General features: G+C 40.5%; 14 protein-coding genes, 3 long non-coding RNA genes and 2 other non-coding genes across 53 annotated transcripts; 8 read left to right on the forward strand and 11 right to left on the reverse strand.

The window, feature by feature from the left end:
* Window positions 1-3,013: 3,013 nt before the first annotated feature.
* FASTKD2 (FASTK mitochondrial RNA regulator 2) lies at window positions 3,014-13,700 on the reverse strand. 2 transcript variants are annotated; one of them, XM_088167869.1, is made up of 12 exons: window positions 13,608-13,700; window positions 12,200-12,967; window positions 11,698-11,801; window positions 10,185-10,293; window positions 8,734-8,857; window positions 7,470-7,609; window positions 7,014-7,186; window positions 6,475-6,638; window positions 5,754-5,972; window positions 4,734-4,818; window positions 3,641-3,755; window positions 3,014-3,157 (listed from the first exon to the last, which is right to left on the reverse strand). In XM_088167869.1, the coding sequence occupies exons 2-12, from the start codon at window positions 12,857-12,859 to the stop codon at window positions 3,053-3,055; spliced, it is 1,998 nt and encodes a 665-aa protein (XP_088023995.1). In that variant the 5' UTR covers window positions 12,860-12,967; window positions 13,608-13,700; the 3' UTR covers window positions 3,014-3,052. The 2 variants fall into 2 exon arrangements, with proteins under 2 accessions (XP_088023995.1, XP_088023996.1); XM_088167870.1 differs by having other exon boundaries at window positions 13,185-13,647.
* A 35-nt stretch (window positions 13,701-13,735) lies between these two features.
* On the forward strand, window positions 13,736-22,213 carry MDH1B (malate dehydrogenase 1B). Of its 2 annotated transcripts, XM_088167887.1 has the most exons (9): window positions 13,736-13,783; window positions 14,386-14,498; window positions 15,444-15,578; window positions 15,727-15,869; window positions 16,541-17,043; window positions 17,959-18,100; window positions 19,044-19,204; window positions 20,320-20,459; window positions 21,137-22,213. In XM_088167887.1, the coding sequence occupies exons 1-9, from the start codon at window positions 13,762-13,764 to the stop codon at window positions 21,191-21,193; spliced, it is 1,416 nt and encodes a 471-aa protein (XP_088024013.1). In that variant the 5' UTR covers window positions 13,736-13,761; the 3' UTR covers window positions 21,194-22,213. The 2 variants fall into 2 exon arrangements, with proteins under 2 accessions (XP_088024013.1, XP_014735827.1); XM_014880341.2 differs by lacking the exon at window positions 13,736-13,783 and having other exon boundaries at window positions 14,195-14,498.
* A 153-nt stretch (window positions 22,214-22,366) lies between these two features.
* DYTN (dystrotelin) lies at window positions 22,367-151,770 on the forward strand. Of its 8 annotated transcripts, none has more exons than XM_088167880.1 (15): window positions 22,367-26,973; window positions 28,997-29,071; window positions 30,008-30,209; window positions 32,264-32,349; window positions 32,913-33,001; window positions 33,678-33,749; window positions 34,093-34,256; window positions 35,125-35,236; window positions 36,907-37,052; window positions 38,645-38,813; window positions 40,480-40,550; window positions 42,561-42,720; window positions 43,320-43,791; window positions 44,338-44,484; window positions 151,637-151,770. In XM_088167880.1, exons 1-14 carry the CDS (start codon window positions 26,880-26,882, stop codon window positions 44,439-44,441), a joined length of 2,016 nt encoding a protein of 671 aa, XP_088024006.1. In that variant the 5' UTR covers window positions 22,367-26,879; the 3' UTR covers window positions 44,442-44,484; window positions 151,637-151,770. The 8 variants fall into 8 exon arrangements, with proteins under 8 accessions (XP_088024006.1, XP_088024007.1, XP_088024009.1 ...); XM_088167881.1 differs by lacking the exon at window positions 151,637-151,770 and adding an exon at window positions 100,128-102,387; XM_088167883.1 differs by lacking the exon at window positions 151,637-151,770 and adding an exon at window positions 100,128-102,387 and having other exon boundaries at window positions 43,332-43,791.
* FAM237A (family with sequence similarity 237 member A) lies at window positions 47,644-53,405 on the reverse strand. Its single transcript, XM_014880256.2, has 2 exons — window positions 52,233-53,405; window positions 47,644-48,361 (listed from the first exon to the last, which is right to left on the reverse strand). The coding sequence occupies exons 1-2, from the start codon at window positions 52,603-52,605 to the stop codon at window positions 48,225-48,227; spliced, it is 510 nt and encodes a 169-aa protein (XP_014735742.1). The 5' UTR covers window positions 52,606-53,405; the 3' UTR covers window positions 47,644-48,224.
* ADAM23 (ADAM metallopeptidase domain 23) lies at window positions 65,564-139,342 on the reverse strand. Of its 6 annotated transcripts, XM_088167874.1 has the most exons (27): window positions 139,123-139,342; window positions 137,844-138,070; window positions 124,999-125,075; window positions 113,276-113,339; window positions 111,033-111,115; window positions 110,284-110,347; window positions 108,014-108,086; window positions 107,425-107,498; window positions 106,490-106,555; window positions 103,554-103,625; window positions 100,995-101,161; window positions 98,976-99,060; window positions 98,116-98,206; window positions 96,475-96,523; window positions 94,857-94,956; window positions 91,913-91,984; window positions 91,079-91,165; window positions 90,844-90,924; window positions 88,880-88,930; window positions 88,338-88,401; window positions 86,981-87,086; window positions 85,403-85,522; window positions 84,290-84,458; window positions 82,373-82,484; window positions 74,471-74,561; window positions 72,260-72,314; window positions 65,564-68,769 (listed from the first exon to the last, which is right to left on the reverse strand). In XM_088167874.1, exons 1-27 carry the CDS (start codon window positions 139,274-139,276, stop codon window positions 68,656-68,658), a joined length of 2,568 nt encoding a protein of 855 aa, XP_088024000.1. In that variant the 5' UTR covers window positions 139,277-139,342; the 3' UTR covers window positions 65,564-68,655. The 6 variants fall into 6 exon arrangements, with proteins under 6 accessions (XP_088024000.1, XP_088024004.1, XP_014735739.1 ...); XM_088167878.1 differs by lacking the exon at window positions 74,471-74,561; XM_014880253.2 differs by lacking the exon at window positions 72,260-72,314.
* Window positions 151,771-157,419: 5,649 nt separating the features above from the next.
* Window positions 157,420-172,669, reverse strand: ZDBF2 (zinc finger DBF-type containing 2). Of its 3 annotated transcripts, none has more exons than XM_088167872.1 (8): window positions 172,570-172,669; window positions 170,752-170,858; window positions 170,108-170,159; window positions 169,490-169,541; window positions 168,819-168,924; window positions 167,843-167,970; window positions 162,178-164,758; window positions 157,420-161,895 (listed from the first exon to the last, which is right to left on the reverse strand). In XM_088167872.1, the coding sequence occupies exons 2-8, from the start codon at window positions 170,851-170,853 to the stop codon at window positions 161,854-161,856; spliced, it is 3,063 nt and encodes a 1,020-aa protein (XP_088023998.1). In that variant the 5' UTR covers window positions 170,854-170,858; window positions 172,570-172,669; the 3' UTR covers window positions 157,420-161,853. The 3 variants fall into 3 exon arrangements, with proteins under 3 accessions (XP_088023998.1, XP_088023997.1, XP_014735819.2); XM_088167871.1 differs by having other exon boundaries at window positions 162,043-164,758; XM_014880333.2 differs by having other exon boundaries at window positions 157,420-164,758; window positions 172,570-172,668.
* Window positions 172,670-172,755: 86 nt separating this feature from the next.
* LOC148223179 (uncharacterized) lies at window positions 172,756-173,645 on the forward strand. The gene is made up of 2 exons (XR_015804804.1): window positions 172,756-173,011; window positions 173,208-173,645. It is a non-coding gene; the product is annotated as an uncharacterized LOC148223179 (long non-coding RNA).
* A 10,688-nt stretch (window positions 173,646-184,333) lies between these two features.
* Window positions 184,334-197,885, forward strand: CMKLR2 (chemerin chemokine-like receptor 2). Of its 4 annotated transcripts, none has more exons than XM_014880288.2 (2): window positions 184,334-184,470; window positions 195,117-197,885. In XM_014880288.2, the coding sequence occupies exon 2, from the start codon at window positions 195,133-195,135 to the stop codon at window positions 196,177-196,179; it is 1,047 nt and encodes a 348-aa protein (XP_014735774.1). In that variant the 5' UTR covers window positions 184,334-184,470; window positions 195,117-195,132; the 3' UTR covers window positions 196,180-197,885. The 4 variants fall into 4 exon arrangements, with proteins under 4 accessions (XP_014735774.1, XP_014735776.1, XP_014735777.1 ...); XM_014880290.2 differs by lacking the exon at window positions 184,334-184,470 and adding an exon at window positions 184,512-184,667; XM_014880291.2 differs by lacking the exon at window positions 184,334-184,470 and adding an exon at window positions 184,515-184,677.
* A 2,729-nt stretch (window positions 197,886-200,614) lies between these two features.
* EEF1B2 (eukaryotic translation elongation factor 1 beta 2) lies at window positions 200,615-204,044 on the reverse strand. The gene is made up of 6 exons (XM_014880287.2): window positions 203,953-204,044; window positions 203,639-203,761; window positions 202,454-202,577; window positions 202,011-202,077; window positions 201,255-201,380; window positions 200,615-200,805 (listed from the first exon to the last, which is right to left on the reverse strand). The coding sequence occupies exons 1-6, from the start codon at window positions 204,030-204,032 to the stop codon at window positions 200,651-200,653; spliced, it is 675 nt and encodes a 224-aa protein (XP_014735773.1). The 5' UTR covers window positions 204,033-204,044; the 3' UTR covers window positions 200,615-200,650.
* Window positions 201,609-201,742, reverse strand: LOC148223180 (small nucleolar RNA SNORA41). Its single transcript, XR_015804958.1, has one exon. It is a non-coding gene; the product is annotated as a small nucleolar RNA SNORA41 (small nucleolar RNA).
* On the reverse strand, window positions 202,145-202,227 carry LOC148223181 (small nucleolar RNA SNORD51). The gene has a single exon (XR_015804957.1). It is a non-coding gene; the product is annotated as a small nucleolar RNA SNORD51 (small nucleolar RNA).
* A 587-nt stretch (window positions 204,045-204,631) lies between the features above and the next one.
* Window positions 204,632-219,532, forward strand: NDUFS1 (NADH:ubiquinone oxidoreductase core subunit S1). 3 transcript variants are annotated; one of them, XM_088167891.1, is made up of 19 exons: window positions 204,632-205,065; window positions 205,184-205,251; window positions 205,485-205,576; window positions 206,978-207,085; window positions 208,189-208,265; window positions 208,358-208,439; window positions 208,548-208,678; window positions 209,395-209,580; window positions 211,174-211,308; window positions 211,700-211,814; window positions 212,803-212,948; window positions 213,435-213,563; window positions 214,541-214,670; window positions 215,156-215,316; window positions 216,876-217,030; window positions 217,608-217,783; window positions 218,505-218,639; window positions 218,828-218,900; window positions 219,179-219,532. In XM_088167891.1, exons 2-19 carry the CDS (start codon window positions 205,188-205,190, stop codon window positions 219,268-219,270), a joined length of 2,187 nt encoding a protein of 728 aa, XP_088024017.1. In that variant the 5' UTR covers window positions 204,632-205,065; window positions 205,184-205,187; the 3' UTR covers window positions 219,271-219,532. The 3 variants fall into 3 exon arrangements, with proteins under 3 accessions (XP_088024017.1, XP_014735771.1, XP_088024016.1); XM_014880285.2 differs by having other exon boundaries at window positions 204,632-204,672; XM_088167890.1 differs by having other exon boundaries at window positions 204,819-205,038.
* Window positions 219,533-229,385: 9,853 nt separating this feature from the next.
* Window positions 229,386-273,318, forward strand: INO80D (INO80 complex subunit D). 3 transcript variants are annotated; one of them, XM_014880280.2, is made up of 13 exons: window positions 229,386-229,525; window positions 230,833-230,902; window positions 238,143-238,238; window positions 238,346-238,592; window positions 244,056-244,804; window positions 247,924-248,032; window positions 253,961-254,185; window positions 256,092-256,201; window positions 258,119-258,252; window positions 259,734-259,951; window positions 260,341-260,498; window positions 261,464-262,656; window positions 268,701-269,099. In XM_014880280.2, exons 4-12 carry the CDS (start codon window positions 238,375-238,377, stop codon window positions 262,630-262,632), a joined length of 3,090 nt encoding a protein of 1,029 aa, XP_014735766.1. In that variant the 5' UTR covers window positions 229,386-229,525; window positions 230,833-230,902; window positions 238,143-238,238; window positions 238,346-238,374; the 3' UTR covers window positions 262,633-262,656; window positions 268,701-269,099. The 3 variants fall into 3 exon arrangements, with proteins under 3 accessions (XP_014735766.1, XP_014735765.1, XP_088024015.1); XM_014880279.2 differs by lacking the exons at window positions 229,386-229,525; window positions 268,701-269,099 and adding an exon at window positions 273,181-273,318 and having other exon boundaries at window positions 230,762-230,902; XM_088167889.1 differs by lacking the exon at window positions 229,386-229,525 and having other exon boundaries at window positions 230,762-230,902.
* A 20,618-nt stretch (window positions 273,319-293,936) lies between these two features.
* LOC148223182 (uncharacterized) lies at window positions 293,937-307,071 on the forward strand. The gene is made up of 4 exons (XR_015804805.1): window positions 293,937-294,612; window positions 295,243-301,403; window positions 305,533-305,612; window positions 306,466-307,071. It is a non-coding gene; the product is annotated as an uncharacterized LOC148223182 (long non-coding RNA).
* A 1,663-nt stretch (window positions 307,072-308,734) lies between these two features.
* NRP2 (neuropilin 2) lies at window positions 308,735-397,751 on the reverse strand. 6 transcript variants are annotated; one of them, XM_014880314.2, is made up of 17 exons: window positions 397,588-397,751; window positions 385,728-385,905; window positions 369,079-369,260; window positions 364,618-364,848; window positions 363,931-364,086; window positions 361,898-362,067; window positions 360,698-360,853; window positions 352,136-352,280; window positions 351,488-351,837; window positions 350,254-350,398; window positions 346,426-346,542; window positions 343,703-343,855; window positions 333,903-334,165; window positions 331,679-331,775; window positions 329,241-329,282; window positions 312,792-312,860; window positions 308,735-312,177 (listed from the first exon to the last, which is right to left on the reverse strand). In XM_014880314.2, exons 1-17 carry the CDS (start codon window positions 397,658-397,660, stop codon window positions 311,873-311,875), a joined length of 2,832 nt encoding a protein of 943 aa, XP_014735800.1. In that variant the 5' UTR covers window positions 397,661-397,751; the 3' UTR covers window positions 308,735-311,872. The 6 variants fall into 6 exon arrangements, with proteins under 6 accessions (XP_014735800.1, XP_014735801.1, XP_014735802.1 ...); XM_014880315.2 differs by having other exon boundaries at window positions 329,262-329,282; window positions 397,588-397,750; XM_014880316.2 differs by having other exon boundaries at window positions 308,735-312,126; window positions 397,588-397,750.
* LOC148223183 (uncharacterized) lies at window positions 370,112-372,868 on the forward strand. The gene is made up of 2 exons (XR_015804806.1): window positions 370,112-370,970; window positions 372,606-372,868. It is a non-coding gene; the product is annotated as an uncharacterized LOC148223183 (long non-coding RNA).
* Window positions 397,752-419,047: 21,296 nt separating the features above from the next.
* Window positions 419,048-817,320, reverse strand: PARD3B (par-3 family cell polarity regulator beta). 6 transcript variants are annotated; one of them, XM_088167895.1, is made up of 24 exons: window positions 817,113-817,320; window positions 793,012-793,113; window positions 694,127-694,295; window positions 678,816-678,922; window positions 648,573-648,664; window positions 638,525-638,611; window positions 634,880-635,005; window positions 629,813-630,159; window positions 628,158-628,297; window positions 627,251-627,379; window positions 613,455-613,640; window positions 607,279-607,449; window positions 603,857-603,986; window positions 598,160-598,259; window positions 595,991-596,115; window positions 588,096-588,116; window positions 584,363-584,407; window positions 556,392-556,598; window positions 555,195-555,423; window positions 516,088-516,198; window positions 500,391-500,687; window positions 469,341-469,476; window positions 449,206-449,285; window positions 419,048-423,742 (listed from the first exon to the last, which is right to left on the reverse strand). In XM_088167895.1, the coding sequence occupies exons 1-24, from the start codon at window positions 817,230-817,232 to the stop codon at window positions 423,388-423,390; spliced, it is 3,612 nt and encodes a 1,203-aa protein (XP_088024021.1). In that variant the 5' UTR covers window positions 817,233-817,320; the 3' UTR covers window positions 419,048-423,387. The 6 variants fall into 6 exon arrangements, with proteins under 6 accessions (XP_088024021.1, XP_088024020.1, XP_014735745.1 ...); XM_088167894.1 differs by having other exon boundaries at window positions 648,573-648,667; window positions 817,113-817,319; XM_014880259.2 differs by lacking the exon at window positions 588,096-588,116 and having other exon boundaries at window positions 817,113-817,319.
* A 248,168-nt stretch (window positions 817,321-1,065,488) lies between these two features.
* On the reverse strand, window positions 1,065,489-1,078,241 carry ICOS (inducible T cell costimulator). Its single transcript, XM_014880337.2, has 6 exons — window positions 1,078,091-1,078,241; window positions 1,072,416-1,072,454; window positions 1,070,118-1,070,456; window positions 1,068,549-1,068,658; window positions 1,067,854-1,067,944; window positions 1,065,489-1,067,323 (listed from the first exon to the last, which is right to left on the reverse strand). The coding sequence occupies exons 1-5, from the start codon at window positions 1,078,146-1,078,148 to the stop codon at window positions 1,067,855-1,067,857; spliced, it is 636 nt and encodes a 211-aa protein (XP_014735823.2). The 5' UTR covers window positions 1,078,149-1,078,241; the 3' UTR covers window positions 1,065,489-1,067,323; window position 1,067,854.
* Window positions 1,078,242-1,096,699: 18,458 nt separating this feature from the next.
* CTLA4 (cytotoxic T-lymphocyte associated protein 4) lies at window positions 1,096,700-1,110,069 on the reverse strand. Of its 2 annotated transcripts, none has more exons than XM_088167899.1 (5): window positions 1,109,809-1,110,069; window positions 1,101,172-1,101,306; window positions 1,099,642-1,099,992; window positions 1,098,607-1,098,716; window positions 1,096,700-1,097,670 (listed from the first exon to the last, which is right to left on the reverse strand). In XM_088167899.1, the coding sequence occupies exons 2-5, from the start codon at window positions 1,101,227-1,101,229 to the stop codon at window positions 1,097,509-1,097,511; spliced, it is 681 nt and encodes a 226-aa protein (XP_088024025.1). In that variant the 5' UTR covers window positions 1,101,230-1,101,306; window positions 1,109,809-1,110,069; the 3' UTR covers window positions 1,096,700-1,097,508. The 2 variants fall into 2 exon arrangements, with proteins under 2 accessions (XP_088024025.1, XP_014735824.1); XM_014880338.2 differs by having other exon boundaries at window positions 1,101,172-1,101,401.
* Between the last annotated feature and the right edge of the window lie 17,185 nt (window positions 1,110,070-1,127,254).

A 1,127,254-nucleotide genomic window follows, 5' to 3' on the forward strand; every position in this document is an offset into this window, starting at 1 on the left:
TCTCAAGGAAAAAATATATTAGATAATCCAGTCTTACCATGGCATTTTACTGTATTGTAATAGGACAAGATCAATGAATGAAACAATATGTAACAGCAAGCAGCATGTAAAAAACCAGGAATCATAAAAGGCAGTATCCATTTCTTTGAGATTGGCAAGACAAATACTGAAGTCTAGTATTTCATAGCCCCGAAGGAAAGATTTGCTTCTGCTTTCCTGATTTATTTGTGGCCCAGGAATAAAACATAGTGCCTTCCTATGAGAGTCTGGTCAAATAGATGATTGCTTAGTGCAGCTGAGTCCCCTGTCTTTAAGTCATAGATATATAATTACTCTAATCCTACTTTCTTTAATAAGCCTTCAATTCATTGAAAACCCTCCCCTGCTTCAGCAATTTAGTTTACTTAATGAATTACCTATTTTCATTTCACATGGAGTTGGGAACCTTAGCTTGCTACAGATTCGATACACACTTGAAATATCTTTAGTCAGTCAAACATCACAGCAAATGTCTGGGTTCCATCCATTCATAAGATACATCCATGGGCTGTATGAAATAAAGTCATATACAGCTGTCTTGTTTCTCACTCCTCATTGAGATACAATTTCCAGCCACTGCACTTACGAAGTGTTCAAGTGTGAATAAAGGTTAGAAACACATGTTCCTGAATCTGCAGGAAGACTGTGAAAATGATAGGAAAAGATGCAGCTTACATGTCCAGTTAGCCTCACTGGCAGGTCAGCTGAAATCATCCATTTTTTACCTGTTTGGCTTACAAAGGGGTTTTGCACCTTTCACACCAAACACTCCATGCAGTGACAAACCCCATAATTACAGACACAAAATAATTATTGTTGATCTTCATTGTGAGTCTCCCACTAATTTTAATACTGATTCAGGGGAGGAGAATGGTATTCTAAATATGGAATGTAATGCACAGAACAGGGGAGTAGATCTTCCTTACTACATGAATTGGATACCTAAAAAACCTGGATTTATTTTCAGCAGATTAGTTTTTGAGCATATGTAAAGATCCAAGAAAACCACAGCTCTGAAGTTTCTGGCAGCAGCTACATACTGCTTAGAACTCTGAATCAGTGTAGATGACATAAATTATTGAGAGAGCATAGAGCAAGAAACTTTAGTAAGCAAGGTGATCCTTATGGCAGACTACCACACTGCTTGTATATAAGTTTCTACCTACTCACAGGGTGTTTAAGAAAGAATATATAGTGATTAGCTAATTTAATAACATGCTGTGCCATTCTGTGCCCACTGGTGGTTAGTTCTGTCCAGGCTGCTGGCACTCCTGCCTGTGCTGTCCCTGAATTTGCATACCTATGGACTGAGGACCTGACTGAAAAGCTCAGAGCAGCTGGAGGAAGCAGGTCCCCAGCCCAGGCAAGGGCCACAGCTGGCAGGGCAGTGTTTTGGTTTGCAGGTTTCCAGCTTGAACAGCACCGAGTACTTTCTCAAACACAGCTGTGTGCTACCTGGCCCTCCAGCAAAGGATATTTCAGACATCCTGGGACCATGCAGGCTTGGACCATGAGTCCAGCTCAGAATGGGCCAGCCTGCTTCACAGACAGTGCTTCCTTAAACAAGATCCAAAAAGGGAGCATAACAAACTTCTCAAGTGAAGCAAATTATCTCTGCTCTAGCTGTTAAGTTTTATAATTGCCTCAAATCTGTTTTTCTGCATGTGCTGCATTTCAGAGACTGAAATGCTGAACAGCTCTCTGCTTTTTATGCCAGAGAGAGGTGACCACGCTGCTTTGGTTGCACTGCTTCCTTCATAAATATGCACTATATTCTATCTACATGTTCCACAAAAATTTGGGCAGTGACTATTTCTAAGCATATTGTTTCTTTCCACATTATCTCATTACTCTTAATACCTTTTTTATATCATCATTGTAGTACCTTAACCATGTGTCCACGCTACTGCAGGAAGACAAAGAACACAGTGCCTGTAGCTTAGCAAGTGAAGCAAGGGCACCACAGTTAGGTAGCACACAGTCACTGTAGAAAGTATTGCTGTTTCCCTGCTTCCCCTCATGGGCCTGTGGCTGTGCTACAGCAGAATTGTGAGCAAAGATCTGATTACACCTCAGAAACAAGAAGCTGTTAGCAATTTGAGCAACTCCAGAATAACAAAATGAATTTGGTCAGTTACATGTTACCAAGAACAGAAAAGATGTGTCAGTGCTCTCTGCTCCTTCCTATCAAAGGTCCAAAGCTGCTTTGCAGTTCTAGAGCTCTGCCAACATAATCAATTGCATCACTCATAACAGGTCAGTGGAGATACAGCACAGGGTGCAATGAACAAATCTGAGTATTGCAACAGCTCTTGGAACTGCTTTGGAGCTACTAATAGCTTTTATAAGCTGTGGAGCTTATATGGACACAGCAGATCAGTGTTCTTGCAGAGAGAAGCATCAAAATCTATTACAGTGGCACTGAAGCAAAGGGTTCAAAAGAAAAAGCACACAGCAAATAGGACCATTACTGGCCTAAACTTCTGAAAACTGAGCAAGATTGATTTTTTCAGAAAGTTTCCACATGGCTGGATCTTTTAATACACCACTTAGGCTTAGTTATTTACTGATTTACCTTATATAGTTCTGCATAAAGAACTACATAGTTGAGAGGAAATCCTTCTAGTGCTTAGCTGTAGGCCAGGTTCCAACAGCACTTGAAACAGTTACATCTTTTCCCTGGCCCAGCTCAAGAGAAGACACAATTTTGACTAAGGGCACGCAGCAGGGGAAACAAAATACAGATTAAATTAAGACATTGTAAGAGCAATAGATGTCAGAGTACTTTTTGGATCAATTATTTCCTGTCACTAAAGAAAATCTGCTCCCACTTCACAAAAAGAAAGCTCCCACTATCAGCAGGAAGTGTTCATTGACAAACTTTTCTGACCCAGTAATATGGTGGAGCAGGCAGTTGTATATAAAACTATTTCTCTCTTCTGTTAAAAACCTTACAGTAATTACACAAGAAAAATTGGAGACCCAAAATTCTTAGTTTATTTTAATTATTATCCTACACAGTTGCTTCAGGAAAAGAGAAAGCATTTGAATAAATTTTTCTTTTCAAAAACTCAACTGCATCTTCATTTTTCATTTCCTGAAACTTCTTGTTCTGGATCTGTAAGAAAATAAAAGGACAGGGTACATTATTTCTATTGTCCAAACTACCTTGTCCTACAAACTAAGCGCTCAGCGATGAGAAGACCACAGGAAGCTGTTCACTAAAAATAAGTTCACTTGTATCACTGAGCCTATAAAAATCTATATAATCTTGCTATTCTAAGTCCATAAAAATCAGGGAAATAAGCCAAAGACACACAGGTTTCTCAGGTACAAAGCAATTCGTGGCTTGATTTTTTTCTCTCAACTATTTATTTACTGATAATGGTAAGCAGTAGCTTGTCTTTTAGAGGTCCTCTCTCTTTTGTCCCTAGTAACAGTACCACTACTTTCTAACTAGAAATAATGCACAGTTACCACTCTGGAGGAAGCCCACCATTCCTGGTGAACCTTCATGCTTTGTAGGCCTGATCTACCAAACACACTCATCACTGTGCTGCTAACAGGACTGAAACAGAGACAGTGACAGGGCTCCTCTCACCAGAATCACGTGATAGCCCAGTTTATTTAGATGCCGCTTCTTCATTGCCAGCTTCCCCTGGGGGTGTGCTGTACCTAGACAGAAGGCAGACACAGGAGCAAACAGAAAAGCCAACCTGCAACCAAGGAAAGTAGGGAAGACTTCACTGTACAAATAATAATCATTTATAAGACAATGATTCGATCATGTTCTTTAGCACTGCAGAATACATGTGTCATTCTTCCTTCTCCAGGTTTAAGTAATTTTGACTCTTTTCTTCCATGAGCTTCACACACAGCATCTACCCAAATACACCTACAGCAGAATTAGGTACTTAGATCTCCACTTCTCCCACAATGAGAAGGAAATAGATCATTCAACGTTCTCCATTAATTTAAGAGATTCTGCATTTACTTTGATCCTATGCTAATGATATTCAGAATCAGTTACTTCCTCCCATAACAACCTATTTGGAAGGTTGAGGAAAGCTAAATGTCTTGGAACACTGATTTCTCTTACACAATTACAATTCACTAGCTCTCCTTTCATCAAAAAGCAAACTGTACAAAATACATTGCTGTGCAGTGATCCAGCACATAAATGTTAAGTATTAACCAATTCTGCTTAAGCATTACTTAAATGATAGATGTCCTGCTTCAGTAACTGAGAGGTCAGTCTTCTACACAAGATTAAATTAATCACCTAAAATGTGGATATGATGATCCTTTTTATTCAAATTATATTTCAGTAGCAGAATTAACAGCCATAACGTGTCACTGAGATGCAAATTTTTGAGACTTGAGAGAATAACCAAATGTTTAATCAGACAAATACTTTTATAAAAATTGCTATCTGCATTCATTACAAGAGTATCAGATCACTGTGATGTTTCCTGCCTCCTTCTCTGAAATGTTAAGTGTTTGAAGAAGGTATCAAGCTGGATGAATTGTTGCTTTGCACTGTCATGGCAACTTTTGGATATTCCAGTGAGCACAAATAACAACAGAGTTATCTACTTTGCTTCTTCAAATCAGTGAACCAAAGAAGTAACTAGATGTGATATGTGCTAATAAAACTAGCATGCTAGAAAAAATACGCAGTCACAAAAAGACACCTCTGAACACGTGAATCAGGATGATCATCTGTTGCAGTTATGGGGAGCACTTTCTTCCTGTCTGAATCCATTCTGATTTCAAAATCTGAAAACAAAACAACAAACGTTTAACTCTGCAAGAGGTTAAAATTAACGTTGTCATTTGAACCCATTAATTGTTCCAATTGTTTTCAAATGAACCACTAATTTGAAAAAGTTAATAGACACCATCACTGGTCTGTTTCTAATTGCTGTTCTCTAATAATTGAATTATTACTGATAGCTTTTCCCTCCCTTCAATGAATATAAAGTTATAGCTTGCCCATCTCAAGAAAAAAATTAATTTGTTTCTGGAAACTGCAGATTTAAGTTTATGGAGTGAAATCATCATTTAAAGAAACTACTCTTAATCGTTGTCTGTCATGCCTACTCAGATTTTCCCACAATCCAATTCCTCATTAGAAATATCTAGGAATAAAATTACTACTACTACAGAAAATCTAGTAAGCTGGGTGGCTGGCAAAAAAAAAAAAAAAAAAGGCAATATCAAAACATAAGAGAACCCAAAAGAAATCATATCTCATTTCATAAAGGAAAGTAGAGCCTAAATCTTAGCCAGACCTTCAGAGAAGAAACAAGAGAACAAAAGAGAAGGAAAGAGAAAAAAGAGAAAAAAAGGCAGCTGCTGTTTGGCTTTGTTTCTAACATGATTTGGTACTAATATGTCAACTCTCTCAAAGCTGGCCACATAGGATTTAGGTACAATTAGCATCTGCTTGCTGATGCCTGAAAAATGTCCAAAGCGCTTTTGTAAACAAGAGAAATCATAAAAGCTTTTGTAAATGGACTCAAAAACTTTAACTGAAGCATCATTAAAAGTAGATTCACCAATCAATGATATCATTTGTTAAAAGACTGTATCTTCAAAGTGTTAAACTTTTAATCACTTGCACCCTCTGCAAATTTATTACTATCTTATTATTTTGGGTATTATAAATCCATATTAGAAATAACATGACAGTCAGTATTATCACTTCATACCAATATGATATCTGTACGGCAGCTGAACGTTTTGCCGAAACATGTTCTCATCTCCCAGAAGTTCTATCAGTGCCTCCTGAGCCTTTCTGAGATTAAGAGATACTAATGAGGACAAATTCTCAGTCAGCACAAATGCAGGCTTTGTGAAAGAAGGGCTGTCAAGTTCCATACATGTTTTCACTGAGTGAAGCATCACTGTTTTTTGTTCTTTAAGATCATCTGAAAAAGGATAAAAAAAATATTAGATACAATATATTATCCCACTGAATTTTTCATTTTATTATCATTTATAGTCTGTTCTAGCACAGCAAATTCCACTTGACTAATCTACTAGCTATATAAAATTGTAATGTGGAAACCAAATTCTTCTACCAACCATTCCCAGGACCTCATTATAACTCAGAGCATTCCAAATCCCACTTTTACTCGTGACTCCAGGTACTAAAGTTAGTTTGCAAAGTTTAAGACGTCCTATGTTTAAGAGCACACTTATTATTAAACTGTTCACACCATGGGGCCCAAGATAATAAGCCTGATTCTCTAGTGTAGACTGAGATCACACAGATCACATCACTACAATAGCTTTGTCCTGAGGACTTCAAATTTAGTATTAATCATGCTTGTGTTCTTTAATTTCTAATCTTTTAACACAGTTACAACAAATTACATACACAGGCAGACATCCTGTTTAAAACAAGAGCATGACAAAGTAAGGTCTGACCTGACAGTGTAAGTTCATCCTTGCTGTCCTTTTGCAGCAGCTCATCAAGTGCACGGTGGGGAAGATATCCTAAGATGCCAAGAGAATACACTGCCTTCAGCAGTTCTGTGTTGGAAATCTGAGGCAGGCACTTATTCAAGCAGCTATGAAGAGTCTCAAAAAACCTTTTCCAAAAGGAGAAGTATCTCAGTACACAAAAAAGGCTACATAAAATACATATTTCAAACAACTTAGAAATCTTTATTATCTTGTACAATTGTATTTTGTGTTATCTAACATTAGTGTTCGATTCTTACTTTGAGGATACAGCTACCTATCAACAGATTTAGTAGCCTGGTCAGTCTAGAATCTCGTTAGTCTTTTAGTTAGAGAAAAAAATCGTATTTAGAAAAAATATGAAAAGACACAGCAATTTACCTTACAGATGAATGAAACAGGATTATGAACTCTTTCACAAATAAAATTAAATATTAGTTGCTACACATTACTCTGTAATGATTATGTAACATCTTATCAGGCACTCTTAAATTAAAACCTACAGATGCTTTTGGACTCGGGGAACATGGTTGAGTCGTGAATACACTCGAAGAACAATCAAAAGGTTTTTCAAGTTAAGGAAATCAGGGTCTTCTGTCACCTTCTCAGCAAAATTATCCAGCAACTCAGTAGGCTGAAATGCAAGTGTCTCGCAGGCAGAGAGAAAAAGGATAATCTATAAGAAAAGATAGTTTTATAAGTCAAGAAAACCAGTGAAGTTGATCCTACCTGTTGGTTTCACAGAATACATTTTTAATGAAAGCAATTTTTTCAAAACTTTTGTTTCCTTACTTATCAATAAATAGAACAGCATTTTAAAATTCTAACTATCAGTTTCATCAGATTGGTATTCATAAACATTTGTTCTCCAAAGATCTAGCACAAAATGAAGAAAGGTAAGATGGAAGCACCAATACTCTATTAGTACCACTATAAATTATTTGGTCTCAAAAATTTACCTGTCTTTTGTCCCAAAGGTAGGCAGTAGAATTAACATAGTCTGCTAATGCTGAAAACAGTTTTACATTACGGTACTGGAGAGTGTAACAAGCTTCCAGAACGAGAATTAACTGCCGAAATGGAATATCATGGACGTTTTCTGTAACAGAAGATCAAAGAAGGACAAATGATAAAAAGCAATGGGAGCTGTAGGTTGGAGACATTGAGACATTGTGGGAACAGTTTGGTTAAGGGATGAGGAGGGAAAAATATGATAAGAAACTGTGGAAGACTGCGACTAGCTAGGCAAAGCTCAACTGAGCTAAAACACATTAAGAAACTGAGAGACAGTAGAAACCAAACTGAGTCAGAATCAAGCTATAATAATCAGCAAAAGGGGACAAATTAACAAAATAAGTAAGAAGATTGTGTTCCCAGGATGTCTTCTGTTCTGGGATTTTTGATTTTCAGCATGCACTAAAAAAATGCTGAAGAAAGTCACTGTTCCCTCTGGGTATGCCACCAGGCCTGTGTGCTGGGTGTGGTGGAAGCCCTATGGGAGAAGCCAGGATGTGCAATTAAACATTGTGTCCTAATATATATGAACGATCAGGACAAATAAAGACTGTAAAAGCAGCCTTAATGCTTCTGGATCATTTCTATTAAGAATGCTATTTTGCTATCTTAATGCTTTTTGAGACACAAATTCTTATGTATTTTAAGCATGAATCAACACATACTGACTACATACACTTCAGCAATGTATTGCAAAGGTATAGAGAGGTGAATGCATTAGCTTTCATTTAATACTTTTACGGGCTACAGCATGAGGTTAATTATTTATTAAGCAGTACTCAATAATTAAATCCAGTAATCAAGGAAATGCTATTTTCCCTTTAGTTTACCAACTAAGCACACTAAGCAATCCATCCTGTAAGTTGTTGATTTCCAATTCAGATTTGTTATAAAATTTTATTTGAAATCTCTTTTCCTTGCTAAAATTAAATTCTTTTTCTTAAATCCTGTGTACAGAAAAATGTGAAGAAAAACATATAATTCAGATAAATGTTAAGACAGGCAGAGATGACAAGAGATATTTGCTTTTATTATTGATCAGTAATTTTCTGTCCTGCTGCTTGTCAAATGGCTCCACATAACTATAATATCCTGTGAAACAAAGATGTTTCCTGAATTTTAAAGGAAATCAGAAAAGGGAGATGAGACAATAATTAGGAAGAATTTGGTATAAGGAAGGGAAATTTAATTAACATATTTTTTTCTTACCCTGGATCTTTTTACTGCAGGGATTCAGGATTGGAAGGGAACAATAATTCATTGCAGAAAGAGCCAAAAACATACGCAGAGCATTCGGAAAAGTCAAACCATCTATTTCTCTCACAACTGCCATCTAAAGTGAACCAGAGTTTATTAAATCCTTCATTCTTCAGGCATATTATCATTGCTTTCTGGTGAAGACATTATCACCAAAACTTTCCCAAAGTCCTTAGTTCAGATTTATAGGAAAGAAAAAGAAGCAAAAAACAGTAAAAGCATATAATAACTACTGTCAATTTCTTATTACACAATTATAGCAGGTCAAGTGCTCTAGAAATGTGTTACTACACAAATTTCCAGCAATTTGCCTTTATATAGTTATTTTAAAAGAAAAAAGTCTCAGTAAAGGTCACTTCCAAATACTGTGAATACACATCTTCTACCAACTCTTAAGAAAGTAGCAGAAATAAAACAGACACAGTTAACTTAAAAGTTCACAGTAGTCCAATTATGGTTTTGCACGTGCATGAAAGCTGTAAGCCTCCAAAGTGATTCAACAGTATGTGAGTGGTCTGTACATGGACTGAGGCAGAGAAGGTCAGCTCTGAAGCCAGAAAGGAGATTTCATTTATCAAAGTCATCATTAGATTGATATAAATGGCAGTAAAAATGAAACTACAAACTATACTGGCTGTTAAAATACAATATATTTACTGTATACATATCAGAGGTTAAATACAAAATGCAACTATAATACGAAATTGCCCTGTAAAAAAATAGCACCCTGTGGGCTCACAAAATTAAGTGCTCTCTTTAGTTAACAAGTGCAAATTCTATTTTCCTCTCAGTTTTATGACGTTTCATGAATGCTATTAAAACCTCTAACGTCAGAGCCCTTCAGTTATGTGATGAAAACACTAGCAAGCCCTGTTTGAAAGGTTTCCAAAAGAGTTTTTAAATCGGGGGACAAAACCCAGTACACCCTGCCATCAACACCTACAGCCTGCTCCCAGCCATTGCATTTCCCAGGGAACCCATCACACACACAGGAAAACAAGACCATGAGCTCGGGGAGTTCTGGCATCTCACTCCCACCAGTCCTCCTGCCCTGTACAGTTACTGGACACAGGCCTATCACAGACCAGTTTTCTGTCACCTCATCTTTAGCCACAGGCTGGGCAAGGGAATCAGTGCCTGTAAGCACTTCTATGAAACACCACATGGCCAATCCAAAGAGGTGAGGGCATTGCTGTTTTAATGCCTCAATTCCTTTTGTTACCAGCCTCTAAATATAAGTTCTTCCTACAGATATAGCTGGACTATGATGCATATAGCAAATACACTTATCTTTCTATTACATTTTCTCTTTCAGTGTCTGCAAAGAACCATACACAATTTATAACTGATGCAAGAGCACAGGCTTTGTAGGAGTAAAAATGAGAGCCTCCAACTAACTTTACCTCTAATTTCTTTTTCAGAAAAACTGGAGCATCTTTTCCCAGGCATCTCATCAGGTTTTGCAGAATAAAGATGTCTCTGATACTTGAAATGCGCTGCTCCACTAGTAACCTGATGGAGAAACACACACAAGAGTTCTCATTTCAGCAGAAATGGGTAAGTACCCCCATTCTTCTTCACTGATGTACCCCCCAAGTTAAAGATATAATTCCCTGCTCCTGTCCCATCTTCCTTTTTTTGAAATGCTAACGTAACTCTACATGACATAGCTGCAGCACAGATATTTTACACATGGAAACAATTATAAATGCTTTCTTAATGTTAATCCTGATAGATGAATGTTGTTGCTGATACACTTAACAGCAGGGGAACCTGACCAAACTGCACATGTGACAGTGCAAATATGAGTGCTCTTAAGCCTCAAGGAATTAACACCCTTCTGCAGAAAAAGAAAATTGCACATTTTTATCTTTAAATCATCAATGTGCAGGCAAGCTCTGTAACAGACACAGACAACTGGATGCAAGTGAGGAGTAAAACCAAACAGTGCTGTGGGCTGAACAGAAGGAGATAACATGGAGATCATACACACAAGATGAAGGTGCACTCCTAGCACATCCGTTTTGGGCTCGGTGGGTGGTATTGTAATTGTTATGTCTGAACTACCCTTAAATATACCTGCACAGGTAAACATACCTACAAAAATATGAAGTGTCACTTTCTAAGGCAGTGCACTGGTCTGAAATTCATCCCTGCAAATGGGCCAGAGCTCCAAACATCAGGACAGAAAACTGTAGATGGGACCCCTGCTTTCCACCAACTTTTAAGAACTGTGTGCCTGCGCTTCCAGGAGAACCTGTTTTTTGGGTATCACATCCACCTTCTCAAAACAGAACGTGGTACAGGGTCAAAAGTACTAATCCATAGCAAGTTTTGTGATAGCCTCAGTAAAATCAATCTCATGGGAGTGAGCATATTGCTTGCACACTTAAATTGCATGGGCCCAGAAAAAAATGCCAAAGAAGTTATTCTGATAAATCACTACACAGAGGGACTTGCTGGACACAACTAGTCTTCATCTGAATTTCCTCTTACTAAACTGTAAGAAAATATTCCCAGGCTGTTAAACAATGTTTTTCTTCATGAAAAATCAGAGAAGTCCCTAAGTAAGATAGTATCATTACCTCCTGCCTGCATACAGAAGAAAAAGGGGATAGCTATGTGAAGGAACTTGATCAGCATCACAAAAAAACGACACTGGTGGAGCTGCAGTCAGAACACAGAGACCCCCTGCGGACCAGTCTAGCACCCTTTACCACTAGAAGCCGTGCTCCTTGAAACTGCACAGACAATGCCAAAATTCACTGTCTAACACAGCTCTTATCTCATATGATTACTTAAATCCTAAAACCACAATGTATTTTAGGTGTAGACATACTCTTGATGATTTCTAACAGACATGCATTCAAACAACATTTAAATAGGAAAAGCACACGAAAGATGTATTTTTCTCACTGTAATCCAGCTTGAAGAGCGCTCACATTCTTGTCTTTATCCATCCCTGGTAAAGTAGTTGCCAAAACTGAGATACATCGGTTATCAAGTTGATTGAGCTTCTCCTGTTAAAAGTGTTGACAGTGTCAGATTACTTCAAACCAGTAAAAGTTTTAGAAAAGAAAAACTGACCACTCTTAATCCGTACCTGCCATTTTTTCTTTTACTCCTCAAAAGTCAACTTATAAGCTTTAATTCTGCATAACCAACAACATCTCACATCAGTCAAACTTAGTTGATTTGAAAGGGGTAATGATTTTTGAGACTTATCCTTTCTGTTACATCTGTAATCAGGCAGTGGTTTCAAAAGTTAACAAAATTAGAAGCACACATAAATGAATTATGGGAACTATTTCCATGGAACATCAAGGATGTAATCCAACTCTGTCTGATGCTGCACAGCTTCCCAGAATTACCCACTGGTAATTCAGCCCAAATTTAGGAGAAGGATTTTCATACTTACTTGGCACACTCTCACCAAGGTCTGGACGAGGAGCGTGTTCTGCGGCACGCCGAGGTTCACCAGGGCGTGCAGGCTGAACACCAGGTCCCCGCGCGTCATCCTGCGCGCGTCGCGCAGCAGCTGCTGGCACAGCCTCACGAACGCCGGGTGCTCAAAAATCAGCTGCTTCTCGTAGCGCTGCTGCTCTTCCGACAGGTTTTTGAAGAGCCTCCAGGCCATGGTTAAAGAGTTTGTGTAGTGCTTAATGGAAACAGCCGCCTCTGAAGCCAAGTCCAGAGCATCGCAAGGACAGGTGCATTTCCGGAGACTGATAAAGAACGGGTCACTATGATCTACTGCGTGCTTCGGCTTGAAGCTCCCAGAATCATCCAACTTTTCAACTTCCAAGGAGCTCTGGGAAGTCTTCTCACTCACCAAAGCCTCTGCACCTGTGCTATAAACATCTGTCTTTTGAGATAGATATCGAAGAGATGATCCATGTAGAGAAGGCAAAGTATTTAAAAGTAATTTCCTTAAGTTCACATTTTCTAAGGGATCCCTGTATCTGCCAATCCATAAAATGTGTTTTCTTATTGTGGCTGAAGATTTGGGAGTGAGCACAGAACTGTACCTATGTACATATCTAACAGTATTTAACAAATAATTTATTTTATTATTCATTTTTGCTAATATCTCATTAATAGATTTGAAACGCCAACTCAAAGTAAGGGATCTGATGACATTCTATCAGTGGAAACAGTTCTGGAGAAACTGCACAAGATCATTCATCTGTAAAAACAATTGAAAATTACGGATTAGTTACCAGACTTTCAATTCCCACAGTTTCAGTTGTCAAATCTGCGCAATTTTACAGGAAGGGAGAAGATTTGCTAAAAGATCCCCGGAAAATGGTTTGCAGAGAGGCTTGGTCTCCTACATTTCAGTCAAACATATCAGTAGTAGGACAGCCCGGAGATCAACTCTTACTTCCTCCTTGCTGCTCTACCTGAGAGCTCTGCCGGGAAGCAGAGTCTTTTCCTAAAGGACGTTTCCCCGGGCACACGCGTCTCCCGACAGGGCCCTGGGGGGTCCCTGCAGACCTTCAGCAGCGGGTAACGGGATCCCGCCTGCCAGCCTGTCCCAGCCTGCCTGCCATCCCACGGGAAAGCCGTCTTCACAGCACACCCGCGGGCGCTCGCGCTCCCGGCGCCGGGGAGAAGCCGCTGGGTTTCGGGATCACTTCCCGCTTGCCCGGGGAGCGCTGCCCAGCAGGGCGGGACAGTACACGGGGACAGAGGTCTTCCGGCGGCTCCGCGGCGGCTCGGAGCACGCGGGAGGAAAGGCGGGGATGGCGCCGGCCGGGCAAGGCCGGGCGGGGCCGGGCAGGGCAGGGCAGGGCCGGGCCGGGGATCCCGGCGGCCGCTGTTACCTCGCACGCGGCGCCGCCGTCACACCGGGCCCGCAGTGCCGCGAGCTCCCGGCGGGCCGCGCGAGACGGACGGCGCCTGCCGAGGGACAAACTGCTGCTGCGCGCGGCGCGTTGCTGAGCAACGCCAAAGCGGCCGTTGGAGGGCGGCGCGCGCATGGCCAAGTTCGTGGTGGCGGGTGAGGGAGGACCCGGGACCGGGCGGGACAGCCCAGGAGGCAGCGGCACCGGCACCTTGTACCAGCACCTTTTACCGGGACTCGGGCTGGGCAGCCCCGGAGGAAGCGGCACCTTGTACCACTACCTTGTACCACTACCTTGTACCACTACCTTGTACCGGGACTCGGGCGGGGCAGCCCCGGAGGCAGCGGCACCTTGTACTGGTACCTTGTACCGGGAGCCGGGCGGGGCAGCCCCGGAGGCAGCGACTCCAGCACCGGCAGCGGCACCTTGTACCGGTACCTTGTACCGGGAGCCGGGCCGGGTAGCCGCCGTGCTTGCAGCAGTCGCCCCTCTCTGCGTGGCGCGCAGCCTCAGCCGGTCCCGGATCAGCGTTCCCCTTACCCGTCGGTGAGGCGTCAGCCTCTCTGCTGCTGTCCCCCCAGGAGTGGTGTCCCCCCAGGAGTGGCCTCCTCGGCCCCTTGGACGCTGGCTATGGAGTCTGTTCATCTGCAGAATTACCCTTCCTTAGCCGGCTCACGTTAAGCAACATTTGATCTTTTAAGCCCTTATCAGTGAATGACAAAATCATCCAATTGCGCTGCTGTTGTTATGTTCACAGGTAAGGCAAACTGCCCTTACTATGCCAAGGCTGAACTCCTGGCTGACTATCTCCAGACTAACTTGCCCAACTTCAGGGTTCACAAGATTATTCAGCATCCTGACAAGTGGGAGGTAAGGGATTGTAAATCAAATCGCTGGTAGGTGCCCCAGTGCTCTACAAACCAAGAAATCTGCTTACCTGTAGTACCTTTCTTCTTCTCTTCTATTTGCGGTTTGCTATGTGGATAGAGGTGCTGTAGGAGCAGCTTTGGCTATGAGAGGCAGCCAGAGGAAAGGTTACAATGTTTTGAGGAACTGACATCTCTGAGTTTTACCAGAGAAGATGGGCACAAAATGTGGACCAGCCTAAACCTGTATTACGTCAAGAAAAAAGTTCAAGGTGGTTCTACTTGGTTATTTTTCTGGGTTTTTTTTGCTTGGTTGGTTTTTTAAGTATAAATGTCTGCTCAGCCTATAAATCTTTTGCTCACTGTGATTACATATACCTTCAGAATTGTTACTTGTCAAGAGCCTTTGTAGCATTCAAGGGCTTTGAATTACAGTGAAAGTATAAAGTTAAATATCACATATTTGTTTGGAGTGTGGATTGGCCTATCTAAGTACTTACGCTGTAGGCATGCTGCCTATAAGGCTCTGAAAAAAATGCAGTCTTACTCCATGAGATAGACAGTACTATGGTATTTATTCCCTTATATATTTTGCTTGACACCTCCACCAAATAACTTAAATAGTTCAGTGAAAAGCAATTAACCTCTTCACCTTACTTACCTTCTGTGGCTGAGTAAGAATACTCAAATTACTCACTGCTTCACAACATTGCTGTCTTCTGTACCACTCAGACAACTAAGTGAAATCAAGACCTTGAGGTAAACTATTCCAGTGTATCAACATATCTTGCTTTATGTTATTCCCTCATTTTGTACCCACTGGTACACAAATTCTGAAGCACCTTGTAATTATATCTTGAGAGGAAATAGTAAGAATGCTTGTAGCTGTAATGTTTAAATGTTATCAGATGTGATGTATTAAAACATCTGGTGGGAATGTTTACATCAGCAGTGGCTTCATGACATTTGTGAAACAAATGGATGGGAACACAGACAGTGTCCTATCATTTGGAGAGAACTGTTGGACCGTGGAGGGAAGGGTCAGCTTCTGGGAGGACTTAATGATTTTCTGGAATATGCTCAGGTAATAAGTTACCTTTAATACTGTAAGCCCGTGTTTTGCAACATTGTTGTTCCTTTTTCCTCCCTCAAATGTTAAATAAAGCTATTGCAATGTTGCCTTGATGGGTTTGGACTGCCGTTTGATTAGAGATCATCCTTTTTGTTCTTAGCAATATTATGGCATCACTTCAATGATGCTGAGTGAGGAAATGTTAGACATTGCTGAAGAAAACCTGCAGGCACATCTTGAAATTGTAAAAGAGGATGAAGAGATTAAAAGTCTTATTAAGCCTATGCAGATCTGGATCACGAGGTGAGAGTGAAGAGAGTATCTGTGAACTTTTACTCTGTTCAGAAGAGTGCACTTTTTCCTATCACATGGAACAGGTGTAACCATCTGAAGTTAAACACAAATCCCTGTAATTTGATTATTTGCCTTGGGTTCTGCACCTCTCACTATGAGCAAATAGTATATAACATAGAAATAATTTATAGTTTTGTTACATTTTACACCACTTCGAATGAAGAGTATGAACAGGCATTATTTAGACCTCAGATCCGTTTAGGGGAAAGTAAGTATTTACAAATAAACTAGAAATTTTATAGTGCAACTATCTTGCATTAAATGTTGTTGGAAATATTAGAGTAGGTAAAGTCTCTTGCAGCTTTACTTTTAGAAATCCTTGTATTTCTAGTAGTCCTAAGAGAGCACCTTAAAAGATTGTGGTTCTGTGAAGACATAAATTTTTAAGTGATGGCATCAACTGAAATGCACAGGATGGAGAAACCTTCAAATGAAAGGAGGACCCAACAGTTTTAATTCTTAACCTGCCAAAATGACAAAAAAGAGTAGTAAAGGATCCAAGCTAATGGTATCTTTAAATGTAATCTATTACAAAGCAAACACCTTTGTGTTTATGTAATACTTCCAAACAAGCAGTGGTTCATTGTTAACTGTAACTTTTCTGCATCCTCTCTTATCAGTGCATCAGTTCCAATCTGTTATCATCTGATCCCTCTGTTGGCAAATGGAGAAGTGTTTGGGATGACCACAGAAATCAGTATCCATTTGCTTGACACTGTCCAGTTTAAGGAAATTCTTCGCAGTATTGTAATGGAAGCTGAAGACATGGCATTCCCACTTCTCCGCAGTATTTCAGAGCACACGGGATTAGATCAGGCTTTTATTGATGCTGATGTTATCATTGTTCTTGATGATGTCCTCTTAAACCTTGAAGTCCAAACCCTTGAGAACTACATCAGAGAAGTGAGTGAGATCTGCCAAGTGTATGCTCCCTTGATTGAGAAGAATGCCAAGAGTGAGGTGAAAGTCATTTCATCAGGAAAAACCTTTGCAAACCTTAAGGCAACAATGTTAAGGATATACGGCCCATCCATTAGGCCTGAAAATATCATTGCCATTGCCACATCCTGGGAAAGTGCAGCTAAAGCCATGCTGGCCAGGAAGCTGAATATGAGCACAGCAGGTGAATGGTTATGTAGCATTTGGGGAATTCAGCTCACCTTTGAGAGTACATATTTCATTCCAGAACACAGTTGATGTGCATGCAGAAAGGCACAGAGGTGCACCCACTGAATTTCTTGGCTGTACAGAATGCCAGAGTGTCTTTTGCTTGCTCTGAGATGAAGTCCTGCCACTCTGATGTGTATTTAATGCTGGAAATATGCTAAGGAAGACAGTTATTTTGGAGATTGGAGATTGCATTTGCACTCTGTAGTGCATTGTTATTTTGGAGCTGTGAATGAACATGGCAACACACTGCTGTGCAGATAATGAGAGTAAACTAGAACTCGTTGTGGTATTATTTTGAGGTTCATTAGCTTTCATTTTCGGGTCAATTGTTATAGCTTCGTTATATTTGCACATTCCTGCACTACACAGCAAAGGTGTGCTCTGACAGTCTGCTCAGCGTCAGGATTCTGTAAGTCTTGAATAGCTAGAACTGGTCATTGATGACAAGTCTAGATATTTTGGAGCCTAATAAAATAGAAAAGCAAGTTAATAGGCTGAATAGCCTATCAGCAGGTTATTTGAGAAAACCCTTTTGCACCAAAGCAGGTAATTTTTATCTTTTTAATGATTGTTTTTATTGTTTATATATTTATGTTTTTACAGGATGTATGTTTGCAATATGATTTGTTACTGTTTTAAGAGTTAAATATTTACTAGATTTTTACTATTATTTACAGTAACATGATATAAATTACAGCTCCTTTTTCAGCTTGTGATGAGGTTTCATATGTTATGGAGAACTTGATTTTTCAGATCAAATAATTTCTGCTAGCAAGGCAAGGCACAGATTTGAATAATTCATTTTGAAAAGGATTTCTGAAGCCCATTTCTCTGAAATTATTTGTCTCTTCACTTTCCTTTGTTACAGGAGTAAAAGATGTGATTGTTTGGGGCAATATTACTGGCTCTAACTACATTGATTTGTCACATGCAAAACTTTATGGATATGACTGTGCTATTCGGGGCCCTCCTAATTTTCAACATCCTTTGTTGAATATGATTTATGATAGGTACAGTACAGATTTATTTATTTCAAGTAAAATTAAATAAGTGCTTTAAATCCATGTTTATCTGAAATGTGTAATAAAACATTAAGAAAGGTTTTTGTTTTCAAGATTTGTCTTTACTGATTGTCACTGCTCATAAAGGAAAACACAAGTTGAGGTACTCCACCTGCAAAAGAAGTTGGGTAGTTCTAATGCTGTGCATAGTTCTGACTCTCCTGCCAACTCTTTTTAAGACTATATTTTTCCTACATTTTAAGTGGGTGTCTCTTATATCATGAGCAGTTTATAAGAAGCAATTGAAGGTGGTGACTTAGATGTCTAGTTTGCATAAAGGAATTTTGAAATGATATTAAACAGGTATCTGTACCTGAATTACATGGAATAGGCCTGAGTATACTAATGTTGTCAGTTTCCCAAAACAGATGATTTGTTAATATATGTGAAGAGGATACCTGGCAGCTAGATAGCTTCCTCTGGAAAGAACAGTAGCAGAGAAAGAGTGGGTGCAGTGAGAGGGCAGTAGATGTGACATACACCCAGGCCTGGCTATCTGGAGCTCCCACTCTGGTCTAGACTTAGCATTTAATGGGGAGCAGACATGTCTATGTTCTAGGCTTGTACTAAGCCTCATACAGGCAGACAGGTTCATGACTGGGTTCTTATGTAAGACAGTAATATAGAAATTACATATAAATATGCATCACAATAATAATAGAGGTTATGACTTGAGTAAATGACCTAACTTCCATGGTAAAGTAGGACTTGTTACCTTTTAAGCTACTTTTTGTTAGACCTTTTTTTTCTCTGTTTCTTCAGCAGTGAAGTTTGACTAAGTTTTGACTATTTATTTTCCTCGGGTTTAGTTATTTTATTTCTCTGGGGAACTACTCTTCCTGCAACCATTGTAGTTTTTCATCTCTTTTTTTCTCCATTTTTTTGCTTGCAGCGAATGGATCCATTCAGAATTCCTGTCTGCACAGAGTACGCTGAGTTCCCGGGTGTCCCGTTGCACAGCAATGTTACCTGCTCATGCGATAGCCACAGTACTGCGATACTGGTACCATGGCTCTCCTGGGGAGATCATTTCTCTGGGAATACTTAGTGAAGGTAAAGCTAGTTTTGTTTCACATATTCTCTTGTAGCTTTGCCCTCCATGTAATAGCTTTCCCCTGTCTAGAATGTTATTTTTAATCAATATTTTTCATTGAATAAATACTTGTAAAACAAATCATGTGAGGCTAAGGGTTTGTTTCATAATAAGAACTTCCAAATCTAACAGAGCTTGTGATAATGCTGATTTTTTGCAGGCATCTCTTAGGTTAATATTGTCTTTTTGCAGATGATCTCTTAATCTTTTAGTTTAAATGCTTTTCTGATGTATGTGTTTCATGCAAGAACTCTTTATAGTTCTTAGAGCCTAGGCTATGAAAGTGTGTTCCTCTTGTGTAGTTATGTAAACCAATAAATGGAATATTTCACAGCAGCCATTTAACCCTTATGAAATAACTATTTTTTTCCCTGTAAGATGTACAACTGATACAGCAACTGTGTTATTAAAACACAGGAAAGAAACCTGTTGGAGATGGTCCAGAGGAGGGCCACACAAAATGATCACAGGGATGAAAGCTTCTCTTATGAAAACAGGCTGAGAGAGTTGAGGTTGTTTAGCCTGGAGAAGAAAAGGCTCTAGAGAGACCTTATAGCACCTTCTAAATCTTAAAAGGTCTTATGAGAAAGATGGGGACAAATGTTTTAGCAGGACCTGTTGCAATAGAACAAGGGGTAATGGATTTAAAGTGAAGGAGGGTCAATTTAGATTAGATATAATTAAGTTTTTTACAATGAATGTGGTAAGGCACTGGAACAGGCTGCCCAGAGAGATGGCAGATGCCTCAACCCTGGAAACATTCAAGATCGAGTTGGATGGCCTCAGATACATTTGAAGATGTCCCTGCCCATGACAGGAGGCTTGAACTGGAGACCTTTAAAGGTCCTTTGCACTCCAAACCCATCTGATGCTATGATTCATGCACATCTAATTAAGTACAAAGTTACAGTAAGAGACATTCTTTTTTGAACCGTAGATTAAAAAAGGCAGTCTCCATTTATAATGAGATCTTACAGTTGGAGACTTTTGCAAGTCTGTAGGACTTAATGTTGACACTGGTGAGGATGTAATCAGAAATAATGTGTTTTGTCATTTTTTTCCCCCTCTTCTTTAGGTCAGTTTTGCATTCCTGAAGGAATTACCTGCTCTATGCCAGTGAGGTTCCAGAATGGTAACTGGGAAGTCGTGACAGAATTAGAAATTGATGAAACGACTCAAAAAGTTCTGAGACGGTTGTCCCACGAGCTGGTTCAGGTGAGGGAGTCTTGAGTCTCGTGTATGCTCATTCTGCCACCTATAGGTGATACACGATCATTCGTTGTGATACAACTTTGAACACTGAGACCTCTTGTTGTTAAATGTACAAACTGCACTTAGGAATGGTAAAGTGTAAGGTAGTATTTGTGTATTGAAATGAACAGACAACTGTTCTTCTGCCCAAAAAGGAGATGATAAAATAAGCTCATGTGTAGAATTTGCCCTCCAAAGTCTTGCAGGCTTTGTGCAAAACAGAAATATTGCCTTTCATTTAATGTTTCTACGTTCTATGTTGATTTTCCTTATGTGGTATTCAGAGTATTTCTATGATAGAAGACATATCTTTTGGCATTTTTATGACTGTGACTCTGCATGAATGAGGACCAGACCTTACTAGAATTAGGGATTTTTCAGAAAATGCTACATTATTGAGCACTATTTTCATCATGAACTTCTTGTCATTTAGTGAGACAAAAAGAAATTATTTATACTATTGAAATATTTTAAAAGACTGTCCCAAACTCTATATTCCAGCTTTAATCAGATTTTGTGATCTTCAGTCATACTAGTAATATATAGAAAATATTTTGTTTTAACGTATTTTAAGTTTGTGCTAGATATTAAGGCAGATTAAAAGAATGAGTAGTATTAAAAGTGCTTTTTCTTCCATTTAGGAAAAGCTCGTTGCACTAAAGGAAATAAACGAAATGCAACCATATGAAGCCGAATAAAAACTCCACATCTTCTCCCAAGTCTTTCTCTATTGCCTTTGCTATTTAATTTGCTTTTCAAGCTCTCTGTCCTCCTTCATCAAAATAAGAACAGATGAACACTAAAGCATGTTTTAGTTTTGTTTTTTCACTTTTTCTCTATTTTCAGGTTGTGAAATTCCTGCACTTTTGTTCTCGCCATTTCTTTCAAATTTTCATTCCTACAGACCTTTTCCTTAGTTTGTTTTCTTTCTCACCTCATTCAGATTCTTTCCAGTACTTTTATATCAATCCTTTCTGTTCTATAAGCTGTTCTTCTCTGTTAAGGACAGGCTGAAGAATGAGGAAACTCTTCGAAGTTAGATACCCAAAGCTTCTACTGAGCACAAAGCTTTTGGGTTTTCCATGCTGTTTTCTTGGGAAAGAACTACAGACACAATAAGATGTTCTTGATGAATACAGAATTTAATTATTTGGCTAAACATGTCCTTGTTTAACCCAGACAGGGAATTCCCAATTAGGTAAGAGTGTCCTTCCCTGTCTACTCTCTACTTGTATGGCACTGCTGTCCTGTGGAGCTGTCCCATTCCTCTTGTGTCAGCATTAAATGCTAAGCAGAGGCCTTCCCACTGCTAGCAGTGATGTGCTTAGTTGCGACCTTCTCTTGTGACATCAGTATCAGGTGTTCAAGCATTCCCAAAGTGTCCTGCTTAATCTCCTTGCATGTGGAAGTATTTTAGGAAGCTAACAAAAATAGCTTATGCTTCTGCTTTTTTTTACAGAAATGGAAACCTTGCCTACTGGGTCACTTTAGCTAGAATTGTCCGGAAGAGAAAATGCTAGAAATTCCCACATTAAAATAAAGTTTCCATTGCTCAAAAGAGCAAACTGGAAAGAAAGTCTAAGCATTGCTGTAACTTCTGCAGTATTTTCCTCATTAAAAAAACTCTGGGATATCTCTAGGTGGAAAAATATTTCAAAACCAGTGTGAATGTAACATTTTTAACCTCTAGACCAAAGTAAAATTTCTACTGATTTTAATGAGTCTATGATTTGTATCCAACTACTTATTTCTTATTTCAATAAACTATTGCAAAAATATGGTTTAATACCTATAATGTTCATATGAAAATTTGGAGCAGGATTGTCACATACAGAGTAGAAGTTTTATAATTCCAAATATTTTTTAAAGGTACTGAAACACAATACTTTTGTAATAAAGTATCTTCTTAAGCAAAATTGATTTTAAACACAAAAATATGTCTATACATCTACTTAGTGACAAATTAATCTTTCTTTCCCTGTTTTTCTTATGTATTTAATGAGTTTCAAGAGTATACTCACATGTTTTAAGTCAAACATAATTAATTTCTTGTTTAAACAGAATTGTTGAGGAAGTACTTTTACTTGCATCTTTGGTGTCTTAAATGATGGAGACTGTGTTAATGAAATGTTACTGTACTTGCTAATTTTTTGCCAGATATATTTAAAACAAAATAGAAAGCTTCCTGTTCTTTGAATCATTTACATATAATTGCAATAAATTCATTATATCTGTTCAAATGGAGGTTCAAACTCTGAATAGGGGTAGACTTCTTCTATGAGGAAACCAAGAGAAGTTACTGGCTAATTAGGACAGGACCAGGAGGGATGTGTCACTGGTCTTAGAAAGCTGGGGTATCACAAGGGACCTGGAAGAATGTGGGGTTTTATGAAAAGTGTACAGGGGAGAAGCAACATTTAGAGGAACTGAGATACTATGATAAGTATCTTCGTGGAAGAGTTCACATGGAAATTGTAGAGGTAGGTGTTGTAAAGTCTTGAAGACAAGGGTTGGGAACCATTTATTTCATGAGGAAGTGGTGTCAAGGGAATTAGTTTCCAGTAGTGTATGCACAGAAGATTGGCTGAATTTCTGAGGAGCATCTGGAGGCAGATGTTTCAGGAAAAAATAGCAGGGAAGGATGCTACCAGTAGTCTCTACAAATGACCTGATTTTTCTATAATTCCTTCTCCAAGGTAGAAAAGTTAGCTTCTCTAATGTGTATTTACATTTGGGCTTTTTCTATATGAATAGGCTTTAGCAATCTTACTCTTTGAATTCTTTTATTCTGCCTGTGGAGATGAGTTCAAGCACCAACGTTTCACAGCTGTTAATGAGAGGCAAAATAGCTCTTCCTGCAATATATAAGTAGGCTTATCTGACTTCTGAGTCACCAGCTGAAAACCTCTTCTCAGAGACTGGGAGCAGAAAGAAAAAGCTGTTTGTGATGTCTCATGTATCCTAAATTATGCTAACTGGATTTGTCTGGTGGTCTGCAGGAAAATTCAGGTCTTTCCTCATGGAAGCATGAGTGAACGGAAAAGCTTTTTTTGTTTAGGAGAAAAAGAAATAAAATATAATAGGAAAGCTAAAATATGGTAACCTAATCAAAGTTAGTTACAGTTGTAATACAGCAATTGACTTAATGATCAGTAAGTTTGGGTTTTCTACAAGTAATAAGCAATTTCTGGGACAGATTTTTTCACAAGTCTCTAAGTCATGTTATGTATACAGGATATTCACAGTATTGATGACTCCTACTACCTGGGTGTTATGGTAACTGTTGAAAAATTTATGGAAAAGAGCTTTAAGTTGTATATGTCTTACAAATGCTATATATAGATTCCTCATAAACCCTAGCATTTGAGTGTACTGAGGAGCTTTGTGGTTGGACTGAACAATTCTTGTTCTAGGACATTGCCACTAGGGCTTACTATTTTTCTTCTTTGTATAGGTGCCCCAACTCTTTGTTACAGCACACTATGCTTTCTGCATTACTATGTCAGTTTCTACCTCATTTTCAGTCTCTATAGCAACAGTTTCTCAGCAACTGGGAGATGCTTTGTAAAGGCCTGTCAATTTAGAAATATTGCACTCCAACTATTAAAAAAAAAAAAGCTTTGAAAAAAGATCAAAGAAGTTTTATCTTTAATAATTCAAGATATTTATTATTAATTAATTAGTGTTCTCTGTTTTGACTGCTTAGACAATTACCTGATACTTTGATCTGGGCCTTTGCTAGGCATTTGTTGTGAGCAGCTTTAACTTAAAAGCAAAACCTTTAGAACTGTGTCTTGAAGTCAACTTTTAAGTACTGTAAAACTACTGGACTTCTCTGGAGGTGTCATCTGACTTCTGGACCTTTAGTAAGTAATGAGAGGAAGGTAAGCACAGCTACTGTATTTAAGAGGAAGCAATTATTTTGGCCTTTGAACAGAGCACAGAATGTTTTCACCCTTCACAGGAAACAAAAGTAATTGTAGGTTCTTTTATGCATATTTAAGATGTTGATCATATGTTGTCTGATTTCAAAAGAATAAAAGTCTCTGTGATCAAGTCAATTGATCTGCTGGGAGGTTTCTGTCTTACTTCATGTGGCTTGTCTTTCTCTGTACTTTAATTATGTAGCATGCTTCAAAATGCATTTTATTTGCTAAAGTACATGTTCTGAGAACCTGTAAGGCAAAGAAAGTACATGTAAGTAATCAAGTGTTACTTTTCTTTCACATTCCACTAAGAGTCAAGAAAAAGGTTATCCTTGTTCTGCTTATGAGTATTCGTATTAATGGGACCAGGATTTTAACTGTAGCAATTTATTTCCTGAACATTTGTACATAATTTTAATCTTTCTGTTTGTTTTCTTAAGTGTTTTTCGCTATTAAAGCACACAAATGACTGAAAAATAACACACAGGCTGAAATAGTGTATCAATGGGCAAAGTTACTTCAGATTTCATTGGCAGCAGATACTGCTTCTGCTTTCATGGTGTTCATGTGCTAACACTCAAGTAGATTCTCTTCATTTCACCCAGGCACTCCTACTGCAGTCAAGATCTGGACTTTCTACAGAGTTTTGTATATGAAAGTGTGGACTGTACATACATTAATAATGTCTTTTTAAATTTTTGGAGGGAGAGTTCATAGATATGATGCTGTACAATGATGGCCAGTTTGGTAAAACACATAAACACATGGTTAACTTCGAGACCATGAATACCCTAGTACAAGACTATAGAGTGTTTTTCCATATGGGTAATTTAAATGTTAGACATTGTTCTGTACTGGATAGAGATCTGGTCATCTTACAGTAAGTATCAAGCACTCATAGATTATGCATGCTGTATAACTCAGTAAGTCAGTGGATCTGTTCTTACTGGAGTAAGCAAATTCTAATGAGTTCTAATTTAAGTGAGTTTAACCTGGATATTTTTATATTCATCCTATTCACTTTCTTTGTTTTATGTACCTCTGGAATGAGAAAATAAAGGGGTCAAGCTGTGTGGTTGTAAGTCTACCTTCTAGATTGCTACATGTAGCTTTCACCAAACTCTTATGTTTAATTCATTCTCTGTGTCTTCTGATTTCATTGATTTCCGTACATGAACTTTTCTTTCAAGCTATGCAGAGGCTCCTACTACTGCAGCTATTTTAGGAACAGTTGTATCACATTTGCATTTATATTGCATGTGAATATATATCTAGAGGCAAACTTATGAGCCTGTGTAAATGCTGGGCAGAGCTGTAGTTTTGCAGAACCCTTAGTAAGAAAGAAAAGGAAAAGTGGTATTTCTTTCAAATAAGGACTACAGTAAAAACTGTGGCATTATAGTCTTGAACGAAAAAGACTATTAAAGCAAATCTGTATCTCAGTATTTTAAGTATCTAAATTTAGGTTATGACTGAAATTTAGGGACTGAAACACAAAGTTGCAGCTTTCACCAATTAAAATGGTGAGAAGCATATTTATGGCAGACTCAGTAATTTTTGATTGTTGAATGTTTATGCTTCATAATTGGCCAGTATTCTGTCATGTTTATGACAAATGATCAATGTTTCTCACTGAAAAAAAGTAAGAAGTGAACATTTGTTTAAGTTCAGATTTAACACTAAATTTATTACGTTTTAGACAATTTCCAACTATCTAATTTTTATTCATTTTAGCAATTTTTGCCTTTGTTATGCCCAATAAGCCATATAGATGGCCTTTGGAATCTTGTATGACTTAGAGCCATTATTACCTAGTGTTTTGCAACTGCAGTGTTAGCTGAAAGATAGTTACTACAGTTAATTCAGATTTATATTTCTGTGATTAGAAATATAATGTAGTTTAGACCATTAGTGAAATAAATCCTGAGGGGAGATATTTGGTTTCCATTATTACAGGGACATAACTACTTTTGCTTTCACAGTTGTCTAAATAAGTGGATTCATGGTTAAGCTTCCTTTTCACCTTCCATATCAGCTCAATAAGAAATAATGCCAGCTCAGCCTAAAACTTTAGTTTTGCTTGAAAATTTTAGAAAATACTTTTGAGTAATTGCAATCAATGAACCTTGGGAAGAGCCTGGTGTAGATATGCCCTCTGTGACCTGAAATTATACACTATGGACTGTGTAGTAATCCTGCATGTAAACACTGGGCAAACAAAATAAAGATCTCGTTTCCTGTACTTAAAACTGTTTTGAGGACAGGTTTTGCCCTGCTACAAATTTGCAGTTACTTGAATTACTCCTATTTTATGCTGAGCAGAGGGCTTGTGATTTGCTGGCATTTCTCTGCATGTGGCACCAAAACTATTTTGTTTAATGTAATACTGTTTAATTTAATTTCTGAAATGCATCCAGTGAATTGTTCAGATTAAAAGGTTTAATTTGAATGGTTCGATATGTCTCTGTCTAGAATATGTGGTTTTACACTTTGTTTTGTTATAGAATGCCTAATGCCATCTGCTAAATTTCAAATGGATCCAGACTTGCAGGGTAAGGATTTTTCTTATTTTTTCCCAACTTTTCTCAAAAGGCATTTCTGTGTCTTTTTTGAACAGAAACCACAGAATTTTAATGAAATCATGCCACCTTGAGAATCTGTGTGCTGTAGCATGTAAATGACAAATTACACAGCTGTGATGTCCTACCTTTATTGTTGGATCTGTTCTGGCACCTTCCTTCCATTATCACATTGGCTTATGGTATGGTCAGGCACACTGGGCCATGCTCCCTAATTTATAATAAATGCTAAGTTTTTTTCCATACTTTGGAATAGGCCTGAAGGATGGCCATACACTCCATTTTTGAGTGCAAAATCTCAGCGGACCCCTCATCTCCCACAGAGCAAATACCTCAAAATGCAGAATAACAGGTAACCAACTGAAGATGTCAGGAATCAGCACACTTCTATGTGTGTAGGAGCTCCTTTGTCAACTTCTCAACAAAGTGAGGAGAAATTTGGCTCACAGCAGAATGATTACATGCTGGTCTTCTGTCCAGAGGGGAAGCTCCCTTCCTGTGAGAAATGAAATATTTTAATGTTCCTAAATAGCCTCTCATCAATAACAAATCTTAAATACTTTACTATTTTACTTATGTGTCCTCACAAGTTTATTCTGGAACTATGCTTGACAGGCACAGAATGCCCTACTTTGAGGCCACATTTTGTCTGTAAGGGTGGACTTGAATTAAGTAGCAGATGGCTACTAAAACATATTCCCTTCACTTCAAAAATCATCTTGTGCATGGAAGGTGTTTGAGTTGAATCGTGTATATATTTCTAGCATTTGTATTTGAAAATAAGCATTTGGAACTTAATCCATAACCTACTGAAAACTGTGGGAGTTGTTCTGTTGCTTTCAAAAGGGCTTTGGATCAGTTTATTGAGGAAAGAGAACTGATGATGCGTGGAAGTCAAAACTCATTTTTCACGTTGTATGACATGCTACACTACATCTCCAAATAATATCACAAAACATAGTATGACAAGAGCAGGACTAAACAGATGGTATAGCAGTTATTGGCATCTTTCTATAGCTCAGACAGCATCTGGGAACCAGCAGAGCCCATAATTTACTGACTATTAATATTAATCTAGTGTATTTCTTGGAAACCATTGCACACAGATTGGCTCCTTTCCAGACTGAACAGGTGAAGTATTTTGTGAGTTATTTCTACTCATTTATACATATTTATTGCTTATCTTTAACCTTAACCAACTGTGTGTAACTCTTCCTCTCTGAAGTACAGGGAGAAAAGAGTCTCTGAAAACAGAAGGATAAGTGATAAATCTCTTTCTAGTTTCTGAAGTTTAGTGAACAAGCCTTGTGTTTTGGTCTTGAAGTTCTAGGTATGTGAGTAAAGTATTAAGTATAGATCATGGTCAGCATCTCTTACTTTCCATTCAGAAACACATCCTTACTGATGTGAAAGAAATAAACTGAAATCATATAAGGGTATGGGATTTAGTCAAGCAGATTGAGTGGGTTTGCTAAACAGAGATGTCAAAAGTAATTTGCTCTGGTAAATGGCTTGTCTTCATCTGCAAGAGTCCCACATGTTGATCTTGATTTGTTTAATGCTTGAAACAATATGCATCCAAAACAATAACCCTGCTGTGCAAACTGACAAACTGTTCCTTGTAGAAGAGTATCTCTGATCAAAAAACCTTTTTGCCTGAAAAAATATTATTTCATTATGATCTTGGCTAAAAGTATGTGCAGTGCATAACCATCATAGCCCTTGTTCTGATCTGTGAATAAACTTGATTCCCAAAGAAGCAGATGTGCTCTCTGTGTTAAATTCTGCTTTTACAGGAGATCATGTCACAGTTTACAAGAAGACTGTCCACTCCAAAGAGTTACTTGAAAAAAAAATTTTCTTTTTGTTTTCGATTTCCCCCCCAGTTTTCCTTCAGAGTGTTGATCAACTCAAAACTCCAAATTTGGTTGTTTTGATTTTTAGTTAGTTTTGAATGACCCACTCTATTGTAATGTGTGTTTGTTTTCTTTCACAGAGGCCTTCAATGATGTTCAGAGCTCCGTATACAGAACAGCCCTAAAACTACGCTCAGTACAAAGTCTTTGCCAGTGTTAGTAGCCAAAGAGAATCCTGTGCTTTTACAGGGAGGAGAATCTGTATAAAATTTGCATTGCTGTCACCATGAGTTATTATGCTACTTTGCTCTGTCATTTTCTACCTTAGAGTTTCAGAATGGATTATGAACATTTAAAATCTAGGTAGTGCTTCATATACAAATTGATTTTTTTTCTTTTGAATGTCAATGGAAATACATTAGTGAAATTCTAAAATTATGAGAGAATCAAATTATTTTTACAATCTGCAACACTGCTATGTAGACATCACTGGCAATTATTAATCTTTATCTGTATTATTATGCTCATAAAACGTCAAATTCTAATATGTTTCTTAGGAGCTGATTTATTGGAAATAATCATGGCTTATTGAAAATGCATTGACTGAACTATAAGAATTAATGAGAGCAAAATGAAATATGATAGACCAGAAAACTCCTGGTTAGTATTCATTTTCCCTGTCTTTGAAGTGAGGGAGAAATTAATGCAAGCAGAGAATTGTGTAAAGTCCTGGTCACTTAGCTCACTTTGAAATTACTGGATGTAAATTCCATATTGAGCTAAATTTCATGGAATTCTTGAATTTCCCATTTGAAACAGTCTGTTGCTGAAAATGCACAATATTGCAAATGAGGTCTTCAGGGTAGGACAGAGAAGATGACTAGATTGTTGGCTTTGGACATATTTCTTTCTTTGGGGAAGCTCTTCTATAATATATTTAGTCTGGTCCCAGCTCTGATATGGTTTATCTACCTGATGCTCTGTGTCAATGTGGAAGAACCAATTCACACAGGTACTGGTTTTCTTTTTATATGGTGTACTGTTTTAGGCTTCATTTTACAGATTTGTCTTAGCTAGGCATTTCTGATAAAAAAAATCCATTCAAGAAAAGGCAAGGATCCTCATTAATTTCTTCCTTGATTTTCCCACAGTGGATTTGATTGACGTTTCTCTGATTCAGCACATCCTATCAAGTGAACAAAGCCAGAGGGAGGAGCGGATTTCTCTGAACATTCAGCAAATCTCTAGAATGCTGATGAAATTGTTCCAAAGAGCAAGATTAGAAAAACCAGGCCAGGTAGATCCAAGAGCTGCTGAATTCACACTGAGCCTGCTGGTTGCCATGTATGACAGGTGAGAAGAAGAATAAATGTAGATCCATTGTGAAGTACCATAGAGTCAAAGAATGTTTTTTTTGATGGGACCTTAAAGATCATATAGCTCCCACCCCAAGTACTGCTGGACTAAGTCTGTTTCTATCACTCTCACACCATTTCTATGTGAAACTCTCCCATCTTGATTGGTTTTGCTTGGTATAAAAACTAGGAGTATTTCAGCTGTACGAATATGAGGCACAAAACTGCATTAGACAAACAGTGGTTAAATATTCCCAAAACTATCTTGAAATCCAGACCATGCTGACGTTTTCTCCAAACAACTTTACAGAATAGGTCTTCTTCTGACTTCCAAGATATTTTGATTCACTCCTAAAAAAGAACCCATATTTGCCTCTGGAGAATAGTACACATGCACAGGTCAGGAATTTACTAGTCACTTTTCGTTATTCATTTTTCTCAAGCTTAAAAAGTTCATCTACCAATTATGAAACAAAATTGATGCCTCATAACTAAGCTGAGCAGCTTGGTGAATAGCAAAGTTTCTGAAAATGATAAGGAAACAGCTCACAGAGTGTATTTTTCTTGTGTATTGTTTGTGAATAAGGAGTTAATTCACTAAAGGCAGGATTGTTTTGTGATTGTGTCAGATTTAAAAGACAAAGACTGAGTTCATTGTACAAGTTATTTATCACAGGTGAAATTTTTCCCTTCTACATCACAGCAAATTTTTTTACTGAAAGTAAATGAGATGTAAATGGTCCACAGGACGTTTTCTTGAAGCATTATTCATTACTCTTTTGATTGGTACTGCTTAAGGTCCCATTTTATCAAACTTTTTTGTAAAAAATCAATTAAGGGTAAGAATAAATGGTGTATCAAGAAACGAAACTAGAAACATCCAAGAGTATTTTGTAATTTGCGTGCATTGAGGGAAATTATTTCGAAGAATCTTCTTAACAGGACTACCTTGTTATTTTAGTCTGCCTTCTTAAGACCGTGTCATTTTCTTTTTGCTGCTATTTCTTTTTTAAAAAATAATTTCACAAGTGTCTTGACATGTATATAAGATAGAAAAAGCTTCTTATGATTTTCTAATCATGTTTTCTCTGTAGACTGCTATTCTCCACTATTAACACAGGAAAGTATTTAATAGGAGGAGCACATAGGAATTTTCCATGTTTGTGTGGTAGTTTACTTAATAAGCTTGCACAAACATCTTAAGGGAGTTTGATTGTGTACGTTAGCTTTAGTCTTGGAGTTTTTCCTTTGAAATTTCTGGAAAAACAACGATTTCCCATGCACTTCATACTTTAGAGATTATATTGCAGCTTTACACAGTGTGGGTTGGTCTAAAGACTCTTGAAGACAATTTTATGTAATGATATTTTGAAGCTTTGCAAAAGTAATATCTTAAATATAGATTTCCAGATTTTCCTGATTTGTGGTTCTGATTAATGTCTGCATTGTCTTCACAAAAAAAAAAGAGTGTCTTTCATTAGGTGCCTATGTCACAAAATTGGGTTCTAAATTAATCTACATTATTTATTATCTAATGGTCAAAACTAAATGTCCTGCTCCTGCATATATCCTTTTGATTAAATTGAGTTTCAGTGAAATTAAATGTAATCAGCCCAAGAGAAGCTCAGTGCAGATCTGAGGCCATAGTGGAGCTGCCTGATGATATATGCAAAACTCAGATTGTATCCTATATTCACTACTGTATTTGGGAAGGCTTTCCACACAAAAAAAAAAAAAAAAAGAGCAGAATTTTTTTAGGACATACATTGTAAATGTAAAATTACATTTTACTTGGGATGTGAAGTCTTTTAAGGAGATGTTGTCTTTTTGTCTTATGACTGCATGTTGTCTTGGAACAGCTCACTCTGTAATTATGTTCGGTGGCAAAGGGTTCTAGACAAAAAATATCACTGAAATGTTACTTTGGTTACATTTATACATGCAAAAGAATACTTGTTTTGAAGATTTCTTCATACATAGTACTATTCTATTCTTTAGAAGTTTGTTTTTATATTCTCAGTGAATGTAGTGTAACTTATTTCATTTTCCTAGATCTGGCACAGGGTATATCAAAACCAGATCTGCTGCAGCTGCCTTAATTTCCCTTTCAGGAGACACTCTACTGGCTAAATACAGAGGTGGGAAATACATGATCTTATACACTGCCTGAAATACTGAACATTGAGGAATATTTCCATTGTACCTTTTTTATTTTAAAAGAAATTTAGCTCTGCCATGAGAAAAGTAAATTATGTTGACTGCTTAGTTGAAGATAAAGGCTGATACAAAATAATGCTTTTCAATCGATATCTGTAGCCATCTTTGCAATAAGGAACCTCAAAAGAGGTCATAATAAAGTTTAAGTAGAGCTTCTATTTGCCTAGCAGAAAAGAACAGAGACCCCATGGTTTTAAATAAGCAATTCACAATTTAAATTGAGAACTTCTTGTATAAACATATTTAAATATTTTTCCTAATGTTATAAGAACGAGTTCATTGCTTTCTTCCTTGCTTTCCTTCTTTTTCCCTCGCTATAGGGAGAAGTATGGTCACAGCAGTCACTGAGAGGCTGCTAGCTACATAATAGAGTGAAACTTTCTGAGGGGTTTCTTTTTTAGACTGCAATTACCATAGCAGTTTGAAGATAGCTTGAAGACAGTTTAGACTCTGCCAGGATTCCAGTTTTTTTCCTTGTTTTCAGCTTTCTTCCAGTTTTACGCTGTCCCTGATGGGAAGGAGACCTTGATTACCCGTAGTGCCCTGAGAAGCCTGCTAACAGACTTAAATCAGGTAATGTCACTGCACTCCTATTGCACAACAGATTTTGTAGGAGTGTACTAACCTAGGAGAAGAGAACCCTCATGATTGATACCTGCTATGTTTGATTACCTTAATGGACTGAAGTTAATAGGACACTGTGGACATAGGGAGCTATCATGTAAAGTAGGTAAAAGAATCAAACTCTGTCCCTGTTCTCAAAAGAACCACTTGTATTAGTGAATGCCTTTGTGCATTCATGTTGCCTGAACTTACAAGTCCTGGAAACAATTGGATACAACTATTCCTAAAGCAACTCCAAACTTCAGATGTCTGTACTCACTAGAGTAGCTTGCAGTTGCTGCAAGTTGCCTTAGCATACAGGTATTTTCATCTGAACTGGTGCTGAAAATGAGATCTGAAAATTACCTCTGAGATTTAAGATTCAGCGTCCTTCAGTATTATAGTGTAGAAACAAAGTATGTTGATCCATTACAGTAAATGAGTTGGAAACAAATCATTCTGACACACCCTAAACTGTGAAACTGCATACTGATGGTGTGAATATGAACGGATTTTCTTCAGAACAGTGGGAAAATAGCATTGCTATAGATACTTCACCATCTGTGTGCTGTCATCCTCACAGCAGAGCATGATGGGAACATCTGTTTTTTATTGAGGTGTTTCTGAGCCTTTCTTCTTGGTGTAGATCCCAGCCATTGTGGGAGAAGGCTGCACTCTGTCTTGTGTGGAAATTGCAATTCATGACTGTTTCCATGGGGTGAGTGAAATTCTGATGTCCTGGGAAATTATTCTGAATGTTGCTGATTGATTAAAACTTCAAATGTATCACCACATAACATCCCCAAGTATCTACTTTTAAGAAGCAGGGCTGATCATTAGTCTCACAGTATGGGAGCATTTGTATCTAAAGAAAAGATGCTCAGTAAGATACTACTGAGGACTCCTGCATTTATTCCAAAACATGTGGAACCCAGTAACATTTTACATGAATGGAAAATTTATGCTAGCAAAATCCAGTATCAGAGCTTTTATTAGAGATTGTACATGAACCACCAGTTTATTTTAAGTGAATGTATGAACCTGAGACGTATTTTTTATAGGTTCTGAATGCAGCTATTGTTGAAGAAAAATTCCTGTCTTGGCTGAGATCAGAGCCTGCTGTTCTCCTGTGGCTCCCTACATGTTACAGATTATCAGCCACGGAAATGATTTCTCACCAAGCTAGATGCAGAGTCTGCAAAGTTTCCCCCATTAGAGGCATCAGGTGTGTCAGTGGTCTTTAACATCCACGTAAACAGTTCTTACCATTGTTTGCATACCTTACAGGCTGTAACTGATGTACTAAGTAACAAACTTTGGACGTAATCTAATTTAACCAGGAAAAGAAGGATAGAGAGAACCGCTGCAGTCTAATGCTCAAGTCTTCATCCTCTTCTCTTTAGCTCACTAGCACAGACATGACTATGAAAACTTGCCAAAGGTAAACTGGCAGTCCAAAGGTAAAGCAAATTAAACCTGTGTATTTCATTTCTTCGTTATTTTTCCTGTAACCAATTGTATTAACTGGCTCTTTGAATTTTCCATCTTAGCATCTTGGTCATCTAAGTAATGGTATAAAATGGCATAGTAGTATAAAAAGAACACTGTCCATTACTTTCTGACCAGAATGCTCAGAAAAGCATTTTACTGTTACTGTATTCTCACTAATTGTAAGCTTGCAGATTTAGTTTCTTGCATTTTTGGTTTTTTGTTTATTAATCCTATGTCAATATTACAGTTTCATGGGAGCAGCAAATAGAGGTAAGCTGGTGCATAAGAAGCATATGAAGTTGTAACTGCATGCTGAAAAATGGGAAATGGTGCTAGAACAATGGTTTCTTTCATGGACTGCATTTCAATGCAGCAAATAAATAAGATCAAAACCACTAGTGGGTTCAGAGAGAAGTCCACAGTCATTTGGACAAAATAACTTGAATTCAGAAAATGCTGAGGAAAGTCATTATTATAATAAAAAAAATATATGTTTCTTTGCATTTCAGAGTCCAGGGATCTGGGTTTCCAATAGTCAAGCTTACTTACACCAAATTCTTACTTATGGGGAGGCAAATAAATCCTTTTGTTTTCCCTCACAGGTATCGCTGTTTAAAGTGCCTCAATTTTGACCTTTGCCAAGCCTGCTTTTTCACTGGCCGTCTCTGCAAACCACATAAGAGATCACATCCTGTTGTGGAACACTGTGTGCAGGTAGAGTCCTATTGTACTGATTCATTTCCCTGTTGAGGTTCTTCATGTAGGTAAGTAGGCAGTAGGTTCTTCAACTACATGCATTATAAGGTTGTGTCTGTACTAGCCATAACAGCCGTGACATGTTAGCATTATTAGTCTGGGAACAGGGAGGAAAAAGAAAAGAAAGCAGGCTTCTAACTTTAGAAGTGTTTTGTTCTGAAGTAGCTGAATAGAGCTATGAAACATCCCAGTGCAAGTCATCTTCTTAAGGAGATTTATGGCAAGTTTTCTGTTAGCAGATAATCCTTAAACCTATGAAAAGTCCTCTCAATGTCCCAATGTTCCTTCATCCCATCCCTACCTGGGCAGCCAGTGTCTGCACTAAAACTAAAGACTGATAGACTGCTCTTGTTCTCACCCTTTCTCTGGGGTAGCATTAAAGTCTTGCCACTTCATTGTTCTCTTCCTAAAAACAAAACTCTATTGCTAACATTGTGAGAAATTATATCTGGATGCTCAATATCTGCATTAAAAATAACAGTTCAGTCCTCCAAATATTCTTCCTCATACTCCATCTGTGAGAAAGTAGGGAAATCAAATGTTAACTGATCTCCTCATGAAGAGATTTCTAAGTAGAGGCATTAAAATTAGTGTGAATGGAGAGTGAATGGGAGTGTGTGTTTGTGGAAGCACCGGAAGGAAGGGCAAGAGAGATAAAGCAAGACAGGAGATGTTGCTGCGTGGATTGCAGCCACATTTTTGCTATGGAATTGCAATTGAATCACTGAACTTAGGTTTCTTTTATGAAGTCCTTCTCTAACACAAACCCTGTAATTACTTTATAGGCCAAATATTACAGTACAGGCCAAAATCTACACCAAATTTTAAAAGATAAACCAGTCACTACGAGAAATATGATTTTTGTATCTGTTTTGTGGGACATAAAATAATCAGCAGTAAGTTGCTATCCCCATGCCTTCCACTCGTAGCATATGCTGTCCTTGTCTGGATAAGTTTTCACAGTCTTTATCAGGGATTGAGCTGCTGACTGGGGTTTGAAATATCAGCAGAGTTTTTCCTTACCGTGCTGACACCTTGTGGTAATGTTACCACCACGTTGTAAAGCACTGGGAGGCATGTGGTATGTTTTCTTTGTTTTACTGTTCAGTCTGTCAGGGCTCACTCCATGTACTGCAGCAGTCACCTGGGGCAGAATTGCTTTGTGTCCTCCAATAATAGAGCTACTGAGCTTAGTTGTTGTACATGAGCCTGACACTCCTGTGACAAATGGATGTGTATTTTACTGTATTCTAGGAGAGGAGGATGTGAGCCATAGAAGACTGTATCGACAAATGCTTTATACAAGTATAAAAGTATTTCTTCCTTAGATACAGCAGAATTATTGTTGTTACTGTGAGCTTAATCATTGTATCTACCAAAATCTTATGTTAGCATTTCCAGGCTGCCTAACTTTGATCCAGGCAGTATTTTGCCTAAAAGAATTGAAGCTGCTTTTGCCTGTGGTCCTACAGCATTACCCACCTCAGCTACTCTTCTAGGGCTCATATAGCAGCCATGAGCCATGTTCAGATGCTGAACAGATGGACTTTTGCTTTGGAGTATGTCTGTTTCTGGGCAGTACCTGTTTGCAAAATCACTTTCTGCTTTATTATCCCTCATTCCAATAGATGTCAGCAAAGGCGAATGCAAAGCACTTTCTCCGCACCATCAGGAACAACCTGTTCCAAGAGCGCTGCAGAAGAAAAGAGGCTCAGAGAAGGACAGCTCTGGAGTCAGTGGAGGAGAGGCACTTCCCTGTTCACAAAAAGACTTTGTGAGTTTCAGTTTCAGATGAATTTATCATCTCTGAATGTCAGGCTGTGGAATATTGCTTGATTATGTCCTTTGAGTAAGGGATTTTGTTATGGCAGATACCATGTCATGATTTTTCTGTTAAAAAGGGAGAGAATAACTGAGAAGTTGCTGCACATTGTTATGTAGCTTAACTTTGGTTACCATGCTGACAACCTAATGATCAGTTGTCAAATAAAATATAACTGGCTTGTGTCTTGCTTCCCTCCTTCCTTACGTTGTCTCTTTCACTACATTCCATTTCTCATACTCAGTCTAGGGTCAAGCATTGCAAATATTTACTACCTTTACAACTGCATGGGTTTTTAAGCACCTCCTCTGTGACAAAGCCATTGGAAATGAACTCTGAATACTTTCTACATGTGACCCACAGTGCATTCACTGGTATTCTACTCAATTCCCACTAAATTGCAGGCAGGTGGAATTACTCGCAATAGCCAGTAGATGATCTCACCATTCCTCTTCTTTCAGACCAAATGTTTCATGTGCTTTGGTTAATATTTAGTCATTGCAGTATTTCCACTGATCACAGTGGTTATTGAGCATTGGTGCTTATGTAGAGATTTTTCCCAATAGTTTCTCCTTCCTTGCTCTGAGATTTTGGTTGATACTTAGGTATAGAAACTGAAGGGAATGATTATAGGAGATAAGCACTAGAAAGATACAAAGGGTGAGATTCCTTCCCATTTGTAAAAAGATTTAGCAACTGTCTTGTATCTCACACATGTTCTCCAAATGAGGTTTCAATGAGACTGAAATAAGGGGAAAATGGTCAGTCCTCTCTAAAATAATTAATTTCATCTTTATGTGAAGGAGGACAAAAAAGTGTTTATAAAATTGGATTGTGCTACTCTGGTAGGTTTTCAGTTAGAAAACAATTTTTTATATACTAAAAGACCAATGGATAATAGTTATAATCCTCATGGAGAATATTATTTCAGTGTTTGTTTTTTAGAATGTGGTGAAATGCAAAACATCTTTCATTGCTAATATTTCCTCTCTTGTACTCAGTAACAAAACAGTATTTAATCATTTTGAATGTAATTTAATTTTTCTGGAAGCTATTGAGATTTCTCTTTAATTCTGTGGGGGTTTGCTTACCTACTGCTTAGGTAGCAATGAGACAAAGAACAATTTGGGATTGCCATTACAGATGTCACTGCAAGGCTGATAAATATCTAGATTTTTTCTAGCATATGATGGGCTGAACAGCAGGATACTTTGCTTTTTTTTTTGTAGTTGAATTTCCTAGTATATTTAACTCTTGGTTAAAGGAAGCAAAATAGAGAAGCAGCAAATTGCACTGAGAATAAATGGGTGGAAAGAAGAACCTGTTGCTGAGATTCTGTTGGGGGAGTGGAATTTGTTTTCAGGAACTTCATTCTTTCAACCATCATATGCCACTAGGCATAGCTAAACTTTATTTCTTGCTTAGTCAGTAGCACAGCTGTCTATTTACACTGCATTAGTTTTCTGCATTTTGATCTTCCTGGATAGCAAAACCATGTGAGTCCTGATCCTTTCCCTACTCATTACTTCCCTGTTGGTATGCAGTCCTCCTGTGGAATTGAATGCTCCATCATCACCTGGTCCTGAAAATGTGTCTTTCCCTGTGGACAACTGTGTCCCAGAGTCACCCAGGTTCACACGTGAAAACAGGACTGTAATGCAGAAGAGTGAGAATAACAAGAAGACACCAGAGCAAGGCAAGACGATAGCTCAGGTGAGCAAAACATGAAGCAGTAATAATGCTAAAGCTGTGAAGAAGACCTAGCAAGTTAATTATCTAATTGCCTTCTAATTCCAATGAAAATGTAATAGGTAGCTTCACCTTTCTGTTAAGTCCTGACCTATGGTGAAAAATGTGTAGTCTGAAAATTTAGTTTGATTTTGTTATCTTCCCAAGATTAGTGAGTGACTAACTCCTCGACTTCCATGACCTTCAGAAGCACCTGTAAGAATATTTGCTTGAGGTTTTTCTGAGCTGTTGTGAAGTAGCACGCTAAAGTTCTAGATGAGTCTGGAGTACTCTCGCTATTCTGACAGTGAAAAAGGCCATCATGTCTTCCTACTGCAAGCAAATGTCAAAGAAGAATGCCTGAATTCTTATTAGACTCAGGCCATTTTTGTTCCCATGGAAATAGCAAAAGGACAGAATGGGCCCTCTTAGGATAAACACAGAGCAGTGTCCACTCCAACTAAAATACCTAATGCACAAAAGGTCTCCAATAATCCATTCCCAGCTTCCCTCCAAAGAAACAATGCTAGTAGAATGGGTAGGACAGTGTAGCTAAAAATAAGTGCATAGCAATTTTTTCTTTCTATATTTTTTAGAGGTTGGTAGCTCTGCACTTACTCAGAATACAGGGAGCACTGGAATGTGTTCAAACCAGGTTGTCATCCACTCATCTTGCTCTTCCCAGGAGCCAAGGGGTGCAGTAACACAGAAATAGCCTCTGTGTGCCAGGTCACTCCTTTGGCTGCTACTCCTGTGCTGCCCTTTGGGAGACCTGTCTTTTAGAACACTGCTGCCCAGCTCAAGGTATAGTGCCAGCCAGCAGACATTTGCAGGAGTTGTGGGTAGACCTTGCTTCAACATAGAATTTTGATGGTTGGCATTTGTCTTTTAGAAAACAGCAGGATGGAACTTGCATCCCTGTGCTGGGATTCTGTCAGGTGCATTGTTCTCTTGCTTATTTTCTCTCTAGGCTGAGAATTCCTTTTGAGCAGTTTTATACTGATTTCTAAGACCTTATAGTGCAGATTATTTCCACTTTGATTGAAAAGATGTGGACGGTAAGTCCAATTATTGCTTTTATTAGAATCCATGAATACAGAGGTCCTGGGCAATCCAGCTCTTAGTCTCAATTTCCTGGCAGCCCTGATTCCTACCCAATTTATGCCTCAAATGTAGCTTAGCTGGAAAGTGTTTGTCTCCCTGACTTTTGGGCTACTGTTCTCTGCATGGTCCAGAGAATGCTATTTCCATCTAAAGACCAGGAGTTTCTCTTCTCTCTTCTACATTCAGTCTCACCATCTCCTTATCTCAAAGCAGTTGTGGGACTTGAGAGAGGTTGTTCCCAAATCAGAATATTCAATTTTGCAGAAATTCTTGGGAATATGGATTTCGTTCTAATTTCAAACAAATTTCCATACACTTAAATTTGTCATAGAACAAAGAATTCGTTCTATAGAATAAATTTTCCACCCATTAGAAATACTTTAATGCATCAGTTGATTATAATACATTAAATTAAAAAGGTTAACTAATAAATCTGTAAAACAGACCAAATCCAAAATTTGCCATGCACTCCTATAATAAAACTTGCAAATAAAAATGAAATGCTATTGCTGATAAAGTTATGAACAGATACTTCTTTTTGTTTTAGGCAATAGCCTCTTTTGAAGCAGATATGTTTAAAATGCACGAATCCATTAAAAGCATTCACAGTGACAGCAGGTAGGTAACTGCAGCAGTACACTGACTGAGGACTGGTGGGCAATGCTGCTCCAGCTGGAGGGCTAGAAGACATGAGTTTTCCATACTTTGGAGATTTTGAGATTTTAAAAAATCCTATCAAATGAGGATAAATAATGAAAACTCAGCAACAAAAAATTTAGATTAAGATCACTGGAAAAACAATGGCAAAGCAAAACATTTTGGTTTGCTTTAATCAGCATTTCTGCAACTGCTAGTTTATATTTCTAAAAGTAGTTTTTAGGCAAAAAGATGTTCATCCACATAAAAATGTCAGAACAGCACACTTTTTCAAATTTTTCTCTGGATAAGGCTTAATCAAAACATATTTCATAATTTGCATGAAGCTTTTAAATCAAAGTAGAATTTCTTTCTACAAAATATGCTGTGCATCAAATAGAGGTTAATAGGCTGAGGTGTAACACTTCATCACAGAAGTTCCTTCTGATAGTCAAATCTTCAACACTGTAAAATATTAATTCCTAAATTAAAAATCTCTTGGGACGCTTGTTTGCTTGGATGATATGGCAAGGAGGAAGTTAGTGTGTGAGCAACGATGCTGACATTTTACTTGCATTTTTGCCTTCCCCTCCTTCATTTTTGTAATTGTATATAAATGTCCTGTCTATATAACCATGCCTGTGACCACTGAAAGTGATGGAATCGGTGTAGAATTCAATCCCAAATCTACTCTCTTTATTTCCTTCAGTACGTTCAGTTCCCTCTGTTCGTGTTCTGTTTCATTCCAATTGCTGCTCCAGGTTCACACAAGGGCACTCCAAGATTAGAGCTAAACAATTGCAGTTCCATTGCAAGTCTGTTCTCACTTGGGAAAATGAAGAGATATGGCAAAGATCTTCAGCTTTCTTTCAGATTAGCAATCGTTGAGAGGATATTTGGGATGCTTTCTCCTATAATGCTGCTCTGACCCGGAGCTTATCACAGAACTGGGTGAATTAATCACATTACTCATGGGAAGTTCTTTATTCTTGCTTGTGGACCAGCTTCCAGCATTCACCTGTCTGTTCATAGAACTGAGCTCTGAGTTAGTTGAGGGAGGACAGTATTTTACAGTGAAGAGCCCTTAAATGTTGTTATAAGGGACCACTGTAATATGAATTCTAATTTTAAATGGTCTGACTTGCTGTCCCATTCACACAAATCTTGCATAATTCAAGTGAAACTGATGGGGCAGTTTTCTCTAAGCCAAAGCATAACCAAAAGAAAATTAATCAGGTGAAATTCTGAATGCAACAAAGCAAGGCAATAACTATTTCAGATCTGTTATATGGAGCAGTTGGTTTATTACTCTGGTGTTAACAAACTTTACTGTCTGCACCTCAGCTGTAAGGAAAGTAAAATAATTTCTACCCTGATTTCTTAGGGAAATCACAACTAGAACAGAATTATGGGTAGTATTTCTGTCATACTGTATTCCGAGTAGGTAATTTCTAAATCTCTGATATGCATGGGAGGGTGGCACTTCTGATTGCAAAAATCAGAGTGTTTATTCAACGACAACTGGTCTGTGCAGAAGCTATTGGTATCATTAAGAAACTGCAGAGAATACCATGAGCAAGAAGAAAGGGGTAGAAGCTGCTTTTACTTCGTTGTTGCCCGGGCATGTAATGGGAATCTTTTGCAGGTCAGGGAATTGCTATAAGTAGTTTGCTTCTCTACAGAGGGACTGCTATTGTCTCCTGTTGCAGCCACCTTTGTGGGAAAGGTAAAACCCCAAGATGCAAGGTTCATTCCTGGCCACAGTTCTACTCAGCTCTCATATTTCCTCATCTGGAATACTCATGTTCATGCTAATTCCATGGATACAGTCCAGCTCCTGAATTATTGGCCTCTGATCCCAAAGCTGACAAAAATCTCCTGAAGTAGTAATAGGGATAAAGCTTGTGCTAAAGTGTTTGCTCGTTTCCGTGACTGCATGTATTTGTGTATGTCTGGTCTAGCAAAAATTCCACCCTTCTGTATCTCTGGTAGGTACATGAAGAAGCAGTTCAACAAATGGAAGGACAAAATGCAATTTCTTCATAACTGCCAGGAAGAAAAAAGCTGCAAAATAGAGGCCAAACTCCAAAGACTGAGACTAAGCCATGAAAATCTGCAAATGACACTGAAGCACATGAAGGAAGAAATCAAGGTATAATGATATATATATCAAGAATTGTCACAGCTATGTGCCATTACTGAACACTAACAACTGCTTTTCCTGTAGATCAGCACTCTTAATACCATTTCATGCACCTTCCACTTGTATTTTCAGTCATCTTAAGTTCTTCCCTTCAGAGAAAGCAGATAAGGTCTTTGCAGTAGGGGTTTTCTTATCATTATGTGCATCTAGCACAGATATCCATGTTAGCAGATTTAAATAGTACTGCAATGAAAATAATGAATATCCCAATAAGAGTTTCGAACAGAAGTGTTAGATACTTCATTGCAGTCAGATCTGTTTCTGAAGAGTCAAAGTGCTGGCACTGGATAAATAAAATGTCATTCCTAATTGCTGTCTTTTACTGGGATGTAATACAGACATCGTATAGAAAATATTTTTGTTTTCAGTTGTAGTTTTCTTATCATTACAATTATTTCTGAGATTCTTAAAAGGCCTTTATTTTACAGAAAATGTTTACATATTTTTCCCCCTACAGCATTTTTGTAGCATTTTCTGCAGTGCTGTTTTAGTACTACCAGCAAACTGAAATATCAATTATTTTACAATGTATTTTCTGTATTTTGTAGACCATGTTGCAGTCGTCAGAGCATCCTTTTGCACAGTGTCATAATACAATGCCAAGAAATCCACATCTTCTGCTGGAAAGGAGAATGCAGAGTGAATTAAATCCTGCCCAAATAAGGCCTACTTCCAGGACATGTGCAGAATGGAAATCTTTGAATCCCTCAAGCTCTGTAAATGGAATGCAACTTTTACAGACACCTGAGGCTCCTACTGCAATGGACTTTATGTACTCAGATAAGCCACTGGAGTCAGTGTTCCTGCAGAGTGACAAACCCTTTATGAGAGAGCATAAAAAAGCAAAAGAGAAACGAACATATTCACCTAAACTGACAGAAAACTCTTTTGGTGGAATGGGGAATACAGTTCTTATTCCCATTGCAATGCAGATACCACCTGATGAGAAGGAAGTCAGAGAGGAATTGGAACTGCTAATGATGAAACTGAAGGATACACTGTCTCTCCAAACCAAATCAGGTATAAGTTCTCAGTCATCTTGACACTGTCTTCTTACCTTCATCCAGTTTACTCCATTATATTGTTCATAATCATGTAACTCGCAGAGGAAACTCAGCATCTTGCTTTAGCCTTTGCAGTATTATTCCATTATTGTAAGGTAAAGCATATTCCAAAATATAGCCCCTAATGTTGGACTTATTTGGAACTGGATGAGTCAAAGCTCCTAAGATGTCATCAGTCTTGGCAGTCAATTAAGGAGCAAACTTAAACTGGTGAGGGCAAGAGAGGTTTTTGCTCTTGCCAATTCTGTAACACCATAACTAATAACTCTAGTCTTAGGAGACTTCCAACAGGACAAAATCCCTCTGTAATCAATGGTCTCACATAGCAGAGCTTTGTTCAACACTCAGCATGCCTCACTTTTGATAATGGGGATGTAATAAGGAATATGACAGAAAAAGCTGGTGTTTCTAGAGGGTTATCTTAGAGATTTGTAAAGAGTTTTCTAATGCTCTGGCAGCATCCAAAAGCTTGGAAGGGCTTAAAATCTGTTCTACTTTTCAGCCCAACAAACTGTGTTGCACCAGGAGTTCTTCTCTACAGCTGAGCATGTTTGCAGGTCCTTCTCTGACCTCATCAACCAAGTAATTTCACCAGCTTGCAAATGATGGAAACTGCCATTCACCTTACAACTTCACTGAACTACTTAAGGTAATTGATGCCATGTCTCTTAAAAGAGACACTTTAAAGTGTCTCAGATGTTGCCTGTAATAACACAGCATGACAGATTTCTGCATTTACTGATTCACCAGGAGCATTTTGGAGAGCTATGTTCCTTTTCTGTTGGTGATTTCCAGCTCCCGTGCTGTGACTTCCTCAGCAGTGCAAATGATTGCCCATTTCTCTCTTTAGCTGTTGATATCCCATGGTCGAGTTACTTCCTTGGAATGGTGCTGTATTGCTTGTTGATGCCAGCAACAAGGAAACCTTTTTTTCCTGTAATGTACAGAAGGATTTTAAAGACCTGAAAAAATCGAAATTATTCAGTACCACTTCAGAGAGAAAAAATATACAGTCAATTATTTACTAACGCTCTTTGGCAGGAGATGCATAAAAATAGTAAATAAGTATGTTTGTATATGCTCAAAAACAGTTATGGTTCAAGAAAATTTGCATAATTTAAAGGGTTTTAGTTATGTCAGTAAAATGATACCAGCTTTTCAAGAAAGAAAATAGTCCTAGTTTGTATGGGATTTTTTCTGTGGTTACAAAGAAAATAAATTTCACTCTGGTGAAAAAATAAAAAAATTTTGGAAGCTCTGAGAGAAAAGTTAGGTAAATTTTATTCTGAAGCTTCTTTTCATATATAATCAAACAGTGTTTAGGATGATGGGATTGAATAGGCTAATGAAAAGCATAGGGCTTAAGAAAAGCTACTTAGCTGAACTCCACAAGGATTTTCCACATAGATTTTTCTCATAGATTTTTCTTGTATTGTATTTTTCAGAATGAGTTATAATCATCAAGATAAAGGGACTGCCTGACTAATTAAAGAGGCTAGAAATCTTATTTTCTGTTGGTAGCACCTCAGTCATCTTCTTGCAAGAGCTTGCACTGTGGTAGTGAGATTAATGAACATTCCTCATTCTTTCTGCTCATTTTTGGTCAAAGGAGGCCTGCAAACACTCTAGAATTTACAGCAAGAAATAATGGCATGCTACTGGAAGATAACAAGTGGTTTGTCTCCAGCAAAGGAAGTGTAAAGAGGGTGAAAATTAAAGAAAATAAACTTATTGGGGGAGGAGGGAGGACCCCAGAGAACAAATAGTGATGAGGTAATTGGAAAGTGAACATACCCATATCATAACATAAATATACTGTGAGATAGAAGTTTAGTCGCTTTTGCAGTACTGAGTACCAGTGCTGAGAGACATACACAACAATCCAAGGAACCTAATTGTTGATTATGGGAAGATACCCATCAGCATCTAATGAGGCTTCAAAAGTCCTTCTAGTGCATGCATCTGAATTAAACTTGGTTGGAAACAGTAGCAACTGGCAAATGCTGGTTTGGTCTGAAGCAACATCGAATAGATCTGGAGCACAAGTTCTTAAAAATAGATATTTCTGAACTACCATGAATTCTTCTTTCATGTCAGTATGTAAAGACTTAATTGTTTTCCTTGCTAAGAAGAAGTTTTTTAGCTCACAGACCCCTGTAAGATGAAAGGGACAAAATCACAAGGTCTTTATTCAATTCAGCTGACAGTGAAGGTACTTCAGTCAGACATGTTCATCCTATCCTTTTTCTGACACGCTCTGACTGAGAAACAGTAAGCCAGGGACATTACCTGCAAAAATAATTTTAGCTCACTCAAAGATCTGCCATGAAGTTTATAAGGAAAAGTGGTAGGAGGCAATTTCCAGTCTTTAAACACAGCGACGTTTTAAAAACGTTCCTGTATAGCAGATCTACTTTCATCTCATACTGAGAGCCCTTGCTTTGTTTTTTAATACAGACACTCTTTTTATGTTTTATTTTATACTTGCACTCTATCACTTGCAGTTTTACATGTAGTTAGGTGCATCCCCTTTTTTATTTCAGCACAATTAATAACAGATTGTCTCTTTACATCAGCAATTTCCAAATGTTCTCCATAGTGTGATCTATACTAGAGATTCATCTGTTTTTTCAGTCTTGCTTCCACATCCTTTCCTGTCCATTGCCTCTAAGGCTGAATTTTGCTACAGTCTATTAATTAAGAAGCTTACTGAAGTAGAGAAGTATTGCAAATTCATTTAAGCTAAATATCGTCTTGGTCCATAGTGGTATTTCCCTCAGCCATTTCCTAATGGATCGTGTTGTTACAGGTGGGACCTATGAAAAGTGGAAGCACTAACATCTGCCCAAAGGGCTCTGTGCAAAAGGATCTCAGTTAAACAGGACCTGTTCAGATAATCTGTCTGATTGCGCATTTGCTAGAGCTTGGGAGCAGGTAACATCTGCTCTACTTCAATACCAATCCTCCTGGGCTGAGGCATCCAGCCCGCAACACTGTCAGGCACTGGTCTTGGTAGCTGTAGGGACTGTGAGTGAAGACTCTCTTACATTGATACAAAATTGCAACAGTGAGGCTTTTAGATATTTTACAACAATGTAATTAATTAACGGCATCAGTAGAGGAGATGGCAGATCTGTTGTAGCAATGCTCCTGCTGCCCTCCCACGTAGTAGCAAAGCGCTCTCAGGCTGCGGCTGCAACTGGGGCTCTGCTGCTGAGTACAATGAACTGTGTGTTCTTGTGTTTATCCTGCTTTAGTGTTCTCTCCTCTCTTGAACATTTAAATGGTTTGCTGCATGTTTAACTTGAAGCACAAATTCAGTGCCATTGAAGCTGCTATAGCCCTCTTCCAGTCTTTTGTGTTCTTCCTTAAGTCAGGATTACCCACAATGGGCCTGTTATTAAGCCTTATTTTGTTCAGGCCAGTAACCATTTCAAGATTTCTTTATAGATTTTATTACTTGAACCTATTTCTGCAACTTGTTGAACAACCAGGAGGCCCCTTTTACTGTGGACATTTGGGAAAAAGAAAAAAAGCCCCACCAAATATTGCTACATGCTCAAGGAAAGAAACTTTGAATGAATAACTAAATGTAACAGCCCTGGAAAGACGAAATTCATGATTTCACCCAGCCAGTCTGGCAATGGAAATAATTTATATCATAAAAGCAATCAAATGTTACCTGCCATAAGTAGTATTGCATTAGTTTAATGTCAAAATGACTATTAGGGTTATCAGTAAGAATCAGAAGAAATTGATTTTCCTACAAAGAACTTGTAAACTAAAAAAGAAGTGAATGCACGTTATGTATGAGAATTTTTGTGATAAGACATTGTAAGTGTGAAAGCAGAGGAGCTGGTAAAATCTGTTAACCCTTTTACTGGAAAACTGAAAACACTCTTGGAAGGTATTTTTCATGCAGAAATATGTACTGTTTTCCTTTAGTAGGATGATTTCTCTGAGCAGGGCTTGCTCTTTACAAGTGTACAGCTCTGCATACAACCAAAAAATCACCATCTCTTCTCTAATCCTGTCTTGGAGCCAGTGGAGTTTTTTTGACAACTTCCTTCTCTGCTTGCCTATGTTTTATTGAAGGATCAGTTATTTCCTGCTTTGGCACCCAAAAGACAATAATTTAAACAAATCACATGTATTACAAAAAGCCTGATATACACACAGTTTAAAGGAAGCATCTGCTTATGAATCATGCAGTTTACTAAGGAGACAAAATTCATAATTAAGAAAACCCGTAAGTCCAAGTTAATCAGAGATGTAGTGCTTGAGGTTACATGCCTTCTTCAACCACATAAATTGACATCAATGGGGATTAAAATGCAAAAAACAAGTAGTTAAAAATTATCTACAAATCAGAATCTCAGACTAAATGTGTTATTTCCTCTTTTTTCCTAGCTCTCCAGTGATTCTTCCAAGTAATATAGATCTACTCTTATCTATATGGATGCTTATTATATCTTCAAATGAGTCCTTCTTCAGAACTGGTGACCTCTGAATATGAGAAAATGTCCCTGAAAAGTGACATAAAAATGCATATCAGTAAATAATTTCCAAACAGCAAAGAGCAGCTGAATGCTCAGTTTCCCACATCCATGTTTCCTCTGCCATTAGCTGCTGCTGTTCCTCATTTTATCAGCATTGCCCCCAAGTCTCTTCCTCTGGTGATAGCCATATCCCTCCATTTGCATGTTGCCTTTCAGTGTCAAGTCACTTTGATCTTTTCCCAGCATGGACCTTTTCTTTTAGTCTTCCTACAAAACTCTTCTACTTGTAATTAGCAGAATCAAAGGGCTTAAGTCTGCTCAGAATCCTTCTAACTCACTGACCTGTTATCAACCTCTCTGCACAGTGGGCGTGATGTCTCACACTGTCTAGTTGCACATTTGTTATTTCCTTGAGGAACTATGGGGCCTTTGCAATGATCTCTAAAAGGGAACAGATTGGTCTTCTTTCTTTCAGACATATTTGTCTTCTGAAAAAGGAACTGATTAACATAATACCTGCTTATTTACCAGATCTCAGTTGTACAACAGCCTTTGTCCTACTACCCCCAGGAGCTTGCAGAGTTGGGACAGCAAATTGTCTGTCTTGGGCCAGGTGCGAGGGCTGGTCTGAGCCTAATCACCTGCACCCAAGAGGGAGGTGTGCACAGCTGAGGCCACTGAGTGGTAAGGGGCAGTGGGACTGCTGGGTAAGGAAAAAAGAGGCAGAGAATTATCTGTAGTATTCAGATGTTTCTAGGGAGGATCTTCTTGTACAGCTGCTCTTCAGGAAGATTGCTGTGAGTACGAAACTTATGTTTTCCTTGTGGTTCCAAAATCTTATTTTGGTTAAGAGTTGTTATAACTGTAATGTAACTACAGTGTTGTAATAGATTGGGAATGCACTTATGAAACTGGCTTTTTCATGGTGTTTGGATTTTGTTAGGGGAAAGGGATGAGTTACTAAAGGTAGCTTGGCCAGGTAACTGAAAAACTCTCTCTGCTTGCCTCTACCTAAAGCTGATTAATGCTTCTCTGCAGAATATCAAAGGAATTGAAATGCTCCTGGGTTAAGTATGATTTTAGGTGGATTGACACAGTTTGTCAGATTATTCATATTTAACTATTCTAATTCTGTAGTCTTTTTCATGGATTGTATAAAGTTTAAGAGTATCTTCAGGCTGTGAGTACAGTCAAAAGCCTGGAAGGACTAGACTGGTCCAGAAAACAGTGTTTGAATCTGTAAGTCTGGAACTGGGATACTTCTCCCACTTCTGGGTGCATACTTGAAGAAAAATTTTTCCCAGGAGAACCAAGTATGGGTAACTGTGGAAGTGCCTCTAAGACGTGACAAAGTAGTTTTGTTTGGGGTCTTTTTTTGCTTGGAGGACTGTTTTTTTTTTCTCCTTTGGAAAGTTCCTGATTCTCAGTCTTCACAAGTAGGATTTATCCATTAGTTCCGAAATTTAATGCTAATAATAACACCTTAATATCAGTATTTTTGTGCTAAGTTCAGATTTCTGTTTTGCCTTTTCTAATTCAGTGATATGTTTAAGGAACAGTGAAGGCAGGTTACAGATTGCTCTTCATTCTTGATTTATGATCCTGTTTGCAATTAAAAAAAACAGAGCAAACCCCAAACATGTTCAAATTTTAACTGTTTAAGAGGAATAAGAGTAAAAACTTGGGTATGAAGCAATGAAGATATCAATTGTTGCAAAAGTAACAGTATAAACAAAAAATTTTCTTTAGTTTTGGATTTCTAGAACAAGCCTACTGAAAACTCTTTATATCCAACCATGTAGATGTGAAGGTAATTTAAGTGCTGTTAGTGCTGCTCATGGGGCTGAGAAAACAAGCTTATATCTCTATGCATAAAAAGTGGAAATTCTATTCCTCACATTTGCTATGTGCTTTCTATCTGCAATTATTACTAATTGATTTCTACTTTCACTGGTGAAATAAGGCAGTAGAATCACAGGTTACAAAGATTAAAACAGCTGGCTTTGTTAAGAAACTGTGGGACTTGGATGAGAAGTTAGATAGCTCCTCTAAAAAAAAATTAGGCTGTCACTGCTATAAGCTGCCTGCTACAGACTGATGTTAATCAGTTGTACAGAGAAACCAGATTAACTGATTACAATTCACAAAGCAAAGATAGTGTGAATACTTAATACTTAAAAATCTCTTTGTATAAAAGAGTAGTCAGAATTTATTATAAAACCCTTAATTTGATTCTTTAGAACACATCAGACTGATACTCTGTAATCTTGACTGGAACAAAAGCTCTTTGTTTAGGAAAATCACAGTGTGATAAAGATATGTAGAGCCAGATGTAAACAAAAGGCTAAGTGGGAGTTTAGACAGTGATATTCAAAGCTGCAATCCCAAACAAAAATTAATCTGGTGCTTTAACCTGGTGGATTATCTCAGTTTTTGACAATACTACTGCCTCATGTGTCTAAAACTAGATTCTATGTGTCAGTGTGGTAAGGATTGAGCAACTTGTTGCCTGTGTGATTTCTAAAACCACTTGGAAACCAGAAGTGGGTTCTGAGCTGCATGCCAACACAGTAAAGATCCAGTCAGAGCTAAGACTCTTTGCAGAGCAAGATAGGATCCAGTCCTTGCTTTTAAAATGCAGGTAGTGGTTGTTTGACTCATGATTTAGAAATTGACTCTGTGTGTGTGAATTTTTTAGTCTGAGGGGATAGATTCAGACTCAACTCCTATCTCAAAGTTCAGGATACTGCCTGTAGGTACGAGGGTAAGGACCTCTCAGTCCTTCCTATCCCAGATTCTAGCTTTCAATACTCAAAAATGTTTTAGGTTATGGGCAGGAGTGGGATGATCCAGTGGTATATTGTCCCTGGGGTGTGAGAACCCTGAGTTCAAGTCCTTTTGTAGAAATACTCTAATGGGTACTTGCTCAGAGAGGCTCTTCCTTATTCCATGAACGTTCTCCCCAAAGATCTCAATAACTAAGACACTGCTCTAGAATGTGGAGATAAGGGTCTCAATCCACTGAAGTGTAAAGGCAATTCTGCCTTCTCACTGTGGCCCATGCACTACACTGCTGGTGATGGCAACAGCACTTCTACCTCTCCATCAAATTATAGCACCTATCTCTACCTGAAAGTGGATATTCTCCAGGCAAGAATATATCTGCTGGTGGCAGGATCAGAACTGAAGCCTTGGGAGGGACTGAGATTTAGGCTATACTGTATCTCCCTTCTGAGAATGAGGACAGTAATTGACATGCATATGGAGAGGGGGTGGGAACCTGGAGTCTAGGAATTGCAGTATTTAGTGTCACAGGTAGTGGTGTTCTTCCTGGAGCTGTAGTTGTGTCTGAAAGCCTACATGCATCTAAGCCCTAGGTCTGTTTCCATTGCGTGCTGGGTAAAGTTACCAGTGTGGAAATGGAAAACAGCTAGTGGCTGACTGCTAGATGGCAAGCTGGCATACCCCTACCCTCTGCCAATAGGCTGCCAGTCTCCCCAACAGCACAGAGCAGTGCATTCCTCTCAGAATGGGGAGTTCAGAACTAGCCCATTCATAGCACAACTGTGATAAAAATGCTGGTGTGGAAGAATATTGCTGAGCTGCCTTCTTTGTTTGAATCCTCCTGTATTACACTTTCTGCTGCTTTTCCTGCCCTATCAAACTGAAACTTAAAAGCTGTTGTTATAGTTCAGGTTGTTTGGAGGTCAAATTTTTACTGAGATCACATTGAACATAAACACAGCTCTACACTTCACTGGGAGGAGTAGCGGATTTTTACACAGCACCATCCTCTGTTTTTGTATTATTACCACATAGCACAATAGGCCTCAATATCTTTTCTTTCCCACTAGACTCTAATTATTGCCCACTAGATGCATATTAAAGGACTAGTGACCTTGGTTTCTCCCTGTGAACTGAGAACGTAGAGTAGCAGTCTTCTGCTCAGCTTTTGCCAGCTGCCTTCTCCCCAGGCCATGGGTTCTGGAGAGCACACAGTCCACATAGATATCCCAGAAGAGCTGAGCCAGGTCCCAGAACAAAGCCCCGTGTTTCAAGTTCTCTGAGGATTTCAGAAAGATCATGAAGTCCCAAAAGCCACTGACAGAGTCAGAAATGCGAGGCTTCCTCATCTCCAGTAAAACAGCCGAGGAGGATTCCCAGCACTGGGGGTCGGCCCGCCCAAGAGTCAGTGGATCAATTTGACTGTGACAGAAGAAAGGTGTCACACAGAACACTGCCATGAGTAAGAGAGAGCAGGTGAGTCTCATGGTGCAGTGAATTCTTCCTCTGCTTCCAAGATCTAGAGTGTCACTGAAATATAAGAAAAACAAGAGAAGCTGAAAAAGTCTCGCTCTTAGATGCCAGAATAAAGTCCTGTTACTTTACATGATATATACAAGACACTCAGATGTTGTTTCTCTGCTCCTTAAAGACTTGTGTATGCTTTTTACATGCATATAAAAACACTAGAGGAGTTGCTGTGCCCTGTGCAGCAGAAGCATGTATAAAAATTTTTAATAATCCTCAGATCTGAATTATGAACTGTCTTATCTGGAAATTCTTAATATTGAAAGGTTTTTGCCATTTTTGCTTTACAGATCTCTAATATTTTTCAATAAAAATCTATTCCTTTTTACATAATTTAAGCTTTTAGGCAGTCTTGCTCTTCTCAAAAATTTTATGAGTCCTTTAAAATAGTCTTGAGAATCATAAGGATCAGTGGACAGCAGGTGGAAAAAATTTTGTTGAGAATATGTTTTAATGGTTCTAATTATTGCAGATTTCAGATTCATCCACTGACCAGGAGTGGTTTAGGTGCTAAAAGGCAGAACAGGTCTGAAAAGAGGGTATAGCAAAGCCATCACATAGCTGTATTGTACAACATGTACCCATGCATATAGAATCATAGAACAGTTCAAATTGCAGGGGACCTTTAAAGGTCTCCAGTCCAACCCTTCTGCCATTGGCAGGAACATCTTCAACCACATCAGATTTCTCAGAGTCCTGTCCAACATGACTTTGACTGTTTTCAGGGATAGGGCATCTTCCACCTCTCTGAACAGCCTGTTCCACTCATCACCACCCTCATTTTAAAAGATTCTTTTCTTTATATCTCATCTAATTTGGTCCTCCTTCAGTTTGAAACCATCACTCTTTGTCCTCTTGCAAGAGGCCCTGCTAAAAAGCCTGTCTCCATCTTTCTTATAGGCCCTCTTTAAGTACTAGAAGGCTGCAACAAGGGGTCCCTAGAGCCTGCTCTTCTCCAGGTGCAATGGCCCCAACTTTCTCAGCCTGTCCTTTTAGGAGACCTGCTTCACCTGCTCATCATTTTCATGGCCCTTCTCTGGACTTGCTCTAGCAGGTCCATGTCTTTCCTATGCTGAGATGTATTTATGTATATTAAAAAGTACAGATGTGTACTTAGCAGATCACTTAGAATTAACTGTTAAAACTGATATTTGCTAAGTAGTATCTATGATGCATGGGTAGAAATTCTGAGAATGATAACCTTTTGTGGATAGAAAGGCCCAGTTGTCTCCATCAGATTTAATTTCTAGGACATACTTCTCTGTTGTATTTTCTAACATGCTTCTAGCATTTCTGGTATTGAACAAATTTGGGGGCTTGTTTTTAGTGTAGCTCATGGCATATGGAAAACTTCCCATTGTGAAAATCAGCTACATCTGAGATCAGCATTTAGGACAAAATTCAGTTTAATATATGTGCTGATCTGCTGAGTATTCATGCTTGTACTTTTTTCTTTTTAATTTTTTTTGGTTGTTGGGGGTGGGGAAGCTGCTTCTCTTAATGAGCTAGATAAGCAACTGGCTTTTTGTGTAGAAAGTATCTTCCATGAGTGATCCTGAAGAAGTGTTCTTTTGCTATGTGAAGAAAAATGTCCAAGACAGGATGCTCATGTGCAGAGGGATTGTATGTGAAAAGTAGTCCAGCCATAGCCTGTGTGCAAGGCTAGGGAAGAGTAGTCTGCTTTGTGGATTGTATTTCATTGCAGAGCTAAAGGACTCTTCAGAGGTTTCATTGCTAGCAATGTTATTCTTACCTACCGCCTGTCTGGCTATCCAGTCACGTTCTGGGAGCATTTTTGAGGTATTCCGACTTCCTTACAGTCACCTGTTAATCCAAGTGCGGGTGTTGTGAGAAGAGCTGGCTTGACAGCCCTGGACCTGAACATTGCATTTAAGGAACAAAAGAGGGACAGCTTGCTCTTCCCACACTGCTCTGCCTAGTGGACGTCACTTACTACAGTGGTGGTAGTAATAGGGCTGTCCTGCTGCTCCCAAGATCCCCAAGAAGCATCATTCTTCTGTACCCTACTCCATGAGGCAGGTTTTGATTGCTTTCTCAGAAGCAAGCCAAAAACATCCTGTGAGTCACTACTTCATTCTTCTTTGTGCATCAGAGCCCTTCGACTGGGAACAGACACCTATGTATACATGCCATGCAGCATGCACGTATGGCTGTTTACTGGGACTTTTTCAAGGGTCATAGTTAACTTTATCAAGTTTCTGGTTTTCAAAGCAATTTAGCAGTCTCACATGTGACCATGAGGGTGAGGAGACAGACATGGGACAGTGGGCAGGGAGCCCCAACAACAACAGATTGTTCAAACAAAGGAATAATACTAAATAATAGTACTATGATCCTTTAAATGATGGTTCTGTGACTTTGATAGAGCCCATTTCATTTGTACAGGTTAAAAACGGAACTGGTTACTTTGCATTTTCTGCTTCCCAGCACCTATTCTAAACTTTATAAGTTGCAAAACTGGCTAAGACAAGGGTTCTGGATTTGTCAAAACAAAGGGACAGCCCTGGGCAGGGAAGTCGGTAGAGCATTAATATGAGAATCGGTGCCCCTGAAAATAGGATGTGCATGGCATTAGTAAGGGCCAGCAGCAAAGGCCACTAGTCCTTATGGTCTGGTCAAACTCCAGCAGCACTGTGCTGTTAGTCTTCCACAAGGTTCAAGACTGTATTTTTTTTAGACAGTTGAGAGCTGGAGAGTATGCCCAGGAAAAGCCGATTTCATTAATCTCTTACCTGTGCATGTGGTGAATGCATCCATGCAATTCCTCCCCTACACCATCCAATCTTTAGGTCTTTCTGTCCATACGTTAAAGTTTGCGTGCGTGTGAGTGCTATTTACACTTCCTGATTCTGACTTTTCCCATGCTCCCCCCTATCCCTGCTTCTCTTTGCAGTTTAGTGTCCTGTTCCACTCCCAGCCATGGATAATGCCTTGCAAGAATAATTTAAGAGTTAATCAGTTAATTTGTTATTATCATTTAACTTGGAGCTCTTGCTTACGGATATTCCCTTGGCCGTGCGGCTGCCGCAGCCGATCTCCGGGCAGCGCCCGGCTCCGCCGCCGCTCCCGCCCGCCCGCTCCGCTCCCGTCCCGTCCCGTCCCGCTCCACCCCGGCGCCGCCCGCAGCTCTCTGCGCTTACCTCGGCGCTCCGGCCAGGGCAGGACTCTCCGAGCCCGCTGCCGCCGCTGCGCTCCTTAAGAAGCCAGAGCGGGCAGCCTCGCTTAGTTTTTACGTCAGGGCTCAGGAGCAGCCCCCACCCCCTGGCCCCGACCGCTGCTCCCGGGCACCCGGAGCTCCCTTTTTCTCTGCACGGAGCTGTCCTTGCTGCAAGTCTGCTCCACTTCTCTGCTTGCGGACCCCGGCCCTCCCGGGGTAGCTTGGTGGCCGTGCTACCTCTGGCCGAGGGGAAGGGGTGCGCAGGGGGATGGAAGAGTAACAGACCTGGAAAGCTGCGTCCCTCCCCCTGCCCCCTCTCTTACTAGCGCTGCACCGGGCGGGGCAGGAGGGGAAGGGCAGAAAGCAAGTCCGCTCTTGGAACTCCTGCTGTCCGGAGCTGGCTCAGAACTCGGGCATCTTGCTTTATGTGCTTGTCTGTTGCAGATCCCCCCACCCCAGAGCCGGAGTTTGTGTGGCTCGACTAGAAATATTTGCTGGCTAGGGCTCAGCCCACATGCCGCAGGTCCAGCTCTCCTGGAAGTTAAAGCAGAGACCCAGAGAAGAGCCACAGAAGGGCTTCACTTAAAGGCATTAGTTGAAGTAGCTGGGCTGAGCTGCTCACTGCAGCTCAATTTACAGAACTTCACCTAAAGAAGAGCTAACTTGTAGGGCTGTACATTCTCCAGGGAAGGGGGGTGGTCTGGTTATATTTTCCCTCCCAAGAACAATAATGTGGTCTACTGTTGTTACGTTGTCTCTCTGTGAGGTTCTCAGCTGGATTGAGATGACTTTTGTGTAGCAGCTGAAAAACCTCTGTATATTGGAGAAATGAGTTAAATTAGTAGGGAAGTGACAGGAAAGCATTGATGAAAAGGCTGTCCCCTGTTACCTGCAGCATGGAGAGAAAAGCCTGAGCACAACTCTGCCTGTGCCCACTGTGTCTGCTGTGATCCCCTTGCATACAGAAAACATTATTACTCAAAGAGCTGGGCTCTGTGACCATGCTGATAACCAGTGTTGAGCAGAACTTGCTTAGCATCAGCTATTTGAAGCAATAGGCAGGTGAGACCATTATTTTTTCCTCACTCTGTAGTTTATATAGGCCAAATCATGTAGCACCTTGCTGCCTGTCTGAAGCCAGGGTGGCTGCACAAATCCATGCCAGCTGGGCAGCAAACTATTTATTTTTCCAAGGCTTTCACTGGCAACTCTCTTTTATCTCTGCACGTGGAATCAATCCCTTCTCCAGACAGCAACTGTGCTTCGGTAGCATAAGGCTTATCTTAGCTGAAGTCAGTGGGGCCACCCTGGTTCACATGAGCTGGAGAGTTGGCTTGAGACGGGTTTCTCTGATGTTCATCAATACCTTTACTTTTTGCATTCTTTCTGTGCATCCAGTCCATGTAAATGGAGAAGGAACTTCCTTTCCAAACCCTTGATATTGTGATGTGCCTATGACAATAAACACTGCTTTGCTTTTCTTCTGATGCTTTATCTCCTCAATAAGCAATCCCTGTGAAAGTGTATTTTGTGTAAGTAATGTTACTGTTTAACAAAAGTGCAAGGAACTTTTTGGGGATGAGAGAACACTGGCTAGAAGAACCCTTGTAAATAGCTATCCTGTAGGACTTTGGCCAACTTGCAAATGTTCCATTTATTTGACTAGAAGTGTGAGTTTGGGAATAGTGGTCACCAACTGCTGAAACAGACTTCAAGATGAACTGAAGAGTGTAATACCTTGCAAGGGGCCCTTGCAACATGGTGTGGGAAGCCTCTCATATGTAGAATGTCCAGTATTTCTTCTCTGTCCTACCAAATACAAGCTATTCCAATAGACTTCCTTCTTTGGGGTTCTAGGGCTAAAATGATCCTTAAGAATCAGCTTTTGGTTTTATCTGTTTCTTTTTAAAGTTTGCTCTGTACCTGATTCTGGGACCATGTGCAATGTGGAGCCCCCCTGGCAAGTGTGTCAGTGTGCTTCTCCTTGCCTTTGTGTTTGGGGGCTGAGCCAGGCAAAGGAGAAAAGCAAAGTGTGCAAGTAAGGCCTGGGTGTTGTGATGGAACCTGAAGGCAATTCTTAGGTAAAGGCTCTGGGGCTGCTTGTGTTCATGGCTGGCCTGGCTGCAGGGGTCAGAGCAGAACAAGATAAAAACACCACAGGAATGGCTTTTGCTGCTGTTTCTGTATCTGTGGTGTGCTGCTCTAAGGACTGTGCTCCATGTTGTTACAAATAGACCCAAATGGAAGGAAATGATAAAATGTTTCTTGTGAGTTGATAAATTTCTGTCAACCTGCAACCTTTGTTGATTCATCGTTAAGAAGTGAGTTTATTTGAAGCCCCTTCTGGAGTGCACTTTATCTGGCTTTGGGTGAAGAACAACATTAGTTTCATTATACCCAGAATTCTGGCAGACCCAAGGGTATTGAACCAGGGGCTCTCACAGAAATGAGAGTTACTGCTCAAGGGAAATACTGCTACAGATAAAATAGTTGGCTCCACAAATACTTCCTGAGCCTACTACACTCTGCTCACTCTGAACCTTTTATTCTATTTCTGGGAAAGAGGTTTTTGATAATTAGATTGATTGCCTCAGCCTCCTAGTGGAGAAGAAACATACCAGGATTGGCCATCTCATTCAGTTCCACACACTCCCTCAGTAAAGCTTTCTATGCCCTTCTTAAGCTATCAATAATCTTTCTTTCATTGCAGCACAAGATATATTCCCCTGGCAACCAGTGTTCATGTCTTATGGGTCTCCATATCTTATGGATTTAATTCACATGAACTGTAGGTCATATCCAGAGTCATTTGCAGAAGGATATTTTTATCAAGAAAAGTTGATTATTTACTCCTAGATGAGATAGTGGTTTCAGATCATGTAACAGTACAGAAAGGATGCTATTTCTACCAGAAAAAGGTAAAGCAAAATGTTAAATCATCAGGATAAAGGAATAAAGGGTAAGTAAGAAAAGCAGGAGACCATTTCACTGGTATTTGCTTTTTGAATAGAGCAAATGTGTAAATAACTGTATACAGAGCTGCTCCCTTCATGCATTTGCTCCCAGCAAACCTTCTGATGTGGTTTTAAATCAACATTTAAGTTAATAGGCAGTGGCTTATGGTTGCTTGAGTTAAGTAAGCATTTACATGTTAGAAAAGAGATTTGGCACATAATCTTAGTTGAAAGTTTGTGTTTTGCTGAATTGGAATCCAAATTACTCCAGCCTTGTGTGAAACTTGGCTAAGTGACAGCAAAGGCAAAACTTGTGATTCTCAGAGTGGGAGAAACCTAGAGGTCTGTTAGCTTTAAATACCTGTCAGAAGCTTGACTTTTTTTTTTTTTTTTTCTCTTCAAAATCCATAAAGGCAGAGTGTGCAATCCTACTTCCACTTTTAACTTTTCCAATTCTCTTTTAAGCAGAGGAATGCTGTCCTTAAATTTGGCTCTCTGACAAACATACCTAAGAGCTTCTTGGAAATGAAATTAAATACTTGATCCAAATTCTGCACCTATATTTTATCATTTTAAAAGTGGTATGTAGAGGGCTTTGAGTATCTAAACCTGTTTTTTTAAACTTTTGATGTCAAGTTGTCTTTTTTCTTTCCTGTGGCTTGAATCTCCCAAAGTGTTTGATGACCCCACACTGTTTTCAACAACCCTCTAGGTCTATTCTCTGTTGAAATGGCCAGCAGGAAAGTCACTGGGTGTGATGCAACACTCAAGCAGTTCTAAGTAGTGGAAAGATGTAGTTACTTAAACATACAATTTTTCAGTGCTGTACACTGTTGCTGATGACCTGAAACATTTCCATGGATTGACAAGACATGGGACAGGCAGGTGACCAGGGTATTTCTGTGCCAGGACCTGGAGCTCTGCGGACACCCTGGCATGTCTCTGGCCTATGCTGAGGAGTGGCCTTCTGCTGGAAGGTTGGAGGAACTGCAGCTCCCCATTAGAATAGATTTGTCTTTCTTTAATCATGGCTCTCCCTCTCTATGCCTACCTGTTGTTGTATGTGAGTGGCTCTGTCTCCAGGGCCCTATCTGGAGTGTTTCCCCAAGAGTAAATTTAGGTGACATGTCAGAAGTGTGAACTGGCTTCATTCTTGAAGCCACTTAGTTAATTTGTGGAAGAGGTAACACTTCTGGCAAATGTATTTAACATAAACTTTGAAAAGATGTGTGGAGCAGGTATTTTTACAAGTGCAAGCCTAAGCAATTAAAAAAACTAATATATGTTAAAACTAATATAAACTAATTAAAACTAGTTAAAAACTAATATATGTTCTTGAAAACATAAAATCTGGTGATATGTGACACTATAAATGCAAATGACCTTCGTAAAGGATGTGACAACATTTCTCTCTAGACTAAAACATTCCAAGAAAATAAGAATCCCAAACTGATAGTATAGTATATTAAAAGTTAATTGTTTGTGGTTTTTAGGCAAGTTTTTTCACATTAACCATTCAGTTAGAGAGCTTTTAATTCATTTTAATGGCATTCTGGATATTCATAGCCAGACAACTGTTAGGTTTTGAATTAAGGGATTCATTGCAATTTAGATGCTGGACTGATACTAACATGTTCCAGAATCAAGTCATTGGGTCTTCCTGACTCAGCCCTCCTGCTTCCTCATATTGCCACAGAAAATGGAGAAATCCTTCTCACCTTCAGCACTGCAGGCAGACAGAAGAGTCACCCTGGGTATGTCACAGTTAGAAGAGCAGTTCATTGAAACATGTTTTCATAAAACTGCCACTAACATGTAAGAAAGCAGGGCTGTTACAGGATCAGTGTCTCTCAGGGAGTTACTGCCAAATCTTCTGGGGAAGAAAAGCACTTTCACAGTGTGTTCTTTCCTGAAGCTGAGCAGGATTGCAATGTGGAATCTCCTACCTTTTCTTGCTTTGAGGGTGTTTCTTACTCGCAGCTCTGGGGAGAAAAGGGTGTTTGAGCATGCTTGCCTCAGGGCAGCTCCTGGGTCATGCCAGTGGGCCACCAAGGAAGGGTGCCAGCCCTGCCACGGTCACATCATCCCGCAGCACAGGCACTCCCCTGGCAGCCACAACCCCCTGCTGGGAGCCTGAACATTCCCACTCAAAGCTGTTTGGGGAAAATAGTCTTCAAGAAGAAATTGGAGTGGGGGGGGATAGGAATCTATTTAGGGCCAAGAAATAGGTCACAGAAGATTCTGTAATGAGGATGGATGCTTGTCTTGTGTGAAAGGGAATTTTGGGATCCTTATATCGTCTTGGTTGCCTGCTCATTCTCAGACTGTTTGCTGGACTATCTGCTTTGCTCTGTGTTCTGCTACTAGCTCCTGCTGGGGTTCTTTGACACTTCTAAAGTACTTGTAACTCTTCAAACCACAGATGTGAAGCCTTATACGTACACTACTGCTGCTGTCAGAGAAGAAAGTTGGGTTTTTTAAATGTGCAAGATCTGTCATGAATAATTTATTGGTAGAGAAATCTGCCTTCTTGAATGGTTTTCCTGAATGAAGTAGTAAAAGCTCTGTCTTTTAGAATACTTAGATGAGCAAAACCCATACATTATCAGTAAGGAACCATGTGATAGAGGCAAATAGACAATTGGGGTTTTTTAAAAAGTACTATATATTGAGTACGTATTTTATTTATTTTTAATAGTTCAGGCCACTCAGTCTTTGAAACTCCCATTTTTTTATTTCACAATATACCCTTTGAAACCTATTCTCAAAGGGGATGCTACAAAGGTGATACTAAAGTGGATTTCTATGTAGTGAATTTAATTTGGAACTTCTGAAAATACTATAGTTTGATTTAACAAGGTCCTTTCTTTTTTTTCCCCTATCCTATTACTGATTAGGCACAGCTGAAAATTTCATGAAGATTATAGTTTTTTTGAATACCTGGGGAGGGGGTTGTCTCAAACTTATCAGCAAACCAGCCCTGCCTAAATCCAGTGCTCCCTGGCCTAGGTGCTAAAGGTCACCTTTGAGTGCAACAGTTCCTGTCCTAGAGATCTTGTGTTTGAAGTAAAAAATGCCCAGCCAAATCAGAGGAAGGAAAACTGAAGCAAAGATGTAATGGGACCTGAATCTTTTACTTACCTGCCCAGCCCTCGGATCCAACAGCACCCAGACAAGATTCTGTAATGTAAGGGAATTGTTTCTTTCTTTCTGCAAATGAGACAATTTTCAGTCTTGTGTTCAGGACCTCCTCATTACAAAGGTAGAAGTTAAAATCTTTAATTTCCTGAAGATTTTCAGTGAATGCTGGAGGGCATTAGAATAGTTCAGTTTCTTGGAACTGCTTTCTCATTGCACAGAAATCCTGGTCGAGCATTCATTGTCTATAAAATATGTTGTTGTTAACAACATCTGTAAGAGTAACTTCATAATGGAGCACATATTGAAATAGCAATACAGAATTCAGATGTGCCTGAAAGGAAATAGGGGAGAAGTGACTGACTCCAAAGGAAACAGGCTTGCTTGTGCACTTTGCCTCCATCTGATTTGATTGTTGTGCCACCCTCAGAGCGGGGCGTGTTGACAAGGGAAAAGGTCTGGGGAGGAAGTGGATGATCAGAATATGTCAAATCCCAGCATAAATATGAGTGGAGAATGGAGGTTTAGACAGTGGTCCTTGTACTAACTTTTAAAAGTAACTTGAGCCTTCTCTTTGAAAGAACAGATTGAGACTGCTTAACAAAACCATGAGCACTGCTACTGCAAGTTCTGTACATTTATTCTCTAATTATACAGTTATTGGTGTTTTTTGGTGCAAACCAGACTGCTATAAATCATATTTTAGGAAGAGGTCCTTGTTAGGGAGATAAACATTACTGTTTACATAAGCTGAAGAGAGGAGTGGAAGCATCTTTGTGTGACTGCACTACGGCTGAAAGCCAGGCTTTGCTATAGACAGGTGGAGCTTTAGGTGTCCCCAGTGCTGCCACACAGCTTGGACCACTGACCAGTGGAAAATAGGGGTGTGTTGTGCTGGTAGGGTCTGGGCACTTCCTTCAGCTTGACAGCACAAGGTGCCATTCAGCACAACTCCCATCAAGGGTCCTTAGGACATTGTCAAAGCTGCAGGCTTACAAGGAATATCAGTTGGTGCTGCTGGTGCCATTTTCTTCTGTAACCCTCAGATACAGAAACTTCTACCTCCACTGGTCTGCAGGGCAGTAGCCAGCTGGGAGGGGAAGGAGGGGGTTGTTTCTCTAAGCAAGTAACTACTCTTACAGTGCTGAGAATTATTTGGTGGTGCTGAAGTCCCAAAAGGCATCCAGGTGTCCCAGCACCTGGATTAGACGCTAGGAATAGATCTGTTTCATTTTCTGCAATACTAAATACTCCTTTCTTTGAACAGTAAAGCTTTTATGCACTGATTAGGAGTGTTCCACTGTGCTGTGAATCCACAGCATACTGAGTGATATGTGTGTTGAGGAATCTCCTCTAAAGAGTGGGTAGATAGTAGATAATTAAAACCTCAACAGTCCAAAGACCCAATCTATGAAAAACTACTGAAATAATAAGGTCAGTGCTTATTCTATTTCAAGGCAATAAATTTCTATGTTGCATGTAAGTGTGAGGGCAACATACATAAGGACATTTGATTCTTGTTTCCATTATGCACAAAACACTTTCAAAGGAGTCAAGTGGGGAAACTTGGAGCTGTCAGTTGTTAGCCTATGCTTCCTGCAATTTTTATGGAAATAAGTTTAGAACAGCTGTCATGAAGCTGCCATCTAAAAATTTTTCATAAGGCTTATGCAAATAGCACTAGGTTTGAGATATTTAGACATGTTTCATTCATGAGAATAAGCTGATCACCATCTTAGCTGGAGATAGGAAACCAGTCAAAAGTAGTTTGCCTGTGCCAGTTTTTGGCTGGACAGTGTCCAGGTCAGATTGCAATGAAGCAGCACATGTTATGTGTGGGGACACTTTCTTTCTGCACAGGAGGCAAAACCGATGTTACAACCCACAGAGTGTTACCAGTATGTAATGTAAGGAGTGTGTCATGCTCATGCCTTTGACACCAGTTAAAATACAGCTGCAATAACCAGCCCTTCTCTCAGCTTCTCTGTGTAGTGCAGATGCAAACATCACAGTCTCCAAAGCAAATTCAAAGCCTTCAGTAGCTGGACTGATGGCTAAGGAAATCTGTGAATGTGTGATATACACTGGTGGGGTGTTATGCTTATAAAGTCTGACAACTGGAATTGGACTGTGTAAATGCAGTTAAGCTCCTCCATGCTTTGAGTTACCAGCTTTGATGGGGGAAATTCTTACATGGGTTCAGAAAGTGCCACACTAAAGCATGGCCTGTTCAGTGTTAGTGGTAAAGATGATTATGTGTTTTCTACAAATTAGAGCATTCATAATTATGCTGCCCTCAAGTTTGTGGTTGTTCAGAAATACAATAATGTGGCTGGTGATGCTGGTCTGATGTGGAGTCCTTGTACATAGCTAGGGGTTGTGTCCCCTCGTGTGTTATCTGCTGCCACTAAATAACTTATTCCACAAACATACAACAATGTTATTGCTGAGTTGTGAACAATAAATCACTGAACTGAATTATAGTACGTGCAGCTTTAAGATGTTTTTGTGACCTTTTGCTTTCAATCCATACTGGTTTGAGCATATCAAGTACTAAAATTCTTAGTTATGTTTTTTAATTTAAGCTTTCTGTGGACACTTTAACAGTCTCTGATATTATTCATGGATGACTCAAATTAACTTTTCAGCTCTTGTAGGTAGGAATCTATAGGAAGTGCATTTAGAACAAAAGAGGTGGTTTTGGGTTTATACAAAGTGGCTTGGTGTTGTGTTGGTTTTGTTCACAACAGTAAATGCAAGTTTGTTCTTGTGTTTTGTGCTGGAATTGAAAAAGTTTTCAAAAGCAATTCCAAGATGTTTTTCTTGTAAAATCAAAAGCAGGTATGCATCTGTGTCTATATTGCTTTTCTATTCATATGCTGCAAAAGACTTACCTCCTGTTTTAAGGAATGACACTCTATTCTCATTATAGCCAAAATGTTGCATGTTTATATTGAGTTTATAGATAAATCCCATACTCAAATCACAAGAACTAGAAGTGGATAATAGTGGATCCATTGATGAGAGTGTTCCCTTACTCTAACACAAAAGTGTATTTTGTTTCCCTGTCTGGAGCTGGAGAAAGCAAAACAATATCAGTAGTTATCTGGTAACTGGGGCATGCATGCTTTTAATTTTCCCAGCCTGGCTTCAGTAGAGTTAATCTCTCAAAAAAAATAGAAAAGGGAAATGGAGTCTCATTCAGTATTCCATTAAAGTGATGGCCATAGTTATTATGATGTAACTGTTTGTTATGGTGTAATTATTTAAAGAATACTTAAAGGGCCTTATTTTGGACTTCTTGTAGTTATATAATTCAGATTTTTGAGCTGGAAAAGGCTTCCCTCAACTAACAGAAACCTCCAGGTCTCAGTGGACTCAGTGCAGGTAGCAGCTGGAACTGAAGCAGGCTGGGCCCATCCTGGGTGCCGAGGAGCTGGTTCCATGCACAGCACAAAGGCTGCGTGCAATGTCCTCCCACAGACAGAGCCTCACTGTGACATCTGACACAGTTTGAGATCTTTCATAAAAGAAAACTCTGTTCAATTTCCACTACTACAAAGGTGATGATTCCTTGAACACAGAAATTAAATTAAACTGAGAGCATAAATAAGAAAAAAAAAAGATTGAAAATTAAAAACTACTCCATTCCATGTTCATGACATTTTTAATACTCATCTTGCTAAGATGCAGAACAAGGACTATTGAATTTCCATTCATTAGCAGCCAACAGGATATGAATGAGTATTAACTTCAAACAAAAACTTGATTTATAACAACATCAAGTTGTGCACTTAAAAAAATAATTACAAATCATTTTTAAAAGGAAGAGTAACAGTGGAAGCAGTAATGAATATAAAACATGACTGATTAGGCTTAAAACATAACTTCAAGTATTCTATGGCATTTCCTCAGACATTTGTCTCATCTGTTTGTGCAATACCCATCTTTGCATAGTAAAGAAAAATTGGTTAGACTCCAGCCTTAAGTAATCTGTTTCTTGAACATGCACCTATACAGCTGTTAATTTGCCTGGCAAACTCTTTTAGGAGTATCAGATCAAATCAGTGAGAACATGCAGCAGACTGGAATGAGCTATACAGTTACCACAGTTTCTTGTCCAGCTGAATAGGTAAATAATGGAGCAAATGTAGAGTGGATGAAATGGAGGCAGAGTCAACCTGGTCTTCTTTTGGTGACGCTTTGCGATGAGCAAGTTCCTGCTAAATGGATATGCACTTCCCAAAGCACAGCAAGGGGGATGGACAGGCCACACCTATCAATTCCAGTTTTTTAACTGTCTACCAGCACAAGAAGCACTTCAGCCTGTACCTGCTCTGAGCTGCTGTCACTAGTGTTGTATACACACAGGGCAAAGTGTGTTCTTCCCATATACACAATGGCTGAGGACTGGAGCATAAATTCAGTCAAGAAATCCTAATTGCTATGAAACTGCTGGTGTAAATAAAAAAATTACTCCAGCACTGAACATATATACATAGTAGTTGGGGACCACTGTGGTCTGATTTTAAAACATCACATCACACACTAACAATGCTGTTTGTGAAATGCTTCTCCAAGGTTTATTACACAGGTAGTTTATGTATATCCAGTTGACTTATTGTAATTTTTGATACCACTGGTGTTTCTGTTGTGGGTTATGCTTGCTTTGGAAGCAGAACCTGAAAAAGGTTAGACATTTTGTTCCCAATCAAAGCATTTTTAGAGAATGGTAACACAGTTACAAGTATTTTTGGTTGGTCATCAGAGAAAAGTCACTAATTTAATTCTGTTTAAAGGTAAGCAGGAATTTTTCAGAATCAAGTTCATAATTTCTATTAATGTCAACTACCTGTGTGCAGCACCTTTAACTTATAATGTAGTAAGTGTAAATGTGATTATGTTAAAGCTGATTGAAAATATTTAATAACTGTGAATCAAAACCAATAGTTTGAGACTATTGAACATTATCATAATAAGAAAAATAACTGAAATGAGGTTTTCTAACTCACAGGAAAATGTCTGCAGCATTTTTTTAATGTTTTGGCTCTTAAAGCTAACTTGGGAAATGAATTTCCTCTGAACAAAGATGCAGGAAGTAGTGTAACTGGGCTTCTGTTGTTACTAAACTAAATCCAAAATTACAAAAGTCTTTAATTCTGATTATCAGACACAGCAGTTAAATTTTCAGTTACTTCACCTACCAAATGATTCAAGTCAAGATTAAAAGGATGAGCCAGACTGTCTGTACTTTAAGGGAGCCCTAAACTAGACCTCTTCACAAACCTTTCTCAAGGCAGCTGCAGCCAGGTGAGCCTTTGTCCTAGGGACAAGGACTGCTGCCCAGGACTACTCTGTCAAAATCTGTGTTTGTACAGAAGGTGTCTCTAAAAGTAATGACAATACACATGAAATCACTTGAGATTTTCATATGTTGTGATGGTAACTGGCTATCAGTAGCCAAGGGTCAAAGTACTAATCTTGCATTAAACTTTGAAAAGTGACATGCATCAAAGAGATACAGGGAGTGAGTTAAAAAGGTCAGTCACCTTTGCAAGCTGCTTCAAGTGGATAGGCAGAAGGCAAGACAAGAATAACTCATTCCAAGCTTTAACATCTTTTGAGTATTTTAAGGCTTATTTAAGTGTGTATTTTACAAGATCTAGGCGGGGGGAAAAAAAGTAGCTTTCCTTAAATGAAAAAAAAAAAGAACTTGGCACTTCTGTGATTAGTTTGAGAGTGTGTTACTTATATAATGGAAAAGTCTGTATAACAGCCAAAAAAAGTAATTCAGACTTATAGTCAATACATAGATATGCATTTATACATTTTAATTTTTTTTGGTTTCAAGCATACAAACTTTAGATCACATCTGTTTGGTGTCAGAACTCCCTGCATCTTCATGCTGTTATCTGCCTTTTTTGAGCAAGCCCAGAACATCTGCTGTACAACATGCTACAGAAAAAAGGGGAAGAAAAAAACCCAAAACCAAATCCAACATCAAAAATAGATTTACATAAAGAATAGAACCTTTTTGTATGGAAATTCTTTTCTCTCATATATATATTTATATATAATCTGTGAAAATGATACATCAAAATCTTATTTCCATATTTACACTTTTTCCTTCTTGGAAGTATTCCATCCATCATTCACTAGCTTCCATACCCAAAGGGACTCCTGTCCAAGGTGGACAGTGAGCTCATGGAGCAGGGAACCCTCAAGTCCAGCAGCAGAATGCACCACGTGGCTGGAAAAGCTATTGAAGCCTGGCACTGGCTTCCCAGTGGTTTGTATTTATTGGGCTGCAGATTCTGCTTAGGGTCAGCTTGCTAACTTGGTTGTTTGTATGTGAGCCATGCAGGTTACCCTTTCAAAATTAGCTCCTCATGCCACTGGAGTTTGATAAGAAAAAGGAAGTCATGCGAACTCAAGTGAAGTTAGAGTGCCAGCAGGCTGGGAAAGAATCTTTTGTAATTCCATTATTTTGGAACAGTTCTTATTGCACTTGGTCTGTGTGTCTCCTTCTTAATTTGAGAAAAGAAAAAAACACCTGATTTTTGAAGCAGTTTGCTTGTACCACTTGTCAATTAATGTTAACAAGAGAAAGGTGAATAGAGGAAGTATTTCCAACTTATCTCCAAAAATGACAGTGTTCTACCAACTCAAATCCCAACATCCCAACTTTGTTTATAGTTACTGTTCCCATGTTCTTCCATAATGATTTAGTTCCTGTGTAGCTACAGCAAAGACATCATACCCAAAATCCAGTACTGCAAGAAGCAGCTTTTTGAATGGCATTTCTTCAGATAGGGCCTTGTTGAGTGGGATCGAACCTTCGTTTTTTGACATTTCTTCCAGGTTGCATCAAAAGGAGATGGAAAGAGAAAAATGCAAGACATTACTTAGATATAACAGGAGCAAAGCCATAGCTAAGGTCATAGTCAAGTAAAAGACTCACAGTGACACAGTTTAACCAGTAACTTTTCCAAGGGGTAACTATTTAAGGAATTTGGTTGCATGCTTTCTACAGCATGATATTAAGTACTGTTTTTTCTTATGCAGTTTAAAAATCATGCTGGCACACAGAAATCAATTATTTCTGTAGTACTTCAAGTGGTGCTCTAAATTTGTAGAACTTTTTGGCTCCCAGTACCACATGTGTGCACTAGGCCAAGAATGAACACATTTACCTGAAGGGAATGAGTCACAAGTGCCAGGAACGGCAACACTTCAGCCCACAGAGGCTTGAGTTCTCAGAGCAAGTGCCTAGCTGTGGCTACACCAGAATTTAGTTTATGTAATCCAGTGTGACAAAAGTGTGTGTGCCTTTGTGAGCTCTTACCACACTATTGACCATAAGTGCTGTGAATCTTAGTTAAGGTGCAAAAGACAGCTGAGACATTGCATTCGAAGGAGACTGGACAGCTTTGTCAGTTGTGTGATTAGAACTGCATGTTAACAGTGGGCAGCAAGCTGGTGACATCCAATCTCCTGCGATGTTGATGTCCTGTGTCAAACAGCAAGACATTAGGAAGCAACAACAAAAGTTGGGTGCAACCTCCCCAGTATCTGGCTTTATGTGGGGCATCAAGCAAGGGGCTCATGCATTTAGTTTTACCATTGGGCATACACACCACTACCACCACCAAACCAACATGCAAAAAATACAGAACAGGAATTCATATATTCCCTAAGCTACAGACCAACCCCTGGATTTTCAATCTTCTGCAGCCCTGCTAACCTCTACCACTGCTACAATATTTATTCTATACACAAGGTTTAAACGGTGGTTTGAGACTAATGCAAAGGCAACTTCTTTGTGAGAGGACTTCCAGAGGATGGTAATACTTGGGCATCCTTCATTTTGGTTTTTTCCTTGGATACCTGTGATTGGATTTGTGCGAGATGAATGCTTAAGAATTGCTAGTTTCTGAAAGAAGATTACTGTATTCATCTTTAAGTCCTTTCCCCTCCAGGAGAACTGTACTAATGCTCCTTTGGAATGAGGCTGACATTACCTCAGTATCTCAATTCCTGTCCTCTAAACTACAGATAAATTTGAGATGAGGAAATTAATTTTCAGGCCAATTGCAAAACTGACAGATAGGAAGTAGGAATATTACAGAACTTGGTTAAATGTGAGTTAAAGGCTGCTGTCCATCTGTTTGTCCTGCCAGTTTCAATGGGAAAAGGGCATGTCTGCTTCTCTTCCCCTCACCACCTCCTTTTAAATACTGTCTAGCATCCTTGAATTCAAATACTGCTGATAAACAACTCATCAGTCAGTTTCTTTAAATCAACAATGCAGATGAAAAATCCAGGTGACATAACTTGTCCTTCTACTATAGGGGAAGTACTATATTCCTGTTTGCTTGAAGAGGACAAGTCCTTAAAACAGACTGTGAATTACATTGTTACCTAAGCTACTTTAAAGAAATGGACTTTAGAAAGTCTTAGGACATGGTACAGATGCTATGCTAGCTTCCCAGTACAATCTAACAAAACTCTTTTATCTTACCTGTTCTTTTCTAACCTGATCTTCACTAGTGTAGTGTTCCAGTACAAACCTCATTATGCATTCTGTCCAAATCATATATTTATTTATTTCCTAGTTTTATTCAGCAGAAATACAGCCTTTGAGGAACAAGATACTGACCAAACCACTGCCTTTCTTCACTTAGGATATTCTGCTAACAATGTAGTATGAGAGAGAGAAACATGTGAAGAACTAAAATAAGAGCCTGAAATACAGAACATGAGCTACAGTGTCAAAAAGGAAAGAGTACACACATGCAAAGCTTTAAGAAGAGCTGCCATTGTAGCACTTCAGAGATGGGCAGGGAGGTGTTACCCTGCAGGAATTGAAATTCTCTTCTGATTACCTTCATCCTGAATTACCAACCATTATAATTCTAAAATGAAGACAATTAGTACTCTAACTTAAATTGGCAAATAGAACAAGTCTCCCTCTTCCCCAAGAAAATTACAATAATGGAGAGTAGGTGAGTAGCAGGGTCTGGATATTTCCACCATTTATAGCTATGAGTTATAGCAGTACAAGGCTCCTTCTGCTGTGCTTCACTTAAATGGTAAGGGGGCAGAAGTGTCTTCTATGGAAGGACACACAGGAGAATAATGCTGCTTCCTAGTCCTTTTTTGGTTTATGTGGAAGATCTTAGAACATCAACATCTTCTTGCAAACCTAGTATTTTAATCACTTCAACTAGCTAATGCTTTCATAGGCATTCCTAAAGCATGGTTCAAATGCTGAAGAAGACCTTAAATAAACTTTTGCTACAAAATTGATTAAAATTAACAAAATGAGGGACTAAAAAAAGCAAAATAAGACACTGACCTCTCATTTATTCTAGAAGTTTGGAAAAAAAAAAAAGAGAAAATCCTCATGTTTGATTCTAGCTGCTGTTTGTGCAGTGTTGACTGGATTTTGGTCTGCAATTCCTGCTTTATGGAAATGCTGGAAGGGACTAAAACCTCCTTCCTCATGAAATTGCCACCATCATTGCACTGCTTTAACTTGTGCAAACCTTTAGTGTCTAAACACAACCACACAGACCAGTTCAACCTCAGCATCTGTTATAGCTGGGTAAGTCTTTGGTTCCTCCATTAATCTTCTTTTAGTGAAACAAGAAACATTGCAGCTCTTTAACTAAGAACAACTGCTGGAAATAGAATTGTGCCTACAAGCAATTCTCTATCTGCCACTTTTGTATTCTGATATAACAAGCAGCAGCTTTTCATGTGTATTTCCACACCACTCTTACTAGTATTAGCTCTTAGCAGTGTTTTGTTACCAAAATTGCTGTTAAAGTTGGTAATAAAAGCATTCATTGTATTCTATTATTGCAGTAGTTTAGCAGAAGTGAGTGAATATATGCTAGGGAAAAAAAAGATGTAGGCCTCTAAGCTGCTGTAATGGTAAAAATGTCCTTCCTGTATTAACCACTATATACTGAAACCTTGTTGCACCAAAACCAAGTTCTTACTGCTGTCTAAACACCAACAGATTCAAAAGTATTATGCAGGGCTCAACTGAGTAAAATGTGCTTCTTAACAAGGTTTCTACCCACAGCCTTTAAGCCATCTGAAATGTCTAATGAGATTCTATATTCTGTGAAATTGTCAGTTAACATTTTCTTTCCTACTCTTTCTGCACAACTTGATTGAAAATTAGCCTTGGATTAATTCTTGAAATGGGAAGTTGGTTGTTGAGTTGTTTTTACTTTTTTCTCTGAACTTGCATCAAGCCTTCTTTTACACTTCCCCTCCAACCCCCACCCCCCACCTCAGTTCATGAACAAAGTTTGCTTAGTTGCAGCTTACGTTTGATATGGACTTGACACCACAGTACCGTATGTTCATATGAACATCTGATAACCTGTGAAACAGAAATCACATCTCCCAGTTTGTAAAGCATTAGCTACCTTCTCTCATAGTTGCAGAGACTAAATATATCACTTGCTTAAAAAAAGGAAAAGTTAAAATCCCTTTATTATCCTCATCTATCCCTCCAGATCTTCCTGAAGCCAAGTATTGGGGGTCTACAAGTGCTAGCCCTCTTCGTGTACAAGCTGAAAAGCCTCTTCTGTTCCCCTCTGACCCCCAGAAGAAACATGCACTTCAAGCTGTGAGCTAGGCCAGGCCAGTGTATTTGAGGTTCTGCTACAGAATAAACTGTTGTATGAGAGTAAGAGCTTCAGGAGGCATTTCCAGTGCAGATCCTCTATATGGATAACAAGCTTCTCCCTTTGGGTAAACAAATGACACCAGGGTGCAAAGCTGACCACTTGTGAGAGCAGTTTGAGAGGTGTGAGACACAAAGAAGAAATAATCAGTTACATCCTGTATTGTTTTAGACAGAGAGGGAATGCCACACTCCTCTCTTGCATGCAAGTTCTCAAGCTCTGTGTCTGTTGGAGGCAGGGGCTGCAGTGCTGATGGCAAAGGGCAAAGGTGGCCAAGGCACGAGACAGCTTGAAAAGACTCAAGAGGAAGAACTGACTAATTATTTTATATTTTCATGACATGTATTTTGTTTTCAGCAACCTACCTTGTGCAATACAAACCTATCAGCTAGGGATGCACATCCTGCTTCTGCAAAGTCTGCCATAAGAGACATTTGTCCATTACTTAGAAAACTCATCCAAAAGGGTAAGCTGACTTTTTATCCCCAACAGAGTCTAGCTTGGTTAATTCCCATGGGCACCCTCCGAACAAGCACTGAGAGAAAAATCAATATGGTAGGTGCTGAATCCTTCTGAGAATACCAACAGGGAGTAATTGCCTTGTCCAGGAGAAATGGCAAAGTCTGATTTTGCTGCTTTCAGCAGGCCTGAAAGAGATTTTGAAATATTTTGCTTCTATGTGCATATTTAATTAAGGCCAGCTGAAACTCCAAAAATATGAGTATAAACCAGAAATAAAACATTTTCTGGTGACCTTTTGAAAGTGAATTTCAAGATAAATATGACCTTATCACTAGATTTTACTTTGATAACTCCCTTAATTAATTAAGGAATAATTTTTTTCTTTTCAACTCTGACATGAAATATGAATAGAGCCATAGAAAATTTCCTTTGAATTATTATTACTATTACTACTACTTATTCTCCTTGAAGAATTATGGATTATTGTTGTATCATGGCTTAACCTTGATTCATGTTATTGAAAAGAAACAGTAACTTTAAATGCCATGGGAAATCACTTGTATTTAATTATAACCTAACAGATCATGGAAGTAAACACTGATTCTAAATGAATTTTTTTACCAAATACAGACCATGCATGTAGGCAGAATGGACACTACAAAAAAGGTAGGAATTAAGCACCTTTGTACATGACTCTTTAACAATCCCAAGTGGAATGACTTAACTGTTAGTGCTCTTAGTTACAGAACACATCAAACGAGAATTAGGAGAGAAATACATCTTTCAGGAAACAGCTCAAGATTTCAAAATGGTCTCTCTAAACCTGAATTGTTAGGTTTTAAAATTGTGTATCAATAATAATAATTTTTTTAAAAAACTAGTAAACACGAACAAGTGAAGTCTGCTATTCCTGAGTCAACTATGTTAACACAATTGTTTCAGAAAACTATTCTGCTCCTTCCACCACTGATCATTTACACGACATCTCTCATTGTCAAAAAGTTGAGCAGTTTGAAAGTACTACTCCATTCAAAATAAGACATGGACCTTTTGGGGGCTTTGTAACCAATGTAATCAGCTTCTGAGAACAATGCTACTGACTGGGGGTAAAAAAAGACCTTGGTCCTTAAGTGTTAATTTACTTTTCATTAATTCACCTAATTCTTTTATTGTTATTCAACTTTGCACCCTGATAACATTTGCTCTTTTCAAATCCATTTCCTCCACTTGTTTACTGCATGTGTAATTTCTTTTCTTGTTTAAAGCAGTTAGTTAGAGTTTGGGGGGTTAACTTGGAACTCTTGTAGCAGGAACTCAAAATTTAGTGATGTAAGCAAGAAATAGAAATGCCAGAGCCACCGAAGAGAAGACATGCGGCATTGCTTACTTAAAGCCCCATCCTGTCCCCCCAAGGACAATAGCTGCTACCAGGATGGCACCAGCGATGGAGCCTATTATAAGATTGGTGGCACTAGGACCTGTGATAAAGGATTAGGGTGAGACAGACATAAGAACCAATGACTTAATTCACATTTTGTGAAGCATCTGAAGGGTAGTCAAGCAATTCAGGGAATACAGACAGCACACAAGGTGATGCCTCTAGACAGTCTCAACAAGTCCAACTTAACTTGCTTTTCTTTAACAACAGGAACAAACAAAGCTGTCAGTCTCTGCATTGTGCTATGCTAACTTCTACCATAGATAAAAACCTAGTATTAGACAGTGAATTCCATTGTAACTTACTCCATTATATGCTGCATGAACAGTCAGCTGAGGACACTAAGATAGTTGTGAATAATTCCTTAACTTAGAGGGAAGAGTATGAATGCTGTATGTTTTAGGACTATAGAAAATGAGAAAGAAATAAAAAAAATCAAAAAGCCCTATCTTTCTTCATGGAGCTCCTGAAAGATGTAGATATTTTAATTTAAACCGAGAGCATCTAGCACCACTTATTTATCAGAGTCCGGGCTCCCTACAATGACATCAATGCTAAATTTACAATTGTTTGACAAAAGCAAAGGATTATATAATAGGGAACGAAAGTTGAAATAAAAGTTTATTTCCACTAAGCTTTCCAAACATCAAAGCATCTCTTCATCATCCTCAAGAAGCTACTGAACAACAAAGTGAGGAAGGGTAGAGCAGAAAAAGAGAGCAACAAAAAGAAGCAGCACAGAGTATGTTCGTGCAATTTTCTGAAGAGGGCAAGAGAACACTTAAATAAGATATTGATAATTGACCCTTAAGTGCTCTGTTTACACGGGACAGAGGAAAACTGACAATAGGCCTGAGTAACATTTGCTCTGTACAAAAACTTCCTATTGCAGTCTTTGATGTAAAACATTGCATTTGAACTCAAGGCAAAATGAAAGCAACTCAACTGTTCTTCTGCAGCATATCACACACTTTGTTTAACCATTTATGTATTCAGGAATAGCCTTCAAAAACAGTTCTTACCTCCTATCCCACTCTCCCCCAACCAACACTTCTACACAGCAATTGCAATTTCCTAATTAATTATTCTGTTTGGAAAACTGTGACACAGCTAACATAAGGAAGAGAGAGGAGCAGCCAGAGAGCAGCAAAGAAAGAGCAAGGGCAGCTGCAACAACTGAAAGTTCTAAGCTGTTAGGTTGGTATCACAAAAAAAACCTCCTGCCCAGCTCCACCCACTGCAATAAGCACTTGCCCTAAGTTTTAAAATTTATTGCAGCTACCTAACTTCATTGCCTCCACTACACATTTCTCACATCCAGTGCTTCCAGAGAGTCTCATCAGCTAAAAGAAAACCATGTTTTAAAAATTTCTTCCCCTGGTTCCAAAGAAACAAAGAATATTCAGGAATATGAATAAAATACTTGGACTGCAGAAAAATATAGTGAGCTTTACAGATGAACAGTGCACAAACTTGACAATAAAAATCAAAAGGTAATTTTACACAGTTTGGAAGAATGTATCTTATTTGGACTTACCTTTAAGTCACACCTGGCTCAAATTAACAGGCTTGAGCATGGTGGAAGGTAAGTACCATCCTGCAGGGCATTGTGATTCCAATTAAGGCTTGCTTTCAACAGCAGCCATCTTCTCACAAAAGAGTACAATGACTAATTGATAGATAGTAATAAATTAGATAAAGATGTGCTGAATCACCACTTTTTACATCCCTCTTCTCACTATGTTCCCTGGTTTTTAAATGCCCAGGGATGTGTATCCATTTCATAGTGCACATCTAATCACCAAACAGCAGTTTATTCTTTCAATAAAGAAAATCAATATTGGTTTTATTTACTACAAATATTAAATAATTCAATCAATTTAAACAGAATAAGATAATATACAAAACAATTAGGGTCAGGTAATAGAAAAGTATAAATATAAAAAAGATTCAAGCTTGTAGAATAGGTAATATGACTAAAAAGCAACCACTTATTTATGAAACTGGAGTACTCCAACTTTTGAATCCCAGTTTCAAAATACAGAGATCTAAGAGGATCACTGATAAGTCATTTTAAGACAGACTGTGCACATAAAAGTACTTAAAATGAGATTAATTTTATGTGTTATATCTTACTGTAAGAATCTATGCCTTATGTTCTATTAAGCATTACCAAATAAATTGTAATTTTAATAAACCAGAATTTTGCTACTAGTAAAGGGACATTTATGAAGGAAAAAAAACCCCATATGTTGCAGCTCAATAAGCCTCTCTAGCCACTGAACTCAGATGCTTGACAAACCAGAAGTAAGAGGAAGGTTTTAATAACTACCATACTGTGGGATCATTTTCCATCCAGACTATCACAAGAGGCAACACTTTGGTACATTTGTTCTTTCCATCACACTATGCTATAACATGCACACAGATTTATTAGGAGGAATAGATAACTCCCTGGCACACCTCCTTTTCCTGCAAGAACACTGTTCTGGCATGGCTATCCTACCATCCCTGGCCATCTTTTAGGACCCAGATACAAATCCTACTGAAGGTGTTCAAGCAGAACACCAAAATCATTGTCATCATCAGATTCTACAAGAACTAATAGACAACATTTGAAACTCTGCCAGTATTAGAAAAGGCAAGTTTACTGCAGACTTTCCTGCAGGTAACAACTCTGGTGATCTGGTGTCTTTTCTTTAAGTTATCAAAGCTAAATATCCATTTTAGTATGAAATCTGGAAAAAAAACTACTGCACCATTTTGTCCCCCATGATTCCTGAAATAAGTTCATAAAGCATTAAGTAATTAAAGTTGTTTCAGCACTTTGAACAAGCATTTACAATTTGCAAGTGAAGTGGTGAAGAAGGAGAAAGAAGGACAGGTCCTGGCATCAGGTTGTGATGATCACACTGTCCCCTGCAGCCACCGGCCAGCAGGGCATTAGGAACAGAGAGGGAATTTGCATTCCCTGCGTGCTTTCTATAAACCAACAAGTAGCAGTGGCTTGCCTTGAATACATATTTATATCTAAAGAAACCAGAGAACAGAGGAATGTTGACGAGATGCAGGAAAAAAAGAATGAATAGAAACAAAAAGAATGAGCGACAGTGGGTGATAAAAGCAGAGGAGATGAAGAAAAGCTGGCATTGGTATAGAAGGATAAAGAAGCAAGAACAAATGGTCAGGGACACTGGTCAGAGCTGAGTGGCTTGGGACAGCAGGTGAGGGAAGAGAAACAGAAGGGAACAAGGCAGAATGTAAGCAAAAGGCAAGTGGTCTTCAAACTGTAGGCAAACCTGTAGGTCGTTGTAACTTGTAGGTTTTCTGCTCCACAACCTGTACCCCAAACCTCTACAACTTTCAGAGTTTTTAGCAAACAGTTGTAAAAGCTACCAGTAAAACACAGATCTGATCTTTCTCAAGGACATGACCTATTACCTTCTTCCTTGTATTTGTTTTCTAATAATTGTCCCCTGTGAACACAAAGGTCTCTACTCTTCTGAGAATCTTGGATCAGTTTCATGTAGGCCAAGTTCCTAGGGCTGCAGACTCAGACACACGAAGTGCTGCCTCACTGGCCTAGAACTGTGTGAGAATGCCTTTGCACTCAGCCTGACTGGAAATCACAGACTGTCCTGCTAATGAGTCCCCCTTCAGAGATTTGCCACTATATATGCCAGATGTCATATATAGTACTAGAAACACAGAGAAGTTGGAAATCTCAGAGCAGAAAAATAGCAGTCATATCATCTGTAGTTTGCACAGTGAATGCAGAATGAAGACAGCTCTTACATGGGCCTTTTTATGTGTGCATGTATACATAAACACAAATTTATATAAATCATAGCCATTGTTAAAATTGAGGTACTGGGATAACACTTAGGATTACCATTTCCTAGAACTAGGAAAAGACAATAAAAATTGCTCATACATATTCTCTATACATGAATACTACACTCCAGCACTGTGCTATCTTGAGGTAAGAGAATCCTAGCAAAAGAACCTTCAGAAGCTTTACTGTAAAACTACCTGAGTGTATGACTATCACCAGCTTTCATCTGCCTAGCTTGATTATTAGACTGAAAGCCCTGCACGTACTGAAACAGTTCACATTACTCAGTTTATTGTGCAAAATAATCAAGATTTGGTTTTTTGTAATTTGGTGTAATGGAAACATTTAGACATTTAATTTTATGGTGACAATGTAAAAATTCACAAACTTATTGTTTTATGCCCCACATTATCCCAGACAGGAGAAGGTTCAACACTGCATGAGCAAACCACATGACACAGACACAGTCAAATCACAGACAAATACAGTCACCACAGGACAAAGCTAAGGGGCAACACAGAGGGCTCAGGTGCATACAGTTACCTCACACACTAAGGCACCAGACAGAGAACTCAAACTAAGAAAAGTGCTTACTCTATTCCCCACCCTGTGCCTCCAAAAATCACCCCCAAGGCCAGAATGGTCCCTGCCACTGCACCTATTAGCCTGTTAGCGGCCATGCTCACTGTGTGGAGGGAAAAGGGAAGAATTTTTCAGGAAATCATCACATATATGTCTGAAATGAAAACATGAAATAATTCCTCAAAGGAATACTTTATGATATAATCCACTATTGGATAAACAATTCAAATCTCCTCACAAACCTTTGTTTACCAAATAATGTAGCTTTAAAAATTCTGAAATGAGCTCTATTTGGTTTTCTTTGAACGCTTGCATATATTTCAATGAGAAGTTTTCCTGTAAATTCCTTTCAGCTTGTGATTCTATTACTTACTCTACAAGGGAACACCCTCAACCTACTGTTTATTTAAAACAGCCAAAATGTTAATAAATTGCCAATTAAAAAACTTTCTTTTTGATCACCAGAAACTTACTGTATCCATAGTATAATTAAGAAAATGAAAACTCTTTGGAAACATTTCCACCTCAGGAAAAAACAAAAAAATCCCAACTTTTAAATTCATCCCTATACTAATTAGTAATATTTCTCTTTGTTACTGCATTTATCAATGGGACTCTCTGTTTCTCTATATGACCTAGAAACAGGTAACATCTTTTAAAAGCAAAAGCCTACCCTAGAAACATGCTTCAGGTAACACCCTAGAAATTTTGATATGTTCAAATAGTCTCTCAAGACACTGAGGCCTTATTTTTAATCCTTAAGGGAACTCTTTTGAGGAAAAAATTCTGTACATCTCCTATGTTAGAGATTAGAAGTTTGATAGATTCACTGAGTCACAGTAGACCACAAGCAAGCAGCTGAATTCCATGTCAAATGGGAACTTAGGGACAAAGATTTTATAGACTCCACGCTGAGTGAAGTATATTCTAAAATATTTTGGGAATTTTCTTCCTGTTTCATAAATATACACACACAAACACACACACGCACACTTGAGACATAAGTTCTATATTAAAATAAGCAAACACCACTTCACTAGTCAATAAAGGCCGAATTCTGCAAATGAAATTGCAAAGAAGAATCTCATGTGCATATGGAGTCCCACTGATTTCAAAACTTCTAACTCACACTTTAAAGTAATTAAAAGTTTCTGCAGTAACCAAAAACTAACAGCAAGAACTCTTTGTCTTCCCAAACTGCTAAATGCTGTGTACATCTGCTAGTAAAGGATACAGTAGGTTGCTGAGTTTAGAGTAATTCAAGAGTCATGTATTAATAGCAACATATTAAGGGCCACAAATTATTTTATCCTGAAATAGATAATGGAGTCAAAAAGCAATTTGATGGATGATGGAAAAGTCTGAAAAGTGCAGCAGAATAGCAGTCAATTGTCAATTATCACAAGACAAAAATAAATAGCAATACTCCCTAATTATACATGTACTAATTGTAGCAAGAAAAATGTTTGGAGTTTTGGTATGAATAATCTTAAACCTCTTAGATGAATTTTCACATCATGAGTGTTTCACTTCATTCAGCCTTATGGCTAAGGAAAAACAAGTATTTTGGTTTCTGTCTTAGACAAGCTGGCATATGATATAGAGAGTAATAAGGGATAAAAACTTAATGGAAGCTACTCTTGAGTATGTTGGGTCATTACAACAAAGAAAACTAATACTATACTCTTCTGAAATCTTCTCACAAAGGAATTCCTCTATAACCACACAGAAAGAGATCACAGCGTTCAGTCTCCTAAATTCATTTCTAGGTGATTCAACATCAGTAAATTACTGTAACTCCATAAGAAAAATAATCCATTTTTTCAGATCATTGAGTCACTTCCATCAAAAGCACAGTCAGCCATTTTGCAGAGGACTCCACTGAAAAATGCAGTCTAAACTTTGCCTGTACCTGCTGGCAGAAATCCATGCACATACTGTTCATTTAAGGCTTTTTTCCCAGAATATTTCAACGTTGATGTATTAATTTTCACAAAGATATTTCCATCTGAACTAGATGAGTTAATCTGACTTACAGTAATTTATCAAAGGCAAGTGTACCTTCTGTCTTACCCTTCCTATAGACCTTTTCACAGAGGAGGGACCTACCAGAACTGGAAACGAACAAAGTAAAATTCATGTGCTCTCAGTGTCACAGCTATAAATCCTGCTCTCCTCGTCCACACACACAAAGAACTGAACAGCTCTGTAGTGCTGATCTCCATAATTTCTTTTTTTTAAAGACTCTCTAAGCAGCATTTCACTGTCAGGAAGGTCTTTAGAGGAAATGGAATGACAAGTGGCTTGTAAGGCAGAGTACAAACCAGGCAGCTCTACACTGAACAGTGTTGGGATTGGGAGCCCAGGCAGCTCCTGTACAGATTCCTGTACAAATCTGGACTGGTCTAGAGAGCCTCCTTCACAAGGGTAGCTTGTTTCAAGATGATCTCTTCAAACAGTTCTTGCAAAGGTCTACTGAAACCATTCTGCTAAGGGGTAACAGAAGATAGATGTAGAGCCATTCCAGAGGGACATAGCAAAATCCTGTCCTTTCTCAAAATCTTGGTACTTTTAGAGTAATCAATTAGAGCCTGAGTCCTCAGGACTGCATTTTTGAACAACTCTTCTCTTTTCTCCATCTGCCTTGCAAATGGAGCAGAAGAACCTGGAACTGGGAACTTTGTAAATGTGTAAGATTGAATAAATACAGTCTGATGTTGAACAGTGCCCTGATGACAGGAAAGACATAGAAAAAAACTGGACAGCACAAGTCCAAAGATATCCAAAGATATTCTTTGGCAGAGGAGTCAGAGAGAAACTCAAATATTTTCCTTCCTCTTTTAAAAAACTTTTGGATTATTTCCTCAGCACCTTCTCTTTGTATCTGTACTTCATATGCAGTTGAAATATGTACCAAGTACATAAGAACAAGCAACAATGACTGTAAGAATAATTTAAGTTCTCAAAAATCTTATTTTCTTTTTTCTTTCATTGCAATATGATTTCAAGGAATCTGATTTTACTAGGGACATTCCACTTTTCCCTTTTTTATGCCACAGCTCTCTGAATTAGTTGACTAAGAAAACTGAAAAGCTCTAGTAAAATATAAAAATTCAATTATCATATAAAAAATAAGAGCTACACTAAGTCAGATTCCAATCACAACGAAAATTATCATTAAAAAATAGAGAATAAGGGACAAAAGAAAAAACATTACCTTTTGAAATCTTCCCCAAATTTATGTTAGAAAAGTTTCATCAATTCTCAAAGTAGAAAAAGCTACTTCCTCTACATGAAGCAGAATTTTACTGTCTGGGTCTAAACACAGCTGTACAACACTATTTGTTTTTTACATGCTAATTCTGCCACCATGTATCAACAGAAAAACATCATAAATAGTTAAAAGAACATAAAAACTGAAACAAAACACAAACCCTTGGGTCCTTCATCCTTCTTGCCACCAGTACTCCTGACAGGATCATCAATGCTGCAGTCTGTTCCAGCCCAGGAGAAATTACAAATGCAAGTGGCTTCATTACTACATACCTGGAGAAAAAAAAAGTGACAGCAGTTAGTTTTTAACTGCATTTTATTAACATGTCACACTGCATTTATTTAATATGTAATTAGACATTTAATTCATGGTATAAAACATACCTATTTATATATTGCAACAATAGCACTGTTTGGAATCACATAACACACCTGGAAGTTTGCCTTAACCCTCCTAACATTCTCACATGCTAGGAGAAGCAGAACTGGTTCTGTCATCACTGGCACTACACACCTGCACAGGTTGTAAAAAATAACAGCAATTTAGCTAAACTAGTTAGAGCTTCACCAGCCAGCTACCTGGACTTTGAGCCTGGATGCCCAGAAGGGATACAAACATTGCCTTTGAAAAGGTTCAAGACATGATTACACTTCCCAGCCTCTCATTTACAGCTTGCTCCCATGTAGAACAAAGTCAATATATTTTCATTGGTTTTGTCAGCATTTTTCCTAAGAAGCAATGAGGAATGCTTGTCTGGCTTCTAAAACAGAGGGAACAGTTCTTCCTAAGTTTACATTTACCTGAATGACCTCTAAAAAAGGACTTGGCACTCTAAAATTGGCACTATATTTATTAGATACAGGAAAACCTATCCACTGGACAAAAGCTAAACCACCAAATCAATAGCAAGAGTTAATAGCTATAAACTTTCCATATGAAAAAGAACACGGAATGGTGCTGCTAGAAGAGGTTACTGTGGAAAAAAGCATGACACAAGAAACAAACATAAAGAATGAAGTTTTGATTATAGAACTAGAAATTAAGTCAATCATTAGGCAAACAGCTAATAATGTATTTTGGACACTGGAACATAATGTGAAAACCCAGAAAACAACCTACCCACAAATGATTCTAAGTAGCACATGTGGTTTTTTAATTCCACTTTTATCATGCCCTGCTTTTAAGAAGCAGTCAATGAAGAATCTTACCAAAGAAGTTGAAGATAAACACATTTTATGGCAGGTCTGATCAACTGAAATACCCTTTTAAAATTAGGAATTGTAATAATCCAAAACAGAATAGGTAAGATAGTTCACTCACCCTTCATGTCACTCTCAAAAAGTACCAAGATGATTTCTAATTTCCTAGATACTTTCCAATTTTAAAATTTTCTTCTTGATTTTCAACCTAATCCTCTACTTTGAAATACTCAATTTCTTATTCAAGTATAGACAACAAGAAGAAATAACCCCCTTCTTGTACAAAGTCTAGCCCTCTAGGCAAGAGTTTGTCTCACTGAATCCCACAGTGGAAAGGTTTCATTAATATTTAAAACAGTGATCTGTTCATTAAAACAGACCTAACATCTTAGACAGATGAACTTATGGGTAGAATAATCAAACATAATGTGCCTGAATTGAAATTATACACTTTGGATCTGTTCAAGAACTCCCTCTCTGCTGAGGACTCACAGTTTGGAACTTTATTTAAGTCATGGGCTATAAATCTGTGAACACAAGATCAACTTTATAAAGGTGTTAGTGTGCAGGAAAAAGTTTAATTGAAGATGGCAAGTGGCTTGACATATGGGTAGTACATTACAGAAGTCCTTACTATAACTAAAGTCAAAGGTCTTTTTTGCTACTAACAAATGCAACTCTTTGGCTATAATTACAGAACCAATTTGAGAGCTTTCCTTTCTAAAATATTTTTATGCATCACAAAATGGCAGTCTTCCCCTGAATCCAACATTTGTGGTTTCAGATCCAAAGGTCTTAGGGAGACTTTCAGGTGTTAGGATGAGGTAGAGCAGAGACAGCTGGGGAAGCTGAGCTGCTCACTTCCAGTACAGACTCACCCCATGACCAGAACAGACTTTTCCATTGGAACCAATGGGACAGCTGCTTATGTTCAAGGACTGAATTGGCAGGCACTTTTTGTCCAGACACATCATCTGAGGTCCACATGGAGCTCCATCCTCCACATAACCTAAATCCGTATCATCATCTAAAAGAACATGAGCACCACTAGGAGAAATAAGTTTTAAGATAGCATTAGTATTATAACTGGAATCCATTGAAAATTTTAAAAGCATGTGAGTGTAGACACTAAAAGCCCCACACCTTTCTTTCATTTAAGCATTCAGGCAAAACAAAACTGTGGAGTTTTCTGTCCGTCCACAGCAATGACAATGTGTTCCAGTTGACAAAATAAAAATAAGTCTAGATTAGGACTTAAATACTTGAGAAGGGCACCTTAGGCTCTGGGGTTTTTTAAGCCTCTGACAGACAATGCTTTTGTCTTTTTTCCTTCTTTCCCCCCCCCCCCCCCCCCCAAATGCTGTGTAATATTCTTACTAGAAAAAAAATACTAAAAAATTAACTTCCCATGTGATTTAAATAAAAACACTAGTGTAATAATGGAAGAATTAAGAATCACTATTCACTCAGGACCCAACTATGTAAGAGAGTGTTCTTAGGGTGACAGCAATGTTGCCAATTCTTCAAAATACAAACCCAGTATTGTAGCAAACTCATTTACCTGTTCTTTAACTGAACTATAGCTGAACTTCCTATCCTGCCACAACTCTGCAGTTTCCTTCCTCTCAGCCTTCACTTCACTACAGCTGTTTCCTTGAGTATTTAATACTCAGAAATCATTATATTCAAAATACAGTCTTTGTCAGTCCCCAGAAAAACATAATGCTGAGCATTAAGCTCTGACTGTGAAGTTCTGCTATTGGAAGGCTTAAGCAGAAGATTCTGGAGTATAACCCACAATTTACCCTCTTTAAATATGGAATATTAGGCTTTTTATGGTTTTGGGATTTTTTTAAATTAAAGAAATACCATTCAGAGTAATGATTTTGCTGCAATTACCTAAAATTTACAGAATCTCACATTTATGTCTATCTTAATTCAATTAGGTTTGGCAGAGATAAATCATGTTAGAATACTGCATTATCTTTTACCTGCAGTCCACTATGCGTCCTTGATGATAAAAAGAATTTGGAATAATTTCTCCTTGAACTTGACCAACTCGTGGAACTCTAGTAAGATTAGTACAGAGCAAAAAGCCACAGAAAACATCACTGGAAAATGAAAACATAAATTAAAATATTACTGGAATAATATGAGGTAAACTTACAAAAAAGAAAGTCTGGCAATGGTGCTGCTGATCACAGAAATATATTACCATAAGCCACAGGACAGACTTTTAGAGTGCAGGCCTTGAAATAAAATGTTATTTTATTTCAATGGCAAGAGGCAGAGACAAGTCATCATTCATTCCAATGCACCAGTGAATGCTCACATGAGCACAGAATGTATCTGTGCTCCAAGAACAATCCAGCACGAGTAAGAGGAGCCAAAGTGTACAAAGCTTTGTCACATTAGGCTGAATTGCTTTTCCCTCTCTCTGGCAGCTTACACACCATATGCTCATGTCAAGTTTGAAATTTTCATTGTATTTTATTTCCCTTGCAGGACAATAGAACCATAACAACAATTTTTAGTGTGCAGATGTGTGTACCTAAGTTTTGGTAAAGAATCAGATTTTTAAATGTTATTTTATATCTGCGTATATTTAAGTATACTTTATATAATATATGCAACATATATTTTGTATCTTCAATAGAAGGATATCAGCCAGTACTGATTGTCCTAAGTCACAGAAGCAGCTGGATGAATGCTGGAAATTGACTTTGTTAAAACTGAAAAAAAATTTAAATAGCCCTTCAGCTAGATCATTTTCCTGCATCTCTCTACCAATAAAGAAAAGCTTTTATTGAAATGAGGGATTTAACATACACACTAGAACACACTATCCTCATTTAAATATTAAAAAATCCATTAAACTATTCCTTTCCTTATGATCTTATCTAAGGACTAATAATAAAAAAGCCACTATACAAGCATCAAATACACAAAGAAGGAAAATGCTATTCCCAAACTGAAATTTGTATGTACATAATGAAAAATTACAAAACAGAAGTAAATCAGGAGAAATTTAAGTCTATCTACTAATGATCATTAATTTGAAAAGTAAATTTAATCAAATATTCATCTAGCAATGATCAGATGGAAATGAATCAGGCTTTTTCTCTACAGCATCCAAATGTCTAATGGTCCTCTCTGGTCGAAATAAAGGTTAGAACAAAATTGAAACAGCATAATCTGGTATCAGTCCCAGAACAAGTGAACAGAGTGTGTGTATTTATCCAGCCTAATTTATCCCTGCCAAGGCTGTGGTGTTTTTAAGTTATGAACTTGTGACTTTTTGTTGTCTTGTTCCTCAGCTCCTCTGCAACAACTGAAGTCACATTATATTCTTCTGAAAATCTAGAATTCTTTACAAGTGTTTTGCTGAGTCACTCATAGATTTGTCAGAGTGCAACTTTTTCAAGATGCAAACCTCATGAGGGAAAGAAGATTCAAAATAATGCAAAACAAGCTGCTGAAACATGCATGAAAAAGTAGAAAAAGCAGACAATATTAAACCATTACCAATCGATTTGAATTACAAATAATTTCTACCAAACTGAACTTACTGTTTGCTGCACTGAATCCATCGGTCTCCATCCTTTCCACAGTTTCCTTTTGTTGTGCCTTCTGTATTAAGCTTTTCATAACAAAATTTGTCAGATCCTGAAGACTCTGTTGATGAAGAAAAAATAAACATGCTTTCCACTAGCAACACGACAGGTTTGAAACCAGCATAATTTATTGCATCTCTTCTTTGAAATTTTTTAATACAAAACATCCATTTAAATACACGTGTCTGTGCACAGATGGTGTTTTCCAGTTACTAAAAGGGAGAACAGGTGAAACTGAAATAGCGACTGATATGGTCAAAATTTGCTCTGAACTTCTAAAAGTAGCCTCCACAGTGTCTGTGCTGTATTCTGCATATGAAATTCATCTGTGGTCTAATTTTGTTCACTTCATAATAGTTGCACATAGAGTTGTTTTTCACTGCAGATGTGCATTTCAGAAGATTTTATATAGGACATTTATGATAAACATGTGTTCTGACATCAACTCCATGTTGATTTTATTCAATTTTTTCAGATGCTCTCAGGAAACCAAACTTGAAGAAAGTGTAATTTTTACTTATTTGTAGGAGTAAAATTATGAACTAATAGGCTTTAGACCAATAATTATTTACTGAAGACCTCAATTGTTTTTTCTATAAATGAATTAAAATAAAAAAGAAAATAGAAAAACACAACAATTATATATAGGAAGATAAAATAGTAAGACAGAGTGGCCTCAGTGGCAGTTATGAATTACACAAAATGCACTACACAAAATTACACAAGAACACACTAACTGCTGGAGCACAGCTCGTCTTGGTAGTTCTACTCTGCTGAATTGTCTCAGAGTCATTACAGAGAACATTCAGCCCCTCTCTGCTGCAAGCAAAGCCCATTGCAATTGCAATTCTATTTAACTCAACACCTCTTGACTTCAATCCATACCATGCATATTTAAGTTCACACCAATGTACTTATTTTCTTGACTTGGAGGATAGTATAGGAGAGGCAAGGTGGAGCAGCTTTGGCATGAACCACTGATGGGATAATGGAACTGTCATTAAAAATAACCCAAAACCATCTGTTTTTCAGCTGTACCCAAAAGATCCTCAACCCCCTCCCTGCTATAGCATTTGCTGCCCTACCCAGATCTGCAGCCACATCATGCCAGAGCTCTCTCATTGATACCACCCCAGATGCAGAATTACACTTGGCAATTAAGCCATCCTCCCACTGCTGTCTACTCACTCTACTGACCAGAAAACTTTAACTTGGAGTGACAAGAACAAAAAATAAAAGTATGAAAAATCCAAAGCAAAGGCAGGAATGAACTAAAAAGAAAATACATTTAAGGTAGTTAAAGTCAACCTACTAGATCCCCAGATATATTTGCACTGATTATCTCTTGTCTTGCATTCACCATTATAGCAACGACCCTAAACAAAGCACAACATGTTAGGAATGAGAACTGAAAACAACTTTATCTCCTTCCCCTCCCACAACAAATGTCTCATTTTCATTCTTCACACACATGTTGGGATGTAGATTCCATGAATTTGGGTAGATGAAGTACACATTTTGGCCCAGATTCCCAAAGCCAGTTTGTGTCAAATACATACCGACATTTCAGCAGTTGCTTTATACCCTTCCATAGTTGTAAAGAATTCATTAACATGGAGTGTAATAAAATATCTACATATAAAGCATAGAAATCCCAAGTGGATTTCACTCAAAGTAGAAATTATTACTATTCATAGAATGCATAAAGCACAAGCAACATTGGTGTTTAAAAGATAAAATTTATGAAGAAATATGGAATACAGGATTTTAAAAAATCAACACAAAACAAAACAAGAATGTGTATTTGGTTGATTTCCATTTGCTGATGTGCAGGGATTTTAAAACATTGCATACCTGATTAGAATCACAGGCATACCCATCTTGTTTATGAAGATTTGGTGGACACTGAAAAAAATTAAGAATCTTTTTTGTCATGTGTACTGTAATAATACATCAGAGCATCACATGGAATTTTCCTGCTTTTAAGAAAATTGCACAACATATAAAAGGGGTTGAAAACATAATTAGTGCAATAATCTTTATAGCTACAAATAGAAATGAAAAAATTAATGTCTTGAGCCATGAAATACAAGGTTCAAGTCTAACTTCCTGCATATTCCAAGAGGAAATTAAGGAGACGAGGCAAAATGAAAGCCAATGTGTTCAGTAAGAGGATATTTAGTAGCTAATACTTGGGCCATGATTGCAACACTTCCACCATATGCATTTCAGTTCCACTACAACAGCGAGGCAGCTCCTGGTCACAGCTTAGCAGTCTATGGTTTACAGAGCTTCAGGGGGGCTAATGATGTTAATGGTTACATTCCCTTGGCACTAGAAATTCTTTGGTACAAACAAGTCACTAGGTACAGAAGCCTGAGACTACTGAAGGAAGGACTTACTTTAAACCATTCTTAAGGTTTTTCCTCATCTAAAAGGGACCTATAAAAATTTGGAAAGAGTATGCTGCTGCACTGGACTATGTTAGCCAATACTCTGAGGCAGCTTGAGAAAGCTCTTCTCTAATTAAGAATGCTTCATCTACAGAGCATAAGATTTACGATAAAATATTGGCAACAGCTACTTGTCTGTGTGTTGACGTCTCAGATGATCAAATTAAAAGAAGTTATTATTAATTTATTGGCATTTATAACCACAGCCAATGCCTAAAGAGATTGTGATCTGTCCTGAATCTCATTTCTTCAAAGCTAAGAACTTGATGCAGTAGATGACTGCATCAGTTATGAAGTTCTTAAATAAACTTGAAGTTCTTATATAAATAAAACAAATATATAAACATTCAATATTGAAAAGGAGTATACATCACCTAAAGCATCAAAGTTGCTGTGAAAATGGAAAATGTACAGAATGTTGACTGTTTAAAAAACTCAAATTGAAACAACATTTTGTTTGCTGTTTATTCCTATATTTTTTAGTATATTAGCCAAATATTTTCAGGTCAAATGCATAAGATCCACAGCTTTTAAAATTCTCATACATGTGCACACTCTTAGAAAACATAACACATTTTATACAAATCTTACAAGGAGCAATTGATGGATCTGGGGTTGTTTAGCCGGGACAAGAGGAGGTTCAGGGGGTACCTTCTCACCCTCTACAACTCCATGAAAGGAGGTTGCAGAGACACAGAGCCTCTTCTGCTCAGGTAACAAATGACAGAATGAGAGGAAATGGCCTTCAGTTGTGCTGGAGAGGTTTAGGTTGAATATTAGGAAAAACTTCTCCACCAAAAGGGCTGTCAAGCATTGGAACAGGCTGCCCAGAGACAAGGTAAAATCACCATCCCTGGAGGTATTTAAAGGACGTGTAGGTGCGGCATTTAGGGACATGGTTTAGTGGTGGGATTGGCAGTGCTGGGTTAATGGTTGCACTCAATCTAAAAGGTCTTTTCCAACCTAAATGATTTTACGTTTCTATACTCCATTAGTTGTAATTTTCTACAGCTACATCTTAAGTTATTTTATTTCATAAAATCTTAGTGTTATTGCCTTTGAATCCATTCACATTTGCAGTGTATTCTTATTAAGTTATAGACCAGGTAAAGAGTAAAGAAGGATGCCTGACACAAATATTATACACAAAACCCCAAGAGTTATAAAAACCAAATAAACCTAGAGAAGTCATCTTTTGAGTCCACTTAGATTGTTTTCATGAGTTTTACAATAGTTTATACTTCATTATTACATCATCATTTTGGCAAACCTGTGAAGTTTGTTAATACAATTTTCCTGTTAAATGAATACAGAAAATAGTGCAAACATCGGCAGTGCAAGCAGAGAACATTTCTGCACACGTACCTGTCCAGAATCCCCAGTGCAGAACTCTGCAATGTCACACTCATTCACTGCATATCGACAGTCATAACCTCGTGGGAAAAACTAGAAAATGAAAAATATAGTTCAGCACTAAGAGTACATCTACATAAGCTGTTCCTTTTCCTTCTACCTAAAACACACTTTGAATTTTAACAGGCTGCACATGACTGCCATGGACAACTGAAATGAACAATTGATATATGGCAGCAACACTCACAAGACACGATGTATTGCAGCAGGGTCCATCACTACAATGAACTCCGTTAGAAAGAGAGCACTTCTTACAACAGTCTGCATAGCATTCCTGAAGAAAAAATAGGCAAAAAGTTTAGTTTTGATTTTAAGGTTTTTTTCTTCACAATCTTTCAAATAGCAAACTATTATTTATCAGCAGACAAAAGATTCAGTTTAGCACTGATGATTTGAAATTATCAGCTGGAAGAAGCCTTTGCAATACTCAAATATTAAAGGGAAAACAATGACATACAGTGATAGAGCAACACAGGGATTCATATATTTTTAAGCCTGTGCCAAATTTATGCTGCTTAGTTTGATAGTATTCAATGCAGAAAAAAACCCCAACCTAACTTCAGGTGCAATTACATTTAAATATTAGAATAGAACTCAAAACTAGAGGGCAGATTTTTTGCAAAAACATTATTTCTTCTCCAATAGAGAAGAAAACAGCAGTTCACGTGTTCTGTCTGAACACAGGCACCAGTCTCCAAAGTATCAGTAAGGAGTCTCCCACTCCAGATATGCTATCCAGGAAAAGCAAAGCAGTAAGCACTTCTCCAGTGCAACTCAAAAACTGCTGGGAAACAGCTGTATCTTGTCATTGGTGTAACAGGAACTGTTCAGAGGACACTATGTTTGCACTCATTGTCATTTGAAAAAATGTTTTAACACAGCCCTTTAACAAAATTGCTCCCAAACAACAGGCAAAACAAATTCATTTCCATAACATTTCCCCCCTCTCTTACCAATCACTTTATTCATCTTAATAAACTTTGTAAGAAAGACTTGTGGAGTAATATATAACTCTACTTACCATTCGGAAACCGCAATCACATTCTTCTCCTGCTTCTACAAAGCCATTTCCACACTCGGTGGCTTCAAAGAGCTGAAAGAGAAAAAACCCCACCCCAAAGTAAGAATAAAACTAGTCTCAAGTGACTTCTGTGTCACACACAGCCCATTTCTGCAATGCTACACAAATGTGCTGTCCCTAACAATGCAGGTGCCATGACTTGGTGATGGAAAGGCAGCGTGGTTTTCAAGTGCTGCTCATCAGAATTTTTCAGACAAGAAAGGCATATAGCTAAATCACAGGAATGCTGGTCCTCTTTAGGAGAATACTGATCTCATAAAACTATGATAAATAGAGAGACACTACAATAATATTTAAGGGGATGACATTTGAACTTCATTCCTGTTCCATGGACTCCCAGTTTTCTGATAATTCCTTCAAGAAACCGGTCCACACGATCATTCTTGGGGTTTGCTCAGTACCCACACTTACTTATGCAATGAGCTACTGTCTGTTCCTGTGTAATGTTTGTGCATGAAAAAAATAAATAGAAAGAAATATTGACAAAAGGAAGTCCTATGTGCCTTATTAGTAAGTTATAACAACCACATGCAGATAGTACTGAACAGCTAATCCTAAAACCAGATACATACAATGCAGACAAATTCTGCAGTTCAGGATGCCGATTCTATAGTGGTTTCACATACCATAATCTTGATTAAAGATACTTTTCAGTCTTGTCACAGAAATAATTTTGCAAGAACCTTGTCTGTTTTCAATATAACTCTTCTTCAAAATCATATAAGAATATCAAGAATCTCTAATTTAATTGGAATATTAGCAGCCGAAACATATTTCAATCAGTAGAACATGGTTGAAATGAGAAGTTAGAAGTTAACAAGTTAAAATGTGAACAGATAAATCTAAAAGTTAAAGATGTGAGTAAACCTTTCTGCATGGGCTTAGTGGAAGTAAAGCTGTGGAGAATCATCAAGATATGAAACACAACATATAATACAATACAAATTATATATAAAGTTGCATGGAATTCTTCTTTGGTAGTTTTGGTTCAGGCAGGGGGAATCGTAATTGTTGCCCTTGTGTTCAGCCTTCTGATTGTTGACAAATTCTTTTTACAGTTTCTCACACTCTGTTCTTGTAAATAATGAATGTTTTGCATTCCTCTTTGGAGGAAAAGAGAATTGATAGACTGTTGATGAGACCTAAGGGTCAGGAAGTATTATCTTCATTGGCCAATCCATGGTCATTGTTAGAATTCTATAAATAGACATAAAATGTAAATAAAGTGCTTCTTTTCCTACTTAATTCCTCGAAATCAGTAAGTATGAGTGTCTCTCTCTGTGTCATTTCAGTGACACATAATGCCTAATAAAAAAGAAATACAACATTCCGCTTTTGTTGTATAAACCACACAGGTAATCGATAGCACCCACAATTTTGGGTGCCAGAAGCAAAACAATAGTGAAGAAATATCCATAAGTGCTCTTCTTCACCAGTAATGTTGACAGGATTAAAAAAAACCTTAATTTTTCTCCCCCCCAAGCTCCTGTTTCTACTACTCTTTGGTGCAAACAGCAAGATGTCTTACTCTGAAACTGAAATTAATTTATCTATCAAACAAGAAAATTAAACAGAACACAAGCAGGCAAACACTAATTTCCTATGGCAATTAGGAACCATTTAATGCTCATATACATGTCAGAGCATTACTCACGATATAATTTTAAAAATGACATCATGGTGACTGCTTAACAACTCTATTTTACTTACCTAAGGATTAAACACACAATTTTCCACCTTACCTCCTGACCTCCAAATAACAGCATTCTAAACATTGTATAATTATTTTCCTCCCCAAGTACTTTAAAGTTGTGAACTGGCACAGATAATATAAATAAATATAATAATATATAAAGTAATATAAAGATAATTCAACCATCTCCCCGGGAGCCTTTTCCCCAAAATAAATCAGATTTTTATTCTGTCAAATGGAGTCAAATTGACATCATCTTCACATTACTTAGTTGTAGGCTATATGATAGGCTATCACTAAAAACTGAAGCTGTGTTTTTCTATTTTCCTACTTATTCCTTTGTGTAAAAATTCTTGCATTCTTATTCTACAAGCAGATTGCTACCCTGAAAAAAAGATTCAAAACCACTCGAACAAGCAAATTTTTTTTAGTTAATTGTGCAAGGTGATGGTCCACCAAAGGGTACAGCACAGTAAACAGAACAGCCTAATAGCCTCATGTGGTATTGAATTCTACAAGGACAGCAGTTTGACACTATGATTAAATAGAATATTAATGCTTTGGATTGCTCTTACTTGGCAAAAAGAGCCACATGGAATATTTTTATACTGCTCAGCTTTAGAGGGATGTCAGGCTAGCATTGTCTTAGAAAAAATTATGACCTTGATAGGTTTTTAGGCAAAAAAAGCAATGGTACAAGGAAACAGCTGTGAATGATAGAGTTTGTTAGATGTACATTTAAAATGAAATGAAGCTAATGTTGAGAACAACCAAAAGTTACTACTGTCTATATGAAATCAGCTATGGATTTCTATTTCCTAATGTGGTAACTGGCATTCTTTTTAACAACCTCAGACACAAAGTCTGAGAGACTTTGAATTGAGTGTAGGTGGAGCATACACTATGACTTCACTTCTGGATTTATTTTGCACTACTTCTAGCTTATAATAAGTAGTGCATTTATGCTGAATGTGACATTTATCATTATTTGAGTATGAAGAATTATGGAAAACAAGTTGCACTCCTCCCAAAATTATTTTTAAATGCTATGGGGCTGAACAGCTAATTACAACCTCAAGAAAATATCCACATAGATATCTGAATAAATTTGAGAACACAAGATATCAGTGAAATTATTACATTTTCATTACAATATGTAGCAGATGTCCTGACTACCAACTTATTTATTACCTTTGTTGGCCTGTTAAAAAGACAGGCACCTCCCCCACGAAGTAAAAATTCTTTGTATTCTGCAATGCTGCATTTGGAGAATTTCCTGGAATGGTATACCCTAAAATGGCAAAGAATTAGTTGAGTAAATGCCTTGAAACACACCAGCTACTGGAAAGGGGCAAAGGGGTCACAACATTCTTTAAATACTGTAAATCCCAGTTTCTTACAACTACTGTGTGCAACAGTACGAAAATTCAGTCTTATTCTCAAACAATAAAATCAGAACAAAAGAAAAGTTTTAAAACATTTTTCTTTTTTTTATATTTCTATTTTATGAATGTACAGTATATAAAACTGTAGCTTTTAAACTTCTTAATAAGGTAAACCCACATTACCATAGTAGCTGCTATTCACTCTTTCTATTGCATGCATAATCCAGTATCCTCTCAGGTTTGTTTTTAGCACCTACAAGATGCTACAGCAAGAAGTTTCACAGCTTAATACAGACTGGTAGGACAACAATTTCATCCCATTTTCTTCTGTCGCATTTGCTAATCTCATTTCACGTCTCCCTAGTTCTTATACTAGAAAGAGCAATCATTTGTTCATGATGTTACAGACTTCTCTCGTGTTTCCTTAACTCAGTCTTTTTCCCAGACTACTGAAAATGTACTTTATTAGTAGCTTCTCACTCAGAAATTGTCTGGTATGTTTATTAGTCATGTTTTGAGATCTGGGAACAAGATCCAGTCACACTATTAAATACTGGGGTAACCATGCAATAAGGAGATTCTCCATTCCTTTCTTCACAGTTCACTGCTACTGAGCTATTTCCCCACTGAATTATTCCATGTGGAAAAAAAATGTCTCTTGCCACTGACAGAGTTAAGTGAAAAGGCTTTAAAGTGCAGCTAGTTATTATTCACTCATTTCATTAGTCAGTCCTTTTACAGCTTCTACATGACCATTCTCTACTCCTGGCTTTTCTTTATTGTTAACTTTTTCAACAGAAGATGTTTATTCCACAGCCTCTTCTTCTGATACTTCCATTTAATACCAATACTTCGATGAGTTAATCATATGAAGGAAGCCAGTATCTATTCTGATCAATGCCTTAACTTGGATTCCAGAAGCAAATTTATGAAATTATTTTCTCCTGCATTCATACAGTGGCTGACAATTACAAGTTTACAGGGAAGCCACAAAGTAACTCTACTAAAGAATCAATTTCCAAATACCATATGAAGAAATTAAGCTCCTTTGTAACTAATTTTCTCCATGATTTTTGCAATTAAGCTTCCACAGTGAGCAAGATACTGACAGGAGGTGATTTATAAGACTCAAACCCCTATATTTCAGAAGTTATCCTTTTCTAAGCAATTGCTTATAGTATAGAGAAAAGAATCTTTGGCAGTGTATGAGGGTGAAGGGCAATGAAATTCCTCCCACATAGATGTGCTCCCCTTTCAGAATTCACTGACCATTTATTTACCTAAGGATTGAGTTCCAGCTGTTTCTAGTTTCTTATTTATTAGTACTAAAACACATGGATAAAACCCAATGCGTAAATATTTCTGTTATAATGTAAACTATGAACTCATTCCAGAGCCCTCAGTTACTGATATTTATGACATACCCTGTTTCCTCCATGATGCAACCACCCCAGGATTCAGTGCAGTCACACTCTTCTCAGACAAGACCAAAATATAACAGAAAAGGAGACAAGTTATAAATATGTTTGCAATAAATATAAAGTACTCACTATATAAATGGAGCTTGACTAATTATAAAAAGATTTGATGGTTGCTTGGCTGTACAAACTCTAGCCCCAGAAAGGAAACCAGCCCACTTGAAGACATACTAATACATTAAATAAATATGGTACTTTCAGATTACCATATCTGCAGGTTCTTAAGACTCAACACAAAATTTCAGGCAGTACACAAAGCTAAAAATAGTTGGCAAGATTCTTCCCTACATGCTCCCAAAACAGGCAAAACAAGGTTGTATGCGGTACACATAATACTGATGATTTTAAATGTTCATTCTCATGTTAAATGTTTTTGTCCTCCCTAAAACCACAGAATATCCTGAAAGAGGATTGTTACTGGACAGGCTAGCCTTTTTCCCTTTGGCATAAAATTATTAACAGTAATATGTGAATCAGCCAATCAAACATTGATTCAAAAAAGCAGTTGAATGAAAATGGATTTACAGTTTACTTACAGCTACAGCATGTAAGTCAACAATGACCAAATTCATAACATAAAAACAAAAGATCAGCATCTTATGGTTGATAAAACAGAAGCTGCAAACTACCCATAAAAATGATCTACCAAAGATAGATGTACTGTAGTTACTATGGGAAATCCAGAGTTTATCCATGGAAAACATTCAGAGATGATTTATATGGTTATTACTACTCTCCCCAGGTCTTTCATTAATCTTTCTCTACAAAGCACATCCAAATAAGGACACTAAGCTATCATATCAAAATTCTCTTTCAGTTAAAAAATATTCTCATTTCCAAATTGTATGAACTCTGTTTTACCAAAATACAACGATATAGAAAATAGTTTAGCAACTTGCTAGTTTAGACAATTCAAAAGCAATGCTTTACAAAACAATATTCCTAACCATGGTTTCCTAATTCACAGATTTTTTAAGTGATTCCACAAAAAAGTCAACATTATGATTCATATTTTTAAAGAGGAAACAAAGAGAAAAGGTAGCCAAACTGCTTACAAAATGCAAGTGAAAAAACAAACAATTTTCTTTAGCCCTGAAAAGGGCTTTGCAGCAGCTTCTGTACCAACACTCTACACGTGTTAAGGCCACACAAATGTGGTCTGGCTGTGAAGCAGCAAGAGTAAAAATTGAGCAAATCTCACACTGGACTAGGTTACAACTCCTTACATCTTCTTCAATTGTAAATCAGGTATTTTTGCATTTTAAGAAGTCAGTGATTGTTCTATTGGATTTACATACTTCATTATGATAGAAAATGAGTTCTAAATTAAATTAATGGTGTTTTTGCCAATATACCTTTGAATATCGGTTATGAATCAAACCTCTTGACACAGGACATCACTGAGGTCATGCAAAGTGTCACTGAACTGGTGGCTTTTATTTAGATGAAGCTGAAATTTCACTACATGTATTTCCAAAAGCAGCAATTCTTGTTCTACAGTCACAGCAATCTGGCATTCCTTTCAAACACAATAAAGGAAGTGTTTATTTATTTAGCTAAGGAAGACAAAAGACTCCATGTACATACTCGGTTTCCTGGTAGCTGGCTCCCATTGTATTCCAAGATTCTGAGCAAGACTCTGTGCAAGTTCCTGTGCCATGGGCAAAGTGACGCCATACTGCATTCCAAGAGGAGCACAGTTATAAAAAAACAAAAACCCATTAGTTATTGCAATGAACACTACACTGGCTCATTCTGGCTGATCACATACCTACTACTTCAATAATTCAGTGCAATCACAATTCTGTGTGCATATAAGGAAAATAAACTCAATAAAGTACATAACAGATAAAATATTCCTCTCCTAATCTTAGGCAATCTCTCTCCACTGGTTAATCTAAAGAAAGAAGTCTATTTGATATATATGCAATACAGTTCTGTAGTAGTAGGATTTAATCCATGTTAAAAAAAGGAAAATTTCATTATCAATTTAACACTGCACTGAGGGAAAAAATAACAATAGTAAAAAATCAATACACAGGAACATTTTGTGTTCTAATTTCAATGTTAAAAAATTTCAGGAAGAATTATGTGCCATTAGTACCTCAAAAGATCAAGTGTCTTACACTGGTAAGACAAAGACATTCACTGCTGTGTTTCAAATACTCCTATCTGCGATTTTTGGGTCTAAATTTCTGTCAAATATAATGAAATCCAATTTAAATTCTTTTTAAGAGAATAATGCAGACAGGAGAAATACTTTCTAAAAATAAAAGTACTCTGAGCAGTAGTTTGATGATGATCAAGAAGGCTGGCTGTGAGAATTCAAATTTTTTAATATGTAAGTTATCTTTAAAGCCCTGAATACTGAAACATATAAACTGTTGAGATTATAATGTAGAGATTTGACTTTGTTTTACTTTAGTCATGGAACAAAAAAAAATTACCTCATTCACTCCTACTCCTCTGGCCACAGAGCAAACACCTCCAAAGTAACTTAAGCTGCTTCTTTTGTAATGAAATGTCACATTCCTTACAAACAAATAAAAATGAAGAAACTGTAACACATTGACATTGGGCACCAAGAGCTTATTAAAGACCATATTCTCACACAAACTGTTATAGATTGCATGTACATTCATCTATTTCTAGCACCAAAAGCAACTGCAAGTTTACAAACAGAACACCAACACTGAAAGAGGTGGTTTTATATAAGCTTTGACAAAAATACTATTTTTCTCTTCCACAGTCAGAATTAGTCTGAATCCACAAACAAACCAAGCACAGAAAGCCTGAGTGCAGACTTCTAGGACAATACAGTAATAACATTTCTTTAAAAAGTTAGCAATATGTTCCAATTTATGATCTGTCAGGAAGGAGTTCCGTTCTGAAATATACCAGTATTGAGAACTTTAAAAATTATTAACTTAATCCAATCCAGTTTGAGTTCTAGTTTCAAATCCAAATGAAAAAACTGAGAAGTACACCTAAAGGGAAGATAATTTGATATGGCTCTTTAACCTTGCCTCCTTTAATTTATTGTTAATAAGCCCCAAATAATTTAGTTAAGTAATGTAATCTGGAAGATCGAAATTATTCAATGAAATGCCTATAAATTACTATTAATTACACCTATTTTAACTTCATAGTCATAATAATAAATCTAGACAGCCTACAAACAACCTACAGTAACTCTGCATGATGTACGAATGACCTAATCTTAGAAAATTAATGTTTGGGTTTTTTTTAAATGACAGGTTACCCCATACAGGTATGTATTTATTTTTCAGAACCTTCTAACAGCTATCAGAACTTTCAGACTTCAGCTTAACTAAACACCTACAGCCAGGGACTTTACAACAGACAGGAATGTAGTAAGGGCTGAGCCTGACAGGAAATGACTTCTGGAAATGTCCTTGTTCATCTCTCCCCAGCTCCAAGGAGGCTCAGCTGGAGCATGCCATGTTCCATTAGCTTTGGAAAATCTCCAAACATAGGCACTCCACAGTCTCTCTGTGCAGCCTGTTCCAGCATCTGACCACCTTCACAGCAAAAGGGCTTTTCTGCCCTATGTTTAAATGGAATTTCTTGTATTTCAGGTTGGATTTGGTACCTTTCACCATGAGAAGAGCTTGTTGCTGGCAAACTCTTCAGCAGGTGACGCAAGCATGGAAGTCACTAAGAGTGCATGTCAGTAGCACTGTGCCTGTATTATGAAGAACAAAATCAGCGTTGTATTGCAATGTCTGTATTAAGGAAATCTGGAGGAAATTCTTCATCCCCTATTTCTATCTTCTTCTGCAGAAGATGAACCACAGGAGAATCCCATGGAAGACATTAGTTACTCAATCCTCAAAGTATGTTGTGCTGCTGGGAGACAGCTTAAGATCTTTATGCTGCACAGGGGAAAACACATTTCCTCCTCTGTGCTTACAATGCCATGAAGCAAAATAATCCTTGCTCAAGGCTGAAGTCGTGCCTAGTGATGCAAGTGGAATTTCCCCTCAAAGTGCATTGTGTCTCAGAACAATTAATTACAGCTCTAAAGAAGAAGACCTTCCATTAACAAATCATCACTGCAGCTACATGTGTGAATAAATTAACTAACTGGAACACTCTCGTTGTAACACATAATCCTGTCAGCTCTGCCCTCTCCTGATAGTAACTAGAAAAACAGCACTTTACACACCTGATTAGCAAAGCTAAGAGTCCTTAAGGGCTCCTCAAAAGACACTTCACATGTGACACCGTCTCCAGGTTGCAAAAACATTCAAATATTATTATGGATATATATCGACATGACCGTGATATATACTACACCTATTAAATACAGGTGTTAAATATCGATTAAGCTTCCTAAGGAAGGCAGATGTTGATTGATACAGAGAATGCCAAGAAAGAAGAGGCAAGTAGAGAAGAGCAGTGGCCAGGAGAAAACACTCTAAGCCATTGCCAAGGGTACATACGAGAGCAGGTGCACAGCATCAGCGTGCTGCTTGATGTAGTGCTGCCGGTACTTGGAGAAGTCGTGGAGCATCTGCAGAGGGTCAGGGTGAATGTTAATGCGATCCCGGTCTGTCCAAGTCTCCACAGCAACCAGAACCACCCTGGTGTTCAGCTGTTCCTTGTATATCTGAGGGCAGAGACAGGACAGGCACAGGAGTAGAACACTGGGTCAAACATGCACAGTTAGCCAGTAAGAGTCAAGCGGAAGGACAAGAGGGATAAAGCAGGAGGAAAACATGGGGAAACAGTTAGCTGGCAATGCCTTGCATTTCCTAAAAACTGATATTCTGATCTACTTAAATTTTATGTTTTAGAAGGAAAAAAACACAGCCCTTGTTGCTCTTTTTTTTTCAAGCCACTTCATTCTCTTTAAAATTCTCATGACAAATAGCTTTGCCACTGAGTTTTGCAGAAAACCTGTGCAAAAAATCAGCAAAGAAAAAAGGCAAAGGTACACTGGGTGATCTCAAAGAAAAGAAAAGAATGGTTTCAAAGAGTAGCCAAAGACAATTTTAAAATTGAGATTAAATAATTTCTCAGTTTTCTAATAAATCCAGATTTTAGTTAATGCTTGATTTACATTTATATAGTATGATCACTTAACTCTCACATTACTCGAGTGGAATTAAGGAAAAATACTGGTTTTTCTATAAATTTTATTGTTACTGTAGCAATAGATAAGGAAACAACAATCAGACATTAATAATAGCAAAACAGTTTTAAAATATGCATTTTTAACATTGTGCATGATACTTCATTCTGACATAAAACTGCTGCTGTCTTCAGGTTCAGTTCAGAAAATGTCAAATTTTATTAACTAAGGCTTACAAATTTAAAAAAGATGCATTCCTTATTCACCCTGACCAGAAACTCAGTTTTGTATCAGAGCAGCATTATCTTTGTTAAAAAGTCAATATATAATATTCAGCTTAGGAAAAAAAAGAGAAATAGAAAAACAAGAGATAGGTACCAGCTAAGCTCAGTTTTGTCCAAGACCTTTGAAGGAAAAGGATATTAGCTTCAATCTCAGGGAGACAGGCAGAGAACACACACAGAAAATGGTTTACAACATGAGAAAACCCAATGAAATTAAACTGCCTGAAATGACATAGGGGTGGATCAATAAAGACTTTACTTCTGTTTGCTGAGAGGAAAACTCTATTTCCTGAAGCAAACAGCAACAAAAGAATGGACGAGGGGGCAGAGAACCTGAAGGCCTCTGAACGCCAATATCCTTTTCCCAGTAAGTCAGTAAGAAATACAGCCCACATCCTATGGACACAAGGGAATAACGAGGCAGAAAATGCTCTTGTTTTTCATGCTTTATTTAAATAAAAAGCCATTAAGATGTCATTTTGTATGATCTCTATGAAGGGATTGAATTCTACACAAGAATGAAGCTTGATGTTTCTGCATACATACAGATAAAAATGGAAAAAACAGACATAATAGAGAAAGAAAAGATGGATGAAATAACTTTTGATAAAATGCAGAAGAAAGAGAAAGAAATAATTATCAGATGAGGAAAAAATAAAGATGCCACCTTTTCTTTGGGTATGTCCAATATAAATTGGAGAAATATTACAATTATTTACGTTTTTATCTGCTCTAATAACGATTCTTTAGGCTACTGGCATTTTCAGGTCATTACAGAAAAATATTCCAAAACACTTCTGGTATTTCACGTATTATAAATACATTCACCTAAATTTTCAATATACATGTAGTACACTTTATATGTAAGAACAAATACTGCATTATTTCTTCTGAGCCAAACAAACTGTTGGCAATGTTTTGCACTGAATCATATCACACAGTTCCAATGGTATCAATAAGGTCAAATGGAAAAGGGACTCAGAGTCAGCATTTGGTAGCCTTTGTATTCATCCCTACTGGAAAATCTACCTGTTTTCATTGCAGACAGAGCTCTGAAATGTGTCTGACCATTCTATGTGTATCAAAAAGAAGGAAAAAAAACCCCTAAATTAATTTTACCACAAATATTACTTTTAGTTCATATGCCGTATGCAAAATTGTTTTAAATTTAGCACAGATACTAGTATGGTATTTGTGTCAGTTCCACCCATTTATAATGTACTATAGTGGCATTTTGTTTGTTTTTAAGTGATAAATAGAAATTTATGAAGCAGATTTTTTTACTCACATTCACTTTTTCTCCAAGAGATGTATGTATAGCTTGTGAGCTACACTTGCAGTTTCAATCACTTGTATTTAGATTTGTTTCACAAATCTAAATTTGATTAAATCTCATTCTTAATTGGTTACAGATCCTGAATCATCCCTGCCAAGGGCAAACTGACAGTTGCAAGCTTTAAGAAAAATGCCACAGATAATCTGGTAGTTTCTTATACATTCACCCCAGGCTATTCTTCTACAGAGGAACTAGAAAGGCACTTTAAAGCGTAACTGAAATTTGGTATCTGAAAATGATAACATTTTTATACAGTGCTAAAGTAGAAGTCAGTGAATCAGTATTCAGAAGAAACATTGATACTTACAGCATCTACAAGGTTTACCACAGACTTAGCAAAATTGTTTGTGTATGCAGTTGAAGAATGGTACCTTTTGAACTAAAAGAAGAGAAAGTAGAACACAGAGAGAAAGATTTATTACTAATTCTTTATTTTTACAGCATATTGTAAGAAAGAGTAAGGGGAAAATCTCAAAAAACATTTCAGATCACAGCCTGTATCTCATATTCATGAATCCCTGGAAGATAAAGGAAGCCATGCATGTTATGCAGCCTTTCCCAACTGTACAAGGAACATTTAACCACAAGAAATAGCGTGCTTAGAATCAGAGTTCAAATGTTTGAGACAAAATTACAGGTAAACATGAACATGAGCTCAAAATTGAGAGGATGCTTTACCCATTAAAACTGCTGAACCTGATGAGTTACATATCAGACTGTAGTAGCAACATTCCATCACTTTAATTATAAGACATGGAGATGAAGCATTTACCACTTATCTTATGCTTAGCTCTCTGCAAAGGCCTCCTTTTCTACAATAGCACAATACTTTTGTGATATGTAGTAGTAATTATAGGAAAAGGCAAAATGGAAGAGGGAGTACATGGTAAAAGTAAATATGTGCTTGAACATGAAAAGTGTTAAGCTGAACATCTTAAATTCTAACTTCTTTTTTTTTTTCTTTTTATAGACCTAGATGATCTGTATTACAAGTTCTGCTTCATAATATCTGTGCACGTCATTACAATGGTTTCATGTCTTTCCTCATCCTGTCTCACAAGCCCCTTCTGTTCCAAGTCAAATTTTTTTTAAGATGCAGCTATGGTATCTGAACATGGATTTGTATTGCTTTCAAGAAACTGTAAAATTATAAACCAAGATTACCTTACACAGTATGATTTGCAGATAGGAAAAATAGGTCTTCAAAATTTCACAGAAAATGAACATGAAATTGCTTAGAACAAGGGAAAAAAGCTTTTATCAAAAAAAACTTACTAATTTCAACTACTGGTTAAAAGCAACAAGTCTCATTGCCTCACAGTGTCCATGGAACTGTCAGTTATTCTTTCTATGAAACACAGTACTTACAAAGAGGCCTTGGAAGAAGAGACTCTTCTCTGAGCAGTGGAGTAGCTGCTCTCAGGTAGGGTGTAGTAAGAGCCCAGGATGTACACTGAGAGGATCATTATACCACGGACTGCTCCCCAGAGAACAATGACAATGGGGAAGGGTGGCTTTGGCTTTTTGTTTTGAGCCAATCCCAAACCTTTCCAGAAGTGGAAAGGTAAAATAATACGCTTTGGAAAATGTTCTTGGTTTTAATGAAAGAATTAAAATGCTAAAATCAATAGCAATATACCACATAATGTGGTTAAACACAGATCCTGAAAAAAATTAACCTAAACCAGTAAAAAATGCAACAACCTAATTAAATGCGTTGAGATAGTTTTATTGCTAGAGGAAAGGAAATGTTGTGAAAATATACACAGTATTAACCATTTAACACAATGATCAAGGAGTTATAAGACACTTCCGCCAACGAAGATCTTTGCTGCAGGGGAAACCTGCCCTCTCCTGGCAAGCAGAAAACCTTGAAAGTACATTTAGTGAGCTCCTGGACTGGCAGTCTGTGGCTCCTCACTGTGAACACTTCCCTAAGTATATTCCTTTTATTCTTTGAAAATAATTATTATCTGCTTCTTAAGTCACTGATAACTATGAAGCAAAAAATCTTGTGCTCTAAAATTCTAACAAATCAAGTATGAGAGGAGACAAGAGTGTCTGTAATAAGTGTAGTGAGCATCTTCAAGCACATCTGCAGTACAAGAGGCAGGGGAAAGTGACAGACATGGGAATATTTTCTCTTCATAAGGAACACCAAGCATGGATATCGAACAAGACAACAAAATTTCCATAACTTCAGTCACTGTGCCCTACTGCTAAATAACCAACACCAGAACACAGAGTAATTTCCTACCAGGTGGCTCTACAAATGAAAACAGCTCAAGAAATTTCTGTCCTACTTTTCCAACCCTTTCAAATTTCCTCCACAGTGCTAAATTAACACAGATAAAATATAGGTTATGTTTGCCCAGACTACTTCTGTGATTTATTAGACAGGTGAGGGGAGGGTACATTATCTGTCTATTCAGCACTGGAACAAGTATGAATTACTGCATCCTGTTCTGATATCTTCTAATTCTTGCTCCTAAATATCATCCTTCAAAGTTGATAATAGAGCCCACAACTCCCTGGGAAACTTGCAGCAGGGTGAGAGACATAAAAGGCTCTTATCTTGCAAATAAAATAAGTGAAAACTATCATATCAGCAGAATTTGATTTAAAAAAAAAGTCTTGCTTACAACAAATGTCACTTAGCTTTTTTCCAGTCATCCCTCAAGACAAAAAGGGAAAAAAACTGGGCTTTGCTCCCCGCATACATTTTGGTGTTTTTAATGATAATGGCTTTCTGAATCAAACAAACAACTTACCTTGCACTCCATTATCACTCCTGTTTATAAGTATGGAATAGCCATGAAGAACAATTAGAGTTTTGGCTACATGTTTTGCTGCCTTAAAATTTAAATTAGTAAAACTAAACTCAAAGTAACAAATTCTGACCTCTTTCTACATAACTTCAAAGACAGGATGTAGTGTGTTTGTTCTGGACAAAAATGTTCTGTTGCTTTACTTTGTTGATTATGGGCATATTAATTTATCCATATGATACCAAAGTGTTCCAGATTAATTTTGAATATTGCCTCAGAAAACCTTAGGTAACATTAAGCTTCATTTAGGTATTATGGCCTACAGTGTGCCTTACAGTACTAATATTAATAGCTGCTGATAAATAAAATCCTGGGCCCAAAAGTAGATGATGCAGCACAGTACTGTACATCAGGCTACAAATGGAAGACAAGTCAGTCACCAAAAGGAAGATTGCCACTGAACTGATGTACTTACCAATTTATGGTCATTGACTATCATGAGCTCCAGATATTTCATTTCTTCAAAGACTCCACGAGATAACTGATGAATTAAAGAAATTCTTTGAGAAAACATGAAGATCTAGTGATTTTCAAAAATAACTGCAGCTGATTTTTATTATATATACATATTAAATATGTATAGTTTAGGGAATGTAAACCAGTAAACAACTGGGGGAGAAATGCAAGTAGGGTAAAGAATCATAGCTCCAGTAACTTAGACACTGGCTGAGAATCTGAGCCACTTGACTAAGAAAGTTCAGGGTCTACTCTTTTTCTTCAGTGCAGACACCACCAGTGCTTCCCTCCTCCTTTCATTATGTACTACTCACCACAGATTTAATGAGGAAGGAAGTTACTAAAAACATAAGCACATTTAAAAATATGGTGTGGATTGTGCAATTCAGTGAAGAAATACAGAATAATCTCATTAACTCAATTATTCCCCTAACTGATACATGTGCATGTGAAGATCATGAGGACTGCCCACTTATGTTCTCCCAGTAACCCAGTTCTGGGTGTCCTCATTAGGATTTTTGATTTAATCATGCTACTTAATGACCCAAATGACAATAAAGTCAGATACCTACAAAGTAGCAAGAGCTCATTCAAAATTATTCTTTATTCTCAAGCAGACAAAAAAAATTTCTAAAGTAATTTCCACTACTACATTTCAATTTAATTGATGCATAACATTGCTGCCACTTTAGAAAGTTTATCGACTTTCTTCCAAATTTTCTATTTTTGAATAGAAGTCTTATTTTCTCATTTGACAATTGTATTATGCTACAATATTAATCTTCTAAAAATACTTGTTTTCTAAAGCCTATGTTCTCTTGACATTAAAAAATACAGAAATTAGTGAGTTTGGTTTTATAAATGGTCTTGACTCAGGGTCACACTTCTACTTACTGCTCTCTTTCTTCTCCTCCTCCTCAGCCACTGTAGTTCAGACAGAAAGGGCCATTCAGAACTAGAGCCAGTCTCTGTAAAAATTACAATTTAAGAATTCATGACATTATTTTAAACTACTTACGTACACTGTCCAAACCAAAAGTAGATTAAGATCATCAAAATTAGAACCACTCTTGCTATTCAAAAACTCATTTAAAAATATATATTAAATACATAAAAACTCAAGTTATTCAGAAATATTAAAGCATGCAAGGAGAGGTGAAGAAATTATAACCTCGGCTTAGAATATACACTTTCTTCCATCTCATTGCCTCAGTAACATTAGTAGCACTGATTAAATTCAGTGATTTTCAGAGGAAAGCTAAGTACAGGTCTGTGGATGAAAATCTTACAGCTGCCTTTTGAAAAGTCTATATTCCATTGCAATAATTGTGAAAAAAGGCAGCTGAACAGGTAAATATAAGATTTTTGGAATAAGCAGTAATTTTATAAACACTGCTAGCCTAATATTCAAATTTTCCAAGTTTCCAAGTTTTCCAATAATATTATTATTTCCAATATTTAAAACTCATAAGCAAAAACATACCAAGGTCCTGCAACTGCTTGGAGGCTTGTGTTCCATAAGTTCTTTGGATGATATGTGGCCTACTTTTACTTTCCTAAAAAGAAAAATATGTGAAATTTTCTTCTAATTAACAACATCGAGTGAAAAATGTGGCACTTTTTTCAGTATTTATAACTTTTATTATTTTTTCTATAAAATGCGAGCAACTATAGTACAATTTTTGGATAGTACCAATTTGAAACAATCTATTTGCAATCCTGTGCAATCATAGAGCCTTTCTGCTTCAGCAAATTGACTAGTCTACAAAAATGTGTCACAGGTGTCTTTGAGATTACCTTAAAAGAGTCTTCTAAAAGCCTTAGCATTAGAGAACACGGATCTCTTATTCCAGTAAATCAAACTTGAATATCTGTATCTGGTTGAAATCTTCTTTCCACAGATGAAAAGCAACTATTTCTATTTATGAAAACATCCTATCTAATTGTAGCAAATTGCAAGAAACCAATCAATATACGATACTTAAGAGGATCCTTTCACCCTGTTTTATTGGTGTATTCCACACTTAAAAAGGACAAGATTTTTAATGCATATTTTCTTTAGAAGTCTGACGTACCCCAAATTATCACATTTGAGTATCTACTCTAGAAAACAACTCCTTTCTTTCGTAACACCTCCTCTGCAGAGTCTGTCAAAACAAGCAATTCTTTCCAAAGGGTAGGTTGCTACTGTTCTGTAACTTCCATAAGAAATACATAGCACACTGAAGGACAACACAGAATATATTTGCTAGATTTTGGGGGGGGAAGGAGAGGAAGTTTTATATAGTGTCTGCTATAGTTAAGGTTAATCAAGCTGAATAAAGTATATGGGGAAGGACTTTGTTCAAGATATTTATTTCACATACTGCAATTAAAAAACGAGCCTCTGAAAGATCTTTGTAGCTCAATTACTTTCAGTAGTTCTGAGAGAATTATGCATCTCATCTGTTTTCTTATTTAGAGTTCAACTTGAAACCTTGAGTTGGCAAATGGTATCTCACTTTTATAACCAGAACTTTTGCTCTACTTACAATTTTTACTGAAATCATTCAGAGAGATATCCTCGTTTCCTTTGTTCACCCAAGCAAGAAAACAGTTTAGTCAAATTTTTCTTCCTTGTATAAACACAATGTCCATGTATTTATGGTGTCTGTGTTGTCAGTTTTTAGAACTGCAACCTTTATGGACATGTGCTACATCATAGACACACAGCATGTATTTTTGTTCCTGGGGAGACTGATTCTTTTAGATGTAATATTTTCCCATGCCTCTGGAGTTTCATTTGTAGCCCAATAATTGACTGTCCAAATGATACCAAGTCCTCTGAATGTTGATCTAGTTTCTTTGATTAGTGACTTTTCCAGTCACTAAAATGTGTTGGGTCTGCAGCAATAGTTGTCACATACTATATATATCCTGTCATATACACACTAGAGCAAGACAAGCTTGAGAACTGTGGCCCAGCATCTGCAATCTATCCTACAGACCAAGCAGAACACAAACCTTAAGAATTCTCTGCCTCAGTGTTGCAAAATAATTTCACTGAAAATCACTGAAATACTTGAATCACTCAGAAGTTAAAAATACACCTAGTTTTACTACTGTTTGTGAAATTGTGTCAGCTGTGTTAACAGCTGAAGTTTTAGAAACTGTTGGACACATGAAGTACAAAAATAATAACAGCATAATACTTGCATAAATGCAGTCCTATATGCTGATCCAGCATAATCTTATATTTGAATATGCTGGATGACAAACATTTAAGCTATACAATGATCACTAACTTAAGACATACAAAGTTTAAGATACTCAGATGTAATTATCTACTTAATAATGCTTTTTTTGGAATCATGGCAGACCAAGAGCAATTTGATGAAACTATTTAGAGAAATGTACAAATGACTTCTAGAGATCCTTTTAATGAATTTATAAACACTTTAGTTCAAGTACTAGAGCAAATTGATAAACACTTTTTGACAGTCCATAACCATGTGCTATGAGCAACAGTTTTGTCTGTTCCCAGCATCTAAAAGATCAACAGCAAATAGGAAACAAAAAATTATAGAAAAGCAGAGAAAAATTGTAGGTGATTACACATTTGCCACCTTAAAAAAATTAAAATCAATTGTTTTAAAATACTATTCATTTTCATAGGAATGCATGAGGCATAACACTTACTGATTTATTCTAATACTTTTATTTGCTTTTCATTGAGCACTCTCCCAAACCAAATAAATTAGATGAAAAACTTACTGCAGTGTGGGTCAGATCCATCGGTTCTATCAAGTACAAATAAGTACTATCTTCAAACATGCCACTAAAACATGGAGAAAAAGAAGTTATATTTAGGACTACAAGGCAATCAGTTTGAGTCCAGGATATAAATTTTCATAAGACAAAACCAAACTTAGGGCTGAAAAACTGACTGATATTAAATATATATTCATTACTACCACATGTAACTAAAGCCAAGACTGGGGAATTTTTAAGATATCTGGCACATTTTAATGGACTAATACTAAGTGTAATGGCAATGCAATGATAAATTACCAAAAGGGGTTAAGATTTGACCTTGAAAAAAGGAAGTCCTATGACACACACTGAGCATGCAAAATACAATCAAAAGCTGAGCTGCACTTAGCAGTAACTAATGCTAATTTCTTGCATTTTTTCCTTGTACAATCTAACAAAAAGATGCATTTTTCTGACAGATTCATACATGAATATTGAGCATTCAAACTGCTGAAATATAATTCTTGTTTATCCTTTATCACAGTAAGTCATCTGGGGAAATATTTACCTGCATTTACTGTATTCAAATGTTTCATAAGACAGCATCAAAACACTAATTCCAATGATACTAAGAAAAATTTCTAAACATCAAAAAATCTTTTACCCTGTGTTTCAGTTGTGTAGAGTTTCAGTTCCTCCCATATTAAGAGATAATAGTCAAGAATAATAATTAGTTACAGCCTAGTTTAAAAATGAGAACATGCACTTACTGAAGTCCATTACAAGTTGAAAGAGCAACTTTGGAATCCTTTACACCTCTGATATTTCCATGGTAGTAACAATGCTCTCCCCCCTGATAATTTTAAAAAACAAACAATCACACACACAAAATTATCCTGATATATTGTCTGTTGCTTAAAACCAATACCAAAAAAAAAATCTAACAGTAACAATACACATTTACCTCATTTATGTACTTGTCTTTACTGTCTATCAGCAATAAGCTCAGGTAAAATAAATAAAAAGTATTCTCAAAAATTTTATTAAAACCCCTGAAGTGTGGTTGTCTCTCAGCTATTGTTTCAAAAACCTACTATTCATCATAAAAATATTTTTAATTCTTGTGTCATGTCATCTGAACTCCAACATGCATATTAAACCCATTCTTTATGCAATTATTATAACTCGAGAAGGTACAAAAAATGTAAGCTCTCTTTGTGACAGTATTATTTCCATTTTGCATCTTATTTAATGAGTTATTCAAATTCTGATTTAAATTCCTTACAGGTTATTGTGTATAATTACATCAAAGTACTTCACAGAAAGTAATAATTCTGTGTTTACCCTTCCATCAGTGAGAATGCATAAAACATGCCTTTTAACAGCTAAATTTGATTATGTTTCTCACACAAAGTTTTTCAAGATTTTTTTTTTATTTAAAGATGATCATCTGAGTAAAGAAATTGCTGTTTGTTCTTCAGTAATTTTTGTAATTAACTACCTCTTCCTAGAAAAATATAGTACTTTTCATTGAGATCTCACTTCTTCAGATCCACATCAGGAAACATAACAACCTTCTCCTTAGGCCTAAAATGTATTACAAGACATTGCAAAAGACCAGGACAAAATCCTTATTTAACCTCCTACACAAATTGTGTGGGGTTTTGGCATCTTTTTATGACCTATAATAAAGCCTTTTACAGATTAACGTGACCTCAGGAGCTCTATTATAATAAATTCTAATAAAGCAATTCAGAAAACATCCCCTAGGAAGTTTGGCTCAAGTTACTGCAGCATGCAAAGGTAGCCCATTTGCTGAGTCTGAAGTTCTAATATAATTTCCCAGTCACATTCATGATTCAGCAACCGCAGTGCTCAATGCTAGTGCTGCAGCTGACAATTGCATGAGCTTGTCTAAATGCCAGAGGGAATTGTTTTCTTGCATCATTTAGCATTTTTGCCTAATCTGCAGAATACTGAGTCTTAATGGAACAACTTCCTTTGTATGTAACATGAAACTATTTTTCTTCTTCAGTGGAAGAAAACAAAACAACATATTTCAGTAATTACATTGCAATGGAATTGTTTAATTCTGCCCTAATCTGCCATGTATTGTTTCATTTGAGATTCTTTACAGCAAGGGGAAAATAATAAACCAGACATCTAATACCTGGACAAACAACAGCCTGGACTTTCTGAAGACACGAATACAATCAGAATGCTTGCTTGACTCCATTTTAAATACGGATATAGTTCACACATAGTAAGTTTGCAAGAAATATTTTGGCATTTCAACCAAATACAAAAAAAAGTAATTCCCTGCAAATGTAGTTTACAACCGTCCTAGGAACATTCCAGTCCTCATTTTGTTATTACAAACAAACAAAAAGACTGATCTGGTTCCCTTAGGGCTGAACTACCTTGCAGAACTTTAATCTGGCTTTGGATCAATAGCCTATGGCACTGAATTCAATTTGGGAGCTAGTCTGACAAACAAAATTAATTGGATGTCTGGCAATATGCTGATTTTGTAATAACTCCAGGGGTTAAGGTTTCAGTTATCTTTCATTTTCTGTTTCACAACTGTATAATTCTTGCAAACGAAAGTCACTGCAAGATTTTTGGGTTGGTTTAAATGTCTTACATTACCATTATTCTTTCTCCTTGCACTTTGTGTTAAGGACACATAAATAATTAATGAAGACTAATCTGACAGTGACTTCAACCCCTCCACCTCCTATATTTTACATGATGTAATTGTCCTGGCAGTAATGGATCATCTTCACTACTACCACCTACAAATGCCTACTCCCCACCCCAAAACACAGCATTTCTTTTTCGTACAATTCCTCTTCTATTACTGAGATATCCAAACAAGATGAGATCACAGTTACCTTCTATGTGTGGAAAAACACTTCTGAAGTTTTTAAGTCTTGCAAAACATTTTTCTCTCTTTTTTTTTAACATTCTATTGGCATTGTTCCCTCAGAAAGACAATTTAAGAACATGATACCTTAGAAAATTTTGGTTTTCCATCTTCATAGTGAATCTCCACATAATTGGAAGATAACAAGTCACTGTCAAAGAAAGGATAAATAAAGGTGAGAAAAATCTGAGTATTCTATTGCTATGGGTGGGTTTGGGGGTTTTTATTAGCATTTTCAAACCATTTTTATTTTCCTTGTACATTAGTTTAAAAAAAAATCAAGCAGTTTGTGCTCAGTAAATGGTGTGAACTGGAAGTCAGAGAGTGGTACAGAAGGGAGAATTTCATTCTGCAGTCTAATCCCCTGTATTTTAGCTTTTCAATTAGATTGCCAGCCTTCTAAATATGAAAAAAAAAAACCAAAACAAAACAAAAAAACCAACCAAACAAACAAAAAACCAACCAACTTTTGGATTTAGAACTTTCCTTGCTGACAGTGAATATATCTTAGTTCATCACCATTTTCAAATAGGTTTTACATTTTATCTTAAAGTGTAAATACAGTGTATGAAAGGCTGAACAAATAAATAGAGTATTGTTATGAAGACAAGAATACATGATCACTTTCATAAACTGCAAATACTCTGGTTTTTTTTCCATAAACAGTAATGTGCCTTAAAAGAAAACAGACAGTGCAGAACCCAAAACACACTCCATACTACCCTTTTTCTTATTTTCACTTTTTATCTCCAGGTACCTTTCTCATTCTTATTTTCTTCCTAACTCTGGCAAGAAAAATTTCTGAAGCACAAAAATTTTCCATAATGTGCAATTTACAGGTTGGGGGGTTTTTTTGTTGTTTTTTTTTTGGTTTTTTGTTTTTTTTTAACTAAGCTTAGCCAGCCTGTACATACCCTGCAATAACCTCAGTGCTCCATTCACATCTCACCCTGTCACAATCAGGGTTGCAGCATAATGCCCAGAGAGAGCAAAGCAATTAAAGATGTTAAGGGGCCCCACCAAATATGCAAGATAAGCATTTTACTTTATGTGATCCAGAATTCTTAGTATTTTTGAAGCCTCTAATGTACACTTACAACTAAAAAAAAAATTTCAAAAATCATTAAAGGGTCTGATACCGGTACATATATCAAAACAAAAATATCATTGCTACAAATAAAAAAACATCGTTATGGAAGTGTGATGAGGCAAAATAGCTCTGATGGGAATTCATGACTAAAAACAACCTATGATAATGGGCATCTCAAACTCAGATTAGGCTATTAGCAATCCTGATAACATTTTAACTCTGGGACTCCTGGCTCATCAAATCAATTCTTCATGCCATATTTATCAGGCACTGCACTCGTTAGAGAGCATCCTGCAGAAGTCAGTTACCAGTGGTTCTCTTAGAAGTCCTTTCTCATGAAACTGACACAGCACACTCTGGGCACTCTGAGCCTGCAAAACCAATGCTAATAGCCCTGAATAATTACTCAAGTCTAATCATTTGCCTTAAACATCACTGTGAAGGCATTATTAAAAATATATCTATTTTAAAGTGCAGATTTTAAAAACTCAGTTGCATGAAATCATTTTAACTTTCTCTATTTGTGTCATAGTAAGCTATAAACTTTCTGAAGAAAATAGGACTGCTGTATAAATACTGCTTGGCTATGATATAAATATTAATTTCTTCAACGTGGCAAGATTGAACCTTCTAATAAGGCACACATATACAAAACAAAGTTTAGTGTTGATAACATCCTTTTATTTTTTGCATTTTCACACTTGTTATGAAGCACAAAGACTACTGTTCTCAGCAGGGGATGGTACAGACAAGGCTACAGGTAACTGACATAAGAAAGAAAACTGAAAATTCTAATTACAATGCAAGTATTAAAAAAAAATACTGAGAATTATTAAAGATGGGAACTGTGCTCAACATGATAGGGCCCTGACCAGATTCCAACTTTTACAGACAGTTCTGCTTCAATTCACAAAGACCATTTGGCTCCCTCAAACTTCCTCCTAATTCCTGGATCAGCACTTATCTACCTGTTGCCAAATCAAGCTCACACTTTCATATCATCTTTTTTGCCCTCTTCTAGTTTTATATGTCTGATCTCAGAACTTCTTTCTATGCTATCTAGTGCTTTTTGCATAAGACTTGAAGTGATTTACACTGTGTGTACTGACTCACAACTAACTATAGTTTAATTACAGCATTTCTCTCAGATTTATCCTATTTTGCATGACATAAGAACTGCTCAAAATTTTGTTAGTCCACCCTTTGCAGAATCTTTCCAGAGTTTGGTATTCTTTTCTTAGATTTTGGTTGAGCTTCTGTTGTAACCCAGTTGGTTCCCTCATCTGCCAACCTTTTCCACTCTTTAGATTCTCATTGCTTTCAACTGCCAAGGAATTCCCAGTTTGGGTATATCCAGACACAGTGTCATACATGTTATGATAGCTAACATGGAATACTTATGATGGAAAACTCCTATATGTATATACACAAATTACAAGTATGCAGACAGAGTTTTCCAGTAGACTCTACATTTTTCTTATTGCTGACCTTCCAACATGCATTGGGTCTGTGTGGCAAGGTTTTGGCACTGGGGGGGCTATAGGGCTGGCTCTCTGAGAAGCTGCTAGGAGCTTCTCCCATGTCCAACAGAGCCAGTGCCAGCCAGCTCCAAGATGGACCTTTGGGACCTGCAGGACACAAGGCACATCAATGAAATTCTCCATGCTCAACAAATTCCCTCCAAAGAAAATTAAGGCCTGCTGCTTGTGATATACTTCCCAAATGCCATGCTATACTCAAAATGCAACTTTAGTTTGTGAAGCACCCCTTTGGCAAATGTAACACAGTATCCACCACCTAGAAGGTAAAGTAGAAAATCTTTTATAAGACTTTTGGATTTCACAAAATTGTTTCTCATGCATGGCTGGACTGGAGTGTTTATCACTAGTTTCTGGTCATTATTATGTTTTTAAGCTTGCAACACATAACCACCAAGGTCATGCAAGGACATTTTTCTCTCAGGACAAGAACTTTGAACATTCCATTGAAAAAAAAAATCAGTCAGTTGCTCCTTAAACTGTATGCCTCTACCTTGACAAGTACCTGATTTTTTTCTGGTACCTTGTATCACTTTTTCTTATTTCAAGTATCCGCCTACAGTAGCAAAACATCCAAAAGAACACCTTGCTTGCAATGAAAAGACAGGAAGGATAAGGAAGTTTGTTCTATATTTTGCTAAAACTCCAGGAATAACAACAGATATAAAAATATACAGAGAACTGCTACTGAAAATTTCCCCATGAAACTTTTCCTGTTATTAATGCTGACAAATCTAATAAAAAACATTAGAAAGTATTAACGGGAAAGGAGAAAAAAAAAAAAAAATGCTTTACCAAAGTAACTTTCAAACGTTTTTCCTACACAAAAGACATACACAGAAGAGCACTGCAATTTCACCAGGAGGTGTGATGGGGCTCTTTATGTAAGTGGCATAAAAAAGAAAGGCCTAGAATACACTGATTAAGAGCTCATGTAGAAGTGCAATTGCCTGAGGAGTGAAGCCCAGAAATCATGCATAAAGTAGGGATCTCCACAGCACAAAATAACTCTTCTTCCTTCACAATCATTTACAGAATGCCAAAACTTACCTCTGAAGGATAGACCTGAGTTTTATGAAATATATTCACATCTCATCTACACTGGACTGTGTTTTGCTACCTTTGATCCCTTTTGAGCCATTCACATTTTGCTTAGGGCAGAAATGCATCCAGTACAGCAAATCTGATGAGCACCAGAAACAGTGCAAGCTTTAACTGAAATAAGTGTCAGTCATGATCACATCAGACAAGAGTCTATTTAGGTAGTGACACATTAGTATGATCCTTTACAATGAGCACATCAAGTTGCAACACGTTGAATGAACTCATGACAAAATAATTTGTCTGCTGTGTCCTTTTCTACAGTTCCTTCCACCCTGCCTTGTTTATCTTAGATAGTTGTTCTTATTAAGCTGTCTTGCTCCCTGGCTCTTCTGTCTGAGTTACACTGAGAAATGCAAAATAAGCAGCAAAGGGATATGCCATTCCCTGTAGCTCCTGCCTTTGCAGGCATAGGCCAGCTGTTAAAACAAGCAGCAGATGCTTTCTGAAGAACTCCCATCCACTTCCCTGGCACGTCTTTCACTGCTGATGTTTTCATTAGCACGAGAGCTGCAGACTAAAAAGTGGCTTACCTCAGCTGGCATCTAACTATCTTGATGAAGAGAATTGATTTGGGTAGCAAAAGGCTATGAAATGACTAAAAGGTATCTCATAGAGAAGTAAGCAAATTAGCTTCCAGAAACCTAGTAGACAGCCTGCAGAAAATCAGAGTTCAGCAAGAATTACCTTTCTTGCATACTTCTTAAATTATCTTTACTAACCTATTTTTATTTATTTGTTTACTAACCTATTACCAGGCAATAATTTATTAACTATTCTGAACTGTTTCAAGCTCAGTACCAGTGTCTGAGCAACCTAAGGTAGTTGAATTATTTAACAGAACACCCATCAGATGTTTTTGTCCACTTGACAGATATAGTTTAGTAGCACATAAAGATGGGAAAAACAAAGAGACCTTGCTGCAGTATTTTTTTAAGATAATCAAGGCATTGTCATCTAATACAATGCCCATCTAGAGCCTTGTTCATACTAACAGTTTCAATTATATTCACAAGCTTTGTTGAACTCACTGTATTTATGGGATTTTATTAAATTTCTAGCATGCATTTACATTAGTCTTTACTTGGCTGTTGTCTTTGAAGCTGCTCTGACAAGAGTGTCTCCAAGGAATAAATATACTGCTATTAGTCATTTTTTTTAAACAGTGCAAGGCTTTACTACTTAATATTATCTTGAAGGAGCTTAAAAACTCAGAACATGATACTGTGGATCAAGCAATTTTGTTTACAAGTAATTAGCAGAAACAACTGATAGTGCAAATGTATAGGTCAACTTTTTCATAACTATGGAATCAAAGGAAGTCCTCACTCACTTCTGCTATTAATGGCATAATGATTCTGTAATAGTAAACAGTACACTCATTTAAAAATCACTTCTTGCATGGTCTCGCTACTGTTGCTTGGTTTTCTTTCATTTAACTTTGAAGTAGAAAAAAGGACAGCCTAACCACAAATTTACAGACTGAAATTACCTAGGTGATCCTCAAATGGGGAATAGGTCTCCAAAAAAGACTGACAAGAATGGTTTCAAATATTCATACAGAATGGTGCAGAAAATGTTGCATATTTTTTTCTGGATCAGTCTGCCTCTCTCAGTGCAAGAAACCCTGAGTCAGTTCAAGGGAGTTCAGAAAACAAATTAATGACATTTCTCTAGCTATGTCCTGAAGCTCTCTCTCTGAGAATGGCACATGCTGTGTTTTATTGGATAGTTCAAGCATTTTGAAGGCAGCAGTCTGAAGAGTTCTTCAGAATATTAACAATATGTTGGTCAGTTTCCACCATATTTTTGTTCACCATCATGCTGAAGATTATATTACTTTTAAAAGTGCTGTGCACAAGGATATGAAGACACAAACAGCTAGAGAATATTACAGAACAAGAGTTCTATGCCATGGAAAACACTTCAGTGCAAATTGTTATGACAGAACTTTCCTAGAAGAACAGTCAACGATATAAAAATTTCATTTAAACAACTGTTCAGATTTACTCAGTATTGTCTTTCAATTGATCCTTTTTCTTTCCTCATCAGCTTGGAAAACTAATCAGTAAGAATTTTATTAATTAATAGTGTAAGATTGAGGGCTGCCATCTGTCTTTGCCAGAATGGTTTCTTCCAATGGTAACCATATTTGCTACAGTTTCTTACATTTCAAGGAAGGTTTTAGGTACAAGAGAAACTTGTTTCTTCTCCTCTTAAGCACGTCACTGAATGTGCCAGATGTTCTGATACTTTGTGTCTAATGGTAACACTCATATTTAAAACAACTCTTTCCATGAAACAAAAGTGCAACAAGATGCAGGGGTTTTTCCATTATTATTTTATTTCTAATACAAAAAAAGAGCAGAATAAGTTGTTATACTTACAGAGAGCTGACTTGAGCACCTCCAAATTAGATTAACAACTATAGCAGAATCAGACATACATTCCAGCAAACTCAAAGTTTATTTTGGTTCCCTTAATCCATGCTCCCATGTTGAACTATACTGTGCAACTTTAGCTCTGTCATTGAATCAAATTAAATTCAGTTACAGAGGCTCCTAGGGGCTTGCTTGATGAACTTAATCATATGCCAGCCATACACAGGCTTTATATTAGCTGCAAATGCAAAGATTTCCGCCTGCCTACAAAGCAATCTGAGATGTCAGGAATTCACTTCAACATAAAGATCTCGCTATAGACAAACCTGGACTGTATCAGAAATCAACTGAAACACCTATAAAAGTGGAAAGACAACATTCTTCACCATTACCAGGGTACAGTGGTTACATGTGGGAATAAGAAAGGACACATCGAGTCAGACAGCTGATTAGTATGTTGTCTGACAGCAAACATGGCTACACATGCAGCAATCTTTGGGGAGTTTCTCAGCACCCTGTGATCTGTTGACACCAGCATTTCATAAATCACTGCTAGTACAATTGTTTACAATGGCCCCCAGTAGATTTCTTTTCTGTAAGTTCTTCCCATTCTTTAGTTCCTGTGAACAGTTTAATATGTACAGCATCCTGTAACAAAATTTACCTTTGAATTTTTTTTGTGAGAAGTACCTTCTTTCAAACTTCCTCCTGCATTTGATACCAGAAATTGTTACGTGGGAGGGAGAAGGCAACATCCTCATACTGCCACATGGAATTTTACAGCATTGTCATATTGCTACAGATGTCTATCTGTTTTCCCAAGGCTTGTTGACCCTAACAGTGCACCAAACCAATGGCTGTGGTTGCATCCCAGCTGACAGATATTCAAAAAACTCTTCAGATGGATGATACATCCACACAATTAAATCTGGGATCAGGAGTGCACAGAATGAAGTTTTCATTCCCCAAGCAAGTGCTGTGAAAAGTGATAATTTATAAAAGGACATGTGGCGATAGGACAAGGGGGAATGGCTTTAAACTGAAAAATTACAGATTTAGATTATAAGGAAGGACCTCTTTACTGTGAGGGTGGTGACAGGTTTTCACATCTGCCTCTAAGACTTTGCACACGAAGTGCCCACTGAGACAAATAATAATTTTTGATAGGTTGCCTCCAGCTCTGGGAGTAAAGCTCTGTTATCTACAGCTGAGAAATTCAAGACTGCACTTACAGGAGAGCACACACATTGCTGTAAAATCCTAACACTGAGTTCCTTGCACTTCATCTGTAACAAATTTTTTAAAGCCAACTGGAGTTGAACTTTTCACAGTATTATTAGCACATTTAATAGCCTCAGCTATTAATAGCCTCAGTCTCCTGTGCTGGTGGAGACCTCTTTATTTAGAGGCTGGTACTAGACCATGGCTGCAAACTGCCAGAAAATATAGCTGCTTCCCTCCTCACTAAAAAAGCAGCAAGTAGACATTTTTAATTCACTGCTTTTGGTAGTACTGCTCTTTAATGTGCTTTAGTACACCAGAACATAAAGCCTGCTACCTTTAAACAGAACATTAAGAGCTACCTGCAAAAACTCTTCTCTTTCAGTAGAAGAACAGCAAGTTAAAAGCCTTTTACATGTTGCTGGAAATGAGATCATTAAAAACTAATTTGCTAGCACCTTGCAAACATTTGTTTGCCTAAATAATGCATCAATATAAAATAAGAAACTGATATAATAGTATCATTGATTACCCAAATACAATGTTACAACACTGTCGTCTGAGGACAAAGTGAACTTACTGAAATAAGTGAACACTTTTAAAGGCCTTTTATATAAATTGTGTTTTATGACAATGCTAGATGTTACTCATTGCATAGAAAATTTATTGAGTTTGGGCAGACAATCATAGCTGAATTGTAAGTCTAACTTTTCAAATGGGATTGTTACCTCATTACTGCACTACAATCTTCCATTTTTGTACTAAGAGTATTAACTAAAAACATTATTTAATCCATTACAGATTATAAAAATTATTACTTTTTGCATCAAGTTATTTCCACAATCAACATACCTGGAATTATTACACACCATCATAACTGGCATCAGAGCCTGCAGCTGGTGAAACATTTTAGTGTAGCAAGGGGCAAGATTTCTAAAATTTCAGAGTAACCCACTTTGCTAACAAGTTCAAAACTGGGTTCTTTTTCCCTAAGTCTTCTTGTCAGAAAAAGCTACCAAAAATCACCTTTAGGATAATAAATAATATTTCACCTGGTTTAGACTGTGTGCAACTGCAAAGTTGGTTACACATTCAAGCTCCATACAAATATTACATATTAATAGTCTCTGCACACTGGATTCAAGGGCTTGAGGGGCTCGCATTCCCTTCAAACTGTTTGTGCCATTGCATCATGGCAAGATGGAAAACAAAGTTAAATTTTCTAGTAACATGCTCCATAAACTTTCAGACTGCCACTTCTTCTTACAAAATCTTGACAGTTATTAATTAAATTGAATATCCAATGTTCTTCACTTAATTGTCAAGTTATAGTATTTGCTGTGAAAAAAAACCAGTATCTGCAACATAGAAGGTAGGTAACCACACAGTTTCCAACAGAGGTAAAGAAAAAAGCTAGAACTCATTTGTATGTAACAACCATCCTCGATTTTAGCTTTAATTATTTCTAGAACATTCAAGAAAACCACAGGAACAAAACCAAAATGCACAGAATACTTACAGTGTCAGTGGCGTTAAGTCACCTTAGAGCAACTGATACAAAAATATATTCATCACATACAAGGGTATTCCAAATTGTTCTGCCTTTGCTTCTGACTAGACATTAGCAGTTCCAGTATGTCAACTAAAACCCAACATAGTAGCAAAATGCTCTTTGCTGAACACACAAACATAACTGAAACACAAGAATGGGTCTTTTCCAAATCATTGTCTGCAGGTATTTACAATTTATGTTACAAGTTTTATGACTTACAGTTTTAGAGTATTATGTCCAGTCAAAAACTAGGACAGGTTTTTGAAGTAATTTTCTAGAGAAGAACCAGATAAGGAGTCAAACGTTTATGAGCCAAACACCACTAAAGAAGCTAGGAGAAAACCTAATGTATAAAGAAGCAAGCAGTGGGGATATTAGTAAGGGATCTGAACACCCTCTACCTTATACATAGGCAGTAAGAACATTCCTGATATTACAAGAGTAGAACTTCTTCAGCTAAGGTGCACAACAAGTAAGTTCCCTCTCTCTTTTTGGAGTGATAGGCACTGCATTTCTTGATTGCTGAGAAAGCAGCCATAATAAGAAAAAAATCTGTACATTTACTTATGAACCGTTTGTTGTTAAAAATAAGCAAGGACAAACAGCAGGACTGGGCAAGGAGTAAAACTGCCAGGATATGGGGAATGTCAATGGGTTTGTGATTTTACTTGGATAATAGCCATTCACCATGAGACTCAGGAAATGCAACAAAGCCCAAATCCTAATGAACAGGAGATAAGAGTTCTGGTCCTCATTATTATCTCTGTTAGGCCACTGACCAACAGGCCATGGAAGAAGCCACTCAGGCATGGTCTTGAAGAGGTTCAGCCAGAACTTTAGAACAGATAAGAAGCAGTAAACAACATAATTTGTCTCCTGGGAAGGAACAAACTTATCTCAGGATGTCTGCCCAGACTTGTGGATATGTGCAATCATTTTTATGGAATATTCAGGGAGCGTGCCAAGGGTAGAGAAGGTGAATCAGGACACAATGTGTCAGAAATGGAGAAGTGGACTAAAAAGGAGTCATTAGTGTAAGCTGCAAGACAGTTGGCTTGTTTGGCATAGCCCTGCACCTGATCACTGCTGTCTGTCCTATGTTGAGTCCTACTTGCAATACTTCCTTTGTGACCTTGCTCTCTATTCTGCATAGATGTGATCTGTAAGGAAACTAGAGAGTCAATCAACAACTATAGGGACCTGTATCTGGAAAGACTCTGGTCCAAAACAGTGACAACATAAGAGACCTCAAGCCTAGGCATCAATATTGAAAGAACTTAAAGCCTATGTTAACATTTGTGTCAGTGAATGCTGGCCTGCCTGTAAATCAGGAGAGGGCTGCTGTACCTTTCCCCAGCAAACTTGAAATTCTCATTGGCTGGGGAAGAACTTTATGAACCCGTTTTCTTCTTATTCACCTAAGTGGCTGTCATCATGTTGACATGGTGTCAGTAAAGGCAATGTTTTTCCTTTGTCAGTGTCTGTGTGACCAGCCATACCCTACATGCAGTGCCATCTTGAGAATGTGTGCTCACTCCCACTACTCACTGGATGTGCACACAGGAGCAGTGGAAAGCAGACCAAGGGGAGGAATTCCCTGTAGCTTATAGGGCACTAAATATTGGTTCCCTTCACAAATGTGTAATGACTATCCACTGGAATTACTATGCACAGGTCCAACCCTCCTAAAACAACACAGTCTTGCTCTACACTATAATTTTTCCAGAGCCCAGGGAACACCCAATTATCTTCAAGCTTTCTTTGTCCTTTAATTCTGTGTGACATTCCCAGCCTTCGCACTAATTCATCATTTGCCAGACACTCAAGACTTCACATAACATTTTGAAAGATGAAAATGCAAGAGCAACTGAACTTCAAAATTATGCATGGATGAAGGAAAATGTTTCCAGTTGACCTTTACAGCAAAATACCTGATAATTAGCAGTCAAGAAGCAAAATAAGCAAATATAAGTTCAGCAGATTTTATAAAGCTGTAACTTGCTGATTTTAAAAGCCAGATTTAATAAGTTTGCATCTTTATCCCTAATAAAACTTCCCTTATGTGACAGTTTAAGAGCAAAAAAAGACCTCATATGAACCTGAAGACCAGATGAATGCTTTTTAAAACCAGTGTGCAATTGTTTTTCTAAAATAATTTCTCCTTTTTTAAGCATGCTCAGTCTCAAGGGCCATAGAAGGGGAAAATGCACTTTTGAGTATTACATTTTACCTGTACAGTAGTTAGTATGAATTTTATACTACTACCTTATTGTTAAACCTTCAATGGCAAAAAAAGGTCATAACAGTTTTTAGAAAATCATAGTTCCATACCTTCAGCAGTAATATAAAAGCATGTGGGATAAAAACAAATAAACCACCACTGCCCTCCATTACAAGTCAGTTCTTCTAGACCAAACAATTATGTAAAATTGTTTGTCTTACAGACAAAGAGATTCCAGCTGCACCTTTCAGGATAGCCACACCATTAAGATTCCCATCTCATTAGGAACTTCATGACTGTAGTGATAATAGCATGATTTCCAGATCATTAAAGATGAGCCATTCATACAAGTATTTGCAGTATTCCTACACACCAACTTGAGCAACTAAACCATCTCATGATAATTCATCAATTATCTAAAAAAAAGCACAAGGAAATCCACAGTTGCAAATACCACCACTACTGGCATTTCTCCATCTATCATAATTTATTTTACCATGAACAATAAAATTTTAAGGGTATCTAATTTATGGGTGTCAGCAACAGTTACTGATACCTTACATAGAATATGTTAAGTGTTGTTTTGTGTTAATAAACTTGGATAACAGCATCTTTTTCCAACAGATCTTGGAATATTACATGCCCTGAGCTTATACTGTAAGATGATACGAGCGGGAGCAAAAGAAACCTCAAATCATGCACTTACTTATTCAATGAGAGGTCAAGGATGAATTTAGAGCCAAAGGCCTCAATCTGGAAACTTGCCTGGGCCAGATGTACAGCCTGTAAACAGAAACACATAGTTGTCAAAATATTCACTGAGTTTTATATACAACAAATGTGACTGTGAAAAACAAAGTTATGGAAACCATGCTTATTTTCATGAATCTCATGGGCATATGAAAACTTTTGCCCTTGTACCAAATTCTGATTCAAAAGGATTTTCCTTTTTAGAGGGAAGCAAATGGTACCTGAAAAGCATGCTTTCAAATACACACTCATCCCTCACAAAAAGAAAAAAAAAAAAAGAGAAAAGAGTTTCACACAAATATCTGCACTTTGCCATAACCAGATGGCTACGTAACAAAAGTGTAAGTAATGCAGTATACTGTTCTTTTAATTAAATTACTGCAATCATTCTCTTTAAAAGGCTGAAATAATTAAAGCATTGGTAATACACACTTTCAAATATGAAAATCATGGCAAGGCTCATATTACACATTATGAAGAACTCCTTTAAAGTAATCCCTTCACAATTAATGTGTTTGCACTTGGCACTGTAGCTGAACCAGTATTAAGAATACTGATGCTGGTCAACATACAACAAATCAACATTAGCTTGTCTTACATAGGGAGTTAAACTTAACTTCAGGATATTCAGTTCTTGTCAGAAAAATTATATTCTTTATTTTTCTCTATACTGTAATAACTGTAGCCAAAGACAGTTAAAACATGCTTATCTGTTTTCTGGAAAAATAGAGAGATCAGAGATGATCCAAGAATTTCTTTTTGTGAAGACATCATTCCAGCAGGATTGAAGAGATTAGATCTGAATTTCACAGTATCTTTCCTGATAATTCTCTAATCAAATCATGCTTACTTATACACTAATTTGATACAGTATTAATAATTACACAAAGTTGGAATATTATGACTAAGCCCCTTAGTCAAAAGAAAAAAAAAAACCCTTATTTTCATTAAACAATACAATTAATCTTCAGGTACGCCACAGAAAATATATCAAGTTCTAATTAGTGTACAGCATAACTTAAATACCATGAAGTTTAGCTTTTATGGCTCACAATTCTGTTCTCCACAAAGGATAAGCTCCTCTATGTTTCTATTCCATTCTTGCACTACACAAAGCCATACTGATTTTCATCTTCTTGCTCAGCAAAGTTATTCATCATCTTTCAGAAAATTTTTCAATATAGTTTTTTTTAAAGTTGCTATTGTGACTAAAACGAGCTGTGACATTTCCTGTATTACTTTATAATTCTTTGCTGCCAAAATTATCATTTCCCTTTCAACAGAGTCACAGAGTTCTGTTGTCAAGCTTCTTTTTTAAAAAATAAAAGTCATGTATTTATAAAATATTTTAAATACCTTTAATGCCATTAAACAATCTTAGCTAAACCCTGGTTTTGTTCATTAAAAAAACACGACTAAAGAAGAATTTAGAAAATAATATTCCTAGCTGACATCTAAAATCATATAGAAGCAAACCAGTACTAAGCTTTCTCTCTGTTCTGTTTTTTGGTAAATGTATATTGCTGTCTCACCAGTTCACAAAAAAAAAAAAAAAAAAAAAAGTAAGGTTAAACGCATGCCTAGTAGAAGAGGCTGAGGTTTTTCAGCCCCCAATCCATTTTTTTGGAAAGAGGAATCAAGGAACAAGCATCACAAGGAGCTTTCCTAGTACCTGTTCACAACAAAATCCTTAAGTTTTCAAAACACACATGCATTAATTTAATTCCTTTTTTTAAAGCATGAAAATTTGTTATAGGAAAAGGGCTGCAATTAGTTTTATGCCATTAAGATTCCCCTTAAGAATTCCACAAGCTACTGCTTTGAATCTCCTCCACATTTAATATTTACCTAAAAGGATGTGTCTTCATATATATGCTGCAAACAAGATTTCAGTGTTAACTATCTGCAAAATTTGCAAGAGTATGAACTATCCCATTAAAATCATTCTGAAATACAAGAAGTATCTCCCTAGGCATCAGCTACTGATTTTAGTGACAGCTAGATGGATGACTAGTCTGATCTGCTTTAGCTTTTCTGTTGTCCAATCAAACCCATTCAGTCATACCCCTGTATCACCCTTCAAGTTTCTTAGCCACGAAACATGCATTCTTTATCTTTCTGCAATTTCAAATTATTAAAAGTAATTTGTATTCTTGGTCTGCAATATCATAAAACCCATTCCTTTTGTAGAATTACATATAGCAACATTGCTATTTCTGAAAACAACTAGTTCTGTGTATAAAAACACTGTTTGCTATCTATTAGTGTGACTCATTAACAGATGCACCCTGTATACAAAAGCAATTGCTGCAAAGCAGCTGACACTAATTTGATGACACTAATTTGATGACCGGCAGCAGGGCATGTTCTCTACCAAACTCAGCTGAAACCATTGGTTACAAAAAGATTTTAAATCCCTGCAGTTTAGCAAAAGCACTGTTTTGAGTTCAGGTGAATACAATACACTGCTGCTACAGCAAATACAGATTCTCTTAAGCCAGTTTAACAAAAGACAACCACCCCCAAAAGCAGTAAACTAGAAACCAGCTGAAGCTAATGAGACTAAATATCTAATCCTGAAACTGATTCTTTTCCTGCAGTAAGTTAGCATAGAAAGCTACCAGTGAATTATCACCAGGTGTTTTAAGCATTACCAACCATCATGTACCACAATGATGGGAGGAAATATTACAGAAAAGTACCTGCAATTCTGTTATCCACCTGTCTTGGTTTGAAAGACAGGTATGGTCTAAGGAAAGGCAAGAGCCCCTTTTCTGCGATGCAGAGTGCAGCCCCCCTCCCTTTTAATTATTTTAGGTCCAATTCAGACGCCTTCAGGCAGGAGATATGGGGATAAGAATAACAGTTCTTTACTGGTATCTAACAAGGCAGAAAACAACAACAGGTATAAAAATTGGCAACAGAAACAGTCTAGCTCCGCTCCAGTCCCTTCTGGCCGCAGGCCGTCTCCCTGTGCTGTTACCGGTGCTGTGGGGGCAGGGCAGGTCCCGCGCAGTTGAAGAGGGCTGGGTGATGGCGGCGGAGGCCCAGGAGTGAGAGGGGATGGGGAAAGTGACTCCCCCCTCACGGTGTCGGTCGTGGTGCTCAGCAGAGTGTCCGGAGATAGTAGGGTGAGATGGGAGAGCAGCAGAGCAAAGGCAGGGAGCGTGGATCTCAGTGCTGGCATGGCAGGGGAGATGCCAGAGCGGAGCCCAGGCTGTCTTCCCACTCACAAGCCAAGCGAGAGAGAGAGTCCCCGCTCCAGAACCCCCATCCCACCTTTCCTTTTCCGGTTCCCCACCCCGCTACGAGAGAACATTATCTGTCGTTTCAAGGTGTAGCCACAATAACTTAGCATAACAATGGGAGGAATTCCACAGAAAGAAAAGGGGAACAATCCAACCCCCAACATTATCCACCCCTGAATTTCTCCCATACTAATATTAATTATATTAATTATTAATATTAATGTACACTGTGAACCAGTGTCAACCAATGCTCTGTGTTCCTGTGGCTCTGATGTGCCAGGCCATCGGATCCACACCGTCCAAAAGATCCGGTTTTCCCGTGCCTCTCCCTGGCTAGAGGCAGGGCCCCTCTAGCCCTGGTTATTATTACTCTCCTGGGCATACATACTGGAGGTTCCTTCAAGGGGATCTGACAGATCATCCTCCCTTCTGTAATACCCTGCACCTCCATGGGAGGCTGAGGCTACCCTCACTTTAGTGGAGTTCCCTCTGTTGGTGTTCCCCTCCCTGAGTTGGCGCACCCGTGCTGCCAGGACAGAAGTGGGTTTCCCATCCCACCTTCTCATGTCTTCCCCGTGGTCACGTAGAAAAAAACACAGGTCAGCACGTGGGGTGTACCCTCTCTCCCTAGCTGGGGGGCGTTGGGCTCTACTTTTGGGGTCCATGACTCGCACTGGTGCTGCACTGATCTTCCTCACCTCTTCCCTTATCTCCTTCATCTCCTCCTTAAACTCCTCTCTGAGGTCCTTAGCCACAGCAGAGACATGAGCCTGCACTGGGCCAGTCATCATACTCTGATATTTCCTGACCCTGTTGGCAACAGAACCCACTGTCACTTGGTTGGTATCAGCATCAATCATTGCAATAAAGGGGGTATATTGAGATGGGCCCAGGTTTGCCAGATTCCACAACATCTGCCCTGTGCACCTGACCTTGTCAGGGTCATTGTCATGCTGTCCATCCCTCCCAAAGAGCACCTCCAGTACTGCCACTTCTCTCAGCTTTTGGATCCCTTCCTCAAGGGTATTCCAACGTGTTCTCTGGTGGTACTCCTGCATTCTTTCCCTGTGGACAAATCTCTCTCTCACACTCATTAAAAGTCGCTCCCAGAGGGAAAGGAGACCTGTCTCCCTTACAAATACCTGGTCCACACCTGAGTCCTGGGTCAAGGCTCCCAAATTCCTTGCCTCAGTACCATCCAGTTGCACACCTGTACCCATAAGTTCCCAGACCCGCAGTAACCAGGTTGTAAAAGGCTCACGGCCCCGTCGTACAATGTCTTTTCGCAGGTTACGGAGACTCTCGTATGACAGGGACTTGGTGATGATCTCAACTTCTGGCTCCCCTGCTGGTTGTGAGGGGCCCCCTTCCTGACCCTTATTATCTAGGTGCCTTGTTTTCATCTTAGACTTCCTAGTTTCCACAGGGGCAACTGCTGCTGGCTGTGAGTGCCCTTGCAGTTCAGCTGGAACCTGGACAGATGTAACATCTGTGGGTCCCACTGCTGCACCATCAGAGTCTCCCTCTTTAAGGCAGGGGGAGGGTTTCTCACCAGCTGGGGAGAGGTACTCCTTCAGCATCTGGCCCATCTCACGTATCTCCTTTGCTAGCACCCCCACCCATTCTGGGTGGTTCCTTTCCGAGGTGGGCTGTGGGGCAGGGTCAAACTCTGGGGTAATATCCCTAGTCTCTGGGATAGGATCAGGCTCTGGGGTAACCTCCCTAGTCTCTGGGACAGGATCAGGCTCTGGGGTAACCTCCCTAGTCTCTGGGACAGGATCAGGCTCTGGGGTAACCTCCCTAGTCTCTGGGACAGGATCAGGCTCTGGGGTAACCTCCCTAGTCTCTGGGACAGGATCAGGCTCTGGGGTAACCTCCCTAGTCTCTGGGACAGGATCAGGCTCTGGGGTAACCTCCCTAGTCTCTGGGACAGGATCAGGCTCTGGGGTAACATCACTAATCCCTGGGGTAGGTATCAGGATAGTTATCCAAGTCAATCTCCCCTTATCTCTGAATGTTAGATAGAACAGGTTTAACAGGGATATAAGCAACACTAGCCACAATATAATGTCATTAGCATTTAAAGCGGATTGGAACCCCTTGAAGACTGGTGGGGTGAACTTCAAAAACCCTGTGATGGGTTGAGAAAAAATTTCACCTGCTGCCACTTCCTCACAGTAAATACCATTATTGAAGTAACCCCAGAAACACACACTTAGAGTGCGATAGCTCTGAATCCATGTGGCCATCTTCCAGAGAAAATTAAAAATCCATGAATTCCTCAACTGATCAACCCACATAATAAACCTGATAACAGTAACCTTGGTTATGAAACTCATGTTTAAAAAAGGGCTTGCAAATGGGAGAGATATAGCAGTGACCACATGGAGGCCAATCCAGGGTAAGCTGGACAGCATGGTGTCACCTACCACAAGCTTGGGTAATTTAAGAACTGTTATCCCCTTTTCTACCCCTCTCTCAATGCCCTCAGGCAATGCCCCACGTTCCAGGCGCCAAAATCTGTCTTGGTTTGAAAGACAGGTATGGTCTAAGGAAAGGCAAGAGCCCCTTTTCTGCGATGCAGAGTGCAACCCCCCTCCCTTTTAATTATTTTAGGTCCAATTCAGATGCCTTCAGGCAGGAGATATGGGGATAAGAATAACAGTTCTTTACTGGTATCTAACAAGGCAGAAAACAACAACAGGTATAAAAATTGGCAACAGAAACAGTCTAGCTCCGCTCCAGTCCCTTCTGGCCGCAGGCTGTCTCCCTGTGCTGTTACCGGTGCTGTGGGGGCAGGGCAGGTCCCGCGCAGTTGAAGAGGGCTGGGTGATGGCGGCCGCGGCCCAGGGGTGAGAGGGGATGGGGAAAGTTACTCCCCCCTCACGGTGTCAGTCGTGGTGCTCAGCAGAGTGTCCGGAGATAGTAGGGTGAGATGGGAGAGCAGCAGAGCGATGTCCAAAGGCAGGGAGCGTGGATCTCAGTGCTGGCATGGCAGGGGAGATGCCAGAGCGGAGCCCAGGTTGTCTTCCCACTCACAAGCCAAGCGAGAGCGAGAGCCCCGCTCCAGACCCCCCATTCCACCTTTCCTTTTCCGGTTCCCCCCCTCCACCTCGACCTCCACCCACCCCCCTACGAGAGAACATTATCTGTAGTTTCAAGGTGTAGCCACAATTACTTAGCATAACAATGGGAGGAATTCCACAGAAAGAAAAGGGGAACAATCCAACCTCCAACACCACTTTATAATTTCACTGTATTCTCTCATCAGCTACTGTATAATACAAATGCATGAAGCATAATCTGAAATATAGTGTTCTCCTCATTGGCATAGAAATATAAATTCAAATAAGAACATAATGTAGATCAGCACATATTTTGAAGAATATATATACTTTCTCAGGAAAATATTAAACATCTTCCTGTACGGCTTTCACACCTGCATAAGTATTCTTTATTTACATAAAGAGGAGACCAAGTTCCTTTGTCCATTTGCTTATCATCTAAAAACCTCTGCAGAGGTTCCTGCTTTGACAGCTATAGCCTATTCCAATGGCAAAGCTCCAAAATCATATAAAGTTTTCCTTCAGCAAAGACTTACTGATGATATATAGAGATGTGGGTTGAAGAAAGGTCTGAGTCTTTCCAATTCTTCTTGTCCTCATACCCAAATTCTAGTAAAAAAAATTCTTTTTTTTTTTTTTCCCAGTTCTGGAAACTCAAATTACTAGTGTAGTCATTATTGTAAGATATTCTTCATACTAAAGACATTCTAAGAGTGCTGTAGCTGCTTATCAAAGTAGTAGCTCTCAGGGTTTTTTCCAAGCTAAAAACCCATACATATAATAAATTCCAGTTTCCTTCAAATCAGTCATTAGGTTACAGTATGTTTCAATATAAAAATGGCTGTAACAGGAATCTCAGTTCTACTTATCTATGTCACAACTTGAATCCTTTCATTGTTTGCATTATCACATTAGGGCATCATTTGTCAATAATCCACTTTTCTCAGACTTTCAGGAAATTTACAATCATCACCAAAAATAAGCTACTATATTGGTTTTACTTTCACAGTAAAACTATGCCCAATTCAATAATGTGTTATCCTTTCAAAGATACTAAGTTCTGTCACAAGTCTTTAAAGAAAAGTAACAGCATTATTTAACTGACTGATGGTAGTTATGACTCTTGCCATATTCATAAAGATACAATCTCCAAAGGACAAGCTCATTGCTTTTAGAAATCTATTTTTGCATACAGTTCTGCTGACTAAAATAATGGCCAAAAGCTACCTCTCTCAGTTTAGAAGCTGAGCAAGGGGTTTCATCACTCTTATTATGGAAATACAAGCATAAATCACATTTAGATGGATTTTACAACATCAAAACAGTTTTTTGTTCCAGACTTTCATTCTAATAATAGTCTTAAGTTTTGTCACAAGTCAATGTGACTTACTATATATTAGCTCATAATCCTGCTTTTAGCTTGTTGCCTATCCTCGGACCCCATACAGAAACCATTCCTTCTTCTAGCATTTGGATACATTCTACTGTGTGGCACATCCACCAAAACAACCTTCCACTACTGCCAGGAAATAAAGCATTTCATATTGAAACAGAATACATCAATGTCCCGGCAGCATGTGAAAACTGATGTTTAAAACATAAATCATTAACAGGAAGTTTTCTGAAATGCTGTGCCTCTGGACTTCAACAATAGAAGATTTACTGTGATGCACTCAAACCCCAGGCCTTGAAGAGTGTTCTTCGGAAGAAAGGTAGTGGGCATATGACAAAGACCGAGGTCTGCCTCTGGAAGCAGAATCCTACCGTTGTGCATCTAAACTCCAGGGGCCAGAACTCATCATTCTCTCCCAGCATGGCAATACTTTGATACCCTTCTGTAGTAACACGGCCTCCAAAGCCATATCCCTCTTGAGGATTTTTTGGTAAGACTAAAAAATAGTGCAGCCCTATCTTGGGCCACTTTGCTGCAGTACCCAGTTTCCCACAAATGCTAGAAAACCTATAAACTTAATTTATTTCTATTTTGGAACAAGGCATAACAAGTACAAGCGTTGTGCTACCTAACACTTAAGAAATGAAACCTTTTATAGGTTATTGTGTGAAGCCCATGAGAGGACACAGAAATACATTTTAAAAAAAGAGTTTAAAAAGTTGTAGAAATAACATGACCCACATTTCAGCTAAGAAACAAAGATCTAGATCTAGTTGAAGTTGGCATAAGGAAAATCTACTCCCAGAAACCAAAGACAGGAAGACCAATTTCAATCTCCTTGTTAGAAACTACTGAAGACAGTGTCAAGATAAGACTTTTGCATTAATATAAATTCAATATAGAATAGAAAAAAATACAAAGTACAATCTTCCATTTACAAGTAGTGCAAACTGAAGCTGCACCACAGAAAGATCAGGAAAAAAGAAAAAAAAAAAGCAAAGCCAGCTGAAATACCACAAAGATTCTTCAACAATCTAATACATATAAGTCACATGGACTTCATTCATTAATTTGACCAGCTTTCATTACATGGGGATTAAAAGTGAAAAATACAGCCTAAAACAGGAAAGTAAAGGGAAGACTAACTAGTGCATAGGATTTTTATCTGGATTTTAGTAAGAATTCACATGGTGCCACCTTTTAAGAATTTACCAATTGTGAGCTTTGGTCGTCTGCAAAAAAAATACTTACTTTTTCTTCAACACCGCTTCCTTTTAAATGGAAAAGAGTTGTTTTCCTTCATCTTAAGGATCTTTCCTGCTCAACTTTCATATGCCACATACTAAAATTGCACAGAGGACAGAGACAGGATTCTATCTCAACCTTTAAAGCAAGGCAACACAGCAAAAATTATTGCATTCACCTGGCAGGAGTATTTTCTTCATGTAAATGACAAAGAGCTGACCTGATCAGAAACACCTGGAGTTCCACCCCATGAAAAATAGCTCAAAATAAACTTTTTGGGAAAAGGTAGAACATCTTCATAGTTAAAAGTACTCTTCCTTATTTTTTCCTCTTTAGGATCTGCAGAACAGATGTCCTAACACCTCTCTCCTCCCCAAAATTATATTAACAGCTTATAATTATGCATGAAGAGATGGCTTCTTTAGAGCTCCTGGAAACTTATGATGCAGAAACTGTCCAGCAGATACAGTCTGCCTTCATATGCATCCAGTTCGAGCTATTTTCCACACAAAATTTGCTAAGGTAGCCCTGGGCTGTGTTTCTCCAGTAATCCTATTATGTTCAAACACCTTGCATTGCAGGATTTTTCCTTCTGCTGGCTACTGTAAAGACTTGCTCCTAAGCCTTTTGTGACAAGCTGTGCCCCGTGCAGTCTTCCTGCTAGCTCCTAAAAATCTTGTGTATGTAGCCTGTGAAAACGAACCAAAGCAGTCATCTAGCTCAACAAAGAGATTATCAATTCCTTCAAAACACCACCTCCACCTGCACAAGTTTAAAAAGACAGAATACAGGTGACTCAGACCTCTTCATCAAGTTTAAGGATTCTTGCGAGCTTCTTCAGAGTGTTTTTATAAATAGATGCTCATTTTTGAGCATTTTGCACTAAAAATAACTTCAGAAGAACTCAAAACCAGCTAGCTTTAATTCAACTATAAGGAAAGAGGTACACGGAATTTAGAGTTTTCAAGCATCAAATATTTAAAATCGATTTTTTAGGAGCACAAAGGTAAAATAAAGTATATACTAGAACTCTGTCCCTCTTGGAGATCAATTTTTTAGTCAAAACTATGGTGAACATTTCTTTCTTTTAACAGTGATAAAAAGCTTTTTCCAAGAAGAAGGAATGAGAGAGGGTCTTGATCACAAACATCTTCTCAATATGATGACATTTCATCAAAAGGGGACAGAGAGAATCAGTGCTAAGAAAGAAACTTATTATTTATGGTTCTTTTATCCTCTAGTACACTGTTTTATCTCCAGTGTTTAATTTCTACCAACATTTCATGAAGAAAGTTGCACACCCTTAGTTTTGGGACATGACTTTAAAAAATATTTTAAACAATTTTACATAATCACGTTTCTCCAACTTTACCTCTTTCTTCCCACATGCACACCGTTTCCTCTAGTCTCACTCTCCCCTCAGAGTGACTCAGCATTTCTGAGGCAATCAGGCCTAATCCCACAAACAGGCCATATTACATTATTCTGACCACTATAGAGAAGTTCCACAGAAAGGAGTCTACTGAATATTATCAATAGTTAGAGGCTGTTTCCACATCATATGCCTATAAATGGCATATTAAGGTTGACAAGAAAACACAGGTTAAAATGTGTAGTCCCAAGAATAGTAAAAGAACAACAAAACCATTTTTTCCTCAACATTTTCCATCTATACATATATAAGGCTGTCTTAACTTTTTTCACACAGTATTAAAAAAAAATCCTGAATACAACTGTCTTTCTTTACCTAACAATAAAGGTATTTTGGCTACTTCTCTTTATTACCAGTGTAAGAGACATCAAAATCTCACAAGTAGGATTTATTACAGTATAGCATTTTTTTTTATTCTGGGGAAGGATAAAAGCCAGTATTGAAAAGAATCCTCCCCCTAAGTCAAAACCAACCCTTGGGTATCTTATACAATCAATTGCATTGTTTTCTTACGGGTTGATTGGGTTGTTTTCCCTTTACACCTCCCAGACTTCCTTTAGACCCCAATTATTGCTCTACAGAGAATATTATAGCAAATGTTAAACAGAAGAAAGTAATATAATAACCAATATTTTAGCCGTTGTAAAGCAGATGAAAGGGCAAAGAAATTACTTTATGCAAGGAAAGGCACAGGATGCAAGTTGGGGTGAAGCTGTCAGGTACAATAATCTGGAAGCAAGACATACAAAAACCCATCCAGACAATGAACATAATCAACCCTTTCCTTCAATTAAATATAAGCAATAAATATAAAACAATAGAAATTTCATGCCAGAAAAATTAAGTCAACATAATGTCACACTCCATGAAGGCCCAGGATTAAGGAACCCTTCTGCAGGAAAAACTGCAGCATTAGCATTCCCTGTGCTTAAAAGGGACACAGTGAGTAGAAAGAAGATCCACTTTATAGTCAGCAGCAAGCATGCCCCAGGAAATCAATACCAATTCTGTCAGCACTGATTTCTGCAGAGCTTTACTCCAACATGTGGATACAAGGTAGGGCATAGGAAGGAACAGCAACGTTCTCATGGGCACTGCTGGCTAAGTGTAAAGATTGGTGGACATTGTCCCCTATGGATTTTTTTAAAAAACCCACATACAGCAACATGGAGGAAGCACTATTCCCAAAGGCAAGTCTGCAAGCACTTGTAAATCCCTTTCTTCCCAAGAGGGGAACAGCAAGACCTTAGTGTTCTAAGTGTATTTAGAAGAGTATTAGTTCTGATTGTAGTGTTCTCTTAAGTAGCTCCAGTTTCCAACAAATAAAAAGCTTTTCTGTGCCAATTATAACATATGGGTGTATTGAGATGCATCCAAAGGCACACATCAGTATCCATGTTCAATAAGCTAGGAAGCAACCTTTCTTCCTATTAGAACATAAAAACTATACAGCTATCTCACCTTTTTCAAAGATTATTCAGTGCCTTCTTATTAATTCCACATCTGAAATGGCACATAATCAATATCAACATAAACACATTAATATGTATTAAATTCACTAGGATTTCAAGAGAAATGCTATTCAATAGGTAGGAACTCCATTATAGCCAGGTCCTTCAGTAATATCATACACACTTGCTTTGCTGTCTCTTCCCTACCATGGTAATCTCTTTAAATTCAAACCATCTTTACCTTCACTTTACCTTTTATCCTGTAGGAAGAAACTAATTTTTTAAATAAAGAGTTATAAAAATAGGATGAAATAAATTTAAAGAATACTAAATGATATAGTTTAGACAAGTTTATTTATTTACAAAGTTATTCCACAAAACCAAAGTTTGTTCAATTCCATACAATTTCAGGAAAAAAAAAACCCAAACAACTTACTAGCTGCATCCATACAAAATGGAACATTAGATCTTGCCATTAAAAATGAGGAATGCAGGTACTGTTTGACAAAAAATATATAATGGTCTTCACTAGCCATAGAGTGGCAGGAAACGAATGCTGCATTAATAGGTAAGTAACTCATGCTGCAAGTTTAGGATTCCAAAGAAGCTCCCTATGCAGGTACTTCTGCAGTCTAGAGCTATTTTGGAAGAAACATTTTGTTGATGGTGGTGTACCAAAAGTGAAGACACCAGAATCGATGCTGATTAGTCAAATCAACTTCACCTAATTCTCATTTGTTCTAGCTACAGTTCCGTTTCTGAACCATTCTGAAATTCAAAATAATTATTTTTAAGCTAACACAAGGGAAATTACGTTCTTGTTTAATTACATGTACTCCCTTAATTCCTAAAAATTCTGCTAGGGACCACCATTAAGTCATGAATATCTACAGATTAAAATAAACACAGTTTCACATCACATATCACTGTTCTGAAAATTCTGCAGATGAGCTTCTTTTTACCCTACCTTGTCATGTTTCTGCTGGTGCCTTGCCCTGGTATCCAGGATATGGTAAGGGGTCTCAGAGTCTCTGTTGATGTAATAGATTAGTCTTGAAGGCAGTGTGATTTCTTTCTGGATTGCATTGCTGTAGCTGTTATTTTTACTGTTACTGCTGTTACTCTGTTGAAATGTATTCTCTTCATCTGCCAGTACTTCCTCTATACTGCTTGCTGTTTCATTCCAGTGCAGGCCTGGGGAAGAAAGATATGCCAGCCATAAATTCCATGGCAGAATGTGTTTATTTCCATGAAAAAAGCTACATATTTGCTTGCAGTTTTCTAACATTTTACTAATCACTCAAGCAAACAAAAAAGATAGCTTACTCATTGAGCTAGATTTGATTCATTTTGCACACATAAAATGGTTTCAGAAAGAACATTATTTATTTAATTGCATATACATTTTCATATGCAGTCATAGACTATAAATATTTTAATATCTCTCAACCTTCAGGAAGGTAAAAAACCCAACTTAATGGACATGTAGTTTCCCTCTACCCCCTCTTGGACAGCTAAATTCTTACACAAAAAACCTCAAAAAATCTACAAAAAAGCTAAGAATACTCCCTGTGTTGCTAACATACACTGAATTCAGAGTCCATGTGCACTGAATGCTAAACTTCCTATTATATAAAGGGAATTAATTTCTACTTCTTTTAACTTTGACAAGAGCCCTTTCCTTCAGTAGCAGCTTTTGAAATGAAATCCTGTATCTTTCCTCATGAAAATTTCAAGACAGTCAATCAACGCGATGTAACAACATAACAATATTACAATGTAGCAGCAATGTACCAACAATAATAACACGACAGGCTGCATTCAGAGCAATCCACATGTCACCTATATGCAACCAAGAGCAAATAAACAACAAAGCACATACGAAAATCCGACCCCAAGCAGACAAATTAGCGGATCGCCATCCACATGCACGGTGACACACACAAAGCCCACCGAAGCTTTTTGTGTCGCATCCCTAACCGGCATCTTTCCACGCACAGCATCCCTACTCAACACACTGCAGCACCGGTACCGCACGTACCTCGCTTTTGTGCAAGCAAGCAAGCCAAGGAAATGTTAACTGAGCCCCGGGTTTAGACACGCCGACACAGACACGTACACAAAGCTGGGAGCGGGAAGGGAAGAAGGAACGGTTGAGGGGAAATGGATGCTGCCAGAGTTTATCGCGAGGGACGGCGACCGAGGGGGCGCAGACACCTCAGGCACCCGCACCCCGCCATACCCACCGGCGGCCGCTGCAGCCGCGAGGGCCCGGGGGCAGGAGGAGCCATGGAGGAGCAGGAGCAGCGAGACGAGGCGGCCGAGGAGCGGCAGGAGCGCGGGGCGGCGGCGACCGCCGCAGCCAGGCTGCCGCAGGGAGCTGCTGCCGGGCGGCTTCATGGCTCATAGCGCCCCGGGGCGGGGGGGGCAGCGCGGCACAGCCCTCACGGCCGGCGGGCTCTGCCCGGGGGGCGCGGGCGGAGCGGCGCGGGCGGGTCCCGGCAGCGGCACCGCCCGTGCGGCTCCTGCCGCCGCCGTGAGGGACACAGCGGCACCTCAGCGCGGGGGCGGGCGGGTCCCGGCAGCGGCACCGCCCGTGCGGCTCCAGCCGCCGCCGTGAGGGACACACCGGCACCGCCTCGACACCTCAGCGCGGGGGCGGGCGGCGGCGCGCGCGCACCTTCCGCGCCCGCCCCCGGCCGCGCGGCCCCGCGCACGCGCGCTCGGGCCGGGCCGGGCCGGGCCGGGCGGGGCCGCGGCCGCTGTCCGACGTGCTGCCCGTGGGCACCGGCGGGACGCGGCTCCTCCGGCGCACCCGCGCCCTCCCGCCTGCCGCCGGTGCCGCCGAGAGAGGTGCTGCCTGCCGCGGCGTCAGTGCCGCCAGCTGCGCGCAGAGCCGCTCCGGGACGGGGTCCCGCGGCTGCGGCGGGCGCGGCCGAACGGGCTGAAGCGGCAGCCGGAGCGGGTGCGCGACTGCCCGCGGCGTAGCGCACTGACCTCTCCCCTGACGTGGGCACAGCCGCAAACAGCTGGGTTTAGGAATTATTTAAAAGAACTTTCACCCAGAGTGAAATTAGTTTGAAATCCGTCAGCCCTGAGCAAAGTTCGGGAGTCTCCGGAACTGCAGGAGCAGCTTGTTCTCCTGAGAGCAGGGCAGGGCGGTCTCCGCGGCCCGGGCAGCTCCGCAAGTTGAGCGTTCCAGAGCTGGCAGTCCCCAGCTTGTGCAGAGGGATGCATGAGCAGCCCCTGCTCCAAGTGTTGTGTGGAGCTTCAGGCTTCCCGCTATCCTCCCTCCCCACGCCTCCAGCTAACAGCTCTGTGCCTGCATCCCCCCGGAGTTCTCTTTGGTCCTGGAACCCGCTCATCCTCACTGAGTGCAGCTAACCCCTGCAATGAAGCGGGGTGGAGGTACGAACCAAATGTTAACAAAAAAGGTGTACATATATTCCAAAGAAAATGGATGTGTGTATAATAAACCAAGAAGAGAGTTGCGTGGCCAGATTCTGACCTGGTCTGACTCTGCTGTGCTGCGTCCAGCAGCAGCCAGTCTGGACTGCAAATAGAAGAACTGGTGCATTTCTGTGCACTGAATATTATCTCTCATACTTCCAGTCCAGCATGCCTGGGGTGAACCACCAACGTGAAGAATAGTTGCAAAGATAAAAATAACTTCAAAGAGATAAGAGAAGATGAATCTGCTGCTTTGTATTCATTCCATGACTTGAGGAGTCAGAAAACCTGAGTTCAGAGACAAGTTTAGATATGGAGTTCTTAGCAAACATTTTGCCCAGCAGACTTCTAATACCTAGGAACACATATGCTTTATTTTGGTGTAATTCTTGCTGCTGAGGAAACTAATGTTTCTCCTTTTTTTTTTTTTTTTTTTTTTTTTTTTTTCTGTCTGGATGTTGCTTTTTATTTGTCAGTTTATGCCTTCTAATCTGAGTCTGCATGCCACATGGATTTCCAGAAAGATATGTAGTGTTCTGTTTCACATAATTTTCTCTAAATTCCAGCCTGACTTCATTATCATTGTTAATTTAGAAAGTATAAGCAGTTTTACAGATCATTACCATGCAGACTACTTTATAACAGTAGTATCATTAGTTTTTAAAAAAATTAAATCCGAGTTCTCATGCTGGTTAAATAGATGCTGCTTGTGGAAACTCAAAATCTAGGTATGTAGCAGCAGACAAACATTTGAAAAGACAAATTCATGATATTGCCAGGGGTAAAAAAACCCATACAATGTGCCTTAGGATTTCACTGCTGTCTAGGTCTAGTGAGAAAGCTATACCAGTTTTCTACATAAAATGATTTTCCTTAAATCTCACATTTCCAGGCATTTTCCATGAAGCCCACCCAGCCCAGCTGTTCCTCATGATTAGACATCACTAGAATATTTCAAATAGCAGCAGCTCACATTTCTTCCCATAAACATATAAACAGAACAAAGGATCTGTTATGTCAGTGTGTTCAGATCTAAAATAAATACCAATTTTAAAAAATATTTTATGAGTAAAAAGAGTAGGATGACCATGCAACTAAAAAGAAAAGAATTCATAAACTTTCACCACACACAAGAAACAAGTCTAGCAATAATGAACGCTGGAAACACCTGCTGTCTGAAACTATTAAGTCCTGTATTTGCTGGCCAGATTTTAAGGGCAAAAAATAATGATTGCCTTTTTGTACAAAAGTGGTCTAGGGCAGAGATTTTCTGAAGTTCTTTTAACTCATGTACAAGCCTCCAGCAGAAATAATCACCTGAAGATCCATCTAAAGCAGACATTCCTAGTCTCCAAAGCCCTGACAGACACGTAGCTCAAACTGTGCCTCATAAGCCTGCTAGAAACCTTCAGGTGGTCATATGCAGTTCACAGAACATAATCAGCTCAAGATGAAGTGTCCTACTACAAATGACAGCTGCTTGCTTTTTTTTTTTTTTTAACTTGCTTTCAACTTTGAAAGACACTGTGAAATAATTCCAAATAGACTGCACTGCAGATGTCTGAAAACAAAATACCAGAAGCATGGGTTATTGTAGCATCTGTATCCAGTGAAAGAAATTGGAACATCTAAGTCAGAAGCACACAGGAAACAGCTGACAGCTGGAGCTTCAGGACTGACTGGGGAGCAAATGTGTACCCTGGAAGGTATACACATACTTTTGATCAGGGTGTTAAATAGACTTTACATCACAACTTCAGATGATTGCCCAGAGCTTTCCAGTTCCTTCTTCCATTATCAGGGGGGCAGTGAGCACATGGGATGAAATGTTGTAGTGTCACAATTCAAATTAAAAAAGCTTCAGATGCAAAACTGCTGATTATAATCTTGGCTGCTCATATTGATACTCAGGTGGAAGATGTTGGTCCAGACTCTGTTAACTCAGCCATAAAGATAACAAACTTCCAACACAGTCAAATGCCTTTTCTGATGTCACCTGAAAAAAAGTTACCATATCACTTGTCCTGGGAAAATCTCTACGTAAAATACGGGTTGAAAGACCTTGTTCGTTACAAATCATAAACAATACTGATCTTTCTGAGTGAGCACAGTAAGACAGTATCTTACTAGAAAATAAAGATAATTTCTGGATTTCAACAGTAGTCTCTTATCTAATATTTATTTCAAGAATCCATGTGACAAGTCTATGTAACGAATCCATGTAACAAATAAGCAAGTGGGATATTCCTCTGGGATATTCCTCTGTTCCCCACAGAGAAAAACTGGTTTTCATTTTAACAGAAAGAGGAATATTTCTGTTGCAGATGTAATATGAAGGAGACAGGTTCAGAGATGAAAACATGGGTGACTGATATATCAAAAAGTCTTTTCAACGATGCCATAAGAACAACTCAAATTTACAGCAGTGATGATTATTACAGAGGAGTAAAGCACTAGCATAGTCTGTAACTTCGGTAGTAGCAGATGATTCCAGCTCCAGATTGACCCTGGACAATGAAAGGTGTAAATACCACGGGGTGCAGGCAGCACAAACAGCACGGCACAAGCAGCTAATGCTGAACTGTGCTCGCAGAGAAGGGCAATAGTCAAGTCTGGTTCTGATTTACTCACATTACTGCAGCACCAGCAGGCTCAGCTAGGGTCCTGCTGTGCTCTGTGCTGTATACACAGGACAAAATTATACACTCCTCTAAAAAAAATTCCTTTTTATTTGCAATATCAAATAGCCCAGCCTATGCTGTAAATAACAGAAGAAATCTAACAGCTCTAGAGGGGTACCAAGCATGCTGCAAATCTAAAAAGTGGTAATTACACGGGGGACTTTCAACAATAGAACCTCATTAGCTGGCACTAACTAATGCACACAACCTGTAATCTGCATGCAAAAGAGGGTGGTAGCCTTTCTCTATTTCTCAACGGGGGGTTAACAGTGAAGACAAAGCTGTACTGAAACTTCATGCCACCCATATTTCCTTACTTTGTATCATATGCAGTGTAAGTACGGGTAATTTATACTGAGAAGAAACCTGGTAATTGCAATGAACAATACATTGCATTAGCATTACTGGTTTTAATCATTCATGTTTGAATACTCACCAATTCTCCATGTTCAGCTATTCTCAAAGAGCTCCTCAGTAAGTAGAGTGAAAGAGAATATTGCTGTTAGAATTTTTTGTATTGCTACTTCTCTTGCTACACATCCCACCACCTAACAATGCAGCAGCAACACACAGCATTTAGTCAGAAAAATCAGTACTTTTATTCTGTTTATTTTAGCCTCTTTAAATACTTTTCAGTAACTGAGGGGGCGGGAAAGCATTAAGTGATACAGTAATGTGAGAAATACATAGGGCAGATTCAGGAAACAGCACTGACTCTAGATTGTTCAGAGCAGACATCACTTTCGAAACTGTAGATCTAACAGAGCTGGGTTTCTATTACCCTTCATTTTTCCACATTTATTTCAACCTCATACACTTTAGAGGAAGAGCTTTCTCCTGCTACTTCTCGGTTCATCAGAGTCCTAAAAACAGTTTTCCCATCTATGTACAATAGTGGAAATATGTACAATAGTGGGCACAACTCTATTAAAATTGTCACAGTAAAAAATTGTCACTTTTCCCTCAGAACTGTCACTCGTTTACTGAGATCTGTGTGCACATCTTCATTAATAACTCTGCTCACCAGTGGTACTGGACAAATGAACTCTCACGAGTACTGTATGTTCCAGCACTCCAGGGTAGAATATACACAGCAATTAGGATATACTTGCCAGTCCTCTCCCCTTAACACTGTGAAATGTTAATGTTAAGGTGAAGTGAACAAAGTAAAACGTGTTCAGCAGAGAAGGAAAGGGACCACAGTTATGCTGTTAATAGCAAATGGGTCAGAGGGTTTATTAATTGCAGTTCAAATTGCATCCAGGTGAAACTTAAAATCGATCTGCATTAATTCTGGATGCAGAAAAAATTATTTTGAATAAACGTGCCAGACTAATTCCAGAATTAATTCACTGTGTCCCCCTGTATAATTAACTAAGCCTTCATAGCCAACGAATTTTACAAGCTCTTTAGTAAGATTCCTCAGCAGCATTTAAGCAACTGCATGTAAGAAATTGTACACAAGACAGCACAGTGAGAGTTTAGGCCATCAATGGAAATATTCTCTTACTAAAAACTCGAACTATTTACCATTTGTCCAAATTATTAATGAGAGAGAGAGCAGCAGCAGAAACATGCTGGTCAATGAGGCTACCTAGAACACATTTGTCAACTGCTCTAATACAGATATACTTAGCAAGTAAAACATATGCCACCAGCAGGGAAAAAAAAAAGGCTGCTCCTCTAATAAGCAAGCACTTCTAACTCTGGCTGTGACAGCATCCTCCTCCTTGCTAGCTTATTTCACTCTTGTGAGGTAAAATGCAAAAATAGTGTCAAGAAAGTAAGCCGAGGTGGCAGGGGAAATCTTACTTAGATATGTACTTTGATTTATATATCCTTCAAAATAAATACATGGAGTTTACATCCCAAGCAGTTGCCACAGCTGATCCAACATTTCCAAGTGGTAGGTTCTAAAAATGCTAGATTGCAGCTATTCCAGTGCAGCTTTGGAAAGGGGAGGGATGATGTCATCACTCATTCCCTGACACACTTGCACAGGGGAGAAGGGGACTGCAAGGGATTTCTGGAATCGAGTCCAGCCCCCGGCTATTCCACTGCACAGTTCATTCCATACATTGCCTTCCAGAGTAAATGGGGAGTTTGTCCTTCTACTCCCACTGGAAGGCTGTTTCAGGAGCTCATGGTTAGAATCACTAAGGAATCCTCCTCCTTCCCAGACTAGATTTATTCATGCCCAACAGAAACCCATTTGCTCTTGTGTCCCCTTTTTGTTCCTGAGGCAACACTAGCACTAATAGCTCATTCCCTCTACTGGTAGAAAGGACGAGGCTCTCAAAGCTTAAGCATCTAAGCCCAAGTGATAGGTGAAAATTTCATGAGACTGAAGTTGAAAATATCTTTTAGCACAGAGAAGCCCCGAAGAGTAAAGGCTGCATTAGCCTGAGAAGCAGAAGGAATATGGCCATGCCAGTACAACACATGCTTGAGCTACTAAACCTCACTGGGAAAAGGAACTTACTATCTGTAGCTACTATGGCTTGGAAGATGGTTCACTGGATGTGGACACAGAGAATTTAAAGGTGTTACAGTTGTTTTTCTAAAGTTCACCCCAAAATAGAAATATTCTTCCTTCAATAATTGGCAGGTGCTGAGGTGCTGCTCAGGTACACAGTCCTGCATTCAAGAGAAACACCTGTGCTGCTGCTGCTGCTGCTGTCATCACTGCTGTCATCCTATGCTATAAAAGGCAGGTAAAAATGCTGAGAAGCAGCAATGTTCATCACATGAGGAAAATCCTGGTGTTTCCAAAAAATGTAGCTCTACGAAACAGGCGGAAAAAAAATTCCTGAAACTGTTATATCCAATTAGGCATCCTGCCTTTTCATCATAGACAAATTTGGACCAGTTTTCCTGCTCTTTCCCTAATTAGGAATAGGGATGAATCAGATATGAAACACTACTCTAAAAGATTCCTATTTGATGCTGCAGCTAGGCTTTGGCACTGATTCCCCTAAAGAGCCTAAAACATTTAACCATCATTTCTCTAGAGTGATAGTCTGAATTTTCAAGAAAAATCAGAGCAAAGTATTATCAAATTGTTGCACTAAAGCCTTAGGGTGTCCCCAACACATCAGAGTTACTAAAACATGCTTTTTATCACAAAAATAATTTGCAATATTGGACATGGATCACAGATTGATATGTTATGATCCCCAAACCAAGGATCTTCTAATTTCCTTATAAGTTTTATATACAACCAAAGAAAGTCCTCGTTCAGCTTCTCCCAGTCATTCTGGACCTATGGATTCCAAAATCTTAGCGGTTAGTCACAGATTTGGTCATTCTCATGACCCGTCTGTCAAAGAGAGCATCAAGGTAGTTGTTTTGTAACATTGCATCAAAATTATGCACAGATGCCAGTGAATGTTTTGCATAATTTCTGCTATTAATTTCTTGCTTCCCAAGGAAGCTCAAGTAAATTTTCAATCTCCCAAAGCACAGAAAAGCTTATGACCCAACAATATTTTACTGCTTTACCAGACTTGAGCTGGCAGTGCCATAATGCAGCAGATAATTCAGGGGTTTACTTCTTCTGCTTTGTCATCTTTGAACAAATGCAAATAAAATCCAAAAAAGTCTTTCCCAAATGGAGTATATATCCCTCAGGCTTCATGTTAATTTTCGGGACAAAAATCTCAGCCACACATCTTTAGAGCATAAAAAACCCCCGAAGTCCTCACAAGTATGAAAGAAGGTACTCCTCTTTCACACCCACAGGAGCCACACACAGCCCTCCCATGTGGATTGTCATGTCAAGAACCCACTCCTGGGGGATGTGAAATTATGTCCTTTACCCCGCTGCTTTCATTTTTCCTTTCACCCACATGAACTCACACTTAGTCACCCTTCAAAGATCTTATTATTTCTCTATAAGCATATGTTCCCCATGGTTTTCTGGAATTGCTTGTCCCACTAGTTAACCACAAGTTTAAACACACATTATTATTTGTTGTTACTATGGAAATGTAGCATGTTTTTTAAGACATCCTTGGAAATTAAAGCAGTAAAATGAATTATTTTATCTTACATGGAGTATCTTTGTAGCATATGTGATTGAAAAAGTGCTGCTCTTCCTATACTCCCCACTACCAAGAACAGGTTTATTATTCAAAACCCATAGTTCAAAAATAACTTTTTCTATTATCACTTACAAAATTGCTTCTTATAAGGAACCAATTAATTTGCTTTTCTCTCTTAAATTTCATCTGTATCTTATGACTAAAAAATGCTCCAATATTAACCCCCTTTCAGTTTCTCATCTCTTCATCCCACTTTTTACATGTGGACACCAGAAGCCCCATAAATAATGCAGAAAGTTGCTTCTTTTCTCAAGGTTGTTGCCTTGAGAAAGCAAAGGCTTCAATGTACAATGATGCCAGAAAACAATTTCTTGAGCACAAGGGGCATGGCACAGTTGTCTGTGCACACAGGTGCCCACTGCTCAAAGACAGATGTCACCAAAAGCAGTCCATACCTATAATTCAGGTTTAGTTACACCATCTACAGTATCACAGCTAAAGAATTTCACACAAATATTAAGAAAACCATAGGAATGCATTAACTTGCAGCAGAAAATGTTTGCTTACTGCAAGCAACTCCAGAAAATTAGCTGTTCCTACTTGTAGCTGAAAAGGACCATTTTGCTGATAATCAAAACATTGCAAGCATCAAGTACCTAAACAAACCCCAAAATTTTAAAAGAATCTCACTGCTGACAAAATTGGACTGCAGACCAAATAGTGTTCCCATATCAAATATGTACACAAAACTTGGATCATAGGGCTGCAAAGTAAAGTATTTACTTCAGAAAAACTTGAATTATCCTTAATTTTTATTACAGTTCTCATATGCTGATACTGCATGTGGAGCTTGGATTGCAAAAAAAATTCTTAAATAAATAAAAAAATATGCTTCAGCTGGCAGAGCCTGGTGGATTGGAGCATTAAACAGCAGGGGAACATGTCTAAAGGTACAAAGTAGATTAACTACACAGTCTAAAGGACAGTCTGACCTCTGCTGGCCAAAGGCATTTCAAGGCCTTTCTCACCAGACAGTGTTTTCTTGCCTGTTTCGGGGTTCTTTTAAACGTTATTTTAGCCCCATCCCATTTATGGTGCTCTCCAACATAGTTGCATAATCCATGAAACCTCCATTTACAAAAAAGATCCTGATGAGCACAAAATATCTCTTTTTGCTCATTCTGCTTACAGATAAAGTGACTTCTCTTGTCGAAGAGAAAACTGCTTTTAAACAGCCTTTACCATCCAGGCTGTTGATTCAGGCTCTGTTTAAGCAATACAACAGTTTATCAAAACATTGTACCACCTGCAAACTCTAAGAGGGAAGTAACAGTAGCTGAATGGATGTGGACAAGGAGCATCACTGCAATAGAATAATAAAATAATTCCTAGATCGAATCAATGTGATCAGAATTATAGTATATTTTTTGCATTATTTTGCTAAGTAACAATCACAAATCATCAATTATATTTCTGCTTCAGAAAGTCTGGCCTCTCAATAGTTCAATTCAAAATGTCAGCCTGTTTTATGCTAGCTAAAGAATGACCTTATTCTCCTGATCCTTGTTGTTTTAAACCTGACTTTCCCCATCTGCACTGCAGCCTAGCAGCCAGGCCAGTGTAAAAGAGCACTGGTTATACTTGAAACCTCCCTCTCTCTGGTTTTCAAGTGAATTTACTTACTTCTATTTTGAGAACAGACCTTACAAATATGGGCATATGGTAACAGCCCTCAGTCTGGGCTTAGATAAGATACAAATAGTCTTCCAGTGACATTTAAATGCAGGTTTCTGGAACCCTTTTGGTCACAGACAAATGTGTTAAGGCAACCAGTTGTAGAGCCAAAACTAGATTCTGTACTGGAAGCACTAATGTGCTTATCCAGTCAGAGTAGAAAATGTTATTTGGCTTGATATGAGCTGTCATATAGCTGAACTGAGAGCTCAAATTTAAAATATTCATCATCATCATCCTAGCAATCTTATCATCCCCTCCCTTCTCCAAGAGAGCAATGAAGAAACAGCCTTACATTTTCAGAGGTAACTGTTTTACAGAGGGAACATCTTTTGTTGCCAAGCCTGAGTCATCCCTACAGACTCATTTCTCGAAGAAGCGTGCACATAGAACTGACAGCTGATCACAAGCCATGTCCCAACTTCCATAAAATCTTATCAGTTTTAAAGCAACCTAGTAAAATTAAGACACAGTAACCTTTCCTTTATAGTGGCGAACATTAAAAAAATTCTCTGTTACTGTAGTTATGAAGAGGGAAGACTTTTTTATTCATAAAACTAGGTCACTGAGGAAATAATGTGCTCACATAGCAGGGATGTACAGATAGCATATTTGCCAGCTTGTTACCACAGCTTGGACTGCCCCATTTTCCTCTCAGCTGCTCCCAGTGCAGCCCTGGCACTGGACCTTGCAGGGCTCCCAGCAGCAGCGACACAGGCCAGGAGCAATGACAGCACACATGGCTGTGAGCAGAAATGACATCTTAAGGGGCAAGTGAAAGAGTCAGCACAGAAGCTTTAGCAGCTGATAGAGTATTAAGACGGTAAATAGCAGGTGGCAACAACTTTAACTTCTAAAAAGCACAGGTATTGGATAACTAATAATCTTCCTTTGGGGTTTCTTTTGGCTGATGCCACCATACCAGCCAGACCTTGTCAGTATTGCCCATGTAAACTGTGAGCAGGGTGATTCTCCCAGCTGGCCCATTGCCACAGAAGAGCTCCAGATGCTAGGCTGAAAAGTGCCATCAACATTCTGGGGACAGGCATCTTTGGGGAGAATCAGCTTGGCAGAGTAAGTTCCTGAGTAAAAGACTCTGAGGATGAACAGGGAAAAGTGCTAAACACCCCGTCCAAGACCTGCATGGTTTGGGTCTGAAGGCCTTTGCTGGAAATACAAAAAGACAAAGGAGGCTCCTGAGTGATTGGTTCCCTCCCACCAGCCCGGAATGCTCCCACCACACACTCACAGGTAGGAACATGGGTCAGGCACTGGTCTCCTTCTCTGGCCCATGGCCATCTTCAAGCTCTTGTTTGGAGGTAATTCACTGCCAGTGAAGATGCCAGTCAGCACCTCTGAATTTTCCCACACCCCACCAGATCAGGCAGGAGTAGCCCCACAGCATCGCTGTTGCAGCCAGGTCACTTCTCATACTCACTGCCATGCTGAGTGGGGGCAGGGGCAGACAAGGGCTCAGTAAAGGCAGGAGTTGGGCAAGGACAGCCAGGTCCCAGCGGGTGTTAGGACAAGCGCTCTCTCCTTTTGTCTTTCTCCTCCCTTGGCTTCCTGTCATGTCGCTGTTGGAAATGAGGCAGCTGCAAACAAGGACCTTGGATCAGCACCAAGGCTGCCTTCCCTGTTTGTACAGCTCTGGAAGGACCTGAGCTCTCTAGGTTACTTTCATGGTGGAATGTCTCAGGTTTCATGGAATGATTTTTCCCACGTCCAGCAAGCAGTCTTTTCTGACCTCTTTCTGGCTCCTTTGCTGCAATGCTTCACCATCAGTTCAATGAAACTGCAAATAATGAGACAAGAAGTGCAAAGTACTCGTTGGTAACCCTCCTACCACATCTTTCACAAGTCTCAGATGGCTTCCTCAGGAGGAGACAGAGATATCCTTTGCTGCCACTCCTGAAAACTGGTTCTGCTTTGATGAAAGGGGTGTAATCTCTTCCCAGTTATCCTGCCAAGCCCAAGATCCACCCAGCATGAATCCTCGGTATGATCTGCATTAGGCTGCCAGCAAGGCCTGTTACTTTTCCATCTGACATTTGGAGATAGTAGACTTCTTACCTTTTTTTTTTTTTTTTTTAATTTTTACAGTAAAGATGTCCTCAAGGAATTTACATGGACTTCTTTCCATTACATTCTCCAGCAGACATTTCTGCCCCAATAGGAAAGGTGGCTGAATATCTAGAAGGCTCTTTGCCCAAGGCACATACTAATTAGCATTCCTTGTGCCAGGAGGGAGAGGATTAGACTCTCCCCAGCCATCTGCTGAATATGCCTTGCCAATGTCAGAAGAGCATTTTGCTATATAAACAACACAAAGCATACATCCATATCCAATTTTGAAATTTTAGTAATTTTCCATTGAAAATAAAATCCGGTTTTGCACAGTGCAAAGACGAAAGGTAGAAATGCAACAAAATATTGAAAATGATGTTATTGAATCCTAAATTTTAATTTTGGGCACACTGACACTAGTTAAAAATGGCCATGTAATGCAAGTTCTCAGAGATTTCACAAACCACTTTCATGACATCCATATTTGTTCAGCATACTTTCATGATTAATCTGCTGAATAGGAAAATTGGAGCAGGCATGTAAAATGTAAAACAGGGACTTCTAAATTTATTTGGAAAAAGTAATGCTGTAGGGCTTTGGAGGAAGAGACACCCACGTTCTCTCAATTCTAGATTGTTACACCCTCCTTCACCAAAATATTTTCAGTTATAACAGACAAGTTGCACTCTGCAGAAAAGTAATTCCATTTTTCTGGTGGATTTTTATATATTCTTGCACTATGTTTCATTGCAGTTTGAAGCAAAACAGACTTGTTTTGTTTTCAGTTGCCGACCAAAGAGGATGGAGCTACAGTTCTGGAAGAGCCTATGTCTTTTCTGTCCAGAAGCTGAGCTGCTCAGGATCTGGCAGACATCATTACAGAGATTTCTTCATGCCTGACCACACTCCACTAGCCCAGAATTTGGAATTTATGGATAACAGGTACATTGGTATCATCCAGGTAAATCATGGAGAATTTGGGAGTAAGGACTTCCAAATATTTAGTTGACAGTAATCCACTTAGCTATGCCCCTACAGCTGGAGTTCTCTCCCATCAGACCTTCAAGAAAAACAAGATCTCAGTGCTTCTCTACCTGCAGCCTCTATTGCAAGTGATAGAAAAAGCAGAAGAGAAAGAAGATGACATACAGCCTACTGCCAACCCATGTCTTGTGTCAAGGCAGAAAATACTTATCAGTAAATTAAAATTTAAATACCAGTTTTCCCCTTGCTTCAATATTCACAGCCTACTAGCCATATCCTGAAATAAAATAAGAACTAACCAAGAGCTGCTAAACAGCCTCAACATCCACTGGTTTCAGAAGCAGAATATCAAATACACTGCAAGCACCAAACCCGGATGGAGTTTTATGCCTAAAAAGAATGTTTTCTATCTCTAATTTTTGTAATTCCTTTAAAATCTGTACTACAGATCTGTTAGGCTTCAGGAGCCTTGTCACAAGTACAAGCCTTCACACTGGCACATTTTAAAAATAACCAGTGAGTAAGATCTTGCTCTAATTTCTACAAAAACTCCCCTACCGACAATAAAAACTGGTTAATAATTTAACAAAGTAATCCAAGTGTTCTAAAAGTGGCACAGAGCCGTTCATATTTAAAAGAAAATGCTTAGTTATAGATTAATCTGTGAGAGAAGTCTATTATTTAATGCAGAAAACCCTCCCAGAACCATGTGCATGGACTCCTAACATCACCTACCCCTATGGGTAACTGTAGTCTACAGGCTCCTCATGCTCACGTTCAGAGGATGGCTCTGCAGAAAAAAAGGCTGGCTGCTTACAGACTGAAATATTATCCACAGGTCTTACTGTAGTTCTACCTGTGTAATCCAGATCTAAATTCCACAGCTTTACCCAGGCCCCTACAAAGTAGGAAGAAAAATTGAGTCCTTCCAATACTGATATATTGATCTATAAGTCAGAAAGAATTGGAGGGTTTGTGTTTCTTCTGTGGATTTGAGAAGGTTGCTTAACCGCTCATGATCAAGGATCTCCATTTGTGTTGAATGCCATTTTTATTGATACTCATTTCAGGTTACCTAGGCCCTGATGTCATAAAAACGAAGCAAATATTAGATCAGCATCCAGACCATTACAAACTTCTAGCATTAGTCAGCATGCATTTTGATTTGAAACTGAAGGAGGTCAAAACCAGTAAGAACATTTAAAATGTTTCTCTCAAGCATTTTACCTTACCTCATTTTTCAAGCCTTTAAAACAAGCATAATACCAGTTTCTTTCTAAGAAATACTTTCAAGATAAACAACTAATTGGAAATCATGGAAAATTGAAAAAAATATATGAGTAATTTATTAGTGCCTCTGCACATCCTTCATAATTCATCTTACAGGTAATGTATAAAAATATTTTTAAATTGTTTTTGACCTCTATCTATTTTCCAAAATTTTATAATTTAACAGGTTTTTTTTTGTTGTTTTGGTTTTTTTCAATATATTATCTTTTATTTTTCAGAAAAGTTCAAATTTCATAGCTAAATCTATCTATATGGAATACTGAGTTTCTGGAGAGCTAGAAGTGAGGCCTGAAAGAAAAATTACAGTTCCAAGGCATTTTCTAATTTGGTTTATAAATAGATGGCTTTGACATGCCACTCACAAAAACAAAGCTATAGTTAGCTTGCCTGGAGCAGCTGCACAGCTGGGAGGAGAACATAGGCTGGCAGCCCGGCTGTGCAGTCCCTGTGTTGTGATACACACTATCAAAGCACCAGTTAAGAACACAGGAAGAATTAGCATTTTGGCTCCAGGCAGAGAGATAGGAAATGCTCTTTGATTCTACACCATCCAACATGTAAGCCACTGAAGAAAAGCAAGCCAAATAGATTCTTAACTGGAAGCAGCAGGTAAGAAATTGTAATGCAACTCCACTTCTTGGGTCAGGCAGGTAGACTCGTGGTGAAATTACTGTGTGCTATAGTTGCAAAGCTTTTCCTCTACTGATAACTGTGTACCAAAACAATTCATATACTTAAGTAAAATGAACAAATATTCTTGGAGTAGGAATAGTGGACTGGATACCTCAGGGAATGGCACATCATGCTTGGGACCTGACCCAGGCTCCTCCCTGGCACTGAATGAAGGTCTTTGCGTTGACATCAGGCGATTTCAGCCCAACCACACGGATGAATATTCTGCTATACCTGCTCTGAATCAGCACAAAATGATACAGATTTCAGATACAGCTCAGAAGTATGTCCCCTTGAACTGACAGAAGCTTGCTGATGACAGAAGTTAGCTCTTAGATGATCTGGGCTGTAACTACTGGATTGATGTCCCATTGCCCTCCCTCAACTGGAACAGACACAGCAACACTAAAGTTTCTTTTGTATTTATTAAATTCACATATTCAAACTGCAAAATAAGATCCACATCCAACTTTCTTGGCCCAAAAAGGCAATGGGATGTGGAATGTCCATGCTTGGAGATGCTCAGAATCCGTGGGATGTGGCTGGCCCTGAGCAGCCTGCTCCAGCTGAGCCTGCTGTGAGCAGGGGATTGGAGCAGACGGACACCAGAGGTGCCTGCCAACCTCAGCCCTTACTGCACTTCTCCGAGCTTAGGGGACATGGTGGGAACACAAGGCTTGCCAAAATATAAGTCAGATTTTTGTTGTTTCCCCACACATGCACTAGAACGTGAGTCTCTTACAGGAAAAAAATGGCTGAAAATTATTCCAACTAGTTTTTTCCTATGAATTAAAAATGGTGGTTTTCCAACATACTGTAGAGCTCAATGAAATATAGGATATGAGGAGAGCTGACCCACTGGCTGCACAGGGAGATCAAGAAGGATGGGGTGGGCAATAAAACAAGACAAAAGGACGAGGGCCAGACAGAGATGCTTGGCTCCCCTTTACAGCTTCCATGAAAAGGCAGAGGTAATTCTGAAGGCATATGAAATAACTACATAATTACATAAAACCATCTTCATGATACAGCTGAATGACACTCATCACACCCTACTCTGAGAAAATAAAGATGGAGAACTCTGCATTGCAGATTAATTCTTATTTTTAAATGGTGGAGAGTGAGGGAGGAAAAATAGAAATTTGCTAAGCACAGAAAAAGTGAATAGTCTCTGTATAATTGGAAATAAAAATACATAAAATACGATTTCATTAGTGCTTTCCTTTGAGCTCTAAAAATTAAAAACATTGTGCTTAGGAATGACAAATACACATTTATATTCACCAAAATATAAATGTATCCATGCATTTTTAAAAATACATTTAACACTAATGTCCAAAATAAGAATAATACAGAAGATAAATATTGATAATATTAAACACTTAAGAGTTCTTTACATCCACAGAAAGTGCTGTATGAACAGTAACTAATTGTGGTAGGTAAAAATATGCTGACTTTGACTCCATTATTACCCCGACTTCAGAGTCAATCAGAGCTAGAGTGTGTTGGCAATAACTCAGAAAATGACAATTTGCTAGAACAGATAGAAAAATTAAAGCACTAGACACATTTAGAACTCCATGAAATAACTGTCACCAAAAAGTCAGTATGTTTATTTTTAATTATATACAGATTGCATATAATGCTAATAAAATGAAAAGTGTTTCTATCATCATTTGGGCAACTGATTTATTACTTACCATTAGACCTGAATTTTAACAGAACTCCTTTTGGCATGTGGAGAAATCTGCTGGTAGCCATGTACTGCCTTACAACTTTTCTTGTGCATGCACAATCTTTTTTATAAACATTTCTCCCCTCTTACCAGTAAAGTATGAAACAAGCAGCAGTAAAGAGAAGTTTTATCCATGCATTAAGCAAATAAAAGTAACATATCAGACGAGTGAGCGATAGACTCTGAGCTGCACCACTGCAGGAGTAGATGGATTTTGACAACTGTTTGCCAAGGTTCAGATAAAATAAACACTAAAAAACCCAAACCAAAACAAAAACGCCCAAAGCTGAATATTCATTGATCTAGTACCAATCTAAAATACACATTTAAGTCTTATGCATCACTTCTACCTCCCTCTTCATCTTAAAATTTCAGTGTAATAAAAACCAACTCATACACATGCCTTGCATCCACAGCTTCAGCTTCTGTCATTCTTACAGCACAATCTCCAGGCCAGCACAGTATTGAAGTGCTCTGCATGAGCTAACAAGGGTGCATTCTGATTCTGTAACTTTTTGCACAATATTAATCATAACTCAGTAAGCTATAACCAACATTGTCAGACGCACCAGTGCCAACGTTAATGAAGTATGACACAGCACATACAAGAAGCTGACCAGCTTTAAAACATCGAAATACAATTATATTTGAGGATGTGTGATACTGAAAAACCTGCTTATGAATCCCAGCATTTGGGAAAAGCTGTTTTTCAGTTTTCCTTAAGCGTAGAACACTGACAAAAGAGAACCTAAGTTTAGAAGTGCTAAAACTGTTAAATCACAAACTGCAGAAATGATGTGTTCGAACGTTTCATAAGAAATGCTTCTGCACTCCAAGAAAATAATTATGACTTCCAGAACCATCAAAACACATTAATTATAACACTAATTACTCCAGTGAATCCCAAGCCAACTAAAACTATGCTATTAATTCCATCATAACTCTCAAACACACCAGTTTGGACTGGATCTCCCTTATACGCTCTTTAAGCATATTGTTAATTGCTTTTATTTCCCATGAAAGGTCAATCACCTGACTTAAACTTTGGTTATAGTATATAATGTTTGTAACTCCAACTTTAGGTGCTTGAACAATTATTTCTTTAGTTAATCATTATTTGATAGCACAGTATTGACCTCCTTTAGCCAACTACATAACACATGGCTATTTTAGAGTATGGACTGAAAACTGCAAAGTGTGTCCTGAAATTTTATGACTTACTAAAGCCTCAGGAAATCACATCCTTCTGCCTCTCAGCCATCTGACACATCTGTGTGCATTGCTCCTGCAAAAGATCACACTGGTTTAAACAGCCATGCTGCAAACAGCAAATGATTACCAAATTTATAGAACAAGGTATTATATCGTTCAAGGCATTCCAGTGATCTGCTTACCATACTCTTAGAAGTATTGCTGCACAGTTTTGAAGAGAGTTCTGCCTGTGTTAATTTGGTCTATGACTAGAGATGCCAAACTGTTTAGCATAAAGTAGAAAGCTGATTAATACTTCCAGCCCCTGCCCTCACATAGTAAGTGCACATTCTCAAAAAACTCTTAATGAGTAAACTCTGCAGGGATTTGGCTTGCCATGTGGGGCTCCATGGTTTCATGCTGCCAAAATGAAGTTAGACATTTTAAATATATCTGTCATCTTTTCAATACCATCCTAGGGTGTCATTGCTTCAGCTGGCACAGAATTGGATGAATCTTGCCTTCACTGAGTCAAGATATCACACCATTGTGAACACTTGTTTAAATTACGACTGTCTGCCTTCACAGTAGTAGCTTATTCCATAGCACTCTGTGGTGTTCTTTCCACAACAAATTATAGCAAATAGCTTCAAGGTAAATTCCACTTCTAGAATAAAGAAACTCCAAAAGCACATATTCCGTCTTTATTTTATTAAAACAAGATTTGTTCTGCTGAAGGAATGAATGAATTTATAACTGCAAAACAAACAAGGAACAAAACCTTCGCTTCTGGGCATGCTCAGAACAATGCTATTACAATTTTTTTTTCTGAAAAATATTATCAGGAATGCTGTAATTCAGCAGATAAAACATTAAAGACAAAAATTTAGTTATTTTAGTTACATTAGTGAGAGACATACATTTTACTTTTCCTATCTGTCCCCAAAACATCAAAAGCTGAAAAACCTTTATTTCCAGAATGATTCAGATTACTTTGTTCTCAGGCAGAGTGACCCTAAGGAGAAAAAAAAGGAAGACTAGCAAAGGAATCAAGAATCATCATCCAACTCCTATTTCACACTATTCAGTTAAGTAAAGCAGGCACCCAAGAACAGGAGCACCTGTGCCAATCTGCCCTCTGCACTTCAGACTGGGACAACATCCTCTTCTGTCACCTGTCACTGATTTACTTCCAAACAGATCATACTGCCCTGAAATTTAGCTCTTTACAACATAAAAAAAGAAATCCAAATACGTGACTGAGAAAAACAATGGAAACAATAAATCTGAAATAAAATGAGCAGAAGATACAGAGAAAGAACATCCAGAAACAACATTGGATGAGTCTGTAGTATCACTGTATCCTTACAAAACCACATTGTGTCAAATGACCACAGACAGAGAGATAGAGAAGCAGATAAAAAATTACAACATCAAGCAAAATTACTGCAAAAGATATTATCAATAACAAGAACATAAAACCCACAAAACACAGTCTCATTTGGGCACAAATTTAGCATGAAACTTAAACACAACTTCAGATGAAGCCATAGGATCATTATAAAGCTAATTTATCTGACTCCCAGAGAGGGGTATTTTCACAACACAATTACAAGAACATTGCATACAAACCTGTCAGAAAGAACAAGAGAAAAAAATCTTATCAGAAAATTAACTGAAGGACTGTGAGGTGCAAGTGTCAGATATCTAGAGTTTTGGGGAGTGCTATTTTGTTTGGCTAGCACCTGGCACAATATGACTGGGTCACAATCATGGTTCACAATACTAGTGATTAATAAAAATCTATCTGCTTAGAATAAGATTGTTTTGAAAGGTTGAATGAGTACTTTATGTGGGGAGAAACTTGTGAAAATTATGAAATGTGTAATAAAAACTACAAACTTACAGGTCAAAATGGCATATGTATTGAAGAAGGCATGGTAACATTTTTCTCAACTATTAAAGAAGGTACTGGATGTAACTGCTGCCAATTTAATTTTAAAAGCATGACTTTATTCCTCTCTACTCTACCTCTTTTCTTGGTTCTCTATATTAAGACATGCAAACATACTGAGAAAACATCTTTGTCCACTAACATTAAAAGAATCAATCTTCCCTCCACAAAAAAGCACTAAAGGAAAAAAGAAACACAAACAAAAACAGAAACAAGAAGCATCACTCAAAAACAACCAACCCACCCATCAATTTCAGAGAGAAAGTATTTCAGTTCTCAAGTTTGCCATTTGTGTAGACTTCTCAATCATGTTTTGAAGTATCAGCCACGCTGCTAACGAAATAATGTTCTATTCCATAAGAGCAGAAATGCATGACTTATCTAACAGGAAAGTGCTTGCCTATTTCTCAAGACCCCAGAATTTTCTACTTCTTGCACATGTTATTGAGTATCTCTGCAATATTTTGTTTTGCAAGTATGTTCATAATTCTCTTTCCAAAGCAGTTTCTGCATTTACTTCTCATATCACAGCCTTTCCTCTTTTTCCTAGTGGTCATTGAGCATGCACAGAAGAGGTTTCTGAACACTCAGAAGCGAGGCACAGATTAGCATCCAAGCCTACAGTAAAACTTATTTTCACAATGTCAACCACAGAAATGTTTCCAGACTTGTACCTCAAGTCTTATTCTTCTAATAAATTCTTACATTTCATACTTTTTTTTATTTTTCTTTTTTTTTTTAAGGAAAATATATAGCTACTTACACTTTTATTTAAATATAACATTTTCCCTCTAAAAAACCCACCCTGATAAGAGGGTCTATTATCAAAACCAAAAAAAAAAGAAAACAAACACATTACAGTCTAAAAATATTAGTCATTTTATAGTCCTCAACACATTTTTATTACTAAAAATTTCAAGGAAGAGTTGTGCACTGGAGTAAGACAAATGTACAATAAATGAGTACGGAGAACAGTATTTAGACTCTAAACAAATATATACTAGTGTTCTTAAAGTACAATGTGCATTAAAACTTACACAAAAAATAATTCATGCTCTTCACATGTGAAATACTGTGAAAAATAAGATGGATGAAGTTAGATAGGAAAACATTCCTGTATCATAAAAATATGTTAGAATGGGACTTATCTATAGTTAAAGCTTTGCTTTAAAACAAACTTTATTTAAAAATCTTCTTTTGCTTTATCTAAAAAGTAGCCTTTCTATAAAAACCATTCCTTTAAAACTTTGCTTTAAAAACATCAGTTTTATATTAGACAAAATATTAAATTATACAGGCACAATTAGTTGAGGGCTATAAGAATTTATATTATAGCCCTTCATTTTCCAGTGACTTGCAATAGTCATAAGATTCTGTGTCTACTGACAACCAGAGGAAAATTCATCCACAGAAATAAACTTTTATATAAAAAATAAAATAAATTAAATTAAAAAAAATCTGTCAGACCGTATTTGACTTGCAAAGGAACTTTGCAGCTGAGACATGCACATCTTTTATTTATCTTGGGAAATATGCATATACATTAAAAGGATTCCCAAAATATTCTCTGAACGTGGTTTATGATGACAGCTTTTATATTTCCTTCAGCTACTGCATATTAAAATGAATAATTTCCAAGTCCATCTTTATATCAGTCCAAATCTGTGGCCTTTGACACTTCAGAAAGAAGAATGAAGAATCAAGAACGGTTTTGTTTTCTGAGGGGAAAATGCACAGATATATTCAATGTCAGAGATAGCAGGGTCTGGCCTTTTCCATGATTTTCTTGTGTTTTCTGATAAACGTACTGTACCACTAGAGAATTTATGAACACTTTCAAGGTAAAATAGATTATAATATAGATCAAATTGAAGATTTGAAAACCAAAACCTGGATTATGATGATGTTTAACTACGTGCTTAATTTACTATAAATGAACCATTAATCTTGGGTTTTAAAGCACAGAAACACTCGTAAGACTGGCTTTATGTCTCCTAACCACATTAAATAAACTGTCATCATAACAACTATTAAAAAAGAAAGAAAACTAAGCTAAAACCCCACGGGTTTGGGGTTTTTTGCCATAAAACCATAGTAGATGGAACATCAGTGGCCAAACATGAATCTCTATGGAGTATAATTTTAATTCAACCAGGTTTTTTAACCAAATATTTAAACTCTAATACATTTAGATGGATGCTGTGTCAGGTTTATTTAAATATTTTACTGAAAGTTTAGAAAGAAAGTTTGAATTCTAGTCCATAAAAATTTAACCAATGCTACACCAAATAAAGACAGAAAAGCACAGAACCCCAAACTCAAGTCTGACATTCTAAAACAACTTACTGCTATTTGTTTGCATTATAACTTTTCCAGCCCCATCACTAAGGAATGTGAAATTCACCTACAGGCTTAATCAATAAGCTATTAAAAACAAACAAAAAAACCCCCAAACCTAATCCTATATTTCTTTTAGAATTCGAGATTTCACTTCAGCCACCACCATTTGAACAGTCCTCTAAGGAGACATATTTCCTTACCAGCAAGGGCCATTATTGCTTGGTGAGAGCCCACAGTGACTTTTAGTCCAAAAAAAAATGCTTTAGACATGGTTTCAGGAACAAAGAAGTCAATACAAAATGTGTAAAATTATATTTCATTTCAAGAAAGCACTGAATTGATCTGAATTGTATCATACTGTATTAATTTTAATGCCATTCCACAGGCAAGTATATATTATGTGTTGAAGAAGGTGCACATATACACAAACACAAAATACATAGAGTTCAGCCCCGATTGATGTATCTTCATTAAATTTCTAGCATAGCAACTGAGTCATCTTCTGCACTTTAGAATTATGTGAAAAAATCAAAATAGGCACAATTAATTAACACAGCTTCTAAATTACCTTATTATAGTGCACTGTTACGCACTGATAATACCATAATAACAATATGATACCATTCAAGGTCATTTTGCTGATGTACAGGTGAAGACTAGTAAATATTCTAAGTGCTTTTAAATAAAATACACAAGTTCTGCAGCTTTACACAGTAGAACAGTGCAATATATTGTGTCCCCATATTCCAGGAACAAGAGCTGAGTCTATAGTTGTATTTGTTTCACATGAGACTGGCTTGGCGCTTTCTGGAGTTCTAGCACTTCAACTGCGTTGTCTATGACCTCCTTCTTTTCCCCTTCCTTCTTCCAGGTGCTGGCTATAAAAAAACAGAAAAGAAAAGAAAAAGTTCTTTTGGTAGCTAGCTCTCACCTGGTAGAATAAGACAGTTTCGAAGTAGTGGTACAGCAGAAGTTCTTCTAGAGGGCCGGCTCACAGTGCCAGGATGACCCCGATCTCCACTTACTTCCCAGTTCCTGACTTTGGAGGAAGCTTGCTCTGGTTTCTTGGGAAAAGATTCTGATGTGACTTTCTGCTTTTTTTCAGGAATCCCTGTTACAACTGTTGAGTTAAGAAAGGCCCTTTTTGGTTTCCTCCTCACCTTTAATTTTTTAGTATCAGGTTTTTCTTTCTTAGGGTGCTTTCCCACTGTAGTTTTCCTTGTCTGGTACCTATGGATGGAGAAATCAGATTTCTGGGCACAAGGCTGAAGTTGTCTTCTCATCCCCTCTTTCTGCTGTTTTTTAGTTCTGGACGTTTGTTTGCCTGTGGTTACTCTGTTTCCTCTCCTCCCAATAGTGCATCTGACAGACTTAGATCCTGCAGCCTTTCTGGAAAAAACTGGTTCTTTATTAGTGCTTTCTTTTTTTGTCCATATTGCTTTTGGAGTCTCTCTCTCTAACCACTCGCTCCTGATGGAGGTCAGAGGAGTTTTGGTAATTCTATTAAACGGAATTAATCTATAGTCTCCTTCTATCACAGAGTTCAAAGGTGAAATGATTAGGTGTTTAAAAGAGTTCTCAGATACAAGACAATCTGTTCTTTCTGTGGAAACAGAAGGTCCATCTGCCTTTTGACTTGAGGCTGCATCATTCCCTTTATCTTGATCTGGCAGGAAAGATGCTGGAGAAGAACTACAGAAGTCTGACCAATTGAGTGACTTTGATGGCATGCTTTCTCTCTGTGTATCAGCTAGTTTCTTCATGTTTGCATCAAAGCTGAGACTTCTGAAAAGCTGTCGAACATGAGAGGGCTTTTTGGCGTTTTCTCCAACTGTACTCTTAGGAGGCGTTTTCAGAATTCGATTTGTCAGTGGGTCATAATATTTGAGAGAACACTGCTTGTATTTATACCTTACAGAGTCCTTGCTATCTGTGGAGTGGTGATTTTTCCTCATTTTGGGAATATCTACAGGTTTACCTTTGCACTGTTTTACCTCTGGGCATGAGAGTACATACACCACTGTCTTGGGCTGTACAGGACTCATGATCTTGCTGTAGGACTCTGGAAGCTTAAGGGCACATAGTCTAGTTTTCATGTTCGGAGTTTTTTCACTCTCCAGCCACGCAATGCTTGCTTTCTGTTCAGCTGGATCAGATTCTCTTCTAGACATTTTCCTTTTTGCTACAGGGTAGTTCAGCACACTTGTTTGGGTGCCATGGCTGACTTTAACCACCTGACACCTTGAAGCCAGGCGCCATGTCCTTTTCCTGGGCATTTTCACAATTTGTGGGTTGCATAGTGTATCTGAGGCTAAAGATGGGTTATCAAAATCAGAGTCACCACTTAAAGCATCATTTAATTCTGGCAATGCTTTAACTGGTGCACTTTCTTTTCTATTACCCTCAATAATATTGATCCTTTTTTCATCCTTCTGCTTTCTTTTCTTCATTCTCTTCCCTGTACAGTTGGCTGAGGATTCACTGTTAAAGTAGCAGCGAAAACGACCTTCTCTGAAATCACGTACGAGCTCTTCAATTTTTATATCATCTTCATACATTATTTGAGACCAAGTTTTTCCCACAAAAGAAGGAGGCACGTGAGGCAGAGCTGGAAGAACTGGTTCTTCGGTATGAACTACGACATCCTTTTTCACTGCTTCTACTTTCTCTAATGATTCAGTTTTTAAAACAGAAGACAGCTGTGTTCCATAGTTTTTATCTTGCAAACATACTTTGACCTCTTTCAGGAATTCTATATCTTTTATAGCTGCCTTGGGTAAATCTGTTCCTACCTGTATCGGTGTATCACAGTCAAAACTCATGTCAGAGCCCTCTAAATTAGTATGGTCCAGAAGTGATGAAAAAGGTACACTGGGATTATTCTCTTCTTTGAAATAAATTTCTTCAGGTGTAGTTTCATGGCAGTATTTCAAAATTACATCTTCAATAGTTTCATCCACTGAACTTTCATCACCTCTGTTTGTCTTCATGTTTTTGCATCTTGCTAGTTGTGGGGATGTCCCAAGATCTAGGGAGCTGCTGATACCCACAGTATCCCTGAGATGGAGATCAGACACCAAAGTTTCATCCTGAGTTCGTAAACTATCTCGCTTTGAGAGAGATTGACCTGAGGTAACAAAGGAAGAATTGCTGTGGCTGCATGTAGGATTCTGATGAGGAACTGAAGGGCGTTTTGGGTGAAGCGGTGCTGGAGCAGGATTCAGGCGTGGGTTCAATATCACATCACTATTGCACACCTCCATTGCTCTTTCATCACATCCACTATGCAGAAGCAGATTTGATGCTGCCAAATCCCTAATGTTTTTTCCTGTTTTAGGATTAACAGAGGAACTGTGGCTTGTAGGACTGAGAGAAAACTGCTGAGGTACAGGACTCACAGTTGTAAACTGACCTTCATGGCTATGATTTGCAGTTCGAGCATTTTTCGGAGTTACCCATTTCTTATCACTACAAATGCCAGTAGACTGCTGGGATATTCCTGGAACACGTTCCTGGCCTCTCTGAAGTTTTTGAAAACCTGCTTGTGTAACAAGAGTTTTCTTTGTGCCCTCACGAGACAGGCATGGAACAGAAGAGCCTATTTCATGAATGGACTCCTGGTCTTTTCTGGAAATCTCCTGTTTCTCACTATTCCTCTTTTTCTGCATCTCTTCTGAGGACAGGCAAGAAATCCTAGGAGCCTCCAGAGTGACGGGGAGTGGCATGTCATCATAGGTTGGTCTAAAGGGGAGAAAAAACAGTTTACATAAATACTGCAAATATGCCTAAAATTTTTCAAACAACAGCAGTGTGGGGCTTTCTAAAAAGTCATTACCTAGCTGCATCTCTTCTAATGAACAAACTGAGATTATTGTTTCTGCTACTCTAGCAGAGATATTCAATTTTTTTATAATTACGGAGGGGGAAATGATCCACAAAGCTAGAGATAACAATGTGGACATTATTCTATCACCCTCTCTATGCAATCATCAATTAAGAACAGCCAAACATAGATTAGAATAATTTTATAAATATAGCAAAGCAGGAAAAGTAAAGATACTTCCTTTGTTTGAAGTGGTAAACCTATAAAGAGGTGATTTCATGAGTCATACTATCATTACTTAAAATCGAGCTTTTGTAGAACAATGGAACATAATACGACACAGTACAAAACCATTGTTGGGCATAAATGCCCTTTTCCCTACAAAACATGGCTGCCTGATAGGAATTCTCACACGTGGCCAAGGAATTCCATGTTTACTGTTTCTCACAGACATACCACAGCTTCTGACTCACTCCTGTAAGAAGCCAAGTTAGGATTGTTCACCATTGCTGTGACAACAGATTTTATATATTCTGTAACTGGCAGTTCTGTCTTTAGGACTACCTCAAACACAAGAGTTTGTGCCTTGCAGAATTAACATAGCTGAAAGACATGGACTATGTTTCCTATGCAACACAGGAACCCATAAGGCTTCAATGTGTAGCAGCAAGGCAAAACCAACAAAAACTATTTTGAAAATATGGAAATATAACTGAAGAAAAGAATAGTGTGTTTCACTTAGAAATTATAACCAGACCTTGTGAGACCCAAATGAATGCTTACTTTAATACATGGCACACATCAGCTAACAGAAGTATTGTGAAAAAGTTTTATAGTATAGTAATTTTCTTGGTTATATAACTAAGAGTACATACTTTTATCTAGACAGGTATATACTTGGTTATATAACTAAGATACATACATCCAGCTAAGGGATATAGGACTGATTAAGCAAGAGAAACCTCATATAATGAAACATTCAAAAAGAACAGTATTATTTCTATTACAATATGAATGTAAAGTAATCAAATACATCAGATGATCAAACTGCCTGTCAGCTGAACTGCAGCTTTGCTCTTGCATGAATTCTTGGTCACCTAAGCTCTGAAACAGGACCTAAAGGGAATGCCAGATGCAAAAGAAGTAATCTTTTAACTTCCTAACTTCAGAGTTCTTCATCTTTGTGTGAAACATCTTTGCATCCTGGCATCTGGACATTGCTGAATGACTGAATATAAAACTAAATAGATTTTCATATGGAGAAACTATATCAAATTCCTAGGTCTCTAGCTCAGTTAACAGCCTACAAGCACTTATCAAAAATTACTATTAAGCAAATGTCCCTGGGTGGAAGAGAACAGAACTACAGTTTTATATAGTTAGGAACTTCTGATTGTTTTCCTACAAATTACCCCCTTAAGTAGAATGAAGATTTACTTTCTAAAATGCTCAATAATATTTCTTTAGGTAAAAAACTTACATACCAAGAGTTTGGAGGGAGGAATGGTTTGGTGGTTTGTGGGTGTCTGGTTTTGTTTTTTTACTGGGGGAGAACAACAATATCCTTTGAAATTCAGTATAAGGCAAAGCTCTGATGAATTTTTCCTTTTTCCACATAACTACTAGATATACTGGTTCTGTAAAACAAATCAAGTCTTACAAATATTTCCATATTCTTTTAAAATGACACAGGAAGATCTCTTGTATGAATTCAGCTAAATAGTAAAAACAGGTATTTAAAGTACTGAGTGAAACAGTGTATAAATCAAAGTGTTTTAACATGAGAAAGAGAATCAACATCTTACCCCAGGTGTCAGTTAAGAACACGACTTTCTTTCCAGAGCAGGAACACAACATAAATCTACTCATGCTTTCTTTTCCATCTTTACTTTTCTACCTGCAAACTCTGTCTAGATTTGGGATTACTCTTCCCCCTTCTTCCTCCAACTTAAATCTAGATTGTGTACATCATTTTTCTCATTCTATTCCTTCCAACAACTTAGAGGAACATGAGTAGATTGTTTTTCCTTGTTAGTAGGTTTCAATCACCAAAGGAACAACCTTGTATTAGTGACACCTCAAGATAACTTTTCTTAAATTGAATCCTGTATGTCCCATGGCAAAAAATTGGTGAATGTTCTCAAGACAGTGCAATTAAATCTAATTATTTAAGATGGGAGGACAATTTATTTACTTGTAGTGATGTGTACATCATGTCCTGGGCTAGTTTGGCATAGACGTGCACATTAGTGAATGCTGTCACATCCCTGAGAATATCAGACAAAATACCCTTCTGCTTGTTTGTCACACATATAGCAGAGTTGTAAGACAAACACTGTACTCTACTGAGGTCAGACTGGGATTTTTGTCTGCCTTTCAAAATATAACAAATGAGATTTAATTGATTTTCCTTCATCTACAGGGAAAAAGTTAAGACACTGATCCTCTTATCACTCTTGAAACATGCACATGATAAAGAGAACACTTTTCAAAATCTGAGCGTTAATGAATTAGCCAATTAATGTAATTCAAGTATTAACTGAACATGTGAACTGCAAGGATAATAAAAAAATAAACATGTAAATACTTACCTGACATAAGTAACAAACAAAAACCCAAAATTTCAAAACATACCATAAAATATACTGATAAAAAAATATATATATCTAAACCCCAGGATTATAATATTTAGAATGAAATATGTAAAGCTCAAATTTTGAGAATTTGCAAATTAGTCTGCCATTTTAAGTGCTGACCTACATATTCCTTCTTTTTTCAAGTCTTCACATTTAAATGCTATCAGTGGTGCTGTTTCAAAACCGTAAGTAGCGAAGTTTATTTATTTGTTTTATTTGTTTATTTGCTATAAACAGCAATTGTCTTCATTGAGCAAGCTTCTCCTCAACTGAGCTGAATTTACTGCTCAGCAGTAGAACAAAAACAGGAATTCATAACACGTGCATTCCACTAACACATTAAGAAAAAAGCCTTCTGTATTATACCTGCTGTCATGGTATCTGTGGGGATGATGCTGTAAAACATCTTGCAGGAAACGCTCCATCAAGCTACTGGTACCCATACGGTTCCTACAGTATGTTGTAAAATGTCTGTGCTGGGAGCTGAAAATATGCTGGTGAGAGATACAACAGATGATTAGTCTAATACTACTGCTAACACACAGGCCTATTCCTAAAAATTCCTTCCCAGGTTAAACATTACACCATTGCTATGAAAATATTTGAATAAAAAGAAAAATCTGCTTTTACTATTTTAAAATATTAATTAAGAATTTAAGTATCCTTAGGCAGTCTCAAACAATACTAAAATGTATTGAAACATCTTTCTGATTGGAACTTAAATTAGTGGTTCTGGTAGCTGCTGACAAATCTCTTCTAACTATTACTCTCACAAATCTCACAGCTGCTCACAAGTCTCTTAACCAAAACAAATACTCTTAATGTATCTATAAACTACTTATAATATTCTTGAATTTCTTATGAGCAAACACCCTACAATTCACTCTAGTTAACAAGAATTTTTTTTAAGTGTAGAAGATTAAATAGGCTTCTGCTTTCTAATTTAACAAGTCTGAAAGACAGGAGACAGAAAAAAGAACTGAAAATGGTTGATCAAACGTCTCTAGCCTTGATATCTAACATATTACTATAACCTTAATACTTTAAAATATATAGAGATCTCAAGATTAAAGACACAGGAAAACCCGTAATAGATGCAATGCAGAGCTGTGTGGCACTTCGGAAAAGCAGACTGCAGCAGCTGTGCCACTACACTGCCATCCTTTACAAGAGGTAACAAATAAGCAAGGTATCTTCCTCAGGGCATGTATTGTACAATTCACAAACTGCTAATTTTCCACTCAGTATTGGTTGTTCAGTGTAGAAATTGATATTTATAAGCTCATAAAGCCTTTAGGTACTCCTTGCTATCTGCTGCCAAATTATGCAGGAGCTGTCTCACCTGTTCCAGATTACTGTAGTGTACGTGGCAACAGTTGCAGTATCCTTGTCTATTTTGCACAGTGGATGCTCCAGGCCGAGGATGTTCTTGTCCTCTTCTGTGTAAACTGAAAGAAGCAGGTAATATTATCAACACATGTTGGGTTGATTAATCCATGTCCTTAGCATGGAAATTCTAAATATCTATCTTACTACAGAGACGGGAAAAATTTGCAAGATAAATATTTTTATTTTAGATTTGTAATGGTAAGTGGGACTATGCATTTTAAAGTAGTCTCAAGCAAATTTCACTAAAAAACTTTTTCCCTAAATGCAGAACAAAGGATAAGAGCTTGATGGCACAGTTAGCTGAAATCTGAAAATAATTGCCACTAAAGAAAAAGGCAGAGTCATCTTTTAATTTGTCTGTTTGTTAGTATTTTGAAATAAAAGAAAGACCAAAAACACTTGACACCCACACAGTAGTTTGGGGCTCTACAATGTGCCTTCCCCACAGTTTTTAACAGTATGTGGGTGTAAGATACAAAAGACCTACAGTCATACACTTAATCCATTTTGTGTCTACAAAAATACCATTACACAAGGTAACAGACAAAGCTGAAAAGCAGATTCTTCCCATTTTACTTTGGCAAGCAGTAAGCTAGATGCCAGTTAGATCATCACCTAACTTACCTCCTACTGCTGTCCTGTTGTGGAGAGCCCTCAACACCATGTCTTTGGATTCCTAAAGAAAAGCAAAAACAACAGCCAAGAAATAAACCAACCAAACACACGTACAAAACACAAAAAACAACAGAGTATCAAGGAGATGGAGAGTTTTACCTGCAGCTAGCTACTTCTCTTATATTGCATTTGTCAAAACTACTATTTTTAACGAAGATAAAAGGTTTAGAAACTTCAAAAAAGCATGAAGAGATCTTTTTGTCTGCAAAGTTCATCCAACAACTTCATAAAATCAGCTTTACTCTTTCATAGCTGAGGTGAGTGAGTTCTTCTACTGACTTGTCTGCATTCAAGACTAGGCGATCTACATTGGTACTGCAACATCCATGATCACTGAGATAAAATGTAGTGTCTCAAACAGCTTACAACTCGACAAGAAAATTACACCTATATGGAAACTTTGTAGATGATTCAGAAGTCACTCCTTCCATCTAAGTTCCATAATGAAATTTAAGAAATCCAAGTATGCAATTGAACTACAAGGTGAACTAATGCTTCTATTGGCAGTTACTACATTTTTAAACGTAACTGCAACAAAAACTACTTTGAACTTTTTCAACTTCTTACCTTGTGCTGAAGAAGCAGAAGCTTCATCAGATCGTTTGATTCTCTCAAACATCTGTAAGTAAAAATTTTTTACAGTCAGTCCATCCTCATGCTCACTGTATCCTGAAGGTCCTCCTTCAGTCCAAGCTACAAGCTCTTTAGAAGCTCTAAACTGTTTCAGCTATAGACCAATACTTGATTTAAATGAAGCTGCATTCTAAAAAGAAACTTCTGTTTTACTAGGTTACCCTAATACTACATTTAACAATACATTTTAGCTTTGATAGAAGAGGCTAACTTTTAATTAATGAAATCAAATACTATACTTATTAGTACAACCCACACTCTGTTGGGTTACTAAGCAATAATCTTGTCAAATTAATTTAATTACCTAATTTCCTAAGTTGCCTTAACAATTAAGACAGGAGATACATGTAAGAAAACCAATATGAGACCTACACGACACAAAGTAATTATCTAGGCTGGAAAAGTAATCCTTACTACTCAAAAGATCTGCAAATCAATTTTGAACCTCACAATTTTTAATAAAAATATGACTGCAGCAACAGTTACATGCTAGGGTGTCCAAACACAAAAGACTTCCAGATGTCACACAGGCCTTTTACTATGGAACACAAGCATTAAATCAGCTTTCTAGTACCTACCTTAGAATCACCAGCCTTCCTCATCCACCAAAGCTGGCTCCAGACTAGCAAGCAATAAATGTCGAACAGGAGGCCATTTGCAGCGCAGGATACTTCTCTCATCCCATCTGGCAACATGGAAGTTAAAAAGCCTTTTAAAATAACATTAATAATGCATGTTTTCCATGCCCTAAGGCATGGAAATTTTTTTTACCATTTTGCAAACAGTTGAACAAATGGATAAATCTTTTTGAAGCAGCACATCTTTTTTAATATATAAGTAATTTGGACAGTATTTCCTATATAAATGTTAACCATTCCTTCTGGAATAACTTTGTTTCTTCTTTCTTCCTCATGGGACCTGTGTAGTAAACATTGTTGTCATTTCCCAGACTATGCACTGCTCATAATAGAATTCCTGGGCTGTTACAGCAGTTATGGTGAGAAGAAGTATCCTAATAGTTCAACTTTAAACATCCTCCCTTGCCCCTAAAACAACCCACCAAAACACTAAACTCTTTCTACTTCTCATAGTGTTGCAATTTATGTAATAATATTAAAAAACAAAACAAACAAGAAACCACAGCTGTTCCTACAAACCTTTTCATCTATCAGCTGAGAAAAGCTTTTTTGATAGATCAACTGATCTCAGTCATCCTGTTCTATTTCCTATACACTGCCAGGACCCGAAAGAAAGAGAAGGAAAAACACAGAAAACTACCCCCCATGAGTGACACTTTATGTAAAATAACTTGTTCTACCTGCTTGAAGTCAACTTCCTGCTATTTTAAGTCTTACTATAAACATACAACCTTGTGAAAAAGCTAAAAGTGTGGCAAGAGTGTAGCAAGCCCAGAGGAGGCAGTCAGACATTGGTTCCACAGCCAGCAGGGGACACCATAGCCATTCATCCCCATCCACTGTCCCAAAAGGAGATTAAAGCACCTCGACACACCAATGATGATGACTCAGGTTCATCTCAAAGATGCTAAGCGGTGGTAACTGCAGCATGTGGGAGGATGGGGAAACACATACTGTCTTAGAGGAATTTCTAAGAGAAAAACCTTTTCTCTTTATTTTTGTAAAATTTTAACCAAGCTATTTTAGCAGCTGTCTCTAAAACTAATGCTTCATTTTGGCTTCACTGAATTATTCTGTGTACAGCGGGTAGAGAATTAAAAACTTCAATAATATTTCATAACGCAACCGAAAGGTATGAAACGTACAAAAAAAAAAAAAAAAAAAAAAACCAAACAAACCTAAGGAAAAAAAAAAACCAAAATAACAGTGGTGCATTCTGATAGTATATGCGTGTCAAAGGCAACTCTCCATACAGCGTCACTCTTGCACCGCAACACGTGAAACAAAAAGTGTGAAAAGGCAATAAAAACTGCTCCACAAAGTACACCTCATGAACAGCTCCACCACCCCTTCACCTGAGAGCAGCTCTTCTGGGCAGGCAGAGGGAGAGCAAGAGGGGAAACTCTGCCCTGAACAGAGGGACCTGCCTTGCCACAGCGCTGCCCCAAGCAGGGAGGGAGGCTGCAGCTCCTCTCAGAGCGGCCTCTGCCCCGCGGCCTCACCGCCAGGCGCGGCTCCCGTCCCGCCGGCCCCGAGCCCGCCGTGCCCGCCTCGCCTCGCCCCATGGCCCGCCGCCCGGGGCGGAGCCGCAGGAGCCGCAGGGCCGGCCTGCAGCCGAGGGAGCAGGGCCGGCTGTGCCCCAGGACCTGCGCCCGCCCCGCCGGGAGCCGGCACCCGCCGCCGAGCGCTGAGGGGATGCTGAGGCGGCCGCGCGCTCGTCCGCCCGCTCCCCGTTCCCCGCTCCCGGCGCCGTCTCACCTCCATCATTCCCCGTTCGCTCTTCAGTGCCGCGCTGGGGTCAAGGGACGCCATCCTCTGCTTCCTGCTCCGGGTCGGCGGGCCGCGCCCCGCGAAGGGAATGGCGGGAGCTGCGGTTCCCGGGGCGCCGCTCCGGGCCGGGCCCGGGCGCGTCCTTCCCTCCGCGCCGCGCTCCGCCCGCCCGCCATCCCGTCCGCTCCCGCCATACGGGCCCGGCTGCCGGCTCCGCGCAGCTCGCTCGGAGCCCCAGAGCCTCGCTTCCTGCAGCCCAGGCGCCGGAAAAATGCTCCACAACACCTCGGGGTGGCGTCTCTATCCGCCCCTGCCGTGTGTTCTTGGTTACAGAAAAGCAACTTCTTAGCTAAGCTTCATTTCAACAACTGCGCTAGTCGTTTTCTCCTTCAAAAAATCTTATTTCATGTACTTGAGAGCAGGCTGAAAGGTTTACCCTATTTTTTTAAATTATTTTTTTATTTTCGGCCGTTAGAAGTATCTTGCTTTACGTGATGTGGCTTTTTCAAGCAGGTTTTGTCAGAATGTTCAAGTCTGACTTTATCAGAGTTAATGCTAGAGCTGCTTCTCTTCTAAGTGGGCTTAAGAATGTGGCCTTACCTCTGTTCTCTTATTTTGAGTTACAGGGTTCTGAGCGTTTATCTCGTCTGCTGTGGGAAGCCAGCCATCGCATATTTCTCTCATTATGCTGAAGCAGCAGGGTGTTCTAAGCAATCCAGGCAGACACAAAGTCAACACAACACCCTTATGTGTGAAGACAGGTGCAGATACAGGCTTGGATTGTGCAATGGAGAGAAAGCAATCCTGAATGCGCTTTAATGCGGAAAATTTAAAGAGGTTGCTGTAAAAAGGCACTGCTGTGTGGCTATGTGATTATGAAACCATAGCTTAGAAATGTCCACCCACGCTGAGCAAGTAATTCAACACAAATTTCAGATGACAGAAGAGTAGGAGAACGCCTCTCTTTAGGGAGGGCTGAATTTAGTTGCTGTTGGATTCTTTTGATACATGCATACCTATGAATATATCTTTCTTGCTGAAAAATAAACACTTACTGCAAAACAAAATTTGCCTGATGGTATTTTGTTGCCTAGTACGATACACAACTTAGGGAAACTGGAACTTTCAGCTGGGAGCATTTGCACACATGGAAGGCTCAGGCACGTGCCCAAATTATTGCACGTCAGCACAGCTTCATTGTTTAAACGTGGCAAACACGTATACAGACATGTTATCTTGGGCTAAAATAGTTTACTTTTATGGTGGTTTATGGCAGGATTAGTGAGTTACTGTGGCTCAGCTAACTCCACAGCTTGTTGAAACAAAGGAAGCTTGGTTACATAGCTGAGGCACTGAAGTTTATTTTCCAGAATGGCTCATGTGAAATAGGAGCCCTTTTTAGCAATGAGAAATCTATGCAGTCTGTCTTATAATGCCATACAACTTGTCCTCAAAATATTCCTGAATATTTTTGCAAGATAGAATGTAACATTCTATCTCTTGGACTGTCACTCAAAGGTAGCAGAATTTTGGCTTGTGTTGCCAAGTATTTCTTAGCTTTCAATGAACTCTTTCTGTATTTCTGAGCTTGAGGTTGCACACCTTGATTCAAATTCAGGTAAGGTATTGAGAGAGATTACTTTCCTTCAGTCTCCTCTTCCCCACTAGGAAACTACTCCTCACATATATGCATGAACATTGAGTAGGCTGACAAATTTCCCCTTAAAAAATTATGCTTTCTTCAGATCTAAGCATCAGACTTTTTTTCTCTTTGTTGATATCTTTCCTCATGTATTCAGATTTTTAAAACTGCCCCTTAGCTATCACTGCTTTGCTTTCTACTTTTATTTTGATTTGTTGTGGTATTCTCTTCTGTTATCCAAATGTAAGTCAAAGTTATACCTATGAAATCATTCAGATGAATTAACAATGACTGACTCTTTCCTTAAGAGTCTCAAATTTCTTCTGACAGCTGCGTTCAGACTAGAAAAGACAGAATGTGGTGAAAGAAAATCAAGGTTGGTAAAACTAGCTGTCAGGAAACTCTTGGCTAGATTTTTAGTTTGTTGCATGTGTACTTTATAGATTCTGATGTTATAAGCCTAATTTATCCTTAAATCGTTGTTTTGGTAAAGTTCTTCAAAGGATCTGAGCTAAGTGTTGACTGACTGACAGCAGTTGAAGGTCTGGGGCTCGAGCCATGCAGAGATTACTTTTGCCAAATGTTCCCAAAGATGGGTGGCTGGTTTTAGCCTGGATTATAACAAGGCAGTGTGACTACATGTTTAGATTTTAGAGAACTTCACATTCTGAGTAATGTTGGGGAAGAAGTATCTTTCCAACTTTGCACTTGAGTGGCTGTTCCATAGTGCCTGGCACTGTATTAAAACCTTTAATTCCTAAGAAGTAATTGTTGTCTTTGACAAATCTGATGTTGGCCGATATCAGGTATGAGACTTATGGAACAATTATCTGATCCTCTATGGTATTGCAGTCTTCCACCTTAGTATGAATTCTGTGATATTTAGTAAGGTTTTTCAAAATAAAAGAAAATAATTCCTCACGAGTGTAAAAGGCAAGGATAATTTCACAAAACAGAGTTTCTTGTTTTCTTGGCTTGGCTTTACTCAGTTTGTTGGGGTTGACAGATTACTATTACACATTGATTCTTCTCTATTATAAGCATTTTTCTCATTTTTGAATGAGAAACATATGTTTTAAAAAAATAATAATGGTCTTTCATTTACTTTGATATGGCACTGAAATTAAATGAAAGCCAAAACTAATTTTTTCTCTTTTTTTTTGAAAGAGGCAAATTTATTATGGGCATTTTACTTGCTTTCTCATTATCTAAACTGGAACTTTTTTTTTGTTTTATATTTAAAGGGTTTTTTTAATTTTAGCATAAGAGTTTTACCTGAGCTAATAATAAAAACATGCTTAATATGCAGGATATTAGCTTAACCCCAAAATTCAAAAGATACTATAATGGTTGTTGGTTTTGCATCTCATTTTCTTGCCAGAACAACCTTCTTAAGATTAAAAGCTTGAAACTTAAATTTTCTTTTTAATTGCTTAATTGTTTAATCAACCAAAAAGCTTGGCAGTTGTGTTAGAATTGAAACATGATTTGGTAGTGACCAAGAAAAAAAGCTTGAAACATCATTTAGAAATTTTAAAAGACAGCTTTAAAAAATCACTTTTGAAATGCATGGGCTGAGCATTCTCTCATAAAAATATTATTTTATTTTCTTGTAATCTTGTAAAAGGTCTTGAATTTTTAAAAGGTGACTTGAAATACTACACAGTTCGACTCTTTTTCCAATATCTTATTTGAAGAAAATTCTTCCCTAGTCCATTTTTTATTGATATTTGGAGGCCATGCTGCTGCTTTCACAGGCTTACATTGTCTGTGAGTTCTGTGTGGGTTTTTTTTTTTGTCTATTTAAATTGCTCTCTGTATTTTATTTCTGTATGCATGTACAGAATATAGAGATTTTTATTATAATAGTGCTGAGAAAAATTCTGGGATGCACTGATCCCAGAGGATTTTATTACTGCTGTTAGGACTGCTGTTGCTGTTTATTTGCTGGCAGGCCATCCACAAGGAGCAGCTGAGGAGACAACTCTGAATGGATCACTTTAAACAGTATGGCTATGAAATGTATCCAAATCCAGCATTTTCAGAAAGTTTTTGAATGATGGGATTCTAATCATCTTACATTTGATTTCAAATCCATACCCTAGCTTTGCTGCTATTGTTTTGAATCTATCCATTGGCTTAAATTAACTTGTTTTTAGAGTGTTCTGCTCTAAAAGAAAATGCAAAGAAAATAAATCAGCAGTTGAGAAGCTGGTGTGCTAAAGAGCAGTCTGCTTTCAGAGAACACATTTTCATCATAAAATGCTGAATAGTTTATTGTTACAGTAATTTCTGTTTTCAGTTAATGATTGTTCAGTCAGTTAATCTCTCCAAAATAACTCTGCCTGTGTTTTTTTAGGGTAGTGACATAAAGGAAGGGACTAGGTCAGTAATTAGGCTTGGGGTTGCCTGTTGGTGACTGCTCATGAATTGCAGGATATTCTTTGACCTTCATGTTGTGCATGGAGTTTTTTTATAGCTTCAAAAATAGTAGTTCCTTAGAATTTCTCTATTCTGTTTTTCCATTGTTTCATATTTACTTTCAATTATAATGCTAATTTTACAATTGTCTGATTGATATAGTCAGATTGAGAATTGCAAGATTTTCAAGTGTAATTGTTGATTACCAAATTACTTGTAAATATATTATAATTTAGGACATGTATGTGCCAGAAGATGCAATGGAGAGTTGTAAAATGACTCCATTTCCTCCAAGCTGAAGGGACTCTGCAGCCTGAGAGCCTTCAGCTATGAAGGGAACAGGAACACCAGCAAGGTACCACAGTCAGATAACATGACTGAAATACACATACTCAGAACTGAATTAACCTTGTTTGAATAGCATGATGTTTTCTTTAACCTGTTTTAAACCATCTTTTTTATTAAGAGGTAAGGTAACGAATGTGGCTTTTTATTCAGATGCCAACATGAGTGTCATGAAATATTTTAAATAAGTATAATAGATGAGTAATACTCCTTTATAATCTACCTCACATATTGTCCTGGTAGGAACTCAAGGCATTTTTGCATAAGTAAATATTAATTCCCATTACTCCAGCAGGCAGTAATGTCTTTCTGATACAAAAAGATATTTTTCTCAAAGCTGCTTGGAAGGTTATTAATTCTATTCATCAAGAACTTTCAAGCTCCCAGAAGTTTTGAACCAGCTTTTACTGCTTGTAATATTCTGAATTAAATGTTTATATGCATCCATTTTAATGGAACTTTTCTGATTTAAAATAGATGGATATTAATTTAAGATAATCCAGAATATCAAATGCTTCTGCAGCTTCCTTGTCTGTAGTGTCATTTATAGGAGTTGAGATGTTCCAAATATATATACTATTATGTTGGGTCACTGCATGTTCTGCAGTCAGTTTAAGGTGGGGTCAAAATGTATTCCCAAGGTAGTTGAGTAAGTGTTATTTTTCTCTGCTCTGGCTGTTCTAAATCATTTAAATTTTTAAAAATGTTTCTGCAATAAACCACATAAGATATTTTCTTACATCTGTGAAAAAGTGGACTCTCTACTTTGCGTTACCATGGGGATAATTTAAAGAAAGATTTCTTTATCCTATGGAGGAAGCAAGCAGAAAGTTAAACAAGCGAAGTTCTGGGGTTTTTTCCCATGGACAAAACTTAATTTTAGTCTAGGAATGCTGGTAAGCAAGAACATTAGCCTTTGAAAAATGTTGCTTTCTCTTATAGTTTGAAAACACAGAGGTTTTCATAGAAAAATTTTAAAAGGGAAAAAAAGAACTTTTAAACAAAAAGCCTTTCATTTGATTTGTGTTTCTTCAGTATTTCACATACTATTACTTTGGACCAGAGTTTAGCCTTTCTCTTTTTCTGATCTATTCTATGTTGTTAGATTGTCTGTGTTTCTAATACTGAAGTAATTGGAGTTCAATTTCTGGTTTGCACCCAAGGTACATACAATTAATGTAATTTCCCTTTGCCTAGTCTCTCAACCTGAAATGGAGAAGTGGCTGTTCCCTTCTCCACAAGCTTCCCTTCTCTTCTCTTAAAAGACAGGACCCTATTTGTCTTGAAATGACAAGTAGCAACTTTAGTATCCTTTACATAACATGCTAAGTCCAATCTCTATATTCATGTAAATTCCATATTGGACTTCATGCTAAGGGCTGAATTTGGATGATATAGTCTTCTTAAAAAATAGATTGCAAAGTAAGGAGGACTTTAAATTAACCTTTATGATTCTTGATGGAGCTTAAGAATCAGAACTAGAATGGACAAATAAATTCTCCAATATTTATCTGTCTCTTTGCTTAGACTGATGTCCTGTGCCTCATTCCCTGAGCCCACTGCCAATTTATTTGAGATGTTGGTAGTTTTGCTTTTATTGAAGGCAAAGTGTTTTTCAGAGCACCTAATAATTTGCTTTGCCTCTATCACAAGTAGCAGGTTTATAGGGATTTATCAGCTCCCAACTCATTAAAGGCTGAGAGCTGGGTAGGATTTAGAAGCAAAACTGTTATCAGAGAGGACAAATGCAAGGCAGTAGACAGAAACTTGCATTGGTTCTCCCTATCTCACATTCATTTCTATGGATAAATAACTTAAATCCTGGTGGAGTCAAGGTCTTGTGTTTCACAAAACATGTTTACATCCACTAAACAGAAAAATAGTCTGACAAATGTAGCTCACTATAAAAAACAACTTCAAAAAATGCAAATGAATATATATTGAAACCATCAAACAAAGAGCATCTCAGAACATGCTCAGAACATCTATAGGTGATTGAATTTGATTTAGATTTGATTTGCATCAGCTTTGCACTTGGTGTTCATTGCAAGGAACTACTGTCCAATTTAAAAGCTTAGCGTGTTCATAATTCCTAAGGAATGTCGGTGGCTGATCGAGTATTGTAAAGAGTAACCAGCCGGCTCCACAATGCCACATGTGCACAGGTGTTTCTCTTAGTTAAGGTTTTGAGCATTAATGATGCAAAGCAACAACCTTGCTTGATCACATGTGAGTTCTGTATAGGCACCCTGACTATTAGCATATATTTTCAGGGAACTGCCCAAATTTTATATCAACACTCAGTTTTGCTCTATGTCTTTTGTAGGGAAATTGAATCGTTTTCAATTTCCCTCTTTCCATTTTGTTTAAGACCCGCTGTGTCTCAGTGATCACGGTAGCCAAGAGCAATAGAATAGTAGAATAGTGAGGGACAGGAACTGGTGATTGTTTTCTTCATGCAAATCTACTTGCTTTATGCACTGTTATTTTTCGTAATACTTTTAAGCAACTTGGCTGTGAATTGTTAATAGCTGACTGCAGAGTGAAACAGAAGCACCTCTTGGGTCAGGAGTTTTGCCCATTGTAGCATCATTGCATGATCCTATTTGAACTGTGGACTCGGGGGGTTAATGCAAAGACACATGATAGAAAAGGTGGAAATTGAGCCTTTGGACTTTAAATGGAAAATAAGATCTCTGTTTGTTGTAAGTATAAGTGTAAGCAATTATGCTGTGACTTGCAACCCGAGTGGGTGGAGGCAACCTAAATCCTGAAGAGATGTGGTTAAATTTCATCCCTGTGCTTTGGGTTTCTTTGAACCTAGACTAGCTAGGCTTTGGGCAGATTTTGAGACATCTGACTCAATCCAAGGTGCAGTAAATTCTGGCTTCAGTCCTCAGACCTGTCTGCAGAAGTAACTCTGTTGTTCCACGTAATTTCTGTGAGGTGAAAAAGAGCAAGTTGGTTAATCTAACCAGTACTGAAGATATGGAACTATTTTGTGAAATGTGTAGTGAAACAACTATTGTTTGCATAGCCTTATTTTTGTGTCTCTAATCTCTGTAGATCTCTCTGAAATCATTTTTCCAAACACTGACATTCCTTTCCATGGGAGGAGACAGCACTTTGACTAAAATGGAAAAATATTGTTATTGAGTTGGCTGGTTAGCTATTCAATTAATATAATCTTTAGCACTCAATGATATATATCGGAAGTTTGATTGTCAAGACACAATCTGAAAACTCCATGGATTTCAAGTATTATTTGAGTGGCAGGTATAATCTCTTATATTATTTTCATACTAATATAGAACTTGAATACCTGTGGTCTGAAAGTTATGCAGAAAATAATTCCTAGTTACTTGCGGAAAATGAGAAAAAATGCACACATAAAAGCAAAATCTATGGAGGAAAAAGGGTATTTCTAATGGTACTTTTTCCCAGATATCATATAAAAATATATAATAATACTTTACATACATTATATAATAACATATAACACATACCTAACATAAATATATACTATAATAAATCATTCTCTAATATTCATTGTTTCATAGAATGTAACACCCTGCTGACTGCGTTTGCAGGAGTTACATGAAGTGCTGCAGCTTGAACTGGTGTGTGCATACATTCATATATATGTGTATAACAATATATGCTTATGTGTTTTCACCTCACTGAAGTAATGATGAAGAATTTTGCCTTCTGCAGAATTATTGAATTTCTTCAATGTGTCATACATGAAAATCTTTCAGATCGTTAATATCAGCATAGAAAGAGGTGTGGACCTGCCTAAATGAGCCAAACTTTCCTTCATCGAGTGGTTTATTCAAATGTGTCACTGGAGAATTTTGTCATAGTTGCTGACTCTGGAATGTAGTGGGTACTTAAGCCACAAGTAAACATTACAGCTTTACTTAAGGATATGCATGAATAGCCATTAGTGTCACAGGAAGGGAGGAAATTACCCTTTTCCTGATTGTCAGGTATTTAAATGTGGTCTTTCCAGAGTGGATTTTAGTTGATGAGGTATTCAAACACTGAGGACAAAGGAGCAGTGAAGAATTACTATTCTAAAAAAAAAGACCGAACTGTAAACAACAGTAAGTAGTTGCTTTCTTGTCTTGTTCAGCTTAAATTAAGCCTGAGAAAAACTAAATATCTTTTGTTTGATCTAATTTGCAAATTCGTGGTTTGTACAATTTAACTGAATTGAGGGACATTGATGGGATGTTGATTAGTGCTGAGATTATCTGCACATACTAATATGCAACTTGATAAGATCCAGTGGTTCCTGCAGCAGGTATAATTGTCAGAACTACCAGGCAATTGTTGGCAATCCAGATAAATCAAAAGTTACTTTTGGGTTTGTTTGTTTGTTTGTTTGTTTGTTTGTTTTTATTGCTTTGTAGTTTGTGCTTTGGTTAATACCACTAAAGCATTTCTGAAAGTTTTTCCCCTGTATATTTTTTTCCATACATCCTGTGCTTTTGTTTTGTTCTATAGGGTAAAAAAGCCCCCAAAGAATAAGAAGTGCTTTTAAAATTAACTTGCTTTTCAATAGACCCAGTTTATTTGCTGTTGGACGACCCAAGGCCTATTATCTGCATATAAATCCTCTCCTTTGTTTTTTTCCCATCAGGTATAAAGTAGTGTTTCCCTGCTTTGCAAGCTCCACGTGCACTGTATGCTCATGAATGCATGTCCCTCTTCAGAGCTCTCTGACATATTGCCACACTTAGTGTAGACTAAAAATTCCAGGGTTTGATAACTTACCCAGTTAAAAAGCACAAATAACACAACAAAATATAATATAACTTCCAGACAGAGAAAGGAGAAGACATGAAAATAAACAAGGGGGGTTTTTTTATTTACTAATTTTTTTCCAAGCATATAACTTTCACAAAATTATTGAAAACATCACACTCAAATTATGTCAGTGGTTAATGGGTTGCACAAAAGTGTATATTAAAAAGCCATGTAATTTGTGACTCACCATTCCAGTTTCACTGTGTCTCAGAAAGAACTTAGAAGAACTAAATCAATGAAATATCTAGAGGCTAAGCTTGCATTCTTCAAGGATTTAAGATTTCCACTGTGGTTAATCAAAACTATATATTACTAAAACGATGTATTTAGATCTAAACAGAAAACAAGCAGAATTAGGCACTTGCAAATTGAATGCAATTTTGTCTGTAAAAATCTGTTTCTTTTTTTTTCTTTTTCTTCCATTTATGTTACTATACTGGCTATACTGTGCGAGTTGGGTAATTGCTCATCAAAGCAAAAGTTCTTTTCAATGGAAAAGGAACAAATGTAGGTAGGACAGAGAGGTAGAAAATTATTTTAAATGCAGTAATCTGCTGTTCTTGAAAAAAAATTTCTCATTTCCTATGAAAACTTTCCTCTGCAAAATTATTTCTGGCCCCTTACTGTTCGGTATTTCATATTTGGTACCGTGGTAAGGAAGGGTGAGGAAAATTGTTATGTGGGGTTTAATCCTCCTTTGGCTCTGAAGGATGGAAGAGCTGAGGTATCAACACCAGTATATGTTAGAGTAGTCACAAACCTGTTTTAATTTATGGTGAAGGGAGTAGCCCCTTAAGGACAATTTCTCACCAACCCAAATTGCAAAAATCTTTTGCACTCTCCAGAATGCTCCCTTCACAGAGAAGGTGAAGAGCATTTGACAAATTGTGACTGTATGCTGGGGGTTTTATCTTTTTTGTGGATCATGTGTGGGGGCTAACCACCTCTTAATTTCCTCTTTTGTCCTGCTGAAATAGTACTGAGCAAATCTTTGAATTAACTGACTTACAATATCTAGATTTGGCAAAATACCCAGAGAGACACAGACCCATGTGCCATTACAGGTGAAAAAAACCCCAGCAGATCTGCTATTAAATTGTGCCTGTATTTACCCTATCTCAGTATTTACAAAAGGAGATAATTACTATTAAAAGAGCTTTTATTAGTGAAGATGCATCAATCAGTTACCTAGAGAAAACAGGAAATCTTAAAAATACAATAAATAAACAAGTGAGGTGCTTTTCTCAGGCAACCCCATCTGTTTCTCCCCATATATTCACAGGAATCCTGCTCCCCTGTCCTTTCCTTATGGTCCAGGGATTCTGTGCATAATCCCCATCCTCCTTTCATGGAATCAGAGGCTTTCCCACTCGTGTACAATGTACATGTAAAACTTTGGAATACATGTATAACTTTCAGTGTTTAAAGTTACATTGGCAGAACGAAAAGAACTGTCATGGAGGGAAGACAAAGAAGACTGGCTATGTGGGAAGGAGATTTTGGTTCCTGTTAAGAGAATCTGTGGTCTGTGAAACTAAAGAGAATTATTTAAAAACTGATAGCCTTGCTAAAATTTCAGATGCTGAAATCCCAGTTTAGCTGATCTCACTAAGCACTTCACCCTTCTGTTGGTTTGTTGGTTTTTTGTTTGTTTGTTTCTTTGATGCTCGGTTGGTTTGTTGGAGACTTTTCATTCTAATTTTTCACTGGAATCAATAGATTTGATATAGAAAATTTGGTCTTGACTAGATTCAATTGGTGTTGAACATGTTACAGGTTTTGCATTAGTGACAGCAGAGTACTACTGTTAAATTCTTGTTTCCACTGGCAGGGTAGACTGACAGATGCTTAGCTGATTTAAAATGGTGGTACCATCAGAGTCAGGTAAGCTATGGTAGGTAGACACTAGTGTAGTGTAATAACATTTCCATTTTACTGACTGAGAAATTGAGTGACATGGAGATCATGAGGCCTGGCCACAAAAACACATCAGGCTCTTTACAGAACTGAGAGTCAGGCCCAGACACCTAAAATCCAGTTCAAATTCCTGACCAGTGTTACGCTATCTGACAGAGAGAGTCACTAATTAGTGTTTTGAGGAGCTTACTTCTCCCTTACACACAAAAGGAGATTAATCTACTAGTCCGAAATAGCAAATGAATGTACCACACTGTACATTTAAAAACGATGCTTTCAGTATGACTTTTTAAACATCTTTCAGTTCATTCAACATTATTTTCTATAAACCAGAGTGCTTACAAAGGAATACTGTTCACCCTCTTCTCTGCAGAACAAAAAGCAGCCCACAACTGTAAGGTCTCTTTCCATTCATCAGCCACCACATCTGTTGCTTGCTTGGACACTGACCAAAATGATTCATTCAAATGTCTAACATTTATTTTTGGTGAAATACTGGGATTATACAGCGTGGCAATATTTCAAAAATGGGTCTAGAAAACCAAGGGAAGTTGGAAACAACTTCCTCAGCTGAAAACAAACACGGCGTTATATCATTCTGCAGCTTTATTAGAAGGAAGGCAGTAGCCAAGTGAAGCAGCTGGAATCACACTGAAGTGACTCTGAGCTCTGCAGATCATTTCATTCTTCCTTCTGCTACAGAGCTCACATCCCTGATTTACAGTGCCTTTTGTTTCAAACAGCTAAACAAGGTAAGTTCAAACTCTCTTATATTTAAGACCTTTCTCTCCTTTCCCTTCTAAACAGTGAGTTTCTACAGCTGCAACAGTTGCAGCCAAATGTTGTAAGGTGGTCTAGCATACACTTGCTAAAAGAGCTTCTTGGAAGAGAGAATGTGATATTCATTTACTTCAAAGATTACTTTGAACCACCCCAGCACCAGGAAAAGGTATGAAAATGTATGTGAATTTAATTTTTAATTACTTTTGAATATGTTATTACACACTTCAAGGAGTTTTATCCTGTATGCAAATGGTAAGTGACCTTGACTTAAATCTCTCTCTCCCCTCTGTGTCCCCTGTGTTGGTTTTAATTTTTTAATTTGCTCGGGGATATTGTGTCTAGGTATAGCAATTTCCAGCATAATTAGTTAAAAATACATCAGTTCCGATCTGAACAGATTCTAGAACAGAAACTGGAAATAATTTCAATTTAAATAGCAGATTAACAAAATACTTCTGAAGAATTACAGTTCTGCAGAATTAAATAAGTTTTCTGTGATCTCAGCTGGAAAATGTGTGTGCTTTCCCCAACCATTCTGGAATAAGGTGGGATATGGATCTAGCTTTCATTAAGTGTATTGGAAGTGATAATAAGATTTGAAGCCTTGTATGCTGCCACACAATGAGACAGGAATAGATGCCGCCTCCTATTCACACTTAGTGATAACACTTGTCACTTGTTGCTTTTCTAGATGTGATCTTGCAAGCCAAACAATATCCCAGATCTGGTTTTGTGGACTTAGAAAACGTGTATAGATTGAACATTGTCTGTGAATTAAAATACATTTGCTTTCTAGCTGAATGAAAGTGTATCGCTGAATAATATCAAGTGCTTACTGATTCATAGCTAAGGAGAAGAGAATGACTAAGGGTATGTCAGAGCAGATTTGTAGAAACTGATTTCAGGATTAATTTATTTATGATAGGATAGCTTACTTTCACTATCATAATGTTATTGTTCTGCCTCAGAACTGAGAAATGCAAATATTTTGATAACCCAATTTACTTTTGTATAATGTCTGCAACTTCTGGCCAAATTTAAAACATTATCAGCAACTTATGCCAGGCAGAGAGGATAGAGGTGCTATCAACTTTACTTCAACCCCAGGGATTTTTTATGTGCCGTGAGTGACACCAGAGTCCACTTCTGTTGAACTGAGAATATCTTTGATGGTGACACATTGGAAGTTATTTGATTCTGGAGAATGAATTTATGGTTTGGATTCTCTAATTGTCTTTGTGGAAAAGGATCATAAGTCAGGAAAGCTCTGTTTGAGGATTCCTAGACAGGATCTAATTACATATTTTAACTGCATGGTGAGGGCAGAGGAAATATGTTGATCAAAATAATGCAATTTCTATGTACTGTACGTTACACATTCTTTCTTTTAATTTTAAGAATTTATTTTTCTGCTGATAACCAAATGAGCAACTTCTGAAATGCTTTGATTTTTATTTCTGATAGATTGATTCAAGAGGAAAATTTATATCTATTTCCTAATAAAGCCAGTTGCCATAAAACATTTTCTTCTCCTTGTGTTTTTTAACAGACACTTGAAGTTTGTTATCTGTTATTCTATCTTAATTTTGTATTAATAACTCTGCTATTCCAAGCACTAAGCAGCAGCTAGGTTTCCAGGGAACTGTAATCTATTGAATGGTCTTATTATTTGCTTATTTATTTCTTTTGTCTTATGGATGTGCCAGCAGTTCAGCTGTCTCTCTTACTGTGGTGGTTGGCTGGCTAATTTGCAGTCATTATTTCTGATAATGGTTTAATTTGTGTTCATTCAGTCTGAAGCTAGCAGTTTCACAGCAGAGCTGGGCTGGCTTTGCACATGAGAGCTGGCTGTGAGGAGCAGCTTCTTGTAGCCTGTTAGATGAAGAAAGGGATTGCTGTGACTGGGGCAGGCAGTGTCCAAGAGACATTGCTTCTAGAAGGAGAAATGCTATGGAGATGAACTCTCTCACAATTGCTTTTACTTTTACAATGTGCTTGAGGCTCCTGAGCCAAAAAGAAAAAGTTATGTGTCCTCACAGGTAGCATATAGTACTTCCAGGGGAGCTCAGCTACTTCTGTACTCTTTGTATCTTCAGTATGTTCCAGAGGTTGAGGACCTTAAAGCAGGAGCAAAAATCTACGTTTTAGCCCATGGCTGCTCTTTTCCAAAAGTAATTTCTGCTGGCTTGTTGCAGCTCTCTTACACCTGGCCCACCATGTTGCTGTAAATCTTCGGATGAGCTGAACAGACCTACTGCAATACAGACAATAATTTTTCATTACTGAGCTCAGAGGGAAGCTAACAAAACCCATTGCTGCAAGTTAGGTTTGCTTGCAAGAATTATCTATGAAGGCCAGCACTGTAGAAATCTCCAGTTCTGGGCAGGGACATTAGCTAGCAAAAACCTGGTAGCATTCTCCTACTTCTCTTCCCCTACCCAGGCTCTCTTGTCCCTTTTTGATACTTCTTGAAGGATGCATTTTAAGAATCAAAAGGCACAAGTATGAAGAACCAGCATCTTTTCCCTCTATCAACTAAAGATATTTGCCTCTTTATTCTTTTGTCAAGTTATTCAGTTTCCAACTTTGCTTTCAAATTTACTGTTTAGCTTTGGGCAAGATATGTCTCTCCCTACTCTTTTTGTATGTGTTTATTCTGTTTAATTATAAACAAAGCAAGAATTGTGTTTCATTATGTGCTTGTAGTGCCTAAATCCAGGGAGGCTTTGATCTCAAGGACTAGGAGCTTCGGGTACTTTCCCAACATAAAATACTTGCTACTTTCAGCAAGTGTGAGCCTGGTACACAAGTTTTATTCCCTTCTGAGGCCTTCTAGAGGAGAGAGAGAAAGTGATGTATAGTAAGTCCTGTGCATTCTATGTAATTCCACTTTCTACACTCATATCTCTTCTTTCTAGTGATGCCCTTTTAATGAGCTTCAGCCCCACATCATTTTAATGAGATATTGTGGAAATGTTAAGAACCATTGCCCATTTAAGAAACCTGAGTAATGGTAACTGAGGGTGTTGTACCATACCTGGCAGAGTCAAGTGAGAAGTGATTTGTAAAGGTAATATGGTAAGCCTGTAAAACCAGTATTTCCAAGCTCCTAATTTAACACCTATATTCATCTATTCCTATCAGTGCTGGGGAGTGTTCCGAATGCCATGTTTGGGAAATAGATAAATATCAGGTCCTGAAAATGTGTTTAACAATATGAATTTTCCAGTTTTGCAGGAATAAAGCCAGTATTTTATTACAGATTTGATCGTAAAGTTAAAAAAAAAAAAAGTTGGTTTTGTATAAGTAGGAAAATTAGAATAACACTGATACAGGAGCAGACACAATCTACTGTACACAGTGATCCTAGTATATTAACTGTGAGGACATAATAAAGTGTGTTATCCAAAACATTCCAGCTGATACATACTAGCAGTGTGTTGGAATTTGATGTTCTGATACACCCATGCAAGAGTAATATGAGCATAGCAATATTATATTTATGCTAGAAGAAACTGCTGAGTTACATAAATGTGGGGTAGAACAGACCTAGGAAAACAGAGATCAATTTAAAGCGCAGTACACAACCAAGCATACTGTAATAAGTGACTAGGAAATTAATCTGTGAAAGTGATTAGGGTACATGAAGGTATATTAGAAGAATGAGTTGTGGTGCTAGTTTTCTTTGAGGTTATTTTTAAACTATTCTTGTTAAAAGGACTGTATATAGCAGATTGTTACCTATTTTTTAATCTGTTTTTTGATAGATATTTTGTATCCTGCTGGAGAGAGTGTTACTTTGGATTTTTTCTGTAATGACCTGTTGTTACCCTGCAATACCTTTCGAATGGCTGTTGTCTAACGTGTTTAATTGGCCTTAATTAGTCTGATGAGTCAACTGCAGAAAAAATCTCTGCATTTATTCTGTATCCTCTGCTCTCTATTTTGTATCCTCTACTCTCTCCTCTACTTTACGATTTTTTTTAGGAGTTAGTTGTGGCTAAAGCATGTGTTTGTTGAAGCAGTATCACCATTTAAAAAACATGCTCAGAGCTGCATGATCATGTAATGATCATATGAATGCTAGTCAAAATATTCTTTCATCACAAACACATGAAACAGTTGCAAAGTAAAAATTCCAAGTTATTTTTGCACCAAAACCTTAAAAAGCCATAATTAATTAGAAACACAAGCATTCATTATCCTATCAGTCCATTCATTGGGAAGCTGAGGCACTTAAAATTTTTTAGTCAGGTATCTCTGTTGCTCTAGATACATAGTTATGGTGGCTTATAGCCAAGGGAAATACTGCTGGTGTTTGAGGAGGAATAAAAAACGCGTGAAGCTTCCATGGGACAATACTTGGTTGTGTGTTAGCTCAGGAATCCAGGTTGCTTTTCTCCTCCATGCAGAGAAAACAGACCAGGAGCAGGAAGGGCTGCCCAGGTAAGTGCTGCCTTCCTCCACCACAGTGAGCATGCTGGCACAGGAGGGAGCCTCCCTTCAGGAAGGGAAAAGTCTCCCCGAGGTGAAGCTGTGGTTTCTTCACCATGAGAGAAGGGACAGTGCTAAGTTTAAGAAAGGAGGATAGGGCTGTGGTTGAACCACTAGGCAGGGACTCTAGATTTAGCACTTGGTTTGATCAGAGACTTCCTGTAGGTCATTCTCCAGTAAACCAGAGTGATGATACTTCTCACTTGAACCTCATTTCAGTAAGGTTATGAATACTGAACCATTATGACTGCTTATGTAAATACTTTGGCAGTGCTGACACATACAATACATTAGGCAATTTTTAAATCTCAAGTGTCACTGTTTAGCTAAATGTCTGTATTTTTTTGGTAAGAATATCAGAATTTTTTTCTCTAAAATGGTGCCACTTTTAAGTTTCACGGATATGAACAGTCATTTTCCTGATTCCCATGTATGATTTTTGTGGTTACGTGATTTGCAGTGGCCACAGAAACTCCTTGTATTCCAAAGAAATATTAAAAATTATATTCTTACTTTTAGCTGTATTAAGAGAAGGGAATAAGAGCAAAAACAAGAACTAACTATGGAGTTATCAAGTGCCTTCCCCTCACCAGTGCATGTCCTGGGAATGTCTGGGTTTCTTTGTCATCTTTGGGAATGGAAGTCTTGGGATCAGCATGAAAATAAATCTGTTTCGATGATACAGAGTTGCTGTTGCAGACATTTATCAGGTCTCTGATTGTGGAAATGGTACACTGCTCAATTGCAGCTGTTGTTTCAAAGATATTTTTTATTCAGGCAAGAACTACTATGATATTTTTCGTACTACAGCAGCCTTATTTAGATATGAAGTTGGATTTTCTATTTTTTGTTTAACATTTCTGTGTCGGCAAAACTGCTGGTCTGAAATTGTAGATTTACCAATATTAACTGTGCTATAGGAATTTGTTAATCCTATAACTCTCACTTTGTGTGAAATGTTGTCAGGCTATTATCTGGTCAAATGACTTCAATACCACAGATGAGGTGGTGTGTTATGACTAACAGGGTTGTGTTTGGCCTTGCTTGAAGACAGTTAGTTTTGGCCTAAGTTCTAGGACATGTCTAGCTAGTACATTGCAAATGCATTTTTAACAGTGCTTCACTGAGAGACATAATGGAGAATGGTTGTTATTTGCATTCCTTTCTTATCTGCTAGAACAAATACGTCTATATTGTGGCTCAAAAACATTTCCAGTCACATGTTGTATCTGTTGTGACCCATTCTAGTTCCTGAATTCAGGATGATATATGAAATAATTAGGTTACCACCTATCTAATCACCATTAAAAGGATAGCCAAAAGACAATTGTTTGTGTACGTGTCTGTGAAAGAGAAAACATAGACACAAGCCTTGGTTCTGCCTTCGTGTATACCAGCTTAAAATGCTCCTTACCTAGCAGCTTTGTCTGCAGGGCCAACCTTAGGCTAAATCTGTATGATTTAATTTTATAGTATGAGAGTATCAGGCACCTCCTGCTATAGTTCTGTTTCTGCATAGAGGCAAGTGATTATCTTGGCTTTGTCCTTTTGGGAGAGAAATACAAGTCTATGACAGTCTGTAATTTCCTCAGTATTCCTTGTGTCTTTGTAAAATGCTTGCCAGAAATGCATGTGTATTATACCTCTAATTTGCTCAGCCTTCTGAGTTTTGAGCTTTACAGATAAACTATCAGGTGAATTTTATGTTTATGTTTTTGAAGCTAGATAAAATAAAAATTTGTCACCTCAAAAGTTCCAAGAAAAAAATATGAGGGCTTTCAACTGAATTCAATACCTGGATACACTTGCTGACACACAGTATGACAAGTAGGCTTTAGGTGACCTTTTGTGAAGCTTGTTTTTGGTTGTTCTGCAACTTTTGACTCTTGCAGATCACAGAAGTTGAAGTGATGCAATCAAATAAGCTTTCCTTTAGCCACAGATAATACACATGGAATGTGATGTGCTCACAGTTGTTCAAGAAGACACTGATAAGAGGGTTTGTGTAATATCTCCCCTCTATGAACTGATCTGCTGAGACAGCCAACCCTCCAAACCAAAATTTTCCTAGTAGGTCAGGACCCATTACTGTGACCTCTTAAACCAATTTACCTGGCCAAACGCTCCAACACTGTCTGTCACACTGAAAAAATACATTTGGGGACTACCACTCAAATATTTGTGTTAACTTTTAACTAACATAGACAATGAATAAACTCTTCCCTTTGACCTTTATGTAAAATTCAAAAGTAATGAGGACCAAATGTGAGAGAGAGAGGTTTTGTGGGCTGAGCCCAAATCTGTGGTGAAGACTGCCAGTGTAATTCAGTTAGGTCCTAACTTGTGTGATGTCCAGGGAACTTTGAACCCCCAGGAGGACTTTGCTTCAAGTGGAGTGGATGGAAATTGCAACTTTTTAATTTGTTTTCTTCTATTTTAGTCTGAAAGCCCGATGTAATTTAATTCCAAAGCTGTTCTGCTGACCTCGGGGCTGAGGTGTGGAAAGGTCAAACAACTTCCCCTGGTCAAACAGGATACATGTGGCATAGCCATGAATAGATCCCAAAGTACTGGTCCCATGTCAAAACTGTAAGGCCATTCTTAGTGGGACAAGAGCTGTTCTATTTTAGACAGATCCAATCATTTGTCCAAGTTGTCATTATGGCTTAGCCATAATAGTGGTAGAGGACACAAACTCTAGGTACTTTTAGTAGAAAGCTGTGAATATGTCAACTGAGATCGAAGTCTGTAATTCCCTGCTGAAATTCAGAGAAAGACTGTTCATGCAACATGTGGTGAAGTCTCTTCTCAGCAGTTCTGTGGCTTTGTATTTTAGAAATATTTCCTAATGATCTGTATTTCTTGGTAAATCTGCTTTCTGTTCCAAGATCTAAAAGTGCCAAGAGCCATTCTGTTATATTTCTATAAAGTCACTTAGAAATTAAATTAACTTCTGTTTTACAGAAGAGGACAGGAAATGAAACCTCCTGGTCAACTATTTTCATAATTAAGCAACTGAATCAAGGAGGCTCAGTTTTCAGAGCTGCTTGTGGCTCAGCAAACAGGAATGGACTTGTCAAACAACTGCTGAGCCTACACTTTACATAGGGTGCTTACTATTTAAAATAAAATTTCATAAAAAAAGACAGGATGAAATCTAAACTTGGTTATATTAATCCATATGCAATAGAACACTGTTCTGTAACCTGTGGCTGCTCCCTAGGCTTATTGGCAGATCTCTAACCACACTTTCCTGTTTATTGAGAAATGTTTTTCCATGCACTGTCTCCCCAGACCAGCAGACACTGAGCCAGTGAACTGCACCAAACTTCCCTTACCCTTTCTAGCAGTTGCCTCAAAGCCAAGCAGAAACTGCTATCTGAAAGTATTGTTTTCTCTACTGAGTCTCAGTTTGCAAACATATTCATGAGAATTTATCCAGCTTGGAAAGTAAGCCATTTGTCAAAGATCATGCAGGAAATTAGTGACAGGATAAGGAATACAATTAGATTTTTTCACAAGACCTAGACCTGAACTGCAAGGCAGTTTTGACCCTGGAAATGTATTAATTTCAGAGTCGTGTATTAAGAGATAATGTTTTTCTAGACCACAGAGAAACATTCCTGCTGAATTATGGTCAATGGAAAAAATCTGTGTCCTCATTGATGTAAACCAGTGTAACTCCACTGACAATCACCTACTGCTTATCTTTTTCAAGACAGGGCACAATACCACAAGTCCTGCTGTAGAAGTGCTTCATATATGTCAGTGTCAGAAGTAAAAGTTTCTGGGCTTTGCAAATGTAATTGGCAGTCTTTGCTGAGCCCTATTCATGGAGTCTAATTTCAGCATTTGTGCACTGGGAGCAGTGGTAAACAATGTTCCTTCTGCTTTTTCACTCCTACTGCTAAAGATTCCCTGCATTGAAGACTAGAGTTAGAGATGAGAAAAAATATAAGCCTGCAAAAATAATTGCAGGTGTGCTCTTTCACTGGAGTTTTAAACTACAGGGGGCTCGGCATATATTCAGCAATTATTTGAGTATATGTTTTTTCTCCTGTGATACGTCATCTTTAAAATGCTAAATATAAAATTAATGTTGTTGGGCAGTAGACAAATGTTTATCATTGTCATAATAGTTGGAAATTCTTTTTTGTTTAGTTGCATAAATTTGATTTGAAGGTATAGTTTTTTTGTGAAGGCAAACCCACTTAAAAATCCAGTTATTAACCTCACTGTCCTCTGGAACTGTCCAAATATAATGTTCCAGATGTTAATGGTACTGCTCCATGTTTATACTTTTCTCTCAGCAGCTGTTAAGCTGTTTGAAAAAATTACTCAGATGGGTGGTAGTGGTATTTGATGCAGAATCCTCCCCCAAGGGGCATGTAATTACATAAATGCAGCCCAATAAGTATCATTTATCAGGACAGCAAACCAAATAACATTCTTTCAGCCTGATGTAAATCACAAATGCTATCACAGCCTCTTGACAGAACAGGCTGTGCTGACTCTTACTACATATTTTTTTAATCAAGAGATATAAAATTACACAACCTTTTTTTCCTTCCCTGTCTATCCATCTACAAACGAGAAGTCTAATCCTGCTAATGCGTGTGCACATGCGTAGCTTCCCTGGTGTGAGTAATCCTTTCAAACTGAGTGCACTACTTTTTGGAGGAAAGGTGAGTACATGAATAAGAGTTTGCAGATGTGGTTCTGCAGGCAGTGTGCTCTGGGGACCCCTCTCCTGCTGTCCTTATCGTGCTATAATTAATGGAATTACAGGAATGCAGGGCTGAGTTCCAAAAGAGCGGGCTGAATTTTGGTTTCGGAATAGAGATAGCACTCAGGAATTTAGAGGTAAGATAAATCATAGGACAGCTAATTGACTGATTCCAGGCACAGGTCTTCAGTGCAGCTGAGTCCAGCCAAACAATTCAGCTTGAAATGATGACAGAGTTCCACAGAAAAATTGTTTTGATCATTGCAGGGACTTTTGTCTGACTGTGGCCACCTGTGATGTGCTGCAGCTTGTCTATACTGCAAACTAAAACACTGTGAAATAATACTGTGAAATAACTTCTGACTGCTTTTCTTTCTGTTATTCAAACTCTCTTTCCTGTCTGTTTTCCCATTAATTTCTTTTTTCCCCCTCTGTTTTGGTTTATATTCCACTTTCCCCTCCCCCTCACCTTCCCTCCCACCCACAGAAAGAATTTCTATGTGAATAATCATGTTGTACTTGCAAGTTCCAGAAGCTTTTGCAAGAGAAGAAAACTGAGAAAGTTCTGTAATTGTCTTATAAAAAAAAAAGGACACACAAATATTTTCATTTATAGCTCTTACAGTGTGTTTTTTGTTCATGGGAAGCTTTATTTTCTTTCATCTATTACCTGTTTCTCAGCTCACTAGTGGAAGGACAAGAGCATATATTATCCCTGCAATGTGTTCTATATATTTCCTTCTCTACATTCTTTGCTGTGTTAAGGAAATCCAATATGTTAAATGGACCTGAAAATCATAATTTCTTGATACAAAGACATACATGAAAGAGATTAATAAACCCATGAATTTCTAGCTGCTGGAGAAATTGCTGTCTGTCATTTTGTGAACTATAATTTGAGGCAGGGGTGGTGTGTGAAATTTTATAAAAGATGGCTTCCTGGCATTTTAAATGAATTTTTTTCCTACATAGATGTCTAATATTCCTCTGATTTCAGACAGATGTAATCCATAAAACTTGCTTCATGTTGGAACAGAGCAGAAAGTATGAAACCTGACCAGAAAAGAATAGCACAGTCATACTTAAGAAAACTTTGCATCTGGTCTCCTAGAAATTTATCAGTGATACTGTGCTCAGTGCTGTCTGTTAAGAAATTAATGTAAGGAAAACAGTTTTTGAAGATTACATGTTCTGATTGAAACATTTCTTAAAATGTTTGTGACCAAATTTCTTCAAGAGTTTTGGGCTAGCAACTGACAGATAAAAGGTGACAGATATGCCAAATGAAGGCAATGTTTTTGGGTTATGACCAAGAACTTGAAAGAATTGCAGTTTGCTATTTACAGTGCAGTAAAACGGATCTCCTTTGACCATTTCATTTCTTTTCTTCCCCAGAAAATCACCCTGAGACATGACGTTTGAAGATTTTGAGAACTACTCTTATTTCTACGATCTGTCTGAGGAAGATGAGTCACCCCAGTCCTCCCTCAGCATTGCCCATATTATTTCCCTTTTCTTTTACAGTGTGGCATTTCTGTTGGGAGTGCCAGGTAATGCCATTGTCATCTGGTTTATGGGCTTTAAGTGGGATAAATCTGTTTCCACACTCTGGTTCCTGAATCTGGCCATTGCGGATTTCATTTTTGTTCTCTTCCTGCCCCTCTATATTACATACGTGGCACTGGGCTTCCACTGGCCTTTTGGGAAGTGGCTCTGCAAAATGAACTCATTCATTGCACTACTTAATATGTTTGCCAGTGTTTTCTTCTTGACATTCATCAGCCTTGACCGCTACATCCGCCTCGTCCACCCAGTCTTTTCCTACAAATACAGGACTGTAAAGAACACCCTCGTTCTCAGTGGGGTCATTTGGATGTCAGCTGCAATTATTGGTGGCCCTGCCTTATACTTTAGAGACACAGCTACAGTTCTCAACAATGTCACCATTTGCTACAACAACTTCCATGTGCATGACAGAGAACTTATTTTGCTGACACATCACATTCTCATCTGGGTGAGGCTCGCATTTGGTTACCTCTTTCCTTTAGTGACCATGGTTATTTGCTATTCACTGCTGATTGTCAAAGTGAAGAGGAGAACTGTGTTGACTTCTAGCAGGCTTTTCTGGACCATCACTGCTGTAGTTGTAGCTTTTTTTGTCTGCTGGACACCATACCATATATTCAGCATTGTGGAGCTGTCTGCTCACCATGATGAAAACTTGCATGACTTACTACAGGATGGCATTCCCCTCTCCACTGGCCTTGGTTTCATCAACAGTTGCCTCAACCCAATCCTCTACGTTCTGATTAGCAAGAAGTTCCAAGCCCAGGTGAAGACCACGGTGTCTGAGGTGCTGAAGCTGGCCCTGTGGGAGGTGAGCCGCTCGGGAACGGTCAGCGAGCAGCTCTGGAGCTCGGACAACGCGCCTGTGCACTACTGTGAAACTGCCCAGTGACTGCTCCTGTCACCAGCTCTCTCCAAAGGAGCTCACAGGACATTTGGAGGCGTTCTTCACACCTGCCAGTCAGATGTGCATCTTTGCCTATACAGATTTCTGCAAACAGCTGGCTTAATTGCACGTGCTGCTTTAACTGGACGGTCTTTAAGGGACACATGATTTGGATGTGTGCCCTTGCAATGCACATACAGCCTGAACTGAAAGTTATCAGCATAGGTGGAATTACTCCAACTGGGCTTTTGATGAGGAATGTTGTTGTAATCCTGTTGGTTTGCTGCAGTTCCATAGCTCATTGATATCAAAAGAACACATAATAAACATATTCCTCCTTGCCATTGCTGATACCACTCTTAACTGAGGCATTCTCATCCAAGAGGCTGTGGCTGTACATCGCTGGGTCATGAGTCTCCTGATTGCCTACTACTGCCCCAAGGAGGAATCCCCTGGCTACATCCCTCATAAATGAAACAATCAGTGGCTCCACTCTGCAGCTGAGGAAGAATCCCAAGATGGAGAGCACTGAATTGCTGCCTTCTATTGTCAAAAAAGAAAATTATGGAAATAAAACCTGTCTTCTCCCAGTGCTCATTACCGTGTACTCAAAATTAAGACAAGAGACCCTGTGTTTTCTGGTCACTTGTTGTATTTTTAGCACCAACTGTCTGCAAAATACTGAGCAGATGTTTCATATAGGTATTAGGTTGATTTGAAATGTGCAAAGAATTAGTGAAAAATATTTCTTACAGCTTCTGTGCCACACCTCTTTTTCTATCTTTAAAATTTTAGTCCTACAGAGGTTTACAACTATTGATTGCTCTTTATTTCTCTTTCAAGCAAAGGCAAAGAAATAATATAACGTTTTGTTTGCCTTAATGCCAAGCTTAAAAAAATGGGTGGAGTGAATTCATCAGTATTCTGTTACAAGTCTGTAGCCAGTTTTGGACTTCTTTTCCGAATAAGAGGCAAGACAGTTCATCCAGGAAATGGAGTCCACTCCCATAGGAAAGATGAAGTATATCCAGTTATGCTGTATTCTGTTCCAACTTGTTGCTTGCTGCAGAATCACACATGCACCAATGCAAATATAAATATATGCTATGTGGAGTGAACCAATTTTTGATGCAACACCACTTAATTAAAAAGTTGAATGTGGGACAAAACTCTACTGAAAATAAAAGCATAGAGCTTTGGGTAAATCTGAATTGATTTTTCCTAGTTATTGGCCTAGGCATATAGAATAAAACTGCCTTTCAGATAATTTACCTGGTTTATATGGCCTGCCAACACAGTAGTAGCATTTATGCTGTAATTGAGGCCTTATATGTAAATAGATTTGCTTTTGTATAAAATACATATGTATGCATATCCAATACTGGTAGCTGCACGAATAGAAACAGCCTGACTGTGGTCTGTAACTACTTCTTTGGGCTCTGATTTCAGAGTCTGAGAGTCAGGCAGGATCAGTGGAATTTCAGTGTATTTCCCTTTGGGCTGGAAAGCTGGTAAGCAACATTCTTCCTTTGAGTCATTTGCTGCCTGGTACATAATTGCTCATCATAATATTTTGGCACCATGCTGCTATATGTGCCTAAATCAAACATTTTGCAGTTTTTCTTCACATGTTCCCTGACATCTTTCTAAGAATGATGTACTCTCCTGGCTGTAGTCCAAGTGAGGTAATAAAATTTTGTTGTTTCCAAAAAGCATGTTCATTTGCTTTTCTTAGCAGCAAGATGTAGTGACTGGCTTTCCTTATAACAGCTCCTTTCCAAAGATTTTGGAAGGTGAAATCAAACCTTGGCCCTTTCTTCCATGAAATTTAAGTTTCATGTCAGCTTTCTTCAGTTGTGTGCACACACATGTTCCTGTGTACAGCACAGAGACTGATTTTCAAATGGGGGAGCATATATCTTGCCTAAAGGATCAGAAAGCAGGGCCTGAAGCAGACAAGAGAAAGAGAAGATAGAATAGAATGAGGCCAAAATCAGCCTTGATCTATGGCATTGAGTGGATCAACAATAGTGCAATGTAACTGCTACTCTTCACACCAAGATCAGTTACAGAATTATCTAAATCATTTCTTCAAGAGTAACGCAAGATATCTAAACAGAACAGATAATGCTCTAAGTTTCTGTTTCCAAAGAATCTGCAAAACAATACCAACAATTCTGCTTGCACTGAGGAATGCTCGTTTGACTCACACTGGAAAAAAGGGGCCAGAAAAAGGAAAGGAACCTGTGTCATCATGCAAAGAGATACTATAGAAATAGCTATTGATACATTTCATAATGGATAGGTTCTAGTTACTTTTATCTTCTTGCTGGAGAGTTTGTATTTCTGAAGGTTTTTATGTAGATTAGTTTCTGTTAAAACGGTTTTCCCAGTATTCCCATGCAGAACATATTGAAGTTACAGAATTTTCTACTGATTTTTTGTAATGGGATGCACTTGGGATACTTGCCTCATTTATTCCAGGGTGTTGATTTTTCAAAAGCACAATGACACAGTAACATACCAACAGATACCCAAACACTACCCAAAACCACTTAACACAAATATATGTGGATTGAGTAGAAGACTCTTGCCCACATTCCTACCTATTTTTTCACTGGGAACGCTGTGCTGTCTAGATTTTTTTGTTTCTGTGCAACCTTCTTTTTAATATCAGGGAAAAAAACCAAAAAACAAAAAACAAAACCCTGCCAAAACCCAACACACAAGGAATCTCAAGAATCAGGGAGCTAGAAGAGCTAGTAAAGTGCATGCTTAGCATAAATGTAACACACACAAATCCAGTCTGGCAGGTTCATGAATGACTCAGTGCTGTATTTTAACAAAGTTACCATCCATAAATCAAACCATTTTATTCAGTTGGGGCTTTAATTTGAGTATCAAGGTAAGCAGCACACTGAATGAATGGGAAGTCAGAAACAGATAATAAAATCTATATTTTTGAGGAAGAATTTTTAATAATTTGTTTTTCTGATATGGTATTTGCTAATTTATTGCTTTTAAGAGCACCATGACAGAATTGGTAAAACTAAGCTACATGATTTTAGCAGAAACAACAGCTAGAGAATTGCCACAGAAAGGATACTGTTCAGGAGTTAGGTTTATGGAAGGTGGCAAGTGAGCCTGTAACAATACTCACTTTCAGATCTTTAGCCATGCTTTAAGCCTCTAGCAGGCAGATTTTTTTCCCAAGACAAATTATAAACAAGGCTCTTACATAATCTGAAGTTGGCAGACCTTTAAGAAAGGAGAAAGAGGACCTGCTGTGCCAGGTAACCACACAGATGCTCTGGGAAAAAAACAATAAAGAATTACTTAAGCTGCTGCTGTCAGACTTTGAGCATCTTCATCTCAGCGTGACCAATGCAGCACATAAAAGGATTCCACTTCATGGTCACAATAAATCCTGTCAGTCCAACACACAGCCTAAAATTATGAATTTGTTTAGAAGCTTCGTAACTTTGACAGCTTCTGCATTGGTATCATTCTCATAGACAGTTTTTGGGATTTTTCCTGATTGGTTCTTCTATCACTAAAATAAATGTCAAAAATCAATCTAGAAACCAACCTGGAGTAAACAGCTCAAAGTGCTGTGAATGCCACTACTTTTTATACCCTTTATGTGCTTACATTTCCAGCTCTTTTTCTCTTGTCCAAGTCATGAGCACGTGTCGAGTTCAGCGCGCAGTTTATGGGACAGAGCCGTGCAGTGGCTGCAGCCCGTGCTTAATTCCCGTGGAGAATTCCCGGGTCCCGCCCTGCCCCAGGGCACCGCTGGGCTCGCAGCGCCCCCCAGAGGCACCGCCCGCGCCCCGCAGGGAAGCGCCTCCCCTGCTTCATTCTTTCTCTATTAATTAAGACAAAACTCGACGTTGTTTCATCGCAAATGTTTCCAACCTTGAGGAAAAAAAAAACAAAAAAGTTCCCAGCCACAGAACAGATGAGAAAATACCAGGACAGTCTCAGGCCTTATCTCCAGAGCACTGCAAGTCACTTTGAACTTAGCTTCCTCTCTCTCTCTCACTGGTTTCAGCAGTCAACAAAGTCTGTGGTGTATTTGGTTAGTCACCACCCTTACTAAACAAAAGGAAAGTTATACTACTGTTTACTCACTAAAACATTACTTGGACCTTTACTGAGCCCCGCTCCTTTCCCTTATAACCATCTCTGCTCCCAGAGGAATTCTAGACATATCCAAAGAAGCAATTTCTTCTGCAGATGGAGCAAAGAGCATTTCAGTATTTTAAAGCCATGGTAATGTTAACTGAAGTGATGCTCTGTTCACACGCCAGGGTACTACAGTGAGGTGTTAGGGCAACCTTGAAATTCAGTTTCAGCTTCTACTTTACCCACTAAGAAAACATTACATTTGTGAGCTGGATTACTCAAAGATTCTGAAATAAACACAGACTCTGCACATTTTTTGCAACAACATTTATTCTAGATATATCAAGACTTAAATCTTATTGAAAGCAGCTACATCCATTGATTGTACATAATCTTCAAAAGCCGTTATTCTCTCTTCCAGCATATCTGTTCCAACTTTATCATCTTCAACAACACATTGGATCTGAAGCTTTTTGATACCATAGCCAACAGGTACTAGCTTGGCTGCAAAATAAAAAAAGCATTTAAGTCCTCCTTTATTGGTGGAATCGTTTAAAAACACAGAGATCCAAGAATGAATTGACCAAAGCAATTCGCAGGAATATAGAAAAACAGCCTTTGGTCCACATTATGGACCATCTATTTAACAACCCAGCACCCATAACAACTGATTGAAGAAGTTTCTTTTTGTGGACCTCCACTCCTTTCCCCAAATCAGTGATGCAGGCGGGTAAAGGTGTTTGTGGCATCAGGAATTGTACAGGGAAATGCAGGATAGCAGAGCTTAAGTTTTATAGCTTTTAAAACCCGCATTTGGATCTTAACCAGGCCACTAAATTTGCATTTCTACATTTCAGAGATCAGCAAACAGTGACCACAAGTCCAACTACTCATATATCATCCCAAGGGCCCGCACTCCCTCTCTCCCTGCTCTGAAATTTCCCCATACTTACAAGATCCCCAGACCAAGCCATCTGCTTGAATGCTTCGAACACACTCCTCTAGTTTGGCCATGTCTGTCTCATCATCCCAAGGTTTCACATCAAGCAAGATTGATGACTTGGCAACAACAGCTGGTTCTGGGTGAAGAAAATCACCATGAAAAGGTAGGAATCCTTTAAAAACTCACGAACACGCTTGCAAATTGGTTTTACGAGAGCAGCTTATCCAATTTCACGAACAAGAACCTGCTCACATTGCTGTGACAGGCCTCTGGTATCAACGTACATTTCTGAAGTACTGCAGCTGTGCACATCCCAACATTCAATATGCAGATACATTATAGAGACACAGATTTAAGCAGCTGACAATGTTTGTTACATAGGAAGTCCTTTTCAGATCATCTGAGAAGGAACCTAATGCTGTGTAACAGTTTATTTTCCACAGAGGGAATACTGCAACTGCTACAGTTCTGAACAGTTCCAGGCCAGTAGCTGTGGAGTAACTTGTGTACAGCAGCAGTTTCTCTAAACCTGAGTCTCTGGAAAGATCAAGCAGGAGTGCACGAACCAGAACAAAAAACATGTTAACATTCCTATTTGCTGCGGGAAGGCTGAGCTCACCGGCAAGTCAAGTGAAACTAATTACTCCTCTCTTATTCCAGTCAAGCTGATCTATTATTACAGTTAATTAGTGTTTCTAGCCATCCCGTTCAAATGCATGAAAATTAACTCAAGTATAAAAGATTAGGAAGTTCTCAGCACACATACTTTTGGACTTCTTTGATTCATACTGGGCCAGACGTTCCTCCCGCAGTTTCTTGGCTTCTTCACTTTCCTGAAAGAGAAATTTACAATTACAGAGCAGCTCTAAACCTCCACATCTCCAAAGCGCTACAAACTGACTGGTATAATTCAGATAAAAACAAATCATCACAGCTGTCAGCCGAAAGATGGTGATTTTTTGTTTTACTCATCATGCAACCAGTCAAAGTTGGACGGTTCACCCCATTCCAATACATTATTTTCTAAGTTTTAGATTTTTACCTTCCAAGCTTTCCTATTCAACAAAGATAGCTACACTTGAGAATTTACAGTAGGATCTGTTATCAAGATCAGAAATAAAAGTAACTTCAACTAGATCAAGGTGAAAATCTGCAAACCTGTGTAGTTTCTAAAAAGCAATAAAAATAATACAAAAGGGTAACAAGTACCTCCTCATCATCAGATCCGAAAAGGTCAATGTCATCATCATCTTTGCTATCTGTGGTCGCACCTGTTGTGTCCTCAACATCTGCAGGACCATATTTTCCCAAAGCCTTCTTTACTCCTGGCAAGCTGAAAGAAAAATGCAGGTATTAGGAACCTACTCAAACGTCAATACAATCCCTGTCAGTTTATCAAGGCACCCACGAATGCATTTATAATGAAAAACTTGTGCTAAAAATAAAAATTCAATGCTCCTACTTGAAATCAGAACTTCATGAAAGACAGCCCCCAATGCTCCTGACATGCCAGCTGAGTAATCTGAAAATGGGATTTGCTGTAGCTCATCAAAGCTGGTACGATCCTGCCCAACTAAGCACATGGATGGGAAAAACTTTGTTATTGGAATCCTTTATCTGCACTATATTCTGTCTAGGAAGAATTACCAACTTCTTGTTCATACTTCCCTAGAACTACTTTTATTGGTTTAAGCTACTGAAAACACATTACTGCAAGTTAACTGCTACTTTCCTACATTTCAGCGAACACTACCCTAAACCCTCACTCTCAACAGGACGAGGGATCAAAACTCCCTGAATTTATCTTCTCTTGCACGTCATATAGTCCTGTTATCTTAGAATAAGCTCATAGCTGTATTGTTGATGTGAACAGCTGCTACCGGAGCCATAAAACTGGCCTTTGATTTCAGGAACTGTATGCAGTTTCCAGGTACTTTGAGAAACCACTTCAGAATCTCAGTCCCCTTTAGCATTACAAAAGCTTCAGAAATGGACAAGAGACTGAGCCACCCATTTTTGGATGAGTTTCCTCCAAAGAAGACTGGAGCTCAGAGAAAGTAATGTAGCAATACTGACCTACCTATGCTATACCTTTTCAGAGAGGCCTGCAGTCTCCATGGATGACAATACAGCACCTTTCACAAACACTTAAAACCAGTAAACGGGAAAAGACATACTATTTTCTTTCACATCCCGTTTTCTTTCCATGTTCTTTGCAAATCATTAATTTTGTCCTCTGTACTGACAGCAGAGGTCTGCCCTGTTTCTGGAGCTGTTTGTGTTCCAACACAAAATGCCACGTGGTGCCACTGGAAACCAATTTTGCTCAAACTCGAAGGCAACAATTTGTAGGCTAATCCAGGGAGATATCGCACCTTCGGAGTTTAACCATACCTTGCCTTTTGCTTTTCATACGACTTGATGTGATTGTACCACCGGAGAGCATGGAACAAGTCTGCAGGCGGAGGGGCAGCGATCGCTTCAAAGACTGCTATATCAGCCTGCGAAGGAACGTACCTGCGGAGAACAAGCCAAATGAACTCCCTTCCTCGAGGCACGCAGGAACACGTGGAGCAGCGGCGGCCGCCGAGCAGCGCCGCCCGTGCAGCTGCCGGGGTGACTCGGGGCCCTCCCGCGTCTCCACCGCTTGTCTCTGCCAGACCCGACTCACCTTCCCCGCACCCCGGCACCCTCCCGCCGCCTCTCACCCCTCAATGTAGCTCTTATCGGCCAGGAAGTCATTGAGGACGCGAAGGCCCGCGGCGGACTTCAGGTCCCCGAAGCCCATGGCGGCTGCGCCCGCCCCGACCGCCACCGCCGCAGGAAAGGGCCTCGACGCGCCTGCGCCAGCCTTATATAGTGCTGATATTCCTCCGCGGTACTGCGCGCAATTGTATTCCTCCGCGAGAGCGAGCCGCGAGGTAGCTCCTCACGGGTCGGCTGCTGCAGCGCAGGCCATGCGGCAGACCGGACACCAGAGGTGTGGGAAAGCGTCAAAATAATAGAAGTGAGGCTGACTATAAACCCTAAGAAGGTTTGACGCGTTTCAGGGATTTTGTAACGTTGTACTGTCGCCACACCCCTCCCTGCTGGCACAGCGGAAGTTGCCGGAGTTGGACGAAGAAAGAGGCGGAAAAGGACGGAAATTGCCGAGGGTAGGGCGGTGCGTGTGACGGTGGCCGAAAAGGCTATGGGCTAGCGGCGGAAATCGCCCGTGTCATCGTTCTCCGATAGCTTGCCGGAAATACCCGAAGCGGGTCGCTCCGGAGGTTGCCGAACGCGGACTTCTCTCTCCGGAGATTGCCGAAGAGGGCTCCGGAGATAGCCGAAGGAGGCTGAGACCAGCGGCGGAAAGGCCCGAGGCCGCCGCCATAGAGGCCGAGGCGGAGCGTAGCCGTCCCGCGGCGCCGCCGCTCGTCCTGCGCCAGGTAACGGCGGTGACGCTGCGGGCGGGCTCGGTGGGCGCGGGTGCCGCCGCTCCGGGCGCCGCCGCTCCGGGCGCCGCCGCCGCTCCTGATGTCCTTGACGGGTCGGGTAGCGGGCCGGGGGCTGCCCGGCGGGCGGCGGCGCCTCCAAGGTGACCCCCACGCCGGGTAGCTCTGTCACCGGCCGTGCTCTCGGCCCCGCGGAAGGCGACACCGGGTCCGCCGCCGCCGCCGAGCTGCGCCGTCCTGTCTGTGGGGGAGCGGGGCCGGGGACGGCGCTCTGCTGCAGGCGGAGAGGCCTCTCGGTGACATTCCTTCCTATGTGTGATGTATAGATTGTTAGAGAATCATATCTTGCGTTTGAAGGAGGTAACTCACTCTCCCATAACTGTACATGTAGGTGTGCATTCGTGCTCTTTTGTCACTGGTGTAGAAGTTTTTGCTCTGCCTGTTTCAAACTTGCCAGCAAACATTTGAACTGATAACAACAGTACTGTTTTCTCTCTTACCAAAGCACCATGCTTCGACTGCTTGCTGTCCCCAGGACCTTAGCTGGGGTCACCCAGTCCTCCAGAGTATGTGGTAAGTATCTGTAGTTTATATCTGGGTCTCTGATGAGAAATGTATGTGCAGTTCATTTATCGAAAGGCACATATGCGTACTCGGTTTGCAGGCACGCAGAGTCTGTGTTGCACTGCTGGTAGAATTAGGATTCTATCAGCATTCTCTAACTAAAATCGGGAGTGGGGGTTCTGATGGTTTCCATCTAGCAGTAAGTGAAAGTTGTTTTTGTTTTCTTTTTCCATGTCCTTCAGGACGTACAACTGCAACAGCAGCCAGCAACCAAATAGAGGTGTTTGTGGATGGCCATCCTGTATTGGTGAACCCCGGAACCACAGTACTGCAGGTGTGGGGAGTGGCATTCTCAATTTTCTGGGACTTCCCATCTCACTTCTTGGCAACATGTTCTGTTCCATATAGCAAAAAGCCACCGGCCTTTATGTTTCTTGCAATTTTTTAGGGATGTTTTAACTGACTGTGATGCAGTTTCATGTAACAGAAATCCTTGGGGGAAATTCAGTGCTTGAAAAAGAAAAATATGCCGTAGATGCCTGAAAGAAAATGCATGCAGCATCAATCCCAGCTGCAAAACCTTATGCAATGCAGACAGACTTCGATAAATTCTGGTTGAAGTTGTATCTCTGAACACTACATGACCTTGTAGTCTCTCAGAACCCGTACATTTTGTATCTTATTACAGTGTGTCTTGGGTAAATGAGGGAATGTCTCCTTTTAGTTATTAGTTATTAGGATTCAGAATGCTCATCCTTAGCTACTTTTATTATGCTTGGGGAATATCCTTTTATTATCCTGTGGGAAGAAGGGGAATCTGGATATTCCAGCCTGTACTGAGCATTGTTACTTTTCAGGCTAAAATTTCAAGTAAAGTTTGGGGTTTTTTTAAAAAAAGCCATTAAATTAAGATGTGGTATAATGAGTTAGAACATTAAAATACACAATTTATATCAAGATATAGCCCTTGTTCTTTGGATACAAGTTCTTAATTTATTTAGGCATGAAAATGTCCCCAGCAGGAACCTACTGTAGATTTTTCTTAAATACTATTTTTTAAAATTAGCTTTTCAGTTTAGCTAATATGGTTATTTTTGATAGAAATTGCCAGAAAAAATAGATCTTTTTAGAGTTTTTTTATTAAATTTGCTGTATTTCTTCTAGCAGGCATAGCTAGAATGCTGTAGCATAGATCCCATTATCTGTGGAGGTTTTATGCAGGAAAGGCTGTCTTATCTGTTCTCTGGAAATCTGTTGTCTCCTGTCTCTTCTTCTGTCGTGTTGTCTTTGAATTTGGGGTGTGTTGGAGTTGAAGATTGACTGCTGGAGTGCCTTTATACAGAGTATTTGTGTTGTTGGATTATCAGAAATCATTATGCTCGTGGTGCTCTTTTTATGTTCTTCAATTTTTATTCTGATGCACTTTTCTGTAAAAAGTGCTAGTGCCCAGCTGCAGAGAATTCTCTCTATTATTGGTGGAAGGAATGAGAGGTTAGTTCTCATTCCCTCAATCACAAAGATTAGAAAAACTATATTTGTAATTGATATCCTGACTTTTTTTTTTACTTCATCACAATTTTTTATTTATGGTCACTTCTTAAGATGAAAGGTCAAGTGCACTCTGTTCTTGAACACTGACAGCGTTACTCTTTGAAAAGCTGCATAGTGTTTTCTGAGGTGGAACTTTAAAGTCTAACTAAGATTTAATTTCCCTTTGTTTCTTATTTTTTTATAGGCCTGTGAAAAGGCTGGAGTTCAGATACCTCGTTTTTGTTACCATGATCGTCTCTCTGTTGCTGGCAACTGTAGGATGTGTCTTGTGGAAATAGAGAAAGCTCCAAAGGTATTGTTTCTGTTTCATAGGAATTGCAATATGGGATATGCAATGTGGAATGCAATAGGAATTTTTTGCTGTGCTTGGACCTGGTTTAAATCTTGTAAATAGTTGTCATTCAGCTGCTCAAAGCAGTTTTTTCTCATCTCCCCACTGGACTGCAGTGATTGCCTATGAGTCAGAGTCAGTTCTCAGGTTATTATGGACTATCTTGCTCTTGGACATGAGCATTTGATAGCTGTGTGTTTGCTGTTAGATGCATTTACGCTTTGTAGTTCAAGCTTCAGTCACACATTATCAGCTGATACTGCATAAATAATAAACTTCAAATAGTGTATAAATTTAGCTGTAGGATTAGCATCTGCAGGTTTATTCTAAGTAAAGATTGCAGTTAGCTAGTTATTTATATTTTAATGCATTGATATCTGTTGTGAAAGAATTGATTTCAGGAGTGAACACTGTCTTCAGCAGTACTAAGAAATCTGTGCACGTTCCTTAGGAGTTCAGTTTTGGATTACACATTTATACTGACACATAAAATTTTTTAGCTCACCCTAACTTCAATTCCATAGTTTGAACTTTGTGTCTCTGGATATGTTGGGTTATCACTAAAGGTGGAAGTCATTATGTGATTAAAAAGTAAGGGGGATTTATTTATGGAGCAGGAGTTTTTGTTAATCTTGCAGTAATCTTGAGAAGAATTTTATTCCAAGACTTTATACAAAGTGTGTGCAAATAAATGTCTTGTAAATGATTCATGCTCTGAATTTTAGTTCTAGAGATTTTCTGCGTGTTTGCTGAAGCTCTTTTATTTGACTTTGATTACACCTGATATTCTTAATGCTGTAACTGCTTGAATTGGGACCGGGAGCTGTAGAATTTTCAACTTTAAATAAATCGTAACTAATTTAACATTTTTATATAGGAGATTATTAATAAATGTGGCGTCTAGTGACTTTTTCGGTTATCTTTTTTTTTTTTCTTGCAGACCTCTTTATTTCTATTTATTTGTAACAGAAACTTATGTTAGAATTGAGGGGGGAGGTGGGGGTTTGTTCCCATGCTGAGAAGAAATATATTGTGTTAATGCATGCTTTTTGTGGTGATTACAGCCCGTTGCTGCTTGTGCCATGCCAGTCATGAAGGGCTGGAATATACTGACAAACTCTGAGAAGTCCAGGAAAGCAAGGTATCTTTCTTTTAGCCTCCTTTGGCTGATTAATTGTACTGTCTGCTAAGTGGTGTTAAGTTGACATTAACTTCATTCTCTGAACCTAACAGAGAGGGTGTAATGGAGTTTCTGCTGGCAAATCACCCATTGGACTGTCCTATCTGTGATCAGGGTGGAGAATGTGATCTGCAGGTAAAAAATCCAATGAAATTATGTAGACTTATGTTTAATGATCTCCTCTTAGGTGAAATTGTGCTTTCCAGCAGCCTGGATATGTGTGTGTTCTGTTGTCTGTTGTAGGACCAGTCAATGATGTTTGGCAGTGATAGGAGCAGATTTAGAGAGAGCAAACGTGCTGTGGAGGACAAGAACATTGGCCCGTTAGTCAAAACCATCATGACACGGTGCATACAGTGCACTCGATGCATCAGGTAAAGTCCTTTAATTTCCCTGAGGAGAGTACTCAGCAGGCATATTTGTATCAGTTTGTTACTAGTGAAGGAAACCCCATGAGGGGTAGTCAGTTTTTAAAAAAAACTATTTTCTGATTATACTTAAAAATTTTATTTCTGTTAGTGACTGATAGCTGGTTTCCTGGAGCTACCAGACAGGAAATAGAGAAAGATGGCCAATGCATGAAAGTGAAATCAGAGTTCTGCAGGGCAGAACTGGTCCCATGGTGTTGGTGCCAGAATGGATATGTGACTTCCTCAGCCACAGTTGTAAGATTTATTTATTTTTTATAGTCTCTGGTAGCTATATTTATGCTGTTCTGTAGCCCTGAGATGCTGTACTGGCCAAGTTGAGACAGATGGAAAAGAATACAATGTACCCAACTAGTTCTAGAAAGTGCTTGTTAGTTAGGACTAATCTTGGATTCAGTTTGTGTAATACAGTGAGTATTCACACCGTGAACTGCTGTGTTTTTTAATATAACTCCCTCTAGTTTTTGTAGCCCTTTCTGAATGAAATTCTGCAGATGGTCCTGCATGTGATGGCACTGGCTAATGCATCCAAACAATTGTTTTCTTCTTTCAGGTGTATGAACTAATGTTTTTTCTTAAGAAAATGAGATGAGGGCTGAAAAATGCTGTATGTTGCAGTTGTACATGCCAGATGTGTTTCTCCTTCTTTGTGCACCTACCAGGTTTGCTAGTGAGATTGCAGGGGTAGATGACTTGGGAACAACCGGAAGAGGAAATGATATGCAAGTTGGTACTTACGTTGAGAAAATGTTTATGTCTGAGTTATCAGGAAATATTATTGACATCTGCCCAGTTGGTGCTCTTACCTCCAAGCCATATGCCTTTACTGCACGCCCATGGGAGACAAGGTAGGTGTCTTAACTCATACTGAACACACAGCTTTTGTGTTCTTTATCTTAGAACATGTTCAGCTGTGATATCAAGGGTTTTCTCTGATTTTTATTTTCTGCATTTTTGTTGTAGACTTTTCCACAGACTGAATTTAACACAAATTTTGTTACTTAGAGCTTATTCAAGAAAAGGAAGAATGTTATAGCTTGTAGACTGTTCTGCCCTTGTTTTTACCCTAAAATGTTTTGGACTTGTAGATTGTGGTGATTGCTTAGTAAAAGATGCATATAAAGGAAAACATAAATTCATTAACTTACTAGTTGTTGAGGATACTATTTAAAATATCTTGTGAAACTAAGCTGTTCAGCCTCAGAGCAGATTTCTGTGTGATTTTCTTAAGTAGTTGTTTAACTCTAAACAAGACCTGAAACACATTCAGGGGACAGAATCACAGAACATTAAGGACTGGAGTGGACCTTGAAGATGATCGAGTCACAACCACCCCTGTCGTAGGCAGGGATGCCTCTCACTAGATCAGATTGCTCAAGACTTTATCCGACCTGGCCTCGAACATAGGAACATGCTGGTTTGACCATCCCGAGGATATTCAAAATCCCCAGGAGCTGTTGTAATTAGTCTGGAGGAGCAGGGGCAGGCGGAGGAAGGTTCCTCCCCGCAGAGGGGCTCTCCGGGAAGGTGGAGGCTGTAATTACCAACCGTATCCGCTGGAAGGCTCCCGAAGCACGGAGCCGGCAGCGGTGTTGAGTGCAAGCACCACATCAGTCTCCACCTGCAATTTTGTCCTGTCATAAACCAGTGGCACACTATGACAGAATGGCATCCTTAACCCACCTTCAAGAGATGATAAACAGCAAACAAGGAACACATCCAGGCAGCAAGGTGTTACATAACACAGCTCTGAGAATGTGTGCAGCAACTCTGAGACCAGCACCTGTTAAACTATACAATGAGTGCTTATAAAAGATTCGTTTCCACATGCTCTCATGTTACCTCAACTCTTCATGCTCCACACTGGATGCTTGAAAAGACTGTTGTGATTTAACTCAGCAGGCAGCTAAATACCACATAGCCAGTTGCTCATTTCAGCCCTCCATGGGGGATAGAAGAGAAAGTTGGGGGGGGGAAATGTAAAATCTGTGGGCTGAAATAAAGACAGATTAATAGGACAGAAGAAGAAAATTACAATAATGATAAAAGAATTAAAATGTACAAAGCAAGTGATGCAGACTGCATCCAGCCAGCCAGCCAGGCCCTGAGCAGCAGCCCCCAGGCAGCTTTCCCCCTCGTTCACATGCTGAGCTTGCTGCTGTGTGGTGCAGAACATTGCTTTGGCCCACTGGGGTCAGCTGTCCTGCCTGTGTCCTCCCAGCCTTCTTGCTGGTGGGACTGGGCGAGAAGCTGATGTGGTGTAAATGTTGCTTAGCAACAACTAGAACATCCCTGTGTTAACACACTATTCTCACCCTAAATCTGAAATACATCTCTATACTAGTTACTTGGAAGAAAATTGTCTCTATTCAGGCCAAAAATAAGACACTTGCTGCTTATATATAACAGACTGCAAGTGGTTTATTTGTTCTTCTAAACAGGAAAGTAGAGTCAATTGATGTTCTTGATGCAGTTGGAAGCAACATCGTAGTGAGCACGAGAACTGGGGAAGTGATGAGAATTTTGCCAAGGCTGCATGAAGATATCAATGAGGAATGGATATCTGACAAAACCAGGTGTGTGGATGTGCTTGTACCCACACGTGTTTATGCATGCATTAAAGGCACACTTTGCAGAACCAGCAATGTGCACAGTAGCACTGACTCTGGTATTCAGCTGTTAGTATTGTAAAGCTACATTGAAGAATAATTGTAAAATATGTTTTTAATTCTATAATTGAAGCTGCTGAGTTTTCTAATGTTCTGATTTTTGTAACATTTTTTCACAGTAACTTATTTCTATTACTAATTGTTTTGTGAGTTTTTGAGAAGAGAAAGTTAAACTTTCAGGGGAAATACTTCTTGGTTTTCTCTTTTCTAAAAGCCTGCAAATAGAAAACTCACTCACAGAATTATACACAATTATCTTTGTCTTCGCTCTTTTATAATGTTCTTGGTGTTCACTCAGGTTTGCTTATGATGGTCTGAAGCGTCAGAGACTTACTCAGCCAATGATCAAAAATGAGAAAGGAGTATTTGTTTATGCCTCATGGGAGGATGTATTAGCTCGTGTTGCTGGTGTGGTAAGAGCAATTTTCAATAAGTGGTTTAAAAGTAATTTCCCAAGCTGGATGTATTACAAATATTAATATCAAATTAGTTATAGTAAAAAGGCTTTTTTCTTTAAGGTTAGAGGGGAACATTTGACTTCTAATCCATTGTGTTTCAACTTAAATTTCTTATTTTGACTAATATTTCCTGTTTCATGGATTGGACCTTTTAAAGAACGTTTTCTTATCATGATTTCATTTGGAGCTTTGTGAGAGACATCACCTTTATTTAAATAGGAAAGTAAACTGTTTCTTCAGAAATTTAGGAGGAAGCAATTTTCCCGAATACTCTGACCTATCTAAAGATATCTTTAAATTTATTTAAACTGCGATATCACCACTTTTGCTATCAAAGACATTAAGTCTGTATTACTTATATCGGAATTTTGCTTTCCTCAGTGCTTTCTGTGTGGTGATTGATTCTGCAGCTCAAATGAAGTGCTGCATGACTGCTCTGGATTTTGATTAAAAATTTTATGTGGGTGAAGTAGAATTGAATAACTGTAATTGAACTTTCCTCAAGGATGTTTTTGCTCGTGTTACAGTGGCAGGGTTTGTTACAAAAGCTATTGCTTCTCAGATAATACCTTTGAGTTAAGTTTACTACTAGAATTTGTGTTATGGTAGTTTGTATTCTGTCTGCACTGTGGCTTCGTTAAAATAAAAGCATTCACCAACCTTCCTCTCTCACCACACCAAATGAGAATTAGCTACATCTGAGTGATAACTCAAGTGGGAGAGACTTGCATAAAATACAGAGAGCTCTTCTTTGCTTATCATGAGTTCCAAAGAAGCTGGAATTGCTGCCTGGCAGGAATCAGACACCACTGATGTGTTTGTGCTGCTCCAGGCCAGCGGTTGCACTACTGGCTTTGGCACACCCTAATAAAACAAATACTTACGTGGGCTAATGAGAATTTATTTCAGTGTTTTCTTTTGTTTATATTTCCTTTCTCTCCAGCTCCAGGCAGTGGACGGTAAGGCAGTAGCAGCAATTGTAGGAGGGCTGGTGGATGCAGAAGCACTAATAGCTCTGAAAGACCTACTGAATAGAGTGAATTGTGATACACTCTGCACTGAAGAGATCTTTCCTACTGCTGGAGCTGGGTAAGAGGACAGGCAATGTCTGTCTGTAATTAGTATGTTAATAAGCTTTCCAGTCTGCAAATCATCTCATGGCAATATTCTGAAATTAGTAGAGATAACAACTGCTGATATATCAGCAGGATTTATTTGAATTTACAATACTCACATATAAGGAGTATTTATGGGCTGCGAGTTGATTCGTAGTCTCTACTCCAGCAAGGGTTGCACACTTAGCCCATGTTGTACTGAATGTACAGCTGCTGCAGTTAAACAGTCAGTCACAGAAAGCCAGTTACCCTCTGTTGTGAGCTGGATGAGTTTGTCTATTTCTATTTGTGGTGTGAAAACTTCAGTACAATTAGGATTAGTAATTTGGACTGAGAAGTCTCTTCTTTTTCTTCCTTTTCCTGAGATTAAAAAGTATTTTGAGCATCTACGATCTTTACCATAGATGCATTCCATCCTCTACTGAATTCTCATCCTCTTTCTTACATCTTTTTGTTATAGCACAGATTTACGTTCTAACTACCTGCTGAATACCAAGATTGCTGGGGTGGAGGAGGCAGATGTCCTCCTTCTGGTTGGCACCAATCCACGCTTTGAGGCACCGCTTTTTAATGCTAGAATTCGAAAGAGGTTCGTATTCCTTGGTGGTGAATAAGCATGTGAATCCATCTGGATTTGATAACGTGCTCGGTTGGAGCTGCAGGCAGTAACTCAAGAGCATTCATTCAGATGGGATCATTGGATTTAGTTCACCTTTTAGTAAAGGGAATGGTGATTTATGTGTGGAAAAAGGGTAGTACCCTGTAGTGTAGAGCTAGTTTATTCTCACTTTGACATTTTACATTAAGTTCATCTACTCAGACATTTATTCCTTTGCTACATTACACAGACACCTCAGATTTTCTGTTTTGTAGAAGTCTGTTAAAGGATATTCCTTAAAGATTTATTTTCAGCATCAGCTTTTTGTATTGTAACAAATCAGATGTGCTGAGTTCAGAAGCAGTCATTCCAGTTTAACATTTTCTTTGCCAAGTAGTGTGGCTTTCCCAAACTTCTGAACCTAGCTAATTCAATTTTAATAAGATATGTCAGTATGAGGCAAATGAGGTCTATAAAAGTCCTATCCTTAATCCTTGAAAATGCATAATTTTAAAGAGTAATGGCATTGAAATTTTGAAAGGAGAAAATGCAGTGAGACTTTTGAATATCTATTTTCATGTATTTTTATAAGTCTGTGCCATGAGAAGCTGCAAAAAAGAAAAAATTTCTAACCAGCTAAATTTTTCTGTGTTTATCTAAGAAATAAGTGGATTTCTAAAACTAAATTGGCAGAAGCTTGAGGGAAGGAGAGAATTGAGTTATGAACTTGTAAGGTGTGTTGCTGTACTATTTCCAGAACATATCTAGAGAAATAATCCTTCTAAAAAACCTAGAGGCGTGCTTAACAGTCACTATAAAGCTAAACTGCATCTTACCGAAACAATGAATGCCATTTAAATTCCTTTGCAATCCTATTTTAAGTTACTGCTGAAGTTAGAATTAATAGCTTTGATTGGGTAAAACTCTGTATTTCTTTAATTTTAATAAAATATTTGTTGTATTTTCAGCTGGCTTCACAATGACTTGCAAGTGGCCCTTGTTGGCTCTCCTGTGAATTTGACCTACACGTATGAACATCTAGGAGAGTCCCCACAGATACTTCAGGACATTGCTTCTGGCAAACATCCCTTCTCCAAGGTACACAGAACTTAAAAGTGTGACTGTTAAATTCCACAGGTATTGAGTAATGATCTGAATTCCCCAGAGACAGATTTGAAGAAAAGTCCATGTTGTAGATGAGGTTATTTGCTTTTAATCAAATGCAGACATGAGGTAATGATTAGCGTGCACCAAGCATGTATAACTGTGTAATATATTCAGGTGTATAAAACTTTGCAGTGCAGGAAACTCCTGGGATATTTCTTGACATAAAACTGCCTGTTTCAGGTGCTGCTGTTTCCACTTAAATGTGTGCTTATCAAGTGTACAGTTCTGTACTGACAAGTTTGTTTCCTGCTTACAGCAGCTTCTCTTGGCTTTATCTCTAAATGAAACTATGACCATTTTGGAACTATAGGTTTGCATGGAAGACCTATAGAAAAATTTTGGGATTTACTACATTATCTGTATCAAGAATTGTCTTTGTAGCTGTGGAATGAATTTCTGATTCTTGGCTTGCACAGGTCCTTGACCAGGCCAAAAAGCCAATGGTGGTGGTGGGCAGTGCAGCCCTGCAGCGCGGTGACGGAGCTGCCATCCATGCTGCAGTTTCCACCATTGCACAGAATGCCAGGGCCAGGAGTGGTGCTGGTGCTGATTGGAAAGTCATGAACATCCTACACAGGTGTGTTTTAAAACCTTTTTGGGAGCAGCTTGCTTGCGCATTGGGCTACACAGGTGACCACAATGTATGTGTACACATTGCTTTGTATACACGCAAGAGGCTTATTGGGTTAAACCCTGTAGGGAATATGAAAAACAGAAATACAAGCTAGACAAAAACTTCTTAATAAAAATGGGTTTCTTGACCTGATTCTCCATGAATTTTTATTAATTGATGATATTCAAATATAGAATTTAAGGTTTCAATTTAGACGTAGAATACAAGAGAGCTTAATAACATCTACCACAGTGCTCAGTAGGATGCCCAGCAGACCTGTGTCACTTGTTAAATGACTGCATTTTATCTAGAGGAAGAAAAACAAAATGGCAAGGGTTTAAATAATACGATTTCTTCATTTAGGTTTTTTTAATATTCCTTTTACTGTGCAGCTTCTCAACTCAATAGTTAATAGAAAGGCTTCAAAGATTTTCATTTGAGAGCTTTTGATCTTAGCTATTCAGTTTGTCAGGATATTACTCCTTTTAATAGACAAGCTTCTCTTTGGACAGTCCTTCACCACTCCTTTTTTTTCTAAAATTCTGACTGTCAAATTGAACATCTCTGTAAAGGAAAAATTATTTCACCAATTGTAATGGCTCTCAATTTTGGAGACTCAACGAATTTCTTCTGCCAAAAGCAGCTTCATTGGTGTAAAAATAGTGTAGTTAGAGCAGGGCTTGGTCCTCTGAAGGAAACTAGAATATAACATTCTGCTGCTGAAACTGAAATATTTAGTACTAAAATACCAATGAGTTAAAGAACACTCATGATACAAGTGTGGTTTGGCAGTCTTTCATATTGACTTCCATACTTATGGTGCACCATCCGTTCTACTTTAAGTGTAAAAAGCAACTTTACTTATTGAAACCTCTATGTCTGACTGTGTCAGACAAAATGAGTTACATTGGAATATCTGTATAGAGAGATTTTTTTTTTTCTTTTAAATAAGACTGGCACCTGATTATGGAGGATTATGCAAAACTGTTGCTTTGGAAAAGGAAGACTGCCAGAAAATGGGAATTATAATTTCATTTTTTAAAAAGTAATTTCATGTGTGAATAAATGAATAGTGATGAAGTAGTGGTCTTAAGTCTTTGATGATTTAGAGTAGCTGATGGCCCCAGAGTTGGTCTTTCATCTTCCATGTGAGTGCCCTAAATTAAAGGCCTGATGAGTTCCATTCATAGCTGAAATGTCATCTAGAGCATCAAGCTTCACCAGTGAGCTGCCTGCCACTAGGTCCTGATTTTCAGTGTCTGCCTTTATTTTTGCTATCTCATCTTAAATAGGTGAGATTCCCTGTGAAAACTTTAAATGGTATCACATTGTCAAAATGCAAAACTAACTTGATACTCTGTCAAAAATTTCAGCTGCCTTTGAGCTTCATGTTTGTCTTGTTACTATCAGGAACCTTTTACATCCCTTCAAGATATTTAGTCAAAAAAAGAGGTTAGGTCTGTTCTGATGGGAGAGGGAGAATTCTGAAATTACTTAAAGTCATGATGTATTTGTTCCTACAGGGTTGCAAGCCAAGTCGCTGCTTTGGACCTGGGTTTCAAACCAGGAGTGGAGGCAATTAGGAAAAATCCTCCCAAAGTATTGTATCTCTTGGGAGCAGATTCGGGCTGTATAACGCGTAAAGACTTGCCAAAGGACTGTTTTATCATCTATCAAGGTAATTAGTAGATGTAAATTAAGAAATGTTGTTGTCTTAATATTTGGAGAAAAAGTGAAGAAATGGCATAAAAACCTTTGAGAAATTTTAGCCTTTGTTTTCTGCCAGGAATGGGAACTTGTAACACATAACTGAGATACTGGTTAACTATTTCTTAGGTAAAGATGGGAAACTGTTGATGGGTAATAAGGGAAATAAACCAGTACAAGGCTTCTGAAACTTAGCTTCAGACCTGGCAGACAAAATAGAATTAGTTTCCAGCTGTTCTATCATACCAAAACATGATCGTATCTTAATCTAAGAATCTTTCTTCCAAGAACCTCCCAAATCTGAGTGACTATAGAGACTGAAGTACCATTTACTCCTGCTGGTATTCCATTCATTCTCCCCAGAGTATTAGCCAAGTAAGACCTCAGAGCAGCCAGCCTCAAGGGCTTCAGATTTTGGCTAAGCAAAACTTAGAAAATCCTTTTTGTTCGGGGACACAAAAATTCTATCTTAGTAAAGCATTTCTTTTTATTTTTACTTACTTCTGTCTCATATGGTTGTATACTGTTTCCTCTTTCCATGTATTTAGGGCATCATGGGGATGTGGGAGCTCCCATGGCTGATATTATTCTCCCAGGAGCAGCATATACAGAGAAGGCAGCCACATATGTGAATACTGAAGGTCGGGCCCAGCAGACAAGAGTAGCAGTAACACCTCCTGGGATGGCAAGGGAAGACTGGAAAATTATTAGAGCTGTCTCTGAGGTACTGTTGCTGTTATAAGTTGCTTCTAATAACTGAGAGACTAAGTTCCTTTGTGTAAATATTTTCCTATGTAAAAAGAAGGGAGATTTTCAGGCAAACACATAGTTTTAAGAAGTAATGTTCTGTATTGAATCCTGTGTTAATTCTTTGAGTTAAATCATATTGTTTCCCTTTTGAGAATAGCTCTAATATTGTAGCTGCTGTATGCTGTTGAAAGGCATAATGGGTGAAGCTTTGCAAATTTTGCAAAGGTCTTGTGAAGTGCTTTTGAGGAAGCTGGTGGGAGCATGTAGTTTCTTGCCTTTTAGAAAGAAAATAACATAGACTCTGAGGCCAGGATCTGGTATCATTAGATGAGGTCAAATACATGCCCACTACTCAGAGGGAACAAGATGCATTGATAATTGCATCAACTTTTATCTCATTTGGGGGTAAGCTAAGGAAATGCAAGTATGGGAGGAGAAAAGTACTTCATTTCTTTTTATCCTTTCTATAGCAAACAGGACAGCCTGGTTTTTAATATAGGGAGGTGTTGTCTATATAGGTATCAGAGGTCCAACAGAAAACTGACTTTGCTTCAGTTTGTGCATTCTAACTGCCTGTGTTTTCAGGAGTGTTGACTTTTCCCATTTTGCTTTAGGGATATTAATGGATTGGTAATCTAAACCACTATGAGTTAAATCCCTAGACTTGATGGCATTTCTTTCCATGAATCTCTTAGTTGGCTGGTTTGACCTTGCCTTACGAGACCCTTGATGAAATACGGAAGCGTTTAGAAGAAGTATCACCCAATCTGGTTCGATATGATGACGTGGAAGAAGCAAACTACTTCATCCAGGCAAATGAATTGGCAAAGGTAAGCAAAACTGAAGCATCTTGGCATGATTTAGAGCTGTTATATAGCATAATGCTTTTTTGAAAAATCTTCATATGTAGTACAAGAAGCATTTTTTTGACCTGCACCGAATGCAGAATTCACTAAACAAATGCTTTGGTAACAAGCTCCTATCATACAGGTAACTTTCTTTTCCCTTCTTACCACAGTTAGTGAAGCAAGAGCTTCTTGCTGATCCTCTTGTTCCACCTCAGCTCACAATAAAAGACTTCTATATGACAGGTATGTATAGTGTGTCTTTCCATTCTGAGATCAGAACATTTTACTTAGCTTTACAGTAAGGTTCTTATGATTCATTTAAAGCTTTCTGCTAAGATACATAAGATTTGAGTCTTTTGAAGAAACAAAATTTTTCAGTAAAATTATTTGGAATTTACATAAAACACAGACTGTATTTTCAAATAAGTGATTTTATTTAACCTCTTTTTGTCCAGTCTCATACTAAATTTATTTTGTAATATATCTGTGCACTGACATGTTTGGATTTGGTTTTTTTACAGATTCCATCAGTAGAGCATCCCAGACAATGGCCAAGTGTGTGAAAGCCGTTGTTGAAGGTGCCCATGCAGTAGAAGAGCCATCCATCTGCTAGAGACTAATCAGACTGCCACCACCTTCTTCTAGGTTTTTGTTGCAGTTAACTGCTGTGACTGATACATTTTTTTCCAAAATCTCTTTGACAGGCTGTTGTATTTTTTTCTTCCTTCATTCACATTTTCATCACTTTAAGTAGCCCCATTATACTGTAGGACTGTTGTTGTGTCTGAGGGAACATGCAGCACTCAACTTACTGTACCCAGAGGCAGGGTACATGATGATTGTATACAAATAAATTATGAATACCAAGCCACCCATTACCTGTGTAATTCATGTAGCTCATGCTTCTTCCACAAAAAGAATTCAGTAAGCAACTCAGACTCAGTAAATCTTGATGTTCTAGGAAGGGGTTTACATGGCAGAAATACTAGATTGTAATTTCCTTCCAGAGTATCTAGGTATGTTAATATTAAACCCCGGTCAGAATGTGAACATGCTATTTTTGTAATGTACTTTTAAAGCAAGTTGTCCCTCATACCTGGTTTATGCCAATGTTCAGACCTATCTCTGCTCTGGATACTTGTATGTTTCTTCATTTAGTTTCAGTTGAGACTACTCTTGGAGGAAATACAAATAATTTTGATGTTGTGGGGGAAAAAAGCAGGCTTCACACAGCTTCCTCATACTGAACGGCTTTAAAAATTAGCAGAAAGACTGAAGGCCTTTATACCAGTTCAAATACAGAAAAAAAAAATCTCAGAATAGTTTCTCTGTGCATTGATCTTTATATAGCAAAGTGGGGGAAGGGGTTGTGTGTGGTATTTTTTGCTTGGGTGTTTGGGGTTTTTTTTATGCTTTAGAGTAACTTCAGAACAGCAACTCTCTCCTCTGTCTTATGCTGGTTAATGTAAATTTGGAAGAAGGATAACTTCCTTTTCAACTGGCTACTAAAGTTCAGTGTAATTCTTCCAGGAACTATGAAAATGGGAACAGTATCATAACGCCATCATTTCCAACTGTATTATTTTTTAAAAAAGGTGTTAATTTTGCATGAGGAAAAGCTACACTTTTCAGTGTGGAATAATACTGAGTGCATGGGGGTGCTGCTGTACAATTCTGAGTTTTATAAAATTCCTTTTTTCTTCCATGCTTAAAATTTTTCAGTAACAAACACGTAACTTCTAAAAAAATCGTTTTTCTTTCACCCAGGAAGAAGACTCTTCCTAGTTATCTTGGTATATCACAGTGTCCTCACATGAACTAAGTCTTAAATGTTGGACATGGTTTTACTCAGCCTGCCATCTCCAGTTACCAACAGGGACAGGGTCAGTTCTCGTGGTGGTACATAAAAGGGTAACTGTTCGTTTTATTCAGATACTGCTATGCATGTTAGCGGGGCAGCGAGGGAGACTGCAGTCTGTTTTTAATGTGGCAGCTCACAGGACCGAGTACAGCATGAAGCCTTCCTGCTGTCCTTGTAGAATGTTACTTCTTTAGGAGGAACAGGGGCTTATTGGCACATAGCAAAAGAAAAAATATGTGTGACATATGCCAAAATGTTTAGGAATAAAGGGTGTAGCTGAATCCTCTATTCAGAAAAACATTGGTTCTCAGGCTCCTAAGATAAAAACCTTTTTTTCACCCCCCCACCCCCGCTCCCATGTTGTACAAACACAGAGTAACTTCAGCTGTGCAACAAGTCAGTTAGCACTTCAGAATTTATAAAGGTTCCAAAGCTTTAGATTTTTTTCTTTCCTTAAATGTTGCAGCATTACTTTGGGAGCTCTGGCATGCTTTTTGGTTTTTTGACAGCTCTACGTCCCTCAATTAGTATGTATAGTAGATTCTTCTCTCTGTTCAAACACTGTCCAGGCTTTATCAAGAAAGACAAGGAGAGGAAGAAGTACATGTGGTGCTCTCTGTCCTGTTTCTACTCTCTTTCCCACCTAACTAGTCAAGTACAGAATTTTTCAGCCAAACTTGGTAATAGCAATGAGGCTGTCTATAAATTTGACTGTTGGAAACTAGATAGGAAAGAGAAATCTAAATCAGCATTCTTATCCACTGAGTTTACAGCATAGCCCATCCCTTTTCTGTTTGCTCTGGTGGCTGGACAGTTGGTGCACAGTTGGTGAGGACTTCTACCCTGCTAGTGACAAAAGGATAATAGGGGTCTGCAAAGGCAGGGAAGTGACATAGGCTGGCAAAATATTGAAACAAAAATTACAGAAACAGGGCTATTCACACAACTTACCTCTGTTTATTTAAAAGTTTACAGTTAGTGCTATTACTTGCTGGTCCTGAAGCTGCAACCTCAGGTTAGAGAATTACAAAAAAGTGGCAGTGAAGATCTGGGATGGTGGGAGATAAACACACTCTGAGTATTGTTCCTGGTGGTTACGGTAAGGGCTGACCAGCCAGGTAATAACACTGCCTGAGCCGTCACTGTGCTGATGCAGTTCATTCCACGTGCAAGGCTGGTGGGTGCCTTTATGCCGATTCTGCTGGGGTGGGCAGGGGCTTTGTTAGGCTTTGTTTTGGAGCCGAGCGCAGCCCCGGAGGAGATGCAATTCCTGCAATTCCCCGAGTGCAGCCCTGGTTCCACCTGGTGGTCAACTGGCAGAACTTAGAGCGGGTGCATCGCCAGTTACCTTCAGGTGCAGTAACCTTCATCTCGCCTGCTCCTGTGCACTCCTGCCTGTACAGCCTGCCAAGGAACGGGAACGTACCTGGGGAGAAATGGATACGTATCCTCCTGTTTGAGCACAGCCCTGTGTAAACACGGCTCTTGTGTGCAAACTATTAACCCCAGCCATGACTTAGATTAAACCTTGCCTTTCGGTTGTCTTGTCTTCAGCAGGTGCTTGTGGAGAGTAGAGAAGGCAAAGGGTGTGTTAATACAAGGTAAAACCATACCATGCAGTTACGCTTTCCAGCAAGTTTAGGCCAGGTGCATTCAGATTAAAGACAAACTATAACTGTGGGCAGATTTAAGCACGAAAGTCTAAAGCTGTGATTTCAAAAACCAACCAACCAAAACAAAAAACCAACCAAACAAAAAACCCCAAAAAACAAAAGAAAAAAAACCCCAGAAAACAAAACCCAAACCCTGTGCAATAGCTACCTTTCTGAAAGCACCAACATCCCATGGGCGCGTCCCTGTAGTTCCAATAGGAGAGTGCTTAAAACCCTGTGTAGTAGTGAGCTGCTTCAGTAAAAAGAAGCCTAACAGAATTCAAGTCAAATAGTTATGTCCTCAGCAAGACTCTGAAATGTCCAGCAAAATTAGGCCAGTCATAAAAATAGTCTGGACTGACTTATTTTTAATGTATTTTGAAGCATAGCTCAAGGCAGAAAAGAAGGTGTCTGTAGCATTTCCTCAAGATTTTGGATCAGTGCCTCTTCTGAGGCTGATAAGATTCTTGCAAGACAATCTGCTGCCTGCTTGATTGGGTGATATGCTGTATTTTAATGTTGAAACCAACAGAAAAATAGCTCAGGGTCATAGCTCTAAAGGAAAAGCAGGGTGGCAGACTGCCATCAGCCTTAATCCAAAGGGGAAAGGTAATGTAACTTCATCTCTGCCCCCACAACCCTGCTCCTTATAAAGTACTCCAAACAATGGCTAAGCCAAAACATCCTCTCCCAAAACAAGACTGTTTCCTAATTTGTTGTGTTGTCCTTCAAATATGCAGCAAGATGAAATCACCTTTAGTGCTGAAGGGTTGGAAGATGACACTTTCAAGGCACTGACAGGACAAATAGAGAAAGTGCTGAGAAGCAAACAGATAGAAGAGGACTTCATGGTGACTACCAACATGGAAAAAAAGTAATAAGTAAATGATGAATTCTGGAGAGTGGCTAAAAGCTAAGGACTTGCCCGAGAACTACAGTAAGCTTTTTAGGAGTACAAGAACCCCACAGAACATCAAAATGCGCAAGTTCTCCCAGAATTACCTGAGCAGTTTGAAAATTCCTATTTACAAACAACAACAACAAAAACCAAAACAAAGCCAAACACAACACACCATTTTCAATTTATTAATAGACGTTAATAGATTATTATTCATAACATGCTGAATGGGCACCATTGTGAACAAAACACTAAAGTTCCCAGAGTCAGTAAGAAAACTTAGTACAGAAATGAACACCAAATCCTTCACTGTGTGTGGGCTTATACAAGTCATGGTCCTTTCTGTTGTGTAAGGTTTTATCCAAAAGACACTTTACAGTAACACATTAGTTGATGTAATGATGTCAGCAAAGTGTCTGAAAGTACCTAGGTTACTCCAGCTCTCCATAGCTCAACACCACGGAGAAATGGCACAGACAGACATAAATAACATATATTAAGCATTGTAATTCAAACAAAATGAGTGATTCCATAATCAGCAAAGCCTGCTTGCTATGCTAAACACTGTTAATAATTATGTTTCCTCCAGCTATGTGTACACATCTATTCACAGTGCCTAATGCTGAGAAGCCTACTGAGATTTAGAGGCATAAGAGGTAGTAAGACATCTCCTCACTCAGCCAATGCTGAATTTTGAATATAATTACCTAATATTTCAAAGAAAGTTTTATTTCTTCTTGTCATCATCTGTACACCTGTGTTTATGTTTGAAATGGATCAGAGATGAGAACCATGTATCAAAAAGAAACATACTAAGAGCAAAAAACTCCATGTGCAACAAATAACTTTCAAAATCCACTGGAATCCCATAACCATAGACACTAAGCCTTATGCTTTGATTTTAGCTCAGCTCCAACTATTTTAGAAAAATCCTGTCCTGCATGCTCTTTATTTCTCAATTATCCATCACAGGATATTCACACCTTTGTTGGAAGCTATTCTCAGAAGAACTTAAGAGACTGTTGATTTGGTCCAGAGTGGGAATTCTCATCTTTCCAACTTGCAGTGGTGACCAAGACCCTCTGCAACCTGAATGTAAATGAATAACTGGACTAATAGCAGATAGGACTGGTGAGAAAGTGTGGAGCTTCTTAACCACTGCAATTACAGCTAATGAAATATCAATAGACAGAAGCAGATAGTAAAAATACAGTATAATACTTTGAATTAACAGAGGGCTTCCCAGTAAAATGGAATGGTATTAGAGCATTCTGCTGGGACAGCTTATTCCATTCATTTGTCCTCTATTTTAAGAGGTCTCCATAGATGCCCAATGTACTCTGGACAACCTTCCCACAATTAAGAGTCTTACTGTTTTGTCTTTGCTGAGCTTTAGGAAGACAATACCATTTATTTAATGCAGATTAAAATACACATTGATAATGAAGAACAGATTAGTGAAGTCTTAGTTAATTACTATTTTCAGTACAGTTCACTATCAATTAATTATATTATCATGTAATAGCTAGCATACATCTGCTCCCAATTGGTTAAATACTTCTGCAGCTATACTCCTGCTGAAACCCACAGCAAAATTCCCATTGCTGAAAAAAGCGTTAATAAAGCCCCTAAGACTCAGGAAAACAAGGCTAGTCATGTGTTCTTTGTGTAGCTTTGCTAGCATTTGGGGCTTTAAACAAAGTCAAGCTAAGTTACTTTGTTGTACATATGGCTTGTCTTATAGTTTCATCTGTGCTATCTGCCACACAGGAGTGCACTAAAGCACAGGTTTGAAGGAGTTTAGCAGCTGAATTAAGAAGCTCAATTTATGCCATAACTTGGGTATGTTTCCTAGAGAAAAATCCTCATATAGTAGACAGTGTTTTTAACATAAGGACTCTATGGTTTGGAAAAGTGGCAAGAAGCACACTGGTTATCAAATGCATACAACTGCAGCAGAGTAACTGAAACCCAGATACACAAGAGACAACCATTGCTATAAAATTTCGATGTTAAAGAATTGTTGAAAAATAAGAATAAGCATTTTTCCATAATACTAGTACGCTGGGATTTAATGGTTAGCTTTACCCCAGAACCTGGCATTATTACACAAACTAACAACACATCACAACTGCTCAAGACATTGCTTAGAAGAATGTATCATAACTTTGGGTTTTATTTAATTTCTCACCCTTTTTAGTCTTTAAATGCCTAAAGACAAGATCTATACAAATGCAGCTCTTCCGATATGAAAATCTTGAATTAACATCTATATCTTAGAGTTGTTCTTCCCCTTCACAACATTCACCTGCCTTTTATAAATTGCTATTTATAATTAAATAAATTGCTAATCCCTTTCGAAAGCATTTGAAGATATTGGAACTGTTTCCTTAGTATATGTCTTTCAAGAAATAATACCAAGATGCTGACATTATAACACTATTTGTGAAGAACCCGAGTCTTCATCACATGCATGGAGTCTAAGCCATGCTCCAGGAATTCTTGAGGTGTGCACGTGGGTACGTATGACCTTGGGAGAGAGTCAAGGTTCATTTCTTGATGCAGCCTGCTCCAGTAACTGGTGTACAACCTAAAGCACCTATTTCATGGCTTTATTAGACTCACAAAGCTTATTCACTGCTCCACTGCCCTCTGTCTCACTGCTAACACCAGTGAGACACATCAGCACAGAATGCCTCATTAGCCAGAACCTGTGATTTACAGAACATTAATGTTCTCTGACCACTCTGTGCTCAAGCGTACAGTAAGTTTACTGGATGGAACAGTTGGTCCAGGGATGAGGCTGATTAAAATCAAGGCAGACAGACTCATTCTGAAGAAATGGAAGTTCCAGAATACAATTCTGAATGTTGTACAGGGGACCTTTTGTGCTTTGAGTTTACATATTGTCCTTGTACAGAAGTTTCAGGGTCCAATTTGCTCTTCACTGTAATTTCAGAGCACTGCTCTACCCATCAAAATAATGTATGTCCCAACATAAGAATCTTGTCCATAAAGATAAGCAATCTTTTTTAAAAAATTATTTCATTTTACATTACTAAAGCTAGCAGACTGCTGCTTTAGGTTGATACCGTGTAACATTTTATTTTCAGCAAAACAGTTAAAATAATATTTGCATCTCTTAGTAAGCTAGCGAAAAGCAAATTACTCTCAGGTAAATAAAGTTTTGTTAAATAAATTTATCTATCCATAAAGTACAAATTTTAATTTCTCTGTTGAATGATTACACAATAGTCCACACAACCAAGATCTGGCAAATTTTTCCTCTTTACTTTCTCCTCCTTAAAATTATTGAATTTTTTTTCTTTCTTTTTTTTTTACAAGATACTAAAAGTATCCCATTTCAAGTTTTCTGATTCCAAATTTCCAGATTCAAAATGTTTCTCCTTTAGGCTCTGGCTTCACAATTAAAACATCAAATAGATCTCAGGATGTCACCAAAATATGTAATGCTACTATGATTCATGTTTAAATTTAGGCAGGTAAGTAATCCAATTAAAGTCAGCATCTGTAAAGTCAAACACATAAGCCTAAGAAAAGCTTTAATATTGTTTCTGTCCTCAGCTTCTCAAGTGCATTCATAGCCCTTTCTCTAAAACGTTGAATCATCTGTATCCCATTTAAAAAAACACAATTCCAAGATACTAAATGTGCTGTACAGATATTCTCAGAGTACCACAGACAGATGCAGCATAGATTAGTTGTTCGTGGTGTGCCTCTCTTCCTAAAACACAAAAAACATCTTAATAGCCCAATGAAGAGAACTTCAACTGGAGTTGAATTGTACTGAACTACCGAATTAAGTTGAAAGTAGCAATTCTCTTGTTTAACACAATGGTTGATACAAGAAATTACTTTGTAAAGAAACTTGAATTTGGAACTCAAGTAAAATCCTAGCGACTTGGTAAGAGTTTTATGCAAGGAATTACAGAGTGATCCTTCAAGCACTTCTGAATTAGGAATTGTTAGTAAAGCCTGCAAGCATTTGCAAAATGGGGTCTGGGGTCTGAGAATTTGGTCCTTTATCTATCTATTCAGAATAAAATAAAAGGAAATACTAGTTTATGCTGCATTTGTTCAGTTCCTAAATCAATTGAGATAATTTATTTGCAATATTTCAAAGGGTTTGTGGTTTTTCAATCATCCCATACCTGACCAACATTTGTAATCCCTGTTATTCCTGTAATGAATTTTAGGTATAGGCTATAAAAGTAGTTTTTGTTGAAAGAGCTTACAAAAAGAATAATCATCTTTCATGCTCCGAACCACACAATAATAACTGGTAAAATTATGAAGGACCCTAATTATTGCATTACTTCTATACAAAATACAAACTCTTTTGAAATACAATATAGGAGTAACATATTTGGGCTTTTTTCCTTGTTTTCTAGCATCAGCAAAACTATGCATTTAACAGTTTAAAAACTAAAAAACAGGAAAAAAAATTCAAATAACGGACAAATACCTCCCATGTAATAATTCCATTGAATGCAACACTCTAGATTATTAAGATGATCTAGGTAGACCAACCATAATCTAAAAAATCTCCTGCTAAACAAAAACAGCTTGACACAAAGACCAGGTGATTTTTGATTATACTTTAATTAAAACCTATTTACCTAAATGAAAAACCCACTATGAAGACACAAACTACGCTCGCCATGCAGGCTGGGCAAACTCAAAGTATGTTTTGAAATGCGGATATACCTAAAATACGGGATTCTTAAATTTTTTTATTTTTTTTTTTAAGATTACAAGAACTGAACTAAACCAATATATTTCAGATTTGGCAGGGGAGAGGAAGAGGTTGATAGGTAATTCAGTACCTTCATCCATATGACCTTAGTCTGACTGCAGTTCAATTAGTCTATACCACCTGAATAATTTTTACAATGGAAAAAAACATAATGTATAGCTCATTAGTTTCCTAATTATTTCCCCTTCCTTCGGGACAAATAAAAAGCCATTTTTGCAGTTCATCTCTGAATAGGGCTGTGCATAATACTACTTCAAGAAACATTATCAAAGATCTGCTGAATATAGTGATCACTGTCTTCAGTGTCTTCACCTATAGATACACCACAGCATCTGACATTGTTTTGATAGCATTTAATATATTTTTTACAATCTAATAAAATAATCTGCAGCAAAGAAAAATATTATTAATTTATATTACAATAAATGGTGGTATAAATTTATAACATTTCTCAACTCTGTAAGTAAGTTAAGAATAATATTAATAAATATCAAGAACAAAGCCCCCAAATCAAAACAGTAACTTAAAAAGAACTGAAACCGATTTTCAGAAGGCTGCAAAGTGCTTTGAAAACATTAAAAACAAAACTCAACTGTTGTCCCCAAATTTCTTGCTATGAGTTCTGTTTTTTCACATCCCATCCTGAAGAGCAGACAATGCTAAATTTATGACAGCACAATTTCTCAGACATCTATCACAGGTTCCTCTCACTCGCATTAAGTCCCCCATTGTTTCTCTACATAGCCTACTCTAGAAAGAAATTAAAAAGTAAAAATTAAAATAATATAATTTTTTTCCTATCTGCATATCCAATTTTATTTACAATACCTTGAGAGAGAGAAAGACGTTATGGTACAGTTACACCAAAATATCCAACATCAATCTCTGTTTACTAAGACTACGAATACCAAATAAAAAGTTACACGAACTTTCATAATTACACACTAATTTTTAGAACCATCACACAATGACAAAAAAGTTATCAACTTTATAAATACAGAAAAAAAATTACATGGTTTTAAGAACAACGAAGTTACTAAAAATATATTTTTACCGTACCTCCTTTAATTTTTTTTTTCCAGAGAGTTGATCTTTACAGGTTATTTTAAAAAAATATATATTCTTCAGCCACGAGCCTTTGTATTTTATTTTTATTTAAAATAAAAAGTCACACAAATGATAAAATATTTTGTTTTGGCCATTTGGCTCCCTCCTCCAAATTGACACTTTATAAAAACCTTCTGTACTTTTTTCCCCCTCCCTCTCTCCCTCTCTACTACCTCCAAGATGGTAGGAAAGTTGTTGTTTTGGAGGGCAGAGGAGCCGCTCTCTGATGTTATGTCCTCTCGGTGCCTGTAGTGGTGCTATAGGAGGCTGCTGGCTCTCTTCTTGAGCAGCCCCAGCAGCCCTGCCTTCTTTGCTGGAGAATATATTCAGGGATTCCCCTTAATAATCACCTACCCTCTGAGCACTTTGTAGTTTTAAAATAATAAAGAGCCCCCAAAGCTTCCTCCCCACAAAAAGCAGGATCTTCTCAGAGACAGGGGGGCAGCAGCTCCTCAGCACAGAGCCCGAGCACATTCCCAGTCCCTCTGCTGGGGAGGAAACTCTGATCTGTCAGCCCAACAGAGGGAAAGGGGGGAGAGGAGAGAGAGGAGGGAAAAAAAAGCAGCTGGAAAGGTAAGCCAGGCCCGGCCTGCATCCCCGGGCTCGCGTAGCGCGGCAGGCGGTGCGGAGGGTGCAGGGCGGGCGGGGAGGCGGGCTACGCGAGGCCGGGGATCGGCCGGAGCGGCGTAGGCCGCAGTAGGGGGTGCGGGGAGCCAGGGGGGTTTTTGAAGCTTTCGGGCGCCGGGAGGAGCGCCGGAGGGGGGTGAGACGGCCGCCGGAGCCCAGCGGGAGGGTCGGGGAGCGGCGCCTCTGCCCGGGAGGTGAAGGGCGGCGAGGGAGAACGGGGGCGGGGGGGCGCTAGGCCTCGGCGCGGCGCGGCGCGGCCCGGCCGCTCCGCTCCCCGCCCCGCCGGGTCCCCCGCGCCGGGCCCCGGGCCCAGAGCGGGCCGAGCCCCGCCGCCGCCGGGGCCGGGCGGCTGGGGGGAGGCGGTGGGGGCGCCGCGGCTGGGGCCGCTCTTTCCCCCCAAGCCCCCCCGCCCCCCGCGCGGGGCGAGAGGGCCGCGGGACGGGGGGGACGGGGGCGGCATTAATTTGCCGAAATGACTTTTAATGAGCGGTGGCGGGGTGGGGGGGCACCCCCTCCCCCAGCTCGGTACGGGGCCGCCGCGGCGGAGGCGGTGCCGGTCCCGCGGGGCTGCGCCGGCCGCGGCCTGGAAAGTTTCGCGGCGATTTTGGGGTGCTTTACCCCCCTACCGCCGCCGCCGCCCACCCCCGGCCCGCGGCCGTGGGGACGGTGCCGCTGGAGTGGGGGCACCTCGGAATGCGGCCGCAGGTTCCCCTCTGCCCGTCCCGTACCCCCTTTTCCCCCCGTCGGTGACCCCCTTCGGCCGGGCCGGTGGCGGGTGGATTCGCCGCACAACTTTTTGGGAGGGAGTCGGGGGTGGTTTTGGGGGTGCGGGGAAGCCCTCGGAGTGTCCCCCCCCCCGCCCCCTAAGCTGCCGGCACGTGGGGCCCCGGGACGGCCCCCGGAGCAGGGAACGAGGGGCAGGGGCGAGGGGCTGCCGTGGCTGCACCTTCGCTCCCCGGCACATGCCGGGACCGGCGGCTGCCTGAGCCCTGCCGGAGCCGGGCTGGGGTCCCTCGGCCATCCCACTGTCCCAGGACCCACTAGCGGGACAGGAGCCACAGCCCGCTGGCACCTCAGCTAGGGGAGGGGATCGCCTCGGTAGCCCCTACACGGCAAGGGCTGTGTCCGGGCCCTTCTCATGTCCCAGTGGCCATCCAAATGTCCCTGTGGGCTGGGGTCCTGCTGGGCTGGGGGGTGTGTGTGAGATGCTGCTGCCCCCCCAGAACTGCAAATGAAAGGATCCTTTTTTTCAGGGAAAAGAACGTCTGGTAGTTGTGAAGTGAGTGCACTGGAAGACCCACCAAGGCGCTTCACCCCGCACAGGTGAAATAGCTCCGGTTTCTAATGCGGGAGGTGGCGCGTTTTGGTCAAATATTCCTTAATGTGTCTTTTAGGTCAAAGTGATAATGGCTTTTACAAGTAACCTCAAATGAATTTTGGAAGTTACAGTGATGCTCACCCTAAAGCCTTATATTATACTATCTGATTAAAATACACAGAGTTAGTTCTAACTTTGTTACTCAACTTGCAACGTGGGTTTATTTTAAGGCCTTCTAGCTTTTGAGGATTAGGAGACTTAAAAATAAAATTGACAAAATTAGGGCAATACATTGTTCCCTTGTAGACTGGTGCCCTCCCCTATGGGCTCACCTGTACTGGCAGTGTTTCATGCTCAGGCCATACCCACCAGGTACCACTGCTGATGGCCGAGCTGGAGCACTCATGTTTTGTATGAAGCTGTCACTTACAGTCTGGTGACATTCAGCCTTTTGCATGAATTGTTTGTAATATATACAAAAATCACACAAGTTTCATTAATTGTCAAGCTAAATTATTTACAGAAAGCAATGCAAAATTTACGTACTGGGGGTTATTTTGGTGTTCAGTATTTTGTGATGAGTGAATGAATTTGCGTGTAGGGCCTGGTCCTACAGAACTGTGTATACCATGTTCTCATGGTATGGTAAATCATCAAGGGGTACAAATTTTATTGTAAGACCACACTGAAAGTCCAATAGCTTATAGCTGCTGAAAGGCTCCTCTGTGAGAAGCTGTATTGGTTTATATCTTGAGTATTCCTACTGAAGCAAGAATGATATTGTATTGTGAGAAAATAAGGTTATTTTTCTTTGTAGTATTGGGACTAAAAATAAGATAAAGGTATTTTGTTTAACCTCGTATGGAAGGGCAGGTTATTTGTTATTTGAATAAATAAAAGACTTGGACTTACTTTTTTTCCCCCAAGTACAGATGCAAGGTGTGTTTGTGGTAATCTCTGTCTCAGTGTCTTGCTTTTTGTATTTTGAGATAATATTTTTAAAGTACATTTCTGCCATGTTGCAGTGTCCTAAAGGGTCCATTTGTTGCTGTATCTGAAGACCACCTCTGTGTTGCCCTGCTCATCCTGGCAAAACCCAAAACCTCTTTATAGCTACACTGAAATAAGTGTGCGTGACAACCTCCCTGTGAGGATGTGATAGCAAGACTGAGGCCTGAGACCTTTTTCTCAAATAGAGAAATCCATGTTCAAAAGACTTTAAAGAACCATAGGTCAGGAATAGCCATGTTTAGAAAATTACTTTTTTTGAAATCTATAAGAATATACCCTTGGCAATATTTACAAATTTTCCTACGTAGGTTCTTTTTTTCTTTAGAAATCCTCTGAAGTTTCTAAAATTCATAGAGTCTTAAATGTTTGTTGTTTTTTAGGGTTTCGGCTATCTTTGTCAGGTTTTCTCTAAAGTACTATGAAGTACAGATCAGTGAATTAGCTGAAATGAGAATTCCGGCTTGAGTTCATTTGGTGTAGGAAAACAAAAAGAAACTGTTCAGTTTGTGAGCAAAGACATCTATTTTTCCTCCTCATAGTTGTTGCTATTATTAGGAATGCTTAAGTTTAATTCTGTATTTATTGTGTTATATTCTGAAACGTAATCTGTTTTACTGGTGTTGCCTAAAACATTCTGCTGCTTTTCTGTTAATATATTGGACGTCCTTATGCAATGTAAACTGCATTTTTCCAGAGCTGAAGTAATAAGCTTTCTAAAAAGGCAGAATGAGGGCAATATTGCTTCTTTCTTCCTAGGTAGATCTTAACATATGAAAAAAAAGTAGTCCAAAATATGATTCCACGAGCTAACTAAAAATACCTTGTAAGATCTTAACATGTTGAATGCCTTGATCTGTCAGGGTACTTGCATGTGTGTTGCAGTACCTGCACTTCAGAGGCCTTGCTGAGTAAGGACTGTACTCTAGTTAATAAAAATGTTCTGTACAGGAACTCTTATAGTTGACTTTGGTTGCTTCTCAGTGTTCTCTGTCTCATTTTGAGTGCTTTTACTGACAAAAAGACTCTTGTTTCCACAGTTAGTTTGGTAGCTGAGTATAGTGGAGAATTGAGCTGTTAAAAGTCTAGAACTAAGCCAAACTTATGGTTAGATCACAGCATAGGGACAGAAGTTACAACTTTGTGGTGTTGGTGTTGATCACAATTAGATGTGGTACAGCTTCTCTTGATAGAACAAAACATTTCAAAGAGAGGTATTAGTTGCTATAAAACAGAAAAAATTGAATGTTTGAGATTCATACTTAGCAGTATACTTTTTACTAATACTGATTAAAAACTTTTGCTATAAAATAGCTTTAAGTGCATGTCATTCCATGTTTCCAAACATCTTGCACTCTGCATATTTGCTCTGTTTCAGGAAATAGGTCTGACAGTGGTAGGTTCTTGTTCTTTCTTGGTCAAGAGGAAATGACAAAACTACTATTTATGTTATTTGTGTTTGTGGAGAAGCTGAGATTCTTGTAGATCCATGTTCTACTTCTGGCTCCAAGCTGATGGTTTTGGGAACACACGGAGATGATTGTACCTTGTCTATGAGATGTCATGAACTCACCAAGTAATTTAACATGAAATTTAGGCTAGTATTAGCAAATGCAAACAACACAGTAAAGACCTCTGCAGTTGTGGATTTTGTTTGGATGCAGTGTGTGAAGCTCTGAGCTCAGTCCTCTTAATTATACATCTTTTAACCACCAGCATATAATTGCCTTGCAATTTGCAATGCATTTGGGGATTCCATTGCCTAAAAGGGTCTTACGTACATTGAATGTCAAGTTCTGAGCATATGTTTAAGAATGTATCAACCCACATGATTTAAAATACTCTAATATTTTCAGCACAGCATTTGTGCAAAATTACCCATCTGAGTTTTGAGGCTCTAGCGCTTTGGGCTTTCTATTAGTGAGTAAGCCATTAACTTCCCTGTAGACTACTCACAATGTCTGGTACCAGATTTCTGTATGACATAATGCTGGTACTTGGATATGGTTATAGTAAAGATCATCCTCCGAAGTTTGCTGCTACACTGTTTTCCAGCCTCTCTGAAGGACTTTTGAACTCTTTTGGAAGAGAGTATGTGGAGTGCACAGCTACAACTGTGTTGTCTTTGGAGCTGATGTGCACTGCAAGGGAGCTGATTATGCCTGTACTGAAAAGCCAGTACTAAAAGCAGTTGGGAGCTGGTTTCTTCCAGAGGGTGATAATAGGTATTGGCAGTTGGACAGGTGTGTACCTGTGTGTATTGAAATCTTTAATTTCTCTTTTTGCAGTTATTGTGCAAACCACCTTCAATTGTCTTATGGGCTACCAGTGGCTGCACTCGGCAGGACAAATAGCCCTGCTCTTAAGTGCTGATGTCTCAGAGTGTGACTTTGCTCTGTGTCCTGCTTGTCCTTGCTATAAAGCCATGCTGGGCTGCTAAGTTTGTTACTCTTCTTCACATGTCCAGATAGGACTTTAGCCAGAGGGAGAGTTTCTTCCAGTCAGCTGCTCAAGAATAAAAAATGGGACAAGGGGAGAAGTGAATGTGTTATGAAGTTACAAATATTAGTGATAACCTCATAAGAATGTGAAAAATATCCTGCTGGGTCAGATTAGCTTGGGTCCAACTTAATGTTCTGTCTCGGGCAGTAGGAGTAAGTGATGCTGCTTAGGAAAGGCATGAAAGCCTAAACACTTTTGTGTTTTCTTCTCTTACTCCTCCACCATCCATATTTGTTAAATTGGTCATGCTAGTAGGTGCATCACTTATGTCCTCATTGTCTGTGAACTTTTCTATTGCCTTTTTGAACCTGATGGTACTGTCTGCTTCCATAGTCTCATGTGACAGCAAGCTACAGCAGTTCACTACCTGTGAGTAGTGAAAAGGAAGAAATACTTCTTTGATATGTTTTGAGGCAATCTCTTACTAACTTCATCAGGTATCCCTAGCTGCAATATTGTGTGATCTGGTATGACTGCTCTGTATTTACCTTATTCCCTACCATGATTTTTTAAACCTCATTCATGTATTACATCATTTGGCGAGGGCATGCATTTTTGGATTCTCTTCTGTTCTTTGCCCTGTTGTTTCTGACTAGCTCAAAATATTTTTTTTAGAATCACTTGTTTAAGGAAAATCTAGGTTCCTCAAGAAGCAGCTTCTGGTTTCTCATTCACAGGTTGTGGCTAAAGTTAGCTTGAGCACATGTAGGCATAAATTTTTTTCTGTTGAACCTTCCTACATCTTCAATGTAGAGTATAAATGCAAAACCGAAAACAGCTTCCAGAAAGTTTTGTATTCTGATATTTTTATAGTGAAGTACAGCTGCTTAAGCATTTGCTTTTTCCAGGGGAAGTCCATGTTTCCGTCATCTCTTACTGAATCCTGTGGGACAAAAATAATTTGTCCCCCACCCACTATTTAGCTAAGTGTAGTTTCAGTTCTCTTCAGTTAAGTGACATGTGCCTATTCCATGCTTGTGCTACTTTTTACGTAGCAGCAAAAAGCTCTGTTAAGAACTCCTGTAAATTGTTAAAAATAAAACACTGCATCAGATGAAATCAGAATGAAGAGATTTAAGTGTCTTTGTTATTTTTATATATATATTTATACACACACACACTCTCATATGATATGCCATGAAAGTAAAAAAAAGAAGCTCTTTTTAGATGAAGCCCAACTTCAGTCTCTGATCCTGGCAGTGTACCACATAGTGATATGTCTTTTGGGGAGTCTGTTTAAGAATCTATCAATAAAGATATAATTGCAAGTTTGAGAAAATTGCTGTGTTGTTTTTTTTTTAATATAACATTGGTTGGCTACTATGTTTATTGGCTTTCTTGTTCCTTGCACTGTAGTTGCACTAATTGATTGCTGTCAGGATTTTTAACATGGTTATATTTTCATGAGCTTCTCTTAGTGTATATATAGACCCAAAAACTCACGTTCGTGCTCGTTGGTTTCCCTGGGGATTGTTGTCAGTATTTTTGTGTGTATGTTTGATATGGCATTTTCCTTGTGCCCTGTATCTATCTCTCAGACAAGTGAGAAATGGAATACTATATCTGCCTTGACACAGTCAAGTTAAATGCAAAAATAAGACTTAATTAGGAGTTAAATCCAAAAATAAGACTGTGGCCACAAGAATAAATCTAGGATTATAGAGACTGGGAACCGTGGAGCACTTTCTTTACAGAAGCTTAACAGAGGCACACAAGGTATGCATTTCTCACTGTTTACTTTGGAACCATCCTGAGGAACTCTTTTTCTTTGGTCTGTTGCTTGCGAACCTTCAGAAAAGAAATACAGCTGGGTTGTACAAAAGAGGAGAAAGTTAGTGATCCATCAGAAACTCTGCAAAGCATGATAGTAGTAGTTTAAAAGAAGGTGATAAATAGACTGGAAGGAAATAGAAAGCAGCATGTGGGTCACCCCAGCAGCATGATACACTTGGTCTTTCAAGTTTTATGTCCAGTCCAGTATGCCACCTAATACAAGCTTTGATAAACTGAGAGAAGCAGACTCTCCAGCAGAAGGCTTTCTGTCAGCATTGTGTGTGAGATTCAAGTAGTTAAGACTCATTTGATTACTTTTGCTGCTGTAGAAATAGAAGAGTCTATCTCTCAAACATATGGGATACAAACAACTCCTGTATGGGTCATGTTCCCATGGGATTTATATTTTTTCTTCATGTTGTTGATGAATAATACTGAAGGGTATGTCAGTATCTGCCTGAGCCAAGGTGAAAGGAATAATTGGTCCATAACATGTTAAAGAAGAGATTATGCCCTCTTCCCATTCTGTCTTTTTGACGGGCACAGTCAAAAATGAACTTTCTTGTTCTTAAGACTGATGTGTTGTAGAAAGTCATACTCCAGTCATTGGTTGGTTTCAGGTATATATGTAGTGTATGGGCTTCTATGCCTTGAGAAGAGTTGGGAAGGGTGATTGGGACTGGAACTAGGTGTCTGTGCTTATGTTGTGGCTCTCTGGTGAAAGCAAAGCGGGAGGCCCCTGCCTCTGGGAGTGGCTGCTTCCCTGTGTGCATGGAAAGGGAAAATGTGTATCAAGAGGAAATACAAAGTTACCATTATTGTCAAATGATTGTTCGTGTTGCTTGCAGTAGTTACAGTCTGTAACACCTGTCTCCATTCATACGCTCTGTATGCTCTCTGTGTGCGTGTACAGCTGTTCCAAGAATTTTAAGTGTGTTTTTAAATCTTTTAGTACTCTTCTGTCTTTCTGCTTCTACAGCTAGATATATGCTAATGAAGGCCAGATTTATGCTGTTTACTCTGTGGGATAGGGTGTTTTGTTTTGCCCTAGTGACTTAAAATTGTTTTTCTAGATCCCTCAGTGCCATAGTGCTTTGTCATTTTCTCATGGTACTCTTTTTACAGCAGAAAGTGGAGGCTTGTACCTTTACAAGAGAAAAGTACATCTTTCCTGCAAAGTCTGTATAGGCTTTCTCCTTGCAATTCTGCACTTGCCATTTTGGGCCTTGGGACCAAGTAATTTCATTGAGGTGGTAATCTGTACATTTGTCACGTGCCTCTAATTTATTACATATTGCCTGGATATCACCTCTAGGAATATTCCTTTCCTTGGTGTGTAACACATATGAAACTGAACTGAGTACTGAATGAATACACAGTGTTCAAAAGAGTTCATGCCAGTGCTTCAGGATGACCTTTCTGAATAAAAACTACCTTTTGCAGGTTGAGCTTAGTGTATCACAGTAGCTGCAGAATGTATGTACTGTTAGTTTTTTTTTAATTAGCAAGTTTTTTTGGGATGGTTTGGAGGTTTTGTTTTTTTTTTAAAAAGATGATTGCCAAAGACCTTCATAATGTCAGGAACTTAAAAAGTACATTACGGCTGCATGGATTTGCACTGTAGGAACCTACTTTAGAGGGAAGAACACCTTTGATTTGTGAAAGAAAGTGATCTAATCTGACACATAACCTTTTTCAACTTGTAGCTTCTAATCACTTTCTGGTAGATGAGTGAAGTTCTGTTTAAGAGATTTAAGTGTAGTGGCAATATAATTTTCTTTCCCCTAATAGTTTCTTTCATATTTTTCAAAGATCTGTGACTGTTGATTGAAAACTATTGTGCAATTTTTTTATTGGATGCTAGCTGAACCACAGGCTTGGTGACTACATGTGCCCATTAACTTACTGTAGTAATATCTGTTTTATTCTGACTGACACGGATCCTTTTGGTATTTTCCCTAGACAATCTGCTTCATCTTGGTTCATCATCATTCCAGGATAGTGGTGTCCTTGGGGCTCTCTCTTAACACTGACATGGTACAGAAGATTTAAAATCAGGTATTGTTTTGGGTCCTTTTTTCTGGCCAAAATGAAACACACAACCTAGAACTGAATGAAGTTTTTCTTCCCTTATGTGATTTGTCTCAATATTTTGATTCTTTCAGCTGATGTTCACAAGGAATAGAGTCACGTGATGTATGAAGGCAAACACATACACTTCTCTGAGGTTGACAATAAGCCCTTGTGCTCATATAGCCCCAAACTGTGCAAGCAGAGGCGACTTAACGGCTACGCCTTCTGTATCAGACACGTTCTGGAGGACAAGACTGCCCCCTTCAAGCAATGTGAATATGTGGCCAAGTACAACAGCCAACGCTGCACCAACCCCATCCCCAAGTCTGAGGACCGTAGGTGAGTTGTGGTTTTCTCTCTGCAAACTGGGAAGTGGCTGGGACGCTGTATCTAAGTTGCTGCCTGGTTTCAGGATGAGGAAGGAACTGGCCTGAGTGAGTTATATTCCAGGATGTTCCTTTGAGGATTTTGTTGTAATACCAGTAAACTTTATTTTATTTTTTTGTGGGAGTCAAGTACTCAGCAAGAGGGCAGTAACTTAATCCCAAGGAAGTTTAGGAGAAGAGTTCACTGCTTTTCTCAAATTCACTATAAACCATGGATCAAATCTGCTACACAATATCAGCTGTTATAACTCATTTGCTTTGTCACTTACAGTACAAACCCTTAGAAAGGCCTACTTGTTTAGCCAGCAGGGCCGAAAGCACACTTCCATCTGCTTTTTCTGGACAAGCAGTTGAAAATGCTTATCTTCTGGACATAGGGAACAGTAGACACATAGGGACAAATCCAGAGTTACAATTCAGTGTTGGTGGTTTGGTACTGATCTGTAGTGTTGTTTTACTGGAATAAAATAAATATTACCTGATAACAGGTGAGCCAGCTGGGAAAGTGCCACATACTCCCTTTTTTTCTTTGCTTCCCTTATTTCTCTCCTGCTCTCTACCCAGATGAAGATGCCCAGAGTGCCCAGGTATTAAATTCCTTGCGAAATATAGTCCTTGAAGTTGTTGAGAGCTGGGAATTAAAAGCAAATTTCCTGAATTGCAGCCCATACTGTAAACACAAGGGCATTCTTCCTTGCTCTTTAAGACTTCCTGAACACCAGTCTCATTGGTGCTGTTCAGGCTGAAATAGCAGAATTTGTCTGATCTTGTCTGCCATCTATATGACTTTATTTTTCAGAGCCATCGTTGCAGGTTTTGCCAGTAACACAGTGTTTAATTAATGTGTGTGTTAACTATCTGAGACTTGTTCTCTTAGAAATGCTTTTTTAAACCTAAAATATGAACAAAATATGCCAAAAAAATCAAGTCACTATTCACTGACCTTTCACATTATTATCTGCCATTCACTAACCTTTTGCATTATTAGCAGTGTTCCCACTGTGCCCTACATATAACTTCCTTCTCAGCTCACAGCTCCCTCTCTTGTCTGAAACAACAGTTGGACTGTGCTCTAAATTAACTTACACTTCACCTGCCATTTCAGCTGAGGAGACTGATGAAGTGAGAAAAAACCATGAATGTTTGTCAAAAGCTGTAGGGCAAATGCTCAAATGGCACAAGATGAATAACTTTAAGCTGTAATTTGACAGTCAGTGAGTGTTTCTTTGCTACTGTACAATTGAGGCTCTTTGGAAATAAGCTCACAGAAATGATCATAGAAATTGTTAGCACAAATGGTATGCTGTAATTTCAGATGCAAGAGCTGACTGAGAGAGTTCCTGTTTACCAGGGGTCATACTGAAAAACAATAGAAGTAATAGTACTTAATGACACTTTCTTACATCTCGTGTTCCCATGGAATTTGTGATTTTTCTTTACACCTTGAACTGAGTTCACACTTTGTTCTTTTTGATTTTTCTCAAGTTAAAGTGAAGTGTGGTCATGACATCTGGTGTATGTTATATTAGAATAATTCAATTGCATGTCGAGTGTCACATTACAGTACTTGAAGAGGACAGCAGGTGTCTGAAAGAGAAAATAAACTTTTAATTTCAAATGAGAGGATGTGATATTTTGAAAGAATATTTTAAAAGACTGTTTCTCGGGGCGGAGTTTAATTTTAACAATAACATTTAATGAATGTTAGTGATAAGACTGTGGCTTTTTTAAGCTTCTTTTTTTTGGCAGGCAAACCTGTATCTGTTTCTTAGAAGACTTTTTTCACACTCCGTTCAATATAAAGATGTTTGCAGTATCTAAGTTCTTCACTCATAGCTTTTCATTTTCTGTGTACAGAATTACTGTCAGATGGTCATTTTGTCACAGTTTTTAGACATGTAACTGTACATGATCAGAAGCAGGCTGTATGATGCTCTGACAGCTATCTTCTTTTATACTTTGAGAGATGGTTAAAAAAAAGCATTTCAAGAAGCTGCATGTGTTATATGCCAAAAGCTTCACAGTGCGTCCACAGATAATTAAGAAGAATTGTCACTTGACCCCAGACAAATGAGATGCTACCTGCCACAAAGATAGTTAATATGATGCCATATTATTAGATTTCTTATTAACCATTAACATTCTACAAATTAAATCTACTAATAGTGCATGACTTCATTGCCTTATTTGATGTCTGATTTTTCTATTCACCATCTTGTTTTTTAAAGAATATATATAATGTGGGATGATACACACGGGTTTTATACCCGTTTTCTCTGAATACATCTCCTACTTCTTTCTTAACCAGATACACACAAAGATAATGAAATGCAACTTGATTTTTAAATATAGGTTTACTACAATTTAGATAGGTTAAGCACTATTTTGTCTCTAATTCTCCTCACTTTAGAGAATCTTTAAATATTTTCTTAATATACAAACTCTTCCCCAGTTTATTTGGATCTTCTTTTAAGTAAGTGATAGAAATGATGCCAAACTGAGGTGTACTAAGAAGCAGAATGCATTCGTAGATAGAAAACCTCACTGTCTGAATTCTTGCCTTCCCAGTAGATGTGGGAAACTGTCCAGCTGAAGTCTTCCGAGCCCATCACATTTTGTGTGCTCCATGTTATTATAATTTTAATGGATATCAACCCACCATATGTGTGGACTTTATTTGACCTTACCTGCACAGAATAAATGCCTTTGGCACTGGATAGGAAGGGCAAAAAACCTGTGAGCGTAACACATTACAAAAGTGACAAACTGAGCCTCTAAGGGTCGTCACAATTGGCTCTTGTAGGGCCGGCTTGACCCTAATGGGTTTCATGCTCAGAGCTTTGTGAAAAGCACTGTACTACTTGCAGATTCGATTCCTGTCTTCCCAGCAATCTGACTTTCATGGAACTTGAACTGCTAATGCAGACTCTGCAGCACCGCATGGAGTCAGAGCCAGTTTAGGCCAGGGCCAACTAAAGAGCTATCCTGGAATGTGCAGGATGGGGAAATGTGGGTGCCTGTCCCCCTGGCTGTGTGCAGGGCTAGCAAGAGCCTGACAAGGTCAGGGCTGAAGTGGTGCTAATGAGAGCTATGCCTAGCCAAAACTGCTTGTGTGCTGTTTTCTTTACCCAGGGAAGACTGAACTGCTCTTCCTGGTTTCTTGCTCCTGTTAGTCCATGGTGTAACAGCCTTGGTTATACTGGAAGACAGGGAGTAGACAGAGCCTAAAGCACAGAGCCAAGTCAGTGTGTACTGGAATTCAAATGTTGTAGCCTGGCATCTGTGGGTTTGTATCCAGAGGAGCCAACTGGCTCTCAGTGATACAGTATGGTCAGCTGTGAGAGCCAAAGCTTTATTCTCTGCCACACAGAGATTATTCTGTTAGAGTTAAATGAACAAGACAAACCCTTAATAGCCTAAAACTCAGAGAATTTTAGCAAGCTTATTACCTTTCCCCAGACTTACTCACCTTTTCTATTTCTTTTCTTACTGTTTTTGCAATGAAAACAGACTATACAGTTCTACCTCCTCACATCAGCACAAGCACAGGATGACAATAATTTAAGTTATGAACAATATAAGGGAAGTATTTGTGTTTAGCAAAATACTCTTCTTATTGGCATAAGAGGGAAAATAATTCCCTTGTGTTTGTTTAGTCTGTTTATTGGTTTTTTTTCGTCTGTCATACTAAAAGTGCTGTGGTAACTGTTTGAACAAAATATTTAAAAAGGGCTTAATTTTAAATATGGAAACAGTACTTGTTGACTTTAAGGGAAGCTTTATTGAGCCCTCATTATATTTTATTTTTAGAAGTGCATCTCTCAGTATGAATTTACAGTATTCCAGTGTGTTCTAATAAGGACTGCACAAGTTGTTGGCTTCTAGCTTGCCTCATCTAGGTTTATTTATTACTTACAACATAATGTAATGAAGAAATTATTTAGGCAATAATAAGTAGCAGCACTTTTCAGTCTTTTCTGATTTGTGAAACCTTAGGAGTGTGGGTCTCTCAAGAAGCTACATATATGGAGACCGTTAAAAAAGAGAAAGCATATATGAATTTGCTTTCTCTTTTTTCCCTTTTAAGGACCCTTTAGAGCTGTTCACACATTGTTTCTTTAGAAATGGGTCGACAAGTTGAAAGTGACTAAACTGAAGTGCTAAACATTTCTGGGGGGTTGTCGGGCTTTTCTGCCATTTTTTGCTCCATGAAGACCAGAAATAATATAATTTTAACCAATTTTTTTCAACAAAACTTACTGTTCTCAGATTCCTACTAATCAGATTTTGAAGAATACCTTTGTGGGTATTTCATTATCTTGTCCATAATTATCTTGATGCAGACATCACTCTTTCCTTGTATCTTTCGTCATCTATAAATTGTAAGTTATAGGTGGGATTCTGCAAGGGAAAATTTTGATTGTTGGTGAATTCTACAGAGGCAGGAGTGCCTGCCTGTGGCATACAGGAAAAAGATCACATCATGGTTCCTAAATTACTGTCACATGCTGGTTCCAATCAAACAAAAGTTAATTGCTTACTTTTAGCAAGTTATCTGTGGCATAAATTGTAATTATTTTTACGTTCATGACGGATTTTCAAAGACCTTTTTGCTTTCTTTTTTTTTTTCATAGCATGACTTTGAAAGCTTTTCATATTAGAACTTAAAATCCGTGCTTGTGGATAGTATGTATACATATTTCTGGCGTAGTGTAAATGCTTTCTAGCAGCAGAGAATTTGTTTTAAACTAGATTTTTTATTGAAGAGTATTCAGCTAGTCCTCTGGCTTCAAAATTCATCATATGAACTACTGAAACAGAATTTAAGTATTTATGCTACTTGTTCAGTAAGTGGAAATAGTGATTTTTCGTAGCACATATCTATCTACTGAGATTGTCCTTACAAGAAACTTCTCCCTACTACAGTGGAATTCTAAATAATAGTAATAATAATATGTGCATTGATGAAAATGTTAACTACTTCCACTGAAAGAATGGGCAAATGAAAGGAAATAGTCTTCAATGTAATTTTTCTTAGGATCTTTTGAGCTGATCAGTTAATGGCATTCATTCTTGCTGCTTTGTGTATCAGACTGTCCATTTGTTTTGTTCACTTTGGATTTTGACTGTTTACCCTCTTAGAGAGTTAAGATTTTGAATGATTGTATGTGATTCTCCTATGAATAATGAATGAAGAATCTTATATCTTAAGATTAGAAATAGTCACTTGCATAATATTTTTTCCTGCTGGTTTGGGAGCACCACAGTTATCTGTTGTATTAGAAGTAGTTGTGTACAATTCTTATAAAACCTCGTGTGTTTCAGTTTGTATTTGCTTAAGATGTGTATGCAGGTTTCTCCTAAGATTTTACTTATGGAAGTTTAGTTAATAACTGACTGCTTTTACTTTTCAAAGGTACTGCAACAGCCACCTGCAGGTACTTGGCTTTATACCGAAAAAGGAGAGGAAGAAAAAGAATGATCCCATAGAGGACGTAAAGGTCAGGCATCAGATGGATGCTATGGCCTTCAGTCTGACAGTGCCCACCCTGGCCTTGAAGATGCCCAATGGACTGGATGGGATGTCCCTCTCCCCTCCAGGGGCGAGGCTTCCTCTCCACTACCTGGAGGCAGAACTAGAAGACCCCTTTGCTTTCAATGAGGAGGATGATGACCTAAAGAAAGGGGCAACAGTGAAGAAAAAGTTGCAGAGCAAGTTGGCTCAAAACCGGCAGCGCCAGAGAGAGACAGAGATTTTAAAAGTTCGCCAAGAGCACTTTAGCCCCATTCCTGCACCTTTGCAGCAGCAGCCTCTGCAGCAGCAGCACTCCCATCTGCCACCTTCATCAGCTTCGTTAAAGCCGACAGGGCTACCGCAGGGCATAGTCTGCAAGTCACCTCAACCTCTGAACACCAGCCTACCAATGCAGGGAGTGGCACCCACCACACACACTATAGCACAAGCACGGCAGTTGTCTAACAAGAGACCTCTGCCTCTCCTGCCACCCGCCAGGGCTCCTGTCACGGACCCGCCAAGGACTGACCGGGTCCTCATGAAAGCCACAGCCTTCTCTCCGCACTCGTCCTGCATGAGCCGGCTCCAGAGACTGGTGAAACTGTGCACTCGAAAACAGCAGCTGGACACTGATCTGTTTCCTCACTTAGGTGAGTACGTTGTAGATGCACTGTGGCTGTGTTTTTTAACCTGAAACCAAAAGGCTAAAGGGGAATGTCTTCCCAGCCCTGTCCTACATTCTTGTGTGGTCCTTACAAAATAACCCTCAGCTAGGTAATCTCTTGGCATTTTCTTTAGCCCTGTTGTCTGTAAAGGAAATGCCTGGACCCATCACAAATGGTTGACAGCATTTTGGTTGTTTATTCTTCTTAATGTTCTGTTAACCGTTTGAGAAGTCAAACTGAGGTGTAGAAAACATTGTTTGGATTATAGAGACCTCATGTAGAAGGTTTGCAACTCAAATAGTAAAGGTGACACTAGCAGTACCTACATGAGTGGACAAAGTTAGATTGAAACATTAGGTGTGTGATAAGTGCACGTGGCATGATGAATATAAGTAAAAGTTTGGCAGTTTGGCCTATCAGTCTCTGCAAATTCCAAATTCCAGTTGACTTAATTGGAAAATTGGAACACATGAGAATCTTTATTGACTGAGCCCTATTTATGTATAGAATATGGATGAGCAAAAGGAAAAGACCACTTCAGGAGAGCAGCATTGTTACAGGACGTAGTTGGATAGGTGTAGTCTTGTCTGCATACTGTGCAGAAGTAGTGTTCCCCTTACATATAATAATCAATAGCTGCTTGTGAAAATATAAGCAAATATAACCAAATTGGTGCTATGTAAGCACCAATAGTAGTAGTAATAGATAGCAGTGTTCTGTAAACTTTGAAAAGGCAACTGACTTTCTGGCTGATTTATCTGATTGTAAATATAGACCTAGGCACACCTATCTGTCCTTTTTATCTTCCTCACCCTCCCAAGTTACTTTTCTGCTCAGTTTCAGATTGTACATTTCTAATAAGTAAAATACTGGCAAGGAAAAGGAAATATGAATCTGTGTGTTATAAGTAGGAATACCATTTATGATGTTTAAAATAAAAAAATATGTCAGATAAGTCCAGACATTCCCTATATAATGTCTTATTTAATCACGAACATCTGTAATTTTTGCTATTTCAATTAATTTTTTCTTAATTTGCTGTTAACATCTGCCCTTTGGCACTCATGGGATAGTTTGACTATTTGTTCAGGAGATAATTAGCATCCCATAGCATGTCTCCAAAGGAAATTGTTCTTCAGAAAACAGCTTTGATTGTCCTATATATAGTGCAGGTCTTTAGAGGAATGGCAACTCCAGAGGCATTTCTGAGTGTCACAGACCTCAATAGCTTAGAAAGTGACCTGTGTTTTGAAAGACTCTAGAAAGATCCCTTTCTGTGCTTAATGTTCTACATTCTCAAATGGTGAAGAGAATACGTTTTTCCAAAAAAGAGGCATAGTAAAAATAAAAACCAGTTAGACCTATGCATGTACAGTTAGGCAGGTGCATAACTATGTGGATGCATTTAGAACAGTTTATATTTGGCAAAGTAAAGGAATTTACATATTAATTATGGGAGAGTGGAAAATTTATTTGTTATTTAGTCATTATAAGCCTTAATATTAAAGGCTAGGTACACCAGAGAATTTCAGGATTTGTTTTTTATACTTGATCAGCGCTAGAGATGACTGCACAGAATCTTTCAAAAGATTAAGCCAGTTTTATATGTACCAACATCAGAGCCATGTAATTGGATATGAATGTAACTGCAATCTTCAGTGTCAATATAGATAAATCTGGATTAGATTTTACTCCTTCCTTTCTGCAGTGCCCAGGATAAGTAAAACAACTCAATTTCTGATTTGGTTTTTAAACTTTGGGTTAACAATTTATTGTGTGGTTGTCAATTGTGGACATCCTTATGGAATTATTAAGTAGTTTTTTCATTCCTTTGTGGAGGAGACAACAGGAAAAAGAAACATTTAAGTTGAAAGTGTAATTCTCTCATTTTATCAAATGTCTTAAGGTCTCTTAATGTAGTTTAAAGGTATGTCTTAAAAAATAAAAACAAAAAATAAATTTTTTAGGATGCTGAAGTTCCTGAAAATGTGGGTTTCTGTTATCTGTGGTTCATGTTAAAGTGCTAGTTCTATATGATGAAGAGTTATCTGATAATTGTATTCTAGGCATGTGTGTGTCTCTTAACTATTAAAGTTCTTGACCAAATACTGAAATACTGATGCATTTCCCCAGTTCAAGGCATCTGACTTCAGAGTCATCTCAGATATAGTTGTTCAGTTTAGTTTTAGCAAAAATGAAATGCTCCTTAATTCTATCAGTTTTCAAGGAGCACACAAGAAAATGAAAAAGCAAAAAATACTGCCTTGTAAATGCAGCAATGGGATTTTGTCCCACCTGATGCAAGAAGGTGGCAAGAATTTCACTGGATATGTGAGAGAGAGTTGGGAAAACTAGAAAAGATGAAGTTCCAGATAAAATGTTCCATCTGAGAACTTACTGGCCTCTTTCTGGCTGTCCTGTTCAACAGCTGTGTATAGGTTGGCTAACTGAGGCTGCCAGAACTCATACTGCATCATAATTAAGTGAAAACATGCTGCTTGGTGAAAGGGCAGGAGTTTATATCTCTCTCCCTTTAGCTCTTTCTTCATGCTAATATGTGCATTAGGCAGGCAATTACAGAGACTGAGCAGAGGAACATCCTGGGTAGCTGTGTCTCTATCTCTGTCCATGCTGCCGTGTCTTACAGTTTTCATATTCTTCTGTGTTTTGGCATAGAAAGGGGTCAGAATATAAACAGAAATTAAATTGGCCTATTTAGATCATATAGTATTAAAATTTACCAAGTAGTCATTCCTTCATGACAAGGGTTTCTCTCTTACCTCGTATTTGGTTATGAAAACTACTATTTCTCTGTGGGTAAAATAGTTGGTGATTTTTCTTCTACTGTTTATGGATAATGAAGCCAGTAAGGATTTTAAAAGGAAAACTCAGTTATGGCAAAAATCAGTGTATACTATTTGCATACTGTAATGAAGCTGTTACTGTAGCTTTTCCTGTATAATTGGAAAAACTGCATGATTTAATCAAACGTAATTATGCTTGCAACTATACTATACATTCATCTTTTGTGCCAAAGGTTACTCAGAGGCTTATTTAAGGTGGATGCTCTTTTCATCCAATTTCCATGTTTTCAATTCCCTTAGGGCTGGATTGGTCTGAAGACAGTGGAGAAGAATTGGAGGATTCAGAGCAAACCTCCCCTTACCAGGTTGCGTGGTCTATCCGAGAAAGCCTCGGCTATGAGAGACCTGAGTGAGTATGATTCTTTAGTATTCGTGCTGGCCTTGATGGAGCAAATCATGCAAATGTGAGCTTCACTTCAAGTGGAGTCAGTGGAACCTAAGCACTTGTTCAAGTGTTTTGCTGAAACAAAGGATTGTTTGAACTCATTTGTTTGTAAGAGCTATGGAACAGCTTGTCACCTTCTGTCCCAGTTTCCAGCTAACTTAGAGACCTTTGTGCAGTCTGCTGTCAGAAGGATGCATCAGGAAGGGATTTAAGCTTGTTTGCCTGAATTTAATTGAGTTTAGTGGGATTTAGTAATGAACTTGTGTGCCTTGATGTTTGGAGGTTCTGAATTAGAATTAAATGGAGTTGCTGTTGGTTTCTTGTCTTTCCTACTGGTTGTGAATAACTTTGTCAGTAAACTTGCTACATTTTACTCATTAATTATTGTAATAATTATGTAGGCTGTTGTTTTAATGTGCTTTTTTAAAGGCCATGGTATTTCTTTTAGTAATTAAGTGTTGAATAAACCTCTGTCAGTACTTGTGACCATTGGAAGGAAGTTATGGGACCAAAAGGATAAGCAGAGCAGGAATTAGCTGCTGGTGCAGGAAGGCTTATGATGTTCTCTATATAATGCTAAGTCACAAATCTAAACTTACAGCAGGATATGATAATATAGGCCTGTTGATGTAAATATGAATGTGCACAGTTAAAACAAAGCATCCCAGGTGTAGTATTGTAACAAAACTGTTGTATGTTATTAAAGAAATTGGGGTCTCACTAGAATTTGATTATAGTTTCTGTAACATGACTCTCATTCACTGTCCAACTGGACTTTTTGATACTGCAACTTTCCTATATTTTTCAAATTTTTCACTATTGCACTTAAGATTTCATTAACACCATTATTCTATTTTGTTGTTACATTCTGAAAATTCTGAAACTTACTAGAATTTCCTGCCATCTCTGAAGATTGTCCTCAAGGTGAACAACAAAGCTGTGTCTCTGTCATTAGGACATACACACCAGGATGCTAAATATTAAGAGCCTTCAGTGAATCAAAGCTATTAAGCAGATTGTAGACTTCACTTTTTTAAAATAAAGGGGTTTTTTTTGTTTTGAATGACTTGTTTTTTAGGGCATCAGCAGTTTTAGAGTGAGCTTTCACAAATGTTACTTCTAACTTAAAAGGAACTTTTAAATAAAATGTTTTGGGAAAACGTGAACAGACTTTCAGACTTCTAAATCATACATAATTTTTCACAGCAGATAGATCTATTAAATAACTTCCCTTATACTCTTCTCTCTTTGACATTTAATTTGATTCTTCCATAGATCCCTATTTTTTTGTCAACTTATGAATGTCATCTCTGTATGTTTTGTCTTCTATTTGTCTTAACTTCCTTTGGATTAGTCCTACTCTTTTCACATACTGAGAGAAAATAATAGTTTTCCTGACATTTTCTGTTCCATTCTAGCATTCTGTGCACCTCAATTTAATGCTTTCTTAACTATCCACGATAGATAAATTTTTGGATGCAACTAGCTGCTTTTGTACTTCCATCACTCTGCTCAGTGTTAGTTCTTCAACAGCCTTACTGATTTTGATCATGGATAAGCATTCACTTGATGTCAGCCTTCTTAAACTTTAGTTCCTATTCTGCAAACTTCTGTAGAGGTTTTTCTTACCTGAAATGTTTCACTTTGACACTTCTGCAGTGTGGTCTGCTTGCCACTGAAGATTAATTAGTTCAGGCTGTTTCTGAGGAGATTTGATTTGTCAAAATGACTCCATCTTGCTAATCTGGTGGTACAGACTGGTGACTCCTAAAGTCAGCCAGTGACTGTTACAGTTCTGAATTCTGGGGGCTTATTTTACCAGAAAACCAACAGAGATTATATCCCAAAACTTTCAGCTTTTGAGATCACATCCTAAACTTAGGGGATTTACTCGCTGGTTTTCATAGTAAAATTAAAGCTTTTTTTTCTCTATTCATTTGTATCTGAGCTTGTGGTCCTCACCAGCTAACTGCATTCTGTCATTTTCCTTTTGACTACATGGAAGACCGTGGGAGGAATGCTTCTCAGAATAGACTATTGAAAGAAAGTGAACAGCTAACTTCTGCTTTACTGGACAGCTGGTTCTCAGCATTTCAGGTTGTGTGATTGTGGGGAGAACCTCTGTTGAGCTTCTTGTGCGATACTCTAGCTGCTCTTAAACTCTAAAAAATTCACCAGATTTGTTTAAATTTAAAGTGTCCTGGTTTTGGCTGGGATAGTGCTCATTTTCTTAGCAGCTGGCACAGTGCTGTGTTTTGGGTTCGGTGTGAGTGCAACGTTGATAATGAATGCTCTGATGGTTTGGCTGTTGCTAAGTAGTGCTAGCCCTAGGTCAAGGCCACTTCAGTTCCCTGTGCTTTGCCAGAGAGGGGGTGCACCAGAAGCCATCAGGGAGCACAGCTGGAACAGCTGACCCCAACTGGCCAAGGAGATACTCCACAGTCTAGAACATCACGGCCAGGACATAAACTGGGGGGAGCTGATTGCTGCTTGAGATGGGCTTGAATATCAGTCAGTGGATGATGAGCAACCGTGTAGGGCATCACTTGTTTGTCTTGGGGTTTGTCTTGTTTTTTTTTTTTCTCCATTACAATAAATAATAGTAGTATATTTGACTTTGTTTCCATTAATAAGCTATTCTTAGCTCAACCCACAAGGTGTTTTTTTTCTGATTCCCCTCCTCATCCCACTAGTGGGAGCAGGGAGAGGGAGCATGCAGGGAGAGGGAGCATGTAGCACTGTGGTACTTGGTTGCTGGATAGGGTTAAACCATGACAACAATAATACATTTTTTTGGTTCACTTGCCTTCTGGCCTTTTAATCTGTAAAATTCATATTGTTGCAATCATCTGTGGAAACGCAGGCCAAATGTTTGCTTTTATTATTCTGTGCTTTAATTTTGAAAAATTGTGTTCCTATGCTCCCAGGATTTTGGGACGCAGTGCTTCGAGGCAGGCACAAATGTTTGAGTTCAAATAGTGCAGGAGTTGGCAGTGGGCACAGTGCAGGCTGGGTGCTGGCAGAGAAGGTTGCTGGGGTGGGAGAAATCCCTTGTGGGAGCAGCAATTTCGAAAGAAAGCAGGGGCTGTTCCCTGCTGCAGATTACTGAAGCTTCCCCCTAGATTATTTGATTACTGAGTCTGGTATCTTAGAAAGTGCTGGAAAACAAATTACTTTATAACAAAGTATTTTTTTACTTCCTACACTGAAATATGGATAAAACAAACATTTCAAGTATCATGTTTGAAAAAGGAGTGCGAGTCCCTCCTCATACCGGCTCACTCGAAGGATTAAATATCAACACTGTCAAAAGTTGGATTTAATAACTCCCAATAACTAGGATAACTAAAAGAGAGAGGAAAGAAGGGAAGGTTCTTCAAAATGCTCTGTAAGGAGGGATTTGAAGTATAGTTGCTGGGGTGTCTCAGAACAGAGAGCATGTTCTCCTCATTCCCTGGTGGTGCCTGGCTGCTTGTGTTACCCTTTTGCTCTTCCTTTCTGCTGCTTCGTGCCGTCTTTGTTTTCTTCCTGAACACTCAGCAATAATCCTCCTGATGTTTGCACATGACAGTCTGAAAGGGAAGGGTTGGGAGAAAGCATTTTGAATTATCAAATGGCTCATGTGCACTTTGAGAAATCTTTGTAAAAATGGAATGCCACACGTTAAGTTGAACTTCAGAAGTTCTATATGCAGCTTAGGAGAATAAACTAAATAGAATTTGGCAAACTTGTTTATGAAAGAACAACAATAAAAGTATCTTTCATTTTTATGCCTACTGAAGAAAAAAGTTTTGTTTTGATATTTTTAGGTTTCTTTGAACATATAAATGTTTTGGCTAATCTTACTGGCCTGGGAACAAAGTTCTGAACAGGCTTTTAGAAACTGGCTTTTAGAAATTTTGGCTCAAAATAAGCCCTTGCCCACTGCAGGCATGATTTCTTTCTATACTTTTGATATAGGTCTTAATCTATTTTTAAAAAAGATCTCATAAACTTGAGCTCAAAAATATTTTAGCATACAATGACATTTTTCCTGACTCTTTCAATGTGAGAGAAGTAAAACTTCTCAAATACAGAAAAATGTATATTAAAAAACACTTTACACACGAAAGAAACTTCTTTTCCCTAAGGAATACTCTTGTTATTCCTAGGGTTAATTTTTAACCATATTTAAAATTAAATCAGTAACTTTGTTTAAAAGTCTTGGCCCAGAGAAGTAATGAAATATCTAAGATATTAAACCTGTCAATAAATATATGCTGTCCATATTTTCCTCTTTTAGTAATACACTAGAAAAGGAAAATCTATATTAAATAGTCCACAGTCAATTATTTCTAAACAAGTAGTTTTCCCCAGTAAACTTTCTTTCCTAAGAGATCTTAAAAGTGTATTTTTTTTTAATTTTCAGTGTAAAAACATCCTAATCATTACATATGTTAAATATGTTTCACAGGTTATATTTATTGCTAAGCATGTAATGGCAGAAGTTAATTACTTGAAATTTATGCTTCTAGAAAATAAGTTTTAATCTGTTTTAAGAGACAAAAGACATAGTATGGTTGACTTTACATAAAACTTCACAAATGCATTTGTGTCAAAGGCAGTGTTTGCTGCTGCGGAGTTTTCATGGAAAGCCTTAGTGGAAATGGCTGCATTCTCTTCCATTTGACCTGTGTGTAAATAGAGTCAGAGTTTCCAGAAAAGAAAGTAGGTCTTCACCATATTGCCTTTCAGGGACAGATCTGCTGTCTGTGTTTCTGGATCTTTATTTAGTAAATATCATGGCTGGTATTTCACTGGTCTCAGTGGTGGCCTCCTTCGCTGTACGCAGGTTTGGGTGTCAGCTCGTTCCGTCCCACGGGCTCTGAACATCGTCAGCTTTTGGTTTACTTCATTTGTTTGGATTTCTCATCTCTCCCCTGCCCTTTCTTTGTGTTACAGACAGGAAAGCTGGCAAAAAGCTTCTCTGTTCTATAAGAAAAAATTAGAGGAAAAGCTGAACAGAGTCTGCTTAGATTCAGTACATGTATTTTGTTGCTCCATGAACAAAAAACTCATTCTGCAAACTAGTGCTTGTTGTGGAGAACTTCTAGGTAGCCTCATGGACCTTGTTGTTTTAACCAGTTCCAATAATGATTTTCTGTTTCATGACTTTAACTTCATCTAACTGAATGTGTTGACATGGTTTGATGGTCTTGTGCCTGGACATTCAGAGAGCCAAGATAAATGGAGAAGGGCTTTCTTAAGCCAACAAAGAGTTGGATTAGTACTTCATCCGGTCATTGCTTAGCCCTGGTCTATCTTTACCTCAGTATCCTTGAGTTAAATGTGAATTTCTTCTCTACTATAGTACTGTAACTCAACTGGAACTCTGCAGCAAGGGGAAATCAGTATCAGCTGTGTATATTTTAGTTTAAAAAGAATAAAAGAAATTGGAAGAAGTCAGCAATTTAGGAACTTTTTGGAATTTGACCATCTTATCCAGCCTGATGGTTCCTCAGTAAATTTCCACACAATTCCTCACCCTTGTCTTCTCCATTAATTGCACTTTGATTTAAGCATTGGTCTCATTTGCTGAGACATTTACAGTAAATAAAGGTTAACGGTATAGATTTCTTTTTGAACAGCAGGCTCTAGACATTTAAATGTGTCAGACTTGATGATAAATTGATGTAATCTCTAATAATGACATACTAAGAAGGACAAATACCTTTAGAATTTAAAAGGGATCCTGCTCTTGCTATTTCTCAAGTAACACTGCCTGATTTCAGTTTTTGGATGTTTGCGTGGCTAGAAGATGGATGCCAACTTAACAATTCTATTAGAATGACAAATTAGCTTAGAGGGAAAAAGAAAAAGTAACTTAAAGCATATTTGTTTTCCCTTCTTCAGGTCCGATGATGACAATGCAGATGACAGGAGTTCCAGGGTGACCAGACTTTGCACTTACTTTCAGCAGAAATACAAGCACCTCTGCCGCCTGGAGCGGGCAGAATCTCGCCAGAAGAAATGCCGGCACACGCTCCGGAAAGCCTTGCTGCAGGCGGCCAGCAGAGAGCCGGAGCGCGCGGGGCAGCTCCTGCAGGAACTCCGGAGAGCTACGTGTGCTTGTACCAGGTTAGACCTGCCCTGTGACTGCAGGAGCCTGGGGCTGGGCCAGGGTGGAGATGGGCTGAGCATCCAGCAGCTGAAATGATGAACTCTGAAACTGCTAGTCATGCACAAGGCAGAAAAAACGTGACACATAAATGCTTGTCAGAGGAGTAAAATAAACGTGGCATACAGGCCTTCTCCAGCTTTATGTTTTTAAATGTGGATGGTTTGTTCAGCCCAAATATCTGGTCCTTTACTATGCCAGTAGAAGGTGTGCTGTCTGGTCTGTAGTTCACTGCTTCAATTCAGGTTTTGTTTTTCAGACAGCTTTTTTTGAAAAGTCTGTACCTCCTCTTAATTACCTTCCAGCAAACCAAATTTAAGCTCATGCTTTTTGTTAGATTTAACTCAATCTAACATTAAATAAAACTTGGCAACAAAATATATAACTTCTAACAACTTTGAAGGTTATCTTCTGCGGGAATTCTTTCTAGATAATGTCAACATCCCTCTAGCTCTCAGCATATGGAGAGTTGGTTTATTCATATTCATGCAGGAACAGACTAAGTCTGAAGCCTGGTGTTACATTTGGGGTATCAGAAGCATCGTTTTGCTGTTGTGGTTTTGCTTTACAGGGTGTATTATTGTGGGGTGTAGCGGATAGTATGAGATGCAGATTGGAGCTAAGTACTGAGAATATATTCTGTTTAATGGGATGCTTTTGTTCCTGGATAGTGGGATGTGGTTCATGACAGTTGGAGGGTTCATTTTTGGAGAGGTTGACTGATTCTGAAGAGCTGCTCTGAGGTGTAACGTAGAAGTCCATTACTAGGTTACAAAGTTGTGTATAAATTTCTCCAAACTTAAACTACAACAAAAGTTCACCAGAATTGACAAACTCTTGCTGGTTTTTTTCCCCTATTATTTTTGCCTTTTAGTAAGCAAAAACAGTTTACATTGTTTTGGGTAGACCAGCAAAGCCAGGTATGCCTGTCATCACTGCTCTGGTCAATTTAAGTAACCACAGAGTCTTTTCAGATACAAAATTTTTCACAGGAGTAATACTGCTAACTAAAACTTTGCTCAGTCAAAGTGCAGTTGATGACAGAAATGGCTGAAGGAAAACAGTCAGGCTACAGACAGCTTTTTGTCAACCTAGAAAACAGCGTGTACAGAGGTGCAAGTCAGCCCTGGAATCGCCAGCTTTATCTCCATGAAGGTGACACATGCCTGGAGAGCAGGCTAACCCCAAGCGAGCTGTGTAACGCTTGAGTACTCGTTCACACTGCTGTCTGGTCGCTGCTTGCAGCTCAGGCTCAGAGCACAGAGGCTGTGCTGGGGAAGCGCCCAGCTCCGGGCACCTGCTGCTGGATTGGGCTGTAGCACGTTGATGGAGGAGAGCTTTTATCCTTGTTGAGCACGCTCAGGCTCTGCCACTCCAGAGCTCAGTCTAAGTTTGTCTGAGCACATGCTTGCATGTAAGCTCTGGGGATGCTCGGCATGTTTTGATTTATGAGCAGGCTTGGAAGTGCACTTGACTCCCATCTAGGTGTACCCAGTACATTGAATTCTAAAGACTGACCTCATTTTGAGAGTCACCTATGTTGACACTCACCTACTGCTGCCCTTTCTGTTGCAAGGTGTTGTAATATTTACATGGTAGCAGCACATAGCACCTCTCATTACAATTAAGGCCCTGTGAAATAAGAAATAATCCTGTTACTACAGTCACACCTTCACCTGTCATTGACATCTATTCTTTGTCCCTGTGTAGAGCCTGGTAGTAGTGTGCACCCATCTGGACCATGACACACACACACGTGTGTTAGAGTTCTTCATCCTACTGTGCCACATTCAGTATAATAATTGTGTTGAGTAACCACCTGAGACTGGGGCTTTATCTGTAAACTCTTTCATGCTTTCTTTTCAGCACAAGCCAAGCAAGGCAGAGAGAGGCAGAACCAACAACCTGCAGCGGGACTTCGAAGGGAGAGCAGTGCACTAACAAGGCCCTTCCATTCACCAGGCACTGTTTTCAACGTATCCTCTTAACTCTGTTTGGGAGTTGCATTCAGACGTGGAAGCTGTTCTGTTTTAGGAGGTGTTTTGTTTGTTTGTTAGATTTTTGCATGATAACTAAGTTTTCACAGAGAAATACCTATTTGTTAGTGTGTCATCAACTCCTTTGCTTTTAATTTGGCTGTGTGATTTGGGTCTGTAGACAGTGAGGATAAGTAGTCTGCTACTGGTATCTGTAATAGAAACATCATTTTACTTCGTGAGCTGTATTTAGTGTGTGCAAGAAGCCTTTACAAAATCCTTCACAATGACTTGGTACAAACTAAGTGACTTTCAGCTTCTTGGCTTTCATACAGCTCTTGGTAGGTTCCAATAGACCACCTTCCTGTGATGGTTTTTTGGAAAAAGGTTTTTATATATAGTATAAAAAGATGGCTTATGCTGACTAGAAAGGTGGAAATCATACTTTGTGTTGTTTAAGGAAGCAAAATAGAAGGAATCACAGAACCTCATAGTCTGGATGAGGAAGGGTTAGGAAGGGTTCCCTGTGCTTGGAATTTCAAACAAATCTTGGAAAGGATATTAAAAGTCAATGACTGAAGATTTCAGAAAGAAGAGAGCACATTAGATGTGAGTTTTGGTTCTGAAGACTATAAAAAGGCAGACTTATGACCTGTAACACTTAAAAATTCTGTGGATTTATGACCTATAATACTTAAAAATTCTGCAGACTTTGTCTTTTTTGTTTTGAGCTGAAGAATTGTTGGTGCTTTTCTTGGGCTGACTGCCTTTGTTGGGGCTTTTGGTTTTAATATTAAAAGTGATTTGTGCTGATGTATTCAGCTACTATCAGACTGCAGCACCTTTCCAATCTTCTTGTTTTGTAGGTGCCTTGTTTTTATTGCATGATTTCTTGCAGGCCACTTAAGAGCAATCTGCAGAGCAGTTCAAAACCTCTATGAGAGATCACCATGGCATACAGCTGTTTTTGGGATTTGCCTCATGATTCTGATGGGATTTGTTTGGGTATTTTTTAAAATTTAAGTGGTCTCTCTTGCTGCAGTGTGTAGAGAAGGGTAGTCAAGAGTAGCGATTTTGCATATTTGCCCATTTTTTGTCTCTGCATTTTCTTCTCTAAAATGAACAGGTTCTTGGGTCTGACCCATCCACCAAGTCTGCCATCTGGATTGTTCTGCAGGTTTTTAATTTTATTTTTATTATTTTTTTTAACATTGTATAAACATACATAGTGATGTTGAGGTCTAAGAACTGTTCAAGATGGAAGGAGTGCTTCTAATGTTGTTTGAAAAAAAGACACAATGAAATATCTGTTTGATTTGCTGTAAGTCTGGAGACATTTTTACTCCTGCTAAGGATTTTTCTGAAGGAAATCTCTGCAAGCTTACATGTGGATTTACTTGACCTTTCTGTCTGCTTGCACATCTTTTTTTTCAGAGGAGCAGGAAGGATCTTGAAACTTCTTTCTCTGTGCTCTAAAGATAACTGCCAAGAATGTACCTTAAAAGATTGAATTAAGAAATACTTTTTCTTTAATGTTTCAGTATGGATTGTCATTAGTCTGTAAGGAAATAGTCCTGTTGACTGCACTGTTCCAACTGCTACTATTGATCTATTGATTAAGACTCCAGGAAAAAGCTTCTTTTTGCTAAGAACTCATTAGTGAAATGGCTGCTTTTATAAAACTATCTCAGTATATAATAAAATCATTAGAGATTCTGCATGAATGCAGTTTTTTCACTTTAAAAGTTGGGTTTGAGCCTTACCTAGCTTTGAACTTCAATAGCAAACTTAGGGCACTCATTAAAAATAATACCTATGGACAGATAGAATTGAAGGCTCTGATCTTTATCAGATTGATAAATCAAAGGGCGTTCCTCCACCATTGCCTTGTGTTATTCCTGATGCAGAAATGCACAGATATCTTATTGAACCGTTCTCAGCAGCTCTTCTCGAGTTGCACAGCCAAGTTTGCTGATGGTCAACAGTGCTCTGTGCCAGTTTTTGACATTACACATCAGACACCTCTGTGCGAAGAACATGCCAAAAAAATGGTAAGTACAAAGCCATCATTGTATTTATTTGTGTATTGGGATGATCAGGAGTTTTAACCCCAGTCTTCCTATGAAGCCTTCCTTGACAACTAGCAAGTTTATGAACTTGAGCTTGTTTGCTATTACTTTCTTAAAAGGGTAAAACTTGCCAACCATTTCCAATTAGTATAAAGTATATCGTGAATATATTTTACGTAGTTTTGAGGATATAATAAAATATACATGGGAATTACCTCTTACCTTATACATGGGGATTTCCTCTTCACTGGAGGAAATTTGATTATTATTTTGAATTGAGAAGTAGAAGGTCATTGTGAGAGATCCTGTGGTCATTTTATTTGGGTTCACTCCTGGTCCTTGGACCTGAATATAATATGAGTGTAGTATTAAGAACACTTAAGCAATCTCTGTATAGGGGACCCAAAGTACTTGCTAAAGGAAATGTAGATAGCAATTACAAGGATGCAAATAATAGGTTTGCTACTTTACTTACTTTTTAGTAACTATTAGAATTTCTATAATATCCTTCAGGGATCCATGGATCCCAGAGAAAAAGCAATGGCCTACCTCAAGTTGAGAAAATGGAGAAATAAAGTTGATGTTCTCTGCTCTCCTTTTATGACTCAGTCTTCCAGAACAAAACCTCTAGGATAATTTACAAACCCACTTCGGTCCTGCCCCTCCTTCAAGGCTTATTGTCCTACGTTCATTTAGGTGTAAAACTGCCTTTGTTGTTTTGTTCTGTTGGGTTATTGAAAGTTTTTTGATGCTGTTTTTGTCCAACCTCTCCAATAGTTGTGAATTACAGAGTTTTTTGGATTAGAATGTGAGGGTTTGTGCTACACAGATCTGTATGGGGTTTCCCCTCTTCTAGGCAATCTTCAGTATGTCTCTCAAGGTTTACTTCTGTAGCAAATATAATCTTCTGCCATTCCCTTCTGATGGCAACTGAAGACTGATGATGGTTTGATTTATTTTTTAATGTGTCAGTGATTGCTGTTCAGAAGCAATGAGGCCTTAATTGTTTACCCACATGCTTATCCTTGTCCAGCAGTATTAATTTTGTCTCCTCAGTGCCGTCCTTCTGTTATGTCAGTGAGCACTTGAGGATTCTGGCTTCAGCTGCTGCACATTATCCACATTAACACCACTTCACAACAGCATTTTGTCTTTAATGCTTAACAGGAGTGCTGCTAAAGGTTAGGGCTTTGCACTATTTAGTTAGGGTTTGCTATGATGATTTTTAAAGTGACATTGCACAATCTCCTATTTACAATACCTCATAATTAGGTCTATATTATTTTTGCCGTTGGGGTCAATGAGGAAGGAAACAGCTCAATTTTTGAAACTGTGTCTGGGTGTAAGCTAAGAGTCCCTCTTACATTACATTCCACATGTCTGTGGAATGACCAGGGTGAAAAAACAAGGAAAGTAATACTTGTTCTTAATATGCTCCCATTGGTATTGTTTTGCTCCCAAAGGATAATTTTTTGAGAGGGGACAGCTCCCGTAAAGTTCAGCACCAGCAGCAGAGGAAACCCAGGAAAAAAACGAAGCCACCTGCACTTACCAAAAAACACAAGAAGAAGAGAAGGCGAGGCCCGCGCCGGCCCCAGAAACCCATTCCTCCTGCAGTGCCCCAAGGGAACCTCACCATGCCTGCCAGTGTCTCACTGCCAGTAGAGATACCCCACATACGGTCAGTGCTGCTCCTGCCCAGTTTCCCACTGCTGGCCTGAGCATTGCCAGTGAGCACTGTACAAAGCTGCCCAAGCAGCATCTGGAGCAGGGCTAAAAATTGCAGCTCCATGTGTCTGTTGAAAAAGACCTTTAGAGTGGGTCATTTCGGATTTGAGCAATGATTGGGTTTGATGGGTAAAATACCTTGCTCCTGATGTTGCCTCTTATGTAATTAATGAGTAGCCTGAGTGTAAGCTTCCTAAAGAAATTACCTAAAAGCATTTTTTTCCTAGATAATGGAGAAAAAAATGTGTGCGTATCCATCCGTTGTAGATGGATATGCACTGATAGTTGTCCTTTGGAGCAAGCAGAGTTGAACACCAGGGACTAATGTTCCTTTCTGTTCAGGAGCCCCTCCACACCAGAGCTCAGTGCCGACGAGCTGCCTGATGATATCGCCAATGAAATCACAGACATTCCACATGACTTGGAATTGAATCAGGAGGACTTCTCTGATGTCCTGCCGCGGCTGCCCGATGACTTGCAAGATTTTGATTTCTTCGAAGGTACCATTTTATTTTATGCTAGCATGAGCACAGTCAGTGAACTGAAGAAGTGAGTGTTTCTGAACTGCATTTTCAGGAGTTGCTTGCTTTCCTACAGTGGTAATAAATTCTAGAGAAGGAAGTGTGCATTTGCTCTATTATTTGTGAGCTCTGAAGTAAAGCAGGCTTTAAGAAGGCTGTAAGCATAGTTCTCTGCTTGCTCATATAATTACTGCTCTGAAAATCATAATTGGTTTAATATTTTAATAATTCATTTTGCATTTTTACTGCCTGTCAGTGTTACAGTTTAATCAAGACTGTTCTCAGTAATGGCATCTTTCTGCCATTGAGTGGGGCTGGAATCACAGTCAACATTGGCCTTTGATAAAAAGAGAAGAGAGTGAGAATAAAATCTTTAAATACATTTTTGAAACTAGCTTTTGATCAGAAATGTGCTTGAATTTCTGCATTCTAAAGCTCAGTACCTATAACATATAACAAAGAAATTAGAACAGCCTGGAGTTGGGTACATGATTTCTATGGTCATTTTCTGATATAACATGACATCAGACTATGTTTGAATTGAAATTAACCTAAATTATACTGTCTGTGTAAATTTTAGGTCCAGGCTGTCATGTGGTAAGTAGAAAGAGGGATTGTGGACCATGTGTTATTGCAGCACTGAAGAAAATCTTAAGCATTTTTGCTTTAAGTGTAGGAAGTTTGAGACATCTCCTATTGTAGTATGTGAAAAAGAAGGGGGAGAGATTTCCATTGAAGAGGAAGGTGTAACTTCATGATTTTCTTACCTTGCCTAGCTAGTAAACACTGATGAATGATAATTTCTGTGTACTGCAAGCCATGCTGGAAGGTTATCATACAGTGCAACTCTGTACTGAACTGTCTGTACATCTGCACCCTTTGAGTGCCAGGGCCAAGCTTACCTGAGAGCAGTGCACTAACTGGTGGTGTCCCTGTTTCTGCAGGTAAAAATGGAGATCTTCTTCCGACCACAGAAGAGGCTGAAGAACTGGAACGGGCCCTACAGGCTGTAACTTCCCTTGAGTGCCTGAGTACCATTGGAGTACTTACACAGACAGATGGTGTGCCAGTTCAGGAGCTGTCAGATAGAGCGATAGGGGTGTTCTCTACAGGTGCTGGAGCTCCAGGAATGCAGTCCTTGAGTCGAGAGGTTAACACGGATCTGGGGGAGCTGTTGAATGGGCGTATAGTACATGATAATTTCTCCGGTCTGGAGCTGGATGAGAACTTGCTCCGTTCTGCTACCTTGTCCAACCCACCTACGCCCCTGGCAGGGCAGATCCAGGGGCAGTTCTCAGCCCCAGCCAACGTTGGCCTTACTTCTGCCACTCTGATAAGCCAGAGTGGCCTTGGGGAGAGAGCCTTCCCGGGACAGTTTCATGGACTTCATGATGGCAGCCATGCCTCCCAGAGGCCCCACCCTGCCCAGCTGCTGAGCAAGGCAGATGACCTGATCACCTCACGACAGCAATACAGCAGTGACCATTCACACTCCTCACCCCATGGAAGCCATTATGATAGTGAGCATGTGCCGTCTCCCTACAGTGACCATATCACATCCCCTCACACCACATCCTTTTCTGGTGATAACTTGGCAGCTACCTTCTCAGCAGAGATGCCCATGATGGCACAGCACTTGCTCCCAACTCAGCTGGATGTGCCACTTAGCGGGGTGGTCAACCCCAGAACTCACTGGGGAAATCTTCCTGTCAATCTTGGGGACCCCTCTCCGTTTAGCAACCTTCTTGGTGCAGATGGACACCTCCTGTCCACCTCCCTGTCCACACCACCTACCACCTCGCACTCAGAGACCACACAGCCTGCCTTCGCCACTGTGACCCCCAACAGCTCCAGTGTGCTTCCGGGGTTACCGCAGACCAGTTTCAGTGGCATGGGTCCTGCCTCCGCTGAACTCATGGGCTCCACCTCCCCTAAACAACAGCTCCCTCAGTTCAGCGCAGCCTTTGGGCACCAGCTGAGCTCCCACAGTGGCATTCCCAAGGACCTGCAGCCCAGCCACAGCTCCATAGCTCCTCCCACGGGCTTCGCAGTGACCGGTGCCACCGCTACCAGTACCAATAACGCATCTGCGCCCTTCACCACCTCCAACTGAGCTTGTCTGCCTGGCTCCCTGCAGGTAGATGGGGGACCTGTGTTTTCTATCTTTCCTTTTTTCCTTTCTCTTTATTTTGTCTGTCTTCTCTTCCCTTTTTTTTAAGAGGGGGTTGAGAAGAAAACCCCTGCTTCAGTACTGACCAGGGTTAGCCCTCTGTGAACCTTGCTGTAGCATTCACATGTGCTTGTTAGGCACTGGTGCTCATTTATTGCAGGCAGGTTCACTGTTCCCCAGTAATTCCTCAAGGATACAGCACAGTTACTGGATGTAATTGATCTTAGCAGTAAGACCTAGAAATGGGAAGATACCTCAGATCACTGATGCATGTTACTGTTCTCTAGGGTTTGGATCAGTGCTTGCCATCCCATTAGCATCTGGTAGAAAGTTTTCCAGTGGGCAGAAGTCTCTTGATTTGTTTTTTTTTTTTAATTTACTCTTTTTCCAAACGTAGCATCTGGCATGGAAAACTTGGCTGCACACATTGATTTAAGAGTGGTGCACTAAGTCCTAAATCAAGATCATGATTCAAAGATGAGTTTGGCAGTTTCTTGAAGTAGTCTCTTGACCTCCTCTGTGTGTGTGTGTGTGTGTTTGGGGTGCAGGGAGCAGTGATTCCTTTTCTTCTTCTGGTGAAGAAGTAGGAGTTGTCCCCTTCCAGAACTGCTCACTGTTCATACTGCATGCTGATTTTTGGGATTTTTTTATTATCATGATTTATAATTCATTGAGTAGCAAAGGGATCAGTTGACTGGTTGCCCATAAGTTTGAAGGCTGATATGAAGTTAGCCCAGGAAAAAAGAATAAAGAAAGATAAACAGAAGGATTAAAATATGGATCATGGATTAGAGATGATTCCTGTGAAAAATTCCCTTCCTTGTTGAATTACTGTGGCCTTGTAGCATTGATGATTTGCCTTTTAAAGTGTGTCTTTGTCCAGAACTCTTCGCCTGACAGGCTGACAGGAATTTCCCAGCTGAAACAGGAAGAATTAGGTTGGTTTTCTGCCCATCCACACAAGTCTAGGTCAGACCAATTGTAAGTTTCAAATGGATTCATTTCTCACAGTATGTCTAACTAGTGAGACTTTCTTGGACAGTTTATAATCCCTTGAGGGCCATATCTTTTTTCCAACACTTGAAGGGTTTGATGCTCTGTTTGGGAAGCTGAATGTCTGTAAGGAACTAGCAGGTACCTATCAGCAGTCATGGCTTACCAAAAAGAAATCACTAAAGCAAAATAGGTAACAATTCCTTCTGCCTGCAGGATGGTTTTGTTTGCATGATCACCTGCTAATGACAGTATTCACTCTTTGGTAGTTGTTGCAGTTCCTAAAGAAAGGAGTCAGCTAGGTTTTAGATTTTTAAAAATAATTACTATTTTTTAGTTTTGTTTTTTAAACCAAGAGATAATAGCAGCAGAAATTCTGAGGTGTTTACTTGCATCTCCTTATCAAGAAGGAATTTGCTTATGACTCTGTAGGGCTCAAACTTGCTACTGTGCTCAGACTTTGACTGTAAAAGTTGCTCCTGTTTAATACAAGTCTCTACTCTTCTTGGTTTATTTCAGAGTAGCAGATGAGAGAAAATAGAAAAGTCTACATTTCAGTCTTGTACTGTAGGTGATGAATTTTATTCTACCTGTATGTATTCTAGTCTATTTCAGGAAATTAACGGAACCAAGCACATGTAATAGAGAGGCCTAAAAACTTTCTGAGCAAAGGATCACGGAATGAATTTAGTTGCTATAGAAATTCATTTCATTAGCAGTCAGGCACATACCAAAATATCTGACCCAAACCTCTCCTTCCATCTTCCTAAGGAACAGATTTTAAACGGGATAGGTCTTGTGTCTTCTTACTATTGTAGCAATCATACTGTCCCTCTTTTCTTGAATGATCTGTCCTCTTTAAATATAAAAGAGTATGGATGATGCATATGTCCTTTTCTGAAATTGCAAGTGTATGTGGGTGGAAGAAACAAAAATTATTTTCATGCTTCTGTTGTTATGAAGTCATTATTTCATACTTGGTAAAATAGATCTTAATAATATAAGCCGAATATTTTGAGTGGTGAATTAAATATGTTTGTAACACTTAAATGTTTTTAAATCACATAAAAAGTTTAATTGAAACCTATGAAATCCTGCTTGTGATTGTCCTGCTGATTGAGGAATGCCCAGTGATATTGTGAATGAGGCAAATCTGACAAGGCTTTTATTTATTTTTATATTATGTTACCCATGTTTTGTTGAGGAGACAACTGTTTGATTTGCAGATGATTTTTGTTGTATTCATATACCTTCTTCAATGTGCTGGCATGTCTGACTGACAAAGAGTGGAAAACTAGTATACCAAATGGTGAATTCTTTAATCTGCTTGTGTATTCATGTAATTTTAGACGGTGTTAATTTCTATGTATTGGTTTCAGGACTTTGGTCTTGAAATGGTTCTTGTGCCCATCAAACTTTTGATGAAGTAATGAAACTGCAGCTAGTGCAGAGCATATTTGCCCCACATCATATTTCTCTTTCTTAGCAAATGCTGGGAAGGGAAGAGAGGATAGGAACTGAGAGCCAAGTTCTGCTTGGTTGTGTTGGTATAAATTACAGAGGAACTTTCTGATCTACGGTCACAGTGAATTTGTACTGGACTAACTCAGAACAGAGCCCAGCTCCTAATCTGTGCATTGATTTAGGGAATTTCAAAAGCTGTCAGAGCAATGCAGGTCCATGATTACCATTTGAAATCAATGGCCTTTATGTACCTGTGTTTCTTTAAAGTAGCTTAGGACATCAAGTCTCTTCCCCCACTTAGATTTCAATCTTTGTATATTGCTTGACGGCTCTTCCCTGAGAACTGACTGCGTAACATTTTTCCATGAGCAAACTAAGTTTGCAATAAAGCTGCACTTTCAAAAATAAACTTCAGTTTGTATACAATTGAAATAGGAATCCCTCTGTCCTGTCTGCCACAGTGTTCTGAAACGGGCCACCACTCTTGCCTTTTCCTGGTTCACCTCTCTTTTTTTCACTACCACCAATTTCATGGTTACATGGCTACCAAGCAGTTACGGGTCTTGATCTTAGCTTTACAAGGTGGATCATTCCAGGTGGGTTTCTACACCCACAAAACCTGTTGACTTTAGTGCATCAGTGTCTTACTGTTGGATGTGAGAGATCTACTTGAGAGGTATGTGTAGTCAAGAGATATTCCACACCTCTTCCTCTGGGAAATCCTGCTGGCCTGGTTAAGGCAGTCCTTGAGGCTGTTATTTATGTGGTTCCCAAGTAGAATCCATGCTCCCTCAAGAATGTTTTTGATTATCAGCTCTTATAGCAATTAGCATTCTTGTCACCCCTTCACCAAAGAGCCAGTGTAGCAATTTCAGATGCTCAATACCTGTTGTGCCCTTTGTGTGTTGACAAATGGAATAAGGTTAGTCGAACATGAAAGTTAATTTCTTCAGATAAGGTTGGACTTTTAAAGAATGAAAAGAAATTAGACATAGAATAGAATATAATTTACATAATTTTGGCAATAATAGCACCTCAATTAGTCTCTGTACAAAAGTACTTAACACACGATGAATTTTGGCAGTGTACAGAGGCTTATCATGAATAGCTTCATAACTCTCCTGGTGCATAAGGCATTCTTTAAGACATGCTTTGACATTTCCTTTCACCTAGGAAGACCTTACACCAGCTTTGAGGGGAACCATATGCACTTAGATACCTCAAAGTTGATTTGTTCTTTGGCTTCATAATTATGAATCAAGAACTTTGTCTCCTCCAGCCTTCCAGTTCCTCCAGGTTCTTGCTTAGATCCCTTCTCATTAGTAGCATGCTTCTCTCTATGGCTGAGCATAAAGGCTTTAATTTGATAATGCTGAGAGGTAGCACAGTTGCAGATATGCCTCAGGCACTGTGGAGAAAATGGCAATAGCTAGATTTCCAACTGGAAATGGGGATTTGCAGTTCTCTTTTGGAAAGCATTGAAAACCCTGAGAAGCTTATCACCTGCTAGGCAAAAATCAGAGAAAAGAAATTGTCAAAGAGGAATTGTACCTAGTAGCAAAGAGAAGCCAAGGGAAGTGGCTTTTTATTTTTATTTTTTTTTTTAATAAAAGGAAGATTAGTATTGAAAAATTAGGATATTCTATTGTGAGCTGCCACTGGCTTTAGGGGCATGGCCAAGGCAAAAGACCTAGGACTGAACCTAGGCTAATTCAGTAGCCAAATTCAGTATGAAACTTTGTCTTGCTGTAACCACATCTAAATGTAGTCTGGGATTGAATCTACTTGCCAAGAGAGTCCTGCAAAGGTGTACAATAAACACTGGGCAGTTTTCTTCCCTGAGAAGCTGGCCCTGGTGGCTACCTATGCTGCTTCTGAGCTCCAGCTGTTCCCTGAGCTCCTGCAGCCTCTTTGCTGCTGCATATCCCTGTAGGCATTGTCAGGCCTCCAAGGGTATTTCTCCCTGACTTTGTGCTGCAGTGAGCTAAATCCGCTCATGAATTCTCCCAACAGTATGAACCCTTTGGGGAGAGAGGAGGGAAAAATTTTTAGAAGAGCCAGCTACCTGCAGTTAACCTGTCAAGACTTGCAGGGTGCAGGACGGTGGCAGGAGGTGCTTTCAGCTGACAAATGATAGAGAAGTTACCTGCAGTGATCTTCAGCAGAGAAACATTTGTGTGGCTGTCCAGGGAGCTTCCCTGGTGGAACTGGGGTATTTTTTCTTTTGTATTTTTACATGTGAAGGAGTCTTCTGTGCAGACCTCTTGCAAGGTCCAGTGGTGGCAGAAATAGTAACTGAAGGAATAGTTTGGGGCTAGTCTGCTGGCAGGACCTTTAGGTCCTTTCTCGCCTTCTGATAACAAGGTCTTTCTGATCTTTTGGGTAACATTTAGTGATGGGGATTTGTGGGCTACTTCTTGTACCTCCTTTATTTCCTTCCACTCTAGATTCTTCATCATTCTTGCATCTATTTTCCCATTCTCAGACCCTTCTCCAATGTAAGTTATGCCAGCTGGTAAGTCTTCTGTAGTTCTGAGCGAATCTGACTAAAATGAAAAGGAGGAAAGATTTCTGCAATTCATAACATATATTTGGATGCTAGAATGACAGTGCAATAGATCAAAGTATTTTTCAGATCAGTGAATAAGGAGATGTTTCACAGCATGCTAATATGTCATGAACTAGATGCTAAGGGTACATTGATCATGGGAATGCACATGCTAGCAGTGAATATGCAGGCATTTTTAGCAAGAATTTACATTCTCAGAAGTTCCTCTTCTTTTGAGATGCGTATCAATAGAAAATCACAAATAAAAATGTAAATTACTCTTTCTTTATACACTCAAGCCCAAATGAAAGTGAGGAGGGTTGGTGACAAAAATCTGAATTTGTATTCACTGAACTTAAACTTGGACTTCAGGAGTGGTCTGGTCATAAGCGACCTTAGTTCTGATCAGTTAAAGTTTCAGTCTTGTCTTTAAAACTAGACAAAAACTTGTAGGGAAAGAAATGTTTGGGGGAGGAGAAGGAGTTTTAAGATGCATCTTAAAACAATTTTCTCACTTGCATCTTCAGCCTCTTTTTTTTTAAAAAAACCCCCAAACAGTAGTGACTATTTTCCTTTTGCTGCCTAGTGCTTTTTATGGTTGTTGAGTTCTTTGCTTTTCCCTGTTCTACTCTGCTCCTTCTCAAGCTACTGTGGAATGAGGTAATGTAATGGAAGCATGAAAGGACAAAGTGAGCATGGCTCTAAGTTGACAGCAATAGTTGGAGAAGGCTTTCTTTATCGGTCTCCTTGAAGTAAGTGTTGGCACCTTTTCAGTCTACTCTAGGTCATAGAATTTGGTCTGGAGGTGAACAGGATGAAACTTGGGCTTTTGACCATAAAACTGTACTTACTTGCTGTAGAAAAATGCATTCTTCCTACTCTTCCTCTTGCTAGTCCCCCAAACACACACACAGTGAGATGTCCAGTAACCCACATGTTGACCACATAGGCATGTTGAACTTGGTCCAGAAATGCTAATGTTTAACCTGCTTTCTGTCGTTGTCAGCTGGTGCCCACGGAGATGAACTCTGGATAGGTAACGTTCCCAGATATCCTCTGGAAAACTTTAACTTTGGTGCAGATTGCTCTGATGTAGCTAACTGCGATGGCATTGGCTTCTACCTTGGAGTGGACTGATTTACCCTGAAGTGACTCTCTAACCTGCATCTTAAACAGTGTAGTTGGTTCTGGTGCAAATAGATTCATTCTGAAGTGATGGACACTTTGATTCTCATGCAAAATACTACATCCTACTAGAAGGGGTTGAACCAGTTTCTCCGAACAGTGATGACCTTCACTGTACAGTTTTGGGTATGTCTCAGGGATTCCTTGTGGAAATAAGGGCAGTTAACAAAAAAAAAAAAAAAAAAAAAAAAAAAAAAGGAAAAAAAGAAAAAAAATTAAATAGTTTTAAAAGTAAATAATAATTTAAGGTAGAGCGTCACCTAAGTGAGAGCGCAAGAAGGAGAAATCTTTGTTCAGTTTTATAGTCAACGGTGTCTGGCTTACGGACTCTTTCTCTTCTCGGGGCTCTCATCTCAAGTTCAACATACAGAACCTTTTTCATCACGCTCAGCTTTAAACTTTTTATTTAAAGATACCCTTCCCCAATGAGCTTTCAGAATACTTATTGTAGATTTTAAGAGAAATGGTATATTAATTTATGCTATTAACATCACCTCATAAATTATAAGTTTTATACTAAAGCTGTATTGAGTGTAATGAATTATGTTGCATATGTGTTTTTAATAGCTATAAAATTATATACAAGCTTTTTTGGAAAAACAAACTAGTGAAGCACCTTTTTACACTGGATCTTTGCCGTGTCAAGGTGTACAGCTATTCTTTGCTACCTTGCAGATATCTATATCTATATATAGATATATATATAAATAAAATAAAATGGTATCCTGTATCAACAAGTATAGAACTCTTTTTAACCCTTATATTACTGTTCCTATAACTCTTTTTAAATTTTGAGTGTTACATTCTGCAATAATTTATCCGTGGTTTGTACCTATGATTAGAAATTTAGTTACAGGGTAAATAGATCAAATTTAACAATCCAACTACTGTAGCTGGGAGTTGTGAACCAAGTTTGTAAGACCTTTTCTTTTTTTTGATGTATTTATTTCCAGTTAGCTCTGTGAGTTGGAATTTGAAAAGTTGGAACATTAGGAATCTACAGTGTCTTATTCAGGAATTTTCCCCTCCTTTCCTCACAAAGGAATTCCCACTGTGACTTATAAATAGAATTAGACTGCTTGTGTGCATGTATGTATTATATATACACACAAAAAATATGCATTGGGGGGGATGTATGTGCGATACGAATGTGTATATTGTATGTAGGTCATAGTTTTGTAAAGAGAAAAGTAGTCAAGAGGTGATGGAATGTATTGTAGAAATGTGATTATTTAGTAGGGGGTTGTTATGTCCTCACTGTTGTATAAATAACTGAAACTCTCTACTATATAATCTTCTGTTATAAGGCTAACTCTGATATCATGTCAATTTTACTGTTTTTCAAATGAATTGCTTTGAGCCCTGTTTAAAATGCCATGAAAATACCAAGCTCCCAAAGACAGCCTTTAAATAAAACAAATGGGGGAGGAGGAGTGATGGAAGAAACAAGTTTTTCAGGACAAACTGAATGGGAAGGTTTGCATTTGGTGGGATGGAGAGGCATGAGAATTGCTGTATCTTTGCCAATTAATACCCGAATCTCCTATGGTCTGACTTGGAAAATGTTGTCAGTGTACTTGTGTTTTCCAATTAGATTGTAAGGGGTACTGTTTGTGCAGTTGTCTCCATTCCATAAAAGGATCTTGTCTTCAAAGTAGATTTTTTTTTTCTCTTCTGAGGATATTTGTGTATATCAATTTTATCCCAAAATTGCTATTGTGGGATTGCAGAACAAAATATGCATCCAGTCAAGGGAGTTTCATTTAGGCTGTGAATTTCTGAATTTGATTGTGACCACTTACCTTTTTTTCATAATTGGAGAAGGAAGATTTCTTTATGAGAGCTCTTGCTTGAAATTGTGAGAAGTCAGAAACATTCTTGCGGATTGACTTACTCTTCCTTCTGTTCTATTTAGACTGAAGAAAATAACCTAATTGTTATTTATTCATACAGTGTCACTTTTAAGATGATCCTGATGACTTAAAAAACCTTTTTAGAAAAACAGATCTTCTAGTATGGGACAGAAATTTGAAATTTTTTGCAATTTTTTTTAATATTCCCCTCCATATCATGATGTTGATACTCCCCCAGGCATCTGTCACCCTTTCCTTCTCCCCACAATTTGTTTCTGGCACATATGCATACAGGCAAAAGGGTAGGGAGGTAGAAGTTGTCAGAGGCCTTTTCTTCTGCTTATCTGGTGGTAATGGTAATTAGGAGCATAAATCTTTATGCCTTTATGGAGGAGAATAGACTCTTTTTGTGCACACCTGTACAGAGAGATATATCTGTATATGAGATAACAGTAGCATTTTGCTGAATGTGGACTTGCCCTCGTGATGTACAATAAATATGTATGAATGCAATCAATCTAAATCTGTACATACATGCTACAGATTGATAGATGGAATATACCTTGTGTCACACACCTGTACATTAGCTGTAACATGAATGAGTGTGTGAGCTAAAGAGAGGGACTATCCACGTAATGTATGTGTAACAGGTAAGCACTTGTGCCAGACAAGTTGTTTTAAATTCTTCTGAGGGGTCTGGATGGCTCAGAGATTGATCTGAGCTTGGCCACCGTTGGTTTGTGTTACCTCAGCCCTCGAAGGGGAGTTTCCTTGCTATGTCTCTGCTTTTGTTTTATATTTATTCTTGTTGAGGTCTCTTGCAAAATGCCAACTTCTTTTGCTTCTCTGCTCCATTGCCTCCATTCCAGCTCCTCCTTGTCCCTGCATCTCTGCAGTTTCTCTTGCTAGCAGCAATCAGCTTTAATGGCCCAATCCAGCTCTGCTTATGCAGGAGGGAAATTCTCTTGGTGACTGGAGTGGTAGCTGAATTGGGCCCTGAGCACCTGCTTGAACTTATGCAAACTTCCTCAGCTTCAATTGTGATTCAGTAGGACTGTGATTGATTTACAGATGAATACAAACTTTTCATGGAACCTGATGCAAAGCTTCCTAGCATATTAAAAGGTTGACCCAGCATTATATTTAAGTGGTCAAAATTGGAAAACTGCACCCACCAAATACTACCTTCCAATTTTCAACCCTAGGGAGAAAAGAAAGTTTGATTTGTGTTTCCTATAACACAGGCAGTAAGCAGAATGCAGCCCTGTGCTCTGTTCTGAGCAATGGGGTTTTCATCAAACATATCAAAAGAAACACAGTTTGTTACACTTTACCATAAAACAGATTTTAAAATAGAGTGAAGAGTTGACCATTAACATGCTAGCACTTTGCATCTAATTGTGTACTGGGTGATCTTGCTTATGCAAGAAAATTATGGGCTTAAGTGTTTTATTTTCTGTTTTCTGGCTAAATGGAGCTTCTGTATCCTTTTAGCAGAAAGCAGCTGTCAGCAACCTGCTCAGTCACATTGAAGTGCAGTGTAACTTAGGCTTCAGTTTCAGAGGAGAATGCTGCTCCCGTTCTGTCATCGAGCCATACTGGGTTCCATGTTTTCAATATGGCTATGATACAATTATTCCTGGCCACAATTCAGCCATGGAATTTTGTCTTCCTTGCATTTCTGTTAGAAGAAGGTAACTGGTGTACTGTTCCATCTGAGCTTTCATGCAGCCATACATGACTTCTATGATACATATGTTGGGGTGTGTGTATGGGTATGTCTGTGTGCTGCGTGTGGACAATATAGATTGATACACACACGCCTATTATGCTATTTCAGTTTATGTATGTGGAGAATGTACCTGTTGGTTATCTCCTGATATATACTCATGCATACCTATATTAAATATGTATATAGAGTGTAGATGTCCTGCATATACATGTGTATATGTTATGAAACTTGGTTGGCGATTTTTTTCCACACTTTTATTTTGCAAATTGCTGTCCCTTATTACTTATTTTCACTGAAGATGCATTATATAGAAGAAATGGAGAAATGCATTATCAAAGTTTTATTTTAAAAAGGAGACTTAATTATCTAAAGCCATTTGTAATTGTCTTTTGAATTTTTACTAGAAGGATTGTTATTTTAAAAAGGAAAAGGAAAAAAAGGAAACAAAAAAAAACCAAAAGCAAGCAGACAAGCCCTTGTTCCCAGCATCGTTTAGGTGAAAGAAATGGAAACACAAGTTTCTAAGTATTTATTTTCCTTCGGGTGTTTCTGAGGAATACAGAATTGCATTCTGCCCCATCCCCCTTTTGTCCAATTATAATTAATGATTCATGATTTTCTTTTTCCCTCATTACTTTTGTAAATCATTGTTCACCTCCTACATTCAATAGTACTGATATCACTAAGGAGATTTCATGTCCTTCTGTCCTTTTTAGGAGAAATACCAGTGCATCACTATTGTGTTTCATTTTAACATACTTTGTGGAGGATGGATGTTTTTATTGAAGATGTCTGTAACCCGTCTAACTTATTTAATGTGAGAAGCCTTCATTGGAATCTATCGTCTGTTTGTTTCCAACAAGTTCAAGTTTCTGCAACTGTTTTTTCACCAACATGTTAAATACTTCCCTTCTTATTTTATGCCTGAGGTTTTTAAAATTTGGGTTTGTTTTTTGAGTTTTTTTTCCCCTCCAATTCCCAAAAATGTTTATCTGCAAGTGGAGCAAAACAGATGTCAGAAGCTCAACCAATATCCTTTTTGCAGCTAAGGGTAAATATATTTATCCTAGACTTAATAAAAGAAGGTGGCAAATGGACAAGCTGAAGTGCTTAGAGGGAATGCTCTCTCTTTTTAAGGCTGTCTCCGAGAAGTTTGTGTTTGGTGTCATTTTAAAGGTAGCTTGATCATGCTTTGATATCAGAAACAGCCTTGTAACAAAGAGCCTCATACAGTTGTTCGGTCACTAGAGTTTAAAATGTAAACAAGTTGCAGTGGGAAAGCAAAGGTGAGGCAGTGTATTTTGAACCAGTGAATTGTAGCTTGCAAACGTACCTGATTTTGAAGTAACTGCATGGTAGCAAGGATTAGCAGTCTCTTACACCCCTTCCTTCTTCCCTCTCATCCCTGACACATGTGTTCAGCATACCATACATTGGGAAAAATAAGCAACTTCTCCAGCAACGCTAATCCCCTTAATGACTGCTTAAAGGGAACATACAAACGGGCAGCGCCGCGTCCCGTCTCATGGTATTAGCTGGAAGCCTGGCTAATACGCACAAACAGCCCAGCCCAGCCCAGCTTGCTTCTCTGGATGTGTCGCTTGGGGAGAGCGTGGTGCACGGAGGTGCCCAAGAAGAAGGGTTCCTTCTTTCAGGGTCCCTGGCAGCAATGGCAACTTGCACCACTGCTTCTAGTGCTGGAGGCTCACGGACAGCATTCCAGGGGCGGGGAGGAAAGCTTGTGTTTGTACTTTCCCTTTAAATAGGAAAGGTTGGCTCACATGTTCCTCATACTTCTCAATGAATGTACTGTATTACCATTTAAAAAAAAAAATCAATTAAATGATAATAGATTGGTCTCCTTTTGTTATCTGGTCCTTGTTTAATTTGTTTAAGGGTTTTTGTATACAAAAGTTTACATTTTTATGTATATTTTTCTTGTGTAAAAACTGATGTAATATGTGTATAAAACACTGTATGTATTATCTGTATATAGTGTGACAAAATGATTTTCTTTCTTTCTTTTGGATGTATTAATAAATCTTGCTGTGAAGTAGCTGTGTTTACTATGATGAAACCTTCTTCTTCAAGCCATTTTGCCAAGTCCAAGATGTATGGATATTGCCCAGGATGAAATTACTCCATAAAGTGATTTTTTTTCGTTTGAAACATATCGTAAGTACAGTTATTAAACTGTCCTTTGCTTAGATTGCTGTAGAGTCTGAGTCGGCTCTTGCTTATTCTCTGTTGCTTTCTAATGACATTAGCTAATTGGTTTTGCAAACAACCCGGGGTCTTCAGTCTCAGTCCTGGTTCTAATTATAGTGCTTTCCAGCTCTGGATCACTGGTCTGGAGACCAGATCCTCTTCATCTTGTTTTTCAGTTTGAGGAAGTCTAATTTAAGGGGTATAGAATAGAATTTTCTCATGTATGTTATGTTTTCTGAGATTTAAAAAATATATACCTGCTTCATCAACAAAACTGGTTAAGTTGGAGTTTGGTATATTTTGATGATTAGCATGTGGATGAGAAATGATGGTGCTGTGGGGCTCTTGTCAGCTCTCAGGCAGGCTGGCCAGGCCAAGTCATGGATGTGACTGGCATTGGTCAGGCACTGGGAATGCCACCACCACCTTTTTCAGACACAGGTGCTGTTTGTGCCACCCTGCTGCAGCTGGTGCCAACAGGACTGCCTTGGCTGGCTCTGCCCTTCCAGTGCCAGGGTTGAACTCCCAGAGTGGCTTTTCCACAGTTGCTTGATGGATATCCTCTCTTTTGACAGAACTACCCCTTGGACACTTCACAGTAAGTAGATGGCTGCTGTATCTCCCTCTCACCATTTGTTTTGTGATGTCTTTTGCCTCTGCTTTCTGACATGAGGGTTTGTGCTTCCAATGGTGGTTTCTTTGCTTGTCTCCATCTCCAGTGTGTTTGAGACTGTGACTTGTGGGGGAGCAGTTGTGTCCTGGTGAGGCCATCTCCCAGGTTCTGTTTTTCATTAGCAGTCTCAGTGCTGACCTGGTCATTGGAATAACAACCAGCAGAGATTGATGAGAGAGATTCAGTAATTTGACTTCTCTTTTAATGAACACTGGCCCAGCTATTCTAGACATCCTAATTAGGGCAGCATTTCACAGTACCTGGTTGTAATTCAGGCCGAGGGGTAAGTAGTGTCAGTGAATGGTGTAGCCTTTCATGCCAACATGTGCTGCAAAGGTTTCGTGGCAAAGATGAAACTGTGCTTTAATACCTCGTGTTCCCGGGAGATGGGAGTACACTGAAAGTGTTGCATCCAGACCTTTATCAAGACAGAGCGATGACAGAAAAGAACAGATGCTTGAAGTCAACAAAAGGACAGTACAGCAGTGTGAATTCAGTGCAATATAGCTCGAGAAAATCTACCCCAAGCTTGTCCTTTCTAGGGAGTTCTCAAGGTTTATGGGCCTGAGGCAATTGGACAGTAGGGGTAAGAGAGATGAGACAGTTCTGGGCTGTTACTGATACAATTCTGGCTGTGCATGTGGATATTATAAAGCTGATCCTTCAAAGTGCTTCATCTCAAGTAGCACTCAAAATTGCAAGAGGAGGAATTGATTCTTATGGAGAAAATACTTGTTTAAAATCTGCTTTTAAAAAATCAGCAATGGTACGTTGCTGTTTGGTAAGATTTGAGGCTGTGATGAGGACTAAGAAGGTGGAAGTTAGGAAAATGGGGGCTCTTCCCTGGGGATGACTCCCTGGCCGAAGCAGATGCATCCACTCTGGTCCTGAGCGGGACATTCCCCAGCGTGGATTTGATGAGAGATGGATTGAGACTCTTCTGCTGACTAAGACAGAGACTGACTGACCTGTGGGGTTTTTCCCCACTATTTTCATGAACGACACAGAAATACTGCTCTTAGAAAATGATTACATGGCTCTCAGTCTGAAACTTTACAAAACCAACTGGTCATTGTTCTAGTGCCACATTTCAAAACAAAAATAGGTTTTGTTTGAAGTATCAATTCAGCAAGAATGTGGTACATTTCTCTTTTTTTTTTTTTAATAGTTCTCTCAAGCTCCAACAGTAGCTTTTTAATAGCTGGCAATTATTTTCTCAGGAAAGTTCATTTAGTTTGTACTTGAAAAGCAAGTGACATTTTGTTACAAGAGCAAGTGTTGCTCTGGTATTTGGTGAAGCAATTGGAAGGAGAAACCTTCATTAAATTTGGGAGCTGGCTTCCTGCAGAGGTGAAGACAACCTCTCTCCCACCATAGTTACAGGCAATTGTCCCATCTGCAGGAAATAATGGGGGCCATCTTCCACAGTATCCCCTGGAGCCTATAGCCCTAGCATAGGGCTGGTACTCTGCAGCTTTCAGGTCTGAACTAGAGATACAGGATGCTTGTTTTAAGAGGCTCAGAGGTGATTGCCATGTTTGCTGGCATGAGGTTCAGCCCAGGAATGGCTGCCTTGTTTTATCATTATTGCTAATTTATAAATTGTGGAAGGTGCCAGTGAAGAGTCTTGGTACCACTGAACCTAGGGAAAAAACTGAAGTGCTAGAAATGTCCCTGAAAGTGAAATAGATTTGATATTCAGGTGAATTCTTGTGCTCCTATAGGGGAACAGTGGTACAGAAATTCTGTGTCTACATCCAATACCTTCCTTGACAGATGTCCTTAGGACCAAGAGACTCAGGTCTTGTTCACTGTCCACATCTCATCTGCAGTGGCCAACATCTCCTCCATATTGTGGAGGAGAGTCCTGCAACGTAAGCTCAGTCTGGCTCTGATTGTTTCTGCTCAGCTTGTGCAGCAGCTTCGGGTTCCTGCCTATTCAAAGTGTTTACTTTCATACTGTGCAGCTCTGCTGGCAAAACCCCCTTGTAATCAGCCAGCCCCAGGGCACTCCTGCAAATCTGATTTGTGGGGCCCTACTGTGGTGCTTGCCAGGCAGCTGATGCTGGCTCGGCAGCTGATACAGCCCTAAATGCTGTCACATTGAACAGTGCTTTTCCCAGCTCCCTTGTGTTCAGCAAGCCCATGTTTCCTGGGAGGGTGTCATGGACTTCAAACACCTCCAGCTTGCCCATTGCAACTGTGCTGGATGTAGTGATGGCCCTTTGCAGCAGAAGAGAAAGTGCTCTGGTGACAGGGAAGGGAGAGGGTCTTCCTAGCTGCAGACCAGTACCATGAGCCTGTGCTGTGACCCCAGGGAGGACAAAGGCTTTCGTCAGGAGCACAGCTGGCATCTGATATGGCACCCTGCCCTGTCTGTCTGGTCCTGCATCCAAGCATCTACAGCTTGACAGCATACAGCTCATGCTAAAAAGAAACTTCACAGATGAAGAAAACCCTGTTTTTTCTAGGGTTTTAAGTGTGTTGGAACCTTTCTCCTCAAGCTGTGGCTTTTTTGCACCAAGGCTCTGCATGTGCTGAGAGTGGCAGCACTCAGGAAGGAATGCACTGGGTCCAAACTGCAGCTGAAGGGGTAGCAACAACTCTTCCTCAGCCAACTTGTGCCAAAGCATCCGCAAGAACAGAGAGGCTGATTTATGTCAGATCTGGGCCAGTACTCTGCCAAGGTTTGATTTCAAGCTGTGAGTCTCAGTTATAATAGTGCCACATTGGCAGAGCTGGTCCACATTTGTGCCAGTGGAATTTGTGCAGAACCAGACCCTGGAATTGTTCACAGAATTTCCCAAAGTGACTGTTGTTGCCATTTCCACATGGGACATGTGGTACATGGTTACAGCTTCCCTGTATCCCTCCATGATGATGCCAGTCCCTTTTAGGGTTAGGAGAGCTGCCTGAGTTCCAAGGGCGTTAAAGTTTTTTCAACCAGTTTTGAGCAAGTCTTAAAGACAACCTTTGTTGGATTTCATTTTCCATTTTCTTTGCCATCACCCCATTAGGAATCCCAGCTGGATGGGGTGATTCTAAGTGCCCAGAAGGATATGGATGGGTGAAATCCAAGACACATGGGGTTCTTCTCTGCATGTTCCTATTTAAACTTGCTGCCTGAATCAAGAGACAAGTATTAGCATCAGCAGAGGATACCTCCTTAAATGTCCATTCTTCTATAATTTGTGCTCTCAGCAATTTGCATACATTTGCTATGGTTGCTTTAGTAAAGACCTTTTTTCGTTCAGTTGAATGTTCAAGTCAGTAAAACCACTTGACTTATTTCTGAGAGCATGTGATTATTGGGTTTTTGTTTGGTTTGGGTTTCTTGCGTTTTTGGGGGTTTATTTCCCCCCCCAACTATTTTAATGCCTTGTTTAATTCTGCAGAATTTAATTTTTCTGTTTACTAACGTTTGCTCAGTGGAGTCTGCCAGTTTCCTCTGTTAATAATCTCTTTTTTTTTTTTTTTAAATTTCCTGTTCTCCCTTGGGTCCGACAGTTTAATATCGCTTTTAGGTTGTTTTTTTCTCCTCATTTTTCCCACAGTGTTTTGCTCATTCTATACAATGTTTCTGTCTTGTCCTCTCCATCTCCTTTCACCTCAGACTGCAGCTAAAATTGTTGCTGAAGAGATTCTGGTAAGCAAAATTAGATTCCTAGAACTCAGAATTGTTCTGTGTCAAACCTTATCCTCTTCACTTGTCTCTTTTATCTCTACCAGCTCTGCCCAGGTATGAGACCTTGCTTGGCAGAGTTATTCCTAATATCCCTAATTATGAAATTAGAATCAGGCAAGGTCTCAGTTGGCCCTTTCAAGTGATGGGGATGAGGATGTTGACAAACAATCTTAGAAAAATTCAGTAAAGCTTCTGTGATATTTTGCTTGTCCTGGTAAGCTGGCTGCCTGTAGCAAATTTTCTGTGATGACATGCCAAAAAGATGATGTCTTTATCAGACACCATTTCCCATTATAAATGCTTTAAAAGCTACCAGTCCTGCTCATCCTGGTTTGCTGTGATGTTGGCTACTTTCACACAGCCCTGTGCTATGGGGAGCAAAGTGTTTCACAGAGATCGTGCTGTGCCTCTTTGAGTATGTCCCTGGCTTTGGGCACACTTTGCCCACAGGCAGCACTGATGCCATCTGCCTTTGCCAGGTGACAGAGAACAGGGCTGCTGAGTGGCAGCTTAACTCTCAATTAATTTAACACTTGCAGGCACTCTTTTCCTTTATTTTCCCCCAGTAACACGGGATATTTATCCACAAGCTTTCTGTCGGTTTCTCCCTGCTTCTTGCTGGATTTTATGACTGGTGCTCTTAACCAACGCCAAAATCCCCATCAGGCTGGTTTAAGCTGAGTATGAAGGAGACAAACAATGCATAGCTCTTCTAGTGACTCTGAATATAATCTAAACTGTACAGGAAATGATGGGGGTTATAGACAGAAAAGAGCCAGTGTCTCAGTGTAACTCAAACTGTTCCGAATCAGTGAGTGGCACAAAAAGCCTCCCTTTCAGTTATCTTTCCATTCTGGTGCCTGCATGCACTCTGGAAGTCCATCTCACAGGCTGCCCATTGTCCCCTGCACCTCAGCATCCCTGTGACACCTTGCAGCATAGCTGGCTTCACCATCACCTTGAATATTCTCTGCTTCACATCTGCCTCCTTGTCTTTGTTCTGTCTTTGTGCTGCTCAGTGACTGTTTCTGGTGGACAAACTGCAGATTTTGCTGTCTTAGATTCCAACTTGTCCCAGTGGATCTAACTCTTGCTTGTAGTTCTCTCTTGTCCAGAGCTCCAGTTTGCAATCCATGCAGCTGTGACAGTTATTTTTAATTTTCTTGCTGCCTTATAAGGCCCCCAGCCCACATTACTTACCCTGTCCTATATGGGTGGCCATCCTGGTGGGAGACTTCCTGTCTGGAAAACTGGTGGGTTTTAAGCATCACATCCCATCTGTTGTTACACTCTGGTCTTGTAATTGAAATGCAGCCTGTGGTGCAAAATCCTTAAAATACATCAGAACTATTAAAGAAACTCCTCTTTTTACTTTGGTCATCTCTAATGCCATAAGAACAAATCATCCATATACTTCACAATTCAGTCTTGTTTTCCTTCTGTCTCTTGTTTTTCTAACAGCTGGTTAGGACTTGATTTGCAGTAGAAGATGGTGTTCAATAGAAAGGATACACTAATGACAGCAAACAGCTTCAACCTCTTGAACTTGGAGTATTAAGTTTTATGGCTTTCCCAGTGCTGTAAAACCAGCACATGCTATTTTATTTTTCATTTTGGACATCATTCTGTTTATTTTTCTTGCAAGGCTTTATACTAAGATAAGCATTCTCAGAGGTTTTTGTTTACTCTGGGAAAATAGCTTGGCAAAGGAAAATATTACTCTGTAATGCCCACAATATGAAATTGCTTATTGGCTGTAATTTTAATGTGAAAGATGCCAGACTATTAACAATCAAGAATTAAGTTTTCTCCATTTGTTTTCAAACATGTAATTTGCTAATTATTTACCTAGGGATTGTTCCTCGCTAATGGCCTATCTGAATGCATGGCATCCCTCTAATAATCCTACTGTCACGATCTGTGCAGGAGAGAAATGCTGTTCTTTATGGTGGAGGTGCAGAATGAAGGCCATGGTGCTCTCCTCTGCAGTCACCCCAACAGCACGGGGTGGAGCAGAGCCCTGGTGTCTCAAAGGACATAATCTGATGTTAGCAGTGTTATCTGCAGAGGTGTCTTTGCCCCAGCTTCAGGGCAGGGCTCAGGGGATCAGTGCCTGCTGAGTTGCTCTCCAGGTGGGAGCAGCCTACTTGTGCTCACAAAAAAACGTGCAGTGATGGAAGAGTGCAGAGTGCTGTCATCACAGACTTGGGTACAGCTAAGGCAGGACTGTAGGATATTGTTGTTTGAGATTCAGACTGAATGAGCCTTGCGGGCAAGGGCTCTCCTGCTTAGTCCTTCCGTGCCTGAACTCACCCAAATGGAGCTGTGTCCTCCAGACCAGACCTGTGCCAGTCTGACAGGGCTGTTTGAAGGAGCCTCAGAAGTGTTCTCCCAGCAAGTGTGTGGGTAGTGCTGCACATGGTGCTGGGCCCTGGAAGAAGCAAATAATGAGAACCCAGGTGCATGGCCATGGGCTGGGCAAAGATGCTGCATTTTGCCACAGAGAGGGAATAGACCTGCTTGGTCCATCATCTTTAGTTTTGCATTCCTGATTTCATTTCATTGCCCAAACTCTGTAAGGAGCAGCAAACCATTGTAAGATGTTTTTGAAAAATAAGTGTAGCCTGAGTTTTTAGTAATCAACTCAAGGTAGTTCCTGTCCTGTGCTGGGTTTTTTCCAGAGTGGCCAGGACAGAGCTGCCAGGGAACACCTGGTGCTATGACACTGGCAATGACAGTGACAGTATGTGTGTGACTTGTAGAGCTGGGGATGCTGACAAGCATGACAGGGCTCTCAGTTCCAATTGTTCTTTTCAAACCAAGAAATTACATCCTGCAATGTGTGGCATAGTCTGTGCAGAAGCTCACATGTGAGCAGAATCAATGTTCCCCGAGTGATGGGAGATAAGGGAGAGCATGGGGAAGTGGAATATCTTTACTACTTTTTTCAAGGGGAGATTATTTTTCACTTTTCGTCTCCTCTTGCATTTCCTTTCTGCTTTTGAGCTTTAACATTAGATTTGATTCTGTCCTTATAGCATTTAGGTGAAGACTTACATATTTCATCAGGATTGTCTCTCTTGTTTTCATGATGAAAGTCCCAAACAATATGAAGCAGTCACAGCCGTGTACACATCTGGAGTCCTTTCATCTGCTCCAAAGAGGCACTTTCCTTTATTCCTATTCACTCTCATTACTTAATTTCCTAAAGAGGCTGCAGCTCTTCAATGTCTGAGTATGTATGTCAAAATGTCTCACTAGGCTCTTGCACTATGTGAAACAGTATATCCCATTTCCAGAGCTGAGGAAATACATTTCCTTCATTTTAACTCTTTAACTCTTTAAGAGATTGTTTTCCTTCAATTATCTTGACCACTGGGATTTTGACAGCTCCAGACTCGCTGAGTGAAGCTCCTGCATCTCTGCAAACACCTTTTTTCCTTGAGACTTTTCTATCATATATCATGTCCTTTCCTAGGGAGGTCCTTTTATTTGGGACTTTCCTTATGTCTGCCACTGGAGGCTGGGTGTCAGCACATAATTTACAACACCGATCATGAGGTTTTAAAATACACTTGGTTTACAGGCCCCTCTCTGAAAGGTAACGTGTGGCTTTGCAGGCTCATGGCAATCTCTACTGGTGGGCTTGTACTACCTGTCCTGTGCTAATGTAACTTCTATGGCCAAGTTTTATAAAAAGAGTCATCACTTGCATTGTCTGGAATAGGATCTTAAAGGAAGCATTAGCAAAGATAAGCTACTCGGAGCACTGCTCAGAATTTTCTAATCTGAGAGTCACTTGACCTATCCACAGGAGAACACACAGATTATCTTGCAGAGAGCTGTTAGGAGAGCTTTGACTTATGACCAAATACAGATGAGACCAAACTTCAATGTCTGAACACTTTCCCTTCTTCCTCTGCACTGTTATTGTGCAGGTAGGAAGATGGGCATCCCCTTTCCCACCCCTCATGCTGCCTAAGCCTCCTCCAAGTTAACAGCTGGAGGAGCCAGCACAGCCCTCGCTATGCTGGTTTGCTCAGAGACTTTTCCCCAGTGCTTCGTGGTGTCCTCTGAGGGTTTCTTGTGAGGCTCAGGTCCAGGGGGAGAGTGGCCCCATGCTGAGACACTTGGTCATCCCATGGCTAAACCAGAAACGTCCTGTGTTCCTGCACATGCTTCTTGATGCTAATTGCACCTTCCTACCTCTTGGGAATATCTTGAAGAGGAAGCATGTTACTGTGAGGTGTTGCCATGTCATGTGATGGAGGAGGCAGCAAACAAAGATTGAAATCCAGACCAGTTTCTAAGAAGAAAATCGTATACCAACATGGGGGGCTAATTATACTTAATGAAAATCCTGCATTTGAATTCTGCACCTTACTAAACCCATTTTTTCCCCAAAACTGCTTAACTTCACCTGCACATGACTGCCATCCATCCTACCTCTCCTAGGGGCTGTCTTGATGCAGCCAGTCATCTGTCTGCTGCAGAAATCCCACTTGCAAGCCAAGTGATCCTCCTTGTTGTCCATTTCCATCGGCTCTAGGTGAATGCCAGCACGACTCCCGCCAGCCTCCCTTGGGAAGTAAGAGGTTCCTGGCTCTTTCTTTTCACCATATCCAACCAAGAATTTCATGTTTTGCAGTAAAGTTTCCACTTCCTTAACCAGCCCTTTGCTGGTGACACTGGGTAAGATGCATTGATTTGCTGGAGACCTGCAGACAATGTTGATGCTACTCCTTTCCTAACCACTGCTCTGAACATGTATCTCATTTTCAGGTGTAATGAACCTCTCTAAGCTTTTCCTTGTCTCATCTTCCACTCTGAACATTTTTTGGCAGTTACCCTTGACAGTCTGATGGGAAAGAAGCTTTACTAGAAGAATGTACCACTTGCTGATTATTTTTTTCCTCTTTTGTGATGAAAAAGCTCCTGTTGGGTATTTATCACCTGAGCTCTTCTTCAGGAGAGAGAACAGACTGGCTGGCAGCAGCTTCAGCACTAACAGGCTGTCAGGTAAGTGGGTCTCATGGTTCTTTTAGGGACAAAGCAACTGTGCCTGCCTGGCTCCACAGCTGCCCTGTCCTGCTGGGATGGCCCTTCTGCAGGCTTCATCAGCTTGCCTGTGTTTGATTCTGGGTTTTGTAGCTGTTTTGTCACTGATTTTAAGGCAGCCTCAAAACTGCAGGTGTGCTCTCCTGTTGACAACTCTTGCCTTCAGTTAACACCAGACACCAAACTGTGGGGAAAATTAATGGCACCTGCAAATTCTGTGCACTTAAATACTGAGATGCTTCATTTGCAAGTACAATGAGATATTTTGGTGTCTGAGGCCTGTGCCTCATGTATCTGCATATCTTAAGCATGCAAACAGCTGGAATTTGCTCTGCAGACCTGCGTGGCTGGCAGGCAGGCAGGCTGGTGTGGCTGTGCACAGCATGGTGGGGATGACTCCTCAGCATGTCCAGTGGCATACATGTGCTGTTGGTGATCCCTGACAGCTCTCTGTGGTTCCCTTCAGCACACCTGATTATTGCTGAGGACTCAAGATCACCTTGAACTTCACTCCAGGGCACCCTAGCCCAGCTGAGACCCTGTACCAGAGCCAGAAGGGGAGATTTAGGCCCAGGGGACCTGCCTGTCCTTCATTGAGCAAGAACAGCCTTGGTCACTTATGAGGAGGACCCATGTGCCCTCAGCCAAGGGTGCAATTTTCTGGAGCCCACCAGGGCTACATTGCCTGGGCTTTGCAGAAAGGCAGTGTGTGCGTGGTGTGCAAATGGTTAAATCAAGCAGGGATGTGCTGTGCACTCCCTATCTGTTGTTTCCCTCTAGCTAATCTCAAGTCATTTTGAGAGCTCATATTTTGATCTCACTGTATACAGAAAACATAACAGCTCCAAACCCTCATCCCGACAGCATACAGGAAGCCCATTGCTGTGCTGTCTGTCAGCACACACGGCTTTCTGTCATGTCCTGGGGCTCGGGTCAGCAGGAAGAGCTGTCCTACAATGCTCCCTGGCTGGCAGGAGCTCAGGTAGCTCCAACACCCTCACAGCCCACCCAATGAGATGCCACACTGGAGGAATATGGGTGGAGTTTGCTCCCTGGACCTTTGTGCCCCTGAGAGACAGGCAGTGACAACAAGAGATTCAGCAGCGGGCGGGGGCAGGGGTGCATGGCTGGCCAAGGCAGCAGGTCGTTGAAGCCTTGACCATGGAAGCCCTGAGATATTGACCCTGGGGCTGCTGGGGTCTTCCTGGGGAAATAGAAACATTGTTCTTAGGAAAAGAATTATATTTTAGGCACCCCAGCTTTCAGGTTGCTTTGTGGGTGAGTGGCAAGGCTCATGGTACTGACCTATCCCTCGGGCTCTCTGCTGCCCAGACAGGAGCCAGAAGCCCAGGGACACATGAAGTACAACACGTGGCAAATCCTAATTTTAATTCTAACATTCAATTGCAGGAGCAGCTGCCTGACCCCCAAGCTCCTCTGCCCTCCAACCCACAGGGGTACAGCTGAAGAAGTGCCTGCAGTTCCTCCTGCATCTGAGGCTGGCTGGCTGGCTCCTGAGCAGATCAGCCCTGTGCCTGGCCAGGGGATGCCAGCTGCCCTCCTTCGCCTGTCCTCATCTCCTCATCTCTCAGAAAAGGCTGCCACCTCCTCACAGTCCAGCTGTGGGCAGTGCTGTGCAAGGCTGACATTCACGGCTTCAGCTCATCCCTTGCACTGGATAAGAAGGAAATGTGTTTCCCAAGTGGAATTGCTGAGGAAACACCAGGTTGAGCACGCAGGTAGGACAGGCAGAGAGAGCTGCCGTGGGGGGGTTGCTCCGCAGGACAGACAGATGATGTGAAGTCATAGACAGGCGAGTGAGCTGTGTCAAATAGAGCAGAACTGCCTGCAAATGCAAAAAAAAAAAAAAAAAAAAATCAAGGTTGTCAGGGAAAGCAGGAATACAGAAGGGATAAAGAACTCAGCATTAACCTCCTCTTGGGAAGAGTGTCAGGGCAATAATAACTTGCCAGGGCTTTGATTTCTGGTGAATGCCTACGATGTAAGTGATTTGTTCACTGCTGGTGAAAGATTTTGTTGGGAGTAGAGACCAGAAGCAGCCCACGCTCATTGGCTCTCTCCAGATAAGGAACTGTTTGATAGTGTGGCATCTCTGCTTTCTGAGCGGGGAGAGCTTGTGGACTGCTCTGCACAGGCAATTCAGTCCAGCTGGCAGCACGCAGGGTCCTTTATTACTGTTTCTTATGATTATTGTAATTTTTGTTATTATGATTACTGTTGTTTGGTATTACAGACACCTGCCAAGACACACATGCCATTTTTTCTGCCTTCTGAAATGCCAGTACCTAGTTTGTGAGCTGTGAATCTGTGGACACATATTTGAGCAGGTCACAGCTTCTCCTGCCAGAGTGCCAATGTGGGGGCCTTTACATGGGAATTTCTCAGAATGAATCGAAGGTGTGTTGTCAGGTATGTGTGTGCACATCCATAAAACAGACTGTCATTTTTTACCTGGCTTGCCTTTTCCTCCCATAGGGCAATGTCCAGACCACGTAAAATTAAGCTTCAATACATGGAGAAACGTGTTTCTCCATATACTTTTATATGCCCAAGGCTTGGTGTCTCACAGGGCTACAGGCTGTGTTTTTTTAAATCAAGTTCTTGATACATCCTGGGAAAGTCAGAACTAAAAGACTTAAAGTGGTGATGTTTCCAGGTGCAGAAAAGCTGACTAAGACCATTTGGTATCCTCTGTATGGACTTCTGCCCCAGAGTGTTGAATGCAATTTGGGAATCAGGAACCCAACGCTGTTCCTAGAGAGGGTCAGAGCCAACCCTGCTGCAATAGGTGGGCAGTCAGGGCACAAGCAGAAACATTGCTTGCAAAGCTTTTGCAGACCCTGATTTAAAATTTATTCTGTTTTTTCTGGCAGAAGAGGTGGGTGGTATCTGGATTCATTTGATTTGCCAGGTGGAAGCAGCCAGCCACGATGTCGGCAGTGCCTGAGGTCTGTGTGCCAGCACAGCACAGCTCCCTGCTGGCTCGGCCATCGGCCCTCCCTGAACCTTTCCAGGTGCAGGTGGCACCAGCTCTGAAACACAGCAGGCACCATGGCAGGGAGACCACGGGAAAGCCTGGGTCGTTGATGAGGCTGTTAACGCTCTTTCAGTCTTTTAATGTACAAGTCCTTACAGAAGACACTGGCTTAATCTCAGCTCAACTGGAAAAATGCCGATGACTGGAAATGTCATCAGCTGCTTGTGGGCCAGACTGGCCCTGAGCTGATAAGGAGCAATGCAAAATAAAAATGTCAACACAAAACTGGAGAATCACAGAGGGTGTTTGCAGCTCTTCTCCATCCTGTAGGAAGCAGGGCCCCTCTGTTACCAGTTCTTGTAGGAGCTGAACTTTCCCTAAAGCCTCAGTGACAAACTCTTCTCTTCCTTAGAAAAGAGGAAGGTGGCTGCTCTCAATGCTGCAGAGAAAAAAACTGAACTCTTGCCCCATTTACTTAAATAAAGAGGGTAAGTAAACTTCTGTTGCTTTCTTTAATTTTATTAGGGCAAATCTCATGATGTTCTGTGCTGCAGCCTTGTTTTCTTCGATCACTGGTGGGGGAAGGAGATCCAGCCAGAAGGAGGGCTCATCCACCTCCCTCTCACCTGGAGTATGGGCTTTGAACAGCACCTGGACACTAGGTTTGGGCAGCAGCTCATCTCACTCCATGCCAAGTGTGGTCTCAGCACTCCACAGGAACACCAAATACTGCAAAAAGTAATGCTAGAAGTGACTATCTAACCTTCTGTCTTTGATAGGAGGGACGTGTTAAATCTACATGGAGAATGAGGTGCAAAGCTCAAACCTTGTGACTTCTGGAGCAGAGCAGTATCTGAAAATGTCACCTAGGCCTTGAATCTGTCTGCATTCCTTCTCCAAGTTTACAGAGAAAAAAAACCTAAAAGGTCTGGGGAACAATACTTGAACAGCCAGCAGATTATAAGTAATTTACTCATAAAACCTGTAAACTTTTCCATGGGTGTTTTAGTGAGGAATCTTTGAAAGAAAGAGCCAGAGAGAAGAGAGGCAAAGAGTGATTTAGAAGGCCTGCAGCAGGTATCAGTGCTGGCTTTATGTCACTAAAGCACTGGGGTTTAGAAAGGGGGAGAATATGCAAGTATTCTTTACCCCACTGAATTCCTTGGCTAAGCTCTGACCGTGGGATGTGCTTGCTCTGCCCCAGGTACAGCAGCTATTCTGGGTTGATTTTATTCTTTGCCACACCAACTCCGGTGCCAGCTCTGCCCTACGGGATGCAGTGTTGCATCATGTGTGAGTGCCCGGGGTGGTATTTGTGGATGGACCTTTAGAAGCCATTCCTCCTGTGTGTGCGGGGACAGCCGCAGCCAACCATTCTCTCCGGCCGAGTTCCCCGCTCCTTTCGCAGCACTGGCTCTCTTCACTTGTCCTTACGGGCTCATCTTAGAGATTAACCCCCCGAGCCTTCTGCTGGCTCTGGTCTCCTTTGCACGGACACGGGCCCTATGGGCAGCCGGGCGGCGGCGGGGGCTCTGGGCGAGGGCTGGCAGTCTCCGGAGGCACAGTGTCGCCCGGAGGTAGCGGTGTCCCCCGGAGAAAGCGATGTCCCGGCGGCGCGGGGCCCTGCAGACGGGCCTGCCCGGCCCCCCCGGCCCCACTAGATGGAGCTCGGGGCTCACGCACCGAGCGGGCCCCGCGCTGTGCCCGCCGTGCCCGGCCGTGCCAGCCCCTGAGGCCTGACGGGCCCCGCCGGTGCCGGGCCCGGCCGAGACCGGACTCAGGCTGCGCCCTGCGCTCTCCTGCTGAAGCCGGGCAGTCCCTGCGCTGGGCAGCTGGAAATGTCAGTGTGGGGCTCGGGGAGGGCAGCCATGAGGCATGGGCTGGGTGTTGGGACAGCAGGGAGAATGATGCGGTGGTGAAGGTCAGCGTGACAAATGTCATCCTCGCTGTCAGCCACCGCCACGTGCCTTTGAAGCGCTGTGGCAGAGATGGGCTATAAGGAGAGATGCGTCGGCGCAGGGAGAGGTGGCCTGGCAGGCACTGAGAGCTCCTGATGTGCCGATGTAGGAGAGAAGAAAAGAGCTTTGCTGAAACGCTTGCTTTTTGAATGGGTAATTTAATCAGTGACATTAAGTCCTTCCAATTATTTCTTTCCACGGGTACTTCTATTTATTAATTTACTTCATATAAATCCATCAAGCAGTTGCCACACAGCAAGTAAACAAAAGCACCCCAGAGTTTTGTTGGGAAGGCATAAAAGTAATCGAAGAGGTTAATTATCACTGTTAATTAATTTCTTAACAGATTTGGCTGTGCACAGCATCGCCCGGTGCCCTTGGTGCTGGAAAGCCATGGCCATGGGGCTGGGTGACAGCAGCAGCAGGGGCACCGAGCAGGGTGCCATTGGCAGGGCACTCATGGAGCGATGATGGTCGGGTATCAGCCTATCCAGTCTGGGACAATGAAGCCTCAGGACACCACGGGTGTGTCCAGCAGTGCATTTCCTTACCTTCCAGAGTGATTTGCTTAATCAGCTTTGGCTTCCTGTTCAACCAAGCAGCTCCTTTGGTGGGGCAGCGGGGCCGGGGCCGGAGGGGTTGCCAGCGGTTGCCTTGGGAGAGAGGAAGGTTCAGAGGCTGGAAAACTCTCTGAAGGGAGCCATGAAGGAAGTTTAAACTAATTTAGCATAACAAAGGAAAGGTTAAGAGGTGACTGGATCATCATCTGTAAGTACTTATTTAGAAATAAGCCTTTTGGGAGCAGAGGGCAATTTGGAGGACAAAAGCATAACGATATACAATGCTTGAGAGATGAAGACAGGTGAAAACGGGGTGTTTCCCTTGTTAATGCTTAAGAGTCCCTACTAATGTATTTGGAAGGATGGAAGAGTTTCCATCCTTCAGTAACTTCAAATCCGGACAAATCTAAGAGACAAGCCTGGGGTCAGACAGAAATTATGGGCTTGTGTTTCTGTGGTCTGTGTCTTGCAGGAGTCCATATGAAATGATTTTATCTGATCCTTTAGCCTTCAGATCTATACCTCTCCCTGCAATAACTAACAGCTGCCACAAATGTGCTAATTCCATCTGGTAGTTTGCAGATGACCATAATGTGATACATTTTGTGTCTGCCTCTCCCCAAAATGTAAGTCCAGGGCCTCTGTGCCATTGCAGACTGCAGAGCCCCCTTGAGCCCCCTTTCCCTCAAATGGATTTCAGTGATGCAGCATTTTGCTGCTGGTTTCTCTGGTTTTCTGTCCAGGGATGACTGAAAACTTGTTGCTGCACAGTCTGGTTAAAACATGTTTTGTGGTCCAGGCTCTGCTGTTTACTGAGGACTACTAAGGTATGCAGTATCCTATCATCTGCAGAGGCCATAGGACTTTATTTCTGCTGAGCTCTGGCTACTCTGAAAAGTGACTGTCACTGAAATAGTGGGAACAAATACCTGCTTTTACAGAAAAGGTTACAGTTTGGGAAGAGACCTCTTTCCCCAGAAAAGTTCAGGTTTCTGCTGCATAAGTCTGATTTTGCCTGATGGGGACATGAAAAAGCTCTCAGCTTCTAAATCCACCTGATTTAAGGCAGCTGCATGGTTTGAATTTCTTCTCCTCTGAGTCCTTGAGTTGTTCAGCTGAGCATTGTGTTAATGCTGGCTTTGAATTTGCTATTCCTCCCTTGAATGGCTATGCTCTGCTGCCCAACCGTAGTTCCTCGGCTAATGTAAATCAGTTTAGCTCCACTGCCTTTGCTCCTCTGTCACATACCCCAGCTTACAGCGTCTCCCACAGCCTGGCACCCCAAGGCAGCCACCACAGCAACCTCACTTGCCCCCAAGGGCCATGCAAAGGAAGGTGAGGTTTAGCTGGAGTTCCAATTAAAGCCCAATTGGCCGAGGCAGAGTTTCAGTGGAGCAGCACTGTTGTAATCTTGGTCCCAGGGCCAGGAATGGATGCTGGTATCTCCCACTTTTTGGAACAGGCGGGTGAAGTGTTGCTGTCCGTGAGCCCCCTCGGTGCTGGTGGTGCGGAGCATTCAACCGGTGAATGTCGCTATGAGCAATACAAAAGAAGGCAGTGTCCCTGAACTAGGACTGTGACTTCAGCAGGCTTCCTGGTGGATTCAAACTTCCAGCATGACTCAGGGTATTGCAGTGAATCTTTTAAGATAACATCTTTTGCTTGCCAACTTGTAGGCTGGCTGCCAAAGGTAGGGGGAGGAGATCTGTTATGAGTCTTTTGTATGTGCTCATAGTAAATAGATACATGCCAAATTGATTACACTTGCCTTTCTATTTCTCCACTAGGAGTTCAAGGAAAGGAAGAAGTAGTCCCCTGTGGTCTGCCCCAAACCACTGCCTCACATGCTTGGTTTCTCAGGTGCCTGTAGCTGCCCGCTGCTGCTGCAGCCAGCATACACCCCAGAAACAACAGCATTGGGATCTAGATTTTGCAGCATGGATTGAGAACTCTGACCTGCTGGGCAGGATGCTCTCCCACTCTATCTCTGAATGTGCCACTGGTTGAGAGAGTGCTGGTGTCCCTGGTGACAGGTGAAGGGAGCAAGGATGCAGCAAGGAAAAGTGACGTGCAGTGCTGCTGGGCTGAGGTCTGAGCTGCCCATGGCAGGGACACCCTACCTGGCTCAGCCCTCATTCTGCAGAGCTGAGCAGCATGCTGAGCCAGCTCAGCCCCACCTCATGCCCTTGGTCCTTGCCTACTTGCAAAGCCCCAGGACAGCGTCAATTTTTGATCTAGTGTCTCACTGCCAAGCCATTAATTTTTCCAGTTTAAATGCTTAATACAATGGCCTTATTTTGAAGTCTGCCAGCTGAGCTGCCTCTGAGCTGCTTAGGACTATCATTTCCAACTGTTCTCTGGCAAGATGATTTCTCAAATGATTTTAAAAAAAATAATCAAAGTTCTAACCACATCTGTGGCTGCCTTTATCTCTGGGAGCAGGGAAAATTAGCTCGGAGGCCATCAGGTGCTTTCTGAAATGGAAGTCTTCTCCTGCAGACGGCACAGCTCCTGGTGGTGGAAAGACCAGCCACTAATGTGGCTCTTGCTGAGATTTCTGGCACCAGTGTTTTGTGGATGAGTGAAAAGAGCAGCCTAAACCCACCTGATTTAGGCTGTTATCCTAAATCGGCCGTGGGTTCTCTTCACACACACCATCCAGCTGTGCTGCTGTATTGGCTGGTTGACCTGATAAGATCTATAGTGTTAGTGAGTGGTTTTACTTAAGTGCTTCTCTTTTCCTATTAGTTCTTCCTAGACTGCAGTATTGGTCCTCCACCCTTTCCTAGCACAGCTGGCAGAGGAGGCAGCAATACAAATTTTGCTTCCGTGGAGCTAAGACAGGGAGCACATTTGGAGCCTTCTCTGTGACATACCAATGAGGTTCTACTGGTGTATTGCAGCTGAAGCTCTGTTCCCATCATCTCTAGGAAAAGTTGATTAGGTCCAGTGGATTGCTGACTTCTTTTATGAAGAAACTGTAAAAAGTTTTTTTCTTCTGCTAGTGCTTTTCTCCAGGGAGTTGTTGGCAGAGAGAGAGAGGCGAGTGTCTCAGCAATAATACATTTCAAAGTTATTATGCCAGCAGAAAAGAAACACAAGGGTTTGAACTTGGTAATATATACTTTTTTATGACAGGACAGAACTCTAAAGGGGCCCTCCTGCTGTGCAGACCTCCCCGAGTTTGCAGGGCTCCTGGCTGACTGCACTATGGGGTGACGGCATCAACTGGAATCTTATTTCAGGCCTAATCCTGAGGGAGGTTTCTGCCACTGAGCTGGCTCCCACACTGGCTGGGGAAGATGGGGATTTGGATGGCACTTGTCTGAAAGTGTCCCTTGGACATGTCCCTTCTTCTGACTGTGGACAGACTGGGGCCCATCTACCTACACCTACCAGTCAAGGTGGCACATTCAGGTAGCGAGCAGTGCCACTGAGCCCGGACCTTTGTGCTGCTGTAGTAATGGTAGTGCTTTCACATAGGAAATGAGTGTTTTGTCATCTGAGACCTCTTCTTTATGTAATGATTAACCTTCTGCTAATGATTTGGTATAATATTGGGCGACATTGAATGCTGCAATATTGATGTTTAATGTGTTCCAAAGCAAGGGCTCAGGAAGCAATAAAGATTTACTCCAGCTAATGTGTGAGGGCTGGATTGTCCCTGGGCCCTGTGCTCACTGATGGCCTGACATGTTTGCCGTGGTGTGGCAGCATCATCTAACATAAGCTGAATTTCTGGCTAATAATTTAATGCAGGCTTTGCTGTATTTCCAATTACTGGAAAAAGCCATGATCCTATTCTGATATGTGTTATAAAATCAGCCCTTCGTACTGGAAAGAGCCAGGGGAGAGCACCTCATATCTCTCTTTTGGCTCCTGATCAGTCCCACAACGAAGCCTGCCTGCCTCATAACAACAGGTTGGGCCATACAGATGTGCTGCCCATGAGTGTGGGAGGTGGCTCCCAAATGGAGGAGAGTAGCAGAGCACCTAACTGGGGCACCTATCCAGCCCCAGGACTCACCATGCCCCACACATGCCTGAGGTAGATGGAGCTGGCACAGGCTGACACCACAAATAAGATGGCGTGGGAGGAAAACTTGGAAGGACAAATTACTGTGAGTATTGATTCCCCTGACTGCTTGCAGAGGGATTTCATTTAGCAACACTGCCAATGACATTATATGCAGCATCTTGTCCATGGCTGGTTCAGTGGCATTAAGAGAATTACTTTGGCCTAATGAATAGGAATAAGAATATTTCAACCTCCTCCCTGGAAAGTAATGGTGGATCATCAAGTGTGCAGCCAAGTTCAGGTCTAGTCACTTGCCAAGCAAATGCAAATGATAAGTTGTTTTATTTAATGGATGCCATGATGTGTTGGCCAAAACGGTTGTCTCTTTTCTTTGCAGATTGGTTCCCCCCCCCGCCCGCCTCCTTCTAAATCAGACTTTGTCTCTGCTCCTGATTGGCCTTTTTTTTTCAAGCAGAAGACATTTTTGCTGACTCTTGCACTGAAATCTGTCTCTAGATTGCACCCAAACTCCTCTATCAGCTGTATTTTATGCTGTGCTAAGGGAAGAGGCAGAAGCTGGTATGCTGGTAGTGGTCACTGCCAGCCTACACTGGAGCTGCAGCTCCCTGTCTCCTGCCAGCTCAGAAACAGTGAGATGCTGCATCGATGTCACTGCTGCCCCATCACTTGGATCACAGGGACGTTGTGGAGTCCCACACTCTGGCACTGGACCATTTCCTGGCATGGTGGCCTGGGAGCACCTTGTCTGGGATGCACTTGGGTTTGTGCAGAGCATTTGCTCTTGCAGTGCACCTCTGCTGTCAGCTGCCATTCAGCCACAACTGCTCCCCTCCAAAACTTCCTCCTCCTGCACAGCTTGTGGAAGTGCTGCTCGACTCAGCTGCTGTTGTCAAGAAGCTTGCAGGGGTGAAGGTTCCTGTGAATGGCCAGCCCCATACCTGCTGCACACTCACTCAGCCCGAGAGCAAGGTGGGTGGTCTGAGCTCTAGGGTCCGGGTGGTGGATGCATCCCCAGCACAGGGTCCAGCCAACCAAGGCCAGGGGCACTGCAGCTGGGGGTTCCCATTCCATCAGGGAATTTAGTGCTACACATCAGGGATTTAGTGCTACACATACAGTGACTCTTTGAACACAGGCTATGCCTCACCTTGGCTCACAAATTAGATCAGCATGAGACAAAATATCATCATGAACTAATACTTTCAGATGGGACACGGTGTTTTGCTTCATGTAACAGTGAGGATCTGCAATGGCCAAGGGTGGGCTTTTTTCCTCTTCTTTTGTAAAAAAACCAGAAAGTGTTTGCAAAGTAAACTCTGACATTTCAGCTACAGACCAGTCACCTTTCAAATGAAATGGCTGTTACTGCTCACTGGCAGTTAATCCTTGCATGGAGATTTTTGCTTAAAGAGCTGGAGGGAGGTAGGGTTTTTACATATTTGTTAAGAATCAGGGTTCTATCCTAATTAATTTTTTAGTTGACAGGTTTCTGCTTTGTTTCTCCAAATGTTTTGATGTATGAGCAGAGATGTCGCACGGGATGTGTGTTTGCAAAAGAGGCTGATGGGAAAGATCAAAACTGATTTGTTTTGTTTGCAGAGAAAGAAGCTCCAGATCTGTGAAACAGAGCAGGGAGTGACTGAAGACCCCAGACACCAGAATTTTCAAGCTGAAATTGCGGCTGTAAGCTGGTGACCAAAGCCCTGCTGACCTTGCAGAAGCCACAGTTTCATGTCAGATGTCTGTCACATCCTGGTGCCCCCCTCCCAACCTGCCCTGAACAAAGTAACTCAGCACAGACTTGGGGACGAGCCCAAGGGCTTCTCTGTCTCCAAGGCTGAGCACAGCAGGGGCTGCTAAGCGATTTAGGAATGAGCTGGGCTGGGAGAAATGCTAGACAGGTCTCTGACCGTTTGCAAATAAGCTGCAAAATCATGCTCACAATAGGGCTGCAGAGCTGCCTTTTGACTGGAACTATGCCTGGAAAATGTATTTCCCAAGTGGGGACTTCAGCCATTACAAATCCCTGACTGATGTGGTCAAGGAACATGGCAAACACATGACCCGTTACCATGATCCGCCAGGCTGGATCCTGCTAATGTGCTTGTTTAACCCTCTCCAGCACTACCCAGAAGCTTCTGCCTCTGTCTCCAGTGTCAGCCCTTCCTGGTACAAACCCCCATCCCTACAGGCACAGGCAGATGGGAGCTCCCTGGAGGAGAGCTGGCCTGGCTGCTGGGAAAGCAGCAGTGGAGAGCATGGGAACAGGCAAGGAGCTGGCTGCACTGCTCCCACAGAGCCTGGGAGTGAGTGCTTGCTGTGAGGGCTCATCAGGGCAGTGCCTTCAATGCTATGTAGGGTGGGATAGGGGATTGTCACCTCTTTCCTGACACCTGACTTCTTCTGAAAACTGCCAGTCCCCCAGTTCTCTTTCTTCTGCTTTGTTTGCTTGCAGCCTTTGTCCTTCATGGCAAGCTGTTGCCAGGGTGGAAGGCTGTGGTGTGTGGTCTATGATGGGATGGGTGGTGGTAGGATGGTAGTCCTATTTGGGCTCCATGGCAAAATCTCTATGCTCTTTGGGCATGGTGTCATGGTTTTGGAGACCCTTAAGGGCCATGGGCACCATGTGAGGAGCTCCCTGTCCCACCCTGCAGTTTGCTGAGGATGTTCACCTCCATAGGCAGACACTGAGCTGCCATTGTCCCTCACAAGCTGTTCTAACTTGTCTCTAACAGGGCTCCAAGAGCACAGTCTGCCTAGAATGATTATCATTCACAGCAGCATTATGGCTGGGCCTGAAGTTGGAGCCAGCTGATACACTTGGCTGAGATGCACAGATGTGGAGCTGGGTGCTCTCACCTTTCCAAAGAGCTGTGGCACTGTGTTCTGATATTGGCATAGGCTGGCATTGTGCTTGCTGAATTCAGAGGATATTTTTACACAGTTGTGGCTGGGAAGGGTTGAAGAGGGTTTCTTAATCTTTTTAAACAATAGGTATGGCAAAATCCATCCCCTGCCTCTTTTAAAGACAGCTCCTTTTCCTGACGGGTAGATAGATATAATGAGATTCTCAAACTCGTAAATCTGCTGCGACTTTATTGCCTGCATGTGTTGGAGATGATGTGAAGAGAACTTCATACAGAGAGGACTCTTGAAAGGTTACAAAGGGAACCAGCAGTCTTCAGAAAATCTTCATCCAGAGAAAACAGCCAAGAAAACCCACATAGAAGAAAGCACTTGAGCTGAATGAATAGGTGTCAGGGATGAATGCAAGTTGACACTGGCAAGAGGGCACTTTGTTATGAAAGCAAGCTGAAGCTAGTCCCCCATGTGGGGCAGCTCTGGTGCAGGAGCCAGCCTGTGGCTGCTGTGCACAGCCCCCAGCCCAGCAAGGGGTTGGCCAGCACCCCTACCCTCGCACCCAACACCCCTGTGCTGACAAGGGGGGGCATGAGTGAGGCAAAGCAGAAATGTATTGGGGCTTTTTTATTTGCTCTCTGGGGAATGTTTCCCCATTTTGGCCTCTGCCCTGAGGCAGGGACACTGGACCCTTCTCCAGGCTGCTGGGTCTGCCACGGTGGACAGCCCCATGGGTGGGGTGATGGCGCACCATGGCCTCACCGTATTCCCATACTGCTCCCAGAGCACAAGCTGTTGTGTAAGGTCATGTCCATAGTGTGATGCAATGATGTCCTCATGATACCATAATGCAAGCTGGCAGCTATTTTAGTGGCAGAGAATTAGACTTAAACCTTCCATTTCCCATTGCAAGGGGGAAGATGTGTTTGCTGGCTTTCCTGCCCCAGGTAGCCTCTGGTCTTGCTGACACCTCACCCTTGCTGAGACAAAGAGGCAATCCCAAAAGTAGAGCTGTGAGTGGGAAGAGAGCAGATGACATCTTTAAGCTGTGATCATTGAAGAATATTAACTGCTCTTGGGCTTTCTGACTGCCAAAAAGTGATGCTTGAGCAATGTGGCGCCAGGAATCCTGAAGTCACTTTTGTAGCCTTGGAAAATGCAGCTGCTTTGGGATTTCAGCCCAAGACGGCTGTTATCCACTGTGCAGAATGAAGCTTCTGTTGGGAGCTTTTACAAAGGCCATCAGTCTTCCCAAATAGTGGTTGTTTTTATCACCTGGCAGTAATGATACTCTCTGGTCCCTTTAATATCTGAGTGTGTTCCCAAAGTGAGACCAGGAAACTCATTTAGGGCTCGCCCCCTCCAAGGGAAACAGCTTACAGTTTTCTGCCAGGTAGCCCTACCGTTGTGAGAATGGGCACGACTCACCTAATAAAAACCTTGCTGACAGACACGACCTCCTGGAGGTTTATCTGAGTCGTTTGTTGCGGAGCACAGCAACATATATCAGGGCTGAAATAGGTGCCAAGCAGCAATCCTAATGCACGCCGTGTCTGCTGTAATTGATTCGCAGGCAGGACAAATACCCGGTGGAGAGTGCGAGGGGCCCTGCCTACTCTCCCAGCTAAAATGTTATAACGCTGTGTGAAATCATATTGCTGAAGCCTGTGGCTAAAATCCATCTTGTGGGTTGGCTGGCTATAAAGCTGCATCATCCAAAATATCCCCGTCCCTGCGTGCACTGGCTGGGGCACTTGGGCTCCAGTTCAGAAGGAAACATATTAAAAAATGGATCAAAATTATGACTCTTGCCAATAATGTGTGTGCAGCATTGCGTGTGCATTGGCTTTCATTTTTTTGCCAATGCTGTTTTATTGTTCCTCCAGGTAAATGTTGAATGAGGAAAGGCTGAAAACTTGAGGAAGCCACTTAAAACCACAGAGAGTTGAGAATTTTAGGGATGGCTAAAGTTGATGGAGATGGCTTGGTGTGGCAGTATGGTATAAAGCAGGTGGTGGCTCTAGGAACATCCCAAATTCCCCGCACTAGGAAACAGCCTTGAATTTTGTTGATTGTCTGGCATCTACTATATACATGTGGGGCCAGCTGTGGTTCTGCCTCCCCATTGCTCAGCTGGGGAACTCGGTGGGAGGTGTCCCTGGAGGGGTGTGAAACATCACTGGGCACCCCTAAGCAGTCTCCCCAAAAACACAGACTGGCTGGGGGAGCAGGCAGCAGAGAGAAGCTGCCAGCTCCTGCGAGCTTCTTAATTTCATCAGCTGCACAGGGCTTCTTCACCACACATCCCCCCGGCATGGGATCAGGCGGAATTAGAGATTTGATCCTTGGGAAGGGCTGGGGGAATGTCTTACAGTGCGAAACTGGAGGAGCTCAGCTTGTTTAGCTTATTAAAAAGAAGATTAAGAGGTGACTTAATTGTGCTGTGTGAGGTACCTTCATGGGGAGAGAAAGGCAGGTATTAAAAGGCTGTTTAATCTAGAGGAGAAAGGCATCGCACGAGCCCGTGCCTGGAAGCTGAAGCCAGACAAATTCAAATTGTGAATCAAACAGACCTTTTAAAAAGCGAATGTTAATAAAGATTAAACTACCCAGGAGAGCCGTGCATTCCCTTGCCTTTGATATATTTAGACGCAGACAGGACGCATTTCTGCCCCATAGACTTGAGCCAAGCAGGAGTTACAGGGCTTGGTAAGGAGTAATTGAATGCCAGACCTGGCCCTGCCTTAGGGAAGGTCGGGTGAGATGATCTAATGGTCTCTGCTGGCCATCAGTGCTCCCATGCCCGGAGGCTGTGATTTGTGTGCCTGTGTCCAGGCAGCTGGCAGGGACACGGCTCTACCAAGAAAAATCAGTGGAGAAACATGAGGAACGTGGCACTGTGTCAGAAGGGACAAGAAGACAAGTGAAGACTGATGTGTATGTGGAGAGTCAAAATACTAGAAAGGAAAGGCTTTTAGCCAGAAAAAGGCTTTTTATGTAAAAAAACCAGATTATCTCCAGACATCAGCAGACATATATATTTGTTATGCTTAGCTACCCCTATTTTTCCTCACAATTCATTAAAAATAAAACCACCCCTCAAGTTTTATGTTGACGAGGAAATCAAGGCATCGATATGACAGCCTCATTTGAGGAAAGACAAGTCATACCCCAGTTTCATGTAAGTAAGGTACAGAGAAATGATACCTGAAAACCTCAGAGAACCCAGGAGTGGCTCAGGAATCGCTGCTCACTTGGCATTGCTGGAGTATGCTGTGAACTTATTTTCCTCTTTATTTTTATAAGTCACTCCCCAGGGCTGGCAGTTGAGTATGGATGCAGAGAGAAACTGCTGTGGGGTGTCCCTTATTGTTTTGAATAATACTGGAATCCAGCAGAGCTTATCTCCTACTCTGTGCCCTGAGTCCCTTTCCCGGCCCTGGGGATGGCCTGCCCCTAACAGGATTCTGAGATGCAGCACAGAAGTGTGAAGGGATGCACTGGGCCTCAGCTGCTCCCAGGCTGAGTGATGAGCTCCTGCAGCAAAGGATGGAGCCCAAGAGAGGATCTTGCTGAGAAATTGTTGTTCAAGGTGCTTTTCATAATATTTGAAATATGTGTTTGCTTCCTCTTGCAAATGTTCAAACATCTTTAAAGTGTCTGTGATGCCAAGCTGCTTCTCACCCTGTTTTAAGAGAAATAAGCTTTCTTTAAAGAAAAGGAGCCACAAAAAGCGCAGCGAGCCCAAAGTTAACAGCAAGCAGACCGAAACCAAATTAACACCAGCAAGATTTCAGCTGCCCCTCCGAAATATTGTGTCTCACGGCAAAGGGTCTGCGAAAAGATGGGAGAACAGATTGCTTTAGCGCATCTTCATGGTGTTTCTGCGGCACAGATGAAGCTCAGGCTGGGTCCCCTTCCCCTTGCCAAACCTGCAGTGAGGACTCACAAGCCCCCAAAAGTGGACATTTGGAGGTGCAGGCTTGGCAGTGCCACGAACACCCATGGGCCCGGCAGCACAAGGGGATGCAACTCGGGACACTGTAGTCAGACAGTTTAGAGAAGCATCACCTGCAAAACCAGAGTGTGAGCCCAAAAAAGAAGCAGTGAAGAGAAGGCAAGGGACAGGGAAGGAGAGCCTGGCCCTTCTCCACTGCCATAAATTGGAGGCGAGAGAATGGGAGCCTTAGTCGTTGGCCATGGTGTCACAGCTCCATGTGGATTACATTGGCCAGCTTCAGTGATGAAAATAGGCAGCCAGCAGTGAGTTCCTCTTTGTAACAGAAAATAGTCAAAACAGCTTGAAAACTATTCATAATGAGAGCTCTGAGAACAGCCAATGCTACACACACAGAGTGAATACTGTCATTAAGCATTCTTTGGATGACAGTCCCAGCAGTTCATTATCCCCCATCACTGCTTGGGGAGGGCGGTGAGGAGAGAGAGGGGTGAGCTTTTTTTAAATAATCCTTTTTTTCTTTTTTCTAAATTAATCTCCGCTGTAAAGCAGAGCACCAAAGGAGCAGTATAAAGGCAGCATCCTGCCTTGCCAGTGACCTCTGAGGTTGGAGCGTGTGGCTCTTGCAAAAACCAGTGCCACCAAAACACAATCCCAGCCTTGATTTTATTTAATTTGCTAATGGATTGTATGGATTGTATTTATCCTTTTTTTTTCTTAAGGTATGTTTTCTGAGTGTATCTTCTTCCTCTCAAGGTGCAAACAACAGTTTACTTTTAAGACCCTAGCTAACATGTCTGACTCATATTGGGCAGCCTGTCCAGCAGATGTGAGCTCCAGGCTCACCACCCATTCACCATGACTGAAGCAGCAGCTGCTGGGATCCTCCTTGTCCATGTGAGGATACTCACCTGCGGATTGTGACTTCTTTGTGTGGATGCAGGTGGGTGTCTCAGGCTGTCTGTGAAGCTCCCCCCACGTGGGGACCGTGGGGCAGGGGGACAGCCAAGAGGAACAGGTCTCTCTGCCCTTGTCCTGCAGTGGACCAAATCCTGTAGTTCCCTGTGCTTAGGGACGAGATGCAGGATGCCTAGCTGAGTATGGGCAAAGGGCTGGCAGCATTGTTCATGTTTGCAGGCTGAGCCAAAGTGTATCCTGCCTAAATGGGGATGTCAATTGGAGGTGTTTTATAATTAGTTTGTAATTAGCCCCTTGTTTGAAGAAGAAATGTTTGTTTTTGTCAGGGACAATGCAGAGAACAAACTAAAAACCAGAGGTTTTTAGGATGTGAATATCCCTGTATGCCCAGAGGAAAACTCTGTGCCCTTGCCTGGTCAGAGGAGCGCAGTACCCTGGTAATGCCATCCAAATTCATCAGGGCATCCCTTGGCATCAGGAGGAACACTTGTTAAAACTTGTGCAAATATTTCCTCAGCCTGCAAAGTCACCTGGGCAGCTGTGATGAGTCACTGTGGCTGTGTGTGGCTCCCTGCACTTTATCAGCATTATCTTTCCTTCATCTCCAGTATCTGAGGAAAGCAATCATAACTTATTCCTGAGTTAGAATGCTGAATCTCTTCAATTCCAGCAACATTGCTGTGTTCACACCCTTGTCATTATCCTGGGGCTGATAACCTCAGGCAGAGGTGGTAATTTTTTAAGTCATTGAGCAATGTCTTGTTTGTGACACTGGATATCCAGAAATACAAGATACAGCAGTCCTTCACATCCTCCCAAATCACCCACCAAACCATCCACCATTCCACCCAGACTCACTATCCTCCTCAGCCCTTGAAATAGATCTCCATTTAGAGCTGCTCAGCTGCAGGTCCCATTACAGCCCCCTGCTCATGTGCTGTGGTCTGGCATCGTTGCATGCAGGGACTACAGATCACTATTGGAATGGTTTTATCCCAGAGCAGTACATTGCTTGTTCCCAAGTGTGGCACTGCTCTGTTTTAGTGAGCTTTGGACATGGCATTGTCAGCAGAGCCCTAGCTGTTTGATGATGGCCACTGGGGATAATTAATCCAGTGTGTGCCCAGAGCCCTGTGCCTGCCTGTGGCCCTGGCTGGGGTAATGCCAGCTGGGGCAATGCCAACAGCATGGATGGGCTGTGGCTGAGATGTGAAACTGCCTTAAAGAGGCCTAATTTTACCATGTCCTCCTCTTAAATTAAGGCTAACATTGTTTCCAAGCTCATAGTTTAACTTCTTCCTTTGGAAAAAAAGAAAGAAAAGACTATTTTTGAAAAACAGATTCCAAGTGGGACTCTGTGACTCACTCCATAATGCTACCAGGCCCAGATTAGGATGCTCCTTGCTGATACCTGAGTCTACACCTGGCCTCCAGAGAGCTGGTGGGGACAAGGGTGGGGGTCATCATCCCAGGGAAATGGGCTAATGTAATTTGCACCACCCCCTTCCCTGAATCCCCAAGGCACACAGCCCCATGGGGGTGCCTGTGCTGCTACCTTTGCCTTTGGCCACTTCAGAATGTTTCCCCCATGTTTGTCCAGCCCTTGCAAGTGTGCTGCTGCTGCAGCTGGAAGGAACTGCTTGAATGGCACTGAGTACTTGTGTATTTGAAGTTCAGAAAAGCAAGATTTACTGAGATGGCTTTCTCTTTCCAGGAGGAAAGCCAGAACTGGAACTGACTTTTTCTTCCTCCTTCTTTCCTCTTAACCAAACTAAACAGAAGTTTTTAGCTGCTTCAGCAAGTAATCACTGCCTGTGTGTCAGAGCCATGGAAAACTTCCTTTGCTTCATAAAACTGAGGCAGCACATTTGTAACCCTCCTCAACACAACTGGCCTGCCATGTGTTGGCAGGGAAGTGGCACCTTCCTGGCACTGGGATTTTCTTGCAGTGGCAGCAATGCGCAGTGCTAACAGGACAGTCTGTGGCACGAAGTGGCACAGCTTCCCTGCCTATCCCCATCTTCATCCCTGTACAGGCTGGGAGGGCTGGGAAGCCTCAGATGTGCTTTTGGCACAGGGTGTTTAGGCAGGGTCACACCACCTGGGAAAGCAGCCCCAGAAGGCTCCAGGCCAGGCTCCCATTACCTCCCTGTGTGGGTGCAAGGGAGGGATGTGGTGAGCACAGGGATGGGTGCCACAAACTAATCTCCTTGGCTGAAACAGCATGTGTCACCCATAGGGAGCAACAGGCCTGGTTTTCTATGTGTTTGTAAAATGTCTCCTCATCCAACCAAATAAATAAATGGATAAATAAGAACTGCTGGGCGAGATGTGGTGGCAGGGTGCCAGTCCCAGCACAGCCAATTCATTTTCAGTTCTCATTAATTTGGACTGACCTTTGCTCACATTTCCACCATGAGCACGTTCAAAACAAGGCAGACATTTAACTCTGTTTTGGGCAACGTTACTCTAATGTGGCTTTTTTTTTTTTTTGCATAGCTCTCTCTTTTATGGTAAGCAAATGTACTGCCAACTTTTCTCTTGCTATGTACACCAGCGAAGGGAACCAGATGCTTTGTGTTTTCCTCCGAAATGTATCTGAATGTTGTTTTTTGTTTAGTGTTTCGGAGGGAGGGCTGGCTTACAGACAGCATTTCATAAATCCCGTCCTCACTGCACGCTGTTTCCCAACTTACAGCGAGCGGGTCCTGGCTGTGGCTCCTGGCTGGATTTGTGGTCTCTCCTCACACAGTGTGGCAGCAGCCCCTGAGGCGCTGATTCCTCAGCTGAGGGGCTGATTCCCAGCTGTCCCACTCACTCTCAGTGGGGCATGGCTGCCTCTGGGGGAGACCCCACTGGAGGGGTCCCCCGTGAGTATGGTGAAAGGTGTGGGGCTGGGCAGACTTATCCCACTGACTTCTTGCACAATAGAACGTCCACTGCCTGGCCCTGTGCAATGGCCATGGCTCTTGAGGAAGCTCTGAGATCAGCCCTGGAGACACATCCCAGGAGAAAATATCTCAAATTCAGGAATGGGGTTTGCTGCCTGTGGGGAATGAGGATTAGCCTGGTGAGTGCAGCTCTGCCTCTGGAAATGGAGGGGTTTTGAAGAAACTGGGGCCATACTGGGCTGCCTGTGCCCATCCTTCTGTGCTGGGGGGCTCAGAGCTGGTGCTCTGCATGGTGGGGGCTGCTCCTCCTCCTGTCCATGCAGACCTGAGCTGTTGAAGCCAACCCAAGAAATTCTTGCTATGGAAGAAAATCATACAATCTTGGGCAAGATTGTCAAAAATACCTATGCCACCAGGGCACTTCTGGCCATTTAAAATAATTTCTCTCCCCTACCTCCATCACTACTACTGCTATTTTTATACTCACTCTTCTGCTTTCAACTCCTTATCTTCTTTAGCTTTCCCTCTCCTTTACACACTTCATGCCCTAAAATCTTTTCATCACCTTTTTCTTTTTTTTTTTCTTTTTTGGGGGTCTGATTGGGCTTTATTTCTTCTCCTCTGCCAGATTTATGTGAGTTGTCAAGTCCAGCAGCCGTTTGTCTCTGCCTGATGACAGACTTGCGTCCCACCCCCCTCCGAAATCAGATTCATGGCTGTTCTTTAAGGCCCTTTAATATTTTAATGCTCTGACTATAAATTCCATTTTCTCTAAGCTTCAATCCTTCTGCGGGCCTTCCCGCGGAGGGTCGGCGGCCCCCCCGCTCTCCGCCGTGATTTGCGGTGTGTCACAGGCGGCGTTTGCCATGGCTTTGCTCCTCGCACGGGAGAGGAGGGCAGGGGACGGGAGCGTAGCAGGAATTCGCTTTTCCTTAAGCTCAAACGATTCCTCAAACCTTGACAGGAATTGACTTTTTTTTTTTTTACTTTCAAGACATGATTTGTTGTGGGCTTGTTGTGCTTTTTATTAAAATGCTCTCGTGGAGTGCTTAGAAAGGTTGGCTTTGCACAGCCTCAGCTTCCTTCTTTAATAAATGCAGCCTCGGCTTACAGTTTTTCCCTCTGATGTGTCAGCTGGGGGACTCTCTCCATCTCAAATACACCAGACTGCTTAAATCATCCTTATTTCTCTCAGAGGGAAGAGAGACTTTTGCTCTCCAAAACTTTTCACACCCTAAGTTAATAAAACTTCTCTGCTGAAAGGGATGGATGTGACACTGTGCTGAGGATTTCATGGCCGAATGCTGGATGATTGCTGCGGTGTAAAAGGCTCCCCAGCCTTGGTAAGCACATTGAATGTCTTCTTAAAATATGAGGTTGAAATGCATTTGGCAGCGGCTGCGTTGCTCAACACAGCCCATCACCGAGGTGTCCTGTGCCTCTGCTGAAGCCACTCTGCTTGGGAGTGTGCTTCCAGGGCTGCAGAGAGAGCTGGGCTGGGAGCCAGGGCAGAGCTACTCTGTATAAACCCCAGAGACCAGGAGGGCAAAAACAGCTCTAGAAATTTTGACAGTTTTTGAAAAGAAGTCAAGTCTGTTATTAAGCGTGAGATTGGCAGTTGATCCAAAGGGTGACAAAGCAGCCCTGCACTGGGCCAGGAGGGACCTGATAGGAAATTATCAGCAACATCTGGGACAGCTATTTCCTCTAGGTTTGTAAACATTTAACCAAGGAAATGTTAGCAAAGTCTATTGCAGCAAACAGTCCTGAGCCATCAGCACGGGCTGGCTCACCCTGCAGACCTCCACCCACTGCTGCAGCACAGGGAAGCAGAGCTGTATTTCTTCCCTTGATTTTTGGCACCCGGGCCAAGGCGGGGGTAGAGCTGCTGAGTGTTTAATTCAGTGCTTTCCATTTCAGATATTAGTAGTGCAACTGAGTTATGACACAGGAGCTGAGAGAGGAGTCATTCCCTCTCAACACATTCAGGATTAGTTATTTTCCCATTAAACTGCTTTAGACACAGTGAGTTTGTTGCCTCAGATGGGTCACTGCATGTAACAGGAGCTGACAGGAAAGCCTAGTCCTACCTGACCAGTGTAAGTGACAACACGGGACCTATTAAATTCAATGCAAATTTTGCTACAGATGTATACAGACCAAAACTCAGTGTCACCCTCTGTATTTACACCACAGGGCTCTACTGAGCAGCCACAGTAAGGCTGAAAGGACACAGCAGGGACACAGAAGTGGTGGCACTGGCTGCAGTCAGGTCCCCAGTGCTCAGCTCACCAGGTGTCAGCGCCTGGGGGTTCACCAACACCTCTCGTGGCCAGGTGGGTTTGTCCATTTGGGGTGTCAAGAGGGAAGATATGAACTATTTTCGGTGCAGCTGTTGAACAGAGTCATCCAACTTTCATGGGAAGGGGCCATTGGGAACTTCCCAATGGAGGGAAGGTGCCTTTATGGGTGCCTGTCATTGTGGTTTAAGGGACCTGGCAGTTATGGATGCAACGGAAAGGCTCCCTGTGGTGCCTTCGGGGAGGAGGTGGAGCATCAGCCTCCCTGCCTGCCAAAGTCATTGTCCACAGCAAAGCTGGCACCAGGTTTTGCTCAATCCTGTTGGATGGCTGGTGATAGTGCCAGGCTCCAGGAGACAGAGGCGTTCTTTAGAGAGAGACAGAAATGAGTGAGGCAATGGGAGGCTCTACTTGCACCTGCCTGCAATTAATTAATTACGAATACACTCATTAGCTCAGCCCCATGGCTCCCCTTACTGCCAAGCCCCCAGCTGTCCAGAGAGCAAGTCATTATCTGAAAAGATTTCCCATTAAGTCCAAAAGAAAAGGATATTTAAAAGAAGAAGGGGCAAGAGAAACAGCAAGGGGGCACACACGATTGCAATCAGCTCTAGAGGGATGTGCAGGAGTGGCTGGATCCCCATCTTGGAGCAGCTCGAGAATGATGAAATTGATTTCATTAGCCTGTTTAGCCCCTAATTACTCTTGTGCCATGTGAAACACCCCCCATGGCTCCCCACAGTCTGGCCTCTGCTTGCAGTGGGTACCCTTGTGTGCATGGCAAGTGCACCAGGGCACTTCAGGTCCCACCCTATCCTGCCGGCTCCACAGCAGCCCCATCCAAGTGCAATCCCAGCTTGTGTGGAAAAAAACTGCCTGAAAATTTCAATTTCCTCAAGTGAGTGCCTGCCTCCCCTTGGTGCCCAGGCAGCAGCTCCAGCCCAGCTCACAGGATTTTAACCTCAGCCAGAGCACACATCTGCTTTTCCTGCCGTGTTTCTATTACCTGCTCTCTGCTCCCTGCGTTAGCCAAGGCTCCCCTTAAAGCGCAGTGATTTACAGGTGGTGTTACGGCAGGACAGGTCTGACACTGATTGAATCGCTTATCTGCCGTCTCCGTCCTGCTCTCTGACAGCCTCTCCCCCAGGTATCAATCTGCACATCAGTTCTTTATTCCTAGGTGAGAGGAGAGCTGTCAAGGTTGCAGCTACACTGTCATCTTCATCTAAGCTGCCAGCCACCCTTCATCGCTTAAAGACCCTCTTTAACACACAGACGCTTTGGGAGGGGGTCACCGTGTTGGAGATGGCAGCAAAATTTCATTTGCTCTCAAGGTGCCCAGAGCTTGATGGATTGGCTCTCATTTGTCAGGATGCCCATAAATAAACAAGAGTTTCCAAGCAGTAGGTTCAGCCCCACAGCTTCTCCTGGCTGCAGCCCTACAGTGGCTCCTGGCTGCCTGCTACAGAGTACTGGGACCCCTGTGACACACGAGGCTCCCCTAGGCCTGGGCTGCCACCAGGGCAGTGTGACAGAGCAGATAGAGGGTGGAGAAGACAAGTATGTGGAGCCAGGCTCGGCATTGGGGTTTGCCAGGAGTCCCCACTGTCTTTGTGCCGAAGAACAGGGCTGAAGCATCCCAGTCACTGCTTACTTTGGTAGGTTCATAGAAACAGGACAGGGATATGCTGGGATACTTGCACCTGTACCCTTGTGAGGTGGACAAACTGCAACAGGCTGGCCCTCACTAGTGCACTTTAGTTCTAAATGATTTTTCTAAATGATTTTTCGCCTAAAACTGCACTCTTCTCTGGGATCACTGGCAGCACTGGGCCATGGCACAGAGTGACAGGAAAGGACCTGCATCCAACTTTGAGGTTTGCTCTAGGGTGCTGCTTTTGGGCCAGAGCAGCTTCCAGCCATCCCCAGCTCTGATAGGAGATGCTGTGTGTGTGCACTGGGTCAAAACCCCGTGTCACCATGGTGTGCCACTCAGGCTGGGATAATCCAAAGGCACAGGCAGTGCACAGCAAAGGAGAGCAGTGGGCATGGCCCTGTGTGCCTCCAGTTGCACCTCATTTCGCTGGGGCTTCTGCTACCCACAGCCTTCTTCAGTTTGGTTTCCTTGTTACAGCTATTTCACGAATAAAAAAGCCACTGGAACATAATCTCTACCATAATGTTTATTAAATAGTAATTTTCAAAGATTCTTATACAAATCATATAAACACAGTTTTATTTTTTGTTTCGTTTTGTTTGTTTGTTACACCGAAGAATCACAGTAAAAGCTCTTTAAGTCCGTAAGTCCTGGCTCAGCCAGTAAATGGTCAAATACCTTGAACTGCAAACCTTGGAGAATTTCCATTTCTGCATATAATTTCTTAATGGTTTAATTCCCATGCTCGCCTCCGACACCTTCCCACAAAACAAAGTCACCCAGCCCGCCCATTAGCAACATGTCCTGCCATGGGAAGTGTGTGGAGGCAACAGCCCATTTAAGCAAAGGCATTAATGCTGATTTTTTTTTCTTTTCTGAATTTCACAGAGGGAATTGCAATCAGCAAACCTAATCTATTTGCAGAGGAGGACGCAATGAATTGAACGCACTGATGACTTTTTCTCCCCTCCCTGTTGAAGTTACAATCAAACACAGTTTTCCGTAGAACAGTAAAGCACCCGGCAGAGGTAAGTGAGGTATTGGCTGTGCAGCATTGTCGGCCTTCTCTCGCCTGGCGAGCTCACACGTGGGCCCTGTCCCAGCTGCCAGGGGCCAGCGGGACACGTGGGCTGGGCGCTTGGCTGGGCCCGTGCCACCTTAGTGCCAAGGTCAGCAGTACTCTCCTGCCCCAGATCAAGAGATACATTAACACGAGTCAGTCCCACGGAATTAGTCACATACACGATACATACAGAGAATTCACGTGCGTGTGCAAACACACTATTTCTGAATATATGTATATATGAACTCTTCTCTCTGTACGCCTACTAGACACCATAACATCACCTTTTTAATTATATATTTTCACCTATTGTTTGCCTAAGTTGGCTTTTCTACTGTATGGTCCTTTTCCATTCATCCTTCCCCTCTCTGGTGATTTGAAGGGGATAAAATCATTGAGCAGCAGCAATCCAGCTTTGAAATGGTCTGGTACATTTCCTCTCACTGCCTCTGTTTCTTTTGTACAGTAAAATAACACCTCTGTGGAATTTGTCTGTGAAAAACGCCAAAAGAAATAAGGTGATTCGAAAGGAGAATCAGAGACACATTTACTTCAGTTTTTGTCGGGTGCACAGTGTGAATTATAGAAATGAAGGCCTTTGTGTGAGCGCATCTCTGCGTGTGTGTACGAGCCGTGGATGTTCTGATGACGCAGCTGCTGTATCTGCTCCTCCAGCACACGTGCACCTTTCTTACAGTGGGGAAAGGTTTTTCTTCCTAAAATCTTATTGTCTGAGGGAGCTTTTCATGAAACAGTAGACAAATGTTCCTATTCCCACAGTACCAAGGAGCAGTTGTGGCACTGCTCATGTGTCCATGACCATCTCCTCTACAGATGTTGCTTGTGTCCGCAAACACCTGGACTCCTGCACGATGTGTTTGTGGGGCTGGGCAAACTGAGCTTCACAACACATCACACCTTTGTCAATTGCAGTTGGTGAGGAAAATAATGACATCCTCAACCTAACTACTTGCCAGGTAAAATGTAAAATTCAGGATATGCCAGGTATTACCAAAGAGCCCCTGGAAAAGCAAACCCAGTGCGACAGAAAGGTTTCTTATTTATGTATGGACAAGCTGATAGAAATGATCCATTTTTAGTGAACTGGAAATGAAGGCATTGGTTTGGGGTTCAGCGTTTCAACTCTTTTTCTCCATTCAATTGTTTTCATAACACTCCTCTCCCACAGCACAGTGGTAAAGTGGAGAGGTACCAGCTGCCACACAATGTAGCCAGACCATTTTAAAGTAGAAGGACCAGATTTCTGTTGGGTTTAACCAGCAGAAAGTAGTGAAGAAGAGCATTTTGTGGGGAAGGATGAAGGCCTCACTTGCTGTTTGCTACAGCACTGATCATCAGCTGGAGGAAAATACTTCTAAGGCACTTGTTCAAAGTAAAAAAAACAAAAACAACATAGCTCATAGATAGAACTTGGGGTTTTTGCTACTGATCAGGAGCATGACAATTTTGCTCCAAAGGGGATGTGGCAGCAGCTGTTTGGTCCAGTGGTGCTGATGGCACCAGCTCACACCGCCCAGCTCCAGGGAGAAGGGGAGCACCAGGAAGGTGAGGGGGTGCCAGTGGGCACCATGGCCAGGCTCCAGGGCTGTGGGCATGGTTCCAGCCTCCTTCCCTGTTTGTTTTCCCTTCCTGGAACTTCAGAGAGGCCTCAGCACTGTACCTCAAGTCAAACCCCAAGTGAAGCCCCCTTCCCAAAGCCATTCCCTAAGTGCCAGCAACCTGACAGGCTCTATCTTTTGTTTGCTGCAATTTTCTCATTATAATAAAAAGAAAAATGGCAGGCTCAAGAGGGGTGGGAGATTCAAATAAAGGCCTTCCTGACGAAGGCCTCGGCTGTTGCAATCAAAGATCTGGATTTAATAAATGGCTCTTATTCACAAATCACTTTAAGGCTCTTCAGCTTCTCTCAAAGAGGTGCTTCTACACATAGGGTTTCCCTTCTATTTTCTTTCTTAATGATTTCAGAAAGTGCTGTTGTTACTGTTGACAGTAAAGCCAGTATCCCACCTTTCCCCTGCTACCAGGAGAAGGAAAGTTGAAGGTAACAACATGCTTCCATTTTCAGGACTGCAAACTACAGCTTCCTGTTCTTAGTGTGAAGTGCACAAATCCCTACAATGATATCTGGATGGAGTCTAAAATGGACAGAGGCTCCGTGTGTGTATGTGTTATTTCTAAAGAAATCCCTCAGCCTTCTCAGCAACTTACCAGAGAAAGGAGGTGGGAAATAACAATCAACATTTAGTTTCTCACATCCAAAAGGTAAACCAGGCTCCCTCACCACATCCCAGCCACTCACATCAGCAAAAAATGAAGATGAACCAACAAACAAGGGGCTCAGACCCCGTCACCCGGCACAGTCTGGTTTGCAGGAAAGCCACTCGGTCCTGGTGGAGTGTGACCCGGCAGCAAGACCTGGTGGCAGGAGCAGTGCCTCCCCTCACTCCTGCTCCCCTCATTCCCTGTTATGGCATTCAGTTCCCATAGAAAACAGCAAAAAAAGTACCCCCCTGCCAGCCCACCTCACCGGGCACAATGCCAAGGGTGATCCCCAGGCACCCATCAGGCCTCCGAGCAGCACTTCTGGTGGTTCATCTTCACCTTGTGCTTGATGCCGTCGTACAGTTCAAAGTTGTAGTTCTCCAGCGTGGTGGAGCTCCGCGAGGACAGCCCGGCGTACGAGCACGTGCAGTACAGAAGCAAACCAGCGCAGATGGCCCCGAGGAGGACACCGAGGGAGCTCATTGCTATTATGGTCACCAGGATGGGATCCAGGGTGTACAGCCAGCTTTTCTCTTTGTCCAGCTTTGGGGTTCCTGGAGAGTTAGTAGAGAACAGTGTGTCGTTCCTATCCGATCCAAAGTAATCTGCAGTGGAACGGGCATTTATTATCCAGGGATCACTTTTTATTCCCCCCTCACCTTTATACATTTTTCACTTGGTGTTATGATGGCTTTACAAGAGTTAAAGTATATATATGGGAATATTTCAGCAGGATTCACTAACCCAGGTCTAGATATAATGTAAAGCACCACACTACCAAGAAAATTAGGCACCCTGATTAATTTTCAGACATCAGAATTATTGACATAGCATGCAAGCATTTTACACCCACTGAAACTCTGGCCCTTCCACTGCCACTAGGTTCATAACTATGGAATCAATCTGTCACAGGTCTCAGCCTTAATTTTCTTTATTTACAAGTCAAAATGCCATGCAAGCAGCAATTAATGCTTAAAAGATCAGTTTCACCTGTCCTAACACAAATACAATACACTGACTTTGCAAGGTTCCTGGCTGTTGAAAAAGGAAAACAGGAAAAGGAAACAAATGCCTTTGAACACTAAGCCACCACTTCAATGTATGTTCTCAAGTGTGTTCTAGCTCCTAACACCACTAAAGCTGATCTTAGCATCTTAGCATCTGATGCTGAAACACAAGCTGCCACAGCTGAATTGTCCATGTGGCATTGGACACCAACCTGGATCATCGTTGTCTTCAAAGTCTTGCTCAGAGCTTGGGAAGTCATCCTCCATTCTTGGGAAATTCACTGGAACAACAAAATGGGAAGCATTGTTTGTTAAAAGAGGCCTTCTGGGGGCATCATGGTAAGACCAGTCAGAAGAAAGTAAATGTTAAAATACTGCAAGGCTCTTCCTCGTGGAACGAGGAGGAACTCTTTATCTTCTTCTTTTGGCCAAAGTCAATGAAAACTCTTGCACACTTGAGAGAAGAGGGTCTTCACACTATGTCACATTTCATAACCACCAAATCACCAGCTTTTAAGGAGAAAAGAGAGTGAGCAAAAAGCAAAGAAACCAGACAATTTGATTAGCACTAAAATATTGTCACTGGTGCCTCCATAATGGCCATAATTCACTATTAACATGCTCATGGGTATTACCCTTACACCTCTGAATAGGATCTTAGTGCCTGTCATTACTTGCCAATAATGCTGGATCCATTTAGCACATACTCTATTTTTCATCTTTTCCCATATGTCTGACTTGATATAGAGCTTCAACGACCCAGTTCCTCTTCGGGTTTCAGATAAATTTACAGTAATTTGAGGAATTTATGTATCTTCATTATATGTTTTAATGCAAAAGCTGGTTGAAATGGAGAGAGAGGCAAATGGATATGCCCATATCTAGGTCCTTATGTTAACATTTCCCTGATCCAACTTCCTTTTAGTGGCGATATTTCTTTCTATTGTTCAGCTCAGACCAAGGACTAGTAACCAAATGCACATATTATAATCTGAGCAGAAGTGAGTTATTTTCCTGTGCAGTCTTCCTATCATTTTCTCTGCATACAGTTACCATGGCTCTTTTCCACTTTTCCAAAAGAAAATGTCTTTTCATTTCAATCTGTGAAGAGTTTTCAAAGCTGACTGTAACTTGGGGTCCTCAACTGAGAAGGTGTCTCGAAATGATCAGGAATGCAAAAAATCAGGGACGAGAAAGTGATAGAAGTCACACCTTGGAAGTAGTTGTGGTTGGAACCAAGATTACTTTCTGTCTCGCGCCAAAATGGCAAGAAGAGTTTAAAGAGGTTACTAACAAACAATCAAAACTAAAGATTGTAACTTGTACCTAAAAAGCCACATGCAAAGAAATTATTCAAAACCTTATAAAAGAATATTTCTGCATATTTGCATGGATATTTAGGACTTGAAGAGGCCTCCTGAATTGCCAAATACATTTTTTTTCTATGCCAGACAACTGTGTCAGGCAATCCATGCCAGCAACATTTCAAGGTTCACTTCCAGAGTGGGGTCTGTGCTGAAAGCCATGCTGCTCCAATACCACCTGACCCCTGACAGCAGTGATCCTCTGCTGCTGTTAATGATACCTTCCCATTCCTTGGGCACAATTGTATCTGCATCCAAAGAATTAAGGGATTTCTTTGAATTTGCAAGTGAACCTGGCAACAGGAAGGCTCACAGCCCAACACTTGCCCCTCCTGCCAATGAGTTCTGCGTTCAGTGAGTCAGGTAGTTAAGCTGACTCAAGGCTGCTGGTACCTTGTCGAAGAAACACAGGTGCACACTGCCTTCTGTAAATCCTCACTTTAGCGGAGAGTTCACATGATTTTTCAACAGTTCTCGAACTGACAGGCCCAGATGGCAACATCTTAGGGCTGGGAGAACTGCCTGAGGGCCTCTTGCAAACATTTAGAACCAAACATGTGGAAAAATACCTTGCAAAGCAATTCACACACAGAGACGTCTGAACTGCTAGTCACCCACTGGAAGACAAGCAGTGAGATTTGCCATCCGTGTCATCCACACAACCCTACAGAAAGTGTATCTTGCTCAAAGATGAGCAGAGGTCAGAATTAGATGACAATCTGCCCAAGGAGTCTATGTGTGGAGAAAGGCTGTTGGAAGTCATTTGACATTCCATATTGTAGCTGCTCTAAATTTTGTGTGAGAACAAGCTAGCAATTTGATCCTTTTGTAATTTCCCAGGGTAACCTTGAGGGAAAAGCCAGAAATAAAAAAGTATTGGTTAATCAACACTTTCAAGAGAACACCAGTTCTTCCAGCCTGAAAGGAAGGAGCACTGGGAAAACTTGAAAAGAGAGAACATTTATACAAAAAGCCCAGCCCAGAATCTGTTTACTCTTCTAGTGATTTGCTCAATTCCCCATGCATTTAATACAACTCTTAAGTCTTGCTTAAATGATATCTTCCTACTTGCCCATTTTCTTTCCTCCTCAGGCCCTCATTCTTCTGTTCCTCACATGCAATTTCATTGCTATTTGATTGTATGTTATCATGCAGGGCTCTACACCCTCTAGAAAGCTTTAGAAAAATATAATTCAACATTTCTTTTTCCATACTGGGGCTTCTCGAGTCATTAACTGAATCAGCTCAGGCTGTGTGGGTGTCTGTGGGAATTGAAGCTGGTGGTCTCAATTCAGTTCCTAGTGGAGATGATTTAGAATCTAGCCTGTCACAGAATCCAGCCTGCTGTTTGTCATCAGTTAGGCTCCTTTGGGACAAGTCTCAGCAATACTGTAACAAGTGGAGCAGGCCACAGAAGACAACTCGCTTAGAAAGTGATCCCCAGAAAAGCCCTGCAAGCTGGTGGGCAAAATGGGAGAAGTGCATTGCTCTGTGTTGTGGAAAGCCGCTTAGTTAAAGAGCAGATTTCAGGCACAATTTACCTTGTATTTTAAAAAGGAAAAATATTGTGGAGAAAGGTAGTCAAGAAAGTTAGGGGGAAACTGTAATTAAATATGAGGAATGATTTTCTCCTGAGTGAAAGGCCATTTTAAAAGCCCGTGTGCCAAATGATGCCTGTGAGCATCTAGCCAGTGATGGCCAAAAGATGATATTAGCAATGATGCTGAAACAGCCGGATGCCAAGAAAGGCTGTTATCTGTTGGATCTGAGAGCACTGCCAGCTAAAAGGCTAATTCATGGGACCTGAAAAAAGAAAGATAAAATTCTAATCAGACAAGGGCTAATTTAAGTACCATGTTTGTATGAACTCACATGGAGGGAGAGCAGGAGAGAATTAGTATTTCCAAAGATTAAAGAGTTTCAGAGTACATCTGTTTTAAAATAGTAGCAGGGGTAGGAGGGATTGTGCCAGGGCGGACGTGGGGGGCAGGAGAGCAGACAAGGTTCTCTGGTGTCCCACCACAGACATACACATGCCTTTTGCAGGAAAGTTCTCCAGGCCTCCCCAAGGCAGCTCACCTCTCCTAAGCTGAGCTCAGCATGTCTTATGGCCTGGCACATACTTCCCACCACCACAGGTGGTCGATGCCAGCCCTCCTGCATGGCTTACAGCAGCATCACTCACCACCTCTGGCCGAGACCTCCACACCAAGCCAGGAGCTATTGCTTTGGAGAAAACACCCAACCCTGATTGCTGGAACCTAGACACATTCTTCCAAGGCAAATGACAACTGTCAAGAAAAAAAATAGTTTCTTTCTAGCCTGACTTTGTCTGGTTTAAGTCCAGGCACCAGTCAGTGCCTCCTGCCAGGTCGTTGGTGAGAGCTCAATCACCCTGGGGCAGAGCTCTATCACCTGGCATCTCTCTCTACACACAGGCGTTTGCAGATTATCTGTGGTGCCTCTTGGAGTCTTTCTGGCTGAACAAAATGAGCCTCTCAGCAGGAGGTGCCTTTCCCAAACAATACATCAATCTTGCAGCAATTTCCAGATCTTATAAGTGCCTAGAGCCACTTTGGCACAGGGTAGCCTGGGCTGGAGAGCACCCAAGATGCAGTCCCACCATCCCTGTGCTCCTGCTCCCCACTTTCTGCAGGGGTCCACAAGCTCTGGGGCTGAAAGCCATGCACCAGGTGATGGGTGCTTTGTGAGCTCTGCTCCCTACAGTCTTTCATTCCCAGTAATATCTGTGGCTGTGCCTGCTGGGACAAAAAAGCAGAGTGTGTAGGAGGAAGAAAAACAAATTGCTGATTTGGGGAAATAAGCAGCACATGGTTGTTTCCCCACTGTGGAAAGGACTCGAGGGCAGCCAGTTACATGCTCACCCCTCTCTCCTGCTGCTACAACATCCCTCTTGGCCAGTGCTATCCTGCCCAGTGAAGGAAGCGTAGGAGGTACACCGCCAAACAAGTGCCCATGAGGGTCTGAAACATTAAATGCAGCCAAAGCCAGGAAAACGGGGTCAGAAATTGCCATTTCCCAGTCTTGGCAGAGAGAGAGAGAGAGCTCCAGCTCCGCTCTCATCCTTGCTTTTCCCTCTTTGCTCATTCCCAGTCCTTTTCTCTCCACAGCAATAGTGTGACTCCAACACACATCATTTTGTTTTGACACAGCAGAGCAGCCGCCGTGGCCTCGCCTTGACACTGCTCTGCTTGGCGGCGGCGCAGCGCTGCTCCTCTGGCTGGGAGCCCCGGGGGCTGGGGGTGACACCTCCCACCCTCGGCAAGTGGAGAAGCACTTCTCAAAGCAGCCCCACAGGCTCCAGGCAGAAACACTCCCTCTGAATCCCCCATTGCTCTATTTCCAGCTGAAAATCCACCTCACTTCTCTCTTTCCCACTCCTCCAGAAACACAGGACTAATTTAGTTTACAGAAGGGATAAATCCCTGCCAAATTTCAAATTAAAACAGTGCTTTGGCTACAGTTGAGCATTAAAGAAAGCAAACAAGCTGCCACTCCCTGGCCTGGCCTCCCTCTGCAGTGCTGGAACCGCTGGACCTTATTCTCAGATTGCCTTGGGGCTGCCCTGGTGGTGGCCAACTGTGCACACCTCAGACCACCACAGAACCACTGTCAAACTGGGGACGTGCATGAGCCTCTTGCACTTCTTGGGCTTCCCATATAAAGATAAGGTGGGAAAGTATGGCTGGCCAGGTGAAGACCCCCCCCACCAAAAGCACTTGGAGACGTGGAGCTGGCTGAGTGCTTGCTGTGGAGGTGGCCATGAGCAGGCAGCTATTTCCAGCCCTGATGCTGCCCTCCAATGTGTGGCACCTGGCCCTGCTGCACGCTTGGCAGATGGCCAAGGTGGCTACCCAAAATGAGTACCCTGCCAAGCCCTCCCTGCTGCAGACACAGCCCCTCTTGGCAGCCTGGCCCTTTCTCCAGCCCTGCTTTTGCACCTCTCCTCAGCAGCGGCACCAGGCCAGGGAAGCAGTGGTGGTGGCATGTGTGTGTATGGCATGACTGTGGCATTACACAGCGTAATCCTCTTGCTCTCTCTCTCTTAGCTCTGGACTACCTAGGTAAGGAGCTGACATGCAGGTTCTGTGCTCTGTGTTGAGCTCACCTACCCCAAACAGAGCAGCTCCTCGGCGCAAGGGCGGCACTGTGCCCCGCTGCCACCATGCAAGGGCTGGGAGCTGGGGGAGAAGCTGGCAGCTCTGAGGCATCCTGGTATGTTTATCACCCTCCCCGGTGTTGCTGTTTGTTTTTACAGTGCAGTGGCTAACGACACGATTCCTCAAACTGGCAGTCACGCCTGCAGTCTCTGCTAAGAGCCGCCAAAGCCACTGATGGAGGAACTGTGGCAGAAAGCCAAGTGGCTGTCCAAGCTCGCCTCGGGGCCTCGCCTGCTGTCTGCACGCCTCACTCTGCCACCCTGACACGGGTGAGTGCGGGCTGGCCCTGCTAAAGTCAGTAGGTTTTCGCAGGGTTTCTAAAGGGAGAGAAATCCAAACATAGCCCCATGCAGAGCCCGTTTTTTCTACCTCGTTCCCTTGCACGAGGCAGCAGAGGCATTTCCACCAGGTTGGCCAGGAAAAGCCAACCTCAGCCCCACAGCCCAGAGGGCAAGCAGCTCTGCCATTCCTGTGCCAAGTGTCATCCTGCAGGTGCCTGTCCTGGCAGGAGGCTGACCCAACTGTGTGGCTAGTCCTTCAGCTGGTGAATGAGCTCTGCAGCCTGCCTGCCCGATCAGCCATCTCGGGCACGCTGACATTGCCAAGGCACAGCACAGCCTTTCCCACAGCGCCCTTTGCTTTGCCAGGCCACTGCTCCCTCTCTCAAACCCCCATTAGGCGCTGGCTTTGCCCCAGTGCTCCTTAGAGTGCCCACAGACTCCCTTCTGCTCCTTCAACACAACACCAACTGTAGAGATAAGATAAAAAGATTAACACCATCACAGCACATACCACCAGGGAGCCACGCCCAAAGCCCCCCGTGACACACAGGACACAATGCTGTTCCCTGAGAAATAGAGCCCCCACTGCTCCCCAAAAAGCTTTCCTTTTTTTTTTTTTTTTTTAAGTAGGCACTTAAATGCCTGAAGATACTGGCAAAAGAGTTTGCATCAAAATCACACTAAGCTGTGTTTATTTCCTTAAACAAAGAATGCTAATTTTAGCTGCTTTCTTCCCTAGGATGTGCTGCAGCCTGAGCAGCACCCAACTCTCCGGCCAATCTGTCTGTGGTGCACGTACAGAATAATTAATCCTGAACGATTTCTCCCTTTTCGTCTGTTTACTTCACAGAATTTTTTTCTTCCTTGCTGGGAAGCCATCAGTCAATCTCTCCCTCCCTGTTTTTCACATGTGCATATTTGTTTTGAATTTTGCTTGAACAGTCGCTGAAGTGTACAAAATGCAAATTACAAGTGTAATTTGCTTTGCTGTACAATTACAGAAAAAAAAAGAGCCCTCTCCCAAAAAAGCAGCATGAGTCCTCAGCTTTGCTTGTGTTTGAATAGCCAGTGTGAGGGAATCACATTTGAATTATTTTTTTGTTGATGGCCTGAATTCCTAGTAAAGTCAGGAAGTTTCATTGCAAAGCTGAGCTTTATGCCAGGGTAAAGAAAATGAGAGAAGGAAAATAAATGAAGGAGGGAAGGAAAAATCTCTGAAACTTGCAGTAAAATATATTTCACATGAAATGTAATGCTGCTGACTCTGCTGAAGGGGTGAAAGGTGCACCTAGGGAAGATGGGAAGCAGAACTGCTGCAGCAGAGGTCCCTGTAACAAGTTGGGAAGACTCAGGTGGAGGGAAAGCAGGGGACATACACCTGTCCAAACACTCAGAGCGGTGGCAACTGGGCCACTCCCGTACAGGTCCCCTGCACAGTCTGACACACAGAAACAGGGATTGCACAGAAGAGGAAAGCATTGCTGCTTTCATTATTAATTTTGGTAATGGCTTACCCATTTTTTTCTGAGCTCAGGGCCAGAGTGTGCAGCTCAGCTGAGCTGGCAGCCAGGCCAGCCCCAGGGACCCGGGAAAGTCGGATGTCCTGTCTCCAGGGGCCCCAGCTGGAGAAATTCTGCATAATCACACTGAGCAATTTAGCACTTAGGCAACACTGGTGAAACCCCAAACAATCCCAAGAGTCAGTCCAGCCTTCCAAAACTCCCATAAGGACTGGTACAAATGTAATGGATCTAAAAGCTGCTATTAATGGCCCAATCCTGAGTGCAGTGAAGGGAGCACACAGCAGCTGTGCTGCTGGGAGCTGGGTCTGCACACAGCAGGAACTGGAGCTTCACTTGGCTAAAAGGAATAGATAGCCCCGATGCTCCAAAGAATTTTGAAACTCTGCTTTGCTTCAACCAACAGCATTCTCATTGGCAAAGAAGAAGAAAGAAAAACCCCAGATATTTGTATAAAAATATCATCATTTTATTACATTCCACACAATACATCTTCAAAGAATTTCAAATTTCCACAAGATATTTTTCACACACAGGCAACTGGGCAACGCTGGGGATGTCAGGGCTCAAGGAGCAGGGGAGAACTGGGAGTAAAAATCTTGAAGTGACCTTCTATTTTGTCTTTGGTGATTTTGGTTTGAAAGACAGGGTGCCACATTCTCCTCTCTGACACACCAATGCACACTTGCTAAGTATGTAGGGGTGAACCTGATCAAAGTGAGAATCGTCTGAACTAGAGAGACTGAACTGACTTTGGAAACGGGACAATATCATCTGCTGACATGACTTGGGCTGACCTCAAAATGCAGCAAGCCCGTGCCAGTATTTCACATCTGTTTTAATTTGCAGCTGACTGAGGGAGATGGGATTCCACATCCCAAAACAGATGCACTGCAACACCAGTGCTGTGTGATGAGGAGGCTCATGGTGAAAGCACCCTGGCCCTGGAAGCCCCTCTCCCGGGACCTTTCAATGGCACTGCCTTCCAGGTGGCAGGAGCTTCCCAGGTCCATTCTAGTCCTGTAGGACAGGCATGTCCCTGCTGCTCTCAAAAACTTTGGGGAGACAGGCCCATGTGCAGTGGTGCCCTGAGCACCCACCATGCCTGACGTGCTCACCATGGCACATCACCCTGGGCTTTTCTGCACTCCCTGCTTGTTTTAGACACTTGCTGCTGCAGCTGAGAGGATCCCACTGAAATCTGGTGTGAAACCAGCATGGGGAACTGAAACTGGCTGCATGAATTAAGGCAAGGAGGGGGATAGAGTGACACCCCCATTGACAGACATCCCCTGGGGATAGGGTTATGCTGCAACAGGGGTCAATACCACTTCAGCACAGTTTGTATTTCTACTTTTTTCCCAGAACAAAAGGCAGCTCAAGACTGCAGGGAAGTTAACAGAGCTGCTCATCTTGATTCATTTTATGCAATATTAACGGGCAAAGGAGGGATGGGCACTAGCAAGTTTAGAAAGGGGGGACAGAATCTGATCACTCATTACAGATGGACACAAACAAGATGGAGAACCTTGCTCACTGGAGGTACTTTTTTGCCTGCAAACAGATTAGGGTTAACAATTCAAACCACATTTGCATGTCATCATTCAGTAATTTATATAAGGCATTTCCACTACAATACGCTGGGCCATTCAACAGTCGGAGGCTGTGGAGGCTCCTCCTCGCCTCCCCAGTTAAAGCAGCAGCAATAGCTGGGCCCCCCAGGCGCACTGGCTGGGCTTGGCTTGCTAGATGTTACTGGTGCTCTAAGAAGCAGAACATTAGCAAACGCAAAACTGACATTCTAGAAAGTCAACGGGCAATTTTTATGATTCAGCAGCTATGGATTGGGCAGAAGGAAAATAAACAAATCCAGAAAGGGGAACTATACTTGTCCCTTGAACATTTCTAGCAGAAAGACAAGGAGGAGCCCTCTCCCCCTTCCCCATGTAAAAGCAAAACCATCAGCACCCAGAGCGAGGATACTTATTAAATAAATAAACCTTCAATTCTCAAGAAACTACAGTATTTAGCATCCACTAAGACCTGCTGAAGTCTACGTGTTACCCTAAGGCTGGCTTTAACAGATACAAACAAAACATTCATTATGAGCTTCTCTGATATAAGGCAACTTTAAATAGATTCACTTGCAGGTGGGGGAAGAGGAGGGCTTCCCCTCCCTCTTCCAAACAATGGCTGTGTTATCATGTTGGCTGCAGAAAGAATAAAACTGAGAGATCTTATTTTTTGAACATCTATGGACCTCTCTGGATTCTTCTAGCCATCCGAGGTGGACATTCCTACTGTCCAGCCTGGCCTCTTCTCAATTTGCACCCAAAACATTAACACTATCAAACAAGAAACCCAGCCAAAGCTAGATAAGGCAACAAAAAAGCATTGCTCTCTTCCCCAAGTAAACAAATCAGGGCATTCACCATAAACATGTCCCAGACCTTCCAGAGAGGAGGTGGGAAGGAGGGAAAATTAACAACAACAACAACAAAAACAAAAATAAAAGCATTCCCTGTGCAAGTAGAAGCAACAACAAGCAAATTAAAAAGGGGCTGTTTCTAAATATACATTCAGGCAGTCAGACACACGCAGTCCCATGCACACTCACACACGCAGGTTTAGCACGCATGCACACGAGCCTCACACACAAGCTTCCAGGCTCACCATTGGGTTCCTTGCAGGTTGCCTACTGGGAGGAGAAAAAAACCCCAAAACCCAAAGAAGCTGACCAATAAAAAAAAAAAAATTACTCCCCAAACAAACACAACAAAACAAAATAAACCTCCACCTGACACCCCAAGTATCCTTGAAAAGTAATAGAAAGGGAGTGTTCACTTCTGAAGTGAAGGGGTGGTGTGTCTCTTCTGGCGATCCAAGATGCAGCATTAGTTTAGAGTTTGTAAAAGATTCGGGGAGGGCTGGGGGACGGAGAAGGGATGGAGATATCTAAGAGTTCACACGTATGCTAGGTAAGGAAAAAAGTGCAAAACTGAGGCAACGTATTTGAAGTCTTAGTATTTGTCTGTCTGTCTGTTTTGTGTTTTGTTTGCTTTCTCGTTCCTGTTCGGCTCTCAGCAGCGCAAGCTGGGGTCTTGCTCTAGTTTTATGGTTAGGGTGGGCTCCACGGCCACAGGGGCCCCGTTGGCATAGTGGGAGGTTTTGTAGGTGATGGAGTGATCACTCTTCTTGGCCGCATAGCGGAACCGGTGGTAGTGGAGCACAAGGGCCAGCGCGACGGAGACCAGAACCACAACAGCACCTCCGGCGGCAATAACGTAATACCAGTAGGCTGGGATGGGCTGCACTGACACCGTGTCCACTGTGGGCTCGGTCCCTGGCAGGAGGGTTGCCCCTGGGGAGGAGACACAGAACAGGGTTGCTAGGTGGGAGGCATGCAGATGCACAAGAAGAAACACACATGCTTTCAAGAGTACAGCACGGAGCAACACGAGGTCCCACAGCCACCTCCAGATACAGGGCGTGCTCCTAGGGGAGGGCACAGCCTGGCGTTTGCTGAGCCCGCATATTCAAGGGCCTTTCTCTTCCCTTTTAATTAACGGGCTGCCTGGATCGCAATGCAAATTCCATATCCACTATTATTACTGTTATTTCTGGCATCAACGAATGTTTTTTTCCTTCTTTATTTTGGCCATTTCCAGATCAGCCACCTGGTTTTGTCTCCACATGGCAGATGTTGTCAAGCAGTGACAAAACACATCACGCTCATAATTGGAAGAATATCATAATCTCAGATGGCTGAGGAAGTTACCACAGGAGACTGGGAAAGAGATTACAGGGAGAAGTATTTGTCATTTTTACTGAAAAGACACCGAAGTTCTCTGTCTGAAAGCACTCTGCACACAGGTCTAGTTTCATTAGGTGCTCCATTCACAGACTACACAGATTTCCTTACTACTTGAAGCGAGAAGGGATGGTTATAATTATTTACAGGACATGGGCTGCAAAATTCAACCCAATATTCAGACAACTCACGCTCTCTGCAGCTTCATCAAGCCAGGACTATGAATTCATGCTGATAAAGCAACACACCTTGGGAAGGCTGGAAAAGCACCTGCCTCCCCTGAACTCGCGGGCAGGCAGTGCCCAGACTCAGCCCAGCGATGGTCAGCCCTTCCTGCCCTTGCTGCTGTCGCGTTGCAGGGCAGGGCTGCGGGGCTGCTGTGGCTGCAGGTCACACCAGGACAGCCCCGCGCATCCGCGCCTCGGGCAGCCCGGGCTCCGTGCGCGCCCACGGCAGGACCGCTCTGCTGCCGCTCCTGCACTCGCTGCTCTCACCTCCCCAGCAACACTGGGGGCGAGCTGTAAATAACTGGGGAGGGATGTATTTTTACACACGTTTATTTACTGGTTACTTCGAGGGGGCTGGAGTCCCCAGTGAAACTCAGGAGGGTTTGCTCTGCTGCTGGACACATTTATCCCCCTCCCGTGCTCACCCTCTCCTCCTGACCCTGGCTGGCTAGTGGGGGGCAGCCTCCTGACTCAGTGCTGGCAAGCAGAACTTTGTGGGCTCCTGAATTTGGTGTCAGCACATTGTTGAGCTCTGTGCTAACTAAACTCCAGCTTGGTTTGCTAAGCAGACTTGGAGGACGCCAAGGGGAAAATACAAAAGAGTGCAGGATGCACTCAGCTTTGCCAGTAGCAAGGGCATCTTGCAGCACAGCCTCTATCCTCCCCTACAAACACTGCTTAACAGCAGAGTCACTGGCTGGAAATTTGGGATGGTGACGGCTTTGCTGCTAGTGACATAGGAGATCAGGCAAAAGGATGGTTCCTCTGCCACTCACAAGGCCCTCCCCCATTCCCCAGAACCTGGGCACTGGGACTAAAACCAAGAACACTGCACCCAGATGAATAGCTACAACAAAAAAACCTCACCTCAAAAGCTAGGAAAAAACCACACAAGCAAGACAAATCCTGCTTTTACAGAGCAGGAGGCTGGGAACCACCCACGTATTTGTCATTGTAGGCAAGAAATTCGGATGTCTCAGGAGAAGCCTAACTGCCAGATACGCTGCTCTCAACCTGTCTCACCCCAGCTCCCCCTCACCATCAGGAGTGGGGATGGCCTTGTCCCTCCTGCCCCTCAACAGTGCCTGCAGAAGGGGGATACAGGCTGGGCTGTGTGTGGAGGATGGCAAAGGTAGGGAGCAGGCAGCCCTCTGACCTCCTTCCCTAACTCCACTGGCCATGCTGGTGTGGGGGAATGAAAGCAGCACATCCCTGCACCTCCCCGAGCAGCTGCTGGCCCTCACCCGTCTGCATGAGGGTGGCAGTGTGGGACATCTCATGGGGGCTGCTGCCAGCTCCCTGTGAGGCTGAGCATGTTCAATGCTGCCTTGAGCCTCACTGATAACCCTCCAATGTCTCCCTCCACAGATCCAGCTGGCCAAGCTGGCCCAGACCCCAACGTGACCCATCACCATCCCCTATGGATCAGCAACACCTCTCCTGTGCCTGACAGCACGGGGTGCAGGGCTGACCCCCAGGGATATCATGGGAGTATGCTCGCTGTGTAGAGGCCACTTGTGTTTACACTTGGTGACAGTCTGTGCTTACACAGCACCTTGTTCCAGCAAGAGATTTACAGACAAACAGCCTCTCACACCACTGATATGCACCAGGTCCCTTGGTGAAAGCTGGGATGGGGAGAGGGGCAGGTGTCAGGGATGACAACAGCTCCTGAGTCTCAAGAGAGCGGGAGGAAGGCTTCCTCCTGATGGCTGTACACTGCCCAGTGGAAGGCTGAGTGCACAAAGGGTGAGTGGGTCTGGCCAGAGAGGAGCATGTGCCATAGTGCCCAGCCTGCAGCCCCTGCCCCTTCCCCATCTGCCCTCTGCCTGCCTGGGGATGGAGGGAAGCAGTAGGATGTACTGTAGATGATCCTGCTTGTGGGAAAGATTCCTGGGGTAACTCAAGCTGGCTGCAGCTTCAGAACAGCCCTGGCTTGGCCCTGACCCACTCCAGATGTCCCAGCCAGGGCTTCAAGCATGAGGGGTGGTGCAGAGCCCTTCCTCAGCCCCCATTTCCGCACTGCATGGTCCTGCTGAGGAGATAGCAGAAGTCTGGAGAGTTCATTTAGCAACTGAAGTCATTAAGGAATCACACTCAGTTGTCTCTAAGCCCTAACGAAGCCAATTCCCAACATTAATGATTGTTCTTCCTTACACTGCCAGCCACTAAATATAGCTGCCCATCCACTCAGCATACAGAGCTGATGTTATCTGCTCTGTTTTTACTGGCTCTGCTGCTCTCTGGAAGTTTTCTGTTATATCAGTGGAAACGTTCACTGCTCAGGGAGATGGAAAAAAAAATCCATCTTCTTAACTTAATAATTTTTCCACTCCCCTTTGCCTTCTGCCACACACACACTTGCCCTTCCTCATTTATTCACTAGTGCTCTCGTCTTAATAAAGAACTGCCTCCTGCTGTTGCTGTCAAGTTTGTGGCTGCTGTGTTTATGGCACAGCTTGGAACACCAGTCAGTGGAAACCTGATTTAATCCCTACAGGATGGATATTTTATGTGGTTGTGCTGCTGGTGCTTACACCTCCAACCTGGCCACGTACTGCCCCATTGTCTTTTCAATAGGGAACTCTCTATAGGGACTAGTTTTGGAGACTCAAAACCCAAAGAAGGAAAAGCAATAGTCATCTCGGGAAAAAAAAGGAGAAAATCCTTTCCAGAAAGCTGCCTAGAGGGCTGCCTGCCTTGCTCTGCCACTGCCATGTCACAGCTCATATTCCTTCCTGTAATCACTGACATTAACTGGTGTGGACAAGCAACACAGCTGGACTTTTCATAGATGACACAGAAGAAAGCAAGTATTACACTCATCTAATATGAATGCCACAAAACCAGTGTCAGTCTCAACCCCATAACTTGCTACCTGTCATTGCTCGGGAGATATCTCTATTTTGATTTCAGGATACCCCCAGGGAGAGAGTCCCAAAGGCAAATTTTCCCCATGGTTTTTCCTCATGGCTTTTCTCCATGCATTCTTTGGAATACATCTCTTATTTTTAGCCTGGTATTTATCTAATTCCTTGCTTCCAGACACTTGTTGTACCCTTTCTTTAAGGGTGGAATGTACCAATGCTCAAATGCAGAACAGTTGAAGCACGCTTTCCTGGTCCTGTAAGCTCCCGAGACCCACTAGGTGAAACATATTCCACCTACACAAATTCTCTTCTTATTATTTGCTTTGTGATCCTGGAGCCTGTAAGGTGCATATTATCAGCTTTGCTCCCAAGCCAGGAGAGGAAGGCTTTGCTATTATTTTTAATGGCGTCTGACTTTTTCAGCTCATCATGTAATTGCAGGAGTGGGGGCTGTAGAACATCTCAGTAATTTGTGCATACTTTTTTATCTCCAGCTCCCTTTTTTTCTTCAGCCAGGGACTTCTTTCCCTCATTTTACTCTCTCCTTCTGTTGGGCATGTCTGTCTCACTCTCATTTTAATTGTTATCATGTAATTACCTCCTGTCTTTATCTTCACTTCTTCATCTTTTCCCTCTACAGTTTTCTCTTCCCCAGGTCACTCCATCCCTTTGTGCCATCTATTCCTGCCTGTCATCCAGGGAAACGTTTTCACCTTTTGCTGCAATTGCTCCCCTATTATGACCAATGCTAAGATGTCCTTGAGGGATCCAGGAATGGGCAGGAGCCATTGGGACAAGCTGGCAAGTTCCAGCGGGAAGGGGAGGTGTGCCTGTAACAGCATCTGCCTGTGGTGCTCAGGAACCTCACTGTTTCTCCCCAGGCAGAGTGCCCCGGGAAATACAACGGGGAAGTGGAGGCACTCAGGCAGCAGGGCAGGGGTGGAGAAGAAGACAAACAATACGAATTAGCAGGACTTTAGGAGAGACTTTAGAATAGAATGTGAGGACCCAGAGAGAGGTTCAAACTGTAACATGTCCCAAAAGACAAGGATGGTGTTTGCAAAATAGATACCAGACCAGGCCTAGGAGAATGTAGAGCAATGGTGGAAGCCATGAATGGTTGTGAGGTTTTAGCTGTCACCTGAGAATATCGCAGCAGTTTTTCAGTAACACCACAAGCCTGAATATCAGATAAATAAGCAGCCTACAAACAAGCAGAACTAAATTCTTGGTTGTTACAGTATGGGTGTGACTGTAGCACATGGTGTTAGACCCTGCACTTGACCCTCACATTGGTAACACTGCACAGCCTGAATCCCCAGGGACAGAGTCGTGCATGTGACTTCAGCCTCCGTGCCTACTTTGCCTTCACTGCCACAGCTCCCAATGCACGCACCCAGGAGAGACAGCTCTGCCCACACAGAAATGCAGCTGCTTCTAGGGCAGAGTCCAGCCATATCTCACAATTCACCAGCACAGCAGGGGATGGAAAGAGAACAGACATCATGTCCCAATGAAAGCAAAGGGCATGTTGATTGAATTGACAAAACAACTCTCAAAATTAAGGGGAGCTCCAAGATTGCTCGTCATCACAACACAACCCTCAGACACATTTCTGAAGAGGCAGGCAGGAAAACAAATTTAAAAAACAGGCAAATCCCTCAGACTAAACTGATGTCTGCAAAACTAGATAGTTTCTCTCATCCCAGAGCAAGACAAACAGCACTGAAAAGAGAGAGACAATTTCTTGGAATTCCTCACCTTTTCTCCCGCCCTGCAGGTTTGATCAGAGAAATGTTGGTTTCTATTCTCCAGGCTAGTATTAAGCTGTTAAATGCACCATTTGCACTTGTTTTCCTTTTATTCACTGTCACCTTCAGAGTTTCTCATGGCACTTTGCTTTCCCACTTATACCTCCCAACTCCCTTCCCCTTCCAAGCAGAGTGGCCCCACCCTCCTTTTCCAGCACTGAACACCACCACTGCTGGAGTATCTATGAACTAGAGAACCACCTTCCCTCACAATAATATGAATTACTACCACCAGATTTCACTTTTAACTGGCTACTCTTTTTTATTCATTTAAGTGAATTGAAAACTACTCTTTACTCCTCAGCCTCCCCATTTTAGGCTTAGCTGCTTTTCAGGAGCAAAGTGCTTCTCATGATGGCAGTTTTCCTAACGCTATTCAGTCCCAAGACAGGGGACTTGCCTGCTTGCCTGTTCCCTGTCACCTAGCAGAAGTCAGAGGATGCTGTCTCCTGCTGCTGCGGTGGGGGAGGTTTAGTACACACTTGCCATTTCAGTGCTCAGAACATTTGCTGTTTGTACAAGCACACACATTGCTTTCCTTCAGTGTAAAAGCCCATGCCAGCAGAACAAAACCACCAAGAGAAGTGCAGTTTTACCTGGAAAGTAGGAGTTCTCACCTGGGAAAGCTGTTATGGGTTCTGCAGAAGGAAAACAAAAGCTCGTATTAGAGAGGGGGTATTACACACCCAGCCCCCAGTTCATGTCCCTGTTGATTTGCAGTGGCCAAGCAGAGCAGGCGTGTGGCTGTGCCCCACAGGAGCCACTCGCTGGGAACAGCACGGGGAGCCAGCCAACCTCAGCCAGGACCAAACAGACACAAAAAGCTTCGACTCAGACACACTTCAGAGGAAAATATGTCTGAGGTTGAGAGTCATTTGGATTCAGCCTGGCTGGCCTGAGTCATCCAATGAAAAAGCCTCACCTGGCACAGTGATGAAACCCTGAAACCCCCTAAATTTCCAGAAGTGGTTTTGGTTTCTGGCTCAACTCTGGCACTGTTACTCACATGGGAATTGTGTTAATTCTGAGCAGTGATGCCCTGCTCCTCTCCATCTCACAGTGACAAGAAACAAAGGCAAGTGATATTTTTCCTTCTTTCAAGATACTTTGAAGATGTAATCTATTACAAATTACTGGATCTGAAAAGTAATAATCGGTACTTACTACTGATTACTTTCTTGCAGAAGTAATAGACTTCTGATTATTTTTAGATTACTTCTGCATTATGCCTGTGAGTCACAGAAGCAGACTCTGGCTCTACTGAGTGCTATGAAATCATCACTCGGGTTCAAAATGCGAATGACACATTTGTCAAAGGAAAAAATTATTGTGACTTATTAGCATTCTTTCATGCTAAAAAGGAATCAGATTACTTCCAAGGATTATGTTTGAAAAAAACAGTAGCCTGTGCTGGAGTCAGCTATTCTAATGGCTCGGAAAGAAAAAGAACAGCATGGTATTGCTACCATTTCATTGTTATTTTGGTGAAACTGGAAATGACCTCTAAGTAATGTTAAAGTTTGCAGTGGGAGCCCTTTGCTGGAAATGATCTGAAACAAACAATCCTTATGGGTTTTAAGATCCACATTCAAATTCCTAGACTGGGTAAAATAATTTTGTGTAGCAGTTTGGTGTGGTTTTTTTGGGCTGAAAATGCTTGAAACTTTGTAATTTATTAATGCTTTTGCTTTTGAAATATTAAACTTCAGGTTCATGAGGCCCAAGATACAATAAGACTGGAGCTAGGTGAATTGCTGAGCTCCAAAGAAGTTAGATAGGAAATACTATTAGTGTTAATCATGGGTCTTGCTTCCCTTTAATGCCATAGAAGGCAAGAGATTAAAACACCACTGTCAAGCCTTAAATACCGGGAATTTGACAGCTGAAGTATTAGCTCCTTTAGCAGATGGGAGACCAGCAGAGTTCAAAGCATCAAAGAAATGGGGACTGACAGTGCTTAAGAGCCTCTCTGGGGCAGTCCTAGCCCTCTGTTTTATTATCAGTGCTGGTTCCTCTACCATCTTCACCCTCACCTGCCTGCATAGGGAGGCAATTTATGTAACCAGCTCTTCCCAAGCACAATTTGTCTGGTGCTTCCTCCCCTGAGAAACACCCCTTGAGGAGAGTGTCTGTCCTGCTTGGGTTAGGAGGCACTGGGATCCTTCCTTGGGCGGTGAGGAGAGCAGTTTCACTGAATGGGGCCTTTCAAAGCCCAAAAGGGAGAGAGGCTCTTCTCCACTTTTTCCAATGGCTTCAGGATGGGCCAGACACTTCCCAGTGAGACACGCTTCTCTCAGGTCACGCAGAAGAGCAGGACCTCGCTGCTCTGGGCAGCTCTCAGCAAGATGTCACTAATGAAATACTGCTGGTCCCATGCTCAACTGGGATACCTCTAAATCCACTCCCAAGCTAGATGGCAGCCAGAGCCATTGGTGTGACTGCACGGATATGCCAGCTAGAGGAAAAGTGCAGGGCAATGGCTCCACCAGCAAACTGCTGAAACACACTTTTTTTTCTCCTTTTTTTACCCCCTAGTCCTCTCTGTTTTTACCTGGTTTTTGGCCTGGTTTGGGAAATGGTGAATTCTAGGGCAAAAATTTCTTTTGTTACTCTGTTAACATTGCTGTAAAACCTCTCTGCTGTTTTTTTTTCTTATTAGAGAAGACTCCTTTTGAACCCTTCTAAGTGTGTAATACTGACTGACAGCTGGCTTCTTTTGTTCAGCACTTTCCTTTTAAATTTGGTGTATGTCCTTATCACATAGAATAGTCTTCAGTAACCCTCAGCTGCTCTTTCAGCTTTGTGTGGCAGAGACATGCTCTTCCTTCTCCTCACACCAACGCAGGCAGAGCCCTGTCCCCCAGAGGCTGAGTCGCCCTCATTTCCTTCCTGGGCAATGAAAGTCCAGCTGAGATCCAGAAACTCCTGGAAACTCAGCCCGGGAAGAGGGGGCCCACTGACAGCTTGCAAGCCGAGGCTCTCCAGCCTGAGCTGCCCCTCCCTCCCTCCCTCCCTGGCGGGATGCAGCACGTACCCATGCAGTTCTCCAGCGGGATGTCAGTGCCGAGCCGGATGTCATCCAGGGCCAGCTCTCCCGAGTGGCCATTGCGGATAAATCCCTCAAACACGATCTGTGGGAAATCGGGACAGAAATGTCAATGCTAAGCTGGGAAGCAGAGGGTGGCTGCTGCTCCCAAAGGAAAGGGTGGGAAATTGCCTCTGTCTTTCCCTGCAGAGCTGTGGATCACCTGGCACTACTTCTGCTTCCTTGCCCTCTGCCACCCCTTTTCCAGGGAAAACTGCTGAGCAAGGACAGGTTCAACAGAGATCTTTGCCTGGCCTGGCAGCATTCGGCTTGCAACTTTTTTAGTTAAATGACTCTCATAACAAATAAAGACTCAGTGAACCCCCCCTAGCTCTTGCACAAATGGTGTGAGTGGCATAACTGAGTTACTGCAGCAGCAGCTTTGGCCCATGGTATTAACTGAGCTATGATCACAAAAAGGAAGGGAAGGACACAAAATGCACAGCTACATTAACTGTAAAGTGCTGTTCCCATCAACATTACATAAGAAGTATTGAAATGTCAGGGGAGAAGGGTCAGCTTATTCCTACTTAATCACAGGCAAAATATATTTACAAAAGTAAGTAGAGTCGTTAGCTCTAAGAACTGCTGAGTGGAGACACTTGCAATATTTACATAATGACGCCAATATTCAGCTAATGCTGGTATATTCATGTTAGCACACAAAGTAGTCAGCCAGTGCCCATCATTCTTATCTGTAGGCATATTGTGTTTTCTGGTATTTTATTAAAAAGCCAAACCCATACAAACAAACTAGTCAGGCAGCTCCAGTGTAAAGCTTTTGCTTTATATCCCCCTGCCTACTCTGAAGGCACTGCATTGGCTGCCAAGGGAAGTGGTGGAATCACCATCCCTAGAAGTGTTCAAAAGGCATGTGGACGTGGCACTTGTGGATATGGTTTAGTGCTGCACTTGATGATGCTGGGTTAATAATTGAACTTGATGATCCTGGTGGCCTTTTCCAACTCTAGTGATACTAGGATTCTAACGGTCCAAATAATTTCCTAGGGCTATGTACTTCACAAACTTCCTCTCCCCATATTAGGTGCTCCCTTTCACCTAGGGTGCCTACGATCCATGTCTGCCTGCAAGGACACCTCCCTGAAGGGCTGGGCATCTGACTGCACGGGCAATGGAATGTCTGGGCTGTGGGTCCCAAGCTCAGGCTGTCAACCCACGTGGGAGGCAGCAGTTTGGAGATCAGTGGCTTAACAGCAGAAGCTCCCCGGGCCAGGGTAAGGGCTGGGAGCTGGCTGGAGCAAAGCTCCCCACCAGGGTGGTCACTAAAGTGCTGCCTGAAGAGTCTGAATTTCCTTCTGCCTTGGAGGGTGCTGGATGCTGTGCTGATGCTCATTAACAAGTGACAACAGTAGTGCTGCCTCCCTCACAAACAGCACACTGCCCAAAAGGGACAGCCACGCCAAAGGCACTCCTGGAAGCAGCAGCCTCTCCACGGGGTGCTGGTACAGCTGTGCCAGAGGGGCTCAGATGGCTGTGGCAAGGCAGCATAGTTCCCTTCCTCCATCCAGCCCATCCCTTCTCTTCCATTGATCTCCTGACAGTGGGACAGGGCCTTGATCCCATAGCCCTGCACCCAGCCCTCTGATCTAGGCTAAGGTAGCAGAGAAGAGGATTCACAAACGAGCCTGCATTCCCTCTTCTTTCTCCTACGTCAACACTTGCAGCTGAGGCTGGAGAATGTCTGTTTGCTGCCCACCCTAAAGAACTGGCTATGCTCCCTCCCAGCTTCCTGCTTCTCCTGGTTGCTGGGTTTGCTCCCTGGAGCTGCACATCTGCCTCTGGTCAGACTATCTGATGACCTTCAGTTGTAGGAGGAAGAAATGCTCAAAACAAAATGAAACAAACAAACAAACCAACCCAACCAAAAAACAACAACAAAAAAAAAATAGAAGAAAAGAAAAATGGAGAATATTTGCACAATGAAAGATCTGAGGAATATGAAAGGCAACAGGCTGAACAAAGGCCCAAGTCTGTGCAGAAGACAGGCACTCTCAGAATAACAAACAGTGTAGCTTAGTTACTATGGCAACTTGAGAAACACAATGAAAACAGCCACATTCCCCAATGATGAATGGGCCTGGGCTCTGAAACACTGAAATCAAGATGCTGGAGAAGTCTACCTGGTCCAGCACACCTTCTGCAAGCATCTTACCCGGTACTCCATGTCGTAGCTTGGCAAAATGATGCGGCCTTCCCTCCACTCCTCCCCTTGGTCCTCCGTGATGACCCACAGAGCCTTGTGCTCCTGGCTGGCTTCCCGCCAGACCCGCAGCATCACCCCATTGCTGCCCCATGCCTGGTACTGGAAAACCATGCAGACAGCACTCTGGGGCAAATAGATGGTGGGGCTGATGAGCCGAGCTCGCTGGCCTTCCCGCCTTCCGCTGCTTTGCAGTTGCAGGTAATTCTTGACATCTGTTCAGAGAGGAAAACACCATTCTATTATTTTCTGCAGCCACTGGCAACAAGTGCCTCACCTCCTGCCAAGTGGCTTTGCAGTGCTGCATGGCAGTGCAGCCCCATGCCTGCAAAAGTGGGCTCTCACACCGGCACCCTTTGTGTGCTCGTCCAGCTGTGCCACTGCTGCACCTGTGTAGCCCAGGCAGAGCATCAAGTCACACACTTCCCTCACCAGCCACCACCCTCTCCCTGGGTAGGAGACCAACAGCAGAAAGTGGTTAAGAAAAAGACTGACATAATTAGAAGAAGTTAAAAAGTGATGCCACGATAATTGCATTGGCAGGGGGTATGTGTGTTTATTCTACTGGGAGCTTCCTTAGTGAACAAGCCCGAGGTGGGTTTTGCTATATATGCCAGTGCTGAAAACTCGTCTTGTTTTGAGGATACACATAACATAATGAAACTATGGCTCTCAGTTTTTCTGTAATGCAGCAAAACAGCCTCTAAAGCACAGCACAGAGGAAGGACACGGACCCAATATGTGAAGCATGCTTAGGTGACAACTGGGTGGTTGCAAACTTGAAGGTAGCTGAAATACATACAACAGAGGATTCACTTGCTCTAATATTACATTTAAATTATGCCACACTTTTTTGCCAGCCCTCAGGGAGGAGAGATTTCATACACTTGATATCCCAGGAGAAGTTCAAGGCTGAAGCTGGAACTGGAGATATTTAATCTGAATATCAATAGCAGCAAAAGCCCATGGATACAAATCCCCAGGCACACCTGACGTTATTCGGAATCAGTGGTTTCCCTCTGATGAAAAGCCTCCTCAAGGAGTTACCCATTTGCAGCTTGGATGTCTGAAATCCCTTAGCACAGAATGAAAGCCAAGTCTGTAGCTGAAGTGATCTTTACCTGTCCCTCCAGCATGACCAGTGCCAGGACTGAGTCCCTTGGGTCGCTCCAGCTGCAGAGCTGCAGTGCAAGGTGACTCAGACATGCCAGCTACAGATATTGCTAGATTTTGCATTTTTCTCAACAGAGGGATGTACACACAGTAGGCAAGTGCCACTGGTGTTTCATGTCAGCATGTACCAGCCACAAGAGGATTATCTCTGCCCCAGAACTACACTGAAGGATTTGTTACTTCCTTCCCCCACATCTTAAACCTGCTGTGCCTGATGGGCCAAGCTCTGAGCAGCAGCTTGCCCCTGCCTGCCCTGCTCCCCCTGTGGCTTCAGTGCCCACAGCAGTGGCAAGAGCAGTGTCTGTACTCAGAATGTTTGCAAAATGCGCTCAAAACACCTCCAAAACTTAAACCAGAGAGACCTGAACTTGAAATTCATAGAAAGACAGGTTCCACCCAGAAAACAGCAGCTGACCTCACTGCTGCTCAGCAGTCAGGTGACATTGCAGCCCAAAGGAGATCTATCAGTGGCACTGGCCCTGCTGCAAGATTGTCAGTGCCAGAGAGCAGAAACCAACCACTGTGAGCTACGCAGCCTTCTAAAATAAATTTAGGACAAGATAACAGGAATATTTGCCATCATTCTACTCCTAGCATGTGTGATCAAAGTACTTCAAAAGCATATCCACTCCTATGAACTTACACTGATTTTGCTGTATGAAGGACAAATCTGTTCCCGGCTGGCCACACAAAGAAACAGCACTATTTTAGCAAAATTTTCTAGCACCTATGAAATGTCCCTGGGCCACTTGGCACTTTATGCCAACAAACAGTAGCAGAAAAAAAGGATGAAAGTGTGTTTGCCCACTCCTGTTTGAGTGAATCACTTGAAAAAGTACCATGCCGTTTTCTAATGGAGGAGTGTTCTTGTGATTTACCTCAGAGTGGTAGTAGTGGAGGAGGAGATGTGGGAGATAAACAAGTGGAGGAATTAAAAAAAATGAACAAGCTGTACTCCATGCCTAAGGTGCGATAAGGCATAATAAGTCATCAAGGTCTCCTGAATTAAAATCCTCTTTTTGTAATTCACTACAAGCCTCTTCAAATAAAAAAGCAGCAACAAGAAAAGAACAGCAACAACAAACAAGGGAACAAATCAGACTGCAGTCATACACTTATCTCACAGCTGAAATAGTCTCACAGGGAAATCTTTAATAAAAGCACTAGTCAGGCTCAAGAATGATCAAATCCAGATCCTCAAAATTCAGGACCAACAGTTAGTGCCAGTATCTAAGAAGCCTGACTGAGTGCAGGGTTTTGAGCCATCCTTGGAGCTACCCATAGCCCACAGCTGACCAGAGGGGATTATTCTAATTGTGCAGCTGGACACCTCCCATTATCTACACTCTGGGAGCCAGTGGTATCCAGTGTGGTTGCCTTGCCACTTCAGCAGAGGAGCCTGTGTGCCTCTGAGTCACATCCCTCCTGCCAGGATTGACATTGACCTTCTGTTTGTTCCCATTCCTATCAAACTGTGAAATCAAAGAAACTCCTAAACTGCAGCCAAAACTAATGCTCCCCTCAGCAACACAGGATCTTTCAGAGACTTGGGAACCCTCCATCTCCTGTGCTCTCTGCCCAAATCTTGCTGGGGCCCACAGAGCTCTCCAGGACCTCCTGTCAGTCTAAAGGGCTGCAAGGAGGCTCAGTCTTTGAGTGGTGATTCCAGTTGCTCCTCTGCAAGGAGCAGAGGGTTTGGGCACCATGTGCTCTTGCTCCTGCTACCAGTACCAGTTTCTGGGGTGGAAAGCTGAGTGCAGGCAGGCATGACATAGAATGACAAAGAATGACATAGAAAGTCACTTGAAGATGAAATAAATGGCTGGATCACTCTAATGGCTAGTTGGATCTTTGGAAAAGCCCTACAAATTTGCTGAGATTGACTGAATAAGGGCACTGTGGAGCGAAATTGTTGGAACAGCATGTGGAAGCCTGGTGGTTCCAGTAGTCACTCTGATTGATACAGTAAATGGAAGCTTTTGGCACAGAAAGCATCTGAAAGGCTGATTTCCCCTGTTAAAACACTTGAAGGGAGCTTTGCAAAGATGGGCTGATCAATTCTTCCAGGATCAGAAATGCATTTTAATCTCTTTCCCAGAACTTTGCTTTGCAGTCTCTATTCCTAACACAATAGCTACGTCCCCCATAGAACTGGCACCAGTAGTTCAAAGCACTGGCTCAAAAAAGGCAGGACAAACCCACTCAGGCATTTTACCACTGTTTTGCAACTCATGCTATGGCATAAATCTCATGGAAGATTTATGGGATCATCTGGATGTAAGGAAGCCAGTAATGTGAACATAGAAATACCCCAGCCAGACGATGGCAGAGCCCCTCGTGTGTGCATGGCAGTGAGTCCTGGATAAATCACCAGCTGGGCTCTGCAAACCAACCATCTGGGCAATGCAGTTTTCTCTTGGCACACCTGTCCCCTCCTGCTAGGAAGCCATCTGAGAGGACATTAGGGGCAGTGGGGGATGAAGCCTCACAGTTTGGTCAGACTGAAAGCACAAGCTACAGCAGCTGCCCCCTCTGCAAGGTCAGCCTGCCTGTGCTTGGGTCCTGCCCATCTCACCCCATCTCTCAAGGAAAACACCTTCCCTCATGGATCTCAGCAGCACATCTGGAGGTGTTCCAGCAAAACACGTTGGGCAGCATGTACACAAGCAATTACTGAGATTTCAGACTCCCTCTGCATTTCCCCCTCACTGGAAATATTGTTGAGTTACAGCTGCTGCTCCTATGGAGAAACCACGTGAATTGCCTTCACTTACGTCCCTCCAAAGGTTGCTGCACTCTCCTTTGTTGCACAGCGTGCTTTAGCTGGCAGCACTGCAGCCCAGTGGCAGCCACCTCTTGTCTGTCAAATCCCATAGGTGACCACACTGCTGTGAGCACTGCTGTTTGCACCGAATGCCCTGAATGTCACCCCAACCACACTGTGTCATGGCCAAGGGGATATCCCAGTGAGGCACGATCCTACTGTTCTTCTGGGGCATGTGAGGTGGAAGCTGCATCAGCTCTTGCCGTTCCTGGGGAGCAGATCAGCTCGGATGCCCTCATGACTGCAGGGTGGATTGGTAGCAAGGGAATGGCAGCTGCATGAATATGCAGATTAAAATTGGATGGTTATCATATTTTTAAATTTTTTGGCAAATCATGCAAATTCACCTCAAAAGGCTGCCACTATAATTTCATGACAGGCCTCTCCTCAATGACAGACTTTCATCTAGGATGGGAAGTCAATCCTCCATAAAACTAATATTTATATTAACTAGATCACTGCATCTACTGGAAAATCCCCTCAATTTTGATTATGTGTTAATTAGCCTGCCAAGTCCTTGCCATTTCAGTCTCTAAATCAGCCCGTCAAAAGGCATAAAATCCCACACTTACCCAGAACCAGGCTCTCAGCCTGCTCTCCAGAGCCTTTCTAATGGACTTGCCATTACATTCTCTCAATTAAGCCTCACACCCTCAACAGCACGGTGCAACTGTGAGTCCTTCTATCTCCCCCAGGAAGTGCAGGGGAAGGCACAGTGCTCCTGACAAATCAAATGCCAATTAGAGCCCGATATTTATGCTAAGTGAGCTGCCAGCCACCAAAACTTGTCCTTTGGCAGTGTGGTGGGCACCCTGCCTGCCCCTACACGAAAGATGTGCAGAGCCCCAGCAGCCCAGGGTGTGTGCCTGCACAGCTGCAGACGTGAGCAGGCTGGTGCTGCACTGCACTGCACAGCTGCCACTTGCTTCTGCACGCACTCCTTTCCTCAGCCCTGCTCTGTAACTCCCTGCTGCGAAGCCATGGGGTGGTGCACACGCTAAGGTTTGAGAGATGGCGTCTTGCTTTGCAGAGAGCATTCCAGCCTGCTTTTTTAAGTGGGAATGTCATTGGTGTTTGGGTCCAAAAAGTGACTGAGGCAAGCAGTGAGCCCCAGAGAAATGTTTTTTTTTTTCTCCTGTCTCCAGTCCAGCCCAGCCCAAGCAAGCAGAAGCTTTGCTGGAACAGACCATGGCCATACCTCCTTCTCTCATGAAGACAGTGTGGGCACATGGATAGCCAGAGCCTGACCCTAGCCTGCAGCCAGGGAATTCACACAGACCAGCTGACGCTCAGCAAACTCCTGTGATTGGGGTGCTGCAGCTCTGCCACGCTGTGGGCAGCCAGGGCACGAAGGACTTTTTAGCATTTGCTGTCCTCACTGTGCAAATGAGAGTCAGGAGAGACACGTACAGCTTTGCTGAGAGGCAATCTGCACCACACATGAGGGGAGCGAAGAGAGACAAAGATGGATATGTGGTCTCCTTCCCACAGCGTGCAGCTGCTCACTCATTGCACAGAAATGCTTGACTTTCATACCACCCCGCATGTAAAACTCCTTCCTACTTCAAAGGACACAGGATTGACCCTAGAGGTCAAAATGTGTCCCCAAGGCACAAGCCCTGCGACTCTCATGAGAGTAAGTGCAGACCCATTTCAGTTCAGCCCTGCCCTGTTAACACCATGAAAACCTTGCTGCTGTTTTGGACAGTAGAATCAAGGCCTTCAGGCAGCAGTTCTCATGGATTGCAGGAAAAATATGAAACTTTCCCTTTTAAAGATCCCATGGGAAAAAGACAGGAATGGTAAGGGGTCACCATCAGCTTAAAAACAGCTTAACATTTGTTTCTCTTAAAAAATAAGCTCTTACGAAACTTCAGAGCACTATAAACACTCCTCTGCTGAAAACACTTTGAAACAAATAAACCTTTCCCTGCAGTGCCTGCAACCCAAATGAGCAGCATTCCTGACCCTCAAAGCCAGCAAGGCCATGGCCCACAAGAGAAGCTCTCAGTGGGTTTTTGCAGCCCAGCCCAAAAGCTGTGTGGTCAGGAGAGCTACAAGGTTAAAAGTGCTTCCTTTTCTGTGTGCATGTACAACTGCCAACATCCGAACAACACAGGACTGATGATGCTGCCAGAGCTCTGACCTTGATGCTGTGTTCACCCAAAAGAGAAGCAATATATGGTAAAGCTACAGATCCCACAGTGCTCTTCTAGAGCCACAGGGCATTTACTTAAGCACTGCAAGGCAAAGGAAGGGGAAAAAATGGGCAAAACATGGAGATTCCAGCTCTTCAGTACTGGCTTACTAGTGTAGCATCACTGAGAGCAAGACAATGACATTGATCAGCTAAGGATACAACCCAGGATCTTTAGACCCTTCAGGATCAAGACCCCAGTGAAATTAAAAGATGGTGAAAAGTGAGGTGTCCAACTTATCAACCCAGATTTATTTTCAGGTCTTAAGACCTTTTCTTGACACCAATGGCATGCTGCCATTGCGTGCAGCAGGAGGGGGGATGAAATCTCATTGAAACCTGAACTTGTTGCTCCTTGAAGCTTACTAGGTGCAGCTAAGGGGAATCTTTCTGCCAATGGGAACCATCTGAAAGTCCATAGAGGGAAAAATCCTGACAATCTCTTATGGGGGCATGGAAAAGGGAGCCTGTGGTATTTTCTAGGCTTGCAAAGGGCAGGTAGCAGTTGGAACCATGCTGGGCTTCTGCTGAGCTGGGCACTTTGGGTCCACTTTCACCAATGAAGTCCCCAGACATGTAATGGGAGCCTGCAGGAGAGGACGTGGAGTTAATCCATGGTGTGAAGAGCCCAAGGAACACAGGGCTAAAAAAAGAAATGCAGAGCTGCCTGAAAGAGTATCTTGGAAATAAAAATAGTGGAATGAGAGCAGTGGGTGTCTTGTCAGTCTTGAGAAGTTCTCCGTGCCAAAGACAAGGAGGAATTGCATGCAGCGCATAAAATGAAATTGGGAGATATCTGAGGAATTCAGGCCTGTCTCTCAGCAGACTTTTCTAATCAAGTGCCTCACAGAGGATATTTCACCATGGTCATTTCCTTCCCCCTCTCTCTTACGCAGACTGAGCCAGGGCTCCTCCTTTCATTATTATTTTTTCCTTTTTAATTTTAATTTTTGTTTTGCCATTTTCAAAAGAAGTAGAAACACATTCCACGTAGCTCTTAAAGGCAAAGCACACTTTCTTGCTACTGTGGAGCAGCCATGGCCTCTAGCCTGGGCCAGCACCTTTAAATCAGACTAAATTGGGCTCTGGCAGCCTTGAGCTCCCCTTAACTTTTGCCCTGCCTCTAACCAAGCACAGCTGCTCTCCTTCACCCAACTGCTCACCCCAGGGTGGGGAATTCATAAGCAAAGACCACCCCGAACAACAGCTTTTCATTCCTTGCTCCCTGGAGTCTGAGCGTGAATTTTCTAACTGGAAACAAAGTGCTGGAGGGAGCACGAGGGAAGGGCAGGGAAGAATGGGGGAGTGTGAACCAAACAATGCTTTGATTCTGTCACCACCAAGGAGCTGGCATTGCCTCTTTTTCATGTTTCTCCAGTTGCCTTTAAAAGCTCTTCAGGGAGGAAAGAAGCAAATAGTTGCTTCTTTTTGTGTCATGTCTTCTTAATTTCTAAGAGCAGGACCAAAGTGAGGCATAGCAGTGATGCCTTTTTATTCCAACTCCCCTGCAGCCCTGTGCTGTGGGGACAAGGCAGTGGATGCCCACAAATGCCAGGATGGCACACTCTTGCCTGAGCCAGCCAGGAAGCAGATCTGTGGCCGTGCCAAAGCTGATCCCTCAGCCTGTGCTGGTATTTGCTGCTGGCTTCCCCCACTGCTGTGGGTAAGTCCCTGCAGCCCCCTGGAGCCACCTCCTCCTCCTCCTCCTCCCCTGCCCACACAGCCCATGACTTGCAGGGCAGTGCTGGAATTCCTGCCTGCACCCCCTCAGTGCTTCAGTGCCTGACTCTGCACAGCATCCTAAGGGAGAGTTCTCCACACTGGCACAAAACCAGACCACTGAACTCAGTAGGATGACATTCCCCAGCCTCAACAGTGAAACTGCACAATTCATAACTGAGAAAAAGGAGAAAGAGCAGAAGAAGGGAAAAAAAAAACAGGACTGCATGCTGCTGTCTGAGGCAGCACCAGCCTCTCCTGGGCTACAATAGGATCTTCTAAGAAACTATGGCCAACTAATTGTAGGGATACTCAAGGGAGAGGAAATGAAATGAAAAATTGAGTCTGAGTTATAAAAATAAGTAATTTTTATCCTACTTGCAGGAGACTTATATTAATTAAACATTATTACAGTGAATGAGATGGGGAGGGTTATTAAGTCTGGGGCTGGCTGTAAGTGTTCTCTCCTGTTGCCTGAGGCTCCACTGAGCTCCAGATATTAATCTTCTAAAGCACTCAAATGCTGAAGAGATAAACACTTGAAATATGAAAATATTTTTCTCCATAGCAGACACTGTGTCCCTATGTCACGCTGAAGAATTTTTCAGATGTCCATATGGGCTGCACTTACAGCATTACCGTGTCTCTTAGAAAAAAGCTAAGCACCTCAGGAGCTGAAGAGAGAAATGATGTGTGCATTTGTGTGGGGGTGATTTGTGTGTGGAGATGTAGCAGATTCTCCTCTTCCCATATGTTTCTGGAATACATATTTTCCTCTTTAGCACTGCCTACCAGGTGTTGGCTGCACGGCTTTCCAACTGGCTGGCGGCACTGCCAATCTGGCCAGCGACTCTGCCAGGTGGCTAACAGGTTCTTCTGAATGTTTGCATTCCGAGACTCAACCTTACCCAGGGCAGGGCGAGGAGGGGCCCACACGATGAACAGCTCCCTGGGCGTGGGACACACAGACACTGGAGTCACCAGCCATCAGGGCAGAGCCCAGCACAGGGCAGAGCCCAGCACAGGGCAGATCAGCCAGCTCGCCTGCAGCAGCCTTGACTTTCACAAGCAATGACTGAGAGTGAAGTGGTGCTACGGTGACACAGCCTACTGTCATAAGGAAATTGGCAAACGTTCTTCATGCCAACTGTGCCACAAAGTCAATGAGGGATAAGGAAAGCATGCTAGTCCTGGAGTTCCAGGATGTGAAGCTGAAGAACTTAATCTATCAACTGCATTGCCAGAGGCAGGCTCCCTTGCAACCCATGCCAGTACATCTCAGTGAGGTCCTCCATAAATTAGGCTCTGTTACAGTCATGCGAATCTTCTGCTTCCAGAGCACGAAGAGAAAAAGGCAAAAGTCAAACAGCAAGAAGCTGGCATTTCCAGCATTCTTAGGGCTTAGCACATCTTTCACTTGGAGGAGACTGAAATCCAGCCTCACAAGCCCAGAGTGCAGAGTAGCTGAAGACTATAGGCAATCTGAGTAACATATGGGAGAGGAAGAAATGCATTTTGGGGAAAAAGCACAGGATCCTACAGAGGACATTTAGATCAGGATGTGGAACAAAGCCTGGGCTAGCCTTCACAGTCCCACTGGATTCAAAGTGTCTGAGTCAAGGCTATCTCAAGAGGACAGTTAGTATAATTCAGTGCCAGCAGTCACAGTCCTATAAATAAGTCATGAACCATACAGTAAAGCATCTGAAAGTTTCCATGAAAGAAGTTCAGCTCTGCACAGCCCTCACAACTCATGATAGCTGTGCAATAATCATTCATACTGTTCACATGGAGAAAGCCCCGTCAGCTCTCTCTTCCCTGCTTTTGGTATCATCTTACCAGGCACAGCATCAGGGCTTGGTTCAGAGTTGCCAATCCAGGTGTCTGCAGGCTGAAAAGACCACGTATAACCGGTTGCCAAGTCATGTGACCAACCACAAAGGTCTTCAGGAAGATCAAAGTTGCAGTTGAAGTTCGCAGGGAGTTGGAAATCTTGTAAAAAGAAATAGAAGCAAAATAAAGTCGGATTAAAAAATGACCTACCCATGAAGGGTTGCTATTAAAAAACAACCCAAATCTAAAATAGCTGGCAAGCCATCAAAACTGAAGAAAGCATGAAATCTCACTCACACAGATGCTTTTAACCTATCTCACATTTCCTCAGCTCCAAGGATCAGCCTTAAGTTCTGCATCATCAAAATGTTCACACCATGTCCTGTGGCTAATCCACCAAACTAAGCAAATATAAAAGCAAGAACCAAATGCTTCCAGACTCTAATCAGCACCTTCTCTTCCTCCCCTAGAGTGGTCAATATTAAATGCCTTTTTAAATGTCAGGGAAGAGTCCTTCCTGAGTGCCCCATGCTCAGCAGTTCCTGCCTGGCTCCAAAAGGAGAATCTCAAGTGCTCCAGAAACCCAGCTCCTGAGTGACAGACCTAGCCACTTGCACCAGACGGGAGCTGTCTGTCATCCTGGAGAGCTGTCACTCACTGCTTCCTACCTTCTCATGGAAACGTTACCAGGGAAAACGTGGGGCCACCATGAGCTCAAGCCTTTTGGATTCTGAGTGAAAGAAGGCAGCCTCTATTTCTAGCTCTGCTATGGACTCACCACATGGTTGTTGGGCGAGTCCTTTCCATCTTGAAACAGGAGCAGAGTTAATTTCCCTGTGACAACAGCTTTGAAAGCTCTGGAGAGCTTTCCTGCAGAGACAGGGCTGTGGGCAGGCGGGCACATGCCAGGGGCTGCGTGTGGCAGTGAGGCAGCTGCTGGCTCCTTTAGTCAAGGGAATCAGTCATGTGGCATGGAGGCTGCAGAAAGTGGCTGAATCCATACCAAGCACTCAGTGGACATGCATGTCTGAGCCTAATTATAGGCCAGGATTTTCCTGAGCAAGGAGGAAGTTTTAAATCACAGTGCCCACAAAGCAAGCGATAGCCAGAAGGAGGTGAGTGACTCAAGTGATAGGCATCAGGAGAACTTCACTGCAAGGGGCAGAGGGCTTTTTTTACATGCTCCCACTCCAAAATAAAACAATGCAGATCATGGATTCTTTTATTCCAATCTAATCTCATACCCTGGAGAGTAGCATTGTTTCTGTTTGGCTGTCATAAATCTGATTGCCCAGAGAAACACACTCATTGTTTTATGGAGTATGAGAATGAAAATTGTTGCTAAATCTGAGGGAAGCTGACAAGCAGGCTGGTTCCACGCTCCACAGCATACTCTGCTTGCTCTCTTGCCCTGGATTGCACCCAGGAATCGTGTTCTTGCAGAGACTGTTACTGGCCTAAATTTCCTTTCAGCACTTTCCCAAGTGCCTCAATAGCAGCAGGGTTGCACAGCCTTATCACTAAGGCAAAGCAATGAGAATCAGGCCCTTTGAGCTACTTCTCCGACTTACATTTCTAGAACTAAAGTACAGCAGAATCCCCATGGGAAGTGTGAGAAAGCCAATTAATGTTCTTTTATAAATTTATTTATTTTAAAACCCATTAATTTTTTTTAATCTGAGACTGGAAGCTGAAGGGACAGAAATCCTAGAAGCTATCTCAGAGGATATCTTTTCCTTGTGAGATTCTTATTGAAGTCCTTGTGTAAATGCTCTGGTGCTGAGGCCCAGGCTCTGCTGTTGCACCCAGGGGAATGCACTTCCTGAACACTGCACTGTACAACTAACCTTGCACAGTTCTGTCAAGCCCTCTCCTCTTCATCTGGACCTTTCACAACCTTTAGATGCTCACATCTCCCTTGCAAGAAGCAATACGATGAAAAAAAGAATACGATGTCTGCTTTTACAAATAGGGATTTGAGGCAGAGAAGATTAGCCCTCGCCCAGCAGTGGCTCTTAACAAGCACAGCATGGAGTCTAAACTAACATTCAGCTTCTTCCATCATCAGAAGTAGTCAAGTGCTACAGATACCAAACCATTTCATGGACATTTGACAGCCACCTAAGACTGGGTAGATGAAATCCTGCATGGAGTTAGTGGAGTTAGTGTTCCCTTCTCTCTACTGCCCACACAAGGAGCCCAGACTGTCCTAAATTTTAAGCTGCTGAATTAGGGAAGATGATCCTTAAGCTGGTAAGTGTTCAGGACATCAGTCTTCAATACGTCCTGTGATTTACTTCCACAGTTGTGACTTCTGCAAAAGGAGCCCTACATACCAGGCAGTCTGAATCACCTTCTGAGTTTATGACATCCAGCCAAGAGGTGATCTGGAATGGAGATGGTTCTAAACAAGGCACTAAATGAGTTTCTTTAGGTCATGTAAGGAAGCTGGGAGACCAGCTCTTCATGTCTTGTACCCTAGGGACTGAATTAGTTGCTATCTCTTGCTCTTCCATCCTTCCTTGATAGAACTTATCAGATTTTGGCAGATTTGTTTAAGGGTTAGGTTTTTTTGTTTTTTTTTTAAATCCTGGCCTATCACTAATAATATTACTCAAAGCTTTCCAGGAATCAGCCCTGTGTATTGGCGCTAATGGGAAGATAAGAGTATTTTCCTAGCTCTTAACCCATCAGTTATTGAGATAAAGATGCGCTGCTCTGATACATACCCTCCTCTTCTCCACAGCTATCACCACAGTCGGTTGCTTCTGCATCAGTTGGGTAGGGAGTGGTGGTCTCTTCACTCTTCAAAGTGGGCACCAGCGTCTCTGCAGTGGGCCTGACATCTGAAAAAAATGGAGCAGAGAAGCTGTTTGCAACAGACAGTACAAGAAGCCAGGTAGTAGAAACAAGGCAAAAAATCTTTTTATCATGTTCTTATAATGACAGGAAGAGATAGAACAAGTATGCCATGACATTTCCACGTGCTACAAATGTCAGCATGGTTTGAACTTCAAGTGAACTGTCTTTCCATATGGGACTTCTGTGGATTTGGAGTTCCCACTGAACAAGCCTCTCCTCTAGACATACACACTACTTTTACTCTTAATTTTTTAATCTACAATCTACACGGGTGTTGGCAATCCACTTAGCTGTCATTACTGGATAAGTGAGATCACAGGCAGAACATCTTTTTCTTTCACAAAGGCGTATGACACGTTGAAAAAACACACACAACATTCCCACCAATTGTGCCAATTTATAAAACAAGTCACTCAAACCCACAAATGATGTAACCACAAGCGGACCCAGAGGATCCCCTGGTGAGCTCTGGCTCACTGCAGAAAGCATCTGGTTTCACACTCCAGGCTCCTGACTATGCTTTCAAAGGGTCTCTGTCCAATTTCCCTTTCTCTAACATGGCCCATGTGTAACAGCCTCCAAGCAGGTGTCAGGGGAAATTTAAGCAAGAAAGGGAAGGATATTAAGATCAACAGTAAATGACATTAGGTTCCAGCAAACTCTCCTTTTATGGGTGAATTAAGTGGAGTACAGCAGACTTGATTCTTTGCACTTTTAGAAAGAGACAGCTTAGCTCAGTTATGCATGATTGTGTTTCTTTGTCGGCACCCTTCAGGATATCATTTAATAAAGCCAGAAGCAGGAGGAAATGGCTAAATACATTGAATATTTTCCATAGGCTCCTTTATGCCCTTTTATTTTCCTGTTATTAAACATGTTGTACATAAACTCTCTGGGTTTTTTTTGGTTTTTTTTTTCCCCAGTGGCTGTCTTTTGTTCAGGATAAAATACCAAATAACCTCAAAGTCTTTTAGTTTGTAAGTTCAAATTTGTTACAACCCCATAAACTCCAAATGCAACCAAGAAGCAAATTGCAAGCGGCCAGGCACAGAAAAATGTCATAAAAAAAAAGAAAATAAAAAAACAAGCAGCAGGTGAAAGCAACATAGCAAAAGCTGGAACTTATTTAGAGCTGGTACATTTTTTTAGGTTGTTGTTCCTGTATATCGAGATTTATAGCTGAAATGTGACAATGTGGAAGGACCTTGAAAGCCAAGTCCCATATGGGACACAGATGCTGAGCGGATGTAAATCAATGGTGTTGCATTGCCCTGGACAAGCCGCAGAAATATATCTTGAAAAATCAGTTACCATGGCAGAGCCGCAACACGATGGTTACAAGAGATAATGAAAATAACAGGCAGGACAGCATCATGTGTGAAATGGAAAGTGAAAAAGAGAGGTCTTGCTTGCTTGCTTTCTCACTCCTCCCCGGCCCTGCAAGTGTCTGTTCGACTGGTGGTAACTGCTAATCAAAATGCAAAGTCACTGAGCAATTGAAACCAGATGTTTGGAACTTCAAAGGAGAGAAACCCAGCTGCAAGTGAACATTCATCATTCTCCACTCTTCAGAGGAAAAATTTTGGCAGGTCTTTGAAAGAAGCCAATTGCTGACTGCCTGCTTCCCAATTTTTGAGTTAGTAGGCAGCTAGTTTGTGAGCCCAGTTGCGGCTGTTACCCGTTTAACTCAGTAATTAAGATGCTTGCTGCTGATAAGAAATAGAAACACCTGGGCAGGGTGCATATGGGCTTAGACCCTCACTTGGAAATATTTTTAATTATCTTATTTAAATCCATTTCTTCATCTTGTTCCCAAACAAGTGCAATTGCCTGGGTTTTTGCAGCCACTTTTGTAACACGCCAGGGTCCTCCCAGCAAAGGAGGGCTCTGTCTTGGTGCTGTCAAGGCCTGCTGCATATAGCCAGCCTGGATTACACATGCAGATAATGCCATGGGCTATCTCTGTTCACCAGGTTGCATCAGGGATATAAATGCTTTCTGTAACATGGCGAATCCACAAGATTACAAGCCCTGCTCTGATTACAAAGCTGAATGCCTGTAGATTAATAAAGCTGTGGATATTTATGACCTGGCAGTTGAGTTTTAAACATTACAATGTGCAAATTATTACCCAGACTGGGAAATGACCATAAAGCACCTTGCCTGGAAAAAACATGTGCTGTTGCTACTGATATTGCAAATGAGCATGGACGCACATGTTAAAGAAAATTTGGGCCAAAAATAGCACAAGAAGTTAAGGACGACAAACCCTTCTTATTTCCTAAGCTGGAGGAGCACAGTGGAAGGGCTGGCATGCACATGGCTGGAGGTCCTGTGAGACTGCCTCCCTTCATGGCAGTGATGCAGTGCTGTGATGCACCATCCAGCAGCAGTCTGCAGAGATCTGCCAGCTGGAGACTCCTGGGAGCTGCAGGAAGCAGCAATGTGGGAGCTATCTGACCACTTCTGCACAAAGCCCTCAGCTCCTGCTTCTTGCACCTGCTTCTCCCACAACATCCTAAGATGTCGTAAGATTTAAATTAAGATCTAATCTGATTTAAAGTTTAGATAATTTACAATGGATTGCCAGTCCAGGGGGATATTTACCATTGACTTCAAAAGTGAAAAATTCTCATTATTAATAGTCTGTACATGTGTTGTGTGCTTTGCTGTTAAGTGTTTGCAATGCATCTTGCAGCACATCACAGGAGAAAATGCTAGTAAAGACTGCACAAGAGAGTAAAAAAAAAGCTATGTGCCTTTCAAACTTCCTAGAGTGGGAATTCTTACAAGAAAATGCCTTCTACAGATGTGTTTATAAAATAGAAATTATACCTCTGTCCCTGACATCTGGATTCCAGATTCATATGTAAGCAGATTATTAAAAAATAAAAGATTAAAAAAGAGGACAACTAGCCGCTGGCACTGCAAAGTTAGCATTAGACCCAGTGACCCTTTGGGTGCATTTTTTGCTTTTGGGGATGAAACTATGGAGAAATCAATCACCACTGAACCTCAGAGGGTCAGAAGTACAACCTCTACTGATCCCAATGAGTGTGTGAAGTCAGTTTTCATCTCTGTATTAAAACAAACGGTGGCTGAAGGGATACCACGTGTGAAAAACAGGTGGGCAAAAGTGAACAAATTTCCTGGATCTTAGGGATGTTTGTAGAGATATCATAGAGCTAACTCCCAACCTTGTCTGCAAAAAGGTTTCCACATTGGGCTCAGTGAGAGAGGGACTGTTGTTTTTACAGCAAAGCCTTGTTGTGGCAGTTCAGGATATGAAGTATTGGTCACTGCATCTCTGCTTCTCCTCCCACTTTTTGTTTTATTATTTGGACTAAAAAGCCCAAATGTCTTCTAACATAAAAGACTGTGAAAAATTGCACAATGTCCAGGTAAAAGATCTGAAAGGAGTGTGAAGGGAGTTGAGGACAAATTCTGCATGGAGCTCTGTGTGAAAGCTTGGAGTCCAAACATTGCTGCTACATCTTGCATCAAGGCCAGTTCTTTTCAAGGTGGAAATAAAAAGATGGAGCCAAGCCACCCTACAGGTGCTGCCTTCATGGCTGCAGTCTCCCTGCCACAGCATGGCTGAGGAAGGCCAGCAGGAAATAACCTTAAGTTTGCACCTTGGTGGTGTAGTGCCTGGCCCCTGAGCAGGCAGTGGGCAGAGATGCAGGGGTTCCTACCTGTCCAGTCACAGCCCAGCACCTCCAGGCGCATTCCTATTCCTGCTGGGGACCACCTCTCCGGGTGCACTCGGATGTACTGGGCAGGAACAGGGTCAAACCTCCGGACCTCAGGGATGTCATAGTGGATGTTGCCTTCAAAAAGCTACAGAGAGAAGGAGAGAGAGAGAGAAAAGGCAAGAGATGTGTGCATTTCATATGCTCTCAGCTAGGCTTGATATTTTGGGTCTGGCAGAACGTAGCCACAGTTTGAAGATGTTTAGCTGCCTGTTTCCAGGCCATTGAGGCCAGCTGAACTGAACCGTTTCAAGAGGACCAGCCAGACTATTTCTAAGAAACTTGCACAATCTCTCTTTGCCTCTGCTCAGAATCCAGGGGTTAGATTCTGATCCAAGCCATGCAGGGGAAGCCTGGGGAATATCCACTGACTTCACATATAAATGAGATCAGATTTGTCCTTTGGTAAATAAAGAAGCTACTGCATGTTCTAAGATGGTGTAAATACTTGGTTTTCCTCACAGTCCAAGTACTGCTGTTTTTCAGCTTACATGCACAAACTAAAGTCTGTGGGGAATAAACAGAGGGCTATAGATAGCATCAGCCCTCTTTTGAAAGATCAGGAAAAATTAAAACTTATCCAAATTTTAAGCAGAGGAATATGCATAAAAATATAACAGGCAGTAGCAGAGAATTTATTTATTCCTCAAGCCCCTGCCCCTCCCATAACAGTAAGCGTAAAGATTATGGGGAACTCCAATGATAAGGAAAAAATATGGGGAATTTCAGGGTCACACCACTGTGACACAGAAAATTTCCTGAAGAGAAGTTTCTTCCTCTTTCAGACTGCACACCACAACAGCCACACTTCTCCCCTTAAAATATGCAATTAGTTTGTGTAAAATATAATTGTTCTACACAAAACTTAACAAAACATAATAAAACACACCATCTTTTGGACTCTGACCAGCAGGAGCTGGGAGAAGCAGCAGGTGATGTCCACATCCCCATGCCTGGTCCACAATAGAAAATGAAAAGAAATTGCCATCCCTGGGGAAAGGAGGAACTTATAGCCACTAGTACAGATTTGAAGCAACCTGGGATTTCATGGTGACAACCCCAAGTTCCCAAGATCTCTGTGGGAGTGGACAGCCAAATTCCCAAGACCTCCATCAGGCAGAACTGAAGCTAGTCAGAAACATATCCATATTTTGCAGCTGCTCCAGGCAGTGCCTACCTTGGCTTGCATTGTTTTGGGGTCCTGGATGAAGTCCCAGTCCTTTCCATTCATGCTATAGGCCACCTTAAACTTCTTCACAAAGGAACGGGACTCGGTGGTGGTCACACTGTCCCCTCCACGAGCCCCCTGAATGATGACACCTTTGATGTTCTTTGGGACGCCAAGGTCCACCTGCAGCCACTCCTCCCCAGGCTGGGCTTGGGGCACCCGGGGAAACCAGCCCGAGCGGCTGCTCACCAGGCGGGCCATGCTGGGAGACCAGTCATAGCCTCTGATGGAAGAGGCAGAGATCTGGGAGTCAGGAATGAGGCCAGAAAGCATTCCCAGCAAGTTGGAGCAGGGTGAATCTGCAGGGAAGGAAAGGCCATGAACAGTCAGGGTAATTGAAGAGAAGTGCTCATGGTTCTCACAGCATTAAGATCTGGAAGCTAAACCAACACCAGCACTGGGCATTTCCCCCTCCGTCCAATACCTGGAGTCCTGTCCCTCCAAGCACATCCATTGCAATGGATGTCTCCATGCTAGTCACAGTGTCCCCATTCCCACAGCAAGCAGCCATGACAGTGGCAAGGGACAGTACCCCAAGACAGGCTGCTGGAGGGAGAGAGAGGAGCACTGAAGCCAAGGGGAGGAGGGGACCCTCACCAGTGATGCGGCAGCCATACAGCTCCAGCCTCAGCGCGATGCCGTTGTGCCAGGTCTGGGGACGGATGCGCACGAAGCGTGTGAGCACGGGGCTGTGGATCTTGTTGAGAACCACTTCTGTGGCATCCTCATTGGCCTGAAATGTCTGAAAGGGAAGAGAGGCACAAATGTACATTTGCACACACTGTTGCATCCTCACCAAATAAGGAGGGAAAACCAAGGAAAGGCTTTCTGGTCAGGGCCAGCCTCCCACCAGGGCAGGCACCAGGGGCCAGCAGGAAGATGTGAGCTGCTGTCAGGACAGCATGGTGGATGGATTCACCTACCAGGCAGGAGGGCCAGGAGCTTTCTGTCACACTCCCTCTCACAGCACTTCAAGGCAACTTTGACTATCAGGCCTCAGCTGCTTCAAGCTTGCCCCTAGACCCAGATCTGCTCCAGTACAAATGAGCAGATGCCCCCAAAGAGGCTAATCTTCTGACACACCCTTACACTGAGCTCCACGAGGAAGAAACATCATGTGAAAGCAGTGGTGTGAGCAGGAAGATGCACCTCTGCCTGGGATGACAAGCTGCTGTCTCAGCCAGCCCCTTGCCTTTGCCTCTCCTGTGCCCATGCCGCATGGAGACAGCTTCTCGGGAGTTTATGATTCCACATGGTATGAAAAGGCTGCTGCCTTACCAGATGGCCATAATCAATAACTACCAGATGGATGTTAGCTCCACCTCTTCTGCCCATTTTTTTTAATAGGCCGGACAAGGACTGGATACATGTGTTTCTATTTTAGGCTGCAAAGCCATAGTGGGAAAGAAAAGGGAGGGAAAGAGGAAATACCCAAGGGGAGGGTAATTCTCAACCCTTTCTCTGTCCCAGCATAAAGCACTAGAGCTCACTGACCAAGGCTGCAGGCATTGCCTGCTTTCACTCCAAGCACTTCAGGACAGGGCTAGACTATCCTCCCATCTCAGCCCGGAACCACATCTACACTGAGATGCTGGCTGGGTTCTTGTGCAAGCTCCCACCATGTGTATGTGTACTAAGCACAGGAGTTCCCAGTAAGTTTATCTCAGGAAAGCAGGAGAGTTAATCTCTGGCACTTGTCTCCTGTGGGAAGCAAGAGTCAAACAACTGAGGACAGAATAAAGGGTGAGGCGGTATCCTGGCCCCTTGCCTTGAAGAGCAGCTAGGAACATTTTGTAAGCCTCTTGTGGCTCTAGGCTTGCAGATGGCACATCTTTTACTTATTTTCTCCCAAGACCCAGCATGGCAGGGCATGCAGAGGGTGTTTACAGGGCTGTTCATAGCACCTCAGCTAGCTCTGAGCTGCCCTTGCCCATCACCATCCACTCCTTCAGGGCAAGCAGCAGCCACCCCACAGAGGGAATCAGTTGCAAATCTGGCTGGTAATTGGGATGAGGGGTTGATGTGAACTTGAGCAGAAATGCTAATCTAGAGAGTATATATCATGCTGCTACCGTTTAGCAACACAGCATGGTTTATGTGTTTTTAATATCCTATTTTATCCTGTCTGACCTCACTTCCCATCCTTTTCCTTGCTCAGCAGACACCAAATACCCTTTTTTACCAGCAGGAGGGCTATAAGAAGAGTGGTTACTGTGAAACACTCTCCAGGCGTGTGTCTGCATGTGTGTGTGTGTGTCTTGTAAACCCATGGGCACAGACACACAGACACACACACAAACAATTTAAAAGGATATATTTCCACACCACAGCAAGCCTTCAACTTTATGCCAACACAGAAGCTGACACACAACACCTTACCTCTGAACCTAACACCGGAGGACAGGAAATGTTTATCTGAGCCAGTGCAACTAATTTAGCACAAGGAGCAGCATGTCAGGTCAGACCAAAGGTCCCTCTGTCCCAGAGGATGGCTCCTAATGGCGGCCCCAGCAGACAACCAAGGGCAGCAAGTCCAGAGGAGTCTTCTCCCGGCCACCTCTATTTGCTTCCCACTATCAGCAGTGTGAAGACTCCATGAGCCAAAGGTTGCATATGGACACCAGCATGTTTAACAGTCACTGACGAGGTTTGCTGCTCTTTTTGATTTAACATATTTCAAGTTTTGTTCTTTTTTAGCTCACTTCGCACATACAAGCATCAGGGGCCAGAATCCAAATTTACACCAGCATAATTTGTTGCTGACTTCTGCACAGTCAAGCTTGACAGAAAGCAGAAGCAGGACTGAGCCCAAAAACTTTATCACCACTATAGGCATTCCTGAAAACACCTCTTAGATCACCTTGGTCCCAACTACCTGCTTCCAAGAAGAGCAATTTCAATTCTGCTTTAGATTAAGAAACCAGCAACTTACTCAGGCGAGATCACATTCAACAAGCTATGAACTCTGAATCTGGGACATGACACTCCGGACTGCCAGCATGTGAGGGCAAAATCAGCACCTGACTTCCAGCTCTGCTATCAGCTGCACTGGTAGGATCTGTTCCCTTGAACCTCACTTCTGAACAGCCTCAACTGGTCACGGCAAGTCACTGCTTTGCACTCTGTTCAGTGTAACAGAAAGGGCCACTTTCAGAGGGCATGTGCTTGCTGCTGTTAGAGACCTCAGGTATTCCCACATGCCTGCTCTTTCAGCCTCCTTCCCAAGTGGAAATGCATTGTGACCCCGCAGGTTTTGATGCTGCTGACCAGCGTCTGACCCTGACTGTCTGGTTTCCCTGTACTGAAAATGCTGACCCCAGAGCCTCAGCACACTGTGGAGAGAGGCCCATTGACTTCAACAGGCTCTACATCCTGCCTCAAATTAGCACTCACAGCATAGGAAGAACTAGCAAGAAAATGTGTGAAATTGGGAGTGCCAAGAAAGCAAAGATTTCTTCCCTCTCTACCAAAATAGAACATTGCTATTCCTCCCGTCCTCTCTGCTTCCCATCCCACTCAGCACATATTTTGAGCCAAGTCTTCGAATGGTGTAAATCAACATATCACCATAGAAGTATAAGAAGTCACAGTAATTTACACCAGCAGAAAAAAAAATACCTGGCTGTGATCTAGGGAGATAGATGGATAAATAGATATACACTCAGCGGAGAGCACACATGCGTATGCACATGAACACACACTGAAAGGTGATGGAGCCAGAAGACAAATGAGAAAACCATTAACAAATTAAAAGCACCTTCCAAGAAACAGCCAAGGGAACTCGCTTTCACTGCTGCATCAAAAAGCTGCCCACCTTCTCCCCATACACTGTATGTTTACTTCCGTTTTAGACCAGACAGAAGGTCTGCATGTGAAATTAAATTGATAATCAATGAGAGCTGACTTGCTTAATTAATTTGCTGCAGAAAGCAAGTGGTAAGAGAGGGGCTGTAAAAGTAGGGGACATGATGTCTAGGCTAGAGGAGGACTGTGAAAGTTTTCCATGTGCATACACATGCAAGCTCCATACCAGCATTTAGTTACAGGTTGCATTTTTGACATGTTGGAACCATCATAGGGTGATGAGGGAGATTGCTGAAGCTACATTAGTTCCAGTGGGTATGGGAATTGTGCCATTGGCAGTTTGGAGTGAAGGAGATGAAGGACAGGGAGACAAAAAATGCCATGAAGTTGAAGAGGCAGCAAGTCAGGGAGAGGGTAGGAGGTAACCTCTCTCCTGCTCTATTTATTGTGCTGCTTGGCCACGATGCAATTTCTTGGGGTGCTGAAGAGAGTGGCTGAGGGAGGAAGAGAAGGCCAATGATGGCAGCAGCCCTGCCTTCGTCCGTATGTATGTGTCTCTTTGGACCCACTAGATTTACTGCAGGATTATGTTACTCCTGTGGAGACAGAGCCCTGGAACAGAGCATGCTAACAGGATTAGGGCCTCAGGATTTAGACAGAGAAGCATGAAGGAGAAAAGTAGGGGAGATTATTTTCCTTGTCAGACGGGGAAGGCATAAAATGGGGCATGTTTGATGGTGGGAGGATTCTGGCTCAAGTGGAGGGTGGATAGTTCTGGATTTATTAAATCCAGGAACAAGGAGTTAAAAGAAAAATGATACTTGGCAACACTCAACAAAGCACAGTGTCTGGGCAAGGCACAGTGTGCTGGGCTGGGCTTGGCTTGCCAGCTCCGTGTCTTTGAGAGGCTCCACTCAGATTTGGGAGTCATCAGGGACACGAGAAGTGGTACTATGTTAGCCTGCAAAGGAGATATCAGGCCCAGAAATACAAAGCTGCAGCCTCGCTAGGAAAGCCAGGGCTGTAATTTTCCCCAGGTACTGCACCAAGGGTGAATGCGCAAGGCTGCCTTTGGCAAAGCCTGACGTCTTTGTCCTGCCTGCAAAAGCAGCAGAAGCAGGCTGGGACCTGGATGTTTCTGGGCAAATCCTCTGCACCGTGATATCTCTGCGCAGAAACACTTGTGGCCCTCTGGTTCATTGTGCCAGCTTCTCCTGATTTTTCCAGATAAAAAAGCCACAGGACTGAAAGCTTTTCTCTCCTTCCTCAGGGGAATAAATAGAGGAGACCTGATTAAAGACTGAAAACACAGAGCAACAGTCCTAAGAGAAGGCACAAGGGTCTCCAAAGAGTCATCCAAAATATTCACTGCCAGCACCAAAAACTTCTGATGTCCCCAGCTCCAACATACAGCTGAGATACCGCTCTTTGCAGCAGTTCAGTCTTTGTGCAGCTACCACCTGAAATGCTGCCCAGAAGAGTTAACCAATAACAAGCACAAAACCATCAAAATGGATAAGAAATGAAAAATGCTCATCAGCTGGATCTTCCTGCCATTTCTTATCCATTGACTTCTACAGACTCTGAAAACAAATGTTTCAGTTGTATTTTACACACAGAGCAATGGAGGCAGTGAGAGCAGCATTCATCATGGTCCCAACCCATTCCAAATCCTGAAATCCATCCCATCCCCAGATGTCATCTAGATGATTCCTGTGAGCTCATCTCTGCAGTTACTAAGATGGAGCAGCTCAGACCACACTGGAGCTGGAACCGAGATGCTACAAAGAAGGAAGCAGATCAGAATGGAAGAGAACCTGGTTTTCTGATAAAATCCTCATAGTTGAGTCTGTCCAAAAAAAAGGGACAAAAATAAAAGGTCAATTCCTGCCAGGTGAGGAAAATGGCCAAAAACAAAACGTCAAATCCTGCCAGGTGCTCTTTTCCTTCCTTGGGTTCAAGAAGAGTTGTTGTTTTCTAAAGACATTTGCAAACCATTAGATAAGATCTCGGCACTAACACCAGGAGATAGCCTCAGAGGCCATTGGCCTGGCCCCAGGTCACAAGAGGTGGACAACAGGGAAGACAAGAGACAACCCAGCTTTTCTGCAGCAGGCTTGGTTTGGCCCTGTCCCCTGGTGGGGGCCCGCTGGTGTGCAGTAAGGGTCAAGTATGGGATGGCACGTGGTGATGGCCACTGTCCTCTCTGTCTCCCTTCTCGGGGACACACATGAAGACACCGCAGCACTGCTGGCCAGGTTGCTGAGTTAGCCTCCTCCCCTGGTCCCATGCCTGAGGGAAAGACAGAGCACCACCCCCGGGACAGGGCCAGGCTTTGTGGGGAGTGGGCTGCCAGGAAGGGGGAAAGCCTGGGAGGGACGGGGTGGGAAGGGGAGGAAGTTGAGTGTGGAGCTCCACTCCCGCCAGCTGCCTTCCCACTGCCTCCCCATCCCAGAAACATAGCAGTGCTCGGCACGGAAACAGCCCAGCCAGCCCTGTCTGCTGTAAGCACATATTAATCACATTTTCCGCTGCTCCATCCTGCCTTTCCCGTTTCCCTTGCTGCTGAGTGCCAGCAGCTGGGGACTCAAAGGTGAGCCATCACATTTGGCAGGGAAACACCCCGGCCTCACTGTCATCGGAAACACCAGAGGGAGGGGAAGCAGGGGGCAAAAGAGAGGCGGTGAGAGCTTCCCCATCCTCTGCAGGGAGCATCCTCTCCTTCCCACCCCTCCTGCATTTCCTGGTTTTCTCTTGCATTAGCTCCCTGATGAAGATGTGAATGTTAGCTGACCCACCTACACATGGCAGAGCATTGTTTTTGGCCCACAGAGCTGGCAGAAATTCAGAGCAGTGTTTGGTACACCCCATATGCCTATGTGTGCATGTGCATATATATGTGTGTATGTGCAGATATAGGTATGTGCATATATATATATACGTATCTATATATATATATATGTATCTATCTGCATGTATATAGAGAGTCCCTGTCTGTCCACAGCTTCCCCTCCCTCCCTCCCTGCTCCTCATGGCACCAAATCAAGCTGCGGCAGACTTGACGAATCTCTTTGGCATGGTTTGCTCCAGCGCTGCAGCCCGGGCTGTGCGGAGCTCCGCACTGATGCAGGGAGGGAGCTGCACCTCGAACACAGACATCTGGGAGCTTGCTGAGCACAGGAACAGAGGGATTAATGCACATAGGGCACGGAATGTGGGACCAGAGCCCCCCGGCACCAGGTCTGTGAGCAAGTGGCCTTGCCCTGGCCCCAGTGCAGTTCAGCAGCTGGCAGCCAGTTGTTTGGCGGGGCAGGAAAGCAGTCACTCGGATGCAAGAGGTAGGCGAGCCACCAAAAAGCAATTACTTATCCTCCAGCCTTGGGAGCTGTCTGCTAAATTAAGGCCAGAATGTGGGAACAAATAGAGACTAGAACAGAGGAGTAAAAAAGAAGAGGCTTGTTTTTTTCCACTTTTCTAATGAAAAGAGAAAACAGAGTAGAAGAAAGCTGACAGAAATCAAGGGTCAGGTCCTGAAACGCTGGCAATTCAGGTGGTTGTAGGATTGTTTTGGATTGACACTAGCCAGGCTTTAGGGTCTTGCTGGAGCAATGAAAATTGGCTTAGCAACACTGAAACCAGTCATGCTGTCCTGCTCCACCCTGGCTGAGGGTACAGTGTCCAACGCCCAGGACTGCAAGGATGGGATATTTATTCTCCTCTGCAACTAAAACCACCCTCCAGGCCAGATTCCTGCCTTCAGTTAAGGCTTGAAAAGGTAAACTTATTGCCAGTGGTTATTTGAAACACTGAGCTGTTTATATAGCTCATCTGTCTGCCCAGCATGATGAGTGTCTCCTGGCTGAGTCAGCTTATAGAAAAGGTCCCAATGAGACCCCAAACTCACCTGGTGTGAGGAGAGATTGCCCTGGTTCACATAAAGGTCTGCTGTGACCAGTGGGTCCCGAGAGAGCAGAGAGGCTCCACACCACTGCATGGGTACTGTGTTAGAACTATACATGAGCTCTGACATGAACTACTGTGCTGGAGCCAGCCCACCCAAGATCTGGTGGGGGTCCCATCTGAGGACTCCCCTATGTGGTGCTGGGCTGCCCTGTGCCTACATTTCCCTACTTCTAAAATAGGACTAACAGTCCCTCACTGGCACATGAGGAGCTTAAATACTCCAAATATTGCAGGTATGAGACCCTGATAGGTACCTCTGCACAGAGAGAACTCATTCTGGGAAGCAGAGGGAATTTGAACCCAAGAAACACTTGTGGGGAAGGGGAAATCACACAGCCCGGAAGGGAAGGAAATGTCTGCATGAATCCTGGACAAGGCAGGCAGGCTACTGCATTTCGTGCCAGCAGCGCCCTTGCCAGCAAAGGGAAGGGACAGCTAATTTGATAGAAGTGCTGAGCAATCAAAAATTACTGGGACGTGTGTGGGACTCCAGCCACAGAGTTCACACAGACACACTATGGCACATCAGCAGGAAGGACTGAACACAGCAGCAGTGCTGCTGAATGCCACAGAAGAGCAGGGAAGTGCTCTCTTGAGGCACCCTTAACCAGGGAACAGCCCCATGACCAAAGCAATTGACAGAGAAAAACCAGCCCGGCATCATGGCTGCCTTAGCCCTCCTCCCACCAAACCTCCCGTGCAGACCACTCCCAGTTTACCTTTCCTGGCCATACACCAGCACCCATATGGCGTGAAACAGATGAACAACCATATTTACTCTTCCTCCTCCTTGCTCCCACCTCTGTGGGTGTCCCAGAAACACAGCAAGAGCATGCACAGCTCCCAGGGATCAGTGCACCCTTGCTGACCATGCCTGCTTAGCGCAGATCCCACAGCTCTGGCAGCCTGAATTGTTTTCATAATTTATTGCTCATTTTGTTCTCTGGGACGGTGCAATTGCCTCTTAGGATTTGTGCCCTTTCATTTCCAGGCCTCAGTAACTCCTGAACTACAGTTTCATGTGGTTTTGTGATTGTTAACCCAGCATGCAGACAGGTCTACAACCATAAAAGCTCAATGAATCTTATATGGCAAAACACAGGCTGCTTGTGTTATTTTCTCCTTCATTTGCAGTCAAAGAACATACTCTCACCACCACAAAAGATGAAGCAGCAAGGATTTCCAAGGAATAGTGTTTCCTCATTGCTGTGCAGAGGAGAAAGGACTATTTCTGCTCAGATCACCATCACTCTTTTAGCTGTCATGAGAAAAAGGGTCCCTCTCCTTCATGGATTAAACCCTCCAGACTTGCAAAATATCTTAGTTCTCTTCCCTCTTTGTTGGCTGCAAGACTCACCAAGGTGCAGGCAGAAGAGACACAAAGGACATTACCTTGTGGTTTTTCCCATGTCGGTACATCATCCAGTCCTCCCCATTGGTGCTGACCTCCAGCTTGTAGGTACGGACATAGTAGCCCTTCTGGGTTTCTCTCGAGATGGCACCCTGTGTGGCAATGGCTGTGAGCACAGTCAGGAAGTGGAGGTCCACCTTTCCAGGGGAAAAAGGGACAAGAAAGAGAGTGGTGACCACCTGAGAGTCCAGAGTGGCTAATTAGTTCCTCTCTCTGTCTCTGAAAAATAAAAAGGTGCAAATTCAGCCTGTCTCACTCTATCTGTGAGTGCGCCACAATAGCCACAACCCTTCCCAGGGCTGACTTTAGCAGAATAGGACCCTGGGACAAGAGTAGCTAAGGATCTTGATGTCTGTTTATATGGGACCACCACAAAGCCTTCTTCCGGCCTCAGACCAAGCAATAGGATCTGCACAGAGGTGCACCTCCATTAAAGCACGACAGAGACTGACTTTTTCCATGTAAAATAAACGCATGATATCCAATTAGCAAGTGCTGCAGCTCTTGGTTTTCCCTTGCTGGTTTTTTTGTTTTGTTTTGTTTTGTTTTACAACATGGGTTGAGAAAGGTCAGCAGAGCTGGCTTAGTAGCCCTGTCATGAATGAAGAATGAGACGTCTGCTGGAGGCAATGACATTCACCACCTCCTGCTCGTAGTGCCCTTTAGCAAGCAGTGTCTCCCGGCGATGTGACACAGCCAGGAGCTGTGTGCGGACACACTGTGGCTCTATCCAGCTCCCAGGGAAAGCCTTTGCTCTGTCAGCCCCCTGCCTGACACCAGCCCGCTCGTGCTCCCTGCATCACTGATGAGATAAATATTATTCTAGTTGTTTTTCTACGCATCCCCTGGAGACTTTGGTCCTCAGACCAGTGGCAGAGTCAGTGGCCCTTGTAAGTGGCAGAGGTCTCTCAGTCTCTGTCAGTCTGATGGAAAGTCCATCAAGGTTTGGGCAGAAAGAAGGGGGTGGGAGTGAGGCAGTGGATGGAGTCAGTGCTTGTGCAGGCAAGCTAATGGGAGAGCCATCCTGCCACGTTTCACTGAGGCACTGCAGCTCCCCTGCTGCTCGCTCCCCATGAGTCACAGAGGCCATAAAAAATTCAACAAGCCTTATGGTCAAGGGTCAGTTTAACAGCGTGACACTCCATTTGAGGGGGGAAGAGGAGAGGGGGCTGGAAAGGTACCTGTAGGTATTCTTTGTTGCTGTCGACATTGGGGGTCCAGCCGTTGTCGTCACTGTTGAGCCGGCTCTGCTGAGGGGTCCATCGCCCGTCTGAGTAGGTGGAGGAGGCACTGATCTGCATGTTGGAGATCCTGCCAGACTCCATCCCCAGAGGCACATTGCACTGAAAGTCTAGAGCAGACACACACATTCACAGAGATTGGTTTACTGTCTCAGTACTTCACCCCCAAGTGAAAGGCAGCCCTGAGCTAATCTCTCCAGCTAACCCTGAGCAAAGCTGCCTGTCTGGAAAGATGAACAGATCTGCACCATCTTGCAGGTTGCGTGTGTTCACAGATGGCACTGAAAAATTATAGATAGGGCAGCTTCGTGTTTGCATGCCCCTCTGAGCACTAATACAGTCTGGATCTTTCTCCTTTTCTCTTCTTCACCTTTACTCAGTTTAGACACAATTCTGTCCCTTCCCTCCCTCCACCTCCACCAAGATGGTCCAAGTACCCTTCCCACAAAGTTCCTAACTTCTTGAAGGCTGTAGGTGAAATCTAAGCACTGACAAACAAGGAATACAGACAGACACATGAGGAAGGTGCTTACTGTTGCCAACAGGAATGTTAAGGATTGGAATGGGCAGCTCTAAAGGTTTTGTGTGCATGTGAGAGCAGGGATGCACATGTGTATGTGTCTGCATATATCTGCATCTATGTATATCTGTATGTGGTATCAGGCCCATAGGGATTAACCAGACAAGATTATGAAAGTCATTTCTATGCTTTTCTTTGGATCTCTTCACTTCTAAGGCTTTGAAAGTCACAATTAGCTCAGTTTTATGGCACATCTCATCTATTTTATGGCAGCTCTGCTGTCAAAACAATAGCAAAGAAAACAGTGATAGAAAATACTGCATAGGTCCAAGTGTGCTGCTGCTGTAAACAAACGGGGCTCCACCAAATTGCCTGTGTTTTTAACGTGGCCAAGTCAAGCTTGGGTGGAAATGATGGGCCAAGTAAGGATGTCAGTGCTATTATTAAAGTTTCAGTTTACACCACCATAAATGAAAACAGACCTGGCACTTTAACAAAGGCTTTGGTGCTTGATTTCTCAAGCTTTGTGTTCAACATCTTATTTCCAAATCCAGAACAGAAAAGGAATTAAAGAACAGATCAACTGAGTGTGGCAATAGGTAATGGTGAAGAGCTCATGCTTATCTTTAACTCTCACAGCCTCAGCAGAACATCCCTTACTCAATCACAGAGTAAGAGGTTGTAACCCTGCTGCCCTGGTGCTGCACAACTCCTACTCTACCCTGCTCTCCGTTTCAGGCTTTCAGTGGCAGGTCTCTTTCTCTGGGACTGAGGGGTGTCCTGAAGGCTTCTTCTGTTGTATGAGAGCTTCACTGTGAACAAAGGTCAAGAACAGTAGCTCTGAGGCAAAAATACCATGGGAAAACAAATAGAACCTTTCCTTGCCTGCAAGTGTTATCACAAAGAATCAAAATGCTCTTCATTCTCAGAACACACAACTTACTTCCTCACGCCACATCAATTTACCTCCCTTATTAAGGGTTATAAAACAAAATTTGGCTCAAAATTCTTAGAGCTTGAAGCAATCTTTAATTAGACAGCCAAGAAATTCCAATTTGTGGTTTGGGACTGTGAATTTCTGGAAAACTAGAGAGAGAGAGCATGCATATTTCCCCCCATGCTTTAATGAGTCTGCTCCACATGCTGGGCTGAAGTCTTCCCCTAAATCCTTTGGGCTGAGCACATACATGAAGGATTCTAACCCAAAAGGTATTGAAAAAGACTTCACAAGCAAGTGAAAAGTCAATAGAAGGTCAGAAAGTAAAATTCTTACTGAAACCTTACTTCCATCAGAAATAGACAGCAGACCTAAATAAAACCGCTGCCTGTACTGCTGGTGGAGAACCAGCCCTTGGCCACACTTCTGCCTGCTTCATTCTTGCATATGCCAAACTGGGAAAGATGGGAAACACAGGGGACACAACTAAGTCATACACACACATTTCCAACTTACTTTCTGGGACTTCCTGGTGGATCAAGTAGTACTGAGCAGAGAAACCATCCTTAGCCACTGCCAGGTCCGTGTGGAAGGTGAGAGAGAGGACGCCGGTGGTTGAGCGGATGTCTGATGGCATCTTAGCACCACAGTACCTGCCTATCAAGGGGCCAACTGCAAAACAAAGAGCAGTGAAGGTAATGCCTGCTTTTCCACCAGCCTCCTGGGTCACCAGCACACTGCTGATCAGGATAAAAAGACAGGCTTCATGGATGGGCTATTTTTTATATCCATCAGCCTGGTGCCATGCAGTGCAGAAATATCCACTGCAGCAGGCATTGCTCTGCAATTGCTGGGAAATGCTCCAGAATGCTCTGTTTCTCAGTTTTGCTATAAGGTAGGGAGGTCCTCCCATCATTGCATGAACCCACTGCCCTTCTCCTGAGGGAGAACTGCTGGTGTTTGGAGTGTCCCATGGGGCTTTTCAGATCAGTGGTTACAACAGAGCAGTAGTTTGTGGTTTAATGGATGCAGCCTTCTGCAGGCACATTGTCCCCAAGCTGGCCATGGACTGCCCTAATGGCAGGTTGCAGACTGCAGCCACCTTTGAGGTTAGGCACCCTTGGTGTTCAGGCTGCACAGTTTTGGAGCTGTGTGAGACACCAGGAAGGGCCAAGAAAAGCAGTGCAGCATCCCGTGGCTTACCCTGAGGGATGCCATCCCAGATGTCTAGCCAGTCGTACTTGCAGTCTCCTTCCCCCGACTGCAGCGGGTCATGCTCGAGGTCAAAAAGCAGAAAGTGGAGGAGGATTTCTGTCTTTGGCTTGGCTATGATGGTGAAGACGCAGTCCAGGTTGTGTGGATACTTGTCAGGGAAACCTGGAGACTCAATAGTGCCGTTGGAGGCAGTGAAGTTTCTGGAGCAGTCCTCGGAGCCTGTAGCAGCAGGAAAAACCCAGAACCTTCTTAGCAATGATGAAGCTTAATGCCAACAACTTGACACCCCATTCTGAGTTTGGTAGGATTGTGTATTCACTTCTGGAAATGTCCTGCAGCTCAAGAGCTGTGGGAATTACTCCAAAAACCGAGAAGGTGATTTTCAAAGCATCCCACATGTAAAGAGACAAGGTCCGTGAGGTCACTGTAGTGGACAACATGGTTCAAAATCCCTTAGACAGTTTTGCAGACATAATCTGTACATCACTGCTGATCCTCCTGGCAATTACCTCAAAACCAGGACTACAAGAGTAATCCTATCCAAAGTCATTGCTGTGATTTGGCAGGCCAGCACCCTGCCAGTCTCTCACACTGGTGGTGATGGGCAGGGGGGCCACAGCAAGCTGGCCTGTCTTCCCCAGCTGGCCCTTTCTACTCTAACCTGTCCCCCAAACACTGACCTGGCAGACCTGTGTGCTGCTCCAGAGCCTGCAGAGAGGCTGGCCAGCATGCAGGGAGCTGCCATCCACGGTACTCGTGACACAGCTGCTACCTGCAGCCATGCAGGCAAGGCACCACAGCAGCCCCAAGTCTAATGGAGGAGCCCCATTTGGGGAAGGAGCTGCCTGGGATGGGGCAGAGAGGAGTAATGGGATGTATTCTTTTTAGAAAGGCTGTTCCCATGGGCCAGTCTCCTGCAAACTCCAGCCTTCCAGCAGAGATATCTACGCCTCAGTTTCCCCTTGAGAAAATCTGGAAGCACAAATATTTACACAGTGAAAGGGCCTGTAGGAGGGTGCCAATGTCTCCACTGTTTGCTGCAAACCTTTGGGAAGTGCACAGTTAGCCTGCAGCCCCCCCCAAGGCCCACATAAGGGACAGGGGCCAGCTCCAGCATACATCTCCATAACGTGGCCACATTAAGAGTGGGGATAACAGAGGCCACGGCAGGGAGGCTAACAGAGGCTAAGAGCAGGAACAGAGCCCTCTTTCTCACAGAATGAGCCATCCACACCAGATATGCAAGTTATTTCTATCCTTAAAGAAGACCTTTGCTTGGTGGGGAGGGCAGACAATGTTGCCTCTTATTTATTGCTGACCTCAGCACTGGCCTCGGCTGCAGCCGGGCCAGCTCGGTGCCCCTCTCATGCAGCCAAGGTGCCTCGGGGTGCTTGGGGAAAGGGGAATTTGTGTCATATTCATACCACGGTGACTTTGAAACTCTTGCCAAGACAATAGGCAACAGAAATCTGCAGCCTGGAGCTATCAGAGGAGAAAGAGGGTGTTACAGAGGCTGCTGGCCACTGCTGCAACCTGGCACTAGCATTCACAAAGGTTTCTGCTTCATTTTTACTGGGACGCTCTCCTTCTCCTCTACAAACCCTTTTGCTGCAGCTCTTCCAGGCAGCACGAGCCTTCCCAGGACTAATGGGAGACTTGTTATTCAATTCAGCATTAACCTACGGAGTGAGGCCAGCAGCCCGCAGTAATAGCAGGATCTTGCACTGCATTATGCAGTGCCTGGCTGGAGAGCTACTCAGGAGAGGCTCTTAATTGACTACCTAATGAAGCAGCCAGCTTTTCTGGTGTGAACCTGTGGGGTAAAATGCAGAGGCAAAAAAAAAAAAAAAAAAAAAAGCCAAACACAAATCACAACATAATGCTGTGAATAGGATAAGGGTGTACTTCATTCCAAACAACCTAAAAGATGAACAGATAAATAGTGAAAATAACACAAGCTCCAAGCTACGGAGAAAAATCAAAGGCTAAACCCAGAGTCAGGTACTGTCCTCTAGAGACTGGCAAGATGTCACTATGTCACCGTGTTAGACAACAGTTTCCTCACGTGGGGCTCTTATTGCATTTGGCATCTTTGTCTACATTTTGGCTAATAGCAGCAAACACAATGATCAGCCTTTTATAAGGAAGCTGCAGATAATCAACGGGAGTCATGCTGGCTTCAGTAGCACAGGCCAGCCTGAGAGGAGACTTTGATGCCCAGCGCTGGAGAGCTCAGGCCAGCCCTGCCAAACTGACTCACAAAGGGAGCAGCAGGGAGGCTGGACCAGCCAGGGCAGGCAGCTCTTGCAAGCCCACAGACTGCTGACTGATACCCATCAGGGGATTCAAACACTGGTATGTGGTTGTTTGTATGCAGATTGCTCCTCTCTCACACTGCGATAAGGGAAATTTAGCACAAGGTGGGGAAATAAATGCTCCATTGAAAAGAGCTGTTTTTTTAGGTCACATTTAAGACAAAAGGAATCTGCAGCCACTGCTGCCTTTACTGCTGTGGACAATGACAATCTGATGACCTTTAAAGCTGGTGACACCCTTGCTGGTTACCCTGACAGCTCAGACAGAAACTTGGCCCATGCCTGCCTGCCAACAAAAGGCAGGGTTTGCTTGTACTGCAGGAGCCCTGCAGCCAGCGCTGCCCACCACCCTCTCCGGAGCCCTGGCAGGGACCAGGCTGGGCAGATGTGGGCTGGGAGTGCTCCTGGATCACGGGCTCATCCACACTCCTGTGCCAAAACCTGCCTTGCCAGGCTTGATTTCGTGGGCTCAGGCTGTAAGAAAGTGTGGCTGTATCTGGAGAGGATGGCTGCCTGCAGGGGTGGGGGTGGCAAAAGGAGCCCCAAGCACCATATCAGAGCTGAGGGCAGTACTGCAGGGACTAACATCGAGGGACACAAACTTAGCTCCAGCCTCCATCCAATACCTGCTCTCCTCCAGATTAGCCCTTAATTCTTCTCCCTCCTTCCCAGTAACTTCTCATTTCCTCATATATTTGGTCCCTCTCTGGCTCCCAACCAGACTGAAAGGGTTCCTGCCTGCCATCCCTTCCCACAGCACGACAGGGCCACCTCAGCCAGCCGGACCACCCCACACTGCCTCGTGCCCTGAGTCAGGGCATGGACCCAGTGTGAGGTCAGGCACAACCCAGCACAGCCTGCTGGGCTTACAGGAGGTGTGAGCAGGGAGACAGAAGCAAGGGGGGCTGAGGTGAGTCTTCCCACCTGCATTCTTTGTCATCTTCTGATGGCAATTGGCCTTAGCAAACCCCAGTATCTGGCTGAATCACTAAACTTTCAGGACTAATCTGCATCCTGACCATAAACAGTGGTGGTGAGCTGGCTGCACAACAGCTCAATGGCCAGTTATGCAGTCCAGGCAGCCACCAGCTTTCCTCCTCCATCTGAACCTTCACACATGTCCTGTCCTCATTGATTCACAATGAATTTAGGGAGTCTCATTCTCTTGCAGCAAAGTCTCCACATTCATATCTACCTATGGCCAGGTTGTGGGCTGTCTGTGCACCTCTGCCTGCTGCACAGCTGGCCCAGGGCCCCTGGACACTGCCCATCTTTTCTTTAGAGAGGCTGGATAAGCAACGCTGTTGTGCTCCTTTTTTGTTATTCCCATGGCACAGACATTTTTTTTTGGTGCTGGATGCAATGACTGAAAGCCACGTGTGTTGTCTTCCAAAGGAACGTGGGCACAGGACAGGTGCCTGCGTGCCCACGCAAAACACTCTCCTGTTCCCTCAGCATGCAGGCACACCTCTCTCACATGCACACGGAGCAGGGGCTATTTTTTAAAGCCTCTTTCTTCCCAGGCACAAAATTCTGGCAAATATTTAGACAGAAACACCATTAAAAGGGCTTTGAGCAGATTTTTCTTTCCTCAGTAATAGTGCAGTATTAAACAGAATTATGAGCAGTTCCTCTTATATCAACCTGGAAAGGTGCTGCCTCAGACTTTGACAGCATTGCTGACAGCAATCACTTGAAAATTAGAGCTCCCCAGTTACAAACCCCACATCCATGGAGAGAAAACACAGCATCACTGATCAACCCTGAATCACAACTCCACAGGAGGGGGAGCTCCATGCCCTCCTAACACAGGGACAATCCCCTTTTAGCCCTAACAAGCTCTGAACATGCCAGGGAGTAAAGATATATGTTTCTAGTCCTCAAATACAAGAGAGCATTTAAGAAGGAACCCTACTTTAATTGCCACACTGTGATCCAAAAATGCACTGTCATGTGCCACTAACATCTTTATCTTCTTAGAAATGTGATGCACAGACTTGCCTAAATTTAAAAAAAGTCCTTTATCTCTGGAAAATATGCTAGAAATCACATTGAAAAGGTGGTCAAAGGCATCTCCAGATGAAGATAATTGTGTCAAAAGGTCTGGGAGACAGGCACTGACTCAGACACTCACCTGTCTTGTAGATCTCATAGCGCAGAGAGAAGCCGGCACCTTGCCGTGCGTAGTCTGAGGTGAACTTGATATAGAGAGAGGGGCCAGAAGAGACGATGGTAGGAGGTGCGATGTTCCCACAGTGCTTGCCCAGCAGGTCTGCGGCTTCACTGTCTCCATCCCGGATCTCAATGTAGTCGTACCTGCGGAGGCAGGTGAAATGGCAGGGAAACACCTGTCAGGGAGATGCTTCGGGATGCCAGGCACAAACAAAAACCACTCGTGGTATCAGTGTATTTCACAGAACGTCTTCCAGACAGGTACCTGAGACTCTCTTATTCACACCACACCACACCATAGACTCCAAAATTTCCTCCTTTGTCTGACTATGTTTAGGTCCTTTCCTCTGCTGCCATTCACATCATTAATTTATTGCACATACATTTGCTTCACCTTCACAGCCAACATGCAAAATTTAGGACACGCTTTACCTCCATTTCCACAAAACTACTTTGGCAGGGGAGAAGCTCAGATACAACTCTCCAGGGGCTGGTCTCCTCCTCTGACCTCTCTTCTGAACTGCCATTGTGCTGCTTGGCAGAGCTCACTTTATTCCAGTATCCATGTGGGATTTGGCCAAACACATACCAAGCTTGAAACTGTCAATGTTCAATCCATGTGAATAGGTAGCTATTTTGTACACCACACTGGTCCTTTAGCAAGCATGGCAAGTACACTCACTTAGCACTTGAGCATTAATAATAATCCTCTTCTATTAAGTGCTAATGAAGATTTTCTGTGGATGAGAAGTTTTGTGTAAGAGCTGGATAACCACACTTATTATTGCTGATCTTGTACACCCTGTAACTGCAACCTGCCTTTGCTAAAGCCTACTTATAGGTGTTCCATCTGTCCACTGGCCTGTGTATCTGACTGGTCTAGGGGAGGAATGTGTAGGGTTAGAAGAATTGCCTCCTGGTGCAGAGAGAAAAGCTTGTTGCAAAGCTTGGCTGGAAGGCAAACTGCCACAGATCCCTTCATATTTTCTAGGCCATGAGTAAGCAAGGTAGTAGTATCAGGCTGTGCGTGCTGTGAAGAAACAAACAGCTTTTACGTGTACATCTTGTTCTTCAGCTGCTTTCTAACACCCACGCTCTCCCGCCCCTCTCCTCTCTGGCCAGCACGCTGCTATTTACAGAAACTGACCATCTCTCTAGCACTGTTTATTTGCTTTGTATCAACCTGTTTGAACAACATGCTACAGCTCTTCTTATGGGGTCAGGGAGGAAAAAACCATTTCCAGGCTGCCAGGAATCTGCCTTTCTTCTTTGTCACAAGATCTTCTGTTTGGGAATGGAGAGTTGAAAGGAGAAGTAGCTTGCTGGATACAGAATGATCCTCATGTGACTCATTCCCGTTCCTCAAAGCACATATCAGCGAGCAACAACCTCAAAACAAACTTACAGGGACTTAGTGTGCTCCTCCACAAAGAAAGATGGCCCAGACGGCTTTGGTTTCACTCCTTTCTGGGACTAAATCAGGCTGAGAGCCAAAAGCAAAATGCCTGCAGATAAAATCCTGTCTATGCTGGACCGAGCACTCAACTAGCTGCAATCACCCAGCCTTTAACTTCATTACAGACTCAACTGGCTTGGCCAAAGTGAAATCCAAGCGGTCTGGAGAAGTGGCACTCAAAGAGGAAGAGCATTTGGCTTAGCCTGTGTGTGGACACACAGTAATGCTAATGAAGATCTGCTCCCCTGCTCTCTCCTCAGCTCTGCCTAGCCCCTCTAACCTCGTGACCCCTTATTACCCTGACACCAGTCAGCAGCACCCTGTGTGACCCCACTAATGTCCATCATGTGTGGCTTCATCCTACCGTCTCTCTAGGGAGGAGGAACACAGAAGACAGTGTTAGTGCTTCTTCTAAGTAGAATTCTTTCCTCCTTGTTTGTCTATTTGTTTAAAGCAGTACTGAGCAAACAGCGGGGACATTTTGTTCTCTAAATAACTACTTGCTTTCAGCATGCTTGCAGCCCTTCTCCACATCTGAAGTGCACATCTGTGCCACAGAACTACTGGCTACTAGTGAAATTGTGAGTATGTGGCAAAAAATTAATTTGGCAAAAACATGAATGTTGGCAAAACACAGTTAATGGAGTGGGCTGTAAAAGCTGCCATTTTCATGCACAGGCAGAGGTTAGCTGCATCCCAGGGAATCACATCTGTTTGTGTCCTAGTGGGGTTGTACCTCGCCAACACAGTACATGGCTTCAGCTACTTGACTGCAATGATCACAGCTTCTGCTGTAGCCAGCACAACAAATACCCTAGTGCTGTCCACATGGCTCCTCAAGCCACCCAGTTCGATAGGAGCCCTGGATTTTCAGAAGCAAGTCCTGAACCAAGAAATTTTTGCTTATTGAATGGGTGACGGACTTCCAATAATATATACAATTAGGGAATATTGCAATCTGCTCATGGGCAATCTGCAAATGGAAAATTAAAAGAATGAATCTAGTAAGTAAATCATCAGGAAATATTTGCCTCTTTAAATTAAGCCCTATTTGGCTTCATTCAAGCATCTAGCTTAGCTTTCTCATACTGGAGCTAATCCTTAATAAATCAAATGTTAAAAACAACTGAAAAAAAGCCCTTATGAGAAGGTCAGGAAATAATTTTTGCCAAATGTAAAATTAATATAAATGTGTAAGAGTTTTCTTCCCTAGCTAAAAAATCTTGGTCCAAGTCCTCTGCTCTGCATGAGGCAAAACCTTTTCTTTGGGTCATATAAACAGAATGTGAACTGGGGAAATATTACACTTGGGAGATAGCACTTGCCCAGATGAGCAGGAGCCCCTGCTTCCTGTCCATCACAGCAATTAAGCTTTAGGCTTTCAGAATGAAACACCAAAGACATCCATGTTAAACTTCCAAACTTCAGCAAGAATGCCAGCTAATCCCCACCACAGATTCTTTTGGAACCACAAGCTTCAGTCATGTCCATGCATTGGGTCTCAAACAAACAAACTGATAAACCCCGTTCTCCTCATTCTGGGTCACTGGACCAAGTTTGGCCAAATCTGCTCCTGTTAAGCCTAAGCATGGTTTCTATACTTTCTTCCTCCCTTGTGAAAAACAAGAAGAAAAACTGGAAAGAAGAAAACCCAGCCATGCTGTTTTTACTCTAACCATTTCATTTTCAGATAGCCATGGCCTAGGGCACAGCTGGGTGGGACACATGGGCACAGCTGGGTGGGACACATCTATGCTGCAGTGGTGTTCAAACTGTCTCATACAGTGCCCAGCAATTTGCATTTCACTCATATAACCAAATCCATTGTCTCACTTAACATGCACCAACATTCTTGTGGGCTGACCTCTGGCATTACCTCCACTGGGAAAGCTGCCATCTTCAAGCACATTTCATGGCCCCTTCTCCCCACCAAGGCATTGCTCCAATGAGCCAAGCATAAACGTGTGAGGGCAGGGTGCAACCTCTCTATCCCACGAGTACAATCAATTGATTAACCAACTCTTCTTTTGCAGGGAAGGTGACCACAGTTGGCTGCTCCTCCAATGGCACAATGGCAAGATACTCTGAGCTGCCACTTGAGTGAGAATGCCAGCGAGTTGGTTTGAAACCATCTCAAACAGCTTCTCACCAGGGAGTTTTGAGGCTGGGAGGCAATGCTGAAGTTCTTTTAACTGCCAAGACAATGGAGGCTGAGAAAGAAGGAAAATACAAGGCTTAGATGTTCTTCTTGAAGTTGTTTAACAGAATTAAACAAAAAATGTACAATGCTTACAAATATTGCTCCATTTTTCTTACAGATTTTTTAGTAGAAGGTGCTTTGCTGATGCTAAGAGTTTTTATAAACTAATTATAAAGCACTTCTACAGCCTATATTATTCAGCTTGTTTGCTTGCTTTTTCCTCCAATCAACTTCTCTGCTTCCCAGGCTTTCCTTTCTATTTTTCCTAAGTCACTTTGCTGCTGGCTCCCCAAACGAGGTGCAACAAAGGCAAACAAGCCCCAGCTGTAGTGATTATGAGAAGACCTCAAGCTTTGCAGTCCTCTTCTGTTCCAAAATAGCTGATCTGCTCCCTGACCATTGTGCTGTGCTCCATGATTCCCTGGGGCCAGGACAGACCTCCCAGGAGTTCACCCAGGCACTGCTGAGCTCCAGAAATGCTACAGCCTATCTGGGGAGCAGCACCAGAAAGCCTGTGACATTCCTCTGGGTGCTCCTCTCCAGAGGGACACTCAACACAAACTGTTCAGTGACCCATCCTGCTGAACACAAAATCAACAACCCAAGGTCCCAAGAGATGCTGAGTCCTTCCCCCCGGAAACATGCTTCAAGAACATTACAGGGACATCAGCTTAGGATGGGGAGAAACATGAATAACAAATTATTCCTATGTTTTTAGCCATATCATGAGTCCTCTGAATACATAAACTTGTGCAAGCCTTGCTTCAAAGCCTAAGGAGGACTGACCAAGCTCTGACCTAGCTGGCAGCTTCCTCTGTCTCTCTCTAGAGCTATGATTTGAAGTAGGTGAGGACTGGCTCTCAGCAAGCCCAGCTTCCAGTGCTTGCCAGGACTGGAGAGAGAGACAAGGCTCTAACCTGAACTTCCCCAATGTTTAATTTGGAGCTATTATTTATAGGCGTTTCCATGGGGCTCATGACTGCAGCTGGCAAACAGTAATGATGGGATTCTCACGAGACCCTGGGAGGTAGGAAGGCAGAGAGGAGCACTGTCTGCCCCAAGGTCACACAGGAAGTTTGCAGCACAGCCAAGAATAGAAGCCAGTCTTGACTGGAGAGATTATATTATATTGGAGAAATCTGGCCTAGATAGACAGGGAGACAAATAGGTACAGACTGCCTGCCAACAACCCTAAATTTGGGAATGCCCAGGGCTGACTTGAGCCTTCAAGACCTCTGATCTGCTTGAACCATATGTCACTGTGTCTTGGATGCATCTGCTGAGGAGAGGAAGAGAAACTGCAATTCTAGTGAAATTCGGCAGGTGTTAACATTCTGCAAGAAGCTGGGGAAGGCCTGTGCTTAGCCACAATGGCAGCTAGTAAATGCAATTGTTCCCCCTTTGAAAAGGTGGTGGGAGTTTTGTGTCTCAGAAATTGTTATAAAAAGCATAAGGTTTTTTTGAACATCCTCTAAGAACAGGCAGTTTCTTAGAAATTAAATAGAAGTTGCAGTATAGAGATAGCTAAGAAATCATGAACCAGCATCTCTGTGCTTGTTGTGCAATAAAGAGGTGGCTAGAATTAATGTCCATTACATGCTATCTGGCTTAGTCAATTTTTCTGTGTCACCACCCATCTTCATGCTCTTTTGTACATCACCTTCCAACCAAATCCTTATTTCATGGGTGGTTACATTGCAAAAGACAAAAAAACCTTTTCCATGATGTTTACACAATACTGAGGACATACCCTTCAAAGGTTAAATTGTTCCAGAAGCTACTGAGGGCTTTTAAATGATTTTTTTTTTTTTTTACAGCCATGATAGCAGAAGTGAGCACCACTGATGAAACAAGAGCAATGAAGTTTGATCTCAGCTGTCAGCCCTTAATCAGAGTAATTAATTAAAAATACAGCAGATGAATTGGATTCTCCTTTGACTTGAACTGGTTTTACACATGTGTAACTCATCATTTTAAGGGTAATCACTCCTAATTTATCCTGGTGTGAGAAGAGAATCACTCCTCATAGACACAGGCCCTGATATGGATTTGTGCACAGAACTAAAAATCGTGTACCACATCTAGGTTTAGCCAACTAAACGTCCTCTGCTCTCAGTGGAAGCAGATTTCTCACACCCAGCTTGGGATGGGATTAATTGTTGTTCTGCATTGACAACAGAAATACTTTAAATCATCTTACTGACTAGACCTGGGCTTTGGGTGTCTGAACAATGCAGAGATGAATCTGATCTCAGTTTAAACCCTTTGGGGCCATTTTTGCCTATGCTGAGGCAAAATATGCTCACAGAGCTTGCCCTTGTTTTGCCCTTATGGAAATAACTGACTCTGGCAACCATAGAGAGGAATAGGCTATAATTGCTCTGAATCTGAAGGGATTTCACTGGATTTCAGTGACTAAAATGACAAAAATCCAATGGCAGCAGGGGGAGAGCTAGGCTGGTGAGGGGGGAGTGGGGGGGGTGGTGGCACAGGCAAAATTGCTTAGGATTGCTTGGAAGTTTGTTTTGAATTTGTTGTATCCAATTACGTCTTGTGTAATCACAGTATTGTGAGGGTTTGTAATCATTCTACTGTGCTTTGGATTATTTTCTTATCTCCTCAAAAAATCTGACCAGAATTTCTGAGAAACGAAAAAAAATCCAGTTATCCAGTTAAAGGGAAAGAAAAAAAATTAAAGAAAAGGAAAAAAGGAAAATGAAAAGAAAAATAGAGAAGGAGAGAAAATAACCCTATTAAATTGGAAAGCTTCCTCAAAAATGCCTTGAAGACAAAAAATGGAAACTATAAAGAGCCTCTATTTCTACTCTCTGCGTTGTTGTTTTCACCCCCTTATAAGCACTGCTGATGGGAAGAGGCTTTCAAGCAGTTACTGCTAACTTATACAGGGGGGAGCGAAGGTAGCCAAAATACTTTGTGAAAAGGGAGGAATAAAACATAACTGCAAAGTGCTCCTGAGACAAGTTCTGACTCAGGAGGGAATTTCAGCTGCTAGCATGCTGCTGCCCTCCCCTGAGACAGGAGAGCAAAGGCTCCCCCTTCATCCCCAGGCTGCCTCCCTCGAGCTATGCTGCCAGATCGCTGCAGAAGGGTGCTTTGGAGTGGAGAAATGCTCTCATCTGGGGCATGCCTGGGAAACCGACCATTATATAAGAAAATAGATGTGCTAATGTGCACTTTGGGGGTTTTCTGCAGGCTGTTGTTCAGGAGTTATACATGGCTGTTTAATTTTATTTCTGTTTCCAAAACCATCTCTATAAATTCCTCGCTCCTCTATTTTTAGCTACAGGGGTCTTTTGTTGCAAGATGTCTGTGGTGTTCATTGGCGAGGGGAGAATCACGGTGAAATCGGGAATAACATATATAAAGCATGTTCAGAATAAGCCCCCTTTCCATGGCGTTCTGCCTTCTGTTGCTGCTCTAAGGGAACTGAAGCAACTCACAACCCTTTCATACCCCAAAACGCAGGACACTTGAGAAAATGCATTTGCACTTTTCTCCTTCTGCTACAATCCATCTGTGGAAAAAATGAGACTTTGGTTTCTATGTCATTTTACTGTCACCACTCACAGGCACTTGATCACTAACAGAAAGAAAAAAATAAATATAATAAAAGATAACAACCACAAAAGGAAAATTTACTGCCGGGAAGCAGCAGAGCAGGCAGAAGGCAAGGGCAAATGCTCACTTTGATCTCTTTGCAGTGGAGGGACAAACTTCCCTTTTCTGCTGGGATGCAGTGCCTGACAGCCCAGGCAATAGATGGAGACGAGCTTAGGTGAGGCTGTCCAAGTTCTAGGGTGCTGATGAGGATTAGGGAATGCTCACATGGTGTGCTGTGCCAGCCCTATTCCCAGAGGATGGAGTGATGTCCCATCACACCTTGCTAGTGCAGTATCTGTCATGGCCTTAGACACTACACGCAATGAAAAGCAAAAGGAAAGAGTGAAAACTGGGATCAGATGGGGATCAGAGCTTGGTAGCTGGGCTTTCCACTATCTTTCCACTCATTTGCACTGGCTTTCTTTCAGCACAAAACTGAAATAAACACCTCGTTAAGCACCAATTGTATAAAGGAGGTTGTAAGAACACAGCCCTGACCAGCCCACACTCACCCTCCTGGCTGTCTACATCCCTCATTAATGATGGATGGTCACCCTGGGACTGGCCCACCATAGAATGACTTTCTGACCTCACATTTTCTGAGACACAGCCTGTTCACAGCCCAGATCCTGCCTCAGCTGATGCACAAGTGAGCAAAGCTTTGCTGCCAAGACTGGCCTGCAGCCTCCACTATTTGGGCATTCCCACAATTTGGCTGTGCCAGCTCGTAGTAAGAGCTGTTTCTGGGGCAAACAGTGCACCAGTGCCTGATCCCTCCTTGCTTACTGCATAGCACAGCATCTCCTACCCCCTCCTCTCCTCAAAGAAAGGGCACTTGCAGCTCAGTAGCCATCTGAACCAAACAGTGCCAGGTCTGAGCACAGTCAATGCCTGAGTGAGGGCCAGGGCTGTGCCATGCATGTGCCACACCTCGCTGTGCACTGGCAGCAGCAGTGACCTCCCACACGGCTCTCTTTGACAGCAGTGACTATCTGGGGGTGTGGGAGGCATTAGCTGCTGGCAGGGGCTGGTTGGTACCCCTGAGGTGAGCTCAGCCCAGCCCAGGACAGCGGGTCAGAGAGGCAGCCACATCAAGATAGAAGAGGGAGACAGAGACAAGGGAATGGGATGCTGCATGAGGCTGGTAGGTACCTTTTCTCTTTAATGTGCTCTGGGAGCAGGGGGATGGGACTGTCCCTGTTTCTTCCACAAACAAGGACCCTGCCACTGCTTTTTTCTGAAAGATTTTCTTTCAAGCAACCCTTTGTGTCACCCTCCTGTTCAGCCGTGGCAGTGTGTCTGCTTTGTCCTGCCAGCTCAGCCATGGAGTGTTTACAAGCCTCCCTCACCCTTCCAGGCTGTGGTTCAGCTCCATTGACACTGAAGGCAACAGACTCCTCTCTCGGCGTGTGATGAATCAATTACTTCCTCTGACACTCTATTACTATAGCCCTTACATCTCCAGATTGCAGATGAAAAGACAGGCTGAGAAGGGGGACAGGGAAGGGGAGAGGTCTCCTGAGGTCTCCATCAATTGAGTTGTTGGACATTTGAAGAAATCCCCATCTGCCATATTTAAAGACAGAGAGATGTTTTCCTCCTGAATGGCAGAAAAAAATCAGAGGGTTTTCACAAAAGAAAACCTAAGAAATCAAATGGGTCAAAAAAACTTCAACAAGATGCAGTGAACATAGATCAATGGTGAGTCAGTCCCCTCTGCTGATGGAGATCCCAGCCCTTGTTTCCACCCATGATTAACAGCCAAACATCAGTATTACCAAAGAGACAGCCATTACACCTTCCTTCTCACTGCAAAATAACAATGTAAATGAAACCTCACACTCACAGAGGAGGAAGGAAGCTGAGCACATGCCTCAAACTCTCGTGCTGACGGGGGCGGGGGGCACTTCTCCTTGTTGGACATCCATCAACAACCCCAGCTCCGAGGTTTCCCTGGAGGTTTCTAACACGTGGAGCACTTCCCATGCAAACACCCTGCATGCAGCATGGCCTCGGCAGGCACGGGGCTGAGAATCAGGGCTCTCCCATCACCAGTGGATGAGTATTGCCTGTCTCAGGCAAACAGAACCCCACCTCAAAAGATTCCTCACACAGTGCCTTCTGTACTGCTGCAAGAAGATGGGGGCAGCTACCCTGTTAGTTTCTGTGCCATTTGTAACAGAACGAAGTCTTTGGCAGAGGATTTCTGCTGTCAGACCCCACTGCTTCAGGCTCTGCTTCTAGGAATTCATTAAACAATAATATCTCCATGTCTGACCCAGTGTTACTTTAAAACCACACCATACTACTGTACTGTGATTGCTCACTAAGGCTGTATGTATATCTCAAGAATTCCTTGGGATTAGCAGTGGGGTGGGGTGAGAAACCAACAGAAAAACTCTAGGTTATTCACTCTTTCTAATGATCTACTGAGCTACTCACTAAGCCAGCATAAGGAAGGCTTTCTATGGTGTGTTTGATCTGATATATCAGACAGTTGCTTAAAACAGCCTAGCTGTGATTAGTGGACCATGACTGCTATTAACTTATAAGGAATTCCAGGATCACCGGACTGTGGTTTGCAACATATTATTACGTTGCCATTCAATGGTGGTGTGCAGCCGCTTGATTTAAAGGAAACTGAGAACTTGCCTCAGACAAAAACCTAACCTCCCCCAGTTCCTTCAAATATGTTCTATGCTGAGTTCTGGCCAAAAGCAACCACAAATTTCTTCTGTTTTTCAGTCTGCTCTTTGCAGTCTGTTCTTTTTATTTTGCATTCATATTTAATTGCAGAATTCACACCCAGCCAGAAAAGGCTGAGACTGAACTGGTTGTCTCTGCTGCACTCTGACCTACTCCTGTGTGATGCTGCCTCTGAACAGCCTTTGGAAGGGAGTGTGCTTTACATTGTTGCTATCTAGACTGGGTTTTATGCCTGCAGATGCCCAGATCTTCTTTTCTTTATAACACAGGGAATTTTAAGTGATTCAACAAGGCAGGAACAGGAAATCCATAGCAGGGAAGGGGAAGAACCCAAATCTCACAACTCCCAGAACTGGGAGTCTGTCACAGCCTGACAATAGGGATTATATCCACTAAAAAGGCTGCAAGTAGCTAAATCAAACAGTTGCTCATTAAAATGCTCAACTAGCTCCTATGTAAATCAAGGTAAAAATCTCACTTTTCTTTTACTGGGCTTTGCAACAAAAAATGAATAATTTTTAAAATATCATTCTAGCACTCCCCTTACATTCACTAAACATTCTAACTCCTGCATCCAGACAACAAATCCATGATGTAGATGAGCATTGCTAAGCCCACTGTACAACACAAAAAAAGTGACCAAGATTCATAGTCCCACAGACACTTATTTAGGCTCCTGAGACCTGTTTGGGACGAGCTTCTGTCATATCGTGGGCTGGAGCACTGTTGCAAAGATAGTCAAGGCAGGAGCAGGAAAAAAGCAGGAAAAGTATCTCAACACTGAAAAGCAGGAAAGCATCTCAACACTGTGGTTATCAGGCATTCCAATGGGATTGCTCCAGTCCTATCCTACAGCATCTGCACCGAGCAGAGTCTGTGAAGATGCAAAGGACTTAGAGCTGAAATGTAGCTTACAGTGCTTGCTCAGAAAAGGCACATGTTTCTGACACTTTTAGCTGAATTCTGAACCCACCTAATCAGGAGTCACCAGAGCCAGCCCTGTGCTTGCTCCCTCTCCAGGTGCTGTTCCTTCCCTCACTAGACAGAGAGGCTGACTAAGAAGCGAGTACACCACCACCATTACCCGTTCCTCCTCAACAGCAGGAAGGAGGGGGAGAGGTCTCTGTCTTTAATCCTATTGTTCCCAGTGTCACCAGCTGGCCCTCCAATTGTCATCATGCCAACAGGAAACAAGGTGCAAAACGAGATCTGACTCCTATGCACCGGATGTTAGTGAGCTGGCGGGTCATAGGAGACCCCACAAGAGTGTATTTGGGGCCAGCACCTTCTGCAGAGCCTGGACTGGGCCTGTCCTTCCAGGGAGAGGCTCTGGGGCATAGAGAAGCACAGCCACAGAACAGAGATGGGAAGCAGAGAAGAGGGATATGAACAACCTCAAGCTGTTATCTCATGTGGCTGATCTCACCGTCACAGCTAACCCATCCACTGATGTCCCATTTTGGAAAATGACCCGGGCTTAATGGGAATTATGAACCATACAGCGGATGCTGGATGGAGTTAACAAACAGTAGAAGCTCATTTGAAGACAAGTTGAGCTGCAGTGTCATGTTACCCAGACGGAATTATTTCCTGTACGTTAGAAATGTTGCTTCTGGCTACCCATGCCACAAATATATGAGCAAGCAAATGCCTTCCTTAACATCTCATCTTTGACTTCCTCTCACTGCAAAATTAAAGCTCGACTCCCTCAGTGCTTCAGGAGATGCAGTCACTTCCCCTCACATCTAGTGAAGAACCCCTCCAACCCCTGGCATTCTCTAGTGCTCCAAATGTATTTCTCTTTTCTAAGCATTTTGCCAATCACAAGATGAACTGCATTGTTTCTAAAATGTTTACTAATAAGCTAATTATGCACACTTTTCAAAGCATTTACTAATTAGCTGTCCATGATTGCTGCCTTGTCTACTCTTAACCTTCACTGATGGAAGGATGGCTTCTCGCAATATTATGCTCTTGTTTGAAGGAGATGGCAAGAGAGGCAGGCTGAATGCTGCAGCCCCAGCTGCCTGGAGTCTGGATGCAGCTCTCCCTGCCACCTCAGCTCAAAGGAATTTGAGCCAGTGTCTGTGGCTCTCTAGGAAGAATGCAGAGCTGTTTTGTTCCAGTGCCCAGCTTTTTGAACACCCAGGAGATGGCCATGCTGCCATAAGAGGCCTTCACTGGCTGTCCGAGCCTCATGTCTCACCCTTTGTGGCATGAGAACACCAGAATGTTGCTGCCAGTGTCCCCTGGCCAGCAGTGTGCTGCCTCCCTGCCAGATCTTGGTTCACTCTGCCCTTCAAGCTGGGAGCAGAAGAGTCTCCTCCTGCCATGCCTGCCCTGTATCCAGCACACATCAGGATGCTGTGCTCGATTCAACTCTCTTTGCACCATTATGGCACTTATGAGGTCAGAGCGACCACTGCATAAATTTCCTCATGATAGTGGCCCCAGTTCCTCTTTCTTGAAACCCTCTGGGCTTGACAGGGGGACCTAAAGTCAGGAGGAAGAGCCTGACTGCAGCTCCATTTCCAGTTTGCCATCTCCAGCCTGTTTTGGAAAACCCCGGCCCCCGTCTCCAGAAACCTTCGGCAGCATTTGGCATGTGCCACCAGAGGGGGCTGCGAGCCACGGCAGCGGTCCCCGAACTCCTTCCCAGGCAGGGATCCCACCGACTGCAAACCAGTTCCAGTATGTGTTGGAAATGGCTGCAGAAAAATCCACTGGGCATGGTCTGACTACCAGTCGGGCTTTTTTTAAAACCCTGTTCCTCTGGAGCAGATGTTGTGACTCAGCTGGAAGGTCTTCTGCTGGCAGAGGAAGCACAAGCATGTCACCGCAGCCTGGAGGGAGTGTGCCTCTGCTGCGTGTGCACCGCCCAGCATAATCCTCTGGCAGGGTCAGCTGAGTGTGGCTGGGGGTGGCAGTAGCCAAATGCAGGAGGGAGCTTTTAGTGGTCCAAAGGGAAGACCAGCAGTGGGAGGGTGGCACAAACAGAAAAGGTGGTTGGTCATAAATGAAATGACTCATGCATAGCTGAGGTTTTTGACTTGGATTTTCCAAGCAAGCAGAGCAGACAGAACAACAAAATGACAATTAAGAAGGAGTGGACAGCTCAGCTATGTAACTGCAAAAGCTGGGGGATAGCTGTCCCTGTTGCCCACCTATTGCAAACGGTTCAGGTCACTCCTGTGATCCCAAATAAACCCCTGCATGCACAAGACTGTCCAGCAACCCCCATAACACACAGAAGTGGAAAAATTTCACCACAGCAGCAGCCTGCTCTTTTCCACTGGATGCCACTTCCCTGTTCGTTGAACAGATACCAATGATGTGGGGTGCAGTACCTGAGCTACAGCTGCACTTGCAGCATAGAGGGGAGCAAACAGCCAGGCACGAGGATGATCATTTCTGAATAGTTCGGCAGATCTTTTATCAGAGCATCAAACTTCCTTTTTGGCTCTGTTATTACTTCTGTGGCCCCACAGCTGCAGGACAGCAAGAACAATGGCCCGGGCCTGTACTCCCTGTCACAGCATGCTCACCCTCCCTGTCACAGGGATCCCTGCTGGTGCACAACAGCCACAGTAACAGGAGGAGGCCAATTTTCATAACCTAGCGTACTCCCAAAGCAAGACACTTCCTCAGAGCACAGATACAGCACTCAGAGAGAGATGTTCTGGGGCTTTAATTACACCAAATTACTCCTTTCATGATGGTGGTGATAGAGTGCAGTTACTTCTTAATGCAGCTGGACACAGCTGAAAAATAAAAGCCCAGATGTGCCTCCAGAAAACAATAGCAACAAGCAGCACTGAGCAGCCACCTCTGGCTGCCACCTTGGGCATCCATCCCAGGCTGGTGCTTCCACCCTCCAGGCTGCCAAAGTTGTTCTCTGCAGCCAGCTCTTGCTCTGGCATCTAGGCAGCACCAGGTTCATAGGCCCCTTCTGGCCAGCTGCTGGCCGAGGGGAAATCACTGACCTTTCCTCAGAGGTCCCCAGGGTGCCCAGCACTGTACAAAACACAGGAGGAAATGCCTCCTCTCCCAAAGGGAAATCTAAAGCAGATACAAGGAAGGCTAGAAGGGACACGCAAAACTAAAAAGACTTTTGGAGACATTTTTGTAGGCTTTCGAATGGGTTTTAGGAATGTAAATGTTATGCTTTATAAGGGAGAAACTTTAGCCTAATAAGGTAAAATGAAATGTTGAAAGAAGCAGCAACAGAGGAAGGGGTTATGGTGTTTACCTCTGGCAGCTGGAAGCACAGACTAGCCCCATTGTTGCTCCAATAGCTGCAAGGTAGCAACACCAGAGCAAGGGACCTTGTCTGCCCAAAGAGTGAGTGCCCAAATGGAGCTGATCTGCCTGTCACCTCGATGTGAATGTGCTCTGTATTAATGATGAGATGTCAAAAGGAGGGCTCTGCCTTGAGACTGTGTCTTTGATGCTGATCTCCCGTTCCTGTTAAGGTTCACACCTGCAGCTGCAATGAGGTCTTTGCTTCTTCATAAAAAACCCTCTGACACTCAGATGAGATTTATCACTAGATGGTCAGCTATTATTAATGTATTGTAATGAAATGTATTAATGCTCAAGCTTTACACACTGTCCATATTTGCCTCCTTCTGGTTGGTCACTTTAAAAAATCTCACTCCTATCCATTTCTTTCAGGCCGTGTTTATTGTGCACTGTTTTCATTGTTCTGTTATGCTTCATATCAAGCATTGTCCACAAACTCTTCCAAACCCACTCCAAGTCAGTGCTGGCTTAGGGAGCAGGCACCCTGAGTCAACCTGGCTCTCAGCTCACAGCTGTGGCCAGCAGAAACTCAAGTGCACAGTGGATAAATCACATTTCACTGTAATAAAGGCTCCCTTATGCACATACACACGGAAAGGGAAATAGTGAGACCCCACAGCAGCCACTCAGAAGATTGCTACAGTAAAGTAGAAAGCAGCAAAGGGATAACCAACACCCCCAGTGCTCAGGCAGTCCTACTGCACACACCAACTGCAGACTGGGACCAGATAGCACTCTCTCACAGGCAGCAAAACATGGCAAAAGTTGCACAAGATGCTCAGAGCTAAAACTGACATCTTCCTACAGGTGGAGGAGAAACGTGGTGTCTGTGGGGATTCCCAGCTCTCTGACCAACCTGTTTTTGCTTGTCTGAAACCTTGAAAAGGCAGAAGCTGGAGTCCCTCTTGCCCAGTTTGATCCCTGCCCTGCACACAACAGAGTCCTGGACAGAGCATATGGCATACTCTGCAAACATGGGCCTAAACAGCTTTTATTACTGTGAATTTGGGACAACTGCATTAGCTATGAGGAAGCTGTGCAGTTCAGCCTATGAAAGCAGCAATAAAATCTGATAGCAACTATCATTCTCAATCTGCTGCAAGGCCTTGTTGTGTTCATCCATGCCCACATTAAGCCTTTCTGTACCTTCTCCCTTCTTTATACACAGGCCTGATCCTGCAAAGCTCTAAACACCTTGCACACACAGTGACTTTCAGGGAGAGTTCATGGTGTTCAAAGCCTTATTAGCCCAGGCTTTATCTGTAGGGGGTGACAAGATCCCAAATGACATCAATCAGCACACCTTCATTAGAGTCAGAGGAGCTATGCTGATTTATGATAGCTGAGGATCCAGCTCTGCACTTCATAACCTTCAGTACATCATCAAACCCGTGCTGAATTCTTTGTTCTCCGCAGGACTGATTCTGCAGCCCCATAAATGCTTCCCCTGTTCCTTTGTCCTTTTTTACAAACAGAATTTCCCTCTCCATATGCAACCCCCTTTTAATCAACAGGACCAGTATAACTAGCAGGACTGCTATGTCAGGCCTGTTTTAGGAGACCCCAAGCTCTTTCACACTCAGGCATCCCTGTAGCTTCTGTGGATTCCAGATGAAACTCACAGGTTTATTTGTCTGCTGAGGCCATGTTATTAACTCAGCCTTTTATGGTGCCCTTTGATGCCATTAATTATTCTTTACTAGTTGTTAATTGTTTTTCCCAGACATCTAGTTTCTGGGTCCTTTCTTAGAAGAAAAAGGGGGAAAAAAAAGGCAAACAAACCTCCCCTCCAATCCCCCCTAGTTTAGCAAACATAGCAGCAAAAGCACTATGGGAAGTCAGATCCAGCCCAAACAGCTCAGACCACTACACCTTCAGCCTCACATGGCCCAAATCTGTGTCTCCAGCCACAGGGCTCTCTGCCATACCTCTGCCCAGTTACACCGGGAAATTGCTCTTCTCTCCTAGCATTGGATACAAGAACAGTGGTTTAAAAGAACAGTGAGGCTACCTCGACACAGAAAAACAAGTGACCTTTTAACCAAAGTCAAGCTCAGGTTGAAAGCCAGTTGGGTCTTGCTATCAGGTGGTATCAAGCCACGTTAAGAACTACAGGTTCATTGCAGAGTAGGCTCACCCTGTGTCCAAAGCAGCATCTTACAACCTCACAGGCAACCCTTGCTCCAGAGAAGCAAGGAGATGCAGCACTGTGGGGGCTCAGGGCAATGCTTGATTTCAAGTGGAAGGAAGTACAAGACCCATACCACTAGGAAAAAGCAAGAAGAGGAGATAACTATGTACTAGAGAGGAAGAAGAAGGCTCTTACTTGCAGTCATGCTTTTCGATTTCAAAGTGAGGGTTGAAGTTGAGGATAATCTTCTGGTTGGGTTCAGGGGCGTAGATGACCCATTCACAGTTCTGGTGGGAGGGGTAGTCATTGGGGTACCCTGGTGAGGTGATGTACCCGGCATCCTTGGAGTTCAGGCGGCCCCCACATGGCTGAGCTGCAGAGACACAAAAGGGAACAAGGCATTGAGACACGTTCTGGGCATCAGGTGTGCACAGCAGGTCTCCCTGGGCCACTGATAGGGGTGGTCTGATAAAAACCATTCTCCAGGCCATTGACATCCCTTTGGTACTCTAATATTGATATTAATCTCTGGGCAAGGAAAATTATTCTGCAGAACAAACATACTCCTTTCCTCTCCACCTCCTGCCACACTTACATACCACATTTCACACAGACCAGAAAAGAGAAATGAATGCTCTTGCCAAGGCAATTACAGAGCCATAAAGTAAGAGACAGATTGATATCAGATCATCTGGAGCTGCCTCATTTTATCCTTTCTTTTGCCTCCTTTGCAAGCTGCTCTATGTCAGTCTCCCACAGCTGCCTCAGGAGACACCAGAATTTGGACACTATAAATTCAATCCAGCTGCAGGAGGGCAGAAAGCTGTGCTGTTTCCTGGGAAGGAAACTGAGGCATGTCAGGGATGCTGGTGAGTCCAGGCCTACCCACACTGTGTGGCAGAGCTAAGGACAACACCCATCCTTCCTGGCCCCAGCCTACAGCCCCATGAAAACCCCTCTGTTTGCTGTGCTCTCCCTCCCCAGTCTGCCTGCCCCAGCAAACACATCTCAGCAATTTTGCAAGCTGACCCATCCACTGGAGCTGCAGACACAGATAATCAGCAATGGTGGTTTTGTGGGACTAGCCCACAAATGGCTGGCAATGACTACACAGTAATCAGAGGAAGCTCTCTCAGCTTTGGGCTAGAACAGGCCCTAGAGGGTGATTTCATAATTAAAAAAACCCATTTAATCTCATGAATGCTGAAAATCGAATTTATTATTGCATTACTTGCTGGTAGGAAAATCTGCATCACAGGGTCACTTGATAATGCACTACAAATCCTAAAGTCCTTTCTCCATGGGGCCCCCCTTGTATGTCCTGCTTCCCCTACTCCCCTGCCACCCCCTTGTATCAGCACCCAGGCTCCCAGGCTGCAACAGCTGTCCCCAGAAGACAGCATTGCCTCTTCATACCCAGCAAAAACACACAAAACCCACCAAAATGGGTAAAACCCAAAAACCCTAAGTCCCTCCAAAGGGCAGGCTGGGAGGCATATGGGGTGACCCTGGTCACACATTGTGGAAAGTGTTCCTCCCTGACAATAAGCAGTGGGGTACAATGTGGGATGTATGGGATGTCCCCACTTCCAGGTTATCCCCACAGCCCTGGAGGACCCTGGACATGCAGGAGGATGTGAATGGGTTTTCCCAAGGCCCGTGTGGGCATGCCCTGAGATGGGGGCTGCAGCACATTCCACACCCCCAAGGGAGCCAAGGCACAGAGAGGCATCACCCTTGATATAGGAGGGTAACCACACATCCCAGCAGCTCCAGGAGCAAAGGGTGTGTTCCACAGTGCTCCCCACTGCCCGGGTCCTGAGGGATGTTCTTCTCCCTCCACAGCAGCACTCACTGCAAAGCCCCAGGACCACCCAGGAGAAGCAAACCAGTGCAAATTGTGTAGCCTCAGCCTCATGCTGTGAGTCTGGCTCTGTTCCTCTGCCATAGGGTTTGCCAGGTCCCAGGGGTGTCCCCTGCCAGGCTGTCACAAGTCCACCAGCTCTTGGTAGGGGCATCCCAGCCCGGGTTCAAACTGCCCCCTTGCCAGAGCCAAGGCGAGCAGCAGGAGTCAGGCAGAACCCCTCAACAGCAATGCTTCCTGGAAAAAAAAGCACTTTGAATAAACAACCTGCTGCCTGCACGCTGCCTGCAGAAAATGCACGTGTCCTGTGCAAAAAACAAGGGCAACAGGAGGGCCCTTCATGGGCCAGCAAGGCTTCCTTTGCCGTGAAAAACCACTCAGCTTCCCCCATGTTTTTCATGCCCTCTAACACATTCATTCTTCAAAATAACTTTCTTCACACACACCCAAAGGCAGATCTGCAGCCTTCCCTTTTTCTTAAAATAATCCTGTAAGTATCCTGAAAAATACGAGGGGAAAAAACGCAGCACTGCCATGAAGAGCCGAGAATACCAAAAAACATCTGGTTTTGTTCCACGGGAGAGATTGCTCAACACACAAACATTTACAAACCTACATTCTTGCACAAATATCTTCTCTCAGGAAGGCATATTTACCCACACATGTGTTTATGTGGGTTTGGAGGGAGGGAGAGAAAGAGACATTCACGTGGAAAGAAGAAATTTACCGACTTGTTGACATCAATGTACAAATAGACGTGTAATTCACACTTCACTCATGTACGCACTTTCACACCTTCTCATAAAAATTCACACCTCGTTTGCACACATGTCCACCCCCTCCAGCAAAGAAAAATATTCAAGCTGCAGATTATTTTTCTTGGAAAGGGTAAAGTCTCGAAACAATGAAAATACAGTCAATCCTTCCACACCTCGTGATTCCCTCGCCGTCTCTCCAGCTCTCACACACATGCTACCCGCTAGGCTGATACCACCAACATCACCCACCACTCCGGAGCTGCTAGCCCCTTACTCATGCTGGGCACCGTGAACACCCTGTGAGCCCTTGCAACTCAACCAGTTGGAGGGGAACTGTCATGTGAACAGAGGTGTCAGCCTCCAGCTTGCTCCAGCTCTTCCCCAACAAGTGAACTCAGGAGCAGAAATACAGTTCTACCCTGACTTTGAAGCTTCCCCTTGCCCTCCATGGCCATCGCAGTTTAGTGGGAACTGAGCTAAGGAAAACCCTAGGCTTGATCCTAATTTCAGGTCAGTTTGGTACCCAAATTAGACTGCTGGTGCCCATGAGAACAGCCTGTGAGAGGGGCTGGAGCCCAGCTCTCTGCAGCTGAGGTCTCTCCATCAAAACAGGACAAGCAGGTGGACGCCCTGAGTAAACAAGAGCACTAGCCACATCCCTCAAGTGTTCAGGTATCACCCGGAAAATGTCACCATCTTCCTGATGCAGTGAGTCTCCCACCTGCGGGAAAGCTTACCTGTGTCTCTCAGAGGAACATTGTCCTCTCATTCATTCCTGCCCTAGAAGGTCCCCAGAAATGAAGGGGACTACAGCACTGCCTTGCCCACATGGTGGGCAACAGCATACCAGGAACTCGAGGCTTCTTTGAGTTATCTGAAGAGGCAAAATTACTTTAATATCTCTGTAATTGTTCTGTTGGGCTTTTTCTCTTTTGACTCACAGACATCTAGCAGGTGAACACATGCAATGAGAATAAAAAAATCTATCACCATGCCCACTGAATCAAAAGGGTTTGATTCAACAGTCATGCCAGCCACTGTCTTTCTATATAAAATATGGCCTGCTTTGTATACAGTAGAGGTTCAAGCATCTTTGTAAATGGATTCTTACAAACTGATGCATTGCATCCACGCAAAAGAAAAAAAAGAAAGAAAAGGTTAGTGGCATGGCTACTGTTCAGTCTGTATGTGTTGGAAGCAAGACATATTCCATAGCTAATGGGCTTTGGCAGCTTTTGCCAGCCCAGAATTCACTTAATAAAATTAAAATTAAATTCTGAAGTACAAGCCAAGTCTGCCAGGTGCGTGGGACATCCCGTTGCTCAGTAAGCAAAATGCAGGAGTTGAAAGCAAACTGCTGGGGCCCCTGCCAGTCCACATGGTAGAGGGGCCAGTGGAGTGTTGTGCCAACAAGGCCACAGGAGAGCAGCAGGGCTCCTCAAGGGAGGCTAGGGAGCTCAGTACACCCTGGTGGTGTTGGAGTAGACTATGGTCAGGTTGGGCAATCTGCAGACCCCTGTTTTCTTTAAGGCTCACCATAACATAAATTATCCCTGCAATCTCCTCCATACAGGGGAACTACACCAGAGGATGACAACCAAGCCACAGGGACGGGAAAAGATGACCTGGTGAAGGTAATGAGGTGCAAAATCCTGCAATGTACGGTGTGCAACTCCAAAGTCTCCCATGGAGATGGGTATCAGCAGCTGAGCTCCTCACCCTTTACAAGGGGCAGACACCTCTTTCTCTGCCCTGACCTGCTGGAAACACCCAGGCTGATGAAGTCTCCTCCTGCCTCCCCCAGGCCACAAGCAATCATTGCTCAGAGGACCCAAAAATAACAGCCAGGCTCCAGGAACCTTCATCCACACTTGGGGTTTTTCAGCTCTGCAGCTCATCAGGCGCATGCTGAAACCTTAGGCCGGGAGCAGGGCATCCTCCTGCTTGAATTTCCTGCCGATTAAACCCCTCTGGATTTCCATCACCCCAGGAGAGCAGAGCTGACTGTTATTGTTGGACCTTCCACACAGAAACTAAAGCCAACTCTGCCTGTAACAAAAATAATCATCACCAGAGAGGCCCGTTTCACAACAAACATACATACTACAGCCTCTCAGAGCTTGTAGTGTCCAGCACAAAACTACCATGTGTTTTGATCTGCTGAGCTCAGTTTACTTTTGGGATATCATTCAGGGCTGCACACAAAAATTAGGGTGTTCTGAACGCCTTAAAAACAGCAGCAGCATCACTGCCTGTGCTTCTTGAAAAGAGCAGCCTTTAAGGGCAGCAGAGGAACAAGGGAGAGAGATGTGGGTGTTCCACAGCAGGCAGATGTACTGCCTAGCTTTGTCACTTCTCTTCCTGGCATGAGGCACTCCAGCCCAACTTCACACTCTCATTCAACTTCTGCAGAAGATTTCCATGTCCCAGGATTCAGCACTGGGCAGAGGAGATTTGCCCTGCCAACCCTCTGATGGCACAGCAAAATACAGGTGCTGGCATACACGACCCACTTCTCTCAGAGCTGTTGAACTTGGCTCGAGCCCTTGTGCAGGAAACCCATGTTTCATTTCTGTTAGTCACACAGCTCTTCAATGATCAGAGTTTTTCAAGGTCCATGTGTGTCCAAGCACTTTGCCAAACCCTGGTATGGAGGAAACAAACAGGTCTCTTCTGCCAAGGATTCATTACAATTAACACTCATCCTGCCTCATTTCCAGAGCTCTGACCCTGGCTGGGCACAGCTAATGTGGCAGGGGCTCTCACCCCAAACCACACAGCACAACTTTCGCAGGAGGCAGGAACAGAAACATGAACTACCGACTTAAATCATACCGTTTAACCATTGGCCAAGGAGAGAGACATAGTGCAGAGGAAGCTAACAAGATTAGATGTTTTATCCCCAGTAGCATAGATCATTTTAGCAGAAGTGTGTTTGCTTTGGATTGCAAGATAAAGCTTCAAAGGCTTCCTGAGCAAATTAATGGACAAACACACCCAAACAACACAAGGCATGCACATTTCATTCCAGAGCACTACCCACATCCACATCTTGAGATTTCACAAGATCAGGGAGAGTCTCCTGAACATTTCATTGAGGACTTTTACCAGTTTAACTAAAATTTTGCTCAAAAGTAGAGACACAGCAAAGTAGAACTTAAAGACTGCTTTTGTGATTTGAACTAGGATTTTGTTCAATTCAAAGTGTCTCAAGCCTGTCACGAGACAAGCTCATAAAACACTGTCTGGGCTTAAGCAAGAAAGGAACGCGCCAATCCATCAGTTGAGGAATGCAGCCATTTGACTGCTTCCTAAGGCAACTGGGAAGGGATGCAATATATTCAGTTTATAGCACTGGACAGCAGTGAAAGGGGAACACTGGAAAGCTCAGCAAATGGAACATTTTAGCTGTGAGCCTTTGCAAAAAGAGATAATTTCAAATTATTTTTACATAAGAAGGGAATGTTGGAGGGAGGAAGAGAGAGAAGGAGATTTGGAGATTCTAATACCTGCACTTTTTTCCTCATGTTAATCCACAAAAGAATTAAGTAGAAGCCTTGAAATAGAGAGCTACTCAAGCTTCACCATGGAAAATGAGAGGGCCAAATCCTGCATGCAAATCCAGGTAATTTGCTTTGAAATCACTGGAGTTCAGCTGATTTCTACCCCTGGGTTTCTGGATAGCTGCCTTCCAGAGGCTGACATCGCTTTATATCACTTGAGCCAGTGGCAACCTTGACCTTTAAATGTCCATCCCACCCAACCCCTCTCTTATATCTTTGATGAGATTTTATATCCTGTTTATCCACCTTCACTAACTTTATTATTTGCCATCTTAAATCAGAAATATATTGGAAATGCAATTCCAATAGGGTAACGAACTTAATAGTGTTAGTCTTTCTATAGATACGTGTACACACAATTCTCCCAGCTTGCCTGCGAATGTAATCTATGGATCTGGAATTACAACTCCTGGCTGCTCCAGTAATCATCCCGGAGAGCATGTGAGTGTGTGTGTACACATGCAAGGGAGGGGGATAACTGCATTTTGGACTGGAGAAATCATGCCTGCCTCTCTGTTAGTCTCTGTTAGTCAAGGGCTTGAAATCTTATGGAAACACACTGCCATCTCCCAGGAATAGGTGGCAGCTTTACGAGACTCTCAAGCTGCAGGTCAGGCAGTTTCTGAGTTAAACTCCCCAGCACTGCAGGCAGGGAAATACATTTGGGGAAGCTTGAACCTTTCCTGCATGGCAGCCTGCCAGCCTACCTATAGCTTACATGAGGAAAAAATATGATGGTGAAAATTTGCTGAGCCACCCCCATTAATGCTGTCAATAACAAACTCGTTCAAGGGCCACGGAGACAAGAGACATTTCTAGTTGTACACATGGAAAAAATATTCCCCTAGGATTCCTCTCTAAAGAGCTTCAGACTTGATGAAAGGTGTTCAATGCCTCTGAAATACTAATTAGTATTATTATTACAAAAATTCCAACACGAAAAAAAAGCTTATCTCTTCTCTCATCTCCCCACACACCCTCCCAGCTTCCTCACACCTTTTGAACTCATCTGTCAGGGTCCATTCTGAAACTAAATCCTGTTTTCCCCATTAGGCAGTAGCAGTTTACCCCCGCCTCTTCCCACAGCAGCTGGCAGAGCCTCTCAATCTCACAACACCCCTGGCTTGGCCCTCCCTCCCAGGGGCCCTGCTGGAGCCTCAGAGCACAATGCAGTGCCTTGGCTGCAGAGAGCCTCACGGATGGGACGGGAGGGAAGCAGCCCCTCCTGAGCTGCTCGGAGAGAGCCCTGCTGCAGGTCCCTCCATGCACACTACCGAGCAGTAGTGCTTCAGCCTTTAGTGCTAGCGGTGAGGCTCAGCAGCAGCTGGATTTGAGCACACTGTCAAAAGTTATTGCACATTCTGGTGAGTGTCTTAAACGCGTTGTTACCTGCTGAGCACACATTCAGCAGGCAAAGAGAAAAAGAGGAAGGCAGCAGCAAGCTTGAAGTGTGCATGAGGGTGAAAGTTGTCAAAGGGGCTCTGGGTTTGTGAGGGATGGCACAGGGAAGGGATGGATGCAGAAGTGTGCATGTGTGGCAGCAGCAAGGCAGTCCCCCATGACTAGTGTGTGGTTCTGTGTGTAAGAGGAAAGGTAGAGATCTGTGTGCCTGTGAGGAGAGAGAGGAGGAACTAGGGAGACCATAAGAGTGTGTGTGTGTGTGTGTGTGTGTGTGCATCTACGTGCACAAGGGGTTTTCCTCTTTCTGCATGCATCCCTTTAAAAAAAAGAAGGTTCAAAGGAGCCTTTCAATAAAATGTAAGCAGAATAAAAAGGACAGCATCCTTTTGGCTTCACCATCTTCCTAGAGGGGACACAGAAAAGGGCAAGCATTCAAGCCCTACACAGACAGCACTTCACAGCTACGGGTGACCCACCAGAACAGCTGGACAGATGTCTTGCCTTTGTCTCAAATGCATGGGGAGAAATGAGGGCAGGCTTCAAAGACCTGGAGCCCAGTACTTTATCTCTGGAGCCCATTTTCTTTGACTCATCAAGTATGAAGAGAAGGGAAGAAGCATTCGGACAAAGACCTTACAGCTGTCCAGCCCTGCAAGTTATACTTCAGGCTGTTTTGCATGCCAACCTGTTGCTTGTACCTCTTTTCCCAAACTGTTTGGGAAGAGGTCACCTCACCAAGGCTGTAGCTAGAGCCCCAGCCTCCCAGCATTACTCTGGCTGTCCTCCCTGATTCACAGGCAGGGCTTGCACATAGAAAGGGTTACAGATCCAAGTTGTGATTTCGAGTGTTTGGCCCCATGCCTGCTTACCTCGTGCTGACAAACCTCTCCTCCGTGTCCGCGTTTGTGTCTTTTTACTGCACAGGCATCAAGGCTGGCTCAGGATCTGGCCTTCTGAGACTGCGCTTTGGCTCAGGCAGGGAGCAGGCTGACCCTTTGATTCTGAGTGTGATTAAACCCATGCTACTGTAGCGCTAAGCCGTGTGCAACACTGTTAGCAACAGCCCTGATTTATGTTGTTGCTAGTATTGCGGTTTCCACCAGGGTGTAGACAGGGATTTCGAAAATAGCCCAGCTACCTCTTTGTCTGTGTGTGTGTATTATAATTAGAAATGTGTCAAAGGGCTGTTACAGAGTGAGGATGGAGCTGGAAACGTTCACACCCCACTTCTACCCCCCACTCCCGTGCGGACAGCATCAGCCCCAGCTTGGGTGTGTGCGGGCACATCAGCTCTCCACACTTCCCGGATTAGACAACTGTATTCCCAAAACCCCATGGGGGCACGGTGGTGGTGACTTCACTACACAATGGAGAACAAGTTTAACAGCTTCCAGTTTGCTCTCAGGCTGCTGCAATCTGCCCCCACCACCGTGGCTAAATGACATTTTTTTTTTCTATTTAGATTTCAGATAGGATCACGGGTCTCAGATGTAGACAATTTATTTTCCTAGCACAGCTGGTCTGTCAGAGGTCATATAATTTGGCAGCAATCCCAGTGCTTAAAAATTAATTTTTCCTTATTAATACAACTGGGGGTCCCACAGGATAGGATCCCAGCCTTATCTGAACCTGACAGCTTCCTAAACCCCATGAAGGATGCTTTCTCCTCTCAAGCTATCTGCAGTACAAGGCCACCATGTCCTGGTGCCTGGCAGCACTGGAGGTTTCTGCTAGGAAACCAACCCACCCGCCTGCTGGGACGGGAAGTGCCGTCTTCTCGAGCCCAGAAAAGTAGGGTGCTTTCTCTATTTAACCTTCTAAAGCCACGTACGAACTACCAAACACAGAGAAGTTACTGGGAAGGAGGAGGGGGGGGCAGAAGGAGTAAGGCAGGGAGATGGGAAGCGCCTCCATAGAGCCCTCTGGGACCAACATGCATGCCTGTCACTCCAGACACCACACACCATGATTTTCTGTAGCAATAAAACTAGGAAAACAAAATGCAGCATCCTAACCTGGGTCAGAGCCCCCCACCGAGCTTGTACCAGTGGCTATCAGTGATGCTCTGACAACTATCTGATTTCTAGCCTAAAAAAGCTTTTGTTTCCAGTAAGAGCTGAGTTAACAGCACGCGGGCATAAGGCACTACACTCAGTGCTTGTGTGGGTGTGCATGTTTGTATGTGTGGCCGTGCGCCTGCTTGGCAGCAATTTGTTTTGGTCCTCCTCCCCACCTTGCTACATCTCCTAAGTCACTACTAAAAATAATAGCTTTTAAGTAAACTATTCGGAAGGCTCCAGAGTGAGCTTTGCTCAGAGCGGCATAAACATCATCTGAACGGCTCAGTACTTGGGTCACTCAAATCTGTTACTTTCTTACTTCATTGCTTTTTACGGGAAAATGAAAAACACACAGCCATCTAACCTTCAAATTTATCTTCACGGGTCTCCCACCCACTCTCCTCCATGGTTATGTCAGGGTTTGCTTGGCTACATACAAATTGGCAGCTGCACTGTTTATCTCTTACTGTAGAAATATTGCATGAGGTTTTTTTCCATGTGGATTATCATATTATTGTCTATTAAAAACGTCTCCCCTCTCTACTAACCTCCCTTAGGGAACCTAAAGAGGGACTTCCATAATGGGGGAAGGCTTTCAGATACACCAGACTGAAACATAAATCCATCTACCTCTGGCATGTTTCCCTTACTAGGCTGGCTAATTTACTGGAGCTGAGTGTAGCCTGATCGAGGTTTGCCTCGATCCCATTACTCCGTACCTTTGCTCACTGTGCTGGCAATAAAGTCATTTGACCGGATTTGCAGCCGCACATCATCATCTCGGCGAACCACCGCTGGTGTCGGCCACAGGGAGACAACTTCCTTGCTGGTTCCAACACCATGTGATGCTCTGCTTAGCCGGGAAAACCCCGCATTCAAATAAACACTGCTAACAGCGCCTGAATGGCCTGAGAGACACGGTTTGCTCACAAACCTCTCCGTAGTGAGCAGTCCTGATGCCGAACTCACTCCAGGATAAAAGGAGGTGAACGCATGGACAAAGGCGCACAGTCGCCACAGGGATCACAACCAGCCTGGCCAGTGCACCCTCAGGAGCTAGCCTCAGGCTACAGCCCGATCTGCCACAGCACAAAACCTACTCCATGAGATCAGACACTGCTTCTGCAACAGGGATCATCTGAAAAGACTGTTGCACTCAGCAAGGGCCTCCCCAGGACACTGCCCTTTCTCTTCATCCCATCAAGTGCCTATTCGTTTTCCTGCTTGAACAAAAGATGGGATTTTTTTTCCTTTCCTTTATAACCGTAAGGAAGGAGGTGATGCCAACAGGCAGCTGAATGTTTATCGGCAATGTCTGTGGTTCGCACTGCAAAAGAGATGGATTTTCTCTAGGCAGCAGAGACTCTCTCACTTCCCCTTTACAAGGGGAAGCTGGATGGCCACACAGCTCCGGGGCAGGAGAAGGCAGAATGCACTCTGCCATCATCAAACGCTGCTCGGGTCAGACCGCAGCTCAGGGCCCTGAGCCACGTTCCGAGGCCCCGACTAACGGGAAGGCAAACCCACAGCTCAGCAGTTGCGGGCTTGGCACTACCGTCCTGCCAGGCATCTCCTGAGCGCACGAGGAGCCCCGAGGGAGCACTGGGCGGCACATCCTTTTCCTCCAGAGACTATTCCAGATCGGGACCCTGTTGCCCCCACTAGCGAGACTCAAAGCCAGTGGCCGAGGAGCACAGGGCCCAGCCTCAGCCTGCCCCGTTCCTGTCCCCATGCCGAAGCAATGCCAAGACGGGTTTCATCCCAGCACCGCCTGACAGTCCAGCCTACCTCGTCAGCGAGGAACAGAAAAACATTCGCGTCCCAATACTTGCTATGAACCTGCCTTGTCCCGGGACAGCCCAGCGTTTGCAAAGTGCGTGCAGGTCCCGCACGTACCGCGAGCAGCCTTTCCTGAAGGCGCCGCCGCCGTCGCTAAGCTTCGCTCGCTCCCAGCCCTGCACGGCCCCTGCTGCTGCTCCCGCCACATGATTTTAATTTCTCACCTAAAGTTTCCCGAGGTTATAACCGGCGCGGGGCCTCGGACATTCGGCTGCGGGTGTCCGACATGTGGCTCATCTCCACTGCTTCCCCTCCCTTTCCCGCAGGTCCCCAAAAAATCAGCACGCAACTTTCCAGTGCGGCTCCATCCTCTCGCCCCTTTCACGCCGGGCGCTGGGAGCCGCGCGGCCGCAGCCGCTGCGCTCCTTGCCGGGGTGCGCCGTCCCCGCCCCGCCACACGCATTAGCCCCTCCAAAACCCGTGCTGCGAAAGCTGCGTGGCGCGGCCGATCGCTCATGCATTCCCTAAATTTATTCCCACGCAAAGCATCTATGCGTGAGACCGGGACCGCGCCCGGGAGCCCGAAAGTTGGGCGGACGGGGACATCCCTCATCCCCGAGTGCGCCTTACCTGTCTCCGCCGTACCTCCGGAGCCGGGCAAGCACAGCCCTAGAAATCCCCAGGCGAGAAGAAACGTATCCATCCTCCAGAACAAATTATAAAAAAACCCCGAAACCCACAACACAAGACTCGAGGCTGCGGGGCCGGGCTTCGCCTCGCTACCCCGGGCGCGCCGCGCCCCGTGTGGGCGCCCCACTCGCGACCAGCTCCGGCGGGGCTCAGCGAGGGGCGGCGGCGTTCCCCGCGCCGGGGCTGCGGGGCGGGCGGTGCCGGCGCAGCGCCTGTCCCCTAGGGCGACCCGCGGGGCCGGCGCCTCGACATCCCCCGGGGCGCAGCGGCGGTGGTGCGGGCTGGGGCGCCGTCTGCGCCTCCTCTCCCTCCCCGCCGGCGCCTCGCAGCCTTTTCAGGCAGGGCGGCATGTGGCTGTCAGCGCCGAGCGCCGGCGCCGCCCCCCGCACCCCCCCTCTCGCCCGCGCACCGCCCCGCGCCCGCGCACCGCGCCGCCCCCGCGCCCCGCCCCGCCCGCCCCGCCCGCGGGCAGCGCGGCGGTCCCGGCAGCGCGGCGGTCCCGGCAGCGCGGCGGTCCCGGCAGCGCGGGGACCGGGGCGGCGCGGGGACCGGGGCGGCGCGGGGCGCGGAGTGGTCCCGCGGAGCCGGGCGCGTCCCGGCCGCGCTGCTGTGCCGCGGGTGCCGGCCGGCCCCCGCCCGGGCGCTGACGGCCCCGCAGCGCAGGCAGGAACCAAACCCGCTGGAAATAACGGCAAAAGAGTCGGCTGTGAAAAGGGAGACACCCAGAAATTGTCGGATGGGGGAGCATCAGGACAAGGATTGTCCCTGCTCGTGGGCTTCCGCCGCTGCCGGCCGAGACCCAGAAGCGCCGAGCCTCGACCAGAGCCGCCTGCCAGAGCGGGGAGCGGCAGCGGAAAGCACACGCTGCCTCGCTCCTGGCACCCACGTTGAGGTGCAAAGGCTGCTACAAGGGACAAATGCAAACCCCCTCCGGGACTGCACTACAGCTGGCTTCCACGCTCCAAACCCGTTTTCTCCAAGATGCTCTTTAAAAACACAAACCGAGAGCAGCGTTCACACTGTCATCCTAGCAGAGCTCGTAAAGTTTGTTCGCCTGTGCCCTGTGAGGGTGGGAAGTCTCTGGAACTCCTGGGACCGTGCGTTTACTTGTTGCTTATATTCACAGACCACAACGGGCTTAAAAAGCTGGTATCTGACAAACTGGGGCTAACTCACACCTCCATCCTCTTCGAGAGGTGAAATTTCAAAGCATGTGAAAGGAGCCCTAAAACCCTGCGCCAAAAAGCTATTTAAAAACAATTCCTTTATGTTGTTGATGAATCCCTAGATTTTAGATTCCAGCTTCCAAATAAACAGTAGACAAAACGATTAAAGCTATGTTATCTCAGTTTTCTTGAGTTGGTAATTAGTGAAGAGATACTGGCATGTGGCAGAAGTGAGATATATCATTGTGTGGGTGAGAGGGAAAGTAACATTTCACTGGTATTCATTTAGGGTGATGAGACTAATTATTTTGTACTCTGCTGTCTATCAGTTATGAGTAGCATTAGGCGCTCACGTCAATGAAATCACGATGCCAACCTGTTTAAGCACTTACACACAACACAAACACTTAGAGTTCCTCTGAGGCCAGTGGAAGTTCATTGACAGCAACAGATTTGGCCTGACAGATAGATCTGATATTTCAGCCCTTACCCTGAGGGCTGTAGCATCCCTCTTCCTTCTGTGTGTTTTAATACCTGATTTTGCATATTCTGTGGCTCAAATGTGCTCCAAAACCCACTGAAGTCAATGCAAAGCCAGTGGCAGCAGTCTACTGTCTTATTTATTGTATTTTGATGTGGAATTATGCAACTATTATTTACTACTCGCTTGTAGTTAGACTACTATCAAGCTAGCGAAGTGTGATTTTTTGCGTGTATAAATAGCCCTTGAAAAACATAACACAGATATCAGAGTGTAATATAAACCCACAGCATGAATCATTCTTTCTTAAGACATGCATGGAAAAGGAAGAGGTTACCAAGCCCTAATCAGAGACAGCCCCATCTCACGTACCATATGGCACAGGGACAATTTTTCTTCCATTATGTTCCGTTTTCCCTGGTTAAGGTCAATAGAAGAGTGCAAACACAACCTTGAACTGATAACAGCTCTGATCTGTTACTGAATGAAGAGAAGATAACCTTAGGAAAGAAAATGGTGATGGGAAATGAAGTTACCTGCTGCTCCACAGAGGTTTCTCTCAGCTGCTTTTCAATTGCTTTCCACAAATCCAGCCCTGTGTTTAGTGTCGGATCTCAAGTCTCCTCTCCCTAACATGCCACTGTCAGGAAAGGAAAGGCACAATTAAAGAACCAGGCAATGCTACTGCAGTTTCTACCACTGCATGTGTTCAGGACACGATGATAATAGAGCTGGTGACACCTATTACTCCAGGTCAGGTAGAGGAGTGTCAAAAGCACTTATTTTGGGAGCATTTAATACTCCGACCCTCTCTCAGGTTTGAAGGCACTGAGCACAAGGTGATGCTATGTATCATGAGCTTACCTCTGCCTGTTTCCAGGGGCAGCTGCTGCTGCTGTGGGCATTGCTCCGTGCCCCAAGGGAGGCTGGACCTCATCAAGTCTCCATGCCAGGAAGTCCTGCTTCTGCCAAAGGGCTCAGGGCTCTGCTCAGTCCTCCTGTGGGTATTTAAAACCCATAAGTAAGCACTCGCCAAACCCATCGGGAGCTGTAGCGTTTTTCCATGTCTGTATGTCAGAAACATCCACAAAACCTCACTGAAAATGAGACAATATGTAATTTAATGGTACTGTAATATTTAACGTACCATCTGCATTAAATTTGGTTGAAGGAATTTGCAGCCCAAGCATTAGTCAGAGCTGTGATGCAGTGAAATTTCCCCCGTCTTTCCTTCCCTCCTCAAACACTGCCTAGCTCCCTGCTGCTGACCCAAGGGCCTGTGTTCCTAGGGTTTTCCCTGGCACTCTGCAGCTCTACTCTTCTCCTCCCTCTAATTGCAGCTCCTTTTAAACATTGATCATGCAGCCTCATTTATTTTCAATCACAGCTTCCTCTTTCTAAATGAGTCCTTCTCTCCCCATGAACTGACCATCAGGAGGTGTCTGTAAAGCAGGAAATCCCCAAGTTTTTCCTTAAAGCCTTTCTCAATCCTGATTTAAAAGAAAATAAAATTAAAACCAAGGCATCATGTATTCCTGTAACCTTCTCTTGGCCCCAGAGTAGTTGGACAAACAGGGTGTCTCCCCCAGTTTTATGTCAAAACATACTATTTCCAATGCAGATCTTGACAGCCTTCCAGAGAAAACAACACGGCAGGACTGAAACAGCGTTCGGAATGAGAGAGGGGAAAAATGATACCCAGCCTAGATAAAACCGTAAGTATTGTCAGTCAGCAGGAGAGCAGGGACTCAAACATTTTTGGCAGGGTATCCAAGGAGCAGGAGCGCAGGGCATGGGGGCAGACGGTGTGGGTTGTCTCCCAATTCCTCACAGAAATGCAGACTTCTTGTTGCACTTTTCCTCCTCCAGACAGTGCTTTGAGATCCTCGGCTAAAAAGCTCTAAGTGCATCATATAAAATGTTTTTATTAGTCTATCAGGTGCATGATTACGAGATCTCATTTCATAGCCACAAATAGCTGATAATTACCTTAGCTTCCCATTAGCCCTAGCCTTCAACCAGACTGTTTGCTGGGGAATTTGTCCATACTCAAAAAGCAGGCTAGTACCCCAACTTGGGCAAAGTAGTTTGGCACATTGCATTCAAGTCCATAAACTTCCAGTCTAGAGATGGCTTAACTAGCAAGCTGGCCTGTTAATTTATTCATGGGGAATACCATGTCTGCTAATCTGCTAAAGCAGCGGCCGAAGAGCAAGCCCAGAGGCTGCCCCTTCAGCTCTTGGGTGCTGTAGCAGGTAAGTGCTTGCCCACCCCATTACTGCTTGCCCACCCCACTACTGCCCTCCCATCCCACTCCTGCCCACCCTGTTATTTCCCACTCACCCTGTTATTGCTCACCTCCTTCTAACTTGTCCCCCCACATTCCCAGCTGCCAGCCTATCTTCCTGGCAGCAGGGAGCTGCTTTGTCCCCCTGTCTCTCCTGCACACAGGATACAGGGGCAACACTGCTGGCGTGCAGTGCTCCCACTGCCCGGCTGTGGTGTGGCCTGAAGCTTAGGCAGCCACAGGGGTCCTGGGCCAGCACTGCCCTGCTGCGGGGCCAGGAGCTAGCAGCTGGCTCTGGGGAGGGTACGGGAGCAGCACTGACCAGCAGGGGAAATGAAGGGAGCGCTGAGGCAGCCTGGAAAGGAGAAGTGAGAAGAAGGATGGAAAAAAAACAGAGGTAAAAGAAGAGTGAAGAAGGGGGGGTGGTGAAAGAAACAAAGATACAGGACAAGGGGGATGGGGGGAAAAATGCATAAACGGCAGGAAATAGGGAAAAAGAAAACTAGTGGAGTTAAAATCCATCATGGGATTAGTGGAGAGAGGAAGGGCAATTCCTGCTGGCTCAGGAGGTGCTGAGCCACGGGAGGGGTGCAGAGGTGCTGCTGGGGGTCTGCTCCATGTAGTAGACTGTGGTACTGACAAGGGGGAGGAGAGACCCTGCATCTTCAGAGTTAATAAAGAAAGCTTTCAGACCTCAGCAAGCTGACTAAATTAGGCAGAATATAAAGGTGCTGTATTATTTCTCAATACAGCAGTGGTATGAAAGGAGGCAATGGGTTCTTTTGAAGCAGCTGCTGTGTAATCCAGAGCTTTCAGGTGTACTTCAACCAAATGCTCTCCTGGTTTCAGCAGGTTAACTTCATTAAAGGCTCCATCTACCACTTTAATGTTCACTGAAATCCCACTGGGTGGGTATATTAGGCAGAAATAACCCCCACAAGATGATTGCATGCTGTTGTTTGGCACAGTGAAAGGACCTGGAGGAGAAAATGGAGGAGGGAAGGGGGGCACACAGTGAACCAGGCTGGAAGGACAGATCCTGAATTGCTGCAGTGTAGCAGCAAGTGTGTCCCTTTTGGGCATCAGAAGCCATTGCAGAAAAACCCCAAGCCTGCAGGGAGTCATCCCTCTTGACCCCATCTCTGCAAATAACGTGCTTGGTTCCTCTCTGCTTTGGCATGCTCCTTCTCCACACACCCACTGGTCCCCCAGCTTCTGAGGAGGGTGCTGATTTTCCACAGCTTCTCCCCACTTGCAAAGAGGAGACCATGGAACTGTAAAGGCCATCTGTTCTTCCAATAGACCCTGGAAATTCTCTTGCTTTGCTACTGTGAGCTTTGACTGGGGCTTAAGTATCTTACCCCACTGTAACTGTTGGGTGCAGTTAAGACACTTGAAAAAATCAAAAACTTCTGGTGTGAGGTGACTGAAACTCTGTATGTTCACCTGTTAAAAGCACCCAAAATGGCCCACTGACTGTGGTTCCTACCCACAGAGCAGCACGTGGGCAGCTTCATTCTGGAGAAGCTCCAGTTGGACCACACTGCAGTTAGGGTCAACAGCAAATTTTACACAGACAGCATTAGAGGGACACATTTGTGGACCTCTACCCAGTTAGAGTCACAAACCAAGGGCCTCATTTAAAGTCTGCTGAAGCTGGTGTGAGTTCATCCATCAACTTCAGTGATGGCTGGATGTGACCCAAGTGGCTGAGCCCTGCAAAGCCAGCATGATGTCTTTAACTACAAGTGCTGCTGTTGCCTTTGCCGGGCTTGCTTCCACGGTATGTCATGGTCTGTAGTAAGCACTTACAGGGCTGTGTGCTCAGTGTTAGAAAGAGCCATGCCACCAGTCTTACTAAAACACCTCCTTAAAAATACACAAATTCTTAAACCAGCAAGTCACTTAGACTCCCCTTTGCCTGAAACTTGGCAAAAAATTCTTAGGACAGAAGCTATTTCTTTTTTCTTATAAACAAAATGCCATTACCATGCTTTGGCTGTTGGCTTGATAGATTCTGGCAAGAAAATGCATGTGTGTATTTTAAAGGGATTTCTCTTTTTCTTATCATGGTTTAGCTTTTGACCTCACCATTCTTCCCCCTTCCCCCTCCCTCTCCATCCCAGGCACATTCCGGCGTGACTTCCGTGGTGGTACGTCACACAGCCCTCCCAGCAACTGGGGTCAGCAGTCAGCTCCCTCCAGCAGATAGCACACTCTTCTGGAGCACTGTCATGGGGGAAAGCCTCGAGCTGTGAAAGGTTTTCTTTCCGTTTTAATCTTTTATTTTCTTTGATGTTAAATTTAAAATAAATTATTGTGTCTTATATTTATTATGGTACCTGGCTGTGCAAGGACCAGGACCTCTCTTCTGTCCAAACACAGACTCAGAGACAGTTCTTGCGTCAAACAGTTTACAATCTGAAGAGACAAAGCAGACAAAAACCAAGAGCCAGATACAACATGGATGACAAGCCTGTGGATTACTTTAGCGTTTAGTTAAATTGTAAACTGTTGAGGGAGAGATTGCTATTTGACTATGCCTGTGCAATATCAGCAGTAGGAACTTTGGATGGTGCTGAATTGTTGTTTGGAGATGGGTTTTAACACAGAAAACTTAGGTGAGAATGTCCCAGAAAGTCAGTGATTCCTAAAAGAACCATTGTTTTTCACTTGACTTCACCTAGCATATGTCAGTGACCTCAAAAAGCAATCTCATAACAGAAAAAGCCATGCATAATCTGCTAATAAAAGACAGATCAAAGCAGATCTAGAGGATCCCAGCTGATAGCTGCAAGCCATGCTGAGCTGTGTTTTCACCACGGCCAAACACTCCTGTGTTTTGAGAACATTTCAAAGCATGTTTGGCACAGAACTTATGTACATGCTTCCCTTCCTCAAAAGTTCTTAGTTGCACTATGGTCTTGCTGGAGACAGCTCTGCTGGATGTATCAGGCTGAAGATCATCTTCATAATCCTCCTTTTGACTTAAGCACACATTTCAAGTCAGACCTCGCATTTATGCCACTTTCTAGACAAGAAATCCATAATCTTGGAGGAGCCCTACCCTGCTTCCCTTCCATTTCTGTGAATGTTTTGACTCAGTCATCACCCTTTCCTTCTGGGGATGGGGCTGCTTCCTTATCATTGCAGAGCAGATATTTTTTCCAAAGAGGGGTCACCCCTCTCTCCTCAGGATCCCGCACACAGACCCTATTGATTTTTTAGTGTAACTTCTTCTGGAAATCAATGGTGCTAAGGCTGCTTCACAGTCAATAGGGTGGCCATGAAGCCCGTGCCTCAAATAACTGCACCAGATGGTCCTCCAGGGAATTGGGACTGCAGAACAACAGCCAGGAAGCAGATAATTTTCTGGCCAGCTTCTACAGCAGGGCAATAAAAACACTCTTGTGCTCAGCTGTCTTCACATTAGGAGCACGTGGCACCTCTGCAAATTCAGGCTGTGCTGCTTCTCAGAAGTTCAAACCTAGGGCTTAGCAGCAAGAATGTGCTGAAGTAAAAAGATGCACTAGAATAACTGTTATCAGGCACTCTGAAATGAGGTGTGGTTTTGTGGCCATGGAGCTGCAGATTTGGAGGATCAGTAAGGTCTTTTGGTCATTCTGAGCCAGATGAGTGACCCAAGATCTACCCCAGTGTAACCCTGTGGGTAGTACCAGACATTGACCGTACTTTGTTTCCTTTCCATGACAGCAAAATGGGACACCTAATACCTTTTCCCTCCTGCCCCTTGTATTCTTTACTTGATGTTGCACTCCTGACTGGTCTCTCCCCATGCACAGCACAGTGGATCCAGTGGTTCCTGTAATACAATCAATCCTCAGGTGCAAGTTTTTCTTTTTCCTCCTCAGTGTGCTGCATTTATCAGCATCAACCATGAGCCCAGCACAGTCAGGCTTCCCCTTGCTCTCAGCACCTGAGAGCATTTGGGTTCACAAACCTTGCTATTAATAATACATTGTGCAAAGTTGGTACAGAGCTCAAAGTTTTCCATGTGTGTGCTGCAGTTTGATTTTAACTGTGGGTATCATTATCATCAAAGAGACTGAGGAATGGCAGCTTTTACTTAAACAAATGGGAAACTGTATTTAGTCTCTTTTGCCACATTGTGATAGGAAAGAATAAAGGCTTTTAAATATATTTTACAGCTGCTGTTTCTTAGGTTTTTCTGTCTTACTATAGTCTCTGTGGTTCTGACTGGGAAGTTGTTGCAAAAGCTTTTTGTTTTTAAGGCTCCTGTTGAAATAATACATATTAATTGTCTCATTCCTGAGTTTTTTTGTTGTGCTGGGAATTTCAGATGGGGGGGGAATGGAGGGATCAACTGTGAAGCATCAACAGTGGAGAGAGGGTGTTCTGGGTGAGTAATGAGAGAGGGGGCCTAGATATCACACTAGCAAAGTGTGAAGGAGAAGAGGTGTCTCCCTGGAAAGTGAGAAGGCAATTGGCAGAGGAGTCCAAGGCTCTTTGTAAGGAGCAGGGCAGAGGCTGAGCTGGGAAGGGGGAGCTGAAAGTGCTCATCAAGAAAGCCAGGTGAGAGCAGGGTCAATGCTAGAAAAGAGCAGCATGAAACTGTAGTCTTTGATGAGAAGAGCTGGACTCCTCCTACTGTGGCCACCAGAAATGAATATCAATGAAGCAATTAGTTGTGTGAGCAATGGGACAAATGAATGTTGCTTTCCTGGAGGTGCTTAGCATGTGGTTGGATTCATGGATGTACAGTAAAGATCGAGCTCAGGCCTTTCCTGACACGGTGGCACTAACATGGTCCCTCTGTCTCCCCAGCTGTTTTTAGAAATCTTGCAGGAGATTTGTATTTCTGATGAAATTGCCCAATGATTCAAAAGTTGCTGTGGCAGCAGCAGAGAAACACATGGTCATATACCATATATAAGCCTCTTCCTTACACACTTAACTAAATCTATATAGGTATATCCTAGTACTTGCAACACAGTGCTATCCCTAAGGGCTACAGGTAGTTTGGGAAAGCCATAGTGTACCCCCGTTTTACATGACACAACACAGAAATACTAGACTCCTTCTAGGCAGAGCAGAAGCCCCCATGCTCCTCATTACCACTCACCTCACTCTTAGGTGCTCTAAGAAACATTTTGACCGTTCACCTGCTGAAAACATGAAAGCAGTGTCTTTCTCTTCCAAGTGCTCTTACACATTTGAATCAAGGTGCCCAGAAATGTCCATGTGAGATCACTCCTTCTCTTGGCTCAGTCCCACAGCACAGCCACAGGTGGCTGTCACCCAGTGGAGACTGGTTACAGTGCTGATTCCAAACAGAAGGTGAGCAGCAAAGAAGCCCCATCTGTTAAACACATGAAAGGTGAATTGATGTGAGTTCAAGCCAAATATTGAAATGTAGCTGTGAATCTGAAAACTTTGTTCCAAAGAAACAAAGCCCCACTTTAAAATAAATCCAAAAAAGTCCCATCCTGCTTCTATTGAAGTCAATGGCAAAATTCCCACTTCTTTAACCAGGAACAGAATCAGGCCACTTCCAGACAGATTTACAGCCAACACATGCTGTAATGCTTGCATACTGCATGTGCTTACTGCTATTTCCAGCCATGTTAAAAAATTATAGCAAATGCCTATGAATTTGTGTGTATGAGTTATTGTGCTGCTAATGAGAGGAAGAATTACCTGAACATGGTTTAGATGGTCATCCATTGCCAGCACAGATGAAATTGCTGGGTCATCCACTGGCCTCATATTGCTGTTCATCCCATTAGCATTTCCATTAGAATTATTGCAAAATGTAACTCAATTTTTTTTTGGCGGATGTGGGGAGCAACACAGACTGTGTTTGCTATTAGTGCTGCTAAGGAATTGGAACTGGAGATGAAGGCACACTCCTGTGCCACACTGCAGCCACTAACATGACACTGCTCTGACAGGAGCACTTCTGCTTAACTGGGGCAGTAGGAGAGATTCTAAGTATAGAAGGGCACAAAAATTACTTCTTCCAGTTGTAGGCCTCTACACATAATGCATACATGCTTGTGCACTAGAAAGCTTTGCCTAATTCATTCCCACCTGCTTCTCGCTTTGGGCAGCTGAATCCATCCCTCATACATGTTAAGAAATTTGGAAAAAAAAGATCTGTGTGAGGTTTAGACTGCAAAGTGCTGCCTGCAACCAGTGGGTTTCTCAGAAGCTGCTGTTTGCCAGCCTCTTTGGTAACTAGACCCCATATTCTTTGAAGCTATCATTACAAAAAAAAAAGAAGAAAATAATCTCATGGCTGAAGCCTCCCTCCCCTCACTCCTCCCACTTGGAAAAAACCACCATCTATTGTTTTCCTGTAATTGATCAAGCATAAACATTCAGCTCTACAGTTTTACGACTAATCATTCTACTTCTAAGACACGTGTTTGCAGCTATGCAAGGCACCAGCTGCTGTCATTCCAATGGATATTAATTTATATTGTCTCCCACTCCCGTCCTCCCTGCGAGGATGCACAAAGGGAGTGGGGTGGTGGCGGGGGCTTTAGATGAAGACATCTGCTTGAAAGGCAGACAGGAGCCGCGCTGCCGAGATTGCACCTGGACTTTCACTGGAAAATCAGACACACTAGTTGCTTCCTAGCACTCCAGGCTTCGGTACTCACACTGGGTTTTGACTACAGTTATTTACTTATTTACCTGTCTCCAAGGGAAATGAAATGTCTGGACGGAGGGAGTGAGGCAGATTTCAGGAGCAAAACAAAGCTGATTGAAATAAAAGATCACAGATGTGTGGTGCAGAAACAGTGGGGGAAGGCAGGTGAGGAGGGGGAAGAGAAAAGCTGGAGACTCTAAGTTTGTCCCCTAAAAAGATTCTTTCATGGTAGTTGGCTATGCTGAGCTCCTCCCAGGAGAGGCTAGCAAGTGTTTGGGCTTGTGTGCAGGATGAACCTGCCATCTGCAGCCTTGGGAGGAGGAGGTGGAAGAGGAGAAGAGGACTTGGTTATCTTCCTGTTAGACCCCACAGAGAGAGATGGAGCTCAGCACTGGTGGCTTGGGCCGGTGACCCTGCAGCAGCACACAGATTTTGTGTCCCCCTTACCCACCAGTCAACTCCCAATAACCGGACTAAAAAGCCTAGCACACAAATTCACAAGCTCTCCCTCTCTGCAGTGTGATGGTCTCAGCCCTGCACACAGTGGGCACTTGGGAGGCTCCCAAGCCACCACAGTCTGGCACAGACCTCCTTGGGACTGCTGCAGGCTGCTTCTCCTTCATCCGGCCCCGCTGGGGAAAGTCCTGTGCACAGGGACACACGGGGGGGTAATGTGACCTCGTAGAACAGCCTGTTCTGCTGAAGCATTCAGATGCCATTTCCCTGATAAAACAAAGCTGAGGGCTTGATTGTAGGGGATATGAAAGATTTCTTTCTCCTAAGAGCGGGGCTGTTTCCCAATCATGTTTGCTAATCAAATACCAATGTGACTGGGGTCACATTACACTATGGCTGTCAGCTCTAAGTGCATTCTGTATTTTTCATGTCCCATCCTGATCTGCTTGTTGTGTTGCTGTTTCACCCCAAGAGGCAGCACTAGAAGACTTTTCTTTACCATTTGCTTTGTGATTTTCTTGGAAGCCCTGATCGAGGCTTGGATCTGGTGCTGCCACATCCCATGCAAATGACTGAGGAAACGTTTACTAAGCAAAGTAGTTGGTTAAGCAGTTGCTCTGTGGCATTTAATTACACTAGTAAAGAACTGAAGAACAGTAATGTGCTGTTCAGATGTGAGGTGCTGTTTGCCTATATTTTCTGCAGCAATTTTTCAAAATAGACAGCTCTTCTCAAACTGGAGATGCATTTCACTCTTTTAAAGAAAGTTTTACTCGTGTTCACAGAGATATGAAAGTTTGCCATTCTTTTTTATAATGTCTGAGCTAGCAGGGTTTCTGAGACAAATCTAAAAATCCTTTCTTGTTATTACATTACATGCCTGAATTCCCACTGCTATATACCACAATAAGTCATTTACCCTCTGTGAGTTGGTGTAAAATACTAGTTCTGGTGCAGGATTCATATCTAGGCATGTTTTATTTTTGTCCAAGGTAAATGAGAATGTGGGTGCAGGTTGGAAAGGACATCTTTCTTCCTTGTTTTTTTCATTAGCTTAAGCTGAACCTAGTGATTCTTCTGGCAATCGCCTCAGAGCTGGTAGTTATGGGAGGTTACACAAGCATCTCTTTTTGCTTTGCAAAATTTTCTTTGTTCCCTGAGGTCATGGTTTTCCTCCTCTATTCTCTCTGCAGATTTCCAGAGATCTCTGCTTCCCCAGGGATGTGCTGGTTGCAGGGCACCAGCCACATGAAATATTAGTGTTCCCTTTACATATACACCCTCAAATTAGTCAAAATATTTTGGGACAGAAATGTTATTTTTAGCATCCCTGTTCCTTTGCCACAGCCACTGTGAGGAGCACTGACCGCTGTGCCATTAGACAGTTTTGATTGACGAGTTCCACTAAAAGATATGACTCCTCACAGATGATGCCAGGAAGTTATACATTTTAACAGACGCTCACCACCCCCTTCTTTTCTATAAACAGAGAAGACATCTCGAAGGGGCAGGCTGCAGATGGGATTGTTTGTCTCTTAGTGATACTCATATCCCAGGTTGAAGTTTCATGGGTAATCGTACCCAGGCCACTGGTAAGTCAATATCTCTGATGTGGCATCCATTTAAGGGGCTGCTTTCTAGCTGCACTCTTGGGCAGAGACCTACAGTCTCGTGGCAGATCAGGGAAGACTCGTATCTTGTGGTCTCATGTTCCCCAAAACTCTTCGGCTGGATTTCCCAGCCCATTACCCGCACTTTCTGTCAAGGTTGTCCAGATTTCTAAGAGCTCTGAGCCAGATGATATTGGGATGATTTACTGAGGGTGTGAGATGACAAACAGACTGGCAAGCATTTCCTTGTGGCCTTGGCCACGCAGACAGCTTGAAAAGCGCTTGGGGACTGAGAGAGGCTATGAAGCATGCACAGCACAAACTTCCAGTGCTCCAGCCTATTCCATCTATGTCTGCACAGAAATCCTCACAGAGCATACATACATCTAAAGGAGAAGAAGATTTTTTTTTATATTAAATAAACTCTTAGGTGTAACCTGAGACCAGAATCTCAGAGCTTGCCCACACATTGATCTATATACTGCACCTATGTAATACAACTCTGTGTAGAAACCTGTATTTGAAACAAGTTTCTTTTTTTTCCTTTGCTTACCCTGCTTTTTGGAGTACCAGTGATTTTTTGTGTTCGGCCAGTGGTCCCTTGCCCCCAGGAGATAAGCAAGGGTCTCTCCCACTTGAAAGAACTATGTTGTATTTGCAAAGATCTTTGACAACTCCGGTCTAAAAGTGCCAAATCATCTCTTTCTTGTTCTCACTTCCAAGCACCACAATTCTGTGGGCCAAATACAGGTTACTTTTACACACATTGTCCAAAGGAGAGTAAAAGAACAGCTCACATCTTCAAGCCCTTTTCTATACATACGTGGTGCTTTCTGCTCTGGGGCTTTTCTGCAGGAGGGACTCATGTGGGTCAAGCTGTTGAAGGCACCAAAATTTGGGGCAACCTGTCTTATGAAGGCACAGAACAGCTGTAAAACAGCTACGCTGAACACTTTATCCAGCCTCCATCCAAGACCATCAGTTAATCACAGGATCTGCAGTTGCTGGCACCATTGAGAACCATCCCTTGACATACAGAGTCCTCAGGGTCTCTTATGGCAGGGTGAAAGGGGACAGCTCGAACTTCCAAGAGACAGGAAAATCCCCAAGTGCCCATGACTATGGCCAGATATCCAAGTCCAAGTCCAGAAGAAACTGAACTGGAAAATTACTCTCTCTGCCCTTCCACCACTCTCCTGTCTTCCAACTACTTCATCTCAGCATCTCTCCATTTGCACCAGCAAAAGGCATGACATGAGACCAAGAAGCCTCTTTCACTTACCCCAGACATGCAGATGAGTAAGTGGCAGAGGTAGAGGGATGTGCTGTGATACCTGGCACTGAGGAGCTCGGAGTGGACATGGCCTTGCTGAAGCCAGGAGATGTTGGAAGGCAGGATCTGTATTGGGAGGTTCCCACATTGCTTCCTAGACAGGGGTGAAAGACTGCAGAAAAGACAAGTGGAGGGCTGGGAGAGGGCCAGGCACAGTCCTGCAATGGGACTGCAGCCTGAACCTCTTCAGCCATGTTAGCTTGCATGCTTGACCCTGGCTGATCAAAGCCTCAATAGGACATTGCCCTCATCTTCCTGCCCTGTCACTGCCATTGGGGGCACAAGTTATTTGTCTTTTGTGTGTGAGGACCTCCTCCTGGGGACCTCGTCTTCCCTCTAATCAAATAATCAGATGTGTTCATTGTTGTGGAAATCATGCCCTCCCCTGAAATGCCTGACCAGCAACAGCTTCCTGGCTTTGTCTGCAGGCCTGCTGCCTGGATCCCACCTCTCTGCTGGTGTGGCCTGGGGGCAGCCAGCCCCTGGCTCAGCTAGTCCTGTGTGTGCTGTGTCTCTGAGAGAGGGGACCCCCGCAGGCACAAGTAAAAATGCACCCACACAAGGGCTACTCTCTCCATGACCAGCCTCTGTCAGGGGGAAAGTCAGCTCCATCCCAAGTGGAGGTTTGCCTTTGGAGCAGATACTACATCACTGGGACATGTGAGTAAGGGGAGAGGGTGTTCACAACCATAGAACTTCCCCTGCCTGTGTGGAAGCTGGCTGAGGGGACTGGAAGCTCCCCTTGCCAGCCCACAGTGGCCACGGGGTATAACATGCCAGTCCATCCTACCGTGATCCTGAGTGTGAGGGAAGTGGCCAGGAACTGTTGGCTCATGGCCACCACACCCGCCATGGGGGGCTGCCCATGAGGCCAGCTGGCACCATGCCTGTGGGGCAGCAGCTGAATTTTTGGGTGCTTTTTCTTTTTTGGTCGAGTTATTTTCCTGTGTTTACACTCTTACAGAGCAGAATTTATTAATTTGAGGATAAAGACAACTTAAAAAATCTTGGCTTATGAAGGCTGACAGCAAGGGTAAAAGTAAACTGACCCCATTCCCTGCTTAGTAATCTGCCAGTGCTGACACAAAGTGCCAGGGCAGCTCCATAGGGCCTGGGACCCCAGCACACAGCCCTGGCAACCCCACTGCCCTCCCCTGCACACAGACCATGGCAGGAGTCTGCATGTTTGTCTGCCTGCCGCTGAATCACTGTCTCTGGAGCCTGCCTGCCTTGTACAGCACCCACTCAATGTGCCTGTCTGTGCTTGGCAGCTGCTGGGCCTATTTTATATTTGCACCCTGACTGCCTTGTGAGCTGAGGCTCCTGCTATGGGACATGTGGGAGAAGGGCAAGAAAGGAGCAGAGTGAACTAATTGGAAATGTGCAGTTTTTAAATAAATAAAGGATTTCTTAAAAATAAAAAGGCTTAGCAAATTAAAGCAGACAAACAGGTTACTTGGCAGCTAGAGGATAAACCTGAACATCCTGGGCACACAAAGCATCAAAGCATTCCCCAACGCAGAGAGCCCTGAGAGCTGCCCTCTGGGCTCGGTACCCAGACCCACTCCAGTGAGGCTGTTTGCAAATTGTGTTTTCATTCCTGCTCCTGAGAGCACACTGACAGCAGGGTGTGCCCAGGCCAGTGTTGTCCCCGGGCTCTCTCCAAATGGGGCTGCTGATGTGGGTATTGTTGGCACTCACACATAAAGCACAAATCCAGCTGGACTCAACCTCATTGAAGTCGGTGAGAGAACAAGTGCCTTTTGTTCAGCATAAACATCCAAGAGGAGACAAGTAACCAAACAGCCAAAACAAAACCACACTCCTTGAAACAATGCCCCAAACAACTGCCCATGTGGGCTAAGGGTTCTTATTGTTCTGCCAGAGTTTGCAGGGCCAGGGAGGATCTGAAACTCAGCTGGCAGACAGGATCCTCTCTCATCTCCAAGGCTCAGGGAGCATTAGCCAAATGTCACCACTGCTGGCCAAGCCATGACTGATGCAAACCATGTTACAGGGTGACTTGAGTCATTTGCTGGCATCCCTGAACAGGGCCCTGCCTGCAGGACAAAAAAGTCCTACAGAAAAGCCACTGTGATGGAGCTGGGGCTGTGACAGTGAGCACCCCGACCACGCTTTGGGACCTGCTGGTTGCACCCTTGCTGACCCTTATCCCCCTCTCACAGGAATCCTTGGGAGCAGCTGTCCTGAGCTGAGGAAGCCCAAGTACATGGAAACCTCAGTGTGCCCTGCATAACTGAGCCCGTGGCTCACTGCTTCCCGGGCACCCCTATCCCAGACCATGGAGGTGAGTGATGTGTGTGTTACCTCTCATCTGCAAGGGGTCTCAGGGCTCCCTGCTGCCTCCATGTGTAAGGAATCCCAGGAAGGGGAGAATCCCTAACCTACGTGAAGCCTCAAGATTTCCCATCTTTTCCTAATGCTAAATACAGAAGAAAATACACGAGAGAGCCTAAAGAAATCAAACTTGCTGAATTCTGCCTCTGCTCTCAGGAAATCTGGCCAGAAGTAAACGTGCAGAGGAATGTAACTGCTGCAGAAGACAGTGTTTGACTTTTCAAATCCAAGCCCCTAATACACTAGTGCTTTGGCTGTGGTTTAGCTCTTTTCTTTTCTTTTCTTTTCTTTTCTTTTCTTTTCTTTTCTTTTCTTTTCTTTTCTTTTCTTTTCTTTTCTTTTCTTTTCTTTTCTTTTCTTTTCTTTTCTTTTCTTTTCTTTTCTTTTCTTTTCTTTTCTTTTCTTTTCTTTTCTTTTCTTTTTTCTTTTCTTTTCCCTTTTCTGTTTTGTAGCAACAGCAGTCTAACCACTCTCCTACCCATCCTCACCCCCAGCCTGATTCCCCTCACTGCTCCATCCACTTTGTGCCATCAAAGCAATCTGAGGAACTGAGTTGGGAAATGATCCATGTCAAAGCCAGCCCAGCAAAGAAAAAACAAATCAGTCTTTTTTTCAATAGCAGCTCAGTTTCTATTGTCCTTTCACAGCAATGAAAATCCCTACAATTGGGGAAGGAGAAAGGACACGGGGATAGGGTGGGACCAAGTGCTAGGAGGGAGGGATGGGGCAGGAGGGGGAGCCTGGTGGCACGACTGCATTAAATGCACACCGGACTGAGGCCTTACTGTCCTCTTGCTGTATATAAAGAAAATGACTGGCCTGGAGAGCTTTTTTTCAACAAAGGGGAAAGAGGTACAAAAGAGAGAAGGAAAGAAATTCTCCACTGTGAGGAAGATGTGCATGTACCTCTGTGAAGAGAACCCTTCTTGAACCTAACACTCCACTACTGAATTAGTTGTGATTAATTTGGTGAAATGTGAATATAGAGATGGAAATCGAGCATGCTTAGAGTGCCTTTGATTTCCTTTGCTTGCCAAATTAACCTACAGAATAGAATGCCAGGCAGCTTCAGTCCTAAGAGCAGCCCCATGACTGCTCTAACTTACACTCTGGTTTCAATCTCCCTGGAGGTGCCACCCCTGTCCCCATGCTGGCTGGGCTGGGAGCACTGCTGCTGCAGCATGGCCCTGGTGCTCACCCAGGAGCCCTCACCACTGCAGAAGCCTTGCCAATCTTTTCCACAGCTGGGCCAAGGGCTGCCCTGCAAACTCAGCCCACCTCTGCAAATTGTCACTTAGCGGCACTGGAGCGACAGGCAGCATGTGGAATTGCTGCTCTCAGAGCTTCCTCCTCGTTTGTCCTGCAGGGCTCAGAGGCTCTGCACATCCAACCACTCATGAACCAGGTGCTCACCATTTATACTGCTTTCCCCACATGCAAACATTGCTGACTCCTTCAGGGATAGGCTAGAAATAAGCTGTTAAAGTAAACTTGCTTTGAGATCAAAACCAGCAATGCCTAAGTGTGTGTGTGTATATATATATATATGTATATATATATGTATGTATGTATGTATGTCTATACCTAGGAGGAAGGGGTAGTTTATTTATTTTTACTTACTTACAAACGAATTTCTTCATATTTGCTCTATTTTTTCTTCTCTTTTCATTCCTAGAAAAAAAATGTGGCAAATGAAACCTCTTAACATCATAGCTTGCTGGTTTGAAAATCTAGGCTTCAATTTTTAAGTTTTTTTTTCCTTCATACTCTGGTGAAGGATGTGATGTATGAAAACTCCAGTTTAACAGAGCCTAAAGACTAAATCAGATTGTGCAGGTAAGGTTTTGGCAGAGAAGCAGACACTTCTTCCTAGCCAGTACCAAGAATTCAGAGAGGAATGGGGTAGGTTTTAATGTAAGTTCACTTTCCTTGTCATGAATTTTAATGACATTTTTCACGACTGGTTCTGTGATTCATATGAGAAAATTAAAAACCTACACCTTGAAACTTATACAACAAAGCTGCTAACATCTCACAGCTTCTGGCATTATCTTGGAGAACCCTTCAGTCCTTTTTCTATGCCACATTGTTTTCCACATAAATGTATTTTAAATATAAAACACTGAATGTTCATTGCTCCTTTATATCATTTTTTATTCATTATCGGCTGGAGGCAAAGGGCACAGTTTTATATAGAAGCCTCACTGAATGTCTCATTTTGCTATTTTACTGGACTGTACATATTTCCCAATAAATTATTTCTTTCAGATGCAGATATTCTTCTGAAAAAGTGAAGCAAGGCTGTTTCCTCTGCACAGAGGTTTCCTTTTACCATGAGCAGAACCAACTCATCTAGCTTGGGTTGGTTTGTCAGGCATATTTTGGGAACGGCTTGAGAATTAATTCTGCTTTAAAGACCATTATCACCTTTTTGGGCCTCGAAACTGGTTCAGGATTTTTGTACCAGGCCAGCAATAAAACAGCTTTTGCACGTCAAAGGTTTATTCTAGATAAGCAAAAAGGCAGATGAAATCTGTGTCTTTCTTACAATCTATACCCAAAAAGCACTGATTCAGAAATTACTTGTCCCTGTCTGTAATGAAGACACAGCCCCACCCCATACCATGTGGGGTGGTCCTGGGAGCCACACACTTTGACTCTTTCAGGTGCCAGCAAAATTATTGGTGTTGGTTAGCTATGTTCACAGATGGCGTGTGAGGCTTCTCAGCAGTGAAAGCAGAAGTTGTATTGATGGTCAGTGTGGCTTTGGGGACATCAGTGATCAGGGGGAACCACTGGATGACAAAGACAGTAAGGAAAGGATGTGATGGTGGTGGTACCCAGGGAGCTGAAGCCAAGTGAGTTGGAACAGGCTGTGGGATCTGGGTGCCAGCACGTGATCTAGGGAGGGAGCAGTGATGTGCGATGGGTGTCTCTCTCCCCACACCGGTTGATGGGTTTCCTCACAATTCCTACTTGCCCTTCTGCTTTCTCACTCAGGCACAGGTAGCTTTGTGCTGCTTTCTCACTGGTCTTGACTCTGGACACAGTGGAGGGATGTCACAAGTCTGGGATGCAAAATGGAAATTGGGGAGCATTAGTTAGCATTATCACAAATTTCCACCTTCCTTGTTGGTTTGTGAACTTCACACATTGGAGACAATCCCCTCTCCTTCCCACCTATTTCCTGTTTCAGGTCTGACACCCTCTGCCCACATTTTCCAACCTGTTTTAATTTCTCATCCCCTTTCCTTTGCTCCAGTTGGCTCTCCTTATCATTTCCCACTCTCCACCCCCTCACTTCTCTGTACCCATTCCCAGGGCAATCCTATTTCTCTGGTTGCCTGTGCCCATCCAGCCCACTGAGAAAACCATCAGCCAAGATGTTCCCCCTTGAGCAGATCCTACACTTGGGAATTAGGATCCCTTCTCAGTCTTGTTTCCATCCTTTCCCAAAGCATGCCTCAGCACCACCATACCTTCTCTGTAGGGATGAGCACACCAAGTGAAGAGAGTCTGAGTACCCGCCTCAGGAGACCTCCAGAGCCTTTGAGCCAGAATCCTCTGGGGCTTACTAGAAGCCCTGAATGCTTCTGGGAGGCTGCAAAAGCTGTTCAGCTCCACTTTAATCTTGATAATGGCATCTTGCTTCCTGAGAGCCTTCCAAGCAGCAGAGCTGCCATGTTCCTCATGCCTGACAGGCTGCGATGCTCTGCCCGGGTAGAGCACATTGCAGCAGGTCACTGCACTGCTGCTGAGGTAATGCAACTCCGAGACCCTCCCTGCCAAAGGCACTGCATCCCACTGTGCTTACTGCACGATACAGGTCTCAGGAGGGAGCAGCTTCCTTCATTAGAATTAATTAACAGTCAAATGGCTCCACATACTTCTTTACATAGACAGAGCAGTGACTGCAAAATAGATTTTAACTTAAACCCAGGTCCCAGGGAAGTGAATGCTGTTGCAGGGAAACCAAAGGGGACTGCCAAGAAGGACTACTATCTTAGACTGTGGTCACTGAGTTTCCAGCTCTTAATGCACTCCTAATTTGTCTTTTGCTACTCTGTACAGCTCCAGCAGGAGAAACTGAGGTATCATTTTTATTTGTACAGTTTTTAGCTGTGAGTGCAGGTTATGACTTAACTGGTTCTAAAATTGGCATCTGTGTGGTTTATAATTTAAAACATGCTAAAACTGACTGACAGTTGTCCACGAGCTGTCTTGGCCGTAAACACCAAGACCTGCATTCAAAATGTTTTGGAATGCAGTACCTATGTATTTGTATTGACCCATTCCTGCCATTTCTGTTACATCTTGTGCTGTAAACCTGGATCTTTCTATTTTGTTTATTATTTCCTTTTTCTTCATAGTAACCTATAATTTCCATTTTAGGCTTCATTATTCCTTCTCCCTGTACTAATGCCTTTTCACGGAAGCATCTGTTTTGAAAATTACTCCACCTAATGTAACACTCTTGCCTGAATCTCACTGCAACCCACAGCCTGATCCTACAAAGATCTATGCTTGTGCATAATGCGTGAAAATAAGAGTTACCAGTTTCAGTTAAACGACCAACATACGTCATGTGAAGAGCCTGTGCAGAACTTTCAAGGCATCCTAAATCTCTGGCAAGGGCCTCCAGCCCTCTCAGCTGGTTGGACCCGGCAGCTGCTACAGGCTGCAGAACACCTTGGCTGGTACCAACAGCAAGAGAAGAGCTCCATGTTGAGATGAAACTGCCTGGGGAATTTCAGCAATGGAGACGCAGCAGCTTAAGCTGCAATTCTCACTTCTTTCAGTCCTGGGGCATGGAATCAGGATTCAGGCGATACAACTGAAGACAATGCAGATTTGAGATGGAATCAAGGTAAGCCCTGGGAAGGTTTTTTTTTTTTCCCTTAAAAAGCAGCACATGGCTGTTGTGTTTTCGTTTTTTTTGTTAAAACAGTCATCTTATGAATTCCGATCCAGCTTGACCACGTATCATCCTCTAATATCAAATCACATCCACGACTGAGGATGACTTTGTAGACACAAAGAACGGAAAGACTACATACAAGTACATAATCATATATAGTCTTAAAGCCTTTATTTTAATGCAAAATAAACCAGGTAAAATTTATATAGCCATATGTAACAAAAGATCAAAATCTCTGACGTGGTACTAGAAAAATCCTGTCAAATTACATGTTGAATTTTTCCCCCAAAACAATCACACATGATTTTTAAATCAGTTTCACTTAAACACACAGGTATTGTCAAGATCACAAGTACCTCTCCCTCACAGTAACAGAATAGTGTCTTACAAAGCCTTCTTTTCTATGCAGAGATAGTGAATAGCACTTCTGATTTTGCATGTAAGGCTTAAGGACCCTGCAGGACAACAGGTGATGGGGAGCACAGGTGTGGGGCCTTTTGAAAGTGCAAAGCACCCCCTGCTCAGAGCAGAGCGTCAGGCTGTGGCCCTGGCAGAGCAGTCGATAGGATTCACTCACAGCACTAAGTCTCTGATAGACAAATCTGTGATGGCTGGGAAGAAGAGGTAGCACAATTCATCTGTAAAAAAATTAGGCAGCATGTGAAGCTATTTCTAGATCAGGAAGCTGGAGTGAATTGGAATTCAGGGCTGTATGCACTTTTTCAAGGCAAGAGCCTTTTTTATTCTTTTCTATGCTTAGTTTCCCCCACAAAGGGCAGTTGATATTTCTTTATGCATTCGAGGGGTGCCTAGAGACTTCTGCATCATAACATATCACAGTGGTAATGTCGGCTCACGGGCCAAGATCATGGCTCACTAGTGGGTGGTCACTCAGAAAATCCACAGGCTCTTTTTCTATCTCTTAATCTTTCAACTGCTGGGCCTGGCTGGCCCTGTGCCAGAGCCAGAAATGCAGGCTGCACGCCACCAGCTCAGGAAATCAAAGCTTCAGCTTCACGTGAGCGCGGGCCCCTCTCCTCGGCGTGGCTGCCTGCTCACACACACACACACACACACACACACACACAGGGCTGCCCCCGTGGCAAACCCAGCTCTCCCTTCACACCCACTACGTCAGTAACTCTGCTGCTGGACTGGCACATTTTGGATGAGGGAGTGCGAGGCAATTACGTGTCAAGAGCATTTCAGACTCATAATTTTCCCAAACATATGGACATATGGGAAAAGAACAACTTGTTACTTAACGGCTCTTTTGGATTTTGCAAGTGTGTATTTTCAACCGTCAGTTGTAGCACCTCGTGAATTCTGCACGGTACATATTTTTCCACAATATGGTGCTAAAATCATACATTTTATACTGCAGAAAAGCTGACTATATATACTGTAGTTACACATTATACTTTTGAAAATACTGTACCTCTACCAGATATTAAATCAGGAAATGGCAATTTTCTCCCAGAACAATGGCACCAGAGATAGATGAGATGCTCTGTAATACTTTTTGGTCTTGCTCCCCCAGTTAGGTCACACTGCTCTTCCTCCTTAGTTCCTTACCTGTAGGATGCATCCATATATTATACTTACAGCACTTTTTTTTTTTTTTTTCCCTGATTGGAAGAAGCTCTCAACTGATTTCTGCTTACTGAGCAGAAGAATCATTTAATAACCTGTTGGGTAAGGTAAGATTAACAGCTCAGAAGGTGTTTGTTTGATCTGTCTGCCTCAACTGAGTGGAGCTGATGCAGTCAAGGGGAGCTCTTAAGGAAAGATTCAGGTTACAAGGAGACATTGGGCAAGTCCCTCAAAGGCTATAAATAACCTAGGAGCTGCTTCTATCCAGATTTTATTTGGCCCTGGCTCATGAAATACTGTAAATAAGTTCTGTTCACTGTGCTGTGATGCCATTTGAAGGGTTAGTTGAGAGTGATTTACAAAGGCAGTAGCTTATATTCAGAGCTGTTCTTAATTGTGGCCTGGCTTGATAAAGCCACTGTCGCAAACATTAGTTTCTTTACAGCTGGATCAAATGTATCAGGGGTTATATTTCAAGGAGAGAAAGGAAAGTATTTTAATTTGTTTTTGCTTCACTTTCAACAGGCCTTTATAACACCAGCAGCTATTCTGTGGCTGCCAAGCCCTGGCTGAGTATCCTACAGCATCTAAAGCTTTCTGAGAGAAGTACAAGGCTGTGCAGAGCACGTACGTGACAGGCACAGTTTCCCTGGGGAATGTACCTTATTTATGGAGGGTACTGAGACACATCCAGCTTTACACCCAACACTCCCTCCAGAGGTTTTTCCCTCCTACATTACTAGGGAAGAGGGCAGAAAGAAATGGAACAAGAACCAAACACCCTTGTTTCATAATCAATTGCATTCCTCTTCCTCTCTCCCTCCCACCAATGCTTCCTCCTGACTGGATTTCGAGCTGTGCCTGCCCCTGCCCCAGGGAGTCCAGCCCTCTCTCTGAATCATGGAGGTGCTCCCCTGCCATGGAAAGCTGTCTCCTCTCCCCTGCTTCCCAGCCTGCTGGTGGGTGGAGGCTGGTGGGAATGCAAGCACTAGAGCCTGCCAGCCACTCAGGCAGCTGCAAGTGCTCCTTGTGCCCGCGGATTACACCAGGCTTTAACCAGCATCATCAGCACAGAAGAAAGTAGGTTGGGATTAAATGCTGTTTCTCATCAGTACCATTACCTGCTAGCAGGACACACTCCTAGAGGACAAACCTTCCTGGTGGTATTTAACACCTGGGAAAGCGATCTATGTGATTTAGTATGTTGCACACCAAAGATGTCAAAATCACACCAAAGAAATCCTTATGCTTAATCCGTGGCCAGGTCACAGTCTTTTCCGGATGAGGAGAGGAGGCCTAATGGTTTAGTGACACTCCCAAAAGGCAGAAGTCGAGGAATTAAGGACACTTGGAAATAACATATTTCTAGGTCACAATACAGCATGGTTTCCTCTTGACAAAATCCTTGAGACAGATCTCTAAGCACTCAGAGCCCTTGTGGGTCAGGTCATGCAGGTCCCTGTAGCTGGAGACACACATTTCTGGCTGCAGAGCAAACTCAGGCTGTTTGGGGCAAAGAACTGGGCACGCATCCCACCACCCTGTTCCCCCACCATGGCTCTGCTGCACTGCTGACACCCCCTCCCCACTCACACCTCTCTTCCTATGCACTGCTACAAATAACTTGCTACAAACAGTTATTCTCACATCGTGGGCCCCAGGGTCTTGAAGCCCTTCCTGTTACTTTCCTTGTCTTTTCCCTCACCCCTTGCTGTGAAAAGCCCCTTTCCCCACTGACCTGATGGCCTCTGGCTGCAGGAACTCGAGTAGTTTGGCACTTGGCACGGTGGGGCTGGGCGCTGCCCAAGGCTGACTGAGCTTCCCTGGTGGATTGAGAGTGGCCCCCATGAACAGGTGCCTTCTGGCAGCACTGGGCTGGTCAGGGCAGGCACGCTGCTGCAGGCACTTGGCTCCAACACCGCCTGGAGCAGGCCAGGAACGGGCTGCCCTGATGGAGCCAAGGCAGCACCTGACACAGTAATTTAATATGAATTATAGAGTCCGTGCCCATAGTCACCTCCCTGGTCACTTCCTTATAGGCCAGCTCCACTGAAATCCCTCCAGCGACACTTCCTGACAGCAGCTGAGGATCTGGTCTCCAGGGTTTACATTTAAAGATTGCACACTATAACTAACCAACACCCACAAGCACACACTCCTCCCCCAAAGGCATGGTTCTCAGGTGGCTGCCTGTCCCCTGTGAGCCTGCCCAAGCATACGGGATAAGGCTTTTTGCCCTACTCCAACAGCAGGTGCAGTAAGAGAAGGCTCTTGATACACAAACTGCAAAAAATGAAGGCTACAAGGTAAATGCTGCCACCACCAAAAAGACAGTAGAAGACAGAGGCCAGATCACACATCTGGAGCTGCAGCATCCTTAAAGCAGAACTGCTGGTCAGGACGTGCCTGGAATGCGGCCACTATCTCTGTGGCAGTCCCTTGTCATGATCACGCACCAGATACACAAGATGCCCAGCTCTGCAAGAAGTCCGTACTGCATGCTGTGTTCTCACTTAAAAGGCTGTACAACAGCACTCTGAAGTAAACTCTGGTGACTCTGCTGCCCTTGCACAGACAGCTATGTACTGTAAAGGTGTAACTGGATGCAGTAAATGGCCCTGAGGTGTATTAAGTGTTGCGTTTCGTTTCCAGCAGGTACTTCCTATTTTTAAAATGAATTAAAAAACACTCAACTGTCTGGTACCTCACATACTCAAAACACATCGTACCTCACGTGGCTTTAGTTCGCCTGTCAGAAAGCACCTACGCTGAGCCCAGCTCAGTAAGAACGACTCCAGGTCTTGTGTGCCATTCTTACAGGCAGCTACGCTTGGGAACAACTCTACAAGGATGATGTCCAATGGGGCTCCTCCCGGGCTGTGCCAGAAGCCCGGTGCACGGCTATACAGCTGCAGTCATGGGGTTCTTCTGCCTGGGATCCTGCTGCCTGTACTGGTACTGGTCTGGACTGGTCCCGCGCTGTCGGACAATTTCACTGTAAGCTGGAGCTCGGTGGGACTGCGGAGGGGAAGGTGGCACATCCTGCCGGAGGGGTCCTTTGTGCTGGGTTGGGATGGGCTGGGCTGGGTAATACGGAGGGTACCTCAGCTCTGCCACTCTTGTGTCCGGCGCACGGATGTAGTTTCCCTTGGATGGGTGGATAACAGGCTGTCCTCCGTGGTAGTAGGGAAGATCTCTCTCTTTGTATGTTACTCGTGGCCCTGTTAAATATTCTAGTGGCTCTGCAGGTCCACGCCTGAGGAGGAAAAAACATAATAAAGCACATTAAAAGGCAATCTACTAGCCCAGTGATACATTATTGTACGTACAATCTATGTTTACTTTGGGAGAGGAAATGCCACCTCAAGCATGACAAGTCCTGATGAATGAAAAGAACTTCTGAAGGATAACAAGCTTCCCACCTGCATGCTACAAAAGTCTGTCACATCCAGGACCCTGGAGGAAGGGTCCAGCGCACATCACAGCCCTTTTACAATGGGGGAGCACTGGAGCCCTTCAGCTCCCCAAGTCAGTCTCCTGTGATCCATTTGCCATAATGGAAATAAAGCTCCTTTAAACAATGCATGTTTGACTGAATCTTATCTAGCCTGAGGATAAACAGATGAGTTGGGTCTGCAAGTCTGCAAATCCCATAAGCTTTATATGCACAAATATTCACGCTCTCCAGACCATTTCCCTCTATTCTCTCCTAATATGTCAGCCTGTAAAACTTTCCAAACACCATAGTTGGAAAAACTGGGGAAGAAACACTAGGGATGTCAGGCTACAATACCTGTGTTTAATGGGCAAGTTGCCAATGAGGTTTCAAAAAATCTGTGATCTAAAAGGCCTGATATTACAACCGCCCTGTAACTTGGCTGCATCAGTATGGATCTCACAAGCCCTAGTTCATGTGAAAAGCAACATGTGAATGTGTCATCCCCAAGGATGTGCCATGGAGCCCTCTCTGTAGCCTTCTGCATCTTAATTTCATGATTTGCACTAATGAAGTACTGATATTTTTTTCCTAGTACAACTTAACTTGTGATACTTTTCAAATGGCAAAAATAATTGTTCTCGCAGACATGTCACCAGAGCACCCCCAAAAGTTCAACTTAATTAGGAGTTTTTTCCAGTCTGACTGCAAATGTCTTTGCACTTTGGACAAAACCTCTCATTGACTGCACAGGAAGCTTCTCTCCAAATGAGAGCTTAGGGAAGACAGAGTTTTGACCCAAAACAGGGGCTGGAAGTATAAATCAATTACACCTGCTCTGTGTCTTTGGGACTGAACTCATCAACTGTTTAAATATTCTTTGCATAGATTATGAAAAATGTCATCATTCTGGTACAGCAGATCAGGTTCTCAAAATCTGTCAATGACTCTCTTGTTCACACAGAGATTTTACAAGCATGCTCCTTCTTTCTTAACCTGGGCTCCCAGACTCCGCTGGAACTTGTCTAGCATGTAGTAAAACAAAACATGTGGTTTTCTGCTGCACTCGTTTAAGCCCATGGGGTAAATCACGGACACAGGCAATGAACAAACATTATCTGCCTTGAAATGAACCTACAATTCTCCTCCTGGAATAACTTAGTGCAAATGTTTCCTGTTTAAAATGGAAAGAGCAAAAGGAAGCATTCCAGGCCTTGGACTTTTAGGACCCTATGCTCCCCAGAGACTTTCTGCTTTAAAAACAGAACATTATAAAAGACAGGCACTCCCAGCTTCCCCCCCCTGCCTCCTGGTGAGACAGTCCAGACAAAGTGCTGAAGGGCCTGAAGCCACCCTCTGAGATACCAAACCACTCTTAACTGCACGTACTGAGACAATTACTGTCACTGCTCACACACCTACCTTGCAACAAAGCGTAATTTCCAGAGCAGGCCAAAGAGCTGCTCCACAGATTTCTGCAGAAAGGCTCGTTCACTAGAGTCAGTCCCATCACACTCAGCTTTAATGCCTCTCTGCACAAAAACCGTACTTCCAATCATAAAAGGCTCTGCAATGGTAGGAACTGCTTTGTGTCAAGCAGCACATCAACAAGAACAAATGTCAAACCTACACCTATCACCTTTTAATACAAGGATCATGCTCAAAATCCTGTACATTGGTTTTATAAGGTGTTCTCATCGGCAGCTATAATCAATGAGATTCTTGTGGATCACATTAAAAAAGGACTGAGCTTGGAACCTGATCCAAAATTTACTGAAAAGCCAGTGGTAGCTTTTGGACAGAGCTCTAATTGCAAATTGAATTCTCTAAAAAAAACAAATGGAAGATGAGTTGGCACCAAAACGATGGTTGAAAATAGGACTGAGCCACCAGCATGACATACTGAGCCTTGAGTACACAACTCATGCCTCAGCAGACACCAGAGGTTTGCAAGGTGCACAAAAAAAGAGGGGTGTGCTTTGCCATCCTGCCAGAACTGTTTTGGAAAGCTCAGGCAGTCCTGTTTTAGGAATCAGTGTTACACTGCTGCCACAGAAGCTGTGACTGTGCAGAGGGCTGTGCACTCGAGCTGCTCTGGCTCAGGATTGTGCAGTGAAGATGGGCATGGGCAATCAAAGTGTGCCAGACCTGGGAAATGGCCCCAAGCTGCCTGAGCTAATGCCATCAGATCTCCATTGCTGTTAGCTCTCCTAGGGAACTAAATCCACCATTGCTTCACTTACAGCTAACATAATTTGTGGTTGTATAGAAAAACTGCAGAAGAACATGTGGGAAGAGCAAAATCTTTCTTTAAAAGATAAACCCCAAGTTGTTCCCTGCCAGCACCAGACTCCTTTCTCTGAGGGTGAAACACCCATAGGTGGTGTAATTCTTGAGTGTCTTGCCCAGAGTCATGACTTAGCAGCTGGAAGGACAAGTTGTACACAGAGACCTGACAGGAATCCACTTCACATGAACCTCTTAGGAAAGCCCCAGGAAGGCAGAAGGTATGTGAGTTATTTTAGCGGCCTTGGGGATAATACAAGCAGTGATCAAGCCAATGATTAGTAGAATTCTTGCCCAAGTAAAATCTTGGGAAACACTGGTTACTGTCCAAAAGGCTGACTCTGGGACATGATTGAGGGAAATTTCACAGAAGATAGCCTCATGGCTGCTGCACATCCTCCAGCTCACTTCCCCACACTTCCACACTTGCAGATACACTAGCTACAACGACAACACTTTTTTCCCTTCTATGACCAACATAGCATGTTGAAGACAAATTATTTCCCTAGGATTTATTCTTCCCCACCTACCACCCATGCCTGGTGAAGTTCATTCTCAGGGAGCTGCTCACAGTGCAACCAACAAGCCTATGGAGTCTCCATGAATCTCTACCTGACCAGTTTTAAAAACCAGGAAAAAACTGCCCTTCCCTCCTCAAGTGTGACAAATTAACCATCAGAAAGTTAATCTTTTTAAGGTAGGAGAAACAACTGCAAAAACCAAGCTCTGGATGCAGAAATGCTGTAACCATCAGCAGTAAGTCTGGGACACTGAGGGCAGTTCCCAGCAGGAGGAGGACAGGTCCTCTGAACCAACACCCTTCTCACTTGATAGCCCACGGTGAAAAAGTATATGCTGTTGTTTATCCTAAAAGAAATTGCCAAAACAAACCAACACAAACACTTTCTACTTGGCAGTCCCTTGTAGATGGTGTGCTTGTTTCTGCAAGAAGGAAAACAACTTCTACCTTTTCCCTCGGCAGACACTGCCACCTCTGAGGAGGTCCTAATGAAATTCTTCTCCTCTCTCTCACTGTTTTTGTTGGCTTCTGATGAGTTCAGAGTTCACAGGGCCATATCACACCTCCTAAGTGACCCATGGTGTGGGGGTCAAACCAATAACCTCAAGTGGAAAATCAGTGACCCAGGGGAGTGATCAAAAATCCACAAATTGGGTCAAGCAGGTCCAGCCACTCAAAAGGACCAGGCCAGGAGTGTGCCCTCTGAGGGGACATGCTGTGTAGGAGCTGCTCTGACTGTCAGCTGTTTTCCAGATTTTTGGCCAGTTGTTTGACCTGGGGATGCAGCGCAATTAATGGCAGGCAGAAGGCAGGGAAGCTGACACAACATCCTGGGAAGGAACTGATCTCAGAGCTCAAAAACTGGTTTTGCTGATAGTTCAGCTCTGCTGGGTCCCACTGGAAAGTGCATTATGGATGTGGGTCTAGCTAAAAGCAGAGGCTGCTGCTGCAGGAAGCAATTGAATGAAGGGAGAGAGAAGCACCAGGTTCCACAGAGGAGTGAAACTGGTGGGGCAGTGTGAAAACACTCCTCAAAAATGTCATGAGCAAGGTGTCCCTTAAAATGTCTGCTTTATTTTGAGAAAGCAAAGTCTCATCTTCCCTCCCCTGCAGAGAAATTACAGATCACACACAGGCACTTGTGAATGTGTTTCACTTCATATGCTGGTTTGCGGCTCTACCAGTTTATCTTTTAAAATGATTCACTAGTTAACAACTGTGATTCAGTTTGAGCATTAAGAACACAAAGTAGCCTTGTCCAAGTAAAGCAGGTAACTTGTGACTGATATTCAATTAACATGTTGTTATTTTCTCTATGACAAGTAAAGCCTAAAGCAGGTTTGTTTTTCTATCTCTGCTTTATTTATCTTCCAAGCACAAAAAAGATAGTGTTTTCTGCAGACTTTACTGCAGAATTTTTAAGAGCTTCTGGGTTTACTTAAAACTGAACCACAGGATTTGGAATACTTAGGAAAGACTTCTCTTACTGAAAATGTTATTTAGTCACAGGTCTCTCAAGGTTTCAAAAGCCCTAACTAAACACTTTCTGCTTTCTCCAGTTATTTTTTTATTTCTTTTAAACCCCCGTTTTAGTAATTCTTCAACTGTGGAAAATCTTACAGAGTAGACTGGCATAAATACCTGATGCTTCAAAAAAAACAATCAGAAAAAAAATAATTACATTTCAGGTTTACTGCGTTTCATTGATAACCTCCATTTGCAGGTCACCTTTAACATCCTTGGAGACGTGTGCTTGGGCTATCTGAAAGGAAAGGAAAGCAGAATGAAGGTCTAACTGCTCCTGCTGTGCCCCATCACGTTGGGGGTTTGGATTTCATTGTGACAAAGGGTTTTTCTTCCTTCTGTTCTATAGGGAGAGTCACAGAGGTCACCCTCTTAGTACCTGGTAAAAAGCAAGGAAGGGAATGCTCTCTTCTTACTATCTCCTCCTTGCTGGTGAGGGAATATTTTGCAAGGGATATAATCTCCCATGAAAACCTGCCTTCTTACTTTGTTAGAGAGTACTTCTTGAAATAAACTTCAAAGATAGCCACAGACTAAGTAGCAAATGGAAAGCCCACATTTGGCTGCAGTCTCTTTTATGTCTAAGCAAGACATACAGAGACTCTGGGTGATGGCATCAGACAGCCCAGGCTGTGATTAAAGAACAGGGGAAAACAACAAGATCCTATCTGTGTCCAAATTCTCACTGAAGAACTCCACTGTATGCAGTGTGATTGTGTGATGTTTGTTCTCAGCCAGGAGGATCTACTTTTAAAGAAGAAAAGAGAAGCTGATGTAAGAATTAAATTATGCAAACAAACTTGAAGAATCAGACACATTACACTGTGTCTTTATAAAGCTCTTCTCAACAAACACTAAAAACAATTAACTGAAAAGACCATGTAGTGCCTATCTCTCCAGATACAGTATTAAAGATACTGCTGTGCTGTTTGTAGTCAGTAACTCTAAGAACTCCTGTTGCTTAATATTCAACACGCATATAACATAAAACAAATAAATTAATGAAATTTCGAATCACTGCAGATTTCAAAGAAATCATTGAGATGCATTAAGGTGGGTCTCAGTATCTTAATAGGTGAGATAATCCTGTAATAAATATTCTTTGCCCTTTCAGATCAATACTTCCCATAGCCAAAGAAAGGGTTTGCATTTAAAATTCACTGGGAATCAAATTTGGTATCTTAGTGCTGGGAAGAATCTGCAGCACAAGGAAGTGCTCAGTGGCTGCTGTCTGTGAGAGAGGCTCGCTCGTACCCCTTAGAAGAAGGCAGATGTCTAGCAATGTCATACGAACCTCAAACACACCATACACACTTTATTTATGGGCTGAGCTGGTGGAGGTGCTTCCTTCTCCTGTTCTTTTATCAACAATACAAGGCTGAAAAATCAGATAACGTAAACGAATACAATCCCGGGCTCTCATGTAGCACATGCCATGCAGAGAGAGCTGTTTTTAGTTTGAGGACTGTGTTTGGAATTCCTTCAGTGTCAGGTTTCCAGTTACCAGACCCTCTTCCCTGGGCCAGGCACGACTGCGGTCAGACTGGATTAGCAGAACACTCTGCAATGTATATTACACAGCTTTGACTTCTACAGGCTTTGCAGACCCATAAAAATAATGATCATTTCATGACCTGCATTTCAAGGTGGGGGGGGTGTGTGTGTGAGTGGTGAATATAAGAGTGGAAGAATCTCTCTTCCCCTTTTAAAGAATTCCTATTTGGTTTGGAGAAGGACAAGCCCATATAAGTTTGTTTGAAATTTGAGCGATACATTTCAGATGCAATGTCGGCAGACCTGATCCCCTTCCCTTGCATACAGTTTTGGAAAATCTCAAGTGGTGCTAACTGGCCTGAATATAAGACTTGATATGCACAGTTCTCTCTCTCTCCAATATTACAGCTTAAAATATTTAGAAACAAACAGTTAAAGCACCATAATTCCAGCAGGTAAGTGCAGAGATGTGTTTATATTTCTCTAGTTGATGTCCAGCCTTAAAACAGCTGGAGAACTAAGTCCTTTACTGTTTGCAGAGGGACACACCACAGAGGTGTTGGGCCCCAGCTGCTCTCTGGGCCATTCTTAGCAATGGGAAACGTTTAAGTGTCACACTTGCTTTTACATCTAAGACCAAGCACACTTTAGTTACATACTAGCTTTCCATGCAGGGGAAAAGACTGCAGAAATAACTGTAACACAGGCAAGCACAGTCTGACAGATTTAAAACTTTACTGTAAGGTTAGGTAAGACTTCTTATGACAGCATGAAGAACGTGTTTTTTCTACAACAAAATAGATTGTTCTCAATCCCGAATGGAGCAAACTATGTCACAGATTGGTTAATACCAGAATTTACAATGCCATTTAATTAAACTCCCTCCCATCAGCAACCAAACCATAAGACAGTGCTGCTTCTTTACTCCAGCATTAGTTTATTTTCCACAGCAAAGCTCAGACCAATTTCTGATAATCTCATCCTGCAGGCAAAGATCCTCTTTCTTTCCTTCCCTAAATCCAACCTACAAATGTACGAAGTGTGACAACCAGGATTAAAACCCTCAAATCAACAAAAACAAAACCCGAAATATGCTAGCTGGTGCTCTATAAATGCCCCAAAAGCATTCAAAACAACTAGTGCAATAATCCTTCCTACTCAATTCCTCACTTGTTTTGTTCATATGCTCTCAGGCATGGTACATCTCTTCTACCAGAAGGCATAAAATAAAGTAGCACCTATTGAACAAGACATCGCTATTCTGTGATCTCTTCAAGCTTAAAGGGATCTTAAGCAGATTGGTACTTTTAAGTAGCGAGTCATTACAACATGTGTCATTTCAGATGTTACTCATTATTCAACACAACATAATGCCGTGTGAGTCATTAACCTCTGGGCACTGGTAACCTAGTCTCAATGCTAAGCAGTCATGCTTGTTGCTCAGGAACCCCCATGCTCCATTGGGGAGAGACCCGGCTGAGATTTTAAGGTCCTTTTGGTCCTTTGTTTTGCAGATCAGTGGGGACCAAAAGCTCTTCCTATAGACTAAAAGAGTTCTTGGCCTTTCCGTCTTCTGAGTCACATTTTGAGAAAAGGCTGACCAAGTTATGTTGGAGGGAAGAAAACTTCTTTTTAAAGGACATATGCCTCTTAAGCCAGCAAGAGAAGCAACTGTTTAGGCTTCTCAGTTGAATTTTCCATTTAAATGCAAATTCAAACTAGGACAAAAAGGTACTGAACACGAGCAGAACTGCCACTACTGGAGCGAGATGCTGAAATGAGAACTGTGCTATGATAATACTTGCACTGCCCTATGGAGCAGCAACTCCCAACAGGCAGGGGGACCCCACTGCCCCTGCCCTGAGAACAGCCAGCTGCTTCCCTCCCCAGCAGGCAATCTATGAGAAAAGAGAGAGATGCACAGGCAAGATGTCAACACGGGCTTCAGTGCAGCAGCACCACAAAAGCCAGAAATACTATCTGGATCCCTTTGCCTCATCCTAACCCCTATTGGAGGTCTCTGCTTTTTTGAAGACTATCAGAGTAGAAATTAAGGAGTCTGTGGTGGTTTAGGAGCTTTTAATTTGGTTTAAAAGAAATTCAGTTGCCATAGTCAAAATTGCTTTTCAGAAGGAATTGATCACACTCCAGAAGAGCTCCTCCCCAGCAGGGAAACCTCTGTCCTTTGCCTACCTGTTCACAGCACTACTGCTATCTGAGCTGGTTTTGTGAAGTGCTTTCAGAAATACAAAAACCCAAATTCTACCTTGTTCTCATTTTTCATTCAAAATGAATTTAAAGCATGGTGACCATTTAGCTGTCCTATTCAAATGATTTTCAACCAATAACAGAAATCATTAAAAGAATATTCCTAAGTAATAATAACCTAAGTCCAGGTCTTTACTATTCAGCCACTGGGACCTTAACATGCTGTCTGATCTTTAGTGGGCTAGTAAAAACCTGTAAGAAGTGGTTATTAATGTTATTACCAAGCTTTTAGGTTTTTTTTTTCCTCTCAGAGCATTTCTCATTTAAATTAAAGCATCCCTTGCAGCACTTTCTCCCACTGCCATGGTGAAGCATGGCTGTCAATTCTGCCTCCAATGACACAAACTGGGTAGTAAAATCCTGCTTCAGTAAAAAAAGGAATACGTAGCTGGTTATTTTTTCCTTCATTTTGTTTCTTTCTGGTCCAGACATTCTGTTAAACTCACTGCAACATAGCGTTCTCTTTTTTCCCCTTTGCAACAAAGGCAAAGCTCAAGACCCAGAGAAGAAGAAGGATATTTTGGGGGGGCAAGAGGGACCTTAAAAACAAGTAGCTCTTATTTCTTTCTTCAGGCAGTATTTCAGTCCCCATTGTTTCCCTACTGCTCATGTACTGATTTTCTCCGAAACAGCACAAACAGCCTGCAAGTACATCCTCCCCCCAATATTTTCTTTTGTTAGAACCTTTCATTTCTATACAGGCATTAGATTATACATTTCCTGGCTTGCCGCACTCCATTAACACTCCAGTAACCACCCATTTTCCAGCCAGCCATTAAACACCACCTTTCATAATTGAGATTTAAAGGCTCAGGGCATGATAAACAGCTGAAGTTACAACTTTACAACTGCCTCTATAGAAGTGTGCAAATCTCTAGATTTGGATAGGCAAATCAGTTAATTAGACTTGCATTAAGCCACGAACTTTGCGGGTGCTCTGACAGCAGATGTCCTGAAGTTGTGCTTTAAATAAACAAGGGTCAAACCCTCAATCCCACCGGGCTGGGAGAGACGGAAACGTCCCACCCGGTGCCCAGGGAGCGGTAGCAGCGAGTGCAGCTGCCGTGACTCGCAGCCGGCCGAGCGCCCATTCCAGCTGTGTTTATGCTGGCTCCTTCCTGCACAGCTCCTTCAGTTACACGAGCACCAGCGCGGCTGCGGGAGCGCGCACGCCCGGCTGGACACGCTCGACCTGCCGCCTCTGCTGGGGACAACCCTGCCTTTACCCCCTACCTTTTCTGCCTAACAGCTCACACGTTGCTCTCCAAGCAGGACCCACAAGTTTTGGGACTGAGCACAGCTTCCCCCTTCCCCTACGTGCGGCTGAGGACACTTGACATGCATGAGCCTGAGTCACTGCTGGCCAGCAGAAGTTCAGAACTGGTGACATTCGGAGCTGCAGCCACCGGTCCCTTTAGGTGCATGGGCAGTAAGAGGTTAACCTGAGGTCGTGAGGCCCAAGGGCCTGTGCTCCACCTCTGCACGAGTTATCTCCCTGCTGCTGCATTTAAAAATACTGTATGTAATTAACTGTTATCAGGTTGTTAAGCAGCGTGCTGAAGTGTGAACTTATCATTCAATTGTTTCCTTTATTTACAAAGCCCTGCCATTCTCTTAGGCAGCAGCCTGGGACAGGCTGTTGACTTGCTCAGATGAGGAGGGTTTGGCATGCCAGATCCTGTGAGCAGAAGCAGATTCTAGAGAAGTGAGACACAGATGAGAATCTGCAAACACCCCCTCAAGATGTCCTGTAAAACAGCTGTGCTTGAATGAGACACGCACACATGGCACCACTACCAAATACATCACTGTGAGGTTGCTTTGAGACCTGAACCACTGGAGGAAAGACACAATCCAGCTCCCAGCTGCTTTATGGGCACAGGTGGAGTTTTTACTTACATATATGGTACTAGCTTTAATGCCTATAGATAAACACAAATATATTCCATTCCCAGATGAAAACAACGTAACTGCTGACTTTCATACATCTGAGCTCAGTTCTTCCCTATTTAATTTGCTGGACATTGTTTCCATAAGCAAATCTGGAAGTCAGAGCCCATCATGTTAGACCACAAGATGGAGATGGGTGGACAGGACAAGCACAAGATGCCACAGCCTCTGCTGTCCTCTCTGTCTCATTCAGCGAGGCCTAGGCTTGAACTCCTAGAGGCTTTGGACAGCACTACATGGTATAGACTTTAATTTCTTTTGAAAGCACACATACATCGTGTATCAAAGATGTGCAACAAAGTCTTAGGTGCAGGACATGATATTATCAGCAGCTTCAGCTGACATCACAAGGAACAGCACTGCAATCAAAGAACCATCCCTACTCCACCCAGGAAGGCTGCTGTGTGCCACCAGTGAGAAACAGAGAAGTAATAGTGCTTCCTTATATGAACCTGGTAAGAATCTGGCCAAGATTCCAGACAGCATGTCTCAATTTGGCTGGGGGAAAAAAAGTTAAATAAAACCATCCTCTAACTTGAAACAATCTTTTACATAATGAATCAATCAATTATCTTTGCTCTAGTATGTTCAAATCAAGGGAATCATCATTGAAAATAACAACCAATTTATACAGCTCATTTAAAGCCACAGTAAGCTAGGCTGCTGATTCACTAATGAACAATAAAGGTCACTACTATAATATCTCTCCAAGTATTTTCAGAGTGTGTGGTGTGATAGACTTGAAGTGGCAAGTTCATAAAAAATCCATCAAGATACTTTGCAGGGGGAAGTAAAGATGGAAAAACATCTGTGCTTTGCCTAGATACCAGACTGAGAAGAGGGAATGACTTCGATGGAATGAAGAACTTTGTGTCCCGGACTCATCCAGCCCCAGCCAAAGCCTCTGGATGTCAATGGAAGCATTTCAATGATCTTTGGATTAGGCTTTTGTATAGAATGGTATCTAAAAGGGGAGGAGAGGGCAGGGAGAGAATGAAACATCTGTATCCTGAAATGAAATCAGGAAGTTAAGGCTTGACAGCTTTAGACAGCAAATAAGTTGTACCTCGGGTACTAAATGTAGGTTGCTAAAATGCCTCACTTCAAGTGGAAACATTCCTTTTCAGTTGTGTCTTTCAGGAATTCAGAGAAAATACTGACCAGGATGCTGCTAATTTATGTTTTACTTTTTGAGTGCCCAAGATCTGGAAAATGGTACATACGTGCACTTATGAAGAAAAAAGATATTCTGCCAAGATGAACAACACACCTCTGCTCTGTGGATGTTAGCTCCACAATTATTAACAGCGTGGCAACTGGGGCAATGTAGAGGAGTGCACCCTAATCTGCAGCACCAAGAATGGGATGATTACCAGAACCAGATGTTTCAGAGGAAGCTGCAATTTGTGGACAATTAATAGTTTGCAAAGGTCTTACAACATAAAAGAACCTCTCCCTTCCTCCTCAGATGTTAACTCAAACAAAAGCAGCTATTGGTCTAAGCCTGGGTTTGTAGAAAGGTGAAGGTTTCAGAAACACAAAGCACTTTGATGGCATTTCTGTACTTGCAGATGTTGATAACAAAAAACCCCAAACATGATCATATTTAACCTTGACAGACCTACTATTTGAAATCCATAGGAATAAACCACAATGAAGTAGAGAGAGCCTGTAGTGAGTTGAGAAAGATGTCTTTTCCAAATCTCAGTGTTAAATCTTTAATGCTGACTTGGGTTCCTCTTTAAAAAAAAAAAGAAAAAAAAAGAAAAAAGTGTAATTCTATTGCCAGTAAAATAGGATTTTCTATAAAAGAGCTTTGCAAAATTTCAAAGGCCCCTCTTTTTAATGATCAAAAAGTAAAAGGGAGAAACATCGTATTATATCAAGCAGCTACAATATAACCCATTACTCAAGAACATCATTACAGTTTCTAAATCAGAAAACCATGAAGTAGCAATACCATTTTGAGGATGCAAAATCGTCTCTGTGTACTAAAGTGCCTTGAAAAACTTATAAAACTTGTGGTATAAACTAGTACAACTGAAAATGAAATATCTAAGGAGGAAACGACCAGGGTAAAGGGTTCTGTATTGATTTTTCCCCCCTCACATTGGGATTAAAGTGATTTCAGCTGGGACCCAGAATTACAGATGTAATTATAATTTCCATTTATATTTTTAGACTGTGTACAAAGAAGTGTAATAATGGACAGCTGAACATTTTCCATTGTCTATTAAAAATGAAATGTTTCTGATGAAATCTCTGTAAGACCAAGTACCACTGCAGCAATCTCTCAATAACAGAGCTTGCTTCAGCTGCTTGGTGACGAGAGAGAAGGGAGAGTTGCTACCCCTTCATACAAAGAAATCAAACCAAAATGACATTAAGATTGTTATTCCCCTCAATAATACTAAAGAGATTTCAGGTTAAGAATAGTAACAAGTCTTTTCAAAGAAAAAGTAGTCAAATTATCATTAAATAACCTTTCTTAACATTATTTACAGGGTATGTAACACAAAGCATTGCATTAAGGAGGCATTATTTAAACCACCTAAGGTCTAGGGAGTGAAAAAGAGAAATTTCTCCAAGTACCACTGCCTGTCTGCCATCCTTCCTTCATCCTTTACAATGTCCATTTAAGCCCAGGTTTCCTGGAGGTCTCTGATAGTGAGGCAAATAACTGCTATTGAAAAGCAAAATGTATTCAAGGTAAAGCAGGTGCTTAAGTGCTCTGATGGATCTGGGCCTAAAAATTCAAGTTGTAAACCCCAATTCAATTTCAAATGACTAATTGAAGTTGCCTTTTTTTTTTCTTTTTAATTCCCTATCGTTTTAAACCGATCTGCTCTGTGCTTTCTGCCACAAAGCGTGGTGCAGTCAGTACTGAGCATAGCCTGTCCCACCACGCTGCTCCTGCCTGCCATTCCAGAGGGGCAAAGAGATCCATACAGAAATGCTCAAAAACGCTCAAACCCAGCACTGGTATACTCAGGCAGCCTAAATCCAGCCTAATTCCCGAGTCAGTGAGAAACACAGATGCCTTCAGAGACCCCTACAAAGCTAATTAGAAGACTACCAGAAATCTACGCACAGCGAAGTCACATGGGTTTTCTGAGCACGGCTACTGGGATCCTCAAAGCTTTTAACTGATTCTGGAAATCTTTAATCGCTGAATGTACAGTTGTAAAGTGTGTTTGCTGTTTGAGCATCTTTGGAGGTAGGACTGTTAGCATCCTTTTTCCTACATGCTTTGTCCCAGCTATTGTGTTGGCTGGTTGAGTTCAGTTCAAGAGGGTATCACTATTATCGCCTTAAAAAAGCAAAACAAGGAGAGAAACTGTGGCCATACCACGCTTCTAAAAATACATTCTTTCTATACTGAAGACAACTCAGTAAACAAACATGCCTTTTCTTTAAAGCATAGTATCTCAGATCGAACCAAAACTCATAGCAAAAATGTTAAATGAGGGTCCCAAACCTGGTGACACATGGGCATATATATAGCAGTGCACTGGCACCCAGATCCAAGCAAAAAGCCAGTCACATGGATTTTCACTGTGAAATCATCCCGAGATTGGTTTTTCTTGCCAGATTTTGCCATGATCTACAACAGACTGCTCTCAAAGCATCTCCCTTCACCTGTAAAACAAGAGCTATTTTTCTTTTTTAAATGAAGGAAAGTGCCAGCTACTCAATATCCAAGGACCCCTGTTGGCTTGGGCTTTTGTTTGATAACCTGGGCTGGGTTTTGTTCACACATTTCCTGCCCTCTGGATGGAACTCTGACTGCCAATTTCCAAGGCACTGTCTCAGACTATCTAGTGCACAGATCCAATCTCCTTGCTGAATTACATCTGGGGTGGAACAAAAATGGCAGATAATTCACTTTCTATTAAAGTTAACACTCTCCTCCACTTGCTTCCCACGTATGTTATACAGTGGACGTGTTTGCATGTTCTGCTCTATTTTTTCAGCTGTTGCAAGCACATAAGCTATCAATTACACTCTATGCAGAGAGAAGATAGTGATTTGAGGAACGGCTTCCCGTTTATATAACTCCTCACCTCATCACTGCTCAAACATTTAAATGAATGCTTTTGGGCAAGAAGCCTGAAGTAGAGAGATTCCTTAGGTGCTCTCTCCCCTGCCATCTCCCCCTCATTGAATGGTTAATCAGAGCAGCATAATTCTTTAAAACTAATATTTATTCAAACAGCTGCAGGATCCCATCTGCTCACAGAGAAGAGAGGACAGAAGCAGCAGAGGCCACAGCAATACCAGGCAGAAGCCAGCAGAAGTATGAGTTGTGTCAATATCTCTATATCCAGCCTAAGTTGTGTTTGGCAGACAAAGATTTTGAATACAGCAAAGACATTACCATTACCCTAAAGATGTGGTTAAATTTTTAGCATATGTATCATGGTATTTAATATATTTTCAAATTAAAGCTTGCTGAAAGCTTACTGACTAGTGGCCTATGTGCTATTTAAGACCAACCACACGTCTACAAAGCTTTGCTGCCGTGTTTCTGGCATATCCATGACATTTTTACCCGTGGTAAAGATGCTCAATAGCTCTTGCAGATTTTTCCAAATAAGCATCCACAAAAGAACAGTATCACTGTGCATCTTATGCTTTGTTTATGCCATATTTGAAAGAACTGTTCTAGTAGAAAATCTTGCACAGGTGCTAAATGACAAAATTAGTGCTAATTTACATAACTATTAAATGCTAGAACAATGCAATCTTTTCCAAGCCTCGAGATGAGGGTAAAGATTCTTAAGAAAGCAGGAATTAATCTTCTCTAACTGGGTACAACAGGAGTTTTAGCTCTATTCTTGCTCTTAAAAAAGTTACTGATCCATAACCACTAGTGATCTGAATGCTTGCAATTCTTCAACAAAGTTGAATCACATTCATTTTAAGGACTATTTCATTTCATTTCTATCTGTGATAAGATTGGGCTGAAGAAGAACATATAGAGCAGGAAAAGACATATTTCTTTTACTAAGATCTACAAAAACTGGAGAGAAACTGCTAACATTGGTGGGCAGGAACCTGGGGGAAAACAACAAGTAACTTAATCAGAGTTTGTCAAATTACAACCAGACTGATCCAGACAGAAAAGAAATCGAAGAATATCCTCCAACAGTGGCTGCATTTCAGTCTAAACTGACTGCAATCATTGGGAACACATCCATGGATTGCAGTGGTTCTGGACCAGGCTCATACTAGCTTCTAGTAGTAAATTTCTGGCTGTTCTCAAGCTGGATCAACACATCCAAAGAATGACTTTCTAAAGTATCATACTTGAAGAGGAACAAAAAAGCCTTTGGTGAATATGAGCAAAGACATTTGGACAAAACCCTCTAAAATTGAGCCTTTTGTCCTGATATGTTCAAGACTTCTGTGCAGAGAAATTGAGTATGTCACCTACTTATGAAATGGAAGCAGTTTGGCTGCCAATTGTCTGAGCTGTGTTGAAACAGCTGCTCTAGCAACTGTTTTTACTATTAAATTCTTCAGCGATTCTCTTAATCCCAAATTAGATACCTCTTTCCTTTAATCACCAGTTTATATAAAAGCTCTTTCCTCACAGGGCAGGGTTTCACCAAGGATAACAAACAATGGCAGATCTGCTCAGCGCGCTGCCCTTGTGTTTCTGCACTCCTCACATCTCCCCCACTCTGCTTCTCATTTCTCGGTGGGTGGCACACAGAGTGCTCACGACTCTGTCCCCTACATGTTTGTAAAAGAACACTGAACTAGGTTTGAGGTATTAGGATTTCACAGCTTGTCATTACCTTGCAGCATGCAATTAAGACTGTCCATATATGATTCACTTTCCTACTTCATCAACATAATCTTTCCCAAACATGGACATAAGAATACCTGTAACTGAGACTCTTTAAGTGGTTTGCTATTAGAAGCTTGAAACTTGCCATTGTGACAGTTCACAGTCCTGTAGGGCTGTATTTCTGGTGTGGGTTTTTTCCTGGTTGTTCTTTTTTATTTTCTTTTTCTTTTTTCTGAGCCTGCTTTGCAAAGCAAAGATTGGATGGAGACAAAGGAATTGAGAACTAACATGGAGAACTAACTGCACTCTGCCTCTGAGCAAAGGATGCCACTGCAAAGCTGCTGTGTGCTCACAGGAACATAGCTGAGCAACGACACAATATACAGGAGGTTCACACACAAAAATGAGAGCTACAGGAAGCTTGCTCAAAAATTCCTGATCCAACATCCTCAAAAATAATACATATTTACACCTGATACTGTTGGCTTCCTACATTTTTCCTTCATTAGCTGTTTTTGAAGCACATTTGCTGACAGCCATCTTTCAGCTGCACCTCCAAACATGTTTATCAAGGGAAAGCTGAAGCCAAGAACTGCAGCAGAGTTGCCTTATTTTACAATGCTCTTTCTCACCTTTGCAGCCTAGAGCCCACACTTTTTGATGAGTTCTGAATTACAACCCAGCATAAGCAGCAACATTTTTATTCCAAATATTCTTACCTACAAAGCAGCCAGCTGAGCTTCCCAGTCTGCTGGTCTCCTGAGCCATTTCAATATCCATCTTAACAATGCAATGGATGTATTTGCATTTTGGAGCACACATCTTATTCCCCAGGTTTCACTCAGCACATCACTCTGTTGATGCATTCTATGGGATATATGCTTTTGGTTTTTAATTTAATCTTCTTCTTAATTTGCATTCACTTATCTTTTTTCCACAGATCCTTCATCTCGACCTAACCATTTTGTACTGACACTTTTTTCTTTCATTAATATTTTGTTCCCTAACAGTTGTTTTGTTCTTTTACTCACTGGAGGCATAGTTAATACAGCTTTCTTTTCTGAGGCAATGTCTCCAAGACTTCATTAAATTTTATAATATTAATTCAAGCCCTTTTGTTCAAATGCAATATTTTCCTCCATCTCCCATATTTTTAAGCTGAATTTGGTGCCCTCAGTTTGAGTGGGAGGTCCTTATGCCTGATGAGACACTAAAATTCATACCAGATCCATGTTTTCTGTAAATGTGACACTTGAAAGTATTTTTATTTACTCGGGATAGTATCTCCTTGCAAAAAGGCTGGCTGTTTAGTTTCAAAATATTAATTGACTTTTAAACTATTCCATATTGCATTAACTGGCTTTTTGCTATGAGGAGTTGACTGACTTATTAGGAAAATTGACAAACCCCATCCCTGTCTGCCTCCTTCTACACTTCCAAAGTATTCTTCTGAGACATCTGGCTTTTAGTGGGTTTTTTTTGTTTGCTTTTTTTTTTTTTTTCTTTTAAGCCATGTCCCAGTTGTTACAGACATTTTCTTTGGTCAATTTTCTTTAGTTATTCCCATGGAAATTATAGAGGTGGCCTGCCAGCTGCAATCCATGATTTGATGTCACGAACCTTGACCTTTCTGACTTTCTAAAGTATACTTTTTCATTATTTAGACTTAATTTGGCTTGGATGGAGGCATCATGTTCATTTCAAGTGATATTTCTATTTTATTAGAAAGCTGGAGGTATGTTTTACAACTAAATCTCCTTCTTTTTGTATTCACCACAGAGATTTCTGAAACTGTGATCCTGTTTACAAATTTCTTTCCTCCTTTCAGTCAAGTCTTTAAAGACACAGGACTATTTTTTGAAAAGTCTGTAGTACACTGACCCTTTTCCTACCTGCTCTTCTTTTAATGCCTGAGATTCTTCCTGTAGAAGGTATACACAAAACTCTGCACATTTTTGGACAAATGTATTTTGACATCATATATGAAATAAAGCCTTCAGACTTCACACATGGCACTGAGGTGATATTAGGTACCATGGCACACCTGAGCAGAGGGATTGAAACTGAGGTGGAACAGAAAAAGCTGCAACAGAGCACTCCCAGCTTTCTGCTGCATGTATGTGTCACAAATCTGCTGCCCTGCTGTCGATTTGGGCTCTGGCCTTGAAGTACAATGATTTCCCTGACATTTCCTAGAGCCTGGGTAGCTTCTACACAACCAGTTTTAGTATCTTCCAGAGTTAAGAAAAGTTAGTTAGCTAAATCTTAAAACTGTTTGAAATTGGATTTAAGCTAATCTTTTAATGAGCACATCAGCTTGGTTCCCAAGCTTGAGCTCTAGCATGTAATAATGATCTTTTTTTTCTTTGCCTGTATTTCATTTTGGCTGGTTTATTGCAACATATCTTGGAGGTCCTTGACCAGTATTTCCATTAAAACTGATTCTAAATTCACCTGCCAGCACTTAAAATCCAACTAAAACCATACATGTATTTCATTTATAATGAGATCACCACACTGGAAGATACAGACAGACAAGATTTTGCCGCATTTTCAATAAAAGTGCAGCTGTCAAGATAAAAATCATATTAAAAAATGAATTACTGATATCACTTTAGATGATTAAAACAGAAGAGAAAGTTAATAATCAAGTATGCTGAAGAATATACTGTTTGAATAGTATTTATATTTCATATGACTAGGGTGATGAAGTTAGTTGGGCCATTCATTTTTGCACCCTACTTAGTTCTAATCCTGTTTAAGGCATCAAATTATCAAGCCTTCTTAGTTTTGAAGTTACACCAGGGGAATATTAAAAAAAAAAAAAAAAAATCATGTCAAAAATTTAAAAAGACCACTTACAATTGGTTCTCAAACATTCCTCTTAACCATCTCCTCTTATTTTAATCAGTGTAAGAAATGAGGGAGATACAGACTTTATTCAGCCACCTAGAACTACAAAGTATTTTCGTATCAATCTGCTCCTCACTGGTTTCCACCCCTTTGGAGGAAAATTCCTGGGCATTACTGAAAATATTGTGTATTATGCACCAGAAGTTAACAGGCTCACCTTGTAGCTGTGTAACATATGTCCAATAACATGGTTTCACTGACACACTAAGATGTGGGTGATTCTGGACATTGTTGATAAATTATTTCACTGCCATTAAAGTCTGGACACCCCTGGCCTCCTCCACAAGAGAGTATCTGCAGATGCTCTTTTTAAGCAGGTGAACAATGCTCCAGTTTAAACAGGACTGCAAGACAGTAATGCTATTTATTCCCTGCAGTCTGCATCAGCATTGTCACTCTCTGCCTGCCATAAAGCACCATGTTGGGCCAATAAAACAGTGAGGAAATCAATTTCAGCAGAGCCTTGTAATGAAGTCAACTGATGGGAGAACAGTGAAAAACAGAGGCAAGCTGTTACCAAGGGTGTCCAAGCACCAAGAAGGTGTCTGGAAGACAACTTGGCAGAACAGCAGCTGTGTGATGGGACAGAGCAACACTGTCACTGAGAACCACTGTGCCACCGCATGGCACTTGTCAACAGCACCACCTCGCAGGACATGCCTCAGCTGATGGCCAGAACCATGGCTGCACTGCTGTGTCAGTGCTGTGCAACAAACTGCTGTATGCCAAGGAGGAATGTGGATGAAGTATACAAAATAAGAAAGAGGATTTTTTTCCAACAAGTGATGGAATAGGTTAAATCAAAGTGATCATGAGCAAAAAAGAAAAAAAATTAATTGTGATTTAAACCAGCATGGAGGGAATTTTTATTTAAATAATTTATTTTAAACCTTGCTTTTTCATCTTTGGTCCTTGGCTAGTCAATTCTCAGAGGCTGGGAATGCTCTGACAAGTTGATTTACAGCTAATTATAGTCTGCACTAAAACTGTGATTTCTTTTTTGTTAACCAAGAGAATACACTATATACATATTTAAGTAATGTCAGTATATTAATTTCAGATTCTGCTAGACAATGGCGGATGATGAGTCTTATTTAATAGACAATTAACTTTTTCTCGTGATTTGTGTCAAGTCACTTTCTGATGATGTTTTCAGGATTCAATTAAATTACAGAAATCTTGCATTTTGAAATAAACTCAGTAACATACAGGCAAGAACATCAAGTGCAAGAAGCAGCTAATGAAACATGCTAAGTAATCAATTTCTTCTGTTGGAGGAACCTTATCTGTTAATGACACAGATATTACCAAAACTTTGCTTTTGATTTGAAGGACTCAAAATGTTTTTGACTCAGCTCTAGAGGCTACCTCCTAAACTGACTGCATGGATACTCTGGCCTCTTGAGTCAATGCTGTTTTCATGCTCTACAGTGTAAGACCTAAGTGCTCAATCTATTTAATTTATTGAAAGGGAGGTGGAAACATAACGTAAATGATCTCTGCACAGAAATACTCAAGGGAAGGAATGTTGCAGGCTTGGCTCTTAAAATCTAGCAGAAAAAATATTTACTGCAGTATCTAGAAACTGAAACTGGGTAATGTCAGACTTTGAGGGGAAAAAAAGGGCATAATCTCTTTAAGCAGTAAAATAACCAACCTCCAAAGAATGTAATGAATTCTCCACAATGTGACATTCTAATTCTAGGTTAGATGCCTCTGTAAATACATTTACAAAAGTAATGGGATGGACCAAAATTGAAATTTAGTTTGATGTAGAAATGTACAAAGTCTTGGAGAGCTCAGGCAAGGTGATCAAAAGTCCTTCTGGCATCAAACCTAGAAGGTATGAAAGGTGATGTCCTTCTGGCACCAAATCTAGAATTCAAGTGTGCTGCTTTCAGCTACTGCTTTAAGAAGTGCAAGTTGCATGGTCAATCTGAAGAGAAGCTTCCAGCAGGGGAAGACCACCCATTGCCACTGTACAGCAAGGCTGGTTCCTTAATCCATTTCCAAGCTTCTTGTTTGTTCTGTTAATGTTCTGTTAACTCTTCCCAGTTCCAGGATGCATGTTACATTTCAGATAGATACTCTCATGAGCAAATTACTAGTTTGCTCAGCACTCTTGTCCCAGCCACAGCAATACAGCTGAACCCTTCTATACTGCTTGAATTCATTTTTCCATGCTAGCAGTTATTTTCTAATGCTCTCACAGACTTTCTGGCCCTTCCCCTTTTCTTGACATAAATGTGTTCTTCAATAATACGAGAATACCAGAGAAAGCCTGAAGTAGTACTTTTTCATTGGAATCAGCATTTCTTATTGGAAAGATGGCTGAGCTTTCTAATCCACACTCATCATGTCAACCAGTGTGCCGTCTCAGTGTCTGTCAGTTTGCTTTTGGTCACAGCCAGCTTTTCCACCACCACAGAAAATAACTGTCCTTGAACATGAAGCTTCTCCAAACAAGGCTGCCATTAGCAAGACTGTGATTTACATTAAGACAGACTTCCATAAAAGCAAGCTCAAAAATAGAACTATGAACAAACAGAGCAGTTTCAGCTTGATATCTGTTCCATAGCTCCATCAGGAAAATATTCTGAATTACACCAAGAAAGTAGGCATTAAAAATAGTGTAAAAGATACAAACGTCTTTCTGGCTCTCACAACCTTGCCCTGCTCTTCTTCCCAAAAGAGGTTAAGAGGTGTAAGAATCAGGCCATTCTCCTCCTAAGCAGGAGGATTTAACATTGCTTAATACTACTACTCAGCACTACTTAGCAATAGCCTCAGGGCAACACATAAGTACTGAGTGCAAAGAACTGTATCTCTCTTGCAAAGCCTCCTATTCTGTCTCTCCCACTTTGCTGCTTTTCTGCAGACAGAACAGCACAATGCAGTGAGAGATGAAGACTTGCCACTCTCCTGCCACAGCCACTTATCATTTAATTCAGATGTTTGCCTCTGTAGACATTTCCAAAGCAATCCTACAGGCTGGCATTATTTTACCTAGAAACTTAACTATGTAGCTCAGCTCACCACTCCTTAGACCAGTCAGACAGAAAGCCTTTCTCCAAAGGCTGCTGCCTCCGGTTTCCCCTTTTAATTAAACATGTAACCTTACACAGGAACAGATCCTCCACGCAAAGCAAAAAAACGACATCACCGACTTCAGTGAGACCAGGACAGTAATTTGCTGCTGCACCTACTGAAAAACAAGCACACTTGACAGCTGAATTCCTCAAATAGAGTTAATACAGACTTGTACCACCTGAATTTGACCCATAATACCTAGACGTAAATTAACAGCTTCAGAGAAAAACAGGGAAAAAAAAAAAGCTACAACGATGCTTCAAAGCTTAGAATTTTACAAGCCGGCAGCAGGTATGTTCAGATTTGACTGCATGCAGGATGCATGCCTTTGCAAAGGAACGGGACAATGTCTTAGGGGCATCAAACACTGATAAAGATATTTCCCAGGTGAACGTTCCTCTTTCTTGTCCCGTGGGGAGGAAGACCAAAGCTCTCTTACTTCATTTGTCCACGCCCATACACACTGGCATGAATCCTGGTGGTTTTCAGGTGAGCAGAAGTTTCACTGTGTAGGTGCCAGCTACTCTTGCCATAGTACGGATCCCCTCCTCCCTCCTCATCCTGTGAAACTGGCTGCAGTCCAAGCGCTTTCCTCTCCTTCCTTGTGTGCCACACCACAGCGGCAGGCAAAGGTCACATCCTCCTGCACTCAGCACAATATTGCAACAGGAATTTGTTTCCCAGCATCTACAACCCTCATCTGAAGCCTCTGTTATCTCTTATTAAACTGGGCTTAAATGGCTAAGCATGCAGACAGCTCCATACGGCATCCATACCAATGCAGCTCAGTGGCCTCGCCACAGTGAGGACAGCACAAAAGAAGGGGAATAAACCCAAGGGCAGGAAACTGTGAACTAATATTAAAATGCTGGAGAGAAGAAAGCTACTCTTTTGAGGAAATACTACCTCTTCATTTCTTTCTTCTTTCTCTTAATTTCTTCTACTTTTTTTTTTTTTAATTTATTTTAAATAATGCTGCTCATTACAGTAGTTTTCATGGATCCTCCACCGAGAATTGGTTGGCAAATGGGTGGTTTTTACCTGGATTCCTCTATACTCCTGGGCAGTCAGCCATGAGAACAAAAGAAATCACTCATTTCCATTAGTGGCTGGCAATGAGACTGCATCCACTTCATCTGGATTTAGACTTCACTGTACAATCTAGTCATTTGTGACTGCCAGGGCTTAATTACTGCAGTAACATGAAACTGCAAAACTTATAAAACTGAAGTATAAAAAGCAGCAGCTGATTGCTGAATTGTAGGCACACCCAAAGGTGTGTGATATCCCAAAGCTCTGCTCTGGCCAGGGTGGAAATCCTCAGGAGACACAGCTTGGTTCGTGTGCAGCAGTGTAAGCGTTGTGTGCCTTGGGACACACAAACAGCCCTGCTGAAGTGCAGGTCTTCTCATCCTCCAGCATAATCTCCTTAGGCACAGGGAGCAAGAGCAAGGACACTTTCACAGCAATCTTCTAAAGCTTAGGGAATATTTGGATGACTTTCTAAATGGATAGTTCTCACAAGTTAAATATTCAAACCAGTTCTAAGAGTTGGAGAGTTGTGTCTCCAGCAAGTTAAATGGAGGTTTGGGAAATAACACAGTAAAATTCATGAGCTTATTCAGATAAATCTACTTTAAAAAAAACCCAAAGAGCCAAAACCCAAAAACCAAACAACCAAACTCCACAAAAACACAGTTGTAGAGAGGAGGAGTATATACACCTAGGGAACATGCTGAGAATGCAGCAGTTTGGAAAGGAACGGGACAGAAGGGATACAGAGAATGCTTCCTACATAAAGCAAGGACATGTCTACATCTGCATTGTAGTGCTCACTTCTGGTCATTCTCCCTTGAAAGCAATACTGGGAAAATAAAATAGTTCTGGCTTATGGAAGTTACTTCACTGGGAAATTTTCAGCTTACAACACCTGAAAAAATATGGTTAATTTTCTTAAAGGGGAAATGAATAAAATAAGACAGGCTACACAAATATAAAAATTGCTGTAGAGAGTTAACTGGGTACCAATTATGAATTTACTCTTGCAATCCACAAGCAAGTACTCAACAAAATGGAATTTCAGAATAAATAAAAAAGGAGTGTGCAAAATTAAAGTACACCTAATTAACTTGCAAAAATCACTGCTAAAAACATGAGGGGAAATGTGAGTGTTGGAGGATTATAAAAAAAGATATCTATTTACCCAGAATTCACCCACAGTCAGCAGGAAATACATGCAAGACACCCTGTTGGAAAGGCCTCTGTCAGAAAAGCCTGTTACTGCACAGGTTGAATGTCCAAGAAAAAATGGCTGACAAATATAATTTGAAGGCAGGAAGTAAAGTGATGACACATCCTTTGGTTTAGAAACCACATATATTAAAAATGCCTACAGACATCCAAGAGTGTCTTGTGAGACAGCCTTTATATCTGGTTATCAAAAGTAAAACATTCTTTGTATTTTCATCTGGGATTGGACACAGCATTACATATTTATCCATCAATCTTTCAGTCTACACCTTTAAATGTAAATAGCTGAGTGGAAAACGAAGCAGCAAAAAGAAATAATTCAGTGATTTCCTAAATGCCAGCACTACTTTACAACAAAAAATATCTTCGTGCTTATGGATACCTATTTTTGCTTTGCTTTTAAAATCAGCCCGGCTGTAGGTCCAAGAAGTGGATTGGACCATGCCTCTGAGGACTTGCCCAGCCCTCTAATTCTAAAGGAGGAATATTTTTCTGTTTTTGTTTTCATCTCCCTTCTTCCTGCTATCTCTTCTAGCGTCCTCTCACTCCCCTTTCTGGCTTGATTTACGTTACACTCTGCTATTAGAACTCTCACAGAAATGGGGCTGAAATCCCTGAAATGCTTCCTTTTTCTTATGCCCCACTGGTTTCAGACTAGAATTACTCTTCATTCAGTTGATAAGGATTAAAAATTAAAAAAAGCCCTCAGAGAATTCACTCACATTTCCAGAGCGTTCAGTTAAAGCACAGAGATGCTCTCATGGAATAGGACTGCAGTCAGACAGCCCTTGCAGCAACAGTGGGACTTCAGTAGCTGTGGCTGCTGTAGTGGAAGCTTTCCACAGCAACATTCTGTCAATGCCAGCTAGGATTATATAGCCACAAACTCACTCATTTATGCCCTGCTACGACCTGTTACAACTCTTGCAGAGCCAGCTCCCTCAGTGTCATGTTCTCTACCTGTGGATCATGACTCTTGCAGACATGTTCAATGAGAGACCTGTTTTTTAAAAATTCAAAAAGTCCAAATTAATAGTACAGGTATAAAATGGCAGTAAATCAGCAGCAAAAGGTGACAAGACAAAAGTGCAGAAAAATCTCTCATTTAGAGCTGGACATCAGCTGTGGGCTGCTTTCCCTCCCCGTTGGAAGGAGGGTGAGCCAGTGTGTGCACAAGGCTTGGTGCTGTACCTGGGTAAAGATGCATACTGCCTTTCCACCCCCTCGAAGTGAAGACTGTAGGAGCTCCCATCTGGACCTTTTCCAGGCACCTGTGGAGAAGAGAGTAATTAGAGATGAAGATCAATTATGCAGCCCAGCTACTAACAATGCATCTCAAAACGATAAGCAGAGAACACATGATGCTGCAACACGCCAAAATCAACAAAAGAAAGGCAGGGGCTTAAAGAAGCTTCAAATCCCATACATAATCTTATCACTGCTAACAAGAAAGACTTCTGTATCAAAGAAGTGTTTAGAACAGGTATAATCTTCAGAGCCTTTCCCTCATGTGCCTACTAGCTGGGATACTGTCTCTTCTTCCCTGGCTGGCCTTCCTCTTGGAATTCAGTAACATGAAGACATCACCTAACTAAGCACACCCCTTCTGATTACAGTTACAGGCATAACTACCTGAATCAAAGCTAACATCTTAGTACCAAGTCTGCTTTTTTTTTTCCCTCCACCAGCTTGTTTTGCTTAAGTATAAAATATGATACAACCAGGTTTTCTTTTATTCTTAACACGAATCCAGAAACTCTCCCTAACGTCACTGCAAAGCTAAGTATCCAGCTGGGAGTTAAGTGCATTTATGATGCTCTGGTGCCATTTCAAAAGTGCAGCATTAGTGCACTCAGTCAAAATGCCAGTGCTACTTGGTTTGTGTTCAAGATGGCAACCGGCATTGGCTGGGGAGCACAGTTCTATCAGGAAGGCTCCAACCGGGTACCAAACGGTGAACTTCAATGCTTTTAGCACACAGGAGCTCTCCCAATTTCACTCACTCAATGCCTGCTGATGGCCCAAAGTGTTAAGAGCCTTGTTAAAATGGAGCTATTAGTCTTTTCTTCCATAAATGGAGGAGGCTCTGACTGCCTTCAGTGTTTCCTACATTAGTATGTATTCCTATTCCGGTGCTGCTAGAATCAGCAGTTTTATAAAGCAATATACTAAGAGGCCATTTAAAATCCCCTTCCCCTTTTATAGATTAATAGCAGAAAGGAAGATTTAATGCCTTTTCAAACATTTTTAACAATTCATTAAAAAGAAAGTAATAAATCACACCAAGCTTTCGGAAAATGCCCGATTAGAAAAAAAAGAGAAAACAAAAATTAACATGTTTTTTGCATTCTACAGGTTAAAGTACATTTCTGTCAATCCTGTAATTTATGCACAATACACCATTTTCACTGAACAGATGTATAAGCCCCTGCAATGAGAAAAGTTGTACATTCAGGTGTATTAAGTGTTCTCTACCTTTCCAAAGCATTTCTGTGTACATTACATTAAACCAAGTCCAATGCAAAGACAGGCAGTATCATTTGGAGCTACTAGGCAGTCCCGGGAATTATTCCAGACAAATTTTGTTATGCACCTTGGCACTCATCAAACACCCAAGATACTTGTAAATGAAAAAAATTGTTTAGTACAGACCTCTTGCAAGCTCCCTTTATCTCCTTCAAAACAGAAAGGGGTCCTCACAGAACTTTTGGTCACAAGAAAAAAAACCTCTGATTTTAAATGATTCCGCCTTAGCAACTCCTGACTTGGGATGAGCAAAAAATAACAATAATTGCCCTACATATCAAAAAGAGGACAGTAGGCTAAAGGGATCATTCATTCATTTTTTCCACTAGCAAAAGTAACATGCAGAGAGACTTTATAGAGTCACTTAGGTGAAGAGTCACAGCCACTCTGGCTGTTTTTACACTACTAATTTCATCAGGTTCATAATTTCCCTTAAGTTCCCAGGTGCACTGGTGAGGGAAGACCCTCCTGATTTCTCCTGTTTTATGAAGAATGAGGGGAAAAGAAACAAATGTATAGTCTGGTCTCTCACCATAAAAGACATGTAGTACATGGTCTACATGTCTGTGTAGCTGTAGACAGGTTATTAATTATGTGCATGAGCCCGGTTATGGTGCATTCACAGCCCCGTGTGAGTTTCCTGCACTCTCACACCTAAAGGGAGTAACAGCAGCCAGGCAACGTGAAAAAACACAAACACTCAGAATTGTGCCAGCCATCAAGCAGCAATCCCAAAACTTATACCCATCACCAAAAGTAAAAAATATTTACATCACAAGGCCTTTTTTCAGCCTGAAAACACCCCTTTTTTTGATGGTTTCCTACAGACCAAATAGAAGGCAATAGCCCCTGCCAGGTCTGTTTGTATATATGATTTGAGAGACAGTTACCATAGAAACACCCTGGTGGCAGATACACAATTTTGCTAATTTGGATCCATCGAGCGGCTGAGTCTCCACACCCTATATAAAACCCCCAATGCACTGGAAAAGCATGCTCTGGCTCTGCTCAGCTAATTAAAGGCTCAGCCATTTCTTCTGATTTCCCTTCTCCATCTGTCCATGCGACAGTAAAAGCGTATCATCACTCAGCCTGGAGTGCCAAAATGGTGCCTGGAATAAAATACTACCCTGATGAAAAGAGAAATTATGAAAATAGCAACACCTCCTTAGTATAAGTTATTTATGTTTCAGAAAAAGTCAAAGCAAAGGGTTCCTTTGCTGCCTTCTACAACAAACTAAGCTAAAAATCTGTGTGAAATGTACTTATTTATAAGATCAAAATATTACAGCTTCTCCTCCTTTCCTAAAACAGGACATATGCAGCTAGCCCTCAGACCAGGTGTGAAAGTTTCAACACCGTTAATACTCACAGCATATTTAGGTGAAGAAACAGTAATCTTAATAAAATAGGATTAAAAGTCCTAGGATTGGAAGTCCTATCAAAGCCAAATGGGTGGTGACCACGAGGTGACCAGCAAGGGAGCTGACAGAAGGTGCAGTGCTCAGCTGAGCCCCTACAGATGCAGCTGGAAGAGCTCAGGAGACCAACACCCCAATCAATAGAGAACACGACAGCAGGTGAAATACACATTTCGCAAATGTGTGGTAACGCACAACATAAAAAATGATCCAAAATATGCTCCTGTATTTTTAGGGTTTAAATTAACAACATCAACTTAAATAAGTGCCATCATTATGAACAGTTCATCTCTTAAGAGCGGCCTCAACTAACAAGCAAAACATGAATATGCAAAAATAACGGGCAGAGATAAACACAGAAACAGCTATCATCCTATCAGTGCAATTAAAAGAGCAGCACGCTTAAACTGAGGAAAGAAAATACTATCTTCATCAAAAAACAACAACAAACAATTCATGAAGTGTAACTGTTGCAAAGTACTGGTAGGGCCGAGGCCTTTATGGAATGCAAGACTAATAAACTGGATACAAATATGAATCAAACCAACAGACATCCGGTTAGCAGAAGACAGTAAAGTCTTTGGCACTGCAGAGGCAAGGCCTTGGAGAGCTGAATGGGACAGCAGAATCTCTGTCCCAGCAGGTTGTTCTCCTAACTGCCCCTTTGGGAATCCCATCACAGCAGTGGCCACACTCGGAGACAAGATACCAGAAAAACTCCATATATTGCCTCCATATAACTCAATACCTTCATGGTCAGGATTTTCTGTGTGCCACAGAGGTGTTTTTTATACATGGCTAGTCAGTGTTTCTGTTGTTTAAGTATCTCTTTTTAGAAACAATAATTTTCACTAGCTAACAAGATTTCTCTGATAGAAAGGTATCACTTCAGGAAAATATCCTATGGCACTTCTGTGTCCTTAATTAAACCCCTGCCAGCTCCCAGCAGAAGAACCAGGCTGGTGGGAGACTGAAGGGCAGCACAGATCAAGCCAGAAACAAATATCTTAGTGTTCAAACATCTGCAAATAAATTGTAAGCTATAAACAGAGTATACCTGTGTGCAGGTGTCTTGAGTAAGTCTGGAATTTGTCCACAAGAGAATTCTGGGGTTGCAGAATAACAATTCTTGAAGGGAAGAGAAAGGATTTATTTAATCCTGAAGCTCCTGACTATCTTGAAAACTGTACAGAAAAGTGCATGAGATTGTGGTTTTTCCCCGGGAGATCCTGCATTTCATTCTTCCTCATCTGTCTTACACTGCCTTCCTCTCGGAGCATTTGTTAAAGACTACAATTCTAGCTGCTAGCAGGAAAGCCTCCCTTGCTCCTTCCTTATGGATCAAGGTGTTAGGGGTTGGACAGATGCTGTGGTACAAAAAATAACAACTATAGTGATCTTTCAGTGATCTTTTTTGAAGTTTAAGCTTCATGAAACCAGAATCGACATTTTCTTGTGCACCCACACACAGCTCAAGGTGAGAGCTACCACACTGCAAATAGAAATCAGCAACACCTCCTTGCCCCGACCAGCAGAATTTAGCAGGCCAGTGTGTTTCTGCCTGGGGCTCTACTCCTTCACACAGATTCCCACCTGACTCCCTGCTCAAAGTCCATCCTGAGTGAAGTCAGCACAGTTTAAACCCAAGACCATGGATACTGCTTACAAGGAAAATAAATGATGCACAGATATTTTCAGGTTGACTGTCTGATAAAGTTGCAGGTATTGTTCCCTATCCTGCAGGTATTTAGACATGCATATAGAAAGCTTCATCATCATTGCAGAGGTTGGTTGGTTAAAAAAATTATTTTTAAACTTCTTAACCAGCTACTCTTCTGCTCAAACGTTTCCCACTGTTAAAAAAGAATAATACGCAGTGGGTGTTGCATTCAGGATTATTAATTCTTCGCTTATATGCTAAGCATTGCTCTCCATTTACTTTTGCTTTTTAGCCCTTTTTTTCTGACTCCTGAACAATAAGCCTCCTCCAAACATTTCAATTACCATTAAGATCAGAAAGAAAATTTGGACAGTGTGCTTCCCACTAAGTAACTTCCTCAAGGCTGATGGGATTTTAACTATATGTTTTTGAATCCAGGGCAAAACACTGCTGACTCCACTTTGAGCCACACCTGACTAATTTAAAATTATGGGAGATCAGGAAAAGCTTATCAAGATAGGAGGCCTGGGACTCCTACCTTTTTCTCTCTGTATGCTCAGAAAAGTCACTTGAGCTTGTGCACTATGGTTTTCTACCCATAAAAATGGTATTTTATATGACTGACATGCACTATAAGACAGGAGCCACCCCAGGAAGGCTGCAGAGTGAAGCTTCTGCTCTGCCATCAATCCAAGTGCTTTGAAAATGCCACCCACTTCTGCTTTTCGCCTGAAAGTCTGTGTATAAACATGACACATAGAACTGCTGCATTGCTTAGTACATTTTTCAATAGTCTTGTGATCATCTGCTAAAGGACTTGATTCAGATGCTGGTTTGACCTCTGTTCTCAAAGCTCTTCTTTTGTCTGTGAGTGTTTCTAATCACATGGGTTGAGATTCAGCATGCCAAAAAGAGCTGTGGTATAACGGAATTTGCCCTTTAACCTTCAGGTCTCCCCTCTGCTGAGACACAGTTGGTTTTTGTTTTCAATTAAGTGAAAACTGAAGAAAAATGGAGAGGTAAAAGTGTATTTGTTCCCCACCCCGGTCTCAATGTTTCATACACAGGTGAAGCATCAAAATTAACCACTTATTTTTTGCATTTCAACTCTGCCTGGTTCTGGGAACTGCAAGTGAAATTTAAGAGTGCAATTTGACTCACTAACACTTGCTTTAGCTGCTGAAACAGAGGTGGCTGATGTAAGGCAGTGAACTGGATGGTCCATGTGAAATGGAGGAAGTTGATCGATGGGGTCTTCTTAACTCCTTACTGCTGTGATATCCTCATTACCCCACCCTCAAAGACCTCCAGCATTCCCACAGAAAGCAAGGTTTCTTCCATCCAGTTTTTTTATGTTTTGCATCAAAAGGTAAAGATTAAAAATTCTACCAGTGTCTACAATTCAAAAGAATTTTCCTGATGTTTTCCATACATACACAAAGAGGGATATATTTTGCTTTCCTGGTTTTGCAATGAAAGTTGAAACAGTGATTTTGCGTTATTATAACACTCATCATTTCTCCCTCTAATTTGGATGGTTTTTAATAAAGCTCCATTGATTCCTCTGAAAGAAATCCCTCCTGGCAAAAGCAGAACACACACGCTGATTGCTAAATATGCAGCAATTATCATATTCAGCGGCGCACTTTAATATCTTATTTATAGATGTATCTATCTATAATTTGCTTTAATTAAGTTGCATTGATTTTAATGGCAGAAGTAGTCCTCGAAGAGGAGTCTAATGTTCTATGAGCCCATTGGTACTGCTTTACCATTGTTTGGATATAAGACAGCACCTTTAATATTTCTTTTTGATATTCTTGGTTGTGCTTTTCTTCACTAAGTGGCTGCAGTGGCAAACCAAGATGATTTCCACAGGAACTCTTAAAACCACCTTCACCACTGAAGAGAGAGCACTTTCAACTTCCCTGCTACAAACTTGTTTGTTATAGACAAACTTATTCCCAAGAATAAGGAAGGAAGGAAGCAGTATCTTCCCAGCAGATCCTGAGACACCTTGTTTTTCTGTTCCTGCTCCATTTTACAGATTTCTCAGGACTACAACTGTCAGAGGTTCTCAAATCATGGTCCAGTGTCTTCAAGCTTGTTTTGGGTAGTTTGGCAAATGAACTTTTTTGTTTGTGTCAACAGAAATTCAGGTTAAATAATTTGGAAAGGTGAATCAACGGATGGCTATAGATGCCTGTTCATGGCCCCATCACCAAGTCATGACCTTGCAGTCTCCTAAAGTTCTGCTTTCTGGACTCAGTCCCAGGGAATGTTGTGCTTTCTTTTTGTTAATCACACATGCACCTTTAAGCATTTTATACTAATCTAGTTTTGAGATTATTCCAAAGAACACTTGATGCTATTAGAACCATGACTAAGTTTGTAAAAAAATGTCTTAAAGAACAAAAGTAAGGTATTGCTCACTAGGAGAGTCACACAACCTTGGTTTCTGCTGGGTGCCACCACTTACACCCTGGCCCTGATTCAGGAAAGCATGCTAAATACTGAGGGGGGTTTTGTTTTAATTTCAATAGCATCTGATTCCTCTTGGAGGCATTCCCAAAGCTAACATACACCTGCATCTCTCTGCCTTTATCTCTTTTTTGAGCAAAAATACACAGGAAAAACATTTATATCTCTGTATCCTGAACATGTCTTCACACATTTGAATACAGCATTCCAGTGATGAGGATTTTGGCATCTTCATCTCTTAAGTAAATCTGTAAGATATTACTGGTTCATATCAACTGAGACTCTATGTCAGAGACTACCAAGGTAGTTTTATAACATTACTTATGCAGATCGTAATGTATGATTCCCTGTTAGCATTTTTTTTTCAAGTGAAAAATAAGTGCTGGCTTTTTAAATCACTGCCTTTTGGAATATATCAGCACTAATTTTATAAGAATTGTTCATGTTAAAATGCAAGGGCATGATCTCAAAGAAAAAGCACCAAAGTAGCTATGCAAGTACATTTTCAGTTTCTGGTCATCATTTTTCATTCACTGATTATTGCTTAAGTGTTGATTAATAGTTATGTTCATGCTGCTAGAATGCATTTCCCTTGGATGAAAAAAACCACCCTTGTCCAAAAGAAAAAAGAGACAGCAATCAAACCATCCTTCCTCTTCCCTGTAAGAAACACAGACACACACACTCCAGAGTCACTGATGATCTTGGTTTTGCTGTTGAATAGGTTTGAAGATTTTCACTTAGAAAATCAGCTGTATGCAATCAGAACACTACTTGGTTGGTCCGATTGCAAGGCAATTAAATGCTCCCCTTCTGACTGTCTCTCTCTACAGATATATACATATACATACACGTGCTCACACACAAATGTACATACTCAGAGTCACTTGTCCCTTCTCCCTATGCAATGAACACCAGGAACACTGAAAACAGCAGTGTTCCATGGTGGAATTAAGCAGGGCTGATTATATCAGGATTTACTTTTCCTCCTTGGTAATGCCCTACCTCTTGTTCAAGGAGGTGAAACTAATGGTTTAGATTTAGAGGGAGCAGAAAATTCTCTATAAAGGCAATAGACTGAGGGAAATACAAACACAGATGGGAACTTTAAAAGGGAAACAGGCTGTTCCCATAACAGTTTAAAAACATGGCAATTGCCTTAGTTTTGAAGAAAACAAGCTCTCAGCATTTGCTGTATCTTGCAACATTAAAGAGAGAGAAAACAGCAAAGATGGAGGTGAAGCCAGAACTGCAAAGTGTTTTTGCACAGTCCCACAAAGAAAATACTCTGCTTTCTGAACCCTTGCTCCGTGATGCCCCGATCCCTGGTGCTGGAGAACTATGGTTTCCTTTGACCAAGCAAAATGAGATCATTTCCTGGCCTGTGTCCGTCTCTGTGGGTGGCTTCCTTTTCCATTAGTTGTATAATATGTTTTGGTTAATTCTATCTCTTAATTGTCTTTAATGAGCACCAGATTTGCAACACCCTCACTTGCAAACCTATTCTTAAATGAGAGGCAAACAGAAGTTTCCTTTGAGTTGAGAGAAAATCTTGAAAGCAGCAAAACTAAAAGCCCAAAAACCCACAGCACCCATCAGCATTGATTCTTTCCTACAAGGAAAGAGTCCTACTACAAGGAGGCATTTCAATTGCTCTTCTCCTGAACCAGGCCAAAGTAATTAATCTCGTCTTAGCCACCAAAGAGAATAACTGAACCTGTCACAGAGATACACTTGTGATGCAATATACAGCATACTAATCCATACGTGTGGATACATTTCTAAAGCAGGACTCCTTCAGTTGTTCTACAATACTATACATAATTCCTCTCCCTCCATGAAACCAGTCCTCTGCCTTAGCCTGTTTGAAACTAAGCTGCTTCTCGTTCCTCCCAGTCTTGCATTCTTTGCTTCTCTTCTCACTGTAATTAGTTTACAAGACTACTTATCCAGATGATTACTGCTTTTAAATGACAGTCGTCTTTTCTTTTACTCCAGTTCATTGTTGTGTATCATTTTGTCTTGCTATCTGAATACCCAGTTCTCTAAAGCATTTTCTCATTATGTTATCTCCTCATATAAGGCATTTTGAAATACTTCATGAGAGACATTGTATGAAGTGAATTGAATTGAATTTTCTCTCAAAGTCAGGCTTTCAGCATCTTTCTCTAGCTAAGTCAGCAGAGTTCTTGGCACCAATGCCAGGGTGTAATGGCCATGCTTTGCAGCTCAGCTATGAGCTTGTGTTCTTTTTAGGGAAAATGAAATGACAGTGTCAGTACCTGGAAAGCAAACAGAGGACAGATCAATATTTCCATTTATGATGAGGATGGCAAAATGAAAGTGTTTGGTGTATTTTCGAGCGTTTTAACTCACACATTGAGATAATGCTATTTTGCAGTGTCTACCTACGTCTGGTGCTGGTGCTGAATGTGCACGTAGGGGGTATATACATGTGTATGTCAGGGAAGAAAAGAGGGAGGGAAGGGGGAAATAGCAGGGCATGGAACTAAATTGCAGAGCAAGTAGTGGAAATAGACAGTGAAAAGCTTCCTGCAGGCAGGCAGCTTCACAGGGGAGAGCAAGCCTTTCATTGTCTATAAAATCATGCCTTGCTGGAGGTCCTCAAGAGTAGAAGGGGTAGCACCTAGAGGCACTAAATCTCTCACTGTTGTATTATTGCATTCTATGCACTTAGCTACTGTACAAACCAGCATACTGCTTCAAGCAAAGAAAAGGAGGAAGAAGGGGGAAAATGACCAAAGGGAAGAAGAGGAAGATGGCAGTAAAATTGGAAAACAACCCCCTGCCACAGCTCTCCCCAAGAACACTTCACATCAAAGAAAAGCTGCAGAGTAAATCGTCACGGAGTTAAAAGTTAACTTCAACTCCTTTCACTGTGATTTGACACCACTATGGAACAGTACTCCTAGAATTTGAATGGTTAGTCTGTAGCACAGGGTATTAAATCCACCTTAATCCTGTTAAACACAGATGCCAATAAAGAGAGGCGCTCTCTCAATGGCATTGTGACAAAAGCTCTCCACACTGCAAATTCAATATGGTTAACAAAAAAAACCAACAAACCCAAAAAACCCCCCCAAACCTGGATTAATACTGAGCAAACAACATCAGCATAAGCAGGCTTATAGACAGGAATTGCTTTCCATATGCTATGGCATCAGGTTCCTCCGGATCTTCAGATACCAGTCTGTAAATGTTACAGACATTGTTTCTCCTGCTTGCAACTGCTGTTGGGTGGTGACCTTCTTTGCTTGCTGATACCAATTTAGCAGTTGGTACAGTTTTTCTGTGATTTGGTACTGTCTGTTGTTTGCTGGTACCAGATGGATACCAGATGGGTAACTGTGGGCAATGGTTCCTCTGTGTTCCAGTCCCAAAAATCACTGCCTATAGGGTCAGTCTTGTCAGTTGACTCCTAAGTGGCACTTCAAAGCAGCATTCTGAAAAACCTCAACATCTGTTCCTTACTCCTAATGACCTTAAAAAAATGTTGCAGACATACTTTCCTTTAGCCAGGAGTTACTGTGCATCTGCAGGACAAATCCAACCTTACAGATGCTCACAGCCATCAAAGTCACTCTTGCTAATGGCAGCTCCAGGAGCCACCACCTCAACTCCAAAAGTCAGCACTGAATGTGAAGTATAATCAATATATTCTTTTCCGTGGTAGCTCCAAAATGTAGGAGTCAGAGATATTTCAAGGCTTTTTTCAAAAAAGTACTTTCAGCAGTGAAGTGAAAGAAGAAGGAAAAGAAAAAGTGGCTTTGAAAGGCAGCAGGGATACCTGAAGGCTAAGTTTAAAGCAGGGAGGGAAAGCAAGATAAGATAAAGCAATGGAAGAGATCTGCTAAGTATTAATTTCTGATTGGTCTGTCAAAACGTTGACCTAATTGCCAAATGACAGACAGGAGCTAAAAGGTCAGTGTATGGAGTTGAATATTGTCTAGTGCAGTTACCTCCTGTGTTATTCCATATAACTGCTTTTGTTTCTAAGAACAGAAAAAAAAGTTCATTTAGGACAGTAAGCAAGTATTTTGGTAAATTCTCTATATGTGCTAGAGCAGAATGCTGTCTACAGAAAAATATAGCTGACATCAAAGCATGTTCCCCACCCCCTGTCTTGCTTCATGGAGAAGTTATGATAAACAGGTTATGTGTTCCCTAAGGTTACCATGGAAACTCATTCTTTTCAGGCCATCATTTGCAAAGGTAAAATTTGCATTAAAATGTGATGGAATTTGATTTTGTGCATATGTGTGTGAAACTCAAGTGGGGTCATGCTACCACGCAGTATAGCTGTTATTTCAAACCCAGGAGCATACGCTTAAGAGAGAGATCTATTAATCCATGTAAACACCTCAGTGACCAAATTACAGTTTAATTGCTAACTTGACAGGTATCTTCCGAGCAAATTAAGAGAAATCCATTAAAAATTAGCTTCAAACGCAAACGTAAATGTTCATACTGATCCACTGGTGGGTATCACTAAATAGCATTTTGCTAAATTCTCCTATAATCATTCCACAGGAAAGATTGAATTTAGATTGTCAGAATAACTTTGTTTTGATGATGGCAGACCAGGGATGGAAGGCACAGGCAAGTATTTCAAATTATAAATTTTTATCTTATCTTGAAGAAGTTATCATCAAATTATGACCTATAGAATATAATTTAATATAACCATGCTTACTGCATTACAAGTAAGCATGGTTATATTAAATTACGTTCTATAGCTGAATCCAACTGACTCCCTTCATTTTGAGTCACACAGTAACTTCAAAGTCAAATTTTCACTCTAGGTATCTGTTACTATGACTTTTCTTGCAATAGCTGATGGTGGAAAGCACAACCTGATCCAGGCTTCCCTAGGGTTCCTTCAGAGATACTGCCATTGTTTACTGTCATGTGCAGCACTGGCATTCCTAACACAGAAGGGCATTATTTGTAATAGTAATTTTGACAATCATTATTCCAGTCTAGCAAGAAAATGGATGAATAGACTAAATCTAGAAAGATCTTTTAATTGGTGACCAGAATGCACTGTAGAGGAGATACCAGTATTTGTCCTGCTGCTCAGTTGTACACATTCACAACTTACATGCTAAATTTGATATACTACTTTATGAAATCTATGCTACTCTGGGTTATTCACGTATCATCTGTCCTGAACAGCAGGACACCCTTTGAGGCAGCAGGGTCAGAACTCATATTTCTGCTTCCAAGGCAGACATTCCAATATCACCTGGATTACAGAAGACTCAATATCTCCTATCATACAGGACTTACCACACACTATTCAGCTGGAATGACTCTACTTAATATTGGGCAACATGACATTTAACACAGCAGTCAGGCCATTTGATGAGGAAAAAGCAGCAAAAACACAGGCAGGAGTAGGTGTTGCACTTGCTTTCTTAGTGTTTAGTGTCAAAAACACTTGTTTAACATAAAACCCCCTTGATTAGTGTCTCAAAAACACACCAAAAAATAAAATCAAAATCAACCCTTCAGATTAGGCTGCATGGTGCCATTCTGCATTGGGAAATTTCTGTTTACAAGCTCAATTTACTAAACCGAGCAAGAACACTGAAGTTTTATAAAACCAAATGTGAACAAAGATTAAATTGATTACTAACTTCTGCAGAACTTCTCAAAACTCAACACATTTGATAGCAGGAATGTGTTCTAGTCAGATTCCGTATGGAGCAAGAAGGAAGATCCTAGTGCTCCCTTTTCCAGTGTTTTTTAAGAGCCAGACTCAGAGCTGAACATTGAAGAGAGCTGGCCTTGAGCAGAGCAGTCAAAGTTATGGACAGCACCAGCCTTACGGGGTAAATGAAGTTTTCTTTTTCCATATTTTGCACTTTATTTTAATGCAGTCTTGATATTAGATTAGCATCTGCACTACAGACCTTAGACTGGGAACTAATAAAGTTATCCACCCAATCTCTCCATGTCTGAGTCACTGACTTTCTTTTTCATTTTAAATAATTATAGCAATGTCGCCTTTTTGTTGAGAAAAATAGGGCCTTTATATATTCACAGATAATTGCTTTTACCCAGGACCCAGCGATACATTCTAATTACTTTTCACACCTTGGCTGTGAAAAAATCTTGAACTTTTTAGTGTTTTTCTAACTGCAAGACAACAATGTAGCCAGAGCACTGAGACCCTGAGTGCTGAAGCTACACCTAGGATGGAATTTAACAAGCAGTTCTGCTAATGCATTTTGTAGTGAGGAACTTCAGCAAAACTCAAAAAGACCCAAGGCCTCCACCTCAGATCTTGTGCTGCAGTAATGAGAAGTGCTGCACAGTTATACAACAGAAGAACTCAATCCAGAAATCAAAAGTAATGAAAAGTCCATTATTTCAGTTGGCTTCTGTCACATACTTAACTATAACAAATACAAGATCTGGGCTCTCTAACAGCCTCAATGACATAGTTGTATTACTTGACCCAGCTTCTTTCAAGCTCAACCCTTGACCCCCAAGTTCTGCACACACTGGGCAATCATTGCTGTTTGCCTCACTGAGGTCATTCTGCTTTCCCTGATGTTAAATGGACAAAATTTTGCAGTCCTTTGTCCAAACCACTCTCTGTTTTAGTAGGATATTATCCCTAGCAGGCAGAGCTGGACAGTGACCAGCATCTTCAGGAAAGGGGTTGCTGCCTGGGACAACAGTAGCCAGGCTACTCTTTGGATCATGGGTATGTTTTAGGGAGGAGATTTCTTTTTAATCAGCAACACTGAACATGAACATGACCCAGGGAAATTAAGTTGTAAGAATTGAAGGAGAAGTCAACCATGTCAGCATCTATTTGACAAATGCACCGGATACCTGGTAGCAAAAGCCAAACTTGTGCCTGAAGGGGGTCAGTTTTGAGGCCTGATTTCTGGCCTTATCCAATAAAAACCTAAGCGCATGCTTAGCTTCAGACATGAATTTCAGTGACATAACAGACTTGTCTTGTGATTAAAAAATGAGTGTTGTAACTGGGGGCCCCTCCAGAAGTCGAAGCAGGCCCCTTACTAATGGCCTGAGGAAGAGGAGGTCAATTTTAAAAGGAAGCCCTCTTTCCTCCCTCCCCTGTAGTCAGACCCAAGAGCAGCTGTATTTGATTCTGTTGGTGTGTGGGGCACTGAGCTGCCAGGGGTCGAGACCAAGCTGTCACAGAGAAGCATCACTGAGGCTGAGGAAGGCAGGGAAAGCTCAGGGTGCAGAGCACTGGCTTTGGCAGCCCCACGTGTGAAGGCTCAGTGTTAAAATCTCAGTCCTCTCCCAGCCTCCCCATGTGACACTGGCCCGAGATCTGGCAGAGTGTGCACACATGCTCAGGGAAAGTGGCCACACAGCCCCCTGTCCACAGAGTGACCAACAAGGAGACAGAAACTTGTTGAAGCCTGTACTGGCAGGAGCTTGCCAAACCCAAAGCAAACTGCAAAGACACAGCTACTACTGAGAACTGCAGTCTAGCCAGATAACAGCTAGCTCCAAAAAGGTTCTTTGTGCCCATTTTCTCTGCCCCACAGAATAAAAAAGTCAACAGATAAAAGCTATGTGCTCAAACACAGTAACTGCTCAGCATACTAAACAGCACGGATTACCTGCTCAGAAACTCCTCTCATCAATATAGTTATCAGTTAGAGATTTGTTTCTTGCCTCCCTTAACATATTGGCAAATCAGGCAAAATTTATACAATGAAAAACCTTTAGGGCCCTTCATATCATATCAAGTTGATCCATGGCAGCTGTCATGATCTCTGCAATGCCCCTCTCAAATCCTCCATTTGGGCAATATCAGAAGAACCCATCCTAACTGCAAGGGACATGATTGCTGGCACATTTGGAAGCTCAGTACTGTGAGCCTGCAAGGACAGCCACAGCCTGGCAACACCACATGTTTTTGTCTGATTTCTTTCAGCAACTCGTATGAAATAAGAGAAATGCTTAGTGTTTTTCTTCCTCAGAATCACCCCTCTGCACTGAAAAACAACAAAAGCCAGCTGTATGCAGAGGCACCTTGTGGAATAGATGGCATGATGAATTTCTGGAATTCACATAATGCAGGGTATAAACAGTACCGATGAGCTTTGATAAGACGACATATGGCACCAGAACTGTTTCCCCTGGTAAATGAGAGCATGTACAAAGTGCATGCATGAAGACATGAGCATTTCAGACTCCCCTCTGGTTCAGATAATCTGTGCCAAAGCTAACCTTTGTATAAGTAGGAATGATTCCAAACAAGTTATAGAAGTCACTCTTTATTACTAGTATTAATGGAATTGAATTTGGCTCTCTTTGCATGTGCCATTTGGAATAGTTTATTTTTCACATGAGGTTTGGCGAGGATTTCTCCCAAATAATTTTCCCCCAAAACTACCCCTAAAAGCTGTAAATTTCAAAATCACTCTGCTTACTTAGAACAGCTCTGTACGATACATCCCTATCTGAAACCTTCATTAAACAGAGATAATTTGGGACCATAAAAATTCTTGATCAGTAAGTTAATCGTACATTCTAATAAAATATTTTGTGTACTCTCTTAATTAGTATTCTAACAGCAAATACTTCCAATCTGTATTTTTAAAATATATAATTTATATTATAATTATAATATATTTTTAATTTTTTAAATAAATTATTGCATTTTCTTTTTTCTTTTCTTTTTATTTAATGTTTTCTACTAATAGTCTGTGGACTCAGAAAGTCTGGAATTTGCATCAGTTTCTGCTATATGGTTTCACATAAAATGGTCAGCTTTTCCCATTGCACTAGAAGACGGGAATGTTACTATTCTAGAAGCTGGAATTCTGGTTTCTAACCATAGTCCAACACAAACGTTTGTGTGCTTTAGGAACCTAACCTATTTGAAATGCAACATCCTGAACATGGAATTAATTGATCATGAAAAGTACAAACAGCTCCTTATTCATCCTGAAGGAAGCACAGAACCCTTTGACACATTATGGAAAAATAATGCAGTTATTAATGCTCCTTTCTTTGTTCTCGTTGATTTTTTGGCTTGGAATCCTGCCAGGCACACAATAAAGTACGTGGCCTTTAACACACACAGGCATGATTCTTTTTTCCTACTCTCAACTGGGAACTGACAAAACTCAGTACATTACAGGTTTGTTTCAATTGAAATGTTCACAGCCAGTATCCAGAGACAGTTTTTCTTGTATCTTTAGGTTATTTACAAGCTTGCAAATCCTATCTGCAAATAAGGAAATGGCTTTTAGAACCAGTTAACTCAAAGCTCTCTACGGTGAAGCTGCTGTGCTCACTAACAGGTGAAGAACTATTTGCAATGTGGCTGGCATTACATGCAGTCCTTTAATGTACATTAAAAAGATAAAGTTTCAAGGATTTACTGCCATCCTGGAGGAAAGAATTGATGTTTTAAGTAACTGGATTTGTACAAAGTCTGTAAGACAATCCAAGTAAATCCTCAAATAGATGATTAATTCCTCATTATTTAAATGCCCTTAAATACAAGTGCAGATGCTAACTGCATGCTCTCTCTTGACAGCTCCTTAGCTATTTCTCATGATCTGCTATTGGGCTGTGACTCTAAAGCCCTGAAAAAGACTGCCTGTGAACAAGTCTTCCAGCTCCTAGAGAGATGAAGTTCTCACAGCTTATTCTTACACAGTTCTTTCAGGGTCTGCCTGATACTGCAGCTATGATAATAGTACACAAACATCTGCCTCATTTGGAAGACTCGGATTAGGTTTTTATTGGGCGTCTTCACGAGTGCTTTGAATATCTGATGTCCCACTAAGACATGAGCATGTATGCACATACCTAAACCCTTTTTAGAACTGATACATCCCAATATTCCCTAGCTGTCAGAAAATTTTAGGGTAATCTCATTTTACACTGACAACAAAAGGCATTTATTTTCCTAGACAACATTTATACTTATTATCAGCCTGTCCTTTGGCTAACTAGCTGAGGTTTACTTTAAGCCTTGTGATCCACCATACAGCATTTGGTTTATCTTTTATCCTAGTTATAAACCTGAAAAGAGGGGGTGGGTGATGGGGTGGGGAGAAAGTCCAAAGGATGTAAAACTTGACAACAAACCAAAGCACAATGGAAAAGAACTTTAAAGGGTCTGGCTCTATAGCAGAGACAGTGCTATACACATTTGTCTGTTTATGGAGACACATTAAACTGAATTATTCAGTTTCTTACAAAAAGAAAAGGAATAGACTGTGGGGAAGAGAAAGCAGAATGAAGGCGCAAGAGAGCAAAAAATCCGTCCAGCAACAGATGAGAAGAACAGAAGAGAATTGGAAAATGGATGCAGGGGGGAGGAATGGATGATGAGAGAATAGCAGGCCTATTTAAAATGAATTTTTGACCTTATTTTTAAAACATTTATGGATCCCAATTGCCTGTCATGAGATCATTTTCCCTTACAATGCTAGCTTTTCAGCCGTCTCTGCATTTTAACTTGATTTATCCCACTTAAAAAAAAAAGTAGATTGTTAGAAATACCCCTTCTATTAGAAATTCTGTCCCATTACAGTGTCAGCTAAAGGCCACTTGTCAATGTCAGCTTTATCAGATAGAAATTTGCCTCATGAGTTCTCAGATACTATTTTGGAGGACAAGACCCAGGGTCCATTTCTGAGGCTGCTGATTTGTGATGGGATAGTGTCTTCTCAAATTATCCTCTGCTTTTCCCAACTTATCTGCATGTTTCATGAGATGGTGGGAAGTGATTACAGCAGCTGCTGTACATTAGAAAGACAACTTATAGGAAAGTTGGCTTAGGTAAAACAGTTGACTGAGAAAAGAAAGGAAACGACTAATCTAGTCTTAAAAACAGAGACCCAGCATCTCTTTTCCAGCTGCAGCTTCCCTGGTGCCATAACCTCCTGTAAGAAGAAATAAAACTTCTACCAGAAGGTTCTCCTCCTCCTCAGCTGTCTGTTGTCTCTTTAAAGAAAGACTTGACATCCTGAAGATTAGAGTAAGATTTTGTTTATTTGCAATTATGCAATTAGCCATCAGCATGTTTCTTCTCTGATAAGTAAAGGTGGAAAAAAATCAGCTGTTGTTCAATCTGTGTTACCACAGTACTGCTGAGGGTCAGCTGCCTGAGGTGGGAATGATGGCATTGCTTAAAAACTATCTTGAGGACTCTCCTGGTAAGATGCTTTGATACATTTGTTTTCTTTTTAATATTTTGATTCTATTTTTGTTCCTTCTTTTCTGTCTCTGTAGATTGTAACATAGGTATTTTAAAGGTAAAACTACAGGCAGGAGTAGAACTTTCAGCCATGAATGGAAAGAGAGCGAGCTGTGGCTGAAGTATTTTCCAGACTAAAAGACAATGCCTTTGAAAGCAGGGCTGGATGGATCAATGGGTGATATTGTTGCAATGAAGAGACCAGAAGCCTCTGAAATTTATAAACTACTTCAACAAGAAGAACTGTTGCAGTAACAAACTTCAGAGTACTAAAGCCCTCAAGGTAAACTCTGATTTTTGAGCAGGCTGCCATTCCTCACAACAAAACTGCTTACAAATATTCTGCACTGGAAGGACAAAAACCAGCAATCCTAGTGCCACTATTATGAATCATTTCATGATTTAGGTACTTTAGGCATCCTTTCAGGTGCTTTGATTAAGAACTACATGCCTCATGCGAAAAGCAAAGCTTTGGAAATCAGCAATCTCCGGGCATAATATCTAACAGGAAAGGCTTATTGAGGATTACCTAGAAGAAACCTTTGTGAATCTTGTGAAACTACACTGGATCATAAATCTCTACCTCATCTGAGCATTAATAAAGTTTCATCAGTTTCAGATAAGAAGTAGAAATCCTCAGGCTGTTGAAGAGGTAGCACTGACCCAGTCTGAAGCCTGTCAGAACACTTATCACAACACAGAATTTCAACAGGAAGACACATTTGATGCATATTCTTATTTTAGTTTACAAAAGCAATTCAGAAGAAGAATGGCAGGTACATTGACTCACAAATTTGGGTCACAAAATTTAAGGCAGTGGATTAAAGTTAACTGCTTTAAGGAAAGAATTATTTCACTGAAGATGACACTTCTGGTAATTGAATCAGAATAATATATACAACAACAGTTTTGGAGTTAATGAACAAATATATATGATAATATATGTAAAAACACCCCTTTTAACTCTGCATCTCTGTGATTTCAATAAAGTCTACTCTTGCATAGGATTTTTTGTACTATAGCTGCAGTCATTGCAGATTTCACTTTAGCATTCACACCGATAGTTTAGAGACATTAAAACCATGTTAAATGTTAGTTCAAACTTTGGACGTATATAGATTCTCAAGATTTTTACATAATTCTGTCTTTTTTTAAACCAAAATTTTGAATTTAGCATAAATTGCATTTTATCAAAGCTACATTTTTGAATGCTGGTTGATTATAATTACTTCTAAAGAGACAAGAGTCCAAGTTCAAAACTTGCTCAGGCAAAGCTCTTGAGTACCCACAAACTATGGCTGTTGCATTTATTTAACACATTCAAAAATCTGGCACTGTTGATTTAATCTCTGGTTCTTCTGTAGGTTCTAGGTTACTTTTCAGTAGTGGGGTAGATAATATGTCTCTGTGTAGTGTGAGTCCTAGATGTAAAACAGGGAATACACTATGCCTGCAACAGTTCTATAGTGTTTGTAGAACATTTTAAGAAATTGCAGGCAGAGGAGCAAATAATTTCATTTTTCATTTTATAGAAGTTACAATGGCTGTAACATGGCCAGATTGCTACTGTCCCACGTGCAGAAGGAAGGGCAGGACAAACACGCCTCTATTTCCTCCCTCTCACTTTGCAGCTAAGCACAGTGAGAGTCTGCTCTTCTAATGCACTTGTTAACTCAGAGAATCACTAGATGAACAGCCAGAGCACCATAAATCCATCTGAAAAGCCTTGATGCTACCACACATGACAAAGTTTGGAAGTGACTCTGTCTCAAGCTTAATGGAGGAAACCTGGGCCTAAATCAAACACAGTGAAGAGACAAGTTAATTTTAGCCAGGTTCTCACTATTAACATTTTCTTTGGTGGGCTGACATTAGGGATTTCTCCATTTCTACGAACTCCCTAAATTCATGTTCAACGGATACAGGATTTCTGGATAACACAAAGAAATCAGCACCTTCTGCTAACTCTGCAAAAGCACTCAGGATGCCACAGTGGACCTACCCAGCGCTGGTCGTAGTCAGAGAGCTGCATCCTTCCCTCGTCGTCCTCATAGAAAGGCAAGCCCTCCCTCCTGGCCTGCTGGTACTCCTTCCGCAGCCTCTGGATACGATCAGCATTCCCACCACCTGTGCAGCCACTGAGGGGAAAAAAGAGCTCAATGAAACTCCTATGAACACACGTATCTGACACCAGGTACACACAGAGAATTGCCAGACCCGAGACAAAGGGATTGTGTTTGATTTTCCTGATTTGCACCGTTCCCACTGGCCCACATCAGCCTTATTTTTGCTTTCGTGTATTGACAAAGCTGCTAATTGTAAACTTGATCCCTGTTTTTAAAAAAGGCTATCCCTGTCCAAAGAACTTAACAATTCCAGTACAAGACAAGAGACAACAGATGGATGCAGACAGATGGGGGAGCACAAGAAAACTTTTAACATTCCAGTGAGCAGCTATAAATGACTATCATATTTTAATAATAATGATGATGATGATGATAAGCTGACAAAAAATGTTTTCTTTTGCTCCCATGCTAAATGAGGAATTTCCCTAAAATTGCATATGTTCTAGATAAAGAATAAACTATTATTCACAGAGAAGCACAGAAAAGTTTTGTCTCATAAAAAACCCAAACTCCCTCCCAAGTATACAAAGAACTCAAACATCAACCATGAAAATCCAGGGGAGGCAACAGAGATGAGAAAGCATACTATTAAATCTTGACACCATCTTTTTAAAGTGGTAATTAAACAGTAATTCACTTAGTAATCCACAAAGACTCACTTGTATGGAGAACTGCATACACCACAAACTGCTCTGGTAAATCCAGTGGAGTTGCTTAGTTTATCATGTTAAACACATGCCTTCCTGTGGGTTTTGACCATAGTGAGCCTTCTTAAACCTTACAGCTGGGCTTGTACAACTGTGGAAGCTCAAGCTATAACCAGGAAGTATTACATAAAATCCTAAAAATGGCTAAGAATTCAAAAAACTTTGGTCGTATTTAAAATTAATAAATTAAAAGCTTCCTGCAGCTATTTCCAGACATGCTGTAGTCAGCACTGGGGTGAGTACTGACTGTATGGCTAAGTAGCATTTACTGGCACTCACAGGGAATTATTAATTATACAATTAATTTGTGTCTGCTCCTAAACTCAAACCATTGTTATTGCAGCACATCACCATATATTCTGTTAATCTACAACCTTAACTCTGCCTCACCATCAGTGGACTACAGAGATTTGTTCACAGAAGCACAGACTCAGTGGAGCATCTTTCTACTTCATGCTCCACTATGAGTACGCCAGAATCTAGGAAAGCCCTTTATAGGATTTTGCAGAGCAAACGGAATTTGGACAGCACATACAAAATATTGTACATAAATCCATCAGTTCAATAATACATAGTTTCTAGTATGTATCACCAATCTAGACTGGTTGGAAATGAACTATCAATTAAGAAAAATTCCATGTAGGCTGCAAATGCAACTGAATATGCAGTTAGGATTGGAAATGGTTACTTGCAGCATCAGTATGTTTCCATGAAAAATCCAAAGACTTCCTTTCCTGAAGCCTAAGTTATCCATCCATTCTACAAAGTCCCAGAGGTTTCAAGCTTCTCTAGCTGACTTACTGAAATCTTCCAGAGCACATGAAATTTTTCTCATGATCTGCCAAGACAATGCAGAAAGCTTGCACAAACTCTGAGGACTACTGAGGGGAAAAAAGTATATTCCCTCTTCACCTTTATTCCTTCCACAGATAAATGCCTCTGTTCCTTGCATGAATTCTTGGCAAATAGCAGAGAACCATTTCCAGTTTGCAAAACACTGAAACTGGGGTCTAGTTAATGAGGACTATCACTTAGAACAGTGAAGCTTGGTCCATAGCTCATGAGCAGTACAGCACCTGTGAAATCCCCTGACATTACTTGTGAGTACAGATAAAGTGTTTAATGAGGGCTGCTAACATAAGATAAGGCCCAAAGTACTGTCCCTGTTGCTTTGCTAACAACATTGCCCAAAGCAGCACTAGCTAAGAGGGAAACACTGAAATATAGGCAATAGGTCTAGTTTTATTCCAGCCAATCTGACTCCCTGCAACTCTCTACAAATTGTCACCAGTGGTCTAACCCACTTTTTACCACCAGGTACTTTGGTTTAAGAGGCAATCTGAAAAAATCACCCACATTGCCCCCCCCCCCCCTTCTAAAATTAAATCTGAGATTGATATATTTTAAGACAGGAGCCTGTGCTCCACTGATAGTAGATCTCCTGTAGGTGAACTTCCTTCTGCTCAAACCCTTTGAGCCGGTGAGTGGAAGTGGTGCTGCAGAGCTCAAGCTAATTATATGTATTACAAGACAGGGCCTAACAGATTTTGCTTTGGCAAACCTCTGCCACGGGGTATTAAACTACAAGCCCTAACCATGAGAATGAGTAGGAACATTTGAATGAAAGATAGCAGCACATGGAAAGTTATCCATCTGGATTAGTGTGAAAACACAAGCATAATCTCTGTGGAAACAAGCAGCTCCGTGAAGTCTGATTTCCTGTGCTTCTCTCCTGTGGGTTCTCTCGTGTCTGATAATGGTTCACACTGCAGTGTTTCTCCCCAGCAAGAGCATTCATCCAGGCCTCTCTAACAGGCTGCTTATTTGCACTTAGTGAAACTTTCTGTTCCAGTATCTCTCGAACACCAAGTCACCAGTCAAATCTGGTCAAAAATGGCCAGCAAGTTGAGAATTTGTTAGAAAAGTGAAGGGAACAGGTAGGAAGAGGGCTGGTCAGTACATCCACTTCATATTTTCAGGATAGGATACAGTTAAAGCTCCACAATTGTTTTTTCTCCACCAGGTTATAGGCACAAATGTAAAAGACATTGGCTTTTCAAAGAACTGCATTCTAGCTTACCATAGAAGTTTTACCCACTCCTGAGTAAAGTGAGATAAATACGATGCCCTGTGCAATGCTCATGAAACAGTTCTGAATTTCAACTTGGCTCCTGACAATTATGTGAATATATGAACCACATTCAAACTCACCAGATGAATTCAATCAGCACTGTGCAAATATCGCATACATAATCTATTAGTTTACCCCAAAGAAACTGAAGCATTGAATTCAAACAGAATGAAGTCATCAGTAATAAAAAAAGGAAACTGATAAGGCAATATTAAAAAAAAACCCCAACACAATATTCCAAGATTTGCAGAGAAGATCATACATTGACTGTAAACTATTCTCCCATCTGCCTATAAATACATAATTAAAAAATATTGGTTTGATCAGATAGCGGTTCTCAGACAGGGAAACAGCAGATGAATACCAGTTCAAATGTTTCAGATGCATGACTATTTCTACTGAAAAGGAACCTGAGCTTACAGAAGAAATATAAAAACAATACTCCAATCAAAGTCAGCTTATATTAAGAACACTTACTGAAGCTTTTCAGCAAGCCTGGTAAGTACAGCAGACAGATTTCTTTTACAGTAGCTTTACATTTAATGCAGTGCTCTCTCCTTGACGAGATACAAATATGAGAGTCCTCATCATATGTACAATTTTGTGCACCCTTGCTTCCCTGACACGGCTCTGAAGCTGCACGACACGTTCTTCAGAGAACCATGCAACAACACATTTACCATTCCCTGCACAATCTCATGCTCCCAGGATCCAAAATTTAATGTACTCACTGACTTCTCTGTGTCACAAGACTGTGAGAGAACCATTCACTCAGCATTTTCCAGTTGTTTTCAGAATGATTTCCTGAAATTGTGCTACATATAAGGAGACTGATTCAGAAGCAGCTGACACTGGGAAGTTCTAAAATAATGTCTGTGTGTAGGAATAAATCTTGAGAAACTTCAAAAAGAGTTGTGAAGACTCAGGTGCTGATTTCAAACAATAGTAACAACCATGTCCAAAATCCCAAGTCATAAAAAAACTCCAGAGAAGTTCAGTAGTTCTTCCAATAAGCTCCACACACTGCAAGGTGGTTTTTTGTTTGTTTTTGTTTTTTGGTTGGGTTGTTTTGTTTTGGTTTTTGCTTAATAGAAAAAAACCCAACAAACATGTGAACACTGAAAAGAGGAAAAAGCACATTCCTGTCAGCACTCTGTAGTTTTGTTAAATACAGCACTTATTGAGGGAATAAGGACTTCTTCTGGCTTGGGAGAAGGAGAAAAACAAGTCTGTGCTATCGTTTGAACCAACACAATCATTCTAGTCCAGCTGCTGGGACTGTACCAACCAACTGGATAAACAATGGCCAGAAATGACCCTCCCCTCCCTGTGCCTGCACCTGGCAGAAGCACCACGCAGGGCCCACCTTGCCCACTGCCAGGGCAAGGCACCAGCTTCAAAACAGCCTCTCAGCCAATACAGCTGGAACAGACAGCCCAAGGGAAAAGGGGAACCATAATGCAGAAGAGACTGAGCTTCAAGCCCTCTGACATTATGTAAAATATCACTGGGAAATTTCACCCCATCATATCTGAAGAGAGAGAAGAACAAGCAAGCACCATAGCAATAATATTATATATTCAATATGACAGGCTAGGGTTTTTTTTCAAAGAATTGAAACATCATAATCAGTATTTAATATGTATGGCTTAAGTTTTGCACAGTAAAATCTTCTCTGTGTTCTTCCTCTGAGTTGCTGATCTGGGTTTCCATCATTCAAGTTCAAATGACATTTTTTAAATTAGTGACTTCTTACTGCAGCTTTCTTGATAACACAAAATTAAAAACAAGTGTTGCACATACGAAGTAAGATGAACCACTTAAAGCTATATATAAACATACATTTAAAGAGGCAATAAACATTTTGTTTCCAGTGGTTTTCCTAAGCACATTAATATTGCACAGGGGTTTTTTTGCCAGCCACTTCTTTAAAACACTGATTTTACCCAGCTGACTGTAAATCCCCTAAGCAAACAACTGGTGCTTCCAAGTTAAAATAAAACAAAACAAGCAAACAAAAAAAAAAGAAAAAGAAAAAGGAAAATTATTATTTTAGAGAATTTTCCATTAACAAACAAATCCAAGACAAAACGTGATTCACAGACTCTACAGAAGACAATATTCCATTCACAATCTGCTAAAAAACAAAACTAACTTTACATACTGAAAGGAACACAGTGGTCTACAAAGATACACAGTATAAGGGCATCCAACAGAGTATGTAAGAGTATCTTTCACTTAGGATAAAACTTCCATTTTGAAGTTATAACAAATAAATATTTGAGTAAGCTTCTCTTTCAGATCCACCCTTGCATTTCTACCCTGAAGTATTACATTTCTTTATGAACATATTTTTTGCAACCTCAATAGTAAGAAGGAATAAAAATAACTGTGGGAAGTGACAAAATGAAAATCAATGGTATATATAATTCTGTAATTCAGCTTTCATCTTTGTGACCACCAAGAGAAAGAGATTTTAGAGAGAAATCAGCATTTGTTGTTTCATATGCACTTGAGTAAGGAAGTGGTATTGCAAGGAAGGACTTGCCAGAAACGCCTTACAGGTTCAGAAATCACCTTTGATGTTCAGCAAAAGCCAGCCCAGGTTTTGGCAAAGCACACCCCACACTGAGTTAAGAATGACATCTCTCTAGGAACTGGAACCGTGCATATGGCTTTTTCGGCCTCCACAGCACCTGCTTTCTTGCTCTGAGCAGGAACATACTCGATGTATACACAGCTACTGTCTTTCTCAATGGAGAGGGGCTCTACGAGGACGCTCGATTTGGACTCTTGTGCAAAGTGACTGGTAGGGAGACTTTGAGCCCTGTTCCATTTAGGTAGGACTGTATAGATGGACTGATGTGAAAAGCATTAGATGGATGTGTTCCTCTCTAGGCACATAAACACATATAAAGAATCTTAAACAAACTGCAGAAAAACAAATTACACTGAAGAAGATATTTACACTTAGTTGAACCTGCATATTAAAGTCCCCGAATCTTAATCTGTTTTATAATATTTTAAAAACTCCTAAGTGTGCTTCAGTGGAACATAGGCTGTCACCTTTCAATTCTTTAGGTGAACATAAAAGCAGTACAACCACTTCTGTCCAAAAGGTCAAAGCCTCCTAGGGCAGCACATGACCACCATTTGTCTGGAAGTAAATTGAGTCCTATTGACCCTGTAACATCACTACTGACCTCTTGACATTAGAAGCTTAGTGGAAAGAGAGAAGATGATATTCTCAGGTTCCTATAGACTCATTAGGAAGAAAGAAAGAAAGAGAACCTTCCATGATATGAATTAGCAATGTCATTAACCTTTTCTTTCCCCAAATAGCTCATAATATGTTTACAGAAGCCTCAAAAGAACCATTTGAAGATTGAGACCAACAGATTTGTATCACTTTCAGTTTTTCCAAACTGTTTATAAAATATCTCTCAGTGGCTTGACACAAGGCAACCTTTTATGTTTCCCTCCCTTCACATGACATACAACACCTTTTCCTGTTTGTCATGGCAGACGGCCTAGACATTCAAATGAGCATCATCTTTTCAAACCAGCCACTTCTCATCTCCATTACTCTCCTTTATAACTTATAGTTGACTACAGCTGGCCAGGAATAATGGGAGGTATAGCCTAATTTGTTGTTTTATGGAAACAAAATTGGCACACTGTGGTTTAACTTCACTGTAAGCAGATATGATATATGCTACTCTAATAGAAACACATTATTTGCAATCAAGTATAAAGGAAAAAGAAAAAGGCAGACATTTTCTTGTTTGTAGCCAGATTGTCATCTTTATTTCAAAGAAAGGTAATTTTTTCCCTTTTCTCTGCTCAATGTATTATGCCTCATCAAAGAAGGCAATCACCAGATCTTAACTAATAACAAAAAAAGATGCCTTTCCAGTTCAGGCTGGTTAATGGCAATGCCTGTTTCTGGCATGGGACCAGTTTACTGCTGCCTTGTTGATGTGAGATGTGCACTTGTCTCCGAAGGGCTAGGAAAGCAGGGAGATTAGGGACTCGGCTGCTGACAACAACCAAACTCTCTATAAACAATACACAATGAAAATAATGAAAAACAGATTTTCCTGGTATTTTCAGTAGCCTCTAGACAATGTAACAGTTTCTGGTTTCTTCACTAAAGATGATATCAATTATGCCTTTTATCCATCATGCAGAAGTCACGTGTGAGGCATAATTGAAGGCCTTCTCTCCAAGGTAATTTCATCTGGATTTACGCAGCAAAGTACTTAAATTGCCTTTTTTGGCACTTTGTATTACAACACAGCTTGGGAGAGGGTATTTTACTTTACTGATGTAAAGCAGCTGGCATATTTACAATAGATAGGTCACATCAACACAGAACAGATTTTCAGCCCTCCAAACTCCATTTACAGCAGCTTTAACAATCCAACAAAGCAAATGCTGAATGCTAAACTCCAGTGTAGAAATGTAACTCTATTTCTTAAAGACTATCACATCTGCCTGGAACTGGCAGCTAGGTTTTTTTCACTTACAGGCTATTGCTTTTTGCACTACCGTTTATTAAACTTTTCACTAAAGCAGAAATAATTACAAACTTCCAATGAATTAGCCACTCAGGAGTCCTTTTACCACACACAAAGTAAAAGCAGGAGGGAGAGAAGGTGACTATTCAGTGCAGTCTTCATTTCTGCACTCCCTTGTGAGAGAAGAATTGAGAATGTAAGAATCTCCTCACAGTAGATGCCGCTGCCCATGTTCTAAAACATATTTTGTTGAAAATTTCAAAGCCCAGAGAAACTATCCATTTTCTCTCAGAAATTACTTCTCCTAGTTTCACACTAGAGACTGTATCATCTGCTCTTTGTTATATACGTGCCAATCTATGCCACTGGCAGAATGGCAGCAACTAATCCTCTATGTGGTTTGCTTTTTTAATACCTGGCCTAGCTAGAGAGGAGGTAGACAACTCAACCTCAACTCAAACTCAAAACTCAACTCAAAAAAAAAAGTTCTCTGTGTCTGTAATTCTGTGACAGATATAACTTACACTTTAAAAATGAAAAAGAATTCACATCATGTGCAAAGCATCAGGGAAAAGCATAGCTCCCAGAGCCAAAACATATCCTTACTAAAAAGTTAGCTTTTTTTGGGTGTTTTTAATAAATGGTCACTGTAAGGATAACATTAATCCAGTGTTAGGACTTTTACAGGAAAAAATACAAACGTAATTTATCTTTTTTAACTGTCAGCCACGTTTCTAACGCTTTCAAATCTGTAGCTTCCAGCGGCCTTTTGTCTTTCTGCCATGGCAGGAATATCTTGGACAGCTGTAAGAGCTTTGTAAGCTATCTTTCTCAAAATCCATTAGCTAATTCAAGGAACCTAATTAGAGCTGCCATTTTGATGGAGCATATTGAATGCTCTGCATAAACTAGTAACACCACCAATGTTTATTAAAAATTGCAAGAACCAAAGCTCTCTGTTCCATATAAATATTAATGGGCATATACACAATACTTATTGAAATATAGACGGCATTATGACCACAGAAATACACACAGGTATACTTACAACCCTGTGTGATGCATTTATTCACAAAGGTTGAAGTACAGAAGCAAAACCTAGGGACAATTTTACACAAACTGTTGAAAATTGACCAGCTTCCACTTACACTATCCTTATGTGCATTAAGGGAAGCAAAGCACACTAAAGATGATTTGTTTCTTGTGTTTTTTCTGAGTAGTGTGCTGACAATTTGGAGTGCATTTTGAGCTTACCTCAAGAATGCACTCCAGCTGGAACCATTTTATAGCTCCTCTTAAACCAGCCACTCCAATCACTGTACTTTGTAGACATTTACACATACTCCAGTACTATACTGTTTAAGGGTATCCAAAGATTCAAAGGGAATTTGCTCTGTAGAGTTAAAACTCAAATTTTGCTGTAGACAGCAACAAAGTTGGTGAAAGGAGCCAGACATCTGGAGCAGTGCTTTCCTACTTTCTGCTATGTAAAAGCCCAACTATAATGAAAAAACAGCTCGCAGACAACGATACAACACATGAAATACTGACCATTCTAAGAACATATCGGAGACCTAATTAGGTTAGGCTGTACAAGCATATGCCTTTGGCTGCAGAAATAAAAAGTTTTCTGGCTACTTCACAGCTTTGTTTTTAACTTGATACTTCATAAATGGAACTGCAGAAAACCTCATATGTTACCATTTCAATCTGACGTTCACTTTCATATGCATCTAACAGTGCCTGGATTCTATTTATATGTACAACTAAATATATGTGCATAGAAAAATCATCAGATTTGCTACAGAAAGAGAGCAGATGCTCTTATTAAGCCACTGGCACAAGCAAGGTGAAGCGTGTAACCCTTATACAGAAAGCATTTAATGCTCCAACTTCTAAAGAAAAGCAAAGACAACAAGAGAATTTTTTTCTAGCTCATTTTGTTAGCTGTGAGTGCAAGGCACAGCAAAGCAAAAGCACTGCTGAGCGTGCTCGAATGACTCTTACAATGCATAGGGCTTCTTGCAGAAGGGTATAATCCATACACACTCTTCAGAACATCCTAACTCCAGTGCCATGATCTGAAGTTCACTTATTCAGAATGTATACTAAAATGACACATGAAATGTTTAACAGATGTGCAAAAGAAACAAGCGTAGCTGTGTTTCCTACACTGTAATAGTGCACGGGCCTAAAAATTTTATGACAATCTTACCGTGGGGACAACCCTGAAGGTAACTTCATTTTGGTTCTCTGATAGGGCAGTATTTCCAAACTACAACTGAGATTTGAGAAGCTTCACAGGAACACACTCAAAAATCAAAACATCAGTTACCACTGGCTTCTCTCAGGAATTATATATAGCAAATTTAGCTTGTGGTTATTGCTCAACAAAAACCCTGAGAGATGTTGAAGTGGTAGATGGATTTTTGCAAAGTTCTGCTGCCTCCAAGGTCACCCTATCTACCCTTCTAGCAGTCTCCCCCCCTTGGGCACTTCCCTCGGTACAGCAGGGTCCTGGGACCACTGTTGTATAGCTCGCATTCACAGACTGGGGAGCACACATTCCTTCAACCCACTCTAATCACAAGCTTTGCATAAACGGAACTGAACTCTTCATAAGCCCAACTGCATTTTGGAGAAATATTTCTGAACTTCGAGCCCTAAAGTTAACTTTAAGTTAAAGTGTAACTTTATTGTTTTGCATTATGCAGGCAATGGAAGCTCCTGGACTTAGAGACATACACTGTTTTTCTAGCTCCTTAAAGCACTGCACTTCTGATAGGAAATTACTCCTTCTTTTCCACTTGGAGAACAGAGGTGTTTAAGACTGAAGGTAAGCCCTACTCCTTTTTAGTAATTGCTTTGAAAAATGTTAAATTAAAATGGAAAAAATGAAATAATGGAATCTCCAAACTATACAGAACCATTTTTTGGCACCCTTGCCTGGGAAAAGAAGATCAAACCTATCTCTCTCTGTTTGGCTGGGAGCCCCAGAAATGCTGGAGCAAGTGTTCTGGTTCAGGCTCACTTCTGCCTCTACAGAATGATTCTCATATGCTTTCAATTGCCATGTTTAGAGACACACCTTACCAATCCTTTCCCATCTGTTTTTGTCTTGCTGCCTCAATTCTCTGTTCTCATCTTGATGGTGGAAGTCTTTCTCTTCCTTATCTTTCAGCCAAGGAAGCCAATTTCTTCCACCCATTACTGGTTCCCATACAAGTAGATCTCTGTCCCACAGGCAGCTGTAGTGCAGAAACACCTCCTCTGATGCACCTAGGTCAGCTTGTCTCCCTCCAGCATTCCTTGAGACCCATCTCCCAGAAGCACTTCCCAAAGCAGCTGCCAGTGAGGATGTGGCTGCAGGTGGCACGGGACATCCCACAGCACCTCTTCCTTTTGGCACTGGTTCGAATGAGGCACTCATGTCTGACACATAAACAGAGCATCACACCTGCAGTATTGGTACACTTCTCTCTACTTTGAAGCATCTACAAATTGCCCACAGTTTCGGCCTGGCCCAGCATCCCCTTTATTCTCTCCATCCTCTAACTCCAGCCTCTCCTCTGTTCTGATTCTTGTCCTGCTCCCTCCATGGCATTTTTTATGGCATTCAAAGCAGCTCACCCTTTTTCTCCCTGGAAGGTGGGGTGTTAGGGCCTGGGAACACTGATCATCACTGAACATCCTGTTTACCTCATCCTTCATTCCTGCAACAGGAGTCTATCTGGTCCCTGCAGTCAGAACCTGTGACTGGAAAAACATATATCGGCTCTGGCAGTTCAGGACAAGTACTTTTGGTGAAGTTAGCAGCCAAGTTTCTATCATGCGTGTGGGAAGTACTCTAAATCTTTTAACTTAGTCAAATTGTCACCGTTCAAGGGGTGGCAAAAGCCACAGTCTGGTATAAAACTAGGCTGTGTTCCCTTCCAAAGTATAAAGACCCCATTCCAGCATATGGAAAGACTATAGATACTTGTTGGAAGAATATATGCTGCTGCTTTTTACTTTTTGCACAGACAAAACAACCCCTTGTCATCTTCTCTTTCCAGCTACACCCCCCGCCCCCCAAAAAACCCAGCTGTTATCTGATTCCATAAAAATTCAGCTTCAGCACACCTCCTACATAGGCATTTTCAACCCAAATGGTTGAAGATTGGTTATCAACATGTGGAAATACAGTTTTCCAATGGAAGTCAGGCCAGCAGCTACCCAGGCACAAGTGGCACAGCCTGTTTTGAATGGCTGTCCCACTCCCTGCCCTATAGGATTGCCTTCTCCCTGGTCCAGCAGGTTGCTCCTGGCATCTGTGGGATGAGCACTCCTTAACAACAACCATGACACCTTTGAGGGTACAGCCTGGTACACACATAGTACTCCTGCATGTGCTCCAGATTAAGCTGTAGTCAGCTTAATGAGAGACTTAATTGATGAGTGCTACTTCCTTCACTTGTCCATTAAGATAAGTACAGCACATGGACATTTCAACCCATCAAAGAAGAGAAAATGCATTAATTTTGGTTTTCTTAGAGCTGTTAATAAATCTGACACTGTCTGGCAGTTTTCTTCATTTCCTACCATTTGACAGATACTGTGATCACAAGTTACAGAAGATGTTTTTCCTCTGAAATTATCACTCTAGTAATACAAGCCAGAAGGAAACTTTATCAAGATACCAAGAAGCTGAGTATCGGTTTTATTTTTAACTTTATGTGGCTGGTTTGTGAATATCTCAATGTGATAAAAAAATAAATTCCATCCGGTACTATTAAAAATCACACACACACACAGAGACACATTACAAATGACTGTATTACAGCAAATAATCACACTGTGTATTTATCAGTAAAAGCCAGTATTCCTCTCATATAATCAGCCTGGCTCTACTTAGACCCCTTTACTGTAAGAGCTCCTGCAACTGTTTTCTTCCTCTTTCTCTCTCACAAATTGACATTTGTATGGAATCAAGAAAAATCTTCCTTAATAATTTTTCATTACTAATGGCTTTTTTTGGTATGTGTATTTGAGAGGAGGGAAGGCAAAGGGCAGGAAAAAGGAGCTTTAAGTGCTCTGCAAATTATCCTCCTGAATCTGGGCCTCATAAATCCTATCAAATGTTATATTTCATCAATAGGCTGGAAAAGCTTTTTTCTCTGCAATGATGAAGCCTGGGTTTAAAATTTATGGTTTCATTTTAGAAATGGACTATAAAAAGAGTCTGACTTGGCTGTCCATCAACTGTAGCTGACATTAGCAAGTTAGGTGTGGACTTTCAGAGTGTGATATGTATTTTTTATTTATTATACAGGTACATACATCCATGCATACATATATGTATGTCACTGTAGGTTTGTGCATGCATAAATATACAGCTGGATTTAAAAAAAATTGTCTTAAAAACACTTTTTTTTTTCAATGCAAGAGGATCTAAGATATTCAGCAGATTAGATTGCAAAGTGATAAAAGTGTCCAGAAGAGAGTTGGCTCAAGGACCTGCAGCAACACAAGCAAATTGTATTTTGCTGCACAAATGATCGAGATAAAGTAGTTTAATTTGTTCTCATTCATGAGGTGGCAAAATGCAATTCAGCAATGGCAGAGTAAGGTTCATAGGGAGGCAGGGAAGATTCCAACAGGCTGTGAGGAGAAAAGAGGAGGAGGGCAGGTGAGGACCAAAAGGTTTTAGGCAGGGGAAGACAATTAGCAAAGGGCTGATAGATTGGAGAAGAGTGGGTGCAGAGCTGCTGCACGTGTCATGCGTGGAAAGAGCAGGAAGAAGACAGCCTCCCCCATCTCCAGTCAGCTCCCTACCTTTACTGCCTTTCTCCTCTTCTTCCAAGCTCTGGAAACAATTCTGACTCCCCAAAGCGCTGCTCCTACTTGCTCTCCTGCATTGCTGGAGGCAGGAGGGCACTGAGATTATGGCTCCTGTTCCTGCTGCTGCCACCACTGACAGGAGCCATGTGGGTGCCACAGCTGTCCTCTACAAGCCCAAAAGCTTCCTCTGGCAGCCACAATAGCATCTTCCTCAGATGGAGGAGGAGGCAATCTGTGCATGCTGCTGAAATACCCTTTCCTCTCTTCCCTTACCATCAGAGCTGGAGGTCTGTGGCCAGTGATCACTACTTAGTTCCACCTATGCTGACAGGCTGCCTTAAAGACTACACCTCTAATAGAAGCATTACTGCTCCCCAAAATCCTCATACTTGTAAAAGGAAACCACATTTGAAATAAAAGTCAGATAAATAAAGTGACATAACTGCAGTTAGAGAAAGTGAAGTTCCCTTCTGAATGCAGGGGAGCCCATTTCCCTCCATCTGCTTCTAAAAAATGTCATTTTGTAACTCAAAGAATTAATGATGGATTATGTGAAAACAGCAAATCAGATCATGCTGTTGAGGCATTATATGAACTAAACAGAAGAGCAGTTAATCTAAATTGCATGTGGGATGGTTATTATTGTGTGCTGCCATCATTGCTGCTGAATCTGGCTGTAATATTGGTTTTGGTGGCAACACATGGAAAAACCTGAACGTCCTGTTCCTCATTATAAAATGAGGAGAAATCTCACTCTGGGGAACGTGGTCAAAGCTGACAAGTGAGCACTGCAGAAAAGGCTGGGCAAGGGCTGTGGTTAATGGCAAAAGTACTCTGAGTCAACACTGAGAAAACTAATACCATCTTCCACCACCTCTATTTTGTAACATGAACAAGACAAACAAATAAATCATCCATGCTCAGTACACTTGCAAACTGTGGCCTCAGATCACTGTTGAAACTCCCTGTTGAGAGGATGTTTGGCAAGGTGTCCTAGGGTGATGTTATGGTGTTTCTATCTCCAATCGTGTGTCCTGATTATGTTTGGTATTATGTCCTGTGCTTCCAGGACTGAGTCTGAGAGTGAAGCTTTGTTTTGTCTTGTTATCAGCCGGCTCACCTCCCCCATGGTCTATGTTTAGGAGAGGTTTTAGCTCGGCCTGCTTGCTTGCTTGCTTGCTTGCTTGCTTGCTTGCTTGCTTGCTTGCCTGCTTGCTTGCCTGCTTGCTCGCTTCTGCCTTTTTCTTTCCTTCGCTTTGCCCTTGCTTTCTGCTTATTAGTTAGTTCAGCTAGGCAGTCCAACTTTTTCCCTGGACTGTTTTCTCTTCCACCCCGTCCCCTCCCTCTCCTGGATACCATCTGAACGGACGGGGACCTGGGAACCCCAAGAAACACCGGGAGGCTACACTTTGTCACCTGCAGCAGTCATCCCCAGCGCCAGAGACTGATAACTGAGCGACCACTCGCCAGAGAGACTGAGTTTGTCATCCCTTCAGAACGGTGAAAGAGTTTTTTTTTGTCAGCTGGTGTTGTCTTTTTTCCCTGTGCTGGGGAGTGTCTTGCTTGTTAAATAAACAGGTTTTTTCTCCCACTCTTCTCCAAGGAAATTCTTCCCGAACCCGGTGGGGTGGGGGGGGAGGAGTCGTGGGGTTTGCTGTCTGGGGGCTCCTTCTGGAGGTTTTCCCCCAAATTTGCCCAAACCCAGGACACAAGGCTTCTGTCAGCAGCACAGCCAGGGCCAGTGGATGGAGGCACTGCAGGGCAGGGCCCTGCTCAGCTCCTGCTGCAGGGCTGCTGCCTGTGCAGGGGACCTGGCTCTGCTCACCTTGCACAGCAATGGCTCAGGGATAACCACTGACCTGGTGTTATCCAGCGGGGAAGCAGGGAGGGGAAGTATCACCCATCTGCATTTTGTAAATCAGAATGTGTTCTGCTGCTAGCGCTATTTCCACTGTAAATACATAAAATACACTGTTCTTTCACCAATTTATGGAAATGAGAGGACATGAAATTGCCTGTATTTCCATAAAAAAAAAGGTATTTGTGTTAGGGAAGGGTAACTTTATCAGACCTTGATCTAGAGATGGCCTGTCTCTGGAATTGCATATTTTCTACTAAAAGGTGGTACATAGCAGTGCCACATCACACAAGCAGAAGTTACTTAGAAACAAGAAAATTTTGAACTCTTTCAGATTCATACAAGTTAATTCCATTTGACAATGACAATCAGGGCACTAAACCAATACTGACATGTAGCTTTTTCAAACACAAATGCACTCAGCCCACCACAGATCAGGAATATTTCTAGAAGTATATTATTTCCATAGTTTCCCTGTTTCCCATGCTTCTCCTTGAAGGTTTCAAAATAACCAAGAAATTCAACTTTCCCTGAAACTCTTGAAATTTTTCCAACCTGAGTTAACTCTTCTACACAGATGCATATTTCTGCCATTCTGCAAGAGAAATGTCCTATCACTGTTCAAATCCTCAATTTTTTCTCTTCTAAAATCTTTTAATCTGCTTTCCCCCTCCCCCCAAAGGATATTTTGTTTAGTCTTGTTATTTCTTCTTCTTTGCTTGTGTCATTTCCTCACCTCTTCCCTGAGACTCCAGGGGTTTTAATTTATTTTTTTATAATTTATTTTAAATTTTTTTTAGATTTTTCTTAAGCTCTTGTGAAACCCTGACCTGCTTATAGAGAGCAACTCACAGAGCTTAAGGGCTATTGTTTTACCCCCTACTCGCCATTGTGGATCTGGCTGCAGTCATCAGTAACTAGAATTCATCATCATCAATGGATTTTCAGTGACAGGCACTGTATTTGCTCAGATAATGGCCCCATATATTGCCTTTGAAATGAGGGTGTGACCACTACTTAGGATATTCTCAGGAGTCAGTAAATGGCATTGCTGCAGGACATGTTTGCTTCATGTTTTGAAAGCAGAGCTGCAGAAAAGCAAGCTTTGAAGTTTTGGGGTGCTTTGGATGGTACTGTGCTCTCAGGACACACCAGTATTAACCAACACACATCACCCTTGGACCAGAGCAGACCACAGCTGGTTTGGACCACAGGGGAAGAACCTGCAGAGGCTGCCTGGGAAACTCTCCTTGCTATAGGCTCTGAACAGATGTGTAATCAATAGACAGTCCTGTTCCCACACACAGCAGAGCAATGGAACCAGTAAAAGCAGGTGGGGGAAGCACAAGATAATATGGAAACAACACGGATCCACAGGGTGCTTGACAATGATCCTTGATGTTTTAGGAAGGAGGGAAATGTAACATGCCCACACAGGCTGCAAAGACAAATTCAGAGTTTGTGAGCCTTAATGCTGTCTAAAGTCAGTATGGCCAGAATACACACTTTTGTATTAAGAACTAACAACCTGATAGAGCTACTATAGGACCAAGCTGCTTTGGTGTCAGTTAATTAAGAGTAAAGAGTATGCCCTGAACACCTGTGAGAATGCAGTCTGCAAAATTACTATTTCCGCTGTAGGATAAACATCCCTTCACTTCTCTAGTTCTCAACTTTATAAGCTTGCCAAGCATCACAAATGTGAATCACAGCCTCCATTCCTGGAGCAGCAGATATTTGGGTGTGCTGAATTCAGTCCAGGTCTATACACCTGTCCCACCAAGAGAGACAAAAGCAAGCTAGCCCAATGAGATGTGGGAGATAGAAAGAGCCCTTCCATCTGCTGCATTTTTCTGCAATGACCAAAGTTAAAATCCCATGGATGTGCCCTAACTTAAGGACATTGACCATAAGATTTTTCCTTCCCTCATTTTTTTCCATTCAAGTATATCCTCCACTAATGCACCAAACTACCCTTTTTCCTCCCCATCTAATTCACTGCTCCCCATGGGACAGCCACTAAATTTGATTCATGAATACAGTACATTTACAGGCAAAACTGGGAACAGAGAAACCCCCTCCCTATCACATCACTCTCCAAGAGAGAATTTGAGACACATTGAACAAAGAAGCTTCAAATCTTCTGGCATATAGCTTAGAAATGAGAATGTGATTTCCGTTCTGTATCTCTTGCTTCATTACAGAAGATATGGTCCTTAAAACAGGCAATTTGCTTTGGCCAGTAATGTTTGAGGTGCTAGCTTTTAAGTTTTGTTTTTCTGAGGATTCCACACTGCAGCAGGCAGCTTCCCTCCCTCCAGTCCTGCTCCCCAACCCCAGCTGCAGAGTGAAGATATCTAAAGGATTCAGGCAGCTGCAGAAAATGCAGGACTCCGGCTCTTGGGCCTCATCTTTCACATCCATCTGGATTTGACAAAGTCATGCTTATCAGTTAGATCAGCAGATAGTCTCCTATCTGTGTTGTGGTGCAGAATTAGGTCAGAAGAGCATTCTGCCAGCTTGTGTTTTGCTGTTTAATCCGGCAAAAGTAGTTGTGGAGACAGCAATAAAGGACATCTCATCACACTAGCCAAATTCTTCACCCCCTAATCCTGGTCAATTTTCCAACCTTGTGAGGAAAATGGAATAAAAATCACACATTACTGCTATTTAACTGCCTATTCCAAGAGCATAAATTTTTGAGAATACAAGTGAGGCCAGGAGGCAAGTTTATTTTATGAAAATATATCACGTTCAAAGGCAAATGGAATGTTATGAAAATAAAGTCTGAAGAATAGTAGTTCTCGAGTTTTAAACAGTCTTCTTCTGTGATGCCATAGCTGGGTCTTCCAGCCGGCCTCACCAGATGGCCACGTTGGCCACCATCAGAATAGCAGTCTGGAAACAAGTGCCCTACAGCCTTGCCTAAGCATCTTGGCTGGAATACACTCTGAGGCAGCAGTTCTGTACTCACAACTCAGAGATATTCCCAGTGCGCTTGCTTAAGAATTCTTGAAATTTGTGAAGAGATTAAAGCCAAACTTCTGGTCCAAGAGAGGTCAGGGAAAATAACAGAATGTTGGCTACTAGCTTTTAAATGGTAATTGTCACTATTCACACTAAAAACAACCCCTCCCCACACCAGCACAGAGTACGAAAATCTGCTCAAAACCAGTAATCATAAAGGAAAAAAAAGGAATTTTCTCTTAAACAGTAGGTAAATTCAGCTGCGGAATATTTCAGCAGCTACATACAATTTTTTGTTTCGTGGAAGCTGTACAACCATTCCTCCTCTTACATACAACTGTGCAAATCAGTGTGTTAGTGATGCTTTTGCAAAGAGGGTTTGACAACAATAGAGAGTCCCCAGTCTGCTAAATAAGAAGTGACAACTCCATTTGAAAGCTGTCTCTGGATGTGTTTTATGTGCAGAAATTATCTGTGACAGTTCAGATCAAAATAGAGTTTTCATTTCATGTGGGAGGTAAATGGACGATAGAATAGGTTACTTTAAATGCTGCAGTCTAGTCCAATTAATGTTTCAGACTTTTCCGTATTCTGTGCTCTAAACTTTGGGGTAAAAAAACGTAAAAATCATTTTGTCAATAGCATGATGGAAAAAACAGTCCAAAAGGTAATAAAAGGGGTTAACAAAAACAGTCATGCAGACGTATGGCAGAAATGCTCAAGTTACAGTAACCTGGTTGTAAGACTAATAAGTATAAAACAGAAAAGAAAATATCACTTCATTCTTCCAGGGAGAACCAGGCAGGGGAATCAATTCTGATTTCCCATCTCAATCAGCAGAGATTTTGCCATTTACTTTGATGGAAATAGGACTTGCATATCAGTTTTCTCTCTGAGAAGCAGACACAAATCCACATGCTATCATTTGCTTTTCAGATTGTGCAACATAAATTTACAATTTCTGCCTTATGTAACTATACAAATGACATAATTTGTACTTAAACAAAATGTCAAATCCAAGGTGTTCACATTTGTTACCTGTAAATCAATCAGTTGATCTCTGACCCATTTTAAAGAAATATGTTTCCTTAAAGGTTTGGACCTACTGCTGTGTTACTCAAGCACATCAGTGGCCATGGTGGGAACTGTGCTGATACAGTGCCTGTAGCTTTCTAATTTATCTTTTTCGAAGTTGGTGGGGAAAGCAGTAGTTCATGCATGGCTTTTTAGATGCAAGCATGAAGTACTGTTAGTAGATAAGCTATGGACCCAAAACGTGAGTGATCTCATCCCAGACAAGGGCCCACGACTCTTACATAATCTATTTTGTTTATGCCACGCTTTAAACAATGCATATTTTGATCTTTTCTGAGACACAGCATTTTTATTGGCATGATTTTCAATTTCCACCCACTTGGAAGAGCAGGTGTCTTTGTGTATCATTGCTGAACCCTGGGAATAAAGAAAACATTTAAAAAACATGTTAAAATTGTTTTCCTAAAGTCAAGGGACATTAATTTAAGGTTCCATGGGCATTAAAGAAGAACAGACCACTCACTTTAAATGCACTGAGCTAACAGAAACACTAACTGAGACAAAGCATTCAAAAGATATGAGACCTCAGTATCTAGCAGCCAAGACTGAACACTGTTAATCTTATTCCTCGGAGGCGAGTTTTAGCACAAAAGAGAAATTAACATCTATCTATGCACTAGAGTCTGGAAAAGAAAAACAATAGAACAATGAAGCTGCTCAGACATCTGGTATATTTGCCACAGCTAATAGTAATGAGATAGTGGGCAGAGTGCAGATTAAAGGCAAGGTATGAAAGAACACTTATTTCAGGAGCCACACAGACAAGGAAAAAATACCAGTAGTCAGACTAATGAGTCTAAATTTTGGGAGGGATTCACAAGCCCTATCAAGTTTAGATTGATAATGTATTTGTCACAGCATTCAAAGAAAGAGAATGTGACTTCTGCCTATTCACTTTTGGAGCCAGAACATGTCATTAAGAGCACGAGACTTTTCAAGCTCTGTAGTAAGGAGGTCAAAGCATCACCACCGATGCAGACAGTGGTATTTACAGAGAAAAGGAGAAAAAGATCAATCCCTTCCCCCCAGTCCCCTTTACTCTCCCTTTCTAAAGCAGCTGCTGCTTAAACATTGCCATTGTATACGGAGGCACAGAATAATTGCCTCTTGGTTTGTTTTTTGGTTTCTATTCTTTTTTTTAAAATCAGGAACAGCAGAAGATGTTAAAGGAAAGAAAACAACATCTTATTCAGGTGAAGGACTACAGACTGCTTGTCAGTTGTGTACTACCAATCAATAACAATTAGGAACAGGTTTTTGCTCTGATGCTGCTCCCCAATCCTCCTCCACAACCTCACACACCTTTTTGTTACGTTATGGAAGTTTCTGCTGACATGTAAAGCAGGGACTGCAGCCAGAGGAGGCCTCCTCTGACATTACCAGAGAGCAGAGCAGAAGCAGCCCAGGTCCCCTGGTCTACAGCACACAAGTCCTCAGCTAAAGCAATCCTTTCAGACAGTTATTGAGCACTATAGAGACTCAGGCATAGAAAACAGCTGCCCTCTCCCTGCCTCTCCACAAGACCCACCATGTTTTATTGTGCTTCCATTCATCTGAAGATGCCTTGCTGCTTCCTTTTCAATTGCCAGGCCATGTACGACGCTTGCATTAGAAACATGTTCCACGCTTAAACTTACATGCCATTCTCAAAATAATTGTTTCATATGCATTTATGTAAATACCATAATGATCATTTACAGTTTATTCCCATTTACAAGGTAATAACCATATGCAGGACTAAGCAGGCATCAAAGCCTAAGGGCAGAAGTGTTTTTAACAGATAAACTCCATAGCTGAAGGACATGTTCCAGCTAATACTGGTTTGAGAAGAAATGCCCCTAAGATACTATTATGCCGAAAATTTTTATTTAAGATTAAAATTAAGTGATTGAAGGCATTAAGCCATAAATATGGGTCAAAGACTGAATGATAAGATGGTGTTTGAAATTTTAAAACATTAGTTGTCACTTTCTTGTTCCTCCTTACTGCTACCAAGTCACTGGAGGGAGGGGGCTAACAACCTCCCACAGTGCATGTTCATCAGAGGACTGTGACACTGCAAAACTGTCACACTGACCTGCTGGTACACGGGTAGGAAACTGGAGAGAAACAAGAAGCAGAAAAATAAATTAAGAGAACATTTATTGCTCTACAAGCACGTTATATTTATTGCAATTTTAGCACTTTCTAAAGGTATCTCACACTTACTCCTCTTGCATCTTTTTTATTGTGGGCTGTTTTTTTGTTTTTCTCCAGTTTAGTGGAAAAGAAAAATGAAGGCAGTTACCTGTTTTGCAGGCAACTGAAGAGTATAAAATCTTTCATGCAGTAACCCTTCACTGCTTTCTAAAAATGGCCTCCAGACATCAAGGACAAGTTGGTGATAAAAAGAGAGTGTGGTTATCTGAAACAACATGGTTTTCTCATGTCCCTCTGTCCTAATGAAAGACCTCTCAGGTGCAGACCATGATGTAGTTGAAGACAACTTGTTTCTTTCATTTTCTATGAGAGTCTAACATGACTCTCCACAAAGCAGTCACAATTCTCTTAGACCATCCCAAGATCAATACTGATGCCTTGATCAATGTCAACAAATGCCCTGCTGCTGCATGACCTGCCAGAGAAACAGCTCCTTAGCCACAGTACACGTGGACTCCAGATGGTGCCAGGTCCCCTCGTGGGAATGCAAGGGCAGTCACAGAGGTTCAGAGTATATACCAACTTAACTACATCAGAAGACTCGAGCTGATGAAACAATAAACTATTTCTTGGCTTACCATGACCCCTTGGATTACTGTCTGTGCCAGTGGATTTGTGATCGTGTATTGAAAAACAGCACGTTTTAGAGTTTGTCATCGACTGTACACTCTGCACAGCTGTCAGACAATAATCACAATTATTGTCTTTTTATTCAGCATCCTGTTGCCTATTAAGCCGTTTCCATCACATCTCATCATTCTTCCCAATATTTCTGCTAGCATAATATTGAGTGATTTTCAGCTTTTCAAACAACATCAGTTTTTACAGTTTTCTGCTAATCAAGAGATCTGGTTCATGCTTTTGCTTATAGTTTCTGTCAACAGTGCTGCCAACTAAGTGCTTGGGTAACTATTTGCCCCTGGCATCTTGACACAAACAGAGAACAAGGTCATGGATAAATTTTAGGAGCAGTCGTTTTATCCTGCAATTAGATCGTTGAAACTTCCATGAGAAGATTCCTACTGATTCATTCTGAAGTCAGATCTGTGCCCCCCTCAGACATTTTGTATCTTATTAGGCTGCAATTAGCAGTAAAATCTTAAAGACCTGCCAGTGTAAACTCCAGGTGAACTGTGACTGCAGAAAAAATCAGTGTACAGTAAGAACTTCCTACATCTTATGGATACAGAGATAACTGATTTCCACAGTGAGGCTTCCCTTACACAGTTAAGCTGTATGAGTAGCACACGGTGCTGAGCACTTTGGACATGAGCAGCTATGCTGGAAAACCCTACCAGAGTTCCTTCATTGCTCCTGGTGCCAGCAGAACCTGGCAGTGCTGGTGGGTCTGAGGAACATCTCACGGCTGCCTGTGCTGCAGACTTCTCACCTGGTGTAAGCAGCTTTCCTGGGGATTTAGGAAAACCAATTTATTTTGAGAATGTATGAGAAATTGTGAGATGCTGCTTGAAGACTCTCAGGGCTCTGTTATGCTTCTCACTGCTTAATTAGGAGGAAGGCTGGGAATTGCTTTAACTGTAACTCAGGGGAACTTGTCAGCACAGGTCTCACGGACCTTACATAACCTCAAGCAGAAGTGAAGACACTGAAAAAAATTCTCATGGCTCCAGTGAGTCCATTCTCCCTGTCACATGCAAGAGTTACTTCCCCACCCTTACTGAACAGGTATCATTACTCTCTTAACTGGAGCTACTCAGCATTTTGAAGCAGTCCAGTGATAACCCTTTTTTCTTCCTCCTCCAAATGTAATCCTTTGTTCATACTTTCAGACTTGGGAGAAATGATTATTTGTGTTCAACTAAACTTTGACTATTTTTAAGAATAGTATGATCATTAATTTATGTCAACAAAGAGCTTGCTGTGATCTCATGCCTTTCACCTGGACTGTGAACATACAGGCGCTAATACACACGAATGGGGTCCTCATGGTCAAACTGCTCCACCTCCAAAATAGACACATTCACAGATTTAAAAATCTAGCACAAAAAAACCCCATATCCTTACCTTCAGTTATACTAAACCAAGATTATCTCTACAATGAAATAAAGAATCCTCTTTTATTCCCATTTAACTAGTAGCAGCTAGGGAAAAACTTAGAAGATTTTTCTCAAAGTCCTGGTTTTGGATGGAGTGGGAGGTCCCTGAGGTCAGCAACCTAGATTCATCTTACAGTGGGCTACACAGAAAAGCCTGCACAAGGCCAAGTCACCAGGGCTTTTCTCTGAACTGCTTGCGTATCCAGAAGCTAGGAGATCATACAGCAAAATGAGTATGTCAAGAAGCTGGGGGAGAAAATGGGAGATGGTTAATAAGAAGATTGGGAACTGGGCTGAGAGAAAGGGAAAACAAAAGAAAAACAAACAGTTTCTTGGCAAAGGACTTGCTGGAAGGACAAGCCTCACAACTGTGAGTAGCATAATGACCTTCTGCTTGTTTCTCTTCAATCAGGGAAATGGGACTAGGCTCACATTCATCATTTAACCAGAACTGAAGTACAGCATAAACCCGAAACATACTTCCTTGTTTTTTCCTTAGCTAGAGCAACTCTGCAAGGCTAACAATGGGGCCAAAGAGACTCATTCTGACAGAAGACAACCTGGAGCAATGAAAAGCTGGGTATTTTGAAATCCCTAAAATGTATGAAATACAACAGACTACTGGAGAGTAGTGGGAAAACAGAACCACGGATCAGACTTAATCATGTCTTCTACACTTTAATTAAAGTAAAACTTAACAATTTTATTTAAGATTACCAGATTCTCAGAGGAAATGCATTTCTCTCTCTGTACTGCTACCAGACAACTGTTAACTTGGAAGAAGAAAACACAGTACAAAATGCTACATCCATCCATCCATCCATCCTGTGTATCCACTAAGATAGACCTCTCTGTTCAAAGAAACTATCTAGTTACCTTGTGTGTCTACTAAATGGAAATACCAAATGCTATTAGGGTTTGCACTTTCAATATGGAAGTGAGTGGCCTATAAACAAGATTTTAACAGCTTCTCTCTTAAACAACTCATTTTAATTAATTGTCTGCTATTAACCATTCACTTAAAATGCCACTTACAAAATCTTAATTTTGCACATTATCAGCTGGCTCACAAATAGTTATCTATGAGCAGAAGTGTAATGATCTTCCTTTCTTTTTCTTGGAGAGAAAAAAACTTACCAAACTTACAGTCAATTCTGGCTCCTCAATTAACCACACACACATATTAGCATTTAAAATCAAATGGTGTTTTGTAAAAAAAAATTGTACAGAGAAAAGTTAATATGCACATCACTCTGCTGCTGCTTAAAGAGGCAAGTATGAGGTTTTGGCCAAATTACATCCTGCACAAAACAGAATTTAGCATCTCTTGCTCACACTAGGAAACACACTATGGCAGGAACACATGCAAGGCCATATGATTTCATTCCAGCTGCATGGACGATCTCACTTTGTCTTTATTTGTACATTTAAGAGGCTGACAACACCATCTGCATTTCACCATATCCTCTGCTATGGTCTCATCTTCCAGTAACAGACCTGGCTTTCTCTTCAGGGACCTATCTTTTGCATTTGCATCCAAACGGCTGAAAGAATGGGACATTACCAGTAAATATGCAGAATTATCATAAAATAATTCCATAGAATAATATATCACATAAGAAAAGACAGGGCTGGAGGGAAAAAACCCAACCTAAACCTGAATGCTTAACACAGCTGCCAAAACTCAGGCTCCCCAGCATCTGCAGCAGGACAGTCACAAGGGAGTTGTGGGAGTGCAGTATATAAAATTTTACACATCTGTCAATAAGTGAGGTGATCCAAATGCAAACTCTAGCAGGCAGGATGCACGCAGGCAGATTTGTGACTATTCCTGACAGAATTTATTTCTGCTGAAGAATGCATGGCCTCGAACAAGCATGCACACAATTACATGGCAGCAGCAGCAGTTTGACAACTTCCTTCTCCTTAGACACGCTCCAAAGTGCTCAGGGTCACCTGAGTTCCATGAAATCTGGGTTTTCGTGAGAAGTGAGTGATAGGGCTTGGGTGCCAAAGTTGGAAGATTTGGATGAGGGGTTCCTGGGAAAAAGCAGAGCGAACTCTAAACATTAAGTAATTTTGCTTGAATGCTACCCAGAGATTTTTGGGTTTTTTTCCCACATAGGTGGGAAATAAACCCAAGGCCTTTTTAAACACGTCTCCTCAGGCAGTCCAGTTACTCAACAATTCCCCTGATTGGCACAGTGAGTATGCAGTGCCCATGCACCCTTTCTGAGGAAGAAAACTGCCAGTAGTATTAGGAGCAAAATACACAATGACAAGTCTAACTCCAGTGCCACAGCCTACACTGGTGGCCAAAGGGCTTTCTGGACCACCCTGCTTCCATGAGCAGGACAGCTCTACTGTGAGCCCCCAGAAACCACAAAACCTCTGCTGTAGCACCAATGCCAGTCTGAATTTGACTGTGGTCAGAAATCTATCAGCCAGGACAGACAGTAAGTTTTTGGTTTTGACACCATGGGAAGCAGTGACCAGATGGCAGCCAAAGGTTAAGAAGGCCCTGTGGTATGTTACAGAGGAATGTTATAGAGGAATCAGAGGAAAGTCTTGGGATGTAGAGTAGTACAGGACAAAGAAAAAGCACGGATGATTTTAGGACACCAAGCAGAAGAGGCTTTATGGTAAGAGAGACTACATACTTTGCTTGTACTTGTCACACTTCGTAAATCAAAATATTCCAATGCATGACCATATTTCTCTTTCCACAGCAATGCAAGGTACAGTGGCAAAGGGCACGTAGATATTACATAGACTCATTCAATTTCCACCTTGCCTCCATGATATCCATCTCAAAGAATAATCTTCCCTGAGAAAAGGACCATCCATTCCTAGAGCAGTGGACTGCTTTTATGCTAGTCAGTGATGAAAGGTGTTGCAAATGGATGCACGATGAGCAATGCCCACGGTGCTCTGAACTGAGAGCAAGAGAACTTCAGCTTCTGGCATATGAGACACACATGGCCAAGTGCCCCATCTGGGCAACCCCAGCTCACCCTTTTGCAACAAATCCTTTTCTGTACAGCTCAGGATTCCTACGGCCTTGGATTGAGCAGGACAGGAATGGACTATACTGGCCCAAAAGACCAACATTTAGCCTTTTAGTAAAAAAAGCTCTTTTTGATACATTTCAAAACTCCAGACCCTTTTATACCCTCCTCTCAGCCTTACACCTTCCTTACATTTGGCATTTGGTTCCTCAGGACATGCACAGCAATTTCTTCCTTTGATCCTTTAGAGGGAGAGGCAGACTGCTCAGCATCTCTCTCCTTTCTCTTGACTCAGGCCAGCTCTAACAGTGAGATGTGAGGGACAGAGGTATGGCTTTCATTTTCCCATTTTCAACTTTGCATGTTGCTAGACTGAGCATTCTGAAAGACTGCAAGTTGCCATAAGGAAACTTTCACCCAGAAACAAGGAAGATCTGTTTCTCAATTAATTAATTAACATTAGAGAAATAAGGATCTTGCACAGTGGGCCCCCAAATAGCATCTCCAAAAATAAAAAAAGCATTGGATCAGACTTTGGGGCTTTGGCCTTTACTCCTACGTAATAAAACAGTGCTGTTTTTTTCATTGGTATTTTTTTAAAACCGCAACAAGATACAGCTCTGAATCTATTCTTGCTAAACAAAGGAAAACTGTATTTATTTTTGTCAGACCAGCACTTTGAAATTCCCCAAGATAAACCACATAAATAAGTGCAGAATTATACTTGGCAATGAGTTTGGCATCAGACTTAAAGTGTTTCATAGTTCTGGGCTGAGAAAATAAGTTGAGCAAAGTCTCTAGAACCTTTCCAGAGATGTACTTGGGGTGTTTGGATATACTTGACAGCACCATCTTCACGGGAAGAAAAAAGACGAAATTGTTTATTCGAAATGCGAGAAAGGGTTTCACCGTGTGACATGCCTGACATTTAAGTGATAATACTGTTGTGCATCTGCTCTTTTGGCTTTGGTCTGACACCTAGGCTCTGCCACGGTGCAACTTAGCACTGTCATGGCAGAGCCTTGATGACTACAGTCGGAGATGTGACTTACCACCCATTTCAGGAACATATGGGCCACAGATCACTCAGCCTCTGCCGCAGGCTCGGAAACGCACAGCGTCTCAGGCAAAGACCCTGCGAGCTCCCCAGCTGCACAAGGTGGCTGTGCAGGCTGCACCATCCTTAGGGATGCCATTTGCATTACAGAAAATTGTGGCTAATTAGAAATAAACAGAAAAATGCTTGATTTACAAAGAAATGTGTGATTTTGCCAGCTAATTTTTTTCCACTCTAACTTAACATTCACAGAATACACTGATCATGCTAATGCTTTCGCTATATTCATTAATAAGGACAATTTACATTTATATAGCACCTCTCTTAGTTAAGAATTCCAAAGCTTTCAGCAAAATATACACAAAAAATTACTTCTATTTCACTGAATATAGTCATCGTTGGAATGAAAATCAACAATTGTGAAGCAGTGCAGGAGAACGTTACACAACAGTTGTAAATAAGACACAAAGCAAAGCCCCCAAAAACCCAAAGCACAAAGCCCCAGAGGTGCCAGATGCAAGTGGAGGTAAATGGGACATTAGTGCACAAACAGGGATGTGAAGCAGGTCTGTGTGTGCCCTGAGGAGCAGTGGTGGAGGCAGCTAACATTCTTCATAATGATTAAAGCAACAGAGCCCATACATGTGCAGCCTGTTGCTTTCCTGCACGCTGAGGGACATTCTCAGCTTAAACTGTGAATCTAAGGCAAACAACCAACCAGGAATACACGATGGATTCTGGTGATGAGAGAAGGGGAAGTAAGTGTATGCAAAATGTGAACAGCTCTTTTCTGACCACTAAGTTTCATACTTTACAAATGGCTTCCCGTTTTTAAAAGGCATTAATTATGCTAATACATTAATCTGCAAAAATAACATAAAATAAAAATTAACTTCTTGTTTCAAACAATGAGTTTTAATTCTCAGTCATAATGATACATAACTGGAGTTCTCTGACCGAAATGAAGTAATCTATTCTCTCTGTGTTCCAATCCTCCTTCCATTCCTAGCCCCATCTACTTTAGTCACTGATCAAGTCTCCATGCAACTATATTAAAACTTGAGAGTCACATGTGGGAGAAAAAAACATCCATCTAAAGTAAAATTAATAGCAAAACTTTGACAGAAAGCATGCATGTGCTAGCAAGAGCAAAGCACACGTGTTTACATGACCAACGTGTTGATAAATGTTCAGCCCCACAAACACAAAATAACTGTGGCTTGGCATATAAGCATCCATTATAACCCTTTCCCAACATTTTGAGGCAGAGATAGTTTTCATTACTTGACCCTTGGAAGCAGATTGTTTTCTTAATTAACACATTATCCAGGGATTTTTCTTTCCACATCTTTTTCTCCTTTCAATACTCTCCCTCTAGCACAGAAAGATTTCCTTGCCTGAAGTTGCCACTTTATTCAACAACTGTTGGCTGAGACCTCACGACCCACTGCATAAATTCACATAGAATTATTCATGTTTGGCACATTTCTGCTGATGAATAACAACACCATTTTGTTTCTCAGACAAAGAAAAGAAAGATTTAAAAAAAGAACAAAGGCAGCCTAATAAGAATCTCACATTTCCTATTTTTTCCTAATCTGGTTACAAGCCTGAGAAATTCAAGAAAGCAAAGTTGTGGACTGTTGGTCTTTCAGTACAGATGGACCAGCCTCTCAGTGTGACTTCTGATCATGGGCTCAGCTATGAGGCAACTTTTCCTGCCTGTTCAATGCTTTGGTTTTAGTTTTTCCAACTGAATTATCATGTTATATCATGCAATTACAGCTAAATCCACACTGACATTCAAAATCCCAATACCAAATCCAAACTTGGTTGGGACTTCAATCTTGTCCCCATAGCAAGTCAAGAGTTCATTCAGTGTAGTCAAAACCACAATACACTCAATCCACAAGAAGAAGGCAGAACAAAAGACTTGAGCATTTCTTTTTTCTGCATGGAAAGACAATCTACAGGCTTCACTTCAAAACTGATGATATATTTAAAACATAAAACTATAAAGTCCTGCTAAAACTGAATTTATGAAGCAACTTTTATAACATGTCTTAGTCCAGCTGAGTTACATGTGTATATGTTCATATTTGGAGGATACACAGACATGAATTTAGACACCTTCTACTGAGGATTCTCAGATCTTGGTATACTGAGTTAGCATGAACTCAGTTTCTGATCCATTTACTACATGCAACTTTTGTTTGACTTCAGTGACAACTGCCTCAAAGAGAAAACCACTAGCTGGCAAAAAACTGGAATTACTACCTCTTATTTTATGCAGTAGGGGAGGAGTTAATAATATGGAAGAAAAAAAAAGCCCTGTCGTTATGTTTAGAAAGACCTTTACCATACTGTATTTAGGTGAGAAAGAGAGAAATACTTGGCCCATTCCCTGCTATGAACTTAGATTTATGTCAGAAGTGTTTTATTGTATTTACAAGTATTTATAGCAATGACTCAGTAGACATTTTCGAAGTACTATGATGCCACAAACTGGAAACACTCCTATATCTATGCTGACATATTTCTCCAAAATTAACGAGCGTGGTATTACATGGCACGGACTGAGGCTATGGGGAGACACTACAGATTGTAATATGAACTCAAAGCATGAACAGTTCCTAAAGCCCCCCCATGTCTGTCCTCTGTCAGCTCTTCCTTTCACACAGACTTGTCCACACACTTGTATTTTGGTTTGAAAAAGCCGACATTGATATACTGCCATAAACAAAGTCCCATGTTCTTTTAGCCCCAAATTCCAGAAGCAACCAGTTTTAAAATCATCATAATGGTGGGTACATCACCAACTCAGAGGAATTTTTGTTTCCCCTTAACCAAGGAAAAAACTTGACCATCTTTCTTTAATGCTGGAAGCTTGACAGTAAGGATTAAAAATTGTTCTTTCCTTCCCACTTAGTTATTGGAAAGGCTGTGAAAGGCAATCAGTCTTGTGGAGCCACACTTCACAGTCTGCATAAAAATGCTATGATTCTCAGTCCTCTCCCCAAACTAATTGAAAGTGTGTAATATCACACAGCTGGGAAAATCTAAACCATAAACATATACCATATATACCAATATATCATGCTATTGCACAAAACCTGTTACTAATAGACACTTGATAATCTGCAGAATCGAAAAGGATCTGAAAACTGAGATTATTTTTTGCTGCAGGGTAAGAACTTTTCCCAATTGAAAGAGGAAAAAACACTCTTTCAGCAGTGCAGGAATTGGACTGCAGTCAGTTCATTCATTCTGTTTGTGAAATATGGACTTTTCTTTAATGATTTCTGTTTGACTGCTGTCTTGCTCAGATGCTCTGGGGTTACTGCTGCAGCAAATCTTGCTTTTGGGTAAGAGGAAATTCATGGCTTTCTAGTCAGCAAATTCAGGGGTTTGGGCCATCAGAACAGTCCCATGTCTGACCCCCTGCCTCGGCACAGGCTCCCTCCCCACCAAGCTATCATTTTCTGTAATGCCAGGTGGCAGTATTACCTGTCACCAGAAGTCTGTGGGTAATGCTGCTTGTTTATTTTTGCATACAGTCCTTCCAAGTGCTCCCTCTCCATTGGTGCTGAGGAAGAATCCCGCAGGTAAACAAAGGTTTCTCCTACTGCTGGTGATGAGGGTCTGTAGATGCCTGCTGGGGGATAAGCCTCTCGGAAGTGGTTCACTCTGGCATAGTTTGGATCCACCTCATCATCATCCATGTCAGGTCCTCCAGGACCAGTAGAATAATCACTCAGGCCTCTCAGTTGCTTTTGACGTAACTCCTGATGTTTTGCACCAATCCTAACAATGAAAAACAAAGAACAAATATAAGGTGGGATCTGCTTCAACAGTAATCATCACACAAATTTGAAACACCAACCCTGAATCCAATCATTTAGAGCTTTCAGTACACTGTGAAACTGGTGCCAGATAAAACAGAGTGGTGCATACAGCAATTTTTTTTATCTCTGGCAATCACATTTGTAACCAAGCTTGGTCACCATTCTGATGAAAAAAATTAATGCTAAATATAGTGTGGCTTTCCACACGTGTGGATGCATGAACACACACAGGTTTAATTCTATACCTACCTTCCACATTGCAGTTATATATACCAAACCCAATCCTGAAACTTTTTATCCATATTAGCCAGCAAAATTGTTACTGACCCTTGGTTATTTGACCCACCTAGATTCTCCTAAATACATTAACTTGTTAAAAGTGGATTAAATGTGAATGTAAATGGAGAGATGGCACATCTGTCTCAATCGAAGGACCACAGTTAATTTACTGAAGACCTAAGTTTTTTTAAAATAATTATTTTGGCTACATGAATGTGAAAATCATGCCTTATTATATAGGGGATAGGGACAAAGTAAAACAACAAAGAAATTAATAGAAATTTGACAGAAATGAATTGGTACATATAAGTGAATTAAAAACCGTTACTGGCAGTATTCCACTGTGATAAAGCTTTAAGTGGTATTACAAAATGCTGCTGCTAATCAGGGCCATTGTGAAATCTCTTTGGAATAGTAAAACATATTCAGGTAAATTTCAAGCTAAGATGATATTCAATGATTCAACATTCCTGCTGGAGAAAAAAAATGTACAGCAAGACTGTGAGTTCTTCCGTTACCTGTTCAGCTACTCTTCAACAGAGTGTAATTACGTGCAGTGAGATGGATCTGGCAGAATGCTGATCACGGTATGTAATAAATAGCATTTACAAAAAATAGAGGATTGTGGAAGAAGAAACAAGGAACAGAAGATACAGAGATGCAATGACAGAAGTCAACATTTGCTTTTGACTGTAACTGGAAGTGCAACAGCAGTGTAGAAAGAACAGTATATTTGTACCACAGGAGTAAAAGTGAAAAGGGTCTGGCAGACTTGGTTATCTAAGTAAGGCTTAATGGCCTCAGGACTCTGCATATTGAAAAATGAAGGTATTCTGGAGAAAGTCTTTAAAAGGCATGAAGAAAAAGGTTCTCTAGAAAAACAGATGAGCACACTGGGAGCTTCCATCTAACAGACAGGAACTACAGTAAGTGCAGAATGGGATAATGTAGATAAGAAGGTACACAAATAATTCTAATGAGAACAATATGCCTTTCTACACATATTGAGTACATCAATGTGTACCACTCATGCTTTCCAGTTCCACATCTCCATTAACTGTGCTAGGACATATCTGGAAGCGATGCTGGTTTTCAACACTTAAAATGTAGTCGTACTTTACATCAGGATGAGCCTTCACAGATGATACAGTTGTCAAGGGGATGGGTGCCCCTATTCACTCTGCCTTCCCTCAGTGAAGCACATGAGCTTTCTCCTCTCTGGTAATCAAATCTACCCCACCTTGGGTACCACATGCTTTGGTTGAGCTTTGGGTGCCTCAACATAAAAACGACATGAAAGTGTTGGAGTATGTCCAGGGCAGGGAAACCAAGATGATGAAAGGCCTCGAGGGCAAAACTTAGGAGGGCAGCTGAGGTCACTCAGTTTGTTTAACCTGGGAAACTGTGGAGAGCTTCACCCTCAATTAGTGACCAAAAACCCCTAAACATAGACTTCAGTGCAGGAACATACTGAATGAGATACAAGTCCTACGGCACACATGGGTACATATACACACAGTACACAGGCAGAAAAATGGGAGGACACTGCATTTCAAGGAATGGTCGTATCACATGTCAGTGCAGAAGGCACAGCACAGACCCGAGATGAGTCACAGTAATTTCTCAGAAAATGATGAGCCTTCATGTTCTCTGGACCAGCACATCACTGGTCCCGCAGGTATTTGAGACTGCTTTCAAAGCAAGAGTAGTGCAGCCAGCAGCATCACGCTAATCTTGCTTTCATGTCTGATAGAAAGAGTAATTTGTCCTGCTATCAATACTGGTATATTCTGCACAACAAAAGCTGGAATTAGGTCACCACAATTTTCTTTTGTTCCTGTGAATAAGCCTAGCTTCTTAAGCTTCTCCTTCTGAGCACAATCTTCAATTGCTGCCAGTATTATAAGTCAAATCTTCCCAAAACCAATTATTTCCATTCTATATTATATGGACCAGTCAATACCCAGCTATGTGAAATTCTTTATGATCAATGTTTAATCCTTTCAATACATCTACTGCAATTGCATTAATATTTCTTGTTTTCTTTTTACTCTTCTGCACAAATCTATAAAATTTGCTCAGTGATCTCTTTTTCATTTCAATCCAAATGTTCAAATAGAGGGAAACAAACTATCAGATGGCTGTTTCTTCTTTCTTTCTATTTACCTGTCCTTTTATGCCTTCTCACATGTTTTTCACCTTTGAAATTTCTCACATTTTTGACAAGTTTTAAATTTCCACACTGTACTTCGGCATGATGTTTTCACACAGTTTTAAAGCAATCTTATCCACAGCACATACTAGTAGGTGCTCAGGAATTCTTTACTGAGGAAAAAAAAAAAAAGAAAAAAAAAAGGAAAGAAAAAACCAAGTGCTGCTCCTTCCATAACTTCTTTAATGCTCTGCCAACTCTACTAAGTAGGCTACTTCTCTATATCCCACTCTAGTAATTCACCATTTCTGCACCTCCCTTTGAAATTCTCCCTGAAACTGCAAAATCTTTACTTCCCAACCCAAATCTCCCCCAAACCAACCAACCAATCAACCTGAAAAACCAAGAGACTTTTATATTAACACAACTGTAATTGCAAGTAGCTCATTGAACAATTAAAAGACAGCCCCCAACTTGCAGTACTCAATGGGTCTGGTTAAACAACTGCTGCAAATTTGTGAAGAAGGAAAAAATGTCCCTCAGCACTACAATGCTGGCAGTGAAACCAGAGCTGAGGAGAGGTACAGATCACCATCTCAACGATTTAGTGAGGCACTAAAGTTTCTACAAACTTCCTGATGAGGGAAAGGGAAAAGAAAATCTCATAGAGAATAAAGGGAAATTACACATATTTCCTTTTGAGTATCTCTTATTAATAATTCTGCTTGCTCTCTTCCACCACCTGAACACTGTGCTCTCCAGTTAAACCACTGCACAACTGCACCAACTCCCCTTAGCTGTGTTTCTGTAAAAACAGAGTCTTGGCAGACAAGCAGCCAGGACAGGCAACAGAAGTGCCATATCAGGAAACGCCCATTCTTTTTTCCCTTGTGACCCATCTTTTTCTCAATAGTATCCAACATGTATTCTACTCTAGACTTTCCCTACAACAAATAGGTTGGACTTGATCTCAAAGGTCTTTTCCAACCTACTTTATTCTGTCTGTGAAATAATTTCAGAAAATATATAATTTGTTAAAAAAATATATAATCTTAATAGAACTCCAGGCAACTTTCTGAAAACATGTTGCATTTGAAGAAGTCAAATGAAGACAGAATCCATATACATACTGTACTTCTGGAAGCAGGACATAGTATTTTGAAAACACTTCTGCACACCTCATGTACTGTTCAGTAACACACCTCCAGAGCTGTAAATCAAGGAACGCTCTCATTTATCCTTCACATAATCTTCCCATCTGACATATCTGCACAAATCATACACAGTCAGCTCTTATCTAGCAATGCATGAAAAGATGCACACACCTAGAGTGCAGCAGCCATGAAAGGGTTAACAACCCAGACAGCTCCTTCCAGCTGCAGCTCAGACACACGATTGAGTTACTGTGGCTTAACAAGTTATTGTGTTTCTGCTGAGCTACTGTCAATGACCACATATGTATTCACCGCCTGTGACAAACACAATGTAAAACGCTTTAGCCTGACATTGGTGACAGAGACACTGACAGGCAAAAGCTGGATTAAAAGACTGCAGAATACACAGAGTGCAGCAGCTGCAGGAAGGGATGTGAACTACCTCAAGAAAACTCCAGAAGAGCTGAGCAGAAGTGACTTTTGGAGAAGACCCAGAAATGCTTTTGGGAATGGAATGTGAGGGCTAGGGAAAGCCGTAAGAGATACTTCTCATCTCTTGGCCCAGCAGTTGGAAGCTGGGTGGGTTGTGAGTGGGTAACAAGAAAATGCTGAAGCTTCTAAGACTCTGTGAAAATTAAAATACAGGTCTTAATGTTACCAAAGAACGCCAGTGTCTTAAGAGCTGTGGAGCCCAAAGATGGCCTTCAATGGGAAATAAACAGCAAGACACCGGCTGCAGCCCAGCCTGCACTTTTGGGAGCCCAGCAGCAGCCCCAGCTCAAAACGAGCTTTGCACACCAAGGTGCAGGCTAATGAGGGTGACTCTGGATGAGCTCTAGACTCGGACACTCGTGCTCCTCACTCATGTCTCCAACTGGAGACAGGACAAGCAACTCAGTGGCACTGACAGCTACTAGATCTGACCAGAGTGAAAAACCTGCACGTGGTAAGCTTGGCCCAGGAGAGACCGTGGGCTCTCTTACTCAGAGACCTGCAAGGCTGCCTTTCATATGTCAACAGCTGAATGTAAGGACAACCAACCAAAACACACCCACAACAAAAAACACCATGTTTTTGGAGGTGTTTGAATGCCTCCTCCCTTGCCTTCTCCAAAATCCTGTTTCTTCTGACTTTCCAGGGAGAGAGTAAAAGTAATATAACCCTTTTTTATTTACCATGCACTGACCACATATAGTGCTGAGGAGAGCACACAAAGAATGACATGTTTTGAGCCCCAAGGTGCCTTTCTAAGTAGTCAAATGCAGGATCGAAAAAGCATTTGCTAACCAAAATTATGTATTTCACAAAGGGACCTTTTTGTACTTCAGATGAGTATAGCAATATTTCTTATATGGTGGTGTAAAAGTAACAGACTTTGTGGAAGCATGAGCAGGTACATGATTGAGCAAGACACCGGCAAAGTCAATGAAAGATGTTCCTGGGGGAGAAGAACAAATAAAAAGCAGAGACAAAACGTGTAACAGAAACTAGGCCATAGGTTTTTTAGGATCATTTCTACTCCATTTGCAATAGGAGGAGCAGAATAAAAGTAGGGAATTGAGTGTGCATACCATCACTTTAAAGTATACCTAATCTTAAGAGGACCTAATCCTTAAAGTCTTCTGAGGTTATTGGGATGCTAAACATTCTTCTACTCACTTGTTCCTTGAGAACAGCAGAATAAAAGCTACTTCATTGCTTTTTTCTCCACTCATGTGACTCTCTCTGAGATCTACATACTGTAATGATTACTCAATTTACATCTGATTTAGTATCTGCTTTTGTGTCTCATTTACCTAATTCATACACATATTGAGTAACGGGTTGTCTGCAGGCAAGCAGCCTATTTCTGCAGGAGGTCACTTAGATTTCCACTGGGTTTAATGTTTTAATTCCTTTTTAGCTGCTAGCAAAATATATTTTGGTAACTAAAATCTTGTTTTATCATTCATTTACATAATAGTGAAATGAACACATCCTTCCTTTAGACATTCATAAGCCGCAATCACTGATGGGAATGGGTATATTTCAGTTGAGTATCTGAGGAGATAATTTCAGTACAGTGCTTTTAATTTTTTAAAATTTCATAATTGTTTTTCAGACAGACATGGCCTATAATGACATTAACAATCCTGTTCAAACCTGCCTCTTTTATCAGAAGAAGACTAGTTTTTATTTTTTCAAACATCATCACCTAACAAAACTCTAAAGGCAGATAAATCCATAGCTAAAAAAATCTACCTCTTGCCAGCAAATTGAGGACATCTGATATGGACTCACAAAGAATCAAACAATATCTAATCTAGTATTATCTTTCAGGGTATTCTACCAGAGGCATATTTGTCAGAAACATCCTCCCTACAAGCAATGCAAGTGTTTCTTCATTCCAGCTCATTCTACTGTGCTGGATTTAAACATCTCCCCCATAATTAGTATCTGTAATTGTAAACAAGAATAGAAACAATCTCAGAAATAAAGAAAGGCAAGCCACAAATGCAAGGGAGTTAGAGACTAACTCAGGGTAACAAGATTTAGCTCTTGTAGCACCATGAAATGCCCCAATGATAAAAACCCCACCAATCCATAAAATATTGTCTAGTCCAGAAAACTACCCCGTGCCTGTGAAATACAAAACCGACCAAAGAAGCTGCCTTTGGAGGGTTGTAAGAAAAGAAAGGAAGTACAGAAAAACTTAAGGAGGAGATAGAGCTATGCCAACCTTAAAATTTAAGATTATGAGAAACCAAAGATGAAACATAGCCCTTTCATACCACAGAATGAGGAAGGGGAGCTTTGGATAGACAAGACTGAGGTCTTAATGTTCTTCCATTTCTTTCAGAGGTGACAAGGAGTGATTACCAGTTTACACAGGGTCCTGCCCTCTAAAGAAAATCCTGGCTCTAATGAGGTCAGTGTCTTTTCTCCTGTCCTATGAACTTCAACGAGAACATGATTTTTATCCTTGCTGATAAATCAGAGAAAGTTTTTCTGCCTGTCTACATTAGTTGTACATTGGGTGAAATGCAGCAGATTACAGAAAACCAACTATCAGAATAGCCAAGTATTTTACAGTCTACAGTTTACTGCATTATGTAGTTTTCTTTATTCACAACTATTCTGGAATTATCTTGAAGTGACAATATCAGTAAAATTTAGATTGTAAGGAATCCTCTGAAGGTCGTCCTGCTCAATCTCTTGCTGAAAACAAGGCTGACTGCACAGATCAGGTTTCTCAGTCTTTTGTCAACAGGATATTCCTTGTTTTGTGATAATGGGGTTTAGGGAGTGGAAACATTCCAGGTTTGTCAAAATTACTTTGACATCTTTCACCTGAGATGTTCTGACACCTTTAAGAGTTCCCCCCTGCAAAAATGGCCTTGAGTCTCCAGTGACTTTGTACCCCTTAGCTGCAGTTACAGGGCCCAGCTCCCAGTGCTGATTTAAAGGAACTCTCAGGTTGCTGTCATTTGCACTTTGCTGTTAAAAATAAATGTAAAGTTCTGTGCATATCATACCTGAGTCCCGTTTGTGAACATTAACCCATTCTGGAACAAACAGTCATGAAAAGAGAATTCAAACAGCAATTGGAAAACAAGACTTAACTTTGTTTACACTTTAGACATTGGGAACTAAATGTCAGGAATGCACACAATACCAATTGCAGTCAAAGCCACATAATCATCCCTCCAACCTCTCCAACCCACAAATCAAACAAACTGTTTCAGAGAAGTTCATCAGATAAACGGAGAACAAGTATAAGGTAACCACAGCATACCTGGAGCAAAGCTATGGGGAGACAGAGACATTCACCTATTAACTGAATCACTGCCAGTGACTTACTTGGCTCCAGCAATTGCTGTAGCAGGTATCAATTCAAACCACTGAGGATTGGTAACACTGTCTTAGGAAAAATACCAGAGACATTGTAATGAGCATAGGAAGGCACAATCTGAACAACCTAATGAAAACCCAACATTCACAACCACATGCAGAAACACAACTCGGGGTAGACCCAGGAAAACTGGCACCTACTGAGTCCCCGGGGCCACCTCAGTCAGTAAGGGGGTACTCTTGGAACATCTCCTGAATGGGTACTTGCAGCTCCACTTCCTAGGGACACCTCATGAGTTCACACAACCATTTCTGCAACTGCATAAACATTATGCCTTCATTTGAATGACATCCTAGTAGTGGAAGGAACAAGCCTAGCTTCATCTGATATGATAATCCCATGCACATTTCTTTATTCTACACGTGACATTGAACCTGGAACCTCTTGAACAGAATTTCTGTGTACAAGAACAGGAACAGCCTCCATCTGTTAGTCTGGGATTCACAGGTTGCTTCTAATTAACAGTCCTTGATTTGAAAGCAAAACTCAGCTTTGCCTGAGCAGTCAAAGCTTTAAGACTTTCAGGTATTTTGGTTTAAGATCACTATAGAGATTTACACATGCAAACAGATTTCCTGCCTGTCTATCCCCACGAGTTGTATTCTCATTTTTATGCTGTAGTAGCTAAGGGAGTCTGAAAATAGGAATTCTGTGCTGTGGCACTACTTCAAAGTGCATGCCAACGATTTATGATAGACTGTCATAAATCACAAATGGAAGGGCAAGGAATGAAATGCTGCTTCCAAGTAATTCTTACACTCTTATTGATTCCAGAGTGGGCAAGAGCTGACCTACATTCAGTACTGCATCAAAGAAATCCCTAGGCCACGATAGTCCATCTCCTAGAAAGCACTCTTTCAGTCTGGTTGGCCAGTACCTGGGCCAGGTTCACTTTATTAGTTTGGCCTGTAAGTTTCTACAGCATTTCAAGTTTACAGAACCAAAATAACCATCAAGTAATAAAACTCTGATATATACAGAAGAGAAGCATCCGTTGGCCCATTTAAGCAAGAAAGAACCAGGCCATTTGCCCTGAGCTGCTCTGACCTCTTAGGTGGACAGGTGGCACACATTGTGAAAATGTGCCTCCAGATCACACCAGTGCCTTAATGATGGGCAAATCAAGGATATTAAAAGGCTTGGTGGAGAATTCTGTGCTTACATTTTGAGAGCATAGCTATGACATCTAGAAGTGCTATTTCCATCAGTGTGCAACACCTGGAATAGCTGTCATAGTTAAAGAAAAAGGCCAGTTCCATGTGCCACTCTGTTATCATCAGTTCTTAATGTTCTTAACCTAGGACAATCTGGGACCAGCTGTAGATCTAATGCTGTCTTAAAAAACCTCCTCCAGCAGTAAAAAAGCCACATGAAGCAGCTCAGAAATTGCTGTCTGGTTCTAAGTGTTACAACAAAACCTGTGAAAGGTAGGTGAGACCCATCTACCTCAGCTACTCATAACCAAACATCAATCTCCCAGAGTTCCATGGTAGGCTTTTATTACATGTTCTGGTATGCAGAGCAGCAGCAGATCTAAAATGAGAATCGTTCAGAATCAATGGGTTGGGATTAATCTGTCCTCCTGTCCAGTGCAAGTGCTGCCACAGTAATAAACAGAAATCTGATAACTTCATACCGTCAGCACAAAATGAAACTATGACCTTGACCTGTGCAACAGCATCCAGTAATTTTTTCATAACTTCAACATACCATACTACACGGCCATGATCTAATAAGAATCTAAAAGTAATTAACTGGAATTTTTGAAAACTGAAGCCTTAATCAAATATGTATTCTTATCAGGGTTGCAAGCCAGCAGTAAATTGGGACATTTAAAAAACTGGGATCCAATCCAATCCGTGATCTGATCAGGGTTCAATGGTTATAATAAATTGGGAGTATTAAAACTGGGATCACATCCAACACTTTATTTTGTCTAAACTACAGGACCTAGCTGTGCTGCAAAGTCAGGAATACTCAATGAACAGATATACCACGTTGGATTAACCCTTAATAAATAATGATGCACAAGCTCAGGTGTCCCAAAAACATGTGGTTTAGCACAGAGCTTAATGGTGAGAATAGCAATTACGAACATTTTCTCAGAGATCAATATGAACTCTAAACAGCCATAATAATGCTTTTAGACTTGGCAGGTGGAATACACAGGAACAAAAGCTACATGGGGTCGCCAACAATGTGTGTGTGTATGAACGTGCACTAAGATGCACTACGCATTTAAAAACATCATACTTGGATTTTTGCAAGTCTGAATTTCAACTTTTGATTCAAAGCAATTTGGCTTTTCTACCATACTGCCATGTATCCATCTATTCTCATTTTCATTTTAGTTTCCAGCAACATACAAACTGTTTGTAATTAAATATAATAAATGCTGACAGAAAGGGAATGAAGTTTCACTCCCAAGTACTCTCTCCTCTCTAAGTGGACTCTAAATGTTTTTATTTCTGTAAGATGCATCCCTTCGTGCAGGGATCTTGCAGCTGCAAAATTAAACCTCTGTTTGCCAAATATCAAAAACATATGTATTGATTTTTTTAACTATGGGAACAGGCAAAAAACATTAGGCTGATAAGACAAGAGAGAAATGCTCTTCAGTTGCTGGAAGGTTTCTGAAAAGCAAAGGAAAGTCTTTAATATAAAAACTGAAACCACTCAGTTTTACCCAAATTTGAGATACAGAATAACTTAAGCATTCAGCTCAGACATTGAGAAAGCAGGTGCCAGATATTCCTTCAGCTTCTCTAACACTCTACTCAAACCTTAATACTAATAGAAATTTTTCCTCAATTAATTCCAATGAGGGTTTCAAAACCAAGACTGTTTTAACAAAACTACTCCCACAAAAAAGGGCAGAGGATTATTTTTCACATAGAGTGCCTCCTTATTAACTAACTTCCATGCTACTCCAAAAAATCCTCCCATTTTCAACAAGGTGTTTCATTTTGTAAATTTTATTCTAACGTCGAGTATTCAATTCTGTTGGAAGAGACACTTATGTCTCAGTAGGAAGATCCCAGTAAAATAATACAAAACAAACAGGAAAAAATATTTTTCTTTCAATTGGTAGTCACTTTATTTGCATTTAAAAAGCAAACAAATTATGATGCATAAAACTCATGCATCTAATATATTTATCCAATTCATTTTACAATGACTTTCAAATGTTAGAAAATGAAAAGAACCCCAAATGAGTGGGAGAGAAATGGAGGAAGGTATGAAATCTTTTTTGAGGGAAGGAAAAGACAAGGCCTCTTCCAGTATTTAATAATGTAGCAAACATCTTGTCATTAAAATGATAAATTCTGAGTAATTTACACTGAACACACTAAAAATACAGATTTGAGTCAGCTTGATCAAAATAACCCTCAGATATAGCATTTGTTTCTTCCTTTTATAGGCAGATTCTCGACCTTTGGAGCACATGCCTTACTACAGCCAAACCCTTTGAAGCATGAACAAAACAATGAGTTTATTTAAAATAAGGCCTCAGTCCAATGAAGCATGTGACTTGTGTCAGGAAGGACAAGCCACCACCTCAAAGAACTGTGCCACCAGTTAAGTCAATACTCCTGAGCTATCATGAGCTCTTGTCTTTTTCCACTCAGCTTTCACTGACATGGCATCACCTTGGCATAACGAAAACTAAAGGAGGTAGGGGGCAAAGAAGAGAATAATTTAAAGGAGGTGCTGAATTCATATTCAATTGGACACAGATAAGGCTATTACTAAAGAAGGAATGCCTAACATCCAAAGTTCCTGTTCACTACTTGAAGCTTGCAGAAGTAGTAGTTGTGTAATAAAATATTGCCTTTGAAAAGAAAGGAAGCCTGGGGCTGAGGTCTGGAATCAATTCTTAGCCTGACAGGACTTTTCAGGAACCTGGACAAGCCATTGCACTGCCTGCATGTCACATTCCCACCCAGAGGACACTTTTTTTTTCCTGTCAGATTTTCTCTCTTCCACCTCAACTGTAAGGGCCTGGGGTCAGGCCCAAGCTTCCCTAACAGCAATGAACACAATGAGACCTTGATCTTGGTGGGGATTGCTAGGGAATACAAGCGGCAAAAAAAAAATAATGATGTCAGCATTTCAGTGCAGGATGTGGAGCTGCTTCAGAGAACTGCAGCTACAAGGCAACACAGAGAGTTGTACTGAAAACTGAGATTAGGACAATGTGGCATGGAAATAGAAATTACTAGGCTAGCAAAATAAGAAATTTATTTTCACTTTCTGAGATTCAAATCTGAAACTTGGCAGCCCATAAAAGGAGTTGCCAGGCAAATTTATATTGAGGACCAATGTGCAAGCAAATCCTGTCCTTTTGGGAATCATCTGCATTACAGAGTGAGCACTGAAGACTCTGTCTGCATACGCCCACTAATTCTAACACATTCTGGATGTGCCAGACTTGTTGCACATGCACTATTCAATTCCTTCTCTGTGCAAGCAGGAAATCCAACCTGTTTCAGGCATGATGGGCTTACACTCATGCAGCACACCCACGTAAGAGCTGATGTTTCCTGTCAGAGCCAGAGTCACTGAGCTTGTACTGCACAGCCAGCCCATTATTGTGCAGTGAATACATCTGACATTTTTGCACGTCTAAAGATTGCCATAATTTCTGGAAGAAGGCTACAGTCTTTACAGAAAGCCTGTCCCTGGGATTTTGTGAAATATTGTTGTGCCTATCCAATACCAATCAAAAAACTCTGCAAATATATGAGAGACAGCCTAGTCCTGTAAACTGAAAATGCACTTCCTACCAAAAAATATTTCTCAGCTGAGATCTTGGAACAGTATTCTGCTTTTTGGAGAGCTGCCAAGCATATATTGCATGCAAAACCAATATCCAAAACCAGGCGAGTTCCACAGCTGCTAAGATGCTGAAAAGCACTTGATCATTAATCCTGTCACACCCAGTCCAAAAATCAACTACTTCAACCTCTTCCACTAGTGTCCAAAATGGACAACATGGCCTCTGAAAAAAAAACCCAACAAAACAGTCAGATGAAAAATCATAGTATCAGTTAGTATGCTAGGCAGTCAGCATTTAAGAAAACTGTTTAAGCAAAAAATCTGACTTTAAGATTGTAACAATTGAATTAAGGATCTGAACAAGAATTAGTTATACAGCTAATCTTGGAAAAGTAAAATTAGATGTGCATTTAAGTTATTCTAGAAAGGATAAATGTTAGAAAAGCAATTTTAGTTTGTTCAAGCTATTAAATAGAGGATTTGATCACAGGTATCAAGGGACAAAACTTTCTACATTTCTGTAGTCTGTTCTACTATTACATCCACTCTAGTTTTAACATGCATTCATTTCACTCAACATTAACACATCTGAAAATATGAATGTGTTCTACTAAGCTTTAGTTTTATAAATATGAGACCAAGTATGCAGGATTGCAGCTAGTGAAGTCATAGGAGCAGATGATCTATGGTGTGAATGTGCCACAAGGTTTTCTTTGCCAATATATGCATTAAAATCTTGGACTTGAATTACATTATAGAATTACTAAATCTTGGTACAGAGCTATAAAACTTGTCTTTACTGTCTTACTGAGCATCATCATTAGGTGAACAGTCAACAACTAAGCAAAAGGACTGATCTACCTTCAAGTCAGGTAATGTTTCCTTAGGGATTTTAATCAATTTTCACCCATACAAGAAAAGTAGCTTCTTTATATAATTTTCCTCTAACAAAAATAAAGCCTCTTCTATTTTATGACCAGCTCAAGAAGGGTTCAATAGTAAGCCTGTAGGTAGTCTTATGTGGGCAAACACACAGCCATGCTCTTACTTCATTTAGAAAGTTGAAGCAAATTGCTTGTTTTTATAGTACGTGTTGCATTCCTTTGAGGATAAAATAGGGAAAATGTCTTCACTTTTTTTCTGTGATTTAAAAAAAAAAATTAATTTGAATCCCTCAGAGATATAAGATATACTACCTGATACAAAAGTGTGATATTCCTATTCTTGTGCCTTACAAGAAGAAGAATCAAATAAGTGAGTTAAAAATATCATCTTGGTTCATACACTTCTCAACACACCTGCTGTTCTCCATTTCAGTCGCAAACTCTTCCAGGTCAAAACTGAAATCATTACTAGAGAAACCAGAATGATGAAGACATTGAGCTGCCAGTTTCTAATGCAGCCGTACCAAGTTACTGTCAATCAGTGACTGTAATTAAAAAAAAGCACACAACGCTAAAGAAATATTAAGAACAATTATCTTGTGTCCAATTGGAACGTTAGACCTCTAGACAGAAGGGTTCATTCCTTCCAGCCTGCCAACATTTTAGTAAATGACACTGGCCCTTTAACAGATGGGATACATGCTTCTTAGCTTGCCAGGATCCTAATAAAAGACACTGGCTTCTTTAAAATGAAGGACACATACCTCTCAAATTGCCAGTATCCAAATTGGGAGTCAGCAGTTTAATATAAAGGCTCTCATCAATCTGGCAAAATCAAGGACACAGCACAGAAATTTTAAAACAAATGGTACAAAGTTTCTCCTGACACTACTTAACTTGGATGAACTAAATACTTAAGCAGTGGCTAAGCATATCCAGTAGCAGTGCTGTAGTAACTAGATACCTTGCTAGCTTTTAAAATAGTAAAAATTAGCAGCAGACTTCAAGGGTTTGGATTGACTTTTTTCCCCAATCAAACCCATTAGATACCATTTATAGGGCTGACCACGCACTGCATGGCTCAAATGAAAGCATGGTGTCTTTTCCCTGGGCACTGAGCAGTACCACAAAGGTTGACCTGTGTGGAAACAATGTCTGCCCAAAAGGAACCATGTCTGCTTCCATTCCCTCTCCCAGGAGTAGGATGCTTCAGTGAAGGAGAGAGACCTCTGAAAGTTTTCTGCTTGCACTGACAAAATGTATTACTACAACTTGTAAAGTTTTACAGAATCTGTAGAGGCTTCTTGAGAGCCAGAAACTATGGGCTCTTTAACTTTTCTGACAGCAGCCATCAGAGGGAAACAAAGACCTTTTTCAGCAGATGAAGTACTTCTGGATGAGCTGAGGAAAGGCAAAGTGGAGTTTTCTGAACCTTGCTGACACTGACAAACTGTTTCCGGTTTCTGAAGGGTCGACATGGGGAAAAGCAGAAAACTGTAAAATCCGTCAATCTGGGAAGATAAGGAATTCACTAAAACTGGGCATAAAGTGTTTTTTATGAAAAGGACAGACTCCCACGGTCTTATCTCAGAAATACAACTCCTAGTAAGCACACACCCAGCTTCTTGCCTTGCCCCTGTTGTCCACCCCACTGCTGGCAGACTCCTGCCTCTGCAGACTGATTTTAACCATCTGAACCTGCTTTCTTCCAGGTGTTTTCTTGGCACATTCAACATTCATTGCATACATATTTCTGCAACAGGTGGCGTACCAGCAGAAAAGAACATACCAAAGTACAAAAATTTGATGGCACTGAAGGCAAAGAGGTCTGAAGTGCTGGAAAACAATGGCAAAAGCTGTCAGAAGAGAAGGGAGGAGGTTCTTGCTGTAGAGAAGTAGAGGAGAAAATTACTAAGTCAGGAATTACAATCATGCCTTGAGAATGGGCAGAGGTGAAACAGATTTTGAAGGAACTGATCTTCACCAGCTAAAACTGAAGCTGGTATTTGAATGTGACAGTGAAGTTCACAGAAACTCCAGGAGAACAACAAGCTCCTATCACACAGCAACTCTGACTCGGCCAAGACTATCCTACTGTTCTGGCTTGCCAGGCCTGACTGCAGTGGGCATTGTCTGGGACAGGCTGGCTGGCTGCTCCTTCAGGAAACCCCTTGCTCTCAAGTTTTTCACTTGAAAACAAAAATGCTGCCATTTCTCACCTTTCACGCTCATCTTTCATTTTCTCCAACTCCTCCTCTTTAAGCATGCCTTGCTTTGGAGTCCCCTTCTGATCTGTCTTCCCACTTTTATCTTCTTTTTTCTTCCCAAATCTGTTAAAAATATCAAAGAAGGAATCATGAGGAAATAATTACAGAAGGAAAAACAGTACTTCTCTATCATAAACCACAGACATTTTAGGCAATCAAAACACTGAGTTTTTAACTTAGTGACTCATAAATTTCCCACATCGCAAGATACGTTATCAGTATTACCTGGGCCATATGCAAGAGGAAGGACTGGTTACAAATTGATTTGGACCCTGTACTTTTGAAAGTTGTTGCTTGAAACTTAGTTGAAAAGCCCTATCAAATCTGAAATGCAGGGCATTGCAGAGCTGGAATATGGCACATTTTAAAGTGGCTGAAGGCTCCTCTTACCACACTCTTGGAAAGTCTGCAGTGGCAGTGGTGTCAGCACCCAGACTGGGCCACTGTTCTGCTCTTATCAGTAACTACTGTCTCTGATTCATGATGCCCTAATTTTAGGATTTGTTCTTTGTTTAAATGAGAATACAATCAGAAAGAATAAAATCTTGCTTTGTTCCAAGAGCACAAACCTAGACAGTTCATAAGAGCTCTTTTTTAAACTTCTGGGGTTTTCTTTCTGCCTAGTAATATACCATCATGTAATATTTATGCTGTGAAAGTCCTCCAGAGGCCCCAGTGGGTTTGGGGCTTGCACTGTTGTTTTATACACTGTACAAATATGCATAACAAGTCTGCTTTACCCAGCCTATAAAAGGTGGCTGAACTGGGGAGCTACATTTAATTTCTGGTGGCGTTAGAAGGAATACTGAGGTCAAATATACTCATGAACCATGGACCAAACAAAAAGTTTAAAAACCTCCCCTCCTCTTCATGAATTTAAAATTCTCAGTTCCACTAGTAAATGATCAACCTGTGTCTCCCCCTGCAAATTAATGTGTCCTTATATGCATGACAACAATGTAGAGAAAAGTAATTACTTCTTGATTAACTATACTACGTTGCAAACTAATTACTCTGACTCAAAACTGCAAACTCTTCTGTGAAAGTCTGCAGCATTGCCTCTGTGATCCTTTTCTTACCCTTTTTTTTTTTCATGTCAGCCCAAACTGCCTCAAGTGGAACAGCTGAACTACTGTGACTATCCTTAAGCTGTAAATCATTGACTTTGTTTCTCCACAGACAAAAGCAGAAATTTTGCAAATAGTCAGGCTCATAGGATAATGATCCAAATTTTTTGTGAATTTAATTAATAATTCTGAGCTTGTAGTCAAATGAAGTTACTGGGAGCTCTGCAGCAAGTTTTCCAGACAATAAGAACTTGGTTAGACAGGGAATGATGGATGTGAGGGAGAGACACATAGCATGTGGTACCAATAAAAAGGGCAAGTTCTACAGGTAGTAACATGAGATGCTTTATTGTGTCTCTGTCAGGGACTGTGCTGGGGAGCAGAGAGAGTCCAATCAGTGCATGGTTTCCTCCTTTTTCCTATGTGTTGCTATAGAGATAGATGGTGTGTTGCATTCTTTGCTTAAAATATACATATACCTTGTCTACAAACAATCTTCAGTCCTTTTTTCATGGTCCCTACTCATTCCAGTGCTTCCAGAAATACAGTACATACTTCCCATGCTTTTCCTCTCTCTGAGTGTAGAGCAGCACACTGATTTCACTACCACTTTCTGAATTCCAGCAGTTCCAAGAGCCTAGAGTCACACACCCCATTGGAAGGTGGTGGTGGTGGCAGTGAAGGCAGCAGTCAGGGAACACGAGAGAGACAGAGGCTGTACACAGAGTGAGGAGAAACAAAGTAAAGTGGTGCACAGGTATGAAATGATCCAGGTGAAAAAGAAAAGCCAAATGAAACTCTGCATACATTACTCTCTACAGAGATGCCAGGCAGCCAAACAAGAAATCACCTGGGTGTGAGCACCAGCAGGCTGCTCCTGAAACACCCCTGCTTTCTGACACTTGCTCTTGCCGGGAAGGGCTCACGGCAGTTTTCTCAAGAGGCCATATTAGCACTTGCATCTTGGTCATAATCCAGCTCTGGTACTTTGTTTATATTCAGGCTCCCTGCTTTTCTCTCATGGTTTCAATTATAGGTTTGTGGAGTTTCATATCTGACTGTAGCATGTATTGATTTTGAAAACATTATTCTTGGGCATTTTGTATTGCTGCAGGGAGTCGAAGTTGGATATGTTGCGTACTCGAGAGAAATGTAAAAAAAAAAAAATAGTCTTTAACATGTGTCCCTTTCAAGTCTAGATATTATTTCTTGCTTACTGGAGAAATACATTTTAAATAAAATAAAGTGACAATTTTGATTGCAATAACCGCCAACATGACAAACTTTACAAAAACAGTGCTGGTTGCTGGTAGAGCTGCTCTTGCCATAAATTTGGCAAGTTTCAGTGTAATTATAAATGGGGAATAATGAGTCAGTCTTGATGAAAACAACTTTTGTTGTTGTGCTGCATTAAAGGCAGTGCGGGCAGCAGGTTAAGGGAGATTTTGCCCTTACGCTCCACTCTCATGGGACCCCATCCTGAGTGCTGCATCCAGCTCTGGGGGCCTCCAACATACAAAAGGATGTGGAGGTGTTGGAATGAGTCCAGAGGAAGCCACAAAGATGGTCAGAGGGCTGAAGCACTTCTCCTAGCAAGAAAGGCCGAGAGAGCTGGGGTTGTTCAGCCTGGAAAAGGCTCCAGGGAGACCTTCTAGCACCCTCCAATACCTAAGGGGGCTACAAAAGCCTCACTGAGAATGGTGAGGCACTGGAACAGGTTGTTCAGGGAAACTGGAGTTGCTGGAGGTGTTCAAGGCCAGGTTGGATAATGCTTTGTGTAACCTGGGACAGTGGGAAGTGTCCCTGCCTATGGCGGGGTGGAGCTGAGTGATCTTTAAGGTTCCTTCCAACCCAAACCATTATATGATTCTGTGACTACTTCTTTGTAATTTTTTGCTTCAGATAGGATTTGTGCAGGCTTACAATTTTGACTTGTTATATTAAATATGCAGCATATAGCTCAAGGCTAGGGAAATATTCAGATGTAGGTTTTCTTTTTTTTTTGGCGTGTTCTGCACATTGCTATACCATAAAAATCCATTCTCTTATTATTACTGTTTTCATTCCATTCTCTTATTATTATGTTTTTCAACTCAACAAAAATCTTGCACAAATATTAGAAAATAAAAGCAGCACAAAATTTAACACTGTTAAGAAAAGCAATATACACAGACAGCATTAAACCACAAAGAGCCCAGTATCATCTCTGTCTGAATTTATACACCCTGTCCTAAAAGTTATGGTCTGTTCATTGATGTGTTCCAATTGCCATGGGCTTCTGATGATAAAATTAACTTCCAGCCATTGTAATTTTGCATGGGTTTATTAAGCACTACAGGTTTAATAGTCTCTACTGCATATTGGAACAACAACAACAAAAAAGGTAGTAAGAGTACGTGCTGCATGATCAAATTAGGTTTGATCATATTATCATTGATATCAGTATGAGGGCCTCCACTGATTTCAACAAGAACAGGATAAAATCTGTTGTCAAATTATACTATGGAATTAATCAAATCCATATTAAAATTCTATGGAAACTGAATGGCCTTAGGATTTGAAAATGCCAATTCTCCAAGCAATGAATAATTGGACTGCAGTAAAATCTGCCTTCTATATTAATACTATTGTCAGCAGAATAAAAACATTAATGAAAAATTGTATAGTACACAAATTTTTAAAATGTCTGCTTTGCTATACTGTGCACAGTCAAATTTGCTTCAACTTAATATCTGATAGATTTATTGCTCCAAAAACCTTTTATAACAAATAGAGAAATATAACTAGAAGATCTGAAAACAAATGGATCAGCTGTATCTTCTCATTCTATAGCCATCTATAATCAATTTATGTCAAATGAAGACACTGGTCATTGCAATGACAGTAAGGAAATAAATCCATGTCTTCCCAGGTTGAGTGAGTGCCCCAGTTCTTTGATTATCCACTGTAAATGCCTGGGAAGCACTGTTAAAGATATTACAGTCCTGTTAACCTTAGTATACTTTTCAGTTGTGAAAGTTAATATTCCAACTACTCAGAGCACAGTTCTCCTGTAAATAAAAACATGAAGGGATTTTCTTTATGTGGACAGATCTTTGAGTGCTTTGTGCTTTTGGGAAAAGCCCAAAGACTGTTGAAAATATGCTGTGCAAGACTGAGGCATTATCCTATTTCTATTAATTTCAAAGCGTGCCCTGCAAACAACTGAAATTGTTCCCTTCAGAAACATTAAGGAAATGAAGTCTCTGATACCAAATGTATGTTGTCTTGCAGTATTTATTGTCATTCTGTTGGCTTATAGCATTAAAGCATATGTATGCTTCTTTCCAAGGATTCTAAAGGATAAAAAAGAAAACAAACTTACTACAGACCTGCTCTGTTATTACTTGGGATAAATGTCTTGCATGCAAGACCTAAAGCTGTGGTCATGGCAACACTTCGTTTCCGTGTGGAGCCGTGGCCTTCCAGATCTCAAATGTGTTGATATTTGCTTCAAGGATTAAAAGGCAGGCAGGTCTGTAAAGTCCCAGACTTCTAAGCAGCAGAAACATCTGGTGGGTGGAACCTTGAAGCAGCTTGCTGACTAAATTCAGCAATTTGTATTTCTTAGCTAATTCAGTTGCCCAAGATCAGGAGTTTCCACTGCAGCTAACAAGGTACATAATGAAAGTACAAACATCTGTGGGAAAATAATTCAAGAGAGCCTATGACACAGTCAAGCAAGACACAAAGCCTAACACTGTCAGAAAATCTTGACATCTCCAGAAATGATCTGTAAAAAACCAGAGTGATTTGTAAAGTACATATAACAAAAGCTCTGACTCTTAGTCATTTCACAGCAAAATGAGGAAAAATGCTGAGATTATTAAAGCAAGTCCCTTATGAAAGGCTAGAAATAACTCTTAAAATTAAATTTAAATGTGAGTAAGAATGAATAAGTGAGAAAGAAAGATAAAGATACTAATAAGGTATGATTTTCAGATCCACACAGGGACTATAAAAAGCTTATTAACTGCCACTACTGCGGTGTGTTTTAAGTTATTTTATCACTCAGCTTTTACGGTAGAAGAAATACTCTAGAAGCAGTACTGTGCTTTGATTAATTGCTTTCATACATACATTTTTACAGAGTATTAAACATTGCTGTAAAGATCCTTAGTGAATCAGACTTGATGGTGATTACAGGCCAGGCTCATTTTACATTTATGTTAATAGCAGCATTAATGAAATACATCTTTCACATTTTTAGTGGCTCTCTAAATACCTAAAAGGTTTGTTACTAAATGTTTACTTACTGGGCAGAGAAGTGTGCCATTGAGTATTACACCAGTGGGATCAAGAGCTTTGCAACAGCTAAAAAAACTACAGAAAGAAAAGAACATGTTTTGGTAAAACATGCTTGATAATTTGAGAATGGAGCACACACAGCAAGGGCTAGGCAACAGTGCTCAAATCTTCACCAATATCCCAGAAGGTTGAAGTGCCTCTGTGCACAAGTTATACAGATGGTAAAAGGGCAGCTCTGTGCTAGGGGGCAGTGGACAGGGGGGGTTAAGCATCTCTTTTCCTGGTCCTCTGCCAGGCCCTTGCTTCCAGAAAGTGGATCCCATTCCCTTTGTGGAGCATTTAGCCCCAGCAACATCAAGATGCCCTTCCCAGTGTACAACACACATTACAGCAAAACCTCCTCATGACAAAGCCTTGCCCAGGAGCAGGTTTTGACCCAGTCTCCCTGCTTTAGGTGCCAATAAGATGATGAACACAGGGGAGGGCTATTTCAGCCCCTGCTGCTCCCTGCTCCTGGGTGGGGACTGCGTCCAATTCTGGGGCAGTGCTCTGTACAACACCAATAATGTTGGGTAAATTGGAAAGAGATCTTGAAAATAAAGATGTCAAAAAGGACTTTTAGTTAGATTTGGTGAGGTTTGCTTGCAGGAAAGACTTTTGCAGCTGGGCTGCTGCCTCCCTGTTCTCCCACTGGTAGGGCTCATTCTCAGGACAGCAGCAAGAGGAGGGCAGCAGAAACAACAGCTTTCCATGGCAAACAACAGTGCAGCTTGGGCAACCAAAACCAGCTCCCCTGAAAAGGGAAAAAATTACCTAACCTCTGATTTATTACATCAGTGGAGGCATGGAACAAATTGTCCAAGTGTGCTATTCTACAATTATTATTTGTGTTTCACAAATGCAGCTGAACTTCATGAATGTAAGCATCCTCATATTTAGACATCTTCAAATTATTATGGGAGATAATCCACATTATGCTAATGCTGTGATCAGAGTTAAAATTATTATAATCAACAGGAAAAGAGGAGTTATGCAGAAGTTGCAAATATTAAAAAAATCCACCTTATAATGCTCCTGTTACATCAGAATTAAGTAAACAAGTGCCATTTTTGTATTTTTAAATTTATTTTTTACTTACTCTACCAGACTGCTGGAGCCAGACTAAAATGACTGAACTTCCAGAACCAGTCTAATGGGAGTAAAACTTATCTTTTAAAAACTCTGATTAAACACAACCTCCCCCCACCCGTTTATTTCTTTGATGCACAAATTAGCATCTTTTCTGCAGCATGCTGAATTAATTAGTACACTGACAAAGAATTAGTCCAGATAAGATCAAAGCTGAAACCATATTTATCTGGAATTTGAAATTAAGAGCAGAGAGTATTAACCCTCAGCACTTCAAGGAGCTTTCCACATGGCACACTTAGTAAGCCTTCTGAGAGTTCATTCAAAATAAATCAACAGTGCAATTTTTTTCCCCCACTGAAGTTTTGCTAAAAGGAAAATAATTTGCCATGAATTCTGCTACAATGCAAAACCGCCTTTAATGCAGACCCTGTACATGCTACTCATTATGTAACTTGTAGGCATCAGTAGAGCAAAGCAAACAATGCTAAGAAAAGATACTTAATCACATTTGTATTAATGCTTGGATTGTCACATTGTTCACAGACTTAAGGGCTACTGAAAGAATTCCCAGCACTGAATGTGAGAAGCTGCCTGCTGTAACACCTCACAGGTAAATAATCTATAAGCTTCAGTGGAAAGGGTCACACACAGAAACTAAATGTCAAACAGAAGCCCTAAATTACACAGTGAAGCTTGAAGTTTACTCTGAGAATTTCAACCATGCGGACAGCAATAAAGGAAAATCTTCATTCCTGGTATCACTGCCTCAGATATTATCTGTGTTTCAGTACCAGATGAAAGACTGGAGGCCATTTCCTATGTGACATGCAGGAGGCTGATCTTTTGCCTAGAAATTGCAGAATGGAGGCAATTTAAATAGTGACCCCCAAAATCTTCTCACCCATCTTCCCAAAGCCTTTGAGCCCCCCATAACCTAACTTTTTAAACTTAAAACTTGTTCTTAAAAAGACAGAGATGAGTTACTGTAACTCATTTTGATGATCAGGTACTAGGAAATTCTTACTAGTAGAGCACTCCTGTTCATCTGAACCATATGCAAAATCTTCTGCAGTATAAAAAATGACCAAAGACAAAACCCAAGCAGTGTGATGGCACCCTAAGACTTGGGCCACCTGAGCTGAAGTGTAAACCCACAAAGTCCATCCACTGAACCAATGGAATGGAATAACTCTCATCAACTACTACATAAACACAGACAACAGAAGGCATCTGTGAAGAGTCATCCTTTATACCTCAAGGAGCTTTATTTTTAGAAAACATGCTGAGGTAGTCTGAGTCCTAGAGGCAGCATTTATGAAAAGGGGTCACTACTACTATTATCTGGCCAGGAAAATCGTAATGTTCAATGGCAGCTATGCACCTGTTTCCATGAAATGATGTTTTAATCGTCCAGTGACCACATTGCTAGTCTTTTCGGTCACCAGGACAAGAATTCTGCATCCTGTGTTACATATACCACAAAAGAAAAATCTGCAGTAAATAAGGACAGCTGTGATTTACAGCTTGATCAGAAGGAGGAAAAAAATCAATTTATGGTCTGTCCAATGCAACAAGAACTGTCTGTTTTTTTTCCACCACATTGGGGAATTACCCTCTATCAAAGTAAGAAATGATTCCCATATATTCTTATTTATCCCTGCTTCCACAGAGCACCAGTTACTTCCCCTTTACAGTGATTTCCCCTTTACAAGCATGTAATTTCTTCTGAAGCGAATACTAATTCTGTTCCAAACCGTGCAGAGAAACATTGCTGTACCTTCCCTGTAAGGGGTCTGTAAATGGCAACCTGCCAACCCCAGGGGAACACGATAATCCCATCCATGTCTTGGGCACGGTAACTCCATATTCAAAGCAAAAGCAAAGAGCCAGCCCTTGACTTTGCTTTCCTAATTTCCATTTCATAGTCCCAGGAAAGGAGAAGGGGAAAGAGGAAAAGAAGCAGGCAGTTAGGCTTGTGATTAATTTTTCTGGATATTTGTTATTATCTGTCATGCAGCAAAAAATTAATGCAGTTTTTGACTGAACCTATTCCTCTAGGGTGCAGTCAGTAAGACAAAGTGGGAGACAAACAGAGTGGCCGTGCAGTCTGCTGATGTTGCCAGCTGCCCCTCCAGAACTACTTGCTGACTTTGTGGTTTCCAAAATCCTGCAGTCAAGTGAGAGCCAGCACACCTCTATCCCAGCAGCACCTCCAGCCCTTTGCAGGTAGCTGAGAACCACTTAAAGGTGGAGCAGGTAAAAGACCAACTGAAGTGAGATAAAGGGTAGCTCTTTGGGTGCCAAATGTGACAAAAACAGGCTGCTGAATTTTTTTCTTTTGTTTCAGGTTTTCTCCTGTGCTTGGGTGTCTCTCATTACCAGCCACATGACCCCAGAATTCACTAAAGTATCAACTATATGTATATGTATAATGCATGTTTGCCAGAGGAAGAACTTTTCATTTTCCTCATATAATAACTCTCATGGTATTCAGTGCTTTTCTTAGCATTTTAGCTACTCAGGCACTTTATGAGAATCTCCAGTTGCACTACAAAACTTTTTGCTCAGCCCTCTTGGCTATGGAAAAACAACATAGAACTGTGACATTATCAGAACTGCAGATACAAAACTCATGAGGCAAATTAAACATACGACATTTGCAAAACAAAACTGAAAACCTGCTACATTTGCACTCAGAGCCATGATATTTTGAGGTGTCAGACTTGCTAATCATCTCACCACTGCAGGGCTCACCTTCTCAAACAAATCACGTGCCTTCCTCCCCTTACATGTCACAGTGGGGATTTGTTGGGGCTCATCTGACTTTCATGAAGCAAACCTGCACATTGTGGGTTCCAACAGATCTCCAAGGAAAAACATCCTTGAAAAATAGCAGGAATACAGAGGACTCCCCTACCTGTTTCAATTGAGACAACATGACAGTCTTCATGAAGGCTCCATTCTGTGGAATGCAGTGACTTTAATGAGGAGTTCATGTTAAGCATGTATCATCATATCCATTCCAATATGAGAAAACGGAGTCATGAAGGGTAAAAATTATGTGCTCAGTTTGAAAGGTCCTAGTCTCTTTCTCTACTGGTTGGCTCAGAGCTGTGATTCCATTACCACTGCATATCCACCTGCCTGATTTTCCAGGCAGTTTGCTATGATGCTTTTGCCCCCCATCTCCTTTAAGGTCTCTCCTCATTCATTTTCTTCTCCCCAACACACTCGCTCTCCTTCTTCTTGCTCCACACTCCTTTCATATACTTTACTGCTGCACTGCTACAGAAATACCTCTTCCTGGGGATTTCTGCTGGAGACTGCACAAAGGGAATGTGTCTTGGGCACTAGTACTCTTGCTTCTGACATAGAGCAGTAATCTGCAGTGAAGACATGCAGAGATCTCTCCAGTGGCTGAGCTACTACTCTTTCTCAGCAGGATGCATTAGCCTTATTTGAGCTCAGGCTCAGAGTACTTGAGAAACTCTGAAGTAAGAGAATTCACAGTAAGGAAATGCTTTCGAAGGGAGACATAGGAGGGAGAAACAGAGCTCTTGAATAGGTAAGGGAGGTTGTAAAGCCAAGAAAACCTCTACTTGATAACTTGCTTTTAGGTTTCGTAATGGATTTTTAAAGCTAAAGCAACACAAATCCTCCTCTGTGCCTTTACCATAGCTGGCATTTTTACAAAGCATTAACATTCAAAGTAAGAGAGGAGTTATGTATATACTGTATTTTGAAAGATGTGTTTTGGCATAACAAATAATAGATGTTTTAGCATTTTTAAACTGTCAAAACCAGTTCTTCTGATAAATAATACCTTCCCTTCCTGGCCTTGGCTATTGTACATTACTAATTAGACATAGTTGCTTGTGGTTAATATCCTTCCCCACAGATTTATTATTAGCTTGTATATTCTTTTCAGTAGAATTGTGCTAATGGTAAGGTCTGCTGGAGGCCAACTGCATGAAGCCACTGGGAGGAGAAATCTGTTTGCCTGTCAAAACAGTGGCTATCAATTAGAACTGTAAATGTGATTCCTTTAAGTGTCTTGGATGGTAACAGAGATTTCCAGTGATGGATTAGGGGGCTGAATCACTTTCATATTGTACTAAAGGAAGCTTTCAAGCAAACAGCTATCTGCATGAAACAAATTCACCTTTTTTTTGAGCAAGTCTAGAAGAACCCGTCTGACTTGCCAAGATTCCCCTCTGCTATTTTCCCAGAAATCCCCAGAAATTAAGCACTTAATGTGGCATACTGACAAAACTGATACTAGATTATTCTGTGGTTTTCTTAGGAAAACTTGGCTTATGATAGCTACAGAAATAGAAGAAAAAAACAATGAAGCTGCTGAAAGACATGATCCATAACAAAGAAGCGATGCAATTCCACTGTTCAGTGATTTGGGATGCAGTCCTGGCACACAGATAGCAATTTCCCCTCCGACACAAGCACCCAGCTCTCATTAGCATCACTAAGAGTTGTGTGGACATACTGATGGGAATATGCTCCCCTGTATTTTGCAGGAAATTAACACCACTCGGGGACTGAAGGAGGCACTGTCTGTCACTCTCAGACATACCCTCTGCCAGTTAATTAAGCAAAAACCTCTGCCACAACTCTCAAGAGGAAGCTCTTCCCTATTCTCCTCGGTACAGCAAACCTGACACAAAGCAAAATGTCAGGAGCAGGACCTAGGAAATGGGGATGTTCAGGGAAGGTGAACTTCAGCCTGGTTTGCCAAGCCCCTCTGCCACCAGTTTTGGTGGAATCTGAAAATAGTCATTAGGAATAAAATTGATTAGTTATAGCTGAGTTTAAGCTTTAAGAAAATATCTTCAGCTCTCATACATTGTGGCTTTTGGTTACTGATTATTTTCAGCAAGAGTAATCCTACAGGGCACGTATAAAAACCAGCCAGCCAGACTGCCAACCCTCCAGGACTCCACTGCTATTTTCATGCCAAGAGAGAGTGACTAACCAATACAGAAAAAAGCAAGGGACTCAAACATACTCACAAAATGTGGCTCTGCAGCTGAAGGACAATGGCTCAGCATGGAGAAGGTTTCATCCAGTCATTAAGCAACAAGCTTTCTCATCAGGCTGATAAGCTAAATTGAACATACTAAAGACTTTTCCTTGGTACCACTTTATAAATAAAAATTAAATATCAGAACCGACTGAAAGTTTTAGTCAATTACATAAACTATACAGTTCTGTCATAAATGTTTGCAACAGTATAGGTCATGAACTGTGAGCCAGAAAATTTCTTTGGAAGATTGCAATGAAAACCTGGCAATCAGTCCTGTTTCTTGAATCTTAGAAGAAGTAATTCTGGTACAATCAGTTAAAGAAATGTATTTTTCTGGACAAAGTCAGAGAAAATTGCTAGAATAGTGTTTAAAACAACAAGTACCTTACTTTGCTGGCTACTACAACCATGTACCTTGAAATTGCATGAACACCATCAAGAGCCTAGATTCCCAAAACTTTTTCCTTCTTTCATATTTCTTGCCTTTCACACGTTGACTCCCAAACACAAATGTTCATACACTATTTTAAAAATAATTGTTATTGCTGTTTATATTGCCAGACAGGTAATTTTTGTGTGATAGTGTAGGGAAAAATCTCAGCTTTCTTGTGCAGATACAGGAATGCTTTGTTCACCAAACAAAGGTTTTTTTCTTCTTTTCTCATTACCTCCACAGCTCCATGTCCTAAGGTTATATTCACTCTTTCAACTATCTGCAATACCAAACCACTAGTGCTAATTTTACCAAGAGTCCAAAATGAGAAGAGATACCTTAAAAATTTTGCATCTTACCATCTTAGCTCCAAGAAGTCACTCTAAAAAGCATCTTTATTATGAGGGTGATTAAAAAAAGTTAAATTCAAAGCCCATAGTGGAATAGAAGACAACACAGATGAAGTCAGTCTGTCTGTCTCTCTCTAAAGCTTCTGTCACAGGAGCTGCCAGTATCACTGCATGAATAAAAACTAAATGGTGTTGATAAAAAACTACTCCAGGCTGTGTAAGCAGTCAATGAACCTAAGCCTCTTTTGTTTCCAAACTGTGCTTGATACAATCACAGTTTCTCCTGAATGTATTAGACATTAGCTGTTGTCCATCAAACAATTCATAGGGAAAAATCCTGGCTTACAAGTTACCCATGAATTACTGAACACAATCAGTATTCACTACCATGAACATTCTGCTTATTCATCATGAACTGCAACTGATCACACGAACTGTTTCTATTTCCTAACTTGATAAATTGTTGTTTAAAAACTACCTTCACAAACACAGGGGAGGAGAAGCCACTCTGCACTTCTTGAAAAACATGTTTTGGCAATGGGCCCAAAAATTTACTGCATTAAAAGCCCTCACAACCATATGAACACAAATTGCACCACACGAGTGATCACAATTGATGAATTACATTTAGCTGAAAGTATTTAATCTGTAAAACAAACTAGAGACCTGACTGTGAAACAATTTAAGCATCTGCATTTCTATTTCTTTGCTGTTTGCTTGGTCTCCTAGCATAGGAAAGGGTGAAAAGAATGTCTAATTTATCAACTATATATACCACTCATCATTTGATCTCTCTATGCCACTATTTATTTTGATTTACGAGTTCTAACATTTAAAACAATTTTTTGTCATGATAATTGAGTTGTCTTTGTAATTTTATTGTTGTGTATCTAGACAACTGCATTAAAGATGTACAGAATTTCAGATGAAGTTTCATTTTTGATTTAGAACGCCATGATGATGCTATTTTGTCATAGTCCTATAACTAAAGAGCCCAGTTGTCTGGCTTCAGTTTTTCTTCTCATGTGGGGAAAATGAAATCCTTTTTTACCCCTCTCCTGGCAGTCATACATCTTCCTGCTACCTCCTGTCTCACTTGTACCACTGTATCTTTTCCAGCTGCTGCTGAAAAGACAAGTATCACTACAAATACAGTCCAGTGATTCTTGGGGAAAAAAAGTAACGGGATACAGGAATGTAAAGCAGAAATTATGGTCAAATCCAAGGTCCTGAATTTCAATAACTGCAAAAAAAAAAATAGCTGCACATGTGGAAAAAACATTCCCCCCAATTCCACTCACAATAGCTAGAAATAACAACTACATGTTTTGTACTGTTAGACATACTTCCTCTAGGAATTAGTTGGCATAGCCAGTAAATAAGCAGAGTTGTAAATGCCTGCTAATGCCCAGTACTTTTATTGGAAATCCTTAACAAAATCACTAGTATTTAACTATTAAGATTGGTTGAAAACTGGTTCTAGATAAGGTACTTTCCTGTTACACAGAGGACAGTGAGAATTTCATCTTACCTAATGTGGCTAGTGGTATTTGAAACAAGTGAAAAAGGAAAAGTAAAGAAATGAAGGTGCCCAAAGGTTCTTATCTTGCTCAAGATGTTTCCAGAAGGTGAAATGGAGATTTTGAAAAGCAAAAAGCTGTGCACTAAATATCTTGAACTCTGAGTTGATTTTATGTTTGTTACGGGAATTTTCTAAAAATGTATTTAGTTGACACCATATTCCAATTTGTCTTACTAGCACAAGTAATCAAAGCCAGAACAGAGGCATGAACAACACCCCACCTGGGCACTCCTTCTTTTTCTAGTAGCTGCTCCCTGAATTCAAGCATGGCTTAGGAGACAAGCTCAAGACAAGCTTTTCATGTCATTGTGATTCCAATCACAGCCTATCCTAAACAATGCTCATTTTTCTGAAGCAAGGCCAAAAGAGAAAGGTCTATTTCATTCCAGCCCATCTTTTTAATTCCCCCAGTAGATTCAGAGTTTACCATTTCACAGAACAGCAGCTCAGAACAAAACTCGAGAACTGACAGTTGAAACTTGTTTATCTGGCTGGATCCTCACAGCTCTGCCTTTCCTACTGCTTCTGCCTGTTACCCTCATCTAGAACAAATTGAATGCAAAAAAAGAAAACAGTACTGCTGTGCACAAGGTCAATCAGCAAGCCTCCTGATCACCAGGAAAATGGGAGTGACAAAGCCTAGAACTCCAGTTGGAATGTGGCAGCAAAGGGCTGCCAAGGAGCAGTAGGATGCAGAGTCTTTCCCACAGAAGTTTTTCTTCTGGGCAAAGGCTGGAGGCCTTGAGGTAATGCTAAGGTTGAGGTAACAAGCTATATTAGCTACTTTGAGATTAACCAATTTTCAACTATGCTGCCTGCATTCTTATCCACCATTATCCACACCCCTCACCTCACCTCAGTATTGACAGAAGTCAGACAGTATTGGATCAAGTGGAACTTAAATCAGAATACACAAGATTGTTTTGATCTGACATAAACTGTAGAGTAGAACTAGTTTTGTTCAGTGAGAAAAATCAGGCACACCAAAGTTGAAAAGAAAAAATGAATACAGTAAATTTATTCAGAACTTTTTTGATCCGATCTACTTTTACTTCAAGAGCTCCTTAGAACTTCTCATCTGAACTCTTAAAAAAATCTCCACTCATTCAAGACCATGCCTTGTACACCACCACATTGAAAAAAGATGTTGCAAGGCTGCTATGCAATTTTGTTTTTCAACACCCTTGTTCTAGGCAGAATGTGTTCATAGCAGAAATGTCATCACTCCACTTTCATTCAATACCAGAAATGTACCTATACAAATCTAGAAGTTCATAATGCTCTGTTTGATGATGCCTGCAGAGCAGGTCGACTTGACTATATTCCATAATCTAGCCTAGCTGGTATTTTTTCCTGCTAGCAACTATTGACAGTATAGATTGCTCAAGAGCTGCAGACAATCATCTGCAGTTGGACAGAGGGGATCAGCACCAGCCCCTGCCAGGGATCTCTCTCCCAAGGCTGTCCTAGGAACACATTCTTCCCAGCTACCTCAGATATCACTGTGATTTCTCAGTGCTACCGTTGCAAAAAAACCCCATACAAATCTTTCCTATCCCTATAATGCCAGTATCTCCCCCTTTACATCTTGGATCTGCAACCAGTAACTCTTATGAGTTATTATTATTATCATCATCCTCTTATTGCAGCTTGCATAAACTACTTGATCTTCCCTTCAAAGGATTCAAGTGACCACCTGCCCAACACATCTCTCAAGCCATTCTGCACAGCTCCAACCAATACATGGCTCACAGTGCAGAAACAGCAGCACTTGCATCAGCAAGCAGAGGAGAGCAGGGCTGCAGCCAAAAACACGGCAGGGCACACACAGGCACCTTCAACACCCAGCTCTGCACACACAGCCAGCTGCAAATGTGTCTTCTCTCAACTTCCTTCTGAATTAAAAACAAACCAACTAGCCCAAAGCAGGCTCTGGGGAGAATACATCTAGATAGTTATCGCTTCCAACTGTCAGAAATAAGCAAAACATCTATCTCTCAAAACATCATTATTATCTCTAAGGTAGGTAGCCCTGCCTAGTACCACGTACACAGGGAAGGATAGTAGACTGGATTAGAAATTTAAGGAGTTACTTCTAATTAAGAGGCAATTAGCAATCACTGAAATTATGATCTCTCCTGACCCTCACAAAAGCCTAGGTCAGGAGGTATGGGAAGTGAGCCATGGTGTTCCTCATGGCTGGGAGCTGCCTGCTGGCTGGAGGTGCAGTAGGAAGCATCTCCATGACCAGGGCAACAGGGTGCAGGTATGATGTAAACGTGTGCCTACTGAGCTATAAATGTATTTAAATACTCACATAATCATACCCATATGTAAACACACCACATTTTGCAGTACACGCTTATTTAAATATGTACATACTTAAATAACAGAAATCTAAGTGGGAGTCTAACTTGCCGCTTTCTCTCATCACTGTGGGCCCAGCCCAATTCTTGATGAAACAAACAGGAATTTATAAGTAGTCTTCACTGAACATTAGGCCTCAGATGTCCCCCATGGTTCTCTCCTGTATATATACTATCAAAATTCTTTAGCTGCTTAATATTTCCTGTGGCCACATATTACAGTGATTAGTTCAGACAAGGGAATATCAGGACACAGAGGCTTGGTGAGAAGAGAGGCCTGGGAGCTTCAGGCTAGTGAGAGAGGAGAGATTTCCGCCTGTGCTCCTTTCAGCACGTACTTCTTCATCAGATAAATATAAATAAGTAGTACAGCAGTTGTTCAGTGAGCAGCTTAGGGACATATTGTTCCCAGTATCCTAATTTTCCTGACACAATTGGTAAATTTAGACATCTAATTAACAGTCTGTGCCATTTATCAGGTTACTTGTTGCTGTTTTTTTGTTTTTTTTTTTTAAGGTCGTCAATTAAGCTTTCCATACCTTTGACATATTCTCCATTTTCAGACTGAGTCCTAGGCCTCTCAGAATGATTATGAATGCTTCTAACACATCCCAGTTCTGTTTATGTGGGCTTTACACCGTCCCAGGGAGATGAACCAGGGTCATCTCTACAGCTAGTTTCAAAATAATAGTGTAACACCTGCATGTATGGGATGGAGCAGCCCAAGCAGGAGAAAAAAAGGAAAGAATTTACAGTTCATCTCTAAAAAGTCAGCTGGGGTACAAGTTCATTCACTAAGAGCCATTATAAAACATCTGCATATTTGTTGACATTTTCATAATTACATTTCCAACTCTCACATTTTAGACCTTGCTGCTCTACATTTAAAAATGCACATTTTTACCTTTGCTTATTTACCCTCTTTTGTCTTAGTAGCTCTTGCCTCTAGCATGTAAGATTTTCCATAGTGAAATATTTAACCCAAGTGGTGACATTATTGGAAGAGGAAGAGAAAAGGAAAGGAAGAGAATTCAAATAAAAAGGAAGATCTATTCCAGATTCACTGCCACACGCATACACAAAAGTAGCTTGGAATGCTATGACATATACATGTTTTGTTTACAAAGTAGAGTCTTTGACCAGACCAGTGCTGCAGACCTGCCTTAATATGAATCCTCTTTATAAACTGTGGTTATTGTCACTTCTTTGCCAAAGAGTAACTAACATGAATGTAGCATATAAATTATACCCCCTCACTCCCCCTTCCCACACAGGTAAGGTAAAATGGATCTTTAATTTTATGCTTAGCTAAAAAAATACAGCTAAATATGCATAGGCATCAAGCTTCTATAATGATATTCCAGTCTGAGAAAGGTAGATACAAAATGAAATAGAGAAGGCCCGAGAGAAGATGAAGCTCTCTTCACACCAGATATTTTGCTCCTGGACCATTCTGATAATTGTCAGAAAACCACTACCAGAAGCAGGCACGGGAAGAAAAAAACTCTGCAGAAGTATCTATTTGTACCTGCTCAAATGAGACATGTGTTGCTTTATTATGTCAGCAATAATAACCCAATTAAAACCTCAAGGTAAATTACCTTCAGGATCATGTGTTGATCACGTGAACCCTGTTCACAGAAATGTGGGACACTAAGGATCAAAAATGCCTGCAGTGAATGTTTAGTAGGAAAAGACACTCCACACCATTATGCAGTGCCAAAGAAAGCTTTGCTACACCTTTCTGTTTTGCATGTGATTTAAATGTTCAATTTTTAGGGTGGAGTTGCTGTTTGCTTTGGCAGGTTCTATGAGGTCCCCCACAGACCCCCGTAGAACTGGAAGAAAAAAAATCTGACAAAGATTTGTAAGAGATTTAACACCTTGTAGTAAAAAACTGGTCTGACATCAATCTAACATCAAATAAAAAAGGCCTCCTACTGTGACTCTTAGCAGATCACCTGACCTCTCGTAACCAAGTCTGACCCTACAGCGTGCAGCTCCAGGGCAGACCAGCACTCCTGCTCCCCAGCATCCCAGAGCCTTGGAAAGAGCCATCCAGAGCAGCCCCTGAGTATCCCTGCTAGGATACTGCCCAAGGAGACGGGAGGAAATCCAACCACCCTGCCTCCCCCCATTCCTCTACTAGCAGCACTGCTGCTACCTTGTGGCAGCTGCAACCTGCTGGGAGAAGCCAGGGCTTCCTGGGTCCTTCACTCTACCACTGACCACTTTTGAGCACTCCAGGCTCCCTAGGAAACAGTCTCAGCATCAAGGCTGGGTACTCAGGGAAACCAAACTGAGTTTTCAAAAACATCACTGATGCTTTTCACTGCTTTCCTCATCCCGACTTGAAATAACTTCAGCTGGGCTCAAATTTCTGCACTGTGCCTGGAAATGAGGGCTCTTGAACACAATTCAGTAATAATAAACTGGGCAGCATATGAATTTTAAGGCTTTCTCTTCAATTCTTTTGGTAGCTCCTTCATGCTATGGACAGATTTCCACAGGAAAAGCAGTAACTCAAGTTTGCTGGAATTGTGTCGCACACATGCTGGGAATACAGTCTGGCTGATACAAAGAAATCTGAAGCATTTCCTATCAAGATATTCACATTGGAGACCATCACAGAACTCCAGAAATTCAGGTCACAGGGAATTTATTTTTCTGAAAAGGATCAAACATTAGGACTAAAACAGAAAAAGCATCTTACAAATTTAAGAACAAGGTTGTGACCAGTGGCTAGTAAAAATCTACACAATGTCTGTGAAGAAAATAATTATTATTGGTTGCCAAGGTGAAAGGAACACCTTTGACTGAAGAGTAACAACTAACTTGAGTTAGCAGAAACCTTGATTGAAACCATTGTGTTTTACTCACTCTCTGTGGTTGATCATGCCTAGGGAGACTTCCTTCATTATATAAAGCGTGTAGGAGATAAATGGAACAAAAATCTCTAGGATAGTTAGGTCAGACAACATACACCACAGTGACACATTTTCCTCTATGAAGCCAGAAATTTCCAGTCCTCAGACGTGACAGATGTGTCAAGTTTACTTTTCTAGGGGAAAAAAAAGCTGCTGTTATAGGTCTGGCTAACCCTTGTGAAAACCCTTAATTCACAGAACAAGTGTGGAATCCTGTTTGGGAAAAGCTGATCTCCCGGTTCATGCCTTGAAGCTACTACATGCCTTAAGTACCCTGACAAGATTTTGAATCAGACAATAAGGATGAAACAGAGGACGAGAGACTGTTGGGACACCAAGAGTGAAGGGGGGGCAGGATGAGAACAGCAGATGGTAACATTTGTTACATTTCACTTTCACAGCCTAAATAAGTCTAAAATCCAAAGCAACTATGCTGCTCCGATGTAATTAAGCACTTCACTAATGTGAAAAACCTTTCTTTATGACACACATCAGAATACAGATGAAAGTTGCCTCTGAATGGCCGCTCCAAAAAAAACCCACCCTAATCAAAGACATTTGCCAGCCTTATCAAATACAGATGCACGAAGTTAGGGGCTGAAGAACAACTCTGTTAGCAACAAAAACTGGCAGCAAGTCTTGGGTAGATTCAAATACCTTAAAACAGAATTTAACTCTTCATCATGTGAAATTCTAAATAGAACTGGAGGTTCTTCAATGTCCAAACACACAAAATAATGTTGAACACATGTAGGTCTTCAGTGTACTTTTAATTCAACTTAACTTAACTAGCACATTCTAGTACACAAGGAAAGAATATGAACTACTGAACTTAGTGTTGTGGAAGGGGAAATGCAAAAGCTGCAGAGGACCAGCTATGTTCTACCCAAAAAGGAAGTATCCAGCTTCCACAGCTGGCTGTTGAGACCTCGAGAACATTGGAGTTAGAGAGTTACAAGCACGTTCCAAAAACCTACGAGGCACTGCACTTACCTCCACAGTAAGAGCAATTACTCTTTACTTTGGAAAAAAAAAACAAACTCAATTTTCTAAAACACATCACAGGCAAGACTTCATTCTGTATTATCTGTGAAGAATTAAGAGCACAAAATATAACTCAAAAGTAATGGGCTCTGTGATAAATTAAGACATTCCTTTCATAGATTATAGTGCATTCCCTGTCACATTAAGGCATTTTGAGCTAAAAAGACAACCTAGAGATTGATTGGACTATTTTTTTCAATAACTGAAGGGATTATATGCCAACATTTATATTCCAAACAGTTTCCTTAAACCTCATTGAGGATATTTTTCTGAATGTTAAAATGAAATAAAATCAGATTTATGATTAAGCATGGTGTTACCAAGTTCAACTTTGGAGCAATGCTACAAAGCATGAGGAACAGTGTGTGTAACTGACTCATACATTTGAAAAAAAGTAAAAGTCCCACCACTATAAATGGTAATATTGAAAAACTCCTCTGAATCTCTCTACCTCCCAGCAGTGTTTATTAATCTATAATCCATTTTAGGTACCTGTACAGAAGTTGAAATAAATAACTGGTATTTATAAATTGACATACAGATTTTTTCACTAAAATTATTAACACTCTATCCAGAGTAGACTAGCTAAATCTTACATGCAATTGAAAAAAACCACAGTAAAAAGTTTACTAGATATCTGCTTGCTCCTCAGCCCAGTTTCTAATATCCACTAAGAAATTCAGCTGCCTGACCTCTGCTGCCCAAGTTCCCCGAATGAATACTTGGGAGAGGCAAATAAACAACATAAAACAGTAAAGCTAAAGAGATTACCAATTTCTCTCTTATTTCCTGCTGATCATTGCCAGACTATGTTTCTGCCCCAAAGTGCAGGCTTCATTATTAAAGATGGACAGAATACAAGCATATTCAGCGGAGGCCGGCTGTTCAGGAAATAGCTATAATTTGGTAAATAGCATAATAAACACTTGAGCATCCTTGATGCAACGGGTAATGAGCCAGTGTAGTCCTAAGTATGTACATAACAATGTTAAGATTATACTGTATTTCACATTATAGCTCTACACATACATGTGAAGATGGCCACATAATATTTCAACTACTGTATTTGTTTCCCTTCTCACATACATTTATTACTTTTTCCTCTGTACTCAACCAGTCATTTGTAAAAGAAAGCAACATTATACTTGCATTCTTTGCTCTTTCTCTTTCATTTCACTCCTAGTATACCTACATAAACCATCAGAAGCTTTTGTTCATCATGGCAAGCGAATGCATTACACTCTGAAGCACCAGAGGTCCTGGAACTAAATGTAATCTCACAGCAAGTCATCAGCATGTCTATAGCCCATGCGGTGGAAGGCGATTTAAATCCCCAGTCTGTTCTCCTTGCCACCGTGGAGAATAATGACAAACCATAACACATCCCATTCATCTAACAGCTGAAACGGTAATGAATTACAGAGATAGTTCAGACACTCATTATTAAAAGATTACAACATTAAAAATGAAGTGTTTTTTTTTTTAAAAGGCAAATGATCATGTTTTCATATAATGCAAGTGAAACTATACAGTATTATGGAGTCCCAGCTATATTGCAAGAGGCAGCTTGTAACAAAGGCTTCAAATTGAATTATATTTAGTTAGCATTTCTCTAGCCTGAAACTCAATCGCAGTTCATACTGTTTTACTCAAAATACTGAAAATATTTTAAAGTATTTTTAAATTGTAGTCTCTAGAATTTCTTGTTATTTTTCCCTGATAGCACTACCCATTTTCAATGAAACTGCATGTGCACATAGCCAGTTTTGGTTAATAACATTCTTGGACAGGATTTAAAAAAAACCTCACAGAACCAAAAACCCATTAAAAAACCCCAAACCACCAGCACCAAAAATTAAAAGAAAAGCACTGAATCCCTCACCCCAACAACAACCCCACCACAAAAAAAAATACCAACCCAACAATACCTGCCCCAAACCGGTCTACATTACGTGGTGCCACAGATGAAATATGTAACTGGAACAAAGTCTCTACATGACATGCTGGGCTTTTAAGCTATGCAGCCAATGGTTCCAAGAGAAATATCAGTGGCTTCATTTTAGAACAAGCCTGTTAAGTTTTAGCATCAAAAAAAAAAAGCTCTTTATCAAACAAGCATCAAGCAAGCCCTTCCATCCCAGAGATCTGGTTACCCATAGACTTTTCAGGTTAATTCAGTAACAGATGAAATATATATATAACTAAAACTGCTCAGAACGTACTACGGGTAAATGCATGTTTCCACAGGAGACTACTCAATCATTTGATGCAGGACACAGCATCATCTAATATAAAGAGGCTTTTTAATATAGAACATCTGCAACCTTTCTATCAGCTCCATCTAAATGTCCACCCAGGGTCAATTACAAAATACCTCCGAAGTTTGATTCATAACTTTTTCATTTTCCCAAATATATTTCTGCTGTTTGCAGGGTAGGAATTGGGAGGTGGCGAGAGGTGGGAGGAGAGCAGAAGGTCTACAAGAAAAATTAGGTTGTCAGAAAATGTCAATAGTCACAGCAAATCTTCTGTAAATGATTTTTGAAAGTCTGTTTCACTTTATGTACAGCTGAACAATAACAAGCATAACGCCAACTTTCATTTGGAAACAAGCTGCGAAGGGCATCTGTATATGGACACAAACTGTAACCAGTTATGACACAGGAAAATCCTGCACTGGGACTTCTGTAGGGCAGTCTTTGAAGAAAATATATCCTTGGCTGGCACAGGCAGGGGAAGCCTGGAAAGCTCCTGCTGCAGGGCTCAAAGGAAAGGAAGGAAAAGGGATTGTTTTATCCCTAACTGTATTTCCTTCGTTCATTCATTCACATTGTATGGCAGATTTCTTTGCAGTGACTGGAAAAGGCTACTGCAGGGTGGATGCACTTCTCTCGCAGTCCCTTACCCAGCAGGACAGGGCACTGCTGTCGCTCTGAACACAGGGTGGGGCTCAGGGGATCCAGACAGAAAAGCACTACAGAGGGAATCCTTAAATCAGCATTCTTCTCTTTAAAGAAGACACACAGTATCAGTCTCACTTTTAACAAAACAAGAGGCATAAAAGAGGGCAGTGATAAGCCTCGAATTTTGCACTTAGTATTCCCTCTCCACTCCTGGAGAGTTGCCATCATTCTTTAATACTCATTTTCATCTTATAACCTTTCAGCTTTTGTTTTGTTTTCCTTTGAGCTGATTTCTTACTTTCCTCAGAGCACTCTACAAGCCACAGTAAATCCTACCAGACCCTCATGGGCTGCAGCAGGGCCTTGACTGGCCATCACCATCTGCTCCTCACAGCCATGAGTCAGTGTCTTATCAAAAGCTTATTATTAGTACTATAGACACTTTTGGAATTGGGAGTTGATTTCACATAAAAGTTCTTTTTACCTCTGCTCCATGCTTTAGAAATGTCACAGGTCAGATTTTTAAAATTATTAGCAGCAATGACTATACCAAAGAAGTTAAATTTTTCAGTCCCATCATGCACACGTTTTATGTTAAACCTTGGGTACGACAATCACTCTATAAGCCTTTTCCTGAACTACCATAAAATACCATTTCTCTTTCTTAGGATGGTACACTTTACTAAGCAAGCAGACTGTGGAAGTTACTGGCTGTTTGTTTGGTAAGCAATTTCTCTTTGTTCTTCAGTATTGTCACATGTGGATTTTTTAAACTGTCAAGTTTTCTTCTATTTTCACAGTATTTTCACAGTAAGGGATTTTAAACAAAGTGGCTCTTCACATTAATATCCATCTCAGTCCTTATTAAAGGGGTTTAAAAATGAGAAGTGAGAACAAAAATGCATATTTTTAACTGACCCAACCATTTTCTTAACCCAATTAACCCAATATGAATATTTGAGTTTTGAAACTGTCTGAACACAGGCAAAGTATCATAGGAATACCTAAGAATTCCCAGGGACAAAAAGCCTGTTTCCTTTCCTACCCAACACTGAGTGCTACACAGCGCAAATAGGACTTTCACAGATCTGCTGCTTCTGGGAATTCTGCCATATATTAAGTAAATAAAACTAGTTTCTCCCATTTTCTCCCCTCATTTGAATCCTAAACCCCAGCAAAGATAATATTCAAAACCCAAAACCAACAAACTGCATTTTGTTCTTTTCTTATGAATTAGAAAGGCTAAATTCCATCTGTAATTATTCTTGTCAAACATGAGTAGAAACAATGGGATTGTAAAGATGCAGCTACAAGATTAATTTGGTCTCAGACATCTTTGTATATCTGCAAGAATAAATGACGAGCAGAAATGTCTCTAAGTTTAGACTGCAGTTTTCAGGACTATCAGTTAAAATACATTTCTGAAGAAAAAGAAATCTGATATTGAGTTATTGAAAGAAACAGAGAATTTCAATATACTGGTTTTAGGTTCGCTATTCAGGGAAGAAGTGGACTTACAAGTTCTCACAGTTTCAAGCTAGGACTTCCCCAGCAAGTCTGAAAAAATATTCATCACTCCAAAGTCCACATAGAACTGGGACTAGAGTTATTCTCCTACACCCTTATAATCTAAAGGAAAAGAAGCATTAATCACAACTTCTTGTTGGTTCATTTTAGTTTTACTCCTGTTCGTACCCAGGAATACTCTGTGGGTCTCATCCACTACAAGATTTCCATGAAGTTCAGCAAGCTTCCACTAGGGAATTTTGCCACTAAGCCACTATATGTTTGGATTTCTGTTGCTTCAGACCAATCCATATCTCTTTGGAACATCTGTTGTTATTTATTCCAAGAAGAATGACAGGCTCCAGGATTTTCTCCATTATTTTGAAATGACTGTTGCTTATTTAGGTTCCCCAACCCTTCCTTCTCATCGCTCTGCTCCACTTGGTATTTCTGCTGCACTTTCTGCAATCAGGCTTGATCATGTCTGCAGCTGATCCTTCCTCCTTCTGCTTTTGCCATTAAACAGCAAACATTTTTACCCTAAATCTCAGTGCTGGCCATGCAAAATACAGTCTGACCACCTGGACTTTTTGTGCTGTCATTTAAATGCTCAAATGGTATCTGCTAAAGTAAGGGGTTATAAAACTTGAGTGCTGCTGTATTAATAATCTTTCTTTGTTCTGTGTTTGAGAACTGCTACTGTATATTGACTTTATTAGAGTTCTTTTTTTTTCTAGAGACCAACACAATTATTACAAGCCCAAGTTCCAAAATGGACAGACACGGAACTGAAACTGCCGTATTAAAGGTCTGTAACGATCTTTCTTTGCTCAGCCAAATGGATTGTCATCTGTGTTGATTCAATGCAACTCCTCTGTGCCATTCAATACAATTGATCACAAGATGCTTTTATAGAGCATTTGGTTACCCTTGAAATTTGGTACCCAGGGATTCTGGAAAATGCTCACAGCTTGAGCTGTTTTTCAGTGAATATCCTTCTCTATAGCCAACAGTAAAATTGTTCTTTTTCTTATCTTGCTCTGAAAATTCCCCATACACATTCAGAGAAATTCTGTTTAAGTCTCATTGCTTCATTCTTGATAGCAACATCCACTTGGCAATTTTAATTAAATCTCATGGCTTCAATTATCCGTATACAGACACTGTATCAATTTAAGATGCTTTCCAGCCTGGCTTTTTTTATCTCCTCCCTGATGTTTTATATTGGTCTCACTCTTCTGTTTGGTCAGCCTTTGAAACTGGGTCCTTGAGAAAGCTACTAACCACAATTTTTAATTTTTAATTGTTTTTTAAATCTCATTTTCAGTCACTATTTACCAAAAGAGTGAAAACCTTCTACTTTGGTGCTTAATTTACAATCTTTCCCTTTTTGCCTATAAATTAGCACTACATTTTCTGCAACTAATTTAATTTCATATTTCTTCTCCTTCTCTGATCGATGCTAAATATGAAATTTACTCTGATTTATATTACATATTTCCATATCAACCTTTATACTGTAGACTTGCTTTAGGTCTGTAGCTGCTCTGCATGGTGGATATAAACAGAAACCTAGACATTCAATATAATTTTCTATTTACTTATGTGGACACTTAAGGATGGAGCTGGTCTAAACATGGCTGGACAACATAAAATGCTAGCCCCTGCAGACAAGAACGTCTCTCCACAGAAATAATTCTCCTGGTTTCAGTCTGACCTGCATTTTCTAAATACAACACGTAAGATTCCTCACAAAGAAATCTGTTTGAGTAAGGAGAGCCCAAATTGACCAAGGAATTTATTGTCTTCTACCTGGAATGCTGGAACTTTCTATTGAGCTTTAATGATTGTGCAAAGTCATTACAATATTACTGCAGTAGCTACGGTATCAAAACCAGTGCTATCACAGGCAAACAGCCTCATGAGAGTGATTTAACCTTTGACCAGCAAATCTGATCTGTTATAGGCAATTTGTGTCCCAAGGTACACAGTGAATGGCTGACGTACACAAAATAAACAAAGACTGAGAAAGACAATAAACTGACAGCCAAGATCAACAAATGGTCTTGGTGTCCCATGAAGCCATTAATAACAATACTCTGTCAAACATGCTTTTTTCCAGGGGTGGGCTGGTTCAACATCTTTGAGTGCCTATGTGACCTTGAGAAGATGAGGCAGATGTAGTGATGTGACAAGAATATTTTATGGGAAAGAAGCTCCTTTTAGCCTATGTAGTCCCTAAGCAAATCCTTGCTTCCCTCCCCTAGAGTATTTATAGTATGCAAACACATAAATTCATCACCTCCTCTCCCAATTTTTTGCTGTTCTTCATAATAAAGACAGAAATAGTTAGTTTGACAAAATAAGACATAGCCTTTTACTTGATATTCTGGAAAATAATATACAATGGTTTCGAAGATTTATGTGCTAACACATGAGTTCCATAAAAATAAAAGAAAAAGCTAACAGGTTAAAATCGCAAAGGTAGAAAATTTTGAGTTTCTGCATGTGATGAGTGAACTATGCTCACACACACAATCTTTACAGACAACAAATAAAATTCTCAAGAGTTACCTATGTTAACTTTAGCTCTCCACTGTAGCCTTTTACTATGGTGTGAATGCATTGTTTTAATCAAGATCTAGAAAAAAAGAAGTAGAAGCACATATAATACACCTGTAGTCTACTGCTTCATTCTGCTGGATTGAGGCCTCAACACTCAGGTAATCTTAACTACTCACTTATTCTGAACCTGAATCTTCACTTCCCCCCCCCCCCCCCCCCCCGCTCTAGAGGAATTGGTTACTTTTTTGGTTTTTTTTCTTTTTAATCTTCTCTAGTGAAAGATCATTTTGTCTCTGCTCCACTTTCAATTTCATACAAGTGCATGGACAGCAGTTTACAGTATAATGCAACTCTTCCACAGGAGATCTAGGGCCAGCAGTGATCCTTCTTCCCACTATGACAGGAACATCATCTTTCAATTTCTTTAAACTCTAGCCTAAAACAAAAAAAGATTAAACTCATTCTCTCCAATCTGAATATCCCCACAAGACAGAAGAAGCTGGTATTTAAACCAGAATAAATGTTAAAGATGAACTGAATAAATATACTGTTACTGGAATAAGTTTGTTAGCATGTTTTAGACTGTCTAAAATTTGGTGTGTTTCCAATTAGGCCACTAGAACATATCTTCTGTATGAGTGTGGCTAAGCATGCCAGAAGCATGTAAATCTTTTTAAAATACACAAGTATCTCTAAGACACAGATTTTCAATAGTATTTTCCATGCAGGAGATGCAATAACCCAAAATTTGCTTCATTTCAGCACTAGGAACTAAAGCCAGTTATCCACCTAGAATTAGCAAGCTCACATTACCAAATCAGTTTTCCCAGCTCACTGGGTGCACCAGACTTCACAGGCAAGTCAACAAATGTGCAAATTGAGAGGTTGTCATAGTGGCCTTACAGAACAGTGTCAGCATTCACACATGTGTGTAAATACAACTTGCACTGTGCAGTTCCTGAAATTAGCAAACATCTGATATGTAGGGACAGAGCAGCTGACATCACTGCTATAGGCAGAGAGGATTCAAAGCAAATCTATACCTAGAAATTTCTTGTCCTATCTTCCCAAGCCATTTCAGCCCAGAGCTCCTGGAGCTCTGCCTGATCCTGCCTACAGCACCCTCCACTGCTGCAGATGACTGATGGTTTGGGAAGCAACAAATGACAACCAAGCTAAAATAGCCTCAATAGGAATTAATTACAAAAGAGACGAGGCGGAGGTCTTCAGAGATGAAGAGGTACATTAACCTATTGCAGCACTTACAATCACAATAATCTGCTGCTTTAAAGGAAAGAAATATTTGCTAATTTCTTTTTGAAGTCTCTGGTGCATCTATACACACATATAGTCACTAAAATTAATCTGCAGCTATATTATGGAAATTTTTTCCGTAACTGCAGTGCAGTTTGGTTTTGTGAAGTCTTCACTTTGACAAAGATTTATTTTAAAAAAATTTTATATTGTAGCCTGTATCAAATGAAACAGACAATAAAATCAATAATTTAAAACATGTATTGCTAAGAAGACTAAATGAATAAAAGTGAGCTTCCCTGAGTGTCCTTCCTTGCTGTCTGCTAGGGAGGCTGAGCAATCCAAGAACATGTGAGTGAAAACAAACACTTCCAAACACAGAAGAAGATATGGAAAGTGTGTTTGCAGGGAGTGGGGGTGGACATAAAAAGGAAAGCTAACTTCTTTGAATTGTTTATTTCCTCAATCTAATTTTAATTAAAACCAGAACATTAGGATGTCTGGTATACTGAGCTACTGTAATACAGACTTCCACAGTAGAGGATAAAAAGCTAAACACAAAGATGACAGAGGTAGAATGAACAGTGCCTGACTCATTACTCACTAGGTTTCTTTGGCTAGAAGGAAAATAGCAAACAACAATAGTGGCCTTCTGTCACCAGAAGATAGCTTTACAATTCTATTTACACATTACTACCAACCAACCTGATGATAATCTGGGGTTAGTGTGGGGCCAGGTATTCACTGCTTTCAAATAAAGAACAATGAATGGCACAAGCACACAGTTCATTACTTCAAACTCAATACTGGAGTTAAATGTTGAAGAGCTGATACTTAGTGGCTCATGTATCTTGTACTAAATATACACACAGACAGAATCTTTAACACACAGAGGGGAAAGGCTTTTTTCATGTCAGCATTTGGCTAACATTTTATATTTACCCCGGTTACTTTTTATTCATTCTTTACTCTTTCTTCTCCACAGCAACAAAATGGAGCAAAAGTGGGAAATTGCAAGAACAGAAAGGGAAAAAGGAGAAAACCTCTTCATTTTCACTCCTACAAATTATTCCAAGACCTCTTAAAGAGCAAGATCAAATTCTCTCACATGCACCAAGGCCAAGCCAAGATGCTGGAGATGTCATTTTCACTGAATAAAGGAAGCAAGCAGGGAAAGAGTCTTTGAATGTAAATATTTTTGTGAGGGGAGCACTTGATAGCATAATTAACTCATATGGTAAATGCCAAACAGCGTTGTGACCATTGAGGAATCAGAGCAGCTGCTGCTCATGACAAGATGCAGAGTAGAAGCAACTCACACTGAGGGCAGAGCCCAGACTAAGGAACTCTGCTGGGCTCTGCACAAGCTGGGTGACAACCAGGACAAGCGAGATGCCAGGCTGCAGAATGGGATAGAGAGAGGAGGAGAAAATAACAAAGGCAGCAATCTGGTGACAAACAAGCACTGTCCAGGATGAAGGGCTGGAGCTGACAGGAACACCAGTTACCTGCTAAGTTAACAGCTGAATGGGCTGAACTGCTGGGTAAGGATCAATCCTGCACCTCTGCATTCACATCCAAACAAATGAGGAGAGGTGGAGGTGACCGGGACACAACCAAATGTGGTGCAGAGCAGGAAGCTGTAAAGAGCTTTTTTCACTGCTGTTGGACAGAGATGGAATGCAGGAGCAGGGGTAGAAAGGATACAAAGCCTTTCTTCATCATCCATTTAGCCATGGCAGTGCTCATGCGCATGGTGGGCGGTTTGCAGCAGAGGCAACTCGCAGGGACACGGAAAGCTGTGTAAAACACCTTCTGCCCAGACTCACTGCAAAGGTTACAGTAGAAGGCAAAGTGCTGCTGAGACAGGCTGGATGTGAGTGCTCGTGGCTTCTCACAGCAGGTGACCTCACTGGCCAGGGAACACAGACTGGAGTGGGAAGGGAACAGCGCTGGAGCTGCCACGGGCAGGTGGGAGCACTCAGAACCAGGACCCAGCAGTGTGAGCCACAAGAGACTCGTGACCTGGAAGCAAAACGAGTCCAAGCAGAAAGGGAAGAAATTTCTATGTGGTCATGTGTTCAGTGCACTGTGTAGTAAGTCAGCAAATTTTAGACACTGCTCTACTGAGTGGATTTAAGTTTCAGGAAAAGACGACATCACATATAGAGCTTTTTTGAAAGGGGAAAAATGCTTCCAGTCTTCATGATGACAGAGTAAGGCCAACAAGAGGACTAATCTGCAGAGGAAAAAATAGTTCGCCCATGGTAGATTTGAAATGACAATTTTTTTTTCCCTAGCAAGACAACATAAAATCAGGGTAAAAGATAGAAAGCCACCTTTAATTCTGAGGCATTACATTCCAAAAAGCACTTGTGAAAGAGAGAGCATGTGTAGCTAGGAGATCGTACAGAGAGAAGAAAACCCCAGCTGGCCACCACATGCAGCAGCAAGAATGGGTATGGAGAGGAAAATTAGTTTGAGAAAGTCCTATGAAAGCTTACTACTTTTTTCATTTTCTTAAGAATAAAACTATTTGCCTGCTACACTGTTACAGGAGTAACCAGACTGGTTTTTAAATGTATTTAATTTTAAACAGATTTATCTGAACAATGATAATATAAGGCAGGGAAATGTTGTTTTCATTTTTTACAAGCACAGAGGATAAATTTTGTGCAAAAACTAGGGCTCAGAGCAGCAGAGTTAACCAATGATTCCCAAGAAATCAGTAGCAGAGCAAGCATTTAAAACAAAGCCTCTCTTACAGTATCTCCTAAACCTTTTCCTCTCTAATGCCAAACCTAAAACTTTTCCTATCTCCTAAACCATCTCTTCTTCATTTTCTTTCAAAAATCCCGTGTGGAAAAAAAAAAAAAGAGAAGAAAGAGACAGAGTAGTTCAAGGGGTCAGGTTTTTTCTGAAGCTAGCATACTTCATATGCTCTGAAATTGTGACTACCCCAAAAGGAGCTTTGTTCCTTTTATATGTCAGCAAAACAAAAGGTCAGCCTATTGAAATATTGGTCAGGTCTGACTTTCTTCTATTAATAACAAGTAGAGACACATTTTTTAAAGTAATAGTTAAATAAATGACCACATGTCTGCAATCATTTCGACTTAAAATGTCAACTGGATTTGAGATGCCATGTGCATTTAATCAATGACTCTGCACTATAATATAAATATTACTTTGGTTTGACTGCGTTGTGTGCCATAAATCATAATTCAGTGAGATGAGTATATTTAATTTTCTCTACAGATGGCTGTTAACAGCAATACCTATTAAACCAGCACCCAGCAGCACTCTGTAGTTAAGGAATCTGTCAGGAGTCCCCTTCTGTATCATTTTGCTGCTAATTGTTGTCTCTCCTCCTAACCCCTCCATTTACCACGGTCATGTTACAAGAACTACTGATTCAGAAAATCAGCAAAAAACTGTTGTTTCTTTTGTTATCAAGGTAGAATTTATACTCTGCACTGTATTCCTGAGCGAAACTTTGCATTTATTGGTTAAAGTGCAGCACAGGAAGCTTAATTCAAATTTTTGTGGGCGTGACTTAATCCTCTAGGACCTTTAACCATAATGCGTCTGTACTATCTACAGAAATATCCAATGCACCACAATTTATATAGAAAACACAGAATTCAAGCTTTATCCTCAGCTGGATTTTTAGAGGATTTTGGAGCAAGTAACAGCCAACTCTAGTGAATGAAGGATGAACACAGTGCTGCAGTGTTCAGTATTCCCCAAGAATACACTTTGCTTTCTACAACTATTCTTACAGAGTCTTGGGAGATTAGAGACAGACATTTAGAAGAAATATGCTACCTCCAGAAAGCACCTGGAGTTTACTTTTAGCAGTTGTGGCATGCACAGAGGTCAACATTAAATAGGCAAGTACCATTAAAGTAGAATTTAAAGTTAATCCTCACAGACAAAGCACGCTGCCTTTTTTTTTTTTTGCTTAGTAATGACTTGAATAATGATATTTCAACTTGAAGTGAACATGCAAGTTTTTCACAAAAAGCATGCTCCTTGCAAACAGTTTGTAATTTTGAGTCCTTTTAAATAGTCAGAGGGAACTTTCTGCTCTGATCTGTTAAGTAAATATAAATCTTGTTATCCAAGTTCAGTAATGAGAGTGAGGGGTCTATTCTTCACTGCACTTGCATACATCTAACGTTAATGAGATTTATGCATGCATATTAAGGGGAGAACAGATGCTTAATTAAACAAATCAGCCTTTAGTAGGCAGTCTGCATGATCATTTTTAGTACAAAACCCCCTTATTTTCTCTGCTTTAGTCTGACTATGAATGCAGCCAAGGAGGAATTAATATGGTGGAGCAAAAGGAAAAGTCATATATGGAAAATAAAACGTTTGTTTGGTTTTTTAGTTTAAAATACTTGACACATTTGAGGTAAATTGACTAGATATATCCTCTCTCTCATGTTCTTATGCTCTTTAAAGGAAAATGGAGTTTTATTTACCAGCTCACCTAAACAAAAAGTGGGAATTTTATTACGCAAAAGGAAATCTAGGCCTCTAAATAACTCATCTGCCTCATTAACTGATGCTGTCTTTCAAATGCACACAATCCATTTCAGATAATTTTTCAACTGAGGACAAAAATATCTAAAATAACTTCAGCCTAATTAAAACATAATTTAATCTAGTTGTGGGGTTTTTTATCTATCAAGGTCCATATTGATTCCAGTATCATACACAGATAAATACATAAAAAAGTTATACACCACCTCTCTCCAACAAGTCACATCTTCATTATTTGCTCCTTCTTCATATACTGTTACCTTTTCTTCTATAATGCTCAACTTCTAAGGGCAACAGAGTAGGAAAAAAAAACCCTCTCCATAAGTTATCATAGTGCCATACTTAATGGAAGTCAATATCTGTATATTATGCTATCTACTCTGCAATACCATTACAGGCTCAACAGTGCTGGTTGTAAAAAGTATCATTCTGAGCACAAGGCCTATAATAGTAGTAATGAAAAAAGGGTCATTTCTGTCTTCCAACTAGAATGAAAAATTAAAATCACTAAGGCACTTAGCTCAAAGGAAAATTGGCAAATTAAAGGGACAAAAAATAAAATATTCATGGCTCATATTGTGAAATGGAAGGTAAATAATTTAAGATGAACTATTATGTGGGAAATTGCACTCTTTCTGAAGAGCAAAAAGCAAATCTAACTAATACACACATATATATTCCTGCTTCCTGGGCTTGCAGTTATATGTGTATGTGCACAAATATGCAAGTCATGGTTGAAGTGCAATACCGCTGGGGGATAGACACTTTCTCACCTATACTAATTTTTAAAATATTTTCTAGTGAAACAGTCAAGTTGACAAGCACTGCTTTATATGAAGAAGTTTGGTTGTTTTTTCTTCCTGAGTCCAGCCTAGAAGTAAAGACTGAATGAGAGAGTGCTCTCCCACTGCACTCCAGTTCAGCACAACTCTGAGTCACCAATTACATACTTGCTCTTACATTTTTATCCACACAAAAAAATTATGACTTCAGCCTCCTGGTCTCTGACTGGGGGAGCTACCTATTAAAATGCCATTGGTGTGGCTGCAGTCCATTAGCTATCTTACCTTCATATCCATAAAACTGAAAAGGCTGCCCAGAATTTTTACAACCACTATCTGGCAAAGGTAGAGAGAACCATAGACTTATGTTTATTATACTCCAGCACTGTAACAACTGCTATGGGATTAGCATACAGAGCTGCACTGCATGGCAGAGGTCACATTTCCCTGGTGATTTAAAGGTTCAGTCTTCTGCCAACTTAATTTTGAAACACAAAGCCTGTCTTTGTTAGAAGAGAGTATTTTGATAGTTTTTCAAAGCACGGCAATTCAATAACTATAGACCACAAATTTAAAATCTGGAGTTCATCACCTAGCAAACTGAGGAATAATTTAAAAATTTATTTTATTCATCTCTTGGTTATGTCAGCTTTGTATCCTTGGTGCTAAGTGACAATACATTTTGCACTAATGTTCAGCATCAGGGATTTCTAACACCTTGCACCCACAGGTTAATTAACCCTTCCAAAGAGCCCATAGAGCCCTCCTCACAAAGTTTTTGACAGTTCTAAATAATGACACTACACACTACCTTTTTTCAAAGGCACGAATATGCTGTTTCACTACAGTGTTTCTCCTGAAAATACTGAGCACCTTCAAAAAGAAGTACAGGGAAGCTCATTTGATGTCCAGCAGTCTTCTAAGACTCACAGTGCAGGGAAAGAATCAGTCAGCTCAAGGTGAGAAAAGGGATGAGCCAAGAATCAAATGTGGCATTGTGCAATCTTGCTGCTCTTATGTGTCTGCACAGAACTCAGTATTATTTCTGCTCTGAGAAAGATTCAGTATTAGATGCTAGACACTAGCCTTTCCCTGAGACTGAAGTATCCACTTAGTCGCAGCTCCAGTAATGAAAGTATTTAATGTACTTGTTTTCTTGATACACAGTATCAGTTTACTGTTCTGTCTGTTGTCTAGTGCTATTCATGAGCAATGACAGCATGATGTGCCAGAAAACATCAAAAAGAAAAATATAATGCTCCTTGGCCAATGTTACACATTGTTAAGACTCAGCTTCTGTTGCTCTGCGGATAGCACATATATAGCTTCAGAACTAAGGCAGGCAACACAGGCATCAGAACCAACCAAGGAGACAAAACACTGTGCAGTGAGCACCACACTGAAATACTACTTTGGATTATAGGGACTTTAACCAGGGTCTTCTACATTTCAAAACTCCAGTACATTAACCTACTTTGCCCAAATGCCACAGTCATTAATATGCTGCAGCAAGCGTTTCAGTTAATACTTAATACTGAGTGGAAAAACAGGTCTTTTAAAAAAACAATGATTACAAAAATAAAAGCATGATTTCTTGATGGTCTCCCTGAATCACAGTCACCTAAATAAAGCTTCAATCAAGGAAAGGCTTAGCAGGAAAGCAATCATTCTTCTTTTTGTATGTGTAAAAAAAGACCAGGAACTACAAGTAAATAGCAGCTGAGCAACAGATGAGGCACTAAGTGAAATCTGTTAGCAACTGCTAACAGCTTTGCTATTTTCTGTTGTTAAATTAAAAAAAAAAAGGCAAAAAACCGATGCAGTAGCAATTCCAATATGTTCAAAAATCTCAGATGCAAAAGACTAAAACTCAACAATTCTTGTACTATAGCTGAATACTTGGATTTGGTTTTAATATCTTGAAATGCTTTGTTATTGATTATAAAGCAGAAGCCAGCCAATTCACATGGCCACTATCAAGGTAAAACTTCCTACAGCTGTATGTGTGACCCAGCAAGCACAGCACAAAAATCTCACTGTGGACAAGTAGGACGTTTCCAGCAGCTGTTTTAGCCTCAAATTTTCTTTCTTTTGTCCTTTACACCTGACCCCATGTCATTCACCAGAAAATACATGTGTCTTAATTAGCACTGAGCTTTCTGGCAAGATTTCTTTTTTTCATTGTCCTTCTGGTCCTGGAGCTTTCACCACAGATGCTCAATTCCTACTTATCTCAAGCCAATCTTGACATGGGTTCAGCAAGTCTGTTTTTCTGTTTGGATGCATCCCATAGCACAGCAGAACCATTCAGGCACAGCTGAAATAGCTCTGAACAAAGCTGCCCATAAACTACAAACAGTATGAACACACCAGAGCGGGGGTTCCAGCTCCCGGCAGGATTCATCACATGGCTGCAGTCACCAGACTAGTTGAAAAAATTCATGACATCGCCTGGTTCCAGGAATATATTTCCTCTTCTCACCCCTGCCACTTGCTTTCATAACTTTCTTCCCCTCAGCTTTATCTCTCCTGTCAGTCTAACAAGGGCTCTGTTCCTCCTTTTAGTGGTCTCACACATGGGGGATCACAGCATAACCACCACCGTACCTACAAAATGCACACTTACAGATTTCCTTCTCCACCAACCTTTTTGCTCCACTACAGTGTTTACATTTCTAATGCCCCTTATGTGGTAGGTTCCCTTTTCAATTTAAATTCAACATGTCAAAAACTGGGCTCATCTCAGTTTCTAAATACTTCTCTCTACTTCTTTCTCAAGACATCAAGAATTAGTAGCCATCTTGCCTGCTGCAGAAGCTCACAACTTTTGTCATCTTAAACTTCTCTCTTTCCTTCCACAGATGTTCTACCAATAAAACATGCCAGTTTCATTCCCACAACGTCATAAAAAAATCTGGATCTTTCTATCCATCCGTGTTGCTAAAATACTTATCATTCAAACCTCCTCCCCATCCCTCCTGACACTCCTCACCCTTCACATCAGTACAAGACTCCAGTTTGAAAAAATACCTCTTGAATTATTTAGTTGGTATTTGACCTGCTCTAAATTCCACTATTAGTTCCCTATTATTTCCTTTAAAAACATTCAGATCAATTGGTTTTGTTTTCCATGCCATATGCACCAGTTTCTGTCTAAAAAAATACCAGCCTGGATTTGTTCATCTTGCCCAGGACATATGGTCCCCAATTCTTTTGTAAACTCACACTCGTTGCTCTTGTTCAAGCTCTGCTTTACAGGTCTGCACCCTTCTTTTACTCCTATCATGGCAAGGATTCCCTAATACTCTCACCTTTTCAGGAAGGAATTTCTTTTCAAGTTTTATAAATTCTGGAAAAGAATACCAACCAGGACACAGAATCTCTAAAAACCTCCTAGCTGAACTGTTAGTTCTTACATACTTCTCCTTCTCTGTTTATTATTATGTGTTGCTTCCATCTTTGTTGTTTTGTAGAGATTTTCAGTGGTGGGGGATAGAAATTCCCATTCTATGTTGCCATACAGATAAATATTAACAACATTGTCAACTGGGTAGACTGACTATTAATCTAAACCAAAGACAGGCTTATGGAAAGAGCAGATGTATAAACCTTGTGTGCTACCAATATGTGGAATATATTCTGAAAGAGGGAATCACTACAAATGGTAGCCTATTGTTCCCAGCTTTGCATATTGACTATTATCAGAGTTCCTGTCTACTACAATAGCTCGTTTTGCATTCTGATGTCATCCCATGTTCTTTCTGGCTCAGATATAATACCCCTGTAAGACTTTACAATTCAAACTCTGAATCTGCTATATATTTTTGATACATGAAATAGTACTTATCCTTTTGTCAGACCTCTGTGCCACTCCCCTCGTCTTTCCTACTCATGCCAAAGAGCTAAAAAGAATGAAGAGAGATATAAAGCTTAAGATACACAAGAGAGTTTTTGAAGTCACCCTCCTAATTATTCAGTTTTTGACTACCCTTCCATGTTAAGTCCTATTTCTTTAAACAGGATGAACACAAATGCATGTGCAATGCTTAGGTGTGTGTACACCCTCCTCTGTCCCACAAGATCCCATTTGAAAGCAGACTGATATAGCCAGGTACATCTCATGAACACTAACAACTGTTCAAATCATGCAACTCTGGCACACAGGCATGCCTGGGTATTTTTGACAGTGTCTCCACAGTGTTCAAAAGTTGATAGGACAATTGCTGATACATGGAAGAAAGTCAGCTAAAACCTTCCATGCTAATATTACACAAGTAACTTTAGAGAAAACAGTGACAGAAAGTTGTTAGGCAAATTCATACATTATGTGTCCTAATGAAGACCATGACCAGTGAATGATCTTGCAGCTGAATTTCCTGGATTACCAGTTAAAGGTATCCTTGCCTAAGCAATGATTGTGGTTTTTGTATGCATGTGTCCTGTCTACAGTATAGCATGACAAGAAACACCAAGAGCCTCCTAAAGCCAACGTTAAGTGTTCAGTGCCGTAAGTAACCACATGGTCCTTCAGTTTAATCTCCTCCACGTGACCAAAAAATTTCACCCTGTATCGAATGCAAAGAGCTACTTAAATCCTCTACAGAGTCAACAGGTACCAGAGGCAAGGTATCAGCAACCATTGCCCACAGCACCAAAGGTTCCAGCAAGAGCAAGGAAACAGCCTGAAGAACTCTGATGACTCTAGAGTATACAGAACCACAGAACAAACAGCCACAGCAGAAATCCAAACGCTTGCATGCTGGGCAGAGGACAGCGAACTTTTGTTCACTGCAGGCAGTGGTTGAAGCCATGAAACAAAGATGTTATCATAGGTAGTGGCTTTCAGCAACTGCAAATGTTAGTAGACCTTTTGCAGTAACAAGGAATTCTGCTCTCCCCGCAGCTTGTGAAGGAAGCAGATAAGCAAGGGAAAAGAAGGCAAAGGTCTGAGTGTGGAGCAGGATTTGTATTACTCAGAAATACTCCCCACAAATCCTTCCCCATTGATACATGCTTGCTTTAAGCCTAAAACCTTAAATCTTTTCTGACATATGGGAATGCATTTCAAAGGCACAAAAAGACATTTTGTCTGCCAAATGTCTTCTGCCGCAGTTACAAGTTTGGTGTAAAAGTATAAACTGCTTTCTTTTTCAATAACATAAACATTATTTGAGTCCAAGTGAAATAATTTTTCCACTATTTTATGAGAGCATCAGTTGTTTCCTATCTTATAACGAGAATGGGTGGCTGCTTTGCTTTGTAAAATGCCATACCTCAACATGACACCAAAGCCTTTCTTCTTTTTCTTTTCTGGATCTTCATTTTCTTCCTTCTTTTTCTTCTCTTTGATTTTAGATTTGCCCTTTTTCTTCTCTTTCTCCCTACTTTTTTTGTCCTTTTTTTGTTTGATTTCCGCATCTTCTATTTCAGGGTTCCCCGGAGAGGCAGATTCCACATTTTGAGCTTCTTGACCACAGTGAGAGCTCTTATCAGAGCCACCATCTGCACAGAATGAAAAAGAAGCAGTGAGGATGGCTACGGGCCACTGAAATGCAAACGTGAAATAAAAGTGTCTACAGAGAGCTCAAATGACTCACAACATTTACTCATTTAATTGAATAATTTAAAATCAGACTAAACAGATCTAGTGGATTCAAACAGATTTGTATTGTAAATTAAATGCGGAATTATTTTAATGAATTTTTTTCTAGTTATTGTTCCTGATATAAAAATCCTGATACAGTAAAGCGCTGTTCTATTTGAAATCTAGCTTGTTAACCTCCATCAGCTCAAGAAAACCACGTGCTGGGTTTCAAACAGAGCTTACTTCAACAAGAGATTCTGGTGACTGACATAACCAACGTGTGTAACAAAATGACTTCATTCACTCCCTGGAATCTTTCTATTTTAATGGCTGAACAAGAAATGGATAAAATGTTCTGTCTGGCTGGAAAAGAACCATGTTCTTTCTGCTGGGGGGGCTCAGGATCCAAGCACAGTTTTACGCTCCATACTAAAGGAGATGTATTTCCAGACTGAGGTCTATAAAACCCATAGTGACAGAATGAGCAGCAGGGTGCTATCGATACACTCTGCCTTATCTACAACATGAAACAAATTTCCTGGCTGGAAAAGGGGGAATTGTAAAACAAGAGAGATAATTTTTAATGTAATCTGAAGAAAGCAGCTGCTTCTTAAACTTGAAAAACGTAATTATTTAAGGATTGACTTCCAAATCCTCCAACCCACCCTTGCCCCAAAGGAGATCAGTGAAAGACTTTACACTAAACCCAGTCAAGGTTGGATGGGGTACTGCAAAGACAGCTCTATTCAGTGGAAGATGTGAACAGCTTTTAAAATGTGATCAGCTTCAATTGGATTAAATCACTTGCTGATGGTGCTCTATCGAGCTGGCCCTCAGCAGTGCTGAGTGAAGGTGGCTCCCTCAGTCAGTGCCATCAGCAACATACCCTCTTCTCCATCCTCAGGGCCATCGTAAGACTTGTCAATGGCAGCTCGGAAGCTCTCATTGCATCCCCGACCCCGCACCACGTGAGGCCTGGGTCTGTGAAAAGGGAGTTCATTCTTCCTTACTTCAGCCACAGCAGTCTGAAGACTCTCAAGAGAACTGGACTTCTTTAATCCCAGAGTAGGACCAAAATCTTTGCCAGAAGGGTCTGGAAAACAAATGGTTAAGTTTTAACACCAAAAACCTCACAGAGAAATTAAACTAGTCAGATACATCTAATTGTGTACTTTATTACTTGGGGCCTTTGAAATACTATGCAATCAATGTAATTTGTTCTAAAAATAACATCAAGTTAAACCTAATTCAGCAGATATCCCCATTCAGACTTGGAGGGAATAGCACATAATTTACAGACCTGACAAAGTGATGGGTGATAGTTGGCTTGCTCTGTAAAGCCCATGCCAGTGATGAGAATGGGGCTGCTTCCTCCACCTTTGCCAGTGATGTCCAACTGGACACTGTTAACAGTCTCAAGGATAGCATTATCTTTAGACTCACAAAAACAAACACTGCTACACAACATGTGTTTTGTTTTTCAGAATGAGACAGCTTGTATGAATGGTTGGTATTTTCAAACACGTTTTTCCTGAGAGAAGACCGATTATTAGTTCTCTCTGTTCTAAGTTTAACTCAACCTTTTTCTTCAAGCTGAAACTGGTGTTATGATATGCACAACAGTATTTTCAAGAAACAAGTAAAGCACAGGTTAACATAAATGATGTTGCTGTCACTGCCTCATTCCCTGATTACAGGCTTAAGAAAGCACTTCACAGAAAAACAGAGCAAATACTCAGTGTCCCAAACCTTCTCTCTCTTTAAATGCTTGACTATATGACCTTAGAAAGGCTTTATTTCGTGGCAGCATTTGTGTTAATTAGTATTAATAAAATAATAGTGGAGTAAGTAAAGAACAAAATTCAATGAATAGATGCACTCCAATCAATGAAGAAATTCACAGCTTAATTTAAAAGCCTTTGTAGCATCTACTTAGTTTTTATATGGCAGAACAGTAAATGTGTCATAGAAACACTGAGTAAGAGACTTTGCTGTGCAATATACCTTCTGTCTTTGAGACCACCAGTGCTTTTGCTTTCAACTTTTAAGTAGCACTAACAAAAGCATCAGGAGAACATAACAGAAGCCCTTCACCTACATGTCCATACTGTCATGCCTGAAGAGATTCAAGGGTCACAGAAAAGACAGATTTGCTAGTAGGATTTGCTGTGATTTTAGCAATCCTAGAGTGCAAGTAATTCTGAACAGCATGTTCAGTGAATTCTTAAAAGGAAAAAAGCTGAGAATTGGCACCAAATAGAGACTTGTCAGTAGTGCCTACATAAAGCAATTTACACTTCCTTTACCTGCAGATTGATATGTAGCTGAAAACAAGTGGGGGATTGAGGGTGTGTGTGGAGACAAACAGGTTTAAGGGAAGCCTGGCTGCTCCATCACACAGTGCAACCGTCTTCTGTTCACTAATTGCCATTCTGGAGACTACCATTATTGACAAATTAGCAAGTGCTAAAGTGGAGTTAGAGAATGACCGGCATAGAACATAAAGGTGCTAAAAATCACTGAAAACTTGTGCATCAGTAGGAGGCACTGTAGTGCCTAGCACAGGCTGAGAAGGAGAAAAACCAAGGGAAAAGTAACTGTGAAAAAAAGGCCAAGTGAAAGGCACTGATCAGCAGAGAGGAAGCTCTCTCAAGTTTCAGTCACCAGCCAGCCTTGGTGGGCTGTTTGGCAGGACACAGGACACAGGCACTGGCAGGGCTGCTGGCCCCGGGCAACCCAGCACGCAGCCGGGCTGGGCTGCAAACCGAGGGATGCCTGGGGCTGGGGGCAAAGAATGCCAGGGGCTGCGCAGGCAGCGGGCCCCAGCACACTGCGGGAGGGATGCTCCCGGGTGGAACATCCACCGGGAATGGCTTCCAGGTGACTGCAGAGTCTGCAAGGAAGGGCTGGGCACGCGTTGACTCCAGACTGCTGCTACAGCTGCCTGGCTGGCCAGAAAAGTACACAAGTGTTCACACACACATCCCAGTGCAAGCTGTACTACACTCAATTGCTCTGAGCTCCATTACCTGAAAAAAAAGGTCTCGAGTTAAATACTGGTTGCAGCCTGTTTTATGTAAGGCTGAGTCAGTTCCTCAGACTGGAAGACTGCAATGTATGAAGGCCATTCCTAAGAAAATCCAGCCAAAACCTGAAGTTTGGGGTGATGCACTCACGTGCACAGACATCAAGCTGTGTGCTCAGCCTCCCCAAACACACTGTGACTCAGTCCTTAACACCCCAGCACACTGAGGTATCATTTATTCAAAAACTTACTGAGAACCCTTTCTCACAGATTAGTATTGAGCATTCAGTTGACCCATTCTAAGATTGTAAAAATTTATGATGAATTTTCACTATCAACAGTGAGAACTTTCTATTTTTTTACAATTCAGCTTTTATTCCTTTCCCCCCCCCTCCTTTCATTATAGAGCTGCAGTAATCACATATTGGAGCACAGCTAAAGACACAGGAGCTGAAGAGCTTCCCTAAGCAGGGAGACCTGTCCCCTTGCTTTCTGAGCCAGCATCTATTACTGGATGCTTTCCAAAAAAATGCACAAGACTCCATAATGGACAAGGACTGCATCCCAAATTGGGAAATTTCCTTCCCCTGCCCGTGCCAATACCTTTTTCATTTCTGCAGACCTTAAGAACTGCTGTAAGCCTGAAAACGTGGTTATTTATCTCATGGGTAAAAAAAACCCCAAACGAACAAATAAACAACAAAAACTCTCTTATCTTTTACAAGTTATTAACAAGCATTTCTGGGGATACATGGTGTGTTTATATCTAGCCTTACCTGGATTTTTAATACAAAAACATAGTTTAGCAATAAGAAATTCAATTGCTCACTGTGTTAAAGTGTTTCTTTTTATGGATTTTACCTTCTTGAGCTCTTCCTTTACTGCTTCTTGTAGTACAATGATAAAAAGCCAACTGAAGCATCCACTTTAGTGTTTTTATAAATGGTGAATTCTTTTATACATCTCTCCTGAATTTATAAGAGAGAACAACAGCTGACATCACTACCTGCCTAGACTGGCTGAAATCAAATTCCTGGTTCTTAGATGTTATCTGTAAGTAATCATCCTTTAACTGAAAGATGGTATTACACATACTTTAATTTTCTGCTCAATGCCAACATGGCTAACACAGATTTTTTAATTGTTAATGCACCAGTAAAAGTAAACCTGCTTTCTGTTCTTTTATTACTATTATTATCAGTCAGGTCTTTCCAAGATTATTTTTTTCCTACATCTGCACATTCCCTTATTTTTTTTTCCCAACTGAAGGAAATATGCCAAAATCAAGATGTCAGTAATGAAAATCAAAGGGAAACAAATGACACAGCATTGTGGGCAATGCAAACTACCCCAAAGGCACGTACAGAGATAATCAAAATGAAGAGAAGCTATGAATCACTGTCACTCTATATGAAATACAACTCCCAAGACACCCTAAAGAGCAAACATTTTATATATTTATCATTAACTTTATTTTCTAGATAATGTTTTTTCTTGAAAACCAAAACTACAGGAATATGCCTAAAGGAGAATATTTAGAGAAATATATTTATGTGAGTTAGACTAACTATTTACATTTTGAAAGACACAGTGAGGTAAAAAAAAAAACAAGCCACTATAAAGGAAAAAGAAGGGAAAGCATCACTGAGACTGAGAAAATACAATAAATATGAAGTTGTAACAAATTATAAATAGTTTGATTCTGTTTTTACCAGTGCCCTAAACACACAGAGTTCTGGTTCCTATTGCATTGCACATAGTGGAGGCTCATGTGGCTCTAGGGAAGAGAAAATAGTTATGAAAACACTGAATATTCTACTCTGTGGACATTGGGACGCTGGAGAGAACATGGGACTGCTTTCAGCAGGCAAACAACTCTTTGAGCATGAAGCACCAATGGTGGCTGCTTCAGTGGCAGGACTCAGAGTGGGATTTGAAAGAAGCAGGAACAGCTCAGTGCCTGCTCTGCTTTGGACACACACCTTGAGTAACATTCATGGACTCAGGCCTACCCCAACCTAATACACCAACTCCTCACTCTACCAGATTGCAACATCACATGCTGACTTAAATTACTTCATGTTCCATTCTTTTTTAACCATTTGTTTAATGTAGTTTCATTTATTTCTAGTAGGATTCACAGTATGCACAACTACAAAGGATTTTTTCCTCTCGCTTATATTCTGATACTCCTTCAATCACTCACCAATTCAATGCAGAGAATGATTTAGGAAGGAGGAATCTAAAAGTCATTACATCTTTTAGCTTGTGATTTTCAAATGAAGAGCTTTAATATAACATTTCTATAGAAAAGTCTTAGATCACACGGTAGCTTTTCCTTCAACACTAATTTATACAGGTGACATTGAAAAGATTAAGGGCTTGATGAAAAGCAAGAAAAGAATCACTATCTTGCACTTACATATTAAAGACAAGATACAAAGTTTTGCTCATTTAATACCTCAATCTAAGTATTTCAAATAATAAGTAAAAATACTGAACACAGAACAACCCTGCAACTGGCAGGAAAACAAAATCTAATAAAGAGAAATCAAAGCATAGGAGAATTTAACATGTTCTCTGATTGTAAGAGACAGCTCCATCTTCAGATTTACAGCTATTTCAATCTATTTTACTACATATAATGATTGCAATTTAGCCCGCATTTGCACAAACTGCAATTTCAACTATGAATAATGACAGATCACAATTTGGGGACCAGAATTTACATTGAACCTTAGCCAGCTGAAAAGGAAATGTTTGGAATAAGGTAGCCATTAGGGAAGAAGTGAAAACGCACTATTGTCATCTCAGAAGCATATGCTGGTGTCGCTGTTTTCTACAGTCATATCACTAACAAACAACAACGTTGCAATGAAATGTGCTACTATTTCAAAAAGAATATGTATAGCACTAAACATCTCAAAAATGCTAACAAGTTTCCCAGTGAAACAACGTTAAAGCTAAGATAAGAAGCAAAGACAGAGGTTCAACCAAAAGCCTCAGTGAAGGGGCACGTGTACTTCCTAGGTTAGTGCTGGATGTCAGACAAAATGCAGCCAAGCCTGTCTTTGCATAGTAACCCTGTGATCTTATCTGCTGAAATAATTATTTTTCTTCATCTGGTTACAGAAGTCTACCCTACATAACCTTCCAGTCCACAGTATAGCTCTGCATCCAGTGCAGTTTTCCTAGACATCGGAATCCCCCTTTCTCCAGCAGATTAGTGCCCTCCCTCTAGTTGGTGCAAACTGAAGCACTTGCCCTCCAAATAGTTCCCAATATAAATCAAGCCACTTGTCTTGTACAAAGCAGGAGCTTTCCTCTCAAGGACATTTAAGCATAAACCGACTTTAGATACAGCTGTAAAACCTGCTAGAAAACTGCAGTAGGAGAAGTAAAGCAGACAGGAAAAGGTCCAGGTTTTAGAAAACAGGATTCCCCAGTGGTTTCAGGCACCTTGTAAATTGATCAGTCTGGAACTGAGTAGTAGCAAAAAAATTGCAGTGCCCTGTGATTGCTTGATTTCTACTTCCAAACCCACCCTCTCAAAAGGTCAAACATTTAAATCCAGCTTTAAAAGATTGGGAAGTGTGACACTTTCTGAGACTAATTGATATAAATTATGCTTTTCAAACTAAACCAACATTTTTGTTCCCAGGCCAAAGTTTAACATGAAGTAAAGAGTCTCTGCACTAATATTTAAACAAAGTCACTTCTGACTGTATGAGGCGAATATGTAGGGCATTACCTTTGATCTGTGGGACAGATGAGGAAACTTCTTCAGTACCAAAACAGAAGAAAGCAAGCCAAAACTTACATTAAAATCATGGTTATGATCTTGTTTGTTAAGTCTCAAGCCTACTTTGAAATAAGCAGCTGAATTATTACTCAATCTTAGTCATCAAGCCTGAAATAATATTTTTAAAAATTACTAATTTAAATCAGAAGTAACAAATTAGAAGGACGCCAGAAGTTCGTATTAAGCTTTGTGTTTACGTCACTAATTTAAAGCTTTTTTGAGCTCTTTATATGTGAACACAGAAAGAAATTTGAAACTATCATATTATTTATAATTCAAAGAGTGGTATGTCATTTTTATGTGTCAATTTTTTTCCTGGGCACATTTTTATAAATACTTACATAAACTGCATGTTAAAGATTGCTTTAAGTGTTGTTTGGTGATTAATTTAGGCTAATGAAACAAGGAAGACGACTATTTAAAAAAAAAGGAAAAAACCAAAGCAGCAAAGGAAAATACATTTCAATATCAGCAATTTAACTTGCAATTAAAAAAAAAAATCTTCCTTATCTGTGAACATTAAGACTAAGAAAAGAGAGATTTTTAACAAAATAACCAGGAAAAGAATACCTTTTGCTAACCACGGCATTGCTTTTGTACACCTGCCCACACTTTGATCAGTGAATCCGACATGTCTGAGATATTTATGAGCTCTTTTTATTGCTAACCCCACCACCACCAAGCTGCCCAACAGCCGCTCTAATTTAAGATGCTCTAAATATTGTTGCCATGGGTGACACGTGAACACAGAGTAAGGCAAAGCTCTGCTAATAAAAAGGCTTTCACAGCATTTCAGTCCTTGCTCATAAGTAAAGTTAAAATATATGGCTTTTAAAATACTGGATCTGAGAGAGGTCAGGTTAAATGGCTGCTAGTAATAAAAGGAATCAATATGCCACAGCATCTGAAGCAGCCAGCAAACTAAATAAACACTTCATCCAAATCCACTTGGCCCTGAATTAAAAGAACATAAAATACTGTATTTATTTTGTTTGCCCTCCACCAGCCTGTAGTTTGCATCACTATATCCGCTAGAATTTTACACAGAGCAAGCAACAAGCATATGTTGGCCAAATAGCAATTAAACTGTGTGTCAAGGCTAGGAGCAATTAACTGGGCATTAACCTTATCAGGAAACCACTTCTGGATTAGCCAGCTACAAACAGGCAAACATCTCAGTCTGGGAAGATTCTGCAACGTGTATTTACAAAAGCTTCGGAGGACTCAGACTTTGTGTCTCAGGCCCATATAGAGTAAATGAGCCATTTCCAGTAATAGCCCTTAATTCATAAACCCTGAACAAAACCAGAAACACCTTTTCCAGCGATTGGTGCGTCCTATTAGCATAGGAATGCAGAACAATTTGCTCCTAGCAGCACTTTAAAATAAAGCAGACCAAAAGAAGCAGTGAGCTTGCATCTTTCACTCCTCATCTACATTTGGTTTAGTTTATAGATTGACTTCCAGGAGAATTTATGAAAAGCTATTTTCTTCTGTTGATCTATTTGTATTTCAAAGGAAAGTGCATAGGTTACTTTTCAGTTCAAGAAATTAATGCATGTTTTGCTCGAAGTTGCCAGCAGATAACCTATAAAGAAGGTAGACATACACCTGTAATCAATCTATATTCAAACACAAAGGCCATACACAAAGTCATGCATATTTATGAAATTGCTTTGTTTATGAGTTTAATAATTGTCTTGAAGCAGTTTTGAAAAGTTCATTTTAAAAACCTAACTCTTAAATGGGAACATGCAGAATTTTGTCAAACCCATTATTAACTAAGAGAAAAAGTTATCCAACATGGCTGAGACTCAAAATCCCTGCAGAATCTGAAAGGATTATGAAGGTTTTCAGGAAAAGTCTTCAGTAAAGGTTTCTTTTTATTTCCTTCTGAGATTTTTAAGATCATTTGAAAGCTTATAAAGTTGATAGCAGTATTTTATTACAGATCCTCAAAGCTGAATCCATAGTTGTAGTGATACTGGGACTTTACCCAAGCTTCATTTTACATGCTTCAACTTCTTTCTCTTTTTTCCCCCCCTTAAATTATGCTCTTTGCTGAAACGTCTTCACTTGCTCACATTATGGAGATTAAGACTGTTTTTAGAAAAACAAAAAAACCTCAAAGAATACTGCTGCCTGTTGCCACATCAGAATAATTAAAGTGGGAAAAGTTCTTCCATCTGGGTAATAATTTTTGTATTCACCAATAACTCAAAATAGACTGAAAGGAAACCTTTCAAGCTTTGCATGCAAGTACCCTGTGAACCAGATCCTCCACTGCAACTTTTAGGCAAGGAAAGCCCGATTTTCACATCTACATTCCATGTTCTTCTAACATTAGCTAGATCTGGGTAAACTTGTATTTTCAAGGTTTTCTTCCACAAAACAGAATCCTTAGGAAAAACAAGTCCAATTCATGGACCTAATGGCAAGGGAATCTTCCTCTAAAGAGCTCCAGCAAATGATTTGCTAAACTGTTCTGTAGTGTGCAGACAGACTCACACCCAATAACATCTGGCTGTCTTCTGAGTTTTTAACAGACATGAGTCACAATTGGATTACACTATTACACTCCCAGCCTTGCTTTAAAAAACCCCCAAACCCAACAAAATACTACTTTGGCTATACAGGATAACTTTAAGGCCTAGTCTGTACAATTTACTGCATTACACTTCATATAGGTTCCAGCATCTGTAAGAAGTTTGCAGCTCTCTTGCTAGGTATGTCATGATGTGTCATTTTAATGGAAAAGTTGCATTAAAAAAAAACACTGGCAAGGATTAAACATATCCTAAATAAAGACCATTTCATAAATTTGTTTAAAACTTGTTACAATCTCAGATATTTAACAAATGTGTACCTAGCCTTTAATATCCCCCATGGAAAGGCAACCTCCCCAGATCTCTAAATTTCGTTTTTCCCGCAGCAATTTTCAGTATTCTCAAGACAGTATGCTATGAATTACCAAGTTATGTATTTAGGATCTTTTCAATATTCAGTTCTGCATTAGTACAATGTGTTTAAATAGTAAATTAGAAAAGCTAATAGAATTGCTGCATGAAACAACTTAGAATAATCAATTGAATTCAAAGTTTCAAATCAATTGAAACTTTTCTTACCCACTTGTCTCACCTGCGTACAAATGATATTTCTCTGCTCTCTTTCACTTTCTCCAATAAATGGAGAATAGTACATGCACACACACATAACATGGCCCCAGTCTGCAGAAATGGGGTGTCATAACAGAAGAAAGTGTCCTTCCAATTCTTCTTGGTGATGTCCCTTATCAACCAATGTGGACATTTCTGGAGAAATTACTCAACTTCCTATCCTAAATTATGATCAAAAATTCCAAATGTCTTCAAGAGGGTAAGCAGCAGCCACAGTGATACTGCAACCAGGACAGCTTGGTTAAGCATAGTCAAATTACATTTTAATACAGACAAACCCAGTATAGCATACCTTAGAAAAATAAAGGTTTCCTCTAAGCTGGGACTCAGTATTAGCAGAACACACACCGTTCTGCTCAGTGTTCCCATACACTCTTGAAGAATGAACCAAAGTCAAGCTAAGAGTAGATCAGGATAATCCAGTCCTTTGATAATCAAATACTTGATCAACTCTGTCAGAAAACTGATACAGTGCCATGGTTCAGGTGCAAAACTCAGTGCCCTATTTCATCTACTTCAGCTACTTGGTGATTGGAAACTTGGATGAAATTTCAAAATCTGGTATTACATAGGCAACTTTTCTAGAGAAACAGGCAGGTTTATCAAATAGACAGCAATCCAATCAAAATACACCAGTACAGTGAAATCCTAAATTAATACTGAACTCTAATCTTTGTGTGGAACAGTTGATAGCAACTGCAATTTTCAAGAACCTTAATCCAAGATCGAGGCCTAGTTATGCTCAGGGACTCCAGAAGTAGGACAGGTAGGCTAATTTTCAGTCTGGTTCAAGCCTGGTGACCAAATCTCCAGCTGGAGTAAATGAACACTTTTCCACTGTGTGCCATCTTACACCAGCTGTATCTGTCTTTTGATCACTGCACTCTGCAATCTCCACGTTTTGGCATTATATCCCTACCCACAGAGAGGCCGGCGACCATTACTCATTTTACACATGTTACAGCATGAGTGTCAGATGTTAGTAAGTTCAGCCTGCAGTGGATTCAAAGTAGTGAACTGTAGATTAAAAAAAGCTTTTTGTTATTTTAACAACCCAGAAAGCCAGCCTCAGCTACACCCTGGTCTTGCTAAAAGGGTAAGAAGAAACAAATGGGTTCCCTGTGCCTTTCAAGAGGAACCTGCTCACTCTTTGAAAGTGCTGTTTTCATTTAGTTCAAGGAATCAAATGTCTGGAAAGAAGTTAATAGCTTTAGAAGTATAAAAAGCACAAAGATGCATCATCACAGATTATCAGCAGTTTTGAAACATTACTTCATGCTTTAAACACATCATCATGTGTGCATTTTGAGGCAAGAGCATCTCTGCCAACTGCAGTTCACAAGAATAGTTTATTGCAGTATTTCCCCCACTTATTTTTTATCTTGTGTGTCCATCTGGTGAGTACAGTCCAGTAAAAAAAATAAGTTAAAATAATTTGCAAGACACTTATCTACATTACAGTAAATTTTTAGTGTTCTTTTTCTAGCTCTACAGTACTAAAAAAATTAAGAAGTATTAATATATTAAGAAAAACCCCATGCTTTCCAAGCAATGTGTTTTGATTTGTTCTTTTTTTTATACTACGTAATGGTTTCTTCCTTTGCTGAAGTTTTACTGGGTCTTTGCTCAAGATTCACGGAATCCATCAAAACATACTGGATAATGCTAACTTCTGAAACAGGAATCTGCAAATGCTTAATCACAACTTTGGTTTTCTTTGAGCCTGACAGTTAGCTTTAGCAGGGCCTGACCTCTAGGCAGAGCACCTTCATGAAGTCAGAGAAATGGCATTAATGTGCCAAGCAGGAGTTACTGCTGATCAGCACCCAACCAGGACATAAATGTGTGTTCAAGAAAATGATGGCAGATATACAGCATAAATAAATAGAAAGAACTGATATTTTTATTAACCTTTTCCTGTTAGCCTAATTTGATATTTAGCCGGTAAAAGGTTTTCAAATTCTAATATGATATTGCAGATGACATATTGCCATTTAATACCCTGAATCATTTGCAACAATATCTTCCTTTCTATAATAATCTCATTTTGAATTTTATATTTTCCTTTTTTAATACTAGAAGGATAGCACACTGATATCTCTTTGCCCCTAAAACACAGATACTGTCTACAGACACAGTTTACTTACAAATGAAGGCAAATATATTTGGCTGTATAGAGTCATACAACATAAAGCTATAAAACTTCATTCTTTGCAAACACATCACTTCTCTGCTCATGCTATGACCATCTAAAAATTAGAAACCACTGCTTGTGTTATTAGTCCAGTAGCTTTTTAAAACTAAATAACAAACATCAGTAAGCTATCAATAAGTTATAATAACAATAAGTTATATTCTTGAGATGATAAGCTTTTGCTTCAACTACAATAAATGTCAGTCTCATAAACATTAAGAACAAACATTTTGAACAATGTCATGGATACTAAGCAGCTCTGCCAGATTCCTCTAGCAGTATCAGAACATCCTGTTTTGCCTTTTTAACACTGGCTAATGCTGCAGTTAACTTTTTCAAGTTGACCAAGTGAGTAAGAGGAGAGTTCTTGTTTTCAGTGATTCCCTTATATAAAAAACTATTAGCATATATATGATGATGCTAATTTTTTCTTGTGTATCAAGAGTGAACACATGCACCTGTATTCTGCCCTGTACCCTATTTTTCATCAAATATTGTCACCTTCTTTAGTCTTTGACTGTGGACCGGTATTTTCTCCACATTCAGGGGAAAACCGGTTAATCAGTATAATGCATGCCATTCCATATCCTCAAGAAGATAATGCAGAACAAGCCATACTGTGGCTGAGTGCAGACTTATGGCAATCCATCACTAAAGTATTAACACAATTCTTAAAACTTCACTCATATTAGCACATGGTTAATCAAATCTATTTGACAGCCTCTTCTGCAGAGCTGCTTCTACAGCTTCACAGTATGTCAACTGGACAGTGAAATATATTATGGAATTTACTTCAGAGCAAAAGGTAAAATCAGATTTTACACTGAGGCTAATGTTATTAGAATAAAAATCATAATGGCTGTTCGACCATATGCTTAATTGCCCCCCCCCTGCGAAAAAGCAGTCCCCCAGGACGGAGCTGAAAGCTATTACTTGGGTTCAGATCTTGCTGAAAGAATAAAAGAAAGAAACGGGCAATCAGTCATAATTTCTCTTCACAGCAACCACCCTGATGAACATTTATGTGAATAATTTTTTCTGTTGTTGTGGATACTAAGAGTTTACATATGCTAAAAGGGAAGTAAGAAAATTCAGGAGAAACAAGATCTGTTGAGGATTATCAGCTAAAAAGAAGCTATTCTTACCTTCAGTCTTTAAGTCCCTGAATAGCTGAAGGCAAGGAGAGCTCTTGGAGGAAAGTAAGACAAACTTGTCATATCCCTGTATTCCTCATTAAGCATCAGCATTTGATACTCTCAGAAAGAGGACAGAGGCCATGCAGACTTTTTGTCTGATCCAGTGTGACTGTTAACTTTCTGGGATGTGTTCCAGAGGAAAGGTGTCCAGAACAACATCCCCACCATCACCACAAATGATGCTGCTGCTTCCTTTTTCTATCAATTCCTCATTGCCTGCATTCTGAAAACACACAAAACCATGGGCCAAAATCCCACTGTACTTGGTGTCATACCAACTCAAAAGAGAATTACTATTTTGTACCTCTAATAATTTCTGATCAAGACTACCCATATTCCTGCAATACTGGCTCGCTTTTTGAGTGGCAAGACTATAGGTCTCTGCACAGAATTTCACTATGTTCTCTTAAACTGTTTTTGCTATCTCTGTATTTCAAGTCAGTTCTGAGAGAATGATCCCTTCTTGCATAGATGCTCTTCACAGAATGGGTTAATTTTTTTCAACACAGATAATTAAAAATCCAACAACCCTCAAAGCTGTTCTAGCACAGAAGCTCTCTGATTTGGAGTTTTGTGGCAGCTTTAATGCAGTCTTATTGCTGTGTAACTCTTCAGTGTCTGTACTCTAGACAAGACTTAGATGACATTCCTGCATGCTAAAGCATATTGCAAATGTGCCTTCTATTTAATTCAGTTTGATCTAAACCAGCTACTCTGAGTAAGAACTAATATTGATATTGCCTTATACCACATGACTGTTAAATTTTAATCACTATGTTCTTAGTGTGATTAAGCAATTAAATTGCTTAACTGAAAACTACAGGGCAATTGATTTATATGAAGATACTAAGAAATTCTGTTTGAAGTTTAAGAACAATTTCTTAGCAAAGGTTACAAACACATGAAAGCTCTAATTGCAAAAGTGTATTTCAGTATTAGTCATTCTAGTATTCTTGGCCTTCTGATTGTTAATAGTTTCTATTTACTACAGGACTTATTCCTGGCTTCCCTTTGCTAAAAATCACTACTAAAATAGGCACTCTGTTCTGCCAATGCAAATTACAGTGCAAGTGAAGACTCTTCATGTGCTGTAAATGTCACTCATCATTAAACTTGGAGAAGAATTATTGTTTCTGCTTCTTTAGCTATAAAATCTTCCTTAAAATGCCTAATTTTCCTTCTTTCAATTTGAATCATAAAGTATTTGCTGTAACAAGATCAAAGAAAGAAAGAGGTGGAGCTTTTCATGCCCAGTCGTACAGGTCTGAAAGGAGTTATTGCAGACACACATTGTCGCTGAGGTCTGAGGGACACTGAAATGAGCAGGGCTACCTGCAAGGTGAGAAACTGCTCAAACACACAGAGTTTGCTCTACATTTTGGTAATTTCACCATTTTTTACTTAAGGGGAGAAGATTCCTCTATCTAGAGTTGACATGAAGTACAACACACACAGATGAATGCCAGAACTTCCCCAGATCTCCCCTAAAAAACCCCCTCAAACCACTATGAAAACAAGGTTGTGTTGATCTGCAAAAGTAGTTCTAGTAAGTTTTCTCCTCTGATGCTGGGGTTTTCTCATCAAACAGAAATTAAATAAAGACATTACTTTGACTTGAAGAAATCAAGTATATACTCACATCTCTTAACACTGGTAACATTCAGTACTACACATACTTTCTCTGTTGTTTTGGCATCTCACAGGGTGAAATAGCAGAAAAAAGACAGGTAAGCTAATCACTGACACATAGCATTGTGCTGACTGGTGAGTGCTCAGGTCCGAATTTTAAGATTACTGGTGAGCTCTGCCAGGAGGGGAAGAAGGGTAGAAGAAGCAAAATTAAGCAAGCAGAAAGTCTGTGGGGTTCTATAAAATATTAAAGACTTGCTCTCAGAAAATGAATGTTTTAAGGTTTTCAGCTTCAATATTGTGCATCGTAATTCATGACACTCCCCCCCTTTTTTTATAATAGCTAAGATCATTAATCTTTTTATACTATCACTCTGTATTGTTCCAAATCCAGAGGTTTGGTCCAGCACTAGCTACTTAAACTCAAAGTGATTCTTTATAACCTATGTGGTTTATAGACTACTGCAGGATCTTTCAGCATAGTGTTTGCTACATTAATAAACATTTTTATTTGTTTACACATACAGTAATACTGTATCTACTACAAACTAAATAAAATGCATAATTTATTTGCATTTTCCCATCTGATTTTCTGAAAAGGCTCATAAAATTTTAATGAAAGTAGTTAAAGCAACAGACTATGTATTAAAATTATATACAAAAAATGACCTTAAAAGAGTACTATTAAAATTGCAAAGTAAAGCGCTTAGGCTTGAAAAATGCTAGAGCAGAGGTGTCCAATTTCTCTCTCTCTCTGTGTGCACATTCTAATAGACTTCCATTTTATGTCCCAAATATATCATGACAATTTTATTTACAAAACTCCAATTTATCTCTTTCAGGAAAGGTCTAGTGTTTTCTTCCACATGCAGAGCAATTGCCCTCCCCCCTCTGCACTGAGCACAGACTTGGATACATCAGCAGTAAACAGCCTTCACGTCTCCTTCTCAAAGCCTTCGTAGCAAGGGTTTTTCAATAAACACTAATGATGTCATTTTAAGACAAACATGCACAACCTGTGTCTCAGCGACAAGGAACTGACACAGGAAGATGAAGATTCAGGGTTCCAAGCCTTCAAACTTATATTCTTCCAATTAACAGAGTTTTTATATAAATTTTTCTACGTGTAGGGTGCTGGTGGAGGTTTTTGGTTGTCGCTTTTTTTGGTTTTCTGTTTTTGTGGGGTTTTGTTGTTTGGCTAGTTTCGTTTGTACTTAAAAAAGCAATTTTCTTTACTGCACAGCTGGTTGCCACCTTTTTCTTTCCCACTGTCCCAGATCAACACAAGCTGGTCTCCCCCTCTCTTTATGTTATGTCACCCTTTGCCACTCTTCTCACCTCCTGACATGCCCAATCCTCCTTTTCCCCCCGATTCCCAGCATCCTTTTCTAGCTCCCCTCCAGCTCCCCTAGTAGCTTCCCATCTTCTCAGCCTCTAGCTATATATTCTTACCTTTTTCCTCTTCTAAACAAAAACAAATATCAGAGTTATTTTAAGAGACAGTAAAAGAACAATCTCTGTCAAAAAAAGCAAATAAAACCCACGCTTCAGTTGACACTTGAATGGAAAGTTTTACTTCAAACAGCTCTGGTTTCATAGAATCTGTAATGGGATGTGTCATGCATGACACTTAACAGGTGATAACATAGTGACTACTGCACACTACACCCGTATTCTGCACACAGAAAGAGAATAGAGAACCAAACCTGAGTAAAGGAGAGCAAAGGGTTTTTCTGAGACTTAATGAATTATCCATATTTCCTACAGGATGGAAGAAAAAGAATGACCGCAAGAAATCGTTTTGTCCTGTATGCTTTTTCTTTAATATGTTTGCTCTTTTAGTTTAAACTCAGACTGAGAATTATTCTTTGCAGCTATTTTGTGATGGACATTTTAGTCATAAGCAGTGAGTTATTCTATTCGACTACTGACAAAATTTAGTCCTTCGTAAAATGCTCATTTTTGGTACCTTTAAAATTAAATTATTGTGCTATTTTTTAAAAAGGAATTAAACTCCAGAAGCTTCGATCGAACTATTTTATCATTTTGCTTTCAGAATTAGGCATCTGAGAAGATTATAAAGCAATAAAAAAAAGAGGCATCTGATTAACTACACTACACTGAATTTCTCTTTTATAACATCTCTGTTTGTCAACAGCAGCATTACAACTGGCAACCAAAAACACAACTCCTTTTTTGAACACAGGGATTTATGCCAACTGCAGATAGCAACTAAAATTGTAATTACATGAAAGACCCAAACAAATCAATGCCAGATTCTCTGGTCTGGTCTTTCCACACAGAAACATTTAAAAACTGCCATAGCAAGGTAACAGAGGTTTTTATTTGCAACCTTTGTAAGTGCAATCACCCCTTAATAATGGATATAAACTTGTAGCACTGAGTTCTACTTCTGTTCCTCTCTTTGCCAGGTCCTGACCCCAGCACTGGAAGGGCCACAATCCCTATTTAAGCTGCCAGTTGCAGCAGAGTCAGAGTCTTGCTGCTATTATGGCTCTAAGGAAACCAGCATTTTGAAATTGGGCAAACTGTAGAACTAGAGTCTGGCTCTGTCCATGGAATTCTCTGCTTTGCCCTGAGCCCACTGGTCACACTGGATGACCTTCCTATCCCCTTCAGTCTGTGAACTGAGCAACTCTAGAACAGGAGAAGGTCTACTGAAAAATGCTCTGCAGCTGCAGTTCCTGGGACTTGATTATGCCCTACATGCTCCTCTGGTCCTTGAGAATCTGCAGGTGAACCTTGCAGGTCAGAAATGTGCTCTCCTCACAGAGAGATATTCAGTCCACGAAAGTTGTTTTTAGATAAGAGAACCAGCTTGAAGATGGGGGAAGGATTAAGGAAAGAATTTTCACAACCGAAGGTGAATAATCAAAAAGGGCAGGAATCCAATCTAGATCAGCCTCAGCAGAGAAGTCACACTACTTGGCAGAGGGAGGGTGCAAGAAATGAACTGGCATTTTAATTTATTTTAAAAAACCCAAGCAAACATAATAAATAAGTTTTATGTCGTGTCAACAGAGATCTTCTGTGCATTCATAGAGTTAATGAATCATTTTGCTTATTACCTGTAGCCTAATTGGAACCATCAGAAACTACATCACCCCATGCAAGACTAAAAGCAAATGAAAAATTTCATCTATTAAGACATCAGGCAGAAAAATGGGTTAACACAAGAGGAGATAGGTTTTGAAAGGGCAGCATGGTGCATTGGCTGAGGAAAAGGGAAACTACCTGCTGCTAGTCAATGGTATCTCAAGGAAGTGCCTTCTACCCTTCTACAAAATGCTTTCCATTTGGGTTGTCACTGCTGGGTACAGAATAACTCTCCTGCTCTCTTCTTAGGCTTAGTAGGACACTTAATTAGGGATGATATTCTTGGTACTTTTGGAGTGCTCTGTAGGTAAGTGCTAAGCAGCATTGCTGCATTGAAAGACCCACTAAAAATGATGCTGTCTTATGAGATACACAAATAGCAATGTAATTCTTTTCTTCAAAGTTAATTTCTGAACCATATTGCACTGCACATCCTTTATTATACAAAAAACGTGTACTAATAAATAGCACCAGCAACCCATTTTCCATAATACAGGCTTATTTAAAATGTTATAGGAAGCAAACATTGTACAAGATACTATTCCAGAAGTGAGCTGGACTAGAAATATCAATTACCTTCAAAATCCTTTTTATTGACATGGCAACATGATGGGACTTCAAAATAAAAATAAAAGCAAAGAATCATCCAAAGGGGAGAATTAAAAATGCTTCTCTATCTATATTCAAGTCCCAGAATATAATACAACTGGCAAATACATAGTATAACTAAATTTAAAAAAAAAGTAAACAAGCAAACTAACCACAAAACGAAAATCCCGAACAAACCCACAACAGTTAAATCTTCTGTGGGACTATGTAATTTTTAACTTTCAGTCAACTAATTCAAAAAAAGAAAAGAGTACCCTTCCTCTCTTCAGCCAGGAGCTCATTTAGTTCAGTGTTCTTCTTTCTACATCTCATACTTCATGCTCCAAAATGTAAGTTAGAGGGCCAGATGTATTATCTGGGAAGTTTTCCAAATTCATTAACTCCTTGGCACCAGTGACTTCAGGATACCCACTGCCAGCACTGAATATTACGCCCAGCAAAAAAAAAACAACTCCTGGAGGGAAAGGATTAATAAAATGAGGCGTTCAGCAGTGGCTGCTGGTCTCTTTGGTCGCAACAAGCAACTGAAAGAATCACAGTATCTGCCAATACTGATCACAGCCAGCTTTCAGCACCTAATACTCTGAAGGTCTTTCCTGAATATCTGCGGATCATTCACCACAAATCTTGAAAAAAACACAGGTATTGCTTGAAGGAACATGAAGCCAATAGTCAGAGAAAAGACTGGCAGGAAGGCTGTGACTGCAGTTCTAACTGCAGAGGGTGGTAAGCATTATGCACGGGTGCTAGAATCACATCATCACTTTCTCCACAATTACAGAAGACACAGACTGAGGGAATTTGTTTTGCTTTCTGAAATGGATGCAGTCTGGCTGTCAACAACTAAAGAGGACTGATGACTGAAGAGCCTTACAGACCCCTAAAAAGGCAGGAGACACAATGGATTCACTTGTTCTCAGCTTTCTTCTTAGGGCCAAGGAAGGAGAGGAAGGAGTTCCATGATGGAAACCAGCTTACTATCAGTCATGTAGGCACTTTCATGAGCCATCTGTTCAGGCATCATCACCAGAGAAGCTCTCTACTTTAAAGATCAACATACAGCAAGAGGCCCCTAGGATTTTGAACATTAAACTTGCTTTGCTGGCTGCTGTGCCTTCCTTTCAATCTTCACAGTTTTAATAAAAACACTGATTTATTTACATTCTTCAAATTTCAAATATACTGTTGCTTAACCTTTGCTTAGGCCTAATGCCAGTTTTCTTGGGTTTTTGCCATCTCTAGTCACTTAAAATTTAGTAACAATTCTTTCTGCCTGTGATATTCCAGGATCCCAAGATACCAAGACATCAGGTCCTAAGGACCACTTCTGCAGAACTGCAGTATCTATTACCCTGTGTGAAATTCTGCACTAACAGTTGCACTGCTTTTTCTTCCAGAGATAGCTTTCTTTCTGCACTCCTCCTCTAGACACATCCACCATATTTACAAGCTCTCCTACGCTCGTATGAGTCAGAAACAACCTGGAACACAAGGCAGCAGGAAGCTCCAACTTACAGCAGAAACTTTCAGCAAAGACAAGAAATGTGTCAGGCTCAGCACAGACAGTCACAGTGGAAAGTGTTGCCAGGTCTCAAGAAGAGAATGCATGCCCCAAACAGCCCACAGCTGGCAACTCCTGCCAGCACCACACTGTTTCCTGCAGAGGGAATTTCAGTGCACAACAGACAGAGCTCTGCAGGCACATTACTCCTCCAGCCCACTGCAGGCTGGCGCTCAATGGATTTACCACAGACACATGACCACTTACTTCAAATGTCAGCAGGCCTTACGTTGAGTACATCATTCATCACAACTATTAAAAGTCTACATTCTATTTCATTTTATACTACTTAAACATTCTGGGGGTTTAATGCTCTCTCAACCTTCTTCACTGAATTCTGCACAGAGCAATATTCAGCAATACTGGCCTAGGGGAGAAGTGCCAACTATGGAATGTCAACACCAGAACCCACCTCTAAGCCTCAGTTAATACAACAGTATGCCCAGAATCACTTCAGGAAATGAAAGAGAAAAAAAAAAGAAGAAAAAAAAAGGTAGAATTAGTATTAATGCATGGCTGGTAAAAATACCCGATTTTTCTTTCTAATCACTTTTCCCACTTCTGTATTACAATGGAGATGTAACACTGGGGAACTGCTGAGCTTGAAATCTCCCAAGCCACACTAAACAAAGGTCCTATCCTTCTCTCTGCTCCTAGAGCAAAGAATATTTCCCAAGGAAAAAAGGCTGTTGGTTTGCTATCCCTGGATATCAACGATTCATACTGAGTAATACATAATTCCCATATTACTGAGATGTGATCGAAAAGAAGCAAATCTTTCACCACTATTGTTTATTTTAGAAGACTGTAGTTTGGATATCTGCCACATCAGGTCTTCTCCTCTGGGAAAAGGCTGTCCTTTCTGTTATGCACTTGAAGTTTACTCACATTTAAAAATAAGGCATTCCTCACACACAGAATCCCTCTTCAGCATCTTTCTTGCTCTAATGCTATGCATTCACAGGAGTACTCTCTAAAGTTGCTACCTGCAGGAACTTTTATTTCATGATTGTCAAATAGAAATATCTTTCTTTAGTCCCCTTTCAGGGCACAAGTTTCCTTCATAGAGAAGTCCAAGTTGTTTAAGACTTTCTTGGTAGATGCACATGCAGTTTTGTTCTTAAAGTGAGAACATGAAAAGGGCTTTGCTGTTGTAGCCAGGGTTGGTTTACTACCCTTTCATAGTACAGAATACTATCATTTTCTGGGTGAGACAGAATGAAATAAATGCTTCTGCTTAACTTGGGCTTTTCAGGCTCATTTGTTCTATGGATCAGCAGCTTTCTGTGATCAGCTGGACTGAAAGAAACCTTACCTAGGGTAGGGTACTTAGTCCCTGTGGTTCTTAAGGAAAACTGTTCTTGCTGTCCAAGCTGCCTGTTCACTCCATCTGGCCCTTACAAAAGCTTTCCCCTGCTTCTTGGCTGCTTTCAAGGACTGCTCAGTCTTCTCTCACTCCTTTGGACAGGACCAGACCCAGGGCACAGCAGCCCAAAGAAAACTAAGAGACAGTCATAGCACATTAAGAGCAAGTAACATCACACAAAAAATACACAATACCAACTTTCACTGGCCATTAAGCAAACCTCTCAGAAACTCACTTTCAGTTTAGTCCTCAGGACAATAAAAGAGACTCAAACTTGCTACCCCATTTCTTTTCTTTCAGCACAAAGACACCTCTGAAGATCCACAAATCTTCTTTGATCCACACTTGCTCCCTCAGATGTGTCTGCCTACCCCCTCCACCTCAGTCAACTTCTTCAGCTTAGGCTGATCCCAGGATCAAAAAATGTCAGTTACAAAATCATTCTTCTCTTCTCCTGAACTTCTTTTTTCTTGCTCCCTTGACTAAACCAGAAGAATACCATTCTTTTTTGTAGAATTATTTTTCTGCTAGGTTAGCTTCCCACAACAGCTCATCATGGAATTATAGGAATAATAATGCTGGCATAGAGAGAAGGAGGGCAGAAACACGTGGCTCGCCCTTTATGAATACAAGGCTATCATAGGATAGCAGGAAAAATATTCAGTCAACATGATATTGTATAAAAGCTCAATTACAGACCCTTGAATTTGCATCTGCACTGCTGTTGGTCTGAATTCAGTTTTGCTCTAGATCCTAAATCCCACACAAGAACATGGAGGGAAACAAGTTTCTCCTGCAAGCTTGTTATTGTTCTCAGCAGATCAGATCTATTCACTTTAATAACTGTAATTCAAAGAAAGATCAACGGGCACTGCTCTGTCGTATCTTAATACAAAGCACACTAAGAGCCACAGAACACAAAGCACTCATAAAATCAAAGTGAGTAAGTGATTTTAGAAAAGATTCTTACATTCTAAGGACAAGACAGCAGGGATGCTCTTGTTCACTTTGGAGAGGTATACTGCCACTTTTTATTCCCTGGTCCTGCCACTGAGAAAGTGGTTTTATTCATGGCACGTAAAACAGTGTTAAAAAATAAAAAAATAAATTAAAATCAAGCCAAGTTTGTAATTTGAATTTAATAAGGATATAGGTTGACATGGTAGATATGGTGATTTAGTAGACAGCTGCCTCACATCCATCCACTTGCTGAGCTTCCCTTCCACTGGCATTCAAGCTTGTCTCTCAAATGGATGGTTCAAGGAGATAATTTCAGTGCTACTCATTTTTGTCTTTCTTGTTTAAATTTTTGGCTGGTGTAGCTCTCTTAACCATCTCACCAGCTAAGCTCTGAGACTGGAATAAAGTAGTAATGGAAACAGGGCAGCTGCAGATAGGAGGCATGGTGCCCAAGACTGCTTTATTCAGCAGCAGCAAGCTTTTAGATCAACATCATAGCATCAAACATCACCCTCAAGTGAGGGATTTTTATCTACAGATGACTTTCTCAGGACCTAACAAAAAACAGGTCACAACAAATCATCATCACACAGCTAATAAAGTCTTACAAAGAAACAAAAAAAAAAAGGGGGGGAAAAAGCTGTCAAAGGAATAGTTACAGCTGGTGAGTTACTGGGAGTATAAAATTATTTTTCTCAAGATAAAAATGAGTTTTTGTTTCCTTCCACAGAGGAGAACCATCTAACTACGTTATCTGAGAGCTGTTTATCAGCCACATAGACCTGGCAGACATGGTGGACTATAAAGACCCCCAGCCTGACATTCAGAAGAGATTTTGACTTACAGACTGCTTTTCACTAAAATTCAACCATACAGTTCGTTCTGTTAATTTAGAATAATGGTTTGAATCACAGAACTGTAAGTGTTTAGCCTTCCTTTTCCTGAGTCAGTGACAAAGCAAACTTCTCATGCATAAATATGCACAATTTTTGTGCAACTGGCAATGTTAATCAAGCCTCCCCATTCCCTCCCAGCTTTAAACAATGAAGATAGTTACAAAAACATATAATATATAACACCACTACACATGTTAAAAAAAAAGTCTGTTTTAAAAGCGTAGCCAGGGATTCAAAGAAAGTTGAACATTTTAATTTTTGGACTAGAAATTGTTTTAAACCCCAACAGTATAACAGATTCAATGTAACATCCTTGACTTTATACTTTGCCAGACACAAATAAAGGAGAAAACACTCACTCCACAAGTGACCTGCAGGAAAAAAAGGAACCTTAATTTTTGCTTCACAGCTGCATGAACTGATACATATTCTCAAATGAGAATTTATTTGTAAGTTCAAAGCAACACTTTGCTTGGAGAATCCTAATCAAAGTTGATGATGATAATATTGATAATAACAGGAACAACAACACTACCACAAGAATATTATCATCAAGGGAAAGATGCCCAAGCGAATGTAACAGGGAAAGAATGAAAAATCTTGCAAAAATATTCCCCGCAATAAAACATCAAACATAACCCACAGCTTAATGATGCAAAACTTTTACAGAGGCACGAGCTACGGGTAATAGAGTGAACTGAAGTATTGTAGAAAGGTGCTTGTATTTTTGTGCCAGTCACACTGAAATGGCACCAAGCATCACGTGGGCTGAATGAAGGGAAAAATCGCATTGCACAGCTTCCAGTGACACCACAGTTTGCTTATATTCAGTATCCAAGCCAAGACACATAGGTCAGGCTACACTGGTGTTGCTGAGCTATACTGCAGACCATGAAGTAGACAAGTCCTCTTCACACTTGCAAGAATGATTGAACCAGCCAAGTATTACACTCTTATCCTCAAAGAGAAAGAAAATGAACTAAAATCAACCTTCTTTTGTCCTCTCAGAAACGCAAAGCAAAGGGTCAGATTCCGTATGATACATGCTTTTAGTTAGTAGCAAGGCCCTTGTTTGGACAGGACTTCATTGCCTATGTCAGGCAGCTCAGCCACTTACATGAGTCTTTTCTACTGTGGACCTAGTTACTATATAAATCCTTATGAACTCAGTACTAAACCCAATGCTCCCTTTGAAAAGCTGAGCTTTAATGACATCTACAGCAGCAAGAAGGCTTATTTAATAAAATTATAAAGCCTGCCATAAGAAGAGGAGAACAGCACTTCCCTATCCACCTCTTCAACATAATTATGTTACCTGCAAATCAAACTTATTATAATGGTACCAGCCTCAAACAAGCCCAGCAGCATGCCCTAAGCTTTCTGTAGTCTTTGCTAAATCCACTATTAACCCCCACCAGACTCCTTGACTAAAAGGAAGCCTCTTGTGCTACAAAACTATGCATAAACCACTGGATTTTTCTGGTGTTCCAATAGCTCATGCTTAGCTTTAACAAAACCTCAGTAAAATGTCCTTAATGTAGAATACATCCTGGCATTAAAGGATGCAGAAATACACCAAGACCTTTAACTAAATTATTCCAAACTACCTCCACTTTCCAGCTGAATTTCAGTTTAACCACAACTCAGTCACCCACACATGAAGCAGTACAGCTGTGATGGCACTCAGGCCCCAGGACAGCCAGCCCTTGCAGGATTTATCTGCACAGCTGCCTCTCCAGGCCTTCTTTCCCAACCCTACCTACGGGCTGAACAGCCACACTGAACTGCATTGGCAGCAAAATTAGCAGTAAGGGGCAGAGCTTGACCAGAGGCATCCTTCCAACCATCCCAATGGGCCTTTTCCTACTCAAGTCCTAACCCTATCTCTTGCCATATGTTGTGGATTAACCACACAGCATTAATTCAAATTCAGCTTGGTAACAGAGCTATCCCCTATCATTCAGCCTTGCTGATACTAAGCCACAGCCCAGTCACGTGTTCCTCACATAGCAGCCAGCAAGAAAATAAGGTCTTATTCATCTTGTCTCAAGACTGTCTTGAAAGACAACCCCAGCCAAAAGCATGGTCTAGTGACATTAAAATAAAAATAGGAAAGCTTTTTTGACCATTTTGCTAATTAATATGTCAGAGCTCATAAAGAAAGACTCATCAGCTTTTCTCCAGCACTGCATCATCTGAAAGAGCTGTGTCAGCAGAGACCTCAGCAGAGAGTCAATACATACTAAAAAGTGTTCTAAGCAGTAAATCAGACCACAAAAAAGAATTTTAGAAAAAAATTAAAATAGCTGCAAAAAATTCAGTACTCAATTTCAGTATTTGATAGAAATCAGGTTATATTTGATATGCAAGTCTTGCCCTTCTTTATAACAGATATTCTCTTAACTGTCATACAACTGCTTTTACAAAAAGCTAGGAGTTTATGAAAAACTAAGCTAAAGCTGCTGATTTTTCATCTTTGTGAATCTTCAAGGATCTTCCCTGCTTTACAACAGAGGCACCACTTGTCTGCTTCTCATTCTCATCATTTGTACTGGCATACCATTGCTGAGCACACAGGAAGGCAGGAAGGTTACAGAGGACAAATTCTTTCCTAGAGGATTCAGAGAAGTTGTCTTACACACACACACACACACACACACACTCATGCACTCTGAAATCTGTTTATTTTCCAGAAAAGGACCGGGAGGCTGCATCAATACAACACTCCAGCGCTTTTGCAGATGGCATTGTGGAAAACATTTTCAGCATTAAGAACACCTGTAAGCATGGCAGGGGTCTTCCATCCAGCAGGATGAAATACAGGCCAGATATGAGAACCCACCACAGGTGGGTTTCTGTGAGGGTCATACACACATATGGAACAAAGCTCCAGCCACCTTTCCACAGAACATGCTTACAAGCTCAGGGTATGTCCAGACATACTTCTAAAAATCAAACCTACTTTTTAAGTAGGGGAGGGGGAAAAGAAAAATTGCTTGTGGGTGCAATATCCAAAGAGACAGATAGGGCTAGAGCTACAGATCCTTCTAATGCCTCAGTCTTATGGAGAATTTTGATAACACTTTTTGAAATTCATGCACGCCTCTAACTCCTGCTGCTCAGTAACATGCAATATGTGAGGGATAAAGTAGCTGTACCAAAAGCTGAGACTAAATGCTTGAAGAGCCACTGCCCCAGAAGAAACAGAAAGGATATTTCCCTAGAGAGAATTAGTCAGCTGTGTATTTTAAAGAACAAGTCATGTTGAAGGAGAGATAGGATAATTGCATTGATTGTTAGTACGTGATAATTAATTCTGTAGAGAAATACGTTTAGTCTCCTGAAATCTAGAATAGGATGGAAACTCGTCATTTTGTAATGAGAAAATAACTGTGTTTTGCTTGCAGCACAAGAAGCTGCAAAGTCTCCCTTTTAACATTCTTAAAGTACCTACAGGAAGGCAGCACAATGAATGATGTTAAAACAGAAGTTCTGTGGTAGGACTGAACACCAGGCAATTGCACATATGACAGAATTCCAGAAAGCCTAGAGAAAAAGAACACCATGTTCTTGAAGAGACCTTTAAATTAAATATTTGAATGGAAAAATGTGGAAACCAAAATTGCAGCTGGATTTCTCTTTATGAAGCATAGAGAGCAGGAGAAATGTTTTTCAATGGTATTCGAACAGTATTTAAAGTGGATAGGACCAATAAAAATAATTTACACACCGTCTCAGAAGTTAGTTAGATTCTTTTATTCTTAAAGGGAAAAAAAAGAAACAACTTGAGGAATCTTTGTATCAGTTCCTTGGGTGATCTGTTGGCCACTGATTTTAGTTTATGAAAAAAAGATCTTAGGTGTATGTAAGAGATCTGTGAGGAATAAGTAAAGGAAACAAGTCAAAGTTCAGTAAACATAGATCCACATGTTCATATAAAATTTGTAGGTGTCTTCAAACAGAAAACTTTTCAAAGTCAGTTTTCAAGAATCTGCAGAAGTGTGCAGAAGAAAGATCAAATGCTACTAAAAATTATATTATAAAGCTTAATGTACCTAAAACAATTGACTACTGAGGAGTTATAATCTTACCCCTCCAATATTCTTTGATAGCAGTGAATTCCATTGATCTTTGGTAAACTGCACGATGTTGCAGTGTTTGTAGTAATTTTTCTGAACAGGTAAAAGCCCAAGAGCAACACCCTCAGCTTCTTCAAGTTGACAAGACCATTTCTTTGAAGCTTTCACATTCCCAAAAGAGAAAGTTGAAAGAATTTTTTTTCTTCCCAGGAGTGATAATATTACAAGACATATGAACTATTCCCTGATTCAGAAAGAGAATCCAAGAACTTTACAGACTTAGGAAAGATGCCAAAAAAATTTTAAAAGAATTTGTCTACTAAGTTCAGGAAAAGGTCTTCAGATAAGGAAAATCCACACCAGAGAACTAAAGGAGGACACCCAGTTGTACAGAGAAAGAATACCATAAACAATCGGGAATCTCATAGCTGACCTTTTACTTGAATTTAGCTTCTTAGACCTATCAATGGAGTTGGAAAGGGCAACGTACAATGTGCTACAAAGAGGCAGTCTGAAACTTCAGGATTTTCTAACATCAGAAGACACTGCTGAATAACTCAAGTTTTCTAGGAAGTTTAAGGTTTCTCATGTCAGCTTACCCACGGCTCGTGAAAAATTACAATCTTACGTGACACTGCCTTGGAAGTTTTTTTAATACAACAGCTGCAAGTTGTACAATGCCATGGCATTGTTGGCAGAACTTATGTATGCAGGTACAGTAATTGCAGCACTCTAGATTAATGTTTTTTATTATTATCACCTGAAGAGTTTAAGAAAAACCAAAATATTTCTCCTGCACAAGCACAATGAAAGGAAAAGCTGTAACACTTTTTTTTTACTCTGTAAAATTTTTTAGTGTTGTCTTCACTATTCCTGGTAATGGAAGCGTAACTCAGAGCAAGAAGAAAAAGCAAATAAATACTTGTATTTCTCAGTGTGTATTGTTTAAGTCTCTACACTCCATAAGAATGCACTTCCACTTATCTGAAAGTGCATTTTCTTCAATTTACAACACCTGTACTGAAAAATAAAATTACAGCTCTTCCTGAGAATGACTTGGCTACATACACTGCCTGGCTAAGAGCAACCCTTAATTCATCATCATTCAACTTGGAGTCAGTGCTTACAAAGCAATGCCTCAATTTGCAAGTGTCTTCATCACCACAGTTTCTGGAAGCTAATTTCATTTACTGCCCACACAACTTTCAAGTTGCTGATTTTTTCTCCAAAATGGGAGGACAGCTTACCCGATTTGTGTCCGGCCAACAAACCAACTTTGCTTTCATCTGCCACTGGAGAAATAAAAGAAAAGACACAAAGATCAGAAACTTATTTAAATTCACAAGCCTTTGAAACTCTGTCAAATTATTTCAGACACAGCATCCTGAATCCTTAAAATACAATAATCTAAAAAAAGGCCTTTCTTTGCCTAATCCACATGGGGTGCTTCAAAGTCCAAATATCTGAATCAAAGCCCTCTGAAACCAATAAAAGGTCTACCAGCAGTCCTCGTGGGTTACAGATCAGGACCTCAGAACTTACACACTCAAAAATGAGTTGTCAGAAGAGCAATTGCACTTGTAAATAACTCATCTTGCCTGACAAATCATAGGGCATAGGAGAGTTGTAACATTTTCAGATCAAAGACGTCAATTGTAAAAAGAATCCAGATGTGGAAACCTTCCCATCTGCAAGACATCTCACTGACTCATGGGACCTCTGCAGATAATAAGGTCTCCCAAACCCTGATCTTTTAAAGGCTTAAGCATTTTTTGTATGTTATATTTTATTTTGTCTATAAATTGCAACTTTGTAGTCTTTCACAACATCTTATAAAGAAAGATGTTTGCAGTAGCAATAGTTTGCAGACAGTAGTGGAGGAGCAAATTTTGAATGTAACAGGAATTGAAAGTTCTGTTCAGTAACTTCAGTTTATCATCACATATCTGAAGAAACTAATTAAAATACTCTCCTGGAGGGCTGAGGGGAAGAACCAATCACTATTTCTTAAAATGAATTCTATGCAAAGAAACAGTGGTAAATGTAATGTTAAGGATGATAAAACAAGAACAGGAAATGAATGTTAGGGCTAAAAGCTTATCCTTCAACTCTGCCTGCCCAAGCATCCCTTATAACTTGCCTTAGAACATAATCTCTTTATATGATAAAGTAAATTGTCAAGTCATACCAAAAATTCCATAAATGCAAACGTACACAAGCTCTGTATAGTGGTCACTACAGAAAGTTTACATAGGGGTTTATCTGCCATGATACCAGAACGTGCTGTTTTCTACTTAGGCAGTACAGTAGTTACTGACTTTTAGAAGTTACTACTGGGAAAATAATAATAGTAAATATTTTCTTATATTGCCTCCCCACTTCACGTTTAGGGAAGCTTTTATCCTCAAAAATCAACATCACATTCTGGACTGGGATTCACAACTGGACTCATAGTGTAGGGTTTTAATGGGATGTAGGTGCTAACAAAGGAAGACTATTTCTGTTTGCAGCATTATGTAGAGATTCTGCTAAACAAAATGGCAATGAGACTAGTCAAAATTAGAAGTGCAACCAAAACTCAAGGAAGTTCTGCACTCCTAGATGTATTAATGTTTTTTAGTTCCTGGAAATGATAACTATAGAACTCCTTGCTATGCAGCTTGATCCTATAGTGCAAAATGACTGGACAAGGATTTAGTATAAGGATAGTTCAAACTCCTTTTCCTGTTCCCTACCCCCAAATATCTCTCCAAGCAAAACAAATGTGGAAAACTTTGGTCCTAAAGGTCAGTGTTTTGACAAGTTATGATTGTGTGAAAACAAGGGATTATAATGGAAACTGATTCACAACCTTAATTATAGCAGTCACTAGTGGCAACCAGCATAATGTATGATAATTACGTAAAGCCGATAATGTTACAGTACATAGGAACTTTAAAAAAAAAGATAAAACCCAAGGTTCACAGTATTTTTTTAAAGCTATGCTGATGACTTGGTTTGCCTGAAACTAAGTTTTACATTATTAAAAGGGATAAATCCATTTAAGTTAATCATACTTTACACACTAGCTTCACACACAAAAATTAGATTTTAATACTGGAGGGAAAAAAGGAAGAATAAAATGATTAAAAAATGAAAAATAATCTTACCAAAATACAAGGTTAGCATTATGAGCTTAAACACATACATGCACAAAACCTGGGAAATGCAAATATTAAAGTTCTATATCAAAGTTTGAGCAAAATACGTGCTCACATCCAAAGGGTAGTTTTCATTTCATGGGTTATTACTTCTAGGCTGGCCATCTTTCATTAGACTGAACAGAAGTAGCCCAGAAAAACCCATTGGATAAGAATCCCATTCCTTCCCTTGTTTCCAGGGGAAACAAGGAGAAGAAACAGGAAAAAAAACAAAAACAAAAAACAACAAACCAAACCCAAAACCAGAAAGTCTTACTGAAGATAAATACTTTGTATGCCAGGGTTGAAAACTTTGTAACTAAAGATTTCATTTGGGAAGTACATGGGACATCCTGTTCCACAAAATACCATTTGGAAACACTTCTTTACACGTTGTTCAAAATTGATACAAACCTTCAGTTATGACAAAAAAAGCCATTCTCTAGTTCTTGGCCTTTGAAAAAAAGGCAAGAACTAAGACGAAATGTTTTTCCTAGGATTCTACTAGTTTTTGGCCTCTGTAGAAAATCATCTGATTTTAAACAAGGAAAAAATACCATCTACTCCTAAAACTCAAGTAAAAAGAGTTCTAATGATTTTCATATTGCAACATCAAAAAGTAATTACTTTGCAAATAAATGAAACACTTCAGCTCAAGAAGATCACACTTGGGAATGCACAAGTAACTATTTTTTCTGAAGACACTAGAATTACTGTATATTCTTGAGCTAGAATTATTAAATGCATCTCAAAAAAATTTGAAATCACCTAATTTGGGGACTCCAAAGAAAAAACTTAAACAAAAATCTGGGAAGTATTCATACATGAGAATAAATAAATTCACAAACAAGAAGATATTTCTCCTTAACATGTGAATCAAATACTTCACATTTTGAAATGTCCCTAGAACCCCAGGGATTTGTTAATTCATGAAGTTCTTAATGTTTGTCTGTAGAAATTATGCCAGCTCTTTTTAAGTAACATCTATTATTTAGGAACCACATTTTCACTACACAAACCAGTTATGCACTCACTGTCAGTACTCAAAGTAATTGCTGAAACAAAAGATGAAAGAAGTTTTACAACTACTTAACAAAAACATGGGGGCATTTGGGGGCCTAGCAAGACCACAGATTATGAAAGATGCAATATTACTAAACCAAACAGATCTGCCCAGCTGATAGCAAACAACTAATACTTTTATTTAAACTATGCCAACGACCTCTACAGAGGGTAAGAAATCCCATCTCATTACACCATGAATGATCAGAGTTTTTTAGTATTTCCTATGCTAATACTCTGGAGTGCTGTTTTTCCTCAAGAAAATAAATATTATTGTTTAGCAACAGTAAAAGCACCCAATAGGCCTTTGTGTCCTTCCACATAAATGTTTTGACTGCCACTTCTGTGCCCTGCTCAAGGTAGCCAAGGCAGCCATTTCATTTGAATTGCATGATTTCCAATAGTTTAGTACACAACAACCTTCTGTACTTCTCAAAGTTTGTGTCAAATCCAGTCCAGGCTTACATGTAGGCCAACAATCCAGCTCCAAACAGTGGTTTAGAGAAGCACAAATCAATGCTGCTGCCAACTGTCATAACCAATTTCCCTCCTTCTGCCCACTTCAGTTGCTGAACCACTGCATTATTTTTCCTCAAACCAAAGATACACGGTGCTGATATTCAACTTAAGTGATTCTTTTGTGAAGGATCAGTTTTGCATATTGACTAAGAGCAACTAAAAAAAACCTTCTAAACATATGAAAGTCATGTGTGTTTCTCCTGGACAAACTGACACGTACCTTTGAAGACCAGCTGCAGTTCTGTGCTCAGAAAAGAAGCAAAAAAGGATTAAAATTACAATTTATGAGGAATAATAATAATATAAGACACTGAAACACAAAAGAATTTCCTAGAAAACAAATTCCCTAACAAATACCTTTGTTAGTTAATAGAAATAAAAATATAAATTTCTTATTGTACATGAATCAATTCACAAGGGCTGTATTCCCAAACTGCATATATAAACGATGCTTCCACACTTCTCAGAATCCCTCAGTTTCTATGGGATAAACATATGATAAGAAAGCAAAGCCTCAAATGGGTCACTGTTTTTTCCTGGTGAACTGTATCCTTACTCAGTCCTTTCATCATAATGAAGACAGTGCATCATCAATTAGTTTCAGTCAGTGATAGTGCCAAGGACATAATTCTCCTGACGGTTTTATTTTCTGGGTGAAGCGTTTCCCCATCTAGGAGTGGCATAAATCACTTGGAGAAATGGTGTCACTTGTTGTCTCACAACCACTACTTAAAAATTCTGCCTCCTGAAGTGCTACATACAAAGACAACAGGCTAAAATCTACAGTAGCAACAAAATGTGTGTATCAGGAAGGGTGAACTTGCACTGGCTTAAAATATTTTCATTCAGTAATTCCCTCTCCTCACCTTTTTTCCACATAAGGGCATTTGTTCTCAGGTGACCTAGATATCCACCACCTACTCACTCTTGAAGGTTTAGGAGTCCTTAATAGATTTCTGCTCACTTCAGTGTTGAAAAGCACAGAGACTACTACACAGCTTGCACAAGGGCCAAGGAAGAAGTATACTCATGAAGTAGGAAATAAAAAAGAAAGGTAAACCTTTTCCAAAATGGCGTCTAACACAACATTTGGGATGCCCTGTTAAGCACATTCAAAGACAGGAATAAATCACATCCAAACCATGATTCTGGATTCTTTTTCTTTCCTGTACAGAGTTTTCTCTAATTAGATTTTCCAGAACAATTTTGTTAGAAGTGATTTAATACTTCGGTTCAATTGTATTCAGAGAAGATCCCCAAGGGATACATCTTGTGTGTCAGCACATGAGAATGAAAATGCTTAAGTTTGCATTTGCTATTACTACTACTTGTTGAAGAACCAGCAGCACAGTTGAGTCTGTCCACTGGGCACATTTAGCTTTAAATGGAAGTTTTTTCTCCTGGAAGAAAAAAACATTGTTTTACAATTTCCCAGACGGCATGATACAAATTTCTTTACTTTCTTGTAGCGCCATAACTACTCGTTCTTGAAGGGTTACACTGTTAATTGAGGCCATCACGGCTTCTTTTACACTTTTGTTGTCTTTTCTAATCCTCTGTCACCTCTGTTCCAGAGAAACCATACTAGGCTAAAACTCCCCCGCTGCACGTCTTCCACATGTCATTAACACTTCTTCCAAATTCCTAGGGTTAAACTACAAGTTCCTAATGTAATCTGTCATTCACTGATTGAAAACATTGATAAGGAACAGATTTAAGACAAAGTTTAGACAACATATTTGAATCAGTATTCTTAAAAGTTACTTCATTATCATCTTTACTTTCTTTCTTATAGTAGCTATATATTAACTTAATTGCTATTTTCTCCCCCTAGCACTTTAATAATCTAACTGCATTAACAGATCCACTTAAACTTACACTAAAGCAGCTTAAAAAAATATCACCTCCAGAATGTGTTACCACATTCTCAGTTGTGTCACCACCACAACTTGTACAATGCTCTCAGTCTGCTCCACAACAAACTTCCTTGAGTACTAGACAATTTCTACAAAACCAGTCCAAGCAGCTGATATTCTCTTGTGCCACAACTCACTGTCCCCTCAACTGCACTGATCTGGTGTAAAACTGAGTAACAAAATTAGCCTTGTTAAAAGCCTCTCTTTTCATACAGAAAAAATCTAATTTCAGATTCATTTCCATTAAGTTAGCAGTGTCCCTATCACTTAAGAAACGATTTTGTTTCGTTGCTAACTTGCGGATCTTACAAACAGAAATTTGAAAGCCATTTAAACGACAAAAATGGCATTGTGTTCATTTCTAAAAATTGATTCTGCAGAGAGCCTCAGAAAACATACATCTAATCTGACAGTACTAGAAAGCTACTCATGACATAAATTAGAATAATGTCAAAACCTCTTTTGGCCCTTGATACCAAAGATAATCACAGCCATAAGTGATATAGTTTTTCCTTAACCCATAACATTTTTGGTTTTGAAAAGTCTTTCTCTTCCAAAAATGATTTTTAAATTACTGTTAGAAGCCAGTAACATTGAAAAGACTCTTAGAATTCTGATCCATCTTCTCCATTTCCTCATTAGTGCTCTAACAAACCTAACTAGCTCCTAAATGCAGTTCTGAAATTGGTTTCAAGTCAAAGCAAACAAATAAATGTATTCTATACATACAACATGGTTAACCAAACAATGACTTTAAAATACCAAATTACTTTGTGTCCCACTAATACCCTAACTCTCACTAGGGACCTCCCAAATGTATTCTTTTAATTGTATCTGAATCCAAACATTGCTTAAAAGACCGATCTTCATTAGCTCTGTCTGGTCCTCATTTGCCTATGTTTTGAGATATTTATTTTAGTTTACAGAAATTACACTCAGAGTAACAATAATCTGCTTCAGAGCAAACCATGAAGCAGCTAATAGCATCTTGATTGCATTTTCCACATCCTTCTGGATATGGGACACGGGTTTCCCTTTGTTTTGAGGCATTTTAAAAGCATGAACTGTAATTGAATGCACCCCTTCACTAACAAAGAAATTAACATTCAGTTAAATACTGGCTTCCTTGCAGAATACTCCATACCTTATACCTTGCACATTTACTTGCTAATTGTTCCTAAATAAGTAAGTTGGCCAATATTTTAATAAATATGCCCCAAGGTTAAGGGACTCCAAGTATGTCTAATGATGTTTCAGCAAACAATATTTCACTCACATTTAAAATCAAGTAAAGGACATATCCATTTCTTCAGGCTATAGAGCTTAATCAGTTAAAATTTATGGAGTTTTGCCTTTGATGGGGAAAAGAAGAGGGAATTAAGCATTACCTTGGGATAGTGGTCATGGGTTATTATACCAACATCCTCAAATATAAATCTACACAGTACTTCACCTGAATTGATACACAACAAAATTGCTATATATTCATATGATTCAATTTCATGTTGCTTCAAGTTAAAACAAGCCACACTTTCATGTGTTTGAATACAATTCTCATGGCTGTAGTTTTTACAGTACATTTATGCACAGCTTAAATCACTCCCCTGCATAAAGATTTATGGAAAGTAAGGGCGCTGGAGATAGATAATAAGACACTTTCTTTCCTTTTGTTTCCATAGAGCACACTGATTTACACATTCTAATGCAACATTAAAAAATAATTTCACATTATTATAAAAATTACCTTTTTAATATAGTTAAAAGAACAAACACAATTGAAAATGGATTCTGACAAAATATTATATAGAAATTCTTCTCTAGAGAACTGTGTAATGTAAGGGAAAATATGTGTGTATAGAAGGCTGTTAAAAGAAAGGGAAAATCATCCTTCCAATGACTTATTTAGAAGCCATTGATTTCTTAATTTTCCATCAGTTGTTAGGTTCCAAAAAAAGTGTTCCAGTTCAGCGTGAAGGGAAAACACAACATTTATTTCCACCATTTAAAAAATATTTTGTTTTGCTTATTTTTAACACTATGCTCTAAAGACAAGTCCAAGCTTTGCCTGCAGTGTGACTCCGGTCAACACAAAGTCAGACTTTGGCTCTGCATAAATTCTTGAAGTCACAGTTATAAGGGGGAATCTTTGCTTTGCTAACACATGGATGACCACGGCTGAAGGGAAAAAAAAAAAAAAAAAGCAACTGAGAGGATGTGTCAGGTGCCAGGATCAGCAGAAGAAAACAGGGGGACGTGTTCTTTTTATCATCACCAGTTTAAAATAAAAGTAGGCAAGGCAAAGAAATATCTACCCTAAGACACAGGATATGGACTCTGCCAGTGATCCAGAAAGTGCTGTCATTATCTCAACATAGGAGCAGGGAAGAACATTAAGACTTATAGCTGACATGGAACTAATCTGTAGCCTATCACTCAGAATGAAGCTGTAAATTTTAAGAAGCATTTGATCACTGTGGAAATGATGGATGCTAAAACAGGGAACTGTCACCCTACCCCCATACACTCTGCACAAGGACATCTGTACAGATGAGGTAAGTTCTGCTCAATCTGCAAAACCAAAAAAATTATCATTACAACTATATGTGTTTTTTTCTGTTTTTTTTTTTAAATTTCTACAATAGCAGAATAACATATGCCACTGATTTTTATTTTATTTTTTAAAGTAGGTTCGAGCAAAAACTAATTCATCTGGAAAGAAACTGAGTTCTTGAAATACACCAGCTTCAGGCAATGCTACTTTTGGGTTCATGCTATCTATGAATTCGGCAGTTAAGACTTGTGCCAGTCCATAGGACTCATGGCATGACAGCCTAAACAAGCAGGTGGCAGAGGTTCACACCCTCTGCTCCTGTCCAGCTGCCCAGCCAACAGTCCTGACATGCACAAAGTGTCAATAAACTCAACTCCAGCTGCCCCACTAACAAGTAACCTACAGCTGGATGTGCCAAGTTCCTTTCACTGCAGTGTTTGCTCTGGAGAGTGACAACAACAAATTGGTGCACCATGTTAGCAGTGCTGAACACTTTTTCATCACCCATGCTTATTACCTCATATTATTCACTCAGGATATTAATTTATAGCAATTACTATTTTGTAAATAGCTATGACTGGAAAGCAGATTAAGCACTCAAAGGTTTCTGGGCCTAAATAAATATATAAAACTGAAAAGATAAACAACAATGTTAAATGAGTTTCCATTGTGAACCTGTGTAATTATAGACTAGTCTCTACATAACAGATTTTCCTCTTGTGCACACTTCAGCCCTCAAAGCCATGAAGACCCTTAGTATACAATTTCACATTTAGCTCCTTAATTTAATGAATTTATTATTTTCACATAAGGTTCACAATCCATGGTAATATTTGGATTTTTTTCTGTTTAAAATGTAAATCACCTTTCAATGATCCTTTGGATGGTGATGTCATTTAGCAATCCCAACCTTTGTAACCTTGTAATTTGGCAATGGGTGCATTATACACATTTCAAGGTGAAGCAGAATGTTTCTTAAGTGAGTAGCAGTACAGATTTCACATTTATGCCCTGTATTAGATCAATTCTGCTGTCTGCTGAATTTGTGATTGTCATTCTGGGTCTCTAGACTCAATCTCTGAGTGATTTCACAGATCTATGGCAACACATGATTCAGAAACAACTTGGTTTAAAAAAAAAGAAACTGCATCCCAATCACATGTCCTAAGGTCTCAGAGCTCTCCTCCTGGACTTCAGTTCTGTGTTTTTTTTCTGTTCATCCTGTCAGGTTTATTCTTAAGGGGAATGGCAGAACTTGAGAACAAAAGAAAAGTGGTAAGTGGACAGCATCCCATGACTACTGGAAAAATAGGGCCTAGAGATTTTCCTTTCTTTTCAGAGAAAGGACATCTCCCCTTTGTTACCAAATTTGCTGGAAGATGACTTCCATCTTCCCTTTCTTTTTCAGCAGTGCACTGAAATCAGTAATTGGTACACAGCTGTATGCTGGGGTGAGAAGTTACTAATGGTCAGGACTGCAGTTAAGTAAGAAGCAAGCAAAAAAAAAAACCCTAAGAAACAACTTTGCTTTCCCAAAAATCCATCCTGGAATGTGTACTATATGAATGCTCTATTTGGAAGCACATTTTTATATACTAAACTACTGGGATTTTATTTGCATTTGAAGCACTTTATATTGCAGTTACTTCACTTGAGATTTTCATGTTTCTGCTCCGTTTCCTTTTGCAGACAGTAGCTTCTGCTTAAAGTCTTTCAAAAGGTGGAAAGCCAAGCATGGTACTTCACTGCCTGCTAGAGAATGACTGTAAAAGGACTCTCATCACTGTAAAAGGTAGCTTCCATCTTCCTCAGTTTCATTATTTGCCAAGCTATGTGCAAGGAATTTTACTTCATCTATTGTTATTTTTAAAACAATATGGTGCAGATCTTCCATAGTCTCTCCAGCTCCTTACATGAATGTCTCAAGTAGATTTACCTTCACATATCAAATCAGGCTGGTTATTACCCTTTTTATTTTTTACTTTTATAACAAAAGAGGACTTGTCAACAGCTATCTTCTACAGGCAACAATTCATGAACACTCTAATAAAAGATAACATTTGTATCAAATTTTTGTTTTATTTTTGCATACAATTTTATTTTAGTTTTTAGCCACCATGATTTAGTGACTCATGTATATACCCAAAGGATTGCTTCTGGGTGTCAGGAGCAGATTGTGTGTAGAATTTGAAGCATGAGTTAGTTACCTGACAGTTCAGAATATGCTCTCACACTCTCATTGCCTAATTTTACACTAGTGCTCATGAGCATTCTTTTCTGGGATTTCTGTGGGAGCTGAAAGCAAGCTTTCCTAATAGAAGGCTCAGTAAAGTTGAACATTCATTTTTCTATGAGACTACATACAATTTATGTTTTGACTCAAGTCTGTAAACTCAATTATTTTTTGAGGAGCAGTTGTATTCTTTAAAAAATATCTAATCCATTACTCTTCATCAAAACAGTGGAACAGAAGAGCAAATGACTTCTTTTGCCTGGTCATGCAGTAGTGTTACACTTCTGCCTTAAGACCTTTCTTCAATTAATTCATATCCATTCTTGTGCATTTCATGCATTTATAACTGTCTGGCTTTCCTTACATGCCATTGGAGAAGTACACACATTTAATGTTACATCAAAATACCCTGTTAAAATGACAATAAAAATCAACAATACAAAACCTAAGACCAGTCTGGAACATTTTGTAGAAAAAAACCCTGAAAGGTAACAAAAAGCTACCTTGAAACTACATATGAAATGAATCACTTTCTATTAATGGTGTACCAAATCTGATCCAACAAAGCACACACATCTACTATTAAAGATACTCCAATGGTAATCCTCAAAGTTTCTCCATTAACATTGGAATTCGGAAAAAAAAACCAAAAACCAAAAAACCAACCAACAGATAAAAGTGAGTGTGGCAAAGAAGAATTAAAAGGAAAAAGAAAACCTTACTTGGGTTTCTTTGAGACTTAAGCTTTCTTGAACCCTCAATTAAAACATGACTTTGTTTTCAGCTGCAATAACCCTTCAATCTTCCACCTTCAAATGCTTTCCTGGTATTGAAAGAGCCTTTTACTTTCTACTTCATCCCTCTGCAAGATTTCCTGCACAGCAGTGATGGGTAGAGAACCATAATCTTACACTCTTCAAGCATTTATAAAGATCTACTGCAACACTTTGCCTGTGTTTGTCATTGTCAATGAAGAAATAAACAACCTGTGTTGGGAATGTAACCCTTTGTCCAGTGCAGTTTTGCAATCATTTTTATTCTATAAGAGAAATTAGTTTTGTGATTGCTGTTTTTGGTTTGTATTTTAGAGACACAAATCTTGTACAGCAAGTCTTTCTGCTAATTTTTCCATCATTCCCCCTTTTCCTCAGCTAGGATTTCAATACAATGGGCCTTTACATAAAAAAACCCCAACCAAACGAAACCAAACAAAAAACCAACAGACTTTCTTCAGCTCCAATAAAAAGGGTATTTGCAAATAGCTGCTAGAGGAGGCTGACCATTGTACCCATCACTGTAGCTCCTTTGCAGAACTCCCTGATGTTAGTGTTAAAGAAACAAAAGCAAGAAACAGAGATGGTGCAGATGGGCTAAGGCTAAAAAGCTGACCCATGTGCCACCCCAGCCCTTCTTACCCAGATCCATGCTTTTTGAGGCTTTCAGATTAATTGATTCAGACTGCTTGGCTGGTGTCAAAGATCTGAAGTTGATGTGCTGATCTGCTGAATTGCTGAAATGCATTGCTGAATTTATGATAGGGCTGTAGGGAGAAAAAAAAGTTATGTAGAGTATTAAGGTACCAGTTCAAATCACAAGTGATCTAATTAAAGAATGCACAAATATACATGTGTTTCCTCCTCCAGTTGCTTATAGCATGCATTTTTAAAATTAGATATTGAACCTCAACTTCTTTTTCTGAGACTTAACACTTCCGGTCACTTGGTTTCCCATGAGAGATGTAAATGTAAATGTAAATTATTAGTAATAACTTTCTTTTCATTTTGCTAGTTCTGTCTAACCACTGCATTTCCAAATATCATGCTACTGAATGTTGGAGAAATACTGGCAATGTACCTGGATCAATTCTACTTCATCTGCTAATATAAAATTATTTTATAGCCTTGCACCACTTATGCAGAGGCTGGAGGTCCTATAGAGCATGCTATGACTAAAGAATTCCAGGGTCTTGTATTTGATTGCTTTGATTTTAATTTTTTCTTTTTTTTTCATTTTAAGGCAACTTTCTAGCATTTCAAAATTGCACCTGAGTGAAACTCCAAGTAACTCTCAGCTCAAAATGCAACACCTTCAATGAAATCTGAAATTTTATGCGTCTCTTTTTGATTAGAAACAGAAATTATTGTTCTTTTAAGTAGTCTTAAGCAAAATAAGACTTAGAAAAATAAAAATATTTATTTCCAAATTGTTCAAAAGGTTTAGTTCTACAGTGTCAAATCTCAAGTATTTTCCTATGCATTTTTTTGAAATGCAATTCCAGTGAAATCAGTGTGACTTGATACAGAAATTCAATTTCAAGAGAACTTAAGTTCTAAATGGAAAAACAATACAACCCTGGAAAAGTCAGGGTGGGACAAAGGGCCTGTAAATTCATCATAATTTTAATACATCATTAGCATTTAAGAGAATGTTTTTCTCTTAGCTTGCTGGAAACGTTAGGAACAGATTCTAACAAACAACTACAGCTGAGAATGCAATGCCAAATTGCATTGATCTATGTAGACTTGTTTGTTTATCATGTCATACATACCTGCCTGGGAGACCAGAAATAACTAAATTATTCTAGTGTAATTACTCTGTGTTAGTGAAAGGAAAATAGTTATGAAAATCTTGTATGAAGCATTCAAGGTATCCATAATAAAATATATTTACTCTTTGATGCAACCAATCACTTAAGGGTAGTTTCTCCTCACATCCCCGCACACAAGGACAGACATATGGCTAAATTTTTAGCTGAAATGCATACTTTCTTTATATCACTGCAGTAGATGAATGACTATCAAAACTGAACACACAGCAAATGAGGAAACAATGTTCAATAGTGCATTTCAGCATCATCATCAGGATTGGTTGCATTCCTTATCATCAGGAGAGGCTGAAATGATGCCTTTGATTTGAGTCCTGTGCTACTTGAGATGGACAGTATGAACCATTGTGAACTTCAATGTGTTTATACTTTTTTCCCCGCACCTTCAAACTCCTGTATTTACTAAATACTCAGTGTGTTTACTACATGCTAACAAGCATGTCAGGCTTTGCAGAAGTATCTGAAAAATCTACCCAGTACCTTTACACATGGTAAAGTGTTCATTAATTTTTCTCCTATACATTTCAATGTTCAGACTTACTGAAAATTCATTTTGTAATCTCAAGAATATCTTTGTGTGACACAAGGAGATTCAGTTTCTTACTAACCGTGTTTGGCTTGGACTTTTAAAGCTTTAAGAGACTTCACACTGCATTTATATCTTGCACCCACAGAACCATTTTAAATTAACATTTTTTTAAAATTGAGATTATGCTTTGGGATATTTTTGTTTCACTGAACACAAGAGAGGTATCATCTATCATGGACAACAGGCATACTGCAGCTTACTACAAATGAAATGAACAACACACTAAATGCTAAAATAACATTCACAGCTTATGTTAAAAGACCTTCCAGGTGACTAAAGAAAGTGGTACAAATATTTTTTAAAAAGTGGTTTTATAATCAATTAGAACTATTATCACAACAACTACTGAGCAATTAGTGCTGTAACTATTCAGAAAAGCTGAAGTCCAACCTGTGATTATAATCCTCATTCAGAAGATCCTCACTAGGATGTGGTGGGAGAGGTGGAGGGGTTTCGTTTTCACTAGTGCCACGATCAGAAACCTGAAACTCTGAAACAAAATTTAGAAAGGGGTTAAATAACCTGCAGAAACAACTACATTACATCAGTTCATTGACTGATGACTGGAAGGCCTCAAGCAATGCTGAAGTAAATCACAAATTATTCAAATCCCTAAACTAACTAAACTAGAATTAAAATCACACCAAGCAGAAAATACACCCCTTGGGATTTTCCTGAAGAGCTGATTTTCAGATTTGCATATATATAATTAAAGGTAAATATAGGGAAATTTTGTCCTTATAGCGAAGTCGAATGCAAAGCACAAATTGCTTTACTCTGTTTTAGTAGAGTGCTTTACTCCATTTTTAACTTCTCCATAGCTGCATTCAAACTGATTGTAGGTTCATGATTTCAGTCCCTTTGATGGGGAGCATTTATCACCTTTCATATACAGAAGAGAACCACATTCTCAGCAAAGAGCTCAGAAGAAGAAAAATTTCTGTTATCCTATAGCAAGAGAACAAAGAGGCATTTCTTAATTACAGTCTTCACTTTCCTACCATTATGGTAACTCCTTCTTTACCTTTACAAACAGCACTCAGCTAACACTAGAAAATTACTTTTTACAAAGACAAATATGAACTACTCAAACCATTCAGTGGTTTGCTAAGCAACAACACTTAAATACCTGCAATATTTAGGAAGACTGCTATGCTCACTGCAGGCCAGTTCATTACTATTCTATAAATTCACTTCTCTACCCAAAGGTATCATCTTAGAAAAAGTCCCTGCATTTTTCAAGGTAGAATATGTCTTCACCCCTCCCAGACTTAATAGGAAACATGGACACTTCCTTGGGTTTCAATGGCAAGTAAGCAATGTAACAATGACATGCCACACTAATGTGACCTATTCTGTTGCATGGAATGATGGCAGTCTTTTTGCACAATTCTGTCTGAAAGCACTACCCTAAAAGAAAAAGGATTGGCAAGGAGGGAATCAAAGGAGAAAGCAATAGATTATATTCATTTCATAAGAGCACTCGTGTAACAAACAAAAAAATATTTGGGGAAAAATTCCAACAAAAAAACTCCCCCCAAAAAACCAAACAAAAAACAACCCCCACAAACCCACACTATTAGCTCAAGAATCCTTTAAAATTCCTATTGGCTGGATAGCCTCCTAAATATGAGAATAAGAAAAAATAGCTCAAATCCTGTATCTCAGGAGAAGTGTGAGCATCATAAAAGAAAGTGAGAATAAGCAGTTGAGGAAGAAAGTTTTAATGAGACCTTAAAAAATAATTGTCAGTCTGATGCAAAATATAGGTATGCTACCTTACATATGCACACGAGCTTCTTGCACTGTGATCCCCATTCTTTCAGGTTTGAATATAAAACCAGGAAACAAATGAGAAGTAAAAAGCAAGTTCTCACAGAAAAAGAACTTAGAACAAAAGAGTAACTCATATTGTTCAATGTGATACCAATGTAATTACCAAAAGGAAGGAGACTACGGAAGCTCTGCAAAAAGACTGCAGGACATTAGTAAGAAATGCAGGTGAAATTCCCTGTAAGAGACTGCAAAGTAATGCACATGGAAGTAGGGGAAAACTCCTGAGACTTATACGAAGGCTCACGGCTCTGGAACAGTACACTAGATATGCACTGGATTGTTCTTTCAATACATGTTTAGTGAAGTCAAAGGAGGCAGTCATTGACAAGTGTAAAAAAGTCCAAACACTCCAACTAGAACTCAATAGTTAATGGTGTGCCTCGTTTTTAAATAGTGTCAAAGGTTTCATTCTTCCTATTTGAAAAATCATGTAATATAATTCAGAAGCATATTGAAAAGGTAGCAAGGATAGTTGGACACGGGTATAAACACTCCTACAAGGACCACAGATAAGGACTCTTTAGTTTAGAGAAAGAAGCAATAAAAGGGGATAACAAGAAGAGTCTATGCAATTGTGGAAGCTATGCATAAGGTGAAAAGGAAGCTCTCACTGTCTCATGCACAGTAACTAGAAGGCAAGCAGTTGAACTATCAAGTAGCACAATTAGGACACATACAAAGTAGTGTTTTTTACTACTGCCATAAAGATACTTTGGAAACAAAATTTTAAGAAATGATTAAGAAATGTAACAAAGTTAGAGATGTATCCTTGGCACAAGGGTCCCGACAGAACCTTTGACTTACTAAGTCCCTAAACCATTGATTATCAAAAGTAAGAAAGAGATGCCTGATGGTAAAAGTTTACAAACTCCCAGAAAACAAAAAGGAAAAAAAAACACATCAAAAAAAGAAAAAAAGCGAAAAACCTCCCAAACCCACAAAAAACCCCAACAAACTAAAAAGAAAAAAAAAATAGAACCACACCACACTTACACTGTGGTTAGCCTTTTTGAGCAGTCTCCTTTAGCCATGGCAAGAGACTGAGCATATCATGTAGTTATACTAACTTGGATTCCCAGTAATTGGTACATCCTTTCACCAAGGCAGTTTGATCATGGGTTACCACTGGTATTTTTCTTTAAGTAACAAAAGGGTACACACAGAAAAACGTCAGACTTCCTCAGTCAATTGGAAATGATCATAAGGGATTACAGCTCCCAGTAAAATGGGAGCAGGAGCCAGAGCATGAGAGAATTTAACCTAAGGGGCAGTCACTGGCTCCCTGTTCAAGACCTCAGGAAATGACCTTAACAGATCTAGATAAATCTAAGCACTGAACAAAATGTATTGAATTTTCAGATATTAAACAGACTAAGAGAGTAAAAAAGATTAACTCAAGCAGAGCAAAAATTGAACCTGTCTATAAGAAGTGCAGTATTTACAAGGAAAATCTAAATAATTAAAAATTTCACTTCTTGATTTTCTAGCTTGATGTTACCACATATGTATGAAAACAGAGGTGCTTGTACAACCATGAAGATTCTGCAGTCTCTGGTAAAGAAAGTTTGAGTATTTTACTACTTAACAGAGAGATGACAGCATTTTCCCTAAAAGTATTTATAATATAGGGTTATAAGAAATATGTCAGAACTTCTAATGAAACACATTCCAGTAATCTTTCAACACCAGAAATGCAAAGCTGCTGGCACTAAAGTAACAATTCTCAAAGAGATTGTTCTAAAAAGCACCGTGCAACAGCTTGGCAGCAAAATAAGTGAGGACCTGAAGGCAGCAAGTGTTATTAATGCAAAAATAGAACAAACACTGGCATTTCAATATTGGATCACTATCTCCTCCCCCTTTATTTAAATATCCACAGGCAAGACAAAATTTAATGTTTTGGCTATAAGCGCTTTTCCCCAGACATTAGTTTTTCTTGCTCATGTCTAATAAAAAAGACTCTTAAAAGAGACAGCAATATTAGCAGGCCTAGCTTCAGTGTATTTTTGCTGAGCTTTTATAAGAATTTTATTGGTAGGAGCAGTGAAGGGTACTGGAAATAACTTATTAGAAAACATTAATTAAGAAAGTGACATTTTATGAAACATAATACAGCTCCTACATTAAATTCTTACATCAGATCCCATATTATGTTAAAAATCTCTTCTGTGTTTTATTATTCTTTGCAAAAATGTACCAACTGCACTTCTATGTTCAAGATGTGGATAGCACACTGGGAGCATGTATAAGGATCTCTTCCTGCCTCACACAAAATCTCACCTGGTCTGTGACTCATGTCCTTACACAGACACACAACCTAAAGTTCATAGCTGCTAACAGATGACTTGAAACACTGATGACAAAACTATCTAATAAACAATGTAAAAAAAACTAAGCCAGTGAAGGGAGGAAATAGGTGACAGGCTCATACAGAAAGCAGAATGAGCATTTAGCTCAATAATAATTAATACTATGATTTCAAAATAAGATAAATATTTCTGCAGTGTGTGAGGCTAGTGTAAGTCCAAATTGTCTTTTACCAAAACAATTTCTTATCAGAGCCATCCCACAGCCCTCCTTCTGCAAGTGCCTAGGCAGTTTTCCATTAAAATCACTGAAATTTTACTCATCAAATGCCAAATCTTCAACAGAAATCACAATACAATGATACCTTGAGTAAGTGGTAGTAACCTTTGTCACCTCTTGTCAACTGACTCCAATTCCAATCACTTCCCAGCCATGCCACACCCTCCTGTGCCAGCAGCACTCCAAAGCTTCCTTTTCACATCCAACACATTCTTTTCTGAGGCCATCACTATTTTTGGCTAAAATGCTCTCTTAACTATAATTCTTGAATTAAAACGATGCCTATTTTAAATAATTGTATGACTGAGCTGAAAACTAGCCATGCTGATTTTTCCATCACACTTGAAGAATCCTTATCTGAAAGTGCAACTCTTCCACATACTTTGTTTTGAATTTAAGTGACAGGTTAGCAGTTGCCATTCATCTGCATCAATGGCTCTAGAGCATTTACTTTTACGGTTTTTAAGGAAGCATTAAAAGGCATTTGCTGTTTTCTGCTGTTTCTTTGGTAATGCCTAACTCTATAGGGCAGGCTAGCTCCAAGGATTGGACCCTTTTCTCCTGAAACTACAGAATGAGTGCAAATTTCATACAAGAGAAACAAAAGGAGGATCTAAGCAAAAGGATCTGATCCTTGAATATCTACAATGCTTCAGGCTGTACCTAATTCCTTGCCTGGAGTCGCACAGTCAAAATACTGAAGTCAACAAAAATAAGTTACCCCTAAATTCAATGGGAGTTTCTCTTGAATTTTACAGATAAGGGTTCTTTGGTTTTGATTAAAAGTACCCCACACAGTCATCACAGCAGCCTATGAAATTACTTTTTGCAGGCTACCCTGATTCCACAGTTGTCTAGGAAAGTGGGAAAAATCATGCATAATTCAACTACATCAAAGAAAATCTTTTTTTTCCTACTGAAAGGTATTTAGCTATGTGCTTGGCTTGAAGAATGAGAGCACATTTAAAAGGATAGGGGTCAAGACCATCTGAAATACTTGAACTTTTCAAATAACTGGTACCTTGCTGAGTCAGGAACAAATTGGAAAGAAAGTACAGTATGCTATCACAAACGAAAAAAGACAGGAAAAGAAGTGGCCTTAAATGCTCTTACTTGTATGCCTCCATATGTTTGCACATGTAGGTTTTCTTTGCACAATTTACACGATTACCTAATTCTTTTTAATGAGTTCATTAATATAATTCCAACTTGTAAATTAAGGGGATGTTTCTAACCTTTGAACAAATTTTACCTTTAAGTCTAAAATAAGCAACTGCACTTTTCAAACATCAAGCTTTAGTATAAATTAATTAAGCTTATAATAACCTAAGACATAATCTAAAAATTAAATATAAAAATCATTGCACTCATTAAAGATATATAGAAAATAAACATTTTGACAACATATATTTTGCACTCATCATTTGTTTTTTTCCAGCCTTACGTGTTGGGGCAGCGAGCTAGAAACTGTTACTTAAACTGGAATTTGTGCCAGGAATCTCATTCACAACTTCTGAGTCAGCTCTCCCACCCTTGCTGGATCTTCAAGCCTCAAAGTAACATAGCGTGCACTTACTCTAATTAACTGCTTTTGGTGGCTGTGGATTTCAGGAAACAAAACCACAAAGCACTCTCTCAGCACAGAGAAGGAGATGTAGAGACTACCTTTTATTCCTTCCTGAGGACTGCATGTTACAAATTGCTGGAGAATGGTATCATTGCGTCGGGAAGCAGCTGCGAAGTTATGACTCCCGTCAAAGGCTGATTTCTGAAAGACTCCCTGCTCTGAACGTTCCTAAGGGAAAAACAGAACCACACATTGCAACACAAAATTTGCATATTCAACAAGGCAGAAGAGCATCCATCACTGCAGACAGTGCACGGACACGGTGTGATACAATGTGTTCACTGTATATTGCCTCCTCCAATAAGAAACTTGAGAGAGCTCTTCAAAATTGCAGTCTGGTTTTGCTGACCACGAAATAAGAACAACATCCAAGCAATAACAACCATTAAGAATGATGCACAAAAATGAAGACTTTTTTTTATGACCCACAACTGGCTTCATTCAAATTCTCCATCTGGGAGGGCAGCTTGTGACATTGTCAACACAAGAACATGGGCAATGCCAATGGTATTTTTCTGCCAGCCAGCTGGTTCCCTTCTCCCCGAGACTGAGTGCATATGTTCTGATGATCACACACTAGAACAGTTTTGCAAGTAAGGAGTTACACCAAACTCCCAAACGCAGGTCTTCTGGCTAGCAGCTAAACAAACTCCTGTCACACCTCTAGTCAGCTTTTCTTTTGAGACATTTCCTACCCACCCCCCCGCCCATACATGCCATAGCGCCTAATTTATTCTCCTGAGCAGTTGCTCAAAGGAAAAATGTTGGGGAAAAAAAAAATTTAAAAAAATCACAGTTTCTAAAACTGGGACAGACCCAGAAAGACATTTCCGTAGTCATTATTCAGGGAAAACCAAAAACCCACACAGGGGAAATATTATGGCTAGTTTTCAAAGCAACCTTTATATTTTCTGTGATTTTATATCTGTTTTTTTGAAGCCAGATCCAACTGGCTTCTATTTTTAAACTGCATGTTCATTATGTCAGTAAATGTTATACTAAATATACTTTTTTAAAAAATTCCATAGTCACAGCTACAGAAGAAATGCATGTATCTAACCCATGTAATTTATTTTTAAAATGATGCAAGAGGTTTGATGTATTGGCAAGTGACTGCCTGCAAACCAAGACATAAGGAAGGACAGCATGTTACACCTCCTTGCAACCTGTTTTTCAAGCTTAATAATAAAAATAAAATAATGTAACTTAATAAAGATAAAACAGTAATAAAATAGTGGTAGAATAAGTACAATGAAAATAAGCATAATAAATTGGAAAAATTGCACCTCAGAACACAAATGATTGCTGAGATGCTCAGGGTGACAATATGGCTACAAATCTAAACTTAGTGGACAGACGGCACATGTAACATTCTCTTTTCCTCAGTGCAGAATCAGCCATTTGAAAACCTCCATACAGAAACACACACACACACCACACAAGCACTGACAGTTGTGTTTCCTCTTGAAACTGGAGTGTTTAGTTTACATAAGCTTCCTTAGGTTGTAAAGTCCACATTTACTGCTTTTTCAAACTACCCATTGGAGACACAGGGGAATAAGGAGCCTTGAATTAACAGCAACAACAAATCTGCTTTTCCAGCTCTTTGATAAATGACACAATCAATATCCCAACAAGTGATCAGTAACCAACCTAATTCAAGTATTCAGCTTATAAAACATAGCTGTCATGGAAGACCTCCATTAGTGTCCTGCCCAATAAAAACAATAATGTGTTTCTAAACATATTCTCCTTCTGCCAAGCTGAGATGCAGTGCTTGGGTAGCTGTTTTGGGGAAAGGGAAGAATGGGCACCAACCCATTTCTGCTATGGTCTCCAGACTCAAATGGAATTACAATTGAACGCAAAGACTACCCTATAAAAATTAATTCCTGTCTAAAATGAATTTGATTCAATCAAGACCTTATTATGCATTCTTCATAGGGCATGAGTCAAGACTATTTACCTCCTTCATACATCTGGATAATATTCAAACTGTACGCTTAACTATAAAAAGCAGCCTCATACTTTTACTAGGTCAATCTGATGCTTGATTGGAAGCTTTTTTAAAAGAAGTAGCTTTAGTAAAGAAAAGAAAACTCATGGGACTGAACTTTCTTTGAAGGTGAGCTATCTTCCTTATATTCCAAAAGTGCACAATAAATATAACATATACTTCATAATTCTTCCTTACAGCAGGATGCTGTCACATATAAAGGGAAAGCAAAAATGCATTTTCCTCTAACATATTCCAGAATTGCTAATGGATACTTTTCATATTTTCCTGGCACAACTGACATCATGTGGCTTTTCCAAAGTGTCCTCCCAACATAGTAAGAGTGCAATATTTGGGAAATGATATATTTCTAAATCCATTTCTCATCAATAAATGATGGTAGTAAATTACATAGAAAATTATCAGAAAAATATTTAAGAGTCAATTAAATTACAAGACACCTGCATTCTCTTCCTCCCTCTGAAATTTTATGCAAATACACCCACAAACATGATTGTTTGTAACATTTTAAAATGTTCCAGTAATGCTCACTAAATAAGAAGCTTGAAATATCTCGGAATTCTATAATGAGATTTATTACAACCTTTTACATCCCAATCCACTTGTACATACTTCCAGTTTAAAGAACTCTACGGGTATTTAAAACTTTTAACAATATATGCTCAAGGGTTAAAATCAAAACAGGGGTGAGTAGAAAAGGCAGACAGTATATATGTATATTATCTATGTAAAGATGAGAAAAGAGTGTGCATATGTGTGTGCATGCATAAATGAAAGAGGGAGCAAGGGAGTTCATAAACCAATCTTTTTCAAAATAAGAAGTGACTGGCAAACATCAATTTATATGATGTCTAGAAAACATAATAGTTAAAAATGTCTTTCTTTTCTTATTTTTTTACTTTAAATAGATTTTATATTAATCTACTCAGAAACCTATCCTGAAGGAATCTTCATCTGACCAGGAAAAGTAAAATATTTAAATCCTTGAAGGTCAAGAAAAAAAAATAACAAAAAGGCAAGACAAGCCCAGAAAATACATTAAGTACTAATAAAAAAGAAAAAGCAAGAGTAAAGTAAAATCCTAGTCACACTAAGATACTCAGGTCTTTGATTATAACAACAAATGAAATCAGAATAAATTGCCTGTATCCCAGCAATTGCCTTGAGGAGGGAGCAGACAGTTAAAACGACATCAATATATTAATCCTAAATTAACTTTTTAGAAACCATATTTTCTTTTGTTCTAATACCTGTTGAATTAAAATAAGAAGCAACTTTTGGCCTAGTCTTAACAAGAACAGCAGGAGACATCAATGAGAAATATTTTGTGAGTCCCCTCTCCAGGAGAAGCTCTCTGTACCAAGCCTTTAGCCATCATCTCTTATGTGCAGAACGACTGGGACTGGAAAGACATGGATGTAATAAACGCTTTTACTGCCTCACCTCTGCGTGCACCTCCAGCCTGCGGAGCACGACCAGCTGGATCCTGCCCCGAATGTTGCCCTCCATGGACATGGAGCGCCTGAGGGTTTCCATGGCCTCGTGGTTGGACTTGCCCAGGAGCGACTCCCCGTTCACTGCCACCAGCTGATCGTTCACTCGCAGACGACCGTCCTGCAGCAGAACACAAAGACAATTCTGAAAACCCCCGTGAATTATTAAGCAGAGGTGCTACATATGGGAAAGCACAATGCAGACAATCAGACATTGCTCCTATAACTCAATAAATAAGAGACTGGACAGTGCCAGAAATAACTTTGTGTCCTATAACTAGCAATTTTCTTCCCGTATTTACTACATTTTTGTAAAGGGTTCATAGTGCAAATACAAACATAGACATTCGTGCACAGACTGCTGTTTTTCTTGCATTTACAGTTTATTTGTATCAGTTTGATTAATTAAATAATTATAACCTCCCAAACCAAACACGCAAAATCAAAATAGCACAAACCACATAAAACCCCACAAAACCCCACTCATTCACCTATCTCCAAAAAAAAAAAAAAAAAAAAAAAATAGGAAAAGCTTTCTGTTAGTTTAAAGGGCCCACACTACAAGATTAGTATCCACACTGCAACCACAAAGGAGTACTACGACCTATTTTTCACACATTATTATCTGCTATGAAGATCTGGTAAGAAATAGCTCCAGAATTTTGTCTTACAGTCTTGTTGGTGTGTATCTTGTCACAATTCTCATGCCATCACACGGGCCAGCATCCTCAGTACAGAATGGTCACTAAAACTTAAGCATCCTTACTAATTAATGCTATCCCTATTTTACAACATCCAAAACTGCTGCCAGTAACAAAATTAGGGTTGAGCTAGAGTAACCAATGCCTTGAAAAAGTAATTCAGCTTAATTTGCCAAGGTAACTGACATATGTGGGTGTAATAAAATTGTGGACTCTGCTATTTTGTGATTTAGGAGTCCTATTGCTGTTGTCATGATCTGTGATTTATTTCTTTTCATAAAGGAATGTGCCATGGACTTTCCTCTCTTTAACAAGAGAATAAAGTCTATTTAATTGAGACACAGGATTTTCTTTTAAAGCTTGTCAAGTTCACAATTATCAGACTGGCATCAGACCTCAAACAAGGAGGAGTAAGAAACCAAAGACATCTAATACAAGGCAGTGAAGAAACAGTAACAGGGAAGATCTTGCACAGAATACAGTGCTTGGTTAAGGTGAGTATGATTCAGTCACAGGCTCAGCATGAACTCTTCATAAGGCACTCATCTGAACTGTTGACATATTTCATGAATCTGAACAATACAAAATGTATTTACTATATGGTTTCTATTTTTTCTGTAACTAAGATGTTCAACTCACTATTCTGCTATTGCTGCCAAGTCTAAGTAATTTTTTGAGTGAGTTACAGTAGCTGTGACACACCCAGCTTTATTAAGTGTTATTTTTATTGGAACTGCATATTATCATCACTACACCAGGGTACAGATAACCACAAAGCTGAAGAAAAAAATAGTATATAACAAAATCCAAAATAAATTGGGATGGACAAGAAGATAGAAAGAAATAATTAGAAGATGAGTGACTCAGAGAAGGACAATGAAGAGAAATAAAACTTTTCTTGGGAGGGTGTGGGAATGGAGGATTGAAAACAGAGAGGCCATTTGAAAGAGATACTGAAACCTCTCCCACCTCTCTGCTGAATATTTTATGCCTACTTAGATGTACATAGAATCAAAGTCAGTGGGTTAACCCCTCCCTTTCTCCACATATAAATTATGCCATCACAAGAGCTAAAGTTTAGGGAGACAAGAGTTAACATTGCTGAACTGAAAATTTTATTATTTGCACATGTTGTAATTCCTCTGTGTTCAATCAAAATTTGCTGAAATGAATGGAGCTATTCAGAGCAACAGGAGTTTGAGGGAAAATATTTTATTTTTTCTAAGTTTCTGTAAGACTTTGAAAATTTTACAGGTCCTCACGTTCTCCCTCTATGGGCCTACAGTTTCTTGGATTACCTTTTTTCCTTTCTGGAAAAAAACCACCATGTATAAATATCTGTTAAAGTTTCTGTCTAAAGTATATACAAATACAATGCCAAATGCATCTTGTCACGACGACATCTGTGAAGTATGCAACTGTCCTGAACACAGCACACATTTTTAAATGAATCACTGAGCCTCACAAGGCTCTATATTGGCCCAGTTTTTAATTTTCCTTGTAGTATTTTTGTATGAGACTTTATTTATATTTTAATTACATTACTTCTTAAAGTGCTTCTTTTGATGCATCTTCCTTTCTTCCCACATTGTTATGTGCAGCATTTAAATGAAAAATTCAACTTGAATTTAACACTTAAATTGTGATAGAAGAAAAAAGATGTGCATCATTCATAAATGTTGATCAACTACACTTGCTAAGTCACCTGCACAAGACAGGCTGGAAGACAGATGAATGCTGTTTTCACACAACAGGCAGAAGTTACTTCACAGAAAAACCTTTTGCCTTTTTAAAGACCAGGAAAAAAAAATTCCTGACATCTAAACAGTTTCCAAACACAGATTTTCACATCTCTTGTGTTATGGCCTGGTTTGGAAGCCTGAACTGCAAGAAAATCTGCTTGGCTCAAAACAAGCTAAATGTTGTTTTAACACGTTTCTTCTTTCATCTCTGAGAGGTAGGTTTCTTTGTGGCTTTTGAGTAGGAAAACAACATTTGGCATTTCAGCAGAACAGTTTTCAAATGCCATCTCTGGAACTGCGAGTGAGCTATTCTAATAGAGGCTGATGTTATTCTTCCCTCGCTTATTCAAAAAATGCTGGGTTTTTTTATGGTGACTCACAGCAAGGGGCAGTCTACCACCACATGGCTGCCACATTCTTCACAGCCATTCACACAACTCCCACTTTTTACAGTACAGCAGGAAGATATAATGCCATGATCTTCAAGGACTTATGTTTTTAATCAAGGCACAATAAGTTATTTCCCTTGTCACACAAATGACATTTCTGTCAGAAATGCCCTAATGGCAATTATTGGAATTATCCAATTTCCCCATCCATTGCACACAATGAGCAACATTTATTGCAACAGCAGGAGTACCAAGGACATTAGAGCTACACCATGTTTGATTTGAACAAATGCACACGTTGAAAATATTACATTATTGTCATGGCTCTGTTTCATTTCAGCTGCACCTGGATTGCAAGTACCTGATCCTCAGGAATGCATCGTAAGTGAAAAGCCAAGATATCTCGAGGTGAACAAGGCTGAAATCCCCAAAGCTGGGGGAATGACGATGCATTTAAACTCAGTCAAGTGTTAGTTTTCTTCACATGAAAGGCTCTGCATAAGTACAAATATCAAGTATTCTAGTAACCTCTTTATCTTAGGGACGTTAAAAAAATCAATACTTCAAAACTACAAAAGAAGGTTAAGAAGGGACATAATGGTTCAATCAGTAAAAGCAACTGGTTTTATGCCTGAGGGATACAGTGTTAAAATACAAACCTGGAACTTTTAAGGCATTTTTATTTTGTTTGATTTTGTAAGCAGAGCATTAAAGAGGACTGAGTCTTGCTGCAGTATGTATGATGCTACATGCATTGACATTTTCTAAAACCATGAGCTAGGACAAAAGAAAAATGATAAAAGATAGAATTAAATACTTAAGTTTTCCATTATTTTTTTTAAATATCCCTTACTACACTTTGCAATGCCACTAACACATTAGAGATAGATTAATGTGTTAATATATTAAAAAAAACTTTAAACTATTATCCTCTCTTCAGACCTTGATTCAAGCCAATAACAAGTAATGGTAACCAAAAAAGATGATCTGCATCTCACAGTCTACTCTTCATTCTTAAAAACACATGGGTAAGAGAAATTTAATGTCTCAAACCTTTATACAGCATTAGAAGGATTGAGCATTTACTTTATCAGTGAAACAAACGTGTTGAAATTCTATGTATTACATTTCTTCTTCTGAGGACAAGCAGTGACTGTATAGACAAGGGGATAAAGTTCCCACTTACATTAGCATGATACATCAATATTGAAAAAATTTTAAATTCTAAATGCAGAAGTGAGAAACAGTGAAAGAATTCTCATGTCAGTGAGCATTAAGATTTCCTCCTGTGACAATTTCCCAAGAAAACACTGTACACTGAAAAGCAAATGCACATGTCTTAATCCATAATAATCCATTTCAGAGAATACTAGTGAATAGCATGGGAAAATGCTCTGGACAACTACCATCTGGAAAAAAAGGTTTTTTATTTCAAAACTTGCTCCAAGAAGAGATTTAAAATGAGGACAATAGGACATCTTTAAATATTTATGCACAAATATGTGCACACTTTTTAACTTGATACAAGAAATTTTATTAATTGTTAATACCCACTGATTAGGTTGTGTTCTATATAAAGGTCATTAGAAAGAAGAAAGACAGCTGTTCTCCATGCATTACACAACAGTAGACTGTGGGTCTTAAAACATTGCCAAAATGACTGCATTCTGTGAGCATTTGCACACAGGACAGAGTCTCTGAGCAGTTCTGGTTGAAGCCAGAGCCTCAGCCACTGTCTCATTTGCTCTGGAGCCTACATTCAGATCCATTACCACAACACAGGTCTAATTGCTAGAAGGCTTATAATGAAGTAGAATGGAGTACAGTTCACAGGACTACAGACCATCACAAGACAAAATCTAGTCATGATGACTAACTGTGCCTGTTCACTCAGGGGTGAGCACAGAAGTCCTGCTTTAGTAGTCTGCAGAAATCTCAAACCAAAATTAACTGCTCTGGAGCGAGCTGCTGTGGGGGAATAGAGAGCAGCAAACATACAGAGCTAGCAAAGCTTGTGTTATGAGTCTGGGACATGACAAGTCAGGCAGCCAGTCCACTAATACAGAATATGGCTGCACAGCTTGGCCATTCAAAACAAGGAGTTTATCCATGACAATGCACTGATGTTGCAACTGGTGTGGATACTGAGCTGGGAAAACAAAGAGGGCAGCCTCATTTCCACAGTACAATGAGTTGTACTCTGCAGCAGGCATGCACATGAATCGAGTTTATCCAGCCCCTATTTGCCCAAATGTGAGTTAACTCAGTTCTGGTGTAATCCAGTCAGATGAAGATCCAAGCTTTGAAATAACTGTGAGACTAGGACAGATAAATAACAGAAGCAGGGAACTATTAAACATTCTCATGAAACCGAAACCTTGATTATTGCTATTTACAAGCTGTTGTAAATAGATGATTATTGAAGTTTTAATGCTGTGAATTGTCTTACTCAGCAGGCTGATGTCAGCAGAGCAATCTACATAACGCTGAATAAAAAGCTATTTTTTACAGAAGAGAGAACTGGAAGGAATTGCCAAGATAAAAGACAAAAATTACATTGTGGTTCTACAGGTGTTAAATATACTAGCTCTGAAAGATTAAGTAATTTGTTTCCCATTCAGAGAAGTTACCTTTTCCAAGTTTTATTTAGGGGAAAAGAATGCAGTCAACAGATTTCCTAAAGATTAGACAATAAATCAAATACTTTTTAATCATAAAATATACAACAGTCTTTGTACAGTGCTTAGAAGGAACAGAACAACTCATAATACTGTCATTTACCAATTTAATATTACCACTTCAATCCACCTCAGGAGCAATTGATAACTTCTGCACAACTGATGTCAAGCTCAGTCAAGACACAGTTTTAATACAGTGATAAAAATATTATTAATAAAAAAGAAGAAAATTATGAGAGCTTTTTATTTACAGGCACAGTGTAGCTATCAACTTCTCTGTCACTGAGCCAATTAAACTTTTCCTGTAAGTTGTGGGAAGGCTGGAAGGAAGCCTCTACTCATCCCTACCCATCCTTATCCTTCTTCTGCTTTCCCATTTCCTGCAGCATCCAAATGTTCTCTAAAATTTGCACCAATTCATTTTCACTTTGGCAAACTTTGTTGCTTCACACACAATGCCAGAAACCATGGGACAACATGTTAGATTTGTAGTTCACTCAAAGGAATGAGCGACCAAGATATTTGTACCTAGAACGCTTCTCATGTGAGATTCAGCACTCAACATAGAAATGCCAGCATTCTAACACATTCATCTCCTGATGTGCTCCTTCCATACCTTAAAAGCAGCACCTCCATGAATAACTGATTTGATGAAAATCCCAAGATCAGCTCCTGTCTCTCGAGATTTGTTGCCTTTCAAGCTCACACCAAGTCCAGCAGAGCCAGAATCATTCAGAGGAATCTCAAAGGTCAGCTGCTCTGTGGTTTCTGGAGAAAAAACACTGCAGTTTGGTTCTCCTTTCTGTTGGAGAAAACAAGGATGAAAATAGGGGTAAAGTCAGTGTGAATGGCATCCATAGATTTGTACAGTAAGAAATAGTCCTCTTTTCCAGAAAGTAACTTGAAGAAACAGCCTTATAATCAACAGTGCATTTAGCTGACATTTTGTCACAAGATCTGGCTTAAAATGTTACTTTTAATGATATCTGGGAATATGCTTAAATAGAAGGTAAAATAGCTTAGTTCCACATGATAAAAACTAATGTTGCAGCAGAATGTAGAAAAGACGTTTATACACAGCTGCTTTAAAAATCTAAGCCATAAAACTCTCAACATCTTTACATGCAGCTCACAAACTATAATGACAGTTATACTGTTAAATCCCATTCCCCTTTGAAAATTGAGTTTCATCCTTAAAAAATTATCCTTCCCTTAAACCTGTCTGCAGAGGAAAGCTGGTGTAACAAAAGCAAAGGTGAAAATTGAAAGCATGGTAACTTATTCTGCACTAACTCCCTTAGTACATACTTTTATTCCATAGAGGTTTGATTGTTCCTTTTTCTTTCTGGTGTAGGTTAATCCTAAGATTTTCTCTAGATTAGAGAGCTGTTTGCATGACTGCCAAGTCAAGCATACAGAGCTATGGAAGAACAGAAAGAACTTTCTCTTACTGTACACTGTATCTGCAGTTTTGTAGGGCTGTCTGTTGCTGGGCAGAGGGGAAGGGTTGTCTTTTTAAAAGCAGGTTAGAATCATACAATTAAACAAAAATCAAATTTTTGCCTGAAATATTTATCTTGGCACACCTCAAAAATAAAACAAGGACGCCTATTACAGAATAGTGTTCATGGAAAGTGTTAGTGCAAAAGGCCTTATGCAACACATTCGATTTTATTCCATTTTTCTTTCTCCATGTAACTCTAAGACAACTAATAAGCTTTTTTTTTCTTGTCATTTGGACATTTTCTATTCTTTGAAACAGCAGTATTAAAAAATTAATAGGAAAAAATACTATGAAAAGGAAGCACACAGACAATTACAAGTTGAAAGATGACTGACTGCTGCCTTCCAAGGGTGTCAAATACTTATGCCAAATTATCAAGTAGAGAGAGGCCACCTGCAAGTGTGCAGTAGCTGGGCCAATCCTCCTCTTTCCCCATGGGGGATCACTTCCAGGACCTGCAGCACAAACAGCATCAATGCAATTGTGAACAAAGGTGCCAGCAGTACAGATGTTTCCTCAGCAGCCAGAGCACACCTCTGCATTCCGCTATCATGCCGTCTGAGCAACAAAAGTATCACCCCAGAACTAAGAGCACAAATTGATATCCTGAAGAAACAGTAGCACCTAAGCATACTTGCATTTATTTCAGATGCCTTTTTACTGATGATGAGCCACCACTGGTTAAATAGGAATCACATCAGCCAGAAAACTGACTATCAAGCTCAACCCCAATATGCACCTGGAATGATATTAAAGTCAATACAATTTGTGTAACTAACAAATATAAAAATGACAAAGCACCAACACCAACAATTGTCTTGATACCAGCATTCACCTCCAGTACCTAAGATACACATTTGTGCTTCTGTTTTTGTTCACCAGAAGTACAGAGTTCTCAGTTACACATCTGTCACTTTTATTTCTTAGCTTTGGATGTGGACGTCCTGAACATAACCCCTCCAAAACCTATGAATTTTTAACAACTGTGAACAATACAGAATGGTAACTTGTAAACACTCCTCATCTGACTTCAGATGAACCAGTGTAAGGGAAAAAAAACCACGACTGGCCTTCTACAATAACCATGTTGTGTTTAACTTTCTCAAGGTTTTAGAGAAAAGATTTTCTGCCAAATCTTTTGTTTATTTCAACTTGCACATATTCTTGTCAATTGATTCCAAACTCTTAGATCAGAACTCTACTCAACTGGCACATCCTGTCAAGAACTGGACAGAAGCAATTCTTCTCAAGGTGTCAGACGTGATGACTCCTGCCTTTAGGACAGGACTTGGTATTACTTTCCTGTTCCCCATGGCAAGCAGTTCCTGTGTGTTTCTGCTTTCCTTCCATTTTAATCTGCACATCTGCACTAGACTTGCCCCTTCTCTGTGTCAATACTGTGGTTTTGTCTTTGCCCACACCACGAGAAAGGCAGTGAGGGGGCTGTCACCACAGCACACACAGCTGCCGGTGCTCATGCCTGTCACAACCAGAGCAGTCACAAACTGCTTTACAGTGCTACCTCAGTGCAAGCTCGGACTTCATATAAAGCTGAATTTGGTTACCTATCTGTTTCTCAATATTCTCTATTTCCCAGCTTCCTATAACATAATTATGCTGTGCACTAGCCCTTGTCCACATCACTCTATGCATGCCTGGATGTGTTCATTAGGACTCCAGACAAGTACAGCAAACTTTTACCTGTATTTCATTTCCTATGTTTTCCTTAGTACTTAAATTGGAATCTGTGACATTTGCCTACCATTTTCCTTACTACAGTTTTCTATGAAACAGATCACATAATCATATCAAAACCTCAGTAAATTTAATGTAAGCTGCTTTTACCTATTATTGGAGAACGCGGTAATATTTTTTAAAGTCCTTCACAAGTTTCTTGTTCAACATAGTCCAATCATCCCAAACATCTCTCCTTTTCATTATTTATATTCAGCTTTATCTAAAGATCCAGCAAAAACTGATTTTAAAATAACGTTGAACTTTGTCTACTAATACTATTAAAATTTGTTTCCCATGATGGAGGCTGAATGACAATTTAAAGGTTTCACAGGGATGGGTAAGAGGAAAGGAGATGCATATCTACAAGTCAGTGCTTAATTCACTGTAAGACAAGTAAACTCTGTCTTCACTCCCTTAAAATTTTCCTCAGCTACCCACTGTAGCATCTGATAGCAAATGCCTGGTAGTTAGTCTACAACATCAAGACTATTTGGTGAAAATACAAGATTGAAAATCTTATTTGTGGGAGGATGTGAGAAGCAGCAGAAGGGAGGAAAACCAGAGGAGAGAAAAAGGATGAACAAAATCTAGAAGCTTGATTTCATCCTATACTTGCTGAATATTTTCAAATTATTATCCTGATCATAATGCTCTTCCCAAGCAATACCTTTCACTGATGATAAAAAGAGCTCCAGACATCCTTAACTTAACAGCTCATCAATTAACTGCTTCTTTTGGGCAACTAATTTAATGAATGATGGCCCCTGTTCCTAGAATATGCAGGTATGAATATTAAATGCTGATAGTGACTCATAGAGCTGGATTCCTACTGCTTCTATTTCCCTGACTTTGCTAAAACATTATCCCAAGACATTAATACTTTACAATATAGCAACCACCATCAGCTAAATTATGGTCTGGTAAAGGAAACCCTCTCCAATGCACTAAACCTTGAATTCTATTAGAAACACTTCTTACCTCAAGATCATTCTAGAATCTGAACTCACTCAAACACAGAATGAATGAAATGGGCTGCAACACAAATATGTTTCTAGCCTGGAAAAAAATTAAAGCTTTATGTTATAAATTACCCAGTCAACAACCACATCCTGTATTTTCCATAATAAATGTATCATACCCCAGCAGTTCAGGATTAAATGATAGTATATCACTGAAGCTATTCCCTACTGCAGACATAGGAAAGTAACTCAACTGTAGCAGGATAAACAAGAAATCTTCACATCAATCAAAGTCCAGATATCTAAGTGGTGATCCCTCAGGATGGTTAGAGCTTTGAGATAGCCTGGTTTATACTTTTCACACAGTCCCAGAGTAGGTATGGTTGGAAGGGAGAACAGCGTCATCAGGCCCAATCCCCCTTCTCAAGCAGGGTCATCCTGGAGCACAGCACAGGATTGTGTCCAGGTGGTTCTTGAATGTCTCCAGCAAGAAAGGCTCCACATCCTTGAGCTCCCTGAGCCTTTCCTCATACCAGAGATGCTCGAGTTCCTTAATCATCTTCGTTGCCATCCTCTGGACTCGCTCCAGCAGCTCCGTGTCTCTCCTGTGCTGAGGAGCCCAGAACTGGACTCAGCACTCCAGATGTGCCTCACCAGGGCTGAGCAGAGGGGCAGGATCAGCTCCCTGACCTGATGGCAATGCTCTTCCTGATGCACTCCAGGATCCCCTTGGCCTTCTTGGCCACAGGGACACACTGATGGCTCATGGACATCAGGCAATCCCCAACCTGTGCTGGTTCCTCCCTGGATGTGGGACTCTGGATTTGGCTTTGTTAAATTTCCCTGCCCCATCTCTCCAACCTGTCAGGGTCCTTCTGAAGGGCTGCAGGGGGGATCAGCCACTCCTCCCAGTGAACCTGCTGAGGAGACATCTGTCCCTTCACCCAAGTCACTGATGGATAATGGGCCCAGTATTGAACCTTGGGGGACACCAAGGCATCCAACGAGCCCCTGTGCCACTGTTCAGCCATTTCTCAATACACCTCACTGTCCACTCACCCAGTCCACACTTCCTGAGCTGGCCTATGAGGATGTGGTGAGAGACAGTGCTGACAGCCTTGCTGAAGACGAGGTAGACAATGTCCCTCATCCATCCAGGCACTTGTTTCATTTTAAAAGGCAATCAGGTTAGTCAAGCATGATTTACCATTACTGAATCCATGCTGGCTACTCCTGATTATCTTATCATCCACCTGTTCCCATCCAGGGAACTGAGTTCCCTGGGTTTTCCTTCTTGCCCTTTCTGAAGACTTGGGGTGATATTTGTTTTCCTCCAGTCCTTGGACACCATTCCTAACCACCACAACCTTTCAAAGATGATTGTGAATGGCCTCCACAGCTCTCTCAGCACTTGTGGATGCATCCCATCAGGGCCTATGGACTTGTGGGTGTCAGGTTTGCTTAGGTGCTCTCTAACCCAATCCTTCTTGACCAAGGGCAATTCTTTCCAACATTCCTTTACCCTTGTCTCCCAGGTCAGAGAATCCTGAAGGCAGGCCTTGTCAGTGAAGACCGATTCAAAAAAGGTGTTTGGTAACTCTGCCTTCTCTGCACCTTCTGTTATCAGGCTCCCTGTTATCTTTAGTAATGGCCCCACATTATCCTTGGTTTTCCTTTTGTTATGGATGTATTTGAAGAAGCCCTTCTTGTCCTTGACATCCTTGGTCAGATTTAATTCCAGATGGGCCGTGGCCTTCCTTATCTTGTTTTTACTTACTCTGACAACCTCTCTATATTCATTCCAAGTGACCTGACCCTGTTTCCATCTCCTCTGTATTTCCTGCTTACACTTGAGTAATGACAGAAGTTCTCTATTCATCCACATAGGTCTCTTGTTCCCTTTGCCGAATTTCTTGCTCATTTCTTTCCTTTAAGAGGGGTACACTGAGACAGGAATACTCTTAAGTACTAACAAAATTTACTCAACAGAGACACAGGTTGAAGTTAACAACAAAACAGACACCTCACAACCAAAAAACTCCAACACAAAACCAAAAAACAACCCAACACTTTAATAATCAGTCCATTTTGTCCTTGCCAGTTAGGTCCTTCCTTCAGCTTTGCTAAATCTTAGCTTGTCAGCTTTCAATGGCTTCAATAAGCTGCAATAAGCTCTAAACAGTCCTCTCCTGGTAAGCATATCTCTGCAGCCTAGGGATGTTTGTTCTCTAATATTTATAGGAGTCTACCAGCCACAACTTCTGCTCAAAGCTGTGGTTGCACCATCCAGCATTCTAGGCAGCTCCTGGCCTCTCTCAATTGCTTGGGGAAGACAAAGATCTCCTCTCTCTTTCCTGGACCAGAAGGAAACAGACAGAAAATGTCTAAGAGGAAATCTTTTTTCTTGCTGTCCAGATTTGGTGGTGATACAGAACAGCACAAACAACCAAACAGGTACTACCCCTCTCAAGGGAAATCAGGGCAGGAATGTTTTAAACTACCAATATACCTGCATGCAACTTCAGTAAAATCAATTCTGACATTTACTGAATCACCAGAAGCCAGACAGGAAAGTTCAGTAGAATTTATATGAAGGTGAGAGAACAGAGAGTTTTCTAGATATGAAAGCAGAAAGCCCTAATAACACAGTACTAAATAATATTCAGCAATGCAGACTGAAAACCTGTATCTATCTAAGGGTCTCAGGATACATTTAATTTATCTTCTGCCAATAATACTAATTTTTAGCAGCACATCTATACTTCAGATATCTGATTTCTTATTTAAGAGCTTATAATAAAGGATTATTAAAAATAATCTAAAATTTTACTGGTCTCGCCAATAAATTCTCAGTATTTTAAAGACCACAGAGAATACTTCTAGCCTTCTCTTGCTCCCATAATACACAACTGCTCAGTCACCAGAGCAGTACAATCAGAACTCTAACCTTTGAAAAGTACTGTGCATTTTATTCTTCAACTTCCTGCTTATTCCATAGTTATATCTACACAATATTGTGTCAATGCTCTGTCTATCATGGGACACCACTTTCAATTAGTCCTTTTATTTCATCTTACAATGCCTGTTCTCATTGACCACAGCACTTTTAGTCTGTGGATTTATGATAACCTAATGCTAATATCTCACTGGAAAGGTTGCCTTATATATCCTTATTGTGTTTTTCACCAAAAGAGAAGCTTACAAAAAAAAATAGCTCTCACTTAGGCAGGAAGGAAATAGCATTTGTTTAACACAACAAGAGACCTTTCAGTACCTGTCTGGTGCCCTTGACCAACACACTATTATGGCCTCTCAATATGCTGACTGCCCCTTGCCTGGCTGCTCATTTCTGATAAGAGATGTCAACTCCCTGGGGTGTCATTCATAGCTGACAGCAAAAGGCAAAGGACCCAGGAGGGTTATTTTCAAAGGTTTATGAAGGAAATAAGACATTTGCATGCTTTTGCAATGACTTTCTGATAAAAACATTTAAATTGTGGCACCACATACCTATCACTGGTAGAAAATGTTGAAAAGAAGATACCCCCTATTTGCATCATGCTCCGTGTTCCTTCCAAGCACTTAGCCACAATTAAGAAATACTCTGCTGACAGCTCAGTCATTCAGTCACTATAAAATCTGCACTGTATTTTGCAACAGACATATTATAACACTCAGTAATACTGAAAGGTAATACACAGTTGTAATCTTGTCACAATCTAGTAAATAACTGAAATCAGTGTTGCATGTATTCATCTTTAGCATTTCTGACAGTTTTTTATATTGGCTTCTTTAAAATTATCTGTACTCCATACTGCAATAAAAACTAAATAGCCACTAATGGCACACCCTGCTAAGACAAGAAAGGCAGTAGCAAATCCATGAAGATATATGATAGCATGCTTGGATAATTTTAACATTAACACAGTACACTAAAAATTTGTGTCATGTTACATAGAATGTTTGAATTATGTAGATTCTCTGGAATTATAGCCTCATAAACTGACAAAACTAGCTCTTCATCCAAGGTAGATACAGTGTATTTCAGGAATGGAGATCCCCCAGTTTGCTTGACTTGCCTATTCAAGAACCCACCAAGGAAACGGTTTGCCCTGGCAAAAGTTTTGCATTTGTAATTTGGTATGCATTGCTCCTCAACGTTAAAAAATGCAGTCTCACTTAACCTTCTAAGCCATGTAACTGTAGGAAACACAGGGAGAAAAATTAGGTAGTTCAGTCCTCAGTCAAGGCTGGCCTCACTGTGAAAACACCCATTTTCAGCCCATGTATGGGGTAAGCCGTCGTGCCTTACACACCCTACTGAGCTGGAGCTTCATGCAGTTGTCACCTTGGCACTTAGAGACTGAAATCTTATCACACATGAAGATGGAAGGCTGAATGGTATTTTCAGGGTGAATTTAGGGTTGCTGCTACTGTATTATTTCAGAATTCATTCCAGGCACGGGTCACACAACACGGTGACATACAAATCCAACTCTTTACTCATTTTAGTGCTTACTGTTTTAAAGGTATAGTAAACAAAGCAATAAGTTTTATAATTCTTTTATGCCTACTTCAAACCCCACACGCATCTGTTTTACATTAAGTCAGCCTAGAAAAACTTTTTTCTAAGTTTATGTATTCTAAGACAGAAAGATTTTAGAAATGTTCATATGGTATATGGAACAGCACTGGTGACCCTTGTAAATGGCAAGGCATTACATTGGTTAGGGGCATTTAACAATTGCCCAAATACTCTGGTTTTATTAAATGCAAATATTGTAGACCTGGGTAAATGCATCTAAAATATATGAAGACTCAATTTCTGTTAAGACCAGATTTTATATGTTTCTATTCTGATATATATACTTATGATTTCATACATTAAAGTCGGCTTCCAAATAATTTTGGGCACCCTCAGAGCTAAGACTTACATTATCAAGTAAGCAGTTATTATTTCCCAGTGTTCTGAGGTAGGGTTCCTAAACCTAGGAATTTTGGGTAGTAATCCCATAACACATCTTATGAATATGTTATCTAATAATACAAGTAACATAATGCTTTTATCTCCTTACTTGTATCCTCTCTAACTTATTCTTTACCAGGAAGCAGAGCACCATCAGAGGTTTTGGCAGGCCATGAAGGTTTTGACCAGGTCTTTCACACCAATCTTCAAAGGTTCCTCATATTTGCTAGAATATAGGAACAGTGAGCTCTAAAAGGCAAATCATTGCTGGATCATAAACTCTGATGGGTCTGACAGAGAAAGCAATAATAGACCAGATGTAATAAGGTCTCTGTGGCCTCAAAAAGGCTGACAACTGCTATCACATGGAAAAATCACATTTGTTGTGCTGGTACCATTATGGGCAATTCACTGCATATAAGATCTCAAAAAACAACCACTGTTTAAAAATACATGGATTACCAAGCAATTCATTCCCCTTTGGTAAATTAGGGAGTCACACACAAACCCTGGATAAAGAGATACTTTCCACTGTGACAGGAAAGATGGTCACATTCCTTCTTCACACTGATCTCTCACTGACTTTTCTAAAGAGCACCACTAATCAACAAACCTGAACGAACAGTTTCCATAGACATAATGAAATAATAACTATATTCTGAAATAGGCCATAAAGCTGAAAACCCTTGAGGGGCTGCACAACACAATGTTTTGTCTTTAAAAATACACGTTTGTGTAGACACAACCTACACTCACTTCTCAACTAGTCCAGATGAAGAGAATAGGTCCAAAAAGAAAATTTTCTTTAAAATCTCCAGGATATTTAAAATTCTACATAGTTTATAAATGATGAAAGGTGCCACGTACATTCACAATATCCTTGTCTTCATGACATAGATCATCTTCTTGTGTAGGCTATTAAAATTCAATATATACTTCTTTTTTTCCTATCCGATTCATCTCCCTTAGAACAGAGGTAACACAATAGAAAAATGGTACTTGCTGGAATCACTTTCTGATCGAAATTATTTGTCCATTTCTGGATAACTGAGCACAAGAATCCCAGTTTTGAACGACAAAAACAGGTGCAAAAATGGTTAAGTCTAGGCCGTAATTTCACCTATTATTTCCTGCACATAAAAAGGCAAGCAACAATTAAAAGGAAGTAATAGAAATTAAGCTCTGAATATTAAAACAAATAGGCCAACTGGTTTTCCTTCAGGCATATAAGTTCAAGGCAGTGGAAGAAATTAACTGGGGGAACACTAAAACATAAGTTAATCACATGGTAAGTAGAAAAAAAATGCTTAATTGATCTTGCCACTCATCCTGCTTCCTTCCATCCTGTACAATATACACATAAAAAAAGACTTAAAGACCAGTATCACGTTTAGTATGTTGTTGTTCATTTAGCTATTGTTATAAAAACGATGGTTTGTTCCCTTTCGCCCCCATTCTTCAGGAATCAGTTAATATGCCAAATCGCAGAAACAACAATTACAGCTGCAACTGGTAAGTCAAAGAGATCTTTAAAACAAAAAATAAAGGGTATGCAAAAATGACAATGTGTGTGCTCTAACTTACAGAAAAATGCATGAAAATATTTTTGGTGCTATACTATTTCTGGCAACTGCAGAACAGTCACATTCCTCTGCTCGTGTGCATCATACAGAATAAAGAAGTACAAAAGATCATAGCACAGAAAGGGTTGCACTAGAGCTGTTCTCATTCAAGTAATCTTCCCTGTTTTACCAATGTGGGGATAAAGAAAGAGACAGGGAATTAAATAATTTTTGAATCATTATTAAAAGAAATGGCACTTTCAGACCACATATTTTCCCTAGAGAAACTACATGATGCAGCAGACACACTGATCAAAATGCTGTATTTTCAAAACACAACAGAATGATAGCCACAGTTTGATGTGCATTCCATTCACTTTGAGAGGAGTTGGAAAATCTAAACCTATTCAGTTAAACCAGATTCTTTCTGTAACATTCACAATCCTCTAGAAAAAAGCGTTACACAGTTTAAAACCCAAATGCCCCTTAAAGAACACACTAATCACTGGCCACTCCATAGACTGTGGTAATTAAGCGAATCAAGATCTTCCCCCGGAGTTTTGGAATCAGCTCCTTACTTAGCTGCTACATTGTCAACAGCTGGCATGAATTACTGGGAACATTTGGCTAACTGGATAATAAGGAGGACAGCCTGTGGTTGGTCCAAATTTTACTTCACTGATCTGTTTCAATATATATTAAAAAAATCTCATTAGAGCCTGCTTTTATTTTTCCTTAAAGGAGTAACAACCCCACAAATATTGGGTTTTCAATTATTTTCCCTTGTTATGCTGTAACTGTATAACTCTCAGATGTTGCATGGGCCAGTGTAACCAAAGCTCCAGTTCTATACAATTTAATAATGCTTTTTTGCAACACTGATTCATCCTTATACATATCACATCTCAGTTGCTGTGGCAAAGGCTTGCTACTCTGAATGTATTTTTCTACTTGGTAGCAATTCATAAGCACAGATCACAGTAACAAAACACCCAAACTCTGATCACATCTATCTTACTGAAGAGAAAATATTCGTGAGACCAAGCTTTCCTCAAGCTCCAGCTTTATTACAAGGTAAAGTCAAATTAGATTATTACAGACCCATGCAACCAAATGCCACCCAGTGTGACTTTATTACATTACTGCTTTGTGCCCATGCTGTTATCAGATTATCTCCAGCAAATCCACATAAAAACCCAGTTGTAGTGGAGTAACATGCTCAAAAATGGTTTTGTGCATGGGTTTCTAGTGGGTCCAGCTTTCAGATGCATCTTTACCACAGGAAGCTGTGGGGAGTGGGTACATTTACTAGGTGGTCCTTCTCCTTTTCCTTTCAGCAGGTAACAGGGAATCTAAAGAGCACATTTCAGATTACAGTCCCTGGAGAACTTCTCAAAGCAAGAACAAGTCTGATATAAAGCAATTACCGTATTATTGCCAGGCATTAACAAAATCCCCAAGTATTCAGGTAAATTCTGCATGCATGTTACACCACCAGGGCACTCAGTTACAGCTGTCCTTGAAAAATACTGGATTATCCACTGCTTTTCCTTCCAAAAACAAACATTTAAAGTGCTGGCATTTTTCTCCTCTTTGATAAAACAGTACTGTAACTTTTGAGGTAGCAGAGGATTAGTCCGATGTAATATCATGGCTAAAGCTGAAATCAAACAAAAAAGCTAAACCAATTTTATTTTTTTTTAATCTTTGTTGAGACTATTCTCAGACACCTCATGAATTCTAACAAGCACTGTGCTAGCATCAACATCTGGTAGCTTAGTGGGATGGTAACTCACACTTCTGCTGTAAGCTACCAGATGTTGCTGAAGGGCTTTTTAATTTAGATGGGCCGGTTCCATAAATTTAGGTAATGTATTTCAGTAATTCTCATTTGTATGATGTACTTGATTGAGATAACAAGGAACACAGAGCAGTATGAGAATGCCCACATCATGACTGTTACAGAGAGGGCCATCACTTGTACATCATTCCCTCACAGAGAAAGCAATCTACGAGAAGGTCAAGCTAGCAGGATAAATGTGGCTACTTCCTGGATTTCAATCATGCCAGTCATAAGTAAATCACCTTTTGAAAGGTAGTTAATCCTTGCTGTAGAGACTAGAATTTATTATCACACAATTGTGGCAGGTAAAAATTATAAACAGCTTTTAGATTCTTCCAATCTCATATACCCACACACTGCTGCAGTGATTTCCAGCAGAATCTGCACTATGAAAATACACAATAATGTATAATGTTGGGGCAAAAGGAGAGAAAAGAGAAGAAAAAAGTACATTTTTTAAGTAATGTGCTTTATAACTTAAAAAACACAGAAGAAAACACTGCTACTGGGTAGCTTTTTCAAAAAGTAAGCTCTTACCTAGAAGAGCTGGTGAATGAAAAATTATACATAGAATAGATAATTTAATACTTTAAGATTCAGAAACTTCCTTCTGATCCACACAGACACTGACTCTAAGCTCAAGGCTTACTCAGCAGAGCAATGCAATGAGCAGCTTTGTTGCTTTGAAAATCATTGACAACAAATGCCCAATTACAAGGTTGAAAACTGCCATTACGTTCCTTAAAGATTACACAATAGAAGAGAAAAATGGATACAAAAATAATTTTGCTATAATGCTGCTCACAAGAAAAAGTGGGCACCAGCAGCAGCAAAGACTCACATGAGAGAACCTGAATGCCCCTCCAGCTCCCTACCTTATCATAGGCAACCCTGACCTCAACAAGGTCCAACTGGTAAGAGGGAAACAAGCGGAAAACTGTCAGCAATGTTTTGTGAGGAAACACAACGGAGGATTTCTATAGGATCCTAACAACAGTCTAAAAGAAAAGCAAGAAGGCAGCATCTTAAGAAAAGAATGAAGGTGGTGTTCGTTGAAGGAGATAAAATGACACAAAAGCAGGAAATGCTGTCCTTCCCTTATCCTGCGGACTTAATGAAAGGTCAAGTATAGCCATCAATCAAGATAAGGAAGTGGCAACCAAAGAAATGACCTTCTCTGAGGGGAAACAAGCATGTATCAGATAGCACTTTTACTCTGATGCAGTTCTCTGTGTGAGAGAAAACACGGTTTCATGCCAGTGTTAATAAAACAAAAGTGAAAATTAAGCACTTGAGATGCAAAAAAGACAAGCAAAAGTCTATTAAGTCAAAGGCTAGCAGCCCAGGAAAAGCTTGCTTCCAAAATTTTTGAGGAGCGCAGCAGATTTTTATTCCTCCTGCAGCTGGGCATCTGGCTTAGGAGACAGCTCCTGGGGGAAGCCACCCTCACTAGTTTGTTACTGATAAGCTCCAGGCTCATTACATGCACTTTGAATTTCTGGTTTAAAGCTTGTTGCTTTTCTGAATGGGAATAATCCATTTTTAGTTATGCTTGACCTCACACTTACAAAATTAACTTACAGTATTCCCCTGAGAGTTATGCTTACGCTGTCATTTTTGGGGATGAAAAATCAGATTGTGTGGACTTGCATCGATAGTAGATAAAGATCAAATATCCCTCAAAATCAAATGTAAGTATAAATAGTTCTTGGAACCAAGCTTTATGTGACTGACTATCTTTTGCTGGCATTTCTCAGCTGATATAATTTCTGTATCTTGGGCTAGTTTTTAACCATGGAATTGTTTCAAAATCACTCTTTGGGAAAGAACAACAAGTTTACCAGCTCTCGAGGTAGAAAGGCCTCCTCCTGACGAGCCACAATCAGGCAGACAGTCTCTCCTTGCTTTGTGCTCCTTAGCATAGCTACGAGCTCTTCCTGGGTCCTGCCGGTGATGTCCCGTCCATTCACCTACCAGCCACAAAGGAACAGAGGATGTCTCATCTCTGAGTGTGACTGCCTTTTAGCAGGTTTATTAGGTTCCTCTCAACTAACACAGGTGTCACTCAGTGACTGAGAGCAAAGAAGAATCAGCAGCAGCTCCCATACTGTCTCCCCCTCTGGCCCTGCACAAATTACTTAACCTTTCTCCTTCTCATTTTCACCATCTGTTAAAGCAGCTCTGTAGTACTTACCCACCTTGCAGGGGGTTTGTGAGGCTTAATTAGTTTGTAAAGCACTTTGAAGATGAAAAGTGCAGAAACAAGACCTTAGTATTAAAACTGTTTACCTTAAGAGCTTTTTGAGGTTAGTAAGTAGAAATAAGATAATAAGATTGTAAGTCACAAGATATCTGAAAATTTCCAACAGACCAATTTGAGCAAAATTGCCTTAAAATGAGCACTTTACCAGCTTGATATTAACTGGAGATTTTTGGATGTGGCTGAAGAGGCAACACATGTTTTGGTCCTAAAGCAATACATTTATCTGCTTTAAAAACCAAGATTTTATCAGGTTCCCATTGTTCAAACACCCCATGGACCCTTGTGAAAAGAACGATTTTTCCACCTCATACTGTATAACACTTGTTGACAAACAAGTGGCATAGAAGCTGTGAGAGTGACTTTTTTTTTAACCAAGGGCAAGAATTGTGGCTCCATACATCAATAATATGTATGAGGAAATAAAAGATTTATGACAAAGCTAGCGATCAATTTTAAGCAATGCAAACACAATGGTTTATCCTAACCTCCAGGATTCTGTCTCCTGACTGCAAACGACCATCTTTTACTGCTGCACCTTTTGGTAAAATATTCTTCACAAAGATTGGACCAGGACCATGTACTGAAGAGTCTCTGGTAACCACCGTGAAACCAAGTCCTTCTGGACCTAGAATGTCAGACAAAGAAATCACAACATAAATTTCAACACCTTAACGATGATCGTTAAAAGTAAGCGATGTCAGCAAGATATCCCAGAGAGTCATTCAGGTTAACTCTTACAAAAAGAAAGCAAACAAAAAGCTGTAAACACAAGCCAGTTTTCTGCATGGTCTAGAGATGAAGTCTTTGATGTCAAAATACACACCCAAACCCTCTTCCAACAGCTACAGATGGAAATACTTGGGTGAGCACATAATAATAAAAGACAAGAAAGAACTCTCTTTTTAAAGCCTTTACCTTTTCTTTAGGTCATTTCAATATTAGTCTTCACTTTAACGTTAATCATTTTTCATGGAATCAGAGCAATTGGAGTTGTTTATTTATGAGCATAAATATAATTCAGCAGGTTTTACTGAAATTTGCTAAATGGGGAAAATATCGCATGACTTGAACGCAAAACTTGATGATGTGCTGTTCAGAAAGGACAAAGTCGTATTTCTAAGCTTCCATTAGTGAAGTTGTTTCCTGCTTGGAAATAAACAACCTCAAGTATTAACAGATATGTTATAACAAATAATTAGGCAGTAAAGTAAATATTAGCAAGTATTACTTATAAGCCACTGAAATCACCGGGAATAGCAGGGTCCATGAAAATCTTTTTATATTGAGTGCTATTACTACCCATGTGATAGTTTTCAAAGATATCATCACAACAGTATCACATTGCTATAATTTCTAAAAATAGAAATGTTACAAAATCAAAAGCATTAGATCTAGAACGGGGAAATTCTTAACACAAAGCTGAAGAGTTCAGAAGTAAAAATGAGTGATTTAAGTAAAGAAACAACAAAAATTAAGAAATGAGAGCTTGATTACATTCCTAATGTGTTATGAGAATAAAGTTACAGAGTCCAAAAGGGCCACTTCTAGGATCAAATTTAACTCTCAGCCAAATCAGAGAAAGAAATCAAATAGAAAATACAAATGCTAATTGGAAATTGCTTAACCACGTTTTACACCATGTTCCTAAAGCTGTTATTCCATTCAAAGATAGATAGCTGCCTGGTGCAGCAGTTAAAGATATACACACAAATTTGGCCTCCTGGCAGCTGAATAAATATGATAGAGAAAAAAAAAAGATTTGCAGAAAATAAAAAAGGGAAAGACAGGTAAATCTGTGGTCAAGCTCTTGGAAAATATGAAACAGAGTAGAGTAGATTTTTAAACATATCTTTAAAAGAATGTCATAACTGTTACGAACAATTAGCAGGCTGAATAAAATAATTAAGGTTACAAGCAAATAGTTCAAATTTTTATTCTATACTTATGAAAAGACTCAACTATCTCTTAAAAATCACTTGTTGCTAATGGAATTGCTTCCACAGTCAGTAACCTTTTGAAAGTTTTGGAAGTTTTAAATGGTAAATAACATGCTTATATTTTCAATGTCACTCATTAAAAGTTAAAGCATCACTATAGAGAACATGATACCGAATTAATCATACCATCTGCAAAGACTTACCTTTTTTCAGGTCTATCTTTATTTTCTTTGCGTTTCTCTTATTGCCAAAGCCCATAAGTGGAGACAGTGAGGGAGAAGAAGGCTTTCTACCCAGACGTGGGAGGTTGGGGCTCTTAGCTTGTTGCAGTGTTCCCTGTACACCTGACTCCAAGCTTGCTCCAGAAATATTAATTGTTTTCACAGCAGGTTTTGGATGAAGAGGAGGTGGAATTTTTGTTTTTTCTTCATTATTCAGCATACAAAGAGGAGCAATAGCAGACTTCTCATACTGATCTCGGTTATATGGAGGAAGGACTTCCAAGATGACACTTGGAAATTTCATTGCCTGACGGAAGATGTCCTGAGCCCTTTAAAAGAAAGGTATGAAAATTCATATGACAAACTAGAAAATTTTGGCAAAATTTGAAGTTGTTTACAGATAAGATGAAAATTTATCTTATGTTCACATCTACAGCATCCCTTTTTTAGAAAAGTACACATGAAATAAGATTTCAAAACTACAGCACTTCCTTACATTTCAAGTAGGAGCAGCATATCTGCTGGAATTCCTAAGCTGCTAGGAAAACATATCAGTCAGAATAAACTAACATTTCTTCAAGTAGAGCATCAGAAAGGGAAGTTCTGATGGCAAAAGCTCATCAAAAGACCGCTGAAGTTACAGCTTGCTGCTTTTTTCAAGTGCTTGCTTGTTATGCATTTTCTTGTTGGCATAGAGGCACACCAAGCACTCATCACCAATTGTTCTGGTGAATACATCTACTCTAAGCAAGCTCAACTCTCAATTTTTTCCAAATCCAGTCTAATTGCTCCTCAGATTCCTTTGTAATCCCTAATGCAACTTCTGGCTGATTCCACAGCAACAAAATAGGGTGGGAGTATGCGATATATTAGAAAGAAAACTGGTGATCAAAACGATGCAATTATTTGTGTTTCTACATAAATGGATAAATAAATAGGTCAATATCACCCACATCTTTCAAGCAGTAACTTTTTGCTAAGTGGATATGCAGACTTCACATAATCAATGTTTTTATAGATGTGCTCAAATGCAACACCAGAAACTGTGTTAGAGCATTTAATGGAGCTACTCTCCTTGATAGTGATAGGGCAATGGAGAACGGTTTTAAACTAAAAGACAAAGATTTAGGCCAGACATTAAGAAGAAATTCTTTACTCAGAGGGTAGTGAGGTACTTGAACAAGTTGCCCTGAGAAGCTGTGGATGCCTCAACCCTGGTAATGTTCAAGGCCAGGCTGGATGGGGCCCTGAACAACCTGATCTAGTGGGTGACATCCCTGTCCAAGCCTGTGGGGCTGGAACAAGACGATCTTTAAGGTCCCTCCTGACCCAAACCGTTCTATGATTCTGTGATACCCTGGTAATGTCACTGTGCTCAGTTCCCATGCATTGTAAGACAATTAAGACAAGCTGACCCAAAAAAACTGTTCATAAAGCCTTCCCTGGATTTTGAATAACCTGTAGATTTGGTCAATCAAGCTATTTTACAAACCTGGATTCTAAAGGAACAAAGGAGACTTCCCTGTTCTTTGTCATCAAATGACACAGAAGCAAAGACACACTCAGTGACTCTGAGAAATCAAGCAGGAAAAGAACCACTTTATTTACATTTCATGTCTATTTATAGAATTCCAACAGTGATCATGGATTGGACAGTGAGGATAACACCATCCCATAGGTCCCATCAACAGTCCATCAATTCTCTTTTCTTCCAAAGAGGAATGCAAAACATTCATTGTTTACAAGATCAGAGTGTGAGAAACTGCAAGAAATTATCTGTCAACAATCAGAAGGCTGAACACAAGGGCAACACTTATGTTTTCCTCTCCTACCTTCTGTTGAAGTGGACTGATTTTCTTCCATGCTGTAGAAGACCATTTGAGCACAAACAGAAGAAGTAGCTTAAGCATGTTTTGACAATGAAAAACAAAACTTCTGCTTAGCTGCACTGGAGCAAGAGAGGAAGTAATGGCTACATTAAATTTTAAATAAATCATGGAGTCCTAAGAACATTGTACTTATCTCCTACCCTTCTGTGGTGTGTTTGTCAGTCTGAGTATTTTACTGAAGTATTGGCTTTGGATTTGCATTCAAGTTATATAACAGGAATCAATGTTGAAAGTACTTCTGAAAGAATTTTTGTTTTTTTTACATTGACACAGGAAGGAAGGCACTGCAAATATAAACACACCTACTGCTTTCCCCGAAGAACAGAGCTGCACAGTACATCCACCTTGCAGCTGTAGGTGGTGGAAGGGAGAGGCTGTTTTGAGAGGGTTTTCCGTAGCACGAAGACATTAAAGTCAAGAGTCAGTCCCAATGGATACTGCTGTGGAAAAGAACCATCCTTGCCACACTGAGTGTACGAGCATCAAGAGTCAGAATAGCAACGTTCATTGACAGCTGATGCTGCCAGAGACAAACCTCGAACTTGGAAAAGAAAGGCAGCAGGGAGAATGCTGTAGGAAGGCATTCTTTTAGCATGGCCCTCAAGGGTTCTGTTTCAGAGCTGTAACAGACTGTGCCCCAGTGTGTCTGCAGAGGTTACATGTTATCTGTTCCACCTACAGCCTGTCCAAGCTCTCAAAGACAGACCTTACCCTGACAGAAACCATGGCACACTTCCAGCGTAAAGGATGTAAAATTTTAACTGTGTTTCTTTCACACCCCATCTTCATCATTGCAAGTAGCCACTTGGTCATATGTTACAAGGTAATTTAATAACTCTGTTGCAAAAGATTAATATTCAAAATATATGCAAAAGAAAACATAAGATCTCCTTCAAACAAAAATTAGTGGAAATCACTCAAGACATCCTATGGGAAAGTCTAAATGCAGTCTTCAGGGGCAAAATAACTGGCTGCACTTCAAAGGGAAAATATAATGAATGGAGAAATTTAGATTTCTTGAGACCCCAAGTGCATACTTTAAAGAAATAAGGGAGCCAGTTAAAAGAGGTGCTAGAAACTCTGCAGTACAACAAAATGTAATTGAATAGATTAGCAGCAAATGAAAAAGCAGACCAACAGTCCCAATATACAGCTATCATAAACATGGGAATACAAAAAGTAGGCTGCTGCTCCAGAAGAAGCAATGGTCAGGAGCAGTACTAGAAGGTCTCTGCTGAAATCAGAAAGTGTAAGAGTCTAAGTGTTAAAACAGCTTTTACAAGGGTTATGAAGAAATGCCAATAAATTTTCCTCTCAAAGGAGAATCTGACTGCTATTTCTGGGTCAACAGTCATTGGAACAATACTTTGTTGTATCTTTTACAATTAGTGGATTTCTGTAACCTGGACATCTGTCAGGTTAGTACGGTTATGTCATGCAAGAAGTAAAAGAATGTTCATGGAGAACAGTTTCAACCTGGAAAGAGTCAGTCTTCAGCCATTCTCCAGAGCCAGGGAAGAGAGATGATGTAGAAAGGTATTTTGGAAAACAATTCAGCAGAACAATGCAAGACTTGGGAATAGGCTAGAGCTCATCTAAAATGTTCATCCCAGTTCCCAAACTGACATTGAGCCCTCAATACCCATATTCTTTCTCCTCAGATCCAATGCCACTGCAACTACACTACGTGGTTTTGCAACATAAGGAAATTTAGCCTAACAAAATTAGGCTCTGCTCTGCATCACCTTTAAGTCACTTTTCTCTCTCCCAATGACAGAGTCTAACAAGACTGTAACTCTTATAGTTAATAGTTCTTCCAACTGCCAAAGCTTCACACAAGCTTTTAGAAAGTAAGCATCCTGCATGTCACATTTTGAAGGAAGGCCTGACAGAGAACTAGAAAATTTCCTGAAGTATTTCAAACTGCCCCAAAATCTAGTAACTTTACAGAAAAACATGCAGAGTCCTCCACTCCACAAAAACCTCATGGGCTGAAAGCCTTTGGAGATCTAGTCACATTCAGAAGAAAACACAAAGGAGACAACACATTGTAAAGAAAGGATCACATATGATTTTGAAAAAAGAAGTTTTGGTTCAAGTAAAACTTATTTGCAAAATTTCATTACAAAACTGCACAGTGGGGCAATGAACATTTTAATAAGATACGAAAAATTATGTTCTGCTAAAATTGCTATCTTATTTAGGAATTTCCATGGATGGAAGAGAATGGCACGCACTATAACACAGTAGAATGCTTTTACCACCAAATACGCAGAGAGCTGTAACTGAAAAGCTATAAGGAGGGAAAAAAACACGGTCTCAGAAACAAGAATACCTATGCTACAGAACTACACTGGATTAATGAAAACTTATTTTGCAAATATTTATTCCTAACTGTGAAATTATGTATTTGATTTTAGTCTAGAAGCCTTGAGCATTTGGCTTACTGTTTAGAAAGTTAAGCCTCGACTCCCTTGACATCTCCATAGGTTTTTGTTATATTATAAACAATCAATCAGTTGTCTAAACATATGGATTAAAAGCAGAAACAAATTGCTATTTAATTACTACAGCAAATATCTGTGAAATTTGAGAGGCTATTCTTTTGTGCAACAATGCCACATTAATTCATAGATGATCAAAACAACCTGTTAGTTAAAAATATTTGAGATAGATAATAAATGTCAACAGACTTTTAATAAAAGTCATAAGAAGTGAGACTTTCCATTTAGCTCAAGTAATCATAGTTTGACAGTAGAAGTATTTTTTAAAAAATTAATGCTCAAAAAGCTGCAGCACAATAAAAAAATCTTATTTAATTTGCAAAAGAACATTAAACACCACGCTGTGATGTTGACTCATTCTGAAAGTCTTATGAAGAAAATATTACAAAGAGAATATAGAAAAAGTAACAGCAGAAAGGGAAGATAGCAATTACAGAACCTAATGCTATTAAATTAAGTAAGCACAGTAAATTCACTAAAACTCCTCAATTTTCACCTTATTTGGAGGTTTCAGAAAGAAAATAATGAAGTTTCTGTCACATATCAATTTTCTAGGCATTTTTTCTAAAGTAAGTATTAATCCCTTTAAAAAACACTTAAACACAGCACTGTATAAAATTTTGGCTAGTTAAACGTATTATTAAAGCAGCACTTACTGTGCAAAGGTTTTATCTGCAAGGTCCACATGGTTTATTTTCACAATGCATTCATTTTCATGGAAAAGACCATCACGCCTAGATCTGCTGTTTTCTTCAATGCCGCGGATGAAGAGTCCCAGCATCCTAAAAGGCAAAACATGGGTGAAAAACATCCTTATTGTGCTGATATGGATTTATAGCAACTAAAGCTAGATATTAATCTCTACTGTGTATGAAATTATAGAAAGACTGCCTCTCTATCTATGAAATGCTTAACCTAGAGAAGGGTTTCAGCTGACTTATTAACGAAAAAGGAGGGGATTCCAAAAAATACCATGAAAAATTGCTGCACACTAATGCTTTACTACTTGCTAGAACTTGGGGACCATTAAGTCCCTGTAGGTCATACTTGGAGAAACAGAGGAAAATACCTAGATCCCTCTCTAGTTAAAAATGTCAATCTAGCTTATGCAATGTTTTTCTTCCACTGCTTCAAAGAAAAGCACAAACAGATTAAAAGTAATCTTCTGCCTTGACTATAATAAAATATACAAGAGTTAGAATGAGACAAAAAGTAACTGACTTTTCTACTTCTGAAAGCATCTCTGAAACTTTACAGTTGCCAAAGCCCCTTGCTTTGATACAAGACAGCAATACTACTCATCCATGTGGCAGCACAGCAGCACCAACACCTAAGCTGTCTGTTAACAAGGTAAGTGCAAGTGAAAACAGAGGTGCAGCACAGAATAATGCAATAAGTGAGCCAGTGTGGGTGGTGCAAAATTCCAGTGTCAATAACTCTGCTGGGAGTGCTAGGCTAGTCCGGACCTACCTGGAACACCTCTGTATTGCAAACTATAATTCAACATAGCTATATTCAATGATACCACTACAGTGTCCAAAAAGTCCTGACAACTGTGAGCTTGTGAAGAACTTTTATAATCAATCTTTGTCCACTAAATTTCCATACCACTTCAGCATCAAAGATGGTCATCAAAGATGACCTTTAGAGATCATTTTCTACTGGTTATACTCCATAAAATATTAATGTGCAATTTTCAACGTGCCAGCACTCCAATCACAAAACAGAAGTCCTGTATTTTTGTCTCAGATTTATGACTGCCCCTCATATCTAAGTCCATTCAACAGATTCACAGTATGCCATTAACTATTTGAAGTGATACTACATTCACTGAGCATTTGATTTTAGATTTACTAAGAACATTAAAAAAATTGTACTTCTGTCCTATCAACTACTAAGTGAAAAATTATTTCCTACTGAATGTTAGTTCTTTGAAAAAAGTGATTTAATAGCATAAAGATTCTCTTGTAATGAGTGTTATCCTTCCCTAAAAAATTAAAAAGGGCAATGGTGGTGAGGGGCGACAGTCCTTTTGATGCTATCCAACTAGTGGCAATCAAAACTCTTAACCCTAAGAACTAATTAAACACAGCTATGTTAAAATGCAAACCAGTAAAAGTACAGAAATAAGTGAAATTACAAATTAAGTTGGTTGCTCACTAATCCTATGTGCTTAGATACTGCATTGATACAATGCAATATGATTGCTTATTTGTCTGAAACTTGTGTGTTCTGTACTGCCCACATGGCTTGAGTTACATAGACTGAGGCAGCTTGAATTCATTCCTCCACTACTTTTTTCCACTGCCTAAATTTTAGCATTTTAATGCACTATTAAATTTTAATTTCCTGTTTTGAATGATATTTAAGTGCAAAAAAAAGGGGGAAAATAATTTCTATTACTTTTGTAGTTCCTGTATAAGCCAAGATTTTGTAAATTAATATGATGTTTTAATGACCTGTAGAAAAACTTTTGCCTGCAGCAGCACCAGGCTAAAGCCAGCATTATCTTATTAGAAGCTAACTTTATGATTGAAATACCAGACCCAGTTAGTCATGACCAGCACGTCCTCATAAATTCTATCATGTCACCAAAAGAAATAAAAGATGTTTTCCTGTACTTTCTCTTGTTATGATCAGTTAAAATTTATACACTAGTCTCAGGCTAGATTAAAAAAGAGAGTCAAGCCATTTAAGTCAGTCCAGTGCTTCAACTTTAAAGGTATCAGTACAGTTCTGCCAAGGGTCACTAAAATGGAAAAACAGCTACCTAAATAACCAATAGTCCATCTGTCAAAGACCCCTCTACTTCAGCAGATCCCCAAAAGCATTTATAAATAAGGACATATTAACATGAATACAATGTAGACCAAGGAACATTTCTTCTTGCAGGTCTTTAAAAGCTGCACTCAACAGTAATACTTGAGTACAAAGCTGCATTTCAGTCACAACAATTACTGATTTTAATAGCTTGTAATTTCATCAAAATTGTTTTACTGAAAGACTTTGAAATACAGTGTATGCACTACAACCTTTATGGCACGCCTGTATCAGAGAGCTCCGGCCTGCAGTTCAGAATGGGTAACAAAGTGGCTCTCACAAGACAAACAGGCAGCCCACAAACCAAGGACACAGCTCGGATCTCTGACAGTTGCCATCGAAGACCAACCTTTTTCTTGAGATAGCGATGCCGTTTTTACAGGCAGCAGATGGACATCTATTTTCCCTTTTGGTAAATAAAACGACCTGAATTAATCTGTGTCCACTTACAAATTCAGATTTTGCCAAGAAAACAGATACCTTTGAAGGTAATTCAATCCTTCACTTTCTCTGTCCTACATGAAAGCTGACAAGTAAAGAAACATTTAAGAATTAGACAATTTTTACTTTTGCAATAATTGGCTTTGTGTAACAGGCAGCCATTTTACTATAAAGTAGTGTCATTTACGGCTCTGGCAATTTCCCATCTCTTATTCACGGCTGCCAGTGTCAAATTAACTCTCTGGCTAAGCCTCTGTATGTCAAATTTCAGCTTAGATTTTTTTTTTTTTTAACACATCCAAGTTACATAGCTTGGAAAACAGCTATAATGAAAATGCTGACGCAGTCTTAACTACAGCACATCAATATGAGCACGCTGCTATAATAGGCTTTTGTGATCTCGACGGACTTCGTTAAATCATTTATAATTAAAGTAATTGTATTGTGACAAATAAAGGTTCATGGTATAGAGCACATTTTATGAATGCTATGCAATCAAATCTGAAAGATGACTTGAAAAATATGAGGTATGAGCAGGCAAGCAATTCTTTTGACTCTTTTTGTCTGGTATGTCACTAAGGGAGAGCCTATGCAGAGATATTCAATTAGGAAAAACAAAACAACAAACACAAACAAACAAGCCCATAACAGCACAACAAAACCAACCCAACATCACACAAAACTACTGAGTCCAGTTTACCACTCAGAGAATAAAACCAGAGACAATTAAAAGGGCATATATGAACCAAGATGTTAGCATTGACTGAAAGTGACTGGACATGGCACTTTGTGCCACGGTCTAGTTGACAAGATGGAGATTGGTCAAAAGTTGGACTCAAGTATCTTTGAGGTATTTTCCAATCTAAATTATTCTGTGGTTGCCTTATACAGAATTTGGACTAGTAAGTATTTTGGTGATGGAAGACAGCGTCATAGACGAATTTTTGTTTTCCTTTTGGTAAACAGTAGGTATTTTAAGACAAGCACAACTGAAATCCTTTCATTAATATACTTCTTGAGCAATGCAGAAAATATCTTACCTTCCACTCAAGGATGAAAAAAAGGGCACTACATGTATTCCCAAGGGTCCACCTTCCCCAGAAATCTCCACTGTTTTTGTCATTTCACTAAGAAAGAGCACAGGGACACACATCTCATAAGCTTATTCAGAGAATTCTCCATATGAAAAACAAATTCCTGATTGATCAGATAGCAGAAAAAGTAGAAAAAAAAATTTGACTCAGAGCTCACTAATATAAGAAAATAAAATTAAAGCAGCCATGAAATTATTTAATTGTTTTAGATTAGCATTTGTGTTTTTTAAAAAGGAAAGAAATCAAATACTAGACATTTTCCTAAGTTCACCTTCAAGTAAATTAATTAGAATATTAAAGAATAAGCTTTCAAATGAGGAGAGACTTCATAATTAAAAAAAAAGGGGGGGAGGTTATTTTACATGTTCTTAATTTAAGCTCCATGTGATTTGCTTTAATTTTCCCATATGGCCACATTACAAACATGAAGATCACATAGAAAGGACATTGAGACTTTCAAGTCAAATCACATTTAAATATACTGATTTCTTCCCTCAGTTGCATACAGCCTCTGTGACAAACATAGCACGCAACAAACTGTGATCAGTAGTGCAACTCAGCTCATTTTATCAAAAAGTTTCCTTCCTCCAACACCATTATTAAAACCTCTATATTATCTCTGACAGACTTATGCTGTTTCATGGCATGCACTGTTTCACTTCCTATTGACTATTTTCAACTGCCAGCCTTACTGTGACCTTAACTCTATTCTGGGTGACCATGACTTGAAAAGGAAGGTACTTGAACTGGCTAGAACCTTACAAATTAGCAATGTCTGTATTTCAGTAGACCTTGTTCCTTCTCTCCATAATAGTGTCTGTCTTCCAAAATACTCCCTCCCATGGTACTGAACACCCCCAGCACTCAGGGACAGTGGCCACAGAGGGCTTCTGGGCACACCCATTCAGAACACCCTGGTTGTGAGCTGTGTGTGCATGCCAGTCCTACAGCGTGGGCACAACACGTGAAACTGAACCAAACGGCCACTGCAGATACTGCCCTGAGTTAAAGACTCAGCCTAACTGATCAAGTGCAGGCTGCTAGTGAGAAAGACACTCCTGATCTTTCCCTGTGCAGCAGATGTAGAGAGCACACATCTGCTAGATAAGATGACCAAGCCAAATCTCTCCTACCACCCTGCCCTCCCTCCCTCAGATGATTTTTCCCCAGTATGACAACTTCCTCTGGTACCAGCTGACTGATTTTGCTGACCCATGGTCTTATGATCATTTAATTTGATGCAAGAATCACTAAAAATACACTGAAACCCATCAGGAATCTGTGACCACCCTTGAAGTGGCAGCACAGCTACACCACATTAGGTACAACATGAACCCACATGGCACAGCTAAGCCCTCTCCCAAGGAGCACACTTACTGTAAACAACCTTAGACAAGGTTGGCATTGCTTCCTAATAATACAGGAATGGTTTTGGTGTTATGAACCTTTATCCGGTTGCACAATGATTAATGAGAGACAATGTGCCCTAAATACAATAATTCTTAGCTTGACTAGCTAAATATGGAATAAGACTGGAAAATATGTTTATAAACTTTATGGTTTTTTTAATTAGGAGACAGAGTGAGTTTTGGGGGAGCTTTTTTTTTGGTAAACCATTCCTCCAAAAACACTGGCACTGTAATTAATTTATATTCTCTAGATATTAAATGGAAAGACCCTAAACAACAAGCCACCACTGATCCTAATGTAACAGATTTACATATTACTTTATTTATAACACAGACACCATCAACAGGCATTTATGGATTTTTCTTTCCTGTATTCCCCTGCTTCATTAATCAAATGGGAAATCCTGAGAAAATCTTCCTGTAAGATTTTTAAAATATATTTTTTTTCTAGTGAAGCTGGCTAGAAAAGCTAATCAGGGTGGTTACCAAAACCCTCAACAATGCATGCATAGGAAATTAACTCTTCTTTCAGTTCCATCTTCTACTTCCTCCAATTCTCTTAACACACAAAGAAAGATAATTAAAGGGCTACTTTTATTGCCTTTTGAACTTCTACAAAATCAAAACGCATAAGTAAATTAAGCAGCCAAACCCTTCAGATTCAGAAAATAATCAGAAGTAGTGAATGGCTTTTCATTTGTACAGGGAAAATTTAAGTTATAGCTGTCCCCAAATAACCCTATGTGCTCTAGGGAGGAGTTGTCTTCCTGAGCAACTGTAAAACAGAGCAGGAAATTTTTTGAGGGCTATCACGACAGACAGGTGAGCTGTCATATTAAATCAATGCACTTACAGTTATAAGTAGGCTGAAAGCCAAAGAAAACATACAAACTTCTTTTTAAATTGAACATGAAAGCTACACACTAAGAAAAATAGGCAGCTTTGTGAAAATAAATAGCACACATGGACACTATGTATTACCTTAAAAATTTTTGGTACATTGTAAAATTTATGGATGTTCTAGAGCACTAAATGTTCAGAATAAGAGCATACTCTGTATACATCTACTAAGAACTTTGGAGTTATAATTCTAATAAAAAATCCATGACTCCAAATAGACTTGTTCCTGTGAAAGAAACAGGAGTCTTAGTTACATCTGAGAAGAAAAGAGCCTTTCACACCAATTTTCATGGATCTTTGAGAACATGTTATTTTTATATTATACCTATGAAAGCATGATAGTTAAAAAATTTAAAAACCAGAACATCTGGGATGTGATTTGTTTTCATATGTTTAAGAACCTCAAAGATTAGAGACAGACGCATTTGGTGTCATTCACTTGTTCTGTCCCTCTTTGGGCAAGTTTAATCTCCCCACAAGGACAGCTGAACTCAGCACTGTACTATTTTACACCGGCTTACAGTTTATACTGCACTGGAGAAGTATTCAGGAACAGGGCATGGTTGAGTGAGATCCTAAATAGGATGAACTCTAAGAATACTAATTACCAAACTCCAAAGGCACATGGGACACACAGGTGCTAGGACTCTTCAGTTTAACAGAGCTAGGTTAAAAAAATTAAAGAAGGGAGCAGGAGAAAGCAGAATTACTGTCTAATGCAGGTTGATAGCTGTGACAATAGAGAATGTAATCTATAGATTTTCTGCAATATTCTACACATTTTAAAAACAAACACCCAAATAGGAAAAAAATAAAGTCCAGAAGTTAGTAACCTACTCGTGACCTACTGCTCTTTGAAATCTCCCTTACAGATCTTAAGTGCCCTTTGCAGTAAAAGAAAACACAAATCTGGCCCATCAAGGCAGTATAAAAGATCTGAAGTAAAATTCCTAGCTGGGATGAGAGATTGGGAGCATTGGTGAGGGATGCACAGAGAATGTCTCAGTAGGCTGCACTATGAATATCTCCTCCTTGTTCTTAAAGGAGCAGATGGAGCTCATTCCTCAGGAAATCCTGTCCTTGCTGAACTTGGAACCCAGTCTCTATAGAATACATAGAGATACATTCTTACAGCAGTAAAAAAAGACTGAACTTTTAAAAAGCCTTTATGTCAGTGAAATTTCTCTAAAGTGCAAGGTTCACCCCAACCAGAAACACAGCACTCAGGCTTCTTCCAATACATGCTGGCATCTCCCTTCCCCTTGCTGCACTGGAGGAACCTCAGGTCTCACACAGGGGAGAAGACCTGTCCAGTGTGACCTGATCCAAAATGCTGTGCTATTGATTCTTAACCTGAAGAAGCTGTCATCATCTACTATTTAAATTCTTCTTTGTTTGATATTATTGATTTCTGACAGATTCTTTACTGTCTATCACATTTGTTAACAAGGCATGCCATGCATATTATTAAAAACGTTGATAAGTACTGTTCAGCAAAGAGATAAAGTGCATACGTGAGTAGTGAGTATGCACAGCATTGGCAACACGGAAAGCAAAATTTAAATGGAGTGCTGCACATTTAGTGGTCATATTTAGTCATAAATCGATCTGATCCTCAGATTTGCAGTGTCCTTGCTGTGGAATACTATAGCTCCCTCTCCTGAAACCTGTATCAAGAATTAGCAGTTTGTGGTTACATAAAGGGAAAAGATCTGAAAGCTGAAAGCTTCTCTGCAAACTACCTAAGAACACTGAAGAACTGATCCCAACCACTGAGCACACAGATGCTTAAAAGGGAACCCATTCCAGAAATAAAAGTTGTGCGTTGCTGCAGCAAGACCGAGTGCACTGAGGTGCTTTGACCTTCCCCAGCTACAAACGCTTGGTAGGATTGCTCTTGGAGAATGCAGTAGGCACAGCCTAAAGCAGATTAATTGTTTTGCAACACAGTGAAGACAGTACCTCAGAAAAGCCGATTACTGCATGGGTTACTGGGCAAACCTTGTCACTATGTGTATGTCACAAGAACCTACTGCTTGAGTAAACACAAGTATTTACCATTCCAATGGCACTTTCCTTTGTAATTTTAGTCGTATCAACACTTTCCTCAAGTATTTTTAGGAGAAGGTACAGATTAGTAAGATGCCATATCTGAAAAAATCTTAGTGCAGAATGTCAATGCCTCCCCTTGCAAACAGAAAAGCACAGCTGATATTTTGAACATGCTATGTGGTGTTTTTATTGACCACAGCCAAGTAAAAACCAAATTAAATGCCAGTCAGATGTAGAGAGCTCACAGATGCAGTTATTAAGCTCTATCTCCTTGCTTGTTCTTCACTTGTACCTCCAGTTCCATACCTCTTGCCCTGCAATGCTGCCATTCCAGCAGAGAGAGCATCCATCGACAAAAGGTGTTGACATTTGGTAGAGAGCACAGGCCTACAGGGGATGTCAATTTCCTGTAGGGCATTTTCAAGAGGAAGCATGCACAGATTTATCCAAATAAAGAGGTTGATGACTCTGCCATGTACTTTTTTCACATACTAAACCAATACAGATACTGATGATAATAAAGTATTTGTCCCCATCCATCCAGCGATGGCTTCCAGAGTAGTCAGCTAAACTAAACCTGTCAGCACACTTCCCAGCCACCTCCTATCCCTTTTCTGCATATTTCCTCCCCTCTTTTCAACTAGGTGCTCAAACCTTTGATGAAAATGCCCTGAAAGCCCTGAAGAAGGAGTTGGAACTCAAGATGTTATGTAGTGTGAACACACTCAAAGAATGAAAATTGGAACTATATCTAAATAGGGCTAGAAAGCACCCTACAAGGAGATGAAAAAGCAACTCACTGTGCAGGCAAGGATAAGTTTTCCAGGTACAGTAAAGGACAGAGACAGAAAGAGAGACAGAAACACAGCAGCTGCTCCATTCTACACAACACTAAACAAACTATCCACAAAGTTCAAATATTTACTATGAAATAATGTCACAATCTTCCAGTTTCAGGTTTGACGAGGACACAAGTCACCTTCTCCTAAATAAAATGCATTAATCTAGTTATCCTAGACTTTTATTCCACAGCAAAATTAGTTCTCAAAAGATTAACTCTGAAATTTTAGAGAGGAATCAGACAGCCTGCAAGCACTGGGGTTTTGTGTCTTTTTTTCTTTAAATCAAATTGTTCCAATTTTCTGTTGTTAGACTAATGAAAGACACAGTAGGTTAAAACAGGAAAACACAGAGAAGGAAAAAATGCTTCAGCTACACTTTAATTATGTATCTACAGTGCTTAAACCAAGGAACTGACCCTGACCTCTGCTAAAAAGAAGTGGGAAGACAGCAAAAGCGAACATAATGAAAACACGTAATGAATTATCTATGCATAAATTACCCTTTGCGTTCCAACTAATCCACTGCTATTAAGCTAAACATCCACTTGCAAGCAGATTCGTGTTTACTGTTCCTTAAACAGTAATTTTTACTGAGAAAAGCAAGCTTTTCCAACCAGTATTCCCATGTATGGTGTGCTAAGGAATTCAGTGCTAAAAGCTGTGACAAATATCTACCTGACCATCTAGAGAGTATCAAGATCCTGTTCTTACTATGAAAAACTTTCAGACCTAGTACAGAACATGAAAAAAGGCACAGAGAAATACAAAATTTTATACACTGATGGCATTAGCTTGGCTTCCTTTACCCTGAACATCATCTTTACTTGGAAATAAACAACAAAAAAGCCACCTTCAGAATTTACAAGAGGATTGTCATTATTTATTCAATTAAAAAACATTCCAATGATCTAATGTTTTAAGTCTCTTCTATAGTAGAGTTCAACTCTCAAAATGTCAGATTAAAATTTTCAGACTCCCAAGGGATACAGTCCTGAAAAGTTTCCCAGTACTTCTGCAGTGAAATGTTTCAAGAGAATCCAGGCAAAGGAACTTCCCATTAACTTCTAAGCAGAGGAGCCAAAACCCCTCCACACTCACACTCATTTACTCCGTGTGCAACAGATTTCACCTACTTAAACCAGTGAACTGACTTTCTTCAAATCAAACAGTTTTCCTGCTTGAGTGAGGAATATAAAACAATCCAAGTCTGGATCTTAAAGTTCAACTGACTAGGCTTCTCAGTCATGAAATATTAACCATGGTACTCTTTTTCTCTGCTTCCCTCTGAAATGCCCATTACTGGCTGCAGTTAGAAAGGCACTCTGACCTCAGACAGGTTGGTGCTCTGATGAGAAGGCTCAGATCATTTTCTCAGGTGCTGAGCTGCTGTTTTGCTCAAGCATCATAGGCCTTAAAACTCAGCAAACTCAGTGACAGGAAGGAAAGCAGGGAAAGCAGCAGGGCCAGCAGTAGTTTTCTTTCTTCCATAGCCTTTTGTCTACAGCATGGAGTAGCTCACAATTAGGCTGAAATATTATCTTTATTAACATCTCTTGATGTGGCTTATTTAAATGAAAAGTTATTGACCTGGTGGTGGCCCCTCACGGCCCTAATGACTTTAAAATTCAACAAGAAAAATACCTGAATAAATCAGAATTTTGAGTAACACTTTATTTCAGAAAGGAGACAAATTAGATATTAAGTTGCTTGTTTTACAGCTTGTATAAAAAATAGTTTTATAATTTAGTATTATTTTATTAATAAAACCTTACTTACAATCAATCAAATAAAGATAATTGAGACAGACAGATGGTCTCTAGTGACTCATTATTTCCCTTTATAAACCTTCTACTCCTAATGAAAACACTTTTGGAAAAACAGTTTAAAAAACTTGACTTACAAGAAAAAAAGCCAAATAAAAATCAAATCATTGCTATAAAATTCCTTGACTTTTGAAATTCCTGTGGATTTCATAGAGCTAAGAACTAACATTGCCTTACAAAACACTGCGTTCAGAATTTTTCTCATGTTCACTCCTTGAAGAAAGTGGAACATTTTACAAATACTCCAATATAATTCACAATTTTGATGAAAAATTCCCCATAGTACCCATCTCAATTCTTGCAGACAAAACAGTGTTTTTTAAAATCTCCTCAGGACACAGGAACCACAGACAAGGTGTATTTTGGTAGAATTACTCTACTGTGACTACAAAAAACTGCTCCTTTCTCTCCATTTTGCTTTGATTTTCATTTGCTTGGTTAGTTTTGGCCAATATTTTTCAGACAACGCAATCTCAATCAAGATTAAGACAATTCATCTCAAAGAAAGAAAAAGCTATTACCAATACAGAAAGATTCTTGGGAACACCCTGTTCAGGCCAGCTTTCCCTCTGCTCCCTAACTGCTCAACACTTCATTGATACCCTGGCATCAATCAAACAGGTCTCAATCCATACTCTTTATCACTTTTCCTTCCATGTTCCTATGTCAAGACAGTTTGCAGAATTCAGCAAAAATTGTAAGAGATCTACAGAAACCCAAGCTTATTCTTGTGTGCTTTATGACACGCCAGAGAAGACCTGGCGACTTCAGAAAACTGAATACCTCTGAAAAGTATCACAAGGCGTTTTGTCATTGTCAATATTTCCAATAGCCACAGAATTATAGAGCAAACAAGTATCAAAACCTTCTTCTGAAGAATCCCAAATGCAAGCAACGAATTAACTCGATCAACAATAATATGCTCTTAGAAAATTCATAAGAGGACTTAGATAGTCTAAAACACCCTAGTAAAGGCATAAGGAAAACAGTAAATATGAAGAGCGTGCACAGAGCTTGATTAATCCCCATTACAAATTAACGGATCAAGAGACAAATGACTGCATATATTTGGTGATGCATAATAATTACCTCAGGTGAAACAAGCTGCAGAAGTCTTTAGCAACATTCCATGAACAGAAAATATGCATTAGTGACTAAACGAAGTTCTATACCTGCATGATGAACACTAATCAGCAGGCGTGTAACTTAGAGGCCTGGCAGGTGCAGGGAAAGCTGGAAAAGCACTCCAGTTCCTTTTCATGATGAGACCATTCTAAAAATATGTATCAGTATCAGCAGGCAGGAGAAGGAATTACAAGATGGCATAGGCACTGGGTGACAAGGAGGCCTCCAAGAGGGAGGAAAAATCCCAGACAGACTGAGTTGAAAAACACAACTGTACCAACATGATAAAATTGCCCATAAAATCACTGCAATTATGACTCAAAGAACAAGAAAAACTGAGAAATTAATTCCCTTGTAAGGAAAAGACAAATTTTTTACATGCTGTGAAAGGAAAGGTGATCCTTCTCCACAAATCCTGGCATGGCCCAGACCACCAGTAATGTTCAAGTCCCTGCTCTTGCAAACTTCCCCATGGGGTACATATGCATGCCTCTTTCCCAGACCCCATGTAGGTGAAATGTTTTTTCTCAGATGTTTGCAAGGATAAATGCTTGAAGATTAAGGCATGCAGATACTGTTTATTTCATGAGTTTTATCTTACACTGTTTTGACAAACAACTATAAGCTGCAGAATTATAGCAAATGACTATCTGCCATCATTAAAATTGAAACAGATTAATTTTTCACATTTTAGCTGTCACACAGAAGTTTGTCATGTAACACTTCTTAATTTAATTATACAGTGTGCTATATATATCTCAAGAGTTCTGCAACAAACGAGATACTGGACAAAGCACTGAATTCCTCTATATGCTCAAAAAGGTGACTTCAGCATGACCTGAATCACCAGCCAAAACTCAAATTTAAGCTTATTATGAGACAGAAAAACAGCAGCATGAAAACACTTCAGCACCACCACTGAGGATCTGACCAACTCTGACACTATGGCACCCTGGCTTGATAATTTGGTGTAACAAATGTTATCTACAAAGTCATTATTTTTCAATTTCATTTCAGCCATTTAGAATTTTCCCTTTGATTTCAGGAGCAATAACCATTATTGCTCATTACTAAACCTCTTGAGAACACCTAACTTCCTCTCCTCTTGTTTTGGCTATGCAGCACTCAAGTTTTACTACACTGGTTTCCAATATAGATTATATATTTACCTAAGTGTTGTTCAAAATTTAGACCGGTTAAAATAAAAGTTATTTCCCAAAATATCAATGTGACCATGATCACACCGACATACAACAGCACAGGCCATCTCTTGTTTGTCAAAAATGAAGAGAAGAAAAGGATTTATTCCACCTGACTTCTCTAGTGAAGGAATGCATAGAGAAATATTGCAAATATTAGCAATAGTTTACACTGTGTATAAACACAGATACAAAATCTACTACAGGATATAGCAAAGTAATAACCTTAACACTCAATACTGGAGGTGACACTTAAACCAAAGGAGATAATTTTAGGCTTGTATGGTTCTGTTAAATAGTTATTTATTGAGATATAAGATTTAAGAACATCTTAAGACATGAAACACTTGCAGGACTGAGTAGAAACTAAAACCCAGAATTCCTCCTTACCCTTGTACTACAAACAGCACCAAAAAAAAAAAATCATTGATATTCATCAACGAGGGTAAGAGACTGTCACACTCAAATATGTGCTCTGGTATATGAATCAAATGCAATTTTAGGGTGGGAAAGGTGGGAGGAGCAAGAGATCACGGTGATGAGAAGCACCATGCAGAACCAGAGGTGCAGCTGGAAGGAGAAGGCAGTCTTGTATAAATTGATAAATCACACTTGAGCTAGCACCAAAAAGAAGATGTTCCTACCTGCTAGGGAGCCGGGCCCTCTGAGTCAACAGCAGCTCCGTGGGTCCAGTGAGGTTCACCTCCCCATCCTGAAAGGATGCCTGGGAAGCAGCCTGCTGAGAGATTTCAAAGCACATATTGACACTATGCACATAATTATGCATATAGAACAATGCTGTGTTTGTGTTTTTAAATCTGCTTTTGGAAGAGAAAGTCAGTCATAAAATAACACCATCTCACTAACAGTGAGGACTGAAAGACTCATTCTGGATGGAGCACCTGTGACACAGATTTGGAGGGTATCTAAAGTCCTGCTCTCGTGCCAGTCTCACCACCCTTCCATTGGAGAAGCTTAATGTTGTACTACATAATGTTGTAAAGTTGTGCTGCTTTACTTTCTTCTCTGCCTATCTAACCTGCATGCCATTCTCTCCCATGCTGAGCTGCCATCTTTCTCCCAAAAGATCACACAGATCTTGAGTAAACCCAACAGCATTTTTTTTTTTGCTCTATCCCTTGGCAGTGTTTATCTGGCAAAGACATGTTTTCAGAGCAGCTTCCCAGAAAAAGAAATTATGCAGTCATTTGGACAATCAGACACAAAAATACAGTGCACACAGAGTCCAGACACCAATTCTAAAGCTCTTGAAAACTATTATTTAGCTTTCTTTCTGTGATCCTTGCACTCAATGTTTGCATTTTTTTCATACTAGGAGAGGAAAATAGTTACCAATGAGATAAGACCACTGTCAGCAGGTGATGTATTAGCTTTAACATACTGTACTTCATCCCAATCCTTATGGCAGTAATGTAAACAGAGCAAAATCCGTAACAAAGACCTTTTTTGGAGAGGTCACTTCTGTCAACTCTGCAACAGGAATAGAGCTGGAAGACATAAATCTTCAGCTGTCAACACACTAAGAGAATTCAATTCAGAGCCTGATCTTAACTAGATAAAGGCTAAAGTTAATAATTATTTTTTTGTTGTTGCAGTGGTAGTTTTCCAGTGTATACACTTGCCATATTAAGTTATCTCACGGCAAAAGGTAGCAATGCTATAAATTAATTTCAAAGAACAAAGCCAACTTAGGTAATTTAATTTTAAATAATAGTTCTACACTGGTTATTAGAGGTTCTAGCTTCTCTCAAAAGATGGTTCTATTCAAAAGATGGCTTTAAAGGTTTGGTGTTCCCAATCCCTCAAAGATTTGTAGAACTTATTTTTAGTTTATAAGTATCAAGAGAGTTGTGGGGAAGTGTAGGTTGCTTTGTGCTTCAAAATCACAAAGAGCCTTGCAAGCAAACGCTTGAGATATAAACTAAGCTGGATCTGTTTTGGTCACATGGTGCTTTTGAACCTGTAATGTTGGTAGTGATGCTCTTTGTGAGTTAATTAAAGCAGAAGCCAACAGACTTGGCTTCAACTGCAAGACCAATATAGTTCACTTAAAGTGAACTTCTGTCACTAATAAAGAACCTCTTTTAAAAGCTATGTATTGAGTATGTGCCATCTCTTCCAATCACTTTTCACAGTGGTACCACATGTCAAGGAACAATTCTTGTTATATGAAGTAAATTCCATACTAATCTCGTAAATCAAGAGTTCAACCTCAAGCAGTGCATTACCAACAGAAATCGGACACACAGCCTTCCTGTGTTAAAACTCCATCTTGACAAAAGCTTTTTAAAAAAATTGTCTTGGTAGCAGCAGATGCTGGAAGCAGACAAACCCTTTAACAACAATGCTCCCAACAAAGCTAACCTCTGTTAGCCTACCACGGAAAACACTGGTGCTACAAAGGCTCTTCTTCATGGAAAGTTAAATACAGTCATGCCATGAGCAGATTCAGGGTTGTGATTAACTAGACCCGTTTCTCCCAGACACTGGCTGCAACACAGTACATGACAGAGAACATGCTACTCATGCCTCAGAAATGTTTTGCCATCTGAAGCGTCCCTTGCAGTCTACACAAGCTATATATGCTATGCTATTTCTCTGTTCCTGGGCTTTTGGTTACTATTGTTTTTGCAGTGGTGAGATTACATCCATGCTTGTCCCCTATCTCCCACTTCTTGGGAAATAGATTTCCCAAAAATAATAAACAATCATGTTCAAAACACAATCTTGTATCTTGTTTCTGCTGACTGATTCACAGATTTTTTTATACCAGAAAGGAAAAAATTTTGATCAACAATTATAATCTCATACTTCAATTTGCTTTGTGGCACAGCACAACATTGCAAAGAGCACAGTTACATTCCAAGATAAGCGAAAGATCCTTACAGAAAGATGGCAACAAACAGCTTTCTTTTCTGCTAAAGGCCAGACCAGCAGAAAGCATCTTGAAGCTGGGTAACAGCATTATTATAGATACTAGAGGTATCAGACCTTTGGAAGAGGTCTTCAAACTCAAACATGTCTCAGATGTTTCAAGGCATGATCATTCCTGTTCCAGAAAATAATAGGGTAACTTTGTGAGGCACCTGACAGTCATACATGCCCACATTTTAATCTTTCCACAAGATAAAACTTCCGTGAGGAATTACAAGATGAAGTTTGGAGTTCATAACACTTACAGGTTGCTTTTTTTTTTCCTCTTGTTTTTGTTTTGTTTTTTTTTTTTTTTTCTAGGTTGGTATGTTTGTTTGTTTGTGGTGGTGTGGGGGTTGTGCTAATTTAAATTTAAGGGTAAAAACTTCTAAAATAAAATTATCCTCTCCTGCCTGGAGAGAAGTGTGCTGAAGGATTTCAGAAAAAGTTCAATGTCAGAGCCCTCATCCTGCACACCACTGCCTGTTTAGATTTGCAGGAGTGTAGTGCTCCCACATATCGCAGATTATCACATGCTCAAGTCAATAAACACAAAGCCAGATATATTTAATGGCTTAACTGATCAAGGAAACATGAATCACAACACTGACATTATAAGAGAGCTCTCTGAGAATTACATTAGAGCTCCAGTCACGTAACAATCACTATAAATGGACAAATTCCTTTCATACTTGAACATTTCATTAGAAGCACAGTAAATTTAAACAGATCATCTCCTGACAAACAAGCAGAATAACAGCAAACCAAAAATGCACAATTAAAGACACTGTCAAAGACAATGATCCAATACACACAAAAACGCTCAATCTCTTGTTCAGTTTTTAAAGACTGATTGTCAGTTTCTCAATAGTGGCAGAATTAAGGACACTGACTAACAAACCTTGACTCAAATTCAGCTGACACTATAACAGATTTACAGTGACAGAATTGCAGTTTTCACTAAGGACATAGGAATAAAATGCAAAATGGTGTGGTAAAAACAAAAGCCAAGGAAGCACATGTATCTAAGAACAGTGGAAGTTTTAAAATTTATTTACATAAGGATAATTTGAATTAAGCAATTCTTCTTAGTGCTACTAAAAGCATATTCTTCAAATTAGGGGTAAGCAGAAGAGAGTGATTCTAGTAAATAATAACCCTTTGCAAACAACTGCAACCCAAATGCTAGGAAGAGTCTTCTATTCATTATGTGACAGCTCTCAAGTTAGGTAAACATGTACATGAGGCAGTAGAAGGAGTGACAGAGCACATACCAGTAGTGACATTTTCTACTTTGTGAACATCCACTCTTCTCAATTCAACAGTCAGCATGGGCATATGTTAGCCCCAGCAAAAAATATGATGCAGTCAGTCATGGTCTTACTGAGCTTAGGGAATATGACCAAGTCTATGGGGTTTTTTTTAATTTTTGATAAGGCTTATTTCATAAAACCCACAAAATATCAGAGGGGAAAAGCAATAATGGCACTTTTGGACAGAGACATGAAAGTATCCATTTTTAGCTAAAAAAAGAGAGAGAGACAGACAGACAGAATTTACTGAAAATGGTCAAACCAATCACAAACCAAGGGTGCAGCCCTGAGCAGCCAACACAGCCAGGCTGCCCCACCAATCCCACTTCTCTGTTTTCTCATTATCATTGCAACCCAAAAAATCTGGATTTTGGTATCTCCAAAAAACTGCACTACATCCGTTTGCTACCTAAACTCTGGCTAGAGGGTAGTTTTGAATTCCATTCTAGCTAAAACCAAATTTTTTGCTGAAGTTCTTCTGCAGCTGAAGTTCACACATTCACACAAGAGCATATATACCACCTAGCTCAGCAAGAAAACTTTAGAAATATTCACAGGCCACCAGTGGCTATAGAAGGGGCCTAAATCACCTCAAGTCTGCCTGGTAAGCTCAGAACACAATTCATAGCATAAAATTGCCAATATATCATTTTTAGGAAAGCTGTGTAGCAAAACCTATCCTATCTTCTTTGAAAAAAAACTTATACAATAACCAATATGAGAAAAATCTCAAAATAGATAAATTTAGAGAAAAAGGACTCTAAATAAAAGAACTAGAGAAAATACTGAGTGCAGGATACACTTAGAGTATAAAATGGTCATCAAACACTAGCAATAAACTTGAAGGAATTAAGTAAGATCTATTAATACAAGAAATACACATATCTACTCAAATTAGGACTCAAATAGTCTGGTATACCCAAGGGAAAGTATCTTTTATCTGAGACTTTCTTCTAATGACAAAAGTGAAAATGTATATCTTAAGTTCCAGTTTCCAGTACTGTATTCCCAGAGGGCCTAAGCTCTTTAAAACAAAGGAAAAGTATCCAAATCAAAGAGCAGAAGGTCATGGAGCAGGGTGCAGGCTGCAGACCTCCCTTTCCCTGCTTAGCCAACAGCAAACCTTCTTCTAAGAAGGTTCAGTAAGAGTTCAGATCCCATCAACATAAACAGTGAGATGCAAGGAAACCTGGGGGTGAAAGGGATGATAAGTTTACAAATGCAGGAAATGTCTCATCTACTGCTCTCACAACAGACAATTTTAATTACCGTATTTAAAAATTGAACATTTTTAGCAACACTTTCAGGATCATGTGAGCATTTCTGACAGCCAGAATGAGTTTAAAAAGCCATAGCACTATATTTAGCTTTAAAAATCAACACTTTCATAAATATTCCCAAACCAATTAGCCCGTGTTATAAAGTTGTTTACCTTTACTTAGAACAACAAATGCAATACCTGACATGGCATACAGAAGACCACACAACTCATGAACACACACATAAAGGCCCCTTGTTGTTCAGTAATAATGTAACCAAGCACAGGTTAAAATATGCTAACCCTACCTGAACCAAAGTTATATGTATCTTGCTGTAATGCCTAGCAGTAATATTCTATGCTGTTTTCAAGTTCTGGCCAACTGTACATGACTTTTTAGTCCTAAAAGGCTTCTCTGTGGCTCACTTGGTCTGTGGGGACAAAATGTGAGTTGTCTGTTCCTGAAATGGCTAAGAAACTTCAACCACAATAACCACTGCCCTTCATTATGATACTCGTTAGACTCAGTTTGCAAAAAGAAGAATGGAGCACACTACAAGCTTTCAAAATATTTCAGATTGAAAATCAGTATCTCTCTTCCTCTATTTAGCCTTAAATCCACAATGGGCCTAATTGAAAATGTGGCACTAAAACCCTTCATAAAGAAAACATTTATCTTATTTTTATTGCTTTCCATGTACAGAGTCAGGTTACCCCTAGGCCAGGGAACAATCTGGCCAAGTGAAATACAAATTGAGCTTCCAGTAAGCAGAGACCTGTACTGTAACTGTAGCAGTAATACCTCTGTGTAGGAAAAAAACTTTCATAACTGAGGAATCTTGGTTTGTACTGGAACAGGATTAATTTATTTCCTAGTACCTGGCACAGTATTATGTCAGGATTTAGTAAGAGAATAATACAGATAAACTACGGATACTCTGGTTGATACTGAGTAGTGCTAGCCCCAAGTCCAGGACTTCTCAGTTTCCCACGCTCTGCCAGAGAGGGGGTGCACCAGAAGCCATCAGGAAGCACAACTGGAACAGCTGACCCCAACTGGCCAAGGAGATACTCCAGAGCCTAGAACATCATGGCCAGGACATAAACTGGGAGCTGGCTGGGAGAGGCCAATCACTACTCAGTGATCAGGCTGAGCATCAGTCAGTGGGTGGTGAGCAATGGTGTCAGGCATCGCTTGTTTTTTGGGTGTCATTCACAGTCATTCAAGGATTAGGTATGAAGTTGGTGTCAACATTTGTGTTTCATTTGCTTGGCTAATCTTTCATTACCAAGATAATAACAGACTAACTTCCAATCTTCCAGTCCACACAGCTTTATATAACACCCCAAACCACTTCCTAAAATATATGCAAGAATGGTTTAGTATTGCAAAGGCATGCATAATAATGCCTCAAAATATTCCAGATTATTTTTTTTATTTAACATAGCTTTCCTTTTTTCCTTCTAAATATGCATGATAAAATATAATTCACACTGTATTGCTAACATCAATACATCAGGGGTGGAAACCAATGCAAAGGAGGCTAAAAAAATGCTGCTAAACTGAAGGAAAAGTATTAATGTTTGTTACTGTGTATTTCTTATTTTTCCAGTGGTCTGCTTGATTGAAATCACTGTGCCATAGAACGTGGGAAGTATTTCTAAACAGCTTACAATACTTCCATTTCACTTACTGATTAAACTACATCATCCTCTCAACTATTCAGAATGAAATTAATTTGAAATGGATAATTGATGCAATTGTGCTGTATCTACAAATGCAATTAATCACTTGCTAAAGATGATTTTTAGGCAGTCAACTATTATGAAAATAAGAATCACACAGCCTCTTTCAATCTTGTCAATTGAAATGTATTCAACTGGACTGGTAAAAGATATTTTTCAACATAAGAATAGCCGTATGTCTTCAGATATTTTTAATAACATCCAAGTGGATTCATGTTTAATTAGCAGAGCACAAAGAAAAGCCATAATATAGTACGGCTTTTAGCAATTACATGACAGTTTCAGGAACCACAACAGCAATATTTTTCCCCTCAACTAACAAGGGATTTCTTGAATATTGTAGTGAGTTGTGATCTTGGTATTTAAAAGGTTATTTTAAACCAAGGGCATAAATGGACACTCTCCTGAGAATCAATCTGGAGTGAAAAATCATTCCCCCAAATTGTTTGTTAACAACTCTCTGCTGAGAATCATCATTACAGCTGCACTGCACTGGTGGATTACATACTCTGCTCACAGTGCAAACACTGAGCTGCCTGAAATCCCCGTCCCCAGCACATCCAAGTACTCTGAGCTGGCACTGAAGCAGATTCAGAGCAACTGTATCACATGTGTGGTCCAAGGAAAGCGCTCGGTATCTTTAGGAAAAGTGGGACAGGAACATCACGCACACACAGACACACATTTTCAAAGTTATTGCTTATGCTTTAGCTCATTGGTTAACACTTTCAGTCAGAATAACATGAGGGCAAATTCTCAGCAGCAAACACGATGTGCTGAGCCCACGACGCCAGGGAAGGGTACCCAGCTCCTGGGTTAAGCGTGGGAGGCAACCTGGTCTACCCTCCTAATGACTACTGGTCCCAAGCCGGCAGATACCTTGGAGTCGCTGCCTTCTACATCAGGAAGATACCGTTAGTATCCCAGGGAGCATCAGAATCAGCAGGAGCCAAAATCAGGGGAGCTTCAGTTCTTCAGGGACACAAGCTACACCAGCCAGGTTCCCTCCTCTGCACTCCCACTGAGCCCTTTGGACATGTTTAACTTCTGCATGTAAAACACACTTTGCCAACATCAACCTTCAAAATGCTCTCCCTGATCCTTCCTGCTATACCTACTCCCAATTTGTTTCATCCAAATCATTCAAAAATCTAGCTGAGGAGCATTCTCTGCTTGGCAAAAACAATGTTCTGTTTCTTCAAGTCCTACACAAGCAATAAGTTCTTTATTATTAAGAGCACCAAGAATTACTTTAGGCCTGGGGATCAAAATTGTTACATATAATTTTGGCAAGAGAACTCTGAGAATCCTCATATGAAAAACTTCTCTATCGCTGAGAAAAATAAATTTTGCTAGTTATAACAGTACTAGAGAGTTCACATCTTCCTTGGCAGTCATTTTGCATGGGTGAAGGGAAGGAAGAGGTGCAGCTGGAGTGCCTGAGTGCTTCAATTTGTGAACGGTTGAGAGAAAAAGAAAAATGTAAAAAATACCTCAGTTAAAAGTCTCCAGAAGTAGCTTTCCTGCACATAAAACTCTGGACTTAGGCCCAACATTTTTAACAATTTCTAGGCTGAGGTGTGAGCAATGCCTTTTCCAAAACAGGAGAAAGCTGCCTTTTAAAAGCATTGATGGTATATTGATAAATATTAGGATTTGGCACCTCTACTGGCCAAGAACCAACTCTTAAAATAAATGGAAATGTTCCAGTAAGGGTGAAAAAAACCCCAAACCAAACAACCCACACATCAACACCAACCAAAAAACTTCTGGAAACGTAAGTAATATGGTATATGTCCACAACGTTTAGGAGCTGTCAATATTGGAATAATTATCTAAAGGATGCAGCTAAGTGGCCAGCACCTTTAAAGAAGAGAATATGTTTATTAGCTCTCTCCCCATTTATAGTGCCAGTTTTAATTGCCTAAGAGCTCTCTGCCTGCACTGCAAGCCTACAGAGACACTACAGAGCAGTACCAGGAGGACTTTGTGCCCGAGTCTGTAGTATTTGCATCTCAGCAAGATTATTAATTTGAACTAAGCCATGTTTAGAGCACTTGAAATATTTTGGCTGACCTGATATCTGCTAGGACATTAATATTTTTATTTTTTTACCTTTTAGTGTTTTTATTATACTTTCATATTCTAAGGATTGTCAGTAAATTTACTGTCCAGAAATACATGGGTGGCCTTTTATTTATAAAGAATATTTAGCAGTGGTATCAACAGTGCAAGACAGCAAAGAAGCAGGTGTTTCCAAGCTAAAATTTGTGGTTTTTTTCTTTATCATCCATTTGGAAACAAAAATATGTTTAAAAAAGGTGCACAAACTTTGGACATCTGAGTTACTATATAAATTATTTGTAAGCAATTATTCCCATGGCAACAAGCATCATTTTAAAGTGCACTCTCATTAGCTCCACAAATGCACACTAATCCCTTCCTTTGGCTGGAAACTGCCATTGAGCAATTATTATTGCAAAAACCAGGAAAAAAAATAATGTTTCTACAAGAAGATCTACAAAACTTTCTCAGACCAAGAGAACACCAGCATGACCTTTCCTGGCTTGACTCACTCCTTGAAGCCTCCCAAGATCTTTAATTGATAAAACATTTTACAAGAGATTTACAAACTACAAGTCTGCATTTTTACTAATTTCTTCTTTATTTAGAGAGAAACTGCTTGTATTACTTTTTTGAAGAAAAAGAAATCTCTTAACCCACTATGCATTACATCAGGATAACTTCTTCATAAAAGTAGTACTTGGAGGACATCTAAATCTTATCTAGACAGTTTTATGTATGATGTCACATTTCTACTTCTCCCACAAATAAAATTTGAATTTTATTCCCACCACATAAAGACACTGATTCTGAACACTTACAAAAAAAAAAAAAACAAACCACAAACCTAACACACAATACAAATTACAAATGTAATTGCACTACTGAATCAAAACTTTCTGCTTTTATTACAATATGCCTTCAATATTTTCTGAAAAGCATCTCAAAAATGTGTATTATCTAAGAGCTCAATGTACAAATGATACTTTAACCTTGCAATAAATTCTTTACTGACTTCATCTGTTTCTTTATCAAAATGAAAATTACATGCGTCTTCACCACCACCAACGACAGTGGGAGTGAACAACAGGGGTTTTCAAAATTTAAAAATCAAATCAATTTTCCAAGTTAAAATGGGTCTTCATTAATGATTGCATTTGATATTTTCCTGTTAATTCCCTTTATGAATGGCTTGTATAATGAGATGCCTTAAACAAGCTAGGTTGGTCAGCAGGATTCCATAGATCCATTGATACTGTAACAAGGATAATCACATTGTTATCACGAGCCAACCAAGCACCCACTCCCAGTCTGTGAGAGCCAATGTTAAGCTTTGACTTGGATCAGAAATTTCTATTTGTTGCTTCGGAACAGTAACATCAGTAAGATGCTGCAATGGGATAAGAATGCTTTTACTTCAGCTGTGGCAGCTGTAGCTATACTTAAGCCAAGAAGGCAGTCACCTCAGTAACCAACACCACAGGAAACTGAGAAAGACTGCCCCATCTTCTCAGACATGCCTTCTTATAACACCCCACTCATCAGGGATAGCCCAACACAGTCCCTGGACCAGCAATCCTTGGGTCACACACCCAGAGACCACTACAATCCAGTCCACCTGGCCACCTCTCCTCCCAAAAGTCAGAGCTGTGCCACAGAACACAAGGGCTGGCTGGGGCACTGCTCTGCTCCTGCTGATCTGCATTTGCCCTGTGCATTATGTATTATTATTACAGTGCATTATGTTAAGTTTCCCTCAGTGTGCAATGTATGTTAGTAATTGCTAGTTACGTTACTACTATTCCTCATATGGGATTATCATAGTGGAGCAACAGCACTGATTAATCAATTAGCATGGATTCATTAGAGATGAACGATATGGCAATGTAATTGTGTTTACTGAACAATGGATGACAGTGTGCTTAAAGCCCAGGATTTCTAATAATGATATATACATAACATTATGAATATTTAAAGCATCCTCACTGCAAAACTAGAGGGACAACAATCAGGATGTGAATCTGTGTGCAAGTAATGCTGGAGCCTGAAAAATGTATAGATGGGAGAGCCACAAGACAGATGGCAGTGTTAGATGACTTTTTTTAGCTTTGACTAAATCTTTGTAGAACAGCTACAGCATTTCCTGTACTCCAGAATGCACAGGCATGTCTGCACATTACAGTGGCCAACAGTATAAACAGTCAAAGCCCCAGGTGTCTCAGAAACATTAACCAAGCCATGTTAAGCATAAGGACATGAAAAAACTGACAGAGCTCACTCTATGAAATAAACAGAAGCATCAAGGGTAACCTAAAACTTTTTCTCCAGATGTCCAAGGTGTACATCCCTGATTGTGTGTCCTTGTCAACAGCTGAACACTAAGCTTACAACATTAAAGAACATGAACACCAAACTCCCAGACACATCTCTCCATATTTGATTAGTGACCTTTAGGTACTAATGCAATAGTCACAGACCCTTCTTCTGTCTAATGGTGGTATACAGACTCGCCAGCAATTCATAGAGATATCAAGAGGTAAGACAACAAATAATTTCTTTAAAATATGGTGCAAAGAAGATACTGAAATATAGCTTCTGTTGCATTCTGCCTGAAAGGAAAAACACTAAAAAGGAATGTAAAATGTTACAGGGGAAATACTCTGCTAAAATGTTAAAGAGAAAACGTGCTCTCTATTATACTCCAGGAAATCAGAAATCTTCACATACATCCAATACCCGGGTCCATGAGAGAGCTAATCTACAGCACGACATGGAATGAATGGTCTCAGAGATCACTCAGCCAGTGTTTTCCCAAGATGCTTCCACAAAGTCCCAAGGAACCACAGCCTGTGATTAGCACTGAGCTTCCTCAGCTTGGAATGCAGCCCTTGAATACAAGGTACTAAGAATTACATTGCCTGTTTAGATCAAAGGCACTTTCATTCCTGCAGTGAGTTAAGTATTCCTCAACTTTGTGAGCTGTAAATTTATTTACTTTTCAAAAGATTCACACATTGGGTTAATTTAAAACTTGCCAGCTTCCTCCAGTCTAAGCAACTTATTGAATCAGTGACTAACAGTATTGTCCTGAAGACATCTTTATATTTAACCATTTGTTCCATATACTTAGAGGTGTTAAAGTCTCAAAAGAAACTTTTAATATTTATACATACATATATAAAAATACACCTGTGTGTGCATGTGTGTGTGTGCATATGTCAATGATAAAGTTGCAGATGAAGTTCTTAAAAAAATCTTGTCCGGTCACAAAGACAATATGGAGGTCTCACAGTATATCTCAGTACAAGAAGGAATTATCTTTAAAAATTCTCTCCTTGCCTCTGGGCGCTCTACAAACCAAATTGCCCCTTCTCATTCTCAACAAAACCTCCCCAACACTGTGGCAAGAAAAATACATGATGGCCTAAGGAAAAGAGAACACAAATTTGACTTGCCAGGCCTCTATTTGACAGGCAAGCCCTAGACTAGGCATACTCCTAAATTTCTCTCTGTTGCCACACTTTAAACCGAATTTTAAAAAATAATTCGTCAGAGAAAAAACAAACCATCTATTCTGAATATTTTTGTAAGAGACCATAAGAACATTCTAACCTACAGAGAACCAAACAAATAAATAAGGGTTAAAATGTTGTCTGAGTCTCTTCAAAGAATTGAGTTGCTTGCATCCAAATGGGAGAAAACACACTGTCCTACATAAACCCCTTGATCTCAACCCCAATTCTCAATGGAAATTAAGCCAACTGTGCAGCATTTTAATTCTGCTGAACTGTATACCAAACCTTGTTTTAGGATCTGAAAATACAGGCACAGTGTTATCTTGAATTTATGAGTGAATATTATTAATAAACCTGAGTTGATTCTCGTGAGCCAAGACATTACTATCACTGGCTTATCTTAAACCTAGCAGGCAATTTAGACTAGAGACAGATCACCTGAGAGTATATTGTTATTTCCAATAAATCCTTATGAAGCATAATGGTATTTTCAATCTCTCCTAGGGTTTTTAAAAGTTCTCATAAAATAACCTTTCATGAAATGATCTAGTTCCATGTTAATTATTAACTACACACTGAAATAACAGCACTGGTTAGTAAATAACTTGACAGCACTAAAACTGCAGAGTAAAAAGATGATTTATCATGCAATTGGAAGAAAGCTGGGTGAAGAATGTATCTTAAGCAAAGATATATCAGCATATTTGCTGAGAATGAAATAGAACAGCAATTATAAAACCATACAGATTAATTAAGCTCAGGACATTTTAATGAGCACAGTTGTATCTACTAATCAGATTATGATGGGGACTCACAATCACCGTTGGTTTTTTATATTATTTGAAGAGAATAAGCAAACAAAATCCCATGGGTAACTTCAATTTCACACTACAAAGTTATTGCCGCCAGAAATAGCTTTTTTAAGGTTACAGGTGGACTTGATTGTACTATAGTTGTTGACTAATAGCAGCATCTCTAATTGCAAGACCAAAGGTCAGAGAAGACATTGCTGTTGCTTAGGTGAGCACAACAGGTGACGTGGACAAATGAGTAACTCTCCAAAAGACAGAAAGCAGGAGATACCAACTGTCCTATTTCTTGCATGTGCTACTGGATAAACACACTGTTTCAATTCAATGCCTCTTTCCTTGCTTTTGAGAAGAATAGAGGGAAGGTATACCAACAGAAGTGTTGGTAATAAAAAGGCTTTTCAGCAAAACTCTCAATTTTTGCTTATTCCTATTTTAAAATAAACATTCTCAATTATATCAATGATTTCCTAGAAACAAAATGTCACAGAGATGTTATGTACATAAGTATTTGTCACAAAGTGGAAGGAAATAGCTATAACCTGTCTCCTTGCATGCCTTTGTGAAGCTCTACCATTTCCTTACCTCTCCACACAAGATGCTCAAGCTGGTTTCAGATACACAGAGAAACTACACTTTGAGACAAAAAAGTTTCCTTGTCCTCAGCGCCTCAGAACTTGGAAACCAAAAGTATGGCAATAATAGCAGAATAAATCAAGTCTGGCTACCTGAGAGGGCCAAGGTCAGTTAAGACAAAGTGAGGAACGTGACAAATGCACAAGTGACAAGGTTCAGTACATCTCAGTTCTTTATGAGGCTTCTCAGCTAAGACATGTGAAGCCAGATTTTTCTAAACATGAGTATTTCCTTAACTTACAGTTCCCTTAACTTTAAGAAATGTGTTGACAGAAAATTTGAGTGGCCTGAATAGTTAACAAAGTTTTTATACATGTGAATTATTTAAGCTTTAAAACTTCAGTACAATATGCTTAGATACAAAGCACAGTACAGTTTTATATACCAGTGAAATGTTTTAAATACCATTACTTATGAAGAAATTCAATGTTACTTATCCAGGTCAGATGGTAATTAAAATACTTCTCAAGTAGAAATACAAGGAGACTGGCAGCATGCTGGGAGTAAGGGTGTGGGTTGTGCTTTATAGATTATTTTATTTGCCTCCTACTACCTATGCCAAGTTCATCAGAATTTACTATTTAGAAAAACAAATTTAAAAGCATTTTGTACAGTTGAGTTTCTTCTGCTATCACATAGAAAAGCAAAGCTTTTTTTCTGAAGATTTCATAATTGCATTGTAATAACCCAAAGCACTGTAAGCTACAAGAGTTTGCTTGCATCTTTCTGATATTGAGCACTACTGATCTGCATATTTAACGTCTCCACATCACTGTAATGCATTCTGGGTACTCACAAGTAAAGACATTACCTTTTCTTCTAGAAAGAAAAGGTAGAAAGAAATAGCTTCAATGAGTTACTTTGTGAAGGAAAGAACAAGGTAGACTTCCTAAAGAAAAGCCTCTCATTCAGAGATGAACTTTACCAAATTCAAAAGCAACCGAAGGCAGCATTCACTGCTTTCGTCTGAAAATGAGCTTAATAGTCCAGAAGCTGATACATCCTGCAGGCAAGAGCAATACATCTTAGACAAAAGTTGCCCCCAGTAGAATAGAAGATCATGGAGGGAATGGCACTTTTTCAAGTGTCTGTGCATAATCTCATGCAGGGCTTTAAATTTCAACCAAAAAAAGCACTGTGAATTAGGCGTAATATTTTAATAGAAACTACTGGATACATGAAACAAAGGGCTGAAATAACAGGGTAATACTGATCTGTGTTGCTAAACTGATGTACTGCTCCATTTTAAGCTACTCAGAGCTTCTGCAATTTACATTCACTCCTGTACAATGGTAATGAAGTGATCAAGCCTGAAGATCACAAATACAGGGGCCTGGGGAGCTGAACTCCAGCTCAGAAACTAGTCTGAACAGTTTCCTCAAGCGTGAACTGACTACAGCACAGTGTCATGAGCACAGAAGGAGTCCAGGTTCTAAGAGGACAGAGATAAGGCTTTCTATTTGCTCTATCCTCTCCCAGCAAGTAACCCTTTCCTGTTTAAATGGTTACAAATTTCAATAGAGACAAGTTCAGCCAGTGAACGTTCACTGGAACTTAAAACAGGAACCCAATCAGAACACTTTCATGTATAATTACACTTGATCCGGACTAAAAATTAGTTTGTTTCCTTTGTGCAAGTATCCCCATGGCTGTATCCAATTCCAACAGCTACAAGTACCATCAATCCTGGAAAACACAAGTGGAAGGATTGAGGGAGCTGAGTGCAAACTGAAATAAAGTTTGAACAGTTTATTTTTGTTTGGTTTGTTTTCCTTAAGCCTGAACTGTCTTACATACCAGTAACAATCAAACAGGAACTTTTTAGCATATGAAAGCAAATATTATTTCTGTTGTTATGGCTATTTGGACATCTGATAGCCTCAGGCAACCCAAAGGGGCCCCAACAACAACAGCTCAGCTTAAAAGTCAAAGGGCAGATACCTTTGAAGTGAGAGATTACACAGAAACAGCAGTAGACCTTGAAGTTTGGTCTGACAGAAAGAACCTGAATATTTCAGAGTAAATTCTATTCATCCTCACAATTCTCTTGAAGGCAAAATAGACACAGTGATGCTGAATGCCAGAAAACCTAAGGGCAAAATGCTCTCTCCACAAATCCCTCCAATATGGCAACAGGAGAGGCTACCAGCATTTCAGAGAGGTCCAGCAAACAGCGCTGGGGAACAATTCTTCAAGTTGTTAACATTTTTTGATCTAGTTAACTTTTATTTTATTGTCTGGTAAACATGAGTGATAGGGAACCTCTGTCAAAGAAAACAGCAGCATCTAGAAAGAGGATCCTTTGATTCTTTGGCATCCAGGCTGAACAGGCATAGAAGTTTCTAGGTAAGAGTGTGTGAAGACTACTGCTCGTGAGCCTGTTCAAACTAATGGAACAGACAAGACTGGATTTCCAGTTCTGCAAGCGGATTGATTTTTAGATACTTGCAACACAATTCAGGACACAGATACAGTACAGTCTGGAAAATAAATGCTGGGTTCTAGAAGCAAGTAGTTTCAAAGTAGAAGCTCACAGTTGTGTCTCCGAGATCTTTACCTGTATCCTGCACTGGTGATGAGACTAAATGGCACAGGAAAAACAAATTGGCAATTACCTTTCTGCTGGGAAAGGGGAACACAAGCCACTCCTGCAAAGGTAAAATTGTGGTGTTGGGAAAGGACCTGACCCTGCTCCTTTGGAGAAATCACACTTGTTTGTGTGATTGCTGCTCCTCACCAGTTAGGAGAGGTGCATTAATGTGGATAAAAGGATTCTATAGGTGTGTAAAAGCTGTTACACATTACATGGCTTCAAAGCTAGGTCTAGGGACAAAGACCTGTCATTCCCCTTTAAATCAAAGATTAATAGTAACTGTGCACCCAAGAATTGTAACAGTAAGAGTGCATTTGCTACAGTCATTTTTCATTTTATTGTTGCAGACAATGACTTCAATTTGTGGTCAACAGACCTCTAAATTCCTTGACTGCTTTTAGAACATCATAGAAAGAAACTGTGAAGATCTAGCATAAGATATGTCTTCACTGGAAAGTTTTTGGGAATCAACAAACCCAAAAAATTGAAGCTATAAACCATACGTCAGATTACAAACTGCTTGGCATTTCTGACACTGACAAAGATAATTACTTTTCTGTGGGTTTTTTTCCTTTTTTTTAGTGAAGGGACAGAAATCCTTGGCTTTTGTTTTTCAACAAGAGAGATAAAAATGAAATATACCAAGGACTACTGCTAGTTTTTCTCCTGGATTCGCTTCTGATTTATTTATAGGAGGGCTTTATACCTTTACCTGCAAATGTCACAACTGAGCTCGTGACTTTTATATAGTTTCTTGGTTTAATAACTATGGTAGGTACAGCACAAGTTCTGCCTCTGCCCCTCTCCAAAAAGAAACAAAACCTAATCACGTCTAAAAACTAGTTTATATTTCATTGTTCATAGCAAATAGAAAGAGCTGGGCACAGATAACCTAATTTTCACCTGCTTCTGCTTACTGCATACTCACTAACTCAATTTAGATTGATCTGCTAATGTTTGCAGACTTGCTACAGTGGCACAAGGGTACTACATCCATTCAGCTTATTCTTAAAAAAGACAAACCAAGATGAAATGTTGTTCATACTCCTTTTTAATTTTATTTTAGCTCTTTGTTTATCTCTTCACTTCAAAGTGCTTCCAATATGAGGCACAGTTTCAGTGTGACAACTTTGTAAAATTAAAATAGAAAAAATGTGCCAGCATCAATCTGCTTTACATTGGAAAGCACAACAGCCTTGAGACAGAAGTGACGACTTGTGAGAGTAAGCTATAATGAACCCAGAAGTGCTATCTGCAGTAGGAAAAATATATTAGACTGGAGGCTGAGCACTCCTGAAACAATTTTTCTTCCTCAATAGGAGTCTCCTATTCCCCAGTTGCAGTGTACAGCCCAGTCTGACTCCAAAAGCAAGGGAAAACTATCAATATGAATCCCCACAATTCTGTTGGCTAGCATTTATTATTTGACTTGGAGCTACTTAAACTCCAAAGTAAAAAAAAAAAAAAAATACAGCCCAGAATAAAGCTGAATCTGCAAGGGACATCCCCTCATGTGTGACTTGTCACTGGCTGGGCAGGAAGGCAGGAAAGCACTCTGGAAGCAGGAGCCCCAACAATCCAGGGGCAGGGAGATCCCACCAAGGCAGGGGCAGGCACCCAGCCAGGGCACAGGCCTGGAAGGTGGGAGCTGAGGCTGGGCAGCAGCTGCACAGATCACAAGATGACAGATGATGCAGAGCCAGCCTGTCTGCCCTAACCTCAGGCCCCTGCACCAAAACAGGGCAGGGGAAACAGCCCAGCACACAGGAGGACACCAAACCTGCCAGCTCCACCCCCAGCTCCCCAGTTCAAGAAGGCCAAAGTCATGGCAGGACAAGCACGTTAGTAAACATGGTCCTAGGTAAGAGGGAGGCAACAGAGGGTCAAGGTGCTGATCCCAACAGTACCAGTGAAGATCCATGGCAGGTGCACCCAGGTAGCCAAGCCCTTCTCAAATTTCAGTGCTGCCAGGAAATAAGTTTTACTCTCTAGTGAGCTGTACTGTCAGATTCCTTTGCACAGACATCCTTTCATTACCTGTGAACTGCAATATATTGATCTAGCTCCTATTCTTTCCACAACAATATATCTGAGGTGCAAATTCAGTTCTCTTAAAATACATTCTTGGCAAAGGGCATCACATGAATATATATGCTACATATGCATGTATAGAATTAGTGGATAGTATTACTATATATTGCTTTCCCAGAGCTGCTTTCATGCTAAAAGGAGCTTGCAGTAGGCTCTCCCAATAGGCAAAGACATTCTTCTGTCTTCTGCTTGAAAATTACTTTTTTTTCCCTTAGAGAGCCAGTGAAAGCTATGAACTTGCATTCCAACTTTAATGTTTACCTTTTAACTTAATACCTGTTCATCAAAAGCCTAGATTCTATTAACTACTTTAAAAGAAAAATAAACCTGTTATAAACTGCATGTATTACACCAAAGGGTATTTTTCCACTTGGTTTTTGCTGTCCAGACTGAAGAGAGTTGCCAACCATCCCTGAATGTGCATGTTTGGCTATTACAGAACAAAATACTAGCAGCAATGGAAGAGAAAGCTAGACCTGAAGTAATCTTACTTATTAAACAAACAATAAAGAAGTATTTATGTGGTAGTCAAAATCACACTCATGTGAATATAGAATGATATGTAATAAATTCTAAATATCTAATGATTTCAAGAAAATTTAAATCACTATAAACCTGGAATCTGCATGTTGCTCCTGACCTTAATAGGGAACAAAACATCAGACACTAAAAGTCTGATTACTACAAAAGTAATTTTAACAGAACTAACATCAATAATTTCACGTTTTAGACACTTGTGTAGTATTATAAATACATATAATTGGCAGCAGATTAATTTCCCAAAAGTCTTATAATCTTTTGGCATACTGCCAACACGCTTTAAAAAAAATAATTTTATTTATGAGTGCATGCATCCAGTTCTAATGAACTAATTTTACCTGTAAATATCAGTGTTTGTGTAACTGATGATGTTAATACAATAAAGTTATCAACATGCCTCTCAAAACAGCCTTTTGAAAGTGACAACTACACACAAAGTAGACAATGAAAGGTAAAAAGACAGCAAATCACAGCCGGGCATTAAGCAGTCATCAGGTTCAGTGTTTTGTAAACTCAAGGATAGCTTTGTTATCATTAACATGGTAATCCCTAATCTAACAGTATTTCTTCTGTTCTGAAGTGCTTCAAAGAGAAAAAACACACACCATAAATTCTCTAGACTATTAATTTGACTGTAAGACAGCATCCATCTCACACCATCCTGTTACCAATGGATGCACTTGCCTATGAACAGCGACCCAATTTCCCTCTCTTCTGGATGATGGGATGGAACACCTTCCCAGGCTCAACAACAGCCAACCAGAGACAGAATGGTCTGAAGTGGAACTGATTTCTTTTACCCCAAGTTAATTCTGCTATTTAGAAATTTATAGTACAACTAGTAAATAATAAAAATATTGTGTAAAAACTACCCTAGCCCATTCTGTCTCTACTCCCCTGAACCTCCTTGGTAGGAACATGGTAGTTCATGTCACTTATAATAAAGAATTTTGCATTTTTTCCATGAGGTGCAAAACATTCCAATTCTAGGTGGTAAGAACACCTAGATACAGCAGACCACCTCAGTCACCAACATTTTCCATGTACCTTTTGTAGAATATTCTTCCTTCAGATATACAACATTACTGAATTCATTCTCTCAAATAAAAATCCCAAAACACCCAAGGCAGCTCCTACCTCTTATGAAGGCAATGCAGATACATTTATACATCAGCCACACTGATCTCATAACTGGTCTTTGTGCCACAGTTTTTTCACTACATCATTAATTAAAAAACCCCACATCTTTGCAGAAGCACACAGCAATATGTGATACCTAGGCAGCTATGGTGATGCTACACAGATGTGAGGAAAATGTTCCTATATTCTTTTAAAACAAATATACAGTTAAGACTATACTCCTTGGCTGAAAAGAATACCACAACAGAAACATCAGAGCAACAAACATAGTTGTCTGTAAGAACTGTGATATTTCAGAGCCTTGACTGATTTATTTATTTTTAAGATGAAACATCCATATTTTGGCTACATCTTTTAAAATTAAATTGAAGGGGATATCATTCTACCTGCTGATAAAGACCTTTTTTTTTTTCATTTGTGACTTAAAATCCATTTAATGTGGTTTTGTTCCCCAGCCGCTCCTCTTTTTATCATGCTTACAATTTCTCATAGAAGTGTCATATAAAATTTGCCTTGGAATATGCCTCTTCTGCATATTCTGAAAGAGAATTCATTTGGGCTTTTATGGAAAGTGTCAAAAAATGAGGCAACAAAGACTAAATAGCCCTTGCTCAGTAATGCTGCTTGCAAAATGACTTTACCTCAAAACAATGTGTTTCTGTTTCATTCGCATCCTGCTGTTTGAAGGACAGAAAAATGTATGTCGATCATAAAGGAAAGGGAGGGGTGGGGCTGGAAGTGAATGTCACATTTGAGGAACCTTCACCATATTCTTTGACTGACATGAGGCCAGGTGAAAAGAAGGGGGTTCCTTTTGTTTCTGTAAAGCTGACAGATGTACCATGAACTTGACTGTACTTCATTATTCCAAAAGGCAGAGGAAAGAAAAAGGAGGAGGCCAATTTATCTCCACAGGTGTTAAAACGTGCAATCATCTCAGAGGCACCCCATGAGGTCAATGGAGCAAGGATGCTACAAGAAACAGCAGCTCTTTCATTTCAGGTCCAAGTTCATGTCACTCTAAGACAGCTGCCACACAGACAAGAGCACAAATACCAACACAGAGAGTAATTCTCACTTTAAGACACTGTGATAGGCCCTCAAAGATACCATGAGCCGCTTCAGTGCAGTCACATTACATGGTATGGTTCAAATACAGAGAAGAGGGTATTACAGCCTCCCTTGGGACTGAAACAAAAAGGAAGCTTTTTACTTGAATCTTACAGAGGAGCTTGAGAATCCATATTGAAACCTACATTAAATCAAGATGAACTAAAGGCAAAACTTATTGTTACTAGTACTTTAAAGCAGACAACTTTTTTAAAAAGCATAAGCCACTACTCATTTTGTTCAGGAAAAAAAGAAACCTAAAAAATCTTACAGGAACAACTGTTCCTATAAGATCTCTCTAGGGGGCATTTTTTTTCCCCTTATGATACTTCTTGGAATGTGTAACACTTTGTACTGGTAAATATGGTTCTTAGGATCCAAAAAATATCATAAGAACAACTGTGTCAAGTGAGACCACAGGTATGCCCATCTTCAAATACCAGGCTGCCTCACAAACTGCTAATTATTGTCCCTCATAGTACAGAAAAATAGTGGCAACAATTTGCTCTTGCATCAACACTGTTATTCTGCAGTCTACTCACTTCCTTTTAGCTGAAGATTTGCATATTTACTATATTGTTCATGTCCTAATTTTATTTATTTGAAGTTATTTCAGAGAAATTATATACTGCTGGAGTTACAACAAAAGGTCACATTATAGGCCAGAAGCAATCATTGCAAATACTGACAAAAATCACAAGTGGGATGTTTGTTCAAAATCCTGAAGCTCACTGACTCATCCTTACTATTTTAGTCTATATTCACACTGATCTTAGTTTATTATTCCCGACTCCAACATGTCAGAACACCTGCAACAGCAAAAGGACACAGTCTACAGAAGCACTAAAATATTCCTCGCTTCGATTCAGTTTCAGTGTCAGAAATTTCTTCACCAGCATGGAGTAAAATCAGGACCTGCTGCCATAAAAAAAAAATCCAATGGAATGTGCAAGTTTCAAAGAAACCTTTATTATTATTATCACACCTCAAAAACCTGTAAATCCAGATTAGCTGAGACACCAGCTACACAGAAGAACAAATCTCCAGATTAAAGTGTCTCCAACAAGTTGGGTAATTTAGTGGTGAAGAGGCCACAGCTAACAAAATAAAACAACAAAAAAGAAATTCCACTTCCTCAGAGTGTGAATAACTGTCAATCCTGTAAGAGAAACAAAGCCACATATCTGACTCTTGGAGAAACACAAATATCAAACAAGAGTAGAATTTCACATGACAGTGCACTGGAAGATGACATATTAAAAAATCCAAAGTGAATTTTTTTCCTGATGTCACAGCAACACTTGTGTCTAGGTAAATATCAACGATCTCTGACATTATTCCTAGTTGTCCATTAGATGACTATATTTATGGGAAAAGTTACTTAGTAGTAGGCATTTCAGTAGGACACTGACTGAGAACCTATTTCATTTTAGCTAAGTGTTTCTAGAGCTTGACAGTAAATGATATGCATGAGCCATGTTGACTGTCATCTTCCACTTTTGACTGTCAGACATGGAAGTAACTTGCTAATTTTCATTCCAATTTCCATGAGCCTGTTACATAAGCTGCCTGCTAAAAGCTGTTCCAGATGGAATGACAGTATTTTGTAGGACCCCAAAAATGTAGATATAGAGATGAATGTGTCAACAGCATTGACAGTATGACCTTTTTTCCCTTTTTTTTTGTCAGCAGTTCTTATTTCCACCATTTAATTTTTCCACATTCCCTATAAGACAGGCCACATAGGAAAACAAAGAGTTTCAGTCTCTCAGCCATCTTGGATCACCTAAAATCTTATCTACCTGACTGCACAGGGTAGAGGACAAGAGAGGAAGGTGTATAAACAATAAGGTATTTTCAAAATTACATCCGAGGCCCAAAACTAATTTTAAAGAGGAAACAAAATCCACTCTCCTACTAACATAAGAACATGAAGAGCTTTGATGATTTTCATTAAAGATACTTTTTTTAATGAATAGCCAGTAAAATGCTGGTACTCCTCACATTGGAAACAACCTGTTAACAATGAATGACAACTTCTACTGATTATACCATTTTTACTGATAACTTATATACTATATTAACATCACAGAACATTCATTATTAGCTCTTATTACAATAAATCACAAGAACTCTACTTATCCTGCTGAAATAAAAATATGTAAATTACACCTACTGCTCATTTTAAACAATACAGGTAAAACAATACAATTTTTCTGACACACAGGCTGTGCAAGGAACACAAAGAGCACTTCTCCACACACACACACACTGCCTTGCACCCTCAAGAGGAAACTACCACAGGGCACTTCTGTCCTTTTTCAGATGAACAATTTAGTATTCTGACAAATATTTAATTTACATTTTTTAGGTTTTTTTCCTCTACAATATAAAATAATTTCTTTTTGACACAGAATGCCACAGCACACAGTACAAGAAAGGGAGGGAAAAAAAAGGCAATGCAGGGCTGGAAGGCAGCAGAGAGAATTGAGAAGGAATGGCTTTTGTTATTTCGACAGCCCTCAGCTCGCTGCATAGCTGGGTTTCTAATGTGTTCTTTAAGAGCAGCAGTTTTCATGGTGTAAGAGTGCCACACAGCTCTGGTTCCTGCAGTGCTCACACCAACAACTTCAAAACTAACTCACTGCAGATGTCCCTATGATCATCTAATCAGACATCAAAAGCAATATACTGACAAGATCCTGTGCTGATTAGAAGTGTTCTATATATGTTTCACAGCGTAAACACACACACAGTAGTTGCTTTATAAATGGATTCACCCACATCAGAATTCCCTTTTAAAAAATTCCAACTGTTTGGAACTCCCCAGCTGAATGACAGAAAATCCTTTTAAATCTCCCTAGATCTTCTGTTCAGTTCCACATTGCAGTATTTCAAGAGCAAGAGTTAAATTATTAATAGGAAAACTTTTACCAGAAAAAAAGTAAATGCCTTCCAGAATTTAAAAACCTTGCTATTCTGAATGACAGCCTGAGACCACACCACATCAGGGAGGCAGTCTTGCCTTCACCCTCCAACACACATGGTAAAATCTAAGATTTATTTCCAAATCTACTTTGATGTCTGATTATTATATGTCAACAAGCATGGATTTAAAGCATTACAAGTGCACCAGCACCGCTAGCTCCTGAAAAAAATAGTGTTTCTCCCAGTATGTGATTTTCTTCTCAGAGTCCACTTCCTGCAGCTCTTAAAGAGGACCAATAAGAAAGATAGGCACAGACTTTTCCATAGAGCCTGTTGTTATAGGACAAGGGGTAATGGTTTTAAACTAAAAGAGGGTAGATTTAGACTAGACAAAAGAAAGATGTTTTTTACAAAGTAGGTGACAAAACACTGGAACAGGATGTCTGGAGAGGTGGGAGATGCCCTGTCCCTGGAAACATTCAAGGTCAGGCTGGATGGGGCTCTGAGCAACCTGATCTAGTGGAAAACATTCATGTTTACGGTAGGAGGGATGAAACCAGACAGCCTTAAGGGTCCCTTCCAACCCCAAGTGTTGCCTGATTCTATCACATAACTATGGGAGAACTTAATATTGAAATTCTAACATACAAACAGACCAGAATGAAAACCTATCTGACCTATTCCAGTAAACATACTGGACAGAAGTTCTGTCTTCTAAAATCAGACAGACAATACAACCCTCATGGCAGTGCAGTCTATTAGCTCAAGTCTTAGCAGAAATCTGCTGAATCAAGTTATAAACTCTATGGAATTATTCCATCACTGTGCCAAAAAAGACCTTTTCTGCCCTGCCCTCCTTTTAAATAACATGATGACACAAACTAATATTTCCATTTGTTGTTTTTTTTTCTAAAATACACACTTTGTAATTAATACTCATAGCCAAATTTATAGCCTATCTTTACAATTACACAGGTATATAATACCATGCAAAAAGGAAGAAAGCATGAAGATGCATCCTTACACATGTGGACGTTATGCTAATTTGCAGACTCCTAATCAGGAAGGCTAATACACCACAAGCACAATTAACAGCCAGAAGAACCAGAGGAGGTTTTGACCCTTTTTAACAAGAGCTTGAAACATAAAAATGTTCTAATTATATATCAACCTTATTCAAAATTGCAAATTACATGTCCACAATGCATAAAGTACAGTCAATTTCAAGTCACATCTAGGCAAAAATTGAAACTGTATTGAGCCACTGGAGCAGCTCTTCAATTGATCCAGCATCTCATTGTATCTTTAAATATGGATAAATACAATTTAATCTGCCAGTCCTATTGATTAATTCCAAGATAACTTAAGTATTTGTCCAGAAAACATGTAACTATAAAAGAAAGCCATGCAGAAAATAGCAGACAATAATAATCAGCAAGCTAACAAGAATGGGTAAAACCCTAGTCCCACCAGAATTAATGTAGAATTCTTATCAATTCAAATGGGATCACAGTCCTCAGTCTAAAACTCATGACAAATCAAGTCTTATGATAGTGGAAGAAGTCTGACCCTGGGCAAAATCAGAGACAAGCTGAAGTAACAGCTCCAGAAACAAAAGTTCAGATGTTATAATTATACATTAGCAGTTACTACCTGAATGAACTGGACTGAGCAGAGCAGCAAAGTGCATTCTGCTCCCTAACACTAAACCAACTGAGCCACACAATTCAGACTTCCTGCATTGCTGCATCTCATTCCTACCATGCTGGGCAGAGAGATTCAGTCAGGAATGTCAGAGTTGGTGAAGAAAATCCCAAACTGCAGCTTCTCTCAGCAAACTGGGGACAAGTTCTGAACAAGTGTTAAGTGCCCCAAGAACACTTGTTTCTTCTGAAAGGTTGCAACCCTCTCAGTCCCACTGCACAGCCTTGCTCCAGAGGAGATCCCCAGCTGAAGACTACATGCCCATTGCTAAACCCACTTTGCGAGGCCAGGCCATTTGCAATCAGAAAGTAGAGCAAAGCTATGGGCATAGAACTTTTCAGAGAAGTAGAATCACAGAATCCTAGCATGGCTTGGGTTGGAAGTTGCCATGAAGATCACCTAATCCCAATGCCCCTGATATAGGCAGGGACACCTTTCACTAGACCAGGATGCTCAGAGCCCCATCCAACCTGGCCTTGAACACATCCAGGGATGGGCATCCACAGTTTCTCTGGGCAGTCTGTGCCAGTGCCTCACCACCCTCATCATAAAAAATTTCTTCCTCATATCTAACCTACATGTCCCCTTGCAGTTTTCACCCATCATTACCTTGTCCTGGCACTACAGTTCTTGACGAGGAGTTCCTCTCCAGCTTCCTTGTCCTTCAGGTACTGGAAGGTTCCTATGACATCTCCACACAACCTTCTCTTCTCCAAGCTGAACAGCCTCAACTTTCTCAGCCTGTCTTCATAGGGGAGGTGCTCTAGGCTCCTTACCACCTTCATGGCCCACCTCTGGACTCACTCCAAGGTCCATGTCTTCCCTGTACTGGGGAACCCCAGAGATGGATGCAGCACTTCAGGTGGGGTCTCACCAGAATGGAGCAGAGAGGCAGAATCTCCTCTCGACCTGCTGGTCATGCTTTTTTTGCAGCCCAGGGTTCAGGTGACTTTCTGGGCTGCAAGTGCACATCACTGGCTCATATTGAGTTTTTCATCAGTCATCACCCCTCCTGTCCTTCTTTGCAGGGCTCCTCTCAATCACTTCTCTGTCCAACCCACTACATATGTAAGTATACTAAACTAATTCTGAATTAGTTTATTGTATCCCTGAAGTCCTCTCTGGATACTTTGGGAAGGAAGTTTTCATTCTTGAAAGCCTGGCCAGGTTTCTGTGATCCTAACTAGGCAGAAGAGCTACAGAGTAGCTTTAATAAAGTAAAAAATTTGTAACAAATACATCTTCTTCAATAACAATTTCTGATGTGTGTTACACTTATTTTTCTTGATTACTGTCTCTAAATTTTCAGTGGCAGCTATCACAATAAGGAAAGAGAGGTTTGGATGAAAAAAGAAACTCAAATTTTGTACCATCTGTTAAATGACTTCCAGTCTGAGGGAACAGATGCTGGACTTCACTATTGGTTTTTGATTGATCTATAAGTATTTTGTTAATTGGGGCTAAAACTACAGCTAAGATGTGTCAGAGAAAATAGGAAAGAATAGCTCAAATTCTCCTCAAACTACCTGGTTACTAAGAAAACGTTTTGTTAATTTTGTAATCATCACATAGGATTAAAAATCAGATCTTCCTTTGAAGAAAACATCTGAAAAACAGAACACATGCTCTGCTTGATGCCATAAATATTGTGAACAGCTCAAATGGTTCATTAGGTTCAACCAGTTCACCTGAACGGGATAACAAAGTTCTTTTCTTGTATTACTGCATGTTTGCTGTCCTGTTTCATACATTACTCATTGTACAACTGAAGTGCACTTTCCAGGAGGTAAATCAGCGTTGTCTTCAGAGAATCCCATGGTGGGCAGCTCTCAAAAACCTGCTGAAGCCCTGGTGGATCAGTGTAAGGCAGCATACGGGTGTTGCTGCACAGAGCCCAATGCCAGCCCCACGTGTACCAAACACCAAAACTCCAGAAGTGCCAAAACAGCTCAGCTAATTATGAAAGTCAGTTTCAATTATAAAATAATTGCTAAGATAATTGTGGCATAAGTACAGAGACTTAATTTTCACTACATGCACTGAAGAATGTTTCATCTAGCAACAGTTCTGGGTTTTCTAACTTGCATGTGACTGAAGGAAGCAGTTTAATGTGAAAAAAACTCTGGTTTGTGGCAAAGGAAATTCAGATTAGTTTAAAATTTTCAGCAGCAATATACAGAACGAATGAATTTTTTCTAAATAGTGCTTTAACACTTGAAAGGCTATAGCTGTTTTCAAAATGCAGTATTCAGTTATTTCTGCCATGATTTTTCATTTGTCAGATATTGATTTTTCTGCATGTTTTAAAACAATCTGTACCTAATTTAACCTATGTTATTTAAGCTCTCTGTGTTTTCCACAACATTATGCCAAAGTATATTTCAGTATGATTGACGATGAGAGTTTGAGAAATGGCACTGTTGTGAAAAAAAGAATTAGTGTAACATATTTTGCTGTAGTAGATTTCTGCTTTCACAAAAAAACCAGAACAACACGAAAGCACAACTTTCAACTTTCTGGGCCTCCCCTCCCTCCACTTTACATGATACATTAAAAAATGTCCTTCTCCACCCCTGTTACTTGTCCAGCTTTGGCTGTCACCCCTACAGCTGACAGAGGGATGCTCTGTATTTTAGCACAGAGAATTCCCTTGGGCCTATAGAAGGCTCTTTTGTACTGATGTGAGTCAGTGAAGCATGGTGAGGTTTTAACCTCCAAGTATTACGGCAATCCTCATGTAATAGCATAAAATGCACTTGTCACCACTAAAATTACAGTAAAAAACCCAACTCAACAAAACGTGGGTTTTTTTTCTTCTTGATGGTCTATAAAGCATTCAAAACACATTCTGGAACGAAATAGATTTCACTTATTTTTCCACCTTTTCTTTGCCATTTTCATGGTTATAAAATACCAGAGGTCAGCGTTACATACTGACGTACTCACTTTATATGTTTCTCAGCTCTGCCAAGAGTGTAAGATCTGCACTGTTAACCAAGAATTCTTCTTTGTACTTTCATTAATCTAAGTCAGTATTTCATTAATATGTAAATGCTTGCAACAAACATCAAGAAAAACCTCTCAGCTCAAACAAGCCTGACAAATGACGCAGAACTTTGACAAAGTTCAGCCCCCTGTACATCATAATGTACTTGGAGAGTCACTGAGACTTTTAAAATTGCACCACTTAGCAAATAACACAAGCCACTGTAAAATAAGGTGCACACAAAATATTTAGATGTGCATGCATTTGATCATGCAAAAAGAAACAATGAACAGTTATCTATAATCCTGTGTTGGGCTTCAGAATTTCAGTGTTAGAGTGAGATAGAAGATCATTTGCATGCAAGTCAACTGACTGTATTTACCTCCTTTATTCTCATGAACTTAACTAGAAGTTTGGTTTTAAATACACCTACAGCTGAAAGGTTCCCACTCCCAGCATGTGTCACTGAAGCCCAGCTCTCTCCTCCTACTCCCTAATGTGCCAACACAGCCATTTGTGGAACCTTGCTCTAAACTAGTTGTGCTCTAGTCTGCAACATCCCTCCTGCACCAAAGACTCAGGGTTTCTGAGTGTTGGTTTGTTTTGAAATAGACCAGCAACAAATTGTTTTGCACAGCTGGGGACAGGGAATGAACTGCAACATTGTATAGAGAATCTAAAGGGAAAAAGGCATAAATATTACAAGCAAATGAAAGCAGCAGCATCATTTAAGCCAGCATTCATGTGGTCTAAAGAAGAGCAGAACTAGACCCACCAGAGCCTTCTGGGGAAACACTAAAAAATAATGTTATTCTGCTCGAGACATTTCTGTGTCCCAGCTGACATTCAGAGATTCTAAACAATTTCATTGGTTTATAAGTAATTAAGAAATACTTTCCCCACACACAAAGCTTCAGGTCTTAAAATTGCAAAGTAGAACATGTGGCCCAAGTGTGACTAAGACAGCATCACTTTCAGAAGATTAAAGACAGTCTGCAAAAACATATGATCAAGAGTTACTGCATCTTCACTAATTGTGGCTTTGCAATAAAACTCAGTAATAACTATATTGAAAACAAATTTGTCCTCAAAAGGGAAGAGTCAGGTAAAACAGAAAAGTGAGATGAAGAAACCATCCACGTAGTAGCAGGATACCAAAGATGACAGAAATGCTATTAGAAAAGAGAAGAAGTGAAAAAGGCTGCGAGACCAAAGAAGCAATGGTAAGCTGGACCACATGATATGAGCAAATAAATAACTGCTGAAAACTCAGTTCATATTCCAATGCCTTATGAGACCATTGAACTGAATGTAAATATTAAAAAAACATAGAATCACTGTTAATTTATTGCATCATCTAAAATAAGTATTTTTGCAGGGTAAATCCTCTATTTTACAGAAAATTAGTATGATGCTTTTTGTTACAGATCCAAAAACATATATAGCTTATAAAACTACTGTATACTAAGAGGTAAGAAAAGTTTTGGTCTTAAGAAAAAGGTGAGTTACATGACACCTACTGCCACAACATGCTTTAAACCAGGGTCACTGGGATGAGAAGCACTTGGGAAGTCAGCAGGTGCACCCAAAGCTGGATCACTGCTCCTCCGTACCAGAAGTGGTGTGCCTGCAAGACAAAACAGAATTCCAAGGTTCAAGGATGCTAAATTAGCACAAGGGAAAGCTTCATGTGGTTAAATAAGAGAAGTATGCAGCAGTTTAATATAAGCTTCTCTGTGGTAATATCCACCTGTTAAATTACTAGATTTGATAAGAGTTGTATCATTTCAGATTTACTTAGCTAAAGAAATTATAACATTTTTACACACTAATGTAGACCTCGACCCATGAGTTACCTAAATTAGGCAAAAAATGCTGACAAACAGGAGAAAAAGGCACCTCCTCAGAAAAACAAATGACTAGTTGCATGTACCTGTGACCACATGTACCGTCAAGTGAGTGAAATTAAGAGTATAGCTGTCAGTTACAATACTAATTACAGTGGCTGGGGCTGATGGCAGCCATAATTATTAGATCTATAAAACAGTTTTCTCGTTAGATGCTAACAAAGCTGGAGTGACTCCACCACATTCACTTTCAGCACAACTTTGTCAAGGTAGCTGGAATAAATACCAGCACCTGATGAAGGGCAACCAGAGAATCTAATGTTCTTAACACTTCCTCATGGTGAGCACATTTTTATATGCAGGTAATCTCTTCTATGCTCACTTCTGCAAGAAACCAGTAAGCAAAACAGAACTAAGACTTGAATTTGTGTCTTGGTCTTAAGGGAATGCTTAAACATCAGAAGGGGAATATTGGCTTTTCTGCTGAGAGATGATCATCTTTGTACCAAGAGCTATGCATATTTTGATAAGGAGGTTGGGTAGGAAGAGACTGATTGCCAAATTTTGTGTGGTTTTCTGAAAGTGTCGATCAGTAAAAATGAACCAAATCTCTCCACCCAAATATTTTGTTCTTCACATGAAAGCAAGGAGAAATTTGTTTCCTCTCTAGGCATATTTGGTAAGAAACTGTATAAGAACTAAATACAACTTACTCCCTTCTTTAAGATAAATACTTATACCTTAAAATAAAATTTTCTGTGTATGACTAAAGTTTCTGGTGGCCTGAATCCATTTTTTTGTCTCTCTTCAATACAACAGTTTGAAAACAGATGCTGAAACATTTTTGTGTGGTTCAACACAACTTAGTCTCCAACTCTTTTTGACATTAACATGAACAATACAGAGAAACGATTGAAAAACCTTTGCACTGATACTTTTATTTTACACTCTTCAAAAGCCATCCTTCCAGCCCTTTTCCTCATTTCTGTCCTTTTTCCAAGGCAAGAAATCCACAGTAACTCAAAGAAGATACAAAAAATTCCCCACAGTCAACTTAAGAGGTCAAAGATGGGAAGGGAGGGAGATGAGTGACCCCACACAAATATCATTTATATCAAGCTCATCCTCCTCCCAAAGCCAACACTCTGAAATGAGATTTCTCCTTTTTCCCTGAGCTGTCTTCTAAACGAGCCCCTCATTTCTTCCTCATTCCTCTGGCTGAAAGATGAAGAATCCCATCCCTATGACTGCTGGGAGACAAGACCCCTGCTTGTTCCAGGGCTTTCCAGCAGCTACACAGCAGGTGGAAGAAGAGGTCTCCTATACCACACTGCTTCAGCACTTCTGTCTGCTCTCTGTACTGACTGCTTCAAGATGCTTCACCACATTCCTCATCCTCAGTTCTGAAGATCTCCTTTCACTTGCTTTTTGTCAGTGTTTTCCAAAGAAACTGAAACAAAATTTACAACTGTCTCAACTTTGAAATCAAAGTCTGCAAGAGCAGCAGGATTATGGGAGGATGGCCTTGCAGCTATTTTCTTTCTTTTTATTCCTGTAAATTTTTGCTTACTGCTATTAAGCAATGAAATTTATGCTGCTCATCTGGAATGCTTCCCTACATGCAGAAAAACAACTGGACTTTTTGGCTATTATATACAGTGTTTTCTCTTTTCTCCCAGTATGTTGGAAGTTTTCGGGTCCTACAGATCATTTTTTCACTTGAAGAGAAAACCAGAGTCTATTTTCTTCGTTTTTAAAAATGTATTTACAGATATGTAACATAATTTCTTGTACAGAAATATCACATGTCATAACATCTCTGTGAAACAAGTCAGCTGTAGTCTTTAGCCAAAATTACACAAAACAGTCTCTCTTGCCCTTATTGTTTTTTTTTTCTACATGTGCACACCACAAAAACACAAAAACCCCCTTTTATTAGACAATTAAACTGAACCAAAATGTGCTTGTTAATAGGAGAAAATCCACAGCAAAAGAGGACGACTGGATGGAAGAGACGAGAAGAAGCTGTACTGCCCCTCCTTTGCAGGAGAGTCCCTTATTCCCTTTCATGAGACAGCAATTCTCAGCAGCTCCCGGAGCTAACAAACTCTGCTCCATCTCCCCTCATCTCCTCTGTGGCTCGGCTGTTCCCTGCCATAAGAACACATTCCATGCTGCTCGCTGTGTTCCAGCCTGTGCTTCTCCCACGGGCTCCTTTCTTTTTCCAGCCTTTCCCCGCCTCCTCTGCGCTGCACGCTCAGGTCCCTCTAAAGCAAGCACACGCTCCTTGCATTCCCAAAGAGAAACCTTCCCACATCTACTGCCCCAGACTCAGCCTGACTCAGGAACTGGACCATGTCCACTATCCATACATACCTTCAATTCATTCATCCCCATCTTCCTCAGCCATGAACAAAATGTACTGAAAAACCATCAGCAATACGGTTTATTACAGATGTGCTGTAGAAAATTACATGTATTTTCTTAAGAGATTCTGTCATCCGTTTTCTTCTGTCAGGAAATGGAATGCTGCATTCTTCCTTACAGCTTTCCTTTAGTCATGCTGTGTTTCCACGTTATTCTACTCACGCTCTTACATTTGTGCTGAACATTTATAACAACCAATGTAAGTTCAAACACAAAATCCATCTTTCCCTGAACGATGAGAGGGAGCGAAACTCCTTCCTGCATACCAAGTTGATCATAGAAACACATTTTTTAATAAGCTCTACTATTTTGTGCCAGAGTAGCACTTTGTATTTTAAACTTAGGAATTCAGTTTAAAAAAATAGTTATCCTCATCCTGCAGCACTGCATCAGGAGTTTACAGACAACAAAAACTGAAACACATGTCCAAAAATGTTTCTCAACAGCCTTTAACCTCAATCACTTCAGAGCGTACTTCCCATTCTTTAAAAATGTAAAAATGGTACCATAGCACCAAGCACATGCGTCAGCTTTATTCACAACAAATACTCTTAGAAAAGCTGATGAGGAAGAAGTCCTGCAGTTTTCCTTGCTTAAAGTCTATCACTTATTTTCAACCAAAGGATTAATCTTTTCTTTTTGCTAGCATCACCCTCAAAAATTAGTATCTACACAGACTCATTGTTAACAACGTATTTTCCCCGAACTCTTATGTTTTGGAAATATTTTTTAAACTGCAAATATGGTTGAAACAAGCATATGGTAGAAACCACACTTAGATTTAAATTGGTTGCATTAGGGAAGAAAGAAAAAAACAGAAGAGAGATTTCTGCCATTTGTGTACAATTAAAAAGTGAAAACTTTCATCAACACAATGGCAGAAGAAACATCTCCATACCAGATGTAACTTGATTGTCTTAGTTTGCTTTGCTAGTTATCTAAATTTCACCAAAAAGCTGTGCACAGACATTGACACATACCATCACCAGGAGTGTGTTCTGCCTCACTGAAGCCTTGGCAGCTCACAAATCATCATCTGATGTTAGGAGGAGCCTGACAAACTAGAAGTCATGTATTCAAGAATACTGAATAAATGCAGGTAAACAATGCAAGGTCAAGATTTCAGGACCTGATCATGATCAGGGGAACGCTGGAGCTCCAGGTGCCCCTGCTGGGGTCTCCCTAAGCTCTACAGGGCTTCCAGGCTCTGAGTTCTGGCATCAGCTTTCCAGACTACATTTAGACAGTTGAGTACCACTCCACATGACCAATATCACAAGAAAATATTATTCCTATCCTTCCTTAATTTCACTCATTTGCTCTAACATCTCTCTGCTCAGGAAAGCACACTCCACCTCTAGCCTGAAATCCCTTTATTCTTTGAAATTTAGGTTGCAAGTTGCTGAAAAATGCTGCAGACAACCAGACACTATCACCCATGAGAATTTTTGGCAGGCTGAACTATCTATAATGCAGTCATATCATGTACTAAAAATCGATTTCAGCAATGCTTTGGATGCAAACACTCTCAGATGATTTTTAGGTAAGCTGACAAACCAAGAAACACAGGAAACACAAGCACAGGTGTATTGTTGTGTAACAGCATCAGTGACAACTAACATTCTCTGAGGTTGGTTTGTTTTTCTAGTTAACAGGGAAGAATTATGCTAGGGCAGAACAAAAGATACACTTCCACAGACTACTGTAAGTGGGTAGAAAGAGATTTACAATAAATCACCCAAGTAGTTAAAGTCAGAATTTAAAATTCTGCTCCTGAATATAAAAATGTTGACTATGATGGGAAGAGACCTGTCCATCAAGAGTGTATCAAACTAGCAGCTGCTGAAGGCCATACTAACAACAATTATTCTTCTACCTGCTTCCAAATTACCCCTGCCTGGACAGACAGACAAATTATTTTCTTACTTGTAGATGCCTCCACATATTTTTCCAGAGCTCCTTCTGAGCAAATCACAACATTTCAAGTCAGTTGAAAACAAAACACCTAAATACTACATGTATATACACACAAATATAAAATTGCACTTCAGCATAGACTATTCTTGGATAGAAGAGCTCTGAACAGATGCAAAACAAACAACTGCCATTTATACTGAGATGCCAAAATTGCTTTTAAACTGGTCTTGTCATGAAACAGGTCAGGCCCTAGAAACAAAGTTACAAGCAAGCTTTTAATTTATATTTAAATGCATAAAAGATTAATACATGTGCCTATTTTTCTCCTTTTCATCGGACAATATTCACATTAACAGGCATACAGACAGTTCTTCCAGTCAGCACTTTTTGAGAGCACTAAGCAATCAGCGTGTGTAAATTTGGTCACTCTCAGATATATTGCTTGCCACTATCTGAGGCATCATGGAATGGTTCTGCCATGTACTTCTAATGTAAATGGCATGGGCTTGTATGTTCTACCTTGAGATGGTGCTCACAGTTGTTTTTTCTAAGTACGCAGTGCTATAATGATGCGACTTCTATGTTTAAAGCTAACTCAATTTGCTTATAATAGCACCCACCAATACAATTTCTAATCTACAGCTGTGCTTCCCAAAGGGCACAGTGCACTTCTTAAATTCCCATGGGTAGAAGATTAATGAACTAGGATGGTGTAACAGTTAAGACTCTTGAATTAAATCTACAAACAGGTGAAAAACTAGTTCCAGCAAGAGCTGTCTTTTACACATCAACCCAGCACAAAGTACTTCCCTATCACTCCAAATGAGGTGTAATTTTTCTTACCAATAAAAACGAAAGCAACGGCCTACAAATAAAACTCAGGAATGGTTTTAAACAGATAATGTTTTGGGGTGATATTTTTCAGTGGCAGTTATTTCAAAAAACTATTTTCTCTGGTTGCATGTGCTATAACATATTAAATCAGGTTTCAATTATGAAGCACAAGAACTGTTCTCTCAAGTTTTTATGATCAGAATGGAATTTCTTCAGTGTTAGCAGGGCCTAATGAAACAACTATGGAATGTTTACATTTACAGCTTTTGCGGTTTCAAAGATGGACATGTAAGAATCACCCACACACATTATTTCAATCATAAAAGCCCTGTTTTCAGGATCAAAAGTCCACATCCATACGATAAGAAGTTAATCACTTCTCAAGGCACACATCCATCTACAGAGGATGTACAAATAATGCTGGTACTTTCTTCCCATTAAAACATTTTTCTCAAAAGAGCTTCTAGTAGGACAGGACTTGAGTTTGGATCTTAACCAGGTATTCTTTTCCTGAACTTAAAGTCATAACACATGCCAGATACAGAGTAATTTCAGGATCTTCTTCAACATAGTGCTCCTATTCTCAGTTCCTCATCAGACAGACAGGGATTTACTGAAGTCCAGGGAACACCACAACTCTGCTCCAAAGGATCCTGGTTACAGGTACCACATGGAAGAGACTGGGTAAAGAGGAAGAAGCTACAGCAGAATCCTGGAGCAAGGATCAATCAGCTCACAACAGGCAGTTGTGACTTTTTTTCCTCCCTCCAATGCAAACTCAAGCAAAATGTGCAACTCCTTCCCTTGCTGGGCAGACTGGTCAAGAGTTTTGTGAAAACACATTGGCTATTACAAAAAAGAAGCAACACTTTCCAGTATGGGCCAGGCTTTCTCTTCTTGTACAAGTGAAGCATCTTCATGAATCTCATTATTTTCCATCTACTGACTGATGTGCATCACACAATTTACGTCTTTAGACACAAGATTAAAAGTTACAGCTGCTTCAAACATCTTATGTTTTTTTCAATTATTATTTTAGGGAGAAAAAAAATGTAGTGCTACATTAGAATTTCCCTACACAGGGGGGGTTTTGCTTTGGTTTTGATGGATTGTTTGTTTGGGGGGGTTGAGGTTTGGGGGTTTTGTTTGGGTTTTTGCTTTGGTTAGTTATTTTTTTAAACTTAATATCCTTCCAACGGCATTCATGTGTTAAAAAAAACCGAACTCCAGATATACTTTAAACAGAAGTTGTTTTAGTCATCTAACTTGCTGAACACAGCAAGAAGTATTCATCTTATTAAACACATTGGGGTTTTAAGCAGCATATTACCTGTAGTTACTGAATTTAAATAAATCATTTTAGGGTAATATATCCTATAAGATTTATAAACTAATAGATCTTAGACTCTCGCACCTTATTTTTATTCACAGATTGAAAGGTGAAAATAAGTATTTCTTCTATTTCAATTCCCAGCCCATTTCTCAACTTCAAATGAAATACTTAATGAACTGTACTAGTTGAATAAACTGACACAAAGAAAATATTCTGTGCACCTGCAGAAGAGGCCATGCTGCCAAAAGCTGGTTTAGCACTTCAGCTAACATCAGTTACAGGTGCTTATGCAGTCACTTTTCCACGGTTCAATGATTTAATTTTCTTTAAAACTTTGGCAGCTAAACTGTACAGCTTGAATATCACTTTGGCAGCATTTTATTGCAAGCAGTAGAGTTGCAAAGTAATCTTTTTGAGTATTTTAATTGTATTTTAAAGGATGATCACAAATTACAGCATTAGTACACATTTCTGTGATAATTAAATGTGACCAGTGTTTTACATATCTAATTTACATTAAGAACCTTTTCTGTTCTGATGTTTCCATAAAACGAGATGTCTTACTCTTACAGATGTTATTATTTTCTATTCTGGTCATGGTGAACTAGTTTTAGTCTTAAATTTCAATCCTGTTTCTGATAATTTTCAAAGATAAAAGAGTGAAACCTCCTGAACCTTTCTGTGAGGCTGAAGGAATAAGAACATAAGAGGAGCTATACTGGGTCTACCTCACCCAGTATCCTGAATCTAACAGTGGTAGCAAAGACTCAGGGAGAAAGCCTAAGAGTGTTGTATCCCACTAGCTTGCAAAAAATAACCTTATAAATATTTCCAAATCTGTGTGGCATCTAGACAACCATATTTCAAGACAATGATGAGCCACATCCTGTGAATTTATCTATTCCTACTTTAACTCATCAATTTTTGGCGTGTTACATCAAATTTTGTAGTTTAGTTGAACGCTTCATGAGAAAATCAGCGTAGGGTTGTTTTGCTTTGCAACTTATTGAACAATAGTAGTTTGATGCTTGAGTTTTTACATGGTGAGGAAATTGAATAATAACTTCTTATTGATCTAGTACCTTGAGACCTTTAGCTGAAGTCCCAATTGTTTTAACTTGAACAATATCAAACTATCAATCAGCCAGGCTTAGCAGGCTCATTTTCTGCTTGAAATACACATTTTGCCATATTGCCTCAGAGCTAATACACCACAAGTACTGTACAGAATTATAAACAGACATGCTCTCCTCTGTCTTACTCAACACTAGAGGGTACTGACAGAGCCTGCACTATGGTTTTGAAGCATGATATCATACTACAGCCTTTCAAAACCTTCAGCTGCAAATACTTAGCTAAGTGGGTTGGTCTTTTTAAAAGATACTACCCCTAAAAGCAGCTATGCATCGTAATACAAAAATACCAACAAAATCAGCAACATCATAAAATCTATCAAACAGACAAAATCTGAGTAAAAGCACTGACACCAAACAGGGTGTGTCAAAAAGCACCGCTGACTTTTATAATTGAATTTATTCCATCATTTTAAGTCCTATTCATTCCCTTCCCCAAAACCTTCCCCAAGGCAATAAAAGGCTGGAAATCAACATCCCAGTTAGAGAGCTACTGCAGAAAACTGTCTAACTTGTGATAGAAAAATATTTTTCTCTCCAGTTAACATATTTTCCTGAAGATACCCCTCTTACTCAAAAGTAAGGCATATTAAACCAAGTGCAATGGGAATAGAGACAGGCAGAATAATTGATGAGGAACAATCTTTGGGGAAATCAGAGACAGAAGGGCTATTAAAAAGAGAAGAGATACTTTGGTAACAAACTATGCACATAAATTTATTACCTACCCTAGCACTAAATTCCTGGGTACAGTGAAAGGAAGGAACGACTGGCTTGCTTTATAAACACGCAGCTCAAAGACAGAAAAGCACACAGAAATTTTATACACATCTTTACAGAAACCACTACTGTATTCCTTTGCTGCAATACAAAGATAAAACAAAACTCATTTCCATGAATCAAGGACAACTAAATAAGACCAAGCTTAAGTCATGAGGTCAAAATATACCAGACTTTACCTCTGACTGAAATGAAAAGTTATCTTCAAACCTTTAGCTTGCCTGAGAACAGAAACCATTTGTTTTAGAAATGCAAGTAGACTTGATCATCACAATTCTTTTAAAGCAGATTACACTGGATGCCACAAAGGAGAAAAATCTATCAAGTACAGTGTCATCCTCACAACGCCTATGGCAAACAGCAGAGAACAGCACTTGATATCATTACTATAAGAGGAGCCCTCCCGTGCAGTGAAAGAGAATACAGCCATATTTCCTTAAGGAAATCAGCAGTATTCCCTCACACCATAGAAAACAGCATGTTCTTCCATAATGCATTTCTTTTGAAATGTACCAATTTCAAATGTTAGTTTTTCCAGAATCTCACAGGAGAGAATTGTTACTTGAATGCAGTACACTCCATGTACTGACAAACATCAGAATGCTCAGCCAATAAACTGATGTTGCAAGATTAAGAAGAAAAGGATGGCTTTCATGCAAGAAAAAGTGTCTTTCCTACTTACTCTTGTATGCTGTATATAAGGCATTAGCAACCTTTGGTTTATCAGATTAATAGTTTCACATTGTATGTTTTCACAAATTTTAAAAATACATAATAATGTGGCTTCCTCTGTATTAAAAAACACAGTCTGCATTATCTGTAGTATCTCAACTCCAACTTGAAAGAGACTAATCAAATATATGTTGTTTAAAATGCCCCCAAGCCTACTTACAATACTTCCACTTCAAAGAGGATGAGAAAGAAAAGAAATTCTTTCCGAGCTCTGAAGTTACACAGAAATTGTCAACATCCGTACCCTGGAGGTAACAATTTAATCCCTGTCAGGACTATCAGGCAGAAACTTCCACAAAACTCCTGGAAGAAACCTTCCCTTCAATTCCCTTAGACTTCAAACTAAGACACTGCCAATGAAAGCACCTCTGCTGACTAAGTAACCCAAACACATAGGGCAAATCAAAGTAAGTGTTTTAAACAATCCCACGAAGCACAATTTAAACTAGAGAAACCCCCAAACCACAGGAATACATTAAGCTAATTGAGTATATTCTCTGTCTGAAGCACCTTCAAGGCAACTCCGTAAGAGTGCAAAGTAACCTTTCCCAAATGTCAAAAAGACATGGCCAGAACACCACCATTTGCAACAAAAATGGAAAATGAAAACCTTCTAGGCTACTACTCTTATTATCCTGTACTAACTAGTCCTTCTGAGGGTTGAAGCATGCCCAGAAATCTCTGTTTTCAGGGAAAAAAAAGTTCACTGAGAAGAAACGACATTAAATGCCCAGAACCAAATGAACTGACTGCTCAAAAGCACAAGTGCCTGCCTGTAAATTTAACCACCATTACCATTCATAAGCTTATTTTAGGAGACTGTAATCAGTCATTCCAACCATTATTTGCACCTAAGTCTTCCACTTGCCTAGAGCAGTGATCAGATGTGCAGACATGTACATATAAAAGGAAAAAATCTCAGAGATCTGCCACAAAACAAAGTCATACAAAATTTGAAATACTGAAGAAAGACCTTTCAATGGGAAAACTAAGACACTGCTCTATTCTACAGTGAAAGCCTGCAAAGGGAGGAGTTAACTCCTGTAATTTACAAGAGTATTTTTTAAACATGCTATCAATAACTTTAACAAATAAAGAAGTATTTCTTTATTTAATCTCAACTTTAAATTAAGTTACTAGTTTACACCAGTACAGGTATCAATTGATTAAGAGCATATTTTTATTGTAATAGCCAACAAAGTAATCTAATTGTCTCTGCTTCCAGGCTCTTCTCAGAAAACAGCTTCATCATTCTTCAATCAATTCCCAAATAAAGGGAAAAAGAATAAATAAAACAACAGACCAAAAAAAATCATGGAGATGCCTACTTTAGGCCTTACTTTTTCCATACCTTAGTACTCAAAAGCAACAAGTGTTTTTGAATATTGCCTGCCTTCTTCCAGGCAAAATCCTGACTACTTAACACCAAGGAGATGAGCAAGACAAAAGCAACAGTTAATTATTTGTGTACTCGACCATCATGTACCAAATGAAGCAAACAAAACACTGAGCCAGTCATGAAGGCATTTCCAGCTCAGTGTGACTTGTCCATAAAACGGATCCTCCATAAATAAATTAGTGCTTTCTCCTTCCTGCTCATATGGACTGAAAAGGAAAAAACAAATTGACATAATGAAAATAACCCCCCTCTTCCTGTTCCACGACCTACCACACGGGGAAAACCACGAGAAAACAACAGTAAACCATGAGGTGCGAAAGGAAAAGAGGAGCGCTTCTGGCACGCTTACAAGTGCACAGAAAATTACAAGATGGTTTATGAGGACCATAATCTCTCTCCCTGGCATGCGTCTTACCTTACACTCACCATGGGCTGAAGTCATGCAGCTACAAAGTATTCAACACACTGTGATTTCACTGCTCATTGCAGGGTTTGGTCTGTACACAGTTTTATAATTAAAAAACATGGTACAAAAAAAAAAAGGCAGTAAAGAATCTGCAATGGTATTTGAGGTTAGAGATGTTGAAGTTTACCTCCAATACATTTTTCAAATGTACATCAGCTATTTCACCATTTAGTTGCCTGTATCAATCTTTGAAAACTGTTGTCATGGCCACATCACTATTGTACTGTGGGAAATTCTGGTCACAAGAAACAGTAACACAAGACAAGCTCTGCTGCCATCTTAGCAACTGTCTCAATGCTCTCCTATCCACAGAAATAACAAAATCAGTAGATCAATTTCTTCCCTGTTTCAAACAGCTGCCTGAACGCATTAAACTGTTGTGTGCTTCTTTAAACTTTGTGATATATCTTAGCAGGTGTTTATACCATTTGTATTGTAGCATGGAATGTTTTCTTTACCTGAGCACAGATTCTGTCAAATTGGGATTTTTGCTTTTTCACTATTAAAAGATGCTGTCAGCAGCAGTACCTGATAATCCAGTGATGTGGGGCAGGGAGGAAGGCACTTAAATCTGTGTGCACCTCACCTCACGTTATGGACACAGAAGATATCATGTCCATGAACACCTGAAGTCTTCCTGCATTTTTCTAATATTTAAGAACTCACAACTGAACCTGTTTAGGACCAGAGCTAGCTTTGAAAGTAGAGCAGTGTTTATTGCAGGTACAAGAAAACAAATAGCTGAATAATTTCCTGAACTGTTTTAAGGATACATATACTAAGAAAGTAATTCGATTTCAAGTAAATTAAACTTACTTTTTTGCTCTAAAATCTTGCCAATATATGAAAGCAATGTAAAATAAGGTTATTTTAGCTTTTGAATCAAATATAAGTTTGTTTTTATTCTGGCTCACTTTCAGAGTACAGATGATAAAGGGAAAAATAAAGGGTAACCAACTGCATCATGGAAAATCTATGATTTCAGACAGTCAAGCTGATCAGTATTCTAGAATAACAAATAGAAAAATACCTTCAAAGAAGTAACCGCACAATAAAAAATACTGAAAAGTAAAATTAAAATTATTACCATCTCTATCTAAACAGAAAGGGCTTTAAGATTTAGTATAATATACAGTTAATCTAACTAGGTCACGTATACAATTTATAAAAGACAAATGTTTTAAGGCAGTATCTCATGTGTGTGTTCTAAGCCAGTGGCAATTCTCTCACATCTGACACGAGGAGTGTTTAGTTTCATGTGCTTATTAAGCACCAAGCACTAAGTATTTCATAAGCAGATCATCAGCCAGACATTGTTGAACAATTTTGCCTGTTGATTTCTGTTGGATACTTTACATTTTACAAAATCAAATCCATGTTTTTTTGTAGAAACAATCTGACAATTCATATAACAATGAATTCCCTACATCTTCCTCCTAAAAGCATTCTGGAAAACTACTCGGAAGGGTAAGTACATGATAGTTCTTGAAGCACAGCTCTACCAGGGAAAGCAACACTTTTTTCATACCTATATACTCAATCACATCCTTGCTCCCAAAATAAGAACAGCTTTATAAATTAATATTATTTTTTTTCTGCTAACAAGTGAGAGTAAATTCAATAATTAGACAGGAAGTCAGACTACTGTGGTTCATGCATCAATGATATTGATGCAACCAAATTGTCCTTCTATTTCTTCATTTACTTTTCAATTTGCCTCTAATGGAAATAGCCACATAATTTAAGGACCAGGGACTTCTATACAAAAAACAAAGGCAAAAATTAAGTCCAAAGAATTGTAAACCATGATGTAAAATCCAGAAAAAGAAAAACAGTACAAACTAAGTTATAGGACTAACAGGTAGAGAATCTTTCACTTATCCTATAAAATAAACTAATCTGAAACAGAACTGATGAGACAAACCCACTACATTTATGATCTATTTTTTTAAGAAGAAAGCACCATTTTAACTTCAAATATATATTAGCATTGCACTGGAAACAAAATTGAACCCTGACTGCTCCTTCCACATTATAATTCATCTCTTTTATGCTCTACAGTAGGATTTCATAAATACTAGGAAATTAACTATGTGGTAGCTTACTGATGAACTCAAGAGCTTGAGCACTTAACTGCTTTACACAAAATTCTGTGAAGCTGAAGTACTCCTCTTTCCAACCCTCAACTTTTGCAATAACTATGTGAGACAAAACACTTTTTTTAAATAGTGCTCAGAGGTTTTTGGAGAACAATCTCTACTTTCTGAAACATGCTAAAATGCGGTAACAGTACAATTTAAAAATATGCAGAAATTAAGTGGCAAAACTTTTAACCACTGAACCTTGAGCTACAAGCTATTCCATATCTCATGCTTACCAAAAAACACAGAAAAATACATACAAGTTATGTCAATAGTAAGTCTTGTCTCAATGTTTTGTTATGAGAAATTCCTGTGTCATTAAATGCGGGGAAATTTTTTTTTATTTTAGAACATGGAAAAAACCAGATACAATCCATTAACACAAACTTTACTCTAAAAATTCTCATGCAGCTTGAATTTTAGAATTTTCTACAGCAGGCACAAAAATGAGCACAGACTTCATTTAGAAGTTACACAGCTTCATCCAGTGAACTTTAGTCAAAATTTTATTTTAGCTCACTGCTTTTATTAATTAGCCTTTTCCTTTAAAAATTTAATTAAAACAGACAAGTCGATATTCCATTTTTCAATTTGTAATTAGACTACTCCATGAGAGTAGTACAACTAGAGATAGTACTTCTACCCCTCCCCCAGGTGCTTACACTCAGATCTTATTGCACAGCATTTGGAGACTGCCAGCAGCACTCAGGAACGTGGGCTGAGCTGGGCAGTGAGCACTGGTGGGATGCAGAGCAGGCTCTCCTGAGCTTTATTCATTTGCTTTACAGGCAGACAGTCACAGCATACACCTGCAATCTGGTTTTGAAAGCTTCTTACCCAGTGCTTAGGTGACAGCTCAGCCTACTCTCAATCCAAGAAAGTTTTCCAAACTGCTTTGTGTGCAACATAAAAGACTCCAGCTGTTTATAATTGGAAATCAGTCTGAACTCCTGGCCATCCAGGCACACTTAAACAACACAGGGCATCAGAGTTGCAGCAGTTCATGCAGTACCCTCTGATGTAAGAGGGAATTAAGCAGCAGCCTTTCCTCATCACAGTCTGATCACTTGAAAGCCAGAAGGGCAAAAAGGCCCAGTTGTGCAACTTCTTCAAATGCAAAGAGCTGAACTGTCTGCATCCACCATATCCTTCTTCCCACCTCCCACACCCAGAACAGGGCACTATAGCTCAGGTAACTGGTAAAAGTATTTGCACACAGCAGTTTTACACGCACTGTACCCAGGTTCCTCAAAAACACAAGCTGGGCTTTTTTTTTTTTTTTCCCAATGACTGTGGCATTTGAAAATACTTAGCAAAGGTTTCATCTTGTGTGCTCTCAGAGCACCATGATGGATCATCAGCAGCTCCTGGCCCAGCACAGCTCATCCCCAAGAGTCACACTGTGAATTGTCCAAATGCTTTTTGAACTCTGTCAGGCTTGGTACTGGGGAACCTCTTTAGGTTCCCAACCACCCTCTGGATGAAGAACCTTTTTCTAATATCCAACTTAAACCTCCCCTGACTCAGATTCATGCCATTCCCTTGGGTCCTGTGTTGATCACCAGAGAGACTGGTGCCTGGCCCTCCACATCCCCTCACAAGAAAGCTTTAGACCACACTGAGGTTTCCCCTCAGGCTCCCCTTTTCCAGGCTGAACAGACCAAGTGACCTCAGACACTCCCCATATGGCTTCCCCTCAAGGTCCCTCACTGAACCACAAGGCAAACAATGGGATGCTAAAAAAAAAAATCTTTACATATATAAAATCAGATTACAGACACACACTAAAAGAAAAATGAAAGAAAAAAATCATTATACATACCCAGTTTTAGGGCAGAAGGAGTCACTTCAATCTCACCAATGGGCTGAAAGGCAGCCAGCTGAGTTGCTACCTCTGTTTCAAAGGAGTCTGGGCTGTTTCTGTCTGTCAAATTCCCATTGGTGCCATCAGTCTTACGGGGAGGTTCTTGTTCGTCATAAACGGCAATCAGCTATCAAAACAAAAGATAACGTTGTTTGTATATTTAAATTATTTCCAAACTTCAGTCCTTAAGAAAAAAACCAAACAAAAACAACCTTATACTTCTGTTAAAGTACAAAAATAATTATCTTATTCCAGAACAGCTAACAACAAACACACAGATTCCAGAAAGCATAGACATTTCTGTTTAGATACGTTGACTTCAATATGACTTAAGTATATGCTTCAGCACTGCCCTGCGCTGACACACATTTCTCACAGTCTGCATGCTACCATTAGTGAGCATTTTCCATTATTTCCAAACACTTAGAGATGAGCACGTTTAAAAACGCAGAACAGCATTTAATTCTTGGGGGTAGAGGGTGTCATTAAGTCTAAAAAATTTTAATACTACTGACTGACACGCTGCACAAAGGTAACACAATCACAGAAGCTGCACTGAGAGAGCAAATGCACGTTTTATTTGTAAGAACATAATAACCACATTCCAAGGACAAGATCCATCCAGCACAATAACAGAGCCTCTCTCATGCTGTCCAACCCATGTCTCTATAAGGATGAAAGTTTCCTGGTCCAGTCCAGCATACATACAGGCACTTCTCTACCCACCACATATCTGCCCTGCAAGCCTGGCCCAGGTACACATTTCTGAAAACTGCCATGCAGTCACTGGCTCTTGCTTAACTCCAGGCACACAGGAAGGCTCCTAGGTCTGCTATCCAAGGTCACACCAATGTGGCCATGAAAATGATAAAAAACACCAGAATTTTTTTTTTTTTTGCCTCTGTTAACCTGACCTTTCAGAAAGATCATCGTTTTGGTCTCTATCAACATAAAGTGATCAGACAGTGGTTATGCAGCCTCATCGTGAAATGACACACATACACATGTGGCTGGGTGTAAATTGTATTAAAGTTCCAGGAAAACAGTAAAGTATGTTACAGCTCTGGGAAAACAAACCAAAAGATGATTAAAACAAATAGAAGACATGATGTTCTCAACTCTGGGATGCCTGGCACTCCAGAGTCCTCTCCAAAAGCAGAAGAGGTAAGAGCAGCAGTTCAAATGTTTTTCCCACCCCAGCACCTGACATGACATAGTTCTTGTGCCATTTAAATGGCAAACACTTTGCCTAAGGTGCTCATTGATCTTACTTTTTCTGAACTCCTTCAGATTATCCTATTGTTTTCCCAGCTAATAATGAAAAATACCACAACACACACAACTGGTTAGGTGATGCCAAGATATACACAGAAACAAGTTTAAAGGATTGATTTACTACTTTTTATATCTCTCTGTGTTATTTTAAGGTATACATATGCTCTCTCATAAAAATATGAGTACATCAAATCTCTTCTGACACTTCCAAGAAGTGTCAACAATTATATCCTACGAAAATCAGTATACTGAAACAAACATTTAAACAAACTCATTTGCCCAAGGGAAGAAATGAATGTATGAAGGAAAAAGGAAAGAGAAATCCTGAAGTGCTTCTAAAAGTAAGAAACTGACATTTTCAGGTCTTCCACTCATTTATAATTTGGTTGCTAGAAATGTGTCAGCTCATATTTACCAAGGCACATTTCAGAGACACACAAAACCCTTTAAATAATTAGGTAGAAAACTTGCTCTCTTTTTCCATGTGGAGCCTATTTTCTTTCCATGGTTCATACAACTAAGTTTTACAACACACAATTTGCTTTTTACTTGTCCAAAGCATATAGAAAAATATTCACTCCAGTAACAGGACAACTCTCTTTGTGGTTTATTCCTGCATAACATGTAAAGTACCCAAGTGTTCACACTGCATTCATTATGTCCCAACATTACATCTAGCCAAAAAGGCTGACTGAGATCCAGATACAAACAGATCACAGCAATTTTCTTCAGTACCAAGAAGAAACAAATCAAAACCCCCATCTTATTGTATCTTTCATTTGTTTCTAAAGTGACTATTCATGTTCCTGCTATTATGGCAGCTCATCCTGATTCAGTAAGCTCCACCAGCATTGTACACCAAAAGGTTTGCTTTCTCAGTCTCACTTTCACTGTGGAAATTTAATTTCTGTGAAAGAGGCTGTTACTAATGAAGAGGAAATTGGAGATTGTGTAGGACTGTGGCACTGAAAGCACTTTAGGTAATAGCAGGATACAAAGTTCATTTGAGCATCCACAATGTAGAATGGAATAATGGAACTCAGTTGTGATTTGATGGGAACAACTGTATTCCTCAACCAGACGAAGCTGAGTTTCCCCTTGGTTTCACACCATAGAAATCATATTAAATGCTGTATTACTTTGGAATATTGTACGCTTACTGCCTCAGGTTGTTGCAGAGGTGAAAAGTAGGAATTGCTTAAAAAAAAAAAAAAAATAGACAAAGTCATGGAAAACACCGGGAAAAACAGTTAAATAGATAGGTACAAGCACTACCTCAGCCTCAGAAACCTCCAAAACATGTAGCAGCATAAACCAGAGGGGCAAAGCAGGAAAAAGTGATGCTATAATTATTCTCCTCATATGTGTTTTCTGCAAGTGTTTTCCACTGGTCACTGGCAGAGACCAGGGCAGCAGCCGTGTACATCACATACTGTGGTTTCTAAGCACCATGCCTTTCCTCAGTCCCCTAAAGATCAAGTGAATCTTGTGCAGAACCCATAGTATAAAATTAATTTAACAGGCAAGTCAGGTCACACGCTCCTGACACTGTGAGATGTGGGGGCACCTTACCTAGCTGCCAGCCCGGAGAGGCCAAGCACATCATGGCCACAGCACGGCCACTTCCCTCCATTCCCAGCAAGGCTGCTCCTGCTCCTCAGTACAGGTCCCTGCCACTTCCCCAGGGCAGGTGACCATGTCCCCTCAGTGCCCCTCGGGACACGGGTGGGTGGGCACTGCCCATGACTGAGGGCATCCAAAGGCCCTGTGAGAGGTCAACGGCATCAGCGGTGCCCACCCCACCTGCGCAGGGCCCAGGCTAAAATAAAGTTTTGATTGCAATGACAATATCCTCGTGTCACCGAGGGTCCCCAAAGAACCTGCCCTAGCACTGGGTGGCACTGGCCAAGAGCTGAGCTTAGAGGTCAAACACCTCCCTTGGCACCTTCACCGAGAGGCTTCAGCACATGGAGACTCGCTGGCTCCTCTCCCACCTCCTGCACCAGAGGCACGACAAGAGATGACAACGCTTCGCCCCTTCCCAGTTGTACCCATTTGTATTCCCAAAATAAAGTGTAGCAGCACTTTATTCCCACACTCTGAGCCTGCAGACAGGCTGCAGCAAGCCAACCTGCAGTACAGCCTGGCAAACAGCTGGAAGAGGATTCCACCTGAGCCAGACCACACAGGCCCAACATCTGCCTGAAGCCTCTAACTGCTGACACTGTCAGTGACTTCTGAGAGAAACCCACAGATCCTCAGTCTACACCCAGGCACTATTTTGACAGTTAAAAAAAACCAAAAAAATCCCAAGGAAATTCTATTTTTTTACAGCATGGAACACACTAGTAATTAAGTAACATGATCTAAACTCCCATTTTTTACAGAGTGTGGAAAGATGCTACAGCACTGCCTGTAGAAGTAGCAAAGATGTGATGCTTTTCCTCCCCAGGGAAACAAATAGCCATTTGTTTTCTAAAATGTTTATCTGGGAGAGAATTCAGGACCACAGTTGCAGCAGTGTCTTATCAGTAGCAATTCTAAGACAAATACACTGCTAATCAATCAAAGTATTATAAATATCTGCTTCAGCCTTTCAAAAGGAATTAATACAATTAAGGTTATGTAAATTAACTACTAAAAAATAATTCTCATAACAGACTTCCCATTTCCAGTATGGAAAAGTCTTTAATTGGAACAGACTGTCAAAATTTTCTGATTGAAAAGAACTTCAGGATGCATTAAGAAATCCCCACAAACCTATCAATAAAATAACACCACTTCTTACAACACTAGCTTAGTCTTTACCAATTCAATACTTTAAAATATTGAGAATTCAGTAGATCAGCTGATTGAAGTTTTCTTAACACATCAAAATGTTACTGTAGACATTTGTAAACTGAGCAATTTGTACAATTTTATACACTTGCTGTAGTCAGGCATCTCCATTTTAAAGCTTATTTAAAGAACATGAATATTTACTGTGAAAGATATATATGCATTTCTGTATAGGTGAAATAATAACATTATTGTTACTGCAATATCTATTAACATCCTACAATACTGATAGTCACAACACAAGGCAGCAATAATAAACGTTTCCATTTTATTAGCATTTTTGGTGGTATCTTACTAGAAGGCACTGTGATACAGCGAAATGTTCACTTCTTATGCTGCCCTGTGGCACAGTTCTTCCAATACTTTACTGATATTTCAACTGCAAAGCTTGCAGAAATGTACAACAGGATTGTGTACAAATGATGTGACTCCACTCCCAAACACCCTCATTGGACTAAGATCCTCGCTGGGCTCTGCCACAGACACCACACACACAAGAGGCAGCAAAAGAAATCCTCCCAAATTAATTCTGTAACAGTTTTGTTTCAGTCCTCGCTAATTAAGCTTAATTAAACATAACTTCATGGAGTTTCAGAATTCAAAAGAAAACCATTCTCACCTTTGAACAATTAGCAGCGATTAAAGGCACTTGTTTGTTAAGTCAGAAACAGCTGACTTTACACTGCCCTATACACCATTTTAAATAAAAGGTTTCATAATTATTTCTCTTCAAACTACACTTTTGACAACTAGATTATTGTTAATAAGGTTAAAACCTGTATATTTTACTAGCTTTTCTATACTGAATTAGAAAATAGACATGACTACTTCCCTTCTGACCCCAAACACCAGGCATTTACATGAAGTACTAAGGAAGAAATGGCAAAATACAAGCTTGTTTGCAATTAAATTAATCAGCTTTCAATTACTGTCAGGATAAAATCACTAAGAGAAGTTCTCAGTCATAGGCTAGCATTGGTACATGATTGAAAAGATACAATTTTCAACAGCTGAAATTATATACTCAAAAACACAAAAAGCAATTAAATGCTCAACTTCTATTAAATTTTTCATTCAAGTTGGATGGAAATTTTTCCTCTGATTTTTTTTCCCCCACAATCACTCTATCTAGATTCTTCTCTCACTTAGGGACAACCAGAGGCAGTAAAATTGTGAATTTATTCCAGACATGTTTGTTTCCTGTTCAGGTACTCTCTGCCCATGATTTCAAATGCCCATTTAGGAAAAAAGACTTTTTTTTAACCATATCTTTACTTGTGATGGCCAATGCTCCTGTGAGAATGGTTCTCAGTTACTCATAAAATAATGAAGCTAAAATATTCTCCATTTTGGGTTCATTAGGAGAAGACTTTTCACAGAAAGCACCTGAATTTTAGCAAAGAGGAGTGAATGAAACGCTTGGTGACTATTTCATTGAGCATCGTGGCACAAGGACAAGTGATGGTTTAAGCTACAGCAGAAACTGATGCTCACTCTAGGACCACATTACCTTGTTCTCTGGTCCCTCAACTCGGGATATGTAGGACTAACCTTTCATTTATGGCTACACATACATAACAAAGAGATACACAGGGTCTCCATATGTGACACACTGATACCAGAATACAGCCATGTTCAAAATAACATTTATAAATTATTTTAAAAATCCAAACTTTAATGAGTTATACTTTTAGCTTACGCCCTCGAGGGGACAAGAAAACTTTATATCAAGGCAAGAAGACTGAGAGTAAAGTGTACTATATGTTGAACCAAAAAACAGGAAAAAAATATTCACAAAGACACTGTGAAAGCTGCTTCAGAACTCCACAAACCAATTAATGTAAATTCAGATTTTATATATTACTTATGAAAGAATCTTGTTCAAATGGTCAAAAGATGAAAGCCTGGTAACAGTGTAACACAGAACTAAGGCAATTAGGCTACCTCAAAAGGGCAGAAAGCATTATTTAATTTTTCAATTTAAAAATTTCCTGGAGCTCTACAACCTTTCTTCAATATTCTTTCAAGGTATTCTTCTTGTATATACTGGTGAGTGTTTGAAAATGGTATTCTTGCATAATAGTATGCCTTGGAATTCCTTAAATTTAAAATAAAGGCTGTCAAGGAAAAATACCAATATACACACCATATGGCAAGCCTTTCTTCACACCTACATATGAAAACAAATTACAGATATATTACATGAAAGCTATGGTGATTAGCTCATCTTGTTTACCTACATGCCAAAACGACATACACCAAAGTGTCTTCCCAAAGACCACCTGACACTTTTCCCATCCTTGGTATTCAGATTTTTTTGGTACTGTCCAAAAGCAGCCAAGAACAGAATCCTACTACACACATACAAACACTGGTAGCCTCTTCTCTGAAAATTTTCCAAGAATACAAAAATATTAAATAGAAAGAGAAGCAGCATGTCTAGCTGCTGCCAGGCCCAACTCAAGACCCAGCTATTTCAGGAAGAAGGGAAAGGAGTTTTTGAAAGGTCATGAAAAAAAAAATTACCTGATTGATAAGCCCTTATATAATTCTTCTTCCTGTCCAACCTATTCCTCTGTGGGCACACGTGACTGTACTTCAAACAATGCAGCTGATTGGGTACTTAACGTTGATATTTGTGGCAAAGTTTGATGAGCCCTTCAAGCATGACTGAGATGTAATTTTTTAAGCCACTTAGTAACTACTTGAGAGCTGTTATGGAGATCCATAGTACAATACAGACATTCCTTGAGGGTTGACTTCGGGTAGCTTCCCTGGCAGATATAAATGCTAGTGCTAAAATGTCAAGGATTTATAATTATGATGGCGGATGCATAAAACACATAAAACAAGCCTTATTAGGGTTGATTGAAGTAAATATACCAAAGGACATTTCTCCTTTCTTCAGTAAAAGATTCATGTTCAATGCTATTTGTAGCCTGTCACACTCATTATGTTTTCATGTGAAATAGCTTCTGAGTTTTGCTAGATAACAAATACCCTTTGCTTTTATTCTTCCTCTATCCAAGTGAAAAAAACAAATTGAAGGACTGTGGAATGTAAGACTGATTATTTTCTTTCTGCTTAACTTGAAACTGAGTACTTTCACCTATATGGATGGACTTTATAGGAAATGAGCTAATTTTGGAGAGTCCATTTAAAATGGAACTATAGAAATGTAGATAATGAATACCAAAGACTACATTATTTACTAGAACCATGTTTCTCAAATGCACTTATTGGAATCAGTCATTGAAAAGGAAAATTTTACTGTGCCATGAAATAAGTCTATACTTAGAAATAAAGTGACATTGTAGTTACTACATTGTGAATAAACAGCAATGAATGTTCACTCTCATAATATGAATTATAGCAACTTCATAATATGAATACTACCTTAGAATACTACTTCAATGCTAAATTAACTCCTTAGTTACACAGCAACACAAATCCCATCTGACAGAACAAACATCTTTGTTTGTGAGAGAACCCACAATGCCTCTGGGTACTCCAAGCCACACAGGGCCAATGGAGGCAGGGGAAAGCCAACTGAGGAGAGCTCAAGCTGCTCCCAGTTCCTACTGTGGCACAGACATTCCCACTCCTGCTTTTAGCAGGCACCTTGCCTGGCATTCAGCAGACTTCTCCAGCACTCACCTCTTCTCACACCTTTCCAGATGCTTTCCAAGTCCTGAGCTGGCTTCAAATAACCTTTGGATTATATAGGCATGTGAAAATCTTCAGAAATTTAAACCAAAGTAAACTGTGGTGAGGAGACATTATATACCACTTCAACTAAGACCAGAGGGCAGATTTTTAGGAATTTGCATTGCTCTCCATACTCTGGGCAATGATTTATGATGTTAAAAAACAATTTGTATTGAGCACTTCAACCTTCTTATATTTTCCAGATTCCAGTTAAATGAGGGCCCACAGAACAATTTAGGTTGAAAGGGATCTCTGGAAGTCACTGGTCTACTCTTTCACTCAAAGTCTTTCTAGCACCAAAGGAGACCAGAACTAAATACAACAGTCCAGCTGTGGCCTCACAAGTGCCAAACAGATGGAATTGCTTCCCTTGGCTACCATCCTGAGTACGTATTTAACTTTTTTATATGCAAACCTGAGACAAACCTAGAACAAATTCTACCAAGTCACTCTTTCTTATTTTCTCTCTCATTGAATTGACAATATGCATCATGTGCAAAAATATGTTTTTGCTTTAGCCCCAATTATTCAATGACAGCATATGAATTAACTGTTTGTTTGGTTTAAAAATCTTTGATCTTTTTAGAGGACATTACGGGATGGGGCAATGGAACCTTGGAAGTAGAAAAAAAAATCAGCACAAAAAATGCTTGAATTGTAAAACCCATCAGAAAGTGTAAAACCATCTGTACAGCATAGCACACACAACAACTTCCATTAGTACAGACAGACTTGATAAATCTTGGGATGTTGCCACACGTCATGCAGTTCTCACACTGTGTTTCTGTCTGTGCAGAAAAACATTTCAGTATTTACAACTGCCAAGAGTCCTATTCCTACTGATGCCTTGCTCAGTGAGACTGCATTATTTGCCCTGTCTCTGACAGTTTATATGTCAGGCTCTAGAAAGGCAAAAGTAAGCTTACAAAACTAGTTGTCACCTTGATGAGGAAAGGTCTGTCCCTAATGATAAACTAATGCTATCAGTCTCTCCTAGTTTGTTATTAATTCTGTCAATAACAGTATTCCTAGGCACTTTCTAGTGCATTATAATAAAGTATGCACAGCCCTATGAAAAAAATAGAAAATAAATACTTTTTGCCTTTCACACAGTGACCTCATTTGCAGAAGTATCATGACCCTATATGTTTCAGCAGTAGAAGTCAGCTGACCTTGACCTCTAGCAATCACGTCTCTAAAGACAGCTCCTAAACATCATGATGCTCTTACACATAAAATTTGAGACAGAGGAACATGAGGAGACGGGAGAGACGTTTAGAAGAAATGCAACAGCATCACCGAATTCCTCAGTATGTATTTAGCAATTGGCTAGTTCACATCAATTGTCTCACCATACTCATTAATTGAAGACTACAAAGTCAATCATTGTCACTCACAGAAGAATTGTGGGTTTTTTTCTCTTTTTTTTAAAGAAAAACTAGTTTATGAAGAGTACAGCAAGTGAAGAAGAAACCTATAAAGTTATGCAGTCTCAGAAGATTAGTAACAGGCAAAATTGTGAAATATTTAGGAACTTTAGAAGCAGCGCAGTAGTTCCAAAAACAAATACATATTCCCAAATGAATTACCAGAACAGAAGGGCTAGGAAAAAATTATTTTGACTTGACACTTTAACACACCATTACTGTGAAAACAATGAAACTAAAAGTAACATTTCTAGAGATAGTCACATCCCTGGCAATAACAAAAATCCCTTCAATAAGAATTACTCATTTCAGCAATCAGTTCATAACAGACATCCTACTGCTGCCTTACTCATTATACTCCTTAAAAGAATGATCTACATATTATAAATTTCAGCCATTTTTTTACCCTAACATTAGCTGCCCACAGCATAATTAAATAGATAAGTTCCTTAATTTCTTAGTAAACAAATGAAATGTTGACATCGTGTCCAAGATCCACAGTAAAATTAAACATATTTTTAAGGTTTTCTGAGCATTAAAATTCAGAATTCATCTGAGAAAAATGGTATTTGCAAAGTTAGTAGCAGCTATGTATGTACACGTGTGCTATGCACATCTTGGACATGAATGCGTTTGCAAGCAGACAAGACATCACATAAATACCCTTCTACTACCCCTGGAGTGATTCTTGTTATTCATATATGAACACATCCTATTAAAACAGAATGCACAAGAAAAAAATACTCAAATAATTACAATAATAGTAATGTCCTTCTCTTTCCACAACAGGATAGGATCCAAAAGGTAAAACCAAAGCATATGTTCTGTAAGTGATATTATAATTGCTCATTAGATGGATTTTGACACAAACCTCATTTCTAAGGCTGAATTTCAATACCCTATTAAGTACACTGTTGAACATTTACTTGATGCAAAGTTTTGTGTAACATTTAGCTATAAAAATGTGGACTGCAAGTCCAACCTCTGAGCAATGATTAAAATTATCTTCCCATTTAAATTATCTTCCCATTTCTTAAGGAGACTATTCCCTGCATGAAAAACCCTGAAAGAAAAGGGAACTTTTTTGTTGTACTGGATATACTGCTATATACAGAGCATTGTTTCTCACCTACCCCAATTAAACTAAAAATTTTTATTAGATAATAAAAAACACTGAAGAATACATTTAGCCAAGATGTAGAATTCAATTAACCAAGTCCCATCACTCTGAATTACTGGTTTAATGTGATCCAAAGGTTTCTTTTTTGGGAAAAAATAATCTTCATGCTTAGGGCATAGTTTAATTTTGATTACAGTAGTTTGAATATTCTGCAAAACAGTGATATGCCTTGGGAATAAATGACTTCAGACCATTCAGATCATTACTCAGAAATTTCAAACGTGATTTTTCAGAGAGAAGCTTGTTCATCCATTTTCCACTCCTCATTACAAATTATTAAATTATATTCATAAAGCAAAGCACTTTTATATAAAAACCCTCAAAGTGAATGATATACCAGGCTCCACTTTCAAAAGCAAGCTAAACTACTTAATAAACAACACAATGGGAAAGGCGTAAAACACTTTCAGCTAATAGAAAATTCTCCTGAACTTTTTCAGTTGTTTTTACATCTTCCAAAATCTTAAACATCACAAAGAGGCATCAAAACTGAAGGCAAACAACCAGCTCAGTATTTTAGGCATCTCCAGAAAAGCGATCATGGCTATTTCCTGACTTATTCATGCTGAGGTCTCACCAGACCTTGTAAGAAAAAATTAAAGGTTTTGCATCTTTACTGCTACTACTTGAAAGGATTCACAGGAGAAATACATTTGCCTTCCTCACTGCCACATCACCTTGTTAACCAGCATTATTCAAAGAGTCTGAAATACATGAATATTTAAGTTGTTAGATAAAGCTAACAATATTGATTCAGTTCTTTGACAACTTTTATGGAAGATTTTTTTAACATTTTTCTTCCAGTGTGAGAAAAGAAACCAATATCATATTATGAGAATGACATTCCTGCTCCTCTGACTCAGTTCTTGCATGCTGATTTCTTTCTGTTCTTCTGTGGCTACGCCACACTGAGCATTCAGTCCCCTCCAGGTAAGCCCCAATTTCATAATGGCACGCTGCTCTTTGAGGCTTCTGAGGCTTTAAAAAACCCAAGAGGAAAAAAAATCTACACAGAAAAATTTCAGACAAGTTAACAAATATATTAACTCTGCCTTGAATCCTTATCCCCCAGTCAAATTATTTTCTGTCCAAGAGAGTAAAAGTGTTTTTTCACAGTTAGCTGAAATCAAGTCTCATGGGTTTCTAGCCAATGTAAGTTAAATAGCTTTTTATTAGTAATTCACCCACACACACTGCAGAACTTGACACTGGTCTTCACATAGGTCCCTGAAAGTATCTTTACTTCTGGTTTAAAGGCCTATGTGCCTTTAAAAAATAAACTAATCCAAAACCACACCTACCAACATACAAAAAAGCCCAAGACTCACTCCACTAGTGATGAATGGGAGCCACAGCTGGCAAACCCCAGGATGTCCACTATTCACTTCAACACAAATTGGAGAGAGATGTTTAAGACAAAAAAATGCCACTCCTTTCTCTCCCAGATTGTACTGTAATCTAGAAGTTAATTCAGGGCACCACACAGGCTGATGCCCAAAGGCCAGGCTCAGTTTGGCTCTTCTCACTGGGTCTCCATGGTCTGACACTGACACCACACCAGAATGGCATTTCTGACAGCTTGCCCCAGAAGGTCACTGCTCAGGGGAAGTGCACCCCCCATGTATCCCTTGCATGGTGTCCTGGGGTACAATGCAAAAATGTGTATTCTATCACCATCTGTTAAAATGTGGGAGGGGTGGTGATCCTTATCTCTGTGGGAGATATCCTCTGCTGATGTGCCATCTGATAAGATGGGGGGATGATCATCGTTATCTATTCACAACCCATCCCTCCTCCAGAAGATATATTCCGTTAATGGGCCATTAAGTCCTATTGTGTGACTGATAAGATTACATCACCCCATTGGGAGATGCCCCAACCAGGGGCAGGAGCCAAGCCTTTCCTACTTAGATAAAAAACTGGGGTTTGGGACCCGAGGGCAGACCTTTCTACTGGATCCCAGAGGAAAGTCGGACCTTTTTCCACATCATCGCTGGATCTTCGGAGGAAAACTGCACCTTCTACAGGAGCACTGCTTCAACAGAACCACATCTGTCATCCAGGAGGACTGCAGCCACCATTTATACGGACTGCTACCAACACCCTGACTGACAGGGTGTCAGGTTGTATTTCTGACTGTGTTGGTGGTTGTTTCTTTTATATTATTGCATGTATTTTATTTTTTTCTCTTTTCTCCTATTAAATTGTATTACTGACTTGGAGTCTCGCACTGGTTTTACTTTCAAACCAACACATTAATTGGCGCCCAACGTGGGGCACGAAGGGTGCTGAGGAAAGTCAGTATTACAATTTTGTTTTCACCATGATTCTCAACATGCTTACATGGGTTTTATATCTTGCTCTGTATATTTTTCCACACATGGGGAACTATCTGCCAGCTGTAATGCTCCTGTGTAGACCAGGATATGGTATAAAAATTGCTTTACTGGCCTATTATGTCTACTGCATGATAACCTCTGAGGCAATGAACATAATCCGGAATATATACTCGACTTTGTTTGCTTGTCCTAGTCTAGGTTGCTACATCCGGGGTTTTAACAATCACACCCAGCCCTTGGGGGGAGGGGTAAAGGATGATTTTTTCCAATCTTTCCGGCCTGATACAGTAGTTTTTGGAAATGTTGAGTTCCCGCTGGATGCTAAGGACAGCACAATATTGTTGTTAGTTCTGCTTTGTCTCCTCTGCACAGCCTTTACAGCCTACAACATGCTTAGAAACAGAACACTACATGGCGTATTGATGCGTATTCTTGAGGAAGAGGAAAAAAGAAACAAATCAACTTCGTCCACGACTGCACAGAATGTCACAAAGAGGAGAAGAACCAAACAAAAAGCAACAGTGCCCGTGTCTATGCAGACTGCCACAAAGGAGGAAAAAGCCAAAAGCGAAGCAACAGTGTCCGTGTCTACGCAGACTGCCACAGAGGAGGAAAAAGCCAAAAGCAAAGCAACGGTGTCCGTGTCTACGCAGTCTGCCACAGAGGAGAAAAAAGCCAGAAGCACCATCAGCATCTCCACACAAACCATCACTGAGCCAGAACAGCCTAGACCAGTAGCAGTTGCGCCCGTTCAGAAGAAGAAATCAAAGAGCAAATCAGTTCGCATAGTGACTGACGAGGACGTGGCAGGACCTTCGCACCCAGCAGAAGTGACAGAGCCAGAGATCATCACTCGCTCTCTATCCCTGGGTGAGCTGCGTGACCTGCGGAGGGAATTCACCCGCCAGACAAATGAGTCCATCTTGACCTGGCTGCTCCGCATCTGGGACGCTGCAGCCAATGACACCATTCTGGATGGATGTGAGGCCAGGCAACTGGGATCTCTGTCCCGGGATGTGGTCATTGACCAGGGGATTGGGAGAACCCAAGAAACTCTCAGCCTCTGGCGGCGACTGCTGACAAGTGTGAAGGACAGATACCTTTGTAAAGAAGATCTTCAGGTGCACCAAGGAAAATGGAGCACAATAGAACAAGGTATCCGATGCCTGAGGGAATTGGCCGTGCTGGAGATCATTTTCTCAGAAGATGAGAGATTTCCTAAGAGCCCAGACTGTGTCCGGTGCACGTCACAGATGTGGTTGAGATTTGCACGACTTGGACCAGAGATGTATTCCCGTTACCTGGCAACGCTGCAGTGGAGGGAAGGTGAGGACATGGTAGGCGTCTTGGCCAATAAACTAAGAATTTATGAGGACACTGTCACAGCCCCATTTCGTACCCATGTCTCATCCGTGGAAACACGGCTGGTGGAGCAAGTCCGAAGCCTGATTGAAGAGGGCCATCAGAAACTAAAAAAAGAACTTAAGGAAAACAACTACCAGATCTCTCCTGAACCAACAAGAGTTTCTGCCATTAGGAGCCGGCGTTCCTCAGGCAGGGAGAGAGGACACACTCCACGAGGTAACCTCTGGTTTTTCCTTCAGGAGCATGGAGAAGACATGAGGAAGTGGGATGGAAAACCCACCTCCTCCTTAGCAGCCCGGGTACGGGAGCTGAAAAGAGGGACACCTACCCCAAGAAGTTCATCTAGAGTCAATGCTGCTCCAGTCTCTCGTGTACAGAACTCCAGACAGTATCAGAATGATGATATGACTGATCCTCTTGAAGGAACCTCAAGAACCTATTTACAGGGAGAGAGCAACGTGTACCAGGATCAGGAATAGAGGAGCCCTGCCTCTAGCCAGGTAGAGGAGAGAGATAATCGGATCTATTGGACTGTGTGGATCCGATGGCCTGGCACATCCGACCCACAAAAACATAAGGCTTTGGTTGACACCGGCGCCCAGTGTACTCTGATGCCATCAAAGTATGTAGGAGAAGAATCCATCTCTATTTCTGGGGTAACAGGAGGATCCCAGCAGCTGACTGTAGTGGAGGCCGAAGTGAGTTTAACTGGGAACAGGTGGCAGAAACACCCCATCGTGACTGGCCCAGAGGCCCCATGCATCCTTGGCATAGACTATCTTAGAAATGGATACTTCAAAGACCCAAAAGGATATCGCTGGGCTTTCGGGATAGCTGCTGTAGAGACAGACGGCATTAGAAAACTGAGCACCTTGCCTGGTCTTGCAGATGACCCCTCTGCTGTGGGACTACTGAGAGTTGAAGAGCAACAGGTACCAATCGCCAGAACAACAGTACACCGCCGGCAATACCGTACTGACAGAGACTCAGTGATTCCCATCCATGAAATGATCCGTAAACTGGAGAGCCAAGGGGTGGTCAGCAAAACCCACTCACCCTTCAACAGCCCCATCTGGCCTGTGCGTAAATCTGAAGGAGAATGGAGATTGACCGTAGACTATCGTGCATTGAATGAGGTGACTCCACCGCTGAGCGCTGCTGTGCCGGACATGCTGGAACTGCAGTACGAGCTGGAGTCCAAGGCAGCAAAGTGGTATGCCACTATCGATATCGCCAATGCATTTTTCTCCATTCCTCTGGCAGCAGAATGCAGGCCTCAGTTTGCTTTCACCTGGAGGGGTGTGCAGTACACCTGGAATCGTCTGCCCCAGGGGTGGAAGCACAGTCCCACCATCTGTCATGGGCTGATCCAGGCTGCACTGGAGAAGGGTGAGGCCCCCGAACATCTACAGTATATCGATGACATCATTGTATGGGGCAGCACAGCAGGGGAAGTCTTCGAGAAAGGAGAGAAGATTATCCAGATTCTGCTGAAAGCTGGTTTTGCCATTAAGCGAAGTAAAGTTAAGGGACCAGCTCAGGAAATTCAGTTTCTAGGAGTCAAGTGGCAAGATGGACGTCGTCAGATCCCAACAGAGGTAATTAATAAGATCACTGCTATGTCTCCACCTACCAACAAGAAGGAAACACAAGCCTTCCTAGGTGCCATAGGCTTTTGGAGAATGCACATTCCTGAGTACAGTCAGATTGTGAGCCCTCTCTACCTGGTTACCCGCAAGAAGAACGATTTCCACTGGGGCCCTGAGCAGCAGCAAGCCTTCGCCCAGATCAAGCAGGAGATTGCTCATGCAGTAGCCCTTGGCCCAGTCAGGACGGGACCAGATGTGAAGAACGTGCTCTACTCTGCAGCCGGGAACCATGGTTTGTCTTGGAGCCTGTGGCAGAAGGTGCCTGGTGAGACTCGGGGTCGACCACTGGGATTCTGGAGCAGAAGCTACAAAGGATCTGAAGCCAACTACACTCCCACAGAGAAGGAGATCTTGGCCGCCTATGAAGGAGTTCAAGCTGCCTCAGAGGTGATTGGCACAGAAACACAACTCCTCCTGGCACCCCGACTACCAGTGCTGGGCTGGATGTTCAAGGGAAAGGTGCCTTCCACACATCACGCCACTGACACCACATGGAGCAAGTGGATTGCCCTCATCACTCAGCGCGCCCGTATTGGGAATCCAAATCGCCCTGGGATTCTGGAAATAATTACAAACTGGCCTGAAGGTGAGACTTTTGGATTGTCTTCTGAAGAAGAAGAGGAACAAGTGGCACGTGCTGAGGAAGCCCCACCATATAATGAGCTACCGGAGGCTGAAAGACGATATGCCCTCTTCACTGATGGTTCCTGCCGAATTGTAGGCACTAACCGGAAATGGAAAGCTGCAGTATGGAGCCCCACACGACAAGTTGCACAAGCTACCGAGGGACAAGGTGGATCGAGTCAGGTCGCAGAGCTAAAAGCCATCCAGTTGGCTTTGGATATTGCTGAACGAGAGAAGTGGCCAAGGCTCTATCTCTACACTGACTCATGGATGGTAGCTAATGCTCTGTGGGGTTGGCTGGATCGCTGGAAAAAGGCCAACTGGCAACGCAGAGGGAAACCCATATGGGCAGCTGAGATTTGGCAGGACATTGCTGCCCGAATAGAGAAACTGACCATAAAGGTTCGACACGTGGATGCACATGTACCCAAAAGCCGGGCTAATGAAGAACATCACAACAACGAGCAGGTGGACCGAGCTGCCAAAGTGAAAGTATCACAGGTGGATCTAGACTGGCAGCACAAGGGAGAATCATTCCTAGCTCGTTGGGCCCATGATGCCTCTGGTCATCAGGGGAGAGATGCGACGTACCGATGGGCCCGTGACCGAGGGGTGGACCTTACCATGGACAGTATCTCACAGGTCATCCACGACTGCGAGACCTGTGCCGCAATCAAACAGGCCAAGCGGGTAAAGCCTCTGTGGTATGGTGGACGATGGTCAAAGTACAGGTATGGGGAAGCCTGGCAAATTGACTACATCACCCTTCCCCAAACCCGCCAGGGCAAACGCTACGTACTGACCATGGTGGAAGCAACCACAGGATGGTTAGAGACCTACCCTGTGCCTCATGCCACTGCCCGGAACAGCATCTTGGGCCTAGAAAAACAAGTCCTTTGGAGGCATGGTACCCCTGAGAGAATTGAATCAGACAACGGAACCCATTTCAAGAACGGTCTTATCAACACGTGGGCCAAAGAACATGGCATTGAATGGATATATCATATTCCTTACCATGCGCCAGCTGCCGGGAAAGTTGAACGGTGTAATGGACTCCTTAAGACTACTTTGAAAGCACTTGGTGGTGGAACCTTCAGAAATTGGGAAATGAACTTGGCCAAAGCCACCTGGATGGTTAACACTCGAGGGTCCATCAATCGAGCCGGTCCTGCCCACTCTGAACCCCTGCACACAGTGGATGGGGACAAGGTCCCAGTGGTACACATGAAAGGTATTTTAGGAAAGACTGTTTGGATTAATCCCACCACAGGCAAAGGCAAACCAATCCGTGGGATTGTTTTTGCTCAAGGACCTGGTTACACTTGGTGGGTAATGCAGAAAGATGGGGAAACCCGTTGTGTACCGCAAAGAGACCTAATTTTTAGTGAGAACTGTATGTAAGGTTTCATTTTGTATTATATATCTGTAAGAGGGTATTGGTTTGGGTGTGATGTAGATGGTAATAGAATAAGGGGTGGATTATGTCCTGGGGTACAATGCAAAAATGTGTATTCTATCACCATCTGTTAAAATGTGGGAGGGGTGGTGATCCTTATCTCTGTGGGAGATATCCTCTGCTGATGTGCCATCTGATAAGATGGGGGGATGATCATCGTTATCTATTCACAACCCATCCCTCCTCCAGAAGATATATTCTGTTAATGGGCCATTAAGTCCTATTGTGTGACTGATAAGATTACATCACCCCATTGGGAGATGCCCCAACCAGGGGCAGGAGCCAAGCCTTTCCTACTTAGATAAAAAACTGGGGTTTGGGACCCGAGGGCAGACCTTTCTACTGGATCCCAGAGGAAAGTCGGACCTTTTTCCACATCATCGCTGGATCTTCGGAGGAAAACTGCACCTTCTACAGGAGCACTGCTTCAACAGAACCACATCTGTCATCCAGGAGGACTGCAGCCACCATTTATACGGACTGCTACCAACACCCTGACTGACAGGGTGTCAGGTTGTATTTCTGACTGTGTTGGTGGTTGTTTCTTTTATATTATTGCATGTATTTTATTTTTTTCTCTTTTCTCCTATTAAATTGTATTACTGACTTGGAGTCTCGCACTGGTTTTACTTTCAAACCAACACACATGGAGATTCAGGGATTTCAGAAAAGCAGAGAAACACAAAAAAAAAATTCATCTCCTCTTCAAAGACATTACATGACAAAGTAAAATCTGCCAAGTATCTACTACATGGGATATATCAAAACAGAACTGAACACTGTGCACAGATAAGACATTTTTTCCTACATTTTAACTTGGAATTAATTTTAAGTAAGTTTGGCTAACACAAGTGAAACACAAAGACATTATAAAAAATGTGACAAGGGATACATACTCTAAACAGAAGTTCTGACCATATTTGTGGTAAGATTTTTTTTTTTTTTTTGTTCTTTGCATTTTCCTATACATGCTGCTTAGGTTACATGGGAATAGCACACAGTTTGGAATCAAAAAAGAAGCTTGCAGAGTTGTGCTTCCAAGTCTTCTGGGTACTTCCCTGAGTAGCCTACTAATGACTCCTTAGGACTTGGCCACTTGGCCTTCAGGGCTTTAGTACAGGGAGGAGGCAAGGAGGGCAGCTCCATCCAAAGTCATCACAGTAATTACCAGCATGCTTCATTTTGCCTCCTCTCTCATTCCGTGCTTTCAGACTATCAGGAAACTCTACAGCTTCTCCCGACTCATGTGAGGCATCAGTCTTTGGACATATCACCCCATTCCATCAGAATTCTAACTATATACTAATAATTTCTGATCTACACTTCAACCCCAACTTGGCAGCATGAGACAGGTAGGCTGCTGCATCAACTGTAAGGGAATGCAAATTAGACTAAAACAAATAGGAGGATTCTACAGTCAACTCCTACCCTCCAAAGAGCTGCTCAAAAGAAGTATGTCCTGTGCAGCATTTGAAGGAAACTCACAAAAGGGGAAAGCACAGAGCTCATGAAAATAGAGCTTTGTGAAGAGATAAAATTATGAGCTGCTGAGAGCAGTAGATGACAATTCTTGACAAAGAGTATATTCTAATTTCAGTTTATCAAGGCAATTCAGCTCAAGAAGAAGCATATTCAAAATGAAAAATCATCTGACCACTGCAAAGCAGGGAAACCTACTAGTCTCACTTTTTTACAGCCTCTGAAAAACAACTGAATGCAAGAGCTGAGCTCCATTCACTCTAAGGCCCTAAGAAATTCCTCCTGGTCTCATCTACCCTATCAGCTGCATAGCCTATCATGCATCACCTGCAAACTGCTTCTGTTCAACATATCAGCTTTAAATTCAAATCTCTTCCCAATACATATCCAGAATGCTTCCCATTTTTTCTTAACTAAATTCATTTCAGTTCTCCGCAGCTTTAATTGAACTTCAATTACTAAAACTAGCTTGACACAAGCCATGAAGAAGGAATTAATAGTCTACTAAATAAGAACTGTCACTCAGCATTTCCTAAGCTAAATGTAAAAATTAAGACTCTGAATAAATGTATGCTAAGTATCATTGCATAAATATGCATATAATGCATTTTCCTCTTTTTAAAAAGTGTTAAATTTAATGTAAAGACATTTGATTGCACATCAACGTTTTAGTGGTGATCAATCAGTGAAAATCAATGATTCTTTTAAATAAATACAGAAATATAGTTAATTGAATCCAATTACTTTAAATACATTTTTGTTTACTTTTCAATAACTTAAGACTTCAGGCAGTTCACTCTGTAGTTAGGAAACAGGATCTCAGGACATAACCCACTAACTACTAAAGCATTTTTCCATTCTGCAATCAACACAGTTATTACACTGACAGTGAAATACACCAGCAACCCAAATTTCTCATCCAAAAATGCATCACTGAGGGTTTACCCACACTCAATCTCTTTACAGATTTTTTTATGCCATTAAAAGATTCCAATCCTATTAGAATGCAAATATAAAAGGGTAGAGAGAGCACACATAATACCATTAACATTCAAAGATTTCTTGCTCCCCATTATCAGATATTAATTCTCACATTAACTGATGTTTTGTTAAAAGAAAAAACCAACAAAAAAAAACATGAATCCATTAGCAGCTGCATTAAAAGCGAACAAAAGAGGCAACAACTGCTGATGTGATTATGCACCTAACCCTTTCTGAAAGTTTCCATACCCAAGAGCACCAAACAAGCACTGCTTCAACTTCCATTTCACACCAGGTATGGAAGACATGTTACTGAAAAACAACCTTGACAGGGTTTCCTGCATACTGGTATTTTTAGCGAGCTTTGAAAAACAATCACTCATTTTTAGAAGTCTCTAGATGGTTTCCTTTAAGCTCCTTTAAAGCTACAATATGGCATGTCTGGGGGGAGGAAGAAGAAAAAAAGGGCTTTTTTTTTTTTTTTTTCATATAAACAGCATATTTCAATTTTAACTGCACCAAGGTGGCAGGTGCCAGCCAGGAGCCTGCCAGCAGATGGAACAGCCCAGCTCAAGCAGGCACTTGGAACACTGTCAGCCACCAGAGCTGGTGCACACTTCCCTTGACATGCTTATCTCTGCTGCATGTGACGGCACGTGGTGCTGTTAGTGGGAACAGCCAGAGCAGCCTGACACTCCATACAGGGAGAGATCCCAGCAAACAGCTACACTTCAGCTACAGGCATGCAAACAGCACCTGTCCCCCCCAGCCACTTCATGCCCAGACAAACATCAGCAAATGAAAGGGGATCCGGGGTGATACATCTTCATCACAACTTGCATTCTCTCTCTGCACATCTCTATTTTAGTCATATCCCCACTCACTCCTGCAGGACTCTACCATTACTTTTTCTCATCTTCAACATGTGTTGACCAACTTGATTGGTCTACAAATCTCCCCACAACACCGGCAGAAATGCAGTAACAAGTATGGCACACCCAAGCAGATCAGAGCTTCACCAACATTCAGTAAAAGTCACTCAAATAGTATTTCCTCAGGCATTATTAAAAAACACAAGTTAAATCATCTGAGTCACTAACAGCAAGTGACCTATCTATATTGTGGATACTTTCTTCCACATCACATGAACGTGAAACCTACCAACTACTCACAGCCTTCTGAAAAGTCTAGCACTTCCACTATTCCCTCACAGATGTTCACATTACCAATTAATCATCACCACAGGGAGTCTCAGCACAGAGGCTAAGGGTTGAATATACTCATTTCAATCTTACTTTGGAACTCTTTCAGTATTTTCCAAATCAACAACAAAATATAAGTGAAATAAATCCAAAAATTCCCATCCACCCCTAATATATAATGCAGGACTATGAACTGCCCTATAATTTTACCTAAATAGAGTAAAATGATTTTAAGGTACCACACATCCCATCCTCAGTTATAGCTTCACTATCATTATATAGATTCGGATGCCTTTGACCACAAACTAATATTTTAGGAAATTTAAAACATATACAAATACCATTGAAGCATTCTAAAAAGGAACTCATACAAAAAGCCAGCAGCTCTGCTAATAAATAGGAATTACTTTGTATTGCATTGCATTATTAAAAACAAACCAAAAAACTTTGAATTAATGTCCTACCAAAAGTGTAAGACAATATGAAGAACTTCCCCATACTCTCAGTGCTAATAACATGCTAATGTTATTAAACATTTTCCATTTGCACAAACAAAAAAAAAATGCAACAGCTACATTCAAATTCCTTAATTTCAATTGAAGCACCTATACTCTGTATGTCCAGAAAACTGCACTGGTTTCACTAAGCTTATTTGTTACTAACAGCACACTCTATCTATGCACTCACAATGGAAGGTCACAAAAATAACCACATACAAGAAGGGCACTGTGTATATACATACATGTGTGTGGTACATATATTTTGCACACAGAATTTTGAAGTATAGCAGAATTATGCTTCCTACTCTACCAAGAGCCAGAAATGCAGAAATTTATCCAAGATTGTACACGATATCCATGACAAACCTGGAGTTCAGCCTACATCTTGGAAGTGAAATGAAATTATCTCTTCTGCTTACTAACATCTTCTGTTAATAGCTCAAGTACTTCAGGAAGTCTTGATATTACCTTTCCATATAGAAGAACTGCTGTGCTACATCAAATCACTTGCCCACGAGTGGCCACAAAACCAATGAAACATCTCAGAACTAAAGGTCCCACTCCTTGTGTTATCTATCACACCACAACAACCCTGCATGTCAGTGTGAGCACTCTGACTGCAAAAAGTAGAAATTTCAACCTGTTCTTTTTACAAGGAAAGAATTTCAACATCATGAGCCATGTTGCCTCAAGCAAACATAAGCGGATTTCACAAAAATAGAAAGGTATTTGAAATTAGAATTCTTCATTTGGAGTTTCAGGTGAAGCTGCAGTTTTCAAGAATTCAGAGTTCTCACAGAACAGACAAAACTGCCTGTTGTGTGAAATAACTTACTTAGAAATCCCCACCAGGTAACGACTAGCACTTTAATTACTTGCCAAGATGCTTTATTGGAAGCACAAAATCTGTCTGCAGTGACATGAAAATATTGTTAAGCAGAATTCATGTGCTCTCCATAAAGCTTGTTTTCCAGCTTCAGATTTCTCTGTGTGGGAACAGAATTCCCACACCAAGAGATGGGAATTTTAGAACTGCTGATTCACTCCACAGAAGCTCTTACTCCTAATATCCATATGTAATCTAAAATAGACTCCAAGCTGCAAGGCTCATCTGTAGACAGTGCTGCTACAAAAAAAAATCCTTGTCTATGTGGCTGACAGGCACACATTAGTCTGAATTTTTTCATAAATGATACATTTCTCAAAATTTATCCATTTTATGACAAATCAACACTACATCCTTTCCCAAATCTCATATTTAAATGCACTCTTTCAAAGGGAGAATATATTTGAACAGTCTCTGAAGCAGTTGGGTCTTTCACAAGCCATCATCACTGTTTCTATACAGCAGCAGAGGAGTACATGGCAGGATTTCCGAGTAGACAAAAACATGCTGAAACCAAAGAAAATGCATAATTCAGTAGGTAAATACTACCAAACCCAAATTCCTGATATGTACTACAGGGACCTATAGTTTCAAAGTCTTCCAGAAACATGCACTGTTCTTTGCTGGTAAAGAAGGATTTCAAAACATACCAAAAAAACCCATCACCAGGTAACTGGAAAAAAACATACTAGGAAGTATAATTTCAATACAATTAAGGCAAAAGCAAACCTACCTTTGTAGGAGTTCAGAGAGGAAAACCTACAGCATCCTCTAGTTTTCAATAACAGACTACTGAATCTTACTGAAATTTTAAGTATTCAGGCCTCGGGTAAGAGGAGCTTTGAAAACTTCAGAGATTCACGAACAGTTTTAACAGGAAGTTGAAGCATTCCAAATGAGTAACTGAAAGACCTGAACACTCCCATCAAAAGTTAGCATATATGAAGTGTGTCCCATGACTTGAACAAAAAAAAAAAAAAGGCAAAAAAACCAAAACAAGAAACACCCTGTATTTAGAAAATGGGGAGTGGAGGGAAGAATAGATGTAGTTTCTCATAGTTTCATCACAAAGAAGGAATTAAATAATAAGTGACACCATTCTAATGAATCAGAACTGATTGTAATCTTTTTTTTAGGAACAGGTATGCAAAACCAACAAATAAAATACATCACAGCTTGATAAAGATCACTACTTTAGCCTCAATGTTATCTACTGCACATCTGCCACACCGCATTATCTAACTACTCAAGCACCATTTTTGCATTCTAATGGAGTAGCTTCATCAGATTAATGCCCAAGACATTTCAGCTGTGTTTCAAGTAAATAAGTGGACATACAGGAATATTATGCATGGCCTGTACCACTGACACTAAGCAAAGAAAATGTGATTAGCACCAAATTGCATCTGACAGGGGAACCAGAAAGCTGTCAAACACAATGACATGGATTCAGTATTTAGAAGGTAAAAGGGGAAATAAAGAAGCTGGCCAGTCTGGCATTGAGACAGCAATAAAACACAACGGCTATGATAAATTAATTCATTTACTTATGAAAAATTAGAGGCTTCAATATGCAGCTCTCATTTATAATCTTGTCAATCTGGCAGAATAAATAAAAAGCCTATACAATGCACAGTGGGACAGAGGGGGGGGAAAAAACAAAAGACGGGGGAAAAGAAAAACAGATTTTTGCGTTTAGGCTAACAGAATAATTTCTTACATTAAATCACGCTGGATCAGGCCTTTGATAGGAGTGACTAATGCAAGGATACATGACAGCAGAGATTACTATGTTAACTAGAGACACACAGTGTTAAAACAACAGGAAGGCTTGAGATGAAACACTCAGCCACATAAAACAGAAGGAATTTTTCACATGCAAGAGATGTAATGACTAATAGTCTATCAAAAGGATACCAGAAAGAGCTAACGGGGCAAAAGTGGAAGCAAATTCAAAGGATCTTGGGACAAGAACAGGCACTGGAAGAAGGCAATGTAATCGAACAGCTGCCTGGTGTGGCCATTAACACCAGTCTGCCTTGGAAATCCTTCCCAGGTAAAACAAGCTCGGCAACATCCTGCAGCTCTGTCTCTGCAGTGCTTTCCAGGATGTTCTCCGGGGATCCCCAGCTAGACACAGCAGCTAGTACCTAAGTAGCAATACGGACACAGTCATTTTGTCTACTGAGATCACTGTCATAACCAGGAGATGGTCTTTTAGAGGAGTCTTTCAGTGTCTGGTCTGGGTTCAGAGCAGAAAATAACAAGTTTCCTCATAATGGGAAAAAACCCCTATCCATATCTTAACAAAACATGATGGAGCACCACCATGAAAGCAGCAGCACTGTCACCACCAGTGCAGAGGCTGGATTTTAACCTCCCAGCATTTCACATTTTGACTGATCACCGCAGATGATTCAAATCTTACCTATGCTGAGCCACATATCTTGACCACAAAGTGTTTAGGGCACAGTCTGTTCATATACAGCTCTGAATACTGGAGAGACTGCTCCCAAACCCAATGGAAAGAGCTGCCCTTCCATTTGCTAGACATTTACTCTGCAGCCTAGAAGGACCCCAGGAGATCAGGCAGCCATTGAGCCCCAGAAATCAGTTTTGATGCCCACTGCAAAGGCTGGCATCAAAAGACAAGCTAGTCACTAACAGCATTTGCCCACTATTACCTACAAATCCAGCTAGAGGGGAGTGACAGACCAGGGCAGACGAGGCCCGTGCTGGTGAGGACACCAGAACTCTGTGGCAGCACACGTTCTGGGTCAGAGCTAGGACTTTAGCCCATTCTCATTTAAGACTAGGAGTGATGGCTTAGTCCAAAAACACCCTTCTGCCTATCAAGTGTAGTTCAACCTACATAACTTTTATTTTCACCCTCACATGTGTGGAGTGGTGGAAGAAAAGAATGAGGAAGGAAAGTGTCCCCTCTAAATCAATAGACAGCCACAGAGAGCCAGGTGTGTGGCACACAGTTCTGTCAGCCATGTGACTAATGTCAGTGTTACTGCTTCTGTCCTCACCTCCACAGTTAAAAACAATTAGTACTGGTACAGGGCTATTCTGAAATCTGGGAGATAGATGAAAACAGATAGTTTCATTTTCACTTAGGAGAATCAATTCAATTAACCTATTTTCATAAAACTATTAGCCCTCAAGGTTTTGATTTTTGTACCTTTGCCACATACCTCTAACCACTATGATTATTTTTTAATATGCATTATTTTAACTAAAATATTTTCATTTTAGTCTACATTGTATCCAATTTAATATATATACAATTCAATGCACATATACATACTGTTTGACACCTTCTGTTGCAAATCCACAGATTACAAGTGTTGCAAGGCCAGCTGGGGTTTACTTGTGAATTTCTTCAAGATTCTGAATTTTTTTTTTCCCCCATCTAAACTTAAGTATGCAACCCTTATGTTTGAAGGACCAGCCCTCCAAATCCAGGCTTTATCCTGTTTATATAAGAAAAGGAAAATAAAGATGGCTATGGCTTAAATGCTTAAGACAAAAACAGTTAAGCATGACCAGAGACATAATTGATGTCCTACCTGTTGACATTTAGAGACCCAATGAAAATTACATATTATTGAAATAATCATTTATTTTCCCAGTGTTCAGCATCTCCATGACAAAACAAAACCAATCCTGTAGAACTCCTGTAGTGGAATATTTACTACATTATCATATGGAAATAATTTTTTTTAATACAAGAGTACAAAGAGTAGGGGTTTAGATCTGCCAGTACTTCAGGTTCTCTGCCAATTGTGGCCTACTTTGCTTTTCCATCACCGAATTTTACTCAAGCTCTTGAGAAAGAGTCTTCATGGACTTTATGAACCCAACACTCAAGGCCCAGAAGAGGGCACAAAGTGACCCTGAGGAAGCCATAGGTCAGGCTACCCAAGACCATTTATTAACTGACCACTCAAGCTTTCATCGGCCAAATTCTCAACCATAACCTCAAATGAATTTTTAATTATTTCATATCTGATTTTTACAAAGCTTTGAGGAGTTGATTTAAAAGGCTGCACTGTATGTATTACTTGCAACACAACCAGAGGAAAAAAACCACAATTATTAAATGACTACATCTAAAATTTCAGCCAATTTCAAGACTTAATGAAAAATGTGTATATATAGCAGTTTACATGACCTACATGAACTCAGGGCACAACCAGAGTAAAGAGAAAGGGAGGGGGGGGAAATACCTGATGCCTCTGTGTGACACAGAAGCTACAGGAAATACTTGGTGCCTGGCTCAATTCCCACACCATGTAACTGCCCTTTAAAGCATGTTAAAAGTAAACTTTACAGCATAAATACTTTTTTATTTTGATACTATCTGCTCCACTATCAAAATGTGGTATTCCAGCTCAGAATCATGCCATAAAAGTCTGGCTTATGATTAAATTTCTTATACTGTACTCTGGAGCAGAGTTTTTGTGTTGCTGTTCCTTTTAAGGCACATCACTAAAGAAAACAAATACCCTACTAAACAAGTCTGTTAAAAAAAATAACTTCTCAAGACATCTAAAGGTGCAATTGCAGGACAGTATAGACCAGATAATTGCAGTCACACCGTCACTGAGAATTTGCGGTTGGTCACAGTACAAAACATCAGCAGCTATGATATCTTGTTTGAACACTTGCTGCTCAATCAAGACTGATTTTGGAAGCATTTTCCTATTTTCTTTTAATCTGCACTATTGCAAGAGAACAACCCCATAGGACTGAGAGAAGAATCAGATCACAGACAATACTGCATTACTGGAACAAGCATTTGCTCTACAAATTCCAAGAGAGCTATGGATAATAAAGTGCACTGCAAAGAAGTGCTGAATTGCAGTCTAAGTAGCTTTTCATTTCCAATTCACAAATTCAAGTATTTTGAAATATTTAAATCTGAAAATGGTATAAACCCACAAATTTCTACGTCAGTCCAGCAGGCACAGGCTAGAAGCCAGGTCCTGCAGTATTTGCCTGTTCAGCTACATTTGGGGAATTTGTCCTGGCCTACAGGGGACATTTGGGGAACTGTCTACACCAAAGATGGCTGGGGATTGCAGCTTTTCCCAGTGCTGCCAAAACCACTCTAGCAACAAGGGCTCTGTAATTTCCAGTAAGATGGACAGCATAGTCCATTGTCATACACAGCCAACCTCGCACCTGCCAGCCCACAAGAGGACAAATAAAAGCACTTGGCAGGTGACTTTCTGCAGAGGCTCCGAGACCTTTGCTGCTCACCAGGCAGTAAACTAGAGCTGCAGGTTGGAGCTGCTCACTGATGCTGTCAGAGGGCATGAAGAGCATCCCTGTGGCACAAATGCTCATCCAAACTCCTGTGCACTCGAGCTGCAGCTGCAATCTGAAGGCCAGTGAGGGCAGAGAGGACTAATGGCATCCCTAGGGCCCCAAACAGCTTTAACCTTATCTCTAGCCCAACTCAAAACAGATTCCTATGTATCTGCCCTAAGAACCACTTCTTACCCATCCCTGTCCATCACTGACTGCACCCACTGTCTTCTCTTCCCTCATGTTTCCTAAGCACTTAAAGCCACAATGGTATTAAATAGATGCCACTGATGAGGAATAGGAAAGAGAAAACAGGGAGACTACAGGTGCACCTGAAACTGTAACTCAGCATAATCCCTGGTGAATACATGGAAGATTAAACAAAACAGATGAACCCATCTTTGGGCAACTCTGTAGCTAATAAACACCTGGTACTCTAGAAGTTTAGGATGTAAGGTGGGCTCAGTGGGGTATGAACACTGCACCCTCTTTTTCTGCAGAACTCACACTATTTAGCATGCAGCTTTTCCCATATTCCCCAATTCTTACAATATCATAGCATTATGGTACCAAGGGTGACCTGCACTGATTAATCACTTTGCCTTCAATATAAATGTCTTAAAATTTTTATTCCAGCAAAGAATTTAGAATTTATTTTGCTGAATCAAGGCAATGCGACAGTTCTTTTCAGAAATGTACTAATTAATGACAAGGAAATTGTTTATCTTACTGGTTTGCAAATATTTCTTTATATGTAATACAGTATTAGCTAAGAAATTACTGAGATAATTTTTCATTGATATCACTTTTATACAAAGTGACTGATAAAATGGCAGCCAAACCAAATATTTAGCTTCAACAGTGAAACACTAGATGACCAAAAAAAAAAAAGAAAGAAAAAAAATCTGCAAGGAATTCTAAGTTAAAGCTCTCTATCTTCACTTTTCAAGTTACACCTAAACTTCAGGCAGAAAGCAATATTGCACCACACTCCATTAGAGTGAGCAGGCCAAATACCTACAACTGTGAGCAGGGCATCAGCAATACCTTTTCATATCTGTGCTTTTGTCAGCTTGTACCCAAAAAGCAGCACAACTTTGCAGTTAATTGGCTCTATTTGTGCCTTCCCATCTCCCTCTACCATTGGACAGCACCTTCCCTGAGTTTCCTTAGGAATGAAAGAAAAAGTCCCATTTCATGAGAAGCAGTTAACAACTGAAAATAACAAATAAATATTCCACAGAAGGGTAAAGAAGCAGCATCAGATAAAGACAGCAAAAGTCAAGTTGTTTTTAAGTAGATTTGCATACTCCAAAAACACAACTAAAAATTTGATTAATTTTTCATAAAATAAGTTTGCTTTGTCTTATAAAAAGCAAAAATTGTAACCATTTTTTAACCTACTTGGAGCAACTGAGAAGATACAAATGACTTCATAATGATAATCATCCAACATATAATGCAAAGAAATTAACTTAATAATTCCCCTTCACAAATCTGGAATACAGGAATATTTTCCAAACACATTCGGATATTAAAAATCCTTTAAATGGACAAATCTGTCAAAAGTTATCCTTAATAGAAACACAGCTATCATAAAACTTAAATACCAACAAGAACAATGCATCAACAACCACTGGCTTGGCAATGTAACTGCAGATCAATCACTCCTGAGGGCACACTGGGCACCTGTACACTTTGAATAGGCTGGCTTTCAACACTTCTTGTAACATTCACTGCAAATGAGCTAAAAAGTCTATACAAGAACATATATTGACCTAGCAGACAGTACTGGTTACTTTAAAAAATAAAACCATTAGTGTAAAAATCTTTGAAGTATAAGCTCTAAAAACTTTTATTATAATTTATTTTTAAAAAATTGGCCAAAGCATGAGCTATTTTCAGGTTTAGATAAAGTTTAAAAGACTTAGAAACACTGCTGAGAAATCACACAAAGCACCTGAAACATTTAAATTGTCAAGATCAAACCCCATACTGGTACTAACAGTCTTCTGTCAATTAGAAATTGTTGAAAAACATCTTCAACATACGGTAATGCAGATGAATCACTTCACTATCTAAGGAAGTATTACCTATATATTTCCAGCAAGTTAAGTCACTTCTCAACCAGTCAACATTTGCCCAATCTCCACTGCTTAGGTAAAGCTACACATTTCTGTTTTGTCACTGATTACTGATTTCAAGGGTCTCAGAACTTGTTTTTCTAGAACTCACTGGAAATCTGAGAAATTAGGAAGAGTTTAAAAAAACCCTGTCAATAGCTGTTTCTATAGAAACAAATACTGAACCTGCAGTAACACGGTGAAAGTTTTTTGCTTACTGGACTGTGAGAACTCTATTTAACATAGCAAGTTAACAGGGTCTTAAAAATCATCATTTCTTGAAATAGAAACTGAAATCTGAATAGGTCATTTTGGTCACGGAAAACGAAAAAAAGTAAGTAAGTGCACCTTATGAAATAAATCCCAGAGGTTCTTATAATAACAACGGGTTACATCCCAAACAGAGGAGGCGAGGGGTGAGGAGAGGCTGCCCCAGCAGCTGAGCCCCAGGGTGGGCAGGGTGCTCGGGGAGCCACCAGCCAGCCCTGCCCCGTGTGCCGGAGCCACAGCCAGCCCTTCCAGGCAGTCAGAGACAATTCACACAACACAGCACGTTTTTAACCTACAGCTTCTGCCGGTTTGGTGTTTGAAATCAAAATGGTTGAATAAAGCCTATTCTCCACAGTAGCTCCCACAAAATACGGCGCCTCACCGGCATTCACCCCAGGAATTACAACATCTCAGCTCTGACATCAGAAATCTGCACACCAGTGGAAGTTTCGGTGAGACAGCAGCATGAGAACTTGGTTTGCAGAGTCAGCAGCAGAGCCACAGAAAAGTTAAACCATACTCATATTTTTATTTTAGCACTTGGAGGTCAAGCACAATTATTTGAAAGCAAACACACAAAGAAAATGGTGGTTTAGAAGCTACCCTGACAACAAAATTTGTGACAAATCTACAGCAAGTAAGGTACACCCAGTATTTCAAGTACAGAGTACTTTAAGAGCTCTTTGCACAGAATAAAAATCTGCTCTGAAACAAAGATTAGTTGTACCAACTGAAGAAAAATCTCAGACACACACACAGAATATGCATTAGATCAAGCATCAAAACTATATTTTAAATAACTAAAAAAATTTCCCAGCAAATAAAAATATATTAAATATGTTAGCTTTAAGTCATTAAACCACCAGACTAAAATTTGTGACATGGGATGGTACGAAACCATTAAAAAAAAACAAAAAAAACTCTGGGTGGGGAAACTGTGAGTTAATGGAGAAATTGAATTTTCACTATTTAAAAAAGGACACAAACATTCTGCTTTGGCATCTGTTCATAGGTTGTACTGCAGCAGACAACCAGAAAACCACCAGAATTTTAGCTGTCAAAACAAATTCTCAAATTAAAGAAAGGAGGAAGAAGTAAGCACTGAACAATTACACACTTCCAGCACCACAAGTCTAGCGTTTAGTCAGAAAAAAAAAGTATGCAAGAAGGACGGATGCAGTCTTAACACTCAGCCAAATGCTTGGAGGATGACTGAATTGGAAAGGCACTCAGACACCACACGCCCAGTTTTACAACAGCGTGCAGAGATCTACGAAAAAACCTGGACTCGGACTCAAGTGTTACTTATCAATGCCAGGGCATCCAAACACATGCTCAGCTTCAAGCACTCCAACAGAATCCCCTTGGTCTGGAGACAAGGCCCAGCACTGAGCACCTTCGTACATGGCTCTCTGGAGAGGTCAGCACAAGGCTCCTCTTCTGATTTATAACGCTGAACTAAGGTGGTGATGCTGAAAAATGATTACAGCAAAGCAGAGATACTTTCACTGCAGGAAGTTAAAGAACCACTTGAAGAAATGTTCATGATATTGCTGAATTGAAAGTCCAGCTTTATTTATCACCAAACACAATTATTTCTTCTTCGCAGAATTTAACATTTGCATTTCTAATAGACCTTCTCAGTTTCAATTTTACTTTCTGCACTGCAACCATGCCTTTATTTAAAGTGTTTGGCAAATTGCAATGTTATAACATTGATTCTTTTAAAATAAAGATTTAAAAGATTTTAAAAATACACACACACCATGTAATTACTTCCATGAACAATCCATACATGGGTTTTAACAAGTTTCTTCAAAGGAAGAACCTGGGAGAAAGACACTGGTGCAAAAGTCACAGCACCATAAATGAACTGGGACATAAGGTGCTTAACCACCATTTAATGTCCTAGTAAATACTGAACTGGGATGCAAATGACAAATGTATCTCACTCTCCTCCAAGCTTTTGACATCACAGAAACAAAGACCATTACACTGCCTTTGAAAATGGTCACTAGAGACCAATTTGAAAAGAACCCCACTGACTACGGTTTTAAACAGATTTTTAAACTTCAACAGGTGATGTTCTGCCATCTGACTTCCAGAGAAGACAAGGACACCACTGCAGTAGCTACTACTACCACTGAAGAGTTCAGAGATTAGAGAATTCTACACGCAAACAACAGTTTTAGAATCTAAACCTGCATTCCAGTCTACCAAAAAAAACCCAAAAACCACAGAAATAGAATCTAGATTTTCAAAATACTGTTCAAATCTTGCTTTTGATGTGCTATAAACAATATTTTTAAAAGGAAACTGTCATAAATGTAACTGAAGTGAATACAAGACATTGGAAAAAACACTTCTCAAAGTTCCTAGTTTTCAAGCAGCATGCAAAAACTGCAGTTGGTATCTGAGGAATACAGCATCAAAACACATGAATATCAGGAACTCCATAAGGGCACATGACTAATCAGACCATCTTGAAAAGAATTTTTCCTTCTGTAGAGACTAAAGAAAGGAAACAGCTGTTGAAGGAACAGACTCTTCTACCAGGGTCTATATTTCAGAAATAAAATACTTTTTGTTCATACGAATGATTAACTTCTTTGTGTATATATACACATCCTTTCATACTTTTGCTACGAAATTGAAAATTCAATACTGTCACATTATTAATACCCAGCAACACCTACAATCAGCAGTTACTACTGCATGTGTAAACAGGTGCAAAGCAGTACATATTTTTCCATATTTTATGAAATACATTCCATGATATTAAGGCAGGTGGGTAAATCAACTGCTTTTCTTCACAAATTGAATTTGATACCAGACTGCTGGCACAAATTCGGTTGTGATCCGATCCAAAATGTTTCATATTAAAAATGGAAAATTCCCAACAGTACTTCATTTTTTTGTATAACTGAACCATACCAAGCAAGGAAGAATGCTTTTCTGTTTAACTGATCAAACTCAACAGGCAAATTCAGTCTGAAAATAAGAGCCTGAAAAGTGTAACAGCCATTCCTTTTTGCTTCACCATGCAACATGTCTTTGCCTATAAAAAGGGGAAAAGTCACAATTAAGAAGCTCTGCTTCTTGACCTTGAACACAGAAAGACCAGTCATTAAAAAGAAAGCTTATTTAATTTTAAATAATGTTGCATTCACAAAGGTTTAAAGTGTGTGCTGAACTTAACCATCTCTTTCTTCCTCATCTTCTATACAACCATCAATTTAGAAAACCTCATCCACATTCTAGGGCTAGTTTGCAGTTCTGCACAACTTGTAACTTGCTGCTTCTTCCTCCCACCCCTCATCTTCACTCTAGTCTTTTAAGAGCAAAGTTTTAGTGTGCATCAGTTCTTCGGGTTATTTGTTTGCTGGTGACACAAGGAGTAACACAGAATGGACCCCATGCAGCAGACAATGAGCCATGTCAGCAATCTTCCTTGGTGGCTCCTGTGAAGGCCCAGCTGTGGGAGCACATCTTCCAGCACATCCAACACTGCGGGCGTGTCGCTGGCACCACACTGCCCGTGCAGGTGGGAGCAGCCAAAGCACTGGACCAGGGCACTGCCAGAAGCTTGTTAGTTGGGACAAGCTCAGGACTTGATCCAGGAAAGCAAGTGATTGACACGCTGCGCTTTGCTTTAAAATACAAGTTTGTTTTTCAGTGTGTTTCCAAACATCCTGCTCCAAAAGGCTGCCAAAGAGGCAGGATGGTGCTGGGCTCAGACTTGCCCAGGAAGCCCCAGTGGTGCAGCAGCAGCTCACCCTGTTCAGAGGGCACAGCCCAGCCTGCTCAGCCCACCCTGCCCAGGGACCCAGAGGGCACAGCCCAGCCTGCTCAGGGACCCAGAGGGCACAGCCCAGCCTGCTCAGCCCACCCTGCCCAGAGGGCACAGCTCCGTTCTTGTCACCTCCCTGGCCGGGGGGTGGTGGCATCACAGCTCAGCACCAACATCCGACCTCTTACAAGGGCTGAGCCTTGGAGCTCTCCTCAAGACACACCTTAGGCAATCAAGGAGCCTGCACCAAAACACATACAGCCAAACAACTGTTTCTGAAGTGGAGGAAATTTAAGTATTTTCTTCCTTGTGGAACCAATGCTGTATTCTGCTCCCTCATTCATGGTAATTTCCTTCCAGCCATTCACTGGAAAATCCTTTTTACTTTACACTTTTTACTGCATTTACTTACATCTCTTCCCAAGTTAAGTTACAGAAAAGGAATAATTCACCATCAAGTCAAATTACCCAGAGATCAAGATTTTAATAAAAGATGCAGGCAGCCTTTTTATCAAAAACAAAATTGAAAGAAGTGTTTGTTTTCATGTCTAATAATACTGCAATCTTTACCACAGTGTTGGAATTGACTCAACATAAGGCAGCCTATGAAATCAAGATTCAGATCTGCCTTGGGGAAAAAGATGTGTATTTCAAAAAACAATTAAAACAATTTATGCCAACCCATCTGACCACCCTCTTCGACACTACTCATAACTTGCTGTGAAATTTGACAGAAAAATAACTTAGCTCAAAAATCTGCTGTATTTGCTGTTTCCATTATAGAGACCTTTCCCACAGCCTATGCAACATCTGGGTGCCCATATTATTAAACATCAATACAATCTGTGTTTATATCATTTCCACACTAATCAGATCGATTACTTCTGATATATTGCCCTGTCACACCACCATAATAGTAATCAAACAAATGGAGCTGCAGGGAGATAAAGCTGATATACAGGTCTTTAATACTACTTTTTTCTATCTTTTTTATGGGTTTTTTTGTTGGTTTTTTTTATGAGCACCACTGCCATAGGAAACAACTGTCACAGAGCTGCCAGCAAATCACAAGTACACAAGTAGCACTGCACAGTTTTGTCAGGGGCCATCCAATCAGAATATAATCCAGCATAGTACAACAAAAACAACCTCGAATAAGAAATGAGACTGCTGGTCTCGCTGCAGTTCTGAGAGACAATCAGAACAAGCTCTTTGAGAACTCCTCAAGAGTGCCTCAGGGTAACAGCAGGACACTGACTAACAGCCATTTGCCTGGTCAATCCTTAAAGAACTTCCTCAAAAGGCATACAGAGATAACCTTGCAATAAAAAATGTCTTTATAAACATTATAGCTTTGCAAATTTTTATTACAGCAAGACTTTTTCACAGTTAATCACTGTCTACTGTAGTATTCCTGAACAAAGAAATTTAACTTTCAGAAGTCATTATCTTTTGAATTCTCTTTCATCTCTAGAAGCAACCAACATTATTTCTAGAGCACTATTAATCTCACTCACAGCTAGCAAGCCTAGACATAAACTGTATATATCACTGAAACATACTTCATATATTACAGAGCTGTTAAAAGCATTCCAGTTCATTTCTAGGTCTATTGAAGGCATACTCCATCTTAACATATAGAATGAAAAACTAGCCTACAAAAATTTCTTTCCATGGTACCAAAATGGACTGACAAAGATAACAGGGAATGTAAATACATAATTGTTTTTGAATGCTCTCTGATCTAGCTGTATTGCTTTCTTCTATGTGTGGAAACATCGATTAATAATATTTTTTAAGAAATTGTTCTTTTCAAAGCTTTTTTGTGTTTGTTTTTTTTCTTTCAAACAAAAAGAGCTCTTTGTAACAAAATCAGCATTTATACAACGATTTCTGGACTTTGACATCCTGGTTCCCTGATGAGAATAGGGTGAATTCCAACCACTGGCACTCTTGGAACAGTCCAACAGTCCAAGTCACAGAGGACTAACAGCATACCAGCCCATAATGACATGGAAAAAGGTTATTCCATGCATAAGACAAAAAACCTCCATAACTTCCCTATCTTCCATAAAGACACATGGGTGCTTTTCTTACGGAGCTCCCATACAGGCAGATTGGTCTCTTCAAGCAGAGTGAATTGCTGACCAAGGTGCCAGGACAGGTTGTCTGTACTGCTGGCTCACATTTCAGTCCTCTCTGAGCTGATGATCAGCACATCCTGCACCTGACCAGAACTGACAGCAAACTCCACTGCATAAGAAGGTCATTCAGGATAGGGCTGCAATGAACACAGAGAAAAGAGAAGAAGTGGTTGCTGGCCAGCATCTCATTCAAGTTCCAGGGAACGCAGGGAACAAACCCTTTGCTGAATGACTTGTGTTCTGTGTATGTTAAAGTGGCTTCTTTAAATGGAGATGTAGCAAAAGGAGAAAAGAAAGATACTCTAGAAGATGGACTAAAAATGCTCTACTATACCATCTATAGGCAAGACCCATAAATATCAAACATACTGTACTCAGTGCTTGATCCATTGAAAGAAAGAAAACACGTATTTTTTGTAAGCATACATTAGTGCCACTACAAAAGTATTATTGTTAATTTCAAAGCACTTGACTTATTCCATCTGAATAATCTTCCCCAAAAAGCCCCCTAAGTAAACATAAAACCTGAAAAAGTCAGTTTGGTTCTACTATTGCTTAAGCTAAATACAATATGACAATGAAAATCCAGAACATTATTCAGAAATTATAAAAGCTAACCTTCATTTCTTAGAAACACATCAACAGAAGCTTCAAATCTAAAAAAACCCTAGACTTTGTTCTTAATTTTTTTTACATAAATGCTTCCAAATTGGTGGAGCAGTCAACAAATTATGGCCAGAAACTATTCATATGGGCCAGAGGAGTTAAAACCACTCCAGAACGCTCTCAGACCTCAAAAGAGCAGTAATATAGAGAAACCATTCAGATGAAGACAATATGTATGTCTGAAATAATAAATTTTTTCAGTAAAAAGCTAATGAAAGCCAACTGAACCCCATTTAATATTTATTTCTTAAAATGAGAAGGGAATCAGGTCTGCTGTGAAGTCAAGAACCAAACATGGACAAACATGCTACAAAAATCCTGTCCAGGAGGAAGGAACCATTAAAATTCTGGGGTGCTAAGGGAGCCACATGCTTCACACAAAAAATCAGTAAGAAATTAATATAAATGCATGAAAATTCTGCTACCCTGGATTGCATTTTGGCAGTGTGTTTCTGACTCTCCCCTCCCCTTTATTTTTAATACTGATCACTTGAGCATAATGAGACATTTGCTGCTCAAGAGCTGATCGACTCCTGCTGCTTATTCCTCACCTAGTATCTCACTCTACCACAGGACAATAATTAGGGCTATGGAGATGATCAGGTTCAGTCATCAGGACTAGAACTGGGCACAGCCTGACGTTTTCCATTAGGCTGGGGGGAGACAGTGGGAGCACTTTTTCATGAGTCTTCCGTTTTGCTTTGTCACATACAAAGCCTTCCTCTGTCCACTACACTTCATTCTGAATCTTGCCACAGTTACACACCAAAACATGGATTAACACAAATTTGGTTTAAGATGATTAAAACAGGGCCTAAAGTTTCAGGTTCACAGGAAAATCAAGCACATTCCTTCTAGCTCCATTGTGCAAGTTGAACACCACTCTAATTACACTGTCAAGCTGAGGATTGTGAACTCTTAATACACAGAGACCTGTTTTCATGCAAATTTTCCTAGTAATAAAAGGATAGGAAGAAAAATACGTCAGCAGAATTGTTCCGGTAAGCAAAATGTTTTTCAAATGCTTTCCTGAGTTGTCAGCAGCTCTAAGTAAAAACAGTTACCAGGGTAAAGTTTTGCAGTAGCAGCTGAAAGTTTTCAGTCAAACATTCTACTTGAGATCAGCACAGTGGAAAGCCAAAGGTAACAGCTTTAAACACAGCCACAGTGGTCTGTGTGCCAGACTTGCACAGAAGAAACACACATGAATGGCTTTATTCCCATTAAACCACATCAACTGGGGCTGGGGGAGAGCACTTACAAATCCAACCCAGTGCACACATTCCTTCATCCGCATGGATCCCCCACACTGAACACCTTCACGTTCTGCAGGACACAGCAGAGGGCAACACATTTCCAAAGCCAGTTCTCAACATACTCACACAGCGTTACTAATGAAGGCTGGAGCTACAGCAAAGTGCACTCTTAGAAGACAAGGGCAAGACTGCCACAGAAAAATCATATTTACTCCAAATAATTCTCCCAACACCACGGCGTAAGCTGAGGATGCCAAAGCAGCCAAAAAATAAGCAAAATAAAATTGAAATAATTTGGTTTTAATCTCTTACCTTCTCACATAATCTGTGGCATATAGAACTTACAGTATTGCAGAAATTAATGCAATAATGATCTAACAACAGTTTTGTTTTTACCCAGAATTAATAAAAACTTACCCTAATTTAACAAAGAACTTTTCAAAATATTAAGGTACAGATCACCAAGTGGGACCCAGTGAGGCTGCAAGTCTCAGGGCTCCCGACTGCTCTAAAAAACAGCAGCGAAGAAAGCATTTACCTACTGCACAGGGGTGCAGTGACAATTAATTAATGTTTGTAAAGTGCGCTGAAGCTGAAAATTACTAGATACCACACTAAATATTAATTACCACAACTACAACATGGAACCAGAGCTGTCATAGTGCTCTCATTGTAAACTCCACTCACTGAACAAGGTGAAAAAAGTTCTCAGCAGCAAGCAGAGGCGAGCACCTCCTATACAGACATATGAACACGTTTGCTAAACATGCCGTGCGTGGCACCTTCCCAGCCAGGTCCCCTTCTGAGCACTCTCACACCGGCCCATGTGCACGGCACATGGACTCATTCCTGGCTGCGGCCATGCACAGGCTGACGCACACAACATCTGGCTGCAGTTCCACATCTGTGCCTTGCTTCAGGCCACTACAGAGTTTCCAGGAGTCTGACTGTTTTCCAGTGTGCCACTGGTTATGGATCCCAACAGCCAGAGCAGTCTCTGGAGTGCACTGACTGCTCACGATCCCCCCTGCAGAGGTGTTTTGGGAAAAAAGGTAACTTTTTGTAGACACAATAGCTCTAAATCTGGTGGAAACTGTTTCACCATGGTTTTACTGCTTCATCATCTTTTTCCTTTCTGACATACAGCTCTTTCAAAGGGACTAAAATAAATGTAAAAATGTAAAAGTGAAGAAAATGGCATCTTTAAAGCAGACAATAAGCAAGTGATGCAATACATACGGAAATAAAGCATCTATCGAAATATTTTGCACTGTCACCTGTTTGGAGTACTTTATACAAAACAGGTTCAAAGGGAAGACAAGAAACACCCCTGATCTGGAGCGGTAGTTGCCACATGTGCTGCACAGAGAATGAAGATGATGATACTCAACAAATCTGAAAATCTAATCAATACCACATCCATCTCATCATGAGCTTTCTGCACCGAAGGAAGTGCTGCAACCTGTTTGTTCTCAGCCAACCACAGGCATAAGTATAATCAATAACTTGCAGTGATATGAGGTCAACTCATGCAGCAGAGATACTTACAAGTGGGGTTGAAAAAAACCACTTAACCATTCTTGTTAAGTAAGTGAACAGACTACTCAGCTTCTAGCTCAGTCACTGACTATTTTTTTTTAAGGAAGATGATAATAAAACATTAGTTGAATGTGTCAGAAGGAAGATGTCACAAGAAGCATATCAATATAGAGAGACATTGCAGCACATGTGCTTTAAAGTAATTGCAGGATGCTGGCTCTGCTCCTAAGTAATTATTACATCAGTTATCTTATTCCCTATAGAGTTATGCAAATTTATTTATTTATTTTAAAAGATAACTTGCCCATGGGAAAGTAATTGCTGTGCAACTACATAACAGCTGTAAGTTTCTGAGAAATAATGATGAGTTTTACCTCATTGGTTGTAAAACATGCATTTTGCTGTCTTCCAAAAATACTGCATCTAACACTCAGGCTACTTGTCAAAGAAGACAAGCAAAGAAGACCTGACGCCACTCATGTCCTACAACTACATTAAACATTTTTTACATCTCCCCCAAGTCTCTCCTTTACTGTAAGAACAGCACTCTTCATTTTTACACCATTCTGAATGACCTGTAATAAAGCAGAATGGGGCAATCAGAAAAGGAAAAAAGTCTCAGCTGGAAATGATATAGAAAAGGAAGCAGTTTGGTAAAGGGAGGTAATAGCCCACACCCTTCCTTTCTACATGAAGAAGAATTTCTTTCCAGATGGGATTTTCTACTCCACATAAGAAGTGAAATGTATCCAAATAATTACACAATCACCACATCTTTTCCTATTAAGGCAAAGAAAACACTGCAGTTTAACTGACTGTTGCAAGCAGACAGACTTGTCACTCCCTCTGCAAACCAAAATCCCAGCTCACATCAGTATGCGTCCAATTAAACATGCACTGTGCCTGGCCTTTGTGTACGGCTGGCAGAGATCCTTCTCCAACTCGTCTGGTACTGGCAACCAAGCAGCCCACGACAGCCACGCTCCAGAGCTCAGGATCCCGAGCCTCACGATGCACAGCAGCCTCTAGCCAGGTTTCTCATCTTCCACCTTTTAAAAATTAGCAGGGGGTACTCTTCAACATAGACCCACAGATCATCAGAAGTGCATTGTAATCCTATCAGGATTTCATCAATGACAACCGACTGGCATACCTGGATACCTACCAGATGGTCTTTCTAGCCTTGTGACAAGGCAGTAATCCTTCCTTCTGCAGTGCGAGACACATCCCGCAGGGAGAAACCTGTTTCCTTACCTAAAGCTACTTGGTTGATCCATTCCCACAGATCTCTGTTCACTCACCGTTCCTAAATGCCCTTAGAAAAATGTATTTAAGCAAGCTACAAAATCACAGAGTATTTTCTGTATGCATTTGAGCAATATACAGTCACTAAAAATGGGATCTAACACTGCTAACATTCATATACTGGAAACTCGAACCTAATAATCACAAGGGAAAATGTTTGAAATTGTAAAACCTACATGTTATTCAATAGTTTTTATTTCCCTTTTAGGATACTTCAGCAAATACAGGAAGTTTTTTTAGATTCCCACCCAGTTCCTCCCTCTCACTGAAATCTACCAGAAGAGATGGAACAGAGTCTTTACTCAAAGAGTTGCCAGCTCCCAAAACACATTAGCACACATCTCACCATAATTGATCTTATCTCCAAACTGCAGCTGTGGGACACATTTTAGGAGATTAAAGTTGCAGCTTTGACTTAAAGGAAGTTTGTTACTTTTTTGCAGTCTGGAGAAATGCTTCCAGTCATGAAGGTACATCCCACCAACCAGCAAATTTGCAAAGCAAATGAAGACACTGCTTTCTTCTTTTCATAATACCATTTGAAGGCACATCAATCTCATAGCCAAGGGAGGGATTAATGGCTGAAAACAGAAAACTTTAAGAGAAGGTGATAGTACATTTTCTAAGGATGAAAGTTAAGACAGAGAATTTGCAGGACACAGATGTACGTGTACACTCACACATGAATTAGAAAGACATTAGCAGATTTCTTCATCTCAAAAAGAAATAAACAGCACAAATAATCACAGTAACAATGAAGCTTGACAGTAGGAGTACACAAAATAAAAGCTAACTATTAATAAAGTATCATTAACTCTTCTTCTGAGCATCTTCCCAGCTCTAGACAGCACATTATCACTACATTAATCTAGGAGTACTCATGCAACAGTAAATCACTTGGCTGATTATCCATTTTTATCTGTTCTCTATTATTTCTCTTCCACAATGGAAACAAATAGCCGATGAACAAATTCCAATTTCCTTCTTTTCTAGCCTTTGTATTTAAAGAAAAACAAGCTTAAGTATCTCGTTAAAATGATACAATGAATTTCCTTCATCAATAGACATTAAAAGACCCACTGCCCACTTAACACACCACCCTATCCACAAGTCTCTACCAGCATCTCAATCTTCCTGCTTTTTCAGACAATGCAATGACCAGCTGTGCTCCTCTAAGCATCTTGGAAAGCTATCTGACATTGTATCATAAATTTTGCTCCAGTATGAAGAGAGTTTGCAAAAAACCAAGCTTCAGGATACCAGACAGAATAGGCACAAATGTATAAAATGCCAGACTTAATGTCGCTCCCTTTCTCAGTCAAATGCCATTTAGGATATTGCTAAAGACGTAAGGAAATGCAGCTTCATTGCCTCTCTCTTTTTATTTTGTGGCCACACCACACACCTGCCCAGACTCTGATGGTAGAAAACAGAGCAGCAGCAGGGCCTTCCTTATCTCACACACAGTTGCTACCCCCAGAAGTACCTTTGTGCTGTACTTGGCTCACAAGCCAAGAGAAGGTGCTTAAAAAGGGACTCTGGCAGTTAAATTCAGCTGGCCATGTTCAAAGGGCTTGGCCAGTCTTACTAAGGATGATGCACTTTCCTAAGCACGTGAAAGGTGAACATGAGGGCATGCACAAAGTTATACACCTCATAATATTAAAGAAAAAAGAGCTTTAGCTATCTTTGTTACAAGCCTATGAGGGATTCCACATCATCTACTTTACACATCACATTTTAAATTCTAAGGTTAAGATCTCTGCCTAAAGTGACAAATTGTTCCAGCAACCCTTTCAGAGTACATAATTTACTAGGCTTCTAACACAGGCAAATAGAAAAATACTCACTTCCCATGGATGCAAACACTTGCTCCAATAAGATAACACTGTAAGTACATTTTGGAGCAGACATGAACTTTAAATAGCAGATAGTGTCCATCCATTCCAGAGGTCTCAGCCTCTCTCTACAATTCAAGACAAATACAATGACAAAGTACCCTGCTGCCCTTGTTCTTACTCACATACTTGGTCAGCCAGCAGAGCTACAACACACCAACTAAAAATCTCATCTGTAAAAGAAAATTCAACTTTTATTTGTGGTTAGGATCAAGCTATTTGAAACACACTTGTAGATACTACCATGTTGAAATTTACAGCTGAACTTCTTGAATGGCTTTTACTCACACAACAGACAACATGAGACTAGCTGAAATTTCTCCTATGTAAAAAAAATGGCAGCAGAGCTCTGATCTAAATCAAACAAAAGAAACATACACTAAAGATGCTCAGTGTTGTAATATTTGCATACAGTAATCAATCCATATACAGCAATTATGAATAACATATATTACTTTAATGTTCAATACAATGCTGCAGAAGTTTATCAAATTTCTTCATAAGTTGAATCATTTTATAGTCCATCCATTATCGTAAACACTTTAAAAAAATCTAACAGCCTAACTTCAAAGTGGAATATGAAATATGTACAGATGAAAGGAACTGTGGTTCTATTGAAGAATGAAAATATGTAATGAATACTATGTACATTATGACATAAACCGAGCACTACTTCGAAAATTATTTCAAATACCTTAATCCAAAACTAGGGAGAAAGAATTGCTTAATCAGGATCAGGATATAAAAATGATCCCAGAGTGCTGGCTTTTGTTCAGTGTCCTGTGACACAGTGTCCTATGCAACTCCAAGCCTCACTTCCTCAACAGCATTTCATGCTCATAAAATGAGAGGAGTATGTTGCCACAGTGCAGCAGTGTGAGGGAAAAAAAATCATTAGAAACTGTACTCTTGTGAAAACTATGCAAAAATTACGAAACACAGGAACAAGAACAGGTAATCCAGAAAAGTAATACCTATCTTCCTGAGAAAGAAACTGACCATTTCATATTCCAGATGAGCATAAACTCAAAGATGCCAATGCTGACAGTTCTCTGCCAGCAGACCTATTGAAGACTGGAGACTGAGCCACCTCATTCAAGGTGGTCACTTCAGAGGTGATAAGCACCACCTGAAAAAGATATAACTGCACTACTATTCCCTGGAGCACTGCCTGTTTTCTACAGATAGAAATTCAGCCCTTGGGCTTGTCAAGATAGCATCTTTTGCAATATTCAGACCTCATAAATTTAGAATGTAGCAAGTATTTTTCTATTCCTATGTAGTCCCCATACCTGTCCCCAGCAAAGTCAAAATGACAGCCAGATAGGAAGAAAAAATTAAAATTAAAAAAAAAGATAATATTTTTAAGAGTTTAAGCAGTTAATAAAATACTTAATTGATTCCAGTGGTGTTTGAAAACTTAAAAATTGTGGCGCTAACCATCATGATTATCTGCATATGTTAACAGCTAAGGACCTGAGCAATCCTGCTAGAGTATCCAACACAGTAATTTATTGCAATTAACTACTTCAAAGGTGACCTTTATTAAACCATCTTACCAATACACAGGATTCTTACTTGAACAATAAACAAAAAATTTAGCACCTCACATTCTTTTCCTATCTGTCGTGCATTGGCAACACAAAGCACAGTTATGACAAGAGGAGAAAATAATGGGGAAAACGTAAGTTAAAATACTTAAGCACTACTAAAAACTGGCAACTAGCTGTCACATCCCTGTATTTGTGCAGAACTCAATCTTGTAAGCTACACTGACTCTTCTATGATTACAGGATCTTCAGCAGATTCACCAGGTTCATCATATTTACAATCCTTTCCAGTATCATTGACACCTTATGTAGAGTGTCTTCATGATACCTCAGCTGACAATTTTAATAGCACCTTGATAGCCCAGAGGAGCAAATTTCAAATGAAATTTATGCCTTTCAAGTAAGACAACAGTTGGCTGCAGCCACGGTACCCTTACATGCCAGGCCTTGGTTAAACAGCGCTGCTTCCCTTACCGAGCATTTATGGGTTACATGTGCTCACTCTCCGTAACTCTTCAACAGACAAAGGCAGCCCAAAAACTAACACAGAAACTTGAGAACTTGGAAGAGTCCCTAGCACTGTACCTACTGACAGAAGATCTTATAGCTCCATCTAGCTCTGTACAGTGGAAATCACTGGGACACCTAAGAAAATGCAACCAAAAGCCCAAGGAATCTCAGTCATCACACACACACTGATGTGGAATAACACTGCCGGTCATATACCAGTTTTTAATGGGTACAGTAGTGACCATTCTTAAAGGTAAATGATTTAACCACTTTTGTGCACGTGTGTCTGTTCTCCATTGTGACCATTCTCTTCTCAGCAATGTAGTTCATTTAGTGGAAGGAGTGTGCTGTCAATAGATGAAACAAAAGGGCTGTGGAATAACAACTTTTTGACCTAAAACACCTCTTGCTGGTACTGTTTCACGTGTATAACTGCAGCCTATCACCTGCAAAGATGCTTCAGTTCTTCCCCAGAAACCCCAGCCATATGGAAACAAAAAGGAGCAGCAACCACCTGTAGCCAGCCACAGGCTCTGTCCTACGGCCCAGCAGACACCTCTCAAAGCAGCTGCAGCCTGGACAGCAGGAAGAGATTCCTGCTGGTCCCACACGGGGGTCACTCGCAGGGGAGGACAGCCAAATGCCATGGATAGCTCCTCAGTATTGCTAAACAAGAGGGGTCGTTCTCATTTGCATTGGGACAAAACATTAGCAAGGTAAACACCAAGTCATAACTCCCTTCCCTCTGTGAAAAAAGGATTAACTTTTATAACTGAATAATTTTACAAACTTTGTGCCTTATCTAAAGTACTATCATTTTGACTCTTTGGAGTGAAAAACATGCAATACTTGAATATGTAAATAAGAATATTTATAAAATACACTCTGTCAACATGTTTCCTCAATTTATGTTGATGCTTATTTAATTAACAGCATAAATTCAACTATTTGAGTTCTCATGTTAAAGATTCTTCAACAAGTCATCACACTGTGTACTTGTATCAAATTTTCTGCCATGGGGAAAACTACATCCATTACAAATCCAGAACTCAAATACAAGATCAAGATAAAATACAAATTAAGATTAGCTCAGAAAAATAAAAAAGCAGAACTCAGCTAAATTTCAGTAGGACACATGGCAGGTAACTGGGCTTTGCCAACTACACATCAAAAAAATACAACAGCCTCAGCAATTAAACAAAATAAATTATCTTCATTTGTTGATATGCAAAACTTCAATTCAAGATGAGCAGACCGCATTTTTGAGCAAATCTTTGTGAGGTTTCCTGTTTCATAACTGCTATTAAAACTTAACAAAAATAGAAGAAACGTAACTATTAGAAAGAAGAATCTTTTTAAACATCTTTCATGGCAATACTTGCGATGCTTTTAGATTGCCAAAAAGAGTTTCTATAGCATCTTATAACCTCAGTTTCTTTAGGATTCTCCATCACTACATCTCCATTACTCCATCACCATTCCAATATTCTTCCCCTTCTTCTGTGTACAATACTTCGCTGAACAATCATGGAATAGCATCAGACGTTAACATGCTGTCAATTTTATCTAGGAAGTTCAGTACTTCCAAAAAATAGGAAAGTCTCCAGCAGTATTTTGAATTTCACATAGAACACCTCAGATGTACAGCATATTTACTCACAACTAGAGTAGCATCCTTATACATTACAATACCAAGTATCTCTACCCGTATTTGTGGAAAAGTTTTGATCACAGATTAAACTGACAACATCCGACCACTGTGCTAGAATGACACATCAAACATTAAGAAGAATACACTTAAAATTAGGTTTTTAGTACGTATTTGGCTCTCTTTTCTGGCATCCCTATAATTTGGATTACTCTCATGCTTCTCAGATGCTGTATCTTGTAAGAAAAACAGTTCTGCTAAGCCCAATGAAAGAAATACTAATCTTCACAAATTCTGAGAATGAGCTGACACCATTGAATTTGGCTCCACTGTAAAGCTTACATCAAATTCCTGCATGAGAATTCTTCAATATCCAAGAAGACAGTGCCTTTATCAACAGAGACTGGGCTAAACAACAGCAACTGGGCCATCACGAGACCCCTGCCTGTAAAGAATGGCTCTAAGTGCTACAGGAAATAACACTGAAATACTCCAGTGTACCAGAGAAATCCCACGAGCACCTACATGTGACTAGTTCATCTTCATCTCACATTTCAGAAAGTCTTAGCACAGATGACAACAACTTATTTTGTACCACCAGTCCAAGCAAAACTGAGAAAAACTAAAGACCTACTGAAAACATAATCTGCTTTTATACCCAAAACTGCTGGCTTCTAGAATTCGATACTGCTGATGGTGCTGTTCTCAGTCACAGGACAAGGAAGCAGGGAAATCTGAACTTACACCACACTTAGCTCTCTTTGGAACAAAGCCAGAACAGGAAGGAAACTAAAATCTACTATTCACAAACTTCTCATCTCTGACCATGTACTCCCGAGCCAATTACAGAAAATTTTCCCTCAGTATCTTTGTAGCCCAGTTCACCCAGTTTCACACCTTCACCTGTAAAAATGTTCACAAAATAAAGCTCTCAGATTAGATTGCATTTTCTACAGTCATCAATATAGCAAACACAAATACAACTTCCTTATCATCTTCTATATATAGTTTCTGAAAGAACTGAAGCTACCTCAAGATGCTCATATGCTTTCACCATGCAGTGTGAAACAAGTCCTTCCATACTTTATCATCTCAGTTTTGGTGTTTTTTTCCCCATGAACTCTAGAAAGACACCTACAGAGTAGCCTTTCACCCTTCTTTACTTGCAGGATTCTACCTATATGTGTTAGCTAAGCTACTGCCTGTCACCCACCATCCAGAGCTGAATACTAGGGAAAAAAATGAACATGTGCTTTCTGAACTACGTGTCTCTGCTTAGCATTAGAAGTGTTACGACAAAATACTTTGATTAAAATGTTAATATTTATTCCATGTCATATCTGATACCGCCTCAGATAGCTGGGTTTTGGTTTTTGTTTCTTATCTGTTAGCAGAGAAAAACAAACACAAGTTACTTGAAGTAATAACAAATATCTGTGTGGACCTGCTCTACAGCAAAACCTAATGGGACCCAGCAGAAGACACACAGAATAAACAAGGGAAGACACACACAATTATATTGTTTTCTTAAATGCCAAGAAAAGTTCTTTGAGGGACACTACCAAAAGCAATCCTTTGTTTGCTAAAGCCTTCTCACTCTGTCTGGGTTCACACTGTAAGAACCAACACAATGCTGCAGCAAGCAAGCCCTGGCCCAACTTCCCTGCGCAGAAGAGATTCACAACTGCTAACTGAATACTTCTCAAAAAGCACCCCAGTGGTTCATCTGGCTCTTCCCCAGCATCAGAATTGGGTGTAAAAAAATAAAATTTATGCGACAACATCACTCAATAATCCATCAATCACTTCTTCTTTGTAAACTACATTTATATTCAAGATCTAAAGTGTATTATTTTTCCCTAGTACAATTCTCTTAATTTCAGTTTCTATTGTTATGACTCTTTGCAAGTCCTGTGCACTGCAAGAGCACAAGTTAAGTGCCTCAGTAAAATACATCCTTTTCTTCAACACATGCAGTGAGTTTTTGCACGACAGCCCACAGCATCCTGCTGCACTGCTCCCTTCTCCCAGTGCTGTCTGCTAGTCTTTGCATTTCACAGTCCTCTTCACCCTGAGACCACCTTGCCACTCCAAAACTAAAAACTCTGCACTGTTCAAACACAGCCCAGATCAAACTGACTTGTTATTTCTGATTTTCAAAAAAAAAAAAAAAAAAAAAAAAAGCACAAACCACCACAATGAACAGAAAGCATGTTTGCTGTAAACCTTTACAGAAGATCTCAAAAGAATTTAGACAGCTTTACTTCGTTCAGGGCTTTTTTTTACATAAGTTAAGGGCAAATTCTTGACTAAAACCACTGCTGAGATTTAATGTACATTTTACCAAAACAAGTGACTTTTACCTAAGAATTATCTAGACACCGACAACACCATAAAACCTGATTCAGGCTGAGCTCTGCTAGTCTTCATATTAATCTTCTTAAGATTCCTGACTTTTAAGAACAAACAATGGTCGCATTACAGGCTTATAACAAGGTTAAGCTTGAGAAGTTCTATTAATACCCTCCCTAAGGCTACCAGAAAATTCCTTAAAGCAAGTCAGTTTTTTGCTTTGCTGTGTATTATGCTCTAGGGTAGTTTATTGAAGTTCCCATAAAATGATGAGTTTATCTTATGTCTGCATCAGCAGCCCGTCTCTTTTCAGGGCTGAGATGCTCATCAGGAGTCACAGAATAAGTTAACAGAAAAATCTGGAATTCTGCCATATTCACTCTCTATATCCTGCACATAAATTAAGTTTTAACTGACTGTCAAGCATCTGATTCATTTGTGAGAAATAACAGTTTCATCTGTCTAAACTCCAAATACTCAAGAGCTGAAGTCCTTAGGAAAAAGTGGTGATCTGTTGTAACGGATCCATGATAAGTGTCTACACACATTTAATGCACAGCAACGCATTTCCCTAGCTTGAAAGGAGTAAAATCAGGGTCACCTTCCTTAACCAGTACTTTTTTCCATTTATCTCTTTAATGCTTCTTCTCTATCACAACCGTGACATTTGGAATTTTAACCAAAGAAGTTGCTATAGATATGCAACTCTAAATGAACCTGAAAACTGAGGTACCAGTTTATTGTTAAATAAAATTAAACACACCTTTCTTTTCAATTGCTCAGATCATTGCCTGAATCTCAGAGTTACTGAAAAACAGCTCAGAAATAATTTATTTCAGTGGGGTTATTAGCAAAGTCCAGAGCAACCAAGAAAACTATCTGAAAAGCCTGTAAATAAATCAACTGAGCAGAGCTTAACAGAGCCTGTCAGCTCAGCTGGACTGTGGAGACACCTTAGTGAGCAATGCATCGCTATTTTAAGATCCTCAATTTTGTGAATCCACAAGTAGTAATTGTTTTGCCTTGTTCTGCCATCCAGAGGAGATGTCTGTAACTATTTAAAACAAAAGAATGGTTGTTGAAGCACTGCAAAGGAGGGAAATTGGGTGCCACCAAAAAAGCAACATTTACTTCTACTAAGTGATGAATGCAAAGCTCAGCTGAGCAGCTCCCTGCATCCAGGGATGGGAGTTAGTTTTCAGTCACATCCACAGCTCAAGAAATAACCCGGGAAGAGAGAGGTTTGGGGGAGGGCTGCCAAGGGTGGTGGCGTTTCTTTTTTAAACTAAACACTGCATTTGTGACTTTCCTTGCCTAATTGGTTCAGTCCATCATATTAAAGAGTCTGGGCCTGTAATATGCACTTTTTATTAAAAAGTCTGTTAGACTTAGTCATTAAAGCAATACAATCTGCATTAGCATTTTCCTTTTTTTTTTTCCCCTAGGAATAAAATGTTGGCACGTGCTAAACACTTGGCCATGATTCTTTGTTCTGAAAAGCCATGGTGATATTAGAATTGTGTTCCCAATAGAATGAACTCACTGCTACAGACCACTGACCTTAATTACTTAGTTGTGTAGACTTCCTAAGCAGTGTTCAATTAATCCACTGAAACCCACTTCAAAAACATTTTTGCACAAGAGCTATTCATATAACCATACACATTACAAATCTGCTCTAGCTAGGCTAAAGGTGTACCAAGTTTATCCAACATTTTGTGTTGTTTTACTATTTGGAAGTCTATCTTTTCCAATCAGAAATCAGTAACTACAGTAAAAGGGGAAATTTTCCATGCTGAAACAGTAGTCTAAATACTCCAATTAAGTTTTGCTCTTTCTTCTTGACTAGTAAATGCAGTGTTAACTAATGCATGTATGAAACTTATTACGATTGCCCAAAAGAATTCACTATTTGCAGATAATGTCTAGCAGAGTTATAATCCAATCAAAACCCAAAGAATCATCAGGCACTGTATATTTTATAATATTAACAACGTGTCAAAAAGTATCAACATCCCCAAAGCACAGACCAAATTATAAAATACAGTTTTATATACAATATATATATTCCTGTTAAAAGGAACATATTGCTGATGGTTTTTCTACTTGTTTTAATTACTATTTTTACTCAGTTAGTGTTTTCTTCCTAGAATAGCAACAGGGAGGCCATTTCTCTCAGTGGTGGAAACTTCATCAATATTTCTATTCGTAGTTATTTCAGAAATTCTATTCAATTTAAGGCATGTCCAAGTAGCTGTCAATTATTCCTCATTCAACACTGCTGCTTTAAGGTACCCTCCATATTTAAGCTGTTGATCAAATAGTTTTAACCAAACTGATGAAATTCTTAGTATGCCCATTCTATTGGGAAGCAGTTACACAGGAAACACTGCAAGAAAGTATGTCTAATATCCTTTTAGGCTAAATGTACATTCTACAATTAATAACAAAACTTTTTCTTTCAATAACATCATAAGCAGGTGTCAGAAAAACTTCAGACATCTCTGCTTTGAGTCTTTGAAAGCTTCTACACCAGAACATTAATTTTGAGGCACATGTAAGAGATGAGCCACTCCCCTGAAACCAGCTTTCCACAGAGACTCACACAAGAGTGGATGTGATGAGGGGAATACAGGCTTGAAATCACGACATCTCCCTTGGCCTCAGCTTTCACATTACTTTCCAACCTTCTACACCTGGGCTTGTGGTTCCAGAGGCTCTGACCAGCACCTGATGCATCTGAACACCCTACTTGGGCGTAATTTTCAATATTGAAGAGCATTGTTTTGTTAAACTTTGTGTAATGGTCACTGAAGCCTTTTTAAGTGACTGTTGATGCTACCTCAGGAAGAAAAGCACAGTACAGTAAGGGAACTTGCAAACATTGCAGTAACACTACGATTTTTAAAAACAACTATATTTTAGCAAGTGAAACAATCTCTTGCTTTCTTAGCATGTCCTTAATTCTGTCTTTTTAAGTAACACTTGTGAGATTTATTTGCTTCATTTAGATTCATACAGGATGTTCATATCTAAATTAAGTTATATGCACAACTTATTTAAGTTAGCAGCTAAAAATGGAACAATTAGAACTTTTATACAATTAAGAATCAAGATCCTCTAGAGGACAATCTGTCTGCAAAACTACTACTTGTCACTGCTACATTAAGGCAGAAGCCAAAGGCAAATTGACTTCGCCTTCTGGGAAATTTAATGATCCCCAGAAATTCTCTGCTTAGAGTTAAGTCAATTTTTGTTCATTAAGTCCTTATTCCTGAAAAGAGGTTCTGCTCTAGCTTCACCTTTCTCTTCTGCTCATATCATCCTCTAATGACAAGTTAATTCCCAAGATTTCATTTTTAAAAACAATATGTGTGGGTCAGAGTTCTACAAAGATTCACCAGGTTCAAACAATTTCATATTTAAAGGGACTTTTTATGGCACTTTAGTTGCTCTCTCACAGGGTGCAGTACATTGTGCAGCAAAGCTCTTTTGCTTTTACTTTTTAAGAACTGCAGTCATAAAAACTAGTGACCCAGTTTTAGTGAAGCTTTACACAATTGAATACAAATACTATATAAACTGTAGGGACAGTGATGTCAACTAAAAGCAGCACTAATGTGAAAGGAGAGTCCCTGCTTTAAGTTTAAAGTAACCAGTTTTACAGAATGCACAGCAATCCATCGCTTCCACAGAGCTGCAATGCTGAGAGCTGTGGCTTCCTTCACTGTTGACAGCTTATTATTTTCATAACCATTTCATTTTATCACTGGTTAGAAAAATTAAGAAATCTAGTTCAGGTTCATTGTCTAGTAAGCTGTATTTCTGTCAGGCTGCCAGAAAGTATGTCAATTGTAATGGGAGGCAGAAAGTACACTGGGAATGCTTACATGGGAGCAACTGAACTGAAATTTTCAATTCATTTCACATATAAATCTTTCTATTAAAAGTCAGCCCAAATGAAAAACTGTTTCAAAACTAAGCTTAATGCTGCATTTTATGATTGCAGGTTCTAGTCCAACTTTTCAAGGCAACATCATTAAAAATGACCGAAATAATTTCATAATTTCTCTCTTTTACTAGCTTCATGGTACAAATAACAGTGATCACTTTACAGCAAATCTTCTGCAGAAATGTCTCCATGACCCACGATCATAGAAGGGATCTTCATCCTCCCAATAACTTGTCTTTATCACTTGCAAAGTGGAGTTTGGGGTTGGAAAAAGAAATGTAGGAAGATATCTGGAAGGTGTTGGACATGTCTTATCTCACTAGCACTGCAGCATTACATTCTATTGATTTAAATAAGACTGCACTTTGTAAAGTTCCTCCTTACAGTCCAGTTAGCTCTGGAATGTGCTTCTCCAGTTTTGCCCTGAGTAAATCTGAATTACAAACAGGACATCTTACAAACTGCAGGGTGATTAGATCAGGCTAAAAGCATAATTACACGTCGATTAGAAAAATTGCAATGATGCTCAAAATCCTGTCTCCACAGCATCTCAGCAGCTCAGGCCTTCAGTGTGAGCTGAATGAATGGCTCTGGAGCCAAGGCACCACGACATTCTCTGCACTGTCCCAGGGGACCCTGCTGTGTCAGCTGTCCCTGAGCCAGCCTTCTGCCTGCACTCACACCGAAGGAACAGCAGGAACCACCTCAATATCCCCACACAGAGCACTGCTCTGAGCCACAAACCTTGAAAGCAAAATCCCCCATGAGAATACCACTTCTCTTTAACCAAGCATACAGTTCATACTAAAGCAATAATGTTAGAATTCCTCTCAAGACCCAGATATGCAACAGTTCTTATAATAGAATTACTATATGAATTATTCTTATAAAGGTGTTTTAAGAGCCCTTATTAATCTTTAATTACTTTTATAAATTTTTAAAACTTTGTGTTTACAATACCCAACATTGTTCCTTTTAGATATACACAAATTACATTCTTTATAGTTTTTGCTTGTCTCAGCTAAAAAAGGAATTTCATTCTACTATCCTAAAAGTGATGCTGATGAATGTATCAATCAGTAACCACTGCTGAAGATCCTCAATATTCTGTCATACCCAGTCCAAAAATTAGCCAGGGGCGAGACCACAGAAACAGTGAGGAGGTCATGACACCTCTGGTTTGATCCCTTTATATCACATCCTGCTGCATGCAGATCACAAACTGCTCTCACCTTCCCACACATAAAACAAGAACATCTACTGCTGGAACGTGTCTTGAGTTCCCTTACTCTCAAGCTTCTAACATCTTACCACTATCTTATTTATTTTTTTACATTTCCATTGCTCTGGCAGGTTGTTCTTCACACAAGAGTACCACAGGCTTATGCTGGGAGTTTTGTTTGGTTTGCTTTCAGGAGAGTCTAGAACTAAAAGGAGATCAAAACAAGGTTTGTACACAGCATTGCTAAGCTACCTGGATAAATCACTGTATTATGAGGTTTTGTTATCTTCACATATGCAAAACAAAAAAAGGCTTTTTTCCACCACAAAGATTTTATTCATTTTGTGGACAATTATTCTTTTTCATACTAATCAAATCAGTAAAATCAAAAGCACAGCCCTTAGCATTGCATTCACCTGATCTTGAGACCTTGATTTTGTTATATGGATTTTATTATTTTTCTTAAATCTTGCATCAGCCATCCATCCTACAATTTAAAATAACTTCTACAAAAGATGTCAATAAACTGAACTCTTTCAAGCATTAGAATTCAATCTGTCCATTTAAAAGAATATCACTTTGGTTTGTTTAACTTAAAGGAAAAAAGAAAAAACAACTAGATCTACTTTTAATTCCACAACATAAAAAGCAGAGATACACAAGCTTTCAGGCCTCTCCTTTTTTTGCTAACTCTATCAACATATTTAAAAATTAAGTAGCCACCCAGAGGTTCTGACTCCTGTTTTATAACTCCAGAGACTACATTTAATAGGCAATGAGAAAAATAAATGGTCTATTATTTACATTTCTGAATTATGATCATCAGAGCATGGAATCTCTTTGCAGCCTTCCCAAATTACCATAAAACTTTTTGAAGTAATATTTTCTAAGTTCTTTTTGTCTTCACAGTGAGTTATTCCCATATTAAATTTCCTATGAAATTAACATGACTTCTGGAAATGCAGCATCTTAAACTATATTACTTCACTTATCTATATGCTTCACTGTGCTTTATGCATTATTCCTAACAACTTCAGAATATAAGGAAGTTAATTTCCAAAATTATTGCACTTTATTATTAATGCTGCTACACTAAAATCAAAAGTATTTAAGTGGAAATATGGTTCACTGTACAGTTTTCTAACTCTCTGAAAGGACTGCAGCTGATAAAATTAAATCTAAGGCTGGCTGTTTTACTTTAGCTGGCCTGGGAGCCTTTGCAAGGCAGGAGAGGACTGTCAGTTTGCAGAAAGGTGGTGTCAGGCTCCAGGTAACTCCAAGCAAGTCTATTCCAGCATGCAGGAGACACAGTCAAACACATTCCCTCACACCTGCTAGAAAGTTAAGAGCTCACCTAAGGAAGCCTGTCTCATATTCAAGCCATGTCTTCAGAAAAGGATTTGTATGAAGGCACTAGGCACATAAAACTAACTAACAAACACCCCAAGCCTGAAACCCTTAAAAAGCAATCACAAAAAGAGTAATATCACCCCTACTCCTCCTCTGAAGTATTCACACAATCATCAGGGGAAAATTCATGGGAACGGCTATGGCACCAACACCACCCACAACACACTGATTCTCTGGCACATAAAATTGCACGTGCATGCTGAGCCTACTGCTACTACCGGTGGCATCCTGCAGCTACAGCAGGACTATTCAACTTACCAAAATTTTCCCAAGCAAAACTTCAAATGCCATCCTATCTTAAAATCATCCTTATTGACAATATCTACCAAAGAGTACCAATCTTCCAAGCAGAAGCATTAGAGTGCAATCTAATGAGCAAGAGCTAAAACCAGATAACGAATCCAGGAGTGACAGGATTTTCTGGCTCAAGTGTTCTCTCATTGAAACAAATGTGGCTTATCTCAGGCTTAACACTGTGCAAACATGTCTGCTGGATAAAAACCAAAGTTCAGAATTCAAGGAAGTTTTAAGAATGAGTTCTGAAGCTGCTAACATGCAAGATTTACTTAATATTACCAAATAGCACTTCAAATTTCAGTTGTGGACTACTTATTATAGTTGTCTGTTCTGTAGCATGAGCATTGAGTTAATCCCAAAAATAGTGTAATTGTTTCAGTAAGGTGTTCATGGCACGTTCAGAAGCTCAGGTTTAATTTAACAGAAAATACTTTTTGACTTTTCTTTTGAAAACTCAGCAAGATACATTTTGAGATCAGGGTTTACTTTCTCCTTACCAAGCTTTGCACATATGCAACAAGTCTTAATCCAATTAGTTGGAAACTGATTTGTCTATATAACATATGGGTGAAAAACAGAAGAAACTATTGCAGGCAATGAACATGAAAGGTCTAGGAGGGATCTCACCAAAATGTCCACTATTTAATTTTATTTACTCAAATATGCAACAGTAAAGGACTTATTCACCAGCACTCCAACCAAATTATCTCCTGTGCAGCACTGCTCATGTTTACAAGTCAATTTTTATCACTCACTGAGTCTGAAACTCATGCTCTTCACTGAAGCATTTAATTCAATGCAAGTGTTAACTCTGATCTAGAGAGAATAGGAGAGTAGGGGAAGTATCACTGGTAAAGCACCATGTTACTTATCAGTAGAAAAAGAAATGGAAACAGCTTGTAACACAAGCAAGCTCACTGGTGTTCCAAAAACCTATTTCCTTGCTATTCTCTCCACACTTCAAACACAGACACACACAAGGAATCTATGCCAGAACTGATTTCCAATGCAGTGCAAAGCTCCCTTACCTAACAAAAATTCTGTTTTTCCTTGCTCAGGCTTTCCACCTTGTTCCTCAGGGCAACATCATTTGATATGGCATAACAGAGCATAAAATACATCTTCAAATGTAAGAATACGTTAATGCTACAGAATGAAATGCAGGATATGCTACTTTAACTCTTCAAGCACATCTGTAATGGGCTTCTAAAAAAAGTCCTGCACTGCAATAGTAAATTCGTCAGTGGTGTCAAAATCTACCAATTCTGGGTCCACATTGTCCTCTGACAAAAAAAGAGCTTAGACTGTGAAGTCAAGACACTGTGCTGCTGCTATGAGTACATAACACACTATCTGGTCTTCCACTTTGAGAACACTCTCAGCAATACTGCTTCAAGAAACTTTTGTCACAGGTACGAGATACACATGAAAATCAGGACCAGGATCCTGAACTGGGAAATGTAAAGACTATTATTACTACTTTATTTGCTTTCATATTTTAATAAATAAAAATGTGATGATTAAACACTAATAAGAAAAGAAAAAATCAGCAATGAGAAGATTAGGAGCACTTGCAACCTACTGTTTTGACAGGAGCTGCTGATGTAAACTCCATCACACCCTTGCTAACTCAGACATCCCATGAGACACCAACCTACCAGAATCTCAAGCATGGCACTATTAAGAAACCAGTGTGCAGCAACTGGAAATAACACACAAAAAAAACCTTAAACATTTAAAGAGACATCTCCTTTTTCCCATTTCTTTCCTTCTCCACAGATTTTTTCAGATAAACAGTATCCTTTTGATAGCTTCATTTGCAAACTCCTCAGTCAAAGTCTCCAGAGCTGGGGGTTTGCAAGCACCTGTGAATTCTCCATATGCTCTGATCCAGCAGAGCACAAGTCAGTCCTGCTGAGGAAGCACACAGGCACAGCAAGGGATGACTGGCTTTACAGGAAACACCACACAGGCTGAGGATTATCAGCAAGAAACAAAAACACACCAGCTTCTTACAGGCTGCCATATATACACATCTATAAACTGATATTCACTGGTGTTACTAGGAAAAGGCAAACGTGATGCAATTGTAGAACTACAAATTGTAGAAGAACTAAAAAGGCAATTATAAACATTAATAGGGAAGGAATCAACAAACTGAATATTCTCTCTATAATGCTACAACCAAAAAAAAACCCTAGAACGGGATCCAAAGGCACCAGACAGAAAACAAAACAAAAAATTTCTATTGCCATGAACATTACGTAAACCATGTAAAAGAAGCAGTTTATGGTATTTACTGTATTTGAATTTCTACATCTCCCCCTGCTAAACTTTGGGAGTGCCTGAATTTCAATTGATTTCCTTTCATACTGTGATCCCAGAACCACAGAGGCCAGTGGGCAAGGACAGCAGATATGAGGAAACTGGCACCTCCACTACAGGTGGTTTTATTGCAGAACCCACAACTTGCTCCCATTAAACACGGAGAACACAGTGACTGCTACCATACAAAAGAACAGTTCAAAGATGGACACTGGTTTCTTTTAAACTGCTTTCATAAACTACAGCCCCATAGGAGAGCAGACACTTCCACGTGGTAAAGCAGATCCCTTTAGGATCTATCAGAAGAGACATTTGTGTTTCAATAACCATCTTAGTGAGGAGCCAAAGAATAGTGTAGTGAAAGTACAGATTTGGACAGACTCCTTCAAAATGCAGTAAGGACCTATTAAACCTTATCCTTAGGGGGGAAAACAAAACCTACAGAGCTCCATCATGCTAGATTTTTCTCTTAAGATGTGAGAAAATGACAGTTAAATTAACTAAACAAAAACATTTGTGAATATTCAAACATTTCAAGTGATGTTAAAGGAGTACCTTAGACACACTGCAGAAAAAAATATATTCAAAGACAGTATGAAGCTACAAATAAGCTTTAAAAACTAATATGTACCATTTGTCAAATTGACAGCCTAAAGTGGCTCACTTGTGAGAACTCATGCATAGTGCACAAAAAGCCAGAATATTAAAAACCAGCGAAGAGTCAAACAATAAATTACAATGTATCTGTACATCATACTTTTGCCCTTCTATCTGTTATGCTTACTCCCTACCCCTTACAACATTTTAGAGATAACATCTGTACATGATTAGGACTAACCAAATGATTAACTACCAGTGGGAAGAAGAGGTTAAAAAAAAAAAAAAAGACAAGAAACGGGTATAATGGTCTTTCATTTCATAACCCAATAGTATTTTCCTGCTCTGCGAAGCTTTTGAGAAATTGGGCAAAGCATTATCTACACCATTGAACATACAATGGGTCAATAACAATTTATTGGTAAAATGAAAATTTTGAGCTTATATGTATTATATATTTAATTTATAGTCTATAAACATTAATAATAAGAGTAGAAAAAACAGAAGTACTTCGTATCAAGTGAAATCAAAGGAATGAATGGGGAGAGAGTATGGATTTTCAATCCACAAGGCAAGAACTTAACTGAATTCATCTAAATCAAATGTCTAAAGAGAGAGAAAAAAGAAAAGCTACAAAGTCTTAGCAGAAATTTCCGTTTACATTTGTAAGAACAGACAATCACAGCTTGTTTCCAGGTATTCCTTAGTTCCTATACTACTGCTTTTCCTGCGAGTTCAAGATATATGTGAAAACTGGCTATAAGAAAAATGTACCACTTAATGCTGATTCTAATTAGGAGACTCAGCTATTAGAATAAACCTGGTCTTATGCTGATTACAGGCTTGTTTGGCCACCATGGCAAATCTTGTAACCTTTTAAAAGATATAGTAATACTCTCAGCAATGATGTCAGAATCAAATAAAAAGAAGGCGTGAGTTCCTTCTGGGGAATTATGACTTCATAGCTAGAAAACTTCCTTGCCTAGGGATTCATGTGTTCTTACGTGCCATAGCATTTAACTTTGCTTTCATTGGAAAAATCCATGTTCCCTGTGTAGACAGAGTCCCAAAAGGCCTGCAAGACTCAGGGCCAGATTATAGATTTCTTAAATAGCAGGTAAGCATGATCCTGAACTCATTTCGTCTTGGGGAAAAACATCACTTGACAGAAAAACTTTATTATTAATGAATTACAGTCTTTCCTACAGCTGCTGGTTAATGCTTACTTTAGTGGGAAAGTAGGAGAATGTACAAAAGCCAGTATGTCCTTCCTTCACAATGAAAGGTTTATTTCATTTTTGAGAGAAAGTCTGAAATAATTAACTGTCATGGCCTTTTAGCTGATGGGTTCTTAAAGCAATGCTTTGCTCCTTTCCCCTTTCTTCTACCCTCCACTGCCCTCCTCCTCACCCCCACTCCATCTTGTCTATAAACCACATAGAATGGCAAGAAACTGATATGAAGCGTCAGTGAAATTTTACCTTCCCCAAACCAGCAAATCACAATCTCTTCTTTGTAAAAACAGCAACCTTTTTCACAGGTGTTTATGGGACTGTGCCAAAATCCTTACCTGGGCCAGTCCTCAGCAGTAGTTTATGTAGTCATCAGCTAGAGTTACAATCGACTTGGGATGGTATCTGGGCAAACACAACGAAATCAAACATTCTCACTGGAAGACAGGAGCTATCATTTTTAATTTGTTTTCTCAAACTCAGAGGGCTTAAAAGCAGAGTAATACCTCTACCATAAGTTCTAGAACTGGTTAGCATAAAAAAAAAAAAAAAAAAAAAAGAGCTAAAAATTACTCTTACAGGTAGAAATACATTGGCAGGTATGAACTGAGCATTCTCTTACAAAGATTAGAATATGGACTGTCTCTAAGAGACCCAGCTTTGCTGTGTGAGTGCCTACATGGATAGACTGCCAACACAAGATACAGCAAGAATGTGGAAAGCCACGTATTCCATTTCCCATTAAGGGCAGAGAAGTCAAGAAAGCTACAATGGTAGTAAAAGAAAAAAAACTAAAGCTTTTCTGTATTCAAGATATACCCCAAAATGCACTTTCTTCTAGTATCAGGTTTTGAAAAACATTGCATGATGATACTACAAAGGAAGTCTTTTGCACAGCTACAATTACATAATGCATTTGAAACAAACTTAGTCCTTAAAAAGTTTACTGTTGTCTTCTTCAAAAAAAGCTATAATAAACTTTGAAATTATGTACTAGAGCATTTGAAAAGTATGTGGCAAAGAAGACTGTCGAAACAAATTGCAAAAAAAGAAAACATGGGTCATTCTCAGGTAAAAAAATACCTAAACAATATCCTGAATCCAATCTGGTAAACCAGACAAAGTATATGAGTTACTTATAATCTGCCAAATAAGTCATGTACAGCAAAGTATATTCTGAACAATTTCATTATATCCTCATTATATATCTCTCTAATATACACATGTTTTGACCAGATGGAATTCCACTATCCCTAGAGATACCAGTATACAAGTGTTTGCCAAGCATTGTTATGAAAAATTTCAAAGGCATACAATTACTCACAACATTTTATGGTGAGGAGAAACATTATTCTTAGTCAGAAATGTCTCTTATCCCCACTCAACAAGTAAAAAAAGTCAGTTTTGATCTGTGATTTTATATGTAAACTCTACATATAAAAATATAAACACTATAGAACAGAGGTTTATAACATTCACTCGCACAAAACCAATGTTTAGTGACCTCATTTCCTGCACAACAGTGAATACTTATTGGCCTTCCCACACTCCATGTACTTATTCCAGCTACACAGAAAAGCCTGAAAAAATATTCTGACACCATTAATGTCAGATTGTTTGCATTAGCTCTAGATACAGTAACTTCTGGGTAACAGTAAGCACAGATCACTCCTTCATTCACAAGTTACTTCTTTAATCTCATGTTTGTTTCCATGAAGTAAGCAACCACTTAAGATAGTTACTAGTAAAACTAATGACCCAAATATACAGACAAGGAAAGCTGTAAGAACTGAAGATTGCACACAAACCAATCAAATACGAAAGCCATCCCTTAAATTTCATTAAAGTAGCTACACATTGTCAAGACTGCTCATGTGAGGAGGGGGGGGTTTCCCATTAATCCAGCAGCTTTCCTCCTTCAAATGAACAATGCCATCTTTCTCACTCCCATCTCAGTGCCTCTTCACTCTACAGTTTTACTGCCTGGTACCAAATCTCTGTTTTTCAGCTCTGAACGTCTCCTGTCAACTGCACTAAGTTTCAGTGAGGTGCTGGAGCGTGTCCAGAGACTGGCAATGAAGCTGATGAAGGGTCTGGAGCACAAGTCCTGTGAGGAGGAGTTGAGGGAGCTGGGTGTGTTCAGCCTGGAGAACAGGAGGCTCAGGGCAGACCTTATCACTCTCTGTAACCACCTGAAAGGAGGCTGTGGCCAGGTGGGAGGAGGTCTCTTCTCCCAAGTGAGAAGCAACAGCACAAGAGGGAACAGCATCAAACTGTGCCAGAGGAGGTTTAGATTGTAAATTAGCATTGGATTACCCCAAAAGGGTTAATAAAACATCAGAACACACTGTTCAGGGAAGCCGTGAGGTTACCATCCCTGGAGATATTTAAAAGATGTGGCATTTAGGGACGTAGTTTAGTGGTGGACTAGGCAGGGCTGGGTTAATGGCTGGACCCAACAATGATGGATCTTTTCCAGCCTAAACAATTCTACCAGACTATGATCATCTATCTCATTCCAAAAAACACTTGCCTCCATGACACATCTGCATTTAATATAACACAATTTAATCCAGAGTCTGAACAGTGGAATACTTTATTAGAAGGAATACCAAAACTGCATTAAGAAACCAATATAAGTACTTCTGCATCTCATAAGTATAATGAAATTCTCAGAGCTATACAAACACATCAGTGAACCATCTCTCTCACCCAAGAAAGTGCTGACTACATAAACTACAAACTGTAAAAGTTCAAAAGAAAAATACTCCATGGGGAAAACAGTAAATTCAACATAAATTTAAAAATAAGGAGTGGAAGAATAACAAGCTGTGAGAAACAGGCCATTTTCACATGATAGAAAACCCAATTAACAGTGTTTTTCATTTATTTCCAACAGATAATTATACCATCTACTTACACTTTCTAACCTAGTTCTACATCTGTTTAGTAATGAAACTTTCCTCCAACATAACACAGTTTTCCATAAACTGTAATTTACATGGGCAGGTACTTGTGACATTGTTTTTGGCAGCTATTTAAACAGCTAAGCTTTTCTTAATAGACCATGAGCTTACTTTGTCAGAAGCCCAAGAATGAATTGGACAACACTAAGTAACAAACAAGAAAGGAAAAAATAATGTCTGTACTTTCCTGAGGGGGAAAAAAAAAAAATCTGGACACTACCATGGCAAAAACTGAACATAAGAAATATATTCCCATGGTAGCAGTAAAATTAAAAGAACGCTAAATAGACACAATATAGGCATGTTATCAACTTGAGAAAGTGATACAGTATTTCCAAACAAGATTCAAGTGAAGGACACCAGCTATTAAATGCAAAGTTTTTTCTTATTATTTTAATGAAGGAAAAATAAAAGCTCCCATATTTCACAGACTAAGCCATGTCTTTAACAGCCTAACACATTGCAGAAGACTATCTGGTTGTAATTCATGGGCTAAGGTCAATTCACACATACAGCTAATCTGATATCGATCTGGCACAGCCAGCTTTTCCACCCCATGTCACCCCTCCAATGGACCAGGGAATCCAGCTATCACACAGCCATGGAAGTGCAACTATTTAAAACTGCCTTCTTAGAAGGAAAGCCTAACAGAAATCCTTTGGTGTGTGGAAGCAATCCTGTGCTTCAGTCTTAGCCCTCAAAGATGCTGTGTTGGAACACACAAGTCTTTCAAAAACCTCTGCATATGGCTTCCATCCACAGAGCAAGAAGACCATCAAAATCCAACATTCCATGTAGCAATCCCTAAAACAAGGATTTTTACGAAGGGAAGTCCTCGTTAAAGCAGCAATCAGAAATGGCTAACCCCTTCCTGAATCAAACTATGCATTAACCACAGCAGTCAGACACATCATCTTTTTTCTTCACACGACATGGCTACTTCTCACTCTGCCTGACTCAGAAACAGGAGAGGTGCTACACTCCCATTGTAATATCCAACCTTGACTTGATATTTATCTCCAGGGAAGAAAATAATTGGATGTCACACCTACTAACTCAATTTCATTCTGCTAATTATTCTTTAGTAATTTTTTTTTCCTTTTTCTCCTTTCCTCACTGCATTCTCAATAGGATTAACAAAGTCACTGGTGAAATTATTTTGAAGACTATTGATCACATACACACAGTAACTACCCCCTTAATATCTCTTCAGAAAAAAAGGAATATATAAAAAACAGATCAGGTTTGATATTTATATTGTAGTCTTCAATAAAAAAGATCTAACATATCTCACTATCTACATTTTTACTTTAAAAATGCTTAAGACATGGTTGTTATATTTTAACAGCACTGCAAAAAAACCCCAAACCCCCAACTGTATAAAGACCAATGAGCCCACTTCAAGAAGGCCAGTCCTAATTTCTGCACCACTCATTTCCCCACTGCAGCACAGGCTCCTGCATAAGGCCTGTTTTTATTCAGTGTGGTTCTCCAAGAAACCCACAGAGAATGAGTGCCAAAATCTTCAGTGCCCTGTTACTGAGAAAGTAAGTTCACAGAAAAATACACATATCATTAATGTTCTATCTCAAATATCTACCGGACTCAAGCTTTTAGAAGAACATGAATATTTCGTCAGCCTGGTGATTCAAAGGTTGAACTGAGAGCACAGAACATGCCTTAACAAAGAAAAGATAAATTGCTGTTGTTTTGTTTTGGGTTTGGTTTTTGGGGTTGTTTTTAAAGTAAAGTTTTACAGAGGGTTATAACATAAATCTTTGCACAATTCTAGTGACAATTCAATGCCTAAATGCTAGAGAATATTTAACATACATACACAAGTGCTAATTAACTGCTGCAACCTTCAACTCCAGAAGGGCTGAAAGGCATAAAAACCAGCAAAACAAAGACTTGTTTGGAGGATGTGGACATAAGGAGGGCAGATTCAACAGTTAAAAGGTAGACAAGAAAAATCAGTCTCAGATTTAACAAGTTAGAGGTGCACATGAAACAAAACACACATGCACATCACTGTAGATTTGCAATTAATGTGTATCATCATGCATCCCAAGGGTCTGACAGGTCAGTAGGATAAAAGGCTCCCAGGTGGACTCTCCTGGCTGTTGCATTTCATTTTGGTGCTCTGTAAACACACTGAGCAATGGGTGAGCTGACACAAAGTTCTCTGCCTCCCTCTCCCCTGTCCCCACAGTCTCCTCTATGGGACATCCACAGGCTGAGCCTTCCCAAGGAAAGCAGGGAGAGCATAGACACACAAACCTTGCAGGAAGCATAAAAACTTTCCCTTTGGCATTCAGGATTCCAGAGTATTTGGTGTTATCCAAGAAGCCCTTAAGGGCTGTTGAACCAAAAACAAAGTTAAGAACTGGGTGCAGCAGTGTGAGGTTTAGGGAACTGCTCTACCAGTCTTCTCCACATTCTGCTACACTCCATGTTTATATTCATTTGTTTTGTATTCATTCCTTTCAAGCACCTTCACTATTCCACGCTATGTTGTAATAAAAACACAGCTTTTGAGATCCACAGTTCTGATAGACAGATTTCCCTTAAAATGCTGGCAGTGATGAAAAATACTACCTGCAAACTTTGCCCAACTTAACATCCCATCTCACATTTATACACGTTCCAGTTATTAAAACGTCACTATGAGATTAACATATCCATAAGAATTAAGTTTGTCTCCCACAACATCAGTTCAGGGAGGCAACCATTTCATACAAAGTATTTATGTGAAGGTACCCTGGAGACACACCAGCTAAAGGGACAACTTTGTCAGTAGCCAACCCTGTCTCAGTAAGCCAGTGGCAACCTGCCAGGAAAACACCTGCAGACTGAACAACCTGCAATATAATATGAGATACACAGAGAGAAGAGCAGAAAAACAAAACAATGACAGCATTAATTACTCCAACAGCTCAGTGACTCACAAGTGGGACAACATTTATGCCAAGTTAATGCAGGCGTTTCTTCCCACTGGCTAGTTTCAACATTTTGATCCTGCCATCAAAACAAGTTTAATTTCTGCCCACTGCCTTGCTCCCTGTATCCCAATTACTCACAAACACAGAGGATAGTCTTGCCAAATCATTTATCTGGTCCAAAGCACAATGCTTTGGGTTTTATTTTCTTAAAAACAACACTACTGCTGAAACAAGTTAGTTTCTCTTCTCTCAACTAGGACAAAATCCATCCTAACATGTTTGAGTAGAATCTTCATTCCCTGTTAGCATGTTGTGGTACACTCTCCCCTGCATTTCCCATCTCTAGCAACTCAGAAACCACCATGGTTATCACTGCCCTGTTCCAGTAACCTGCCTCCCCACACAGGCCTGTGCTCTCAGTATCATGAAACAGTAAGAAGATCTTTGAATACTCCTACCTTCAAATCAGCTTTCTTTCTACACTTCAGACAAATTATAAAGCCATTTAAACCATGAAGGACTGAGTTGCGTTCCCCCGCCACAAAAAAAACACCTTTATTTTTCCAAAACACAGGCTGGTAAACAATTCAATTTCAGTAGCTGTACAAATACACAATTCCTATTTTCAAATCTGCTACTCCTACAGGCCCTGATGTTGTACAGCAATGTTCATATATGACATTTCTTCTTTTCCCCTTCCATTTCACTGGTACTTGCTCCCACCACCGTTTTGCAAACTAACACAGAATTTCTTTCCATACCTCAATTAGCAGTGTAAATAAAGTCTAATATTAAGAAATAACATATATTAAAAATACACTGAAAGCAAAACAAACACTAAAGACATTTTATTTGCTGTTTCAGTAAATTTTACCCTTAAATTGTGAATCTAGCAGAAAGGCCTTGGGCATAATGTTTCTACACAAAACCTTTGGAAAATAGGCAAGGTATCTAAGGGTTTTTTTAGTCTTGTCTAGCAACTCATCCTGTAATTCCTGAACTTGTGCAAACTGACAGCCCTTTTATCACATTGCTACTCAAAATTAAATAACCAGAATTTTACAATCTTCATCATTTTAGACACTAAAATTATTAGCCACTGACTCTGGCCAATATTATTTAAAAATATGAACTCCATAATTTAAGCTAATAACGACGGTTGCTGAGGTTTCTATAGTTACTGGTGAAGGGGTCATAGCTCTCTGAAATACGTGCAGGCTCTAATAATAAGCTCCACCACAGTATGCTAACAACCTTTAATGATTAATTAGGAAAAGACCAAGTTCCTGGTAAAGCAGAGAATCCCAATATATTCATTACCTAGTGAAGCAGCAAACAAAACAACTTTGGATTTTCAGATAAAGCCGTGACTTTAGGCTGCATCTTTGCATTCTGGCAAGAGCAAAAACCCCATGTCCATGAGCTGCCCAGTTAGGCACAGCACAATTCCCACTGTGAGACACTTCCTTATTTTCCCGCCTTTCCTCTCCAATGCCTCCATCAGAGGTGAGTGTGATCTTGCATTAGCCTCCCTAGAACCTTCCTGAAGAGATGACAGACAAAATTAAGTCTCTGTACTGTGCGGAGCACTTAAGAACGAACTGCCAGAGTAGGAAAAAACTAAAGTTTATCAGCAGATCGAAGTATGGGACAATACTTGTCAAAAAAGCTAACACATTAAAAAAACACCACAATGCACTTGTACCTCTCTAAATTGCTGCTCTCATGTTGGCATTGTGATTTTCTGCTTTTTCCTTATGCTTTTCTTTATTCTGCATTTCACCAAATCACATAGAGTAATACATCACAGTAATTACCATTAATCACTCCCAAGTATTACACGTTCCTATTGGCTTGGAAAGGAAATGCAAGAGTATTATAGAAAACATTTAAGTAAGGTAGAAGTTTAAAAATTAAAAAAATGCAGTCAGGCTACAAATCTAAAAAAATACCATTTCAAAGCAAAGTAGTGCAAAAGATAACACTCCCTTGAATGTTTGTATCTTTGTATATTTGCCACGCTTCATGTGAGTAAGGGACCTCTTTCATCTCCAAAACTCCCTAACTTGCAAATGCATTTGTGGCATTATGGAAGTTGTTTATGTGTTAACAAATGCCACTGTGGAAACAAAGACCTTTGTTTCTCCATGAGCTAAGAACTTTCACCCCACTTAGAGGGCCTTACCCTTACACATGCCAGACTTCAGCCTGCATGTGATCACTCACACGTTTTTGCATTACCAATATATATTTATATATCTATATATAATATATATTTTGCTCTGTGTATATCTATTTGTATACATATACATTTAAGATACACATTGTATAATATGCCTTGCTCTGTACCATTGTATTTAATTCTGCTAATATTGTGTTCATATATCTGTGATATATATATACAGATCATATCTGCATTACATAACTGCAATACACACTCTGTATTACATAGCTATATATATATCTGTATTTTATATAGAGATCTATTACCTGTAATATATTAACATATCACATAGATGTGTTCATATCTTATGTATATTATATCTAACATTATATGTATTATGACTGGAGTTGCAGCTTGCTTTTGATCTAGGAACAAAATTATAGAGCTGAAAATAAAAATAAATGCAAGAGCTCAAATATGAGCCTAATAGTAAACATTCAGTATTTGCAGATTTAAAACAAATGCTAACTGGAGTGAAGCCACTCCTGTGTTTTGCTGGATATCAGGACCTCTCTGGCTTCTCACATCTCCAACAATGTTATCCAGTCAAGGTCAAATGAACCCTTGAGTTCCCTGCTGGAAGGCACACCAACTGGGGGGCAGGTCGATTGGGTGTTGTTGGGTTCTTTTATTTACTGGAGGTTTTCTGGTCTTTGTTTGGTTTGGCAGTTCTACAACATTCATTTCAATGAGTGCTCTTTTGGAGTTTTTTGTGTATTTCTTAAGTTGAAAGCTTAGATAGCTAGTTAAAAAGCTGAAAACACAACAAAACTACATTTAAGCTGTCAATAATACACCAAATTTATCCAACTAGCGAGGGAGGGGAAGAGCAATCACAAAATGGTTACATAGTCCACTCAAAAGGTAGAGGAATATGTTGAGGGGGACAAGGAACACACAATAGACAGAGTTTTTATGTAAACCTGCTGAGGCAAAATATTGTTAGAGTTTTCAAACGAAACTACACTGTGGCAAAATAGTCCAGACAAACAGTTCTGCACTATTAATGGCATTGCTCACACAAACAGAACTAAGGATAACAACAGAAATCCACAGCTGTGGAACAAGTGCTGAAATACCAAAACCCAGCACCCTTGAAATAGCATCTTTATAAATGAAGCAGCAATATTAAATGGTCTTGTAACAAACTGTAACTAACCAGTAACCCACACTTAGGGTGGTAGAACGGCTCTCACACGGGACTGGTTTCCTGGCAGCAGCACTGGCTAAATCAAAGACAGCATCTGCAATAGCACCTAGCACAAGGGGCACAAACACCCCAGAGCTCCTCAAGTGGTAGCCAATCCAACATAACCGAAACAAGGGAGGAGGGAAAAACTGAGCTCATTTGAAATTAAAGAAAGAAATCGATAAAATACTGTAACTATTTTAACAGGCATTACAGCAGTGACACATAACCAAGGCTGGACTTTCACACACATACAGACTCAACTCTGCTACTGCTTGTGAGTACCTACAATTTCTACACAATTCTAGTTACTTACTTGAGAATAATCTGGTTTACATAACTTTATTTTTTATCTATTGCATAGATCATTTTATTTCAAAATAAATGTCCTCACAAAAGTATTACAGTTCACATGTTTAGTAAAATGCAAAAAAATTGCAATGCCAAAAAACTGTAAGCAGATTCTTTAATACAACAATGTTCCTGTTTTCTGTGATGCATTTCTGCTTTAATTAGCATGGTTCAAGAAGGGGAAAGTCAGTGTTCCACTGCTTCTGATAAGAGAGCATGTTAAAGAAATAACTGCATTCATTACATTTCAGGAAAAAGTTGGAGGACCACGGATCTCAAAGACATAAAATAAGCAGTAAATAAACGCAAATACAAACAACCTCATGCATATCTAAGGAATTTTCATAAATATTTGGCATCATCTTCTATTTCATTTTGATTTCAGGGGTATTAGAGTAGCCATTCCTTGTCCCACCCTCCTGTAGAAGCTAAGACTTTCAGCTAACACACATCTGAAGTTTGGCCAGCTCCTCAGAATAATCTTGCAGTTTCCATGTACACATGGAACAAGACAGTCTGCGAAGTATAAATATTTCAGTAAACTCCAATCTTTCTAAATTATATGTATCATCAGTCTGCCATCCAAGGCTGGAGCTGCAGACAGCTATCTGCAAACCACCTATCCACCTATTTGAACAGAGGTTTATCTAGCTCCTACTAAAATTCTGTGTGTAATAATCCAAGAATGTTGTCAAGTGTCCGCTTGTGTTTTATCATCACAACATAGTCTCATGCATCATGAAGCTTAACGACTGTTCAATCTGCTCTCAGAACTTTACCTGCTTCATTAGTCTTTACTTTTTGTCTCTACAGACTAGCAGTGACAAAAAAAAAATATAAATTATTAAATGCACGCTATAGAGGCTGTGGAATTGCACATCAAGCCCACATTTTTTATTGTCTGATTATATTGAGAAGACACTACTCTTAGACAGCTCTATATAACTCTGTTTCTAATATTAACGTGCTTGTTTTGAAGATGAGGCTGCCTTCTCTTTCACTATTGTCTAAAGCAAATATTGGATATTGAAATAGAATCTAATAAATTATTTCAAGTTTGCTAGTTCAGAGAGAGGAACAGATCCAGAAGACTTCCATAAAGAGGGAAACAATTCTAAATTCCAATAATACAATCTCTGTCCTGCTGCACAGTTATATCTAAATCATTGTCTGTTTCCATCTGCCTAGGTACCATTTCAAGTTCTTCTGAAAAAAGACCTGATGTCTTCAAGCAACTTGCCAAGTTCTGGGTCACTGTGACAGAACATTTTCTAGGAAAGGATAATATGTACATCACTTGACACAATGTCTTTTTGCTTCTGAGTTGATTATTTATTGCATATGCAAATGATGCTTACAGCTAGCACTAAAATTAAGTGGTTCCCACTGCAGCAGTCTCTATCTACTATTCTTAGGTTACAGTTATCATCCACAACATTCACCAGTCTGCTGGAATTCCATTAACCAGCGTATCTCCAAGAAGGGCAGAGGGATGTATTCATTTTAGACCAGACATTTTACAGACACTGAACTGTTTCTTTCATTATTAGTTTTTCTGCTGCCTCAGGACAACTGTCAAGAGTTCTTTCCACCTCTCACTAGCTCTTCCAGGAGTAAATATAACCTTTCAGTGCTTTTATTTTCAACAGGAATGGAAGTCTATGAAAAATGGGAAAATATAAAGGAGAATATCACTGCTGTCATTTTGAAGCAGCCCAGCAGCAGAAGGGGTAGAGAAGATGAGATTAGGTGCAACATGGCTTTTTGGGCCATTGCTAAAATAAGAGATTCACTGCATTACAATGGGCAAAAAAATCTCCACTTTTCTTATTTTTCCTCTGCTAAAACTGTACATCAAAGGCCTAGACACAAAGAAAAATTTCCTATGGAATAACTAGCTACTTCATTCAATAGCAAACAGTTCCACTTGGTACAACACACAATCTTCACTTTGTTCTCCAGTTGTAGAGAAAACCCAATGTGATTTCAGCACAAGTGAACCCACAATTCTTGGTAATGTAAAAGTCCTTTCCATTATATTAATATTTTTTAATATAAATACAACATGGAACATTTGCAGGTTTTTCAACAGATTTTTCAAAGGTGAAAAAATCCTACCCAAAACACAAGAGTAAACAACTGCTTGTCTCAGGGAACTATTTAATTGAAAAGGAGATACTGTAACAAAACTATGTTAAAGTATTGCTTACACAAGTGCTGACTCAGTCTGCTTGGTCTAAAACAAGCTCCTATTGGGCTTTCCTTTATGATAAATTTAATTAAGTGCAAGCAACCCAAGCGAAACAGAAAGCACACACGTGGAGGTGTACCAAACAAAGAAGAGCCCAGTTTACAGTCCAGCAATTTTAGACAGGTAGGACCAAAGGTCAAGAAAAAAAAAAAAATCTCCTCAGGGCCAGCAAAAACACACAAAACTTTTAGCCTAAGATGCTGACTCAAGACAAGGAACAGGGCTAGCATAAGAATAATGTAATAGAAGAGCTTTCAAAACTCATTTCATCTTGTTTTTTTTTTTAAATACGATCCTAAGATTAAATACTCAGCTATTATAAACACCTGCATCCAAGCTCATTTAAACAATAGTTTATAGTTTCATGAGATTTGACATGTCTGGGTTTTCTTGCAAAAGGGGCAGATATGGAATTTGCGGGGTCTTTTGCCATTACTGTAAGGCTTTACAGGAATCAAGTGCCAACTTGTAACATAACAGTACCAGCTTTAAAGGTGAGTCCAATGCTCTTGTCATCCATCATTCTGAAAAAGTGTTTTCAACTAATTCATCTATGAACAGAATCAGTGAAGACTGTATAAACAAAAACCCTCTTATTTTTTTAAGCCAGTGTTCTTTACACACACATATATGCCTGCAGGCTGTGATAAGCTACATAATATCTTTGTGAGTAGACACAAGAAGAAAAGAGCAAATATGTCAGTGTAGTTCCTAGAACACAGGAACACAGAAAGGTAACCCTGGACAAGACCCAAAAAATGACACTGTTCCCAAGTCAGCTGACTCTTCCACCAAATGGCAACCTGCTGCCCTCCATCACAAACAGAATTTCTCCAAGCTACAGTTAAGACCAACACCCAATAGAAAGACCAGAGTTATTAACTACTGCAACATTAATAATTTGGAAAGCTCATCAAAATTAATTTCAAGGATGAAATTAATTACGGGCAACCCAAACATCAGTTAACTTCTGTAAAGAAGACATCAAAGACCTTCATTAGCTCCCTCATTTTCCTTGAAGATTTTAAGGAATCTCTCAGGCAAATAACCCCCGTTCAGCATAATACAAATCAGCTTTAGTAACACACTCCAATTAAGGGCCCTAAGTTCCCCTGATGACACTTTCAGTTTGGGCTGTGTTACGAGTGTTGAGCGGACAGAGTAGCACACGGGATCCTGCCAACAGCTCGTGATAACCCACAGGAGAGGCAAGAAGAGAGATCAGCTAATAGGGAGTCTAAGAGGAGCAAGAAGAAAAGGCTTATTTCTGACTCAAAGGAGTCTGACATACCCCCCCATCCCTCTTTTCAGTGGCAACACTTTCTCTGATCTGCAGATGAAAGCAAAGCATGTACATAGCAGGAAGGGAAATCCAGAAGGAAGAAGAAACAACTGAATCCACACAAGCAATTGCCTTTACACATTTTTAAGCACTGACTTGGATTAGATGATCCTGCAAGAAACGACTCCATTTTCCAGGCTTGGCAACATACAAGAGCAGCTCAAAAAACAAAGTATTCATTATGTCATACAAGAAAGTGAAGAACACTACTAGGACAGCCTCAGAAGAAAACAAGCCACTAGTTTCAAATTCCTACCCCTGGTAGAAGATAAATTTGACCATTCCTTCTTCAGCACAGACACAGAGCAAAGTTTATTTAAGGGAAAACAGCATAAACTTTATTTCAAAGTTATTTAGCTTACACCTTTAACTTCTTCCAAGAGAAAAGAACACACATACAACAGTTAACTGCCTCAAAATTGAAAAAAAAACTGGAAAGACGATGGGACAACTGTACATAACAGCTGACAATAAGACACCACAAAAAAAAGCTTTTCCTATGAAAAATGAAGTCTTTTCCACTTTCCATAGGATTTTCTCTCCCAATTCACTTTTCATTCCTGTCCTTGAACATTCAGTTAACAGATGTTTTCACATCACCAAACCCTGACTAAACATTAAAACAAACTTCCTGCTATATAATTTCCAGAGTAAAACCTTTAAATGGTAGGTACCTTTCAGTCATGTATTTTTACATTAAATGAAGAAAGAAAACTTGCTACAGAAAACATACAAAATATCATCCTTCCTGTGGAAAAGACTATTCCTGGATTCACCAAGCATTTTATCATTTAGATACATTGTTCTCATGGCAGAGAACTCCATGTAGCCAGATTTCACACTGTAGCTTTTTTTTTTTTGCGAATACCCTCCAACCTACATCAAATTTTCTACACCTACCCTGCAAAAGCATTTGAAAAACTGGATGCATGGAGAATTAATTCTTTTCCTTCCTTTATTAACACAATTTCTTTGTCTTATCTGTGCTTGAAGGGAGATCTCACAGAAAATACAACTGAAAACTCTGATTGCAATAAACTCTACAAAAATGTCCTAGATTGTAGTTTTTCTTTGCAACTCTAAATGTTCAAAACTTGGGAAGCAAATAAAAATGAAAAATTAGAATTTCAAATCCATGGCCAAAGTAAGGAGACTGAACAAATCAGGAAATGCCTGTCTGTAAAAACCTCTTCAGCTTGTATTTATTTGTCATTCTCAATACCAAGGCACAGAGGTGGTTCAGGACACTTGAAGGGAAATTGAAGAGACCAGAATTTGGTTAAAACCTTGAGCTATCAACACATTTCATAGACAATCAACTGTATTCCAGAAGATCCACATAACCTAAACAATGTCACTATAATCTGGTAAATACAAAGGGTTTTGCATTAAAGGTAAGTGAGCACCTACAAAATATACAGAACAATTATATTTAACACATTACCTTGACAAAAGAGAGGCTTTCTGCTTTTTCTGAAAAAAGGAAATATCAGGAAAGAATATTCTAGAAAGAAATATCTGTTTGTTTGGCTAGAAATACCTCGATAGAATGGTAATTCTTTAACTGTTCTCTCTTTAGGACAGCATTACAACCATACATACTGGTTAGTTATTCATCTAGGCATGTCCACACACCCTAGAATACTGATATTATACACAGTTACATATGGAAACTGTTGTTAAGCTTCAACCAAAGCTATGCTTTCAACCCATTACAGGTGTTGCTTCTCTCACAACTTGTTTATAAAGAAACAAAACAGCAGGATTTTCCCATTTTGTCATAAAATGCTGATCCTTGGAGGACAAAACCAGAAGAAAATGCCGCACAAATGTACCTCAGATGAGAGAGTAAGGAACAGCACACAAGGTTTCATACACAGGAGGGAGACAGAAGCCATTCCTAACTAATCACTTCTATTTTCAACATGACCTCCATCTGACTTACTGGGAACTTGTAAAACAGAAGGGTCAAGTCAGCATATTTAAACATCATTCTCAAGGTGAAGACTCAAATGCTGAAGGCCAGGGGGCAAGGCTTGTATCAGGAGGTACTGCATATTAAGAAAACTGTAGTTCTTAAAACACATGGCATAAAGCAGACGTTTTCCCTAAAAAGATAAGAGACAGTACAAATCAGTCATACATGGGCTCCACCACCTTCTTCCTCCCTCCAAAAAGCTTTGCCTTTTCATTGCACAGTAAGATATGTACTTTCCATACTTCTGTTGTTTGAAATACTGATTTTTGTTATATGTGCTTAACACCACAGCCTGCTGTCAGCAGAAATCAACAAGAACAGAGCAAGTTGTGCCTTCTGCAAGCCTGCTGCTTCTGAAAATAAGTTGTGACATGCCTCACGTGACTTTTTTTTTTTCCTTTTCTTAAACTGGCTTATGTGCAAAATTAGACTGATGTTTAAACAGTGTCAGGCTGTCAGAGGGAGAAAATGACAGTGCTACTGTGACACAAAACATGACAAGGAGAAAGATTAATCACTTACTCGGAAGTGAAAAGTTGAATACAAAACGCATAACCATGTGTCTCAAATTTGTTATAGCAGGTGAAAGACTGAACGATGATCCCAAGATATGCTTCATAAATTCCAGTTAACTGAAAAAATGAGTTTATTATAACAGCAAACACACTTTGAAAACAAAGATGATGAAGTTGAAGGTAAAAGTTCCCTAGCATAAAAACATTTGCTTCAGGGTTAAAATACGTAAAAATACACCTGAAATAAGTTAGCCCCCTGCTCAGTACTGGGAAAGAATTTCCAAATAGGAAACAGTTCCATGGAGAATGGAGGTGATAAGAACTCAGCTGTAAATAAACCCAAAAAGAGAGTCACGGCTACAATCAAAATATTTCAATTGTTTATTCCACTATTTTACATCAACCATGCTACAGCTATACACCTAAATGTGACCTCTGTTTCCACCACATTTCCATCACATTTCCTGAAATCCTGCATCCTTCTGCTGGGCACCTTTCAGAATGATTTCTCAGTTTTTGAGAATGTGGGTCATGCATTAGTTTACTAATGAGACATGTTTGAAGTTTGAAGAGGTTAAGTCAGCACTGCTGTTAGTGAATAGGTTGGCAAACTGCTGGGGAAACAAAAAGGGAAATAGGCAAACTAATTAAGTGTATTTATAATGATGTGGTGAGTGATAACCACAACTTGATGATTAAGGATTTTTAATTCTTTAGGCGAGAGGATATTTCATTCCTAACTGCAGCATAGTTGAATTACTCCACTGGAGTGAGAGGTATAAAAGCATGGAAATAGCAGATGATTTATTCAAAAACAATGCAGAAGAAACCAATACAAAAACATTTTTCCTTTTAACTGAAAGTTCCTGCCTTCCTGGCCCAAGCACATCTAACAATTTCTTTATGTGCTGTGTAGTTAAACTACTCTCTGAAAAATAGTTCCCTATCAAACCTTTTTCCCTTTCACACATTTCAACCCAATTAAAGACAAGAAAGATTAGTGTGAAAGAGACAGTTAATTTTAGAAAATTTATGCATAGACCCAAATGTGTTTAATTACTTCACTATTTCCCACATGTAGGAAAATCACTTTTAAGTAGGCTGCAAAACAGTTTCAAAAAGCAAAAGCTCTGTACTGGATTGCTCCTGTCACTGACATCAAGTGGATAACAAATGAAAATTTAGCTTCTTAAACACTTACTTTATTTTTCATCAGATTTTTAAAGAAAATCACAAAACATACTCAAAATTGTTCATTTATGTGCTTATCACAAGGACACTGTAAAATTGTAAGGAATTTTACAACTGAATTATGTCCTGTCCCTTTCCCTTCTCCCAAGAAACAAAACACAGACACCAGGCCTGAGATTAAGCAAGAAAGACTCTAGTTCAGTTTGCTCCTGCCCATGTGTTAGTAACCAATTCCAGAGCCCACAAGGAGCCTAGGACAGGAATACAAGAGGGGCTGGAGGATGCACAGAAACATTCAGACTTGTACAAAGCAGACCAAGACTGTGCATTTACAAAAGTGTTCAAATATTGGTTTTTAAAGACTTTGTTTTGCTTCAACCAAAGTCCAAAATATCTAACAGGGCATTAATCATTCAGAAAGCCAAGGACAGTAAGACTTAAAAACTGACAACTTTAGGATCATTCAACAGCACTGTTTTGTTTCCTGTAAAGAAGTACGAAAAAGAGGAAAAGACAAAGAAGACTACATCCAAGCTCAAAGGGAAAATCTAGTACTTTTAAATAAGGTTTGTTGAGCCAGAGACTTGAAGGCTATGTATCCACACATTAGATTTCATATGGAACCAAATCTGTGAATATCAAAATTCATGTTATTTGTACCTGGAGAGCTACAGGTCTTGCCAATTTAATTACCCATTTTCCCACAATTAAAATGCATATGCCATATATTCTTGCACATGTAAGCATAACAATCCTTTAAAGGTGCCTCAACACTGTAGAAAAGAGAACACCTTAAGAGCTGTTTAACAAATAACTAGGCTTAAATTACTGGGAATCAGGAGCTAGAGCATTTGGAAGCCTGCTTTTCAGCCATGGATCATTACGACAAAATAATTTCATATTTTGTTCAAATCTGTCTTCAAAAGTGTTTAAGGACTGTGTTGTAACTTGATGGACTTTGTGCTTGTAAAAGCCCTTGGAAGTGCTTTGGGTGGTGAAGGAAAAGAGGATGAAGTCCTGCTGTGCACCGATCTTTCAAATTTACAATTTGCTCTAGAACATAAGAATCTACAATGTGCATTCAAAAACAGTATATTTAAAATCTATGGAGAAAAGAGCATGTGCTGAGGCACAATGCACATCACAATCATCTGTCCAGAATAATCCACAGGCATTATCCAAAGCATCACACACAAAGGTCAACTGATTCTATGTTCCAAGGGTATCAAATCTAGGAAACAAAATATTTCAATCCACCTTAAAGTTTTTTTCCTCCAAATGTTTCTGCATTTTTCAAACACAAATAACCTATTCACATGTCATCCAAAAATCTCCCTTAGTTCAGCTTATTCAGTCCAAGCTTTAGCTGGAGCAGAGGCTTTCAATTGAAATATATAGCACAAACTCAAAACAATATGTAATTACACTGAAAGTCACTGCAGACAAAATATCCTTCTCCAAACACTGAAGTTTATCCAGGTAGATAAATGAAGAGCTGCTGCCTCACTATAAAATCTAGTTAAAAAAACCCCAAAAGACAACATTATCTAAATTACACAAAGTATGTGATCACACTGCTGAGCTGTTAAGTTTATTTACATTTTGTACTGCTGAAAGCAAATGCATGCAGTAACAAACAACTGAACTAAATAAAGATTGTTTAAAGAGCCTTTGCAATTAACAACCAGGAAGAACACATCAATATCTAATTAATAGAAAAGGCAATTCTTGTACAAGTTCAAAGACGTGTCTGTTAGATCCACTATAAAAAACTTGGTTACAAATTTCTCAGTACTAGCCAGCTATCAAAACAGTAGCTACTAGAAATTTTAAGAAGTGCTACATGATTCTAATCTGACAGTTCTTCCTTCTCCTGAAAATGTTTAATTGCTTAAAATGTCAGTGCATTCAACATGACGATTAATATTCTACTGCTTAACTGGTTTTTCAAGCCTTTCACAAAATTTTTTTTGGATACACTACATGTACAAAACCATTTTAAAATATGATGCACCATGCCTCCGCCAGAAGTACTGTATAATCACTAACACTGTAAACTAATGAATGAAAGAGGCAAGAGTTCTGATTCCGCTAGCATTCAAATGCCACACACCAGGTTACAAGAGCATAGGAAGAGAACATGGGAGCAGCAATCTGATAGAGATAAAAGGAATGGTGGCCCAAGACATCCACAAACATACAAAGCAACAGCACAAGCCTTGCCAGACTCAATACACGCTTTTCACAAGGGGTCTTGATCACATCAGCAGCAGCAGAGCTGATGCAGTTCCAAGACTTAAAACGATGGAGCAATGTACACCAGCAGAATCTGGAGTGTGCCCTTAGATGTACAAGATGACAGAACCTTGCCACACAGTTTAGCACTGCTCATCACTCAGTACCATGCCTTTACCAAGCCCAGTCCCACTGTGTGCTCCCCATGGCAAGAGACCCATCCATGGTACCCTGTGCTGCCCACACCCCAGATGGGGAGGCAGCAAGAAAGGATAGAATTCCTCTACAGGCAGGGTGACAATGAAAAGAGAGAATGTCCCAGGGGCAGGCTGGACTGGGGCAGGACTCATCCTAACTCAAGCACAGTTCCATGGTAAGGAAGACCCACACCTCTGCAGGCTGTGTTTGTGGCTGATCTTTTCCACTTGCAGTAAATTTTATTATTACAAATGCTCTCAAATTTATTATTTCAGCATTCTCAAAAACTCTGGCACTTGCAATTCATTCCACTCTACAGCTATAGTCTTCTATAAGGCACAGGTGACAAAGTTTAATAAATCTGTTGTTTGTGAAGAGAAAATAATAAATTATATATATATACACACACTTTTAAGAAGTTCCTTATGTGCTCCAGTACTTTGCCAAGTTTTAGAGGAGATTGCCAAAATAAAGCAATCTCAGCTTGGATAAGCAGTTGTTTGCCACTCTGACAGAGCCTCTCAGACTTTGTGTTAGACTTCATTAAAGAAATAGTCTTGTCTGCAATATGCTCATCCATCCAACTGTCCTGTATCTATATTTCCTGGCAAGACAGCAGCTGGAAACAGGGGATTTAATGGGAAAAAGTTAAAAGGAATAAAGAATATGCTTTGCACATTTGGAAGTTCTCCGGAAAACATGATTTAAAGGGATTTAGCAATGGTAACAGACCAGTCAAAGAGATTACAGCTTCTACAACTACTAGTTTATACCATAAAGACCATCTAATATTTTAGCCTTCAGCAGTATAGAAGAGCTGAATGCAGGTATCTGATGCAATGAATGTAATTTACACAATTAGTAAGATAAATACAAGTATAACACGTGCAGTTCTGAATGTCACACTAAAATGTGTAGGTGCAAGCCTCTATGTAAATGCAATCAGACAGAATGAAGAAAGAAATGGAAAATGGCTGCAGGTTAGAGGGAAGTGAGTGTTCTGAGCTTAGCCCATTTAACTTCTCCAAAAGTTCAGAGCTGATTACATTAACATGTGTTTTCTCAGAACAAACATTTAGACAATGCCTGTTTATCAAAAAAGAATCAACACAGAAGAAATTCACACTGGGTACATCCAAACAGGAAAGCAAAATAACCCATTTTAAAAGTGACTGTGGCCAATCCTTTGCCCACATTAACATACCCTTTTCCAAACCATAAATCAGTAATTGCACACTAAACACAACACTGGAGATAGAGGGGCAGGCAGAAACTGCAAAACAAGCTCTTGGGGTTGTAAGATTATGATGCAGAGATGGAAAACACTGAAATCACTCCATCTGCAAACTATTGTTCCTAGTCCAACTAAACAAGTGCTGCTGCTACTATTTCCATAACCAGTAATGGTTTGGGGTTTTTGCTCGAGGCTCTTTGCTGTTGGTTTGGCTTTTTCTCTCACTTTTTGGAGAAAAGACTTTGGAGAGACAGGACATTGATGAAGCTAACTATGCTACCAGTCCATATGCTGGTTTCTAGGTATAGACAAACAACCAAAAGGGCTGTCTGACTTTTTTTTCTTGGTTGGTTTTGGTGGAGGTTCTGTGGTTTTTTGGGGGGCTTTTGGCAACTTTTTGTTTGCTTATTTAAGAGGGTCAGGAGATGGTTTACTCTCTCCTTCACCTTAAGTATATGATTTTTTCATCTGTTACCTCAAACAGCTTTTGGTACATTCTTGAAATTGACTGGCATCTAATAGCATCCTGTTTCACTATACTGTGGCTTTCCTAGATCTGATTCTGTTGGCACTTATGTCAATCACTTTTCAAATCCCACCTTATCCTTCGTGATAAAAACCTTAGGTGCCTCCACCTAACATAAGAACTAAGAGACAAAGAAGGATAAAGGATCTGCTCTCATCCCTAAATAGTAAGGATATTCCATTCACTACCCTCTCCACACACAGCCAAGTACTGCATCTTGTTCCTAATTTCCCAGAAAAAATACAGTAAATTGTTAGGTCAGATGGGAAAGGTAACATCCAGTTCCAACAATTAGGGGCAACAAGCAAGAGCACACAAAGACCACAGAGGGTTAAAAGATGCTTTGGTTTTTCTTGGGACATAAGCAGTCTAGGAATTATCTTTACAAATGTCTGCACCTACAGAACAATGTACTAGAAATAAGCAGTTCCTCAGTTTTAACAGATAGTTCGATTTTCTCTGCATCAGATTCAGTCAATAATGTGTCTTCCATTTACTGGATGAAACTATTTTCTACTATTCGAAACTCTACTGCAGAAGAATTAAACAGGCAACTAAGAGAGTGTTTATAATGTGTTCACAGTACAAGTCTGGGTTTGTTGTTTTTTTTCCTTCCTTAGAGTAAGGAACATACTGGGGAAGAAGCCAAGTACTGGAAGTCCCAATAACACCCACTGTTTATAATGCAATCAAATGTTAACACAAGATAAAAATACTTCAAATGCTGTTTGTTATTATTCCTCAATTCTATCCTATATGATTTGAAGATATTTAAACTATATTTATGTTTTCAGCTATCCTCCACAGAATGGCTAATGTTACTAAGTAGACAGCCAACAGCAAAAGGAATAGTAAAAAGTATTTACTCGTGTGCTTTAAGCAATTGGGACAATTTCAAAATCTCACTTTTGAAGTAATAAATAAGCTAGAAGAAACCACTTCTCACCTGAATTTCCAAAAGTGTTACACCACGTTTTTATCTGTATTAATACAGGAATACAGGTGTACATGTAGGTCTAAATGGTGTGCCATGCTTTGCCTATCAGGAAGCTGGACACAGACATCCTCAACTTTCCTCTTCTACTCTGTGGTTACCAGCCAGGTAGGTGTGCTACAATATTTGTGCATATTAACTTTCAAGCTCCGTTCAACTACCAGAACATGGTTAATTAAAGCAGAAAAGCAGGCAGCCCACAAACACCGGATAGCCAATGTTTATAATGATCCAGAGCATTCTGAACCTTTTGCTGTAACTCTCCCAGTGCCTGATGACAGGAATGTAAAGGTTGGGATTTTTGGAACAGTTGTGGATCAATTAAGTATCACAGCACAAGAACAGGCTTTTCAGTACGCCCACAGCCTCTATTTCCAGGTCTTGCACTGCTTTTCAGACCTCCAAACTGTAGAATTATTCATATCCTCATTAGTTTTAATGAAGAAAAGCTGAAGTTCCAACTGCTGCAATTATCAGGCTTTCCTCCCCTATATATGACCAATCATCAAGTTTTCTAAACTTTGAAGCAGCACAGCTAATCAGCATAGCTACAAAGCCCTTTCTGCTGCAGCATAATACTTCTCCACATCATTTTTTTTGGTCCAAGGAGGTGAAAAACAAGTGTTCTGCAATATTTTTGACTTCATGAAATACAGCTTCTTGGTTGCCAAATTACATTTGGATGAAGCAGTATATAGATTTTTTTTTTTCAACCCCCCCCACACCTGTCCTAAAACCTAATTCTAAAACCTCCTTTTAAAAGCCAGAGCTGCAGAGTAGAATGAGAGGCAATGCCAACAAGTACATTTTTCCAGGTTACAGACAGAACTCCCAAGAAAACCAGATACAAGAGCAACAGCCAGAGCAGAAAGGTACATGAAGTGGTGTAAGACAGTTCTTACTCCATGTTCCATCACAATTTCCCAGTCTAATTCATTATATAAATCATTCACATATTCCATACCTTCCAAGAAACAAATGTAATTTCCTTGATCAGAGGACAATGGCAAAAACTAGACTGTGAAATGGCAACAAAATCTCCAAAACCTATGAGCTACTACAGAAAAGAAAGCCCAGCTCAACAAAGCAGCACAGTCAAAGGAGTGAAAGATGGTCCTATTTTCTCAAGGACATTTACTGTCCAATTTTAGTGCATTATTGCTTAGCAACACAATTTGGAACTGAAATTCTTCCTGTAGTGGTTGCAAGCAAAGAACAGGACTCAACTCCCAGTGTACCACAGCAGCACGACCACTTCATAAATGCTGTCAGCAACACCCTCCCCTACCCAGAAACACTGCCTCTCACCACTTCTGGCAAAAACAGAGCCCACAAAAGGAATTAACTTGGAAAACTGTTCTGGGTAAAAACAATTAAGTTTTATGTAAAATTTTTGTGTAAGTTTTGTGTAACATTAGTTTAAATGCAGAACTGTTCCGTACAGTTCAGAGGGCAAAAGCAGCAGGACTGGGTGGGGAGAGACAAAACTGTATCTTTGAAAGCAAATACACACTGAGCTTGGCTCAAGACTGCCACCAAACCACAGCTAAGGCAAAACCAAACCTAAGAAACATTCAGTGTCTCTGAGTGCCTCTTTTGGAAGAAGAGCCTTCAGCTACTGAAGAAAAAGCCCTTTTCCAGAGACAAAGGAAACCTAACAGACTCCATAAGCACAGCCGTACACAACTGCTGCCATCTTCACTTTTGCATGAGAAGACCAGGACAGCATCCTAAAATGGCTATAGGGAATGGGAATGTGAATCACTTATGTAAGCTTATGTAAAGAGACTAGACATAGCTACAAGTCCTTTGCTTGCTTTGTGGGGGCTGGGTGGAGCAGGGAAGATTTTCAAGAAGGGGATTCTTAACACGAAAATGTTGTACCTTTGTAGGCCTTCATCTTCACAAAAAAAAAAAAAACAAAACAAAACAAAACAAAAAAAAACCTTATAGGGAGGAAAAAGCCCCATCTTGTCTGAAGTGCACTTCGTATTTTATTTCTTAGATTAACTACTACTCTCAAATGAATTTCCTTTTTCAGATTGTGCTTATACATGAGACTCAATAGTATTCTAGCTGTGAAGGTGTTACTTAAATAGCCATTAAGTGAATGCTGCTACTATACAGAACAACAAAATAGAAGCTATTATCCAAAAGGAGAAATTGAAATTCTTCACTCCTTTATTCAACAGTTACTATAACCAGTTTACAGGGAGGAGGCATAGAAATAAGAACTACAGTTCTATACAAAGATTACAAATAAAGCCAGTGGGTAGTTTTAGCTTCATACAAGATCTGGTAACTTGAAAACTAAATACACCACACATGGTGATCAAAGCTCCTTACATAATACATCTCCTATCTACCTTCAGCAGTTTAGCTTCAATGTCACAAAAGGATAGCAAAGTATCTTAAGACACCTAATGCCTGTTGCTGCATTGTTTGTCCATCTCACCATCACTTTTCTACCCTGACCCACAGGAACTTCTTGATCATACACATTTTTTCCTAGAGGCTTTGACTGCTACAGGGAGATATTAGATATAAAGGAAAGTTTTGGAAAAACCTTCCTTAAAGGCTGAACATAAAACGATGTAAGAAATATGTCATCTAAGAAAAAGTTTCAGAAGTGTTAATATAAAATGCATTAGCACCATATGAAAGATTCCTCAGATTTTTAACACGTAAAATATTAAGATCAGGAAAATCTCAGTACTCTGAAATTCAGTTCTTTGATTTTTTATCAGTCAGTAATCTTTGTGTAGTCACAGAAAAGCAAGCAATCATAACTTGAAAGTGCCTCTGGGTCAAGCTTAACCTAGCAGCTTAAGCTTAGGACCTCAATCAACAGCAAATGAGGACATTTCTTCAGCAAAAGAGGAGCAAGTCTTCATCTTCTCTAATAGAAGTTCTTCCAAGAAAATGATTAGCAACTTGATTACATTAACTTAACTTGATTGCATGATCTACTGTGGTGTATTTTATTATCCTCTTGAGAATTACACCTTAAAGTTAAAAATGCATTGGAAAAGGTGTACTTAAAAAAAACCCTAATTACTATAATTACTATAGCCTGCTAAATAATCATATAAGAGTAGAACTTGAGTTCATTGAAAAGTTAGCTCTTATTTTGTTTGAAAAAGCAAAGAAGACATGAAATGGTTTCATCAGGAAGAGAGTAACCAAAAAAAAACCCTGTGGACTGAAAACTATCTAGTTTTAATTAGTAAGAAATCACACACCACATGAAGAAATGCAACTTGGCAAAAACAGTGGTATAAGGCCATGTACTATTTGAATGCTGTTCTAGGAAACCACATAATGCACATCTGTACTTGGATAGCTGTTCATACATTTTTATCTTGCATTTTGACTATTGCTAGTCTTCAACTCAATTTTCAACAAAAAGTAACAGAAATAGCATCCACAAATGAAGTCTTCAACCAAGGTAAAAATAAATCAACTTCATTTTTAGAACCACCCTTCGCCATACATTGTTTGCAATTGACATTCCACATCATTTTGCTAACATAAATGTACTTCAAACATATTCACTGTGTATATTCAAACATATTCAGTAAAGGCTATATTTTATTCCACTACAATTATCAAGCACTTCTTTATCAAATGTTTTTATCCTGAGGTTTCTTCTGGCAAAGGAAGCCAGGAAGAGCCTTGAACTGAAAAAGCTAAAAGTGGTCTAGATGCTCTAAATTTTTTCCTCCAGTTCCAGCATTCTGTCCTGAAGAAGGAACAGTACATGACAACCTCTCACAAGTCTCCACTTCTGCAGCTGCTCTATGGCCACAGGACAAACTGTGTCACTGCTTTTGCCCTTACTTTACCACCTAAGGCAAGAGCAGAAAGCAGTGACACAGTTGCACTCAGAGTTCTGAGCCTGGTCTTCCTCCAAGAACCCAGACTTTTGATAGCCAGAAAGGTCTGTCCTTCTCTGTGAACTCAGTCCATCACCTACTGTACCAGCTGTTCTGGACACACATTCCTTCCTTCTCCACAGTAGTCCCTGTCCTCAGCAAAGGCAATGCTAAGCCTACTCTAAAAACCATTTTTAACATCTCCTTTGCTCTTCACACCACTTCTTTCACACTTGTCCAAAACAGTTCCAAGCAACAGATCAATTCCAATGCTTCTTAATATTCAGGCATCGTGTGTTGATTCTCAAATCTGAATGATTTGCAAAATCTCTGATTTTTAGACAATGCAGTAAAATCCTGAAAGCCGGAAACCCTTCAGTCCTGAAGAAAATATTGTTAACTTCCTTCTTGCAAATAGCCACTTTCAGTTATATGAATAGACAGGTATACCACTAGAAAATAAGGGTATTAGCATGAGCTAAACCCCAACAGAAAACAAACTAGACAATTAAAGACATATGTACAGGGAAAAGCATCATCCACTATTGCACAGCAAAACTTAAGGAATCATCTGGCATACTTTTATGGATAGTTTTGCTACACAAACCTGAAGTTAGAATTACCTTGATACTCTTCAGAACACACACTGCCCAAAAACATTAGCATATTTTCAAAATGTTTTTCCTATTTCTCCTTCTCAAGCCTTTGATTTCTGGATCACCTGGCATCTCTCATAATGGGGCAGGAATCTTCAAAAACAAGAATGCTGTTAAATGTCTCTAAAGTGTCTGGAGTAAAAAAGCAAGGACTGGACTACAACAATGAGAGAACAGCTCTTAATAGCTTCATCCGATTTTGAAGAAAAGGAAGGCTCAAAATCCCTAAAGAACTGCTACATGTGAAGCTATTATTGAATGAAATCAGTAAAAGGGCTTGTAGAAGGTGTCAGCACAGCAAACATTTTAATTCTAGACAGTTCAGAGTATCGTAACATTACATCATTTTTTTCAACTAGACTAGTTACTCCTGGATATAATTTCTCACAACATTTTCCTGACTGTACATTTTTATTTAAGGATTCTTTTGTAACTTTTTTTTTCTGCTAATTAGCTGAACTTTAATCATGTAACAGCAGCATTATATCTTGACCCTTAAATGTGCAATTGTGAATTAGTTTTTTTACTGAAGTTCTTGAACTACTGTTCCATCTGTCCTTGAAGAAAGGAAAACTAAAAATCCCTCAAGACTCGAGCCTTCAAACTACTCTAGCTCAATTTTACTATTAACTCCATTGTCACAGAATAAGAGGATACGAAAACATTGATACTGAACAGAATTATAGAATCATTTAAGTTGGAAAAGACCTTAGAGACAACAGAATCCAAGCATTAATCCAGCACTGCCAAGTCCACCCCTAAACCGTGTCTAAGTGCCACATCTACACACCTTAAAATACCTTCAGGGATGGTGACCCAATCTCTTCCCTGTTGGCAGCCTGTTCCAATGTTTGACCACTCTTTTGATGAAGAATCTTTTTCTTAGATCCAATCTCAGTTTTCCCTGGTGCAACCCGAGGCTATTCCAGCTTGTCCTATCACTTGTTACCTGGGAAAAGGCACTGACCTACCCTGCTACAATCTCCTTTCACAAAGGTGTAGGGAGAGAAAATCTCCCCTGAGCCTCCTTCCGGGTTAAACATACTCCATAAAACTTGTAAGCAGTTTATGAACACAATATTCTGGTGCTTTGCAGAAGATACTTCTGAACTCTCAAAAGGATGAAGGCATATTCCCTTATTTCTACAGCTTTTTGGAAGGTATTTACTGTGCAACAGGTACATCAAAGGTCCGTATGTCTCTATCCCCAGAGCCTTTCACACACATCAGCCTCTCCACCCCACAAGGAAGGCACTAACTCACACTTACTTGGCACTTTCAATGGAAGTATGCTATGCTTCAGCCACAAAGCTGCCTCCTGAGCTGAAGTATGGAGCTAGTGCCCTTCCCTGCATTTTCAAGTTAAACTAGGGCAGACTTTCTGTTAAACACCACATTGCATACATCAAGAAGTTGGCACATGTATGCCAGATTCTATGTGTGCATTTTCAAAGGCAATTTAAAATCTATTTTCCTCACATATGTCAACTATGCCCCAAATAAAATAAGGGTTGATGTCTCAAACCTGCACACAAGAATTGAGTTGGTTTTGTTTTAATACTTGTAGGAAGTATTTGCTTTCATAATAGCAGTTGTATTAGACATCTCGGTAGCACATCATCTCCATTACAAATGGAAAGTGCCAAAACACAAATCCCAAACTGTTTGCAACTGCTGAAATAAGTGATTTAATATAAGAGATTTCTACCAGTGTTTCAAAACTTTAAACAAGCTTTAACTTTCTGGAGGGAAGAGTCACAGGATTTAGAAGAACAGAACTTGATACAGGAGTTGTGTACCAATCTAAAATAAGGAAACCTTACTATACTTCTCCCAAAACTGTACACAGACAAACAACAATTCATTAGGCCAGAACACAGTCACTTCTGAAAAGGAATGAAATACCAATTCAAAACTTCTCCTTCACCACTGGGAAACAAGGTATATCACAGTAAGTGTTTCATTCCTTGCACTAAAAGAATCTTTGGAGCCCCAACTGTAAAAAGGAACAAAAACCCCTTCCTCAATTCATATGCATTTTAAATAGGACATATGATATAATAGTATCATAAATAGTATGGGTTGCAAAGGACCTTTAAAGGTGATCTAGGTCAACCCTACTGCCAGAGGCAGGGACATCTTCAGCTACATCAGGTTGCCCAGAAACCCATCCAACTTGACCTTGCATGTTTCCAAAGAGGGGGCATCTGTTTCCTCCCTGCTCTACTGCTTTACCACCCTCACTGTAAAAACTTTCTTCCTTCTCATCTAAACTGGCCTCCTTTCAGTTCAAAACCATCATCTCTTGTCCTATTGTAACAGGCCTTGCTAAAAACTGTTGGTTCCTATCTTTCTTACAGGCCCCCTTTAAAGCACTGAAAGGTTGCAATGAATGTCCCCAAAGCCACCTTTTCTCCATGCTGAACAACTCCAATTCTCTCTGCTTCCAAAACATAGCATAATTAAACCACTATGTGGAAGTATTTAAGAGCTCAGCTTACTTTATATAGCAAGACAACCCACCAAATTATCTTACCACCACAAGGCTACAGCATTATATGCTCCCCTGGTAAGCATTAAAATGTGTGTGCTTAAAGGCACTTAAGCATCAACACCTGTATACAGAATTCCAAGTATTTATTACATCAATGAAAATCACTAAGAAGCAGTAACTCTTCCACCAGGTTATGCTTACACAAAGAGATATGAGGCTTCTTTTCATCAGGAAATTTGATTGTTCATTCAGTTCACTGTGGCCAGATGCACTTAGAATGACCTCGTTCCCCCCCATTGTGCCAGGAACAGAAAACAGACAGCTTCACTTAGATCACCAATTAGCTACAGTACTTAGTGCCCAGATGACAAAACACATTTTCAGGTCAAGAGAAAGTGTAAGGGCTGAATCACCCCCTAAAAACTAAGAGACCCAGGTACCAAACTTTCTGCATCGCTCTGTGATTTTAATAGTCTGAAAAGCCAAAACACTAACCAGATAGAGGGATGAAAGGAAAATCAAACTAGAAAAGCACAAGTTCCAGATTTATATGTCTCTTACATAAAGAGAATTTTAACTCCAAAAATCTCCCATTTAGCATTTAAATAGAAATTCTATTTCAAAACTATCTTTTTAGTATCACAGATCTGCTATTACAGTTATTTAAATTTTTTTAACCTGAAACAAGTAATGGAATACTCATTACAATTGGAAAAAATCTGGTGGTTACAGATGTTCAGAGAAAGTTCACAATTCAGAATGTTCAAACACAAACATTACACTGGAAAAAACTAAAACTGTGGAGTCCATCTGGTAGGAATCTTCATGCCCATACTAGTGTTAAAGTAGGTAGAACTGAAATAACTAACTCTTGCAAGATGTTCCAAGATACCTATATTTTAAGAAAAGTTACATTAGACAGCACTAAATTTGTAAAAGCTTATAAATTCTTCCAGGATAAACAGGAGGTAAATTTATGCATACAGGCACCATGTTATGGCTCCAAGTCTATAAAAGGGAATTTTCTTTAATAACCTAAGCAACATTTGACCAGGTGTCTGTTCTTAAAGCTATGAACTTATCTTGAAGCATATTGCTAGACCTGAAGTAACAAGAATGTTTCCAGTAACCAGAAGCACATGATAGTGTAATTGCACACCCCAGAATGTAATACTACACTTAAAAATGGTTATTTTAATGATTACGCTAATGAGTTCTGAACTTCCAACCCATGTGCATACAGTTTCATAATTACACAGCTTGAAATCCTCATCAGCAAATCCAAATGCTCCTGAAATCCAAATCATTTTATAATCTTGAATAATGCATGGCACCTCTGCAGCAAGAAATTAAAACAAATTTCATAAAAATGCAAAGCTTCATAATCTGAATTCTAAAAGCCAGTGCATTACTGAAATAAACTAAGTTGCTTAGTAAGTACTAATGATGGCGATTTTTTGCCCCCTCCCCCGGTACTTACAGTTCAGGCCCTATGTCAGAAATTAACAGACCAACTACTACCAAAATATCTTTTTTAAAAATATATTTATATGTATATGGTGGCTCACAGCATACCCTACTACACAAGAGTGAAATCAGACATCTGTTTCCTAAACAAGCACTGGCTCAAAATTGCATGAAACTTTTTCTTCCTGAAAAGCGTGAAAACATTTTTTAAAAAACAAGCTGCAGCTTGACTGGTTTGCATATTATTTTGTCAATAGCAAAAACAAAACACCATCTTAGTTCATTGAAGTGCCAGCAAATCAAGGTCTACAGTTTCTCTGTAAGAATGACCCCAGACCCAATGCCTTTTTTTGTTTGATTGATTTTGAATTAATGGTAAGCCCTAGACAAATCCAGTGGAAATTCTTAGCAAGCATCTGTAGTGCTGTCCTTTTGTAAAAGTCCAAAAGCCTTGTCAAGATGACAAGAAAAGCCATTATTCCAACCAATGAAAAGTCATAGAATGGTTTAGGTTAGAAGGAACCATAAACACCATCCAGTTCTGTGCCACGGGCAGGGACTCCATCCCCCAGACCAGGATGCTCAGAGCCCCATCCAGCCTGGCCTTGAACACTCCCAGGGATGGGGCATCCACAGCTTCTCTGGGCAACCTGTGCCAGTGCCTCACCACCCTCACATCGAAGAATTTGCTCCTACTATCTCATCTGTCTCCTCTTTTACTTCAAAAACCTTTCCCCTTGTCCTGTCACTGTCTGCCCATGTAAAAAGTCACTCTCCCTCATTTTTATGACCTTTCAGGCACTGGAAGGCTGCAATGTCTCCCTGGAGCTTTCTCTTCTCCAGGCTGAACAATCCCAACTCTCTCACCCTGTGTTCATAGATAGGTGCTCCTTCCCCCAAATAAACTTTGTAGCCCTCCTCTGGACCCTCTCCAATAAGTCCACATCTTTCTTGTGCTGAGGAATCCTGACCTGAACTCAGTATTCCAGATGGAGTCTCATGAGAGCAGAGTAGAGAGGGACAAACACCTCCCCCAGCTTGCTGGTAATGCTTCCTTTGATGCAGCACAAAAGGATTGATACCCTAATTTTGTTCTTGGATTTTCTTTTGTCCCATATTTCCACACCTTAAGATGCAAATAAGGATAAAGGTATTATTTAAAATATGCCTAATACTTCCCTTCCTTGTGGACATACAATGTATCACCAACCATCAGACAGCTAAAGAGCTTCTACTGGGATTCCCTTGACAGAACAGAAGTGGCATGGAGATTTTATTCACAGTTCTGTCTTTATAACTTCATCACTCAAAACTAGATATGAATATTTAAATAAACAACTACTGTCAGCAATAACAATTTCATATCCTAATAACTCTGATTATTGGAAATAACAGCTGGAACTTATTACAAAGAATTTACACAAGGGAGGAATAGAGTACTCTAAATGTAACGAAGATGCTAATACTGCATTATGCTTTTGGAGGCTGTAAACATGCTATTCAGAATGGAAGTTAAATCCATTTTAATTTTTACAATTTAGGGTTTGAAAGTAGAATGCATTGTTAGTTATCCTTTTGCTAATAAAATTTTAAGATTTCTGGGCATCTGTAGTATCTCATTATTGAAATCACAAAATACAAATACAAAACCAGAGGCAGTGAGGAACAGTCACAAACAGCTACATATATTCTGGCAGAGATACCAACCACAACTTTAAAATTATAATAAGAGTGAAAAAAAAAAAGCCCCAAAAATGCATTAAAACCAAATCAAAGAACAGCAACCCTTACATACAAGTTTTGCCAAATTTCTGCAACTTCATTTTCCTCATCTTGATTGCATCAGGCCTTTTGATCTACTAATCCCTTGGTTTACCTCATTAATGTCAAGGAATTAAACCTCAAAATTGGCTGCCTCTGGACACCTGTTTTTGCAAAAAGGCATTCAAATTTACAGAAGTGTAACCAAGACTCTGCCACAAGCAATAAGTGTCAGAAGCCTGAAGCGTGTATTTGCTGCAGCCACTTCAACAGTCAGCAAAAGCACACACATTAGAGCAATAATAGGGCCATGGTATTAACCAACCAAATGCCATAAAACGTTGTGTGAAAACCCTAGTCCACAGCAATATTAACCACCTTACAAGGAAGAAAAGATGCAAGTTTTTCTTCTTTGATACTTCTTTCTTTTTGATACAGATTTTATGAAAGACACAGAATGTCCAGGTTATAACACACCATTTTGAACTATCCTGTGTCCATTGCACACTTCCAATGTTACCTCCACATAACACGAAATTAAAATCAAACTGCTTTCTGTGCTACCAGACGCCTCTCTCACATTCTTACAAAAAAGAGATTTTTTTAACTTCTCCAAGGAAAACTTGCCTAATATGCAATATTTTGTAGAGGAGTTTACATAAAAAAAACCACTGCAGCATAAGCTTCAATAGGTAAAAATTCTCAGCTGTAATGAAGTCTCACATCTCTTCCCGTTTTTCCCAAACAAGTATAATATACTAGTGTACAACAAACCAAAGAATAAAAAACTCTCTACTCTACACCCCAGTTATCAGAAAGCTACAAAACTCTAGAGAGCTCAATTACACAGAAGTCTGGAGTTCAAACAGCATCTCTCTAACTTAAGTATGCATTACTTGCATGGATCATATATTTGAGAATCAAGCCATACAACAAAAAAGCTGTAAATCATGATATTTACAGGCTCTGCTGACACACTGGCAGGTAACAAACCAGCATTGAGGCCTCTGTCACTAATATCCAGAGGAAGCTTTTAAAGCAGCAATGCTATAACTCCATGTGAGGAGAAGCTGCCTCAGGATACCCCAGCCCTTTATTTAAACTGAGACATTTCTATCCACTAGCTCCCTTCTCATTCTCACTTAATTTTACCATTTTTCACCTTGATGTAGAACTGATCAACTCATAGTCTTCAGTCAGAGCTTCTATACTTACCTAAGAGTTACTGTGGCTCTGATTTACTTTTCTGTTTCATGAGGGATTTGATGGTTGAATAGAAACTGATGAAAGGTGGAATTAACTCACTGTAATTTAAATATACATTGCACATTAGTGCATGCCATCACTTTCACAGAGAAAATGACAACCCTAAAGGTCTAGAGTCAAACCCAGGTCAAAAAATAACTGCTCTATAGTGCTAAGCCCAGACAGTCATCATTCCCAGTGACTAAACCTGCCTGTAAACAACAGAAAAGTTCCAAATTCACTGACAGAAAACACGCCTGTCAGCATGTCTTTCTACCTTGAAAAATATTTCTTTTGTATAATTACAGTCTCGAAGTTCACATCTGCTTCATTTTTATTGCTTTGTTGAAAAAACTTCTCCAAACCAGCCTCACAACTGCAAAACCATCACTGAAACTAAATCTTCCGGCAAAAGCTTCTGTCTGAAGTAGGGTTTCAGAGTTACTTAGCATCTGTGACAAAAGCTTCAGCCAGATCTTGAGCTTCCTATCAGGAGCATGCATGGCCCAATAGCCACTTTGAACAGCCAGCAGCTGATTTCCCTGGTGTTTAGAGACCATCCAGGAGACATGTTTTCTCAATACTGCATTTCTGCTGGTAGTGAGCTGAGAATAAAGAATTCATTGATTTTCCTATTTAATATTTCATTAAATGCTTAGCTCAAATAGGTATCTGAGCTACACTTAATTCATACCATTTACTTGATATCATCATTAGAAACACTTAAATGACAGTTGCAGTCACTACAAATCTTGAAACAGTGTCACTATTTCAGCATTTCATTGACGTTGCTTTGTGTCCTTCAAAAGCTTCTGCTGCTGTTAAAAACCCCTACTCATCTATATTTAACAAAGGAGATACCTGAGAAAAAACTAATTTCTAAGATCATATTGGAATCCTGCTATTTCAGCGTCAGCACAATGCCCATCACAATGACTTACTTTTTTTATTCCTTCCACTCCTATAAAAAACCACCCCACACCACAGAATATCCCCCACCATTAGCAGCTGAACTGCCAACAAACAAGTCTCTGGAGAGCTTCAACCCACATCACCTCCTAGGATGACATACCTAATCTTTTGCACTGATCAGAAAATGTACCTTTACAAAAATTGTCAGCAGCTTTGCTGGCTCAACTGTAGCTACTACAATACTGCCCTTGCAAACACTGTCTTACAAAACAACACACAAGATACTCACAAAAACCAAAAAGTGCCAAGCAACAAGACACAAAAGCAAACAAACCTATGAAAAATATCTACAAAACAAAATCAAAACAACCCAAGCACTCTGACAGCAGACCACCATCTCCTATTTTGGAAGGGCTCCGCTAAAGAAGCACATCTATAAACATGTTTTGCTTGTATTTCATCCTGTCAAAATATGAACACATATATACATATAAAGTTTGACTGGAAGTGTATTTTCCCTGTAGACTTCTACATTTATTCAGAGAGCAGAACTGGTATGATCTAGGAAGCTTGTTGTCCTATAAATCAAAGCACATTCTAACTTAACACGGGTCTTCATTACATCCTCTTAGCATCCCCAGGTGTTTGCAGGTATACGAAAACATGATTCCACATAAAAGTCAGCAGCAAGGCTAGATGGGTACATTAAGTTTGTACGTTTAAGACATGTGCCAAGCACAGTGTTCCATGTATACAATGCTATGAAGGGAAACATTTTGTACTTCATCTTTTACACAGCAAAGAAATTTTTTCAGAACATTTTCTTGCTCAAGAATTCATTTCAAGGGCGAGAACTGTTAAGAACAGTATCCAAAGAGGATTCCTTTTATAACTTCAACATTCAAATCAGACAATTTAAATAGCATGTTCTTATTTAATTGACGAGACTTGGGGAATTTAATTACTTCTTCAGATTATCAGGACATGAACCAGTTGCTGGATAACTCACTGAAAACAAGCTATTTTAAAGCTATTCTATAAAACCATGTCAACTAAATTTGACATCCAATTCAGGCCACAGATTATTGCTGAGGCAACAGCAGCAAGAGGGACTCTCAGCCAGTAGAATTTCCAAAGCATTTTCCCATGACACCTTACCAAGCACATGTAATACTAATTTTACAGGCAATTAAAAAATGCCACTCTGTCCAGCATGCATAACTGTGCGGCTGACAGGTCTTAATACCATCCACTGAACTGCCTATTTGTTGAACTTTGATTAATTTGGAGCTCAAGAGGAAGTCAGGAAGTTAACATCAGCAGAGCTCAAAACCACTGTCACTCCCAGTGATGGGCACTACACATTCCAGCGCTGTTACTTCAGGGTTGGAACTTCACCGTTTATTCCATCTTTCAGTTCCCTCTCATTTGTTCACTAACCCACCACAGCACTTGCTGCTTACCTCATGAATAGTTGTGCCTCCTTAACAGTCTATTGTTAAGGACTGTCAAAAGCTTTTGAAATTCCAAATAAATTCTATCTGATAGCACTCTCACTGTTTTGTTGTCATAGTGAAAGAATTCAATAGATTAGCAAAGACATTTTCCTCTGAAGAAACTGTGCTAATTTACTGCTATCAAAGTATGATCTAGAGCAGATTATCTCTTCAAAAAGCACCAGCTTTCCTCTGCCACTGAAGAAGAGCTTAATGGCCAGCAGTGCCAAACACATCTTTGGTTAAAGGCACTGAGGTTAAGTGCAAGCTTATTTTTATAGTGACTGATTTAATGTGAACCTATGTCACTAGCTTGGATGCACAGCAAAGGATGACAAGGACAGGGGAGCAACAAACCTGTGGCCTCTTCATTTACCACATATACAGATAATCATAACCAAAGACAAGCAGAGCATAGGTAAATGTAGCAAAAATTCCTTCATCTATTCGGGGACTTTAAACACCAAATAAAATAACAGGTCAATCTGACCTGAATATCCCCTCCTTTTTTTCTTGGCAAAGCTTAAAGGTCCCCCAGTAGAGATTCTCAGAAATAATGCTGGTGAAGGCTCAAAGACCAACAGGCCACAATAAAGCTATCAAAACTATTTGTAAGCCTCTAATAGGGCTAGGTCTTTGGTATCAGATTATATCAAACTTTTTAAGTAGGTAGTATGGACAGCTCCTCACACATGCTATGGTGCAATTCCACTCTCAAATGAAAGAATTCTTCAACCTCTCAGACCACCAGATCCCTTACAGCATTCTCCCTTAATCAAAAAAATCTGTTTTTTCAGTGCAGCTGCTCTGTTCGGCAAGTCTCTTATCCCTGTTTCACCAAGCCATTCTGAAGAAGACAAGATGATAATGACACATCCCATGTAATTGAGAGGAATCAGAGGAAGAGAAATTGAGGAGTCTGCTGTATTTCCAAACCACACCAGACCACTTCAAAGAGTAAGATTCCAGTTTCCCAGCGAGTTTTCCCCAAGGCAGCCTCAGAGCCTCACTTGGCACTGTTATAACCGAGGAAGCTTAGACCCACAGCTGTGACCTAGAAGCTTATCAGCTGCACATACTCAACCAGTGACAGCCACCATCAAGGTATAGCAAAGGCTCTGGTCACAAGTTAAAAATTGCATAGCATATCAAATATTCTGTACATTGAGGCTCACATTTCCACAAGTGTTCCTCTATCAGTACTTTAAATAGAGAAAATCCTGGGTAAACATACTAATTTTCATTAACTAATGAGACCAGCAAAGCATTTCTCTTTGATGTAATATCTCATTTTATGACATCGTATGCTTATGGTCTTATCCGTTATACACAGTGGTTCCATTTCAGATCTCAGTCTTTTTGTCTCCAAACACTCCTGGAAAAAAAAAGTCTTAAGGTGTCTTAAGCATACTTTCTGTAAATATGGACAAGCAAGAAACACAAATATGATTAAAAAAAGATTATGTAATAAACATCATTCCACTGTTTTTAAGAATTCCAACACAAGCCACCTTAAAATGACACTGAAGTACACCCTAAACAATTTTCTAAGATACAAAGAAGCAGCATCCCATTAATCATAAACAAAATGTTCTGCTTCATATTAAGTCATCGAAAAATCAACACAGCATACAAAACTAGGAATTCTGTTTGCAATATACTAAATTATTTTTTAAGTCATCAAGCATATGGCACTTTAAATAGACAAAGCAATTTGTCTAAAAGCACAGGCATATACCAAATTTGGATCTTCAGTTTAAAGCCATTAAACATTTTTTCCTCTGATTTTATGAAGAAAAAAAGAAAGAGAAAATCAGCAAAGTTTTATAAATAATACCCCTCCCCCTCTGTGCTGAATAAGTCACCAGTAAGTTTCCCAAAATTAAATTTTTCTGACAATTAAAAATAAAATTAAAAGAGGTTTCTCTGCAGCTACTACTTCTCTACCTAGAAAGGAAATTGGTCTTATTTTAATTGAAATTTAGGGACACACAGCTTTTAAAATTAATAAGTAGACTACTTGGACTTTCAGTAGCAAATCATAGGAACTCCTCTCAAAATTTAACGATTGAAGTAGCTGTTCTTCTCAACATAGGATTTGTCTATTTCACCACACTTAACCATGACATTTGAACAATTCTCAAAAACTTAATTCCATGCAAAGGAAGAGACTATAGAAGATATTTTAAGTGGCATTAAAAAGTCTTGTAAAAACCATTCTTTCACCATGCTATTTGAATATAGATATAAAAAGAAATACAGAGCTTGAAAAGGTTAAGTCCTAAGTGAACTTCCAGGCTTTTCTTCTCACTACTTGGGTCATGCTTCCCACTCCCCCATTCTACTCCAGAAGGGGAGAGTTCCAGCAGTTATGGGCAGATGTATTTAAGAATATTTAACATCCACTTCACCTGCCAGATGTCCACGAAATGAGAAAGCAGCATTTGTTATTTGAAAAGACACGTAATATTTTCATGCAAGCTCTACCTTATCTTTGTCTTCCACAACATCTGCCAGCACATCATCTGGGTCCAGGATTCCTCCATCTGTATACTCCAGGTGGTGAATATTTACCCAGGAAGCTGGATCCTGGAAGACAGACACAAGACTTCTTAACCTACCCTTGCATGATTTTAGTGCTCTCAGACAAAGCAGTTTTGTATCCCACTTGTTTTCCCTGTACAGTGACAAGGTAGAAGATTGGAGCCACTACTCGAAATTGAAACTGAGAACAAATGAAAACTGCAGATGAAAAACAAGGCAATGCCCTACAGAACACTACACAAAAAAAATCTTTAAAACCTACATTTTTATTTCCTTACCGATCTTATTCTAATTTGAATCATAAATTAAAAATAAGAAAAAATTTTCTTTGTTTTACAATACTTTATAGATAGAATATTTGGGTTATTATCAGCACTAACATTTAAATAAATATATATAGGGATGGACATGTACCACTCCTGACAGGTTGTGGGGAGGTGTATCCATATATTTTTAGATAGAAATGATGGATGTGTTTTATGTTTCTCTGACGAGGCTGATAATCCTACTGTGGCAAAAAACCCCAAAAGAATAAATAAATCCCAGTTTGCTTTCACAAATACTGTCAAATTCCAATGCAACACTGTGTACCACATTAACAGGGAGCATATTAGCTCCCCAAAACTAATGCTTTCTTCATACATTATTAATTCCTTTACTTCAATAACCAGGAGTTCAGCCATCATTCCACTGAGCCTGAAGCCAAAAGGCTCAGAGTGTACTGCTCAACAGCAAATTCTCCCTGATGGCAAACAGAAAATCAGGGAGCAGACACACAGTCTGTAGCCACTGTCCCCAAAATACACCAGCTACTTGTGTACACAACTTCCACGTGGTATTTATGTCTGAAGTGTCTTAGTTAAGACTTATCCTTAGGACCAGTTATTGTGGTTTAATGAGCACATGGCAGCTCAGTGAGTCACAGTGACATGTTTGAGTACTCTGGTATCAGCACTGATGAACGCTGCATCTGCTACAGCACAATGAAGAAAGAAAACATGCCTGGTTAGTATGATAAAGCATATTTGAGTCCTCCATCAAATACTATGGAGAGTAGCCAGAATATGCTAAAACTGAGGGCCAGGAAAGGGCCATGCACACACAGCTTTGAGAAATGTTTCAGAAATGGACAAAAAAAGGTGATGACTGATGACCTACAACTGAGGGTTAAGAGTAACTAGATACAGTATGGCTGCATGACAACCACACAATTAAGCATCTAAAATTATGTCTATTTGTAACATGTCCATTTAATCTCTAATTTACCTTTTACTGCACTTATTTCATTTTGCAATGAAACCACCCATTTGTGAAACAGCAAATGTTTGTTCATTCTAGGTATCACAAGTTCAAAATTACAAAATTTAAGAATATAAATTAATATGCTTTTTTCTCTGCAAAGTGACAAAGTGTAGACAACTATTACAGCTCAAATTTCTATTTCTAAGCCTAGGGCTTAGGTATTTTTACCATAACCATAAAAGTCCAAGATGAAAAGGCAGAAAATAAATGTACCTTTATGCAATAAATAAGGTTAACTTAGATCATACAATTTACCTAATGTAGATACCTTGACAAAAGAGTGTAGTTTGACCCTACCAACAAACTTACAAAATATGATACTGTGAAATCAGAACACATCAGTAGCTACAGATGTTCCTCCTGAACCTTTTAACTGATGCAACCAAAAAGGTTTTAATAGTTAGCAGCACTAAATCAGCACAATTGAAAAACACTCCTCTTAACTGGGCAAACTTCTGCAGCTAACCTTTTTAGCTGAAGACACATTAAAACCTGTTGTATGTATTATGCTGTTGAAGTGTTAAGAATAAAGCTGAAGTTAAAAAATACACAGCTGAATATTTTGCTTTCAGTGTTCACTTCTATTTGTGATTCAGTAGCTGCACCAACACAGATGTGTCATTGAAAAAGAAACAAAGCAAAAACAAGTGTAAAACCCTATTGTCCCAACAGATTGCTGCAAGTTGGCAGGACACACAGTCACCCTAATCTACATTAAGCCTCACGAATTCCTCACCTTCTTTTACTCTGGGCCACAGCAAATACAGTAATTTAATTATTTTCATTAGTGGCAATATCAAGAGAACATCTCTAAAATAGTCTCAACAGAAGATGCCATCCCTCACCAATCTTTTGGAACAAGCACAGCCAATGTAAGATGCTTTAAAAGAAAACAATGACATTTCACACCGAAGTAGAAGAACTAAAGAAGAGCAGGATTCACAGTTTCTTTTGAAGAAAAACACTTCTTAATGATTTAGACACATACTGTGCCTCAGGTACATACAGTATGAACACACTATGACCTTCTGATCCCAAGGACTCCCCAATTACAATAACCAGCACAGACTACAGCAAGACTGAATATTCAGAAAAACAAATGTGAATGGCTTCTATTAGTGTATATGAACTTCATCCCTGAAAGTTAAATACCCATGCTGGGAGCAGGGAGCTTTTGATAAAATCGTTTGTTGGAAGCAAATAGTAGCTACTGCTAGATAGTCTAGGTGGAGGAGGTTCCCTCTACACAGTCACAAAAGTAACAATGCTTCACCTGACCAAAAAGCCCACTCAGCCATTCAAAACGATTTCCAAGTCAGAGAACATTTTCCGTTCTTTGGATGAACTCCAAACACTGCCGTGCATTGGATACGAAGTGTCCATACAAAAAATAAAAATACTTTTTAAAAAATCCTCCCCAAAATACAAAAAAATCCCAAAACCCAATGAAACAAACAAACAAAAACCCCCAAACCAACAAATCGACAACAAAAAAACTTTCTAAAATCTATATATCTATTTCTTCTGTTTCTTTACTCACACCAAGAATCCATTGCACATTATTTAGAGCCCAAAAGGAGTAGAACAGGTCCAAAACATAACTGTGGTACATCCAAGGTAGGATCATTACCAGAGAAAATGAAACTTGCTCAGGAAAAGGATCACTCTATTTTTAGGTTCTTATGCTTTACTATGATGGAACAATCAAAACGAGCATCAAGAACACTTCAGGTCTCCATGTGTTTTAAAACTCCTAGGCAGGAGATTGCCTTTCTAAAGGAGCAGAGTAACTTTATACTTCATAAAGTCGATTACTGGAAGTCTTGCAAAACAGAGAGTTTGCTGATTCTGCAGTGTTTTCTGAATGGTCTAAAGTCAGAACCCAGTAACAGAGATGACAGGCGGTGTGAAGGGTCAGTGCCAGACAGCTCCAGTGAAATAACACTTCTTACCTGCTGAAAGCAGCAAATGCTGGATGACATCCCATTTTTGATCAGAGAACAGACTGATCACAGGCAGACTTACTGAAAAAGCACTTGCTGAGAAGCTATGAAATATAAAGTAAAAAAAGTCTAACAACTGTATTCTAAAATACTAGGACAAGTTTTGGGGTCTTTTTTAGCTAATTGATTGCTGTTTCTTTAAGTTTCTCTAGCTTGAGACTGAAATCTTATCCTAATGAATGAGAGTGTCTAGAATGATTTTTCACAGTATCTTCTTAATCATCACCATTAAAAGTTGACATGCTTACAAAGAAATACTTAGCTTTGAAAAACAAAAAAGTCTCTTGTAAAAATAAAACACTAACAGTAGCCTGGCAGCTCTAGGCAGCATTCAGGTATGGTTGCCTGAATATCTATGCTCCTAAATGCTCTTCTATTAAAAAGTTCATCTTGAAGTAAACACAACTACAGTTCAAAAAAACCTAGCATCACAAGTGGGGAGAAGTTTTCTTACAGCACAGTACACAACCCTTAGGCAGAGATTCAGCTGAGGTACAAACCTGTAAAAATCTACTTAAAGAAAATGTATTACTAAGTTACCTGGTATAATTCATAACAGCACTTGGCAAATGAATATTGAACAGTTACTCTAATGTGCATTTTACCTTAGGGCTGCAAGTCATGTTTGTGCTTAACATCAAGCCACTTAAAAGCTGTTTATCATCATTTCCTTTATGTGTGGGAGAACACTTTAGGAATTACTATGCAAATATTTACCAAATGTTAAATTAAAGCCAGGTCACATGAATGCACAAGTGCAATGTAGGCAGAGAAGTGACATAAATTTTAAAAAATGGGTTTGACATTCATGTTGTCACAGAATCCTGACTTAGCTGTTGCCACCTAATACAACACCATCACTGTTCTAAAACAGGTTCAAGATTCTTCTACACATTTATTTTCAGTCAACACATACACATTCAAATGAAAGACCAATCAATCTATAATTATAGCACTCCCATTTATTGTTAGGTTTTTATATAAATCTACAGATTCTGGCACATTTTTAACATACCCAAAAGTTGGAGTGCATTCTTGATTCTTTTTGTTCCCAACTTGGACAGAAAAGTATCAGTCTCCTTTTCTGAAACCTAAGCAACATACTTCATAAATGTTACAGTCCACATTGGGTATTTGATTGTTAATGAGCAAGAGAATCCTAAGAAATTTAAATATGTTTCAACTGACCATCAATAAAATAAACACCACCACGTAACAATCTGACAATTATTGTTTGATGCTGTATCTTGTTCCGCTGTCCAAAATGCATAAAATTAATACCAAACCCTATACTGGAATTTTTAATTTATTATAGTAACAATAGGATGCTCTTAAAAAAAAAAAAAAAAAAAAAAACAGAACTAGGACTGAGTAATTATTCCTCATGCTGCTATTTCTGAAGTACCTCCACATCAATGCTTCACTAGAGCAAACAGACTTGAGTGAAACACAGCATAAAAATGGAAATCATATATGTCTGTTCCACATACACAACAATAGAAAAAATGCTAGGTCAAACTTGGGGAAAGGAGCAACCTCTGGCCACATTGTCTTCTGTCATTTAGACACTGTAAAAGTAAAATTAAAAATCCCATAATCATAAAACATTTTCTGATTAAGGGATATTTTAGGTTAAGGTCAGTAAAAGAGGTATTCTACCATTAATCATTCTTAGACTATAAATTGCAATGTGATGTATTACCTCAATATATTAAGTAGTATTTAATTATTTCCATAAGCATTTTAAGGCTACACAATGTATCATTATGCACAGCCAAACAGCACTGAGTATTAGTTACTTTCAGATCACAGCCTGGGGAGCAGAGCACAAAAGGCAACTTGGAGAGGAACATAGGGAAAAGATTGGTCACAGCCTCAAACTTCATCTCCAAATCCTCCTCAGAGTTGATCACTGAATTAGAACAGCCTTAACCATTTCTGGTTTGCTCACCAAAACCACCTCCAAACAAGTCTGAAGTGGTACTTTATTCAAACTTCATCTCAACTGCCACCAACAGGGCTGCCATCTTCAGCTGCAGTAGAGGCAGGGCTCTGTTTTTACAGCAATATGAATACTGAGTCTCCAAAATCAAGAGCTGATCACAAAGTAAACATTTGCACACTACAGACTATCAGTCTGGAGCTGAACAGTTAGAGCTCAGCAACACCACAATACAGGTGCATTGATGTCCTTGTACAACCTAAGAGAAACCCCCAAGAAAAAACCCAAACACCCCAATATGCATCGCACCCCATCCTTACAGCAGGCAAGCAGCCACCACTTCTACTCTCTTGATATACACAAATATAAAATTGTATCACTGCATTCAATACTGTAGGTTACAGACATAACATCTTATGGAATAAAAGGAGTCACAAGAAGCTTCTGTACAAATCAAAGATGAACAGCTACCTCACAAGAGATTAAGCCTCTTCCAGATATTACTGAATGCAGCAGTTCCTGGCACAGACCTGACCTGGATAAGCCTCCCTATATGAAATACATGAGTATACTTCATACACACATATACACATTTACACACACACACTTTTAACTGAGTACAAATTGGATCTTCTTTTCACAAACTTCAAAAAATAGAGAAAAAGCAATATTTAGGTATCACTGCTCAGGAAGCTTCCAGAGCTTAGTTTACATTAACACATTACAGAGCACATTACAAATTCAAATTTCTAGGACTCACTGTTGAAAAAAACTCTTACCTCTAATTAATTACATTGTCTTTATGGCATAACATTAGCCAATACATTTTCAGTCCTTTCCAGTTAGAAATTCAAAACCAGCAGAAATCTTTAAAATAACACAAGGAAGAGAAACATGCTACAACACAGTGAGATAGTAAAAAAAATCCCGGTGTATTTCATAGTGCTACTGCTCTCCACCAAAACTCTGACTCCACTTGCATTAGAAGTGAAAATGCTGCAAGATGCTAGAGAGAAGATAAAACTTCTTTATAGCCTTCTACCAGCTGGAGTGACACACATTCTCTCAAGTTATTAATATTTAAGAAAGATCTATACTGAGTGAACTCAAAGATAGAAATTAAAGCTGAGGCAAGGGCAAAGGACCAGGTAGTCTGCTCAGAGAAGCTGCAGAAACTGCTTTTAAGCATCCAGAAATAAAACTACAGAAAACACAGAAGGCCATACAGCAGAAATAGTCTTAGAAAGGTGACTGTAAGGGATGATTCCTAATCTGTCCTCCAGACAATATAAAGTACTATAAAAATAAAGCCACACAAGAAAGAATCTTTGGGGAGGAATTCTACCTTGGGGGGGTTGGGGGGGAGGTGACAGGGAACAGAAGGAAGATCATTGCAAGCAATCAAACTTGTGAGTACATGGAAGACAAAGCTCTTTGCCTTTCACAATAAATACAGCAGGTCTAACAAGCTTTCAAACCTCATGCCAAAACATGACCACAAGAAGTAACACCAGTCGAAGCTGTTATAGCTGTGATGTTTTGCTTCTGACCAAAGCACATATTTTGATTCTTTTTTAGATAGGTTAGGAAGTTTTCCTCACACAGTAAGATAATACAGAAGAAATTTTACTCCTCCTAAAAGGAATAAATTAAATATTCAAGTATGAGGTGAATTAAAGATTATTTTCTTCAAAACAACACAACTTCTCCTACTGTTTAGAAAGAAGTCTTTTCAAACTGTAATAGAGGAAACTATTCCCTGTAAACAAGCTATTTTAAAAATTAAAACTAATTTTATGCATTTTCATATGCACTAAATTTTTGTTCAGATTCATTCATTTTCTCTCTTAATACTAGTTGTGGAAAACATATTCTTCCCTCAAGCACTTTTTTTTCTAATCATGATCTGATATGATACAGCCAAACAGTAGAAAGTAGAAAAGGAGTTCTGAAAAAACAGTGATTTACATAAGATCACTTTCATTATTCAAATTTTAAAGTTTCTGACTTTGAAAGTGCTAAAAATCTGATGTCAAAAGGAGAACTAATCAGGTCAGTAGAGAAACCTTCATCTTTGTCAGAAAGGCTGGGTTTATCTCAGTACACTTGCAGTTCTTGCACAGTCCAGTCACACTGCCTTGCTGGCCCTTAAGGATGGCAAGAGCACAAAATAGACAATCAAACAATTCATGCACGAGGCCTCTGGACTACTACAAAAACAATCTGCTATCCATCCTGAGAAAAGCAGAAAAAACTTATGCTCTTCCCAGGCACAACCAAAAAGCAGAGCTTCTTTTCAGTCTTTGGAATGGGGCCTAAAACAGCACAAGTACAGATCATCATCAGCTTCATCTTTGACATGCTAAATGGCCCAAAATACCATTAGTCCATCCCTAGACAGAGGGACCTAGGATACTTCTTGATCTTTAGCCATTTTCAAATTATTATGCTCTGAGAAATTAACAGGACCAAGTATTATCATGACTAGTAGTCAAAACACAACAGCAAGGACTGATGATCACTTCTTTCTGTCTTCACCCATTCTCTTCACACCACCATATACCAAACTTCATTTTCCATGTATGAAACTCATCCTTGCATCTTTTTCCTTCTCTGATTAATTTTCACACACAGTTAACACATTCTGTTTTCCCTGGGAAGACAAAACTCAAAGAGTTAGTTAGTGGTTATAAGAGCCACCTTGTCACAGCAAGATGGGCTTAGACATCAGAGAGCTCTCAAGGTGAAGATGTGAGCTACAAGGAACCCAGCTTATATTTTATATACAGAGTTTCATCTGTTAAAGATCCTGGCCTTAGATCCTAGTAGACAAACCACAGAACATGAACACAGTGAAAGGCCTTCCTTCACCCAGCCTATAAAACAAGGGGAGCACAGTGAACAGGACTCTTCACTTGAGTCATTCGACACTTGCATACTGTAGGGCACCGCAGAAGGAAGGACAGGGAGTCTCCTCTGGCAAACAGGGACTACATTTCTTGTCCTTTAGCCATCTTTACATCATTATGTTTTGAGAAATTACTAGGACTGTGTACTAATAATAAAGTCTTCATTTTTCACAAGGCAGGGAAGGTACTTCACTATCATCAGAAAGGAGAAAAGAGAGTTGGGTTATCCTAACAGTTGAATAAGCAGGGGGGAAAAAAAAAAATACCTATCTCCCATATTCAGTCTGAGGAAGAAAAAAGAAAAAGTTGCTGTTATCTATCATGGAATTCTCTATTTCACAAAGCACAGGCATATAAATCCAAAATGACCCAGATTATTTCACCTAACACTCCAACTTTTACTTGATTTGCAACACTGGAACCCTTCAAAAATAAAAGTATTCTGATTTTATACTGAACTTGAATGAAAAAACACTCTGAATATAGCTGTCTGAATATTACCTGAATAAAATATGATGCAGAAAATACATCAGTAGAGGATCACATACCCAACCTTTACATTACACTCCAACATTTAAGAAGACCATTGCAGTGAAGACCAAGTATGTCTGTCTTGGTTTTACAAAGGAAGCTGGAGATACACATTTAGACACAGGTCTATACACTACAGTTGTAACAACCAGCCAAAACCTCCCCTTCAAAGCCTCAGTTAAAACTGGATCACACTGTATGCCAGGTACTGAATCTAAGATAACTACACAAATGTAAGAATATAATTGCAAACTGATCTTCAGTTATAAACTAAGAATATCCTTTTGCTTTTCAAGTCCATTACACAAAAGTTCCAGAACAAAACACCTCTAAATAAACCTACAAGATTTTAAGGCTTACCTTTCATACCCCAAGTCCTCCATGCCAAATATTATCTACAATATTCATAGTATTGTTATGCTAATAAGCAAACTGCTACCCAGCTCCAGGCACCTGGCAAGTAATTAATCAGCACTGAGTGAGGCTTTTTGTTTGATTACCTAAAGATAACAGTGGGGGGGGCTAAGGACTACAGCCATGATTTCTCAAAATCCATCATGAAGTGGGCAGACAGAAGTATATATTCCTTCAAACTGTCATACATTTTTCACACAAAAATGAGAGGGGAAAAAAACTTAAGAAAGTAAGAAAGGCATGTGTATAAGAGTAGTGTATTTCAAAAATAAAGTCCACCTTAAGTGAGTGAACAATGCTATTATTTTGCCAATAAAAACTGATGATGCCTTAAATGCAAATCATTCAGTATAGTTACAGATAAAAAACTAGGCTGGCTGCAAATTAACACAACTCAAGTTTGTAACATGCTCAGCACTGAAGGATACCAGATCTTCAACAAAAAATGATAAATGGTTCACATCTCCAAGGGCGTCCAGCACTTCAGCTCTGGTTCGAGAAACCATCTAAGATTGTTTTGTTTACAACTGTTGGCCCTTTCTTTGATAAAGTGATCAATGCATTTGCAGCTGACACAGGACTGCTTATCAGAAGCAGCTGGGACCTTCAAAGACGTGACAGAGTACCACCAGACTCTAAACAAAACTGAATACAAATGCCTGTAAGACAATGCAGACCAAGCATGCTGGAATGCTGTCAAACTTTAACATAAACTGAGCTTTAGACAAAACTCAAGAAAAAAATCATATTAAATGATAGAAGCATATCCATAATTCCTCATAGAAAGCCATTAGATATTTTTCAGAATTCCACAGAGAACAAACAGCAAAACTTTTCTGCTGCAGTACCACCCTATTTCCTGTATAAGTCAACCACCAAGAGACTGGAGAGGACTTTTGCCAAAGACTGCCAGATTTGCAGCGTCAGTAGGACCAGCCAGAGCCCAGACCACCACTCCCTTCTCACACATCCAAAGCTGGTGCATTTCAGAAATGTTACCAACTCCCACTGGTGCCACTGCCCATATCAGCTTTAACCAGCTCTCTCCATGCCCTCTGAACATCCCCTAGCAGGCACAGCTCACTGCTCTCCTTAGAGGGGAGTTCAGTGTGGACCCGGGGTCTCTTTCCTCACTCACAAAAAAGACATGATCTTTCACAGTACATTCAGCGATTGTGCTCCAAAATCAAGCCGTAAGGGACAATCATAGGCCCAGTGCTATAAAGATGCTGAGACAGCCAAGTTAGTTTTAAATAGCCAAAGCAGTAGAAACATTTGAAAATGTAAGAAGAGTCCCTTTGAGGCAGAAGAAAATTCATTACAAATGAAAACGGGAAAAAAAAAAGAAAGAGGAAAAAAAATGAAAAAGGTGGTGGTAGAAAGTAATAGACTCAAAATTGGCTGTGCAGGGAAGGAAACAAAAGGGTTTAACCATACAGGTTTTGGAGATAGGTTTGTAGGTCTGTACTAGATGATGCTGTAAGCTATGTTGTTCTCATGTGAAACACTAAACTCACCAGCTTCCCTCCTCCCTTTGCTTCTCTGGAGAAAAAACAGTTGGGTCAAGAATATTCTGAACACACAACTAACAGTCAAGCACTGCCTGATTCCATAAAGCCTAACCAGCTTCAGTGGTTCTGGCTATTGTTCAAAAGAAAATAATCAGGAAGTTTAGAAAGTAATACAAATATTTAGCAGTTTAATATTACACTGTGGGGATTATTATATAATCTGCCATATTTTGTGCTGTATTAATAAAATTTGTATCATCACAGCACAATGTAGTTAAGTTTCAGTATTTGACTTCCAAGATACAGAAAACACACCTATTGAACAGCTGAAACAACCTCTACCTTTAAACATATTGCCAGAGCCAAGTGATGAAACCCAAACAAGGCCTCTGAGAACAACTTCCACCTTCACCTGACTGAAATACAGAACCTGCCAGAATTAATGTATCCTCAAAACTTGATGCCATATGCCTAACCTCAACATGAGGTGGATTTTGGCTGGATAGAAAACAGTGAAGAGAGTCAGATTATCCAGTTTTTCATTGAAATTTAATACTAATGTGCATAAGGGTTTGTCCTGCCCTGCCTTTATCCCAAAGGGCTGCTTTCTTCTGCCATTTCAAGTGTCTTCAGGAAAACAGAATCACAAAAGAGTTGGGAAGAAACATCTTCACATATTTCAGAGGAAAAAAGAATGCAGCAACAAAGTCACTGCAGAACAACTAACAGACAGGTAGGTCTAAGTCAGTCAAGCACAACATTTAGCCCAGATGTGAAAAATGACACCTGAGGCACATGTTCCAGTTACTGCTTGGTAGCAACTTTCTCCAACCCACAGCCTGCAAGGGGGCCATATGGAAAAAAAACCCTTCTTCCACAACTTGAATCCAGCCAGTACAACCCCCCAATAAAGTAAAAATGAAAACAGCTGGTAAGCAAACTTATTTAAATGCTGTATTTGCATATCTTTTGCATCAGTCCTGAGATGCCATTACAACCTTCATTTTCATTTGCAGCTTGATGCCATCCATCACAAATACAAATGAGTCCAATTTACTTTTCAGTCAGCCACCTCATTCATTCTCTTTGCACTCCAGAACTGTACTCACACACATTAGCTCCACATATTATGCCGTGTTCGAGGATCAACAGAAATAAGAAGCAAAATTAAACAAAGATCTATTGCAAACGCCTACACCTCAGTGGACATAACATAGCCATTATGCACAAGAATGCTCAACCCTCACCATGTTATAGGAATGTTTCAGCACAATGCACTGTCAATGGGACTTGCAGAGTAACAGTTCCCAGTAAGAGATTATTGGATACAGTTCCCAATTCTCACACACAAAAACACGAAGAAGTCCCGTCACTGAAAATTCAGCTACAAGATGCTGAAGGCTTTCAACAAAGTAATTTGGTCTACTTCCACGAAATTTTATCACTATATGCAGTGCCTGAAAAGGAAACCAGCACGTGCAATGAAGCAGTTAATTCTCTTTAAATGGTTACTAAGGACACTGCCATTGTCAGTTAATAGAAAAAAAATATAACATAAGAATTTACTGGTCTAATGATCACAAAGTAAGTGATTTGGACTCCTACAGAGCCTGCAACAGCTTTGGCTGCATTAGTAAAGCTATCTCTTACACTAACTATGACACTAGGCTCAAAGACAAAAACACAAAGAAAACCCCCCAAGGAAAACAGCCTTAAAATCCATTAGGTGTGCTTCAGCTTACAACAGTATTTAACAGTTTGATCATTAAACTGTAGCTTGTCTCTTTCAATATGAACTCCACCATCATGAAAATATCATTCAAATTCACCATTTCAAAATTAAATCTAGCTTTTTTCTTCCTAGTTAAAAGAAACCATCCCACAAAGCCTCCATCAAAACTTTTCTTCCCAGATTGCAGAAAAGTATTTTTTCACTAACAAAAACCACTATCATGAAACTTATCACACACAAAGAAACAAAGATCTTTCAAAACTGAAACAACAACATTTTGCAGAGTGTTAATAGTCTGCTATAATCTATTTCAAAATTACTTTGGTCTGCACCACGGCACATAGAACTAAGGCCTGCACTATCAAGTCTGCTTATGAACACCAGTATCCTGGATTTTGCTAAACGATCAAGTTGGGCTTTTTTTTACTCTGAAATCCATATTGATAAGCCAAATAGTTAATCTCTAAATACACAATGCATAAAAGAGATCATTTCAAACCAGAAAAATGGAAGACACTTATAATCACCACAGCATTCACATTTGAATGACAGCTAAACATAAAGACACATCAAGCATTCAGCCATCTGGAAAGAAGATGTTTTGTTTTTTTTTTCATATTGTCTATTCTCAAAGCCTTAAGGCAAGAGTCAGAGGTTGACCAGAACTTCCATTTAGTGAGATGCTCATTTCCTATCTAGAGCCATTAACGAATTGCACTATGAACAATAAGCCAGACTCCTCTACTTTCACTGCATTCAAAGGCAGGTGTGTCACACCAGGACAAACAATGTATGCATACTGCCAGATGTACTTCATATTTGGAACACAGGAAGCTACCAAAAAAATCTACCTAGTGTTTTCCTAGTGCCTTGGAAGATTGCTTATTTAATCAAACGATGATAGCAATTAATATATATTTTGTTATACCAGATGAAAAAGAATATGATACACACATAATTGCAAAATTCCTGATATAGAAATAAAAACAACCAAAGTATGGATTCAGGTACCATTCACTACTTAAACGGTAGTGAATATTGCTGCAGAAAAATAAACAAAAAAATCACACTGCAAGCACAGCTAGCAGAGACCCGGGATGACCAGGGGAGGATGCAGTCCAGCTCTAGCATTACATCTTTAATAATACATGAAAGGCCTAATAAGAAAAAAACCCCTGAATGTACAAACACAAACCATCTACTCCTTTCACATTCTCACTTGCAGCAATTACTCCCCCACAACACACAAAATTCAATTTAGATGGAAAACTACCTAAACCAACATTTTCCATACCCAGGGATTAAGGGGCCAACAGTGGTATATTGTGATCCATCTTACTCCAAGTGGAAGTACGTGAAAAGGAGAAGCATTCAGAGCAATTCTGTTGACAGTTTGAAAAAGTAAGTGGATTGAACAGAACAGTAATCACAAGGAGGAGAACACCCTTAAAAATAATATATTTAAAATGCACAGGTCATGAGTGTTCTTCTAGGCATTTATGAGGTATGATGAGTTTTTAGAGCAAAAATTAATTCTTAATTTTGCTCTTCACGGAGTCAGTGGTTTCCATGAGGGTTTTTCAGGTAAAGTTAGTACCTCCTATCAGTCAGCAGCTGAATGAGAGCTATCCAAATAACTGCTCCTGAAACATTAATACAGAAGACTTCTCTGGATTTTTACATGCAAATCTTCCTGCCTCACACGGAAGAGTCATAATTTATCACTGAAAAACCCTAATATTAAATTATTTTTTTCACACACACATGTACTTTTCTTAAAAAAAATTGCATCTTCCTTTTTTATTACAATCTAAACAACACCTGCATCATGACTACTCCTATGCAAATGCTGGTCTTTATGCACAATATTGAAATGTCAATGAACCTTCTCATTTCTGTCACCCAAAACAACTATTTCAGGTTTCCAGCTCTTCAGGGAGTATTCTTTTTGTAGCTTATAATGCCAGGAACTCCTGAAACATTTGGTCAGGATACATTTATTACAGCCAGCAGGGGAAAATTAACTGTGAATTGGCAGCAGCTTGGTTTTTCAAATGAGCTTTATTCTGTAGGAGCTGAGCATGTTAACTCCCATCACTCTTTGAAAAATTTCAGCAAGTCTTTCCACCCTACACAAGACACGGGAAGATTCGATTGAAGAGAGCAATCACCTCTCCAACGTTCTATTCTTTGAGCAGACAAGGAACAGGTTGAGAGGCACCAGTAACAGAAGCTGACAGTCAAATTTCCAATATTACTAAAAAAATACGCATCTGTTAAATAAGGTAACCGTGAGAAACAGACTTCTAAAAAATACACATATTAACCAAATTGTGTCTATTACTACACTGTTGTAACCTATTCTATAGAATGGGGAGGGCCGGGGGGAGCAACCCGGAAAAAAATACAGAATTTCTATAGAAATCTCAAAGTGAGTAACCTAAAGAAACTACAATTTAAACAAGAGTCAAAGCAAAGTCTGCTACATTTTTTACGCACTAGAACAGACCAGATACTTCCACAATTCAACTCGCACTCGGTATGAAATAAGTTACCTTGTAAAAATAATGTAATTCCTGACAACCCCCTACTGTAGCCAATTATTTTATTTATTAAAAAAAAAAATCATTATACCTTAAAAAAAAACAGTGTTACAGCAAATAACTTTTTAACTCAGACTGAGTAAAAGGAACGTGATTTGGAGGCAGTTCACAATATATAAACATTTGATTGATGTATATGATATTTGCCTCTTTTTTTCTTGCAAGCTTAATAAATACTGCACTTTTTTTTTTTCCTAAAAGCAAGCCCTCTGGAGTCTTGACTCAGAAAAAAAAAAAATTCCTATATGACTTCTGGTTTCCATACAAGCTTTATGTAGACTAACACACAGTTCAAATAAAAATCAAGTTACTGAAAATAAAACTTCTTTAGAGAAGTAACTTAAGCAGGGAATGGAAGACTTTGGGACTATTTATTTCAAAAGCAGAAGCTTGTTTCAGTTTAAAAAAATGTACAGGCGATATGCAGCACCATCATCCAATTTACTAATGATGAAGTATGACACAAGCTAGAGGAAGTCGCTTGGTTTTGCCCAGGATAGAGAGAAGCACAGTTTTCATTGCACAGCTGTGAGAGCCTTACTACCTGTGAAAGGGAAAGGGTACAAAGAGCCATTCCAGACTCAAACTGCTGCAAAACAGCAAAATAACCTTGGTCAGATTTGCAGGACCCCTGAAATCTATTTCTAGAAGAGCTACAGACTACTGGAGCAGATCACCCATGTACTTACTGGACAGACACAACCTTGGCATGGCAGCATGTCAAAACACTTAACTATTTTACCAGTATCTCTCACAGGTCATAAGATGGCATAAAGCCATGCCCAAATTATAAAAAATAACTCTTAATTGTAAAGTGGTCTACAAATGGATGCTCCAGAGTTTGGATACAGAACAAATACACCATATATATGGGATTAACCCACCAGGATTTATGACTCCTCTCTCCTTCAAAGGTCCAGAGACCTGCTGGATTCAAATTTCTTTTGAGCTGGAGCTCTTACATTGTATGCAAGTACAATGTACTCTGTACGTTGACACTCAAAAGAAATGGAAGATGATTATATAAAGGATTTTTTTGTCTCCTCTCAGAAAATCTGTAATTTAGACGTTTAGGTTTGCCAAAAAAGAGCAACTTGGCTGTTGATGGATTAATGAGAATCAGATAATATCTTCTACAAAAATATGAAGGTCTTTTAAGGTTTTAGGAAAGAGATACAAGTAGAGAAACTGATTAGTCAAAGTAAAAAAATAAAGCCACGCAATTTCCAAGGAATGCAGGCCTCTGTTCTTGGGATTGCAGGTAATTCTCCTTTAAGCATTCCATTTTCTTCTACTGATTGAGAAATTACTGCATTTTTGTAATGGAAAATGATAGGAAGGGTGTGTATTATGATTCACCAATAGATAGTATTTTATTGGTAATATGAAAAATATTTCTTCAATCAGATAAGCTGTACTGCAAGATCATTTGGCTCGATGGAGCCTCATCTTTGAGGTTGAATCCCTAACCAGGAAAAAAGGAGGAGTCCAGTGCCAGCTGTTAGCTTCTACCCATCAGACTGCATTCTGAGATTCCAACTATCAGTCTCTGTATGAGGACAACCACCCATCTTCCTCCCTATCTACCCTTCATTCCAATGGCATCCTTATTATAGGCTGTAAGGAGCATGTTCATTCAAGCATTCCGTAGCTTTCTTTTTCATACATGTAACAGCCAATAAAGAAAAACACCGAGGTAAGAAGTCTCTCTGTGGCAACAACGCTGCCGGTGCATTCCCGTGAAACCAAGGAGCAGCTGCTCTGAACCTCCCACCTCGGGAGCATTCCCAAGAGCAAGCCGAGCACCAGAGCAGTGCTGTGGCACCTGCCACAACAAAGCCAAGCCATCAGTTCTGAATGGATGTACTTAGTGGTGACACAACAATTACAGGTTTACACTGGAAAGGAAGAGACATTCTGATCGCATTAAAACATTACAACAGTTCCCTTACTGGAGATGTCTCTAGCACAATGATTAGGTATAAAGAGAAAAAAAAAACCCAAACATTTACGAGTCTTACATGCTTTGCCTTTAAAGAGAGTAAAACAGACCAAAAAGTCCTTACTGTTTTAACACTAAGTTTCCTTTATAATTAAGTTATTGAAGTAATCCTATGGAAGTAATAAAGTACTGATGAGAAGGCTTACAGAACCACTACAGCAACATATAATCCCAGGGGAACAAAAAATGCTTTTATTAATGACAATATTACACAAATACTGCAGAGGCTTTTTTCCCCCAAAAGTTCTTGTAACATGGTGATTTTCTAAATTTCTCATATGAAGCAGCCTTCTCGGTTTAACAATGTATTCAGGGCACTTCCTAGTTCAGTGGTATTTACAAGACAATTTCTATCAATAAACCATTCACATGAGCCTGTCATTTCTGTTCAGTCAGTTCCCTGACACAAAATGTGTATATCCTTATGCATAAGATTCAAGAATGGAATATAAAATTACAAAGCAGAATCTGTTTCCAATGCTACTAATTGCTCAAGACCTTTAGTGTTATCATAGTCATTAAGGATGAAACACAGGCATGTTTATAGGGGGTTAGAGGGAATTTATAATAATGAAGCTATAGGTCTTCATGCCTAGGAAAGCTGCAGTTCTGACATTCGAATCATTAGGAAAGCCTAAAGAATGTTCTGCTCAACGGGGGAGGAAATCTGCTGCTTCAGTAGCAGGATGCCAGACAGCACAGTATGTTGCAATTCAACTGACCTATCATACTGAATGAGTTAGGAGGAAAGTAAAGTCACACAACATAAAACATTATGCTCAAATAACTGTATCTGTTAAATTAAAAACATTATGTTTTTCAGAAAATATCAGTAGAACAACCTTCCATTTTCAGATACTTAAGCAAAAAAAAAAAATTAAAACTGCATTTTATGCAGCAAGAAAAAGCACCTCCTGGTTCCATCCCATGCCAGAAATACCATTTGAGGTTTGAATTCCTCCTTCACAAATTCCTACAAGTCTACTCAGAGTTCATCTTCAACTTGGCAAAGAGCAACAGCAAGCAGTCACTACTCAGAACTCTGTACTGCTCTTTAATCGTTTCCTCCTATGACTGATTGAACATTCAGTTTCTACACAAATCTTTGCTGTATCTCAATTAATAACAGCTGAATAGTACTCAGAACTTGATAAATAAGATCTGGGAGGAAAAAAACAGATACTCAGTATTATCACATAGGTTGAAGTTTGACCTGCAGTATTTCCAGGACAGGTTACTCTCATTTTGCCTACTGAATTTCCAGCAGTTTTATCCAGCTCTACCCTTCAACTGAGCTCACCTGAAACACATTAACATCAGGTAGCTCAATATTGAGCCAAAAGCCCATTATTGGAAATAGCCAACTTCTTATAAGGAAAAAGGGGATAATTTTTTTTTCATGTTATGTAAATACATAACATCCTAAAAGACATTTTGTATGACAATCTAAATTCAATGACAGCTTTTCTGTAGCTATTAAAAACACCTGTGAGAAAAGAGAAAAGGAGCCTTAAAATCTACCAAAAAGCTCATTACCTGAACACTAGTGGCTACAATACAACATAGCAGCAGATGTTTTTTACACAAGAGTGATTAAAAGGCAGGCATTTTTTAGCTCTCAATTTTTCTGGGTCACTGTAAAAGCAATCCACAAAATTCTTTAAGGGACCCAAGGTTCTGCCACTTGAAACATGCTCCCAATTCAATAAAATATCAGCACTAGAGTTTTTTTAGTCAATAAAGAGTTTCTAAAATCATTTATCTCATTCCATTTTCTTTAATTCCTACTCATATAGCCTGCATTCCTATATATAAGTCAGTTACTCAAACTCATACAACAGTACTGAGAAGCAGCACATCAAGTTATATTCTCATTTTTAGAGCAGTATCATAGTGACAGCTCCAAAGGCTGAATGCAGAAATGATAATCAAGCTGTTCATTGAAATATAGCAATTGATAAAACAACATGTAAGCTCATTAATACACTGTACATTATGCATATGTGATTACACATACTAAGAAAAATATGGCAATTAACAGTTAAAATAATTTCTAGCAAAAAAAAGTACTTGAAGACAGAGCTTAGAATTGTTTTGGTAAAACCAAGACTATGGATTCACCCCATCCCTATTACGATAAAGAAATAAAATAAACTAAGACAAACCAGGACAGGGAAAAAATACCAAACCTAGAGACCAGGTCCAAGACAAAAGTACACAATTGCCACACAAATACAACTCTATTATTCTGCCTTTATAAAGGACTAAACACTTACAATTTGCCCCAAACAGAAAAATTAGTACTAAAAAAGGTCTTATTTCACAGCTTATCACATATATCTTCTGAAAAAGTTTTCTGGTTTGGCAAACATCTTTTATAAGCATTACAGAAAAAAAAATTGTAATTCTCCCTATCCAAAATATATTTAGAGAAACTACAAGAACATTTAGTTCTCCTTCTGTTAGCTGGCTGATTAACAGCAGCAATACCTAATACCAGAATAATAACTGTCATGTGGTCAGCAAGCAGGAACAGAAGTAAACTGAGAAAGTATTTTACTAGTAGAACTCACAAAATTACATAAACAATCAACTTGCAGCATTAGCTCTTTAACTGCATCTAATTTGGGAAAGATCATCAATACAACCCAAATCACCTATTTTTTCTCATTCTAATCAAAACACACCATTCTTGAATTAACCTATCTTACTGCTTCCTGCTCAGTCTGACTGCAAATCAAAATTCTTATCACCATTGCAGGATTAACTGCTGGCCTCTGTATGTTCTCATGAATGGAAAGAAACTCTAATGCCTGTTACCAGTGGAGATCAAGTTCCTGGAAGACAAGGCAACTAATATTTGACTGTCTCTATCTGGATGCCCAAAGGAGGCTCACAAAGGCTATTGAGAGTGAGCCACTCAAGAATTTAACTGTGCCTGAAGTGACAAATTTTAAACCACAAATTGCAGCGCTTATTAATTTTGCTACATTGCTTCCATGTCCACCCATTCAGCTGGCTTCCACAGACAAGACTGCAGACAACCAAAGCAGACTCTTCAATCAAGGTAAGTGCCATGTATGCAAACATGAGTAAATGAATACACAGGTGATAACCACCACTTCCCTGTCTCTGGCTCCTCCAGAGAGATAAAGAACATCTGGAGCAGCAAGATGCTTTACACATTTTCCTCAGCAAAGATTCACTGCAGCTTAAGGAAAAGCCACAATGGATTTCACTCTGCTAGTCTCATTTCCCTGGGCAGACATCACTTTATGTACCAACAACAATCAAGGCCTTTGAGACAGCAAGCAAGGATCTCCAGCTGAGCCAAGGGCTCCACTGCAAAGCTGGTAATTCAACTGTTGCCTCAAATGTGGGAGAACAGCATTTCCAAGGAGAGAGATGTGAGCACAACAGTGCATCTACCTTCAGTGCATTTAGCAACACGTGCATTTTAAGGAATTGCTTAATACAACCACGCAAACTCAGACAACATCACAAGAGCCCATTAAGCCCTCCCATGCTGACCCAGAACTCCTCTTTTTTCTCTCATACTTGGGGGAAGAGGAAAAAGTCTCTGACAATTGACTGGAAAAGAACAAAGTACCTTGTCCTGCATCCAAGGCTCTCTTACAGCTACAGAGAAGCAAACACAGTATCAGGCAAAGCTACTCAACTTTTTTGCAGTACATCTGTTCTCACTCAAGCAAAGAATCCTAAATGCAACAGATGACACACAACTGCTCCCCAAGGCACCAAAATATCAAGTTAGGGACTGGGCTGACGATAAGGAATCATTAATCCTACTGTATCTTACCTGTCAGCAGGGAGCCTTAATGTACATTACTAAACAGCAACAAGAACAGATCCTGAGTCACAAGAGTTCCAACAAACTTCATTCTGCTCAAGTCACTTTCTGAGAGACAGTGACTTCCCTGAAAAATTATTTACAATTCTCACAAAGCAGCTGATCAACAAACAATTTCTTAAACATCTTGACTATTCACATCACAAAATCCTAACCACAGGAATCTCTTAGTTGATACTGCAACACGAAGTTGTTAAGTCCAGACAGTTATTGTATCCTCCAGTGAATCAGACAGGATTTGTCCATTCAGAACTACTAGAGTACCTCTAAAAGCCACTAAATTCAGTAGCATCAAGAAATAATTACTGTCTGATTTCTCAACTGAAATCGGCCCAGTGTTTTGGTTCAGTTAAACAAAGCAATTTCGTTAACTGAGGCAACTGAGCCTTCATGACCAAACCTTGCCAACACAGTCCAGTCAAGAAACCAAACTAAATTTGCTAAGGAAACACAGGAGGCTACAATAAGCAACTGCCACCAAGTTCTCAGCTATCTACCAAAAGTGTCACAGAAACAAGAGAATTACTGCATCAGCTTTCCTCTCATTACAAGTATAAAGAAGTGCGAAGTAGTTTAAATCAGTTCAAAAACTTGCATTTGTATTACGTGTTTTCAAATATTTTACGGTATACATTAATTACTACTCTAATCTTGTATCTTCCCCTTTGCCACACAAGTGACTGTAGTGTAAGCCCAAAACTAGACTTTCAGGACAACTCCCAAAATGCAGGGCCTCTCAAACATTTTTGTGGTATTTGACAGTACCATAACTAATAAAAAGTTCCTAAAGTTTGTATCCTAGCTACCTTTTTCATTTTTTCTTTTACAACTATGAAAGATATTCCTTGTATCAATTCTCCCTCCCTCTCCAAATACTTCAGGCACTTTAACAATAAAATTTTCCACATAGCTCTTTTAAAACATTTTAACACTTAAAAAAAACTACAAAAAGAACACTTAACATGTCAACAGAAAGAGCAGCATTCTGTCACAAAGTATTCCAAACATCCTAAATATTTTGAAAAGAAAAACAAATATTCAGTGATGTTTAGCACAAACCTGTTTATGTGCACACCTCACAGTACATTTTAGCTGCTGATAATCTTGAGATAATCCCATTCTCAGTAAGATTTCACATTTTCTAAATAAAGTTAATTTTAGAAAGAGAAGTAGCAAAACATCCAATCCATCATGTTACATCAGACAAAAAATACTCCAAAAGGTAATAAAATTAATTGTTTGAGACACCTGTATGATCTACTTTACCAACCCCAAATTTTCCCCTAGGAAAGCAATCTGATGCTGAATGATGCTTGTCAAGATAAGAAGAATTTATCTTTTTGGCCAGTTGCACTGCAAACCTTGTAGATTGGAAGCCAGCTAATCAAAGCACTACAACAGAACTGTTTACATTTCCAGTGAACAGAGGGGAAGAAGAGAGAGTGCACAAGGCATAAAACTTCTTTTACCAACTTGAATGAAAACTTATTCTGCTTCTCAAGTCCTTAGGCTCAGGCTGCCCCCCCCACTCTGCCTCTTTACACATCCTTGCATAAACTAGCTCTGAAGCTGCATTACTCAAAGTGATCAGCAATTTTTCAACAAAACTGGCCCATACCCACCCACTTTATCCACCTATGATGCAGAATAAGGAACTCAACATTTCTATAAGGAAATAAGCAACAACAAAAAAAACCCAACTTATTTGCAAAGGAAGAAATACAAGGTCAAAAACATGGACTACAAGTCAGAAACATGGACTCCGGCCTCTGATTGTCCTATAAAGAAGGCTGATAATTTTGACCTCACAATGAAGGGCATAGGAGAACATAGGAGATGATTACTAGGCATAAAATTCTTTAGATACCACTTCAACAGCAAATTCATGAGAACTGTAGTACACCTTAAGTGTCTGGCATTTATCTGAAGCTTTCTCACACTGTTGGAATTTCTATCCTATAATTGTTTATTGAGCCTTCTAGAACAGTCAGGGCTTCACCTAGAAAGGCAGGCACCTTCTACTCCTTCCTAAATTAAAAAAAAAAGGTAAATAAAGAGTAGAGGAGAAAAGGGATTTGAAATACTTATACAAAGGCTTTGTAGGCCACCTCTAAGCCATCATCATGAGACTAATTCCAGTGTCATCACAAGCACAAATCAAAGGCTGAAATCAATTTGTAAATTTCTAAATTCAACACAGCTGAAAGTAATTCTGTTTCTGATAAAGTCCATCTCTTGAAGGCATATTTTAGTACTCTAAACTCCACTTCAGTGCAAAAGACTTCACTGACTGTTTAACAGCACCAAGGTTTCTATAAACATTCTGTAGTTATTACACACAAACAGCACCATTAGGAAAAAAGACTTTTAATGCAAAATATTTGTCAAGCTCTGTGTGTCTTAAGGAAGGTTAAAGGATGACACTTGCTCAGAAGGACCAGCATGGAGACCACAGCAACCTCTCCTAGAGCAGCTAGCTCCACAGCTGTTCATAACGGATTTAACATATGAGCAGCAAGTTCTTCTCAAACTCAATGTGCAAGAACAAGAATTTACTTCCAGTTTTGCATTCAGGATATCAAACACTGGCCTGGGCCCGTAAGAAACTAGCACATGTCACAAAACACAGCCCATAAGATGTTGGCCGTAGTTTTTACTCAGACGTTTTAGGAAGATGATCAACCCTGCAAGCCATTAATTCAGGGCTTGTAACTGGAATCTTTTTCACAAAGCAGTATTTGCAACACTAGGCCTTTCAGAAATACCCCATTAGCTTTCAGCACCTGCCTCTTGGAGAAAAAAAGAAAAAATATGTTTATGCTCAATTAGGTATAGCCAAAGAAAAACTTAGCGCTCCTTTCATGTAAAGGAAATCACCTTCCCATGCAGATAGCACCTCACAGAGCAGCTGATGCCATAGAACACAAGCTTGAATGAAATTGACTTATTGTTTTTCTCTTGTCTGTTTCAAGTTTGTTAGTCAACACGCACAGCAGTAACAGCCATGCTGGCTGGGCAGCTGAGCGGGACACGCTCCCCGTCCGCCGGCATCAGCTGCTCACACAAAGTCGCTGCCAGGGGCGCTCAGGCAGGGACCGTGCCCGTGGTCGCCGCGGCCGCGGGGCCCCGCAGCCCACCCGCCCCTCCAGCCCGGCCGGCCCCGGGCCTTCCCCCACCGCCCCTCACCCCGGGCCGGCTTCGCGCACGGCCCGGCCGCCCCTCACCTTCTCCTGGGCCTTGCGGTAGCGCTGCAGCGCCTGCTGGGTCAGGTCCCGCACGCGGAGCTGCCCGTCCTTGCAGGGCACCACGATGCCGGTCCGCCCGAAGCACACGGTCACTTTCATCTCAGCGCGCCGCCATGCCCGCCCTGCCCGCCCACGAACGGCGCCCGGCCCGACCCGGCAGCGCCGGCAGGTGCGGCTCGGCGGCCCCACGGGGGCGGGCGGCAGGTGCTCCCGCGGGGCTGCGCCTCAGAGCGCGGGCAGCGCCGGCAGCGAGGCCCGGCCGCGGCCTCTCCTTCCGCCGTGCCCGCCCCGCCCCGCGCGGCGCTCCGGGAGGCGCGGGCCGGGCCGGGCCGGGCCGGGCGGGGCGGCCGCGGGCGGTGGCGGCGCTCGCCCGGGGCACGGAGCGCCGGGCCGAGCTTAAAGGGGCCGTGGGTCAGCGCCCTGGGCAGCGACGGGCTCCCCGTGCGGCCGCAGGATGGGTGTCCCCCGCAGGATGGGTGTCCCCCGCAGGATGGGTGTCCCCCGCAGGATGGGTATCCCCCGCACGCCGGGTGTCCCCCGCACGCCGCGCTGTGTGGAGTGGGCAGCCAGGGTGCACCCACGCCGCAGCACCCAGCCCGGCCCTCGCCGCCAGCCACCGGCGTGAAATGCTGACGCTGGAGCCCAGGGCTCTGCGGGGCACGGAGAGTTGTGTGCCCGGCTGGCCGACCAGCCCTCCCACCAGCACGGTGCTGGGCTGGACCACAGTAGGCACGGAGCATCCCTCGCACATCGAGTAGGCCCTATGGCACACAAAATACGCCTAAGAGAGAAGTTGTGCCCAGCCTGCTCCGTGGTGCAACAACCAGGACCACAGCACAGCCCTTGCCCCACGAAGATGTGAAACACCTGCACACAGCTGCCCAACCCGACCTTCTGAGACTGACACGAGACTTCATGTGTACCTTGCCAATCCACACAGCAACCTTTAGGCATTCCCAAGCACCACATCTGCTCTGCAGGATATAGCAACACACAGAGAAACCCTTCACCCCGATACGGTGACAGCTTATACCCTTAAAGACATGGTACAGCGAAGCCACACAACCTTAATTATAATGGGATGTGAGACTCTGCAGCACTCCCCAAACACCTGTTATTCTGCAAGGTACACTTTTCTGTACTACTTGGTAACCAAGTAGTGCTCTCTGCATCTTAGGTACTACTAGACCACATACAATGTAGTACAAATACTCGACACCATCACAATCATAGCAGATCACTCTACCCACAGAGATGTGTATTACTGAAAGTTCCCGCAAAGCAGAGGCAGTATAAAAATACCTCTAAACCACAGCATGACATCACACAGCACAAGGGGACTATCACTGCAGTAAAACTGCCCCACCAGTTCACATTAGCATTCAAATATGCAGTCCAAGCCCTGTGCTGTGTGACGTAACCAAATGACAATACCAGAGATGTTATAGTGGAAATGGGCCAGAACAGCATAAACTGAAGGTTGAAATGAATGGAGAGTTTTTGGGATGAGGTAAGGATAGAGCCACATAAACTCCAGCAAGTGGAAAGTTCATCCCAGTTCCTCAGGAACAGGCACAAGTGGTGTGTGGGACTGATGCAGGTGGTGAACAATTCCTCCTTGCCTTTTCAAACCCAGAAGTGTCTGCCACCAGCCCGCAGCGTTTCAGAGCAAATCACAGGGAAATAATCTATTAAGCCATATATAGAACTACTTTCCCTGGGTGTGTACGTGTATTTGCATGTGCAAGTGAGCAAATGTGCATCCCATATGCTTTGAGCCATAGAAAAATTACTTTCTTTTTCCCTTCAGGAGCAAAGAAGCAATACAAAGAAACAAGAATTTTCTTTTTCTTCAGAAAACACCGTGGGTGAAGTAGCACAGCTTGTAGGCCAGAAAAACCTCCAGAGCAGCTAAGACAATGCTGGGGCAGCTGAAAAGTTCCCTGGAGTCAGCGCATGTGGCCATTTCAGACACAGCACTGTGTCCTTACCAGCTCAGCCCCAAGCCAGCTCACTGCTGGCTCCAAATAGCAGAGCAGAGCTCAGTGGTTTCTTATGGGTCAGCACCACTGTAAAGCATTCATCATGCTCAGTGGGCATTCCTGCCAACTGCCGAAGGGCTAGCAAGTCAGATAGGGTACAAAAGTGATTCACATGAAAAATAATCAAGGAGGAGAAAAAAGGAAGCCTTGGTTTAACTCCTAGCCAATTTTGTAAGGGGGGAGCAACAGGGGTACCTGGGGTAGGGAGCCACAGCTCCTCACATCTTTCTTTGCTTCTGAGAAATGATAGGGGGGAACAGTCCCACACAGCAGCCTCAGAGCTGAACCAGAGGGAGCAGGAGGCAGGAGGAGTTCAGGGCACTCCTCTAGTTCAGCTGCTGATGTGCTGGTGGGAAGCCTGAGTCCCAGTGCTTGTATAGTTTTGGTTACTTAGGTTAATAATTGACTGTGAATGTAAAGGCTTCTCTCTCTCTTTTTCTTTCTCCCTTTCTCCTTCTCTGTTTATAAGCAAGTCTGACACACTGAGGAAAAAATGTGGTATGATTTTCTTTTTCCTGAAGTTCTGATAAGTGCAAGTGATGTACACTGTAACTGGAGTTGGGTAGAGCTTGTTGACAGAGAAAGTGTGTTGTGTTAGACCAACTGATAAGTCTGAAAAAAATTAAAATTTTTTCCTCAATACCATACCTGAAGCATAAGCAGCAGGTTTCAAAATGTCTATGATTAGACTAAGAGGACCTATAGCTGTTCCAGAAAGAAAGGAAATAAAAGGTTGTCTTTAAAATGTGTGTGCTTAGTATCTTAGAGAAACTGAGATTGTATTTAATTATCACACATCAGCAAGGGGGAGTGAGAAAAGGTTGCAGAGGAATCACCAGTGTGTTTACTGTCTGTCAGTGTTTGTTTGAAAGTTATGCAGGGTATTGCTAATAAGACATTATTGTGTTCTGGGTGAATTACACGTTTGTTTATGCTGAAACAGTCTGAAAATCTTTGAAGCCATCTGGTAACAATTAACACCTACATATCAAGGTTTTACCTGTGACTATCCCTGGGACTTCAGTTTGCACAACTTTCTGAAAAGAAACCCTTTCTTCTATCAGAGAGTTGGCAATGACGTTTTTTTCCCCATGGATGGGGAGCACTTTTCCAAAAGTAAGTTCCTCCAATGCAGGTAACAGTGTGACAAGAAAAGCTGTCATATTTGCGCAGCTAAGAAGCCAAGTACGGGAGGACCAGGAGTGTTGAACTGCAATTGAAAGAAAACACTTCTTAAGAAATTACAGCATGAGTTGCAATATGGTGAAGGAGAGAAGAGGGTAATTTTTACTTATCAGATCCTTACATCATTTGCTCCTGAATGAGATCATCAGGAATCATAACCAAGAAATACTTTTCTGGAAAAAAGCTATCTCATGGTCCTCTGTGAACTGAAGACTTCCAAATCCCAAAGCTCCAAACCCACTTCTTGTTGGGCAAACAAAAACTTTAAGAATCAAGTAATCAATATCTCATCCTTATGTCCAATTTAAACTTAGAGTAAAATACAGCAACTTTTAAAACTGACTAATAATGAGGTCTTGATTTTACTATACTTTCGTGCATTAAAGAGGATCTGCCTGCTTGGTTCTGTGACAGAAATCTAAACCATATTTCATTTGAAGTAGATCATCATCCAGCTAATGCTATAAGCAGCATAAACTGGCTTTGCCCCCCAGAGGAGGACTTCTGCTCCCTCCTGGCCCCAGCTGTTTGTTCCCATCCATTCCCTTTCATGTGCCAGCACGCACAGTTGTAGGTCTGTGCATTGAGATGCTGTGGAAATTAATTTTTTTGCCAGATTAGCTTTCAGCCAAATCAGTTCTGCAGAAACCAGAAAATCAAGATAAATCAGAACTCAGTTTTCTGTAATGGGGTTTAAAGCCTATGTTGGCCCAAGGGAGAACATGGCACAGCAAGACAGCAGCCTTTTTCTTTTGATTTATATCTTGTTACAGTACTTTGCAGGCAGCCTGGTTATGAGTTTCAGACACAAATACATATCCATGAGATAATATTCATAGCATTCAGGTACCAGTTTTATGAGAGGGGATGAGCAGATTTAACAACCCATTGTTACTGGGGGTTACTACTCTTGCTGTCCTCCCTTTTCATCATCCTTTCCCACCTATGCTTCTTGGATATCTCTATAATCCATTTCAGTGCATCAGTTTGGTAGAAAACTAACACAGGAAAAAGGAAAATGTTGTTTTCTGCTTTGTTGGCTAGCAAATGCCATTCAGGGAAGGTTCTGACACATCCCAGAGAGGGCTAGAGGGCAAGAGCAGGGCCCAACAGCTGGGAGCAGAAGGGGAGTGGACAAGGCCTCCCCTTTCATCAACCACAGTAAGTTCTCTGCCCAGATAACTGCCTTAGCTAATTTCTTGCACTTTTCATGTGAGTTTGTCCTACAACTGACTGGTCTGATGTCCCCTCTGGCTCCTCTCCTCTCAGGCTGTGGGCTGTCGGATCTGTACACTCAGTTCCTCAGCTCCTGAGCATTGAATGGGAAGCTCTACAGACACCACACAAGGTGCTGGGGTTGCCATCTGACCTGTGCTGTTTCACAGGACAGCAGTGTGGTCACAGCTCCATGCCTGACCTGGGTCACACTGGTACTGCTGGCAGTTTGCTGCTGGGCAGGTGCTGTGCCAGTAATGCAGCCCCACTAACAGCCCTGCCCTCTCTGCTGACCATTCCTTCACACAGTGCCACTGCATTAGCACAGTGCCAGCCAGAGGAGTAGAATTTAAAACTTCTGAAAATATATTTTTCTAAATTGAATGGTTCTTGCACTTTCTCTGTTATAACTGGAAATTGCAATAAGGATAATCAGCACTTCACTTTTATATTTGAAGCTTTATCTGAAGATCCCAAAACAATCAACAATTGTCAGTGAAGATTTGCAATCACTGTGCCAGCAGACATGGACTGTTTAAGCAGCCTACTCAAAAATACAAAGGAATTTTTCCTAGTTTTGCTGCTAACAAGACAACACAAGTGTTGACCTTTAGTTTTTGGCTCTGGGCAGTGTCTCCTTCCTACACCATCACCCGTTAGGCATTTAACTATTTAACATCAGTAGCCAGGTTTGCCAAAGAAGATGCTCCTAGAGCACTATTGGCTCAGCTCCTTTTCTGCCATTAATAAACCATGTGAGAGGAATACATTCAATCTGAGTTCAGAAACTTGAAAAAGTCCTAAAAATTGCCTTAAGATGTTATTATTGCAGGTATGTCTTGTTACGGGGTTTCAGAGACTGGAATAGATTTGGAGATAAAGTTGAACCAGATTAAAAGAAAATAAAAAAACTTTATCATTTAAATCAATCTCACAATCCCTAGAGATCTGGTTTGTGAGTTTTCCATTTTTTTTCTAGTAACACAGTAAAATGTATTTGTTTGCTCCTTACTGAATGTTGTTACCAGTAAACCCTTCAATTACTAAAGGCAAAAAGGGTCATAATTTCTGCTGTTTATATTTTGCATTTCTCCCAGCTTGGATAATGAAAATCAATAAAACCACTTTCTCTGCCAAGTCTCAGTGGTATAATGCTGGTGAATAAAGGGAGAGCAACTAACAAATATTCTTGGAAACTGTGGTAGAATTTTTAAAAATACAATATAAAAAAATCTGTTTGCAATCTATATAAAATCAGGTTCTTGCTAAGGTTTAATTTGAACCTAATTTAAAGTTTAAATAATAAATAAAGAAACTGTGAGACTTGCAAAGCAAGATGATCCTCAGTTCCCATTCATGATGCCACCCCTAGTTCACCTTGGATTTTTTTTCTGCTCATATAACTATATTGATTTAGCTCAAGAAAAACATTTTTTGTAATATCTGTGCTCTGTAAGGATCTGAAAGAAGAGAGTGTTTGACTATCCAGTCCTATACTCCCTGTAATATCAAAATAAAATCTGGAAGCAGATGGGAGAAATCCACTTTGAGTTAGTCTAGGCAGGCTCCAGATGAGAAGGGATCTCTGCTCGCTGCTGGCACTCCAGGACACGTCCAGGAGAGCTGGCCCAGGCCTGTGCTGAGCTGGGCAGCCAGCCAGGCTGCACCAGCCCCTGCTGGAAGAACCTGGACATCCTTCAGCTCCCACGGGCAGCAGGGATACCTGACAGTGAGTGCACACCTGCAAGAGAAAAGGCTGAGTGCAGAGGAGCTGAACGCTGAGGCCCAAATCCCACCCCACAGTGTGGAAAGGAATGTTTTGCTCATTGGATAATGGTTTGTTTACAGTTAATTAAGCGTAAGAGCTGTTGATAACAAGCTCTGTTTACAGTGTGGGCAGGAGATGCTCTGTCTAAATAGGTCCAAAGGATATTAATGTTCTTAAAAGTTTGGCAGGTGTAGAAATTAGTCCCTCAAAAAAACCAAAGGTATGTTCAGAGAAATCCAGAGGGGAAGAAAAATCTTAATAAAGCCTTGGGGGAGATTTATGTATGTTTAAAGTTACATGTTTAAAGACTTCTTCAAAATGTTCCTCGGCCACAAAGTTATGTAAACAGCTTAGTGATACAATCTCCAGGACATATAGAGAGAAAGAAAAGCCTTTTGAAGCTAACTTAAAAGCATAGGTGGATATAATCCTAGATTTCTTTTATATTTGTGTTCACATATCTCAAAAGAATATTACTCACTGTTTTCACTTTGACAACTGAATTCTGCTTCACTCCAATCTCCACCTCATTTGGCATGAGGGGTGATTTTGTGGTTCATGACCAACAAACACTAAGATCCCATTTATCACTTCATCAGAGTTTCATTCTTCATCTGTGATGTATCTTGCCCAGGATCAACAAGAGTTTCTCCAGAACATCCAAGAAGGACCAAAGTCCTCTTCTGCTCTGTGATAGCACGGAAAGACACAGCCCTTTGTGAAAGACATGCTTTGTTATAGGGAATGTTATCGGGCAGGGAGACGGTAGAGTGCATGCCCAGCTCTGGACTCTCCCCAATTCTCTCAGTCACCCAAACTAGAGGTTTATTAACTCTGTGATAATATCAGCTGTGTTTTATCACCCGGGATTTGGTCTGAGCCATCTCTCCATGACAATCTTGGTCATCTCCAGATCGCTCAATGTACAAACAGGGTATATGATAAGTTGAAGTTATGCAGGAGCACATAGGTTGCCCTGAAAATCACTTAGGCTTAAATTCTTCCTCACAGGGATTTGTGGACAAACATCTTTAACAGTTCCACATGAGGAATTCTCCTCTTAAGCTAGAGAAGAAAATGAAGGTTCAGCCCTTTACTACTGCACTGATCAAGGAGATTTAGGTTAAGATCCTGGGGTCTGTCAAATTAGTTCTGATACAGACCATCTTGTGTTTAATATGTGTTTTAGAGCTTATGTCTATGGGATGCTTTCATGTCCCGTGACAGCTTTATAGCGATGATTTTCTCTCCTGATACAGACACTGTCACCCTTCCTTAGGAGAGTGCTGCTCACTTCCCAGGGTGGCTTGGAACTGCTGCTCAGCAGAGCTGCGTTTGCTTACTGATCTGAGCAAGGGGGTGCTACACCGGCTCTCTGTTCTTCCCACCCTAAGGCTACTCCTGTAACAATACAATTTATTCATCTCTCCTTACTCAAAGCTGTGCCTAAAGGCACAATATGGCCTTTGATTATCCAAGAGAAAAACGTGAGCTTTCAAGGGCCGCCACCACCGGCTTCTATTTAATAGTATGTAATTTCTAGATTCCGTTTACTTATAGCTTTCAACTCTCATTTCTTTTCCTTTGGGCTTCATTAGTTGTTTTGTGTTTTGCTTTAATTTTTTTTTTTTTTTGCAGCCACCGTTTGTGACTGCTAATGGCAACATTTGTATGTGTTGTAACCTGGTCAGTATCTATAATTTTAATTAATACATGTGATTTTTAAATGTTTATTTCAGCACAAAATCCATGAGAAGACCATTTACATCACAGCTAAAGGTGCAAGCTTTTAAAAAGATTCGCATCAATTCTGTTTTCTGTTTACTTTCTCTTGCCTTTTCCCATTCTTCTTTTCAGGCTATTTTATACTGTCCAGTCATATGAGCTACAGATGCTACAAGTTTTTACCCATTCATTCACCAAAGCTGAAAGATTTGCTGTAAACATGGAAAACCTGTGGGCTCCCAGGCCAGATCAGCCTTGGGCGATCTCAAAGAGAGAGGAAATTTTGGTCTCTGAGATCACAAATCAATCTCTCTAGCAACACGGCAGGGAGGAGACAGGACTCAGTGGAAAGAGATGCTGTGCCTGTTGCCAGCTGCATTACCTTCAGCTGCAGAAGGAGGAGGGTGTGTCTGTTCCTCTCCCCTGACCACAAAGGATATATTTAAAATGCATGCCAGAAGGAGGATTAGAGCAGACCCCTCCCTCCTTTCCTTTGTTCAGGAGGAGGAAGGGAGCATAGCCCTTGGCTACTGGAGTCTGGGCTCTCCCTACTACTCACAGCCTACTTCTCTTTGCCTTCCTCTTGTACTTTGCCATCACTTTTGCAAAGGATTGCTTGGTATTCCAAGAATGACATTGTGTTTTATAGGAGTATCAGTCTCCAGCCTGCTCCATAAATTGTGCTCTACTTATGTAGACTGTGCCTACAAAAGTATCTGGGTCAGACATGCACAGCAGCCTGCCTTTCCTTTAATGTTTTACCAGACAGTCCCTAGCATGATCCTTTTTCCAGATGGTCCCTAATCCTTGAACATATCCAAAATCCTTCAGCTATGATTTCTTGATCTCCTCAACAACAGATATTTTTCTTTAGTGTATACAGTACACAATGTCCTTTCTGCTTCTACAGTACACTTTGCAGTATTTCCCAAAAGCATTTCAAAATCTTCATTCTTTTCCATTGAATTCCAGCTTTCACACCTCAGGCAGCAGCTGAACACCAGTGAGCCAAGCCAAGGCATATCAGCCTGACGTATGGTAACTGATACACACCTTTCCTTCCAAGAAGCAATTCATTTATGCAGATGTTTTCTCCAGCTGTTTCTGGAATAATCGCAGATTCATTGAGGGGAAAATCTAAACAACAGCAATGTTCCCTCTCTCTCCCATCATAATTAGTTTCTGCTGATGAAACCTGAGCTTCCCATTCACTATTTTTCTCCCCATTCCTCTGGAATTTTTACACCAGTGCAGCGCATCTACAACCCCAGCACTCCCAATCCCTCCATCACCGGGTATGGAAAGAGTGACCTCCATGCATCAGCAGGGTTTTGAGCTGCCTCTGGAGTGTGTGAATCTGCTTCCTGTGACTCCAGCTGGCCCTTGGTACAGACATGCCTTTGTGACTGCAGTGCAGTGTGGTGCTGTCCTCGGAGCTCCTGGGGCCCCAGTGGAGGTAGCAGCCTATTAACAATAGGATGAGTAATAAAGCAAATACTACTGATACACTTGGTATCTGTTGGACTGGGTTTGGATAGAATACGGCCAGTAGACAGAAGAAAGTTTTTCCAGCCATCATACTCAGTATTTTGGATGACAGACTAGTCTTCCTATTTAAAAACAAAAATCCTCTCAATAGTTAAACTTGCTTTTATTTTCTCTAGGGTTAGGATTCAGCCCCGCATATTCACAACTACTCAGCATTCTGGCTGCAAAATGTATTTTGTTGCTATTTGTGCGGTATCCAATATCCTGTCTTTTGTATTCTCACCTCCTTCCCCTTTCTTTCCAAGAAGCCAAATAACATATTCTTCTAACAAGCGTATAATTATTTAGTTATTGCACTGTTTTATGATTGCATTGTTGGTAATTGCTCAATATTGTAAGTGATTTATTAGTAATTGCAGTCTTTCAGATTTGTCTTCAGTAGGAGAACAAATAGCACCTTGCATCAATAGACATCAAAGTCTCCAGGAGCGATTTTTCTTTAATGATCTTTTTCTAAACTATCTTTCCTACTGCAGCCCTGAGGGCCAAAGTTTCTTTCTCTCTTTACACAATGACTTGAAGTTTCACTCCTGCCCTGCAGTGGAAAAATACATTACATCAGTCTTTGAATAGGAATTTATTCTGTAGTCCGGCTATCACCGTCCTGTGGTTTCATCTGCATCTAATGGGATTTTGCTGTGGTGATATATATTCAGACCGTGTTAACTCCTCAGCCACTCAAACTCTTCTTAAAGCTTTTTGACAATAATTAAACTGCAAGTGGCTTTCAGATATTCCTGTAATTTAGGCCTTCCCACACTGACTTCAGTTGGGATTCACAGGTGGAATAGACGAGAATTCAGCTTCTCTCTCATTAGTGTATGCCTTCTGGTTACAGCTTGCCAGCCTTTGTGTAAAGCCCTCCATCATTTTATCACACTCTTCCTCCTAAGGGTTTCTTAGCTTTCTCTCAGCTGTAGCAAGAAACTCAGGCCTCCTAAACTTGCCTGTGTGGCAAACAGGAGATTTTCCAGCTCCTCTCAGTGTGCCTGGAGCTGTACCTCTATTTTTCCTCTGCCTTCCACTCACTGCTGCACCTTCTCCTGCCACTGGTGCCCACTGGGACCCTGGCCCTGACTGTAGCCTGTGAGCATAGAGGCAGCAGGCAAGACAAACTTTCTCCTCAACAGTTCACATGCAGCCTCTCCTTGGTTATATCCACCCAAACCCCACCTCTGCTATCCCAAGCCTTTCAGGATGAGCTGGCAGCTAGTACAGACTAGGCTAAAGAGGCCATTCAAATCAGCCCCATCCCTGAACAGCCATTCCCATGTTTTATGAAAGATATGAGGAGCAGAGGGGCACCATGCAATGTCCCACCACCAGAGGTTACACTGTGCTTAATAGGAGTGTAGTGCACAGGGCTTGATTTAAACCTGCAACCCAGACTCCTGGCAATGCCAAGAAGAATGTTATTTTTGAGCTGCACAGAAGAAATGAATCCTTCACAGATGGCTGCACAGCAGTACTGTGTATTTCCTGATTTGCCAGTGTGGGTGGCTTCAGAAAAACAGGTAAGCACAGGGATGGACAAAAGACAAATAAATAAATAGATGTAAAACATAAATACTTCTGCTGACAGCTTTCTCCCATCCCCCAGTAACAAATGGATCTTTCCTATGCTAGGAAAGAAAGTAATTTCCCACTGAATTCACTGGCTTCAAATGGAAACCATGTTTGTCATGGACTCTTCCAAAACTTCTTTGCAGAGGTTCCCACACTGCTGACTCACCCTGTATCTGCAGGAGACAGAGCTGCCCCACAGCAGCTTCTGCAAGGCTTGAGGCAGCCAGCTTGGGTGCTGTCCACTGCAGAGGAGGCAATGGACCAAACCCAGATGCCTGTGAAGAGAGGTACAAGAAAGGAAAAGAGACCAGATCAGTGGTCCTGCACAAAGGAAGCCTACTGTCCATTTTATTGAATGTTTCATTTGGGGCAAACAAGATTTTACATTTGCTATCATTTAATACGATGAAAAAGAGGAATCTGAAATTTGGAAGTAAAGTGCAAGTAATGTTCTTGTTAGCTACCTGCAAAGCCAAAGGGTTTTCTCAGAAAATAAAGTAAGATTGTACCAGTAAAGACAATGTCAAGTATTAACCAAGTGCTGGATCTGTCTACAAAATAGAAAATAGAAAAACAACTCCTGTGCTACTATTCACTGCAAAGCTAATGCTGGAGGCCATAACATTGATATTTAAAGTAAGACACAGTGCTTAATGATAAATAATATTTTTCAGCTATAATTCTTTTCCCCCAACATGTTTAGACACATTGCAGAGATCAATAAGGATCAAAAATAAAATCTTACACATGATTTAGATTCATTATATTTAAGTAGTAGTTAAGGATATGGCAATTTAAGCAAATATTGTTTAGTGTTATCCATTAACATCATGCTCCTTGGTTTCTCTTCTTTAATCTCTCATGGAAGTGGCTTGATTTTCAGGAACCTCAAAGCTTTGGGTAGCACAAGTGCATATCTGCCACTTCCCCAAAGTGGGGTTTGGGTTTATCTGAGGCTTGAAATTTGGGTTTACTTGAGGCTTGAAAATCTTGATGATTTCTCCTGTAATGAGAACACTACCCTGAAAATTAGTCAAATGCAGTTAAACCCTACACACGCTATCCTCTGTGCACATATTGACAAACCCAAGGGGAAGTTTTCATGTTGGCATTAAGAACAGTTTCTCACCTCTCCAGAACTCATATTAAATGGATGGCAAAATGCTCTTTTTGCCCTCTGCTAGGCTTTGGGAATGAAATACACCCACTAATTCCATAAGGAAAAAAGCAAACAAACAAACAAACGCATGCTGATTTCTTTTCCTTGATGTTCCAACAACGCATTCGTATTTTTAAAAATAGATTATGATCTGGTCATACTAATTCTGTTTATATTTGGATTCATCATTAAATAACTTTGAACTCTGAATAATCATTAATAATACTATGAAATAATATTATTGGTGCTTTTAGATTCTTTTCAATTAAGTGTGGAAATTCTTATTTTTTACTGTAACTGGCCCATTAAGTATTTTGCTCCTTCTTCATGTTTTCTGTAGCATGGATTTTTCATTATAATACTAAAAGTTAGTTTTTCATCTGTTTCCACAGTTTCCTGAAGCAGTTACAGTTTTTGGCCCCAAAGTTAATTTTATGATCACATGAAAGTCTGTTCCTGCAACGTCTAGGTGCTCCCTGCTCAGCAGAAGGATTAAGGTTTTTACAAGGTGCTGTAGAACCTAAGAGTAATTTGGGATGATGTTTTGATGCTGTTTTGCAGTAGCTCCAAGGGAAGGCATCCCAGCACTGGGTGCCATGTGCCAAGAGCTGCCGCAGTTTTTGCAATGCACCGCTGCTACTCAGCGCCTCTGCACCCTGCCCTTGGAGCAAAGCTGCTTCTTCAGCAGCAAAATCACCTTCTTATCACTCTGCTCCTCCGTTTGCTTTCCCAGTCCATGAAGGCACCAAGTATGAGACGGGCTCTGGGACACAGGCAGCCGGACCCGAGGCAGTGCTGCCTGCACGGCCCAGATCCGCAGCGCGCAGGCACAAAGGTGTCAGCCCAGGTAGAAGGTGGGGAGCGTGCCTGGCTGCCAACACCTTCTGCTGATTCCTCAGCTCAGCTGAATTCACGCAGCCTCCCAGCCTGCCTCGGCAAGGCTTCTAATTAGAAACATCTTTTAGCTTCAAACTCAATCCTGCAGGGTGGAAACCACTGGCAGGGACAAACAGAAGCAGACCCTCTGTTGCCATTTCGAGAGTCAGGAACACCCTCCAGCCAAGAGCGAGCTTCTCCGGCAGCCTGCAGCCAGCTGCAGGGCTCAGGTAGTGATTTGCATTCCTGTGAGTGCAGCAAGGACAGGAGCTAAGGCGCAGAGACACGACTGAGGCTTTCTGCATTCTTCCCCACAGGACTTTAGGGAAGCTGAACTTGGTTTTGTTTGAACTTTTTCAAGCTGACAGCGAGAGATCAGCTTTGGAGAGCCCCAAAGCGTGGAAAATTCCAGCTCTGTTATTTGCAGTTTTATTCAAGTTCATGCTGTTTGGGAGCCCTGGATTCTTTTTTCACTAAAAATTTTGCAACTTCAGTTACAACAGCTGTTACCAGGCAACCGACATAAATGGGAGCACTTTGAGCCAATGAAACAGACAGTTTATTCCAGTTGCTTGGTGCCCAAATACCATAATCATGAGAACAGCATTAAATAGATAAATAAAACAGTACGGGAGACAGGAGAGGCAAGGAGTCAGTGTGAAGAATGGGTAAAAAAAAAGCAAACCAGACTGCAAGGGGGATAAGAGGTAAGAACCTTCAAGCTCATGTGTAACACAGAAGGAATAGGAAGGGCAGGACACCTGGAAAGTAGCAAAAAACCTTGTCAAGGAATGACAGCCTGAGGAAGCTGCTAAGCCAAGCCATGCATGGCTCCCTGGAGCAATGGTCCTTTGTCCCAGCTTTCTCTGCTTTTCTATTGAATATCTGAGACAGCAGCACCACAAATGTGTCCAGCTTTGCTGTGAGAAAAGCCATCTTGAGCACATGACGTGGGCAGTGAATATTAGAGCTGTCACAACCCATGTGGTACATATCACCCATTACCTGCTGTTGGAGCAGCAGCAACACCAAAGTGCCTCTCTCCCAGCCATTTTCCTCAGGATTGGGAGCTTAGATTGCCTGCTGGCTGTGGTGAGAGTGGTGTGATGGAAGAAATGCTTGGGGTTGCAGCTGTGGGACAGACATATCAGAAACAGATTTAGTATTTAGTATTAGACAATTTGGTATTTGCAGACACTGTTACTCGAGCAGTGTGTCGTGCTTTGGATGCCCACACTTCAAAGTGGCTGTTGAAAACTGTAAAGGCTTTAGAGGAGAGCTCGGAAGGACTTGAGCAGTACAAAAGCAGCATTGTTGTCAGAGACCAACTAAAGTCATTACACTGAAGAGGCAGGACCATGGCCATCAGCACCTCTGTGGCAAAGACAGAAGAGACAGCTCTTTATTTGAGCCGGATGAAAGTTTGACAGGATCCAGTGGGCAGAAGTGTCGTACCACGTTACCCCATGAAATGCCAATAGAATAAAATAATGATTTCTCCATTAAACTTCAGCTCCCCTAATGGAATACATTACAGGAAAGTCAGTTTTGTGTAAGAAAGCCGTAGGTGTTGTATTAGGAGGTTTCTCATGCGGCATCTCACCATAGGGAGTTCACTTCAGAGACTGATGACATTATTTAATTATGCCACTGTGTCACTGTTCTCTGAATTACCTGAACAGGGTATTAATGTTCTGCCTCCCTGCACAGGATGCTGTGCATGGGAAATGGCACAGTTCAGAGTACAAGGGTAACTGCAAACAAATATTTTTAGCAGCGCTGTGTAGAAAAATTGTATTAATGAGCAGTGATTAAGCACACGAACTGTCAGAATATAATTACTAGAGATTTGGAAGCAAAAATAAAAAGAACAAAAAGCAACATTTTATACTTTGGATGCTGCAAAATCTGAACAATAACTTCTCTGTGGTATTTTTTCAGGTTTTTAGTGTCTGCTACAACATGTGAAACATGCCATGGAGATGGTCTACATTTTTCTAATTTATTTGACAATTTAACAGGGAACAATTTTTTTTTAGTCATTAAGATTTTTGAGATAATCTATAACACCAGTCAGATCATTCATGGTTCTTTGAATTCTTTTATTGAAATTTTGAATTGACTCTGATGGATTTAAAATAGAATATTTTGAATAATTTAAAACCATTTACTTGAAGATTTTAAATCAGGTTACTCTCTTTTTATAAGAATTTCCAGAGTAATGGCTGGAAGCCTTAACAGACTTCTTAACACTTTTCCTCATAGGATGCTCTGTTCTCAAGAGAACCTTGGGAAGAAGGGCTCCACCACAAAGTTGTCCTGATATACACGGGTCTTTCAGAGCATCTCCAAAAGAAAGGTGCTACTACAAATTTGGTAATTTTTTTTGAAGATACAACAGAAAATTATACCAGAAAAGTAGTACTGGCCAGCACTATGCAGTGTCAAGAGCTGTAATCTCATTGTTAAGTCTTGAAGGGAAATTTCTGTTCAGATGTGTCTATTTTGATACCAGGGAGTTAGTCCTGTAATTATCTGCCCCATCTGTGCTCCCTTTGGATCCATGATAGCATTTAGAACCATGTCTTCTTTTATTACTCCTTGCATTTCTGGCAGGGGCAAAAGCTTATGAAGCCACAGGAATAGCTTTGAAAATGAAGTATTCTTTTGCAATTGATGGTGTGTAGCATTCCTGATCCAACGGGCATACCTGAGATATTATCAGGTTACTTTCTTTCCTTGACTTAGTCAGTTTTATGGTCCTAACCCCACAGCTAATGCAAACTTCTCCCCTGTTGGCTGACAAGCTTAACTTAAGATAAAACTGTGAATAGGCAAAACTGAATCTCATGATACTTACTACCATGCTTGGAGTCCAGCAGATGGAGGCAACTTACACATAAAAGTTTCAGTTTTTGTTAAAAAAACAAGCAAGCAAGACCTGCATTTATTTGGGCCAGAGACTTCTTAAGTCATATGTTTTCACTGTGCTGTAAAGATTTGGAATCCAAAAGAACATATTTCTTCTTTTTTTTTTTTTTTTAATTTGAATTTTAGGACATTTTCCAATTGGGATCATCTTGCTCAGTTTTAGAATTGTAGCATTCTTTTGCTTGGCTGGAGGCGTTCTGGCTTACTTTTTTGTTTGGTTTTCTTCTTGTTTGTTTGTTTGTGTGTTTGTTTGTTTAACTTCTGCATTTGTTTCAAAAGAATCATCATTTCAAGCAAGTCAGATAAAATCATGAGTTACTCTAGTCAGTGGTGGATGTATAAATAAACCAATCTATTTATGCATGCCTAGATGACAGCTAAGGGCTTTGCAGTGGATCAGTGTAACAGAACATCACCAGCAGCAGCGCATTTGCATCTGCCTCCTCCTCTGCTTGGAATCCACCTCTGCCAAGGCTTCTCAGCCTTCTTCAGCTTTGGTCCTAGAGCAAAAGTCAATGAGAGTCACTTCCCTTTCTCTGTAGTGTAAACAAAGTTCAGTTAGTCAGAAATGAAGTAAAACCTGTCACACCCTTTGCACCAAACCTGTGCAGAGCTAGCAGTTCCTGGAAGGGCTGTATCTATGCAGGACACCATTCCTGTGGGCAAGGAACCTTCCACCTCTGCTCCCCGGCCTTGCTTAGGTGTCCTGCCTGAGCTGGAAACAGCACAGGCTCTGTGCTGTGGGACCAATCTTCCCACAGGCTTTGCCCAAGCCAGCTTCTCTTCAGCTGCAGCAAGGACATCAGAAGCTGCTCTGCTGTTACAAAAATCAGCAGCTTTGGCTTTTGAGACCCCTTGACTTTTAAGGTAATTATTGCAAATCTGTTCCCCTCCATGGCATGCTGCAGTTTAAAGGGATCAGAAGCAGACTGCCTCAGAAAGTGCTGTGTTACTGCCTCATGCTGTGTGTGGGGTCTCAGTCCATGGCCTCTGGCAGACTGCAGCAGCCAGGGCTGCACGGCTGTGACCCTGCTGCGGCCCCATTCCCACCCTGCCAGATGAACCACATTTGCACTGTCTTGTTTTCCCGTGTGTTTGCATACCAATGAGAGTAGAGCACCTAAACCTGAATCCAGCACAATTAGCGTTAATACAAATGCAGTATGTCTCTCTGCTCCTGTCTCCAGGCTTTGGCAGAGCTCACAAAGGAAGTAGTGAAAAAATTACTCATGTGCCCATTTCTACAGATGTGGGAACATCATGCATCTGCCCCAAGGTTGCACTGAAATTTCTGAGGAAGAGTTAGGAATGCATCCCACACCCGGCTGACATCAACAGCTTAGCCAAAAGCAGAATTTTATTTGGTGCACTGATGGATTTTCTGCTTTTTGGAGAACACCATGCAAGCATAGTGACCCTTTTCCAAATTCAGCCTTGGTTCTGCTCCCTCTTCACTGTGACACAAATTGTGAAAGGCTGACAGTGCTTGTCCTGCATTTCCCCAAGGATTAGAATGTCATCACTTGTGACTAAGAGCTTCAGGGACATGTTGAATTACTTTTCTCATTTTATCTTTACATTTTTTTCAAAGCTTAGCATATTCCAAACATTCATCTTCTGTGCTGTCTTGAGGCAATGTGATAGAAAATGCTTTGTCAGCTAAGGTTGTGGCAAAAATGCCAGGCATGACATAAAAAAATAAATAAGAAGGAATCACTCCCTCTAAAAGTCTTATTTCCCATATGTACCTGTTAGTTCACCACAACACTTGCAGTCTTTACAGACAGCTGGCAGAACTCATTTTTTCTTAGTAAAATAGGCCACCCAAGGTAAATTTCCAAAGACAGACACATGAAGCAGTTTCCAAAGAACCCTCAATATCCAGAGGTTACCCTTTTACGAGCAAGAACTCCCAAGAGCAATGGCATCAACGGGTCCTCAATGCCTCTGAAATTCTGACCCCACCCTGCTGCTGCTGACCCGATTTGGGCTCAAGCAGGCACCGGTCTGCAGAGCACCTCTAAGAACAATGCCAGGCAGAGGATGGCTGGAGTGCCAGAGACCATCCCACAGGGCAAAGGCAGGAGATGAAATGGTGCCATTACCTGCAGCCACCCTGCATCTCAGCTTCTGTCTGAGCTTCTGTGGAGTGGCAGCACCAGCAACAGAGGAACAGGCAACCAAAAGATTTCCCAGCTTCTGTTCCTGGACAATAGGCCCTTACAAGGGGACAGAAGGTGGGGACTTGTTAAATTACCCCATTAAAAATGCCAGGCCTCAGCAGGAGTGACCCAAATGTGCATCTTGCTCCTGCTGTGTTTAGCGCTTCATATGTCAACATAGATATTGACAGTTCCTAAATCCTTCACACTGAGGACAGCAAGCATGAGGCATATGCTCAACCAAGCAGAAAGAAGCAATCCTGAAGATTAACAGCCAAATCTGGCACTCCTTCAATGGCCATACTCTATCAAAACTCCTATCAAAATCAATACCATTTTTAAATGGGGACTCAATCATACTACTGCTCAGAGTAAGGGGGCAGCTTATTATCAGAGTCCTGGAGCAGAGCAGAGCTGCTGTAAAAGCCCTGATGGCAGTTACTGGAGGTGTGAAGCTCCTGCATGTCAAAATCTTGTGCATGCACACTCAGCACATCGCTGGCCTCCCTCTATTAGAGTACAGGCTCAGTATCACAAGCCCATGTGCTTACAGGCTTGTCCTAAGGAGCAGAGTGCAGGAACCATCATCCCTTTTGACTGTCTTGGGTATAAGATGCAAGACTGTTTGAAACAACTGTGCCAGTTGCTCATGCTCACAAACAAAAATAGGATGTGTGGAAATTCTTGAGTGTAGCTTTTCCCACTATGCTTCTACCTGTAATCTAGGAAAGTGGTGATGAAGGCTGATGGGGCTTTGTGCTTCCTAGTGCATCTATGCAAAGCACCATGTGACCTTGTTACAATGATGGAAATGTAGGATCAAGGCCCTATTCCATTCCCTGTGCTTCACAGGTTATTTTCCACATTCTCTCAGGTGAGATGAATTTCCTCTGAAAGGCATGTAACAAAATGCTCTGTTCAGAGTCTGTGTTACTGCACAATGAATGGGGGGTACCACTGCAGACATTGATTGCCACAGAAACAATCACAAAACCAGCATTTCAGTGGGAGAAGCAGGAGGGACTCACTGCAGAAAAAGCCCAGGAAGATCAGCTCAGAAGATCCTTGAAGAGCAGCTGCACCTAGTAAGAAGCGGAAAGCTGCAGCTCTTTTCCAGATATACACACCAGAATCTCACATTCTCACTCCTCTAACACCTGGGTAAGAAACTGTTAATTTAATATCTGAGTTTTGGGTTAGAATAATATAATTCACTGGAGAATAGCTGGCTTGGGATATAATCCCTGTGATTGAAATGCAGTTGCAGGGAACAATTTCCAATAAGAAAATTATTTGTGCAATTTTGCAAGTGTCACATTCAAACCTGAAATAATCCAGACAATGTCAGGTGTTAAGCCAAATTCTGGGGTGTTTTCACTTAAACTTTGACTCTGAGCACCTCCTGGAAAGAAAATATAGACAGAAAATCAACCATCTGTTAATGTGCACAGGTAGCTTTGAAAGTGAAATCATGAGAAAAAGGTAGACATTAAACAGAGGAAATGTCAGAGAAGTGAGTAGGACAAGCAAGAGTGACACCCACCTCCTGAGAATGCATCTGTTTCCTCTCATGTGCAGAGTGTGCATTCTTCTAGGAGGATCACACTTCCCTGCTTTTATATGCTTTAATGTTTTAGCAACTGACTGACCCCACTGGCATCTCTGCCAACAATTATAAATCCCTCCCTCCCTGCTAGGGACTTGGCATGTCTAGGACACCTGCTAGTCCCAAGATTAAGGTGGAATCACTGGGCAAGTATCAGCTGTGAGATAACTTTTCTTTCATGTTTAATGTCCCTGAAACCACTGTGTAGGCTCTGCCTCAACAATACAGTAAAAGCATAGGCATTCAGCATGTATAATTTAGAGACTGAGGTTTTGGCCTCCAGGGCCTTGCTTGGCTGATGATAATCCACTTGACAGGGTGATTTTTTCCCTAAATGATTCAGCATATCACATCCCTTTTGTCCTGCTTATTCAAGGAGAAAATACCTAACTGAAACGAATAGCTTGTGGGGTGAGCCCAGAATGCCTGGCTTTGGTTCCTTCACAGGGAAAGGGACCTTGCACAGACCATCCAGCCCTGCAGAAAGGCCATCTCCAGCCATGCTTATTTTACCTGATATGGCTGCACCCTGCCTTTCTTTCAGGGCTATAACCCACTCCGTAGCCAATTACAGCATTACCACCCTCTGCCCTGGTGAGTAAAGGTTGAGAGGTGCCCTCCCCAGCCTGTCTACAGTGATTCTACATGTACATGCATTGGACTGCAGCTGGAGCCACATGGAAAAATCTAGTGGCTTTCAAGGCAGACAGTATGGGGTTGGAGTGGCTCTTGTACCCTATTGCCTGCTGTTCAACTGTGTCTAGAGAAGGAAGAGCATAAGGCTGGCTCCAGGGCAGCAGGTGAGCTGCTCACATTGTCTGAATTCAGCCCAGGAGCCATGGATTTGTCCCTCCTATGCTGTTGCATTTCTCACAGCAAGCCTTGCCTAACTTTCCTCTGCCTTAGTGTTCACACAGATTAAACCTTTTGTAAAACTAACATTTCAAGAAAAAAACACTTTCCTCCCTTTCTTTCCCTTCCCAAAAGACGAATGCAGAATTACTGAGCAGGTTTAAGTATAAAGATGTGTGCCTGTGAGCAGGCTCATCCAGCACTAAGCAACTCAGCCATTCTGAAGCCTGAGGCCCCTGGGAATCCAGCTTGGCTTTCTATTTTTGCAAACACTGCTTTCTAGGTTGTGTTTAATAATTTCTGTTAGCTGTATCTCCACAGATGACCCAGATTCATTTGAAAAGCCTCTTTGTTTTAGATTGTTATGCACATATTTAAAGATGGGCTTAACGGCTTTCTCTGATCAGGGCCACATCAAAGAGTTTTGTTCCTGAAGAAGTAACGATTGCCTACATTTGAAGTAGCTGTGCACGTCACATGAAGCTTGTCAACAAGGTGCAAATTCATCTAGGGATTCTCTTGGTTACTTCTTTGCCACTTAAAACGTACATCTGACGTAACCAACGCTTTTTTCATTTTTAAAAATCCCTGTTGGAGCAAGCATGAAACTTTGAAGCCTTCAGCCTGTCTCATGTGATTTGTCAGATGAAGGGACTGCACAGCATTCTTGCATGGCAGCTTGCTCCTCACAGCCACGGAGTTCCCAGCTTTGTCACGTTTCCTATGGTTTTAGATGACTGTGCCAGACTGAAGTGTCAACCACGAGGACTGGAGGAGGGATAGCTGTGTACTGTTACCCTACTATAAATGTAAAATTGAATCTGGATACTTTACATGCAATTCACTTTTTGAAATGGATGGTTCTTCTTCTTATATTCCTTCTAACTATTTTTCACCTTTATATGGTGGACTTGTTACACAGTGATACCACCATGCTCTAAATTCTTTCATTTCATGTGATACTTCAGTTACACTTCTTACCTGGCCTTATGCCATTTTTCTTAACTGTTTCAAGGTGTGGGTAGGAGACTTAACACATTCCCTAAAACAGTGCATGTGAAAATCTAAACAGCTAATATTCATGCCAAAACATTGCTATACCCATTGCTCATCTTTCCAAGGCTGCATTATGATAGCTACCAGATATGCACTGGTGTGACAATTGGCTGCAGGGTGTGTTTTGGCAAGAAGGGTGATCTGTTAGTCGAGTTGGAAAAAGAGCAGCTCAGTATCAGAACAGAGGGTCTTTACAACTCTGCTAATGAATTGTAACGTAGCTGAAAGTGTAACTTCACCTTCACAAAGTCAGCATAAAAGACTTCCACTAAAAATTCCTGATGAGAGATGAAGAAGAGAGGGGAAAATCAGAATGAGGAAAAGATGCCGTTTTTGTCTTTCTTGTACAAAGGGATGCAAATGATGCACAATGCAGAATGTGCTCCATCCTTTGCCAGAAAAGACACCACAAATTCCGCATCCCAAGGAAGGAGCTGTCATTGGAGAAGATAATTTTTTTGGCATAGTCCTTTTTCCAGTGATATTTCTATTATATTCAGCAGAAAAAAATACTCTCTGGGGCAAGCCTCAGGCATGTGCTCTAACCAAGAGCCTGTGGAATCATCCTCCACATGAAATGATTCAGCAGTCCCGAGTACAAAGTACAGCTGCAATCCCATGAGAAGGGACTGAGTTCATGTTCCAAGTACTTATAGCCTAGTTAGAAAACGCACCTAAAAGACGTTCCTGCTTAAAATTTAGCAGTTCTGAGAAGGATTTGAACCAGTCTCTTGACAATCAGGGAAGGGTTCTTAGGCACTGAGCTACTGAACAAGAGGAGAATAACAACATCATTGCATCCTCAAGCAGTTTTCTGAATCTCACTCTTTGTCTCCTGTTTTTACAGATTTTTTTTTTTTAATTGAACTATTCAAAATTTTGGGGAAGGGAAAATAAATAATTTTGTTAAGCAGGACAATGAGTCTGATCTAAACCAATTACAAAAATTGGATGCCATCATTCTTTAAAAAATCAATTATTCATGTGGCCCTAATCATGAAGACATTTTCTAAACTCATCATTTTCTACATTTACAGTGCTCCAATACATTTGCAGGTGCAAATTTAACTGTCTAAATCAGCATCCTGATTCTTTGTCATAGCTACAGAGTTGCTGAGAACGCTGTAACTTCTTTGGCAAATTGTATTAGATTTGAGGACTAAAATATGTGAATGCAAGTGTATAACTAAGCCTGAAAATATTAGCCTACAGGAATAAATACTTCATTTGTGTGTTCCTTTGTATGTTTATTAAAAAAAAAAACAACAAAAGAAGTGTTTTTTCCATGCGCATCTTTTTGCTAACTTGGAATATTCCCCAGTTAGAGCCTGGGGGGTGATGTGCAGAGAGGGAGGAATGATTGTGTTGTAGCTGTCCTTATGAGCTGGGCCCAAAACCACTTACACTTATCCATGCCAAGAAGCTTAAAAAAGACATTTGAGATTGTAACAACTCACTGCAAAATTGGAAACACATTTGACTCCACCCCACAACAAGACAATCAAATAAGAACTTTAAATGTGAAAGCACTGGAAAATGTGATTCAAAACTTCTTACTATCCACTCTACCTACCTAACCTAAAATATTAAATGCAGGCAAAATGGAGAATAACTGATTTGTTTTATCTGTGGCAAGGTATTATACTTAAGACTGCAAAATAAGTCTGTAAAGTTATTCCTAAATAAACTATGGCACTTTATTGAAATGAGCTGCCTGAGCATGAAGCTAGATGAACTGATTGTAGAATAATACCAAGTAATTCTTTAATAATTTTCTCCAAAATGTTGCCATCATGTAATAATTTATACTAATGTATGGGTTTGGGATAATTTAATAATATTGCTGCTATTTATTCTTTAAAGAAGGTGTAGATAAAACAAAATGGCTTCATTTTGTTATATGGCAGTTATTTTTCTGTAATTTACATGTATCTTCTCATTCTACAAAGGTAATTTGCATTAATAACATTCCCAAATGGTAACATATAAATCAGGATCTATTCCTGATAGCAAGACCTAACACATTAGTAAGTTTATTTTCACCTAAAGGTATTTTTTCTCAGCTTTAATAACACAAGAGGGGATGACTACATAGCCATGAAGCAAGGAAGGAAATCTTACTGTATATATAAAGAATAGACAAAGATATTTTAAGGAAAAGCCAGTTAAAATGAAATCCTTATATTATTTTCTCCCATTTCACAAAATATGTCCTTGGCTGGACTATGGAATAAAATAAAGATGAACCTTATTTTTATTCTTATGCAAGCTTTCATTTCAGGAACTCATAAGGAAGTTCAGCAGTGACACAATATCTTTGTGGAATTGCTAAGTATTACTGTCCCCAAGAGGCAAAGGGTCACCTTGAGAACTGATCTGGGGCAAAGCATCTCTCCTGTACTGAAATGGCCATAGAATTTCATCATAGAATCCCTGAATGGCTTGGGTTGGACGGGATCTTAAAGCTCACCCAGTTCCACGCCCCCAGCCATGGGCAGGGACACCTTTCACTAGACCAGGATGCTCAGAGCCCCAACCAAGCTGGCCTGGAACACCTCTAGGGATGGGGCATCCACAGCTTCTCTGGGCAACCTGTGCCAGTGCCTCACTGCCCACATAATGAAGAATTTCTTCCTTATATCTAATTTAAATCTCTTTCAGTTTAAAGCCCTTGTCCTATCACTGCATGCCCTGGCAAAAGTCCCTCTGTGACACCCTTCAGGCTCTAGAAGGTGATATAAGGTGTCCCCAGAGCCTTCTCTTCTCCAAGCTAAACAACCCCAACTCTCTCAGCATATCTTGATAGCTCCTGCTCCTGCTCTCTCATCATCCCTGTGGCCCTCCTCAGGACCTGCTCCAACAGGTCCCTGTCCTCTTGTTGGAGGCCCTAGAACTGGATGCAGTACTCCAGGTTGGGTTATTTTTGAAGCAGTTTTGTTTAAGCTCTTAGCCTTTAAACTGTAGTTTATTGTTTTTCTAAGAATTTAAGGATATTTATTGATCACTTTTTTCCGGTCATCTTAAAAAACTCCAGTCCCAGTAATGGATGTGGGCAGGGTTAGGGCAGATCCCTTTTCCCCTGTAGCCTGTGGCAGCTGCTCACTCTCAAGGGCAGCCCCATCTATGTGGACCCATGGGCAGGGGGAAGAAGCTCTGCACTGTGGCATGCAGCTTTAGAGGAAACCCCACACACATGGACAAACAGAGTGGGTGGGTGAGTGAGGCAAATTGAGGGCGATGCTCAGGGCATGGCAAATCCTTTGTAGACACACTGTTCCAGTATTTCATGCATCACTGGGCACAGAGAAGGGCTGCTTTCCTCAATATCCACAAGAATTTTGCTTCAGAGACCACTAGAGAAAGTAGGAATTTACTCTAATTCACAGCTCTGTTTTATTTTCAATGCTCTGAAAAGAAACTGTCGACAGCCACACACTATAAGTCCAAGAAAACTTCAACAAATACCTAACCAGATCTCCCACACAATCAAAAAATTCCTGCTGTGGGTACCCTCCCCCAGCAGTACATGAACTGTGCAACTTTCATAACAAGAACTATATAGTGCTTATTTTCTTTCAAGAGAGCCTTAAGGCAGACAGATTATGGATGTAGGCCTCAGAAATCTCTATGAGGTAGTTCTTATTCTTACTTAAGAAAAAAGTAAAGAAAAAATGCCACTGGGCAGATCAGCACTTTGTCACCGTTCACTATTAAATGAGGCAGGAACAGAAAATATCAAAATTGTCAAATCAGTCCTCTCCTAGTCCCAGTCAGATGCTTTATAGCTTCCATGCACTCTGGCAGCCCTTGTATGGCTTGTTATGCTAATAGCTTTTAATTGAATTCCGTCAGTGGCAATGCCAGCAAAGTGCTTGCTGCATACAATTGAGTTACCATGCTCTGCAGGTCCTTCAGATGTGACCAGATATTGTATCTTTTCCTGTTCCCATCTGTAAACTTTAGGTTATCCATCAGTGGCAAAACAGATAGATCTTTAATGTGTGGAATCAGGGGTTTCTATTTCCTCCTAGCCTCCAAGTGACCCTATGCCCAGTGGCAGGCAGAGCACTCTTGCATCTAATAACACCCAGCACAGAAAACCCCAAACGAAAGTGGATGTTCAGCCAATGGCTTTCTGTCCTTTCTGTCCCTGCAGAAACAGGTCAAGTAACATGTCCCTGGGTGTGTTAGTTCATTGCCTTTCTCTTCCCTCTGCTTGCAAACACCGTGTGGGCACAAAATGCCTGATGCAAAAGACCCTCTTCTGTCTGTGAGACCCTTCACTGACTAACCAACACTGCTCACACCTCAGCCTGTGCCAGGGTCAAATTCCAGCTTCCCAGATGAGAAAATAAGGAGAGCACAAATCATGCATTATGTTGGTTCAGAGCATGGGCCCAAACTGCCTTTCCTGTAGTTTGAGCTGTGTCCAAGGGAAGGGCTGGGTGTACTGCAGCCTGTCCAACAGCTGAGGCTTGTTTTCCTTGAGGGCACTGACAAACTATATATGAATTATTCTGGGTTCACTACTGCAGAACATGGTCTGACATCCCTCATATTTGGGTTTATGTTGCAAACATCACCACCTACATGTAATAAACTAGGAGTTAAAATGTTAAAGTACCAGGAAGTCAGTGAGGGCTATTTTCTTAAGACAAGTTCACCTTTTCCAGATTTTAGCTGCAGGCCTTTTTAAAAAAAGCTTGGCTTTCATTTTCTCGAAGCCTCAGAGTGTTTCAGGGCAAAACAAAAAAAAAAACCAACCCCAAAACCTATAAAGATAATGAAACTAGAGATGAAGGTATATTTTACAGCACATTGAACCATGAGCAAATAGTGCAAATTAGGAAAAAATAAGAGACTACAGATTGCTTATACAGATAAACCAATGTTTTCCTGAGATCTGAAAAAAAAATACCTAATAATAAATGACAACTTCCATCCCACAGCAAAGCAATAATTTAAAACTAAATTTACATTGTAATTAGCCTTTCAAAAATGCAAAGAAATTCAATATAGATGTCCATTAATAATCTCACTGCTGTCAGAAAGCCTTTTACACCCACACATGATACTTAATTAAACTCAGAGTTCCTCATTCATACAAACAGACAGTTATGAAGAACAGGTGGTTCCTAATTTGAAGATAATGGATAAGTGACTCTCAGTATAACTTCAGAGCCTCAGATTATCTCATTTCATGTTTTACTTGTACTTTTGAAAATTTTATTTTAAGCTCAATTTTATTTCTCTCACAGCTGTGACGTAACATATCTATAACAGTTGATGTTTGTCTTTTAATAAAATGTCACAGATCACTTTCAGAGCCATTAAAAATGCTTCAAATGAGCTCAGGAGTTACAGCTCAATTTGCTGTAACATGCTGTATTTTTGATGTGACCACAAGACTGTTGTTCACTCACACACATATAGTAGATAGGTGTTTTGACATCGTGAAAGTGCTGAACATTTCTACCTCCTTTCCAGGCTTAAGAAACTTCTATTTCCAAAGACAAACTTGCTAGGGTTGCCTTCTAACACAGCAACAAGCCTAAAAAATGTCTTTGAGACGGATCTAAAGAAAAGACTTGAGGACAGTTTCCTACCCTTACGTGGCCTGAATAACATCTTCCCACACAGACTGGCCATTTGCACGACAAGCTCCAGTTCCAGCAAAAGGCTCTGTGCTGCAGATGATAAGTGTAGTGATGGGAAGGCTGGTGTACAGCAAAGGTCTCTAAGGCTGCTTGCAGCTGCAAAGTTCCCTGCTGTTTTGCAGGGGAACATATTGAGAGCATCCTCAAAAGGATCAGTAAAACTTTAGCTGGCTGGTGGGAGAGCTTTGTACTGTCAGAGGAGCAGTGAAGCAAGAGAGAGGGGTCTGGAGAGAACAGACGTGGACAGTGAACAAAGCAGTCCCTGGGCTCTGTGCTGGGTTGTCAGAGCCACACTCAGCCAGCAGCTGCTCTGTAGGGATACCCAGGTGGCAGTAAAATCCCATACAGCACACTCAGGACTGTTCCCAGTGTTTTCATGGCTCCCTTGCATGTTGTCACAGTGTTGTGTCAAGGCAAGCAGCAAGCTCAGGCCTCAGGCCATGCAAGTGCTGCTGAGCTGGCTCTGGACAGAATCACTAAGGATGCCCCTTAATTAATTAGTATTCAGTTTAATTAATTAACCACATGACAGGTTGTCTGTGTGTTGATAATGTTCATAGGCTGCACAATATTTATGGGGAGTTCTTTGCCTGGCAGTTTCTATCTAGAGAGAGCACTCAAACCTGGAGGAACAGGCTCGATTAAAGGGAGTTTTTACTGCTACCTGCAGCACTTTATGTGGGGTTTCACTATCCTCAGCTGACAGTGCATGAAATGCTGGAAAAAAGCAAGACAGGGACAAGCTATGTTTGAGACTCAGGTCTTCAGACACCTTATTTATCTGATAAAAATCACTTCACCTGAAGTGATTGTGAAGTGAAGCCTTTTTGCTTGTCTCTGTTTTAGAATTATTTGAGAATTTCTGGTGCTGCAGAAAGTTAAGTTGCATTTGCTACAAGGGTGGGGGCAGTAATAACTATTAAAGTCTTTGGAGGTCTGGAGGTTCCTTTAGAAGGCCATTAAATAAAGAGGAGAAAGACTGAGTGAGATAACTCCCAAATATCACCCAGAAAGGCATCACATTTGGCATTTCAGCTGTGCAAACTGTAATGACTAATTCAAAACAATGAAGCATTTAAAGAAAGAGACTATCTATAGTAGAAACAAATGAGTCTTTTATAGCCAATTCTAACAGCTATTTAAAGAGAAAATATAATCACAGTATAATCAATGGAGTGAGTAATATTTACTGGTTGATGAATGTCTCTCTCTGGAAGAAAGAATATTTTTATGTTTGACTTCTGACAGCTAAGGTAGCTGTACGATGCAGTCTGAAATAAACAGCTTTTATTTTAAGAAAGCAGATGATTCAAATAGAGTAGGCAAAGACACAGTAACTCACACCTCCACTAACAGTTTATTCACTAGCCTACTGTTTCTCTTGTTAAACTCTGTTCTACCTCCCACTGTTACTAACACAACTTCCATTTTTCAGTAAAACTTTATTACAGACTTGCTTTTAAATAAAAAGGACGAAGGTGTTAAACCACGGTGTTATAGGTTACTGCCTACCAGCTGTCAGTGTGCATGATGGTGGTTTGAAGAGAAAGGAGTGCCCTAAGTTGCACTGCTCTGCACAGCTCAGCTAAGTCAGGATCCTTCAGCATGGGCAGAGCCATGCCTGCAGTTCAGCAACTACAGAGATGGTGCCATTACTCTACTGTGTGCCAAAGCCAGCTCCACTAGAGTGGCTGATTTTTATGGGATGAGACTCTTCCTTACTTGCACTTATTCACAGGAATATGCAGATAAATAATTTTTCATATTGAGTTCAAGGGTGCTCAATCAAATGTATCATGAGCAAGTGGAGAACAAATACCATAGAAACCACACACACCACACGTGGGTGCAATATATCTGAGTTAAAGGAAAGGTTGCTGGAAGTTTTAAGGCTGGGAGTTTTTTCTTGGGGAAGAAAGAGTGTACCCAGAGGTACTTTTCTTAGTTATTCTACAAGCCCCTTGAAACCTGCACCAGCTATTTCATGTCAAGGATATGGAGGCCTTTACCACCAAGAGAGTCCTGTGCCTCATCCATGGCCTACACTATACTGCTATATCATCCATCTTCTAAAAATTCAAATAATCCTCATACTAGAGATATCAAAATATAACAGTTAATATTAGTACAGCAGATGTTGTGTATTTAAACTCCACTGTCAAACTGTAAGCGTATGGTAAAGGCATCAAGAGCAGATTGTCTCCTTCATCTTAAGTTAGCTGTATGCCAGCAGGTGGTCTCTGTTCCCTGTTCCTTTATTCCTACTCACACTGCTCTCTTCCTCCTAAGAGTCAGCCTTGAGTTTTTCCTCATAGTTTTACTTCTCCTGTTTGTGTAGCCATACAACACAATAAGGATAGCAGGAAAGCTCCAATTCAATTACACAGAAATAACAAAAATCAAATGAGAGGTTTGAATTTGCAAGATCCTTTAAGCCCATCGTGATGTTTGTGGATGAAGACACGTCTGCTGCTATCACTCTCCTCTTTCTAAACAGATCTTTGACCTTCCTCTGGAGTGCAAAATCCTCATGTTCAAGTCCATACTTTACAACAGTGGTACAAACAGTAAGCAATTAATTTAAGGAAGTAAAGAGTTGAAAACGTGTGAGTGGAAAAGGTGTGCATTTGTTTTTCTTTTTGTCCAGGTCTCCAAACAATGTTACTAAAGCCTTGGAGGAAAGTTCATATGCTCAAAAGTTCATCTGCCCCCTCCCCACCATCATAGTGGTTTATTTAGTGAAAGACAGCACCTTTCCCTGCAAGCCTTCTCACTCCAATAGCCAGTTTCTCTGGCATGAAAACCCTCTGGCATGAAAACCCTAATCTCCCCCACACACATTTTATTACTTTGCTGACTTTGACCCTGCTGAACACAAACTGCAAGGCCTCTTGTTCTCCTGCTCTTACATTCCTGTAGATTCTTCCTTCTCATTGTGTCTTTATATACGTCTCCCTAAGGTCTATGTGCCCCAGCCCATCAAATGTCTGACTTCATGCTTAAACCCTACCCTGAACAGAGACTCTCTCTTGAGTAGGGGCCTCATTTTGGAACAGCCCCAACTTCTAGTCCAACAAGCTCTTTTCTTTCCTTCAGAGCCCTCTTTCATCTAAGCGCTCATTTCATAAAGCTTTCTGCAATCAATTTCCTCCTCAATGTCATCTCCACTTCCCCCTTTGTTTAAACTATTGCCCTCTTTTTTTGCTTCTGTCAGATTTAGAGTGTAAGCACTGTGACCAACTCTGCATGCCTTGATGGCACTAATAATGTATCATTATATATAATGATGTAATCAGAGAAAGTTCAAGAGGCAGTTCAAGCATGGGGAGGCTGGAACTAGCCCATCTTCAGATGTGTAGAGCCTGCCATACGATTTGAGATAAAAGGAAAATATGTAAATAAACCGTTAAAACTATATAAGGGAAAGGCAAAGGGAAAGCTGTGATATTAACTTAATATTAACACCATATATATTGTGGGAAGAGAGAAAGGAAAGTGGATCCAAAGTTTCCAATTTCTCCAAGTATATCACTGAAGATTTTGCATGAGACTATTGCGTAGTGGGAAAAGCTCGTGCTTGCAGGACACATTCCAGCAGCAGCCAGGAAGAAAGGCATATTGTGTGGCTTTCACCTCTTGCCAGATTCTCTGTTATTATTTTAGGAAGGCACAATTACAGGCTCAAAATTTTAATAGATTTTTTTGAAAAATGCTGCATTGATTAGATTTTACAAACTGCCCAGAAAAGGAACTCCAAAATTAATGACAGGCTGACATAGTCTATATTAGTGAGTTCACAAAACCTCTTTGTAACTGTCAGCATGTGGACCCATGGCTGCAGGATACACTGTCAGTTTCTTAGAAAGATGGTGGAACATTGCCAATTCATTTTTCTTTGTCAAACATTTCATTTATTATTGAGCCTGTATGCAAGTTAACATCTCTCTCCCGTGCCAGTACTACTGCAGCAATAACCATTTTTGTATTTCTCTTGCCAGCAAAGTTTGTGCTACCCATGCTGTAGTACAAAGGAGATGTTCATGGCAGTATGCACTTAATGAATGAGCATAATTAGCATGAAGATGTCTCATCAGGCTGGTGAGGTGGCAGCACATTAAATTGCTACATAACCTGTAAAATGAAATTACTCCCACAACTGGAGCTGGTGATAAATGTGCTTGACACAATACAGTTGCTGGTCTCTTAACATACATTTTGAGTTCACTTTGCTATGGACTGGAAGCTGAGAGAAGCCATGCAGGTGCCTTTCATTCTGCATCCCTGGACTCTGTGGGCAGAGTTCCCCAAGCAATGGCCTTGTAAGCAAAGGAGACTGTAAGGATGTCAGTGACCCCCCAGTCCTTGACACAAGGGGCTCCCCTTCCTTGTAGCAGTTTTGGGAGAGAGGAACAGACACTGCGTCTTCAGCGATTCCACCTTACTGTTTGCCAGCCGAGAACAAATCTCATTTTGCTGATGATTCAAGGTAAGAAGCTGCAGGCAGCAGTGGCAGCATGGGGAGCACTTCAGACCACTAAACCTGTCACATAGGGAGTGACCTCTGGGTGGGACAAATTACTTGGGGAATAACCATCTTGCTCCTCAGGGGCAGGTATGCCAGAGTCCCTGTGGTGCTGGTGATTCTGGAAGAAGAACTAAGAACAAGAAAGGTACACCTCTGCTACCACAAATCTTGTTAGCAAAGGGAAGGCACCTTTATTTGCATTTGTAAACATTTCTGGGCTTCTACATCATGCCTGCTCCATGACCGTGCCTCCAGCACCTATGACTGCTGCAACTATGTTTTTCTGGGCAAAGCTGAGCAAGAGATTGACTTGAATAAAAAAAAATAAATTGAGGAAAAATTAAAAGCTTGGCAGGTACTTAGTGACATGAGAACTGGTAAAACAGACACTGAGATCTCTTCATTCTTAGAGACAAAAGACAGCTGAAATGAAACTAGAGCCTAGTTTCAATGAAGATCTGTATTTTGCAGGCTGAGACTGCACCTGAGTCATTGCAGGTTATTCAGCATGCAAAGGGATGTTCATACAGCTTTAGTGCTGTCCGAGCCGGACAGTTTATTCTGGGTTGGAAAGTCAGTGTGAGGGAGCTGTGTGAGCACATCTACAAAAGCAAACAGCACGGGTGGGCGTGCTGGCTCACATCTGTGTCAGACCATTTCCCTGTGCTGCTGTGCCCCCAGCTGTGCCATGGGGGAATGAGCTGGATTGGACTTTGCATCTCGCAGACTCAATCACATCCACATTCCTCGGTCTTTGTTACGAATGATGTTGTAATAAGCATAAAGAATGCAGCTTGCAGTTTGAGATCCCAGGATGAATTTGCAGTACTGACAGCTAGAGAAATCATCTCTTGATATATAATCAGAGGGAATTTGATACAGGAGTCACTGCGAGAGGATAAATGTGTCATTTTTAGAGTTGATTCGACTATAGCCCCACTTTAATTGCAGAAAATATAAAATAAGTGCCAAATGGAAGTATGAGAAGCAATTTTTTCTGTTCATTACTGACACAAAATAAGCCATGAGCTTATCCTTTCAGACTCTGAAAATTCAAAACACCCTCTACATTTTAAGCCCTATTTCCCTAGAATGAGAAGTAAAGCATATTTGCATATTGTTACAATTATAAAGCTATAGGAAAAAATCTTTCAGTTCTATAAGTAAGATTGATAGGCATTTTCCACAATACTTAATTTTGAATGAGAATATAAATTAGAATTTTTTATGTATGCCATGCAGCATGAATATTTTTAGTCAGTATGGACATATTTCATATTGTTCAGGGGAGACAAAAGAAAACCACAGCATCTAACAAGAATTTTACTAAGTATTAGTTTTCCCATCTGTATTTTGGCAAGCAGCTACATCTTGCAGAAATGAAGTAACCATGGTGTCTAGTCATCCTTACATTTTCTGAGATCAAATGCAGTTTAAATAACCACAGTCATAACAACTTTCTTTGGAAAAATAGTAAAATTCAGGGAACACATATTTCTTTTGAGATACCTTCTTGAACTTAGATATATATAAAAAAAGCTGCCACCTTTGACATCTGCAAGGGAGTTTAAACTACAGGAACTATATATTTGGTAAGATTTTTTTTTTTACATAAAGTATCCTACAGAAACTTTATCTTTGGTAAGATACTAAGTTACTGTAAGATACTATCTTGACTACTCAGTTTTACACTTGTTTAGATTCAGAAAATTGGAAGCTTATGGATCAATTAAGAATGAATTAATGTGACATTCTAGCATGAAAAGATATGCTTGGAAACCAATTGCAAAATAATCAGTTTAAAATGTCACAGAAGTTTAAAATTACTCCTAAAACTATCAGTGGTGAAATTTGGCCTTCAGTGAAGTCAGAGAGATCCTTAAATCAACTTCTGGTTAGGGTCAGGTTTACAACTATAAGTATTAGGACATTTGCTCTAGCTTGCTCTCCACCATCCTCTGACCATTCTTTTCCTCCCTATGTTAGCTCATTTTTTTCAAGCTTGTTTTCAAGAAAGCTCTGACGCTGGAAATGGACACACATTTGCACCTTGAACGTCACAGATATGCACAGATGAGCACAGGTTTGGCTCACTAAGGCCAAACCATCAGGTAACCACACATACTCTTTCCTACTCCCATCCCACCTTTCCTCGGTTGTCTCTACGCTTTCTTTCCTGACACTCTAATTGGGGACTTTAAACTGTTAAGTCTTCAGGATATAAATTATATCATCTTGCATGTTTGTACATTGCCAAGCACAAGAATAGTAACCGCTCGCCTTTGCCGGCAGTCCTATGATACCTTTGGTAAGGGGGAGGAAGCTCTGGAGGGCTAATTAAATTTCAGTGTGGGTGATCACATTCTGCTTTTCTAAAATTCCTTCTGCTTATCTAAATTCCTCATGTAGTTACAACCTGATACAATATTTCTCTTCACTTCCCACTCCAGCTTGCTGTGTAGCGTGACTCTGTGCTTTTCAACAGCTGCCGCAGTCCTTCCAGAGCTGCGTTTCATTAGTGGCTAACACATCTTCTGGCTGTGTCGTCTGCAATGTGAAACACACAGCTCGCTGTGCCTGTGTATGCGTGCTCCAGAGAGACAGAGTATTTTATTAATATGGATTTCTTTAAAACACAGAAGACACTGATTCTTAAACTGTGCTCCACTGAGCGCTTGTGGATGGCCCATTACGAGCTGGTATATCACATGGTGTTCATTTGCTCCTTGTTTCCAGCTGCTAAATTGCACTGTGTCACTCTTAAATATACGTTAAATACTTTCCTAATGTTACTTAAGCATGTAAATTGCTTCCATTGCCTGAAGGAAATTCTGCAATTGCAAGCATGGGGGGGAAAGGAATGGAAAGGGCGATCAACAAGAATCTCTCTTAAAAATATCGTCCCTTAGGTTAATGTGATCCGCGCAATAGTGGATTCCTGCTCTCAGACAGAAAAACGACAATTCTCTAGCAACATTTTGTTTGCTGTTCAGGGCTGGATCCAACTAGCCAAGCTGTGGTTTGGGCTAGATCTCTGAGAAGTGCTAGCTCTTTTCTTTGCTTTTCATCAGACATACAAAGCTTTCCAGGATGCTTGGCACATAATTAGTAAGTCTCTTCGGGAGAATGGATCAAGATCTTAGCTGTAGACTGAGGTACCTGGAATGTGATGGGTTGCCTGGAAACCTCAGGGTAGGGCGGAAGGGCTGTATAGTGACACTCTATAAGGACAAAAGTCTCACCATTTTACAGTAGCCTAGGGAGCTGAAGCCAGAGGCTGTGCCCAGTGCTCAGAAAGTGAAGTGTGATATTGCAGTCTCTTGTAACACAGTGCTCGAGGTACTTGTCTATTTATTTAATGAATCTCAGCATTTCCAAGAACTGATGCCAGAATCCATATGCCTTTTTCTTTTTCTTTCTCTCTGTTTCTTTTTTTCTTTCTTTTTTTAAAGCAAACCAACAGAATATAAAATTAGACTTCCAACGCATGCTCTGCTTATATTGCTGTGACCCTAAAGATAACACAGAAAATGTCGACTAAAAATGCAATAAGTGATAGCACTTTCTACACACACGTTCCTTCACACCCCACTTATATAAGGACTAGTCAGAGACAGAAAATGAGGGACTTCTTGCTACTCTCCAGCCTATCATCTTTTTCCCCAGGCCAGCTCCCAGTATCTACGGAGAGTTTCTACCATTGTGAACATAAGGCTGTGCAAACAGGTTGTTTGCTGCACAACTGTGCAAACACACGGACATGGAAACAGTTCAGCAGGGTCATGCCACGGCAGCCTGGCTGTGCTAGTGGGCCGTGTGTGCTTGGGCAGCACACAGCAAATTTGGTTGACTTTGGCAAGCTTTGCTGCTCTCTGCTTGCATTAGCATCAGAACATGTAATAGGCTGTTCAGAATAGCTGTAGAAGTTGTTGATTTTAGATTTCTATTTCTAAGTGAGCAGTTGGGGTTTGTGTCCTGTTACAGAACAAGGACCACAGATCAGTAACGCGAGTATTTGAAGCTTGTACACTTCCATTCTCATTATAGTGTTTGTCACAAAGATGAATTAATGTTGTGCCATTTTCAGTTCTCATTACAATCTTTGTCATGAGATGAAATATTAGACTGTTAAAGTCTCTATGAATCATAGCAGCTTGCTCTATTATGTTGACCTTTTCAATATTCTGTGTTTGGACTGGCTGGCATTTCCTCTCCTCTTCCTCTGCACTAAAGGAAGCCACACTAAACTTGTGGGCAGGCTGCGCTGGGCTTACCAATGAAAATGCAGAATACTGATGAAGTCAACATTGCATAAGCATGTCTGTATTTTGAGAACTGCAGAATTTGAATTCTATTTACCATGCAAAAGGAGTGACTAAAAAAATGAGCCTATGAAAATCCTTACTTGCTGTTTCTATAAAACACTTTTGAACAAACATGCATTCTATGAAAAGAAAGTAACTCTTAGGCTGATATAATGATAAAGAAACACAAACCAAATCTACCACCCATTGTTTGAAAAAAAAAGAAAGAAAAAGAAAACATAGATCACGAATGTGTTGTTAAATGGCCTGAAATTGTAGTCCAACTTCTTTCTTTATTTTCCAGTGCTAGGTGTGCAATTTCCTACTTTCTTTACAATGCTGATGGCAACACTGCATAACCAAAGCCTGCATTGGGGCACTGAGGAGTGCCTCTAGAAATGTCTGGTAGTTCCTAGTTGAAACAGTTCATATCAGACTGTTTTTATGATACCCAGGATCTTTTAAAGGTACACTGGAAATTATTTCATTCCTGAGTTGTCAGTGGAAATTACTTCATTTTTCAGTTGTTCTGAGGAGAACAGAGCTCAGATGACAGTCAACATAATAGCTCAAGACACACTACTGAAGTGTCCCTTTGTATGCCCATTTTCATTACAGAGCGTGTTTCACCCCAGCTGTGAAGTGATAAGACAGACATATGACTAAGGACCCCAAACAACCCAAATCCCTCATAACTCTGTGCATGCTAAAGGGCACTTTAATCCAGGTAGACTGTTGAGGCCCTATCAACCACTGAATCATTTCAACAAACTCAGCCTGAGTGCAGGAACATGCCTGGCTCTGTGGAAGGCTTCTCTGCACATCTCCAAGGCTACAGACTGCTACATGCAGGCAAGAGCCCTCCCAGGGAAGCTGAAGCACTCTGGCCACACAGAGGAGTGGAGTTGCATAATTTCTGGTGCAGGGTTTAGTGTTGATCCTCATGAAGGAGGCAGAGGACAACCACTGTCCCAGGGCTATGAGAAAGACCAGACACAACCTAATATAAGCTCTGTCATAAAACGTCTGCATATAGTATGCTGTAGTTAAGTATCGTGCATGCTATGGATCTGAGATGCCTCTTAAATGCCTATGGTTTCTGGCCCATTTGTCACATTTCCGGAGATCAAAAACTTTTAAAAATAGGAAGATTTATTTATTGAACTTAAAATCTGTGAGCTTGAAAAAAAAAAAGTACCATTTTAAAACATTCTGTGAAGTAAAAAGTTAAATGGGTTGGAAAATGTGCCATTTTAGTCCTTGTGAGAATCACAACAGTAAGATGGAAAGGACCACACTGCATCTCTGAGAGCACAGAGTAGGCTCTTGGGAGCACAGCTGACCTGAGCACTGCTTATCATGCAGCCACCTCAGGCTGCTCGCTGCCAGAGCACTATGGCCTCTGGTTTAATGCAGTGTCTGTCATATGAAAGTTCTTAAGCCCACTCATGGCCAGTGAGAGCACACTGTTTGGGACACCCACCCAGGCAGGTGGGTGATGCCCACCTTCATTACACTTTGCATCTTTGTAGTGAAACTCGCTCCTTAAGCTCCTCCCCTCAGAGTTACTACAGAGGGTACATGAGAGCAGCTGCACGACAGCAATTGTAGTGTGCAATAACACACTACGCTCTCCCCGGGCTGGGAAATCACCTGCAGAGACATGCAGAGAAACCTGGGGAAGGTCTGTCCCTGCAAGCCACAGCTCCTCTCATGTGCATAACATAAAATTATGAGGATAATGACTGCCTACAACTGCCTCCACACCCCTGAAAGAGTCCCTCTCCAGCTGAGAGCAAAAAATGATTTCTCATTCCTGCAGGCTGCTACCATCCTTCTGTGGTACATTTAGCAAATGCAGTCTCGCTCTAGGAGCCAATGCTCAAGGGACGGAATCTTTAAACTTCTTTTCCTGACCTCTGCTGAAGTCTCTTTTCCAGTCAAAATGCAGGGCTCTGATGACAAGAACTCTGGAACATGTGGAAGAAGCACCAGCCTCGGCCTTACCATTTAATTTCTTGGTGCAGCACTGTCACACAGTCCTGACCTTGATGGTTTGACAGCACATATTTCCTTTGGTCAACCCTACTGTGAAACTGCTGTGGTATAATAAGAGAGAGCTGGAACATAAGAATCACTTAAACCAGCCCATCTGACCATTAGAAGTCACAGCATTTACTTCTTCCACCACAATTTGCACACTGAATTTGTATAGCAAATTTTTCACAGGAGAATGCAGAAACTGAATTAAACTGCAAAGCAGCAGTAGCAAAGCAATGCCATCAAATCCCTACGCAGAAGATGTGACTGCTGCTTCCAGGTGCTGGCCCAGGCAGTCCAAGAACTTTCACATTGGTTGCCCTTAGTGAAATAGTCACGTCAATAAAACATCTTCTATGGATAAATTCATATAATTCAGAGGTACCTTTTGTAGGCAGTATATTCTCATTTCTCCTTAGGAAAGTGTTCCTGTGTAACAGATGCATCAATACACCCATATATTTGCCCAACCAGAATCCTTGTTCTACATATCTAATTCATAAGTGTGGACCAGGTTTTGAGAGCAAGGACATCTTTGCTGGTTTCTGAGACTGTTTCTGTCTCCCAAAGAAGTCACTGCCTGGACTTCTTAGCAGTCGTTGCTATTCACAGGACTGGGCTGAGAATCTGGGGGGTACTGGTTTTGAAGGTGATACACGGACACACATGACAAACCTAAATCTTAAATCAATACTCCATATAGGTAAGCTGTCTCATCCTCCAGCTGTTAAAGTAGAGCCAAATGCATCTCCCAGTAAACCTAGAGATTGGTTTACAGAAGTTCCTTTTACAGAGAAAAGGGCACTGACTTCCATACCCACACACAAAAATACTACAAAAACTGAGTTCCTCCTCCATCTGAAGGACTAGCAATGGGAGCTCACACAAGGCCCCTCCAGCTCCACAGCAATGTTTTTTATTTAAAATCCAAACACGCAGCTCAGTGCAGCACTAGCTGTGAAATAATTCTTTCCCCTTAAGCAAGCTTCATCAGTGTTTTCCTTGTTTAGTGGTAACAGACCTGAACATATAAACAACCTCATGGCACACTCTGGGTTAGTCAGTGCCAGTCAGTAAGAGCCCCCCTCCGAGAAGACACTACAGAAAGGAATACTTCTAATTTAAAATCCTTCTAAGTGCTAGAGACATTTAAAGCATTAAGCAGCAATTAATACAAATAAGAAACTCAATCTCTCACATCATTAATACTAATTATGCTTTATAGTTACATTTTCTGAGTAAGATGACAGACAACATGCATATGGAGGAGGCTGCTTGACAGAGGTGCAGAAATGAGAGGCAACTAAATTGATGCAGAAAGCAGTGTCAGACATATTTTGTCCTTTGGCTTCCTTGAGCAGGGGAAAGCATTTCTAAAAAAGCTGGAATTGGGCCCACAGAATGTTCAGGAACTCAGACGAAGGGCCACTCAGTTTGGATGTCTCATGTGCTGGGCAGCCACTCTTGACATGCAGTGGCTGGTGTTTTCCACATCCACCTGCTCTGGATGTGGGTGTTTGATATCCCTGGGACTAAGACCCCAGGTATCTTCAGCTGGATACCAAACTGGATACCAGGGTCACTTGGGGAAAAGCTGAGCTCAGCTTTTGCCACAAGGAGTATGACACTGGTGACTCTGAAGACATAAGTGATGATGCTCAGGACAACTGGACTGCAACTGGGCCAGTATTTTCACACCCTGCCTCTTTAGCAATGGATTTCCTGTCCTATATGGTGAATGTCACCGAATACCACAAGTCCCCATAGAAAGAGCTGCTGTATTTTACTGGAAAGGTGAGGATTTTATTTCTCAGTATGTTTACATGTGAAATGATGAGTGGCACAAGGACTACTGGAAAAATCAATCTGGCATTAATGTGCTTGCTGACAAAATTGTTGTATCCAGGGAATTAGGAGTCAATTTCTACTAAAGCAAACAAAACACATCCTAAAGATTGCACTTAGCCTGTTTTCTCAGATAAGGACTATTACCAAACTCAGAGTGTCACACCTTAGTGTTGTTACCTGCTCTCATTTTGCACCTTATACTTTCCATACAGTCATTACTTGCTCCTGCACTGGTCTGCTGCACCACATAGCATGGAACTAAGCAAGGACAAAAGGTCCAGGGCTTATATCAATTACAATATGAATGAAACCTCAGCATACTAGCCAAAGGAAATCTGAACTATGCTTATGACAAATGCTTTCTGTTTGAATTCCCTCTTGCTTCCCTTGACATGGCTCCAGCTGCTAGTCCTGTCAGGGGAAGACTTCATTCAGAAAAGTGAGCAAAAGCTGGAGAAGTCATTAGCAAGGTTGTCCCTGTCCTGCCTACTGTTGTGCTGAATTATACTTGTGAGGCTACAGAGGTATTTGTCTTTATTTATTTTTCTCCAATATGGAAGCCAGACCTGGATTAGCAGTGGCAGGGCACCTTTAATATAAACTCTTAAAAGATGACCTTACACACACATATTTCAAGTTCCCATGTGGTCTCTCGACTCCCTGTGCAAAGGAAAGATATCCCTTGCATCTTGAATAAGATGCAATGAATGAGAACAACACAAGACATTCTGCCAATCAGTAAAACATAGCTAGCCTCGATAAGGGGGAAGTAAAAGCTCATCACATTTTCACTATTGGCAAATACTGGCTAGTAGTGATGACTTGAAGAGCATTTCTCATGCACACAGCCCCTGTCTTGCATCAGGATGTGCCTGCCCCTCAGGGCTGCCAGATCAGTGAAGATCCAGCGCCAGGGTGGCTGCACAAACTCTCGCTGCAGAGCCTTGTGCTCAAGCCCTGCCAAAGCCACGCTCGGTGCTCCCTTGCAGGAAGTACTAGCTGTTGTTCCATGGCACAGCTGCACTCTGCTGCTGGCAGCAACCTTTCAGAAGACTGAGCATTTCAGCCTCAGAGAAATTCTGTACATAGCTTTAGGCAATGGACATCATGCTGGCAAGAAGTAGCAAGGCTTCTTATTCTTGGCTCCATCACTGACCTGCTGTGTGACCTCAGGCAAATCACTTCACTTCTGTGTGCTTCTCCTACTTCCCGTCTTTCATCTGTCTTGTCTGTTTGACTGCAAGCTTTGGGAGGGGGATGAGTATGCAGCACCAACCACAGGAGAGCTTTAATCTCTGTTGGGACTCTGAGCACAGTACAAAACCTACAGCTATTCTGTAGTCCATACTGTCTACATTAGCACTTTGCACGAAAGTATTGCAGAGCGGTCAAAATGGGCCACTACTGCAGCATTTGTCACATCAGCACTTCTGATATCACCCAGCATGTACCCTGGCACTCTGTCCACAGAGCAGGAAAGATATTCCACCCAGCAAGCCTTCTATGTTTTCATTTAGATTATTGACTGTACATGAAAAGTGAGATTATGAACGGGCTGCTTTGCCTTGAAGATAAGCTTTGAATGTGCTTTTCAACAATGAAACAGGCATGCTATAAGAAAGCTGCTGCTTCTACAGACGACCATGTGAAGTGCAAGGAAATGGACTTTTATGTGTTGAAAATGACTATTAACAAATGGATGAATAACAGCATTATTACTGCTAATGTGATGAAAACACCCCACATTTACAAGGTACAATAGAGAAGCATAGGGCAAGGAATGACCTGACTGGTTGATATCCTATTGGGGTGGGTTTCATTGGCTGTAGAAGGTGCACACTGACCACCGGTTCAGTTCTGACTATAAATGAGTGAATGGATATCAGTGTGACTATATATGTGTGTATACAGACAGAGAAGAAAGAAGAAATAGAATGAGACTGAAGACAATGTGTCAAAGAAGAAGTGAATTAGTGGGATCCCACAGGTAGAAGAATCCAATTGCTATGCAGACCTGTTGCTTATCAAATTTTTTAAATACATAATTTCTTGCAGAACCATAATCTTTTGACATTCATTTATACTTAGCCTTTCTTCCAGTTTTCTAGGACAAAGAGTATGTTATGCCTCCTGAAAATACTCCTCTATGTTTTGGAGCTGACTGAAAGATCGAGGTGTCCTCGGGCAGCCCGAATCAGCCCCCTGGCACTAATAACACTCTCCCTGAAGAAACTCTCACAAGGCATAACTTTCTCCTCTTTTCCTTCATGCTTTGTGGAATCTCTATACACGGTACCCTTGTTCCAAGTGTAAAGCAGCTTTGGTAGAACCTGTAAAGAACAGCTGTTAGCAAAGACAGCAGATCATGCTATCACACAGCACGATGCTCTGCAACATTTTCATTTTGCAAGTTCTGCTGCTTCTTTTTGTCCCATTTGTAAAGGTGCTTTCTGGCTTTCTCTCCCTCTGTTGTGACAGCTTTTGTCTTTGCACCACTGGTGCAAAACTAAAGAGATCGAACTGAACAAGGGAGCAGTTTTGTTCTCCTGCAATAGAGAGATATGCCAGGCTTTTTAGATGAAAAATAAAATATAGCCATGTTTTTGAATCCCCTTTTGTTTTTCTAAGTTTTACAACCTTACTTATCTGTAAACAAAATCATCATTTTTTTTTTTCATAGCACACTGCATAAATACAACTTCATGCATCTGGGAAGGTGACAGCTGCCCTGTGAGATAGATTGTGACAGTTTAAAATCAGGGAATCAATCACTGAGATATAGTGCCTGGATGCTGTCCCCACCAGGATGTATTGCAGGATCCAGGAGCCCGCTATTTGAGATATGCCATCATAACTCTGATAGATTAAAGCACCACATCCAGGAAACAATTGTGTAAGAAAAAAATGGTGTCATAGATCTGCCAGGTTACAGCACAGACTCCAGGAGCCAACCAAGGGAGGGCAGGGCTGTATCTCTGCTCCCAGAAGCTGCCAGAGCAGCATGATGACAGTTCTGTTCTCAAACAGCCCCATTATGACCTAATTAGCATATATGAATTGCAGATTTAAAGCATTAAAGTGATGTACAAATCATTAATTTTTTGTCAAATCCATGTCAGCCTTGTGTATGCCTTCCTATTTTAATGTTGCATGACAGTGAAAAGAAGTCTAATCCTCTGTATATAAAGAAGAGAGATTTGGTGTAGCTGATACAATGAGATCTATTTAAACACTGGATGTTTTGCAGCTTTGAGTGTATCTGCTCAGAGAAGAAAAAAAAATATCACATATGTCCCATTAGGGTTAATTGTGAAAGGATGTAAATATATTCAAAGCCCCAAGGGCAGTTCTGCATGTTGTCTCTATGAAAGAAAAGATATAAAACTTGTTTTCTATCAAAATTTCTTTTTAGTTTTGCGACAAATAAAAGGAACCACCTGCTCACACAAGATGGACCTGATTTTCAGAGAAGATGAACGTAGAAAATTCGGGCTCTCACTTTGGAAACCAAGTCTGAGCCATAGTCTCAGGAATGGCATACAAAAAATTCAAACAGATATAAAAATCAAGTCTACATTAACTCCAATGCCTGCAGAGAAACATTGCAAAAAGGGAGGACAACTGCTTTAAAGTGGGACTTCCTAAAATTCCTATTAGAGCTTCACAGTGGTGTTGGGAAGGTTAGGTATTAGCCTGCAGGCTGTGGTTGGCTGTCTCAGCCACTACAAACTGTTCATATTTCAGGATGGATCTCCATCTGTTCTGGCCTCATGGGTTTACTATTTTCTTACTATCCCATTCCATATCTCTCGTTTTCCCTCTCTGGCTTTAAAGGAGCTCTTGTAACTCATGCTCAGAACAGAAGATACAGCTCCTGTTCTGAGCTGAGAACACTATTCAACACCATTGGGCAAACCCTTCTGCCACCTGATTAAAGTGCCATCTAAGTCCCCTTTCAATGAACCAATTATTCCTCCACAACAAGTGGCATTTCACAGACATGACCAAACATCACATTTTCATCAAACAGGCTTGCATATTAGACTGACTGAAATCCACATACATGAACAGAGAGGTCTTCTTTGACAGTCTACTTCATCTCTCACACAGGCTGGCCTGGGGATGGATTGAATTCCAAGGAGCTGCATAAGAGGTAGATAAGAGGAATAGTCTTGACAGTTATGTTCAAGTATTGTATGCATCAAAAGAGAAGAATATTGGTGGCATAATTACAATGAAGTACATAATTCCAGATGCTGGCTGAGATTTTTATTAATGTAATTAGGCACCCAGTTCCAATTCATTGTCCACTGCAATCTACACCCCTGCACCCCTTTGAAGTCACCTATAATCCCAAACCAGCAGGTTTGGTCAAGTTGTTTGGTGTGTCTTTGTTTTAGATCTGTGTGTTTCTGCAGTCTACAGCACTCCTGGGCAGATGATTTCTCTTGCAGTTCACTAGAATGACTTTCCCAGTAGCAAATAATCAGCAGTGTAGCTCATCTTTTCTGACAGCTCTCCTTGGGCTACCAAAACCAGGATCTAGAGGAACGAAAGTGCCATTGACAAATGTGTTGAACTGAGAGGGAGCCTGTGTCTGCTCCATATCTTGGACAGGTGCTCAGCACTTACCTCTTGAGTATTGTTTCAGTAGCTCAGAGAGTAGTTGAAAAGGAGTCAGCCATCAGCACATGGGATTCCCCACACTTTAGATGAGCTAAAGAGTGTTTGTGTCTTACAGAGACTCTTGGGCACTCTCTTTCAGCCCAAGGGTATTAGTTTTGGGGTTAAGGAGGAAAAGAGCAGGTGAAAGGCTACACTAGGAACAAGGTTTGTGAGGAAAACCTATGGATTTTATTTTCCTTTCAAATCTTGCCAGAATTTGAGGAACCCCCATATACACTACAACTCTCCTGGAATGATTCTACTCTCCTGGAATGATTCTATGATTCTATTCTACAATTTGCAGTCTTTACTGCAAAGTACTATTGTGCTTTAAAGGGAATGAAAATTGCATGAGTTTAGAGACTGCAGGGAGAGCAGGCACCATCTCTGAGCAGAGGCAACACTCAGCAGTAGGCATAACTCCAGGAGCTGAAGAGAAAGAAGTCTCAAGGTCCTTGTGAAGATAATCCCTATATGAAGGGCTAAGGCTACCAGTCAAATATTTTTGCAAGAGCCTTCCTGAGATTGTTGAGGGATTCTGGGAGCATGTAGGGCTTGTTTTGGCCTTCTTCCACAACCTGGAATCCAAGGGAATACAGTTTCAGGGACTTTCTCCCTGAAGACACAACAGCTTTGAAGTGTATTGGCAGAATGGAAACGAACGTCTAAGCCATGCAGACCCAGCTTTGGCCTTGTTCCTGCTGCTAAGGACAAGCTGCTTGGCTGCCACAGAGCAGTGCTTTCATTGCTTATTGCTGAATTCTCTACCCTATTCATAATTTTCTTCTCTGCACTTGCACATGCAGAGCACTGTACAGGATCTAGCCAGGTAACCAGGCAGAGCAGCTGCAAAGCCTTCCAGGTGCTTGCATTTCAGATCTGACCTGCACCTACTACAACGTCTCTGTGCCAAAATGGCTCCTTGGTCTCAAGCTTCTGAGTTCAGGCTCTTATGGAGCTATGGGAGAACAGTCTTAACAAAAGGCCCACTAACGAAGCAGCAAAATCAGCTGGCTCCAGGGACTTGTTTAATTTCATTAACTTGAGAGTTGATGCAATATCTCTTGCAGTAATTGGAATGTAGATCTTGTCCCTGTGCTGTGGAAGAGGGAAGCATAAGATCTTCATTTCATCCCAAAGCTCAGATGAGCTAGCCCTACATTGCACTCTGTTAGTGATCTTCAAAAGGCATTATTTATAAAAGTAGCTTTCTGGGATGCTGTTCAATCCATGCCCATTATCCATGCAAATTCCTCAAGCTGTATTGGGTTAGATAGCCGCTAGTATTGCTGGAAAACCAACCAACCTGCAGAAATCATTGCTTAGTTCTTTATTGAGCACAATGTGGTCAGGATTAGTCAGTCATGGCATTGGATTAGCATTATTGGTAGCCATGGCAATTTCCATTTGCGTGACAATCCATGTAACCTTTCCCATTAAAATTCAGCTTAAAATACCTATGAGAATCCAATAGTCCTCACTGAATCCCAGGAATATCATATGGCATCATTCAAACTAGAATAAATCCAAATACATCTGAAGCTTTATTCAAATGAGCTGAACCACACTAAGTTCAATTAAAGAAGAGCATTAAAAGCCTAGAAAATGGGCTGTGTGCATTCTAATTCAGATCTGAGTCTTGCCATGATTAATTACACTTCTGAGTCTTACAGTTCCTTTAGACAAATATGGGAATTGCTCTCTCTGGTTCTTGTTGTTTCTGGTGAGGTCAACTCCATGGCTGCTAAAAATGCTGCACACATCTGTTGAGGTACCAAACCTTGCTGTACAAGGCCACACCACTGATCCTGGCAACCCAGCCTGCACACAACCCATTCTGAGTTCCATGTTCAATTTGGAGATATAAATCAGGATTCTCTTCACCTCAATCCTGTTATGTTTTTCCTCATTTTTCATACTCACCAATGGATTATTTTAACTGTGCTGCAGAATTACTGCTGCAGGGGCAGAATTTAGACCCACTCAACACACTGATGGCTAACAGCTTAAATATAGAAGTGGAACAGGACATGACATCCTTCTGCCCAGGCTCCAGTTCTCTGCTCCCCGCTTACTGACCTGCAGATGAAGGGCAATAACAAGCAGCTGGAACATAGTTGCATCTTGCACCACTGCAGGTGTTTACAGCTGACCTGCATGGCTGCATCTTTTTACAGCCAATGCCAGGTGGAGAAAAAACTTATGAATTCTCACCCTTGTGCTTCCCATTGGGAATTATTGCCTTAACTCAGTGTGAAAGGCCTCTGGTTTTGAGCTCTGCCCCACCAGAAGATCTCTGTTTTGAAACACATCTTGCTAAATCTCTACACACAATAGCTTCATTAAAAGATTGGAAGGAAAATAATAGGAGTGGCTTGATCAAAGTGTGTAATAAGCAAACACAGTAAAAGATATTGTTATTCCAATATTTTGTGTGTTATAATATCACAGTTTTATACACTGGGTCTCTCTTAGGCAAGTAAGTGTTCAGCTTGGCGAATTTTCCCATGTGAAGGTGTACCCATTAAAATTCAAAGAAAGGTTATACATTTGCTATCTATCCCTGAGTTATATCTTAGGTCAGCAGAAGGGAAGGCCTGAAAAATGAACTTTGCACACTGTTCCCTCCTCATTCTGAAACACTCTGTTGAGATGTTGGATTATAGTGGTTAAAAATGCAGTATACCTAAAATAAAATAAAATATAAAACAAAACCAGGTTCAAAAAGATAACTGTGCACATGAACAATGAAATTATTTCACTCCTCAGTGGGGTACTCTTTTTTCCATGGCAAGGAACCCAAAGACGCTGCAAATAGTGCTGAGGTCACTCAGACTTTTGAATAACCACACAATTTTTCCTAGGCACTTGAGGGCCAGGGGTACTCCCAGAGTTTCAGTCTGAAGCAAGTGAGGGTGTCTCGCTTTGAAGAGCTGTAAGCACCCTGTGTCATTCCTAGAAATATGGCAGGTTTAGTCCTAGATGAGAGATCACAAATTCAGCAGGTGTCCATTTCAACTCCACTCATTTCTCATGCACAGCCTGTATCTGCCACACTGCAGTTTGTTCTTGGCTTATGCCTTGAACTTCACTTCCTTGCCACTGAGTCAATAGCCAGCCTTCACTTCTACAATAGGAAGCTTTCATCATGTTGTGCGATTGCACACAAAACCCTTCTCTAGATCTTGTAAAGACAATTTTTGTGGTTCTGTTGTTAGAAAAGTCTTATGCTCAACTATAAGCTAAATAAAACAACTTTCTTGCCATCAAATATTTAAACCCACAGTGCTGGCAGGGACTCAAAGTGAGGGAGTGAAATATGGCTGAGAAAAAAATGGGAAAACTGAAACCTTTATCTTACAGATACTTCCATCAATAACTTAAATTATGCAGCTGCCCTCAAAACAGATCAGACTCACAAACAGCGCAGCTTTTAGATGCAGAGAAACCTGATGAAAATACATTCATTTGAAAATATAATTTCTTTGAGTATTCCTAGATATTTTCTGAAGCCTAGGACTGTCTGAATCACTGTGAGAGGTTAGAGAACTGTGAATGTTTTTTCTTAAGTTGTGTGTGAGCTACTGGAGAAGTTGATGTGTTATCTACTCAAATGAAAGGCTTTTTTGAAACTGAGCTCAAGTGAACTGCAAATTCAAGTCAGCAGGGTCCCAGTGCCCTCTGTGTTTGCTATCTGTGTCTTTAAGAACAGAGTTAAAGACTTCCAGCAGAGAAATAGGAACATCTTCCCACTGCCTCCTGCACTAGCAAGGGACGGTGCTTAGCTGTAAAACCTGTGTGTGTCTTCACAGGACACTGGAACCCTCTGCAGGCACCTGAGCTCCCTCCCCCAGCGTGGCTGCTGCCCAGGGCCCTGGTGCACAGCACTGTCAGCACCCAGCTGGCAGAGGGGCTGCACTGGGCTTCTGCAGCTCCATGTTGTTTCCAGGGAGCTCCAGGGCAGCTCCCGCCTGTGCAGAGGCCACGATGTGCTGGGTGACCTGAAGCCCTGGTCTAGGAAGAAGCTGGCCAGCAGTTATTGCTGGGCTGGCAAATTGTCCAGAGCTACAAGAAGTAGTGGGACTTACTCCCTTCACTGGGTCCCATTCTGAGCATCTCCCTGCTCTTCAAGGACAGGGGGTAGGTCTGCTGGTTTCTGACTATAGGAAAATTCTGGAAGGTGATGTGCAGGGTTGGCTCACCTCTGTCTCCATGTATTAAGGCTGTGAGCACAAAAGGGACCACACTAGGTGTTTCTGTATGGTTAAATGCAGATCAATGAGGCCCACCTCTGTCCATTCAGAAGCCACTGGGACACACTAGCTCAAGCTCTCAAGCTGTTCAACAACTATGATGCCTCTGGGCTTTTTCTCTGCAGTGTGCCAACTGTGGGACAGAAAGAAAGAGAACCAAATATCACAAGTCTTTTAAAACAATTACAAAGGCTGAAAATACGATATGGGAATATAGATGCAACTCACAGAGACAGAGGTGAGGGGATGAAAGAAAACTCCTGGTTTGCCTTCCAGTGTTTTGTCAGAGAAATGAATGTTGGACACACAAAATTGCACACTGTGTCTGAGTTTAGCTTTATGATTTGAGAGCTTTTTTTAGTGATGCCATATGTATAGTCTGAAAAAGAAAGGACTGGCAAAGCTACAGGAACAGTGTATATTTTTTGTGCTGGGGGAAGGAGGGGCATCCCTAGATACTTTTATTGAACGTGGGTAAATTTTGCTATTTTATCCTGAAAATGGACAGGAGATTATATGCATGATCTTAATTTGAAGTTCCATTGAGGCTTTTTTTACAGAAAACTTCAGTTACTTCTTTAAGGAAGAATTAGTCTATTTAAAAGGACATGAGAAGATCTCACCTATTACCATTCAGAGACTAAACCTGTCCAGAGCCAGCTTCATAGTAAATACATTTTGGCTTTTATACCCCTACTTTGGTGACATGAAGATACAAGAGTTTATGGCTGCTTCGTGTTACCAGCACAGCACAAGCACCACCACAGGCCAGTGCACAGACTGGTAAATCTGACATTCAGTCTATACAAAACAACACTTCGAAAAAAATTTTAAAATGAAAGACTATGCAAAATTATATTCTTTGTGGCATTATTAATATCTGTATAGTTAGCAGACTGCAAATAAGTTTGAATCAAATGTAGCAGCACTTAATGAAAATAGAGTGTATATATCAATGTACATTGTGTATAATTGGTGCCATTTGAAATGATGAAGTGCTACTAACTGATCTTCATAAAATAATACTTTGCATTTATATAGTGCCTTCCATCTGAGATCTCAGAGATCTTTGCAAACATTACTGAATTAACTCTCTCTCTAGCCCTTTAATTTAGCTATTGCTTTCCTTAGTCTACAGATGTGGAAAGCAAAGTCAAAGAAAGATGAACATTCCATGAGGAAATCAGGATTCTAAGGGCAGGCACTTCTTGCCCTGTAAAAAAACTCTCAGCCTTTCATTTTTTTGAACAGAAGCTGTAAGCTTTCAGTGCCTCTGAAAATCAAGCCACTTTAGTTGCACTTTTGGATGCAAATGCCCCATTTAGCTCAAATGATTCCTTCAAAATCCTCCAGGAAATGTGTAGGAGAACTGACAAGAAGGATCCAGAAAGCTTGGCTCAGGGCCCTGTGTTTTGGCTGAGGGACTGCTCTCTGCATACTGCCTGACCACTGTGACCACAGCTTGTGAAACTTTGCTTTGTTTTCTCATGCTTTACCCCCTTCCCACAATTTCCAGCAAAAAAATAAAGGCAAAAGATATCTGCAGCTTGCCAGAGCAGTGCTGGGTCCAGTCTGATGGTACAGGAGCCCGAGATCTACAGCAATAAGGGAAGGTTGACAGTTCCAAGCTCAGCAAACTGGTGAGGAACTTCTGAAATCAGATCAAGTCAAATGGATTAATCTAGTCCAAATAATTTCTCTAGCTAAAAATTCTCTCTGAAGAAATGATCAGACTGATCTGGGACGGTCTGAAAGAACAGGGCCAGATATCTCCTTGGTGGTATGAGGATGGGTATGGGATGAGTAGCTGGAGGAGAGCTGGAGTGGTACTGAACCCCTAATCTGTGTAAAGTGCAGCCAAGGCACTGCATCTGGCTTCACAAATAGTCGGGGACTTTGCCTTCAGGGCTGCATTTAGATATCAATGTCCTGAACTAATGCTGGCTACTCCCTAGCATACAGTGCCTTATCCAGATCATTGGAGTCTTTTGAGATGTGTCTTCTCTCTCATCAAACTGGGTCAAGGACATAAAGCCACCACTTCATCTCAGACACTAAAATACACTCCTGAGATCTCGAGGAGGCCTGTAGCTGGATTCTCCCCTCTTTCCAGTGCTGTTATTGTTGTGACTGTGGAGAGCTGATTTTTCCCCACATCCTGCAAGAGAAGAGCTCTGTGATGGGAGTCTGTACTCTCTGGCCAGGACTTGAAGGCAGGCAAAGAGGCAAGCAGGCAGAGGAATGCTGATTAAGCCTCCAAAGGAAAGTGGCAGCTGCATCACATGGTGAATCTCAGAACAAGCTGAGCTGGAAGGAACCCTCAAGGATCATCAGATCCAACTCCTGGCCCTGCACAGCACCATCCTGCATAGCATCATGTATGGGAGTTACATGAATGGCTGTTACCATAATTTGCAGTGCTGCACAAGCACATCAGCCTCAGCAAGGAATAATCCCCTTCTCACCAGAGTAAAGATAAATGATGCCACTTCAGAGAGAGAATGCACTTACATGGGGAATTAAGAAATAAAAGTCAAATTGATAAAAATTAGTAAAATAATATAATTGGATATGTTCCTTTCTACCCTATATTAGGTACAGAGCTTGCCATTTTTTCATGGGCCCTAATGTGTTCATCTGTGTCAAGTGATTTTGGCCTGTGGTTTTATTCTAACTTGCCTCCATTGTCTTCTTTTTTGAAAAGGAAAACAATGAAGGATAAGAATACATTCTTTGTCTTGTTTATCAATTTATTGCTTGAAAGAAATATTTATTAAGCAAATATGAAATGCCTCAGAATGCTTTGCAGAGCTGCCAAGAGGTCAAAGGTCTGGGATAAAAATTATGTTGAAACAATAATTAATTAGCTGACATTCTCTTAGAAAATTTACTTTGGGAAAAGCTATAGTAAATCAAGACAACAGACAAAGTGACAGAAAAAATGAGTAATGAGGGAAAGAGGGATAAGAAGAAAAAAAATCCGTATGGTAGAGTTCTTCACTTTTGAAAATGATCTGATTTTTCTCAGCCATTGTCCTGGCCCCCAAACAAAAATCTCCTCCAATAAATAACTTCAAGCTGTTTTCAATGACTAAGCCTCAAAACGTTCCATCCTGAATACATTCTTATTTACTGCATGCAAAATTGATTAACATCCCTCCAATGCATTTATAGGACTTCTGGTCTGCAGAGGCCATCTGTTTAGGGGAATTTTTGGAACAGAAGTGTCACCTCTCCAGTGGGACTACCAAGAGGCCTGAAATCTTCACCATACTGTATACACAGCTCTAGAGATGATTCAGGAGTTACTTGGGAAAAAAAGAATTTGTGCAACTCACTGGGTAAATATGTCACCTCTGCCTACACAGGGAACCTTTTCTAAGTACTTTATCCCAAATCAGCTGTTAATTTATCATGTTACCAAAAATTGTCTGGGAACAGCACATGCTAAAGCATTGTGGGAATGTATTTGCTTTGTATACTGTTTTCCTTGGAAACCTGCCTTACCTGCCTTCATATTCTGTATACCCCATTTGGACAGAATGGCAGCTTCTTGAGATTAGTAAATATACCAGGGGAACAAAAGAGAGGAATTGTGTTTGTCCTTTAACTACTCACTGAGTTGGGATGAATTTGCCATGAAATCAGGCAGACCAGAGGTTGTACTTCTCAAGACAGAAAAATATCTAGACCTATGAAGGTTTCTGCCTCAAAGACCTCTCCAGATCTGCATGGTTTATATAGTGACCAACATAAGACATGTAGGACAAAATGGCATCAGAGGGAAGGGAAGCAAAAAATAGGACCATCAGTACAAATGCTGATCTCAGGATACTTCGAAAGCACCTCTGTGTACCCTCCACAACAGCACGTAATTCACTGGCCAGTCTGAAACTGAAACAGGAATGGGAGAAGAGTACAGCATTCCTCTAATGGCAGTACCCTCTTCCACTGCTACTGCCCCAAGGCTGAACTGCAAAGTACCAGCTGGGAACCAATAGGCTGGCAGTAGGAGGATGACTTTCCAAGTATTGGTGTGGATGCATGCTTGTTTGTGCCTAGGAAACTATTCAAGGTCAAGTTTTCCCCCTGCTGAGGTAAGCAGAGGAGTCCCATGAATAGACTGGCTTCAGTCTATTCAAATCCGTCAGCTTTTCTTGAAAATGGAAAGCTCAGCAGCTGTTTAAATGACCCTGAGGATGTCTGACCAATATGTTCTTTATTTTTTTAACTTCCTCCTATGCTTTGTGACAGCAAATAGGTACAATAAAGACCATTCTGTGAAAGAAAAACAAGGAATGGATACATTTGGATGACATTCTGAATGGATATACAAATGTGATCTTGAAGCTTAAATATGCCTTAACATACTGCAATTATTAAGCTCCAGGTATTAGGGAAATCACATCTGCCTGTGTTGCGCAGCTGAATTAGTGGAGCTGGTTTCATCGTCCAATAACTAGGCAGTTTTCATGTATTTGTTAGACTTACATGTGTCTGTTGATACTTAGAAGCAAGTTGTCAAAAGCATTTTTTTCAAAGGTGGTATTTAGAGCTAACAGGAGAAAAAATAATCCAGATTTTGTAGGTCTAAATGATGAGATTTACAAAGCTGCCTCGGGACTCTGTGACATCCTGTTTCTATTCAGGATGAATGTATGAATTGTAAAATGCAGCAAGGGCTTGAACTTCTATAGATTAGGGGGATGATCCCCCGTCTTAGCTCGAAGAAGTTTCCTCCAAAAGACAAGTGGAGTTCTGTATGGATTAGGTGTGTGAAACCAGTCTGACAAGTTGGTTTCATACAACGGGTTTTAGGTTTTGATATCCTCCATATGGCAACTGCAGCTTTTCTGTCTCTCTCTCCATAAGGATTCCCAAAAGAAGCCTATTTTCACCTGAGTAAATATTCTGCTCCTGTCTTCATTTTTACGTGAGCATTCCACTTTGTGCTAGAAACAAGCTACAGTAGCAGTACTCTGGGGATGCTGCTCTAATAGATTCACAAGGTTGACTTGTTTAAGTGGGATTTCATTGTATTACACAGAGGATTTTTTCCTAAGGATGTGATTATTCCAGGACTGATCCTACTGCTGTGATATGACCACTTTTGGCACTGTGCACGCATGGCATGGGATTAATCTTCTGGTATGGTATAAAATGACTTAGACATGTTGTCTTACTTATTAGCATGTGGCATTACAGATCATTTTACAAAGGCAACAGCTGCAACTATTACTCCTGCAGTTATGTCATAATTTGGTATGTCAAACACCTCTGGATAGTGCAGGCAAGAGGAACATTTATTCGTCTCACTTGTCAATACATTTATTTCCATCATCTTATGCTTTTCCTTTTTTGCAGTAGTAAAACAATCCACTCTCCATATAGCCAGCTTTCCTAGGAGCTGATGAGAGACTGCCAAAGGAGAGGTACTCAGAAGCTATGAAGACTAGCACACTGCAAGACCCTATACAGACCAGTTTCATAGAAAGTAACATTAGGAGCACTATTGCTCTCACTGCCATGACAAGTACTTCAGCTTCTCTCTGTACAGCAGAATTATTTTTGTGTTTGGCATACCAGAGACATTTGGCCACATTTACCAGACATTTGACTTCAGCTTCAGAGAGCCAGTATCTCTGAGTATCTGACTCTGCCCAGAGGCTGGGAAAGGACTCAGCAGGGACTCTGGATGCTCAATCCATAAGGGAGCACCTCGTGCCAGTGGGCTCCCCCCCTCACTTAGTTCTGAACCATGATACAGTATTCCAAGCTTCAGCATATGCTAGAAACCTTGACTAGTCCCAGGAAGGATGGCTGCTGTTCAAATAAGAACAGTTTTTTCAGACTACAGGGCTCTGGATTACAGGCACCTCTTTGGGACTCCAAGTGTGCTGCACGAGTTGTGTCTGCAGGATATGAGTTAGCTACTTCTTGCATTTACACCATCCCTTAGCCTTTCTCACAGCACCTTCTGCCCTATAGCACCAACCACCCAGGACCCAGGCTTGCTGAGGGAAGGATAACCAGATGGTAAACAATGCCTGAGATGATACTTTCCTTTATTTTCTCTTCAAGTAATAAAATTGCATGTAGTCACAGGTTCAGTGTGGCCCAGCTGGGTAGGAGTCTAACACAAGACGATCTCAAGGAATGGGAGGTGGGTATGAAGCTTTCCTCTGCCTTTCTATAAAATCAGATTTTGGAAGGAGGTTTGATGCAATCTTGCTGGGCAAGTTGATGTTGTCTCGTCCCTCTGCAACAAGCTGGCTCCACCTCAATCCCAGGTCTCCATGGCCTTCTCTCTGTTGCTCTTGACAAGCACATAAAGCTCACCCAGAAAGGCTTTCTGTGTGAGCACACCTTTGTCTGCATTGGGAAAATGAGCTGTTCCAGTGTAACCCATGTCAAAGCCTTCACCAAGGCAGCCAGCCCACTTCGGCCAAAATGGGCAAGGAGCATTCACAGAAGACACCCCCCCTGCAGATCCAAGGTACTGTGTCAGAGTACCCATAAGGAGCATCTGGGGTTTGCCCAAAGTGGCTGCCACTAGAGGAGACTGTGTTTTCAAGCCATCCATCCTGGGAAGGAAGCTGCCCCAATGTCATATCTAGCAGAGCACAGAAAGAGACAAATACACTGTGACTTTGGAGCTGCTGTTGAGAGAAAACAGATTCTGCCTTGAGCCCTTTCACAATTTATGTTAGCCCAACATAAACCAGCACAAGCTGGCATTTTGCAGCAGTCCTGTCTTTTGACACCCCCCTCCTCTCCATGACTTATCTATTTGCTTTGAAAGAAGGAAGAAGAAGGAAGGGAGATAAGAGGAGCGGAAGAGGATCCAGATTGCAACTTGCAGCAGCTGACGTTTTTATTGTCTTTTAATTAAATAAGCCTCAGACACAAGAGCACATGCAAATTCCCCTGTGTACCCACTCCTCCTCCTCTTCCTCTTAAAAACTCATTAAGTAAGGAGACGACAATCAAACCAGGAATGCAGGGTTGCCTCTCATACTTTCAGGACCTCAGTCTGTGTTCTTTGCCTGGAAAAAAGGTCACTGAAGAACAAAGCAAGATGGCTATAGCTGTTTTTTCACCCTGTCGCCAAAAGGCAACAGAAGAAATCCACTGTATGTCTGCTTTTCCTCTGCAGTCAATGTGCAAGTGTGTGTGGAAAGTCTGCAAGTGGGGGGAAAGTAGCTTGTCCTTTCCGAATCCTGCTTTCTTCTGCAGTTTGGTAACAGCCATGAGTGTCTCCCTGGATCCACTGGAAACCACAGCTGAGTAAGAGGGACTGCATTTGTGTTGCAGTGTCCTCTCATGAATAGCAGTGCCGAGGAGGGCAGCAAGCACAGAAGCTGATGCCCACCTTACTCATCTTTTCTAGCCTACATCTGGATTGCAGGTGGGATCCTGGCTGTGAAAAGCACCTTACTCCATTGCTTTATGGGCTGCTGTTGTGATTCAGGGCATTTTCTCTATAGGTTCAAGGGCTTTCTCTACACACAACTAAATGGTATCTCTAAGATTCAGCTCAGCAAAAAAAGAGCTCCATCTGTACAGACCCTGTAGAGGTCTGTAGCTGTTAGTTACCTCCCCTTTGGAGGTAAGTTAGAGAAGTAGTTATGTTAAAATAAGGCTTGGGATACAAATGTAAGCTCTTAGTTAATTTGATGGTGAACATATACAAACATATACAAATATGTGTGTGCATGTTTGTGGTGCTCTTTCCACATTTTGGTTACTGTGAAACCTCTGATTTTTAATCTTACCCATGCTTTTGTCTCATGGAAGTTCTTGTGGTGTTGGGCAGAGAAAATAACTGCATCCAGTCCTCTCTGTAGGCAGTTCATACCAAGACTGCTCTCTGTCAACAGGTGTTGCTCTTGCATAAAGGAAAACCCCTCCCAGGAGAAGAATGGCCAGAGGTAGAATAGAAGGATGACCACCAAGGGGCCCAGCACAGTCCTTGAAATGATCTGTCAGCATTTTTCTCTTCCCACTAAGGATCTCTGGGGAGAAGGCAGGGGGTCACTGCCTCACCGAGAGGCACTCTCCTGCCTGCCCTCCGGAAACACTTGAGGGCCAGGTGAATTTATTTGCTATTGCATCATTTTTCCTTGCAGATCTGACAGCTCGTAATACCTCTGGTGCCTGACAGCCCCACTCTTTTCCAATTGATAAATAATCTCTTCCTGATCTGAGCAACCAAGGAACATCTTGAGCCTGTCACACTGGAGAAGATCCATCAGGCTCTCGTGCCACAAGTGAGGTGTTTGAAAAATGGTATTTGTGCAACCATTCCGGGGTATTAATTCCTGGCATCCCACTTGTATTTTGATTGCTTCTCAAAGAACAACAACGTATTTTAACTCTTTGCAAATGAAGCAGCATTCTGTTGTTATGGTAACTCAAATTCTAAAAATAATGTAAAGAAAAGACCACCTTTAATTGATATCACAAGAAGTTGTTATGGTAACTGGAATTTTTAAAGTAACTAGGTTAAACTCCATTTCTTTTTTATCCAGAGTTTTGCATAAACAAATTCTGATTAAAATATCAGGTTTAATTTAATCAGTTAATTAATGTCACTAAATGTCATTTATCTTATAACTCTCATTTATATTCAGTGCAAAATTACCTAACTTGCTGAGTTCTAGCTATTTAGCCATCAATCTGGTAGTCTGGAATAGGATGACTGTACAATTTATTTTTGGTCATAGAGTGGTTAAAATGGAATGCAGTGTTTTTATATCATGTGAGGGGCCTGTTTTTTTCCTCGGTAGCATGGATGTAACACCATCAGGTAAGCCTGTGATTAAAGTCAAGCATGTGCTATATGAATGAAGGCTCATGCTCTGCTAACTTCTGTATTCTCCAAAGCAAGTATCCTTCAAACCCTTCTCTACTGTCTGTCTCACTTCTCTTCCACAGTGTCCAGACTCTGTCTCTGCACCCTCTCCCCCAAGGCTGTCTCACCTTTCCGCCCAAATTACTCTCTCTTCCCTTCTCTGTCAGAACTGGCAAATAATTTCTCACTCTAACCCCTAAATCAGCAGTGACATTTCCTCCAGTGTGGACTCATTTTCCTCTCTCAAGACCTCTCTGCCACTCCACTGCACAGTCTCTGCCATTTGTACCAGTAATACCTCTCTGTTCTCTTTGAATGTCCCAGATTGTTGCACAGTTCTTACATCGAGCCCTGAGTTACTGCAACCAAGCCCAGCCCTCTGCCCATTTTTCTGTCAGATTTCTTTGCAAATTCCTTTTCCCTTTTCCAGAAAATTTAATAACCCTCTTCTTGCTATCCTCAGTCTGAACTGCAGAGGACCTGGTTATCTGTCAATTGTTTGCTCATTTTTTTTCACAGATTAATAGAGTGAAAGGCTAGGCAAAGTTCATTATGAGCTTTTAGCCTAACAGGGCACAGGATTTCATCCAGGAATTTCCATGTTGAACCTTTAACTTCTGTTTGAACAATTAGTGTGTCTTTTACAGAGACACCTAGTCTTGATTAAAAGACTGCAACTAATGGAGAACCCTCTACATCCCTAGATAGCCTGACCTAAATATTTAACCCTCCCTGTTAAAAATAAATGTATCATATCTTTCATCCAAATGTGGCTACCCTCAGCTGACAGCCCTTAGACCTCTCTATGGACTTTAACATCTGAACGGTTCACCTCAAGGGAAAAAAATTACTGTGGGTCAGTTTCCCTGAGGTAATCATCCCTATTCATGTTCTTACCTACAGCAAACTACAATAATGGGGAGGTTATATGTAAGGGGAGCCTGTCTCCCGGGGTAAGAGGTGCAAACACACACTTGCACAGAGGGGACAAACAGCTCCTGCAGAGCAGCTGATATAAAGTAATCTATTTTTCCTGGTACTTTGTATGTCTTCCTTTCAGCTGCAGTTTCTTTCCCACTGGGAAGATCCCCATCAGAAATGTGTTCTCATGATATCGATGTTTCAACATCTTAGTCAAATTACTTCTTAACCTTCCACTGGATAAGTTAGAAAATAGTTGTAAGAGATTTTAAGTCTCTTATTGATAGGTAGAATTTATTTCAGTTGTTTTTGTAGTGCTTTTTCAGTTTTCTGCGTATTTCCTGGATTTCTGAGCATGTGCACTAGCACTCCCTAGCCCTACTAAATCCCTTTATTTAACTTGCACAAGGATTGCATCAGCCCCTGTAGCACCAGCCTCACACTAGGAATTCACACTCATTGGTTCATCCAAAATAGCCCCTACACTGTTTCCAGAGTTTCTGCTTTCTGGTTCCCAGTCTGAAACTGAAAATGTAACCTGCATTCTTGGTTTGTGTGTGTGTGACCTTCCCAGAGGCTGTGTGTATACACCAGCTTTCTAAAAAAATCCAGCTTACCAAGCAGTCTAGATCTTGCCGCAGGAATGCTCTGTGCTTATTAACATCACTTATCATGCCAGAGAAGTTTATTTAATCTGCAAAGTTTACCGGCAGTGCCATGTTCTTCCACCTCAGTTGTAACTTCTTTTTTTCATTTTGCCTCCAAGCTTTCAACCTTGCCTCTTTCCCTGCTCTTACATCTCCAGCTCTCTAAATCACAACTCCGAAGCGCTAATTTCCCAAAAGCAACAAGCCTGCCTCCAGAGCAGTGCAAGCAAATAATAAGATTGAAGAATCTCCTTAAAAAAGAAATCTCAGAAATTACCATTTGAGAGAAGCACATGGAAAACTGCCCTGTCAGTCACAGCACATCCCAGTGTGCTGCATCCATTCTTTAATCAGTCCCTGACTATTCTCTAAACTGTTTCAGTCCGGTCCCTGTTTGCAAAGCTTTTGCATACAGTTAATACTATCAGCAAATTATTATAAATCATACTAAGAGCAAATGCACAGGCAGTATGTGGTTTGTAAGCACAAGCATGCAAACAGCTATGAATCAATCTATTTGACTTTTTGATGCCCTGCAATCAATCTATAATCCAGTTGTGGAAAAGATTGTGTTTTGTTCTTAAGAAATTAAAAATTCTCCAAGTGCAAGTGGTTTAATATTAAATGCTTCTCCAAAAAATAAGCTTTTAATTTAATAACAGGAATTAAAAAAAAATCTTTCTCCCTCACAGCTGTCAACTAGAGAGACACGAATTTTATTTTAAATCTAAAAAATCCCACAAACAACCAAACAAAAAAGCTGCCTTGTCTTCCCTTTACATGTTTCATTGCCACTTATGACAGAACTTGCTGTAACTATCTTGCTTAGCTTCCTCATTGAAATGGACATTTCTAAATTTGTGGCAACCTCTCTACTCCTTGCTAATATCAGTTCTGATATTTTGCTTTCCCTGCATGTATGGTTTTCAGTGAATATGGATGGTGTTACCTGCTTCTACCAAGAGAAGAATATTCTCACCAATGAAATTCACTGAACAGCTGAGGGGAGGATGTTAACAGAAGACCTACAAATTTACACACCAAGCATTATTTATTGATGTCGTGAAGTTTATGGAAAAACATCTCTTGTGTCACTCTTAAAAACTGATGGAAAATCTTTAGTCACTGGATTTATGGAGAGTTAATTTCTTGTATTAAATGACAGGGAAGGAGTCACCAGATATTGCTGGTTAACAGCAATGGGTAAAGAGTTTTGGAAAATCCCAGATCACCAGACTTACTCAGAGGTCCAGTTAAAGTCTCATATCCTCTACCACCCACCCAGAGTGTGTAATTCTAGAAAATCCCTGTAAGTTTAGAAAATACAGACAATTTTTAATATTTTATGTTTGAGGTGCACATAGCAAAGCAATGTGCAATCCATTTTCTAAACAGTAATTAAGTTAACAGAATATATTCATCATTTAATATAGTCATTAGAGATGACTGAAATTAATCTTTTTCCTGTAAAAGCTTTTAAGAACTTTCCCCTTTATCTTTTTCAGAGAAGTTTCAAGTTTTTGGCAAAAAAATCAACCCCTGAGTATTTGCATTCTAAAATACCTCTTGGATATTTGTGGTAGAAATATCTCCCACTCCCTTCCACTCTGTCCCCTCAGCACCATAGCTATACTCCAAGTCTCATGGTGTCTGCCATCACTTTCCATGCTGATCCTGGTGTGGGAATGTGGCTCTGCTGCTGTTACAATCACAATCTCAGCCCAGGGCAAGCTAGAGAACAACAGGTTTGGTGTGGGGCATCACAATTTTACAATGAAGACAGTTGGGACTTCTTTTTGACAAATAACAGGGAATTTCTGTTGAAAGAAGTCACCTTTCAGCTTTGAGTGTAATTTTCTTTCATAAAGGAATTTTCAGGGTAAATTCATGGAGGAGTTTTGGCAGTCATCACATAAAATTTTGATAAATGCTGGTAGAAAATATGGTCTTTTCTGGGCAAGCAAAGCCATGGAAGTAAGAGATGAGGTACATATGAACCTGACACATGGGACTCTGATTCCCACAGAAGCAGTTTGCTAACCCAGTGCTCTGACTGAAATCTTTTACTTACAGGTATTAAATGTTTGTTCATAGCAGCTATACATTTTTCCCAGTCCACGCAGGAAGAGGTTTGAAGTCCTGGCCCAGCCAGATTGTTTTAAGCAGAAAAATATTTGGAAGTATAGATCCAACTGAATGAAACTGCAGCCAGGCCAAGGCTGTGTACAGCAATTGAAGTTACTAGGGGCACAACAGCTGGAAGACATGCAGAGGAAGCCAGAAATTGCTCAGCTGAACTCTCTGCAGACCATGTTTGACACGTTATTTATCTTCTTCTTTTACAGGTGTCTCCTGCCAAGTAAGTGGGGGAGAGAAGTATAGCTCGAAGAGGTATTTACTTTCCTGTTGAATGAACAATGTTGAATGAGCAAGATCAGTCTACAAGGATGAAAATTCAGCCCTGTCTTGCTAAAACAAATAGATAAGAAATTACCTCTTCAAAAGTTTTTCTACCTCCAGGAGAACCAGTGGAGTTTAATTCCCTCTCTCACTCACTCTCCTTTCAGGAAGGGACATTTTATCAGCCGCCAGACCAAGAGCCTCCACATCAGACAAAGCCACTATCTTCAGAAGTGACATGCATACGTGTATGTGACTGCAGCATTCACAGACAACACACAGCTTCTAAGCACCCTTCAAATCAGTTGTTTAATGGCACAAAATCCCTTTCTCCCTGTGCCAGCATGCACTGTGCATTAGTGGGCATGTGGGATGAGGACTAACCAAGGTTCTGGCCTCTCTGCCTGTAATGCATTCCCTCTGCAGGGTCACATCCACTCTGCAACCTCAATGCCTGAGGCAGTGTTAGGTCTGCCTCTTGGACATGGGCACTGGGAGAAGACAGGATACACTGGGTATGTTACCTACATTGGGACCCCAAAAGGTACAATATATAAAAATAGTATCTGTGTATACATATATATATATACACATATATACAGTATAGATACAAAATTAGGGTATTTTATTAAATTTATTAAAAATATTATCATGGATTATCATTAGGTATTACTATATTAGATATTGCAGTCTGCAGGTGCTGAGATTATTCTTTCACAAAATATCAATGTTAAAAAAAATTCAATTTTGCTGTAGTTGGTCTTCCAGATTCCTGGGGAACCAGACAGTCCTAACTGGATATTGCAGTTCTGCTCAGAACATTTTGCCCAGCAGTTATATTCTGTTGGGAAAAAGTTCACAAAGTTCAAGGCAGACACAGTGCAGCTCCTGGACATACACTGGGAGCATATGTGCTGGCTTCCCCAGGCCCAAAGCAATCCTAGAGCAAACTTCCTGCAAAGTGGACTTTAGATTCCTTCTGGATTTGGGTTAAACTAATCTATCTCTTCCTTTGCTTCAGTGGCAATTTCCAGCCAGTTCCCAATCCAATTGCAAATGTCGGAAAAACAACTACTTGTATTTACAGGGAGTTCTGTAAGCAAAAGAAGCATGAAGTTACATAAAGGATTTTCACTCCTTCAGAAATGAATAATGAGCAAGATGAGCCACCCAACAGAAAGAATTGCTCTTGATTCACTGGATTAATTTGCTCGATAGCATGAAATAAGACAATTTAAAGGAAATCAGAATTAATATAGAACATTTGCCTTCAGACACGGTTAAACAATAACATGGAAGACTACAATAGTCAATAGGATATAGAAAGAGGTTTAGATTGTAATACTGCAGCCATCTTAAAAGAAAAGGTTTGATGCCAGATATTTTACCTGTTTATTCTTATCACAACACAGTCGCTATATAGCTAGTGGGTAACTATACAACCTTCTTATATAGGGGCAGACTGGCAAATATACTTACTTCCATTTATGATCTTAGCTAACTTGTTAGGAGCCTTTGCTTTTGAGTAGCACCCAGGTCATATATAGATTGGATTGCTATTTTGCTACACAAACAATGGTCTTGCCTTTGGAGAGTTTACAGTGTGCTGTCTCTTCTTTCTTGCCATGAATTGCTAATCTGATGGGGAATGCCCACAAAACTGTTTCATTTTTTCTCAGGATGTTGCTTTGAAAATTCCCCTCTGCCTTTTTAATTGTTCCATTATGAGGGACAAAACTGAGTCACAGATCTTGTCTCCTTTCTCAAGTCACTTTTCTTTGTGCTTTGCACCTGCTCTGTCACTTGGTCAGAGATTGACACTCTCTGATGGGTCTGCATACACAGAGTGGTGGAAATAAGGCTCCAGGGTCTCTAGTGATGTGCACGTTCACATTCCCACACACGGGTAGGTGATCTGAATCCATAACTAGCCCTGGCAGCAATGGGTGATGAATTGCCTTGAGTGCAATATTACCATGGTGCACAGTGCTTCTAACACTGTAAGCTGCTCTTTGGCCACTGTGAACATGGCAGAACTGCCAGTACGACCTCCTCCTGCAGAAATCAGGTCAGGGGATAAATCATTATGGGTGGGCTTTAATTTTTAAAATTTTTACATTTTTAAAGTCCTGCTGCCTAGTAAGTGGTTGTCCCTGGGCATATTACCAGCAATATTTATGTATGAATGGACATGCTCCCCACAAATATCATTGCTCATGGTTAAAAGGGTAAATGTTAGAAATAATAATAATAAAGAAATCTATATGAAAAGATGACTCAGCCTAATCATATTCCAGACATTTGGGACTCAACATCTCAATGAAACGGCTCTATGCTAGGTCACAGAGTAAGAGAGAACAAGAAAGAAAATATAAATTGTTCCTCCTGGCTGTAGCTCATATGCAGCACATCAGCAGCAGGAGGATTCCCAGCTGTGCACTGTTCTGAGGGCTGGTTTCAATGAGGACTTACACCACCCCCAGAAGAGTTAACATAAGTGATCCAGCTGACTGCAGCTGGACAACAGATTAACAGATCAGACCTTGAATGGGAAAAGATATCATTTATGGGTTCTATGCTGAATATCTTGTTTGAATGCAACCTCAGAGAAAATATGGGGTGGCTCTCTGCCTGCAGCCCACATCTCCTGTATTGTTCATGGTGGCCTGTAAAAATTGCTCAGAAGAGAGCTGCAGACTTGGCTTTTTCTGTTCCCCAAGTGGTCCATGACTGGCCATGACAGCACATGTTACACAGCCCTTGAGAGCTATCAGGGAGACATCCTGCCTGGGAGCAGCCAGTCCTTCATAGCAGCCTGGACTGTGGCTCAGGGTAGTAGGGACTTCTCCTCATTCTCCTGGCCTTCTGTGTGCTGAACACCTCATGTCCTGGAGCTTACATGTCAGCTTAGCACTGTGGAAAGGGGGCAAGCCTCTTCTGGGGCTTTGAAAGGGGTGGGGGTGTAAGCATACACCCCTCCCTCTACTGCTAAATTTAACCAGTCCCCAGCTCCATCCTACTAAAATGGGGCTGTAGTGGAGGGATGTGACCCAGGCTTGAAGAGGGTTAAGAACAACTGATCTATGGCTGTTACTGGCTGGGCTTTGCTCTCCCAGCTGGGAGAACACAGTCAGCAAAGAGATTTTTAAACTTCATTTTTTCTGTCTACAGGTGCCTGTCTTCCAGTATTAGTCTAGGGAACTGCACACCAATTACCTCATATATTCACTGAAAGTGCAGTACAATACAACTTATTGTTATATAGTGTCCTTGATAGAAAGCCCCATGAAATGCTTGACAGTACTATTGGGTCCATAAAAGTGTGCGTGGTCATGAATACATGTGAAGGTTCAGTCCCTTGCTCTTGATTCCTGTTCTCTGCTGGAAATCACTCTGTTACAATTCTCTCAATTTCAGTAGTTAGACGAGGTGGAGGAAGGGAATATCACAGCTCTGTGTCACTGTCTGCAAATGCATTAGGACACAGAAGGGCCATCCTGCTAGACCTAAGACAAATGGACCCAAGGGACTCACAAAGACATGCAAATACAGAGCCAGGAATGCTGACCCATAGCTGAGCACTGGTGCCTGGCCTGACCCTTGGCACCATTAGGGTTCCTAAAGTGAGGAGTTGTGTGCTCAGTGCTGTAGCAGAAGGGACCAGATTTTCCATGGCAGTGTTTTGGCTCAGTCACACACACTGTACACAAGAAGCTTAATCTAATCTTTGCAGCACTCAAATGAAGAGCATAATGTCACATCATGAATCACCTGTTTTCTCCAGCACTGAGCCCACAGGAAAAAAAAAAAAAGAGGATTTTGCTTTCCAAAGTTCAAATTATTTGTAACCATTTGACTAAATCTGCTTCTTAAAAACACAATAAAATGTCAGTGTAGCAGCTCTATCACAAGACATCTGGGGCTGTATTTAAGCAGCCAACTGTGAGTTTGAAAACAAACTTACCTGCCTAATACAGCATCTATACTGAAAAAATCTGTGATAGATTTATGGTGTGCCTGATTTTTAGGGCTGCTGGTTTTAGAGACTCTGTACAGGTAGTAGAGAAGGATAGGCATGAAAAATAACAAGGCATTGGAGGATCCTGAAGGGCATGAAGGCCCATTCAGCAGAGATAAAACAATCCACCCAAGGAGAGGTTGCCCCACTGCCAGGGACTCATTCATGCCCAGGAGCACCTATGCAGGTAGGGAATGTCAAGACAATGTAGGGAAACGTGTTGCTCCTTCCCACTCAGAGACAAGCTTCCCATCTCATCCTAGATATACACCTCAAAGTGATCCAGCAGTGACATTTTGTGGCTTCTGAGGGGCAGCTTCTTCTCTGACTGTGTCAGAAACCATTTCAGGTCCAAAGAAGGTCAGTCAAAGTAATTCTTTCTGTTGCAAGTTAGCATGGCTGCAATAACATCCATGTGCTCCTGCCCAGACTTGGGGATTTTCCTTGGGTTTGTGGGAATATTTTGCAGAATGAGACCAGTGAGTAGTTAGTAGAAGTACCCAAATACTTTGATTTCTTCTTAATCGGCTGTTCTCCCTTACAGTCCTTGAGTTTTCAATAATCAAGGCACAGACAGAAAAGAAATTCCCAGACTTAATTAGGCCTGATTTTCATTAAAGCCTTATAGAAATTCAAAAAAGAAAGAATAAAAAACCAAGAGAGCTAAAACCACAAAAATTTGCCCATAACTAAGCTTCGTATATTATTATCCAGGCAAATAGACAGTCATCTCTCAAATGTTTACACGAGCAGTTGTTAAGAACTGTATTGCAGAGCACTGACAAATCTCAGGAAGAAGGATCTGATGCCATTTAAAAAGAAACCACAGTTTTCTTTGTTATGTGGTACCCTGGGTAGTGCTGGGAGCCCCTGGTACCAGGAGATGTCCAGAAAGAGGATCTGTATTGAGGATCTTATAAAACCTGAACCCTAAAAAGTGCTAGCTGTCCTTCAGTGCCTGTGAGGTGCAGAAAGGAAGGGTCCACTGAAACTCTAGTTAAACATTGACATATTAGCAGTTTCAGGGGAAAAAGATGAGGTGAAAATACTTTTAGGCTGACATCAAGTACAAAAACATTGCTTCACTGAAGATTGAAAGAAAGTTGGCTTTGGATTGAAGAAAAATTTGTATTCAAGCAGTTTTACTGATCTGTACATGGTGTAAACAAAATCAAAATAAAATGGAGGTTCAAAAATAAAAATGTCATGCTGATAACTGAAAATCAAAATGTTTAATTAGGAATAAAGTACCAAATGGGGATAATTTGAGCTTTGGGGATTTTTTTAAACACAGCTAGTAAAATCAAAATTTATTTGAAAATTACCTTGCTGCTGTGAGATCAGACCAGTATTTCTCACTCAGGGAAATGTGTGGTCCTGTGTGACTCTAGTCTAGGGCTTATATCTCTGCAGCTGTGGGGATGGGAGACTAAGTGTATCACCATGCCTCTAGAGAGGCCTGCTTCTTCTCTATCCATCCAGTTTGGTCCTTCCCAATGCCATCACAGTGTTCTTTGACTTGGAAATGGTTTGCTTGGTGATGGAACCCTCTCAGTTGTCTCTATGGCTGTTGAGAATGGATCCAGCTGTTCTCAGCTGACCAGCCTTCTCAATTTCAGCATGGAAAAAGCAAGGTTAGCTTCTAATATCTACCCAGTGCCCTTTAATTTCACTAGTCTGGTGCTGATAATTGAAAAATGAATATTAAATGGGCATCAGAGGGTGGCTGCAATGGGTTGGATATAATCAGCATGTCCAAGTTAGTTTTGTCTTATTTTAATTCTGGTAGTATTTCTGTTTGGAGCCAGCTCATTACGGGTGTCTATTCAAAGGCTGGAGACTACATCCAAAATGAAAGCAAAAAAAAAGAAAAAAAAATTAGCATACTGTGCTGGCTTTTCACCTCCCTCTGCTTCTTTCCCTAATAAATTAACAGCAAAGACCTTTCAAACCACCTCACGTAGGCAACCTTGTTATCAAAGTGTCCTGCTGGTGAGAATCAGGCCCTGGGCGCCGATGCACGGAGGTGAGTGCCAGTGGCGGATCGATAGCTGGCAGGGCTCCTTGCTGGAGGAGCTGACAGCGCGGCTGCTGCTTGCAACGATCAGCATCCTAATTCCCTGCCGCACGCAAGCAGGGCAGGGCCCGGACCAGGGCACACGGGGCACTGCACTGTGCATTCCTCCCTTCCTCCATTTCTGGCGCCCCTGTTTACATGCTGATGTTCAACAGGAATTTCAAAATGTCGGGGAGAAGGAAAAGAAAAGGAAGGAGAGAGCATTATACCCTGCCTGTCTTTATTTTATAATGTATTTATGTGGGAATGGAAGGGGGGTCCTGGGGCATCACTTTGTATCTGGTTTGAAATGCCTTTTTTTTTTTCCATAAACAGAAAGGTTTCAGAAGGAGAATGCTAAGCAGAACAGAGAAATGAGACACTATTTATCCAGGTTTTGTTAAATAATGAGCTAGATTCCTCAGTGATCAATCTCTCTCCTTCAATTAACAACAATAAATTCCTCATAAAATATTCTAAACAACGCCGGACTTTCTCCTTGCTTTACATTATTTATGCTGCATGTTTGCTATTCTTATCCTTAGAGCAATTTTATATATTATGTCTTGTTTCTCAGCCAGAAAAACAACTTGCCCCTGCGGAATGATGCCGGCAGCCGCTTCTCCCTGCCCGGCTGATCCCAGCCGCGCAATGCGCACACACACACTGCCCCTTAGAGGTGACATCCACGCATGGCCACAGGCAAAAAAATCACAGCTATTGAGATGTGTTTTGATTGCAACGTGTTTGTGCAATTTTGACCAGATGTCTGGCTTAGCAGAAAGATCTCTTTTTTTTTTTTTTTTTTTTTTTTTTTTTTTTTTTTTTTAGTTTATAAGGAATGTCCATATTTTGATCTCAGATAAGCGCTGCAAATCTTGCATAGCTTCTTTGACTTTTAATACTGATTTTTTGTAATGGACACATCTGGTGTCAGATTCCTGATCCCAGCTCCTTTTCCTGAAAACTGTTATGTAAAGATTGCAACTTCTGCCACTGTGCCTTTCCAGATGCTGCTGGACATGGCCATGCTTGAAATAAAAGAAACCCCACAGTGACCAGAGGCAAACTGACATGTTGCCATCCAGCTTAACAAATGAGTGTGGAAGTGATGAGAAAGGAAAGAGCAGGCTAATCCTTTCACTTCATCGATTGCTACAACAGCCACCAACCCTAATTCTGCTCTGCTCTTGTCCTCATGGAAAGCATGACTGTGACAGCCCAGCCAGGCCTCAGCCACCTCAAGGGACACTCTCTCATGTCAAGTGCTTTCCTGTCTCCTTCCCTGATAGAATAATGAAGAAAATCTGTCTCATTCTTTTCAGCAGCAGCTGCCTCTGCCCTCCCGAGCCAGACAGGGTTACACACAGACAGACAGAGGAGGAAAGGAAGAGCAGCAAATGCTTTCTTGTGTCCATCTCCCTGATCTGACAGTAATTTCTCTAGCTGGAATTTTATATTGAGCAAAGCAATGTGTGTGTGTCTCTAGTGCAGGGCTGGAGGTGGTGAATGAACAGTGATCTGTGTGGGACACAAAGCCATCATGTAAGCATGCTGGGAAACGAGGCATTTAATTTAAAATAAACAGAACTAGGAGCTCCAGGCAGGCAGAAATTGTAAGCCACTCCCCCAGAAAGAATTAGCAAAGCATCCTCCTGAGATGGACTTAGCACTGAAATCTCAGCCTGCCCTTTCACATGCTGGCAAGGAGAAAGCAGGCATGCAGCAGAGGGTTGGGGCCACTCTTCACTGAAAGGAAAAGATTCCATATACATGACTTGCCCCTTCTTTTGACATGTGTTAACTCCAAATGCTTGCATGCTTCAAGATTTACCTGCAGTCTGCATAAAATTATTTGCATCCAAGGCAGAAGACCTTCAAGAAAGAGACGACCATTTCCCTGGGCTAGGGGCCTGAAGCAGGAAGATGTATGAATTGAAATGGGGACAATCTCTAGAGCTAAAGAGTGATCCATCACAAAGTCATGATCCAAGAGCAGGAGAAAAAATATGGGTTTGGCCCTGCTATATTTGGAGAGGGGATAGATCTACTGAGAGATGGGAGAAAGACTAAGAACCAACCAGGAAGAGGGAAGACCTGGCCGTCTTTGCACAGTAAGCCAGGAAATGGGTGTGTAGGAAACTGAGGTGCAGTTTGTCCTCTAATAGCTGTCCATACTGGGATTTGGGCCACTCTGAAATGGAAAGCAAAAAAACCCCAACAGACCCTTTGGCAACGAAAGTCAATGTCCTTATTCTACAAATTAAAATAATGATAATTTTGCAAATCATTATTGGAATTATTCTGCCTGCTTCAGTGGAAGGAGGTGGGATTCATTAATTCCTGTCTGACATTCCCTTTTATCTGGTGACTGGGGTCAACCCACAAGGGGAACACTCAGCCAGACATTAACAAAACAGGAGGTGTGCATGTGTTTGTAAGGGAAAAGTGAGTTATAAAAATGATATTTTTCTTTGGAGAGAAACTCGCTACAGGAGATTTTTATAAGTAATTTTGTTCTTGGAGACTGTCCCTCTACACAAAATTAACCCAACAATGTTAGACATACAGGTACTCCCTTTCCCTCCAGGGGGTGGTCATGCTGGGTGGATAGTCATCTATCATGACTACATCTGGATCAAACTGTGGATCAGTGTGGCTGAGGATGTCCAGAGCCTGGAGTTCAGCAGACCAGACAGTGCCACAGTAGGTCCCTCTATCCTTGGAACGAAAGCCTCTACCAATCTTCCCTGTGCCATCACTGGGCTTTCCCATGTCTTCTCCCTTTAAACATGTGGAGGTAGAGCCTGCAGAGGCACTTCCCGAAGAGATACACTGTGGGAGAAACCTTGTCCACATACACTCAGCTTCAACAGAAGGCCCAATGTTTCTGAGGGAGATAATGCATTGTTGCCATGCACAGCACTCAACAGACTTCCACATTGAGGGACCTTCATCAGGCCTGACCAGAGGCAGGAATATTTCTTGGGCTCCTTTTTTGAGCGCCAAGGATGTGCCATTTGCATGTAAGTGATCGCAGAAGGAGAGCCCACCCTACCCTCAGGCATCTGCATGTCCTTTCCTGAAAGCAGAGCAGTAGTATGTGCACTATGGGACTACTAGAGAAGAAGCAACACTGGACAAGGAATGAAAGAACCAAGTCACTGACTCAAGTACATGCTTGCACAGGCCACACCATCACCAAGATGCCTCTACTATGTATATCAAACAATTTTAAAATTATAAAATTGTTTTCCAGTACCTCTTGTAAGGATGCAGAGTGTAGTACAAATACACCACCTACCATCCAAACTCTCTCCACTACAATAGCAGCTGCAAAATGTTCTTTGTGTCTTGCAAAGGAGTGACTGGATGTAAAAACCCTCAAAGCTCCCTGTGAGGCTGTGCTGATCACATCCCGATTCTCAGTCTTCCTCCTCCTCCTGGGGAGAACAATGTGGCTTTGTCAGCACCAGGAGTAGTGAGCACTAGCAAAGGACAGTGGCCTTTTTTCTCCTAGCTTCAAGGCATTTGTGGTTGGGAAAAGGAATGCATTCATCCTGTGAGACCAACGAATATCTGTGTCGGAATTAGGCTTTGCCCACAATTCTTTATTTGAACTCCAGGGAAAAGATCTGAACAACAATCAAAACATTTTAGCCTACTCCTCTCTCTTTGCTTCAGTTAATTTTAAGAACCAACACTTGTTCCTTTACCTGTGTGCTAATTGCATTAGTGATCTACCCTCTAAGGTCTTTAATGTCCTCCCTAGCTTGGGGAACTTAGTAATGTCATCAGTAAGACAGGCAGAAACACAGGCTTGCTCATTCTTCACAAATCCATCTTTAATTCTTGAGGTTCACTTTAGTAGGAAAGTGTTAACACTCACACCTCTCAGTCAACAAATTGGCTCATCCAGGAAAAAAAGTCCCAGAAAATTGGATGTCAGTAGATTATCCTTCTGCAGATCCATGGATTAGTGTGCTTGGAGAGGGTATCCAAGTGGAAAAGAATGTAATAGCACTGTATGGGCAAGAAGAGCCTTCACCTCCACTCCAGCTCAATTACACATTTCTCTTATCACTGACATCACATGACGCCTAACCTCATGCCTTTTCTTGCTTAAGCCTATTATTGCATTTTTATAAATATTGGAAAGCCTCTTGAAATTGTGAAGTTTCTTGCTGCAATGGATCATATGATAGCTAATTTTGTTTCCTTGGCTGTCTCCCACTCTGCTCATCCAATATCACTTCCTTATTTGCCTAGTTCCTTTCGTTAAGTGACTGCAGCATCCATCCTCCCTTCAATTTTTCCACGATACACACACTTACAGGTTTCCAACTACAGCTCAAGGCCAAACTTATCTCAGATTCTCTCTGGCCAGCCTAGAGTAAGCACCACAGGCACAAATATTTGAAGAACCAAATAAATGACTTTGGACTTTCTGTAGTCTAAGAGCAGTTTAGAGTGCAGAGTGAAACCAGGAACCAGTACAGCTGCTGCCAGCTGTGCCTTGAATGTCTGGTGCTTTTCTGTAGAAGAAAGGGTGAAGTCAAAGCCAGAGTGGCTGAATGGCAACATCTGAAGTAGCTGCTCTTTAATTTATTATAAGTATTGTGTCAATATGACATTTTTTTCTTAGAACCCTGGCCTTGGGCTCCAAGGGCTTGTCTCATATTGTCTTTTCTCTTTCTTCTCCGGGCTTTTGTATTTGAGGATTTTTTCCCTTTCTTTTTGTTTCCCTCCCCATTTATTCTTCACATTTATGGAAAAAAAAGTTTTGAAATAATAATCAAACAGATTTGTTTTGAAAGTGAGAGGGTAATTAACATAAGGAGAGGGTCTCTAGCAGATCGAGGGAGGTGACCCTTCCCCTCTCCTCAGCTGTGCCCAGTTCTAGGCTCCCCAGTACATAGGGGTACAGAGGCATAAAGGAGTGAGCCCAACAAAGGGACAAGGAGATGGATTCAGAGCATCTACCATATGAGGAGTGGCTGAGAGATCTCAAATAACTTAGCTCAGGAGCATCTTATCAGTGTGTATAAACTCCAGAGGATGGCAGGGGACAAGGAATATAGATGCTGACTCTTCCCAGCTGTGCCAAGTGGCAGTGGGCACAAAATTAAATACAAGAAAATTCATTTAAACATTAGGAAATATTCTGAGAACTGGCACAGACTATGCCAAGAGACTATGGAGTCTGCATCCTTAGAGATATTCAAAAACCTGACTGGGTGTGTCCTGGAGCAGGCTCCTGCAGCTGGCACAGCCTTCAGCAGGAGGCAGGACTGGGGGACAGATCTCCAGACATGTCTCCCAACCTCAGCTCTTCGGCAATGCTGTGATTCTCTAACAGGATACCAGAATTATTATTTTAAATGTTAACTTCTAGCTTTAAAGACACTTACAGTTCCGGGAGAGGGACCTCATCTGTTCCTTTTCAGGATCTTTGTTGGCAATGCTATGCTTTCCTTGAGCTCCAATCCTCCCTCTTAATTAGGTGGAAGCTTTGTGACCAGCCCTGGCCATAAACTGTAGGGCACGTTAAACCATCACATAGAACAGCTTCTCAGGTGGGATGTGAACTTTCCTTTAAGCAAGCAAGGATGAAGCTGAAGCTCCAATACTGAGCTTGCAATGCCAGGTAGTTTCCAGTGTGTCTTGTACATTCTTCTGTTTAAACAACCACACTTGAACCTGAACCTAGAGGTGGAAAAGAAGATGTTAAGAATGCTGGACATAAATTTGTTTGACGTTTGTTTCAGAGATTTGCAGCAGGATTTTCATCAGCACTAACAACTTTTAAAGGTTTTTCATTTAATTTTCAGAAGTCTGATAAAATCAATTAGCAGTTGTATTTATTCTCCTTCATTTTTTTACCTGTCTGTGGCCAACTGAGACTAAAAAACCCGCCCTTCCTAATAGAAAAGTTTAAAAGCACTAATAAGCCCCATAAAACTACTGCCAAAAAAACCCACAAAACATATTTGCCTCTTCTTTTTGACCATCTCACATCACAAACTCTTTTTAAAAAAAAAGTGGTAGAAAACATTTTGAGATGTTTAGGTTCTTGGTAGTCCAATGCAGAGAGATCAATCTCAGAATCACAGAATGATTTACGTCCACGGTAAGTACTGGAAGGCTGCAATGAAATCTCCCTGGAGCCTTCTCTTCACCAGGTTGTTCAGCCTGAAGAACAGAATATTCAAGTATTGTAATGAAACTGATCAATTTATGAATAATTGGGGAACCTAATCCTGTATTGGGTATTTGATTCAAAAGAGAGGGGATAGTTTGAGTTAAATAAATATATAAAACTCAAAGAAATAAAAATCAGAAGAATCTCCTGGCTTGGGATTGCTCAGTTTTCTTTATACTTGCTCTGAAACACTGCAGAGGGGTCTCATTTTGGGGAAATTATGAGAATTACTCTTCTGAAAAACTGTCTTTAAGTGATGCAATCCTAGTGCAAGAATCATCTGGAGAATACCGGCCACAACAAAAGAGGTATTGCTGGAGAATTGTCCCTTGAATCCTTTATGCACTGAATTATTGCAGAAGAACATTTCTCCCTCCAGAGACATGCTAAGCTATAATTTGCTCTTAGACTTGAAATTACATTTCAAAAAAATATTCTAAAAGAGGGTAAGGATGGAAAATACTTTGGCTTTTAGAAGTTCAATATTGAGTGGACATCTGTAATTATTATCCTATCTTAACAATAGACTATTACTGTACAATAGAATTAAGAAAAATATAAGTGCTTATGGAATAAAAAGAAAGTAAAATTTTCTTTCCTTTATTTAACCTAAATTTTTTTGGTGATCTCAGCCATTTTTTCTCTTTATATTTGATCTCAAGTTTGAGTAACATGGTTCAACTGATCTGTCCTGAGACATCTAAAACATAAGTAATGCCTGTGTATTAGGATACAATCTAGACTTGCCACAGGCATTAGAGTTTACTGTGGGATGGAGTGAAGTATCTTGAAAAGGAATGATGCTATCTGGTAATCCCAGCCAGATTCTCTAGAAAGAAGCTCAAGTAGGCTGTTCTGCTCAGGTATCTGTAGTCACTCTCCATGGAAGTCACAAGCTTTTTGGAAAAGAGGGACATTTCTCAACATCTGCAGCATACTAACTATACTGTTTGTGCCCAGTAAACAAATAATTTGAATAACAAATGGAATTGTTTCTAAATATAATGTTCCACAGTGCTTACAGAGATTCCATCTGCTCTGTAAGGTAGAAAGCTGAAGCCTATAAAAACTTCCATGTATGCTCAATTTTACACCCTCATGCAGCCCCAGAGCCATTCAAGCACATTAAATTGAGCAGATATGTAAACATTTGCAGAGCTACAGCTCCATAATTGATAATTTTGGAGGCACTGTATTTTTCAAGGATCTGGAAAGTAGTTCAGTGGCAGAAGGTGCCTTGAGGGTCAACAGAAATAAGCTGTGGACAACTCATCTCCACTTTTATTCTAGTGCTTGGCTTAATTTGCCTGTCTCCAAAACTCCCCCAGTTTGCAGTGGAAGGATGGCACATTCCCAGCCCTCTGGCATCTGAGAGACATCTCACTCCTGCTTAGAGCTGGAAGTGAAAATAGAGTGCGAGGAATCCAAAAGGAAGTTGTTGAATGCGTGGCAGATGTTGTTACATTTGGCCTAGCAGTACTCCATGTGGTAGGCACATGACTCGTGAGGTTAATAGCGATCGTGCTTCCACGGGAGGGTTTGCTTTCAAAGGAGAGTGGAACAAATGCTGTAAGTGAACTATTAATGGCAGGAACAATACCAACAAACTATTAAAATAAGGGGAAGGGGAGCTCAGAAATAATGGCGTATCAGCTGGGAGAATAGTAATCCAACAGCAAAGAAGAAACATAAAACCAAGACAATAATTTCATGGGAAAATGTGCTGAAGAGACATCTTAGGACCACTCTGTGTACCTCCATCCCATTTCCCTGATATTGGCTGGCACTCACGTCTCCTACAAACAAATTCAGAGTGAGGAAGTGATGCACACCAGTATGATCATGGATTTCTAGGCCATCATTCATAACAGGAGCCATGCCTGAGCAGAGGCACGTTACTTGCATATTGAAGATGATTTATGTGGGTTTTACATAGCTTTTGGGCTTTAATTATTCACTTGATTATCAATAAAAAATAAGCAGTGAGCAGTACAGAATGTTAACATGTCTGAAAGGGACGTGCAGCTACTTGTGTGAAACAAATGTGCACATGCATGGAGGCATTCTGTCCTGTCAGTGCCAGGTATGAGGACAAATTCACAAGCTGGATTAACACATTTCTTTTCTTTTTCTTCCTCTTTGCCATCCCCTCCCCACCCTTTTCACAAAGAAAACCTCCCAACCTGTTCATCAGCTCTGTGATGGCAGACAAATGTTTCAGCAAAACATGTGCCAAATACCCATGATACTGGCTGAAATTCAATATGATGAAATGAATTGATGCTGGCATCCCATTTGGTGCAATGCAATATCTGATCAATAGCAAGTAATTGGACATCATTTTGTGTAGGATAGAAAGCTGGGGCTGCTATATCACTCTGAGTTATGGATCATATTAATCACTGCCTAACTGTTTCATCAATGTAATTTCTTTTCATCAACATGCTGTGGCATTTAGAATGTTGGACATAAAACCTTGATACTGTATTAAGTAGAAATTAAAAGCTGTGCCGCCCAATGGAATGGAACATCGTTACCATGGGTGTGAACAGTGTTCTCACATCATAGCACAAAATTATACAATTGACACCTTTAACAAGCAGAGTGAAGTGACAGGGAAGAAAATGAAGTAGCAAGAACTCATCTGGACTGGGGGGGATATGCACTCATATAAGCCTTACCTTCTTCCTCCTCTTAATTGCAGTCAATGCAAGACCATCAGGGAGAGAAATACATGTTTCTTTTAAGCTGTTGCTAGTTCGCAGCTGTTTTTAAGTTGTGGGATGCTGAGGACTTATTAGCAGGGCAGGTCTGGCAGAGGATGATGTGTAGTCTCTTCATCCCCCTTCCTTGCATGGAAATATGCACACAGGTGTCACTGATCACTGGGATTCCTATTGCTTAATCTATGCTCTTTACATTTTAGCTTTCTTCAAGCCTCTCTTTGTACTCCACCAGAGGTACATTTGTGGAGGTTAGTACCATCTCCTTCTATCAGATGATTCAAAGTAACTTTTTTTTCCAATCCCACACTAGCAGGCCTCCACGCTAGCATTTGGCAGTGAAAGAAAGCTTTTAGGCTAGTCAGTCAGAGAACTAGTGCCATTGGCTCTGCCACCACATCCAGAGAAGAGAGACCATGGCACGGTCCTGTTCTGAGTGACAAAAAGGCTTTTTGAGGGGTACACTTCAGACACCTGCTCAGGCTCAGGCTACTAACTGCAGTCTGGCACTCCACCACTGAGCCCAAACCTCATAACATATACTGCAGTTTGCAATAAAGTCATCACTGGAAAACTGGAAGTAATTCTTCAGCCGGGCGCATCCTGGCTTTATACTGGAGGAAGACATAGTCATACATATCCTCCCACACTCTGGCTTCTGTGGGAAATAAACTGGGGAAAGTAAAAAGGTGTTTAAGTCAGACCCCTGTTTCAGACCATAAACACAGAGCACTCAGTTTATGTCTTTCCCAAGAGGCTGAATGACCCTGTCTAAGCCCATAGGTGAAGCTGGCAGAGAACAGTGACGAGTCTCTGTTATTATTACACAGAAAAGCAGTGGGACTGTGTTCTGCCTGAAGAGTGAACAAGAAGACAAGTCAGTGGCAGAAAAAATCTGACAGCCGGATCTTACTCTTAGAGCACCTGCATTTCCCACTGATAGCAGAGCTGTGGGTGCCTGGCACTTCTTAAAATGTAACCAGCTTATTCATCTTGTCTTACGTGAGAGCATTTTCTCTGTTCTCTGTTTGGTATGAAGCCTGTTGGGAAAGACAAGATGAGAGCAGATGATAATAATAATAGTGTTTCAACATCTCCAGCTCACAGTTTCTTGCCATATTTGGTGATTGTTTTCTTTAAACTCCAAACTCTAGGTCTGTGGGAATCTCAGCTTTCTTTTATAAAAACGCTTTCAGTTCCTTTGATGGGATAAGGAAAGCCTGAAAACCTTTCATCCAACAGAACTGCAAAATTATAAAGCTAAAAAGAAGAACATTCAGAGTGCATTACTCTTAAATATCTGGATTTTTAACAGTGACCTCATGACTTTTAGGAAAGTTTTGTTTTAACTGGGAGAAAAAATTGACTCTCACTATGGTTTGCAGTTTGAATAAAGTCCTGAAAGTAATATTTGTGAGTGCCACTGGTCAGAAAAAGACCTGAATTATGGCAAAATGGCTTTTATGTGACATTTTCTGTGCTTTGTCTTTTCTGTACTTCCAGCTGGGATTAGAAACACAACAGACTTAGTTCAGGGGTGGAGGCAAAAGGGAGACTGATATTTCGTTATCTCCAACCCTGCTACAGAAAATGGTTCCTTACATGATTAAATTTAATGTACCAAGATCCTAGTACAACCTGACTTCATATTTCAAGTATGTCAAGAGGAATGTTTTATTTATGTAGAGAAAAGAAAATGGTGTGAGTACTGCTTTCAGAGCTAGATTATGCTGGATCTCTAAATAAACACTGGAAGGAAGCATGTGAGTCCAGCTTGGTCTTGCTTTTAGCTAAAGAAGTCAGAAACTCATGTTGTTGTTGAGTTGAGACATTCATTTTCTCTGCCCTCAGAGGCAAGCCTATACAGTATTGTATACGGCAGGAGCCAGTCTCCCGTTGAGGCCACATCACACATTTCTTCATTGAATCTGCACATGAGACATTTAAAAAGTATTTCAAGATCAGACAGTGCCTGTACAGACAAGAGCACAGCACTGTAAGGGAAAAGAGCAGGTTTTTTTCTGTCTGTGGTTCTTAGGAGGTTTAAGCACCTCTGACAAAATCTTCATTTTCCCTCTTCCCCATTTCTGCTGCTGACCCTAGCTGTTCCTGCCTTTAATGGAAAATGCCAAATATGTAAATGTGTGCCTGTGGTTTGTGGTTTTTTTTATTCATAGTCTTCCATTAAAGCTTAAAGTGATCCTGAAGCCACTCTTTAGGGAGCACTCCTTCTGAGCAAAGTCCATTGTAGTCACTGTCACAGAGCAAATCATCTGTGCACGTACATGCACTAATACACACAGCTATCTCTTCATTTTCCACCCAGCATTGCTGCCAGTAGCACTAGTAACTCTCTACTAGTATCTGTTGATGCATTGCAATCTAGATCTATTCATGAAATCGGTAAAACCAAAATATGCCTCTATAAGATCCCCCAGAACATCAACCATAATTGTTTCATAGCTCCACCTACTTGGTTCAAACTCCCCCTCACCCTCTGTCTCTGTTTCTTTTAATTTGAAACAAGAGTTATTCAGAGTGCACAGACATTTGCTCCTTGTCTCTGGGAAATAACTCCTCATAACCCTTTTGTGTGTTCATGTCACTCAGATGATCACCCACATCTTCTCTTCAGTGACAGCTCTCCAAGTGCATCTGCCTTCTGCTTTGTTGTTTTACTCCTGCATTTGTAAGAATGACTTCTCTTAGCAACTAATTATACTAACAGCCATGCAAAGATAGGACCAAAACAATGTAAAACCACTTAGAGAAGGGAAATGAAGACACTGTTGTCTTAGAAGGAAAGAGTCCACTACTAAATCCATTGATGTTAGCCTGCTGGGATTACCTGCCAGAAAAGGTCAAGATTTAATTATGATGGGTGTGTTGAGTGTACTGTATCCCTAATGCATTAGAATCTGTTAGGTCTAAGTATTTTAACAGTACCCAAGACAGATTAAAACTCTTTGAGAATATTAAAAGCAAAGTAAATGGTAAGGTTCTACCTAGGGGATGATGCTCAAATATTCTGCAGGGAGAGCACACCCTGGAGCTCTGAAGCAAGAATCTGGTGCCCTGAGATTTCCTCATTTCATAGTGTATTTACTGAGGAGTAGATGGGCAGCTGTGCTACTCCATGCTCAACTCCTCACACAGAGATGTCATGATTACTTCATCCTGCCAAATTATTGGAAATCTAAGAGTAGATGTCTCAATGTCAAAGACTACTGTGCTCTTTGTATATTACTTTCTTGTACACAATGAGGCTTCCATACTGTATTATGGTATTTTTGTAGCACTCATTACCGGGGTATTTGTGCTTCCAAAAAACCAGGCATTAAACAACCTTTTTTTCCCCTGCAACCAACTAAATCATTTTTACAGGCATTCAGAGAACTTGCACACTCCTGTAATTGTTGCTGCATTGTCCCTGTTATTCTCTTGGTCATGATCAGGAGCACAATTCACTTCTCCCAGTATTAATGAGTAATAAATAATTCATACAAAAAATGAAAGACACCTAACAAAAGAGACATTGGCATACTTCATGTGGTGACTGCATTTTATAGTCTGTGATGTGGATTTCTGTGGTAAAGCCGTTTAGAATCTAAGGGAAAATGATAACCTTTCCTTACATTTTGAACAACCTATAGAATAGAATACAATTAACATCTTTGTCAAATAATATAATCTGGTAGGATGGCTCAAAAAGCTTGCAGAAGACAGGACTCTATTTCAACTCCAGAATAGAGCACTGTTACACTTCTATAGACTGTTATGGGGTTCATCCCTCTTAACTTCTGCAAGACTTTTCAGAGGGTTTGCACATGAAATGAGAAGAATCATGGGAGAAAAATTACTGTAGAGAGACACAAAAACGTCTGGTCTAAATTTACTACTGAAAGCTGTCTTGGGAGGCTTAAACATAGTGTGACTATTCAGCTTCATGATAAAGGGGTCAGGTGTGTTCCGAAGAGGGTTAGTGGGATAAAACCAAACAACAGGGCAGGGCCCAGCAGATACTCTGTTTAAGTGCTTTACCTGCCTGATTGTGACAGGTGGACTACAAAGTCTCTGGCTATGACAATTGCCCCTCAGCTCAGCAGAAGCAGCAACCAGCCATTCTGTGGAGCTGCCAGACTGACGATTTCATAGCCTGTGAAAAAAATCCCTCATCCCAGGGATTCAAAGGAGACGTTTGGTCCTTACATGAGACACAATTGAATTATCTTGAGCACAGAAGGAATCAGACATTTTTGTTCAGCTACCATGTATCTTATCCAATTTAGATGGGACCTTTCAGCTGTATTCTACAAAAAAGAACTGCATGGTAACCTGCCATGAACACTATCCATGCCCAGACTAAACAATTCCTTCCCAGTTAATTGCCTTCCTACACCACTTCTGTTTTGAAGGTATCTCTACATAAAGGGTAGAACTTAATTTTGTGTTTTTCTGTGGCTGATCAGCTTTATTGTTGCTCTTCATGAGAGTGGCAGAATGAAACAGGAAATACTAAATTATTGTTGTTCATTTTCCTATGAGCTGATGCTATAGGCAGTTGATCATGATTTAAGCTCTAAGAGGGATCCTGTGCTCTTGGGCAGGGGGGACTTCAATGCAGTTAGGCAAGAGGGGGGAAACAAAAGTTTGCTTGGCATTAGAACACAAATATTTCTTTTGTTCTGCTAGACAAACACAAAGGTTAAAAAAAATCCCTTGAAAAACACCAGAAAGCTAAGACTGCAACTTTAAAAACACACAGATATGAGATGTCAGAACAGTGCAACCTTAATTAACCCTCCTGTGTGCATGCATTATCTAATTGCATAAGCATATATTATTTCTCCCCAGAGGGTCTGTGTCTCATAATGCAAGGGACAGACTAAATCCACTGTGCAAGAAGCTGTTCAATATTTTCCTTTCCCCTTCTGTTTGTGTGGTCCCAGGTTATTTACTGAACACTATTCACTTCATGCTGAAGTTAGGATTACTCATCTTATCATGGACATTCTTGTCACATTCCTGACTTTAGTAGCTGTGGCCCTCACATAAATTAACACATTTGTTTTCATTTGTGTAAAAGCAGGGCTTGGCATTATCCCCATTTAGCTGAGGAGATCACTGCTGAGCAATTTGTTTGAGAAATTCAATTGCTCTTTCTAAAATGCTTAAAAAAGCTAATGAAATATAGTTTCACCAGGAAGAGAGCTGCTCAGTTTTAATCATAAGTGATTCTACAAGTCCTGCATTTTTATCCTAACCAGTGTAAGCACAGGTACCCTCATTATTCTTAACGATAATTAATCTCTTTTCAGAATCCCACCAACTCTTCTGATTGAACAGCCATTGTGAGATGAACCCAAACAACAGGCTTGCCTTACTCTGCTATAGAATTATCAAGACTTTGGCTGACCTGGAATGAAGTCCTGTCCACCACTGAGGCTGACTTTCTTAAACTTTTGTCACCTAGCTCCTTGCCACACTAACTAGTCTCATTTGTCTTCTTCAGTCTCTCTTTCATGGCCTTACTTCAGGAATCCTTCTATTTTGGAAATATGTGCCACAAGAGGAAAAATATTTCATTCCTTTAATTTTAAAACCCCACAGTTTTTAGAAACACCTGTCCCTGTTTCCATCTCTCCAATCAGTGAGCAGTGCGGGTGTCTCTCTCAGTGGGAGATGACAATTTGATGATACTTCATCAGTGTGGGACTCCTGCTGAGAAGTAGATTGAGACAAAGGAAATGCCTCTCGGCATTGGAACAAATAAGAAATCAGATTTTCTAAGTTATTGTTCTGTAAGTTCAATTTCTTTTATTTTATGAAGTAAGTCTGTGTGTGTGTGTGTGTATGTGTACTGGCATTAGCATTGGCCAATTCACTCCTGTTTCTGTCTCTCAGCTACGCAGGTATTAATGCCACCAGCAAAATGACAGTCTTCAGAAAAAAACCACCACGCTGAGATTCAAGAGCAGTACTAAAATTCTGGCCTCACCAGTGATTTTCTGCAGAGCTCATGTAGGGTTTCTTTAAGGTCTCAATTCACTGAAGAATAGAAGCCTAGAGCAACAATCTTTTCATCAGAAAGTTTATCTTGTTCCTGGTGGTATGTGTGTTCTGATTTGTATTTTCAAGGCTGTCTGCTTTATCAGAAAGAACACATATACTTAAGAAAAAGAATAAAAGAAGTCCTTAAATTCCAAAAAGGGTGTGTTAGTACTGGTAAGCAGGGAATGTAAAAATACAGGGCAAAGGATTTGGGGAGGGAGTAAAAATCCAACTGCCCTGAAATCAGTTGAAGATGGCAAATCAAAGGGAGCCTTCCCACTCAATCTTCGGAACAGAATACCCTATTGCCTCCTACATTGCTCACAGAGAAGAGACTCACAGGCCCTCTGCAGGCTGACAGAATATTCATTGTATGAATGGCAACAAAATGCCCAAAATCAGGCCACATTAAGAATAGCTATTTAATGGAAATAGGTGGAAATCCTCCTTATCATTCAGTGTGATGGGGTTCACTTCTCTTTTCTTATGGACAACTGAGGCTGTGTGAAGTTGCATAGCAGAGAGATTCCAGATAATCTGCAGGCAGCATCTGGACAATATGCAGTAAGCAAGATGAGTGGAAGGGGTTGGTCATATTCATGGTGCTGCAGGGTTACAAAAAGCAAGGTATGTGTGCTCTTAGGGTGATACAAGTGCTCTTTGTACCTCTACACACAGGGAATGAACTGGGTCTGATTCCTCTTCCCTACTAGGACAGTTTCTGTCCCTTTGGTGAGACATTGGGCAGCCCTCAATAACCAGGACTAAGCTGGTATAGTGGAAGGAAGAGAAGCTTTGAAAAGCATGTTGCAGGGAAGATGCAAAAAAGCCTTTCTCCTTTAAATGCATCTGCCTCCTTTCTTCCTCTTCTTAATTCTCCAAGGTCCAGGGACTATTCTCTCCTGGTGTCCTCACTCATTTCAACAATCTCATCTAAACAATGAATAGAGATGGTTTTCTTCTAGGTAGAAGCACAGTTTATGCTGCTTTCTTCTGCAGGCAGATGAGTCTCTCAGGACATCACGAGTGAACAGTGTAGCACTATTAGCATCAGTTTTGCTGGCTGTTAGAAACATGTCCTACACCTCCATGTTGTGATGTCTTGATCCTCTTGATCCTGCTGACCCACAGCCCACAAATTTGCATTTTTCTGTAGCTTTGTTGCGCTCCCTTCAGGTCCCCCAGGCATGGCAGGTCTTGAACAGCCCACAATAAGAACCATAGCTCATGATGTCCAGCTGACTTGTACTGCCATAAACAGGCTGATATTTGTTTAATTTAGTGAAATAAATGCCTCTCCTAGCTGTTTGGAAAGCAAATCCCTGCTTACCCTCCAGCTGGTATTTGCTGTACTTGAGTGAACCTGCTAAAAAGCTCAGGTTATGATTTAATGCTGCTCTGTTTGTGCAGAGCCAACAAGCCTTTCTTAAGGCCTCTTAGAGTTTTTTAAGCCAAGGCACTGCTCTTTTCCTTGACAGAGCTCTCTGGTGCCTTAAGAGCATCGCACACAGCACATCTTCAATCAAGGACAGCAAGAAAATGACCTGCAGCAACACACACTGCTGAGAAAGATAATCTATTGACCTAGGACCTTACTGAACTTTCAGAAGTTCTATGTGGAACAGGAACATACAGAACCCCATTTTTATTGTCTACTCTGATGGGTTTTCCCTGCCTGGATGCCAGGTGCCCACCAAAATGCTCTGTCATTCGCCTCCTCATTTGGACAGAGGAGAGAAAATATAATGAAAAGACAGGTGTAGAACAGGGAGATAAGGACAAGGAGAGATTATTTACCTGTTACTCTCATGGGCAAAAAAGAATCTTCTTGGGGAAATTAGTTAAATTTATTAGTGATCAAATCGGAGTAGGACAATAGGAAAATAAAAACAAATTTTTAAACATCTTTCCTTGCACTACTTCCTTTTTCCTAGGCTCAATTTTACTCACAAATTCTCTGCTTTCTCTGCCTGAGTGGTGGAGAGTGTTCAATCTCAGGGGCTACAGGGTGCAGTCCTTCAGGGACAGACTGCTCCAGCATGGGATCCTCTCTCCACAGGACCTACCAGCCAACCTGCTTCAGTGTGGGCTTCCCACAGGGTCACAGCTTCCTTTGAGCACTCACCTGCTTTGGTGTGGAGTTTTCCATGGGCTGCAGGTGATCATTTGCTTCACTGTGGATTTCCATGTGCTGCAGGGGGACAGCTGCCTCACCACAGTCTTTGACATGGGCTGGAAGGACATCTCAGCTCTGGTGCCTGGAACACTTCCTCCTGGTTCTCTCACAGATTCTCATGCCTCTATCTGACTGCAAATGCAGCTGTAGGCTTCCTTTCCCTTCCTTAAATATGTTAGCCCAATGGCATTACCACTGCCGTTTGGCCAGCGATGGGTCACCTTGGAGCCGTCTGTCATTGACACTGTTGGACATGGGGGAAGCTTCTGGAAGCTTCCCAGGGAAGCCACCCTGTATTTCCCTGGTACCAAAACCTTGCCATGCAAACCTAATACATTCACTGACAATGAACTGCTTGTCAACCTCCTAGCACAGTGCTACTAAAGGGCAGGGGCTGTTGCTCTGTTCTTTCCCATGGGTCTTCACTGCAATCTTCAGATGAAAAATTTGGGCTTTACTGTGAGCAGGCATCAACACACTTCTATTGATGTCCCTGCTGAATGATTCCAGAGAGACTATTTATGATTCCAGTGCTTTTGAGCGCAGCGATGGTCTTGCCATTCTTTTCAGCAATGCCCAAGTATTAAGACATGCTGTGGAGTTACAAAGTCATTATAGATGGTGGTTAAATGAGTGGAGGCTTCCAAAGAGGATAAGACCTAAAGTTCTAGATTTTTTAATCTCTTCTCAATTAGTACTGCAAGCTCAATTTATAGAAATACACATGCTTTCAAATGTAGTATGTATTTTCTTCTTTCAAAATTTGTTTTTATCTACTAATTTATTTTTTCCATGTTGTCAAGAAGAGATCAGGTCAGCACTATACTGCATTAATAATTTGTTTTCCAAGAAAAATCTGCATTGCAGGGCCAAGATCTATTTCTCTGCTTATAGTTGTCCTAATCCTGTGTATAGTCCCGTGTGCCCTCCACTCTCTTCTTCCTGTTCTCATTTCCCCATTTCCCCTTCCATTCAGTGGCTCTTAGGGGTTGTCTGATCACTTGCCTAAGTCAAAGAGATTTCATCCAAATGGCTGCTTTCATTCACAGTTCTCAGTTCATGTTAATGAAGAAATGTATATAGCGAAGTGAAAAATTAATTGAAAGGGAATGATTTTTAGCCACAGTCTCAAAAACAGTAAGGTAATAGCTTTGACCAGGAACAAGCAGTGTTTGTAGTTTCTGTGGTGCCAGCTGCATGACAGAATTTGGAGACAGGTGAAGTCCTCACCAGAAAATTATTATTTCCTTTTAGCCTTATACATAGCATTTTCACAGTACAAACCAAGAGATGGGAGGATACAAAACACTATGACTTTGCTTGAGAGTGAAGAACTCACCCAGCCCTTTCTTTTTAACCATTTTTCATTTAGGAAATATGAGTGCACAAGTGAAACAGCATCAATATTTATGCAAAGAATTGTGTTGTTTATGTGTGAACCATTATACTCTGAATTAAAATTACTTCATTCTGAAGAACTCTCTTTGGAAATGAGTGCAGCCTGCTGGGCACCCCAGTTATTGAATGAAAACATTCCAGAAGACCACCACAAATTTGGCCAATATTTAACAACTCACTGTGCCTCCAGGGTATAACTCTTATATATATTCTAGAGAGCCCACTAGTGCCATATCTGAGAGTAAATCATGCTTTGATTATTCTTTCTTATAGTCCACTGCAGAACAGGGATCATGCTTTGCCAGCAGCTCTTATCAGTATTCTTGGAATTCTTGACTGAGATCATTGAAAGCCTAACATGAGAACAAAAAGCTACAAATTATTTCCACAGTAGGTAAAAGTTAAGATAGAAAGCTGTAAAATAAAGAGAAATCTCTTTATTATACAGAGCTGTCTCCGAGTCACTTCTTCCTTTGGAAATCATGATCTACACATTTTATAAATTGATGAAAAGGTTTTGACCATTAAAGTTAATTGATATTGAATTTAAAGGCATGAACTTAAATAATTTTGCTATTTTCTTTGACAACTAATTTTTGGCATTGCATTTATCTCTAACACTGTATGAAGCAAAAAACCACAAGTACTGAAGAAGCAAGATTAACCTGTACAAAAGATGAAGCACTGTGAGAAATAACATCTGGGCAATGCAAAAGATGTTTCAAGGAGTGTAAACAGGCAGAAGTAAAAACAGAAAATAAAATCTGACTTTTAAGTAAAATTAGCAACAACTCGGATTTATATAGTGCTCCATATGTTCCAGCTGAATAACACCCAAGGCGTTTTAGAGTGAAGAAAGGTAAAAAGCATGCTTGAGGCGAGAAAGTAAGAAAATAATTAAATTTCTTGAAAATGTTTTCAGCTTTGAGTAGGTGCAATTCTTCCCTTTAGATGGCTGTGGTAATGGTGCCGAGGTGCTGTTGTTTTACATAATTGGATTTGGATGGGAGCCATACTGCAGTGAAAGAGCAAAGACTGCTTGTAGTTGAAATGCTCATTTTATTTATTCTTATTTTTTGATTTAATGCTGCAGCAGAATTCTGATTGCTTAGAAAAATCTAGCTAGAGAAAAGGAAAACATACAGCTGTTTGGAAGTGTCATTGAGCTGGTTATGAAAGAAAATAGGCCTTGGATGGGAGAGAAAAACAGGAACTGCACAATATGGATGGCTTTTTCTCCTGTTTTAGTGGGGTTTTACCACACCTTCCATTCACACACGGGTAGATTAAGAAAATGGTTCTTGATGATTTTTCCTAGGTGGATTTCTCCAGCTCTGAGCATAGTGAAAATTATAGCAACATTGCTGTAATATCTACAATAACAAAAAACAGCAACAAAAATAAATCTGGCAGAACATAAACTGCTGTTTAACAGTCTTGAGCATGAAATGTGAACACAAGCTTTTCTTTTTACAGAATGAAGATTTGCACAAGTATGATACAAAATGGAGTCTTTCCTTTAATACCATTCACCAAGCACAGACCACCACATCAGCCAAAGCTTGCTGAAAGAGATGCACGTTTGCTACCCCTATTCCATTTCTTCAGAAGAAAAACACCATGCTTGAATCACTCTTCCACCTTCACTTTAAATTTTTCACAGGAGAAAAGCTCAGCAAGTCAGAAATTTCTTTGGGCCATCACTGGAAAACTGCAGGTGGGTACATATTTTGGATATTTTCCTAATCAGAAACTCTCATAATATCTCTGCTATGAATTCTCCCCATGCTTTCTGGCAGAAAAGCCATGCTCAAACCCTGGCCCACTATTCCTGGAGGCCTGTATGGCTGGAACCTCAAACACAGATCTCAGAATAAAATTTAGATTTGTCAGACTTTTGTGGAATTCCCAGAACAGTGAAACAGGCAATCATTTCACATCTTGGCTACATGCCAACAGTTGGAGTTTTACAGCTTATTAAAGCAGTCATCGTGATCATCACTTGAATTTGTCAGCTGTATTGTCCTGAAGGCCCTAGTCATAATTGAGGTCTTTCTCAGATACGTTTTTTATAGAAAGCCAGAAGATATAGATCATATTTCAAAGAGAAAAAGATTAATGCTTGAAATAAGTTATCAAATGACTTCTGTCTTGGAAAAGAGCATTGTTAACCAGAATTCAGACTGTCCAGTTGGCTCAAGGGTCTTTCCTGATTTGGACGAAGGAAACTTGCCAGCTTGTGAAATTAATATATTATTATTACTGGTGTCTTCTTTTTTAATCCTTCACTCTAAAGCAGAAGGGTGTGCACATGCTGCCAAAAGTTTGCTAGAAAAGAATTCTTGGCTACATTTTTCAAAGCTGCTTGAAAGGATTTCCTGCTGACTTCAGTTCTGTAAATCCACCCTTCACTGCACAAAGATAAAGGAGAGGCTACTCATCAACATTGATTTCGCTTTATGGTCTACTTAGGTTTTCCCTTTAAACTGGGAAACTTTAGGGCCAGAGCTTCCTTTTTAGCAATGACCCAGTCTGCTGACTGTGCTTTTATGTAAGAGTTAGAACAAAGGCAAGAAGTTCTATCCACGGCCCATTGTATAACACGGATCTGCAGACTGTCACAATCCTCAAAGTTCATCTGATGGGTTGAGATGTGCACCATAATCCAGCTCCCAATGCCAAGGAAAAATTATTAACCAACAGTAACTACCCATCACATGAAATAGGCAGCAAAAGGTGACTGAACTCTGTTTTAAATTCTTGTACACAACAATACTCAGAGGAAGAGTAATAATAATTATAATCCAGATTAGGTCAGCAAAGCAGTAATTTTATGTTTATTTAGTATGTGAAGCAGATATAAGGTCAGTGAGAGGTAAATTTTTGGTATGAATTGAAAAACTTCTAATTGTCTGTTTTACCTCTCCAAGGTATTTCTGTTGAGTCGTATATGCAAAATATTTCCATTAACATTTCTGGAAATTACTGCTAAATTATGAGTTCTGATCAAGATGCAAATGATGCAAAAAAAAAGATTGCTCCTCAAGGTCATGAAGAGTCAAGAGAAAGACAGTCTTGGAAAAACCACCACAGATGAGTAAAGCACATAAGAAAATGGTAACTCAGATTTATGGCACAATCTTATTTGTGATTCAGTAATTAGGTGCTAGGAAGCACATAGAAATCTTGTTCTACCCCCCTTCAACTTCTCTGGGCAGCATATCAGATTCCTAAGGCAGTTTATAATGTTCTACTCAAAAACAGACTTGGGCTCTCCTAATAGCAAAGAACCAAAAACCAGGGCACATTAATTACACAGTCAACCATGATACTAAAAATGATGCAACCAAAATTGCCACAAAGCAGCAAAACTGCAATTTCCAATAAGCCATAGGCTTCAAATCAAACTCCACAACACCTTCCCTCACACCTTCCCTGGAACATAAACCACTGTTCCTTAAGCTAACTGGAAAAGAAGTAGCAGTATGGTGTTGCATAAAGCCAATAATTGTTAAAGAGGTAACTTCCCTCATGCAAAAAGAACTACCATACATGTCACCCTATAAAATGAATATTTTGAAAGTCACATTTTGTCCTAAGGGCACTCAGCACTCTACCTATCCCTTATACTCTCTCTCTCTGTTTTTTTGGCTCAGTGGCTGCAGCTGGCTTTCTCTTTGTTGTTTTCCTATGTAGTAAGGAAGGATAAAACACATCGTCCTTTACAAAGAGAAACTTCTTTCTTTCTTCTACACACACTGTGACTCTGACCATCCACTTTCACCTGCAATACATAACCCAAAACAACAGAAATATCATTCTCTTGGTCTCCAGTCCCTCCATCAGTTTTTCCTATTGCAGTTACCTGAGCTGTGAGAGGAGTTGTGGGAAAAGGGAAATGGTTTGTGCTCTTTGGCTTCTTCTGTTCTAGCCAGCAACACACTGGCAGTAATCTCTTCTCCTATGGAGATAAAGACAGATAATTGAGATAAACTAGACCTGCTGTTGTGCTCCCTGCTGGGAGGTATTAAGAAGGAAGACATGCTGGCCTCTTTCAAAAGATTTGTGAGGTACAGATCAGCTGTACACTTTGGAGATGGAACAGAGGTTTTTGATGTGTTTTACTTAGAATAAGACAACAAAATTATTTTAGGTTTTTGATTTTTTAAAAAATTTCTTTCAGGTTTTTTTTAGTTTTGTGCAGGGCTCAGTGATTGGACCTAATGTTGAACTTATGACTTTACATTTGTTTGCTGAAACAAGGAATCAGAGAAGAGCTACTTTAGTACCTGTGGAAGGAACAAAACCCACATTATATTAAATGCATTAGGAAATGTTAGGTAGTTTAAAACTTCCTTCTGCTTTCCAAGCTTGATTATAGTGAGATGTGATAATGCAGGGTTTTAAAATATTTAACAATTTGCATTTATCTAAAAAAAGGAGGGAAATCATGTAAGAAGAAAAACACAAACATGTTCAGAATGCCTACTGCCAGCAACATCTTGGCATTTGCCAGTACTTAAAGGTTATGTCTGTCATGTTTAGATGTGGCATAAAGTCTTTCACCCTTTCCCAAGTAATTGGACATCATACTGATAGGTAAAATTGAATGTGTTATGAACAGCTCTCCTATAGACTTGCAGGGCTCATTGACAGACAGTGCTTGGAGAGAAGGCCTAATTTTATGCATGAACATGTCATGCTGGAATAATTATGCAACTGTCTGCTTTCCTTGTGCAGTACATTGTGAAACCCCATGATGGTTCCTGGGAATTCATACCATCTTCTAGTTTTGCATAAACACAACTACTGTAGCTAACAAGGGGAAATACATTAATAAGGTATTTAATCACGAATAAAGATCTGAATAATTTATCTTGCTTTCAAAGTGTATGAAAGTGACACCAAGCTACACACCTTTTGTAAAGAGCAGCAAATGCAAAACTGGCTCTCATTGGGGAATCTATGCTCATTGATTTTCTTCTCCTACTTTGTTGTCTGACTGACATGCAAAACCTAAGGTTTCGTCTCTGGTAAGCCTAACTTGCATTTTTTGGTTATTTTTTGGTTTTTGGTATTTGGCTTGTGGCAAATTTAATCAGTATGAAGTATCTCTTCTTAGTCAAAAATAAGAAATCCTTCTGGATCATTGCTGAAAATTATTGACAGCCGACTATAATCTCATTCTCACATTCCATGCTAACTGAAAAATTATTACTTGGGGAGGAAACTGTTGGATAGGGAGGACATCTCTTGAGCTGAAAAAAGGTGGATGCTGGGAGGGTGGTATTAGGGCGATAAATTAGTATCCTTATGCTTTCTCTGTTCCTATTCTCTGCAGGCATCTGAGCACTGTCACAGTTGTATCTATTTTGGTTTTTTTTTCCTTAAACTGGTACATAATGTTCATGCCTATTTTTCACATTTGGAAATACATATTTAAAACAGCAATAAAAAAGTATCTTTGAAGGATTTGTAATCTGAAAAAAAAATGACAGCATTATTGCTACTGTTTTCTTTTGAAATACAAGTGTGACTGCCATATTGCTGCTTCTGTTTGTGTGGTGAGAAAAGTTAATTTTTTTGTGAGCGGCATGAATGATAGTCTCCCTTTTTTGATTTTTTTATCATTTAAGATTCTTCAGCTTGCAAACGTCTTGAAGAAAGATGCAGTGAGTGCACAGCCGTCTCATGACATTCAGTTTAGGACAGAGCTAAAATGGTTTTTGCATCATTTATAGCAGAGAGGAAGCCCATGAGCTGCTGAGTGTGTGGGTCAAATAAGGTCTGCAACCCATTCTGTGAGTGTGGCTGCCCTGGCCACCCTGCTGGTGGCTGTCTCTGTCTCTCAGTGGAGGAGCGAGTCTCTATTGTTAATTGTTAGTTGTCATGTGTTATCAATTGCTTGCTGCAGAAATATGTATTACAGTGAACCCTGTGGCTCTTTCACTTGGGAGGAACAAATATGTTTCCTAATCAGGATTTATCAGTGGTAAATTCCCTTCCTTCATCCTCTTCATAATCAGGTTTGTTAAATTGGGAGTCATAGATTGCCTTTTCTCAGTGAGCTTGCTGCTGCTTTTGACCAGGCTTTCTGCTAGTGCACTTACCCCTCCTCCCTAAGTGGCATGCTAGGCTGGCCATTCTTGCCTGCTGTTGAGGGGGCAGCATATTCTTGTGCTCCTTCTGTGTGATTCTTTTGCTGTATGTTCTGTGTCCATGCTAGTTCCAGAATTTTCCAGGAGCCCCTGCTCCCAGCCCTGCCAAATCTAGGTCTGACAGTGAACTGTACTGGTTGGACCTTCGAGTTGGAACACAAAGGTTGTTCTTACATCCCTGTGACATAGCATACATCACAAACTGTCTAGTTCCTGTGGTGTCTTCATGCTGCAGGCAGAATGCTTACAGCTGAGCTTTTCTTCTGCTGTCAGTCTGATTCAGCTGGCCTTCTTTCCTTTCCTTCTCTGGTACACTCCTTTGGGTCCTCTCCAGCATGGCTGGCACCAGCAATAGCACTGCCAGAACACAACTGCTTTTAGTGTACCCAGAGTGAAGCAAAACCATCTTCCCTATGCAGCTGCAGCTCACCCTGTAAACATGGATTACTGCTGGCAGACAAGCAGAGACAGCCATGAATGCTCATGATGGGTACCTGCTTATAGTCATCTGCTGCTAAGCTGCCAGAGCAGCTCTGGGATTGTAGGACTAGGGTCCCCCTTATCTCTGTATGTCCTGGTTCTGGTCACATTCAACTTACCCTTAGCCTCCACTCCCTTGTTTCCAAAGTTTGCATTTAGTCCTCCTGGGCTCCAAGGGTGGGAGAGGGTCAGAGCAGCTCTAACTCCTGCTGCATCTGCTCCAGTGAGTCCCACCCCAGAGGGGAGCAGTTCCTTCAGGAGTCAACCTGGAGATGCACTTCCCAACTATGGCCCAGTGTTCAAAACCACTTAATTTCCAGTCCAATCAGACTCAAGATGCATTGATGATGACAGGAGTGAGCCTGCTCTTGCACAGTTTTCAACCAAGAAGTAGCAGGTAAGTCTTTAAACTGAACCCCTAAAATAACAAGATTGTTTGTTTAGGGTAATCACTTGACCCTCCTTTCAAGTATCCTGCCATGTAAGGCATTCCTAGTAGTGCAAGCTAAACAGCATAATGTTTGTTCCTTCCTTTTCCCATTAATTTTGAAGCATTGTGTCCACTTGTCATGTGTTCATTTTTTCATTTTCTTTTCCTATTTGCATTTACTCAGCAGCAGCCGTATCAGATCAAATGGAGCATATCCATTTTTGACATTAGTTAAAAAAATGCTGTTAGCTGATGACTATTAATCCTGCACAAATGCTTGCATAAGAAGATAAGTTTTCTCAAAGCTGTTTGCTCAGGGGTAGAGGCTGTTCTAATGGTGTGTTTATTGAACAGTGATTTATCTGTTGCAATTATTTGCCCTTTAGGGCTGGTGATATTATATTAGTAGGTTTGATCTCTGCCAGCACCTGGATCCCTCCTTGCAATTAGCAAAGTGATACACTGTGTCTGCCATTCTGCTGCATACCCCCTCCTCTTTTACCACTTCCAAACAAAAGGATGAGCATAGCAAATCTCACCCTAAAAAAGTAAAAAGAAATAATGTTGCTCAGTACCTGCTTCTGGATTTAAAGGGAAGGACAGATTACTCAAAGAGAATGCAAGAACACTTTCCTTACATCAACAAATAATTCATGATGTGTATATGGGTATCCAGCAACTATATTATTGCAGTAGTCTGACAAATATTGTGAAGGGGACAGCAAATGGGACATATCATTCTACTGTCTTGACAAAGATTATAACAGGAATGGGAAATGGGACAAATGTAACTCATCCTGGAGACAGTCCCTGAGCTATAATCTCATTTGTTCTTCAGCATGAATTATACAGCAGTGCAGAGGATGAGAAGGTGATTTTCACCATTTGTATATTTTAATCACTTTTCTTTGCTTCTAAACAAATAACTCACTGTGAAATGCTAATAGATGGGTAATATTAGTTTTTGAGCTATGCACTAAACGAGAAGGCAGTTGTAGTATGAGTTCTGCCAATTGCATTGAAATTCAAAAAGGATCAAATTCACCTCAGGTTTGCATAAAACAAATTCCTGCAGATTTCTGAGAATCATCTACCATGTCCCAGAGTGGAGCTGGACCCATGCCCTTGCCTTACGAGGCTTGAGATTGTGTCTCTTGGAAATCATAACATGGCTGAAGCCCACAAAAAATAGGTGGCTGCTTGGTGGGAAGTCTTGAGCTGCAAGCTATGTTGGAAAAAATTATGATTGCTAAGTCCCATTGGACCTAATTCTTCTGGCAAGAAGAGAAGGCAGCTTGATTGTTGTTTATGCCAACAATTGATTTGGATGCTGTTTGGTGTGGAAAGGCAACATTTGAAGCTTCCCAAAATGTTTAATCCAGGGTTGAAATACTTAAATAATCCATCCTGGGGTAGAAGACAGTTAGTAAGATCCCTTAGGTACCAATGGTTTTCCAGAGGTTGACTACTGGGTAAAGGTGACTTCCATGAAAGTCTGTATTAGAGAGGAAGAACTATTAATTTGTGTGTAAGTTATTTTCAGTGTAGCTTACTGTCTCTTTAAAACCCCCCTGATTATAAAAAATTCCTTAGGTTTCATATGCCTGTTGTTCAGTGCCAGACTGAGGAATGTGTTTTCTCTTCTTCAGCTTTGTGTTTGCTGCTTGTAACTCGAAGGCACCATGTGAGAGTGAAGGGCTGACGTGACCACCCATGAATTAGGCTGCTATGACAGCCAGCGAGAGCAGAGAAACAGCCTGGGCCCTGAATTTATGTAAATGGAATTTCCATGTTCCAGGTGGCTGGAGGGCTTGAAGTGACAACTAATCCTTCATGAAGGTAGATGAGAATATCAGGAGTCCCCTAGTGGGCAAGCAGTCATGGAATATGTGAGAATGCTGGAGACAAAGTTTTAATTTTGAATCTGAAGTGCGCTGTAATGACAGTGCAAGCAATGGAGTGGTTTGTGTGATTTACAAAGGAGTGCGTTAGCAACAAGGAACAGTCTGAGCTGGTTCTGAATGTAGGACATCAGCAGGTTTAGAGATGGGAATTGCCTTTGGAAGCCTTAGGAATTGAATGCTAGTTTTGTCTGTCCTGCAAGAGTGGGGACAAACCATGCCAAACATGAGTTTTACCTGTAGATCAAATCTGATTTTAACTTTTAGGACCAGAATTTCAAAATCTGCTGAACATAATTGCATGTTATGTGCCAATGCTTCCGCACAAATCCAGGCTTCCTTGTAAATTACTTCAAACTGTCCATCCTGTTTCTATTGCCTGGCTCATCCTCCTAACTTTAGTGGAGTTAGTGTCAGGGTTAACTGGATAATGCTGTAAACCAGTTAATCTTTACTGGGTACCAGAATATTCGAACATGCTTGGTGGGAATTGAGGGACAAGAGAATTCTTTTGGATTAACAAAGTCATTGTTTTATTGAGAAGTCAGAGGCCTTAAATTGAGCATCCTCAAGTTCTACTGGAGATCCCAAGTTACACTTCTATTTCATCAATTTCCCAAGAGACCTTCTGAGATTATACCAGCAAAGGAAAGATGAGGAGGAATTTTGCTTTCAAGTTGAAAGGTTTGGGGAGAAAATCGCATGTATTAAGACTGGTCATATTCTCCAGAGTACAAGACCCTGTTTTTTTAAATTGTATTTTGAATTAATAAAAGGATTTGGCCTAGGAGGAAGGCTTCACTGGACACAAATTTTCTGTCCAACTGTCCTTCCAGGGAAAGAGGTCATGGACAATGTTCAGTGTCTGAAACACCATAGTGGTTAGCTTCACATGAGTGAATTAAGAGAGGTTATTTGTGATGCATAGCTGCTCTAGGTCAGACCAAAATTTATTAGTCTAGAATTGTAATTCCCTTGTCTCTAGGCTGCAGTGATCTCAGTTTCTCAGAGGACAGAATTGAAAGCAGCATGGCTCAAATAATGAAATATTAAATTTCCCTGATTGAAAGAAAAAGACCCAAACAGAACCAAAGCCTCTTTCACTCCCATGGGTAACACAAGATGCACCTCTCTACCCTGTGCATAACAGCTCTACGTGCTGGAGTTCAACAAGCCTGCACAGCCAAAAGTCACCTCCTTAGAGAGGAAACACCATTCCTTTCTAGCAAAAGAATCTATTTCCAGGGCAAACTGCCACTCAGCCATGCCTGAAAGCAGGTAACAGAACCGAAATAAGCTCAAGACCTTCCTGATGTGGAAGATCTGGGAAAGGTTTCCATCTATAAGCTAGCAATAAGGAATACATTAGCACACAGAAGACCACAGTGTGATGAGTGGCCTGAAGCCATCTTGTGGAAGAAATGACCCCTGGTTGGACAGTGGGAATCGTGCCAAAGAGCTGGCATGAACACATATTTTTCAAGGAAAAGTATTCAGAGCTCTTCAAGCCCTTCTTTGATAGAAAAGTGCCAATGTTATTTGTTCCCTGTCAAAGAGCAGAAATCATGAGAAAAGCTTCAATGAGTTTGATCACTTCAAGCTTCATCTGAGTTCACAGCCATTTACGTACTGGATCAGGATTCCTTTACGTTCTGTGTTGCCTAGTAAGTCAACTGATTCTTGTCTAGATTAGTTATGTATAGGGACAGTTTATACTGTCCTATGGTGCTTAAGTTTTTGAAACCGTGACCAGGATCTGGATCTCAGTGGCTGGGGCAATCACTAAGAATAATCTGGGAGGGAAGCGGCCACTGTTAATACTTTACAATAGCAACAGCCTTGTGTCTTAGCTATGAAGCATGAGGGGTTTGGGTATACTGTTTGAGACAACCAGGGCTAACTTTTGGCTATCCTTTTCCATTAAAAAATTGCTGATGAAAGCAGGTTGTGTTAGAATAATAAATCTGACAATGGCCTGCCAGGTGTCTACATGCTGGAGACAATGGTGAAATGAGGTGATATGGTAGAAACCATATTTTGTATTTGTGTTTTTCCTTGTTTCAATTCCTAATCTTCTGATTTCACAGTCTGGCTCACGTCTGGGCTCCGAAGAACAAGAGCCCATAGTGCTGGCAATGCATTCAGTTTCTGATTCCTTCCAAAATGGGTTCCCAGTGGGCCCTGATGAAGGATCCATAGGCTCTTCACATCTCTGCTAAGCAGCCTGCCCAAATGCTGGCTGCTGCTCCTCCTCTCCTCCATTAGCCCCAGGTCAAGTGCTAAAGCACAGTTGAGAGAGGTCTAACCTCAAGAGAGGAGCACAGTCCCAGCAAGCCAGGTTCCTGCTCAGCAGTGGACAGAGAGTGGTTTCTTCATTGCTACGTGCTGTTTTCAGTCTCTAAAGCCTTTGTCTTTGCTATTAGGAGGATTTGGAGACTGCACAGATATATCATTCCTTTCTCCCTTACTCGCTATCTGCTCCAACCTGCTTTTGGTCACTTTCATTCATCTGTCCATGGCTTGCTGCCTGGATTAATTTCTTCATTGAATACATTCCCTTGTGTGAACAACATATGTGACAAATAAGTAATGTGACTCATCAAGAGGCATGGGAATGCAATGTTCCAGCTACTGAAGGACATTTAGAATTCAGCAACTTGTCACCTTTGTGTCACTCCTAAAACACTGTAAAATGTAAACAGACAGATCTAAAAGGAGATGCAGGAGTATAAACTTGCACAGAAGTTGCACTCTGCTTGTTTTCTTTCTCAGCTTAAATAAGTAAACTGTAATGAAATGTACTGACACAGTTTTGGCAGTTTTGATTTACATTTTCTCTGAGGCCCAGTAATTATTTCCTTGAGATCTTATCTGGGATTAAAAATATTTCTGTGTTTCAGCCCACACCTTTGAAAATGTCAAACATTTTATCCATGGTTTGTGCAAATAGAGTTGTTTTTTCACTCTTCTATTATGAAAACCTTCTGAAAAGAGTATTCAGATGTGACATTAATATCTTGTGAAGTGTGCTGAAGTATACTTTTTTGTGTAAATCACCTGTCCAGCCTAAATGGTAGGTCACTCTTCTAGCTACAGATGGGAAAACCCCTGATTTTGAAAGGTAAAGCAGAATGCCAAGTGAGCTGTGCTAATCCTGCAAGCACGATTTTCCCTGCCTTATACACTACAGCTCCTGGTTATGTGCAACAAATATCTTGCAAAAATTCAGTTCATATTCTGTAAGTTTTTTAGGTAGCTCGCCCGAATTTCTTGCTGAGACATAGCCAGCATGCCAGTTAACTCGGCCAGAGTACTTCTTCAAGGAGCAAATGGGGGCTAATGGACCCAGGCCCAATACAGAACACTGCTTTCATCTCACAAGGCACTAAAGGAGTGGGGAGAGGCTTCTTGTATCTGCATAGAATTCATCATAGTCTGACCCTAACCTTTGTTTCTCACTACAAAATTTACCATGAAGCTCACAGATAGACAAATTACCCTGAAAAAACAGAAAAAAATTGTAATTTAGCTTCCCTGCCAAACCAGACACTCCAGCAAGAAAAACAACCAGTCTACTGAGACTCTCGCAGTTTTTTTTCTGGGTGTTTCTCATGTCCTCTAGAGAACTTGATTCCTGAAACAGAGTTTCTTCTTTGACATGGGCTGCAGAAATGGCTTTGGGGTGTGCCAAGCTCAGCTGTGATACTCTGTGACAGACTTTCTAACTGTAACTGGGCAAGCTGAAGACAGACTGTCATTTCATCATTTTTGGACAGAGATTCCCCCTTTTAACACGTAAGTATTATCCACATACTGGTATTCTGGCAAACCTGCTTTCATGCTAATCTGTTAGGATGGTCCTGTTCCCACTCATAATGTGGCACAGCATGTCAGCTTCAACCAGGCAAAGATGCCAGCCTCAGTTGGATTGTGAATAGCCTGCAGAAGAGGCTCCTGCTGGTGGAAAAAGTGCCAAATTAGGCCACATGCTCTCTCATTGGGATGCATTGTGCCCAAAGCTGCTTTGGTATCAGTTATGGAGGAAGTAACACCTTTTTACAGAAAAGAACCTGCTAACCCTTTCATTTTGTGTGCTCTGCCTCGCCTGTTCAATTTCTATCAATTATTTCTAGGATTTGCCTGTGCAAAAACAATATATTTTTCCTTGACAGCTAAGGAAAAGGTCAGACATGACTATTCAGATTATGAGCCCCAACTGTGTTTATTGTTGACTTTGGAGTTCTCTCTGTTAAACTCTTTACTGTTAAGACAACAGCACAGACAGTAGTTCCAATTGCCCCCAATGAGATTTCCATCTAACTGTTCAGCACTTCCTTGCAGAAATCCAGGTTTCCTGTGTTCTAGAACATCTTGGCTCCCCTCAGAGTGCTGTTGAGTGGGTAAGAGACATACTCTTTCACATGTATCCCTCTGACCAGCACTTTTAGGAATTGCCAGGAATCACAAATGAAACATTATTTGGGACAGAAGATATTCTGGAACAGCCTATTTCTAACCAGGAAGATTTCTACAGCTTCTGGCAGGCGGCTGCATAAGTAAGAATATCCTACCTATCAAACTAAATGCTGCCTGCCAGCCTCAGTGTAACATCTCATCAACAATCTTGCAATATTTTCCTACAAACTCATGGTTCCTTCTGCCTTCCCAGCTATGATGTTGTTTGTCCTTTTTTGAAAGTAATATGAATGAGGAATAATATACCACGAGCTAAAATGGTTGCCTTTCCACACTCTCTCACCACAGGAACTCTTTAATCAGCAATGTCAGCCAGAGACAGAAATCTCATAGTTGAGAGATAACAGTTATTTGCTGGCAACATCTTGTATGATAAGCCAAACAACTGGGTGATTACACACTTTCTCAAATAACACAAGAAAATGCCACACCATATTTCCAAAAATGCATGTTGCAGCATCTGGAAGCTGCATAAGAATATTGTCAAGATATTTTCTTCTGTTTACTTTTTTTGTGCTCTGAAATCAGAATGTAATTTTTACATTCTTAAGCTATCCACCAGCTTTTCTGCAATGAAGGGCTTCATAAAGAGTACAAAGTCAATGCTACAGACGAAGTGTAATTGATTAATGGCAGAGGATTTCTGCCATAACTAGGCTGCTTAAGGTCACAGTTAAACAATTTTTCATAGCTGCTTCATCCATGAGTTGCATTTGTATGGTTGCACTGCTAGTTGAAAGGGAAATGAGTGAGTATATGCTGGTTGTGTAAATTATTAAAACACATACAATAGAGCAATGCTTTTTCTGTGAAAACCCTGGTAATGAAGAGAGACAATGCCTTTGCAACAGTGAAATTAGTTTAAACAGGTAATAAAACATTTCTAAACACTGACAGAGAGTTTTTAAGGTTTAGAGGAGAGATTTGTGAAATAATAAGGTTAATCTGAGCCCTCCAAATACTGTTCCTACAATGAAGTCTGCGAGGTGGACCTTTATTGTTACCTCAAGGTATTTGGGCTGGTTTAAATGTGAACCTGTGAGCTACCCTTGGGGTTACTCTAGGCCAACCCAGTGTATGTTCTCAGACTTCTTTCAGTGTGAAAGAGAAGTTTTGGGACTGCTGTAATGTGAAGGAGCATCTGACATGCTGTGCCTACCCCCAGTCGTGTTGCCAGTGGCTGTCATGTTAGGCAGCTGCGGGGCATGCTCTTGCACGAAGGAGATAACTGCCTTTTCTCCATTACAACTGCCCAGGATGGATACAGATTCTGGGGAACAAAGAGACCTGAAGGGTCCCAGCATGGGGAAGCAAGCCACAGTACTGCTCCATCAGCCACTAAGGACAGGTGAGAGGAGTGATGATTAGGATTTAGAAGAAGATCCTCTATTTCATGCATGGGACCTGATGGATCTGTCATCAAATTCTGCAGTGGTCTGAGATACTATTGAGATTTTTATCCAAGTCACAGTATTTTGTGATATTTGTGCTACTTCCACTGCGCAGGTCTTTTGTGCCAAAATCTTGCATGGGAAACCTTTAAATTATTTTGGGGAAAAAAATGATCAGAGCTGTTCTGGCTTTGTATTTAAATTTAAGGTCACTTTCAAAGAAGGGTAACTAAGTCAAAATGTCCTTTTGTTCTTAATCTTGCATGATGAATAAGGTCAGGGTTTATGGTTTCTTTGTTGGCCCTCTGTGTCAGGGACAATGAGTGCAAGCTGAGATTTTTTAGCATTGGGTTGCATCTAAGTGAGGGGAAAGTCATCAAGATTATACTTCTTTTGCACCTCGTCCTGTCAGACATTTATTTTTCACTTGAAATAGCAACAGCAGGTGCTTTTGTGCTTGCACTAGGAGTAAGAAAGAGACAGACCTACCAACCTGCTCAATTTCATGGACTGGTTTGCACAAGTGAGAAGAGAAATAATCAACATTAGTGGAATTTGCGTGTTCTCATCTCCATCTTACTTCTGTCCTGAAATTGAAGGTAGTCATTCTCTTTCCTTTCCTTAGTATTTATTGACTCTTTTTCTTCTTTTGCCATGCCTTCACTTCCCTCTTCTTTCCTTTCTCAAGCTAGATGCTGTGCAACAATATATAGCACAATTGACCATGCTAATGCTTCCTATATAAGCTGAAATTGGGCACTTCTCCAAAATAACACATAATACAAGCATAACGTGGCAATTTTTTTCAATAGCTCCAACAAGACTCTGACTTTCTCTCTTTCTCTCTCTGGAGAATGATCTTTAGTGATCTTCATACACAGTCTTCAGGTTTTAGTCTACAGGTAGTGTAAAAAGAAAATAAGTCTGGAGATTGCCTGTGGAGATTTAAAGGGTTGTTTCTGGCTTCAGAAAACCACAATTCTTTATAAATCTGTTTGAAACAGTAAATCTGCATTTATTCATACTGAGTGAAGTAGACAGCTGGCACTTTCTGATTCCAAGACCAACAGATCCTGTGGATTTTGCTGGCTGAAAAGAAGTTAATACTCCAGAAGTGGAAATCCACATAGCTCCCAACATTGACACTTGTATCAGAGAAGTAAAAGGATTTTAAGTGTACTGTGTGTTTGGCTGGCAGATTCTGAGTTCATTTAACCAATTGACATCAGGTTAGCGAGCATGTAAACAGACTTATTTCAGACTGGTTATCTGAGATCAAAATTTGACCTACTGACAACTGATTAGACAAGTATGTTTCCTCCTTTCCATATAGAGCTACTTGTTGTCTTATTTTATATGCTAGATGTTAATCTTCTCAATAGTAATTTTCAGAGGTTTTTACTTCAGAAGGATACTTGCCCTTAGCAATAGATGTTGAAGCACTATATGAGTAAGAAATTCTGTAAGAAAAATGTGCTTGGCACATTTCTTGCAGTTCCCAATAATGACTTTCCTTAAAAAACCTCAACCTGTAACAGGAACCTTCCATTACAAAGTGACTTGTTCTTTAATAAGACTCAGAATGTGACTGAAATCTACATAATTTCTCATTTTCTTATGCTTTCTCTCCATCAGTTTGCCTCTTGTCTCCTGAAGGACAATATCTTTGCCGTATATGAATACTGCTCAAACTTCTGTAACTTAGTTGGGAATTTCTAGGTGCTATGTAATATCAATTGAAATTATTATCATGCAGTGTATGGCTTGGTTAATGTTTATGATTCTCAGAGAGAAAAACTAAATTCCTAAATAAGAGCTTTCAAATTGATTCTCATCAATTTCACAGAAAATTCAATAGGTGAAACTCAAGCTGACATATGGGGGACTCATGAGTTTGGAAATGAGGTGGAATGTAGTCTGGGAATATTATTCTGTTTCTATGCCAATCAGTATATAGCTCCTCTGAATTAACATGGTGTAACTGGTACCTTTTCTGTGGTGCACTCATAGGCAGAACTGGTCTGACATTCATGGAAGCATTAAGCTGACAAATGGTTTGTATTGGGAGAGCAGTGCTTATCGTTGCCAGAGAAACCATCCTGTAGGCACAAGAAGACTTGTACCTTGCTTGGTGTGTTGTTTGGTGTCTTTAGTAGACAGCCTCCAGAGCAGCATAGTGTGGCAGAAAGGGTCATGTCATTCAAAAGTGTCCCATTTTTCTTGAGTGATACATGATTCATCAGGTGCAGACATGTCTTCTCTTCAGGTGGTGCCACAGCTCCTGCAACTATGCATTAAAATATGTGTCAGTAACACATTAGGCTATTTAAACAAGGTTTATGAAGTACCTGAACATTATGGTGACAGTATTGCTACTGCCATGAAAATTTCCATGAACATAGTGAAGCCAGTGAAGACCTAAAAAGCAAGGTACCAGCTCTTTTTCTTGCTGTCTCTGTAGTTTGATGCTAAATGACTTGTGTAATTTACAGTGCTATGGCCAGCAGCCTCAGGTTAGCCCAAAGAGGTGCAACTTAATCAGAGTGGTGAAGTTATTCTACTACAAGGGTAGTGATGTGCTGAAGAGCAGTCAGAAGACAAATAACTCTGTACATATCAATAAATTTGTGTAACAGGCAGGCGTACATCAGGAATGGTGCATGTTTTTATTTGCCAACGAATCTGGATATACACCTTCAGTTGGAGAACTATACATTGTAAATAGTGGTCTGACCCAGCTGGGGATGCTGGCAATTCTCTACAGGAATGACCAGCTTGGGATCTCGCACATTCCTTTTCTTCCCACCCATATTTGCTGTGCTTCTGGTTTGCAGGATCTGTCTCATACTGCTTCCAAGCCTACAGTGCAAAAGCTACCACCTTAGCCTGTTGGCATTGCCTTCCCCCGATGTGCTAGAAAGGTGTCACACTTGTATGTGTGCTCTCCAACTGGTTCCAGACTAAACCAGCTCAGCTCAGCTCAGATCAGCTCAGCTCAGCTCAGCTGACAGGAGTGGTGTGAGCACCAGGGGACCTTCCATGCAGATCAGGGAGCGGGGAGCCACACTGTCCATGTGGCACAGCTGTCAGTGCCTCTCCAACAAGGCTGTGGGCTGACAGTCATCTGGGGCATTAAACACTTCCATCCTTCAAAGAATGGTGATAAGTTTACTGGACCATGTTGGAGTGTTGCAATGATCTGTAGCAGGCTCCTGTTTTGGCCATTGGGCTGCTTTGCTGCACAAGGATGGGAAGGTTTTAGGATTGCTGCTGAATGATCCATTAGGTGTCACTTGCCCAAGAGCAACACTCTCTGGGAATAGCCAGAGGAAGAAACTAAGAAACATTCTCACCTTTTCTTTTTTATCCTCTGCCCAACTCTTTGCAGCTCTGTCTTTTACTACACATCATGGTTTCTCATGGATCTGCTGGCTCTTCCCACCTTAAACAGGTAGATTGAAGCATTTTGGAAGCCCTGATCATAGGCAGAAAATTATGACCTCCTGAGGCAGGCTCTGTCCACCTTGCTGCCTCTTCACACTATGTCAGACAGATTCCCCTCTATCCAAGGACTTCACTGGACAGCATTTGCCCTGCAGCCCAGTCTGTGGCTGGAAGAGCTGCATTTTCAATGTGACAGCTTTGTTGTGTTGCCATTGCTTCTGTGTCAACATGTGTCAGACAGGAGAGCTCACTGTTGTCTTTCAATAACCTTTTGTGGCTCTTCCACCTCTTTTTGTTGTGAAAAAAATCCCTAAATCCATTTCACTTCATCTGCCTGCAAGAAAGCATCTTGCTTTAACCCTCTCCTGGGTTTTTATCAATGTACAGCCTCGGTGCTGAGTGGCTCCTCTTCATGGAAGTGGCAGCTGTGTCCCTCCTTGTGGGTCTGTTGTTGCCCTGGCTTGTGCCTTTCTATGAAATGCTTTCAGAATCCCACTTTCCTGGCACTTATGGCTCAATTTGTGCAGAGTGGAATTACACCAAGGCCTGTGAGTGAGAGATGCAACAGCAGAAGGCAAAGCTGGGAGTAGTGGGAGCAGGTGTCTGGCACCTCATAGAGTTGGAGCTAGTTCCCTGACATTTAGAAGGGATAATGGCTGTGCTGTTCCATGCCAAGAATTGGGAGCATGGGATTTATCCAGCCTATGCCCACCTACTTTCTGCATGTGGACATTTGTTCTCCCACCCACCTAATTAGGAAAATAGAGTGTAGAAAATGAAGGGGTGGATTTGTTATTTTGTTGTGGCTGTTTGAAAGCAAAGTTTGCTTTGCAGCCTCATATTACTGTCCATGGAAGGACAGTATTGTCTCCAAACCTGGCATTAGTGTTGGCTTTCCTCAGGAAGTCTAACGGGAGAAAAAGCTATGCCACAGGCTGTCATTGTGGCAGGAAAAAGGATCAGAGTCACTGGAACGAGCATCCTTACTGATAGTGAATGCCTGGGAGAGAACTACTATTGTAGAAATAACCCTGGGGTAAACACGGAAAATTGACACTTTGCGGAGTATTTCAATACACAAAAAAAAAAGCAGGGAGTTTTTAATACACTCTGTCACAGTCCAATAAACATTTAAAATTCAACTTCCTTGAAAAAAGGAACTTTATATTCCTTTAGCTATTTCCTTTATCCAGTAGTTACTTTGTTTGCTTTTTCTCTTTTGGCCCCAGATAATTTGCTGTCTAATGGTAAGACAATCAGCATATTTAGAGAGTCCAGGGAAAACCCATTTATGTAATTTATCTTGCTAGCCATTATCCTGTTTCCTTCACCCTTAGGTAACTTATTAGGCTGCACAAGCAAATAGTAAATAGTGGGTTTGTTTCACCCAGGACTTCTTCAGCAGTCAGGATCACAGGATTTCAGAAAAAGAGGGCTGGAAGGGATGCTGAGAAGGCCATCTCTTGCTCTAGGGTAGGATTTGCTGTAGCTACCTCATTACTGGCAAATGACAGTCTAATTTACTGTGCAACAGAACAGGCTGAGAGAGTGGTACATGGTGGAAACCTCTGCTCCATGATAGATAACACACCAATTGATTTTCAGTCTGAGGATTTACCCCCTCTTTTCAATGCCCCCTCCCATAGAATTGTGCCTTGGCTAACAGACAATGGGTTATGTAGAAGTGGGATGTCTTGTATGTTTGTGGGTTCAGAGAGATCACAACTTTCTAACCTAATGTACAAAACACCCAACAAGGAGCTGGGCTTTAATCCTTGCCCCCTTATTAATTAGTTTTTGAGAGATGACTGCCCAAATCTGAGGTAAGTTCACCAACCCTTTCTGAGGGACTCTTACACTGGTGACAGTCTCTTCTATCACCTTGTTGAATGTAACTTTTCATCCTTTTGCTTTTCTCACAAATCCTTGAAAACAAAATATCCTATTTTGGCTCAGATGAGGCACTAGTACAACCCAAAGGAAGGACGATGGATTTAAAAACAAAAGCTTTGGTTCAATCCAAATAAAATAAAATATTTATGCTATTTTTTTCTGGTTCAGCTGCTGAGCTGAAAAAATCACTTTTTCAAGTCCTTGATAACCACTGGCTGTCCCACTAAATTTGTGTCAGGTGGTTGCTCCCATTTCTCTTCCTACTCATAACCATAGAACTGATCTTGTCACAGCAAAAGTGTCTCTTTTCTGTTTGCAGTCCTGCAGAGCTGTTTTGGCCTAGTCATATCAGCAAGGCAGAGAAGAGGTAACTTCACTCATCTCTGCTGAAAATCTAGAGAGCTTGTGACAGAGCATGCATCGTAGCTTCTCAGCTTACTCAGCTTTACACTATGTTTATAAACTTGAATTTTTTTTCTGGCTGAGAGCACAGTTATGATGAGCACTGGTAGTTTGGCTTGGCAGCATCTCTTCCTCATGAGCTGCCCTCCAAACCTGAGCATATGAGGTAAAAGCCATCAGCATGTGGGTGAAAGACTGCTGCTTGAAATATGTAAAAGCATGAAATAGTATCAACATCTGGAACACAAAGATGTAAGAATTTACAGCTTGTAATATCACAAACCTTAGAGAGGTATCTATATTCTCTCTGCAGTATTCAGTCAGAAACAGGCATCCCAGAGAGCCATTCACAAAAGCTAGCAAGCTGGAGATAGATGTATTTGAATCTGTATACCTTTCTAGAATGAGGTATCATATTCAGCACTGTCAGATGAGACATCTGCCCACTTAGGCTGTTTGAGTCTGTCAGTTGTATTTTTTCCAGCAACTTCTTAATAGGAAGTCTTAATGTAAAGCCTTTGGTGAAAGAATGAGGACCCACGTCTACTATGCCTCAAGGAACTTCCCTGTCCCTTTGATCACATTCCTCACTGCTCATGGCAGTCCTGTAGTTTCAGCGAAAGTCTTTTCCTGGAATTTGCCCAATGGTTAAATCTGTTCCACCAGTGAGCTAAGAGCCTAATGTCTCTCAGACAACAAATGGAGCTGAATCCAGAGTCTCCACAACTTGTGTCAGTGCTTTGAACACCGAGAAAACAATTGATTTTTACTTCCATATAACAGGAAGCCAACTTACAGCTACATTTTCTCTGAAACTGGCCCTGCAGTAATGCACACAAGAACTCTGTTGTGCTAGTGCGAGTGCTGTAAAATTGAGCATCAAGAGCCTGGGGGTATAACATAGAGGGATTTCAGGTTCATAATTAGTGCATTTAGTGAGTTTGGGGGTCTAGGCCCAGGGAATTTTCTTTCACAGCCCACAAGAATGCACAGTTCCTGCTGGCTCTCAGCTACAGAAGCAGAGCTTTGTGTTTATACTGAAGAGATCTTTCTTGAAGATATAAGTTGTGTGAAGATTAGCCTGGGTAACAAGCCTACTTGTGGCTTGCCATAGTTTGAACTGAAGGATTTTGCAGTAGAAGGCCTTTTGTAATATTCATCCTTATTCATCCTCCACCCATTTCTGAAATTAAATCCAGCTTGCATGAAATTAGTTGGCAGTGATTTCACACTTAGCAATAATCGGACCATATTGGGACAAAATATTCAAAATATGTAGCAATGAGGGACTTGGGAAAGTATCAGTATTAAAATTATGGTTTCAAGCAAGCCAGTGGATGTGCTGGAGCTGAATAACATGATTTTTAATGAATGAGACTCTGGCTACACTTCTTGTTTGGCATTGGTCTGTCAAAGATTATAGCTTTTCTTAACATCTTTTTAAAAGGATTCAATTAAATTTCTAGTTACTGGGCTAAAGGAGTCATTAATAAATCAGACTATAAAAGTCTGAGTGAATGCAACCAACTCCTACTGAAAATGTGCTGAATAAAGCAGATGTGCTCAGGTAATTGGCAAACAGGCCACCTGTTGATTTTCTTGTCAGTGTTGCTGCTACCTGGGGTATGATTCTAGTCAAGGAGAAAATAGGGCTCTTTTAATTAAAACAATTTGTGCAATGTCATTTCACTTAAAATCGACATTGGCTTTTAAAGGAAGATTGAAAACTGTCTGATCAGGCCTTGATTCGGGTCCTACAGCAGGAGGAGAAAAGCAGATTATCAAAGGGAGTTTCACAGGGCAACCGTTAAAGAGCTAAAATATAGGTGTTAACCTTGGCAGTGGAAGTTAATGAGCAGCCTGATACTCCAGAGTGGTTCCTTTTCTGCAGCTGTAATTGCATGAGTGCTCAGAGCTGTTTCCTTCTGTGAGCCTGGGGTGTGCGTCTGTTTCCCTTAAGGCTTCTGGAAATAGCAGCTGTAATCAGCAGCACCCAATTCCAGCCCGTCAGGTCCTTTTCCTTTGCACTTATGTGTGCTCAGGCACTTTCTACAGCCATTGCCTAGGTAACAGTACAAACCAGGAGCTCCTGCCTAAAGGAGTGTTTGGTCTTTATGTAAATCCAACACTCTTTCCTAAATTCATAATAGAATGTAGCTTTGAGCATGCTTGCAGATAGTTTTCTGCAAAGAACAGTAATACTGTATGTGCATAAAGCATTCTCAATCCCGACACATTTAAAAACAATACCCGCAAAACTGTCCCAATGTAGCTATGTCCATGTGGAGTGGTTACCTGACCATGCTAGCAGCTGGATCCTAGAAGAGAAATGGAAAATGCAATAAAATACATCAGTTAAAAATGTAGGCCATAATGAGATGAGAAATCAGGATGCAGTGATCAGCACTTTTGTCTTATAGTGTGGAACACTGCCAGCCTGAATTCAATGGTACCTCAATCAATGAAAGAAGGAGAATCCTGAATATTAAATCCACAGGAACTGTGAATGTATTTCTTATGTTCTCAACCAGTAGGTAAAGTAGTTGAGCAGGCGATGTGAAAACAGAATTATCCATAACATCTAAAGTGAGTATACATCTAACACCACTTAGCATCTTAGTCCAGACAAAGACAGGCATGTTTAAAATTATCTTATCTGCTTGTGGTTAACCACAGTTGTTAATTGTGGGTTTTCCCAGTGCACACCCATTTACAGCTTTGCTGTAAATGTCAGGAAGGTGACTTCATAAAGGGACTGCAGTTTGAGAAAGGAAAACTTGTCAAGGGAGATAATGATCAGTTAAGTCTAAATTGATAAGTCTCATTGATAAGTCTAAATAATACCCAGTCTCTGCATCAGAAGGGGAGAGGATGCTTTGTTGCTCTCCCATTCTTGTGGAATGGCTTTGAGAAGGCAAAAGACATCGACATGGTAGGAAGAGGAACTGTGTGAGATGGAGAGACACGAGAAAAACTAAAACAGTTAAAGTGGAAAATTATGGAAGAATGGAGACACCCAGGCAAAAGAAAGTCAGGAAGCTGGTAAACTGCAGGCACCTGAAATGCCTTGCACAGAGAAAATAGAAACAAATCAAATGCTCCCTTCTGCTGCCCCTTGTAATTTTCCAGAAATCTTCTATAATTTTCCCTGGAGTCCCAAGCTGACAGCTGGCAGATGCTGAATGAGAGAGGGTCCCCAGAATGAGTGATGGCAAGGTCACAGCTGGAATGCCTACGAAGATACTGATGTAGGGAATCACAAGCAACTTTTGCTGCCACGTAGTGGCAGAGAACTAAGCTGCCGTATGACAGTTCCTCCTTTGTAGTCCCAGTCCAAAGGTGATGTCTTTATATTTTTATTAGCCTTGTTCTCTGCTAACAAGTGTGCTAACTCTAGAAAGGTAAAGTCAGGGAGGAATGGGAAGACCTCAAGCAATACAGTTCCTGCAGACTTCATTCCATGTGCAAAGTCACTCTTTTTAAACCACATAGCATTATTCTCTGTCACAGGTTTATTAACAAGTGTTGCTAAGAAGGTGCTTAAAAGCTTGTATTTCAGAGACTGCGTATGAATAGTACCTCTCTCTGCTGTGGTTGCTATAGTAAAACCTTGTTCTTAATTGAATACTACACTAAATAATACTTTAAAAATGGAGAGGAAAATAAAAAGCAAGAACTCCATTAGGAGTTCCCTGAGCTACTTGAAATAACTGCTCCTTTTTCATGTACTACATGCACGGAATTCTTTGTGTAGAGGGTTATAGAATAGCAGCACCTGCATAATTGTGATGCTTTCTCTGCACAGTTTCTTGTTCCTCAAAACTTCACAGTACATTATGTGGTTCAGAGCACCTATGTCAAAAAGGAAAAGAGCAATTAGTTGGATTAAAATTAGCCATTTTTTTCTTAAAATTATACATGTTTTAGACCAAATATTGGAGGAAAAGAGGATGTAAAAGGTTTAAATAATCCTTGACATTATCAGTGCTGTAACTGTTGCCAGTGGAGTTACCCTGGAGATTCTCCTAAGTTTTCCCTTGGTGTTAAACTGTAATAATCTATAAGCATTGAAATTTGAGATCTCATGCTGATGGCAGCTTTAGAGCCACCACAGATAATGCTATCCAGGAGACAAAGTACAGAGTCTTGGTGTAGAGAGAACTAGTCAGGGTGCATGTATGGAGGGTAATAGGATGGAAGTTGGTGAGCAGCTGAGAGCTGCCAGACTTCCTTGTGTGTGGAAGGGTGAAGAGGACCAGGAAGAACATTGAAGGTCAGATGAACACTTTGAAGGTTAAGAGAAACATCCCATACATCACAATAAATAGCTGAGAGGCAGAAGACTTGCAGGGCCCTGAGGGGAAAGAGAAGTAGCAGTGAGGTTAATAGAAGTAGGAGACTATGCTATCACGGGGTAAAGCAGTAAAAGTAGTGAAAGAAATTCAGTGACACACAAAGTGCTGGGTTCAGAGCTACTAGCATGAGGCAAACAATAGATTTGTACTTAAAACACTTGAGTACAAATAAGCTGTTTGGAGCCTATTTTATGCTTCAATCAGACTCTGTATATGTCCTTGGTCCTCTGCTGCATCTTCCTACTTGTATATTTGGACTAGTGCTTTCCTCTCTTACAGGGCTTTTCTCAAAGGCAAACATATTTGTGAGTTGTTCAGATGATGTGGCAACACGAGTATAGATACAAGACTGAGCTGCTGCTCAGTCAAGGAGTGGAAGACATGTTTATTCCTCACCAGCTAACATGCTTATGGATCTGCGTCCTCATTAACAGACAACAGCTGTTTCTTCTTGTAATTAGCTCACAGTTCAATAGGTAGCTCCAGTCTCTTTTACACCTGGACTACAATCAACATGGAAATCACAGAAGCACATGTCTCTCCCCTCCCCACTTTAAAGCAGTCTGAGTTACACACATTGTTAAACACCTAATAGACAACAACTGTGTGTTAGAGCTGTCCAGCACATGTGTGAAATAATGTTCTTTTTCCTTTTTTTTTTTCCTTTCTTGATGAGCTTCAGTTCCAAATGTGCTAAGGCTTCTCTGGCTTCTGTATTAGCCTCAACCCACCGGTCATGGATTAGGCCATAAAGAACTGTTTCCAGCCACCTGCACAATGGAAAGGGGAAGTGAAGTGAGGGCTGCTGAGGCGGGGGGGAGCGTGCACCAGCTGGCCCTGCTCCTGAGGCATTATAACTGGATTCTTTGGGGTAGAAGGGTGTGAGGTCTCAGGTCATTTCCTGCCAGGTTTGCTCTGAATGGGAGAGGGATATGTAATTGCGCTGTCTCCCTGTACCATTAGTGTCAAGACTCATTAGGAACCCAATCTACTCAGTGGCAGTAGGCATACAAAAGAAAGAACTAGCCAAAGTCTGCAGACTGCAGAGAGGGAGTTGGTGGAGGAAGCAATTGTAAAATTCCCGTCTGGGTAATTAGAGTCAGCAGGGAATCAGATTGGCTACGGCAGGGCTTTCATTTTTCCCCTTGCTGTTTTAACGGGATTGGCAGGTGCTGTTTTATTCCAAGGGTGAGGTGATGTGCCTGTGTCATAATTCACAATGAGAAATGATCATCAATTTGCTGCCATGTTCCTGGGGTGAGCTGAGCAGGCAAACTGTGATTACTATTGTTATTAATACCTTGTTAGCATGGAGCAGGAAGATTGTTGTGGGCAGTTGTCTCTGGAACGGGCAGGATCTGTGCACACAAAAGCATGTTCCTGGCAGCTTAGCTACGTTTGGAAAGTTTGGCACTGCTGGCTATTTAATTCCCTTTACACTGGAATCTATTTATTGGTGAACAAAAAGAGGTAACATCTTAAAAGATGGAAAATTTGTTCCATGCTTAAAATTGGGCAGCATATTGGCATGCTTTATCATCAGGACAATTCAGTGGACAGAATAAAGCAAAAGACTCTCTTTCTTTGAATGTGCTGCTTCCTATTCATTTGTTTGCTTAGTAAGAGCTGGGAAGAGACATTAACAAGCACACAACACTTCTGTCTGCACACAACACAGTTTAAGGCCTGCATCAAGGTGTTGCAGAATCAACAGATTCAGACCGCCTGCTTCAGGTTCTGACTCAGCTCAGTAGTCTTGCATTCTCTCGTAGTTGCCACAGCAGTTAAAGTACAGCAGTAAGGGATGGGCTGAGAAGCATGACTTCTGGGAAGAGATGTTTTCATAACATATTTATTTTATAAAGGTTTCTGCAGAGTGGTTTCCTTAAAAAACTGTCTACATTTACCAATCAAAATAGAATTCTCTCAGCAGTTGTGCTTAGCTGAATTCCACATCTGAGATGCAAACTTTTTTCTTTCTAGCTCCATCCATCAATAGTCAAATGAAAGCAAAACTTTGCAGTTTGTTGATGACATCAGCATAAAATGCATTTCTTTTCCCTTTTTTGCAACTATGTAGTCAAAGTGCTCAGTTCTTAGGTTTTTATTAAAGGATGCAAGACTTATTCTCTACTGTTGGCAAAAAAAATTTCACATTTTTGGTAAAACATACACAAATGGATCCACAAGGAAGAAATAGGTGCAATGGTAAGCTATACTGTTTTTTTAGGCAATCCTTGGTAAATCGTTGAATAGCAAACAATATTTTTGTCCAGAGAAATAGGCCAATACTGTAAAAAAGGTTTTGCTCTCCATGAAGTAAAGATGAGGCCTTTCAAAATTTGGACTTTGGTTGGAGGTGTCTCTGTCCCTCTTGTGTTCTTGTTTTCCTCTGTTCTGAGACTGTATTCTGCTGGCCAGGCTGTTCTGAGGTGCTTCCTTGGGCTCTGGCCACATTTCCCCAAGTCTAAGGTGGAACTATGTCTTACTGGAGGCCTAATGAAGCCTGTATGTACTCATGAAATTTTTCAACTTCAATAATTCAGTATTTTCCCACTTAAGAAACAATTTCATTTAAAATCATGGTGAAAAAGAAAAGAGATCCCTGCTAGCTCTACCCTTCAGACTGCAGTTTTAGGAACTTACTTCAAATGCAAACAATAAAACGTGTGTTTCCCTTGGTGCCTTTCCTTTGAGCCTCTGTGCATCTCTTCAGCATGTTTGGTCATTTGTAAAATAAGAAACTAATACATGAAAACCATTCCTTCCTTTCATCTCCAGGTTCCTGGATGGAATGAATCAAACTCAGAGCTACAAGTTCCTTAGACCTTCCAAGCACTGTAGGTTAAATGATGGCAATAGACACTTTGCTAGCTCTTGATTTTATAGCTAAATGTCTCTCAAGCCAGAAGCTGACTGTCCATACAGATACATGTGTTTTTGCAGATTATTTCTCAGGTTTTGCATTTGGATTGTGCATTAGTTTGACTGAACCTGTCCTCCCAAGGAAAAAAAATGCATGCTTGCTTCTCCCTTATACCCCTTGCTCACGTAATCGACAACTACTTCTGTCAAAACTAGGCTCGCCCACTTCCCTCCTTCCCCTCACCCATCCTTGGCGGGCCCTCTGTCTAGATGGCTTTAAATCTGATTTGGGATTTGAGTGTTATTTGGATTAACTCATTAGCAGGTCTCCATTCTGGCAAGCCTGCTAATCTGTGGCAGTGGTGCATAGCACTGTGACAATATTACACTGAAAATGAGAAATCTAATGAGATTAGCATTTTATGCATTCAGACAAGGCTGGGTGTTTGAATGGTCTGCAGACATTTGGTGTGTGTCACAATAGGCCCAGAAGGAAACAAAGTGACTGGAATGCAACAGAGCACCCAAACACACAGAAAGAAGATTGCAAAGATGCACAGAGCCACCAGTAGCTTTGTTGCGGAGAATTGAAACATCTCTGTCTCCATGGGCTGACTTTGAGAGGCATTTGTGCGTATGCCCAACAGATGAGTTTCTTTTCCTGGGAATGGAGGAGAACTGGCCTTTGCCAAGGGGATCACCTTGCAAGTTAGTCCTGCCCTTACTAGTGGTGATGGAGGAAGGTTTTGGTGGTTGCTTCCATGGGGAAGAAGGCTGCTGATTTCCAATCTGTTTTTGCATAACACTGGGATGCAGTGCAAGATATACTTGCTAATGTTTCTGACTACCATACTGCTCCATTCTAAAATTATACCTGCAAGATTAGCTGCCTGGACAAATTCCCGTGGCACTTGTCCCTCTCAAAGGCGTTTTTACTTCAAGTTTAAAGAGACAAAAGGATGATCCAGTATCTGCAGCCTCCTTTGGCTGCAGGGATAGGGAGAACTCTGCCTGGCTTCTTGGGTAAGCTAGTCGAACAAGGCAGTCCCCAGTGCTGGGTGTGTGGGCTTCTCCTGCTCTACCACCCAGCTAAAACTTTTGTAGCCTTTTGTAGGTGACAAGGAGAGACTTAGGGAGAAGCTGAGAAGTGGTGCACCAGGGCTGAGAGTCACTCCTAAGTGCTGTCCTAGCCTGCCACCCAGTGCTGGCTTCTAGCACTCAGAGCTGCTCATGTGCTCCAGCACTGCAGCTGGTATTTGGCATAGAACCTCCCATGTTCTTCCTGGACTCTGTTGGAATATCCCTTTCTGAGTTACTGAAACAGATGCTCAGGTCCTGCCAGAAATAAGCAATATTTTAAAATGGGCTGCTTTTGGAGAACTGTGTGACAACTTCCTCAAATTCCTTCTTGAGTACTGAGGGCTCAACAAGTAGGTAGTGCCTCTTGGGTGTTGTGCACTTGGCAAGTGATGGGCTAGTGTCTGGTTTTAATGCTCCTTAAACAAGAAGGGAAGGTAAGTATTTCTGGTTTTTTGGTTTTAGTTTTCTTGGGCTTTTTGTTTTTTTCCCCGGGGCTGTTTAGAAATGATCAGAATTTCACAATCAGTCAGAATGGTGATGAATCCAAACGAAATACATCCACAAAAAGATGCTGAATTTGGCACTAGTGTTCAAATTGCTATCAGGGTGTCATCTTTTTAAAAAACAGGTAACAGAACTAGGAAGAGGTGATAGCTCCTAAAGATACCACAAAACTACTTGAACCCCAGTAAAGAAGGGGAGGAAGGAATATTTTCTTGGGAAAGCAGCAAAGGTTAACAGTATTATGGGGCTGGTCTTTTCCTAGAAGAAATTGAAATATGGTGATGCAGAAGATGGTTCATTCACACAAAACAAACCACTCTCCTATCACAAAGTTAAAAGTGCTGTAGGGGGAAAGAACGTTGTTTTGTAAATTTCACATAAAATCTGGAGGAATAATACAGAGAATAAAAAAAATTTGAAGCGTTTGATTTCAATTTCTTTTAAAAAATTCTGTAACTTCACATTGAATAGAAGCTAGTAATTGAGTGCTGTCACCAACAGAAAAGATGTATGTACAATAGATTGCTTTAATTGGGTAAATTAGGTAAACATCTGGCATAGCCCTAGAAACTGCTGTTTGTCTGACTGCAAACAATTGACTATGGCTTATTATGGTATGGACTAAAGCTATCACATCAATGCTTTATCAGCTAAAGAATTTAATAGAGCAGCAGCCTTTGTGACTGTGGCCTGAAATTCAGTCTTGACAATACTGCCTGGATTTATCTAGGTGAGCAGATATATTGAGATTTTTCTCTGCAGTGTAAGGGGTGGCAGATGGGATGAGTGGTCATTTTTCTTTAGGTAGTGAGGTAGTTTTTGCTGCCAACTGAAAAGGAAGGGGCAGAAGAGAAAGAATGTGATGAGGTGGCCTTGTTTTAAAGTGTGTGATGTGCAGAGAGCTGACATAATATAGGAAAAGGCAAGTATAGAAGGAGAGGGTGAAAAACAAAGGGGTATTTACTCTGAAGAGTGCTTAAATGCTATTAATATGTATCATAAATCTTTAAATGCTCTGTTATCCAAGCATTGTATTAAGTGGAAAGAAAAAACCCCACTGCTACTGATATGCATTTTGTTATTAATTCAGAGTAAAAGAGAAAATTGTCAGCAAGGTGCCTTAGTGAATCTTTATATAGTAGTAACAATTTATGTATGAGAAGCAAATACTTAAAAAAATGAGTAAAATGAATAGAAATGTAATTCAGAGCAGCACTAGCACTTCATCTTCATGTAATGATATGGGCAAAGCCTGAATTCCAACATTTTGCAGTGAATTATGAGGCATGGTAGAGCTTGCAGGTCTGCAGAAATAATACACGGTCAGTTATAATATCCCATTAGGAAAAGGTGATGTAATCAATTCTTCTTTCATGGCCTAGCAGTGACACATCTAATTTTCTAGGTTATTTACCCCCTGGATAAAATTCATAATCGCACTCATAATATGAAAATATCTCCTTAGATACATTTGTGGGGAATCTCATTAGAAGGGTTTGCTGAATGTATTTTTCTGTCAGAGTTGAAAAGGCAGAGAGCTTCATCCACAGGGAAGCTGGACTAGGAGCCAGAAAATCGGTATTATATTCCTGATTCTGCTGCTGTATAATGCTGAGAGAGCATCCTTGGCTGCTGAGACTTTCCTGTGACTCTTCCAAATCATCTGTCATCTGTCAGCTGACATAGTAAAGACTCACTTATTTAAGATGCTTAAGTTGACCCAGATCATCTGTGTGAAATGTGCTGGGGTCACTTAACTTGTCTGTCAGGGAGATAATCTTCAGTGGGAAAGGTGATGCATAGCTGTGGAGAGGCCTGACTAGTAGCAGCTTGGGTTGGGAGAGATGTCCAGAGCTGTAAGGTATCAGCTCCTTGGGACAGGGGGAACATGTGCAGGAAGGGGTAGGATTCCTCCCTGATTTCTGGACACTCCAGAAAAGCTGTCACTTATGTGGTTGTTTTCTTTTTTGTTCAGGCTGAGATGTTACAAAGAAGACTGTCCTCTATGGGCCAAGTTTGGAGCTATTCTGCATGAGGAAATTACTCCTTAGTGTCTCGGCTGACTTGCATACTTTTCTGGACTAGGGAAGCAATAATGAACAAGATACTGTTCAGCAGAGAGAACTGTTTTTAAAGGAAAGCTATTTTAATTTGATCTTTTTTCTTCAAGTCCTGAAAGGAGGCTTGAGAATTCTTAAAAAGTTTACCTAGAAATACAATTGGCTTGCTGGTCAAAAAAACCACATTCCAATCACCTTGTAATTTGTTGTACTATGTAGCTTATCTGTCCCTGCTAACATGTATCTTCTAGCGCATCTCTACAGATCTGTAAATATTCAAGATGTAGCTTTAATGAAAAATACTGTCTTTATATAGAGAAAACATAACTATTAATATGCAAATGTTACAGTGCTATCTTTTTAGTTATCTCAGTTTTTTAAAATCAAACCATGGCCTTCAGTCCTATTTAAATGTAATAAAATTTAAAAAGTGCCTTTCTCTCCCGAGATCCAAAAAACTGAATATATTTTCCTAGCTGATTGATGCTTTTCCATTTATTTTTAAATGTAATTTTCCCCGGGTAAGGAATTGTTCTCTTGAATGTCAAGAAGGAAATATTTCCCAAATCATAGGCTTGGATTGGCTGCCTTGAGACTAATGAGATAGCTCTGTTGAGAGGGGTAGGCTGGGGAAGCAGAGAACGGAGTGATTTGTCATGCTGGTTTTCCAGCAACTGCTAAGGAGCTGCTTTGTAATGCCAGCCTGCCAAATCTCCTGGCCACAATCAAATTACTCCCTCCACATGCACGCACATCCACACCCTCGCCCTTTAGATCTATCACTGACAGAATAGTTATTAAACAAAAACTCAGCCCGGGGAATTATTAATTGCCAGGCTTCATTTCTTTATCAAATGTGGTGGCCCGAAGGGAGAGCTCTTTAAGCTTTCAGAAAGACCATAGCACATTAATCACTGAAGGGAAGCGGGGTGTGGGCTAAGCATTTGTAATACTTGTCAGATCAGAAATAGGAGATACAGAGATCAAAAGAGATGTTTATGACTTGGAGGTGAAAGGGCTTCACTTTTCTTGTTCTTCTTCCCGTCCTTTTTTTTTTTGTTTTTTACTGCTTGTTTTGGGATTTTGGTTTTGGTTTTGCTTAGTTGGCCTCCTAGAACTTACACTAACTCTGTGACTGTACCACTGGCCCACACACTGCCCAGGAAGAGAAAGCCCATGAGTTGTGGATGCAGCTTGCTCTGTACCCATCAGCAAAACAGTGGCCACTGCTTTTGCGTGCCAGCCTTTTGTAGTGCTGTGCTTGTCCAGGCACTGAGCACGCCCCAAATTACAATCAGCATTGGGAAGTGGGGGTACTTGCGTGCTTTTCTGTGTAAACTACTTAAAATAAGGTATCCAGCACTGAAGATCAGTCCTGAAAAAATGCTGACTTCTTGAATACTTGATTCACTATTATATGCAACAAATTTATATACACATACACTTAAAAAAATTACAACAATAATTTCAGCTCCAGACCATATATAGGGCAGATTAAACCAGTGTTATAGGCTGCCTGTGGCTGGAAGCACTTAACCTGTGATTAGTTAAAGCATTAATTAACATTGACCTTGTTCACTCTAATCCTGAGACCTTTAGCCCCGGCAGTGTGTGGGGAGGTTGTTACTCCTGTCAGGGTACCCTGTGAGGAATGCAGTGTAAGCTGCTGTTCAGTTGACATGTTTTCCTCATAAAACGGTAGTGAACGAAGTAGTCTTTATTGTAACTCTTCAGCAACACAGCAATTAGCATTCCTGAATCTCTGTCACCTAAAGAGATTCCTCAAACTGCTGACTTTAAGAAGTGGATTTGCTGTACAAGTACAAGTCTTATCCATTTATATACATAATCTTTCCTGCACTGGAAAACCCTGGTTTCTTACTTATACCTTGGCGTGAAATACGTAACAATTTTAGTATATCTTGTAAACAAACATCCACTTCCTATATGACCTGGAGCTGGTTATCCAAACAGCCTGCTTCTTCAAAATAATACATGTCTATATAAACATATGTATTTAGGGAAAGAATATGACTGTATAAAATCTGTGTATGAGCAGGTAAATCAACTTAAAGACGTTGTAAATAAATGTTAGCTTTCCTTCTCATAAGATTGCACCTTGAGTTTTGTAGCACTAATTTCCTATTAGAACTGTCCAGGGAATTGGCTGCAATGAGAGCATGGCAAGTACACAGAACTTCCCTGTCTCACAGGAGCACTTGAAAGGAAAAAAAAATCTTTAATTCTGTTGTATATACAAGAGGCTGTAGTGAAGACCCCTAGCTCATTGGAAAATGGGCTGTGTGCTAACATGCATTTGTACTATGGCACACAGCCTGATTTTGTACAGCCCTGCAGTTAGCTGGAGCCTCTAAGCATCACTGTAATATAAATATTCTGGAAGAATAATAGGGCTATTTGTGGCTCTTGAGGGCAGCTAATGTATCTGGTATGCAGCATGTTTTTCAAGCCTTCATCTCTTATTTTTCCAAGCATCCAGCAAGACAGAAGAAACAAACTACATTTTCTGTGCACAGACAGAAGGAATGAGAGGAGGGATGGATCATATCAAATGGATTTTGAGAGAGCCACAAAACACTTGTTGCAACTTGTCCTGACACTGCAATATGATATTTGCATTGTGATGTTGTATCAATATGTGACACGGTCTGTCTTCTTGGGAGCCTCAGGTATGTCTTAACTCACAGTCTCACTTCTTCTAAAGGATTTTTGTCAGTACACATGTAAACAGCAGCCAATTCTTTGGGATCTCCAGAGCAATTCATGAAAGTTTAAGCACTGAAAAAGTTGAACGACCTACAATTCCACAGGCAAACAATTCAAATGATTAATTGTACTCTCATGTATATCATATACTGAAAACCACGTCAGCACACTACTGTGAGTAATTGTCAAGCAGTCTTCCTAATGAATAGCATGGCAAAAGAGAGTGTATGGGCTAAGAGCAATACTCAAGGAGTCTGATTTGTCTGTCAAGAAAGCCTGAAACCTCCATACCTTTGGATAGGCTTTGCACAGCAGGAACCGTCTCTGTTCATTGTTAATTGAATCCAGCACTGAAGGAATTGTTTCCATGTCATTAAATGGGTTATCCCCCATGTGATATCTTGGGGTTTTGACTGGTTTTCAGAAGAGGACCAAGTATGTTGTGCTCCTATTTTTATGCCCAGTTTATAGTTTTGTAAGAAACAGCATGCAAATGTTATAATCCCCTGACTCCTGAAATACACTCCTATGAAGTGGGTTTGCTTTGATTATCAGGGTATATTGCAGCTAGTACTCGAAGAATCTTCAAATCAGGGGGATTTGAGATAGGATTCTGAATAAAAGAGGAATTATTAGAAGGGAAACTCTGCATAATAAGTAGCACATTATCTTTTGTTCCATCACAGCCCTTTTTCCACCATTCTGTGAGGAGCAGTGGGTGAATTTCTTCATGAGGGTCTGTAGTCAGGGTATACATGCCTCCAACGGCTCAGATAACTAATAGAACCCAGGAAGCTTTAGGGTTCAAACATGTATTTGGTCGTGAATGTTTTTAATTAACAATGTCTTTTCTTCCTTTAGCTCTGTCATGGTTTTCTTTGTGTCTGCAGAATCTAACAACAGGTTCCTTGTGCTCACTGCTTTTCTTGCACCAGCTTACCTCAGGTTAGCTGCTCCACCATGACAGTTCTCAAGCTATGTCTTGTTTGCCTTTGGCTGAGCTGAGGAAATTTACTCTTCTTTCAGAGCAGAGTGTGTGACCTCAAGGCACTACAATTATGGAAGGATAAGATCTTGCACACAGGCTGCTCGTCTGGAATAGCTGATATACAGTAGCACAAATACAGGGCACTCGGACAAACTTAGCAGTTCCCATGACAATATTAGGATCTGCACTTTTCAGGTGAGGAAGTGATATGCCCCTTCAAGGTGGAGACTGGGTAGATGGCTGAAGACAAGGAATTAGAGAAGCCTTGGGACTGGGAAACAATTTCCTTCTAAAGTATTTTTACAATATAATTCATGAGCACTGAAACAAAGTTTTATCACATCCTGCTCTGCATGTTTAATGGTAGTGGCTGATATATCTCAGTGCAGGCTTAGCTGCAGTCTTGGAGGAGCTTTCCTGGTGTCCCCAACAAAATTATCTCCCTTATATGAATCAGTTCCTGGTAGAACCAGTCTTAAACTATGGTTAAAAGCAGGATTATGTCTGCATTTATCTGCTTCCAGGGCTTAAGTTTCAGTGTAGGTTTCTGGCATTATTAATCTTAATGATAGTGATTACCAGTCACTTCACTGAGTTTATTTTTCCTCTCAGAAGATATGTGTTCTATATTCACATATATTTTTATCTGTAATATAAATTGTAGGTATAAATGTATGCATACATCTATTCTAAAGGATGAGCCACTTCACAGTGGAGAAGATATGCAAAGATTCTTCTATGCTTAAAGATACAACTCTGATGCAGAGGTAATATCCTGCTGTTTCTTTTCACAGAAATTCGCAGTCAGGAATAACTCTCAATGTTAATACCTTCTATTCCTGCCTATTAGTTGTGTTATGGTAATGGTTAGCAGACTGACTTGACATGGAAACCATGTTAGAATTAGTGCTGGAGAGACACCTAGCAAGACTGTCCTCACCCTGCAATGCAAACAGGGCTTGGCAAAGGACAGGCAGGAAGAGATCCATTAGTATTGCTGAGCAGGTGGACAAGAGTCAGAAAGAACCTTTACTGGGATTCAGTTTATTTTTCTCTGTAACTAACATCAGCAATTCCTTGTTTTTCATTATGCCCGTGTATTTTGTCTCTCTGCTTATTCTCACCACTCAACTCTGGAAGACTTCCAATTGAGCCACATTTTTCTTGACTTCTTGCTAACACTCCCTGGCTGGGAGCTGAGACTGAGGGAGAGAATGGGAATCCTGTGTTAGAGAAATCCCTGGTATCAAGTTTTGCAAAGCAGAGATAGGGGAAGTAAGGAAGAAAAGCTGAAGTTGGAGAATGTGATCAGAGACCTTCTGTAAGTTTCAGGATAATTTGCTGGTATGAGGTCAGAGGATTTAGCACTGAGAAGTGCAAAACAATGCACTTTGCAAATAACTACTTAAACTACACACAAGTATGCATGCATGCACATGCAAGGATTATGTTTTACTCTGCTACAACTTCTATGGGGCAAAAAAAAGGTGTCAACGAAGACATAATCTCTATGTGTAGAGCTGGTAAAAAATAAAAACCCAGTAAAAATGTCAGATTGTATGAAAGAGGAAAGAATAATATTAACTAATATTAACTAATATTAATTTAATATTAGAATATATTAAAATAGGATTATATTGATTGGTGTTATGGGTCCAACTAAACTACTGCATTTGGTTCTGGTGGCTTCATTTCTAAATGGCCATTGCAGAGGCCAAGGCAGACAAGACTCCAACAAAATTATTGAAGACACAGCATGAAGGAATGGAAGAGTCTATGCCAGATGAAGTTAAAAAGGCCAAGGATTACTTCATTTGAAAAGTGCAAAGTAATAGAGATGATAAGAAGATAAGAGATAACTAATTTCATTCTGTCCCATGGCCTAAATGCAAGTCATGTCTTGATGAAATAAAAAGGTACAAATCTAATATCAAAGGAAATTTTGTTCCCAGTGCAGCATAACAGCCAGATACCTTGGCCTGACTTTTGAGTGCCTTGCACAATTCAGTGCAAGACAGAAACATACCAGTATTTCTAAGCTACTTCTGATAAGAGTACTACTGCTCTGTGTCCTGGGCCAGATCTGCTGCTGAGGCAGCTAGGTTGTCTGGGTGGTCAGTGTTACCACATTGCTCAGGACTGAGTCCTTGCTGACCACTCTGTTTCAGAAGGGCTTCATTTTCCACTAGCTCCTGCTGCAGATAATCCTGCTTTGTAATGTCACTCCTTGTTAGATGCACTGTGCACTTCCCTAGTCATAGGTTTCTAGTACTCTCAAGTGTGTCTGAGCTAGTAGTTGTCAACCTCAGCTGAATGAATAGATCTTTCAAGGGAAGTGTTTTTTCATGTTGTGTTTATGTAGAGAGGTAAACAGCATTTTTCACCTTTTGTTATCGTCTGAACAATGTAAGCACAAATATTGCTGAGGATCACAATGCCTGATGTATTCTGGGAATACATAATCTATCAAGAATAAAACAGAGGTAGAAGGGAGAAAAAATTCTTAACAATTGCAACTCTTACTTATTTAATGATTTAGCAAAACTGCCTCCCTGTGAGTTAATCTGTGTAGCTCCTGGTAACCAATGTCTCCAGTTTACCTTGATTCAGCTAATACAGCTACTATCCAGAATATGCCAGCTGGTTTGAGAAAAGCTGAGGTCAAGGAAATAAAACTTGAGATTACACCAGTTAAAAGAAGTGGATAATTGAAATCAAGAGGAATTTGATGGACTTCCTTGAAGTTTCTCAATTTGCATTTACACTACTGTAATAATTCTGTGGTTGTTTGAAGCTCCTTTTCCATCAAAAAACTCTTCCTGTCATCTTAGGAACATCTCTAAAGCTACCCAATTGGACTTTGGTTTTAATTAGGTTCAAAAAAGGAATCTCTTAATTAAAGCTCCCAATTGAAGAGATCTAGGAGCATTCCATGACTGTTGAAAGAGAGGAGGATTAGGAAGGAATTAACTCCCAAAGTTCTGGTTTTCTGGCCATCTGTGGTACCCTACCAGCATTCAGCATTCCTTGTGCATCCCGAAGATCCCTCAGGAGAAAATAACAGAATCTTTATTATCAGAGCATGGCTGGTTCTATCACCATGACCTTGTCTGCATATAGAAGTTATTGGGCATTGTCCAGCAGTGTGAATTTGAATTGCATTAGGAATCTGCACCAGTGCATGCAATCAGAGGGCTGCCACCACACAAAAGCATGTGCTGTCCCTCAGGCACCAGGAGAGGAGTTGCAAAGCAGGTTGTAATTGCTAAATTCCAGTCATGTATGGAATACTCCTACATGGAGCTCCATCTCCACAGGCAGGAGAGGGCAGCTGGGGAAGTGTCTGCGGGGAGCTTGTGTGCCAGTTGTGAGAGTGGCCTGGCTAGGGCAATGCCAGGCAACTCTGTGGATGTGGCAAGGCACCCTAGGAAGGAGGCCATGAGTTAACTGCAGGCTTTCCACTCCATGTGTAAGATAACTTTTGTGTGGCTCAAGGAAATCAAGTGCGATTGTGGAACTGGGAATAGTGGATTTCTTTACCAAGAATGGCGTAGGCTGTTCATCAATTTCAAGACTTCAGTGGCACGGGGAAGAAAAATATTTATGTGGTGAAAATGTCACGTATTTGGGGAACTCTTTACACTCAGATGATAACACCTTCTAAGAAATTAGTAACCTGAAAGAACCTCATTTAATTGCTTATAGAGAAAAAGGTTGAACTCTATTGGCAAAAACACAGACTACAGCCTTAAAGCTGCACTTTATAGAGGCAAAGAGTACTCTTCTGAATAAAAGAGTAGATTTTAAATGGTCATCCTTGAGGAACTCGTGACTATTCAGATAGAGGAAAGCATTTGAAGGAAAAACAGTCAAAGTCCAATACCAGAGAATTAATGGATTTGTGGGTTTAATAGACACTGGGATCATTCAAGTACATATGATACAGAATAAGGTTATAAAGGGAACATGGTAGTTACAATAACTGAAGTTAAATAATAGAACTATGCTAGCACTAAAATTATATTTTACATCTGCACATGGCTCGTCCAAAGAGGTGTGTCTGGTTGGTCACAAAAATGTATTTATATATTGGTAGATAAAATGTGTTTTATAATAGTATCATACTCTTAGAACACAAAAGCTTGGGGTAGGGATTGGACTTGGAAATCACTTTAATTGAAATTACTAAGCTTTCAAAAGAGGCTGACACTGTTTTTAAGTGTGGTTCAATCAAACAAATCTCCGTGCACTTTGTAACAGCCCTCTAAGTACAATTGAGCGAGGTGATTTTGCCTGACTCATGGTTGCAGTGGCAGAACTGGGAGCAGGGTAGAAGAATTAAACTCTCAGCACTCCTTATTCCTGCCACTAGATCAAATTCATGCTTCCACATTTCAGCACAGTACAGCCTTCATTAGGAAAAACCACTTTAAACAAACAGATGAAGTGCGCATAATATTTTTACTCCTCAAAATCTGGAATACTATATGCCATTAACACTGAGTCATTGAAATTGCTCCAAAATGAAATATTATATTGTGTTGTGCCAATGCCTTGAAAGTCTTTGTGTTAAGATTTTAACAAGAGAAACCAAAACAAAACTCAAAACCTGAAATTTTCAGTCTAGGCATCATATTTCAGTCCTAATGTATGGAAAATACCAAAGCCAATATGAGCCATCACGTCTGCACAGAGAGGCAGATACAAGCCTAAAGCTGACAAAGATCAGACTGCAAATAGGACACACATTTAACTGAAGATAATTAACCACTGGAACAGATGGTAAAGGGATGTGGTAAATTAATCGCCTAGACTCTTTAAATCAAGATTGGATGTCCTTCTTTCTGAAAGAAATGGCACAGTTCAGCTATAAATTACTGGGCTTGATGGTGGTATTGCTGGGTGAAATGCTCTGGACTGTATCATGTGCAGGAGGTCAGAGTGGATGACTATAATAGTTCATCCCTCCAGACCTTGCTATCCATGAATCCATTTTGTTAGTTTGAAAAGTTTTGTATTTTAACAAAGCAGTTACGGACTGTTGGGATCACAGTGTGTAGTTTTAGAAGTTTTTAAATACACTTTCATTCTATATTCTAAAGAGTCTAAATTAATCTTGTTAATATTGTTTAAAAGCAGTCAAGTGTAAAATATGAACATGCCTTCTTTTTAACACCTTGATTCCCATATCTCACTAAAACACAAAGTGGTCTTCGGGCAGCATGGGTTGTGTACTCCCCTATACGTTCATTGCCTCAGCTCTTGGGCAAGTAGGTGGCAGAAAAAATTCTTCTCCATCTCTCTTGAATGATGTAAAGGAAGTGAAGTATCCTAGAGTAGATGGAAACTTATCACTCTGGTACATCTCCACTTTGGACTGCTTGAAGTGTTATGTGGTAGAGGATTATTCCATCGCTCACAGCTGTGACAAAACTGTGCTCAGCTGTTCCCTTCACTGCTCTTTTTCACTGAAGTACCAGACTACCCTGTGGTAGCTCTTATTTGTTTCTTCACAGTGCTAGGTGAATGAATATGCTTTTAATATCTTTTAGGTGACACCTGTGGGCTGGGATTCAGATGCCTGAACACAGGCATCTAGTACTTTCTCAGACACTCTTGAACATTCTGCTTGAACTTCAGCTGCTGCTGTGAAGGGTTTAAGTGTCTATGAGACAGAGTCTTCTGGAACAATAGCTGGAAACAAGGTAGAATAGCCAAAGTCTGATCACTCTGGAAATATTTTTGGTCATTAAAAATCCAGTGAGCTCTTGATGAAACCCTATGAAACAGATCTAATCAGCCTGCAATTGGGAATATTACTTTCTGCCACCCAAATTTCATCCCCACAGTTTTATTTTCTTACAATACTTCCTGTCCTTTACTTCCTGTCCTGAGCTACTGTGCTGTGGTGCTGAATTTCAGAATGCATTTATCTGTGTTGATGCTTATTGACAGATAGGTTGTTTTGTAAAACATTCTGAGATCGAAAGTATATCTTAGTATATTTTCAATGTTTAATATCCCACAGCAGTCTGTGAGAGCTATGTAGAGAAAATAATGGGTTTTCCTCTCTTATTACAGGACAAAGTTTATGATATTTAGGGTTTCTGGTTTTTAACATTCAATTTCTCACTTTTCAGACACATTTGAAGGGTCAGTCTAAGACAGACTTTGTGAGTCCTAAGGCAAACAATCCATGTAGAAACATTCCAAAATTATAATTTCCTTCTTAGAAACCTTGGTCTTAGTGAATTTTCATTGTCATTCCATGCACATGTTAATACCTTTTGTGAATATGAGAAACAGCCTTGCATGTCTACAAGGCAGTTTTTAGTCAAGCACCAGGGAAATAACATTTTTAATATCTAGTCCCCTAATGCTGCTTAAATTAAATCAGTTTCTCTCCTCTCCTTTCTCTTTCCTTAATTCCAATTGACCCTCTGTACTCATTTGAATTACATTATTTTTCTGTCTTCGTCTTTTCTCAAAGTTTATAGTCCCTTGGTTAGAAAACCATAAACATTCAGCTCCTTTCATACATAACCAAGATTAAAGCTGTGTATATAAATCTGGCAGCAGAGTAGTATTTTTGCCCACTCTTGAATTGCAGCTGTATTTCTTCAGTAATGACCGAACAATAATTCATCATATTCACTTTTTCAATCCTCCATAAATATGTAAACCAAAATTGCAACAAATATTTTTGCTGACAGGTGGCTATTGCAATTAAACACCTGAGAAACTCAGATTATATCTGTGAACAAATGGGGTTATTGATTCTTTTCGTGTTATTACAAGTAATTCTGTGTCACTTGCATCACAATTAGAAGTTGTACAGTAGATCACTAGGGAAGAAAGGTGATTGAGTCAACTTCCCTCCACAGTATGCTGTATAAGTATTGGTCATTTCTTGTTTAGGTATGTAGGAATGTAATCTGCCCTGTACTACTTCAAGCTCATTTATTTTCTGAATCCCACACATACTCCTGTACCTGTAGCTGTTTCAGCTTTATGGTGGATCCCACAGGTCTGCCTAGGCAAATCTATGGACTCGTGGATATACATATTGTGGGTGATATATGAATGTGCTGTAAAGGTTGCCGCGTTCAAGCTCCCTGCAGCCATTTCTAAAGCACAGCACTGCTAACTAAGGATGAACTTATCTCACCTGCTCATATTTTCAAGGCCATTGCTGGCTGCAACCCTTATTGCTACTTCAGGGCCTGTGGGAATGTGTGAAATCAAAGCTATAGATCCTTGCTCAAGATTTGCTGCGTGTTCTGTTTTGCTGATGGCGACCCACAGGTTACAGCACGGCTCCCTGTGGCAGCCCTGAGAGAGAGGCACAAGGTCTAACACTGGTCAAACGCTGCAGGCTTCAGGAGCAAAGCTCTCCCATCTTTTCTAGGAATTATTGAAGCACTGCACCAGTACATATTGTGGGCTATAAGTAAACAGGTCTGTGACATGTATCCAGACATCTCATACATGTGTAAGAGATGGACTTATTTCTAGATAGCCCTCCTTTGAGAGTCTGCCTCAGCAGCTCTCTGCATGGCAGTCTGTTTTCTCCTACTTCACTTCCTAGAGCTGCTTTGGCTCACTTGCCCCCCTTCCCTCCTTCCAAGCTGCATTTCCCCTCACAAAAATACCTCAGTAAGCTCTAGTCTCTAACCCACTTCAGACCTTAACAAGATGCTCTTTAGCTATAAAAACAAGACACTGCCACTTGTCCCACTTTAAAGTGCTTTGTATAGCACTCTTGTTCATGCTGCACATTAACTGCCTTTTACATTCCCTGCTGCACCTGCATCTCTCTCTCTGCCCCCAGTGCCCAGCCAGATGGGAAGCGGGATCCATCTCTCACACACACAGGAATCTGCAAGCACAGAGTCTGCTCTTGCTGTCAGATAGTTCCATCACAGAGGTCTTAATTTGGTTAAACGCCCAAGGGATTTGGCAGAGTCATACTCTGTTTTTACCTGCTCAGTCTCCAGTTTTTAAAATTCTGTACTCCAAACACAAACAGTGATTGAAGCTAACCTCATTTTATCTCATTTTGGGGTACAGACTCTTAGTCTGCTGAATAAGCTTGGATGACCTGTGTCCTACAGAGAGTGCTTTCTGAACCTTAGCTTTCGCACAAACAAAAATAAATTACAGCTCCATAGTTGCTAAAAAAGGGGAAAAATCGACTAATATACTGTATTTTCAAGCCTAGATCTATAGAGAGAGGTATTGAGGTATTGTTTTGTGCTGAGTCACACAATATAGCAAAAAACAAAATAGGCAAAGATTTTGAAACATTTTTCTGAATGTGCAGGCAGCCTGATCTGTATTTGAGCTGAAATTTTATCTGCACTGAGCATTTCAGGGCATTACTTTTCTGGCTTCATGATACTATATTAGCTTTAGCAGGAACTTCTCTAATTTTAGTGACTGGAAGTTGTTACAAAGACAGTAAAATGCAGATTAGATGGAAGTGTCCTCTTAAAGGGGAGGAGGAAGACTGGGGTAGGGAGAGGGTAGAGAAAAGGAAAAAAAAAAAAGAAAAAGAAAGAAAAAAGAAAATAGAGGATGGAGCAGTAATTGGGCCCAAGCACAGCAATCTGGCAAGACGAAGCTTTTTTCCTTCTGAGTCAAGTCAACAGGGAGGTAAGCAACTAATAAATAACAGAATCTCTACAAAAAGACCAACTTTTCATCTTGTTGCAAACCTGCTGTCAGCACAGGAGAAGGTCTGTAGAAAATAAAAAGCCCTTGATTTATTCACACAGAGACCATGATTAGAATTAAGTTTCCTTGAAGAAATTTGTCTTATGTCCCCCTCCATCCCTGAACTGCTTCTCAGAGTCAGCTCCTGACTATTCTTTCCCTGGTTTGCAGTAGCTGGATGTTTCTCAGATGACAGCTAAACCTGGCAAGAAGCATGATCTCTTTAGGGAAGTAATCCAGGTCAGTCCCTCAGGCAGTGCTTCAGGCTCGGGCAGTGCTTCAGGCTCCAGATCCATATATAACACAGTGTTCAGTGTGTGCAGTTTGGTTCAGACAGAAGAACTGGCTTTTGTGTGTCAAAGGATGACACCAGACAAATGGAAGACAATTCCTGAAACCTATCCTCAGGCACCACCAAGAAAGATCAAGTCTCATCTTCTGCTCAAGAAGAAAGAGATGGATGAAGCTGGAAGCTAAACAACCCAACCCAGCCAACCCAACTCCTTTAATCTTAAAAGTGTCTTGGCACTTGGGTAGTGCCCGATACAGGTTCAGGATCTGAAGGCTACTTTGTTTTATGCTTTGGCTAATAGAAAATGAAGGATGAGTTTGCAAGGATGCTTAGGCTCACATGTAACTCTCACTGAAGGCCTGAAGTCCTCCAGGTCAAGACATATAGAATGCATTTTTTAAGGAGATACTCTCCAGTATTATAAAAAATTCACTTGCCTAAATTTTAAAAAGAAAAATCAGCAGCATTAGTTCTCTTATAATTTCACCCTGGATATGTGGAAAAGTATTTGAAAGTTGTGAATAAGAAAACCAATCCTCCCCTTCACCACAGTTGTTAATGGCCAGGTCTGAGTTAGACTCATATGTTCCAGCAAGTACTGAGCTTTGCTGTCAATCAAATTTTATTCCTAGTTTTGCCATGATTCATTGCTATGAGATCATCATACTTCATTTTCACATTTCTGTTTTTTTTCCTATGCTAGAATTCAGGATTCTCTTATTAGATGCCTGGACCAAACTTAGAACAGGAAGTGGGAAGCGATGTTGAAGTTCTTTACTTGCTATTGTCAAGTGAGCAAGTGATGTTAAACAGCATTGCAGCTGTTTGTCCTGGAGTTGGGAATAGGAGTGATGGGAACAGCATGCTTATATTTTGTTGCCAACAAGCCAGGGAAAAGTAATATGTATGAAATATATGAATTGAAGGGGTTATATGTGAAACATGGCCTGGTAACTAGAGACTTGGGATAGCTACACTAATGCAGGTTTTTATGTGACTTGTGGTGAGTTGGTTAACAAGCTTTAAATTTAAGACATTTTTATTTACACACCTTATGGTGCTGTTAAGAATGCAACTCGTTAAAGGCTTAAGACCTCCAGAAGCTGGTAGCAGAAGTGTCACCTCAATGCCTACAGCACACACATTCATGGTGGGCTGTGATAACCCTGCTCTATGCTCGTTCTTCTAAGAGTACAGAGTAAAGATGTGAGAGGATATAAGGATATAAGGATATAAGGATATAAGGATATAAGGATATAAGGATATAAGGACCAGGTTCACAACTGTGGTATTCATAGGCATTCAGGACTCACCCAAGAGATTTCACATCATTCTGTTTAGGGGCTGGTGTCTCTACATGTTCTGCATGCACAGGAAGGGAGAGAGCAAGGACAGCTAGCTGCTATATGAAATCTGGATCTAGGTTGTGCCTTCATTTCAAGTTGCTGCATTGAAGTTGTTTCCTTGCAAGACAGCAATTGAAATAAGCATTTTTGTCTTTGACTTCAGAATACTTAGGAGAGCACTTGAGCACCGTGTATGGAGTAAGCAATAGATATTAAAGTCTTTTGTATTATTTGTCTACTCCTGGGTTGAGAACCTCGTGTATGCACACAAATCTGCGAAAAATAAATCCGAATGTGTCTTTGTGGCTTTTCCCCTTGACTTCTGGATAATCGAGGCCCTTGTATATTTTCTTCCTTTGTAATACTCCAAGATGTATCTCCCTTTGGGAGTTCCCTAATCTGTATATCAGTGGCAATCCTATAATCCCATATAATTGTATTAGTCTCAATAGCAGATTAGCTCCAAGTGCCCCTACAGACAAGGAGATGTCAGCTCTGCTATTGTTTCCCACTTAATGTGATTCCAGACAGCAAAGAAGAAAAGCAGCTGAGAGCCCTCTGTCTCACATTACAGCCCACAGTTTCTAAACCAATTAAGAAAAAGGGATTTATAGTCAACTGGATTAAGGGCTCTGTTTATATTATCCCATATATCGTTTCATAATACTTTCCATTTTCTATCTAGCCTTGTAATCAACTACCCTTTTCTCTGCCTTTTGAAACACCCATCCGTGTCCTTACCTATTCATTTACCAATCCATCTCACATGTGGGATTTCAGCCATCTGTCTGGTTAACTTCACCAGCCTGCTTTAGTGCACATTTGTTTAGAGAACACATGGTATATGAAGCATACCAAGTAATGCTGAGATTAAAACCAATGCCTGATTTCAGATCAGTTTCAAGATGACCTCACTAATGTAAGTACATTTGTGAGACAGTGTTTGGGCAAGTCTCTCCTTTCTGCTAAGAAAAACATTCTACCACTAACCTTATCAGAGCCAAACACTGCTGCTATGTAAACAGCATCATGGTCAATCACTATTCAGCAGGAAAATTATGCCTATAAAATCCTGCAACACTTATAGAGGAAGAGTTGATCTTGACCTGGTCAACTGAGCAGCAGCTCAAGGATAAAAACTGACACTGCTCTCTTCTGCTGTGACAAGAGGTAAAGGTTGTTGGTGGATGTGGGCTAAAACACCACTTCACCAGAGACAGCAACAATCAGGACCCTGGGATTCAGTCATCACTATGGTTTCTGCTGTTAGAAATACACACAGAAAGTCCTGCATCACTTACCAACAGTAGTTTTCTTTTACTTGATCAAAATAAATCAACAAAATAAAGTTAGCACAATCCATATTGCCCAAAATATATGTTATCCTGGAGGCATGATACCTTGCATTCCCTTGAATTCTTAATTCAGCATGAATTTACATTAATGGGCATTAACATGTTCAGGTGACTGTGATTTTATGTGCTTTCCTAGATGGAAGTTGCCCAGTGAATTTGTTTCTTAGTGGTTTGTTCTTAGGACAAAAATAGTTTGGGGCTGTCTTTCTTCTGAATGGAGATTCTTTCCCTATTGAATACCATTTCTCAAAAATATTTTTTCCCAATCAGCTTAATATTTAAACAGGTTTAAATTTTAAATCTCACTGTACAAATCTACTTAGCTTTTCAAATTACAGTAATACTTCACCAGGTCTCATTTTTAAGGCAATGTAATATGTATAATTCATTCCATGAATCTTAGATAAGGTTGATATTATGCTACAGTGCAATTTGCTGCCTTGCAGTGAAGCTTTACAGCTAAGGTGAGTTCTTCCACTTCAGGCTGTAGCTTTATTACAAAGGGCTTTAAAAGAAATAAAGATGAAAAATGAGAAATGAAGCGTTCCAGTAGCTGGAGAGCTCCATAACCAATGGCTCTTTTACCCCTTGTGTGTGTTTGTGGAGTGCTCAGGGCAAAGTACTCCTCCACCTCACAGTTTCCTTGGGGCAAAGAGAATCTTTTATTGAATGAGTTCCCTTCATTACACCTTTGAACTAGATTTGTGCAGAGGAAAGCTCTGGGAAAAGGATAAACAACTGAGACTGTGAAAGGATTGATGATGTCCAAAAGAATAAAGCAAATACGCAAAAGTTTTTGGAAACTGTGATTACTTCTCAGAACTTCAAATGTAATGCATTTAAAGATGGCTCTCTTTTTTTTTTTCAGTTTAATATTTCTCGTTCCTAAAGCCACCAACCAAAACCAGTAAGAAAAAACAGAAGTGCCTGGGTTTCAAATAAGCCAATGAACTCAGTGCATGCCGACACCCAGCTATTGTAACAATATCTGCTCCAGGTCTTCTCTGCTTCTGAAGCACTGACTTCAGCGAGTACCCCTACAGGGTTTGCTAAAGTTTTCCAGTATTCCAGGAACAACTGCTTGCACCTCCCTTCGATAACCAGTCAGCAAGGAGAATTGCTCAAGCCGGGCACCTAAAAATGGATATACCCCAAATAACAAATTAATTCTGACCCTGGACCAGCTGGGTGCTGCTTGTATGACAGCAGTTGATTCAGAAGCCAGATGGCAAATGAACCTTATACTGTTACATGATGATGGAAAATCATTCAGAATCCAGATGGAGCTGGATTGCCAGTTTGACAGTCTTAATGCAGGCTACTTAGCACCTACTTTCTAACAGTGGCACAGTTCTCTCCAATGCTCAGAAAGGCTTTTGAAGCAGTATGAGTGTACACTCTGAGCTGGACTAAGGATATAAGAAGGCATTAGCATTAAGGTGAACAGGTGCCAACCCTTCAGCATTACTCAGGTTGGCAGGCCTTGGTTCTGGCCTGCTCTAGCAAAGCTGTTATAATCAGCACTGTTGCAAGCTACATTTTTGCTCATAAACATTCACGAGATTTATTAGAGTAGGCACAAGCTGTAAGCATAGCTTCTGAAGCTTTCAGGCAGTAGCAATCTGGAAAAATTGATGTTTACACAGAAATCCTGCACCATTCATAATTTGAAGATGCTGCTGCCATGGTATATTTCTGTCAGCTTGCCCAGAATCAAATCTCTTAGTGATAACTGAGTAATAGGAACATCCAACTCATAGGGAGGTGGAATCAATTGAATACAGAAATACTTGGTTGACAAAGACAGGAGGGGCATTGGAGACATTATTAAAGATAGCTTCTGTATTCACCTTCAAAGATATTTCCCCTCTATATACATTGTTCTTTTTTTTAAAGAAGACCAATTGAAAATTTCCAGAATTTTGTAGCTGTTTGGAAGGTTCTTGTCTTACCTTGTTTTGCTTGGTTTTGTATAGGGAAAAAAAATGGTAGGGCGATGTTAAAACAGGCATGACAAACATCTTAAAACCAGGAAAGGGACATATGCATGATTATTAAAATCTGCTTGACTTTTGTACAATGAAAGCCTGAAAGACTGTATAGATCTTTCAGAATTAGCTAATTTCAATCTGCTTTTTACATTAGGAATATCAGGACTGGCAGTTCTTGTCTACTGTATTTCTACAGAAAGTCTTGCAAGATGTTTAACATTGCATTTGTACTGACTCTTTAGCACTAAAACTCAGCACATAATTTTATGAGAAAAAGCAAAGTGCAATGAGTTTTAAACAAGCTGAGGAGAAACCTCATCCCTTCTGACTGTTTCACTTGTTTTATACTGTGATGGTTTTGATAACCAGTAACTGTAATTTTCCTGGGATGAAAGTAGCTGAAATTTTCACATTATGAAAAAGCTGTGCTTGGAGGTAGGCATGATCCTTAAAGAAAGCAAACATTTTTTCAGACAATTCTGCTACATTATAAGAAACAACACGGAGCCACATCACTGTGCATTTTGTCTGGTACCATTAGCCTAATAACACAACAGAAAGAGCTCCTTGATAAATCAATTGTTTATTTGGCTGAGAGCTGCCCTCTGCACAGTATTTCTGAGACTCACCTCTTATCCATCTTATCTCAACCGAAAAAATGAGGATTGCAAACATCATAAGACAACAATTTATATATCTTTACATATAATAAATGTGTAGGAGGCCTTCCTCTACTACTTTTTTCCCCCACAGCATCCCTGGTTGTTGTTCCTTTCTGAAGAAGTCTACTAATGATTAGATCCTGTTGGCATAGCAGTGGGTTAAATGTATCCAAAAGGCTTTTGGGCAAGATAGCTTTTTTTGCTGAGTAATAGTCTACTATCTGCATAATGAATTAAGCAAATGAACCTGGAATACAAACCCAACACTCATTTTCTAGTACCCGTGGTGTGAAAAAGTCAGTCATGAGAAATACACTCTCAGTTCATCTTCTGTGTTGAGTAATGTTGCCAATACACTGATACCTACTTCATAATGTTCCCTCTTGCATTTACTGTGGGTGTTCTCCTGACTGCAAAGTTTTTCCTGGCTGCATATACACTTTTTGAACATACATAAATTTTATATTTTAGATCTAATAGTTCCTATAAAACCTGTAGGTAATAAAATACAGGCAACCATAAAAGCAGTTTTTTTACCTTGATTGTGATGAAGATACAGCTTGCCTTTATGATTAATCTTTTATAGGTTGTAAAGCACACAGATTATATGGCATATGAACCCATAGCAAATACCACATAGCAGCAATCTAATACATATCACCAGAAACAATTTAGCAGTAAATTGTTTCCTGTTAACTAATAAATGTCACAAACACCCACCTTATATGTAAGTCTTGCTGGATATTTCAGGGCACACTGTCAAGTTATTTGGGGGCATGGACTGGATTTGGGAAATAAAGGAATGTGAAAGACAGTGTCGGGCAGTTCAAATATGCAGATGTACAGGAGGTTTTAATGTATGGGTTTAGTTCTATTTTCCATTTGAATTATCCTAAAAATACTGCATTTCAAAACAATAAGTGCAAAATGGTGCAAAACAATAAGAAAATGCCATGGACTCTGAAGAGGTGAAACATTGTTGCCTGAATTAAAAAAAGACAGTAGTGCAGAAGAAGAGCATCAGCAATGAGCAGCTTGCTGGATGCTCACAGTGCCCTACCTTTTAGCCAGTTGTTTTAAGATCTTTGGAATAGAATAAATGTTTAAAAATAAATGGATACAAATTATGTTCCAACTACATTAATGTAAAAAAAAAAGTACTCAGAAATTAAGTAACATGGATAGAAATGCTTCCAGTTTGCTCCCTTAGCATGACTTTCATTCCTTTAACTCTCTTCTTATTCTGATAATTCAAATTACAAATATGGTCAGTAAAGTTTTCTAGTAAATAGAGGTGTATATTGATTGATTTAGCTGAACAGGTTTGTCTAGTAAGCAAAGTTTTAATTCCAGTGATTCTACACAAATCTATAGGTATTCAGAAATACATTAGTTTTAGGGTTTTCTCAAAAATTCAGTCCCTGGAGGTACGTGGGCATGAGTGTAATCTGGCAAAATTTTCAAGTTTGCTATTGTTCTTGTACCTGAGAGCCTAGTGAGATAACAAGGGACACAGGACCTGATTCTCCAAAGACTCATTCACTGTCAGAAGCAATGGCATATTCTCTGTGATTCAGCACCTGTTAAACTAAATTTTTCTCAGGTCTATACCTTCAAAGGAACCTTTCAAAATTTTTTTTCCACTATTGCATTTAAGATAACCCAGCAAGTCTGCCATTTCTCTAGTACTTGGGAGCTTGTACAAGGCTGATATCTGAGGAGGAAGCAAGACAAGAACAGACTTACCTGGCTTGCAGGCTTTTGGACACCTTCAGCTTCATCCTTTGCCACTCCTCTGGCAATTCCTCAGAAAGGTGCATCCTAGCCATCAAATGTGCAAGGAAGCAGCAGCACCTGTCCCGTTTCACCTGGCTGCTCACAGCATGAGAATGCAGAGGACAAGACCTCTCACGTTACTGCAGGCCTTCAGCATGGCGGCATCTCTTCGTGTCAAGTACTGTTGAGTGAAATTCTGTCATTCACACCCTGTCACAGCTCAGTCGCCATGGCTCCTAGGATTTCACCTGCTGTGTGTCGTTGTTGTCACGTAGAGAGCAGGGATGGGAGCAGACTCAAATCAGTCACTGCACTCACTCCCTTTCGACACCTCGGCAGTGCCGCTGTGGCCCAGACTGAGACCACAGGGTCAGCCCCCACAGACACACCTTGCACACAGAAGGTTCTGGGTGCCCTGGTCTCTGTCCCTCTGCACACCCTCCTGCCTCATCTGCTCCTTGGGGCTTTCCAAACCAGGGCTCTGCTCCCCTCATGTGGGGATTGCCCTCGTGTGTGCTCCTGCCGCCATCTTGCAGCCTCTGTGGGCAGCAGAGACTTGACGACGCACTGGCATCCCTGCCGCCATCCTGCAGCCTCTGTGGGCAGCAGAAACTCGAGGAAACACTGTGAGTCCCCTCCTTTTGCTGTGCCAGCTGCACTGCCCTGCTGCCTGATCCCAGCAGCCTTTCTCCCAAGCCGCCGTGCCACCGCCACAGGCACACGGTTCACCTGGCGGCGGGCAGCCAGGTACCTCAGGCTCAGCGGCAGGGCCAGCACGCCACTGATCCCCAGTTGGGAAGTGTCTGGCACCACAGAGACAGGGAGTGGGCTCCACCTGAGGAGATAAGTGCCTGCATTTTGCTGAGGAGATGGCGGCCAGTGCTGTGCTGAGGAGAGGGGTGCCAGTGCCTGCCTCAGCGACAAAATGGTCGACAGTGCCCTGCTGAGGAGATGGCCTCAGGTGCCTGTGCAGCTGACAGGTGCTGCCTTCCCAAAGGAATGGATGACAGTGACTTCTGAGGAGATGGATGGCGATACCCTTTGAAGAAATGGCTGCCAGTGTCTGCTGAGGAAATGCAGCTGGCCTTGCTGAGGAAATGGGTATTGATGAGGATCCACGTATGAGGCTGTTGGTGCCACAGCAGGAAGAGACAGGTAACTGCTGGGTGGTGTGTGGCAGCCTCAGGGGAGCTGCAAACAGAAACCTTGTTGGGGGGTCCCTCAGGAGTAAAGCTTATCCACACAAGCCCTCTATGTTCACAGTGTTGACAAAAGTGGGGGAAAGCTTGCGTTTGTTGCTTTTCTGTGGATTTAAACAGTCCATTTGAATACCATTATAAATCCTTCATAAAGCAGTGAGCAACTGCATGGACACAAGTACTGGAGCCATCGTAGGCTACATAAAGCAGAAGGCATAGGAAAGGCTGTGACAAGCCATGCCAAATAGAAGCCCTTCTCAGGCAGAGCTGCTTTCTTCAGATTGTGATTTACTGGAAGTGGTTGAACTATTTGAAATAATTAACCTATTTAATGAATTGAGCTTCATACTCACTTTTCAAATTGTCATTGAATATGCTCTGAGTTTTGTAAACATACTTGCAATTATTTCAGAAGTGGCTGATAAGGGTTGTCATCCAATACATTTCTCATTAATTGTTTGCTGCTCTGCTTTGAGAGCAGACTGTTTTACTCTATCTGTGTGTTTGATGGCCCAAGCTTTATAGCATTCCTCATGAGCTCTCAGGCCTTATTCAGCTTGTTTCTTGAACAGTGCCTCACCAAGTAGTCATGTTAATATAATATATCCATTTGCACATAGAGTTATAAGCCATTCTTGAGCATTTTGAATATTTTTTTATAGCTGTAAAGCAGCTAGTGTGGATGCTCGTGGAATAATGAGAGAGAATTTGGATGGAAGTGAGACTACCACTGAAAATAAGCTATTTTGTTCAAACGAATATGCTCCCCCTTTCTCTTCCAGCTTTCATTCAAGAAATACAAACGTATTAGATACTTGACCCTGCTCTATCTTGAAATAATTCTTACAGTGTTAAATAGATGCAACTCTACCATTCAACTATGTGATCAGAAAGTTTTCCATTTATGTAAACATAAGAGCTGGATTAAGAGTCTGTGGAACTCCTTGTGTCAGTACCACGAGGTTCTGGGAATGGCTTGTTGGGAGTGGGGAGAGTATGCTGAGACCCCATTGCTTCTCCTCCATGGGTCAATAGCATCAAACTGTGTGTGACAAGCTGTATGCAAGATTATAGGGGCTGCTTTTTCCATTACACTCTGAAAAACTTGGAGAATCTAGAGTCCTTCAGCATCACTTTGTGTGTTTATATACATAAATAAGAAACAGACGATTCCTTTCTGTTAACTGTAGCTCCCAGATTGCAGATATATTTTTCATGCTCACTTCCTTTCCCAAACACTTTTTCTTTCAAAAATTAAAAGCATATGAATTCAAAAGTATCTCAGAGAAGCAGCCAAAAATCAGGTCACAGGCGCACTCAGTTGGTGGAGTGTCTATTACCACTGTTGTTTGAGCTGAGATAAAAATCTCTCCGAGCGGATTTGCATTCTCTGACTTCAATCAGTGCTGTTAAAATGTAGCAGAATTCTTAGGATTCCTGAGCAAAGCAAGATTGTGTCTCCTTCTGCATTAACTATTCTCTTCGAAGTCCTGGAGTCTTTGGGGTGTGGTATCTTATTTTACTGGTTGCTTTATACCAACGATAAAGGGTTTGTGTTGTTGGAGTAAAATATCACTTAAGAACTTCAAAGCTGCTCCTTTGAGAGGAGGGTCTTTGACTTTACATCTGGGTGGAGGACACACATGGAAAGGGTTACCATGAGAAACAGTCTTTCCCAGCTGCTGCCTTTCTTAAATTACTGTAGCAGCAGCAGCCACAGTTACTCATTTATGCCAAACATTGTTTTTTGGCATATTTTAGCCTGATCAGTTCCTTGCAGGAATTCCCACAAGGGTAGAAGGGATATCCAGCTTGTTGAAACCTCTTTTAAATAATTTAGGATGGCTCTGGCAGTTTCTGTAGCTTAAGTCAAGACTGGAAAATGGAATCTTCCAAAGTCAACAGCCATATTAAGTATGGAAAGGAACTTGTGTAAATAGTTGTTCCCACATTTTGAATAACTCTGCATTTTCTGAAATGAAATATCTGCCTTTTTCATCAGATGGCTATGTGGCTTAAATAATATATAGTCATTGTTCTTTTGCTTTTTACTTTTGGCTGGTGTTATTATTGTTTTGTCAAGAAATAATTTTAGATTTTTCTTAACTTCAGCATTGCTATTTATCACCAATTCACTAGTCAGATAGGGTGAAGAGAAAAGACGAAGCCTAGCTCCTCATTCTAACTGCTTAGCAATGAAAATGTGTCTTAATTATATTCAGTTCGTGCACAAAAGGCTTAGTCACTCAAAGTTAATAAGGCATAATGGCTTCCAACCCCACAGAGTGCTCAACCTGCCACGCAGCTCCTGCTCTGAGGCAGCTGTGTGATGGACCGAGTTGAGAAAGGCAGCAGCAAGAGTGGCTCTGAAGATAATTGTTAGCAGGTCTGAGCACCTTAGATTTCATTTGCTCATTTGAAAACAACCAGGGACCCTTTAAGAGCATTCAGGAGAATTTCTCAGAAGAGCAGACTCCTGCTCCAAACAGTTATTAGTGCCACACCTTCATTATGTCAGCTGTAATGACATTTACAGCTCCTTTTGATGTGCCGGTGCATGGCCTGGCCTGCACCAGCAGGCAGCTGGATGCCTAGGTGGGCAACAGTCTGTGCCATGACTCCTGCAGACTTGCTAGTCTAGTTTGATCAAAACCTGAACAGAACAGGGCATGTTCCCTCCAATCTTTTAGACTCTCTCTGTGGAGGTACGGTAGTTCTGTCTGCTCACTAAAAGCCCAGCACTGCCCGGTAGAGGCCCAGTCGAGGAAGAGACAGGCAGCCAGTTGCCCATGGCAACTATAGTCCCATGCTTTTGCTGGTTTGCATTCCCCCGCAAAGCTACAGCTCTGGCTGCTTATGGTCCTGTTTTTCATGGGAGAAAAGTGTGTGTGAGAGTGTGAGTGTGTGTGAGAGTATGGGGGTGTGTGTGGGTGTGTGTGTGTGAGTGTGGGGGTGTGTGTAAGTGTGTGTGTGTATATCTTTACTGTGGGAAATGGGATTGCAGGATTGGCTGTATGGGCAGCAGTGTTTGTTGTTCAAGCTACTGTGCAGTCAGTAACAGTGTGAACAGTAAACCCAGATTCTCAGGTCTTTTCTGTCAGGCTTTACTATCCCACCTTAGCAGCCTAAGAGCATCCCAACTCTCTCCATCTGTCCTTCAGTTGGGAGGGTTCAATTTTACATTTTTTACGGGGAAGCCTTGAATTTCATCTCAGCTCAAGCACTTGATGAGCTGCATTTCCTTCTAGTCGAGGAAACTGATCTGGAATCTAGTTAAATTTAAATGTCTGAGTGGTCTCTCACTTTCATTCTTAATCCTGAAAGGAAACAGGAGGAAATTGCTCTTAGAGTGTACAAGTCAGGAATTGCTGCAGGAAGTTCTTTTGGCTAGAATTCAGAAGGCCAGACTAGATAATCAGGGTAAACCTGTTACAAATCTATGAAACATCATGATGGAGGTGCTCAAAATGGGTTAAAGTTAAATCCTATATAAGCCTATTCCTCTTTTAATTTCAGTTTTTATTTTTTGCTAAGTAAACCCTTTCTTGATCATAGTTAATGCCTTCTTAAGAGATCAAAAGAATTATTTTAAAGGACACTGCTTACTCACAAAATTCATTATGGGTAATGTTCCATCATACTTTGCCAAGCTGCTGTCTCTTTGATCTGCTGCTGTGGCCTTTTGTCTGTTTCTGCAGTTAATCTACATTTTGTTGGTGTCAGGTTTTTTTATCTTTTACATCTCTGTTTTTTCAGTATTATAGTAACCCTATGGAATTCCAACATCTAGTTTTGACGTTGATTTTGGTTGAAGATTTTAAAAATTTCTCCATTATGAAAAAAATAGGAGCACTTGATTGATTATTGATAAGAACACTTGCTATTTTTTGATTCAATAGTGTAATCTAGGAAGCAGAGTTTCCTGTAATACAGGCTGCTGATCTCATTGCTGGGATTTATTTGTATATTTTAATGGATTTGGCTTATTTTGATAGGGAGTCTTGTGATAATTTGTTCCTGTCAAACAGTTTGGATCATGTTATATGACATATTCCATGCGAGTTAAATTTGACAAAAGCCTTTTTCTTCAATATCTTCACAGTACAGCTTTTCATTGTCACATCACTTTTGTTCTAATTTATTTTTAGTGGATGTTAGTGCTTATGAATGGCAGTAAGATTGACAGCCCTAGACACTCCTGCTTACTATGAGAAGAGGACCTTAATAGCATAGACACTATTCAACAGACAGCTTGAAATACGATGCAATGACAAAAATCAATAAGATACTGTAATTCCTGGCTATGAAGTATACCCAAAGGACAGCTAAGGTCACAGAGGTGTGAGGAGAGTCCTGTAACTTTAAAGAAAGAAATTACTCTGAATAAATGATGAGGTAAAATTTTAGTGAAATACATGTGACAGTCGGTATAGATAGAAATCTCCCACAGTCTGGTTAGAGGTTGACTAACAACTCGTGCAAACTGCTTTTTACTCAATAAATAGATGCTGCATACATGCTGCTGAGGGGGATCTTGGAGAAATCAGTCAATGAAGCAGTAATAACAGGGCAATTGACACCAAACATACATGAACTATTTTGGCTATGACAAAAGTACAGGAGTTTAGAGCAGCAGCTTCACAGGTTGTGAAGCAGTTGTTCAAGAGGATGGGTGACTCTAATTAACATGAAAGATGCTAATGGGAGTTTGTTTGAGAAGGACCATATAAGTTATTTAAAAATCTTACAACCACTTGGAGTTCAGCGTCCATAGGGATACCAACAACTTACTAGCTGGTGTTTCATCTTAAGAAGAGAATTTCCAGAAGTAGACAATACCAGTCAAGAAAAGGCCTTTCACATAACAAAGGATCTGGCTGAAAAGTCAAAATGACATGGAGGAACAAAATGTGTGAAAGCAGATGAAAGTGTGTTGGCAAACACAGAACAGAAAGAACACTTGTGACTTTGCTTTTCCCTGTCACTGCAGTTTCTGCCCAGGATATGTGACCAGAAATTAATAGAGTTCATGATGAAGCATACCATTAATTTATAGAGTGGCGTTACATAAATATAATTGTTTTTCTGCCCTATTTCTCATTCATCATTAATTTTCCTTTTCTTTCTTTTTTTTTTTTTTTTTTAAAGAAATGACCAGATGTTTTCCACTGAGGATGCCTTAAACATACTTAAAGTTTTGGGGTGGGGGTTTTTTTCATTTTTGGTTTTTTATTATTTTTGAGTTTTTCCTCTAGAGTACTAAGAACTGATTTAGAACCTAGCTGTCTTGTTAAACTTGCCAATGTCCTCATATAGTAGAACAAAAGTGTGTGTGAGGTTCAAATCCTTTCTTCCCGTTTCAAGCTAGCTCATTTGAACACGGTGTTAGTGTTGGCTGACGGGAGTGCAGGGATAGAGTAGTTTGACTTTCTCACTTAAGATCATCTAAGGAGAGTTAGCCCAACCTAAACACATTCATAAGTCTTACAAGTTCTTTGATTGTAGGAAGAAATCTGGATATTCTGGAAGATTACAAGTAAAGGAACATGGGAAATAAGGAGTCTTTCTAGCAACTCAGCATCCCACCAGGATAAGCTAACATTTTGGAATTGATTCAGTGTTCTGGTAGACCAGGTTTAATTATAGACCAGACTGCCTTCTTCTGGTTTTGGAGACATATGTATTTTTAGAAGTCTATGGACAGTTTCAGCTACAAAGAACTTGAAGTAGTGCTAGTTTGAATTTTCATAATAAAACACAGGAATTTCATGAAGCCTCTCCCTTATTTTTACTCTTTTTTTTCCTCCCTATGAAGTTTCAGCTGAGTTTAATGCCTGAGGGGCTCATAGCACGATTACACAATAGACTTTTGCCAGTTATTCTGTTTGGAGACATCATTCTTGACAACATTAGCTAGTAACACTTTTCAGCCAAAACTTTGCTGGCCGTTGGAGCTTATTTCACAAGTGTGATCTATAAGAAGATAATTTCTTATTATAATACATCATGTAATATACAATGGTATTCCAATGTGTAGTAAGGGCATAATCTTATATGAAACAATAGACTTGACTCTTTCAAGCCTGATAAGATAATGTATTTTTTAAAATCTGTAATGTTGAGAAGAGGAGAAACTAAATAGCATTTAAATGTGCTCTGCTCTTTTGTATGCCAATAATATAATATATTACTTCTCTGGGAACACAATTTTACATACCTACATCACTGTCTCAATCCTGTGAGTACGTTTAAGGATGTGGTATTCACATTGTCCAGATTTCTGGAGCACATACCTCTGCAGTGCTACATACATGATATTGTTTCATAAAACACACTGTAAATTTTTTTCTTGTTCTCAGCAGGCCTGCTTATACCTGCAGGCTATAAACAAGGATTCTGGGGAAGAAAAACAATGCACAAGTCTTTTAGCAGCATTAAAACAGATTTGGAAGAGTTTTAGGGGCAGGAAAACCAGAGAAAATGCTGTGATACTGAAATGGGCATCTTCTGCCTAAGACAAGAGGTAAATATGTATTTTAGGCCTCCAGTCTAAAAGGTCTAAGTGTGACATGTGCCCAGTCTTTCCCTTTGATTTATTTTAGATCTTTAGAAGTGCTTAGCCACTAGACTCAGTGATTTAATGAACTTTGAGATTATCTGAAACTGGGCTTTCACATCTGTGGTACACCCTTTTCTACCTGTACTCAAGTTGGCTGGCAGCTTGTCACTAGGTCTTTGTGGAAGATATTTTCCTGTCTAATCTACTGGTGAAGCTGCTCTTATGAGTGCTGCCTATCACATTTCACTCAAAATAAAGGGGGTTAGTGAAAGCCTGACATTTAAGCAGTGTCACCTCACCTGGTGAGTGTGGCTATACAGGGCATGCTTATGCTTATCAGTTGATGTGCCTGAGCTGGAGAAAGCAGTTCTGCTGCACAGAGAACATGGTGGGAAAGCACAGGTGGGAAAGGTAAACCACAGCTTCCACAGCTGCCATCCCAAGAGGACCTTTTTGTTTGGGACTCATCCTTCACGCACCTGTGCAGGTCAAATAAGAAAGCTTGGAGTAGGACAGGAAGGCATAAAATGAGGTGCTATATTCTCCCACAGACTGCATGTCTACAATAGAGTCTCAGGGCTCATACACTGTTTCCTGTCCAAAGCAGAAGCTGTAATTCTGAGTCTTTCCAAGCAATGAGGTGAGTTCCTGCTGCATTTGGCTCCTTGGCAACCCTCTGGCTACAGTGTGCTACAGGCAGTTCTAGCACTACAGCTCTCTATCATTTTGTTCAAGAAGCAGGGGCTGGAAAATCAGCAGCTTTAGTATGCATGCCACTGTCTCTAGAATTGGGCACTGACCCTTTTTATTGTTACCAGTAAAATTAAACTGATGCGACAGTCTTCCATGGCAGGTTTCCAGCTCTCTGCTCTTCTTGAGGCAGGGGGGGATTACCCTGTCCTTAGAGAGAAAAAGGACTGGATACTTTCCAGGAGGGAAGGAAAATCCTCCTGTGACCACTGTGAGACTGTAGATGAACCTACCTGCTTCCAAACGTAAATACAGCCAGGCAGAGCTAGGAGAAATAAATCATAGATTATAATGGGGACATCCCCTTTCCTCTCCTCAACAAAGATAGCGTCTATGTTTAACCATAAAAGGCATTTATGCTTTGCTCCTGCATACTAAATAGGAACTGTCTGACTCATGTGTTTCTTAGAGTTAGAAGACTGATACATCCCTGCTCTTTGAATACTAATTTCCTACCAAGCAATACAATGTAGTAGCAAACGTGCCAAGCAAGATGCATCCAGGTGGAAAGGGGAGACTGAGGCATTTGTGTTGCCCCAGGTCACAATATCACTTGGGAAAAATATTGTGTCGTCGGGGTTTATCTGCAATTATGAATAATGGAGTTGACAGCATGTTCCTGTTTTCCTGTGTGATGGCTGGTTTTTAAAGTAGTGGCAGGTTTGGAAAGCCAGGCATCAAGTCAGGGAGATTTTTGTTTTTCTTGTAAGCTATTGCACTTAGGTACTTGGAGGCAGCTGCTTTGAGCTTGCTGGGGGTAGGGATATGTTCTCTTTAGTATATCCAGAGGAAGGTCTTACCATTAAAACCTTAACAGAAGTCCCATTCTTGACTTTATTCCAGACTTCAGGGGGACTTCAAGCAAGGACACATCTGTTTTGTTCTGTTCTCTGGTTCTTTCCTGTGACATCATGGAGGGATAAGGTCCACCATTAAAGGCACTGAGTATCTTGCATTAATCTCCATGTGCAAAGCATTTCAGGTCTCTTTAATCATCTGTTCCCTCATATGTTGGCTCACATGAGAGGACTCACAGTGCAGGTGAGTCCAAAACACAGGTAGGTAGTGGAGCTCACAGTGGGGCAGACCCTGGCATGTAATCTCATGTATATTTTAGTGGGTCAGGGAATAGTACAATCCAGAGAGGAACATGGAGCCCTGGACAGAGACAAGCTCTGGTTTGGTGGTGTAGAGTGACTCAGACACTTGGAGCAGGTGGGACTTTCCTTGGTGAAGCACACAGATGCTGAGAAGCTCTGCTCTGGATTTCAATCCTGGTGCACCAGGGCTTTTGATGACCTGGGTAGCCTTGTCCCCTTGCTGGGACAGCATGAATTCCTGTAGATCTGCTCTAAGTCAAGGAGCAGCTAGAAACTTGCATACCAGCCATCCTCTTTCCAGAAACACTGGCCAGGAAAGCCTCAGCTTTTGGGTAAAGGAAACAAGCCAAAATCAGGAGGAATACAAGGCAGAATTGGGTTTGTGTTCATACTCTGTTCTGTTTTAATTCCAGCACAAGCATCATGAATTGTGAATGGAAATCTGAAGACAGAACTGAGGTCATACAGAAACATACATATGTATTTCTTGGCCTTCTTTTCTCTTCTGCCTGAGCAGTGAACACTTTTTCAGGTGTGAAGTGGCTGGTTTCAACATCAGCATTTTTCACCAAAGCTGATTTCTGGTCATATTTGGCCTTGATCTCTCATTTAGTGCATCCTAAAAACCAGAATGGAAGCTTCTCAAGGAGCCCGTTTTGAATAATGCTAAGTGGCAATTTAAGCAGCAGAGGCAAGATAGGGAGGGGGAAAAAAGGCGTTTTCTTCCAGTGTTAAGTGTTGCTTCTATATTTTTATGGCTTCTGAAGTCAGGCAGACACTATTGCTTGTTCCCAGCTGGACACTAATTCCTGCTGGGAATGCCTTGTGGCAGCTTTCAAAGTGCTCTGAAGCTGAATTTGCAATTGTGACTCAGAGCAGATCAATTTCCTTTCTTTTCTGCAGTGAAATTTAGGTTCTTTTGCAGACATGAAGATGTCTCAATGTACTAACAGCATAAAAACACCAGAACCTGCCAGGTACCAGAAAACAGTATTACACAGGATGGTAACTGGGGTTAGATATTTTAAAATAAAAGAAGTGCAAATAATAGAGCTTTGAATAGCTGAGACTCTCCTTTCTTCATCTGATTGGTCTTATAGCAATGGCCATGAGGGCTTTTTTGTCCTTGGGGTTATTAAGTCAAGGTTAAGAATGATCTCAAAATATTTCTCCTTTATTTTTAACTGCGGCCTGATGCATTTTTGGAAGATCCTATTTCTCTACTACTTGGTCTTGCTTAGCCATGTAGCCTTAGATTATTCAGGAATGATCATCTGTAGTCTCTCATATAGTGGTGTCTGGCATCCTGGGAGAGTAAGTCTGTCATGCAGCTTACTTATTAAAAATAAAACAGGATGATTTGTCTCTTATTAAATTCAAGGTCAGCTAAAAAATACAGGATGATAGGTCTAAGCTGTAGGTCTACCCAGGGCTCGGGAGTGTACTGTCCAAGTATTTAAAAGCTAAACTGAACAGAATGAAAGTGCTACTCTATCTCTCAGGTCCATTACTGGACACCCTCTCCTAGTACTTCATTTCACACTGGTACTTCCTCTTCTTTTCAAAGGCTTTTGAGCAATGCAGCAGTCAGTAATACTGCCACTTAAAGTATTCTGTTTGGAATCCAAAGCCGATTGGACAGGAGCAATTCAAAGCTGGCATTTCAGGCTATATGCAGACTCAAGCAGATCTTTTAAGCAGTGATACTTAGACTGCTTTCTCACAGTTCCCTTATCAATTGTTACACCTAGAAGTGTGCTTAAAAATGGAAAGTGTCTGGCGAGCAACTGAGACTCTGGATGTGTGTGTCATGTCCCATTGCCCATCCCCCACACCTCCACACCCAAAAAGAACATGCCTGATCCTTTTGGAAAGTGAAATTTTATGTTTTATGATAATTACAACCATTTTCTGGCCTGCTCAGTCTAAGAATTGCTTTCATATTGATTTCAAAGGAGCCATGATTTAGGTTTCTTTTATACTAGAATGGATGATGTGTGCTTCCACTTCAAACTGATGACATTTGTGACTTTCAAAGCTCATATTCTATATTAAGGATTTTATTATCTGGTCAGTGCTGCATTAAAATAACTGAGGAAGCTAAACTGTGCAGCAGAATTCTTCTCAGGCAGATTCAGCTTATATTTCTCTTCCCATGCACAGAGCACGGTCCACTAAGCTTTTGAATATCAAAGCATGAGACATTGGTGTCTGTCATTTAAAAGCAGCTGTTCCCAGAGGAGAGCTAGGGGGTGGTGGACAGTAGTGTTGGGATCAGATGTGCTGTCATATTAATGGGTTGAATTTGCAGCATGGTGCAGTGTAACAGCCTGCAGAGATGCTCCAGCTCATAGTCCCTGGAGAATATTTGGAGGAGAAAAGTTTGAGGGGGAAGCAGAGTGTAAACAAGCCCCATTGGATGTAAGCATAAAAGTCAAACAAAGTGGACCAAGCTTTATAGTCACAGACTATGCAAACTGTACACTGAATAATGCAAGATGTGGTATTATCCTTAGCCTGTCACTGAGAAAGTCTGTTGCACTGCAGTCATCTCCAAGCAAAATCTATCTCATTAATTTCAATTGGAGCCTTTACAGAGCGAGCTCATCTGCAGATGGATTTTTAACTCTCAAAAGCCTGACAAAAGCTAAAATTAAAAAAGACCACAGCACCCATCCCACCCTTATGTGCCCCTCCTGCTCCTCTTCCCTAATGCTTACAATGACAGTGAAATTACATTCCATTCCAGGCAGTGATCCCTTTGAGAGTGTACATCCTCCTCCAAATGGGTTCATTTTTCCTAAATGTGCTAGAGACACTGTCTCATGATCTGCAGTAATTATCTTGACAGGTCAATTATTAAAAAAGAAATTAAAAAATTAAATTTAAAACATGATATAAGAGCTTGGCTACTGGTCTTCCTTTTACTGTTATTTCTCTGCAGAATGCTTTTGGCACCAACTGACATGGGAACTGCATTGCACCAGAGAGGGAAGCTGTCTTCCCCTATTTTGATGCCAGATTAAAGATAACCTCTAGGTAGAGATTCCTCTCTAGATTTGTGAGTATTCAGAGCAGGAACAGCATCCATTGGCACATGGCTGATTACAGTTCCTGGACTATTAATCTGAAGACTCATATCATTTACTCCTGTTGGTCTGCCTGAAAGAACTGCCTGTTTAGGGAAAGAAACTTGACATGGTAAGAGAATGGATGGAGATAACCATTCTTGCTTTATTGGAAGGGCTTAAAGCAAGATGTGAATTTCCCCCTATCTGATATCTGAACAGTTCAATAATATTCACATATTAAACCTTATGAGGGTTTTTTAAAAAAATGCCTTTCAGCCTGCAGGCTGGTAATATGTGAGTAGTATGTACTACAAGATTCACACTAACAAGCAAATTCTTTGAGGGAAGCAGTGCATCTATTACTTCATTTTTCTTGTAAAATTGACATTAACATGCATTATTGCAAGATAAATACTTCAGCACATCGTATAAACAGCTATTGAAAAAGGTACCAACTGGAGCCCTTAAGCTTCTACACCAGTGAAGGAATGCAACATAAGGAAGAAATTGGGTCCTCAAGGTGCCTTTCAAGGCTGATTGAGAAACTAACTTGACAAAGAATCTCCTCAAATCTTGTTTTCTGCTCTGCTCTGCTCTGCTCCTCTCCTGGGTCCTGGGATAATTTGTAATTCAAGCTTGGAAGGAATCCTATGCTATTTCCTTCAGACTTATTCCTTCCACATGTGAAATCTAGTAATTTAAACACCTCATCTCCTTTCATAACTGAGGCAAAAAAAAAAAATAGCCAGTGATCACTGATTGAATCCATATTTCCACAAAGTTCCAGTTATTTTGTTTGATGCTTAAGAAATAAAATTAAATGAAGGTAGTTAAAGGTATAAGTACCCCTTTTAAAGAAATACAGATGGTTGTGGCAAATGAATCAGTACTAATCTGGACTTGCAAATAAATCCCTAAAAATCTGCTGGCCCCATTCCTGGGGTGTGATATCAAGCAATGAATTTGAAACCAGAGACAGGTTTAGTAGTAAGTGCTGGTTCAGCTTCATAGGATAGGAAGCAGCTCAGAATGAATGATGATGTATTTTGGCTTAAAGCTTTAAGAAGAGTACTGGATAAAGATTGAAAATAAGCTCCATTACCTAATTACTTGGAGCTCAGTGGTAATTGAGAATGCTTAGTATCTTGGAGCAATATTTTTCAAACCTTTAAGAGTTAGCTCTTCTTCACAAAAGCCAATCATGGATCTCCTGTGCTGCCTTGTATGGTTAAGGACCTAACCATAATTCAGATCTTCATAGTGCTATACTCCTTAACCGTTCTTACATGCCAGGGACTGTGGAGGAGCCAGTGGAATTGCTGGGTACTACGATTCAAATGTGAACTGGATTGCTTTGGAATGAAAAGAGCAGATGATGCATCTCAGAATTGATGTTTCAGGCTCTCTGCAAACTCCAGTAGAAAATGAATTAATTGCATTTGAGTTGTGTTTCCACAGTTGTTTGGTTGGTGTATTTCTCTTTTCACAAACACTAAAAAGCTACAGAATAAAAATAAGAATGCTGAAACTAAAAAAATAGAGGAAGGCCTGAGCATTCTTTACATATTCCTTGAAAAATGACAGCTGCATGGCAAACTGGCTGTAAACTGGAGAACCTTCTCACTTTTGAACTGCTTCCACTTTATACACAGAAGCTTGTATCCCATTTGAAGGATGATTTTTTTTGTTGCAAGTGGTGTCACTAAAGTGCAGGAAACTGAGGAGAGCAACAGAAGTTTTCCCATGAAGTTCAAATCCGTGTTTCCTAGCCTCCTACCCAGATTTTTTAAAGCAGTATCATTGTTGACCAGGGACTTTTTAAAACCAGAGGGGACCCTGGCTCATTCTGTACAGATTGTTGAAACAATGAAAACACCATAATTGCAGCCACATTGTAAAAGACAAATGGGTAACACTAGGGAGCTTAGTTTTAGCCCTCTTCCTCCACATGGCATGTTTTCTGCAGCAATTCCCAACTGAGCCATCAGAGGAAGAACAAGATGCTTTTTCCTGCATCAGCAAAGCCATTTTACAAACTCCCAGGTTTAAAACAATCCATTTTTTTAACTGTTGGCATTTGAGGTGGAAGGCACGTATTCCACCTGCCATCAGCTTTTCCTTTCCTTTCCCACACTTGTAACTGTACTTTGCCTTACTTGTTCTAGTGGGGAATACAACAGTAGAAGTAAGTAAAGTTCTGCTTCATAAAGCACTTGTAAATTATTTCTGCCTAATCCCAAAGCAACTGCCAAATCCAGCTCTCCAGACACATTTAGTCAAGGTACAATGAGTGGCGTGGGATTAGCCTGTATTGTGTGGTAGAGCTCAGTGCCTGCTCTGGGAGAGGTGGAAGGACTGGGTGCTCCTGTACAGTAAGATAAGGAACCAAGCAGTGCTCGGGGAAGCTGCTCATTGCTCATTTCTGTCATACCCCTCTCCAGCAGAACAGGAAAACAGAAATGGTGTGCTGGCACAACTCTGCTTTCTCAAGTCCCAAGGCAGTCCAAGACACTGAGGCCTCGGGATTGTACTAAAGATAGGCTAATTTTTTTCCCTGACTGACACAAAACTGGGTGTGTGTAGCCCAAGATTTGCAGAGACATGAGTACTGGAGGTGTTCCCTATTCATAGGGATTCCCAGGTTTTCCCTAAAATGCAAAGGGTCCTTTACTAAACACTAACACATTGTGTTGTGTGTTCTTTTTCATTAGAGAGCCACCTGGCTGTTCAGCAGAGTGCTGCTGGGTCACCAGGGATGCCAGGGTCCCTCTGTAGATCCTAGCCTTAGCTCCTCTCTGTCTAAGGGTCACCTCTATAAAACAGAGGGAATTTTTCCCTGTCTGCCAGGGCTGCAGGAAAGATAAATTTCTTGTGCCTATAGAAGACCATTACTGATAAGCCTGCTAGGAATTATGTGGTGTCCCCTCATCTAGGGCATTTACACAGTTACTCCATCCACATAGAGAAGATAGCCAGAACACTTTGCAGGAGGCAAAAGTTATTCCACTGAACTAAGCTGAAATAAAGAAATTTAAGAGCAGGAATATGGTTACAGTTGGCACATTATTTACCATTTTAAAAACACAGTCTCTCTGCCTGTCTTACCTCTCCGAGAAATTACTGCATTTTCAAATGGATTAAGACTTCTGCTGCTGTAGAATCAGAAATTGTATCTTTACTTAGACCAATCTTTCTAATGAGCTGTTTAACTAGTACAAAGTTCAGTCTACCTGATGTATGATAAAATTGAAAGCCTATTTAGGTTTCCATTAATTAAGACAGAAGAATAGACAGGAAATGGCCATGGCTGAGAAGGTATCAAATCACAAGTCACTTCAATGAAGCTTCAACTGTACCACAGATGTGTAGCTGTACACATCTCCTCTTTTACCTGAAAAAAGAAGAAAACACATTTTAATCATAAAGACATAAAAACACCCCTTGTATTAATGCCCTGACCACCCTGACCTTTCTGCAATGCATTATTGACAATTCCTTTAACATTTATTTAAACTTAATTTCCCAGAGCAGAACATGACAGAAAGTAAAAAACATTCAATTTCAATTGTAAAAGCTTTCACTTTAATGCATCTCTGAATTAATTGGGCACAGTCTTCAAATCAAGTGAAATAAATGGGCTGATAATTGATTAGGACCTCAAGGAACAATGAGATCTGATTGGTTAGAAAAAGAGAAGTGACCTATAAAAGGTCAGGATTTTTTGAAATTGCTTTTTTTAATAAAGCATGTTGATGAAGAAATTATCTGCAAGGCTTAGATGAATTATTCTGATTTGATACATAACTTCTGTCAAAGTGAAAATAGGATGTGATGTAACTTAATTCTTGGAAAACTTGAGATCTCCTTTGAAGGAGATGAGTCCTTCTCTCAGTCCCAGTACTAGGCTTTGAAATGTTGGTAGCCAGCATGGCTTTCCTTAGCTTACTTTTCCAGCTTTTTTCAAGAGAAGTCTGCCAGATCTCCTCCTCAGGAAAGGAAAGAATCCAAAATGGATTTTGCTTGATTTTCTGCCTTACCTATTATGAACAATATTTCTCCCTTCTAAGATGTCTTCCCCCTCACCCCAGCTGAGTCTTTAGTTGAGAAGCTGGGATGAGCAGATGGAATGTTGATGCTTGTGGTGAGGCTGATGATCTCACCTTCATCCCTGGCCAGGTCACTTTTAAAGCAAGTCCCTTTTCTCTTAGCTGGAGTATTCAGCCTGTCCTCAATCCTTTTCCTTCTCTCAGCTTCCCTTTTGGACTGCTGTGTCTTTTCTCCACACTTTTGTGCTGACACAGCACCACAGCAATTTTGTGAATATGGGAGTATTAGAAGTGTGAAGGTGTGTTTCCTTTTCTTGTGCTGCTGGCTCAAGTGTCTAATCCAAGATGACAGATTATTGGTTCATCTTGACCTTCCTGCAAAATTCTGCCTCCCCATGAACAAAAAAAGAGTACTGACCAGGCTTTGTGCTGTGTTGCTTAAATCAATTAGAGCACAGCACTCCAAGGCATCTCTTCCTTGGGCTGAATCCCAACTAATCAGTACAGCAATAATAAAATGCTGATCCCTGTGTGATGGACAACCTCCCTCTCATCCATGAAGAGGCTGCTGGAAACACTGTTTCTGGGAAGCCTTCCAGTGTTGATGGCCACATACCCACAGCAAATGCTTTTTTGGCTCCTGTTTGTATTATAATGATGTGCACTGCACTCTTGCTGTAAGCTTTGTCAGCACTCAGGTTTATCAAGAGGACATGCAACAAGCCTTACAGTGGATGAAGACAGAGTCAGCCTGGTCTGGTTCCTGAAAATATCTAGTTTTTGCAGGAGACTTAATTATGTTGTTGTCATTGTCATCCTCACCCCAGCACAAGGTGTTCTCATTGCCTACACTGGGTTTACCTTTGCCTTTTCTCAGGCATTCCTGCCTGCACCTCTGGTTTGTCTATTCATGAAGCATCTTAAGAATTGCTGTACATTATAGCTCAAACTGTTAAGGAAAACCCAAGTGACTGCCAGGAGTTAGTTCCCAAGCAGGGCAGGAGTACCTGCTGTCAGAGCAGGAATCCCTGGGAGAATGACAGAGCAGACAGCTGGGAGCCTCTTGACAGCTTTCCCAGAGTAAAGCATTTCCACAGATCCTTTTGTCTGTGAGATGACAAAGGTAGTTAATTGGCAGAAAAGGTTAAAAAAAAAATATATATATATAAATTAGCAACATTTGGAGTTTCTGTCCTGTGAAAAACTTCAGCATATCAGGAGATTTTTTTATTCCTGTTTAGGGCAAAATTCTGATATGTTAACTATTGCTTTTTTAAGAGAACAGAAATGCTGCAGGAAACAAAATTAAAATGTTGGAACATTGCATTTTAATTTTTGAAATTTAAAACATGGGCTTTTACTTCTGTGTGTTTCATAGCCAGTCTTTTCTTTTTGAAATGTCTTTCATTTTGTAGCAGCTGCTTTCCTTTTTTACCTTTTCCATCTTCTCCTTCCTCTCCTCTCTTCTCTTCTCTTCTCTTCTCTTCTCTTCTCTTCTCTTCTCTTCTCTTCTCTTCTCTTCTCTTCTCTTCTCTTCTCTTCTCTTCTCTTCTCTTCTCTTCTCTTCTCTTCTCTTCTCTTCTCTTCTCTTCTCTTCTCTTCTCTTCTCTTCTCTTCTCTTCTCTTCTCTTCTCTTCTCTTCTCTTCTCTTCTCCTCTCCTCTCCTCTCCTCTCCTCTCCTCTCCTCTCCTCTCCTCTCCTCTCCTCTCCTCTCCTCTCCTCTCCTCTCCTCTCCTCTCCTCTCCTCTCCTCTCCTCTCCTCTCCTCTCCTCTCCTCTCCTCTCCTCTCCTCTCCTTTCCTCTCCTCTCCTCTCCTCTCCTTCCAGTGAAGGCCTTAATAATAGGTTGAAAACATTATTTCAATAAGATATACCTATTATGCCGTTGTTTGTACAGGAAGATAAGTGCCCTTTTTTCCTTTTCTTTTTTTTCCCCATAAGGAATGCTATGGTGACCATGCTATACTATGGTCAACTCATGTTCAGTTTGTGATCCTTTGTACAGAACTGCTGCCCAACCTTGTTCTGTACAAGTACAGTAGATTGTTGCTGGTTGATCTCTATCTCGTTGGTAGCTTTGGTGGGTGTCCTCACTAATCTATCATCTAGGCTTCAGTGAGAACATTAAATCATCCCTGTGGAACCTCACTAGGCCCATCTTTTTACTTTGACAGTGAATGATTTTCCAACCAAGTCTGCACTGCCCGACCCTTGGAGTACTTTTGTCTGGCCCACATTTCCTCATCTGCTCTTTTAAAGTAACATGTCAGTGTCAAAAACCTTACCGAAGTCAAGATACATGACATTTTCTCTTTTCCCTCTAAGCTATTCCCCTGTTATAGAAAGAAGTTACACTGGTTTGACACAGTGTCTTTGTGACAAATCCATATTGGCTATTACTCGTCTTTTGTTTCCTGCAAGTTATACGAGTAATTTGTTTATTTTTTTCCAACATTTTTCTGGGAATTGAATTTTAGCTCTATTATTCCTTCTCAGGCCTTTTTTTTCCTTTTTTTTTTTTTTTTTTTTCATTTTTTCCCCCCTTAAGATATAGGCATTTTTCTTACCCTTTTAGAGTTTTCTTAAGCCTCATCTTTCCTTTTGGGGATCTCAGTGCTCAGAGACATCTTTGGCCGATTCTTGAAATACACTAGGATATTCATTAAGCCCATCTGATCTGAAAATATGTGAATTATCCTACTACTCTGTACTGCAGCCTCAGCATGTGTTCAGGACAGTGTCGTGCTAAGTGCTAGACACAAGTAATAAAGACAGTCCTTTCACTGAAGACCTGATTAGCTGCACATACGAATACGTGAGACTAAGCAGAAGCCCCTGGCCAGGCAGAGGGGCAGCTTAAACAATGAAACATTCTTCATTAGCTTGAAAGATAAAAGTGTCCTCTTGTGCATGGTCTGGCTGTTATCAAGCGTTCTGCAGGCATTTCAGCAGGGGGGAATTTAAAGCAGGAATCAGAAGACCACCGTGTTTTAGCAAGCCTGCCTATTTTACACAGATCTGCGAAGGCAATGGAAGAGGCAGGGATAAAGATTAGACAAAGGAATGAGTCTTAGGAACAAATGGTGATGAAGAGATCACCTGGACTGCTAGGCTGGCCACTGTGCACAGAGCTGGAAGCACAAGTCACGGGCTGAGCTCAAATTATTAAAACAAGTGGGGGATAGGCTTCCTGCCATCTGGTGTCTGCCAGCAGCTGGGGTGCCTGGGCATGTTTTGGTGGTGTGTGTCACTGGCAGGTGCTTTCACTTAGCATGTCTGCCCTGGAGCCCACTCAGATGACCTCCCATCCTGGTGCTACAGCTCTGGGGAGCTGGTGTGAGTGCAGCTGAGCCATGGTTCAAGTGAAACCTTATTCTGCCTTCTGTTCTCCCTTTTTTGGCATAGGGTTAAGCTGGACAGCTTTGCATGAGGGCACTAGTGGGGTTCAGTGTGGAGTGTGCATATCTGTGCTCTGATCTGCTCAATGCTCAGCTGCAACTGCTGTCAGTTCATCAGCCCAGGGACCAGGTGGATGTTTGACACTGAGAGCACGGCTGTAATTTTTTGCCTCCAATGCCTGGCCTTATTGCACTGGGGCAGGGAAATGGGATGCACATCCTGGTGAGAAGGATAACCAGAACAGGGAAGAAAGAGGAGGCTGTGAGAAGTCATAGGCCAAAGAGGTTTTTCACTCAGAAATTTTGCAGACCTCTGGGTCCTGGGCAGGACAACTCAACATTTCAGGGTTATCATTCCTGGATGCTGGAATAGCTGAATTCCACTTGGCTCAAAGTGGCTACAGACTAACTACCCCAGCCTTTTTCTTTATGACACATCTGAGTCTGTTCTTGGAAATGACTATTTTAATGGTTGATTAATAAGTTGTGAGCCACAGGGGGTAATTAGTCTGCTAATCACCAGGATCCACAACCTCACCAGCCGCTCAGATTGCTCTCAGTGGCACCCCTTTTACTTCCATAATGCTAAACTGGCATTCAGGAACACTGTTAGTGCTGTGATGCTCCAGTTGAGCTCAGCCTTGCCAAATAGCAATAAGCTATACATATACTCTTTCACACATGGGGCTCTTTGCTGTAGATATTGTTTCTGCATTGGCCAGCTTCATTAATTCAGTCATTCCTTCTCGGCATCCAAAAGGAGAGAAAAGTGCACTGGCTAAAGAATTCATCCAACTACCCAGAAGTTTTAAATAAACAACATAAAAATAAAGAATAAAGCCATCTAGCCCATGTGTTGTGCATGGCCCCAGCTGAGCTGGTTGGTTGTTCTTGCCAGACTGCTGCTGAACTCTGCTGCAGGTGTTCTCTGTCACGACGACGCATGTTTGAACCAGGTGCCCTGTGAAATCCGAAAAAGTGCACTTCCTCTGCTTTGTCAGCACAGCTCCCCTTTGCCTGCAAGGCTTTCAAAAGCATGAGGGAAATGACTCACCCAGCAGAATGTGGGAATTATCCTGTTTAGCTGCTCTGCTTTATCCTGTCAGAAACACACGATGAAAAACTCTAGTCACAAGAGACCGAGGGGGCTCCCATATAACTGACAGACACCAACTGTTTGAGAGCACTCAGATCCTGTTATCGAGAGGAGCCTGACCCCTGTGCAGCACCTCCATTTATCATCATTTTAATCCAATTGGAAGTCTTTTCAAAAGTCTCCATGTTCTTTCATCCTTTTCCCACTTTCTCTTACCCCAAATATTCTCTTTTTTCTCTTCTTCCTTTTTTTTTTGTTGTTTATTTTAAACTCACTGCCCTCCCAAATATTTTTTGTTCTTTTAACTTAGAAAAGTATACATTTTTAGACATGATCCCAGGCCAAAATTTCTCTGTTCATGTGGTATAAAGAGAAGATTACTTCTCCAAAATCAATGGACTCAGTCCAGATTTAGCTGTCGAACTGGGCAGAATTCATCTGGCTAAGTGACTTTTCATTTTTTCTTTTTCATCTTCAAAGTGATCCTGAAAGATTCCAGATAGCAACTGAAGATAGTTTATTCATACAAGCTACGGCCCAAATTTCTCCATCCCCTGTTTGTCATTAAGGTAGTGTTACTCTGGCAGGTATTTTTTATATTCAGAGCAAGACATGGTTCTTATCCTTGAGGTCTAAGCCTTTCTTCATGAAGGCATTTAAATGCCTGAGCACTTTTTAAGTGCTCAGTGAGATTTTGTGTTTAACTTCCTATATCTGTCTAAATGTATTCTGAATCAGTCCTGAGTCTGATTCCAAAATACTCAGGGAAGAAAAAAATTTGCTTTTGCCATTCCAGTTTTGCAGGAAGATGACTGATGCTAAATGATTTTGTCCCTTGAGAATGGTGTCTTGCTGTGGGTATGCTGACACAGTTCTCCTGACTATACTGCTTACCCACAGTTGGACCTTAGTGAGGATCTGGCCGTGATCATAGTAGGATGTGGTTGTGGAATTAATCTTATTTTTGAGTCCCCCTTCAGCACAGAGAAAGCCACAAGAGACTATGGAAATTGTGAAAGCATCATTCTCCTTTCTGCTACCCAGCTAGTAAGTGATGCTTAAATGGTTGTCCTGTGTCTTGGAGCCAGAAAGAGCCCTAGGATGCCTCAGAATGCAGCTCTGGGAAGGTGAGGAAGAACTGCTGACACCTGCACTCAGAGTAGCAAGTTTGAAGGATAACAGCACAAGTACCTGCTAAGCAGGTACAGATATGTCCCAGGAGTATGGAACTGAGGCACTGCCTAGTTCTATAATTAGTCTGAAGTAGTTATAATGCAGCATATAGCCTGAAGAAATAGGGAGGAGACTGTAGTTTTCAAATTGTTTTGTATTTTCATTACGGAAAAAGATCAGTGGATAAAATTCATCAGAAATCAAGAACAGAAAGAGCGAGCTTAAGCTTAGAAAAGTTTTACTTTGCCTCAAACATGAGATGAGCTAGGTAAGGGCTACAAGAAACATCTTGGTTTTTGTGGTGTCAAACACGAGTCACACTTTGTCCTTGTATGTACTTTGATGCTATCTGGACCCATCAGTGTTTCTGCAGTGGTATTGTAAAGCTGCTGACAATAAAGTCATGCTTTCTGCAAACAAAACACCAGGACCAAATTGTTTTACCATGGTTTTGTGTCAAAGTATGTATTATACATTTTATCTAAATGGTAATTGCTATTGCCACTGAAATAAAATGAAGAAAGTAGTCAACAAAAGGTAAGCTGAGGCTTAGAAAGGGCAGAGCTCTAATTCTGACTGTGCTGTAGGATCACATTTTCTTTGAAGGCACAGTGCAGCTGAGCTGTTTGGCTAGCTCTGACTACTATGCATTCCTGCCTCTTCCTCACCCTTTGGTGCCAATGAGGGTGTCTCCAATGAGCACCTGTGATGCCTCAACTCTTTGCACTTTCTGGCACCATCTTTTGCTCTGTGGGTGAATAGTGTGGTTTGAATTGTCAAGGCACAGGGCCCTTTTTTGTTAGTGAAGGTGTAGGAGAGCTGGGGCAAGTGCAGAGCTCCTGGGGCACACTGCCATCCTCTGTAAGGAAAGAATTCCCTTCCCTTCCCTTCCCTTCCCTTCCCTTCCCTTCCCTTCCCAGTTCCAGGTTTCTAGTGATTGTTTATCAGCCCTGGTATGTACAATAAACAGAAGTGAAGTTATTCAGACTCCCTAAAAACTTGGTTGGGAAACTTTATGTCATTCCCTCAGTTCAGTGTTTGGGGGAAAAAAGATGGCAAAAATACATCTGAAACACGAAACACCAACATCAAGCAGGAAATTATGTTCCGTCAAACTGCTAAACAGAGGCTGACGAGAGGAAAAGGAAGTTCACAACCACTTCCACTCATGGGATTATGGGAAGCCTGAAGTCTCCTCTCTGGTTCCCCTTCTAATATTTCCCTGGATGAAACAAAGCTAATGTAAAGTATTTTTTAATAATCAAGATATTCAAGGATCAAAAATCAAGGTGCGACCATCCATTGTGCCTGGAGTGATACTACAGGTTTTCCAAAGCCATCTGTAGGGAGTGGTAAATATCACTGCTAAGCCAGAGAATCCTGCACTTCTCTTTATGCCTCTATCTTTGGGTCAGGGTCTACTCCTATCTGTTTACTTATTTATTTCACAATTTACACCATATAGCTACACTAGTTTTCTATCAAGATTTAATATTCAACAGAGGTGAAAAAACTAAAATCTGTAACAAGGAACATCTCCATTCAGGCCATTTTTTCAGGTGAAGGAAAAACAGAGTGCATAAATCAATTGTACACCATAAATCAATTGTACACTGTCTTTAAAGCATTGCAAATACAGTTATGGATTTGAATAGTAAAAATTTCATCTTACAGGGACATTACAATTGTCACTTACATGAGGATACTCTTAGAATATAGTGAAAAGGGAGAGCTTGAAATATTTGTTCTAGCAGAGTTTAAATTATTTCCATGTGAACTCTTCTGAATTGATAAGACTGCCCTTTAAAGTAATGTTAATAGAAATGTATAATTTAGAAGTCCTAAACCCACAAAATGCATTAAAAGTTTCCGGTGTCATTTGAAACTTTATATTCATCTGACTGAAATGTGATTGGGTAAAACTGAAGTTTGCTCTAATGATCTGGTCATTGTTTGCATTTGCTGACTTTTCTGGCAAAAATGTCTTGCATTGTTTGAGAGTCCCACTGCGGCATTGGAATATCCAGGGAAGAGGATTGCCTCCAATTCCTTCCACTGTGTGACAAGAAAAATATTCTTGCTAGTTCATTTTCATTTTGGCACCTGTGCAAATCTACTTCATGAACTGAAGGCAGTGCAGCTCCCTGGGCTTTACTGAGGTTGTCACTGGGGCTGTAGAGCTTTTCTTGCTTGCCTGGAATCTAAACAGAACCAAAGGAATCCAGAATGACTGATCTCAGACTCAGTTTGTAATGCTGGTGGTTGTGAAGATAACCATACAATAACTGCTCTATCCAGAACCTGAACAGGTCTCTTCATCAAAAATAAGCCTGGAGCCCCAGTAACATTAGCAAACACTTCTACAGCTTCCCTTGCTAAGCTTTTAGAAGCCTGCTATGGAGTCAGAAAGGAATAATTCTTAATAAACAATTCCTTTAACAGTTTTCGGGTTTTTTTCCTATTCACAAACAGTGAAATTCTGACATTGATTCATTATTTGAAATTGTTTTCCAGTGAGTTTATGAATAAATACTAAGGTTTCAGATTGTGTCAGTTGGAATTATTAGAATTAATTCTCTCTTCACACTGTGAAACACACTAAGAAGTTGAATTGCATAACTTGAGCAATACAAATAATCATGTATCTAACAACGTGCAAATGTTGAAGTACAGAACTTCTTTTGGGGCAGCCTATGTTAGTTCTGTAAGTACCTGATCAAGCCTGGGACACACAATCACAGCGGATAACCAGTTATGATTTGGATTTTAGCTGGGATGTAGGAGTTTCATAATGCTGACACACACTGAAAGCTGCCAAATATGTGCTTGTAAGAACAGTGTAGGACACTTCTGGGACTTCTTGTGCACCTTGGTGTTTCTTTTTCACTTTTTCTTTTTTAATCTAAAGCATTAAAACTGTGCATATTGATATTTTAATGGTGATATTTTAAGGGAGAGCAAACATATTCTCAAGCCACCTCTACCCTTAACTGCATTTTTCAGCATGGAATTCATTAGACTTTGTGTACACTGGGAGTGATAAAAGGGTTTTATTTTGTGGGGTTTTTCTCATGATTGTAACTCAGAAGAATTTCAGAATGTATTTTCTGGTCTATTTAAGAAGGGCATACTTTACCTTCAGTGCTCAGGGAGTGTGTAACTTTCATGACATCTCATAAGTAAACCCCAGGAGAGTTGTAGAAGATTTGGCTTTGTTTCTTATATCAGTGTGAAAAAAAATGTACCTGAGAATTTATTAAAGTTTTGAAAGTCACCTGGATAAACTGGAGAGTTTATTGCAATAAACTGTATTTATTTGCTCATAATAACCATCTTAGCAGCTAACCAGTGTTTGCAATCTTTTAAGCTGAGCTGTCACAGTCCCAGTTTTCTCTCTAGCTATCAGGCAGGTATTCAAGCTGGAATCTTTCCCATGGTTGATGTAGACTGACAGCCAATCTCACAAAAACCATGGGAATAAGAACTTCAATAGACCATAACTGAGGTTGCCAGAGATGCTGAGTATCAAGAGCAGAGTGTTGGTTTCAGTGAAATTTGCACCTGCTTACACCAGATTTGCACTTCTCTCCAGCAAAGAGCCTCTGCATGTGGCTGAGCTTCCAGCCACAGAGCTCTGTGGGACGTGGCTGTTCTGCCTTCTGGGAAGGAGCTCTGGGTAGGGCCCAATGAGCTGACCAAAACATGAACCAGACATCCCAGCTGTCTTGTAATGGCCCTGGTAATTCATGTTAAGGTAAATAACTTACTTGAAATCCAGGCATTTGCTGTAACATATGTTCTTACAGATTTGCCTACAGGCTGAAGTAGTGGCAATACAGTGTCAGGTCCAGGGATTCAGTGCAGGGCAAGTCCCTGTGCTTTCAGCCTAACCAGCTGCTCCTCTTTTCTTGTTCTCTGGTTCACTGCTGCTGAATCACCAATGTAACTGATCAAACAAAAGCAGGGAAACTCGTTTATCATTTTTTAGATCTGTCTAGACATTCACTTCACTGCCTGAAGTGAGTCAATGGACTAGAAGAGTTCTGCACACGTCCTCTTAACCCATCTACTTGTAGGAGTTGTTTCAGCCTGTAATATGGTTGCTGCAAATTCTCTCCACTACAGACTATCTTGAAAGCTTTGAAGTTTTCTCACAAGCCTCTGCATGCACACAGCCCAGGCTTGTGTAGCAGGTAACATGTCCTCCCGTGGTCAGCATTACATAGGTGACATCAGTCACTGCTACTACTGTTTAGACATGACTACTATTAAACAGCCCTTCACTGGAGGATACCATTGTCTTCACTACTTGCTTCTTTTCGTTTTGTCCAGCCTGTTCATTTTGTATAATAAGGGACAGAAGCACAGAAGTTCCTTCTTCGAGGGCTCTTCTAATACCAAGCCTACAAACTGGAAACTTCATTCCAGCGACAGCTTTCACATAACACTCCTGGGAGCAGTGTCAGACCTAAACCACTGAGCAGGTGGCCCCTTTCCATGCTATCTCCCATCAGTCTCTCCAAAGAATTCACTCTTATCCAGCTGAGATGGTCTATCCTGTGCAACGTGCTTATTGCAATAGCTCTTGAAGAGGACTGAAGTGATGTGGTAACAGAGTTGTGGTAGTGCGTTGTTTTGCTGGTATTTGCCTTGTGGTACTTTTAGACCTGTTCTGGGCTATATGAGGCAAAAAATTCAGGCAAGTCCTCCTTCCCTCTAGAGGTTTGAGGGTCTGTTGAGGTTTGCACCTGTGAATTCTTGTAGGTGTGGGACACATCGCTTGCAAAGATACAAGTTCACTACTTGGCTTCTTGGCTGACCAGAATGTTTATATTTCCTTCAAGTCTCACTCTGTTGAAGAGAAGCCCACAGAGTAGGGGTCATCTTCTTGACAGAGAAACCTGCTTCAGAATGAAGTGGTGGCTGTAAGGCACCAAAAGAAGCTTTTCCCTGTGTCTGTGGGCAGGAGTGGCAATTCTGAGATAAAAACAGACAAGTGCTAACATCCGAACAGGTCAATGGAGTCTCCAGGCTTAATGTAGAGGCTAGCATCTGGCCTTCTATACATATTGCCATTGCCTCACTTTTCCCATCCTGTTTGTAGAGTTTTCCCAGGATTGTCATGGCATCCATCCACTCCTCCTTCATTGTAAAGAAGTGGGTGCCTGGCAGATGGAGGCTCCATGACTGTCACAGAGAAAAGCAGAGCTTCTCTCATGACTGTTGTTCTCATATGCCACATCTCAGAAACAGGTAAGTCTCATTTGCTGCTGTCTCTCTTCAGAACTGCACGGTTGTCTTAGGTCAGATGCAGTGACATTTTGTCCGTCTCTGCTGTCTCCTTGAGGATGAATTGTTGTATCCATCCTGCTCTCTCATCTGAAAATGAAAGAGTCTTTGTTGCTAACTCCCACAGTCAGCCCAAAAGGACCAGAGTAGGCTCTTGTGCCCCAGCCACTTCTCTGTGTGCCAACATGCTGATTTTTTGTAGGTGTACCTGTCTAAAGAGATCACAGGGTGATGCCTCCTGCTTAGCTATGAAATACTCTGAAAAACACCAGTATTGCTGTCCCTGTTGTATTTTTTTCTGACCAACTCTGAACCACAAGATGCATAGAAGTCAGGAGAGGAATCTCATTCATGAGAGATTTCATGTTCCCTTAGCACCTCATATGTGCCTCTCTTTTCACCTTTGGACAGAAATGGAGTGCTTCAGATCAAGGCTGAAAGTATGGTATGACTTATTTTCCTGTCTATGAAAGAGAGTTTTTTCTGTGTCTTATTTTGGTTTTCTGGTTGTTGTTAGGGTTTTGTTGTCATTGCTTGTTTTTAAACCAGCAAAACCAAACTTATGAGGTACCTACAGAGCTTTGGATTAAGGAGCCCAGAGCAAAAGCTGTGGTGTATGAAGATGTGTGATAATGGTAGCTCTCTCTAGTCTCTCATTTTAGGGTGAGAAGTGAAAAGTGCCAGTTGGTGTTATTAAGTCTAGGTAACAGCACACTGAGGTTTTCTTATCTAATTTTCTTACATGTGTAGCATGTAAGAGATGGAGCAAAAGGAATTAATGGGTTTACCTGGTAGGAGCACGGTGCTCTAATACAGTTCCATAAAATGAACAGCCTTATCGGGCTACGATTTATCTCCTCCCTCTCATGTGCAGACAACAGAATGAAACTTCTGCTTTCAAAAAGAAGGCGGTCTCTAAGGACAGTGCTTTGCACAAGACAAGGCAAGCTCCCACTGCCTGATCAGAGATACCAGCCTCAGTGAGAAGGTGGCAAACCACACAGCTGCAGCAAAGAGTAGGAGCCCCATTTCCCCATCAGCCTCCTTTGGTGAGGTGTTGCTGATATCTTTTCTTGTGGCAAATGAGAGTGCAAAGTACTGTGTTGTGGTTCCTGCCTGCTTCTCTGCTCCCTAGCTGCCACAACCTCTTAGGGCTTTTTTCTGCATTGCTCTGTCTAAAGCAGTGTCAGGTTATGAGACACACACCTTGTATCTGCTGATGTCAGCATGAAAAGAAAGAAATCTTTTCACTTAAAGTGTTGTAAATCAGTCCAGTAAACCAGACCGTACATTACGCTTTTGTTAATGAGAGTTAAATTACAAGGAAGTGAATGGTGCATAATAACTCCCAATGTCACTAAATTCTCCACTTCTCAGCAAAATAGTCTCACACAAACAGGTTTACACTGCTCGTCCCATCGCTGGGGAAGAGGCGCGCTCTAGTGGCTTTTTGCTGGAAAAATTACTGCTGAGTGGTGGCAGGGCAGCTCAAAATAGATTCATCTAAACGTGGAGAGGTTGATTATGAGAAGCTGTGTTCAGATAAGTCATGTTATCCTAGTACAAGATTATATTAAACTTTGTGAACTAATATATTCACACAAAGACAAAGGGGTTATTTTGTATTTATTATTAGTTTATTTTTATTTATTATTTGTATTTATTATTGGTTTATAATTTGTATTTATTATTAATTAAACTGTGATCTCACATTTATCGTGTTTGCAGCCTTATTCCAACAAGGGCAACAGGGTAACAAATATTTCAAATTTGAAAATAAGTATTTATTTGAGTTTCAAATTGTGTTTGGTGATAAACACTTCTAGGGCTGTGCTTTCTTCAGCTGGGTTTGGTGGCTGAAGACTGCAGAGTGAATGTGCACTGCTGGTGATCCTTAAAATTAAGCTTCAAAGCAGACAAAAAGAGGTCCACATGTACATACCTCAGGTGGCCATTTCTACGTGCAATATACATGCACAAATGTGTACAGCTAGGTACACATTTGTAACTAATCTTTCATTCCAGATTTGCAAATACCTATAGCTACTGTTGTCAAAAAGAATCTTAAATAATAATCTGATCATCTAGGACTGTCCCACGAGAATGTCAGCTAAGAAAGGGGGATCCTTCATGTATAATTCATTCTCTTAGGTAAGAAGGGCACCCAGGAAAAGGGTTTTCTTTTCAGCATTCCCACCCCTCCCTGCACCATTCATCCTCCTGCAGAGCTAGGCTGTGCTCAGAGAGGGATGTGTCAGCAGGGCAAGGTGGGGCAGAGGCAGGGAGGCATGCATGTCACATCTTTTCAATCTCCTAAGCTTGAGCCTAGAAGGTGTCTGCACAGTCAGGACATCTTTTTCTGATATGAGTCCTTTGGGAAGGATGACAACAGAGAGAGACTCAGGAAAAAGTTTAACTGGAAAGAAAGGCAGATATAGAAGCTCTGAGGCTCTGAGCTTTTTCCTTGTCCCTTAGAAGTCCTGTGGCATCTGCTAGCCATAGGCAGTTAGCCTTACAAGCCTGCTGTGCCAGGACAGTTCAGTTAAGGGATGGTTTTGGGAACAATGTCCTGCTGCAGGGTGACTGTGTGAAGGATATGAGCTGGTTTGCAGTTGCTAGCAAAGGCAGTGTTTGCTCAGACCCTCTGAATTCAACATGATCACAATACTTGAAGACTGAGAAAAGCCCTGCTAGAGATACATGACTTACAGGACAAGTCAATGAGAATATTATCCCTTTTCAGCCTGCTGGCCTTCCTTGGCTTTATTTCCTACTAGATGGTAAAAAATTATGTTATTTAAGAGCTTTTTTGTGGAAGATGGTGGCTGCATTCTAATTTGACATTTTGAAGCTGTGGGCTTCAAAATCTGACCTCCCAGAATGCAGTGTCCTTCCACGTTCACTGTGCATGCATGCATGTATGATTCTAGTTGTATGGCCAACAAACGAATGCCTTTAGAGACAACCAGCCAGGCTCAAAAGCTACCTTCATCTTGGTGAAACATTTTAAGACCTTGACTCATAAGACTGACATAGTTACTGGTTCCAAATGATCTTTGACCCCACTCCTGAGTGGTGCTGCTGTTCGTGGAACTGCATGTGGAACAACTCCTGCAATGCTCAGTTCTACAGCTCAGTGTTAATAATGAGATTTTACCAGTGTGTTCAAGACATGAGAAGTACACTGCAGCACTTAGGGCTCTGCTTCATATCTATAGCTCAGCTGTTCCAGTCACAGGGTAGGAAGCCTCCAGGGGAATGGAAAACAGGACCCAAGGGCTGCTACTCTTCAAATTTAATCCAGTCCTTCCAAAAGTCAACACCCTTCACTTTGTGTTGTCTGTCTGTTGAAGTGTCCAGCCAGTATGAGCACAGGAAGATGTAATCGGGTTACTCTGTTGTCTAAGGATCTATTGTCTGCATTTTGCAAAAAGGTAAACATTCATAATGTGAGGAAATGAGAGATTAAAGGATGGCAATGTATGAAGAATTGATTATCTGAGCTTCTAAGCAGAGCAAGAAATGGCTCTTCATTTGTAAACCTTTTTTCCCCTCTAATAAACCCTGTAAGACATCATTTTGTATTAAAAACTAATGTATGTGGCTCCTTTTCTAAGGGTTAGAAAAGAAAGAAAGAAAATGCTTTGTTTCTCAGAGGCACCATATGTACCACATGCTGCAGTTGCTATGGTAATTATTCGCATTATTGAATAGCACTGCAAGGGGTTATACAGAAATGAATCTGACTGGCCAAAGTGCTTGTTAGAATGAGTATGTCCAGTTATTTATAAAAGCCTCCATGAAGCACTCAAGGAAATAAGAACGTGAGGGAGAAGGAGGGAGGGGAAGAAGACAGAAGACTTATAAAGCCAAGACCAACATACTGACATAACATCTTTTTTCCTCAGTGGAAAGTGAAGTTCTTCTTGCAGAACAAAGAGTAGCACACTAAGTTGCGTTTACTTAAGTTATTAAGTTGGTAGCTAACAAAATGTGGAGTTATTTCTTCACAAAAATACTAGTGGGGAGCCAAGCTTTGAGGATCCAGTAGAACGTAAATGGTTAACTTTGATTTGCCAGACTTGGCTATGTACTTTACTTGTCCCTAGTTGAGTCAGTCCTTGTGTGCTGTAATTGTGGCTTTTCAATGGGAGCACCCACCTCCTGAGCTGGCTGAAATATGGAGAATCACCTGTGAGAGAACAGCTTCCAGGATTTCAGTGTTGGTCGAAGCTGGTGTGATTTGAGATTGCAGTCTAAGCATGATCTACAACTGAACAACTACACTTTGGAGTTTCTCTGAAACATAACGTTACAGTTAATAGAGCTATCCATGGAAGAAATATTCCCAGGCAATGTAAATAAATTAACAAGAATTAATTTAGCTAATTAATTTGATTGCTGTAAATTGATAAAATTTTACCAAATGCATAAATCATGTCTGTTATTTCCTATAAGGAGATGATTAATGTGCCTTGATGCCAGAGGCATAGATAAAGCTCAAGACCTTGTTGTGCTTAAATCTAGAGAAATATTCACTTCCAGTGACTAGAGAAATTATGTCCTTGGACTGTGTGGCTAAAGGCATTTCTGTGTAGATTGACATTTGCAGTGACTGAATTTTGTAGACTAGGGAAGGAGGAAGGCCACTTACAGGTCTGAGATACTAAAGTTCTAATTAACATTGGCAGCACAGTTTCTGGGCAATTACCACCAGCTAGAACTCTGCCATGGTTTACCAGATCTCTGGAGACTCACAGGTGCTTGGAGGGTTCACAGCAAAGGAGTACCTGTGGATACAGCAGCAGCCAAAACTGGTGGATTATCAACACCTTTCTAGCCACCAATGCAAAGCACAGCACTGTGGGGACTGCTGTAGGAAAATGAACTCCATCTCAGCTGGATCCAGTACTATATCAAGGGAGTACTTTGTGGTTTTAGAGCCCAGTGTCAAAGTGCTGCAGATGAGGTGATGCTTAGCTTGAGATTTAAAAGTGTTAAACAAGGCCAGCAAGCTCTGCTGGAGTAGAATTATCTTTTGGTGCTGTGCTTGCACAGCACATGTTGTGGTGGAGCTGTAGTGTGTGAATGGGTGCTGGAGGGAAGGAGTCTTATATATCTCCCCAGTAAGTGACACAACTGGTGTGTCTCCTAGTTAAATTTTCAGGTGGCACCAGGCACAGAGTCTATGGGCACATTGCTTAGCAGGAAGAGAATTCAAAAAGATATTTCCACTTTGGAAGTGTGATCTGAAAAACAGTAGAATTCAATTCTGTAGAACAAGGTATAAATGTCTGTATCTTATCAGGAATAATCTGTAGCAAAAATGTCAGATAGGGGACAAAAAACCAGATAGAGATAAGAATCTTTGCACATCCAAGAGTCAAAAATATGGCAGCCTTATAGAAAAAGCAGAACTGCTACCATGTATACATGTATATATATAAATATACATACACATATATGAATTAACTAAATAATTAAATATATTTAAAATATCGATAAATTAGGGGCAACACTTTCTTTCTTATTCCTGCTTATTCAGTACTTGAATTAAGTATCCAGTCTGGGGTTCTGTAATTGAAGGTACAGATTGCCTTGGTGAGGAACAGAGGTGACTGATAGCAACCAACAGAAATTCAGAAAAGGTGGCTGGTAAAGACAGACTGAAGGATTTGAGGTTGTTCAATCTACAGAAGGAACTTAGGGGAGATATGAGACCTCTACAAGCTGGAAAAGCTGGCTTCAAAGAAAATGGAACAATCTATTTTCCTTGCTCATAAATAGAAATTAAGAGAAACAATGGGCTTAATGGAGCATGAGATTTAAACTATGATTAGGAGACCATTTTGCATTGTAAGGACTATGGAAGACAGAGTAAAGCTGGAGACTCCTGTCTTTGAGGTGTGAAATGGGTAGAGATTTTCCTGCTCTAGAAAGTGGAGATAAACAGTGTCATCCTCAGAGGTCTTCATGCTCCACTTCCTGTGATTATAAATAAATCCTCATGAGTCCATAACATACAATGTAGTATGTATAATGACTCAGAATTCTTATTAATTGAAATTACAAACTTGCATTGGGGCCGGGCCTTTGGATCCAATTCTTTATGGACTGATCTGCTTTGAAAGGGTCTCTCAGGGAAGTTACTTACTGAAAGAAGTGGAGCAAGGGGAAAAATAGAGAGAAATTCCCTAAGAATCAGTGTACGCCAAATAGAAGGAACCCCGTTAGGTTGGCTTAATTTGAGAAGAATTGTAGGAGCATTCTCCCCTCCAGAAAGAAGGTTGTTTTCTAATGGAACATGCATATGAATTACTTTGAATTAACCACCTTGTCAGCTTTGGGAAAGAGGCTCTGCACAGACTGAGAGAGAAATAGCTGGATATAGACAGAAGCTATTGCCCCATGTCTGGTAGGCCAGATTTTCAGGTGAGAAGAATGGCTGAAGTGTAAAAGAACAGCACTCCTAGGGTTGCTCTGTGTTCTGCAAAGTGCTCTGTGCTATGGCCCTCTTTGCCTCCCTAGGCAAAGCAATGGGTGTGAATGTCCAGGAGTATCTCTCTTTCTCTGCCCACTGCAATTTTTTTATCATGAGTGTAGACAATAATTTGCCCCCAAGTCTTAGCTTCATCCACATGGAGCACTTGGCCTTGGTTTGGGTGCATAGCAGTGACCAGGTGTGGCACCCAGCTAGGGGGGAATGGAGGTGGAGCCCCATTGTGAGATCTTCCAGGGAGCAGATGTCATCTCGTGCCACTGAGTGCACTCCTCTGGTAATTAAGGAAATTGCTTTAATAAGCTGTCCTCAGGGGTGTCCCAACACCAAGGACTCTTCTGGCTCAAGTGTTTGTGCTTGGTTGAGACTGGATTTAGAAATTGCTTTTTCCCTCTATTCTGAGCTTCCTCTTTGTGCAATAGAGGAGACGTGTTTTATCTGAGCATAGGATTTGGTCTGCCACCTTTGGAGAGCCATCTTCCAAGCAGATGGAAGTGAGGCTCAGAAAGCAACCCCTGCAGCCAGAGACAGAAGCTTTTCTAGCTGGCAAGCAGGGAGCTTCTTTTGCCTGCAAGTCTGTGTCCATCTCCTCACCAGTTCCCACTAATTATGTCAGTTTGTCTTTCACCCAACTTCCAGCCACTCCTTTTCAATGCCCACATCTGTGACTACCAATTAACAAGTAGTATGTCAGAACAGCACTACTAGGCAGCCCCCTGTAGCCATAATGGCATTAAAATACTGTTTTGACCTGAATTAATTCTCTTTGTTGGACAGTTACAGCCTTATGGAGGCTATAATTACAATGGTACCCTTAGTTCTGCAGATACAATTTAGCAGTGGTGTACTGAGAACAAACAGGATTACAAGGCAGACTGTATGCTCAAATATTCACCAGTTAGATAATTTAAAAATATTTAAGAAATCATTGCAGCTGAAGCTGTAATGTACAGTGTGTGATTACATGCTCACTGTCAACAGCATAGCTTGTCACTTGCTATGGGAAACAGGCAGCACATACAGCAGAATATAGCTTTGAGCAACACGTGACATAAATAGTAATCTTCAGAGAGTTCACCATTAAAAATGCCACTAGAGACTCAGCAATCTGAAGTACTTGGTGAAGCAATGTTTTGCAAAAAGATTGTAGTTTAACATGTAAAATATTTAGATTTAACACGTAAAATATTTAGATAAGGCACTAAAGATGTGCTCAGCCTCCCAGAAACTCAGAGGGCACCTGACAATGCTTTATTAACAGCTTTGACATTCAGTGGTGGGAGGGTGGGAGAATGGAATCAAGATGGAGGGAAAGCTGGGTAAAGAGATTTTGTAGTAAGCTCTCCAAAGCTTGGGCTTGGAGGGAAGTGGAGGCAGACAAAGCTGGTGACTTAATAGCAAAGGATGCCCACCAGCCATCACTATAGCAATGAAGAGTGCCTGGGAGGCAAATTCAGGTTGCTGAGGGCAGAAATATCAGATAAAAGGATGCCTGAGGGGAGCTGAGAGGCTCAAGGAACTGATAATTTAAATGGGAATTGAGAATGGATTGACAACTTTTCACCTTTTTTTGCAACCAAGTAATTATTGCCCTGAGAAGGCCAAGCTGAGAGCTTAGGGTAGGCTTTGTGCTGAATACCTGTCTCCTAAACCCAGCCCACAGTTAGCTTGCTCCCAGGGAGCTCTTCCTCAGAAATAAATACTGACTATTTCTTTGCAGTCTAGAAAAGCCCTCAAGTGCCTGCTTTGAGCCAGAGCAGCCCAACAAGTAGGGGCATAAAATAGCCTGTTAGGTGCTTCGGTAGATGGACACTAGAGCCCTCTATGAGTCCCTAACACGGAGTCCCTTCTGTGCTCTGCAGGAAGATGGGCACAGGGGCAGGGCTGAGTCAGGATCCCTGCACTGCTGCTTTTCAGTGTGCCCCTGTGTGCACGGGCAACTGCAGCCTTGGGGGCTGCCAACCAGCAGCTCCCCTGCACACTAGATGTACTTTAATATTTAAATCTCTAATCTTACTTTCCGAATGAATGACTTTCTCTGGAAAGCATTTATGAGATTTTTTAATGGAACTTGTGTCATTTGCTGGCTAGTGACCTGGAGCCATGCAATATATTTTGGATTAAGTTAAGTTGACCTCTACAATCAGAAAGGGAAGGAGACAAAAAAATATTTCTGCTTTAAAAAAGAAAATTAAAATGTTTAAAGATTCTTTAATATGTAAACTTAACAAAACTGCAAAGCAGTAAATGTTTTTGAAAGGCTCTGTGGAAAACCTGTCTTTCACTACTGGTAAAAGACAGGGACCTTAACAGAAAGTACAGTGAGCCAGGCAGATTTAAACTTTACAGCTTTGCATGCCAGATCTTTCAGAGACAATGCTTTGCATGTATGATATCCTGCCGTTCAGTTATTGCCACAAGTTTCCATGACAAGATCTGGGGAAGTACTTTTAAGGGGAAGTATGTACATTTTCATATTGCTGGGAAATGAAATATAACTCAGAGCAGATATATCTGGGAGAAGGATGGAATATGGTGGTAACTAAGCTGAGGAAGAGAGAGATGTGGAGGGCTCTTTGATTATCCCCAAATTCTGTTTTTCATCCATAAACATATTTTAAAAATAGTTTTTCTTAAGATTATCAGGAATAAGGCATTCTCAAATGAGCCAAAAAAAAAAAAAAAGATATTAAAGTATTTCAGCTCTGTATTTGAGTTTTTCAAGGATTTTTTGAAACACCTGGAAAATTAAAACAAGGACAAGTCAGATCAATCTCACACAAATTTTCTGATCGTATGCTCAATTATCTCACCTAGGTCTCCATTGCAATAAAAGATGTGTGTGGACAGATCAGCGCTGGGTCCTGATTAAAGTATCCCTCCAGCTGGAGAGAGATCCACTAACACTATGTATTTGTCAGTGATTTTTAATCAGTCTGGTAGTCATTTTACAGTGATTTCTTCAAAGCTCTGTTTTCACAGTTATTTGGTAATACATCAGAGACCCTCATAGTGCATGCTGCCCCCAGATCCTGCCACTATTATGAGTGGCTATCAATAGGACAAGATGCCATTTGTACAGATGGAAGCAAAGGATGTTTCAGTGATGAGAATGAGAAATCATGAGTTTGCCTGAAACCTTGACAAAGAGGAAACATTTCAAGGTGCTACACTGAAAGCCATATGTAAAATCTGTGTTTAGGCTGGGCTGGATACCGAGGGGAAGATCCCAATCACAGACGTCACTTGGACCATGGCCAGGATGGGGATAATATTCAGTGCAATTGAACAGGAGGAAGTGAGGGAGCCTTGAAATACAGGGAGATGAAAAGTCTCATTCCAAAACAGCCGAAACACATACTTTAAAAATACAATACTAATACTTGAAATACAAGTTGACAACACATTCTGACACTTTCTAAGTAGAATAATTTCAAGTATGTATCATAAACTTAGACAGAATAGATTGCAAACAATTTCAGACAAAACAAAAAAAAGATAATGAGGGAGCATTGTTTTTAAAATGCTGCTTTGTTTCAAACAAACTTTCCTCTTCTCTTTTCCTTTTTTTTTTTGTATGGTTGAAACTAGGTTGTCAAAGTGTTCCAAACAAACTCACAGTTTAAAGCTACCTGAAAAACCTCTTCTTTGGCAAATTGTCCTTTTGTTGAAATTGCTTTAACTTGATTTGACATCATCCCTCAAATGCAAGTGGGAACTTTTATGAGCATAATGATGCAGAGGAAGAGGAGGAGTTGAAAGCAGCAGAGGTTTAAGATGTAAGATAAGAGTGGGAATGATAATAACAATATTACAGTGTTCTGTGTGGCAAGGAACTGTAAGAAGGAGAGCAGGAGGGCACATGGGATAAGTATCTTGAGGGGCCTGATAAGTAAAACAGATAACACCATTCTCTATGTGGAGACAGGTACAGAAAGGCAGAGCAAGGGAGCTGTGGAAGCCATGGAAAAGGTGCAGTGAGCATCCTTTCCTCCCATCTCTCTTCATTTTTTTAATACAATTTTGTGCCACACGTTCCATGTATCCATAAAGCTTCTTTTTTTGTCCTCTTAATGAACAATTAATTTTGCTTCTTGCAGCAAAACTGGAACCAAGTGTAATTATTATCTGGTGCCTCTGGGAAGTTACCTGTACCTTCCAGCAGGGCCCTGGGTTTGTCTCAGAGACTCTGCTCTCTTCCTTTGGGTGAAGTGGCTCTCTATAAGAAAATTTCCTGAGAGGTTTCTAAACTTCCCTGTAAGGTAAGTTTCTTCTTTCAGGCCTCAAGGTTCCACAACAACACACTCAGCCTTGCTTTCAGAACAGTTTATGCTGGCTCTGCTCTTTTCTCTTCTCGTTGGATGTTCTTTTATTCAAACAACTCCTCAATATGTATAATATCAATTACCCTGGAGGTTTACACAGTGCTTACAATGAACTGAGCTGCGCTTCCAACTTCTGCCCATTATATTCTGACAAAGAAGCTCAGAGGCAAGGCTGTATGACTGGTGAACAGTGTGTGAGGCAAGGTTCAAAGGGATGAAGCTTATACAATAGTTACTCATAACTCTTCCCTTTTCCACAGTCTATCTCTGTCTTTTAATATTGAAATTCAAGCTGCAATCAGGGGCTGAGAGACTATTAGAAAAGATTTTTGCCAAAGCTAATAGGGGAAATGTAAATTGGCTGTTTGTTTATGCTTCTGGACAGTAAGAACATAGGCAATTGTTATTCCAAGCATTCACCTAAATACACTAAATACACCTAAATACATCTTCTTACAGAAGATTCCTTTAACTGAAGATTATCCACCCTGCAAGGGACTGCTTCATATCTGTAGGGCTTTTGGGTTGTTTCAATGTTTGCCAGGTCCTCAGCCCTTGTCCCTTCCCCATCAAAGTCCCAATCGTAAGAGCCCTAAAGGCCTGGAAAATTGCATGTTTTAACCAAAGGTTCCATACATTATTTAAAATCAGAAGAATAACATTTCTTTGCTACAGGGAAAGTGGTAGTGTCTCCTATGAGTGGCAGTCCCTAAAAATCAAATGTGCTGCACACAAGTAGAGCATCTCCTGCTTTTAGAAATCAAGTTTCCCCAGCTGAGTGCCTTTGAAACTAATTTAGTGTAGCCCTAGTCCTTACATTCATCAGTGTGGGCAATCTGATAACATCGTGCAAGCACATCTGGCCAGTAGAGAGGATTGTATTATAAATGCCTAACAAAAGGATCTCCTTTTCCTGCTTCTCCTCCTTCTGCACTTACTAAGCTAATTACTTCGTTTTTATAAAGGGAGAAGCTCATCTCTCTTCATCCTTCACATGCCTCCCATCTCTCTGGCTCGATCTTTGAATGCTGTGTTCTTTGACTGTGAAATGCAAGGTAAAAAACCTCACACTCACTTTCCAGTTGGAATTTGAAGGCTGGATATTTTTCTAACCCAGCTTTCAGCTGTTCGTCAAGGGTCAGTTCACTGTAGACAAAAGCTTTCAAACTTCAGAACAGATAATTCGCAGCATTGGTTGAGGTGCTGATGGAAGGGAGGTCTGACCATGCTTCCCTTTGGTTAAGGATGACAGTGCAGATAAGGACATGTTAATTGATGTAACCTTTTGCCTTTTGACACCTCTCTTGGTCAGGATTACCTTATTGTCACCTTGGATGACCATTCTCCTGAATATCAAGGACTTGGATAGAGGGTCTGCTTCTCTGATTACAGCTGAGCTATCAAAAGGAAGGAGTCTAGACACAGCCTAACCTGGCTCTCTTTGCCTTGAAACAATAACACTTTGATGGTTTTTAGATTTCTGAAGTCTTTTTTCCCCATGCGCTACTGCCTAACTTACAGATCACTGTACCCAGGGTGGGACAGACCGCCAGGTTCTTACGAAAACTGCATCTTCAAAATGATATTTTGGGGAATAACAGCAGGAGCATTAGCAGTCAGCTCAGGGATAGCAGGTGTGCCAATGTTGTTCTAGAAATTCATTGTTGCTTCTCTTAGAGACATGCTTGCTTGCTTGTCGTCTTTTGCACAGCTTGAATGGGCAGAGAAGAATTAATACTTTTTATTTCATTAAAAAGCTACTGAGGTAGCAAACAAATTCAGCAAGCAGGTTTTCCTTACCTTCAGAATGAGATTTTATTATTGGTGATACTGTGACAACTCAAAACTCTGCTGAATTTAGGAACTGTCTGGAGTCCTAAGCAAGGAAAGAGATTTCATAGCTTACCATTCCCTTTGGATAGGACAGGCCAAAATCCTGACCTTTGATGGGTTTACTTTCCAATCCACATCCACATTTGGCTGTCTCTCCTGTCTAGGCAGAGGCTGCCCAGCAGCATTTTAGGCTGTCATTAGCCATCCTAGTTCTGTGGTGGAGGATGTCTGTCTCCCATACTATCAGACAAATAGACTGCACAACCATTATCTGTCCTTGCTTTTCCCACCAATTACTTGCCAGCCTTTTACCCACATCAACCCAACCTTGCAATCAATCCTTCTACTTTCTTTTTCCTTTTTTCTTGAACTGGAGGGTTTGAGTGTGCAAAACCTACAAAACCAGGGATCTGAAATGTCAATCCTTTATTTCTAAAAGTCATAACTCCTAGTATCACCCTCTGATGTATATACTCTTTTAATGGGTAAACACCAATGTAGAAACGCTAGGAAAATAAATTTCCTTAGCTCCATTTTGCAGCCAGACATATATCCCCTACTGCTCCTTTTTGGCATGTTTCCCATAATGTTGATCTGCCAGACCCTCATAGGCTGCATTTTCCCCTTTGCTATACATGCTTCATCAACTCAACTAGATATCTCTCCAAGCATGGTACCCTTTGCTGCTGTCTTTCTGCCCTTTCTTCCTCAGACAACATAAAACCCATCTGTCAGAAACTAAAATTACTTGTTCTGTGAAGTGAAATCTTCAAAGCCCATGAAATATCTAGTGTATGAAAACTTTCTTTATCCCATTTAGGATTACAGCCAAAAAAAAAAAAAAGAGACAAGAAAGTTCCTTCCTTGCAGAGAAAATAGTTATTAACCTCCAGGATAAAAGGAGATACAATTCCAATGATGGACTTTTTAAACAAAGGAATTGTGCAGAAGATAAGTGCTGAGGACAGCAACAAGCAAGGTGTAGAGGACCAACAGCTCCCATAAAGATTTGTCACAATTAAGTGAGTAAAATAAGCATTCTAACACTGGCCTACTTTGGAGCTATCAGAAATCCTAGTTTGCAGCAGTGATTTGCAAATGTCCCTCTTCTGACACTGTGTCAAGTGAAACCTTTGCAGCTCAGCAGTTTCATCTGAATATGGTGACTTTCACCAATATCTAAAAGGCATGATATGAAAAGTGTTTGAAGCAGAGCTTTTTGGATTATGGTTAAGTTTCAAGCCACTCAATATTCACTTCAATATATTCATATATTCACATTACTGACTTTCATTTTGTTATTTTTATACTCATTGAGACATGACAAGGCTGATTAGAATCAGTGGCCCAAAACCAAATGTCAATAAGTCTCAGAGGGGAGTTGTAAAACATACATGTCTGAATACTTTTAAGATCTTTACAGAGAAGGTTCATATTGCTTTGGAAAGGTGAACCCTTGTGCTTCAAGCTTCTTACATCTACCTCATATAAACTATGTAGCAGCAATTTGCAGGACATGATGAAAAGGATAAATAGGCAGAGCAGCAGAATTATTTGCCCAAAATCAGACATCTCCATGAAAGTGAAGAGAGAATATAAAGAAAAACAGCCTGAACCACTTATGCTGATAAGAGAACTACAGAAAACGGAGATGCAGTGCCATGAAGCTTTGTGAGGCTTAGAGAATACAGTTTGCAATGAACATTCAAGTCAACAAAAGTTTTAAAGAATCATATTAACATCTAACTTTCATTTTCTTACTATTCTTCAGATTTTGCTAAGCCTCTGAACCGTCCAGATTCTCCACATATTGTTCTGCTCCCAAGGATAAAACTGGTGTCAGCTTTGCAACCAGAAATGGTTTCTATCCTTGGAACTTTTCCACACTGATTTTTTTTGGCTATTTGTTCACTTCAACACTTGCAGGTTTGGCATATAAGACGTCTGAGCCCTCATTCTGCTGCTTTTGCTGAAGGCACTGACAAAGCTCTTTCTGGACTGAGGATTAGTATGATCCCTTTTGGGAATAAGCAACACCAAGTCCACATTCCTAGAAAAGACCAAGTTATTTGCTCAGCTCCTTGTCCAGAGAGAAGAATGCAGGTATCCCACATTGCTGACAGTTCCTACTCTTTTGATTTACCTACGTACAGGAACAAAGCAGCAGCAGGTATACTCCCTTCCCAGCAGAGGAGAAAGAGTTAAGTCTTAGACAAAGCTGAAAGGAGATAAAAAAATATTTCAAATCTCCTTAATAGGGGCTGCCTTCCCCTATCATATTACGAGTGCCAAAATAATGCCACTCAGCACTGTGGCAGGTCTTGCTCTTTTGGAGGATTCATTTATTATTAACATTAGCCTTGGAGGTGCTCATTTTGCTAAGTCAATACTGGGTCACACAGATGCAACTATTTATCAGTTTCCATTATCCTGTTCATGGATTTATACATGTATTTGTGATTAAATTTAACTAAGTATATCTTAAGTCTCTACTTGTAGGGGCAGGCAGAAGGGCATCCTGTAAGTCCCTGCAAGAACTTCTGGGCTTTGAGCTGTGTGATCTCATTTGATCTATGTAGTTGCTGAATGGCCTCAACTAAGCTTCTTGAGAGCTTGTGTGGGATAAAAAACACTGTCAGCAGGGACTTGCTCCCTAAACACAGTTTCCATCTGACCAAGGAATGACAAATTATTTTCTCTTTCCCAATGATGAGAGTATCACAAAAAAACCCTACTGCTGCACTTGTTCCTTATTTTCCAAGATGAGGTAGAGAATAAAAACAGAGCATGGTGAAGTTAGAGACGTTTTTCTTTTCTTTCACCTGTCCTTAGGTATCAGTCACCACCTGGGTGAACAACATGAGCTGTCAGCTGGTTTGTGTGGCACACGTACACAGTGAGATCTGCCAGTGGCTGCTGCAGAAAATGGATGCGTTTTCTTACGGAGGAGCAATCCCAAGGGCAGCTGCTGCCTGTTCACTGGGCTTCCAAGGCAAGCACCCCAGCTCTGACAGGACAGTCTGAATGTGCATCTGACCTCACTGCAATCTGCACTTCAGCTGCAGTGCATTCTCAGAGTTTCTTTCCAGAGTGCTTGTATATATGGCATTTTCTGATTTTCAAAAGACCTTTAAAACACTGAAGAATGCTTCAGACATTCAGGGAAGTTTGTCATCCTATGCATTAACCTTGCTGGGCTGTGACCCCATCTCTTTCTTATAGAGGGACAGGGAAGGAAGAAAGAGGCTAAAGCTTTGGATGTGGTGGCTTCAATGTCCTAAAATGGAAAAGGCTGGTGCAATGCTGTTTATTTTAACTAAAGGTATTTCCATGGCCCTTATCACTGCAGCATCTGAACCAAGTCCAAAACTCCATTTTCCTGTCAGGTCTGCAAGGCTGGAAGCAGACAGCTGAGGGATCAGTGTCTGGTGAGTGGATGCAGCTGGAGTTAACCTGTGAGGCTCACTGAAACATGCAAAAGGAGGAAGGGAAAAAGAGTGGATAGTGAGAGAGTCAAGTTTGGGAAGGGATTTGGTGCTGTCTTTGGATCCTGATATATGCCTTTTTATTGGAGAGTGTGTCATATCTCTCAGATACAGAAGGATCTTTTGCTCTGAACCAACAGAGCATGTTTGTGTGGCAGTATTTTTTCCCACCCATCAGCAGTTCCCAGAGTCCTTCATCTACCCTGGACAATATGTGAGACTGTGAGAGCTCCTTTATGCCTAGGGGGAAGCAGGGATCTAAACTGGCATGTCCTTGGTATGTGAGATAGCTTGGCACCTCCAAGCAGAGTATTGTGAAGAATGTGTTCCTCAGCATGTCCTGAAGGTCATTCAGAAGGCGTTATTTTTACCCTGCAAAAGCTGTGGGTTTTGTAAGAAACTAATTAGTGTGAGCCTGTTTTAGCAAAGGAGTTTGTGTTCACTTCTCTTTGTAACAACCAGCATCCTTCTCCCTAACTGGAAACGTACTTAAGGGCTGATTTGTTCTGACCTTCAGAATCCCATGCAAGGATCTTAGCTTTCAAAAGTACAATCTTTTCCTTGCAAGGTTATCAAGAAGAGCCTGGGCAATTTGGTTTCCATCTTCTCTTTTGGGAATGCTGCTGTCTTTTCTTTCCTGAGGGGTCTCTCTCTGCATGGTTTCCTGGCCTAAACAGAGGCTGTGCTCCATGCTGCTGAAATCATATTTTTTAGTGGAAAATATTATTTTGGGGGGTAATCTTGAAATCGTTCTACAGAAATAGCTAATCTAGGCCTTGACTCTTACATGACTGCATTCTGCCAACCACTGGTTTTATAATTACCCTCTTTCTTGAGGCTTTCTTCCTATACCTTGTTACATTAATTAGCTGTCTTGCCTTGATTTGGACAGTCAAGTCCTTCTTAATGTGCCTTTCCTAACTTAGTTTCTATCATTGAGGCTTTCTGGACGGAAAAAAATTGTCATATATAGTGGCAGTAGATGAGTAGAAATTGCTTCTGCATTTTAAAAAGCTATTGAGTGGCCCTTAAATGCCACTGAATAGAAGTACTGCTGTGTAGTTAATAGAGATCTGGTGGTTGGGGAGGTGGAAAGCCAAGAGATATGAGCTCAGTTCCTGTGTCATCGAGTCATGACACCTCTGTGGGCCTTAGCTTGCTTCTACAGAACAGAGACACAGTTTTCTTAGATTGTCAGTGCTTTGGATCAGAGACTATATGCATTTATGTATAGGTATGTAAGAGCCCCTGTTTCTGTATCTTAGTGAAAAATTACAAGAGTAATAATGTAAGAGGCTGTCATAGGAGGAAAAGAGCCTTTTCACTGTGGTATTTGCAGCTCCTCTGAATGTTCCTACCACTGGCCTACAGACAGGGAAGACCTGGTCTTAGGGTGGTTTAAATCTCATTTCTACAGCCTATCAGTGGGCATATGATGAAAATGCTTTGGACTATGGCAGTCACTTCATCAAAGATTAAAAGTCAATGCTGTGTGACTTCAGTGATCAGTGATACCATGGAAGTGGTGAATTGTCAACTGATTACTGAGCTTGGCACAGGTTTATAGGCTGAAATGGGCTTTGTAAAAAACTGCCTGATGAATAACATGGGACAAAGAAACTAAATGCATTTCTTACTAACTTAGAAAGTAAACTAAATCCTCCAAAATCAGTTGCATACTACAAATCATGCAGACACAAAGTCTAATTTTTAAACTTAATAAATGTAAGAATGTTGGCAGTGTTTAATGTTGGTTTTGTCTCAAGTGAAGGATTAACTGTCCACTAGTGGCTCTTGCAGTGTGAGTCAGGAGCTAGTCTGAAATTAGGACTCTGGCCTAAGTCCAGGAAAGGCTCCTCAATGTGTTACTCATTGGGGCACAGAATTTTTCATCACATCCATTTTTTAAAATGTCTATCTCCATGGAAAACACAAAAGGGATGATTTTGAGTTGGTTTCTTTTGTTTGTTTTTTTGTTTGGCTTTTTGTTGTTGTTGTTTTGTTTTTGTTTTTGGGGGGGTGTTTGTTGATTTTTTTGGTTGTTTTTTTCTCCAGAAAAAAGCAGTGTCTGTCATAAACTGTTCTGCTTTTGTCATAATTCTGACACATCCCTCATCCCTGACCTCACAAAAGCTGCAACTCATCAAAACCGGTCAGCCCTATGGTCTTGACTCTGAGAGACAAAAAGAAGAAATGAGAACTGTTCAGAGTAACCCTTCCCCTGGTACCTTCCTCCCTTATCTGTAATCAGGGGCTTAAGGAGAGGGTGTAGCAGGGCCTGCAGCTGAGCTCCCCCTTCAGGACCCTGATTCTGCACCATTACCATCTGGTAGGCTTGTTTAATTAACAGGGGGAGGTTTGCATTTTATTACCTACCCCATCTGCTTAATCCTTTGTGTTTTCTTTGCATCTTCAGTTAAGTCTAATGACATTTTCAAATCCAAGCCAACAATTTTCTAGAAAAGTGTTTCTCAAAAACAATGGCAATTATAAAGAGCATTTTGAAATGGGAAGGGTAGCAGTTCCTGCCCCCTTTACTGAAACTTACTTTTTTCCTCATGGCATTCATTTCTTTGTGAAGGGAGTCACACATATTTAATTATTATTTCTGTCTCTCAGTTGTTTTTTTGGCTTGTCTTACCACCCTGATCAGTTCTGTATATTTCTAATTAATTTTCCAATAACATTTTTGAGTTTGGTTTTTTCATCTGGATCTGCAAAGACTTGCTCATGTACTTGCCCAGTCTCAGCTTGGGGTGTAGAAAATACAAGTGGCTTCTGTCAAGAGGAGCCACCCTTGCACAGGGAAGTGCAGCAGTTAGGGCAAAGGTTGTGACTGCTCTAGGGAAAACATGCTCAATGTGTCTGTCACTGTGGGATGGCTGATTGCTTTGTAGCTTGCTTCTCTGTAGACTCCTCCCTGTTTCTGCTTATTTTTCTTTTTCCTGGACACTCATGTTCAACATTGATATTTCAAAGACCGGTCTTTGAACAGCTGCCTGCTACTCCCCTGGGTACTGACTTGGCTTTTTTGCACTATCCAAAAAACAAATATGAAACAATTAACAGGAAGATCAAAATCACTCAGTGCTTTTGGAGTCCCTGAGATGATTCTGTCTAGACCTTAAGTATATGCCACGGCTGACTCATTTTTAATTTTTTTTTTCTCTTTTGATCCACTTCAATTTTTCTTTGTTCCACAGAAGATTTTTCCCCTGTCACTCTGCAACTAAGTAATATCAAATTTTATGCCAGCCTTTCAACAACTGCCAATTACATTTTCCCTATCTCCAATCAATCACTCTACCAAGGCCCAGTGAAGATTTGGGACTGGCTGGTACCATATTCTTTTCTGCTACTAGCCCACTGGATGATGGTGATGAAACCATTTCTCTCATTCCTGCCTCAGTTTCTGAGTCAGTAAAACACTTCTTTATCTGTTCCAGAATCTCATGAAAAAGAGAATTCTAAGGAGCCGCCTTATTTTACAGATGGTGATGGTTGTTTTATATAATCTGCATGACAGAAAATCGTGTTTCAAGAAAATTGTTTGGAGGGTTTGTTTGTTACTAATTGTTTGAAAAATTGTTTGGCTTGCTTTGCCTATTTTTTCCCTTTTTTCTTCTGGGATTCAGTTTTGTTGTGGAAGAAAATTCTTCTTTTTTCCAGCAGAAACATTACAGCCTTTTACAACAAACATCTCTTAAAACTGTGTCTTTGCCTTGTCACCTTTATCAAATTCTTCATGAGGGAAAATTATAAATTCTCTCCAGTGGGTTGTTTTAACAATTTTTTAGTAAATCTGAACTCAGATAGTTTGACACACAACCATTCCTCACTCCTTCAAGCTCAATCCTATCTGGTTTTCTTGACCAGTGCATGGAAAATTTACCCTGTGAAGCAGACAGTTGCCCAGGGCTGCTGCAGAGCTGGTAAAGTCAGGAGACATTTGCTCAGGCTCAGGGCTGGAAAAACATGGAGACTGGAGACATCCAGGAAAGGTGGGGGAGGATATGCAGAGGTTTCTCCTGTCCCAGCTCTGTAGTTGTCACCTAAATAGACCAGGATGAACAACCAGAGGTTCCACTTTTAAACATACTTTTCATGTAAGAGCACCACTTACAGCACCTTCCTCTCCAAACCTTGCTTCAGCCATTCTTATTCTAGGTAATATTCTTAGGAAAGCCATTTGCAAAAGTTTTTCCTTTGCTGCAGGAGTTGGTAGATGCATTCTGATGACACTTTGGTACTTCTGGTTTAACTGGGACTTCACACAGACAGCAGTCAAGATGAGCCAGAATGTAACAGCTGTGTGAAATGCTGGTAGCATTGTCCACTACATTTTCAGAATCCTTTGCTTAAGAAGAAAGATCTAAGTCATCAAAAATTGAAGCCAAGATTTTTAGTTGTCATTCTTCTCCCTCATGCTGCTTTGTGGGCAGTGATTTGTGCTTGGCTGGCTGTTTCACATATAAAGCCTGCTGAGTTTCTTCCTGGAACATCCAGACACAGTAAACAAGGGAAAGCGAAGCAAAGGCAAAGCTTTTCCTGTGCGGCCAGCTGGAGGGCCTGTGCTTTCTCACTTCTTCGTGCATTCTTACCCTTGACCCCAGTGTGCTATCCAGTTCCCTCTGTCAGGTTCTCCTGAAAGCTGTGATTTCCTCTTCTGACAGGCAGCAGGAAGATCAGAAAGCTGTTGGGCAACCTTTGCTCTGGAGAGAGTTGGAGGGTTATTAACAATGCATGCCTGATAGGTAGGGTTTAGGAAATAGTGATAACATCAGGAAGAGAGAGGAAAGCAAACAGTTCAGTAGCTTAGAGTGTGTTTGTCATTGTAAAATCAGCCCAGGCTAGCAGCTTTATAAGCTGTTCTTTCCCTTGCGGTGTCACTGTCACAGACTTGGTGCTGCCCATGGCATGAAGTCATGCCATTTCCACCAGCAGCTGAGATGGGTCCAACACCTTTGATGGGACTGCTCTGAGCCAGTCCAAAGGTTGGAGATGTTTTGGCTTGGTTTCAGCACACAGAGGACAGTAAAATGACAGAATTTATTCTGTCCTGAAATGTGAGGTTATGGCAGAAGGGAAGTCTTCCTTTCCACTGCCTCATAACCACTGCAAGGAGAAGTCACCTATTTTACAAGGAAATCAAAGCCAGGAACGGAACTCATGTCACTAATATCCACTAACCTGGCTTGGTAAAAGCCAGCTAGGACATTTAACTGGGAGCTGTGAAATCCCATCCTCTGGGCAGTTTGCAGCTCAGGTTTTGATATAGGCTTTTTCTAATTATCACTGACAAGCAGATCAAGGATAAAATGATACATTTGAGTTCATGTTTTTTCCCTTCCCTTCTTCATATCACATGTCAGCTCTGCTTTCCAAATACATTCCCATGTCAAAGCACTAAACTCCATTCATCATGAACACATTTGTGCAAGTCCTAACAAAATAACCCTGCTGCCATGTCTCTCTGGGAAGGTGGAGACTCCAGTCATAATGCAACATGACAATGCAAGCACCATGAGATTGGGTAGTGAGATTATATCTTTTCCATTTGTGCAGTAACTGTTGTTTAGCATGGCTTGTCAGTCTGTCAGATAAAAGCACACAGCCATTATAAGGAATTATTAACGAAGATTCAGACATTTTTTCTGCTGGAAACGGATCAGTTCACTCTTCATCTCACTGACTTTTTACATTAGAAAACTAAAAATAGCCCTGAATTTATAAGGAAAGACCTTCAATATCTGGTAGGTTTTGCCTTTCCTGTAGTCCATTCCCCAGAGAAAGGTTAAATATACAAACCCTTTCCCTAATGGTCTGAGCTGAGCGTTTATCTCAGAGCCATAAACATGGATAAAAAGTGTGCATCTTTGTTAAGCACATTCAGTCTACCAAGCCCGCTTATCATCCAAACAAAAAGCAAAGACCAAAAAATCCCTCCAGCCTCTGATAATTTACACTTTTGAGGAAAAGAGAGGTTAAGAGAAATAAGTGCTAATCACACCAGCTTGGATAAATTTGGTGTTGCCAAATACTAAACCACTTTCACCAGTTTTGACTGCCAATGCAGCTCAGTCCCTTTGGAAGCAGCCCTGCTGTCACAAAGCTGGGTTGTGCTGGAACAACAACTTTCCTCTGTTTCAGGACATGACAAGAGGATGCCAGGGGCATGAGAAGCGTGCTGGGGCTGAAGAGTGTTCCACTAGTTCCACAGGCAGCTTTCTGTTGAAGATCTGCATTATTGCTTTATGACTTAGCAAACTTATTTCTACACATGACCTTGACAGGGTTTGCCTTCTGGCCTTTGAAAATAAACTGCTGAAACCTGAAAATATTATTGTCTGATAAAGAGAGCTTTTTCCCTTGCTCTGTCCCACAATACAGAGGAACTGTTTAAATCCCCAGAACTTCTGGGTTTCAGATGGGAGAAAGTATATGTGGTTGTTGGTACTATCTTCCCATTTTCCATCAGGATGAGAGTGAGATTCTCATCTGGTGAGGATGAGCAGCCTTTTCCAACAGATATATGCCAAAAGCACACAATAGATGTGTAACAGGATGCCACTTCCCTAAATGGCCAGGCAAGCTCCCTGTATACACAGGTACATGTGCACACACACACACTTCAGAGGCCACATGAAAAATGGGAGATTCACTTTCCACCATCACTGGGGAATGGGATAGAGTTCATGTTCAAATACATAAACCTTAGATGTGCCTTTGCACGGGGAAAAGCTTTCAGTGCAGCATTGGGCAACACTGAAATCCCAAGAAAAGGAAAGTTCAGACTCCTCTCTCTGCCAAAGAATCTGAATGGGGCTTCACATAATTTAACATAACCAAGTGATCCTCTCAGATATACCAGGGCTGTATTCTACCATTGGTGCTTTCCAAAACCAAATCAAGTCAACAGAGTGCTCTGCAGTGCAAAGCAAAACAAAACCACAAAAAGTTCAAGTGTAGTCACCAGAAAAAAATTTGCTAAGTACTAGCAAAAATGAGGAGTTAATGGGTCCCATATGTGGCAGCTAACCTGGGCTTTATAAGATTTTCCATGAGATTTCTAAAAAAATTTCTATAGCAGCAAATAAGAACAAAAATCCATTTTCTTGTTAAACTGGACAGCTAACATTAAGGCTACATTTTTTTTCCATAGTTGAGTCTATAAATAACGGCTAACAAACCTGGATAGGATTCTCACTCTAAAAAAACCAGATGACAGCTCTAGTATTCCTGAACAGGACGACACTTAAAGCTTTAATCAGCTTCTCAACAAGACAAGATCTGAAATGATTCAGAAAATATTTACCTTACTCTAAACCTTGTGGAGATGTAGTGTTTTAGTCATACTAGATATTTTTGTATTCATGCAGTTAGATCACATGTCTTGCTTCTTGTACACTGTACATACAACTCACATAATTTGATGAACTTGGTGATGCCTTCAACAGATGTTCCAGTGTTGCTGTAGCACTCACTGTGCTTAATCCTTACTGGGATGGAAATGTATTGTCTTAGAGTGTACTAAACCTGAGGAGGCTGGGTTTGGTTTGTTTTTTTCCCCACACATTTTAAGTGTGCTTGGAGCAGCAGGGATAAGAAGTATTGTTTTCATGTGCTGACATGAATTCAGTGAGAAAGGTCAAACCACTGGAATTCTGTCTACCATTGCATAAGAGAAGGATCGGTAAGCTAGGTCTGAAAACTGAAAAGCAATGTGTTTCTCCCAATAATTGCCTGGAGTGCAGATGTGCTGGGGGATTTTAAATGTGTGATTTTAAGGGCTTAGGCTGGCAGAAGTAGCATTTGGGGAATTTTGAGCTAGAAGTCCTAACAAAGAATGTCTCCCAAGGAAAACTGGTAACAAGACACCACAGACTGAATCAACATCTTTTCTTCTGGCCATGCTGGCATTCAGAAGATGTCTTTTGATAATTTCCATGTTTTTAGCACAGCCTCATATACAACTAGGACGGTTCTTCAAACTTCCCTCACATTCCTGCAGGGAAGCTCATCAGTGTAGAAGCTAGCAATTACCCTTAAGAGCAGGAGAGAGAGTTGCTGTTCCTTTGAGACCACTTGCAGAACTTGCTTAAACATTTTGGGAGGACCTTCAGCCTCTATAGAGGTTAGAAGTTTAAACATAAACAATAGATAACTTGCCGCGTTATCACATTCTCTGTTTCTCTTGACTCTGAGATTCTGGGTGGCTTCATTTATTTCTGTCTGTAGCCTTTTGTGGGATCTTCAGGTGGAAAGTTCTCAAAAAAGTGTGAAGTGTTTCTGCTGAAGAAAAACTGTCAGAGATGAAGAATGCAGCAAAGTGTGAAAGCAAACTGCAGGTGTTTATGTGGGAGATATTATTTTGTTGAGTCACCCTATATTACAGTCTGAGCTGACCTTGGAGATTTATCTGTTCCTGTATTACTTTCCCACAAATAGGTAATAAAGATCTGAACAATTAAGAGCAGCCTACAGCTCTGTGAGGGTGGAGGTAAATGGAAAGAGAGAAAGAGAAGTTCTGTGGGTAAGAGGTGCCATGATGACCGGCAAATTGGAGAATCCTGCTAGACCTCAGTCCTGCTAGTCCTCAATAAAAAATCACAAGAACAGCCAGGGAGACCAGCATGAAATCGTGTCAGTGGGTGATGTAGGAGGAAGATATGGGCGTAGGTTTCCCATGTCTTGCTGGTGTAAGGGGTGCACCAAAGAGCATCGTTGTCATGCCTCTTGGCAAAGCCATGGGGTGACTTCAATGGGCATGGGAAAGATTGCTCAGAAACTGCGGCCAAGGGAAGCTGAATCTCACAATTAAGAGACTGCTCTGTTTTGCCAGAATTAGCAGCCTGTTCACACCTTTTGACCTGCCCTGGGACTGTAGGAGGAGCAGGTTTCTCTGTGACAGGCAGAGGACCAGGTCACTGAAGTGGCATGGAGCAATCAGAGCTGTAGCTCTCTGGGAAGACCATGAGATGAGTCAACAAGGATCAAACCCAGGCAGGGAGCAGGCCCAAAGCCAGACACGGTGAGTCTCACAGGATCCCACAACACTGCAAAATGCAAATACTGCATGAAAAACCATATGGAGCCACCAACTGGAGTGCCTGGGCAGGAGTTCCTGGTGCTGCCAGCAGTGCTGGGACAATGAGCGATGTAAGCTTGAACCCTGAGCTAGAGTCTCCAGTTAAGCCTTGGGAATGCTTCTCCTGGTGCTTTTTCAGGTTCCCCAGTTTGGGGCAGGCTTTGGTAATCCATCAAACACCCTTTGTAGAAATAGATAATTTCTTCTAGTGTGCCTGAGATGCTTTTCCTTCCTCATAAACATGGCTGCTCTTCCGGACCATGGAACCTGTCTGGGCATTTCTATTCCCTTCAGAACTGACAGACAAAAGAGTTTGTTTTCCTTCTCTGATAAAATACTTGGCCAGCTTACCTTGGGCCAACCATTGCAATTAATCCAAGTTTCTTCTAACTGATCTATTTCTTAATTATTCAGTGACCTCAGCAGAATCTGTTTGTACAGAGAAGGAAGAAAAGCTATGGGAAATTGGGTTTTTATTGGGTTTTTATTTGTTTATTTGTTTCAGGATTGGTTTATTTGAGTTTGTCTGTGGACATTAGCCAAGTCTTTGTCTAAGACTGCAAGTGAACAGGGCTTCACCAAGACTAAATAACCCCCACTGTTAGTCTTCTGTCACTATCCCTTGGCACATAGGTCTAACTTGGATACAGAGAGGCAGCAAAAAAAACGTGTGTTGAAAACTAAATTTGCAGGCTGACAAGGAGACAGGAAGGTCGCTTTACAAAAAGAATGTTTCCTGGGTGATCACAGCTAGTAAACAAAAACCTATGCACTGTAGGTGGAAGAAGATGACAGTCTTCAGCATTTCTCTGTTTAACCTTTACCATATTTATGGTTCTGCCAAATCCTGTCACCCCTTCATTTGCAGTGATTCTGGAAACTATTCTTTCTTTCAAAACCTGACTGCAAAAGTTTTAAGAGTGTATCTTTAAGTATCTGTGGTATCTTGGTTCATCTTTGTGGATCTTCTTTTGTGTCTGATCTTTCTTAAGATATTTTCCTGCTGTTTCTGATCAGGCTTCTTCCTTTTTTGAGAGTCTTAATTGGTCCCTTTTATTGTCAAGTTCAGTGTTTTCATCCTCCTCTACTAACTGCCCTCAGTTCTGCCCCAGTGTGCCTCAGCCCATCTAAAATTATGGCAAACATGGTGCATTAGCTCAGCAATCTGGCAGGTACAACATCCTCTTTTCCAACTTCCTCTTTAGAAATGTATATATATTACAGTTAAGTGCAAGGGAAAAGTAGATCTGGACAACCCCTGAGCAGTGCAGGAAGGTATGGAAATGGCTGTCTTTGCTTGGCTGTGGGAAAAGAATCAGTATTTCATAGGACTCTACAGTTTCATTAGTGGTCTGGAGAGCAGGGGGGAAAGCAGCCTGAACTGCATGTGGCCATAAGTTGTGCTGTCCCACTGAATGTATTGTCAGTGCTTCCGTGTAACTGAACCTGTTTGGTGGCAGAGACGGAAATGAAACATGCTGGGGAAGAACTTCAGGATCTACACAGCTCTCTGCAGAGTGGCACATGCCCCCCACGCTGGTGGGCTGACAGTGAAATACCACAGTGACACCACACAAGCTCCAAATGCAGAGAAGCCCAAGGCCAACACAGGAGGAGGTTGCAATTTAGGACGTGTGAAGAGTCAGTATGATCCACCAGATAATGCAGATATTCTGTTTGACATCTGAAATGATGTAGCTGGGGAAAGATAAGGTTCTCCCTAGGAGGAGAGACAGTAATTGTTTTTAGTGTAACAGATCAGAGATAAGGCACTCCCGTCTGAAATCTGCCATGCTGGAAACAGTAGCTTCCTGTCTTGTTGCTGGATATTTGAATTGAAGATTGTAACGGTCCACAACATCCTCCTCCCTTTATCTCTAAAAAGAAAGAATTAAATTTTCCACCCAGCTTAAGTTAATTTTGAACTTGGAAACACTGCTACTTCTTTCTTCTCTCTCTGATAATTTCCTTACAGATGAATGGAAGACATGGAGTAAACCAAAGCAGGAACAGCAGAGGCTTTGCCAGCTGGGGACATGTGGGGGAACACTGATTTAGGAGAACTTGCTCTTGACCCTCTGGGAGGGCTTGTAGCAATGTCTGAAGTGCCCTGCTCTCTGGTGTAGGCAAGGAAAAGAGAGCTGAAGAAAGCAACTAGCAGGTCTCCTTTTCATCTCACACATCGTTGCTGCAGTTTTGTTTTCCCTTGAAGTGCTATTACTGAGGAGGGTGCTATATAACACTCAGCTTGCTATATAAAGCAAGAGAACCAGGGAGCTGTAAATGAAAAGTAGTTAGTCTGTTTTGGTTTCCCCCCGGCCCGAGGAAGCAAGCACAGCTTTAGTCTGTTTTTACATCTGCTTCGTGTGTGCACTGCATAGATCCATGCCCAGAGACATGTTACAACCCCACCTCCTTCTAACACACCAGCACGTGTACCAGCATAATGCAAAACAAAGAATTGGGTTATTTTGTCTCTGTGAAGTGGATTTATTCCTCCCCCTCGCCATTCCCCACAAGCCTCACGACCCTTTTGCCCCCCTTTGGCAAGCCCCTTACACTTGTACTCTGGAAAAACAGTAGTAGCTAACATTTGTGCCTTTGGCAATAAAACCACAGGCCTCGGAAACCCCAAATGGCAAAAAGACATTTCCATTCCAATCCCAGTTTTAAATTAAACTGTAATGAAAAATCAGCAGTGGCAGCTGGGACCAGAGACATTGATTGTCTCGAGGAACAAAAAAAGGGGAAGGAGGAGGAGAGAGGGAGAGACTGCAAGGAAAGCTCAGCCTGGTAATAAAGCAGCTGGTAAACCTTGAAGTAAAAAGAAATTAGAAAAACAAATGTAGCCGAGAGGGAAGCAGACGCCCACCCTTCCGCAGGGCGCGCTGGAGGAGCCGGGCGGGAGCGGCAGTGCTGTGCTGACACCTGGAGGAGCCGGGGGGAGCCGGGCTCGGCTCCATCCCGCTGGAACGGCTGGAGCAGCACCGCAGGGACAGCCACAGTGCTCCTGGAGCGGGGACACGCGGGGCGCGGGGTGCGGGCAGCCACGCAGCTAGCGGGGAGTGCTGCTCCGGGATTCCTGGTGGGGTTCTCCATCCATGAGAGCTGGACAGCTAGCCATCAAAACTCTCGGGTTTGCTTCCCATGTGTCAGTTCTTCAAAAACTCAAAGTTTTCTTTGGCAAGCAGGCGCTTTACTTTGGCCCAGTGGGAGGTTAAAACAAGGAAGACAGACCAGCTTTGCAGGCGATGTGGGTCTGCAATGTGAGATTTGTTTGAGGGTTTGAATTTTTTTTCTTAATAATGTATTCAGCAATTTAGCCAAAGATCCGGGTTGCATTTTCCTGGCATATATTAAAGAGACAATTGCAATAATATCCATCTTGTCCTCATGGACAAAATTACAACATCCATGAACTACAAAAGAATTTATAAGTTTTTGTTTTTCTCAGTTGTTATTGTGTTTTGTATTTCATCACCCCTGCATGAGACTGAAGGATGAAAAAATGAGAAACTTTCTGCTCTAAAGAATTTGCAGTGAGACAAAGCAGGCCCTGGGAGAGGAAGTAGAAGTGCAGAGGAGCACAGGGATGTTCCAAAGGTCATGTACCACATGAATAACATTTCTAAGAAAAGAACTGAGGTCTCTAGAGAATCTGTTTAGTGCCCCTGCACATGTGATAGAGTGACACTCTATCTGGTTTCTGGTACTCGCATGCAGTGCAGGTCGGTGCTTTACTCTCAGACAAAGTGTGCCTGTAAGTCAGCAAACAAGCACAGGTTCTCACCATGCACTGGCCTGTACCATTTTTTAGTCAGAATACACAAGTGCAGCGAGTACACATCCACATTTATTCTGCCAGACCTCGATGTGAGTTGCAAGTTTTAGTCATGTTTCTTGTAGACCACAGAAAGTGCCAATTCAAAACAAATTTGTAATTTCGTTGATGGTTAATTTTAAAAAGTATTTGGAAGAAAAATGAGCTGCTAGCCAAGTGTTCTCTTTATATTGTCTGTAAAATATATGGTCAAACTGGTACCTGAAATTAAGATCCTGATCTGGGTTCCTCAAAAAGAGTTAGATGGGTAAATCCTCTGGAAGTCACAAAGTAGGCAGCACTGAAAGACCCTAAACTTCCAAACTCCTGAACACCACAAGCTTTTTCACTGAAGCCATAGGAAAAACCCTTAAATATTTGAAAATTAGACTAACTATAGTCATATGAAATAAGAACTTAGAGCTCACGTTTAATTCAGAGGAACTGTTCCCCTACTTAGAGAAGTCTGAGCCTACCTCTGCCTCAGTTATACTAGATGATGGTAACTGCTGTGATGTCTACATGTAGAACATGCTTCAATCTGTGCAGCAAACAAAAGGGTGTGACTACATTTTTGTGTTTGTTTGCAAAAAGCTGTTCAGGCAATTTGTTATAGGATAAGAGAATTAGATACCCAGTTTCCACAGAGCTGATTGTGTTTCATTCCTTGGCAGTATTTAGAAGAAGAAGAGGAAAAAAATACAGATGAGATTTCAGAATATCTCACTGCTGTATCCTATTCTCTGTTCTCCACCCTGAGATCCACACAAGCAAACCTCTCCTGTTGAGCTCCTGCTCGTGTGTGTACAATGAATGTGGTGTGGGTGAGGGCACTTTTGCTAAGCAGTGCCTTGGCCACCACACATCCTGCTGTTTGGGTGAAATGTTTATGATGCAGGTGATTCATGCAGCTCTAGGGGAGCTTCTGGTGTTGCACATCACTTAGAAATGCACACAAGAATTCAGAACTGTGTGACCACTTGATCTCTGGGCCTTTCAATACATTGGACAGGCTTTGCTCAAAGTCTCTATTCCTAATGGGATTTTTAGCCATACTGTAAAATGAAGTGTCATCTCTGCTTGCTTCTTTACTCATTGTGTTGGCCTTAATGTTACTGCTGCTGGTCTTACACCTTCGGAGGGAGAAAGAGGGACATTCAGTCAAGGCTGCAGCTATATTTCACAGCTGGGTTTATCTGTGCTGTTTGTTTGCTTTTCATACAAGCCATGTTGGTATATTTGCATGATAATGCACTTTTGAAGGTGCTCTTGGATGGGACTGAGTCTTTTTTGTTTGTACAGTGGTTTGAGCCTTTCACAGTTGTGCATTGGCCAGAGGCCAAAATTCTGCTGCCTGTTCTGTGCCAACAACTTCCACTGACTCCTAGACAATACAGAAGCCCTGGGAGCAGCCTATGGCTGTGTTTGTCTGGGGACAAACTGAGCTTAAAACTCAATCAGTGAGTTGTTAATTCTGTACAAAGTTGTAAGTAAAGCAATCTCAGAAATCAAAATAAATTCTTGTGAAGACTTGAGACAGATTCAATCTCTATTGTTGCTCCTTTGGTAAACTCTTACTTTTCAAACACAGCAACTTGATTGTTGAGACCAAATCTGAGGCACCATAACTTCTTCCCTACAATTATTTTCTGTTGTGGAACCTCTGTTAAAAAAAAAATAGTATGAGATTTCTCCATGAAAATTCTACAGACCCTGTATCATAAAATAGGTTTCCTGAGTTATTTAAATTACAGGAGAACCCTGTGTTACTTAAAAGATCTGGTGAGCAAAGCTTTTTATGCTGTGGAAATGACTCTGGGCACATACAAACATTCCTATATCTTTTGATCTGTGGTTAGGGCTCAGAAAACAGTGCAACTATTAGCTGGAAAGACATAGAATAGGAACAAACTTGGATTTGTTTGTAGCTCTGTCAAAGTCAGTGGCAAATGTCCCATCAATTTTCCAGAGATCAGGTTCAAGCCTCGACAGGCTCAGCAGATAATGCTCATACAGGGGGATGGGTAAGCAATATCTCCCTGAAAGCAGAGTCTAGAGCTGGGTTGCATGGAGGTTCACCGTTAGAAATAGGGTTGGGATTTCTTGGGGCTGCTGGCTTTCTGCTCCATGCCCAAACCAGAAACATCTCTCTTAAACATTCCTCTACAAAGGACAGTCATAGATTTATAGCACATACATTGAAGAAGGACAATAACGAATTTTTTTTCTGACCTACTGAATTGATTTTGTAGATATTTTATCTCGTCCTTGTGTGAGTCAGCATATCCTGACATAATATGGAAAAAAACCCTTTAATCTCCAAATCTGGCACTGCAAGTTCTTGGTTGAAGAACTAGAAAGCTAAAAAGGAAAGGCTGTGCCTAAAGCTCACAGGCTGCTCATGACCTGTCACCAGGGGTGACTAAAAGCAGCCCTCACCCCAAATTTTCTGTTGCCACTGCTGACAGCTAGTACTTTCAGAAAATCAGAGAATTGGAGAGTGATTAAAGTTGAAAGGGACCTCTAGAGATCATCTGGTCCAAACTCCCACTCAAACAGGGCCATCTAGAGCCAGGTGCCAAACAGGATGCATCCAGACATCTCCTGAGTATGTCTAAGGGTGGAGACTCCATTAACTCCCTGGGTAACTTGTGCCAGTGTTCAGTCACCCTCACAGTAAAAAATTCTCTCCTTATGTTCCAAGGGAACCTCCTGTGTTTCTGTTTGTGACCTGTCACTGGCTGCCAGTGAAAAGAGTCTGGCTCCAACTTTTTTGCACACCTTTCCTTCAGGTACTTAAAAAATATTTGTAAGATCTCCCTTCTCTTCTCCAGGCTGTGTAGTCCCTACTATCTAAGCCTTTACTAACAGGATTGATTCTCCAGTTTTTAAATGAACTTTTTGGCCATTGGCTGGACTCTTCCACTATGTCCATGTCTCTTCTGGACTGGGGAGCCCAGAAGTGGACACACAACTCTAGGTGTGGCCTCACCAGTGCTCACTAGAGGGGATGGATGACCTCGCATGATCTGCTGGCAGTACTTTGCTTAATGCAGCTCTGGTTACTGTTAACCTTTGCTGCAAGGGCAGTGCTGGCTCATGGTCAGCCTGGTGTCCACCAGGAGCCCCAGGTTCCTTCTCTACTGAGCTGCTTTCTAGCATAAATTCTGACTCCATAGGAAACTTGGTTTGTTGAAGCATTGTTCTTTGAAAGCCAAAGCCACATTCCTTCCCACCCCCAAGTTTGTTGGAACTTGGTTTGTTGGTTTTTTGGGGTTTTCTTTTCTGAAAACTGCCAAAGAATTCAGAGGAAATTTGCTGGAGACAGTTGTCTCTTGATCAGGGAGAGAAATCAGATGCTATTTTAGAATTTAAGAAATTAGCTCATATTCTTGCAAATCCAGCAGATAACAGCTTGCTCAGTGCCATTCACACAGCTGTAGGGAAGAATATTAAAAACCTTTCACATTCTATTTATTAAACTTGCTAGACAACTTGTCAGAGGAAAAAAATAACACCTCTTCAGCAACTCCATTGCCTGAGCTCATGTGAGATGCCGTGGTAGCAAAAGAAATATCTGCAGCTTTACTGGAGAAAGTGAAGTGTTAGAGTGATAGAGCAGGAATTGGGACTCCTGCCTCATTCTGTCACTGTCTTGGACTATTTCTGAGCAGCTCTTACCTGGGCAGGGCCAATGACACTGCTGCCTGACCCATTCAAGTAGTCAAACTGACTGAAAAACTGATTTGTCCAGAGTTCATCAGATAGTGATGCATGGTAACAATATCTGGCTGTCTTGCATATAACGAGTGATTCTAAATGGTTAAACTGGTTTGAGATATTTAGAGTAAAAAGAACTTAATAATTACAAAGAGCTCATGTTTTAGCTATCCTGCACTGGCAAGTTCTTTGTAAAATAAAATTTTAATTGCTTTAAAAATATATATATCTTCCCTCCACCTTGAAAATAAAAAAAAGCTTAAAAATCTCTAGCATATTCTTTCTTATTCTTCAGGAAAATTTGGCTCCATTTTTGAAGCTGCTCTAAGTGAACAACAACAAAAAATGTTCGTAATTCTTTCAGCCAACTTTGTAGAAACTCAAAATATAAGTCTCAGCTTTTAAGACTCTTGATCTATTTCACAAGTCATTTCAAGTTCATATCAAATGCTAACTGACTTGCAGGGTTTCTTATTTTTTTCATTTTTTTTTTCCAAAGATGTATTTAAAATGTATCTATTTCATTCCCATTGGACTGGTGGTCATAACTTATCCATTTTATTTATCTGAGACAAATGGGAGGGAATAATTTGACAGAAACAGTAATCCATTTGAGAAAGCTGAAGGCTGTTTGATATTAATACAGGGAATGATTAATCAAAGAAAGAGAAGCCCTTCAGTAATAAGCAAAAAATGAGGTCATTATCTGGGCAGGAGAGACCAGGGAGCACTTAAGGATATGCACTGGGGTCAAGAGTGAGTAAGAAAACCGCAGTTTTCAGTCTTTTTGAACTGAAATGGCCTGACTGGGTTAGATCAAAGATCCCTCTGCTGTGTTCCTGACACTGTCCAGTAGCAGATGTTTAGGAAGCAGGAAAGTGGAGAGTACTCCTTCCTTGCTATGCAACTTTTCAGAAGTTACTGGATTAAGGACCTTGTAAGCATATAACTCATTGTGGTTAAAAACCACCATAGATATATCTGCCATGAAAATGTCCAAACCATCTCTACTCAAACCATCTCTACTCAAACCATCTCTACTTTTGCCTCCACCAGTAGTGATGGTAATGAATGCCCCGGTGCAACTGGGCGCAGTGGGAAGTAGAAACTGTGATACAATGCCATCAGTGAAGCTGTTATCCCAGCCTGTGAAATGTCAGAAGCACCTTGCATTTCTTCAGGTCATTTTTCCAGTGTCTGTTGAGGACTGAGAGTGTGTCTGCTTCCCCACAAACTTGCTTCTACAAGCTTATAGATAGCCCCTGTGCTCCAGTAATTGGTGAGGGCTTCAGGCCTCATTTTTTCCATGTATTGGTGCTTCCAAGTCAGTGTTTGAAGGGGATTGGCTGAGAATGAATGCATAAGATGGATGCTCAAGAACAGGAATAGTGTCCAGAGGTATACAGTACAGGAAGTGATGGGAAATGGAAGGACAGGGTGGTATGAAGAATGTGAACCAGAAAGCTGAAACCAGTTTTGAATGGCCTGCTGAATGCCCTTGGCACAGATAGTCCTGAAAGCAGTCTTGCTTTTAGTGCAGAATGGACAGGATGATAAAGTGTGGGCTCTGAACTCCACGCCCCAGCTCTCCAGCAGAGGATCAGTAGGTCCCAGTCCAGTCAGTCTGGTGGTTCTTTCTCTCTCTCTGGGGGATTTCACCACTTGTGTGGTGTGGCTTGGAGACCAGGCTGATCCCTTGTTCTGTTGAGCACTCCCAGACATGGGAATGAGCCCTTACTCCAAAGACAGAAGAGAGTGCTCAGAGGATGCTTTTGTTTGGACTTATACATCCAGAAAGGTTTGAATCTTGCAGCAGTGTCTGCCCAGACACTGAAATCTGTGAAACTGTGCAGATGCAGGAATTGAGCCTGCACTTGGATCCAGCCACAGGAACAGGGACCCTTCTGGGTTGGAGACAAGTTGCAGATAAATGTGTCTTCACAGGCCCAGGGTTCATGTCTTAGCTGTGTTACACTTGCAAGGCAACAGCTGAACGCATCCAAGTCTCCTCGAAGCCCCCCTCCCTTTCTGCTGCATATATTAAATACAAAGCAGATTTCATCTGTAATAATTCTTAAAAGTCAAAACAACAAGTACATTTGTTCCATCTATTTTTAGGTTTGCCGCTTGTTTAAATCTTGGGTTCTTGACACTGCTTAGATCTGTGATAAAGGCAGACAGCAAGAACTTTATCATGCTTTGATAGGGCTGGTTTTTGTCAGCACACTCTCTCCTTTGTCATCAGCCTTAGAAGACAAAAGGCTGGAAACGATTCATTGGGAAATAACTGAAATTTGTTCTGCCAAAGGAAGAAAAAAAGAAACACAAAGACAATAAAAAATGAAAAAGACCTTTGAAACTGTCTATGACAGTCCCCTCATGATGAGGGGTACCAAACCCTGTAAGTGACTCAGCCCTTTACAGAATCAAGCCAAAGAACAGTTTGTCTGCTTTGCACAAGACTATAAACACCTGCCCAAATCCTGACAGAAAAGCACAAGGCCTCAAGATGGTTGTCTGCATCTTTCCCCCAAGCCTCAGATGTATACATTAGATTTATACATCAGATTCTACCTGACGGGGAGGGAGATGAGATACCAGCATCTTTTATTCACCTAAATCCCGCTTCCCCTTCACTTCCGTGTGAAGCCATCTTCTTGTCTTACACAAAAGTCTCTCACTCTTAGCTTCTGCCTTCTTGTAGTGAGCAATGAGGCTTTCTGTATCCTCTTCCTCTCTGTTCCCTCCAACAGACTGAGGGGGAAAGGCATCCATCCTGGTCATGCCAGGTATATATTCTGGTACCATACAGTAAGATAAAGGCAGGCCTTGCATCGGGGTCTCTCTGCTGTTTGCCATGAATCCCACAACCATTTGCCCTGGTTAAGGCCTTATGTTCTCTATATAGCAGGGACTGGACCAGCAGGATCTAGCTCTTGCAGACTAAACAGCACCTCCCGTGGATGACGGAGGAGCACTCTGAAACCCCTGCAGGTACCTGATCCGCGTGCATTGCTCTAGTGATTGTGCTCTTTGTGAGATTTAGAGAGAGAAATGCCTTTTTTCCCAGCTCAAAGAGAAGATTCCTGAAGAGAGGGGTAAAGGACTAGTTGCTATTTTTCTGCTTTTTTGTAGTCTGTACAGCCCTTCCTGGGGGCACCTTTTTACCTGACAGGACCAATTTTTCTGGGTTGATGGAGTAATTCTGACTTCTCTTGAACTCCTGTGGTCTATTGTAAATTTTGTGGCTTCTATTGTGCAGGCAATAAGCCTGCATTTTAAAGTGTCTGGACTTTATTAGTAAGGAGAGAGATCTGTTCTTGGTTTGCATGTACTGAAGTAGAAAGTGAGTTTACAAATTCAGCACTGAATGGACATTCAGGAGGGAAGAGCTTTGGGTTTTACAAATTATTTTGAGCCTATTGAGGCTTTTGATACCCTAGAAAATAGGAGGCAATGCTTTTGCAGTGGAGAAGGGGTTTACTTGTTCTTTCACCTCTATGCTCTGAGCAGCATTGATATGATGTGAAAGTTTGGGTTCATAGCTCTTCATCTCAAACAACTGCTGACAGCAACCACTTCTACAGCTCTGCAGTTAAATAGGACTTCTATAAAAAGATGTTTTATTTCCCTGATACAAAAGACACAGGGCAGTGGCATGTGCTCCATTCCTAGCCCTACTCATGCTTCATGGGTACATATGAATTTTTACATGAGTACATAGTGATGGGACAAGGGGGAAGTGTTTTACACTTAAAAAGGAGAGATTTAGATGAGCTGTTATGAAGAAATTCTTTACTCAGAGTGTAGTGAGGCACTGGAACAGGTTGTCCAAAGAAGCTGTGGCTGCCTCATCCATAGCAGTGTTTAAGGCCAGATTGAGTGGGATCTTGAGCAACCTGATTTAGTGGGTGGCATTCCAGCCCACAGCTGGGGAGCTGGCACTAGATGATCTTTAAGATCCCTTTAGCCCAATTCTTTCTATGATGATTATCTAATTCTATGACATGTGAAGGTCACTCAGCATCTGGATTTCATTTTTTTCTACCCGAAATTGTATGTGAGAGAAATGTCATAAGGTCAGAGTCACACTCTTAACTCCTACAATCGAGTTACTCAACAAAATTGGCTATTTCATCTTCTATATGCAAATACTTAATTTGTGCTTGCAATCACATCTTTTGTTTCTATGCAATTATGTGCACGCTTTTTAGAAACCCTGACTTCTTAAAAAATAGACAAAACCAGCTGTAGCTAACAACTGGGTGAGAAAGTTATTCCATGTCTTTATTAAAAAAAACAAGACAGGGGAGGGAAGAGATAAAGCACATTCTTGAATGGAGGCTATGAAGCTCAGTTCATTAATATTTGATAATTATCTTCAGGTGGCAGAGAAAAAAATACATTAAGACACACACAGTGTTATGACTTGCACTGACTAAAAGTAGCATGTGCCAAGAATATGATGTATTGAAAATGCCTGTTACTGTTATAATACCATGGGCTAGGATAGCTGTGAAGGATTTGTTTTTATGTCTCAGCATTTAATTTCAATATGATTTTTAAAAATTCCCAGAGAGTGTTGCAGCTGCTACAGCATTAACAGTCTTGAAATAGAAATGTATTACTTAGCAAGATACAGCTGCAGAGGAGAAAAAAATTCCCCAAACAACCCCAACATTTGGATTGATTAATCTACCAAGACTGTTATTCGTATTTTAAATTAATGTTGTTTAAACTGAAATCTGTTTGCCTTCCAGCCATTTTATTTAGTTATGTTTTTCCTAAAGAGGTAACAATTTCCAAGATCTGCATAAATAACCAATGCCGCCCAAGCAGTTCAGCAGCTCCTGACGCTTGCTGGCTCCTGCTTGTTTCAGTGTGAGAAACTGAGCCACTGAGATTGCTCTCCTGAGGCTCTTCATCCACAATGGTGTAAATAACTATTCCTCCTGACTTTGCCCTTTCTGTAATGTTTCCACCATCATTGGTCTTTCCTAGGTACAGGGGATTTCATACCATCATTATTAGAGATTGGGAAAACACAGAGTATTTGCACGTGTCCAGGTATAGAAGACACAAGGGAGCAATAGGAGAAGTTCAGCAGTTCCCACATTGATTATCACCCACTCCAGCTCTGCTGTTCGAGAACATATTTCTGCTTTTCTGCTCCCTTTGCTTCCAGTGCCATAAAATCATTGCTATCTCATGAATTTACTAGAGTCCTTCACTGTGTAGGTCTTGCATTACTAAAGGTTGTCTGTAGCTCAGTGTCTCTTCCTGCACTGTAGATCAACACAACAGAACATCTCTAACCACTGCCATCAGAAGGGGTCTCAGAGAGGGGCAGACAATTCTCAGTATTTGCTGAGAGCCACGTGAGAGACCTGTGGTGACTTGAGAGATGAGGTGAGAGAGCTCCTTTGGCTGCCAAGCAGGGTGAGGAGCAATACTGGTCCCTGCTTCGCTGATGGCCATGCTCCAAGTAAAGCAATCCCTGCTGGCCCTACACTTCCCTCAACCAGCACTGATTTCTCCAGGAGCCAACAGGGAGTTGCATGGCATGGCGGAGGCCACCTCTTTGCCTCTCCTTCCTCTAGAGATGCCAATGAGAACAAATTACTCTGAGCAGACCTAAAAATGCCTGACTCAAGTATCATCCCTGGTCAGCTAATTTTGATGAATTAGCTAGTTTTAATGAATTATTTCTTACTCCTCAATTCCCCGTCTCAATAGTGCCTCCATCCGCAGGAGGATGAGAGAAACGTGACTCCTGAAAAAAACTGTGCTACCACAGGAGTGTTCCTGGAAACACAGCATGAGAACAGGCAGTCCCAAAAAACAATATTTCAGACCTCCTGACATGCTCTGATATCCAGGGGATTTCCTCCTGCAGGCCATAATATTCATGGATTTTGGAGAACTGTTATCCCTTCTAGTCCTGTGAGACCATCTAATTTATAGAAAACTGAGAAAACAGGAAATCTTTGGCATTTCCAGCCCTCTCACATTTTTTGTACTGATGCTGTAATTCCATTTTCATGATCCAGAGAGAAATACATCTTTTGGTCAACTGATTATGGTGAAGCATTTAATACTACTCATGTCATTGGCTCCTACAGTCATGCATTTTGCAGGCAAGCGTGCTTTACCTCCAGTATAACACTTACAGAAACCTAGCTGGATTAATATTTTATTCTTAATTTTAAAAGAACTGCCCAAGGTTATCTTATCCTGTCAGACCGTACTTTCCCCCTGCTCTAAATAATTCCTTTGCCCTCAAATTGTTTCAACTTTTTATGTAGCAGCTCTACATTTCTCTCCCAGCTAATTTATTCCTTGAAGTGCCTCATCAGTTCTTTTAGTTTGTCTGTTCTTTGTTGATGACATTCATGCACCCTAGCTCAAATAGACTACAGTAGCTTTTTCTTCTTCTTTCAGAAGTTGCCTGCAATATTTTAATAAGTCCTATAATCTCTCTCTCTCTCTCCTTTTTTTTTTTAAGAATGCAGATTCAGTTTACCTAACCTTTCTAAATACTGCTGTGTCTGAGTCATATCTGTTGCCCTCTGGTACTTTTCCATAATATCCTTCTTTTATAAGGTGCCCAGAAAGGCATACAGCATCTCAACTGTGATCTCACATGTACTTAACCAATGCCATAATAATTTCCTGTGACTTATAATTGATACTGCAATATTAATGTTTCCCAGGATTTTGCAGAACAGTGAGGTTACATTCCTTTTTCTTGAGGCTTCCCCCAAATGCACTCTTTCAAGCTGGTCCACAGTCTACTGCTGTTAACCATATAATTCCACTGGCTCCTTATGCAAGTGTGGACAAGATGCTGAGAATCATGCTTCTCTTTACCCTTTCTGTACTGCTGGTAGGCATCCCTCTTTTAACAGTACAGCTGTCACTTTCCACACATCCTTCATGCTGAAGGGTTAATGTTCCAACAGTCTTTTTCATTCAGCCCTGTTCCCCATGAGTTTGAATGTCTCCAGACTCCAGAGATGCCTGTGTTGTGTTGGCACTGAATTAGGTATTTACTGTTCTCTAGACAGATTATCTGAGTCTTCTTTTGAAACTTATATTGGATCTAACTGGTGGAGAACAAGTGCAGAGTAGCTCTAACAATAAGGAAAGGAGTAAGTCTGGGGAAAGAATGAGAAATTACTGAGTTTCAGTAGTTGTAGAAGTTGAATACAAAGTAAATCTACACTTGATGCCTTCTGTAAAGTGCAAGGAAATCTTGACCACTCACCACCCAGCAAACTGCACACTTCAAAGGATAAAGTCTGGCTCTTTGTGCTAGAAAATACATTAGATTTTTTCCAAGCGACTCTTGGCTTTTTCTGAGGGAATGATTCTATAAAGATTAAGAGTAAAATTTGTGGCCTATTACTATTTACCCTCACAGGTATTAAGCCAGGTATCTCTAGCCTCAGCATTCTTGAAGGCAAATTTCAACATGGATAAAGGGAATCCCTTTCAGTTTTACAAAGTAATTGTGCACATTTATCTAGACACTCCAGACTGCAGACTCCAAGTGCTATTAACCTACAAGGCAGCCACTTGTGTGTATACATAATGTGCTTTTCTGGCTTTCCTGCTTGAACAGTAAGTACACAACTATACACCCGTACACATGGCCTCTTTTTATTCATATAATTACATCCCTCGAGTAGACATTAAAGCAGGTGTGTTTGTTGTTTTGTAAAAATCACTCTGGCTGGCTGGCTGAAGAGCTACTGACTGAGGTTTTGTTTTTACTCAGTGCATATGACAGCGTTGCAACCAGGTCACAGGTCTACAGCACAGACATAGGTGAAAATACGATTTGTTCAGAGTATGATTGCAGCTCCCAGTCTATAATCACTTCATCCTCAAGTGTACTTGTTACATAATTATCAGGAGGCCTGTGGTGACAGGGCAAAAAAGGACACTTAAGAGGTGGAAAAATGACCTGTGATCTGTTCAGACAAAGGATTGCTTGCTAATTAATTTCACTGGAACTCTGTGCTACTCTAAGACTTTGAAGACTAGTCCAAACTTAGCAGTAGCTAAGCAGGATTTCAAAGAGTGGTATTTCATAGCATTGCTGAGTGGCTGAGATTGGCAGGCATCTCTGGAGATCATGTAGTCCACCCCATCTTCCCAAACAGACTGCTCAGGACTGTTCCATTGCACTCCTAGTGAAAAAGTAATTTCTTTGTTTAAATTTAATTTCCTGTATTTAATTTGTGCCCACTGTTTTCTATACAGCCACTGGGCACCACTGAGAAATCCCTGTTTCTGTCTTCTTCACTTCACCATCAGATATTTAGAAAGACTTAGAAGATCCCTCTGACCTTTCCATTCTTCAGGCTAAATAATCCTAGCTCTCTCTACCTCTCCTTGTACAATAGATTCCCTGATCCCTTTATTATTTTTGTGTCCCCCTCTCCAGGTAGAGGCACTGTTCTGGTAGCAGCATCCACATGTTTTGCTGGGGCCTTCTCAGAGCAGGTGGAGTGAGCACCTTCTGCTTCACACACAGGAACACTGAACTGGGTCTTCTTAGGTTCCCTCAGGAAAAAGGACCAAACTGCAGTTCCTTTGTGCTTGTGAATTTGTGAACTATTTTTGGGTTTGCATAACCAGTTTGATTTTGTGAACCTTCTGTGAACTTCAGCTATGCTTTATTCAGGGATGACTCATGTTAAAAACATGCCCACTTTTCTAGCTACATTTATGGGAGCTGAAGACTATCCATCAAAACTTTGGCTGCCCCACATAAATGCCCTTTCCCTAGACTGAGTCCTTGGCTAGCGTGGATGGACATAGCTGCACTGACATGAGTGAGTGCTCAAGGAGCAGGGCTGTTATATTTTCTCCCTAACCTCCTCTCACTTTATTCCCTGCTTCTCTTTTACAAGAGATGCTGGTTGCCCTCTGACTGTGCAGCATATCACTCTCCCATTCCTTCAGCCCTCTGTAAGATTTTCAGCCAGATCCTTAACTATCATAATAGTTCATTGCTCCACTGAGTTTAGTTTGGCTTTACTTGCCAGAGTTGTGCCAATTCTTAACAATGGATGATTTAGCCCTTTTTTACACCTCTTTTTACACCATCTCCCTTGTTCTTCTTGGATATTCAGGTTCAATGGCGCTTGCTGCAAGAAAAGCAATCTCTTTTCTCCCAGCAATTTCTTTGTGAATAACAGAATAGAAAAACCCATTGATAATGCAGACATCTTACTGGAGCTGTCTGACTTATCCCCATCTGGCCAACAAGCAGACATGGTTTGGAGTGAGTTTCCTAGTACCTCAGAACACTCATGAGACAACATGTTTTGTGCAATTTTTTTTCATTTCCTCTGTAACTACCTGTCTCCAGCGCTTTAAAATTAGAATTTTTTTTCTCATTAATTAAGTTCTTTGGCCTTTATGAGAAAATTAAAGGAACATTATATTTTTAAACCAAATTGGTCTTTTAAAGGTCTAATAAGCAAAAGTATGACTGGAAAATTAAACATAATATTTCATCTTTGTCTGCTGTGTTCATTAAATATTTAATTAAATTTCAGGCTGAGATGACTTAATGGTTGAGAGGAGGGGGTTTTGAATTGCCCTTGCATCCACAGAAATCTTTTCTTTGAAGGACTAAGGATTTTGTCAGGACAGCAAGCCTTTAAAGCCCAATGTATGACACCAGTGCTGTTGAAACAGTGAATTGTAACTCATAAATTCAGTCCATCTTAACTAAACCTTGTATTCACCTTACCCTCCCCTGGCTCTGCCTAAAGATGTTAGGGGAAGGGGCTGACTGTAGCACATCCACTTGTGTACTCCTCTGATCTCTAGTGTCCTCCAGGCCTGGGTGACCCAATGCACAACTATGCTGCTCTCCTCTAGTGCAGAAGGCAGAATGAGATTTTCTTTTGTTCAGCCCTATGGGGCCAAAAGTTAGTGAATTCAGGTAATTCTTCATCATCTTTCTTATTCCTTTATTCTGGAGCTCTCACCTGGTGCTGGTGTGAGTCTGGTCCACTCCAGATTCAGACTCCAGTTAGTTTTTATCTACTTCCTCTTTTGATGCCAGGGAAAGAGACTCAACCCAGTGCTGCCTGCCCTGGCCAGAGCTCCTCACTGCTTGGAGGCTGGGAGCAAGCACCAGATATTTAGTTTGTGGTCTCAAGAATGCCAGGTTAGTATAAAGCAGGTCTTTGTGATACAGTGCCCCTATGAATACAGTGCCACAGCCCATATCTTTTTCATTCCAACATGCCCACCACATTTCATGTCCCAAGTGTATGAATATGAAATAAAGACTGTAATTAACCATTTGCTAACCACCCTATACACAAATTCATAATCAGGTCAAGCCTCACTTGAAAGGAATCCACATAAGATAGGAATCCTCTTATTCTTGAAAGCTGATTTTCATTCCAAGTGTGTTCCTCATTGATTTAGACCTATCTTTTCTGGTGCTGACCTTTTTCTTCAATATAAATAGTTATTCCCCGTGAGGATAGGCCTGTAATAATGTGTCAGTATACAGCAATCTGCTCCATAATCTTCTCCAGACTTGTTCCAGTCTGAAACTCTGCCTTGAATAGCTTTGGCCAATATTCCAAGTGAAGTTGCAGTACTTGTCTGCTGACAGCAATGCTTCCTTATTTTCTCTGGAAACCTTTCACCCAGAACTTCTTATTTCTTGCCATATTACATATTAGGAGCCATATAACATTGCTGGTAGTGATCATATACAGTAGTGATCATGTACAATATACCTAGGCTTTTCTCCTTCTTAGTAAATTCCACCTAATGAGTCAAAGCTTGCAGTAGAGGTTCAGTTACTGGTCCTTAAGTGTATGACTTCACATTGCATAACTATATTTCATTTCTGGTTTTCGAGTTCTTCCCACTTAAGATAGTGATAGTCTTTTCTTTTTACTGACAATGCCTTCTGACTTTGTGCATCTGTTAATCACTTCTGTATACACTGGCTCTTCATGCCAAGGTCATCAAAACATAGAAGACATTGAATGAGATTGATTTCAATAGCAGCTGTTGAGGGCTGACCCTAAGAAACCTCCTACCAGAAATATCTTCTGTGCAAAGGGCCAGCTGCCTTATTCCCTTTAAAAAGCTGTCACAAGTTCTCTTACAATCTTAAATCTGTCCAATTTCTCCACTTAAACCCATATTTTTCTATATTGTATCATATTAAATGAATTGCTGAAGCCAAATTAGTAAAAAGCAGATCATTGCCTTGAAAAGTAAAACTTCTTGTAACTCCATGTCAATTACTTTTAATTGTAAAATAAGTTCTTTAACCTTGCATAGCATAAGGGCCAGGTTAGCCCACTGCTCTACTTGAAAACTGAAAAGTACCTCGTGTGTGCAGCTGGTTTGCTATGCATTCATATTATATATCGTTTGCTATCTAGATGCAATGTCCGCATTAACAAGTAAGAATTAATTCTATGTGCTAGAGTTACGACTGAGAGAAAGTAGCAGAAACAGGCAGAATGAGCTGGTATTAAATGCTAAATCATATGGCAGCTCATGAGCTCACCTTTCACCTCTGGGAAGCTGGCTTTAATAGAAATCTATTGGAGGAGAAAAATTATGCCTTCAGCTTCTCTGCAGTTCTGCATACCCAGGGCAGCTGGGGGTGTGTTGGTGGGGGACGCATGCCAGAGCAAACAGGTAAAGCTCTTGCACGTGCAGCAGCTTGCACAGGGCTCCTCTCTGCGAGGCCTCTGGTATCAGGGCCTATCCGACCTCACTGAGCCCACATAAAGCAGGAGCTGCTGCAAGGAAGGAACTGTGCAATCTCATTCACTCACCTTGATTTGTCTTGCACAGATATTGGGAAAATTCACACACACAGACAGCAGTAACACTGATGTGTACTCCTCATACATCACTCTTGCTGTTTTCTTTCCACCCAATCTGCTACCATCATTTGTTGTCCAGGGGTTCTGCACCAGGCTGATCTTGAGAAACAGCTGATCTCTTCCACTGTGCCCTTTCACAGGCAGCCTAGATGCTCTTGCCTGTCTCAGTCTCCCTTGCTGTGCATGGGCTATTATTTGATCACTACTGGTTTGGCCTGTCAGTTCTCCTTGCAGGCAAGTGATCTGCCCAGCCATTTAATGTCCTTTATTTTCTGGATTACATTGTTCTCCTGAGTATGTTGCCTGACTTACATGAAGTGCTGTCCCTCTTTCTGCCTTAGTTATTCAAGTATCAATCACTCCACAACCACCTTTACTGCTATTAACCTTCTTCCTGTCTTCCAAATCAAAACCCATTTCTCACTTCCATATGTCGACACCAGCAACAAGCATCGATTAAATGTCTTTCATTTTTAAAGCACACAGCCTTGCTACCCTTGCTTATATCTTAATGCTTCCCATATGCTTCTCATCAGACTCTTAAATTCCTCTGTTTGCTTCCTCTGAGAAGTCATTCTTCATTATAATAAGTTGCCCCAAGTAAATTTATTCATCATCTTTTTCTATGACAGCCACGTTCTTTCACTACGGGAAATTAAACACTGTACCATATGGCCAGAGCAGCAAACTTTAGTACTCACTTGCTCAATTGTTTTAACACTTTGCCGCCTTCGTACAACAGTCTGTTTGCCACTAGTGTGTCAGGCTTCCGCCTGACATATGCATTAGACACATTAATAGGAAGGAGGAAATTAAGTGAAGTTGACAATGTGAAGAAAGAACAGTATGATCCCATTAAGTTCCAAAAATTCACTATTTCTACTATTTTTCACTGGATTGGGGAAAAAAAAGCCCCTTAAACTAATTCCTCAGAACACACTATATCATTAGCCTGCTGTGCTGCCATATGACACCTTTCAAAACCAGAACAATGTGAGAATTCAGAAGTCTGGGGACAGCATATACATAGCTCTGCTGTGCATCCTTTTTGTGAGCCTTGTACTGTCATTAGCTTTACTTTGCAAGCTGCAGTTGTTCCTCAAGCTGCACTAAGTCCTGTTAATTAATGGCACACCGTGCACTACTGCTAGAAGTGTAATTTTCTCTATGTTTGTCTCAAGAATTTGGCTCTTATGACAGAAGCTTTTCGATAAATGTAGAAAATTGCATGTAATAATACAGGAGGCATACGCACTTCCTTCTCTGGTGTCCTGGAGTCTTTTCTAATGTTGGCTTCTTTAATTCATTTCTTATATACTTATGGATCTCCTCACAGGAAATACAGAAAATAATTAAAAATTGGGGTTGAAGACAGTTAAATGCTACGTATATTTTATTTCCTTGCATGAGAATGTAATTATTTTGTTTTGGTCCTTATCTACCTATGGGCCAAATCTTAGGATAGAAGGTAACTCCCCTGCCCCTATAGGGAGTAGAATTACAACTGCTTATGCTAGGGCTGAATCTGGCCCTTCTCTTCAAGTTTCCTCCTGCTCATTTATTGAATTTCTATTTTGGTCAGGCAAATAGGAAAAAATTAGTACATTCAGCTAAACTGAGTTTCTATTCCTGCTTGTGATTTACAGCCGAGAGTCATGTGGGAGCGGAGCAGACCCCAGCTGATGGCTGTGGATCTCCTTGGATGTGGCTCCCTCACACCAGAGGGCTGTGACTCACTGCTGCCTGAGGCTCTGCAGGTGGGGTTCCTGTGAGTTCCTCAGCACAGCCCAGGCTGCTGGATGGAGCCGCTGGGAGAGTCTGCAGAACTTTAGATTTCCCTGTGCCTGTTGCTCAAACTCCCAGCTCTTTGATTTTGTCTCATGATAGAGGATGTACTTTTGTTCTACTACTTAGAGCCTGATGACCTCAGCAGTTTTGTGTGGAGCAGCTAGGGATAGTCTCAGCCAGGCAGCCACACCACTGGGCACAGAGACACATGGAAAGATTATGATGTCATGTGACTCCTGTGGGCCAGTGCTATTTGTACTCTGTCAAATAACTGGCACGCATTTTTCTCAAAAAATGTTGTTCTGAAATTATGAAGTTTTGAAATTATCAAATCTTTAAACAATTTTATTGATTTTTTACTTTGCTGAACATGAAAAAAATAATAGCTTTTCCAGCATTATTTATGCATCAGATAATACATAGTTTTGCATTTTATCAGTTTGGTGTTATCCTGTGGGAACTAACTTGACTACAATATTATTCCTGCCATTGTAAGTTAGGTATTGACAATGTTCTCAGCAGTTTATTTAAGAGAAAAAGAGGCATAATAATACAGCAAAAAAGCATTTTGCATCCAGCATGGGGCTGCAGAAGTCACTGTGAATAACCTGTGATGTTAAGGAAAAATCAATGCCAATCTCTTAAAGCTCAAGATTGGTTTTCAAGGCCGTTGCTAGGGGGAAGGATTAGCTGGTGCTCCTGGACTTCCAGGCAGGTGTGGGCAGCTGCTCAAATGGCAGAAGTCCACAGGGTCCATTTGGGCTCTATTTGTGTAAAATCACCTCGGTTTTGCCAAGATTGCTGCAGGTTTAGAGCTCAGCTCATCTAATATAAAATAACAATATCCAAGGATCTCTATTACATTTCCTCTTTCTGGATCCAGTATTCACCACTGGTGTGTAACAACCAATGAAATTAATACCTGAAATGAAATTAATAATAAGCAATAAAAGGAAGCCTTTCAAAAGTACTTCCTGTACTTCAAGTAGTGATGATTTCATTCCGTGCAAGATTTCCTTTATACTGTTTTTTGTATTATCTCTAATTCAGAGTTTCTGCATTATACATGAAGATGGAATTGGGAGCACAAAGAATCACAGGGTTGGAAGGGAGGTCATCTATTGTGTCCTTTAGCCCATAGAAAGGAAGGAAGTATTATACTTCTGCTATCTTGACCCCCTGTAATGGGAACTGTGCAATCTCCCTACTCTATCTATTTCAGTGCTTTATGCCTACAGAGAGAGCTCTTCCCAGTATCTTACCTAGGTCTGCCATGCAGCAATTTTCAGAAGTTTATTACTTCTCATTATATCCACCATGAGAAAACAGGTTATCCCTGTCATTGTGAACCAGACTTTTATGTATTGGAAGACTGCTATCACATTCTCTCCATGTCTCTTTTAGAATAAGCAATCCAAATTTATGTCACCTTTCCCTGTAAATCACATGTTTCTAGACATCTGATCATTCTTGATTCTTTCCTTTGGGGTCTCTTCAGCTGGTCCATGTCTTTCTAAAATCCTTTTCCTGCCATTCCTGAAAGACTTGATGACACCTTCACTTGAAGCAGTCAGAGAAAAGTATTTTCCTTTAAGTACTCTCCATGGATAAGTGAAAAGGCTGCTAAAAGGGCTCACAAAGCTGTTCTCAGATTTAAAGTATAACCCTCTTTGAATAGCACTGGTCCAGTGAAAAAAGGAAATTATGCAGCTCTGAAGTGTATTCATTCACCTGCAAAATGAGCTGCCATTATGACCAGATAAAGACATTTCTGAGTGAGTCAACATGAATACATATCCACATGAAATTAAATGAGTCCATTGCATATGTGCCACTGAATAGTCAAATAGAAGAGGCAAAGTGAATCAGGGAGTTAATGCATTCACTGCTGGTAAAGCAGCTCTGAATAGTATTGCTTTGCCAGCCATTGTGCAAATGCATAGTACGTGGCAAACATTGCCTTGAAGACCAAACAGCCTTAAGGGAAAGAGCAAGCAGTGGTAGGAGAATTTCACAAACGAAGGAACTGGAACTTGGGAAAGGAGCTGAGTTGCCCAGGACTGTTGTGGCAAAGACATTTCCTGAGTTGCCCTCTTGCCATGCCCATAGGGCATTTTCCCTTGCCATGAATGAATACCTGCCATGTCCTTGGAGTTTGCGTGGTGCTAACTTCATGATGTTGAGGGCACCCAAGGTAGGGTTCTCCCACAGAATCTAATGAGCACACAGGAGTCAGATTTGCCATGAAGGAGAGCAAAAAATATTTCACAATATCTATATGTACAATCTTCTTTTAATTGTCTCTGGCTTTAGAGATACTGAGTTGTCAAAGAGAAGGCATTACGTGCAAAGATGAGATCATCTTCTCTTCTGCACTCTTAGTCTACACCTGTGCCAGAAATTTGTCATGAAATTCAATTTCTCTTGATTCAAATGGATCAGCAGGGTTCCCCTTGGCTGTCATAAAGCTCTAGGAGAGAGGGAGTGCAAGTCAGAAGTTTTTGTATTTTGAATATTATTAATTTTCTGCTAGCAGAGATTTGAATGGCTCTTTTTAGGACTGTCAGTTGGCTTTATGAGGAATTTCTCCATTCCAGTGGGTCTCTTTTAGCCCCTTTTATCTTTTCCATACAAGGGTCAACAGTTCAAATATTGCAGATACTAAGGATGTTCTACCTCCAGGGTCTCGAACTTACTTGAAGCAATCTGTTTGGAGGCAGTCTTGCCCCCAGAAAGAGGAAGAGCTGAGCAGCCACAAATACATCAGGCCAGGTTCCTTGTATGCTCTCAAGGCACAGGCAATTAAAGGTCTCTGGGAGGCACTCAGCTGGTCTAGTACCACGCTCACTCCTCAGAGGGAAAATGAAACCAGCTCACCACAGAGCCCACCAGGGATTCATAAAGTTTGCTCTCCTGCCATGAGGTCTTCAGGGATATAAGCTTCCTTTTGGTTTTCTTTCCTGAAAACTGTGTTGTTTTAATAAACACACTTATATGAATTTTAAAAATATTTCACTGTTTGATTGCAGTTTAGCTAACTCCTTCCAAGTTTCCCCAGAAATTGGAAAGGTACACTTTTGGGGTGTAGTGGGAGGACTCAGAGTCAGGGCCCTTCTTCACAAAAAAGAATGCATGACTGAATTGTAGGCAGAGATCGAGATGGGAAAACAGCCACCCTTGTCTACTAATTGAAGCTGCAAAGCTCCAAATCACCCAGCATGAGCCCCCTTGCTCCCCTGCCATCTCCATGTCTCCCAGCCCTCACTCCTCCCCAGATCCCAGAGATTGCACAGCAAAAGTTAAACCCCTTGGTTTTAGCAGGTTTTTTGCCGTTTGAGAGAGGGACACGTATTTTAGCAAGCTTTTCCAGTCTTGTGGTTTGCACTGTATTCCCTCTGAGCATAATTAACATAGGGAGGAAATGAATCTTGCAAAGTAAGTCTTAGTGTGCTCCAGTGCTATTCAGTTCGGTTAGCATTGCTCATGGTTTCAGAGGGCTGGGTAGCAGGAAAGATGGTATTTAAATGTGCTGTATTTCCTGGTCACTTCATCCAAACTAAGCACTGGTACAGAAGAAAAACCAACAAAACCTGAGAAGCCAGAAAATGCACACTGTAGTCAGATTCCATACTATACTCTTGTTCTTCCAATAAGGAACCTTTTCTTTTTTCTTTTTCCTTCATTTTTTTTTCTTCTCTAATGCCATATGTACAGCTTGAGGTTATATTGGAATGTATAAATCTCATGTGAGCCACAAAGCATTAAGCCACCATTATCCTTTTAATTTAATTATCTCAGTTCCTACCCTAAAACATTTAAAACTAATTGAACACCCGAGGTTTTCCTGTGAAGTTTATTTCCTAAACATTATTGAAGTACTGCTGATAAAGCCAAAAGGTACAAAGTCAGCACTTCCTAAAACAACCTGATTTATTAAAGTAGAAATGGGAGGTTTTTTATAAATAGGATCCAAATGCCAAATAGTTCTTATCATTGTATGTTTCCATGCCATGTATCCTAGTTGATTTCCAAGAACAACCACTTAACTTCCATGAAGCTGGGCCAGTTTTCTTTTCCCTTATAATATCACTTTAAAATGGTTGCCAGTTTGTCCTTTTAAACTATTAATTTACATTTTGTCTTGGCATTTTCTTTGTCTTGATTTGAACTGTTTGGCTTTCCTTGTTCTTGATGTCACAGGCTGTATCTAATACTTCACTCATGCTGCTAATGGTTCCCAAATGTTATGATGTTACAAAAGGCTGTATTTTTCAGTAGAAATGTATTTTATAGTCTTGGTGAAGCTCATAGCATAAAAGACTTGTGTAGCACAGAATGATCATTATATTTCTTCCCAACATGTGAAACCAGTAAAATAGTTTCACATGTATACAGGCTGCTTTGCCATTAAAGTTAGTTCTGCCTCTACGTTTCCCTCTATTACGTGAAGTTGGATCCAGATGCAGAATTTGGACTAGAACTTAAGTGTGGTGTTTTCTTTTGGCAGGTTATAAAGGCACAAGCTATTGGGGCTCTTTTTCCAGAATAAGGAATGGCAGTCATGCTTCTAGCATTAAACAGCTTTGCTTTTATATAAAGAAAAATACAGATGAGGAGAGATGGAAAAATCAGAGATTTCCAGCTTGTGTGTTTTGTACAGATAGTTGCAACCTTAATTATAATGACAACTAACTATCAACCCAATAATGAATGAAGTTGTTTTACTACTGAAAATCTGAAAACTAATCTGGGTAGTAACAAACCCTCACTCCCAATTTCAAATTCAAGTTGGTGAGTTTGTGTTTGAAACTAAATGCAGACCTTTATCTGACAAAGAGCTAGCTAGCTGTGTTGTTTTCTTAACACAACTAATTGAAGAAGGGATACAAAAGGCAGAGGTTTTAAAATTTCATTCTGCTGGGTTACCTTCCCAAGTAGTTCTGTTGAAGTCACTAAAACTTAAGTTCAAGATCAGCAGTCAAGATCTGGCCTAGTAGATCACTGGACCTTTGAGATGGCCACGAAAATGGTATTTGGTAGCTGTTTTACATGTAATATCAGATTTCAAGTGAAGAAAACTGAACTAAATCAGGTAACCAGTGAAAAAATGAGTCTTTCCCTTTTTTAAAATAAATTGCCAGCAGTTACCATAGTAACTGCTAACAGAGCATTTTGAGTGTCTTTATTACAAACAGCAATGTAAAATACTTATTTTTCTTGGGAGAACTAAGGAATGTTCATCCAATACAATGGATTAGCTAATCGTTCCTTCTATAACAATTCATCTCCGAGACACAGAAGTTCAGCAGGTGGCTCAGCTCTTCTCCAGTGGTCAGCTAAAAACTGCTAAGCCAAAGCATGATTTGTTGTCCCAGTTAGCTGAACTGCTCAAACAGAGAATGACACAGCAGACCTGGAGGTTGGCCTGGTTAGTCACCTCCTAAAGAGATTTCTGCTAGTGAGATATGAAATGTAGGGATTATGCATAGGAAAGCTGAGCATGCCCCATTTCTTACATCTCTCCAGCTGAATCCATTTCCCCAAATAAATTTGGAACTGGAAAAAGATTCAGGATACCAGACTGAAGGTGAGGGAGCAGCAGGTCCAAACAGCAGCAAACCATCAGGTCACAAGTTGTGTCAGTGAGCACTGGCACTGCAGCCTGAGGTGTGGATATATGACATTTTGAGGATGGGTTAAAAGAGGAGGCTTATATTAACTCCCCCACACCAAAAAATCTCCCCAGCCAAACATAGTCCAACTTACTTGCCCCCTCCAGGAGCTCTTGCCATATTTTTTTCACTGAATAATCCACCAATGCTCTTTCCTGTTCAGTTTGTCTGAAACAACTGATGGGATTTCCACCACTGCTATGTTGGGGCTACTTGCAGTTTCTCGGGTCTCCCTTTTCAGTCATTTCTCCTGAAAATCACCTAGACCATCTTATTCCAGTTTCTAGGGGACAGCTTGCTATTTTCATGAAAAATATGATCACCAGTCAATTGTTACCAGAAGTACAGATACTCAGCACGGATGTCAAAAGATGTCAAAAGAGCAGCTAGGTACAAAGACTGAATTACTCTGCCATTTCTTAACCTAACTGCTTTCAGCCAGATTATCAGTGGAGATAATATGAGAAAACATGGTCTGCTCAGACTAGTGTCAAGATCAAAATCAGACATGCTGGGATCCTCAGGTATTACAAAGAAGTTGAGAGAAATGGCAATATCTTGGTTTGCACATCTGAAAAACCTTAGTCTTTTTTTTCAGTCGGTTCCCATCAGAAGCTGTTGGACCATTTTGGACTATTTCTCTAGTCATTTGTAGATCGACACTTTTCTCTTTTGAGCTTTATGCCTTCTTAAAGAGAAAAGAAAGCCATACCAAATGCAGTTAAATAGCCATTTCCATAGTCAACTTTTGACCAAACTTTTTAACCCGAGGTCTTTTAATCTCTCATCATAAATCATTCACTTATATTCCTTAATCACATTTTTTCCTGCTCTTTTCATTCCCTCCCACTTACCAGCACCTGCCTGGATCTGAGGTGCCCTGGAGAAATGTCAGTGTATACTGACTCCTCACCTTGATGCCAAAGGAGGAGAGACTGCTATACCCTGAAATCCTGCACTTCCCGCTATTGGGCATGGAAAATAGGAATACTTACCATGCAAAAGGACAGCAGGAGAGACAAAGAAATATCCAGTGGAGGTGTGCTGCATTGAGCTCAAGTGAAATCTGAGCTTTATCATTTGTTCAAGTCAGGAGAATATTTGGGATGCATGGTTTGCTGCTATAGCTGATAACAATATCCTTTCAGAAATCTGTCACAGGGAAGTTACTATAAAAAACGATACAATCAAAGTAGGATTGTTCATTTTAAAAAAAACGAAACAAACAGCAAGGTTTATTATGGCCTGATCCAGATATATATTGGATGTGTATTTCTGCATATGCAGTGGAATGCAAGATGATCATAGAAACAGAGAACAATCTTCATTGGATGGGACCTTTGGAGTTATCTGGTTCAATTCCTTCCCAAAGCGGGACCAGCTTTAAAATTATACTGGCTTGCTCAGGGCCTTAATTTTCACATTACAAACACTTCTGATAATCTCTGATAAAGACTTCTGAATAAGAAATCAAAGCTTTCTTCAGAGAGGCTGTTGCATATTTTCAGGACTGGGACAGACCCTGGGAAGATGAATCTCATGCTTTCTGAAGGATTAACCTACAAAACTTATCCAGTAAGTGCTTCACTGTTAAGAAAATGTCCCAAAGACAAGAAGTAAATATCAATATTGCACCAGAAAGCCATCAAATTTTGTGCTTTAAGTCTTCCAAGATCTCTTTTGCCACAGTAATACATAGGTGTGAGGTCACAAGTATTTATTGGAATATATGTGTATCACCAGGGACCGTGGAGGAGACCACTTTGTGTGATCTCAGGAACTGGATGCCACTTTTGGGCCCAAGGTGGCAAAACTATCTCTGGGTCACTTCAGTGAAACTTATTAACCTCTCCGTTTCTTTAGAGCTTGTCTCTTTTGTGTAATTTTGTGATCCAAAAGTTCAGTTAAGGGGAAACCCTTTGAGAATGTGATGCTACACCACATTACCAGAGCTAATTGGGGAGCCAGACCTGGCTTTGGTCCTGTCTGGTCAGATTTTGTGAAAAAAGACTTCAGACTCTTGCGAGCAGAAGATAAAAGCTGATTTCAAAAGAAACAGTGTGTTCTCTCCTACTTTTTCATTTGATGATGTAAGTCCTGGTGGTTTAATAGTGCTGGTAGTTAAGCAGGAAAGTTTTCTGTAGTTAACTCTTTGCAGTGACAGATATTAATTAGTTTTACTTCGACAGCAATTCTTCAGTAATAGCTCTTCAATGGCAATTTCTATTTGACTGATTTATAAGGGCTCTTTACCCTCTATTAAAAGACAAGTTAAACTTAAACTTAAATCTTATTACTCATAATTGGAGCTTGGAAAAAACAGTATAGACTTCAGACTTTTAAATTTTAATTATGAGTGCATTTAATAGACATGAAAGTGAACAGCTAATTGCTCTGGTTTAAACTAAACACAATGAATGTTCTGTACAAGCTTCATCTTGTAGTTCAGCCTCTGCATCTCAACCCCGAGTCCTGTTAATTCAATCTTATGGGATTTTTGTAACAGGACAGCCAGTTTGTCAGTGTGTTTTATGAGTTACATAAAAAAAGAAGTAGAGCTAGGATCACCAAAATCTTTCTTTATCCGAAAGCAGACTTTGAGCCTACAGCTGCAGGAGGCAACTGCTCAGGTAATAGCCCATTGTTCAGCAGCAACCTTTTGGTTCTGCAGCTGAAACCTAACTGGGGTAAAATCAAGTGCTTATCCATAAAACTAGTGAATTTTATGTAATTTTTTTAAAGAAAATCTTTATTAATCCTAATAATATTTTAGCTTTGTATCCATTGTCAAATACTTTATGTCTTATTCTGGATCAATATTCTACGAACATATGTCCGTTCTTCATATTATTTCTTTTTCCTTCTTTGGAGTTTGGATGCACTTGGATGTGATAATACATTCCAGCTTGCAGTACTCAAAATTAATGGCCAGAGTATTGAGAAGCTTGCCATAGATGTTAATAATCCTTTTGTGTGCTTTTTTGTTTTTGTTACTTCCATCTGTTACCACAGGAAGGATGACTTGATAATAAACCCTGTCTATACCTTCACCACAAAGTGAGAGAGGAAATGAGATGTCAGCAAAAATGCATGGTATGACACAATCATGTTTAGCAGTATTCTTAGCAGTGACTTAAAGCCTCTTACAAATGTGTTGTTGCAAATGCCTATGTCTCTGAAGAGTTTGGGACAGTTGCAATAGGGTAAGTTCATCCAGGATGTTGCTCCTCAGGAGCTATGGTGTCCACTGAGACTCAGGTCATTTCTGGTGTGTTGATTACACTCTAATGCAATTTGAACTTCACTTTCAGGCTGAGATAGTAGTATGCAGGATTTTACAGTACTGAGAATCTATTGTGTGCTTTACTTTGAAAAATTCTATCTAAAAGGTGTATTTGTCATAACAAGATGTCTACATTTCCATCAGTTGATCCAAATTTTCAAGTCAGCCTTCCTGGTGGCTCTAGTGGCACAAAATTGAGAACCTGTTTGCAGGTCTGCATAAGTCCGGGCTTTATTCCAGCATCTAGCAAGAGGATCAATACACTCTATAACTACCTTCCACACACTCATACTCTGGGGATATCTGAACCCCAGCAGACACCCATATTGCCTTCTTCCTATCTTACAAGTTCAGCTGGATTGTTCTGAAACCGCATGCAGGTGGCTCCTAATTTTAATATCCTCTATACAATAACTATCATGATGTGTATGAGAGAGAAAATCCCACACCCCTCTGATTCAATGAGCCGGGCGTCTAATGGGTTTCTGAGCAGCCATGAACGTGCAGTGCTACAGAGGAAGAAGCTGAGCAGCTGCAAGTCTTCAGGTGCTTTTGCAGGAAGGAAGAAGAGTCTGGGAATATAGGACACTTGGGGGAAATCTTACTTGTCCTATAGTGGGTTTATAGGCTTTTTTACCATGGTGTTAGTTAGGTAGACCCTGCCTTCAAGGCTAAAACATTACACATTGGAGGCCTCTTCCAAAGACTACTATAGACTTAGATCCGGTCCAAAGTCACTTGTCGAGAGTAAAGAACTTTTCAGAGGTTATTGATAGGAGTTTCAAGACCACACTTTCCGTGTTTTCTGTTGTTCCTCTCAGTGCTATGTAGATTCTGTACTTGCCTCTGCATCTTTTCTCCCTCCAAGAAGGCACAGTGTGGAAAAAGTGAAGATTCCATTTACTGGCCAACCTAGATGTGCCATCAGGACAATGAAATCCTTTCTGCTAAATGTGGCCTTGCAGTTGCTCAGGGTTCAGAAGAGTGAAGCTAGCTAGATCTGTGGAAGTCTGACATTTCAGGGTACCTGAATATAAGGCCTTTGGTTTAGTAACTTTTCTATATCATTAGGATGTGCTGCAACATCTAAAAAGCCTTCAAATGTGTTTTTGAAAACAGTATGAAGCAAAACCTAAAACATCTTCCCTTGACATCTTCCATCAGCACTTAAAACTTCCATTAATATTATGAATGAATTCAGCACATAATCTGCTGCTGAATCGAAGCTTCCAGCACTGTATTCCAACTGCATTAAAAGCTGTATTTCCATTAATGTGAAGAATGAATCCATCATATAATATATTGCTGAATTAGAATTTATGCAACAGGTTAGTTAAGAGGCTTCAGTCAACTCCTATAACTCAAATACCTGAAGCCTGACCTAATGCTACAGCCACTGCAATTAAAAAGCCAGCAGTAGATATGAAAAGCACATCTATCTGTGGAGGAAAATCTATGTCTCTGAACAGTCATGTGAGCAGGAAGTGAAAAGGTTGGAAAAATGGGTTCTGAAAGCCAAACTCACCTCTTTGATAAAACAGGCTACTATTGCAGTCTGTTTTCTTGGGAAGATGCCAGAGCATGTAAAAAATTCAGTATTTCTATTTAAAATTTTAGTACCATCTTATTTTGCTTCTTAGAAAAACATACAAGAGAAAGTATGATACAAGTTTGGAAAAAACACAAGAAGTTTGAAAGATAATACAATAATGTGATCATATTTCTCAAAAAATGCCTTCAGAACCCTGCTCTGTGTCCCTTTTTCTTATATTTTGTTGTTTGGGAAAACCCTGAACTTGTGGTGTTAATTTCCTAATTTGTGAAGATGAATACTCTCTTCAAGCAGGACATTCTTCCTCTGATGGCAGGAATAACAGATAGAGGAATCCTCAGCATCTCTCTCCCAGTCCAAGAGACATAAGAACATAAGGAGGCACAGTTTCGTTTTTGAGAGGCAGAGATCTGGTGCAGTTAACATGTTCCCTGGGAGCAGAGAGAGACCCTTTCAGGCTTATAGGACACAAGGGGTCCTGGCAGGCATTCCCCTTCTTTGAAACTAGGACCTACATTTGCAAATTCTGTCCCCATGCAACAGTTAGTATCTTAGACGGAAAGAGAAGGACCTTGGCTGTTTTGATTTAGACTCCTCTTTCCCCTTCTCTTCCTCTCTCTCAGTAAAGTGCTGCCAGTGGTGACACGTATCTGTATTGTCCCTTCCATGAGATAGCAATATATAATTCTACATAAAGTTAGCCATTACAGTTTCACTTCTGCTTCGATGAGGCTGAATTTTACTAACAGGTTTATTGCCAAGCTTGATATCTTGGGAATTAGCATTACTCCATCTCTGTCTTTATTATCAGCCCCATTATTTCATGTATAACATTCCTTGCTATTAATTTCATCTTTTTGTTATCATTCTATACCATCGTCTACATTTTTTGCATTTCCTTTCCTATTTTTACTAATGCAAAATTGCTTTATCATTCATTTAATATTAACAGTCTTCTTCCATCCAGAGCTTTTATTTCAGCTAGTCTTGGTCTTCTCAAAGTGCTTAGACATTCTCAGTCAAAGGCAGCTGAGGATGTGCAGTTCCTTGCAGGCTCAGACCCAGACATGAGAGAAACTTCTGTGCTCTCTAGATGTATTAAACTAATTGCTTTGACTTTCATAGACTTATTGTGGGTTCAGAGGGCAACAACCGGGCATCCTATTTGAGAATTTCAAGGGAGATGGAGGAGCACAGGAGAGCCTTGGAGCAGGTTTCAATTATTTTATTAGACAAAGGGTTAAGAGTCATGCCTGGGAGGAGAGATGAGTGTTTCTTGACATGGGATTTGGAGTGTAGCAAGGAGGACTTGAGGGCTTTTTGATCTGGCGTCTTTCTCAAGTATTATCTCACTTTTCTAAAAAAGAAAAATGAAAAAAGGGGAAAGGATGGAAACTGTCTCCTAGGCAGGAGATCTTGTAATGAATTCTGACACCAAAAAGAGCTTAAGAAACACTTGTGTGGGTACAGCTAGCAAATCCTGGGGCAAGCAAAAATTTATGCTGAAATAATAAGGAGTTTTGTTCACTGGGAACCTGTCCCCTGTCCAGATATTTCCACCAATGAATTAGGAAACAAGTTTCCATGTTTTGGACAGGCTTATGTATTAAGAGTTATTGCCTGGAAAGGCCATTAAGAAAATAACTGCAGTAAAACTGTGAATCAATTATGGAAGAATATCTGAAATACAATTTTAGTTTATAGATGCTTTCAAGCAATAAAGCATGATGAGTTAATTCTCTTATGCTTATTTCTAGAGCTGCAAAGATAAGATTAGAACTTGCAGATTTCTGGCACCTTGTCTGTGCTGAGTCCACAGACAATTTAAATTCTACAGCACTTACTGTGCTAATGTATGGAATATGGTAAGTGTTTTAATATTACTGTTCCAGACTTATGTTTCCCCACTTGACTTTTAGTCTCCCATTATGGACTACAGATAACCATTGCAGAGGAAAAATTTACTGTGAAAGGATAGAAAAACCCCCCAAAATAAACAAAGAAACAAAACTCCTATAATTTATGTAAATTGCAGAATATTGAGTGTAACTGGCTATCTGTTCAGTGACATCCCATAGCATGAGCCTGGGACAGAAGCCTTTTCTGTTTACATCTTTTTAGGCAACTTGGGTTGTGAGTAGTCATTTGAACAAAGTTGTCTGCTTAGCCTTAAAAACAGGGAATGAAAATGTGAAACCTGGGACTGAATTGTAAAACACATGGAAAATAGTAGAGCAACTACTATAACTTCCAGTAGTTTTTGTTCAAAGTTGCTTCAGAACAAAGGCTACAAAAGAGTCATTTCAAGAAACACACCTCAATAGAGAAGAGGTACATGAAAAACCATCGAAGGTGAGCTATATTCAAACACCAGTCTCGTAATGAGAAGTAAGTACAATCCAGTGTGTTCTCCAAACGCTCACAATATGAATCAGTGTGTCCATGAGTAGGTGTTAAGCAGAGTACGATAACGATTTAGCTCTGTTCCCACCGCCTACACTACGGCAGTATTTGAATACTACAGAATTGTTGGTGGATTTTGTCTCTCCTATGTTATTTCCCCTCCTCCTCCCAAGGCAGGGAAATAACCCTTCTCACAGCTAAGTGGGTGTTAAGCCTGAGAGGGAAAATGGGGTTGTTTGGTGTAATGGGCTAGTGCGTGCCTGGGTGCAACCCCACTGACGTGGCCTGCCCATACCTACAGGCCTGATTACATGACCTGCAACATGAGGCCACACAAACAGTTGATCCAGAAACGGAATTCTCTGAGCCAGCACTGAAGTCCTCTTGCAGAACTGATTTTCTAAATAATGTCATTCTTTCTGACAGAGCTAATTCCCTTGCCTAGTCCTATGAAGAGCAACTGTAGAATTGGGTCTCCATGCAATAAATATATGGTCCTGAAAGTGATTCCTTTACGGACATTAGGAAAATTAGAGCCTTGGAAAGTTCAGGAGAGTTTCATTTGAGGCTTTTCCCTGGAAAGACTTGTGTATGTTGTCTCTGTATTCCTTACAACATTAGACATGAAACCTTCCTTTGTGAATTTTCTAGTGAAACCTTCATATGATGAAAACAGTGAGGACATGATGGCTACTCCTATACCATAGAATATGAAACATTACCTTCTTTTTTTCCTACTGCTATGACTGTTAAAATTGGATTTTTTTATTCCTTCACTGGATAGTGAAATTTCATGCTCCATAAGTGTTAAAGTGATTCAGAATCCATGGACCCCTACACATTAAAATTTTATTTTCTTTCTTTTATTTTATATGCTGTCAAAACAAGGAAAACTAAAAGGCATAATTCAAAAAACATTGGATTGGGATGTTTGGACAATACCAAGAGTACCCACCCTTTCCCCTTTGTTTGTTTGCCAAAATAAACTTAAGCCAAACATACATTTTGGTGTAGGGTATTTGGCTTGCAGGAGTTGCATCTTCTGACAGCAAATGTTCAGGCAGAATCTTCCAGCAGGTTTTCTGTGTGTAGAAACTCAGGACCCCTGCAAGGTGGTAGCTTTGAGAGACTTGTGCATACTCTCTAATCCTTTTTCAAATCAGCTTTTCAAGGTGCCCTCTTTCAATGAAGCCTCCAGGGGTCTGTCATTCCATGTTCTCTCTCCAGGAGTGCAGTAAAAGCAGTTCAGGAGAGAGTGCAAGCTTGGCCATTGTGTGCAGTCCATACCCCTTGTATTCCCTGAGCATCAAAATCCTCCTGTGCTAGCAAATACCAGAAATCCTCTATGTGTTTTGTAAAGAAGCAATTTATTTTATCTGTTTTAGCCCAATCTTATATTGATTTCATCTAGCACCCGTTTCTGAAGTTACAGGACTTAGTGAAAACTGTTCTGCCTTTACCTGAGGAAGTGCAGCGTGCAGCCAGTGGAGGTAGAGGATGAGAGAGGATGAAAGAGCATGCAGGGGTTTCTTACAATTCCCTGATCAGCGAGTTGTGTAAAAATATGTTTGTTAGTAAATTAAGTAAACTAAAGCTCTAGCAGAAGCCAAGTAACACCATCTCAGTAGCTGTGTCCTGTCCCAGAAGGCTAGCCCAACATTTATAAATTCCAGAATAAGGGAACCAAATTAGTGGTTCAAATGTGGTCATTCACTGCCTGCATGAGAGCATGTGGGCTCTCTGCCATGTACAGAAACCTTGTCTGGTACTTAACCTAAATTTTCCTTCTTTTAGAATTATTTTTGTTTATGCAAGCATAAACCCATAGACCACACTAAGTAAGTGCTTTTCTTAATTTTCTCTGTATATTTATCTTGTCTCATCCATAGCTGTCACTGTGTCAGGTTATGCACAGCACAAGGGCTTTTTTTAGCTTGTTCTCTGTTCACTAGATTCTCCCTATCCTATGGCAGTTTTAGTTGTGTTTTTACTTCACTCTAATTTCTCTGAATAGGATTTGTCTCTTGGCTGTCTCATGTATGTTTTATTTCAAGAGACGTTTGGTGTCTGGTATTTCTCAGCTCTCCGACTGGTTTCTCTTAAGGTCCATGAAGGTTTCTAATTCCAGAGACGCCCATGTTTTTTTATAGTCTCACTGCTTGAAGCGGAGGCCAAGAGACAAAACAGAAATAAAATCAAATATATGCCTGTGAACTACCATCTCCTATTAGTGGTTTTATGCAACTGTCTTCTATTAGAGGCTTCACGCTGCTGTTACCAGAGATGTTTCTGAATCAAAACCTTGGAATTAAAACTGTGGAGCCCCGGGGGGAAGGGAGTTGCTCTAGATCTGAAATCTTATGTTGGGTCCCTCTGGCTTCTCTCCTCCTGTTTCCTTTGAGGCACGTTTTTTGGGAAATAAAACTTCTCAAAGGATGCAGTGTTAGTGCCCTCTTGTGGGGGGAAAACGGAGACGAGGTGCGGAAAAAACTCTCACGTAGCAGTGGGACAATGTTAAAAGCAGATTAGAACGATTATTTTGGCAAGAGGTGGAAATGGGGAATTTGCTTGGCCATGCAAAAAGACTTATTTCAAGGATTTATTGATGGGCACCAGAGGAGTGTTGGCCAAATGAGATTTGAACAGATTGCCTCCCGGCTGAGGTGTGCAGCATGGCACAGTGGAGCACAGCCAAGGGATGCTGGCACTGGTGCCACCACGGGCAGCATGTTGGCCCCTGCAGAGTGGCTGCCTGCGCCAGGACTCACCTGGGTCCTTGGGCCATTAGCCTGGGCCCAGCTCGGCTCATCTGTGGCTGCAGCTTTGAGAAAGAGGTTCAGAGTCCTCTGGCACGAACTTCTTTGGATTCCATTGAGTGGCACTGAGAGGCCTTGCATTTCATCAGCTCACATGGGCTACCTCTGGAAGAGGACAGCATAGCTCTTTGTTTTAGCTGTGTAATCTTTGTTCGTGACATCTTACACCTACATCTTGGTTTTCTGGGTTTTCAAGATCCCCTCTGATTATGAAGAACAGAGTCCCTAAAATGTAACAGAAAGCATGGTTCTCTCCACATTTCAGCTTGATGTATTTCCCATTCTTTTTCCTGCAGTCAGTCATCTCTTGGTGAGTTATCTGAGATGTCTTTGGTCTCTTTCTGCATTTAATAATTCTAGTTTTAGCTGTTTGAAGAAAATGCCTATGAATGCTGATTAGTCCTTGATACAAGAGATTGTGGTCATATGTGGAAAAGAAACAGTTGCATCTCTCTGAGGTAACAGACTATTAGATTCCACTTTCTTTAAGCAGAGGAAAGAAGTTCGTGAGCCAGCAGAATCCAGCATTAAAAGGCATTAATGGAATGGAGAGAAGCTTATTAAATCAACATTAAATAGCAAACAAGTCATAAGCTTACATCTAAAGCCTTCTCCCAGGCTTGATGATAATAAGATTTCACTGGAAGCTTTTTTCTGCCTTCAAGGTTTCTTGAAGATTTCAAATCCCTGGCTTAGCTCATTTACAGGTGAGAAGTATACTTCTTTAGGCCGGTCCCAGGCTCCACATTTTAAGTTCAGTTAACTGAGTGGGCTGCATTTTCAAGCAGAGTCCCCAAACCTACTTCAGGCTTGGCTAGATCTCAAGGTTACTTGTGATTATTCATAAGCAATAGCTGTACTGTTTGACCAATCACCAGGCTAGTGGCAGAGAAATCAGCATTGTAGTTCTAAATCAGCTTTGAGTTATATTTGAAACTATTTAAAGTAGAAGCTAGGGGAAAGTAGTGTCTGCCATCCAAGTAAATAGAGGATGCCATTTCTTTAACAGAAAGAAATGCAGGTGGCATGGGAAATTATGTATGACACTTCAATAAATACTTGTTACTTTTTTCTTAACCCTGCATTAAAGACATAGTGTGTTTAAGATGGATCCTTCACCAGGCACTCAGTGACTCTCATTGGGAAATGGAAGGAGATGGGAAGAAGAAAATAGGCAAACTATCATGCTGCTGTCAAATCTTCCAACCCCATCTTCTGATCTCGAAGGCTTCTCCCCAGTCCTTCTTTGTTACTTCCAGTAGCACTTATCCTGCAGTAAGGATAGAGGAGCAAATCAGGCCTACACTTTCTATCTCTCTTTTTTTCTATGAAATGGTTTTTGCCACAAACTTTCTTCCAAGGCTGGTCACCCTTTGGCATCCAGTTTGTTCCAGCCATCTGCATCTCTTTATCAGTTATATAGAGTCCTTCTTCAAAGCATTTCACTACAAATAGCAGTGCCTTGTAGCATCCTTATCTGCGGAGTGATGGGTGTCAAATCTGCCTTATCACAATCTGCCACCAGGGTTTTTACATGTGTAACTTTCAGTATAGTTAACGAGAGTTACAAATCTACCAGCAAGCAAAAAACCCTGTTTTAAATAATAAGATTTGTTGAAATACCGTCTATATACCACAGCAAAACTAACGTAAGACAGAAACAACAATACCTATTAAAAGTCAAATATGCTATGCCAAAATTAAGACTATTAAGGCTGCTTTACAAATCTATATTTAGGTCTGTCTCTAGTCTATCTTGGTCCTAGTAAGTGAATATTCTATAATTTCTGGATTTAGATAATTAGATGGACAAGCCAAGAGCCATAGCAGACAGTAGCAGCTGTATTGTGTTACTTGCCATGTTACAGGATGAAACATTTAAAAAATTGAAGGAACTTAGGAAAGGACTCATTGCAATTTGGACCAAATAGTAAAATTCTGTACAGCACCCCAGAGGAAGTGAGTTTGATTCAACTTGTCACCAAACACTCACTCAGAGTCAACATGCCACACAGTACTCTGGCCACAGAAATGCTTTTACTGGCAAAGAAAGAAAATGTATGTAACAAGGTACAACATATTTTGTTCATATCCATTAAAGACAGTGAAACTATCACATTAGCTGCTGACTAAAAGCTTCCCAATTTGTAATTGGCTTGGACTGAAATGACACAACTGGTGTCAGTCTGGTGCCATGTATGTAGGAGTGCTTCAAGGCACAGATTGAGTTTACAGGATATGAGGCAGTAAGCAGTTGGTATCAGAAACAGAATTAGGACAGGAACTCTAATCTGTTATAAATATAAATTGTTTGGCTCTTTTTCAGGGCTTCTTAGACATGAATTTGCTTTCTGGGTTCAGTTCCCACAAACTTCCTCTCAGGCAAGTTTCAGAGCCAAATGCTGATCTTCATTTATTCCTGTGTAAATTCCTATTTCTTCATCTGTAAAAAGAGGAAGAACTTTTCTCACACCTTTGCATTTTGCCTGTTTGTCACAGAAACAGACATGAACTGTGCACCTGTCAGTGAAATCTTACTGGTGTCTCTATTTGCTAATACAATACAAGCAATGGATCGGTACTCAAAGCAGATTCGAGCAAGTTCAAAGTGCAGTCCCAAATTCCAAACTCTGTGACAGAAAGAGAACCACGTAGCACTGGCATGTTCAGTAATTCAGAAATGAGATTGGCCAGAAGGATTTACCCACACAAATAAAGGTTCAGGAGTTTAACTCTGAAAGTGATTAACCAGTAAAATAAACTTTGAAAAGAAGTAGTGGGATTTCTCTGTTTCTTGATATTTTGAAATAAGCCTACACTTATATTTCTGGATGTCTATGTTAATCATACACAACTTTTTGTCTTCCAAGCAGAGACAGGCTATTCTATTTAGAGAAATCAAATTAATTAAGTTAATGTGGTAAACCTTTCAAGTCACTCAGGTCTAAACAGGAGAGACAAAACATAATGGAGACTGAGAATGAAGAACATATGAGGAACATTCATACGTGAACTTGCAAAAGACCAAGCAAAAATTTGCTTCAGACTAATAGCAACTTAGTATCTCTATTTCCAACAGACACAGTTTTAATAATAAAAGCAAAGATAGACCAGATTTGTATGAAGTAATCTAATCTCCTTCTCAGGGTTTGTGTGCTCCTCACTCTACTTAAATATGTAACAAAGTGCATTTGCAAAGACACCTTTCATTTGGAGTTAAGACTATAAAGAATTTAGAGATTAAAATGTATGTTTTTCTGAAAGCAAGCGACTTGGATTCAACAATGAGCCTGAGTTGATTATAAACATATTCTTTTTTTTTTTAAGATGTTGAATCCTTCAAATTTTACTGAAGAAAACACCCTAGAAGTAGTATCTGAAATATCTTTACTGATCAGCCGTATTTATTAGGGGGATGAACATATATGAGTAAATTTTGGAATCATGTACCTGACACAGATATTTTAATCTTGAAAGTCCTGCTAACTGAGAGGAAAAGTGACTACATTTCAATATCAAAACTGGTACACTTTTGCATTGACGTGTTTTAGGATTATGAAATTTTTCTGTGAAAGAGACGTTTCTTGTAAAAAATTAGTGTATTGTTACGTACTGGAAAGCTTTAGATGTGGCAGTGATGTACACCTCTTTATCTAAATAAGTCATTCCAATAGTTTAGTCTGATCTGCAGTTTTCTCTCAGCATTGAAAATCCCTAGTAACATTTATTCTCTGAAAAGGAAAAACTTAATGAGGACTAGGCACGTCTGCTTTTTCTCTTTCTTCCAAACACTAATTGTCTCACCAGAAACCCTTTGCTGTGTCTTGGGGAAATATGATATAGCCACCGACTTTGAAAAACTTGATGTGAGAAGATGAGGTGTAAAAGATTTTCCTGCACAGTGAGAGAACATCATACAGAATCTGGGCTTGCATGAACATAAAAATTCAGAGCATATGGGCGTTTTACTAGAGAACTCACATACACTGAATTGCCCCATAGTTGGCATCAGTAAGAATGGCGTTATTAATGTGGCCAGCATGATCTCAGTTTGAAGGTTAGCAGAATCTGGTAAAATAGCTTTTTTTTCTGAGAAAGTCAGAAGGAAAGGTAGAGAGAGAAATGGGTTATTATGTATTAGTACATTTCAGAGTTCTTTGTTTAAAGTAATTTTCCTCGTGTTGTTTCTATGAAAGACTATAATCAGTTGGCTGGTTTTGTCAAGATCTTTACTTGTGAATAGAAAATTATAAAATGTTCTCTTTTGAAATAATTCAAGTTTGAAAAATTCAAGTTGAATAATTTCTTCTCAAACCATAATGCCTTGCTCTATTTATGAATGGCTCCGTGCCCAGATGATTTGTGCTCATTTGTGGCATTTTTTTATTGGTGTTAGCGAGGCAAAGATTCTTCATGCAAGGACCTCATGACTAGCAGAAAATGATAAGGCTTTGAGGAAAGCATCTTTATTTCAATACTTTCCAGAAGGTGCTTGAGAGAAGCTGAGATGGAAAGTTAGAAAATAGTAGGAGATTTTTTTCTCTCTGGAGTGAGACTTGAAGGATTGCTGAGAGCTATTGGGATGAAAGCAGATTCTAGGTAGCTGTGATTAGGGGCTGGGATACACAGCTAATGGGCGAGTGCTAGGATGAGAGCTTGAATTCTGTTCTTTTCCATAGCACTTGCTTTTAAGGAATAGGCTCCTCAAGGACCAACTGCTCTGTCTCACAGTCCCTTGGAGGAGGATGATTTTCAGGAGTGAGCATTACTTTATAGATCTTTGGAAGCAATAGAATGAGGAAAGTCTGCTCTATGAGCCTGGCTTCAGTCTATGGGGCTGGGCACAGAGCTGAACACAAAATACTTTATAAGTAGTGCATGAAGGAGCCATCAACTACATCAGGCTGAGAGAGCTGGGTTGTGCATGTTCTAAGTTATGTATCAAGTCTTGTCCTGGATGTTTTGATAGTGATATTTAAAAAGCTACATCTGCAGTTTCTAAATTGTGATGGGTCTGAAATTGGTAACTTGACAAAAAAACTGAAGGATAATGCTTTCTGAGGGAAAGACAGTATTGCCTCCTCACTAAAACCAGCTCTACAGAATAAATTAGCTCTACCAGGATGTCCTGGAGGCCATTGAATTTCAGCACAAATTTCTTCAGAGCTCAGTTATACTGAACTGAATTCTGGAATAGTGAAAAATAAACAGAACAAAAACCATATAATAACTTTTGTGAGTTACTTGTCAGAGTACTTCATGGCCACGTATTTTAGTTCTTGCAGACTGCTGTTATGTAGGAGCATTTCAGATTGCTGCAAAGTACCATTCTGCCATGAAGTCACAGCAACCAAAATTACCTATTTCTGCAGTGTTTCAGAAATGTTTTGTCATGTTGCTATTTCCTGCCTGCAGGTAGAAGAAGATGCTGTAAGAAAACAGGAATCAAAAGAACAGTTGGTACTGAGAGGCTGAGAAAGTTGGGCTGTTCAGCTTGGAGAAGATGAGGTTGTGTGGAAACCTCATAGGAACATTCCAATATCTGAAGGGCCTACAAGGAAAAGTCCCATGGAGGGACTCTTCATCAGAAAGTGCAGTGACAGGACAAGGTGCAAACTGAAAGAGGGGAAATTAGGTTAGATATGCAGAAGAACTGCTTTCTTGTGGGGCCAGTGAGGCACTGGCACAGGCTGCCCAGAGAAACTGTGGATGCCCATCCCTGGACGTGTTCAAGGCCAAGTTGGATGGGGCTCTGAGCATCCTGGTCTAGTGGGAGTGTCCCTGCTCACGGCAGTGTTATTGGAACTAAAGGATCTAGAAGGTCCCTTCCAACTCAAACCATTATTTGATTCTATGACCCAAGAGAAAGGGAAGGAAACAAAATGTAACAGCAGGGCGAGAGGGGTTGTGGGTGTCATGGCATGGAGGTTAGTGCGGGGAATGAGTTACAAAATGTGGATATTGTGTTGTGCAAATAGGGCTGTCAGGAAAGTACCTTTATACCAAATTAACATGGCAAGAAAGTAATGAGAAAAAGCTCCCCAGACAGTCCTGCTAATAAATCTTATCTTTGATCTTAAAGAGCTTAAAGCAGTTTACTTTCCATGCCTGTGTAAGCCATTTGTACTAGTAAATCAGAAGTGCATGCTCCACATCCTGTTACTTTCAGATCTGCCTCAATAGTCACAAGCTGTGTAATGCCAAAAGACATGCCTGTATCTTAAAGAAGAAAAAAAGCCCTGAAGGTCCTTTTGATCTAAATTGAATCTCATTCAAATCTGTACAAACCCTTATGTCTGTGGCACATAATACATGCTTCATGGCCTCATTCCATTGCATTCACAGTGATGTCCACAGTGATGTGGTTTCCTTGTCATTTTCTGCAATCAAGTCACGTAAAATCTATTGCTGCCTACCTTGTTCTGATAATCTTGATACCACATTTTCCTGTTGCAAAAACATCTTTTTTAGGGTGATTTCCTCAAAAAGTCTGAACCCAGCAGAAAGGAAACAGAATGTAAGGGTTTTTTAAACATTCTACTACCCCACACTGAGAGATTGTTCTAAGTGCTGCATCCTAAACTTAAGTATTGGGATCAAAGTGAGGTAAAGGAATGATATAAGGAACTGGATCATATCTTCTTACAGCTCTGACACCATCAGTATCCTCCCAAAGATGTGGCTTACTTTGGTTCTAATTAGAGTAGTAAAATTATTCTCCTTATGTTTACACTTGAGGAAATTTCTAGTAATTCCATGATGGGTGGCTTGGACCCAGACTCCCAGCCTCCATGTTAATTTTCAATCTGTTCTGTTTGCATGGGAAGAGGGCTGGTGGCTGGCACACTTGTGCTTTATGGCTGTGGGCAGCATAAAAGAGACTGGCTCAAACCCTTTAATTCAAGAACTGGAGGTCGTTCTGGTACACTGCTGGCAGAAGCAGCAAAGCCACAGTCAAAGGCACTTGCCTGCTGTCAGTTTGGCTATTCCCAGTACAAAAAGGTCACCCAGCTCCTGGCAATGGTCACTGCACCATTTTTCACTTCTCCCAGTTAAATAAATGTGACTGTTGGCCGCAGCTAGAAGCCAACATCCACTAGCTCTCCATGATAGGGACAGGATGAGTTAAAAAGAAGCATCTCTATCATACAACTATTTTGATAAGTTTCAGCAATTTACCACTGCAGGTAGCATTGATGTCACTGAAATAGTGACTCAGTTTGTGTGATTCTTGAGTCACCTGAGCTGAAACTGGCAATGTCTGTGCCAGTAAAGCCTGCTTCAAATTTAGTTTGAAGTGATCTGAGCACATTCCCCCTTCCCCACTCTAAAAGTAGATTGAAACTGTCACCTGATAAAATCAAATTATGAGCCTTCCTGAGAAGAGAGCTTAGACCAATACTTCCCCAGGTCTCACTTCATATAAAGACTTAATAAATAAATAAATAAATAAATCCATATGAATCCAAGGCAGCACACCCACTACAGCAGCTATTTCCCTGTCCCAGCCTTCTGGGTTTAAAGCAAGGTCCAGATCTTGCCCCTAAGCCTTTCACTCATTTTGAGGCAGAAGCTATCTGCTGTCAATAAGCAAAACAGCTTTCTAGAATCTGGAGGAATGGGGTGAGCTGTGTCTTACATCATTTTCCTCCCTGGTGTGTCATATTGAGTGGAAGGCACGGTCTTGCTCCCTAGGCAAGAGCACACCTGCAGCTGTGTGTGGTTTGCTGTGGGCAAGACTGCAGTGAGGTCAGGCTGTGGTGCTGCTGAGAGCTGGGTGCTGGGTGGTGTGGGAGCCTGGCCAGCAACTCGCCTCACTCTTCCTTTGGTCACATTGGAGCTGAGGTTTGTGTATCCTAAACAGCATGGATTAGGTCCCTCAGTGACTGAAACTCCAAGTGCACGTGTGGGAGCAGAAATTAATTGCCATTGAAAATAGCAATGGAGAGGAACAGATAGAGCTGAACTAAATCTCTGGCAGCTGTGAGTAGGAGCAGTTCTAGGTCCAGATTGCTCTTAAGCACCCAGCTGAACTTCAGATAGGAGCCCTGAAACCAGCCTGTAATCATTGCCAGTAACACTTATCAGCAGTACTAGACATCCTTTGCTGCTGATGTGGGCCCCATTTTCTGCCACCATCTTAGAGCCTAACAGGTCTTAGACATCCTTTAAAAAGTCCTTTCCAAAGGAAATTAATAGAAAAGGAGGGGGAAAAGGGAAAGAAAATAAGAAGGGAACGGCCTTCCTTTACCAAAGGAGGCTATATGAATGTTCTGGAAATAAAAAGTACCTTGAAAAAGGTTATTAATAGATGTAGGCCAGTGACATTTTCAAAGTAGATGGAGTTATTAGAGTGCTTGAGAAGAAGGTGCCAAGTAAAAGATTATCAGGGGAGACTGTTGTCTCTTTTTACTTTCAAGAATTTTTAAAAAGCCAACTAGAAACCTGGACAGGGTTTACAGAGATGAAACTGCTACAGCTGTAAGACGAGTAAAATAAATAGAGAAGAGAGAACCTGAGCTGGGTTAGACCATTGTGAGACACATTAATTTTGCCTTTCTGATGTTGTGTTGTTGCAATAGTGGATAGAGACTGAAGCTTGAAAGCAATTAGCAAGAGAAGTAGCTGAGGTGGGATGCTAATTTCAGCAGCTGCATGGAAGTCCCAGAGGTGTGTGATACCTGGACAGAGATGCTTTCAGAAGACAATATAAGCAATGAGAGCTTTTACTCTACTCCGTGCAGCAAAGCCTGTGCTGGAGTTTGCCCGTAAATTGTGAGGTCAGGTTTTACAATCCCACCAGTTAAATCCTTGAAATTTTCACATTCTTGGGAAAAGGATTTAGTGGAAATAAACTATCCCTACAGCTGGAACAACACCTCTGAAGAAACTGCTTTTTAGATCTCCTGAGGGAGGCAAAAAATGGGCATAATTTATATTGCTCTGCTATTATTCATCCCTTCAGGAATTATTGTTCCACATGAGCAAAGGTAGGACAAGTAGGCTAAGTTGCCTGAGGTACTGCTGAGCAGTGAACAGATGGTTGGAAAAAAGATGTATAACAGCACTTAAATTATTTTCTAGGGATGCTAAACTAGCCCTTATTTAAAGTAATTTTGCTGAGAGGCTGCTCATGAATTCCTCTTCACCACAGAGATTGACAAAACATCCCTCTGGATTGTATACATGGACATTGTAGTGCATGTGGCATGTGGGAGACTTTCTATACCTGGGTTGTGCTCTTACCCCTTTTTATTGCTTATGTAGGACAATTGCATAAAGTTCCTGTGAGATATGCTGACACCAATACGGACAAATAAGGCCATCGTAACATTCATTCTTGGTAAAGTAATGGTCAAGCTAAACCCTAGGTTACCAGAAAGCCTTTGGATTTTGAATAAGAATAGTTATTCATGTGGTGAAAGCTGTAAAAATCCTTCCATATGTCAGAACTATTGCACAACATGTCTGTCAGTGGGCTCCTGATTCACAGTGATGAGGGTGATATGTGTGGGGAACATATCTGACATCCTGTCTCACAAAATTGTACACTTTCTGAGAAAGAGCCTAGAGATTGCTAAGCCTTGTGTAGTGGTAGGACACTTTGAATCAGGTGGACTCCATCCTCTCAGTGAAGTGTTTGTGTCTGATACATAGCAAAAACAAACAAACAAAAAAAGAATTTACTTCCCATTATACATACATGTCCTCCTAAACCCTTTAGAAGTGAAGTCAAGACCTGGGACCCACCATTTGTGGGGAAGAAGTAGGTGAAAATAAAGATGAGAAACTTCTCATTGGTAGTAGAGACTTATGTTAAATATGGCTCTCATTCGCTGTGGTTTTGAAGTATGTGTCAAAGTCTAAGCTAGAATTTTGTAAAAGTGCATGTACTGATTATTTCCCCAAAAAAGAATATTCCTAGAGGCCAGAGGCCACAGTAGTTGAGCTTTCTTTAAGAAAGCCACAGCCTCCCTGTCAATTTCTAGCATTCAGAAATGGTGCAGGCAGTGTGGTTTAGGCATGCAGAGAAATACAGAAATCACAGAATAAACTAGGTTAGACAAGACCTTTGATACCATCGGTCCAACCTGTTCCCTATCATTGCCTTATCAGCTTAACCATGGCACTGAGTGCCTCATCAAGTCTCTTTTTAAACACCTCCAGGGACGGTGACTCAAGCACCTCCCTGGGCAGCCCATTCCAATGCCAAACCACTCTTTCTGTGAAGAATTTTTTCTCTATCTAGCCTAAACTTCCCCTTGCACAGCTTGGCCCTGTGTCCTCTCATCCTGTCACTGGTCACCTGGGAGGAGATGCCAACCCCCACCTGGCCACAACCTCAGAAAGTGATAAGGTCCCCCTCCTCCTCCTCTCTAGGCTAAACACCCCCAGCTCCCTCAGCCACTCTTCTTAGGGTTGTGTTCCAGACCCTTCACCAGCCTTGTTGCCCTCCTCTGCACACATTCAAACATCTCAACATCCTTCTTAAACTGAGGGGCCCAGAACAGGACACAGTACTTAAATAATATATGTCTTGTTCTAGTAGGAAGAAAATCTCATGTTGGTGTCTATGACAGCCACTATATTGACGGGATTGAATGGTTTGTCCATCTGTGAGAGCTGCCTGGGGAAAGCTATAGTGCCATGTGTCAGGTTTTTCAAAATATAAATCTACACCAAGCCATGCAGGGACGTACCAAGGCTATGTACTGTCTAGGCTCTGAATACTGTTCATCCTGAAATCTTTCTTCTCCTTCATAAGGTTTTCTTTGTCACTGATGTGATCTCTTCCTGTTGAGGAATCAGGCTCTCCTCAAAATACAAACATCTCCTAGGCAGCGTTTGGAACCCTGTTGTGCTGATCACGAGTTTTAACCCCGCTGTTCTGACACCATTCTAGAAACTTTGCTTCTTCTCAAGCATCATGCTGGCAATGCCATACTATTTCTCCCTCTGTAAAGGACTAAGGTAGTGAAGTTTTTTCATAATCACAAAAACCCCTGTGGCAACAGGCTTTAGAGCTTTCAAATCCCACATCCTGTGGAGGCTGAGGGAGGAAGGGAGGGAGGGGATTTCCTCTTTTTGTAGTGAAGAATTTGATCGATGAACCAAGGGCCCAGAGGCTTTGTGCACACCAGATCACCCCCTTCAGTGTAGACTGCTCAAGCTTACATTGTCTTTACCCTCATGAAACTGAAATAACCCTAAGAACTGTTAAAACAGGGCACTATGAGAATACAGCTCACCAAGTTTGTTCCTGCAAATCTCTTACCAAAAGTTGGCAGACATCAATCATCCTCAAATTTGTAATGTTCTTCTCATGCTGGAATTATTAAAAAAACCAACAAAACAAAACAAAACAAAAAACCAACAACAACAAAAAACCCCAAACCTATCTTCCTGACTTCTCATAGAACCAGGATTTTAAATAATGAATTTCTCTGACTTTTTCAGGTCTTTCACTTGAAGCATAAACCAGAAATGATTGTTTATAAGTCATTCAGAACGGACTGATGATAACAATTCATGTATGCATATATATGTATGTATATATGCATAATATTACATAGTATACACAGAATATTTGTTTATATATAATATAAAATGCTGATTATATTTTTTTCGTTATCATCTGTAACTCTAGTACTCGTATGCATTTATACCGAAGTTTTCAGCTATCATTCAACCCAGTTCTCAGAAACCAAAACCACATACATATGTGTCTAAGCAGTTTGTAGAACACCAATAATACAACTAGGACACCTTAAAGGCCACTCTGGGCTGGCTGCATCCTTCTCACTTAGGCAAGGACAAGGATATTGAAGCAATCATGACTGTGACTGCCTTTCTGGTTTTATCCACTAGGTTTTCTCACTGAAGAAGCCTTTCCCATCTGAATAACCTACCAGAGATCCACTGATGAAAACACTCTGGGAGCACATGAGAGTGCCACACATTAAAAACCAACCAGACAGGATCCTTATTTCTTTGGGAGAAAACCCTCTCAATATTCACCTGCACAGGGTTTAGAAATTATATGATTTTACTGTGCATGGACTTTTTAACAGATTACCCTAGTTCTTAATTTTTATAATTGTGCACCATGAGATCTCCAGTTGACATAAGAGACATAGACATGAGTGCAAACCATAGATGATTGACTGTGTATCCTAAGTTCACTAGACACATTCTCTTTTTATGTGAGAATATTACACGGTACAGAGTCCGTAATGCCTTGCCGCCACTTTGCACTGCTCAGGTTGTTACCACAAGGATATTGGGTCCTGAATGGGGGCTTCTCCCCTGCTCTTCTTCCAGGAGGGGACCTGTGCCCTGAGAGACTCCTTGCTTTCATTGTCTGTGTCCATGGAGAGGACCCACAAGTGAAAAACCCATGCTGCAGGATGCAAAGAAATAGCCAAAATAGGAAAACCCATCACATACAAGCCCGAATATAATTATGGGAGACCCAAATATAACTTGGGCCCCAGAATATAGTAGGGTCATTGCAGGGAGAAGGGTCTGTCATAATTTCTTATGATGGGGACCTGGCCATGGCAGATATGTTCCAACTGCTACAATGATTCCTCATATCTCAGGAGTCAGGTAGCAAAGTTACCTTGTTCAGTTTTCGACGCAGTTTGGAATTGGGATTAGGGGTGTCCATGAGTTGGAAGAAGGAAGGAGCCCATGGAGCACAGCATTTCTAGGCAGACCCTGTTCCCCTGCCAGCTGTGCTGCACTAGCCAGATTCAGAGCTTGATTCCTGTTTAGCCTTCTGTTTGCTCCAGTTTCAGACATCTGTAGGGGTCACTGAAGTCCTTAACCATGCAGCCTGAATTCTTGCTAAGGAATTCCTTCCCAGCAGCAGCAGTGCTCTGAGTTGCCAGTATCTGAGGGGAAAGTACTGAGCTGTGAAACTGGAAAGTGGAATTTGCTGTGGCTTATTTGGGATCTTCTTATCTCCCAAGGGAAGCTCCCAGACTCTTAGCTGAAGTGATACAGAAGTGGCTTTTTAGTTCTGTAGAGTACCCACATTGTCTGCACCGAAGTAAGTGGACTCCTGTTGCCCAGATACACTGATCACAGTTTGTGCTTTGTGGTAAACAGGTTTTGACACACAGTTGTTTGTAGTGAAAAGGCAAAGGTGAAGATCAAAGCTGGATGTTGGTGCCCCATCAGCTCACACTCTCTGTGGCTTTGCAGTGGACACAGAGGCAGTGGCTGAGATGACACTCCCATGGCTGTTGCCTCTTAACCAAATGACCATTACCCATTTATAGCTGGGCTAGCTTGGAGCAGGTGGAGTTCAGAAGATGGGTATAGATGGGGAAGACTTTTGTGATTTTATGCTATTTACATTATGTGTACCAGAAGGTGTGAAAGGAGGGGTCAGGGTCTTGCTATATTTGCACAACATAACACTCCTTAACTGAGGAACCTCCAAATTAAAGGCAGGAGACAAATCTGAAGGAACAGAAGGAGAAGAATGAAACAGAACAGTAGAGAGATCAAAATTATTTGCGAGAAGTATCATTTAACTCCTTTGATTTTTCTTTAGGAAAAAAAAAGAAGAGAACATGTATTTGTTTTGCAATGTGATGGGCTTATAAGGAAGTGTGCATCAATTATATGCTCCTCAAAACACTTTTGCATATTTGATAGATTGAATTATTTGATCATCAATATCTCGATGTGCTTAGATAACATACAATTTTCAAAAAAGAAATTTAGTTTGTAGGGGTTTTGGTTCCTGGAAGCTGTGTGGTTAATCATTCACTCAAATCCTGCTACTTTTATCTTGGTAATATTGAAGTTAATATTCTGAAAATACACCCAATCTTGATAAAAGATTCTGACTGTTGCTTTACTGAAGATAAGTGCTGCTGAAGTTGCTGATTTTGGTCCCAGGCCATCACGAGAAGCTGTCTGGGTTTGTTGAGAAGGCAGACTGCTGGTAGCAGCATATGCTTGCTTTGAATACAATCAGGGAGAGAGTACCATCTCCTAACAGATCTGCTTACTCTGTGCCTTTAGGGTTGTGCATGCGTAGTTTCATTATGAAAATAGTTCACTTATTTCGTGTTGCTGGTAGCCCCACAGAGCAGAGGCACATTGAGAAATGCTTTTTTGGCTGGCTTCATCAGCTGAACTTCCAGACAAGGGCTTGATTGTCCATATGTGAACTCACATTTCTATTATTTTCTTCTACGGTTATTTGCAAACATCATTATCTGTGATGTTTTGCAGTGCTGCATGAACACCCTAAACATTGCCCTGTGTATGTTCAGTGCATTCTCCTGGAATTACCAACAGGTGCAGGTGTCAGCAGAATTGTTCTGTAAGCCCAGATCCACATATGCAAAATCGCAGCCCAGCTACTTTTCATGCTCTTTGCATTGTTCTCAATCCTTTTTGATGTAGAAGAGGCAACAATATAAGTCAGTGTCTGCATCAAGAGACTGTTTTATGCCATTTTCAACCCTGTTATTTACTGTGCTGAAGTCTCTTACTGATAGTCACAGAAATCTGTGAAAATCTGTGGTCCTGAAAAAACTTGAAGACCCAGAAAAAATTTGAAGAAAGCTAGTCCTGATTATCCAGCCCTACATAGGACACCAGAGAGCTGCCTGGAAGGGAAATTCCCAGGGACCTCTAACAGAGGACAGGGGGGGAGGGAGTCTTCAGTGGGAGCTTTACTGCAGCAGTGCTGGAACTGGCCTGAAAAGTTGTTAGCAGTTTCCAGCAGAGAAACCAGAGAAAACCAGTTTGACTCTTCATTTTATTTGAGTTCATCTTACTTAAGTTATCTCTGCAAATAAAGGGATTGAATTTAGCTTAAATGTGTAAGCAGATCTGATGAAAACCATAGAGCTTTATCAAATTTTTTACTACAATACAAGCACATCCTGAAAGTAATGTGAAATTTGCATTACTTTGATGTCAAATCAAAAGTAGCCATATGTGGAAAAAGTATTCATAGTTTAGTTGTATTTTAAGCAAATTTAACCAAAATCTCAACCTTGGTTAAGTCCAGATCATTTAACTTTTGCAGAGTTTGGAGTTTTATTAAAGTTTGTCTGTACAGTTTGCACTGAAATAAAGTGGCTTTGTAAAGCCTTACTTGAATACAAGTTATCAACAGGAACAAGTTTGATTCCTCTTCATCTGTTTAGCCTCTTTCAATTTTCGCTTCCTCATTTCGAGGGACCCAGTTCAGTTTGCAGGCATTGAACAGCTCTTTCCTGAAGTTCGGGTAAAGGATAGTCCTCATCTGCTTTGTAGGGCAGGGCTCATCTCTTCCACCCTGCTTCCTGTATGAGCAGAGTTACATGCAAAACCCTTCCTTGTCTTCCTTCCCTTCAGAACTGCAGCAGCATGGGCAGAGGCACTTGCAGGAGAAGAAATTAAGCATCAGTATCACAAGGTCCCAGGTGGGAATTCTGTAACCCAGAGGAGTGAGGTAGCAGAAGGGAAAGAATGAGAAGGGAACAAGACCCCCCTTCTTCCTCGTACACATGCCTGAAACCTTCCAGCTCTTTCTTCTAGCCATACCCCACTTATTCCAGGGTCTCTTTCCTGCTTCCCTCACTCACTAAAACCTTACTGCCAGCCTGAATTTTGCCTGTACAAGGGGCAGTAACTGGGGTAGCTCTAAACAAGCTTGCTAGTTTCCTTACAGCAGTATTAGTCTGTGTCATAGGAAACACAGAAAACACTGGTCATGTGTAAGATACCAGACAATGATGTACAAGATAGTGGCATAATAACTGCCTAAGTTGGCAACTTTCATAGGTGTTCCTTTGTCCTTGGCAGATATGAGCCACCGTCTCTGCAGGCACAGTGTGTAGCCAGCACCCAGCTGCAAAATGCCTAATTAGGTGATTTATAATGGTGTCAATAGCATGGGGCTCACCCAATGCAGAGCAAATTATTGAGCATACACCTGGTTATCAAATAACCCCTCCCATGAGGGGTGATTTAAATGACCTGAACCAGGCTGAAGGTTCTGTGGGGTGAGTATGGGAGAAAGAAACCTCTGTAGTCCACTAGTCACTGGCAGTCATGTGGGAAAGGCAAAGCCATAGTTCTGATTAAAAATCTGGATTTGGTACTTTAAGCCTGAATTCTTCACACAAAGTTCATTAGCACTCCTTGAGATGGTACTGTGAGGATGCAACCCTTAGAGTGCAGAACATGCTCCATCCCTTCTCCAAGCCTGTGACCTGCTGCAGTGAAGTCACTGGTGAAGTGCTGTCCCCAGGCCCTTGGGATGAAACACTGCATTATTCAGGCAGCTGTGGCATCCGAGTGAGTCATGTTCTCCTCATATGTCCTACCCATTTTTTAAAAATCCCTTTCAGCCATTTATCCTGTGACAACACATGTGAATTGAGCTGCTGGAGTATGGCTTCAGAGACCTACTAATGTAGGCAAAGGAATAGCACTTTTCTGCTACTGGGTTCTTAGGACAACATCGCTGAACAACTCGAGGTGGCACAGACACAAGCAGGTCCTTTCTGAATTCCTCAGTTGCACCTTAATGCCTGAAAATTATCCTTGTTGCCCTTGCTCTAGACCCAGGTTCTTTATCTGCATTTGCCATCACCACAGAAAGCAGAGAAAGTGTACCTTAAAAATGACTAAGAAAGGATTCCATGGCCAAGATGGGTTGGCCACCACTTCATGATGGGATGCTTTGATGAGCCATCAAAGTGATCTGACTGAATGTCTGCATTTAAAAAATCCACTGCATGTGGCTTTTTTCTGCTGCCGTAACTGTAGCAATGTTTCTCTGCTTGTTTTTATTCACAGCTCTTGTTTTCATTGGTGTCTACTAATGGAACATTTTTTGTCACTGAAAGGGAAATAGGTCACCATTGCTAGAACACTGTTCAAGTCTCTGTGAGATGTTTTGGCTCGTTCTAATTACAGGAGAGCTGGGATCTGTGTGCTGAAGGCATTTGGGTCACTTGGAGATTATTGTTTAATAATTGTGCCTAGTGGCAGGATTTTTCTTAAAACATACAGAGGCCTCTTTTCTCATTAAGTAAAACATATGTTTTCTTCATCTTGACTGAAAAGGTTATTTCTCTTACTCAAATTTTCGGTGGAAATTATGACTCATGAGCCACAATTTAACATGGGTGGCTGTTTTCTTTAGTATGTCTGTATTTTCCAGTAAAGAGCATACTTTTTTCTTTGATCTTGGAACAGCAAGATTATCAACCCAGTTAGTAGGAAGGAAAAACAAGGCCTGATTCATCTGGGTTGGATTCCTGATGCAGATGAAGTTTCCTTTAGCTTTTGAAGCTGATGATGTTGCAGTAGGAAATGCTTCGTACCACTTTGCCTTGATAGTGTGAAAAAGAAAGAAGGAAATACAGAAGAGATGCTCAGCAGCATCTCTTGCACTGCCTTGATGTGGCTCCTTGGCCAGGCCAGAGTGTTGCAGACCACTGAGGATGCCTGTCTGGCTGACAGCACAGCCCTGTCAGGGAGTGACCAGCTCCTTCACAGATGGAAAACTGTGGGAACAGTGTCTGGGAGGACAGTGTCTGCATCAGACCATCCTACAGATGATGCCCCAGGCCAGGGACTGTTTTGCTGAATAAGTGAACTGTGCTTGAAAGAGATCCTTATTCACTGGCTGCATGTTTTAATAAAAAAAACAAACAAAAAACCACAGCTTTTTGAGTAAAAAACATGGCTCTTTTAAGAAGAAAAGTACTTTATGTTGCCTTAAAGATTGCTTATTGTAGCCTACAGAAGGTCTGTAAGTGATAGAAGTTGCTGTCTGGCTACGGTTTTGTCAATTAATTGGGTGGATCAGATATTTTTCTGAAAGCTACCTGTCCCCAGAGGCAATATTTGCCAAATTCTATTGCAAATGGGGCTGTGTCATGGCTGTGAGATATTGCAGCTCCCTGAACAGTAAATCCTTTAATTTAGTTTTTCTTTCCTATACTCCTGAAACCCACACATCCCTCTAACACAGCCATTACAATGTCTTTTAACTTCTCCTTCATGACCACAGTATAACCAAGCAGAGCTTTCTGCCAGGCCCTTCCCCTGAGTTCCCCTTTCTACACAACTGAGCCACAGTAAATTCCTGCTGCTGGCAGCTGATGTGCTGGAGCACTACCCAGCTGCAGGAGGGGAATTCCTGGTTGGGCTTCTGAAGTACAGGCATTAAAAAGAGCCAGGGTGTGGAATGAGGTAGATTTCCGTGGAGCTGTGGTTGTGACTGAGCAGCAGAGACACAGCCAGGAGAAGGGACAGAAATAGAAGCATTGATCTGGATTTCAAGGATGTAGATAGCAAGAGCTACTGAGGTATAGCTCCGTTTCATGAGAGCAGCAGCACTAAGCTGTGATCCCCTTGGGAGATCCTGTTGTCCCTTTGTCTCATGGTCCTGGTCCAGCCCAGCTGTGTGATAGCCCCATAGAAAGGAGCATCAACCCAGGCAGTTCTGCTGGCACTCATCCAACTGCTTAATACAGCATTCATTGTTTCACTTGGGCCCAAAAGAGCCTTAATGAACAATTTTTTATTTTTTTTTTTCAGGGGTGTGGTGGGGTTTTGGCTTGTTCTTTTAAGGAGGGGGACTAGTTTTTCGAAGGGAGAATTATTTGACTGAGTAGACTAAAAGAAATTTCTTACATTTTGTGGAGGAAAGTAGCCAAATAAAGGACTGAGAATCCCAGTTCTGAGCTTCTTCCTCTACTGTTTGGCCTCAAGAGCCTGAAAAGCCTATGCAGTGCTCTCATACTCCATAGATTATGTTCAGACTGCCATCCTTGGAAGGCAATAAGCTCCCTTCTGCTCTCATCAGCCGGAGCTAACATAACTTCCACTTTTCTCAGTGTTTCAGGGATTTTTCCAGAAGATCCCTAGGGCAGCAAACGAGCCTTCCTTCTCATCAGGTGAAAGGGAATTCCCCCTTGCAAGTCTTTGCACGATCCAGACCTTAAATCCTGGCCTCAATTTTGAGAGATGGCAATACAATATATAATCTGCAGTGAAACTTGCTGCTGCAGTGCATTGAGACAGAGGATGAAATATCATTGGTGATGGATTTGCCAACAGAGTACAAAAAACTGGGAGGAGTGTTGCAGGATTTAATATGTGGAGGACATTCAATATTTCAAATTTGTTAATGTTTGCCGTTTTAAAAAATGATGTGTGCAGCAGCTAAATCTTTCTTGTTGATAATCAGCTAATTTATCTCTTTTTAAAAATTGATCTCAAGCCATACAAGAACTAATTGTTCCCAAGAGGAATTAAATAGCTCAGGCATGCTCATTTAAATGAAGTTCACCCCCTTGACCTCTTATTCATATCTCCAGTTCATAACTGTCCAGCTCATTTTGCCAGAGAAGCTGTTTAATCCTTCCTATTTCTCCTTCTTCTCCAAGCAACCCCACTCACTGAATTGAACTCCTAATCACAGAACATAAATACAAACCTTCATCTCTCAAGGAAATGGGAGAATTTTATCTCAGTGGGTAGACTGCTATAACCGTGATGGACTGGACAATTTAAGGGACTTGGGTATATGGAGTGTCCCATTGCAGCAAAAGTCAAATGAAGGCAGAGTCTTAGATCCAGCTCTCCAGTAAATCTTGTATGAGCAGAAGTCCCTACTGACCACATGGATTTATTTTTAACTAAATAATTTCAAATACCTGTATTTTTTTTCTTTTTGCTGTATTTTTCTGCATGGCAACTTATTCATTCAAATGTATAAGGAACTTCCCACATTATAAAACACTTCATGAATAATGGTGTGTCATATCTTCAATCCTCATTTTGATTCATTTGTTTGCTTTACTCAAGTTTGGGAGCCTCTTTTCCCCAGCCTTAAATAAACTTCCAAAGCTGTAAGAAATATGATAGAGTTTAGAACTATTTGAACTTTGAAGTCAATAAAATACCTGTACTAAGGGAAAATGGTCCTCTTAGTGTCATTTCATTCCCTATCCTATATATTAGATATGAAATTGCAGTCTTAAAGCTAATCATTAAACTCCAAGAACATTCATACTTGGGTTCATAATTCAGCTTGGGAAGATAAACTTGCAAAATACGTATCAAGGTTTGCATTTCAAACCATCTCAAGATATGCAGGTGTTCAAATTATGATATATTAATAATTTATCCTTCCTCCAGAAATAGTGTTTTCCCAAAACTGGGAGTTTCCAAAGAGAGATTTTAGGTTTTGAAGTGATGACCTGTTAGAATATCAGACTTTTTGTTTAGTCTTACTGAGAGTCATTTTTTATTTTCTTTTCTTTTAATCATTTCTTGTCACACATTCTATAGATTTGGTTCATGTTATCTTTACATAGTTTTTTCTTTTTTTACTCATTCCATCATCCTTTATCTTTTTCCATCTCCTTTTGATTTGGAGGTATTGGAAAATGGCAGAAAGAAATTGAAAATATCCCAAAATAATCTGGAACATAAGCATATTGCATAAGGGATTAAAGAAAAGGAAGAATATGTGGGACATTATGAAAAAAACACTTTCTCATAAAAATAATAGGAAATAAACACATGCAAAAGTGTCATTACCTCACTGCCTAGAAACAGGTCCAAATTTTTGGTTTTCAGTTTTCTAATATTTTTTTTTCCTAGGTCCTTTACTATTACCCATTAAAATGTTATAAGGGATAAATTGCCCTGAACTCTCTCTCCACTGTGCTGTAGATTTCACTGAGATTAATTCTTTCACATGACCTGCATGCATGCATGAATGTTCTTATGGACACATATGGCATAATAAAAAAATGTTTTATTAAGGGTAAAAATATCTTTTTCCAAAAAGAAAGAAGTAATGGAACCTGAGACTTCCACAAGCTTTTTTATAATGAATATAAATCATTTATCTCTTCAGTGTAGTATAAATGTATTTTGAACTGCTTCCACATTTGTCATTTATCCAGCAACATCCCAAGGCAAACCTCAAGTTTTTCCTTCTTTCAGAAACTCTTTATTTCTTGAATTTCCTTCTCAGTCTGGTGAAAGGTTCCAGGGGCTAGGACTCTCCATTCTTACATAGGATCTTGCATCCAGTTCTTCTCATAGGTAGTAGATATTAGCTATTTTCACCAATAATTTTCAAATACAATAATTTCATCAATTTTTTTTTTTTTTAATCATGACATCAGTGTATTTATGGATGTACAGATGTGAGCTTAGTTTGCTGGGGAGGTCGAGTAATTTGTCAAAGAATGGTGGGAGAAAATGTAACGTGGTCCAACACACCAGGACTCCTCTCTCCACCTCTGCCTAGGGGCTGGTTAGCTGAGCAGGGCTGTGCAATTGGCAGTCCCCGCCTCATTTGATGCTTTACTCATTTTCATTTGTTTAATGTCACAGTTAGCAATTTGCACCTTCTATCCACAGTTCTTCTGCATATCCAGATGTTTATTGAGGAAAACACTGTTCTTGATGTACCAGCTTATTTCCTCCTCGTCCCCTTTTGCCCTACCCAATTTGAAACCAGACTTCTGTTTGCCAGACAAGCAGGTCGTGCATCTCTCTCAATAGTATCCTCTGACCAATGTTTGGGGTTTTCTAATGTATTACAGAGAGGTTCAAAATCAATGTACTGCTCTGGTTCCAGCAGCCCAAAGGTGTCTGGCAAGATATGCAGGCTGGATTCATAGCTGGTCATTTGTGGTCAGTTTTCATGGATTTCATATGGAGCATGAAAGATTGATAATTTCATTCGTACTGAAGGCACTGAGCAATTTGAGGCAGGTCAAGTAACCCCTGAACACTCTGGGGAAGTTGTACACATTTCATGTCAAACCACAAGAGGAAGATAATTGCAATGCAGAGTCCATGAATATACTGGCCATAGGGATTGTGTTGTGTTTGTGCTGCAAGACATGAATAGGAGAGATCGTGCCTCCTAGTTTAGGGACAGACCTTGTAGGTTTGAACTGACTTAAGGAGCAGTTGCAGTTCCAATATATCCATCTTCTTCTTCTAATATATTCCTCTGCTAGTAAAAGCACTCAGGATTTAGTTAAATAAGGGGAGCTCCAAGGTGTGAATGGCAAAAATGTATTGATAGCACAAATACAAAAAATGCAAATGCACGTAACTGAGGCAGCGTGTCACAGAGAAATCTCTGCTGTACTCTCTCAGGTTTTGTTCCCCTGACAAGCTAACCCTATGAGAAGGGCATGTGCAATACATGGCAGTATGGCTGTACCACAGGGATTGGCTTTGGAGGTAGTCTTTTTGTTTGTTCCCAGTGGAAAGTTTATCATAAAGGAGACTAGAAAATAAAAGTTCTCTCTGTAGCAGCACTACAGGAATCTTACATTTTCTTCAACTAAAAGCTGACGTCTTTAACACGTTGTTATCGTTTCATGTCCAAGTCAGTGGATCAGGCAGGGTGCTGGTTCACAAACAAGTCTAGAGCAAAACACAGCTCAGAACAGTACTACAGTGGGTGTCAGATGACTGAGCACAGGGCCAGCATGAGAGCTCAGGGAGGCTGGGAAAGGTGGGGAAATGCTGATTTCCCATTGTCCAAGTTCAAGTAGCTGGAAAACGTTGATCCCAAAATTTCCATGCCACAAGCAACTTATACCTAGAATAGAAATGGAGAATCAGTTATGTGCAGCACTCATATATCTGAATAAGTCCAAATTCTGCTTCTGCTCTGTATCCAAAACTGCTTGTCTCGTAGCTTCTGTAGGGCTTAAGTAGTCAGGAAGTTCCTCATTCTCTATAGAATATTTGCCCTTAGCCAGTAACACTCATAAATTTAGTAAATCACTTCCCCACAGAGATTTTGGGTACCATGCATCATCTGAAGAATCTGGACAGAACAGGTGTGCATCTCTCCCTCATGCAAAAGGTCATTACTTTACACAGACATGAAGCAGTGGCATTTTGAGGAACCAGCCCACTGTTATGATTCAAAAGGTTTCCAGAGATTTTGCATTTAGTTTTGTCTTCCTTCAATGTGGCAACATGAACTCCATTAACAAGCTGTTGTAACAATCCCACCCGGTCACCCACCCACCCAGAATCAATGGCAGATATAGCAAAGAGTTCCCCTCCCAGAGAAAGCTTTGCAACAGACACAAGCAGAGTTACAACTGGGCTTAACACAACCTCAGATTCTTGTTTTTTTAGCTGCGTTCACTGCTGCCATGGGCATGTATTCACTGTTGTACTCATGGGAGTTGGATTCACTCCTCTGATTCTGCCAAAAGAGAGAAAATGCCATTAATTTAATTTGTGGTCACTTACCTTTGCCACTCCTGCCTTTGTTCATTAAGTGGGGCAGTTACTCTGTTTTCAGTGGGAACTTTAAGGTCAGAATAGACATGACAAACTCACATGGAAAACTTACAATAAAACAAACCGAAAGTTAAAAACACACATTGCCCAAAAGAATAGCTAATGTTCATGTTCTTTCTTATTTTCTGAGTCGAATCTAAGTGGTTTTGCAACAAAACAGTGTTGGAATTGCTCCACTGATGATTGTTTCCCCTTCTTAAAGAAAACAATCAGGTGAATTGCTTGCCAAAGTAATTTTGCTGACCTGCACAGCATTTCTCCTCTTTCCTTTGGTTCCAAGCCTTTAAATCAATAAACAATTCTGTCTCAGAAAAATTAAATCTGAGCTACTGTCATCAATGACTTGAATTCCAGTGGTAAATTAAAAAACTCAGTCGTTTTGTCAAAAAACACAGCACATACTGAGTGAGTATGTGCCTGTCCCACTCTCTACATCTCATTAAATCAAGTTCCCCATCCATGACCTTTGGAAGAAGGGTTCTGCATAATCTCATATATTTTCATACCTTATTCCTTAAGCAACAGGCCACAACACAGCAGACACAGGAAATGGCAAAAATGATCAGGCTGATAATTATCCATGACATGAGTCCGAGTGAAAAGCAGTCCTCCTTATCTGAAGACAGGGAGGCAAAAAAAAAGTCATTACTGATAATTTTAATTTTTGCCTTCTACAGATAACTTCAATTATTTTTCCTCTTCATATTAATAAATTAGCAAAAGTGAACTCTGAAGAAGGATTTTGCTGAGGTGAATTGCCACCTTGGAAAAGGTATTCAGTAGGAAGCAGAAGATGGCATTTTTTCAGAAAGAGAGGGGAAACTTGGTACACAGTGCTGAAAGTAGACTGAAAAGAAACTAAGCCAGGCTTGAGAGCATGCTGAGGAAGAAAAAAAAAAAAAAAACAGAAAAATCCCAACCTCCAACATGGTGTTTCAAATCTGAACAAGGTTTAAGCCTATATGCAGTGAGTACCACAGGTGATTCAAAGGGCAGCCTGGTCAAGAGAAGGGAAGACTTTGGCAGTTATGTTTGGATAGGGAGGCAGGCTGGGGTACTCAAGATTGCGCTTGCCCAGATATGGGAGAAAATATGACAGCATGTGAAACATTTAGAAAAAGCTCTGAACATCTGGTTATCCATACAAGTGGAAATGGACACTGCAGACAAAACCGAATGTCACAGCCTGATTCTGAGAAGGTTTTTAAATACAGAGAGGGTTGAGAGACAACTTGACTCAACCATGTAATTGCTGTAGCATTTCAGCTTTTATCTTTTGTTTCTCCTTGTGTTGGGAGAGAGGGAAAGAAAGTAAGGGAAGGACAACAGGCAGTACCATGCTGCAGCTGAACTGTACACAGAACCAGGAATTGGTGTGAGCAAAACCACTATTAACTCTTTCAGTTTAGTATACTATAGTGCCACTGAATGAAAGTCAGGTCAAAATTAAAGCCTGAGCAGTTAGTCTTCCAGACTTAGTCCAAGCCCTTCTCAGTAAACTGCCAAAAATTCTCAAGAGCTGTGGATCTCTCCTGCTCTAAGAAGGCCCTAAAGCTGAAGTTCTGCTTCACAGAGGTGAACACCATCTTCTTCACACCTCAGTATCCAAGAGTTCCATGTACCACTACTAGGATGGATATTTGACAATCGATTTCCTTTAATCCTAGGCTTTTGAAGATAGCTCTCAGAATGGATTTTTTTTCCCCACTAGCTAGACATAATCTTAACATTTACACTCAGCAATTTTAAAAATGGACAAGAGAAATTGCTATTGCAGGCAAAGGAGACACTGCAGTACTCAAGAAGCTGTAGTCAAGCTAACTTGGGTGCCACCACCACTATACAAAGCTCAGCATAGACTGCAAAACCTGCCCAAGAAGATGAATAAATATGGAGAGGACATGCTGAGCAGTGTGCCAACACAGCTCCACTACTACCAGCCCCATGCTACGTAGTTTTAAGCTGCCTGGTAATTAGCTATGTGAACTCTAGTGACATTTTTCACTGCAACATAACTATACCAAGTGTCTACTTATCAGTAAACCAAAGTGAGGGGAGAAGAGAACTAAACTTACCTTGGATGTACAAATAAGTTTCTTTCAGACAGCAATCTATGTAAGGAGGAGGTAAGAATATCTCCAGGCAGTAGGTATAAACATCGATATGTTTTCCTTTGAGATTCTTAAGAATGAAAGTGGTGCTGTTACTTGAACTGTGTGTCTGACAGTAGCTGACATTACTCTCGGAGATAACTTTCTTTTCATTCAAATGGAGTGCACAGATTTTCTTCTTTTCACGCCCTTTGAAGAGGGTAATACTGAACGCACTCGCATTTTTGGGGTTGGGAAATGTGAAATTGAAGTTTCCATTTTCAAATTCCCCCATCACCTGGACATCAGAGACATAAACCTGATCTGAAGACATGAAAACAGTAAGTATAGTTGCACACATAGTAGTGAAAAGAATCCTTAAAGTGCTAAGAAACTAATTTAAACAAAACAAATGAACCGTGTGATTGTAATTTAAGACATGTAGGTACTCAGAACAGCGTGACTGTGAAAAGCAGCCCTCACAATGAGATACTAGTGCATTATTCTGGTTGTGCCAGACATTACTGATAAAATAAACGAGACCTGGCCTGTTATCTGCTCTAAGGCTGGAGAGATCACTGTTAGCATTAGATCAGTGATCTTGATAATGTTACTTACTACTAAAGCTACTAAATGGTGAAGTTACTAATATTACTTACAATATCAGTTACTAGATATTGTTTAAAGGTCCCCTGGACCAAACATTGTATAGATGTATAATCGCTGCCTCAGTGTTAGATTGTCCTATTCATAGAGAAAACAAGTGGGACAAAGATGATAATGATAATAATTATCTCTGGTTTATGGGTCATAATCTGTCCCCTACTGAACATGCAATTATGGAATCATTTAGATTAGAAAAGACCCTTAAGATCATCAAGTCCAAACATTAGCCCAGCCAAGTCCACCACTAAACCACATCTTTAAGTGCCACACCGACATGTCTTTTAAATTCCTCTGGGGGTAATGACTCTACCACTTCTCCAGGCAGCCTGTTCCAATGCTTGACTGCTCTTTCAGTGAAGAAATTTTTCCTAAAATTCTGTCTAAATCACTCCTTGTGCAACTTGAGGCCATTTTCCCTTGACTTGTCACTTAGGAGAAGAGACTGAATCCTACTTTGCTGCACCTCCCTTCAGGTAGGTGTAGAAAATGGCAAGCTCTCCCCTGAGCCTCTTTTTTTCAGGCTAAACACCCCCATCTCCCTCAGCCACTCCTTTCATCAGCTCTGTTGCCTCCTCTGGACCCACTCCAACTCCTCAGTGTCTTTCCTGTATTGAGGGGCCCAAAGCTGGACACAGAATTCAAGGTATGGTCTCACCAGTGCCGAGTACAGCGGGACAATCACTGCCCTGATCTTCTGGCCACACAATAATTAACACAGGCCAGGATGCCACTGGCTTCCTTGGCCACCTGGCACACACTGGCTCATGTTCAGCTGGCTGTTGACCAGCGCCCTCAGGATCTTTACCAAGAAGATTTCCAGACACTCTTCCCCCAGCTTGTAGGGCTGCCTGGGTTGTTGTGACCCAAGTGCAGGACCTGCACTTGGCTTTGTTGAACCTCATACAATTATCTCGACCCATTGACCCAGCCTGTCCAGAGCCTTCCTATACTCCCACCTAATACTTCCACCTAACTTGGTGTTGTCTGCAAATTTATTGAAGGTGCACCTCTCATCAAAGTCATTGATAAGGATATTAAACAGAACTGGCCCCAAAACTGAGCCCAGGTGGGTGTAACTCTATTCACCACCACTCTCTGGGCCCAGCAGCCCAGCTAGTTTGATGATGTAGCTGAAAATTGAAAATAGGATGTGAGCCTCAAATTCCTACATGACTGCTTTAACCACAGGACCTGACTTGTCTTTGTGGAATAGATTATGATTTGAGACATAATTAGGCACAACCTAATTACTTAGTTGACTACAGCATCATTATTGCTGATAATGGAAAGAGTAGGGGACAAAGGTTACTGTGTGCGTGCACCCACATGCAATCCAGAAATCCCATTTCACTCTCTCAAAATCTCTATGAAAAGCTCTCAGATGTTGTGTGACTCTCATTTTATAAACTTCTTGGAGAAGCAAAGAAAGTGAACTGGCTGAAGACGTCCTGCTACCTCACAATTTGACTTTGTAAAGTCAGCAACCAATATCACAGAAAACTCCTTCAAACAAAAATATGTTAAAATGTGCAGTAAGTGTCCTTCCTTTAAGGGCAGTATTTTTGGATGTAGAAAGGCATTTAAAACCGTAAACCAAATTAGGCAAATGCATCTTACCTATATTTTTGCACGCACATGATGAGCAGCTGTCAACTCCTGAAAAATACAAAATTGTTTTCTGTTTAAAATTCAAGAAGAGCGAAGGAGGAACAGAGGGTTAACCCTGCAATGTTAAGATGCTGAAGCTGTTTTATAATTTATATCATTATCCTGTCTGATTCTTTCTGTGCTACACTATAAAGTCATATGATATGATAAAAGAATGAAATATAAAAATCAAAGTAGAAAGAAAATGCCCAAGGCAAGAATATATATTGATCATACAACGTTCACATGTATACAATTCATATAACATTCACAAATTCTTAAAACACCTTTGCAAACTAATACCTTTACCTCAGAAATAGAAATGACATGAAAGTAAAACTCTTTCACCAAGATACTGAGGAAATCTGCCTGAAATAAAAATGCATATTTTTGATTTCTCATGAGTCCTATTTTAGAACAAGCCACCATTATATTTTTCCCAGACCAAAGTACTCATATCCATCAATGTTTGTTCTGCTTCCCCCACTGCTTGACACAACACCGAAACACCTTATAATTATCTGGATGATGTTCCAATGCATACATCAAGAAAACATTCAAGCAATGCATATGGTTTTGTTCCTTTTCCAATAGCAACTTTTTCTCTTACTGTTCATAGGTGATCTTCATTACAGAACACAGACACATTTTTAATAATTGTTTGGTTTTGTTTTTTAAACTGCTGCCTCCATCACCACACACTATGGTAACACTTTGGAATGGTTTGTATGTCAGTACTGGCAACATAGCACAGTCTGATAGCGTTTCATTTGGATTCTTTTCTTTTTGCAGTGCCCTAAAATTAAATGTTCAGATAGGTAGATAGATAAACAGACAAAAATATATCTGCCGTTCCTGTTTTCTGGTAGCCTGAGTAAGTTCTTCAGATGCTGCTTAGAATGAAATATATCTACATCAGGATTTTATGATGCTAAAGAAATACAGGGCAAATACTTAAAGACTTTGATGCACTATCTTATTCTTGTTACAGCTAATGATGGTCTAGAGTGATCCACACAGAGTAGACCCCCAGCTGCGCCAGGTATTGCACTGATTGCATAGTATGAATAATCTTTTTTTTTTCCAAGGCATCTGTTATCTTTGACATTTGGTCTGTAAATATGCAGACATAGGATCATTCTCTTTTGGCTACCATTGTATGATCTCAATTCTTTCAGTCTTTCAGTGTTCATGTATTTTTCCTGTTTTGAATTCTTGCTCCTCAGTTACTGTCATTGGCAAGGGCATTAAAATGAATGATACTCATTTAAGATACCTTTAGTGCAACACAGAAGCTAATGGACTTCTGGAAGACACTTTGCAATGCTCAGTTAGAGAGCAGTAGAAACTGTTATCCCTTCTTGATTGATTTACCATTTTCCTAGTTATCAAATTCTTCCTAGTTTACTGTGCACTGTCAGCACCCTTATCTAATTCAGTGACAATTCTATTATCTGTACTTCTCTCAGGACTATTACTTAATTGTATGATAACAGACAAGATATTTAGCATCTTGCACCACTAGTGTGAAGATAAGGCAGGGAAAAACCACAGCTTGCCAAGCTACAGTGGAATAGAGCTCAAGAACCACTGAAGGCACAGCCAGAAAGTGCAAGCCCTTGAAATTTTGTATAGTCTGAAAAGATGAAAGCAAAGGTCAAATAAAGAAATAATTCTTGATTACTTATATGTTGCATGATGAAAGGAAACTGTTGCCATGAAGACAGTATTTGAGATAAAGGTAATTTTAAATGCTCTGTAAAATGTTTGGCATCCTGTAGTTTGGTAACACATACCTTTAAAATTAGGCCCAACACCCAACAAATAATTTAGGGAAGAGAAGAACAGACCAAATGTACAGCAGAATTTAGGGAGCATGATGAATGCATAAACTTAACTTTTGAGAAGCATCTGCCTGGAGTCGAAACCTCTACATTTGTCACTGGTCTGATCACCTGAGAGGAAAGGTAGATGCTGACTCTGTCAGGGCAGCTACAGAGCAAAGTGATGCCATATTCCTTCAGGCACTTCTGGGACAACCCTACTCTGAGCACTAAAGTAACAACATCAGATTTGTTTTCTCTGTTTGTCTCTGAGAATAGTTCAATTTGGCTGTTAGCTAATGAAATTGCCCTCTCATACCATGTGGGTTAAAATGTTTGTTAGAGATCATGGTTTTAATCTTTGCTTTTAATGAAAGAGGGCAGAGGGGTCATTAAGCATTTAGTTCATGTGACCTTGTGACAAGCTGAAAGATTGTTTTGTATCCTCTCCAACCCAGAAGTCTAAAATGCCTGTTTTCAAGGAACTCTCAGTAATATATTTCTCTGAATGAGCATTTTGGTAAATGTGATGCAATTAGTATTCCTCTGAAACAAGTGCTCGTAGAGGAGGGTGTGCTCAGCATAGGATAAAGGCAGCACATTTTAGAATTAGATTAACAGTGCCTGAGATTAAAACAGAAAATTGTCTACATGGATGACCACAATGGGTGAGAGCTGATATAAATTTCCAACTCACTTGCTATTCTGCATCAGCTCCTAATTTGAACACACTCACTGAATACTAAATAGTTGTTCATTCCCCCTCCTGGTGCCTGACTGCTGATCTTCTGTGTCTGTTTGTACCCGTTCACTCCTAGGTAATCATACAGACCTGTAGCACTCTGTTGTTAATGGCTGGACACATTTAGGATGTTTCTTGCCAAGCTCCAGTCAAAACAAATGTACATTCAGTAGCATGTGCAATAGGAACCTGGGCTTTAAACATCCAGTAATATTGAGAGATTCACTGACTAATTCTCCCTAATTCTACCTCGAAAATATGTGAATAAAAGTATACATTATGGTATTGTTGAAATTGAACAGTAGAATTTCATTGGTTTAGCAGTAAAAATGCTTAGATTCAGCTGTAAGATTCCTTTTTGTTATTTTTCATAAAAAGATTATTCAATCGCATATAAAGGTTTGAGAAAAGAGGAAATAAATCTTTAGTTTGTTTCCTAGCAGTGTCACAATGTGGAGTTGCAAGGAATTGTTCCTGGCTCACCTGATGTGAAGCAGAGTGCCAAGACAAATATTGTGGTTTAGATATAAATCTAAGAGATTAACATGTGTATGAAAGTTACATCTTGTTATGTTAAACTCTGAAGAGCTTGCATGTGTGTACATTTGTATATGTGTATTTACAGTCATGTACATTTCCATCTCAATTTCGTCTTTAGTGCAGCAGGAAAACCTTTTGGCAGAAGTTTGGGAATTTCTGTGGTAGTGTGCTTGGATACTAAGGCAAATGGAAAGTGTGTAATTTTCATTTTAATGAGATTGCAATTTTGAGCTTTCTAGTTATTCTTTGACAGACTCAGCACTATTTGAAAACATCACCAATCCATTGCGCATTTCAGTCATTCCCAACAGAAGTTTTAAAACCACTTTCAATCACTTTCCAAGCTTGGTGTTTAGGCCAAGAGAATAGAATAATGTTACTTGGTTTTCTTGCTGTTTGTATGATCTGCCCCAGCTCTCAGAAAACTAACTTACTGATAAAAAGAACAAGCAAAATTTCCCTTGTGTGTGTTTGCCTCTGAAGATGAGCAAGGAAATTGCAGACCCCGCCTTTAAAACAAGCACATTTGTTTTGTTAATACTAAATGCATAATGAAACTACACGTAATTCTTAAATTCTATAGTTTTAAACTTTCAAGGCACTCTGAAAGATGACACTGTGAATTTAGTGTCATTAGTCATATGCCTAAAACGAACACGTTTCTATCATTCAAGAATCCAGGATTAAGTGAGGAAGGAGTGCTTGTGGGCAAAGCAGTAATGGCCAGATTTATTCTAGGAAGCCATCTTTATCTGAATTATTTCTATGGTATAATTTCTGTTGAGAAATACTGAAATTCATATAAAACATACCACAGAAAGAACAGCCAGTGTTGATACTATTTCAGAAGCCCTTCTAAGAAATTACTATGGTTTCCTCCTGTATTGACAACAGGAGATCTGTGGGTGAAGAGTGATAATGCTTTGCAAATGTTAGTGTGCAAAAGCTCAGTGCAATGTTTCATTGCAAGGGCCTCAAGTGCTGTGGAATCCTACCTGCAGCTCTATACTCCAAAATTCCATTGCCTGTGCTTCTTTGCAGGAAATGGAGAGGCTCCCTGCTCTTATGAATAATTTCTTTTATCACAATTGGGTTATCAAATCATAATGCATATATGCACACATATATATCATCTCCTAATGACCTAAGTTATGTTGAGAACATTACAGTATGAGAATACTGTAAGACAAAAAACATGATAGACACCATTTCTTCATACACACAGTCTCTTTCTCTTGTCGTGTCCTTTCCCCAGTCCCCTGCCCAAATCCTACCATCCATATTTGAAGGGAGGAAGAAAGAAGGAAGAAATGCTGCAATTATTTGCACCATTAAAATTACAGTTTATTTCTTCCCATGAGGAAGGGCTTTCTAGATAGCTTCAGTCATGTGTAAAAGCATGCTGGTCTGGTATTCATGCTAAATTCTCTAGGTGAGAAGTAACCAAACTGAAAGGATTTTTTGTTTGTAGATTTAGGAAAAAACTTCCAAGGAGAGCTCCCTAGAGAGATGCTGATTACAATTAGTCTTTCTTGATTTCCCCCATTTTTCATTCAATCTGAAAATTCAGCATACTATCCATATATTATTTAGCTTTCAAAAATGTATCTGCATTACCTACAGAGCTGAAAACTAGCTTTTATTTATAGGAAAACTGAAGTTCTTCCTGAAACCTCAGGAGTACTCAAGTTTTATCCCTTTTTCACTAGAATTTTGGAAACAAAAATTTAATAGCCCTTGGCATGACCATCAAAAGAGCATATTTAGATAGTGTTTAGTAACTGTACACACTAAATCTCAGATCTTACTTATAAGATGCATCATACCAAATCCTTGGACAGAATATTTATGGAAAAAAAGGCTCTTCTTAATCTGTTATTATCTGTATTTCCATGCTGACCCATTAACATGTGGGTTTCAGAGAGGTTACAAAGTTGTGATATTTTACTTTACATAGCTGAATCCTGTTAAATGCTACATCCATCTTTAAGGCTGGACTGAGACTGGTACTGTCACTGTGCACCTTCTCAAACACAGCACAGGAATTCCATGCTTCCTTTTAAGTCTGTGTTTCAAGCCTGCACCCAAATGATCTCATCTACTCTTCCATGCCATATACATTTTTCATCTAATAAAAATTCCCTGCCCAGACGAGAGCTGGTTTAATATTGATAACTTGGTTTCTTTTTATTATTCACCATCATGCTGCTATGAGATTTTATATCCATCAAGGGAAGCTGGCTGGAGCACTACAATCTAAACAGCTAAAGGGTAACACTGAGCAGATGAGCTAAAGAACATAAACAATGAAAACTTTTACTTTTTAGTTTCAGAGCAAATGTCCTATGCTGGCAGGAATTCTCTCCCCATCAGCTAGTGGTATTAGATTTGAGAGCAGTCTTTTTGCAGCGGTTACCCTCCATTACCTTTTTACTTCCAACTCCTTGCTATCATGCCTCATTTACTGTCTCCCATCATTGGCTAAGTTATATTCTATAGAGACACCTACTGCAAGGAGAATAATTCAAAATGTTACTCACCATACAGGGCTTCAAACTGAAAGCAGAGGACACAGAAAATTACAGCAACCACCTTCATGCCTGCCTGACACAGAGGCACCAGCCTTCTGTGTACTGTGAAGGTGAAGAAGAACACATGGGTAGAAAAGGAAGTGGTTTGTGGGCTCTGGGAAAAATTGTAAGATAACCAGGATGACTTTTAAATTTAACATTTGTCCCCTGACTACATTATAGCTATGTCAGCATTAGCTGTCGCACATACCTGGTTTAATGCTCAATTTTTTTTCATACTTAATGGTTTGCTGTCACAAACAGGAGGATGAAAGACTTTCTGACATTACTTTTGATGACTTTGCAAAGACTGTTTCTGGTAAAGTCTATCACAATCGAGGCTGCAGTCATCTATAGCAGACATCTGCAGATTACCCATGGTCAGCAACTAGTATTAACTAACAGTACATGAATATTTGTAACTGGCAACCTGGTTTCTCCCCACCAGTTTCGACTGGTTTTGCATAACTAATGGTCTTGTTCTATGTCAAAACCATTTGTTCTTGGGGTTGGAGTCTCTCATGTGTTCTGGTCCTGAAATTCCAAGGAAGAACATGGCCAAATTGCAGGAAGATCCCTTTGGCCCTGTGACTGTTCACTCCAGCGTGACTTCCATCCTGGAGATCAAGCTTGTTTTGCCTGAAGTTTAATGAGAAATTTCATGTGGTTCTGTGAGAGGAGATCTGACTCAGTGCCCTAGGGCCTTAGGTCAAAAGGTTCTCTGCTTTCCTCTTCCTTGCCTTTGTGCAGCACACTCTGTCCTGGCCGGTTATCCATCTTTATCCTGGGAATGTTTTAGGACCCTTTGTAACATGCTCTACAATCATTTAATCCTGGCTGCTTATTTATGTCTACAATACTAGTTTTACTGCAGAAAATATGTAAGAAAACCAGCTTCTAAATCATGTTTAATATATTATAATATAATATATTAATATATATTATAATATAATTATATTATATTATATATATATTATATATAAGTTTACATTTCTGATTGCACAAAGAGAAAACACAAAGGACTGCTAGTGGTGCCTGACAAACACTGCTGATGTTGAGTCCTTGTAATGGTCAAATAATTGGAAAATAACATGACTGTTGCAGATTCACTCCTACTTTATACTGTGTAAGGAAATCCTCACATGTTGGCTTACTCTTCTTCAAAAAGTGATTTAATGTCTTTCACTCTTACTGCTAAATATCTATTCACAGGGACATTAGCAGAGTTTTACATTCTTCAAATCCTTCCAAAGCCCTGCAAATCTATGCATTTTTTAAAATTGCAGTCAGAACTAAACCTGAGCCAAATCAGGTGTTGATATAAATTTTCAGCTCTAGTCTCTGGGGCCAAAATTAAGTAACTCTAACTAGAGAAAGCTTCTGCAGTATGCTTTTAATTCTAAAGCCCAAAAGTATATGGATATTCAAACAATGATACACCTACAAAGCATACATCTGGCTGCTGAGATTTGCCCATGAAGTCATAAACTATGTTGGGATCTACTGAGGTTCCAGGTAGGATCACCTTTTCCATCCCCCATAAAAACTAATAGGAGGTGCTGAAAGAACAGAGCAACTCTCTCGTGGGACATGACCTTTACTGTTCCCCAAATAAATTTAAAAGCGGTCCCTAAAAGCCTATAGTAAAAGGAGCTGCTGCTGCAGAGAATTAAGGGTGGAAGAGAATCATGTGTCAAGTACTCTATGCACATTTTTGGGAGAGCCTGGTAATAACACACACCAAATATTGAGTCCTACAAAGCCTATCACTGACTGGGAAGGCTAGTAAAGGTGTAGGGGAATATACTCCATGTGCAAAGTTTTGGCTACTTTTTTATGAAAACAAGCTTTAAAACAAATCAGTATTGTTAGGGTTCCAAAATTTGTTGTCTTTTGTAAAAATTTAAACATTTTGTTAGGAAAGTAATTTTGTTATAGAGGATTTTTGGTTTTTAGCCAATATAGTTATTTTGGAACAACTTACTCCTTCCCTCCCTGCTTATGACCATATCAGTTGCACCAAGGCAGAGATGATTAATACACATGTATTTCACTTTTGGGAGAAGAATAGCTACCAGCATAGCTTGGCTGATATACATCTCTCTACAACAATTGAAGGAAGTCTCACTGTCCAGTTTGTATATGCCAAGTCCTCTCTCTTTACTATAATTACAGCTTCAAGTCTACAATTACATCTTCTCCTTTTCTGCTTCTTGGCACTTGGGATGGCTAGAACACACTGACCCCTTTATTTCAAAAGGGTTAAGCCCAGAGAATACTTTGAGGTACGTTTGGCAGCACTCTGAAGTTTGAGCTGAACAGAAATTCCAAGTGTATTTGATGATGAGCTGGAAGAGCCAGGGGCACCCACAGCGAATATTCACAAGTGAAGAGACACGAAGTCGAGCTGTGGGCTCAGTGTGAGGGATGCTCCCCTTCTAGTCCCACATCAACAGACTCCTCCTCTGCCTTTCAATCTTTCCATCTTTGCCTCGCTCCCCTGTCAGCACTTACCTACTTCACAAAGACACTGTTACTGCAATTTAGAAGTGTTTGTTCTAAATACCACAGTGGGTTACGGTTAAACACCTGGAACAAGTAGTCTGTTTCCACAGGCTTCCTACAACTGTAACTATTTTTGCTCACAAACACGTGTTTCCTTTTTCCATCCTCACTCATTTTTCTTCTCTGTGTCTTGATTTTTCACTCTCCCATCCACATACGCCTCTCAGAGCTGACTTCTTTCCTCCTCCAACCTGACTGTCCCCCAGTCCCTGAGAGCCCTGATCCTCAAGCAGTAGCCTCCCTTCACTATGTGCAGTAACTCCTGCCTGGAATGTAGATTTTCCTTCACCCCATGCCCAGTCCTTTCTTCATGTCTGTGCTGGTTTCACCTGGGGAAGACAGACTCAGAGGTTTTACTCTATGAGAAAACTTCTTTTGTGAGTTGATGGGACCGATTGAAGGCTGGCTTGGTTATTGACAGCCTGAGAAAACCAACTGGAGAAAATAAATTCTCTCCGTGAACACACATTCTGAAGGAGGTAACTCGGGAAAAAGCTCTCTTTTATTTCTGGTGGTTGAGCAGGTAACACCGGCCCTGCCCAGACTCCCTCCCATGGAGGGGCTCAGGAGGCCACTTGGGCCCCATTTGCAAACCAGGGGACCCAATGGCAGGGGGAGGAAAGCTTGTTACTAAGACCTTATGAGAATATTCGTGCCTTAAAAAATGCATTTAGTGGTACACTGAGTTCCAAAGAGAAATGGATTTGCTCATCCCTTGGTCCAGTGTTCTCTACTACACAGTCTTCAGTGCTTCTCCCTTTTAACTCCAAGTAACTTGGAAAACAGCATCTGCAGTTTCCCTAAGGACACAGCAAAGAATTTCTGTGTGTGGATGATGCATATTTTTCTTTGCTCTGTTTAATCACATAATTACTGTTATCAGTCAAGACAATGCCCATGTTAGTGAAATGATACTGCATAGTCCACTGTGAAAACAAGGTGTAGTGAGGACTCTTATTCCATCTCACCAGCAGTTTTCCACTTCTGCTCACGGATGAGCAGTTGCCCACAGCAATATTCTCTCTATAGAATGTTTTGCAATTCTTTCTGCAGAGGCTGCTACAGTCTATCCACACGAATTATATTCCATTGTCTCCTGCTGCTTCTCATTCTTTGCTTCAATATCTGGCCTATATTCTCATGACTCTGGGTCATTCCCTCAGGGCTGGAGCAGAAAGCCTCTATACTCATGCGTTTTCATTTCCTGTCCTCCTAATTGAGAAGGGGAACAATGACTTTCACTGTGCTATTTTTAAGTTCTGTGATGGGTTTAAATCCCACTTCCCATCTGCACCACTCCTCATTAGGTGTGTAAACAAGCTGCAGTCATTCAGGATGTTGTGATTTCAGCTGAAACGCAGCTCACGTGCTCCCTCATTTGTTCTGATGCTTCCTTTGCTGATACATTGGTCTGGTCACTCCCCCAGGCCTGTGGGCATGCTGTAATATTCTCTCCATCAACGTGCCAGCAGAGCAACTGGGGCTCAGCTCAGCCAGCTCAGCAACTGTGCAAACACCTTCCTGCAGAGCAGATCTAATGAGACACTCCCCTTTGGGGTGGGATTGTGTGTGGCTTTGCATCTTGATACAAGGTCAGTTACCCCATAAATCACTTCTTTTTGGGGTTTTGGTTTGTTTTTTTTTTCCCCTTTGGATGATGCTTGAGAATATTTGTCATCAAGTTTCCTAAAAGAAGAAAAAAAATGTATGTTAGGGAGTTAAGCCCAGTTCTAAGGCTTGCAAGGGCATTGACCTATAAATTCAGTCAACAGAGCTAAATGGCAAATTCAGTTAAGTTTAACAGGCTGCCCAGAGAGGCAGTTGATGCCCCCTCCTTGGAAAACACCTGACCTAGTTGAAGATGTCACAGCTTGTTGCTGAGAGGCTGGACTAGATGGTGTTTAAAGGTCCCTTCCAAGCCAAACTGTTCTATAAGTCTACATGCCTCTTCAGATCCTGGGACTAATGTTTTGGACTGGCTGAGTCAAGGCGACTGAGATCCACCTAGGAAAAGACTGTCTCCATCTGATCTTAGGAACTGCTATGCCTCTGTGTATCCAGCCCTGTCCCTCCTGCAACACAGTTATCTAAAAGACGTACTGAACACTTCTTCAGTTTGTGGGGCGTAGACAGAAAGGGCCCAGTGAAGCTCATGTGCATATGCTGATGGACTGAAGACCCACAGGCTGGCTGGGGAAGGTTTACTGTCTTCAACACCAACAATGAAGGTAATGACCATGCTCCTGCTCTTTGAGGTGTACTAGGAAGAGGACTGTGAGCAGCAGGTGCTTTTCACTGGCATATGCTGGAGTGTGCAGGAGGTATTTAACATAAGGGTTGTGTATTGCCTGCGCTCATGGGCAGTGTTCCAGAAGGAGGAGTGTATCTTCTGAAGTCATTGCAGTTCCCTATGGCCAACATGCTGCTGAGGGCCCCTTACATCAAGGTTTGGAAAGGAGGTTTTTTTGGAAAGGATGGCAAATATGTAAAACCCAAGCACAGTGCAAACCTGAAGACCAAGACTGTTACTGCCTGGCACTAGGGGGAGCAGCGCATGACAGATGTGTGTGGATGTGCTGGGTGACCATGGAAGTTATTCTAGGCGTGACAGTGACAAATTATACACATTTTGTAAAATTTTCACACCCCAAGTCTTTCAAAGCTTGCAGTAGGGTTGGGACCCCTATTATGTGGTTATCTGGTCAGCTGCTTTTGAGGAGTTAGGGTAGAAAGAGCCACATTCTGTGGTGATGCTTGGGGTTTGTGGTGTGGTTTTGATCTCAGCATTGCTGTGATTACTTTTTAAAGTTAAACTCTTGCTACCACTGCCTTGACAGTGTAGCAAAGAGAAACTTTCTGCAACACAAACAGTCACCAACTTTGTGATGCGTTCTTGCAGATAACAGATAAATGAAAAGTTATGCTGAAAATTGCAAGGACGGATGAAGCAGCACAACCCTGTCTTGGACTTCCAGACAAACTGAAGTGGCTGAGGACAGACACATGCTTTTCCCAGCTGACTTAAACTGCTTTTAGAAACCTTGTCTCTCAAGTATTTCCAAGCTGGACTTCACTATTGTTGTTAGTGGTTAACTGGAGCTAGGCTTAGACAGCTCAGGCCTTGGTGGATTTGGGGAGTAAAAAAATGAAATCACAAATATGTAACTAAGTCTCCTCTATTTTGTGTCTGTCATTTAGAATCTCACAGGTTACTGCCTTGGAACAAAGTTCTTTGTACGCGCAGGCCACGGCTACCGCAGGCAGTACTCCCACCTGCAAAGGTGAGATCCCTCACTCCGTCCAGCCGCACTCCTCTGATAGATGCCAGAGCAAAGACAACCAGAGCTGGGTACCCTGCAGTGCTGTGTCTGCCCTGGGCTCCTGCCACTAGGGGCTGATGAAGGATTTGCTTCTACTTCTGCAGGAGAGGTTTCCAAGCCTTTCGGGCTGAGCTCACCTAGGCTCTGTGACTCGAGGGGAGCAGCATTGCTGACCCGTGGCTGAAAGCCCTATAGTTCCGCGTGACCGCCCAGCCCGGCTCTACAGCGGAGCACCCGGACCACCGCGAGCCCCGTGTCCCGGTGTCCCCGTATCCCCTTGTCTCCGTGTCCCCGTGACCCGGTGTCCTCGTGTCCCCCTGTCCCCGTGTTCCGGTGTCCCCGTATCCCCTTGTCTCCGTGTCCCTCTTTCCCCGTGTCCCCGGGCCGCGGGCTGCTCTGCGGCTCTGCGGCCGCGCGGGGGCGCTGCGGACCGGCCGTGTGCGGCGGAGGGCAGGCGCGCGGGGCGGCACCGCCGTGGGGATGGAGCCAGGCCGTGCGGAATGGGTCCGTGCCCTGCAGGATGGAGCCAGGCCCTGGGGATGGGGCCAGGCCGTGCGGAATGGGTCCGTGCCCTGCAGGATGGAGCCAGGCCCTGGGGATGGGGCCAGGCCGTGCGGAATGGGTCCGTGCCCTGCAGGATGGAGCCAGGCCCTGGGGATGGGGCCAGGCCGTGCGGAATGGGTCCGTGCCCTGCAGGATGGGGCCAGGCCGTGCGGAATGGGTCCGTGCCCTGCAGGATGGAGCCAGGCCCTAGGGATGGGGCCAGGCCGTACAGCCGGTCCCACACGGGGGGCTCGCCCTCAGCCCGGTCTCGGCGCAGCAGTGGTTTCCTAGAATCTCACACCAGCCTCTGCACGTGCACGTGGCTCTGTGTTTAAAAGGGTTTGGGTTTGTTTGTTTTTTTTTTTAATGAGGGAGAAATTCTGAAACCGCACAGCAGAGAGCAGTGCAATGTCGGGGTCAACAATGCCTGAGCTTGGAGGGACGAAACAGGTTTCTTAGGGCCCAGGAGGTTTTGAGAGCCTCGTAGCCGAGAAGGGAGGTTGGTCTTTTTTGTAGGTATTTGAACACAGTTCATCTGTTCTTGCTAATTTGATGAGAAGGAACAAGCTGTAAAAACAAGTCTTCCAGCAGGCCAGGAAAGACCGAAAGGTAATGGAGTTTGAGTAGAAGTCACTTGTCAGGGAATCACTACAAGGGTGTGGCTGATGCAATAGGAGGTGCTGCACTGAAGAGTGAAGCAGCAACTCCCCCGGAGGCAGACAGAACTCGGCAGAGTTTGCTGCCACTCGGAGTAACTGAGTTCACCAACTTTAAACCCGGGGACAAATTCTCTCCTGTAGGAGAGAGGATAGGATTCGACTATAAACTGGCGTGTTTGGTCTTTGTCCCAGAGTACTTTTAACTCAGTGAAGCACAGCTTTAAGCCTTTGGTGTGCTTCAAGATCTCACTGTAAGTGAGGGGTCTAGGCACCTTTCTTTCAGCTAGCTTGGATGATATCACCACACGAAAAGGAATTTGCAGTAATAACTAGAGTGACAACGAGCAGAAAATAGTAACCACGTATCTATATTCTCTAGAAAACATGTGATTGAAATAACTACTCTAAAACATGACTTTAACCACAGTGATCACATTGTAGATCACCGTAGGATATTCTGGTGATTTGGCCTTTGTCATGTAAAGACTCCAGACTTCCTCACTGAAGTTCCCAGCTGCCATGCACCTCTCTGCTCTCGGAAGACAGCACTGGAACAAAAAGAACGAGCTCTGCTGCTGCCAGGCTCATGTCTTGATTAGGTGTCCTGTGTCTCTAGTACACTCTCAATACAGTTTAGGGTGATCTACCCAAACCAGCTTTAATGGTATCACAGTGTCAGCCTGAACGCAGGCAGTATCTAGTTACATTCAGGTAAGCTTCCCAGTAGCTAATACACCCCTGTGCTCAGAATAAAGCCTCAGCAAGATGTTCCCAGCTACTATTAAGTTGGTCTGGGCAGACGTATACATATTGTATGGGATTGTGCAGATGCCTGCTTGCCCATGACTGACTGAAAAGAACACGCTTTTCACGCTAGCTCTCTTTGATCTCCACTCCGTGTTTGCTGGTCATTAAAAGTGAATGTTCGCTTAGGGGGCTTTCATTGTCTTCTTCATTTGGGTCTGTAGCCTCATGTGATCCTGACTGAACCACAGCAAAGCACACCCATACCCAGAGCAGGAGTCAAGCAGTCTGCTGGAGCCTGCTGTGGCACAGCCAAGCTGGGGAAATAGAGGTGTCCGTCCTGTTTCTATTGATACCATAGAATTCTGGATTTTTTGTCTCCTCATCAGAATCAGACAATTCCTCAACCTGAAAATTTTTGTAGGTTATGAGAGTCTTTCAGGATAGCATTACCATATGTCTTTCCTCATGTTACATTCCTCACTAGGCATCCACTGATGGGTACTAATCTGTGAGGTAAGATACTTGACTTCTGATTTTTTATTTTTAATTTTTTATTCTCATCTGGTACAGCCTTTACATTTATACTCTCATAAATTTAGATGACTGTCAGAAAAGGTGGAAGTTGGTGTTTCTCTGTTCTCACTGTGTTGATACTGCTGCTAAACATTATTTTTACATTAGCATCTGGGGCTACTGGTAGTACTGTTCACAAACCTAACTTCAGAATTCCTCTGGAATCCTCTTCTGGCTGGATGCTGCCTTGCTTTGCTGCCAGGCCGGGAATGAAGCTTGTTGTGACCCAGAAATCTGTAAGCACTGTTTTGTTGGTGATCACAGTATGATGGTGAAGGTACAAATGTATTACTTCTTGGGCTGGGTGTCTTGCTGCACATACAATCAACAAATATAGGATTCTGTAGTTACAAGATCATGGATTCATGTTGTATTGATTTAGGCATGTACCTCCACAAGCCATTGGTTTTTCCCCTTCCCTGCTAGGTAAGAAAAAAGCTGTTTAAAAAAAAAAAAAAAGTAAACCAATCACACCACTCTACTTCTCATTAGGTTGCTGTGGTTCTGTGGTTACATTGTGTTTTCTAGTGACATCACTGAAGGTGCTTAGTTCTTGAATGAGGGACTGTTTTGGTACTTCTTTAACTTGAAGAAGAAAAATAGTTGAAGGGGGAAAAATTGATTTGGCCATTTGCATCTTTCCTTCTAGTTACGTTTATGTAAGTGATTAGTGCCAGTGGTTACAGAGAAGAAAGTGATGGTTTTATTACTAGCTTTATATCAGACAGATACAAATTGCTCTAGTTGATATGGAAACATAACTGGCTTTCCACTATGAAAAGAAACATTTCATTGTTTCCAGACTTTGAAAACTACCCCAGAGGTCCCCTTTGGTCTATCTAGGTTTTCCTGCTGTTTTTCAAGGCTATTTGTGTTGCTCTGAGTTTTTCCATTGCTTCTGTAATATAGAACAGCTGATCATCATCCTTGTTTATGTGAACTCAAAAGTCCAAATGGCTTCAAAAAGTGACCAAGGAAATTCATGGAAGAGAAATCCCTTGAGGCTGTTGAAGACAAAGTCACCACCCTTTGAACTTCTTGAGCTGCTGGTGAAGGAGGGCTAGAACAGTATTTTGGGAAGATTTCATATCATTGATTGTATATTCTTCCCTGTCATCTTCTCTTGGGCACTGCTGGGAAGTAGACAGCTGCTACTCTGTCTTTTAGCATCACTCCCACCTTTTTTTTCCTGCCTGCTCTGTCTGATCTTGAATGATGCCTACTGACCCTGTAGAACAGGTCCTGTTTTATTCATATTCATTTATATTGCACTCTTCCTGATTATTGCAAATAATAATGCTACCACATATGAAATGAAGAGTTACTGCTGCTGTGCTCTTCTGTTAGGCATCAGTAGAACTGAGAGTCTTTTGGTATTCCCAGTGAGTTAACACTAACTCAGCAGGGTTGGGAGCCAAGGGCACAGCCTGCTGCCCAGTTTGCCAGTTTCAAAGGGATGAGCTCTGATACTTCATAATTAACTACTTACAAATAGCACAAATAAGATGCCTGGCTCCAGTGTGTGTGTGACTTGGGAAGGGAAAAGAAAATCTGAACACAATATTACCAGCACACATAAAACTCCAGCCAGAAACAGATTCAAAATACTAATCCTTGGTAGGTGGCAGCACCTAAATAATGGATAAGATTATCAGATCAGAGATCTTTCTTACATACAAAAAAGTGGTGCTTATTGGTTTTGATCCTTAAACAATCTGTTCCTTCTGTCATAAAAATCTGCCAGGTAAAGGATGTTTAAGTGTCTAGAAATTGTTGAAAGCAGTGATTCCTACTTCTGTTGCAAGACAGATTCACGGCACTTGTTACTAAGGCTGCTGCTGACCCGTGCTATAACAGGGCAGTGTTGGTAATGGCACGTCCTCTTTAGACATCTCAAAGGATTTTAATGCAACAAACAAAAATATCAGTATATTTGCTATTAAACTTGCAAGCTTTCAAGATAAGAATTTCCCAATCTGTATCAGTAGAAAATTGCCATCTTTCACAGATTATCAGTAGAAATCAAGAAGGCCTGCCAGCCTTCAAAGTTTTCCACTGGAAGGGCAGACAGAGAGGATGGTCAGCGCTCCAGGCATGCTCCTGCCTTTGGTGTCGGATCAGACAGCAGCAACCTGTCTCACTTCCCAACACTACCACAGCCTTTGGGCAAGTGGATCTTCTTCCTGTCTCTGGTGCTGAACACAAAGTGTGACTTTGACCCAAGGAAAGTTTTGGCTTTAATGAATGCTTTAATTGCTGCATTCACACATGTGCACACATGCATAGAGGCTTTTTCAGTAGATTCAGAGCATTCTCTCTATGAGCTTTCTGGACAATTCTAGTTAAGTGAAGGTGACTAATTGCATCAACTCACTTCTCACTGGAAAGTGTCAGCTTCATACATAGCTAAGAAGAAATTAGGGCAGGAGATAAAGAGAACTCTGCAGAACTTGTAAAGTCTCTTGATTTGAATTTTTGTTGGTATATTCTTTTTAAACATTTTTTTACAAAAGGGCCAAGGGATCTCTAGCGATCACATATCATCAATGTATCAGTTTCAGACTGAAAAGGCTGAAAGTAGCACTTTAGCAAAACATGGAAATATTTTCTAGACAAACTAGCAACACTGATTTTCTGATAATTTTTAGGTTTTACTTGAAAACAGCATCAAGGCAATATATTGCTGAATAAGTGACAGGTTTTGTCAAGAGATTTTTGTAATGGAGTGTGGGTTTAGGTAGCAAGGGAAGCTTCTAGGCATACTCAATATAGAGTTATGCATATTTCATAAGCATATTTTTAGATTACTATATTTTATTGTATGCATTTAATATATTTAAATCCTAGATCTATTTTCCCCACACTACCTGCTTCACATGCAACAGGCTATTTCCAGCTTTTGTTCTTCCAGTTCTGATGCAGGGACAGCTTTCTGCTACACCTAAACATTTCACTAAACTTTACCATATTGGTACAATTACATGACAAGTAAGATTTTGTAACTTATTCACGAGCTTAAAGCCACATGAACAAGCTTTTAGTGTGAATCTGATTGGCTGGCTGCATGTGCCAATGCTTCTAATCCATATACTGGCCTCCATGGCAATTAAATCAAGTAAAGAAAGGATTAAGTTAAAAGGAAGTTAGAAAGATCCAGAAAGGTCTAGCTGGTAGCATCTAAAGTTCTATTTGTCATAACAATTACTTGAACTTGGAATCATACAATGGTAACTGCCCATAGCAAAATCAGAAGAAAAAAGGCTGACTAGTTATTGAAAAGTAATTGGACTTCATTAGCCACTCAAATGTTACAAAAAACACAGAACACTTCTGGTTTCATTGCAAGGTGGAAAGACCAACACAAGAGTTTTTGCTACATTTGGCCTAATCTGGATTTTTTTATATTAAAGCTTCAATATCTTCTTTCTTTACAAATTTAACACTCACATTCATAATTTCTGTTCTTCTGTGAGGACTAGATTTAAATTTAGTTTTAAATTCACTATCTAAACTGAAAATCTGAAATTTTGACAAACTAGGAAGTTAAGAAAAAATAATTTAATGTTTGGCAAAAAGAGTCATTTTATTATAAATTTTATATAGTTAAATATAAAGTTTAAACACTATTTCAAAGAAACCCACGTATTTGATATAAAAATACCCAAAAAAATCCTTTTTTTCCACAATCTTTCTATACACAAAAATTTGCCAAAAATAAATATTGACATATTTACTGTGAGTAGAAGAGGTTATTAAATTCAAGTACTTTATGTCTCTAGAGCAGATTACTGAGTATTTCATGTTCTGCATGTTGAAAAGTAAGCCAAGAGCATCCATGTTGCTGAATCTAAGTCAACTTTTTGAGGGAGAGCCATTTCAGAAGGTGCCCCGTTTGGAGGTGCCATTCTCACTGTGTGCACAGGCTGACTCCTTCTCCCTTCCTGCAGCATTTTCCTTTTGCTGCCTGACTTCCACTGGTGCTGTGCAGGTTGCTCCCTCTCCTGCAAGTCATCCACCCCCCTGGGTAAGGCACAGCCTGCATCCCCTTCTACTTCAGGGATTTGTTGGATGAGACACGAGTGATCAGATCCTATAGAGCATTCAGCACTGAAAACAACCCAAGGAAACACATACACACACTTAGCATAGGGCATGCCCTTCTTCCAGGAACCATAAAGCAACTGCTTAAGGTGTTTTTCTGACTAGGCATCTGAAGCACCAGTGAAGCTTCTCTGTCAACTCCCATGAAAGAACCACACCTTCCTTGTGACCAGTGACAGTAAAGTAATTGCTGTATTTAATGAAAGTATGTGGAAGCCTGGTCTTTTTTAGTCATAAAATATGAAGTAAAAACATGATAAAAATAATGCAAGCTTTTCTGAAAATTGCAGTATAAATGATGACATTAATGTGAGGAATTTTTACACTAGATATATTCCTGTGGCTTTGTGCTGCTTTTTTATACCCTGAAAAAAAATAAAGAATCAACTAGCCTTAATCCCATCAAGACGTGTGGGGACAGAATCTGTTTCTATTGCTGGTGTGACAGGATTTTACTTTGATGGAAGCTGAGGTCAGCCTGATTGGAAATGAGTGGAAGAAACACCCTATTGTGACTGGCCCAGAGGCCCCACGCATTTTGGGCATAGACTTCCTCCAAAATGAGTATCTTTAAATTGGCAAATTAAAACTATGACAGGCTTACATAAGAGAGAAGGAATAACATGAGTTTGGAACCTATTGGTAAAATTATAATAATGATACTATATTATTGCAGAGAGATGAAGAGGGAAAAGAGCTTAAGAGATGTTTCATCTTAGTGAGAGAGTACTATAAAAAGACCAGAAAAATAGTCATATAATACAATATGATATAATTAATTCATTTGGCATTATGAGAGAATGGAAAATGTTATTAATTTGTGAAGCAGACAGTCATCTTTGCTACAGAATTAAAAGTGAGAAAGCTTTTATAAATGCTACCCACACGATCTAACACCTCACCAAAGCCCGACTATGAAACCAATTTATTCTGCTGATTACTGCTGTTCTAGCCATCTTTCCTGCCTGTAAAACATTGTCAGCCAGTTATGAAGCTGTCGAATGTTTCCAAAGTGTCACTTACCAGAAGGATTTGATAACTTACAGAGAAATTAACTGTTTTGCTTTCTGATCTTGGTTAAGTACTGCTAACATACCACATCTTGTGACAGTTTCAAATGTGAATTATTTTTGGTACTTGTTTCCCCACCATCTAGTATTTTTACAATTTTTGTCCAGCTCATTTCATCTACATTTTTTATCTGTGTGACGCAAATAATTTAGACCGTAGTTCCGCCTAAGACCCTTTGTAGCACAGGAGAAGAGAAAGCCTATTTTTAATCACCTATTTGTTTGGCTTCAAACAAAGTAGAAAGATGACAATAGCAAGAACTTGCAGCTCTGTCTAGCAGGTACAAAGGCTAGCTCTGAAAGCATGCAAGATGAAAAGAGGTCTTATCAATGCTTCTACAGAACTTCAAACACCTCAGCTTTCCCCACACACCAGCACATGGAAAGAGGTGTCTGGAGTTCAGCTGAAGGCCGACAGAGACCCAGCTTCTAATGAGAATTTTCACAGGGAGGAAGGATATTGAAATATTTCTTACAGCTGATGATGTTGCAAGTGCCCAGCACTAAGTACTGTGGAAGTTAATACATATCAATCTCCTCACACTTTCTAGTTTGCAGAGGGAAGACTTTCTAGTTTGCACAAAAGTAAGCAGTACTTCTGCTGGCCCCTTTTATCACTAGTTCGAGGAAGCTACAAATTCCCAAAGAGAAACTGTACAAACAAGACTAAGGTGTAGTAAGTTAACAATAGCCCATTTAATGCAGAGCAGAATTCGTTTATTAACTGTGTATACTGAGCTCTAAGAGTCTTTGGGGTCTGGCTACTGATCTTCTAGTTTGGAGAAAACATGGACTAATTGCTCAGTGTATATATTTTTATTTATATAAAACCAGCAATCCTATATTTTTCATGTCAGTGACAATCTTGGCCCAAACTTTAATATTCATTTCCTATAGAAAACCTACATCCCAGGCACTGATCTGTCTGGGAAGAATAAAGCACCCTGCTGTTTGCTCCAGCTTTCCACACAAGCTGCTGCATCACTGGCTAGAGCATGAATGTCAGTAAATTGCATCCACAACACAGCATAGTCCAACCAGATGTTACCCAGTGTTTCAAGTTTTCCCAGTTGTGTCATCAGTGCTGTTACAGGATGTGGTCATCTAGAAGTACCTCCTATTGGAATCATGTAATTATGTGAGAAATTCCATTTTCCCTGAAAGCAAAGTCTTGCTTTTTGCTGAATGAGGCAGGCCAAACTGAACATTTTCAAGTACTAATCTTTATAAACAGCAGTCAGAAAAGAATGAAGAGGAAAAGCCATCAATGAAGAAACTGAGAACTTTTCATTCAACTGGAACTTCATAACCACAAAAAAATGTTCAGTAAAATATAAAAATGTGACTGTGATTATGGCAGCTTGCTATAGAAATTACATTTGAAAAGTCGAAAAAGGAAAGAATAGTGAAATGTTGAGTAAGTAACAATCTCTTAGTTCATAGAAACATCAGCCATGTTACCTTGGCTGCAATTACTAATGATTCCCAGTGAAGTTTTGTCCCTTACCTAAACTCTTCCTTGCTTCATTCCCACAGTAAACAACCAAAATTTTTAAACTGACTTCAGGCACGAGTTTTACACATCCCTCTTCCCACAATTTCTGAGATCTTTTATCAATAACTGTTATGTGCAGGGGCCCAACTGCTTAGCTGTTATAGAAGCTGCCTCAAAATAACTTTTACATGTTCAAGCAAGGATGCAGTTTGCAAATGTCAACAATTAATTTGGTTTAGTAATGCATAAATCCATCTGCTATACACCAGCCTTCTTTGGATTTCATGTTACAATTTTTGGATACATCATCTGATTCCCGTTTATGCCTCTCCTAGAGGTAGAGGTCTTTAGTCATGGTTCAAACTGTTCCTGTCACAGGCAAAATCATGCATTTTCTGGTTAATTTTTCAGAACTCACTCCCCAGTAATAGCTTTTGTCTAGTGAAAGGCAGAAGCCTGTTTTACCAAGGTACTTTGCCTCCAAACCCCACCTCAGCTCCTCACTCATATACTTACACTCTTTGGACCTGCAAAGCTCAACTTCAGTACTGAAGCCAGGAATTGTATCAGATCCATTAGGAGTTACCTGGCCAATGCCAGCACTGGTTATTGGAAAACAAGGAATTAGACCCAAGGGAGTCTTGAGCAAAAGCCAGGAGGTTAAGAAGGATAACAATAGGTCAAAAATGTCTGCTCTTGCATAGCCTAGGAGTCCTTGATAAACAGAATTAATGAACTTTCCCTACAGCACTCAAGGCCTGGCAGAGCAGTGAGCTCAGATTCATATATTCCTTCAAAGAGTGAGGAATCTCGAGTGGGGAATCTCTAATCCTAAAATGATAGACTAGTCATTGCCTACTCATAGAGTAGCTGTGTGGGAAACCTTTATCATGTTTTTCTGTATCAGATAGGATTCTGATAATTGAAAATGACAAGGAAGAAAATAGTTCAGATAAAGAGGTGGATGAAAATGAAAGAATGTTGAGAATTGGGAGTGGTGTATGAATACGCCATTGTCTTTGATGCAGACAAGTATACCTGTGAATTCCCACCCATCCAGCCAGAAACTCACACTCTCTGTTTCACAAACAGGTGATAGATCTCCTAAAGGGGTGAAGAGCACATCAAAAGAAGCTCCTTCTGAACTCACCAAGCAGTAGGTTCTCATAATTTGGCTATCCAGGTAAGATACTCAGTTGTGTTTTAAAACTCCCCATTCTAATGCCCCAAGTTCCGAGACCAAATCCTTTCATCTTTGCTTTACACACTCTTCCCAGAAAGAAGCAGGATTTCCTCTCTATTGCATTTTCTGGGATGTACACTGATCTAGCATTTGCACCTTTTATTTGGTACTGCTCTGATCTCACAGAACACTATATTTGACTTGTATATGTAGAATTTTTTGGGGTGCTGATAGTGAAAGATGCTTCTTCCTGCTATCAGGGAAAAGCACAGACCTCGAGGTTCTGGGGGGCATCACAGAACAATGGAAATACCCTGAGGTCTGGGCTCTGCCCTCCTCAGAACTAGCTGCTATATGAACCATAGGGAGGTACGTATAAATATCATCTCTGCAGGTACTTGGGCTCCACTCATCTCTGTAGTGCCAGATATGAATGATGAGAATATAATTGTCAATAAAATCTGAACTGAAATCTCTTTGGTCTTCACTGCTACATCTGCTGATTTGAGTGCACCTACTACCCTGCCAGAAAATTCAAAAGAAGAAGCTGGCTTAGAGCAAAAAGTGATAAAGCATTATATAATATTTAGCTCAGAAAAGGCTGCCACAGTGGTAAGTAAAGCCAAAGAAAATTAGGCACTGCAGCAACAAGAGAAGGGTGGAAAAAGTAACCCCTAAGGATGAAGAGAAGATCAGAACAGACAGAGAATTTGGGGAAAGTAATTTCTAATAAGATAATTAATAAACATTATACCAATAATTATTTAAGTGGAGGAAGCAAACACAAAATATTGCTACTACTGTATGTGTATATTGTTTCTGTTCTGCTCTCCCATAACTTTCACTATTCAGCTCTTTTAGTAACCTGTTACTTATTTATGGCAGAACTCTTCCCTGCTTGTTACAGATTAAATATCTGAAGGAAACACAGGTGTACCAAGAGGAAATTGGCCTGGTGGATGCAGAAGGTCTAGTTATGGTCAACTTAGTGGTCAGAAATAGAGGTGAACTGGAATATATACAGGTTCTGTGGTGACACAGATTCACAGCCAGCTGTAGCCAGATGTCATGAGGTTGTGGATACAGATCCAAAGCATCTCTTCACCCAGGAGGGATAAGCTTAGAAAATAATGTACTTGAACTGCTTTTAGATGGCTTAGGAAAAGTAAGTTCTTGGTCCCAGTATAGGGGAATTTCCAAGGAAAGGAAAAAAAAGAAATAGTCAATTTGATTAGGAGTCAGACACGTGATTCACTACTTGCTGTGGTGGAAAAAAATTGCCCTGGATAATTATTCATGCTTTGTACAGTTTCTACAAGTGGATGTATAGGTCAAACCTATTTTTCATTATGGAGCCATGGAACACACTTGCCTGATCAGGCTGCACCTGAAAGGGCAGAAGTTTAGTCATTTTGGAGTGACAATAGATACGTGATCTTCTACCATTTTTTATCCCCAAAACACCACTAGTGAAAAATTAGAGAAAAATAATGTCAGAATAGAAAACACCTTCAAAAAAAAAGGATGTGTCATCAGATGCTACTTTTACTTAATGCAGCACACTTGTATATCAACACGGAGAGAGCAGTTAGCACCTACAAACATTGGCAAATTGAGAATTTGAATGTGTTTCTGCACAGTTGGAGGTGGTGCCAGATGAATGGGCAAGAGAAGGAAAGCAGATTAAAAGAGCTATGAGATTTGGTGTTCTGGGAGCTGCTACTACTGCAAGAACATGCAATAAAAGACTCTGGGGTTTGGCTGCACAGCTGTGCAGCCAAGATGAGTTCACAGCTGTGAAACAGAGGCACATGCTGCCAGTGTTTTGGGTTGCAAGGTCAAATTTTAATAGTAAAGAGTGAAATTAATAGATAGTAGCTGAGAATTCTGAAATTGTTTTAAGCTCCAGCAGCTTTGTGTGTTGACTGGCATTTAGTGAGTGAGAGTGTCAGTCAGAGTGGTGCAAAGAAAACAGGATTTGAAACTAGGACAAGTTTTTTGTTTAAACATGTACAGGAGGTGCTGTCAAAGACATTACAACTACTTTCTACAAGTCACTCTGCTGGAAGTGAAAACTTGATTGGTAGTGTCTCTGAAGCACATCACAGCAGCTGTAACTAGACAAATAGAAGAACTGACAGATTGTTATGGTGGCTGGCTGAGGAGGAGAGCTGAGAACGAAGTGTTGGCATGAGCACACAGGCTGTCTCTGAAGGGCAAAACACAGGTTCAGAGAGGAAAGGTACAGGGTGTCTTCACTGCTTTCTAACATGTAGCCACTTCCTGTTTCTTCTGAGAATGGTGAACAAGAAATGAACTCGAATTTGGGCAAAGCTTCAGGGTTTTTATTGAATGGTACATAAGTAATAAACAAGATTATATACTGTCAGTATTTTCATGGAAAATAGACTTTGTTAAATACAGCAACATACTTCTGCCTTTTGGATAGATGCTAATTTAGCATTTGTAAAACACAAGGCCCCAGCAGAGCTGGAGCATTCTCCTAGCACGGCCTAAGAGGGCTCCTGCTGGAGCTTTTCCTCAAACCAAACTGTCAGCACTGGCTCAGAGGTCATCAGTCAGCTCCATCACAGCACTTCTGGGACACAATGCCACTCACGGGAGATGAGATCAGGCTCCTAGAGCAGCACTGTCATCTGTTCCAGCCTATGGGGAGGCCTCTGTGGAAGTGCAGAGCACTAACGCCAGAAATGGAACTAATAAATACCAATGCAGGGAAAAAAGTCAACATTCCTTTGTACACTAGTGTGCTCTCCTACCTCTGCCCCCCAGACTTGTGGATCAGCCTTGCAATAACACACAAAACTCTGTCATAATAGTGTTTGGATTTCAGTTGATCAGTAGGCATGATGAAGTTTGACAGTAAGATGTTCAACTGCAACAGCAATAGCTCTTAATGCTACACACATATATATATATATATATATTACATATTGGTACAATACATCTCAAAAAAGTCAATGGCCTAATGTAGCCATTTTTATGTGACAGGGTTAGTCTTCAAATATGAATACATATACTATTAATTCTCCTTCAAACCATTGAAGTCACAAAGAATATTCTCTCACCTTCCTGTACACCTTTTGTAAAAAGACAGTTAATTCATTTCTTTCACTGAAATGAATTAGAAGACTCTCCACTCCAGCTAGGAAATGGATTCTCTCTTTCCTTGTTACAGTTAACAGTGATGTGGAATGGAATCACTTTTTTCTCTAGCTTTTCAGAAGGCATTTTCACATAGACTCCAGTAGTGAGACATTGTCTTCTCTTTATCTGTAACACATGGGAAGAAAGTAAAATAAACAAGCAATCATAGCATAATTATTGACCAGCACATTTTAGAGAAACTGATGGATGTTCTTCCTTTGCTGAGTAGAATGTACTCTAGACACCTTTCTCTGCCTCTTTGTAGGAGATATGTTAAGAGCATCTGAGGGAGGATCAGGATGTACAGGGGCTATTTATTTAAAAAAAAAAAAAAGAAAAAAGAATCCTGCCATTCATTTAGCCCTTTGAAGGTGCCCCGCTTCAGAGTTCAGTGTTGGTTCAAAGCTAGGAGTGTTCACCTACACCTGACAGCTTAATTTAACTTCTAGGGAAAAGGACTGCTTGAAAAATATGGGACAGAGACATTGATTGGTTTCAAGCTCAGGTACATTTCTAACAGACTATGAGTGCTGCAGACCCCTGTGGAAAAAGGCAAGACAGATTTACATTTTGCATGCTTTTGTTCAGACATTTCTAGCTGTGATATTAAAAATGCTTAAAGTTACACTTCCCCCATCCAAGGAGAAAGCTGTTTAAATTTGCTTTGCAGAGGTGAATGATGAGAAAAGGAAAAAACCAAATTCTGGGATTTTGTGTGAATAATTTGTGAAATGAGAGTACATATGAAGACTGTTGCCTTAAATCCAAGAAGCATCCAGGACTTTGCCTGGTTTTAAGCATCCAGCCCTAAACCAAGGTTCAGTCCAGCTGATGGAAGCTGACTGCTTTCTAGTATGCTGGCAACACAAATGAGCCATAAATAAGAGGCAGCTCCAGCAAGTTCTCTTAGTTTGCATTGTTGTAATAACATTGTACTAGTATAATGGAGCATCCCACTGGGTTTGTTCCCAGTGTTCTTCCCTGTTCTCATTTCTTTCTTCTTGTCCTCATCACACAATGTGGTATTATTAACTGAAGGGGGGCTGAGTTGATGGGACTTACCGCTTTGCCCACAAGAATGGCTGAGATGATGATACTGTAAAGAAAAAATCCTGAGGCAGTAGCTCCTAATACCCAGAGATATATGGCAGTGTCTGGACAAGGTTCTGGATCTAAAACATATGATATCACACAAGTCATGTCACACGAGCCTCATAAGAAAGGCCCTAGAGTCAATAAGTCAGCCTCTACACTGCTTTTCTCTAGGATGTGCTATCCCAGTGATGCCTAAAGAGGCTACCTAGAACAGAGGCTAGACAGCATTAAAGGAATAAAGTAGGTGTTTATTAAAAAGGCCTTCAAAGGATACACCTTGGGCAGGAAAGAGCCTGGCTGTGGCTCCATCCAAGATGGACCCAAAATGGGCCCAAGATGGACAGGGTGTCATGAGTTTTCACACTTTTATAAGTTTTGTTCGTTTACATGTTGAGGTTAATTGTCCAATTACAACTTCAGGTTATGAAGTCCCATCCTCCCAGATTGCTCTCCTCAATTCGCTGCTGTTTATACTTTTTTGGGCCCGAAGCTGCAACGGTGTCCTTGGTTCTCAGGCTGGAAAAGGATTGTTTTACCTAACTAAACTGTGAAGAGAACTTTCTAACACTTTATATGAAGTTCAGAGTTACATACTAATGCAGTATAGAATCTGGAAAATAAGAAAGCTAAAACTTAAGGCATCACCAGGAGACCACCAGGACTGAGCTCTGAGTTGCTGCCTACTCAACCTTCAATGAAAAGAGTCCTTATCTGTAGAAGAGTTCATCACTTACTCAGTTACTTTTGCACTTCTGTATCTAACTGCCTAGACATATGTGTGCACTGCATGGTGTTGCTTATGCTATCATCCCATGGCTATGACTATGCTTGTTTTGGGTGTGTGCAGGGAGACCTGAAAGAAATAAGAGCTAATCAAGTTTTCAGTGCTGAAACCAGCATTCACCCTCACTTCTTACAAAGCGAACTCTGAAGACCTTTGAGACATAACAGCAACTACCTTAACTTGGAAATATCACAGTACTGTAAACCTGCTTGCCTTACCAATGACATAGAGATGTGTCCCATTTCCCTTGTTCATAAAATAGGGTGGGGGGTACATCCTCTCCATTTTGCAAATGTAAAGCCCGGTGTCATTTGCTTGCAGGCCAGCCAGGGTGAGGGTCACATTGTTTTGGCCGGGAGTAACATGGCACTGAATGACCTCTTCCACAAAGAATGTTTTAAACTCCATGGTGTATGATGAAGCACAGATTTCTGTGAACTGGTCACCAGTCTGTTTAAGCAAAGTCACTCGAATTTCCTTTGCATTCCCGATGTTCTTGTATTTACACACCAAGCTGGCGACTCCTTGCCTGTTGGCCAGCACCATTGCTGGCTGAGTCACTTCCATTACTGTAAGGAAGTAAAGAGCATGATGGTAAGTGAACTATCAAGAAAGGATCTGGAGTCATTTACTTCAAACCTGCACAGCAGGAAGGGAGTCATGCTGCCTCCTATTATCCATGAGTAATTCCTAGAAAAGCTGCTTTCAAAGAAAGGACTCAAAGACCACAGTTCATGTTAGCACTGCATTAATATTCTTTTAAAAGCTCAAGAAATGTTTTGATTACTAAAAATGATATTATACATCTCAGTGATTACTGGTTGCTTAAATAGTACATTATTTGGCCCACTTAGATGAGCAATGAATGACCTGCATGCTTCAGTTTCCCTCAACACAAACTTCTTAATATGCAAAAGAATAATAAAAAAAACAGCCTATAGTTGATAAGGCTGAAATTTGAAATTGAAAATCAGGCTTTTAAACCACAATTTCTGCCTAGTAGAAATAAACATGTTTACATTTCGGGACAAAAAAGTTGACATCCTGTATGGAAAACAGAACAGAATTATTAAGGTAACAGTAAAACTGAATAGAAAATCTGTTTGCATACTTTTGTTTCTGATCATTTTTTCTCCTTATTTTTAACTAGCTACTCCCAAACCACAGTATAGCAACAATTTATACTCCAAGCCAATATAGCAGCACACAGCAAAGCCTGATAAACAGACTGCCAATAAAATGTTAGGGGGAAATTACTGTACCATGTACAACCTCACTGACAGCTTTCTGCAACTTCATATTCTGTCCTGACACATGATGGGAAGGCACTTTAGCTTTAATAAGCTGGGAAGATGCAGTATTATTTTTTCAATCTCATTTTATATCAGTCCATTTTGGGGCAGTGTTTATATTCTCAGTTCTGCAGTGCAAGAATTCCAGATGAAGAATAAAATTTCTCCATGCATTCAAACCTCTATACCCATGTTATCAGCTGTCACAACTTCACTTGCAGGGCCTGGTTTTTCTTCCTTCTTGAGCTACTCTGAATGTTGCCCAGTGTCTCTGCAGATAGTACTGCTCTAAAGTCTCTGTCTGGTTTTCCAGACACCTTGCAGTGCACCAAGACCTTGCTCCCATTAGTCCTATGTCACCTTCCTTTCCCTGTTGTACCAAGTCCTCTCCTGCAAGAACATGAAACTGAAAACAAGTCAACACCCCCGGACACCTTGCTTCCTTCATCTACCCACCTTCAGCAATGGCAGTGGCTGTGCAGAGAAAGCCCACGGTGACCAATATTGAGAGCATTCCTGTGCTGGGACAGATGCTGAAGAGGCTGAAGGTCTGATGCCTTCAGACTTTAAGATGAACTGGAACTCTCAGGACTGGAAAAGAGGTGACACCTTTCAGGATACCGAATCTTCGAAATGTTTGAACCCACACAGAGCCTGTGTGTATATATAGCTTTGATCCCAGATACCTGAAAGTAGTATGAAGCTTTGTTTTGGTTTCACGAGAAAGGAAGTAGTGGGTTTGATTAGTACGTGCACAGTTAACCTCAAAGCATGAACAAAACAACTAATCAGCAGATGGAAAATATATATTCAATCTGAAACTGCCGTCCATTCTGCTTCAAGAATTGTGGGAGGAAAGGTAATATCATTAGAGCATTTCAGGTCCTTTGGGGGTGTCAGCTTGCAGAATCATAGCACTTAATATTTTAGCAATCATCTGGTATTTCCTACCAGGGCAATGTGCAGAGAACTGTACTTCTGCCTAATGTGGCACAGTGAATCACTGCGAGCTATCTTTTCTATGGAGGACTTGCCTCCACCCCCAATTTCTTTGCTTGCTTTAATGTTAGTGCTTTTGATGTTTAAAAATTGGTGCCCCCTTCAAAATACTGGTTACACTTGCAATTACTTCATCTTTTTATATCAGAAATGTGACTTGAATCATAACCCAGCCTCTTAAAGCTTTCCTGTTTCCAAGAAAAAATTATCCAGGTTTATAGCTAATGGCTTCCACATCTGAACAGAACTTTGCTACCTATGGACTTTACTGCCTAACTACCTTGACATCAACAGATGAAACACTGCAGGAGCTTTGATTATTGCTATCTCTGCTTAGAGCACCTGCGTCATTTCAAATCTCAGTGAAACAGTTTTTGCTCGTGGACCTCTTAAAAGTCATGTAAGCTCTAAAAATTGTTTTGCTTTTTTATATCATAAGCTGTCACATATCCTGAAGGTCAGCACTCTTTTTTTTACCCACACTTTGAGAAGGTCTTTTAGAAGGTGCTTCATCGTTTATATATGTTGATCTACTAGATTGCGAAGACCTGCTTTTGCTCTGTGACTAGAAAAACTAACAGCATTAGTTCTTGAACACTAGCAGGCCCAATCCAAAGATCCAGGATAAACACTTAGTCTTGAAATCACATAAATACCTAATGATATAAATAAGTTTGCTGCTTCTATACCTAGGTTATCCAATATTTGTTTGGAATGACAGATTCACAGTCATTTTAATCATAACCAGCATTTAAAACAGATCTGATGATAAATAAAAATAATGCTATGGGAAAATTAAAAACTGCACCTTAATAATGAGACAGGCACATACTGTATTACTGGTAAGACAAGCTTAAATCAATTTTAATATTAAATGTAAAATAAATGCTATTGCAACATCATGTACCAGAATATCAGTGAGATCTATGGCATTCAATTACCAGGTTATGCCTGCCTATTTTCATATCCAGAGTAGTAACTAAATTATCTGCCCTTTGCATCTTTTGGGCTTGGGTTTTGCATGCAGTTAAACAAATTATGCATTTGAGCTTCATCAACTATGGTGTCATGTCCTGATAATTATTGAGGCTGCAAATTGTTGGTGTAATTAGCCACTAAACACTGGCAAAGGACTGCCATGTAAAACTCAGTGTTCATGCCACACATAACCCACAGGATCTTGCTCTGCTAGAGTGACAGGCAGCGCTCTGGCGCTCCTCTCTCTCCTGTTTGAGAATGCTCTAGCAAGCTTTGTTTCCAGTGGTACTCATCTTGTTTCCTGGCTGTTTTGTTCTCAAGGTGCATTTTCAGATCCACGACTTTTTCCTTTTTACCCTTATTCCTCCTTAAAGGCTTTGTGTTATGATAATTCTCTTCTAAGTAAAGCACAACATGTCTCCCTGCGGAGTCTCTTGAAGTCGTCTCTGTCTTCACAGATACAGCAGCCTGAAATGATCCCAGGCTGCCTTTGGTTATCCCTTCCAATGGATAGAGATTACCTTGCCATGGTGTCTTCTACCTAATCAGACTTTGGCTCTGGAGTTAATGCATGCAGGTAGATCATGCAGTAGAAGAGATCTTGCTCCAAATAAGATCTCACTTTCACTGCTCCTATCCTTCCCAGCTCAGTTATGGCATGGAATAAGGTATTGATAACAGAATGAGTTCCCCACTAAAAGAAAATCCACAAGAATCACTAGGAACACCTTTTCTCTCCTCTGTGTCTCTTATCTAACGACTTTTCAGCTGGTCAAGAGTCTCCAGACTTCTGCTTCCCCCCTTCTCGAATATATCATATGAAAAATACACACCATGCTTTGTGGGCTACAGCCACAGGACCTATTTTACCTAGTTACTGCACTTTCTGTGGAGTCTGGTATCTTCCTGCCCTGACTCTTTTATCTTGGGAACCTTTCATCTTTCACCCTTTCCCATAAATGGAACCTTACACATGGTCTAGTGGCCGGGCAAGGGAATGGCTGAAAGAAGAGCCCTAATTTTGACTTTGAGATTCAGATCTGTAAGTCATGCTATTCTTCAGGCTGTTTCTAAAAGCTTGCGCTTTGTGCTCCAAAAGATCAACATGATATTCTTCTTTCATTAATGCACATACTTACACTGCAGTGATCTTTGTTCTAAGGGGTGATATTAATTCCCAGGTCACAGGAAACCTTTATACTTTACATAGGCTACCCCCGTCAAGTGCCAGAGCAGGGGAGAGGACTGAGGGCTTTGCAGTTTAAAGCTGCAGAGCCTTAAACAAAGGGTTCACCTTAGGAGTAGCTTGGGCTTCATGACCTCTTTGAACTTAGCTGAGGGAGGGACATGCAGTTTTACACTGGACTATATTACTGTGATTACTCAGATTGCTAGGAAGTTAAATAACTCAGTTTCTCATGTAAGTTTCTTTCTCATTTTGGGTTAGTCACTTGCATTCTAGTGATTTGCTTTTCTTCACTGAACACTTATTAGAGTGTCTTGCTGATACCCTGTCAGAATTCCCATTGCAAAACGTTTTTATTCACAAAATTATTTTCCCACTTGTAAGCCTGTCTCATGCTGCCTGTGTTTTTTTTCTGTGACAGGAACTTGCTTGGTAAATTGCTTAAGATGTAATGGGGAGAAGAAATTCTTATAATTTGCATAAGTATCTGGTTTCAGGATATTTTGCTAAACTCAGATGTGAGATCATGTCTTACTATGTTAAACAGTTCACGTTTTTACCATGTTCGTTTGCCTATTGGGGCAAACCTATCGGGTTTTTGAAAAACCTATTGAGGTTTTGAAATGCACTGTCATTTGAAAAAAATCCAGACCTCTGAGTGGTAGGGCTGAACAAAAGATCTTTTGTACAAAACAAGAAGTAAAGAGAAAAGGAAATAACAGAGTGACTGGAAAAATACCATTTCATTACCATTAAAGGACTAAAACCTGGTTAGTTTAGTTAAAGTCCTAGATATAACCAACTTTGGTGGATCAGACTTTGTTCCTGAAGGAATCACAATTCACATCAGAAAACTACTGATTTTTAAGTCTCTCAGAATTGTTGTCTTTTTCTCAGCTTCTAACCTGGTTTTGTAGATGCTGCTCTCCAGTCCTAAGCCTGTGCCCTCAATCCAGAGTCAGAAGAGATGAGGACAGCACTAGCTGAGGAATTCTCTTTCCACTGCTTCTTTGGGCACATGAGCTTATTCTTCCTGTGAGCTTCTGCTGATGAGCAGATTGTCCAAAAATATTTGAGATGGGGGTGGATATGCGAATGTCCTTTTTCTTTGTGATACAATCATTGGTATTTCTTTTCTGGAAGCTAGGCTTTGTTTTCTTTGCTTCTCCTACTATAAAGTCAATTTTATCTGAGCTTTCCTGATATGCACAGCATCTATAAATATCTAACACAGAGGGCACATTTCTTCCCAACTTTTTAATGCTGCCAGTTCTCAGTTAGCCTCGAGTGTCTGCATTCTAGCCCTTACCTGGCCAGGTTTGCTACATGTTATTTGTCATAAACCAGTTATTTGTCATCCCAGTAGCAACCAGTCCTGTTTGAATGTATTGTCCCCACCCCATTCCCATGAAGCTTATGGACAAAATGTAAGATGTCAGATGAATGGAAAGAGATACAGACAGAACTAAGAGGAAATAGAGACAGAGGCCTGAGAAACAACACAGGCAAAAGGTCTTCACACACCAACTTCCTTATTCTTCTCCAGTTTTCTGTGGGGGATTGTGGCAAGAGAAAGATTTTAGGACAAAATTTAACAGAGACCATAAGTGTCTTCACAGATGTTTAATGACTTTCCTTTACTGGATGGAGTTTTCCAAAGCACAGCTCCACATATTTGTTTTTTCTAGGCCAATCACTTGCGATTGAGCACAGAGTGAAGCAGATATCTTCACCCCAAAGCAAACACTGAAAGTTAGTCTGTTTTCATGAATAAGCAGAGAAAGACCAAAGGAACCCCCCAAGTCTAAAGTTAGGCCATTAAGTGTACCCCATGACTGGAGAAATGTTTTACTTCCACTTTCCTTTATTTCTTAAAGCATTGCAAAAAGGAAAAACAGCAAGAGGTAGACATATTTCTGAGTCTCTGGCTCTGACACTGCAGAAGTTTGCATTATTGAGGGACATGAGAATAAATTAGTGCTGAAAACATGTGAGAAATTACGTTCTAATAAAAAATGAGATGGGTAAGAAATATTTTTAAAGAGTACAGATGAGGAGAATAATTAAAAGCCTACTTCCAGTTTACACACGGCTAATGAAGTCCCTGATGTAAAAAAAAAAAAAAAAAAAAAAAAGAAAGACAATTATGGTATTTCAAAGTATTAAGATTGAAGCAGGACTCCTGTAAAACCTAGAATTAAACCTTTATAAAGCAAAGAACCCAATGAAGTATATGTAAAGGAGACAGTGCTCCAGCACCATAGATTTATGGAGAATCCAAATGTTTGAAAGACAGGAGACTTGACAAAGAAAGGCATTTTCGTAAGCTCACAATGTGAAGTTCATCCAAGGAAGGGCACAGAGCAGATTCTAAAGTACTTCTTTGAATTAATGACAAGTGAGTAATGAAGATCAGCTTTGTTTGCTGAAGTCTGGAGGGCATTTCTGAAGAGTGGAGGTGAGCTGATAGTTAGCATGGGATGGACTAGAAAATGAAAGTAAATTAAATTAAATTAAGAGAGAAGTCAGTAATGTAGCAGAAGCCAGAAGTCACTTGACAGGCACAAAGAGAATGAAGGTGTTCAAACTGACATATTCACACTAACATTTGGAATATGCAGGAGTGAGCCAATGTTTGTCCAGGCCAGCAGAGATTGTTTCAGCAGTTGAGATGAAGGAGAATCATGAGCTAAGGCTTCTAAAGGTATTTGGTCACATTCAACCATGTCTACATTTTGTCTTTGCAGGAGCTAGATCTCAGAAATACAGCACAGTATGCATTTCTTCTCAGGGGCACACCAAGTTTGGGAACACAAGCCACAAGTCTTGGACATTTTAGGGGAACAGCTTCTCCGTGGGAATCTCAGAGGGCTTGCAATGAGATGGATGTAGGGAAATGAGAATACCAAGAGGAAAAAGGATATTTTGACAGAAATATGAGTGGCTGCATCAGTGAAGGGTGCATGCAGCCTTTTTGTGCTTTCAGATGTCACTGAGTGAAGTATATTCTGAGACAAAACCTGCCCAGAAGTCTCTTAGCCAAGCAGTGGCTTTATGGCTGGCATCAGCAAACTAAAAGCAGGTCCTGTACCTTCCAAGATGTATCAGCTGCAGGATTTGTTGTTCAACCCACTCTTCCCCACAGAATCTGATCTCATGTACAAAGCCTTACTCATGGATTAGTGATAACCGAAACTCCCTTTGTCTTCCCTAGTTTATGAAGTATTTGAAACCGTAATTCTAGGACTTAACAATTGCCCTTTCCCAAAGTACCTACCAGGGCTCAGTACAAAACAAACTCCTGAAATATCTGAAAGGCCATATGTGCAAGGGGGGGGGCTGAAGTCTTCCACTAGCCAAAGAGAAGGTTGAAATAGCTGACAAGCCTCTACCTCTCTGCTCAGAAGCTCCTCCTTCTTACTCTCCCTCTTTGCTGACAGATATTAGTGCTCCCTACAAGCTTTGTCTTTCTCATATTTTTAAACAGTCACATCATAGCAGCTCTTAAGGATATTAACTTGTATGTGTGAGTATGACCAGCTTGCTCTCCTGGTTATTTAAGCTGAGCATTGATTAATGCCTGCTATAAAGTCTTTGACTGCAGTGAGCATTCAACCTAAGTGCTTCATCACAGCTCTAGCTGGTTCCTCCCACTATCATACCTGAAAACACAAGCTAGGAAATCCTACATTTTAAAATTCAAATCCATCCTCCAAAAGAATTCTTTACATTTTAGCCACAGGGATAACGTAATACAATGTATGATAGTGATCAGTTTTGTTGGTTAGGGATGAAGGGGACAATCAAAGAAGTTTGCAAATGTATTTTCAGAGGGGAAAGAAATTGTGAAAAAAGGCTGCAAAATCAGTAAGAGAGGATGGGTTTGTGGGTAACACACCACTTGGGGAATTCTTTTCGATATCAGTGAGATTGTATCTGGTACATACAAAGAAAAAAAATGTCAAGAATGGGGTAAAATAAAAATCAAACTCTAAGCAAAATAGGAAGAAATGTTTTGAATTTTACAATTTTGAAGAAATGTTGAGGAAAAGGGAATTTTTTTAAGAAAATGCATGTACCTGTTTTCATAAAACTTTTTTTAATTGCCCCACAATTTATTTCATTTTTTAAATCATTAGCTCTTTTGCAAAAAAAGACCCAGCAAAACATATTTTTTCAATTTTCTGTGTAGAACCAATAATGGGTGAAATGAGAAAAAGATGAAGGGAACCTTTTTCAGCAAGAGCAACAGCAGTGAAGCAAAACTTTCTTGAGAAAGTTTCACTTCCTAAGATTTTTTGCTATGTTTGCTCATTTAAATGGCCATTGTACTTTGTGAGTTTCAAGTGTCAGCAACTAACTGATGCCTTTTAGAAAAAGTAGAAAGCAGACTACCTGGTTCTCATTAATCTAAGCACATCAACAAATTTTGCTGTCACAGCCTTGTAATTGGTGTTCCCACAATACTACGTGCCTCATGTGTCAGCCTGTGTTGGGTTATTGCCAGGGATCAAGGTTCAGTGACAATACATTGTCTCTCTGTACCAAGGGCTCTGGGCTACAGGGGTTAAGCAGGACTCAGTCTCCCTTCAATACCATTCCTTCAGCTACTGAACTACAGCATTACCCATTCCTGCCTTGGAGGTGTTTAACTACAAATGCTCTGTAAGAGCACTTTTCTTGCTGCTCTTTTAATACTGTGTCCTGAAACAGAGTAATTTCATTTTCAAGATATTTAATAATAGATTGTGTATTAAATCATAATGCACTGAGCTGGCAAATGTGGGCTCTGGAGAGGATGCAGCTGTAATTTCTGTCTGTGATTTGGCAGTGACTGATTAGTGTTTTGTTAAAGTCCCTGGGCCACTGTGGAGATGGAGACACATGGAGCTGCAGGATCTGAAGTCTTGAGAAATTTGCATTTGCCTGATATACTGTCAAGCCTTGGAATGGGGCTTTTATTTTTGAAATAAACTTCTGCAGCCAAAAGTTTAGGACAGGAGATAGTAATACACTTCAAGAGCTTGGCCAGTACAATCTTATTCTTTAATAACAAGGAAAAAAATCAGTTTCATATTAAATAATTCTCAATGGTTTTTACAAATTAAATTATTTTCATTTTCTTTCAAAGCATTATTTTCCTTCCAAAAAACCCTCTATTTGAAAATATTGAATAATAATTAAATAGTCACCATCCAAATCAGTGATTTGGATGTTTTAGGATTAAATGTCTGTTTTGAAGCTTCCAAATTATTGTTTTACTTCCTCTAATTTTTTTCCTTTCAGTCTGACTGAAATGAGCCCTCTTGACTTTCCAAATTTGCCAGTGAAACACAAAAAAATAATTATTCATTGAGTTCCAATGAACACCCTTCATAAAACTTCTGAATTATGCAAACTAATCACCTTCTGGGAAATAGTTATAGATCATTTTATGGTACAAGCTTGAAACATGACTCAATGACTCTCCACTCGCACACTACAACCCTCCTCATTCATCTGATTATTTAGACTTTTGCCTTCTCTATAGTTTTGAGCTCATTTCCACCCTCCCTTACACCACCATCAATCTTCTCTAGTTTTCTTTTGCTTACAACAAAATGTTCTTTATCTTTTGAGATATCAAATGCTGCCATCCTGTGAGGCAAACTAAGAGGACAGAAATGGTTACATGACTTGGTTCATGTTAGTTCATGCAAGTTCCTTACAAAACCTGTTACTACTCTGATGATGTCAGAAGAAAGGACGAGGAGCAGCCACGTGTCCCTGGGGCACCCATGGCACCCCCAGGTAGCAGGGATACAGGGATGGCAGGGATAGCAGGGATACAGGGATAGCAGGGATACAGGGATAGCAGGGATACAGGGATGGCAGGGATGGCAGGGATGGCAGAGAGAGCAGAGAGAGCAGGGAGAGCAGGCCTGGCCTACCAGCTGATGTGTCTGAGGATCTCCAGCAGGGCAGGAATTCTTTTTGGCAAAGGGTGGAGGGATTCTCTTCACAGAGGTCTGTCCTTGCAGGTGAACCCCTAGGGAAAACAAACACCAAGAAACACAACAGAACTGAGACACACAAGGTCAAACTGAGGGACCAGAGGCAGAGGAGGGAAAGGAGAAGCTTTGATTTCCCCCTCCTTTTGCAGCCACCGCTATCTCTTTCATTTCCCTCTTCTCCGTGCCCTGCGACTGCCAATGCTGCCACCAGTGAGCGTGGAGGGAAGCAAAGGCTGCCAGGTTCCTCTTTGCTGTCAATCAACACCTTCCTGAAGTGACACACAGCCAGTTCCTCCCCAGCAGCCTCTCTGAAGGAGGACCCTGGCCTCATTTACCCTAATGCTGCCAGGTTTTTCAGCTGACCTTGAAGAGGAACACACTTGCTTCTTGCTTTAGTATTGCTGCTTGCAATTTGCACAAATGTTCTCTTTCTTGCACTTCTCACTCATGCACAGGACCAGTGGGGCCTTGGGGTGGTATCCCAGGTGCCCTAGCTGAGCTGGGTCCTTCCCTCTGCACTAAAATGGACAGCAGCCATGAGCACATCATATACATGGTAGTCCATTTGCTCTACACTTTCAGGGACTAACTGCATTTTTAGTTAACCTCCATTTGCTATTACTTGGATTCACTCAAATAAGTGCCCACAGCTTTTTCAAGGCTTTTGTTCAGTTACCCAATTTAAGAGCAAATGTCATAAAGGCCACATCTAGCTTATACACTTCTAGCTGTTTAAATGTCTACCATAATTGTCCGTGTCATTGTTGGACATTTTTTCCCCTTGATGAGTGGAAGTTTTCTAAACGAGTGTGTGCCTATAGCAACCATCCTTCATTTATCAGGAAAGGGAAGGCAGATGATAAGGTATTTTGTTATTCAGGACAGATTGGTTCTTCAATTCCAATGCCACTAAGAACTTCAGTCCTTGAAGATCGGGCAGGAGCAGAGCTTAGCTGATGGCACCTTATCCTCTGAGTTGCTTGTGCTCATTTCAGGGAGATTGTGAAGCCCAGACAATCAACATGTCTTAGTGACAAATCATGTTTCATATGACTTGATTTCTGGTGAAGACATGACAAAAAGTTTGTCCTCGTACTCTTGAAACTGCAGCCAGCTCTAATTTGCATTGGCAATTGTCAACCTTCAAGAGGAAATTCTCCTCAGGGAGCAATTCTGTTTACCAACCAACAGGGCCACCTCTGCTGTTACATACATATATGTGGGCACATACTCAGTGCTGGCATTGTGGTGCTGCTTTTGAGCTGCTAAAAGATTCCTCTTCTGACAGCAACCTTGCACAAGGCAGCACTAAGCCGTCCCTGAAAAGGGAAGATTTGGCCTGCTGGGTGTGTGCTACTGCCAGGTCTCAGCTCTTATCTCTTAAGCTAAAGTAGCTATCACCATTCCACCTCATCATTTCCCTCAGGCAAGCCCAAACCACCACCTTCTAACTAATGAAACTCATGGATTTTACTGTATAACTTATTGTGATCCAAGTGAGAAGACACTGCACAGTGCCTGAATTGTCTCATCTCACAGAGAAGGAAGGGTCCCTGTCCTGTGGGTGTAATTTCTCAGACAGCCTGATCCCATGGAAGAGCAACTCCTACCAGAATGGGCAGGATCATTCTTTGCCTCCCCCAAATCCCCAGCCAAGTAGGCCAATGCCTCTCTCTCCCTTGTTGCAGCATTAGCCCTTGTGCAGCCCTGTAAGCTAAATCCTTTCTTTGCTCTAGTTCATGTCACTGCCAAATTAATCCCAGTGCCACCACAACAGAGTGGTGGTGCAGCTGGAGGCCAGAGAAGCAGTCTGGATGGTGCTGTCTTTCCCTGACAATGCTGACTGAGATCAGATAAAGTAGGTCATGAAAACGTGTTCTAAAATACTACCTAGCACAAAACACTCCTGACAGTCAGGACAAGACTGGAGAATTCCTCAAGGCTTTCTCCTCAACCACGTACATCTTGTTTGTGTTTAAATCTTTCCAAGTCTTGACTCTCCAACACACCATATATAGTACATCCATCTAATACACAGTAAAGATAATTAAATCCTAAACATGTAGTCTATGATATCGCTTGACACACAAGTGTGATATGGCTCACACTTATGAGCAGTATCACCTCAGAGAATAAACGGATGGGATCAATCTTTGAAATTGAAACTTACTTCTGTGCTGTTGCCTAGTGTGGCACTTGAGGTCTACTCAGCTTTGACCTCAAAGGTTCTCTAAGCAATGACTGCTGTAGTAAAGTTTTCTAGCAAAATGGTATTTTTGCTCTGATAAAAAGGACTGAAGGAGGGGTGGTGAAAAATATCAGAAATATTTAATTTGAACAGGAGAATGTCTTCCAGAAACACACAGTTTGCTACAGAGACAGACAGATACATCAAGTGAATGTGATGGGGTTAAAGCAGGGCTGAGCCCTCTCTCCAAAGGATAAGGCAAATCTAGGCATGTTGGGAACTTCAGGAGGGAGGTCAGGGAAAAGGAGTTCTGAGTGCTCAGAACTTGACTCTAGTTGCCCGTGTTTATAAGGTAAATCCTGTTGGATCAGCCATAGCCACAGGAATGGAGATGTGAGGAACTCTGCTACTTGTCTCTGTGAACAGCAGATGCTGCTTTGGGTATTTGCCACAAGATACTTGTTTCTGGAATGAATGGCTCTGGGCTCCAGGAATATCCTGTCTGTCCCGACACACCATTCTCCAGCAGCCATGCCTGAGTGTTGTAAGGTATTTAAACTCAAAGATCAAGTGTTAGTTACCAGCTGACAGTTCTGGCAGGGGAACAGCCAGCCCTTACCCCAGGGCAGCCAGCAAGTGCTCACACTTGTGGAGTGAGAATGTTCCAGTAGCAGTCCCAGCCAGATAAGCAGTTTGGATGCAGCTGCCCAGCTTAGGCTGAGAGGTTTTCACAGGAGTGTCCTTGGGTCCATTTGATTTACTAACAGACACAGAGCAAGATTTAGCCCCAGGGAAATGATGCAAAGGGAACTTTTCTTGCAAGCTTTCTGAGCTGATGTTCCTGTAACTCTGGGGGTTGGAACCCTGAGGCTTTATAAGGAACTCACAAGGTTCTCTCCTTCTAGGAAGAATATACCTTTTACATAAAAGAGTGGGCCTCAAATCTTAAAAGTGTTGTTAGCTCTTCCCCTAAAATACACCCACACCTTCAAGAAACATTCGGACAACGCTCTCAGGCACATTGTATGGTGTGTGGGGTTGTCCAGTACAGGGCCAGGAGCTGGACTTTGATGATCCTTGTGGGTCCCTTCCAGCTCAAGATATTCTATGATTCTGTGATATTTAGCCTTCACATTTATGGTGTTGTCACCCTCACATTAGGACCAGGTTTGTAATCTTGTATCTACTCCTTGTAAGTGGGCATGCAACAACAACAGCTGCTGACCACTTTAACTTGACAGCCTCAAAGAAAAGGGTAGATAAAAAGAGATGGGTAGTGAATCTCATCCTAATCTCTTTAAATTCAGCATCCCTCCAAAATATTTAATCATAGCCAATTAGGTAAAAACTCTGGTGTAAATGGGTAATGAAAAAATAACTTAGAAGTAAAAAATTAGCTGAGTGTGCAATAATATCCTTATCAGGCCTCCTTAATAGATTAACAGGGCAATATATACCTTTGACCTTTCCCCTTTGGCAAGAGTGTTATGTGTTATCATGCAGTACATTCTTAGAAAAGCCTCTGCCATACCTTCCTGAAGAATTCATTTCCCGCAAGCCTCCCCCTTTTCAGTTTGAGAGTGTGGGTTTGTACAAAGCATCACTGTAAAGTAGGTCTACCACAGCCAAATGTCACTTGACATGCCACTTCTGCATTCTCAGAAGCAGCAATACCGTGCCCGTGGCAGGAATGATGAATATTGAGGGTAACTATGAAAAGCATGTGAGCCAGCCAAGTCTTTCCTTTCATATCCTCCTCAGCACCAGTGGTCTCTGCTTTAGTGCAGAGTGGCTGTGTGACTGAATGCCCCTCTCCAGTGTCCTCCAGAAGGAAACGTGCTCCCTGCTTTTTTCACTCAGTGTTGTTCACAGTTATGCTGGGCAGACCAGAGCTAAAACCTCAGTGCCCTTCTGCAGGTCGCAGACCATTTGCACCGGGTCCAGTCACAGAGAATGGCATGGCTACAGACAAGGCCCACAAAACGTGGCAGGTGCTGCACTGAGATAGGGAAAAGGTGCTATCAGTATTATGGGGGTCCAGCCCAAAGCTTGAACAAATCAAATATGTCAAGTTTGTTTCTCACTGTGCAGTCACTACACCAGTCCCCAGTCAGCAGGTGAGGCATGGAGAGTGTAGCATCCTGGCACGTGTTCTGGTGGGAGCACCACATAGGAAAACAATAGTGGCTTTGTTCTTTGTTCAGTTTTGTATAGAGCCCAATTCTTCTGCCAGGAAACATTCTGTCATTGCTCAGTGCTGGTGTCTTCATGATTTACAAGGCTGAAGGAGTATCACTGCATGAGGATGTGAGGTGACAGTGTTTTTCAGTAGTTTGAAAGCTCATGGGAAACGTAGGGAATATTTCCTGCTGTCCTAGGATGGAGTCATACTTTGTGTTGCAGAGTCTTAAACTGGGGAGCAGAAGTGTAAATCTGCACTCCTTGACTAGATGAAGTAAAGATTATTCCTGGGGTTTGTACTATCGGGCTTTTTTAATCAAACCAAACAAGTGAGCACTGTGGAATGAACAGAGCTGTAAGAACTGTGGTGAAACTTCTGGACCCTCCAGCTACCTCATTTGGCCTTCATATAAAGAATGAACAAACATAACCCTGACCTCTTTCTCTCCTCCCCGCATCCTGTCATGTGGGAACTGTCCAAGCCAGTTCTAGAAGACCTCTGGTACTCAGCACTGAATGTCACTGCTTTCAAGAACATTTGTTACTTTCGGAAATGCATCAAATTCCTCTGGACCCTGGGGAAAGGCTGAATGGGATCTCAGCTGAAGAGGCACTTCCCAGCTCCTTTTCCCACGTGCAGTTTTCCTCAGCTCAGCTCACAAAGTGCCCATGTTTAACAGAGGACTGCAGCCCCTTGTGTGCAGCAGCCCATCAGAGTAGGTGGTTTTCCAAAAGGGACACACAGCTTTCCTTCCAGCTACCTAACTTAGCCTTCTTCTGCTTGCAGCAGAGCAGTTGGAGGCATGGGCCAAAGCTGAGGCGAGGCACATCCCAGAATCTATGGGATGCTGCTGGATAGCTCCTTGTGGACCTGTAAAGGCACGAGAATTTTGATCCACACGGATCAGCAGGTGGAGAAACACTGCTCCTTGAGTTACCAGGGACTGCCCCCTGTCCTAGCTGCCCTCCTGTCCCCAAGTGCTTGTGACAGGAGGGCTGTGAATCAATGTGAATGTGAGCAGGGACAGAACGAGCCCTGGGCTGAGCAGGGGGGCGGTGCGTACCGGGGTTTGCAGGCTCTTGGCGCAGAGCAGCACTCGCGGCTTTCTGCAGCGGCCCCGGCGCGGGCAGAGCAGGAGCGGACCTGCGGGGGGTCGGGGCAGCCGCAGCGCGGGCCGCGGCCGCGGGGGGGCGCTGGCGGCAGCAGCGCCGTGCGCGGGCACGCACCGGGCGCGCCCGTGTGCCGCCAGAGGGGCCGCGCTCGGGATCGGCGTCTGCGAGCTCCGGGGCAGCGCGTCCCTCCGCCTCTTGTCACGGACTGCCACCGCAGCGGGAACGGGAGATGTCAGCGTCAATGCAGCTTTCTGTAAATTGTGGATGCTGCTGAAGTGCGCTGCTATTCCATCAGCACACCCACAAGTAGTCCTGCAGCAAATAGGAGCGTACTTAAACCACACGTTTTAACGGAATACCCATGACTCAAGAGCTCCTGTGCAAGAATTAAGCTTCCCCCCGCCCAGTAATGTGCTGTACGAACAGTACGCGTTTAAAGACAGGGAAATGGTTTGCAGAATTTTTAAATATAATTTCAGTCATTAAAAGTCACTCTGCCTTGCACACTTGTATCACTTACACTTAGTAAGGCAATTGAATTTCCTAGTGTTGGGTACACAGTGATCTATTTAATACTATGATTGTAGCCATTTTATTCTGAATGTAGTAAAGCCATAGGTGTGCATTACATTTCAGGATCATATTCTGTATTTTCTCATTTCCTCTGTTAGTATTAGATGCTACTTTTAATTCTTGATTCATTTATTTCCTTCTGGGATTTTTTATTTATCTCCTTCTAGCTCAAAGGCTACCCATGTATTCAAGGGGAAAAGCTGAATTTCCATGCAGCCAAGTAAAAATTGAAAGGGCAAATAGAGCTATTGCTTGTGCTTTTCCCACTGTGATGCATAACTACTTCAGGCAACACCTTCAGGCAGGCACATTTGGGTGTTGTACCTCTTAGAGGGTGGCTGGGCTTGGATGAGCAGTGTACTCCCATCCCCCAAATGACCATGTAAGAGTTGCTGTACCACTGGCATGGTTAGCTGAGCAGTCATAGTACAGACATACTTTGTGAGGCCAGTTGAGCTAAGAAGCTCTTTGGCAGCTGTATGTTTCTGTCGAGCTCTGCACACTGTAGTTTTTAAATTCTTTTTCTCTTAGCAAGCACTCAAGCCCACAGAAGTTCAGATAGACAACATCTGTAGCTCTTCCCTTGTCCCCTGATGTAGCCACTCTCTCATAGAAGGACTCTAGGTTGTCTGGGTTGCTCTGTTCCATGATCTTCCCATCCACTGAGGTGAATTTGACAGCTCAGTAGTTCCCATGGTTCTCCTTTCTACACTTCTTAAAAATGGGTGCAGTATTTCCCTTTTTGCAGTCACCTGGGACTTCACTTGTCTGCTATGTCTTTTCAAATATCACAAAGAATGGCCTGGCAGCTACATCAGCCTGGGGACTCTGGGATGCATTTCATCAGGTGCCATAAATAGTCATAAATGTGACCTTCTCTTACAGTGGGAGGCCTTTACTCCCCCTGTCTGCAGTCTACTCACTCAAGAGATGTGTGGAGAGAGGTTTTCAGTGGACACTGAAGCAAAAAAAGTTTTTGAGCACCTCAGCCTTCTCCTCATCCGTTGTTACCAGTTTGTCGGGGGGGCAGTGTGCACTTTCTTTGACATTCATGGAGATTTGGCATCAAATCAGACTGAACTATTTTCTAAGGCAAACTATTAATGAATGCAATGTGCCCAGGTGTAGAGGACAACTATTACATATTATGTGATGAAATTAATTATAATGAAATAGAGAAACAAAAGAAATACATTATCTCCCATGAATTTTATGAAGTGCTCCTTCACTGAGGACCCTTTCCCTGTTTTCTTTTTTTCCACATCAAATTTTCCAAATCTTCCACCAGGGTGTTACTTTATTGTGCACCAGAGGAGGGAGATACATATCCACAAACCTTCTGAGAAATACATTTACAGGAAATCAAAAACAAACAAGCAGGTCTTTCTGCACCACTCTCTGTGTGAAGAGGCTGTTCACTCTCACGCCTGTTAAATAGCTTAGTTAGGGATTAAATTAGTGCTAGCTACTGAAAATATAGTGAGCCACATAGTGAACATCACATGGTTTTCAGGTGCTGCAATGCATGAGTGTTATCTGTGGGAATCAGAGCCCTCTGAGTGTTATACACAAATGACAATCAATGCTGTTCTAAGAAGTCCATCTTTTTAATTGCTTTGCTGGCAGATGGATTCTGCACAGTCTCATTTTCTCACTGCAGGCTGCCTTTGTTTTTTCTCACTTTCTAATCAGATAATTCAGTATGGTTTGCAGGCACATCACTCTGCAGAGACATATACACCACTAAAAAGGTCTCACAGGGTTTTTTCTGCAGTGTTGGGAGTTGCTCCATTCTGGTGACTTAACCCTTCAAAACCTAAAACATTTCAATAGAAAAGGAAACAGCTTTTACATATGTGAGGGTTGCCATTTTGTTTTTGAGATAATGGAGCCATTTCCATTTTCTCTCCATTCTATTTGTCTGAAAGTCATAAAAAGTTGATGGTCAGCCTCTTTATTTACATGAAAGACTCAAGCTTCAAGCTGTCTCCTGAAATACTTTTCCAGTAAGAGCATCTGAAAAGTTTTTGCATAATTATTTGCTTTATTTATCTAGAAAAAGATGACGTGGCATTTTGACTCTTTCCAAGTATATGGAGAAGTCAAGGCCTTTTAAAAGAACCCATGTTCTAAAAACTTAATGGATTACTTAGGTGGTGTGCATAGTTCAGCCTTGTAGTGCCTACAATGGTCTCTGTACATCCAGTTGCTCAGGAGTTCCTGATTTATTTAAGCTGCTTTCAAGTACTTGTCCCTGGAGAATTGAGATCTCATATCGATTTGTAGGTTTGTTCCTTCAGAGTACCAGATCTCTTGAAGATCTCCTGTTTGCCCTTCTTTTTTCTTGTAACAACAGAAGGTTGTTCTGATGTGCCACTGTTCTTTGTCTCACTCTTCATAGAGACTTCACCTTCTCATGATACAGGCTGTTGCCCAGTGTATGGCTAAATTTCTTCTGAGGTTTTGAAGGAATGCTTCCTCCCACGGTTGTCCTTTCTGTGCACAGGACTTGCCAAGCCACATCAGGCCACAGCTCTGCTTCAGTAGCAGAGACCTCAGATTTGAGGGCAAAAGAACTATTGCACAGCTTCTGTGTATTTTTATATTTACGTGTTGCCATACTATTTCCTTTGGGGATGGGATTCCTGCTATAATGTAGAGATATCTCTTCCTATGGTTGATGTCAGCAGTGAGATTCTGTATTTGCTAAAGAAATACCAGAACATGCTGACATTGCAAAGAAGGCACAGTACTTGTGCTTTCATTCAGCATCACTGTAAGCAATTTCCCTATTTCTGTCAGTTAATGCTTGTGAGTGCAGCTGGAACCTGGAAGCCAATGGGCTGGAGATGACAAACTTATTTTGATCCCAGGAAGGGAGGGTTCTTTTGAAATCAAAGTCATTGGTGTTGAAATCTAAATTAAAATGACCTACTTGCTAAAGCTTCCTCAATGCAGAAGGAGGTTAATTAGGCAGCTATCCTTCTCCTGAGCAGTCCCTGCTTTGAGAGAATGAGTAACAACATGAGTCTACACTACATAATACCATTAGGTTTATTACTCTGCTTTTACAGCTCGCAGTAAAGAGAATTGTTGCAATTAATGAATGAATACAATGCTGCAGGCAAGATCTGAGTGAGGCATAAAATACAGAGCTTAGTTCTGCCAGTCACACACTGGCAGGAGAAAGCACCACAGTTTGTCAGGAAAGGAAAATATCATCAGCTCACCAGTGAAAAGAAATCTCTTCCTCACATGTATCTGACAGCATCCTACCAAAACTCTCTAGGAATGATAGCTGAGAGCAAAGTTAATGAGCTCAGAGGAAGAAAAAGACTGTTCAACCAATTAGCCAGAAACTGGAGACACTCCTCTGCAGATTTCTGGCTGCAGCAGGCAGGTTATATGTGGTGTTATGAAAAAAAGAAAAAAAAAAAAAAAAAAAAAAAGAGAAAAGAAAAAAAAACCAAACCAAAACAAAACAAACAAAAAAAAAACCAACAAAAAACCAAAAAACCCCCATTTCCAGTTCCAAATTTCACGCTTTTGCACCAGTGTAAGTTCCAAACAGTCACTGCTGACTGTTCACTGTTGTGTAGCAGAGAGATGTAGATTGTGTTCCTCTTCTCAGGCATTAAACTGGTGTTTGACTGAAAACAAAGCCAGCTAACTCCAAAAGGCAGTAACAATATATATTCCTCTCTTTTCATTCCTTTTCCACTGGTTATACACCCTATTTAAAAGCAAACAGCTACACATGCCAATCACATTACAATTCCTTACATTTTCTTGTATTCTATTTCCCAGTCAATCAGCTGTCATCTGTTTTGCCTTTCCCCTCTAAACTCTTCTGGACATGGAATATCACTTTTCAGCTTGTACAGCATGGAGAAAAATAGATTTCTGATTATTACTGTAATATAAATGCGTATCTGTCATCACAATGATTGCAATTGCATAACACGAAAATAATAAATACTATTTCTCAAAGCTCCTGTTAAAGGCCCTGAGATGATTGCTAGCTAATGATAGAAACACATTGCTTTTGGGGCAAGCTAGGCCATCATAAAGGCTTAATAGCTTCCACTGGAGCAGCTAGGTTTGTTGGAAACTGGACACCATTGCCAGATGGAGCATAGGTCTGTGTGTTTCTGTTCTGTTGCAAAAAGCCTCATGAGTTCTGGGTCCCCCAGGACGAGGCAAGAGAGTTCATATTATCTAGTTTGCAAGAGGAGTGACTGATGCATTCAGAAAGCAAGTTCCTTCAGGCAGGGTTTTTTTCCATTAGAAAGGGGCACACTTTGCCAACCAGAGAGCAGGGCAGGCAGCAGTCACTGAGAAGCATGACAGTTTGTGCAAGGAGGCCTTACACTGAGCAACGCTGAGGAAATAGAAAACCATGCTGGCATAACTCTAAAAGAAATATTATATTCTCATAGAACTGATTCTATCTGTAAATGTTTACCCCCTCTCAACCATGTACAGATGTTTCCCATGGGATAATGCATTTTCAGTATGTTGTAATGGTGGGAGTGGGAATGAGGGGCAGAAGGGGTGTGAGGTGGGTCTAAAGCTTCCTTCTGCCCTTTGGAAAACACTCATTTGTCTTCTGGGTTGTGTACATGTGCTTGATAGGCACTCTGTTCTTCCTTCTTGTTTTGTCCCCAGTACTGTGATGTTGCAAATTTGTTGTGAGTCAAGCATCAGCAAAGCTCTCTCTTGGTGGAACTATTTCAGAGCAATGCTGTGCTTGAATTCAGTGTGAGGGGATCACCTGTAGTTTCTGAGTTGTGCAGTGAGACAGGTCACTTACAGAGCTCTCTGTTGATATTGTTTTCATGGCTTCCCTTTGATGTTAAGACGTGCAGCCATATAAATAAGTGATAAAGTGATAAATAAGCTTTGGAAAGACCACAGCTCTGACAGCCAGATATGTTCCAAGTGGTAAGTAAGAGATATTGCAGAAAGGAAGTGAAATGTGTGGAAGGAAGAAAATAAGAATATTTATGTGTTTCTGTCCCAGCCCCTGCAACTTTGCAGGTTTTTTACTTTCCTCTCCATGGCTCTTAGTGCTGACATTTACTGAAGAAGGGAATGAGGATCTGATATAACATCTTCTGAAATTGTCACTGTCATTTGTACTACAATATGAGAATCTTGACCAAGACTTGGAGTCCTAGGCACTGTACAAAAATGTAGTCACCAGTAAAAATAGCCCAAAGAGCTTGCAGTCACAATAAGGAGGATACATAGAAAGTTCCAATGAGAGCTCAGAATCAGTGATGACAACAAAGCTCAGCTATCTGCTTCTCTCTGTCATCTTTATATTATACTGCTTCTGCCAAGTCTTTCTGATGACCTCTCAGCACAGGTGATCTTGGCCAGCAAGTCATTGAATTGTAGGGACAGCAGCTACCCAGAGCTACAGGGTGTCTGCAGGAATAGATGAAGGAATAGACTTCAGTCATTATTCTTGCTATACATGAATCTGCTTGCGATCTGTGCAAGAATAAATTGCAGGCTAATTTATCCTTTGCATGCAAAGCAAGTTCCACATTTGAAGAGGCAATGTATGCCAAGGATGCTTGTCAATACCCTGGCAATCATCTTGAGAATAAAAAATGTGAGTCCATCTGAAGCTCCTGCTCCCAAGTCAGACTCATCACTTTCACTTGCCTTCTTGCTGTGTAATGTGGTGTATTCCCAGTCTTTCCTGAAGAGTGGTGGGACAGATGACCTTCGCAAGGGTCCAGCCTGGTGGCACAGACAAATTCTGACACACAGATCTTTGACTTTCTGCTGCCTTCAATTTGCCATACTCTGTTATCACAGTGTACAGCCATGCTGCTTTACTACTTTACTCCTACAGCAGCAGACATTGCTTTTTACATGAAAACATGTTTCCCAACACTGTCGCCTGATAACCAAAGGTTGTCATCCTCTGTCCTCTGTGCTAGGGGACAGCTTGAGTTACAGAAAGCCTGTGAGAGATGGTCAACTCTGTGACCACAGGAAAACTCATTACAAAAAAAATCCGAATCCCAAAGCTTTACAAGTAATAGAATTATTATTCTCTTTAGTTCCTGTGGAGCAGCGAGTCCCCCACAAGATGCACTTGTACCCATGGTGGTGCAATGGGTAGAGTTTACAAGCAGCAATGTTGTGCTTTCTGTCCTCACAACTGCTGAGCTTTGTACATGTGCATAAGCACCAGACCTCTGCTTTCCCCTTCACTTCCTTTTTCCATTTCTCATCTCCTCAAGCAAGGACTGGCACATCACTCCTGTGTGTGCCACATGTATATTCTATATATGTCACAACTCCAACGTCTAGTCCATCCTAGTGCCAGCCCAAGTGCTTTTCAGATGATTCCCTAGCAGAGATGAAACATGGAGCAGCCAGGCAGGATGAGCCAGGTGGCTTGAGCTGGGAGAGGAGGGACATTAGTGTCACAGTGTCACAGTGATGATGAGTCACCCAGGTATGCACAGTAACTACAGTGTTGGCCCTTCCAACAGCCACAACATCCTTTGCACTGTCTCTTGGTTTCCTGTTGGCAGCACAAAACCAGTTTGCCTTTAGCAATTAAAACCCTTTCGTTTCCTTTTATTTTCCCACTGTCTTGGATCCTTTAGAATTTTACTGTGTCTTTGCAAGCTATATGTGCATGAGATGCTAAACTTGGAGACATTACAGTGTGAACTCATTCCTAAGGGATCTGAGAGTGCTACTCAGCTGCTAGTGCTCATGTCGTTCAACAGAGGCGGGACTGAATTGATCAGTCCCTCAAATTTCATAGATTTTTTGTTCTGATATTTTTCTTCTGCTCTTGTGTAGTCAAAAGTGCTAAACATTAGTTTGTTGACAAAGATTACAACCCAGCATTTACATGAGGGAAGAAGACACTCCCACACCAAGTTGCACAAATGTGCAACTTCCTCACACAACTAATGATGCATCAGCTGGATTCCTTTCCTCAGTAAACGGACACAAGAACTTGTTTGCAAGAGCAAGGAGTTAATCTTTATTGACCAAGCATTCATTATGGCAGCTATCGAGAACAAGTGAGTTTAATTTTTATAAAGAGGTCTGTTTAGTGGGGAAGGTGAATGTCATATTTTGCACCTGGAGCAAGAAGGATTAGTCAAGCTGTAGCTGGGGTGCAAGAAGAGTGCAACATGCATTTTTGACTGTTAAAATAGCTGTAGCAGAGCCACAGGGAACCCACTGTCTGATCTGCTGTCAACAGGGATGGTTATCAGTGTTCTCACTGGGCTTAGTAATAAAAGTCTTATGAATATATCTCAAGACTAGGGCTACAGCAAATTACAACAAATTTGGAGGTGTAGGAAAGTCTTACTTCTAAATACAGATAGTCTGAATTTATAATTTTTCTGATACTCCTTATATCTCAGTGACTGGTAAATTGACCCAGACAAGTCAGTACACAGCGAAGTCAAACATTAATCTAGAAATACCTTAGACAGACTGAGCATATTGTGCTTGATGTGCAATCCAAGACATATGCTCACTGGTTTGGGGTTTTTTTATTTTATATTTACACATATACGTAATAATGGAGAGGAAACACCAAAGCTTGCATCTGTGTTTGTACAGTTGTTTACATGTCTATACATGTAGTATCCCTCAGTATCCAATGTAGGAGATGCCTTTGCTTTAAATCTCTTTTTAAAGTAGTGATTTCTGTGCAGTGTATGCAGCAAGCAGCGTTTAACTGTGCACAGAGGTTCATTCTGTCACAGGCATAAACATGCAAGGACAGAAAAACCACATCTTCTACATGGACACTAACACTTGTGTCATGAACCCAGGGCTTCCAGTTTCTGCTAGCATCCATCAATAGCAGACCAAACAAAATGTTATTCTGTAAATTGATTACACAGCAGACAGCTTTTCTTGTTGCAAATCTCCATAGCTCAGCAGATTGGAGGAGGGGGGAGGGAAAATCAAACTCCATGCCCTGGGAGCCAGGCTATCTTACTGATTTACAAATGACCGCAGTGATTGAAGTCACTCTGGGCGCTTAATATTGCTCAAGTCTCTCTGTCTCCCTCTCTCTTGCACTCTTTCAGCTTAATAAAGCTAAGGAAATCCAGGGGACTAAATTCAGTGCTGCAGATTAGTGACAGGAAGGAAACTGGATATGCATGAATTAAACAAGACCATTTGCCTTTTTGGATCTGCAGATGTTTTTCTTTCAGTAATGCAACCTCTTTCTTTTTTTGCAGGTGACACCCACACATCTCCTTCACTTACTGGCGATGATAAAAAAGGAGATAAACAACTGGAGCTCGTACAGTTAGGCTTAATCTTTGTATGTCATCATCGCCAAGCAAAGCCACAGCAGTAGGAAAATAGAGCTGGTTTCTGCTGCCTGTTTCTAACTGACATTTTTTCACCAGGTTGCTCATGTAACCTCTGGACTCTTTGAACTCCACTTTGTACCTGCGGTCTTTTTACAGCATGTGGGAACTGCCATGCTGTGACTGGACTGAGCTGCAGTCCACATATACTCTGCCTATACCCCGCTCCTCATTTTGTCTCTGCCTTTGTGGTTTGAAATCACTTTGCTGAACTACAATATAAATGCCTTAATAGAAAATTTTAAAAATAAAATTTAAAAAAAAAGGGGGCAACAAAGGAACACTGATTTTAAAAACCTCATACTGCAGGTTAAATGTAGGATTTGTAAGTAAGTACTTATTTAGTACAGAAAAGAGAAAAGGCAAAAATAAGGGTATTTTTAAATCTTTTTTGCATATATATGGTTATTTTGACTTAAATGTCCTGAAATAATCACTTCATCCTTCCAAGAGCTGCTTTTACTGGAGGAAATCCACTACAGCTGTAGTTCAAACTAATACATTTCTGTATTTGCTGGAGAAAAACTCTGGAGTTGCTTAACTTCACTTTTCCTGCAGACAGCCATTCATCCATCCTAGCTTTCCAGCCAGTTTGCTTGTCCATTGCCCTTCGAACATAATTTGTGCTTTCATCTTAGGAGTTTCTTGGGAGTTGACTGAGCACCCAAGTCTACACACAGGACCTTACCTGGCTTTCACCATCAATGGCAGCTTATGTCTCAATGATGCAGAGCAGCCAAACAGTAAAAAGTACTTCTTGAAGCAAGAAGGACTAGGGAGTTTTTAAGAGTTATTTCTCGTGTATAGCTAGAGAGAGGCAAAAGTCTGAGTTGTGTAGTACATCCTGCAGCTGGTTTGTTAATTTCCATTCCCTGAGGGACTGTTCCAGAATTTCACTGAAGAGGTTTCAGAGTGATTTCTCCTTTAACCCCTTTTGCTTCTTCCATTCTTTCTGGTGAATTGCTCCCTTACAGGGCTGGACTTGAAAGTAGTGTCAGCTATGTGTGTCCGCAGGAGGGAGAGAGGTTATTCCCCTGCTGTCCAATTCTGTATCTTCGTAGTTTCATACTTTTTTGTTGTTTTTAAGATAGAACATTGGCATTACTTCAACAATCAGCTAATGAGAGAAAGAGCTAAAAGGAGAGGATAATGCTCCCAAAGGCATCATTCCACCCTGGACTTCAGCCTCTGTCCCTAACTATCAGGAGCTGATGAGCTATCCAAACAGAGAAAAAATTTCCTTTCTGCAGCTAGATTTGATTTGTGTGGGGAAGGTTGAGAAGCCCAGGAAGAAATGTGAGCAATCTACTTAATCATTTTCATGAGGAAAAAAAATAAATCAGGTCTCATCTTGACCACTGGTGTTTGAAGATTAAAGTAGCCCAAGGGCTGTCACAGGCAGCGAGCATAGCATGAAAATTAGTTCATTCTGACTCACGACACAGTGAACTAATTTAATAGGGCACTGACGAGGCTGTCGGGCACTAATTTAGCTATTATCTAAGCTAGCCTGATTGCTACCTGTGCCCTGCTGCAGCCCTCCACGTGAAGGGCTGGAGCTGCTCTCGGGATCTGTCGCCTGCTGAGCGCCTGCCCTGGCCCTGCCGGAGCCTTCCCGCAGCGCCGCGAGGGAGCGGCGCCGGCCCCGCTCAGCGTGGGCTCGGCTCAGCACGGGGAAATGCAGCGGAGATGAAGAGCCACTCCGGGCACACAAGGGGGCAGAAGGGAGGCTGCATAGGAAAGCTTCCTTCTGGCATTTCCTGCCTTTGATTTCCTAATTTCGCAACCTGATCTCTTGTCTTTTAAGGTACTTTAGTATATAATTTCTCAAGCTTCTTTATTTTAGAGGGAAATGATACTATAAAAAGGCTATTTGATCCTCCTACAAGATTGAAACCACTACGTTAATTTCCACAGAAGTGTTACTAATTGCTTGCTTGCATCTTTGATTTTGCTGGTTAGGTAGTGATCTTTCCTATCTGCAAAACTAGATTTGTTCCAACCCATAAGAACATTTCAACCAATCCAGAATATTTTCCTTGAAGGAATAAGAAGACGATGAGGAAAAGGAATGATGTAGCCACATAGTGATACAATGGCTATGAAAACTGTGGCATTTGAAAATTCCTCATAATTTCAATAGTCAGATGAATGAAACTGAAGAGTTCCTGATAAGTTATGTGGCCTAAAGTTATATATATTTTTTAATAAAACAACAACAAAAATAATAACAACAACAGAGGGGCAGGAAATAAGAAGCAGTGCCTTGATCCTGAAGATCCAGTAAGAGAAAATAGCAAACAAACAAACAATAAAACCCACCATGAATTTGAGATCATTCATTTTTGTTTCTTTGCAAATGGGTTAATATGAAATTGGCAGCCTCGTAATACTTTGTCAGCCAAATTGGCCACATCATACTAACTGCATGCCCTTGAGGCTGGAATAGTAACATACTGTAATGTGATGCTTTAACAAAAGCACCTAATTGTGAAGAATAGTCCATTTGCATCAAGATAGGCAGCTAGTTTCCCTCTCACAGCAACTTGAAGACACTGACTTTGGCTACAAATTACTGCCTAGTGCTGTTTTCACTTTCTCAGACTTTACTGGACCTTACTGGATCATAAAGCTGATCCTGTTCTCATTACCCTAACCTGTTTTCTGGTTAGTATGAGTGACTAACAAAATTATGTCTTGGCCTGTGATTCATCTTGCATAACGCATTTTCCAGTCACACAGCAAAAGCCTTGCTGAAAGTGGAAAGATTTGATCTTTAGCACGGAAGCCTTTGCCTGTGTGCTCTTAAAACCTAAGCTTTTTGTACCATGTTTTTATTAATCAAATATACCATCAGTAGCCAAAGTTGCTTCTGCTGTCAGAGCATGTCTGCAGGCATTATGAACTTGGCATTAGCCAAGATCCTGCTATGCACAGGAAATGA

This window comes from Sturnus vulgaris, chromosome 7, assembly GCF_052056855.1.
Source record: "Sturnus vulgaris isolate bStuVul1 chromosome 7, bStuVul1.hap1, whole genome shotgun sequence".
Classification (NCBI taxonomy): Eukaryota; Metazoa; Chordata; class Aves; order Passeriformes; family Sturnidae; genus Sturnus; species Sturnus vulgaris.

What these genes read in the sequence shown, in the direction of transcription:
- FASTKD2 (XM_088167869.1), bottom strand. Translation starts at nt 12,859, where the DNA reads ATGAATAATAAAATAAATTATTTGTTAAATACTGTTAGATATGTACAT. An exon ending in TTCTGAAAAAGAAATTAGAG is followed by an intron (nt 8,858 to 10,184) that starts GTAAAGTTAGTT and finishes GGTTCACTTTAG; the next exon opens with ATGGCAGTTGTGAGAGAAAT. An exon ending in ACCTTTGGGACAAAAGACAG is followed by an intron (nt 7,187 to 7,469) that starts GTAAATTTTTGA and finishes CTTTTCTTATAG; the next exon opens with ATTATCCTTTTTCTCTCTGC.
- MDH1B (XM_014880341.2), top strand. Translation starts at nt 14,343, where the DNA reads ATGACAAAATCATCCAATTGCGCTGCTGTTGTTATGTTCACAGGTAAG. An exon ending in ATGCAGATCTGGATCACGAG is followed by an intron (nt 15,870 to 16,540) that starts GTGAGAGTGAAG and finishes CTCTCTTATCAG; the next exon opens with TGCATCAGTTCCAATCTGTT. An exon ending in TCTGGGAATACTTAGTGAAG is followed by an intron (nt 19,205 to 20,319) that starts GTAAAGCTAGTT and finishes CCTCTTCTTTAG; the next exon opens with GTCAGTTTTGCATTCCTGAA.
- DYTN (XM_088167880.1), top strand. Translation starts at nt 26,880, where the DNA reads ATGTCTCTGTCTAGAATATGTGGTTTTACACTTTGTTTTGTTATAGAA. An exon ending in CCTGTTCACAAAAAGACTTT is followed by an intron (nt 37,053 to 38,644) that starts GTGAGTTTCAGT and finishes GTTGGTATGCAG; the next exon opens with TCCTCCTGTGGAATTGAATG. An exon ending in AAGGCAAGACGATAGCTCAG is followed by an intron (nt 38,814 to 40,479) that starts GTGAGCAAAACA and finishes TTTTTGTTTTAG; the next exon opens with GCAATAGCCTCTTTTGAAGC.
- FAM237A (XM_014880256.2), bottom strand. Translation starts at nt 52,605, where the DNA reads ATGAGACTCACCTGCTCTCTCTTACTCATGGCAGTGTTCTGTGTGACA. An exon ending in GTTCACAGGGAGAAACCAAG is followed by an intron (nt 48,362 to 52,232) that starts GTCACTAGTCCT and finishes GTCACTTTTCAG; the next exon opens with GGACATTTTCTCATATTCAG.
- ADAM23 (XM_088167874.1), bottom strand. Translation starts at nt 139,276, where the DNA reads ATGAAGCCGCCCGGCAGCAGCTCCCTGCGGCAGCCTGGCTGCGGCGGT. An exon ending in ACCAGCAGAAACATGACAAG is followed by an intron (nt 125,076 to 137,843) that starts GTAGGGTAAAAA and finishes TTCTGTTTACAG; the next exon opens with GCTGTACATCTGGCCCAGGC. An exon ending in GGACGCATAGTGGACTGCAG is followed by an intron (nt 84,459 to 85,402) that starts GTAAAAGATAAT and finishes TATTTCTCCTAG; the next exon opens with TGGTGCTCATGTTCTTTTAG.
- ZDBF2 (XM_014880333.2), bottom strand. Translation starts at nt 170,853, where the DNA reads ATGAGAGAAGTATCCTGCGCTGCAAATGGCCTCCTGTTCGACATTTAT. An exon ending in GGAAGGCTGGTGATTCTAAG is followed by an intron (nt 170,160 to 170,751) that starts GTAGGTACTAGA and finishes TTTTACTTACAG; the next exon opens with ATGTTTGAGAGAATCAAACG. An exon ending in CACAGATACCATGACAGCAG is followed by an intron (nt 164,759 to 167,842) that starts GTATAATACAGA and finishes TCTCCCCTTTAG; the next exon opens with ACCAACCTATGATGACATGC.
- CMKLR2 (XM_014880288.2), top strand. Translation starts at nt 195,133, where the DNA reads ATGACGTTTGAAGATTTTGAGAACTACTCTTATTTCTACGATCTGTCT.
- EEF1B2 (XM_014880287.2), bottom strand. Translation starts at nt 204,032, where the DNA reads ATGGGCTTCGGGGACCTGAAGTCCGCCGCGGGCCTTCGCGTCCTCAAT. An exon ending in GATAAGAGCTACATTGAGGG is followed by an intron (nt 203,762 to 203,952) that starts GTGAGAGGCGGC and finishes TGTTCTCCGCAG; the next exon opens with GTACGTTCCTTCGCAGGCTG. An exon ending in TGAATCAAAGAAGTCCAAAA is followed by an intron (nt 201,381 to 202,010) that starts GTATGTGTGCTG and finishes TTCTTCACCCAG; the next exon opens with AACCAGCTGTTGTTGCCAAG.
- NDUFS1 (XM_088167891.1), top strand. Translation starts at nt 205,188, where the DNA reads ATGCTTCGACTGCTTGCTGTCCCCAGGACCTTAGCTGGGGTCACCCAG. An exon ending in AAATAGAGAAAGCTCCAAAG is followed by an intron (nt 207,086 to 208,188) that starts GTATTGTTTCTG and finishes TGGTGATTACAG; the next exon opens with CCCGTTGCTGCTTGTGCCAT. An exon ending in TGGATATCTGACAAAACCAG is followed by an intron (nt 211,309 to 211,699) that starts GTGTGTGGATGT and finishes GTGTTCACTCAG; the next exon opens with GTTTGCTTATGATGGTCTGA.
- INO80D (XM_014880280.2), top strand. Translation starts at nt 238,375, where the DNA reads ATGTATGAAGGCAAACACATACACTTCTCTGAGGTTGACAATAAGCCC. An exon ending in CACCAGGCACTGTTTTCAAC is followed by an intron (nt 256,202 to 258,118) that starts GTATCCTCTTAA and finishes AGAAATGCACAG; the next exon opens with ATATCTTATTGAACCGTTCT. An exon ending in AGATTTTGATTTCTTCGAAG is followed by an intron (nt 260,499 to 261,463) that starts GTACCATTTTAT and finishes CTGTTTCTGCAG; the next exon opens with GTAAAAATGGAGATCTTCTT.
- NRP2 (XM_014880314.2), bottom strand. Translation starts at nt 397,660, where the DNA reads ATGGATACGTTTCTTCTCGCCTGGGGATTTCTAGGGCTGTGCTTGCCC. An exon ending in GCTACGACATGGAGTACCGG is followed by an intron (nt 331,776 to 333,902) that starts GTAAGATGCTTG and finishes GATTTCCCACAG; the next exon opens with ATCGTGTTTGAGGGATTTAT. An exon ending in TGAGAACTCCTACTTTCCAG is followed by an intron (nt 312,861 to 329,240) that starts GTAAAACTGCAC and finishes TTGTTGTTCCAG; the next exon opens with TGAATTTCCCAAGAATGGAG.
- PARD3B (XM_088167894.1), bottom strand. Translation starts at nt 817,232, where the DNA reads ATGAAAGTGACCGTGTGCTTCGGGCGGACCGGCATCGTGGTGCCCTGC. An exon ending in TTGTGGAAGACAAAGATAAG is followed by an intron (nt 694,296 to 793,011) that starts GTAGAGCTTGCA and finishes TTGTTTTGATAG; the next exon opens with CTGATTGCCGTTTATGACGA. An exon ending in GTTTAAAGCATGTTGTGGCA is followed by an intron (nt 648,668 to 678,815) that starts GTAGGTGTCATG and finishes GAAATCTCTCAG; the next exon opens with CAGGCTGCTTCCCAGGCATC.
- ICOS (XM_014880337.2), bottom strand. Translation starts at nt 1,078,148, where the DNA reads ATGAAGGTGGTTGCTGTAATTTTCTGTGTCCTCTGCTTTCAGTTTGAA. An exon ending in TCAGTTTGAAGCCCTGTATG is followed by an intron (nt 1,072,455 to 1,078,090) that starts GTGAGTAACATT and finishes TGTATTTTTCAG; the next exon opens with GAGTTGACAGCTGCTCATCA. An exon ending in ATGTGCGTGCAAAAATATAG is followed by an intron (nt 1,070,457 to 1,072,415) that starts GTAAGATGCATT and finishes TCATGTCTTCAG; the next exon opens with ATCAGGTTTATGTCTCTGAT.
- CTLA4 (XM_088167899.1), bottom strand. Translation starts at nt 1,101,229, where the DNA reads ATGCTCTCAATATTGGTCACCGTGGGCTTTCTCTGCACAGCCACTGCC. An exon ending in AGCCACTGCCATTGCTGAAG is followed by an intron (nt 1,099,993 to 1,101,171) that starts GTGGGTAGATGA and finishes ACTTCCTTACAG; the next exon opens with TAATGGAAGTGACTCAGCCA. An exon ending in CCATTCTTGTGGGCAAAGCG is followed by an intron (nt 1,097,671 to 1,098,606) that starts GTAAGTCCCATC and finishes CATGTGTTACAG; the next exon opens with ATAAAGAGAAGACAATGTCT.